The following is a 1,153,433-nucleotide window of genomic DNA, read 5'->3' on the forward strand; positions in this document are numbered from 1 at the left end:
AGATGAATTATGATTTTTTTTGGCTAAAGCAAATTGGTAGTGAAAGAGGTAGGGATATTTTATGTAAATTTCTTCAGGGGGAACAACATTTCATTTTTACGAGGAACACTTTTGCCCCCAGGGGTTTAAACAGTGACATAAAATGGGCAGCTTTTTTTATGAAGGTCCATTTTTTTTTATTCGTTTAGTAGATGATGTTGATTGCATTTGTTTAGGTACTTCTTAATGTGGCCCCTGCCCTGGACTAGGGATGTGAATCGTGTCCTCGATCGTCTTAACGATCGATTTCGGCTGGGAGGGGGAGGGAATCGTATTGTTGCCGTTTGGGGGGGTAAAATATCGTGAAAAATCGTGAAAAATCAAAAAAACGTAAAATCGCAAAACCGGCACATTAAAACCCCCTAAAACCCACCCCCGACCCTTTAAATTAAATCCCCCACCCTCCCGAACCCCCCCCCAAATGACTTAAATAACCTGCGGGTCCAGCGGCGGTCCGGAACGGCAGCGGTCCGGAACGGGCTCCTGCTACTGAATCTTGTTGTCTTCAGCCGGCGCCATTTTCCAAAATGGCGCCGAAAAATGGCGGCGGCCATAGACGAACACGATTGGACGGCAGGAGGTCCTTCCGGACCCCCGCTGGACTGTTGGCAAGTCTTGTGGGGGTCAGGAGGCCCCCCCCAAGCTGGCCAAAAGTTCCTGGAGGTCCAGCGGGGGTCAGGGAGCGATTTCCCGCCGCGAATCGTTTTCGTACGGAAAATGGCGCCGGCAGGAGATCGACTGCAGGAGGTCGTTCAGCGAGGCGCCGGAACCCTCGCTGAACGACCTCCTGCAGTCGATCTCCTGCCGGCGCCATTTTCCGTACGAAAACGATTCGCGGCGGGAAATCGCTCCCTGACCCCCGCTGGACCTCCAGGAACTTTTGGCCAGCTTGGGGGGGCCTCCTGACCCCCACAAGACTTGCCAAAAGTCCAGCGGGGGTCCGGAAGGACCTCCTGCCGTCCAATCGTGTTCGTCTATGGCCGCCGCCATTTTTCGGCGCCATTTTGGAAAATGGCGCCGGCTGAAGACAACAAGATTCAGTAGCAGGAGCCCGTTCCGGACCGCTGCCGTTCCGGACCGCCGCTGGACCCGCAGGTTATTTAAGTCATTGGGGGGGGGGGGTTCGGGAGGGTGGGGGATTTAATTTAAAGGGTCGGGGGTGGGTTTTAGGGGGTTTTAGTGTGCCGGCTCACGATTCTAACGATTTATAACGATAAATCGTTAGAATCTCTATTGTATTGTGTTCCATAACGGTTTAAGACGATATTAAAATTATCGGACGATAATTTTAATCGTCCTAAAACGATTCACATCCCTACCCTGGACTGCCCACACCCTGCCCTTTTTTCAAGCCCCGGGACATACGCGCGTCCCGGGGCTTCCGCGCGTCGATGGGCCTATGCAAAATTGGCTTGGCGCGCATAGGGCTTTTAAAATCTGCCCCATAGTGAGGTGATACCTTCATGGGTTTCTGATGAAGGGTTGCAAAGTAGCACCCAGATTCATTTAGATTCACAGCATTGGGAATAGCTAGACATAAGAAACTTCTCTTAAACTTTAATCACTAATAATGTCTCAGAAGTTAATCATAAACCAGAGCAAAAAGGGAAGAGCCTAGAGAATTAACTTGTATAAAATTCAACCGAATTAGAAAAAAATTATTTTTTTCTACTGTTCCTGCTTTAAAACTAGATATTATTTCATTGTTACTACTTCGTATAGAGCACTGAAAAAGAATTAAAATCCTACTTGAATGCACGTGTCAAATATAGCAGAGGAAGGGCATGCTATTGCCGGTGTGTAAACTTTGAAGTATGGATGGCATGGCAATCCATTTGCAGCGTAGTGATGCTACCCAGCTACTACAGCCCACGAGAAGCCCTGTTGGATTAATGTTTAGGACAGCTGTCAGAAGCAATGTGCAATTTCATAGCTCTAAACCTTTTATCCTGCGGCAGCACCTCTTGAAATGGCCTGGACCGTCTATTAAAGTTGTTCCCTACAGGTCACCCTAACACCAGAAGCTCTGCTTGTGAGCCAGGTCCATAAGGTTTCAATTCCAAAGCAGAAGAACAGTATCTCTTGATGGTGAACAGTTTTATGAAAGTGCTGTGTACGGCGCACGTAGCGATGCTCCCTCCGTTCTGACTGCCACACGAATCTGCACCAACTCGTAAGCATTTCGTTTTTCTTCAGAAAACTTCTTTCCGCTTCCTCACTCCCGCAGGCCACTCAGGGCCGGATTTAGGATTTGGGCACCCGTAGGCAGGGTTAGCGTGTTGTGGGGGGATCAGTGAGTGGGTGAAGTCCCTCTCCCTCCACTCCCCTCCGGAGTGCCCTAGCACTATCCCTTTACAGTGGGATTACTAGAGCAGGCTCCTCCTTGGCACAGCTGCACCCCTCTTTACTCTGGGTGGATGGCGCCCTCAATATTTGGTGCTCTAGGCAATAGTCTATTCCTAAATCTGGGCCCTGGTGCCACTTCCTTTTCTTTTACAGTGCAGCATTTTAGGGCACAGTTTGCCTGGGAATTTGGGGGGCAGGTGGGGTTCCTGCCTGCGTTCTGTCACAGAACGCCTGTGTGGCTTGAGAGAATTCACTTTGCCTCCTTGTGCCTCGGCCTACTGAACCATAGTTTTGTCATAACAACATCGTTTCTTCTCCCTTCTGAAACCTGTTATACACTTTAGGCATCAAAATAGGAAATCCACTTGAGAGACGCTTGGCTTTCATGTTTTATGCATTAGAGTGCTGTTGAGATGGAACGCAAAACACTGAAACGAGTAAGAACTGAATTACCACACACTACAGGTTTTGATTCTGCCTACATGCCTGATCTGAGATAAGGCCTAGCTGCATGACACGATTTCGAGGAAAATCTTTTTCAGAAATAAAAGTATGTTAGGGAAAAAAACCAAAACAATTAAAAAGGAAACTGACAATAACATCCAGACTGTGGTGGTAAACCTCTTTGATTTCCTTAGTTTTTTTCAATTAAAAAAAAAATCAACATTGAAAAATAAAAGTTGAGATATTAATTACCCGTTTACTGCCAATGTAGTGGAAAATGTAATTTATAGTTCACTTGCAAAAATGCGTGCTTAATTTAAGAACTCTAATTATTCAAATAATGTTTTGAATTTGATTATTCATTTAATTGAAATTCTGCTGTACCGTCTGTAGTGCTTCTGTGAATCACATATTACAACCTCAGCAATAGTTAACTAAGAGGCCTCTGAGGAGATGGCGAGCATGACTGGGCACTGACGGTCATGGGGGAAAAATGTGATGCCCCATAGAGCTGCATTTATTATTTCCCTGTTACGGTGTGCGTACCATATCTGAATTTTAATTCCTATTACCTACTACCTACATGTAGAGATCTTTCTCGTGACCATTCCTCATCTGAGAATTTCCCCTCAGGGATACAGATAAACCAGTCAGCAGTATCAGGGACTACAGGCAAGGCTGTGACAATACACTAGGTTCCTCTTTGAGTTTTTTTTTTTAGTTTTTTTTGCTAGAAGGCTATTCTGATATAAAAGATTATATGCAGAGTCTTACCACCTGCAACCCAGACACTCTGGACCACCGGAACATTCAAATTGTGCAATTCCAGGAACAGTTTTATGGCATGAGTCGGATGTTCCTAAATGCAAATTAGCATATCGTTGTTACTCTGAGAATTTTTGCCATGCTATGCTGCCTCTTCTCCAGTATTAAAAATAATTAGACCTTTTGGTTGCATAGGTATCCTTGCTCTACGAGTTCCAGATGCTATTTCCTTGCTAATCAGTTCAAATCACTTTATAATGCATCTGGCATCATACAGCTAACATGGATTCTTAGAATTAAGACATATTTTCCACTGAGATGATATAATTAAAAAAATTCTTAATAGGTTTTCCTACTAATATTCCTTAAGGTTTAAACAAACTTTGAGTCTCATAAGTTGTTCTTACTCTAACTGAGAACAATTTTTACCAGTAAACATAGATATTTTACAAGATTATAGATGTCATGGGACAGTACAGTTATACATACAGATCAAGTCTCTTTTTCACAAAATGACTGAGAGCAATATAATATTATAAGTATGCACATATAAGAATAAACTTCATATTATGACTCAGAGCACTATAATATTATAAAGAACAGTAAACATATATAAGAATAAATCTCATATTTCTAATTAAGCAAAAGGATATTGTTTATTTGACCAAGTGAGATAAAATATATAGAGAAGTTATTACATATTAACTTTTGGGGTCTCATGTGTCCTCATATTCAGCTGTTACTCTTTATTGATCCAAAGAAAGATATCACAAGCTCTAACATGTCCCTTGTTCTCATTTTCCCTCTGGAACCAATACAAAAACATTTTAATTCAGTTGAGCTACAGGCATGTGCAGAGGCAAACGTTTATAGTCAATGGAGGAAGCAATGCAGCCTCTTTTGGGCTCTCAAATTGGGATTTTCTAATCATTTCTAATCAAGATGATGGTAGACATCATTGAAAGGATGAATGAATGCCAGTGCTTCAAGACTATGTCAAAGTGACACTAAAAGTGGCATGAAGAGCCTGAGGACCCACAATGGGGCAAAATAGTACCAGCAGTAGCAAGAGTTCTCCAAGGCTTCATCAGAGAAGCAAAACAGCAGCAAAAATGACAAGAACACCCCAAGGCTCCAAAATTTGGGCAAAGGGAATCAACAATAATGGCATTAATCCCTCCTGGCTGCATGAAAGAAGCAAAGTGACACCAAGTACGACATAAAGAGCTCAAGGTATCATGAATGTAGACCAGAAGAGGTAGAATAGAGGCAGTCATAGAGGGTCAAAGCAAATAAAGAGTGGTATGAAGATACCAAAGCATCATGAGAGGTACAAAGCAGCAACCCAGATTGACAAGAATTCCTTCTACCTAGGGCTTTGTACCAACCAAATTGGTACAAAGCCCTAGGCATGGAAAAGTAAGAGGAAGTCCATGGAGAAGTCCTGATATTATTTCCATATGGTATCATTAGATGAAGGAGCTGGCTGTTCAAGCTTGGAAATGGTCCCCTTTCCTGTGTGTAACCTGATTCTCATTCTTGCCTGTATCATCTGTCTCCTCCACCTTCTCACAGGAGGCTCCAAATGCTGTCCAGTCACTAGCTGTTTAATATCCTGTGATTCTAGGAACCCAGGACATAATTCTTCTTCTGAATCAGTTTTTGTCAATGCTGCCTCCATTACCTAAAAAGTGGTAATAATGAGGAGCATGGTTCTGGTTTTGCATACTGTACATTAAAGGAAACTGGATAAGGCCTGTGTAAAGCATTGGATTGCCAAGGCAAGACCAAGAGATGGCAAGTAGCAGCAATTAGCTCCAAGAATGGATTGAAAAGGTAGCAGTAGCAGTGACATTGGTGATTTAAATCAGAGATGATAGGAGCAGAGCAACTCAGCAAGAAAAGTGGCAGCAAGGCCCCAAGATATATTGTGAGGAAAGAGGCAAGAGGAAGAATGGCATCAAAAGCCCAAAGTGTGAAGAAGGACAATGCAGTACCAGGAGTGGCATGAAGAGACAGAGGTTCCATGAGTGGTGCAGCAAGTGTGCAAAGCATCAGATTGCTAGGACAAGACCAAGAGTCAGAAATTACTGTAAGGGAAGGAGCTTTGGAAAGAAACTCAAGACACTTAGAACAAAGGAGGAAGCACCCTAAGACACCAAGAATGACTGAGAGCAGTAGCAGCAGCAGCAGTGGTGCTGGCAATCAAATTCAGAAACAGTAGGTGCACAGCAATACAGCAAGAAGAAAGGCAGTAAGGCACCAAGATGTGCCGTGAGGGCTGAGGTAGGAGGACAAATGGCATCAAAAGCCCAAGGCTATGCCTATGAAGTGTACTACAGTTTTACATTACAGTGCTACATCCAATAACTCTTGCAGTATGTAAGCACTGTGTGGAGAATCAAAAACAGTACAAAGGCATCAAAACCCCCAAGGTGTACAGTTCATGGAATTGCAAACAGCACAAAGGCATCTGTGAGGGAGTATAGAGAAAACTCCCTCAGACTACCTTAAAGGACCGGGCACAGCACTCTCGCCTAGTCCTCCTTAAGATTGAGACTTGCAGGGAATCCTGGGTGAAGGAAGGAGACCTTCACCAAAGTATAAGACCTGAGGGCCTAAAAAAGTTAGACAGGCCCCTGGTAGCTAACAGAGTCCCTGCATATGCAAAGACTTGCTATGTCTGAGGTTGGTGTAGACTGTCTGCTTAAAGAATACTGTTTAAAGACTATACGTTGCCTGAGGTAAAGGTGAACTTCCTAAAGAATTTGTTTTCCATTTGCACTGTCTGTTTGCACGTACTGTCTGCGATATGTATTCTATACAGGAACATCGGTATATAAAAATAAAAAATAAATAAAAAATAAATAATAAATACCTGAAGTCAAAGTCTTCTACCATTTTGTTTTTCCTCTATAAATAAAAGTGCACTTAATCCATAGGCAGATTCTACTTGTTGTTGCCTCTATTACTAAGCCACACAGTGCTCAAGCTACCACACATGGTGGTAGTAGTGGGATCCTTTGCCTAAGTGGGAAGCACAGCCAACTACCCATGGCTGCAGAAAGAGAGAAAAAAAAATATAACCCTTGTAGTGATTTTTTCTTTCCCTTGGCCACGCAGTTCTACTTCCTCATTGTGTGTAACAAGCCAAGAGGGCTATCCCCACCTGTATAGTCAGGGGTCAAGGAGTAAGTAAGGGCCAGATAGGCCAGCAGGTTTTTAAAAACATTTTTCCCACTTTCCTATCCCAGAGAGGTACGTAATTTGGAAGAAGCTTAGTAAGCAAGGAACATGGAGCAGGTGATCCAAATACTTGCTACTGGCCAGCAGCATTACAGGGTGCCCTGCAAACACAAATTATACAGCAGTTGGTGTTGCAAGCGCAGGTGACACAGTAGCATACAGTCCTAATGCAAATAGCCTAAGCAATGCAAATGGCTGTGACCTGCCCGCCTCCAGTGACACCAACACTCTTAAAGATGCACCCTGGTGAAGACCTGGATGACTTCTTGAAGAACTTTGAGCTGAAAGACTAGCAGGGTAGCCAGAGGACAAGTTGGCAACATATCTGGGGAATGTACTTACTGGACCGAGTCAAGATGCCAAGCAGCTAATTCGGATGGGATGGCAATGTACCTGGAAATTAAGGCCACTAGCCTAGGGAGAGCAGGGCTCTCCCCAAAAGCATACTGACAGTGATTTTGACATGGAACTCTACAGGCTGGAAAGAACCCTAGGAACCTATTCCACAGGCTTAAAGATGCCATCTGGAAGTGGCTGCACCCAGAAGGGAAAACCAGAGTGGACATAGTCAATACAGTGCTGCTGGAATAATTCCAAAACAGCTTCAATCCACCCATGAAGCAGTGAATTTGCTGGCACCCAGACCTTATTATTGATAAAGCCCTAGAAGTAGCTGAGGCCTATTATCAGGCCCGAACCATGTCTAAACCACCATGCTTTTGAGAGAAACCCCCTAACCCGAATAGGGTTCAGCAGAGTCCTAAGAATTAGAGGTCTCGACTGTCAGCAGAGCAGATTTGTCTAAGGTTGGTTAACAAACTCTCTGTTTAAAGACTTTACTGCTTAAAGACTGTGCATTGCCCGAGGTAAAGGTGAACTGCCTGAAATATTTGTTTTCCTTTGAGCTGCCTGTTTGAAATACCTGACGTGAAGTTCTGCTGCCATTTTGTTTTTCTACTGTAAATAAAAGTGCACTTAAGCTACAGCCAAAGGCTGTTACCAAGCCAAGCACTGCTCGTGCTACCACAACATCAAAACCTTCAAGGCGTAGAGTTCAGGGAATTGCAAGCAGCAGAAATGCATAAAAATACTCCCAAGGCACAGGGTGTGGTGAATCATAAACAGCACAAAGACTCCAAAACTTCCAAGGCACAGAAATTGCAAATAGAACAAAGGCATAAAAAAAAAAACCCAAGGAAACATGAGATGGGCAAAGGGAACCAACAATAGTTGTATGATCATGCTAAAGCAGTAAAGGCAGCACCAAGAATGGCATAAATATTCTCAAAGGCACCATAAGGGAGCCAGGAGCAGGCAGGGCAGTAATAGTGGCAGGCTTATACAGCAAAGCATAAAACCAGAAAAGAACTAGAATGGGAGAAGAAACTTGTATTTTTTTTTTCACATTTTCATTTTTGGGGAAAAAAAACTCCCTAGTATAAAGAAGAAAGAAGCAGGATTGGATAACCAGGCTGGGATCCATAAACAATATGGAGGCACCAAAACCCCCAAGGCAGCTAGGCGATGTGTCAGCAAAATCTCCAAAGTGCTTTCAGTTGTCCTGCCACTGGCATGGAAATTCTGGAAGGGCCAGCAAAGACAGATTTTTAAAAAGATCAGCATTTTGGGATTATATATGTTTTTATACTGTATGTCTTGTAGGCCTCTTTGTGAATGTAAATGCTTTTTCATGAGCTCTGGTTCCAGCCTTGAGTAATGAGGGCCTATAATGTCCCCTATAATTGAGAAGACATATTTGCTGGGCATGCTGTTTGTTGGATAGGGAAGATAGTGCTGCATTACCTGGGATAAGTATGGCTAGACTGTGGACTTGCGTGCACATCTGTACCCATGGCCTTAAATGGACTTCACTGAAATTTCTGCTGTAGTCTTCTTTGCTGGGGAGGGCCTAGGGTCTCTCTTGCCAGCCGCTTTAGCTATGGCCTATGTCACGAGAGGTTCTGTGCAGGCAACGTGGCTTTGACATATTGAGTTGAGTAGGGAAGTGGTAGTTGCCTGTACTAGTCTATGGGATGGCCACTTTTTCCTGTGCTCCATCCTCACTGTACCTCTGCCTTTGGCACTCCTGTTCAGACACCCTAGCTGCCAGTTTCTCCTTCATGTATGTGAGTAGCTGGAACTAGAGGGTGAGTCTCCCTTTCATCCATGGATCACAAAGTATGGTGGTAAGCTTGTATGCATTGTTTTCTGTCAGAGGTTTCAGTCTCACTTGCATCTGCTGCTGCTGCAAGGAGTCCACAAACTGCAACACCTCTGCTTCCATTTCCCCCTTGCTCATGGAAACCCTCTAACATTGTTTCCAGAATTTACTATGGGGATGATTTTGCCTAGGGTGGCACTTATGTAACTCAGATCTTACGTGGCAACTGAAGTGCTTCAAGATAAATGTGCATAGCATTAGGGATGTGCATTCATTGTGAACGAATGCACAATCCGCAACGTATAGGTCCCTATTCGTTGCATTCGTGGGTTTGCGAAACGTATGGAGAACCCCCATGAATGCAACAAATTCTGAACGAATAACCCCCCACCCTCCTGACCCCCCAAGACTTGCCTAAAGTTCCTGGTGGTCCAGTGGGGGTCCTGGATCATCTCCTGCACTCACGCCGTTGGCTGCCGGTATTCAAAATGGCGCCGATAGACTTTGACTTTACTATGTCACAGGGGCTACCAGTGCCATTGGATGGCCCCTGTCACATGGTAGAAGCAATGGATGGCCGGTGCCATCTTGTGCTCCTACCATGTGACAGGGGCCCGATCCCGGTGAAGGGATCGGGCTTTCCCCCCCTTGACCGAATGCAATGTATCTGGGCCCCGACAAATACGTATACCGAATCCAACAAATACTTTCTGGCTGCACATCCCTACATAGCATAGCATTTATACTGGTCCAGATGTCACTTGTGAAATGCTCTTCTGCCTTAGCCAGCTGTGACTGCATGCAACTATGGCACTAGTTTTAGATATAAATGCAAGACAGCTTCACTGATTCACAGGGTTCTTAACAGTGACCCCAGTTGCTGGATGATTGCTGTATTGCATATTTATAGACCTTCGTGTTCCCTGCGCTCTGAAACTAAGCTCCTGATGGAAGCTCTGTCTATAAAACTTGCCCATTTGGACATCACTAGGACAAATCTCTATATCTGGGCCTATTTTCTGGAATTCACTTTCTGAGGAGATATATTTAATTTAGTCACACACATCGTTTAAGAAGGCACTAAAATATTTCTTATTAAACCAAGCCTTCAACAGCGGTGGAAAATGCTGACACGATCTGGTCATTCTTTGAGACTACTAGTTCAGATTGCTACATGTTCATTATGGACTATCATTGTATATCATATATATATATATATATATATATACAACTTTAATATACCAAAGTAGTAAGGTGAAGAGTCAGTTTGATACTGATGAGTGGAAGTCTCTGTCTAGAAAGTTGGGAATGGTTAAGTGCAAGTAATCTTTAATTTTCAGGTAGTGCGATGATGGTGTATAAGTGAGTCTTTAATGTTTTAATGTAGTGTTTTCATGTGTATTAATTGTGGATGTTTTAACTGTAAACTGCCGAGAAATGATATGCAGTTAACAATTTCCAAAAAATAAATAAATAAATAAGTGATTAGGTCTTGGAAGATGCCTCATATGTCTAGTTTTATCTGTATATGCTTATACTTCTTTTCAGTATGTCTTCAGTATATATGTTTTTTTACAGTTCTGTAACCCACTTTATACTCTCTGTTTGTGATGATTGTGGGCTATAAATTTTAAATGAACTAAAAACAAAACAAATCTAAAACTAGTTGTACAAGGTGTGGATAACCTGCCTATTATTTGTAGTCCTGGAGAGGACTGTAATGTGGGTCTAACAGATGCAGCAGATGCTTAAAGCCCAGGGTCTCCACTATCTGCAGGGGCTGGCCATTCAAGGCAATCATTTCCCCAATGCATCTCATTACTCCTTTCAATACTTCTTTTCTCTTGCCCCAGAACAGTGATACAGTATACCATGCCATTTCCTCTATGGTGGGTTACCACTGCAGATGCATGGCAAAGGCTGCTGGCCTGCTACCTGACTGGCACAAGGGGCTGTAGAATCAGCTTGGGGAAGAGTCTTCACCTTTAATCCCCCTTTTTATGGATTTTGCTCTGAGTGGCAGAGGGGGGTCTTTCTAGGCTAGTACTGCCAACCTCCTCCAATGCCAATGCTAGCAGGTGCTGCTTCTGCAAGTGATGTTGCATACCAGTGTTTGTCAGATACTACAATACCTTCTCTCGCCTGATGTCCTTACACTGGGTAAAATGTGGGTCCTACCTCATTTTAAAGTCATTCAAGATCAGGCATATCTTGCATGATCTCTTCTCTGCATCCTTGGGGCTGAATCTAGCAGTGGAATTGAGGTTCAATGTGGACTGTGAGGAAAAATTCCAGGGATATCACACACGCTCTACTAGCACTATCTGTATGTCCTGGGGGTTGCTGTTACCATCAGCATCATCTATCTCTCCCATCACCTCACTGGAGGCTAAGTTGCTACTGACTAGATATGCTAAAAATGTCTTTAGCTACTAATTCTTTAAGGAATCACAGATAAGATTCTTCCTCAGAATCAGTTGTTGAAAATATTGCCTCCATTACTTCAGTAGCAGTAATCATGGAGGTGTGTGCTGCTGACTTTGGACATTGCACTTCTGCTGCCCCTGTCCTGCTAATATCAGCCTTTAATTGCTCTCCCACCCTTTGCCCCTGCTTCATAACAAGAGGGAGAGCAACCATCGGCAGTGGCACCTTCTTTCCCAATTTCAATTTCTTCTGGCTTGAGGTGGCTTCCATTCCTGGCTTTCTGCGGCTATAAAAGTATTTTTTAAGTTTAAGGGCAGGACTGCCTTTTTTTTCTCACTGCTACTAGTACTGCTTATATTTTTGGCAAGTGGGCTGGCTCCGCAGCAACATATCTGCCTCTGCTATTCCCTCCTCTGCTCTTTCCTTGTGGTTTCTTGATGGAATTTGAAGTATCTACTGGTAGTTTTGATATTACAGTAGAATTTATTGATACTGTACCAGCACTCACAGTACAACTCTAATAATGAATAAGTGTGCTTGTCACCTACATTAAGTCTAGTTCACTGAGTTCATGTCAGTGCTTAGCATGCACAGAGCCAACTTGTCAAGCACAGTTAAAGCAATAGCTTCTTACTGGTGGCACAAACTCACTCTGTCTTTCTAGGGCTTAGGGCTATCCCTCACAGTATATGCAAAAATGTCTCTGTCACACACACAGACACATATACAGTGTATTTCTTCCACTCTAAGAGAACTTTTAAAAATATAATAATAATAATAATAATAATTATTATTATTGTAAAGCTTGTTGCTAAGTTATGTTACATTGTGAACCAAGGTGATGTTTTGCAAACATGCCTCGGTATATAAGAAACCCTTAAATAAATAAATAAATAAATAAATAAATAAATATAACTCAACTCCACAAAATAAATTAAGGAAATTGAGTTTATTGCACATGCTCATAACTTTCAGTGGGAGGATGTCAGAGTCATTTGATTCAAATGGCAGCTATAGGCTAGTTAAAAAGATGTCTCACTGTGATTTTTCCTCAGTATGGTCTCCTTGTCAACTTGTCTCACATTGTCTCCCATGAGGCTCCCATGTCACACAGGCAAGAGTTGGTTGATAAAATTAACAGTTAGACCCTGCCTGAACCTGTTGTTTGCTTAATAGTCATAGACTTGTATGGGAAGCATAAACAAATGAGACAAAAAAAGAACTCATTTGTTGTATTTTGCACATTTGTTTTAAATGAAAGCACATCCCTATAGGGCTATGTGACAGTATGCTTTTTTTCCACCTATGCTTCCCCTCTCCACCACTCCTGGTCAGAATATATATAATCTTTCTGAAGAGATTTCTCAGTAAAGAGAAATAATAGTATGTATAACAGGACTATTGTTAATGTTTGGAGTTGTATAAATTGAATATGCCATGACACAGCAGAAGGTTGGTTATTTGAAAAGGCCATTCTGCCTTGAGAGGCTGAGGATGAATTCCTTATGCTCTGTAGGGGCTTGACATAAAATGGATAAGTATTATCTTGAACAAGCTACCTTGTTCCTTTCATCTTATCTGTCCTTCACTCTTGGTATGCTCTTATACGTTTTTTGGGGGATCCCAGCTTGATATGGCTTGATTTCTAAGTATAGAAGGAAACATTATTTTACATCTTTGAGTAGAATTGTGACCACCAGGAACCAACAAAAAATCTATCTAAAAGAATGATATTATATCTTTGCTTCAGTCGTGAGCCAGACAGTGTGATCAACTATTGTAGAGCATGAGATCTCCCATGGCAGGCAATGCCTTGGCCCCCCACTGCCCTTGATTGCTTAGCCTATGGAAAGTCATATCATATACCACAGTTGATAATGCATATCCCAGTTATAAATAATGTTGCCCTCCAGTGCCTATCAGGTCACCCAACTGTGATAAAGATATAATAGGAATAGCAATAAAAATAATAATTTTGCTTCATGTCTCCTCTAGCCCATGTCAGGAGCTGCTTTTCATTGTCTATAGGCAGAAAGCACAACATAAATACATGCATGCATCTGACATGCTGCATAAATACATGCATGCATCTGACATGCTTTGAAAGTGTCCTTGAATGGATATAGGAAAAAAAATGGTTTCATGTTGTTATGTCATTTCATTTTGGATTTATGACCTTTTTGATCATTTTACTTTCCCGTGTATATCATTTCTGGTTGCTCCTTTCCTTTTAGTGCACGCTATATGTTTATAATGCATTAAAATGACATAACAAGAGAAAGCAAAATTTTGTTCCCTATTTTTTGTGTCGTTGCAGATGGAAAATGACACAAAACAATATGTAACTAATATCACTGATGTTTTCATATGCTGTTAAAATGATAACTCATACCTAGAATGGATGATTTCAATATGCTGTGTGGTGCTATAACAAAGCCAGATATTGCTATTAACCCATTCTTATCGGGTCCATACTTTTATCATATGAGATTTACTTCATTGTAGCATTCCTGCAAAATGCAGTAAAAATATTGTTAGCTTTCTTTTTTTTTTTTTAATTGAAACTATTATCCAGCTAATGCACAGCAGATAATGCACCTTTTTCTTGCACTGAAACTGAATCATAAAATATACTGCAAGATGACGACATTAAGTTAGTGGCCAATGGGAATTTACTTTTCTGTGATTTCTTGCTGTCTTCTGCTTGTTTGGCATCCAGGATGGGGTTAACAAGTACTGATTAAGCTGTAAATGACTGACATTTAGATACCAAGAATGAATCAGCTGCTCAAGTCTTAGAGCAAAGTGATTTCCAGTATCTGCTGCAGCTTTTTCTTTTTCTTTTTTTTTGTGCAAACACCCCTCTCTGTTAGCGCTGGTCCCTTTTTCTCCTCTCATCTCCCCAGCACTTCATTATACCAAGGGACAAATTGCACTTCTTTCCTGTTCTAACCCCAGTGGGAGTTCAGCTTTCAGGAATCTCTCATTTTGATGCTAAAAGCCCCTGCCTGATATTTTGTCTGACAAATTAAAGGCGGAATTAAACACAACTGAATGGCTTATCTCTGAAGTATTTCAACCTTACTGATATGCAGCCAACTGATGAAGGCCAAGAGAGAGAAAAAAAAATAGAGACCCCATTCAGAATTGGAAAGGCTGAGCTCTTGAGTGGCAGCTGGAAACAAGGCAATGACTGTTTGCCTCCTGCCCATTCTTGTGTTATTGGGTAAAATAAAAGTCCTTTTTCTCAGAGAATCTGTTACAATTAAACAACCCTCAGTCATTCGTAAGTCAGAGCCAAAGGGAAAAGGGACCTCTGTGTAAAGTGCATTAAACCAGCACATTGTCTTCTGTCATTTTCTCACTATTCACATTTAAAAGGAGAAGAGGAAAAAAAAAAACCCCAGGGCATCCTTTGAGGGAATTGTTGGCCAATGGTTGCCATTGATGGTGTCAGATCTTTCCTAGCCCTTTTCCCCTGTCATCTGCAACTCTGTCCCCATAGCCCTGATCAGGTTTGCTGACTGGAAATGTAGCCAAAGGGACAGGAGAAAAAAACCCAAACAAACCAAACACAGTGTTTTGCTGATCTTGAAAACAGGTCTTCCCCACACGAACTTTAACTGTTTCGTGATAAAGTCCCCCCGGGTCTTCTACACAGGCTTCCTCCATCACTCACACTAACTCCCTCCTTTCTCTTAGAAATACAGTTTACTGTCCTGTGCATTCTGTCTCCTCCTTTCCATGTTTTTCTACCCTACCCTCTCGCACTGATCTCTCACCATTGGGCTGTCCTGCCCATTCATAGGGGGGTGTGCTGTCATTTTAAAGTGAAGGGGAAACAAATTATGACATTTAGTGTTTTCATTTTGTGTCTTTTCCCATCCAAAATGACACAAAAACACCTAACAAAATATCATTTGGGCACTAAAACAACAGAAATGAAGCAAAACAAGAATATAAACAAAAAGAGAAATTACAATAAAAAACAAATTGAAACTACAGGGAGGGTTGTATACATACAGCACCTCTGGCCACTTGTGTGGTCTTTCCAAAAGCTTTTAAGTTGCCCCCCTTTTCTTTTTAAAATATGATGCCTACATTTTCACCAGGTTTTGTCTAAAATCTATTCTTATAAAGCTATTGGCATTATTTCAGTAGCAGGGTGCATGGCCAAACATTTTCTTTATATTTTTGTTTTTCATTTTTTAGGTTTTTATTTTTGTTTTTCATTTTAGGGCCTTTTTAATACATTTTTTTGTTTTGGGAGACATATTGCAAATAGTGAGTGTTATTTGCAAATGGTGCATGCCATTTACAATATTTTGCTGAAAGTGAATAAAAAATTAACATTTTTATTTGGTGGGGGGGGGGGGGGGGCAATTGTTATTGCCATAGATTATTTTCCAAGAGTTGGAGGCTGTTACATCGATGGGGGCAGGCCTGTATTGTTCTGTGAAAGCTGTGGTTATAACTATTCACAAAAGCCTGAAGCACATCTTCATGTCGAAAAGTGTTGTGCAATGTAAAGTATCACCACATTTTGGATTTTAAAGTCTTGTTAAATCTCTCCACAACCGCTGCATTAACATCGTTGTTGATCACAAAATGATGAATTCCTCTGTATTTTAACAAATTCTTCACAGAGCTATTTGAAAACTCTTTACCCCTGTCTGTATTTTATTGGGAACATGGCCACCTTTAAATATATTTTCAGACATGGCCACCTTCAAATATATTTTCAAACTTCATAGCCTGTTTTTGTTTTTTGGCTCACAACCCATGCATATTTTGACAAAACATCTATCACCATCAAGATGTATTTGTAGCCACTGTTATAACCGAACAAGGTGGTCAGGTAGACCAGATCAGCCTGTCATTGTGCATCCACGTCTGACACTATGGTTTTGCTCCTTTTAAAATGTATCCTAGCAGGTCTGTGTAACAAATAGGCATCTTGATCTACAAACCATTCAGTTACTTGTTTTCTGTCACTGTTTCATTACATGCTTTAGCAGCCTGAAAAAGAGGATTTATTCCACCAAAACTTCCTATGGCACCTGGTTCATAATAAATTTTATTTAATAGCTGTTTTGGCATGGTTGTTTTTGTATGGCCGTAAACACAGAGATCTGTTTTTAAAACAAAAACTCACTTTTGTAGTCCTCCAACCTCCACTAGAAATGCCTCTGCTCACATTTCACTCTGCCAGGCTGTGTCATTGCGCATGCGTATCTACAGTGAGGGGAGGAGGGAAGGGGGAGATTCTCGCTGTCACTGTGTACAGAATGAGAGAAAGCATCCTGCCATGTCACAGCTAGTAACTTTTAAAACAGAGGGGCTAGAAAAAAACCTGCTTCCGGCTCTGTCATCATTAAAAGAGACAGGGACATTTCTGATGATGGTCTAGGGGTCACATTTTTGGATATGGGTTAGGATCGTGTTGTACTTCTGGTGAGATCATAACAAATGGCCAGAGTCCGTTAAGTCTGTCATCATTAAAAAGTGACAGGGTCTTTTCTGATGACTTTCTAGGGGCATATGTTTGGGGGTGTGGTGAGGGTTGGACTTCTGGTGATGTCATACAAGTGACATCATAGGGGGTTTGGTTTCAGGCAGGGCATCAGAGGAGTCACTCCATTCACTTCTATGAGGTAGGAGGAGCAAGGGCGGAGTTAGGGATAGGTGGGGGCTGGGGGTGGGGAATGGGCAGGGCTACATCCATTCACTTCTATGGGAGGAGGAGGGCAGTGGGGAGAGAGTGGGCGAGGCTTAGATTGGAAGTGAACACTGATTGGCTGATGTCAGTTTTGAGTGACATCAGCCTCCAAAATGGCACCCATAGACTACTTTTGGTTCATTTGAAATGAAACAAAAACAGGCTTACTCATCCTGTTTTCCATAATCACAAACAAATGCACATACCTAATTTAGGGATTTTATCAAATTAAAAAAAAAACAGTTGTGTATCTAAGTATTTTGTACATCGAACTTTGGACAGTCATCTAAGTAGGTGATCCCTGGGGATCTGGTAGTCCTGTAGACATCCAGATATAGTTCTAAAAACACATAGGAGGGTCTATATTTAGCAGCAGTTAACCAGACAACTTGTGAGTTATCCAGCTAAATGCCGATTTTTTTAAAATATTTCAACCACTTTTCCAGCTAAAGTTTTTCTGGATAACTTGTTATCTGGCTAAAACTGAGCCAGATAATACAGGAGCTTTCCAGGAGCATTCTGAGGTAGTCTAAAGTTAGCTATGTTATCTGGTTACCTGATATTCGGATTTAGTCAGATAACTTATCTTGCTAACTCTGGTCAGGCTGTAGAGTAGTCCTACAGTTAGCCAGATAAAGCTGTCCAGTTAACTTTAAGATAGTGAGGTATATTCAATGGTGCAGCTGCACACACCAAAGTTACCTGCATAAGTTTATCTGGCTAACTTTACAAGCCAGCCAGTAGCTGATTACTACCCCCAGATATCAAAACCTTCAATTATTTAATTCTACACTATGTATTAATGTGTTTTGACTTTATTTCAATATTGCTTTTTTAGAAGGGAGGGGGATTTTCAAAAGGATTTCCACAGGTAAATGGGTATTTACCCATGGATAAAACATCTTTGAAAATTGCCTCCCTACATCTGAAAGGAAAAGGGATAACACTGGCACCTGTATAATGCATCCAGTGAACATAAGTTCTGTACGGCTCAAAAGCTGTAGCTAACCTTCTTGGGATGAGCGTCACATGCCAGCAGCGGTGATGTTGATGCATTGCCCACTGTGGAGATGTGTGATCCTACTTTCCACCCCACCATACTGATATCTAAAGGGGCTTGGGTTCAACCTAGGCTCTCCTATGCCCTGCATGTTTTGGTCAACCAGTGCCATTTTGGAGGCAGGAATCACTAGGGATCTGCCCCTTTACTTTTTTAAATTTTGTATAGGGGCAAGGTTTCTACCCTTGGGGTGGGACTTAGCAACATTTTAGAGGAGTCCATGTGGTCGGAGCTTTTCATAAAAGGAGATTTGGTGGTTTTAAGTTGGAGTTTGAGACCCCTTTATTTATTTAGGCATTTTACGTACCATCATTCCAAATGTAGCTCACAACGGTTTACAATATCAGCATTCATATTCTTGGTCAGCAATCACATGCTGTGTGTTCACATTCACATTCTTAGTCAACACCACCATAACTATATGTTCACTACTTATTGCTCTCTCCTGCATATTTTTCTAAAGAGCCACATTTTTAGTTCTTGCTTGAAATTCTTTCTTTCTGTTATCAGACGTAGTGACTCTGGATGGGAGTTCCACAACTTGTGGCCTGCAGGGGAAAACATTCGGCCTCTTACTTGCGTTAGATGTGTGTTCTGAGTGGAGGGTACCATTAGGAGACCTTTGTTTTGTGATCTTAGGGCTCTCTGTGGTGTGTAATGTTGAATTGTCACTCCTAAGAAACCTGGGTTAATATTGTTGATGATATTGAAAAATTAGAGTTAATACCTTATAATGAATTCTGGATTGCATAGGAAGCCAGTGCAGTTCTATCAGCAAGGCACGGAAGACGGGATTACACATTTCTGTGGATGGTGTGGATGGTAATATTTGCATGTTAAGAACATAAGAACATAAGAAATTGCCATGCTGGGTCAGACCAAGGGTCCATCAAGCCCAACATCCAGTTTCCAACAGAGGCCAAACCAGACCACAAGAACCTGGCAATTACCCAAACACTAAGAAGATCCCATGCTACTGATGCAATTAATAGCAGTGGCTATTCCCTAAGTAAACTTGATTAATAGCAGTTAATTGACTTCTCCTACAAGAACTTATCCAAATCTTCTTTGAACCCAGCTATACTAACTGCACTAACCACATCCTCTGGCAACAAATTCTAGAGCTTTATTGTGCGTTGAGTGAAAAAGAATTTTCTAGCCATGGGAAAAAAAAATAAAAACCCTAACATTATATTCACTAAAGTGTGGTTCTCATGTACTGCAATTTAGTGAATAGTGTGAGAACTAACCCATGTTAAATCCAGGTGTTAACACCTGGCTTTTAAAACAGTTGAGTAACTAGACCCCTATAGGAGTAATGTATAATTTGGGACGTGAAAAAAGGTCCAGTGCTGCTCTTAAGAACCAAGACTGATTCATATGAATTAGTCCAGGAACAACAGGGCATAGTTTCATCACCAAGGTTTTAGCAAAGAGCTGCATGTCTGAGTTAGGAAGAGAGATAGGTTTATAGCTTGAGCAGTTAATTGAATCTTTTTCAGGCAGAGGGATAACTTCTACCAAAATCTCTAATGGGTGCTTGGAGAAACATTTCTCTGTAAGGAAGCAATTAAAGAACTTCTAATGGGGCAAACCCAAATATGGAGCAAAGATAATGATAATAGGTCATGAAAAATTTCTGAAGCCCTGGAGTTTTATTCGATTTGAGTACTTTACTAGTTTCTAATTGAGGCCTCCAGCCTTTTTGTTCACCTCCAGAAAGGGGTGGATTCACCCGAATTTCATTCTGCTTAGCTTGACTCTGAAATTAGTAAATATCTTCATAGAATTCAACAAATCTATTGGCAGTTTGCTTATACTCATATAGTAGGGACACCAAACATTTCATAATTTTAGCTTTCCTCTGCTTCTTTACTATCCCTCTCAATATAAATACCATCAAACTATGGGGATTTATTATCATATTCATGGTAATTTTGTTTGTAACATTTTAATGAAAGTCAACCTTTCCCATCTTTGCAGCCTGTAATGCCCTCTGGTATGAGGAAGGTCTCTAAGCACTAATTAGGAACCTGTACTAATATTTTCATCTTGTAAAGCATTCACCTTATTTTCTAAATTGAGACATTGTAAGCATAAACCAGAGATTCTCCTAAGGTGCAATCCTATGCTGATCAACATCGCCCCTAATTACTGTTTGCTCATTTGAGAGGCTCTGCTTGGTTAACTGCAAAGCAACTTTGGAGTTCATTTTCTATATCTTTGCTTTAATGTAATCTAGGGCCTGATTTTCTAAGGCTTATGGAGGACAATTTCCAAAGGTTTATGCATGGGATAACAGCTGTTTGCCAATGCAATATCTAAACATGAATACTCTAGAAAAGGTGGGATAGGAACGATGTGAAGGTGATATTTAAATAACCCCCCCCCCCCCCCAGGAAGTGGGTCTCTACAAAGAGGGATCATAGGATGAGGGTGAAAGTTGTAGACTGAGGGGTAATCTAAGGAAGTATTTCTTTACAGAAAGCTTGGCGGATGCAAGGAACAGCCTTCCAGTGGAGATGGTTCCTACAAGGACAATATCTGAATTCAAGAAAGCATGGTCCTAGCCCAGGGGATCTCTGAGGGAGTGGTTGGGATTGCAGAGATGAGCAGTTGGTGCGGATGGGAAGATTAGATAGGCCGTATGGTCTTTTTCTGCCGTCATCTTTCTAGGTTTACCTATGTAAAAACTCCCATTGAAAACTTACCATCCCCTTCTGCAAGTAACTTTTTCCTTGGGCAAATTTCATAGGGAAAGTTGTGCGCTTATTCTCCCTTTCAGAAGTGAAGCAAAACCAGTGGATTAAAGTACTGTGGAATTTGCAGGTGTCTGCACACTTTGGAAAATTGCTCCCCACCCCTAAGCGTTGAGTGAAGATCCCTTGAAATAAAAATATAGAGTACAATGAATAAATCCTTGAAAAAAAGGGTACAGTCTTTCAGATTTGGGTCAAACACCATACAAAAATCCGATGTCATTGTCTTGATACAATATTTTTACTCACTTGTCTCCCTATTAGGTACATTGCCTTCGTCCAAGGGAGCCCATCTTTTCCAAATGTGTTCCACTTTTAGCTGCAGGATTGAATCATGCCATTTTATATCTCATTCAATAACCATAATGTCAAAAAAAAACCAACTTCACAGCCTTACTTCATAATCACCTTTTTCTGTGTTACTGCAAAGGAAATTCAGAGTTTCTTTCACAAGTGGCCGAGGCACGCTGTGCAGGTGGCACTGTTGGCTTTCCTTCTGCTGTGGGTAATGCCTTTTCCCCCCCCTCGGTTCAGAGGAAAATTTCAGCTGCACGAGAGAGCAAGCTGGCAAGACGGCTGTCCCCAGACTAATAAAGCATTCCTCACTCTTCTGATCTTCGCTGCTTTTACAGCCTGGGTGCGTTCCTGAATGCTCAGGCTCTTAGGTACAGTAAACCAATCCTGTCAATGAAAGATTAAAGAATATAGTGCTTTTACCCCAGAGCTGGGACCCAGTGTCAGAAAAGATGCCAAGTCGCAAGTAACTCATGGGGCAACCACAAATTTCTCATCCCTGTCTTATAAATCTATGTCTCAGTAAAATATCTTTGTGATTTTGGAACTTCACTGGTGACTGGCTGCTCAATAAAAAAAGAAAAATATATATATATATATTTTTTTTCATAGTAACATAATAGATGTTGTCAGATAAAGGCCATTTGGTTCACTCAGTCTATCCAGTTCCCTTGCCAATACTTCGGATATCTCCCAGTTGTAAAGCATACAAGCCAGACCACACACTCTGTACGTCTGGTCATTACTTTTTCCTGCTCTTACCACCACCCGCTGTGCTAAGAACATCTCCCAGTAGTCAGTAATATAAGCTTGACCGCCTACAAGCGATTGCTCCTTCAACTTTTTGTCCACAGCTGGGAAGTGTAGCCAAGTTGGCCAAATGCCTATGCAAGGAAACTTGCTATCTCCTGATTATACATGAAAATGAAATAGATTTTTGCTCTGATTTATCCCCAGAAAAAATTACCCACAGAGTTTGTGCCTGCATTCTTTTCATGTAATATTTCCATCAGAAAGTACCAAATAGGTAAGTTTGAATAATCAAAGCTATGCATGTCGTCCTTTCTCTGTCTCCTCTCCACCCCAGGAATACCTCAGAGTCCCTGGTAAAAGTATGCACATGGTTGAACAACGCACATGCTTTTATATGCAGTCAGGTTGGGTATGTTTCAAGCGAAAATGCATTTTTATCTATTGAAAGCCTTTGAATATTGCAGTCTCCATTGCTGTTCATCAGAACTAGATCCATTGTAGCCTCTGCTTGAGCTACATTGGCTCAAGCTAGCTGTTTGAGGCATGGTCCTTAAGCAGAATTAGACTTTTGCACCCCTTAAAGCTATTGTTGCAGAAAATAGGCTCCAGCCCCCATCAGATAAGAGTGAGGTCTCCTACAGGCAGAGCTTCCCATGTGGAAATCCACCTCTTTAGTTCTGTGCTGGAGGTCTGCATAATGCACGCAGTAATTCAGCTTCTCCCAGCATTTCCTGTATTTCGGTGGTCACTGCTGTGCCCCTAATGTAAAGCACTGCTCTTCCCCCCTTTTCCTGTTCTATCTCTTCTGAAGATATGATAACCTTGAGTTGGTCACATCCCGGACCTGACATCCATTTGACTAAGATTCAATAATTGCCTCTGCATCCGAGTCTGCCTCTGCCATGTGAGCTCTCTGAGGACAGGGAAATAGTACCCAGAGTACCTGAATGTAATCTGCTCTGAAGTGCCTGAAAGGCAGAATGTAAATCTAAATAAATAATAAATAAATGATTTTTACCAGAAGAATGTGAGCTTTTGCACATATGACGCCAAGATGATGCTGGGCCAAACCCTTTGATTTCCTTTTCTTCCCTCCCTTTTTCCATTAAACATTTCAATAACTAGCCATCCTCTGGGTTTGAATGTTGTCTCTCATTGCACAATTGATTTGGGACTTGTTTCCCATTAGGGCTTACCCTATTTGCGTCTAAGGCTTTTGCTGGTAGAGCAGACGTGCTCATGCCTCCCTCTACTTAAAATTATCGGTCCAGGTAGGATTTTAAGCAATGGCGAAAAGTAGCATTACCTTTCCTGGATGGATGCAACCCCCAACCCTTTTGTTATATCTTTATCGTACAGAATGCGCCCCCGAGTCCCCAGTAGATCCCAGATCCTCTTCCCTGAGCCATCACTTTTGAAGCAAAATATTACTTGAGTTTGGAAAAGGCTTTAACCCCCCCCTATTTTTCAAATTTAGATCTATCCAAGGGTTTGGATTAGTTTTGAATAAATCAGAAAACCATTTTTGAAGGAGATGGGGGGTCTATTGGGAGATGGGCAGTGCTGTAGTTTCCTCCTGCTTCATTGTGCTTCCAGCTCGACTGGAACCTGAACCGGGATCTAGAACCATGAGCCTTCATTCATATCTTTGCAGGGATTTTCCCCTCTATATTATGTCTCCTCACCATTTAGTTGAAAACAGACCATTTGGCTAAGTCTCATTTGTTTTTAGTGATGTTAACATGTCTATTGAAGCTACCAATTCATTTCACATTGTACATTTTTCAAGACATAATCAATCTGAACCTAGAGTTAAGAAACTTAAGTTTGACATATTTAGCCAAAACTGTTCCTTCTATGCTATTCTTGTACAGGGAAATACTCAGTAGACGGTTATGAAAAATTATAGTGAGAATGGGGTTGGTCTAGGTTAGGGGTGGCCAACTCTGATCCTCAAGAGCCAAAAGCAGGCTTGGTTTTCAGGAAATCTACAATGATTATGCATTAGAGAGAGATTTGCATGCACTGCTTCCATTGTATACAAATCTATATCATGCATATTCACTATGGATATCCTGAAAACCTGGCCTGTTTTTAGCTCTTGATGACTGGAATTGGTCACCCCTGCTCTAGACTGTTGATGTATTATTGTGCCCTGTGTCTGTATTATACTGATATATTTTAGATCATTGATGTGCTTTATTGATATATTTATTGGGATTATTCTGATGTATTTGATTATTATTTGTTATAAACTGCTTTGGGTTGAGGAAGGTGGTCTACAAGTATAACAAAACAAAATATTTTCCTCCTCAACAAAAAATTTGTAAACAAAATATTAACAGGCATTGTGTCCTTACTTGTCAAGATCCAACTCAGGAAATTGTTCATGTATATTATAGATTAAATGGCACAGACTTCAGAATACGGGATATTTAAAAGAGAACCCCCACCTTTACATATTAAACAATTAATACACATTTCCATATTTGCAATGAAATATCCTTGGATCGATAATTTGTCTTTAAGACTACAGGGTATTCGTCAGTAAATTTTTCAAAATACAGTATTTGCCTGAAATCAGAACAAGAGAATTCCAGGCTCATATCATGATGTTACCATGATGACTGAATAATTCTGCTGTCTGTCTGTATATTGCACTGCAAGTGTGTTCAACAGTGGGAAAGTGATTTTGCTTCATTTGAAAGGAGCCTGAAGCCACAGTTATATTTTACCTCTTGTCAATTTGCATTAGATCAGGGTTAAATAAAACCTTTCTTCATATGCTCATATCATTCTTCCTATATGATTCCAGTTCTAAAAGGTAGCACAGCTTTTCTAATTGTCACAGCCACTGATGGCAGGCAGCAGGAAAGTTAGTGACATGGTGGGTGAAATTCTACACTGTGTTAATAACGATTTTGAAAGAAATCAGAAAAGTTAATCATGTGTGGACACAGGGTTAAGAAGCAATGTAACAGACTATTAAGTTTAATATAAATATGTGATATAAGCATATGCAGACAGCCATTAGCATAAATTCTGGTTACAGAAGTGCAGTGCAGCATAGAGCACGGTGGATTTATAGCACGGGGTAAAGCAGGGTGGGCATCAAAATGAGGAATCAGCGGGTCAGAGAATTCATTTGATTCTATGCTCAGCTTGGAAGTCTCGGGTCAAATTTAGCCAGGGGAAATTTGGACTGAAGGAATCACTGAAGCCTCAATGCCCATTCTGTCATTGACGTGTTTTATATCCCTACAGCTCCCTCCAATTTACCGATAATACATCAAAGTAAACTGAAGGCAAAGTCATTCCTTTTTTTTTTTTTTTTAGTACATCTCCTAGGGTAGAGAGTCTGGACCATCCTCCCTTTTACTTGTGGTTGAATGGTACAATACTCAAGAGTTTTTGCAATGATGCAAAATAGCAGGATTAGAGTAGGCGGCTGTGCTGTTGTCTGGATGCCAGCTCAGTTACTCCAGTTCACAGTTTGGTTCCAACGGATCACAGAAGATTAAGCCCATTGCCCCTTACTGGAGTCTGGGGAAATCCAGGGGCTATTCAAACATGCCTGACCCGGTTCGATTGTTTGCTGAAGATGAAAGTTAGATTTGGGAGCGTTTACAAATTGATGGCTTCTCTGAAACAGAATGTTAACATTTGATCTTCCATCTGAGTAAACACCAAGGTCAGTGAAAACTGTTAGGAACATCAACAGAGAACAATACTAATGACGATAATAGTATTTGCTGTTGGAAAAGGGGGCCTTAAGATAACATAATCCTGTACAAGATAATTCATATGATTTCAATGCTTCTAGCTCAAAGCAAAAGGAAAAGCAATTTCCCGTAGTCCTAGGTGAGGCTATAGGCTGGTACCTGCGGGCGCATAAAAAGTCCACCAGATTTCAGACAGCAGGAGCACGAGCCACGTCTTTCTGGAAATCTGCCTGTATCTGCCTGCAAAAGTGCATGCGTTGTTTGAAAAAGTCAGCATGCGTGCTTTATGCGAGGCAAACCGTGCCCATGTATTTTTCTGTGCGTAACCTGTATGCGCGTACCGTTCAAAAATAAATGGGCGGATTTTAAAAGCCCAGCGTGCGTAAAAATCGTTACTTACGCACGTGGCTGGACCCTGAGTGGCCGGGCCCCAGCAGTTACAGCCTTGAAACAGCCTGTCAACTCATTTATAACTCAACATGGTTTAAAAACATCTCATTTTGGATCCGATACATCGATGATTTGCTATTCTTCTGGACCGCTGATGTCCCAACTTTGGAAGAATTTTCAAAATTGATAAATACCCTGGACTCTGATCTACAATTTACAGTCCAATCCAGTTTAGATCATATAGCATTTTTGGATATATTAATTTTCAAGCAAGAAGCCAAGTTACAGACTATGGTACATCGTAAGTCCATTGAGAGGAATAATCTGCTAATGTATAACAGCTTTCATCCACTGGCCTTTAAAAATGGCCTTCCTGTCAGTCAGTTTTTTAGAATCTGGCGGCTTTGCTCAACAGATAGAGAATTCAAAATACAAGCAGGTCTATTAGCCACCAGATTCCTCGATCGAAGTTACCCCTGCTCTGCAGTATATAAAGCTTACAAACGAGCTTACTATTCCCTATGAACTGCATTATTACAATATCAATTTAAACAACCTGTTACTGCAAATATTTGTGTGCTTCAACATACAGATAATCATATTTGATTGCCAAAAGCATTAAAAAAAACATTGGCATGTATTACAGCTCCATTCAGTATTTGCGGAATTTCCATTATTTTCATATCAAAGAAGCAAAAATATCCGTGACCATGTTGTGCACGCTTCCCTTTCTCTGGATGGTCAACCCCTGATGGAAGGTACCCATAGTCAGTGTGGCAATTGCAATATGTGTAGTAATACCATAGAGGGCAACTCTTGGTATCACCCGATCACTGGAAGAATGTACAAAAAGAAACACAACACAACGTGCGAATCTACACACGTAGTTTATTTGATTCAATGCCCCTGCCCACTACTGTATGTGGGCTGTACCAGCAGGCAGATCAAAATATGGTTACGGGAACATAGGAGCCAATTAAATACAGGCAACATCGAGGCTCTGATGGTCAACCATTGCATTCACGCTAATTATACTTTTGATCAGCTCAAGTGGACTGCCTTAGAAAAAGTGGTTAAGAGTGACCGTGGAGGAGATCTCGGCTACCTACTTAATTATTACAAGCAGTGGTGGATTTTCACACTCACGTCCCAATCACCTGATGGTTTAAATAACTGTGTCGAATGGTCCTCGTTGCTATAATTTCTGATTGGTCTCGTGACCTTTTCCTCAGTTTTCTGATTGGTTCTTTTCAAAACCGTTAGATGGTTTAAATAGTCTTATAAAAAAAATGGCGGATCCTGGTGTTCGCTAAAGCTGAGACCGAGTAGCAGAGCATGCAGCCAGGCAGACAATAGGAACGTATGTATTACTTGTGCATCGACATGAGTTAATTCTTAATACTAACAAGAATGTCAATGGCATTATTTGCTTTCTTATTGTAGACACTGAATCTAACTTCACTGCCCCTGACGAAGCCTAAGAAACACGAGCCGTGTCAGGTTATGTTGTTCCAGACGCTGTCCAAGTCCTGCAATGATAAGTATTTCATTACTGCCTATTGATGGTTCAAAAAAAACAAAAAACATTTTTTAAAAAAGTGTTTTCTAAAAATGGACTAAAACCCAAGTGGGGAAACCGATGATTAAAAGCTGATAATACATTCTTAAGTTATTCAATTGACTGTAAGTTATACCATACCAGCTCCACAGCTGGCAGAACATGGGCTATCTTTTGCATAAAGAAGCCCATCTTTTTTTTAATGCGGTTTCCACACTCTATCTAATATAGACTACATGGTGGTAGCTATATTCAGCTTATAGATATGATATTTTACATTTAAAACTTAAAAAATCCAACAAATATCAGCTTCTGGCTGGCACCCCAAAAGTTGCAGCAATGACATCAGCTGCAGCCAACCCTTGCAACTCCAACAACTGCAACCCCCCAAGCGTGGCAGATAACTTCAATCATACCGCTTCTGGGCACACTATAATAGCTGCCCCAGCACCGTCATCAGATGGGGTAGACACCCCACTTTTTAGGCATCACATCATCAGCCACTGCAAATACTCTTCCTGCCTCAGCTCCATCCACTGCTGAGGTAGTCAATCTGGCCGGCAAAACCCCTCCTTGTACCTTGGAGGTGGCTGCATCACCGGCCAGCGAGATAAGCAGTGTCCCTGCGGCTGTGCATAAGATCAGAACACCTCCAGCAGCATGGGAAAAAAAAATACAAAAATCTGAGCCCCAGTTCCTCTCCTGTCACTGCATCCACTTCCGCTGCGGTCAAACCACCGCAAATTAGATCTTATGCAGTGGTGGTATCACTGGATGCTCTACCAGGGGGAGGGGGGAGGGGAGCAATGGAGGATGAGCACAGCAGCCAGGATCAGGCAGTAGAGCCCCCTCCCTCAGTAAGAAACATTACCTACCCCTTCCATGGACTAAACCGGAGTTATGGGCTCAGATGTTCAGCGATGGGAGGGGAAAACATTGAGTGCCACAAAATGGCACTGGCTGAGGTGGTGGGTCCTGCAACCACTGTGGCAGCCAGGAGGATGTATGGAAAAATACGCAGACTGCCGCACACATGGCAATTGTGAGTTGCACAGTGGTGGAGGGGGGGGGGGTCTTTATATCAACTGGGCCTCTGGAGGTCTTTGGAACTAAGGACCAGGGTGGTACTATTAAATGAGCCACCCTATACACGTGAAGCAGTATTAATGGGGTGCATGCTTTCTCATCCCTGTGATACCCCTGCGGTGCAAGAACAGGACAACATGGCCTGTCCTGTCCTACAGACTGCAGATAACTATGAAGCTGCCTCAGGGAAGGGAGGAGGTGGAAAGCTCTTTTATTATTCCATAAAAGGGGGCCCTGCATGCCATCTACTACAGCACAGAGGACGTGAGGTGCTTCCTGCAGGCTGAGACACAGCCAGCATGGATTTACCCCCCAGGACTCACCTAAAATTCCTGGGGCCGGCAGCTGCCATTAGTCAAAATGGTGCTGGCCACCCTTTGCCCCTACCATGTGACAGGGGCACCAGAGGAGCTCCTGGAGAGAGTACCTGTCACATTTTTTAGAAGCCTTCTCCTCTGCTCCGGAGGCAACATGCTAAATGCTTTCAGTTTCCGCCATTGGGTAGACTGCAGGTTCCTTGCAATTAGAGATACCATCTCAGGGCAGAAAGGATAAAGCTGAGCAGGAAATCTCACCCTGATCAGGGGGAGAGCTTTGATCAGGTGCTTTATCTGAAGGCCGCCATGTCAGGAAGACTGCTGTATATCAAGGTTCAGCTTGAGTGTAAAGTCATTAATTTCCTTAACATATATGGTCCAAGTGCAGGGCCCAGTAGGCAGCAGTTCTTCAGCTAGATGTCAACCTGTCTTGACGGCTTGGAGGTCAATGAGGCTATGGTACTTGGGGGGTGATTTTAACTGACCCCTTGAAGCCCTGGACAGAAAAAGACAGGAGCCATAGCAGGGCTCATCGGCTGCCCTGAAGAAGTTGATCTGCTACTTCTCCCTGAGAACACAACCCTGTGACATCTGACACCTTCATTTTTGTCAGGGTGAGAGCAGGTGTGGTGTCCCAATCCTTAATCAACCAGCTCTGTATATCTAGCCACCTATCACAAATCCAGTCCAGTGCCATTAGACTGGCACCATTCACAGATCGCAATGCTGTGATCATTATGGTAGGGCTAGAATCACCAGAGCCCTGATCCTCCAGTTGGCACTTCAATAACTCCTTACCGAAGGACCTAGGCTTTGTGACATTGATTCAGGAATTTTGGGATGACTGGCATGGCTACGAGATGGACTTCTCCTCACATAGTCAGTGGTGAGATGTGGGGAAAGTCCACTTCAGGAGTATGCCAGAGGTGTGAACAGGAGGTGTGATGTGGGGATCGAGCAGCTTGAGGGGGAAGTGCTTAATCTTGAGAAGTGCCTGCCTGCACTCAGGGACTAAGGTCTACAGACCCTGTAAATTCAGAAGAAGCATACCCTCCGGGACTTAGTCGAGTGTTGGAACCAAAAGATCATGCATCCAAATCCTTCACGAGATGGATCATAACTGCTGCTTCTTCTACAGATTAGAAAAGAGAAGGGGAGGCCAAGAAGCAGATAGCATGCCTGCTATCTATGGATGAGTCTTTCCTCACTGATCTGGAGAGTATTTGATCCAGAGCTAGAGAATTCTATACAACACTCTTCTCTCTAGATTCCAGAAACCTAAATATCTGCAAGATTTTATGGGAGGGGAATCCCACGGTCAGTCAGAGTGTTAGGGAGTGGCTAGATAGACCTCTCAGTCTGGCTGAGCTCTCCGAAGCCCTAGGTCTGATGCCCTAAAATAATTCTCTGGACATTGACAGGCTGACCGTGGAGTGCTAGTGCCAATTCTGGAGTGAGCTAGGGCCCGACCTCCTGCGGGTCCTTAAAGAAACCCTTGAGGCTAGGCAGTTTATTTTATTTATTTAAAAAATGTATATATTGCACATTCCAAGGTTCTGAGTGGCTTCCAAGTAAATATACATAATTTCAACAGAAATGTTTCAAAATAATAAAACACAATAAAATCATGAAAAGTACAGTATATATCAAAAAACACAGGGGCTCATTTACGAAGGCTTTTCTCCCATTCTGTGTCCATGGGGAAAATGCTTAGTAAATGAGGCCCACAGTTGCTACCAGTGTCATGCCGTCATGTGCAGGCATTTGATTTCAGCCCACATTTTGTGGATCTACTTCAACTTCTGTACAGCTCTGCAGAGTGCCTCATAAAGGTCAACTGTCCCTGACGACACCTCTGGCATTTAAGCGAGGAGTGCTTCAAAGATGACCCTTGTTAGGTAACTGTATGCACTGACCATTGAGCCTTTCCTACACCTCCTACACAGGATACTCACTGGGCTGGTACTGCAAGAATCCAAGATGCAAGAGAGACCTCTTTGGCATATGCCGACAACAAACGCCTCGCAGCTTGAGTCCTGGCTGACCCAGAGAGAGTACGGGTGTCCCAGCATATGTAATTCGCTGGGTGAAATATTCCTGGATTTTAATAGGATAACAGGTGGACATGCTCTTCAATGCTTTCTGTCATCTAGCTTGGAGTGGGAAGACATTGCAATACCCAGGAGTCCACCTGTCGACTCCTGAGGCCACATTTCCTGTCAGCTGGTACGAGCTGAAGGACAAAGTGGGTGCACGCTTGAGCCTGTGGATGGGTCTGCTCAACTTTTTATCCTTCAAAGGAAGGGCTTTGGTGATCAACCAGCTAGTGGCAGGCTGCTAGATTTCTTCTGGGCCAGGAAGCACTTGATCGCTGTAGGTATTCTTCTAAGCCTTCCTCTGAGAGATGGCGGGCAGGGCCTGGTAGGTATCCAAATCCAGATCCAAACATTCTGCCTCATTTATGCAGACCCACCATGAGTCCTAAATCCAACCACTAGGTGTTACCATTTATCATAATTACAAATCCCCCCCCGCCCTCATTCCCCTAAAGCCTATAAATGGTGACTGCACAGCATCCCAAACCCCACCCAGGCCCAGGGAGCAGAAGGCCTAGGCCAGGAATTCAACCTAGGACCCACTGCAACCGAGCTACCAGACCTTTCCTCTGTGAGTCCATTTTCATAATAAATTTCATTTTCTCTGTTATTTTGCTGCAATTTATTTGGACCTTTTCACAAAATGAGCCAATTACCTTTGCTCAAAAGTTCTTAGAGGATTTGCACATGAGTAAAAAGAAAAAGAAAAATGCCATTACAACCAGTACCTTAGATGGCTAACTTAGCAGAGAAACCAGATTGTGAATGAAGGACGTTAATAATGAGATACCTTCTTATCCCTACGGGTGGTCCCTGCAGGACAGCTTTAAGCCACATTGGTGTAAAATCTTAATTCTAATAGCCCAGCAGATCTTCCTGCTTCCTTTCAGAGGTCCCTTTTGTAAATCTATAACAGCCAACCCAGGCAACATGACCATGGAATTAATGGGTTTTATTTTTTTTTATTTTTTATGGTAATTGTAAAACCATGTAAGGAACTGCCACTTTCACTTAAGCGACAACAGCATTGAGGTACATTTTCCCAGTTCCATGTAGCTCTGTGCGTCATTTCTCTGTTTCTTGTAGTAAAACTCTTCGCACATATTGATAATATCGTGCACTAAACGTAATGACACCAGCAAAGTCCCCCGCCTTGGTGCCGTGCTGGCAGTAGTGGTTTGGGAATATTATCCCAGAGGCGAGAGGAGGTCCATGCTAGGTTGGAAGTCGCAAGAATGATAGGAATGAGATTTATCCAGTTATAAAAGAAGCTGACGCGGAGACAGATGGTATTTTTGAATGTTAGAAATTCTCTGTTCCTGCAACCAAGCTGTGGCGCCTACAGTGCGCGAACCTGTTTTGTGGTGAAAGGCCCCATCCTGAAACTTTCCATAAGCCTTTGATGCTCTAATTCAGCCATGACTGCCGAAGAGAAGAGGGAAGAGAGAAGGGGGGGAGTCAATCAGAAAAATATAAGCCCCCCCCCCACCCCTACAACTGTTTGTCAGGGAGCTCTGCCATGGATTTATGCCTTTTCCTCGGTCCTGAGATTCAGCCGACTTCCAGGCTGATCTGAATGATCTAACATACCCCAAGTCTCTCCTCCCCCCTCCTCTATCCAATCCATCACAGTGATTGTTTAAAAAAAATCAGTTCTCTTCCGCATTCTAACATTATATTTCAATAAAATCTCCCCCCCCCCCCCCACCGCCTTACTCCTCTGTGTATAAGCAATCAATGGGTTAAGTTAGATCACTAACGTATGTTCCATGACCCCGGAATATGCTTCATCAAATGTCCTCATTACCGACTGAGCACGGGAACGACTGGTAGCGAGCCACAGCTTAAGCGCTGATGGGATTGTCTGTAAGACCTGACGCGGCCGAGGTATTTAAATTTTGATTTTGGTAATGGGTTTTGACATGTTTCATTTCCTCTGAGGGAGCACTCGAGACCTCTGAAAGTAAATGTTGCTAAAAAGTCATCAAGGCAGAATATTAAAATGCCATCAAATGAAAATTTCACTAATGCAATCCGGCTGAGGCTTCAGGTACCGGAGCGAAAAAGGGGAGTGCCAAAGGTCCTGATTCTTGCAGCGAAACATTATTTGTTCCTCCTGACTGACTGTTTCTCCAAATAAATTATTTAAAGTCTTATTTCTTTTTCTCCTGGGCCCTGTAAAGTTCAGCTATGCTTTGCTTTTTTTTTTTTTTTCCCCCCATGCTACACAGTTAACAAAATAGCTTTGGAGTGGATGATGCTCGTAAGTATATCCGGTACGTTGTGAGCCTGAGGAACACCCCTGCTTGGAGAAATCATTCCCTCTGTCTTCTATTGATTTTTGTCATTAATCCTGATAGAACATTTAACTGGAAATTCTAATTTAAAGCTGTTACAAATGGCAGTCCTTTAGCTGGAAATGATTGCAGCGGGGAAGCCAGCATCACGCTTTGCGGCCAATATAGAGAAAACTGGAATCACGGCAAAATAACAGTTTACAATAGCAATGAACTCTGGATACGTTTAATGATTGACTGGGTATGAGAGGGTCATTAACTGCAAGGAATTTCCTTGTCCCTTGGTCAGTATTGCTTGATTATACAATGAGCCTTGGGATGTAGACCATCAAGTTTCAGCATGCAGGGGTAATCTACCCAAAGCACAGAAACTTACGAGAAGTGAAAAGGTTAAATACTGGCAGGCTTACCAATTAATAATCATCAGGATGTGTGCAAAAAAATAAAAATAAAAAGCTTGCTTTTGTGATCCTATAGAATGTGGACATCATAGAGGCGCAGATAAATTCAGACTGAAGGGAGTTCAAATATCTCTATCAAGAAAGTCAGTCTCTTGGACACACTATTATTTAGGATAATCTAAATCTAATATAATTGGTGACTGGTAATTTGGAAAACTGCCTGATTTTTTTTTTTTCCCTGTGAATGACAATCCAATATATTTCTACATACAGACGATCTAGAACAGTTTAAACTGTTTGGGTTTGTTGATTTTATAAAAGTGGCACCAGATTTGGTAGTTAGGAAAAGGCTGAAGGCATCTGAGATCACAGAAAAGATGAGGAAAAGAAGACGCCTGTTTTTTTTTTTTTTTCTGGTCTGTGAATTGCTTCTTGCCTTGAGCTTCTTAGCATGGTCAGACTTGAGTAAATAAATAATATTTTCGGGAAGGTAGTGGAAATGTAACTGGAGGGGGGAAAGGCCCAGGAGTAGGCCTAAAAATGATACGGATCAATAACGGCTTCTCAGAATACTGATGCCCACACCTCAGGGAGGAGAGCCGCCTGCGTGGGAAGCAGCTGTACGAGGAGAAGGTAGCAGACTCTCTGGCAAGCACTACTTCCCATTGCTGCACAGGATCAAAGGTATACATGCAATCATAAAATCGGCCTATAGGATGGATTGACTTCCCAACAGGCGACCTTTCTGGTGTAAACCACTGGTTTACAGTGGTTATTGGAATCAGCTTTTCACACAGCATAGGACTGTTGTATTTGATCGCCATAATTTGTCCAATTACCAAAAGTATCTTTTGTATGAATTGTTTTGACTTATTTCATCTAAATTCGTGGTCATGTGATTCAGGCTGCTTGGTGATGTTTGAATGTTATTAAAGGTTTATTTTTTTTTTTATTGAGAATCTAATTTGTCCACAATCTCATGTTCATGGTTTCCTTCATACTGGGTTTGTGTTGTATTTTTCTGCATTTCTGTGGTTTTGTCATATTTATAGTAATTACTAGCAGGCCAAAGCTGGATAACTTGTCCCGTGTACTCAGCAGGATAAATGTGCCACTGAGTATATTATTTACCTAAAGTTATCTGGTTAACTTGTAGCTGGATAACTGCAAAAATCTTAACCGGCTATGTTTGATTATAACCGGTTAGGTTTTTTAGTTATCTGCCCTTGTATAGTTGGATAATTTCCTGTTTAACCAGATATTTCTGAAAGATATCTGCTTAAGTAGCACAACAAAAATAAAAGAGAAAAAACTAAAGGACCTGTGGCCTGATTTTCAGCCTTGTCCTTAAATCTTAAGATGGCCCTGTTGGGCTGTGCAACCCCTACCCCCAATCCCCTTTTAAATTTGTACAAAAATGTGCCAGGGTCCTGCTGCTCCACCCACACCCCCTCCAAGACTCTTCCTCAGTTCTCTCAGTAATCTCCTGCTCCCACCCGGCCCTCCCCCCTGCAGTCTAAATCTCTTTGGTGCCAAACCCCCCCTCAGCACCACCATCACCTCCCGGACCCTCCTCCCATCCCCTCAGCCCTAAAAGTCCCGGCTGAGAGCAGGATATGAACTGACCCGCTCCTGGCGAGCTCCAGCACAGCCCCTATTATGAACTGTGTTGAAAGCACAAACCACACACAGTTCACACTCTCCTCCTAGCACTGAAAGTAAATATTCCCGTCTAGCGCTGGAAGCGTAACTGCGTGTGGTTTATTCTTCCAGCTCGGTTTATGACAGAGACTGCACTGAAGCTCACCAGCAACAAGTAAGTTCATTTCTAGCTCCTGGCAGGGATTTTTAGAGTTCGGGGGTGGGGGAGGAGGTGCGGGCGCTAAGCAGATTTAGACTGTGGAGGGAGGGCAGGCTCAGCGGCAGCAGTACATTACATTCGTCAGAGGACCAGGGGAGGGGCTTGAGGGGGATTCAGTGGACCCCGGCATTTTTTAAATAAATTTAAAAGGGGATTGAGCGTAGGGGGCAATGTTCTGTCCAAGGAGTAACTAGGTGTGTGCACATTTTTTGTTTTTGTTTGTGTGAGCAACAATTTTTTGAAACCAAACATTCTTGAGCGCCAGTATTAGCACTGCATTTCTGTATATAGCACAAATAAAAATGTATGTGAGCGACCATGTAAAACCCGTGATAGGAGCAATCGCTCACGTGCTCAGCTTACAGGGAACTATGGTAGGGGGCGCAATGGCCTGACAGGGCAGGTCTTAAAATTTGTGGGCAGTTAGGTCTGTCTGGGCAGGTAGCAATTTCAATAATATAATTAGGAGGCCAATATTCAAAATAGCAAGATAAGTACCTACTTATCTGGCTAAGTGACTCCGCTGAGAATCTTGCTAGGATCAGCAAGTGTCACTTACTCAGCTAAGTATTTAGCCAGAGAGGTTAGGGGTGTGGAATGGGTATAATGAAATTGTCTGGCTAGCTCAGGTATTTAGTTTAGTTATCAGTTAATTTATCCTGCTAACTCTGGTCGGGCCACAGCCAGGTCCTAAAGTTAGCCAGATAAACTGCTGCACCACTGAATATACCAGCACTAGATAGATAAGTCGCCGTGAGATTTTTGCTTAACTCTGTCCCCCCGTCCCCCCTTGCATGCTCCGCCCACGATTTTATACTACAGTCTCTAATCTTTGCTAGCTTCGATTACCGCAACTCCCCACTATTAGGCCTTCCCAAATCAACTACACGTCCACTTCAAATATTACAAAACGCAGCAGCAAGAGTTCTAACTGGTAAAAAAAAACCCCAAAAACGGAACACATCACCCCCGTCCTAAAAGCACTGCACTGGCTACCAATCGATAAACGTTTCGAATTCCAAGAACTCACCATTATACACAAAACAATATATGGGAAGGAAGTAGAATGGCTAAACGATGTAATCCAGTTACATACGTCACAACGCAACACAAGATCGGCAAATAAGGCGCTATTATCAATCCCCACAGTCGCAACAGCCAAATTTAATATGGTATGGCAGAGAGCGATGTCACTAGCCGGCCCCACCCTATGGAATACTCTACCCGAAAACCTAAGGATGCAGACCCACATAAAACAATTTAAAAAAACTCCTCAAAACATGGCTGTTCCAAAAAACCTATAGAGATGGCATAGGATAAACCCTTCGAACAATGTGTATAACTGCCCCCTTCCCTTTCATCCCCCAGTCTTTAGTTCATTCAACCCGTCTCTATTTTGATACTCCAAGCTGAATAGTTCACATTTCCTTAATCACTATCAAGTATTGTTTCTTTTACTACTATCTCCACTTTCTATATTCATCCCTGATTATACACCATTATTTATAGACCAAAGCTCTCAAACTCAAAATTGCAAGCCGTTATCTGTATTATCACAATTTAACTGTAATCCTTAAGCTTATTGATGTTATACCCGTTACATGTATTGTTGTTACTCCTGTAAACACCCTGATTATATACCATTAATTATAGACCAAAGTTCTCAACCTGAAATTGCAAGCCGTCATTTGTATTATCATAATATACCTGTAATCCTTATGTTTATTGATGTTATACCGTTACATGTATCGTTGTTACACCTGTAAACCGTTGTGAAGGCCAGCGCCAAACGTCGGTATATAAAAATCTATAAATAAATAAATAAAACATGCGCGCGCCGGTGCGCCCATGTGTGCGCACCAGGTGGCACACGCACATGGACGCGCGCGCGTATATTTTAAAGATCTACCCCTAAAGCTGCGGCCAAACACCGATTCCACAGTTCCTGCCTCCAGGCCTGTTTATGTTTGCTGTGCTTTTAAGTGCTTCTCATGAGGGGAGAGGCTGTAAGAACTCAGACAGGACCAGGTGTGGGGGCAGGGCGGGGCCGGCCCCGGTGAAGTGCCAGCCAGCATGCAGAACTTACTTCTTGCCTGCTCCTTAGAGCAGGTAAGTTCAAAAACCAAAAAAAAATTAGTTGAGCTAGGCTGGGTTTAGGGGTTGGGGAGGAGAGGGGAAAAGGGAGGAAGGATAGATAGGGGGGTAGGAAAGTTCCCTCCCAGTCCGCTCCTTTATTAGAGCGGACTGGAAAGGAACTGGACAAAAGCCCGATCACGTCCATGTGTGCTTGCTGGGAACCACATGCACATGGATGCCCATGTGCCACATTGAAAATGTACCCCTAAGTGTATTATAAGGACAGGGATAGTGGCATCTAGTGGCCAGACCAGATATGGGTGCCACATAGGGATAGTATTTCTAAAAAAGCCATCAGTAGGTATGTTATACTAGCCTATTATCAGTAGAGACTAGTCTGAGTCGTTAGCATTCAGATAGATAGAGAAAGCAGTAATAAAATGTGTGTTACAAATGTCCAGGCTTACAGCAGAACAGACTGGAAATGAGAAAACCCTAGAATGACTACATGTCAGTAACCGGTTTCACTTCCTATGCTCTGCCGGCCCAATTATCCATGGAAAACTGTCTTACCTTCATAAGTTTATTTATGCCGTCACAAAAATCTCACAGACTTGCCTTTCCTAAATCCATGTTGGCCCTTCACTATGCAGCCATGCCTATGCACATGGCCAATAATTTAGTTTTTCCACAATATTTTCCAGTACCATTTGGTCTGGCACCAGCGGCAGGTTCATTGCGCTACAGTTTCTCAGATCGCCCCTGGATCCCTTTTCAAAAATCATCGGTACCCTGGCTTCCCTCCAGGTATTGTGGCTGTTTTAAATGATGGGTTACAGATTTCTAGTAACAGCTTTGCAGTTTCATGTTTGAGTTCATTTGGGACTCTAAGTTGATTTCAACCAGTCCTGGTGATTTGTTACTCTTAGTTTGTCAGTTTGATCCATTACATCTTCCATAATCAAATAGATTTGCTTTATTTGTTCAGAATTACCAGCATCAAAGAATGTTTGCAACATTTTTTACAGGAGCTCTTTTCATGAGATCCTGTGAGTGCAGATTTATGCAGTTTTTTGAAACAACTAGGGATGAGTTTTGATATTTTATTTACCCTCAAGGAATGACCATGAATCCCTTCCCTCTCTGGGGGCTAAAAACACCGCCACTGCAGCATCCCCGGCTCCAGCTGACCTGGAGTGTAGGCCTGACTCTAGGGACTGAACCGGGGATCTTCCATATGGCAATGCTCAACATTGACCGCTTGAGGAATTTCAGGAGGACCTTGTGAGATTGGGAATGACAGACGTAGAAATGGGGCTCAGCACACATTTCGTTAAAAATATTCCTTCCCCCTCCATCTAAAATTCTATTTGCACCTGAGATGGAAGCAGCAAATGGACAATTATGTGCACAGCCCCAATCTGCCTATATCTGAGGAAGCATGTGCAATATTTTCCCAGGCTTCTCCGCAAAACTGCATGCAGACTCATGCGGTTTTGCCCATCCACCCGAAAGGCCTGCCCTACTTCACTGGCGAAACTCACCCCCCAGGGAACGGAAGCTCTCTGGTTGAATTCCCTCTGTGGGCTCTGCCAGACCTGCCTCATTGGTGCAGTTCTTCCATCTTTGTCCCCGGATGGGGAGAGCAGGAGCTCGCTCTTCACCGTCATGGAGGGCAGCCTGGCCATATGCTTGGTGGTGAAATGTCGATTTTAAAAGCCGGGAGATATGTGCATGTCTTGGGCCGGCGCGCACCGTGTGGATTTTTAAAAATCATACAAATTCGCACATATCTCCTGGTACGCGCACATCTCAAAAAGGTTTTGAAAAGGGGCGGGGCATGGGTGTGGTCTGGGTGGAGCATGGGCGGGGCATGGGGGCCTTCTAGGAAGTCGCCTTGAAATGTACATGTATTTTCGAGGTCCCCTACCACGTAACTTTACTTCTGCTATGGACGTTGTATAAGTATTAAAATAAAACTAGGCAAGTTAGCGGGGTTTTTAAGGGTCGGGGTTAAAAGGGTAAAAGGGAGGCTACATAATGGGGGGGGGGTTAGGAAGTCTGATCCATTAACTGGGTAAACTGGGAAAAATGGCTTTTGCATCACCTCACGTTGTTTTTAAAATCCCCACCACTTTCAGCGTAGAACCAGCATTCGCACGCACATGTGCGTCCATATAAAATTGTGCACACACGTACACACATTCAGCCGATTTTATATTGTGTGCTTATATGTGCATATATTATAAAATAGCCGCGTCTATATGAGTGAGCCGGCATACTTGCGTACATGTGCGCTCGCGCGGCTATTTAAAAGTTACCATCTCTGTGTATAAGTTGGCTTTTGAAAATTGCTACAATAGATGCCATTGAATTGTCCATAGGATTTACTTGTGTAAGTGCATTTTAGTCGAGTAAATGGCTTCTGAAAATTGCTACGATAATGTTACCTTTGCGCATGTAACTCCTTTGAAAATTACCTCCTTATTTTTCTGTTGCCAGAGGGGTCGAAATCAGTAATACAGTGTGCTTTAAAAAATCTTTGAACACATTTCTGGAGAACAGATACATTAACAAGTATTAGTCTGGTAGACTAGGACAGTGTGAGTTCTTGCAGCTGTGACTGAACAAAAGGGATTCGACCTCCCTCTTAGGATCTATTGCGTAGGAATCTGTATGGATAGAAATGCATTATATTATTTCTAGTGATTAGCATTCAGCTGGTAAGAAAATGAAAATTGGTCCAAATGAGTTGATTTTCAGTTCAGTTCATTGCAACCAAATTGAAATGCAATTCATTTGAAAATTTAGAACATTTTTCAGGTCATTCATTTTGGCAAATCGAACACACAAATTTCAATCTGTACATGCAATTTGCGAACTGTCTGCAAATTTTGCAAACCGTGCATGCAATTTGCCGAAACATCTGAAGGGGGGGTTAATACCCAGGCAGAGGACTTAACCGCAAATTTGCAATTCCTGAAGAATTTCTTTCATTTGAATCGATGAAAGGCACCACAAGAAAGGTTGATGTGTACCTTGCAGTCTCTAGCTAGAGACCGCTGTGCTGCGTAAAATGACGTGCGCTGTGCTACCGTATCGCACTCAGCATAAATTGCTGACGTGGTAGGCAGGAAATTATCCTAACCACGCCCAATTATTTTTAGCGCAGGCACTATTTCTGCTATATTTATCGCATTTTGATGAATCTAGCTGTTTGGCAGAGAAATCTTTCTGAATATGGACCTCAGAGTGTCCTTAGTTACCAGGGAGTAAAGGGAAAAGTCAGAGATCAACTGTGATCTATGCTATTGCAAGAGAAAGTAAATTGGATAGAGTAGATGGACCGTGCAGGCCTCGTCTACCATCAAATCCTACAGTTCCGAGATGACTTCAATGTTCTCAGATACGTTGCTCCATACAGAAGGGTAGTTTCCTTGTGGGTTTTTTTTCATTATTATTAATCTCTTTATGTTTTGCTTTTGTACATTGCATGGGGCACGGGACAGGTGATTAAAACTGTTTGCTAATAAACAATCAATTTATAAATAAGAGTTGCATTATTATTAAGAGTTCCCACCATTTATGGTACTGCATTTGAGAGAATTTCTAAAAGAATAAATAGACGGTTAAATTTCCGCGTCAGGTAGCCCCGTCTTTCATGGGGGTGGAGGGGGGGGGGGTTCTGTTTCCCTTTCATTTTAAAAGCTTTCATCTCAAGATGGAAAGTGCTTAGCCGGGAGAAAAAGAGGACCATTCCCCCTTGGCCTATACTCGCAAAGTTTCAAATGAATGCGTTTTGAGCAAACACAGAGGGGAGTCCGTGGTGAAATAAAACAGAAACATCGCTCTGCAGCTTTTCTCCAGCATTTAATGGTATCCGTGGAAAAGCAATCAAAGGGACATAGCCCATTAGGCAAGAACAAATTTTCTCCCCATAATTTTATCTTTGTTTAATTGAATATTTAATTAGTATAAATATGAAACAAATTTTTTTATGTCTTCAGTACATTTAGCAAGAAGCGATGCTCCTAGCAAGTGTCTGGAGAGGTATTTATGCATACATGGACAGCAGCCGTGCCCTCCTCGCCCCCTTCTGTGTGCTAATAGAAGTAAGCGGGTCATTTGGCATTAGCAAAGGAGTAAGTTAGCATTTGCACTGAGCTGAATCTTTCCAGACTGTGTGCATATTGGAGCCAGTAGACAGCGGCTGCTTTCACATTGATGAATGGCTTTTTTTCAAGCGTTCTGCTCCCTAGTTATGAGAAGGGTGACCCGGTCAGGAGACGACTTTATGAAGCTATAAAAAATGTATGTCACTTCGGACTCTCTAATGTCATGAAAAAAAAAAAAAAAAATCCTGTGCAAAAAAAATGGCAGGATAATAAGCCAGGTTTCAATGCTCTAAATAGCTTTCTGTCCACGGGTTCTGTCGCATTCCTGGGCTTTAGCTCTCAATTGCTTCAGCCCAACCTGGCTCTTAAAAAAAAAAATAAATAAAATGTCCTTTTTTTTTACTTTGCTTTTCCATCGGAATCCTTATAGACTAAGAGGCATTTTGGAAAACCTACGCTGAGCGCACCAAAAAGGGAGAGTGCATTTAAAAATCAATGTGGCCTGTTCAAGGTGGCTACGACTTTTAAGTATGCAGAGCAGTTAGAGTGAGCTGCTGTAAAGCAGAGGAGTTTTGAAAGGGATCTTTCATCTAATATTTTATGAAGTCAGAAAGAATGAAAAAAGGGAAGGGTTTGCCTGGTACACTTACCCCCATTCCTTTGCTTGAATGCCCTGGAGTTCACAGGCACTGAGGCGGATTTTGACAAAGCATGTCCTCCATAGATCTTGGATTTTGCATTTGTTGAATTTCACTCTCTCTTTTTCAGCTTTGATATGCATATTTCAGAGCATTGGATGCTTTTCCCCCCCCCCCCTGCTTCCCAGGATGTAGCGCATTTTATAACTGATGTCTGAATGATAATTGTCAGAAGAATTAAGTGCTCAGAGAGGAGTGCAGACAGATAACGTTTCCATTATCAAGGTTCCTGACCGCCATGCATGGACTCCAAAAAAAAAAAAAAAAAGGCTTGGACTCATAAGCTCTCTGTTCTGCCAAATTTTGGTTAAAATAATCAGACTTGTGCACCTATGGGTTCTGTCCCTGTTTTAATGCTGAAAGTTTCCCAGTTCTCTGTAGTACCTTAAAGGAAAAAGCCATGTCTGCTGCTGACTGTGCAGTTCTGAGCCACCCTGCTAGAAAGTATGGGACTGTCAGTGTTTTTGCAAACCTAACCTTCGAGATATCCATGCTTGTACCACCCCCTATACCTAAGACACTGGGACATGACGGCCCCCTTTATGGAGGACATTTTGACAAGGCCACGTTGCTTGCGGTGTGCATGGGTGCTTTTAACCCACATACAGAGCAGTCAGTTTTCGAAGGGAAACTGCCCGTGTTGTCGGCCTTTGAAAATTAGCAGCTGCAAGGGATATGGGATAAAACCTCCTGCTTCCTTTGCACCTGGTACTACGCATTTTGATAGCACTAATAGATGTACACAGCATACACAGATACAAAAATGTAGACAATTCCTGCTCTATGAGGCTTACAATCTAGCTGAGACACACAGACAAGTCCAAATTTCTAGAAATTAAGTATTACAGCAAAAAGCTAATATTTAATGTGCTATACTTGTGGACAGCTAAGCAGGGACAGAATAGTGCAAGTACATGTGAAAATTAAATGAACATTTATTTTCCTTCCCGACCTTAACAATTCCATGGCAATGCTTCTTTTTAACCTGCACAAGGCATGTGCACAGTGGATGCCTGCTCATGCCTTTAGTCAAGTAGAAGAGGACAATAATGTGGAATTTATGGAATTTTCAATGTTTTTGAAAATTTCCCTGTGGCAGAGGGGAGAGGGGGATGCCAAAATCAGCAGATACTTTTTACCCATGGACTTGAAACTATAATCTATGGCGTGATGGTTCAAAACTTTGCATAAAAATTTGCATATGCGTGCGTAAGTGGCCTCTACTCACATATTCTGTAATTTATAAAAGTTAAAAATGTGCACGTATGTGCATGCAAAAAAAGGGGTGGCCTCTTACAACTTGCTTTTCTTGCTGAAATATCACCTTTATATTTCTTGATGCCGCACTCGAAAAGGAAGGCAAAGATCCGTGAGATTTTTACCTCAGCTCCCGATATTTCCCTGCGACAAACACGAATTGAGGAGGTATTCCGGTCCATGCAGCAGACACCGGAGAGCGAGGCTGCTGGCGTCGGAGACGGAGAGCGGCCGTCCGACGCCCTGGCCAAGGGGGTGTCACTCAGCCCCGGAGCGCCAACAGTTCCATCCTTGTCTTACAAGCCTCTGATTGAAGAAGGAACGGAACAGCAAAAAATAACGTCGTGGGTACTACCATTCGACAGCCTTGATGATTCCCAGAGAAGGGATGGGAAATTTCCATCGCCTTCGGAGAGCCTGTTTAAACCTGGGCTCCAGGGACAACAATGGCGAAACACGGCAAAAGGAAGCAGTTAGTATAGCTGTGTTTAAAAAAGGATTGGATAAGTTCTTGGAGGAGAAGTCCATTACCTGCTATTAAGTTCACTTAGAGAATATCCACTGCCATTAGCAATGGTTACATGGAATAGACTTAGTTTTTGGGTACTTGCCAGGTTCTTATGGCCTGGATTGGCCTCTGTTGGAAACAGGATGCTGGGCTTGATGGACCCTTGGTCTGACCCAGTATGGCAGGTTCTTATGTTCTTAAGCAGGCAAGGACGGCCTAATGCAGCAAGGAGGTAAGGAGCCTGAGATACAGGTGGTGTTAACTCCGATGGAAACGCCGGATAAAATAACTCTTGCTGAAATCTGGAAGGCATTTGCAAAGAAGAGCACGGCGATAGATGATTTAACAAGGGCTATAAAACGCAATATGGAGGTAACACAAATTCTGGAAAATAAAGTCCATGTGGTAGAGAAATCTTTGAATAAAGTGGAAATAGAAATTAAGGATATAAAAGCAGTGCAAACTAATTTAATAAAATCAGAGAATATGGCAATGAAGAGGATGGATTTCTTAGAAAATGAGATAAGAAGAAACAACCTCAGATTTTTGAATTTTCCGAAGACAAAATGGGCGAATCCAAAAGATCTTTTGAAAAGCTATTTAATTAATATTCTGGACTTCTCAGAAACAAATATCCCAGAGATTTCCAAGATATATTATCGTCCTGGAAAGGAAATAAATCTGCAGCAAGAGGAACAGGATAATATTGCCTTTGATAATCTTTCTGATTTTTTGGAGAAAACCTATGAAGCTAAAATTGAGTTAAGAGCTACTTTGCTTGTGACTTTTATGCAAGCTATGGACAGAGATAACATATTGAGAAAGTCTTTCAGGAAACATCTACAGCTTTTTTATGGAGCTCAAATAAGAGTTTTCCGGGACATTACAAAAAAAAATACAGGAGAAAAGAAAATTATTTCTGTCAATGAAAAATGAGGTGCTTTCTAGAGGTGCCAAATTTTACTTAAGGTTTCCTTGTTGGTGTATTTTATTACATGAAAATGATAGATATATTTTTTCAGATTCAGAGCAACTACGTGTATACTTAGACTCACACTCCTAAAAGCTGCAAAAGGTGTTGGTTAATGTAATATCTGCTGCGTGACATGGTGTTACAGCCTTATTATTATGATGAATATTATTTGCCTATGATTCTGCTTTAGTATTTGGTTCTCCCAATATTCCTATAATATTGCATTTAATATAATTCCTACAAATTATGTTGATGTAAGCTATAATTCTATTATTTTTCTGTTAACATTGTTTTCAATGTATTTGAAATTGAAACTTCAATAAAAATAAAATGTTAAAAAAAGGGCGTGGCCTAGATGCATTCCAAGGTGGGGCCAACACTTACCCGCGTAAGTTCCTACTTTAAAAGATACTTGAGCATGTACATTTTCCAATATTCTTGCTTGTTTTTACCTCTTCTAATTATCTGGCGTAAGTGATATTAAATGAGTTTATTGTGTAGTACTGGCTGGATGGGAGGTCTGGGTGTGTTGGGGGGAGTTCAGGCTGAAGAACCAGGAAGGCCTCGATGACCCGGAGAAGGACTGGATGAAGTGGTGGACCAATTGGTAAACTGGTGAATTTCATTTATGTTCACTTGTTTTAAAATTGTCCGACTTCCGCACAAAAATTGGGACTTATGTAAGTCCTATTTTAGTTTTGAATGTAAAATACGGGCCTGATTTTCAAAAGCATTTACACATGTAAAACTGTGTTTTACATGTGTAAATGCACTTTATCCATGTAAGTGGGTTTTTGAAGATTGCTGTACAGTATGCTATAGAATTGTCAATAGATTTTAAACTTGTAAGCTCACTTTACACACATAAAGGACTTTTGAAAATTGCTATAATAGTGTTACATTTACATTCCTAACTACTTTGAAAATTACCTCTTAAATGCATGCAAATTTTTAAAATAAGTAGGAAAAGTAGTCGCATTAAATGCATTGATATATGTGGTTTTGGTGCAGTGCATGTATTCATGCATAAGCATATGTACGTTGCAGGGTATAGATGTGCATATTTTATAAAACATGTGTATATCAGGTTATAAAGTAAGATAGTAACGTTCAAACCGGCATGCAGATATACATTGGCCCACACCCAGGGATGTGAATTTTTTATAACTTGCGCACGTGTTATACTATAGCCTGCCCGTGGGTGGGTGCCTGCATGGGCACACAAAAACCACTTATACTGCATAAATCGGGGAATTTTAAAAGGGGCTCACGCCGAAGCTAGTCCCGGTTTTACCAGTTCATCCCCAGTTGCCCAGTTAAGACAGAGATCCTCCAAGCCTTCACGCCTTCCGGTTAGCCTCGACCCTTAAAACGTCACAGATCTACCTATTCCCTTTATTTTTTAATTTACATGTCATCCATAGCAGAAGTAAACTCACACGGCAGGGACCTTGGTGCGCGCCAGATCACATTAAGTATTTAAACTCGCATCTCAGGTTCACGCTCTAAAACGTCATGCCCTGCCCAGACTATATCCATGCGCTGCCTTTTATGAATCTTTCGAGATGTGCACGCTCCGAGACATACGTGCATGCCTTGGTGGCTTTTCACATCTGCTCGACACACGCGAGCCAGACATGTTCACACTTCCTCTAATTAATGCACGCTTCCTCTAATTAATGCATGCCACCGCTGATTGGCCCCTGGCCTTGCCTGACTGGATTAAGAAACTTACTAATACATGAAGGCTATTGAAATGGAACTTACGTATCACAAACTACTGTCTTAGCCCCTAATTAACATCTTTTAAATGTTGCGTTGACCTAGACTATGAATGTTGATTTTGTAAACCATTGTGATCTTCTATTGGAATGACGGTATATAAAATGCCTAAATAAATAAATGCCACTGACACATTTGTTTGAAAGTTATCCTCTATGAATGTTATTTTCCAATCCTTCCCAAAATGCCCCCAGGAATGTCATATCTAGAACATAATATTCCAGGCGAGGCGTCACCAATGACTTGCATAGGGGCATTGATCACTTTCTTTTTCCTGCTAGCATCACTCTGTCCTGAACCATCATCTTGTTACATTGCTTTGCTACCTGCAAATCGTCGGAAACTATCACCCCAAGGTCTCTCTTCCAGTCTGTGCACATAAGTGTCTCGCCCTCATCACCTACAGCTGCTTCCCAAATGCCTGATTCTGCACTTCTTGTCATTGAATCCCACTGACCATTCCTAGGCCTATTCCTCAAGCTTTCTTGGATCACTTCTCGTTCTCTCTACGCCTTCAGGGGTGCGTGCCTTCTGCAAAAAGACAATCTTTTCCTTCTAACCCATTTTCAATGTCACTCGCAAAGATCTTGAACAGTAGCAGCCTCAGAACTGATCCCCGAGGCGCTCCACTTAGCCACCCTTCTCTTCTCAGAGTGTTCCATTTCCCACTACTACCTGTTGTCTTCTGTAAGTCAACCAATTTCTAAACTTAGGAATGTGCAGGCAAAATATATTTTGATTCAGTTTGTTTAATTTGTTTCCATACCATTTTTGGCCAAATTTTATATTGTTTTGTTTTTTCATAACTATTAGAAATAAATGTGATCCAGACAGTCTTGGCACTCATTTTTACTGGATTTCTCCATTTCTGTGTCTATGGCAAAACATTTTTTTAAAATAGGACTATTATAGATGTGCTAGTCTTTTTGACTTAATTTGATAATAGGGAACCTCATTTTGAAATCTATTCGTGGTAGTGGATTTATGTATATAACGGAGATTTATCCTAGTATTTTATAAACAGTGAAGCGAGAGATGCACAGTTTATAAAATACCACGAATTTCTGCTCTGAAAGTACGTATGTAAGTTTCAGAACACACTAATATTTTCAATACAATGAAAGCGCTTATGAGTATATGCTCGTACATTTTAGGTGTGAAAAAATATTAAATGTATGCATAATAACCTTGATTTATATGCGGAGCCAAATGTTTTATAAGCTATGTACTTATAGTGTTTTGAAAATCCTTATTTGCTCACGTATTTCGAATCATCAATTCGTCTGCCAGATCACCCCATCCGTCTCCGGTTCACCTAGACCCTCTAGCGTTTCATCCTGAACCTGCACCAGTTCACCCAGGCCTCCCATCCAATAGACAATAAACAAGATCGGTTTCACTTGCGCTAGTCAATTAGCAGGTGCAAAATTGTACAAATAAGTTTGATCATTTATAAGTGTATCTCGCTTCTAAAATTGCAACTTCTGCACACATTTCTTGAGCCCAGCCTGGAATGCCCCAGATCACCCCCTTTTTGCTCCATTAAAATGTACACATGGAACCAAAAATGCATGTGTACTTTCGATGTTTATAAAATAGCATATATGAGAATACAGGATACTTATGCATGTATATGCTATTTTTATGCATCAAACACCTTTGAAAATGTACTTTTCTTGTGTTATAGCATTGCTTCAATCTGTCTATCAAAACTATCAATTCATTGATTATGGAATTAAGAAAGTTTCCATAATGACTAATCAACTTGCAAATTTGGAAAATCACTCTCCAAAAACATGGAACATTAAATTATTATTCCTATTAATTTTACTACTAATAATAAGTCATCATCAACATTTCAAGCTAATCCTTTAGGTTTCTGAAAGTATATTTTTTGGGCTCTGACTGTCCAAAAGAAAGCCAGAGATCTGGCAACTGGGGTGCCAGGGCATTGCACCAGGAATTAAACTGGGCAGACAGGATGGACCTTGCGGTTCTTGTCTGCCACCACGTTCTATCTTTCAGTGTTTTAAACATTGAAGAGTTACTTTTGATGACTGTTATATATCTAAAGTATTTTTTTTATAAAAACACCCAATAAACAAGGCACAGGTTTGAGATATGACAAACAAAATGGTTCTTGAGGTTTTCAGACTGTAAGTCATGTTGAATAAATTCAGCTAAGAAAATGTTGTGTGCAGTATGAATTGCTTATTTGATGAAAAAAGCAGAGGTGTTCATCACGTCCCAGGTGGCCATGGATGCTATTTTTTTTTTGTGCCGCATACTTGACTTAGGTATAGTTCTAAGTACCATAAAAGATATAAAATGTATTTTCTTTGCAAGAAAATGTATCCAGTACTTAAGAATTTATTAGCTATGTACATAGTTTTTTTTGTTTTTTTTTAAAGAAGTCTATATAATTAACAGAAAGTTTAATTTGGCATTAATCCATCTGCAATACTTACAGCTTTAAGCTGAAAAGTGTATAATTCATTTCTGAGCGTAATTAAGCTGTGGTATCTAACAAGTATAATATATTCTGCAAAAGGCTTCTAAGGCTAGAATATGCTATTAGAATGTTTTATTTAACTATGTCCAACTTGCAGTTGCTGGCTTTTAAACTATCAAACATCTCACTTGACCTTGAAATCGTTCCTTGAAAAATAGCCTTATTTCTTATTAAATCAAACATTTCTTTAATGTCCATAAAAGAAAATTGGTTTAAACTCTGCATATTTTAAATGAAATGTGTTCAGGTTGTGTCTGCCATGCTCTCAATAGCTACTAGACTTTTGCATCTTCAATCTGATGGTCTTCTGTGACTTTTAACTACGCATAATTACTTCGTTTTCTGTAAGGGCCAGGCAAAAGGGACATCAAATGACAGCAGAGCGGAGGGGAAAGGATCGGAAAGGAGAAAGGAATACAGAATTCTTGCAAGATAAGAAGGCCTTCACTAAAGTGTTGAGGACCTGCTGTACAGAGAGGTTTTTCCCATTTTGTATCAGTATAAAAACATGGTTAGGACGCTGGGATCTTGGTTGCTGCAGAGCTGCCGGGTCTCCCACGTCCGTCAGGAGACTCCTGCTTGTGCGAGCCATCGCCCGGGCTCTGCCCAGCCAGCCCAAACTCCCGACAAAGCCCCGCCGAGCCTGGTTAGAAATCCGGTTCTTGGGGCAGGGAGGGGAGGGAGGCAGGGCAGGGCTGGCGCCCCACCGCAGACCACTGTGCTGTGGTCCCACCCGCGGCCCTGCCATGGCCTCCTTTCCCGTGCTCTGTTTGGAGGCCATGTGGAAGAGGGCAGAGAGGCACAGAAAAAAAAGAAAAGAAATGGGAATGTAGGAGAGACATATACCCATGTGGAAGAGAGGGGAGTGAGTAGCTGCACAGGGAGGCACGGAGGGAACGGGGAGACGAAAGGCACAAGGGAGGGAGAGCAGAGAGAAAGGGACACAGGGAGGGGGGAGGCAGGGGGGTGTGGTTAAAGAGATAGAGGAGGGCAGAGGAGAATGACAGGGAAAGAGGCTGTAGCTGCTGTCTGTGTGTGATTACATTTTATTTTAAAAAGTGTGAAAGGGGTGATGGGGTCAGGAGGGGGGTGACAGTAGGGTTGGGAGGGGTTGGGGATCCGTGCTGGAAACCTCCCCCGATGGCAGCTCTGCTGCTGTAACTTAGGGCCTGATGTACAAAGCTTTATTCCCATAGACACCGGATGAGAGAAAAGTCTTTGTAAACCAGGCTAAGGACGTGCAATCATTTGAAAGGAATGCATTTTTTGGAATGCAGAAAGCTGATGTTTTTTTGTTCGTGATAGAATGAGTGAAATCAGCAGGGCCTCCAAAAAAGAACAGAAATATTTTTTTTTCATTCATTTTTGGAAGTTTGCGCGCACAAAGTTGAATTTTAAAAGCCCGATGCGTGCATCAATTAGGGGATGCATGAATACTTTGGGCTGGTGCATGCCGAGAGGATTTTAAAAGCTGCCGGGATAAGCGCATACTTGCCCCTGCACTCACAAATGAAAAGTTCAGAAAAAGGGGTGAACATTAATTTAAATCATATTTTTCCATAACTTAACTATCTGCATATCTTTTGTATGCAATATAATTATATATTTTATTGAATTTATTTATTTGGTGCTTTTCTATACCGGCATTCATGATACAATCATATCATGTCGGTTTACATGGAACGGGGGGGGGGGGGGGGGGGTTACAATAACCTTAGATATTAACAAAGCGAAGAGAAGGAGAAGTTCAAGTTACAATAAAACAGGGGTGCTGGAACTGGGGGAAGAGGAAGAACAAAGCATTAGTAACTCAACGGCAAGAAGAGGAATTATTTACATTGTGCTGAATGTACAGTAATGATTGCTATGTTGAATCAGTGAGTTTCTGGAAAGGCTTGTTTAAATAACCAAGTCTTAAGCCTTTTTCTAAAAGTCACCAGGCAGGGTTCTTGTCTGAGTTGGGGGGGATAGCATTCCATATGGTAGGTCCCGCAGTGGAGAAAGCCCGTTCTCTGGATGCTAGATGGTGTGTGGATTTGGTTGAGGGGGCGTGCAGGGATCCTCTATAGGCTTCTCTGATAGGTCTGGATGAGGTGTGTAGTCTGAGTGGGAATTGAAGGTTGAGAGGGGCTTGGTTGTGGATGGTTTTGTGGATGATGGTGAGGGACTTGTGTAGAATTCTGAAACGTATTGGTAGCCAGTGTAGATTTTTGAGAATGGGAGAGATGTGGTCTCTTCTTCAGGAGTTTGTCAGGATTCTGGCCACTGCGTTTTGAAGCATTGGAAGAAGTTTGATGGAGGAGGTGGGGAGACCTAGCAAAATGGAGTTGCAGTAGTCTACCTTGGAGAATATTACGGCTTGGAGGACAGTTCTGAAGTGTTGAAAGTGAAGAAGTGGTTTAATTCTTTTTAGTACCTGCAGTTTATAGAAGCAGTCCTTGGTTGTGTGGTTGACGAATGTTTTTAAATTCAGATGGTTGTTGATTAATACTCCCAGGTCTCTTGCTTGGGTGACAAAGGTATTGGTGAGTGTCCTTTGAGGAGTATCACTGTCGTCCGGGGAAATGGGGAAAGTGGGTTAATATTAGTTATATCTTCAGCTGACTAGTCTTCTACCTGTTTCACTACATCTTATATTTTATCAATTTTCAAGGTAACAGCTACTTCCAATGTAGTTATTGTGTTCCACATTTCTTCTAGAGGAATTTCAGTAGGTAGAGGCCTCACCACTTTGTTTGTGCTGCTCCAGTTCCAGTGACCAAAGCAGGAACCAGTCCAGCTGCTTCATCAGCACCTCGATTCCATGAGCTGGGGGAGGGGATCAAAATCAAACAGCAGGTGCTCCAAACTACGATTGCCTTTGCCCGTGCGACCGACTCAGGGTTGATGAACGCAGCAGCTTCTTCCGAAATCCAGATGCCTGATCTTAGGAGCGACACAGTGGTGCATGGGGCCAGGTTGCGCAAGCTCCTCAGGAAGGGGATGGAGCACCTGTCAGATAGATGAGGGACTCCTTCATTCTCTTCACCATACCGAGGTCCCAATGTGTTACCCTGGGCAAACTCTGTGCTGAAGGTTTAGAACTGACTCATCTGCTAAGGTCTCCTTGAGATTCCATCGGCTCCATGAGACTAGAAAGCAAGCTTTCTTTGTAGTAAGGCCCAGTTGTCTGGAACTCCCTACCAGAGTCGATTCATCTGATGAAGTGCAATAAATCCTTCAAAAAAAAAACAACTGCCTAAAACACATCTGTTTTCAAGATGTCCTTTGACCTTTTGCTGGTTAGTTGAGCTGTTATAAGAGTCTTATCTTAGATATCATATTAATGTTTTTTTTTTGAACAGATAATTTAAGCCTTTCTACATTTGATTTGTTTTTGTTTAATAACATTAATTTATGTATGTTCTCAGCTGCACGCCATCTAGAACTGTTGTTCAATAGGCAGCATAGACATGCTTTTAATTAAATAAATACAATTATTGTTCAATAGCTGAAGTACAGCTTGGCAACTATGTGTGATATTTGGTTTAAAATATTAATTATTTGCCCAACCAATGTTTTATAGTGAAAGAATTACAGGACAGGATTTATGTCTGTAAAAACAATCTATTTTTGTTAATATTCAAACTTTTCTTTTTTTTTTTTTTTCTTCTTAGGTAATTATCTGAATTATTTTGCTATGCTGGTATGGCAGATTGCTTACCAGTGAGCCAAAAATATTGTTTTATAGCACCGAAGAGAGTTCTAAAGGTCTAATTCTCTAAGGCTTCTTGCCTCTGTCTTTGGGAAAAAGGTTTAGTGACTTAGGCCCTACGCCTTTGTGTCATCAGGAATCATGCCTGTCTAAGCATGAACGGGTTAAAGTGTCAGAGCTAGTATCATGAATGAAAGAGAAGATATTTTGGTTTTAAGAAAAGGTCACAATTAAATATCAGACAGAGGTCATGTTCTTAGCTCTGTGTTCTTTATGCTTAAGTGGGATTATTAACTCTTTTTGTTAAGAAATAAAAAGGCTTCTGTGAACATCCGGTTACACCTGGGTGGAATCTTACACTCCAATTGTTTGTGGCTATGGAAGGCTTTGTTTGACATTTATATTAGTCTGGGCACATGAGAACAATATTATGCCACCTAATCTCCAGTTACATTAGATTCTATATCATAACCTTGTGGCTAATGCCTAACGTAATCTCAGAAGTTTTAAAGAAGAAATGTTGCATATGGTTTTTAACCCAGTAGTAGGGCCAGATAGTTGTCAAACCATACTCTGGTTCATGAGCGTAAATCTACTTTGGAAACTTACATGTGCACATGGACGCGTGGATTTTATAACATATGCACGTATATGCGCATATATGCGAGTGTATTATAAAATTGGCTATTCGCAGGTATGTACACGAACAATTTTATTCATGCTCAAGACAGCATGAATGCTGTCTTGAGCGTGTAAGTAGGGGAAATTTTAGTAGTTGCGCGCAACGCCGCAATTGGCCTTTTCCCCAATTTGCTCCCAGTTCGCCCCAGTAAAGGAGAGGACTCCCTAAACCCCCTAACTAGCGTGACTCCCTTTCATCCTGTTTCCCCCGACCCTTTAAACCCCGGTAGCTAGCGTATTTTTTTTGTTACATGACTTACACGCTGTCCATAGCAGAAGTAAAGTGCATGTAAATGTTTATGCTACAGATCTGGCCCGCCCATGCTCCGCCCAGACCATGCCCACACCCCGCCCCCTTTTTTCCAAAACTTTTTTATCTGAGTACTGGGATATATCCGTGAGGCCGCGGGCCTATTAAAATCCGCGCGGCTCGCGTGTCCCCGGGTCACGCGCGTATCTCCTGGCTTTGGCGTGCGTAGGGCTTTTAAAATTCACCTGTTAGCCAGTGGTGGTGCTGGAGGGTGGGTGGCAGATGGGCAATCAAAAAGTGCACATAGAACACGATTTTGTGCATATTTCCCCTCTACTATCAAAATGGAATTCAGGGGCGGCAGGGCGGCAGAGTGAGGAAACATTTATACACCGATGCGTTTATACGCTAAGTTACACCTATTCACGTAAGCCCACTTTGAATATTCGGGCTAAGCACTTTAGCACTACATGAGGATAATAAAAAGTACCCACCCTAGGATAGTTTAAAGCATATACAAGGGGAGTTCTCAGGCTCAACCATCTTGACTGGACCCCTAGGTTAGTCTTTATGCACAATGAAGAAACTGCAGAGGCCTCTTTTGCCTACTCACACTCAGCAGAACATCGCCAAGTGAGATCCCTTAATCAATCACTGATTCTCTGGAGATGAGTTAGGGCCCTATGTACTAAATATTTTTCCCATAAATACAAAATGGGGTAAAAAAAAAAAAAAAAGCCTTAATATTCAAACTCTAAAGCATGAGTGGAAACTGTACACTCAGACATAAGCTTGCAAGGTTAAGAGGTTACTAGGCTTTTTGTACTGTTAATATGTGCTGTGAAATATTCAGCCAGAAATAGCAACTGCTCCTTAACATCTGACCCTCTGGATGCCTGCAGATACTTAGGGTCCACCCATGGTACTCCAGGTCAGAAGTGCTGAGCTTACGGGTTAAAATAGTATTTTCACACTGTTGGTTAGTACTCAGTGAAAAAGGAGTAGAGAGTAGGGATGTGAATCGTTTTTCAACGATTAAAATTATCGTCCGATAATGTTTATATCGTCTTAAATCGTTATAGAACACGATACAATAGAAATTCTAACGATTTATCGTTAAAAATCGTTAAATCGTGTTAGTGCGCACTAAATCGAGTTAGTGCGCACTAACTCCCCGTTAGTGCGCACTAACTCGATTTAGTGCGCACTAACTGAAAATGATACAAATAAACACTTTCCAGGTCACTGAAGGTCAGTTAGGAATGAATATGTGTTCCTATTGGCTGGCTGCCCTCTTATCTATTGATGTTACCAAGGTTACCACTGAGGTGATGGTTGGGGGGATGGGAAATGGAACTGGAAACTAACGAACACCAACAGAAAATGAAACAAAGTGTTCACACTTCCCAGGTCAGTAAAGGTCACTTAGGAATGAATATGTATGTATGTATTCCTATTGGCTGGCTGTGCTCTTATCTATTGATGTTACCAATATGGTTGGGGGGATGTGAAATGGAAACAGTTGGAATCTTGACAAAAAAAGTAATGTAATGATCAGCACTCACCTGACTAGAACTTGTTTGTTTATTATTTTTGTTAGCAGGCACCTGAAATGCTAGTGCATGTTGAATTTGCCAATCACTGTGCATTTTAGAAAGGTGGTCCTGGCTGGAACTGTACACAGTTCAAATATATGTAATTGATTGTTGGTAAGTGTATTTTTTAAGTAGCCACACTGGCACCAGTATGTTTACTTTTCCTCCTACTTAACTCACTAGCTCAGCTTTGTAAGAAGGGCTTCTCTGCTTGTGTGTTGTTTTTGTTTGGTGTGAGGAGAGCAGAAACATCAGATCTTTATTCAATCTACTACAGTCATCTCTTACAGTGCCCTATCCCTATTAATGCCAGGAGTGTTGTGATCTTCCTGCACACAGTGCCCTAACCCTGATACCAGTCTGAGACAGCTCCCTCCCTGCATTACTAGTGAGAGGCTGGCTTCACAGACAGGGGGGAGCTGCCTGACCCTCACTCCTGACTTCCCCCATGTCCCAGCTAGTGAATGGTGTGTGGGTGGGGGGGGGGGGGGGAGGATGGTGAAGTCTGAGACAGCTCCCTCCCTGCATTACTAGTGAGAGGCTGGCTTCACAGACAGGGGGGAGCTGCCTGACCCTCACTCCTGACTTCCCCCATGTCCCAGCTAGTGAATGGTGTGTGGGTGAGGGGGGGGGGAGGATGGTGAAGTCTGAGACAGCTCCCTCCCTGCATTACTAGTGAGAGGCTGGCTTCACAGACAGGGGGGAGCTGCCTGACCCTCACTCCTGACTTCCCCCATGTCCCAGCTAGTGAATGGTGTGTGGGTGAGGGGGGGGGGAGGATGGTGAAGTCTGAGACAGCTCCCTCCCTGCATTACTAGTGAGAGGCTGGCTTCACAGACAGGGGGGAGCTGCCTGACCCTCACTCCTGACTTCCCCCATGTCCCAGCTAGTGAATGGTGTGTGGGTGAGGGGGGGGGGGAGGATGGTGAAGTCTGAGACAGCTCCCTCCCTGCATTACTAGTGAGAGGCTGGCTTCACAGACAGGGGGGAGCTGCCTGACCCTCACTCCTGACTTCCCCCATGTCCCAGCTAGTGAATGGTGTGTGGGTGAGGGGGGGGGGGGGGTGGATGGTGAAGTCTGAGACAGCTCCCTCCCTGCATTACTAGTGAGAGGCTGGCTTCACAGACAGGGGGGAGCTGCCTGACCCTCACTCCTGACTTCCCCCATGTCCCAGCTAGTGAATGGTGTGTGGGTGAGGGGGGGGGGGGAGGATGGTGAAGTCTGAGACAGCTCCCTCCCTGCATTACTAGTGAGAGGCTGGCTTCACAGACAGGGGGGAGCTGCCTGACCCTCACTCCTGACTTCCCCCATGTCCCAGCTAGTGAATGGTGTGTGGGTGAGGGGGGGGGGGGGGAGGATGGTGAAGTCTGAGACAGCTCCCTCCCTGCATTACTAGTGAGAGGCTGGCTTCACAGACAGGGGGGAGCTGCCTGACCCTCACTCCTCCGGGGTATTGTGATCTTCCTGCACACAGTGCCCTATCCCTGATACCAGGGGTGTTGTGATCTTCCTGCATGCAGTGCCCTATCCCTATTAATACCAGGAGTGTTGTGATCTTCCTGCATGCAGTGCCCTATCCCTATTAATACCAGGAGTGTTGTGATCTTCCTGCATGCAGTGCCCTATCCCTGATACCGGGATGTGTGCAAGAAGATCACAACACCCCCGGTATCAGGAATAGGGCACTGTGTGCAGGAAGATCACAACACCCCCAGTATCAGGAATAGGGCACTGTGTGCAGGAAGATCACAACACCCCTGGTATTAGGGATAGGGCACTGTGTGCAGGAAGATCACAACACTCCTGGTATTAATAGGGATAGGGCACTGTGTGCAGGAAGATCACAATACCCCTGGTATCAGGGTTAGGGCACAAGTTCTAGTCACATTGACTGATCACATTACTTGTTTTGTCAAGCTACCAACTGTTTCCATTTCCCATCCCCCATATACTGTCAGTAGGAAACTTGGTAACATGAATAAATAAGAGGGCAGCCAATAGGAATACATATTCATTCCTAAACTGACCTTAACTGACCTGAAAAGTGTCAAATTGTATCATTTTCAGTTAGTGCGCACTAACTCCCAGTTAGTGCGCACTAACTCCCGTTAGTGCGCACTAATCGGAAAAAACGATTTTTAACGATTTTTTAACTAAAAAATCGTGCCTAAGACGATTTTCTTGCCCTGCCACACGATTTCTATCGTTAAGACGATATGGAAAACGATTCACATCCCTAGTAGAGAGGTCAGGACATGATGTCTCGAGCTGCTGTCATTAGAATATTATATTACCAAACTGTTGTCTGATGATGTAATCCAGATCCAAAAAAACCCCAAAAACCCACCACACACATTCATAACGTCACCTCCAGTTCATTCTGTCAGCAATTAGAAGTTTTGAACCAGCGCATAAGAACAGAAAACGGAGACAATGCTTTTTTATGCAACGTAATGAATATGAGGCCTACATCTACCATATGATTTTCGACATTCGTTACCTGTTTTAAATGTATGCTGAAAAATCATTATATCTAAAGAATTATTAACTAAAGGGATATTTTGAATTTTTGAGCAATCTTTGCAGGCATAACATATTTGTGTTCAGAGCAAAATGCGCAATGAGAAGCATAACACAATGTAATATTTGTAATAAAAGCAATAATAATTTTTTTAAAACTCAAAAAAGTGATTACAGATAGTTGGGGCAAAAATAATGCAAATGTGCTAAATATTTCAAATATGCGATAGTTTACAGTGAATGGCCATGTATATTTATAAAGAAAAACTAGAGTCCACATCCTCTCTATCAATATCACATGCAGCCCTATTTGCCAGAACTCAGCTGGGATTGCTTATCATTACGTTCTGCTCCCAGAAATTTCTGTTTAAAGAGTCACCGTCAAGGGTGAGACATGTGCTCTGGAAAAGAAAAGCTTTTGTAAAATCAATGATCTTTGTATAGCAGTTTGGGAAGCATTTTGACTTGACTTACAGCCTTCGAGGATTTTGAATGCTACTACTGCCACCCCACAGTAGCCGACGCCTGATTCAAGTTTTAGGGACAGGTTTAAACTTTGTGCGAGAGTCCTGCACTGTGGTTTCTGCAAGATTTTGCTTGCACTGTCTTTTTTCTTTTTGGCTAAATCCTTCCCAGGCTGCCTGGGCGGGGAGGCGCTGGAGCAGGAAGCAGAGGGCTGCTCCCTGCGGTCTGAGATTTGGGAGACCGACCGAGATAGAGGACCATGCCTAGCAGTCCCTCTGGCTGTCACCCCATCGTGGCACACTGGACTGAGGGACCCGGGGGATCTGACCAGGCTGGAGGAGGAAGAGAAGCTGGAACTGATGAGAGAGAGAGAGAGGGTCAAGATCAGACATGAGATCATGAAAGTAAATCTGAAAACCCAGTGGCCAGAAGTCTGAATACTGTTATTTTCTCATTGCTAAATAAGAAACAAGCTTATTTGTTTCCATAATTTCTGCTCCTGAATTTAAGTGATCTATTATGGTAGATAATTTCTCAGGGGGGGAGCATGTTTAAAGTTTACCTTATTTAGATTTTGCTTTGCTGAGGCTTCTTTTTTTTGTATCTATTGCATTGTTTACAAGACGAAGATGGCACTGATTGCGTGAGCTTCTCCTGCTCCTCTCCGTCCAGCCTGAGATTTTTTTCACTTGAGGATTTTTTTCCAATTTTGGTGAAAAGGAAGAGTCGATTATAGGGCGGGGGGGGGGGGGGTGTTCCTCCTGTTTCCTGTTCCCCCCTCACAGAGACCCGTGGCATAGCTTGTCAGAGGAAATATGGAGCCTCTCATGGCGGTTCCACGCTGGAGGGCCGGTGTCTGACTTGCCAGACGGGGGAATAAATCACTGAGTCCCGAGTGCCGCTTTCCTCCTTTGGCTCCGGGTCCAAGAGGAGGGGGGAGGATGGGTTGACCTGGGCCTTGGGTGTGACGGAAGGACGGCTCTTTCTCAGGCACCAGAAATGGTGGAGGTCTATGGGGCTGAGGGTAAACCTGTGATGGCTTCGGCTTCCCCAGCGGGGAGGGGGAAGCTGGGGGGGGTGGCAGATTGAATGTGCACAGCCCACGGGAGGCAGATGCCGTGGCAGTTGAGAATAGGGAGATGGGGCTTGTGGAAAGAAACGTTCCTCTGGTTTCTGCAGGCTTTCCTGATAACATCCTGGAGCTCAGCCTTGGCGAGGCCAGCAGACATTAGCCTGAAGGACACACGGCAGGCAGTAACTTTGCTTGGGAAGACTGTGAGGAAAAGGCTAGATGGATTGCACTAGTGCTCTTTGGGAAATGAGAAAGGACAGGTTTCTGACGTTCAAAGCACTGCTTTGGGCCAAGATGGAAAGGTTCAGGAGTTAGAGGCTCAGTCAGACTATGATGTCTCTAGAATTCAAGGCCACTCCTGCTACAGGCAGTTTAGCAAAGGTTCAGGAGTCAGAGGCTCAGTCAGACTATGATGTCTCTAGAATTCAAGGCCACTCCTGCTACAGGCAGTTTAGCAAAGGTTCAGGAGTTAGAGGCTCAGTCAGACTATGATGTCTCTAGAATTCAAGGCCACTCCTGCTACAGGCAGTTTAGCAAAGGTTCAGGAGTTAGAGGAGCAGTCAGACTATGATGTCTCTAGAATTCAAGGCCACTCCTGCTACAGGCAGTTTAGCAAAGGTTCAGGAGTTAGAGGCTCAGTCAGACTATGATGTCTCTAGAATTCAAGGCCACTCCTGCTACAGGCAGTTTAGCAAAGGTTCAGGAGTTAGAGGAGCAGTCAGACTAAGATGTCTCTAGAATTCAAGGCCACTCCTGCTACAGGCAGTTTAGCTACTCATAGATTTTTGAAAAAAAGAGGAGAGGTTTGACTCTTCGATTTCTTAACTTTCTGAGATCTCCCCTGATTGGCCCTAAAAACCTTGCTAAGAAATACAGTAGGGGCCGGATTTTTAAAAGGTTACGCCCGTAAATCCAACACGTGTAAAGCCCCGGGACGCGTGTAAGTCCCCGGGCTTTACTAAAGGGGCAGGGTAGGGGCGGGGGCAGGGGGGGTTAGACTAGGGCTAGGGGGGAAAGGTTAGGGGAAGGGGTGGGAAGGTCAGGCTAGGGGGGAGGGAATAGGGGAAGGCAGCGCGGCTCAGCGCGCGCAAGGCGCACAATTGTGCACCCCCTTGCGCGCGCCGACCTCCGATTTTATAACATGCGTGCGCGTGTTATAAAATCGGGTGTACATGTGTGCGCGCCGGGTAGAGCGCGCACATATACACCCACGCGGACCTTTTAAAATCTACCCCTATATGAGAAAAGTTCTACCTGTTTCAGAAGATCCTTTACTCATTATAAAGCATTTATGAAAAAGTAATGGAGAGTGTGTTGGACTCTTCTCCTGGGTTTTTGGAAAGTTTGAAATTGACAAACAAATGAGGATGTGACAGACTGTGCTACTCTTTTGTGTTACTGAGTCAGAATAAAATCTTATTATGAGGTTATTCTTTAGTAACTGGAATACTGCATTCATGGGTCCGAAGGTCTGGATTTTCCCGGTACTCAGAAAGCAGAGTAGACGGAGGTCTTTCCTTCCGTTGCGTGATACTGTTTTGGGTTTGGGGGAGGGAATTCTTGTTGAGATATCCCGCTAAATGTTTGATTAAAGTATCTGGCTGCAGATATGTCTCTTAGAACCTCGTCATCCCAAGCCTTTTCTAGTCATAGGATAGTGATGCTCGCTGCCTCTGCTCCAGAACATGTCCAGTGATTGTTTTTTGGCTATATATTATTATATTTCTTGCTCAGTCAGGGTCTTCCTTTTTCCCCCTTTCTTTTATGATGTGCTTCCTGTTTGCATTTATGATGGGTTTCCCCTTTTTTTGTGAGCTTGTTTGAAGGTTTATATACTGGGTATAGTTTTTATTTTCACTAATCATTTCTTGTAATTTGATTCTGGGTATATCACACTGTTTTCTGTCAAGAAATATTATGCTTGTAATTGTTGATCTAAATTTGTATAAATAAATAGTTATAAAACAGTAAAAAAAAAAAAAAAACCTTATATACAGAAAACCCGTATATACTCTCACAAAAAATGGTTTCAGAATTGCTAGTGAAAAACTCATAAAAGCTTAAGCAAAGCCATACACATTATCATCATACAAAAGTATCAAAAAGTCTTTAGTCAAATATCAAAACATAACAATAAATAGAAAATCAAAATAACCTAATATAAAAATCAAGATAAATTATATGTATTAGACCACCAAAAATATTTATAAACATACCAACAACACACACAAAAAAACCAAATGAAAACAAATCTATAATAGCTAGATGAGGGCCCAAAAACAACCATACATAAAAGCATAAAAGGAATATACACAGGACAACACCTAGCTATTATAGATTTGTTTTTATGTGTTTTTAAATACTCTTGGTAGTTTAATAGGTATGATTTAGCTTATATACCGCAGATCAGCTGCCCCATTTTGACCCATGGAAGGGGTATTGGGTGAGGGGGAGCATCCAGAGAGTCCACTATGAGCTTAGGAGAACTTTAGTAAAACTTATGTTGGACACTGACCCAGCATTTTTTGATTTCTTGGAGTTATTTTTTGGTGCCTTTGCTTCTTTCATTTTAAATAAATGAAACAGAAAAAAAAAAAAAGTTAAGAAAACCAAAACATTTCTGTGCACACCCCTAATGTTGATATCTTAGTGCACATTCGCAATATGCAAATAAGCCAAGGCCAAACTTGAACCGTGACAATTCAGCCTGGTTTCTTGAGTCGTAACATTCCCCAGTGAATCTGTTTAAAAATCCAGTCAAATTCAGAGATACTCAATGAGGATTTGCCAATATGATGAAATCATCAGATGTTTACAGAATAAAGCACCATGAGCTAGCTCAATGATCCTGTCAACATTATAAGGGTTCATCCAATTCGTTAGCTAACTTTTTTTTTTTTAAGTTCAAACACTTTTAGTGCCCATATCACATGTTGAACAAACAGGATTTGCAAGAAAAAAATTGAGTATTTATACAAAACAGTGTCTTGCAGAATTTACATGGAATATCTTTTTTATTAGGGCTAGAATTGACCATGCCCTGATTCTTTCCAGCTAACGGTCTGGTGCTTACCGATTGTCTATTTTTTGATGGCAAGAATGTCTGTCCCAGGCACCAATCAAATACAGACACTATGAAACCACCAAAGCAAGAACACTTAAATGAAATAGGAAGTAATAACAGTTGTAAACAAAATTAATTGCAAGAGAATAAAAAGAAGTCATAACATCGGAGAGGAATTAGCAATTTAATTACACTTTCCGAGAGCTTGTGCGCATAACCCAGATTGTGGACATTTGTCAAAATTAGAGAGGCCATAGCTACAAGGACTATTTCTTCAGGATTTACCATGGGGAAGCACCACAACCTTTCTTCCGGCTCGTTAAAAAATGTGGGATTATTATGAATTAAAAATAAACAGTCAATAGCAGTGAGTAATAAAAAAAAAAATAGAAAGAAAACCGTGTGTTGAATACTTAAAAAAGGAAAGGAGATTAAACTATTTTGAGGCCAGAAAGCAGGCTAAGGTGAATAGTTATTCAAGCAGGCTGTGAATTTAAATAATTTCTATTCAAAGCTGGAGAAGAGGCTGCAAAGAATTGCGGTAAATAAGGGCAAAAAGTGTTGAAATGCTTATACAGTGAAGCACCGCAGGCCCAACTTCATCCAAGTTGAGAAATGCTTTAAAAGGTGAACTTTAAAAGTCCTGCACGCATGAAAATCGGGAGGTATGCGCGCACAAGTTGGACCGGCGCTCACCCAGTGGACTTTCAAAGTCGCCCGAGGACATGCGTATTCCACCGTGTGCACAAGTAAAAAGTTTCTAAAAGGGGGCGGAGCTTGATCTTTGAGGTTTATTTTGGGTTGCCTGGTTGGGGGTCAGGGGTCAGGGGTCAGGGGTCGAGGGACGGCAGCTGAGCAAGACTTGTATCTGTATATTCTACGTTTGTACATTGTTTTTGAGTCTGATGGCTATTATGTGTGTAGACTTTGTTCCTCACTGGGAATGGCAGATGAAAGGGTTATAAATTGTATAAATAAATAAAATAAAAACATTTATAGATAACCAGGTACATTTTAAATAGAGCTATTTAACTGGATAAGTCTCAAATAGAACTACTTATCCAGCTAACTTCCTAATTCACTAAGGTCTGGATTCACCATTCTCATGCAGAATGGTGAATCCAGCGGTAACGGGGGGGGGGGGCGGGCCTGCGAAAGCCGGCAGCCAACGCACCACCGCGGTGTTATCGCTGCCGGCTTTCGCACCCAGTAGCGCCATCGTGAAAGGTGGTGCTATTGGGCGCGCTACTGGTGACGATAATGTAACTTACCTTATCGCCTCCAGCGAGGACATCGCAGCGTCCGCCTCCTCGCCGCCCCGACTCTGCCCTGACTCCGCCCTTGGCAAGCTATCGCGTGCGATAGAGGAAAATGACCCCCTAAGATGGTATCTTTCAAACTGACAAGTGTGTGTGTGCACATGTGCACGCGTTTGCCGGCACGCACACATGATGCGCCAATTTTATAACATACATGTGTTTATGCGCATGTTAAAAAATCAGCAACCCCCGCGCGCGATTTTATATCGACGTGCGCATGCGCGCATGAATGCTGCCTCGCGCACATAAGGGAGGGAATTTTAGTAAGTTCGCGTGGCGATGCATTAGGCCTATTACCCAGTTCCCTACCAGTTTGCCCCACTAAAGAAGCAGACTTCCTAAACCCCCCTAACTTGCCTCCCTTTTCCCCTACTAGCCCCGACCCCTAATATCCCACTGACTACCCTATATTTGTTTATTGCACTACTGACACGCAGTCCATAGCAGAAGCAAGTTACGTGGTTGTGGGATCCTAGCGTGTGCTTGTGCGCACTACTGACTTCCTGGCGCTGTCTGGCCTTTTCCCCAAAACATTTTAAATGCGCATTTTGGGAAATACGTGCATGGCCTCAAGCCTTTTAAAATCCGTGCAGCCCACATACTTCTGAGTCACGTGCATATCTCCCAGCTTGGCCATGCGTAGGGTTTTTAAAATTTACCTGTAAGGTTTTTCTCCCATTCTGTGTCCTTGGGAAAATACGTAGAAGTAGTCTCTATCTGAGACCTATCCAGCTCCATTACTGACTTTGGTTGTTTATCTTACACGTGCTGGATAAGTCCCAAAAAATGTGCTATTTATCTCGCTAAGTGCTGCTAAACTGATGTTTGCAGAGATATATATATATATATATATATATATATATATATATATATAAAATACAATCAATGCATGTATTTTTTCTTTATATTTTCAAATTATATGTGCAGAGATTTTACCTGCGAAATTTAAGTAGGACATATCCATGAAAGTCCCTATTTATGTGTGTAAGTTGGCAAATTTTCTAATATATGACCGAGGAGGAAATTAATCCGTTCTCTGATTCCTTCACCTGTTCGGCCAGGTCAATCTCCAGGTTATCATGACCCTCCTAGTTCTTCAGCCTGCACTCATCCAGACCTCCCACCCAGTCAATAGTTCAGAATAAAGATGTTTAATATCACTTATGCCAGATAACGAGCAGATGTAAATATATATAAGTTGCCAAATCTACACGAGCCTCTTATAAACTTGCAACTTGGCCCCACCGCAGAATCTCTCTAGACCATGCCTTTATTATACGCATTTATTTGCACATGAAACCCCCTTATATACTCACGTATAGTTGAGGTTTATAAAAAGCATATGGGTAAATATGTGCTATTTAATTGGGTAACATTTTGAAAATGCACATCTTGCGTAAGGACCTTGATGTTATTCTGCAGGAGCCCAGGCAGATGCTCCACACTGTGTGCACCTTCCTCTATTATACTATAAGGGACATTTTCAAAGACTTTTACCTGGGCAAACGTCCTGACTAAAAAAAAAAATCGTTCTTCTGAAATGCAGCTTAAAATGTATGCAATTTCCATAGCTTGTGCGCTTTTTTATGCTTTAAAAAGAGGCATTCCCACCTAAATAGCAGGAGAAAAAGATGCAGGTGCTTGTAACGTGCACGCTTTCCATTTGCCAGTTTTTGAAGACAAACGACGCAATGTTGTTTCTATTAGAAAATGTCCCTATACCGCTTGCATTAAAAGCAGTGGCGTAGTTTGCAATTACGTGAGCTCTTGCGCAGTCACCAAGCACCCTCCCTACTCTCCCCATATGCAATCGGCAAACCAGCTGATTTTATTAACAAATTTCAGGTACACAAGAGACTACACCTGCTGGGCAAAGCCAGCTGGGCACTAGTCCCTGCCACTCTTAACCACAGCACTGCAGCCAACAGATAAGAAGCCCGTAATGAGATGAACTCCAGGACCCAAAGTCATGGTGTCACATAGCAGTACTGCTGGACCCAGCATTCGCGGTCAGCCTGCCGCAGTAAAGTACAACATAACAGCAGCTGTCATATACCTTAGCCTAATCCCCCAGTAGCTGTTTCAGTACAATTTTGATGATGTGATACATTGTATCAACCGACCCTAACAATGCAGCTGCATTGTTAACACTCTGCCCCTGAGGGGTTCATGAGAGGGTTTGACTGGTTAGGAAGCTCCCCTTAGGCAATCTACGGATAAAAACCTGCCGAGGCTCCAGCCTATGACTCTAAATATGTTTTCACTGGGGCAGTGCTGAAATATGTGGTGGTGGTGGTGTTTTTTTCCCCCTTTCAAAATCATTAATGGCTTGCATTTCAGAGCTAAGCTCCTGCAGAAACCACCACACTATTTCTGCTCTGATGTTTTTCCAGTTCAGTTTCTGTGCCTCCATCAGCACATGATCCCGTTGCATTTTTTAAGCCATTAATTTTTTTCCCCACTTCGTGGTGAGCAGGGCAAATTTTCTTGTTTCATTATTTTCATTTGGCGTGTTTTTTTTTATTATTATTATTTATTTGTGTTTTAGTTTGTTTATTTCTTTTTTTTGTTGTTGTTTATTTCATTTACTGATCCAGAACAAACATAGGGATGGTAACTTTCAAACGGGCGTGCGGGTTCACATCTATGCGTATGCACTGGCTTGAGCCTAGCGGTGCGGCAGTTTTATAACACGCGGGCGCCCATATGTGCGTTTGTCATAAAATAGCCTGGGGGTGTGTGTGTACACGTGTGCCCGGTTTTACAACTGGTCGCGCGCAGCTGTACCAACTCGAGGGTGTGCGGGGCAAGCGGGGGTATTTTGTAACAAGTGCGTGTCCACGCCAAGACCAGTTTCACCAGTTTGTCTACCAGTTTGCCCAGTGTAGGGCTACGTCCTCCAAACTCCTCTGGTTCTTTAGCCTGACTTGAACCCAATTACCCAATTACCCAACACCCCTTAAACCCCCCTCAGGGATGCTTCTTTTTTATTTTTTTGTAATTTACACCTTGTCCTTAGCAGAAGTAAACTTATAGGGCACTGCACCTGGGCATGTGCCCCGGCAGGTAAACACAAGTGCACACATCTCTTGCCCCATCGCCCTGCCCATACCATGCCCCTGTTTTATCTGAAGTGAGATATTCGCATATTGGGACACGTGCCTGTCCTACACGCGTGCATATCTCCCGATTTTGGCACTCACATCCCTTTTAAAATTCATCTTAAAATTAAAAAAAAAAAAAAAAAAAGAAAACATAAGAAAAACTGGCCCAACATCTCCCTTCCCAGCACCAAAACAACAAAATCACCTCTAAAAACATCCCCCCAAAGCGCCCATCCCTCCAGCAGCCTCTTACCTACTTCCTGGGATCTTCGGAGTAGAAAGGGGCAAAAGTGATGCCCAATCGCACCTGCCATACTGCGACCTGCTTCAAAAATGCTGCCCAGCTGGCCCTGAGACCAATGACATTTTGTGATGCGACTGTGTATTGTACACAGCATACATCCATGCAAATAAATACATACATCCATACATCCATCCATCCATCCATACATACATCCATGCAAATAAATACATACATACATACATACATACATTCATACATACATCCATGCAAATAAATACATACATACATACATACATACATCCATACATCCATCCATCCATCCATACATACATCCATGCAAATAAATACATACATACATCCATACATACATTCATACATACATCCATGCCAATAAATACATACATACATACATACATCCATACATACATCCATACATCCATCCATACATACATCCATGCAAATAAATACATACATACATTCATACATACATCCATACATACATCCATACATCCATCCATCCATCCATACATACATCCATGCAAATAAATACATACATACATACATACATACATTCATACATACATTTATTTATTTATTTAGCATTTTTCTATACCGACTTTCCAATAACAGAATTACTGATCAATTCGGTTTACATTTTAAACAATAACAACAATGACAAGTAAATGTCTTACAATGAACAGGTCGAATTAACTTGGATTAAGATATATGGGGGTAATAACATAATTAACATGTACGGAGCCTAATATAGGCTAGAGGTTGGGTTTTGATAATAGACTGCCAAAGATCATGTGATTTCTAGAGAAGATCTATATAGTTCTCTAGCGTGTTACCACTGAGGGGATATTGGCAGGGATATTTCGCAGGTTGATGTTATGGGAAGGCTTGGTTGAATAACCAAGTCTTGAGTCTTTTTTTAAATGTAGTGGAGCATTGCACTGATCTGAGCTCTGATGGGAGAGTGTTCCAGAGTTTAGGCCCAGCTGTGGAGAAAGCTCTTTTACTTAATGCTGACTTCATCGGTGGAATTTGAAGGTTGTTTTTGTAGGCTTGTCTCACTGGTCTGGAAGATGTGTGGAGTTGGAGAGGGAATGTGAGCTCGAGTGGTGCCAGGTTGTGTATTGCCTTGTGGGTTACTGAGAGCACTTTGAATAGTATTCTGAATTTGACGGGAAGCCAGTGTAGGCTTTTTAAGATGGGTGAGATGTGGTCTCTTTTGTTGGACTTGGTTAAGATCCTCGCTGCAGCGTTCTGCAGCATCTGTAGCGGTTTTATGGCGTTGGCAGGGAGACCCAGTAGAAGTGAGTTGCAGTAATCTATTTTCGTGAGAATGATTGCTTGTAGAACTAATCGGAAGTCTTTGAAATGTAGGAGTGGTCTCAGTCTTTTTAAGACTTGTAATTTGAAGAATCCATCCTTTACGATGTTATTTATGAGTGATCTGTAATTCATTTGATTATCAAGTATAACTCCTAGATTTCTGACTTGTGGGGTTATTGTTAATTGAGTTGACAAGATGGTACTTGGAAGTGTGTAGGTTCCGTTTTGGGAAATGAGGAGATATTCTGTTTTGTTTTGATTAAGGATCAAGTTGAGGCTAGTGAGTAAATTGTTGATGGCTTGTTGGCAAGAGTTCCAGAAGTCCAGAGTTTTTTGGAGAGATTCAGTAATTGGAATCAGTATCTGAACATCGTCTGCATATAAGTAGTGGACGAGATTCAGGTTGATGAGGAGCTGGCAGAGTGGCAGAAGGTAAATATTGAATAAGGTTGGAGAGAGTGAAGATCCTTGTGGGACTCCTAAGTTGCAGGTGACTGGTTGAGATTCTTCCTTGTTGACCTTGACCTTATACTGTCTGTTCTGTAGGAACGATTTGAACCAGTTGAAGGCCTCATCTCTGATGCCAATTTCTGCCAGGCGATCTATTAGTGTGTTGTGATTGACCGTGTCAAAAGCTGCTGTTAGATCTAGGAGGATGAGAAGACACGGTTGTCTGTTTTCAAGATTAAGTAATATAGAGTCCGTTAATGAGATTAGAAGGGTTTCGGTGCTTCGAGATTGGCGGAAACCGAACTGCGATGGGGAAAGAATGTTGTGGTCGTTTAGGTATTCTGTTAGTTGTTTATTTGCAACTCGTTCCAGGATTTTTGCGATGAATGGTAGATTAGCTATTGGGCGAAAATTGGCTGGGTTTTCAGGAGAAAGATTAGGTTTTTTTATAAGTGGTTTTATGATTGTCATTTTTAGTGTGTCAGGTACAATCCCGTGAGAGAAGGAGCAATTTATGATTTGTGCGATGGGTTTGGATATGGTTTTAGCACAAGAGATGAGGAGATTGGTGGGAATGGTATCCTGAGGGTGAGAAGAAGGTTTGAGCTTTTTTAGGATATTTTCGATCTCTAAGGATGAGGTTGGTTCGAATTCCTTAAGGCTAGCCTTTTGTGATGAGACTGCAGCTCGAGGTATTACTGGCGTAGTGTAATTATTATTGTTATTATTAATGGACTGAGTTAGTAGATTTGGTATCTTGTTTTTGAAGTAGGTTGCCAGTTCTTCTGCTTTGCTTGCTGCTTTATCATCTGGTATAGATGTTGATAGGGGTTTAGTGAGGGATGAGACCAAAGAAAAAAGCGCTCTAGGGTCGAAAATGAAGTGGTGGATTTTTTGTGAGTAAAAGTCTCTTTTTGCTTGGAGGATGGATATTCTGTAATGGTGCATCATGGTTTTGAATGCCGTGATGTTGGCGTATGTTGGGTTTTTACGCCAGTGTTGTTCTTTTTTTCTGAGATCCTGTTTTAATGATTTTAGTTTTGGTGTGTACCAAGGTTTTCTGTTGTCCTTGTTTGCTTGAAGAGCTTTGGTAATAGTTGGGCATGTAGTATCGGCCACTTTTTTGGTAATGTTGTTCCAGGACAATATAGCTGAGTCCGCGTTAGTGAGGTCCAGTTGGTTAAGTTCATCCGATAGGCTGTTGCTGAGAATCCATGCAAATAAATACATACATACATACATACATTCATACATACATCCATCCATACATCCATCCATGCAAATAAATACATACATACATACATACATACATACATCCATGCAAATAAATGTCGCTGAAATCAGGGGCAGCTGATGCTATTGTTGAACAGGGACCCGGCAGGGCGGGAGCGACTAAATCTCGTTTCTATACTTTTCTACTTCACAGACCCCAGGAAGGGTGTACACGACCTCGGGAAGAGAGAAGGGGGTTAATTTTGCTGTTTTGGCAGCTTTCTACTTTTTTTTTTTTTATTTGTTTTGTTGTACTTGACTTTTGGAAACGAAAGTCAACGAAAACTAAAACAAATTTTAGAGGGTATTTTTTCTGTTATTTTTAAATGAAGTGAAATGTGGTCAGGGATCTTTTTTGTTGTTTTTCATTTTTTTTTTTAATGCATTTTTCCTATTCAGCACAAAAGTGTGCTGTCATACTGATGGATAGGAACCAAAATTCCCTGCATACTTGACTTTTAGAAGTCAGGTTTTACATTTTTTTTTTTTAAACAACAGTTTTAAATTGCCATTGACTATGAAAAGTAGGGGTGTGCAGGGAAGTGTATTTTTCAGTTTGCTTCCTTTTTGCTTTTACTTTTTCTGTTCGCGTGGACTGAATGGTGTTAATGTGCACTAAAGCCATTTAGCTCTTGCTATAATATGCACTAAAAGGTTGTAGCGCATGTTAAAATATTGAACACGCACTAAGGCAAAACAAGATAAATGTAACAAAATGTAGGTTTTCTTTTGATTGAGTTTGAAATCCAGCAGCCTGCCCTGGTCCTCCACTTTTTTTTTGCACTGCACATAATGAATGTGCTGGAGGTGCACTTGTGTACATCGGAGATGTGAGGTACTACAGCGTACACTTGAATGGATATAACAGACTCCACTCCTTTGAAAGTAATGGAATTACCCGGCTATCACAGTTCACTGGTCTGCTTCATTTTGGAAATTCATCTCCTTTAGGTTCTCTCCAGCACAGGCGGCGCTAGGAATAGAAGACGCAGAACAAAGGCATTAGGAGAAAAAAAAACAGAGGGAACCGAAAACAAATGCATATTCACCGGGGATGTCCTGAAAGCCAGGCCTGGCTGTGGCCCTCCCTAAATGGAGCTGTGCAGGGCGTTAGTCAATTAGTTCTTGATTTACATCACAGGGTGTTTTACCCTGCTTACTCCCAGGAACCAGACAGTTTCACTCTAAAGGTAACTGGAGGTGTGGCAGGGGAGCTTTAGATGCCACCAAGTTAAATCTGTATCAGGCAGGGAGGCTGCCGTGTTGCTGGCACTCGTAGATGCCCAGAGAGGGACATTCAGCCAATCAGTGAAATCAGAAACCGCGATACAGGGAATCTTCTTTCACAGGTAAAGTCCAATCAGGGCTTGGAACATTTTCCAGGTGCTCGGATCCCCTCCTCCCTCGTTATTCTCCTCCACTGACTGCCCAGCCCATAGCTTCCTCCCTCTTTCACATTTTTCTCTTCCCAAACAGCTGTTTATATTTATTTACCATCTTCATCTTCTCTGCCCCGGGCCTGCCTCTCTCTTCCCCTTCCCCTTCCTCTCTGCACCTTTAGTCTGCCTTGTTTTCTCTTGCCAGGTTCCTCTCCTTCCCACATCTCCCCCTTTCAGGCTCCTCCACACTCCGCTACCTCCTTATGGTCCTTTCCTTTCCTTTTAGGTTCCCTGCCCTCCACCCATCCTCCTCCACTTCCTTCCCTCCTTCCTCCACTCTCCTTCCTGCCTCTCCTTCCCCCCCCTCCTTCAGATTCCTTTCCTGCTCTTCCTTCATATCTCTGCCCCCATCCAACCTCCCTCTTTTAGGTTCCTCCCCTTCCCCTCTCTCATCCTCCTTGGGGTTCATTTTGTTTGCTCTTCCTTACCCCTCCCTCCTCTCTTCAGCTTCCCACTTCCTCCTTCAGGCTCCTCCCTATTTGTTTCAGGTTTGTCTCCTCTCTCGTATCTCGTTGCTCCCCATGTCACGCGGGTTCTCCTTTTTATATCCCCAGACCCCCAGGTAGTGCAAGAAACGTTTGAGGCGAGGTGCGCAGGGACAGGGTGAGCAATGGATCCCAGCCCCCATGCATGCTCCATTTTCACAAAAATGGGACCAAGGAGCACATGTGGTCAGTGGCAGCCATTTTCCAAGATGGCTTCCGTGGGCTAGGAGCGAATGGGGTTCATCCCATCCCTAAAGAACCCCACAATTGTTAGGTAAACTTGGAGGGGGGGGGGGGAACCATTTGGGTGGGAGGGTGACCCACTCAGTGGCTTTATTTTTTTAAGGGGGTACAGTTTAGAAGCACGTACAATCTTGCCAAAGCGTTAACCTTTCCTTCATGTAGAGGCCACATGGGGGGGGGGGGGGGGAGGTCATAGTTTGCTCCATGGATCATCAGGGATTTCCCACACTAAAGTGGTGGTGATGTGAGGGAGGGGTCCGGTTTTGACTGGATCTTTTGGGTCTTGAGATTGGCAGTCACCATCCTGTTTTGCGATGACCAGGAATGTGCATAAAATTTCTCGTGAAAGATTTCTACAGGTACCAATGAGCTCCGAGTTCATATGCATCCACGCAAATGAACTTCAAACCTCTTTGCATCCTTATTAAATGTTTGTGGAAATAGGGGAGAGGGGAGAGTAGTAAGGATAGGATGAGGTGGGGCAGAGTAGTGTGGGAGAGGGTTTGATGTGGATACACCAAGGGTTGAAGAGAGAGAGGTGAGCGGGATGATCTGGAGAGAGGGGTACTAATTTGACCACAAATGTTTTTACAGGTCTCTTCCATTTAAGTGAAAAATAAGACAACAAGCTACGCTCTCAGAAAGCTGAAGGTGGATTTCTGCGATGTAATTAAACCTGCCAAAATATTCATAAAGGCAGCAATTTCTCATGGATTTCTAGCAGCACGCCTGTGTATCCACTATCATGCTACCCTTGCCTGATGTCTAATGAACGTGTCATGTGCAAAGAACATGAAAAATTATACTTTGTAGCTGGCTGATAGGCAGGGCCATGGCACCAGAGACGAGCAATCAGCATTCTTTGGTATCACAATGTCACACTGCAGTTCCTTGTTTGGAAAGTAAATCCTTTAAAGTTCAAAGACCACTCGTAATCAGACTAGCATTATGTTAATCGCAATTGTTGCTGTAAAATAAATAATTCACATTCCAGGTGGTTCTTGGAAAGGAACCAGAGCGCTGGAAAAAAATATATTGTGAGGTAGGTCTTGCGCGACCTGCATTCTGATTCATAAGCTTGTCTGGATTGCTGGTTTGGTTTTCTAGCATGGCCCTAGTACTGATTTCTCAAAGCTTGAGTAAGCAGGTATGCAGAGCAGAATAGTGTGTGGCAAAATAAGTCCAAGTCCTACTTCAACTACTGGGATGAAGAGAAGACAGGTCCAGACCGAACACACGCATACACTCAAAAGATGCAACAAGAACCTCATGAACCTTAAACTTTGCATAGGCTCCACTGGAGCTGATTTACTAAATCTGAGTCACTAGTCCCTGTGTTACACATGTTTTTTTTTCCTGGGAGTCATATACAGGCATTTTTACTCTGGATTTGGTAAAATTGCTTGCAACCTTGCATGAATGTGGAAGAAAAGCTGCAGAACTTGATTCAAACACTCCTAAAAACTCCGTTATAGTGCCAACCTAATCTGCACACACAGCCTTGTATACAGATAAACAAGCACACTTACTTATGACCTTTGGTCTGATTAATATAGCAAGTTCTTAAGCTCTTATGTTCTTATCCACCCCTGCTGGAAACACATAAAAGGTTGATTCCATGTGCCTTGTCTTATGCATTGTTTTTGACTTTGTGACAATGTTATTTTGGAAAGGTGATTTAAAAATGCAATTAAACAAACAAAATGCATAAGTAGATAGAAGCTTTTGAGGTATAGATTACAGTTCAGCCTCCAGCCACTGAACCCCTACAGTGGTCTTTGGCATGTTAACATAGTTAAAACCAACAAAGATCTTTGTCCTGTGGTGATATATTGCTTGGACCGACTTAATGGTTTCTATGTGACTTCTACTGAAGATTGTTGACCTTTGAAGAAGTTGAAATGAAAACACTTTTGTTGCAAACAGTGAGAGAGCAAAAGCCTTGTTTGCATTTTTTGAATCTTTAAGACACAGATCTTAACTCTGCACAACGCACTTCTGACTGCCTATTTGGAAATTCATTTGCCCCATGGAAAGAAAGGTGGATTTCTCAAGCATCTCCTTGGTTACTTTCATCTTTCTGTTATCATCTTCTTCTCCAGAATTCCCCTCCTGACTTGCTGGTGCCCTGTGAAAATATTATTTTCATGCTGTAGAGGGGGAGGGGGGGGGGGGGAGAAGGACTAGAGGTCCCACCGACTACTTACTTTTCCCTGGGTAGAGCCATTTGGAAGGAAGCTCCTGCTTTCTTATCATTTTGTATATACTAATATTTTTAGGATGTGCTAAAAATTATTTAAGGTAATTAAAAAACACGACGTGCTGAAATTAGGGGATGTGCTAATATGTCGGGATCATGCACGCCGAGCGGATTATAAAAGCTGTTCGGAAATGCGCATTGTTGTGGTACATTGAAATAAGAATGCTTAAAGTCACTAGCTGTAGAGAAAAGCTTTTTTGTTTAAAGGCTACAAAATAATATAAAATAATAAGGCCTTATGGAGAGGCAGAGTGCCATGCCAGGCACTAGCATAAAGTCCCTCTCAAATGATTTTACTAATAATAATGCATTATATAGAATTTCTGTTGTATATTTTCAACCCCTAAACTAAGTTACATAAGTCAGAAAATTTCTATGATTGGCCTTTTATTATAAACAAATAATCTGAATGGCCATATGGTAATTTAATTCTTGCCTCACATGTAAATGTTTTCTTAGAATTTGTTTGTTCTAAGAATATTTTCTATAATTTTAGATGGAATGTAAATTGACCTCGTCTTTGTTTTTAGATGGAATGTCAACTAACCTCATATTAGTTCAAAATGTTCTACAACCTTGAAGCTCAGCATCTTTATCTAGCTTATAGTGTCTGACTATCTAGATAAACAACTACAAGGTTTTAACACATATGTCATGTTTAATGTTATAGTTATTAGCAATTACGAAGGCTGCTTATGAAAAATCAAAAACTTAGGAGAACAGAGCATGTCAAAAAGTGTTTCACTGAGACTAAGGGCCTATGAGCACCCACATCAATCCTCCCTTTTTTTCAATTTTATGACAACATATCATACTAATCTAAATCTAAAATTTCACTAGGACTAAGTTCTATGCTTCAGATGAGAGGGAATGTTGTAATTAAAAATTATCTGCAGCCTTATAATTAAGAATTTGATTATTTCCCTTAGGAAAAAAAGAGGCAGGAGTTGGCCAATTGCTTTGTTCATTATATTAAGGTTTGTGGGAAGTGGATGGACTTCTGGAACTTAGCCTTTTCTGAGGTCTACTATTGGTCTGAGCAAATACAAGTTAGTAATGATATTTTCTCCGATGAAATCCAAACTAAAATTTTTCTTACACATAACCATGCTGCTATTCACTGTCATTACACATACACATACCCTAAAACATCTTACAATAAGTCCATATGAAATCAGACAAGCAAACTCTTCATTAAAGGAGAGCTCTTTCAGTCCTTATTTTGTTATCCATAACTATAACCACCCCAGCAAGTAAGGAAACTTCTTGTCAAAGCTTTATCAGTCTTTTGCTAGCTAGTGCAGTTAGTGTAGCTGGGTTCAAAAAAGGTTTGGATAAGTTCTTGGAGGAGAAGTCCATTAAAGGCTATTAATCAAGTTTACTTAGTGAATAGCCACTGCTATTAATTGCATCAGTAGCATGGGATCTTCTTAGTGTTTGGGTAATTGCCAGGTTATTGTGGCCTGGTTTTGGCCTCTGTTGGAAACAGGATGCTGGGCTTGATGGACCCTTGGTCTGACCCAGCATGGCAATTTCTTATGTTCTTATGTTCTTATATTCATTGGCTTTCTGCTCTGCTATGGAGGAGACATTTTTCATTAATTATATGTTTGTACCAACTGGATAGATCTGAAGGGGTTAATGATCATCTTTTCACTTGATGATGAGGATGGACTTCTGGAAACATAAATAATCATGAAAACATTAACATAATGGTAGACAAGCAAGTTAAAAATGATGCACTTTGGAGGTGGTGGAAAATCACAGTCTTTTTTAAAGTTCTTTGAAAGACACAAGACACCCATAGCTTCTATAGTTTTGTCCATTTACTGAATAGAGGTGCATTTGCCAATTTACATGAAAAGAATTTCTGTGATTTGGGCCTTCCATAGGAATTATATGACTGGGTTAGGAAGTAGAAGATTGGCATCAAACTGGCAAAAACAGCATGGACTTGGATTCATGGTTGGATGAAGTGGTGCTCAGCGGAATCAGGAAGTTTGAAGGTGGATGATGATTCTTGAAGCCACATATCGGAACTTCTCAAAAAGGGGTGGCGCATGGTCTGGGTGAGGTATGGGCAGGACATAGGTGTTCCAGGATTTTAACCTGAAATTTGCACGTAAATACTGATATGATCCAGCACGCATCTGGGTGCTGCATAATTTTACTTCTCCTACGGATGACATGTAAGTCATAAAATGAAAACATCTAGACAGATCAGTGGGGTTTCAAGGGGGGGGAAGGAAGGCTATTAAACTAGGATGGTTTGGAAGACCTATTCCTTAACTGGGTGAACTGGGAACAAACTGGGTAAATTGGCAATGGCGTCAGCTTGCGTCCCTATTAAAATCCCCCCCACTTATGCAGTAGAAGCGGGATTTGCATGTACAGGTGCGCGCCTACTTAAAATTCAACACATGTGCGCACGGCCAGGATATTTTATAACATGCACACATATATGCATGTATGTTATACAATAGCCATGTCCCTGGGCATGGGCCGACGAATGCACACACATGTGCGGCCACTTGCTGGTTTAAATTTACCATCCCTACATGCACTAAATTAAATTGGCCTGAAAAAATTGATTTAGTGCAAACTAAGGGGGTCATTTTCCAAGGAGTTACCGCAGGAGATAATTCCGCAAATCGCGCTAACAGCCATTAACGCGATTTGCGAATGCAAATTTTTAATCTTGTATTCAGGGGGCGGAGCATATGTAAAGTAGGAAAGAGTTATCGTGTGCGGCAAAACAGCCACAGTCTTAACGCGGCCAATAGCTACAACCCTTTCATTCGCGGTACAGAGAGGGAGAGAGAGAGAGAGAGAGAGAGAGACACTCTACCTGGGCAACAACAAGCTAGTTTGAGAGAACATTGCCCAAATCTCATCTTGGAGTGAGTTTCCTTACTCCGAAGGCCATCAAATCTTCACAAGAGACCACTGTTCTGTTCGTACGTCTCCTGTTGAATGTGAAAGTGGCCCCAACCCCCTACACTCATACCTAATCCCCACCTCGAGTTCTAGGTGGGCCTCCCACAGGGATACAAATACCTGTCTAGGGAGTAGACATTATAGCAAGTCTCTCTCTCTCTCTCTCTCTCTCTCTCTCTCTCTCTCTCTCTCTCTCTCATGAAACAGCTGTTCGTGCAGTGCGATGATTCTTTGGTTTTTTTATCGTGCACCGCGAAGCTGGATTCGCGAACACATTTGCGCAAATCGCAAAAACATCGCAGCACGCGAAGTTTCCCCGCTGTACGAAAAAAGCCTCATTTGCATGGGAAACGCCCCTTAATGTGTTACCAATGCGATATTGGAAAATGAGGCCCTAAATCATGTTAATATGTACTAAATGGCTTTGAGCGTGCTAATAATATGTAGTGTGTGCTAAAATGAAATGACACAAAACAAACCACATGAAACCGGGTTGATGTGATGCCTATCATGAAACTCGGTATAACAAAAACAATAAAAAACAATGAAACAACCAAACAAAAATGCTTCAGCTGCACATCTCTACTCTCAGCAATGATCCTAGCAAACTTGCCAGTGACTTGGGGTCTGTCTGTCTGCACACCCTGGTGGAAAAGCTGTGGGGTCAGTTTTCAAAGGCATTTTCCATAAAAACTGTGCAGTAAATTTTCGATGGAGTTGCACCCTTTCGATGGAGTTGCACCCTTAAAAAAAAGCAATGTTTGAAACCCATTTACGCGTGTACAATCCTTTTGAAAATGTAACCCTATGGAGTGAATTTTCAAAGGAGTTATGTGCGTAAAAGTAGCAATTTTCAAAAGCCCATTTATGTGTGTAAAACCTTTTGAAAATTACTCCTGACTGTCTAGCATGATACTTTTAGCCCATGCAAATTGACTTTAATGTGCATGCAAATGTTTACTGCATAGGCTCCACGGTGTTATTCTTGCAGTACTCTGAAAGAAAAATTATTAATAATGAAAATCTGAATGCTTCCCATATTAAACATGTAAAAACTCAAAGTTCATTTTTTTTTTAAATAAAAATGTTAAATACTCAAATCGTTTTCATTAAAACATTTACAGATTATCTTTAAAAATACATACACATTTTTCTTTTCCCACTCATAAAAATCCAGGTTGCAATAAAGTCCCACAGTGGGAATTCTGCCTCAACATTCGCCCTCTCCCTCTCCTAAGAAAAAAAGTTTCTACATATACTGTAGGTTTATGATGACATCGCTTTCTGTCTCACTTCCTCCGTGCAATCAATCTTCCAAGTTTCCGTGATCCACTGCAATTTAGAAAAAAAAAAAAAAAAACAGCTGTAATCTGCAGTCATTGTCGGTAGAGTAGATTGTTTGCCAAACTATTACCATAACTGTCAGCCGAAATCAGAAAAATAATCTCACTGTGCCGGACAGATGCGTTTCCTGCATTATTGATATAGTCGCTCCAGAGGTAATAGAGAAATATAAAGCATTGTTCTGTTTACAGAAGGAGATTGCACCAAGTCCTTGAGAGTGAGGCAGGAGGGACAGCCACTTACAGGAAGTGAGATATAGTCAACCAAGTGAAAGTTATGTGTCAGGGTCATGTGACCTCCACAGGCAGCTGTAGAATTTCAGCGTTTTCACCTTCTCCCTACCTTTCTCTTTAGGCTTAAGCAGCAGGGATTCATCTCTTCCTTAGAGGACTGCTTTTTTTTTTTTAAAGTTGAATGAGGTCCCAGAATATTCAAACTATTGCACGTCAAAGCAGGTTCCATTCAGGTACTGTAGGCACTTTCCTGTCCCCAGAGGGCTTACAATCTAAGGGGTGAATTTTCAAACCTTTATGCGTGTAAAGATTAGCATGCAAGCCTGTAAGTAGCCTCTACACTTGAATTATGTATTTTATAATTGTTGATAATCTGTGTGTATTTTCACTTTTGTGCACACATGAAAAAAGGGGAGGTCTAGGGGTATCCCGGGGTAAGGTCGAAATTTATGTGCGTAAGTTGCTATTTTAAAAGACACTTATATACATAAATTTGTCAAATTATTCCTGCTTATTATCTGGTGCAAGTTTTATTAAATGTATTTATTGCATAGTGCTGAGTGGGTGGGAGGTCTGGGAGTTTAGGCAAAGAACTTCTGGAGAAGGAGGGGCGAGCTGGTAGAGTAATTGGTAAACTGGTTATTTTCAATTATGCATGCATGGTTTTTACTTTACATTTGCACTTACAATATATGAGTTTATATTTAAAATAGGTTAGAAAAGTACATGCTTTCAATGCATTAATATATGTGTGTGTAAGTGTAGATATGCACATGTGTTGAGGAGTAAAGATATGCACACTTAAAAAATGTACATATCAGTAACAATGGTGCAATACAAAAGGATCTGACTTGAAATAACTAGAAAAAGGTCCTCTTTATTGATTTTTAACCATCCATGAGGCCATCATTATAGGCACTTCTGGCAGAAACCAACTTCATTTGCCTTACATTTAATCAAAATAGTCCACTTTTTAAAACATTTTCAGTATTATGCAAATAAAAGGTACTTATGTTTTTTCCTTTTTGAAAAGAAACTGACACCAGTTAGAAAATACTTATGTGCATCTGTTCACTGCATATATGCACGTAAATACCACTACGTGCATTTGCTTGAAAATTATTTTCTAAGGGCCTGATTTTCAAAAGCATTTACACACTTAAATTGGGTTTTACACTTGTAAATGCACTTTATTTGATGTTTTTGAATTTGATGTTGATTTGTTCAGTTTCAGTCCAAAATATATATATAAAAAAACTAAGAACATTCCATGGTAGAAACAAACAAACAGTTTTCAAAGAAGAGTAAAGGCAAATTTTAGAGACAAATCTGGCCCGGCATATGCCTCTATATATTACCGTACTTTAAAATGTTCTTACATGCTTTCGCTAACCACAAATACAGCTGCTTTTGAAGCACAATATAGGTAACATTACAAGTTTCTAAACACAGGAGCATTTTTACTCTCAGCCAAATGCATGAAAGTCGCATGCTAAAACTATTAACAGTTTGTTTTAATTAGGAATTTCCAGCTGCTTCCTGAGATTTTGTAGGCTATATTTGCGAACCTTAATCAACTCACTTGAGACTCATTTTCAGAATGGAAGGCATTCTACTCAGCTTGTGTCAGGCTTGGAAGGGAAATGCCTCAACAACACCTAAAACCCTATGGATTCATTCAGTTTGTTCTTGGACAAGTAGGTGTTCTACTTCCATGGCTACAGGTAAATGCAAATAAAAATCCCCATGATGTCCTTTCATACAGCAAAATCTAACAATGGCCTCGGTCTGCTGGTGACCTTTCCAATAGCTGCAGTGGTGGAGCAGAGGCAACCGGAGAGTACTCCTGCCCCATGAAAACATTTTCACTTACAATGTAAGAGGGTCTAGGTTTGGAGTGGAGGAACAGGGAAGAGCCTATTTGGGGGGGGGGGGGGGGGGGGGGTGTTTGTTGGCTGCAGGTGTGACATCTTTCTCCATTTGTTTTTGCTTTCTGTTTTGATTTTAAATCCCATTTATTTATTCTTTCATTTTAAAGAGACAAAAAGAAATGAAATAAACTAAATAATAAAAGAAAAGAAAATGAAACAAAAAAGAAAACTAAACAAAAAAAAATGACTGTGCGCTTAGGCAATTGGCTATGCTCCCTGGGAGGGGGGGGGGGGAATTTTCAAAGGAGTTACAAGTGTAATGCAACATATGATCATGCAATTTTCAAAAGTTATTTACACGTGTAACATGCACTTATGCAGGTAAATCCTATGGACAATTCACCAGTATATATTGTAGCAATTTTCAAAAGCCTACTTATATGGGTAAAGTGCATTTATATGTGTAAAGCCTAGCCTTCAACTTGTAAATGCTTTTGAAAATTACTCCTATGCCTTGGTTGTGGGTTCCAGAAGGAGACCTGGTACATGACTGTTGCTTTAATAAATGGCCTGAGTGACTTGGAAGGGGATATAAATGGGGGAAATATCTCTGGCTAGTTGTGAACGGAGGCTCATGAAACTGTAGCCCAACAGAGGTCAGTTCTGATTGAGCTGGGAGCTGAAAGCTCAAAGGAGCTAGAGGAATAAATATAAAAAAAAAAAAAACCCCCAAACCAAGGAAGACAAAGACAAGCATCCTGACAGATGCTGCCCAGAGAACACAGAAACATCCCCATCACACACAGAAGCGGGCGCAACAGGGAAGGACAAAAGGAGGGATCATGCACTCTGGAAAAAAAATTGGATCGAATGACACACACAATCAAGACAAGAGAATACAACAGGTGCCATACTTGGCATAGCAGACAGAGACAGACCTCATTAAAGGGGAGGGGGGAGAGGGAAACAGAAAGATACATATACAGAAGAGTCCATGGTGGACAATGTCAGGCAGACATAGACAGGAAAATGCTCGGAGAATGGATCTCCTCTCCTCCACCAGACGCTACTGGTTCTCTGAGGCTTCGCGACCCTGAGGATCCTCCATCAACCAATGAGACAGCTTTGCTGACTGTTTTGGGGGGTTTGGGGAGGTAGGGACCCCAAAAATGGATGGCTTGGCTTATTAACATCAAGCCATGACGTCCCCCAGCACACACAGGGAGGGCAATTTCCAGAAGTTATCAAATAAATCAGCTGTCTGAAATGTGTCCATCTGGGGATCCAGCACTCACGTTATTTATACGCAAGGGGAAAGTAGGTGAGTTCACAGGCAGGATTAGGGAGGGGCAGGCAACGATGCATATTTTTTTTAAAGCATTGTTGTTTTTCAGGAAAAAATAATTATCTGCAGAAAAAAGCGTGTGGGTGCTTTTATCCTGGGGCAATTTTCAAAGGGAAAGGATGCACGCACTTTTCTTTTCAGAACTGGTGCAGTTGAAGTCCCCCATGGACTTTGCAATTGCCCACATAGTTCTGAAAATTGCCCCCCCTCTGAAGGTAATTTTCAGAGCTATGTGGGTGGATAAAACAGTATTCTACGCACAGAAATGAGCTCTTTGAAAGTTGTCCAGCCTCAGTGTGGGTAAAATTATGCAGCGTTTTCTAAAACAGGCATAGTTTAGCCCACGCTGTTTGTACAATGGGCTTGGTTTTGGATTTTCTAAAATACACATGTTGTTTTAGGCCAGAAAAGGTACTTGCTGAAAAAAACCAGGAGCAGATCCCTGCAGGTACTATTCCTAGGGAAATAGTCAAAGCTAAAATAGCCGAGTATTTGGTGCAAACCATGCAGGTAAAAGGTACCCACAGAGATTACACCAAAATGGGCAATTTTCTGCAATCTGTGTGCCCAGTAGGCACTAAATATCTTGACTATCCATATTCAGCCCACGTTTAAAACTTAGTAAAATAGTTGTCTGCAGTATAGCATTTGCATGTGTAAGTGTATGCATGAACAATTATACTAATGTTTTATAAACTGTGTGCTGGTTGCTGCATGGTATCTAAAACACCCAAATAAATAAATAAATACATAAATAACGGTAACCTTGATACTGGCGAGCACGAGCAGGCGTACATGTCTCGAATATGCCAAACATACACGCATGTCTCCCGGTTTTGGCGCGCATCGGGCTTTTAATATTCACCCCTAAATTACTAATGCAGGAACACGCCTACTTTGCCCATTTAAAAAAAACCCAAAACACATGGATGCACTTTATGGGGAAAATAGTTGTAATGATTTGTGCACAATAACCCGGAATTAAACGTAGAGGCAGGTATCTTATAAAGTATGCGAGTGCTCCACTCTGAAAATACTCGCGCATGTACTTAGAATCACGCGTTCAACTAGACCCTGTAGCACTTTGCCCTGAACCCCCATCACATCACCCAGACCTCCCACCCAAAAACTGCAGGCAAAGGACCAGTGCAATTTCAACCATGCAAATCAGTCACCTAGTGTGAAAGTGTGCGGATAAATTCAGCAATGTACGTGCATATATGTCTTACAAAATGGCGACTTGTGAACATGCTTCAGAGCCCTGCTCCTAGACTTCGCCTCCTTTCCCGCCATACTGCAAGAACGCACATACTCCTGAGGTTTATAAAATAGCATATACGCATGTACATGCTGCGTGCTTACATGTGCATAACTATCTGATAATTTACCCAAGAATGTTTATTTGTCTTCCATCCATATGAGAATCAGGTGTGTGGCTTAAGACTGCTTTGCAATGCTTTTACCACTTGCCAGCTGTAATTATTATTTGTATATATTTTAGAAATGTTATTTCCCACTTGCTATTGTTTACTTTGCTTTCGTTGTTCTCCTACTCTTTTCCAACTGCCAATCTTGTTATACACTAAGATCCATGTAAAGCCTGTTGCTGAATTATTGCTGTTCTACTGAAAACTGATCAGATGTTCCAAACGATGAGCGGTCTATAAAAAACCCCACTAATAAATAAATAAATAAGAAAGAGACAACAAAACCTCCTTCAGTCTCCAAGTCTTATGATGTAGCTCTAATCACAAACCATGCAACTACATAACATCTGGGGGAAAAATGTAGAAAGTTATAAATGGCACAGTAATCATCAAACAGCTTACTCATCCTGGCCAAGATCTGGGGACCTCCACTGCACTCTTTTGAACATTGCGATGCTGTAAATGAGTGTTGGACACAGGAACAAGGAGAGGACTGTCAAATGCAGCACAGCAAATGTGCCATGGTGCTTACACACAGCTGCTCTGGTTCCTTTCCCCTCTGAAACAACAAACACAAGAAAATGGTGAGAGTCAATTCATTGGATGATATAATTCTATGTAGGTCAGAGGTTCTCTAATCTGTTTCCTGCTATTCTAAGCCAGGAGTAGTTAACTCCGGTCCTCAGGACCCACAAACATCCTAATTTTCAGGCAACCCCTAATGGCTATTTGTGTGAGATATATTTGCATACAATGGAGGCAGTGCATGCAAATCTATGTTATGCATATTCATTATGGATATCCTGAAAACCAGATCTGCATGTGGCTCTTGAGGACCAGGGTTGGGCACACCTGCCCCAATCTCTAATTTCAGAATATCCAAAATGAACAGTCATGAAACGACATCATTCACATTGTCTAATACCCAAATAAATTTGCATATTTTAGGTGAACTGGAAATTCAAATCTATTGGGGAAGTTCGAGGACCAGGGTTGACCAATGGTGTTAGCATGAGTTGCTAAGCGGTATTGTAGCCTGTTACCAGGGTAATTGCCTGCTGGACCAATGGGTTATTCTACCAATAAGTTGATCTGACTTGCTATTGGATCTTGTCATTTTTTTCTGCTAAAAAATACAGATAGTTCCCCCAAGATGTGATCATATATCGCTCTAGTGAAATCAAGTACAGAGCCCAACTCTTCCTGAGATACATGATTTTATTGCACACAAGATTTTATTGCACACAAGATACATGATTTTATTGCACACAAGAGGCACAACAAATTAATTTATTGGCAACAAAGAAAGGTAATTGATGATTTCTTTAATAGATATCAGTCCTTGAATTTTTCCGATTCCTGTACTTAACCTTCTTGGATCAACTCCATATTGCTCACTATTGTGTGTGCTTCCTACTCTGTCCCTTCCTCTCATGTGCTCTGCAGTGCTGCTTAGTTGCCATGTGGCCAGGAGGGCAGAAGCCACATTTTGCACATTAAAGAGCCATATGTGGCTCCTGAGTCACAGGATGGCCACTTCTGGTCTAGAGTACTCCTCCAGAGCCAGACGTTCAATGGAATGATGATGGCTTAATCTCACTCAGCAGGGAGCTGAAACCTCTAAGCTAGCAAGCTGCATCACTCAGAGCTCTTGCAGTGTGCATCCAAAGTTGCATAAGCCCAAGACTGCCACCTACTGGAGCAGGCTCAATAAACACCTGGCTAGATCATTATTGCCTTCTGAATAAGGTGGCTAGAACAAACCAATCAGGTCGATTTTAAAAGCAGCGCACACGCACATGGACACGCCAATTTAATAACATGCGTGTGCCGGCGCATGCATTTTATATAACCTAATGGCCTCGCGCACATGTGCACCGGATTTTAAAATCCGTGGGCGCATGTTCGGGCGGAGCATGCAGGGGGAGAATTTTTTGCAAAATACTCGTGGTGACGCAATCGTGCCTTCCCTAGTTCCTTCCCAGTCCGCTCCAATTAAGGAGCGGACTGGGAGGGAACTTCCCTACACCATTACCTAACCTCCCTCCCTCTTCCCCTCTCCTCCCTGACCCCTAAACCTAACCTAACTATCCCCCAATTTTTTTATTTTAGTACTTACTGCTCCTCTGGAGCAGAAGTAATCTCCGCGCGCCAGCAGGCTACCAGTGCGTGCTTTCCTGGGACAGTGTCGAATGGTGCTGTCCTGGCCCGCCCCCCCCTGCCCCGCCCCAGCCCGCCCCTTTGGAGAGGCCCAACACTTTGGCACGTACCGGGATTTACGCGCATGGGCAGGTCCGTTGTAAAATACCTGCATGCATGGCACCCTAGGCCCGGCCAGGCACGTAAACCCCGAAATTTACGCTCGTAGCCCATTAAAAATTTTCTTGAATACGAGCAATCACAGGAGGTTACACCGTGACTAAAATCTTCTTAGCTTAAGAAGCGTCAAGCCATTAGTAGGCGGCTTTTATTAAAGCTGATTGACCTTGCTACTTTGAAGGTAATTTTCAGAGGAAATTATGCAGTAAAATGAGTTTTACCCAAGTTGGCTGGCAATCTGAAAATAGCCCTCCTTCAATGTGCTAAAAATGTGCGCATTGTTGCGCAATATGTAAAGTTTTAGCATCACTGATAGGTCTTTCCAGGATGAGAGAGGAAAATAGCACGCATAGTTTGCATTTTCGCATCTATGTGTGCTATTTTCCATGAAAAAGGAACACACACAAAAATCAGGTATAAGTATCCATGGGCACTTTTGTAGCTTTCAAAGTGAAAGAATGCACCTACTTTCTCTTTGAAAATTGTTACAAAGTCCATGGGTAAATGGCACCCACAAACTTTGTCTCAATGTGGATAGTTTGAAAATTGCCCCCATATGGCACTAGGGATGTGGATTTGTGCGTCTTTTCGTTTCATTCGTTTGGATTGGATGTTTAGTGCATACCTAACGAATGGATGAACGTATGCACAAGGAATGGTGTGCACCTATATAGGCGCCCTTTAGATGTATGTGCACACGATTCATTTTGTGCACACATTTGTCCATTTCTTAGATACGTGCTAGGTGCCCAAATGAATTAAACGAATGGAAGCACATTTTTTAATGAATGCACATCCTTTATATGGCACAAGCCAGTTTCAAATTATTCTACCTTTTCCCTTCACTCTACCCTCCTTGTATCCCTTGTTCATTAATCACAATGAGGGCAGTGATGAAAGCCCCTTTGCAGATAAACTAGCATTTTGCTCCTGGAAATCGGTGATTTTATTTGCCCAACATGTCCATGAGTAAAAGTATGCACAATTGGTCCTGGAGGAGGAGAAGGCTGGAACAATGCATGTAGTTTTGCATAATCAAAATCATGCAAATTATTTCCAACGGAAAAGTTGCATGAATAGACAGTGGATGTAATCTGGCTACAGACTGCCTGGACAGTCTTTTGCTTTGAATTTTCATTCAAACTTGTGGGTAAAAGTGTTTAAGGAGTTTGCACCAATGAGGGTTGTTCTGATTATTGTCCCCTGTATTAGCAAATGGCAAAATGCAGATGGGTTTTTCTGCAGATAAGAGTTCAGTGGTGGTTCTCATTCACTGTCAGAACAAACTCCTTTGCTGACTGATTGGATAGGAGCATTCACATCCCTTTTTCCAGCTAATTCTAGGGTTAATCCACCAGACTGCCTAGCTAGAGTGCCCATAAACATTGACACTTAAGGAACACAGGGCTGTTTATATTTCGGTGAAGAACTCATACCATCAATTTTCACATTAGTGAGCTTGGCTATTGCTCTCCTCTATCAGTATCTATTGAGTGGTGGAAGTAGAGATATCCGCTGTGCTGAGAGAGAAAAAAAATATACTTAGCTGTCTGATGAAATGTTTTAAATGCATAGGGTTCACCTTAGGGGTTGGCTGCTGCTTAAGATTTTATCCATTAATAACACACCGGGCTGCCACAGTCCTCTTGAGGGCTGATAGGAAAACTAGTACCACTTACAGGTTTTTTGGCTTGCCTAAGAGAGCAGGTACCGAATATTGTATATATTTTGGAATTAATCGTAGCCCCTCCAAAAAAACAAAACAAAACAAAACTATATTTGCTTATTTATAGCGATTTCAAACATAAACACAAAAGGCAAAACAGTGCAGTAGCAGAAGACCACAAATAATTATACAAACCTTTAGATTGAGTAAGCAAAAATTATATTAATTGCACTAATATTTAGTTCCAAAAAACAGGGAGGAGTGCCCCTTGAAGCAATGAGGGAAAGGGAGAAAATACAGTGAATATCAAAGAAAAGATCAACATGCTACTGGAAGGAGGAATCATTGTGGGTTGATAATCCCCATTGTGTTAAATACAGTACCAGGTGCTCCACACTGACACCATCACCTTGAGCAAGAGTCTTTTAATGCATAATACTTTTCAAATGTCCAGGGTCATATAAAATATACAGTATCTATCATTATTAAATTTAATTAGGCATTTGCAAAGGGCACCTAAGAAACATCTCAGCAACTATGGAGCTTAGTTCATGGCACAAGAAATAAACTTCTTTATTTGATCTTGACAGCTGTTGCATAAAACTGGAAAGGCTCAAATCTTCTGACCAAGAAACATCTTCTGTTTCTGACAAAATTGCAAAGAAAATAATGCATGGCAATCTTATTGAAACACCAAAGTCACAAGGATCATTACTGGACAATCTCTCCAGTAAGTCTATCCATCGATAAAAGGCCCCAGATGGAAAATAGTAAATATTGAGAGGACGGGTCCCTTAAAAAATGAATTACAGTACTTCCAACAGGTACTGTATCGCTTAAGCATATCTTGTGCTGAGGCAGCAGACAAGTATGGAAAATTCCGAAGCCATAAATTGAGGTGTTCAGTTAACGTTTAAAAGTTCTTCATCTATCTGTGTATAATCCTATCATCCTGAATTAGGGACAAATTAGACATCTTCAACACCTTAATTTTAATTTTTTCAAAGTTAATCTCCCAGGGTGACCTTCCTTAGTTTTTGAACACTATGTTTTCCCCTTAGATGGCAACAAAGACCACTCTAATATGGCAAGGGCCAACCATATAGAATCCAGAACAAGTGTTACTGGTCTTTCATGTGCATTCCAGTCAAGGTATGGCCTGGACGCAGCTTGTGCCTGAGGCAACCACCCTTCATCACTGAGCTCCTTCTCATTAACTCTTCCTACAGCTCCAGAGGGCTGAGGAACAAGCATGCCTGCTTGAGCGATCCATTCCCTCTTCTGCACTGATGGCTAATACCTGGAAAGGACATACCACTGAAATTTGACATCATCCCTTGCAGAGCTAGTCAATATTTATTCATCTCAGAGTGAAAGCTGACTGCTTCTCTCACTCAGGGTAGGGGTTCCTTCCTTTACAGTGGCACTCAGTGAGGCATCATTGTCAAACTGGGTGGCTGATCTTATTAGGGAAGTGCATTTCAGGGCTTCTCTCTAGTACAAGTAGTCAAGCTTTAAGGAAAACTTTTAAAAGCAACACAGTAATAATATCATCTCACTGAGTTTGTTATGCAGACTTAGTATCTTCCCACAGTTCCAGCAGCTCTTAAAGCCTTGCCTTGTATAATAATAATAATTATTATTATTGCAGGGTCAATGGACCCAGTGTTCTGTTTTTTTGGCAGGTCAGTTCTGGCACATCACATAATTGATCATGACCATCTCTTGTGCAACCTTGCACTACAGAATAGTAATTATATTGATTACTGCAGGGTCTCTGCACCCAACAATCTCCTTGTTCAGCAAGTCTACTCTGATACATCACATAATTTATGACCTTGATAAGGGTTTGTTTTCTACTTAGTCATACTACTCTTTAGTATGTGCCATATAGCTGGTTGGCTGTGATTCCTTTCTTTTGTGCTGTATTGGACATCCAATACTATTGATCTCTCACTTTTTCTCCCTAAGACTATGGTCTTATGTTTGGATCTGTGATGCTGATGGGATACTTTTTCCCGCTACTGTATCTCTCCTGTAAGCATTATTCTAGATGTCCTACAGTACGGACCTGCTATTATCGCTGGAGGCCATCACAGAATACTTCATATGTGTGCTATTTCTGAACAGGTAGCATGTTGTCTGTGACACACCTGACAATCCACATCTTTGCTTTCTTCATCCGCAAGAATATCTGCACGACTCAAGATAGGGCTGGCACAGAGGCACCAATCGATGCAGCACTCTCTTCTAAAGACGAGAGAGCTACAGAAGCTGACCAATTCACTCCGGAACTGCAACAAACCAGACCAAATGCTCAGATGCAATAAATACTAAACAAAGAATAAAAGTGAATGTCACAACATTACAATGTATAAGGACCCTAGTATGTGTGTGTGTGTGTGCTGTCTGAAAGCCAAGTGACACACACCCTTCTGCTAGGGGCAAGTTGAAACATGTAACAGCTGCCTGGATGCTATAAATGACATGCTGAAAAAGAAATAAAGATGACATGCAGAAAATTGCTGACATACATTTGCTGGAGGCAGGGCACTGACTGCCACCCAATGTGGAAATCTGATAGTGATTAGGCATTAGCTGAGAAAACAGAGGCACACATCCAGAGAACTGTTTTGGCAACTGCGGGGTTGACATGCCTGAGCAGTCAGTCACAAAGGCAAAGTGACGCAAGAACCCCTGGCCATAAGCAGGCCACATCAGAGGACAGTTACCTGGATCACAATAAGTGACCTGTTAAAGAGAGAGAGGGCAAAATTAGCTGGCAGCAGATTTAAAGAACATGGCCAAGCATGTGAATGTTAATACATGTGCACTGTCAGAAAAAGGCTAAGCAGCACACGTGCCACTGCCAGAGGCATCCATGAGAGAGCAAGCCAGTAAGTGGCAAGTGCGGCTGATAATCCCCAGCGATTTGTAGGGACCAATGAAAATAGAGCAGCTCCACTCATGAAACAGATGCTTCTGCCAAGTTCATCCATGTGACCGGGAATGGGAAGCACCTCTAGATGGTGAAAAGATACAGCAACTGAATCCCACCTCCCTGGGACAGACCAGGCAGCAGTAATAAGCCTAGCATGTGAATCATCAAGGCCCCCATCACAATGGTGAGCATCCCATCAACATGAAGACAAATGCAGAACCAACCAAAGTTGCTGCAGATGGGAACCACCACAAAACTCCAGCAAACAACAGATACAAATGAGACTTCAGATATAATGAGAAATGCTCTGGCTTGCTCTGAATCAATGTCTGCTTTGATCAAGGCTGATGCTCTGTGTGCCAAGTCATACCTTTTTTTTTTTTGTTGTTGTTGTGCCCAGGTTTTTACTTTATCGGGTAGCTTCATGCTGAGAAGGATAGCAGCACTAGCACTGCAAAGCAAATGGCTTACCCTATTCAAACACTATGCGTAGCTGAAAAGTCCATTATATTACCATATCAGCACCGACTATTACGTTATTGGCAACATGGTCATTGATACTCCATACTTGTGCGTCCAGGCTAGAATCTGATGACTGAATGTAGCACGGGTGCTGGAGATTGTAACAAATCACTCAGTGCTCATAGTAAAGATGACCACTTGCACACCTGTCTGAATATTTTTGGCCTTTTTATGAATAGCCGCCACCATTTGTATGTTTACGCCATGCTCAAACATGACTACCCCGTTCCTATTCCATCTGCTAAGTCGATCAATGCTAAAACGCCAAGCCCTGTGGTAAAGGAGAAAACACAAGATCATCATGGCGGATAGAAGTGCCAGTACCAAACACAATTCTGTGAATCAAATGGAGAAAGCAAAGATCTTTAAAATGCCCACTATATAATCAGAGACCAAGCAATTGAGGCAGAAGGATACTGAAATAGCACCAATTTTATTGAGTCTCACTGGCCTGCTCAAGAAGAATTTTCAAGCACCTCTTCTTAACATCAGAAAGAGACTCTCTTCTTTTGCCTAATACCAGTATTAAGGAAGGGCGTTAGCCATTGATTTGACAAATCGTGATCATTTCAACAGACTCTGGAAACCATATGAAGTTCATGCCTGATAATGGCATCTGCCAATTATACTTTGCAGTTGGCAGGATGGCAGGCTTTTGTCTCATCCCCATAAAGCTGCCCTTTTCCTGGACAGCTGTAAATACCCATTCAGCTTTATCCTGTAAAATTGGCTGCCACAAATAAACATTGCCGGCTGAACTGGACACAAAGAGGTAGATTTTGAGAGCCGCACACAGACACACGTGTGCTCGTTCGCCAGCAACACGCACATGGATGGGGCGATTTTAAAACATCCACGCACGTGTTTTAAAATTGGCTATTCCAGCGTACATGTGTGCACGATTTCGTATTGACACGCATGTGCAGGCAAATGCCGCCTTGCTCGTGTAAAGGGGGGGATTTCACTGGACACATGTGCCAATGCTAGAGCCCATTTTTCCAGTTCATTCCTAGTTCGCCCAATTAACCAATCGGCCTTCTTAACCCCTCCCCCCCCCCCCGTTACTTTGTCTACCTTTCATCCTGTTAGGCCAGACCCCCCCTAAACCCTGTTAAGTAGCCTATATATTTTTTATTTTATTGCGTACCCACCGTCCAAAGCAGAAGTAAAGTTAGGCGGCAGAGGACCCGGGTGCATGTCGGGGCGTGTAAATAGGAAACACTACCTGGGAGCTATAACCTAACCATGCCCTACAGTGAGACCAGCCAATACCCTTAAGAATATGAGAAAAATTAACTGCCACCCAGTCCTGGATCGGCATGCTGCTTTGCCTTCTGTGGGTGGCTGACAACAAATTGGACACATGGCTATGACAAAATGTGCTGCTGGTTAACCGTAGGTGAACAAACAGTTAAGCCTTTTAGATGATAGACATCAACTGCATACACGATATTTGACCAATACTGTATTAGCATTCAGGGCAGCAGGTAACCCCCTTATTTGCACACATGACCCCCATCCTTTTTTTAAATTATTTTTTATTGTGGTCACTGGTCCACCGCCCAGACTCCACTCTCTCTCTCTGGGCCACCCTTGGAATCCGGAGGCAGAGCACAGCCCCGGTTGTGGCTTCCCCACCCTCATATAGAGATGTCAGCCCCTTTTTTTGAACATCAGTGTAAAGAACCATAACAATTCCTCTGAATAGAAAAAAAAAATCCTGTGTCTAAAACAAAAAACAAACAAACATTCAGCATTAGCAAATGGATAGGATAGGACGTAAAACCGTTTCGGCTGTCAGTCAACCATCAGAGGAGAGATACACGTGTTCAGGATTTGACATCCCTTGGCATCTTGTAAATAGCCTTCGTGAATCTGCACCTTAAAAGTGCCAACACAAGCAAAATTATACGCAAGTATTCTACTAAGTTAAGCAAGCAAAGCACAGAGATGAAAAATACTTAGATTGAACATGGAAGTCTACAGACCCCGAAAATTGACCTTCAGCTCATTTTTGTTGTCAAACAGAGCGCTTTTCTTCATGCAATACATTTTTAGGAGGGAAGCCACTCAAAATGTTTTCAGTTTCTGGAGGATAAATAGTATAAGAGGAGGGATTTGGGGTGGGAAAGAGCAAATGGCAACAGTCATAAAGGTAGATACTTTGCAAAAAAACAAATGAAAATATTCATTTTTACATAAAGAAAGCTATTTGGAGCATGAGAGGAAAAATGACCATTGATGCTCCATTAATGCACTTCTCTCTGCACACACATTCTTATAAATATGCAGATACTTCTGTATACCTTGAAACCCTCAGGCCAGAAACTGTACTCCTTTACAAGGCTGGCTTGTTTGGGCCAGAACACTGCAGTATAACTACTTGCAAATTATCATTAGCAAACAATCTAATGCACACATAAAGTTTTCTTGCATAGTTCTTTCACCGAGCAAACATAGAAACACATAAACATAGAAATGACAGCAGAAGAAGACCAAACGGCCCATCCAGTCTGCCCAGCAAGCTTTCACACTTGTTTTTTTTTCCTCATACTTATCTGTTATTCTTCGCCCTTAGTACCCTTTTGGTTCCAATTCCCTTCCACCCCCGCCATTAATGTAGAGAGCAGTGCTATAACTGCATCTAAGTGAAGTATCAGGCTTAATTGGTTTGGGGTAGTAACCGCCGTAACAAGCATGCTACACCCATGCTTATTTGTTTACCCAGATTATGTAAATCAGTCCTTGTTGGTTGTTGTCTGAATATAAATAATCTTTTCTTCATATCCCCCCCTGCCGTTGAAGCAGAGATCTACACTGGATATGCATTGAAAGTGAAGTATCAGGCTTATTTGGTTTGGGGTAGTCAAACTCAAGATCATTGAATCCAAAAACCTGCACAAAGGAGAATGTTAATTTCAGATATTCAGGGCCCCTGACCAATGATTTTTTCATATGGTATAGGATTACTTTTATTCACCAAAGTTAGAGAATGATGTTCTAATGACAATGTGAGTACACAATGTCAGCTAAATGTTAGGGCATATTTTCTTTACAAACTTGGCAAAAATGGAGTTCACTCCTGGTAAGCTAATGGTATGCTAATGTATCAGGAGTTTAAAAAGGCATACTAACCTGAAAATGTGCAACAGAAGACATGCTTAGTGCAATATAATTTATGCACAGAAAACATACTTTTCAGCACTGAAAATATATTTTGTGCCAGTAGTGTCCTTTGTGCATAAAACAAGGTTTATGAGCACAAAAACAATTTCAGGGCTATTTTCAAAGGAACATGTTAATATAACCTTCTATCTGGGAGATGCATCAAGCCACAGTAGTGCTCGAACACGCGTTAAACAGCGTATACCATGTGATATTTTGCATCTGCCTGCCATTCTATTATCATGACCTCCTTTGCATGCAATTGAAAAGCATGAATAATACAAATGCATGCAAAGAAGGTCAGTACTAGGCAATCTGATGCAAATATTTTATCGCAGCTGAATGAGGAGCCTCGGCTGGCCCATCACACATTTAAAGGGCCAGCCCAGCCCCCCCCCCCCCCCAAAAAAAAAACCCCATGGTTTGAGAAAAGGTTGAGCAGGGGTCAGGGCTCACCCCCCGTCTCAACCTCAGGCCGCCACGCAAGGTGGCCCAGCTCCCCTAAAGTAAAAAAATAGGCACATGTAGCCACAAGGTTCCGAGTCCCGGAGCCCCACACCGTGAACCAGGTTCAGCCTCATAGACTAACATTAGCATGAATAAACTGTACTCCAGCTCTATCCAGGTCTAACATTTCCAGCATTAAAAAAAACCATAGGTTAAGCCTATGCATCTCTCTGCTAATGCCTTCATTAACCTAGAATTTAAATGGGGGTATGCTCATTCTTGCACACTTTTTTTTTTGCATGCAAAATTCCTTGCTGCATCAAGAGCAAAGTCTGCAAACAGAAACATTTGCACTTCTAACTGTGCACGCAGTCCAACGTACCGTATTGGATCAGGGCCAGGATTTGCAAACCTCAAATTCGGGTGAATCCAGCCCTTTATGAAAACTAGAAACAGAAGATTTTTTTTTGAATATAGAAAAAAAAAATATATCTTCTTTCTGAAAGTAGGGAGGGGGTAGAAGTCCCGGCAAAGTGAGAGCATTGCCCTCGGTGTAGTAAGAGTGAAGAGTTGCACACAAGTCCTAAAGCTCCCTGCAGTGCTTGGTGGCCTGCAGGTAACTCTATAGCCATGGGCCTTCAAGTTGATTTTCAAGGGAAAAGATTCCTTTGAAATTCCCTTCCCCAAAGGAGGGTGCTGGGTGCAGAAGTACCTACGGAGTTTGCAGGTGCAGACTCCCTGCTGGGAAGTACCCCTGGGATACCCCTGGCCTGCCCAGGCAACACATCGTTTTTTTTCCTCAAACTGGGCGTGGAGGCATTTTGCAAAGGGGATTTCTGTATGGATTTATCCGCAAGAAATCCCTTGGATAATTGTCCCCAGAGAGTTTGCTTTTCGAGTGACCACCCCCTTGCTTCAGGGAAAACATAGGCCGGAGAAAAAATGATTTGTTAATCAAAGAAGTGATGCTTTGGTTTCTGATTCCGTTCCATCTTCCGCCACAAGCTAAGTTCCTCTGAATCAACGGGGGCAGTCAGAGACAGAGGATAAGTGGAGAAGACAGTGGGAGACTGAAGGCACTCACTCAGGTGCAGGTTAATTCTGTAACTACCCCACATTTTTTTTTTCTGCAAAATGAGGACAGTTTGACAACATATCTCTGAGTAATTTTTCACCTTTCCTGCACAAAGGTCTGACTTCCTGCTCTCACTAACATTTAATTTTGTTTCAAGTAGGATATATGGCCGCTTCAAAGCACCTGACAAGAAAAATATAAACGCAATAAAGCAATGGCCTTGGTTTTTCAACACTTCAATCCTTCCTTCTCTGTACTTCATCTGAAGAAAGGTATTTTCTTTGTAATTTGGATTTTAAAAGGGGTTTTTTTTGCCACTGTAGCAAATCTTTTTCCCCCCGTTGCTGCACAATAGCAGAAAACGAAGGAAAGTGCATTGATGATGTAAAAAAAGTGAGGGTTTCAGGGCGGCTTCCAGAGTCACGCACGCCTATAGAAAGCCCAGTAAACCCGGGGCTCGTAGGAGCCACATGCTATGTTTTCTCTGGAAAACAGGGCGGCAAATTGCCTTTCAGTCCTCACTGTATCTTTCCATGACACAGGGCAGTGTAAAACTTTCCAAATGTAATTGGTAAGGGAAATATACTCAGACCCCCATGAACGTGGGCCCCTTTCTAATCTATTTAAATCCTTATGTAATTTCAGTACAGCTGGTGCAACTGCAGGTTAAAACACACAGCCAACAAAGGTGCACTTAAAGAATGCACAACATTTCCAAAGGCGTTCTTCACTTCCAGCCTCGCCCTCCTCTTTCCACTACATCAGCCTCTCTTTGCTTCCTCTCGGGCTGTTTGGACCTGGGAGTCCCCGCCACAAAACAAAGCGAATGCAATGTATGCAACATCCTTCTAAACTTATGTGATTCCCCCCCATACATTTGAAACAGGGACCCATGTTGGAGGGGGGGGGGGGCATGAAGAGGCATAGTGAAAAGGTAAGTACTCACTCGCGGACATGATGGCTTCCTTGCAAACTCAAACAAACAAATAAAGTTTTTATTGCAAATGAAAAAAAAAAAAAAAAAGGGAAACTGTTCAGGCCTGTGATTAATCAGTAAGGCCCATTCAGAGGGGCGCTATCTGGTTCTTGATCGATGGTCAATCTGTTGTTGCTTTTTCGTCCATGGTCTTGCCGTACGGTACATGTCAGTAATGAAGAGGATAAGACAGTGGGATTGATTCATTATATATTGCTTATTCATTATGGCCTTTCCCTGTGGGACTATGTTTGAGAGGTACTCAGTTCTATTATGTCTGTTGCACGGCAACTGTAGATTGCTCGGATAAGGTTCTTCTCTGAGACACGACATCATCACCACACAGGAATCTATGATGTCATAGTTTGAACTGTAAAACAAAAACCCCTCAAATCAACGAATGTTCGTGAGAGATTGAAGAGTCGCATGATTTGCTGCAAATTGGTGAATAAATGGAAAATCCACATCGAAGCTGGTCAGCTTTTCCCCAGATTCAGTAAGGAAATGAGGTATCCTTTTTCTAGATTCGCCAAATGAAGAAGCCGTGATGGTGAGATATGGAGAAGCCCCATACTTCCTTCCGCAGTGCCATGCCATCAGTTGTAATATTGTTCTCTAGGAAATTTGAAATGCACAAAAAAAAGCTACCAGTGCATTGCAACTGGCAGGGTATAAAAATGGTCTGCTTCGTTGGCATGAAATATAACGAGCCTTGGCAGGGATAAGCAACTAACAATTCCCAGCATATGGTAAGAGAGGGAACATCCGCCCACACCCTGTCAGGAAAGTGCCATATTCTTGACTGTTGTAATGATAGATGGAGAGTTTGGATGGCACTGACTTCTGGGATGCCTGCCAAATCTCCAACTGGCCAATACAAGAGAATAGGTCAGTGTGGACAAGGCCTCTGGGTGAGGTAAGCCTACTTAACTCCAATTTGTCTTCCAGAGATGAATTGTAGAGTCTTACATTTATTTAAACCAATACTTTAGTACTGCATTTAAGCAATTTTCAGATATCATATTACATTCCTAGACCTTTTTATGCTTCTTTGTACAGACATACCCAATGAGTCAGGGGAGCCATTTGCCTCAGTGATATTCTTGGATCACAATAAAATCTGACTGTAAAACTTAAAAAAAACCCAAAACCTCAAGACAACTAGAGTGAGAAACAATTTCCTGATTTCATTTTTTTTTTTAACCTGGCAGTTTCTTCCTGCTTCTTTGTTCAGTCAGAACCAGTGATGGGATCTGGAGCTACAAGCCTTCATTTGCAACTACCTGGAGAGTTTTCCCCTTCCATTTTGATAACATACTTTTTAGTCCAGTTATTGCAGTGATTATGCATCAGGGTTCATTCAGGTACCCTGCAATTAGGGGCCTCAAACCCAGCCATTAGGTGTCACCATTGTACAGTGGAACAAAATTTACAAGTAGCGTATATCCCACGTATATTAAAAAAAAACCCTCCAAATCAAAAATGTGAATATGAGATAGTACAAAAACTAAAAAAAAAAAATATATATATATATATATATATATAATTTTAATCTTAAAGTGTAACACTGTCAAAGGAAGCAGACCCTTGTGGCTACAATATGCTTGGCACCACCTAGTGAGCGAGTTCGCTAGGCCCACTCCAGCAGCTGGCAGAAAAGCCCATAGGCGGGACCAACTGGAGCTTCACCTATACTAGCTGCCGCCCCTGCAGGTTGATCCCTTGGGTTCTGGCAGCCAGCAGGACTTAAGTGGGTCCTTAGGGCTGGGCTGAGCGAGAGTCCGATCTGAGCAAGGATTGTGGCAGGCAGCAGATAGTAGACAGTAGAATGGATAACAGGCCAGAGGTTGAAGCAGGCTTCAGACAACAGAATGGGTAACAGGCCAGAGGTAGAGACAGATAGCAGACAATAGAAGGTCAGGGACCAGGCCAGGGTCAGGATCCAGGTAGTCAGTCCAAAACAAACAGGTCAGACAAGGCCAACAAGACAAGCAAGGAATAAAACAGGTAGGGCCTGGAACAAGAGCAAACAGGCAGGGAACCAGAGAAGGAGCAGAGCACAGAGCAGGTAGGACAACACAGGGAATCAAGACAAGGATCACAGAACAAGGCACAGGCAAGAAGAAGACAAGGAAAGCAACTTGCACTGGAACACAAGGGCACCAGGAGACCTGTTACTGAGGCACTGGCTAATTATAAAGGACTTCCTTATATACTGATGGGGGATGTGATGTCATCAGCTAGCGCCACAGGAAGTCCTGGCTAGGAGACCTATAAGAGGAAGTCCAGAGTCACAGGAAGTTCTATCCCGAGTCCTTGGAACACCATGGTGTGGGAGGCTATGCTGGAGTCACTTTGGATCGGACGTGAGGGGCGTAACATAAAGTGGCATCAAACGTGGAGCTTCACCATAAATGTTTTAAGTGAAGACCTCCACACGTCATCATATGCCAACAAAAAAAGTCTTTTTAGTTTTTTAAAAAATATTTCATTTGCATAATTTGTGTTTTTAAAAGATGCCACATTTGTCACTCATGGAACATAGCCATAGGTTTTCAACGCAAACTTAACTTTCCAAATGAAACTATGAAAATGTAATTCCAGCAGATCTCAATACTAAGTGGCAATAGTATTAGAAAAGCAGATCCCAACATCGATGTTTCATACAATCTTCCTCAGGAAATTTGCAACAAGACTAACAATGAAAAATAATCAGGAAAGTGTAATAAGATGGCGGCGAGATGCTGAAGCAAGTCATGTGATTAAACAACTGCCACTCAGACCAATTCTTCTGTTTAAAATAATGACAAAACAGGATATTCAATTCCCATTAAAATACTTTAAATACATTTAAAAATAAACTTAAAATAAATACATTAAAAAATTAATTTAAAAAGTGACATGTGACCGCACTAAATAATCGCTCAAATTCTTGGCTTGCTTGTATGCAAACATTGGTGGTGATGTGAGAATGGAATGAACAATAAGTAAGGCCAACATTCCGAAATTCTGCGACCAACAGCATTGGCTTGTGGTGAAAATGGAATAACACACAAGAGTCTCTTAAGGGGTTCTTTCTTCTGCAGTGAAAGTAAAAGTTCTCAGTTTGCAAAACAGGCACATTTATACGCTTTTTTCAAGCAAGACAAGGGATAGTCTCCATGCAGAAATCCTGTTACCATCTTGTTTGCTTGCATTTTATATTCTGACAATGATGAGCATAATCTGCGCAATCGAAGAAACTGTCCCATCGATACATTTTTTTTTCCAAGTGATGCGGATGACAACTGTCAAACCAAAGAAGCGTATTACAATCTGTTGGTTTCCTGAAGATGGAAAATTCAAAATGGCCCCCATTAAAAATATTAATATCCAAGAAATAAATCATGCGTCTTAGCTTACGTTTTTCTTCACAAATTGATTTACATAAAGATGATTCTCAGCAAACTACATAAATTTGTGTCATGCAAGATATACCTTTTTCCACATGGCTACCTCTGGGAACTGTTGATGCCATCACTTGCAGCTTTCTCTAGGGTGGTGGATTGTAAATTGTCATCTTTGTCCTACATATAAAAAAAAAAATGTCCAATTTATCCTCGGCTGAATGGTGAGCGATCTCATCTCTTCAAGCAAATTCTGAGATTGTGATAAGATTAGCTGATAAAGGTGGTGCACTTGTCATACAAGATAAAGAAAGATATTTTAGGGAGATTCAACCCCAATTAAATGATACTTCTGTTTACTTGCGTCTATTGAATGATCCGACTTAACAATTACAAACAATAATTGGGAAATTGATACAAACGGCACATGACTGTCATTACCTTATCACCAAAGAGAGGGATTTCTTAATGGTATCTCATCCAATAGTTCCTATGATTTATTTTTTGCCAAAGATTCATAATATTTTGGTAAGTATGAGTGGGGAGATCATCAGGAAATTTCCTGGGCCTGGGCTTTTGCTCGGGACTCGTCTTAGGCCTCAGCAACGGGCAAGGGTCTAGGCTGAGATTCTGGCGTCGCACTCAGGCGTAGGTCAGGACCTCTGATTTGGGTCTCGACCTATTCCCTACACAAGGAACCGGCTTCTAGCCTGGGCTTAGGCCCAACTGTTGACTTTTATTTCTTAATAGGTTTTGAAAACGAAACAAGATCCTGACAAAATTTTGTCAAAATTGAACTTGTTCCATTTTGAAAACAATCTGAAATGAAACAGGAAATTTCATCTCATTTCCTATTTTGCTACTTCTGAATGCCCATCCCTAACAGTTTTTTTTGTGTGTGGAATCAGTCAGCACTAATGCACACAGGTGAATTTTCAAAGGAGTTTCGCACATAACGTAACACGCTGATATCAATTTTCAAAAGTCATTTATTTATTTATTTAGGGTTTTTATATACCGACATTCTCGATATACATATCAAATCAAGTCGGTTTCCATATAACAAAACTGTCGCCGGTAAGGCGTTACATTAAACAATAGACAAAGTATTGAACAGAGAACGTGCAGCGTAACATTAAACAATCGACAAATTATTTAACAAAAGAACGTAGGTCAAAAATTATTAAATGTTAAACGTAAAAAAGATATATAAAATAAAATAGACGACAAAAAAGTTCGTCAAAATAACAAGAATAGATGATACGATAACTTTGGTAGGTAAGGTTGAATTGTACCGGTCGGGGTTTACAGGTGATAGTGATCAATGTTGAAAGAAATAACTATGGGAAGAGCATGAGCTAGAAGCTGATGCTTCAAGAGATGGTTTTTCATAGCAAGTGGGTGGACTGTCCAGATAAGGTCCTGAATGTCCTAAGAGTATAAGGTTGGTAGTGGACTTTATATTGTGCTATTTTGCTCTTTGACCTGTGTCGAAGTGTTCCTGCGATTCCGGATAGGCTTGTCGGAAGAGCCACGTTTTGAGGTTTTTCTTGAAGGTAAGATGGCAGGTTTCAAGTCGAAGATCTGGTGGTAATGAGTTCCATAGGGAGGGCCCGGCAGTGGAGAGTGCTCGTTTTGCTAGCGAAGTTTTAATCGGGGGAGCATATAAAGAACCTTTATAATTATATCTGATAGGTCTTTTTGATGTGTGAAGGCTGAGTTGCGAGGTAAGATTTAGGTGAGCGCTTCCCATGATATCATTTACACATGTAAAGTCCACTTACGTTTGTAAAACCTATGGACAATTCAATGGCATATATTGTCGCAATTTTTAAAAGCCCACTTATACGAGTAAAGTGTATTTACATGTGTAAAACTCGATTTTAAGCATGTAAATGCTTTTTAAATTCAGGCCCTCTGTATGTGTGTGTGTATGGACAGTTCTCCTTATTGTGAATGGTTCTGTGAGTGGGGATACAGTTACAGTATCACTAAATAAATTTATTTGAAACATCCAGACACTAAAAGCACTCTCCTAGTTTGCCACTATGTGGGCTAATTAAGTATCATGGTCTAAGCCAGTGGTTCTCAATCTTTTTTCGACCAGGACACACCTGACAGATGGTTCTCACATGCGTGACACACTGAACATGTGACAGTCACAGGGCTAAATGTAAACGTGCACTCTGCATCCCGGGAACCCCCTCGACCCCCAGCAATGGGTCAGAGCAGAACTAGGGCATTACCCATACAACTCACCATACAAAAAAGATATTCTGGTTCTGCTGACATCTCAGTAAAAGCAAAACAAACTCCCTTTTATGCCATGCACAATAGCCTTCCTTATGAAAAGACAGTTATTTACCACTAATGCATACCCTATTGAGAAAACACAACAAATAAGATTAATACAAATGCCGCATGCTAATAAAATACCTCACCTTTGTCACACACCTAGAACTGACCTTCACCAAGTACACAAAGATCACAAATTATAAAGACGGAGACAAACTGGAATGGAAAACCAAAACAGCCACTCTGCATGCAGTGCGAACCTAGAGAAATATAGCACCTAACCTAGTCCTAGGATCTGCAATAATGCACAAAGTTACACCTGTAATATGGAACACACTCAAACAGTAACAACCCTACCTATGAAAAGTCAACACTACAAATATTTAACCAGGCCCTAAACACTAATATGCCTCCTATTAGGAAAACAGAATAAGCCAAGCTGCTATAGAGGCCCACACAGAAATAATTGTAAAACTATACTAATAAATGTTTCAAAACAGCTACTGAACTGAAAAACATCCAACAATTAAAAACTCATAAAAATTATAAAAAATTGTCCAAATATCAATAAAATATTTCAAACAGCAGACACATCGCATAATACCAAATAATTAAAATGGCAGTCAATCAAGAAAAATACATTTAAAAAGCCTCCTTTACTTACCCTCTCCAGCAACTCTCCTACTCCTTTCCCTTCCAGGCCAATAGCACTCACCAGAAGTGCCTGCTGAAGCTCTGTCCTCACAGTTCTCTTCTTAGGGCCCACAATCAGTCATACCACACACCCAGGCTCCCATTCACCCCCACCCCCACACCCAGGCTCCCATTCACACCCACCCCCAAAACCCAGGCTCCCATTCTCACATGTATGCATTGGGCCTCACTGTCAAACCTTTTCTTCCTTCGCTGCAGGGATGGGCTCCAGTTCCGCCGTGGCTTTACTCTGTTGGGCCTTCTTTTTCACCGCCATGGGGATGGACTCCCATGGCGACCTTCCTTGGTTAGGGTCGAGCTTCCTCTTCACAGCCACTCCTTCCAGCCCCCCTCAAACCTTCCCACCCCGGGCTATGCAATTCCCCTTCTTCCTAACCTCACCAGCCAATCAGAGGCTTCCTCCCTTCTTCCTACTCCCACTGGCAGTTAGGAGGGAGAAGGCTTCTGATTGGCCTGCGCGGGGGCAGGAAGAATGGAGGAGGCTTCCCATTGTGCAGTGGGGGGGGGGGGGGGCAGGAAGAAAGGAGGCTTCCCAGTGGCCTGTGGGGGCAAGAAGAAGGGAGGAGGCTTCCCATTGGGCAGTGGGGGCAGGAAGGGAGCAGGCTTCCCATTGGCTCGCAGGGGCAGGAAAAAGGGAGAAGGGAAGTACAACCAGGGCAGTGGGAACCGGGAGCCGCGATATACCGGTTGAGAATTGCTGGTCTAAGCAATAAATTACGTACAAGCTGTGTTTAAATCACAATTTTTTGGTAGCTGTGAGGATAAAATTGTAATCTTGCACATGAGAATTAGATGTCTGGGCGCAAATTCTAATAAGCCGCAAAGCACCAGAGTCCACGGATTCTCTCGTATACCACGGCACCTTTAGCCAGTATTCAACGAAAAACTTCACAGGTCCAAAAATACCCATGGAGTTAGTCCCTACTTGTGCAGCTTCTGGGTTTTCTCTGGGAGAAACTGCACACTTATATCTCTTTCCTGACCCCTTGAACATGCCCCCAGGAATTCCTGGCTGCTTTCTGAATGTGCATTGCTGTCTTTAGCTGCTCTATCCAAGGATAAACCTCAGACCCAGTGATCTAGGCGCCTGCCTCCATGGTTGAAAATTGTTCTCTGGATATCTCGCTCATGTTTTCAGTTCAGCGTAACTCATTCACCGAACTGAAACTGAAAAATATATCTTGGGTACCCAGAGCCAAACTGAAAACATGCATGCTAGGCCTTATCAAAAGGACAGGTGCACTAGGTAGACCATGTCATTTCCTGTTACCAAAATGGGCCTTTTTTAAGGGCAAAATCCCCTGCTACCAACTCCTCTAGGAGAACAGCTAATGGTTACGGGCTATGTCCAAATTAAAGTAATTTAAAAGAAACATTTCACATCAGACCACAACTTCTCTTTTTTTCTTATTTTATTTAAAAGATATCAAGAGAGAACCAGTGGCGATCCCTAAAGCTGTTCTCAATCTCCAAGCACTTGCAAACAGTGATATAAATCATACATTTCATTGAATACATATCAAACCCAGTCAATATGTTGCACTGTCCTTATGTATTTACTTGCATCATATTCTAATGTTCAATTGCTATGCCCCTAACCAAACATGGGTCCGGTCTACCATTCCCAACCCAATCATCTATTTATTTCCCAATTTACATTATAAGGCCATGTATCCCTTTTCGGGCCATCCTAGGCCTCAAAAGTCACGTATCTCTTAATGCCTCCATTTTGAAGAAAGCATCATGTGATGTTTTTCTTCTTCTCAACTTAAAAACGTGTTTTTCATCCCTCAAAAACAGGAAGTTTTGCAGTTTCATTCCAGCTGGGCTCCTAGTGCAAATCTAAAATTGTTTAGATACCAAACAGCATGATAACAACATTATATCATAAGACAGTAGGCTGTAGAAACAGCTTTCTTAGCCTAACTTAAAAACTTTTTCCATTGGGACGCTAATCTAGCTGGCTTAATTAGAGATCCAAGAATCTCAGAAGTCCCAGATTGAGGACCTCTTAAAACTCCAATTCCACAACTCCTGGTCAAATACTTTGTATAGCATTTCTGTCCGTGCTGGCTTCTTAGGTTCGTATTTAGTCAGCTCAGCTCCAGGCACTTTTTCTTTAAAGGCTCCAGTAGCAACCACTAGCCTGGCACTTAGAAGCTAACAAATTTACTGTGTCAGTATTGATAATCAACTCTAGTAAAAAAATGTCCAAATCAATTGAGCTTTAGCTAGGGCAAGTTGACTGGACACTGCTGGGCCTCTCAGCAAAAAAACACTAGGGCCAAGCTTGATAAATTTGCTCTGATTATAGTTATTGATGTTTAAATTTCTTCAGGGATGTTGTTACATGGGTGCCTAGTGGTGACAGAGGTAAGATGACCTCCTTCGATCCTTAATCTACACCTGTTAGTTGGGTTCCCTGGTTGCTTGTGAGTAATCTCAAGCTTAAAGGTTAACGAAAAAAAAAAAAAAACCACACACACACACAGGCCAAGTTTACGCTACTGCAGTAACGGATCAATGCAGAGTAAATAACCTTCTCTGTCTTATTTCTTCCAAGCATTATTGATCCAAGTTCTTTGTTCTTTGTCACGTTTCTCTCTTCTAGTCCCGCGGGACACTAAACAATCGTTTCATATTGGACATGCTAACTGGCACATTATGACAGCTACCATTTTGTCACTCAGTGTGGTGCTATATAAAGAGAGCCCCCTTCCCGAGTTTCTTCAGCATTGTCTTCAGAAATGAAGCTTTCTTGGCTTTTGCTTCTTCTCTCAGCTCTGTTCCCTTGTTTTCCCACAGGTAGTAAAATAGATTTTGAGCAATTTAGCAGCCACGTGTTCTGCCTGCTCCAAAGATGCTCCATCCTACGAGGAGAAAGCTGTGTAAGAAATTAACGGGGACATGCCTGGTTCCTTTAAAGCTTGGTTGACAGCTCACAGAGTAATGTGGATATCAGTTCTGACCTGTGAAAGGCTGTTATTATTTAGAAACGGGGCCATTTTGCTTTCACACGGCCTGGGTTTCGTGAACAGGATATTGTACTTTTATAATTGTTCTCCATGGATTTCTGCAGGATATTACAGATATAACTCTAACCTTCCTATACCTAATAGTCGGGCTTCATGGATGATTATGCCTTCCCCGCTTTGAATTGTGGCGTATGTGACTGCTCACCTGGAGACTATTGGATTCCTAAGACAATGTATTACTCAGCCTTTGCTGGTTCACTGTCAAAACAGCACCACGTACAAGTTGCTAATGCTTCTTAATAGGAGGTGAAACAGGCACTTTGGGAAAGGAAACTTTCCTTTGGAGCCAAAAAAACTCAGTGATTAAATCCATTAAAGTAAGTGTTGCATGCAGTTCTGTTGTAATGATAAAGGTTTCCATTCCATGGTTTGGGGTCACATTCTGTGATAATCCTGTACCAAAGGACCTCAAATGATAATGTGGGAGCAGGTGAATTATCACAGATAAGGGGTGGCCTCATAAACAGCATGTCATGTGAAAACGCACTTGTTGCATCTCACCTGTTTTCTTTCCTGTAGCATTCTTTCTCTGCATCTATATGGAACATTGAGAAACAATGTTATTGTTCCGATATCGTAATCGGAAAATGCATTCTCTTTAATGCTTTGCTATTGATGGGCACGTGATGTGCATCAGGCTCAATAAAACTGTAAAAAAAAAATCTGCAAACGTGTCCGATCAGTTTAACAAACTTGATAAAGTCCGCTTTGGGTCTTCGCTTTCTCCTCTTTCATGGATCCATACATACACCAACCTTTGAAAAGTTAAAGGCTTGAGGCACTTCAACGGGTGTCTTTATTTTTTTTTAAAGTGTTACCTTGCTCTAAAGCAAAAAGGGTCAAATAACTGTAGGGAGAGATAGGAAAATCTGAAATGTAATTGTGAAAAGAAATAAAAAGCCACAACTGTGAAGATAAATGGTAGCATTCAATATATTCCCAGGTCTAATACTGAATACAATGTCGTTAGCTGTGTATACTTAAGAGCACAGGTTGATAGATGCAAAAAGTATTTTGATTAGCATTCATTATTTTAATAAAAGGACATTATAAATGGAATGCACTCAACAAATGTACTATTTCCTTGTGCTAAGCAATAAGCATGTCCCTGCAAAACCCAGGGTTGTGTTTATACATTGTTTCGGCTTTTGCATTCTATCTTATATCGTTAGAAACTGAACTGTGTAATTGATTTCTGCACTTACAGCCAATAGCCATTAAATTAATTCAATCATCAAGCAATTACAAAGGCTGTGAAATCAATATGATTCTATGAATGTAATAAAATGTTTTAAAATATTAATAACAAATATCAGGAAGGCATTGCATTAATTCATGCCTATAAACTGGAAGCCCTATTTATTTACAACTTGCATAGCAAATCTGTATGTTACAATGGGTTTTGGAGATCCATGTACCTTTTTCTAAGTGATTTCCTTGTTTTATTTGAATTTAGTAAGATGGGCAATTTTTAAAATGTTTAAAGAATTACTGAAATGCTTGTAGTATTTTTCATAGTAAGTCTACTGTTCTGAAATTGCTGTTCACTAAAGCACAATATAGAGAGTTTTTCTCCATGTTTGCTAAGGGGCTGAAGACGGCCCAAAAAGGTCAACCTGGCCCCAAGAGAGGCATTAACATCATAAGGCACCAGGAAGTGGGTAACAAAGCAGGAAAAGGTACAGAAAAAAACCCCATGCATTGCCAGAGGAGCGATGCAGCACAAGTAGTGGCATGAATACCCCACAGCACCACTCACAGTGGCAAGATCACTCCAAAGTGTAGAGTCTGGGTATGGTGGCAAGGCAGAGTGGCAGCAAAGTCCCCAAGGTGTAGCATAAGAGGGTAAAGCAACAGGGAAGAATGGCGGCAAGACCCCAATGACTAGCAGAAGGGATATAGCAGCAAGGCAGTGTATCAGCAAGACCCCTAAGAGTAGCATCAGGGGCAGGGCCGCCACTAGGCAGAGTGGCATGAAGATACCCAAGTGTAGCATAAGGAGGTATTAGCAGCAAAGCAAAGTGGCATCAAAAACCCTAATGTGTAGAGTCTGGGCTATGGCAGGAGTAGGACAACTTCACCTTGCTTGGTTCTCAGTCCTGTCTACTTATCCTTTTCGCCCACCTCAATTCTGTCCTGGCTACCACCTCACGCAGGAACTTCTTGCTTGCTATACTCACTAGTCCACTGCAGCACCTTCCAATAGGCCACAGACTTGAATGTGAAACATAAACAAATGAAATTAAAATTGTTGTTTCAATTGTGTTCCTCCTCCATTTGTTTTGGGGGCCCACGAATGAAAGAAAAATGGTCTCACTCATCGCATTTTACCCATTTGTTTCAAATGAATGCACCTGCCTAATCCATAATAATCCACACGAGATTCAGAATATTTGTATGCACTGCTTCTATTGTATGCAAATTATATCTCATGCAGATTCACTGTGGATATCCTGAGAGCCAGACTTGTGTGTGGTATGCGAGGAACAGAGTTGCCTACCCCTGACAGGCATTACAAAGTGAATTTTAAAAGCCCTGCATGCACCTAAACCCCTTTAAACCCCTGAACGGAGGGAAGTTTCACCCACAGGGATTTTTCCCAGAAACCGGCTAATTACCCAGGAAAATGTATTTGAAAACCGCCCTCTTCGGAGTCAATATTCAAAGATTTACCTTGAGTTTTAGCTGGGTAAATCTATCCATTTAAAAATTCAACCCCTGTGAGAGGCTCAGATTTGGGCAGTTAAGATTGCAAACTGCAGACATGTGTCCAGGTTACAAAGGGGATGAGTCAGAGGCCTGTCTGCCGGGGCAGGTTTAAAAACATTTAGCTGACATATAATCCTAACCTGCTTAGTTTAGCCAGGTAACCCTGGCCATGAAAATAGCAGGCCAAAGTCTACTGCTCAGATTTTGAGGGGCCAGATTTTGCCAGATATTCGCTACACATCTAGCTGGGTCCATGTAATTGAATAAGCAGGCACTTGTATCCTGGATTGGCCACTGAAAAAGGATGCTGGGCTTGATAGAACCTCGGTCTGACCCATGTTCTTAACCATGTAAAGATAATTGAGAGAATTGACCTGGTTATCTTACCAGTTGACTCACGTTTTGAATATCAATCCCATTATGTCTGTGGGAAAAATGTTTCGCACTAGGGATGTGTTAGGAGAACATTTCTGTTTAGTTTTTTTTTTCCATTTCAGTTTGGTTTTTGTTTTTTTTTTAGGGGGGGTAGATTCCTCTTGATTAATATTTAGTTCAGTTGCATTTGTTTGCCCTCCTGAAATAAACATTGAATTTTTTTAAAAAAGCCAGAATACAAAGATACCCCCCCCCCCCCCCCCATCCCCTACTTATGCCGTTTGGGGTTTCTAAAGTAGAAAGTGGCAGGAGCAAGTCCCAGTCGCTCCTTCCCCACCTGCTGTGATTTAAAAATGACCTCCAGTCTCAGGGCCGCCTGGCGCCAAGTTGTTTTCATCAGAAAGCAATATGGCCGTCAAGCATTACAGCCATGAAACAGGTTTTACGGCCTTATTGCTTTATGGCCATAAATCAATTTGGCCTCTCTGGTCCTGAGACTGGCACCATTTTTAAGTTGCAGCTGGAGGGGGCAGGAGCGACTGTGGCTTGGCCTGCCCCTTTCTCTCTTAGAATCTTCAAATGGGGTAAGTAGGGATGCACACTATTTACAGAAATTAAAAATCTCAGTCATTTTTTCGATTTCTCAGAATGAGTCCATTCAGAACGAACTAAAATGGACTCATTTGGGTACAGCAAATGCACATCCCTACTTAGGTACATAGCCCCCCCCCCTGGAGAAAAAGCCCTCTGTAGTACATCAGGCCCCAGTGTTGTGTTCCAAACACCTGGTCAATTTTGTGTTGCTTACACCATAGGTGAGAAAAATGTCAGCTTCCTTTAATATCCTGGTTCCTAAACATTTTAGAAGGGACTTCTATCATCAGTGGGGTTTCATTACTTCCCCATTCCGAATCTTCTAGCGAGACAGCAAATTCACCACGGGGGCTTCAAGAGTGCATCAGGACTTTAATTTCTGCTGAGCCATTCATCACCACCCCTACAGTCCTTCCAAATAATTCTACCACAGAGCTATTAGCCGAGCACCTGAATAAATCAGCAACTGAGCTATCTTGCCCAAGCCTTATCAGTACTAAACCCAGTGAAGTGTGCTATCTCTTTACTGCTTCCTCCCCTCCTCTTAAGTAATCCTAAAATTTAAAAAAAAACAAAACACATCATCTCTTCTATTCCATTTTGCTTAACACGTGCAGAGGGTCCTGAAAATGAAATGCAGTAAGAAGAAGGAAAAACAAGACTTTGAAGGACAAAAATCATAAACTCTGCTATCTTTGTGTTACTAAGCGCTGACCTTCTATTGATTTTCCATGACTTGTTTGTGAGGCTTTCTCAGGGTGACTAATGACGTCCCTCACGGTTATGATGACGCTGCATTTCATAACCCCCGATGGTCAGCCTGATGATATATCTTCCAGCAGAAATTAGTTCATCACATTCTCTCGCCAAAATCGCCGCTGTATGGAATTGTCAGAGCTTGACCGAACCACCTGTTCCCCTAAAAAAGAAACGACTGCACCGATGCCGTCATTAAAAAGGTCCCTGCTTTGTACGAACTCACAGGATAAGGCTCTGAGCTTTCCTTCTGTGGTTTCTGGAAGCACAGGCTGTTTGGGAAAAGAACTGTGTTCCATGCAATGCCTTACTCAAATGCGAAAGATATCCTGCAATGCTTTCCAGTCATTGGGATCAGAGAGAGAAAATTTCAGGGCTATTCATCTGGCTAAATACTAATTTACCCAGGAAAACTGTCCACTGTCCAGTCTAAACTATTGGCTAAAAGCCCACATGAGCTACCACATTTCCCCTCCCCCACCACCACCCACCATGTACTTTTGGCTGGGTTCCCGTGGGCGTGTTTAGGTTGCGGAGAGTAAAACAGTCCCCGCGCACTGGTGATTTTTGCTTGCAGGCATGCAATTTCTACCCCTTCTGAACGGGGAAGCGCGTAGGTGGGTTTGCCCTTGAAAATGCCTTGCAATGCACTTGAGCCAAAAGTGACCGCGTACATTGCCAATAAGGCGCACTCTTCCAAACTGCCCTTGGTAAGATTGGCAAACTTGGCCAAAAGATGGTGCAAGCTTGTCGTTACTGATCAGGGCCATTTGTATTTATTCCAGGGGGGGAGGGAAGACTCAAAGATATATAAGAGGACTACCATAGTTCATTGTCTGTCTTTCTTTTTCACGCTGTCCCTTTGATAGGATCCACTCTGGAGCCTTTACGTGCGACACACGCTGCTCCAAGCTTCACTCATCACCTATCAATGAAGCCTGCAGGGTCAGAGCAGTGTGTATCAATAATTAATTTTATTAATTGTTTCCACTGCAAAAGATGCACGTGGCTGCGACAAAACTAGTGACACCAAAGAGCAACCTCCGGCAGCTGAGAAAGCATTCAGGCCACATGATCTGCTATATTCTGGTATTCTCCATCCATTTTCCCATGAGTTAATTTCGTGGCTCTCTTTGATGTCCAGGTAGTCACAGAACAGGCATTCCCATTCTGCTCCCTGGGCTGCAGACACAGATATCTTCAGAGAATGTGCCATTTCAGCTGGATGAATTAAAAGACGCTAGGGGTGAGCTGATTGTCGTTTTCTCTACCAGGGGAGACTGCCTCGCACAGATGTGTGTGTGTGTGTGTGACATTTAGGAAAGTGCATTCCTTTGAAATGAAACAGGAAATTTTAATGAAATTTACTGTTTTGTTTCATTTTGCTTTTAACCCATTATGTCCCAGTGTCCTATTTAGGTTCTTAAAAAAATTTAAGACACAATGGGTTAAAAGAAAACACACACAAAAAAACAAACACAAAAAAAAAGAAAAATGAACGAAACTTTGTTTTCAACCATTTAGATTTAAAAATTTAGAAGACAGTTTTCAAAGCACTTATGCTCGTAAAGTAGCATATATTATAACAATTTTCAAAAGCCCATTTAAGCACATAAAACCTTTAGAAAATTACCTCCAAAGTACGATCCCCACTGCAACTGAAAAAAAAAATCTTTCGCCCTCCTCATATCTCTCCCAACTTTCCTGAAACCTCTTAGCCCATTTATTACTCATTTCCTCATGGGGCAGAGCATTGTCCGGTCACTCTTGGCCCACCAGTGTGGCTATTGTAAATGGTGTTGGCAGGCCGTGGCCAGCACCGTTCCTAATTCCTGATGTGGTCCACCATGAACTTTGGATTGCGTGGAATACAAATCTTTTAAAAAAGCAGATCAATAAATAAATAAATAGCACCAGCCTTGGTGTGCCAGTGCATTTTTCAGTCGCAGCATTGGCAGGGCAGGAGCGATCGAGGATTGCTCCTACCCCATGATAACTTAATAAATGGGGTAAGAGAATTCAAGGGAAGCTCTGGGGGATCAGGGGAGGATCACAAAGGATTTGTTTTTTGTTTTTTTTTTGTGTGGCAGGAGCAGGGATCCAACATTTTTTTTTTTGTTTTGCTTTTCATGTCTTTTATAAATTTTACTTTATGTTTTTTGTTTGTTTGTTTTTCATTTTGAATAAAACAAAGCAAAATAGATGACAAAACAAAAAGAAAAAAATGTGAATGCACACCCCTAAGAATAGTAATCCTTCTGGGAATGATATAAGTGCATAAGAAAAGAGTGGCTATTAAACGGGAAGATAAAAGAATTAAACACATGTAAAAATAAGAGGTATTCACTGGCAGACCAATTACCAGATAGTGACCATCTACCCTTTCCAAAGTGTCCAGTTGCAGATGGACTCTGGGTGTCACTAAGGCCTGGATTTATCAAAATGCACTAAATATCACATGCGATAGACAAAGGGGCATGTTTTACGGTAATAGGCAGTTTATCGCAATTTACGCTAATACCTATGCGAAGCTCTGGGAGCTCCAAAACTACGCAACGTATCGCACGGCTTAACGCTACTGAGAAAGGTGTGGCTAAAATTGGCGTTAAAGCCGTGCGATAGGGCTTTGCAAAACGGTGAACCCAGCCCACTCCCGCCCCTAACTCCTCCTCTTTTTCTGATTTGCATCGCACCATACGTCATGGTGCTATCGCATGCGTTAAAGGCGTTTTCGCATGCATTAAGGGGTTTTCGCATGCGTTAAAGGTGCTTAACACATGCGAAAACGCCTTAACTCATGCGAAAACGCCATAACGGTCCCTGCGTACAGTTCAGGCTTCCCTCACTCACGTCACAAGTTTCTTCATTCTGCAGCTCCTCACTATCTCTCCCTACAACCCCTCCTCATGAGCTTTGCTCATCTGGTAAGTTGCTCTTATATAGGACCTCCTGCTCTGTCACCACCAGTGCCAGACTCCTTGCCGTTCGCTATGCCTGGAATAGACTTCCTGCTCCCTCACTGGTTTTATTCAAATCCAGCCTTAAAACTGGGGTTGTGCACCCTTTAATTTTCTTTTAATTTTTAAAAATTTTTACTGTTTTGTTTTTAGTTTTTCATCTAGATTCATTTATTTGGAATGAATAAACAAACAAAAAGCAACATTAAAAAAAAAGTGCAGCACTTCCAAACTCTTCCTGGCCCTCCCCCAACCTCTCCAGATCTTCTTATCCCAAGTCTTCTACTCTCACAGGGCAGGAGTGATCCCCCATCGCTAGTGTCCGCTGCGATTATAACCGCAAGTGGTTCAGGCAGACTGAAAATGTTGCCAGCTGGCCCTGTTTTAAAAATATCAAGCAGGTGAAGCAGGAGCACCTGGGAAGCAGTCCTTCTCTATTTGGACGTTAAAGACCCATAATGGGATAAAGAGGCATTCGTACAAGGCTTGAATATTCAATTTTTTACATTTTTGCATTATGGACCAGGCATGGCAGGGGGCGGGGGCTTGAGCCAGAGCTGGTGGCTGCTTAGTGAGGAAAATGAAAAAAAAAACAAAATCTCATCTGTTTTTCTTTCATTTCATTTTCCAAATGAAATGATAATGAAACAGGAAATTTCGTTAACATTTTCTGTTTCATTTCAAATGAAAGCGCATCCCTAGTCTCTTTATCCCATGGAGATAGGGTTCAAAACTGATGTCCCTGCACACTGCTCATCCTTAGGTGGAGCAGATGAAAATGTAGTGCCCGAGGGTGCTAAATATTAGTTTTGATTCCAACCTAAAAAGATGTCTCTCGTGTGTCTGAGTATTAGGCAGTCAGTTACACTTATTTCTCGCTCTCTCTTAAATAGATTTGTTTTATGAATATCTTGGCAAGAATGAATTCTATTCTTAACACAAGTTGAGCCTGAACTCATTCTCTACATCTTAGTTATAGACCCCTCTGTACTAGACATTTTTACCATAAACACAAGATGGGAGAAAACATTTAGGAGACTAAAGTTAACATAGACACACGTAAGCAGCTTTTACTCACGTAAATGCTATTTTATAAACATCAAAAGTACACACCTATTTTTGGTTTCGCATGCACATTTACCCGCGCAAATAAAGGGCGTTTCTATGCGGGGCCAAGAGGTACATACGTAAATTGCTTTTTTTATAAGAGGTTTACAACATGAATCGTTTGGGTGGGAGGTCTGGGTGGACTTGGAGGGGTTCAGGGTGAAGAGCTGGAAAGGCCTCGATGAACTGGAGAAGAAATAGGTGAACTGGAGGAGATACCGGCAAACCGGCGATTTAATTACACGCGCAGGTTTTACAATATACTGGCTTCTGAGTATAAATCAGGATTTACATGAGCGCTTCTGAGTATAAATCAGGATTTACATGAGCAAGTTCTCTGGGGTTTGGTTTTTTTTTTCATGCATCCTTTTTTTCTTCTGGCAGCAAGGGTGAAGATGTCTAGAGCTCTAGGAAAGGATGCACCAGGAGATAGGGTAAGAGTGAAAAATGCTTTAGTGGAAAAATGGAAAACGGATGTGGGGCCATAAACTGGAACTAAATTCTAATAAAATGGAGTTATGGTAGGTCAGAAATATTAAAGAATATGATCCCAATTTTAAAATCTACCTGCAAGGAGAGATTTTTACCGATTACTTATAAAATGTGTAACCTGGGTGTGTGCGCCTGGACTCAAATATTAGCATGCAGCCACAATTTATGGCAATCACAAAAATGGCCTGCCACTAACTTTGCTTGATCAGATAACTGAACCCTTTCTTGGGCAGACATGAATTAGCCAATTGTGATTTGGGTGTTTGTGAAGTCAAGGCTAGATTATCGTAATAGTTTACTATAGCGTCTCCTGTAGAAGCATTTTAGGCAGCTGCAGCTGATAGAGAAGGCTTCGGCCAGCAGGGACCGTAACTTTCAAACCAGTGCCCGGGGACGCAGCCATTTTATAACTTGCGTGCATATGTGCGCACGTGTTATAAAACAGTCTGGCTGTGCGCACATGTGCGCCTAATTTTAAGTGGGCGCTCGCATGGGCACGCGAACCCCACTTTTACCACATCATTCCCAGTTTACCAGGTTGTCCACCAATTCACCTAGATAACAGCTAGGACCTCAACCCCCCCCTCCCTCCCCCACCCCCAGCTTGATAGCCTACACTCTCCTCAGTTGCCCCAGACCCTTTATACCTTTCAGAAATGGCTCAATCCCTTCATTTTATAACTTATACATATTCAATAGCAGAAGTAAAGTTACGTGGCAGGGGACCTTGGCTCGCACCAGGACGCACAAATATTTATGCACGCGTCTCTTGGCCAGGCCCCCGAAATGCACCCGCCTCTCCCAAACCATGACCACCACAGCCCGCCCCTGTTTGGAACTGTTTGAGATGTGCACGGCGCGACATTTACATGCGTCGCTGGGTAACCTTTTAAAATACAGTCAGCACGAGCCTGACTTATTCCTGCGTCGCGTCCCCCGATTGATGCGCACCCCAGACTTTTAAAATTCACCTTTCACTGTCTGATTGCAATTACCGGATCATTATTAAACCTGTTCTGAAAGATTTGCACTGGCTTCCTGTCTCACACTGAGTGCAATTCAAGATGCTAGTTTTGGCCTTTAAGGTAAAGAATGGCTTAGGGCCAAAATATCTTAGATACCGATTTGACTAGTTGTGTCCCATGTCCCTAGACAGTATTTACAGTCCTCACAGGATGCCCTTTTGGTTATAGTGACCGTGCAGGAAGCTAGATTAGTTAGAACCCCCGAGAAAGCTTTCTTAACGGCAGCCCTCTATCTTTTGAGTATTATACTGAGAAAAGTTAGGTTAATTAAGAATCTCTTAAAGTCCTGTAGCAGCAGGAAAACCTATTTTTTTTATGCATGTGTTTCTTTACCAGGAAAGACGGGCCAGATGTGTTTTACTTGAATAAAGGCATCAATCCATCCCCATCTAGGAATGGGGAGGCCATAACCAGGGTGGTGCTCCGCCTCCAGATACCAGGGGGGTGTGGCTTAGGGGAAGGAGGGGCTGGACCGGCAACCCAAGGTATAAGCGCCTTTCAGCGGTCTTCTCTTTTCAATATTGGCATGATATATTGTTCTTTCTTAGATCAAGGAAAAGAGAGGAGGGGTGAAAGAGATAGGATGGGAAGGAGGAGGCGAGTTGTACCTGTCACAGTTGAGATTCTTAGAAAATGTGTGCAGATATGGAAGCAAAGTTTATTTCTGCTTTAATTGTAATTATATTTTTGTTTATTTATTTATTTAAGTTTATATATTCCTCTAATTCCAGAAATATTTCTTGCTCACCGTGGATTATAGCTATTTTATTTAAGTTGTTTTTTTTTTTTTTTTATATACCAACATTCAAGACAATAGTCCCATCATGCTGGTTCACATGAAACAGGTGTGCAAAATAAACTTAAACTTGAACAATAGTGCGGAAAAAGCAGCAGTTACATGTAACAAGGAAAAATAGAACTTGGAGTAATAAAGAAAAAAGGAAAAGAAGAACCAGCTAATTACATATAATTACATTTTAAGAGGTGGCTTATGTGCTTATAGTTATGTGCTTTTAGTTATGTGCTTATACTGGATAATGATTTTCAGGCACTACATATTTGAAATTGAAAGTTTTAGGTTTATTTTATGTATTTAGATAGAAAATCAGGTTATATAATGTAGATGATTCTTTTTAAGCTTGTAATTTATTATGTATAATGTTTTTAAGGATTTTTGGTGAGGACTGGTATGTGTTTAGGTGTTTTAGTTATTGATTTATGTTTTTACCAGGTGTTCTGTTTTTATATCTGATTCTCAGTCTGTTTTAGTATGTTGGAGTTATTATTGATATGTACTGCTATCACTGATTGCTGTTGTGACATGACCTTGTTACTAGTCTCTCTGAGCATGAAAGGACGGGCATGTTCTTACAGGGAAATTTTCAAAGGAAAGTGTAAGTGTAACATATTGTACATTATTACCCTGTAAGTGCGATAAAGAAGAGGAGAAGACTGGAAGCAGGTCTAGCGAAATCTCTGCGTGGATCTCGATTAAGAGATCCACAGATCCATGATCTTGATAATATTTGGTTGACCCCAACCGCAGAAACAAATCACAAGTCTCTAGACAAGAGGTTAATGGGCCATGATCCATGGATCAGCCCATCTCTACTGGCGAGCGCTCTGCTGTTGACATCATCATTCAGTGTTAATGTAGTGCAGCACAATTAGTCGGTTTTTTTGTCTTGCATTAGCAGTAGAACCACACGGCTAATGAAGAAAAAAAATCAAAGAAACAGCAACACAGTAAAGTAATATGGATTGTGGGCTAACAGGAGAGAAATAAAACAAAATATACAGGTTGTGTATTGTTACATTCCTCGGGTAGATTAGTTACTATTGTAAGGTAGCTATGTTGAGATGGGCCATAATTTAATTTCATTTGCGTATTTCTAAAACTCCTTTTACCTAAAAACCCTAAGACGGTGTATTCCCGGCTTGTCATAATATGTTAAAAAGTACTTTTGGTCTGTCTGTGTCATTATTGATCAGATGCACTAAGGCATGTCTTCCATTCTGCCTCCTGTGCTTAGCGCATTCAGGCCTGTGTGGTAATACAATGATAATGATAGTAAGACACGCAACTGGCTGAATTGGCACAAGCTTGAAACTGGAGAGCAGTTCTGTCAATCACCATGTCTTCAATTTTTAGGTACTGTGCCAGTCCCACGTCTTTCATAAACAAATTGGAGGGAATTTTCAAAAGAACTTATGCGCCTAAACAGGCTTTTAAAAATTGCTACTTTTACCTGTGGATCTCCTTTGAAAATATGCTCCATAGGGCTGAATTTTCAAAAAGGTTTTACATGCATAAATGGGACTTTTGAAGATTTCTATGATATATGTTTCTTTTGCGCACGTAAATCCTTTTGAAAATTAACTCCTTAGAACTCAATCAATCTTTAAAAAGAAAAACCAAACCCCTTTCTATTATATTCACTTACTTCATGTTTACAGCAGTGATTTAGGGTTGCTCAGAGAGGACAGGGAGTACTAACTTTGTATTCCTAAGGACTATACTAGGGAATTTATATATCAGCAGGTAAGGTGAATTTCCAGGGGAAGTGATAGTCTAGCCTCTAGTGAGGTTGGAGGTTGGTGGAAAAGCCAGATTTCTAGCACTTAGGAAACTGGCTTGAGTAGAGGAGAAAAATCGTAAATATTGAACCATTTTCCTGTACAAATTGCGTGAGTACTTTTTTGCGTAATTCCCATTAGTTTAACTCATTGCAGTTTTGCAGTTTTTCCACTAGGGGCACACTAACGTCAGGGAATGAAAGGACTTTATTTAGCATTACTGCTGCTCCCTTTTAACACAGACCAGGTGGGTCTGAGTTTCTCTTCTCTTGCTTCCTGCAGCCCCCATTAGAGATTCCGACAGTTACTAGATAAAGTTAAAGACTTGTATAGTGATCTTCACACTAATTGGACAATAATGTATAGCCCCGGTCAAGCAAAACTCTCCCAGCACTCCTCTCCACAGACGGCAATCAAGCCACTTACAGAAGATGCATCGGCTGCTGAGACCCTGGAGTAACCTTAAGCTGCACTGGCCTTTTAGTAGAAAACACAATTAATTTTGATACTGAAGGGCAATTAGGACTAGGGTTAAAATAAAAGTCTTCTGAACGGAGAATGTCAAAGATTGGAAGAAACGTGTTCTTTCAGACAGTATATGAAGCAAAGGGTAGTGACTATAGACAGTTAAAGCTGCTTAATCATGCTCGGTTAGTATACTCTGTTATGATTCAAACAGGGCTAATTTATCAGTGCAACAGAATACTTTGTCTGCCATAAGATTAATTGCTGCTTACTATACATCAATTTCATGTACACGTGTATGGATAAAAGTAAATATGAACCGTGTATGCATAGATGTCCTTTTATTTATAGGTGGCAGGTATAGACATAGGTAAGCCCGATGAGGCTCTCTGGAAAACATGAATATATTTTCCTAAGGCCCTCTCCGTTGGTTGAGTTGACCATATGACTCAGTGCCAATATTGCATGGTGCCAAGAAAGAGGCCATGATTCAATTCTTGAGCCCAGATTCTGTGTATTCTCTCCAACAGAGTCCGCGAACACTGTATAGACAGTTCTACCTCCCCACCTTCCCCCTGGAAAGGAAAGCCCACGCCTGGCCAGTTTCGGGGAATACCTCTGTCTCGAAGGTAGCTACACATTGTATGTTCTAGTTAAGGACTGGTGCTATGGTAGATGGGCTACGAGGGAGCAAGATTACAAGTGAAGGAAAAAAGTCCTCAGGGTCTTGCAGATGAAGGCTCCTGAAAACCATAGAAACATGATGGCAGAAAAAGACTGTATGTCTCATCCAGCCTGCCCATCGCCAAGTGGTGCCATAACACTGCAGAATGCTGTCTCCAATTAAATAGAAAGCTCAGAAGTAGCAGCTGGATAAAGATAGTATCCATTTAAAAAATATGGCAGTGATAGTAATCTACTAAGGTAAACAATAAAATAATTAAGTAATAAAGACCGTGACTGTATTTAGGTGTCCCTGGCTGAAGACAAAGGCATTTAGAGATAGGCAGTGGAAAGTGTAACATGACAATATATGTAATAACAATAAGCATACAATCATTATTAGAACACAGAATTCAAATATTTGACAAAATGATTAACAATGAAAATATAAAGTAAAACAAGGTGATAAAGGTCGATAGACATTTCACAAGAGCAAAACAGGGCAGAGATGCGTTATGAAGGTAACTTTGATACCGGTGCGCGGGCGCACATGTGCGCTACTTTGCCGGCTTGCGTCCAGGGATGCGGCCATTTTATAACATTCACGCATATATGTGTGCATGTTATAAAGCAGGCTGAACGCATGCACATGTGAGTACAATGTTATATGGATGCCTGCGTGTGCATGAAAATGCCGCCTCTATTGCATTAGTGAGGGAATTTTATAAAGGTCGTACACCAACGCCATAGGTAGTTTTCACAGCTCGTTCCCAATTTGCCCAGTTGAGGGATAGGACTTCCAAATCCCCCCCCCCCCAGTATATTAGCCTGCCTTTTCCCCTGTTAGCCCCATCCCCACTGACTGTCCTAGATTGTTTTATTACTTACACGCCATCTACAGCAGTAGTAGTTCCGTGGCAGGGGACCCTGGCATGCGCCTGTGAGTGTAAATACTTACGTGCAGATTTTTGGTTAAAGTCCCTGAACACCCATGTCCCACCCACACCCCGCTCCCATTTTTGGGGCTTTTTCATTTGGGCGCATCCCGGGAGACTTTTAAAATCCACTCGGTGCACGCAGAAACCGACATACTCGCATATCTCCCAGTTTTGGCGCACGCCGAACTTTTACAATTCACCTTTATATTAGTCATTTGCTCTATCATATAAAATCCATGAGACAAATGCCTTTTTGTAGAAACAATTCCTAGGAACAAAACACACAAATAGAGCTTACAGCATTTACAAAAAAAGAAGCAGCCAATCAGAATTCACAATTTCAAAACCAAATGGAAAAAGATAGAAATTCTGTCTTGGCAGTGAAAGAAGCCAATCAGAACAAATAGTTGACCTAGCTTTAACCTGATCCAAACCATCAACACAGTTGACCAAAGTAAAAGATTCAAGCATTAGATAGTTTAAAGAAAAATAGACCAGTTTGGTTCATTATTCACTTCATGCAGATACACAGTCTACCGTCTATCTATAGTCCCACCACTCTTTCCTCCTGCATTTTCAGTCAGACCACTTCTATTACTAAAAAAATTCAGATCTCAAAGATATAATTTTTTGCAAGGCAATAGGCAACAATATGGGCTTCAATCTTCAGTGTCCTAGACAACTGTCGTGTTTGATCATGCAAGCTCCTACAGCTCGCAAGGTTTTTCCAATGTGCAATAAATCACACAGGCATTTGATCGCAGAGGTAACTCCAACCGAACCACATGCTTGAAAAATTCAGTCCTCCAGTGTATGATTATTCGTGTAAAAATCAGCATCTACGGTGTTTGACCCTCAAACATTATGTGTGAAATGTGGGAACGGGGGTATGTAGTACGAAGATACGGGAGAATGGTATGATAGAACATGTGGCCAACTGTGTTGATGGTTTGGATTAGGTTAGGGCTGGGTCAGTTATGTGTTCTAATTGAATGTCTATTTTATATTTTAGTTTTGAAATTATGAATTCTGATTGGCTCCTCCTTATTGTTCTATCTCCTATCTAGTGGGTAGCTTTCTAAACTCACGTTTTTGTACATGATATAAACTCTCTTTCGGGCAGATACAGTACAGTGTGCTCCACTGCGCACTGTTAACCTGCGTTTGGATGCATGTTTTCGACGCGCTAGCTTTATCCCTTATTCAGTAAGGGGTAATAGCGTGTCGAAAACACGTGGCCAACCCCCCCTGAAACTAATAGCACCTGCAACATGCAAATGCACGATTCAGTAAGTAAAATGTGCAGCCAAGCCGCACATTTTACTTTCAGAAATTAGCGCCTACCCAAAGGTAGGCGTTAATTTCTGCGGGCACCGGGAAAGTGCACAGAAAAGCAGTAAAAACTGCTTTTCTGTACACCCTCCGACTTAATATCATGGCGATATTAAGTCAGAGGTCCCAAAAGTAAAAAATAATTTAAAAAAAATTTAAAATCAGCCCGCGGCTCGCGGGTCGAAAATCGGATGCTCAATTTTTCCGGCATCCGGTTTCCAAACCCGTAGCTGTCAGCGGGCTCGAGAACTGACACCAGAAAAATTGAGCGTCGGCTGTCAAACCTGCTGACAGCCGCCGCTCCTGTCAAAAAGGAGGCGCTAGGGACGCGCTAGTGTCCCTAGCGCCTCCTTTTACCGCGGGCTCTAATTAGCATATTTTTCTTTACTGGATCGCGCGCCCGGACACTGGCCTCTGCGCGCGCTGGGAGAGTGGGCGCTTGCCCGCTCTCCCGCGTTTCTTTCTGTATCGGCCTGTTTGTGTTTTTTGTTCTTAGAAAGTTAATTTAATTTAATTTAAATATGTATTTCTCATGCCATCTGAAATCCTCAGTGAGTTACAATAAGCCATTCATAAAAGCAGACAAATAATAAACAGACATTATAAAGCAAACATCATTTGACATAAAACCTAATTACCCTGCTCTGACAGAACTAGACAATACTAGCACAATTGTTAGTATATAAAGAACAAGAGCAGATTGTATGAAAATATTGGCCTGGAGGATTTTTTTCAAAACAAGTCCACGGATTATATTCTGACACCCTTGTGAGTTTTCTGTGCAGCATGTTTCAATAGCTTCCTAAAGCATGACAAGCCAGCTCTTGAGAGGTCCAACATGTGACCTGGAATCACAATATCTCTATTGTAAATTTTGCATTTTTTCCTAAATAATTAAGTAGTAGAGCACACCCTAGACCAGGGATGAGCAAACTGTACTGGAGTTCCCCTTCCATCCATTCATCTTTTTGGCCCCACACCCATTTGGTTAAATGTTTCATGTCTATAGTTATATATACACATATCCTGGATTTGTGGCCTGGTATTGCCAACCAAGCTGCTCTTGAACCAATTGACAAGCAATGAGGCAATTACACTGCCAACCAGTGGCTCACACCCACACACACACCCACACCCACACACCAACACACACACACACATTCTCTCTCTCCCACAGACATATACACACATTCTGCTGTTGTTCTTCTGCTTATGTGCTCACTTAGTGAATTGCAGGAGACATTCATTTTGCTTGCTACTACCCCTTCCCTTTCCATTTCCCACCCCTTCTCTACATCTTGTCTCTTCAGGAGACTCACTGGTTCCACAGCCAACTCAGAGCTCAGCCCAGCTATCTCAAACAGAATTCTCACTAATAATAACTATATGCTGAACATATAGATATGCATAGTTTATGGGACAAAGCCAACATGGATTTAGCCAAAGGAAGTCTTGACTCACAAATTTGCTATGTTTTTTTGAGAGCATAAATAAACATGTGGATAAAGATGAGCCAGTTGACACAGTGATTCTGATTCCTTCATGAGAAACTTCTTAGAAAATTAAAAAGTCATGGGATAGGAGGCAGTGTCCTATTGTGGATTGCCAACTGGTTAAAAGATAGAAAACAGAGAGTAGGACTAAATGGTAAATACTCCTAATGGAAAAAGGTGAACAGTGGAGTGCCCCAGGGATCTGTTCTAGGACCGCTGCTTTTTAATATATCTATAAACATCCTGAAAATAGGAACAAATGAGGTGGTTACTGGAAAAGCAGCTCATTTCCCCTGTCTTCCTTAAAACCAATTGCCAGATGCGGTTATCTTTACTAGGCCACAGACGGGTGGACGTTGCTGTTTTCGTCTCTGAGCGGTTCCAGTCCCACACATTGCGCTTGGAAACCCACTAACCGATGTTTAGTTTTACGTACTTGGCGGTTTGTTCCAAATGTCTCTCCTAGAATCATCCATTCTAGGGGACTCCCTGGGAGGCATGGCTGCTGCTGCTGCTGGAAATATATATTGTGCAAGGGCTTTCTGTAGTAAATTTTGCAGGTAGTCAGGTTTTATCACATCAGGTCAGCGGAGACTAGCAGGGAAAATAGGTTTGGCTTCTCTGATTTGTTTTTTTGTTTGTTTGCACGTGTGAAAATTTTTGTTTCATTACCAAAAACAAACATTATTTCAGACTGCTGCTTACTGCGTGGCATGGTGATGTTGTGGTTAGTGGCAGAAACAGAGATGAGCGGCGTTTGTACAATTTGGTCACAGAACCCTATGATTGATCCAACGGTCAGAATCATGAAGAAAATCCCTGCCGATGGGGATCCGGCTAGAGTTTGATGTTCTGGGGCCAACATCACCTGCTGATCTTTAACCTCTAGAAATGTCATCAAAGTTCAGAAAATTTCTCCTGAGGCTCTCAAACTTTGATGATGGTTTTGGAGTAAAAGGTCGCTCTTTGACCTTTCACCCCCAGTAAAGTTCCTCAGGTTTGCAGAACAATTTAAATCTGAGTGTCAGCTGAGTTGGTCGAAGGAGGGTACAAATAAATTCTGATCACAAGCAGTAAGGGTCAACATTAATAGAAATACAAATTTATCATTACAATAAATTCCATAGGAGAGAAACAGTTACTTATATAAAATGCATGGGTAGAATAACAGTTGTTAAACTACCCTTGGTCCCTTCAGGGAAATTAACATAATGTTATTATATATATTTTCTTCTGAGTTTTAGGAATCACTACTGATGATCAGCTTCTGCATTCAGATACGCACTGCAAGCAAGAGGAATGTCAAGCAATGTATTTATCCTGTTGGACATTGTTATGATGTATTGCCTGCACTGGCAAAGATATGGATCCTGAATAAGCATAGATGCATGACAAATCCAAAAAAATACTACAGGAGGAACCAAGAAACAATTATTACATTTGATTACATCTGAATTTGTATATTAAGGAGTGAATTTTTAAAGCAGTTAACATGGTTAAAAATAGCATCTATCTTAGCAATTTTCAAAAGCCCATTTACACGTGTAAAGCTTTTGCCAATTCAGTGAGATTTCAGAGGAGTTACATGTGTAAAAGTAGCAATTTTCAAAAGCCCATTTATGCAGATAAAGTCCATTTACATGTGCAAAAGCTTTTGAAAATTACCTTTCAGAAGGTTATTTTTAATTTAAATTAGGTTTTTTATATTCTGTTTATCAGCACTTCAATGTGGATTCTATTCAGGTACTGTAGGTATTTCCCTATACCCTGAGAGCTTACAATATAAGGCCTAGGTTTACTAAGCTGCAAAGGGACAGTAACTTTTAAACAGGTGTGTGGGTGCACATGTGCACACATTCGTCGGCCCTTGCCAATGTGGCCATTTTATAACATATGCGCGTACATGCGTGCATGTTATACAATAGCATGACCATGAATACATGTGCATGCAATTTTAAGTGGACATGAACCTATGCTTACCCCAACCTCCTCCTGGACCTGCTCTCTTAATTCCCTGCTCAGGGCAATGCCCTGGATTCCCAGGATTCCCTTCTGGGCTGGTCTTTCAACGGGGGTCTTGATATACAACTCCTTTACAGTTGCATACTTTACTATATATAGTTACAGTATCTTTAAATATTTTTTAAAACCTTATGAAAATTTCACTGTGCTGGTTACCTGGAAAATAATGCTCAAGACTTTACTTGAAAGAAAAGTGGTCTCTTCCAGGAGAGCTAATACGAATGTTTGATTCCAGTTCTCTGTGTTACTGTAGTTCAAGCTTTGCTTTGCATAGTTTCTGCGTTTGCTGTTATACTGCCATCCAGTGGTCAGCCTGCGCGTTCACAGCTTCTGCTATGTTAAGTGCATCTAAAGGGTTAACTATAACTGAAGTCGAAGTGCTTGGGAGGTTTCTTGCCTTGTGGTTTCCTCTCAGCTCTAATCCGTACCTATTCAGGCCTATGTGAATCAGCAGCTAACCTGGCCAGACCTGCACAATTATTTTCATTTTACCTGTCTTGATTTCAGTGAACCAGACAACTCTCTGGTCACTGCTATCTTCAGGTCACGTGGCCCCTGCTGTCTGCGAGTAAGGACCGAGTTAGGCTGTCTGTTGAAGCTGTGCATACGAAATGCATAGCGGAGACAGAATAGGAAATGAAGGCTTAAAAAGAATCGACTTCCCTAATGGCTCCCACAGCATGTTCACTCCTATGGCTACTTCTCTATAGCCAGGCCTCTCCTCGCGACTGTGCTTCAGAAAAAACAGTCAAATCCAAGAGTGGAGCGCAGGCTCCAGACACACTGTTCCACTGACCACTGTGTCTTCTTAGACAGGATCCGGCTGATCCACAACCAGAATCTAACCAGTACCATTTGTCAGGTAATCACTTTTAAATTATCTGTGCTACAGGCTCATAAGCAGAGCATCATGGCACAACCTAAGCCTACAGGCAGTACTACATTTTCTCTAGAAACTGCAGAGGCTGAAATTCCAAATTCAGGAATGTGTAAGGCCTAAGTGGACTGAGGCCTGGGCCTAAGTCCTGGCCCAGGACCAGGGGCCTAGGACTGGGCCTCCTGGCACCTTCTTCTGCCCAGCGTCCTCCGGACCAGGTTCTGGTGTTGGGCCTGGATGTGGGCCTAGGCTGAAGCCTTAGCAATGGGAACCAGTGATGTGCCTGGGCCAGAGTCTAGGCTGAAGACTCAGCGATGAGACTGTCCCTGGGCATAGGCCTCGGCTTCGATGATGAGAGCTGGTCTCCAGGCTGGGTCCTGGTGTTGGGCTTGGGCCATAGCTGGGCCAGTGCTGGGTCTGGGCTTAATCCTGGGCCTCGGCTATGGGAACTAGGCCTTGGGTTGTATTCTGGAATCGCGCCTATGTCTTTACAATGGGACGACTATGCCAACGGGAATTCCAAGGATAGAGTAAGTGGGGGCCATGGAGGTTTCCATCCCCAGTCGTTTTTGTGGGATGGGTGAGATGGGACTCAGAGGGCCATGGGAAGACCCCCTTTCTTCTTTAATTTTTTTAATGGTTTTCATTTCTGTAAAGGGCAAACATGAAATAAACATTAAACAAAATGATACCCAGGGGAACCCCCACCCACAAAAAGTAACAAAATTTTGTTTCCTATACATCCTTATCGAGAAAATGTCTGCAGTCAACTCTATTAGCTAGCGTGAGACCTGCCCACCTCCTGTCCACACCCACCTTCGGTTTGGCCCACAGCTGCAACTTTTTAATGACTTTCACTGTTATGCAAATGATATTTGTTACATAACAACTGAAAAGACTCATGAGGTTCCTGGATATGTTTACATAGCCGACCATGGCCTTTAATGGAGCAGATGGGATAAAATGTCTCAGTTAGTTTACCCCAGCATCCCTAAACAATTACAGCCTGATATAAGAGTCTAATGCTTGCTTACAGGTAATGATTTTGGGCAGGCTCGACGGCTCTGCCGTCTTTATCCTCTCTGTTTCTGTTTTCCAAAGCGATTCTCTTATTTCATACCATGGCAAAGCTATTTTCAAATTGCCACATAGAGGGTGTTGGGAGTCTGAGGGGAGACAGTGTGTGATCACATGGGAGAAAAGGTGTTTTTTTGTTCAAGCAAAAGCTGGTGGATTGCAGTGTGAGCTTGCATTTTGTGGCTAGAGTCTACATGGTTCACCTTGCACTGATGTGTTCCAATTATTTTGCTTACAAGGCGAAGATTAAATATGAACCACACACATCACATTTACTCTCACATGGGAGAAAGTGAAAATAAATGAGCTATGAAATCTACTCTGTAAGAATCATAAGGGATGAACATGCACTATACATAGTAGCTAGAAAGCCACATATTGATGTGTGCTAAATTATGGATTTGTATGTATATCTGTATCCATCTCTCTCTCTCTCTCTCTCTAGCTTTATCTCTGTCTCTTATGTCAGAGCATGCATTGCTTCCCTAGAAAGTGGGTAGTTAGCCTGCCAGGGAACTACATGGTCTTTTGGCCCCCTGAACCGTCTGGCAGATCTTTGACCTTCTACTTCGGTTCAGGGGGCCAAAAGACCTTGAGGAAGGCTGCAGAATGGCATCAGTGGGGACGGGTTGGAGGGAGAGCTAGGAAGGCTTAACGCTAGCCCTCAGGCTCAAGAGGTAAAAGCTGGAGATCCTTTTTCTAGATGCCTAATATGCGTATCAGCTCAGAAAGGGGTTACACGGACTTCGGGCCTCCCTATATGTAAGCACCTGGTGTCTCAGGAAATGGACTGGCTTGTAACTGTGCAAGTAGGAGGCTTGAGCAAGGAAGAAAGACAATGAGAGTGATACTCAGCACAACTTAGCTGGATAGGTTAGGACTTATCTGGTTAAGTAGCAGTGACTGTATATCCGGTCCCACTAAACAGCCGCCACTTAGCTGGTTAACTAGTTATCAGACTAAATAGTTAGCCAGCTAAGTGGTGGGTGAGGTGAGTGTATTCTGGGAAGGAACTGACTTAGCCAGATAAATGATCTGGCTAACTTGGATATTCAGAGTTAACCAGAAAACTTATCTGGCTCAGTCTGTTCTAAAGTTAGCCCACTAAACTTATGCGGCTAACTTTAAGATAGGCGAATATATTCAGCGGCGTGGCTATGTCATTGAATATATATGCTAAGTTAGCCGGATACGTTTATCTGTTTAACTTTCCAAGCCACACAGTGGCTCAATATCTATCTCAATATTTAACTGCAAGTGCCTTGCTGTGCATATTGTTTCTGGTGATCTGGCAGCAGTCCAGGAGAGAGCACAGGCACTGTTATCTCACAATCAAGGCAATTTTTAGACCTTGTGGACTTGCAAGCACATTTTGAAAAGGGAGCTCCCCATAGACGTTCTCTTTGAAAGTTTGGGGCTGGTCGGCACCACGGGTAGATTGTACCTATGGACTTTGCACCTGATTTGCAAAGTCAGCATTGTGAGTGATGCATGGAGCTTTCAAAATAAAATCTCCAGGCACTGTTGGCCACTGGTAGGCTCTGTCCTCACCCGTACCCTTTTTGGTGAAGGTAAAAATACCTGCACTGAGAAACAGTAATGGTGCTTTTACCTACAAATGCCAAGGCAATTTTCAGCCCTTGATTTTCTATGGGTAGCTGTTCTGTTACCCAGATAAAATGTCTTGAAAACTGCTCTTCCGATACACAAACTATATGTCAGCTTTAATAATGCTTTCTTTCTAAATCTGACTTGGGTGGCGCTTTCATTGGAAAAGAAGAGAAAAGTCTTTCAGAGAGAGAGAGGGAGAGAGAGAGATAGTTTGCGTCTGCGATAGTTTTTGTCCCGAATAAGTAGTGCAAATGTATCTCCTTCATGTTTGGAAGAGACTTCTTAGGCATTTAGATCATTGCAATAACTGTAGAGAAATTCCCTTCTGAACGTGTTGACCCATCTCAACTGAATCCAAAACCCCTCTACTCGCCCAGACTTCTGCTTACTGCTTCTTTCAGATCCCTTCAGGACAACTTAAAAGCCGTGACTTTCTGATTCTAAAACTTTGCTTAAAAGTAAAAGGCCCAGGCACTGCACCAGCGTCTTGCACCTTGTAAGAGAACAATTGAAGGCAAAAAAGCATTTCTGCCTGGCCGTTTCAAGACTTATATCTAACTTGTGTCCCTGACAACTTCATTTCCCTTCTAGCAGTGATAGATTATAAAAAGCCCAGCGCCGCTTGCCTATTGTTGTTTAGCTAATTTTGTCAGCTGCTATGAAAAGTTGCTTCCGGCCACGAAGATGTGAAAAAAATTTGTGAAATCCTTTTTACTCCTTTCTTACAGAAGCTGCTGCTTTAGTTCCTGAGAAATCCGCATTTTCCCTCTCGAGACCCTCCCCCTCCCCCCCCCCCCACCGCAAAAATCAAATCAAGTAAAGCTCAGTGATGTTCATTTCCCCTTCCTGTGTCCAAAGTCAGAGGAAGTAGGTTGTGACCTTTAGCAGATAATCTGACACACGCGTGTAGAAGCGGAAGGCAGGCAATCAGTTAAACAAAAGCTGGGATCTTTTCGGTTTAGGAAAGCTCAGGAAAGAGGAGGAGAGCCTTCCCTGAAGGAAATGGCAGTCACAAATAACTAATAGAAAAAGAGAAGGTCTTGGCATGCAACATGCACACTGTCAGGTCCAGTACAATAATGCAAGAAACTTGATTAAAAAAACAAAAACCTTGTGAATTCAGATAAAAGATGTTTCAGGATGGCACCCAACATCCACAGGGGCATCAGAGGCTTCAGGTCAATAAGGGCATCCTTGGTTTATCCTGATTTTGCCCTATTGAATTCCTTTAAAAAAAATATTGAAAAATCATCCATTGTCATTTTTAAAATTTTAAATACTAGAAATGTTTTCTTAAGAAGAAAATATACAGCCCCTTCATTGGGTCACAGCCTATGCCTATGTGAGACCCAGGCTGAGGTGCCAAAATTTCACTTGGATGTAGGTCGATACTCCAGCTTTGAGTCTTGGCCTTCTCCCTAGGCAAGGCCCCGGCTTCAAGCCTAGGTTTAGGCCCGACTGGCGACTTTTATTTTTTTTATAGGTTTTCAAAAAAATGAGATTCCAATGGAATTTTGGCAGAATTTAACCAGTTGCATTTTGAAAAAGATCCGAAATTTTGTTTCATTTCCTATTTCATTTCTCCCGAATGCCCATCCCTATCAAGTTGTACCTGTTTACTTACAATGAGCATTACACATTTTGGTAAATTGGACCCTTAGTACTGGAAGGTATGATAAAGGGCACAAGAGACCAAGAAAAGCAGAGATCATTCTAGGGCAAAAATATAAAAAATAATGGTCAAAATTTGGAAATGTGGGCAGAGTAAAGAGGAAAGTTGGGTTTACAGAGAGCTGATGCATCTTTTTGGCCAGTCTTTGTACTGAAGATGTCCCTGGATGAATTCTGAAGTGGAAAGTTTTGCCGCTATGCAAGGCTGTCCGATTCAGTGGCAGTACAGTGTAAGCCGTAAAGTAATGGCAATCCTGAGGTGCTCTCCGGCAGATACAGTTTACTTATAGAAAAGCAGGTCAATGCGAAATAGTTGAAAGAGAAGGATATAATGGCTCACGTAAGATTCCTCAAAGGTTTGGTGCTTCTAACTGCTCTGCATTCCATTGGGTTCAGTCAAAGAACAACTTACAGCACACAGCTTTTCTTCACTTATCTTAAACTGTACAGATTATAGGGCCACAATAACTGCAACCTAATATGCACCAAAGAATAATTTAAAAGCACTCATTCAATCCAATTATGATTTTCTTAGAAGTGTGCATAATATTTATTAGTGATTTCTTTCAAAGACAAATTAGGTCAACATTTATCTATATGTGTATATAATTATCTATTATATATATTCTAGGTAGAATCGCTGCTTTAAAGTCATAAATCTAGCAGGTAATTTTGTTTCAGTTCTGTGAAGGACTGATTTACATTTTCCTTTAACCGAATCAAATTGACCTCAATTCTGGAAAATTTCCGAGCCGCATAAGTGGCCGAAAAGCTGGCCTGTAGCATTCTTTTCACACCACAAGATGGATATTGGGGCTGACTTTGAGGCTATTCGACCTGCATCGACTCTGTTCCCAGGAGCTTTACTACTATGCACGATCTTTGGCACTCTTCCGAAATTTGCCTTTTTTTTTTTCTTTTTTTTTTCTCCCTGCTGTGACTGCATTTTGAGTACCCTCAGATCTCATTCTAGTGTGAAGCTAAGTGTCTGTTTTATGGCTTTTCTTCCACACAAAAAAATACTTGAATTTTGCCACTCTCACAGTTCCTAGGGACATTTTATATCAAAATGAGATTGCTCATTTCACCGGCCCTGAGACAGAGCTGCCGAAGATGAAAGGAAGGGTTAAGTCTCCCTCTTTGTATTAGAGGAGGCTTCGGAAATAAATGCTGAGGTTAAAAAGTCCAGATGGTAATTCAACTGTATCCTCGCTATAAACAGGATTTGATTTATGAGAACCACTAATGGTATCTCAGTTTAGATCTGGCTGGCTTTGCTGTCTCTCATCTGTGGCTTTAAATTCATCAGATTCCTTCACTCCCACCATCAATCCTTCACTACAAAGAGATGCTTTTATCACGAATTTGGGAGTTCTTTGAAAACCCTGCAATTGATAAATGTTAACAACTCTAATCCATGCAAATTACTGCTTACTTCCTTTATTTATAATACAGACCGGATGCGCTTATTCAAAGTATCCACTGAGAGCCTTGACAAGTTCATGCTCATAGGGCTGAATCACTTCAGTCTTTCTCAACTTTCACTTTCCACCCTCTGGGGATCAAACCTGATCTGTTTTCACTTTTTTTTTTACATGGGTGGTTATTAGGTTTTTTAGCTTTGTCAGAAGAAAATCCACCAGAAACCTTTATTGCACAGGAAAAATAGCAGCTGAAACAAAGTTTAGCAATTCAATGGTGGCTTAAACGTAAAGCTGGGGGCCTGAGTGTAGTCCACAAGCTTTCAAAGGCTGTTTTCCTGCACACCTCTAATCCAGCACTAAATACGCGTGCACAATAGGCTCACCGCAGTTTGCGTTGGCAGGAGGAGGAATCTCACCCAGGGAGATGGCCTCTCTCCTGGACCTGTTATTCTAGGAGTCACAGATGCCAGCTCTGTGGTTGAGCAGTGTGTTCAACAAGCCCCTTCACTGTGTCCGGGAAGGAATAATTCATATTGAATTTAGCACTCCCAATAGTTTTTAAAAGTTGGCTCCTATGCTGGGAGTGAAGAATGCTTGATTTAGATGCAAGTGGATGGAGTTGTAAAGTCAATGCTGGGATTAAGTTTGAGCACAAATGGAAGCTAATCCACATTTAATTCTGGAGTAGTTCCATGGGGCTAAAAAGGAACAGGGAATTAAGCCAGACTAACAAGCCCCAATTTGAATCCAGAAGAAGCAGGTCTGTGTGTGTGAAAACAGGCCAAAATACAAACTGGTAACAATACATGAAAGTGTTTTATTCATAGACTGTGATGGAGAACACATGGGCATGAATAAGCGAAACTTTTCCCCACTCTACTGAATTTTAACCTTTGGAGATGGGGTTGTAAAGAAGCAGAAAAATGTAAATGAAGAAAGAGCCGTCTGGCGGGTGCACACTTATCTCCCCATTGCCGGTGTTTGTACCGTGGCAGGAGGCACAACTTTATAATTACCTAGTTTTGCATAAAAAGTCCCCCCCCCCCCTAAAATAAGGAGTGACAAATGTTTCTTAGGAAACAAAATATAACCATTAAGCAGCCCAATCAGCTACTCTTTTGTTTTTAGGGATGTCACAGCTCTTAATTGCTTCAACCACACCCACCAACACAGTTTAGCTATCATCAAATAAAAGCAGAGGTCCCAATACACTCTTAAAAACTTTACTGCTTCCTGCCAACCAGGAAAAAAAACAACATATTTTTCTAGTGCCATGTTGCATCTGCTTTTAATGCTTTGCTGTCTCTTCTTTCCTAAAGCTGGGATGATTTCTTCTCTCTCTCTCTCTGATGTTCATATCAGCTTGCAGTACTGCTTTAATTTGAACACTGTCAAATATGCCTTCAGGTAGGAGTTATAAAACATAGGCTTATTTAAAATCATACTGTCAGTCTGTGGTCATTTGGCAGGAATGAATGGATCCGATTAATCTCACTTAGAGTACAAGGGCTCATGATGTGAGGAACAAAAAGGGTGGGGTGAGGAGTAGCATTATTGCGTGTTGGGGAGGGGTTTACTGATTATTTAGTAGTGACAGACATTTTGGGTAGAGGAGCCCAAGGGTTGTCATTGTTGGGAGGAGTTTGGGAAAGACTTGTTATTGGTTGGTGTGATACTGAGCAACTGATGATTTGTGCTTTATTCAGTTGTGTTTACTTGTCTGTGTGTTAAGGAGTATGGTGGGATGTCCCTTTAAAAGAGGTGAGAGGAGATAGTTGGTTGGGAAGTAGCCTGGGAAGGTGTAAATTTTGAGTCAATTTGGCAGGAATTGCCCTTTCTGAGTATAAAGAGGAGGAAGAGAGGGACCTCCAGGATGTAGGGGCCTAGAGTAGCCAGCCTACAGGTTGGTGGGCTTGGGGACCTTCCCAATTTGGAGTGGAATACTACAGGGGCTTTTACCCTCAAACGAAGAGGCCCAAGGATGATGAGCCGAAGAAGAGGCAATTCTTCCTCCTGAGGAAATGGCTAGGAGAATGGGGGTTCCAAAATGAGGGGTATCCCAAAGGATGGCCAGAGCTTGGATGAGACCGGAGAGATCTGCCCACTGCTGGAACGGTGAAGTCTGAAGGACTGAGGGGAAGGGCGAAGTCCATGGAGGATTAAGAGACACTGGGAGTTATGGAAGTGAGCCCCATATCCCACATAAGAGGCTGGTGTTTAAGAGGAAGAGGAGTCTGAAGACTATGATTTACCACTCTCTTTGTGATGGGGGGGGGGGATTATTTGTGGAAAGAGGAGTGTCTAAATGGTGGGGAGCTTCTGGTACTAGAGTTTCTATGAATGTAAGCCATATTTTCTGTTAAGTAGTGTTTGGAGAAAGTTATGAGAGTAATGGAGCGGTGAGAGGTGGTATTCCAAGCTCTGGGATACAATGTATCATTATTGTGGTCAAACATTGGCCTTGACTATATTATCCCATAAACTCTGATTTATTCAGTATTTGTCTTCTATATGTTCATGTTTATAGCTGCTGGCTGGGATCTTCCAGATGAATAAAAGTTGAGAGGTCCATATTCAGCCTCTGTGCAGCTCTACAAGTTAGTCGGAAAAACAACCAGCTAACTTATCTGGCCAATTCAACTCCTCCCCGTTACACCCATTCCCCTCCCACCAATTAGCTGGATAAATAATTAGCTGCAAAAGAATTTATCTGGGTAAGTGGCAGCTGCTGACCGCGACTGAATATTTAAACCATGCCACATAGCCGGGTGAGTCAGAACATATCTGGCTAAGTGGATGTGCAATCTCACATTTCCCCAATCATTTTACCTACAAAAAAAAACACACCCACTCCCATACTTTCAGAAAGCTTCTCTCTTGTTGATAGCTAAAGGTCAATCCATATAGATGTACTTGTATCTCTTTGAATACATTAGTCTGACCACTGTGTTGAGCTACTTGAATGCACAAAAATAAAAGTTAAAAAATAAAAACAGCGGCAAAAAATAAGATGATACCTTTTTATTGGACTAAATTTTAATGCATTCCTTGTATCTCTTTGGAAAGGAAAATCATTAGTTTTATCTAATGACTTGCATGCAATAGCACCTCAGTACTCAGACAAAGTCAGAAAGTACATTCTCCAGAGGGGCAGAAACATGGTATCAACACGTCGTGCCTTTTAAATATGCCATACATAAAATGTTTTTCAGTAACTCATAAATAAAGGTTTGTTCACAGAGAACAAAGACAGCCTAAGGAAAGATAAAGAAGGATTAAGTCTTGGGAGGTCAAATTATTTATCTATTATGTAATTTAGAGTAAGTGTAGTATTGGCAATCAAATGTGGGCTGGCTGCCCAGTTTTAACTGTAAGCAACTGTGAAGCTCGGAAGAATAATCCCCTTCTCATCTGAAAACCCCAAAAGATGCCCTTGACTCTGGGTTTTGTATCGGCTGCAAGTGGAGAGCCAAGACCATTCACAGAGAATTGACTGAGCAGCAGATTCTCGTCTTGGCTGAGTCGCATGCTGCTTTGAACGTAGCTCCCCTTATTCACGAGCCGCTCAGGAGTGGAAAGTAGTCCTCAAGAAAAAAAAAAGTTATCCTGTTGAAATAATGAGGCTACCTGTTCTCCATCTATTAACATGCCTACATTTATCTGCTTGTCAGGGGCAGCAAGGAGCAAACCTACACCCCTGGGTGGTCAAGGCCCGATGATTCTGCTGTGGAGCCATAGGGGTGGGGCTAATTAAGAACTCTGTAGGAACTACCAAGCTGAGCAGTTAGGGAGACCCCCAGCAAATAGAGAGCCAGCTAGAAGGACCCCTAGCTGGACACAACTGTGCTGGTCCAACAGTCTTCAAAGAGTTTGCTCTGTGATACTACCGTTTGCCTAGCTTGTTTCCTGCTTCCTGTCATTACTGGCCCTCAGCTTTGTTCCTGTGTTCTGCTCCTCTCCGGGTTCCTACTTTCTGCCTGCCCCCTGCTTCCACCTGGTAAAACGTGACAGCCACCTGCACCCAAGGGTCCAGTCTGTGGGGACTGCTTCAGGCAGAAGAGTGCCTGCTCCAGAGTGCCAGGCTTCTCTGAGGTATACCCCAGCTCAGGCATGCTACCCCCCTCCCTGCCCTCAATGGAGCAGGCCATGAAACTGCCATTGATACTGTAGCTGGCCATAAGGCTTTGTAAAGTATGTATTTAGGTATTAAGCATGCTCACAATGGTATCCACTGAAAAACTGACAGAGCTGTGAGATACAAGTTACCCACAAGACCTCTCACTATGGAGCCCACATGAAGATACAGAATAGATATATAGTCTGCTGATGTCTCTTCAGTGGATTTTTTTTTAACTGGCATGGTTAATGGAAGGATAATGGAATGCTCTACTCAAGTTTTTCTTATGAAAGGTAGGATATCACATCACTGTGAGAGACTAGATACATATTCATAAGAGGCTTCTAAGAAAAGTAAAAAGTCATGGTATAGGTGGCGATGTCCTTTCATGGATTACAAACTGGTTAAAAGACAGGAAACAGAGAGTAGGATTAAATAAACAATTTTCTCAGTGGAAGGGAATGGGCAGTGGAGTGCCTCAGGGATCTGTATTGGGACCCTTACTTTTCAATATATTTGTAAATAATCTGAAAAGAAATATGACGAGTGAGGTAATCAAATTTGCAGATGATACAAAATTGTTCAGAGTAGTTAAATCACAAGCAGATTGTGATAAATTGCAGGAAGACCTTGTGAGACTGGAAAATTGGGCATCCAAATGGCAGATGAAATTTAATGTGGATAAGTGCAAGGTGATGCATATAGGGAAAAATAACCCATGCTATAATTACACAATGTTGGGTTCCATATTAGGTGCTACAACCCAAGAAAGAGATCTAGGCGTCATAGTGAATAACACATTGAAATCGTCGGTTCAGTGTGCTGCGGCAGTTAGAAAAGCAAACAGAATGTTGGGAATTATTAGGAAGGAAATGGTGAATAAAACGGAAAATGACATAATGCCTCTGTATCGCTCCATGGTGAGACCCCACTTTGAATACTGTGTCCAATTCTGGTCGTCGCATCTCAAAAAAGATATAATTGCGATGGAGAAGGTACAGAGAAGGGTGACCAAAATGATAAGGGGAATGGAACAACTCCCCTATGAGGAAAGACTAAAGAGGTTAAGACTTTTCAGGTTGCAGAAGAGACGGCTGAGGGGGGATATGATAGAGGTGTTTAAAATCATGAGAGGTCTAGAATGGGTAGATGTGATTCGGTTATTTAGTCTTTCACATAATAGAAAGACTAGGGAGCACTCCATGAAGTTAGCATGTGGCACATTTAAAACTAATCAGAGAAAGTTCTTCTTCACTCAACGCACAATTAAACTCTGGAATTTGTTGCCAGAGGACGTGGTTAGTTCAGTTAGTATAGCTGTATTTAAAAAAGGATTGGATAGGTTGGAGAAGAAGTCCATTACCTGCTATTAATTAAGTTGACTTAGAAAATAGCCACTGCTATTACTAGCAACGGTAACATGAAATAGACTTAGTTTTTGGGTACTTGCCAGGTTCTTATGGCCTGGATTGGCCACTGTTGTAAACAGGATGCTGGGCTTGATGGACCTTGGTCTGACCCAGTATGGCATGTTCTTATGGTATGTCATTGGGTAAATAATTTGATGGATTTTAACAATATTTAACATTCTAACTTAATTTAAAAAGGGAGCTATGCAGTGGCACTAGTGGTATATATATTATCAGCTTTCACAGACCTTGATGATCATCATGGCCTACCATATAACTGATTTTCTTGGCAAGATACTGTACTGGATTGCTGTTGCTTTCTGTAAGCCTTCAGCATCTGATCTTCCCAGGAGGTCTCCCAACTAGGTGCTAGCCAGGCCTGATCCTGGTTAATTTTGAAGACCTGATAGATTCAGGGTGGTGTTGCTGGGGGCAACCATGTACTTGATTGTGTTACTTGGTCATTAACCCATGTTGCCATTATAGGTTGAAGATCTAGATAGGATCCCTATAGTCTAGAGGTCATGTTTGCCAGCAAGGCCACTGTAGCTTACTATAGTGTTCCCCAAAACAAGCACGCTTAAATAAATAAATAAATAAATAAATAAAGGTTGTGAATCTAAAGAAAGAAGTATCCTCATCAGAGTATAAGCAAGCATGCAGAAATTATGGCATCATATGAGTTTTGAACAGTCCAGGGGTTATTTTTGCCGGATTTATACACTATTTGTGACTATCTCCTTTATTATTCAATGATAAAAAGAAAAAGAGTTGCTATAGCAACTCCTTCAAGTCTTCTAACGCAAAGAACCATATATAGATAAGGAACACAATGAAGTATACTATCAAACGCTACAAATTTAGGAAATGTTTTAAGGGAACCAGTTCTATGGGAGGAAGGTAATCAGCTTCATATTTTATGTTCGTTTTGATCAAAAGTTATTATTAAGTGAAAACAAAATATATATATAATAGATAATAGCATGGTAATGCATCGAATATAATTCACATCGCTGTTGCTCTTTCATACAAAACTTTATATATGTATGTTACTGTAAAATATTTTATGTATGGCATATACAATCTGTTTGTGTCTGAAGATGTGCAAACATTTTTAATAGAGACCCACAAACCAATTGAATAAACTTTTGCAAAACCCACAGTCCTGTCAAATTAGATCACGAACCATGTACAGGGAGTGGGGGCAGTTGCAGAATTTCCGCAGGAAATTCGTTCACAATCTGTAGCTGATTCCTGCGGATCAGTGGATTTCTGCAGATCTTGGCAGATTTCATTTATCCCTGCAGGGAAATACGACAGACTGTTCCTGCTGATTTCAAGATGATGATGACAATTTTCTTTTCAAAATAGAGCCAAGTTGCAATCAGTCTGGTCTGAGTTCAAATCGCAATGTACTTGTCCCTTGCTGCAGCCATGTCATTCAGATTTCTAAAAGGAAAATGTATTGCTGGCAGCCTATCGAAGATGTCAATGCAAACTGAATCATACATCAACTTTGAAAACCTTATCACCTGAATAAAACAAATTGGAGAAGGTATTTTTTTTCACTCAATGCACAACCAAGCTTTAGGATTTGCTGCCAGAGAATGTGGTCAAGGCAATTGGCATAGATGGTTTTTAAAAAGGGGTTGGATGACTTGCTGGAGGAAAAGTCGAAAAACAGTGATTAACCACGTGACTTCAGGAAACCCATTGCTGGGAGTGGGCGGCAAGAAATTGGATCTACTTTTTGGGATGGGCCACTGTTGGAGACTGCATACTAGGCTGAGTAAACCTTTGGTCTGACCCAGCATGGCACCTCTTAGATAAGCTAAATATGGAAGGTTCATTCATGGGTTTAAAGCAAACAAAATCCAACACTTAAATTCTGGTAATGACCATCAGGCCACTGACTGCACACAAGTTCTGTGTCTTGTGACTAATCACAGCTCTGATAGTTATAATCAAAGATCAGACCCAATCATTGTAAGCCTCTTATTTTTTTAGAAAAAGTTTTAAATATGCAAGTAAAAAACATGTATCTAACTGGGTAGGAACTGTAAATCAGGAATAGTTTATTTTACTTGATAAAAAACCTCTTTTCCTTCTTTTAGGATCCAAAGCAATATATCATAACTAAGTTGAATACAATCTAAAATGAATCAATGATACAATCATATGCAAATCTAGGTTCACAATTTAAACCCAACAAAACATGAAAAAAACACATTATAAACAGCTATAATAAATAAAACAAATAAGGGCATAAAGAAAATAGACATAAATAAACAAAATAATAATTAAGATATCTGCGACTTCATGATTATTCTAACAGTAAATCTATACATGAAAAGCCTTAATACAGTGAAAAGTTTTTATGTGGCTTCTTGTGGATGGCAAAATCCTGTAGATGGTAAGATCCTATGGTAAGATCCTGATACTGTTTCATTCATTCTTTTGTTTCATTTCAGATGAAAAAAAATGGTTTATTCATTTTATTTGCTCTATTAATTCTCTATTCAGGTCAACAGGGGAAGCAATGCACCTATTTTGGGCTCCCAAATTGGGATATTCTCATCATTTCTAATCAAACTTGTGGGTAAACATCGTCAGAAGGGTGAAGAGTTTTCCAGTGCACCAAGACTGTTAACAAGGCACCAAAAATGGCATGAATAGCTGAAGAAATGATAAAGGGGCAAAATGGTACCAGCAGCGGCAAGAGTTCTGCAAGGTACCATGAGAGCAGCAGCAAGAGTAAGCAGAACACGTTGAGGCTCCAAAAGAGGAGCAAAGAGCACCAACAAGAGTGGCATGAATCTCCAAGGTAGCATGAGAGGGGCAGAGCAGCACCAAGTGTGGCAAGAACAGCTCAAGGCATTGTGAAAGTGGAAGTAAGCACCAAAAGTGGCAAGAAAAATCCAAAGGTTCTGATAGAGGGTCAAAGCAGCAGAAGGAGTGGCATGAAAACTCAAAAGCACAATGAGAGGTGCAAAGCAGCCATTTACAGTGGCAAGAACACCTCAAGATTCCAAATGAGGGCAAATTATACAACCAAATTGATACAAAGCCCTAGGTAGGGAGAAGCCAGAAGAAATTCCTGGAGGAGGCATACAGCATTATTGGAGGGGGGGGGGGGGGGTACAGCCCTGTCAATACCATCTGCCTCCTCCACCTTCTCACTGGAAGCTAAGATGTTACTGACTAGAGGCCCTAAATTACCTTCAGCCACTAGCTTTCAATTTCCTGTGATTCTGGGAATCCATGACACAATTATTCTGCTGAATAAGTATTTGAAAATATTGCCTCCATTGCCTGAGAAGCACTAATCATGGAGGAGCATGGTCCTGAATTTGGATTCTGCACTTCTGCTGCCCCTTTCTTTTGCTGTGGTATATCCATCAAAGGCTAAATACTGGATGAGACCAAAGGTACTGGATAAGATCAATAGTTAGTAAGAACTGTAAAGGAATGAAGAAAAAGTCCAAGAGTACATGAAACTATTTAAAAGTAACTGGATAAAGTCTGTGTAAAGGATCAAACTCCCATGACAAGATTAAGAGTTGGAAAAAAAACAGTAGTGGAAGGGAGTTTGAAAAGAACCTCAAATACAACCAGAACAGAGGTGGAACCAGCCAAAGGAATCAGAGGGGCTTGGAACAGGAGCAGCAGCGGCAGTGACACTGGTGATTAAAATCCCAAACGATAGGTGCAGACCAATACGGCAAGATATCCAGTGAGAAATGTAGGAAGAAGAATGTCATCAAAAGTCCAAGGCACCAAAAGTGGCATGAACTCAGCCCAAGAATCCAGGAATGGTGCAGGAAGTATGCAAAGCCTTGGATTGCCACGGCAAGACCAAGAGCCTGCAAGAACCACAAGGGAAGGGAATTTGGAAAGAACCTCAAAGACTGCCAGAGCAGAGGAAGAACTACCCAAAGATACCAAGAGTGTGCTGGATCAGCAGTGGCAGCGGTGCTGGTGATAAAATTCACAAACGGTAGGTACAGAGCAATACAGCAAAAAGACTGGCACTGCTTTGAAAAGCAGAATTCGACTGCTTGATAGTGGCTTACACTATCTATTGGCTGGCTATGCCTATGTAGTTTACTACAGTTGTGCAGGACAATACTGTACCCAGTAACGCTCACAGAATAATATGCAACAATGTTTTTCACACACTGTATATATGTACTGACTCCTTTTGCACACACACGCAAACTGTGAAATAGAGAAGAAACAGACAAAGCTCAGGCTAGTGTTCACTGCATCTGTCTTTGAAGCTAATAGTAGGTGCAGATTGGAAGACTACAGTTAGAGACAGCGTCCATTGGTTCTGTCACCTTTTGCCCCTGCTCCAAAGCAAGAGGGAAAGGAGCAGGCGGTGGTGGCAGATGCTCTCCTAACTTTAATTACTTATGGCTTGAGCCAGCTTCTGGCGTTCTGTAGCTAAAAAAGTCTCTTTTAAGTTTAGGTACAGGAATCCCTTTTTTTTTATCTGCTACTACTGCTTGTACTGACAGCCTGGGCAACTCTGCAGGAACACAGAATTAAATACAAAACCCTATGTATCATTCACAAACTAATTTATGATGAGAAATCAGACTGGTTGAACACAGCATTACGGGTGCACACGCCACACAGGAATCTCCGATCAGCAAATAAAGCACTCCTAACCATTCCATCAGTTAAAACAGCAAGACTGACCCAAGTGAGAGAGAGAGCCCTATCACTAGCAGGACCCATAATCTGGAACACCATGCCTCCAGAGATCAGACTACAAGGTGATCTAAAGACATTCAAGAAAAGTTTAAAAACATGGCTTTTTAAACAAGCATTTTACAAAGAGACAAAAGAATAGAGAGAAATTATTCAGGAAAAGACAGAAAGGCACCGACACACAGTAAGTAGAACTTTACAATAGATTAGTCTATGAACTCCACACCACAACAAACCATAACTATAATACTATGTATAATAAAACTACCGGTGTAAGTACCTTGGTACAATTGGTCATGAACTACTTCGCGAAATGTCTATGTCTAATGATATATTGTAACCGAACCTTTAATGGCACCTGTTAGAATGTACTATAGTACGCTTTTACCCTCATTAAATATGTGCCTACATGTAAACCGTTGCGATGGTACTTAACTTAGCAACGGTATAGAAAAGTTTTTAAATAAAATTAAATAAAACACCCAACCCTCTGACCCTGCCACTTATCTGCACACTGCATTTCCTTCATCTCTCATTACCTTACAGGAAATTAGGGAATTGGAAGTAGCCACTTGGATTTTTGATGTTATAATATAGTTAATTAATATACTATACCACTCACTAGTACCACTGTCTGTCTGTCTGTCTGTCAGTCACACACACTCAAGTTGACAGGATGTGTTCACATCAGTGCTTAGCAAGCATGCAAAGCAGAGTTAGAAATTTGCCAGTGTCACAAACTCTATGCTTTCTGGCTATCACTCATAGTGTGTGCAGAAATGACTCTCTCTCTCTCATACACACATTTAGGGGTGAATTTTAAAACAGTTGCTCGCATTAAAGGGCCCATATACCCAAGTATCTAGGTTAAAACATAAGACCATAAGAAATTGCCATACTGGGTCAGACCAAGGGCCATCAAGCCCAGCATCCTGTTTCTAACAGTGGCCAATCCAGGCTACAAGTACCTGGCAAGTACCCAAACACTAAGAAGATCCCATGCTACTGATGCCAGTAATAGCAGTGACTGTTTTCTAAGTCAACTTGATTAATAGTAGTTAATGGACTTCTCCTCCAAGAACTTATCCAAACCTTTTTTAAACCCAGATACACTAACTGCACTAACCACATCCTCTGGCAACAAATTCCAGAGCTTTATTGTGTGTTGAGTGAAAAAGAATTTTCTCCTTTTACCAACCTACTCTCTCTCATAGGGATATATACTGCTTCCTCTGCAGGCATTTTTCAGCAAAATACACACATGTTCTATCCTCCGCCTTCTCCCTGCCTCAGAAGAGTCTCTGCAGGTAAAAGAACGCACAGCGTGGAATAACGCATACACTTTTACCACATACAGATTGTGAAATTCTTAAAGCCCTGATTTCTGTGAGTAAAACTCTGCTTTCACCCATAAGGACTTTGAATATTGGCCTTCCCATAAATACAATTAATAAAAGAAAAGAATCAAAAGGAGCACTGGCAGGGTGTGTCAAGAGCTCTCACCACACAAAATACTGTGCATTATTTAAATAGCCCTACACCGTGAGTGTATAAATTTGGGAGGTTAAGTGATCTGTTGAATGTCACAAATGTCCCTCAGCAATCATTTGGCTAGTGAATTTCTAGCTGGTCCTCCTGCATGAGGGTAAGCAGGCCCACACTAAGAGGTGTCAGCATTGCACTCTTACAAATTATTACCGTCGCTTGCTTGGTTGACTGAATTTTGTTTAATCTTTACTGCTCTGGTGATAAATGTTCTAGATGCTAATTTATTTTGCTTGGTCCGTTAAAACAGGATGCTTTTGACAAGAGAATAGATGTGCCTTCCAGTTTTTTTTTTAACCGCTCAAGTAAATCAGTGCCCTGTGATGGAAGTTCAAAAATACAGGACCGGGTCTCACCTTTTCCGTCTGATTCACAGCCAGACTGGGAACCACTGTGTGGCATTGCACTGCACGACAGTGATGGCCAGCAGATGCACATCCCCCCCCCCCTTCCCCCCAAAAAAGGGCCTCCCTCTAGGAATAATACTCCTGGGGATAGTGTCCGTGCGTGGTATGCCAGAGGCTCAGCCGTACCCTAAGATCAGATATCTGTGGCTGGCATTCAAGCACCCACTTCATCTGATCTGAATAGTTAAATGTATCTTGCAGAGGCTGGGGTACCTTGTCTCCTTTTTACAACTGTGCAAATCTTATCTTGATTATATAGGGATCAATCCCCCTTTCAACGTCCTCCCTTAATCTGGGCCTCCCTTGGGTAAATATCGGCAGATATTGGAATTTTACCACTTACTAGCTCTCATAAAAGATTCTCCGTGGGAAGGGTTTGGTTCTGGCAAATAAATGTTTGGCGCGGCTAGAAAAAAATGATTCAGGGAAAGTAGGAGGTGGAGCCACTGAAAATGCTTCGTTAATGCTCTCTACCATGCCCCTGAACCGGAACCGGCCTGCAAAGGGCCTTTTTATTCACCTCCCAGGGGCCTTGACCCCAAATATATTGACTCCAGCTCAGACCTAACTTTTGGTCTGCAGCCCCCGCGTTATTTTCTTTTCCTGCCACAGGAAACCATCAGTGCTCTGCCGTGTCACCTTCTGCCCTTTTACTCTTTCATATCCCCCATTCACACAGAATGTGAGAGAAGCGTCAGGACAGAGATCCCAAAGGGCCTGCATTTTGGAAGCTTTTCTCGCCACTTTTAAAGAGACAGTGCCGCTTTCTCTGAGGCATATAATGGGCCAGGAGGACCAGCTGGGGGGGATAGGGGGTGGCCCGGCGGCACTTACACACCTCCTGCTTTTCATTTCGGCCCTTTCTCAATTACCCAGTGAGCAGCAGCAGCAGCAAGTGATCCCCAGTGGTTTTAAAAAAATGGGCAGAGCCTCTTGAAGGGCAGTGCATCAGAGCTAATTCAATCAATGTATTTATTTGTTTAAAAAAAAAAAAGAAAAAAGTTTATTCTGCCAAATTCAGGACATTCAAGCACATCATGGAGACAAAACATATAGCACTGAGATTAAGACAGACAAAACCAACTAACATCAATTAATAAAAACATGAATCATAACACAAGCATGAATCATAATATCATCAAAAAATAAGAATCAACATAAAATTGGATCACATCTATAGTTTTTTACTTTTGCAGCTGAAACCCATCCTGCAGCCTTTGTAAAAGGAACAGGAGGTATTTTCCTTTCCATTTCACGTAGTTAAGATGTATTTGTGAGCTATATATTTCACTTTCGGTGACACTAAGTGCGTTTTCTCTTTTATGTACATGGCAGGAGGCACCAGGCCTCCCTTCACAGATTTGGAAGGGCCAATAGGTTCAGGCTGTCCTGAATTCTTCCAGCTCTGCTGAAAGGAATATGGATGCTTGGCTTCCCAGAGGCACCAAAGTTACAGCTTGTTTATCAGGGCAAAAAATGATGATTGCTCCTTCCCGAGGGCGGTAGGAAATACGACTGACATCAGTCAGTCCTCTGTCTCCAGATGTATCTGCTCCACTCTGGAGACCTCACTTGCTTTCATCCGGTACCCCGGCACTGTTCTAGCTGGAAAGAGACAACTCACCTCCCTAATATGATAGGGGTTATTGGTTTCACTTATGTGGGGGCTTGGTTCCTCTGTGTCTAGGACTAGAATAATCAAAGCTGAACATTTGACCATCACTTACTGATGGCAGATGTGGTAGTCAAGTTTCCTGGTTCTTGCCATGATGCCCATATTTTTAAGGCAGAGCCCCAAAGAAATACAATTATGGTGCATCTATAAACTTTAGTAAGTTCATCACGTTCCTACAGTAACAGCACTGTAAGGGTATGACTTTCAAAAAGATCTAGCCACGTCAGGATTTAGCTGATGTAAATACGACATTTTAAAAATGTATCCATTCAAAGTGGCTACATATAGCTCCTTATGTTCATTAGCAGGTGAGATCCCGCTGGGTGATTCACTAGCTGGGTAATTTGGCCAGCAAAATAACTGGAGCCCCGTAGGCATTCCCCGGGCAGGCTTCTGAGTTAGCCAGCCAGCACCAATTTTCAGCAATAAATGGCCAAGTTTCATCAGCTAAGCTGGGGCTTCCAATTAACTTAAATCTTGCTGACCAAATTTGGACAGCTGGATTTAGACTGGTTTCTAGCTGAAAACCTAGCTGGTTAGCTTCAGCTGAAAATCAGCTGAACTTACTTACCATCCAGGAAAGAGATCTAGGCATCATAGTGGATAGTACATTGAAATCATCGGCTCAGTGTGCTGTGTCGGTCAAAAAAGCAAACAGAATGTTAGGAATTATTATGAAGGGAATGGTGAAAAAAAGAAAAATGGTCTGTAGCAATGGTTAGACCGCAACTTGAACACTGTGTACATTTCTGGTTGCCAAATCTCAGAAAAGATATAGTTGCACCGGAGAAAGTACAGAGAAGGGCGACCAAAATGATAAAGGGGATGGAACAACTCCCCTATGAGGAAAGACTAAAGAGGTTAGGACTTTTCAGCTTGCAGAAGAGACGGCTAAGGGGGGGATATGATAGAGGTCTACAAAATCATGAAAGATCTTGACTGGATAAATGTGAATCAGTTATTTACTCTCTCAAAAGGACTAAGGGGCACTCCATGAAGTTAGAAAGTAGCAAATTTAAAACAAATTGGAGAACATTATTTTTCACTCAAGTATATTAAACTCTAGAATTCATTGCCAGAGGAGGTGGTTATGGCAGTTAGTGGAACTGGTTTAAAAAAGGTTTGGATAAGTTTCTAGAGGAGAAGTGTGTTAACTTCTATTAATCAATAAGGACTAGCTACTGCTTGTTACCAGCATTAATAGCTTGGGATATATTTAATGTTTGGATACTTGCCAGTAGAGATGTGCATCGTTTTTTTGTGTTCGTGTCGTTCTTCGTTTTTTGGCCGCCATGGAAAATGTCGTTTTTTTTCGGTTCGGGTCTTTTTTTTTCGCGAAAAATCGATTTTTAGTTAGTGCGCGCTAACTCTCCGTTAGTGCGCGCTAACTCTCCGTTAGTGCGCGCTAACTCATGTTAGTGTGCACTAACAAAAACCGTTAGATTTTGTTACTTTTTGTTAGTTTTTGTTAGTGCGCACTAACGGGGAGTTAGCGCGCACTGACTCCCATTAGTGCGTGCTAACTCCCGTTAGCGAGCACTAATCGGAAAAATGAATTTTTGCGAAAAAACGGGAAAATCCTGATTTTTTTCGGGCTCCCTGAAACATGCAGAATTGGACAATTTCGTTGCATTTTTCCAATTCGGCAAAAACGAATGCACATCTCTACTTGCCTGGTACTTGTGACTTGGATTGGCCACTGTTGGATGCAGAGCTTGATAGACCCTTGGTCTGACCCAGTATGTCTTTGAAATTATGTACTTATGTTCTTATCTAAATTTCAGCCAGTTGGTGACCTTTTAAAAATTGACCTATAGTTGGCCACATTTAGTAGCTTTTAAAGTAGATTCCCACAGGAATGGCTGGGATGGAGAAAATACTTAGTTGACCATAAGTAAACTGTCAGCACTAGCTGGCTGCATTTAGTTAGCGATGTCAATATGCAGGTATAGCAAGCCTAGCTAGAGCGGGTGCATGCGTGTGCAATGTGCCACGAGAGCTCAGTCAGTGTCAATTATTGGGGAGATCCCGGTCGTTCCTCCTTTTTTTTCATTTTTTCTTGCAGCTCCATCAAAATCACTGCTGGGATCCCGGCACCATGAGCCTCCATCACAACCAGCTGGGGATTTTTCTGCTGTTTCAGTAGCTCCTCCCGCTCACTGTTCCTAGTATGGTCACTGCAGTAAATACAGGTCTGAGACCAGGGCACCTGCACCAGGAAACCTTCTGGAACCTTGTAATGTGGGTTCTAATTCTGGCCACAAAGTATCACCAATGTCTCCGACTCCCTCCCGCCCTGGAGAGCACAAGTCCCAGTCTGGACCTGTCGCACGGCAGGGTGTGGCGGCACCACTGAGTTACTGGACCGACCCGGCTAGTACCATTTTGAAGATGCTGGAAGCAGGTTCTTTAGAAAGGGTAAAGGGAGGGGGGACCCTGTCTGGGGGAGAGAAAGGGTCCGAGTGAATAGTCGGCCCTTCGGTGATTAGGGGGGGGGGGGGGGTGCTGGGAGGGAGGAAAACAGAGTCTCCGGCCGGTTTTGGGGACTCTCTCCTTGCCCTGAATGAAATCTCCCTCACTGACCAGCCTTTTTAGCGAGCCGGAGAATTTCGTGACTTGGCTGGCATGCACGTGACACTTTCTTTTATGTTAACATCCATGTTAGTATTGCAGCGACACTGTTGTTGTGCGCCCTTGGCAAAATTATTTGGAGAGCACATTATGTCTCGTTTTAACGTGGACGTAAAACGTCAATACTTTCTGGCAGAGGAAACCTATTTTTAGCAAGAGTTTTATTAGATAGGTCCCACGCTTGCTAGCATGGAAAAATTTGTGATAGCTAAATTACCCACTCCCCCACGCCCATCCAAATCACGCCCCTGGGAACAACTGCATTTTAAATGGCAAAATATAGCTGTCTACTGCAAAAGAGCGTCTGTACTTAACTGCTCATTGGGAGATAACGTTTTCTGGACTCAGGGTCTATCTGCTTAACTCCTGAAGTCAGACAGCTGGCACCTTTGCAAAATTTGCTCCATAGAGCAAAAATAGCATTTCAAGCGTATAACCGAAACTCCGACTATATGAAACATATTCGCGTGCATAACTTAGAGGGAACCACGTAAGTGTTATACAGAAAATAAATGTATTGTTACAAACAGTGACGCAAGTCTGTGAAAGTAAGAGATTGTGAGGTCAATATTCAAAGCCATTTAGATGGACAACTCACAAGTTATCTGAATGGCAAGGTTTTGAATATTGAACCCCTTATCCGGATAACTCATTATCCGTCTAAAATCTAGCCGAATTTTAAAAAAAAAGGCATTTTGACAATAACTGGATAAGTTATCCATGTGCAGTCGCATACACAGGTGCTTAACTGGATTTCTTCAAAGATATCTGGTTAAGCAGCAATGTCAAAAAACAAAAAAAACCTTACGCTTGCAGCACTGCTTCTGACAGATACAGCGCCAGAAGCAGGGTCATTTATACCTTGATCCTGGATGGGATGAGGGGTGGCCATGATTTTATATTTTATTTCTATTTGCAGAACCAGAAAAGAGGTTGCGGGGGCTCGATCTGAGGACCCCAGGATATGATAGGCAACTTTCGAGGTGTTTCGGGGGGGGGGGGGAGGGATGTGCACGACTCGACAGGGCCTAATCTGAAATTGGCGGAGAAGGGGAGGGGGAGAGAATACAGGCCCGTTCAGATTTTATTTTTTTTTAATTTTTGAGAGTTCTACTTCATCAGATGTCTTTGAAACTATCTGCTTATCCAGCCACAGAAGTCCCGATAACTAAAACATCTAGCTCGTTATATTCAAGCATAGGAGGTTAGTTTTTTTTTTTTTTAGTTATCCAGCTATATGTAGCCAGATAAATTTAGGTGAATTTATTTGGTGGGATCTTTATCCCACTGAATATCCAGGACTAGTTATCTAGCTAACTTTGCCAATCGCTGGCTTACTGAGTAAGCACCTCGAAATATTTGAGGTCAGTGGACAGACTAACTTAGACTGACCCTTTTATGGATACTACTGCTCCCAGGTCCAAAACATATGCTGAAGTCACCAATAAAACAATGTTTTTTTCTTTTTAAATGATTTTATGTCTTTTTGCAGAGCTGTGAATGAGTATCATACAATCTATTTTAATTTTCATAATAACATGGTGGATGACGGCAGGAAAAAGTCAAAACTGTGCCCAACAGGTTGTGATTCTTTTGTTGTATTCTTTTGTTGTTTATTGTTTTTTTCTGTTTAGTAGCAACTGCCGCTCTGTGTCTGCCATCCCCAAGCCTTCTGATAAGGGCAGTACCGACTGCTGCTCCATCCAGGCCGCTGAAAGCCTTCTGTTAAGGGCAGCAGCAACTGCCGCTCCATGCAGGCCACCCCCAAGCCATATTTTCCCATATTCTAAATTATTTGCTTTTCTTCTTGAAAGAAAGTTGGGAGCTGAGTGCAGTACAGCTTGTAGTTTGTCATATGCTGTCCAGAAAATGTTGCATGGGAAAAGGAAGGAGAGTTCAACTCTCAATTGGAAAGAGATGGATAGAATGAAATAGCAGGAAATATCCCACTCACACCAAGGAACTCAGAATATTGCATTAAGGGCAATGAACGTGGTTGATTAAAGTACATTTTATTAAAAAGAAAAAAAAACCCTCTCAGCTGGACATACTCTTTGCCCTTTCTATGCCTGGTTACATGTACAAGATAAGCCAACGCAGTCCTCTTCTACTTAACAAGGCATGGCATGATGATTTCTACTTTTCAGCTCATGTCCTTGCTTTACCCATCTGCAACTTCCTTCTAGATCAATTATATTATTAGGATGTGTCACGTTGAGTCACTTCCCCCCTTATTGGCATATGGCTCTTTTCAGATTCATTGCTAATCTTCTTCCAGTGGACTTGCTCAAAGCCTACCTCTGTCTTCTTCGCACATGGCATGTTTGTAATGCCTGACTTGGGTCCTCAGGAGGAAGATCATTTGCATTCCGTATTACCTAGTTCTGCATTATATTTTTTGGAGCATGAGCTAAGTGGCAGGAATTGGATGGCATAATCTCCCATCTGTTGAGTTTGTGCAATGGATATATGGAAAGCAAGGAGGATGGTATGAGGCCAGATTCTTATTTATTTACTTACATGTTTGACATGTGGTCCGAGAGCAAATCTTGTTCTTTGCTTATGCAGTTAAGAAAAGATGATAAAAAAAAAAGTGTGCCCATTCATAGAGGGTCATTTTATAATGCATTTCTGAGGGTAAAACAGGGTTTTATTTGCAGGAAACTGTGCTCCCTATGAGCAAATAAACTTATGCACAGGGATGCTATAGGCTTCATTTCCAAAGCAACTTCTGCATATAAAAAACCCTGTTTTGTGTGTAGGCAACATTTAAAAATCAAGCAAGGTGAGGGCATATAAAAGTATGCACAGAGACCAAGTTTTGCACTTATATGTGCACAAAGGAGTCACATTCAGTGGAGAGGGAAGTTCCGACTTGCACGCAAACTTTTTTTTATTTTAGAAATACCTGCACAAGTTATGCCCTGTTTGGTGAAAGTGTAACTTTTGTTTGAGATAATTTGTGCATGCCTGGCTGTCCCTGTGTTGCAATCACTCAGAGAGGGCTTGAATTTTCAGTTAAAGCTGCCTCCGATTTACATATCTTACCAGCTAGATTTTTAAATTGTAGTCCTGCTTAACATGACGTTTTTGGACAAATTCTTACATCAATCACCTTCCAACTGAGTATCCAGTTTCAAGTGATCCTTATCCTAACTCGACAAACAGCACACAATCGTGATTAATTAAGCATCTTGGTGCACATCACACAGGTTCAAATTCAGTTTTGGTCACATAAGTGCAGAGGTAAGAACTGAATAACTTGAAACAAATGAAATCTAATCGCCATCAACTCACTCTCCTTAGAGCATTAAATGCTTAAAAATTAATTTGCAAAACGTAGGGACAGTAACCTTCAAATGAGTGTGCCTGCATGCTCCCAGAGACGTGGTAGTTTTATAACATGCACGCACACACACACACACGTATACTATAAAATAACCTAGGCATGCATATGTGCGTGCCTCATTTTAAGCTTGTGTGCACCCAGCAGCGTAAAATCGGCTCTGAGCCCTGTAAGTGAGGGGATTACAAAATAACAGAACCACGTCCAGCCCATGACCAGTTTGACTGGTTTGTCCACCAGTTTTGCTCCTTGTTCTTCCAGGTCCTCCCAAGCCCTCTGGTTGTTTAGCCTGCACTGTGCGAGTTACCCCAGACCCTTCAGACCCCTCAGGGATGCCTGTATTTTGTTTTGTTTTAACTTGCACTTCCTCCATGGCAGAAGTAAAGTTACACGGCACTGGGCCTGTGTGAGCGCCCGGACACATGGGTACTTGCGTGCATATCTCTCGGCCCTGCCCTGAAATGCCCAGGCCCTGCCCAGACCACACCCACACTCTCACCCCTTTGTCCTCCGACGCGAGATGTGTGCGCATCGGCACTTATGAACGCATCCGCCCACTTTATAAAATCGGGGGGATGTGCGAATGTGCCCATCCCCCAGTTTCAGCGTGGGCCCAGCTTTTAAAATTCACCTTTATGCGTGGAGAAATGAGCATATATGCACGTAAGTAGCCTCTGCTCTTGTATTGCAAATTTTATAAGAGTAAAAAGTAGGTGAGTATTTTCACTTTCATGCACACAAATAAAAAAGGGGCGGTCTAGGGCGTGGCTAACACATGCTTAAGTTCCTACTTTAAAAGATACCTTTGCATCTACATTTTCCAATATACTTGCTTATTTTTACACCTGCTAATTATCAGGCATAAGTGAAATTAAACGTGTATATTGTGTGGTACTGACTGGATGGGAGGTCTGGGTGCAGTGGGGAGTGTTCAGGCTGAGGAATCAAAAAGGGTCCCGATAACCCGGAGAAGGCCTGTGTGAACTGGTGGACTAATTGATAAAACTAGTAATTTCCTTGACATGTGCATGTTTTAAAATTGGCTGACTTATGCATGTAATTCGGGACTAAGTAAGTCCTACTTTACTTTCACGCATAAAATATACGGTGAATATTAAAAATAGTTAGAAAACGTATGAGTGTTTAATGCACCAATATACCGGTACATGGTTTCAGCGCATTGCATATGTTGCGGGATAGAGATATGCAGATTTTGTTAATGGCATATATATCATACACTCGTGTTATGACATATTATGGTAAAACAACATGCAGCCATATACGTGTATATGCAGCTGCATACACACGTATATTTTATCCTTTTAGGAGTTACACTGCATCATCAGAACATCAAATGTCATTGCTTGCATGGTACTCGTAGGACTGTTATTTAAAATGCATACTCCCAAGGACAGAGAAACACCTTTTCTCATTGGGATGATAGGGCACAGAAATCAACATCCACTGCCTCCAACCAGCTCACAGATTGATTGATTGATTTTATTTACACATTTGTTTTCCGCTTATAGTGACTCCATCATGCTAAGCGGATTAAAAATAAACAAAACAAAAAACAGAAAACAATAACATTAAAACAGGCAGAGACCAACAAATAAAACAAATCATCATAAAAATGTTTGCAACTACTACATTAATTACTGAAATACTGCCACAAGCACCTTCCTGAATTTACAAATTGGTTATCTCACATTAGATGCTAAAATGCTTCCATGAACAAAGTAGTTTTTAACACCTTACGGAAAGCATTGAAATCAGAAAGATTCCGAGTTTCCTCAGCGAGAGTATTCCATAGCCTAGGCCCTGTGATTAAAATTGAACACCTCATAGTGTCCAACAAATAAACATTTTTTACATTTATACTTAATGTAATTCTTTCTTACATGCATTTTCAAAAATCATTTACCTGTTTAAAAGGTTATGTGGGTAAAAGGGTTTTTTGAAAATTGCCCACACTGTATGCAGTTAAAAGTAGGCATATTGAAGTTGATATTCATTACTACCCAGTTCTATTCCTGAGAAGAAAAAACAATGCTTGCCATTGATGTGAACCTGCTAATTCTTGCTGCCATTGTCCTAGCCCCTGCCCAAAGTTGGCCCCATGTGGCTCACCCCAATTTAACAATTTGGTGAATTTTAAAAGCCTGGCTCGTGCCAAAATCGGGAGATGTGCGGACATGTAGGGCTTGCACGCGCCCACTTTAATTTAAAAGCAACCTACATGCACATGTATCTCCCACTGCATGCACATCTCACGCAGAATCAAAAGGGGGCTGGATGTAGGTGGGGCATGAGTATTATAGGGCGGGGCCAAGACAGATGCATGCAAGTACCCATGTGCCTGTGCACACACCCCGGTCCAGTGCCGCATAACATTACTTCTGCTATGGAGGAGGTGTAAGTTTTAATAACCAAAACCCCCAAAAACCAGCCATTCCTAAGAGGTTTAAGGTCTGGAGTAACTGGAGGGAATACAGACTATTAAAGCAAGGGGGGTTTGGAAGTCCTAGCTCTATACTAGGTGAACTGGTGAAACTGATCTTGGTGCGAATGTACGCCGGATACTAAAATTCTCTGACTTTCATGGTTAAATGTGTGCAATTGGATGCTCCTACATTCAAAATTAGGGGCACCCATACACGAGCCTAGGCAATTTTATAACATACTCACGTATGTCACATATGCTATAAAATTGTAGCATCCCGAATCAATGTGTGCTGGGCAGCCCCTTTGAAACTCACCATCTTATTGTGCACTCCCCTGCCTATGTGACAATGTGCCAATAAGAACAGATCTCCAACCTCGCACATATCCTACAATGAGTACTCTTAATAGTCAAATCAAATGTCAAGCTATTACACTGTCATGAAAATAAGCCGTTTTATTACAATGTTATAATCCTATCCTCTACAATGTTTACTACAATATTATAATCCTATCCTTCACAAAACTATACTTCACTGTATATTTCACTGTAGTTTTACAATGCCTCAATGTAAAGATGACCTGTAATCACACTATCTCACTAAATATCATGCAAACCGATGTGATACTCTCGGGTGAATATCGGAATATAAAAACAAATAAATAAAATAAATAATGAAAATAAGTGATCCTTTGTATGGACATGCAACACTAGGGATTTGCAGGCAAAATATTTTTGGTCAGTTTGGATCATTTTTGACTCATATGTTTGCTGAAATGTGTTTCCTGGTATTTTTTCGTTTCATTTAGATTTTTAGTCTTGCAAGCATAAAGGTGAATTTTAAAAGCCCACGCGCGCATCAGTCGGGTCAGGGATTCATAAATAACTCGGGCTGGCACATGCTGAGTGGATTTTAAAAGAGGCCTGGATACACGCGAATCTCCCGCTGCGCGCACAAATGAAAAGCGTCCAAAAGGGACAGACCTGGGCGTGGTTTGGGCAGGGCATTCCAGGATTTTAACCTGAAATTTGCATGTAATTACCTCTGCAATCCAGCGCATGCCAAGGTCCCCTCCCACATAACTTTAATTGTGCTATGGATGACGTGTGGGGATCAGTGGGATTTTAAGTGTTGTGGCTAACAGGAGGGAAGGAAGGCTATTAAACTAAGTGGCTTTGTAAGACCTAGCCCTTAATGGGGAACAAACTGGGAAAACCGGTAATGGAGTTGTCCCGCGTCCCTTTTAAAATCTCCCTACTTATGTGGTCAAAGCGGGATTTGCGTGCACAGGCGCACACCCACTTAAAATTGGGCGCACATTTGCGCGCACCTGGCCTATTACATAACATGCGCGTATATACATGCGCATGTTATAAAATGGCGGCGTCCCTCGGTGCGGGCAACGAACGCACGCACATATGCACCCGTGCGCCAGTTTGAAAGTTACTGTCATGGTGTGCTATTTGCCAAAATGAAAAATCCCCAAATTTGGAGTTTTGGGGAGGCATTTTTTTTTTTTTTTGTTTTGGATTTACTGAAACAAAATAAATGGGTTGGAATGCATGTTTGTTTGAAACAATTGCACAGCTCTATACAGTACTTTTATTTTCGATACCCTCATATTTGTGAGACCTCCATTAGTATTATTGGGGCTTTCTATGAAGAAATGAAATACATCTTTTATCTTTGATTTCTATGGGTGGAAAAGAATTATAGGTGGTTCAATGAAGCGGGACACTTCTGTGTTGCAATGGTCATGGTAGTGGATAGATTCTCTGTGGACTATTTAGGAGTTAAATTTAAATATTTGAACTTTAACATGGATTTCTTGAAATATGGGAGGGAGAAGGGGGCGGGGTCTGTAGAAGGTATGTGAAAGTAAGCGTCATCTTCAGGCATGTCAATCTCTCTTTACACTACTCCCAACTGGCCTGCTCCTGGGCTCCCCAGAGCATCTGTTGAGAGCAAATGGTCATGCCTCGAAATTGTTTAGAAACAAAAGGGAATTTTCAGCAGAAAAGAGTTTTTTGTTGTATTAAGAAATCAACATCACAAAGAACAACATTATTGGAAGGATCTGAATTCTCATGCTCATCTCGAAAGATTTTGAGCTCCAGTGTAAGTTGCTTTGAGTGGGGCATTGTCTCTTTAAACTTCCTGCACTGAAATAGGTACGTTTGACACTTGAAAATTACAGGAGCTGCTTTTCTTCAGGTAGTGCATGTTCAAGAGAGCTTTGAATCTGAATGAGGTTACACTTCTTTAAAGATGCAAATTGGTAACCAAATCGAAAATCTAAACACTAGAGCTCTGTTGATACTTTTACCAAGGTGCAAATTACTAATCAAGTCCATGCGCCAGACTGGCTGGCTGCCTTATTTAACAATATATTTATTTCAAAGACTGTTTAAGACAGGTGGATGAGGGCTTAAGTTTCATTAACCACATTATTATGGGGGGGGGGGGAGGTCCTCTGAGCCATTGGGCATCTATGAATCTCTTCAAGGGTAGAAAATAAAATATAACAATACAATCTGGTCCAAGATAAGGGGATGGGGGATGGAATTATAATTTAAAATGAAAACAAAAAAAACAAAAAAACCTGGAAAAATTCTTGAGCCACTCCCTATCAAAACAAAATGTCCCCCTGAGGCCCCCTCCACTCCACCACTTATCCATCTGCAGGGCTTCTTGAGACAAGAGTGATGACCAGTCACTCCTGTCCTGATGATGCTGTATATAGTGCTGTTTTGTTTTAAATGAAAGACCATGCCTAGAACCTACTCTGTTTCCAGCCTTCTCCTTCCCCTTCCATTGCTCTCCTAATTTGGCCGATACATTCTCAAAGTCTGTCAAGGTTTAGGTTCTTAAATAAAAAAACAAACGAAAAAGGTTTAATCAAATACATCCATCAATCATCATATATAAAAACAAGGATGTAACAATTCATTTAAAATCAATTTTTAAAAAAACAATCTTAAAGTGACAATTTATGCAAAATCAATTTTATTCCATCTTTCATACTTCAATATATAATTAAAACAAACCTTAATCCAACAAATCACTTTGAGGCCCTAAAACAACATAGACATATAACATCCCCAAAGTCAAAAAGTCCCATATGACCCCGAATAAAGTCCATACTAAATGATCAATCTTTGTAATGAGATCTCACTATAATCACTGTCCAGCTGAAAATCCAATGGTGTCCTAGGTAAAGATAACTTTAACTTGCTTCAATAGATGATTAAATATCACACAGGTCCATGAAAGTTCAAATAACGAAGGACTCGACTTTGCAAAGCTTGAATCAAACGGATAAACAGTGAAATCCTTAATCCAACAAAACATTTTGTCAAAAAGGCTTTTTCAGGGGTATATTTTATCACTATCGTTCTCTAGTATATTGCCATTAAAATAAACATATATTTTAACTAACAAAATATACACTTACATTGGCTATAAGCACTGCACTCCATTAAATCAAGTCATCATTACAAGAGACACCAATACCCAAAGTGCATTCCATAGATTACCGCCATCTTTGCAATAGATCAGATAGTCAACATCTAATCATACCTAATTTATACAGCATGTCAGTTTAAAAATCAACCTTTTCATGTTCACATTCAATAAACATTTACTGCCTCACTCTATCTTACCAATTATCACACAAAGGTACCAATATCATATAACCTCGGATATTGAACCAGAACTAAAAAACATACCCCATTCTATTGCACTATTTAAATCATTTGGATAAAGGGTTTCCAAACCAAACATCCATCTTTGCCCTTTACAAAGAAGTATACGGTTGATACTCTCCTGCTCTCATTTACCACTTGTAAAACAATAAAATATAACTCCTCAATCGCATGGCCCCAAATGAAGCCAATATTGTATTAAAATGCCAGATACTATTATAGTGTTCAATAATCTGTGTCAACCTCTCGCAAAGTTTTGTCCAACTAAAACAAATTGTAAGGATATTTTATAAAATAAATCACTTGTTGAGATTCGCAAGTGGTTAGCAATTGTATGGCAAAATGTTTGCTGTTACTGGATGGATAACGAGGTTAATCAAAGAAAGAGAATATATCTCACAATGGCCACAACTCTGAATGCTATGATCAAAAGTACTGTTGATAAGAGAGGGTAAATGTGACAAAACCAAATAATCAGGTATATTTTGTGATCTCTTAAAGGCACACCTTGAAGAATAGGCCAATGATTCTTAATTATTCCCACGATCCTAGGAGTATGTATCAAATAGGGAAGAACACAAGCAACACAATCATGAGACAATTAAAGGGGGCAGGATGACTTCTGAAACATAGGTTTGCCATCTAACGATGTCCAGATAACCCCTCTGTAAGATCTGTTCGTGCATAACAATCACATTCTTATTAAATTCACTAATAGTAGTCTTCATCAGGACTTGTTTGTGCTTTCTGCAACTTCAGTTTGTTCAGGCTCCATCTTAGGTTTCAAAGACAGCACCATCTAAATGCCAGGTCGTTGGAGGTCCTTCGGTTTCACCCAAAGCACTTTTAGAAAGCCGAAATGCAGATATCATGACCATAAGATCTGTTGCAGGTTTCAGTAAATCTGTTTGACTTGGCCCTGAGTTTCGGTCTTTGTTTCCAAAGTGCATTGGGACACAATGGTTTCTAGACTCGCTCAGTGACAGACTTCGTACAGGAATGTGAAGCACCTGATCACTCCTGATATTGACATCAACAGATTACCTTTTCCCACCTCCATAGTTTATAGCAAAATGTAATTGTTTTGCAAGGCTTTTGCAATGGAAATTACTTGCCATCATCCCGATTCTCGTCAGTGTTGAATCTTCCAAACAAAACCTTCTATAATGTTCCTAAAATTAAATTAGCAGCCTGTGCTGGCAAAGGAAAACATTTAAATTGACTCTGAGTTTCTTACACTGCCTACTACAATGTGGATTTACGATCGCTGAGAGATTGCAAAGTGCAAAGCGTATAACAAGCGTAGTATAAAGTGCCATATTGGACTTCCATATGGCTACTAACCTCAGAGGTTGGTAACAACTATCAATGTAGAAATTACAGAGCAGAATGTGCCCGAGGAAAGAACCAGTTATCATTCAAGCATGCGATATAATTGGCTGCGAGATCTAAAAAAAAAAAAAACCCTTCAGAACCAGATGGATATGAAATGTTCCATTATTCATAAACACTTTTTTTTTTTTTTTAATGTTGGTTCTTCCTTTTTCTGGAATACCAACTCTGTCCCCAAATAGTCTGTGTTCTGAAACTACAACACAGAAGAGACAAAAATCCTTCCTCGTGGCCTGGAGGCTTCCCCCTTGCACAGTGCTCTGGTTCAAGGAAGTGAGCCTGTTTACAGGGTCTCCAAACTGCTGCTCTCTTGTCTTTTCATTTCTGCCTTTAAACGCCACTTCACAGCTGTGGAGCCAGCAACTTCCCTGCTTTCTGATCCCTGGGATGACAGCCATTGTAATCTCCCTGACAGGAACTGCCCCCCCCCCCCCTCTCCTCCTCCCCTGGGGATTCGCAACCCTCTTCCTCTCTCTCTCCCTCCCTTCCCTATCTCTCCCTCTCCAGCTGGATTTGCAGCAAAGGCAAAAAAAAGAAAGCCTCTTCAGTTCTAGATGGGGATCTTTTTAAGTAAATATCAAGTGGAGACACAAAGGAGGAATTGCTGACATGTTGTTTAAATGATAAGCATGCAATAAAACTTACAGAGGGAAGCTGAGCTGTTAGGGGGGGGTTCTGCTGGAGTAACACAAGTCAGATCCTTCTACTTCCTTTAGGGGCTGAATTTTCAAAGCCCTTTACCTGCATTAAAAAAAAAATAATAAATTTTCATGTAGTTAAATGACCATTAGAAAACAGACTGGGGCTCAGTTCACATTAAAGTATTCACCTATCCAGGTTGCACATTCTCTTTTATGCAATTTGGGGAGAGGCACTCTGGGGGACGGAGGTAAACTTAACATACTAGCTTAGCAATTTTCAAAAAGCCCCTTTATCCGTGTTAACATGGGTAAAATCTACTGACAATTTAATAGCCTATATTGTAGCCATTTTCAAAGGTTTTTGAAAATTGCGGAGCACTGCAAGCCCAATGCCCAGCTGCCAAGCTTCTCACCCTATTTGAGAGGATATAATCTCCGGAAGTGAGCAGAGAGGTCATTCATCCTCTCCTCAGCCTTCGGAGTTAGCTCTAGTCCCAGACAGCTCTTGGCCACATGGGGAGGGTCACTAACCAGGCAAGGCCCTATAACTACCTGGGGAGCCCGCAGAAGCGTAGGGGATGAAAACAGTTTTTCAAGACCCTTGGAGATTATTTTCACTCGGGGGGGCTTTTCTGCTCGCCAATCTATTGACGCATAACAATCTCATGTCTGTTGTTCGAAAATAAAAGTCTTTACTGGTATTTGATGAGCAGGTGTAAACATAGAGGCTGATATTTAAAAAAAAAAGCTCCAAAATTAGTCTCCTCAGTTAGGTGCCTATTTTCAGTTGAATTTAGGGGCCTAAATATTCAACTGAAAATTAACAGGAATGCAGGAGCCTAAATGTTAGGGTCTAAATTTAGGCTCCTGCAATTCATGTGCCTAGACTTAGGCTCCTAACACGTTATTCATCAAAATTCATTATGGCGATATAGCGGCCTTAATGCCAGCGATAACACCATAACGCATGTGTTATTATTTTGCATCACACAATGTGTATGCAAATTCCAAAATTTTAGTCAAAGGGGAGGAGTTTGGGTGGGGTTTCTGAAAATGAGGGATATTTAACTTTGTGTGCGATAGTGTAATGCACGATCTTGCATGTTTTAATGCTGGAAATAACTACACCTTTTTCCCCGGCATTAAGCTGTGCGATATGTCTGAAATAGGATGAGCAATATTTATCGTGAATCCTGTTTCGAGCAGGGAGGGAGAGGGACAGGGAGAAGGGAGTGGAGTAGAGAAGAGAGAGAGAGAGAGCCTCTAGGGTGGCACACATAGTCATCTGTTTATACCACTATAGGAGGGTCATCTAGTGGTCATCTAGTCACTTGAGGTGAGGTTTTGGTAGTGGTCTAAGTTTGGGGGCCAGTTTTACATGCACAGTCAGACTTATGAACAGCACAGTACACATCTGTGAAGATTTGATGTGATTTGAAATGAGCCAAAGTACACAAAGATGAGATTTCTACAATGTACTCATCCTAGTTGATAGAACCCAGGTAAAGAGTGCATCAAGCTTGGTTGAGAGTACATTTTGATGGATCTAGGGGTAAATTTGGTGCCTACTTATGAAAATCTGTGCTAAGCTCCTAACTTTGATACTCCACCCACATAACCACCTCCTTTTTTAGGTACTAAATTTAGGTCCCTAATAAAACTAGAATCCTCACCCTAGTCAATTTTCTAATGAGCCAATTTAGGATCCTATCTCCAAAGGTTAGGAGCCTAAGCTCTTTGAAAATTGTTTCCAAAGCCCAGAAACAGCACAGAAAAGTCCAAAAGTCATGGGCTCCTTTAATTTCCTGGCTTTCCAGTCTTGAAATACCACATTTGTACACATTTATAAAAATATTTTAGCTGACATGAAGCACTACAAACTCTTTACACAAACACTGAAAGCGGAAGTACATTCAATGATAAACCTCATGGCTCTTTACATTTAGCCATGAAGAGGTCTCTTTGGTTATTAAAAGCCATGGGACACTACACTGTCCCCCATCACACTCTGTAAAATGAGACAAACGGGGACTCAGTAACTCATAATATTCAGGTTTGTTGATACAGAAGAGTGAAAGGGATCATACTGTACAATTTTAGGCCTGATGGTAGAAGAGGAAGGAGTTAGAACAGATATTACGTTAAGAACACTAAACCAATTAATGCTTATTCAAAACTAATTGTAGTGATAGAGAAAACAGAAATGAATGAAGACAGAGAAGTGGAGTCAAAAAGATGCAAAATATAAAGGAGAAAAGGAAAGTCAATTATACAAAAGGCAGAAGAGGCATCAAGGTCATTGATGAATGAGGATGATGAAGCCATTTGGTGCTTTGGTGAGGGTTGTATCATCAGGCAATATATGCAAAGCATCCTAAGAGGGGTGACGTTAACAAAATATATAAGAGCAAATGAAATATTCAAGGAGAACAAAGGGAAGTGAGAACCATGAAGGTCATGGAAGGCATGAAGAGGAAATGGGGGGGCATTTCAAATTGCCAGAGTTATGGATGAAAATGAAGGGAACTTGTGTGACCTCAGCCATTAGGCTTAAAACCACCAGGCAAGGCATATCGTGAATTCAAAGAGATAAAATGATAGAGATTAACCCAATTAAATAATGGTCTTGATGTTTTTGTTGAACTTATTTTGTGAACCTGGAATATTGCTCATTTTATCAAATACATTACTAGATGTGATTGATTCTATCGGTCTGTGACCAACAAGATAGCTTAAAAGCCTCCCTGATCGGCACGTACTCTAGTCTTGAATGATGTATGGTCTTATTAGCACAAGCTATATTTAAGCACATAACATAATGTTCTCTGTAAAGCCTGTTGCAGTTTTAGTTATTTGTGAACCGAGATGATGTTCCCAACGTATCCCGGTATATAAAAACACCTAAATAAATAAAAATAAATAAATAACATCTGGGGGGGAAAAGTGCAATCTTTTTATCAACTGCTTTCATAATTTGTAACTATTTCACACAATCCCTGAAGACCAAACAAAGCAAGAGACCTTTACCCAGGACCTTCAGAGTACCCAAAGTTGAAAGATTTTACCTTCTCCAAACCCTCTAGCTTCTGAAAGACTGAGGTGCTGCTGTGAGTTCATTCATATTCTTATGAAGCTGTTTCTAAGTTGTGAGCAAAGATGAGGTAAACGATTGATTACTCGGCATTCATCATCTGCTCGATTGAAAGGCTGACATGATAATTAGCTGTTAAATAAGGAAAGTTAATTACCCCATTGTTTCTGAATTATGTAAAGTTTAATCTTTACAAATATGCTGTTTCCTTTTTGTCTTTTGAAAGATGATGAAAAATAATATTGTACATTAATTTTATAACTGCTCAGTGGCCCATGATTCCCAGGGTAATATGTATAGGTCCAGAAATTACCATGCCTCAATCCCATTATATAGATGCAACAAAAAATTCCATGTTTCATCATGTTTCAAGTTTATAAATAAGTGCAAGGTGATGCATATAGGGAAAAATAACCCATGCTATAGTTACACAATATTAGGTTCCATATTAGGAGCTACCACAAAGAAAGAGATCTAGGCGTCATAATGGATAACACATTGCAATCGTCAGTTCAGTGTGCTGCGGCAGTCAAAAAAGCAAACAGAATGTTGGGAATTATTAGAAAGGGAATGGTGAATAAAACGGAAAATGTCATAATGCCTCTGTATCGCTCCATGGTGAGACTGCACCTTGAATACTGTGTACAATTCTGGTTGCCGCATCTCAAAAAAGATATAATTGCGATGGAGAAGGTACAGAGAAGGGCGACCAAAATGATAAGGGGAATGGAATAGCTCCCCTATGAGGAAAGACTAAAGAGGTTAGGACTTTTCAGCTTGGAGAAGAGACGACTGAGGGGGGATATGATAGAGGTGTTTAAGATCATGAGAGGTCTTGAATGAGTAGATGTGAATCGGTTATTTTACTCTTTCGGATAGTAGAAAGACTAGGGGGCACTCCATGAAGTTAGCATGGGGCACATTTAAAACTAATCGGAGAAAGTTCTTTTTCACTCAACGGACAATTAAACTCTGGAATCTATTGCCAGAGGATGTGGTTAGTGCAGTTAGTATAGCTGTGTTTAAAAAAGGATTGGATACTTTCTTGGCATGTTCTTATGTTATGTTCTTATGTACTGGAAGAGGTCAAATTTTGCTTCATCATTCAGAGTGAGAGGAGAGGCCACAGCAAAATTATTCACATTGCGACTCTTGTTGGATTCGGCTGCAAATCTTACTACTAACAATGTTCTCTTTAATTAACAGTTTTCTCCTGCTCCTTTGGACTTCCAGCTCAATCCAAATTGGCCTCTTTCGGGCAACAGCACCATGGACCAGCATTTGCAACTACCAAGGAATTTTTCCCCTATTTTGTATCCCCCCTCCCAACTCACTGAGCCCGGTCATTACAATGGAAGTCCTCAGGCAGGTATGGAGCCCGTAATTCAACAGCTAGGTGCCATCGTTGTATGATGACAAGGATTCCCTCATCCTGGGAACCATGAATGCAGCCTGTGGGGCCTCTGCGGCCCCACCTGATCCAGGGAGCAGAAGCAATAAAAAGAACCATCAGGGGCGCACAATTCTGGAAGAACACCTAGCTCGCGACAAGGGCAGCGGAAAATGAGGATCCAGAATTAGCATGTCTCCAGTTTTTCATGGGACAGGAGTAAGTTTGCTCAGCTCAGGTGCAGCTGTAAAACACGTAAGTACCTCCCTGGGACAGATCTGTGGATTTCCATGGACTGATCTGTGGATTTCCATGGACTGTCTCCAGTGGATACTCTTAGGGGCAGATTTTAAAATATACGCGAGTGCGTACTTTTGTTCACGCACCCAGCGCAAACAAGAGTACGTCGGATTTGAATAGATATGCGCGTAGCCACGCATATCTTTTAAAATCCGGGGTTGGCGCACGCAAGGCTGCGCAAAATCGGCAGCCTGCGCGCGCCGAGCCGCGCAGCCTGCCTCCGTTCCTTCCGAGGCCGCTCTGAAATCGGAGCAGCCTAGGAGGGAACTGTCTTTCTGGTGTCCCCCACCTTCCCTTTCCTTCCCCTAACTAACCTGCCCCCCCCCCGGCCTTAACTAATTCTCCCCCCCCCCACCTTTATTTCAAAAGTTACGCCTGCCCGGGCCGGCTGCCGGCGCGCCATGTTCCGGTCCGGGGGCTGGTCCAGAAGCTGCGGCCATGCCCCCTCCCCGGAACACCCCCGATACGTGCCGGCCGCGCCATGCCCCCAGACATGCTCCCGGCCCGCCCCCCCCCCCCCAGGAAAGCCCCAGGACTTGCGCGCGCCACCAAGCCTCTGCAACATAGGCTCGGTACGTGCAGGGGGTAGAAGGGGCAGCTTTTCGGGAGTTACACGCGTATCTTTCTCACGTACCCCTTTGAAAATCTGCCCCTTAGTAATTATCTGATCATGTGAGTTTTTAGTTTTATGCTCTGCAGCACGCGAGGGCACCTGTTTTACAAAGGAATTAAACATAAGTCTAGCTTTACCTTGAAGACAGAAAGGTCAAGGAGGCACAAAGAACATAGTTTAAGTATATCAGCAACTGTTATAAGATGGAATTGCACAGAAAAGACTGAAGATATTGGGGCAGATTTTCAAAGGGTTACGCGCGTAACCCCCGCGCTGAAGCGAAACGCTGCCCCAAGCTGCCCCTGCGCGCCACCGAGCCTATCTTGCATAGTCTCGGTGGCGCGAGTAAGCCCCGGGGCGCGCATATGTCCCGGGGCTTCGAAAAAGGGGCGTTCCGGGGGCGGGGCTGAGGCCTCCGGAACAGCCGGAGGCAGGCGTAACTTTCCCAATAAAGGTAAGGAGGTAAAATACTGTCCAGTTTGGAGAACATTTGTTACATTCACAATATAATTAAAACATAAAAACAAACAAACGACATAGGAAACAAATTAGATTTTTAAGCATAAAAACGTGTTAGTTGCTGATTGTTTTTAAAAATGGCCAAGCCCAAATGCTTCTTCAAAGAAGATAAGCCTTCATTTACTTCTTGAACACGTTCACCTCCACATCTGCCCTAAGCAGCCCAAATAATGAATTCCATAAAACTGAGCCCCACTTAGGTCTAAGCCTGGCCCTTGGTCCTCTGTAACAAATACTTGTGGTTTTACAGGCGCAGGATGCCACAACGTTAGGCTGGCACCTGAAACTAACAATATACTGGAAACTTTAAGGTCAGTGCAGGAAGATTTAAATCGTGGCTGTTCATCCCAACACGTATGGTTTTCAGGTGCCAAACATAAAATCAAGAGAGGCACATAGAACCAATTGACAAAGCTGTTTCCAATAATGCCAGCATCTTAATTCCAGGATTATGAGAACCCTCAAGCATCAGGAGCTAATCTGACGTTTATGATCTCCTGTTGCAAGATTAAAACTTTAGTAGCTCTGTAAGATAAGGACAGCACTATCAGACGATATAAGGACTCTTCAGCCAATGCAGCAGGTTCTAAACTCTTTTTCTCAACTCTTTCTGTCTCCCGTTGGCTTTCATGTCGCTTTTCTATTCAGAAAAAAATTGGCTTTTAGTTCCGATCCATATCCATTTATTCATTTTGTGCCCCACGGATATTTTCTTTCAGTAATTGTTTAAAAGAGTGCTCATGTAGACCTGAATGTTGGATGGGAACCACTCGTGCTACTTTGGTTTGGCATTGTGTTTGCCTTCCTGAAGCTTAGCTGGACACTGTGGCTTGCTATTTTCTTGCCTAGGAATACGTCCAAGATCTTCCGAGGGGCCACCAGCTCTGAATAGGGTCTCCAGTGTAATCTTCTCTTTTAGGTTGGTCTATGTAACAACTAAATGGCTTTTTCTTTTTTTTTTTTTTTTTAATTGTCCCCTTTTTAAACAACTCTTTCTTGCCTACAAATGCTTGCTGTTTTGAACTGTTTCCTTGATTTATATCTGTTTCAGAATGTTTACCTGTGGCCACAAAATGGAGAACCCAGTTCTATAAGCACACTGAAATGTCTCCATTGCAGCTTCTACAACTCAAAAACCTGTCCTGGCTCATTGCCACGGGAATCATTCGATAACCAGTTAATAAAGAATAGGCAGAATTAGAGGGGCAGGAAAATGGAATCTCTTTTTAATAAAAGTGGGGTAGTCTTTAATGAACAACCAGAGGGACGTTATAGGAAATAGTACTCAACCTGTAACACTGTGGCCACAAGCAGCCCTTCACGCCATAGAGTTTGTAACACGTCATAGTTCAGAATGGAGTTGATACTTTCAGTTAAAAAAACTGAAAGAATATATTAGTTAACGAGGACTCTTCAAGGCTTGCCTTGCAATCAGAGTAAATCAGAAAGAGACAGAGGATGAGCACCACGGGGGTTAGTGCAGAACATGCAATAATATGACACATGTCCAGGGTTTTGTGAAAATCCCTCGCCCAGCTTTCTGGAACTGCATTCGGTGTAATCTCTTAGGATGGGATATTAGCTTTATCTTCAGAGTGAGAGAGGTGAATTGTAGGGATGTGAATCGTTTTTCAACGATTAAAATTATCGTCCGATAATGTTTATATCGTCTTAAATCGTTATAGAACACGATACAATAGAAATTCTAACGATTTATCGTTAAAAATCGTTAAATCGTGTTAGTGCGCACTAACTCGAGTTAGTGCGCACTAACTCCCCGTTAGTGCGCACTAACTCGATTTAGTGCGCACTAACTGAAAATGATACAAATAAACACTTTCCAGGTCACTGAAGGTCAGTTAGGAATGAATATGTGTTCCTATTGGCTGGCTGCCCTCTTATCTATTGATGTTACCAAGGTTACCACTGAGGTGATGGTTGGGGGGATGGGAAATGGAACTGGAAACTAACGAACACCAACAGAAAATGAAACAAAGTGTTCACACTTCCCAGGTCAGTAAAGGTCACTTAGGAATTAATATGTATGTATGTATTCCTATTGGCTGGCTGTGCTCTTATCTATTGATGTTACCAAGGCTAATACTGAGGTAATGGTTGGGGGGATGTGAAATGGAAACAGTTGGAAGCTTGACAAAAAAAGTAATGTAATGATCAGCACTCACGTGACTAGAACTTGTTTGTTTATTATTTTTGTTAGCAGGCACCTGAAATGCTAGTGCATGTTGAATTTGCCAATCACTGTGCATTTTAGAAAGGTGGTCCTGGCTGGAACTGTACACAGTTCAAATATATGTAATTGATTGTTGGTAAGTGTATTTTTTAAGTAGCCACACTGGCACAAGTATGTTTACTTTTCCTCCTACTTAACTCACTAGCTCAGCTTTGTAAGAAGGGCTTCTCTGCTTGTGTGTTGTTTTTGTTTGGTGTGAGGAGAGCAGAATCATCAGATCTTTATTCAATCTACTACAGTCATCTCTTACAGTGCCCTATCCCTATTAATACCAGGAGTGTTGTGATCTTCCTGCACACAGTGCCCTAACCCTGATACCAGTCTGAGACAGCTCCCTCCCTGCATTACTAGTGAGAGGCTGGCTTCACAGACAGGGGGGAGCTGCCTGACCCTCACTCCTGACTTCCCCCATGTCCCAGCTAGTGAATGGTGTGTGGGTGAGGGGGGGGGGGGAGGATGGTGAAGTCTGAGACAGCTCCCTCCCTGCATTACTAGTGAGGAGTCAGGCAGGAGTGAGGGTCAGGCAGCTCCCCCCTGTCTGTGAAGCCACAGACAGGGGGGAGCTGCCTGACCCTCACTCCTGATTTCCCCCATGTCCCAGCTAGTGAATGGTGTGTGGGTGAGGGGGGGGGGAGGATGGTGAAGTCTGAGACAGCTCCCTCCCTGCATTACTAGTGAGAGGCTGGCTTCACAGACAGGGGGGAGCTGCCTGACCCTCACTCCTGATTTCCCCCATGTCCCAGCTAGTGAATGGTGTGTGGGTGAGGGGGGGGGGAGGATGGTGAAGTCTGAGACAGCTCCCTCCCTGCATTACTAGTGAGAGGCTGGCTTCACAGACAGGGGGGAGCTGCCTGACCCTCACTCCTGACTTCCCCCATGTCCCAGCTAGTGAATGGTGTGTGGGTGAGGGGGGGGGGGGGGGGGATGGTGAAGTCTGAGACAGCTCCCTCCCTGCATTACTAGTGAGAGGCTGGCTTCACAGACAGGGGGGAGCTGCCTGACCCTCACTCCTGACTTCCCCCATGTCCCAGCTAGTGAATGGTGTGTGGGTGAGGGGGGGGGGGAGGATGGTGAAGTCTGAGACAGCTCCCTCCCTGCATTACTAGTGAGGAGTCAGGCTTCACAGACAGGGGGGAGCTGCCTGACCCTCACTCCTCCGGGGTATTGTGATCTTCCTGCACACAGTGCCCTATCCCTGATACCAGGGGTGTTGTGATCTTCCTGCATGCAGTGCCCTATCCCTATTAATACCAGGAGTGTTGTGATCTTCCTGCATGCAGTGCCCTATCCCTATTAATACCAGGAGTTTTGTGATCTTCCTGCATGCAGTGCCCTATCCCTGATACCGGGATGTGTGCAAGAAGATCACAACACCCCCGGTATCAGGAATAGGGCACTGTGTGCAGGAAGATCACAACACCCCCAGTATCAGGAATAGGGCACTGTGTGCAGGAAGATCACAACACCCCTGGTATTAGGGATAGGGCACTGTGTGCAGGAAGATCACAACACTCCTGGTATTAATAGGGATAGGGCACTGTGTGCAGGAAGATCACAATACCCCTGGTATCAGGGTTAGGGCACAAGTTCTAGTCACATTGACTGATCACATTACTTGTTTTGTCAAGCTACCAACTGTTTCCATTTCCCATCCCCCATATACTGTCAGTAGGAAACTTGGTAACATGAATAAATAAGATGGCAGCCAATAGGAATACATATTCATTCCTAAACTGACCTTAACTGACCTGAAAAGTGTCAAATTGTATCATTTTCAGTTAGTGCGCACTAACTCCCAGTTAGTGCGCACTAACTCGAGTTAGTGCGCACTAATCGGAAAAAAACGATTTTTAACGATTTTTTAACTAAAAAATCGTGCCTAAGACGATTTTCTTGCCCTGCCACACGATTTCTATCGTTAAGACGATATGGAAAACGATTCACATCCCTAGTGAATTGCGCTTTTCCCCCTTGACCTATTGATCTACTGCCTCAAGAGCTGCTGTTGGTGAAGGTTTACCACACCCAGGCTTCCTCCCTGCGGTCTCTCCCCTTTATCTCCTGTTTTACACACACAGACACACACACAGAAAATTAAGAAGTTGCATGGATGTACAACAGCAGAATTGTTTTGCGTGAGCAGCAAAACACTTGGAGAAGTTTAAAGGTTACAGCTCCCTGAATTAGGAAAATAACAGACTCTTCACGTTTGCCGACAAAAGGTCAGATCATGTTACGGTTATGATTCTCTATTAAGGCCACAGATTATAGTTTTGCACCGGAAAAAAGCTCTCTGCAGGGCCCACAAAAGAGCGTGGACTTGTGCTAAAGCCCTAAAGATTTTTTTGCATCTCCCAAACATCCACACAAAAACAAGAAACCCTTCAAGGAACTGAGAGGATCCCCCATATTTTTGGAAAGCAGGCGGTAATGGCCACAATCTAATTATCTGCCCTTTGGGAAAAAAAAACCAAAGTGACTACCTGGTTGTCCCCTAACGAGTGAATGAGTGGTAGGAGGATCTGGATGATGGGGGAAATGCAATGAGGAACGGCTGCTGGTATTGGAGGTGGGCAGGTCTGAGTTTTGGGTTATGGATGAGAGCTGGGTGGGGGGTATGGGTTGCTAGTTTTGATGCAGATTTTATTTCCGGCTTTGATGCAGATTTTATTTCCGGCTTGGCGATATGCAAGAAATAAGAAAGAAATAAAACCACCGTGATGGCAGAATAACATAAAAAAGTTTACTGTTTCTGTCTGAGCTATCAAAATTCTCTCTTCCATAGCTCATGCATTAGGGGGCCTTTCTCCAGCTCTAAACTTGAGGCTTCTAGAGAGAGAGAGAGAGAGAGAGAGCCTATTTTGGGCTTTTCCTTTCCGACCTGAACCGTGATACTGACAAGAATGGGGACACGTGTATGTTTGACTCTTGGGATCAGTCCCTGTGAAAGGCTGCAGAAGTGAAAGCATCCCCGCCTCCAATCACTCTTACTGCCTCCCACCATCACCACTACCATTACCTTACCCTTTGCTAGACAAAAACAAGTGAAGTAAAATGCTTGAAACTTTAGAAAAGCAAAGCATTAATTCCTGTGATTGAACCACTATGGAGATAAGACTGGAAGTCAAAATCATTAAGAAAGAAATTAGACAGAAGAATTAATGAACTTATGGAATCTTTCACGAGCCAATATTGGGGCTTATGTACTAAACAGGCACCATTTTTTTAGCATTTGTGGGAAGCGCATTCAGGCCGAGCACACTGTTTTACCCGCAGTTGGACGCGCGCCCGCTAACCCTTATACAGTAAGGGGTTTAGCACATCGAAAACACCCCCCGAAACTAATAGCGCTCATCAAATGCAAATGCATACTGATGAGGCTATTAGTTATTCACCCGGGATACTGAAAACAAATGTGCGGCCAATCCGCCTATTTTGCGCTCAGAAATTAACACAGCCCAAAAACGTGTACAGAAAACTAGAAAATATCCTAGCTATGTTAAGTTGGAGGAACCAAAAATGTTTAAAAAAATTTTTTTTTAAATGTGCTGGCTGGTCAGGTTAGGAAAACAGACGCCCAATTTTACCGGCGTCCATTTTCCTAACCCATTGCTCTCAGAGGGTTTGGAAAACTGACACTATATATGCTGGAGTTTGAATAGATAGCTGTAATATCTTGATAACCCCCGAAGCAGAAAATTTCGACCATGTCGGGGTGATTGTATCAGCTGACTGCTAAGTCAAGATAAGTGTTTTTAATTGCAAAAAAAAAAAATTCTCAAAAACATTCTTTCATGAACATAAGCTCTATAAAGCCATATGACTATGAATAAGGCAAGGAAGCTTGAATAAACCAGTAGTGCCTATTGTAAAGGCTGACATTCTGATTTAATGTATGAGGAAGGACTAGTATTGACATCTCACTCTGTTCCTTCACTTACTCAGCACACCATTAAACAGTACTTGGGGATTACCCTTTTAATCTATGTCATACATTTCTTTGGCCATGCACAAGAACTGTGTCATCCACACGGCAGGAAAGTACCACAGTGATGTCACTTTGGTGTCATCCTCCAGGCAGTTTGTCAAGCGCTGCAACCAGGAGGAACAACCGAAGGCCTTGGTGCTAAGGCTGAGCCTCGGTGCTGGTACGTTTTAGCCAGAGCTGCTGTGCTGTGTTGTTTTTAAATTATATCACATTTTTTGGGGGGTATTTCCGTAGGCTGTTTTCAGTTCTTGCCAACTGGAACAAACCAAAAATGGCCCCATTCTCTGGGTCAGCTTCCAGAGTCATTCTGGCAGCGCTCAGCGTGCATCAAACTTTTATTTCATTGTATTTAAGAATAGCCAGTCCAAACGATTCACATCCCTAATATGCAATAATCAACACTGCCGGCGGCATGCACGTTCATTTCATTTTGTTCCTCGCACGTTTCCATCTCTTTTTCTTTCCCCCACAAACAACCGAAATGTAAAACTGAACAAAATCGAAAACAGGCCGGCCCCATCCCAAATAAAAGATAATCCGGGATCCCCCCCTTCTTGACCTCCCCTCACCCCCAGAACCCCCATTACCATGCTGATGTTCTTCAAGTGCGTTACATTTACATTCCTTTCCTTTATATAAGACAACAATTAACAAATGGTGCCAACTTGGGCCACGGCCTGGCAGATAGGATTTTGTAAGGAGAAATTAACAAGGCTGCCAGCTTCGGTTTGCCGGCGCCGTTTTTGCTTGTAAATTTAAGAAACGGCTTAACTTTGCCCTCAGGAAGAAGCGGGAGCCGCTGTCATCGGCAGAAAGAGAATTATAACCAAGAAGGACATATTTATCTTCTTATTTGCTTTTCTCTTTCGTGTTTTCATTCCATTTTCCCCGAAATTCTTAGAGGAAGTGAAATTTGTACTGACAACTCCCTAAAATGCTGACATTCCATGTTTACAAAGAACTGTTTGCACAGAAAATTAATTAGATACGGTTTTAAATTTTAATTAAAGAATGCTTTCCAATGTTATTGGAAAACACAGAAAAGCCCATAAAATATATATTTTTGACTGCTGTGCTGTGTTGTTTTTGGATTGTGGAACTGTCTTGAGCTCAACAAAGCATGATATATATATATATATATATATATATATATATATATAAAATTTTATTTATTTTTTAACTTTTCTTTTTCATACAGCAGTCTTCACGTGCATTTGCTTTAAAATACCCATCAAAATAAAAGTCAACATCTGTTTTATAATGAAACGTTTTTTCTTTCTCTTTAAGATTGGAAGTAAAGATCCTCCCTGCCGGCTAGGAATCGGGTTTGTGATACACAACAAAATGCAATGTAACTTAGACGAGAGGGATTTTCTTTTAGGGGTGTGTGACACTTTTAGGGGCCTGACACTTCCCTAGTGAAAGTAGGGGTGCATCTTATTATTTGCTGCGCTTCAGGACTTCTTTGCCCTTCTCCTGCGTTCAAACAAAGATAAGTGCACACACACTAGTGTTTTTAAAGTTACACAGTGGTTGTGTCACTTTTTCAGCACCTACTGGTGCCATAAAAGTGTGTATGCAACCCATGATTCTACTAGCCCAGAATGTTACAGGCTTCAACCAATAAGCCACAAATATACTGAGGCCATTTATGAAGGTTGCTCAACGCTATTCAACTAGAGTTCCCCTTCGGCTGAATTTTTGTGTTGTGAATTGATATAAAATAGTGTGCAGCGGGAAGCGGATTTGATAACATGCACGCGTCGACGCATGAATGCTATAATATCAGAGCGTCCATGTGCGCGGGCCAGGAAGCAGTGCACATGGACGCCCATGCATGGGTTTAAAAATCTACCTTTTAAGTGGGATGTTTTAAGTCCCAAGGACACACAATCTAATTCATATCTTTAGGGGCTGTTCCGGCTAACCATGCACTCCCACGCTGACTCTTAATCCCTGGGGGGACTCTTTTTTTATTGATGGGAAGCTCGTGCTTATGGCCCAGGCGATGACAGAAGGTCGCCAGTGTGAGTGCTGTGCTTTAGGTGCTTCTCATGAGGGGAGAGGCTGTAAGAGCTCAGACAGAATCAGGTCTGAGTGGTAAAGTTTACTGATTATCACAGTTAAATTAAAGCCCATTTGTCCACATTGATGAGAGTACGTCTGACTGTAGTTACAGGGTTTCTTTCTGTGTAGGTAGGTGTCCTTATTACAGAACTCTGGGTACAGCCCGTGGTGATTTTAAATGCGCATATTCTCCCAGGGGCTGTCCCGTGGAAATCCTACTGAGAGGGCTCCCTTTTAGCTGCAAAGATCCTACCTTTAGAGATCTGCTTTCCCGTGGTCACCCAGCCTGACCTGATTGCTTGGGGGGACATCCGGATGGGATCTCCTTCTCTGGTGCTTCCTTCCTTTGGTTGCGCTGTTCTTTATTCCTCAGCTGTTACTTCAGGTGATTTCTCTTATGGAAAAATCTGGGGACCCCGGGCAATTAATCCTGCGCTGAATCCCAGGGGGGAAAGGGGATCCAAAAACCTCTGCACTACTAAAATTTCTTGAATTTTCCTAAAGTATTAGGGGAATCACCCCATGGCATCTTTAAAACTTAGTTGTCTGAGGTACTTTATATGCTTCCAGAAGCAGTTCCACCTTTAGAATAAAGTTTATTATCTACTGAAAGCTGTGCATATGATGGCCCAGGGTGATGACAGTAGGGATGTGAATCGTTTTTCAACGATTAAAATTATCGTCCGATAATGTTAATATCGTCTTAAATCGTTATAGAACACGATACAATAGAAATTCTAACGATTTATCGTTAAAAATCGTTAAATCGTGTTAGTGCGCACTAACGGGAGTTAGTGCGCACTAACTCCCAGTTAGTGCGCACTAACTCGATTTAGTACGCACTAACTGAAAATGATACAAATAAACACTTTCCAGGTCACTGAAGGTCAGTTAGGAATGAATATGTGTTCCTATTGGCTGGCTGCCCTCTTATCTATTGATGTTACCAAGGTTACCACTGAGGTGATGGTTGGGGGGATGGGAAATGGAACTGGAAACTAACGAACACCAACAGAAAATGAAACAAAGTGTTCACACTTCCCAGGTCAGTAAAGGTCACTTAGGAATGAATATGTATTCCTATTGGCTGGCTGTGCTCTTATCTATTGATGTTACCAAGGCTAACACTGAGGTAATGGTTGAGGGGATGTGAAATGGAAACAGTTGGAAGCTTGACAAAAAAAGTAATGTAATGATCAGCACTCACGTGACTAGAACTTGTTTGTTTATTATTTTTGTTAGCAGGCACCTGAAATGCTAGTGCATGTTGAATTTGCCAATCACTGTGCATTTTAGAAAGGTGGTCCTGGCTGGAACTGTACACAGTTCAAATATATGTAATTGATTGTTGGTAAGTGTAGATTTTAAGTGATTTTCCTGCACACAGTGCCCTAACCCTGGCACCAGGGGTGTTGTGATCTTCCTGCACACAGTGCCCTAACCCTGAAACCAGTCTGAGACAGCTCCCTCCCTGCATTACTAGTGAGAGGCTGGCTTCACAGACAGGGGGGAGCTGCCTGACCCTCACTCCTGACTTCCCCCATGTCCCAGCTAGTGAATGGTGTGTGGGTGAGGGGGGGGGGGAGGATGGTGAAGTCTGAGACAGCTCCCTCCCTGCATTACTAGTGAGAGGCTGGCTTCACAGACAGGGGGGAGCTGCCTGACCCTCACTCCTGACTTCCCCCATGTCCCAGCTAGTGAATGGTGTGTGGGTGAGGGGGGGGGGGAGGATGGTGAAGTCTGAGACAGCTCCTCCCTGCATTACTAGTGAGAGGCTGGCTTCACAGACAGGGGGGAGCTGCCTGACCCTCACTCCTGACTTCCCCCATGTCCCAGCTAGTGAATGGTGTGTGGGTGAGGGGGGGGGGGGGAGGATGGTGAAGTCTGAGACAGCTCCATCCCTGCATTACTAGTGAGAGGCTGGCTTCACAGACAGGGGGGAGCTGCCTGACCCTCACTCCTGACTTCCCCCATGTCCCAGCTAGTGAATGGTGTGTGGGTGAGGGGGGGGGGGGGGAGGATGGTGAAGTCTGAGACAGCTCCCTCCCTGCATTACTAGTGAGAGGCTGGCTTCACAGACAGGGGGGAGCTGCCTGACCCTCACTCCTGACTTCCCCCATGTCCCAGCTAGTGAATGGTGTGTGGGTGAGGGGGGGGGGAGGAGGATGGTGAAGTCTGAGACAGCTCCCTCCCTGCATTACTAGTGAGAGGCTGGCTTCACAGACAGGGGGGAGCTGCCTGACCCTCACTCCTCCGGGGTGATCTTCCTGCACACAGTGCCCTATCCCTGATACCAGGGGTGTTGTGATCTTCCTGCATGCAGTGCCCTATCCCTATTAATACCAGGAGTGTTGTGATCTTCCTGCACGCAGTGCCCTATCCCTGATACCAGGGGTGTTGTGATCTTCCTGCATGCAGTGCCCTATCCCTATTAATACCAGGAGTGTTGTGATCTTCCTGCACGCAGTGCCCTATCCCTAATACCAGGGGTGTTGTGATCTTCCTGCATGCAGTGCCCTATCCCTGATACCGGGATGTGTGCAAGAAGATCCCAACACCCCCGGTATCAGGAATAGGGCACTGTGTGCAGGAAGATCACAATACCCCTGGTATCAGGGTTAGGGCACAAGTTCTAGTCACATTGACTGATCACATTACTTGTTTTGTCAAGCTACCAACTGTTTCCATTTCCCATCCCCCATATACTGTCAGTGGGAAGCTTGGTAACATGAATAAATAAGAGGGCAGCCAATAGGAATACATATTCATTCCTAAACTGACCTTAACTGACCTGAAAAGTGTCAAATTGTATCATTTTCAGTTAGTGCGCACTAACTCTCCGTTAGTGCGCACTAACTCCTGTTAGTGCGCACTAATCGGAAAAAACGATTTTTAACGATTTTTTAACTAAAAAATCGTGCCTAACACGATTTTCTTGCCCTGCCACACGATTTCTATCGTTAAGACGATATGGAAAACGATTCACATCCCTAGATGACAGTCCCCCATGGATGTCCTGTATTTGACATCTTGAAGTCTGTGAAATAGCTTCCCTTCTAGTTTCTTTTTTATTTGAGCAGGATTTAAGAGCTGTTATGTGCTTATATTTAAAATGTATGGGGTTATATCCTGATTTAGCAAATGTATACAGGAGTGGAGAAAGATGTTTTGGGGCATGTGCCAAAATACAAATGCTTTAAGGGCATCTTTTGTATGACGTTTTTCATGCAAGTATGTGGTGAAATATAATGCTGATAATTATGTATTTTGTGCTCCAGAACAATTAAGATTATTTTTGGATGCTAAAACGTTATCTATTGCTATGCCAGCCCTAGCTAGAGTCAAGAATTAATGATCCAATTTGTATTTTCAGGCATAATCTACACAGTTGCTAATTTCTGATAATTTTCTTCAGATTCTCCTATAATACTATTCTTTTCCCCATTTATTGTGGACTAAAGTTAATGAGAAACTAATTTTGTAATTATTTCTTTATATTTTCTTGTATTGCTTTCTTTTCTTGCCTGTAGTTCTTCATTTATGTTTCTATAGCAAAGTTTGTTTCATTTGTGATAGCTGTAAATGAATAAATATAAAATAATAATAAAAAAAAGATAAATGCTGCTTGCACTGGTCTCTGAGGTGGCCCCTCTTTCCTGTCCTGTATCCCTACTATGCCTCTGCCTCTACCTCTGGTGCTCCTGTTGATATGGCTTAGCTAGCAGCATTTTCTTCATGAATGTGAGATACTCGGACTGGAGGGCGAGACTCCCTTTCACCCATGGATCTCAAAGTCTGGCAAGCATGTATAGAGGTTTCTGTCTCTCTTGTATCTGCAGCTACAAGGAGTCCAGAAAATGCAACACCACTGCTTTCATTCCCCTTTTCTCGCAGAGATCCCCTAATTTTTCTCCAAACTATTGGGATGATACCACCTGGGATGGTGCTTCTGCAGTGGTCTCACTCACCGTGCCAGAAGGACAAAGGTAATGGCACTGTTGCTGGTTTTTAAATTTTTTCCTCAGTGTAGAGATTGTAGCAGTGCTAGTGATTTTTTTTGTCTCTATCTGTACATCGTTGAGGGGGGAGCACACTGACAGACTGAAGAGAAGAGTTTTACCAGGCTGTCAGTCTTTTTGGTTCTGTTAATGCTTAACTGTTTTTTGTGTGTAGAGTGGAAAATGAGTCAGGCAGCACTGAGTGCACACAGCACATAAATAAACTGTATGTATTTGTGTCTATGTGTATGTAATACACAGTTCTACATATTATGAGTGGGGGTACAGTTACAATATCAATAAATTCCTTTGTAAGATCCAAATCCCCATTAGGCAGTGTACTTCAACAAATTCCATTATGTCAGGAAAGTGGAAAGGAAGAAATGTCAGGCTTGGTAGCTTTGACAAGGAAAGAGAGATAGGTAGACAGGAATAAAAAGGGTTGCCCTACCTCTAAATTGATGAAGGACATTTTTAGATGCAGAATGACAGGAGAGGAAGGCAGCTTAAGGCAGAAGCAATTGAAATTTGGAGTGCATATACTGCCACCTCCTGATCCTTCCTCTCTCTTGTTTTAGAGAAGGGGCAAAAGGCATAAGATCCAGCTAGTGCAAGGGTATGGACAGGGGCAATAGAAATGCAACAGCCAAAACCAGCAGCTTGATTCTCTACTTTGGCTACTACTTCTGAGGCAATGAAGGCAGTATTTTCAACAACTGATTCTGAGGGAAAATTTTGTCTAGGATACCCTGAATTAGAAATTGAACACCTAGAAGTTAAGAAAATTTGGATGATTAGTCAATAGCATCTTAGCCTCCAGTGCAATGATAGGGGAGATAGATAATGATATGATAATGAGAGCAACCTCCAGGAAGTGCAAGAAGTGCAGACAGAGAGCATAAGTAATTCCTCTGGCATTTTTATTTAAGTTCCTCTTAAATAAAATGTCAATGCCTCCTAAATAAAATGTCATAATGCCTCTATATTGCTCCATAGTGAGACCACACCTGGAATACTGTGTACAATTCTGATTGCCGCATCTCAAAAAAGATATAGTTGCGATGGAGAAGGTACACAGAAGGGCAACCAAAATGATAAAGGGGATGGAACAGCTCTCCTATGAGGAAAGGCTGAAGAGGCTAGGGCTGTTCAGCTTGGAGAAGAGAAGGCTGAGGGGGGATATGATAGAGGTCTTTAAGATCATGAGAGGTCTTGAACGAGTAGATGTGAATCAGTTATTTACACTTTCGAATAATAGAAGGACTAGGGGGCATTCCATGAAGTTAGCTAGTAGCAAATTTAAGGCTAATCGGAGAACATTCTTTTTCACTCAACTCACAATAAAGCTCTGGAATTTGTTGCCAGAGAATGTGGTTAGTGCAGTTAGTATAGCTGGGTTCAAAAAAGGTTTGGATAAGTTCTTGGAGGAGAAGTCCATTAACGGCTATTAATCAAGTTTACTTAGGGAATAGCCACTGCTATTAATTGCATCAGTGGCATGGGATCTTCTTAGTGTTTGGGTAATTGCCAGTTCTTGTGACCTGGTTTGGCCTCTGTTGGAAACAGGATGCTAGACTTGATGGACCCTTGGTCTGACCCAACATGGCAATTTCTTATGTTCTTAACCTCAACTCCATTGCCAACATTATCCCCCAAGGATGTAAACAAGAGATTATAGAAGACATATCTTATTTGGAGGCACTTTAAAGTAAGAGAGGACCCACATTTTCCTCAGTGTAAACACTGCAGTAAGGATATCAATCAAAGGAAGCCCTCTTCACTTTTATATGGTTATCCTTAATCCTTTTTTAAGGTTGAAAAATAGATACATTAAGCTTCCAGTTGTACTTCATAGAATATACCTGTATCCTAGAAGACATGAAATTTCAACACTTATCTTGTGACAAGAATTTAATGCATTAGAGAAACTGGGGATACTGCAGAATCAGTATTTATAGCACTTGGGGAGAAAGGAGATATGGTCATTGCAAAATGGTGACACCTAGTGGCCAGATTTATGGCCTATGATGGAAGGATTCCAGATGGAGCCCTGGTGCATGGTCACTTGCTGAAGACTGAACTAATATAAACTAAAAGGGGATTATAAAATAGGCAAAAAAATCCCCAGATATTTGTGGATGAAGACACAGACACCGGGAAATTGCTGGGTGAAAAGAGGAGGCACTTACCTCAAGCAAAAAGGGCACACTATTTCCTAAAACAAACAAAAAAAAAAAACAATTTAAAATTACCCCAAAAAATAAAAATCCCAAAAATGAAAAATGAACCAAAAATCTCTGAAAAACAAAAAAAAAAAGAAGATAAAAGTATTAGCATGCACATCCCTATTCCTCAGCTAAAACTCAACCAGACAATAATGAAGCAAGGTAAGGGCATTCTAGACAGTTGGCCAAAGTTTATCCAGCTATTCAACACTAACCAGAATGTCTTACCCGGCTAACTGAGGTTAGAAAAATTGAAGGTGTAAAATTAGCCTGGTAAGTGAAATAAAACCAAAACAACAACAACCTCGCAGGCCAGCATCAGTCTTACCTCTGCCCTGATCCTCAAAATCCCCCCCCCCCCCCCCCCCCAAAAAAAATAAATAAAAAACATGTTACAGGCAATGGTCTGATCCTCTTAAAAGTAGTACAGCATCCCTCCCAAATTTCTAAGTCTCTTTGTGCCCCAGCAAAGAAGGAAAGGCTCTTATCTCCTCTGGCGAGGTGAATATCTATTTGGTAGTAGTTGTCATCTTTACCAGCAATTGGATATTCAATTTTTCACTTCACTCCTGGCAGGATTGATTCCTTCACTGACAGCTGCCCAATATGAATGGGAGTTGGTTAACTCTGGCCACACCCCTGCCATGGACCACCTACGCCCCATCCCTTTTTTCAAGCCCCGGGACAAACGCGCGTCCCGGGGCTTGCGCGCGTAAACCTCCTGCGCGCATAAATCCAGCTGGATTTTCGCATGTAGGGCTTTTAAAATGTGCCCCATGCTGTCTTTCCCCCACTCTCACACATACACATGCTGTCTCCCACTCTCTCACTCACCCAAATGCTTTCTCTCTCACATACATACATACTCTCTCTCCTCTTTGATACACTAGTTTTCAACTTTCACATACATATACAAACTCTCACATACACATTCTCTCTCACACAGGCATGCTCTCTTTCTCTCACATACACACATACTCTCTTCCTCCAACTGTTTCACATACACATGCTCTTTTATACATACATATACTCTCTCTCCCCCATTCTCTCTCACACACACATACACATGCACGCTCTCTTTCAAAAACACACATGCTCTCTCTTCCTCACACATACACACATGCTCTCTGTTTCTCACATATATGCACACATACTCCATTTTTCACATGTGCACACATGTGATTTCTCTCCCATTCTCTCACACACACACACACACACATATTCTCCTTCTCTTACACACACACTTATACTCACTCACTCATTCCAAGTTCTTCCTCTATTTCTTTGTTCTTTATGCCGACAGAAGGATGGGGTCCACTAACAGCCCTTCTTTTTCAGACCATTTTTGTGTTGGGATCCATTGATGGCATTTTGCTTCATCTTCTTTGGTCTGCTGGTGGGTTGGGATCTGCCTGTGGCCCCTCCAGGTTACCACATCTTTGGGCCACTGGTGGTTTGGAATTCACTGATGGCTTTGAGTCACTGTCAGCTGGGGTCCAACTGGTACTCAGTTCTTTCTTTGGTCCAATAGTGGATAGCCCTGGGTTTTTTGTCAGGTTCACTCTATGGTAGCTATGCCACTGCTCTTCCTCTTCATGGGTACAGGGAATCTTTTGGGGGTACTGGAGCATGGTGCTCCATTGTTTTTAAAAAAGAGAAAGGAGGATCTGACCGCTCAGCCTATGACATTTTTATTTAAACCTGGGGGAAAGTAAGAGGGAGGGTCGGACCATTCAGCCCTTGACATGTTTTTCTCCCCAAATATTCAGGCGGCCATGAGCAGCAAATTTATCTGGATAACTATGGGCCGGATTTTAAGATGCGCGCATGTTATAAAATCTGGGGTCGGCGCGCGCAAGGGGGTGCACACTTGTGCACGCCGAGCCCTAGGGGAGCCCTGATGGCTTTCCCCATTCCCTCTGAGTCCGCTTTGAAATTGGAGCAGCCTCGGAGGGAACTTTCCTTCGCCCCCCCCCCCCCCCACACCTTCCCCTCCCTTCCCCTACCTAACCTTTATTTTGTAAGTTGCGCCTGCCGCGTAGGTTGCGCGCACCTGGCGAGTGCCGGCGCGTGATCCCCAGGCCTAGCAGCAGTGGAGTGGCCTCTGTCCACGCCCACTCCCCGCCCCCGGACCGCCCCACCCACGCCCCGCCCATTTTTTCAAGCCCCGGGACTTACACGCATCCTGGGCCTTGCGCGCGTTGCTGGCCTATGCAAAATAGGCTCGGCGCATGTAGGCTTTGAAAATCTGCCCCTACATCTGAGTACAGAGGAAGATAAATTCCATTGAATGTTCCACTAAAGTTATCCAGATAACTTTGCCACTCTCCAGCTTACTAAATATGGATTCCACAGTCCAGGAAAAATGCATTCCCTACGTTATGCCAATCCTAACATATAGGGCCACTCCACCACAGGCACAGGTTCAATCTCCTGTCACTTTAATGTACCATTGATTATTATCATTTCACCAATATTATTTTTATATCTTTATTTAGGGGCTTATACAGTATATTAATATGGCCATTATTGTGTGCAAAAGTTCATCATGCAAATTAACAGCCAATCGTGATGAGTTTGAAATGAGGCATGCATTACTGCAGATGCTAAATTAGGCATGTAGAATTACGCACCTGCATGCGGACAATATCGCACAAACAAAACCGCATTTCCCGAACATGCAGTCTTTTGCACTAACGTGAGTGCAGTCTATTTTGCACATTTTAACATGTATACATTTTTCCTACGCTAATAGGCAATGAGCTATTTTACATCTCATTACCTCATTAGAATAGAGTTCCTGCTAGCACTCTCACAAGCTAGTTCACCTCTCTTAGCGGTGATGTTGACGCGTGTTAACTGCATGCAGTGGATAACAGGAGTTTAAGAGAAATTAACGCTGGCGATACCATTCACGTGTTTTCGTACATTGGTCCCTCGGTGCCAGGCCACTGAGCTCTCCAATCTTATTTCAGATCTTTCGCTCTCTCTCTCTGTCTTTCCTCCCCCGTCTTCCTTTCTCAGACTACAACACAATTGCTTTGCTTTGGTTGCTGGAATACTGTACACGATGTCAAATTTCACATGGATTTTTAACAACGTGAAAGAAAGCCACAATCTGGAATGCTGAAAGCAGTCAGTGCTTTTTTTTTTTTTTTTTTTCCTTGTTTGCAAGAATTTGATTCGCATATTTTACTGTCAGTATCTTGACATTTTTTGTCAGCTTGGAACCGGAGGGCAGAGGTGCTGCCAGCAGGTCTTGCCGCATTTGTGTTCTCCGCCCCCCCCCCCCCCCATCTCATTTTCAAGAGGGAATGAGAGAGCGAGAGGCATAGAAGGAGCCAGAGAGAGCGGAAACAAGGATGAGGTGAGAAAAGTCAGAGAATATGACCTTTCTGCCCATGGTCAGAGGTCACCAAAAACCTGTTTCAATTTTTTTTAATGAGAATTTTACATGCACATATATACACCACTCACACACATACACACACACAAACACATCTATATACCCATTAACCCCAGATTAATATCTTAAACGAATAGCTTCTCTTCTCCTCACTGGATACTGCAGACTCCAGATAAATATAAACTCCGGGTACGCACACAGCGGCGGATTCCCAATGAAAACCGGCCCGGGGATTCGCCGCCCAGGAGATACCACGTGGCCTGTCACGGCCGCGCTCGGCAGACCATGTGACTAGCGCGGCCGGCCCACCGGGGGATGCCCCGTCCCCCGATAGGCCAGTCCGCCCCTGTACGCACAGAAGAAAGACTTCGCAGGAAAGGGGCTGGCCAGAGGTGGCGCATGGCTCGGGCATGGGCATGGGCATGGGCAGGGCAGAGCCGTTAGGCACTGTCCCGCTGAAGCACACACCAGAGCACACCAGAGCTCAAGTTACTGCTGCTCTGGAGAGAAGGTAAGTTCTGCAATAAAAATAAAAAGAAGGGTAGTTAGCGGGGTTTTAGGGGTCGGGGCGGATAGGGGAAAAGGGAGGCAGGTTAACTAGGGGGTTTAGGAAGTTCCTTTGGGGAAAGGGCCTAGTGCGTCGCCGCGTGCATCTACTGAAATCCCTCCCACTTACGCGCACGATTGAGCACTCGCGTACACAAGCCCGCACCGATATAAAATCGTACACGCGTGTGCGTGCGGGTAGCGGATCTTATAACATGCGCGCGTTGACGCATGCATATTATAAAACTGGCATGGCCATGTGTGCGTGCCGGGAACCGCGGGCGGGTTTAAAAATCTACCTTTTTATGATTATGTATATGATTGATTAGAATGTTTGAGTGTGGTATGTTGTGAGTGTCTTGGATGAATGATTATGGGGGTTTTACTGTAAAGAAGGGGTGATTTTTGTATTTTGTATTTTATGATTCTATTTTTGATATGTCTTCTTATCTAAATTGTTATATAAAGACATTGGAGTGTAATAGATTTATATCATTATTTGATTGTATTGTGTTGCTTGTCATGTTAAACGCCATCCAGTGGTCACTTTGTGGTACTACATGATAACTATTTAACTCATATTCTAACATGATGAGGGCCGGGTCTCCCTCACCCAAACATTTTTGTACATTTTCAACACAGGAGAAAAGCAGGGTCAACCCTAAAAGGGTTGCCACACTAGCAAAAGCAACTTGTCGGCCGGACTGGCTGGACCTTTTGTTCTGTATCTGCTGTCTTTTACTATGTTACTTTGTTATTATGTTTCACACAGACTTCTTTCCGCACTCACAAAAAGCATTCCCAAGAGCAGAGCTGGGGCAGAGAAAAGATTCGTGCACGTATATCTACATAGAGAAAGTTACACCTGCTCCAAGCAGGGTGTAACTTTCGGCGTGCAAGTCTAACACACACCATCCCCTGGTGGATTTTCCAAAGACTATTTACACGCATAAAACAGTATTTTGTGATTTTGAAAACCAAGCTCTAGCAGGGAACATACTTAGGTGAATTTTAAAAGCCCAGAGGGAGATATGAGAGCATGTCCGGCTGGCGCACACGCCGGGTGGATTTTGAAAGGCGCCCATGCTCGTGCACATCTTCCGGGACGCGCACGAATGAGAAAGCCCAGAAGAGTGGCAGGACGCGGGATGTGGGCCTGGTCTGGGCAGGGCGAGGGTGGCACATGGGCATTCTGGGACTTTAACATGAAACGTGCGAGTAAGTATGTATGTGCACAAGTGCCTGCCAGGGGTCCCCTGTCGTGTAACTTTACTACCCCTACGGATGGCATGAAAAGTAATAAAATTAAAAAAAATCTAGGCTAGTCAGCGGGGTTTGAAGGGTGGGAGCTAACAGGGGGAAAAGGAGGCTATTTCATTAGGGGGTTGGGGAGTCCTATCCCTTACCTAGGCGACCTGGGAATGAACTGGGATGTGCACACGGCTCGTGTACTAAAATTCCCCCCACTTATGCAGCAGAAGTGAGATTTGCGTGCCCATGTGTATGTCCATTTAAAATTGTGTGCACGTGCTCGCATCTCCAGCCTATTTTATATCACGTGTGCATATACGCACGTGTGTTAGAAAATGGCTGCGCTCTTTGGCCATTCTATAACGTGCGTACATGTGCGCCTGCACGCCAGTATCAAAGTTACCATCAATATTTGTTATCCAATTCCTAGCAATACTCTCAGTGAGGCAAATATTCAAAGGGTTTTTCCAGATAACTTTTTGAGTTAGCTGAGGAAAAGCCAAAATTTAAATAATTACACCCCTGACGCCATCTCACTGAAAAGATGCATGTTGTGCATACAACACATTCAAAAACAAAAGTCACAGAAGAATTTGGGGGTTAGGAGTGTGTGAAGATAAAATGTTTCATTTTGTTTTTAAAAACACTGAAACAAAATGTTTTATTCATAAAACAAATGCACACCACTAATATTTGTCAGTCTCTTACTTATGAATGCAACTCTCAATAAAAACATTTCCTGTATTCCCTGAAATTCAAAGACATAGGAAAAAAAAAAAAAAGATTTGAGCTGGTCCAAATCCCTTTCTGCAGAATGAGACATAAATGTTGTGGGATGGAGCACACATGGAATATATGACTTTTTACAGAATAATGGCTTCTGAACAGCTCAAGTAGGAGCGTTGCACTTGACTGGATAGAATGGCGGGCTTTACACGGGTGGGAAGAACACACCCAAGGAGTTATACAATGTCTTCAATGCATATAAAGCAAAACAGCCTTTGTTATCCTATGTACAAAATGTAGAGGACAATTCTCAAAATGGATCTTAACTGCCCAACCATGGGATTACGCAGCTACATCTCTTACGTGAAAATTGTCCTGCCTAGAGCAACCCCATCTAGCTGGATTTATCCACTCTAAACGTAGGTCTTGCCAGGGGAGAAAACTCTGTGCATCTATTGAATACTTCAGTAGACGCGTGTAGCTTTCCCTGTCTGTCTAAGCAGGTATAGCAGGGACAAAGCGTGGTGGTGTTTTCATAGCAGAGTGCTTGCTTCGAAAGTACCATCGCCCTTTGGCGCAAGCTGGCTTAAAGGGACATTTTAAAAGCCCGGAAAGGGGCAAAATTGGGAGACGCTCGCACAAGTCAGGATCACGTGCAGCCACCAAATTTCAAAAGCCGCCCAGATGCACCCAAGTCTCCTGCTGTGTGCACATCTTACTTGTGTAAATACACAGGCACCCAGGCCCACTGTCGCCTAACTTTACTTCTGCTTTTTAGGAGGTGTAACTTAAAAAAATAAAGAAATTAGAGAGTCTGGAAAATGGGGGCAGTGCAGGGTATCAAACCAGAGGGGTTTGGAGGAAGTAGCTCTTAACTGGGTAAACTGGAAGATGAACTGGTGAAACTGACATTGGCGTGGACATGCGCCCATTATAAAATACCCTTACGTGTTAGAATTGGGATTTGCACACCTAGGCCCGTGCCCACTTAAAATTGGGTGCATATGTGCGCGGCCAGACTATTTTGTAACGTGCGTGTCTGTATGTGTGTGTGAGAATGGGTGCCTGCCTGGAGGTCTGTCTCTCAGTGTGTGTGTGTGAGAATGGGTGCCTGCCTGGGGGTCTGTTTCTGTGTGTGTGAGAATGGATGCCTGCCAGGGGTCTGTCTGTATGTGTGTGTGAGAATGGGTGCCTGCCTGGGGGTCTGTCTCTGTGTGTGTGTGTGTGTGTGTGTGTGTGTGTGTGTGTGTGTGTGTGTGAGAATGGGTGCCTGCCTGGGGGTCTGTCTCTGTGTGTGTGAGAATGGGTGCCTGCCTGGGGGTCTGTCTCTGTGTGGGTGAGAATGGGTGCATGTGGGGGGTCTGTCTATATGTGTGTGTGAGAATGGGTGCCTGTGGGGAGTCTGTCTATATGTGTGTGTGAGAATGGGTGCCTGCCTGGGGGTCTGTCTCTGTGAGAATGGGTGCCTGCGGGAGTGGGGGGGTGTCTGTATGTGTGTGTGAGAATGGGTGCCTTCCTGGGGGTCTGTCTGTATGTGTGCGTGTGAGAATGGGTGCCTGCCTGGGGGTCTGTCTGTATGTGTGCGTGTGAGAATGGGTGCCTGCCGGGGGTCTGTCTGTATGTGTGTGTGAGAATGGGTGCCTGCCTGGGGGTCTATCTATATGTGTGTGTGAGAATGGGTGTCTGCCTGGGGTCTGTGTGTGTGTGTGTGAGAATGGGTGCCTGCCTGGGGGTCTGTGTGTGTGTGTGTGAGAATGGGTGCCTGCCTGGGGGTCTTTGTGTGTGTGTGAGAATGGGTGCCTGCGGGGGTCTGTCTGTATGTGTGTGTGAGAATGGGTGCCTGCCTGGGGGTCTGTCTGTATGTGTGTGTGTGTGTGTGAATGGATGCCTGCCTAGGGGTCTGTCTGTATGTGTGTGTGAGAATGGGTGCCTGCCTGGGGGTCTGTATGTGTGTGTGTGAGAATGGGTGCCTGCGGGGGGTCTGTCTCTGTGTGTGTGTGTGAGAATGGGTGCCTGCGGGGGGTCTGTCTCTGTGTGTGTGTGTGTGTGAGAATGGGTGCCTGCCTGGGGGTCTGTATGTGTGTGTGTGTGAGAATGGGTGCCTGCCTAGGGGTCTGTCTGTATGTGTGTGTGAGAATGGGTGCCTGCGGGGGGTCTGTCTCTGTGTGTGTGTGTGAGAATGGGTGCCTGCCTGGGGTCTGTGTGGGTGAGATACTGTGTGTGTATGAGGGAATCTGGGGGAGTAAGCTTTTGGGTGCATGGGGGCGGGGGACGACTTAGAGCCTGTGTATGAGAGTGTGTGTGGGTATGTATGCCGCAATGTTTGTCCGTGAGGCGCGAAATACACTTCCACCTGCATTGTGACACTTCTTCTCCTTACCACGACTCTCACTAGTACCTCTAATTGCTTTAATGTTACGGTCTCCGGTTTATCTTTACTCATCCTTTTTTTGGGTTATCACTGAACTTCACAGTCGGCAAAGGGGTAGAAGAGATTTCTGCCTCATTTAAAGCCATCATTTTCGCCCTGTTCCTTTCCTCACTGTGGGGCGTACAAGGGGTGCGTCCTTCTCTGCGCTGAGATTCCTCTAGGAGGAGTGGCACCGCTCACAAAATTCACAAATGGGCTTAATTCAGGGCCAGATTCATTTCCTGCCCATGGGAAAACGCTTAGTGGATCAGGCACTCAGTCTGAAACAGCACTTTTGTTTGCTCAGTGATTTAAATTCCTGCAATTTCTAGCAGGGAATAAAACTCCACACGAAAAAACAAACAAACAAAAAAAAAAAAAAAAACCAACCTGTAGACACAAACGCTTTCGCTCTAAACACCGTGGGACTGCTGTCCCATTCTTCAATGTAATTTTTTTTTTTTGCCTTCAAGTTACAGGAAATTAAATCATTTAGCAAGGGATGTCTGGCCAAACTGTGCTACTATCCTGACTTGCAGGTTTTGTATTCCCCTCTGCTCTAAACCTCGACCCACCCCACCCAAATAAATTAGGCCATATAGGCCGTGCCGTGAAAATAGGGAACTGGACACCAGCAACATTTCACATTCACTTCAGATCTTTTCAACCAACAGATTAAAACCTTAAATGAAACGATTGGCCAAGCTCAACTTTATTTTCCTGCAGGTGGCGAGCGGGCAGGTGCCCTCTGAAGTCTGCCGAAAACAATCGAAAATGTATTGTACGCTTAATGGCCGATCTCACGGCAGAAACAAAGGAATCTCTGTGCCGATTCCCCCGGTCCTGTCCCCCCCCCCCGAGGAGCTCCCCCGTATTAAAGGGGGTGGGGGTGGAAACAAAGGGATGTCTGTATTCCTACTCCAGCTTCGAGCACCTATCAAAACATTGTGTGGGCGAGCATTTGAGTGGCTCAGGCCCTTCCCGAGTTCCCTCAAGCGGCTCTTCCCGGTGGCTTTAACACACAGGACAGTTTCACCGTAGGACTCTCAAGCACCGTTCCCAGTCGTGCATTGTCACTGAGCACAGCAGCGCGAAGGGTGCAACGGGGAGGAGGGGGTGCGTGTCGTCCATCAGCTTTAATACGCAGTGCTGGTATTTAGCACCGTTATTAATGAGGCATGCTACGACTGCGGCACCAAAAAAAAACCCCAAAAAACCAAATAGGATTACGTAATCAGCACAATGTACTCGTGCCCTCTTCCACTTTACTACTGTAGGTTAGTAGTTACCCTGCCTGCTTTTAGTAAGGAGTCCCCCCCTAGTGCTAGTTTAAAAAGTTATCACGTTGTCTCTTTTGTTCCGCGAGGCCAGGAACCTAAGCTTGTCTATCTAGCACTTTTCCAGATGTATCTGAGCAAGTCCAGCCAAACATGGCTCTCAGAAGTCGCTCCCTGTTCTACTAAGCAGCTGCTGCTAGTGCAATGCAGCTGTGCAATAAAGCCTGCTTATGACTCTGTCAGAATGTGTCATCCCTACAGGAGCACAAGGGATTGTAGTAATAGCAACGAACCTGGCCACACAAATATCTTTACAAAATTGGCTATTCAACTAGGGTTGCCTAAAAGGCTCCAGATTTCCAGGTCTCGAGGATCCAGTCCTGGCTTTCCCTCCTGGAGAGAGGCTGTGTGCACATCCTGCTCCTGCAGCAGAGATTTAAAAAAAACAAAACACCTTTGTTTTCAGATATTTTCATTTCCTTAGCCTTCTAGTTTTGATATATTTTAGTTCAGTTTGTGTTGAGGCATCAGTCCTCACTTTTATTTAGAGTTTATTTCAATCATTTAGCCTTTTGATTTGTTTGTATACAGGGAGCTGCCTTCCCCTGTATATTAACTGCAGCCTCTCTTCCATTCCCCTAATCACTATACACATACACACACACACTTTTCTTTATTTTAGGGTGAAGTTTTAGTTAGGCAGGGACAGTTTTTAAGGGATTTAGTTTTAGGGTGAGTTTTGTTTTAAGCAGGGTTAATTTCAAGGCACATTTCCTTTCTTATTTGCTTTACAGTTTTAAGTTCTCTTGTGCTCTTTCCTTCAGACTCCCATTGGAGCTGAAGGGAGAGCTTTATTTCATTTGTTTTGTTTGATTTAGTTATTTAATTTCAACCCTTCCCCCAATAATTGCCTTTTTTGATTTTATTTTAGTTTTATAACTTAAAAGAACAGCAAGCTCTTACCTTTTTTTTTATTTTCTTTCTTTAATCACTGAGGCTCTGGGACGGGAGGGCTCAGCCCGGCCACAAACTCTGAAGCCCTGCTGAGCTCTAATCAGACACCTGCTGCAGGCCTTCCCGGAGCAGCCAAGGAGCCTGCTTTTCTAAGGACCTTTCATTTCCAGTTTTTTTGTACTTCTTACTCCCCTGTGCATTCTCTCTTTAATTTTGCCCAGTTAAAACTTCACTGTCATTTCACTTATTTTTGCACATTTAATTTAAATAAACAAAATATTAGAAAAAAAAAAAGTCACCTCCTTTTTAATTTCAGTAGAGGCTGCTTCAATCCCAGTCCCCATTGCCTATACCTCAATAGAAAGATCAGCCTGTACAATGGGGAGGAAGCAGCCTCAAGCAGGCCCTAAGAAAGCTAGGGGGGGAAAAAGGTGTCATCTGGAAGTCAATACCAAAGAAGAACATCTGTGACTTCTCTGGCTGGCTGGCTGGCACCCCAAAAGCTGCAGCCCTTCAAAATGCAGCATTTAACCCATCTCTGCTGCTGCTGGGCGCAATACTCCTGTCCCGTCACTGTTATCTGCTGGGGCAGAGACCCCTTGTTTGGGGGACCCTTTAACGCCAGCCACGGAAAACGCCATTCCTACTCCCAGCTCCATCCACCACTGAGGCAGCCTCTCTGGCCGACAGTACCCTTCCTTCCACCTCAGAGGTGGCTGCGTCGCCGGCCAGAGAGACAAGTGGTGTCCCTGCTGCTGCGGATATTATTATAACACCTCGGGCAGCAAGAGGGCACAATAAAGACAAAGCTCAGAACCCAAGTTCCTCCCCCCCCAGTCATTGCTTCCACTTCTGCTGCAGTCTAACTGCCACATACAAGATCCTATGCGGCTGTGGTATCAGGGGCAGCAGCTGGTGGCTCTGCTGGGAGGGATGTAGGATGAGCACAACAGCCAGGGTCAGGCAGTAGAGCCCCATACCCAATACGTCACCTACCCCTTCCACAGGCTAACCCGGAGGCATGGGGTAAGGTATCCAGCAATGGGAGGGGAGCTATCAAGGACCATGTCATGGTGGGTCCTACAGCCATTGTGGGGGCTGGCAGGATGTACAGAAAAATAGTATTTTTCCTCAGTACGGTGGCCTCCACATAATATGGCAATTGTAAAGGGCATAGTGGATTACAATGTGGTGACTGTGACAGTAGGGTCAGAGTCAGCCGAGCACCAAGTGGGCTATTGGCATTTTAACAACTCCTTACTGGGAGAATTTTGGGATGACTGGCATGGCTATGATGCAGACTTCCCCTCACTGAGTCACTGGTGAGATGTGGGGAAGGTCCATCTCAAGATCCTCTGTCAGGAGTTATGCCGGTGCTAGAAGGAGGTGTGATGCTGGAATTGAACATCTAGAGGGGGAAGTGCTCGATCTTCAGAAGTGCCTGCCTGTGCTTGGGGATCAAGGTCTGTAGAGCCTGTACATTGAGAAGCAGCGCACCCTCAGGACCTAGTTGAGCATTGGAACCAGGGGGATTATATCAGGTCATGCATCCAAATCCTTTGGGAAATGGATAGTAGTTCACGCTTCTTCCTTGGGTTGGAGAAGAGAAGGGGAACCAAGAAGCAGATAGCATGCCTGCTGTCTGCAGACGGGTGTCTCCTTAAAGATCCGGAGAGTATTCGATCCAGAGCTAGAGAATTCTATTCAATGCTCTTCTCTCCAGATCCCACTGACCCAGATGCCTGCAGAGTTTTATGGGAGGGGCTTCCTACGGTCAGTCAGGATGACAGGGAGCGGCTGGATGCATGTTTTGGTCTTGCCAAGCTCTCTGAAGCCCTAGGTCTGATGCCCTACCATAAGTCTCCGGATATTGATGAGCTGACCTTGGAGTTCTGTATATAAAATAAAAAGAGTACATTAGTGAAATTGGTAAATGAAGTTACTATTCTAGTTCCATTGCCATCATGAAAGAGGTTGTAGCCCTGTATAGGGCAAGAGCCTAAGCGATTGAGCACGCAGTCTGATACCAATTTCTGAGGGTGAAAAACAAACGGATGAAATGTTAAGACATAATTAATCCTCACATATTGTGTATGTTTGATTGTATTGAGTGAGGACAGTAGCCCTTCAATTCTGTTACTATCTTCGCCAGATGTGCAACATACAATATGACTGGCAGCTTTTTTGTACTCATCTGAGAATGAAAAGAGAGAGGGGCTATTTACTCCCCAGAGAGAGTAACTTTTCACCTCAAAATATCTCTTAAGGGAAGGGTTCATTTTTTTGGGATGGGGAAGGGATGAGAAGATGTGCTCCTGAAAAACGAGTTTAACCAAACCGATTTTCATTCTTTGCAGGTTGCAATCCCTTCTATAAACCCAACATAAGAATTTTCCAGAGATGTTGGTGTGCATGAACGTTTGAGACACATAGGTCAAGCTACACATTCAAATTCTCCTTTTAGTTTTGCTGTTGTAGAATCCCCAGCAATTACAGTGGGGTGGAGAGGTCCGGAGACTTTTCCAGCTACGGTGATCTGAAGGAGCAATTCTGCATGGTCAGGGTGTGCATGGGAAAACCTTCAAATATTATTTTTGCATTTTTTTTCTTCCATTTCATTTTGTTGATGGATTTTAAGAACATGCTAAATCATTTTGGTGTGTTATAAATGCCAAAACAGAACAAAATCAGCATGTGCTAATCGGATTGGAAATGACATGAAACAACAAACTTTGTTGGTGTGTGTTTTCAGTGTCTCTGTAAACGACTGTACATCGGTAGTGGTTAGATAGATGTGCTATACGCTGCCAAGTCCAGGTTAGGGTAATGACCTGATGAGACTTGACCCGGTAATCCTGATCAGGATTTGTTGGTGCTTTCTGATCGTTCGCTTCCGAGAGATTCAAGTTCCATAAACCCATGCACACACACACACACACACACAGGCCTGCTATGGAAAAGAAATATGCAGGAACGCAAAGCAACTGCACGGATGGTTAGCCGCATATGTTAATAAATGTGCTTAATTCGGTCTCATGCACTGTTCCCTCTAAGCTGTGCGCGTGTGCATGCACACGGGTCGTGAATCCTGCGCACATGCAAAACATGGCATGCATATAAAATGGCATGATCGCATAGACAGATCTTTACTATAAAATTAAGCTTAACTACAAAAAATGACATTGAAATTTGATATTTTCTATTTATTTAATACAAATATGCTGAAATAATGCAGAATTATTTTCAGTAAAATAATTACTTAAATAACACTTTAAAAAATCCCAATATTATTTGCATTAAACTTAGGCACTCTTGGCTCATAGTGCACAAATTCTAACAAAGTTTATAAAATGTTGCACATAAGAACATTTGGCTCACATGGCCTGTCAAAAATTATAGGGAGCATTGGTCTCAAGACTCAGTCCTGATCTCTGAAGCAGACTGGGACACAATAACTACCAAAGGGCCACCTGATGAGAGCCAAATGGAAGCGATTAAGAAAAGTAGAGAAAAGAATAATATATTTCCTATCTGACTCATAATGAGAAAGCTAACTAGCAAGCTGTAGGTGGAGGCAGGTTGTTTTTTTTTTCCTTTAAATTTCCAGTAGGCTAATTTCACTTGTTGCTATTATCACGAAGGGACAGAAAACGAAGAACATGGTTCTTTTAGAAAGCAGTCTGCAGTGACCCATGATAGTGGCATGATGCACAACAAACCTCAGCAACTCGCCCACAGCAGCAGATGGCCGCCAATGGTGGTTTAGCAAACCAGCTGGACAGAAACGCACCCTTGGCTTGATCGCTGGAAGTCTAATGAATACCAGGGAAGAATGGAAACAAAGAACTTAATGATGGAAGAAGAGCAGTGCTCTTCAAATTTAAACCAGTCCCTAAACGTGCTTAAGTGAATTTAAAAGTGGACAATGAACTAATAATATATAAATGTTTCTTATTGAAAAGCAGTGTGAAGTAGTTTGTTGGAATATAAAAAACAAAAACATTGGCATTGCACTGTTTATTTCACATATAAGCTTTAACTAACATGGGAGCTATTATTGTACATGTATAAATATTTACTTGATATCAATTGATTTAATATTGTGATAAAATACAGTAAACATAAGTGGTAATATGCACATAAGCCTGATTTGAAAATTCAAAGGTGTCAGCGGTGCGCATGTTTATACATAAAAGCAGAAAGTGGGCGAAAAAACAATCGTTATAATCTTTCAGTGGATACCAAGATATATACAGTATATATATGGGGAAAATGTCCAGTGAAAGTCATCAAACATATCTCAAAAATGTAGGTACTAATATGACACTCATATTGAATTTCAATCTTATATTTTGAACAAGTGTAAAAATGTGCTCTCACATAGGCCAATATCTCTGTTCTCAGAACCAGATGCTGGGCTAAATTATTTAATCAGCACATGAAAAAGAGACACTTGAAAATTGTTTAGAAATGTGCATGAAGAAACAGCAAAGCCCAGAGCGCTTTTCCTTACGAGCATTCCAAATAATTGTGAAGAAGAAACCCCCGGAAAAAAAAAAAATCCTTGGGGGTACTTAAATCACATGATCCTCCATCTGAGCAATTTTTCATCAAGTGCATCCACTGCATGCTCCAGACGTTTCATTCACAAAGACAGCTTGTCTGTGCCACTTGCACTGCCTCTCCTGTATGGTTCGTGTTTTGCCTCAACAGCTTCTAAAAGGAGGCTTAATATAACCACGGGGAACCACTAATACCATCACACCAAGAGAAGACATTTATTTTATAACACATCTTTATTAAATTTTCAGCCATAAACACTGTCAAATCACAACTGTAATTATTCCCCACTCCCACCCCCCTTAACCATTTCACTAATTGGAGCGCACACCTTACTTATCAATAACTAGAAGGTATCCGCTTGTGTCCCGGTTATCAATGTACAGCATATATTTTACTGGAAGGGAAGAAGGAAGAGCCTAGAAAAAAAATGTAATATTGTCAAGCAAACCCCTTCAAGTTCCATTCCCCAAGCAGGTGCAAGTAGACTTAGTCGCATATTTTAAACAATGTACATATGTATGCAAATCTTTTCCCCACTCCGACTCTGTCCCTGTAATGTCTACCATGAGTCTGCACAAAATTGAGTTTCATGTCTCCTTTTATCCACATAACACCTCGACCGTGGATTTTCAAAAGGTCATTTCAAGAGCATAAATGTTTCTGAAGACCTACACTCTGAGAATAATGTGGTGGGGGGGGGGGGGGGGTCGAGGGGGGCGAACGGCAGTCCTCTGGGTTCTTGGTCTCCCCTGCAGCCTTCACCTTGATCCTACTGTCACCGTCACTGCTCATCTGGCAGCTCACACTGACTAATCGGTGCCTTGAGGTTAGCTAGCCATGTCGACATCGTGGAGCTGCAGGGTCCTCACAGCCCTGGCAGAGGGCGGCAGCAGGTGAGAGGAGCACTCTGAAGCTCTCCACAGACAGTCGCCACCACTATGTTTCCAGTAAACCCTTTCCATAGCTCTCTCTCTCTATTCAATTACAAATAAAATACATTTGGGTCTATCAAAACTATTATGCAAATCTTTGGTCAAGGGTGGTACAGACTAGAGATGTGAATAGGAACCGGAATCGGTTCGGGTTCCGATTCACATGTGGGTTTTTTTTTCATCGGGCCCGATCGCGGTTTTGTTTATCGGCTGTTCTGTTGGCCCCTGAAAATCTAGACTGAGAGAACCATTTTCCACTAACAGTTTCTCATAGGCGAGAAGAATTTTCTTGATTTCAGTGCTAATTGATTTCTCTTGACAATCCATGCCTTGGATATTATAGCAGTAGCTCAGCTTTTTTTTTTTTTTAATGAAAGGATCCGGGCAGGAAGGACCAGACAGCATCGTGATCTGAGCCAGAAAAACAAACCTAGCTTAATAAAAAGCGAGGCTGACATTTTTGTGGGTAACACTGAATACACAGCATTATTTCTGCAGACTGTTGACTCCAGATGTAGTTTTCCCCTTATGCTTCCTTGAAGTGTATAAGTGAATCCAATGCATTCATCTTATTATTGTAATTAAAAAAAAACCACTGTGTATCTAACAACCATATAGACAGGCCTGACCATATCATTGTTGTCTTGGAACTGAATTCTGTGTACAAAATATTATAGCTCCAGTTGCAGTGTCCCCAGTGGGTCCATTCAATGGCTCTGTGTCTGTTAGGTCCCTGAACACATCAGAATAGCACTGGCAGCACCTGATAATATCACGCTACAGATGTGATGGACTTAGAACTGCAGAAAGCGAATATAAAGCACAATGGCTTTTCTGAAGCCTTGACATGAAAGATTTCCCAGACTAATGTGGTATAGCGATGGTAAACAGTGGCTTACCTGGTTTTGCTTTGTTTGTTCTTTGTTTGGTTGGCATTTGGGCAGGTCTGAGAGCTATTAGCCGCCTAACAGTACTATTCGCCAGCAGTTTCACTGAAAATCTTTACTATCTTAAAGTCAACGTGGGCTGAGCCAGAGGCAAACTCAGACGATAACGGAGGAGTATGAAATCAAAAGGATGAATTTTGTAGATGTCTTCAACTCAAAGATGAGCAAAAAATTCATTGTGAAGCTAAGCTGAGTGGATTTCTTCCTGGTTCACCTGCCGCAAACATTCTGTAGGATTGCAGCAAATCATGGAAGACAACATTGGCCGGAACTTGTTTCTCTGACGTGCGTAATTTGTACAAAAATTTGGTGCGGGCTGTAGGAATTTTTCGTGGATCCGCAGTGGAATTTTTTTTCACAGTGCCAAATGTTTTGACAATTGCCACACATTTGTGCCTCTGGATTTGGTCAATAAAGTTGCAGTTCATGCATTTCATAGAGCCTGCATGCAAGCATGCATTTATTCATGAACCAAAATTTTAAGTTTGCAAATCCTTAGCTTCATCATGCCCTGGGTTTAGCATCATCACTGAGCGACACCACATAAGATCAGGCCTCTCTTCTAAAAGATTTCTGTCCCTTTCTGCAACTAAAGGGAGTAATCTTTTAAAATGGGCTCCCAAGGATGAGAAAACTGACAGCCTGAGCAAAATAGCATAACTCGCTGTTATAATATAACGGCTGGATGAGAATGCTCTTGCTTATAAAAATACCCAACTTGCAATTTCTAGACACTGGGACGAAGCTTTAAAAGATTGAGTGAATGAGATCCTTTTTTTTTTTTTTTTTTTAGCCCATTTCTTCACTCTGCGGCCAAATTTCTCCCATTTAAATCTCATTTCCTATTATTCTTACTTAACAGAAGCAATAAACTGCCACACAAGAGAGAAAGAGGATGGGTCAGACGCATGGAACAAAAGACAAGACTAGCAAGTGAGGAAAAAAAAAACCGAGGAAAAGTGCACCTCTAGCCGGGCCACTCTTTATAGAATGATAATAATCTTTAAGCATTATGAACCAATGCAACTGTTGATTACCTCATTCAATCAGTAATGCTTCGGAATCTCGTCGTGACACAAAGAGCAGCCTAATCTGAAAGGATACCCATTTCACGATGCATTAGCCTGGCACTAGGAGGTTAACGTTCAGGCTGCCCAGACATTGGAAAGGCGGAGGAAATAATAGTGCAGGTTCTCAGAGTTCTCAAGGGTCGATTCACTCTTTTTGGACTCTGTAGGATGAATATATGAAGACATGGAGGAGTTGCTGAATAACAACGGCTGTGGAAGGGCCCACTCAGGAGGCAAAAAGAAAATATTTGGCATGGCACCAAAGTTGGTGCCACCATAGATGCTTCACCCACAGACTGGGTTAATTACCTACATACTAACACTGTGTTTTCTTTTTTTTGGCTCTCTCCCCTGTGCCCTCCCGCCCAGAGCTTTCAACTCTGAATATGTTTGCTCCTGTCCAGGACAAGAGTATTTGCAAAAGCTCTCTTGTTGCAGCCATGGAGGATAACTTTCAAACAATTACACCTGGCAGCATATACAGGAACATATGGCTGCACATAGATCTATGCTAGTATTTTATGGCCCACTAGAATCAGATTCGCTCATGTTATAAATATAATTAGGTTTATGCCGGCACTCACGCACGTATGTAGGCTTACGTGCAAATACATGAAATGCATCCAAACCGCGTATATCAATGCACTGAATGCGCGCATGTTACCCACCCTTTTAAAAAAATGAGGTGAATTTTAGGATGGGTGGTATGGGTGGAGTATGGGTGGTATGGGTGGAGTATGGGTATGGGTGGAATATGCGCGGGGCCTGGGCATTCCGGGGCGGGGCTGAGAGATATGTGTGCAAATACTTATGCGCCTTGGCACACACTTAAGTTTAGTGCCGCCTAAGTTTACTTCTGCTATGCATATAAGCACACAAGTTACACAATGGCCACGTCTCTGGGCGTGCACCAATGCACGTTGCACCAGTGGGCACCCGCGCACTGGTTTGAAAGTTACTGTCCCTATGGCATTTATTTTACGCATGAAAATAAAGTAGCACTGACATGCATTTTAAAACATACGCAGATGAGTGAAATGATCAGTTTAACCATTTCGTCTCCAGGTCATTGATACCCTTCTAGGTCTTCATTCTGAATATCCCTTAGTTCATCCAGACCACCCATCCAGTCAGTGCACACAATAAACACATTTAGTATCACTTATGCCAGATCATTAGCAGCTGTAAAAATACACGAGTAAGTTGAAAAAATGTACATGCATGTCTTTTAAAATAGCAATGCACATGTAACTGGGAGCCCCACCCAGCGATACCCCTAGATCACCCCTTTTGTACGTGCATGTATGTGCATGCAAAAGTGAAAATTCATGGGTATGTTGGACTTTTATAAAATATGGACTACAGGAGCAGAGGCTGCTTACGCATGTACAGTATCTGCTATTTTTTACATGCTTACAATTGAATTTTAAGGCCTGCCTGTGGGGGGCGCACCATGGACGTGACCGTTTTGTAAGACACGCGCACGTTATAAAATCAGCTGTACGGGTGTACATGTGCGCTCGATTTTATACAGATCCGCGCATGTGCACAAATGCCACGTCTGCCACCTAAGGGGGAGGAATTTTTATAAAGGGTGCGCGACCAAAGCTACTTACCCTTTCCCCAGTTCGTTCCCAGTTAACCCAGTGTAGGGAAAGGATTTCCTACTCCCCCCCCCCTGGTTTTAAAGGCTCTCTCCTCCCCTGTTAGACCCGATCCTTAAAACCCTGTTGTTTAGCCATGAGTTTTCTATTTTTTGACTTACATGCCAGCAATAGAAGGAGTAAAGTTATGTAGCGGGGATCCCCGGCGTGTGCTTCTGGTCTTCCCCTGATATGCCCACACCCTGCCCAGACCACGCCCACCCTACGCCCCTTTTCTGAACTTTTTTATTTGTGTGCCTATCCGGGCACCTCTTAAAATCCATGCAGCAAGCACCGGCCTGGGGCAGACGTGTGTCTCCCGGCCTTGGCGCTCATAGGGCTTTTAAAATCCACCAGTTAATGTTTTGAAAATTCTCCTGTTACAGTTCAGATTACACTCGGGGACAGTAACTTTCAAAGGGGGCACGCGGGCTCACGTCGACGCATGTGCGTTGGCGCGCGCACAAGGACGCCGGTATTTTATATCATACACGCAAACACAAGCGTAGGTTATAGCCTGGCGCGTATTTGTGCCACAACCCATGCACATCTGGGTATGAGCCGCGCAAGAGGAGGAATTTTATAACTGGAGTGCGTCCATGCCATGACCAGTTTCACCAGTTTATTCACCAGTTCACCCAGTGTAGAGCTAGTCCTCCTAATCCCCCTAGTTTTATAGCATCTGCTCCCTCCACTTACCCCCACACCCTTTAAACCCCTCAGGGACAGATGTGTTTTAAAAATAAAAACGTACAAGTTATTGCAGCACTGGACCTGGGCACCCGCACACATATCACTTGGCCCCGCCCTGGAATGCTCATGCTCCTCCCAAACCACACCCACAGCACCTCTCTTTTTGAATTGGAGTGAGATAATCGTGCTCCACGAGATGTACGTGCATGTAGCGGCTTTTTAAAATCCCCTGGGGCATGTACACATCTCCCCCCAATTTTGCCACATGCCAGACTTTTAAACTTCGCCTCTATGGGAGCCAATTTTGTCACTTTTATTTTCTTTCATTGTGGTGGTCGAAGCAACGAACCGAGCTGAAACAAGTTGTGAGACTTTACTGTTATCACTTATCATGAGAGAGAAAGGGGAGAAAAACCTTCTTTTGCTTACAGAAAATCCAATGGCTGCAGGATTTATGGCACTTTTTAAGAGTAAGCACCACTTTATCTGTAGTACATCACTGCACTTGTGTCTTTAGCTGTGATTTGCCAGATGCTGATTAGTACTTAACCAGCTTATCAGTCACTTACATTGAGACCTTCTCTTTCAATGTAACCTCCTCTCCACATCTCCTTTCACTTACATGCCAATACCTCTACCCACACCATACTCATGCAAATTTACTCTTGCACTTACTCCGTCCAACTCTTTCAAGCCACTGGTTCTTATCAACAGTCAGTTTTATGGAGAATCCATTTAGTTCATCCACCTTCTTTCAAGTTGCTTTTCAAAAGTCTGTGTTTTTTCCGATACCTGGCTCAACAGGCTGTGCTCACTTATTAGCTTGCTCTAAGTCGTCTTCCTCTCTTGGAATAGCACAAAGTTCAAATGGCAGTCTTTTTAGCAGCCCTCAGATTCTTGCCACAGCAACACTGTGACCCAGTTCTGTTCTGGCTGAAAGGGGTGAATAAGAACAGGAAACGTAAGATCCTGTTCTCAGATCAACTTCTGTACATTTTATTCCGAAGCATTATGAGGCTGATAGTCAAAAAATAAAGCTGAGAGGTCCACATTCAGCTCAGCAAGTTAGCTGGATAAACTTTATCCATCTAATTTAGCCGGGATATTCAGTAGCTGGGCCAATGAATAGACCCCGGCTTTCAGAGTTAGCTGGATAAGTTATCCAGCTAACTCAACTCTTCCACAATCCACCCGTTCCCTCACCCCTGACCTATCTAGTTATTGGTGCCCAGTGACTGCAGCCAGTTATTCAGTGCCACCACTTAGCCAGATGTCTGATTTATCCCTCTAAGTCCATTCTGAATATCGGGCTCAAGGTCCTAATTTAGGGACCTAATTTAGATGCTTAATTTCAACTATAATTTAGGAGTCTAAAGACCTGAGTTTCATAAGAATTTACACACCTACAACTGGGTTTTACATGTGTAAATGTACTTTACCTATGCAAGTTGGCTTTTGAAAATTGCTACAATATATATTCCATTGAATTGGCCATAGGATTTACATGCGTAAAGGCACTTAATGAGGGTAGATGGCTTTTGGAATGCCCTCTCACAAGAAGGCAAGAAGAGTAATGGAATTCAAAAGGGCGTAGGATAAGCACAGAGGATCCCTATTGGCTAAAGATGGAAGTTAAGAAAAGGGGTAACCTGTGTTAACTGAGGAGCATCACTTACTACCCTAAAAAAACCCCTTGCTGAGCAGACTTGATGAACCACTTACGTCTTTTTCTGATGCTATGTACTCTGTTATTATTTTACTTCGGATTATCTAAGGGACCTATTTACTAACGTTTTCTGCCGTTTTGTACCTATGGGAAAAATGCTTAAGGCCTAATTTTAAAGGTCTATGCGCACCTATACCGGGAGATTCACACGTATTTTCAAACATCCACGACCGCCTGCTCATCTCCCAGTATGTGCCGAAGAATGGGTTTAGGAAAAAGGGGCGGGGTGTGGGCGGGGCCGGGACAGCGCGCGCTGGGAGCCGAGGGCCCGCACAAGTTACTGCTGCTCCAGAGGGCAGGTGAGTAATACAACAAGAAAGAGAAGGGCAGTTAGCGGGGGTTTTAGGAGGCAGGGCGGGTAAGGGAAAAGGGAGGCAGGTTTAGCTAGGGGGTTCAGGAAGCTCCCTCCCAGCCCGCGCCAATAAATGTGCTTTAAAAGATGGCTGACGCGCACGAAAGTTGCCGGCGCTTAAGAAACCTTGCGTCGGCGCAAATGTGAGCCTTTGGCATTTATCCAATGTGAAAATACCGTTCCTGTTAATTAAAGCACGAATTGGAAGCCCCTGAAGCAGACATCCGAAATGTGATATCATGTCGGGCGTGATGATTCCTTACCTGGGGAAATATTTTCTTTTTATAAGCATTAAAAAAAATATATTAAAAATTGGTTTTGCTTCAAAGAACCTGTTCTCTCTGGACGGATGATTATTTATGACCCTTAGCAGTGAAAATACTGAATAAAGATTATGTTCAGCATAATCCGATGGCCCAAATTCATTAAATTTAAAGGTTTCTCTATTTAAGATTTCACTGCATGATTATATGATATTTAATAGATTTTGCTTGCAACGTTTTCTTTTGAATAATTGGCTTCGTTTGCACTTTTTGGACTTTTTTCCTTTTTTGATTGGCATTTTGTTAATCCCTCTAATCGGCCAATCTGTATCACAGTTTAAGCAGAGCCACCCAGGGGCAGATTCAAGGCGGATTTCTGCAGGCCGGTGCATCCCCAAGGAAGGCGCTCAAAATTTCCTCAGATTTCCTGGGGAAATTCTGACAAAATCTGAGGAAATTCCCCCAAATCCCATCTAGCTTGCACCAGGCTAAAATGCACTCTTGAATGCTTTCCGAATTTCCTCCATGCGTCCCAGAGGCATACGTACACAGCTAGAGTTTTTCGAAGTGCTCTAATTACAAAGTGGATCGGGACCTGTTTTTTGAATTCCATTTCAGTGGCACACATCATGTAAGTCTGAGCATTATCAGTCTCACCTGTGTAAAGGTGATTTAAAGAGGACTTGAAACAGTTAAAGTTAATAACACGGTTAGCAGTGTCTTGTTTGTATTGCATGCGTTCTCTGTGCTGTGACCTGCAGGCACACACCTGGTATCGGCCGGGTCGGGTTACTACCAAGCTCCTTGGCCTGAGGGTCAGGACCTGGCTGATGATAAGCTTCTAGCCCTCTATTTAGCACAGCAATCACACAAAGAAACAAAAGAATATTAGCTGTCAGTCAGTCATTTCTCCTGCTTTAATTATCTTCCTAGGAAAACCTGTTTGGTTCAGACATGGATGCATTGAAACTATGTTAAGGAATTTATTAATTATGATTGAGGCTCGAGCTGGTTTTGAAAGCTATTTTTTGCTCAACTTAAAATGCATTTTTTGCTATTTTTAATTATGATATTAGATCAAGATCAGACAGCTCCGGATCTTATCTCGTTCCTAGACTTCGCTCATTTGAATGTAAAAGAGAAACTCAGTGGTTATTTTTCATTATCTTTTCTGGTAGAACCTTTGTTGTTGCTACTTGCCTTCCCTGGATTTTAATGGGCCCTACCTCAATCCAACATCTGATACCTAACCGTGTGGTGTACAAGCTGACAGAAATGTAACTACAACACAGTATACAGGAAATTAACTCAGTAACCCAAGAGAAGGGGAAGGAGACATGTAAGGCGTGGAAGACAACTTATCTTCAAAATAACTTTGCCTATTTTTTTGAACTGAGGCTGTCTCTTTTTTTTTTTTTTGGCGGGGCGGCACAATTTTGTAGGCAGTTTTAATGCACATATTTCATGAGACTACCTGTGTTTGTTTCTCGGTGAAAATTAGTATAGGCGCGCACATCAAAAACCACCGTGTACTTTGCACCTGGCACCTGCAGATAATGCGGGTGGCAAAGAGATTTGAAAAATGGTGGCCATGGTTTTGGAATTTAAATGTATGGGCACAGTTGCCGTCATCAACCTAAGCATGCATGCTAAGGAAGCCACACATACAGGAAATTCTCAGGCTTAAGACAAAATTGGTTCCTGAAAATGATTTCTTAAGTCGAAGCATTGTAAGTCAAAAACGTAAGAACGATGCTATAAATGGCTCCACCACCAGGGCCCAATGCGCTCTTTTCACCAGAATAACCCAGAATTTTGTAATATATAGTGCTGCAAAAAGAAAAGACACATTTTTAAGTGTTATTTATTTATTTTTTTGTCTGGAGAGGGGTGCCTACAGGACAATGCACGTATGTCACTTTGCCAGGCCTCATTGCCATCAGCACACCCATGTGTGCCTATTGGGAGCTGCTCAGGCATCTTAAACTCAAAACAATCTGCATAATAGGTGTCGATTTAGAAAAGTTGTAGCTCTGAATCATTAAAATTTGAAATGCCTTCAGTCGAGGACTTCCTGTTCTCAAGCTCATTTTTGAAGAGGGTAATTTTCAATCAGACCAGTTTCCAAGGTAAATATTTGAAAAAATTGCTCTCCTAGAGGGTAAATTTTAAATTGTGCATGGTGGGCTAAAGTCTTTTATGCACAGATTTTACCCTGAATTTTCAAAGTGAATTTATGCAGTTAAGTTTACTATGAAAATTCATAAGTAAGTGGTCAGCTACATGTACAGATTCGCCCAGACAAAGTTACACCTACCCTTTGGAGGATGTGATTTGTGCAGGTTAAATTATGTGCATATTTTTAAAATAAAAAAGTATGGGGTAGATTTTAAAAGGGTTACATGCATAAGTTATGCGCGTAACCCTTTCAAAATCCCCCTGCGCGCGCCGAGCCTATTTTGCGTAGGCTCGGTGGCGCGCGCAAGTCCCGGGATGCGCCAAAGTTCCGGGGCTTTGCTAGGGGGCGTGTCGGGGGGGGGCGGCGTGACGTTCGGGGCATTCCGGGGGGCGTGTCGCCGGCCTGGGGGCGTTTCGGGGGCATGGCCGAGGCCTCCGAAATCGCTCCCGGGCTGGGGAATCGCGCAGCGGCGGCTGATCGGTGCGCACGAGTTACGCCTGACTGGAGCAGGCGTAACTTTCATGATAAAGGAAGGGGGGTGTAGATAGGGCTGGGGGGGTACGTAGGGGAAGGGAGGGGAAGGTGGGGGGAGGCCGGAGGGAACGGGCAACACGCACAGGTCTCGACGTGCGCAAGGTGCACAAATGTGCACCCCTTTGCACGCGCCGACTCTGGATTTTATAAGATAAGCAAGGCTACGCGCGTATCTTATAAAATCTGGCGTACTTTTGTTTGCGCGGGCGTACATTTATAAAATCTACCCCTATGAGTCTAACTTTCAAAACTTTCCACAGAACTATATTTGTGCATTTAATTGGATGTGCAGAGATGAATGTTAGTATTTTTTATGAGCTGTGTGTCCGGAGCTCAATAGGTTATAAAATACCACGTATTTCTGCTCTAAAATTGAGTCTTTATGTTTCAGTCCATGCATATATATCCATCCAATGCAAGAATAGGCATGCTTTCTCCACTCACTTAAAAATCGTGTACGCGTATATTATATGTATACACATAATTGTGGCACTGCATGAATTAACAGAAAGAATTACATATGGAGGCAGGTATTTTATAAAGTGTAGTCCCAATATTCAGTACTACTTAACCAGATAAGTAGCGACTTAAATTTGGCTATGTTCAGTGGCCACCATTTAGTCAGATAAGTGACTTATCTGGCTAAGTAGTTAGCTGGATATGTAGCAAGCAGACAGTGGGTGGATCAGGGTGGAGCTACTTATCTGTTTAACTAAGCTGGATAAGTAGTGATATTTGTACTTATCCGGGTAAGTTAACCAGATAAGTTAGACCTGCCATAAAGCAGGTCTAACAGCCAGATATAACTTTATTTGCGTCCCTGCTTGGGATCACCATTCACCGATACCTCTTCCAGTTCACTCAATCCTTCTTCTCCAGGTCACCTACACCCTCTAACGCTTCACCCTTGAACCCCCACCAGTTCACGCAGGCCTCCCACCTAAAAGCTATAGATTGACCGACAAATCTGATTTCACTTGCATGAATCAATGAGCAGCTGCAAAAGCGTACGAATAAGTTTAGTAATATACATGCATGTACCGCTTACAAAACTGTAACTACTGCACTTACTTCTGAACCCCACCCTGGAAGGCTCTTAGACCATCCCTTTTATCCCTGGTGAAATGTGTGCATGGAACTGAACATACACGCATGCTTTTGATGTACGGAAGAATAGCATATGAATGCATATATAGTCTATCTACACGTGAATATGCTGTTTTTACGAATAGAACCCATTTGAAAAGTCACCTTTGTGCGTGCAAGTTCCAACTCCACTATCCCTGAATGCTTCTTTGTGGTTTGCATAAAAATACATGCAAACCTACATATGCCAGATAATTTTATATGAATAGTCCAGGTCTACTTTAGAGAAGCCAGGGTTTTCTGCACAGAGATGGTTTGAAAATTCAGCCCTTTGTTTGTTTGTTTTTTTACCTCTCCCTTTGTTTTTGAGCTGTAAATTTGTTTTTGTAACATTATTATGGCCCTGATTCCTGTTCTGAAAACTCTCTTTCCCTATGTTGACTCTCCAGTTGCGCTGTAAACAGATCTTATGTATGGCACCATTTGTTTCATCCATTGGGTTCTAATGCAATTAACTGCAGTCGCTCTTTGATTTGTGGAAATGTATGTGGATGGAAGGGACTTAGCAGGATGAGGTACAAAATATCATGGGTACAAAACCTTTCTTCAAGGCTAAAATATGCAGCAGAATAACAAATCAGGTCTTGCATTATTTTAGCTGCCACTTGAATTATCTAAAATTGTTTCACAGGGACGGTAATATTCAAAGCAGCTCATGGGCGCACATATGCATGCGTTCAGCAGCTTGCGCCCGGGGACGCAGTTATTTTATAAAATATGCGTGTATATGCATGGATGCTATAAAGTAGCTGGACTGCGCGCACATGTGCGTGCAATTTAAATGGATGCTCATCTATGCACGCAAATGCGCCTCTACTGCGTAAGTGTGGGGATTTTATTAGACACAGGCGCCGACACCATTGCCAGTTTTCCCAGTTTGTTCCCAGTTTACCCAGGTGAGAGATAGGACTTCTAAACCACCCCCCCCCCCTAGTTTAATAGCCTTCTCCTCCCCTGTTAGCCCTGACTGTTAAAACCCTGCCGATCTGTCTATCTTTACTTTATTACTTACACATCCTCCATTGTGTAAATATCTGCAATGCAGAGAAAACACATAGGGGTCGATTTTCAAAACCATGCACTTGCGTACATGTGTGCTGACACGCGCATGTTATAAAATCCAATGTCTGCGCACACATTTAAGTCCACTCCAAATAAGGAGTGGACTGGAATGGAACTTCCCTAGCCCCCTGTCTATCTTTCCTTCCCTTTCCCCTCTGCACCCTGACCTCTAACCCCTACCTAGCTACACCAAATTTTTTTATTTCACTACTTACTGCTTCTCTGGAGCAGAAGTATTTTCCGCGCACTGCACCGTTCCACCCCGCCCCTCCCCGCCCAGACCACACCCCCAGTCCCGCCCCTTTTTAAAGGCCCGGTACTTTTGTGTTTAACGGGCCTGTTCTAAAATGCGCGTGGTGCACGCAAGGCCCAGCCACATGCGTAATCCCTGCTTTTTACGCGTGCAGCCCTTTGAAAATGTACTTGATACTTTTCCGATCTATTTCATAAGCATACGCGTGAATCTTTTATGCACAAAAATAAATATAACTTGCTCACAATTAACTCTGATTTACACACAGAAGTCAGGATATTTTAAAACATGTGCGTAATTGAAATCATCAGTTTGCCGGTACCAACACCAGCTCACCCAGTCCATCTCCAGTTCATTGGGACCCTCCTAGTCGTTCACCCTGAAACCCCCCCGGTTCACCCACCCAAGAATAACACAAGCTACTTATGAGCATATATGCTAAGTTTATTTACAAGTGTAACTCCTTTGAAAATTCACGCCATAGATTCTATACGATATCAATACATAGTAGTCTAGCAAGTGTTGAGAAGGGCTGCAGATCTCCAAGACACCGCAAGCCAACAGTGTCCTTGCTGCACAAGCTGTGACGGACATGAAGATATGGGGCGACTGCACAGAGAAGGAGAAGAAGCACTGCAGTGAAATATTAAGATTCAATCCGTCTGAAACTCTATAAACCCAACAGGATCAAAACGGAAGACAGGCTGCCTCCTCCCTTTAGATGAAGATGGAAGTTGCAAAGCTGTCCCCCCACCACCATGCTGCAGGCTTTTGCTGCTGCTTCCTACTCCGTGACTGGCCACGCCCTCTCCTGCTGATATCATTGCAGGCTGACTACATGAGCTGGGCAAAGGGGTGGTAACCAAAGGAGGTTTGCCCTAATAGGAGTGACGGGGTGGGATGAGAGCGAGATCTTTACTAGTATATAGGATTTTCTCCTTTTTCCCTTGTGAAAGGAGGGGAAAGGAAGGGATATTATTATTATAGTCATTGCCTTTCTCTATTAATTATTGCATATGCTATTGTATTTGATCTTTTGGATATATATATAGTACTGTATTTGATGTATAAGTCGTCCTGGGGGCTTTCTTGGAGTAGGGTGATATAATCTGAAAGGGTAAAGTAATGTAATGTAGACGTGCGATTCTCCAGTGGGTTACGATTGACGTGGCGTGATTGACCCTATCTCTGTTTTTTTATCTGAATACAGCTCTTTTACAGTTCTCACTGAGGTGCAGTTAAAGTGAAAGGAATTTGGCTCGGTAAAATAAAAAAATCTCATTTGAAAATGAAATTCGGCACATCCTAGGAGGTAGGACTGAATTGAATGGTTGAGCTGAGTTGCACTGAGTTGAGCCCAGCTTGAATGATGTTTATAAAGAGAAAATGAGGTGTCCAATCACCTACAATGTTCTTGATAGACTAACTCCGAAGGCATTATCAAACTCATTTTGGCTGGCAGCTTTCATAGAACCTGAAATTAAGTTGTTTGCAAATAAACGGTCTTCAACTATGATAGATCTTCTGTTCAACAGGAAGCCTCTACTTTGTTAGGCCTAATTAGCATCTCATTTAGTTTCAGTAATGAGAGTCAAGTGTTCTAAAAAGCAAACACAGAAAGACTATTCTCGACATAAAATCCTTATCCTAACAATATATATTACAGTTTTGAATTTATAATTGCTATCCCTACCAATGAAAAATTTAGTGTCACTATTTTAATGTTAATGTTATTAATTTGACTTTAATTTCCCTCAATCCTGGTCATAAAAGTTATAGTTTTAAGCAAGCAGAAACTGTCCATTAAAATTACATACTTCCTGGGTATGAATACAAATAATTTAATATAAAATGAACTTTTACGTGTGGTGGGAGATCCTGTTAACAGTTCCAGCAGTACACGGTATCTGTCAAACATGTATTGGGATGGAAGTTGCGTTCACAAAATGTGAAATCTGAGGGCATGCGACACCAGCAATATCTTCTACAACTGACTTTCATACAAATAAAGGAAAAAAAAAGAGAGATAAAAATATGAGAATGGCTACTCATATTTTTATCTCTCTTTACTGCTTCCTCATTTCCTCTGATAATCTGCTCCACTAAACTTTATGTTTTTTTCTCAGTTTATTCTTAATTCTTACTGTCTCTTATATTTACAAAACTATTGTTTTATCCCCCACTCCCAATGCAAAATTAATTTGAAGCTCCTAGGGATGTGAATCGTTTTAGGATGATTAAAATTATCGTCCGATAATTTTAATATCGTCTTAAACCGTTATGGAACACAATACAATAGAGATTCTAACGATTTATCGTTATAAATCGTTAGAATCGTGAGCCGGCACACTAAAACCCCCTAAAACCCACCCCCGACCCTTTAAATTAAATCCCCCACCCTCCCGAACCCCCCCCAAATGACTTAAATAACCTGCGGGTCCAGCGGCGGTCCGGAACGGCAGCGGTCCGGAACGGGCTCCTGCTCCTGAATCTTGTTGTCTTCAGCCGGCGCCATTTTCCAAAATGGCGCCGAAAAATGGCGGCGGCCATAGACGAACACGATTGGATGGCAGGAGGTCCTTCCGGACCCCCGCTGGACTTTTGGCAAGTCTCGTGGGGGTCAGGAGGCCCCCCACAAGCTGGCCAAAAGTTCCTGGAGGTCCAGCGGGGGTCAGGGAGCGATTTCCCGCTGCGAATCGTTTTCGTACGGAAAATGGCGCCGGCAGGAGATCGACTGCAGGAGGTCGTTCAGCGAGGCGCCGGAACCCTCGCTGAACGACCTCCTGCAGTCGATCTCCTGCCGGCGCCATTTTCCGTACGAAAACGATTCGTGGCGGGAAATCGCTCCCTGACCCCCGCTGGACCTCCAGGAACTTTTGGCCAGCTTGTGGGGGGCCTCCTGACCCCCACGAGACTTGCCAAAAGTCCAGCGGGGGTCCGGAAGGACCTCCTGCCATCCAATCGTGTTCGTCTATGGCCGCCGCCATTTTTCGGCGCCATTTTGGAAAATGGCGCCGGCTGAAGACAACAAGATTCAGGAGCAGGAGCCCGTTCCGGACCGCTGCCGTTCCAGACCGCCGCTGGACCCGCAGGTTATTTAAGTCATTTGGGGGGGGTTCGGGAGGGTGGGGGATTTAATTTAAAGGGTCGGGGGTGGGTTTTAGGGGGTTTTAATGTGCCGGTTTTGCGATTTTTCGATTTTTCGATTTTTCATGATTTTTCACGATATTTTACCCCCCCAAACGGCAACAATACGATTCCCTCCCCCTCCCAGCCGAAATCGATCGTTAAGACGATCGAGGACACGATTCACATCCCTAGAAGCTCCTACTGTGCCTGCTCCTGGTCTGCCGAGCTATAGTGATGCACTATTGATTAATTTGATTGGAGAAACATACCATGCCAACATTTGTTACAGGTGGCAGCAGAGTAGAAACAGGGCTTTTAGTTTGACAATTTTCAGAGCAGACGGGTATAGTTTGAAGATAAAATAATGGAATCATGGAAAATGGTGCTGGAAGTGGTCTTAAGGGGATGTCCAGGTAGCATCCATTGTACCTAAACCATATCACAGATGTTTATCTAATTCTTCATTACCTTCAGTGATAGAAATTCTGTTACTTCTTTAGGAGGCCGATGTACTAATTTTAGTGGAAATAGCTGATGAAATAATATTCGTGGGAATGGCTGATACCACAAGATTTTTCCTGTGGTGCGGACTATTTGCATGAATTGCAAGCGATCCCGGCAGCAGTCACTAACTTTTTTGCAAAAATCTTAATTAGCCCTCACTGAAGTTGGGTAATCATGTTATTGCATGCAACAATTAGCTTTAATGATTTTAAATAATTTTCATAAACAGCTTTGCAAGCAAAAACTAGCATGCACTAAAATGACAAACGGCACTCAGTAAAATTTGCAAACAAGGTAGCGCATGCTTTTGCCATTTTGCGCACACTCGGGTACATTTTTAAACTCCAGCGCGTGTAAATCCCGGGCCTTATGTGCGCCGGGCGAATTTTCAAACTGGCCTGACCACACCCATAAACCCCGGTATGCGATTAAGTGCTGGGACCTGAAAAGGGGGCGGGGAAGGGGGCGGGGCTGGAGGCAGCCGGTACAGCAGCCATTTGCTGCCGTGCCGGGGAAGCGTGCACCGGCAGTCGGCCGGCACACGCAAGTTGCTTCTGCTCAAATGGAGCAGTAAGCAAAAAAGATTAAAAAAATGGAAGGTAGGCAACAGGTTTTAGAGGGTCGGGAGGAGAGGGGGAAGAGGGAGGGAGTACGGGTAGGGGGGTAGGGAAGTTCCCTCCCAGTCCGCTCCTTAATTGGATTTTTAAAATCTGGCACGGATGTGCGTGTGGCTTTTAAAATCTACCCCAATATTGCTTTTGCAAAGCCATTCACGTCTTCGTGTTTTGACCTCTAGGTGACATATACAAGTGCTTAGTTATCTTTCCACTGAAATCCCTTCCTGCTATCTATCCTAAATCTCCCTACTACAGTCCAGTCTCATTTCTTCTTCTCCAATTCCCAATGGTGATAAAGAATTATAATCACCAGCCCTTTACATAAGCCCCGTTAGATATCTGAATGCTGCTATCCGACTAAAAAAGTGGAATTCTCAGTTTGAGGGTACTTTGGAAAATATTTGTCAAATTTCCTATGTTTATAAAGCATTCACCAGAGACTTTTGTGAAATAATTTCCGTGTGAATTGCAGAAAACAGGAAATCTGTACCAATCTGCCTTTTTTTTTTTTGTTAAGTGGGATTACATCTAATTCATCAAAAAGTGTTCTAACTAGATTTTATGGTGGTGAATTAGATTACCAGCAGGGTTCTGTGTATCCGTGGGAGACCCTCTTTGCCACTGTGTCACATGAGGTGTAATGGAAGTGGATCCTTGTTGCTGAGGTGCAGTTGGCACGACTTAGGCCCACAACGACAGATTGCGGATGCATATCCTGGAACTAGACTGCTCGGGACCATCACCTTTACCAGCCCTTTTCCCCGCAGGTCGAGCCTTTGGATTTATTTATTTGGAACATTTATATTCCACTTATAAAGGCTGCTGCTAGGCTAAGTGAATCACAATAAAGCATTGATATAAAATGCATAAAACAAACAACAAAATGCAGAATAACATTTAAAAGCACAAACATAAACATGGCCTGTCCCTCACTCACAGAGGGCTCCAGGGGCTGGCAGGACTTAGGCAAGAGTCTCACAGGCACTGAGTGGTAGCTAGTCCAGGGCCAGACAAAGGTCAGAGACAGGCAGCAGGCAAGGATACTCAGTGTCCAGACAAGGGTCAGGGGCAGGGGGGCAAGCAAGAATCAGTGGCAGTCAGCAAGCAAGAATGATCAATGTCCAGCAAGGGTCAGATCCAGAAGTCAGGCCGAAAGAAAGACAAAGGCGATGAAGGAGGGACTGATGAGGCAGGGCAGGCTGGATGGGAAAGGTGAAGCTGGACGAGACAAGGCAGGGCAGGCAAGGCAAGAATGAGACGCAGCAAGGCAAGGACAAGACAAACACTGGGGCAACACGCAGTGCTATACAGGAGACCCATTGCTGAGACAAAGAGCAGGAGCTGGAGGCAGCTTTATATAGGCAGGGCCGGATGATGTCATCTAAAAGCACTGCAAAGCTTTTCCTGCCATTGCCCCTTTAAGAATAGGCACAAGCTGCACATGCCTAAGGAGGGTTGGCGAGCGTGTATCGGTGGCGTCCCTTGCCGCTCGGTGGCGGTCAGCAGTTGGCAGGATCCAGGCTGAAAAGAGGTGCCGGTGGCGTTTGGGGTGAGTGAACCGGCTCGTGAGCCACCAAACGTAACAGCTCCTCCCCCTCTTAAGCCCTCTCTCCAAGATTCTAGACTTTGTCTTTGCGCAGGTAGAATTCTTTTATTAGTTGGGACGCCTGGAGATTGGATGCCAGCTCCCACGAATTTTCTTCGGGTCCATAATCCTTCCAAAAAATTAGGTACTCCACTTTGCTCCACGTATTTATTCTTTGGGTACTAGATAGGTACTTGTGTCTTGGATTGGAAACAGGATTCTGGGCTTGTTGGACCCTTTGTCTGACCCAGTACAGTATATCTTATGTTATGTTATGTTCTTATGTTCTTATCATATTCTAGAGTCCAAGATTTCCTGTACTTCATAGCCAGCGCCTGACTCAGAGATTGATTCCATGGGTTTTGGTGGTTGTTGTAATGACCAAGAGAGGATCAATGGCTTTAGCAGTGAGACCTGGAATACATTGGATATTTTTAGCATTGACAACAACTTCAGCCTATATGTTATGGGTCCAAGCTGTTGCAGAATTGTGAAATAGCCTGATGAATCATGTCACAAATCTTGTCGAGGGTACTCTGAGTTGAAGGTTCTGCATGTTGTGCCATACTAGTTCACTAGGCTTAAATTGAGGAATTGGGTGTCTTTTCTTATCTGCTTGTCTTTTGAAATGGCTAGTGGCCGTGGTGTGTAACTGGTGGTTGGTTCTCTGCCACAGGTTTGCTGGATCTATAATATGTCTAAGAGGCTCTGGGCTATCTTCTGTCTGGAAGGAATGTGAGGGAGCATGAAAGAGCATCTGCTCACTTGTTCTTCGCTGTTGGTTGATAGCGAAGTTCAAATTTGAAGCAGTTGACGAACAGTGACTATCTGGCCTGTTGTGGGTTAAGGCACTGCACCTGTTGCCTGTATTCCAAATTTTTGTGATCAGTGAAGATAGTAATCTGATATCTGGCTCTTTCTAGGAGATGGCACCATTCCTCTGGTACCAGATTCATCGCAAGAAGTTCCCGATCCCCGATTGTGTAATTCTTCTCTGCTGGTAAGTACTTCTTGGAGAAGAAGGAACATGGTAATAGAGTCCCTTAGTCACTGTGCTGGGCGAGGATAGCCCCTACTCCATAGGCAGAGGCATCTACTTCCATGACAAAGGGTCGATTGAGATCAAGATGTCTCAGACAAGGTCCTTGAGAGAAGGCTTACTTGAGGGGCTGGAAGGCACTGGTGGCTTCTTCTGGCTAGTGTCCAGTGTCCATTTCCTTTTTGGTCAGGGTAGTAAGGGGTGCGTCAAGAGAGGAATACCCAGGTATGAATGGCCTGTTGATGTGAGACCTATGAACATTATAGCTGCATAAACAAGTCACAGATCCAAGCTCCTTTGGTGTCTCAGTGCTTACAGTTTCAGCACAGCGCTTCTGATTTCCATTTTTGTGTATTAGATCAGGTTATTCCGTACTGACGTGAGGGCGATATATCTAAGAAAGTTCTAAAATAAAGCACCAGTGAATCTATCTGGACCTTTACAAACACTTCTTTCTGTTAGTTTGAACTACGAAGAAGATGAAGAGGTGTTTTTGTGAAATTTTTCCGTATATTCTTTTTTTTTCTCTTTTAACTTTCCATTTATCAGTTTTCTCTCTTTTCCTTTTCCTCGTATACCATGAATCTTCCCCTTGGCTTTCAGTAGTGCAGTTAGCCTACATCAGGAGCAGTCAGCCAGTGTATGTGTTTGTGCATTGGTTTTCAGTGACTTACCTTTTTTTTTTTTTTTTTTAAATCGGTCTGGGTTTGAAGCTGCCGGTTGGGCTCCTTGCATTCACTTTTAAAATTCAGCTTACATTGCAACCTGTCTTTGGCCTGCGATGGGCATGGAATATAGATAAGTAATTTAATATTTGCATTTACTGCCTGGAACAGGACTTGCCAAAACATCGGCCAATATTGGAGTTGCAAGAGTTGGATGAAGACATTTACATTTGGAAGAAGCTATTTTACCACCATTTGAAATATGCCTGTCAAAACACTCAAAACCTTTTCCTATATAGAGTCCATCCTCTTGCAGTAAATGATTGATTTGATTTTACTAGAGATTCCTAGTAGTCTGATACCCTCCCATTCCTTTCCTAATAACTGTTGTGTGTTGTTTTTTGAAGTTTACACTCACATGTTGGTTTATCTCCCTCTTTTGTGTTGGAGTTTTGCTGTGAGGAAAGACTGTTTCTTTATTTTCATTTTCTCGGAAAAAAAAATTATGACAGTAGATGTTTCTTTACATCTTTTTTCCACAAGGGCAAAAATAACCCAGTTTTTGTCATCTTGACTACTGTTTTGGCGCATTACTACTCGAGTCACTTCTCCTCTAGGCTAAACAAGTCCAACTCCCACCACTCTCTTAAGTAATAATCAGTTCTATTGCTCTTTCCTTGCTTTCATGAATTTCGTATTCTTGAAGTATAGGACCCAAAACTGGACACAGTGCTCTAACACAGGCCTTAGCTATGTTGAGTAGGATGGGAGATTTACTTCACTCTTCTAAACCCCCCTCCATTCCAATCATTATACAATCATCCTATAAAGCATTAAGACTATACCATGTATCACAGAATGAACTAACGGTAAAAGGTAAAAATATCATACGGTTTACTCTCTCATGATCACAGTTTGGAGACAAAGATCCAGTTCCTATGGGGATCACATATCAAACAACATTGATCAACCCAACTCTACTTTTTAGTATAAGCAGTGAATACATTATTCATGCAGGAAAGAAGATAAGTACCCCTTCACCCCTAAAGTCTGTTCCGTCCTATTTCTGTCATGTTGCAGAATGTTCTGTTTTAAAGAAAGCTCTCTCTTTTGGGGGGTTGACAGAAAGTATGATTTTCTGCCATAGTTCAGAGCTTTGCAGAAAGAGATTGAGAGTAGGCCTGTCAGCAGATGCCCTGCTTCCAACCACTACCAAAATTTAAAATAAGAGTCGAGCATCAGTTGTTCCATCTGGTCCGGCGGCAGGTATGTAGGAGTGGAACTGTTTGCCCATGCATTTATTTAACTGTGTGGCAGGTTCCCTAAGCAAATGCCTCTTTTTTTTTTTTCCTGCAGTGACACAAGTATCCTAGCTGTTATTTTTGAGGAAGAAAAGGGGAGCAGTCTCTAATTTAAAATGAAATAGAGAATCTGGGGTATTTTGCTTTCAAAACTGGTACTTTTTCTTCGTCATGCTAAAGAGGAATCTGATGCTGGTGGGAAATCCAGGAATCTGATGCAGAGATTTCCCAGTGTTTCAAATACTAATCACAAAATCACTGTTCAGTGCTGTAAAGGGAGCTAAACATGAAAACGCTATTAGCAAAAAAGGTAGGAAAATATGTGAAGCTATATTTCACAACTCTTTCACAATGCTGGTTTCACGATGGTAATCTGACACCTGGGGTAGCTGTTTTATGCATATGCTCATTTCTCAAGATGGATGGAGGCCTTCGCTCTCCGTGCCTACCCACAACTCACCAGAGATAAGATGATATTTACATAATAAACATTGCCGCCCTGGATTGTTTGTGCTAATATTCAGGTGACTGGCAAAATATCATAGACCACAAACAGGATTTGAATTTCTCAGTTTCCCCTACAGGTGCAACCAGGGAGAACGCTTCATTCTTCATCGCAAAACAGCAACATCTGGTGCACAAAGTAAAAGCAAAATCCAATCAGAAGAAGGAACATGCACGTTTTTGGTGTAAAAGCGCCCCAGTATCAAACGAGCCAGATGTTACAGCTGCAAATAGAATGCTTTGCTTACAGCAGCTGGAGCATTTTCCATCTTGTAAACCCAGTCACTGCTGAAAGAGATTTATCCCTACCAGCCTTACAGACAAAGATGCTATCATTTCCAAAGCTGTTTCACACAATTATGTGTTAAGGAAAGGAATATATTGCACTGAAGCAGATATAATATTAGATGAAGCAATTACTACTGTTGTTTTTTGTTTTTTTTAACTTTTAAAAGAGGCAATTTCATCATTAGACAAAGATATATTTTCTTTGTTAGCTTTACAGCAGGGGCTATGCACAGTTTGAAAAAGAAAATACTAATGAAATTTATCGCCAAGGGTTGGGGAGAAGAATCACACCTTGGTTTTACCTTCTGCTCCTTGCTGATTATAGGACAATAGAGTATAAAATGGAAATTAAAACAGACGTTAGAAAGAATCTTTTTTTTTTTTTTCACACAGAGGACAATAAAAGCATGGAATGGCCTATCAGGCAAAGTTGTAAAGCCAAAGACATATGAGGACCAACTTCAGAAACAGAGCACTAAATACCGAATGAGCCTTGATGAGAAGAAATAGGTTTTATTGTTTTCTTAAAAATGTCTTGGTGTCATATGTTTTTAAGACATGCTATGCTCCCTTTCATATAAAAATTACTTGCGCTTCAAGTATGAGTTGAGACAAATGGAAAAGTCCTAACTTTCATCTTCTTCACAACTGAATTGAAATTCATTAGTCGATTTTCTTCAACAGAGACAGATCACTGTATATACCGTGAGTGTTCCATTTATTTGTAACTTAGCCTGAGCTTATTATTTTTCTGACTTAAAAACAAGTACGACAGATGACACACAAGCTCTGCAATTCATTGCCAGAGGATGTGGTAAAGGCAGTTAGTGCAGCTGGGTTTAAAAATGGTTTGGACGAGATCCTGGAGGAAAAGTCCATAAACGGTTTTAACCATTCCTCTAGAATTTGTTGCCAGAGGATGTGGTTAGCGCAGTTAGTGTATCTGTATTTAAAAAAAGATTGGATAAGTTCTTGGAGGAGAAGTCCATTACCTGCTATTAATTAAGATGATTTAGAAAATAGCCACTGCTATTACTAGCAACAGTAACATGGAATAGTCATAGTTTTTGGGTACTTGCCAGGTTCTTATGGCCTGGATTGGCCTCTGTTGGAAAAGGATGCTGGGCTTGATGGACCCTTGGTCTGACCCAGTATGGCATGTTCTTATGTTCTTCTGTTCATGTAGACTTGGGGGAAAGCCAGTGCTTATCCATGGATGTAGTCAGTATGGGATCTGTCTATTGTTTGGATCCTGCCAGGTACTTGTGAGCTGGATTGGTCACTGTTGGGACCGGGGTTGATGGACTCTTGGTCTGACCCAGTATGGCAGTTCTTATGTTCTTATGGTTCCAGGAAAATTTGGCCATGGGAATTATAGGTCCAATTCACCTAAATACTTGACACCTATATTGATTGATGTGATTAGAAAATCTAAATCAGTTAATGAGACTGATGAAGTCAGAAGCTTGGTCCAATACGTAAGTGAAATTGGAGCCATAGCTCCCAGTGAACATTTAGGTAAAATAGGCTAGAAAGGCTTGGTTTTATTGCATATGGCATGAAAAGGAGAGTTAGACACCTAATAAAGTTGAGATAGCTTATATGATTGAATGGTTTCTTTCCAGTATATAAAGGCCATCAGAGAAGTAGTGTATACAATCATTTGAACTGGGCCTTGTGAGTCTTGAAATGGTCAGCTCTAAGCAAGGAAAGACAATTCCCCCACTCTCCTACCCTCTATTAAAAAAAAAAAATAGTAAATGAAAAAAAAATAAATTTACTAGAAGCAGGAAAGGGCATTTGCTAGATATTCCAAAACTTGCTGATTTCCAAGGTGAACTTTCAGGTGCAACATCCCTTCCCAGCTGCAGTTTATTAGCAAACACGTTCAAAAGCATTTGTGAGCATAGAAGACTATTTTACATACGTATGCAGGCCTTTTAAAAATTCCCATGGTGGGAGGGGAGAGTGGGAGTTGTACATATAAAAGGACACATGGAAACAATTTTTCTGCATATGTTACACATAATTGAAAGAGGAATTCCCAGGGGCAGCGTTATAGGGTGGGGAAATCGGAACCCTTTCCCCTGCTGCCACGAAGGTATAAAAGTGTGTAGGTATAAAAAAAGTATATAAAAAGTATAAAAAAAAAAGTATATAAATAAAAAAATATAAATAAATATATATAAATAAAAATAAAAAAAAGTATATAAATAAAAAAAGTATATAAAAAGTATAAAAAAAAAAGTATAAAAAAAAAGTATATAAAAAGTATAAAAAAAAAGTATAAAAAAAAAGTATATAAAAAGTATATAAAAAGTATATAAAAAAAGGTATATAAAAAGTGTGAAGGTATAAAAGTGCAAGGGTTGGTGCACACCTGCTGATTTCCAAGGTGAACTTTCAGGTGCAAGTCCACTTTATCAGTGATGGCGGCGTGTTATAAAATTGGGTTCAATGAAAGTTAATATGTCGCCAAGCTCTTTCTTATGGTCAGGACTTAAAGTTGGGAGGACATTTGTTCTTACAAATTCACTTCTTAAACGCTATCAGTACAGCCCTACCGTAGAATGAAGATATATGGGTGCTCTTGGTGTAAGAGTACAACAATTAATATGTGGTTTCTTAATTAGATTAGTTCATGTATGCAAAATATCCAACCATTGGATCAGGAGAGCAGCTAGGCCAAGGGGGCGGCATTGATTCATGCAATTAGAATGGTCAACCATAGAAAAGGGAGCAGGAAGTATATATTACATCTGATTGTTTTGCTGTATGAGGCACATTTATCTTGGGTTGTTTATAGGTGTAAGCCCTGGGCAGGAAAACACCGATTTTAAATCCAAAGGCTGACATCTCAGAGTTTTGGACCTTGCGTGCCCAGTTTTCACCTTTCTGAGAGTCCAGGATCCCCTGTGGGGGGAAAGCTTTCTATTCAAGGCCCTTTTGTGTTACTTGCTCACAAACTCCTCTGTAATTCTCTTGCACACAGCACTGATGACCTCCCACAGTTAGACAGCAGCAATAATCACACTGGAGACTGGGCAGGTTCCAACTCATTTCTACTGATAGATTATAAAAGTGAATTGATAGTTTTTAAATCAGATTTGAAATTGTCCAATTTATCTTCACAAATGAAACTTTATTTGTAACCCTGCCATTTCCAGCAAGTAGTTCCCTGATTACTTTAGCCAATTCCTGGAGTGATTTGACTCTTTACAGTTTAATCTTCAGGTCCTCCCACAGGAATGGGAAGGAAATGAATCCCAAGTTACTTCCAGAACTCACAATAAATTCCCGGTTCTCTTACACCTTTTCCATACTCCTCACTAATCTTCACTCTCTGCAAGGTGGCAGCTGAAGGGCACCTTTTCATGTACGCTTCTCTGATGATTATCCCTGAGTTCGTACACCAGACCTCACCATCTGCTCCATGGAAATGGCTGTGAGTCCATTCTTCCTTGATGACATCGAAATAGCAGATGAAATTTAATGTGGATAAGTGCAAGGTGATGCTTATAGGGAAAAATAACCCTTGCTGTAGTTGCACAATGTTAGGTCCCATATTAGGTGCTACCACCCAAGAAAGAGATCTAGGCGTCATAGTGGATAACACATTGAAATCATGGGTTCAGTGTGCTGCGGAAATCAAAAAAGCAAACAGAATGTTGGGAATTATTAGAAAAGGAATGATGAATAAAACGGAAAATGTCATAATGCCTCTGTATCGCTCCATGGTGAGACCGCACCTTGAATACTGTGTACAATTCTAGTTGCCGCATCTCAAAAAAGATATAATTGTGATGGAGAAGGTACAGAGAAGGGCGACCAAAATGATAAAGGGGATGGAACAGCTCCCCTATGAGGAAAGACTAAAGAGGTTAGGACTTTTCAGCTTGGAGAAGAGACGGCTGAGGGGGGATATGATAGAGGTCTTTAAAATCATGAGAGGTCCAGAACGGGTAGATGTGAATCGGTTATTTACTCTTTCAGATAATAGAAGGACTAGGGGGCACTCCATGAAGTTAGCATGTGGCACATTTAAAACTAATCGGAGAAAGTTCTTTTTCACTCAATGCACAATTAAACTCTGGAATTTGTTGCCAGAGGATGTGGTTAGTGCAGTTAGTATAGCTGTGTTTAAAAAAGGATTGGATAAGTTCTTGGAGGAGAAGTCCATTACCTGCTATTAATTGAGTTGACTTAGAAAATAGCCACTGCTATTACTAGCAACAGTAACATGGAACAGACTTAGTTTTTGGATATTTGCCAGGTTCTTACGGCCTGGATTGGCCACTGCTGGAAACAGGATGCTGGGCTTGATGGACCCTTGGTCTGATCCAGCATGGTGTGTTCTTATGTTCTTATCTTTTCTTCTGCTCCAGTCCTTTGTAAGTGAAAGGCACCACTTCTCCAACCAGTAACAGCTGAGCCCCCGGGCCCTAGGGCGTTCAGTAACATGAAAAAGCACAATCTTACTCAACAGGATGACTCAAAAAGGAGCCAGGGATGGTGGCTAGAACTCCTTCCTCTGGCAACTGAAACAGTTTCCAAAAACATGGACAGAACACCGCAGGGACACGGCACTCCCAAGTCCCCAATGCAGAGAGACCCCAGCCAGGTGCTTAACACGAAGAATAACCAGAGTGGCCCAGCACAGGATATGCTGCCCTTTAACTCAAGCTCTCAGCTCAAAGGTCCAACTGAAAATCCACGCTCTGAGGTGGTGGCAGGGGGCTTTATAAGGGCTCTGAGCATACCATCTTCTTCTCCTACACGGGGGAGCAAAACCCAAACTTCTCTTTCACTCCTCTCTCTCTCTGTACCGCCCCTGAATTTTGCTTCAGTCCTTCTGGTAAGGAAAACAGAGGTTCCTTACACTGATTTCTTTTATTTTTATGCCTTCGTATGAAATAACAGTTGTAGATTATAGAAAGCACGGTCAGGCTGCTGCGCCGCCCCTCATAGCTTTTTGAACCTTTTCTAACTCTGCTTTATTTTTTTCTTAAATATGATTGTATTTCTGCCAGACTAAAAAGGCAACTCCGTGGGTGTGTATAATAGGTTAAAATATAAAACTCCTTAAAAAAGAAACATGTTGCTTAAAAATACATTTATTTCCTCCTTAATCTTGATAGTTTCTTCAAAGATTTGCTCTCTGCCTGCCCCGTGGGAACCAGACTGCATTTTTTTTCAAAGATTATGGAGATTCCTTGGAAAGCAGGAGCTGTGTACGATGTGATCCACTTTCGGGAGGGGAAACTTGTGGGACCGCGCCCTGCTCGTCAACATCCAGTTCTGATGCAGGGAAATCTGGGAATGGATAAAGTAGGACTACAGATACCACAATGCATTGGGATGGAAGTCTGAAAATCACGACTTGGACCTAAGACTCCCTTCAGAAACCGGGCCATATCACATCCTTCATGAAGGATCCTGCCAGGGCGGAGGTGCACAGCTCTGGCTCTTAAGTGCTGTCAACAGATCTGATTTTTCAGGTGACCCGGCTCTCAGGCCAAATTTGGGGGAAATGTGCCTGACGAATATTCATCCTGGACGCCTTGAAAATGAAGGATCTTTGCAACCCACAACCATCAGGCAGAAAATGCCCAGGGGGGCAATCCACGGAGGGGGGAAGGATTGTGGGCAAGAAAAATATCCATTTCTCCAACAGCATGGCCCGAGCGGTCAGTCGTCAGTGTGCTCCTTCCCGTTATGTTGGTGAGAAATGCCGGCTCTTAGAGTTTGAATGGGCCCCAGATCTTCAGGCTGTCTGGAGAACCCAAAATCATAAAAGCTGAGAAATATTAAACAAGCAGACCAGTGCATTCACCTGCCCTCTTGCATCCGACTAAAAACCATTATAAATATTTGTGTCTTTTTAAACAAATGTCATGGGGGGAGGGGGATAACAATTTTTTTTTTTTACAGCCGAAGAGAAATGACCTGCACTGCTTCCCTCTGAAAAAGCAGTGCATGCACCAAAAATAGGCTGAGCAGAGGCAAAATTCAGTGCATGCATTTGAAAATCACCTCTGTGGGGCTGATAATAATTAAAAAAAAGCTCAGTCCCTATATTTAGGCACCAATTTTAAGTGGAATTTACAATGCTGGGTTTCCGGCTGAAAATGTATAGAAATCTAGGGCCCTAAAACTCATTTGCCTGGATTTAGGTGTCTAATGCTGAATATCAGTGCTAAGCATCTCATTTTTTCCCCACCCTAACTCTGCCCCCGTAGCCTAGTGAAACCAGGAGTCTACAATTTAGGTACTCTGCCTCAGTAAATTTCCAAAAGGGCCAATTTAGGAGCTTAAACTCTTTTTGAAAATTGACCTCATGACTCGTAACTTGTTCTATCTGAAGAAGCAGTTTACTGAACTTGGGCTGCCGAGTGTCCAGAGGACTGGATAATAATAGTAAGACTGCGAGTGCAGTGCATGCACCAACATCAGTGTGAACACATAAGGGCAGATTTTAAAAACGTACGCGAGTGGACAGGGAAGGAACTTTCCTAACCCCCCTACCTGCCCTCCCTCCCTCTTCCCCTCTCCTCCCCGACCCCTTAGAAGGACCTACCTTTTTTTTTTCTTCCCTTTGTTTTAGAACGTACGCCAGCTCCTGAGCTGGGGGTAAGTTGTGCGCGCCGGCAGGCAATGCCCCGGCACAGCGGTAAATGGCCTCCGTATCGGCCTCCTCCAGCTCCGCGCGGGTTACGCGCGCGGCCGGGGCCCCTTTTTAAAAAAAAAAATACGCACGCATCCCCCATTTTTTTTATGCACGCCGGCCATTTAAAATCGGGCCGAATGTGTCAGTGATCCTGCACCAAAGAGCTTACAACCTAAGTTTCAGTACGGGGGGAGGGGGAGGGGATATGGCTTATGTGACTGGCCCCAGGTGAGAGGCGGCTAGGGAAACGAAATTCTGAGGCTCTGGCTATTCCGTTGCCAGCTCCGATAATCTTTGTACACATATACAATAGTATTCTGCTACAATTGCTGTTCTATTTCTTAAGCTGCCAACTTCGTGTTCTGCCAGCCTGTGAGAGGCACATAGTGCTTCTTTCCTTTGTAATAAAAAGCCTTTGATAACAGTAGTAAAAAAGAAAAAGAGAGAGAGAGAGAAATATGGCTCCGGGGAGTGTAATTATCACAGGAAAAAAAAAATTATCACACCCCTGGGAATTAGAACTACTTGACTGCACCTTATAGCGCCAGGGACTGATATCTGAAACTACCCACACACGGTGTAGGAATCTTTAAAATTAGAGAGCAGGGGCGCGGGTGGGGTGAAGGAATTTTGTAACATTAATTTCTCCAGTGCGTGGACAAAGGCCAAACAAGTGAGTCAACAATTACAGGGATTTACAGGCATGAGCTTTCTGCTTTGAAAACATCACATGACCGGTCCAGAGGTTTCCAATCACTGGAAAAGCAAATAGCGTCCAATGCAAAACGTTGGGAAGGCAGGCTGAGCAGGCAATCTCGATTTCTCAGCAAACCTTGGATCAGAATGCCAAAGCACATTCTGTACCGACGGGGACAAGGGATGTATGTGCAATGCATGCTGCTGGGGTGGCTGCATTTTATTTTTTCCATACCTATTATTTAAGCCACTATCCCAAAGCATTCTGGGATTTGTAGTATTTGTTTCCCAATTCGGGAGCCAGCAGTGCACCCCATTCCCCAGGATGGTGTGGGCTGGAAGATCCAGAAACAAGAGCAGAGAAAAATCTCCTCACAAGCATGAAATTGTTATTTGATCGCCTTGTAACACCTACACCTAACACACACACACACACACACACACACACACACAAAAAAGGAGTAGACAGGGAACCCCACAGACCACCAGGGGGAGCATCTCACCAGCAGAAAACTCTTCTCTTGGGTTCAGTGACAGAATTCTGGCTCTCGGTTTGTACTGTGTAGCTTACACCCGGCATGCCTGATTTTATCATTCCTGCCAGCAAGACGCGTGAATCATATTCCTATTACCGATTCTGCCTGATAGGCAGATCTCACTACGGTATCTGTTTACAAGGACGCTCAAGCTACAGCATGAATCAGTGACCATATGGGTGCACGCATCGCTCCTGGTTTTTGCTAGGTAATACTCCTTATCTTCTGAGCAGCTTTAGACAAATTATGGGTACATAAAAGTGACAGTCGGTTTTGTGAGGCCTTCTGTTGAACCAAAATTCAATTTTGTTAGGTAAGCTTTTCCGACCACTGGAAACGATAAGCATCTGGTCGTAATTCTCAGTTATGCCTCATCTCAAAGGTGACACCCTCTTATGAAGCGGCCGGCCTCCCAACCTTTTCATTAACTCCCGTAGACTTCAGTGCCGTGGCTCTGTTACAGATAAGTTTTTCTGCATGATGACTGTTGAAAGTCACAGATATCCCCGCTCAGCTGGGGGCAGGATGAGTGCCGCGACCGCCCCGGGGTTCAGTCCAGGAAAGGGGGAATGCAGGAATGGACCCAAAGCTTCACTTATCCGACTGGTTCGGTTTATCTTTCGGAGCATTTTTCACAGGCGGTAGCACTGTGGACAGTGGTATACGGTTAGTTGGAGGTTTTGTATTCAGTGACTGCTATTGATACGAAGCAGGCAGAGCGCCTGCGTGAACCTCAATAATCCATGGCAGGGTACAGGATTGTCAGCCAGGAAGATGGAGGCAGAGGAGGTGCCGTGCGCACAAAATTATCTAGTGATGCCGCTGCATAGGGGACTCAGTCAGTAGAGAAGTATCGCATGGTACTTTGATCCTTGAGTGCCCGCAAGCCAGATGGATTTCTAGGATATTCACAGTGAAGATGGACGAGATGCATTGGCATGCAATCGAGTCAGTACATGCAAATGCATCCCATGAATATTCAGCGTGGATATCCTGAAAACCCCAACTGTCTTGTGGTACTCAAGGACCAGAATTCCCTCCCCCTGCTGCATGGCACGCTCTTCCCAGACCTGAAACATTACTTGCTTATAGGACTGTCCAATAAAAGGTATTGATCAGCCTAGTGACACAGGATACCACACCAGACACAAATAATTTTGTATGTGACAACTGTGAATTAATGGAAACAGGCTGTGTCTTCTTCTCTTACTGGATTTCTTTCCCATTAAACTGATAATGTTAAGGAAGAGACCAGAGAGCAAAATATTATTCTGAGCGAGGGAGGAAGAGGGAGCAAGCCTCCATAATGGCCTTACCAGAATACAGACTACATGTCTTTGGTTCTACCATTCTACCCTCTTATCCAAAAGCAAATCTGGTGTGTAATACAGATATGTACACAGCTGAATATTGCCTACACATGGGGGTCTATATTCAGATTGACTTTCCTGATGAGCAGCTTGGCATATAATTCTTATGTGGAGTAGAAACCCATGAAGGGACATCCATGGTTAGATAAAACAGGAATCAAGAAGTGACCAAGTGAAATCTATATTGCAATCAGTTTAATTAAAATAAATTAACAATATGGGGAATATGAACCATACCTGTTAGTACTACAAAATGCTGAGTTGAAAATGGAAGATTAAAATCCTGGGTTTAGAAGCATGTGCTATGGAGACGCCATGTCCACTTCTATATTCTGCTTCATGTGCCTTGCATCTATTGGGGTTGTGCTCATGGACCATCATCCCCTCTTCCTATAAGAGAAATTCACCAGCATTTTCTCACTCAAACTCATCTTGCACATATATCCACCAATGGCAACACTTGTTGTTTGATGCAAGCATTCACCTAGCATCACCGATGAGACCAAAGAAGTCCCAGATTTCTGTGAGAAAAGCTGGACAGAGTAAGCTCATGCTCTTCCTAACAACCCAGGTCCATCTGGTAACTTAACATAAACAGCAGTACTAGCTCTAAGATCTCGCTATAATAATTCTGCTAACAGTAATGCGGCCCCTGCCCCCAACCTCTTCTGGCCTGCAGAGGCTCACGTAGGAGGTCACGTGCTAAAGCCGCACTCATACCTCCAGAGCTTCCCACAAAGGACGAAAGGAGATGTCTTTCTAGGCCCAAAGCGTATTTATGGAGATCCTGTGCAGGCACCACTGATGGTGTTTTGAGAGGAATGATACGCTGGGTTTTTGGCTGATGGTATTGAAAAGACAAATAGTCCCACTTTTTTGGATTTGGATTTTATATGAGTGGAGCCAGCTTGGGATTGAGCTAAAATGATGCAATGTCCCTGAAGAAGCCTATGGTGGGTGAAAGGAAAGAACCTTGTTGGGGAGTTTTGAACTGTTTGGAAGTCTAGGATTTTCTCAAGACCATGGGGAGCTTTTAATGTTTTGGATATTAGGGTTCTCTTGAATTATATTTATTTTTGTGGAAATGCTGTTTTTTGATATATTTATGTTTTGAGGGTTTATATGTTACTAAGAAATTCTATTAAAAACTGTTTTCTTTTTATGAGCGATTTTAAGGGTGTGTTATGATTGCACCATTAGTGAAATGTGATTGCATTATGAGCCTGTCACTGCTTCACGTATGAGTGCACCCATTTTTCCACTCATTTTTTATTGGAGTCAAGAAAATAGGATTAAACATATTTTGTGGTTTCCTTTTTTTTGAACTAACTTAAATTTTAGTATAAAAGCATCATTTTTAATAGTGTGTGGGGAGGGAGCAAGGCAGTAAGACTCGCCTAGGGCACCCAATACGCTTGCACCGGCCTGGCGAGAGTGCATCTCACAGAGGCCCACCCCATTCACCGTCTTCCACCTCTCCAGGAGGAACGTGCAGGGGAAGGACAGGAGGACGTTGGTAGGGTTCCTGGGAGTGTAATAGAGTTACCGCCTGTTGTGGTGAATAGGTCGGGAGGGGTAGGCTTTTAACTTGTTTCACTTTATTTTATTTTTTTTTGGGGGGGGGGGGGGGGGGAGAGAAGGAAGAACCCAACAGGTTGTTCATCTCCATGGCCTTTGGTAAGGGGAGTTCAACAGGGCTCAATCCTCTCCTCTCTCCTTTTCAACATTTATAGGAAACCTTTTAGTGATGTGGTTTGGAAATGTGGTTTCCAGCGTCACCTTTATGTTGATCATATTCAGCTTGTGAGTCACTAGGCTCAGCCCTGAATGTCACTGTAAAGTTATTGAATCAGTATCTAGATAAAATATTCAAGTGGATGTCTGTAAACTGAAACTAAATCCTGGCACACTCCAGTTCTGCAGCATGGCAACTCAGTTTATTGCTAGCTCCAGTAATCAATTGATGGAGTAGCTCTTCCCTTAAAAATATGACTCCTAACTTTGGTGTTATATTGGATTCCAGCTTAAACATGGTGGCTATGCATGCATTTTGCCAGTGCTTTCTCTAAATTCCAGCTAGCTTTCTAACTGCAGGTGTATTGTATCTCAGTAGACCAGATTTGGCCATTGTGATTCAAATCTTGATTACATCTTGGCTGGACTATTGCACTGAAGGTTTTCCATTGAATGTAGTTCAGCAACGTCAACTACTCCAGAATGCTGCCATCCATGCACTTGTAGCTTGTAGGTATTGAAATAATATTAGATCTGTGCTAAAGGATCTACATTGGTTGCTGATTTATTTTAAGGCTAACTTTAAAGCACTTAAGGCTCTATTTTCTAAGCATTTTTCCATAAACCTTTAGTAAATGACCCCCTTAGTTTGGCCTTTAAGGAGCTGAATGGCCAGGGACCTTCTTTTTTTTTTCTGAGATCGCGTATGTCTATATTTATCTTCATGGCCATTAAGGTCAGCACAAGAGTTTATTCTCATGACTCCTTCTGTCAAGGAAGCCAGATTAATCATGATATTCTTTCTCATGCTTTGTTCTGTCACTGTGGAATTCCCTTCCACAGGAGGCCCACCTTACAAAGGACTATCTGATTGTTCAGCACCTAGTAAAAACATTGTTGTTACGTTTTAAGATGCCTTTTTTCTTCATATTTTATTATTGCAAATTCTTTATTTTTTTATTGCTGGCAGAGTTGTTTTGACTTTTGTTATATGTTTGCGTCCCAAAGCTTTTAATTTTTTTTTTTACTTATTCTGATGTACATGTTTAGATCTTTAAGTCTATATACAATTCTGGAGAGCACACCTTCAAAAGGATATGAAAAGGATAGAGTCGTTCCAGAGAGTGGCTATTAAAATGGTCAGTGGACTTTGTTCTAAAGCATATGGGAACAGATTTAAAGCTCTAAATATGTACATCCTAGAGGAAAAACAAGATCGGGGAGATATGATTGAGACACTTAAATATCTCAAAGGTCCCTATGCACAGGAGTGAGCCTCTTTCAATGGAAAGGAGGCTCTAGAACGAGGGGTCATGGGATGAGGATTAAAGGAAATATTTATTTACAGAGAGGGTGGTGGATGTGTGGAACAGCCTCCCGGTGGAAGTGGTGGAGACAAAACCAGTATCTGAATTCAAGAAAGCATGGGATAAATACAGAGGATCTCTAAGTAAGTGATGGGAATTATAAAGCTAGATTAATTGGACAAATGGGCAGACTGGATGGAACATATGGTCTTTTTCTTCTGTAACGTTTCTATGTTTCTATTTTATTGTATAGTATTGTATTGTATGCCGTATCCAGTCTTGCGCACTTTGATGATAACATGAGTTTTGAATTATGAATTGCAAACAAACAAATACATAAATCAACACTATCTTCCTCCAGCAAATGAAATTCATGAAAATGTTATTCAGCAGCACATTGGCCACACTGCCCTAAAAATACAAACTCAAGATTTGGTTACATTTTCTCTGGTAGGATAAAATAGACCCTGTATTTAACAGGGTTATCTCCTTTTCATCATGCCCTAGCTGCTTTCAAAATGGCATTTGGTTGGTAGCCTAGGGTACAGTGCAAAGAAAAGAAGGGGAAAGAGGGGAGACCACAGGCCCGCTGATTCTTGTTTCTGTTCCAAGACACTTTCATAAGGGCAATATTAAAAAAAAAAATCATGTAAGAGAAGAAACAGCCTGGCAGTTCTTTACTATAGCCTGAACTTTCCTCCTATTCATAACAGCTAGATTTTTTCTTGAAAATGAGGTACTTGTGCTTTAAATAAATTCCTGAAGGTCATAAAGCGAGTGGGAGTGCTGTGAAAATGGAAGTGGAACCTAGGTCTTCAGGCATTATCGCTCTGTATTCCTTCTATTCTATTTCTATTTCTATTTCTATGGTTACAAAATCGCTCTGTATTCCAATCTTGAGGTTAAATGTCAGCTGAGACATGCCACGAAAAGTACATTAGCATGAAATAGTGTGGTTGGGTTGAAAACCAAGAGGCTCAGTCTAGTGGCAGAGAATTCGACTTTTATAAAGTTTTGAATGGATTAATAAAGATGAAAGGTTTTGCTCGCTCATTAAAGGAAGAATACTTTGAACATAAGAACATAAGAAGATGCCATACTGGGTCAGACCCAAGGGTCTATCAAGCTCAGCATCCTGTTTCCAACAGTGGCTAGTCCAAGTCACAAGTACCTGTTACTCCCAGGGATAGCAATAGCTTTCTTTAGTCTACTTGGCTAATAATGTGTTATGGAGTTTTCCTCCAGGAACTTGTCCAAATCTCTTTTAAACTCTGCTATGCTGGTCGCCTTGATCACATCCTCTGGCAACCGATTCTATAACTTGAGAATTTCTCTCCAGTCATTAATCATTTCTAAACTGGCCTATCACAATGCCTTATATATTGGTGCCCCAGCCTATGCTGTTTACAGGTAGTGCAGAATGCAGCAGTATGGTTATTGACAGGCACTCAATTATGCGACCATATTGCTCACTCGTCAACAGTTCACCATCCCGGAGCACATGAGCAAGCAACTCCTCTGTTCAAAGTCCCATACGTTAAGCAAAGGAGTTTAAAAATAATCCCACTCAGGCCGATGCAATACTGTGCGCTGGCTGCACTGCACAGCTCAATGCATGATTGGACACGCAATTTGGCATGTCCAATCGCATGTGTAGGTAATAGTGCTCATCACATGTAAAGAAACATTCTAAAATTAAGCGTCCATTTTTCTAACTGGCTGACAGCCACCTCTCCCGGGTGCCTGCTGCCGAGTAGGTGTTAGGGGCTCGCAATTTCCCCTTGTGCCTCTTTTTTACCGGGAGAGGTAGATCGACATGCATTAAGGGATCGGGTGCTCAATCATGAGCGCACGTTTAACTCACACCAATATTGCATTGGCCTGACTGGAAGCCAGTGGAGTTCTTTGAGCAGTGAAGTAATACGCGCACACATAGACACTTCAAAAATAATGCGAGCTGCTATGTTTTGTAACAATTGCAATCTCCTCAAAGCAGTTTCTGCTATTCACAGATATATGGAATTATATGGTCAAACTAAGATAAAACTAGGGCAGAAGAAATAGAGGTAAGATTTGACTTCCCTTGAAAAGATTTCCAATCTACAAATCATATGTAATAACGTTAAAAATTAACTTGGTGAGGTTAGAAATCTGTTTTGACTTAGATGTGGAACTGTCCAGAGATGCTCCTATTACTTTAATAACACCTACTAATTGTATCGCTGTGTCTTTCATTTTTGGTGCTAATTTCATAGCCAAAGAAGACCTGGTGAATCAAATGGCTTCTGATTTTTGCAGATTCACCTTCAACCTATTTATGGAGTTGGAACAGGGTACAAGCTAGTTAGTCTTCAGTAGGGTAGATTGTCTTGTTCGACTGTCTTTAATAAATTCTTTTATGCTTTAGTATTATTGTTTTTGTTGTTTACTTTTATTTTACTACTGTATTTTATTGTATATGTGTTCTCTTTTATATTATTATTTATATGTTCCATTTGTACATCGCTTTGGGCGATTTCCTCTGGAAAACAATTCATAAATGGAATAAAATGACAATGAAATGAAATTTGCTCTTCCATCCAAGCAGAGCTCACTTTCTAGATTCAGGAATGAGGCGATGACTTGGATGACATTAGCATAACCATACTCCTGAATCACCGTAGCCATTGGGGCCAGAAATAAATTGAATATCATAATGGAAAGAGGAAGACCAGAAGTCATATTCTTTAAATCTGACACTTGTTCATTCCATTTAAATTTAAAATACATCTGTTTTTGAGAAATCAACTGAAAACCATCCCTGAAATGCCTTTCTTCTAATTGATATGCCATTAATTCATGGTCAATTAAGTCAAATGCTGCACTTATACACCTTTATCTATATGTTTATTTGCACCTTCAAAACATTCTAAAAGATTGGTAGGACAAAATTTTCCCTTACTAAAACTCTATCTATGTCTATCTATATGGCCAGTGATTTTGTTTTTAAGAATGACTTCTACCATTTTGCCCAGCACCAATGCCAGATTTTCCCCTGGAGTCCTTTTTAGAAATTGGATTAACATTGGACACCTTCCAGTCTTGAGGAATTATGGCTGTTTTAAATGAAAGGTTACATAATACTAGAAACAGGTTAGCAATTTCATGGTTTAGATCTTTTAGATCTCTGGATACCATCTGGTCCCGGGCTTTTAGTTTGTTAATCTGATCTATTACATCCTCTATTGTCACAAATATTTGTTTGTTGCCCGGAATCTCCACCATTAAAGAATGTTTCAGGTGCGGGTATATTCCTGCTCTGTAAGGCAAATAATTCATTCAGTTTTTCTGCTATTTCCTTGTCCTCCATGAATACCCCTTCCCCCAGCCCCCCTCAGTTATTTAGTGGCCCAACTGGCTCTCTCATAGGCTTTTTTTATTCAAATGTATTTGAAAAACTTTTTATTTTTAGTTTTTGTCTAACTGGAAAGCTTTTTCTCAAAGTCTCTATTGGACTGTCTAACTACTGTTTCACATCTAAAGTGCCAGTGCTTATGCTCTTACTATTTTCATCATTTGGATCTGCTTTCCATTTTTCAAATGATGCTCTTTTAGTTTTAACTACCCCCTTTATCTCACCTTTAAACTTTGCTGGCAATCATTTGATCTTCCTTTGGCCTTTTTAAATACAAGGAAGACATTTTATCTGGGCTTCCAAATTGTATTTTGAAACAATGCCCTTGCCTCTTGTCAACTTTTAACCCTTGCAACCACTCATTTTAGTTTTTTTTCTATTTTCCTCATTTCCATCATTTTTTAAAGTTAAGTGCTTATTTAATGTCTTCCCTCCAATGATTGTCAAATTTGATAGCATTATAATTGCTATTGCTTAGCAATAGCAACAACTCCTCTTACCAGGTTGTGTGTTACACTGAGGACAAGATCTAAAGCAGCTGCCACTCTTATCGGTTCTAGGATCAGCTGCTCCATGAAGCAGTCATTTATGGCATCAAGAATCTGAACATGTCCCAATGAGAAGAAAACTTTTGCCTTTTTGCACAAGATAATAAGATCTGCAACAGAGTGGACACCCCTGAGGAAGTAGTCAAAAAAGAAGTAATCTAAAAAAGCTCAAGGAATGGTCATAAGAACATAAGAAGTGACATGCTAGGTCAGACCAAGGGCCATCATACTCAACATTCTGTATCCAGCAGTGGCCAATCCAAGTAAAAAAAAACCTAGCAGATTCCATAAAGCAGATCTATCTCCTGTTACTCACTGCTTAGCAGTTAAGATTCAGTGCATAAATGTGCAGTCATGCATTTAGGCTGCAAAACTCCAAGGGAACAGTATACAATGAAAGGTGATGTCCATCAAGCAAAAAAGAAATCTTGTGGATGATCACATGAAGAGTGCATAGATACAGTGCTTCTTTTCTCTTGTACCTTGTATAGCATCATGAGCCACTATGGTTATATATAAATGAGAAATACATCAAGGGGCAGATTTTAAAAGCCCTACGCGCGCCAAGCCTATTTTGCATAGGCCGGCGACACGCACAAGCCCCGGGATGCGCGTATGTCCCGGGGCTTTGTGAAAGGGGCAGGGGTGGGACCGAGGCACTTGACACTGGCACTTGACTGGCATGCTCAACATATGCCTGCCCGGAGGCAGGCGCAACTTATGGAACAAAGGTTAGAGGGTGTTTTAGGTAGGGCTGGGGGGCGGGTTAGGTAAGGGAGGGGAGGGGAAGGAAACAGGAAAAGCCATCGGGGCTCCGCGCGCGCAAGGTGCACAAGTGTGCACCCCCTTGTGCGCGCCGACCCCGGATTTTATAACATGCGCGCGGCTGCAGGCGCATGTTATAAAATTGGATGTAGATTTCTGTGCGTGGGGTTGCGCGCACAAATGTTCGCCCGCGCAGAAGTATTAAAATCCGGCCCCTAATGATTATGCCCATTTTCAAAAACTATATAAAATGATTTACTAGCCTTGCTTGGAAAGTGCCTCGGTGACTTGGTCCAATAATTTTGTAGCAGTGTCGCAAACTTCTACTTCTTGGACCAGCAGGGATATTTTTATGTCTCATACTAACCAGGTGCAAGATTCATGCCCACCGGGTTCTAGAGAGATCTGTATTTTGTGGCTGAGGATTGTTATTGTGCTGACTGGACTAGACGGAAAGGGGAGAGAGAGAGAGGCTTAAAATGAGAAGAAAAAACTCTTCCCCTCCCCCACCGATAGCTGCACATTCTGACTGACCTTAAAGCCCAAAGGAATAGGAGGACGTTACTGGCCCCCTATGTCCTCTGCAAAGTAAGTGCAATAGTGTTTGAGCTTCCCCTTCTCGTTGTGGCACACTACGTATTTCTTGTGCAGGGGGAAATATATGGTTATTATAGCAGTGCGTTCTGGCACAGTGATCCTCGAGGCTCCATCGCTCTTTCCATAAGCCCCAGTTTATATGGGTTTTACAGCTCTGCCGCACAAAATTCTCTGCAGACCAAAACTTGGCCTACAACAGCCCTTGCTGAAGTGGGAATTTTTAAACAAATTTTAAAATAGATGTGTTTTCCTAGTTTAAAATAACCTTAGTGAGAAAAAAGAAATAAAAACCTCAGCGGTTTATTATGTTAGTTCTGTCGCTGCAGTACAAAAACAGATTGGATTAATAGGACTTTTTATGTGGTATGCAAGAACTCCAGAAGTCTATGAAAGGGAACATTCATTGCAAACAGTGCCAGAGGAAGAGGAAGCTATGTACAAAAGCATTGCAAAGGGTTTTAGTATGTGGGCACAGTTCACAGGTTCTACAGTTCTCTGCATACTCTGATCACTGCCCTGAACTCTGCAGCTGGAGCTACAGAACAGGTCAGGATAAGACATACACGTCTCGAAGCGAGGCACAGCGAGGTCCGTATTCAACTATTATGCAGAAGGAGAAAAGTTAGCCAAGTAAAGTTACACGGTTAACTTTAACCGGGATATTCAGTTGGACCTACCCAGGTAAGTCTGCTGCTGAATGCACCCAGCTGAAGGTAACTGTTCCTGGTTAGCTTTGGGACAGTATTTTCTCTGTCCAGACTCAACCGTGCAAGCTTAGCTGGGGTGGCAGTCAATATCTGCTCTCCACTGCTCTAGATAAGCCCTGCCCCCGCAGGACACCTCCTTTCCTTCCTGGCGAAATTTTCCCCGGATAATGACTCGCCAGGGTACAATTACCCCAGTCGGTGGCGCAGGACCTTTAAAACGCATGGTTTGGGTACTTTCAGAGGTTATCCTCATCGGGCGCAGAATTACAGGATAGAAATGAAATGCTCTTCTTTAAGAGAATGTAAACATGTTCCGTTCGGTGATAAAAAGTAATTATAAAACTGAATCAAGCGGTCACCGGTACATAGCTGCCAATGGTTGCCTACAAGCTGTGTGCTTCTGCGCCTGCACACAGAGAAACACGGCATGCTCGAGAAAAGAAAAGTAGAATGGTGCTTCAAAGAACGCACTGCGTACAAATTTGTACACTACGCTGCACGCATGAACTTTTGCACTTGATTTTCAAAAGCATTTACATGCTTAAAATTGGGTTTTACACATGTAAATGCACTTTACCCATATAAGTGGACTTTTGAAAATTGCTATAATATGAGCCATTCAATTGTCCATAGGTATTACCCATGTAAGTGCAATTTGGGGTAGATTTTAAAAAAGTACGCTGGATTTTAGTAGATACACGAGTAGCCGCGCGTATCCGCTAAAATCCTGGATCGGCGTGCGCAAGGCTGCCGATTTCGTGTAGCCGGCGCGCGCCGAGCCGCGCAGCCTACCTCCGTTCCCTCCGAGGCCGCTCCGAAATCGGAGCGGCCTCGGAGGGAATTCTCTTTCGCCCTCCCCTCACCTTCCCCTCCCTTCCTCTACCTAACCCACCCCCCCGGCCCTGTCTAAACCCCCCCTACCTTTGTCGGGGGATTTATGCCTCCCGGAGGGAGAAGTAAATCCCCGCGCGCCAGCGGGCCGCTAGCGCGCCGAGACGCAACCCGGGGGCGGTTCTGGAGGGCGCGGCCACGCCCCCGGGCCCGCCCCCGAAATGCCGCGCCCCCCCCAAAACGCCGCACCGATCGTCCCCGCCCCCGACACGCCCCCTCGAAAAACCCCGGGACTTACGCGAGTCCCGGTGCTCTGCGCACGCCGGCAGGCCTATGGAAAATAGTCGCGCCGGCGCGCAAGGCCCTGCTCACATAAATCCGGGCGGATTTACGCGAGCAGGGCTTTTAAAATCCGCCCCTTTGTGCGCATAAATGGCTTTTGAAAATTGCTACAATAGTAATTACATGTACACGCGCAACTCCTTTGAAAATTCCTCTGTTTGTGTGCCTGCTACTAGGAATCTCCTTTCTTTCTTTCTTGTTTTCAGCTACAACAATTTAAGGAGTAAATTGTGCCTCCTAGTAGAGCATTTCCAAGGTCTATGCAGGAAGTAATTGGTTCATCTCAGTTGCAGAAAATGTTTCCATTGTAATCAGGCTGTAACAGGCACCAATTGGACACCTCCGAACAGACATTTTAACATCAAGTTTCGTCATCGTACCGACCATTCATCACAATGGATTGTGTATACCTTAGTATGTACATGTGACTTAATGTACATTGGATGCACGAAGAGGCCAGTGAAGTTACAACTTAACAAACTAAGGGGTTGTTTAGTGACACAGAAAAATCAAAGTGCAGCTTTGTGTCCAGCCTGCCCATCATTTTACACAGTTGCGTTGGCTAATCATTGATTAGGTATCCTCTTCAGTTTGCGAACAGAGAAATGTTGCTGAACCTTTGCAAACAACATTGGATACTCACCCTCAAGACTGTACATTCTTGTGGTCTTAATCATGAAATAGACTGGCATGCTTTGGTCTATTGTGGCAGATTTATGAGCCTATACATATCAATGATTGTTCGTATATGTTGTTCATAATATTGCTGATTCTTTTTATAGATGTTCTTTTTTTAGATTTTATTATTGAATCAATATATTTGCAATGTTTTTCATATATATTGGTGTTAGTTCAATGATGCTGCTTTTAGACAATAACGTGTGTATTTTTGATTGATTGCAGGTCTTTTTTAACACGCTGGATCTGTGATGGTTGACACAATAGTGATGCGAGAAGCTGTACGCCCTGCATGAGGTATAAGAAGCAAGCCGTACTCGGCCACTCGTGAGCCTCATTGAAACGCTGACATTAATTATGTATCATTACTCTAGCTGGAATTTAGAGTCATGAAATATTGCTTGTTAGTTTACTTGAAGCAGGAAATGTCAAATTCCGTGTTGGAAGGCTGTGGCAGTATGGGTTGCTTTGAGATTCTATGGGACAGGACATTTTCACTACGATTGGCTGAAGATGTTTTTCACATAGCTTGTTTCTTCAGTTTGGCGGTTTTCAACTAGTGGGTGCTTGAGATAAGTTTTTTTATTTGCATATTTTAGAAGAATTTATTTAAAAAAGTTCTTTTGCACATGTGGCAGGCTGATAATTATATTAACATGGGAAGCAACAACAGTTGCAGTTGGACTAATTGTTGCAACATTCACTGCAAAAACTGTAAAAATTTAATATTGTGTTAATCAATTGATCTGGTTGAGCATTTAGTTATTTAGTTTATTTTTTTTCGGGGGGGGGGGGGGGCATTTTCTTTTTTTTGTTTTCTTTTGTCTTTTATTTGAAACATATTACCCAGTTTATGAACTCCCTTTCCTCCCCTCCCTCATATACAAAATAGCCCTTTCTTGTTTCCACTCTTCAGTCGTCTTGTCTACATGAAAGTGCCAGATAAGAGCTGTGATTGTGAACAGCACAGCAACACTCTGCTACAACGTGATCAGTCATGAAAGAGAGAGGGCCTTCCCCACATGCAAATGCTTATTTTCTTTTATAGAGAAATAAAGAGTAAAGTAACGTAGGAGAACCTTTGTGTTTTGTTTGCTCTAAGTAGTGCTCAAAGACAAAAACATACTTGATAGCGTGGTTGATTCATCGCAAAGCTGTCTGAATGGGTGCTACTTTTCTAACATTGCTCAGTTTTTACTCTTCATTTGTGCATGACCTTGAGAGTTTGAAGCAATGGCTGTAGCGCTGTGGCCAGAAAGGTCTCTTAATAGCCATAGATCCAAAGAGAAATGATGAGAAATCACCCGGCATGGGTCGCACAGATAGGTCATGCAGGTCATCTGTGAAGGAAGGCCAGATCCCGGGTGACTTATCTTACCTGGGCTGAGAGCAGCAAGACCTCCCACTGTCAAAGCTGACGGAAGGGCTTGTTTTCTATGTCGGGATTTTTTTTTTTTTTTTTAATTTTCTTTCTTAATTGTTATTCCTCCGTTTTGCCTGAAAGCTGCAGTATCTCACTGTTCATTATTCCTATCTCAAACTCTGCCCAAAATTAAGCTGTTCATTTGGAACTGGAAGCCTGCAGCCTTCCCGGACCATCTCTTCTCTACTCCCTGCAATGGCAACTCAAAGGTCCCAGTACTACTAGCACAGTGCCAGCCTTGTACTGAAAGCCAAATCGCTGAGCATGTTTCGTTTATTCATCAGTCTGTATTCTTTAAAGAGAAGCTTTGATTCTGGCTCACTTTTTTGTCAAGCTAAGCATGGTGTCACATCCAGGCAAGTGTCTTCCTTTAAATACAAGAAGGCAACAAGGTCCTTAAGACCTTGCAATCTGAAATTGCAAAGGCAGAAACAGAGATGTTCTATAGCTTGACCTATAACTTGGTACTAAGGTGGCTCTTCGCAATGTCTGTATTTAAAAAATAGTGTTTTGTGTTTTTTTTAATGAAGCATTTTGCTGTAGCCGGAGAACTTTGTGACAGGGACTCTGTACAGAAAGCCGAAAAACAAGCATACAAAAATTGTAAAAGGTCAAGGAACAAGTTACTCCGCTCACTTTCAAGTTACATTATTTTCACTGTGAGAATTAATTGCAGCTGTCAATAAAACTACTTAAACGGTGACACAACTGTTACAGATTAATGACTGTGCTGGAAACATTGAATGGATGCGTGTGTGTGTGTGGGGGTGTGTGTGTACGCGTTTGTGTATATAAGTGCGCGTGTGTCTGCACCACAGTTTACTACAGTGGTTTATTTCCACTGTAATTAGCCCTAAAACATGGTTGCACTGCTGTCTATAAAGAGCTTATTCTACTTACAGTCAAAAGGTAAGGCTGAGCTAGTGAATCTCTTGTTTGAGGCAAATGTTTGCATAAATTGCTCCATGAAACAAGAAGAATTCCCTTCCAACCACAAAGTTTAACTTGCCATTTCACCTCTAATTTTCTTATAACCCTCTCAAGTTTTACATGAAAATATAAACAGCATGTGAATACATCAGATAACCGACCATGGCCTCAGGAACTCCTGTGCTGCACGGATGACTGGCACATTTTCCAGAGATATTCAGCCTGCCACACTTTTTTCTCACACGGAAAACCAGATATTTGGTCCCGTTCAGGAGATATTCGGCTTGCCCCATTTCTTCATGCTCTTAAAGCAGACTTCCTCGGCCCCCGCTCTGCCCTGAATTTTCCAACATACAGGACCTTGTAAACTGACACGGATTTTTTTTTTTCCTGCGCCTGGAATATTAGGAACACATAAGATAAACGCTGAATGAAGCAGAAACGAGAACAAGAACTTTACAGGTCTTATTTATTACCCTGTTGCGATGCAGCGCTACAAGATGTTCGTTCTGCACCGGTGAGATATTAGGTCTCGAGTCGAACTCGAACATGGTGGATTTCAACTTGGTTTGCAGTTTTTATTCCCCCCACCCTCCACAAATCTCAGCAAGATCTGGACATCTGCAGATATTTTCCTGGATAGATCGGTGGAAGATTTTTCCCTCAGCTGGCATCTCTCTTTAAAAAAAACCAACTGCAAACCAGTTGTACATCTCTAAATGGGCTGGTGGTGAGCAGACTGTAAGAGAGCCAGTGTCGTGATTTAATAAAGTTGTATACTACGTGGACTCATTGTCCAAATCAGGACTCACTTTCTCTATTGCTGAATTACTTTCCCCACTGGCATATTCAGGGCCTGCATAGCAATTCACTGCCTCATGGAGCAAATTTGATGGTTAGACTTCTGCTGCAGAGCTCTGTTACCTCGATAGAGAAATTCAAATTTGGGCCTATATAGACATTCCCCACCTTTTTAAACAATATAGCACATTCTTAAACTAAAAGAGCACTACATTTGCGTGCACTACAGTAAGACTGACTCTATAAAGCTTAGCTGTGTGCAGGGGGATTGCAATGTTTTTTTCTTTTCTTTTTCTGTTGGTTAGAACTGTAGGTCATTACCGCGGCATACAAGATATCCAAAGGCTAACTTATTCTGCCAGCTGCCTGGAATCCTGTAACCAGGCTGCTGTACAACAAGCCTGCTACTTATTTATAAATGTTGGAAAGTCTGCCTTTTGCTAAGCTGCTAAGTAGTATTGCAAGTCCCTACCTTAAAGAGCTTACCAGCTAGCGTGTATACCCGTGACAACCTGACTTACCCGAAGAAAAGTCTGCAGGAGAAGCCAGATCTAAGCACTGCTTTTCTGCAGCCCAGTTTCTAACCCTAACCAATAGGTCGTCCCTACTTTCACAATAAACCACTTTGCTAAAACTGACTGGAAGGTGTTTACCATCAGCTTTTCAGACTGCGGCATTGTTCCCTGAAACGCTGTGTAAAATGTGCATGCGTGTATATATAAGAAAGGGACGTTTTACGACTTCCAACGGTTTTGGACGGTCAACAGACTCGCTGGAATTTTCTCTTTCTTTGCCAGATGAGAGGAAAGGGCCCTGGTTATCCATGAAAGACTCCTCATTCCCCCTTCCCCACAGCATCCACCCGAGCCAAAAGAATCCATTCCCCCATAGGGAAGCGTCTGTAAAAAAAAAAAAAAAAAAAAAGCAACAAAGCCAAGGGCCGCAAGCACTTCTGGGTCTCGCTCCAAAACCACCCCGGAGTTTCGGGAAAACAAAAGGTCCCGATGGAGCCGTCACGGTGCCCGGTGGTATTCCCCGCTGCACCTCACGGCGACTGAAATCGCTTTGCCAGGATTGCTAGGGGGAGGGGGGGGGGGAAGCCCCCACCTTTAGGAACATTGGAAGTTTGCTCTGTTCTTTTAAAACGAGCCTTTCGTGCGGGTGTTTTGCCGAGAAAGGACGGCAGGAGGCGGTGGGCGCGCCGTCGGGCCCAAGGAGTAATTCTGGATTCAGCTGCCAGACCCTGCCACGGTCCCCCTTGATGAAAACGAGTTAAGGAAACCCAGTGCCCGTTAGGCCTCGGCTAATTAGAAAAAATGGGCTTTTCTTTTCCTCCTTTTTTTCCTCTCTTTCTTTAGCAACTTTCCCTCCTCCCCCCCCCCCCCCCCGAAGCTTTTTACTCTCAGGAGGGTTATCCAGGCTCTTGGCCGGCCTGTTTTGAAAACATGCCTTTGAATGCTTTTCTCTAATTCACGCCTTTTGTTTTTCAGCTTTTGTGCTTGCCAATTTGACCATATAACATTATACATCTGGTGTATAACTTGTTGGGGCCTTTTTTTTTTTTTCTCTCCCAGGGATCCTATGAGTTCCCTATTGGACCCTCCTGAGCTTCGATTTGAGCGATCCTGTAACATAAAGGAGTCTAAAGTGGGACCATGGAGCCTGGAGAGGAGGAGGAGGGGTGTGTGTGTGTGTGTGGAGAGAGCGAAAGGATGCTGGGGTGGGGGTTAAGAAATGAGCGAAACATAAAAAAAAAAAAAAAAAAAATCAGTTGAAAAGAATTCTTTCGCTCGCCCCCTTTTCTTCTCCGCCTTTCGGCTGGACCCCGCGTCAGCCAGCGACAAGCCCTCTGTGGGAAATTGAAGCGGGCAGAGAATAGATAACTCATTTGAATTCTGGCAACATAATTCGTAAATAAAACAAAGAGGGGGATGGGAAGAGAGGACGGAGGGGAGGCTAATTGAGAAATTCTCTGCAGCCTGCTGCAACTCGAAATTTTTACTTTTTCCTCCCCCCCCCCCCCCCGCTTATGCCAACGATAAACTGCTACTAAGACATTTCTAATTCAGATTGCTTTAAATTACACCTTTAATAATGCTTAGGAGGCAGTGGTTTCCGGGATGATGGTTGGTGATGTGGTTTGTGGGACTGTAGTATCTAATCCATGGATTGCATGCTAAGACGAAATGTGGTTTCCAATGTTGTCCAAACTCTTGTTTAACTCCTGCAGGCGCAAAGTGTCACCAGAGCCTTGCAATAAGCAAACTCATGGTTTCTCCTCAAATACTAACTTTTGAAAGTTTCAAATAAAAAATTTAGAGAGACGTCAAATTGTCTAAAGCAAACTTTATGGTTTATCAACTTTCTTCCATCTGGAGGTGAGAGATGCATGCAGATTATACAAAACTGGATGGTGTAAGAGGTTTCTAGCATCCTGAGCAATGCTACCTTTAAGTCTAGGTTGAACTAAATTCACTTTAATTTGCACCAGAGGAAACCGATTTTGTCATTATTGTTTTCTTTCCCAAGACAAAACAGGTGGAACCTGAAAACTAAAATTAAGAATTGTATGATCACAACAACTACTTTAGCCAAACTGAGAACACATGGCTTTATCTTTATTGCAAGATGTTTGTAACATCACTACTAATGGTCATTATTATCTTCTCTGCTCTCCTCATTAAATCAGCGTGGTTGTATGACATGCCATAAAGCATGGTTTGTTTGTACTTGTTTCTCCATTTTAGGTGTCCTACAGAGTGTTAAACTTGATTTTGTATTGTAGAGTACGTCCAGACTAAAGACGCAACGTGGAAGCCTCATATCCTCATGGGAGATTACATTACCTGACTTGATGCCAGAAGTAAGAAGGATATTTCTATTGTAAACTAGATATGCAAACAATGGGTTGGCCTAATGGATCAGTGAGGAGGCCCTCCATTCAGTTCCTAAGTCTAGTCTTTATTAACTCTCTATCAGGCCCATACAGTAAAGTGCGCTCCAGCAGAGCACACTGTTAGCCCCCGCTTGGACGCGTGTTTTCGATGCGCTATTTTTACCCCTTATACAGTAAGGGGTAATAGCGCGTGGAAAACGCGTGTCCAACCCCCCTCCCCCCCGAAACTAACAGCGCCCACAACATGCAAATGCATGTTGATGGGCCTATTAGTTATTCCCGCAAGATACAGAAAGTAAAATGTGCAGCCAAGCCGCACATTTTACTTTCAGAATTAACGCCTGCCAAAGGCAGGCGTTAATTTCAGCCGGCACCGGGAAAGTGTACAGAAAAGCAAAAAAAACTGCTTTTCTGTACACCCTCCGACTTAATATCATAGCGATATTAAGTCAAAGGCCCCAAAAGTAAAAAAAAAATTAAAATCTGCCCGCAGGTTGGAAGACGGAAGCTCAATTTTGCCGGCGTCCGTTTTCCGAACCCGTGGCTGTCAGCGGGTTCGAGAACTGACGCTGGTAAAATTGATCGTCGGCTGTCAAACCCGATGACAGCCGCTGCTTCTGTTAAAAAGGAAGTGCTAGGGACGCGCTAGTAATCCTAGAGCCTCCTTTTACCATGGGCCCTCATTTGAATATATATTTTTTCTGAATTGCGTGCCCAGGAGAGTGGCCTGGGAGAGCGGGCGCTCACCGGCTCTCCCGCGGGGTTTTCTGAATCGGCCTGTGTGGTTGTCTGGGGATGTCACGGAGGCAGTGTTCATAGCCCCTGGAGGGACGATGCCATAGTCATTGTGCAATGGCGACTTCTAGTGTCCAGATGTAGTGCCTGTGATTACAGGATTCTGGAAGGAGTCTTGGCGCATGGCCTGTGGCTGAGCACTGTCGTTGCAATGACTGAACTAATGTAATTTGGCAGTGGATATAAAATTCGGGGAAAAAAATATTCAGGTGATTGCGAATGAAGACTCATGGCTGTCAGATTCCAGCCCCTGTTCTGAATGAGCCAAAAGGATTAGAAGGAAACTGTTTCCTCCCTTCTCAAACTCATTAAAAAAGGAAAAGAAAGAATCATTGAAACATTATGCTATGACCACACAAATTCTGAAATTCTACTTTGTATGATGGTGCCAGAGCAGATTATTACAAAATTTATGGCAGTGATTGCATACCACAGAACAGAGGTAGGCATTGCAATGTCAGTCCTGGAGGGCCACCACAAGCTCTGGATTTCAGAATATCCAGAAAAAACATGCATGAGGTATTTTTGCATGCACTGCCTCCATTGTATGCAAATCTATCTCATTGAGGATGTCCTGAAACCAGACCTGGATGTGGCAGTCCAGGACTGGAGCTGCCTATCCCTGCCTTAGAAATAAATATGTTACATATTATATATCTATATGTATATCTATCCCATTAGATATGTAGAGAAATAGAGAGAGGAGTGTGTGTATGTGGTTTGTATGAAAATGTGGGCAATAATAGAAGGAAACATCAAAATCATGGGAATTAAATAGACTTTTATTAAACATTTATTTATTTATTTATTTAGCATTTTTATATACCGACTTTCCAATAACAGAATTACTGATCAATTCGGTTTACATTTTAACAGAACAATAACATTGACAAGTAAATGTCTTACAAAGAACAGGTCGATATAACTTGGATAAGTAAATATGGGGTTAACCAGTAAAGATACATTGCCTAATATAGGTATAAGTAAAAGATACAGTGCCTAATATAGGTTAAATAAGCAGTTGCTAATTATAAGGGGAGGCCTAAGTTAAATAAACAGTTGCTAATTATAAGTTGCTAAGTTAAATAAACATAAATATAAGTTGCTAAGTTAAATAAACAGTTGCTAATTATAAGACTACAAAAAGTAGAATTATAAAACTCATCTTTAAATATCAACCATTTTCCCCCAATAGTACTGACCCCACAATCCATGGAATGTTGTCTGCCATTCTCCTTCTGCCCTGCTGTATGGCACTTTAGATCCAAATATTCCATTCACATAAGGAAATAATCATCCAGCATCACAATAACAACGCTTTGCAGGACATATGCAGCCTCATGCCACTCTCGCTCCTATGTGATTTCAAGTCTGCAAAAGCTGTGAGCAATGCAGCAGGATCGAGAATTAATCTAAACAGGCCCAAGGTTGTCATAACCCTTAAAAAATGCTTCCCATCTGATAGGGTGATTAAGAATTTCCCATCCGAAAAAAAAGAGAAACCAAACAGCTTCCTTTAAAAATAGATAAATAAATAAATTCAATAAAGGGCCACCAGCCTGACGCCTCGGTGGCACTGCTGCACATCACCATGCGGCAGGTCCTCAGCTGGATCTCTGCGTCGGACCTGCTGGGGATGCTGCGGCTGGATTCAGAGGCCACGATTCGGGGGTTCTGGAAGGAGCCCCTGGAACACGGCTCCTGGCCTCAGGACCCTTGCTGCAATGACCAAATTAGGACGAGTGGGTGAATAATTGCCTGGGTAGTTGTGAATGAAGGCTCATAGCTCTGTCTGAGCTGGAAGGAACTGTCAAGGAAAAAAAATATAATCACTGAATATGCATGGATATACAGGATGAGAAAAAAACCCCCAAGCTTTCAAATCATGCAGTCAAAGAGCAAGTCATACCCACTGGGATAGATTTTAAAAGAAGCGGGTGTGGCCTACATGTGCGCACGCTACCCGGCGCACGCACATGTGCGCCCAATGTTATAACATGCGCGCGCATGTTAGAAAATCCGGGGTCGGCGCGGGCAAGGGGGCGCACAATTTTGCACCTTGCATGCCGAGCCGCGCTGCCTTCCTCCGTTCCCTTCCCCCTAACTTAACCTTCCCCCCCTTCCCCTAACCTTTCCCCCCCTAGCCCTACTCTAACCCCCACCCTGACTCTTGTCTTACCTTTTGCGCCTGCCGGCACAAGATCCTCCAACACAGCGGTAATGGCTGCAATGTTAGAGACCTCTGGCCCCACCCCCGCTCCGCCCCCCCGGATCGCCCCTTTTGTAAAGCCCCGGGACTTACACGTGTCCCGGGGCTTTACACGTGTTTCCGGGCCTTTTTAAAATAGGCCCGGCGCGCATATCCCTTTTAAAATCCGGCCCGCTGCGAATTTCTTTTTCACATCTAGTTAATTTCAGAGGTACCATCTTAATTTAGGATATTGAAAGTGTTTAGGAAGATTCAGAACTTTTCTCCATGACCACATTTACTCTAGACAAGCTCTGTGCAGCTCCTGTAGGACAACAGACTCAATCCACAAGCTCTGTTAGATGACAAATATAGATTTGCATCAACAGCAATGGAAATGAACCATTTGCAGATTTTAGCAGGCAAAAAAAAAAAAAAAATTTTCATGTTTCCTTATAATTTGTTTCACGGTTAAATGCTGCCAATTAGAAAGCAACCAGCAAATAGTATTTCTCTTTCAGGATCTCTTAGGGAGCAGAATGTGAAGATCACATCTAAGCTAGTGCAGAACACCTGCTACTGGATGGGAATCCTTGACTCCTTGATGTAGAGAAAGACCAGACGGAAACTGAAAGAGAAAGTTTCTTGTACAAACGAAGCCATTGGTTGCCCTATGACAACTGGTCACATGGCTCGAGCCCTTCAGGAACCAATACTGGCTAAAAGGATAAAGTTCACAGGTTGTTGCTTCCTGTTATGTCTTCACAAGCACTTGGAGACTCAGGCCTAGCAAACAGAAGACAACTTCACCTTCACACTGACCACGGATGTCCTGGGCTTTTTAATGCGAGAGAGCCGGCAGGACTGCAAAGGAAACCACTCTATACATGAATTTATGTCTAACGTTTTCAGCGTGGAGCCTCCAGCTTCGAGCCAAATGCTTCGCAGACGTTACGAGGCCTTTCCCCCAATCAGCTGTCAGGAGGCATAAAAGATCTGGAACTAGCTTGGCTTAAGCGAACAGTATTGAACAATGTCTAATAGGTAGGCTGAGGTGCTCAGATTGTGCATGCTGACCAAGCACGCGCCTATTCCAAATAATGATTTACTTTCAAGGAAAGAGATAGGATTTTCATATATACTTCCGAAAAGGAACATAAGATAGTATGCTGGTGAGTCATCTGTGGACTACACATTCACAACTTTGCCAGCGACAGTAAATAAGGTGGAATACATGATGTCACTTAGTTCATTGAGGCCCCTTTTGTCTAATTTGGTTTATATCTTAAATCTTTTCCAGAAGAATATATACTCTAACTATTTCCTCTGATAAATACATTGGACTACAAAGCCCAGAAAAGTGCCATGTATAGATTTCAAAGCAAAACAGAATATTTTTTTTAGAAAGTGGGGGAAACCCCCCCCCAGCCTAGAACCATAATTTCAAAAGTAGTTTCACCAATGGCCAGAAATTAAAAAAAAAAAATCCTCTTTTGAAATAAGAGCTCCAGGTGACCTCGATGCCAGCCGATCACATTGGTATAATAAAAGTAGTTTTTCTGAATCAGCAACTTGGAAAGCATTAACCAAAATCAGAACTTGTTAAAGAGAGCCTACTCTTCTTCCAATCTGAAAAATTTCCTGGGTGCAATAAATTTGCACTGCCGTAAATCTCGGGGGGGGTGCAAGAGTCAAATATCTTCTGACCTGGCTCAAAATATCTTGTACTTGCAGTATGTATAAAAAGTACCATGGGACAGAGAGCTCCAAATACTTGGCTACTGCTGCAGCTCAGGAATTTTGCAGAAGATAAGGAACCATGGGCTTACATCCTTGTTTTTCTTTGCACAGGCATCACCCTCGTGAAAATCTTTTGTGCATGCAAAATGACCGGTTTGGATTTTCCTGGCATGTTTAATATGCATGGAACGGTTTTCGAGTGCAGACGATGGAAGCAGGAGCAGCACTGGAATTCAAGACGACATTAGACAGGAGCATGAGATAAGATCCTTAGCTGTGAGGAAGGGTCAAGGCGAACATTAAGCAGAGTCTTCCCTATGGCAACGGGAAGGGAACTGAGCGGGTTGGATAGGCCCGGTAGTCTTTACAGGGCTCCCATTGCAATAAAGCAGGATCGACTATTGTGTAGTGAGGCAAAATGTGTTCATATACCTCCCCTTGCTCCCCTCCCCTCCAAATATGCATGCGTCCTCTCTCTACTCCTTCCTCTTTCTCCCTCTCCACCCCCATACTGCCCTCTTCCCCTTCCACTCTCCCACACATGTGTGTGCTGGCAGAGTTGCACAGGACACCCTGGGCCCGGCTGTTATCAGCTGACTGCCAAAGCAGCTGCAGCCTGTCACTAAGTTCAGAGACTGCAAGGGGGCTGACAGTCCTCGCACTTGGTGACAGGCTGCAGCTGCCGCCGCGGTGAACCGATAGCTGCTCAGACCCAAGATGCCCTGCTGCAGCTCTGCTGGGAAACAGATAAGGTGAGCAGGTAGGGAGCAGGCAGGATAAGAGGAAGGGGCATGGGTGGGGGAAGGGAGAGCAGATGGATAAGAAGGGAATAGAGACAACACTGGGGAGGGGAGTCCGGGGGTGGGGGAGAAAGGAGTGGAGGCAGGCGGCACCAATAGATATGTGCCAAGGGTGGCAAAAATCATGTGAAGGCCCCCAGCCTTTATCTGCTACCCTATTCCATGTTTCTATGCAGGTAATAAAGGCCTGTATTGTTCTTTTAATACTCTGTCTATGGACTCGATTCAAGAAAGACTGATAGAAATCTCTTTTGCTGCACCATGCTCTAAATGTTCATGTTTGTTTATATATATAAGCGCACACTTTTTTTAAAGCAAATTTTAAAAAAGGCAAAACTCCACTGTAACATATAAATGCACTCTGAAAATAGGTATTTGCATGATCCGTGGTCACAATATTTGCCAACTGGGCTGATCAAAAATTCTAGCTTTCCATGTCACTAAAGATAATCCTGCTGTCCTGCTGGAGAGCTTGCACTGTACTTCTGTCAGATGCTGGCAGCCACTATCCTCAGCCTGGGTGTTAAAAAAAAAAAAGTGACATTTTTTCAGTACACAGCTTGAAAATCAATGGAAGAATTCTGGTTAGTGATCCCCTTGGGATGTGGTCGACTGGTTGTGTCAGTGCTAAAAACTGACCTTTGACATATGAAAGCAGTAGTCATGTCCCAAATGTAACTTTGATTTACTTCATTTTAACTCTGAATTTTGTCCTATTTGACAAGTTGACCACAACCCAATTGACATCAAACTTGTAAATATTCTGGTCAGTCTTGATTTATCTGGTTCTACTTGGTCCCAGAAATTTGCCGCAAGTTGTCTCCAATTAGCCAGCTTTTGGTCATATTTGGCCCATCGGTTTCCTCCTGCTCTTCTGGAACCGACCTTGGACAATGGCACAATGAGCCCTCGTTGACATCGATCCAAGGTATGTCCCCCTATTTTTATAACCTTCCCTGGACCAGCCATGAGGAATTGCAGGGATAATCTTCGGCTTTGCTTGCTCCGTGTTCTGTAACAAAGACATCCTAGTTCCAGCCAGTAGGTGTCATCATTGAGCAAGAGATGGGACACCCTCCTTTCTCCCTGGGCAATGTACATTCTCCCCTCTTCATCCCCAGCCCCAACCAGGCTGGAAAGGGGAATCAAACCCAGGTCTTCTGCACACCCACTGGGCTAGCCCAAGTTTACGACATCACAGGCAATCCCTTTATTTGAGATGTACTTGGCTTCTGATTTTCTGAAGCAGTTTGACAGCAGTTAGAGATAAAGAGAGGATCCATCTCCCCCTTCCTCAAACCTGAATCAGGCTGGGGGATCACTTGGAGTCTGATGAGGCAAGATTACAGTGGCACAGATTTTCCGAGTCCTAACTACGTGTAGACAAACATTTTGCAGAAAGAAGGCCGCTTGCGGCAGAACAAAGGAATTTAGAATACTTTTCCCTTTTCATGAAATTCATCTACATTTGGCCTTTGAAATTTGTCAATGTTTAGCTGTAAGGCAGAAATTTCCACTTTATAGATTTTTCAGCTGCATGTATCCTGCTTTTTAAAACAAAACAAAACAATTTTTGGTCTTTTTGGCCTGCAGCCCAGTATAAATGTATGATCACTATAGCACGATAGTTAAAAATCTGAATCTTTTTGAAGTGCCTTTAGTGGCGCGGTGTTGTGATGGTTTGATTGCCTGGTACGTGGGAAAAAAAAAAACCAAATCATAAAGCCTTCCATGCAGCCCCCTAGTGGTGGAGATCAAAGATTGACAGCTCAAGAACTGAGTCGTAAAATGTGTTCACACTTTGTAATTAGATTGTTTTTCTCATGCACGTTCCCCCGGAAAAATGCTGGGAAGAGAGCTCTTTTCAGCCAAGGCTTGCCTTCTGAAAGCTGAAAATGTCCAATTTAGATCCATTTGAATCGGGCTAGCGTTATATCAAATGCACTTTTGAGGCCCGAGACAATAAGACAGGGCTGAAAACTGGGCAGTAAAGTTTAGGGAGCAATTATTAGTTCTCGCCAGATCCAGTGAGCGAACGGTGTGCAAGTGCATCGAGTTTAAAAAAAAAAAAAGCGAGCTACAACAAAATGTGTGCTTAAATCTGAATTAGATGGCACGCTCAGCGGTGTGCGTGTCCATGCCCTCAGGTCGTGGCCTTGCGCACCCGGCAAGACATAGCACGCGCAAGGAATTCCGATATCATCCTACTGGCTCGCAGTGCACAAATATTACCATCCTTATGCTGCCTCCCTCTTGGACCATTAATAAATTGCTACATTTTTATGAAAGCAATCAGCGGTCACTGGTGACCGACCCACTCAAATTGTTTTATTTAAACTGGATGAATATTTTTTATTGATGATTGTTTTTTTGAAACTGGATGATTTTTTAAGATTGCTTATAAAGATAAGGGGGCCTACATCAGCCATCTGCTCCCATTTTTCTTATCTAGGAACTCTTAGCAGATCCCCCTTCACTTGATAATATATTCTTCTTATTTCATAAAATAAGAACATAAGAAGAACATAAGAACATGCCATACTGGGTCAGACCAAGGGTCCATCAAGCCCAGCATCCTGTTTCCAACAGTGGCCAATCCAGGCCATAAGAACCTGGCAAGTACCCAAAAACTAAGTCTATTCCATGTTACCATTGCTAATGGCAGTGGCTATTCTCTAAGTGAACTTAATAGCAGGTAATGGACTTCTCCTCCAAGAACTTATCCAATCCTTTTTTAAACCCAGCTATACTAACAAGGGGCTACTGAAAGTTCCCAGGACATCAATGACTACCATTAAATCTGGGACGTTATGTTCTCATTTACCCTGAATGGTAGAGATTGAACCAAAGATGGATGATGAGAGCTCTGATTTTGATAAGAAATGAGATCCTGCAGGTAGCTGAGCTCGCGTGGTTGATGCTGGGCTAGGTCCTTAAGCTAGGTCAGCGCAGAAGGGAATAACTGCGCCAACTGGATGGGCCAATTGGTCCTTACTGCCCTAATAGTCTACTATGTTATGTTGTTATTTTTGGCAAACTCTTCTATGTTGTAGGCTGGTACTTGAGAACTCTGTGCACCTTGTTGCTGGTTTCCCTACCTCTGATCTTCCTTCATGCATCCCAAGGGAAAACTGTCCGCTGAACCCACTCTGCGATGCAAATGTCTCAGGGGAGATTAGACTAGGATCATCGAACTCACTTTATCTAGGACATGAATCCTGATTAGAGCTCCAGCCTCCTCAGATGAAAGGTCCCTCCCAATCCGCTCCTTAACTTCCTTAACCCCCTTCCTACCCCTGCCTTCCTTTTTCACCTCTCTGCCCCGATCCCTAAAACCCTTCTAACTACCCCTTTTTTTTTTTTTTTTAATTCTTACTTCCTCCCCGCCTCTTTTTGCACGGCCAGCCCTTCCGCGAGTACCTTGAGGTACGTGCGTGGCCGCGGACGTTCTAAAATGTCCACGGTGCACGCGTGTGGCCCAGCCACACGCGTATCTCGCAGTTTTTTACATGCACTGGCGATTTAAAATGTACTTGTTTGTGAATTTACCATAATTTCTAGATAAGAAAAACCGCACCAAATTTTCTGTTTGAACTGGAATAGGTTGTGGCAAAAATCCCCTGCAGATTAACCTATTTTTTGCCATTGGATCTGCGTGAATTTTGCCGGAGCGGAGCTGGTTTTTATAGATTTATCCTTGGACCGAAATTGTTGACGTTTGCACATGCTTAATACTAAGAGGAGAATTTTAAAAGCCCGAGTGCGCATTAATTAGGGGATCCGCAAATAAGTTGGGCTTGCCTGTGCCGAGCGCATTTTAAAAGCCTCCCGGTTACGCGCATGTCTCCTGCAGCGTGCACATCTCCATAGATTAAAGAGAGGGATGTGGATGGGGCAAGGGCGTAAAACAGAGATGTGCATGTAAATGCTGACACAACCCGGTGCGCCTGAGGCCCCCTGCCGTGTAACGTTACTTCTGTAATGGATGCAGTGTGATTTAAAAAAAATAAAATAAAGAAAACTTGGCAGATCTGGGGGGTTTTAAGGGTCTGGGCTAACTGGGGGGGACTGGAGGCTATTAAAACAGGGGCTTTTAGAGGACCTGTCTCTTAACTGGGTGAACTGGTGACGAGCCGGAAAAACTGTAAATGCCGTCGGCGCGCACCCCCTTTTAAAATCCCCCCATTTTATGCGGTAGAAGCGGGATTTGCGCACACAGGTGCGCGCCCACTTAAAATTCGGTGCACACACGCGCCCGCGGACAGGCTGTTGCATAACACGCAGACATGGGTGCGCATATATTATAAAATGGCCGCGTCCTTGGGCGCGTGCCGACGTGTGCGTGCAAATATGCACCTGCACGCTGGCTTGAAAGTTACCGTCTAAGGCCCTGGCAATAACTCTCTCTGTTTTTTTTATTTTGTAATTAAAAATATGAAAAGTAAAATGAAAGAAATCAATATATGGCACAAACGTGCAGTGTATTTACTTGGTTCCTTTAGAGCCAGATGTGGGACGTTCCCCTCCCCACCACGGACATCACAAAACTGGCCATTAGTCCCCTGTTTTCTCAGAGATAGAGCGCCGTGTTTGCTCAGTAATACTCCTCCTGTTTCACTGTGGCAGACGAAGGTGCAGAAGGTGCACACTATGCCCCAGCAATGCATTTTCCCAACATGCATGTTAAGCAAAGTGGTAAAAGCAGTGGTAATTTCCCTTCTGTCCGGTTGCCTGGTTTCTTTTCCCTCTGCTGTTTCATGGTGTGAGGGAGGTGACGTGATGGAGAAGAAATGCTCCTAGGAGTGCAGACGTCTTTGGGAAGCATTGTAAAGAATCTCATCCATTTAAAATGACTTTACTATTTGCATAGCTGCTTTCTGTTTAAATTTTACTATGTGCAATTAATACTTGGCTGTCTGAATGGCAGGGATTCACCTTTGTAAATTCAGCTTGATTGCCTAGATCAGTGGTCCCCAACCCTGTCCTGGGGGCCCACTAGCCAGTCGGGTTTTCAGGATATCCACAATGAATATGCATGAGGGAAAATTTGCATGCACTGCCCCCATAACATGCAAATTTTCTCTCATGCATATTCATTGTGGATATCCTGAAAACCCAACTGGCTGGTTACCCCAGGACAGGGTTGGGGACCACTGGCCTAGATCACTGGATTCTCCAGTTGGACAACTGGCTATCCATTGTGGTCTTCCGTCCTAGTACTTACAAGGTCCAACCCTTTAACTAGATACTTACAGGAAACACAATGTGAATGCTGATCTACTGCTCTGCAGAGTTGCTCTGAAAAGTTAGACATTGCATTGTTACAGGAATGTTTCTCGGTCTCAACAAATGCATCCAATTCATTTAGCCACATTTGAAAAATTGCTTTCACTTCATGTAGAGCCATTTTATTTTGTTTGATTTTTCTTTTTTTGCAAAAGTCGAGAGTTTGCTCATAGCATAGCGGGAGCAAAAAAAAAAAAAAAATGCTGCTGAGCAGGAACATGCAACCTGGAAGGAGACGATTTAAACCTGCCATCAGAATTCTCCTGATGAATCAGCAGTGGGTGGGGGCAAGAGGGTAGGCAAATGGAAGTGGGAGGAGTCTGATGCCGATTTGCAAAAATCGAAAAGCTAATCTGTAAAATTCCTATAGTGAATCTGCAGGAAAAGAAAATGAAACATTTCAAGAGATTTTCTATCAGAGGTTGCTGGAACCGTTGAGCTCAATTGTTGTTATAAAATCGGCACATCCATGAGCACGCACCTCTTAAAATCTACTTTTTAGAGCCTCCAGAACCTGTCTCCTGTACCTTCCTATGTCACAGGTAGCACGACAGCCTGCTCTTCTCCCAATACTCTCTAAAATCTTATCTAGGTGGTGTGTGAAGTCCACTACCTTTGCACCAGGCAGGCAAGTTACCATGTGATCCTCACACCCACCTGCTACCAGCGGCGGACTCCCAATGTTGGACCGGCCCGGGTATTCGCCGCCCAGGCCGGCCCAGGACATGTCACGTGGTCTGCCGAGTGTGGCTGTTTCACAGCCGCGCGCAGCAGACCACGTGACTGGAGCGATCGGCCCACCAGGGGATGCCCGAACCCCCTAATAGGCCAATCTGCCCCTGCCTGCTACCCAGCTATTTACTTTCCTAATGATCAAATTGTCCACTACAATGTCCGTCCTAACCCTTTCCTTCTAGTCATGGAGCCCTGGAGACGCATCCTCAGTGCGAGAGGATAAAGAATCACGTGGAGCCACAGGGTCACTTCCTGCCACACAAAAGGGCCGGTCTCCTTCCAGGTGACCTCAAAAGCAGTGCAAGGGCTGTTAGACTGGAGCTGGGGCCCTGCTCTATAGAGCTCTCTGTTTGCCTAAGCTCCTCCAGGTCTGCCACTCATTCTCTGAGTGCCAGAAGCTCTTTGCACCGAGTATACACATACAACCTCTCACCAACGGGTAGATAATCATACATGTGGTGCTCAGTGCAAAAAACTGAATAGCTGGACTTCTCTCTGCATCTTAGTTTGTCAAGTGCTGAATCTCTTAAGCACATGCGATGAGTACTGACTGCAAGGAACAAATAACAACGTATAACGTACAGATTCATTTCTGCGCCGCCGTTGTGTAACTGATGTGCCAACGCAGTGAAAGACACACTCCGTATAGGGAGCCTATGAAAATTCCACCCGTTAATATGGAGTCTAATCAATAGGGTCTCTCTTCCCTGCTCACAGCTACAAAAGCTTGCATTTTCTGCCCTGAATCACTTCCTGCTAGGCAAATACCCGTGCATGCCCTTTTCAAAAAATGACTTCAATATGAATAGTCGGTAACAAGCACTTGATTTAAAATTGTATCCAGTCCCTGCTTTATTTCTTTACAGATTGCACTGCAAGTAAATTATAGAAAATCTAATGAGCTTTAATTTTTATATTACACTTCCTAAGCATTTTACCAGCTTGTAAAATTCTAGGCATTTAGCTTGTGCGTAACTACAGACTGTCAACTCAAAGATAGTCCATAATCCACTGATGTGTTGGAAAGAGCTCTTGGGAGTCCCTTGTTAAATTAATTTAATGAAAATAAACCATATCTCACCTTAGTCGAGTAAAGCTGGTGGAAGTCCCCTGATAAGAAATTGGTAGCAGATCAATGCCATATAATCTTATCATAACTTCTTGTTCCTGTGGACAGTATCTCAAATCTCTTCTATGTTCAGCCGCTAACCTATTCTATTTCTTGCATTGCTTTCTCTTTCATGTTCAGACATCACTGTCCATTCTTCCACACTCAGGGAGCATGCCATGCAAGCTCGTAGCAATCTGAAAAGCTAAGGCAAATAACAGTCATAGTTAATAGTTATATAGAACAGTGTTTCCTGACAATTTGACTGACATTTCTGGCCATACATAAAGGGCCTTTTTTCCAGTTGGGATGAACTACAAATGCAGCCTCAATCTCATGGACATTTAATTAAATTAAGATCTCCTTCATGGTTAGTTATATAGGTAAAAGCTATTCTGGAAAGGTGTTTGGCAGTATGCTGAACTGTAATAACATTCATGCAGGGTTTAAAAGCAGGGCACTAAGAGATATTTTTTGCACTAATTTAACAGTAAAATTCTGCATTATGAAAAATATTTTGTGCAATACTCTAGGGATGTGAATCGTTTTAGGACGATTAAAATTATCGTCCGATAATTTTAATATCGTCTTAAACCGTTATGGAACACAATACAATACAGATTCTAACGATTTATCGTTATAAATCATTAGAATCGTGAGCCGGCACACTAAAACCCCCTAAAACCCACCCCCGACCCTTTAAATTAAATCCCCCACCCTCCCGAACCCCCCCCCCCAATAACTTAAATAACCTGCGGGTCCAGCAGCGGTCCGGAACGGCAGCGGTCCGGAACGGGCTCCTGCTCCTCAATCTTGTCGTCTTCAGCCGGCGCCATTTTCCAAAATGGCGCCGAAAAATGGCGGCGGCCATAGACGAAAAAGATTGGACGGCAGGAGGTCCTTCCGGACCCCCGCTGGACTTTTGGCAAGTCTCGTGGGGGTCAGGAGGCCCCCCACAAGCTGGCCAAAAGTTCCTGGAGGTCCAGCGGGGGTCAGGGAGCGATTTCCCGCCGCGAATCGTTTTCGTACGGAAAATGGCGCCGGCAGGAGATCGACTGCAGGAGGTCGTTCAGCGAGGGTTCCGGCGCCTCGCTGAACGACCTCCTGCAGTCGATCTCCTGCCGGCGCCATTTTCCGTACGAAAACGATTCGCGGCGGGAAATCGCTCCCTGACCCCCGCTGGACCTCCAGGAACTTTTGGCCAGCTTGTGGGGGGCCTCCTGACCCCCACGAGACTTGCCAAAAGTCCAGCGGGGGTCCGGAAGGACCTCCTGCCGTCCAATCTTTTTCGTCTATGGCCGCCGCCATTTTTCGGCGCCATTTTGGAAAATGGCGCCGGCTGAAGACGACAAGATTGAGGAGCAGGAGCCCGTTCCGGACCGCTGCCGTTCCGGACCGCCGCTGGACCCGCAGGTTATTTAAGTTATTTGGGTGGGGGATTTAATTTAAAGGGTCGGGGGTGGGTTTTAGGGGGTTTTAATGTGCCGGTTTTTCGATTTTTCGATTTTTAACGATTTTTAACGATTTTTCACGATATTTTACCCCCCCAAACGGCAACAATACGATTCCCTCCCCCTCCCAGCCGAAATCGATCGTTAAGACGATCGAGGACACGATTCACATCCTGTTTCTCCTTCTTTCCCTGTGAAATGCCCATGAAATCCCAAGTCACTACTGATCTTGCTATAATTCACTGGACTCAAACATGTCTTGCTTGAATTTTGTATCTGGATCTCTGCTGGAAACTGATGTAACTCACTTTGAACTCTTTGTTGGAAAAGTTTGTCAGAAATAAACAATGACGACTTGATATATCTATGTGTGTAGGGGATGGGATGTGGGGTATGAGAGATGGATGTGGTTAAATGAGAGAGTCAAGAGAAGTATGTGTGTGTGTGTGGTGGGTCAGTAAGGTATAGGAGTGGTGGGGTGTGTGTGTGTGTTTGTGGATGTATTTGGGTAAGTGGTGCATGTGTTTGAGGGTGTGAAGGAATGTGGGGTATATGTGTGCACACTTGTGTGTGTAGGAGTGGAGGGTGCGAGAGTGGTGGGGGAAGGGATGTATAAGAACATAAAAAATTGCCACGCTATGTCAGACCAAGGGTCCATCAAGCCCAGCATCCTGTTTCCAACAGAGGCCAAAGCAGGCCACAAGAACCTGGCAATTACCCAAACACTAAGAAGATCCCATGCTACTGATGCAATTAATATCAGTGGCTATTCCCTAAGTAAACTTGATTAATAGCCGTTAATGGACTTCTCCTCCAAGAACTTATCCAAACCTTTTTTGAACCCAGCTACACTAACTGCATTAACCACATCCTCTGGCAACAAATTCCAGAGCTTTATTGTGCATTGAGTGAAAAAGAATTTTCTCCGATTAGTCTTAAATGTGCTACTTTCTAACTTCATGGAATGCCCCCTAGTCCTTCTATTATTCAAAAGTGTAAATAACCGAGTCACATCTACTCGTTCAAGACCTCTCATGATCATATCTCCCTCTCATGATCGTATCCCCCCTCAGCCGTCTCTTCTCCAAGCTGAACAACCCTAACCTCTTCAGCCTTTCCTCATAGGAGAGCTGTTCCATCCCCTTTATCATTTTGGTTGCCCTTCTCTGTGCCGTCTCCATTGCAACTATATCTTTTTTGAGATGCGGCGACCAGAATTGTACACAGTATTCAAGGTGCGGTCTCACCATGGAGCGATATAGAGGCATTATGACATTTTCCGTTTTATTAACCATTCCCTTCCTAATAATTCCTAACATTCTGTTTGCTTTTTTGACTGCTGCAGCACACTGAGCCGATGATTTTAAAGTATTATCCACTATGATGCCTAGATCTTTTTCCTGGGTGGTAGCTCCTAATATGGAACCTAACATCGTGTAACTACAGCAAGGGTTATTTTTCCCTATATGCAACACCTTGCACTTGTCCACATTAAATTTCATCTGCCATTTCGATGCCCAATTTTCCAGTCTTACAAGGTCCTTCTGTAATGTATCACAGTCTGCTTGTGATTTAACTACTCTGAATAATTTTGTATCATCTGCAAATTTGATAACCTTACTCGTCGTATTCCTTTCCAGATCATTTATATATATATTGAAAAGCACCGGTCCAAGTACAGATCCCTGAGGCACTCCACTGTTTACCCTTTTCCACTGAGAAAATTGACCATTTAATCCTACTCTCTGTTTCCTGTCTTTTAACCAGTTTGTAATCCACGAAAGGACATTGCCACCTATACCATGAGTTTTTAGTTTTCTTAGAAGCCTCTCATGAGGGACTTTGTCAAATGCCTTCTGAAAATCCAAATACACTACATCTACTGGTTCACCTTTATCCAAATGTTTATTAACCCTTCAAAAAAATGAAGCAGATTTGTTAGGCAAGACTTCCCTTGGATAAATCCATGTTGACTGTGTTCCATTAAATCATGTCTTTCTATATGCTCTACGATTTTGATCTTGAGAATAGTTTCCACTATTTTTCCCGGCACTGAAGTCAGGCTCACTGTCTATAGTTACCTGGATCACTCCTGGAGCCTTTTTAAAATATTGGGGTTACATTGGCCACCCTCCAGTCTTCAGGTACAATAGATGATTTTAATGATAGGTTACAAATTTTAACTAATAGATCAGAAATTTCATTTTTGATTTCCTTCAGAACCCTAGGATGCATACCATCCGGTCCAGGTGATTTGCTACTCTTTAGTTTGTCAATCTGGCCTACTACATCTTCCAGGTTCACAGTGATTTCGTTCAGTTCGTCTGACTCATCACCCCTGAAAACCATCTTCGGAACTGGTATCTCCCCAACATCCTCATTAGTAAACATGGAAGCAAATAATTCATTTAGTCTTTCTGCAATGGCCTTATCTTCCCTAAGAGCCCATTTAACCCCTCGGTCATCTAATGGTCCAACCAACTCCCTCACAGATTTCTTGCTTTGGATATATTTTAAAAGTTCTTATTATGAGTTTTTGCCTCTATGGCCAACTTCATTTCAAATTCTCTCTTCTCCTGTCTTATCAATGTTTTACACAACTTGACAATGCTTATGTTTTATCCTATTTTCTTCAGATGGATACTTCTTCCAATTTTTGAAGGATTTATTTTGGCTAAAATAGCCTCTTTCACCTCACCTTTTAAGCATGATGGTAATCATTTTTTAATATATTTATATATTTATTGAGTTTTATATACCGTCATTCGGTAGAGCCATCACAACGGTTTACAAAAGTTTACATTTTTCTTAGCAGCTGTGCAACAGTAAAAACAATTTGAACAATATCAGAAATAAGCATATCAAGTCCAAAGAGCATTATTAGGTTGGATGAGGAGGGTATGCAGGTTCACGGTGAAGAGAATGTATTAAGGGGTTTGCAACTGAGAGTTCAGTTGAGAGTTGGGATGATCAGATTTTGCCTTCTTTCCACCTTTCTTAATGTGAGGAATACATCTGGACTGCGCTTCTAAGATTGTATTTTTAAACAATGTCCAAGCCTGTTGAATACTTTTAACCTTTGCAGCTGCACTTTTCAGTTTTTTTCTATTTTCCTCATTTTATCAAAGTTTCCCTTTTGAAAGTTTAGTGTTAGGGCTGCAGATTTACTTATTGTCCCCATTCCAGTTATTAGTTTAAATTTGATCATGTCATGATCACTGTTGCCAAGTGGCCCCCACCACCATTACCTCTCTCACCAAATCCTGTGTTCCACTAAGAATTAAATCTAAAATAGCTCCCTCTCTTGTTGGTTCCTGAACCAATTGCTCCATGAAGCAGTCATTTATTATATCCAGGAACTTTATGTCTCTAGCAAGTCCTGATGTTACATTTACCCAGTCAATATTGGGGTAATTGAAATCTCCCATTAGAACTGTACTGACAAATTGGTTAGCTTCCCTGATTTCTCTTAGCATTTCATCATCTGTCTGACCATTTTGTCCAGGTGAACGGTAGTGTACTCCTATCACTATACTCTTACCCAACACACATGGGATTTCTACCCTATAGATGGGAGAGAGCTCCTCCTGCTGGTTCCTCCTCTTCTTTGGCTGACAGGGCCTGGAAAACCCCACCAACCCTGCTTCTAGGGCTGCATTTTGCTTCTGCTAGCTCTCTTTGGGACCGATGTAATAAGATGCCCTGAAGCTGCCGCAAATTTGTGTGCGCCTATACGCGCGTTTGTATGTTCGTTTTCCTGCGCAAAGGCCTATATGGGTGTGCAATAAGGGTTTTGTGCTCGGGGAAAAAGTGCATACAAACATGCTTACTGATCTGCATTTTTTTCTGCGTGAGTGCATGCTAATAGTAAGCAAAGGAGGCGATTATCTATTCATGGGCAATGCAGGGAGCTTTACAAGAAGATAGAAATGCTAGTACAGGTTTTTTAATGTGGGTTTATTAACACCACGGTCAGGGTACAAGTTAAGTGACAGCGCTGATTCAGGGTCATCTTATTGCATTGCTTGCATTGGTGTGGTGTGGTTGTGTGTCCGAGCAGCTCTGGTGTATATTACTATGGAGATTTCTGATTGTGTCCTGATGCTGTGGTATATCCTGCGGCCTGACCGTAGGATGACATCAGCAGAAGGTTTGGCAGGTGACAGAGGTCATGGCATGCGCTGTGAATTATTGCCCATTAACACGTACATTTGCCATGTTTTCTGCAGCCTTACAGTTATTAGAAATATGTGCATTCCTATTCCAGGGCCACAATTTCACTGAAAAGGGAGACCCAGTCGCTCGCCACATTTGCTTTCGTGCGCAGGTCTGTGCGTAGATTACCGGCGCGGATGTGGCCTCTTATCACATTGCGCCTTATGGAGTGTCCTACTCGCATTTCTTCACGAGCGTGCGGCTTTGCGTGCGCAAATAATTAGCATAATTTTTTTGTTTTGTTTTGTTTTACATCCCACGGAAGCGCCAGCTTCTGCCGCGCGCGGTGACTGAAACCTGCGCTCACAACTGGTGCCTGCTTTGCCGCCGGTCTTATTGCGTCGGCCCCTTTGGCTGGCAGGGCCTGGGGAGCGCACCACCCCCTCTCTCACCCTCAGCCCGCCCGTGCTTATATTTCCACGTTGCCTGCCTGCCCGCCATTACGTCATACCTCTGACGGTGGGGTCCTCATCTTCATATCTGCTGAATGGCTTCACTCATTATATGAACATCATTATTAGTCTTTCCACATTGTAACAAAGTAGATGTTGGCAGATAAAGGCCAGTTTGTCCCCATCCAGTCTGCTCAACTTACCTTTAAGATTTATAAAACACTATCAGTGCATATATATAATGTTATCAAAAAGCACCCGTGTCTAAACCTCTGAAAATATAATCCTGCAGAAAATGTCATTGTTGCCCAGTATGTAAATGTTTTTCTTGACACTTCTTTTATTGTAAAACCGAAAGAAAGAAAAAAAAAATGCTTGCACAGAATCCAGCACAGAAAAGAGCTCTCACCCTTGAGGACATTGATTCCTTGCAGTGAGAATTCCCCTGTTAGATTTCATTAAATCAGAAGTTTAACATTTCATTCCTCTTTCCTGTCTCAGTCAAGAGAAAGGCGTATCAGCCGCTTGTCCTGGAGGATGAGGTTTAACATTCATGCCAGGTCAGGGGAATTTTGCTCTCGCCCTACCACCACCACCACCACAGCAGTCCCAGTCCCCCATCTCCCTCTCTTGATTTTAAGCAGAAGAATCACAAGCCTCTTCCAGTTCAGCTCTGAATGCTCGTGGTTCCTCACCCCCCTTTTTTTTTGGGGGGGGGGGGGAATTTGTAAATTAAGTTGTTAACTTTCGTGGTGGTTTGAGGGGAAAAGGTCAAAAAGTAATTCCCAACCTCTCCCCCCCCATCGAACATTGATCAGGGTCCGGTCAAATCCCATTTCAAAGTAGGTTTTTTGTTTTTTTTTATTTTCACCTAACTTAAAGGTTAAGTGAACTGAGGAGGCTGTGAGGGAATCTGCGCTGAAACAGATGACACCTAATTTATACAAAGCAGACAGCTGTGGGAATCGGTGGGCCTGAAGCAGCCACATCTGGTCACAGGAAACCCATGGTGGCACCTTTATGATCAATGGCCCCATTAGGCAGCTTTTCACTGGACAGCTCGGTGTCATACTTTTTATGGATATAATTATGGATTATATTCTTGTAGAACTGATAAATAAGGACAACACAGTTGATATTTCAATCCTAACAAGCTATTTTTTTTTCTCTCTGTGTCAAGGTGACCAGCTTGCATTAATTGCCTTGTATTGATTTTAACGTTGCAATAGCCAATCTTTTGTTTTAAATAAAATGCAAGAGGTGCTTTATTATGAGTCATAAATAATTTGATTGCAATTGAATTTTATGTAGATATATTTATTGTTATTATTTTTTTTTTTTAGCAAGGATATTTTTAACCCCTGAAAATGTGGGGAAAAAAATGGGGATGTGAAGGTGTAACGGAAGACCAGGGAATTCTTTCTAAGCAGATGAAATTTGGCTAATTCTGTTACCCCACCTTTAGGGAACAGCTGAAAGCATTGGATTTTTCACAAGCATAACAGCTGGTGCATTTTTCTTTCCTGGTTAGGATGATATTCTCTTTTATATTATGTACATCTCTTTTATATTATGTACATCTAATTTTAATTAAGCTGTAAATTCATTTTTAATTTATTTATTATTTGTTTGTTGTTTTTTTTTAATTTTAAATGTGTTTTAATTCTGTACGTCCTTTGTAATTTGCAGAGTACTTTGGATCACGCGGAGTACAAGTCCTCTAAATAAATAAAAATTATGTATTGGCTCCAGAACAGCTTTGTGAAATTTAAGATCACGAACACCATCACTGTTACACCGCTGCTTGCTGTGTACAAACTCCACCAGGTATGACTGCTTGCTCCATCCCTTACCTGGTCGCACCCCTCCCCCTCCCATCTGTGGCACATCCTTGTCATGTATTTGCTTTTGTCTTACTTTGCCTCTCGGGGCAGTGGATTTGTGATGTTTCCATGTAAAGGGCGCCGGCTGCCCCTTGTCAGGCAGGCTCATGACCAAGATTGCTAGATGTGCCCTTCGGTGCTCACTTAGCCTGGGGAGACACCACACTCGGCCAGAACACAAGACTCTTAATCTGTGTTTACATGGCCATTACAAAAAGCTACCCTGTGCTGCTATAAACTCCAGCACATTTGACCTGGATAAAAGGGGACATGGTACAAGCTAGTTTCCACCCCCCCCCCCCCCCCCAGCAGCTTCGATCTTTCCTTCGATGGCCATTAAAATCAAGAAGACAAAGGAAGAGCAGCAGGAAAATAAAAATTCTGTGATTATAAATGGTACGTTTGTATAGTTCAACTGCACGGCTAAAATAATGCAGAAAACACCTCAAGTCGGGAGAATACTCCAGCCAGCCAGCCAGCGTGTTATAAATTAGAGCCTGTCAGTATTACAATGTATATTAATAGTCACACCTCTTTTTAATGAGTTTGGCATTGGCGGCTGAGAGGAAATACAAGTCATCATGGCTCTGCTCATGCACACCCCGACAAAGGGATCCGTAATAAATCTTCCTAGAACAGCACTCACCATAAATATGTATCGCATAAGGCATCTGTTTTACATTCTGCATATAAATCAGTATTGCGCTGAATAGCAATGAATCAGCCTCTCAATGCCTGATTTGATAACAAATCGACTTGGATCTTAGCAGAGAGAATTTACAGCCCTCACCCACAAGACAGATAGTCAATACTTAAGGCAACTGCCAAGTTAACTTTTGTTCAGCAGGCAAGTTTATGCAATAAGCATCTTAGCTGGGGTGTGAGTGTGTGTGTGTATGTGTGGGGGGGGGGGGAGGGGATAGTAGGGGGCAAGAAGGGGGGTTCATTAGATACTAACGTTGGGCAGGGGGAGGGAAGATCATTCTAGAGATTTCTTATTAACTTGAAGGACATCTTGCATTCTTTCTCTGCAGACATAGTGGGCGAAAGTGCTGCAGTTCTGTGTCAGACACAGTTTTATTGTGGAGGGAATGATGAAATGTGGCAAGGATATAATGCAAAGCACTCATCTGAGACAAATAAATGAATGTGAAAGATGATTAATGCTGCGTGAAAGACTTTGGCTCGAACTGGAACCAGATTTCAGGTTCCAGTCGGATTTTTAAAATTTTTATGATTTTTTTTTCCCCCCCAAGAGAGGAGAGGGGGGCTGAGGGCCTGTGGATATCCATCCCTTATCTGTGCATATTTGTGACCGAGTTAGATTGGATTCACTGACAGATTTCTATGAATTTGCCAAAACCGCCCAATTTCTACTGAAAACAAAAAGGTTTGCAAAACAATTTGAGTTCAATGAGTTGATCTGCAAACCTCTTTTTAAAAAGTTTGCTCAAGGATGATATGCAGTCTAATAAAAACTTTCCTATCTAAAAATCATTTCTTTCTAAAACCTTTAGACTTCTGAAAATTCTGTCAATATATTCTTATTTTGATAGAGAGTGACAATCAAAATAGTTTGTTGGAAAAAGGGACAAACCCAACAGCCTCTCATCTTATTCTCATCCCAGCCGCTTCTCACCTGCAGAGCCAACTCAGATGGCTCCCCAGACCTACAAAGGAAGTTGAGGATCTGACCTACTTCTTTAAAGTCCGTTGATAATAACTTCCTATAAAGTCTTTTTATTCCTCGCTGCAAGTGAATTCACAATATTTATGGCCTGTTTCCAGCAACGCATTGTTGAAGAGATCAGGTCAGAAGGAAAACTTGAATGTTTCTTTATTGTCAGAGCAGTCATTGACATCCAGACAGCAACAGAGAAGCAAAAGAAGAAAGCCCGTGCTTGTTAAGTATTCTCTTTTGTTGGAAATTCATTCCATGAGGAAGCTCCTCATCATTAAGACTCTTCTTCATGAATGCATGGAAGGAGGAGTAATCCAGTGGTTAAAGCATGTTACTGTAATTGGACAATAATATTTGTTTCTATTCTCTGCGTATACTTGTAGAGATTGGTTGGCCCATCACCTCCAGAGGTGTCTGCATGCATTTTCCACAAGTTTTAAACTGTAAAGTACATGTGGATGCTGTTTGGATCCAAAGTACCATATGAATTAAAATCATTAATGCCATTCAACTAATATTCATAGGCTCGCAGTGCTTTACCACATCCTTGTCCCTAGAGATGTGCATCGTTTTTTGTGTTCATGTCGTTCTTCGTTTTTCGGCCGCCATGGAAAATGTCGTTTTTTTTTCGGTTCGGGTCTTTTTTTTCGCGAAAAATCTATTTTTAGTTAGTGCGCGCTAACTCCCCATTAGTGCGCGCTAACTCCCCGTTAGTGCGCACTAACTCCTGTTAGTGCGCACTAACAAAAACCGTTAGATTTTGTTACTTTTTGTTACTTTTTGTTAGTTTTTGTTAGTGCGCGCTAACGGGAGTTAGCGCGCACTAACGGGGAGTTAGCGTGCACTGACTCCCGTTAGTGCGCACTAATCGGAAAAACGAATTTTTGCGAAAAAATGGGAAAATCCTGATTTTTTTCGGGCTCCCTGAAACATGTCGAATTGGACAATTTCGTTGCAATTTTCCAATTTGGCAAAAACGAATGCACATCTCTACTGTATGTTCCCGTTTATTCACTAACACATGGGACCTACCATATCTCAGTGCCATTTCATCAGCAATAGGCTACTACCCAGTAAGGCTGCACCATTAGAAGACCTTGGGGATGAAAGAAGAAACCAACAAATTGACAGGAATTGTAAAAGGAAAGGTGGGTGACTTGTAATGTTCACGTATTGCTCCAAAGGCAAATAACAGTTGAAAAAGAATCATATGTCAGTAGGAGTCTTTTACTTTTAGATCACCAGAAAATTTGGCTCTGGACATACTGTCCACCTGATGGACATTTAGAGACACCCATGTGAAATGCATTAGACACAAAGGACACCATGGAATGGGTGAGCTTTAAAAATATCATTTAGCTCACAAGCACATTTTGTTCAGCTTCCAATCCTGAAAATTTCTGGAAATGCATTCGTTGTTATGGCAGTAAATAACTTGATTCTGTCATTCAAGTAAATTCCTTTAAAGAAAATTCATTTCTGTTTTAGTTCAAATTAAGCACTAAAGCAGACAACATGAACCTGTAGCCTCTTCTAACCTACACTTGCCCAAACTTTTCTCCAGTGGAGCACACACAGAAACACTCTGCCTTATTTCTGTTCTTCTAGCTGACTAAATGAGTATGAAAAGCTCCACATTCAACCATGACTACAAATGTGACTATGCACAGACACCACATAATTCCACACACACAGACATTTCCAACTGTCTACATATAATTTATGGGCACCGCCAAATTTGTGATATTTTATTTTTAAAAAAAAATGGTTCACCCCTTTAAAAAGGTGTTTATAGCACTAACATCCACCCTTATGCTTCAAATTACCTACCTAACACACTATCAACATGAAACAGCAATGGAGAATGCCCTCTGGTCTCTAGAGTTAATGCCCTCAAGGACAGGGCATTAACTCTACTGGCAGAGCATTACACAAAAGATTGCACTACCACTTCCCAGCACATATACATTTTATGATATGGAAATACTAGATATTAAAAAAGATAAACCCAGAGTTGAGCTTTGGTACCATACTTCAGTGAAGCTTCTTGCTCCTATTTGTGCAATGGTTGAGAACTTTCATCTGAAAAGTGCTTTTACCCCTTTTTTTTTAAACCTGGTGAGCAATGCTGAGGGCGAATGGATGATGAACAATGATGACACTGTCTTGAACCGAAACAGTGTGGTATTTTGTTCTATAGAATAATGCATGCTCTATATTTTGCTACCCTTAATATTTAGGAATGTGCATCGAAAACAATTTTGTCTCATGCCATTATATCATTTTATTTTGGATTTATGCCATTGTTATTGTTTCGTTTTCCTATGTATGTTGTTTATTTTATTTTACTGCATGCTACATTTTTACAATGCACAACCTTTATTTTCATTTATTTTTTGCTGTGCACATACTTTGGCTGTTACATTTTTGGTTCTTGTTTACGAGGGAGCAACATTATTTTAGCCATTGGTTTTAATGCACACATTTACCAAATTTTGCAAACAGCACCCTCTGAAATGGCATGAAAGTCATAAGTGACATTTCATTAGTTTTTTTGCTGTCGTTTTGGATGGGAAACGACAGAAAACGATATATCAAATGCTTCCATGCCATTTTGTAATTATAGAGCATTCCTAATACCATTTTGGCAGTTTTCATAGTGGGATATTAAGTGTGACAGAAAAGCGCTGCCTAAAGCAGAACATGGCCAGCCCGCAATTGAATGTAGCCCATATCTAATAAAAAAATGAACTTACCTTAGATAAAATGACTACCTTAGATAAAATAACCCAGCCCTGAAATCTAGGAGTAAGCTCTCCTGTGCGAGGGTTACATTAGATCCTCGTTTAAGGTCTGATTTACGAAGGCTTTTCCAAGTTTACTGCGGGGTGGTAGGTGATGGGGGGGGGGGGGGGGGGGGGAGCTTAGCAAATCAGGCCCTGATGTCTGGTTATACTAAAACAGGATGGCAAAACTTGTAAGAAGACAAGTTTTCCAGCATTGGCACTTCTTTCTGTCCTGTGTGGCTTACTCAGTTGACTACAATGGTCAAGGTTTTATTTCTTCAAAAAAAAGCACAGGAATTACAGCAGACAAGGGCAACTCTAAAGCTTAAAACATGAGGAAAATTAATAGTAATTCATAAACAGATAGTGCCAGCTTCCCTCCCTTTTCGCCTGCTCACAGGATATCCTGTCTAGCAGCCTGAACAAAAACTGGAAATGAATCAGTCAACAGAGGATTTGCTTGCATTTGAATGTTGATGATTTTGACCCGTTCACGGGAAGTTGAACATTAAGAGTTGCAGGAACAACTATCTTCACAGAGGGCTGGACTTTTTCTCTGCTTTTAACCAAATAATTTCCTATGTGAATGCATTGCTCTTTTAAAAGGTAAATACTCTCAAATTCTTGGACTTTTTATCCCCATCTGTAACTCATGCTGCTCTGCTTCCAGTGCAGATACCTATACCACCCACTCCCCATCGAGACAGAAATACAGAACCACACGGTGTGGAATATGCAGGTGAAAAAAATGAACAGCAGGATTCAGATTATTTTATTTTCAGCTCACACTTTTTCATTGGTTGCCCAAAATGAGTTACATTCAGATGCAGTAAGGTATTTCCCTGTCTCCAGAGGGCTTAGTCTAAAAGGTGAATTTTAAAAGCCAGGCATGTGCCAAAATCGGGAGATGTGCACGCATCTAGCACATGCGTGTGTCCATCCGATTTTATAAGCCGCCTACATGCGCGCACAAGTACTGATGCACGAATATCTCACGTTGCAAAAAAAAAGGGGTGGGATATGGGTGAAGCATGGGCATTTCAGGGTGGGGCCAGGAATTATGCACGCAAGTAGCTACGCACCTGGGCTCATGTCTAGGTTTAGTTCAGCTCCGAGTTACTTCTGCTAAAGGTGAGATGTAAATCTTAATACAAATTTCCAGGCATCTATGAAGTGTTTGAGAGGTCTGGGTTAACTAACTGGAGGCAGTGCAGGCTAAAAAAAACAGGGGGGTTTGGAGGACCTAGCTCAAGATTGGGCAAACTGGTAGACAAACTGGTGAAACTGGTCATGACCTGGCTGCACATCTGTGACACAACTCCCTCACTTGCACATCCCAAAGCTGACTCTCACTGCTGTGTGCACACAAGCTGAAAACTGGGAGCACACATACATGTGCCAGGGAGATTTTATAACATGCGCAAGCATGTACGTGTCGCTGATCTGGCTGCACACCCATATACGTGTGTATATGTGCTAGGGGTGTGCATTCGTTTGCAACGTATTGGCAATCCACAATGTATATGCCAGATTCGTCACGAAACATATGGTGAACTCCCACGAATACAACATATCACTAACGAATAAACCCCCACCCTCCTGACCCCCCCCCCTCCCCCAAGACTTGCCAACATTCCCTGGTGGTCCAGCGGGGATCCTGGAGCGATCTCCTGCACTCGGGCTGTCGGCTGCCGGTATTCAAAATGGTGCCGAGCCCTTGGGGAGTCCTGCTGGCTTTCCCCGTTCCATCCAGCCCCCCCCCCCCCCCACCTTCCCCTCCCTTCCCCTACCTAACCCGCCCCAGCCCTACCTAACCCCCCCTAACCTTGATTTTATAAGTTGCGCGCGCCGGCCGACAGCCAGCCTGCGATCCAGGGGGTCAGCGGCAAATGGCTGCTGTGCCTGGAGGCTCTGGCCCCACCCATGCCATGCCCCTTTTTCAAGCCCCCGGGACTTACATACGTCCCGGGGTTTTACGTGAGCTGCCGGGCCTTGAAAATCTGCCCCATAATGCGCATATGTAGGTTTATGTGTGAATACATGCAATGCATTGAAAGACATATATGAATGCATTAAGGGGCAGATTTTCAAAGGGTTACACACGTAAGATACACGCGTAACCCCCAAAAAGCTGCCCCTTCCACCCCCTGTGCACGCCGAGCCTATCTTGCATAGGCTCGGCGGTGCGCGCAAGCCCCGGGATGCACGTAAGTCCCGGGGCTTTCCTGGGGGGGGGGGGGGGGGGGGCCATGTCAGGGGCATGTTGGGGACATGTCGCAGCTGGCACGTCATCGGGGGCGTTCCGGGGGCGGGGCCACGGGCATGATTCCAGCCCGGGGGTGTGGCCGCGGCCTCCCGACCATCCCCTGGACCAGAACATGGCGCGCTGGCAGCTGCCTTGGGCAGGCATAACTTGTAAAATAAAGGTAGGGGGGAATTAGTTAGGACTGGGGGGTGGGTTAGATAGGGGAAGGGAGGGGAAGGTGGGAGGGCCAGAAGGAAAGTTTCCTCCGAGGCCGCTCTGATTTCGGAATGGCCTCAGAGGGAATGGAGGATGGCTGCGTGGCTCGGCACGCGCAGGCTGCCGATTTTGCGCAGCCTTGCGCGCGCCGACCCTGTATTTTATAACATGCGTGTGACAGCGTGCACATGTTATAAAATTGGGAGTAGATTTGTTCGCGCCAGGTTGCGCGAACAAATCTACTCCCTCGCGCACCTTTTAAAATCTACCCCTAAATGCGTGTACGTTTCCTACCTATTTAAAAATATATACATGGATACATTTTACATGTGAAAATAAAGTAAGACTCACTCTCATAGCTTGGGATTTACGCACATAAAGTTGGTGTATTTCAAAACATGCACACATCGAGGAAATTAGCAGTTTTACCAATTACTCTACCAGTCTGCCCAATCCTTCTCCAGGTCATCAAAACCCTTCTGTTTCTTCAGGCTAAACTCCCCCCAGTTCACCCAGACCTCCCACCCTGCCAGTACCACACAATAAACACGTTTAATATCATTTATACCAGATAATTAGCAGGTGTAAAATTACACGACTAAAAATTTATACCCACGCGCAGGCGTCCATGTGCACAAGGTTCCCGGCACGCGCGCATGGGCGTGCCGATTTTATAACATGCGCGTGTCACTGCGTGCATGTTATAAAATCCGCTACCCGCGCGCACATTCACGCCCGGTTTTATATCAGCGTGCTGAATCACTCGTAATGGGGGGATTTTATTTGTGCTCAGCAACGCAGAAGGCCTTATTCCCAGTTCCATCTCCATCCGCTCCAATAAAGGAGCGGACTGGGAGGGAACTTCCTAACCCCCTAGGTAGCCTGGCTCCCTTCTCCCCTCTCCTTCCCGACCCCTAAAACCCTTCCAACTACCTTTCTTTCTTTTGTAGCTCTACTTACCTGCTTCACAAAGCAGCAGTAAGTTGCGTGGGCTGGCCGGCTTCCGGTGCGCACATCAGCGGGACGGGGCCTAATGGTGCTCCTCCCAGCCTGCCCACATCACGTGGGCAGGCTGGGAGACGCCCGAGTTGAGGAGCATAGTTCTGGGGAATCCCCTCGCTGTGCAGGGGCAGCGAGGCTGCCTGTTGAGTTTTCCTCTCCTATGCCTACCATGGAGGGAGCTTCTAAAACAGAGGAACTTTATTTCGGCCTTGCACGCGCTGTGCGCGTTTTCAAAAAGGCCCAGCCACGCGCCCGCGTGTAAGTGACAATACGCGCATAATTGCCAGGCCCTGAAAGGGGGGTGGGGAGGAGGTGGGGAGGGATGGGGTGGGACGGAGGCCAGCCAGGACAGCGGCCATTAGCTGCTGTCCCGGGGAAGTGCACGCCGGCAGCCGGCCGACGCGCATACATTATTTCTGTTCCCGGGAAGCCTTTTAAAATCTACCCCTTTATCTTTAATTAAAGCTCAGAACATAACTTTAGACTTAATTTGGGAAGCCATTATGAAGCTTTCTCTTTGAGTAGCAGAATTTGCATCGCACCAACCGGAGTTATCCACTACAGCCCAAGATTCACAATCTCGCGTAGCTGGAAATTCTACCAAGAACGGAATAACTGGGAACTAAAGAGTCTGTCCTACAAAATTCGCTGGGAGTTTATTTCTTCTGGACCTCTGTGCTTGCAAAGTAAAGTGGAGAACCTGGAAAATGTTCTCTGTCGTCAAAACATCAGGATAATACATTTTCCCAAGGAAAAAGTTGGTATCTCCTCTTTGGAGATGCTGCACAGATGTTTTATGGAAAATTTGAAAGTCTCAGAAAATTTGCTCGCCCCAGTTTCAAAGGCCTCATTACTTGCCTATAAACCATAGATTTCAGAAGAGAAAGAGGATTTTACACATCCGTTAGAATTGTCACATTTTATCTTTACTTCTTGAAAAATCTTCAGAAGGAGGAACTGAGCCTTCTGCTGTAATAGTAACATTTGCTACTGAGTCAGATCGTGATTTCATTTTCAAACTATTCTTTCTTAATAGGGATGTCTTATTTCTAGGACTGAAAGTCCGAATGTTTCCTGATGTAGCTAAAGGGACTCAACCAAAGAGAAAACGATTTCTGCTGATGTGTTTGGTTGTCACTGGTATGGGGGCTTTGTTTTGGCTTTACTTTCCCTGTGAGTGTGTAGTTAAGTTTAAGGAAGCTAAATATGTATTTTTTGATCCCTCCCAGCTGACTTTATTTCCCAGAGATAGAGGGCCCTGCTCCTTCTGTCACGGGTTAGAGGTTTCCTATGATACCGGTGTTCAGAGCGTTTCTTCCCTACCGTTCGGTGTTATTCTTGGTCTGTATTAATATTTTTTCCTCTCTGTATTTTCTAGCTTGCAATTCCCCCTTAAATTGTGGGCTGACAGAGTATGACAGATCTTATTCTGATTGCCTATAACATTGTTTCCTATTATAAATGGATCTGTATGTGTTATTTCTGTACCAGTTTGGTTTTTTTTTGCTTGGATTTTTGTTGAAAATTCTAAAAAGAAAAACTTAAAAAACAAACAAACAAACAAAATAAGAAAACGGCCACCTTTATGGTGACCCATGGACATTAACCCAGTTTTTAATTTATTTTGGTGGCTGTTTACTAAACAGGATGTAAAACTAAGAAGCAAGATACTTTGAAACTGTAAAAAAAACCAAAAACCAAAAAGACGGATTCTGTAAGCTACGGCAGAGAAACGTGATCCTGTGCAGGGGATGGTTTAGCACTCCAGAGGTAACCTAGCCGAAAGGATTCAGGAAGATTGATACTGCTGGGGAGCTCGCTGCCCTGTGTCAGTGTGACTCCCGGGCTTGTGGTCAGACCCCGCCAGGGCTCGGTTTCATACATCCCTCTGGCAGGTAAAGCTAAACAAACTCCCTCAGGGCTTTCAGGCAGCCGCAGGCTTGCCAAGCAAGCAGGTTTCCAAAGGGGAGGCTCTTCCCACCGTCCCCAGCCTCTCAGATTTACATTCCTGGGCAGGCTGGTAGAAGCAGTCTCGCTCTTACTGTCTGAAATTAGTGCTATGGTTACCAAAACACATCAAAAGCAGCTTTGGAAAAAGTCAGCCCATAAACTGGGTCGCTTGGCAGGTCTGGCTAGGGGAGGCATTTTTCATCACTTTTGAGAGGGTTTTTGCTGATTTTGTTGACGGCTCAGTCACATGGGGACAGATTTTCAGGCTCTGAAACACCTACAGAAGAGGGGGTGCAGGAACCAGGAGCACAGGATCCCTTGCGTCCTGGCACTGACGGCTGGCTGACTCCCTCTGCATTGCACTGTGACTTCTGCTGCCCGGACCACCCAGGGGACGGTCCTGTAATGAGGCAGGGTGAGGCGGCCGCCTCAGGCGGCAGAATTTTGGGGGCGGCAAAAAAAAAACCGCCCCTCTCAGAACGCTGCTGTGGCGTCTGCCTCCCCCTGCCGCGGCTGCCGACCCAGGCCAGCGGCGGCAGAAAAGAGGAAGGGTCGCTGCCATGGGTCATCACCGCCAGAGGCCAGGCCGGTGGCGTGGAGGAGGGATGGGTGGGGGGGAGCGAGTAGGGGGCAGAGCGAGAGGGCACCATCTCATCCCTCACCTCAGGCGTCAGATTGCCTGGAGCTGCCCCTGAGACCACTCCACTGGGAATTTCCCCTGATGTCCTAGTCTAACCCAGGGTCATGATGAGTGTCTCTGTAGTGACTTTTCATTTGCGAGAGGCACTTGTGCCACACTGTCCCAGACAGCCGGCACTCTGATAGCCAGTGGCTACTGCACTTACTTTGAGTTTTCTTCAGTGTTGGCTTTTGGGTGACATTTTTGGCAAAACTGCAGTATTCTTTTTCCTATAACAATGGCAAGTGCCCTGCACTGGCTTCGGCAGATAAACCTGAGGGTTTGTTTTAAATTTTTTTTATCAGGGCATCCATTTAATAGAAGTCAAATTCTCTGAGGGCGTCCTGTAGCATCCTAACATGAAACTGTTTTTACTTACATTCTTCTCCGACACCGGGCTTGATAGACAGCGCACAAGTGCTACAATTCTAGCCTTGCATTCAGTTTTCCCCTTTGTGTAAGGGAGTGCGATAAACTGAGGCAAGGCTACTCTGGCTAAAAATGAGGTTAAAAACCTGCAGCTTATTTGCAAGCTTTGTATAACTTCTACACCTCCTTTAAGTGCAGGTCTCCATATTTAAATCATTTTGGAGTATAGTTAATTATTATTTTGACATTTAAATAACACTGTAAATGAGGGCACATTTTAACAAATTGCATTCAGGTAACAACAAGTTCCTGCCCCAGAGAGCTTAGAATCTAGGTGAATACCCGAGGCAATGGGAGGTAAAATTATTTAGCTAAGGAATGCCAGGGCAGAAGCAGTAGCTGAACTTTCCTGGTCACTAGCCCCTTATTCTGAGCCCTAGGCTGCCCTCTATTTCCCATGAGGGAAGGAATATTTCAACATAGCTGAAAATGTCAGGGACGACAGGAGTCAGTACAGCGAACCTTTGAAGATACACCTAACTTGTATCTTTAAGTTCCTGGTTCCTTCCCTTCTATCGCCCTAGTGCCATACCTTTTATATTTTTTTTATTTTTTGCTTTCATGTGTTGCTCTTGGGTTGGGCGTTGTGAGCTCAGGGAGCAGCTGAGAGCAGAGAAACACAGAAATCCCAGTAGCAATAAGTAGGTATTTCCTTCTGAAGCTTCCGACAAACATTTTTCTAATTTCAGTGGAGTGCAACCCCACTTTATCCCTTTCCCTGTGACCACAGAACGTAGCTGAAAAAAAATTGACAGTGGGCTTTAGCTACTGTACTCTGCTTTACAGGGATTCTTCTCCTCTCTGGGCCTGATACCCTGAAGGCTTTGCTTCCATCTTGTTTCTACAGGACAAATGCTTGGGGATGCAGGGCATCTCTGTCCTGAGGCAGCTACTAAGTGTTTTCAGTCCAGGCATTAAAAGAACACACAGCATTCTGCACAGGCTCCTTTGACCCTGGAGATTGAGAACTAAGACCTGGTGTGGTTGTTTTCACATTTGGGCTGAAGCTGCAGAAAACTGATCCAAGGCAGGGGTGGCGATGCTGGGAGTTTCAGATTTTGCTCGCCAGGAACTTGGCTGCAGCTGCGGCATTTTGTTCCACGGGTGGTCCTCTCAGCATCTTTGTAGCATAACATTTGATGCGTTCTCCGAGGAAATGAACTTGGATCTCTCCGAAGAAGAGGATGATTGCTCCGTTTGACTAAGACCACACAGTTCTTGTGCAGAAAAATGAACACCGGAAGTCAAGGAACCTTGCCACTCCTCTAACCTTAAAACTAATTGGTGGGGAGAGCGAGGAATAATAAAATTAAAAAAAAAAAAGAAAAGAAATAAAAAAAGAGAAAAGAAAGTATTTCCCAGTGAAAGAGAATGCAAAGTCACCAAAACATCAGGAAGAGAAAACCCGAATGGGATCCATCGCTTCAAACATACAAATGATCTTATGTTAACAGTTGGGATTAAACATCTGTCTGACGGTTATGTGATCATAGCAGATGCCGTGTGCTAACGTTTCCTGCTAGCTTCGTTTGTTATTACTGTTTGCGCAGCACATTGTGTTGGATTCAGCTTTAGGAATACGGTTTTATTATCCCTTGTGTGCTGGCAAACCCGTCCCAGGATGTGCTGAATGCGGAAGCTAGGTGAACCTGCCTGTTTCCAAAGACGCAGGGGTGTCAGGTTCGAAGTGAAAGCGAATCGAGGGATTCCTTTCACTGCTACAGGTGGGATGAGCGTTATTGACCGGGGGGGGGGGGGGGGGGGGGCGATGTGATTTATTGCGAGTGCAACGTCCAGCAATTTACTTTCCTATTTCCAGGTCCTATCGTGCAAAATGTTATCAGCGGTGATATGTTAACGGGGACCGCTGGCGTGTGTCGACTGTCGGATGTGCTCTCTTTTCTTGTCAGATTTCTGCTTGGAAAGTTGAGCTTTTATCTAGCTTAAAATGGGATGTTCTTCATTTTTCATCCCTGGTCTTTTCTTTGCCAATATAGCCAAAGGGTTATCCAGCTGATTCCTGGATCACACTGTGCTCAGTGGAGCTGCAATTCTATAGAAAAAGCGCATCTTGTATTTTTTTTTTTCTTTTTAATTTCTAGTTGTTTCGTGCAGAATTTGTGCAGCACTAGAGATAGAAACAGGCTTTCAATAAAGATTGCAAACAGTTATCATGAACGGTTCCAGATCAGTGTGTGACCCTGTGCACCCCAACACTCTTTATTGCTCGGTTAAGGAACTGGAATGTAATCCTGTATGCTGGCCTCAATATTCTTTGCTTTCTCACTTGTAAATAGCTTTTTCTTCAAAACATGGGAGAAGTTGTCAGATAGAGGTGTTCTTTAGAGTGTCGCAGTTGAATTAACTCATCTGATCACAAAATTGTGTCTTTTGCAAACTTCATTACTATAGATCATTAGGTATCAACAATAGGGTACAATCTCAGATAGGATGTTGTTAAGCAACAATTTCTAACCACTCCTTTAACTTATATATAGTGGACAGCATGGATATAAAAAGTCACTTGTTGTAATATGTTAAAATGCATTTTAGGAATGCACTAGCTTTACTATAGTTAATTAAAAGTATATATAATAAAATGATCAATAATTAAGATTATTAATTACCATACAAATTATTAATGCCAGACTAAGGCTGACAGAGGCCATGTTTCTCTCATTGTATGTATAGATTTATAGTTTCTTTAAGAAAAGTGGGATTACACGTCCATGCATGCAGCGAAACAAAACCTGCTCTGGCTTAGTGTGTTTCCTATGACTTTGAATTATCTGGTAAACCTATGTGGAATGCATTTTCAAAGTTCTCCTCGGGAATATCCACACCACTCTGGTTTTCAGGACAAGTCTGATGAATATGCAGGAACTGCATTTGCCTATATTAGCTCTAAGAAGCAGGATGCTGTATGCAAATCTATCTAATGCATATTCATCAGGGATATCCTGAAAACCAAACTGGCTAAAAGGGTTCCAAGGATTAGTCTGAATAGCTCTCCACTACATCCAACAGTAACACCAGAGCTGCCCAAACCTACCATGTTATAAAATCCGGGGTCGGCGCACGCAAGGGGTGCTCACTTGTGCACCTTGCGCACGCCGAGCCCAAGGCTTTCCCCATTCCCTCCAAGGCCGCTCCGAAATTGGAGCTGCCTCGGAGTGAACTTTTTTTTGCAATCCCCCCCACTTCCCCTCCCTTCCCCTATCTAGCCCATCCCCCAGCCCTACCTAAATCCCCCCCCCACCTTGTTTCGGCGAGTTACGCCTGCTTGAGGCAGGCGTAACTTGCGCGCGCCGGCAGGCTGCCAGCGCGCCATCCCCCGGCACAGTGGCTGTTCCGGAGGCCTCGGCCCCGCCCCTGGACATGCCCCCGGAACACCCCTTTTTCAAAGCGCTGGGACATACGCAAGTCCCAAGGCTTGTGCGCACCACCTAGCCTATGCACGATAAGCTCAGTGCGTGCAGGGGCAGCCTTTTGGGGGTTACGCACATATGTTACGGGTGTAACCCTTTGAAAATCTGCCCCAAAGGATTTGAAAGCATCTTTAGTCCACCGTTTCCTACCTTCATCAGTTAGGGTTCTGCTGAGTGAAATTTCATCTGATCGTATGCAGTCATCGCATTGGTTGATGTACCCAATGAATACAACATGAACAGCTGAAGAGTGAACTTGGAGAAAGAATAAAGATAGTATGACTATAATAAATGATGTGTTCCTTTTTACCCAAAAGTCAAGAAATGAATGTCACCCCTCTCAGTTTCAGGTCCCTAATACAGGAGGTCACTCAGTTCCAGGGCCACACTCACTGTCCCGAATTTCTCACCATTCTTTGCAGTAGTCAGCTACTGGGATGCCAAGGTCCAACCAGTGGGGAGGTTGGACCTTGACAAGCCTCAGGGTCCTATACAGTCTTTTACTGCTCTCAATCACTTTTCCATTAGCACTCGCAGGTGTGGTTAGCAGAAGGCTGGTTCTCAGTTGGAAAAATAGGCAGAGACTTGGAGTGGTGATCAACTAAAAATGTACCGCAACTTGAAAAATATCAAAAATCATAAGAATGCATAGCAAAATGAAATCTCCTCCATCTTCTGCCTCCGATTCAATGTCCAGTCCCTTCCCAGTGATAGGAAAGATAAACTTTCTTCTCCAAAATTAGGTAGGGAAATAGTAGAACAATATCTCTCTCTTTCTCTCAAGCAAAAACACATCCTCTCCAAAGATTCAGTCTTCCTCCTGGGACACCACACACCCCACTTTTCTAGGTGGAGGGTGATGAGGCACCCTGACCAATGACGTATCTACTTTAACTGGGCGCAGAACACAGGGGACAAATCCCATTCTCCATTGGCAATGGGGGAAAAGCCTTCCCAGAAGAGGAGCAGGTCAAAACAGAACTTGGTCTCTTTAAAGACCAAAATCGTCCCACTTCTTCCACAAGACTGCACCCCCACCCCAGGACTGTGAAGACTCTAGGAAGGCCTTCTGAGAGTGAATTCCCAATTGTGTAGGCTGTGGGGCCTACTGGGATCCACCAGCAAAACTCCCCAAAAGAGCTCTACATCCAACCATGACTGCTCATGCTTAGGGATGGTCTTTCAAGATGGTAAAGATCCCTTAGTGTCTACCAGAGGAATTATAATTGGGCAAAACAAAGCCCCCACTACATGATAGAAATAAATCACTTTGGAAAATCAAAGAAAGCTAGGAGTAAAACCCAAGGAGGAAGCCCTAGACGTTGATGTCAATGGTGTCCATTCATGCATGGATCCTTTTATTCGTGTAGCATCATGTACAATACATAGCATGGGATATTGATAGCGCTGTGCACCAGGCAGAGGCGAGAGGCTTCCTGGGCTCTTAAGACCCATGCAATGGAAACCTCTTGTTTGTGTTAAAGTTGTATGTGTCGCAGCTAACAGCAGATGCACAGAAAATTTTTTAACACCAAAAAAATGATGCTTTTTTTTTTTTTAAATCACACTGAGTAGATTTACTCTCTCCAACTGATCTTACTGGCAGTGCACATTCGTTTTGGAGGGGGATGGAGGGCGGGCAGATTTTTTTCATGCATAGCTGGTACAAGTCATGAAGAATTGTTTTGAAAGATTTCCAACTCACCCCTCTTCTAATTCAGTAATTTGATAAGCTGAGATCAGGCAAAATCCACCTTCCATGCTTCAGCCTTACGGAAAGTGAATGTTTTCAGAAGGCTTGACTCTGATGAAATAATAAAACTGATCCTAGGAAAAAAAAAAAAAGAATCATTATATACGGATGGTAATTTACTTTATATGACCTTCAATTGATTATTTTGTGCCTGCTACACAAATATCACAGAAGCTATTGATCGTAAAACCTACCAAATAGATCTCTAATAGCTTTTACTGAGGAAAAATAATTATGCTGGCAAAGTAGCCACACACACATAAACCAATATGAGGGTATTAATGTATAGCATTATTACCCATCTATCTGAGATGTATGTGGAAGACCCTTCACAAGTACACAGTGTGCTTAAGTACCATGAAGTCTTAATATATTCCCGGCAATTGCAGCCAGTTATATGGGAAAATTAATTACTACAAGTAAAAGCTAAAGAGAGAGAGCCGCGAAGGTACTTATACTCATTTAGGAAAGTTAAAGAAAATAAATAAAAACAGCCCTAAAAATAAATGGTGTTGGACTTGGGGGTTTGAAAATTGAATTTCCCAATGGTGCCAACAAGAGAATAACTTGTCAGATGCGAGAGCTCTGTGTTCAGCCCAGATCAAGACCAGGGATCAGCGCCTGCAAGAAAACAAAGGGCCAGGGGGGTGTTTAATCGAAGCACAGACCATCTGTCTCCGAAGGCAGAGAGACATAACTCAAAAAATCCAGGGAAGTCACCAAAGTGAAATGCAAAAGGGAGGGAACAAAAAACCCAAAACTCGTTCCAGTTCCATGGGCTGCTGGGACAGAATTTCTGTATACATAATGGAGTCGGGGAGATCTTTCCCCGCTGCCCTCCTCTTCTCCTCATTCTCTTTTTCCGCTTGACTCTTCTCCCCTCCTCCTGCTTCCTATCTTCTAGCTCTTCTCTCCTCTCTTTCCCCTCCCCCCCCCCCCCCCCATCACCTGCACACATGTAGAGGGCAATCTTCGAAGTCACGTGTGTAGGTAAATGGCAACGTTCCCAGATAATTGACCTGTCTGAAAGGTGCTGTCCTCTGCCCAACTAAAAATATGTCCAGGGCTTCCGCGGCACGCATCCTTTTAGAAGCGTGTAAGGAGATTGCCCCCGAGAGCGTGGTAAACAAACCCGGCACGTGAAGATTGGCCACCTTTGATAGGGTCCATGGGCAAACAGTTCCTGCGACGTTTGCAGCTGTGCTGGCTATTTGAAGATCACCCCCTCCATATATCAAGTTCAATGTAGAAGTCTGAATTATCTTCTTGCCAATTTTTGTTTGTTTTATTAAATTCTCCATTTGACTGGACAAAATCCCAATTAGTTAAGCCTGGCTTTAGAAAAAATGATTTGTGGTATAGTCCAACGGCAGACTTGAAAGTGGGTTAAAAATCCAAAATCCAAAAAATTAAAGTTATGTCTGAAATGGGGAAGGAGAACTGGGGCTTCTGATAGAATTAAAGCAGGAGATGCCATCAAATCAGAAAAATTGAGAAAAATTCATGATTGGAATGCTATTTCCACATTTTAACGACCTGGATCTTTGACCAGCTTCAAATGAAAATATTCAAAGATATGAAATCATATTGAAAGTATTACAATCCTTTGTATATTCAGTTTTTTATTATTGAAATAGACTAATCAATCTGATATACCTGGATTTATTACAACTAGCAAACAAATTAGACCCAGATGTAAGCCAGGTTGAAGCTGACTGTGATTCTCTACCTAAATTTGGGCCAAATGTTTAAAGATCTGAATCTGGATTCAAACAGGATTAGAAAAAGCTTTTCTATCACTATTTCACTCTCCCTTAGCATAGTAGAGAGGACTGAAGCAGGCTCCAATTCATTTGACTGGGCCAAAGACAAGATGTGATGTATGAGAGTTTTATTGAAGCTACACTCAGAAATGCAAAAGACAAGCTGACCGTTTCTCTCCAAATCTGTAATGTAAATTCATTCTGTAGATAATCTTATCAAATAAAGAAAAACAAATGTGGAATAATGCCTTTAGAGCAGAACCAAAAGCGGATGCATTTTGAATGAAGGATTGATATGTTGAAAAACTAGAGAATCCCCAGAATCATATTAAAACTGAGAAACCTGGAAATGCTTATCTCATAGGAACCAGGCAAGGATGACCAAACTTTAAAAAAAAAAAAAAAGTTTTTGAATTGAAGGCAGATTAGTGGTGTTCAGTTTGCAAAAATGCTCCATCGACACTATATTACTTACATATGTTTGTTAAAGTTGTGTATGAGAAAAAAAAAAAAAACGGGCAAAACTGGAAAGTAAGTTAAAGGAAATTCTCTAGAATTTGGCTAACAGCTGAATTCCTGTCCCATCCCAGATATGTAGGCGTGCACAAAAGGAATGAACCAGGTGCAGATTGCTCATAGTTTGCATGAACAAAAATCCACTGCATTTGTTCTTTGAAGGGTCCCACTTTCTGTCACAGCCTCATTTGCCATAGGTTTTCTTTTATCAGCTGAACTTCTGCCAATCCAGGACAGAGTTTGCCGCAAGCCGCGGAATTATGGGCTTTTGCAATCAAATCTTGTCAGCCTTTGATTTTGTGGAATTGCCACAGACTTACAGACTGGCAAGAGTTTTAACAGGTTTGCACATCCTTTACCAGTCTGTACTATCGGCGAGATAAATGTTACTATCCTACAACCGAACGTAACTTAAAAAGGGCAATTTTCAAAAGTGATTTGGCCGGGTAAACTTCTTGGCTGTCTGAAATTGCCCAAGGGTAAAAGCAGGTGTGGGATTCAACAGTGTGCGTAACTTTATCCTGCGGGAAACGTAGGTGGATTTGGAGGCAGATTGGAGAGGCAACAACACATGTTGTTTTGCAGAGAAGAAGTATCCATGGATAAAGAAAATGCAAATCTCTGGGTGCCCTTTCCCAAGACAATTTTCAAAGGGAAAGTACCTGTGTCCTTTCCTTTTGAAAACTGGTGCAGAGCACCCATAGTGCACCCCCTAAATGAAAATATAAAGCAAACGAGCATCCTGCTCAACATGGGAAGGACTGTTGCAGTCAGTACCCCGGAAGAAGACTGTGAAGGAGTAGCCTTACTGCCCCTCCTTAACCTGCGTGGGACCAGGCTATATTATGCCTCATCCACCTTAAATCCCTATAGAGGGAGAGAGCTCTGTTGGTGGGACCCTGCTGGTCAGCAAGAGTCCTGTGGGTGGGACCAAGCTGGGGAGGTTAAGAGGCAAAGCCCAGCTGGGATCAGCAGACCAGGCCCAGGTCTCCAGGAGAAGGCAGCTCCTGCCACATTGCTGTCCTGAAGGTCAATCCTGTATGGGACTGGTGATTGTTACTATGATTGCTGCTGAAGGCAAGAAGACCTGCTGTGATTTCATCTGCACTGTAAATAAAAGTGCTCAAAGAAGCCTTGACCGCTCATTTACTGTGCCACATATGGTATTAGGATTTCTCTCTAAGCTGTGCACAGTGGGGAACTCAAGTATCCAGGGGAAAAAAAAAGAAAAGAAAGTTTGTTGTGTGTGTGGCCTGCCAAGAAGTTTGAAGGCAAAGCAGTGCTCTTAGATATGTGCACAAGAACATGGAAGACTTCAGAAAGGTGTGGATCAGGGACCCAGAATTAAAATAGCTGCCAATACTTTTCTGTTTTTATACCTCTTCTCATCACTCTGTGTTCATTGTGCTTCTAAACAGGGTACAGCGCACAGGAGTGCACACAGCACTGAGGGTTGTAAAAGACTGTGGCTCAGGGAAGACCACAAAGTCAAACAATTTAAAGTTTTTTTTCAGGTCAGAGAGAAAATTGGTTTAATGGGTCAGGAAACAAGCAGGCCAGGAGGATTAGATTTGCCTGAGAAAGAGGAAAAAAAGTGAGCAAGTTAAAGCTGGATAAGCAGGATTTTTTTTCCTTTTTTACCTTTGCACAGAAAAAAAAAAGAGTGAGAGAAACAATTGATGCAGAGAGACTGGGCTTGAATAGGGTGTGGCCTGCAGGAATGAAGCTGCCAGAGTCATCTGTATGTGTACGTGGGAGCAGCATGTGGCCCTCCAGCAGAAGGCAGACTGCTCAAACCTAGGGTTCAAGGAAGCCAAAATGCAAGTTGAATTTTTAAACCTCTTGGAAGGGCAGAGGCAACTTCAAGAGAGGGCAAAATGGTGCCAGAATTCTTGGAGCTGTGCTGTGAAAGAATGGTAAGCAACAGCACTGCTCCCAAGTCCCAACCTGACAAGAGTAAAGTCAGAACAGGATGCAATGCAAGTGGACACAATTTCAGAGGAAACTGAATGCAGCAAGTGTGCTGGAGACAGACAGAGCCTGTGGACAGTGAGATGGGAAAACATGCGTGGAACCAGCGAGCACACCACAGGAACAGGTGGCAGAAGAGAGGCCTGGCTTACAAAAAGAGAATGAGAGTCAGCTGATTGAACATGCAGTGATTGTGGCTGAGATACAAGAGAGTTCCTGGCCCAAGGAAAGAGGCAACACAGGCAGCTCAGAAGGAGGCAGTATTGAATGACCTGAGGGAAGGAGCACAGATTTGCCAGAGGAAGGCAGCATACAATAACTCATTATTGTTAATGCTGTATATATTTTATACCTTTGTAAAGCCCACCTTTTCTGAGATTCCCCGAGGCCCCTGCCCTGTTCTATGTAACTTTATTCGTTTACTGTTATCGTTGTTTGATGTGAGCCGGCATGATGTTTCCCACGAATGTCGGCATATAAAAACCCTGAATAAAAAAACCCTGAATAAATACAGAGACCAGATGGAGGCACAGTAAAGAAGCCAGAGAGAGAGAGGCATTATAGAGAGCAGCCAGCGGAAGGCACTATAGAGAGACCAGAGGAAGGCACAGTAAAGAAGCCAGAGAGAGAGAGGCATTATAGAGAGCAGCCAGCGGAAGGCACTACAGAGAGACCAGAGGAAGGCACAGTAAAGAAGCCAGAGAGAGAGGCACTATAGAGAGGAGCCAGCAGATGGCACTACAGAGAGACCAGAGGAAGGCACAGTAAAGAAGCCAGAGAGAGAGGCACTATAGAGAGGAGCCAGCAGATGGCACTACAGAGAGACCAGAGGAAGGCACTGTAAAGAAGCCAGAGAGAGAGGCACTATAGAGAGGAGCCAGCAGATGGCACTACAGAGAGACCAGAGGAAGGCACAGTAAAGAAGCCAGAGAGAGAGGCACTATAGAGAGGAGCCAGCAGATGGCACTACAGAGAGACCAGAGGAAGGCACTGTAAAGAAGCCAGAGAGAGAGGCACTATAGAGAGGAGCCAGCAGATGGCACTACAGAGAGACCAGAGGAAGGCACTGGAAAGAAGCCAGAGAGAGAGGCACTATAGAGAGGAGCCAGCAGATGGCACTACAGAGAGACCAGAGGAAGACACTGTAAAGAAGCCAAAGAGAGAGAGAGGCATTATAGAGAGGAGCCAGCGGGAGGCATTACAGAGAGAGACCAGAGGAAGGTGCTGTAGCATACCCAAACACAACCATTGCATAATAGCCAGAGTGAGGCATTACAGGTGGAGATGGCCCGGATGAGTCATAAAATATCATGGCAACAGCTGAAAGAGAGTTGAAGCCTGAAGGAGGGAGACCTGTGCAACAAGTGGAGAAAAAGCCATCATAGGAGCACCCAAAGAAAGTCCAGAGAGTCCGGCCAGAGGAGAATTCAAACACGAAGCTGTTTAAGGTCTCAGTTGAAGAACTGGGGGTGGTCACTGGGCTAAGGGCACAATGGGTGATGGTGACAGTGGTGGTATTTGGGGTAACCCTAGAGAGAAGGGGGGAGCATGACCCTATAGCTCCAACCAAATGTATAACTGGCGGGAGGCCAGAAAAAGTCTACTGGGGAGTGAAGCCACTTCTCTGGTTGGGATCCAGGGTGAGTGAAGACACTTACCCCAATGGGTCAAGCTGGCCTCACTACCTCTCCTTAAACTTAAATCCTTAAACCTTAAATCCCCACAGAGGGAGCTCTATAGGTGGGACCCTGCTAGGCACGTTAAGAGGCAGAGCCCAGCTGGGATCAGCAGGCCAGGCCTAGGTCTCCAGGAGAAGGCAGCTCCTGCCACATTGCTGTCCTAAAGGTGAATCCTGTATGTGAACGGAGATTGTTACTGTGATTACTGCTGACGGTAAGACGACCTGCTGTGATTTCATGTGCACTGTAAATAAAAGTACTCAAAGAAGCCTTGACCGCTCATTTTCCATGCTACAAAGACCTATATGATGCAAGATGCCCATCCTAGTACAATGCACACAGCATCTAAAACATGGATATGCACTCTCGTGCCCTTTCACTAACAATATGGTTCAAATGTTAATTTCTCTTCCTCTTTTGTTTAACTACTTTCAGTTGTTAACAGCCAACACACAAAGACTGAAGTCAGTGCTATCTTTTGGAATGATTTATGATCTCTAGTTTAAAGATAAGCTATTCCCATGGAAAAAAAAAACACATTTTAAAGAAGCTGCAAAAAAAAAAAAAATATATATATATATGTATATGCCCTACGGATATGTAGAAATGTAGTTTGGTGGGGGGTGGGGGGATGGTGATGGAGGACTGGGTATGTGTGGAATAGCTGATCTGATCTTCTGTAGAGAAATGTATCTAGTACAAAATAATAGCATTCATTCAATTTGTGATTTCCCCCTGCATTTTTCAAACTCCCAGCTTCACCTGACATTTGCCCTGGGTGAACAAAAAATTCCCGGCTGAGTAAGGGCATAGAGGGGCAACTTCCTCTGCGCTTCAGTGGCCCCGCCCTTGTGATTCATCCACGTTTTCCCCAAACCTTGCGGCCACTGTGTGCTCACACTGCACCCATGTCATGGCATTCACCCTACCTGTTTTATCTTTCAGGAACTAGAAATTGTTTCTTCGTCAAACAATTTTTGGCTTATGCCGACCTAATACTAGTCAATCACATGATATTTTATTGCTTTGACAAGGCAGAATAAAACATATACACATGCAGATATATTCTTCTTAAGATGGTGAGCTCCTTTTATTTCAAGAGCCAAGTGCAATCTGTGAGGCAGGCAGTGCTTGAATTTGAAAGAACAGATAAGTAATAAACCTACATCTACGATAGAAATGTGGGTTGAGGAATACAATAGGTTTCAAAGCAGTTTTTAATTGTGACAACATTAAAAAAAAACCGAAGAAATTCCAGCCAAAATGAAAAGAACCTATTTTTACAAAAGCGTAGGCGAGTGTGTCCACAGTCTGTGTATATGCATGGATTTGGGGGGGAAAAAAAAAATCCGTCCCTGTCAGAATCCTCATGTGCCCCCCCCCCCCCCCCAAACCCGACATGTCCTGAAAATTTGGGAAGATAGGACACCAAACCAAAAATGTATTAGGACCACACATACACACACACAGTGATCTCATTAGCCTTTCTTATGGAAAACGGGCTAAAAATTCCCAATCTAATCATAATAAAACACGCCATGGCTCTATTCTATCTGCCTGCTGTCTTAAGATGCAGGACCCATGCGAATCGCCAACAAGCCCGTGAAGTAGCGAGCGCTGCATCCTCTGGTCCCCCAAATTCTGTCTGCTGCAAGGGCACCCTTAGTGGTGTTATTCTTGTTAGGGCTAAGAGACCGAAAAAGGGAAGGGAGCGTGCTGCTGGCACCGGGTCAGCGTGCCGGACTTTTCCCGCAGGTTGGAGGTACACCTGCACTCGCTGATTGGCTGAGCCCCACTGTCGGAGGCGTCGAGTGCTCGGCAGGAGGATTTGGGAATGATTAATTGCCCTGTCTGTGGAGCCGGGAGTCCTAACCAGCGGGGTTCTGAGCGTATGTAAATAGAAAGTGGTCTCAGGGCTGCAACAGCGCCGAACAAAATGAGCAAAATAACCTAACAAAAGGGGCTTAGCTCAGAGCATTTAGAGTCTGAAGATTAGTTTCTATTATATCCCAGTATGAGGAAAAAAATGAACGCCACATGTGGAAAAACCAGAGCGCTGTGTTATTCCACAGCCTCTAATTCCTCCACTTCGAGAGTAATGTTTCGGTGTCTGTCATCGGTGGAGCAGTCCAGGCACATAATTCCCATAGAACCAGGTTGCTTATATTTATTAAAATATCACTCAGACCATCTTGATTTTGGGCTGCGCTCTGTTCTCTGTCAAAGTGGGGAATACAATGCGGAGTATTTATGATCCTCAGTAGAGGCTCTAATTTAAAACTATGGTTTTCGTTTCCCATTCTGGTCTATGGAAACGAAAGCTTAGTAAATCAGGCCCTGTATTTGGGACTTTCACTTTGACATAAAAAAAAAGGAGTGGCAAGATCTGAAAGTGCCAGGGATTCAGTAACTATTTTGGTCCCAGAGAGAACTAAGAACATTTGCTTTAATCTATGTTGTCCCGCACTTGGCATTTACTTTTTGTATTTTTGGTGCACAATAACTGTGAGGAATAAAATGCAGTGGGTTCTGATGACTTTTCTGGGACCAGCATAAGAATAATCTTTTCATTAGGAGCATGCATGGGCAAAACTTAGTTTTCTTTTCCTTTTGTTTGGTTATTTTTTTTTCTTTTGCATTCTTCCCGTGCTTTCGCCTGCGCTAAATCCAATTCAGCTCGCTAAAATGTTTGAGCACATCTTAAAAAGTAGAAATAAAAGATAGCAAAAATGAGGGGAGGGTTTTGCATCATTTCAGATTGGAAAGGAAATACAATGTCCTTAGAGTCTTCAGAGTCATTCAAAAGACTGCACATCATTACTTATCCTTATTCTTTGGTTTATACCAACAAAAGGTATCAGTGACTTACTAAGATTCCCAGAATTTGGAACAAAGACAGATAAGTTTGTCAGAAAAAAAAGTTTAACTTCTGAAAATACCAGAAGTACTGCATAAGGTAACCAGAAAAATGTATCCTAATTTTATAGAGTGTACACTTGTGGTACTCTGCCTGCTTCCACTGCAACTGGCTGCTCTTTGCATCCATAAAACAATCAAAAAGAAAAGAAAATCTCTGGCATCTTCCATTTTCCATTCATCGCTCCTGCAAAGGATGACTGATGCCTTCACAACCTTTGCTTTTCAGCTAGCAACTGGAGCTTTGTGGGTTGCCACAAATTTCTGGTAAACCAAGACATCCCAGAGAACAGCTAGCCAAAAAAAAAAAAAAAAGGAAATCTAAGAGACGGTATATTAAAAAAGAAACCGGGTGAAAGCTGGCTTGCTGTGCTCTTTAGTCCTGGAACGGGGGATGGAAGACAGAGAGGCCACGCCCCCTTATCATTTCAGATTCTGCCCCTCCCAAGACCAAAAGGGGAAATGCAGGTCAGCCGGGGAGGTGCAAGGGTACAGCTCCGTGTGGGATGTGCCTGCATTATGCCAGGCTCAGGTCGGCACAGATAGGCCTTCCCACTCAGTATTAGAGATGGGCACCTGGTCTATGCCCTAAACTTAATCTCATCTCGGATCAAGCCCAGCCTCTGACATTTTATCTGAATGGGGGCTATAGGAGGCTATCCATTTGGTTGATTATATCTTTCGTTTCATTATTTATATTCATTGTTTACAGCCCATGGTGTTCATATTTATATTTACTTTTATTCTATATTTTTAATTATTGTTATTCTGTTAAGTATTATATATTTACATTTATGCTACTTCTGTGTCTTATCGTATTTTTCTAGTGAATGTTTTGTCACCGACCCAGAGCTGTTGCTGGAAGGGCAAATTACAAACTGAAGAAATAAATCTGCAAATCTCAGGTTTGTCTTGAGATCTGGAGGTATTAGGCAAATGCACAGAAATTTGAACAATAACCCCTGAGACCATCAGATTGTATAAATTCTCAGGAGAAAGAACTTCTTACTTCCAAGCTCACTGGGTGGGTTGGGTGATACTTGGTTAAGATTTCATCATTTCACCAATGTATGCAATGAATAAAAAATTAGACTTTTTTTTTTTTTTTTTTTTTACAAAAGAAGGGAAGTAGGATACATGTTTTTCTCAGTGAGGGTTGTAGGATAACCTATGCTTTGATCCGGCACATTATTTTTCAACAGCCTCAAAAAGGCTTTCCCAAAACTTTGACAAACAGCTGCTAAATTGCTGACCAAACTTAGGGGCCTGAATGAAGAAACATTTTCCCCCTTCGATCCAGAACAGGAGAAAAGCTCCTGTAAATCAGGCTCTTAGAGTGTGCAAAATTTCTGAAAAGTAATGAACCTTTCTGATTTAGCATGTGCACATTTTGCAAATTTTTTATTTTTCAAATCTGTCCAAAGCAGAGACACCTTCACCCTCTTGTTCAATATTTTCTTCAAACAATTCACACATCTCTATCATAGGCTATTGTTATTTATCCCTTGCAAGGCTGAGAATTTGCATGGCTTTCTTTTTGCTGTGCAGTCTTCTTCAAATGCCTTTGTGTTCCCTGTACATTTGTTTGTATATTTCTTCTTTTTTTTTTTTTTTGCAAGTACACTGGCGCTCAGTAAATAAAGTAGTAATCCATGTCCCTTTTAGCAAAAGCTATATATCTGCTCAGACTTGCAATTTGCTCCGTTTACTTTCTTTGCCCTTGAACTCTGGTTATTAACGCAATGTTTCTCCAAATGATGCCATATAACTCCGCTCCAAGCACATTCATAATGACATTGCACAAACAACCAAAAGTCTCGGCTTGCTGAGGGAGGGAGAACCCCCCTCTTCCCCACCAGCTAAATTACATCAGTTCTGGGGCATTTTTTTTTGAATGGCACTATAGCTGCTAAACAATAAATGCTAACGCCTGGAATTGCTAACAGCCCACCCTTACTGAACTGCTGCTGAAATTCTGAATATGTTTGCTGACTGTAGCATTGTCGTAGTCTACAACTGTAAAACAAAGACTTATTGAGTTCTGTTAAGGCTCTTATTTGGGTTTAAGACCCCCAGAAGCTGATACATTTTCTACAGTTTGAGAATAATTTAACTCAGCATTGGGATAAACTCATACAGGACCACACTTCTGAACCCCAAAATGTACTAAGGAACTCAAGTTATTATTCTTGTGGTATTGTTACCTTTGATTTATTAAATACTACTGGACTTCCAGCCAATTAGATTTTGTGTGCTCTCAAAAGAAAACCAATCTATTTATGGATCTATCTGTGGATGCAACAGGATGGTCAAATTCCACTTTCTTCACCCCTGTTCTACAATTGCTACTATTGCATATTATTTTTATGTATTTGTTTATCAATTTATATCTCATCTTTTCAACTGTTCAAATTGAGGTCTAACACACATAAAACAGCATAGTGACAATCGATTATTAATTGTCACAAGACCCCACAGCATGAACTATAATAAAAAGTTAAGATAAGAAGCAAATAGATTAAAAGCTAAACCTAAAATCATAACAGCTCAAGAAAATAAAAATATTTACTAACAAAAAAGCCAACCTATATCCACATCATGACCAAATAAAAATCTTAAAATAAAAGATAAGAGTGTTTTATAGTACATTCACTGGAAAACTTGGCTAAGAGTCCACCTCTTGGTCATCTAAAAAAGAATTTAGTAGACAAAAGTTCTCAGTTTCCCTGCATTACTAGAGAATACGCTGATGCACATAAGAGAAGTCCCTACCTGTGAAGCTTACAGTCAGCAGGGCAATCTTCAAAGAGTTTTATGTGAAGAAAAAGCTAGGGATGTACACAAAAAATGTTGGTTTGGTCCATGTTTTCATTAACTTGGGAATGCTGGTCTCGGGAAAGGAAGCGTGGGGCAGACAAACTCCATGTTAATTACGGCAGGCTGGACTTCTCCATGCATGCTTTTACATTCTTTTTTTTTTTTCTTTTTTTATTTCTTTTTATGGTCATTTCATTTTGTTTTGTTTATTTGAAATCAACTAAACATTAAACTGAGGGATAAAAAAAAGAAAAAAAAAGAAAAGAAACCATTCCCTCCTAATCCATGCCCCCCAAGTGCCATCACAATAAAAACCAAAAATTAACCATGGACATTCCCCATTCACCCACCCTCCCTCTGGGGGTGAATTTTCAAAACGTTACACGTGTAAAAATGAGCATAAACGTGCAGAGGTAGCAGCTACCCGCGTATTTCGTATTTTATAAAGATCCAAAATACACGTGTATTTTCACTTTCGCATGCACAAATTCGCACGTAACAAAGGGCCGGTCTAGGGGCATTCTGGGATGGGAGCCAGCACGCCACTTACATGCATAAGTTGCTATTTTCAAAGGCACTTACGTGCGTCCATTTGCAGACTTGCATATTTTTACACCTGCTAATTATCTGGCATAAGTGATATTAAACGTGCTTATTGGTTATTACTGCCTGGGTGGGGAGGTCTGCACCAGCTGGGAGGAGTTCAGGCCGAAGAACCAGGAAGATCTCGGTAGCCTGGAGAAGGACTGGGTGAACTGGTGGACACTGGTAAACTGGTTAATTTCATTTATGCTGGCATGTTTTACATAGTTCAATTGGGATTTACGTAAGTCCTACTTTACTTTTGTGCATGAAATACACGCGTACATATTTTTTTTAAATAGCTAGGAAAAGTATGCATGCTCAGTGCATTGATATACATGATTTCAATACATTGCGTATATTTGTGCAAAAGTCTTACCTGCGCGTTTATTTTGCGGGCTAGAGATAGACGTATTTTATAAAACGCACGCATATCATATGCGCAGGCTAAAAAAGGCTTGCGCAGATTTGCATGCGGCCATGTATGTGCTTATACGCCGCTGCGTCCATTTATTTGGACGTTAGCCTCCTTGGTGTAGCAGTCCATGGTGTCCTAGCAGTCCAAATAGGGCAAGAAGAATCTGCAATCATTCCTGCCTTGCTGGGTCCCAGTTTCAAAATGGTGCTAAACAGCCATAGCCTGCCTAGAAACCAGAGCTATTCTTTTCCAAGTCCCTCTGCTGACCCATCTGTACTGCAGTGACCCCATCATGGATGCGGTACGTTACTACCTGCGGGGAGGAGGGAAGGCCAGGAGTGGGGATACATTTAAAACGTTTTGGTGGCTCTTTCGGGTGGCGGTGGGTTTTTCCCATCTTTCCAAAAGGAAGGTCAATGAAACAAAATACATTTCAGCGTTTTTTGTTGTTTTTAAACGAAATTTTCAAAAGCTGACTTCCATGGCTAAAGGGCATTTACAAACATAACACCCAGTTTTAAGTGTTTAAAATGCTTTTGAAATTCAGGCCCTGAGTGTTTTTGCTGCTTTATTCAATGTGCCTTAAACAAAAATAAAGTATTGGTATATAACAAGAAGAAATGTCAGACCGTACAGAAGAATACAGTGTTCCAGTAATGTGACAACCTGGAATAGCTAGTAATCTCGTACACTAATACGCACACACACATAGAGATGGCAAAATATATTATTCACTCGTTCAAATTCAGAACTTGCTATTGCTCTAAATATCTGCACTATTTCAAATAACTTAGCAGGAAAATGTGATTGCTAGGTGTAAGATGTGGCTGCTCTATGTTTACTTACTTGTGCTTTTCAAAAATATTATGTTCTATTCCTGTAATATGAAAACTGCTTGTGCGAGCAAAGCTGAGCCGCCCTCGATCGCATCATCAGGCACATCAAGAACTATTGTTTGCATAAGGTGCTCAGAAAATGAATGGGACCGGCCTGAATAATTTTCGACAGAAGCTGCATGGATCTCGAAGGATCTAATTCTGCACCGAGCAGATAAATTAATTCAGGATTTCCAGCAGTGCGCTCCTGCGGCTTGGAGACAAGTCAGATCCTGAGGCAATCTGGGCAACTTTTGCAAGTTTAAAGGTGCTTTGTTTTCCACCCTTTTCAGGCTCTGGTTTTGCCTCCTGCCGTGTTAGCCCTCAGCTGTAGTTTTCTGCACAGTGTGGACATGTGCCGTCGAGAGTGGAGGCGCGATTCATCACAATGTCACCGATGCAGCTCTGGCCACTGCGACACCTAAGGTTACTTAATTAAGCAGTAAGGCATGACAGGTGGGTGGCTATCAGCATCGCTTGAGGGCTGCTGAAGGCCTAGCGCCTTTATCCAACCCGCAAGTGCCAGGATGCACAAGTGCACACAGCAGGGCCTCATTGTGATTTCAAAATTAGTTATTTTTATTTTACAGCGTTTAGATCCCATACTATGATGAGTTTATCAGGAAATTGTGAACTATTGGTTAACCCTTACTGCACCTCCTTTATATGTCATTCAGAAATTCTCTGGTCTTTTATAATTGTTGAAGAGGTGCCACTGAAAGATGCCTTTACTTAAACTAGAAACTCTGTACAGTGGCTAATCTATGGGATATACATGAAAAGTCATTTTATTTTAATGCTTGGGTTTCAAAATATAATCAAGGTAATCATGTTGCATAAGATATTTGAGCAAGAAAAGGACATATAAACTGCTCAAAATCTAATAAACATTGTTATTTTTGACCTTTTAAATATTGTACACCAGAGAGACGTTTCCTTAATAGCAATTATAGTGAAATGGAAGACTGGATGGTTTCAAACAAGACAAATATGGGAAGGTTAACAGTAATTTAGAAGCTGCACACAACCCAAATGTTTGTTATGTATGCAGCAGGGGGTGCTCTAGTTGTATGGAATGTGCTAGACACTCTCTTGTTTCTGTGCTACTCTCTTGGTTCTTGTTCCCGTCTTTTATCTTTTTCTGGCTACATAACTCCCACCTAGCTGTTAACATCTCCTGGCTCCATGTGTGCATTCTCTGTGGCTGGAGCCAGTCCTCTGGAACTCTCTTCCTGATTCTTTGAGAACTCTCTCTTGCACCTAAGGGGTTGATTTTAAAAGGAGCACACGCGCGTCCCTGTGCGCGCGATTCCTGGTGCGTGCACACGGACGCACCGATTTTAGAACATGCACACGCCAGCGCGCACGTTATAAAATACATTTCCCACGCATACATGCGTGCCGGATTTTAATGTCTGCACGAGCATGTATGGCCAAGTGGGGAGGGGGGGGGGCATTTTAATGGCTTTGAATATTTTATTTGTAAACCGCTTTGAATCTAGTGACTAAGCAGTATAGAAATGTTTTAAAATAAATAAATATTATAGACCCATTTTCTGCTGCTCTTTGGGTGTAAGCCAGCACTGAAAGGGAAAGGGCATCACATTCATCTATGGCCAATGTTGGTCCCATTCAGGAATTTGACACGGAACAGCCCAAATACTAATGGGGTTATCTTTTTTGATATGTAAAGCAAGCATGCAAAGGACTTCATATAACAATCAAGATCTATTGCTAACAGTAGTGTAACCCCAATTCAAGGTGTTGGCTACATTCTGCTGGAGCCATAAAAAAACCCTGGGGCTAAGTCCCAGTGATATAATCACCCGTCCTTTTTGCACTGGAGTGTAGCGTAGGAGGAATCCTTTCTCTGTGTGTTACTATCAGCTCTTTGGGGAAGGTACACTGAAAAAAACCAGGCTGGACTCACTGGTGGGGTACTCCAAATTAAAAGTTTACTGTGATTTGGTGCAAAGTAATCAATTTGCATAAACAAACTGGTTTCCGGTTACATCCAGGTTTAAACTGTTCTCTTGGAGTACAGGTTTGATGTCTCTCTCTCTCTGTGGAAGTGTCCCTCAGTGCTGGGTCCTCAGAATGGCTTCCCTTTCAGGAAGTGTCCCAGTGGGGCTGGGGATAGAAGTGTGTGGAAGGATTCCCTTCCCCACAATACCCAAGGTCCAGATGCACTCCAGATCTTTAAAAAAAACCTGCCAGTGTCCTGTGTCCTAGGGTGAAGACTGCTTTGGGTGGTCTCCAGATTTCACAACTTCGTTCTCTGGCTTTCATCTCCAAAACTGATATAGTAGACCTTACTGGAGGAAAGGACTCACACCGAAAAGATAATTCTTAAAAATTCTCCGCCATAGGGTATGGAGGGTTGTTTAGAGCTTCCTTCTCAAAATCAAGTAAGAAAAAAGGTAAAACTTTAGAAAAATACTCCTCGTCTCTCTCTGCACACTTCAGGTCACTGTCTTCCCTTCTTGAATTGGGTAAAAGGAATGATAGAACCATTCTGGCCTTCCAATGCAGGGCAAAGAGCCTCCCAGGACAGGCACAGATCTTGAAAGACAAAAAGCTCACAAAACCATCTCCTTTAACAAGCAACTCCCTTCCAGACCTGTGAAGAACATGTGAAGGGCAGTATCACCCCAGGTTCTAGGATGAAGGCCTAAAAATGAGGAGAACACAAAACCACTTCCTATCCTCTCAACTGTAACTCAAGTCTGCCACACTACTCCTTCTACTGCCCCTCCCTTATTCACACAAGAGCTCAGGGGAGATGCTGTTATGAATTGTGCACCCTTCTCCTAAACTCTCTAACCCCAGGGTTGGACTAAGGCCATCTATTGGAGAACTAGATGGTATCTACAACATCATCCATGGTCAGCAAGGAGAATTTGGTCAGTGTTTTACTTTTGTTGATACAAGCATATTTAATAATATGCCGTGCTAGTCTTCAGCCCTAGCCAGTTCTTCAAGTACATTCTGTTTTTCAATCCATTCCCCATTTTTCTTTTAAACGAGGTTGTAATTTTCAAGACTTTTTAGTATACTCATATCTTCCCTTAGGTAGATCACTATTAGAGCAACCTCAGTTTGGTATGATGTTCACAAACTATAAAGAGATCTATTTTATGTTTTAATAATCGTGATCCCATTCAGATTAACGTGAACTGTTTTTATTAGAACACACATGTGATTTATGATGTGGCATGCCGTTGTGATTTACTATATGTTGGACACTAATTTTAAAAAAGGTATATTTAAATATGGGGTTTTCACACAAGTGTATGATTGGTTAAAAACAGTTACCATTTTTTAAAGAAAAGCTTACTTAGTTCACCATCTTGTTGGTCATTCTTTCATAGGTCCCCTGAGGACCTATGAAAATAGATCTAAAAATAGATCCTGTTTTCAAGAAGTTAAAGTGTTTATAGTAGATTGACATTTTCTAAAGGTTTCCAAGTAGCACAAGAAGTTTATCAATTGGACATTGGTCATTGAATAAGGTCTTAAAATCACAAGGTTGAAGTTTCATATGACATAGGATGACATGTAGGGTTGAAAATTGGGTTGAATATGATAACCACATGATCTGGTTTGGATGCCATGTTTTATATAAGCTTATACGTTTATAAATACTGTATATTAATGGTAGTCTAAAGATTTTTCTGTCTGTAGAAAGAAATTTGTAATTCTTTTGTTTCCATTCATTTTAATGTATATGAAAAAAACCATATTTCTTTGTTTATTTGAGTGTTTTATACACCGTCGTTCCAAGTGATAATCACTAGGCCACAACGCTGTACAGGGTTGACACTCGCACAACATAGGATGAATTGCAAAGGTAGACAGGAACACAGATGTACAAGGACAAACATTCTAAGACTAAGGGTGTACTTCAAAGACAAGCACATAAAAGCTCATATATTTATATTTATATATATATATATATATATATATATATATATATATATATATATATATATATATATATACATATGCCATCAGATGTTCATTAGTTTTGCCAGCCTTGAAAATACTGAGATGTAGGAGGAGATCATACCATTTCTCACCTACTCTGTCCTTTATAGTGCAAAGTTTCAGTTCTACTAGCAGAATCAAGGTTGTAATAAGAGTACTGCCACGAGTATGCCTGAGCTGCACAGGATCACAGAGCCTTGCAAATCTGGTGCAACCTTAAATGACATGCTTCATGACTGACTAGTCTGTAGGGTCCAGAATGAAGGAATTCAGTGCTGACTCCTTGCTGAGCCAAATCTGACCCCTGCAAAAGCACAGGAAAAGTCTTTGGCAGTTGAAATGGTGCTTCAGCACATGAAAGACATCTGGGTACCAGCAACCGATGTGGACATTATCGGCCACAATAAGGAAGTCACTGAGCAGCCAACCCAAGAGGCCATGCTTCCAAACTAATGGTTTAGTTGCCAGGACAGCATCAACATTCTGTTTGCAGATTTAAAGGGACAGTGTCATTTTTTGAAAAAAAAAAAAAGAGTTTGTGGATCAAAACTCAGTGATGAGAAAACGGGAGAACCACAAGGAACCTGATTCACAAATAAATATGCCCAACACAGCAATGAGGAATAAGACTGGGAAGCTATACCACATCTAGACTATACAAACATGGTGTCAACATAATTTGGGGGATATTGTCGCTTATATTCACAAAGAGTACACACAAAAACCTTCTTGGGAAGGAACTGTTCACGCCTTTACAAATCAGCATCCAAGTGGTCTCTGTCATCACTGATGGGCATCTCAAGCAAGCACATCACAGATAAAATCCCTCAGGTGTTCTCTGAGGAGCTAGGAATTTCAAAAGAATCAGTAATGTCATTCCACCTGGACCCAGCCATTGCTCCCATTCACCTGAAGGCCAGGGATGTGCCTTCTGCATTCTGCTCTAAGACAGAGGTGGAGCTTGAGCATCTCATAGCACAATGTATCCTAGAACAAGCTAAACACAAAAAGTTTTGTTTTTCAGTTTGCCTTTTTTTTGGGGGGGGGGGAACCCCACAAAATTTGATTTGTTTAATGTTATTCTCATTTTTTTAACTTAAGAAACAAAATAGATTCCTAGGTTTCGCAAATTATTATTGCAGCTTCATTCAGAATTTTTCTAAATTAGCTGCACCACTTACTGCATTAACACGTAAAGGAGCTAACGTTAAACAATGACCCATAGAAGCTGAAGTAGCCTTTAGAACTCTTAAGCAGGCTTTTTTCCCCAGAAACCTTGTCTTTGACACCCAGATCCAAGACTCCCTTTTGTGGTGGAGGTAGATGCTTCATCCGATGGAGCTGGAGCAGTGCTCAGTCAGCATGGGACTTCAGGTACCTTACATCCATGTTCTTTTTTTCTCCAAGAAGTTTTTTTCAGCTGAGAGAAATTGTGCCATTGGTGACAAAGAACTTTTAGCAATTAAGTTGGCGTTTGAAGAATGGCATCAGTGGTTTGAAGGAGCTCAACACCGGATTATAGTTTCTACAGACCACAAAAATCTTGAACATCTTCAACACATTTGGGTGGTAATTGATCGCTTTTCTAAGATGGCCCATTTTAATGCACTATCTAGTTTTCCTTCAGCATCTCAATTGGCTCAAATTTTTGTGCAACATATTTTTCGTTTACATGGGCTTCCTAGACTTATTACTTCTGATTGTGGTACCCAATTTTGGTGGAATCTCTGTAAACAATTTGATGTAATTTTAGATTTCAGAACTGCATATCATCCGCAAGCTAATGGTCAAGTTGAACATAAATGCAAAATTCTTAACTGTGTTTAGAGAAGGCTGGAGGTATAAGGTTTGCCTAGAGTACCTAATACCCTTGCAAGTACTATGGGTTCCAGAGGAGGGGTGAAGATCTGGGGTTAGGGTGGGGGTGGGTGGGTCAGTTTTTAAAGTTTAGATCCCTGGAGGGAGCTGGGCTTTCTTTTTTTTGTTGGGCCCGGGACAGAGACTGAATAAACAAGGCATGGGAAGGAGGGTAGCGGACGGTAACTGTTTGCACACAGCAGCAAGAAAGCCAGCAGCGGCCCTGATCCTTGCTGAGCTGTATCCATGTAAACCGTGGCACACTTTCCTGCAGAAGCAGAAATAAAGAGACATTTCTGGGAGGAGAACACTGCACAACAATGAATACCTGGTAACGTGCAGCCCCAAATAAAATGAAAAGGTAGACAAAAGTGAATAAAAGTGGGTTATGCCAAAACTGAATTAACATGCGCCAGAGAGCAGTCACAGAGGAACAAGAATTATAGTCCATCTCTTGACTCTGTGCATGACATCAGAGAAACGGAACATGACAGACCCTGCTTTTTATATTCTCTAGATGTTGAATAGTGTATAATATATATATATATATATATATATACAGTATATATAGCTCAACACATTTTCCCTTTCTCCGAAGAAGTTTAAAAAAAAGCTGTCTTTGCTTCTATAGCCTCCAGTCACACATAGCCCTTTCTGCCTTATCTCATATGCTCCCTCCCCAGGAGTCTGAACTAAATGCATAATTTAAGGAGCCCTTAATCTGCGATGTCATTCCCATTTGGTCAGAGGCAGGCTTCACTTTATGATGTTAACTTTCTCAGCAAAGGTCAATGGCAGTTTTCCGAGGATGCACTTAGAGGCAGCGACTTGCGTAAACCGTTTATTCAAGAAGTCCTGACATCCCAGTATAACACTGGGTGACAATGGATAACCTTCATCAAATGCTCCCATGGGAGCTCTGCATCCACAGAGGTACGGCTTGTATTCTGCAAGCAAAGAGGGGATGCATTGTACACTGGACTCTGTGCATGTGCTAGGGAAGGGAGCTGGGGAAGGGGGGACTGGATGGGTGACAGGCTTTCAGCAACTTCTTCTTTTTTTTTTTTTTTCCAAGGAAAAGCTCAGATTGCATGCAGAATCTGTGCAGTGCAGAACATGAAGGGGTAATTAGCTAGCGTAAGTCTTCCCCCCCCCCCCACACCATCAACACCGCTGCAGGGTGGCAGATGAGTGCATTCAGTGTAGGCAGTGGGAGAACAGCTCTTAAAGTGGGTCTTGCATGCTCCCAAGTATTCTTATTAATGTACAGGATGAGAATTATAGGCTTCGTCCTCTAATGAATTTATAGGCTTATTTCTTGTGCATTACCCATAAACTTTGGAACCTTAATATTTTCTTTTACCTTGATAAAAAAATGGAGGAAATGATATTGTATGCTTTGCAATAATTTCTGTACTGCTACATGAAATTCATTAAATGTATTTTTTCTGGCACTAGGGGACCATGCTAAACACCGTGAGGTCAATATTCAAAACTAAACATTTACATGCATAACTTGTGACTTATCCATCTAAATGCCTTTGAATATTGACCTCCAAAGCTTCTATCTTAGGAAATATTATTTTGTTTACTTTGGCACCCCATCCCATCCCCTCCATTTCAATTTTGGTTTTTGCTGAATGTACTAAGTCTTCGGTTTATAGGTTCCATTACTTTGATCTGGCCTGTTAACAGAAGGTGGCCATTTTTCCTCTCATTTCAAAACAAGGGGCCCAATATTCCAAGTCACAGATTAGGAGAAAAGATTTTCATAAATCAAGCTCAGTGCAAGTCAAATAGCCTAGTCAGTCCTATGGGAACTCCAGAGGAGTAAGAACTGTTTGTAGGCAACTAGGTTCATGACCAATAGGCAAAATTATTCATAATTTTTAATTAATGTACATATACAATACTATGCACCATTATGGAGACCACAACTGAAAGAGGACATTGAAATAATAAACAATATTTAAAGAAACACCTGTAAAGGGGTATGACCTGCACTATAATTCACACTGAGAGAGGCTTAGCCAGCTAAATATGTATTCTCTAAAAGAAAGCAGGGAAAAGCTTTAATTTAATGCAAGCATTCAAATATTCAGGGACTTTCAATAGGCTATCAGAAGGAAACATTTTCCACAGAGTAAAAAATCTCATAAGCAACTGATTATTATATGAAGATTGGGACGGGTGAGAAGGGGTGGTGGATACCTGCAAGAAACGACCAACAGAGATGGTAGAAGTCAAAACAATGACAGGACTCAAGCAAGCTTGGGATAGACACAAAGGTGAAAGGGGTGAGGGAGGGACAGGTCAAGATCATTGATCCAATAGGTCCTGTGGCAGCGCAGTAGTTAGATGAAATGGGATAACAGGCTGGACCACGCGCTTCTTACTTGCCAGTATCTCTTCTGTGTTTCTATCAATTGCAGACATGGCTGTTCTCATAAGGAGCATGCTATTAGAAATTCTTATTGTTTTACAGCTATCTCTTCAATAATTATTTTCAAAGACTTTATATATTGTCTTTTCCTCTCATCAATTCTGGCAATTATTATTTTCCCTGCAGGTATTTTGGTTTGATCACTGTCGGTCCTGCATATGTTGAATCGATAATTTCTCATAATATAGCTAGTCGGGTTTGTGGAAAATGCAAAAGTGAGAGTAGAGTGTCCTCTTAATAAAAAAAAAAAAAAAACAACAAAAAACTGTTTATAATGATAAAAGCGACTGTCAAATATGTAATAGATAGAGTACTTGATTCAATCCTTTGTTAGCTGTTCTGCCATTGACAGAGTTTCGAGGAGGGTCAATGTTTCAAGTGGAGTTCATGCTATTTGGCTCTAAGGAAGACAGGAAGAAAGCCAAGAGACTTAAGAACAATATTTAGATCATTCTGAGAAATTTTAACCTGAAGACTGAACTGCGTGAACCTCTTCCTAGTCTTGCCTTAACCTTGTATCTAAGTCCTTCATCCTTATGTATTCAGTGTTCAGACTGACTTTTAGCCTAACTTGGGCAATAATGACAGTCAACAGAGGATCGCATACACAGAGGAAAGAAAAAAAGTATTTAAAAATAGAAATAAATATCTTCCTTATTCTACATGCACCCCGGCAGTAATCCAGGGCACTCAAAACGAGCCTGTGCTGCGAAGCTGGAATCAAGGCACCTTCACCCAACAATATGAATCTCACATTTAATCAGTTGTTGCCATAAACATACAAAACCAAATATTTTTCATGAAGGCATGAAAGGGAAGAGCAGTGGCTACATAAAAGGACATCAAATGACACATCTTCCATCTCCCAGCAAATAAAAAAGCCATCAGCTCATAACAAGGCGGTGATAAAAGGTGCTGAGGCCAGTAAGATTAAGACTTTGTAATAAGGTTCGGGCGCCGAAAGTGACAGCCATTTTGCTTTCTATTTATCATGTCTTCACGTTGGGGTGAGAAGCCATGGCTCTGTCCCATTGCTGGCTAGAATTTATAGCAGCTCCATTATTAGGAGATTGCAGTGGAATGGGGTAGAGGTAGTGTTTTCTGAGGACGTGGAGGATAAGCCTCCTACATTACACACACACTTGACAGGTTTGTCAGCTCTTAGAAGCAAGCCTTGTAAAGTACTTTAATATCATTAGCTCTATTTTCTTAATGTGTCTGCTCTCCCGGCAGCCTGGAAATATCATATATCATATGCTTCAGGATAGTGCAGGCTGCTGTATCCCTTTTCAGGAGAAATTTGATTTCACTGAAACACAGAGGGTGTGTATTTTAATCAAAATAATGCAGCCGTTTCCCTTTATCGATTAACAAGTAAATATGTATAAATGTATCGTTAAGGGCGAACAGTCCTTTTAGAGGATAAATATAACTCAGGAAATAAGTTTCTTATTTTATATGGCACACACGCATTCCTATGTTCATGCCATTTCAAGAGACCTTTGCTTTCAGGCATTTACGGACTCCCCGTATACAGAGGGTCAATATCAGACAGAGAATAATGTGAATAGAAACTGAAAAATCATATCTGGGAGATATTTAGCAAAAATAAAAATAAAAAAGATATTTATCCTGGCTTGATAAAAAAACATGTTCTTCTGCATGCCTAGGAAGTGGAATGAAAACTCTCCACTCCCCTCCTCCAAAATGCCCATAAATATCTCGCCACAGAATTACCTAAACACTGTGTCTTCACCCCCAGCAGCCCTCTGACTCTAATTTATATATTCCTGCAGAAGGCTGGGCTGGAGCACTGCTGCAGATGCACAGCTGCCATCGCTTCCTAGGGAAACAACGCTGACATTTTAAGGAAAATGTAAAAGCTTACAGAAAAATAGGTAAGTTAGCCTCAACAAATCCTCCTCTTTCACTCCATCAGACTACATCCTTCAAAGTTTTACCCATCTTATTTTTGAACTGCAGCTAAAGTTCCCCATGCAAAATTCACTCATAAACAGTCATAAGAACATAAGAAGTTGTCTTACTGGGTCAGACTAAAGGTCCATCAAGCCCAGCATCCTGTTTCCAACAGTGGCCAATCCAGGCCATAAGAACCTGGCAATTACCCAAACACTAAGTAGTCAATTTTTCTTGCTGGGAACAATAGTTCACATCTATTAAAAAAAAAAAATGGTTTTGGCTTGCCTAACGCAATTTGGCAAGCAGAGCCAACCTCCTACAGCCACCAGTACCTACAGGAACACAGTGGTGTTTAGCAGAGATGGGCAGCATAAGGGCTTTTTTGCACAGTTAAATAAGGGATTGCACTGCCCCAAGTGTGAGTATGTGTGTGGTTTGTTTTTTAAGATTCATTTCAATTAGTGCATACAAAATAATTTTAGTGCACACTAAACCGAAATAGTGCGCACTGAAAACATTGAGGGGTAGATTTTCAAAAAATGCACGTTCGCGTACTTTTATTGGCGCACCAGTCGCAAACAAAAGTATGCTGGATTTTAGTAGATACGCGCGTAGCTGCTAAAATCCAGGATCGGCGCGCGCAAGGCTGCCGATTTTGGGCAGCCGGCGAGCGCCGAGCCGCGCAGCCTGCCTCCGTGCCCTCCGAGGCCGCTCCAAAATCGGAGCGGCCTCGGAGGGAACTCGCTTTCGCCCTCCCCTCACCTTCCCCTCCCTTCCTCTATCTAACCCACCCCCTCGGCCCTATCTAAACCCCCCCTACCTTTGTCCGGGGATTTACGCCTCCCGGAGGGAGAAGTAAATCCCAGCGCGCCAGTGGGCCGCTAGCACGCCGAGACGCGACCCGGGGGCGGTTCCGGAGGGCGCGGCCACACCCCCGGACCGCCCGGGCCGAAACCACGCCCCTGGGCCCACCCTCGAAACGCCCCCAAAATGCCACGTCGATCGGCCCCGCCCCCGATATGCCCCCGACAAAAAACCCCGGGACTTACTCGAGTCCCGGGGCTCTGCGCGCGCCGGCAGGCCTATGGAAAATAGGCGCGCCGGCGCACAAGGGCCTGCTCGCGTAAATCCGGGCGGATTTACGCGAGCAGGGCTTTTAAAATCCGCCCCTTAGTGTGCACTGAAAAGAAATGAAACGAAAAGGTGAATGAAAATGGAAATAAGTAAAAACGAAATGAAACAATAACAGTTTTTTTTGACTAGACATCACTCGTTTCTTGTGCTGGTACCAGAGCATTTCCTCTGCCCTGTTTCCAGATGTTGGTGAACTCAGGAGAACCGCTCTACCCATCTGACAGGGGTCAGTAGTTCTCCCACATATTGTATTGAAGCTGATAAAATATTCCATGTTTCCCAGTTTGTGGGGGGGAGAGGTATGAGGGAAGAGGGGGCGAGGGAGGGGAGTAGGACAGGCTATAAAACTGTGCAACAATGGTGAGTTTATGCAGTGCTCCTGAATTGCACAGAACCCTGGTGTGCCAGCTTTTTTGAACACTAGATGTTAAAATTTTGAATTCACTAAAATGGGTATTTCTCTGCGGCAAATGTTTGCGAGTCCTGAATTTGGCTGACATGAGCCCTTGGCGAGCGTAGTTTTTGATCAGAATTAGAATTTCCTTAAAACTGATGACTTGAGAAGAGGATAACTAGCAACAAATGTAGTCCTTTTGCTGTCTCTAGTCATTGAGGAAGCTGGCCACATCTCTCCGGCTGCAGAAGGGTCCCCCTCCACAATCCAGTGACAGGGGGGGGGGGAGCTTTGGGGACGTGGCTGTTTCTAGGCATTTGCCTATTCTGTCTATTGGGAAGTCTGCCTCAGAAGATTACATGAAAACATCTATCAGAAATTAAAAATACAGATAAAGCTGATGTGCTACTTATTAGGGGGTAATTTTCAAAGCCACTTATGTGCAGAGAACCTGGTTTTATGTGTGCAAGTGGATCTCTGAAAATAGCCTTGGCAGGAATGTGTGTAAATGTATGCACGAAACCCAATTCCATGTGCTCTTCTACGTGCACTTGTGGTAGGCATTCCGGGAAGTGAGTTTGGGGCTAGGGATAGGAATTTCACACAGAGACTTTTAGTGAAGCCAAAAATCTCGTTTTGTCATTTTGTTTCATTTTAATTTTTCCCAGGTTTTTTTTTTTTTTCATTTTGCTAATGTTTACTGTGCACTAATTGAAACAAAAACGGGGGAAAAAAAAGATGCTGCATATCCCTAATGCTTACATGCAGAGGTTATGCATTCCTTCTAGGGGCAGGAGTTTCCCCAGCATTTTCAAGGTGACTTTGTGCACATGAAATGGCTTTGAAAATCAGATGTAAAGTCTTTGCATCACAGCACTATACTTGGTGCTCTAAAATTACTTAAAATATATGTCTCAAAATATCAAATCACCTATTATCATTGCCCCAGTTTCCTACAATAGATTTATCAAGATGCAGCAGCAAATATTATCAATTCTGTGACAGATTTTTCATTTTGCATATGTTAATGGTTATTAGGGAAGGGGGATGAGGGAGGGAAGAAAGGAAAGGGGGTTCATAGATAGGGGAGGAGAAAGAGGGGGATCCTAGGGAAGGGGGATGAGGGAGGGAAGAAAGGAAAGGGGGTTCATAGATAGGGGAGGAGAAAGAGGGGGATCCTAGATCAGGAGAAGGAAGGGAGATGTGCTGGTGGTTCTGCCGCAAGACCTGCTCAATGGATCCCTGGAAACGGGAGTGGTGCTGCCAGATTGGAGAAGAGCAGTGATGGTCCTGCTTCACAAGAGTGGGAGCAGAGAGGAGGCTGGAAACTGCAGGCCGGTTATTCTCACCTCGGTGGTGGGAAAATTAATGGAGACTCTGCTGAAGGAAAGGATAGTGGGCTATCTACAATCTGGTGGGTTGCTCAACCTGAGGCAGCATGGATTCACCAGGGGAAGGTCCTGCCAGACAAATCTGATTGATTTTTTTGATTGAATGACTAAAGAATTGGATTGAGGAAGAGCGTGCGATGTGATCTACTTGGATTTCAGGAAAGCTTTTGACACGGACCCGCACAGGAGGCTTATGAATATAACGAGAAGCTTGGGAGTGAGCAAAGAGGTATTGGAGTGGATTACAAACTGGTTGACGGATAGAAGACAGCGTGTGATGGGAAATGGAATCTCCTCTGAAGAGAGAGAATGGTGTTAAGTGGAGTGCCACAGGGATCAGTGTTGGGACCGGTTCTGTTCAATATCTTTGTGGGTGACATTGCGGAAGGGATAGAAGGTAAAGTTTGTCTATTTGCGGATGATACTAAGATCTGCAACAGAGTGGACATGCCAGAAAGAGTAGAGAGAATAAGACGTGATTTAAGGAAGCTTGAACGGTGGTCGAAGACATGGCAGCTGGGATTCAATGCCAAGAATTGCAGAGTCATGCATCTGGGGTGTGGTAATCCAAAAGAGATTATTGTGATGGGGGCGAAGGGCTGCTGAGCATGGAACAAGAGTGGGACCTTGGGGTGATAGTGTCTGGTGATCTGAAGATGGCAAAGCAATGTGACAAGGCGATAGCTAAAGCCAGAAGAATGCTGGGCTGCATAAAGAGAGGAATAACCAGTAAGAAAAAGGAGGTGATAATCCCCTTATACAGATCCTTGGTGAGGCCTCACCTGGAGTACAGTGTTCAGTTCTAGAGACCATATCTCAAAAGGGACAAAGACAGGATGAAGGCAGTCCAGAGAAGGATGACAAAAATGGTGGGGTGTCTCTATCAAATGATTTATGAGGAGAGATTGAAGGACATAAATATGTATACCCTGGAGGAGAAGAGGTGCAGGGGAGATATACAGACCTTCAGATACCTGAAAGGTTTTAATGATGCACAATCAATGACAAACTTTCTCTGTAGGAAAGAAATTAGTGGAACTATGGGTCAAATATTGAAACTCTAGGGAGGAAGACACAGAACCAACGTCAGGAAATATTTCTTCATGAAGAGGGTGGTGGATGCCTGGAATGCCCTTCCAGAGGAGGTGGTGAAGACAAAAACAGTGAAAGATTTCAATGGGGTATGGGATAAACGTTAAGGTTAATGTTATAACCCCCTGTTCCTTGTAAACCGATATGATACGATCTGTATCACGAATGTCGGTATAAAAAAAGTACTAAATAAATAAATAAATAAACATTGCGGATCCCTGAAGGCTAAAGGATGGAAATGAAGAGGAAAGTGCATGGGGGTAACTTGCTGGTGCGCCAGTGCGGCGGTTACTACCCTTAACCAATAAGTCTTCATACTGTTGATACAACTCCAATATTGCTCTCTGCTCCACTATTACTCTTGCTTTAATGGTGGGGCAGGGGCGGGAAGGAAATAAGACTAAGACAGCAACCAACAAGGATACTAAATTTTAAGGTCTGGGAAAACAAATAAGCATGGGGGGGTAACTTGCTGATGCGGCTGTTATTACCCTTAACCAATAAGCCTGATACTTCTGATGCTACCACGAGCTTGCTGGGCAGACTGGATAGACCGTCTGCTCCTTTTCTGCCGTCATCTCTATGTTTCTTACAGCAGATCATAGCGGCAGCAACATGGCACCTCAGGCTCCGGTCACCCCCACCCTTTATCACAGGTCCTGATCTCTCCAGTCTCTCACTCTGCAAACGTACACTGGTTGAGCTGCACGTCTCTCTGCACTGCAGCATCTCCTCACTTTCTCAGCTCCTGCTTCAGGGGCTTGGCTGGTCCCATTCACTGCCCACATGGTCCAAGCAGACAGAATATTTTCATGTCTGCTTTTAAAATGACTACTCCGTGCCCTCTTCTGCCAAGCCGATTGCCTGCCACAGAGTCTGTCCTTCAGTTGCTGATTGGCTGATCTAAGATGGCCGAAATATGTTGTCAGGACTTAGCCCTGCATGGTGACTTTTGCTCACGCTTCTTCCAGAACTCACAGCAGCAGAATGATTCCTCATAGAATTTGGCCCATCGGGGTTGTGCTTTAAAGCACGATGCACTACAGAAGCCTGTGTGGTTCAAAGGAACGACGCTGACTCTGGGCTGCACAAGACGAGGAAGCAGCCCGAGGCACCACCCTGTTGCTGCTACCCTCTGCTTTAAGAATTAGTGCACATGGGTGGGGTAGGGAGGGGCAGGAGAGGGTAGGAGTGATGCAGCAGCTTCCGCCACTACTGCTTAGTTGTCCTAGTAGCCCCTGGTCTCCTGCAGAGAATTTGCGAGGAAGGAAGCCTGCATTTTGCAGCCCTTCCCGCTGTTGCAGAATCATGGGAAGTCCAGGGGTCCTGCCTATTATATGGCTCCTGTGTTCTATTGTTTTTAATTCTTAAGTTTCCATAGTTTTATCCTAAATGCGTTTCTAATATTTTTACCTTTGTCTAAATAAACTGTCTTGTACTTTTATTAAGGCCATGTTCCTTTCCTTTTCAGTTTCTCCCCCACTAATGTTAATCTTCAGCTACTTATCTTTTCCATTATCTGGACGTCTCCCGCTGCTGCTGGCATGGATTTCTGATTCTGTCTGAACAAAACTGTCTGGTTGCTGTGTTTAGTCCATTTGGATATGTAGAAATAATGGTCAACAAACGAGTTATAGGAGGCACCTTTCCATTGGACTAACTTAATGCGTTTGAGGCTCGCTTCCCACAGCTGGGCTCCCTTCAGTCTATTCAGGCAACATCACCCTTAACTCATTTTGTATTGACCCAATGAAAGAAGCATAGCCCTCAAAAGCTAATCACAGATGTAATAGCTTAGTCCAATAAAACGGTTTGATCTACAATGTTTGTTAACCTTTATTTCTACATCGGGGATTCCCAAACCTGTCCTGGAGACCCCACAGTAGGGATATGCACAGACATTTTTTTTTCTCATTTCGTTTTCCTTTTTTTGTTGCTGTGGTTGTTTCTTTTCGTTCCATTTTAAATGAACAGAAACGAAACCAAAACGAACAGCAAACAAAATCGAAAAAATGAAGGAAAAAAAGGGCAAAAGGTGAAAGAAAACAAAACATCAGAACTTGCTGGAGAAAAAAATAAATAAATCTTACCATAATTGTCTTTTTCTTGGCAGGGCAGGAGTGATCTCAGGTCATTCCTGCCCCACCAGAGGATGCTTAGAGATGGCACCGGCAAACCGAGATAGGCACTGTAGTTAATTTCTTTGGTAGGAAATGGAGCCATCTTGGTCTGCCGGCTCCATTTAGAAGCCTCCTGTACTGGGGCAGGAATGGTCAGGGTTCACGCCTTCCCGTGAAGAAAAAGAAAAACTATGCTATAAGGCTTCAGGGGGATGGAGGAGGGGGATTGGAGGGAAGGCATAGGAGAGTTTTTTGGGGTTGTTTTTTTTTTTTTTTAATCAGAAGCGGCATTTTAAAATGAACTAAAACAAATGAAATTGTGCTCACTTATCATTTGTTTTATTTTAAAAGCGTTTTGGGGTCTCCTGAGGTAATCTATTTTTGAAATCAGGCTAATGCATATTCCCAAGAGCATAAATAATCTCATGGGTGACCGGCTATAAAAATGTCCCTCTTATAAAATAAACTTTCCCTGGAAATAGACTGTATTAATAAAGTCTCAGCTTCAGAAGATCAGTTTTCATGTCTTGAGCCTGACTTCAGGAGCAAGAATTTGTTTCTGTGCAGTTCGCTAGAAGCGCAGACTGTGGGCAGGATTTAGGGAATGCGCACACGTGTAGATTCCATTTTGGTAACACTAGGAGTGTGCGCATTCTTGAGGTTTCATACGTAAATGTTATCAAGGCATTGCAGAGCAGCGTTTGGAAGTACGTGCAAAGTTGCTATTTTGAAAGCGGTATCCACGCATACATTACCAACTTGTGTGTACACTTTTACCCCATGCTAATTAAGTCACAGATGTGAAATCGCACTTGTCTTTTGTCTACTGCTGTTAGGTGGAAGGTCTGGGTTAAGGGGTGGGGGACATGTTGAAGAGCTGGAGGGTCTGAGTGAACTGGAGGAGGTCTGGGTGAAAAGGTGAAGGTGTTGGGTAACTGGTGATTGCAAATCCAAGCGCAAGTTAGTGTTTTCAGAAATGGAGTGTGCACATCCAAACAAACAGAGGAAAGTTGCCCCATGCAAGCATCGCCGGTTTGCAAATTGAGTTCTGTCCCTCTCCCTCCCTGTACATTCCAGCGCCATCCCTCTCTCTCTGTATGGAAAGTGAGCTCCACCCACTCTCTCCCTGCACTCTCCAGTCCCACCCCACTCTCCAGCTCTGCTCCTCTCTCTCTCTCTGTATTATCCAATCCAATCTCTACTACCAAATTTGGAAACTGAGCTCGGCCTTTCTCTCTTCCTGTACTCTCCAGCTTTGCCGCTCTCTTTCTGTGAATTGTCAAATCCACTCTCTACTACCATGCGGTACACCCAGGGTTAGCCTGCACTCTCCTACCACACATCTCAATTTACACCCTTCCTACATTATATTTCCCCATCCTTGGATATGCCGCCATACAAAACTCTAGATTATTGTTCAAGTAATATTTATTATTGGGCCAATTTTAAGAAACCCATATGCACGTAAAATTTGGGGGTTACGTGCGTGGCTGGGCCCTGTGCACACCGCATGCATTTTCTAAAGGGCCCGGCCACGCGTGTAGCCCCTGATACACACAGAGGTGCCATGCCTTCGGAAAGGGGCAGGCCAGGGGTGCATGGTCTGAGAAGGGCAGGGGACGGGCCGGGACAGGGTGCGCTAGCAGCCGGCTGGCATGTGGAAGATACTTCTGCTCCAGAGGAGCAGTAAGTAGAAAAATAAAAAAACTGGGGATAGGAAGGGGTAGTTTAGGGGTTGAGGAAGAGTGAGGAAGGATAGGGTTAGGATTAGGTTTAGGGTTAGGGAGCTGGGAAAAATGGGAATCGCGTCGCCACATGTAAATTAAGAAATCCCCCCCCCCCCACGCGCAGAAGAGGCCACCTGCATGCACATCTGTGTGCAGATATTAAACTCTGGCACACGTGCGTGGGAATCCTATTTTATTGCATGCGTGTACGCCAATGTGCCCATGTTATAAAATAGCAACATTCATGTGCGCGTGCCGGGAACTGAGTGCACATGGACGTGCATGTTACCCCATATGTGTAAAATATATGTGCACAATTTTATAAAATGATTTGAGAAAGTATGTGTTTTCTTGTGTTACAAATGTATGCACAAACTGAAATATGCGCATTTGTATTTTTCTTAGACAATCTGGGTTATCTTATAGGGAGACCATACAGCTCTGTATCCAAAAAGACAGGCTGAACCAAGACGTCTTCTATTCCCATTGCAGCTATAAACTTGGCATTCCAAGATTTCCCACAGTAAGTCTGAGGGTTGTTTAGTTTCTATGAAAGGCAAAAGGACTCGGGGCATGGCCGATGACTTCCTGCAGTGGTCTGCATGCAGCCCTACAGCGAAGAGGTAGTACCCCCAGCCCTGAAAGCAGAGGGCAGCAGCTCACATCCCAAGTATCCTCCCTTATGAAATCATTTCTCAACAGAGAAGGAAATAAAAACCACGAGAAGCTCTTAGAAAGTACAACTGCAAGTCTTTGCCTGTATAGTGGGTAGAACCAAGACTGGCTCAACCTATCCCTACAGACATGAAGCTATATGGTCAACCTGTGTTGGGATTGGCCTTTGGATACTATCAGTCATTTAAGAGGAGCAATGCATATAATTATTTATTAATAAATCCATGTGTACTAAGCATTTTCCCCATAGACAAAAAGTGCCAGAGGTTCTAAAGGGTTTCTCTCGTGTTGTGTCTATGAGAAAAGTACTTATTACATAACAGGAATCCAAAACTGGCTAGTGACTACACAGCCAGTTGGATTTTCTGAATATCCACAATTCATAAGCATTAGAAAGATTTGCATACACCGAAGACCCAATATTTGCAAATTTAACTCAAGCGTATCCACTGCGGATAGGTTTGAAAAATCCTGCTTTTCTACATCTGGCCCTCAGCTGGCTTTTCTCAGAAATACAATTTTGGTGTCAGCATATATTACTTTTTTATTACAAATGTCCTCTCCAGCCTTGTGAACATCTTATCCATGTAATTAGTAAATGTACATAGTAGCATGCATATTACAACATTGTGACTGTCATGCTACCAGCATAAAGAGGTTTAGTTTGTAATATTAGAGCTTTGTGCCACAACTGGTATTGACTTTTGTGTCATATTTGCTTTATTTTACCAGTCAAAACAAATTTTTAAGCCATTTCTTGTCTGGTCTGCCTTAAGAAAATGAAGTTATCTTTTTTTTTTTCTGGTTCATAAATCATTGTCAAGCCAATCTACAAAGCAGAAAGAAATTCAGTTTTGCAGCCTCATTTTATTTTTTTTAAGAGACTGCATGCATTATGCTTGAAGAAAGAGTGCAACTAGATTTTCAGAAGCACGGGGTTGACTTTGCAGAAACCAGAAAGGAAAAAAGAAACATGTCTCAAGATTATCAGGGGAAAAATGCAAAGGTGGTGTCCACTCTGATGCTGATTGTTAAAACGATATTCAAACTAACAAGACTGGCAGTTTGACTTATACAAATGTATCTTCCAAGCCCACTTCATATCCTGTTGATATCTACTCATTCAGGAAGTAGACTTGTTAAATGGATTGCAAATGCGGCATCAAGACTAGAGGCTACATTTTATTTTATAGCATAGTACATGACAGCCGATAAGGACCAATTGGCCCACCCGGTCTGCCCAGTTGACTTCCTCTCGCTTTGGACAGATGAACAGATAAATATCCAGAATAAATGACTCTGCTTGGTGGTATCAAGTACTGTGAAAAAAAGCTCAGCTCTGATGCTAACCCACAATTTTTCATGGCATTTATTAGGGTGGAAGTTCAGATGAGCAGATAAATACCCAAAATAAATGATTCTGCTTGGTGGTATCAAGTACTGCGAAAAAAGCTCAGCTCTGATGCTAACCCACAATTTTTCATGGTATTTATTAGGGTGGAAGTTCAGATCTTGACCTTCTGCTCCTGCAGCATCATCAGCCAGAAATAACCCAAGACAGATCCCATGCATGTCACATGCTGCAGTTACAAAAAAAGTACATACTTAGGTCAGGAGAAAGCTTTCCAACCTGCTACCTACCTAGCAAGTCTTAGCTTAATAAAAGACAAAAAGAGATGAGTCAGGTTAAAGTTTTAAGATTTGAATATGTATAGGATTAAAGCTAACTTGGAAAAGCAAGGAGAGAGAGAGAGCATTATCATTCTGAACACAATTTGACAGAATTTTGGATTTTCCATAGAACCACTGGAGAAATACAGCCGATTTATCCCTGCAGAAACTGGGAAAATTCCAAAGTAGGTCTCATCAATCAATCGACGTGAATTTTGATGCACGTGATGATGGTTTAGGAACATTGCTGTCAATATTTTCTCTTTCATTTTGTGTTGTTTCCCATCCAAAATGATATAAAACACATTTTGTTTGGTATTGTTTTGTTATTTTAGCATACACTATTCAGAAAATTCACAAATAGGCAGTTATAAAAAATAGCAGGTGCAAAAACTGAAACAAATGAAAAAAAAATCTAGAATGGAAAATAAAACAGTATACATGACATAAATATGAATCAAAATGGCATAACACAAAACATTTTTTCATGCATAATGTGGATTTCCTTTACCAAAAAAAGTTTGAGTACTAATTTGACAAATTAGAGGATTTATTTTTGCATTCAGGATGAACTTTATAACTGATTTGCACATTTTTATACATATACATGTACACAAACACACACACTTCTGTTTATAGAAACATGGAAACATGACGGCAGAAAAAGACTGTATTCCCATCCACCCAATTAATTTAGCTTTATGATTCCCATCACTCCTTTAGAGATCCCTTATATTTATCCCATGCTATTTAAAATTCAGATATTGGTTTTGTCTTCACCACTTCCACTGGGAGGCTGTTCCATGCATCCACCACCCTCTCTGTAAAGAAATGTTTCCTAGGATTACTCTTAAGTATACCCCCTTTTACTCTCATCTCATGACCTTTCTGTTGAAAGAGGCTCATTTCTTGTGCTTGGAAACCTTTGAGGATTTAAAATGTCATCTCCCCTATCTCGTCTTTCCTGTAGGGTATACATGTTTAGATCTTTAAGTCTGTCCCCATATTTACCTATATTTATATCTACCTATAATTATATATATCACTTCTTAGTGTTTGGGTAATTGCCAGGTTCTTGTGGCCTGGTTTGGCCTCTATTGGAAACAGGATGCTGGGCTTGATGGACCCTTGGTCTGACCCAGCATGGCAAGTTCTTATGTATGTGTGTGTGTGTGTGTGTGTGTGCGTACGTGTGTATATATATATAGGTCAATATTGAAAACCATTTAGATGGCAAGTTATCCATCCAACTCACAAGTTATCTAACTCCAAGTTAGTATATATAATTTGCTTGTGATGGCCTGGCTGGATGTTGTCTGTCTGTGGCTGAGAGAGGGGATAAGGGGGTGCATATGTTTGCAGCAGTGTACACGTAACTATCTCCACTCCCAGCTAAGGTGAGACTTGGTTGGGAACGGCACAAGAAGGATATGGATGGCTGCTGTGATGCACCAGACTGATCCCAAAAGAACCAACTATGGGGAACGCTGTCTTTCTCTTCTTCTCTTGTCTGAGGACGAAGTTCTTCAATCTTACATTCACTCTGTGCTCCACAAGATGGAATTCCCCATCCCATACCTCACTGCCCTTTTTTTTCTCCTGGATCCCTCAGCCAACGCTCAGTCACTTCCTATCTGTGGAACTGAGCAGTGGAACTACTGCTGCCACTGCGTATCGTTTCTGAAGAGCTACTGCTCAAATGCAGTGCTGATGGGATACACAGATTGTAATCTCCATGCAAAAGGCAGCACCTTCTGACTCAGACAAGACAAATGAGAGGTTTCAGGAATTTATTTTTTTTTACTTTATCGTTATTTGCATATAAATTAAATTCAAATATGACAATATTTGACAGAAAAAAGAGTACCTATATGATAACGTTAATAAGAGAATATACATATATATAGGAAAAATGATAACATACTTCAGTGACAATGCAATACTTGGAGATCCAAGAGAAAAAATAAGTAGTTAGGGGGCCCATAGGCATTATTGTTTTAACATCTGGCTTTAGACTACTGTACCCAAAAAAATGTATTGTCCCGCACCTCTTGCTGGCACGGAATTATCCTGTGGCTGACTGTCTTCTTAGAGTCCAGAAAAGATCTTAATTGAGATGGCTCAAATAAAACATATTTGGCTGCAGCTAACACAATACATTAACAGGGAAAATATACAAAACAAATGGCACCAAGTGCCAACACCCCAGGGTTCATAAAGCACATTTGTTTTCCTGCGTTCCTGTGTCAATCTAGCCAAGAAATGGCTTGACTGACACAGGAGCGCAGGAATAAATGTTCTCTCTATGCGCCCTGAGGCGTTATCATGTTTGGTTCATTTTCCAAATTTCAAATTGTTCAATATCCAAATTTTATGACCTTTAAATGACACTTGCTGGTTCTGGAAATAAATTATAGAATTCCAATCTTGAGGGAAAGCAAAGGTTACTAGCAAAGTAGCTCTTCTGGATACTTCATGTACAGATCCCTGCAAGAAGCCGGTCAACTCCAAGCTACAGGCACCAGCATCCATTAACCCCTCAGCTGCATCTACACCCCCTTCTGGTTTCCTGTCAGAAGGCAATTAAAAAGTCTTACTAATGGGTAGTATATTCCCTTCAGGATCATGCAGAATGTCCTTAAGGCAAGACTTAAAAAGCTTCAACAGAGAAAGAAGGGGGAATATAGGAAAATTCAAAACATGTAGACTTAACAGTCTAGCTGAATTTTCCCAGATTCTCAAGTCCCTGGTGCATCGCATGTTGGTCCCATATCACAGTTATTGAACTGAGTAACAGAAGTTTCCAACTCCCCACTTCTATTCTCCTGTGACACCATCCTAGCTTCCTGGGCTTGGAAGCAGGAATGTATATCAACAGTAACAGAGGCCAAAGAAGAAACAGTATGCTCCAAGGAAGTCATCACGCCCCAAATGCTCTCCAAAGTGACAGCAGAGAGTTTAACCAAAGGAGCTCTCACCTTTAAACCGGCGATGACTGTACTGACCTCCGGAATCCTGGAGTCACTCCCCACTGGCAATTTCCATGTTCATACTGGAAAAGCCACTGTCCCCTCCATTCTTGCACTCACTTCTGGCTCCTGGTGCAATCGCCATGCTTTCTGCTCATCACCTCTCATGAGAGCAAGCATTTGGATGCTTTCAGATAATGAAGCCAGATCTCTAGTCACAAAGATAAATCGTTTGCCGCTAACTGAACATCTGCCTCAAGCGCCAGAGGTACCGTTGGAGCTGAGTGACACCTCGGCTTCCAGCAAGCTGGCCGCCCCTCTGCCAGCAGTGCCCATATCTCAACGGACTAAGAGGTTTAGTGCTAGCATGCTCTGGAATTGTTGACGCTGGAACTTAAGGAGGGGGGGGGGTGGGGGTGGGGATCTGAGGGTCTCCCATAATGCAGTAAGAAAAAAAAGATGGAAAAAAAACATCAGAGTTCTTGTAGGCGTGTCCAGACCTTAGCTGCCATCTTGGATCTCCACTGAGTAGGCTTCAGGAGCTTTAATACTGTAAATCTGATTAAAATCTAGAAGGCTGTGGTCAGAAAGAACCAAGTTTTAGAATTTAAGAACCTCACAAAAATATGTTTTCGATAGGATTTGAATCCAGCCAGCAAGGAGGCATGAGAGACTACGTCAGGAAGACTGCTCCAATCATACAGGAGCAGCTAGGTGGAAGGCAGCTGGAGGGGGAGGAGAAGGGCACAGATTTAAATGGCTTACCTGATAAACAGGAGTCAAGAGGAGGGGTGTAGTCACTCCCAGCACTGATCATGTGACAGAAGAACCTGCCTGCACCACATGTCATCCATTTTCTCAGAGGCCATGCAAACCTGTATTGCGTTAGTGTTTTTTAAGAAAAAAAAAGTGACACCCAGTCAAAACAAAAAAACATTTTTCAGCAGACTGTTACGTTTACTTTTTACAATTACACCTTTAGCAGGTGTGGTGGACAACAGGAAATGCCGTAAGAAAGCATTCCCGCCATCAGCCTGTGTTGCATATATACAGTACATTTATAAATATGTAGCGTGGTGAGAGAGTGAAAGAAATTCTTTAATTTGTATTCCATTGCAACAATGCAACTGAACAGCTCTTTATAAGGTGCAATTCTTCTGAAGCTGTCCCATTAAAAGCCACATGGACAATTATTTGCCTTCTCGTTCCCAAAGTTTTCCACCTTCTGCCATCCCCGCACCTGTTCCGGTCTCTGTAGCAGCCTCCGTCATCCTTGGCCTGCCAACGCGGGGAGCTGGGGGGGCCCAGAGGATATTCGTCACTTGCACTAACTTCGCCCAGTTCAGCTTTAGCACCAGGACCAACAGTTTTTAACCTTTGCAGCTTTCATTTTCCTTGCTTTATTATCAGTTTGTGCCTCCACTATAAACTCAGCACACAGGGCTTTGAGCTAATTACATTCCCGACATCTGAGCCAATTCACAGTGCTTCATACTGACACTAGGACACATCTGGACCCGATAACAATTACAAACACTCTGGGCATACTTTGGAGAAAGCTTATGTTTCAATGTGAAACAGCATGTCAGTGTGTTTTACAGCACTTATTATGATAGTACAATACAATGCATATATCTCTCCTCTGTAAAGTATTTAGCTAAATTAGTTCTGTTTGGCTTACTCATAAGGAACCCACCATGGAAAAAAGATTTCAGTGTTGGCATTGGCAAGAGGAGCCTGTGTCCATGGGAAAAACACAGAGCTCTCTGAGAGAAGAGGCCAGGCCAGCACAACGCGAGTCCTTTTACTGTACAGCACTTTCTTTTCATCTTGTCGGACATTCACATCTCATATTTTTCAGCCTCAGCCAAGACAGACGAGACCACTAGAAACAAGATGACAATTAAAATATGTATTTATTTATATATTTGTCCATCTGCTTCTTCCTGCTTCTCTGAGATTCCAGCCCGCTCAGAATCTGCCTAGGTGGACCTTGCCATGGACTTTCATTTGCAGCCACCCAGCATTCCCACCCGCCCCCCCTCCCCTCCGCCAAGCCACTCTTCGTTTTGAACCTGATTCCATGTAGCCCAATATTTGAAGGAACAATTTGTGGCCACACGCACCAGAGTGCACTCCCTCTAAGGCCCGGGCGCACGTACACCCTAAATCTGAGCAGTATGGGGGTGTAACTATCAAAGAGACTTCTGTGTATATGCAGCGCTGTTTTACGCGCAGACGTGGCCATTTATAAAATTGCCCACCTGACACGTGGGTAAACATGCTAGTGCCTATCATGATCACGCATAAGTTGACCCAGTCTGCCCTAAGGCATTCCTGTGGGCAGAGCAGGGGAGAGCGTTGCACTTATGCACATACTTTATAAAAGCCAGCAGTATGCATGGGGGCTCTCAAGAAAAACCTGTGCGCACCAAGCAGATAAGAACATAAGAACAGTCCTGGATTGGCCATTAGGAAAAACCCAGGGCTGTACCTAGGACAGCAAACCTTTAGGGGAAACAATCTGGCTAAGATATGCCGCCTTCCAGCTCTGCTGAATCTCATTCAGCAGAAAACAGTAGGGCGGCAAGCACAACAAAAATCTGAAATTGGTGACCTTAGGCATAAATGATCCTTTTAATCTTCTACAGATACAATTCTAGCATTTTTATTATGCCATCAACAGCATGCAAGGGAAAGTTTTGTAAGCATCTTCTCTAACCAATGTCATACTTGGTATTGCAGTCCTATTAAGAACATAAGAACATGCCATACTGGGTCAGACCAAGGGTCCATCAAGCCCAGCATCCTGTCTCCAACAGTGGCCAATCCAGGCCATAACAACCTGGCAAGTACCCAAAAACTAAGCCTATCCCATGTTACTGTTGCTAGTAATAGCAGTGGCTATTTTCTAAGTCAACATATTGTTCTTTGTAGACTGCTTACGTTATTTAACCAAACGTAATCTCAGTTTCCAACTGTTGTCATGATTACAGCAAAAACATATTTGGGTAAGAGTAATGCCTGCAAAGGAACGGTCAAATTTCCTGGCCCTGCAATCATGCTCTTCCTTCATACATAGGTCAATGCAAATAATTAGATGTTTTTGTATATGGGTTTGATACACTATGGAGAGAGGAGCATCAGCAATTAAGCTGGTACTGGACAACAGGCAGATTGTAAGACTTAAGCAATCAGTGAAATAAAAAGATAAAACTATCTCACAAAGTGGAACGTTACATGCTGGAAAAGGCCGAAAAAGCCAACATATTGGTCTGGTCTGCATTTTCTCCATAAGGCAAAATGACACTTAGCAATGCTTGATTTTGTCCCCCAGTTTTCAGCTTGAGGGACTTCAAAACTTTAGACAATGGAGACTCTTTGGTCGCATTGCATTAGAGAATACCAGTATTGAGTGATATCTGTCTTGGATTTAGTTTGATTCTCTAAGATAAAGACTTTACATTCTCATTCTAACCACTATTATTGCTGCTTCCATGAACAGATACAAAGATCAAGTCCTTAATGAAAGGTTGCATAGTTTAACAACAATGATCATTTGCCATGTCTTCAGGGACAGTTGTAATAATTTGTATTAACACAGATGCATCTAAAATGTGAGAGAGAAAGAGATAAAATGATAAACTGGAACATAGCATGTCATCCTTGGTTTTGCGGGGAATTGGCGTAGTAATCAGGTATGGCTCCATTGGCTTCAATAGAAACAAACGTTGGGTTTTACACATTTAAATACACTTTACTATAAGTGGGTTTTTGAAAATTACTACAATCTATGCCCTGGAATTGTCCATAGGATTTAACCGTGTAACTAAACTTTACATATGTAAATGACTTTTGAAAACTGCTATAATAGTAGTTACATTTGCATGTGTAAATCCTTTTGAAAATTATTCCTTTAGTTTTGAAAGTCTAGGAAACATTCACTGGGCATGAATTAAAATCATACCGCAACACTGCAGATCTGCAATAATAATGACATTGCAACGTACTACAGGACAAATAAGCTGTTGTCTCCTAGTGGAAAATGTCACAAACCATCCATCCATCTATCTACACATATCCTTTGGAATGGAATGAAAAAATACATTTCCTGTTTAATACCATGTTTCTCTGATGCAGACTGGACTTTTTCCCCACTAAATGTTTGGAAATCGGTTGCTTTTAAATATTTTTAGGATCATGTATTATGAAAGCCAAACACATCTTCCGGAAAGTTGTTTTTGTATATGCACATGTACATGTGTAAAACGGAGTCTTTTCTATGGAAAATCTATTCACTCCTTTCTCAGGGGTTGTAAAAATGGGAATCATTTTCATTGGCAATCCTCAGGAATACTGCTGAGACAAATGGAAACTTGAAGATAAGGATCCTCTGAGGTGAGAACATACAGCTGTTGGGAATTGCAAGAGAATCTGACCAATAAAGGAAATCACTATTTTTCCAGGCCTGAAGTGAGTTATAGGCCGAGACGGGTGTTGTATATTTATGTAAGGCTACAGCGGGGAGTTTAAGGGACCATATATTGCTGAAAGAGCATCATTCACATTCAGACCAAGACAAAAGGTGGAAATGAAGTAACATCCTGGCTGAAGAAGGGCTCACGACAGAATAATAACATTTCAGAGAGGGGGGCCTTATGCTAAGCGGTGGGTAGGCCTCAAACTGAGGAAATGATCAGACTGCCTTGTCAGCCCTTCAAAAACAAACACACACACACACACAAACAGCCTGGCCAAGTGTCCTTGGGAAGGCGGGTCATTTATCTTTCACAAAATGCTTACACAATAACTTGCAACCTTCATCAGTATTCAGTAAGCCATGTTTGCCAAAACTCCTGGAGCACACATACATCAATTTGTGTGTTCCAGTTTAGACTGGGTACTATATTTATTAGGAGATACATGCTACCCCCAGATCATTCACATAGGTGCTAATATTTCAAAAGAATATTTTAACTGCAAAAATGATAAGGTAATCTATCAGTTCATGTAAGACAACAATGAGGGCGACTCATATTCACATCTTTGGCTCATTTATCTGGAGGAAGTGGCAGGCTTAACTGAGATGACGGTGCAGTATTTCCATAAATAAACAGCACAGAAATCAGTCTGAGAAAAACAAGAAGTAAAAAGAATAAAAAAAAAAAAAAATGACATGAGTCTCTTGGAAAGCAAATCCAAATTCAAAAGGCAGTAATGTTGGGCCATATTCACAATGGGCTTATTCTTTACCACCAGTACATATCTTCCACCTACATAGGATATCCATGTTAGGAATACCAAACTGGCCAGTCTCTGATATACAGAAGATATATGCTGGAGAAAGGGTTTAATGGTTTAAATTTGAGCCTTTTTAAAAATTTGATATTGTTATATAATACTAGCGGTACCCGGCCACGCATTGCAGTGGCAGAGTCAGGTTCTTTACCCTCCCCCCCCCCCCCCCTTCCCCTTGCTCATTTACCTCAGTCACTCATCCTCCTCCCCCCTTGGTCACTCATCCCCCCCTTCCCTCCCCTGTTCCCACTCCAACTCTTTCCCCTCACACTCACCTCTCCCCTCATTCTCCCTCCCCTCACTGTCACCTGCTATATTTTTTGAAGGGGTTAATAAACATGTGGATAAAGGTGAACCGGTAGATGTAGTGTATTTGGATTTTCAGAAGGCGTTTGACAAAGTCCCTCATGAGAGGCTTCTACGAAAACTAAAAAGTCATGGAATAGGAGGCGATGTCCTTTCGTGGATTACAAACTGGTTAAAAGACAGGAAACAGAGAATATGATTAAATGGTCAGTTTTCTCAGTGGAAAAAGATAAACAGTGGAGTGCCTTAGGGATCTGTGCTTCAATATATTTATAAATGATCTGGAAAGGGATTTGACGAGTGAGGTGATTAAATTTGCAGATGACACAAAATTATTCAGAATAGTTAAATCACATGTGTTTGATTCTTATGATCTTATGTTCATTGTGATAAATTGCAGGAGGACCTTGTGAGGCTGTAAGATTGGGCATCCAAATGGCAGATGAAATTTAATATGGACAAGTGCAAAGTGATGCGTTTAGGGAAAAATAACCCTTGCTGTAGTTACACGATGTTGGGTGCCATATTAGGAGTTACCACCCAGGAAAGAGACCTAGACATCATAGTGGATAATACATTGAAATCTTTGGTTCAGTGTGCCGCGGCAGTCAAAAAAGCAAACAATGTTATGAATTAATTATTAGGAAGGGACTGGTAAATAAAATGGAGAATGTCATAATGCCTCTGAATCGCTTCATGGTGAGACCACACCTTGAGTACTGAGTGCAGTTCTGGTCGCCACATCTCAAAAAAGATATAGTTGCACTGGAGAACAAACAGAGAAGGGCAACCAAAATGATAAAGGGGATGGAATGACTCCGCTATAAGGAAAGGCTAAAGAGGTTAGGGCTGTTCAACTTGGAGAAGAGACGGCTGAGGAGGGATATGATAGAGGTCTATAAAATCATGAAAGGTCTTGAACAAGTAGATGTGAATCGGTTATTTACTGTTTCAGATAATAGAACGACTAGGGGGCACTTCATGAAGTTAGCAAGTAGAACATTTAAAACAAATCTGAGAAAGTTCTTTTTCGCTCAACACACAATTAAGCTCTGGAATTCATTGCCAGAGGACATGGTTAGGAATGTTAGGCCAGTTACTATAGCTGGTTTTAAAACAGTTTGAATAAATTCCCGAGGAGAAGTCCATTACCTGCTATTAATCAAGTTGACTTAGGGAATAGCCACTGCTATTACTAGCATTAGTTGTATGGAATGTATTTAATATTTGGGTACTTGCCAGGTACTTGTAACCTGGATTGGCCACTGTTGGAAACAAGATGCTGGGCTTGATGAACCCTTGGTCTGACCCAGTATGGCAATTTCTTATGTTCTTATGGTGTGAGCTGAACTGGTTTCATTCCAACTTGAATCAAGCAGCTTTGAAACCTGATGAAATATGAAAAGTGAAGCCATGGAAAATGTATTGCAGATCACCAAGAAAGGGCCCTGTACATCAATCCAATCCCCCATTTCACTTTGCCTAGCTTAGTTGCTATACCATTAAAGAAACATAGGAGAGTCAAATTTGTTCTTTTTTTCCCAGGGTATGTTCAAAAATTGCATTTAACTTTCCTGGGCATGTTATTACATCTGAGTTTTAAAAACTTTCAGATGAATCTCTTCTGCAAAGAATGTTCTTTATCTTATGACCCTAACAGTGATTTTCAACACTTTAGATTATAATTCTTTGAGAATGAAAAGAAACGTAACCTTCATATCTGACCAACTGTTCTATTAAATGTAGAGTTACCGAGGCCCCCTTAAAAATAAAAAAAGAAAAATCAAAATGATTTGGACAGTACCAGTCTGGAGCACCTGTGAAGTCCAAGCAATAACCAAATATCCACTTGATTTGAGTTTTTGACCTTCTGGTAAAGGACATTTTAATGGTTTGAGGCACCTTTTTATGACTGTTTCTGGCTTATTCCATCCTCTGTGACATTTAGGCTCTGACATAAAATCCCATTAATGAATAACATACTGCAAAGCCTGTGAAAGTGAAGAGAAACATCTTTGTGTTTTGATTATGATGCCCAAAGGCAGCTGAACTTTGGACTTGGGGCTGTGACTTAAACGAGGTCTGAACCCAAGCATTTCCTTGTCTGATCATCCCCAAAGTGATGTTATTAAACCAGCACCCCCCGAAGGCATCAGAATGCCTGCATTCAGTCGGGCAAGTGGTTGAAGAAGGTTCGTTCTGAACAGATACACTTGAAGTCACGTTCAAGTAATTGCTTTACACACAGACTCATTACCCAGCAGGAAAAAGGCCCATCTAAAGCACGACTTGTACACTGCAGATCACAAAGCACCAGAGGTTTTATCTTTTACACGGAAAGAAACACAGGGCCTGGAGTCAAAGGCCCACCCTACACCAGAACGGCACATTATGCCAGCTTCTGGAAATCAAGGAAATTGCAGAAAGTGTAAGAGAAATTTTACAACCTGAAAGATGGAGACCTTTTTCCCGCTGCAGGGTGCATTGTGAGCTGTCACTGCAGGTTTCACGCCTACTGTATTCCTTCTATAGAAAGATCCCTATTTAGAGTTCCATAGGCAAACTTCAGCTGAAGCCTTATAACGATGGCTGAGAAGGGGACATGATAGAAGTTTATACAATCATGAATGGGGCGGAACGGGTTAATCAAGGATGATTATTGACCCTTTCAAATAAATACTAAAACAAGGGGACCAACACAGCAGCCAGCAGAAATAAAACAGATCGCAGAAAGTACTTTTTCTCTCTCAGTGCACTGACAAGCTGTGGAATCTGTTGCCAGAGGACGTGATCAAGGCGATGAGCATAGTGGGGTTTAAACGAGGTTTGGCGCGTTCCTAGAAGAAAAGTCCATGATGCATTATTAGCCAAATAGACTAAAGAAAGCTATTGCAGTCCCTGGGAAGTGAGTACCAGGAATTAGATCTACTTTATGGTGTCTGCCAGGTACTTGTGACCTGGACTGGTCACCGTCAGAGACAGGATGCTGGGTTTGATGGACCTTGGTCTGACCCAGCATGGCAATTCTTGGGTTCTTATAATCCCTAATAATTTTAGGAGAGCAGGAACACCCTGAAGGATGAAACTGGACACGTGTAACCAATATAGCCAAGCTGAGTGCAAAAACAGAACTCCCCTTTCCCTGTCTCCACCCTACCGCATCCCTATCATAGCTGCTCACTCACTCTCTGACTTTTACCCACTTTCAAAGATTCAAAGTGTCCACATTTTGAGGCTGAACGTTTTAGACAAAATTCCTTGGGACATGCTGAAAGACCAAAAGAACATTGCAGCGCAGCAGCATTTTAAAAAATAAATAAAATGGATCTTCACTGGGAGTGGACCAGGCCTCGGCATCAAGCCTAATGCAAGGCCTAGACCCTATGCAAGGGCTGGGCCCAAGGCCTGGTTCTAGCACCAGGGCCCAGCTTGAGGCTGGTTCCCAGCTCTGGGGCTAGGCCTGAGGCTGGGTCTAAGCACCAAGGCCCAACCCAAGGCCTGGTTGTGGTGCCAAGACCTAGTACCATCACTGGTGCCCACCCGAGGGCTGGCCCCAGTGTCAAGGCCCAAACTGAGGCCTGACCCAAGGCCTGGACCCAACACTGAGGCCTGGCATGAGGCAGGTCTCAGTGCCAAGGGCCAGCTGAAAACCTGTTCATAAGAACATAAGAGTTACCATGCTGGTTCAGACCAAGGTTCATCAAGCCCAGCATCCTGTCTCTGACAGTGGCCAATTCAGGTTACAAGTACCTGGCAGACACCATAAAGTAGATCTAATTCCTATTAATCAGATATGAGGCCTGGACCCAGTATTGAGGCCTGACACAAGGCTTTGTCCCATTGCATAGCCCGGTGCCAGTCTCCCAGACCAAGTCCTGTTCCTATCACTAAGGCCTAGATCTGGCTTTCTTTGTTAACCTTCTTAAAATGATGCTGTCTGCTTGAAGTATGCACCGTAGTAACATCACTGAAGCCCCTTCCTTCAGAGCGGATGGCACCATTTTGAGGTTTTTCTTGTGGAGGTTAAGGATAGGTGTCTTCGTAGGGGTATGCTTTTTTTTTGCATCGGCCCTACTATATGTTAACTTTTCTATCATCGTAATTTCGAAAATGTGCTTATGCTAGACCTCCAGCAAAAGAGTAGACTTCCATATAAGAGCAATTGTATATCTGTTGGCATGCAAAAACGGATCAGCTAAAATTCTTTTGTTCGTAGGCAGAAAAGGCACCTCCCATTTTTCAAGTAAACAGAGCTTGGGCTTTAGCGCTTGATCAATTCTCGGGATATTCTTTATCAATGTCTGCATGCATTTCCAAAAGGAAGCCACTAATGGGAAATCCCACCACATATGGAAGTAAGATTCCTCCAGTCCTCCAGTTCTTACAAAAAAGACCTCAACTCTTGGGGAGTCAGAAGGGGGATCGGTGGTGGAGGGGGTGGAGGGGGTGGAGGGGTGCACGGAGCCACCTTCTTTAAGATTGGATGGGTGGTGAAAGATCACGATACCCAACAGATTTTTTTTTTGTTGAAGGGGAGAGGGTGTGAGGGTGGGGCCCAGAAACCCACATCATGGTTTTTAGAAAGATGAGGGGAGGGGGAGTTAAGTGCAGGGTGGGGTGGGCTCTAGAATTTCAATTCCTTTTATTTATTTCAACAAAAATGAACCAAACGATGACACAGAATGAAAACGTTTTTGACTGTACATCTCTATGATTTACATCTTTGAATGTCTTTCACATTTTCCCATAATTTTCTCCTGAACCTTAGGGCTCCTTAAGTATCATCTGAGAGGGCAGACTCGGGTTCTTGTTTGTCCTCTATTCTGCCTGTATCCTTTCACAGGTGCAGCCTCTAGAATCGGAAGTGGCTTCACTAATGATTTGGCCCTGTGTTATCTCATTCTTCTTTTACTGCTATGCCTTATTTTAGCATTCCTCTGACTCTGGTCTCTTCCCTGCTTGGTGCACATCTGCATCTCATTTCCCCATGCATTTTTTAAGCAGTCACACACTCCTGAAAGCTGTTGTGAAAAGGCAAACAAAAACACATTTCTAAAAAAGTCTATGAAAAATTAAGAAACAGAATAAAGGCAAACAAACCACAATATCAGTTGGTTATTATGGGGGCAATAGTGAACGCTTTTTACATGGCTAAATGTATGTTTAACACTAACAACAAAGAGCACTCTTGTGATCCTGTATTTCAACAATAAGCAACAAAAGAGGAACCGCTGCTAATGAATTTCAAAGACAAATGATATCCCATCAACAAAAATATGAAATATATTTAAATGTTGATATATGCCACATCAGAAAGCCAGGCGACTTTTTATTTGCACTGAAGAACCATCCGGTCTACTAATCATTTGTGGCATGTACAGCTGGAACACTTGATAGTAATTTTTTGACAAAATACATTTTTTAAACAATGTCCCAACTTGGTAGAACCCAAAGAAAAACAACGTTCAAAACCCGACAGCGGCTGGTGTTTCGCTACGGGACTTAGCTTCCTCAGGGGTAGGTAAAGATTTTTCACTAGTTTCTAAATTATCTGTAACAGTAAACAAAACATAAAATCAGATGTCAAATGTATTTATAAAGAAATTGCAACTTAGCTTTTTCGATGGGAAGACAACCTCTTGTATATGGATGCTGAGTCTCACAGAAGATATCCAAAGGTGGGACAGAGACCGCATCGAACCATTTACATTCTTGAACTGTAAATGTGGGTAAAAGTATATGCTCAATATTTAAAAAAAAAAAAAAGAGATGGGGACAGTTCAGGTGAACGAGATAAATTAAGCGCAGAGATTCCATTTTCAAATCTCCTCGTGGACTTTCTGCTGCGACCTTGGCATCTGCTCTCATGCAGGCTCAAAGCAGGCAGGTACCTACTACCCACCCGTGTTGGGAGCACCGGCTACATTTCCAAAGGGAAACTCCTCCAGGCGTTTCCCCTTTGGAAATGAGCTTGCAAAGATGCAGTGGAATATGAAAATTGCATTCTCTCAGGGCAGTTTCCAAACTGATTGGCCGTAAAACAAGTTTTTTATCGAACACAAGTGAGTTGGTTCCCTTAGCGTGGCATAGAATGTGTGTGTTGTTCCCAATGTGCAAGCCTTTGCCTGCATTGAAAGGATGCCTTCTCCCTGGGCACATTTACGTCGGAGGGAGGTGGAGCTCATGTGCAGATGGCATTTTGAATTTTGCTGGCAAAGAATGCATGAGGGTTTCAAACAGCACTAAAAGTCATACTTTGTTCCCACAGCAGTGTTTTCAGTGTGTGGAAAAGGACTTTGTTCTTCCCTTCAGGTAAAAAAAAAAAAAAGTTCCCATGGACCACACACCAACTCGGTCATTTGAAAAATTGTCCCATATGGATGCTTCTGTGAATTAAGGGTAGAAAGTGGGATCGAAAAGCAAGATTTAAAAAAAAAAATTTTCTAAGAGGCAAACATCCCCGCTTTTGTACATTTTTGTTTTTGGTGCACACATTTGCAAGCATCTTGACCACTTGGTCATACTTCTTGAAAACGTTCTCTTGCATTGACCCAGCAATTTCCTTCTGCCCCTGTGGGCTTCCAGCTCAGTCATAACCAGGAATGGCAACTGGTACCATGAGCCTTCATTAGTAACTACCTGGGGATTTTATTCCCCTATTTTCTTTCACTGCTTAGTTTCTTTTAATCCGGTTATTGCAACAACAGTCCTTGGCTGGGGGCCATGCCCCCGAGCTCTTTGTGGAACCGTACAACCGTGGGCAATGACCATGAGTGTTCCTTCTGCCCCATGACTGTGAGCACTGCCTCTACAGCATGACCAGCCCTAGTTGACTCAAGTTGAAGAGGACCTGATTAAACTCAGGTTCCTCCACATGGCAGGAGGATACGTAAACCGATACGATGTGCAAACGGTTGTCGGTATATAAAAACCTATAAATAAATAAATGGCAGGATACAGCTTTGAAGTTGTATTGAGCTAGGACTCCTTGGTTTCTTTCCATATCCATATGGTTTAGGGATATGCACTTACATTTTTTCTTAATGGGTTTTTTTTTGTGGGGGTTGTTTTTTGCTTGTTTTACTTGTAGTTTATTTTATTTTGTTTTGTTTATCTGAAACACAAAAACTGACAATGGGCCCGATATTGAAAGTGCATTCAGCACTGGATAGCCAGATAAGTAGGACTTAGCCCGCTATCTATCGGTCCACTGAAAATCAGCAGTCACTAGATAGCTGAATAAATCAGTTATCTGGCTATCTTTTAGCCAGCCAATTTGAGGGCGGGCAGTGGGTGGATCTGAGCAGTGCTATTTATCCGGTTAACTTAACCGGATAAGTAGCAATATTCGTTCTTATCCAGTTAAGTTATTTGGATAACTTAGATCAGCCATAGAGCTGATGTAACTTAGCTGGATTTAACTTATCCGGCTAAGCAGCGCCTTGACCGTGGATGTTCAGCACCATAGCCTTGCCGCTGAATATCTCTTGTAACTTAGCCAGATAAATCATAACCAGCTAAGATCCCTACCCGGCCAGTGCTGAATATTGATCTCAATAAAAATAAAAATCAAAACAAAACAAAATGACACCCCCTCCCATATAGCCTACTCAAAAAAAAAAAAAAAACCGAACCTAAAAAAAGAACCTACCTGCCCAGCTCCCCCCTCGCCAATGTCTCTTTCCCCCTTGTTGTTCTTCAAAGTCCAAATAAGGCAGAAGCAATCCCCGGTCACTCCTGTCCTACCAGATTGGGATTTCAAAATGCCACTGGACCCTTTGTCTCTAGAAACGTTTGCTGACCGATGGAAACGCCGCTTAGTGTGCTGTATACAAGTCAAATGTGACTGAAAAAGAGCAACAATGATCCTTTGCAGGTACTCAAGCTTTTTTTTATTTTTTTGTTATTGTTGTTTTTTAAAGTGATTAAATAATTCATGATAAAGGCCCCTCCACAGAAAATAAAGTGCCTGAGCTAAACTTTGATCTTTAATTTGTTCGTTAAACTTTTTCTGGGCATTTGCCCATGTCACAAAGACTTTTTCTCCTCGCCAAAACATGGAAGGGGGATGCAGGCCCTGGAGGCTTTGTTTCCTCATTACTAACCTGGGATTTTTTTTATTTTTTTTTACATTCCTAAATTGAATCTTAATTAGGTCAATTATTTCTAGGGTAAAGAACCAATAGAAAGAAGTGGCTAAGAAAAACAACCCTGTAAATTCTTTAAATAAAATGAAAGCGCAGATCTCGTGCTGCGGTGCTGTGGTATTTGGGAGGGAAGGAAGAGGGACCGGCATCTCGTTGGCAGCAGCCTCCCCAGCTAACCAACAGGTGACACTGAGGCACCTCAGGGTCTCTGCCCCTTCTAGCCCTTGAGCTAATGAGGCACGGCCTTGTGGGAGGGGAGAGACGGTGTTGGCCATGGCGAGCAAACCACAGAAAAGGTCATAAATCATTTAATTGAAAAACTATAGGTTCCTTTTTTTTTTTTTTTTAATCAGTTCGGAGGGGATCATAAGAACGATATAAGATAATTGGACAGTATAACAAATTCAATACAGCGCTGATTACAATAAAATTCAGGCATGAATACAATTGTCCTAAGTGCTTATGCACAATGTATGCACAGTACCATATGGTTAGGCAGGAAGTAAAAGGCTTCACACGCTATTAATGAGACCTTGGAAAGCTAGAAAATTAGCTCACATATTTTGTCCTTTATCTGCAGTCTTACACTGAAAGTAAATTTCTTATAAAAACATAAGACTCTCCATACTGGGTCAGACCAAAGGTCCATCAAGCCCAGTATCCAACAGTGGCTAATCCAGGTCACAAGTTCCTGGCAGGATCCCAAGGGATAGATAGATTGCAAGCTGCTTATCCCAAGAATAAGCAGTGAATAAAGTATATGTAACTCCACCTTAATAATGATTAATGGACTTTTCCTCCTGGAACTTGTCCAAACCTTTCTTATATGCAGCTACACTAATAGCTTTCACCACATCCTCTGGCAATGAATTCCAGAGCTTAATTATACATTGAGTAAAAAAAAAATTCTTTTATTAGTTGTAAATATATTACCTAGTAACTTCATTGTGTGTCCCTTGGTCTTTGTATTCATAGAAAGAATAAATAACTGATTAACCTTTACTTGTTCTACTCTGCTCATTATTTTATGGACTCTATCACATCTCCCCTCAGTCGTCTCTTCTTCAAGCTGGAGTCCTAACCTTTTTAGCCTTAGATTCCCTTATATCTTTCCATCCCCTTTATCATTTTGGTCGTCCTTCTCTGTACCTTTTCTAATTGTGCTATGATCTTTCTTGAGATGTGGTGACCAGAACTGCAGACAGTACTCAAGATGAGGTCGCACCATGGAGCGATGCAGAGGCATTATGATATTCTCTGTTTTATTCTCCAGTCCTTTCCTAATAATCCCCAGCTTTCTATTTGCTTTCTTGGCTACTGCTGCTGCTGCACACTGAGCAGAAGATTTCAAGGTATTTTCAACGATGATGCCTATAGATCCTTTTCCTGAGTGGTGACTCCTAATGTGGTTTTTGCTCTAAGGCCACAGAATCTGTAAATTCAATCTAACTTACAACAGTAGCATTCCATGAGAGAAAAGTACTACAAATGAGCGACCTAAATAGATATAAAATAGGTGCAGATAGACAAATGCATTTATTTATTTATTTATTTATTTATTCATTCATTCATTCATTCATTCTTTAGTTTCCATTTGAACTTCCACTTTATCCTAGGAAAAGCACAAGGCATATTACAAAGAAAGATGTAACTTGTAGTACATATGTCGGGGTAGGGGGTAAGGGGAGGAAGGGGGTATGAGAACTACAGAACCAGCAACTGAAAAATGCAGCAACACACAGAGGTCAATATTCAAGCCATTTAGACGGATAACTCAAAAGTTATCCATCTAAATGGCAGAAGTGGCATATTCAGCCACTTATCTGGCTATAATTTAGCCGGGTGAAAAGGGCACGTTCTGTGTTCAGTTATTCGGCTGATACAGCCTGATATCGCATATATCCGGCTAAAGGCCAGATTCACTAAGGCTTTCCTCTCATTTTGTGTCTATGGGGAAAACCCTTAGGGAATCATCAGGTGCTAGGTTAACGGGATAAATCTAGACCTGCTTCCTTATGAGGCCGGATAACTAGCTACATACCTGGATACTTACGTCTAGCGCTGGAAGCGTAAGCTATGTGCAGTCTATACTTCCGGTGCAGCTATGACACAGGGTGCGCTGGGCATTGCCGGGAGCAGAGTCAGTTCAGACCCCGGAGGGTCCGGAGGGGGTGGGCGGGGGGTGCAGCAGGCACTTTAGTTAGATAGTAGGGGTGAGGGTGGGAGGGCCCGGCGGTATCAATTTCTAATGAAGCGAGATGGGGGGATGAGGAAGGCTCGGAAGCGGACATGTTTTCTTTTTAGGGATGTAAGAGGTGATGTGGGTTGGCGGTGTGCCAGGCTGCTATGGCATCTCTGGAATTTGATGGGGGGGGGGGGGAGGGGGGTGGAAAGAAATCAGGTCACAGGGCCCTGAATTTCCTTTTTTTTTAACTTTCCCACCGCTACTTGCCTGAATATCTTTTAAAGATATTCAGATAGTTATCTGGCCACAAAAGGCTGAATAACCTAACCAGCTATATTGAAACATAACCGGTTAGGTTTTTAAGGTGTCCGCTACATGCAGTCATATAAATTGAAGCAGGTATATTCAGCCGGACATTTAGCAGCTGAATATACAGAGCAGGTTATCCGGATAACTTTAGCGCAGGGGTCAGGAACCTTTTTGGCTGAGAGAGCCATGAAAGCCACATATTTTAAAATGTAATTCCATGAGAGCCATACTAACTACAACCCCCCACCCTCCTGACTCCCCCAAGACCTACCAAATTAATTTACTACAACCCCCTACTTTCCTGACACCCCCAAGACCTGCCAAATTAATTTACTACAACCTCCCATCCTCCTAACCCCCCCCCCCCAAGACCTGCCAAAAGTCCCTGGTGATCCAGCGGGGGTCCAGGGCTCGCAGACAAATCTTTAATAAAAAAGTAAAAATCTAACAAAACCCCTCACCCTCCTGACGCCCCCCAAGACCTCCAAAATTAATTTACTACAACCCCCCACCCTCCTGACCCCCCCCAAGACCTGCCAAAAGTCCCTGGTGGTCCAGCGGGGGTCCGGGAGCGATCTCCTGGACTTGGGCTGTCGGCTGCCAGTAGTCAAAATGGCGCCGACGGCCCTTTGCCCTCACTATGTCACTGGGGTCGACCAATGGCGGTGGTAGCCCCTGTGACATAGTAAGGGCAAAGGGCCGTCAACGCCATTTTGATTACTGGCAGCCGACGGCCCTTTGCCCTTACTATGTCACAGGGGCTACCACCGCCATTGGTCGACCCCAGTGACATAGTGAGGGCAAAGGGCCGTGGGCGCCATTTTGACTACTGGCAGCCGACAGCCCAAGTCCAGGAGATCGCTCCCGGACCGTTCCTGGACCACCAGGGACTTTTGGCAGGTCTTGGGGGGGTCAGGAGGGTGGGGGTTGTAGTAAATTAATTTTGGAGGTCTTGGGGGGCATCAGGAGGGTGGGGGAGTTTGTTAGATTTTTACTTTTTTATTAAAGATTTGTCTGCGAGCCAGATGCAGCCATCAAAAGAGCCATATCTGGCTCCCGAGCCATAGGTTCCTGACCCCTGCTTTAGCAGGATAATGTCTCGACTGAACGCCTCACTGTGGGCAGTGATTTCATAGTACAGAATGGAATAGAAGACCAAGCAGTAAGGTGGGCAGAGATGCAGGGAAAAGATCAAATACAAAATAGTAATATTATAGACATGCAAATGTCTTCAAAGCAGCTTCGTTGAACAACTTGGCCCAGCCTGTCAACATTTTGAAGTTTCTGCAAATCGCTGAATCCTTCTTGAAAGGAAACATCCATACCACATCCCCCGACACCGTCCCTGAAAGTCCGAAGCGTGTTTTGTCGCATCTGCTTTCCGCCTTTAAAAAAAAACAAAAAAAAACACGGCGCTGATTTTTCAGATCTGCTTTAGAGGCTTTTGGGTTTTTTTTTTTGGTTTGCCTTGGAGTTTAGCTCCGCAGTGGGGGAAGGGAGGGAAGCCAGCGGGTTTCTGCAGCAGGGCCTGGCAAAACCTGAAAACTACGGCAAACTTGAAGCAGGCGACTTGCACTGCGAATCCTTTGCCCGTCTCTGGTGGATAGGGCACTGCCGACAGCAGGCAGAGCGGCACTGGGAATGCAATCACCCACTGCAACGGAAGTTAGCACTGGCCTTGCTACTGCACTAGGCTCTGTTCTCTTTTTTTCCTATCGTGAGGACTGGGTGGTGGGAGAAGCGAGCTTGTGAAACGAGTGACCTTTTTCTTGTTGATTAATAGGGGGTTCTCTTTTGCTTTTTTCCCCAGTGTTCTAAAATTACCATGTTTTATATATGTTGCGGAAAAAAAAAAAAAAAACAGTGGAGGATGGCATTAGCCCTTTTAGTCGTTAGGAAATTATAAAATGCACACTTGCGGACTAAGCAATTTTCACAATCTGCCGGCACATCCATCTTTTTAATGAGCCTTGTTTATAACCTGATGCCATGTTTCCAGTCACCTACCCTATTTACATCTTTGGCCCCCTTTAATTAAGAGAAGAACCAGTTAAAAGAAAGTAAGAAGAAATATTAATATGATCTGATTAATTCAGCTAGCAGGAGGTTATGGGGTGCCAAGGTTATTATAACCTATAAAAACAAAAATATGAAAAGCTGCATTCATTTGTAATTTTATTAGGAGGTGCAAATTAGCGAGCCTGCATTGCAATGACAAAAGACCCCATCCTATCCTATCTTACCCCCTACTGTAAGGGCCAGACACCAAAAGTTAGGCCCCATATTAGGCAAATGAGTTCTGATAAATCTTAGCCATGCTTCTAATGAGAATTTGCAGAGTTTGGCTGTACTAATTTGAAAAGATTATCTTGGATTCATTTTAATGTACAGAGAGAGAGAGTCCAATAAGCCAAAGGAGCTTTTGTGTAAAAGCATTAAGGGTTAAAGACGGTACTCCAAACACAGAAACAGAGAGGGAAGACTGGATAATATGCATATCATTACAACATAAAAGCACTTAGTATTCAGAGGAAGAGAATGCAATACTGCACAGCCAAAGAAACTAATATTTTTATTTCGTACATGGAACATGAAAGAAGGTGGGGGTTTGGGAAATATTATTTTTCCAATACAATATCAATTTAAAGCACGGGATTCTAATACGTACCAGTTGGGTACCCTATGGTATAACAGGTTCTTAGAATTTGCCAAGTAATTTTCACTTTGTAGACAACCTGTGTCCAACGACGCAACCCCGAATCTTCATCCTTGGTCCCTCAAGGCTCAGACTAGAAGCAATGCTGGGAAGGAAAGGACTCTGGCAGACCAAAGATCCCCTTCCTGACATTTAAAAACTGAAGTGGGTCTCCCCTTCCCTTCCAGATTTGCAAAAATTGTAGCAGGCAAAGGGCACCCTCCCCCCCCCCCCCTTTTCACGATGGCAATCTGTAAAAATATGGAAGCGTGCGGAAGGATCTCCACCTTCCCGGTCTTAAGATGTAAAATAAAGGTAGCATGTCCAGTTGGGTCTCTTCCCCACTCCCGTCCCAACCATCACCCCCCATATTTCCCCATCTCCACACACTAACCCAGAAGAAGTCTGCCAGTGAGAGGAGTAGAGGTTTTGTCCTCCCCCCGCTACCGTGAAATGTGTGCGTTAAGTATTTATGTGCACAAGCGCGCGCCGGGGGTCTCCTACCACATAATTTTATTTCTACCATGGACGGCGTGTAGGCATTAAAATTTAAAAAAAAAAAAAAAAGCTAGTTGAATCAGCAGGGTTTTAAGGGCTGGGGTTGAAATGGTAAAAGGGAAGGGAAAAAAGGAAAAAAACAAAAGAAGGGAAAAAAGGAGAAAAAAAAGGAAAAAAAAGGGAAGGTAAAAAAAAGGGTTGAAATGGTAAAAGGGAAGTGTATGTAACGGTTGTGCCTTTGTTTCTGGCCTTCCCACCATTCTTTGTAAACCGGTACGATGTGCTTACGGCTAGCGGTATATAAAAATGTTAAAATAAATAAATAAAACAACAGGAGGGGGGGTTAGGAAATCCAATACATTAACTGGGCTAACTGGCAGCGAACTGGGTAAAAGTGCTATTACATGGGTGCATGTGTCTAATAAAATCCCCCCGCTTATGCAGTAGAGCCGACATTTGCACACCCATGTACACAGCCATATAAAATTGCGTGCACACGTACATGCATACAGCTGATTTTATATCGTATGTGCATATACACGCGTATGTTATAAAATGGCCGCATTTTTGGGCATGAGCCAGCACATGCACTTATATGTGTGCCCGCGCGGTTGTTTAAAAGTTACCATCTAAGGGAATCAGGCCCTCAGTTTGAATGTATTTGCAGCTTTAAGCTTTTATTCAATATTTTGTCCTCTTCAAATGCTTTGAACCTACAAATATTTTCTTATATTAGAACCAATCTCAGCAAATTTAGTTTACAAAGCTTTATATTTGTATAAATATATTTATACATAATTTATGTCTACTTAGTTATATATATATAGAGAGAGAGAGAGAGAGAGATAAAATCAAACTCAAACTGGATAAAAGATGACTGATTATTCAAATAAATTTCAATCATATATTTGTGGATTGACTTGAAACTTGAATAATGCCTGAACATGTTCATCCATCTATAGGATAAATCCTCAAAAGGCAATCAGTCAGTAGGGATGTGCAATCATTTGAAACAAGTTGGTAAAATATAATGAAGGAGACCATTTTCATTTCATTCATGGCTCCCTGAAATAAACAGAGGGTGCCTGCTAGTATGAACAGAATTTTCATTTCATTCATTTCCCATTCAAGTATACCTACAGCCCATTGAAAAGTGCTGCCGTGACTCTAGTAATTATAGCAACCAAGCAGTACCTGTGAGGTAGCAGCTTGATCAGAGCTGAGGCGGGAGACGTAGGCAAATAGACAGGATGGATGACCAATCAAGGTGGAGCATTTTTTTTAACTAGCCTAACCATCTGGGTCAAGTGACACCGATGTCTTCCCACAGAAAGGTCTGAGCATGTTCAAACAAACTTCATTTTCTCTGTTGAATTTCACAGGGGAAGCCAATCTTTTCATAAGCTCTCTTAGAGTCAAAAGAAAGGTTTAAAAAAAGGAGAGAGAAGAATTTTGGCATCAGCAAAAGTCTGTTATCTTCACTGCTGCAATCATAATGCTCACTGTGAGAGAGATACAGAGCTGCTGCTTCATTCTGTCTGTTCACTGGAGCAGGGCAGTGTAGAGAAGCAGTGCCAGTGAACAAGCAGCAGTGATTTTTTTTTTACTGTGACTGCACATTGCATTGCTTGACTGCAGAGAGAAAACAAATGAGCAACCTTGCTAGTTTCTTTGTCAGACAGGTTTTTTTATATGTTCAATAGAAGTTAATTAGCAGTACATGTGTGAGACAGAGAGAGACATGTTTGACCAAAATGAGAGGGATACCTTTAACCAGAAATTGAGTTTGTGCCACTAGAAAGCTACTAACTCTGCTTGGCAAATTGGCACTGTGCTTGCTAAGCACAGAAATGAACTCAGTCTGTCAACTTGATTGTCAACTTGATTGAGTGTATGTGACAAACAGGCACTCAACCAGTATTACAGTGATACTGATGAGTGGTACTGTATAAAAGTGACATTAAAAGAAACAAGTAGCCGCTTCCAATTCCATTATGCCATTGCAAGCAAAGGAGATAGGGGAAGAAATAGCAGCAGGCAGAAAAATGGAGAGGCAGAGTTAGCCCAGCCTGTCAGAAAAACAAGCAGTATTAGTAGCAGTGAGAAAAAAAAGGAAGTGCTACCCCTAAACTTAAAAGCAACTTTGTTAGCTACAGAAAGGCAGGAGTGGAAATCAACTTAAGCCTTAAAAAAATAAAATTGGGAAAGCATGTGCCAAGACTGCCTGTTCCTTTCCCTATTGTTTTGGAGCAGAGGCAAAAGAACAGAAATTCAAGCCAGGCATTAGCAGGGCAGAGACAAGAACAGGGACAGCAGAAGTGAAAAACCCCAAACCAGCAGCACGCTTCTCTATGATTACTGCTTCTGGTGTAATGGAAGCAGTATTTCCCCAAACTGATTCAGAAGAAGATTTGCGTCCTGGATTCCCTGAATCTCATATTGAACAACTAGTGGCTGAAGAGTTTGTAGAGCCTCTAGTCAGTAGCCTCTAATGAAGAGGTAGAGGAGGCAGATGATACTGACAGGGCTGATATTATACTATAGCAAAGGCAAAGACCAGCTCCTTTCCCTAATGTTGCTGTATAGAAATATCAGGACTAGTTGAAGTCTTGAAAAGGACTAACTTAAGAAGCAGTGGCCCAATATAAGATATTGATGCCTGAATAGGTACAATGAAGATACTCAAAACAGAGGGAAGATGGCTATCCAAATACAAAACAACCCCCAAGTCTCAGAGCATAATGCATCAATGTGTATCACAGAAATTCCCCCAACCACTCAAAATGAAACCTCTAAACTGGTGCATGTTGTAGTTCTTTACAAGACTTGTTCAGATTTATGCTGCACAGGAGTTTCATGCTGGGCTAAAAGGGGAACATGGAAAAAAAATCATTTTTTAAAAATCTGTTTTGTTTGATGTTTATTTCAGCTTGGTTTATTTATTAGAAACAAAATAAACACCAGAGTGAAAAGAAAACAAAAAAGGAAAAAAGGAAAGGAAGGGCTCCCTTTATGAAAAGAAACCCTAGAACCCACCAACCTTTAAAAGTTTAACCACCCTTCCCATGGCTTCCCCCTATCCCCCCAATCTCCACGGATACTGCTTACGCCTTCCTTAGGGACTCAACATTTGAAATGCAGCAGGAGCGATCCCCAATCATTCATGCTCTGCCAGGTCCCTTTTTCAAAATGGCACTGACTGGCCAGGCCTGAGGTCGTACATCCATGTCTGAACCACAAAACGGTGCCAGCCTCAGGGGCAGGAGTGACTGCAGATTGCTCCTGTTCCATTTTAAATCGAGAATACCCCTTACACCCCCCTCCCTTTCCCCCGCAAATGTTGGCTTTTGTTCTATTTCATTTTCTTTCGAGCTGAAACAAAGCAAGGATTTTTGTTGCAATTTTCATTTTGTTAGAAAAAAAAAATGCACCTGCTTATTGGGCCAGACCTTCAGCCCAAACCTCGTGAAATGACAATTTTACAAGTTCTCCCCACATCCCACTTTTCGGCCATTTGATGGTTATTATTTCTGTCCAACTAAATTCTTCAATAAAAATTCATGGGTCAGTGGCAGAAAAGAAAGATCACGTTAATATCCCATATATGAAGCAAACCTCATGCAAACGGGGCATGCATGCTTCATATAGTTCTTGCGTACATTCAAAACATGTCAGGTTAATTTCATTTTTTACAAATCCTGTTACAGTAAGGGCCGGATTTTCAAAAGGTTATGCGTGCCGGGCCCATTTTCAAAAGGCCCGGCGGAACGCATAAGTCCCAGGACTTGCAAAAAGGGGCGGGGAGGGGGCGGGGCATGGGCGGTCCGGGGCGGGATGGGGGCAGCGTTAGCGGCTCCTGGCACAGGCGGCCATTTGCCGCTGTGTCAGAGGTCGCGCGCCGGCAATCAGCCGGCGCGCGCGACTTGCGCGTGCCTGGAGGCAGGCGCAAAAGGTAAAACAAAGATTTTGGGGGGGAGGTTAGAGTAGGGCTAGGGGAGGGAAGGTCAGGTTAGGGGGAAGGGAAGGTCCCTCATAGGCCGCTTGGAGGGAATGGGGAAGGCTGTGCGGCTCGGCGCGCCCCTTGCGCGCGCGCTGACCCCGGATTTTATAACTTGTGCATGCCTGTGCGCGCAAGTTATAAAATTGGGTGTAACATGCGCCACGCCGGGTAGCACACGCACATGTACGCCCGCACGCAACCTTTTAAAATCTACCCCTAAATGAAATGGAAATACTGTACTTCTCTAGCAATAACCCACAGGAGCAAATTGTAGACAAACCTGATACCAAGGGAATCCCATACTGTACTACTAAATTATGCTTGAACTTTGGCAGTACAAGGAATCAAAGTCAAGAAAACTAGGTCCCGTGTCCTTGAATGTCAGAACACAGCTTATCATGTAAGGTGGCATAGAGAATTTGTCTTAAGTTAAATAATTTGGATTTCATTTGTATAATGTGATATGCATTCATGGATTAAAACAGGGATTACAGTATTATTCAGCGGGACATTTAGCTACGTGACTTAATTATAGTCATTCATAATCATGTATAGCAAAAATAAAATATATATATATCTCTATATACAGGTATCTATTGCAGAGCCATCCATTAGGGTTGCCACCTTAGAGAATATATTAAGGGATAATTGAGCTTATATGGAGAATAACATTAAAGCCTAATCAGTCTTCAAAATTAGAGATAAATAGCATCTCAGTGCATCCATTTGCCTGCAGACAAAGAACAGCAGATATATACATATATATATGTATATATAAAGGCCAGTCCCATAAGGGGTGCATATCAATCCTTCTAATAAAGAGAATGCAGACTTCATTTCAGAAGCATTTACCTTTAATTTGAAAACGAAAGTTCCTAATAATTAATAGCCCAGAAAGGAACAATTACTTGCTTTTTTAGTGTTCCCTCAAATGGTATTAAGTCTAGAATCAAAAGTTGTTTTTTTTTTTGCAGCCCATAATTGTCTAATATCTGTCGTGGGTTCATGGCTGAGGCAGGGGAATTGCATGGAATGGCTTTTCTTATCCGAGGAAAATGCGTGCTGCTCGGTGACAAGCAGAGGGAGCTTTCTGTTAGGGCTGATTTTCTGAAGGCAGTTATTAAACTGCTCGTAAAAGCACAGAACCTAATGCGAGAGGATGTTTAGACATTTAATTGGAATTATTTCTTGTAACACTTACAAGCTGTAAAAACCATTTCTGGACATTTTTTTTTTCCAACAGCTACTTTGGTTCTTTTATTCAGTTTATACGCAGGGATATGGCAACATGAGAAAGTTAAGGGGGAAAAAAAGCAGTCTATTCTACAATTTGGGGCTAGCTATAATTCTGTAACGGGACTTGATTGGTGGCTAGGGGTGCAAACTTGCTTTACCGTGCACTCAGAATTATTCATTTGATGTTACACATTCTGCCCAATATTTGCCAGATTTTTTTAAGACTGGCAGCATTTTGTCCTAGCAAGGACCCTAGTATGGATCAGAGAACTTTTTTTCACCAAATCTGGGAGAGGATTTCCCTTGAATTAACATTTGCTTAGGATCTAGATAAGAGTCTGATGGCCAAAGGTTTTCCGCTGGTCAAGGAGGGATCAAAAAAGATGAGCATCTATGCAGGGTAGCATATTCCAAATTGTAGAGATCACTATCCCATCTATAGGATTTAGGATTGTGTCCCCTGAATTTTCTGACTTCAGATCTCCAGATAGCACACACTGTAGCAGATGGACTGGATCTCACAATATACCATTTTCATTACTATTTATTTATTTATTTCTTTATTTATAGGGTTTTATATACCGTTATTCGGTAGAACCATCATAACGGTTTACAAATCTGCAATTATCATCCAACATATGCAATTATCTTACAATCAAATGGAGGTAACATAGTAGTTGGGAACAGTAGGGTTTTGTGAACAATCAACATATTACATGAAGTAAGTCTAGTAAGTACTAGACTTACTTCATGCATTCAAGGGTTCTCTAGGAGTAGAGGCCTATAACTGAGTGTTTTCCTGTTTGGAATTGACCACTCACAGAGAGATTGCCCGTAGCGCTATTGAATATCTTGATGATTTCTTTTGGAAGTATTCTGACCTTGAAGGCAAAATGCTTATTGGATGTCAGAATATTGATTGACAGCAAAGTCTTTTGAAGATATTTTGTGATGAAAATTTCAAAGTTTCATAATTGAATAGGATATTAGATGTCATCAGAGAATATAGAATATGTAGGGAACAAAATTTCCAAAAGGAGGTCTCTACAGGAAACTGAAAGACAGAAGAGTTAGGGGTATGAATATAGCCCTATTTCTTTTAAGTTGTGCAGATGGATTTCTTGCCTTCCCCAAATGTTCAGGGTCTCTCAAAGGAACCCCATGGGTTTCTGATTTTCTCAATATCGGCTTCAGAATATACTAGGATATTAGTTCAACAATAAGCTAAAACATCCAGCTCTAAGGAATAAACCGTGCTATGATACAATGAGTAGATGCAAGGACCCCGTAAATGCTCTACTAAATAAATGTGTCCCCTTCACAAGGACATCTTGTTTTCGAACAGTTTCTGCAAATGGAGTTCTTTTTGTGCGCACATTTTCAGGAATGAACCTCAGTCCCATCACACTTTATTTTCAACATGACAGGAAGGAGGATGTGCCACGGGGGTTTTCAGTCAAAGCAGTTTTGCCTTGACTCAGGCGGGAGGAAGAGGAGGTCATAGGGAAGGGACTGGTTGTCCTCCTTCACTACTAATGAGTTAGCCGGATATCCGCTCAAAGGGGCCAGATATTCAAACTTCGGGATTTATCCAGATATCTCAAATGTTATCCGGATAAACAGCTTTGAATATCGACCCCCTTCTGTCTCTAAGGAAAATAAAAAGCTTAGTAAATCAGGCCTATGAATCAGTTCCTGAATGATGAAATGGTCCTTTGAGAAACAGAATGATTTACAAGCAGATTCTTCCCAAGTGCAAACTTCTGTATATAGACAAGTTTCTGGCTCCTCATTACCTGTTTATATTTTCAGGGCTAAAAAGTTTAATTGATTGTTCAATAAATTATCACTTTACAGATCTGGCTAGCCTTCCAAATAAAACACCCATCACCTTGTTAACATGCAGATATAAATTAGTAGTTTTCAATAGGATAAATACTTTCTCCTAATGTAGGTGTGGCAATTAGTTTATTGATTTTAGGTAAATGGCTTGTTAATTATGCAGTAGGCTTTCCTTCTTGTCTTAATTAACTTACTGTTCTTTTAAATCAATAAGCTATGGCCCCAGGGGAAACCACATGATCCCGGACACAAGCATGCAGGGGACTCAAAGGAACATTAGATTCAAAGGCTTAAATCGCTGCCAATTTTCCTATTGAAAGATCTTATTTTTTGATAGTTCATAGCAAAAATATTTATTTCTTGAAACATTATTTTCTCCTCCTATATATAATCATTTTTAGTCTTTTTTTCTTAAGATCAGCACTTTATAATAAACACGTTTTAAGTTTGTCTAATGAATTATTTAATAATTTAGTCTTTTATACATAGAATCTCTATTGTTAAAGGAATAGTTAACCCTTTTATGCAGAGACCTTGGGTTGGATTCCCAAATCCTGTTTTAGCACCTTGGTCCAGCTAGGGTTAGAAACACTATGGAGCCGATGCAATACAGTGTGCTCAGCCGAGCGCACTGTTTGACCCACAGTTCGACGCGGGTTGTGTAGGCTCTACTTAATTCCCTTATGTAATAAGGGGATTAGCGCCTCCACAACCCACATCCAGCGAGCGGTGAAACTAATAGTGCTCATCACATGCAAATGCTTGTGAATGAGGCTATTGGCTATTCACTCCCAATGCAAAAAGAAAATGTGTGTCCAATGCACACATTTTTTGCTCTTAGAAATTAACGCCTGCCGGGAGCAGGCGTTAATTGCTGAGCCCTTCCAAAAGTTGTACAGAAAAGCCGAAAAAACTGCTTTTCTGTCCATCCTCCTACTTAATGTCGTTGCAATATTAAGTAGGAGGAGTAAAATCTTTTAAAAAGTTAAAAAAAAAATGCTGGCAGTCGTGTTCAGGAAATGGACGCACAATTAACAAGTGTCCATTTCCTGAACTCCTGGCTGTGCGCCGATTAGGAAAACAGACACCGCTAAATTCGGCATCCATTTTCCTAACCAGAGGACGGCCAACTGCTCGCGGGCTCCCGCACAAGCGACCCGCACAAGCTCGCGGGCTCCCGCACAAGCAACCTGCACAAGCTCCCACACAAGTGACCCCCTAATTTGAATATTGCATGGCGCCACAGGAGGGGTCCCTGGGGGCATGCTAGGAAAGCAGGTGCTGAACGCTCAGCGCCCACTTTCAACGTGATCATATTGCATCAGCCCCTATGTATGCAGCATTCACAGCTCCTTATGGTGGGGAGTCTTGGTCATTGTGCAATATTGAAACCTACTAGTGATCAGAATCAAAGTGCATTTGTGGCAGGTTCCAGAAGGTGATGCATTTTTTTGGCTCTGGGCCAAGAATGGTTGCTGCAATGACTGAGCTAAGAAGGTAACTTTTAAATAGGCATGTGGGCACCCATGTGTGTGTGTGCTCATCGGCCCACGCCAAGGGATGTGAACATTTTATAACGTGCACAATTTTAAGTGGACACACGGAAGTCCGCGCCAGTGCCGCTTCTATCTCGCAAGTGGAGGGGATTTTAAAAGAGGTGCACTGACACCATTACCAGTTTTCCCTGTTCGTTCCCAGTTCGCCTAGGAATAGGACTTCCAAATCCCCCCCCCCCCCCCAGTTTAATTGCCTCCCTTCTCCCCTGATAGCCCTGATGTTTAAAACCCCACCGATCCACCTCGATTTTTTTATTTTACAACTTACACCCCATCCTTAGCAGAAGTAAAGTTATGCGGCGGGGAACCCCAGCACGCACCTGTGCGCATAAATGTTTATGCGCAAATTCCAATGTAAAATTCAGGAACGCACATGCCACGCCCAGACCCCGCCCCCACCCTGCCCCTTTTTCAGAGCTTTTCATTTGTGCACATGGTGGCACGTATGCGTGTAGGCGCGCGCCCTTTAAAATCCGCTTGGAGCGTGCCAGCCTGGATGTTCGCGCATCTCCCAGTTCTGGCACGTGCCGGGCTTTTAAAATTCTCCTTTCAGTGTTATGAAATGGTGAGTCCCCGGGGCATTGCAAATGTAGGCTTATTATGCCAATTAGCACCAATGGAGGCTAATTCCAATTGATCTGGAAGCCCAAAGTGGCAGGAAATTGTCAAAGATAAAAGAAAGTGAAGACATACAAAGTCCCCACTGTTTCATGGGAGAGACATTAGAATAACCGTACCTCCTACTTGTTGCAAACTATAAATTTACAGTAAAGGAGGTTGGGGGCAGACACAGGAGGAGACAGGGGATAGGGCAGTGAAAGAAAATTAGCACTCCAGTTAATGAACTAAGTTTCTAAGCATTAATGTCAGGCAGCCTGTGTACCACCCTGAATATAAGAACACAAGATTTGCTGCCATACTGGGTCAGACAAAAGTCCATCAAGCCCTGTGTCCTGTCCCCAACAGTGGCCAATCCAGGTCACAAGTACCTGGCAGGATCCGAAAAGATTGATAGATCCCATGCTGCTTACCCCAGGGATAAGCAGTAGATTTCCCCAAGTCCACCTTAATAATGGTGGTTTATGGACTTTTCTTCCAGAAACTTTTACAAACCTTTTTTAATCCCAGCTACACTAACAGCTTTTACAACATCCTCAGGCAATGAATTCCGGAGCTTAATTATGTGTTGAGTACAAACAATATTTTCTCCTATTTGTTTTAAATGTACTTCCTAGTAATTTCATTGCATGTCCCCTAGTCTTTGTACATTTTGAAAGAGCAAACAATCAATCTACTCCAGTCCACTCATTATTTTATAGACCTCTATCATATCTCCCCTCAGCCATCTCTTCTCCAAGCTGAAGAGCCTTATCCTCTTTAGCTTTTCTTCATAGGGGATTTATTCCATAGGGATGTGAATCGTTTTAGGACGATTAAAATTATCGTCCGATAATTTTAATATCGTCTTAAACCGTTATGGAACACAATACAATAGAGATTCTAACGATTTATCGTTATAAATCGTTAGAATCGTGAGCCGGCACACTAAAACCCCCTAAAACCCACCCCCGACCCTTTAAATTAAATCCCCCACCCTCCCGAACCCCCCCCAAATGAGTTAAATAACCTGCGGGTCCAGCGGCGGTCCGGAATGGCAGCGGTCCGGAACGGGCTCCTGCTCCTGAATCTTGTTGTCTTCAGCTGGCGCCATTTTCCAAAAAACCCTCGCTGAACGACCTCCTGCAGTCGATCTCCTGCCGGCGCCATTTTCCGTACGAAAATGATTCGCGGCGGGAAATCGCTCCCTGACCCCCGCTGGACCTCCAGGAACTTTTGGCCAGCTTGTGGGGGGCCTCCTGACCCCCACGAGACTTGCCAAAAGTCCAGCGGGGGTCCGGAAGGACCTCCTGCCGTCCAATCGTGTTCGTCTATGGCCGCCGCCATTTTTCGGCGCCATTTTGGAAAATGGCGCCGGCTGAAGACAACAAGATTCAGGAGCAGGAGCCCGTTCCGGACCGCTGCCGTTCCGGACCGCCGCTGGACCCGCAGGTTATTTAACTCATTTGGGGGGGGTTCGGGAGGGTGGGGGATTTAATTTAAAGGGTCGGGGGTGGGTTTTAGGGGGTTTTAATGTGCCGGTTTTGCGATTTTTAGATTTTTAGATTTTTCACGATTTTTCACGATTTTTCACGATATTTTACCCCCCCAAATGGCAACAATACGATTCCCTCCCCCTCCCAGCCGAAATCGATCGTTAAGATGATCGAGGACACGATTCACATCCCTATTATTCCATCCCCTTTATCATTTTTGTGACTCTTCTCTATACCTGTTCTAATTCTTATGCATCTTTCCTGAGATGCGGTGACCAGAACTGCACACAATACTCAATATGTGGTTGCACTATGGAGCAATGCAGGGGCTTTATGATATTCTCTGTTCTATTCTCCATTCCTTTCCTAATAATCCCTGGCATTCTATTTGCTTTCTTGGCCTCTACCACACACTGAGCAGAAGATTTCAACAGACTATCCACTATGGGAAGTGACTCCTAATGTGGAACCTTGCATTTTATATCTGTAATTTGGGTTGTGTTTCCCTATAGGCATCACTTTGCGCTTGTCCACGTTAAAATTCATCTGCCATTTGAATGCCAATCTTCCAGTCTCGCAAGTTCCTCCTGCAATTTTAGTCCTAATCCTCTTGTGATTTAACAACTTTGAATAACTTTATGTCATTGCAGGTTTCTTTAAAACTTTTTATTTATAAATTTCAAGATATTCAACAAGCATACACTTGTAATTATAAATAAAAGATGTCAGCCAGTATTAACAAACTAAAGAGAAAGAGAAACAAATACATATAAGGAAGAATTATAATATCCATCTCTAAGCAGCCTACAATTAAGGGAACCAAGTAAGGAAATAACCATTGAAAGTTATGGTATCAAAACACCAGTGCAAAAAGAACATCAACAATGTAGCCATCAACATGACTTGTACTAACATATCCACTCCCACAACTCAACAGGTCTCTGCGGTGCCTTCACTAAATATCTTCTTAGAATCAAGAAAAGAATTGTAGCTGGACATGTTCATAAATAATAGTGTATGCTACATCTCTGTGCTACATAGTAGCATAGAGATGTATAATAGTGTATGCTACAATGAACATTCCTTGTTCATTGTAAGACATATATTTGTCATTATTTGCTACTTGTTGTAATGTAAACCGGAATGATAAGTAACCCTGTTACTTGAACTTCGGTATAAAAAAAAAGTTATAAATAAATAAATAAATAAATCTCAAAATTTAACCAAACATCTGCAAGGAAAATTAACCGCAAAAAAAAAAAGTGCCAAAGGACACCATCCCCTGACGCATTTCCAGAAATGTTTTACAACAATCTTGAGTTTTTGCGCAAACACCCAAATCTTTCCTGCCGAAAATAAAGTAAGCTTGTTTCAGAAATTTAGGTGCATAACATAATCTTTATTGTGAATAAACACAAAGGAGACCAGTAATGAACTCCTTTTACTCTACTCCTCGTTCATCTTTCCAGTACTGCAGTTAAATCCAAACTATCGAGGGACAATTCCCCAAAAGGTTCACCCTCTCTCTGCTCCACTTTCTTCCCACTCGGCAGGTAATAGATATTACTTAAAGGAGGGGGTACCACTTTGAGGTGTTTTAAGAACTTCCATTAGGTATCTTTTGAACAATTCCATAGGGGACGCAGTGAGCATTTTGGGAAAATTAGTCTCAAAATCAGATTCCTGATATAATTCACAAAATTTCCCAATTTTCTGTTAGAAATCATTTTTCTTGAATTAAGGCATTTTGTGAGTTGGGAGACTCCTCGGAAACCTGACTCAATTCCTAAGCTTGAGTCATCAAGTTACATTCTTGCTCCTGTATCCAATTCTGAACATGAGAAGTAAAAACCCTTAATAAAGAAACAAGCTGGCCATATAGCCTCCAAAGAGACTATTAATGGCTTAGCCATTCGGGGTAGAGGAACAATCGCAATCAAGTGGGAAAGAGGAGATGCACCCACTCCACCTGCTCTTCCAATGGAGCTCCCTTCTTGATGCTCGTTCTTGGTGTTCTCCCAGAAAAAGCTTTTTCTGGTCAAGTCAGGGCTATCCTGCAGGGCCAGTGAAACTTGCAGTTAAGACCTCAGACAACTTTCTCCCAACATCTGCATTAAACGATTAAGGCCAAATTTTCAAAGGCCCACGTGCACAAATACCAGCGGTTACACATGTGGCTGGGCTCTGTGCGCATTTTCTAAAGGGCCCGGCCATGTGCATAACCACCAATATGTGCAAAAGTGCCGGGCCCTGAAAAAGGGGAGGGCCAGGGGGCATGGTCTGGTCGGGGGAGGGGGGGCAGGATGAACACCGGCCAGGACAATGGCCACTAGCCATTAGCCGCTGTCCTGGGGAAGCACATGCCGGCAACGAGCTGGTGCGCAGAATCTACTTCTGCTCCAGAGGAGCAGTAAGTAGGGAAATAAAAAAATTTGGGGTAGGTGGGGTTAGGGGTCAGGGTAGAGAGAGGAAAGGGAAGGAAAGTTAGGCAGGGGGTAGGGAGGTTCCCTCCCAGTCGGCTCCATGCACGCACAGATGTTAAAATCCAGCGTGCATGTGTGCGCAGACATCGTATTTTATAACGTGTGCACCGATGCTTGCAAGTTATAAAATGATCGCGTTCATGTGCACGCCCCCTTTTAAAATCTACCCTTATATGTGCATATTTTGCAAAATACCAGCATACAAATCAAGCTTCTTTTGCAGTCACATTTTTTTCGTCCCTAAAAAATACACGGATATGTTTAGAAAACATGTAAAGGAAGTAGGCACTTTCTTGCATTGGAAATATTCACGCATACTGAAATGCACGCGCATATATTCAGAGCTGAACTATGCGGTATTTTATAAACTCTGCAGCTGCCGCCACGCAGTTTATAAAATGCCAGGACAAATCTCTGTTGCATTCAATTATGCGTGCAAATGCTGCACCATGGATAGGTTTGAAATTTAGGTTCCCTGTGTTTATTAGGAGTTACCATGCACTTCTCAAGTGGTTTCCACAAAACATATATTGGGTAAGAACACACAACTTGTCATGTATATTGCTTCAGCAACAATCTCTAGAAAGCGTCAGGAAAACAAGTTTCATTCCACTATTGTCAATATCCAAAATGGATACAATATCTTTTATCTCAGTGTCGTCAGAATGAAAAAAAGCTCGCTTTATTGTTTTGTGTTGATATTTGCGTGAAGCCTGTTGTACATAATTTTCAGAAGCTGTTTTCAATCATGCAAATGATTTTTTTCCTTTGCAATATGCTAATGCAATCTGATTTATTTCAGTTGTAAAAGTTAATTACAATGTGTTTGTGAGTCCCTAAAGATGATGTATTTAATGTTTATAACCAGGATTATTAAAATGTCCTGTCTCGATTACAGTGCTTCTCTTTCAAACACTAGAACTAATTGTAGCCTTAAATCACAACAACCTCACCGTTAAAATTAACACAAGGGCAACATTGCATAATTTTAATTAATTTTAATTTGTCCAAAGCAAATTAATTTTTGTTTTCTAGAAGAGCAGCTAAACTCTTTCATAGCCTTCAGCTCAACATAGAGTTCAGAAACTCTTAATTTTTTTTTCTGTGATATTTGTCCTTTAAAAAATAATGTGAGCCATAGTTATGATTTCAGAAGTCCTTTTTACTTTATATAGAGCTCTACTTATCCCTAAGATTTTAAAAGCATGTAACCCTATTTCTGAGGCTACACTACCAAACATTCTGTACTCAAAAAAGAACAAGTTTACAGCTGATGGCACCTTTGATTGTTTAAATAAAGAAAAACAAGAAATGGATCGATCCAATTTACCAAGTGAGCGGCGTCTCTACGAATTTGGGATTCATGTTCATTGTTTTCAATCCAGCCCTCTGTCCTCAATTCACAATGAGGCTCACAGATCGCAAATCAGAATGGGGAACTACACTACTTTGATCATACTCAATAAATAACCCTTCTCCAAGAGGCAAAGATCACAAAGCTAAGAAACCAGATGTACAAGGAAGCAAAAATAAAGACATTTGGGAGCCACCCACTCTTCAAAACAGTCAAACGTGGAGGAGAAAAATCAGAAGCCAGCATGAGGATGTAACAGTACTGTGGCCTTCTCCATGGGGCTGACTTACTTGTCTTCCACTCATGAGGACCTCCTTGCAGACCACTGGAGAAAGAAAGCATGGACAGCAAATTATGTTCAAAGATTACAAATGTTTGTTTCTCAAGACTGCAAACAGATCCACAAATAGAAAATCAGCCGCAAATGTGGATAAACTACTTAAAAACGAATGACTTAAAAATATTAGGCAGTGCTCCTAATCCATTGATTTTAAGGGAAAGGGAAAATTTGGGGAGGCATCTACAATGGACCCATAAAACTGACCCTTCCCAGCAACTTTATCTCCAGTAATGGAACTGGTAGGCTTAGGCTGTATATTGCTGTACAGGAGATGCAGTAGTTTCCAGTAATGGAACTGGTAGGGTTTGGCTGGATGTTGCTATACAGGAGATGCAGTAGTTTCCAGTAATGGAACTGGTAGGGTTAGGCTGGATATTGCTGTGCAGGAGATGCAGTAGTTTCCAGTAATGGAACTGGTAGGGTTAGGCTGTATATTGCTGTGCAGGAGATGCAGTAGTTTCCAGTAATGGAACTGGTAGGGTTAGGCTGTATATTGCTGTGCAGGAGATGCAGTAGTTTCCAGTAATGGAACTGGTAGGGTTAGGCTGTATATTGCTGTACAGGAGATGCAGTAGTTTCCAGTAATGGAACTGGTAGGGTTAGGCTGTATATTGCTGTACAGGAGATGCAGTAGTTTCCAGTAATGGAACTGGTAGGGTTTGGCTGGATATTGCTGTACAGCAGATGCAATAGTTTCCAGTAATGGAACTGGTAGGGTTAGGCTGGATATTGCTGTACAGGAGATACAGTAGTTTCCAGTAATGGAACTGGTAGGGTTAGGCTGTATATTGCTGTACAGGAGATGCAGTAGTTTCCAGTAATGGAACTGGTAGGGTTTGGCTGGATATTGCTGTACAGGAGATGCAATAGTTTCCAGTAATGGAACTGGTAGGGTTAGGCTGTACAGGAGATGCAGTAGTTTCCAGTAATGGAATGGGTAAGGTTTGGCTGGATGTTGCTATACACGAGATGTAGTAGTTTCCAGTAATGGAACTGGTAGGGTTTGGCTGGATATTGCTGTACAGGAGATGCAGTAGTTTCCAGTAATGGAACTGGTAGGGTTAGGCTGTATATTGCTGTACAGGAGATGCAGTAGTTTCCAGTAATGGAACTGGTAGGATTAGGCTGTACAGGAGATGCAGTAGTTTCCAGTAATGGAATGGGTAAGGTTTGGCTAGATGTTGCTATACACGAGATGTAGTAGTTTCCAGTAATGGAACTGGTAGGGTTTGGCTGGATATTGCTGTACAGGAGATGCAGTAGTTTCCAGTAATGGAACTGGTAGGGTTAGGCTGTATATTGCTGTACAGGAGATGCAGTAGTTTCCAGTAATGGAACTGGTAGGATTAGGCTGTACATTGCTGTACAGGAGATGCAGTAGTTTATGTATTTATTTATTTAACATTTTTTATATACCGGCATTCGTAGGACACATCATGTCGGTTCACAAGTAACTGAGAAAGGAAATTACAATGAACGGGGATGGAGGGCTAACTGGGAAAAAATTGGATAATATACGAAACTGGATAACATATGAAAGTATAGGAGAGAGAGTCAATGAGCAGGGATACAACATTGTTGAACGACATGGAGATTACTTATCCATGTTAAGATCAATATGCATAAGCAAAGATTAAATATGTATAAGTAATGTTAAAGGAGGCATGTGTGTGCACTTATAGACTTAGTATATGAACTTATTTACAGTATAAAAGGAGGCATGTGCACTTATGTACAGTTATATACAGGGGGAAGAGGGAGGGAGCGAGGGGGGGAAAGGAGGGGGGAGGGGGAAAGGAAACAAAATGACAAGGTACTTTCAGGCAAAGGTAGCTAAAGGGGTGAGGAGCGGGGTGGAGGGGAGGCTACGGGGCGCAGGGGAAGGGTATGGGGGAGGGAACAGGGGGGGGTACTGGGATGGTAGAGGGAGGTCAAGGAGAAGGTATAAGGGCTGAACGGGAGTTGAGGTGGTTCAGAGGTGATCTATGACTGGGGTTGAAAAGAGTTGGGGTAAGCCTGTTTAAAAAGCCATGTCTTGATTCCTTTTTTGAAGTGGCTCAGGGATGGTTCTAAACGGAGTTTGGCAGGGAGGGAGTTCCAGAGGGTGGGACCCGCAATGGAGAAGGCTCTTTCCCTGGTGGTGGTGAGGTGCCCAAATTTGAGTGAGGGGGTTTGAAGGGTGCCGGCGAGGGAGTTTCTAGTTGGGCGATTAGTTTGACGGAGATGCAGTAGTTTCCAGTAATGGAACTGGTAGGGTTTGGCTGGATATTGCTGTACAGGAAATGCAGTAGTTTCCAGTAATGGAATGGGTAAGGTTTGGCTGGATGTTGCTATACAGGAGATGCAGTAGTTTCCAGTAATGGAACTGGTAGGGTTTGGCTGGATATTGCTGTACAGGAGATGCAGTAGTTTCCAGTAATGGAACTGGTAGGGTTAGGCTGGATGTTGCTATACAGGAGATGCAGTAGTTTCCAGTAATGGAACTGGTAGGGTTTGGCTGGATATTGCTGTACAGGAGATGCAGTAGTTTCCAGTAATGGAACTGGTAGGGTTTGGCTGGATATTGCTGTACAGGAGATGCAGTAGTTTCCAGTAATGGAACTGGTAGGGTTTGGCTGGACGTTGCTATACAGGAGATGCAGTAGTTTCCAGTAATGGAACTGGTAGGGTTTGGCTGGATATTGCTGTACAGGAGATGCAATAGTTTCCAGTAATGGAACTGGTAGGGTTAGGCTGTACATTGCTGTACAGGAGATGCAGTAGTTTCCAGTAATGGAATGGGTAAGGTTTGGCTGGATGTTGCTATACACGAGATGTAGTAGTTTCCAGTAATGGAACTGGTAGGGTTTGGCTGTATATTGCTGTACAGGAGATGCAGTAGTTTCCAGTAATGGCACTGGTAGGGATAGGCTGTATATTGCTGTACAGGAGATGCAGTAGTTTCCAGTAATGGCACTGGTAGGGATAGGCTGTATATTGCTGTACAGGAGATGCAGTAGTTTCCAGTAATGGAACTGGTAGGGTTAGGCTGTATATTGCTGTACAGGAGATGCAGTAGTTTCCAGTAATGGAACTGGTAGGGTTAGGCTGTATATTGCTGTACAGGAGATGCACTAGTTTCCAGTAATGGAACTGGTAGGGTTAGGCTGTATATTGCTGTACAGGAGATGCAGTAGTTTCCAGTAATGGAACTGGTAGGGTTTGGCTGTATATTGCTGTACAGGAGATGCAGTAGTTTCTTTGTACAAAGTGGACTCTGTATTGTTAAAGAGTTTTCCTTCCTATGTTAAGGTACGTGTGACCAGAAAGACCTTTCTAAATGAGGGTGTAAAAGCAATGAGAAATTAGATAAAAACTATTCTTAAAACCTGGAATATATGCAACTAGTAAAGATATAAATCTTAGCACAGTCTAATATTGCAAGCTCAGCACTTCTCGTTTTGGGTAATTTTTAGATCACATATCAATCTTCCTGTGTTTCTTTTTCTCTCTGCTTTGTTACCAATTCTAAAATTGGAATTTCTTGAGTGTTTACGGCAACAGAGAAATCCCTTTCTATTGGCGCCTGACCCTAAAGGGTTATCAATGCTGAAATACCCAGTTTTCCTATTTCCCGCAGTTTAATTGTGTGGTAATCTCACAGCTTGCTTTCAATGGTGAGAAATAAAGTTGAAGCTTGCGTTGATTACATGAGAATTCCATGCTTTTGACCCAATGCTTTTACTTTCTCATAGGAAAATGTGTTGCACTGGTATGAAGAAGAAAAAAAAAAAAAAAAAACTTCGGGAAAATAAATGAAAACACTTCTAAAACCCAGGTCCCACTTCATGTTCTGCAGAGGAAGTGCTTGGCACAGAAGAGGGAAACGAGTCCCATGTCACAGCAAGTCATTTCATCGGAATTCAGAATTTGCTGGAATCGGAGCTCCATATGACATGCAGAGCGTCTGCAAAACGCTAAATCTGTGCATTTGAGTCACCGTGCCTTAAAAATAACAGGGAGCTCAGCTCCATCCCACTCTCTGATTCATATTTCTGGTTTCTGTCTTGTCATTTTACTATAAACATATAAGTAGAGCTTACTGAAAAAAAATGCTTTAAAAAAAAAAATCTCTCATAGGATCCCAGCCTAATTTCCTCAGACTCTTACTTAAGAATGAGAAAGTCACGGTCACAGAACTGATAGGGAAAGGATTCCACATTTCGTTAGTGGGAAGTCATTGCCAAGTATGTGTAAGGTGCTCTGGATATAAAACAGCAGCAGCTTCTTGGTTGCCGCGTGGTACTGTGCCGTTCTCTTATGCTCCCACACATAACAGTTAAAGGGGGAAGATTTTCTGAGGCTTAAGCTGGGATTTACGGGAGAAAAACTTGGGCTTCTGTGGGCCAAGCAGCTGAATCCTCCTAAGTGGATTTGTAGCCAGCTATAAGCAGTGATGTACTTTCACAAGCGTAATTTCATCCACAGTGAAAAGGTCCTCCTGGAGGGGGATGGGAGGGGGGGGCGGGCGCGCATAGCTTGGTTGGGGGAGAAAACTATATGAATATGACCCAACGGGCCATAATTAGCAGCACCAAACATGTAAGTTGCATGTTTATCTCAACCGTTTGCACACTCATTTTTTTTTCTCACCTGAAATATCTAACTTCGGGCAAGCACCTCCACTAATAAAACCGAATACATGCCAGAAAGCTTAACGCATGCGCAGACCTTCAAGATAACTGGATAACCCGCCCAGGGGCTCGGTCTTTTGCTTTGCTCGTGTTTTGAAACCAGAGTGCCAGCGCGTTTTGTATATGGACCACTCTAGCAAGAAATCTTTGCAGTGGGACGGACCTCAGGTAGGTTGATAGTGAGGTCCAGGGGGGTCAGAAAACGAGACCTTTTGTAGGGATCTCAATCTGATGTTCTCATGCTTGATGCACAGGCACATTCTGCCCGTGCTACACACTGCAAACGCTTTTATTAGGAACATTCAGTCTGGGAGCCCACCAGTGCATTATAAGGCAGAATAAATTGCTGTAGGGAGCAAGTCAGCTGGTGCAAAAGCGCCAAAAAGCACTCGGTGCTATCAATGGAAATGGCAGTTTAAACTAAAACTTTCGCCATCTGTTCCTCCCTCCCGTTCTAAAGAGATGAAGGAGCATTATTCACAAGAATCAGTTCTGTATTCTTTAATTCAGATCCTGTTTCCGGAATATTCAATTTGCATTTTGAAAACGGGAAGGAACTTGCCGTGTCTTAATGCACACCCCATGACAGTTCCCCTTAATACTTGGTCACTGTAATATCAGTTAAGTTTGTTAGGTGAACTATTCCATTTTGGCAGCATGGTAGCATTTATTTATTTATTTGTATATACTTGTCGGCGTCACACATGGAAAATTCAAATTATTTCTACCCCAACAACCTGTTATCATTTCCAGCTCTACTAGACTTGCACAGCATTGTACAGACGTTGGTAAGTTATAGTCCCTTCTTCAGCATATATAATACAGTCAGCAAATACAGATGAGGAGAATATTGTCTCTTAATACAAGCTTACTGTTAGCAGCTTGTCAAAACCATTGGTAAGAATGCTGTATGTGCAATTTGGATAACCAGGAACAGGTACGGCTGCACTCACTAGCAATCTGTACCTTACAGGCTGCAAGAGTGATGAACTTTGGACCTGACTCACTAAGGCATGTCTCCCTTTCTGGGTTGTGGGATCCTGCCTTGATGAATCAGGCCCTTTGTTTGTACAAAAAATGTAAAAAGTTATTCCTTGAAAGATTTGCCATTGGACCAGCAAAAAACGAAAAAATAGTAATGGAAGTATTTTACAGTCAAAAAAAAGTGATGAAAATCATAAACTAGTCCTTCAATATACCCAAACCATGATTAAGAAAGCAGCCTTGGTCTGCTTCAGAAACGTATTGTAGATCTAATTGGCTGTAACCAAATTATAAATTCAGTATGCGTCACAAGAAAGTAAAATGTATCCGTAATAAAAAGTGCCTTTTATTCCAAAAGGACACTGGGGTGTAACTATTGCTGTTGCTTTATGTATAGGATTTGAATCCTGCTCCTTGAATGCATATCGCTCTGTACTGATGCACAGAAACATGTGTTTCCTAACGTAACTGCTTATTCAGCAGTGCTCGTGGCACTGAAACAAAAAAAAAATAGTTTAGGGATTGTCTTTATCCAAGCAATTTCTCATGGTAGCTTTCTTGAATCATTTAATCAGGGGGTGCCTGCTTATTCTTTCCTCCAAAGGAATTGAAGGGAAAAGGAAGAGAAAATAAAACTTGCTCGTTTTCGGTGGGAAAAAATGTAGCTATCTAGCAAGAGGGCAGTTAACAAGAATGTTTCATAGGAATAGGTAAAGCTGATGTGTGCAGAAGTTTAAACAAAAAAAAAAGTATTTTTCCTTTTGCTTTGACTTCATTGCCTTAACTGCAGGAGCACCGCACATCAAGGAGGAAAAGTCCTTTAAACACACCGCTCACTTGCCCATCGCTGGCCTGAAGTTTCCATGACCACTTCACCCATCCTAGGGTAGGAGATCAGATTGAGGGTCATCATCAAAACTTTGGCACAGGACAAACCTGTGCGCCGGTGGGCTCTGAGCGTCAGCCTCTGCTTGTTTGGGGAAAGAGTAATTCAATTGTCACGTTGGACTTCATTTCTCTGTCTCCAGCAAAAAAAATCTGGCTCAGCTGATCTTGTTAATTATGCTATTTACTGCCTAACTAGACTGAAAGTGCACTCTTCCATCCCAAGGCTAAACAAGGAATGTAAACAAAAAATTAGCAAAGCAATCAACATGCAAGAGAATACTCATTTAATAAGTGCCAGCTTTTATTTTTCTAATCGTCATGGAAAACAATAACGCCATGGCCATGATACAATTTGATGAAATTAGCTTTGATGGCTCTGGGAGCAGTGATATGATTATATGTCTAACAGAATGCTTAGAGCTGGTAGGTGATAGGCACATCGGTTCCAGAGAGCCTGAGACGACTGGGTATTAAGGAATTCAACCAATTTGATGTCACAGGCTACACAAATTCCTTTCGTTTCAGTGATGGAAGCTTAGATCTCTTTTCTATCTGAAAAAGGGCAATACAAAAAAACAAAATCTGAAGCATGGATTTTATAGACTGGGAACGTGAGACTGGAAAACTAATGCAGCCTCAGGTTCTTATACCCAGAACCAGAGGTACTTAAAAGATCGGCGGGGGGTGGGGGGGTGTGGGTGGGTGTGTGGATGAGGCCCATATGGTCTCCCGCTGAGATTTTGATAATTACATTCAACAATCACAATTAATTCACCCCCGCCCTGCCTTACAGGATGCTGGTGTTACTGAGATCCTGCTAGCCTTATGAGGACAATTTAAAAAAATCAGCATCAACCATAGTGAGAAAGCCAGGACCCAAGGGGATACAGTGCTCTGGCTGATTCTTGTGCAGTCGGTGATCTGCTGCTGGTTTCTTACGGCGGGGCCCTCGCCAGCTCTGTTCCACTTGGTGAGGCACTCCTCCTTGCTTTCACAAAGACGAGTTAACCCTCCACCACCTCCCTTCATTTAACACAAAATCAATCGTAGACAGAACATGAAATAACTAAACATTGCCACTCATGGGGTGCTTGGCAGATTTTGAAACCTTTTATTTGATCAATGTGCAAACTATCTAAAACTATTGTACATGATCTTTTGAAACCACAGAGGTCCCGTCCTCAGATGCTACATCGGAAACATTTTTTTCACATCTGAAGACAGGACCTCTGGGGTCTTGATAGCTCGTGTATAATATTTTTGGATAAATACTTGCATTGCTTCTAGAGGAAAGGCAAGACAGGGGAGATATGATAGACAACTAAATACCTCAGAGGTATCGTTGCACAGAAGGTAGGTCTCTTCCAACAGAAAGGAGACTCTGGAATGAGGGGTTCATGGGATGAGGGTGAAAGGGAAGTATTTCTTTTTTACAGAAAGGGTGGAAGATGCATGGAACAGCCTCCCAGTGGAGGTTGTGGAGGGTAGGACCGTAGGAAGGTGGATGGATTGTAAAGCTGAGCAGTTGGATGGATGTGTTGGCTAGATTGGGCATAGAGTCTTTTTCTGCCATCAAGTTTCTGTTTCTTCACGCCTGGCACCACCTCTGGCTTTCTTTCACATGAACCTTCCCCACCTGGTTCTCTCTTCCACCCTGTTTTCACCAGCTCTATTGCACCCCCTCTCCCTGCACTCCCCCTCCTTATACATGGTTCTCATGGACCTCCACACCCTGCCTCTCGCTCATCACCTCAGACAGACCAAGTTGGTATCGCTGATTTCAGGAAGATGGGGGAGAATCCCGCATTCACTTCCCCTTCTTGTGTTCTCCCCACATTCAACCTTCAGCACCCCAGCATTCAACCCCTTTAGTGCTACCCCCTCCTAACTTCCCCCATTTATCACACTACCCATTCTCTCTCCACCAGCATTCCCTTTATCTTCACCTCCCTCCCTCCTTATCAATCACATTCAGCTCCATGATTGTGTTCTAGGATGCCTCCTCCCCCCCCCCCCCTTCTCTGCCATCAACTGAATCCCTGAGTCCAAGGGTCACTGGGCTGTGGCTGTGTCTGTATCTGATCCAGCTGCTCCCCTTCCTGTTGGATGGGAGGGAGGGAATGAGGGTAAAGCGCAGGGGACAGCAGAACTGAAAACAAATGGCTCTGCTCCCTTGTTCAAGCCCTCCCTTTCGTTCCCTGCAGGCTGCCTGGAGGTCGGAGCTGGAGAAGAACTGTGTGAGATTCGCAGCACTGGCCAATAGACTGGGGGCATGAGCCCCGTATGCCCATGGCATTGGCCAGCAACCTCCCTGCTCCAGCCCCTGCTCAGTCAGAATCCTGTTGACTGCTCCATGCTCCCAGCTCTGGCTTCGGTATTTTGACAAAGTGGGAAAGGGCGTATTATGGGAGCAGAATAATCTACTTGGACCTAATCGTGGCAAATTAAACTGAAAGCTCTTTGGGTCTGTGAAAGCGCAATGCAAATGGACAGTGTTCTGTTAATATTTTCGTTCCCTTATTTTTTTGTATTTTTGTGGATTGTTCACGTTTACCCTCATACATGACTGAAAAGATCTTAATGGGAAAGCACTGATTATTGAGGTTCCTAGAAAAAATAGCTTGTAATATATTCATGTATAATCTTCACAGCACACTTTGCTCGAAAACAAATGTATGCTAATGCATGCGTAATTCTTTGATATGTCCAAAGCTAATTTCACATAGGCAGTTACTTGAAAAAATGCATTCCTCCTTTGTCTAATTTTTAGCCAGAAAAATATTTCAGACGGGGGTTTGCAAGGTACTTAAAAGTCTTGGGGTATGGGCCAATGGGACTCAGGCCCTTATGGTCTCCCCACTGAGATTTTGATAATTTAACTCAACAATTACAATCAACCTCCCTCTACCCTCACCCCATTCCAAGGACTCTACTGTTACTGGGGTACTGCTGGCCTTAAGGGGACAATTTCAGATGATATTACATTGAATTCATCGGCTTAGTGTGTTATGGCTGTCAAAAAAGCAAATAGAATGTAAGGAACGGTTAGGAAGGGAATAGCAAATAAAATGCCTCTGTTTTGCTCAATGGGTAGACAGCACCTTGAACACTGTGTGCAATTCTGGTCGCTGCATCTCAAAAAATATATAGTTGCACTGGAGAAAGTACGGAGAAGGGCGACCAAAATGATAAAGGGCATGGAATGGCTCCCCTATGAGGAAAGACTAAAGAGGTTAGGGCTGTTCAGCTTGGAGAAGAGACAGCTGAGGGGGGATATGATAGAGGTCTTTAAGATCATGAGAGGTCTTGAACGGGTAAATGTGAAATGGTTATTTACTCTTTTGGATAATGCAAGGTTTAGGGGGCACTCCATTAGTTAGCAAGTAGCTCATTTAAAACAAATCAAAGAAAATTATTTTTCACACAACACACAATTAAGCTCTGGAATTCGCTGCCAGAGGATGTGGTTAAGGAAGCTAGTGTAGCTGGGTTTAAAAAATGTTTGGATAAGTTCCTGGAGAAGTCCATAAACTGCTATTAATAAGGAATAGACACTGCTTGTAACATAGTAACATAGTAATGATGGCAGAAAAGGACCAAAATGTTCCAGCTACATTAGAGGTGTGGGATTTATTTAATGTTTGGGTACTTGTGACCTGGATTGGCCACTGTTGGAGACAGGATACTGGGCTTGATGGACCCTTGGTCTGACTCAGTATGGCATATCTTATATTCTTATATTCACATAGTTTAAAATATACTGATTTCTGAGTGTTAACAGGGTTTTATGTGAGCAAGTCACAATTTTATTTCACTTAAAATATATGTGTATGTTTTTAAAATAGGTGGGCAAAGTGTAGTGCAGTGCAGATATTCACACGTAAGTATACACTTTTTTTTAATAATCTGCGCATACCTGATATGCACAGGTTATAAAATACTGTAGTAAATCTCCGTACAGCCATATATGCCACATATACGGGCCTGAGCGGAGTTTCTCGAATATTCTGTATCAGGAACCCATTTCTGAAAGACACAAGCGTCTAAGAGAGCGCTAGCAGCACAATGTGGCAACAAATGTTGGTGACTTAATCTATGAAAATCAATACAGTAGCCTGATTCTTGGCACTTGTTCCGAACAAAAGGCACATAGGCCTCAGGCTGGTGAGCAGAGAAGAAATAAAATTTTAGTGCCTATTCTGGATCTCTTCCTGTAGTGATGCTTAAAATCTTTTTCTAAAAGCTTCTAAAAAATCTTTCCTTTCCTTAACTACTTTTTAGCATCCTTCAGTTGTGATTTATCAAAACAAATTAACGAGACACCTCCCCTTTAACTGACCTTTCTAAATTTCATTTATACCCAGGCTTAGTGAGAGTCATTTTCAAAAGCCATTTCCCTTGGTAAATAATAGGGATGTGCAGCTGGAAAATATTTGTTTTTATTTTTATTTTCATTTTCATTTTTTATTTATTTGGTGGGGGGTTTTTTGTCCTTGAGCTAATGCGGACCAAATCATGTTTGCGCTTATAAAAGTGCATTAGGGTGCACTAATTTGATTTAGTGCACATTAAAAATAGCAAGAAAAGTGAATGCACATCCCTAGTACATAGTGTATCTGAAAACTGCCCACCTTCCATCTGGACAAAAATACACGCGTTGTTCCACAACATGCATAATTGCCCCCACATTCTCCTGGAGGCTTGCCTAGGGTGGGGTTAGGTCAGAAGAGTCAACAAAATCAGTAGTTTTGCATTTTCAAAACTGTGTGCATTGTTCTGGCTGGAAAAAAACTACCTGCAAAAAAAAAAAAAAGGTGCAAATCTCAGGAACGTTTTCCTTTGGCAATTTTCAAGTGCATGCTGACTTTTCCTTTGAGAGCAGGTGCAAAGCCTATGGGTAAGAGTATACATGAACTTTGGATCAGAATGCATAGTTTTGAAAATTTCCCCCAGTGTGTATTATCTGCCTTTTGCCTTGAGTTATTTGCAATCTTACGGGTAGATTTTAAAAGCCCTACGCGCACCAAAGCCGGGAGATGCGGGTGTGTCTCGGGCTGGTCTCTCTCCAGAGGGTTTTAAAAGGCACGCGAGTACGTGCATATCTCCTGGTATGCGCACAAATCAGTAAGTCAAAAAAAAGGGGCAGAGCGTGGGCGGAGTCTGGCAGGGCATGAGCGGGACATGGGCGTACCAAGTCTGTAACTTGAAGTGCACAAGCACGCCGGGATCCCCTACCACATAATTTTACTTCTGCTGTGGATGGCGTGGAAGTTTCAAAATAAAAAATTCAGGCTGGTCAGCAAGGTTTGAAGGTTCCAGCTAATAGGGAAAAAGGGATGCTATCTAGTTAGGGGGGTTAGGGACAAACTGGGAACGGACCTGGGGAAATTGGTAATTGCATCGGTGCGCGTATCTAATAAAATCCCCCCACTTACGCGGTAGAGCTGCATTGGACCACACAAGTTCTCATCCAATCAAAATTGTGCACGCACATGTATGTGCATACAGCCGATTTTATATCATGCGCACATATTCACGCGTATGCTATAAAATGGAAGCGTCCATTTGCACGAGCCATTGTTTAAACGTCACTGTCCTCGTTTATACTAAAAAAAAAAAAAAGAAAGAACTACCACAACTTGATCTGAGGAAGACAACAGCAACTAACCCAACGTAATCAAACAGCAAAACGCTTCCAGATCTCATGACATGGAGAATCCTTTTGTTTATTATTAGTGCTGATGAGGTAGATATTTTCCTCCAGCGGCTTGTTTATTTTTCAAAAAACTTAGAAGAAGACGATATTGCAAAGTCATTTCTGTATAATTGTATATATTCATATCTTAACCCCTATATCCTTGGCTTTCCACTGCAAAATTGCATTTGCATTAAGGGATCAATTTTCTAGGGATTTCTGTGGGTCAAAGGTGTTTATGTGCAAAGAAAAGCTCTTTAAAGCTTGTCCCGGGTGCTTAGTAGGGAAAAGAGCTGGTGCTGGGAGTGGGGAAATGGCAGCCCAGAAAAGCAAGCATGAGGATTTTGTTTTCAAAATCCCTACACCTGCTTTTCACTAATTCAATCCACATACAATGCACCTGCAACGTATGCGGCTTAAATACTCCCTGCAGCAGCAGCAGCAGCAGCAGCCGTCCAGTGGTTTTTCAAAGGGAAACTCTGGAGAAGGAGTTTGTCTTTGAAAATTGGCTTGCAGGCTACAGAAAATTCCTACTCAACCAACGAGAAAAACCTAGAAAACCATCCTAGTTTGGAAAGACAATCCCAGTGCAAAATAGTCAGACTGTCATCTCCACTGTGAATTCAAGAAATTTGCAAGGGATAAACTATGAAGACCCTCATTTGTAAAGAAGTGACAAGAACATCAGAGGTCCATGGTAATGTATTAGGAAAGACGTTTAACAGTTTGCATGGTCCTTATCTGCCATTGTATTCTGTTCCTTATAATATCTCAGTCTAACCATCCTGGGTATGGATTTTAAAGAATAAGGATCGTCCCTTTCCTTTAAGCCTTAGGTCTAGGGCAGTGATGGGAAACCTTTTAGGCTTGGCGTGTTCAGAAAATGCCAAACTTGACTCTGTTGGTGTGTCACACCCCACACCCCCTCACCAAACAAAACAGCCTCAATTCTTTGCATATTCATTTAAAAACAGTTTCATACAGCACATTCATCAAACAGGATGAAAACAGCAATTATCCTGAAAAATCGGTGACTCACAATAGGGAGGTCCTACAATTTTGTTGGGTGTTGGTGGGCGCTGGCGTGTCGCCGGTTCGCCGTCACTGGTCTAGGGGCATCTGGAGAATTGCTAACCAAAATAATAACCTAGAAGCAGTTACAAGTGTGGATCTAACCATTTCCGGTTTGCACTGAAATACTGTGGAAGCAAGCACTGCATCTCAGCAGTGCTGAGCGGGTCCAGGCCAGTCCCACTGCAGAACTGCTGTCAGTGGGGGAAAAGGTCACACTGGGCGGCTCTCTGTACACTGGCAGGGAATGGGGGCAAAAACAGGCGAGGAGGTGAGGAAAGAAAGAAGAGTCTGCTCTCCCTTCTCACATGCATGTGCATGGTCACTGCCTTGAGCGCCCGGCCGGACGTCCAAGGTCGGGGCCTCCGAGCATGGACGTGCAAGGACGTCCGGGCATCTGTGAGGGTCGGGGCCTCCGAGCATGGACGTGCAAGGACGTCTGGGCATCTGTGAAGGTCGGGGCCTCCAAGCATGGACGCCCGGAAACAGACGGGAACGCTGCCTTCCAACGTCCATGGACGTTCCCGCCTCTTTCCAGGCGTCCATGATCGGAGGCCCCGCTGCCTTCCAATGTCCATGGCCGCTGCCTTGAGTGCCCGCCCGGATGTCCAAGGTCGGGGCTTCCGTTCATGGACGCCAGAGCCAATATATACATATTGTCCATGACGCTGTCTGGTCCAAAGCTGACTGAAACCACACTAATGCCAGGGTCAGGGTAGGCGGTAAATATAGAGGTTAAAGACGCAGTAAATAAACTGGTTAAAAACGCAATAATTTTGGTACGCGTTACTGTATCGGGGGGGAATAGCTAATCTGATCATTAACATATATACATGCGGCGGGCGGAAATGGATACGCGTCTTTTTTCGGAAAGCGCTAAGGACGCGTAAAAGCTGATACTGAATCGTGTGTCCATCTTAAGCGCTCAAAACGTGCGTCCAAAACGGGTTACTAACGGGCCGCTTTACTGTATCGGCCCGTGGGGACATATCCCAGGATTGTTTTCTAACTTTGAGGAGATGTGGAAATAGACTTTTGAGGGGTCCAACCCTCCAGTGGCATGTGATCTGCAGCCAAACGTTTCTGCCCCTAAAAGAGGCAGCAAGAGCTTCACCAATGTGAATTTTCACAGTACCTGAAGATTAGAAGGGGACCAATTTAGTGCCAAGTTTTTAAAAGTACTCCAGGACTGTTCCAGGAAACTGTACACCAGTGAACATGATATTGGAAGTTGGGCAAAATGGTAGAAATTATTCTTAAAAGGAAAATTACAAGCCATATGAATAGGCATGGCCTAATGGAAAAGAACCAACATGGATTTAGCAAAGGGAAGTTTTGCTTTATCTACTGGATTTTTTTTTTTTTGAGGTGTAAACATTGTAAATAAAGGTGAGCCAGGTGATTATACTGTATCTGGATTTCCAGAAGGCATATATTTGGCAAAGTCCCTGGAGAAATTAACAAGTATTGGGATAAGATGATGTCCTGATGTGGATTAGTTACTGGTAAAAAGATAGGGCACAAAGAGAGTAGGAAGAAATAGTCATTTTTTCCAGTGGAGAAAGATAAATAGTGGAGTGTCCCAGGGATATTATGTATTGGGATTGGCACTGTTGAACATAATAAAAAATGATCTGTAAAAGGGAGCAATAAGTGAGATATTTATTTATGTAAAAAGATGCATATCCCACTTGCTCCATTGTTCACAGTGGGTTACAATAAAAACATACATATAAAATAAACATTACAATAATGTATGAGATAGCATAAAGCTATTGCTTACCTAGACAAGTAAAGCACAGTTGAAGATACAAAAAGTGCAGAGCAAAAGTAAAAATTAGCACTCTGGATATGCAAGCTGCAAAAAATAGGTTTTTTTAAGCTGCACTTTGAATGATTTAGGGCAGGAGATCAGTCATAGGAATTGCGGCAAAGTGTTATACAGACGGGGACCTGCAATAGAGAAGGATCACATGCTTCCCCCCAGTGAAGGTATCTCAAGCAGGCCAGAGTCTGCAGAAGGTAAAGATCTTTGTGGATGATATATTCGTAGACTAGAATTTAATACCAAGACTGTATCAGAATATATAGCTTTGTGAATCAACTTTGCAGATGACAGAAAATTACTCAAAGTTGTTAAATCACGAACAAATTGAGAGGAACTGCAGAAGAACCTTGTAAATCTGGACGACTGGCCATCTAAATGGCAAGTGAAAATTAATATTAACAAATGCAAAGTGATGCTTTACAATGCTGGGTTCGATATTAGGAGTCACCACCCAGGAAAAGGAATTTGGAATCACTGTGGACAATGCATTGAAGTCCTAAGCTCAGTGTGCAGCAGCGGTCAGAGAAAAGCAAATAGAATGTCAGGAATGATTCATAAAGGAATGAAAAATAGAATATCATAAGATCTCTGCAGCAACCTCAGCATGAGTATTGTGTGTAGTTCTGTTTGCACCACCTTAAAAAGATAAAACAGAACTAGAAAGCATAGAGATAAGAGCCACCAAAATGATAGAGAGCTGCCCTCATGAAGAAAGGTTAAATAGGTTAGGACTCTTCACTTGGGAAAAGAGGGGACTGAGAGGAGATATGATAGAGGTTTATAACATCATGAGTGGGGAGGAACAGGGAAATAGGCGACAGTTATTTACTCTTTTAAATGATACTAGGAGTAGAGGATACTACCTCAAACGAAGAGGTAGCAGATATAAAACAAATTGGGTCAAGTGTTTTCTCAGTCAATGCGCAATCAAGTTGTGGAATTTGCTGCTGGAGGATGTTGCTGTCAAGGCATAGAGCATAGTTGGGTTTAAGACAGATTTGGACAAGTTCCTGGAGGGAAAGTCCTTAAAACGTTATTTCCCGGTAGAATTGGGAAAACCATCACTTATCCCTGGTAGTGAGCAACCAGAAATGGATCTTGTCTTTGGAATTTGCCGGGTAACTTGTGACCCAGATTGGCTACTGTTGGAGGCAGGATGGTGGGCTTGATGGGATGTTTGATCTGACACAACACGGTGCATTTTATGTCCTTACGTTAATGTGAGATTGTGACTGTATTTGATTTTGTTTTCCCTACTGATGGATGTAACCAGAAAATGCGTGTTTTGCTCGATTATTTCTAATTTACAAATACCTCAGTGAAACCCTTTATTTTTGGAACAATCCCTAAACCTGAGTAGCTGTGTGGTTTGTTTTACTGGAGCTGACAGCAAAGTCCAAAGCCCTAAGGTCCCTGAAGCAAATCTTCTCCCTTGCTGGAGGCTCAGGGAGTCCCATGGGTTGCATGATAACCCCACAGATGCCAGATACAACTCTACCTATGAATTGCAGTAGCCGGTGGAACTGACAGTATCACTAGAATATTTAGTACCTTCAAAAAGTGAACCAGGTATGGTGGCAATATCTTGCCAACCAATCAAATATCCAATATTTAACCCTGTACTAATATTCATCTGGTAAAAGGGAGTTAGTATTGATGGCTGGATCTTCAGGGTGAGTTTTCTGTGTTGATACTTGATTGGTTCATTCATCCACAGTGAATTGAGAGTATGCAATGGCTGCTCCTTTGTGCACAAGTTAATTGGACTGAGGCAGAAGTTATTTGAAATACGCAGCCACGTCACCCATTCTTTGTGGACATTGCTCATGGAATAAGTATTGTATTTTTATGAAAAATACTCTGAACGTGGATTTTCATGCATAAAGAATGTTCTGAACAAAAAGCGAGTTCACATCTGTTAGAGAGCAATGATTAGAATGGGGAGCCTGTGTATTAGCTATTTATAGCATTGCAACCAGATTCCATGCATGAGGGTCTCATTTAGTTTGAGATTATTTTGAACACATCCAGAGTTGGTTAGTAGTAATATGGTAGATATTTAATAGACTAGAATATAATTATCTTATTGAGGCAAAAAGAATAAGAGAGAAGAAGGATCAGGGTGCAAGAGAGGAAAACCAAAGCATCTTGTTTTCCATGGAAAGCGGCGAGAAGGGCCTTCCCATTGTGGCTTGGCTTTCTCAGGTCGCAGCTGAACTAGTTCACCACACCCTACACAGAATGAAAAGAAAATCCAGCTCCCCGTGGATCTGACTTTGACTTAGTTCCAATGTTTACTGGAATGCAAGGTCAGATGTTCCATCAGAGAAACAGAAACACTACCATCATCAAAGTTTGGAAAATCTCAGGCGGTCCATCGAGCTTTTATGTTTCTGGGGTGAAAGGAGAAAGCACGACCTTCCAGCCCAGAAATATCATTGAAGCTTCCAAAATAATTCAGCAAAGTTCAAAACAATTCAAGCAATAGGAGGCTTTTCTTTAAAAATTTGCACTCGAGTTAGAAGGTGATTAGTAGAGTCAAGCTAAATATCAGTGATTCTAGGGGAGAGGGAAAAGGTAGCACTAGGGTGTGGAGGATCGAGGAGTGGCAAACATCCTGGAATGAGAAAGTTTTGTAAACACACAGAGCTACCACAGGAACTGTACAAGCAGAATAACGACAACAGGCTGGGTGGTCTCTCTCTCTTTGTCCGACATTAACTAAACTGTCCCAAACTGTATAAGAAGAAGCTGAAAGGAAACTGGACATTAGCACCTTTGGAACTGCTAGGAAACCAATTTAGAATTGAAAGCGAAAGACCAATTAGAAAAAAGAAAATTGCCAATGGAAATGTACATTCTCAGTCGTTATCAATATAAGTTTGCAAAGCAGAAAATCCGTCACATGCTTTATCAAACTGAAATGTCTGGTTTTCAAAATTCAAGGCATAGCCCCTCATTTTCTGTGGTTGAAAATTCTGCAGCAAAGTTTCTGAAGTTCTGCAGCAATTCTGTGGCACATTTGCATATCTTGTAATCATCTAAATTTTATTTTACTTTATAAAACTGAAGTCATTTCCTGACCTTTATGTGTCTTGGTAATTTGCTCTTTTTTAAAGTTGTTTTATGTTTGTTTTTTTGTGCGAATGAAAGTGGATCTTAGTGATTGGAACAAGGGAGGAAAGAAGACAGGCCTAGGGGGGGGGGAGGGGGAGGAAAGGCAAAAGGAGGAGACCTTTATATGTAGGGAATGACAGAAAGCAGAAGAGGAAAGCTAAGGAGAGGGAGGGAGGATCATAATCAGGGAAGGGAGGGAGAAGAATTAGATTGGAGTTGGGGAGGGAAAGAGAGAGGATCCAAGATGGGGGGAAGGAGAGGAAGAATGATCAGAGGTGAGGAGAGGGAGATGTGGGGAGGTGAAGAGGGGGGAGTGAGATGGGAGGGAGAATTACCTCTGTCAGTCCTCCTTCCCACCTGGTTCAAATCCCCTCTCTCACACCTACACCCTTCCTGCCAATCATCACCTGCCCACCACCATTTTCCTTTCTCACCATCACCAGTCCCATATCCTCCTCCCCCCCCCCGCCCCCTGCTGATTTTCCTCCCTCTCACCCTCCCCTGTTGCTGCCACCTTCTGATTCTCAACTTGCTGCCCTCTACTGATGCTCCTTCCCCTCCCTCCACTCTCTCCCCTCCCTGCAAGACGCTCTCTGTCCCTGCACTGATTGACCAGCAGGAGGAGCAGGAGGACCGGTCAAGGGAAGGGCTGAGCCTGGTCAGAGAGATGGCTATTTATTTATTTATTTATTTACTGCTTCTTTTGGGCCACCTCTTCCCTTCCTGCTGCTGGCCGGTCTCACGCATGCAGGAGGGGGCGGGAGTGAGGGACGTTCCCACTCATGGCTCAGCCAGTCAGCTGCTACCCCCAGACCCGTACCCGACCTCCAGCAATTCCTCAGGAAACCCTGCAGTTCTGTGACAGGAGGCCAGGGGCTCCTGATCACAGAGCGACCCTCACTCCAGATCTTAAATGTGAAAGTCTTCAAACTTGGAAACTGTTTTCTCTTCCACTCCTTTCCTTGGGAAACGAGAATGGCAAGCCTAAAAAGAGCTTAATATGCAGATTTGGGGGAAAACCATATCCCCAGTGGATGACAGAGGGATAGGCTTTACTCTGGTTTCAATAGAAAACAACTTATTTCCAAAGGATTTTCTTCCTACTTAAATAGTTTTCCAATCCCAAAGGATCTCTGCAGTTCTGGACAGCCTCTTATCTTAAAATAATAATAATTAAAAAAAAAAAAAATCCCAGCTGTTAAACATTATTAAAGAGGGTTGTTTATCCTTCAATTCAAAGGAAAATATTTAGTCGGATGAATCAGAAAAATGTTGAAATTCTGGGCTGATTTTTTTCACCTGCCTAGAAAGGATTGGTGGTTATTTATTTATTTATTTAGTTAACAGTTTTATATATCTTGTAAGAAGTTACAACTCTTCAAAGCCCTATATTTATTTTCCCTGGAACTCCAAAGCTGTAGGAATATATTGGATGCGTTCCTGGGAACAGAAAGTAATGTCAGAGAGCTGAAGGTGTGTGTGTGCGGGGGGGGGGGGGGGGGGGGGGCGGCTATTGTTGTCACGCAGACAGTTGCCCTGATTTGTTCCCTCTGAAGGACAGCCCTGACTGTGGGAGCCATTGGAAAGTGAGACATCCCCCTCTGTACAGTGCTGGGAGTATTTTCTTTTCCGCGTGCTCTTCCAAATTTGTTTATTACTGTAACCCGTTCTGAGTTCTCTCTCCACTAATTAGTGAGTGCTTTTGGCTTGCGTCCACGCTCATCCGCAGGTTTCCCCAAAATATGGAGGATGGGAGCCAAGAAATGCCCTTATGCTTCCATAAAGTGAAGAGATTCATAATTACAAACTGCTTTCTTATTCATTGATGTAAAGAAAAAAAAAGGGAAAATGAATGACCTTTTCCCTAGAGCTGACTGACTATTCATCAATTAATCCACGGTAGCATCTCCTTCAGATCTGCGGGAGAGGAAGGTGGATAGACTTGTTAGAGAGCAGGAGCACAAATACAGAATCTTCCAACAATGGACCACAAAATTAATCTCGCCTGGTACGTTGTGAAACACTTCGCTGACATTTGCTGTTCCTGTCAGCCCTAATAAAGAGATTTTTACCTGTATTTGCTTATTCGACGCTTTGGCCCCACTCAGCCAATTTTGGAAATTATTTCTGATTTATGGCTTGCTTTCCGTCGGGTGTCGCCTCGCCTGTCAATTACACCTCAAAGCAAAATGCTAAGTGAATGCTGGCCGGTAAAATTAATAAGGGAAACCTTTGCTGAGAATGGTAAGGCAGGCTTGCAGAAAGGGAGAACTGGAGCAGGCAGGCATTAAGTCGATTGCCGCTGGTGATATATTCGCCGCGAGCAGCACGTGAAGGGATTCAAAGGGGGAGTTAAGCCAGCGGACACTGGAAGAGATGTCAGAAAGATTCACCTGAAGAAGGAATTGAGCGGCTGGCTAAATGGAGAGGTGCACAGATACAGGGCCTTTCATTAGCAAAAAAACCCCCAAAAAACTGTCCCGATTGCTATGAGGAAAGCAGAATATTAAGCCTATTAAACTAACCCAGGAAGAAGGGATCTGCGCAGTCACCAAAAGATCACGATTGGCAACATTTTCCCATTATCCTTATGTTGGCCTAATAAAAGGCTTCAAAGCCTACAAAGAAACAATTTTCTCTTGGACCAATACAATTATTAGAATTCTACCCAAAAAAGGTGAATTATCAAAACATTGTGGGGCAGATTTTAAAACGAGCGCGCGTGGGGGTACATTTGTGCACGCTACCCAGCGCGCACAAACGTACACCCAATTTTATAACATGCGCACTGCCACGTGCATGTTATAAAATCTGGGGTCAGCGCGGGCAAGGGGGTGCACACTTGTGCACCTTGCGCGTGCCAAGCCCAAGGGGAGCCCCAATGGCTTTCCCCGTTCCCTCCGAGGCCGCTCCAAAATCAGAGCGGCCTCGGAGGGAACTTTTCTACCGCTCCCCACCACCTTCCCCTCCCTTCCCCTATCTAACCCACCCCCAGCCCGAACTAAATCCGCCCCTACCTTCGTTGCAGAAGGTACATTTGAGGTAAAAAGCCTGCGAGGGAGTCAGTTGGACCATGAGATGATCAAAGAATAAAAGGGACACTTAGGGATGACAAAACTATAGCAGAAAGACAAAATAAATTCTTTGCTTCGATATTCACTGAGGAAGATGTAAGAGAGATACCCATCAAAAAACATGTAGGAGCCCATGTTTTGCCCAAGTAGCAGAATCAAAGAACCAAAGTGTAAACAGCAAAATATTATGACAAACCAATAATGTCAAGAAACATTGTTTTTATGGGTGTCAACAAGCCAAGAAAACAGTGTAAGACCTCTCTAATGGGAGGTATCTGGTCTTCTTGATCATCCAGCCACAAGTTAAAAAGAGTCTTTAGAGAAGAAACATTTTTTTAAAGTATTTTTGTTGCAAGCAAAAATGAATGCAAAGCAATGTCACCATCAATTAGCAACACACAGACCCATAAATTTACAAAAAATGATGTCAGCCGACATTTCGTAAAGTCTGCAGAGGGAAACTTATCTTAAAGAAGGATTCGCTCTGAGCTGGATCTATCGATCTCCACAGGAATGGGTCTTCCAGAATGGCTAGATCATGACATTTTATCATCCATGGGGGGCCACCAGCGTCAAACGTCATGACGTCAGACTGAAGGAAAAACAAAAACATTGCCTTTTGGGTTTGTTTGGTTGGTTTTTTTTGCATTATCAGCAATGCTTATGTATGTAACTCCTGTCACAATATTTCTGGCATGCAGGGACTCATGGAGGCATTCATGAGCCACAGCACCTTAGTAAACAGGCTCGTAACTCACAGATTCATACTGTTGCAACTGTCCCTTCCCGACGGCTTCACTCCGCCTACCTTTCTTTCTTTGCACCTCCTCTCGCTATGGATGGACGCCTGGCTGCCGCGGCGTCTGCCTGCCGTCCTCTCCGGCGTCCCCGGACCGGCTTGGATGCTGCCTCCCGCCATCCTCAGCTGGTATCTGAGGGCATCCTAAGATACCAGCTGAGTGGGTGGGGTTTTTTTTTTATCGGGCCATCGGCGCCATTTTTGTGTTGCAGCCAAAATGGCGCCGATGGCCCGAGAGCAGGAGATCGGTCCCTGCGCCCCCAATGGACCACCAGGTACTCGTAAAAAGTTTTGGGGGGGTTCGGGAGGATGAGGGAAGGTAAGGGATTAGTTTTATAGGGTCGGGGTGGGTTTAGGGGTTGTTTTGGTGTGCCGGTTTTCCCGCCCTCCCCCCAAATAACTCCCATTAGTGGACACTAACGGGAGTAACGACTTTTCACGATAAATCAGGAAAATTTCTATTGTATCGCGCACTCTAACGATTTTTGACGATTTAAAAAATATCGGACGATTTTTTAAATCGTCAAAAAATGATTCACATCCCTACTTTCTAACATTCTGTTGGCTTTTATGACCAACGCAACACATTGAGCCAAGGGTTTTAATGTATTTTCCACACTGATGCTTAGATCCTTTTTCAGGATGGTGGCTTCCAATATAGAACCTAGCATTGTATAACTGCAGTTTGGATTATTTACCCTATGTGCATTGGTTTTCACTTGTCTGTATTAAATTTTATCTGCTATTTGGATGCCCTGTCTCTCGGTCTGAGAAGGTCCTTGTGCAATTTCTCACAATCCGCTATTGCTGTAAGAATTTAGAATAATTATATGTCATCTGATCACCTCACTCATTCCTTTATCCAGATCATTTATAAATATATTAAAAAGCACCAGTCCCAGTTCCAATGCCTGGAAAATTCCAATCAACGGCATTGACGATTGGATCGCTATTGACGGCTGCAAACAGAATATTATTTATGGTTTCTACAGGCATCTGATGAGTTCACAATTTGTGACAATTTGTGACAATTGCCTTGCTGATATCAGCCCTGTTCTTATTGATTGCCCCTGAGGCAGCTCTATGATAAAGAGCGAAACTCGGCCAGAGTCGGGCATCACTAAATAAAGGGCGTTTCCAACTACCGATTCTCTTTGTTTTTACTACTGTACAGCCAACTGGATCGGCTTCCACTTTGCTTTTTAGGTCTGTCACCATTAATATCCACATGTTTATTAATTCCTTCAAAAACATGTAGCAGATTTGTGAGTCAGGACTTCCCTTGGATAAATCCATGTGGCTGTGTCCCATTAAACCATGTCTACCTATATGTTCAGTCATTTTGTTCTTTAGAATAGTTTCTGCAATTTTTCCCGGCCCTGATGTCAGGCTCGCCAGTCTTTTACACAGGTATATTTTATTATTTTTGCCTCTATGGCTTTATTAATGCTTTCTTGTCGAGTGCCTATGCTTCCTCCTCTTCTTCTCATTTGGACTTCCTCTATTTGTTTATTTTTATTTATTTATTTATTTATTATTTTTTATTGTTTATGGTTTGCTTTCCATTTTTTGTTAATAGATGCTTTTCTTTTGTCTTTAATAGCCTCTTTCACGGCACCATTTAACAATGCTGGCAGTCATTTTCTCTTCCGCTGACATTTTTAACAGTAGTTTCTTTTTGTATGTTTGCTAAGACCTATGATGGCCCAAAAGCACACGTGCGCATTGTTGTTTGGAGGCTTCCTGAAAAGTGATCCAATAATGCTTGGTGGTTCTCCTTACCAGTTAAAAAAAACTGCTGATAAAACACAGATTGACACAAATATATGCTACAAATTATAATGCAATGGTTGCTTGTTCTATTTTTCTTCTTTGCACCCGTACCAGGTGGATGGCAGACTGCAGTACGATCATTTGAATTCCCTAAACTGAAGAGGATTTGCCATTATTGTTTTTTTAATTGCTTAATGTCTGTCTCTAGCCATGTCACTTTGGAGCCTGGAGAAAATGCATGCCATCATCTCCATTACCAGCTGAACACAGAATCCAATTTGTACACAACCGGTTTAATAGGCAGTACAGGCAGTCATCTTTACTTTCAAAGTGCACTCTGCTTCTTTCTGGAAGATTGCAGATCTGTTGGTCTGAGACACCCCCATCTCCCACTTCCCGCTTCCCAGCAGCCTCATCAGTAGCCTGGGGTCCAATCCGGTTTTTCAGGGGTGGGATCCCTGCCTCTACACTCCACACCCATTGTCTGAATGACATATCGCCACATGCCAGTCCTCCGGGTTTAAGGCCCGTCATAATTTCTCCGTTTCCCTTCTAGGAAGGCAACTGTTGCTGGCGTAGTTGGACCAACATGTGATGGTGCTGTTTGTCCTCGGGGTGGAAAGTAAGTCAAGCACTCCCCCTCCCCCCCCCTCTCATTCATCCCCTAGGAATAGCGCTGCACGTTCAGCTCCTGAAAAAAACACGAGGCCTCTCAGCTTGGACTTCAAATTAATTTGGTTCTAAAGAGAAGACATCATTTCCCTTACTGTATTATCCATTTAAAAGAATAATTGAATAATAAAAATAAGGGTACATTATTTGAAAAATAGAATTTTAAATGATGTTTTAGTGAATTGGCCAAGTGCTCCTGCTTGGTATATTTGTGTCCAATTAATAGAGATGAGTAATTACCAGATTTCAACAAAACTTCCAAGAGGTGTGAAACTCATCTTCATTGAGTGCCAGAAAATTATTATAACCTCTATCCCTGAGAAACAAAATGCCATTATACTTGGGCTTAATTAAGCTTAACTTTCAAATTACTCAAACTTGCTAAGGAATTGGGTGAAAACTGTTTAAGAATGTCAACTTTGACTCTTCTTCTGTAAACTGCAGCTTTGAGCCACAGTCATTTTGCCAAAAAGCTTGACGGGTTCAGAAAACACTGACTGATACTTACCTACAATGAAAAGTACTAAAACATTTATAAGTTTTTAATTAGATAGGTCAAAGTACTGTTAGTACGATCCATGTCTCTGAATATCTTATGACGCATGACTTGAATGCTGAAATTAGAAAAATAACAGCTCTTAAAACAGTAGTGATTTCTCCTACATCTACAATATACACTCGGTTTTCTGTTTTCCCTCTTCTTTTTAACTTCCAATTCTTTGCTTCCTCTATTTGTAAATGTTATAATATATTTTTTATTACGACACAACCACCACACATCTTTTATTGTGATTCCCTATTTTTAAATTTTAGAGAGGCCATACTTTATATGATAAGGTCTGATACTCCCTTAGCTATCACAACGGCGCTAAGATGTTCAGAATGTCATGGTGCCAGTATCATTACAGGATCCATTGTGGCAGACGTGACTAACTGGAAAAAGTTTTCCACAATTTCAAATACATATTTTTCCATTTGAATAAAATAGCAAAATTAAAAAAAAAAAAAATTAAGGGAAGAAAAGGAATAAGTAGATGTAATCCATTGGCAGATGTAACTATGGGGATAAGAAGCACGTAGTAGGCATGCTGCTTTCGGTAACTCAACTATTCATGCAAGGTTTGTATCACTCCCACTTGAGACTTAAAAATATTTCCAGCAAAATCATATTTGCCACATCAGATCGCATAGCCCTGTGCATCTTATGAAAGCCAAATAAACCCCCACAATTAAAGGTTTTAGGCCAGTCTATCAGGTTCATTACAATATTCATGAGCCTCATTATCCTTTTGTAGAAACATCTGGATTAGGAAGGAAAAAGAACACAGATCGTGCCCACTGTGTAATAGCAGCATGAACTAAAAGCAAACAGCTTAAAACACTTGCCCATTCTTCAGTCAACACCCATGCTCATTTAAATATCTCCTCAAACGTGTGCAGCCCTTATTTCATAGACATTACTGAAGAATGAGAACAGATAGAAGAAAAATCTTGCTTCCTATCTGAAAACCAATTCACCTGCTGGAGGAATCCACTGAGCATGGTGAGTAAGAGTAATGGAAGGTTAACAAGTATCAGAACAGAAAAATAAAATTATTTTCTTGTATCCTGTCTACCTTCTTCCTGATGCTTTGAAAGCTTTTCTGCCCATGGAGGTGTAATCAATGGTAATCACTCCCAGCCTTCGAGGGCTGCAAGCAGGTCAGATAGTCCGGATATTCCTAATGAATATGCATGAGATGGATCTGCATGCACACTGCCACCTTTTTATGCAAATCTATTTCATGCATCTTCCTGATGCATTTTACGCTGATGAAATTTTCTGTTGTGATGATAATGTGGATGTGTTCCTGTATTTTATGGATGTTAAATTGTTTATCCACCTAGAATGGAAGGTAAAGCTGAATACAAATATGTAAAATAAAATAAAAACATAATAATTGAAGAGATAACACAGCTATTTATTAATATATCCAGCCCACAATATAATCAGTGAGAGCGAGAGAGAATCCAGAGGTCAGGAAGCCGAGCAATACAAAAGGAAAAAGAAAAGTATATAAACAAATGACATTAATTCTTGCAAAAGTTTTACAGTAAGCTTACCACACCCCCACCCAGTTTAAATTTAAAAAACACCCACCTTCATTCATTCAGCTTTCATTCAGGGTCATTCATTATTTTGTGATGTGCCAGTGTCCCGCGCGGTATTATTAAAATCAGGTAAAAGAGAGGAGTGAGGGGGGAGAGGGATTTGGACAGAGTTATCTCCTGGCAGCGCCACAGGTGATACTGTTTTTCACATTGTTGTCGGCAGTACTGCAGGAAATAAATACACCTTTTCCCGTGGCGGTATGGGGGCGATAGTGTGCGGTGCGGCCACTCCGCGGGAGGCAAAACCGCACCGCCGGCTGCCCACTAACACTCGCCACCCCCATTTTTTTTTTTTGCTATAAACATAGCAGAATGATGAATCTAGGGTAAGTATCTAGGAAATATCTTAATTGAGACCCATATCTGACATTATCTATTTTATGAAATTGCACATTCAATTGGAAAATATCTGTCAAAATAGTAATCTCCTTTGAATCTAAAGCCTAGTAGATGGAAGGAGTTTGGGTGTACTGGAAGCACGCAGAAAGCTGACTTGATGTCTACATTCGCTAAATGGGCGTGATGGTCAAGCATCCTGAGCTTCTCTATGGCACGGTCCAATGATAAGTTTATCCGGCTAAATTTGCTATCCAGACAGTGACTAAATAAGGACCACTAAGAGGATAATTTTCAAACAACTGCATGCAGCAGCAGCATATACACAGACAAATTTGCTATAATATTTTAGAATACGCACATACTGTATGATGCATGCACGTTTTATAAAATATGCATACTTCTACCTTGCAGCATATACATATATGCAGGTTTATGCACAAACATGTGCAATGCATGGAAACCAAATAATCAGGTGGATTTTTAAAGACGTTACACACATAAATGTAACATATTATTGTAGCAATTTCCAAAAGCCTACTTACACGAGTAAAGTGCACTTACGCAAGTAAATCCTATGCACAATTCAATAGCATATATTGTAGCAATTTTCAAAAGTCCACTTACTCAAGAAAAGCGCATTTACATGTGTAAAACACGATTTTAAGTGAGCAAATGCTTTTTAAAATCAGGCCCATACTGTATGTATGTTCTTTACCCACCTATTTTAAAGATATGCATTCATTTAATTGTACATGTGGAATTAAAGTGGGACTTGTGTATGTCCTGATTTACACAACTAAGGGGGTTATTTTCTAACCCTGTCGCACGCGAAAAGGGATTTTTCACGTGCAATAGCTAGATCGGGGCGGAGTCGGGGCGGCGTTGGTACCGGAAGAGGAGGAGCCGGGGTGGCGTCAGGGCAGACGCTGCGGAAACTTCACTGGCGGCGATAAGGTAAGACCCCTTATCGCTGCCAGTAGCGCGCCCAGTAGCGCCACCTTTCACGATGGCGCTATTGGGTGCGAAAGCTGGCAGCGATAACACCGCGGTGGTGCGATCACTGCCGGCTTTCGCAGGCTCACCCCCCCCCCCCCCCCATTACCGCGTGATTCAGGAAGGTGTGCGAAGATAGAAAATCCAGCCCTGAGTCAGCCAATTTTAAAACATTCAAGCGTCAATTAATTTAACCAATTTACCAATTAGTCCAACTGTTTGCCCTGTCTTTTCAGCTTGAATTCCCTTCAGTGAACCTAGACCTACCCCCCCTGTCAGTAATAATAAATAAATAATAAATAAATAATAAATAAATATAAATAAATAAAAATAAAAAATAAATAAATAAAAAATAAATAAAATATTGCTTATCTCTTAGTGTCTTCCTTTTGTACATATGTATATATTTACAAACCTCGTTGATTATTTAATGCAAATTTCCCCTTGTTATTCACACCATCATTTATTCATTTGTTAACTTGTTTTATTTGTTCAATGTAAAGCGCCATGCCTGGCGTTTGTTTGTGTTACACTGTAAACCGATGTGATATCCTGGATGAATGTCGGTATATAAAAATTTTAAATAAATAAATAAATAAATAAAACACAATAAACAAGCTTGATATCACTTGCACTAGGTAATTAGTAGCTGTAAAAATACACAAGTAACTTGGAAAATGTATGCAAGTGTCTTTTAGAATAACTTAAATACCTACGTAAGTGGCTTTTGAAAATTGCTATGATAGTATGTTACATTTACACATGTAACTCCTGTGATAATTCCCCAGTATTGCAGGAATTTTTAAAAGCCAGTTGCAGCGGGTAAATCCTATGGATGATTCAATTCGATGGCAATTTTCAGGGCCTTAGGGTCTTATCTGAAGTATTTGCTAACAATGCTGTAGCTGCCATGTCTAAAGCTTGTCTGAAATTTAGCATCATATTCTTCAGCCTCCACTTCCTCCTCTTAAGGCAAAAATCCCGTCACACAAAGGTTTTGTAGCATGCAGCCCACTGCATGGACCTCAACAACTTTGGACCTAGATTAAGGGGCAGGAAGAACTTGTCCAGGCAACAAAAGCATGTTTTCCAGAGGCCAGATATCTGCTCTCCAATGGCCCTGGAGGAGCCCAGAAACATAATTGCTGCACTGCTTTGAATCATGAGATGGACGGAGCAACAGATTTAACAGCCAGGGCAGCAAGCAATACCCATTGTTGCCTAAAAGCAGTCTGCATTCGACTGGTCTGCAGGTGATCTGGAGGTGATGCTCCCATGTGCCTGGCTTCCAAGAAGAAGCTTCAGGTCTTCAGAAGAAGCTTCAGTTGGTGGCTGGAAAGTTAATTCCAGGACAGGAGCTTTTATGACAGCAGCAGCAGATCTCTGGAACTTCACTACCTCAAGAGCCTGTGCTTTAGAAAATGAGATAAAAATGTGACATTTTCCAGCTTTTTTTTTTTTTTCCAGATGCTATGAGTTAATTAGTTCCCTAACTGCTTGCTAGGACTTGAGGCTATAGTTTAAAATACAGGAATCTTTGGTTTAGGCTTTCATTATGTTTTGGTCAAGGAGTGCAGCTCTCCCTTGCTACAGGAGCTTGATCAGAATGTTTTCCTTTCTGAATTGTTTTCTTTTTTTTTGTTTTTGTATGATTTGCTATTTATGTTTTTCTTAACTGTGTTGAAGGTTCAGTAAGGATAGCTTTGCAATGGATGCGGTAGTGGTACCGGGTTTTGCGTAATGTTTGTGTGCAGATTTGATATATTTGTTTGCATTTGTAACTCTGCTACTAATGTATCGGTTTTTACATTTTCAAACTGCTCGCAAAGTTTGGGTGCACTTTTTAACCATGGAAGTTGTGCCAATTTTCTAAGGGAAAGTAAACCTTGGATTTTTACTTTAAAAAAATTGCCCCCCTCCCTTCCCCCACCAGGGACAAAGTGTCCACAGACATTTGCATCTGCTTTTTCTGTGGACACTTTTCCCCATGGAAAATAGCAGGAGTAAACGTGAAAATGCATTCTATACTCAGCATTTCCCTCCTCCAAGACAAACGTGCCTCTTCCTACTGAGGCTGTGCGGGCTGTGGGACAACCTGCACCCTTTTAGCAGTGTAAAGGGCAGGCAACATTTCACCTCTCTTTTACCCGCATAAATGGCTTATGAAAATGGCCTTACCTTGGCCAACTTGCACTGAATTGCCTAATTCTCCCAGCGGAAAGAATCTCTCGCTGGCAACTAAACCAACGCCCTTTAAAATCATTTTCATCCTGCTCACCTGAAAGTTGTTCAAACTGCGTGATTCCGGATTGTGTTTACGTGGGACCTGCATAACTGCTTCGTTGCAGCTCATGAGGAACAGGTGAGTTAGGGATGGTATTTTTTAGCCGCTCTTGTCCAGTTTTACATCTTGAATAGGTAGGTACACACAAGTTATGCGCGTAACCCTTTTAAAAGCCCCCTGCGCGTGCCGAGCCTATTTTGCATCGGCTCGGCGGCGCGCACAAGTCCCGGGGCTTCGCAAGGGGGGGCGTGTCGGGGGCATGCCGGGTGGGCGGTGTGATTTTCGGGGCGTGTCGGGGGCATGCCGGGTGGGCGGCGTGATTTTCGGGGCGTCGGGGGCGTGTCGGGGGCATGGTGCCGGCCCGGGGGCGTGGTCAAGGCCTCCAGACCAGTCCCCGGGTCAGGTGATGGCGCGCCAGCAGCCCGCTGGCGCGTGCAAAGTTATGTCTACCTCCGGCTGGTGTAACTTTGCCAACAAAGGTAGGGGGAAGGGTTAGATAGGGTCGGGGGCGTGGGTTAGGTAGGGGAAGGTGCGGGAGGGTAGAAGGAAAGTTCCCTCTGAGGCCGCTCCGATTTCGGAGCGGCCTCGGAGGGAACGGGCAGCGTGCGCAGGGCTCGGCGTGCGCAAGTTGCACAAATGTGCACCCCCTTGCGTGCGCCGACCCCGGATTTTATAAGATATGGGTGGCTACATGCGTATCTTATAAAATCCGGCGTACTTTTGTTCGCGCGCTCATAGATTTAGAAAATCTACCCCAAGGCATTGAAACTTAGGAGTTGGAAAAGCAAAGAAAACCGGAATAACGTGCCAGTTTTTTTGTGGTCCAAAGTTAGGTGGTGGGCTCTAGAGGCTAGCCCAGAAAGTCCCTGGGATTCTTGGACTTCTCTTCTCGATAAAGAAATGTCAGGAAGATGAAATTCATCCTAACAAAAATATCTGCACACCACAGAGAATACAGATGGCAAATGCAAGCAAACCAGCCTTGGAAGGCAGTCCAGACCCAGAAACCATAACCAATATTCGTTCCAAAATAATATTGTATTGCTTTGAATCACGTTGAGATGTTATTGTCATCAGATGGAAAAGTCATGTCCACTTCCTGTTGAAATCTGTGTTTCTCGTTCCAGACCCAGCCCTGAACTTCTTTCAAACCACTACAATTTTAATCTAATAAGCAGTAGCAACATCAGTGTGAATCGGCATTCACTTAGGAAAGAATCTGGAATTCCCCTTTGAGGAAGGTTTAATTAATTCATTGAATGCATGTAAGATTATAAACTTTGCAGGCAAAATTTGCATTAGTTTTAAATCAGTTGTGTTACTGTCCACAATATGTTATGTAAAAACAGCAAATTTTAAATTATTTCTTAGAAGTACTCCTGCATTATCTTGCACATGGAGACTAATCCCCATTTTCCCATGCACCTTAGCACTACTTGTAATCACTGCATAGTGGTGACATGAGAAATAAAACAAATTAACTTATGCAGTGCAAAGTTTGGTGATAACATTCCTTTTTTTTTTTTGCCATTCCTTAGCTAAACATCTCTGAGTTTTCTCGCTGTGTTGCAAAAAAAAAAAAAAAAAAAGCCATATGAATTTTTTTTGTTGCAAAAGCAAAAAAGGACAATGTTACTTGGTTCCAATCTGTGGGTGTTTGCTTGGGTCACCATCAAAGTTCTGCAGTGAAGAAGCTGCAATCCGCTGGAAAGCCCATGGTGACGCACGTCAGCCGATGGCATTTTCACAGCTGCATTTGCCTCAGCTGGGGAACTCAGCCAGAAATTGCTGTTTCATTCCTGTCTCTGTAGTAAGGGGCTTAGATCCCTTTGGATATTGTCCTCTGAGAAATTAAAAGAAAAAATGATGCCCAATATTCAAGATTTAATAGAAGCTTCAAAACATCATTGTTCATTATCTGTATTACTGCATCCTGAAACCAAGTGTTTTGGATATGAATAGATACATTTTGATTTGCATCTTTTTGTACCTTATTTCTTGAATGGGTAAATGGGTTATTTACTCTTTCTCATAACAAAAGGATTAGGGGGCATTCCATGAAGTTAATAAGTAGCACATTTAAAACAAATTAGAGAACATTGGGCCGGATTTTAATAGATATGTGCGGGCGTAGATTTGTGCGCGCAACCTGGCACGTACAAATCTACGCCCGATTTTATAATATGCGCGTGCAGCCACACACATGTTATAAAATCCGGGGTCAGTGTGCACAAGGGGGTGCACACAAGGATAACATGCAAAATAATGGCTTGACCAGGATTCAACCCAAAGAGAACCCAAAGTTTCTATGACTCTCAAGCATTTATATATCTTTATCTTCTTCAGTGGCCTGTGCTTCCTTTCAGTTCTAATATCTCTTTGTAAATGTATTTGTTCCCATTTAGCACAGAGCTTTCATGCTGCTAATTATAATCCAAATAGCTAAAACTTAAACTGAATACCACACTTAATGAAATATTTCCAGGACAGAAGACAGAGACAACATGGAGCTTTTTTTCTGATATTCCATGATTACTCATACTCAATGGCATTATTTCTCTTAATGGGTTTACAGATAAGAAGAGTGTAATGTTAGTTTAGAAAAACTGGGCTCCATTGAGCATTAGAAGGTTAGAGTTCACCAAGTGTCCACTCTAGGTCAAGCTTCCTCAGGTCATGATGCGAAAAGTACTGTAGGGTGTTTTCTTTTTCTCCGTATTAACCCTCAGAACTACTGATGGTAAGGTCTCCCCCTATCACTAACACTCCAGGATAAGATGATGATAAGAAGGTTACAAGTAAAGCCTCTCTTTAGAAATTCCACATCCCCCTGTCAGACACAGCAAGTTAAATTACAGTGCAGCCTGTAAACGTATTGATCATCTACTCAGCTCCTACAACCCAGGGGTGAAAAGATCCATGCAGAGGATAAGTGAAATAATCTCAGGAAAGTTTATTTTAGCTGGAAGGGGGGGTTAACCAGTTCACCAAGCTAAGCTTTGGGAAGTCACGCAATCAGCCGAGCACCGCATTATGTATTGCTGCTTTGTTTATTGCATGCCACAGATATGGGTATGCTTCTTGGACACTCTTAGTTCACCATGAGAGCAACAGGTTATGCATGTCAAATATCAAGAAATATAAATCTCAGACTCTTCTCAACAAGAAGTTCAGGAACATTGCCCTTACTTAGAGACAGCATTCTGTATTTATATCCCTATAGCCTGTGTAACAGCAAGGCAGCCAGAAAGCCTACAGTCAAGCTTCATGTCCTAGGGAACTTTTATTTATTATAATAATATAGTATATGCAGTTTCACATGGAAGATGACACGTTTAACAATGCAATTAAAACTCGCAAAGGCCTCCAAAAAGTTGTTTATGCCACGTTCCCAGTGAAGTTCCTTTTAAAAAAATATATATATCAGCGTGTCAACATCTGTTTGGCATCCTCCTTTTTATCATATTACAGTCGTAAAACCTTTTACCATCCAATAAGCATAATTTGACATTCCTTTCCATCTTCTTCTCAAGATAATGAATGGCCCAGGAAGGGTTTATTTCAGTTAACAGACCATTTGTAAACCTTTAAAGAAAATACAGGAAAAAGAGGCCTTTCCTCTTAAAGAGAAGGGATGGCCCCATTCATGCTTAATTGGGACAAATAGAGCAATAGGGACAACCTTAAAGACCTGGAAACGTATACCCTGGAGGAATGGAGGGAAAGGAGAGCTATGACAGAGATATTTAAAAATTCCCATGGAAAAAAAATGTGAAGGAGGCGGAGTCCTCTTTCAGCAGAAAGGAGGCTATGGAACGAGGGGGTCGTCGGATAAGAGTGAGAGGTGATAGACTCGGGAGTAACCTAAGGACATATTTGGTCATAGAAAGGGTGGAGGATGCGTGGAGACAAGAACAGTATCAGAACCCAAGAAAACATGGGACACGTAGATCATCTCTGAGAGAGAGAGAGAGGAAGCCATTGTAAAGCTGAGCAAGAGGTGTGAACGGTCAGTCAGGAGGGGCCAGAATGTCTTTATCTATATTTAGATAGTGCCTGAATGTAATCCGCTTTGAAGTGGCTGAAGGGCGGAATAGAAATCAAGAAGAGCCCTTTTTACATTCTGATCTGCATTTAATATTGTAGGGGACAATAGTGTTTATTTATCTATTTATTGATTAATTCCACTTTTCGTCACTTCAAAGCGGATTCAGGTACCGTGGGTATTTCCCTGTCCCCAGAGGGCTTACAATCTAAGGCCCAGATACAAAAAGCCATGATTTTTTTCGCAAGATGGGTCCCACTATCACGGGGGGGGGGGGGGGGGGGGATCATGCTAGTGGTGCCCCCCCCCCAAAAAAAAGATCGTAATTCTATGGCCTTCATTTCTTCTGCCAGCCAAACGCCGTGAAGCAAAAGAGCACGGTGGGAGGTCCTTTAGATTTGATGGTGGCCCCCAACCTCAAGGGACCACCATTGTCTCAAAGGGCTGCAACCTACAAAAAGAAAAACCCCAGGACTACCACTCGAGGCAGCCCCTGACTCAAAACGCATGGCGATGCCCCCCCCTTCAAAGTTTCACTTAAAAATCATTGGGGGTTCAGGGCTCCACACCCCCATCCAAATAAAGGCCCAAGGTGTGAATCTAAAACACTGGGGATTCAGGGACCCCCCCCCCCCCCACCACCCCACCTTCAATCTGACCTTGCCCCTGTGCTAGGGGGCACCCCAGCCCCAACAAGGGACTGGATTCTTCCTTTTAAGTTTCGTGAAGTGTGAGATGGGGTGGGCTGCCTGGTGGTGCAAGGGGCATAATGGGGGAGGGTGTCCTGAATTAGCAATGTTTTACCTTCAAACCTTTAGAGGGAAGGGGATACTGGGGGGACCTTATACTTAGATGAGTTAAGGCCCTTATTGGGGTGGAGAGTGGGGACCTCTGAATACCCAGTGATATTTATGTGAAGCTTTGAATGTAAAGATTTTTAGTTTTTTTACAATCTTTTTTTTACTTGTAGGAGTTGGGGGCTGCCTCGAGTGGTGACCCCAGATTGAGACCGGGGTCAACCCTATCCCCCTGCTCAACCTTCTTTTTTTTTTTTTAGCCAGGCACTTTTTCTTTTCTCCTGGGCCCTTTAAATGTAACACAGGAGCCTCAGGACCCGCATCACATTTAGTGCATTTCCAAAAGTGGTTGCCATTTTATCTCAGATCACCACTTTCTCGGACGGCCACGATAAAATATTAACATCAAACTGACTATTAATGACCTTCGTTTCATGCATGCAAAGATGTTCATTGCAATAAGGGAGGGTGCCAGGGTGGGGACATGTGTAATACGCCATTTAGAGCACTACCCAGCTTGATGCATCACCCAGTAAGTTTGTATTTGATGCAACGGAGGGGAAAGTGACTTCCCCAAGGTCACAAGGAGCAGTAGTGTTGAAGGTTTTTGATGATGCTTAAGAACATAAGAGGATCCATGCTGGGTCAGACCAAGGTCCACCGAGCCCTGCATTCTGTCACCAACATTGGCCAGTTTGGGTCGCAAATATCAGATCCCCAATAACTGATCTATTTCTTGTATCTCAGTCCCAGGGATAAGCACCAGCTTTCCTAAGTCTGCCTGGCTAATAACTCTCTATGGACTTTTCCTTCAGGAACCTTCCCATTCCTCCTTTCAACCCCATTATGTTAGCTGCCTTGACCACGTCCTCCAGCAACAGATTCCATAGTATTGATTGCATTTTTTACTCTGAGCATTGAACCTGGGGCATCTATTGATTTGCAGGAGTCGATTACTTTCTACATTTTCATAAGAAAAGGAGTTTAGCAAATCCGATTTTGCAAAGCTAGCCCAATGTTTCCAGTTTCCAGTATGTTTATGCCGCAGTTCACCTGATAGATTACAATGTTTCACTAGTAGGGGGGGCATTTGTCCACTTTATAGAAACATAGAAACATAGAAATGACGGCAGAAGAAGACCAAATGGCCCATCCAGTCTGCCCATCAAGCTTCACACATTTTTTTCTCTCATACTTATCTGTTTTTCTTAGCTCTTGGTTCTATTTCCCTTCCACCCCCACCATTAATGTAGAGAGCGGTGATGGAGCTGCATCCAAGTGAAATATCTAGCTTGATTAGTTAGGGGTAGTAGGGGTAGTAACCGCCGCAATAAGCAAGCTACACCCATGCTTATTTGTTTTACCCAGACTATGTTATACAGCCCTTATTGGTTGTTTTTCTTCTCCCCTGCCGTTGAAGCAGGGAGCTATGCTGGATATGCTTGAAGTATCAGTTTATTCTTCTCCCCTGCCGTTGAAGCAGAGAGCCATGCTGGATATGCATCGAAAGTGAAGTATCAGGCACATTTGGTTTGGGGTAGTAACCGCCGTAACAAGCCAGCTACTCCCCTCTTTGTGAGTGCAGATCCTTTATTCCACATTTCCTCTTGCTGTTGAAGCTAGAACGATGTTGGAGTCACAGTAAGCATGTGTATGTTTATTGAATAAGGGTATTGTCTCCAGGCAGTAGCCGTCATTCTGGCGAGTCATCCACTTTACTTTACTTTACTTGCTAGAACAGAGTATGATCAGGTTAAGTTCCATATTCTTTGTCCATATGTGAGCAGGCATGGGCAATATTTGAGTTGGAACTTCCTCGGCTTACAGATATTTGTTACCTTCCTGCCTGATCAGTGCATTTATTTTTATTGCATGTTCAATGATATACTCTCAATGTAACTCTCATTCTGTAAAGATTCTGTAACAAATTGTTCTTTTGTACCGTTGCCAACCTTTCAGGCTAAAAAACTTACTAGAGAAAACCTAGATAAAATTGAAATGAAGGCAATATTAGAGACCTGCTAATAAAATCCTATTTTCCTGACACTTTTAGTCAATGCAAAAATAATTGTGAGAATATAAAAGGTTTTTTATGGTCAATTATTCTTGTCTTAGTAAGTACCTATAATCATAACCACCTCTGAATAGGTGATAATCCTCAGTGGGGAGATGGGAAGCTTCCCTGCAGTATTATAAGATAGTAAAATGTTATCGCACACATGCATAAAATATATTAATATAGAAAGGCTGCTGATGTTAAGGTCAAATGGTTAGACATCCATCTCCAAGGAAATACACTATTCAGCCTTATTGGGTAGATGATATCCAAACTAATTTACATTATTCTTAGCTGGTAAGTCTATGTGTGCCTAATAGTTTCAGATGATAGTTATTATAATGTCAGATAAAAGCGTGAGTGCAACCTATAGTGATACCATTAACGTTTACAATTGCAGAACTAACAAGATTCTCAATGCTACCAACTTGCCTACCTCTTGTCTTTACGGTTAGGTATTGGTCTGATTACTAGGTCATCTTCCTTTTTTTGTCTTAATATATTTCATGTCTTGTATTTACACACAATTTATTTTAGAAGGAAAGGTATGCACATTTTATTATAAACCACACACACACACACACACACATTTTTCTAGTCTTGTTCATTAAGTCCACTCTTCAGCTGCTTTGGCTACATTCATGTTTTATATGGTTCAGTATGATGCATGCCTGAGCTTCTGACAAGAATCAGCACAGCAGTCCCCCAATTTATTTTGATTCATTTATTTTATTTTATTTATTTAAGTTTTTTTATATACCAACATTCAGGACGAAAGTCCCATCATGCTGGTTCACAAGAAACAGGGGTGCAATAATAATAAAACTTTACAATATGAACAAAAGTGCAGATTCATAATGAAGGAGGCAACAAAGTAGGATTTGTACCAAACAATTGCCAGTGTGGTTTAATAGTGAAGTAAAAGTGGCAATTAAAGCCAAAAGAGCACGCGTCAAAAAATGAAAAGCAGGCCCAAATGAGGAAAACAGGGACGAGCAGAAGTACTGGCAATTTAAAAGTGAAAAAAAAGGTAACTAAGCAGGCCAAGAGAGAATTTAAAAAGAAGCTTGCCATAGAGGTAAAAACAAGCGATAAAACCTTTTCAAATACATTCAAAGCAAAAAGCCTGTGAGGGAATCAGATGACCAAGGGCTGCCACAATGAATATGCATGAGATCTGTTTGCATACAATAGAAGTGGAACATGCAAATAGATCTTATGAATATTTATTGTGGCAATCCTGAAAACCCGACTGGGTTGTGGCTCTCAAGAACCAAGTTTGGAGACCCCCTGCCTTTTACTGAGCAAGCTGGAGAGAAATCTCACCCAGATGAACCAGATTGGTCCTCAGGACTAGAAAAAGGATAACTGGGAAGAGGGAAATTGTGATACCCAAAGATGTAAATGACATTAGCTGGTTTGTACATGAATGTGAATTACCAGAATTTTGAACTGAAGATACCTGAAACTGCTATTAAACTGCTGTTCTCTGACTCTCTCTCTCTTAAAGTCATGTTACCTTCTTTCTCTTCTTCTTTCTCCTCTGCCTTCTGTTTCTCTAGCTAGCTAGCTACCTTCTCCCCATCTCGGAATTGTTTCTGACTGGGCAAGATACTCACCTCATCACATTAGGCCTGGCACCTTTCTTCCATCGGATTAAACCTGGCTGACGCCAGTGGTGACTAAAAGCGAGCTCTATGGAATGAGTTGATGGTGTCTCGCCAACAATGACCAGTGGACAGGGGTCTATGTCACCAAAACCAGCACCGTTTAGCACAAGTTACCATCACTCTTGGTGGTCTCAGCAGAGGAGCCAAAGATTGCACCAGCCTGGAGACAGAGTTACCGTCTCACCCCTGGAGGTGGGCCCTCCTGAATTGGGCTGAGGAAGGAGGCTTATTAGTAAGGCAGTGTTGAGGAAGCTTGCAATGCTGCTGCCCATCTGGACTTGTTCTATAGATAAGTGGAGGACATTGGATCATCCCAGTGCAATCGATCTAGTACCTTTGATAATTACTAGTAAAAAAAAACAAAAACTAAATAAATAAAAAAGAACAGCATTAGCTGTGGCTTGGTAAATCTAAAACGTACCAAGATCCCCCTTCCCCCGCCTTTTGGTTTGAAAGTAGGTTGCATTGAATCTAAACCAGTTCATCCATCCCTAGTGTATATAATGCTTCCGCTAAAATGTTTTAAAATCTGCTTGCAAGCAATTCCAGTGTAGATATCTTATACATCACTTACACATGTGCATCATTAAAAGCAAATACAATTAATAGATCTGTGTTATTATGCATTTCTCCCATAAGGCATACAACATACCTTGGCTCATGAGTGAGGTTCATTCCTGTCAAGGTATGCACAAAATTAATCCATTTGCAGAGAAGCAAAAGGCACCAACAATACTGGCATGAACATCACAAAACACTAGCTGGCTAATTTTAAAAAGAACACACGTCCCCATAAAGACACGAGCAATTTTTTATCGTGTTCAGACATATGCACGTATCATTTAAAATACCCCACCGTTGGGTGCACGTGATCTGAAGAGGTGACTCAAGAAAATGCCCCGCAAATATTACCAGGGCTTTTATATGCACACAAGGGGGAAACCAATTTTTTTCTTGAGAGAGAGAGAACACTGTAGGAGAGATAATATGACACTATATATATCTACCACTGTAAAAGGGGCACTCAACTCAGGGTGGGTTTACACTGCAGCGCTACAGACCCTTGCACCCTGGCCATGGGGCAGGAAATGAAGTACATATAAATTGGTTATTTCCTCTCTCAGACAATAGAAGGACTAGTGGGCACTCTACGAAGTTAGCAAGTAGCTCATTTAAAACAAATCGGAGAAAATTCTTTTCCACTCAATGCCAGAGGATGTGATTAGAGCAGTTAGTGTTACTGGGCTTAATAAAGGTTCTTATGATTCAAACCCAATCTGAGCTGAAAGCACACAGTCTTAATGTGCCTTTCTTCATCCTGGCGTGTGCAAGTCTGGGAGATTCTTGACTTAGCCTGCAAGGTTACACCGTGACCTCATACTTTGACTGCAAGATTGTCTGTGACATGTTCTGTGGTATTTTAGCAATCTTGAAAATCCAGACTTGCTCCTTATCAGAACTAGCAGTAAAGCTCTGCGGAGAATAGACCAATGCGTGCCATGGTCAGCTTTTCTAAAATTCGGAATTACGCACGTAACTCTTGGCCCTGCCCAGGAACGCCCATGCCCTGCCTCTTTCCCACCCCTTGTTCTTGACACACGCATGCGCGCACTTCGCGGCTTCTTAAAATGTGCATTGCTCATGTGCGGCCCACAAATGTATGCATGGGGCTGTTTTTGCATGAGCAACACTTTTAAAATCTACCTGGTAAAGAGCAACAAAGCAGCAGCTACAGTAGCACGAACACCCAAGGCACAGTAAGAGAGGCAAAGCAGCAGCAGTAGTGGCATGAACAGCCTGAGACTTAGTGCAGGGTGGCAAACAGCACAGTGGCATCAAAATTCCCCCAGATGAAGAGTGTGAGGTATGATAAATGGCAAGGTAGCATTCAAACCCCCCGAGATATAGAGGATAGGATATGATAAACAGCAGCATGGCATCAAATCACTAGGCATCATGAGAGGGGCAAAGGATACCAACAACATGGACATGATTAGCAAAGTCATTAAAAGAGCAGCAAAGCAGCACCCAGTGTGGCAGGAATACCACAAGGCGCCAGGTATGAATAATAGGAATTAGATCTACTTTATGGGATCTGTCAGATACTTGTGATCTGAACTGGCCACTGCTGGAGACAGGACGCTGGGCTCGATGAACCTTGGTCTGCTCTAACAGGCAATTCTTATAATTGTTAAAGTGGCAAAACGGTACCATCAGTGGCAGGAGTTTTCCAAGAGGGCTGGCAGACACACCTTGCAAGATGTAGAACTAGAAAAGAGGTGGAATAAGAAGAGAAACTTGTAATTTTTTTTTTATTTTGTTTACATTTTCTTTAAGGGTACATTAGCTCTGGTTAGCCATACACTCAGTCCTCCTGCCACTTACATAGAAATCACAAAATAGAGGAGAGTCCGAAATATTGAATGGAAATTGTATGGAAAACCAAACAGAATAGAGCACTCATCAAAAAGATTAAATCTTCAAAGTGTTCAAGTATTCAAGTCCAATTTCCTTATATTCTCAAGACACAGCGGAAATGTTGCTGCAATGGAGTTTTAAAACAGTGCTTGCAAAAAAATAAAATGAAATGACCCCTCACCCTCACGCACGTCACAAATTCGTATTACTGCGTTCAGAGTGGGTCATACTTAATCACAGGTCCAACAGTTTGTTCCCTTTCTTAGTAAGTTTTTTAATTTTTGCAAATAAAATTGAAGCGTTTACTCCCCTTTCTCAGGCGGCAAAGCAGGCAGCGCTGTGGCTTGCAAGTCACCCGAATCACTCGACAGAACGTCAGGGGTGAGTAATGCAGCAGTGTCAAACATTACTCTCAACAAGAGAGCTCAGTATTATAGAACATTTAAAATGGCAAGACATAAGAATTCAAACACAAATTTCAAAAGCTTTCCTACGCTCAAAATGAAGCATTTTTAAGGACCTGCATCACGCTGCAGAAATCGTCTTACAAGTACTAAGAGACGTCATTACGTCAGAACGTCGATGAATTTGACAGCTGTCAACGAGAAGTCATTGAGCGAAAAATACATGGTGCTCAGAAAAACTGATTCCATACGATCTTGGCATTCATGCCATTAGGGAACACAGATTTCATGAAGTAAATCCATCGTTGTTTATTTTTAATTAAATCTTTCACCCGATTCCCACCCCTCCAGTCATTTGAAAGTTGTTCCAAAATTGACCAAATTATGTCATGAAAAGAGTGCTTTATTTATTTATTTTTTTCAACAAAATGTTCCACCATGGGCACCTGCAGTTTAACAGTTTTAAGGCTGTCTTTGTGTTCCAGCAGGCATACACGAAAGAATCCAATAGTTTTCCACACATACTGTAAACCACAGGGTTATTGGTTTAAATATACCACATATGATAGTTTACAAGTAGATATGAGATCTTTGCTCTTTTTCTGTCACATAGGCACGAGCTGGTTGCTACACTTACCAGTTTTTCTTTCTCAGCAACGCACAGTCATAGATTTCAATGGGCTATTGAAATGAATGAGAGACACGAATGAGGCAAAGAACATTCATTTAATTTGTGGGACCTTCTCTGTTTGTTTTGGGGGCTGTGAATGAAACAAATATGGGCTCATTCATTATGTTTTACACATTTGGTTCAAATGAATGCACATCTTTACTTATTTAGCCTTTCAAGATATTAATTCAAGAAATGTATGCCATAGGATTTACCTAGTTAAAGGCTTATAGCTGTTTATATGTGTCTTTGCTTAACTTTGTGTCTGAAGTATTGCTATTGGTCATTTCATTTTATTCCAGCATTGAAGAGAAACGATTCAACATATTTTTTGAGCTACTGTTCTCCTTGGCAAGTATTCATGAACAGAAGGTCAAGGACCTTTGAAGAGTGGAGGAACAGTTCAGCGTGTATACTAAAGTCTTCTTGCTTTAAGACGAGTTTGAAACAAATTGTACTTGAGATTCAAACACACTGGGATTAAGGGATTTGTCAATTTGTGATGCTCAAAGGAAGAGAACTGGCAATGGTCTTATTTCTGTGAAGCTGAAGTGTGCAATAGATTATACACAGGCATAAATCTCAATAAAGCAAAATCAACTATTCCCTGGCCTGGAAGAAAATATCCTTTTTTTCTGCATATAAACAAATCTACATGATCTCAATCCTCCAGATATTTAAATGGCTCAGAAACTTTGCAGAATTGAGGCCTCTGTTGATGGCCATAGACCTAGAAATAGTTTCAGTGAGTGCTTGAATGCTTGTCATGGGCACAGAATAAGAAAAAGTTATTTTGCAAGCACTGTTTTAAAACTCCTTTATAAAACATTTCTAAGGCACATTCTTGTGTCTTGTGTTCAAAACACCTTAGGACTCAATTTTTAAAGGAGTTGAGAACCCAGATAATAATATTGAAAAGAGTGCTGAAAGGTAAGAACATAAGAACATAAGAAAATGCCATACTGGGTCAGACCAAGGGTCCATCAAGCCCAGCATCCCGTTTCCAACAGTGGCCAATCCAGGCCATAAGAACCTGGCAAGTACCCAAAAACTAAGTCTATTCCATGTTACCATTGCTAATGGCAGTGGCTATTCTCTAAGTGAACTTAATAGCAGGTAATGGACTTCTCCTCCAAGCACTTATCCAAACCTTTTTTAAACACAGCTATACTAACTGCACTAACCACATCCTCTGGCAACAAATTCCAGAGTTTAATTGTGCGTTGAGTAAAAAAGTGCTTTCTCTGATTAGTTTTAAATGTGCCACATGCTAACTTCATGGAGTGCCCCCTAGTCTTTTTACTATCCGAAAGAGTAAATAACCGATTCACATCTACCCGTTCTAGACTTCTCATGATTTTAAACATCTCTATCATATCCCCCCTCAGTCGTCTCTTCTCCAAGCTGAAAAGTCCTAACCTCTTTAGTCTTTCCTCATAGGGGAGTTGTTCCATTCCCCTTATCATTTTGGTAGCCCTTCTCTGTACCTTCTCCATCCAAGATAACTGGGTAAATGTATCCAATTATCTTTACCTGGAAATTCAGTAACATCTATCAGAATAAATATGATGCTGAATATCTCACTAAATCTACCGGTAAACATTTTGTGTGGGTGGAATTAGGACAGGGACTTGCGTCGGCAGAGTTATCTATAGAAATGTATATGAGTAGAACTGAATATCCCACTCTCTGGCTAAATGTAATGTCTGCCTTAGGAACATTCCAACCTAGCCCCTTTCTTATCTAACTATGTGCAGGTGAAGATTATACCTTCACAAATTTAGCCCTCCTTCTCGGCCTCCCCGCATCCACCCTCAAGCCCCTCCAGCTCTTACAAAATGCCGCCGCATGGTCACTAACGAATAGGAAAAAAAACAGAACACATCACGCCCGCACTCAAACAACTCCACTGGCTGCCCGTCCCGTTCAGATCTCAATACAAAACACTCATGCTCATACACAAAGCAATCCACGATGACAAAGCCAGCTGGCTACAAGGACCCCTAACCCCCTGCAACCCCACTAGAAATCTCCGCTCAACCAACACATGCCTACTCTCCATTCCCCCCGCCAAGGAAGTTTATAGAGTCTCCACCAGAGAAGGCTCTGCATCCATAGCGGGCCCTCACCTATGGAACAACCTTCCAACCGCTCTCAGAAGTCTGACCCATCCACCCCTACCTTCCGAAAGAACCTAGAGACCTGGCTCTTCCGGAAAGCTTTCGCACTAGACAATTAATTCCACCACAGTCCCCTCGTCCCCATTGTTTCCCTACCCTGCCACTGTACATAGTTAATTAAACTCTTAATAGATTCTGTAATAAGTTATGCTATCAAACATGTTATGGTAATACTATCTCCTTAAACAGTTATATGTACGTAGCCAGTTACTCAGTTAAGCTGTTACAATGTACCATGTCATTATAAGGTTCGCCTTAGACATCTTGTTATATGTAAACTGATGTGATATGTCAAATCGAATGTCGGCACAGAAAAATAAATAAATAAAAATAAGTAAAAAATAAAAGGGGGGTATTTTGAATGGGCAAATCTTTTGAATATTCACCTCCTAACTTTTGGGATTTAGGGATGTACATTGGCAGTTGTGGTAGTTAACTAGGAATGATTCCCTAAAATTAGGTGTCTGCATTCACTACTCGTTGTCTAAATTTGCATGCCTAAAAAAGTAGGAGGAAAATATTGAACCACACAGTGAGCAATTTATCCAGCTAAAGATAGCCGGATAAATTGTCACAGATATTTAGCTTAAGTGTTGCTGAGTAGGTTCTGCCCTGAATGTAGCCGGACGAAGTCCCAGTGAGACAGATAAACGTTTCTGGCTAAATCTTAATATTACAGTTAGCTGGATAAATTCTCCTGCTAACCTAATTCTGCACAAGAATGCTTCCGTCTTATCTGCCTAGCTTTTATCCAGCTAAACAGTTGGATAAATCAGAGCCATTCAGAGCAGTGCGAAATTTAAAAGCCATGTTTTGTCTGGCTAAGTCCCAAACTTAGGTGGACAAACTGTCTGAATATTGACCTCTAGGCGGCTATGGGGGATCGAGATAGAGCAAGGGAAAAAAGACTGGTGCCTAGCACAGATTTTCAGTGTTAGGCATCTAACTTTTCCTTATTGCAGGCTAAAATTTAGGCACCTAGGTTTGGTTGAATATCTGTCCACATTTAGGCCTGGATTTATCAAAATGCACAAAATATCGCATGAGATAGGAAAAGGGCGTGTTTTATGGTAATAGGCTGTTTATCGTAAAGTGCGCTATCTTAGCGCTTCGCATAGGTATTACCGCAGACTGCGATAACTTTTTCGCACTTTGCGGTAAGTACCACAATTGTTGCAATTCCTACTTACAACCATTGCACAAATATCATCTTTGGATGAGTTTCCTCACTCTGAAGGTCATCAAATCTTCACAAGAGAGCGCTGTTCTGTTCGAACGTCGCACTCTGCATGTCAAAGTGGCCCCTAACCCCTACACTAATACCTAAACCTCACCTCAAGTAGCTAGGTGGGCCTCCTATAGAGGTATAAATACCTACCTAGTATGAGGGCCTTATAGCTAGGCACTCTCTCTCTCTCTCTCTCCTTAAAATACTGAAAATGCTATTTGTGAAAACATTGCAAAGTGGGATAAAGCCATATCACACGGCTTAGCGCAAATGAAAAAAGTGTAGTTAAAGCTGTGCAATATTTGGCCAGAAATTCTGCCCCAAACTCCTCCCCTTTTCCTAATTTGCATTGCACCATGGGTTATGGTGTTTTCGCATGCGTTAAAGGTGCTTTTTGCATGCGAAAACACCATATAGCACTTTGATAAATGACCCCCTTAGACATCCAAGGCTCCTAAGTGAAGCAGCATTGTGACAAAATTGACCCCTGTTTCTCTTTACTGGGCATTTTACCAAAGTATCACATTGGAATTCCTGAGTTTCTGAGACTCTGTGGCTCTCACAAATGTTTGCAAGTCCTTTAATTGTGTTTCTGAACCTTTCCCTTCAGAGCCTGGCATTCCAGCACACAGCCTGAATGTGCCTTTCTTCATCCGGGCGTGTGCAAGTCTGGGCGATTCTTGACTTAGCCTGCAAGGTTACACTGTGACCTCATACTTTGACTGCAAGATTGTCTGTGACATGTTCTGTGGTGTTGCAAAGCTACTTCAGCTTCATCTCCCCTCTTCACCTTCTCTCCTGTGCAGATACATACACAATGTGTCATGTAGAAATATAAATTGTTGATCCAATCGTACAGGCACTTTCTTCCTCTTAAACCTTTCCAAAGGTCTTTTTGTTAAATACACCCGGACGCAGTTTGACAGATGAGGGGCTAATTGCTCTGTGAATTACCTCTATCGATTCCTGTTTCATGTTGAGCCAAACAAACAAAAGATATTAATGCTTTAAAAAAAAAAATGAATGATGACCTTTCTCTGCAAACACAGCTCGCGGCCCCTGATTATTGGTGATTCTAGAGAGCAGCGGTCAATCCCAATAGCTGTAACGCTATGATCACTTTAATAAGCTTGCCTGACCTTCTCTGCCATGTTAAGTGCTTTAAATTTATTTGCTCAACAACAGTGGAGCTTTCACTTAAAGACACAGAACATTCAAGTCTAGTTAAAGATGTAGTGTCCTTTTTTTTTCATTTTTCACTAGCAAGAAGCAAATCACCTGCCACTGGGAGATAGTATCAATAATGTACAATGGGTCACATGCTTTTCCGCCTGTGAAAGCAGAGCGGAAATCTCTGGCTCAGTATCTTATCAATGAATATTTTTTTTCCCCTTTGTGTGTATATGTGTGTGTGTGTGCGTGTGCGCGCGCGTTCCATCCACCTAACCTATTGTCTGGTTTCCAAGAACTTTTCCTCGTGTTGTCACTGAAAGAATCCTTCAACAAATGAAGATTATGCAGATTAATTTATTTTTCTCAGTAGGCACACAACAAACACGATTTGAGTATCTGCCCCCGCCCCTCCAGCTCTACAAGTTGTGTGCACACAGTGCATTGTGTGTACAAAGGACCTGATTTTCAGAAGCATTGATATGCATAAAACTGTTATTATTTTTATGTGTAAAAGTATTTTCCCATGTAAATGGTCTTTTGAAAATTGCTACGGGGTGTGTGTGTGTATACACACACTTCTTTACTGAGAGAGTGGTAGGTGTCTGGAATTGCCTATAAGCAAAACAGGACTGATTTTAAGCATGCATGGGGCAGATATGGATAGCAGTGCTAAGGGTAAATGGTAGGGACACAACAGGCAGGGAGAGCTAAGAAGATTGGGGGTCTCAAAGCTTCCTTAACTGCTTGATTTATGGATTATTAAATTGTGGTTATAGCATTGAGAAAATATGTGCAGTCACTACTTGTCCACATTTATTACTATTAATAATAATAATAATAATAATAATAATAATAATAATAGTAGTACTAGTCATAGATGTAGTAGTGGTGGTGATAATACACAGAGACATAGGGAGGCAAAGTCAATAGTCTGTGCCAGGGACAGGAAAGACCACTGAATCATAAACACTGGTATGGGCAATTCAACTTTCCAATTCAACTTTCAGGCAGACTCCTCTCCAGTTTCTAGCACACTAACATCCCATAGGTTTGTACTGTTCAAGAAATGTGGGAGGCAATGAAGACTAAAAGCCTTGTGTATCAATCTGTGAGATTTTTATGCAGGGTTTCTGCCATTTTGAAAGGAAAGTTAGTTACAAAGTTTCACATTAAATTTTGCTACCATTCTGGCCAAAAAAGATAATTATGTCTCATTGAGTTATCTTTTTTGTTTCTTTTTCATTCATCCATTTATTTATTAATTTTGGTGAAAACTGATCCACCAAGCCTTTTTCTCGTAAGGTTTTCACTAAATTCATAATTAAAAAGCAGACTTTGTATGGTGTGGTCTGTCAGTAGCTCATTAATTTAGAATTTAAATAAAATTTCATAAACGAGTCTTTGCGCAACAAAAAAAAACAAAACAAAAAGGCAAAACTCCTGGGGTTTTCATGCATTTTTTCCCCAATGCGAAGCCCCTGTTTGTGCAAGTTTCCACAGCTAAGTACATCGGGATCTGTGAGAATTTGCAGGAATATTTCACCGAACAAAGTCTAATTTCATTAACGCCATTAATCAAACATTTTGGATCAGAATGCAGCAACATTCAACAAATTCTCCTCTCGATAAATGTTCCAAAATTCTGAGCATGCAGTCCCCATCCCTATTCAGGAGCTTTCCTGCGTCCTGCTGCCAGCCTCACTAACTCATGCCTCCTTAAGGTTACTACTACTACTACTCCTTTTACTCAGTCCTGCCAAATCCTTCATTTCCCACTTCATCTCCAGCCAACGCAAATGTAAGAAATGGAAACAGATGTCATTAAATGTGGTTAACTAATCAATTTGTACTTGGGTCTTTTCATATAATCCAAGTTTTAGATCGTACAGTACATGCATTGTTGTACGTGGGGAAAAAAAACATTTCAGAATCCTGTTTATTATTACAATTGGGGCCCCTTATGTCTTCGGGGCAGTTTTCTGTGGTGTCCGAGAGACACACCTTATTAATTGCATTCCTCCTCCCCTTCCCCACATTCCCAGCATGATTATAGAATTGTATTTGTAGCTAGCACTGCCAAGAGAAACTACAATTGCTTACTCTTAAACCTGATCTCTTCAGCATCTGATAGTTGTTCTAGAAATGTTACACAGACAGCAGCATGGAGCTAGAAACAAAGATGATCCCTTTAACTTTTCCTGTTTATTTGTTCATTCTTGCGTTCCACATCTTCCAATGTAATTGTCCAGTGCCGACCACAAAGTAACATTCATAATCATAAGAAGGATAGCCGTGTTAGTCTGGTTTAGCAAAAAATGGCAGGGGTCGGATGGCACCTTATAGACTGACCAGTTTATCGAGGCAGGAGCTTTCGAGGTCAGAGTTCACTTTCTCAGATGCATGCATGTTGTAACTCTGTCCTCGAAAGCTCCTGCCTCGATAAACTGGTCAGCCTATAAGGTGCCACCCGACTTCTGTCATTTTTATTCATAATCTTATAAAACCAACAGAGACTAAACAGCTAAAACATAAGAGACAAATAGAAAGTAAAAACAGATCTAGTTAGTTAAAACTCCCTTTATGCTGAAATCATGAGCAATGCACTGATTTTGAAAGGAAAGTTTGTTACAAAGTTTCACATTAAATTTTGCTACCATTCTGGCCAAAAAAAAAGATAACTCTATCTCATTGAGTTTCCTTTTTTTTTTGTTTTTTAGGCCTCTGTGTATACAGGGTGAAGGCAGTGGTTTAATTAGTGGGCAATACCGTCCTTATGCATCATCTTCAGTGAAACCTGACTACTTCAGAATACTTGTCAAGGGTTTCTCCCAGCCTGTGTTTAATGGCAAAACCCCATTTTAAAAATAATATCCAAGCATGATGTTACCAAGATCTATGCATGCACTCTGTTAATCAGGTGATCCAAAACTGGGAGGACAGAGTCATATTTCTAGCACAAAACGAGAGGTCCTGGAAGGACAGTGGGTTGGAATCTGTCTGTACCCCATCGGAAAATAAAAAAAACTGTCGTAGAAGGACGCACTTTGATGCTATGCAAATTATGAAACAGCGTCCCCTGTAAAGCTTTATTTTAGAAGTTCTTAAGTTCTTAGCAGATGAAAGGTTTCATTTTTTTTTTCTGTTTAGTTGACACACTAGCATAAGACAAAAAACCCCTCTTTTTTCATGGCCCATTTATATTAGGAAGGAACTCAGTTGTGCTCCTATGCATTACAATGTTACTAAAGTTACACTAGTCGGCAGCCTGCCAAAATAAATCACTTGAAAAGAAACTTCTTCAGCAAATGAAGTTATTATCTAGACCCCCTTGAGGCTGGATTTTAATTTGTGTTAGAGCGTTGGTAATCGCAGGCATCTATGTCTGACAGCTGTGGAAAGTCTGCTAGGGATAGGTATGAAAAAAAAAAAAGGGATTTGTGTCGTTATGTCACTGGAGTTTTATGTCGTTATGCCTCTTCATTAGCATTTCTGTTGTTGCTATTAAAACAAATGAGGGCCACAATGTGTGTGTTATTTTTACCTATAATGTTGTTATTTTCCTTCTGTTTTAATTAAATTGGCAGGCATTGAAGATACATCCCTACAAATCACTGTAGGCTCTGAGTGAAGGGCAGTGCAGACAGCAGAGGCAGGGTACACAGGGCAGCAGCAGCAGTGACATCAACACCCCAAGGCACTCAAGGCAAAAAGTGGGAGTATTGGTGACTGGGGGTGAACCTGCAAAGGTTTGGGCATTGGTGTTCAGTGGGCAGAAAATGTCAAAACAATGTGGACTGGTGCTATGTGCTCAGGAAAGGGAGCTTTATCTTAATGAAGACCAACTGTTCCACCAGATCTGGTACCAACCATGAATTCTGCCATCCAGAAAGTCCATTAACTAGGAACACTGATTGGTAAGCAGGACAGGAAATACTAAGCAACCTTGGTAAGATCTGACAAGACCTTGGCCTTGTGTATCCAGTTTGCCAGAGTCTGTAGCCGTGGCTTTAAAGGGTATCTGCAAAGTACAGCTTGACCTAAATTTCTGCAGGGATATCCTTTGTGAATGTTGATGGAGGCCTCTGCTGCCACCTGCTGGAGCAACTGTCTATGTTAGGAGAGCCCATCCTGCAGTTATGAGGAAGGTGGTAGCCAACAAGGTCCTGCTGATGCAGACAGTGCTACAAGGGGAACACACTCTTTCCCCTGCATTGTACTGCACCTCTGCCTCTTCCATTGACCCTAGCCACATGCTTCTCCTTCCAGTAACACAAAGAGTTGGATTTAAGTTTCATACTCCCTTTGAGCTGTGAGTCACATATAGTGGCCAGTAGGGATTTGAATCGTTTTTTGACGATTTAAAATATCGTCTGATATATTTTAAATCGTCAAAAATCATTAGAGGTGATATTTAATAGGAATTCCCCCAATTTATCGTCAAAAATCGTAAATCGGGGGAAGGGGGAGGGGAGCGGGATGGCGGGAAAACCGGCACACTAAAACATCCCTAAAACCCACCCCGACCCTTTAAAATAAATCCCCCACCCTTTTTACTTCCTTCTTCCCCGAATTAGGATCTTCAGCCAGGTCCTGAAGGGCGGGGGGGGGGGGGGGGGGTGGCAGTTCATGGTCCATGGCCAAGGGCCATCACTGCAGTGGCTGAGTCCAGTTGGGAGGGTGATATAAAAAAAAAAAAGAAGGGGAAAAGGCCTGGGCACGTTGTAAGAGGAGGCTCGCGGAGCCAGTGCCCTATGGCGACTGTTTCTGAGTGAGCTGGAAATCTAGAGGCGCAGCAAAAAAAAGTGTTGGGCCAGAAAATATAAAAAGGATTATAAATACCTCTTCCAATTTGGAATGTTGGCCTGGTTCGAATGGAGCCACTCCAAAAAAAATTAAAACATTTCATACATTTAGACAGGCTTTGCTGTTTGAGAAGGCTGCAAACATAAGCAGCACTTTTCCATTCTATTTATCTACTCTGGGCTCAATAGCCAACATAATAGCTCCCCAGTCTGAAACATTCCAAGCTATGACTTCCATTTGATTTATTTTGTGGTATCAAAGACATTATTTTGTGACCAGTTCCAGAATTAAAGCACTTAAAAATAAAAAGAACTCATTTGTACGTGGAAAGTCTCACCATTACAAACAGCCATATCCCCAGGGGATTTTTCTGTGAATAGATTTTAAAAAAATACCTCCAGGTCCCAATCAGACAACCTTGCCAGGCAGATTTACATTTTGCTATAGGTTCTTGCCTCTTCCAGTTCAGAGCTGTGCTGTTCAGGTTAACTATAGCCCCGAGACTTCTCATGAAGCTAATGGCCGTGCAGCATCTAATCATTTCAGAAAGATAGGGCACCACACACAGCCATCAGAACTATGAAGCTTTAATAGAAAAAAAAGAGACATTTAATTGCTTTACTATCAATGGTACATCGGTGAGGGAATATTCATATCAAAGTGGGCAGAATGGATTAGATATTTTATACATATGTCCGGAAGGATCACTGAAAGTCACATTTATATATATCAGCTTTTTTTTGCCATCGTTACAGACAAATATCAGAATTAGAGATCCGCGATGCCTTCTGCATCCACATGACAGTATAATGAGCGGATGTGCGCCCTTATGGTTGTAAATGTTGATAAATGTGAACCGGGCTCACTCCACAGGAAAAGGGCCGCAACAGAAAAAGTTTGGTAAATTCATAAGCTGGTGAACATCTGGGATTCAGGAATTTTAAGAATATTCATCATTATGGCTCAAATGCAAACCCCAAAACTATTTCCCAGATAGCAAATTTATTTTTTCTCAGCATATCAGGGGAGGTGAACCAAATGCTTGAGCTTGAACCGAACCCTATAAACAGTTCAACAAAGCAAATATTTGAGATATTTGCCCCATCACTAATCTTTAGGGAAACCTTAAGATAGCGTTCAGAATTTTGAATGTATTCACAGCAAACAGTAATACTCATTCTTTATCACACACAAAAAAATTGACGCCCACATTGAGTAAACCAGGAAGCGGGAAAGTTTTCTTGGTAAAATCACCCAGGTAACTTTAGTTGGATATTCAGTGCAACAAAACCAGATCTGTGTCCCGCTAAGTTACCCAGAGTCATCCAGATAACGTTAAGACAGCCCTCTGGCATGACCAGACTTACCTGGATAACTTTATCCACATCAGCCCTAGCCAGCTAAACCCCCCCTTGCCCCCTCCTTCCTCTACCCTCCCCCAAATGCCCTAACACTACTTCTGTTTTATCTGGATAACTTTAGTTGGGCGATTACTCACTCGGCTAAAACTTAACCCATTTGGTGGTGCAGGAAATTGAAAACTCCCTCTTCCAATAGTTCATCCAATACTTTTTTTGAGTTTTGAAAGATAAACATCTGTGAGCCACCGCGTTAGCAAAAAAGAGTCCAACCACCTAAGACCCACGGGTCTCATTTGTCCACATTGGTTCTGATGTCATAAACAACTTAAAAGATTACACAAACCGAGCAGACACTGTTGTTCTAGGTGAGGTAATTATTGCTGTTCTGAGAGCCACTACAGAGAGTGGGGGAGTTGTTTATTCCTTCATAAAATATTTAACTGTCTCAAGGATGACATTGGTTCATGAGAGTGCAGTAACAGATAGTTTGGGCTTGCTTATCTTTTTCCTTATGTTTTCCCTTATGAGTACTGTTTTGTCTGGAATTGGGATTGTGTCAACATTTTGTTTTACCTTGTCTGATTGAATTTGTAATTTTGTTTTGGCTTGGTGTAGATTTGACATTTTATCTTTTGATGTTTTTGCTATTTGGATTGCATTTTATGCTTGTGATTTATTCTCTGGCATATAAAATTTTAAAAATAATAAATGATGCGTGTACTTTTCAAAGACCGGTAGTTCTCAGAGGATACCCCATTGCCTTTATTGACGACCTCAAGTCTGCAGTTCTGGTGCCTTTATTAGTCTTTGATAGAACTGGATTCTTTTGCAGATGAGGTATCTTTTATGGCAGGAGTGGCGAAACTCCTGACTTAAAACCAGTTGGGTTTTCAGGATCTCCCTAATGAATATGCATGAGATAGATTTGCATGTACATTGCCTCCATTGCATGCAAATCTATTTCATGCATAGTCTTTAGGGAGATCCTGAAAACCCAACCAGTATGTGGCCCTCAAGGACTGGAGGTTCCCACCCCTGTTTTATAGGATAGCAAAAGAAAAAAATCCAGAGAAGTGGTAGTACACATGCTTGCTTTGTAGACTTAGATGAAGAACAGATCCGTCTGGTCTTCAGAGCTTCCAGAATTCAGTAGCTTTGGATTAATCTTGGTCCAATGCAAGGTATCAGGAGCTATGATGAATTCAAGTATGACTTGAGAACCAATGTTGCTGTTCAGTAGACTGAAATATTTGTAAATGGATCATAGTAATACTATGTAAATCAGAGTAAACCAGCAACCTGTTTTACTAATGACTCCTGACTGCTCTGTTTATACTAATAATTTCTCCGCTAGCTCTAGCCTTTCCTTCCTTCCAGCAGTCTATGCCTCCAAGTTTAATTTCCCTGTTAAATGTAACTTTGCTTTTTCACGTTCAACCTTTTGTTTTGGTTACTGTTCTTGGTTCAGTTCCCCTATTCGATGTGAACCGACCTGATATGGTCTCTACCATGAAGGTCGGTATAGAAAAGTGTTAAATAAATAAATAAATAAATAAACCTAGGGCAGGACCGTGTAAATGAATTGCAGATCACTTTGGGAACTCCATGGATCACAATCTGAAAGTCAAATTTCAGTTTGCATTTCTTGCAGAGTCAATTTATCACTTGGAAAGCGAATGAGTGATATTTTGACTCCATTCCTTGCCTTGTATTGTCCACAGACCACTTTCAGTAAGGCCAATAGGTCTCCAATATGAATTAATCTCCAATATGAATGGCAAATCACAAATTGCAAAGACTAAATCTCAAACTGTGATGCGTCACTTACAAGGTGGAAGTCACAAAATTGCAAAGAAATTGCAGGTAACCAGTTGGTGGTTTTGTGGATTTCGATGACTTCTGAATTTTAGATAAGTCCATGTCCAGTACATATTTTAGGTAGCTTTTCTTTCTGCATACATGAATTGCTGAAAGTCAGAAATGCAGAGAAGTTCCTAATATTTGAGCCTTTGAAATAATTTGCATTAAAAATCTAACCTTTAAAGCAGGGATGACATGCATTTTATGCTTTTTAAATGTCAGCGTTATTATTATTATTAATTAATTTATTTATTTATTAAGCATAGCTACACGCTGCAGTCCTTGAGAGCTGCAGACCTGTCTAGTTTCTAGGATTTCCCTATTGAACGTGCAAGAAGCAGAGGCGTATGCACTGCCTCTGCCCATATGCAAATAGATCTCCTGCATATTCATCAGGGATATCCTGAAAAACCAGAGCAGTTTGAGGCCCTTGAGAAACACTGGGACGCCTCGCCTATAAAAGATAGCTATGGATGAGGGTCCTGTGCAGGTATTACTGATACCTGATTGTTTTCGGTATTGGCTTTCTGACAGGGTCTGGAATGAAGCCATTTTTATTAATTTAGTTATTTTTGCTGATATAAAAGGTCATCTATCATGTTAATGATGTATCGGTCTGTGGTAGCACCGAACAATAATTACAGAATGTTCTTAATAGTAAATCATTTGTCACAATCACAGCTCACTAGAACAACCTTTTGTTCAGCAATAGAATACATTAGTAGAATAGCAATACACCTTTATGCTGACCAATTAAAGGGCGCCACACGTATGGAATGCTTCTAAATACCAGTATAAATTATATTATGAATTATGGACTGACTGTTACAAAATCTTACTTGGAATTTACTCAAGCTAAATTTTACCTTATGATATGCATGTCAAACTTGTAGAAATCAGAGGCACTGGCTGGATTTTATAGTTAAGGATGTGTGTGTGTGTGTGATTCCCTAACAAACCAGGCTGATATACCCGGCATGTAAAATCATAGAGAAGGAAGAGCTATCAGCATGCCACCACACCGCTGCATAATTTGCAAGCATCCAAATCAGTTCTGAAATTGATTTTCTGGATATTTATGGATGTTTATGTTTCTTAAAATCAAAAGTTTTTACATTGGTAACTAGGTGATTCTTTTATTTATTTAAAATGATTTATATTCCACCAATCCACCAATCTTGATGGATAACAATACATGCATAATCATGAATAAACAGAGCATAACAAAATGTACTAATAACAGTAAAATTGCTTAAACACTAAACCCAATCTCATGCATGACATATATATATATATAATAGAAGCTCAAATACAAAAAAATAAAATTGAAAAAAAGATTTAAAAAAATGAAAATAGAAATAAAAGCCTGCCAGGCCTTTGGAAATAGCAAGAGCCATTGCCTCAGGTACAAACTTGCATTGTAAGCCCTCAGAGGACAGGGGAAATACAGTACCTGAATGTAAGGTTTGTGAGTGACTGGCAACAAGACTAAAAGTAGTCAATCATTAAAATCAGGGTTAATTCTATGTTTTATAAAATTGCTAACTGACTCATATTTTCAAGATTTTCCTCCTATCTGAAGGGGTAGAGGGCATCTATTTAACAGAAAAAGAGCCTGGGGTGGTGAGTGGGAATCAAGCTAGTGCCGAGTTACCCAGGAACCAGTACTCTCACCTTTTCAGATCAAGTAAGCAACCTTTGCAAATTCACAGTTTTAATACTTACAAGCATTAAATTGTGCCATTCCAGTGCCGCTGTGCTTGCTGTACTTCTCTGGTCCCAAGACTGCCTTGAGCCTGAGTACCTGGAAACCATGAAACTTATGTTGTTTGATGGTCAGGATGTGCAGAAATCTTGTTTTTCGCCAGCAGATGAAAGTTCTGTAGTCAGCACTCCCTCTGGACTGAGGTTTACTCAGTTTTTTGCTTTCCTATATATCTGTGCTTCTAAGGCAATTACTTAAAAAAAAAAAAAAAAGGGATTCAGACACCAGCAGATGATGGTTCTGCAGTCAGCACTCCCTCTGGAGTGTTACCCTTTCAAATAGTACTAGGGCCGGGGGAAACTCCGTGAAACTAGCAGGTAGCAGGTTTAAAACATTTTGAAGAAAGTAGTTTATCACTGAACACACAACTGTGTGCAGAGGTGTCACTAGCGGATGAGCACCTCAAGGATTGAGGATGTCAAAAAAACCAATGAGAAAAATTCAAAACTCAAATTGAAATATGCCACACAGGGACGGTGACTTTCAAACTGGCCCGCAGGTGCACATTTGCGTGCGTACGTCGGCCTGCGCCCAGGAACGCAGCCATTTTATGACATAGGCGGGCATATGCGTGCATCTTATATAATAATCTGGCTGCGCGCACATATGCACCTTTATTTTGAGTGGGTGCACCCATGTGTGCGTACGTATCCCACTTCTACCGTGTAAACTGGGTGATTTTAAAAGGGGGGAGCGCACCGAAGCTGTTCCCAGTTTTACCAATTCGTGCGCAGTTTGCCCAGTTAAGAGAGAGGTCCTCCAAAACCCCCTAATGTAATCGCCTTCACTTCCCACAGTTAGCCCCCACCCTTAAAACCCTGCAGATCTGCCTATTTCCTTTCTTTTTGTAACTTGCACGTCGTCCACAGCAGAAGTAAAGTGGACCTCGGTATTTATGCGCACATCTCTGGTTCACGCCACAAAATGCCCATGCCCCGCCCCTTTTTGACATCTTTGGAGACGTGCGCACTGCGGGAGATATGCGTGCCTCTGGGCGGCTTTTAAAATCCGCTCGGCGGGAGCAAGTCTGACTTCTTCTTGCATCCCCTAATTAATGTGCATGCTGGACGTAAGTCACATCTAACAGAAGAAGACTTTACATTCATATGACCCAATAACAAACTGAAGTCTATTTATTTATTTATTTATTTAACATTTTTATATACCGAAGTTCATGTAGCAAAGTTACATATCACTTCGGTTTACATTATAACAATAAAGCATGTAAGAATCAGTTACATTAAACAGGGGAAAAAGACTTGGATTAAACAGGGTAATAAGACCAAACGTATAAATAATAATATAATAATACAATTCTTTTGCTAGCTTGGCTATATAACTGGGTGTGTATTTGATTAATTTAATATACTGAGTATGGGGTATATAAATGTGATTAAGGAATGTAGAGTTGTAATGTTACTCTACTATATAATCTTATCGGTAATCTGATGGAGAGTCTGAAGCATGGTTAGGGAGTCTCTTTTTGAAGGTGATCGGGCATTGTACTTGCCGGAGTTCTGCAGGTAGGGAGTTCCATTCTGCAGAGCCCGCTGTGGAAAGAGCTTGTAGCAGAATCACAGAAGCTGCAGAGATATGAAAAATAATATATTTAGATATAACCCAAAGTAATTGTACTGGGAACTGGGAAAGAATATTACAACAGTTAAAAGACTAGCAACCAAAGCTGAAACAGAAGAGGTCTGGAGAAATTGATGTGACAATTCCACCGACTATAACAAGGAAGCCATTTGGCTACCCAGCATACAGAAGAAGGGCTGGTGCAAGGGGATTAGGTGGCCTTGGCACATTCTGCCCTGAGCCGTCCTCCCCCCAGTCGCAGGACCCCCCCCCCCCCCCCTCCCATCTCAGCTCCAATTCCTACCTCTCGCGAGCAGTGGCGGGCTCTCAGCCCGTAACGGTCAGCACCCTAGGCCCAGTTCTAGCTGGCCTCGAGCTTCCGCCTGCCCTGTACAGAAGAACATGGAAAAGTCAAACATCAAAACTATGGAATGGCCTGAAGAAACAAAAAGCGTTGCAAACCTGTATAAAAAGAGCCACAGATTGGAAGAGTCCCTGGCCCCTGCTGGTGTGCCCAGCCTTTGGCTCAAATATTTACCATCTCTTCACCGAGACCTGGCAGACTGTAAAAATCAATTGCTTAGACAGGCAGAGCTAACCACAAGGCCCAATAACAGGAAGAACACATCTCCTTCCAAAAGAAGGCCCAACATGGTATTCCCAGAAATTACAGACCACTAGTTTACCAACAGTCTGCAAGCTGTTCACTGCAATAGATAGAGATAGCATATATGATCACATAGACATTAATAACATCATGGCAACAGAGCAGAAGGGCAACAAAGGTGAAGAGTATGAAAAAAAGACCGGCTGATGCTGAATAAAGCCAATATGGTCAGCCATAAAAAAGGTCAAAAACCTAAGTAAGGAATGGATTGATTATAAAGAAACTTTTGAAAGCATTCCATTCTCTTGGATAATAAATTTCCTTAAAATGTACAGTGAATTTTGGATTGATCAAGTACATTGTTTGCCATGAAAATGAAGCATATTGAACGCAATCTCAGTTATGAAGGTAGAAAATATGTCATTTCTAGCATCGAAATCCAGCAAGGAATATTTCAGAGAGATTCTTGTTTTATCTAGGATTAAATCCACTGAGGGGCGGATTTTCAAAGGGTTATGTGTGTAACCCCGAGAATCCGCTCCTGCGCGCGCCGAGCCTATTTTGCATAGGCCTGGCGACGCGCACAAGCCCTGGGGCGTGTGTATGTCCCGGGGCTTGAAAAAGGGGGCGGGGAGTGGTTGGGGCAGGGCGGTCTGGTGGCAGGGCAGGAGCGGGGCCGGAGCCTCCAGGCACAGCAGCCATTTGCTGCTGTGCCCGGGATAGCGGACCGGCCATTGGCCGGCACACGTAACCTACGCCTGCCCAGAGGCAGGCGCAACTTATCAGATAAAGGCAAGGGTTGGGGTTTAGGTAGGGCTGGGGGGCAGGTTAGGTAGGGGGGGGGGGCGGGAAGGAACGGAGGAATGCTGCGCGCACCGACCCCGGATTTTATAACATGCGTGTGGCTGCACCAGGTTGCGTGCACAAATCTACACCCACGCATAAATCTTAAAATCTGGCAATGAGTATTCTCATTAGCTCTTTGGGCTATGGATATAGCATTAATTCCAAAAACACTAATGATCCATAGATGACATTGCATTTATGATTTATAGATGATTTGAAGCTTTTCAGCTCCTGTGATGGTCATTTAGCAGGACAACTCCGTGAAGCGCTTCTCAGATGACATCAGGATGACATCCAGTCTGGAAAAATATGTGAAAGTGATCTTCTTTAAAGGAAAATTAAGCATAACTGAAAACATCTCCCTGACTGAAGAATGCAACATAAAAGAAATTGAGCAGGAAGATGTTTATAAATATCTTGGAGTTAGCAGATTAAGTAATCCAGCATAAATTACTGCTACACAACATCAGCCAAGAATACTATAGGAGACTGAAATAGATATTGAAAAGTGCTGTAACAGCACTGAATAAAATACAAACTATCAATCAGCTTGCAATCCATGCACTTTCCTAAAGTTTTGGAATTGATGATTGATCAATAAAGATCTAAAACATTTGTATGTAAGAATAAGAAAACTCTTCCATGCCCATCAAGTAATTTATAAGATTTACATTTCAAAAACTGAAAGCAGGATGGGCTTTATTGAAGTAGATTACACATACATAGCTACTCTTATAGGCAGGCCTTGAAGCATACCTAAAAGAATCTCCATGCAAACCTTGATATGTTGCTCATATTTATCACATCTTATGGACTCCAAAAGGAAGCTTTCTTTGTCAAAATGCAAACATTGTTTATACAAAAAAATCTTTCACTTTGAAAAATGTATTGGTTAGGCAAAGTTCATCTCACATTTTGAGATTATCTGGCCAGAATGAATTGGTCATTCCAGCTCTGCGTTTATAGACTTCAGGAGACGAGGGCCTGTTTTGTGGCATGCTCTGCCCGTTGAACGTAGGGAGGAATTTGATTTGAAAAGCTTTAGGAAAAGCAATACTTTTCAGGAAAGGCATACGTGGAATATGAATTGTTTTAAAGCACCCATTTTAATTCTGCTGGGTTTGTTTCAATGCTGTTTTTAATGGTACATTTGTTTAGTTTTATTATTTTGTTATTGTTTCATGATGATGTTTAAACTGAATTTAATGAGGTAGATTTTAAAAGCCCGGCGCACCCCAAAATCGGGAGATGTGTGCACAAGTTGGACTCGCGCGTGCCCATTGAATTTTAAAAGCCACCCCGATTTCGTGTGTATCTCCCGCTGCATGCACATCTCAAATGTTTTCAGAAAAGGGTGTGGCACGAGTGTGGTTCTGGATGGGGCCTGGGCATTCCAGGGCGTGGCCAGGAGATGTGTGCGTAAATACTTACACACCTGGGTGCATAAGTTTACTTCTGCTATGGAGGAGGTGTAAGTTTAAAAAAAAAACAAAAGACTAGCCATAACTGAGGTAATTTAGGGGTCTGGACTAACTGGGGGGAGTGAAGGCTATTAAACTAGGGGGATTTGGAGGACCTAGCTGTTAAGTGGTGGATGAACTAGTGAAACTGGCAATGGCATGGGTGCGTGCTCCTTTTAAAATCCCCAACTTACACTGTAGAAAGAAACAGGATTTGTGTGCCCATGCGCACATTACACACATAAGATATAAAATTGCTGCATATCTGGATGCTCGCCGACATATCTGCTCTACAGAGCGCCCATACGCCAGTTTGAAAGTTACCGTCCCTATGAACTGTAAATGTTAATTTTGTGATCTGTTCTGAAAAATTCTTTGGAGATAGTAGAATGTAAAAATATATAAATAAAAATAAATAAATAGTCTGAAGGCATTAGCAGTAAGTTTGAAAGATTGGGGGTCACATCTATAAGATGGTGAAAGATTTGGGAAGAGGGTGTTGGGTTGCGTGTGAGAATACATTTGTGCAGCTCCCTAAAGCGCAGAAATCCCTACTGAGGAGATGAAATGGGCCATTGTAGTCTGCATCTTCCATCATTCACTGTCTTACGAGCGAGGTTCATTACTGTCATGGTATCCTCAAGCACTGGCCCGTAGACGCCTTTAACATAATGAAAGTCGTAAAAGGAACACCTGCAGCAGGTCCGAGAGATTAAAAAGTACCCAATGAAATGGTTTGAGAACCATTCCTCTCCCATGTTAGGCACAAAGCAAACCTCTTTGGGCGAAATTACCAGCCCAACCAAAAAAGAATGTTCTCATTTTAAAAAGGAAATTAAAAAATATGCCGTGCAGATAACAAAAGGAAGCCAGTTTTCTCAAGTACGCACATTTCTCAGGATGAGGAATCCGCAACTGCAAATAGTGATATTTTGGATGTTTCCTACACTCAGTCAGAGCTCCTACAATAAGACTAACTTTCAAACCAGCACGCAGGCGTACATTTGTGTGCATACGTCAGCCCGCACCCAGGGTTGCGGCCATTTTTTAACATATACACACATATGTATGCATGTTATAAAATAGTCTGGCCATGTGCACAATTGTGCCAAATTTTAGGTAGGCGCACACATGTGTATGCAAATCCCGCTTCTACCATATAAGTCGAGGGAATATTAAAAAGGGTGCGTGCCGATGCCATTCCCAGTTTTACCAGTTCATCCCCAGTTCTCCCAGTTAAGAGAGAGGTCCTTCACTCCCCCCAGTTAGTCCAGACCCTTAAAACCTCTCAGTCATGGTTAGTTTTCTTTGTTTTAAAAACTTATGACTCTTCCATAGCAGAAGTAAGCTTACATGGCAGAGGATCTGGGCATGCTCACAGGTGCGTAAGTATTTACATGCACATCTCTGGTTCATGCCCCAAAACATCCATGCACCCCCCCCAGACCACACCCACTCCCCACAACTTTTTTAAAAGTTTGGAGATGTGTGAATTGCGGGAGATGCGTGCGTATCTGGCCGGTGCTCGTGAGCCCAACTTATTTGCGCATCCGCTAATTAATGCACGCGCCGGGCTTTTAAAATTCACCTTAAAGGTAGCAGTTAGCATACTCCTATCCTCTCCATGACAGTTAACAAGAAATGACAGTAGAGCTGCCCCGAAAAGCCAAAGGAAACATTACTTGGCATGGGAGTACCCATACACTTCAATTATATCTTACAGGCTGCATAATCCACAGCATAGACCACATCAAGAGCAGCAGTGTGTATGAGTAATTAAGGCTCTTATTGCTTTGCATGGATGAACAGTTTTCATAACAATCGAGCTGCATAAATTTGAGAGTCTGCAATTTTATGGAAGCAGTTTGACATTTCGGAGCACTTATGTTGTTCTTTTTTCTTATCACTTCAACTGTTCGTCTGATAAACTCTCCAGTGAGCTAATGAGAATACGAAGGATTCTAACAGATAAATGATAAAGCAGCAGTACGTTAATCCAGAAACTCTGAATATATAGTAGTTCACTGCTGATTCAAAGGAAAAGATGATAAATTATCCCGTAGGAATTTTCACTCCAAAATTTTACAGAATTTACTGACAAATGGTGAATGCTTGTTGAGTGCAAGGAATTATGCAAAAAATGAAAAATTTGATGTACGGTTTATCCGTAGGGATGCCCTTTGTAGATCAATAATTATTCACAGGGAATTCTAGAATCTCTAAAAGTAGTCAGCGATGTTGCAAAACTTTGATTGTGCTATTACCTGCTTATCCCAGGAAGAATGGACCTGAAAAGCTAACAGATGAAAATGCCTTAGCAAAAGATTTCACAATCCTCACCTTACTCTTGCATCACTGTGGCAGTCAACTGCACTTTGTCCTAGCTAAATTGTAATTGAGGATGTAATTTTACTCGCAATGGCTGTTGTTCATGCAGGGCTAGGTTGTGCATTAATAGTATTTCCAGTTCAGTATAAACAAGCTTTTGCTGGCAAATGGATGAGCGTATTTAAATGATCCTAATGGTGGTGACCTTTGAAATGAGACAAGAAACACATGACTCACCACAGAAGTTCCAGACCAATGACAGAGCATGCAAGTAGAATAACTGCTCTGAGAAAACCATATGCTATTTTCATTTTAAATTGTATAAAGAGGGCGATTTTCAATAGGTCACCAAGATGCAATGTACGAGTACACATTTAAAGGATAACTTTCAAAGATATTTGCATATCCTCATTTATGCACATATATGAGCACACAGAGATCTACTAGGGTACTTTATAATTTGCGTGCATCTGATCTGCACAGATTATAAAATATGTGTATATCCACCCCACAATAGTCACATGTATGTTTCAGTTCATGCAAATATTTGCAATGCATTGAAAGCGCCTACCTTCCCTATTGATTTTATAAACAAATGCTTGTATATTTTATGCGTGTGAAAAAATGTAAGATGCATGCATAAAATCCTGATTTACACATGGAATTAGGCATATTTTAAAATATGCACATGTAATTGAAATGATCAGTTTGCTGATGCCTCTATCAGTTCAACCAGTCCATCTCCTGTTGTTCACTGGGACTGGGAGATGGACTACTACTACTAATTCACCCAGAACTCCCACCCCAAATTGGCAGACAACAGACAAGTCTGATATCAGTTATGCTAGTTAATTAACAGGTGTAAAACTGTACAAATAAGTTGTCTAATGTAATTGCATAAATATCTTATGAAATAGCAACTTATACGCGTTCCTCTTGGTCTCAGTCCAGAATGCTACAGGTGGCCCCTTTTTAGCACAAGTAAATGTGCGACTGAATCCAAAAAATGCACACGCAAATTTGGAGGTCCATATTCAGCCGCCATGTGGCCTACTAGGTAGTCTGATGAACCTATTTCTCTAACTTTGCCTATATATTCAGGAGCATGGCCATACCTTTGAATGTATTTGGCTATGGGATGACTAGATTTAGGCCTGGATTTTCTAAGGTCACAGACCTTAGAAAATCTGGCGGTAATGGGGGAGAGGGGTGGGCCTGCGAAAGGTGTAGTTCTTCGGCGCGAAACTGGCGGTGATAAGGTGCCGTCCTAATTCCTCCTCTTCCAGGGCCGACTCCGCCCCCATTTAGTGATCGCACGCAAAAAGGGACTTTTCGCGTGCAATTGCTTTTGAAAATGACCCCCTTAGTCAGCTAAATCCGAATATAGAAATTAGCCAGATAACTTCTCCGGCCAAGGAGTTTTTTTTCCCATTTTGTTTCTATTGGGAAAATGTTTAATACCCAGGCCACTAAGACCCATACATTATTCAACTATGAATCCTTGCCTGCTTGAGAAAAATGTGGCTGATTGACATCCATGTAAAGAAAGATGCCATTTCCTTGAAACAAACAGAATATTCTGAGGGCTGTAATACCATCCACAAATAAAAACTATTTTTATTTGTGAATGTTATTGTTCAGGAGTTTTCAGGACCCCTTCAAGAATGGGACCTATTGAGGTAATTTCCAGTATTGTTCCTAACTCAGCTCATATTTAGGTGCCCCTAAGTTATAACCTGTATTTTATTAATTGGACAGCAGGAGCTCCAAAAGTACACTCATAAGCCCATTTCCTTAATGCAGGGATACGCATAATTATAAACCTATTTTATAAAAATATGCGCATGTATTTTATGCATTAAATAGTTATAACCTGTGGGTAATAACCCTCAATTTATGCGTGGAAGTAGGCACTTTATAAAGTTAATTGTTGTATGCACGTATCTCGCCTATGTGAATACTTCCAGGCACCAGTTTGCTGAAACCTCCACCCAGGTTTCTACCTTAGAAAATCCAGGCCTAAATCTAGTCATCCCATAGCCAAATACATTCAAAGGTATGGCCATGCTCCTGAATATATAGGCAAAGTTAGAGAAATAGGTTCATCAGACCTTCAGGAGTTAGAGAAATAGGTTCATCAGACCTTCAGGAGTTCACCTACACCTCCTAACATTTGCTCCATATGTTCATATTGAAGGGCATATTTGTATTCCTTTTATAAAATGTGAACATGTGGAATACCCTAGAAACACCCTCTTCGCACGTGAATACTTTTCCAAGTGACAACAACGGTAAACGTGTCCTCCCCCCTTCTGAAAATTCACTTACCAAGAAGAGGCTACCTACACACGTCCAGTATATGCCAATTTTATGCACACAACCCCCACGTAAGTCTTTGTAACCGAGCTTCGTGGGGGAAATTTTCAAATAGCGTCACTGTATCACTTTTTTTTTTTTAATGTTGGTCTAATTAAGAAATTGCAACCCCCCCAAAATAACTCAAATTTGTGGGGGAACTCATAAGACATCAGAGCATTCTAATCCTCCTCAAAGCCCCTGCAGTCTGATTGAAAAGGAGAAAGCAATCCTGGAGTATTAGAGAAAAGGCGTGGCCTCAGACCTAACTCCCTGGCTGCTGTTCCTGCCAAAGCAGAACACACCACGCTGTTTACATTTGCATCGCTATTCAAACAGGCATTTTATGAATACACAATTAGCATTCATTGACAATCTATAAAACACCTTCCTCCTTTCTTGGCTTTAGGTAGTTTAACACTTCCTTTAGCTTTAAAACACAGCAGGTTAGTTACAATAACCCAATAAATGTGATGTGAGTAAGGAGGGGAGCAAGTCAAGAGTCAAACACACACACACACACAAAAAATGCTATAAAGCAGATTAAGGGAAGGAAAAAAAAAAACAAAAACTATTGCCACCATATGCTTTGACAGCCTTGGAGGCAGATAATTAAACCTGTCCAAACAATTAACAAAACTGAAATTAGGTTCAGGCTTTGTGGGTGGGGGGCCGGGCGAAGGCAACTCCTTCCCACAGCCCCCACTTCTCGTGCATCAGTCCGGGGGACGCCAAACGTCCCATCCTGGGTCGTCTTCTAAGTAAATTGTTAAGGGGTTTAGCACGAAGCCAAACAGGAGCTTGATTGATGGAGGCCCCGGTTACGTTTTTTTTTTTTTTTTCCGAGGGAAGAGCGGTCCCTTTTAAGAATCCAAAGGGGGCTTCCTTCCTTATTCTGCTCTGAAGGGGAAAAAAAAAAATCCCTCAGCCACAATGGCTGTTTTTTTTTTTTTTTTTTTTTTATTAAATTCTCCTCAATAAAAGCGCTCAGGCAGGATTTATTAGGTACTCAGAGCGGACGTTTAGTATTTCGCCAGTTATTAAGTGAAAATCAATAGAAAGCAAAGAAAATGGAAGTCACCGCGGCTGTTAGCATGCCGTTGTCGCCCAGATATTATGTCGGCTGTCTTGTAGATTCATGACAGACGAAAGCGGCCCGGGAGAGAACTTTCTGCTTACATCGCAGGACCAAAGTGGGGTTATTCATTAGAGCAGGCAGCCGGCCAGATGGATTCCCACTTCTGTTTTACCGTTTATCTTTAAAACGCCCGTATCAAATGAGAAGGAACACTGATATTATGTGATATCAATGGCAGCTTTATGTATCTAAATCAGGATTTATTGTCATTTTGTGCTGAAGACCTTTTTCCTCAAGAAATAGCATTTCACCAGAAGAAAATAATAGCTAGAAAACCTTGTCAAAGATAACCTTTCCTGCTGTTTGTGCTCATCTAGTGGTAAAAAAAAAAAAAAAAAAAAAAAGCAAACAGAACCCAGAGTTAAAGTAAGCTCTAAGCAGATACTTCCAAGTAATATCCAAAGAGCTTATTTCATTTCTGCTACGTACATGAATGTGGAATATCACTTTCTAACATCCTGTGCATCTAGAAATTAATGCTGCATTAATTTTTTGTTTTACTTTTATTTTAAAAAAGAAAACATATATATATATATATATATACATATATATATATATATATGTATATATATATATATATATATATATATATACATATATATATATGTATGTATTGCCATACATGGCTACATTATCTGTTCTCTTTGGTCTTAAGCTTCCATCGTGGAAATGGTTTTGCATTTACTGTGCTTAAAACAAGTACACAGTAATAAACACATTTACATATTGCAATAAACTGCTTCTGAGTATTTTACTTTCCAGAGCACTGGGAAGGAAACAAGATAGATATAGAAAATAATTATAAAATGCAATACACATTGAAGACATTTTCCTTCGCAAATAATGTAGACAGCGATGTGTAAAGAAGGCATGGAGGTTGCAGACCCGCGAGTATTTTGCATCCACCGGGAAATCTGAAAGGGAAACCCTGCACGAACATGTGCTGGTCGGCCAGTGTCGTGGGGGGATCTCGTTACCTGCATAACGTGTAGGTGCAAAGTGTGCATCCTACAGCGCGGGCCAGGATTTCATAATGAGAAATATACCATTGACTCACATGCTTGTAAAGTTATACATTTGCACATATGACCAATCGTACAGCACAGGGCAGACCCAGTTTAGTTTGTGTTTCTGGAGCCCCTTTCGGCGTGCTCGGGTTTCAGCTGCATGCCGGCGTAATAGAACAGCAGTCGGTCAGAGTTTAAGTTGCAGGGTATAGCATTCAGTCTGAAACTCGGGGGTTTTCCAATGGGGACGGAGTGAATCTTTGTACCCCCTGAGGAAGGAAGCTTTTTCCGAAACACTGCAACGTCGGGTGGAAGAAAGATCTCATAAAGAAAGCCATCTGGTGTTTTATACAAACAGGGTTCACTAGAGTTCCCTGTCTCTCCCAAATTCCTATCTGAGATAAGTTAGATCAGTGAGTGCAGCACTTGTTTGTGTATATTTTAAAAAGATTGGAGGTGGGGGTGGGGGGGAATTTGTAAATGCAAAAGAAAAATTGCTTAAGAAAATGTATGGGCTCACTCTACAGACTCGCTCTGTGCTGAGCACGCCGAAGGGACTCTGCAAACACGAACTAAACAGAGTCTGCCCTGCGCTGTACCATGGTCCTATATATACAAATGTATAACTTCACAAGCATGTGAGGCAATGGTATATTTCTTGTTTTCGTGTAGAGTGAGATTGTGAGTACTGGATTCATTGTTCCATTCTTACACTTTTTGGGGGGTTTTTTTGTATCAGGATTTCAAAATGAACATCCATGCTTCAGTGCCTCAGGGAACGCATGGCCAGGTCCTCCGGGACCCCCTTGCCTCCTAACCACCACTACCACCACCGTTTGTGAATGCTTAAAGGGACCTTAAGCTTCAATTTTGAACCCTGCCCCTTGGCACAACAGCAAACTTCCCTCCACAGAAAGCTGCAAGCCCCCCCAGTCAATAGTGTCCATGTGTAAGCCCTGCACCTGCTTTAAAACTCCACCCAATGGCGGCTTCCCCCAAATACCCTCTCCTCCAGATCCTCGCTCACCATGAGGATCCCTGTAGCCCTTAATGAGGCAGGAGTGATCCTCAGCCACTCCAGCAGCACCAGGGCCTTTATCCAAAACAGCACTGGCTGACCCGCGGCTTCCATTTGCCCTCACATGGGAGAGGCAGTCTTGAGTCAGTTACTGCCATTTTGGATTTTATTTAGGGGCAAGAATCACTGGGGTTCATGTCTGCCCCCATTAAAGGCACAGAGGCTTTCAGGGGAAGGGGAGAGCCAGGGTTTTACAGGAGGCAAGGCTTACACATTTATTCTTGTGAGGGCGCCAGCACTGAGGCCTTTTTGGGAGGAGAATTTGATGTAGGGTGGAGGATGATGTAGGGTGATGTAGGATGGAGGATGATGTAGGGTGATGCAGGGTGGGGGATGATGATGCTTTCTTTGCCAGGGGCTTCAACCTTAAGATTTCAGGCCCCTTTAACCAACCATGGAAGGCCGATCCAGGGCCAAACATCGGCATGTGCATCATTAGCATGCCAGTGCTCGGCCAGAGAAAGTTAACTATAGTTTTTGAGCTGTGGTTAAACTTTGCTCATCATCCACATTAACACAACTTATGAAAGCCACATTGTCATATCAATTTGCTCATTATTATGATTTTGCATGATAATGAGTTCATTTACATTTTAGCATGTGACCTGTCATATGCATTAATGCAAAAATTGTATTTAGTAAATCGCATTAATGTTTTTAATGCACTTTCACTAATGTAGTTTTGTAAATAAGCTCCTTACCGAGTTGCTCAGGCTTTTATGATTTAATTCCCCGTAAGAGTCAAACATAGAAAGAGACTTTAAAATGATGCGGCATTTTTCAATTTTTTTTTCCATATCTATTTCTAAATATGTTAGAGATGTGCCTGAAAAAACACATTGGTGCCCTTACATTGTTTCATTTCAGGAGCGTTTCACTTCATTAATATGTAGGTTTGTTTAATTTGCTGTACTGAAATAAATATTAAACTAAAAACAAACAAGAAATCTCTCCCCATCCCCCAGACCATACTTACCCCTTCTGCAGGGGTCTCTGATGGAGGCAGGGGCAGGAGAGATCACTAGATGCCTCCTGCTTCATTGGCTCCTGCTTCAACAATGGCACCGGCTGGTGCCATTTTGTTTGATGGCCATGGGTGCTGTGCAGCCGTCTACCAAAATGGCACCCCCCTCAGGGATGACCGATGCCATTCTCAAACGAGAAACCTGCCAGGCGGGAGAGGCCGCAGCTCACTCCTGCTCCTTTTCTGCGTCGGAGACCCCCCCCCCCACGGAAAGGGTAAGTGTGGTCCAGGGGAGCCTAGGGGAAGGTGGGAGGGGGGAGGGGGAGAGAGAGATTTTGCATCTGTTAGGGGGTTAGTTTTTTGTTTTTTTTTTTCATTGATTTTCTCAAACAAAAGTCAACAAATATAGAAATGATGTTTGGGAGACGGAGCTCGTTTCATTTTTAAACGAAACAAAATGAAACGCGAGTGTTTAGTCATGCCTTTCATTTCATTTAAACATGAACGCACACCTCTAATATATCGATAACCCTTAGGGACAACAGAGAAATCTTGCACACTCCACTGCTACAGGTGGGGGCTCCCCGTGCTTTAAACACTGGCCCCCAGCTCGAGGACTTCAGAAATAAAAATGCACCTGCAGAATTCTGCAGGCTATTGCCCTTTTCACATAAAATCAACCTTTAGGTCTACTTTAGTTTACAAGAAATTAGCTACAATATTCTATTGCTTCTTTTTTTTTTCTCTCCCTCACTTCTAGCACCGGGCAAGCTCCCCTCGCGGTGCCACACACCTGGAACAGGCTCCCTCTCAAATCCAGCTTTAAAAAAATCCATCTTTTCGAAGCACTTCTCTGCAGCGAGCGCACCTCCCACAGCCTCTCTAGTTTGTCATCATGTACGTTTACCTGGACTCATTTGAGAGCTGTGCATCAGCCCAGAGCTCATGTGTCTGGTAGCGCAGCGCAGATGATAAACAGAGGTGGTGTTAGTGGCTGTGAGCAAATCTCTACACGAGCCTGTAAAAAAGTGTTTGTTTTTTTTTTGTTTTTTTAAATTACCAATAACTTTTGCGAATGGATCCCCCCCGCCTGGCGTCACCAGGATTTTCCTAGTCTGAGACTTTGCTTTTTTTCCATCCAGCGGAGAATGATGGCACACTGACTGCTCTCGGTATCTCCGCTTCCACGCTGAAGCTGGCCGGGCCCATAATTTCACCCGGGGGTTTCACCACAGGCTGGGAGAGATAAAAGATTTGCTCCAGCCTGGCTGCTGAACGATCCAGTCCACTCAGTCCACTCTTCACCCCCACCCCCTCCCCATCACAGCACTGCCCTGATCAGTCCTCAGCAGATAAAAGGCCACGTGTTTCCAACTGAAACCAAGGGGGTTTTTTTGTGCCCAGCTGCATTAAATCATTTAAAGAAAAACAAATTCCTAATTTGATTAGATACAATTTTTTTTTCTGCAAGGATTGTTAACAAAATCACACTTCTTACAAAAAGGAATAGAATGTAAATGCTACCCTAATTTAATTACTCTTTGGCACTGGAAGACAATAATGTAAATATTCTGGTGAATAGGCCTAAGACACTTGAAGTAATTACTTAAAGGCTTGCATTCAGAGAGTCTTTCCTTTTTTATTAAATGCCTTTTAACATTAGCACTTTCTTCCTGACAAATTGAATGAAATTTCATTACTCTCCCTGCTGTAATGGCATGGGATTGTCTGCTGCTAGTGTACATTAACCCTTTCCAGATAATGGGCCCAGTGTGTTTGCATTACAGATGTCCACCATCATCTGGGAAGGCAAACATCTGGAAAGAAAGAACCTTCTGTCGTGCATTTGATAGTTCCACCCAACGTGAGCCCATTGGCCAAATGCCGGGGCTGTTGCACTGCTCACATCTGGTTGTAGTAAACTGTAAAAACATGAATTGCCTATCAAACTTAGAAGTTTCCCCTCCTTTGATATAGTTTGTTTGAATACTGGTTGTCCTATCATGCTGTGGTTATAACGAAATGCAGCTCACTTGGAATTAGCCCAGTGATTCACGCTCTTAGCATTTCAGAAAGTTAAGCAGTTCTAGCAATGTTGGTTACTGCATACGCTGTCCTGGTTTCCGCTCCCACCCCCAAAGGTTCAGCACCAGAATATTACATGCGACAAAAGCTTTACACTTGGAAACATTAACTGTATCACGTCCTGGCAGTGAGGTGCAGGGGCAATGCATTTGTCTGAGAGCACAGATGGGTCAATTACCTTACAAGTATGTACTGTGACCTTGGACAATTGGAGGAATCATCTTGAATATTTCTATTGTGCTACTCTAAATCAATCCTGTTATTTTCCATGGGAGGCTGAAGGTTTGAAAACAGGAAACATAATAAAAATCTAGTACTTGCATATCTAGGGGCTTGCATATCACTGTCATGAGCAGTATTATGTGAACATTATTACCATAACTGATACTGCTCCTACTACACCTTTATTCTTTACGTTTTGTCTTTTTCTTCTCACCTCTCTTTTGTTTTTCTTTTTCCTCAGATTGATTCTATCTATTATATAGTAACCAAATATTTAATCCTTTGTAGCTCTTTCTATGCATTTTTATGTTGTTGTCATTATAACGTGACCCCAAGATGATTCTTGAATTCAAAATAGCACAATGCGAAATATTTAAGTTTTCATTTAAAAAAAAAAACAAAACAGTTAACATCACCCTGAGAAAGAAAGTTGGATATCTCTGCCCTTTATCCCTTGGTGTGGAGTTTATAACTTTGAGCAGATAATTCAGCGCTCCTCTTGTGAGGTCTAAGAAAAGCTCATTCTCTCCTTGGCTACGATTATGAAAAAAAGACACGGAAACAAAATACATAAAAATTAAAGAAATCTTAACATAAATAAAAAAAAAAAGAAAAAGATAAACATTATGGTTGCCAAATCCTACAGTAAAAGAATTTAGGAAACCAGAGTCCTTGTCTCAACGGGAACAGAGGGGTAAAGTTTGGCCAGCTGCCCCTCTAGGCCTTCTGGGACCCTTCAATCCAATTGCAGTGTCTTAGTGGATGTGAATTCCAAGGTTACACCTGGGTGTTCAAGGGCAAGGCCAAGTGTAATCGGCACTTAGATCATAGATTAATCTTATTTGCCATCTATTAGCTTTGATTCCTTCTCCCCCTCGCTCCCCCATCCCTCAAGCCAGGATTATTGTGCTAGTTTAAGATAATGGATTTGAAAGGGGGGGGGGGGGAGGAGGTTGGTTGAGATTTGGAACCCTAAGATAATATGATTAATCTAAAAGCTTTTCTAAAAAGGAGAGGCCGGCACTTTCATACGGTTAATTGAGCACGGAGTTTAGAGACAGAGAAAGGAAGACTGTGTGAAATCCCTGTTGACAAGTACTTTTAATGGTTGCTAAAATTATTACGTTTCAGAATAATCAAGTCCTTTTTTTTTTTTTTATGCTCTGTTCTAAAAATCGTTTTATTTTGTGTGTGGGTGTGTTCAGGCTCGGAGTAGCACGAACAGAAGCTTCTCATTTTGGCCATGTCTGAACTTTTTCCATGAGCTACATTCAGGGATTTAGTGAGGATTTTCTCCGTTACTCTTTAGATATGATAAAATAGTGTGGCCGCAGAGTTAGTCCACTTGAATGCATGGATGTAGAAGTTAACCTACAAAAACATAATTTTAAGGTGAAGCCATTTTAAATACATTTCTTGAGTGGCTTTAGGGCGTTAACTCTCCCATCCTCAGGTCCAGATGAAATGAGCAGAAGATGAGATTTGCTAGTGAAAACCTCCTGAAGCCAGTGAATCATAGGATGCCTAAAATACTTTACAGTGGCAGGGAGAAGGGGGAGACGTTTGATATCTTAGGCTAATAGGATGGTGACAGAGGCACAGTAAAATTATTTCTGCTGATGAGTTTCAGTGTCCTAATCACAAGGTCATTGAGGCTGTGGATGGCGTCTGAAAAATGTCAAAAATGCCCCACCCTTGGAAGTCTTAACCGCTCTGCTTTGTGATCCCCACACTTAATTCCTGGGAACGCATCCCTTTTTGAACACATTTTTAATCTGAATCGGTTTGTTTTCCTTTTCCTTATTATCCAGTAAGGAGGTTCTGTGCCTATGAAAAGAAATCTTGATAGAAGAAGGCCCTGTGCATCCTGAGCATCAGTGAAAGAGAGGAGCAGGCAGGCTTGCTTTTCTCTTTGACCTTGGAGACAGGCTCGGAAGTTTAATTTTTACTATATAAGCCGAAGATCCCAGCAGGTAATAGTGCTGTGGGTGAGAGGTAATATAATTATAACTTAAGATATTATTAAAGGTTGCATTAAGCAGCCATAATATGCCCATCATTCTGAGCTACTCTAAGATATAGAAAGGAAATCAGGCCGTATAAAATAATTAGTTCAGATTTTGACTAATGTGGATGAAGCTTCTGTGTTCATCCACATGAATCAACCAGCATTGCCCTTTGAGAAAGCACTCCTCTATATTCTAACAATACCTGGTCATACGTGACCCTGCAACATCCAGCTGTAAAGCAAAATGGTGCTAGCTACAGGGCCGGCTGGTGCCATTTTGAAGATTTGATCCGGTGGGCCAGGAGTGACAGTGGTTCGCTCCTGCTCCATTTCACCTTGGGAGATGGGATAAGAGGCCTCCGGGGAGAGCGAGATGATACTGTATTGATATATTATGTGATTTTATTATACTGATGTTTTTAAATTTGCATCTCTGCTTTGAGCATTTCAAATGAAAATATAAATAAAGTATAGGGGTTCATCAAGAAGATAGCTAGTTGGTCTTATCTCTCTGGTAAAAGTGACTTTTAACCAAAAAGATCAGGCCTGAAGTAGAAGGGTGCAGGGCCTGGCGTGAACCAACCACAGCTCTGGAATGCTGGCAAGTATGACTCCACCCACAGACTGATGGGACATTACAGCACTGGGGATGAGGCTATCATGGCAACGCAGTCCCCCAAATTGTGAGGCCCAGGACAGTCACCTCTATTTGACCGTTCCCTCCTCCCCCCCCATGGACAGTTCTGGTTCTGAGTTATGTTTAATGATGCTTTTGTCAGCTTCTTGTTCCGTTAAAGATTTATATGTTATGATATATGTATGACTGTTCTATTTATTATGGATTGTGAATTTGTTGATTTTGTGCGATAGTGGAATATGAATTTGCAATGGATTTGTATGTTATATGATTTTAAAATTGTCTTTATTATGGAATATGCATATATTATGTTATGAGTATGTTAATCTACTGAGAATTTTCTATTACGGTTAAGAATGGTGGAATAAAAGTCCTTGAACTGAATTAAATTTAAATTAAATTATTTCTGCTTAAATTTAGTACAACATTCTTCTTCATGGGACTGACTAGGAGGGTATATTGGTGGGACCTTTGTCCCTGTCTCTCCGAGCTGAAATGATGCCAAACTACTGAACTTTATCCAGTTCAAACACAGTTCTCCGAATAATCTCCAGAAGTTGTTCCTGGATACAAGAAAAAGCACCCTCTGGGTTATTCTGCATTTTACTCCTGGGGCAAACTGGACAGCTTTCACTAGGAGCTGAGGCCCTCCATGTAATCTGGGAGCTCACCCACTAAGGTGCTATGCCTTCAGGTTTTGTCCTGCACTCTGTTGCAGAAAACTAAACTAGGAACCTCTACAGGGATTACACAAAACACAAGAGATCTGACAAACTGTTGGAGAAGGACTCAAATGAATACAGAACCTATTATCATGCATGACTGAAGAACGTCTAGGGTTAATGGTCACACTGTGCCATAGATCTACATTTTTATGGATAACTCCTATGTTTGTCAAAAAAGGTTTTCTCCAGAATCATCATGGCTACTAGAATACTATACTGGCTAATTCTTACAAGCACATTTTTCAACTTGGGCTATATAAAAAGAGAGAAGTTCTGAAATGAACAGTGATTATAGGATCTAAACCCAGGGTAAAAGCTTGCACGTGATTCCTATGTGGGGCAACTGGTGAGCAATTAAAAGCAACAGTCTTGACAAGGTGGCAGTATGACTCCAGTAACAAGTAAAATCCAAAATAATAGACATTTCTCTATCTTGCTCCAGCCTTTTTCTGCCTTCACAGCCATCTTAAGATCTTAATCCACCCTATCAACCATTGAGGACTTGGAGGAGGGGATTTGAAGACAGTAGTTTGTGTCAGCCTGTTCGCTATAGGTAGTCCTTGATGGCATAGCCCTGGGGATATAGAAGCTTGTCAACCATAACAGAGTCCCAGCCCGTGGATAGGTAGTTCTAGATCACTGATCTAGAGACAGGAATCAGAGTGTCTAATTTATTACTGGCTAAGTGTGACCATGTTGGCATATCACTTACCTTCCCATCTCCCAGTTTACTCATCTATAACTGGGTGGGTAAAGTTTACATAAGAATATAGCTGTGTTTAAAAAAGGATTGGATACGTTCTTGGAGGAGAAGTCCATTACCTGCTATTAATTAAGTTGAAAATAGCCACTGCTATTACTAGCAACAGTAACATGGAATAGATTTAGTTTTTGGGTACTTGCCAGGTTCTTATGGCCTGGATTGACCTCAAAGGTTTCCCTGCATAGGAGATGAGCCTTTTTCAATGGAAAGGAGGCTCTAGAACTAGGGGTCATGAAATGAGGTTGAATGGAGGTGGACTCAGGAATAATCTTAGGAAATATTTCTTTATAGAGAGGGTGGTAGATGTGTGGAACAGCCTCCCAGTGAAAGTGGTGGAGACAAAAACAATATCTGAATTCAGGAAAGCATGGGATAAATATAGGGGATCTCTACGGAAGTGATGAGAATTATAATGCTAAATTAATTGGATGGATGGGCAGACTGGATGGGCCATATGTCTATTTTCTTATGAGATGCTTTAGTAGATGCTTCCATGCCAGCTGTAAGCAGCATGGCATGCTTCCTCGCAATAACAGGACCACCACCACCACCATTGTTTATTCATCCACTAGTTGTAGTTCTGCCAGCCAGGTAGAAGGCTCCCCTTGTAGGTTGATCAACAGCTATAATTCCCCCTCATCTTCCTAGGGCTCCACTACCTCCAAGGATGCCTCTTTCAACAATGCCTCCACCTCCTCTGAGGAAGGCCCCCCCCCCCTTTTGATGACCTAACTGGAGACATCTCTCTCTGATGACACAGGGATGACTTCATCTTGTATGCCATCTGAAAAGAAAAGGCACAAGATCCTCAGAGCCCCCCCCCCCCCCCAAAAAAAAAAAAATCAGCTCTTAGGAGCCTCCAGATCCATCATGCAGCTATCACCCTTTGCCACTGCTTAGTGTATCCATGGCCTCTGAAGGCACCAATGGTAGTGATCACATATCTCTGTACAGAAGCATCAGGCTTGGGTAAGATAAGGAACCAGAGCCATTTCCAAAAGGAGAGGACATCCCAGGAAAACGTATCAAAAACATATTTTTGCTATCAAAAATATCTATCTGTTGAAAATAAATGCTCCTTCCCCTTTGTAACTTTCTTTATAATCAGAGTGTTCTGTTCCTCTACAGCCTGTTGGTGAGTTTGATGGTGCATCTTCCTGTATTTTCTCCTCACTCAGGTCACAAACCTCGTCATCATTGTCTCCTGTGTGATGAGCATCTTGTCCCTCTGGAGGAGGCAGGCCTCGGCTTTTGACCAGGTTATGAAGCATGCAGCAGGCTAGAAAGAATGTCACAGACCTTTGTTGGATTGTAGAAATGACATCTTCCTGATCTATCTAGGCAATGGGAACGTGTTTTGTTTCAGTCAAAGATTCTGTCAGTGACTACTCTGATTTGCCAGTAGGCCCTGTTGTAGTCTGTGAGTTTGCCTGTGGGATCATGAGCCATGTTTTGGGTGGATATCAACTATAGCTGAGAAGTCAGAGAAGAGCAGAGTTAGATATCCTAAGCTGGTAGGCAGCAGGACTGTCCCCTGGTAGAGGCTGTAACAGCTCTCCTAGGCCAAAGTGGTAAAAACACCTAGAGACAGAAAGAGAGAAAAGGGGACAGGTTAGTTGCTTTGTCATTGTAGTTACAGCAGCAAACCTACCTAGGGAGTCAACTCCTAGTGGTGAGACCTTCCTGGACGTGGTCATGAATTCCTAACTGTGAAAGGATATAGGCGTCATGATGGAATCATGGAAACTACATCCATGATCCCCTTGACAATACAGACCACCTGCATGTTGAGAGAGTGGAAACCCTTGTGGTTGCGGAAGGTGGCATCATTGGGTATCCTCCTTATAGGGATATGAGTGCAATTTGCTAGCCCCCAGAACAGAAGGGAAATGTGCAATTTGGTAGCAATCAGTCCTAATTTGTTGGTGTTGCTGTCTGCTCCAAGGGAAAGATACATTGTAATGCGTTTTCCTGAGAAATGCAACCAGAAAATGATCAATACATAAATGGTTGGCTGACTGATTTATTCCAGATGTGACCCCCTAGACATGTCTGGAAAATGCCGATAGCTAAAAAGGCCAAGGCAAGGCATGACCGCTCTGAGCGGAAAAGCAGAGGTCCTGTTCTAACTGCTATCATAGGTATAGCAAGGTTTCCTTGTTAAACCTGAACCTGTGCAAGACTTGCTCCTCAGACAGATCCAAAAACTGAATTTGGTACCATATACTCTCTCTATGGAGTACCTCCTCCTCCTCTTCCTGCTCTGTTCGAGTCTCGCCGTCCTCAAACATTGCACCATGAGTATCCATAAGTTTAGAACACTCATTTTGAACGTCACTTCACCTCCACTCACACACACATATCCCCAGTCAGTTCCAGTGACACACACACACACACCCCCACTCCCAGTCAGCCCCATTCACCACACACACACACATTCTCAGAAATGCAGTGGCATCCACGAAAGGTTCCCCAAAGAAAAGAAGCAAACCTTGTATTTGACAGAATGGCTATAATGGATTTCTTGTCAGGTTTGTCCAATGCATTTCTGGGCAAGGACAACAATTTCCCAGTTAACCCTCCCCTCCCCTCCCCCACCCACAACCTCTCCCCTTACTCCTAGCAAGCTGCTCTGTCCACTCACGGGGAGAAGCCAGTGCACCAAACACCAGGTCAAAAAAAGATAAGGAAAGCTTGAATTTGCTGCCTTAAGTAATAGATGTAAAAAGTATTTGCGCATTCTTCATGACGTAAACCGCTCCCCGACCTGCCCCGTGCGAGCACGTGATTACACGCGAAGTCGGCCCTGTTTTCAAAATCAAACATAACGTGCGAAACCTCTGTGAAATTTTACTCCGTACTTTTAAGAATGTAAAGTATGCGAGCAAATCCTTTCCACCCTGGGAATGTCTACCACGAGTGCGGCACGAGTACACGTGAAACTGTATTTCTCAAAATACTTCTACGCTTCTACGCTTCTATGCTTCTACGCTTGCGTGCATACTTCTACGCTTGCATGCATACTTCTACGCTTGCGTGCATAAAAACCGGGCTTTCTGGCCATAAGTGCCTTTGAAAACGAAGCCCTAAAAATCTCCGTCTTTCTCTAACATCATGTGACCCCCTATTTATTTAAATCCTGGCTGGCTGCTAAAGTCCTCTGCTCCCTGACTGTGGTGAGATCATGGCTCCGGCTAATATATGATGTGTTTATTCATCCCAGTCACAGGGCAAATCATTCCTGAGTGACTGACAAGTGCTCCAAAATGAAGAGAGCTCAAAGTGTGCTCTAATAGTTATGGGAGGCATTTCTAGTCAAACATAAAGCAAATTAATGTGAGCCCTACTGCACCTTTAATCGGGAGATGTCATAAAGTAATAAGCACAGTGACCCCGGCAATGTCTGGGGCTGGATTTCAATAGATTTACATCTTAAAGGGGCACTGCACATTTTTAAAAGCACCAGAGCTCAGCTTGATTACAGCTGCTGTGAGACTGCCTGAGTCATATTTTGTTTAGCTGAAATGAGCACCCCTGATTGTAAGTACAGGTATTCGTTGACTGCTGATCATCACATTTAGTCCCTGTCACCTTCTACTAATTTGGCCCATCAGTATTGCATGGGTTAAGACACAGATGTTTTGCAGGTATGTTTGCGTGCACGAGTTTGGGAGGAGTGGGGGCAGTTCAACATTTTTTTTTGCCGGATCTGAATTTCTGGGAACCCGTAAGAAATACACTGAGGATGGCAGCCAGAAAACTACGCCAAAATCAGTTTGTTGGAGCTGGGTGATTTTCGATAGGTTCATTGAATCGGCTGCAAACTTTATATGGACTATTTCACACACCTCCCTTAGCTAGAATTCTCAAAATATCTTATTTACTTGTTTGTTTGTTTTTCATTCTGCATCTTCTTTTCTGATCCTCTTTTCCTTTTTTGCCCTTTTTACAATAAAAGAGTATCTCCCTGTTTGTTTAACCTTCTTGCTGGACCTATGCACCAGAGTGATGTCCAAAAGGGTGTCCTCGTAAGGAGAACCATAACAGTGCTCTGATCTCCGAAGATTCATGAAGGTAGGAAAAGCTAAACTGGTCAAGCCTTCAAGAAGTCTTAAGGAGCAACGCATTGCAAAATTAGATTTAATGATTTGCAATGATTTGGTTTTGTTTTTAAACTGAGCTGTCTGAAAAAAAAAAAAAGAGGAATGTGATGCAGCTGCTGCTTTACTGGGGTCACATTCAGGACACAAATTCTAAAAAGTGGTTTCTTTTCACATAGAATGGTAGAAAACCTGGGCTAGATCAGATCCATGGGTCCCTAACAACCATTTTGTAGTCGGTTAGAAATAGGTGAAAAATTGTAGGTTCAACTTGAACCAGGCGCATTTCAACTTGGTTCGAGTTTGACTGAATTTTTCATTTTTTCCCTGGATTTGTGAGAGAAATTTATTAAAATTTCCCCAGGAAATCTGGGGAAAAATTGAGCAGAGTTGTTGAAGATGTGCTGTTTCATGAGAATGTGCATTAAATCCATTTGCTACAAACCCTTTTGACTTGGGTGAATCTGCCCAAACTCAGATGCAGAATATCAATTCCAAAGAATCATATGACGTTGTCTCTTTTTTTTTTTTTTTAAGTTGATGGGCTAATTTGATGAACCTCAGGCTTCTTGCTGGTTCATTAAACTAGTCTGCAAGTTTTCTTTCCCCACCAATTTGACAGGCTGCAGGTTTTGCAGAGGTTAGTCAAATTTATTCACAGACCTCTTTGTTAGTGATGAACGTATTCTTTCAAAGTGGTTTATTTGTGGCACATAATTAATTTGTCATGAAGCACTAACAACATGACCTTAAAATTTTCAATTGGTTAGATGCACAGCAAAGACTCAGCTGCTATCTGAATATCCTGGAGATTAATTTCCATTTTTCGTATAGAATTTAAGATAGCTTATTTAAATAGAATAGTGCCATAAAATAAATTCACTAAAGCATTCTTCAACTGACAGCAAGGGACACAAAATTATGTTTTTATAAACATCAAGAATAAATACAGCACAGTGCAGAAAAAAAAAATCGCATGGTCCTCTGAGGCGGGTATAAAAATATGCACAGGACAATTCTCTGTTACGCAGAGCGAAGTATCCCACGAAGTACCCAGAATGCATTTATTTTTCAGAATTAGAAAAATACCATGGGCTGATTATCAGAACACGGCCATTTGTATGGCATGGTTCACTGTGAAAAAAAAAAAGAGATCCTGAGCTGTCAGGGTTGGTAGAAATGGTAAAATTCCCCCTAGGATGTAAGGCTTTGGCATATTTTCGTATGCCACTTAGGGCTTTGTATAAGCAGCTTATCAGCGCTTTTAAATAAATAAATAAATGCATTTTCTCATTATTATCATAGATCTTATTGTGACTTGCATTATTCTAAATTCCCCCCTTTTTGGGAGTCACAATAGCCACCCTAGAACATAATATTTTCAGCCCATCTCAAAATCCAACTAGAGTCTGTGAGCTTAGAGCTAAACCATTCTTGTGCCTGGATTTCCCGATGGAAGCGAAATAAGAATAAATAATCCAGCATCTTCCCAGGCTGCTTATATCGCTCCCATCCGTGCCTTGTACTGACCACTTTTGGGACCAAGGTTAAGCTGTTTTCTATTTGTTCTCTGCTTTTCTTCCCCTGATCTCGGCCCTGGGAGGTGCCAGAACAGAGAACAGCCCTTGCCTAACTCATTTCTAAAGTGGGCCATGAGAAGAGTCGAAAGTGGGCTAAAGAAATGTCCCGAAAAGCCACGGAAGAGGATCAGCCACCCTGACGGGCTTTTCCTAACTAAACACTGAAATTTAACCACAGCGTCATTTTTTTTTTTTTTTTTTTTAAGTATTTAGTTCCTTCCATTGCTTCCTTGTGATTGCTTTGTTGATGCACATAGATGAGACTTTAACAATGGGCTAGGGTATATGTAACGAGCTAGCCACTTTAATCACCAGCCCCATGTAGGAAAGCTTTATTGCCCTCTGATTTCTTGGCAGCCAGCAGAGGAAAGGTCAGGTAATATACTGCACATAGCTCATTGAAGAAAAACACTATGTCATCACCACCTCCATTACTTATTAAATTGCCTTCATTTTTTTTTTTTCACCTGCTGGGTTTTCTGCAATAAAAGATAAATAATATCATGGAAACGCGCTTGATGTTTTCAAACAGACCCCCGTGTTTGACACGCATTTGGCCTCTCAGGGTTAAAAGGAGGCAGAGTCTCCCAGGAAATGGGCAGGCATGGATTTAAACGCCCCCGTCCCCAAACACAGCTATGAGCATGGCTTTAGAAGGGCCATTGTGCTCGCTTCACCAAGAGCTGTTCTATTATTTTGAGGTTGGATGCAACACACATGGAAACGAATGGCGCTGCATCAGGGAACCAACGACAACATTGCATTGTTATTGGAAGCAGTAGGGGGAAAAAAAAAAAAAAGCAACAGCCTTTTGTATTTCTGTCATTTTATTTTAGCAATGTGCAAAAATCATTTGGCGTACATTAAAATGACAGAAACAAAATGAAAAAGAAAATGAAATAAATAGAAACTGATATGGAAAACTAAAGGAACCCAATGATTTTTCCATGCTCTCCCATCTTTTGAGTGCCTGCCTACTTCCTCTTGTGTGATGTGTGTGCACACGCAGTGACCAAGGCCGTCCGCATGGAGTCTTGTAGAGATCGATCTGGTGGAAGCTTTTTGAGTGCCTGCCTTCTTCCTCTTGTGTGATGTGTGTGCACACGCAGTGACCAAGGTCCTCCGCATGGAGTCTTGTAGAGGTTGATGTGGTGGAAGCTAAGGGAGGGGAGGAGAGAAAGGCCATTTGAGAGGAAGAAGGTCCTCTTGTAGGAGAACAGTAGCAGGGAGAGATATTCGTGGCCTCGCATTTAGAGATGAAGCAAAGATTTGTAAATCAACTAGCGGGAGCCAGGGTGTATGATGTAAGATTATCCTTATGTGGTCAGATGCTTTCGCCCCTACAAACTCCCAGCAGCAGTGCTTTGAAAGAGTTGGAGGTGTTTCAGAGAATAGAGAGACGCTGACAATTGCAGTAGTCGCTTCTGTTGGCTTCATTTGAAATGACAGAGAAATTAATGTCGATATAGTTTCATACTGTTTTTTTAAAAAGAAAAACACAATTTTATTTTCGATTTTCTATCCTTTTTAATGTGCAGTATTTCTGACTAGCATGCACCATTTGCAGATAAAGACGTCTGTGGGTAAGGCAGTGATTTACCTGTCGAAATATCCCTTTAGAAAAGAGTGTGACTGATACATACGTAAAATTAATATGTGCATACAAAGTCTGTATGTGTGCACTTTTACATGCAGAGGGAAAAGGCGTTCCAGGGGTGAATTCTGGTGGGGTTTGGACTTACATACATACTTTAAAAAAAAATGCATGTATATAAATTCTCTCGGCAAAACTATGTAAACCAAAAAGCAGGGGTAACTGAAGTGTGGCGTAGTTTTGCTGTCAAAATTGTCAAAGTGGACTTCTCGCATCAGACAGTGCGTTTTGAAAATGAGTGTAACCTGTGTGCATACTTGAACCTGATGTTACAAAATTACTGCTAAATGCTTATTTGATTATTTATTTTGCGACGCAAGTTATTTGATGTATTTTGGTTTTTTTGTTGAGTTATTTTACATCATCCTGATTTCCACCACTTTTCCTGTGCTTTTTTTTTTGTAATCTATTCATGGAACGGCCTGCAAATTTATGTGGGCTGTTGCAAACATCACCCCTTAAGGTGATGGAGATCAGTGTATGTGTTTTTATAGATAAAGGACTGCATTACTGGTGCTGGGATTTGACTCTTTAAATCACTGATTTATGCAGGCTACAGACACATGCCTTAGTCCTGGTATATTTGCATGCACTGCCTCCATTGTATGCAAATATATATCTCTCATGCACATTTATTGTGGATATCCTGAAAACCAGACCTGGTTGTGACACTCCTGGAGCGATGTTGCCTACCCCTGATTTAGATTTTCCACGGGAAAGGATGTGCATAAGTTTCCTTTCCAGAATTTGCATAAAATCCACAGGTAAAAGCACCGGCACACTTTTCAAATACCCACATAGTTTTGAAAATGTACTGTCATACAGGATGACCTGCACTATTTAAGAAACAAAGAGGTTTATATTCAGAGGCATTTAGCCACATAAATCACAAGTTATCTAGCTAAAAGCTGACTTTGGAATATTTTGGGCACTTAACTTTAGCCGGATATCTCATTATCCTGCTAAAACAGATAACGTACCCCACTAACTCTGGTTGTACCATAGAGCATTTATCCAAGAATCTTTAAGCTAACCATTTATATTCAATATGGTGGCTGCACTACTGAATATCATAGATACGGTAAGTTTATCTGAGTAACTTTGCAGTCCAGCCAGTGACTGAATGTGAGCTCTAAAACACAGATTCACTTCCCCTGATCTTGTACATTGTTTTTCATGTCATCTAAAATATTAATAAGCTGCACGATGTAACAGAAAATTAACTAAGAATTCCGCTCTTCTAGTGAATGAAGAGTCTCAGTTTGGAGCTGCTCTTGAATTTGCTCCCTAGCACCTCAAATGGACCCGTGGCCTTGTACGTATTCCTTTTGTTCAGGAAACTGAAACAGAACTTACATACAAAAAAAATTATTATTTAATGCAGCTGAGATGTCCCTTTCATAGCTCATGGGGACTGCTTAGGAAATCAGATGCTGGGATATTTCACTTCAAGCCCCACTGAGAAATATATCTCAGACTCCATTAGTTTTCACCAACTCCCCTTACAATAAACTATTTTTTCCTATTCTTTAGAAAAGTATTTCTAAATATAGTGCCATGCCCTGGCAATCCTTGCATTAAGACTGATGTTAATTTTCTGCGTCAGCACTGTTTTCAGATATTTGCTTTTTCAATCAAAATTATGATTCTGAATTAAAGGTTTTCGGTTTCTTTCTTTTTTTAATTGCTTGTTTCAAAGAGAGAGCTCTTTCTGTTATTGAAGAATGGAAGGCACAGGAGGACAATATAGGAATGGTTGTTTGAGAAAATCGGTGACATTCAGTCTATTTTATGGGCATTATCTCATGCAGTAAGATAATTCACAGACTTGGGTAACCTATGAGCAGCCTAAGTGACCGGGTTTGCCAGCACTGCCTGGGTCGATCCTCTTTCAATGTCATTGCATGTTGAAAGTCTAAAATACTGCTCAAGCAGGCCCAAATGAATCGCATCTTTCCGAAACAGCACACACCTGTTGTTCCTTGCTAAGCTGATGCTCTTTTGTTCCTCCTCTTGCCCACTTATGAACAAAGTATTTTGACACCTCTGTTTTGGACAGACGTGTTCTTCTCCAGATTTGACTCCTTTTACTTCACAGGGGCAACTTTCAAACTGTGCACCGATGTGCACTTGTGGACTGTATTTCGGATTTTAACAAGAAAGTTTCCCTTTGAAAATTGGCTGGAAGTTTCCAAGGGATGAGTTTTTGTGTTGTTTATCTAATTCCTTTCTCACGTATTTTTCAGACTCTGTATGGTTTATCCAATTTAAATGAAAATGTTTAAACAAAAAAAGAAAGAAACTCACCCTCTCAATTGCCTAAAACTCTTTGCACACAAACCGGAAGTAAGACCTCAATATTTTAGCACGTAATGATCTGACGATAGCGAAGTAATGTGACAAGGCGGTGGCTAAGACCAGAGAGACGCAGAACCAGTAGGGGAAAAGGAGGGGATAATTTCCACGTGTTGGTCATTGGTGGGGCCTCACCTGGAGTACCGTGTCCTGTTCTGGAGGCCGTATCTCAACACAGGAGAGAAGTGGCTCGGAGAAAGGCAACCAAAATGATGCAGGTTCTGCACCAAAGACTTATCAGAGGAGACCTGAGAACCTAAATATCTATACCCTAGAGGAGAAGAGAGACAGGGGAGACATGATACAGACTTTAAAGTATCCGGAAGGTATTAAAAATGCAGAACAGACAAACCTTTTTCCAGTGGAAAGCAAGCTGTAGACTTAGGGGTCAGGATATGGAGGTCCAGGTGGGATACATTTAAGAAAACCTTTAGGAGATATCTTGTCATGGAATTGGTGCTTGGATGCCTGGAATGCTCTCCTGGAGGAGGAGAAGAAGACAAAAACAAACAAACAAACAATAGTGACAGAATTCAAAAGGGCTTGGGATAAACACAAAGGATCCCTAGTGGCATGAGGATAAAAATGAATCACCCTTGTTTGTCATGTGTGCTTATCTTGACTAGATTATTAGCTCCATGGAGCAGGGACTGTCTCCTGTTCAGCACTGCATTTGTCTAGTAGCATGTGGGGAAATAGTAATATGTTATAAAGGAAGGTGCTGGATCATGTGAACAGTCATTGAAACATCTAGGGGATGTAATTCATATTATCCAAATCATATCTCTCTCTACATATATGTGCCACAAAACAGACATGTGCCGATGGTAATTAACAAAAGAATATTTATCTTTCATTCTGTGCAAAACAAAGGTTTGAATTCTCCTATAACACCCTCAGTCTTGCCAAGGGAATAGTCAGATCATGTATTATTCTTTGAATTTTTCAAGGCACAGTTACTGGAAAGGATGTTATTCTCCCATACAGCAAGTGAGTCAGAATGGGGTCTGAATCATCAGAATCAGATGGCTCGTGTATCTCCATCAGCTGTTTCCTGATAAATGAGCATTTGAAATTGCATCTAAATCTTTATACCTACGGCAGCGGTCCCCAAACTATGGCCGGCGGGCCAGACGTGGCCCTTGGCTGAATTTCTTCCATCCCCAGCAATGATGGCAGAAGGGGCTTGATCGGCAACTTGGCCACGAGGAGTTTTTGGCCACTGTGAAAGACAGTGTTGTTCATGGAGAGGACGGCATTAGCAGGATTGAGCCATGGGTTCTACGAGGCTGCTAGGGACAGTCAGATAAAGATGTTGATTCCTGGTTAGGATTTGTAAGGGGAGGGATTAGATGGAGCATGAGAGGAGGCCAAATGGAGACGGCTGGGATGAATAATAAGGAACAGATCATGATAGTGAGGAAAGGAAGTGGAGTGGAGTTTGTGCTAGAGAGGGAGGAGAGTGTGGAAGGGGAGGTAGAGGGCAAGGATAGCCAGGTCATGGAGGCAGAGAAGAGTTAAGGCTCAGCAGATATAGGGAAAAGAAGTTCAGGAGGAGCAGGCGTGAATGGGAGAGGGACATAGAGGGAAGAAGGAGGCCCCACAGCCTATCCAGCAACACAAGAGCAGGAGGAGAAGCTAGCACTTACTTTACTCAACTGTTTATAAAATATATGTGCATATATTTTGTTCATGAAAGTAAAATAGGACTTATCTGCATAAGTCCTGATTTACATGCGTAAATTGGTGCATTTTATAACCTGCGCACGTTGATGAAATTGCCAGTTTTGCCAATTAGTCCTCCAGTTCCCCCAGTCCTTCTCCGGGTCATTAAGACCCTCCTGTTCTTCAGCCTGAACTCCCCCCCCCCCAGTTCACCCAGACCATCCAACCTATCAGTACCACACAGTAAAGCACGTTCAATTTCATTTATGCCAGAGCAAGTTAGCAAATCTACACGTGTCTTCCAAAATAGCAATCTACGCGCATAAATTGTGGGCCCTGCCCTGGAACGCCATCAGACCACCTCTTCTTTATGCATGTGCCCGCAAAAGTGAAAATGCGTGCATATTTTGGACTTTCGTAGCAGAGGCTACTTACACGCGTATATGCTCATTTTTATGCACTTAACATTTTGACAATTCACCCATTTAGGTTTTAGTGAAGAGAATGCTACTTTTCATGCATGCTAGATCAGTTTAGCACATGCTTGCTGTCTGCAACCCTTAGTGAATCGGTTTCATAACATTTGGGGTAGAGCGAGCAGTCTGGGTAATGTAAACATGGGAAGATTATCTATCTTTCTAACTCTGTAATTCTGCATTGCACATTATTGTGTTTCTTGATTATTTACCAGCTAATGCGTTCGTTGCGATCTACCCCAGGTTGCCTGCTGTGCTCCGAGGATCACGCTGGAGTTCACCCCCTTTCTCTGCTCTTCCACTGCACCATCCCTGTTTGTGCAGCGAGAAAGCCACTCGGTGTTCCCGCACCACGTTATAAAACTTTTAGCAAGAGGCTAATGAAATGCAAAGCTTTCTATAAGACGGGTGCTAGCCTTCCTATCAAATCATCTGAAATATTTATTTGCCCTCCTGCATAATTGATAGGGGCATGAGCTCTCCTGGTCAATTGATTTATTAAGGGACTGTTTGGAATTAAACAGCTTAAAGATATTAGATTTTGCAGCGACCTTGCTTGTTAGCATATTCATTTACCTACGGGAGCTCCCATTAGATATTGTTAATACATGACGTTCCCAGTCACGGCCTGGATCTCCTCAAATTGCATTAACGCGAAGGCTGTTTAGCCACAGAATAACAGGTTTGATTGAGTGCTTGGGTTTGGTGTAATTAGATTTTCCTAGAAAAAAGGAGACTGTTCTAATGCTGTGTGCATTAAACTAGATATGTCATCAGCATTACTATAATTGGTGAACAGGAGGTTTGGAGACCTGGCTGTGCATGATTGTTCATGTTTATGGTCTGCTCTCTCTGGTCTTCTGGAAGGCACGTAATAGTCCTGTTACTTTCATATGTATGATGATGCTGAGGAAAAGCAGTTATGCCTTTTAAAGATCACATCTTTTTATAATGGGGGGTGCGGGATATTCAACACTGAATAATGCGAGCTTTGTCCTGTTCTTTAAAACTGTCAGTAATTTTGCTTCTTGAAATAGGTGAAGGACCTAGTTAATCAAATGTGAATACAGAACGTATGCTTGGGTACCTGCCCCTCCCGCCCCCCCCCCCCCCCCCCCAGACAGACAGACACACCTCCACCCCAGGCCCTTGGATACAAGGCTCATGCCATTTCAAGTCTGACTGTTCAAATGCAAAAGAAACACATCTCTCGGGCGATTGGGTTATCAGAAACTCTCGATTATTAAACATTACACGCTGAGGGTGCTAAAATGGAAGCTTAATATAGACCATCTACCTGTGGGTTACTCGCTGTTTCCCCTGTTTCGCTTGCTTGCTGACCCATGTGGCAATGAAGCGTCTTTTGCCAGCAGTACCATCTCTAGGAGGCACAAGACGAGACATGCCATGGTGCTCGTGTGCACCAGCACTCCCCTAACTTAAGCAGGCTACTAGTCTGCCATGCAATATGATGTGTGTGTGTGGGAGGGGGGTCAGAAAGCCGCTCTGCTAGCAAGATGACGAGGTAATTTATCTGCTAATCTTGATTAGATTTGAAAAAGACACTTAGCTTATTAAAGAAATAAAAGAAGGATGTTGGACTTTTAAATTAAAATAAAAAAAAAAAGGAGAGTTTTGTTTTTTTTTAGACAGTGATTGTACCTACTGGGCTTGGAATCAGTTTTGAACGTTTCCTACCAGTACCGAGGTCTTTTCCGCTCACAAAAATAATTTTTGTCAAGCAAGCAAGAAGTATCAATAAAAGAATACACTAGCCATTTTTTTATTTTTGTGATTTTCCTGGTATAAATTGCCAGCCATGGAGCCATATACAAGGAAATGTGCCAAACATTTTAGCAATAGAATGCAAGTGTTTTATACTCACTGCCCCCCCCAAGGCCATCTCAAGGAATGGCGTTGTTTCATCTTCCTCCTTCAAATCCCCATATGCACTGGGTGCCTTGCACTGGGACGAGCCTCCGAAAGTGAAAGGAGGAGGGAAGGAGTCTTGAATTATCTTAGGAGCACAACTGGAAGGGGTTGGTGGTCATTCTAGATAAGAGTGAAAGCTTCCGGGACCCCAACTTGTCTTGAAATTAGATGGATCTGAAGGCAGCCCTTAGGACTCTAAGTTCTGACTTTTCCCGGGCCAGTGCTTTCAAGGAAGGGACATGGTTACTGGAGACAGAGCACATGCTGTAGTCAGGCCGAAAACCTCAGTTTCAGCTACAGTTCTCCTCATAATGCACTCAACATAGTCATGGTCACGACATGCAAGTAAAGGTAATTATCTTAAAATTTACCAGGTCATTTCTGTTCAATTACTTGTTGCTTTGTACAGCTTTCTCATTGAAGCTGCATCTCATTATTTCATTATACGGCATTTTCTCATTTCTCATTTGAGGTGTCAGGTTTTCAATCCTCTGCCTAAGAACTTAAGGGGGTGGGGGATTTTCCAACCACTGGCAGGCTTGCAAGTTAGCCAAATATACTTATCCAGCTAACTTTGGCGAGATATTCAGGGGCCCAGCCACACAGCTGAATATACCAGACGAATTAAAATCTGGCCCTAAGTGCATTTAACTTGGGTAACGACTACTGACAATTCAATGGCATATATTGATGCAATTTTCAAAAAGCAATTTACATGCGTAAAGTGCATTTTCACATGTGAAACCCATTTTTAAGCATGTAAACCCTTTTGAAAATTACCCCCTCGCTTCCACAGACCTCATGCTTTTACCTGCATTGTAGTGGAGGCATTCCCGGGGGGCGGGGAGTTGGGGTTAGGTTGGGAGAGAAACCGACGTGCCTAGCTAAGGATTTCTAAAACTAGGCTAAGTAGTTTTGGTCAGAGAAAGTATCTGCAGGCAAAAGCAGCTGCAAATCTCTCAGGCAATTTCAAAGTCAAACTTGAGGGAGATAATCAAACCCTGGCCGACTAAGTAATTTAGCCAGGTAACACTTAGGCCTGGATTTTCTAAGTTTGCAGACCTTAGAAAAATCCGGCGATAATGGAGGGTGGGGTGGCGAAGTGGGGAGCAGGCCTGTGAAAGCAGGCAGCGATTTCATCTCCGCGGTGCTATCGCTGCTGGCTTTCGCACCCAATAGCGCCATCGTAAAAGGCGGTGCTATTGGGCACGAAACTGGCGGCGAAAAGGACCCTTAGCTTTTCACCGTCAGCGACGTCTTCGCGGCATCCGCCCCAGTGCCGCCCCGACTCCTCCCCTTCTGTTGAGGACGCCACCCAGAACCCTCCCCGATCTAGGTATCACACGTGAAAAGGGACTTTTCTTGTGCGATCCCTTTTGAAAATGACCCCCTTAGCCGGCTAAGTTACAAGGTATTCAGCGGCATGGCTGTGCTGCTGAATATCCGCGGTCAAGGTGCTACTTAGCCAGATAAGTTAAATCCAGCTAAGTTAGATCAGCTCTATGGCTGATGTAAGCTTTCCAATTAACTGAACTGGATAAGAATGAATAATATCACTAAGAACATAAGAGCATAAGAACATGCCATACTGGGTCAGACCAAGGGTCCATCAAGCCCAGCATCCTGTTTCCAACAGAGGCCAATCCAGGCCATAAGAACCTGGCAAGTGCCCAAAAACTAAGTCTTTTCCATGTTATCGTTCCTAGTAATAGCAGTGGCTATTTTCTAAGTCAACTTAATTAATAGCAGGTAATGGACTTCTCCTCCAGGAACTTATCCAATCCTTTTTTAAGCACAGCTATACTAACTGAACTAACCACATTCTCTGGCAACAAATTCCAGAGTTTAATTGTGCGTTGAGTGAAAAAGAACTTTCTCCGATTAGTTTTAAATGTGCCACATGTTAACTTCATGGAGTGCCCCTTTAGATGGTTAAGTGAACCAGATAGGTAGCACTACCCAGATCTCTCCACTGCCCACCCATAAATTGTCTGGCTAAAAGATCGCTGGACAAGTCACTTATCCGGCTATCTTGTGGCTACTGATTTTCAGCAGACCGCTATATAGCCAGATAGGTCCTACTTATCCGGCTATCGAGCTCTGAACGAGCTTTGAATATTGACCTGAACATGTATTTCTCCTTTGAAAATTGGTCCAGACCGTGGATAAAAAGCACCCTTTGCAGCAATGGGAGTAGTTTGAAAACTGCCCCCATTAAAAGTGATAAAACGTCTGACAGTGGTACCATGCTAGGGGTGATGATTATGTAAATATGGTGGTAATTTAGGATCCCTGGCATTTAATATTTTAAATCTGGAAATTTTTGCACTTATTTCTCAATATTTGGGGGTCTGATCACCATATTCAGTTTTCTTAACCACATTCCTTCATCCCTTGTTTGTGTAATTTGCAATCAGCTGCTTATGTTGGTATGAGGATTTAATTGTGTTTTGAGGTTAACTTCTGCTCTCTCTCATAATAAATGCTGCATTGAAACGAAAGGCAACTAGAAATGACACCTGATTCTTAATCACCGATCATTGGCTGGTTTATTCCATTTTAATAGTGAGCAGTGTGGCTCCAGACTGCTGTTATCCAGGCAGGGTGCATTGCAGTATTACTCTGCACCGTGACTACTGTTTCCATGGATAAGCGTGCTTGACTCAGTGCTGTTTTTCCAGTCATCCACACATGGCTGTGCTAGGGAGAAAGGCTGTTTGAGGGTTATGGCCTTGCTAGCAGGTACAAATACTGGCAAGGAGTTCATGCATACTTGATAAAAGAGGGAGACTGTCAAATCGCAAAGGGCATAAAAACACAACCCATACATACAACAAGGTCTACGTTTGTCTCCTCTCACATTGTGAAAAATAATTGAAAATGACAATCATTTCATTCTACATTTCGTGTTGGAAAACTAAAAAAAAACAACAACTTTAAGGGTCAAAACCAAAATGGTAGATTGGAAAAAAGAATGGGAATACATTAAAAGGGTAATTATCAAAAGCATATACACACGTAAAATGGCTTTTTGAAAATTATCTCGGGACTTACACATGCAAATGTATTCATGGAAGTAATTTTGCATGTTGGGAGACAGCAGTAGGTAGAGTTGGGCTGAGAAATCATTTACATGTGTACTTTTGATTTTTAAAAGTATCCATGTGAATATTCATGTGGACATTTACGCCTGTTCTCTAGCAGGTGCAAATGTGCATCCCTTATTCCCTATGTTGTGCAAAGGTACATACAGTTCTGCTGATTTTCAAAGCAGGCTTGTATGTAATGTTGCCTCGAAAATTGGGGCTGACATCCACGTGTGCCCTTTGTAGACACAGCCATCAGTTAATGCAGGCTGTTATAAAACGGGGCTTCCTGGGAATAATCTGCATTCTTGGTACAATACGCTCTCTCTTTTCTCTCTTCCTTAATCTGTTTTTTTTTTTTTTTTGCAGGTACCATCTGAATAACCGTCATAACCAGTAAATGTGCGTAACAGCAAGGGTAGGTTGACTGATCTATGAAAAACGAATTGTACTGCAAGAGGTTTGGAAACAAATTACACAACACCCCTTGAATTCCTGCCATACAAGGGGGACAGAGCTCAAATCTCAGAGACCTCACTGCTTGCTGACCTCCTGGGTCTCAAGAGAGATTCCATCCTACTCTCCTGCACAGGAGCAGAAAACTTCTTTGCTGCACAAATGTTACGTCGGTAACTCTGAGACCAGTTTTCATATACAGCAAGTGCGTGGCCAGCCCCAGTAGAAATAGCATGGATAAGGGAAGAATGTTTTAATTTTTTTCACAGAAGGCATTTTTCTTCAGTTTAGAATGCGTGGGGTTATTCTCTGCACAATGCCATCAACCTGCAAGACATTAACATATGAGCATCAAACATTTATTCCGGGTTCCTTGGTACTTACCATAAACCCAGACACATGTTTTGATTATATTACAAGCAAATGTTTTAATTTATTCTTTTTCCTCGTATTTAAAGAAGTCAACAAAGGTTATCATATCCTTTATGTTAGTTGTTCCAATAAGCTATACATTCCATTAGATACCATTAGGTACTTTCATGGTTTCCAGTAACAGATACACAGAAAATCGGTGCATTTAGTTATCCTGCAACATTTTAAAGACAGTGCTTCAATTATATCATACAATTATCTAATCCAATGATGAATCTGTGACTTTTTTCCTTCTATTTTTAGATTATACTTACTTCTTTCCAGTGGCAATGTCACATCTCCTGTTCATGAATGGAATGTTATTCTTATACCAGGAGAAAAGTACTATTAGTCCTATAATTTGCAAGCATTCCCTGTGAGAAAATGTAGTCTTCTAGGCTGAGTAAAATATGCTGGATGTAGAGATGTGAAACTGTATAATCTGAATGTTCAATTTGTACTGAATGAGTCAATTTTCAGTTTGGTTTAGGTTATCCTAATTGAATGGATGCATTCCCTGCTTCCCCCCAAAAATCTGAATCTTTTCCAACTGATTTGGTTTGGTCTCATTAAAGTCTGTGAAGGAAGTAATGTCAGAGTGGAGTGGGTTGGAGAAGGAGCAAGGCCAATCATGTTTCAGCACTCTTTCAATCAGCGTATCCCAACTGGCAGCTGCAAGGATTGACATCATCACTTTTTTAGGTGAAAGTGAAACTAAAACACTGATCAGCTTGTGACCAGTTTATTCTCACATTTGTCTGTTGGATCTCAGAGAGAGAAGACTGAAATTTTCAAGCTCCTTGCTTCAAAGATCCAGAGTTAAATAAAAGATTATTTTAAAAAAGCAAGTTGTTCTTTTATAGTCATTGCCACTGTGCCTTAGCTGTGCTGCTAGTGGCTGGAGAAACTATAATTTCTGTGTCATATTGTTAGAAGTTAGTTATATCAGCAGGGTAAGATTGTACTTCTCTGCTACAGCAGGGTGTTAGAGCGTATGTCAGTGTCTCTAAGAAACATACAGAGAGAGAGAGAGAAAATGTTATGTTCTCTTGCAGAGTGTGAGGAGCAGTCAATGACTGACTATAATAGGGGGCTTCTTGTTTTCTCTATGTAGAAACACTGTGATTACTAATTCTTCTAGCCTGCAGCATTTCAGTAAGCATTCCTTGTGGTGATGATGCCACTTTGCTTGTTACCATATCTCTCACTCAATGTTTTAGGATATCGATGACACTGTATCTGCTGCCATACCCTTCACTCTGTGCCTTGGGATTTTCATGCCACTAAACCTGCTGCATACCCCTCACTTTATGCCTTGAGGTATTGATATCACTGTTGGTGTTGTAGGGTGTTTATGACACTCTTGGTGTCTTGGAGTGCTGTTGCATTTGACCATGATGCATGTCAGCAAGACTGATAAAAGTTAGATGGAAAACCTCAATGTCAGATACAAAAACAGAATGCATTGCTTCCCCTATTGACTTTAATGGAAATGGCTGAAGCAAAGGACCTGAATGAATCAAATGAGCTAGTGATCCAAACCAAATGACCAGAACGAAAATCAGAACCAAACCAAAATTAATTTCTGTGCACAATCTCTAACTGGTTCTTAGACAACAGCCTTACCCCCTATGTAGGAAAAAAAAATCACAAGTTCTTAATGTGAGTGAGGTCACTGCTGTCAATTGTGAAGTTTCTACATCTGCTACAACACTGCTCACAATGCTCAGGAATCCAGAGAAGCAAGAACTCTACCACTAAGTTAGTCCAGCTCCCCTCAGAAAGGAGATTCCTGTAGGCCTTTTGCTAATTTTCCTCCCACCACCTTCCGACAAAAGGTCATCACTACCCAAGGGACAAAGTGCTATAAATCCTTGCATGGATAGGGCCAGTTTCCCTCCTCAGACGGAAAAAGCCATTGATGCTACTACTTAATGCCAAGAAAATATACGGTTGGTGATTAGAGTGGAGAAAAGATAGGATTATAATAATTTTTATAAAGATACACTAGAATCTAGTTATTAGATACTATCCTTGTATAGCTGTGTCTGCTCCAGTAAAACTAGGGGGCAACCATACTTATTGGATATAAATTTGTTTTGGTACTGAGAGTTCTTATTGAATAATATAAGATCGTTTTGTAGGGATCATTCTAAAGTTTATACTTATTCCATACAGGGGCAGCAGAACATCATTTTCGTTGGGGAGGGAGGAGAGAGAGGGACAAACAAAACAACCTTTGCTCCCTAAGTTGCTGAAACTGTGTAGGGTAAAAGCTTGCTCGGGCCTCATGGCCCCGCTGCTGATGATTCCATAAAAAGTGCCCATTAACTGATTCATACTTCTATTCTTTCTTTTAATCTGACATATTTTAATGAATTGCTTTATGCAGCAAAAATAAGGCATATACAATATTCCGGGGTAGATTTTCCAAGTGGATTGAGCTAAAAATACGTACTGGTCACCTAAATCCCCTCCCTTAACCACACTGCCAAGGCTGCCCAATTTTAGGAAGGTACCTAAGTTTTGCCATAGAATGAGGGTAAATTTTAACAGCAAACTATTCACCCCAGCTAACTCCCAAAGTTATCTGGCTAAACCCACTGTAGAATCTATCCCTCGGTAATAATCTCATATAAAGATTACGTGATCCATCTGAAAAATAGAGATGGCTTAATGGATGAAAAGAGGACAATTTTCAAAAGCCACTTCCCTTTAAGCAGCCTAAATATTATTCTCAGTGCTCTACAGCGGGCATATTTGTAACTGTGTTACTGGGAGGCATTCCCAGTGATGTCTCGACGGGATGAGGTAACAGCTGGCACGAGAAGTGGGTGCAAAGTCTGCAGGGTCAGCTGTACCCATGGGCAGTTTTCAAAGGAAAGGGACCCATGAGCTTTGCTCATGGTGGGATATTTAGAAAAATTCCCTCTTATATGCACTGAATGTAAATCTACTCTATATAATCTACTCTGCATCTCTTTTCTTAAAAAAAAAAAAAAAAAAAAGTCATGGTGATTGAGTCCCATTTTCATCCCATTATGGAAACTGGGTCCTCCAAATTCAGACATAAATTTATTTTCAAACTATAACATTTTTTTTAGCTTGAAGCAAAAGAAAAAAAAAAAAAGAAAAGAAAGATAGAGTTTTCTATTACACATTTGAGATTGCTGTTTGGAGAAGGAGAAGAAAATTGATGAATCTGTATAATGTAAAAAATGGATAGGTGTCCTCCCAGAGCAAATCACATGAAGCTGTTTTCCCTGAAATTTAAATGGGAAATTAATAATAATTAAGAAAATTAGTGAAAATCATCATAATGTGGGGTTTTTTTTTTCCAGATCAAAGGTTGATGACCTCACAGGTGTGAATTGACAAATTTTATCTGAGATGGTAAGGTTTTAACTGAATTGGATTTGGCAGGAAATTTTCAGCAGACAAACAGCCTATTGGGCATGTTAATATGACTTATCATTGTTTGCAAATATGTAAACTTTTAGAAAAACGGGATATGGGACTCTATATGATACCTTTCCCCATGCATGCAGAATGAGAGAGACCCAAGGAATAAAACCTTTGAACATCTTCTTTCTCAAAAGAGTCCCACTTTCCAATGAATCGGAAATCGGTTTACCCTGCTAACCTATGCTTTAGAAGCAGATAGTGCAGCATGACGAAAACTTAGGAGTTCACCCAATAGAATCTAGATATCCTATGGCTAGATAGCCCTTATAGAATGGAAGCAGCCAATATGAACTTCAGTTTGCTATACAAAAAAAGGGGAAAATGGGTGAATCAACCGAGACAAATTCTTCTTTAGATCTCCTAAGGTAAAGGCATCCTGAATCATCAAACCTTGCTTATCAGGGCTTGGTCAAGATGATTCTGCCTATTGCTTTTTAAACTCTTTTTACAGAAGTGAAAGGTCAAATTGATGACCTTCTGCATCAAGGAATATCATCAAAATATCCACAATCTCTAGAATTTGTAAAGTAAAAAATTGAGCTAACGTCACCTCCCTTCCACCCCACAATGCCCCTATAACCCCACCACAAAAGAAATTAAACTAGTGGCTTCACACAATGGATTCCCGATCTTGAAAAAAGTTGAGTCAAAGGAATGCAAATTAGATGTGGACAAAATCTCATTGCGGCTTGGTTCATGCAGGCTAAACTAACCTCATCCATCTCCTAATCTGAGAGTGTTGTGGGCGAGATCTGATCTGAACCAGTCCCCCTTCTTCCTACTAACAACTTCAGCTAAACCAGAACATTTGTTGTCATTCGACTTTGTTTCTGAGACATGAAAGAAACAGATGCCTCACTGCAGGAGTTATTTGTTTTATCCCATGTATCCCAAGGTCTATGCAACAGTGCATATGCAATCAGACCTGTTTTTAAGAATAACAATAGCAACAGCAACAAAACGTACAGACATATCGTAACATTATTTATTGGTTTTATTTTCAGTAAGAGTTTTATCACATTAGTAAACAAATCCGAGTAGAAGGAGAAAGCTCAGTTTAAGATATTTCCATTCAAATCATCTTTCCCTCCTGTCAATCATTATTAACTATAACAGAGCTGTTGATCATGGTTGCAAGGCGTCTGTCCTCCATTGAAATGCGCAGAAAAGAACAAACAGTTAAAGAAATGTTCATTATATCAACGGATTCACTATAACAAAAACTCTCTCCTGAAAGATTTCATTGAATTATCATTCCATCAAAAGAAAGCAACAAAGCCCCTATCTTTTCTCAGTACAACAACCTTTTTTTTTTTCAGTTGGCTAACAGAGGTGTCTGCTGCCTGGAAAAAAGAAGAGAACACAATAGAAATATTACCTTTAAAGCTCTCTTTTTTTTTTTTTTTTTTTAAATGACACAATAGATGTTTTTCTAAAGTTGTATTAGGGATTCGCTTAAGCAGAAATGAACTGTAATATGCAAATAGTTCTAATTGGACCGCTAATAGAGCGTGTCTCTGTTGTTTTTTTGTAGGGAGTTTTATGCCTATGTAATCAGTGCAGACAGCCGTTAAGTAAATGAAGAGGCAACTAACAATGTCAGAAAAGAGACCGGGCGGTTCCGGCTGACACTACCCTAATCTTCCAGGACCCATTAAATGGCAGTTTCAACGCATTACCTACCATAACATCCTTGAATATCACTGATTTTATTTGCAGTATCAAACATTCCATTTCATGGCCCATTAACAGTGGGAGCCTGAGCTTTTTGACGCAGCTAAACATTTTACTAACTACCTGGACTAAGTAACCAATTAACTTTTGGAGACAATACGGCCAATTAAGCGCGAAAAGGTAAGGCCGTCACCCCCCCACTAAAATTGAATTTCTTTTTTTTTCTTTTCCTGACGGCACTTATTGTCTCAGTTCAATTGTTAATGGAGATTCGGTCCCTATTGAAGAACGAAGGCAAAGGATAATGGGAAAAGTTCAGCGGACTCCTGTTCGTGAGGACTATCACAAAAGTGTCCCAGTTGGGCCACTAATTCAGCTTAACTTTTTCTTTCCGCTGGCTTCTTCCTTTGATGTGATTGGCGGCACAGCTGTAATGTCCCATTTTGCTACAACCCATTGACCAATCTAGTATTCGACATAATCGTAGGTAACCCTGCAGTGCTTTCTACATCTTCAATAGATGAAAAATATCGTACACACTGTATTCTTAAAAAATGGTCTCAGTTCTCTCTTGACAGAAGCGATATCAGGCCTGGTGGCCATGGCCATTCTTGTACCACACCGTGCTGTAACATACACAAGAAAAGTAGGATAGAAATTGTGAAGAAGACCTCAAGTATAGAACATTGCTTGTCCTATGCTGGTGATAAGGCAAGCAATGTTCCAGGCCCCAGTTTTCTGTGGTAGCTCAGGACTAGGTTCTGTGGCAAGACTTAGAAAATGATGTTCTTTTAGGAATTCTGTGAGCAGGGGGATTGTTAGGTATCGGTGCAGAGGAGGAGGAGAAAAAGAGACCTCGGGGATAAGGGGGAGAAAGGATCAGAAATGGGGAGTAAAGAGGGAGGGAGAATTGAAGACGGGGAGGAAAGGGAAGGAGGATGAGGGGCAAGGAATGAAGTTGGTGGGAGTATCAAGGATGGGGAGAGGTAAGGAAGGCAGGATCAGGGTGAGGGGTAGAGAGGGAGGGAGGATCCAACATGGCATATGGGAAGCAGAGGAGGAAAGGGGATGATTGGGAATCATGGTGGGAAGAGGAGGTTGAGGCTGGGGAGAGGAGAGGGAGTGTGCGGTATGCCAGAATACGGCTTCAGTCTCCTGTGGTCATTCTCTGGTGTCTGGAAAATTCCATAAGGGGGTTGGGGGGTGGGGCAACATTTTGGCCTTCCTCATAGCCACAGTACTGCAGGAGTACAGGAGCCCTGAGTACTGTTATGATGGATAACTTTGGACTTTACTGGCTATTTTCGGTATTCAGCAGGATAAGTGGAGGCAACATTTAAAAAAATAAATAAAATTAGCACCTTCTGACCTGATCCCGCAGTCCTCCACCCCACAAAACACTTTGGAATACAGTAAGCGTCATCTAGAGCCCTCCCCACCCCCACCAATTTAAAAAAAAAAAAGAAGCAGCTGTAGTGCCCGAGAATGCCTCCCACCCCCCCCCCCATGATATTGTCAGTCAAGTCACCGAGTCCCATCCTGCCTCCCACCCATCAGCATCTTTTACTGTACCCACGGAGCCCCCCCACGCTGTGCCGAAAGCCCAGACAGGTGCGTGGTGGCGTCTTACTGCCTCCCGGCTGCTTCCAGCCTTGCTCTGACAGCGGCATTATTATTGCACGCTGCTGGCATCGCTGTCACAGCAGCAGGAGGTTATTACCGTCCACTCTCCGTGCTGCTGTCAGGGAAGACACTGGAAGACATCACTGCATCCCCCGGCTGTGGTTTCAGGAGGGTCCAGTGGGTGGGGGGGGGGGGGGGGGATGCAGGAGGGAGACTCGGGAGGGTCCGGGGCGAAAAGGCAATGGCAATTTCTCTGAAAATTTCATGGAAAGAGGGAGGGCTGGCCTCATGGCGCTATGGCTGCTTCTTAATTTCCTGGGTTAAAGTTGTTTGTGTGTGTGTGTGAGAATGTGTGAGTGTGAGTGTGTGTGTGAGTGTGTGTGTGTGTGTGAGAATGTGTGTGTGAGAATGTGTGTGAGTGAGTGTGTGTGTGAGTGTGAGTGTGTGTGTGTGTGTGTGGGAATCAGGCCCTACCTTGTACTTCTTTCAAGGTATTTGGGTGGGGCTATGGAATCAGTCCTGAGGCCCCACAAACCTTGTTTTGGCAGTTATTTGCCCGGCTATATGTTGAATATGCTGTAGCTGGTTAAGGCTTATACGTTATCCGAGTATAACACGCACCCAGATTATGTTGGACCAGCTCTAAAGATGACCAGATTTACATTTATCCAGATAGCACTGATATTTTGCATTTCCCAGCCAAGCTTAATCCCCACCTTTGGAACACCTCTTTCTCATATCTGGCTAAGCTTTAGCTGAGAAATCTGTAAAACAAGACCTGAACTTAGCCAGACAAATCCCTCGCGGTATATCTATCTGTGTGTATAGTTTGTTTTTTTTTTGATACCACAATAGAGGGGCAGCAGAAAATACCTTTCCATGGAAGGGTTGGTGGGTGCAGGGACAGTCTTGCGGGGCAGGTGGTAGAAGTGCAAATAATAAGAGAATTCAGGAAAGCCCGAGATAAGCATGGAGGATCCCTAATTGCAAGGACGTCAAGGGAAAGACAGAGATCAATAATTATCACCGGGGGAAAACCGCTGGCGGGCTGGACGGGTCTCAGAGTACTTTTCAGCTCTTGGATTCTGTGCTTCAATGGGACACTCACAGCAGCATTTGTAATGAGCAGCATAAGTCCTAGCAAACAAAAGAAAACAAATTACCGCAAATGCTGTCTGTCGCGGTTACCACGTTGCTACAAGGGATAATTTGCACGTTGAATGTCATCAGCAACATGGACTTGGAATCTACACAGCAAAGATGAGTTTTGTGAATCTTCTGCCAATCCAGTAGTAAGTGGCAAATACAAGTATGCTCGCTCGTACAAACTTAGGAGGTCATCTACTAAACTGCGGTATTTTACTTTCCCTACGTACCGCTAGGTTTCCCAGTAGTAAAATACCTGTGGGAAAAATACTGTGGGTTAGTAGCCTCCATAAGTTGCATGTGATGGTGGCCCCTCAGCCCAAAGTTACCCTCCTTCCCCCCCATTGCTCTTGTAGGACATCCCGTCCTAGCCTCCCGCAACCCCTAGAACTGACCCTAGTGCCAGAATTAAATTGCATTTTTTTTTAAAAGACACGCGGCGCAGACCCTCCCCTCCATCACCCTCCTGCGGTCACAACTGTGGGTCTGGCTAGAGCTGGGGAACCCCAGGACTTTCAAGGCAGGGCAGAGAGGGTCTTCTGCCTGTTCCAGCCACCTCCTCCTCCGCAGGTTGAGCCCTTGGGTTCTGGCTGCAGCTGGAATGAAGACGCAGGCTGGAAAATGGAGACACAGGCTGGAGACAAGGACTGGAGACTGAGGCAAGGCAGGACTGGAGGCAAGGGACTGAGCACACGTGAGCTAAGCTGGACAGCAAAGGACGGGACAAGGACAAGACACAGACAAGTACTAGACAGGACAGATAACCAAAATGCCCGAAAGACACAAAGAGGAGACCCGAAGGCCACTAGGCAGAAAGCCTGCAAAGGCCACAGGGCTAGGCAGAACTGGAAGGCCCGGAGGCCACAGGGAAAGCAAGGCAGAAAAGGGCCAGGCAAGGAGCCGAGTAGACTCGATGACAAGGCATCAGGTATTGCAAAAGGCAAGGCTAAATAGGCCAAGCTCTGATGAGTCATGAGCCCATGGCTAGAGCAAGAGCAGGTATAGCTACATGGGGACCTCTGCTGGCAGGGAGGCTGCACAGCAGGCTGGATCCTAACACCTGACTCTTTGCAAGAATCCCCTCCCCCCCCCGCCTCCAGATACCCCCCAGCCTTTTGACCTCCAGCTAGTCCTCCCCTCAACCTACTCCCCAGTTCATGACTTTGAAACTCTAGTGGCCTTGTGGGGCCCAGAGCACCCCCTAGATTCTTGGCCCTGTGCCAACTAAGACAAGATGGTGCCAACCAGCTGGCTTTCAAGTTAGGCCCCTGTCTCATTTCAGCACTAGGATGTCTGTTAAATTCTAAACTGGTGCAATCACATGATCACATTCAATGGCTGCTAACATACATGATACTCAGTATCAGCACAATTTGTATTGCAAACACAAAAATGGATTATTTTCTTAATGTTATGAGTTACGGTTTTTATTATAAGCTAAAGTTAGGAGGCCTGGTTCTTTTTCTGGGTCACTTTCTTATTGCATGGTGTTTGTTTTTATTATTTGTCTTAGTATTTTTTGTCATGGATTTATGTGATATATTTTAATTGTTATTTTTTTATCTTGTTTTTATTCCTTTGTTTTTGTTTTTTTATCAGTTGTGTATGTAAATTGTAACCCTCTTAGTATTGAAGATAAGGGGGCTTTACATTAAGAGATGTGTACCCTAATATATATATTTATAGTAGATAGCTGCCTCTAAATAGAGCTGATACCTCTAGCTCCTGCTGTTTATTTGTGGCATATTGTATGGAGAGTTGGGTTTGGGATACATTTTTTATTGTTTTTATTATTTGCAAACCACTGATGTTCATGGAAAAATGGGGGACGAATGAAATGCAAATTTGGCTTGTGGTTACAAGCAGCCACCCAAAATCTCTCTCTCTCTCTCTCTTCCTCTTAATCATCTCAGTTGCTATTTTAATGTGAGGCATGCAAGAAATGGCTTCTTGTACTGCACTTTCAGAAACCTAAACGTAGAGCAGCTAATTGTTCGTTCAGAAAACAAGATCGATGTCAGGTCCAAACCAGGTAATCCAGCAAGTGGCAGGTTGCCTGGTTAAAGAGAGCTGAAAATGAGGGATATTATGCATGGGAACATTTATCATTTCACTTAAACTTCCTTTCATTTTTTGTTTCTCTCTGGGGGGTTTTTGGTTTTTTTTTTCATTTTTCAATTTTGTTTTAAATGTAAGTATCTTTTAGTGCCTCCTAATTCACATATCACTCACTCACTCCAGATACCGCATACTAACTTGAAATGGCGTGCATTGGGTTAATGTACACCGTTTGAGTCAATGAGTGCAATTTGTTATGCACTAACCTGACTTAAACGTAAATTTAAAAAGGCTGACGCGCGCAATAACCAGGGGATGGGCGAATGTGTCAGGCTCGCTTGCGCTAAGCAGCTTTGAAAAGCTGCTGAGATGCCAGCGTAGCTCCCTGAGCACGCACAGCTCAGAAGTTTTTAAAATAAAGGGGGGGCGGTCGGAGCAGGGCATAGGAATTTCGGGGGCATGAATCTTGAGATTTGCGCGTAAATACGTACGTGATCCGGTGGGCGCTGAGGGCCCCCTGTAACTTTACTTTTGCTACGGATGGCGTGCAAGTTCAAAATGAAAGAAAACTAGGCAGATCAACGTGGGGATTAAAGGACCAGGGATAACCGAGGAGAGTGGCTATTAAACTAGGGGGGTGGTGGTTCGGAAGACCTCTCTCTTAACTGGGTGAACTAGGGACGAACTGGTAACACTGGAAATAGCATCAGTGCACGCCCCTTTTAAAATTCCCTGATTTATGTGGTAGAAGCGGCGCTTACATACACATGCTCGCTCCCACCTAATAATTTGGTGCACAAGTGCGCACGGACAGGCTGTTTTATAACATGCACGCGAGTTATAAAATAGCCACATCCCTGGGCGCGGGCTGGACGCACGCCAGTTTGAAAGTCACCATCCCTATCTGCACTAACTTGAGATACTGCGCACTATTTTGAATTAGCGCTTACTAAAAATTTTAAAAAAATTTAAAAAAAAAAAGTTTTTTTTTCCATTTTTAATAAAATCTGACATGAAACGATACAAACAGCGTCATGGACCTTGTCTACGTCCTTTCAAACAAAAGTGCTTCCCAACTGAATGTACCCGGCTACAGTTTCCCGGATAAAGCTTTCCGGGTAACTTTGCCTCTTACCTGCTTACAAATACATTTTAAAATCCCCGTGCACGGGAATCACTGAGGTTACGCGAGCGGCTGGGCCCCCGCGCACGCCGCGTGCATTTTTTGGAAGGGCCCAGCCGCGGGCGAAAGCCCCCGTTATGCGCCAAAGTGCGCCTGGCCTTTGAAAAGAGACCGGCTGGGGGCATGGTCTGGGGGGGGGTGGGGGGGTGGGCTGGGACAGCGCCATTTGACGATGTCCCGGGGAAGCGCGCGCCGGCTGCCTGCCGGCACGAGGAGATTACTTCTGCTCCCGAGGAGCAGTAAGTCATCGAACAGAAATAAAACCTAGCTAGGAAGGGGTTAGGGGTCGCGGAGGAGAGAGGGGGAAGGGTAGGAAGGTTAGGTAGAGGGGTATAGGGAAGTGGACTGGGAGGGAACTGGGGAAGCCCCTACTCCTGTCACCATGCGCGGCCCTTTAAAACTCCCCCCGCCCCCACATGCGTGCGTGGATGTTAAAATCCGCCGGGCTTGGGTGCGCGGATATCGCACTTTATAACTTGCGCGCACCGCAAAATAGCCGCGTCCGTGTGCACGCGCCGGGAACCGTTGCGTGGGTCTTAAAATCAACCCCGAAATGTAATAAAAAAAAGAAAAAACTGGCAGCAGATCAGCGGCTGAGACCCCTTCCCTCCCACCCACCGGGATAAGAGAAATGTTTTGATGGCCGAGCAACTCCCCCTCTCGCCACCCCCCCAACTCCGGGTCACAGTAAAATAAAAAAAAAGTCAAGTTACCGGTGACCTAATTCCCCCATCCTTTAAATTTCTCTGACCACAAATCCCTACCCTGCTCTCTCCTCCTCCTGCTGCCCCCTCTGACAGCTGTACCAGCCCTTAGCGTTAATTTATCCACTGCGTTCAGGTAATGATTGGGCCTTTCACTGGCGGCAACGCAAAATGACAGCAGCTTCAGGGCTGCCAGCAGCATTTCTGAACTGGGAGCCAGCACGGCAGGCGTGACTGAGGATCGCTCCTGTCTCTTTCTACACTGAAGACGCCTGCAGAAAACGTGAATGTGGTCTGTGGAGGGGGGGGGGGGGGTGAGGAGGCTGAGGGGGAATGCCGGGGGGGGGGGGGGGGGGGGGGGAGGGAGTAGAAATTTCACATCTGTTGGGGAAGGGGGGGATGTGTTATTGGCTTTCTCAAACAATGAAAAAGAAATCGAGAGAGGGGTTTGTTTTAATTAAAAGCAACAAAATTCAAACTTAAATGTGAGGGTTTGTCACATACTTCAGTCTGCTTGAAAACCCTTGTGCTGTCCTGTTATCATATTAATGGTTAATTAATTCGTGATACTACCAAGTTACAGGAGTGGGCATTGAAGTCCCAGAAAAGTAAGGAGCGTCCAGGCAGCCATGGGGGTTAAGAAATGAGAGACGCTCTACTTCATGCCGTGTATGGTCTACTGCTAGGCCGACCTACGAAAACGATGCCCTGGCCGTAGAACGAGCCAAACCTAAGTATGTTGGGAGTTTTAAAGCTGAACAATAGCTCCGTGTTTTCGCTGCTCCGAAAGGGGGTCAGCACAGTGAATTCCCAAAAGGAAGGGGTAACTGCATAACTCTATGTGCAGACTTTAGCCTGAATTCTCAAAGCAGAAACAGCGGCTTACCTCTGGAGCAGGAGTCAATGTCTGCACAGGCATCTACGCGCATAATTGAAAGTACACGTGTAAAAATGGCCCACCCGTGTCGCCGGACAGCCTCCTTTCTGCGTGCGTGAAAATGAGCCCGTGAGGTATACGCTCACTTTTTCTTGGACAACCTCCCTGGGCAAGTTTCAAAAGCCCATTTACACGCATAAAACCTTTTGAAAATAAGGTCCTAAACCTGAACTTGTTTAAGGACTGTGATGATAGAAATATGCACGTCCTGTCTCTGGGTCCATAGGAGAAAAGCACACAAGCTATTGCAGTGTACTCTAACTCATCAGTGTGCTCTAACCATTTTATTATGATATTAACCTGTTGACCGTTTAAGAGTGAAGGGCAAACACAGCAAGGTATGGCTGACCCTATTATAATATCATCACTGTGTATTTATAGCATACTTTTATTAAAATAGGATCCCAACATCCTTTATAATTTAGTAATTTAGAAACCTGTATGCAGCAATCTCTGTGATGGATAGCCTGACAGCTCCTTTCTAGTGTCCAGTAGCATTACAGCTCCTAACCAGGTACAAGGAAGAGAATCAGTGCTATTGCATAGATAAATCAGGGTACTGCAAAATCAAGGGACTTTCCCTGAGATATGCAGAGAATCAAGGTTAGAGAAAATATGAACTTCCATCCATGGACTTTGCTTGACTTTCAGTTCAATGTTATCAACATTCAACCATACCGCCTCCCCGTCTCTGAACATCTTCTCCACAAGTTTGTTTGAGGTCACACAAGCAAGACAATGAATCATGTTGAAAACAATTGTAGCCTATGGCCGCTTGTGGGTGGACTAGACTCTGTAAATCATGTTACAACTAAAGCAATCCAGTGGCTAACAGATTTGGCCTTGAGCACTGATGCGTGCATACTGATCGTAGCCCAGAAGAAGACCTTCTCTATTCTTCTTCCAGCAGTATGTTTCATGAGGATAGGTCACAGTTCCATGACATACTTTCCTTAATTTTTCTACCAAGACTTCAGAATAGGAATTGGTGGCCAATGTGATGCCAATTTTTAAAAAGGGCTACAGGGATGATCTGGGAAACTATAGACCAGTGAACCTGACATTGGTGCAGGGCTAATTGGCAGAAGCCTTTCTTAAAAACAAAATCACGAAGGTCTATAAAAGCTTAAAAATAAATAAATAAATAAAAATAGCCATGGCTTAATGAGGAAGGGTCAACATGGTTTTAGCAAAGGGATTGTCTTACCAAGCTTTTAGATTTTTTTTTGAAGGTGTAAATAGAAACAAAGTGAGTCAGTAGAACCTGTGTATTTGGATTTTTAGAAGACATTTGACAAAGTTCCCCATGAGAGACTCTTCAGGAAATTAAAAAGTAATGGGATAGGAAGCAGTGTCCTATTGTAGACTGGTAACTGGTTAAAAGACAGAAAACAGGGTAGGACTAAAAGATCATATTTCAAATAGAGAAATGTCGTTAATGGAGTACCACATGGATCGGTACTGAGACCTGTCCTGTTTATTATAGCAAAAAATATTCAAAGCTGTTAAAATAGCAAAGTACTGCAGAGACCTTTAGGAGAGTGGGCAACTGAATGGCAGATGTAATTTGATATGGAAAAGTGCACAGTGATACACACAAGGGAAATATAATCCCAACTACAAATATACAATACCGGGTTCTGTACTGGGAGCCACCAACCAGGAAAAGGACCCTGGAGTCCTTGTGGACAATAGTCGGAAATTCTCAGCTCAGCCAGCGCTTATCCCTGGAAGTGAGATACAAGAAATACTAGATCATCTATTCTTGATCTGTCAGGTACTGGGCTCAACAGGCCTTTGTCTGACCCGACATGGCATTTCTCATGAAACCAACTGCTGAAATCTGATGTTTTGATGATATGGGCACTTCTTCGTTACTCATTAACCGATAACAGTATTTTCGGGTTGTTCCTACACCAATAATCGAGTGGTTAAAAAGCTCCAGGCTCTTACTACGAATCCCCCAAGGCAGGCGTTCTTCGGCTCTTGTGAGGAACTATGCAGTCAGTATTTGGGAGGGGGAGGGTAAGTTTGTGCATGAGACCTCTATGTGCACACTTTTCCCGGTAGTGCGAGGAGGTGTTCTTGTTGGGGGGGGGGGGGGGGGGCGCTGAGACTGAGGTTTGCATTTATGTATGCATTTCTGCATTTTCTGTAGTATACATGCAATCTTTCTGGGAAAAACTCCTTGCAAACATGTGCGGGTAACTTGTTTCTAGGATAATTTTCAAAGGGAAGATGTATGCTTTTTTTTTTTCCTTAGAAAATTAGTGAAAAATCTGCAAGTATAAATCAAATAATGTGGGCAGTTATCAAATTGCCTCCTTTAGCTTCCTAGATTCACTAAAATATGTGAACCTGGGGGTGTGGTTAGTTCAAGGGAGGGAACTTAGCTGCCCAAATTTGGTTGGCCTCAAATTTAATCAAAGTTTTCAGCACCAGTGCTCAGTCCTGGCATTCAACCCCCTCCTCTCCTGGCAGTCAGTAAAAGAAACCCATAGCCCTGCCTGGCCCAAAATTCCCTTCCCACCCACACACCAGGTCATTCTTGATTTAAAAAAAAAAAAAAAAGGCTCTGACAGCCAATGATTTCCCCCTTCCACCTGCCCAGTCTTGTTTTAAGAATAGGGGGCACCTTGAGATCTCTAATCCCCCCCCCCCCCCTTACCACCCACCCGATGTCGATAGAAAAAGTTTCAACACCAACAGCCCCTTCACTCCAATTCCCCTCCCGCTTGCCAGGCCTTGATATTTGTTTTTACCCTGACAGCGCCTCCGCCCAGATCCCTCTCCTATCTGCCAGAACTTGATTAAACAGTCACCTTCCCCTTCTGCCCCCCCCCCCAGGAAACCCCCAAAAGCTCCCATTGTTGAGCCAGCGGAAGGATACAGGCCAACCTTCTACTAAGCAGTGCCCAGCAGACAGGTGGGAGGGGAGGGTAGGGGAGAGAGCTGGGGGAACACTGTCAGGGAAACTTCTGGGGGTTGTTTTGTTTTTTTAAATCAAGATTGGGCCTGTTGGAGGGAGGATAATCGGGCAACTTTGTTTTAACCAAGATCGGGCAGAGGAATCAGAGGGACTGTGGAGTATCTTAAAAAACAAGCAAGATTAGGCAGGTGGAAGGGGGATTCCCAGCTTGGGCTGGGGGAGGAGTTCTTTAAGGGGTGCAATTGAGCTGGATACTAGCACCGATATTCAGCGCTAGCTGGCTAAGTTTTAGGCACCCAAAGTCGGAGCACTGATACTTGCTGGATGATTTTCCGTTGAAACCCTTGCCAGCTAGGCATGGCTGCAAATCAGCTTAACTTAGCCTGAGGAAATTTACGATGGGCGTCTTTTGAGCATATTGTTAAATATGCTGGGGAAATAAAACAGACTGCACCCTTTATCTCAGCTCTGAAATGTAGGCCCAGCACTTCATCACCAAATCATATCCAAGCAGCTAATGGAGAGCTTTCTTATTTTGCAATGCACTGCATTTTTGTTTGAAGCCATTATAAATAAGATCTTTCTAATCTACTGAACAATTTATTTTTGCCCTGTATAATGCAGATGAAGGAGTTCATAAGTACACCAGAAATTTGTCACTTTGCAAAATAATTCTATTCGGAAAAGTAAAATCATTACTGACCTCTGCAATGCTTAATTATTTGAAACACCTCTAACAGTGGAAATCTGTGATGAAGAGATTTTTAATAGATACATGGAAGTCAAGCTGAAATTTGGTTACAGCTAAAAGATACTTGAATAACACTTTCAAGGAATGAACTAAGAACATTGTCAAATTAAATCAATTACTTGCTCTCCATTTTTCTGAATCTTTTTATACCGAGTTTCGGCAAAAGTAATTCCACTTGGTTAGACAATGATTATAACTAAAATATCTGCCCTAGTACAATTTGGGCTTTTTTTAAGGACAGGATAATAATATGGTACATAGAAAAACAATATTTGTTTAATGATACTGAGGTACATAAGGGGTCGGATGGGTTTCCCATTTAGGCACATAATGTAATAGTTATCTATGTAAGACCTAGATTCATCAAAGTGCTATAAATATAGCAGAAATAGCGCCCTCATAGTTGAGAGAGAGCACGCCTCTGTACAGGCCAGTATGTAAATTTATTATTTACACCTCTGTAAGAGGGGGCATTTTTAACTCACGGTGAGGTTTGGGGGAATGGGGTAGGTTGGGGGGGCAGTTTTACACGCACAGTCAGAGGTACGAACAACAAAGTTGACATCACTGAATATTTTCTGTCATTTAGGGTACATTGTACAAACCAACTCCTTTTTTACCTTTCATCACTGGTGCTGAAAATTTTGATTAAATCTGGCCAACCAAATTTGGAGCGATGAAAGGTAAAAGAGGAGTTGATGTCAACTTTGCTGTTCGTACCCCTGACTGTGTATGTAAAACTGCCCCCGAAACCTACCCCACCCCGAGTTAAATGTGCCCCCTCTTACAGTGGTATAAATAGTCTCTCTCTCTCTCACATTTGATGTTAGGAGCTGCTCATTACCATTAACTCCTCCCACTTGCATAACTAATGTGACATTTGCATGGCTATATTTAGCCCTTATTTAGCTAAATTCTAGAGAGTGGAATTAGCTACATAAATTAATCAGTAACTCTGATATTTGGACATAGCTGCTTAACATATGCAATTAACTCTGGTCGGGCTGTAGAGCTGTCTTAAAGTTAGCCAGTTAGACATAACCAGCTAAGTTTAAGATAGCCGGGTATGTTTATCCGGCTAACTAGCTGAGCTGCACAGCGGCTGAAAGTTTGTACTATATTATCTCACCCTAGCTTTATGATACCCTTTTATAGAGTCCATCAAGCTAGGGTGAGAGAGCATAGTAGAAATCTCATCTTTGTGAGACTTTCCTCACTCCAAATGACATCAAATCTTCACCAAGGTGTACTGTGCTGTTCGTACATCTCACTCTACATGTGAAATTGGCCCCTAAACCCTAAACCACCACCAACACCTCACCTCGACTTATTAGATGGCCCTCCTATAGAGATATAAATAGGTGCACACAGTGAGGCCCTCTCTCTCTCTCCCTCCACTCTTCAAGTCCAGAAATGGCCAAAATGAAATTCTAAAAATTTATCACGAATTGCGTTATGGGCATATCACACAACCTAACGCCAGGAAAAACGGTGTAGTTATTTCCAGCATTAAAACCATGCGATAGCATGCATGGTGCGATATTGTCCCTCATTTAACTAAATCCCACCCAAACTCCTCCCCGATCCCACCCCTGCCAAAAATGTGCATTTGTGCCATGCGTTACAATTTTTTTCGCGTGCATTAACGCCATTAATGCATTTTGATGAATGACCCAGTCAGCCAGATATTCTTTGAATATCTACCTCTCTACTTGCGTGTGCCAGCAGGTACATGTTATAAAATCGGCGTGTCCATGTGCACGCACCAAGAACTGCATGCACATGGACACGCACACGTATGTTTGAAAATCTACCTTAATACTACCACACTTTTTAAATATTATGCCATATTTAAATTCATTCTAAAGATTGAAATGTGCCACAAATATTTTATATTTATACTTTATACTTTTGATATTAAGTAGCTTTTTCTGACTACCCATTTTGACTTCTTAAGTTCACACGCTATATTGGATGACTCCATCTAAGAAATCTGCATTTTTCCTGCATGTTTTGCATTGTGTGCTCTTGCATTGTGAGCCCCAAGTTTGAAGGAGTTTGTAATGTTATCACTCATAGAAATATTATAATTTATTTAATGAGTTTTATATACCGTCATTCGAAATGTCAAAGTATGCCATTGCCATCATAATGATTTTATTGCCTGAATTCTGAATTTCAATATGTGCTCTGAAAGCAAACCTCCTTGGTTTTGTGGATATTCACAAACCTGGGACATCACCAGTTTTCACCCACCTGAACTATTTTCTGCTTGCTCAGCTATTATTATTTACTATTTATAAAACATTGCCAGTGTGAACTCTGTGCAGTTAATGAAGTAATAAAACAGGAATAGCAGCAATCACCAACTTTAACTACAGCAACTTTCAAGAGACAAAAAGAGAAGAGCGAAAGACTGGGGCGAAAGTTAGGGGAGGCAATTTTCAAAGGAGGTAATGCATGTAAATGTAACACACTGTCACAGCAATTTTCAAAAGCCCATTTACCCACGTTAAATGCACTTAGAGCGGATAAAACCTATGGACAATTCAATGGCATATATTGTAGCAATTTTCAAACACCCACTTACACAGTTAAAATGCATTTTCACATGTAAAACCTAGTTTTAAGCATATAAATCCTTGTAAAATTACCCCATGAGTCCAATTTGCAAAGCATTTTTTCCCATAATTATAAAATGGGAGAAAAGTTGTAGTGAATCAGACTCTAAAGATCCCTTTCCTACCAGAAAGTGTTAAAAGTGCAACCATTCTAATTACATTTATTTTATTAATTAACAGTTCACTTTCTCCATACAATGTTGCTCAAAGTCAAGTACATATAATATTATAGCATTATAAATAATATATATAAAACACAAGAGTGATAAAAATACACTGAAGGACTTACAGCATGGTGCATAACCCTCTGGCGACAGTGGAATAATTCTGGTAGTGAGAGGCAATTAGAGGAAGAACCAGAAAAGAAAAGAAAAAAAGAGATAAAAGATTATGGGAGACATGAAAAGTCACCTGGAAAAATGCTCGCTAGCAGATTTCTTTTCTGGGATGAGAATTAGCAGACTTTCCACACTACCTTCCACTGACACTCCAAGATCTTCTGGAGCTGTCACGCTGTGTGCATTGTACCATCCTGATCTCCGCATAACAGAAAAGTCCCAAACGTTTTGTTTTCACTGATGTTATTGTTTTATGACTGTTAATCGTCCATTACCCCTGAAAAAAAAAAAACCCACATAGAGACATCAGCAACAACTTTCCTCAAGTTACCCAACACTCAACTAGGGCGCTATTTATGGCCAAAATTGTCACATTCCGTAGCTGCCATGGGGGTCACAGCCGAACCCATAATCATACGATAAATGGTATTTAGCAGCGTTATTCGGACATAACGAAGCACAGTATAGGTTGGTGGGGAGATAACTGTGATCCAAGCAAGCCGCAGTGCTGGAGGCCTGAGGTGATAAATTATAATATAGACAAATAATAAAGAAAAGTGAAATGTTTTAAATGAAGGGTGAAGCACTGTGAACTGAACAAGCCGACCCTTTAACCTTCCTGTTAACAAGGCAGTCTGATTGTCATTGATTTTTTCCACCTCTGCCGCTCAGAAGGTGATGGAATGGTGTCCACACAGACGACTTGAATCAGATAATAAGCAAAGAGCATCGTAAAACCCAATTATCGGCGCCATTCTTCTTTGGCTTGTTGATTATGACATTACTGAAAATACAGTCTGCAAAAAAAAAAAAAAAAGTGAGAGAGAGAAGGAGAAGGCGAAGAAAAGCATTGCAGGGGCGCGCTTTGAAATGATGTCCCCCAGAAAAGAGATTCCTGCTTCTCCAAGTTTAATTAAACGCTGCGCAGTGCATAAGTCGCTCTCATGCAGCGGCGGTGTACCGAAAATCCTCCGAGTCCGATCAAATTACTTTATTATGCCACCAGGTCGGGCTACGGACACAGAAAAGGTGAATTTTAAAAGCCCGGCTCGCGCCAAACCCGGGAGATGTGCGAATGTGTCGGGCCGGCATGCACCGGAGGGGATTTTAAAAGCCTCCAGCATTCGCGCGTACCTCCTGCTATGTGAACAAAATTTTTTTTTCTAAAAAAAAAAGGTGCCAGGTCTGGGCAGGGCATGGACGTCGCAGGATTTCTGAACGTAGATACTTACGCGCACAAGCGCGTGCCGGGACTCCCCTGCCGCGTAACTTTACTTGCGCAATGGATGGCGCGCGAAAGTCATAAAACAAAAAACATTACACAGATCAGCGGGGTTTTAAGTGTCAGGATTAACAGGGGAAAAGGGAGGCTATTAAGCTAAGGGGTTGGGAAGTCCTATCCCTTGTCTGGGTGGACTGGGAATGAACTGGTGAAACTGACAATGGCATGGAGACGCGCTCCTTTTAAAATCCCACTTACGCGGCGGAAGCGGGATTTGCGTGCACGGGTGCATGCCCACTTAAAATTACGCACACATGTGCGCGCACTCAGCCTATTTTATAGCATGCAGGCATATATGCTCGTATGTTATAAAACAGACGTGAACCTGGGCGCGAGCCGGCAAATACGCGCACATCTGTGTTATTATTTAGGAGAGTTGTGGGTGGATCCTTGGACCAGTGGCAGATGACCACGCCTCCGAGGGAAGACCCCGAGAGGGACCCCTGGTCAGGCTAAGAGTTAGGAGATAGACACACACTAATTCTTTTATTTAAAAAAGGGGCGGGCTGTGGTCATGGTCTGGGCAGGGCCTGGGAGTCTCAGGGTATATACCAACGATGGTTTATACCCCGAGACTCCCATAAAATAAAGACAAATAGCCCTGACCCTCATAACATGCAGTCATACACATACACAAGACCACACCCTGCCCCTTTTTTAAATATTTGGAAACGCGGGCATAGCACTCGGCACACGCCAGCACGACTCATTCGCGCAATCCCTAATTAATGCGCGTGCCAGGCTTTTAAAGTTCACCTTAGAGTGAGCACAAGCAAAAACGTGCACACACAAAAAAAAAGTCACTTCCAAGATTTTTAATGGGTTTCAAGGTGTATTTAACAATAAGTGATTATTCAATTCCACAGGACTAAGAAAACATTTTAGCACACAGGGACTGTGTGCTAAAATGTTTTCTTAGTCCTGTGGAATTTAATAATACGAAGTATGGCGTCGCCGTCTACTATTGTTGAGTTTGCTCCAAATACACAGCAGGATAAGTTGTGGGCTCGGGCTCGCTTTAGGAACCAGGAAATGTTCCGCAAGGTTCGGTGAAGAAGGTTCTGCTTGCGTGATGCTTCTCTGTAGAATATTTTCTCCTTTTAGAAGTTGCAGGAAACCAAGAGATGTGCCACATTTGTTTGCCCTACTTTTGCTCCTGGCAAGCATATTTGAAAGCAGGGAGACCATAGTAAGACGAATGCTAAATGCACAGCGTGCACCAAAGCCTGGGGGATACGGGCACAAGTCAGGGCCGGTGGCACGCGCTGGAGTCCTCTGCCAGGTACCTTTACTTGTGCTACGGGTGATGTGTGAATTAAAAATGAAAGAACGTAGGCATATCTGCAGGAATTTAATGGTCAGGACTAACTTGGGGTGCTGCATTAAGGCTATTAAAGTAAGGGGGGGGTGTTTGGAGGACCTCTCTCTTATCTGGGAGAACTGGGGACCAACTGGCAATAGCATCGGGTGCGCCCCTTCTAAAATGCCCGCCATTTATGTGGTAGAAGTGGGGGTTGCATGCATATGCCCGCGCCCACTGAAAATTTGGTGTACATGTGCACGCGGCCAGGCTATTTAATAACATCTGTGCATTTACGCGTGCATGTTGTAAAACGGTCTCGACCCTGGACGCAGGCCGGCGTGGCTGCACCGGTTTGAATGTTTACCGTCTCCGTGGCCCTAGAAAAGGCTTCCCTTCTTCGCCGTCTTTCTCGCCAGCTGCAGCAGAGGAAGGGGATACGCAATCTGTATGCATGTAGGCCATTCTCACGGCAGCCGCTAAAACAGCCGTCGCTTTCGTCTGCTTTTCTTTTTTTTTTTGTTACTTTTTTCATAAGCAAACAAACAAAACAATTTTTGGCAAACTGTGCTACTTTTTGCTCCGTTGAAAGACACTTCAGTCATGTGTGTAGGCCAATAGGAAGTGCCCTATCTTGGCATCCATAGAAACACAGTATGTCGCCCTGATAATAAATTGCAAACATTCTATAAGGTTCTTTACATGTTATTCAACGATGAGATTCATCCCTCCTTGAAAATCTAACCTTGTAGACTCAAGTATAATCACTTTTCATATTACTCATATTTACACAGTAGGACAATTTACAAGATAAAACGTTTCCTCCATCTTTACTCAGATACTAGCTGGTTAAATTATTAATAGAACAATATGTCATAGCCCTAGAGAAAACAGCTCACCTTGACGCATAAAAATGTATTATTTTTAAAGCTGCATTATTTTAGCAGACATTCATATATGAATATTCTATTCTTATGGAAAACCTTTACCTAGAAGACAGATTATATATAGAACATGCATTTTCTTAACAGATCATTTTAACACATCTGTTTTCCGTTGTGATTTAACATTTTATTGCCTATGAAATTAATTCTATCAGTTATTTAAAAGAGCTCTACTTTTCTATACGAGCATGTGTTCTAATATGACTGAAATAAAAAATAGACTCGTATTGTAAATGATATAACCGCAAGTATTGTTTTGTACCTTCTGAGACCAATATTCAAAAAAAGTAGAACAGATAACTTATCTGCTTAAATTTAGCCAGATAAGTTATCCTGCGTATTCAGCAGGATAAATGACTCGCTGAATATCCCCGATTAAAGCTATCCGACTACCTGCAGCCGGATAACTTTAAACTTAATTGGCTGTCTTTGAAATATCCAAATTCCACTCCATTGTTTCAATTTTTTTTTTTTTATAATTCAAACATTAGTAGTAAGTGTACTCACACAAAAGACTGTTCATTCTATAAGGACCATCATATCCAGGGCCAAACCATCGCAATGTTCAATATTGCAACCGGTTCATTGCTGTGCCCACATATTATATAATCATCGTCCTATGTTACTTATTTAAAAACTATTCTTATTGTACTGATTTTTACTTAACTTAATCACGCAAACCTTTTTTTTTTAATAATTCCTTGTTGATGCCTTGTGGTTCACAAATACTCGACCATCTTACAGTTGCCGGATTCACGAAAAGCGGAATATAAATCTAAAATAAATAAATAAAATAAATTGCGTGGGTGGAGTGGGGGTGGTGGTGGTGGAAGCTATTTTTGGGAACTCGGTGAATGAAACCGGGAGCTTTCAGCCTCTGGCTGGAAGTTTGCTTGCCTAATTACTTGGCAACCAGCTCAAACGTTGATTGGTCAGTGGGACTTTATGACATCAGGCTTCTTTTATTCTATATGATTGAAAGGCAGAAACCAGCTTTTATTAGATAGGATTTTCTGAAGCTTCAGCCTCTCTTTTGTGATTAATATCTGGAGAGCATGGTAATTAATGAGCAGAAGAAAAGTCAAAATAAAAGCCATGTCCTAAATATTTCAAGGGGGAATACAAAATCACAAAGTAAATATAATTTAGGGCTAGTGATATAGGTAAATGTTTCACCTTCCCTTTTTAAAGGTAAAAATAACTTAAAGAATATGCATTATTTTTATTCCCTTGCTTCAAATATGGTATGACATTTTCCTATTTTCCCAATACAATAAGCAAACATGAAAACTCATGGCCATGACTGCAAAGCTTAGAGCTAATCAAGATAGATTCTTTTTCTGAACCACGAATGTCCACTTTCATACATGTCCTCTAAAATAAGTGAAAGTCTGGTAAAGCCATGCACGCACCAGCCACGTGGTGTGAAGCACTGGAGCCTGAGGAATCTCTTTGCTGGAGTCCGTTAGCTTCGTACAGCAGGAAAGACATGAAAAGGGCAATTTTCAGAAGGTTTAACCAACTAATTAGGCCGGGATTTTCTAATGACGCACAACTCTATGAATCACGCTGTACAGGGGGGCGGGGGGAGAAAGCGGGGGGAGGGAGGGGAGCGGGCCTGCGAAAGCCGGCAGCGATCGCAACTCTGCGGTGCGATCGCTGCCGGCTTTCGCACCCAATAGTGCCATCATAAAAGGTGGTGCTATTGGGCGTGAAATGGAAGCGAAAAGGCTCCTTACCTTTTCGCCGTCCACGCTGTCTTCGCGGCGTCCGCCCCGGTGCCGCCCCGACTCCTCCCCTTACGGTGGCTACTCCTCCCCGATCTAGCTATCGCTTGCGCTAGCTTTAGAAAATAACCCCCTTAGAGAATTAAGCCTCTGCTTTTCAAAATTTCTCCCCTCCTCGGACTGGCTACATTTGCCATCCTAAAGTCATAAGGTGGCCAAATTTAATCGGCCAAAAAAAAAAAAAAAAAGGAGATAGATGCAGATATGTTCCTGGGACAGGATTTTCTGAGAGCACCAATAGCCACAAAAGCAGCAGCCCTAAGTCTAGCTGGTAACATATTTCCCGTCTCGGCAGAGGAAAAATATCAGCCATTTAGGTCTGGCAGAAGAGACGTCTAAAAAAATAATGAGCCGCAACCGGCTGCTTATTTTCACTGCGCAGAACTTCTTTGAAAATGGGCCTCCTGCTGCCAGTCATGCTAAGACGGACGCGGCAGCGGTTAACATTTCTTGAAGAGCGATTTTAAGCTACTGGCTGGCACTTCCTCGAGAGAGAGAGAGAGAGAGTCGATAATCTGCCTTACCATGGCCAGTAAACTCTGCATTGTTCAAGGCACTTAAAATTAGAGCATAAAAACAAGACAGAGTGACAAAAGGTAAGTGAGAAAAGCAGAATCTGACCTCAGATCCATAGAGGTCAATTATTTTCTCTGAGATGTGTTTTGTTTCATCACGATGACCTTTCCAAGAGGAGAGAGAAAGCCAGCCTCAGGTAAAAAGAAATAGCCACATTTCATCTACAGTTAGCCTTCATGACCTTTGAACCCTATCTTTCTGTCTGAACCTGTTTTCATGCACCATTTCTCCCCAGCACAGATAAGGGACACTCAGCCAGCACAAGGCTACTTTAGAACTTTAATTAAGGACCGATAGACAAATACAGCATAACAGGATTGGTTATATTAGATCTGGGTTGGTTTTTTTTGGTTTTTTTTTGCTGAGATTACCAATCGCACTTGACACCGCTGTCTGATAAACCATATAGCAGAGATCAAAAATGCCACACAGCGCCTTCAACAGCAGGCCAAACAATATATATATTTTTTTTTTTGTATAAATATCATTATCATATCATCTTTTGCCTGCTATCTCTAACACAAGAGTCAAGGGGTTTGGGAACACGCACACACACACACACACACACACACAAAAAGATATTTCTATGAGAGCAGGAGATTGGGCTGGGGTCATCCAGAAGGGTAATTATTGTTAAATGTCAGGTTAACTCTGAAGGCCTTGACTCATCCGACTGAGAACAGATTAGCCCAGATGGGTCCATTTTCCACGCGCTTCTCTCTGGCCAATTGGAGGCAGCTGGGATTAGCCAAATACCTTCTCTCATCTGCCTGCTTTCCGAAAGGTCAGTTTCTGCTCATTGCCTCTCTTTTAAGATGTGCCTTTTTATTTGTATAGTTCTTGTGCAGGAAATAGAATCTCTTTTATCAGCAAATTAAATATTCAACATCTAAAACTCACTCTTTTAGAGTCACTTCATTCACTTTCAAGACCACTTTCATCTTCTCTCTCTCTTTTTTTTTTTCCTAAGAGCATGCGATCTTTAAAGTGTCAGCCAGATGGTAGAGGGCTTGCCATGTTTAGAAATGCTGGACATTTTTTTGGTTAATTTTGATTTTTCCATATTCATCTGCTAAAGAACTAGATTATATTATTGTCTCTTGTCTGCATCTTCATTAAAGATAAAAAGAAATCAGAGGAGCAACATACAATTCCTTAGAGTCCCTTATCCTAAGACTTTTACACGTGTATATTCCAAAAAGGTCCAGATTAGGAAAAAAGATTATATAACCCTCCCCCAAAAAACAAAACAAGCCAGATTTTCCACCCAGAGCTAAAGATGTCTGCATTCTGGGACAAAACATGTGCATGTGTCTGTGGTCCCCATCCCAACCATGTTCAGAGCCTTCCGTGTTCCTCCCTCACATGTCCTCAAAATGTAGTGGGGATAGGACACTTATTAGGGGCGTAGGCACACTCGGAGGATAACCTTCAAATCCAATCCCTTGACTGGATCTGAGCGCAGACGTGGACTCCTGAGGGAGTTTTATAAAATACCACATAGTTCAGCTTGGAAAGCATGTGCCTGTATTTCAGCATCCACTAATATTTGCAATGCATTCAAAGGGTGCACTTTCCCTATTTATTTTGTAAACATATGTGTATATTTTATGTGCAAAAAAAAAAAAAAAGTATGCACGAAACTCTGATCTATATTTGGAGGCAGGTATATTTTAAAATCTGCGTGCGCACTTGAAATCACCAGTTTGCTGATACCTCCACCAGTTCACCCAGTCAACCCCAGTTCAATGAGATCCTTCTAGCACTTCACCTTGAACTCCCCCCACTTCACTTAGGACCCCCCCACCCCCCACCCAATCATAGCAGACAACAGACAAGTCAGATATCATTTGAGCTAGATAATTAACAGGTGTAAATAATGCAGTCACATAAATGTCTTGTAAAATAGCAACTTCCATTTTAATATTTCTTGGCCCTGCTCCAAAACGTCCCTAGAAGTGCAGATAAATGTGCACACAAAACTGAAAATACATGCATACTTTTGATGTTTATAAAATAGTACACACATGACTGCAAGCTGCTCACCCTCTCTCACACTGCAGGAATGCCGCCGGATCCTGACGCCATGCTGCCGTGCCCAGCCTCCCTGTAGGCGAGCGCACATGCATGTGTGCACATAATATGAACGCAGTGGCGGGAAGAATCTGACCAGCACCTCCTGATGATGTCACCCCCTTGCCCTGCTTAAGCCCCGGCCCTGCAGTAGTTTCTCGCCTCAGCAACATGTCTCCTGCTGAGCCTGCCTTGTTCCCGTGTTCCTGTCCATGTTGTGTTCTGGTGTTCCTGCATTCCAGTCCCTTCTTTTTGTCTTGCCTTGTTCCTGAATCCTTGCCTTGCCTTGTCCTTGCCTTGCCCAGTCCTGCTGTCTGTGCCTTCTCCCAATCTTGTATCTGTCTTATCTTGTCTCACCCTCCCTTGGCTTGACTTCCTGGTTTCTGACCTCAGCTCTGGACTCTGACCATCCTTGTCTGCTACCTGCCCTGACCTCCAGCCTTTCTACTGATTCTCCTTATCTGCCTCGACCTCCGCTCTGCTTTTGAACTCTTGCTCTCACCATCACCCTAGGACCCACCTAAGACTTGCCGGCCGCCAGAGGCCAAGGGCTCAAACTGCGGGGAAGGTGGAGGGTATAGGCGAAGCCCCAGTCTGTCCTGCTACTGGACGCTTCTGCCAGCTGATGGGGTGAGCCTAATGGGTTCACCCGCTAGGCTACGCCAATCACCTCTTGGCACCAAGGGTTCACCAACACCTATTTCAGTGCTGGTGTTACATTACGCATGCATATGCTAATTTTCCACATATGTAACCCCTTTGAAAATTTACTCAGAAGTGATCACACATTCTCTTCCTCAGAAAGTAGGCTACTCAGGTTTATATCTACATAGATATCAGCAGAATAATAATTCTTTAAACGTTTATTCACTTTTTTGAATAGAAAATAATTAATATTATTCTTCCCTGTCACCTTTCTATTTTAGAAGGTTTCATATATCTGGAGGAGGCTGCGTGCATGATTTTTGAAGTGCCAAAAATGCTGATGAGTCCTTAGGAAGTTTCATAGAGCTCTCATCATTTTACGAAACTTGACTACATAACCTCCTTTTAAAACAAATGCCACAAATATTTATTTGATTTACACAAAGATAAACGATTTAAATTGAAATTTCTTGGTGTTTTTGATTCTGCTGCTATTAGATTTGTTTTATATTTGTAAAAACAGTCTTCAGGCTAAGTAGTGGCAAACAACCTGTGTGCCTAAATACATGGAAATTATATTTAGTAAATAATCTACAGAGAGTTCATCTTGCCAACCATTCAGAGACATCGCAAATCAATTCTGTAGGGAAAATCTAATCACTGTTTATTAGAGATTTACATTTGTTTGAAACAAATGGGTAAAATGGAACAAATGAGTCCCTTTCTTCATTCATGGACCCCCAAAATAAATGGAGAGTGCCCAAGAATTAAACAAAAATATTAGTTCCATTTGCTTATGTTTCCCATTCAAGTCTGAGGCCTATTGGAAAGTGCTGTAGTAAGACTAGTTAAGTATAGAACCAAGAAACTCCTGAGCGAGGTAGCCAGGAGAGAGCCAGGGTGGGAGAACAGGGTAAGTAGATAGGGTGGACCAATCAAGGTGAAGTTGCCCTGTTTCTGATGATATACGTTGGGGGTCTTAGTACCATTCACTTGATGCTACTCTGCTCTGCTGCTATACTCATTTTGCTATACTTGGGAGTGCGTTTGCCGATGATTGAGGGTCTTACTGCCGTACCCCTTATGCTACACTTTAGAGATCTTGCTGCCACTATGCCTTGCTGTCATACCCCACACACAACAACTTGGAGGATTTCTTGCCACTCTCTGCCCTGCTCTTGACACTACACCTTGCGGGTTTTGCTGCCTTTCTATCTTGCTGCTGATCATTCCCTTAATGCTACACCGTGGGAATCTTGCTACTATTCTTCTTTGCTGCTTTACCCCTTGTGCTACACCTTGGAGGTGTTGCCGCCAATCTGCCTTGTTGTCGTGTCTCAAAGTAGTTACTCTACACCTTGTGTATTATTGCCACTGTGTATAGCTACTTTGCACCTCTTTGGGGGTCTTCATGCCACTGTTTGTGCTGCTTTGTCCCTCTATCAGTGCTTAGGGCTGTTTTTTCCTCCCTTCATGGTGCCTTAGGCTGCTCCTGCCACTTTGGCCCTTTCATGCTGCCTTTGGTGGTTCATGCCACTGTTATTGGGACCCTCTTTTCAAGCTTTTGGGTGTTCTTGCCCCTCTTGCTGCTGCCTTGCTTGTTTGATGGTGCACTGGAAAACTCCTGCCACTGCTGGTAGTGTTTTCCTCATTGCGGGTCCTCGATATAATTCATGCCACTTTTAGTGCCACGTTGACATAGCCTTGATGTGTTGGAGTTCCCTTCCCGCTTTTGATGTTCTCTCCCCACATGTTTCATTAGAATCCACATTCACCGAAAAAAAATGTGGCACCCTTAATGCAAATATGTTAATATTTATGTCAATGTAGTGCTATTTAATGAATAAGCATCTAAATGTTCATTTTTGCCCTTTTTGTTCCACAACTCATACAGCCTCTGCTTCTGAAACATAGAAACATAGAAATGACGGGAGAAGAACACCAAATGGCCCATCCAGTCTGCCCAGCAAGCTTTTTTTTTCTCATACTTAGGCCTGATAAACTGGCGCGTGGGTGCAGATGTGCACACGTTCATTGGCCCGCACACGGGGGCACGGCTATTGTATAACATACATGCATATATGCACACATTATAAAATAGCCTGGCCACGTGCACAAGTTCACCCAATTTTAAGTGAATGTGTGCCAATGTGCGCAAAAGCCACTTCTTGCCGCAGAAATGGGGACATTTTAAAAGAGACACGCGTCAACACCATTGCCCTTTTTACTAGCACCTCCCCAGTTCACCCAGTATCCAGCTAGGTCCTCCAAACTCCCCCAGTTACACCAGACCTTTTATACCCCTCCAAAATGGCTTGGGTTTTTGTTTTGTTTTTTTACTTGACACGCCATTCACAGCAGAAATAAAATTACGCAGCACTAAATGACCCCCAGCCTCAAAATGGTTGAATTGGCTCTGTGATGTTTAACTACTGTGCAGTTGCTGCTAATTGTTTAGTTTGGTGAGCTGCATTTATCATGAAAAGTGTTCTTGCATGCTTAATCAGCCAGGAAGATATGAGCTGTTTATATTGCAATTCCTGCTAGGATCAAAAAAGAACATTTAAGGTTATGCAAAAGGTTGCTTTCTAGTTTTATAGATAATTTAATGAGAAATCACTGTTTTTGCCTTTTTCCCTGAAAGATTTAAAGGCGAATTTTGAAAGCCCTAGGTGCGCCAGAGTCAGGAGATACACGAATATCTTGGGCCGGTATGCTCCTCGCAGATTTTAAGAAACATCCGAGGACGCATGTATCTCCCAATACAAGCACAAATGGGAACGGCAAAAAAAAGGGGCAGGACATGGGCAATCCACGTATGTAACATGAAATATTACTCTCTTTTTAACATTCAAGACTAACTTATATTGACTCAACCAGTCTTGAATCACAGACATACAATTCACAAATTGCTGCTCCGGCAATGTATCATCAACTGCATAAGGTAATATAAACCAGATCATCTGCACAGAAATAATGTAATACATCTAGAGCACAAAACAATGCATTGGTTATAAGTACACATTAAAATGTATGGAAGATAGCAATGAGCCTTGCAGAACTCCCAACCCCACGGACAATCAAGAAGAAACATTATGTCCCAACATTATTTGCTGATTTCGACATGATAGAAATGAAGTAAACCATGCCAGTACAGTGGACTTAAGACAACAGAAGACAATCAATTAAACAATATGGAATGATCCACTGAGTCAAAAGCTGCAGCTCTATCAGGTTGGATTAATAGCATGGACTGACCTTGTCTAACTCATGAAATGTAGTCTGATAATAGTACCAGCAAACTTTCCGTTTTATCACCTTGCCTAAATCCTTGATGCTGAGTATTTTATAAAAGTAAAAAATACACTCACACAGATATTACATTTGTGCATAAAAATGGAGTGATCTATGGGCATTGCAGAGCAGGGCCAACATTCATGTGTATAAGTTAAAAGACATGCACGTGGATTTGCCAATTTACTTGCATGATTGTATACCTGTTAATTATCTGGCGCAGATGATTTTAAACGTGTTTATGGTGTGATACTGATTGGGTGGAAGGTCTAGATGAACAACCTGAAGAACCAGGAGGGTCTAAGAGAAGGACTAAGCAAACTGGTAGACTAATTGGTTGAACTGGTAATTTCCTTGATCACGTATTTTTTAAATTACACTGACTTGCATCCATAAGTCCTGATATATGCGAGTTAAGTCTTGTTATTTTCCCATATAAAATATGCATGCCTATATTTTTTAAATAGGTAGGAAAAGTTTGTGCTTTCAGTATATTGCTATACCTCCTTTCAATGTATTACAAGTATTTGCACGTAAACCTACATACATGCATACGTTGTGGGCAGATATGCATATTGTATAAGACATGCGTATATCATATGTTACGAGCGCGAGGAGTGTGGTCGCCTCTAAAGCAGGTGTTGTGAGCCCTTGAGCTATGGCGCAACTCAGGGAGGAGCCCCAAGATACACCATGGGAGGTAAGCTGGTGTGAGTATGGGTAGCCAGGAGCAGGACAAGGTAAAAGTCAAGAACTGAAGGTCCGACCCTCATCCAAACCTGCCCGCCTCAGGATGACCAGCAATATAGTGTTGGTCAATGAACAGTCCTCCGACCGTTCCAAGCCCTTTCGGCCTGCCGCTGGGTAACGGCAATAGGCGGCAGGCTGGACAGAAGATGAGGGCAGACAAAGACCTTAAAACATAGAAGGCTCTGAAACAAGGCACTGAAGACGAAGACTTGGAACAAGGTACTGTAGACATAGACTCTGGAACAAGGTACTGGTCTGGTCACGGACCACCCTGTCCTACACCCGCAGGAGCAGGACCAGCGCAGGAAGGAACCCAGCCTGACGAGAATCCAATGAAGGGAACCGACCTCGCGGATTTACCCTCAGGAAGTCTTCTGGCAGACTCCCAGAGCTGGAGAATCAGAGGACTCGGAAAACTCAGGAACAGGAACAACTGAAGCAGGAGCGGAATCTTGAAACACCAGGAACAAGCAGACACAGGACAAGGAGCCATCATAATAAAAGAAACCAGTGGAAACCTGGATCGGCACAGGAGAACCTGGACGAGCATGGCATCCGATCCAAAGGCCAATAGGAACTGAAGTGAAGATCCTTTTGTACTGCTGTATGCAGGCAACTCCCTGGGAGGAGTCCAGATGGGCCTCCCCTCGCTGGCTCTATAAGAAAGGAGAGAAGGGCGTGGCCCAAACTAGAACGTCCAGGTTGCAGTGGAGCAGGCCTCAAGTAGGCCCGAACAACACGAAGTCCTCCCAGGCCATGGAGCAGGATCCGGACAATAGCTCAGGCGAGGCCCTGGCTTCGGAGCGGCCTCTGGAGAAAGGTGAGAGGCCTCTCTATGGCACAGCTACAGGCGGAATCGTAACATCATATGTGCGGGTTATAAAATGCTAGCGAGGACCTGCTTGTGGCCATATATGCTCATTTATGCCACCACGTGCGTTTGTTTGAAAGCTATTCTCCCTGTCTAGCTGGATAAATTCAATGAGGGTTTCTAAAGTTGAGATTATGATGTGAGAAAGTTAAAAACCACTTCAGAAAGCCATAGAAAGATCCAGAACTATTCCATTCCCTGAAAGCTGTCAACCAAGTCATGCACAGCGCGCACACCCTCGATTTTGTCCACCTTGCTGCTCATGAGAATTTGAGTAAAGCCAAATAGGAAGACCTTGTTTCAAAGAGCACTCTGAAAAGCAACCACAAAGAAGCCGGTGACTTTTATGATCTGTCTAATGAAATATGTGTATATTTATGTCTGCTCTCCACACATACTTGTGTTAGAGAGAATAAGAGTATATTGTTGTGTCACCACAAGAATTATTGCAGCAAGCGATTTTGAATTTCCCTAATTAATTCTTATGCAGTAAGCCCCAGTGAATGGCACTGAGTGAAGTTTACTTGCTGAGGTGTGGAAAGGTGAAACATCAGCTAATTGATGCTTCACATGTAATAAGAAATGAAGATTACTCCCTCTTCTTCCAAGACATATTAATTACTATTGAAGTCCAAGCCTGTTTGACTGGCTGATGCAGTGAAAAAGAGACATGGTCAATAATTGGTGCTTTTGCTGTTTTGCATTTATTTATTTTTCTTTTGGGAGTTAATATGGCTGGTATTAGTTAGTTCTCTTTAAATGTCTATTGATTTCAAGAGTTTCTGTGGTAAAAAAAAAAAAAAAAAAAAGAGGTTAATTTTATAGCTGTGTGGGTACCTTCCGTAACTTTTACGCGCCTACTTTTCTGCACATTTTCAAAGGTGGACGTTTGCCCTTGTTTGTGCAGATTACTTTCTGGAAAGTGAAAGGTACTTACCCGAACATTTTCAAAGCAAAGATACACCTGCTTTTAGTAGGGCTTAACTCTTGTGGGTTAAATTAGGCACATACTTTTGAAAATAGAAAGGCGTGCTTCTGTGTCCCAACTCTCTTCCCCATAATGCCCATCATGGGAGCACGAAAATCACGTAACATGCCCATGTTTATGTGCACTAGAGACGTGCATTCATTTTAAATGAATGGCACATCTGAACTAAAAATGATCTTACCTGAAGATGCTCAAAAGTTTTTGGATATTTTTGGTTTGTCTAAAAAAAAAAAATGGCCTCCCCAGGACTCTCCGATCCTCCTTTCACCCCCAGAAATCCGCATGGCCCAAGCCTACCCAACTGGACTGAGCAGAGCCCAGACACGGCTTCTCTGACCCCTCTGTCCATCTTCCCCCCCCCCCCCCCCACCCCCAAGAAATGTGCAGGCCAGGGACCTCCCCAGCCTCACTTACCCCTCCACCTTTCCATAGGGGTCTATGCTGAAGAAATGGGCAGAAGTGATTCCCACCTGCTTCTGCCACGCCTTTCTGCCTTTCTAAAAATGGCACTGTCTGGCCCTGAGACCTGCCCCTTATGCCATGTGACACGATGTCAGACTCGTGGCCAGTCAATGCAATTTGTAAACGTATTCGTGGTGGGGGCAGGTGCTAGTGGACATTGCTCTTGCCCCTTTCCTTAGCAGGGGGCTCTATGGCAGGGGTAAGCGGGGACTGCGGAGGTTCCCGGCCCTGGCACATTTTTTTCAGGTCGAGAGGAGGGATTGGAGGGCCTCAAGGAGGCTCCAATTCATTTTCTTTTTTGTTTTGTTTTTTTAATGTTTATTTTGGCTCTGGGAATGAACCAAACAAACATTAAGCAAACCGAAAAACAAAAGAAATAAAGCCTGAAACGAAAAAAATGAACCCCGATGAATTTCTTTGGCCTGCACATCCCTGCTGTGCGCTGAGACCCAGGCTATTTATAACAGCAGCCACTTGTGTGCAGAAAGCTTTGTTTTATGCACAGGAATGGCTTAGAAAATTCACCCTTTATGTCAAAGGAAATGTTACAAGCTGATCGGTCATAAAAAAGGGAACTATAAAGAAAACGCTTTAGCCTGACTGTTTTCCAAACCTCCCAAGTTGTAAAGTTGTTAAACAAAATTCATATTAATTTATTGCTGAACTAATTTAATAAATGAAGGAATCTGAGCAGTGACCTTCATTGTGCAAATATAAATCAAAGTGTCTGTATCTGGATCCACATGACATGGGTTCAGAATTTTTCCAACAGTGTAAGAAAGGCTTGATGTGCATCAGGAAATTTAGGCTGCAAAATGATTGAATTAGAAAAATATTTAAAATGCATGCTCTGGTAAATTTTTAAAGGCCGGCTGTGTAAATCCTGGGAGTCACGTGAGTGGCCGGGCCGCGTGCGCGCCGAGTGCATTTTCAGACCTAACTACCCTACATTTTTTTGTTTTGTTACTTAACCCGCGGTCCGGACTAGCAGCAAGATGCACGGGTCCAGCGATCCCAGCACGTGCGTCAATGGGACAGACCCCGCCTCTGATCTGCCCCTTCTTTGAAAAGTCTATCTTCTGCACGTACTGGGAGATGCGTGCCTGCCTGCAGGTGTTTGAAAATGCATATCTCCCGGTATAGGCACACTTAGGCCTTTTGAAATTAGGACTTAAGAGCGAGAGTGTGCGAGTATGTCAGAGAGAGAGAGAGTGACACCCACACACACCTTCTCTCGGACAGAAAGAAAGTGTCTGAAATAGTGTGTGTGGGTGTTTGTGTCTTACTGTGTGTTTGTGTGTGTGTGTGTGTGCCTGACACCAGCTGGCAGTAAGGCTGTCACATTACTTGGCAACTGGTTCAAGAGCTGTTCGGTTGGCAAGAGTCGGTAACACCAGATCAGGAATCCAAGATATAATTATGACCTGAGGGCAGATGGCAACCAATTGCATGGATGGAAGAGGGCACGCAGCTCTGTTTGTTCACCCCTGGTCTAGGGTGTGTTTTACTACTTACTTATTTAGGAAAAATGTGAAATGTAGGTTGCAGATTTTTTTGGCTCAGTTTTGCCAGGCTCCAGGTCACATGATATACCTAGGAAGGGTCAGTTTGGCGTGCTTTTTGGGAACATAATGCCTCTGTATCGCTCCATGGTGAGACCGCACCTTGAATACTGTGTACAATTCTGGTCGCCACATCTCAAAAAAGATATAATTGTGATGGAGAAGGTAAAGAGAAGGGCGACCAAAATGATAAAGGGAATGGAACAGCTCCCCTATGAGGAAAGACTAAAGAGGTTAGGACTTTTCAGCTTGGAGAAGAGACAGCTGAGGGGGGATATGATAGAGGTGTTTAAAATCATGAGAGGTCTAGAACGGGTAGATGTGAATCGGTTATTTACTCTTTCAGATAATAGAAAGACTAGGGGGCACTCCATGAAGTTAGCATGTGGCACATTTAAAACTAATCGGAGAAAGTTCTTTTTCACTCAATGCACAATTAAACTCTGGAATTTGTTGCCAGAAGATGTGGTTAGTGCAGTTAGTATAGCTGTGTTTAAAAAAGGATTGGATAAGTTCTTGGAGGAGAAGTCCATTACCTGTTATTAATTAAGTTGATTTAGATAATAGCCACTGCTATTACTAGCAACAGTAACATGAAATAGACTTAGTTTTTGGGTACTTGCCAGGTTCTTATGGCCTGGATTGGCCACTGTTGGAAACAGGATGCTGGGCTTGATGGACCCTTGGTCTGACCCAGTATGGCATGTTCTTATGTTCTTATGAAAACACACAAGGGAGTCAGACAGATACCCTGTGGACCGGTTTTAAATAAAATCCCCCAAGCTGTTACTTTCCTGCAATCCACCCCTGAAGTCCAGAGTGATGTCTCCTCTGAGACTGTCCCATAGCACCACTCTATGACTGGCAGGGGTCACTCTAGTAACTGCAGCTGTCTTTCCTCCCTCCCCAGGCTCAAACATTTCATCTCTGTCACTCGGATGAGCCTCGTCAAGCCAGTTAGATAGCAGAATTGAGTGCGAGTCTGCTGCAATCTGAGAATAGATTTTAAATTGAAATTTATTTTCTCAGAGATTGAGAACATGGTTTAGGGGCTCAACACACAAGCAGCTCTTCTGGCATTTCTAAGGCAGAAACTGTGGGTGGCACACTCGGGAAAATAAATAGTGCTGGAGAGGAGCCAGCATGCTCTTCCTGTGCATCAAGCTCAGAGTCAAAGAGAAGCTAACTTTTAGTTTAAAAATGGCGTTCAGCTCTTGAGGCGCCTCCAATAGTGCCTTGCACGCTCAGGGAAGCATTTGAGCCCAGCCAATTTGGGTAGCCAAATTGAAATGGCTCCTTAAATGTATGGTAGATATGTAAAACTACATGGGAAGTGAAGGTAAATATTTGAACTACATATATTCAAGGCCTATGTAAGATGCCTTAGAAATGGGAGACATACAAAAGCAATCACTTCTTTAGGGAAAAAGTAAGAGGCCCATACGCAAAAGAAATATGCGGGCAAAAATTGGTTGCACCGCCATAAATCAAAAACGCACGTCCTTTCTCCATGTAACTTTTTCCACACACACGTTTTGTGCAGGCAACTTATTTGGAAGAAAATCGAAGTGGAGGCATGGTGCGGACACATTGAATACTATCCAGCTATATTTGTGCAGACAGGTTGCGTCATGCAAACAGCGGGCCTGAAGTTAATCAGGTAACTTTAACTGGATAACTATAGCTGGATATTCAGTGGAAAACAAATGCAGGTAAGTTCTGCTAAAAATCCAGATATCTTTATTCAGATAACTTACCTACTTGCCAGGTTTAAAGGTGAATTTTAAAAGCCTGGCGCGCATCAGTCGGGAGATGCAGGAAGAAGTCGACCTTATTTTAGAAAGCGTCCATCCACGCGGGTGAATGCGGGTAAATGCTTCACATCTCAGCGTCCATCTACGCGGGTGAATGCTTCAGCGTGCACATCTCAGAAGTTTCCCAAATGGGCGTGGCATGGGCGGGGTGTGGATGTTGCCGGGCTTGGCCGAGAGATGTCAGCATACATACTTACACACCCTGGCGTACGCTGAGGTTTCCTGCGGCGTAGCTTTACTTCTGCTAAGGATGATGTACAATTTATAAAATAAAAGGACTGAGCCACTTCTGAGGGGTTTATAGAGTCTGGGGTAACTGGGGGGGGAGTGTAGGCTATCAAACCGGGGGCTGGGGGGGTGTTGGAGGACGTAGTGGTTAACTGGGTGAACTGGTAGACAAAATGATAAACTGGGAATGGTGTGGGTGCCTGCCCATTTTAAAATCCCCTGACTTAGGTGGTAGAAGAGGGATTTGTGCGCCCATAGTAGCACCCACTTAAAATCAGGCGCACATATGCACGCAGTCAGGCTATTTTATAACATATGCGCATATAAGTATGCAAGTTATAAAATGGACTCATCTCTGGGCCACAGGCCAATAAACATGCGCAAATGTGCGTCCATGTGCCGGTTTAAAAGTTGCCGCCCCTTTGAATACGAACGTCTAAGTGTTTTCAACCACAAGCAAGGAACAATATACAGAAAATATGATTAATCCTGAGACTATAACTGATGCAAAATCCTGCAAAAAAGTTCAGTTGAAAACTCTTGGTTAAGTGAAAAACTCATAGGAATTTGTGGAAACTTCTAACACTCATGGGAAATGGGGGAAAAAAAATGACAGTCCTAATACTCGATTTAATATCAGGTAAAAAGAGGGCAACGCAGTGAATAAACAAAAAGCAAATTGTGAAAGAAGGACGTCGTTTGGCTTTTTTGCAGCGCAAGGAAAAACTGGCACAAATAGCACAGTGGAGCTTCTGACAACGGTGCTAAATTTAAGGATAAACGTTCCCCTCTGCACTCATGGCTTGAAGTATTTGCATGCAGGGTAATTTCTGTAAAAGTTTTACCCTTCATAGGAAACTCAGGAAACGAAATTGTTCGGCAAACGAGGCACTATTTCAAAATCTCGAAAACTGTAGCAGAGGGGTTGCGCACTTCTAGGCTCCACGTTTATTTCTTTCCTAGAACTTAAATCTGGCCGTGCATTTGTTTATAACGTACCTTTGCATCGGTCAGTACTGAAACTGTTGTATTTGAATTGATAGGCACTAGCAGTTGTGGACAGAGTCTCTCCCTCATTCAGTTTTCTGTATTGCACTTGATCTTGATTGGCGCAGTCAGAGCACATCGAAGGGACATCACTACATCTGTGTGTGTGTGTGTGTGTGTGTATGGGGGGAGCTGGGAGGTGTTTAGAAGTACATTGGGTGAAGGGAACAAAATTATCATGCAAATCATGTCTAAAGATAAATGAACCGACATACAGGATGCTGAGATCTAACAGAAATGAAATGGGAGCACATGACACCCAAAGGCAAAAGCCTACCGAACTATAGTACTGAGATCCTACAGAAGCCAGAAATTTCTCTTCCAACCACGAATAGTTAACATTTATCTAGATAGCTCGGCAATCATAGCTATCAACAGAGAAAAAGGTATAATAATCAGATTGCCATCACTTTAACCAAAGCCCGTGTCGTAAACCTTGTAATTTGCTGCTGTCATGCTCAGCCACTTTCAACACATTTAAATTAGAAAGGACTATGCTAATTTTGCTTCAGAGCTGGGGTAATTGTTGTAAGACATAATTATCTTTTTTTTTTTTAAAGAATCATTTTGTGCTCCTGAGTTGTTTAAATTCCGTCTCAGTTACTGTTTGTTCTTTCATCCCTGTACTGCATTCCTCTCGCCCCCATTAGAAATATTCCTTTCATCTTTCTCCTATGGAGACAACCTAACCATCCTTTCCAATGACCATTTACTTTCCAGCTGGCCTTCTATATTAGTCCCAGCTATTTCCCCTACAAGCCCTAAAATTTATATAAAGTTGCAGTGTCCAGTTGCTGAGCAAGACTAAATTAATGACAATTTACATGAAATAAACCTGATTGAAATGTTAATACTAGTATACTACTATAAAAAACAATAGTACTGCTACTACTACTATTTTACTATTACTTTACAATGACTAGTATGCAATACTGTAGCATACTACAGTACTGCTGCTATTATATTACTATTACTATGCAATAAAAGCTCTATTATCCATCATCCATGGGGAATAGGGATGCCAGTTAATCATCTATGCATGTTATATGTTTCTTGCTCAGCCCTTCCCATGTAGCAGAGAACAGCAAGGGAAAGAAAACACAGCAGATCAGAGAAGAGATACTCTGCTATCTAATTCAGTCCATCCCTTCCTTGTCATTTCCTCTTCTCGCCCCTCCTGTCCATTGCGGGAAAAAGGGAAGGCAGGGGGTGAGGCTGGAGTGGACCGAACAGAGCAGAGAAAAGCTACTCTGCTCCCCTCACACAACCCTTCCTCTCCTGTCGTTCCCTCCACCAAAAATGCTGCCTAGGTGAGACATTGGTCAACAGAGCATTTTTGGATGGTAAAAGTATGAAATAATGGATCTTTTACTGTGCTTGTATGCCGCTATAGCAAAAATGGTAGGACTGCTATTACTGTTACACAGGGATGTGCATTTCTTTAAAACAAATAAAGAATCCAAACCAAAAAAAAAAAAAAAAAAAAAAAGAATTGTTTTCCTGAGAAGTAACAGTGATTCCAGAGGAAAACGCCGCGGTAGGCGAGTAAAAGATGGCAGCTGCCTGAGAACAGGGGTCCTGCTAAGCCCTGAACACTCCCAGACTTCTCTGATGTTCATTTCTTTTCCCAGGATTCCCTTCGGGTGACTTCTCTCTTTGAGCAAGTTCGCAGCTGATCATTGTGTCTGCTTTTTGACTTAGAGATTCCAGTTTTCTTGGCTATGGGATATGGTTTTTTTCCTGCTCTGTCTAAAGTTACACAAAAACGAAGGAAAACCTTTTCCATTGGGTGCCACAAGACTTCTTTGTGCTGCAATTTCTTTACTAATTTACAAGTAAGAGTTTAATAAAATATAGCAATAGTAGATATGCATTCTGGTGTTAATTGTCAAAAGATTTCCACAAATGAAACAGGAATATATATATGTGTGTGTGTGTAAGCAGTGTGCACACGCTCTATACTATTTTGGAAACATCGCACGTAAGTGTTAACAGGAAAAAATAAGCCCTGTTTGGGGGGTGTTCGAGGGTGGGATACAGAAGTCGTTGTTTTGTAAGTGGTATATGTGCATACATTACCAAATGTATCCATATGTTTTTACGCCTGCTAATTAAGTTGAGAGAGTGGAATTGCTCTTGTTTCGGGGTGTGGCCTGGATTAAGTGGTGGTGGTAGGAGGTCAGGAGGATGAGGTGCTGGAGGAGGTATCAGGTATCAGGAAGTATATTTAGAAGAAGAATAAGCATATCCTTTATAAAAATACATGCCTCCACGTATAACTCAGGGTTATTACGCGCAAATGGTATAATTATTACGTGCATAAATTATTTATGCTAAACTTTATAACATGGATAAAGTATGCATTTTCCTGCTTTACCAATATAGGCATGTACTGAAAGATTTGTGTGTCCTTTCAAAGCAGAAATATATAGTATTTTATAAACCATGTGGGAAATGGGTGGGGCATTGGCACACGTGTCCACATTTTAAAAAAGCTGACCATGGCGCTCGCCGGGCTTGTTGTCCGCGTAACTTTTCTTTTGGTCCTGATGGAGGAGCGAGTCTGGAGATCTTAAGTTTTAGGGCGTTTAGCATAGCGTGAGGATTTGGGGGTCAAGCTGGGTGGGGGCTTGCAGGATGAAGAACCAGAGGGGTCTTGAAGACCTCGATATGAACTGGGCAAACTGGTGGACTTCTTGTAAAAACCGGTTGTTCCCTCGCGCGAGCATGTTTCAAAACCCGCCCGTATACGCGTGTAAAAGCCGCTAAAGCCCTAGTCAACATACACGCAGGAGCGTTACTTTAGATGATACCCGTGTTCTTGTGAGCACAATTTAGAATTGCAGCTTCTCTCCACTCGCGCGCCGAGATGCGCATTTACTCACACACATTACTTTTTTTAATTACCCTGTAAGGTTTGGGCTCAGTTAAAACCGCTGATCTTAGTTTTCCATGTGTTTCGGTGTCATGGTCCTGGGTACTTGCGGAGGAAACTGAACTGGTATATTGCAGGCTGAGGGTCCTGCTAGAACCAGGCTGGCCTTTCGTTGATTCCGACTCAATGGGGATTGGAAAAGACTTGAGTCAGAGCTAGGATTTTTTTCAACAGCTGTCCCTCAACTATAGAATAGTTTGCACATGTGTCCATGGCTTGAGCGATGCTATTTTTGTGTTTATAGATCCTACAATTGGCCCCCAAAACAGATGTCGGCTTTCCAAATATTGCCCCTGAAGCAGACGGAAATCCATCGAAACACTGACTATGGACCTCATTTTCTAAGCGGCTCGCATGTGATAAGGGACCTTTCGCACGCGAAAAGTCCCTTATCGCGTGCGATACCAGGATGGGGGCAGAGTCGGGGCGGAGGCGGCCCCGGAAGAGGAGGAGTTGGGGCGTCACCGGGGCCGACTCTGCGCCGACGTCGCAGCAGCGAAAAGGTAAGGCCCTTTTCACTCCCAATAGCTACACCTTCTATGGTGGCGCTATTGGGTGCAAAACCAGCAGTGATCGCTGCCGGCTAGCGCAGCTCCGCCCCCCGTTTCGGCCCCCCTGCCCCTCATTTCCTAAAGTATCGCAGGCCTGCGATACTTTAGGAAATGAGGCCCTATGTCATTAAATCCACTACATCAGGTGAAAATTGTCACTTCCAGAGAAATGTCTGTTTTGAATCATCAGCTCATATGGATCATCTGGAAGCTAAATACGTTTTGGTCTTTGGATTTGATTGCAATTCTTGATAGACCTTTTTTATGCCAACTGCTTTTTGTACTGCCTTTGAGGTAGCTGATCATCGTGGGTGGTGACAGGATTATCTAATGAATTTTATGATAGAAGGATGCTATCATTTGGCCTCCTAGGAGATACTTTTTATTGAAAGAAATCTAAAAGCTGGTATAGGATTATATTTAGAGGGCTTTAGTCATTTACATTATTCCTTATTTGCACACTATGGGCCGGATTTTAAGATTTACGCACGGGTGTAGATCTGTGCGCACAACCTATGCCCGATTTTATAACACGTGTGTGCAGCCAAGCGGATGTTATAAAATCCGGGGTCAGCGCATGCAAGGGGGTGCACACTTGTGCACCTTGCGCGCGCCGAGTCACGCAGCCTTCCTCCGTTCCCTCTGAGTCCGCTCCGAAATCAGAGCGGCCTCGGAGGGAACTTTCCTTCCACCCCCCAACCTTCCCCTCCCTTCCCCTTCCTAACCCGCCACCCAGCCCTACCTAAACCCCCCCCCCCTTACCTTTAACTTAGAAGTTGCACCTGCCTCCGGGCAGGCGTAGGTTGCACGCGCCAGCCAACGCCCGGCCCGTGATCCCAGGCACAGCGTCAAATGGTCACTGTGCCTGGAGGCTCCAGCCCCGCCCCTGCCCTGCCCCCGGACCGTCCACTCACGCCCCGCCCCATTTTTCAAGCCCTGGGACATCCGTGCGTCCCGGGGCTTGCGCGCATCACTGGGCCTATTCAAAATAGGCTCAGCGCGCATAACCCCCCCCTCGCGCATAAATCTACCTGGATTTACACGCGTAAGCTTTGAAAATCTGCCCCAATATGATGCCAGAAGAAACATTTAGCCCCTTTTCTCATTTGAATTGATTGAACTATGCCATTTTTTTTTTAAATTTTTTTTTTATCATTTCAAACTTTACAGCAAGATAAGTCTTACTTACAGAAAATAGGAAAACAATAATGCATCAAAAAAAAATCACAATAATCAAAACGCCAGAACTTAATCCTCCATTTTGTATTCCCCCTTAAAGAAATTAAAAGGGGGCAGAATATAAAGGGAGTTATACTAATTATTTTTGCTGAAATCAGCTTAACGCCATATTTAAGAAAAACAAAAGATTTGACTTTTCTCTATGAATGCCTGTTGTGGTTTTAAGGGGTGTGGGGTATGGTGGGTTTGGGATTGGCCTGTGGGTACAAGACAGGTGGATTTGAGGTTGGTTGGTAATGGGTCTGGTACCTGTGGCAGCTAATCAACTTGTGGAACAGGAATATTTTTTGTTTGTTACTGTGTTTCCTTGCTCTGATTTATTTCTCAGTTTTTTAGAGTTTGCTAAATGTATTGTAATTAGTAAAAGATGAATTTTCAAAATGTTTCAAATGTAAAGATTAGTATATATAGGCATAAGTAGGCACTACTAGGAAATCCCCTGTTTTATAGAAATCCAAAATACGCATGTATTTATTGTGTATTATTGACTAAGTGGGAGGTTTGGGTGGACTGGGGGAATTCAGGCTGAAAAACCAGGAGGGTCTCGATGACTTGGAGAAGGACTGGGCAAACTGGTGGACTAACTGGTAAAACTGGTAATTTCATCAATGCGAGAAAATTATAAAATATACCAACTTATGTGCATCAATCAGTACTGACGCGGGTAACTCTTATTTAACTTTCACACTTAAAATATACCCACGTATATTTTCAAAATAGGTAGGTACAAGCATTTAATGCGTTGATATACATTGAATGCATTGTATATATTTGTGTGTAAGCCTACATACGCGCATATGATGCAGGGTAGAGATACTTGTATTTTATAAAATGAGGGTATATCATATGCTTGTGTTATAAAATACTATAGTAAATATACGTGCAGACATATATATGTGTATATACCGCTACGCGCAGTTGTTTGAAAGTTACCCTCCCTGGTTTCTAGCAGTTGTACACCACTTCGAGAGGCATTCTATATGTTTTTTTTTAAATAAATAAATAACTGAACTGTAAAAATTGTAACTGGAATTACAAGATGAAATTTGGATCATGTGATAGCCTATTGATGTAAAAACAATATATATATATATATATATATATATATTCAGTAGGTGTCTGTTACGATGTAAGATACCAACACATATCCTAGTTAAAAAAAATGTACAATAATTATTTTATGAGATGTGAATAGATTTTACAATGTGTTTTCTCCCTGATGTGCACACCTATCATCAAACAAAGGGTTTTGCAAAAGATTTGCTAATAAGTAATCCTTTTTATATATTTACATACAAAAAATGAAATATATTTTACAAGCCTGTATAATGAATCATATGGTACAATTGTTTGGTAAACAGTCTGCTTGTCGGTAGTACATTAAAATTGGTTTGAATGTTTCATTTTGCAACCTCTTTATTTCCTTTCCTGCTTTTTCAATCATTTCCTCAGGATTTTCCCTTACGTGGTAGATTTTATGCCTCGGGACAGGGAGAAAGCACTCTAAACACTGCGGTCATTGTTCTTCTCAACATCAGCTCCATCCCTTGACTGTCACTTAATAAGTCTTTGTGCAGGCCACAAGGAGAGGTTGCCATCTCACCCAGGTCAGTCCCATTGACAGATCCAGTCCTGATTTGGCCGCATTGCATGATTTCCCCTAAGAAATGCAATGGGTCGAAACCAGCACTGAATCAGAGTCTCTGTTTTGACCCAGGTGAGGGTCCAATGCTTGCTAACTGCGAGAAGGATGCTATCCACAAGACAGGCCTAGACCATGTGACTCTCACAGACTCTCTCCTGTTTTTTATTCTGAATTCAACTCACCTTCAGTGAAAGAACCAAAATCATAGTCATTGTTCCTCATTTTTAATGGTAACTGTTAAACTTGCTTAATTCTGATTTTGGTTTTCAGAAAAGGAAGTGAAATTGTTAACTTCCTGATGACAATTGCTCTAAAATTCTTTTTTTTATTTTTCTGAGAATAAGGTTGGCTGTCTGTGTTGAATCATGTCATCCAGGGTACTAATTTGTTCATGCCAGGGTATTGGGGCTTTAAGAGCTTATTGCATAACTGTTGATAAAAGAATCACCTAAGCCTGAAGTTTCTTTGCTGGCTTTTGCTTGAGACAGCAGCCTCAGCTGGGATCCTGCTTGCACCTCAATCTCTTGGAGAAAAGGGTGAAGGGAAATGACTCTTTGGTTATGGTTACCTGCCTCTGTGACAGGACTGTGATGCAAGATGGGCACAATAACTTCTACAGAAAGCTCTCTACTCACTGGTAGTTTATCTTGTATTTCAGCTTAAAAGAGACTCATCCACCCCATTTCCTGGGTCAGACCAAGAGTCCATCAAGCCCAGCATCCTGTTTCCATCAGTGGCCAATCCAGGCCATAAGAACCTGGCAAGTACCCAAAAACTAAGTCTGTTCCATGTAACCATTGCTAGTAATAGCAGTGGCTATTTTCTAAGTCAACTTAATTAATAGCAGGTAATGGACTTCTCCTCCAAGAACTTATCCAATCCTTTTTTAAACACAGCTATACTAACTGCACTAACCACATCCTCTGGCAACAAATTCCAGAGTTTAATTGTGCGTTGAGTAAAAAAGAACTTTCTCCGATTAGTTTTAAATGTGCCACATGCTAACTTCATGGAGTGCCCCCTAGCTTTTCTATTATCCGAAAGAGTAAATAACCGATTCACATCTACCCGTTCTAGATCTCTCATGATTTTAAACACCTCTATCATATCCCCCCTCAACCGTCTCTTCTCCAAGCTGAAAAGTCCTAACCTCTTCAGCCTTTCCTCATAGGGGAGCTGTTCCATTCCCCTTATCATTTTGGTTGCCCTTCTCTGTACCTTCTTCATCGCAATTATATCTTTTTTGAGATGTGGTGACCAGAATTGTACAAAGAGCAATCTTGGCTGGTTTATCCTTCCACAAAAACTGCAAAAGGATACAGTCCAATTGTTTGTATATGCTCCTCGGGAATAAAACTGGAAGCATGTTTAAGATAAGGGGTAATGACCGTTTTAATCATGACAATCTGCCCCACCAAGTGAGATATAAAGGGGACCATTGTTTGCACATTTGTTGAACCATTTGGATAAATACTGTCTCATAATGGGTTACTATTGTAGATAAATCTGTTTGAAAATTAATACCCAAGTACTTCATCTCCTTCTTGGAATAAGTAAATATTGCAATCTGAAAAATCCACTTGAGAACCAACCTAGAACATTCAAAGGCATCACTTCTGTTTTTTGACAGTATACTTTGTAGCCGGAGAAGGAAGAGAAAGTGGCTTTTAAATCAAAAAGAACTGGAAGGGAAGCAGCAGGGTTGGTCAAACAGAGCAGGACATCTTCGGCATAGGCAGCAAGTTTACATTCTACGCCATTAGATGCAATGCCTAGGATAGCAGGGTGCTGGCAGATAAATGTCAAACTAGTCCTAGATATGCTCTAGCTTTCTGGGCCAGTCTCATACCATGTATCGTTGTTTTCATCTTTAGATTTATTTTTCAGTTTTTCATATCTTTGGTTTATTCTTGTATTTATCATGTCACATAGACTAGTCATATTATATCCAGCTTGACCTTGGACAATATCCTTGCAATGAAAGAATGTGTTCTCCAAAGTGATAAATTCCAGGGAAGGGAGAGAAAATGGATAAAATCTCTGCATGTCTAAGTTCATTGGTTATCCTGCAAATAATAATTTCTGGGGCCTTTGCTTCCTCTCCTTACAAAGAATATGATAGCAGATAATGATGACTCCCAAGGAAAGCCCATCTAGTCTGCCCGTGTTCCCATCCTACTGCAATACAGCTATAGATATTTGATATCTGGCTTCACCTTTGCTTTCCAAGCAATGCTTTCTTGTGTATTGTTGTAATATGCCGTACATATTGTTTCTAGCTGATGGTCAATATCAGTGAGGACTGGCTGCAAGTTATAAAGTCTGCTTGAAGGGCTAACCTGAATGATTTCAAAAGTGTGGGCCTGAAATGAAATAAGGAAATGTTCTTATTCAAGTCTTGAGTTTTAAGCTATCATTACCTCTCGCCTCTGTTTTTGAGGGAGGAAAGAGTGGGCTGTTTGCAGTACTGCAGCATCTGAACCTTGTTCCTACCACTGTCCTCTATATCTGCTCAAATTCTTTCATGCATTTGGCCACCATTGCCTCTGTCATACCTAATGCATCACCCGGTGATATGTTAGATGGATTCTTGTGGACCCCCGTATATTAAGTCATTTTTTGAAAGCAGAGTGTGACTGGAGACACTGAGCCGGTGGGAGTCTCCTAATAAGCATTTGTAGCTTTACCACTGTCATCACCTCAAGTGACTCTTCCTAAGGAACTGGCACTCATCAGAATATTTAAACAAATACAAAAAGCTACTGATCAAAGCCAATGGAACTCGAAATGTTTTCTTGTTTCTTTAGGACCCATTGTGGGAGCAGAATTCTGCTGAAGGAGTTGCTGGGTTCCTCTTGGGGTTCTTTCCATCTTCTTGGGGTAGGGGCGGGGGTGAGGGGGGGGACAGAATTCCTTCCTCTTTTCTGCTTCTAAGCCCTCCTATGGCTGATCCTCCCTATCCTCAGGGACAGAAAGGGGAAAATGGCAGTGAGGGACTCATTCTCAAGAGACCCAAAGTACAATAGAAACTGTTACACCAAAAATGTAAGGCAAGGCTGTGAGCACAGGCGGCACACGCGGCTCTATGTCCAAAAGGTCACCGATTCCACTCCAGATCATGGCTGCACCCACTATTGTAAAATCCAGACTGGATAAGCCAAGCCCTTGATAGATGGCGTGACATGAACAGCGTTTAGGGAACACAGCACAGTACATAACCAGGAGGAAGAAACGTTCTGAACAAAGACCTGGAATCAGCAACGCATAGAAAGGTGTAGGGCACCCTCTTACCTGGTGCTGTGTGCTGGCATGGAGAAGCAGCCAAGACACTAAAGGCAGGTATTGCTAAGGCAGCATCCATAACATGGCTTCCAGTGGTTACTGAGGTGGAGACTGAGACAACTGCAAAATGGCTGCTCCTCTGCTGTTGTCACTGCAACCATGTGGCTAACTTTGTGTGTGTACTTGACTTTAGGAACCAATAACCTGAGGAAATGGGATCTGAAGGAGTGAGGCTCTCTGGAAAAAAAAATTCAGTTAAGAAGAGAAAGAGAAGCAGGAGAGTCTGACTGAGGGTCCTATCCAGCAAGCCAGTACAGCCTGCAGAAGAGATCTCAGGAAGGAAGCCGGCTTTCGAGAGAGAGAGAAGAGCTGCATCTTGGAAGTCAGGAAACTGGCAGAATGAGAGAGAAGGGCTGTAAAAAAAGCTTGGAGATCTCCAGGAAATCCTAAACCTTAAAACTCAATCTTGTGCAGAGAAAGACAGAGATAAGTAAAATAAACTTTCCAAGAGATATGCTGAGAAGAAGATAAGTTTTTTTTTTTCAACTTTGTTGCTGTAGCTGCTGAAACACAAGTTGCTGTGTCAGGAAGCCTGGAATGGGTCTCTGAGACCAGCACTCTGCTGAGTGAAGTTTGAGTGATATTTGCCTGGTGGCTGTAGAGACGAAACAAAGGAATGAGGTTTCTCCCAGGAAAATAACCAAACGTTCAAGCAAGCCACAGCACTCACCCATTGTGTGTCTACAACCTACCTGCAAGCTAAGCCCCTACTATTATGTGCACAGGACTAGAAATGTTTGGTGGGGGGTGTTTGAATTCCTGAGCACTCAGATTTTAAGCCATGGCAATAACATAGGGGGCCGATTAACTTTTCTTTTTTTTTTTTATTACTTGCCTAAGTTTATGCATGAGCAGCCCAGGACTATTTGCTATATCACACTAGCTGTTGGCCATTGCTTAATGTTTATTCCTGAACAGTCAAATACTATTTTGTTACACTGTCTAATTTGGAATAGGCTGCAATATCATTGCCGCTTGTTAATACCTGCAGGTTCGCTGCCATCCCTGTTTCCCCTACCCCATCCATACTGCTTTTCGCTTGCTGGTTGACAGTAAAAGTTTTGAATTACTTTTCTTGTGTGGTGTTTCCTGGCGGACCCTTTTTATCGGATGGGGTGTGTCCAAACAAGAGGAGGACGTTCTACGAGCGCGAAGAAGGTGAGGAGTCCTGGACACAACAACTCATCTCTTCTAGTGCTGACTGCACCACCCACAACCTCCCCCCACCCCCAGGCACAGGCGGGGGTTGATTTTTTGTTTCCCACTCCCTGGGTCAAGCACTCTATGCACAGCTTTAATGCATTTGGTTTCCCGCAATAAAAATCAAGCAGAAATATATATATTTTTCAGTTCCTCTCAGAAATCTATTCATAGGGGGGGGGGGGACTCATTACTATACAGGCCACACCCCTGGGTGGGGCTACAGATACATTAAGGAGATTCGGGAAAAAGAGACAAAATGTTACAGAGGACTGCCAATGGTGATGGAAGAAAGAGCAGTCAGGCCTTGCACGCACAGCACGGGCATTTTGTTTGCCTGCCGTGTTCAAAACCAAAACAGAATAGAAAGCACGACTGGCACACAGAGGGCCAAGGTGGTTAGAAGCACAGTGGTTATTTATCACGTGGAGGTTGAGCCGAGACGGAAGCAAATGCAAAACAGTAGGACTGGAAATGACCTGAAAAATGAAGCAAAACATCTCATTTCATAATGACACCAGAAAAACATTGCGAAGGTCGCCAAAATCCTCTCTCCGTTTACACCTCCCCAGGCCATCCCCATCCTCGTGAGGATGTAGAAGCTGAAATGGGGAAGGGGTGCAGCCCCTGGGCTTGTTTACAGAACGACGCCGGCGGGCCACAAGGCCAATGCCATTGTGCCGCGCCTGCCGGGCAACGCGCGGCACCAACCCCGGGGCTCTGACCAGGAAGCTGGCACAGCAGAAGTGAAGGGGGATCGCTCTTGTCTAATTTGGACGTCTATGACCCCTATGGATGGGGGAAAATGGGGAGGGGGAGGGGGAGGAAGATTTGGGGCGGGTGTCACTGGGGGGGGAGCTTGGCAGAAAAGGGGAACTGTTGTCCCTTCCTTTACTTTCCTTTCTCTTTTTCTTTCTCTATTTTTTTTTCCACTTTGGTGTTTATTTCATTTCAATTAAATGAAAGAAACCAAACTGAACATGAAACTAAATGAAAAATGAAGAAATATAACCAAACTATAAAATGAGAGAAAACAACATTTTATCTGTGCACATCCCTGTGGCATCTGGCACCCTAGCAAGACCCAAAGATCCAGCCACACCCACACGAGAGCAATTCATACTTCAGGAAGACCACCAACCTCAGGTCTCCTCCTGAACCTCGGCAACCCCCGGAGCCCTCCTCCAACTAAGGAGGAAACCCCAAAGCCCACAAACTCCCCTTCCAAAGAATGTGGCCCGACCCCAGTCCTCCCTCTGAACCAGGAAAAGGACATCATCCGATGCCTGCTCCATCTGAAACCTGCAAAACTAGAAACACATCGAGGTCAGTGAAAAGCCCACTCCCATTATGCATAATACACAAACTAATCCATGATGAAAAAGCTGACTGGCTCAACACAGCACTGTGCGTACACGTCCCACAAAGAAACCTAAGATCTGCTAATAAGGCTCTACTAACTGTTCCCTCTGTCAAAACAGCCCGCCTCACGCAAGTTAGGGAGAGAGCACTCTCACTGGCAGGCCCCGTGCTATGGAACACCATGCCACTCGAAATAAGGCTGCAGAGAAACTTCAAAATATTCAAATCCAATCTGAAAACCTGGCTATTTAAACAAGCTTTTTATAAAGATAAAGAGAAGGAAAAAAACAGCTGATTGATTAGGATGCACCAAACTAGAAATTGTTATTTGTAACCTACAAATGCACATTAAAGTTAAATTCTTTCCATCTACTATGCTCCCTACAGACAAACTTAATGTACTCACATATTTTATTGAAGTGAATTGTTACCGCACTATGATGGCACATGATTAATTGTAATCTATACCACTAACTTTATGCATTATCGTGCCTTGCTGTAAACCGTTGTGATGGTTATCTAACTTAACGACGGTATAGAAGAGCTTTTAAATAAAAATAAATATATAACAGGTAACTTCCCACCCATCAACAATGTGTGGGGAACCCAAAATGTCACAGACGCAAGGACTTTTATCCTGCCAGAGTGGGGAGAAAACTCTCTAGAGCACATTTCCTGGCAAGTGCCAGGTGGAGAGAAAACCTTGAACTGGAAGGGGGATGCAATTTGATGTTGTGACTATTTCTATATTCACAGTCTGGCAATAAGAAATACCATTTGACTACTGCATTTTTATGGTTCTCAAATTTAGAGTCAACAAGAGGGCCATTCTCTTCATATGAACATCTCACAGCGCCCCATTAATACACACCATGTGATAAAACCATCCTCAATCTGGATACGCATGCCTCTCATTTAATGTCCCTCTAAATGCATTCAGAATGCCTTCAGTTTCTGTCCCCAATGCATTTCAGGAAATGGGACACATTTCAAACTCACTTGGGGTTGAAGCTAAATGAGGATTGTGCTGCAGCTTGATATTTTGACTGGCACTTGTTTGCTGAAACAGTAAAGCCAAAAGATATGTTAGCAATCATTAGCATGCTTTGCATTCTTTTGCTAATACTGTGTGATATTTCTGCAACTGTCTGTGAGCACGTACCGTTATCTCTTTGCATTCATTGCAAATTCTGAATTTTAGATTCTGCGATCATGACATTGTATCCACAGTCATTGCCATCATTCATGGCCCACATCATTATCTGAGCAGTTAAGGATGAGTGTCCTCAGTGCTTTATATTATCTTAGAACTTCTTTGATTGAATCAGCATTAGGTCTGCTAATAGATAGTATACAACTGGTGGAAAGATGGATGTCTACCAATGAACTGATTTTACACTAAGCCAAAACTGAAATGTTTTGAGTTGTCCTAAACCAATACCAGAGACATTCAAGAAGTATGAATTATGGGACACACTTATCCTTGTTTAGTAGAAGGCACATGACTTGGGCATTATTTTGGATTCTAATCTTACTTATGGACTGTAGATCATAGTTTTAAACTCCATCTTGTAAGGCATTTGAGATATCCTTTAAATCAAAATGAGTTCAAGTCTGTGGCTCAGGCACTGGTTTTATCTGCTTTTGGCTTGTCAAAGAAACACTTGAAGGTGTTGCAAATGGCAGGAAATTGTTAAGGCTTATTTTATTATGAGGCAGGACCACATCACTCCGAATCTTATGATTCTCTCTTGGCTTCCTATTGCAATAAGGCCGAAGTTTAAACTTTCGATGATAGGTTTCAAAGTCCTACAGGAAGAGGGCCCCCGAGTATTTAAGAAAGACCATCTCATTATATGTGCCTGACTGGAACCTGGGATTAGTAAATTAAAATCAGTTAGACATACGAGAAGAAGGCACCCAGCGTTCATTTGACTGCTCAGTGGAACGTGGACGAGGATAGCTCTGATGGATAAGGACTGGAGGAGAATTTGGAAAAGGGTGCACAGAATTTCCATTTGCAGTTGCAGAACTGAACTAATGTATAAGCTGGTGAGGAGGGCTTACAGATACCTTTGTCACTTTTCCTGATTTTCCCCATCCTTATCCCAGTTATGCTGGAGAGGGTGTGGGGAACTGAGATCCTGCCTCCACATATGATGAATGTGTGCTTCTGGAAACAGGTGGAACTTAAGATCGCAGATGTATTGAGCTGTCCTACGCCCGTATTATGCTTTCTTGGACCCCGGGCTGATGTGTCCCTTGCTGAATCGCAGCATGAGTTGCGTGGTCATCTTATACGTGTGGTGAGATTCACCATTGCAACCTTTCAGAAATCAGAGCCACCAATATCCCATTAGTAGCATGGACATGATATTGCTGTCATTGAAAGGGGGACCTTTTTCCTTCAAAAGTAGTCATTCTTGAATGACAAAATATAGGAGCTCTACTGGCAGTATCTCAGTGCCAGAAGGTTGGGAACGCTTGGATAGGACCAAATGGGGCTAATTTAAGAGGGAGTCAGCGACAACTAATTGTCAAAATACTCTATGTATAAGTGCTTGCACAATCTGTGAAAACTGTAGGCCATATACAGTATTCAATGGTCCCTGAGATATGGATGTCTGGAAATTATCAAATATTTTTGTAAGTGTCTGCCTTTTTATTTAACTAAAAAGTAAAAAAAAAAAAAAAAAGATTATCATCTACAAGTAATTCATTCTCATTTATGGGAGCAATATCATAGAACAATCTATCTCTTTCATTAAGACATATTTCGGATGTACTGACTTTTGGGAAACAACTGAAAGTCGTTCTTAGAAGCACATTCTCCCTCCCCTAGTAGCTGAGCACATTCTTTTAAGTTGACTTTTAAGTAAATCTTAATATTCAGGTGATCCTGTGGTCTTTGCATATACGTCCACAGCAGCTCATCAGGATTGTTTGAATGTTTGTGAGAAATTGTTTATTAATGTTGCATGTTTGATCTTGATTTTCAGCAAGGCGGACAAAAAATTTATAAATACATAAAAAAAAAAAAATAACTTTGCTTTCTTGATTCTTATTTTTCTGTAATCATTTTTAAAAAGAAATTCTATTCTTGACTTTACCCTCCTATCTGACCCTCCAGTCCAGCCATTTCTCTCGTTTATTGCCCTGAGAAGAATAAACATTGAACTATGCACTATTTAGCAGTAAAGTTAATTTCTCCTGCCATTGCCTGATTGTATGAAATCTATTGAGAAAATGAATGCAAAATGTTATGAAATGTATTGCTTTAACATAGGTCACAATAATTTTCATTTACATATCAATGCACTTCATATAAAACAATATATAACAGATCGTTTGCTGAGCATTATTTTATTGCTAAATCTAATTGCTCACTTCCTTGCCACTGAAAATTTGACTATACTGGTACAAAAATCAATTTTCTATAATATAAAACACCTTGGGGTGGCAGGGTGACATATTATTTTTGCAACTGAGCGTTGACAACATTTTCATGGGTGTTAGACTTTAAAAACATACTCTGCAAATGCAGATTTGCAAGAAACCCAATTTTATGATTGCAATCATTATTGTGATATTTGCATTGGAGAAAATAGGATGCTATTAACCTTAAACTCTGCTCAGGGACTTTAGATGCAGATTAAGAAAAACAATAGTTTGCATTACAAAGAAACATGGTTGCATTGTAATTCTATACTATGGAATGTTATTTATCCAATCAAATAGAACTGGGTGAGCATTTCAGGCTTTGTAAGTGTGCATATATTATAAGGGACATAATTCAGTGGAATGGCCCAACAGTATAAGTGGCCATTACATTACATCTGCCAACATCAAGATTATTTCTTTTGATCTTCAGAAAAAAATATGAAAAACCTAAAAAAGGTTTTGTGATTTGTGAATAAAGCTACCAAGATCCTTTGTAATCAAATTAGACTGGTTGGTTGTGCTATAATGCTATATATGGTCCCCTATCATTTTACAAGTATGATAGGGGACCAGAGTTCCATGCCCAGGAGAGCAAGGTGAGAGTCAGTTCAGGCTTGATCCCATTGCATGCCTGCAGATGTAGGTCTGATTTCCAAATTGATTTCTTTAAGAAAAGCATCTCTAGGCATGCAATAGGGTACAACTAGAAATGACTCAACATGTTACCTCCCCCAGGTATGGCACTATATTGTCGCACTACTTCTAAGTTCTAACTGATTAATAAGGAAGTGAGCTTTAGGAACAGAGGTATGGCAGGAATGTTTACTGCCTGCTTGCTCATATGGTAACCTGTAGTGAGACTGTTTGATGCTTAATCACGCATTCCTACCAGAGCAGCATACTGTGAAGCTGATGCCCTAACGGGAGAAATATTGCTTGCACTATTTAGGTGTTCGCACATGCTTTCCTTTGTAACCCACCTAGGTGTTCAGAGGGAGGATAACTGTCTGGTCCACACAGTTTGTACAATACACTTATATCCACCTCTCATATATGTGCATATGTTTTAGCACACGTGAATATTTGCAATGCATTGAAAATGCATTCTTTCACTACCTATTTTATAAACATATGAGCAAAACTTTTACATGCAAAAAAAAAGAAATAACTTGTTCACATAAAACCCTGATTAAATACAGAAGTCGGTATATTTTAAAATATGTACACATTCCTGAAATCACCAGTTTGCCAATACCTTCCTAATACTTCATCCCGGACTCTCCCCAGTTCACCCAGACCTCCCACCCAAAAGCAGCAGACAATAGATGAGTCTGATATTTGTGCAATTTTTCACCTGCTAATTAATTAGCGCCATTATAAGTTGCCTGGTGTATTTTCATAAATCTCTTATAAAATGGCACCTCTTTTCCACACTCCGCAATGCCCCAGACTGTCTCTTTTTTGCACGGTAAAATCTGGGCACAAAATAAAAAAATACAGGCATACTTTGATGTTTATGAAATAGCATGCACATGAATACAGGCTACTTATGCACATTTATGCTAATTTTGCATATGTGACTCCTTTGAAAATTAACTCGATAGTGTGGGCTACAAATATTCTTTAAATTAAAATGAAATTACCAGGACCTTTATGCAAAATAGGATGGGTAGAAAAATAGTACACAAGAGATTTTCTAGGAACTGTTTTTCCAAATCTTTAACTACATCTCATTTATATGTAGTTAAAGTTTTTGCAACATCACACTTGCTAAGCTATTTTCACACATAGTTTTACTATGTGCTTATAGTTAATGAACTGCTTTGCATAATTTTGCAGTGCAGTCACTCCTCAGCAATAAATGTAAATACATGTTGCACATGCAAAATTTAGCTACTTGCAAAGCAAATAGTCACAGTTTGTGCATACAAATAGCAAATAGTGCACACTACCGCAAATGGTGGGCTATATTAGCCCTTTTTTCCCTTGCAAAGGGGCGTTTGTGCTTTTTTTTCCCCCATTAATACTTTGACCTCGATGCCTTAGCACAGCAGACTATGCCCACAGGCAAACGGGCATAGGGACTGGACCTTTCCTGACTGCTTTCATGACACGGGTAGTGCAAGTGGGAAGTCAAACCTTAAAAAAAAAGAAACAAAGATTTTACAATTGCAAAGCCCCAGAAAATTGTTCTGAGGATGTTTTATAACCTTGTGCATTGCCCATAAATCCAACACTAACTGGTTTTCACTGCAGGACTTTATTTTATAGCTCAGTTAGATTTGGGCTTACTTATAAACTTAAAGAAAAAAAAAATCAAAAGTTTCTTAATAAATGTGTTTTATACCCTGCTCTCCAGAGTACCTTTTTAATGAGCAATAGACTGCAAATGTGTTATAAATGGAATGCTTGAGCTGCATATATGTTATTCCACTCGTCCAGCGTTTAGTCAAAAGTTATTTTGCTGTGCAAGCCTGCTTCAAGACCACCCATTGGCTCCGTTTCCTTCCTCAAGATGCTTATGATCCATCAAGCAGAGAGAGACAGCCCTGTAACACAGTAGGAGGCATTTCATTGCTTGTGAAGGAGGCTAAATCTTTTTTTTTTTTTTTTCCCCTACCCTACCCTACCCTACCTTTCTTGGGTTGGACGACTCGTCCCTGGAGCCCGAACGGGAAAAAGCTGATCACTTCCCTTCCCACCCACTGATAAAAACCAGTCGAGAGCTTGCTTCTGGCTTAAACCCCAATGGGTTAACTTTATAAAACTCGACTTCTCCAGCCTAGCTTGCTATTTGCCATCGTACTTCAGGACCAGCGAACCATTCCTTCATTGATGGCACCTTTTGCCTCCACAATAGAAGCCAATTTGTTAGGATTCTTCACAGGTCAGGGACTGCGTGAAGGCGCGCAGGGTGCACCAGCAGTAGTCACTGGCAAAATGAAGCTGTATTCACTCAGCAAATTATACGTCTGCCTCACTTTATGGCCTTCCATTCCCTTTCTATTTTTTTTTCTTTTCTTCGCTAAGCCCTTTTTTTTTTTTTTTTTTTAAATCTAGAAAGCGTGTATGTGAGATATCACCACATATCCAGTTAACGTAGGTTAATAGATTGATTCCAGTGACACGGATCATAATGAACAGTAAATTGTTTTATCTCTTAAGTCTTATTTGGTCAGCCAGGAAAACATATGAGGTAATATGGGCTTGGGCTAAATGGAGCATATAATAGATCTCTCTCTAAAGAATAGGGACAGAGGTGACAGCGCCTCTTATGATTAATGAAAATAATAATGGTCCTGAAATTGAAATTTTTCTAATTTTTTTTTCCCTTCTCCTCTCTTGGCTGCCACCAAAAACTTCAGCCAGAATGTGATTTGTGTGCAATAACTGACTGACTCCTCGCTAGGCTCCTAATGGAAGTTTAGGGAAGGTGTTGGTATTATATGAGCTTTTATATTCTTACACTCATAAGTCAGCTGCAGAAAATAATGCATGCATTGGTTTATGTATCATGACATCTACATATAGATAGAGATAGATACAGTATTTAGTATATGTGCTGCCAGAGCCAGCACAGATATACGTCTCGTGATTTTAGGTGTTTAAAAATAATAAATTTAGGTATTCATTTTCCAGCCAATGGAGGTACTAAAAATAAGTGTTTATCTGTGATTTTGTGGTGCAGGTACTATTGTTTGGTATCTCTTCCACTTGAATCAAATACATACATTTGTGCAGCTGAAGAGTCATTAGTGTGGAAAAAGCTAAGTGGAGACTCCATGAGCAGGCAGAGGACGAAGGGAAGTGGCGTTTTTCCAGTGTTTATCTAGTAAATGCGTTTTGGGGTTGTTTTTTTTTTTGCATCGAGGATTTTTGGTTAAAATCTAAAACCAGAAGCCTGATGTGTTTATTTATATATTTGCAAACAGATAAAAGCACGATACCAAAAAAAAAAATGCATTTAAAATAAACAACAGAAAAAAATTCTAGCATTCCAGCGCTGGCCTGACCAAATCACTGAGGCTTCGGTTCCTTGCTAAATTTGAAATAATCTTTTTCTGCCGCGCAAATCCTCCACCAATGAGTTATTTAATTACGGGGCACGCTAAACAAAGCTGAGCCCCAGCACAGGTTAAGAGGCAGGGCAAGGGATGGTGGTGTTGAGGCCCTGCTTCCCAGCAGCCAGGGTTAGACGTGAAGATGTGCCTGCTGGAATAGTCTCCCGTCACGCATCACCTATGGCCAGAGGTCTCAAGCTGGTTTGCGGCATAGACTATAATATGCTCCGTACAACTAAGAAATCTGCACACAAGCTCAGGGTTAGATTCATGTGCAGATGTGATGGGCCTTTTGAAAGCTTAGAGCCTGACCTTAAAAAGCATTTATACGCTTCAAAGTGGATTTTACACATGTACATATGCTTTACCTATGTAAGTGGGCTTTTGAAAATTACTACAGTGTACTAAGTATTCATGTGTAACTTTTTAAAATCATGTGTGAAAATGGCTTACAATCTTACAATCTCTACGAAAGTATGTTACATGTACACGTGCAACCACTTTTAAAATTACCCCTTTAGCTTGTCTACACGCTTATATTTGATGTTTCTAAAATAGTGATTGCACGAGTGCAAGACACTTCTGTGCATAAATGCTAACTTTTATGCACGCATCTCCTTGACAGTGCACCCCCAAGTCGGCATTAGCAGCATGGTCATGGGGATGGGAAATGACTTCCCGTGGGACTGCAGCCCTGCAGGTCATTTTTACCCATGGGAATGCAAGCTCTTTTTCAATGGGAAACTCCACATGGCACTTCTCTTTGAAAACCTCACCATCCAGGCATGATGTGGGTAAAAAAAAAAGGACCAAGTCCCTTTCATCTGAATTGAAGCAGGTGCAAAGCAGATTTGATTATGCATTCTCCGCACGTTCATTTCCTTCCCCCCCAAGCTAACTTCGCGCCTTTTACTTGGTGGTTAAAAATGTGCATATTTTGAACGCGCATGCACGAGAGGGGGCAGTAATCAGCTGGGCTGTCTGTAGCACGGGAGAGAGCCGTTCCCATTGCAGGAACTCCCTACCACTGTCTGTACGCAGTTTAACAGATATCGATGAATTTAAAAGAGCATTAAAACCCTACCTCTTTAAGATGGCATTTAATGGGGATAGCCCTTTCCCCCCGCCCCCCCACCTCTCATTCTGTGTCTGCCTCTCCTCCCTATCCACTTTTCCTGATACTCATGTGCGTCTGCTATGTCGACTTATTTGCAGGTATTGTTCTAGTTGTATGAGGGCCTTATATTGTTTGATTATACGTCCCCGAACTGAGGAGGGCACGGATTTGGATACTTTAAAATAATATAAAGGCCTTGAAAACTCCAGTAATCGTGGCTCACCCACATAAAACCATTGGCTCGTTGTCCTCTAAGGGGGTCAGTTTTCAAACGTCCACTGAACTGATATCCGGTTAATTAGAGGTTGCGGGTGGCAAGGCCTCACTCGAAGAAGCGGACAGGCAGGCAAGAGGCCAATGCTAATAATAATAATAATAATCAGTAAGATAATAGCAAACTCCCTGAGGTGGGGGAATATCTGAGTTCCTGGTGGGATTGGTACTGCCCGGGCTCTGGGGGGGGTAGCAGCTGCAGTGGCCGAGGAGAAACAGACCGTCATGCGCCCCCTTGGATCTCCCTGCATCTCCAGGCTGATGGCCATCTGCGTTGATTTATTGCTCTGTGCTCTGCTTCTTACCAATTACAACAACCCTGTCCACAAAGTTTTGCATGTTCTCGCTTCTGCTTTACATTAATAGATGGCGCTTGCTCTCACAGCATAGCTAACAAGGCTGTGTGTATATAATACAGTATATCTCGTTCTCAGAATTTCAGTGCCACAACAACCCTGTAAGGAGTCTTGATGTCTTTTAATCATGCAGTACTTAACCTTGAATTCCTGCAGCTCTTCTTTCTTTTTATTTTAAATAGAACGGATAAATCAGTTTTGAATCTCCATACGTTCTGGAATATACTTCTTCGTAGACTGCTAACCAGTGTACGGAGAAATTGGGGCAGGATAATTAGAAAGCGCTAGAACTGAATTCGACTGAACTTCATGAGTCTAAAAAAAAAAAAAAAAATCCAGACTGAGAATATTGGCATGAATATTCCTCCTCTCTGATTAAGGAGCCAGAATTGTTCATGATTCATGGCATTTGATGACATTTAACAGCACGTAACCTACCTCAGCCCTTAAAGTCATTACACAACATGGTAGAAAATGTCATGAAGTGCCGTACCAACAACACGGGTTATTGAAGGCACCGGCTCAGTCCAAGTGGGTTTAATTCAGTTTCAAACAAGAGTCCAAATGTCCTGGATCACCGTAAATGAAAAAAAAAACAATATAATGCTGCGCCCTGCAGGTACAAGCAATCCCAAACTACTTTTATGGAAGCGGCTGAGTCCCTGGCTTTCACTTCGGTGTCGCTACGAAGAGAGGACCTAGCAGAGGACTAAGTAGGATGAAAGCAAACATCTGGCAGAATATGGCTGATGAGATTATTTGAGTGCGCAGGCATCGAGGTTGGATGTGTGTACGGACGGCTAGACAGGCAGACGGTCGTCTAGATAAACAAAAACAGGCCGAGGCAGTATCGGCAGGCATTAAAAGGGGCTCGCGTGAGTGAGCGCCCACTCCCTTAACGCGCGCCGAGCCACCTCTCCTGGGCGACCGATTCAATATTTAAATTGGGTGCATAGTCAAAAGGAGGCGGCTATGGGAAATTGCGCACCTCTGGCGCCCTCCTTGGCAGCCACTTTGGAAAATGAACGCTGAATTTTAGAGTCTCTGTTTTCCTGACCTGACCGTGGGCACCCTTTTTTTTTTTTTTTTTTTGGGAGATTTCTAATTTTTTAGTTCCTCCGAGTTAATATTGTGGCGCACATTTTTACTCGCCAAAATTAACTCCTGCCCCAGGCAGGCTTTAATTATGGAAGAATCCAAAAAAGTGTTCAAAAAAAAAAAAGCAGAAAAGCAGTTATCTTCTGCTTTTCTGAAAACTTTCTGGGCTCCTCCAAAATTAAAGCATGGGGCAGGTGTTAATTTTGGCGAGTAAAAATGTGCGCATTGGGCGCACATATTTTTTTTTGCATTGGGGGCATAGACAGCAACCTCATCAACGTGCATTTACATTTGATGAGCGCTATTACCTACACATGCGATTGGACATGCATTTTGGACGCTCTAACCCCCGTTTTGCCATCGGGGGGTTATGGACGCGCATCGACCCGTGTGCTGCGGCCAGCGCACGGTATTGCATCAGCCTGAAAGAGAGGACACCATGCAGTTTATCTTTATTAACTAACTTTGACTTCTCTGGCATGCTGAAATGACAGAGGAAATTTGATAAACTAGGAGGCACCATATAACTAGTCAGAAATCTAGAAGGATATTTGTGCATTGAAAATACACTTTTATTTATTGGTTTTTAGAAAAAAAAAAAACAACCAGCGTAGCTGCTGTCTTATTTTACAGTCCATTACCTCTCCTACACTTCATGTTGTAATTTGGAAATAAAATGGTAGAACGCACTTGCAGTTCTTTCAATTTAAGGGGACAATTTTCCGATTGTATTGGGTCAAAGTCCATTTTTTACCAGCAGGCTTTGCAACAAATTTGAAAACAAAAGCATGCGCTTGCTAACAATTTTTCCAGAAAACATTTCTGCCTGCTTTATGTGCACATACTTTTTTCATGGACCACAATGAGCATAGATTAGAAAATACAATCTATACGCATTGGGCCGGATTTTCAAAAGGTTACGCACGCTGGTCCTATTTTAAAAAGGCCCAGCGGCGCGCATAAAGCCCCGGGACGGGTGTAAGTCCCGGGGGCTTTATAAAATGGGCGGGGCATGGGCGGGGTGGGCGGGGCCAGAGGCAGGCACAAAAGGTAGGATAAAACTTTTGGGGGGTTAGAGTAGGGCTGGGGGGGGAAGGGGTGGGAAGGTCAGGCTGCCTGGGAGGGAACGGATGACGGCAGTGCGGCTCGGCGCCCACAAGGTGCACAATTGTGCACCCCCTTGCACGCGCCGACCCCGGATTTTATAACATGCGTGCGCTACACATGCCCTTGGGAACACCTCCGATTAGCACAGCTGGTAGGATGCCCTGTGTTGCACAGCGCACATAACATTACCCGTAGTGAGGGAGGACAATTCACAGACAACCACTGCGCTCTCATAAATCGCTATTTACATGCAGAAACAGCTTTGAAAGTCGCCCTCGGGGGGGGTAATTTTCAAAGCCATTTCTGAGGATAAAACAGTGCTTTTAGGAATGTTCCTGCCCTGAACAGGACTAAAAGAGCGTGGTGGGGAGAGACGTTCCCGGGGACGGGTCGGAGCGGGGCTCGTGCACCTATTCTTTCACATTTTTCAAAAGTATGCACTGCCTAATTTTATTTGTTTCTCTGAAAAACGCAGCCTGCACCAATTAGCAGTTGTGAATGTGCATGGGTGGATTCCTGGGATAATTTTAAAAGGGAAAGCAAATGCCTTACTTTCCATTTGAAAGTGCCCCATAAACCAGGGAAATCAGGGTTCAGATCCATGTGACCTTGGGCAAATCACTTCACTCTCTATTGCCTTAGGTAGAAATTTACCTGGTGATTCATCAGGCCATGTTAGGGCTCTCACATACACATACGTGATATCCCTGCGACAGTGCACTGTCGTGCAATATACATGATGTCTTGCATCTCCCCACCCATCTCCCCTCCTCTATTACAATGGTCTGATTTGCATAATGCAAATGCATGCAAAGAAGGTCATTAATAGTTAATTTGATGCAAATATTTTATCGCCGCCGACCGATAAAATAACAGCACCTCTTGGAAACGCATTAGATGTGCAGCAGGAGACCCTAACGCAGGCCCCGAGGCTCACACCGCACATTTAAAAAATTTAAAAAAATAAAATAAAACCGCAGCTTCCCACCCCCTGCGTCAGGGCCAGGTGCTCCCTCACACCCAGCCCTGACATCGGATTCATTTTAAGGTGGGGGGGGGGGGGTTCTGGAGTGTGGCAAGGGTGGGGGGAGGATGCAGGGGTGGTGGGGGTGCTATGGTGTGACATCAGGGGAGGGCAGGGGGTGTGGTATGTGGTACTTCAAGAAGCCGGGGGAGTGGGGAGGATAACGTTAGGACTTTGAGGAGATGAGGGGATTGGGATTGGGGGCCGGGGGCCGGGGGCCTGGGGCAGGGATTGGGGGCCAGGGCCACATTTTAGTGTGTGCTTTGGGGAGTGGGGAAGGGGGGGGGGACAGGGTCGTTGATGCGTGGCTGTTATTTAAATTTTTTCACCATTTTGGGGGTGTTGGGGACCCCTCAACCAGCAGCCCCGGGTTGAATCAGGGGTCAGCCCTGATCCCTGCTCAACATTCCCGTTTGGCCACAAGTTTTTTATTTTGGGCCAGTGCTCCTTTAAGGCGATGGCGGTCCCCTGAGTTTGAGGCCACCATCCTGTTAAAGGGCCGCACACCGTGTTCTTTTGTGTTGGGATTTTTTGGGCACGACACAAATGAACGCGCCTTACAACCACGACACGTTTCCTGGAGATGGGGCCCCCCACTATCGCGGAGACAGCCCCCCCCCCCCCCCCCCGTAATAGTGGGACCCCCTCCTGTGAGAAAAACACCGAAGCTTGATGAATCTAGGCCTTAGATCATGAGCCTTCTGGGGACAGAGAGAGATATACTGTACCTGAATGTTCTTTGAAGTGCCAAAAAAATCAGAATAAAAAAAAAATAAGTAATACAATATTTGAAATTTTGTTTAAGTTTTTAAATGAAAATTCAATAAAGAAATAATTAAAAAAAAAAATCCTGCATGGTTGCAGGAAGTTATAACATTACTTTTGGAGTGCAGAACAGATCCATCTACTACTAAGTAACAGCAGTCAACAAAAAAACCCTCTTTAGTTTTCAAAGACTTGCTCCAAAATAACATGCAAATGTCCTTCGACATGATTTCCAGCCAGCATTATTGCAGAATAATTCATCTCTGACATAAACCGTTATTTAAAAGGTTGCTTTCACTGCACACAAAAATAATTCTATTATGTCTGCAAATGCATTTTCCTGCTTATGTGTGTGTGTGTGTGTGTGTGTGTGTGTGGTTTTTATGCCGCGGTTTCTTTCTGCTCGACTGGAACTGGCTCTGGGATCCTGGAACCGAATCTCTGGGAAACGTTTTCCTGTTTTATCATCCCCACTGACTTGTGTTGCCTCCTCATTGCATCCTTTTTGCCAAGGCCATACGTTGGGGAACCCTGCAATCATGGACCCTGCCAGTAGGTGTCTCCCTGCGTGAGCAATGACCATGACCCCCCCCTTTCCCCAGGGGCTATGAGCGCTACCTCTGCTGCATCCCCGGCCTTCGCTAACCTGGGGGGATTAAACCAAGGACCTTCCACACGGCAGTGCCCAGCACTGCCACTGAGTCACTGGACCTACCCCAGTCTAAGCATAAACACATGCATGCCTCATGATTACCCGAATTCACAGTATTATATTAGATATCTTTGTTATTATTATTTTTTTTTTTTGTGCAATGATTGATTTTGTTTCTTGAACCAGGTCAAATCCTATCTTGTTTCTAGGCCCTTAACTTCTCCCTGCTGGGGTCATGGCTTTAACTCTCTCCTTCGGATGCTTTGTAACTGGAATGTCCTTGAGATTTTAAGGCTCCTTTTGTTTTCCTTGGGAGGGGTTTTGCTTACACTGGCGAGTGGCTCAGACTCACCAAGGTTTTTTAGACTCTGTTTATTAGATTTTTATCTGCTTATCAGAGTCTTCCTCCTTAATCATGTCAGCGTTTTACCAGTCTTCAGGGATCTTTGATGTTTTATTGTCTGTGAATTGCTGAAGGAAGGGGGGAGCTGTACCAAAATAACATTAATATACAGTTAACGCTGGTCAAGATGTCGGCTTCTCAGTTCCTTTATTCCAGCTCAGTCAGTGTCAACCACGAACCTGTATTCTTTTCCACGCCGTGGAACGACAGCACAGCGCAGCCGAACCACTATTATTTGTTTTTTGGATCATGGAGTTTGCGCTCTCAGTATTTGGAAAGACGAGCGAAGATATGGGTGTTTATGAAAGGGGAATGAATGCTCAGTGACTTGGTTTGAAGCCTTCGCACTGACATTGCTGTCCTCAGGTTTCTAACTTGTGCTTCCTCTAACCATATTATTAATACAAATACAGTTTGAAATTAATTTCAAGCCAGTACTGCCTATATTCGCTGATGGTTAAAGGCAAAGTTACTTTGCATTTTAGAGGTGGTTTGAAATCAGTTTACAAACTCATTGAATTTGCAAGTGAAATAAGGATTTGTAATAAGGTCAGTACTATAGATCTCTCACACTTGATGGGCAAAAAAGGGTTAAAATAATACTTCCATGGACAGGACCGCAGTGCTATTTTTCTGTCCTTAGTAGAGGGGAGGTTGGGGATTTGTGAAGGTGGATGTGTGCTGGGAATGTTTGCTTATTCTTTTTTTTTTTTTTTTCCTAGTTAGAAAATCAGGTTAATTGCCTTGTGGAAGATTTTTGGTGCCAGGGAGCCAAGTCTCTCTTATTGATTTAGTAAGGTCAGGGAGCAGGAAATACTGAAAGAGAGATCAACCTGCAGTGCCATCCGATCCCTTGCCCAGAGGTGCCTGCTACCAGAGAGGCCACCATGCCTGAATGGGCCACCAGAGATAAGTGTGCCTACCAACACCCAGGACATATACGCTAGATCTGGCCAGTCTAGCACCAGTAGTAAAGCAGCACAGAAAAATAAAAACACCTCAAAAGCAGGTAACCTCCAGGGATGCTATATGTGGAAAGAGAGGACAAGAGACTCGTTTATTAAAAATACTGGCTTTGAGAGTATACACATGGTTAGAGCAAAGCAAGAGAAATTTAAAGACAATACTTATTTGATTCTTAGCTGGATATGGTATAAGGCTCTGTAAGAAAAGAATGTCAGTATTAATAGTGGTTCAAGGTATTTTGCATTAAAGAAAAAGTTTGCATTGTTTGACATTTTTAATTGTCTTTAAGCTTATGGAAAAGTACATTGAAAGGACCTTTACTTGAAGTATTGTTTGGAAAGAAATGCTGGTTGCAAGATTAGCAATAAACTATAGGATAGATACTTGCAATCTGTTCTGTTTAAAATTGAATTTAATTGTACTTATTCTAGTTTTCTTAGTATAATACATAAGTAAACATAATAAAACTGTTAAAAACTCTTACTACAGGAATTGCTTATTGCAGAGGGTCTGTTGATCAACGCCCCTTCCTCTTCACAGGACATTTTCCTCATTTTTATCCCTGCTTTCCCTCCCTCCCCCTGGGAGATGGACGCTCTTTGAAAATCACCCATGTAAGGTGCTTGAATGTCTTCCTCCTTTCCTCAAGGTTAAATGTATTTGTTTAAAAGAAGTTTGTCAAATGGATTTGAAAAATCTCGAAATCTTTTCTGCCTCCTAGAAATGTGTCTTGCGGTCCTCTTTAGCAGAAGTTTGCATATCCCAGGTTGTGGGATGGGAAGCTTTTTCCAGACTGAATTTTACTCACGTGCCAGGCCTGCAAAGCTGAGATTCCCAGGCAGCTGAGCTCGTGCCTGCGCAGCGGAACATTCCTCCTAAGGGCTGGGAATACTGCGGTGCCTTTCTGCAAGGCTTTATTGTACCCCTGTCCGCCTAAGAAGAATACCCGAATGCTATTTGTACCACGTAAAGTAAATCATTTTTCAAAGGCTCCATCCACATTAGGATCAAAGAACGAAAAAGTCACACACTACAGCAGGACCCACTTCTAACTGCTGTGTGATTTCTGTTGCAGAATGGATCTGTGGGTATTTCGTACATTTTAGCTTTACATAATTTTTTTTTTATAACATTTTAACGAAAAGAGAACATTTCTCCCTCACTAGTTAAAACTGAATTTCAATGAAATTTGCTCGGTATAACAGCGCCGTGACCAGTATTCGTCTGTCTCAGGATGACGAAGGTGGAAATTTGGGACAAGTGGGTGATAATAGGAACATAAAATGTAATAGCGAGGATGTGCGGATTAACATCACTGGTGGGCATTACATCTTCCAGGCACTTCTTCACTCAGTACATTAATGGCAAGAAATTATTACATGCAGTGAAACAGCTTAGGCGGGAGGAGTAGGAGGGTGCGAATATGTTATACAACATTATACTTATGAAAGGAAACAAACAAGAAACTGCCCTAACCAGACTTCTCTGTGCAAGGCCTCTTTGCCTCGTGATTATATAAAACCTTGCTTCAAAAAAAGGGGTCATCGTATGATCCAGTCAGTTGTGGGCTAAGATAGTGATTGCTCCATTCCTGTGAGAACCGTGCAGGGGCAGGGCCAGACTCTGGGTCAGGGCCGGACTGGGTCTTCTGCCTGTACCAGCCACCTCCCCCGCAGGATGAGCCCTTGGGTTCCGGTGACCAGCAGAGAATCGGTGAAATGGAAACACAGCGCAGGCTGGAATCAAGGATCAAGCTAAGGCTGGGGACAGGGACTATTCAGAGCAAGACAAGGCCTGGCCTGGCCTGGAAACAGGGACTGGACAGGGCAAGGCCGAGCAGTACAGGGCAATGACTGGACTGGACGAGGACAGGAGTAGAGCAAGCAAAATTGAGAAGGCCCAAACAGGGCACAAGGTTTGGCTAGGTAAATCTAGAAGGCCACAAGTCAGGCCTAGAAGGCGACAGAGCAAGGCAGAAAGGTCCAGAAGGCCATAGAGCAAGGCAGAAGGTCACAGAAGGCCACAAGGCAAAGAAAGCAAGGTTAGCCAAATCAAACAGCCGAGGTGACTTGATGAAGAAGTAAAGAGGGAATGGACAGGCTGGGCTAAGTAGTGCTAGAGACACCGCCTTAAGGGTGTTTTGAGGCAGTGCCAACATTTACACACGTAACTCCATATTTTAAAATCGGCGCCTCAGTGTGGGGAGTGGGGAGCAGGTCTGCAGAAATCGCATTAGGTCATATGACAGAGTGAGGGATCTGGGTCAACTGGGGGCATATAGGATGAAAAACCAGAGGGATCTGGATGACTTTGAGATTGACTGGGCAAAATGGTGGACTAACTGGCAAAAACTGGGAATGTCCCTCATGCGAGCATGTTTTAATATCCACTTACCTCTGCTTGTTAAAGCAGACAAAGACATAAGGAAGATACGCGAAGTACTTTCGCTTGAGTAACAGCTTAAAATTGGGGGCACGGATACGCGCGGTAGGTGTATTTAAAATCATACGCGTGCAAGTGAGCATATGATTTAAAATTCCAGCATATCTCCGCTCACGCACTCATTTTAAAATTAACCTGTATGTGACCTGTTGTCAAATTACTACCAAAAGTAAATGAATAATTTTAGCCATCACTGCAGCCACAGCTACTCCGGACTTTCAGTTTCAAACTCTGATTCCAAAAGCAGCAGCTTATAGGGCAAACTTGAAGCCCACATGACCTTTTAGGTCAGCTATCCTGAACCTCCTCGCTGCTCAAGGCATTGCAGTCGTGAGGTTCTACCAAGGTATGGGCTGGAACGGCCCAAATGGGAGGCAAACGCAGTCGTATTATTCAGGCGGATGGATCCGAGTGCCACAGCCTCACCGTGGCTTTTTTTTATCCTTCATCTATTGCTAAATTTTGAACACCAGATGGGGAAAAAAGATTCCCCAGTAACATCGTTTTCATGGAAGTAATGATCTGGAAAAAAAACCCCACCAACTCTTTCAAGTCAAAAAGTTGAATTCGTAACTGAAAAGTCATGCTTCTGATATGTAACACTGACCTACAATAAAAGTTAGTTTGGTGCTAAACTGCCACTGATTTTCTTCTTGTGAAAGATACTTGAATGCCGATATATATATAACTTGGAATCAGAAATAGTAATCACAATAGTTTCTCCTACAGAACATCAACTTTCTATTTTCTTTCTGCTTTGTCTTATGTTTAATTCTTCTTCCCCTATTTTATGAAATTATTTTATTCCTTATATTTATACATGGGGCAATGTTTTCAAAATATAGTAACATAGTAATGACGGCAGAAAAAGACCACATGGTCCATCCAGTCTGTCCAACAAGCTTCCCATAGTAGTATCTGCCACTCCGTGCAGGTTACCCACATGCATTTTGTTAAGGGTATTTATTTATTTGAAATCATTTATCACCCAACATATTAAATTTTCCCATGCGATTTACAACACAAATTAAAACAACTGAATATGCAATTTCTTCATGAATAACAGAGAAACCTCCATAAATCCATTAACCTTGATGAATAATAGCATTCATCGGGCAGGTTTTTGAAGCCTTCCAAAATTTTAATACATCCACCTCCTCTCTCAAACTGGATGGTAAACTGTTCCAAAATTGTGGGACCATCCCTGAAAAAGATCTTGCCTTTAGACAGGAATGTTGGTACATTTTAACCTCCTGAACTCTCAGAAGATGCCTTTTCATTGATCTCAAACTTCTGCTGGGCTTATACCAGCTTAAATGGTTTCTCAATTGCTGCGAATCTACTACTTTTAATGATTTAAAAGCCAAAGCCAAATTTTTAAATTTGCAACCGGCATTCACTGGGAGCCAATGCAGATCTAATAGTAATGGCCCCGCTGGGGTTCTCCTAGCACTTACGGTCACAATACATGCTGCCGTATTTTGTATTATCTGCAATTTCTGAGTGGTTTTTACGGACAGTCCCAGAAACAAAGCATTACAGTAGTCAATGTATGACTAAACATCCACCGATCTTAATACAGTTGGATCCAGAAACGGCTTAATTTGCCTAAACAATTTACTCCTCAGATAACTATTTCTCACCAAGAGCGTGACATACATCTCTAAACTCAAAGTGGAGTTATTTGGACCCCTAGAGATCTAACCTCTTCTTTAGATAAGGCCTCCAACCCTATCAGTTTCAAAGGAAGTTCTATTTTACTATATCCCAAATACAAAACCTCTGTTTTCTTGGCATAAAACCAACTTACTCCATTCAACCAACTCTTTGATGAATGCAAGCAAATTCCTAGCTGCATTTAACATTCCTTCCTATTTGCTCCCAAAGTATCCACATTTTGGACATTGTTTGCATATATATATGGCAAAAAACCCACCTTCCGAATAATATCACCAACACTGCTCATAAAATTATTGAAGCCAATCGGTAAAATGGACAACCCCTGTGGAACCCCACAATCCACCTCAACAACAGTACTCCAGGAGAGGCCTCACCAAGGACCTTTACAAGGGCATTATAACCTCCTTTTTCTTACTGGTTATTCCTCTCTCTCTGCAGCCCAGCATTCTTCTGGCTTTAGCTATCACTTTGTCACGTTGCTTCAATGCCTTCAGATTTCCAGATACCATTACTCCTAGATTCTTCTCTTGGTCCTGCACATCAGTCTTTTAATTTTGCGGATATCTTGACAGGAGTAAACGTCAATCTTTATAGCCAGGGGATGTTGAGCATGATTGCAATCTCTCAGATTGACTGTTAATGCCCCTCTTAAAACTTGCATTGTGCCAAAGAAAGCTTCATTCTGGAGTTCATAGCATATTGTTTGCACAGGCAATATGTCTCAATGCACCTCAAATGTTTTCAATCAGGCCATTGGCACTCAATACAGCTGGAACTATTTCTGTATCTTTCTGCCACATTTTCTTGGTCTCTGATTGCAATCGTTTGATACTTGAATATCTTGTCTCTTGCTATACAAACAGTTGCTTGCCACTGATACATCTATCGGCATTGCTGTTCTTGTGTTTGTGTCCTGCAATGTTTACTCTTATACATATTTTATCCTGTAAACCGGCACGTTCTTTGGAGTGTGTGGTCTAGAAATAACTTTAAATGTGTTTCCTTGCATCAAGCTTTTTATCTGTTGGGATGGAAATGCCCCAGGTAATCACAACTTTTTCATTCTCTACAATTTTCTCAGTGCGTCTCTGGTACGCTGATATTATAGAGTTTACACAATTTCCATCAGATGAAGCGTTCCACCTTATTATGCCTTTCTATATACAGTCCTTCTGACATCAGCACTTGACATCCAGCAACAAGGTATGTAACCATTTCTAGTTCTGTTTCATAGAATCTGCATTTATCCATTTTACCATTTTTTTCTACACTGGCTGTAAATCATCTTGTCAAAAAACAAATAAGGGAATGTAAGACTCGCATCTATAAACTCCAAATTCAAACAGTGAGCTCAAAGTATTTAGATAAACTAAATACCATCCAAATGGTTCTTCACCTCTTACATAAAAATGTGTAGATTTTGAATTGTGGCATAAAGAACATAAAAAAATAATTTTAAAAAAAGTTTGTTGCTGATACTCTGGCTTCTGCATGTGTGCTGCTCACTGGCAGCCTACTCTTAGCTCTACAAGAGTATACTGGCCCCAAAAACAAACAATCTAAAGAAAATGTAACACCCCACCCCCTGGCTTCCCTACCTGTCTCAGGATGCCTCATGACATTGTTGCCATGCTTGATGTTCCTTGCCTGATTCACTACCTTGTTACTCTCTTGATTCAGTTCCCTACAGCATTATTCGTTGCTACCTTACCCCTCATTCTATGCCTTGGGGGTCTTCATGCCTCTTTGCTTGCTGCTATACCCCTCATTCTGTGCTTTGTGGTATTGATGACACTGTTGATGCCCTTTGCCCCTCTTTTGATGCCATGGGGTGTTCATGCCATTTTTGTTGTCTTGGGGTGCTGTTGCCTTTGCTGCTGATACTTGTCATCAAGTTTCATAAAGCTTGGATGAAAACTCCCAAAGCTAGAGCCAAACATAGGATGCATTTCTTCCCCAATTAGCTTGGGGTATCATTTTCAGTGAGCTTGCAGGGATTGTGTCCAGTGAGTGTATAGCAGGCTTGATTTTTGTGATGATTTGCTTGATTTCGAGTTTCGATACCATGTCGAATGAGTTCCATTTTGCTTGTCCGTGTTTTTCTTCATGTTCATTTGTAGGTAGGCAGGTGGAGAATTGTGTTTTTAACGTATTGATTTTATTTAACAAAGAAGTGGCAAATTCATTGCATGAACTCTTTGAAAAGTTGTAGTTGTTTGAGATTGAGGATGTTGGGTCCTTGATTAAGTTTTTAACATTTTCAAAGAGTAATTTGTACTTAAATAATATGCCATGAATCTGTTTAATGAAGTAGTCTTTTTTGCTTTATTGATTTGTTCCTGATATTTTGCTAAATGGAATTTGCATATTTCTAGTGATTTCATGGATTGGCATTTCTGCCATTGCTTTTCAGATTCTCTCAGGGTTTGTTTAGAGAGTCTTAACTCTTCACAATAACAGGGTTTCTGTTTTTTTGTAGATGTGTTGTGTTCATTCTGGTATGGTTTTTCCTGGATTGGGCATAGGTTATGAACTATGTCATAGATGATTTTTTTTTCCCAGGAGTCACATGCTGATAAGGCATTATCAGAGTTAAAATCAGAAATTTTATTTTTCATGGTCTCTTCAAGTAATTGCGATTCTATCTTTTTCCTGTATATGAATGATTGATTAATATTTGATTTCGCTTTTTGTGTGTTGAGGAGGGTTATTTCTGCATTTATAAGTTGGTAATCAGTTCATGGTAGTATATAGTGAGATGATTTGATTCTGCAGTTAGTGTTATTGGCGAATACTAGGTCAAGTGTTTGTCCAGCTTTTTGGGTGCGGTTGGTTATGAATTGCGACCAGCCCATTGCTTCCATAGTATCTAGGAATATTTCACATGCAGTACTTTTTGGTATGCTATCTACGTGTAGGTTGAAGTCTCCATGATTAGGGTGGATTCAGTAGATGGAAATTCTTTTGTAAAAATTTCAGTTAGGGGGAAGCAGACTTTTTGGAGTGTTCCAGGTAGGCAATATACTGTGCCAATATTTAATTGTGTAGATTTTAGTATTGCCACCTCATGGGGGGGTTAGTTCTCAATTTTGTATGGTTTAAGTTTGAGCTCTTTTTTAATAATTATTAATAGACCCTCTCCTTTACATTTTTTTCTGGAGAAATGAAAGATATCATAGTTGGGGTGATCAATTTGATTTCAGAGAACATTTTCATTTTCTTTCAGCCATGCTTCAGTTATGCAAAATATAGTGTGTTGTAGATCTTCTAGCAAATCATTTATTAAAGGGATTTTCTTTGATAATGATTGCGCATTTAGTAATAGTAGAGTAAACATTATACTGGGAGAGATTATTGGAGAGTTATCGCTTATTTTGGGGTAGATTAGCTTTCTAGTCTTTTTTTTGTGTGTGCGTGTGTGTGTTTTGAGGTTCTGAACAGATTACCATGTATCCACTAGCTTCTTTCACACCTAACATCACATGATAAGACTTCTCCCACATCGATGTTTCAGCACATGGCCTGCTTCTGGGATATTATGTTCCTTCACAAGAGAGCATTGTTCACAAAATGGCAACACCTCGCACCAATGCTGCAATCCAAAAAACATCTTATATAAACCACCTTGGGCTATCTATGCCCCTTAGTCAGATGACCAAACCCACCAATCACTGTAAAGAGCACAAAATTAAAATATATATATAATATAATATATAAAATATACACAATAAAAAACGGTCTCCAAAAATCATGTAGGCAGGATAAAATCTGGCTTAAATTTCATTAGAAAGTTGCAGTCCTTACTAATTCTACAGTATAGCAGATTGGTTAACTCTGTTTAATCTGACTTCAGATTGGCAAAAGTATCTTTTGTATGTTAAAATAAAAAAAATTGCTGTCTCCCCATTTCCAATGTTGGTCATAGGCCTTATAGTGCATTCTATTTTATTTAAAATAGCTTCTCACTATAATAAGTGTTTCAGTAAGTCAAGTGGTTGCTCCACCATAAAATTAGCAACAATTAGACTTTTATTTCAGGTATAAATGGTTGTCTCTCACTGTAGCTATCTTTTCTATTGCCAGTCAAGCAATGTTGATGTCTTACCTACTAAAGCAGTAAGTGAGGCAGGCAGTAATTGTTTCTTTCTATTATTATTTCCATTAGAAAAAGATGTATTAATTTATATCAGGCAGAGTGACAAAATAGCTCTAATTATTTTCAGGACCTGCAAGGCAGCCATTGTACCTGCGCATTCTCTGAGACTCCTATAAAGAAAGCCTAGAGGTCAGAAGTTCTGATTGTCAAGGCCAGTTTGGAACTATTTGTATAGAACAAAGGTTTTGGATATACATATGTTCATGTTCAGCCATTGGCTGCCTAGCAAACGTAACTGGATTAACTTATTCAGCCAATTTAGCTGGGATATTCGGTGGCATACCTGTGCTACTGAATATATCCAGCTAATTTACAGATAGCCGGCTAAGTTTATCTGCACACTTCAGCTGCCCAAATGTTATCCAGCTGTGTTATTTGGATAACACTGAAAATTGACATTATCCGGCTAATTTACATGGATGCTCCCAGATCGCCCCTGACATAGAAAATAGGTCGATATTCAAAAGCCATTTAGATGGATAACTGAAACATTATCCGTCTAAATGTCTTACCTGGCTATATTCAGTCTTCATCCAGCTGAATTCTAGCCGGCTAATAAGTTAGGAAGCTAGAATTTAGCTGGATAACTTGAGGGCATTCCAGGGGCATAACTTGGAGGAGTTGAGTTAGCTAACTACTTAAGATAGCCAGCTATATTCAATTGTGTGGCTGCACTAGTTTATCTGGCTACCTTTGCTATCTGGACTGTGTCTGAATACAGACCTTACATGTTTTTAGCTAGATTAATGTTTATGCCAGGGATGGTCAGACCCTCAGACTTGTCAAATCCTGGCATTTGTCCAGATAAATGGCAGACTCACCCCAGGATTCATCATTCCGTTATAAATATAGCAGAATGATGAACCTCGTTAAAAAAAAGAGGTGGGAGGTGCCGGCTGCATCGCGGCAGTGCATTTTCGGGCCGCACAGTTTTGCCTCCATAGCGCCACGGGAAAAGGTGTTGTTATTTCCCGTGGTACTGCTGGTGATAATGTGGAAACATTATCGCCCGCAGCGCTGCCAGGCCATAACCCCACCCAGACTCCTCCCCTTCCCCTGATTTAAATTGTACCGCCACCATGAGGCCGGTATCGAGTTTGTTGGGGCCTTATTGTGTAAGATAAGGCCCTAATACATGAGATAACAGCACATCGCTCCTTCTGGTGGTTTTCCCTGAGCTAACCATTTCTCTTTTTATATGCAAAAAGATATATGCGGCTATAGTATTTGATCTGGAGAGACACAGGATTGGAAATATTAGACTGCAGATAAATGTATGACATCTCTTCTGTTTTTCAACCTTAGCAGCTGGATATCTGTCACTGTTTTAATTCTATAAAGCAGGGGTGGCCAACTCCAGTCCTCCAGTGCCACAAACAGGCCTGGTTTTCAGGGTATTCATAACGAAAATGCATGAGAGAGATTCTCATATAATGGAGACAGTGCATGGAAATCTATCTCATGCATAGTCATAGTGAAAATCCTGAAAAACTGAGTTGGTCATCCGTGCAATAAAGGCTCTGCATCATTCTTCCCCACCCCTCTCCTAGCCAGTTAGGTTTTCAGAATTGCCATAGTTTCATGAGCTAGATTTGCATACACTGGGTCTCCAATGCATATAAATCTATTTCATGCATATTCATTTTGGATAGCCTGGAAATCAGACCAGTTATGTGTGCTTCCAGGAGAGGGCTGGGAAACATGAGTCCCATCTAGTCATTCCATGTGATTAAAACAATTAATTATTCCATGTATATTTACCAAAAACTTTCAGTTGCTACATTTATTAATTCAGAATTATTACCTGCAAGAACATAAAAAAAGGAATATAAATAGTTTTTAAGAGATTGACACAGTTTTTTTTTATTCAGTAGAATATCAACAGGAGTGATTTGATGGCAAAATAGCAAGCACATCTCCATGGTCATACCCAGGAAGAATAATTTTTCCCCCTCAATGAATTAACATTACATTTTAATGCATGTTGTAATCCTAATCAGTTAAAAACAACCACTAGAAAGAAGACTGTTTAAGGAAGAGAGAAAATTCTCTCAGAGGCCTTTAGTGCACATTATATTTCTCTCTTACAACGAAGCCCACTTCACAATGCGATGCACCTTTAACCCAGTTTTCCCCTTTTTGACCTTTCTTCTTACACGCAAAAGTTGGAGTTCATCTACTGAAATGTTTTTTATAATCTCACACCAAAATAAGTTGTCTGTATAAATGACACATGCCCCGTGTTACACAACTAAGATGATAAGTGATTCTGACAGAACTGAAATGTAACCTGGCACAGAAGTAAAAGTTGCCGTATCGTGTTAAATAACTGACTTTGAACTCCTAATTTACGGCTACATTCAAAGTTAAGTGAATATGGGGCTGGTCTCATAGTTCAGTGGAGGTGCATCATGCTACAGTGTCGGAGGTCTGGGTTTCATTCTCATAGCCAGCTTCTGCAACTTGGGCAGGCCGTGGCTGAAGTTATACAGCCTTCCGGGAAGGGAGAAGGATTCCCAGACATCATACAACAGGGACATCTAATGGGCCAGCTCAGGATACAAAGGCTCTCTGGAGGGAGACACTGTCTCTGGGTCCTGGCCAAGGACTGTAGTTGGGCTAGAAAAGAATTAGGTTAAAAAAAGGGAGAAACGCCACAGATGGTCTGAACGTTGCTTCAGAATGAGCAGGAGGAAACTGCCAAGCCTTCCCTCAAAAATATTAACTGGATATTTTCATTTTGTTGACAAAACTTTATTAATATTCAGGCCACTAAATTAAATACAGATATTTGCAGGTTCATACTTGTTTTCAGAGTATTCAAAGAGTTGCGCTATGTACAAATACTTCATATAATCTGGAGCTATGTTGAGTGATAGATAACAAAGGATAATGGTAAATGGAATTGACTCTGAAGAGAGAAAAGTGATGTGGAGTACTTCAGGAATCAGTCCTGGGGCTGGCTCTATTCAACTCTTTTTTGAGAGATGTTTCAGAGGGGTTAGGTTTGTCGTTTTGCAAATGATGCTAAGATCTGCAGTGGAGGAAGTAGATAGAATAAGATGTGATCTAAGAAAGCTTGAAGAAACGTAGAAACATGGAAATGTGAAGGCAGACAAAGAGTGTATGGCTTATCCATTCTGCCCATCTGCTCAACTACTTCAGCTTTATAATTCCCATCACTCCCTCAGAGATCCCCTGTATTTATCCCATGCTTGTTTAAATTCAGATACCATTTTTGTCTCCATCACCCGCCATTGGGAGGCTGTTCCATGCATCCACTACCCTCTCTGTAAAGAAATATTTCCTAAAATCATACCTGACTCTTTCACCCTCATCCCATGACTCCTTGTTTTAGAAGAATGGTATAATACTTGGCATAAGAACATAAGAAATTGCCATGCTGGGTCCGACCAAGGGTCCATCAAGCCCAGCATCCTGTTTCCAACAGAGGCCAAACCAGGCCACAAGAACCTGGCAATTACCCAAACACTAAGAAGATCCCATGCTACTTATGCAATTAATAGCAGTGGCTATTCCCCAGGTAAAAGATATTGATTGGCGTGTTGGGTTGCATATGGGAGTTGTATGTTACCTACCCAAAGTGGAAGAATCTCAACTGGACAAACTGAATGGGCCAGTTTGGTCTTTTACTGACATTATTTATTTATATTTGAATGAATACACACCATTTCAATTAAAATCCAGCTGTGAGCCAGTATGATGTTGATTCTGGTAATCTGAATCAATTGAAGCCAATTGTTTGTAATTCTTAACTCAGTTTCAAACTGGGTGATAGGAGCTTTGCTCATTCCAAGAATGGAAAACTACAGTGAGAGAAAAGAAATCTATATAATGTACCCAAACCCAAGAGTTGAACATTGTTCTGATAACATTGAACCCACCCCCCATAAATTTACAGAAGATGTGTATACTTTACTGATTACACCGAAAAGGGACCCATTTACCAATGGCACATGGGCTGCACTAGACAATAATGAAAAGTCACTGCCAAAGAATCACACACCACATTGATAACAGTAAATTTCAGTCTGGGGTATGTCATTCCCACTTAGTTTTAAAAAAAGAAAATTATACATTTCTGTATCATGAGCAAAATTTGTTTTATTGCTGTAAGATAAGACTCAAAAGGTTATCCTCTCATATAGTTTCTTTCGTCATATAGAAAAGGCAGAACTGAAATTTTTCTCAGTTATGCTTCCTATGCAAAGCAATTGTGTGCAGTTCTATTCATTGGCCATTAGAATTTGTTGTTAAAGGGAAAAAACAATGACATTAAAAGAAATCCCTTTATTGCAAAAAGGAAAGTTCAATAGTTTAATTTTTGTAAACAGAAATTTCTTGTACTAAGGTAAATTACATTGCATTTTCTATTACTAGCTCTGTTAATTGTCAAGCCATAAGAGTTTATGCACTCATCCAGAGCAGTGGAGTATTTCCCATAATGTTAAAATACAAAGCCTGACAAAGCACAATAACCTTTAGTTTATTGATGTGCTACTCGGCTGCGGAAAGCACTAGATCAGTTAAGTACTGGGAAATTGGGTTCTTGGGAGAAGCACTGGGAAGTACAGGGAGAAAACCGACTCCTTGTTGACAAATAAAGAAAAGAAAGAATGCCGTCTATGGAGAAAATGCACCGTAGATCCTGAGAAAAGATTTAGAGAATTGCAGAGAAAGGATTGAAATCAAAGGTCTCTGGAAAATCTTTGATTTCAATAGCATAGCTTAGTAAACAATAAGTTTCAGCACAGGTGCAAATGTATGATGGCGGGTCAAGATCACATGGCCTCTCTGGGTGCTACACCACTGATCCTGCTTGATTTCCAGCTTTGCCTTTGAAGCTTTGTGTTATTCCTCTCTCTACTGTAATAGCATGAGCCCTAAACTTTTCTACTGCGAAATGCTTGCCTCCTCTGGCCTATGTCTGGGTATATTGAGGATGCTATTTTTATAAGACATAACCTGATGGTTTCAGATAAACGTGGCCTTCAGTTGAAGAAATTTCCAAAGAGGATACTATCCTATGCAAACATTGGCAAATATGTTTTTCGAGAAGATCATAGCCAAGAAAGATTGCAGTAGCCAAATGTTTTCTGGATCCAGACTCATCACACCAAAGTTCATTGAATTGGTCTGACGGGCCCATTGGGAAGAAATCAAAAGTCAATTTTCACAAACTGGCAGAGCTAGTGAAAATTCAAAATTGCTGTTGAACTCAAACCCGGTTAGATTTCGGCCTTGAGTAATGAGCACATCTCTAGTTGTATTGAAATTCATGAAAACCTGGGATGAGTACAGATGAAAGGAAGTAAGAGATCAACTAAGGGCTGCAGTATTGCATCAGAAGAGGAAAATGGACAGGCTGGATGGGCCTTGTGATCATTGGTGTTGAATTCTCTGTTTCTATATTACCTATGAATACACTCATGCAAAAATCATTCAAAATACCTGAAGAGATGCTTCCAGGCTTTCAAGTGCTAAAGGCCATCTCTTTGATTATTAGTCTTGGAAAACAGGGTCTCTGAGGGACTATATCCATCCTCAAAAAAAGCATTCTTCTGTTTATTAGATTATCTGCTATCATAAAATCGTGTTTACTCTGCATATCTGAATAATAAAATATCTCCCAGTAGTCAGAAAGTAGAAAATTCCCACTGAACTGCATTTCTCAGAAACTTGGGAGGTTTTTGAAACCATTGTGAAACCCTACCCTACAACTCTTGGGATACCAGCAGAAGGGAGAATGAGTCATAATCATAACCTACCAAGCCCTAATATGTAGAAGGCGCAAAGAGAAGGCTGCTATCAGGGGAGTTACAGACTCCTGAAAATGACCGAATCCAAGAAAGACACACCCTATAAACAAAACATCAAGACAGCCAAGCTATTCAATTCCAGTCTTTATGAGAAAAAATAAAAAAATAGCAGGCAATTGAAAGACAGAGGAAACATTGGTTTAATGTTTAGCTTTTTCACAAAGTTCAAATCTGAAGAAAACAATAACATCAGAAAAAATGGACGTTTTTATATTGCTTTTTCCTGAACGGGGAGTGAGAGATTTTTTTCACCTTGCAATAAAAAGGTGGCAAGCTGAGAAATTAGAGCTCTCTGCCGAAACTGATTGTATTCCTATCCAGGTCTTGTGGCAGCAGCCTAGATAATGTGAAACGCCTTAAGGACGCATTGGACAAAATCTAGCAGGTATAGCCTTGTGCAACACACACACACACACACAGACACGCACACCTCCTACTCATTAACTCAAAGAATCAGCCATGGCACCGCAACTAGATGCATTAGGGAATGACAACCATTGCCCTCCACCCGATCCCACATACACAATGTCTCAACAACTCTGGAAGAGAACCCAAGGAGCCTGAGATGCTTCAATGACAAATGTAAGTGATTTTGTCTTTCTATGGCAAGGATATTTCTCCAGTTCTCTCAAGAGGCAAAAGAAGTATCAAAAGGTTAAAGCAGCATCAAACCACCTAAAGGCAATTGTAACAGAGACTGTACAATAAGCAGTAAAAAAAAAAAAAAGTTATAAACTTTATTGCCATAATTTTAGATTAAACTTAAGTTGTTTTTGTAGGGTTTCTGGTTCACTCTTAGAGATGGAAAGAAAATCAGCTACTGCTGCAGTGACAACGCGATTCCTAGATCCTTCCAGTCTTAATTCTGTGGATGTTCCTTCAAGCAGGGGCATAGGGGTAACTGCTGAAGTTGGTGCTGCACCAGAAAATGTACTGCTGTCATGCAACTGAAAAACAAGAGTTTTAAGATCCTGCAATAGAATTATATCCGATCCTCTTGCAGGCTTAAAATCTCAGCATTGAACTATTTTATGGAGTCCGGGCCTTAAAATGTTAATATACACATCAATGGTTTTTTACGCAGTCCTTACTTTAAAGCTGAAGTTAAATTAAAATGATTTTAGTATTTGAAGAAGTCAAGCACTAGAAGTCAGATCTCTGTTTCCATGCTTACGCCACCATCCTCTGGGCTGTCAGAGGGGGTCCATATTCAGAGGCATATATCCGATAACTCGAAAGCTATCTGGATAAATAATTATTTGCACACTTATCTACCTCAATTATAGCTGGATAACTTATTACCTGGCTGGAATTTATCCGGATAACTGAAGGCTATTCCAGGGAGATTTCGGGGAGGAGTTACATTAGCAGGCTAAGTTAACCAGCTAACTCTGAGATTCAGTTGGCCTAATAACTTATCTGGCTAAATACCTGATTCACTAAGGGTTTTTCCCATAGACACAAAATGGGAGAAAAACTTTAATGAGTCTGGTCGTGTCAAAGAGCTGTCCTATAGTTAGCTAGATAAAGTTATCTTTCTAACTAAGGGCCAAATTAATAAAGGCTTTTCTCCCATTTTGTGTCTATAGGAAAAACCCTCAGTGTCTCAGCTGCCCTATCCATCCAGACAGTGACTGAATATTATGGACCTCCTGCTTCCTCTCTCCCTCTGTCTCTTCTGCTCCTTCTTCTGGGATCTCTTCTCTTCTTCTTTTTTTCTTCCTCCCTGATTCCCTCCCTTTTTCCCTCCTGGCTCCTGCTCTATTCTCTGGGCTCTCCTCCTTCTTCCCTCTCTCACCTCCTCCTCCATCTCCTTCTCCTTCTCTCCCTCCCTGCCCTCTCTGGTTTTTCCTCTCCTCTTCTTTCCTCCCTCCTGCAACTCCTGCCCCATTCTTTCTCTTTTTCTCCCTCCCCCTTGCAGACTGATAGCAGTCCAGCCTCAGTCTCGACAGTCCCTCTCTGCTCAAATCCTCCTTCAGGCCCTAGAGCGTGGCAGATCCAAGAGCAGCCGCTGCCTCCTGACAGGGAGCCCAGAATTCCTGCATCATGTCTGGAAAAGGTGAGCCTGCTGGAGTTCTTCCAATCCCAGCGATTACAGCTCAGCCCCTAGCCATGAAGTCCACTTCTCACCTGTCACTACTGAGCTCTATGGCTCCTGAAGGGTGTGGTGGTAGTGGTGGTGGTGGGAGTAAAGGGGGGGGGGGGTGTTGGGGAACAAGGGTTCATTGGTGCTCCAGATGATGCAGGATCAGGGGTGGGAGGGACTGTTGGTGCTTCCCTCTCCAGGTGATGCAGCCTCTGTGCCTGCTCCTACTCCTGTATGTGCCTGCCTCTCACTGGCTTCAGGAACATATCACATGTGTCAAAAGCACCAGAGGCAGGATGCAGGAGCAAAGAACATGGCCATTTCTGCTCCAGTGTGCTGACACTGAACTGCCTCCCCAGCCTGATGTCATTTACGAATGCTGGCCTGAAATGTCCCTTTAGATGATGCGTTAACACACGTGACATTGAGCAGGCCTTCAATGATGTCTGGTGGGGAAGGCAGTTCAGAGTTTCAGCAGCCCGGCGCAGGAGCAAAGCTTTATTTTATCGTTAAATTGACACCAGTAGTGGAGCAGGTGGGATGGTGAGTTTCAGGTGAGGGAAACAATTGTGTTTAGGGGAAGGGGGAGAGAGCTGGAAGCATTAGCATCTCAAGATAAGAAGATAAATTGCATATGGGGAGTGGAAATCCGAATGAACTGTACTCGATGGGGGGGGAAAGGCTGATGAGCACGGAGCAGGAGAGGGACCTTGGGGTGATAGTGTCTAATGATGTGAAGACAGCGAAACAATGCGACAAGGCGATAGCAAAAGCCAGAAGAATGCTGGGCTGCATAGAGAGAGGAATATCAAGTAAGAAAAGGGAAGTGATTATTCCCTTGTACAGGTCCTTGGTGAGGCCTCACCTGGAGTACTGTGTTCAGTTCTGGAGACCGTATCTACAAAAAGACAAAGACAAGATGGAAGCGGTACAGAGAAGGGCGACCAGGAAGGTGGAGGATCTTCATAGGATGACGTACGAGGAGAGATTGAAGAATCTAAATATGTACACCCTGGAGGAGAGGAGGAGCAGAGGTGATATGATACAGACTTTCAGATACTTGAAAGGTTTTAATGATCCAAAAACAACGACAAACCTCTTCCGTAGGAAAATAATCAGCAGAACCAGGGGTCACGATTTGAGGCTCCAGGGAGGAAGATTCAGAACCAATGTCAGGAAGTATTTCTTCACGGAGAGGGTGGTGGATGCCTGGAATGCCCTTCCGGAGGAAGTGGTGAAGACCAGAACTGTGAAAGACTTCAAAGGGGCATGGGATAAACACTGCGGATCCATAAAGTCAAGAGGCCGCCAATGAAGAGTGGGGTGACTCGCCAGAATGATGGCTATTGACACAATACCCTTACTAAATAAACATACACATGCTTACTGTGACTCCTACATCGCTCTAAGCTTCAACAGCAAGAGGTAATGGAAAAAAGGATTTGCACTCATAAAGAGGGGAGTAGCTGGCTTGTTACGGCGGTTACTACCCCAAACCAAATATGCCTGATACTTCACTTTCAATGCATATACAGCATAGCTCTCTGCTTCAATGACAGGGGAGAAGAATAACTGATACTTCACACATCCAGCAGAGCTCTCTGCTACAACGGCAAAGGAGAAGAAAAAGGGTTCGCACTCAAAACGCGGGGAGTAGCTGGCTTGTTACGGCAGTTACTACCCCAAACCAAATGTGCCTGATACTTCACTTTCCATGCATATCCAACATGGTTCTCTCCTGCATCGGCATGGGAGAAAGACTGATACATCACGCATTTCCAGCATAGCTCTCTGCTTCAAGGGCAGGGGGAAAAAAAAAACCAAAAAAAAAAAAACCTGATGCTTCACGCATATCCTGCATAGCTTCAACGACAGGGGTGAAGAAAAAAAGGATTAGCAATCACAAAGCGAGGAGTAGCTGGCTTGTTACGGTGGTTACTACCCCAACCAAATGTGCCTGATACTTCACTTTCAATGCATATCCAGCATGGCTCTCTGCTTCTACAGCAGGGGAGAAGAAAAAAAAAAACAAAAACCAACAAGAGCTGTACAACATAGTCTAGGTAAAACAAATAAGTATGGGTGTAGCTTGCTTATCGCGGCGGTTACTGCCCCTACTACCCCTAACTAATCAAGCTAGATATTTCACTTGCATGCAGCTCCATCACTGCTCTCTACATTAATGGTGGGGGTGGAAGGGGAATAGAACAAGGAGCTAAGAGTAACAGATAAGAATGAGAGAAAAAATGTGTGAGGCTTGCTGGGCAGACTGGATGGGCCATTCGGTCTTCTTCTGCCGTCATTTCTATGTTTCTATGTTTCTATGTTTCTATGTTTCATACTGGGTCAGACTGAGGGTCCATCAAGTCCAGCATCCTGTTTCCAACAGAGGCCAACCTAGCTTACAAGTACCTGGCAAGTACCCAAACACTAAGTTGATCGCATGCTACTGATGCCAGTAATAGCAGAGGTCATTCCTTAAGTCAACATGATTAATAGCATTTAATGGACTTCTCCTCCAAGAACTTATCCAAACTTTTTAAAATCCAGCTACACTAAATGCCTTAACCACATCCTCTGGCAACAAATTCCAGAGCTTAATTGTACATTGACTAAAAAAGAATTGTCTAAGATTTGTTTTAAATGTGCTACTTGCTAACTTCATGGAGTGCCCCCTAGTCTTTCTATTATTCGAAAGAGTAAATAACCAATTCACATTTACCTGTTCTAGACTTCTCATGGTTTTATAACCTCTATCATATCCCCCCTCAGCCATCTCTTCTCCAGCCCTAACCTCTTTAGCTTTTCCTCATAGGGGAGCCATTCCATCTCCTTTATCACTTTGGTTGCCCTTCTCTGTACCTTCTACAGTGTAACTGCATCTTTTTTGAGATGCGGTGACCAGAATTGTAAACAGTTAGGGCATCCCAACAAACAAAAGTAGTTCATGTACCTATAAGTAAAGAATCACCTGAGCTAAAGGATTCTAAATTATCCCTATCAACTGAAAAGCAGATTGTTAATACAAACAAAAAACATACTTTGAAATGTCTGTATACCAATGCCAGAAGTCTAAGAAGTAAAATGGGAGAGGTAGTATATAGCAGTGAAGAATGAGATAGGCATAATTGGCATCTCTGAGACCTGGTGGAAAGAGGATAACCAATGGGACAGTGCTATATGAGGGTACACAGTATATCACAATGATAGGGAAGATCAACTTCTTGGTGGTGGGGGGGGGGGGGGGTGCTTTATGTCCAGGATGGCATAGAGTCCAACAGGATAAAGATACAAGAGACTAAATGGACAGTAGAATCTAAATGGTTATAAATCTCATGTGTGTTGGGTAAGAGTATACTGATAGGAGTATACTACCATCCACCTGGCCAAAATGATGAGATGGACTATGAAATGCTAAGAGAATTCAGGAAAACTAACCAATTTGGCAGTGCAGTAATAATAGGAGATTTCAATTACCCCACTATTGATTGGATAAAGAAAAATGTTACAGCTACTGATCTACCAAAGAACGCTTAACAATGGATTACCCAACCCACCTCTTGTAATATATATCACCTCATCTAAAGACACTTTGTATTGTTAAACCCCTTGCATGTAATACCTTTACTGCATATAATTAGCCTTACAAGTAATAACTATTATATGTAATAAGCCTTGCAAGTAATATCTATTATATGTAATCAACTTACACTACATGATAAGACACTGTGATGATGCTTATACAACCTGTTGCATGACTCTGTAAACCGTTCTGATGGTGAAACCGAATGATGGTATACAAAACACATTAAATAAATAAAATAAATAAATAATGTCAGCACATGCTAGAGACATAATGTTCATGGATAGAATAAATGACTAATTCATGGAGCAATTGGTTCAGGAACTGAAGAGAAAGAGAGAGCTATTTTAGATATAATTCTTAGAGGAACGCAGGATTTCATGAGAGAGGTAATGGTGGTGAGGCCACTTGGCAATAATGATCATAACATAATCAAATTTAAATTAATGACTGGAAGGGGGACAATATGTAAATCTACAGCTCTAATACTAACTTTTCAAAAGAGAAAATTTAATAAAATGAGGAAAATAGAAAAAACTGAAAGGTGCAGCTGCAAAGGTTAAAAATTTACAACATGCGTGACGATTATTTAAAAATATCATATTAGAAGCACAGTCCAGATGTATTCCAATCCATGCATTAAGGAAGGTGGAAGAAAAACCAAATAATTACCGGCATGGTTAAAAGGTGAGGTGACAGAAATCCAGAAGCCCTTCAAGGATGTCCTTAGGATCTGAGTTCCAGAAGTACCACCCTAGGTGGGGGTCATCCCTTTAGTAAATATTCTGGAGGAGAGGTTAGAAGGTTTCCATGAGCAAGAAGGAATGGAAGCAGAGGTGTTGCAGTTTCTGGACTCTTTGCAGCAGTAAGTGCAAGTGAGATTGAAATATCTGACAGAAAACAATAAATATATGCTTGCCATACTTTGTGATCCATGAGTGAAAGGGAGTTTCCCCATCTTGTCCCAGCATCTCACATTTATGAAGGAGATGCTGATAGCTAGGGTGTGTGAACAGTAGTACCAGAGGCTGAGGCAAAGTGGAGATATAGCACGAGCTACACCTTGTCAGCTACCACTTCCTGATCTACCTCAAATGTCAAAGTTATATTGCCTTCAAAGAACCATCTATCCTGATATAGATGGCAAGAAAGACTGTTCTCTAAGCCTTGAGGGTTTAAACACTTTGCCCTGTTTGTGATGGACCACACTTTATGCCTTGGAGTTTAGACACCTTTGTGCTGTTTCTGAATCCCTGTACCATATGCCATGGGAGGTTTTGATGACTTTGTACTGTTGCAGTTCCCTGTACTATATCTTGAAGGTCAACATTCATCAGCTTGTATTAATTCTACTATCACCACAGTTATACAAGTAACAGATAGAACCATAACTGATTGCATAAGCATTAATAATTTAATAAAACCGGCTGTGTATAGTATTAACGTTGATGGCTGAGTCTTCACAGTCTGACAGAAACACATGCTACTAGTAGGATCAACCACATTCTTCCACTGATACAGATATTCCCTACTCTGGCTGTCTACGAGGATCTTTTCAAATCCCCTTTCCCTTCAGTACTTGCTGACTCTTGGTCTTGTCCTGATCACACATTGCTTTGCATGTTTGCTGCACTACTCTTCTTGTTTCTAATACCATTCTTCCTTCTCTCATCTCTGCCTTCAATATACACCTTGGATTTTTTTTGGCTTCTGTTCTTGCTGCATTGCTTTATTCTTACTGTTCTAGTTTTTAATAATCAGCAGTACCACTACTACTGCGACTACCCCAAGCCAGTCTTTGTACCTTAGGGTGCTTCCTCCGGTATTCCAGTTGGCTTCTTGATGCTTTCCCAATTCCATTCTGATATTTGTTGACTCTTGGTCTTGCTCTTGATATCCATTGCATTGCATGCTTGCTGAACCACTCCTCAGGCCCATTATGTCACTCCAGTATCATTTTGTCACTCTTGGTGCCTTGTATTTTGATGTCATTCTTATTTATTTATTTATTTAAAACATTTATATACCGTTTCACCAAATACATGAAATGACCGAAGCGGTTTACAATACATTTTCAAAAGTAAAAATTAGCTATAAACTAACTCCCCAACTAAAATTAAAATGAATTAAAAATTATAAATTATAATAGAATAAAAATTACATTAAACTCATGATCAATTTTCAAAATAAAAATTAAATGTAGTGACTTTAACCATTAATTTATAAACAAGATAAAGAAAAGATAATAATCCAACCCTTTCTAAGCATAAATGATTGAGCAAGAATAATGTTTAGAAATCAAGGTCTAACTTATGATGGGATCTAAATTTCCAAAAGCTTCTTCATCCTCCTTCCTCAGCCCTTGAGGTATACCTTAGGAGGTTTTCAGGTACTCTTTATGCTGAGTTTATCTGCTCCTACCATTTCTGTTTTTAATCGCCAGATCCACTGCGGCCACCACCTTTCCAAGCCAGTCTTGATAGGGGCTTCCTCTGCTGCTAAGGCTGTCTTCTGGCTACTTTCCAAATCCCCTTCCCTTATAATACTTACCAACTCATAGTCTTGTCCTGGTCATCTGATGCTTTACTGAGGCCTTACCACCAATTGTCTATAATTGTTTCATGCCCTCTTGGACCTTTTATTCAAACTTGGTTCTTGTCATTATTGACCTCACCTGATATTTAGCCATCTATGGATTATACTACAGCAAAAGGCAAGGGCTGCAGAAGTAAAGCATCCAGAACCAAGACTGCTTTCCTTCATGATTACTGTTTCTGAGCTAACGGAGGCAGTATTTGCAAAAACATATTTAGAAGACGAATCATGTCCTGGATTCCATGAATCATAGGATATTAAACATATAATGGCTAAAGAGGATCTGATATATCTAGTCATCCTCCAGTAAAGTCTAATGCTGAGTCCAGCCAGCTTCTTCACCTAATGGTGCCATTCAGGAATGGCAGGCTTCTTCCAGGGATTTCTTCTGGTTTCTCCATGTCTAGGGCTTTCTACCAATTTGGCTAGTGCCCTTTGCATCTCATTTGGAGCCTTGATATGTTTTTGTTTTTCTGGGTGTCTGTTTTGTGCCTCTCATGATGCTTTTGGGTCTTCTTGTCACCCTTTCATATCCTTTGACTTTCTATCATTGCCTTGGGGTAGGGGCTTCTGCTTGTTTTGATGCACTGCTCCCCCTTCATGGTGTCTTGAGCTATTAATGCCACACTTGTTGCCACTTTGCCCCTCTCATACAGCCTTGGAGGATTCATGCTATTGTTTTTAGTGCCCTTTGCCCCACTTTTGTAGCCTTAGGTTGAAATGGCCACTCTTGCTTCTGTTTTGCTCCTTTGACAGTACTTTGGACAACTTCTGCCACTGCTGGTATCGCTTTGCTCCACTGTAGATCTTTGAGCTCTTCATGCAACGTTTGGTGACAGGTTGACATAGTCTTGATGTGTTAGCATACCTTCACCCTTCTGATAATTTCTACTCCCAGGTTCATTAGAAATGATTAGAAAATCAAATTTTGGAAGCACAAAATAGCCTGCCTTGTTTCCCCTATTGACTATAATTGTAAAAAAATGAACAAATAAAATGTTCCAAAAAACAAATGAAGTAAATGATAAACAAATGAAAAAACAAACACTTTTTTTTCATTTGAAATTAACCTAACGAATGACTGTGACCTATAAAATGAATGAATGAACCAAAAAAAATATTTTGCCTCTGCACAGCCTACTAAACAAACCAACTAAAAAACGGCCTGATCCCAGTGAGCCATGGCATTCTACTAGTCTAATACCATTCAAGTTCTAAGCCTCAGTCTGAAGAACTTGGGCTCCTGAGTGACTTCTATATGTTTTGCTATATTTCTTCCACCCATCAGATGAGAGGGGATTTGGTGCTGGGCTGTCTTGTTGCACTGTAGTGTTTTTACCTCAGCAGAAGTTACTCTTTAAACCTGACAGTTCTCCTCCTTTGAGCCTCTTCTCCCACTGATGCCACAGAGAAAACACATCAGGACTGCTACAGACCTCCTCCAGAGATTTCTTCTGGATTTACTCTGTCCAAGTATGGTAGGTTTACCATCTTCCAACTTCTAGATGATTCAATTAATCATGCACTATACCCAGGTTTCTGGACTAATTTGCACATCAGGACCACTACGGAGTTTCTCCATTGATTTTCTCTGGCTTCACCCTGCCCAGGGATAGTAAGTTCACCATCTTCCAGCTTCTAGATGGTTCATAGAAACATTGAAACATAGTGACATTGAAATGATGGCAGAAAAGAATCAAATGGTCCATCCAGTCTGCCCAGCAAACTTATCATAGCACCAGCCGTGCCAAGGTCTCTCCCATAAAGGTATAATCAAGGAGGGGCACTGGCATGTGTACACAGGTCTCCCCCTTAAAGGTATCATCAGGGGGTGGCATCTGCCTTGCTTGAACAGCAGGGGAGAAAGACTGATACTTCACTTTCAATGCATATCCAGCATAGCTCTCTGCTTCAACGACAGAGGAGAAAGTCTGATACTTCCCTTTCAATGCATATCCAGCATAGCTCTCTGCTTCAACGGCAGGGTAGAAAGTCTGATACTTCACTTTCAATACATATCCAGCATAGATCTCTGCTTCAACAGCAGGGGAGAGAGACTGATACTTCACGCATATCCAGCATAGCTCTCTGCTTCAACGGCAGGGGGGAATGAAGAAAAGGGGATCTATACAGACAACAGACAACTGAATTACATAGTCTGGGTAAACAAATAAGCATGGGTGTAGCTTGCTTATTGCGGCGGTTACTACCCCTAATTAAGCTATTTCACTTAGATGCAGTTCCAACACTGCTTTCTACATTAATGGTGGGGGTGGAAGGGAAATAGAACCAAAAGGTTACTAAGGCCAAGAGTAACAGATAAGTATGTGAGAAAAAAAAGTGCGAAAGCTTGCTGGGCAGACTGGGTGGGCCGTTTGGTCATCTTCTGCCGTCAATTCTATGTTTCTATACATGTTTCTATAAGTTACACCCCAATACTTATTTTTCCAAACTGTTAAAAGTCAAGCCCCTTGCTGGTTTCCATCTGATTCCAATTCCCCTTTATCTCTTGTCATTGAAGCAGAGAGCAATGTTCTTACTGTTAGATCCTGCACAGCCCGCAGTGGGCCACAGAGCAGCAGGCATTCATCTGGGAGGAGAATGGGGAGGGCTACAGAAGAGTCAGCACCAGGTAGGTGGGCAATGACAGCAGCAGCAGCAGAAGGTCAGATAGGTCACGTTCCACAATTTTGTGGCAAGAGTCATATTCTGCAGACATTCTAATGACTGCTGACACATGGGAATCGAGGGGGGGGCCTCCGCAGAATTTATTTTATTTCACTCTTTGGTCTTCCTGCACCTAGTGAAGTTGTACATTTTACTTGTTAGATTTTTGTCCACTTTGGCAGTAGTAAAAATTTTAGCAAGCCCCTGTTTTGTGGACACGATCTACTAATATAGGATGTTTTCACCTGCAAGAAGCTGTGTACACGATAGTGAATGCATAATGTGCAGCAGTGAGGACACCTGCTTAATGCACAGTTAAGTCTCCATGGTGTCTACAATAATGTGCTATTTGAATAGTATCTTATCCAGCCTTAACTGAAATGTTCTGTTCCTGTCCTACTTCTTCAAAAAGCTTGTTAATATGCAATCTCATAGTACAATGGCTAAGTTTTGAAAGGTCATCTATGTTTTATTCATCACGGCTGGGTTTTCTAGAGGAAAAAAGGTTAGTGTCATGTAATACCATTTTCTGAGAGAGGCTCTGCTTAGAAATGCACCTTGTAATGGTAGGGGAAAAAAGATTTGTTTAGAAGGTTTCACTTTACCTGCACATACAAAAGGAAAAAGATTGCTAGGAACTGGGATATCCATGGCTTAACGCCTTCTCTAGGAAACGTTATGCGCAGGTCTTTCAGTTCTATCATTGTTAGTATCTGATTAGGACTCTTTTTGGCTCATATCAAATGTAAAGTGTGAGTCCGGGGCTAAAGACACACCTTCATGGTCTTCTGGCTGAGATTGAGATGATGTGTTAACCTGGGTAGTTAATGTCCTCCCACCTGACTCCATTAGAGACATTAAGCTGTTTGAATTATGACCTGACTGGGAGGAGTCAACCTCCTGTAAACACACACACGCACAAACAATAACAATAAATTAGGAAATTTGTATTATATGTGGCTCTTCGATAGTAAGATAATGCCAAATACAAGTTAATGTGAAACAGAGCAATTGTGTTCTAATTATGTAAACTAGAGAACAGGACAGTCCTGTGGAGGTGGCAGAAGCCAAAACAGTGGCAGAATTCAAGCATGCATGGGACAGACCCAAGGGTCCTTAGTGACAGGGGGAGGAAAGTTAATTGCTTAAGACCTATGACTGCACAGTAGAGACCTGGTCCTGTTGCCAAGGTTGAAGCCCCATGCTAGGGCCCGACCCTGATGCTTGGACTCAGCAACGGGGCATAGGCCCAGCACCAAGGCCTAGGCCCCAGTCCCCAGAGGTCTTCTTTGTGTTTCTGCACTTGAAAGATTATGTTGTCCACATGGAGGACAGCATCAGAAAGACGTCAGTGCAATGCCTTTATCCAGAGTGGATTGGGCCATTTTGATGTATGGCCACAGAACTATACAGCAGTACAGCAAAATGGCAGCTACACCGGTGGAAGGCGCCAAAATTATGTCAGTCCAGTGGCATCCTCCAAGAGGATGGTAGTATTTTTAAAGCAGCAGGACTGGAAGAAGACATCTGGAGGCCTGCGCCTAGGCCTCAGTGCCAGGACCAGGACTTAAGGCCAGGCCCTGGCACCAGGCCTAGTGCTTGGTGCCAGGACTAGGTATAGGCCTCGAATCTGGGACCAGACCTTGAGGCTGGACCTTGGCACCAGGGCTGTACCTCAGCCCTGGGACCTGGCTGAGCCTTGACCCTGAGACCAGGGCTTAGGGCTGAGCCTAAGAGCTAGGACCAGGCCTCAGGGACAGGGTTGGAGTTTGGACCAGGCTTTAGTGCTAGGCCTAGACTTTGGTTTGTGACCAGGCCTCAGGACCAGGCTGGGCTCTGGGCCCAACCCTGGCCTAGTCCTTGCTCTAGGTTTAGGCCTTGGTGCTGGGCCCTGGCTGGATTGGATCCAGGACAGCCCAGCCAGGGCTGCCAGAGGTCCATTTTATTTTAATGGTTTAGGTTTATTTTTGTTTGATTTATTTGTTTGTTTGTTTGTTTGTTTGTTTGTTTAGGTTGGCAAATGAACCAAACTAAAAAATAAAAAAAAATAAATGAACTGAATCAAGATAAAAAAAATTACTCTCCAAAGTGCTCTCAAAACACGACGAAATAGACAATTTTGTTGCCATCGCCTATTTCGTTGAAAATGAATGCACATCCCTAATACACGTGTATGTGCATGCATGTTATAAAATAGCCTGACCATGTGCACGTGCATGCAATTTTAAGTGGACGCGCAGCTATGTGCGCAAATGCAGCTTCTACCACTTAAGTGGGGAAATTTTACAAGGGATGCGTGCCAACGCCATTACAAGTATTCTCAGTTCATTCCCAGTTTGCCCAGGTAAGGAATAGGAATTCCAAACCCTCCTAATAGCTTCCCTTTTCCCCATTAGCCCTCACCTTTAAAACCTGCTGATCTGCCTAGAATTTTTTGTTTTACAACTTATGCATCATCCATAGCAGAAATAAAGATATTCGGCAGGAGACCCCAGCACGCGCCAGTACGCATAAGTATTAGGGATGTGAATCGTTTTAGGACGATTAAAATTATCGTCCGATAATTTTAATATCGTCTTAAACCGTTATGGAACACAATACAATACAGATTCTAACGATTTATCGTTATAAATCGTTAGAATCGTGAGCCGGCACACTAAAACCCCCTAAAACCCACCCCCGACCCTTTAAATTAAATCCCCCACCCTCCCGAACCCCCCCCAAATAACTTAAATAACCTGCGGGTCCAGCGGCGGTCCGGAACGGCAGCGGTCCGGAACGGGCTCCTGCTCTGAATCTTGTCGTCTTCAGCCGGCGCCATTTTCCAAAATGGCGCCGAAAAATGGCGGCGGCCATAGACGAAAAAGATTGGACGGCAGGAGGTCCTTCCGGACCCCCGCTGGACTTTTGGCAAGTCTCGTGGGGGTCAGGAGGCCCCCCACAAGCTGGCCAAAAGTTCCTGGAGGTCCAGCGGGGGTCAGGGAGCGATTTCCCGCCGCGAATCGTTTCCGTACGGAAAATGGCGCCGGCAGGAGATCGACTGCAGGAGGTCGTTCAGCGAGGGTTCCGGCGCCTCGCTGAACGACCTCCTGCAGTCGATCTCCTGCCGGCGCCATTTTCCGTACGAAAACGATTCGCGGCGGGAAATCGCTCCCTGACCCCCGCTGGACCTCCAGGAACTTTTGGCCAGCTTGTGGGGGGCCTCCTGACCCCCACGAGACTTGCCAAAAGTCCAGCGGGGGTCCGGAAGGACCTCCTGCCGTCCAATCTTTTTCGTCTATGGCCGCCGCCATTTTTCGGCGCCATTTTGGAAAATGGCGCCGGCTGAAGACGACAAGATTCAGAGCAGGAGCCCGTTCCGGACCGCTGCCGTTCCGGACCGCCGCTGGACCTGCAGGTTATTTAAGTTATTTGGGGGGGGGGGTTCGGGAGGGTGGGGGATTTAATTTAAAGGGTCGGGGGGGGGTTTTAGGGGGTTTTAATGTGCCGGTTTTTTCGATTTTTCGATTTTTAACGATTTTTAACGATTTTTCACGATATTTTACCCCCCCAAACGGCAACAATACGATTCCCTCCCCCCTCCCAGCCGAAATCGATCGTTAAGACGATCGAGGACACGATTCACATCCCTAATAAGTATTTATGTGCAAATTTGAATCCAGGAACACCCATGCCCCGCCAAGACCACTCCCCATCCCGCTCCCTTTTTTGAACTTTTCATTGATGCACACAGCAGCAAGTACGTGCTTGTCTGGGTGGCTTTTAAAACCCGTGTGGCATGCATGAACCTGACTTGTGGGTATATCTCCCAGATATACCCACAAGTCACACCGGGCTAGTAAAATTCCCTGTATTGTGTGTATAGTGAAATATGTGTGTACTCATTAGCACTACGCGGGGTAGCTTTACTAAAGATCAGGGGGTAGATATTCAAAGCTGGCCGTGTAAGTAACTTAGCTGGTTAGAACTTATCCAGCTAAGTTATGACGTATATTCAGTGGCACAGCGAAACAGCTGAATAAATGATGCGCGCGAGTTACGCCTGCCAGAGGCAGGTGTAACTTTTACAATAACAGTAAGGGGGGGGTTTAGATAGGGCCAGGGCGTGGGTTAGGTAGGGGAATGGAGGGGAAGGTGTAGGGGGTGGAAGGAAAGTTCCCTCCGAGGCCGCTCCAATTTTGGAGCGGCCTTGGACGGAACGGGCAGCACGCGCCGGCCTCGGCGCGCACAAGGTGCACAAATGTGCACCCCCTTGCACGCGCCAACCCTGGATTTTATAAGATACGCATGGCTACGCGTGTATCTTATAAAATCCAGCGTACTTTTGTTTGCTCCTGGTGCGCGAACAAAAGTACGTGCACGCGCGATTCACAGAGGCCTGCGCCGTTAGAAAATCCAGGCCCTAAGCGGCAGCTGCAGATCATGGGTGCATATCCAGCGGCCTCTCCAACTGGCTGAATAGCACTGAAGGTGCTTTGAATATCAGGCCCCTGGTGTAGTCAGCTGACTCCTGAAGCTTGCTGGCTAGAACTTTTTGAAACCCTTCTCTTCATGCCTTTTAATTTTCCATTCGCTTGTCTTTCTTTGAAAAAGCTAACTGCACCCCCCCCTCAGGATGATTCTTCCATATCGTCAGGTAATAGAAAGACATTGGCTAATGTCAGCTCCTGAACGATTCATCCTGGGATACAGTGCATTTGTATGGTGCAGTAGCTTCACATGGAAAAAGTGATTTTAACCATTAAGCAAATCAGATAAGACCTGTAAGAGTACAGAAATAGCAGCCTAGTGGTTAGACCAGCAGGCTGAGAGACAGAAAAGCCAGCATTCAAATCCTGCATGATGCTCCTTGTGACCTTGGGTTAAATCACTTCACCCTCTATTGTCTCAGCTACACACTATAGGCCTGATTTTCAAAAGCATTTACATGCTTAAAACTGGATTTTACATGTGTAAATGTACTTCACATGTGTAAGTGGGCATTTGAAAATTGCTACAATAAAAGCCATTGAATCGTCCATAGGATTTACCTGTATTAAATACACTTAATGCAGGTAAATGGCTTTTGAATATTGCTCCGATAGTATGTTATATTTACATTTATTTATTTAAAACAGCTTCTATTCCGCTACGTCCATTGTTCAGTCAGGGGTAGATTTTCAAAGGGTTGTGCGCGTAAGATACGCGCACAACCCCCAAAAACCTACCCCTGCCTCCTCCTGCACACGCCGAGCCTATCTTGCTGTGCCCGGGATCGCGGGCCGGCCGTTGGCCGGCGCGCATAAGTTACGCCTGCCAGGATGCAGGCGTAACTTCTTCAACAAAGGCAAGGGGGGTTCTAGGTAGGGCTGGGGGGCGAGTTAGGTAGGGGAAGGGGGGGGGAAGGTGCAGGGGGGCGGAAGGAAAGTTCCCTGCGAGGCCTCCTCGGAGGGAACGGAGGCAGGCTGCGCGGCTTGGCGCACGCAAGTTGCACCATTGTGCACCCCCTTGCGCGCGCCAACCCTGGATTTTATAACATGCGCGCGCGGCTGCGCGCGCATGTTATAAAATTGGGCGTAGATTTGTTTGCGCCGGGTTGCGTGAGCAAATCTGTGCCCGCGTGCAGGTTTTAAAATCTGCCCCTCAGTGTGGATACCAAAAAAGCATTCATTCATTATTCACGCCACAAAACAATCACAAAGTCATCATATATTGTAACGTATATGTGTAACCCCTTTGAAAATTCACCTCTAAGATTGTAGGCTGCCTGAGGAAATACCCCTTGTACCTGCAAACAAGGCTTCTTCTAGGGGTGGGAAGGGGGGAAATGTTTCTTTTTTAGTTTTGTTTTTGGGGAGAATTTTTCCCCATGAATTTCATTTCGTGTGATGTTTATTTTGTTCCTTTAATTTAAAAAAAAAAAAAAAGAAAGAAATAAACATTGAGAAAAATCCCCCAAAAACAGAAAAAAAGGGGGGGCCTCTCATGCCCCCAAACCAGTCCCTCACACCCGGAAAATTCTGGGGCCAGGATCCTTCCCGGCCCCCACTTACTTGCTCTGGGGGGGATCCGCAGACGAGGCCCTTTCTACAAAATAAATGTTCTCTTTAGAGTCCCTATTGCCAATGAATCTGAAATCCATTCAGAGTTTCTGGAGCACTATATTTATGCATTTGTGGTCTGGTGTTCACTGTTTCTTGTTCCCTTCGCTTCCAGCTGCAGGCACTTTCCATTGGATACCATATGCTCAGCAGGCCACCTCCAATTTCCTGCCTTTTGTCTTCTAGCAGCTTTTCTCTAGAGTATAATTTATTGTATTTATTTGTTTATTTAAAAGGGTTTATATACTGCTTTTACAACTAAAGAGTCAAGCAAAACGGTTTATAACTATATCTTCTGGTGTGCAAGATGCTCCATCATTTGTTTTCTTCCAGTTGAACTAGCTGCCCTACATCAAAATGGCCCCCTCTGCTGGGGAGGATGCGCCGGAGTCCATTAACTCCTGCGCCACCACACCAGCGGCGGGCATCAGTTGGTGAAGATGCATATCCAGCATGGTTCTCTCCTGCATCGGCATGGGAGAAAGACTGATACATCACGCATTTCCAGCATAGCTCTCTGCTTCAAGGGCAGGGGGAAAAAAAAAAAACAAAAAACTGATGCTTCACGCATATCCTGCATAGCTTCAACGACAGGGGTGAAGAAAAAAAAGGATTCGCAATCACAAAGCGAGGAGTAGCTGGCTTGTTACGGCGGTTACTACCCCAACCAAATGTGCCTGATACTTCACTTTCAAGGCATATCCAGCATGGCTCTCTGCTTCTACAGCAGGGGAGAAGAAAAAAAAAACCAACAAGAGCTGTACAACATAGTCTAGGTAAAACAAATAAGCATGGGTGTAGCTTGCTTATCGCAGCGGTTACTGCCCCTACTACCCCTAACTAATCAAGCTAGATATTTCACTTGCATGCAGCTCCATCACTGCTCTCTACATTAATGGTGGGGGTGGAAGGGGAATAGAACAAGGAGCTAAGAGTAACAGATAAGAATGAGAGAAAAAATGTGTGAGGCTTGCTGGGCAGACTGGATGGGCCATTCGGTCTTCTTCTGCCGTCATTTCTATGTTTCTATGTTAAGAGCCGAAGAAAGAAAACGCCAGAGAGGAGCTCCTGGTATCCAAGATGCTCCATCATTTGTTTTGTTCCATTTCAAGTCAACACAAATTCACCTTTCCGGACTTCCATATCCATCGTTGCCACTCCTCTGAACTGCTCCGCTATGCTCTTCCAGGAACCTTTCCTAACTCTGTGCAGTTAGTATTTTATATTCCTTGCTTTTGATATTGCGAGCTACGCTGGGTAGGGCACCGTGCAAAAACTGGACATAAATCAAAATAAAACATGCATACTTGCGTGTTTTCCACTCGAATGGAATGCATTCCACATTCTTTTGATGCATGAAGCCTTCCTTTTAATTCCATGTAGTACAGTATATGCTTAGGTGGAGCCATGCATCAATGTTTGCAAGGGAGGTACACGAGAGAGTGCGGCGTGAAGATGGGGGAATCACAGGAGAACACGCCACATGAACAGCGGAGAGGCTGGTGGCCCCTCACAGACGAACAGATTTATTGCTCCACTGACTCTGTTAGTCTGGAAGGTGCCACCAGCTGCTGTGCCATTTTTTTTTTTTTTGCTACTGCAGGACTAACAGGGCTACCCCCCGTGGAAGTTGTACCACATGAAATGATTAATCAGAATTATCCCTTGTACACTTACAGAGGAGGGCCAGGGAAGCACGCCTTGGGACTGAAAGCCTGTAAGTTTCACAGGGCCAGGCGCCACCACAGCCAAGCGCATAAGGCCTGATTTATGACAGGTTGTCTCATACACACAGACCATAAATCACATCCGTAGGATTTCTAGGTAGCATCTGAAAAATCCGTTTTTGTTTCAGTACGAAGAACATTATTCTTGTACAAATCTACACATGCACACAAAAGCAGCATTTTTTTTTTTTTTTTACAGAAAAGCAACATTGTACATAGATCATATTAAGAAAATTATTTAAAGTCACACAAATGGGCTAGGATTAAATATCCTACTTTTTTTTGATAGCACATAAACGGAAAAACTCAATTATGGACCCATTGAAAAGGAACAGACAGCCACAGGAGGTTCTTGGACCACACATGGCTTTCTCTTCACTGATCTCTATTGATCTCAAATCTGTGAACAATTATTCATGACCAGAATATGAAAGTTTGCCTATTAGGAAGAGAGGCACCATGGGAAGAAAACATGAACGTGTCCTCTCATTAGAGGTAGATATTCAGTTACAGATTAAACATTCTGTTTTATTCATCCAATGACCAGTTCAGTTTGGGCTAGTTGATAGTACCTAGGTCATTTCCAGTTTGCTGGCTAGAAAGTAACTAGGAGGTCGATATTTAATGCTACTTAAGCCAGATAAATTATGACTCATTCAGCGCAGTGTCAGTGTCTAAATATCCAGCTCTATTCAATGGCCACCACTTAGCCAGTTAACTATTTATCCAGCTAAATAGTTAACTGGCTAAGTTGTGGGTGGGATGTGGTTCTAAAGGGGAGTAACTGCTTAGCAAGATAAATGGCAATATTAACACTTATCCAATTAAGTTAGCTTGATAAGTTAGACCTGCTATTGAGCAGGTCTAAAGTTAGCCATAATAGATGTATCCAGCTAACTTTAAAGTTATCCGGGTATATTCAGTGGTGTGGCTGCGCCACTGAATATCCAGGCTTAAATTAGCTGGATAAGTCTATTCGGCTAACTTAGCTAACCGGTTAGGTTATCTTTTGAATATGGACCTCTGATTGTCTTAGTTTTTGCCATAATGCTTCCACAGTCTACTTATAAACTGGGTCTTGCAGCAGAGGTGGTATGTGTACCAAATTTGTTGAGAATGTGAGTGCCACAGACCACATGGAATTAAAATGAGTCACTCAATTAAACCATTTTGCTTCGGACAGATGACGATTTCTCTGACTGAGACTTACCTCTGAGCTAAGACCCATCCATCTAGTGATTGGTTCCTCTCTCTCTCTATCTTCTTTCATATTAACTATCTACTTAATTTACACCACACACAGAATTTTAATGTAACGTGCACAATGTGACACTTCCCTTTACCACGCAGGAGAATCTTAGTTCAATTATTGAAGATAAATTGGCTTACTAAACAGGTTTCCATGCAAATAGGGGTTTCCATATATGCATTCATTAGTTAATCCATTAGTAGTTCATTGCAATTCATTGCCAAGAATGTATCCATTTAAACCTCTATCCTGTCATCCAAACGAGGAAATTCTATAGGCAATGAATAATTATTTTTCTTGAAAGGTCGGCAATAAAACTTTGGTTTCTTGGCCAAAAGAAGTAAAGGCTCAAAGTAAAAAAGCCTGAGACAACATTGAGAGGAATGCTGAAAATAAACAACGTATTTCCGGGCTTTTTCTGCTATTTCCCACACTACCATGTCATTCTATCTGCATCGCAGCAGTGAGAGGAGCTGGGGCATTATTTTTTGCCAATGCCACAGTCATCAAACAGTTATCCATTGCATTCTGCAGTGTAATCCTTTGCACCACCTTCACTGCATGCTTTAAATCATTGCCTCCCTTTTTTTTTTTTACAAGCTGTGACCATTAGCATTTCTTTCCTTTTAAATGTTTTAAAATGTGTTTCAGTTAGAAAGATGGGGAGAGCCTACAAACAATGAGAAAGCCTTGTGTTACTGTCTTCTGTATATGCATTCAATAAACTGCCATATCTTTTATCCAAAATGGTTGGCGCCAAGTGCATTCCAAATAACGGATTTCTTTGATAATGGGAAATTCTGGATAATGGGATTTTTCTGATAAAATTATTTCAGATACAGTTTTTATGGATAACAGGACGTATGATGTCATCAATTTTCATAAATTGGACTTTTTTGGGATAATTTAACATGGGACAAAGGCCATGATTTTTGACAGATATGGGTCTTTAGATAAAATTGCTATATGCATATATTTATTTATTTATTTATTTATTTATTTATTTATTTAAAAATGTTTATATACCGCCTTTACATTTCAAAGGAATTAATCAAAACGGTTTACAACCAAACATACATAATGGATACATTTTTTAAAATAAAAATAAAAACGGTTTTCAACCAGACATACATAATGGATAAAAATAAAAACTAACATTAAAATAATATTACAATAAACATTCATGCCCTACAGCATTAAACAGTGAATTGGATTGAATCTAAAGTATTATTTCTTATGGATATATCTGTTTGAAAAAAGTAGGGTCAATATGGAAGATAAGTGAATATAAATTTTGTGAGTTAGAGAGTAAACTGTATGCTTTCTGAAATAAGTAGGTTTTTAATGATTGTTTAAACTGTTGTGTGGAAGAAATAAGGCCAGCTACTGAAAAAGCACTTTTTCTAGTTAATTCGTGTTTAGCCAGTTTAATTGTAGGTACATCTAAAAGACTTTTAGAGAGAGATCTAGGTTGTCTGGGAGGTTTATATATGCGAAGATTAGTGCATAGCCAGGTAGATGAAATATTATAGATAAGAGAATGAATAATTGATAACACTTTAAACTGAATTCGGTATTTAATTGGCAACCAATGGAAAGAGAATAAGACAGGTATACATACATATATATATATATATATATATATATATATATATATATATATATATATATTTATATATTTATTTATTTATATTTATAAATATGTAATTTTGCATCTATATTTATTCCACTTATTTTTATTTGAAAATATTTATATTCTGTTCACACCTACAATGCATGGTGGATCACATAAAAAATACTATAACATTTGACCAGCAGTGGGAAGTACCCTTGACCAGTCGCACTCACCCTACATCATCAAATGCTGCCACGGCTCAGACGCCACCTTTCGTTGCCCTCCTCTACTCTATCTGCACTGCCCCATGGTGCACGCTGATCTTTGAAGACCCCCACCGTGGGAAAGGCCTGCAGAGGCGCCTCCTGATGACATCACATGGCAGGGTGTTTAAAGCCCCGCTGTGCTCCTCTCCAAGTCTCAGCAACAGGTCCTCCTGCCTTGCAGTGCATGTTGCTAGTTCCTGTGCCTCGTCTTGTTGTTCCAGTTCCCGCCTGTGTTCCTTCTTCTTGTCTTGTGTAGGTTGTGCCCTTGCTCTACCATCCTTACCTTTCCTTCCTCCCACTGTGCCATGGTCCTCAGAACCTCTTCTCTGTCCATCTTGTCTATCTTGGCCTGATAACCCTGGTTCTGATCGCTGCGGGCCCTGACCCTTGCTTGGACCCGGATTTCATCTGCTGACTGCCTGCCTTGACCACTATTCATACCTGGACTGACTGCTCCTTAAGGGACACTCACCTAAGCCCTGCCATCCCCTGGAACTCAAAGGCTCAGTCCATGGGGAATGGGGCTGATACAGGTGAAGCTCCAGTTCCAATCTCAATAAAAGCGTGTCTGCCAGCTGTTGGCAAGGGCCTAATAGGTTCACCTACTAGGCTGCATCAACCACGCCACAGCTGAAGTGCTCACATTCATGAGCTCAGCAGATTCATTCCCAGCTCAGGCCATCTCCGGGTTGGCACTCCAGTTCCAACAGCAGCAAGACCCACTAAACAACCTGACTGGCATTCTGCAAGGCCTGACGGCTCGAATGGAGTCTGTGCGGCTTCTTGCTCCCTCACTGGTGCCTCCTGCGGTCACTCTGATTCAAAAAGAAGTTGTATTTACCATACCCCCCACCACTGCCCAGATATGAAGGTGATCCCAAAGACTGCAAGGGTTTCATCAACTAATGCAGAATGTATTTTGAACTTCAGGCAGCCAGCTTTCTCACTGAATGCACCATGGTAAACATCATGCAGTCTTTGCTGGGCAGCCCTGCCCTAGCCTGGTCATCGCCTCTCTGGGAGAAAAATGATCACATAATGGAGAATTTGGATAATGTCCTTTTGTCAATTTCATCTGATCTTGAATGACCTGGGTTGGGCCTCGATTGCCGCTTCTAAGTTGCTTCAGATAAGTCAAGAGCACCGTACGGTGGCCGATTATGACAACCAGTTTTGAACCCTGGCCATAGTGCTCCGGTGTGGATAGCCAGACGGCCACCTTCTGGGAAGGCTTGACAGATCTTATAAAGGACGAGTTGGCAGAAAAGGACATTCCACCAACATTAGATTCTGGTATGTGCCAAATGGACAAATATTGAAGCTCATTATTTTTTTAAATTCCTTTTTCTTTCCAAAAGATTCATAGTACTTTTGCAATAGCAGTGTAAACCCACAGCTGGGAAACTCAACAGAACCCATTGTTTTCTGGCTACCTTGAACTGCAGCTTTAAGAAGCAGTAATTACTGTTTATGATGTCAGCAGAACCCTTAATTTCATAATTTTATGGTTCAGTCAGATACCTGGTAATCTTTTTCTTGCATTGTGTTCCCAACTATTTCAATAAGCAATTGCATGCACAGGGCATTGTGTTTGATGAGCATTGCCTGTCTTATCTTCTTGTCTCTTGCTTCCTGTTTCGACTGCCAAGTTCAGTGTAGTATACTATGGTTGGCAAAAGATGAAGAAAAATGAAAATAAAATGGAATGCATGATTATATCAACTCTATTTTCTTTCCTAGAACTAATTATTTCTGGCTCGACAGAATGGTTTGGAGCTGTCTGGGTTTAAAGATTTGCTCAGATTGAAACATTAGCTGAATGAGGCTGTGAGGTAGCCAGATTCTCATAATTATATCACCTAAGCTTTAACGTTACTGTTTTCCAGTCAGGTTCCATTGGGATTTCTAGCGAGAATAATTCCATGTCTCCATCAAGCTTGTTTTCATTTAATTTTCATCACTATAAAAAGCATTCCAAACAGCAACAGATTAAAATATTTCATTCCTCCTAGGTATGCAGCTATGCGAGTGCATCGCGTTAGTCGGCGGGAATATTTACAGTTGGCTGGCCTGGGCTGGGAGGCCTGTGGGAGATCTCAGTTCAGTTCCTGAGTCCGGCATCTTCTCCTTAGGACAGCCGAGTCCAGAAATGCCGCGGAGGCTGCGTTCAGGGCCTGTGGTAGAGGGTGGGGAGTCTCAGCGACACCGTTCACGGCTGCGTTCTACAGGGAGCCACTGAGAACTGCTGCTGAGGCAGGGCTGAGAAGGAACGGGAAAAGAGCGTTTCCTGGTGTTTTACCCTCAAATAAAAAATTCATAACCCCAGGAGTGGCCGCTTCCCATAGAGCTGGAAACCCAACGGAGCAAGAGGAAGCTGCAGTGCTAAAATAAATTGTAATCATTAAAATGTATGCTTTTGCACATATCTCACTATTTGTAGGGCAGTTCTCCTGATCCTTGCAAGCGGCGATCATATCCCAGGCCATGGTTATAAGCTTCCTGTACTTGCAGCCTGAGGAAGTGATTTGGGGGGGGGGATAGAGAGAGAGAGAGAGAGAGTTGGGAAATCAGAGAGTCCAAGTGCAGCAGGAAGAATTTAGCATTAAGAACACCAGAGAAGAATGATGCGGTTATGTGTGCTCCTTTCAAAAGGATGGGTAGTCCGACTGGACAGCTTCAGCGTGTTGGCAGGGAGTCCCTATGATGCGTGAGGGCCGATGCGAGAGTCCATGGGCGATTACAGGAGGCTGGGATTAGCGACCTCGCGGAACCGAAATGAAAAAGTGCGGAGGCTTGGAGGACTGCAAGTCGGCAGAGAAGCAGTGCACCCCAGCATCAAGGAGTGGATCTCATCTCATGGTTGGCAGAATCCTTCTGCATCTCTGTGTGCCTGGCTGTACATACCCTAGAGAGTACATGTGCACAGTATACAGGAAAATACAGATCTCGGGGCTCTAGAGGTGACCTTGCGGCTCCAGGAATTATGATGCAACCCAGAAGCTCATATCCTTCTGCTATCCCCATGTGAACACGTTTATGTGCGTGTACATGCGTGCTATATATTTTCATTGTTTCTTTTGTATTCACGCGTCACATGTATCACTGACATACCTGCATGGTATTGCGATTTGAATCTGCCCAGCAGTGCTCCGGTTTACGCCAATATTTCTTCAGGAACGAAAAATATTAAGAAACAGAAAAGGACCTGGATTTTTTTCTTAACTAACGAGCCTGATCTCTGCTGCTTAAAAGTCTAAGCACATTATTCTTCAAAGCAAAACGCACAGATCTGCAGCACTAAACGTGAACTAACTAGATGCAGGATCAGAAGGCCAAGTTCATTCTTGACAGGGCCATCCATGCACTTATCTTTAGATAAGTGAGCAATCCCTACGTTCAGACATCTACATCCACTTCTAGGACTGCACACTTAGCAAAAAAAAAAAAAAAAAAAAGGGGGTGAGAGAGAAATGGCAAAATTGACTTGTTGCTTGCTGATTGGTTTTGAAGGTAGAATGCAAAGGTTGTGTTCTCACCGGTGCAATGATTTACTTGAATATCAATGAGATAGGTAAGAACAGTTTTCAAAATTTTAATGTCAAACTGATCTAAGTGTATTGCTTTCAGTGTGACACCATATTTCTGTGTTTTAAATGTTACTTTCTCTTCATATAATTTCTGGAACCATATGGCCTAAAAGGTAAATAGTAGAGGGGAGATGGATTGGGTTAATTAATGGGTATGAACTGACCTTTCACCTCTACAGTTGTAGACAAGTCCAGCCTCAGAGCTTAAATCAGTGTATGCTTGTCTGAGTTCTGATGGACATTAATTCACATCATATAATTTGACAGAGCTGGCCCAGAACTGAACTTGCCATGGCTTTGACCCCCCAAGTCATAGATAGTAAAGCAGAGAAAACAAAGTATTGCAGCTGTTGGATTGGCTTGTGGATGAATTAGAAGAGTCCGTTTCACTACTTCCTGCCAACACAAATAGTGCATAAGCCCATAAAGCATGCTAAGCGCCACAGATATTATAGAGCAGGGCGTGCTGACCCCGATACTCCTCTCTCTCCCTTACCCACAGACCTCCCGGTCCTCCACGTCCTAGACTTTCTCCCACTTCTTTTCTTTCTCCTGCACACCCCATGGAAACGGCGGTGGTTTCGGAAGCAGGAAACGGTTCGCAGGTTTGTGGAGTTGGAGGGGGGAGGGGGGCTGGACAGGGCTTAGGCCCGCGCTGGTTTCCTGATTCCGACACCGCTCGCACTGCCACGCGGCACCCGGGAGAGTAAAAGAGGACGTTCAGAGGTGGATAGACCATGGCAGGTTTCCATCGTGGGGGGGGGGGGGGGGGGGGGGAGACTCATGTCAGGCACCCCATCTCTAAATATTGAGGGGGGTTAGAAAGGTTTGACATCTGGCCTAGCCATATTTACAAACAATATAATATTCCACACTCATTATCAATACATTGATCTGTTGCCCCCTAAATTGAAATGCACCCTCGCAGGGAGAATGGAAATCTTCATGTCAAAATTGAAAAGGCAGACTGGTGTTTTAACCAGGTGCCAATTCTCACAAAACGCATTCGTTTTTTGCCTTCATTTTTGCCCCTCTCCCACACATAGAAGCATACGGTCAATAACCCTTTGATTTCACGTTATTTATCACTTAATTTTGTCATTGATGGTTATTACCCATCATTTACATTGGAATTTGTTATTTTTAGGTTAAAAAAAAAAAAGAACAGACTGCAGATTCTGTTCATGCATTATAGGGCGTAAGTTTTTGCAAAAAGGTAAAAATATAAGCATTGCACTTTATTGGAATCTTTACCCATGAATTTATGCTACCAAAATCATTCAAATGTCTGTAGGATCAGGAAGGTCTGGGAACATCATCAGGAAAAAAAATTGTCTTGGAGGATAATAGACTCCAAGTGAAAGAGAAAGCAATTATATATTTAAAAGCTTTGTCTCCTTTGGAATGTATAGTGTTTTATTTTAATTTTGTAGCTCCGAATTTGTTGAACATTTGGCACATACTTAGGCAAGTAACTGTCTCACTTCTTTGGAACTTACCATTAATTTGCATGGTCATCTGCTTCAATGTCCATCTGTTCAACTTGAGCATATAACATAGCTCAAGGTCACAGTGAATGTAGAGGAATTATATGTAGATATATAGAATATGATGGTAGGTAAGGAGCATAGGGCCCATGTAGTCTGCCCTGTTTACTTCCTGGTGCAGTGCCGTAGACCCCAGTTAATCTATGACTTCCCCTAGTTTCTTGACAAGGAGGGGTCTTCTGTGTTTATACTATGCTTGCTTGTCTGCTGTTGCCTTTATCTGCAGCCATTCTCACATAGATGCCTTGATCGCTTTCCATGAGACCATAGTCTTGTGGCGAAGACAATGGACTGCCAGTATACAGATATGGCAAAATCATCTTTTATCTCTCGTTATTAGTAATAAAATAGTAAACGCTCATTTGTAGAAAGGCTCACCTGCCCACGGTCTGGAAGCCCCCAAAGCACTTTCTGAGTCAAACCTAAAAACTCTGGCAGATACATAGGGTTTTACCACTCTTGACAGGTATACTGGCTGACCGCATCTAACACATTTAAAATCAATGATAAAATCTTGAAAAACAGAGGATACCCAGACAAAAGGTTGTTAATGAAACACCCTGCACAGAGTAGCAGTTCGGACCCTAACAGCAGTGACCTACTGCTTTCTTTTTACAAGAATGCATTAGGATATTCTGCAAGGAGCAGCAGTTACATCCCAAACACCAAGTATTGGAGTAACCTACACCCACAGCGGCATTTGCAACTCTAAACAGCAAGTACTGGAGTAGTAACCTCCATTCAGTGGCAGTTATACCCTAAATAGCAAGTATGGGGTAACCTGTACAGAACAGCAGCTACATTTCTAAACAGGCGTGGTAAAATAGCGTTGGGCATCAATGATTAAAACGCAAAGTTCAACGAGCACGTGGAGTCTGGATATTTTATACCACCTTAGAGGCTGTGGGGATTATTGCAAAACTTGGTAATGGGAAGGGGGTCTGGATGTTGGCATGAGTACTAGTTTTGTGTAAGCAAAGCTGAACAGGGCAGGACCTGAAATGACCTACCAGTAGAAAAGGTGGAGGGCATCATTTGGCATATTTGGGACATGTTTGGAACAGATGAGGAAGACATGTCAAGGCCTTGTTGGGAGAGGAAGTTGATGTTGGCTTGCACAGGGGATTTTATGTTTGTATCTGTCTAAAATGGATGACTGGGATGTACATTTGTTTTTCACAAATGTGAAAAAACACATGATGAATGAGGTTGCTTTTAGTTTATTCCAAATGGAATGAACTGAAAATGGCCTTTCACGAAAACACCTGAGAATATTTGAATATTTTTGTATTCATTTGAAAACGGTCTCTTGACCCCACTCTCGCCCCCAAGAATGTCAGCCAGGGCCTCCGTGGCCTTCTGACCTCCCCCTCCTACCATGCAATCAAAGGCTCGGGGGGCCCAGGCCCAGTCACCTGGGCTTAGCTGAGCCCATCCCCTGAGGAGGTTTCTGGTTGCCACTTAACCCCCGTCCTTTGGACCTGGGAACTGGGGTACCCCCATGGAAAGGGTATCTCCAGTCCTGTCCTGCCTGGTGATACATTTGAAAATGGTGCTGGTTGTGCTAAGGCTGACTCCAACACAACATCACTTCGATGCATGCACCATTATGTTGTATGGCCGTATGTTTGGGTTCTTTTTCGTTTTGAGAGGTTTGGGGGGGGGGGGGGGGGGGTTGGTTCGGTAAATAAACTGAATTGAAAAAAAAACAAAACATTAAATGAACCGAAGAATGAGTGCACTGACCCCCAAATGAAAATATGAACTGAAACAAATTTTTTTTTTCCATGTACAGCCATGGGCAGACTGAATGGACCATTTTGGTCTTTTTCTGCCATCATGTAATATGTTACTGTGCTACTATATTTTATGAATTGTCTTATTTGATGTTGGAATGAATCCTTGCTCCATAATTATTTCAAGTAGGGAATGCACAAGACCCATTTAATCATGAAAACAAAATTGTTACTGAGATCTACTAATATTGAAAATAAAACATTTTGATGCAACTGCCTAATCAGTTAGAAATTTATGAACTAAAAATGTTACCAACTGGATGGATATTTGGAGACGGGATCTTTATCCTTTTCATGCATTTTGAATAGTTACGATAGGATCCTATGTAAAAAAAAAACCAAAAAAACCGACAACGAATTTCCACATTTTACCCCCGGCACCTGCTAGGAAGTTCAAAATTCTGAAATATATAAACCGTTTTCATAAAATCAGCTCCCCTGACATTATTTAAGCCTTTTACCAGCTATGGAATGAATGCATTGAATTTCAAGACTAGAAAATTAGCAAAAGAAACAGGGATCTGTTTATTTAAGGTTGAATAATTTACTAGCTGTACTTGCCCAATAGAAAATAAAACTGGTTGCCAGAGCTAACACTTTAAATGAGAATTATTATTATTATTATTTTTATATACCGACATTCGATCTCAATTGAGATATCACACCGGTTTACATTCAGGTACTGTAAGTATTTCCCTATCCCCAGAGGGCTTACAATCTAAGTTTTTGTAACTGAGGCAATGGAGGGTAAAGTGACTTGCCCAAGGTCACAAGAATCAGGAAGGGCTTACGTTATTCCTTTTATTTATGATTTTTTTTTTCAGGTTTGTCCAGCTTTCTGATTCTCTCTTTGCCTCTGCATACTTCAACCTCAGTGGCCAAAAGCATCTGTCGGGTCCAGACTGTCCACCTAGTGGCAAAAGGTCAACTGTGCAAACCCTCCTGCCATTGTGTAGTACAAGGCAGGGCATTAGGAAATGGTCAGCTAGTTTGGATTGTGAGAGCCAAATTGGTATGAATAAAAGAAAAAAAAAAAAAAAAGAATGACCTGTGAACAGTAAAGCAATGGAATGGATTTCAGGGAAACCCTCTGTCAAAAAAGGGCCAGGCTAAGATGATTAAGCACTCCTCCGGGCCTGAATGCGTGAGACTGCTATTACAGAACATTTGTACATTTGGCAGTGAGATTGTTGTTTTACTGTTAATGCCGTTCTTCCAATTCTGTACGGCTGTAATATTTATCATGCCCTTTTCTGAAAGGTCACTGCCAAAAAGCTGGAAAAAAAAAATATGCAGTGTCCTAAAAATAGGGTTACTTCTTAAAGGAAGCGTTTCATGTGTGCCGGTGTCAGGAATGATGTGATCGCAACGGGGCCGATGTAATAAGCAGCGCTGAAGCTGCCGCTGGATTTTGCGCACACATGCGCAGGTTTCTGCGCACGTTTTTCCCCCGCACTAGTCTCATAATGGTACGTAATAACATATTCGGCGTGGGGAAAAACGTGCGCAGAAACTCGTTTAAACCCCACGGCAGGTTCTGCACGATTGCATGCTAACGGCATGCAAAGGAGGCGAATATATAATCATGAGCAATGCAGGGAGCCATGCTAGCAGGGAGATCGGGTTAGTGCGGGTTTTTTAATGCGGGTTTTTAGCGCCTGAGTCAGGGCAGGATGTAAGTGAAAGCGCTGGTGCGGAGACCAGGTTTTTTTTATGCTTTTGCGAGTCAACCAAGCAGAGGACAGAATGGGTAGAGAGAAGGCAGCGTCTCGATGAAGCAGAATTGCCGATCTGCATTTCACACTCTTGCTGGTGGTCGGGGTCCAATCATGAAGGGGTTAGATATTGCTCTACCCACCTTCACATCAACGCCTGGGCCATTAATTGTTTAATTTTTTTCGAAAAAGAAAGGCTTTCACCCTGAAAATCAATCGTGGGTTTTCACACACTGATTAGTGCCCGTGCGGGTTTCTGCAAGATTTACTATACAGGGCCATGAGCGTGCGTTACTGTGAACATTATGCAACGTGTGTTTGGTGTACTTGGATTTTAGGCACGTATTTAATTAGCATGTGGGACCATTAATACATCCTGCGCTGCCGCTGGTTTTTTGCTGCGTGCGCCCAAAACATCTTCACTGAAAAATCAGCATGGATCTCAGCGCATCGGCCCCAGTGAATGTTGCGTTCCCATTCAGGATGGCCCTATGATGTAATTTACTCAGATCTACACCTCTTGCAAATGCCAATTGTCTTTCTTAAAGCAGCAGTGCTAAAAATAGCTTTTAAGAAAGTGAATATGCAATTAACACCTGGCAAAATCATTAAACTCCCCCTCTTTTTATTCTGGATTTTACTTCGTTTCTGGAGAGAGCCTTCATTCATACCTAAAGTGCCCAGCCACTGCCATCATTGTGGAAGTATGAAAATCGGGACTGTGCACTGGTTTTGTCAGGACCCCATGTGATGCAGGACCCCAGTGATGCAGTGCGTGCAAAGCACAGCTGAGGCAACTCGAACAGGGGAAATGGGGGAAGGAGACATTTAAAAGCATAATGGATGCTGACCTAGTAGATGGCGAAACGCAAAGAGCAGTCGGATCAACCAATCTACAAAGTTTTTTCCTGGTCTACATTGCCAAGGCTAGCAGTAAAAACTCGATTGCTTGTGAGATGCCACTTCTAAGCTAAGTTCAATTGTGTTGTCTTCAACCCCGGTCCTTTACTTTCCTGGACAGACGCAAGTTCCCAGCCCCGCCTCCTCTTGTCTTTCATAATACAATATCTACCGGAGCTAGGAAGGAGGTTGCCCAAACATCAGGTCGCCTAGGTCCCAGGGCCTTTCTGGAGGGTGCCCCTCCTAATGTGATAGCTATCCTTAAAGGCACACATGAAACGCTTCCTTTAAGGAGACGCAGGAGCGTGGCCTGAAGAGGAGTCAACCGAGGGCCAAAAAAAAGAAGCTAGTTGATATTTCAAGGAATGCATTGAGTCAAGCTGCTTTCAAATGCTTTTCTTTAGTTACTCTTTCTGTCTTGATTCTTCCTTAACCCTATCCTTCCCCTCTCTGTCCCCACTCATGCTGGCAGTGGTTTGCTGTTTTATTTGTGTGTTTCGGAAAGGGAGAACTTGTTAGCTTTTATTTGATTTGAGATACTGATTTCATGTTTCTCATGGAAGATTTTCTACTTCCTTATGGAAATAGGGTAGAGTACTTTCAGCTAGACGTTAACTGAAGCTTTGGTGGAGGGGAATGGAGTAAAATAGACACTTGTGCTAAGATCAGGGATGGGAAAATCGGTGTGGATTACATTGGAACTCCATCTGAACTGGGGGGCATCCAAACTAAACTAGGACAGATGATAAATGGATTTGCATAAATCCATACCACTACTCATCTTGAATCTCGACATTTGTAAAAGATTGAATGCTTTAGTCCCAGTTCAGTTATATTTGAAATCTTTCCAGAATGACACTACTCTCCACTATTTCAGTAATTTGCATAAATCCAAACAGATTTGAGTACATTTGGATTTTTTGCAACAAAATCACAGTGAGATTGGAACCAGGTCGATGTCGGCTCTGATTATTTAAGTAAGTTTAAGTGAAACATTTGCATATCTGAGGCTGGATTTGAAGCATGTCAGGAATGAGTTTTCCATAGCTAGGTAGAAGACAAGAATTTGATGACAGCTGCAACTCTAGTTCCAAGCCTCCATTTCCTTGCCTTGCATTTAATATGTAACAATAGCTCCAGGAAAGAGGAGAAATCGGGCCTTCCTGATATTTCTATGGCTCATAAACGTATGCCCAGCGTTCCATTTCGAGTGTGCACTGAAATCAATTCTTATCATATTCCCTTATTCCAAGCAAACTGGAAGGCACAGAGCGGCGTATCCGCCTGGCATTGGCGCACAGTTTGCTAGCCGACACGTTTCACATGTGGGACAATTTAAGGTAAATTCCAAACAGAATCATCTACTGAACACTCAGCTCAAGATGCTTTCGAGGAATGTCTCTGCACTGCTGCTCTGGGCTTCAAGGTAGATTCATTTTAATCAGCCTTAGCTACAGACAGGCACACACACCTTGCAATTGTAGGCAAGATGAATGAATATTCTCTGGTAGGTAACGGAGCTATGCATAATAAGAACAATGGTTACAGATAGGGGAGCTGCGTGGCATAGTATATTGGTTCATTGACCTTCGACCCTTAAAGCCTTGGGGCTGGATCTGGATTAAATCACAAGTGAAATGATCATGGAGGTTTTGCTTCACAAAATTAACACTCAGCTTGATGCAATTTGACATAAGTAGCACAAAGATGCCAAGGATAAAATTAAACAGAACTCCATTTCTCATATGCCTAGATAGTTCATCTGCTAAAAAAAACAAACAAACCTCTCTTTTGTTGTTGTTCGCCTATTCCACAGCCAGTGAAGAGTGGCTTTTGGTGTTTAACAGTAAACAGATTTTAAAACAAACATTTTATTCCGGGAGGTTTTAAATTCTAGCGCACATTATAGGAAAGATTTGTAGAACATAAGGTGAATTTTAAAAGCCCGGCGTGCACTAAAATCAGGAGCTTCTCGCACAGGTTGGGCTTGCACACGCCCAACAAATTGTAAAAGCTGCCCAGATGTGCAACGTATAACCCACTGCATGCACATCTCAAAACGTTTTCAAAAAGGCATGGGATGTGGGCATGGTCCGGGCAGGGCATGGACATTTCATAGGCATGACCAAGAGATGCCTGGGGAAATACGTGTGCGCCGGGGAGCGCGCCCAGTTTACTTCTGCTAGGGAGGAAGTTTAAGATTAAAAAGAAAAAGAGAGAGCCATTTCTCAGGGGTTTAAAGAGCCTGGGGTAACTGGGGGGGGGGGGGGAGTACAAACTATCAACCCCAGGGGGGGCTGGAGGACATAGCTGTTACCTTGGCGAACTGGTGGATAGACTCATGAAACTGGCGTGGAGGCGCGTCCCTTTTAAAATTCCCTGACTTGCACGGTGAAAGCGGGATATATGAGCATAGGCATGCGCCCACTTAAAACTGGGCACACGCGTGTGTGCGGTCAGGCTATTTCATAACTTGCGTGCACATATACATGCAAGTTACGAAATGGCCATGTATCTGGGCGCATGCCAACACACCCGTGCTAAAGTGCGCCCACGTGCCGGTTTGAAAGTTATCGTCCCTATCTCCTGTCTTCCATAACGTATGGATGCCTTCCTGATGAATTTACTGATGAGAAACCTTATTTTCAAAAGCCTTTCTGGCATTTTGTGCCTTGAGAAAAATGATTTTGAAAATAAGACAGAAACCTGAGTTTCTTAATCCTGTCTTTTTAAAAGTGTGTTAGATCATGCAGATGTCAATTTTCAAAAGCCATTTACCCTGGTGAATGGGTTGCTAGAAAATTGCCACAGCCCTCTCCAAATTCTTTTACCTCTAGGGGAATGGGTCCACTTGCCCCCTTCAGGAGAATAGGTCTGTCCCCGCTTTCCAACAAGCAGAATGACCATGCAGCTCCAGACATTGGACCTTGTTGTAGGATTGTAAATACTGACCTGCTGTCTTGTCATGCACTTCAGCAGCAGAATTCAGCAACTCTGATAGGCCAGATATGGGTTCTAGTCCCATCGAGCCTTTCCTCTAATCTGCTGACCCAGTAAGGAAAAATACTGCCAACTTCTGCCTTGTTCTCATGGTGCTGTGTTCTAGCTTCCTACTGCCTGATGGTGCACCTGCAGTTCGGGTATTGATCTTGTTCTGAGGGTGCTGTGTTCTAGCTTCCTACTGCCTGATGGTGCTCCTGCAGTTCGGGTATTGATCTTGTTCTGAGGGTGCTGTGTTCTAGCTTCCTTCTGCCTGATGGTGCACCTGCAGTTCGGGTATTGATCTTGTTCTGAGGGTGCTGTGTTCTAGCTTCCTACTGCCTGTTGGTGCACCTGCAGTTCGGGTATTGATCTTGTTCTGAGGGTGCTGTGTTCTAGCTTCCTACTGCCTGATGGTGCACCTGCAGTTCGGGTATTGATCTTGTTCTGAGGGTGCTGTGTTCTAGCTTCCTTCTGCCTGATGGTGCACCTGCAGTTCGGGTATTGATCTTGTTCTGAGGGTGCTGTGTTCTAGCTTCCTTCTGCCTGATGGTGCACCTGCAGTTTGGGTATTGATCTTGTTCTGAGGGTGCTGTGTTCTAGCTTCCTTCTGCCTGATGGTGCACCTGCAGTTCGGGTATTGATCTTGTTCTGAGGGTGCTGTGTTCTAGCTTCCTTCTGCCTGATGGTGCACCTGCAGTTCGGGTATTGATCTTGTTCTGAGGGTGCTGTGTTCTAGCTTCCTACTGCCTGATGGTGCACCTGCAGTTCGGGTATTGATCTTGTTCTGAGGGTGCTGTGTTCTAGCTTCCTTCTGCCTGATGGTGCACCTGCAGTTCGGGTATTGATCTTGTTCTGAGGGTGCTGTGTTCTAGCTTCCTTCTGCCTGATGGTGCACCTGCAGTTCGGGTATTGATCTTGTTCTGAGGGTGCTGTGTTCTAGCTTCCTACTGCCTGATGGTGCACCTGCAGTTCGGGTATTGATCTTGTTCTGAGGGTGCTGTGTTCTAGCTTCCTTCTGCCTGATGGTGCACCTGCAGTTCGGGTATTGATCTTGTTCTGAGGGTGCTGTGTTCTAGCTTCCTTCTGCCTGATGGTGCACCTGCAGTTCGAGTATTGATCTTAAATTTTCTTGATGGGCCTGGTACTCCTATGGTTTTTCTGCTGCACTCCCTGTGAGCCAAGGACTTCAAAGTTGAAATTTTACCAAACAGGATGCTGTAATAGGTAGAATGCATTCCAGAATCTTATTATTCTCCTCGTGACTGCACTTGAGCATTTTCAACTACGCCATTGGCCCTTGGTCATGCACCTTCTTTTCCTCATGCTGCACTTGGATAGCTGACTGCTGCTGTTGAGACTCCCTGATGGCTTTCTCCCATCCTCTCCTCCACCTCTCTCCTCCCCCTGCATATATTGCATTTTAATACTTATCCATGCCCTCTCTCTCTACCTGTCCAGGTGATGGTACTCTTCTGCTCCTGCTTCCCATCTACTAACATCTTCCTCTCCATCATGTATTCTACTCCACTGCCCTTTCTGACAGTCATGATCTCTTCCCACATGCTAGTCCTCACCTTAACATCACTAGTCATACTTCTAGCACTCTCCTAGAGCTCTCACACACCCACACTCTCACTTGGCCCCTGCTATGCTTTACTTAAAAGAGAAACCTAGGTTAATATACAGTGTGTGCTTAATTTTTAAGAAAAAGTGAGATCACAAGAAAGGAGGCTTCTTGAAGTGCCTACAGTACGAATAGAGAGACTGTCAACTACTAGAGATCGTGCTTTTTCAGTGGCACCACCGGCCATATGGAATATCACACGTGCAACTTTGAGACTTGTGGATTACTCCAAAACATTTAATGCAGCACTAAGAGCTTTTCTGATGAACCAAGCATTTATTAATAATGCCCTAATTTGAAGATCTAGTTTCCTAGTCGGACCTTAGGTACTTAAATTGTCTAATATTTTGTCTGTGAAGTTATGTTGGATTTACTTATGGTAATTTTACATATGTTTTATTTTGTAAATCGCCTGGGATGTGTGTGGGAAGCGATTACGAAATTTTAATAAACAAACAAACAATATGTTAGCTGTTCTCCCCATGCTGGTCATTATCAAACTAACATAAAATACTCCAAATAAATTTAAAGGACTTTACCTTAGATTAAGTATACCTACTTCCTTAGCAACCTTAATGGTATATTTACTAAACCACAATAAGCATTTAACATGCAAAAAAAAAGCATTTATTGCATGAAAAATGCTGTTTATGACATGATATAGTATAAGATTATAGTGATATTGTTCGATATTTTATTTTCCTAAAAAGCTGCCCCATATTTAAATGAGCTTTTTTGCACGCATAAAATTTTCAAATGCATACAAAGCAGCTCATACATACCTAATCTAATGGAAATTGCTTCAAATAATACATGCAGCATTATTTTCTGAAAATTTAGCTACAACTTAGGAGTTGTAGCTAACATTTCTCCACGACATCAGGATGCTAACGCATATCCCAATGCTTCTGTGCTGAAATTTAATGGGCCACACCAGCCTACATAGTCCTCCCATGTGCAAAAGACCCCCCCTGGGGTCTGGGTAGACCTCTGCCCACTCCCCTGCCACCTCTAGAGATGGCTCAATAGTATCAAAGGTAAAAAAAAATACATATATATCTATACAATCGCCTGATGACACCCCGCTCTGCCCCCCTTCGCAAATCCCTCCCTTTTCAAAATTGGCCAACCCCCCCCCCCCCCCACTCCTAATCTCCCTGATTGAAACACCCCCATCTCACCAATAGCAGCCTACCACCACCTGACCTCCCCACACCCTAACCCTCTCTCCAGATTCCCTCTAACCTTACAATATGTCCCTGCTAGTCTAGTGGGCCCAGAGCGCCTACTAAGCTTTGGGCTGGTTGCCATCATTTTGCAAAATGGCATCACCTGATGTTTACCCCACCATAAGAAGCGGACCTCAGCCTTAAGTGCACTCTTATAAAACTGGGTTCCCTGAGGGTAATTGATTTTATAACATCACGCATAGCAACAAAGTTTGCGCATACCTATTACCTGCAGACTTTATCACCAGTTTTTGAAGTGATTTTATACACATAAAATCTCTTTGAAAATGATGGGGAAAAGTCTTCTGTTATATTCAGAAGCTGCATACAGAAAGTTACACCTGCTCCTAGCAGTGCACACAATTTCTGCGCATAAACTTCTACGCAGACTTTTGAAAATTCAAAAGTCTGCGTTAAGTCCTATCCCTGCCCCAACTCCATTCCGAATGCCTGCCACGAGAGCACATAGAAGTCTGCATGCAAGCTGGTTACACTCAAGCTTTTTCATGCATGTCTGCCAGGACTGTTTTGAAAGAACCACTGATGTGCATAATACCAGATTTCATGCACATAAGTGCTTTGAAAATTACCTCCTCTGCATGCAAGTTAAGAACATTGGCACTTTGTTAGAGACTGCATGCTTTGCATTTCATTGTCTTAGATAATTGGATGGCAAAAGCAATTTTTTTTTTTGTATGGACAATAAAAGCTTTAGCACCTCGGTGCCAACGATTTTTTAATGTGAAGTGTAGTGAACCCTCTTGTTTTTCAGACCAATGCAGCTACGTGGACTTCTCTCTATTCTGGGGAATGTATGAGAAATCAGAAAGGAAATGTGAGTTAATTTTTTTTTTTTTCATTTGCTACTAGACAAATGCATCAGATTTTTAAATGTTGTTGTTGCTTTGTATGGATCCTCTTCTGCCATGGAGCTTTCAAGGCAAATGAGATTTCGCCTGAATAAATATTTTTCTTTAATTTTTCTGGTGGATTAAACATGGTGTATTTATGTTAATCAAAATTCATTCAAAATTGAACACACGGAAGAATATATTAACAGCCACATGTATTAGTGCTCATGGTCTTCTTAATCCTGGCATCACAAAGATATGGGAAAATCTCTGATTTTAGTTTTAGCCATGCCACTATGCTAAATATTTAGGGGTGAATTTCTGAGTCACAATATGAAATCAGAGCAGGAGGACACATGCAGTCTTAAAGGCTCACGCACTATAACATCTGATTATTTCTTATGTTGGTCCAGTGAAAGGAAGAATCCATAGAAGGGAAGACTAAATACTGTAAGAAAGCCTTATCTGTCTGAACAATTCTTTTTCTGTGTTATTTTTCAACTGTGCATACGCAGGAAGTTACATGGGTAGCAGGAAGTTACATGGGTAACAGGAAGCTTATATGCATAACTTTGTGTCAACTTTCCATTTAGTATCCCACCTTATTGGATAAATGAGCGTACAGAGTCCCCTATTTAGCTCACTCCCTTCCCATGTCAAGCACAAACGTCTGGCCTCCTAGATCCTCTGTGTTGGCTGCCAGACAGATCTGACATTGGGAGCACATGCATTTCGTCTAGGACTTCTAGCTTTTGCTGAGCTAGTAGCCTGCCAGACCGATCCAGCTGCTGGCTTAATTCTAGGTCCCCTGCACAGCCTGGCAGACAGGTCCAGCAATGTGAAAGAGTTATTATTCCACTTGCAGCCTGACAGACAGACCCAGCTGACACAGCTAGTCTCAGCTTTTGAGATGTTTGAGAAAGTTTCTAGTGCGACTAAGCTGGTCAAATCTGCTTCTGCTCCCGAGAAGGGCTCCAAGAAAGCGTGAAGCAAGACCACGAAAAAGGATGGGAAGAAGTGGAAACGGAGAGCCAGCCATGTCTTCTGTGCATAACTGAGGCTGACTGGGAAAGGGGGGGGCGTGGGAAAGAACGCCTTTGCAGGTTTCAGGTACGCCAGAGGGTACGCTTTTCCAATCCTGTTAAATATCGAGACGCCGGTAACAATTATATAAACCGTCCATGGATCAAAACTGTGAAAACGAAGGGCTGAGCAGTGACCACGCGGCCATCTTTCCGAACCATTTCCAAGACTCTGGAGATTTTAAAAAAATAAAATAAAATAAAACCAAAAACAAAGCTATTGGTTGATTTAAAATATTCTGAGCTGTGTTTTCAGGTGGTCAATAGAAATCTAAATGTAGGCAAGAGAAGAGCCTGCATGCAAGCGAACCAGCTGCTTCAGATCACATCCATCACAAGATCATCGGCAAAGAGCTGGCAAGGGGAAAAAGGATAAGCAGCCTTTTAACCTATACTGGCAAACATGATGTATATTTATTCTAAGAAGCGAAGCACAAGCAACCCGGCTGGGATCTAAGTGCCTTCTGAATAAAGGCATGAAATTATTTCATTTTTAAAATAAATAAATACGTAAAAAGCCCTTTTTTTTCCCCCAGAAGATTTTAATGCGGATGTGAACTCTGTTTACTGTTAGTGTTGGGGAAACAGCGACTTTTTAACAAGTTAGTCATGCCTGGAAGAAATCCCAGCTTTGCGAGTTGTGTTCAGCTCCTTGCCAACTGTCCGTGGGAATCGTTGGAATGGGAAAAGTTCAGATGTCTTTTGGAGGACAGCTTAATGGAAAAGAAAAAAATTATATACTGTCAAAGTTCTGCTGACATCTTCTCTCCTAAAGTTCTTGATTTGCAGCCACTTTCCGTGGTTTTTGTATGTTAACTTCTGTTCGGCGAAAAGACCCTATTTAAGATAGCAGAGAAAAAAGAACAAGTTAAAAACGATGAACTCTACATCCAATTAAAAGCGTGCAGCAAATCCCTAATAAGTGAAGAACGGCTGAAAGCGAAAATTGTAAAAAGAATTAACCAGGCAGCCCCGACATCCTGGGTTCCATCCCGCCCAGCCGGGTCGTCCACCCCGCAATTGCACCCAGACACAATGAAAAGCCACAGTCAAAACTGAGATGCAAATCGGCCGCAGCTGCTTATTAGATGACCCTAACATGGGAATCTAAAAATGACACCAAGTCCTATTATTAACTGCAGGGGAGGTACCAATGACTCCACCCCTTCCACACTAGCAGAATCTGAAAGGGGGCGAGATGGGGGGGTCACTCTCCCTGCGAGCCCCCCATCTAGCGGCAGAGTGCCGCTGCCAGAGGGACCCCCGTCAGGTCGCCATGCAGCAGGACCGCCCCTCACAGATGTACCCAGGCCATCAGAATCGTCAAGGCCTGCTCCCCATGCCCGCCATCTGTCCTCGACAGCCAATCGCCAGGAGGCGGCTTCTAGGCCCCTCTCATCTTTATCGGCACCTCCCTGTCTCGTATGCAGCACTCATCATTACATTAATCTTCCAGAACTTGGTCACCACCACTGCAACAGGTTAACAACAAACCGTCATGGTTGATAGCTAAGACTTGGAGCTAACTAACATAGAGGGGTGGGTTGGGAGGGAAAAACATGCCGCACAGTACCGGGCCAAGGAAGAGGTGGCTGGGCGAGAGGGAGCTGGCAGGTTTTAAATCTCCTGCTGGTCCCTTCCCCCGGCCAACGTCACTGCGTGGCTACCCTGGCCAATAATGTGGCTCGGCGTCGGGGGCGTGTTCTCCTGATGTCACTGCTCCGATGCCGGGCCAACCCAGGGTTGTGAAGTCACAAGCACCGCCCCCAGGAGGCCGGCACCGCCCCCAGGAGGCCGACACGCCGATCGCAAGTTGCCAGCGCCATCACTGGCCGCCACCGGAGGGGGGGGGGGGGAGGAAAATGGATCCCCCTCTCCACGCTCGCGGGTAGGCCGACGCGGTGGAGGCAATGCCCCCAGGGATGCAGAAGGCGCCCGGTTATTCGCAGCACCCGCGCCTTCCATAATCTTCAAGAGATAAAACATTGCTTTACCTGCAGAAATGGTCTTTTACAAAATTGTCCGATCGCTATGTAAGGAAATGTCCGTGCCCGCCTGTATCCTGCATGCGTCCGAGTTAACCCACATTAAGCAGAGATGTTCTTGGAGGAGGGCCTGGGGAGGGTTTGCATTTGCGTGCATGCTTTTGCATTTTCTGCGGACATTTTTCCGTGTACATGTAAGCAGGTGGTAGTTTCGGTGGGATAATTTTCAAAGAGAAGGTAAGTGTGAATTTTCCCTTTGAAAACTGGTGTAACATATATAGTTAATTGCCTAAAAAACCATGAGGTTTGTTGCAAAATTAACCCCTAAGATGGTAACTTTAAAACGAGTGGGTATGAGTACACATATCCTGGAATTTAAATCATCCGTGCAAGTACGCGCAATTAATATAAAATCCACCTAGCACGCATATGTGTACTCCTGATTTTAAGCGGTTACACACCAGGAAACATTATTTGTGTATCTTTCTTTACGTCATATTTTACATGCGCAAGTGAGCACATTTAAAAGCATGCACATGTGAAGGAAATAACCAGTTTGCCCACTTAGACCACCAGTTTGCCCAGTCTATCTCTAAGACCCCTCTGGTTCTTCATTCAGCCTGCACTCCCCCCAGTGCACCTAGACCTCTCCCCTAGTCAGTTTTTGGCTATAACGAGTTTTATTCTGACTTCAACCTGAAAAAAAAAGCAGAAGTGAATATGTGCAGATAACAGGCCCTAGGCGCGCTGCGTTCGCCCATTTTAAGATTGTGATTTACATTTGTAAGTGTTGGTTCCTCCCTGGAATGCCCCTGACCTGCTCCCTTTTTTTTTTGTGCATTCGATTGTTCATTCAGGCGCATAAACGCGCATAATTATCTGGCTTTAAAATAAAAGTTGCTCACGTTCAGCCCGTATACTCGCACATATAGACCTTTAAATGCAAGCAGCTCTTTTAAGATTCACCCCTAATTGGATAAGAAGGCAAATGCAAAATTAAACTGCATGTCCATAAATCCCACTTTTTGGTGCGTTTGAAAGGAGAAAATTATCCTGTTTCAATTGGGCTCGATTCACCCAAACTTATTTTGACCCTATTAGATGGCTCAATATAAGAAGAAACTGAAAAAGTGTCTGTCATTAAAGAAGAAGTTCTAGAGATATTCTGACAGCGAAGGAAAATTATTTGGCAAGGCCTGTAAAGAGATATTTTGGGGCCCATGGGAGTAGCTGCCATCAGGAATGCTCCATCAATGCCCCTCGCGCCAAAATATGTGAATCCTTTTGCCAGCTCTTACAGTCCTCGGACACAAATATATCACAGTCATAATGAGGAGCGCCTGGAGTTCAGGATGGGAGGGTGGGTGCCATAGAACGTCAATTCTTTCCTATGGAAGCAACAACAGAAAAAAAACAAAAAAAACCCAGCAATGATAAGCTCTCATCTTTTACCTTATCAATTAGCGTTCCTGGAAGAATTTTAGCAAATTCTCCCTGTTGCTAAGCTTTGCCTAAGGTTTCCTCTTCCGCACACAAGACACTTTTAAAGTGCCACGGGTGCTGTCCTGCTGGGAATCGGGGTGCTTGCATTTTAATAATTGCTACGGCTCAGCCCAGTGATTAGCCTCTTTGACATGCAGGCCCTTTCTCTTATCCTAGTTGCAGCACAGCTAGCTGGCACCTATTTCTTGATGTGTGTACAATTAATGTACTCGCGTCCGTCCAGGACATTTAACATTCGCCTAGCTCCCACGAGGCCCGCTTACACACATACGTGGCCACTTTGGCGCGAGCAAGGCTTTTAAAATCTACCACTGTGTGCTTTGCATGTTCTCTAGGGCAGGAGCAATGCCTGGTCACTACTCCTGCCAGGCCAGCACCGAAATTAACCCTGGCCCCAGGTGACCAAGGCTCCTCATGTAGTCACTGAGCAGTTTTCAAAAATCGATCCCTACGTGCAGCAGATGTCAGGCTCAGCAATAATTATTTTAAATGTGCAGAAGGATATTGCACGGTGTACCTTATGTGTCAAATGGCTTTAAAAATACTGCCCGCACTGCTTATTTTCATGCATTGGTTATTCGTCTGAAAAAACACCTTCTGTCAGTGCATAAGAACATGCCATACTGGCTCAGACCAAGGGTCCATCAAGCCCAGCATCCTGTTTCTAACAGTGGCCACATTAAATTTCATCTGCCATTTTGATGCCCAATTTTCCAGCCTCACAAGGTCTTCCTGCAATTTATCACAATCTGCTTGTGATTTAACTACTCTGAACAATTTTGTATCATCTGCAAATCTGATTATCTCACTCGTCGTATTCCTTTCCAGATCATTTATAAATATATTGAAAAGTAAGGGTCCCAATACAGATCCCTGAGGCACTCCACTGCCCACTCCCTTCCACCCTTCCACTGCTCCCAGCATCAGAGCCATTGCAGCAAGGACCAGATTAATAACAGCGAGAGAATCAGGGAAAATCTTTGGGTAATTGCAAACGGTCCTGTGGCAGCAGGATCCAAGCATTGGTTCTGATTAAGCTGGAAGAAAAAGAAAAAGGGAGAAACTAACAAAATTCACTGCATGTATGTGGATACAAAAGTAACCATTTGCTTTGCCCCTGCAGTTTCTACAGATCAGATTAAATGGGGAAACCTTCGACAGATGTGTGTAATTTTTTCTTCCGACCAAATTACACTCCCTAGAGTGCCTATATGTTTGTTGACTTTTATGCGTACTATAAATCAGAAAATTGTTAATGAGAGACAGTGAGGTCATATTCAAAACCTAGTCGCTCAGCTAAGTTATCCGGATAGATATATCCGGTTAACTTAGATGGGTTATTATGCTGCTAAATATCCACGGATAAATTGCTACGGATAAGTTTCATCTTCCTAAGTTATCCATCTAAGGCTGAATATCGCTATTTAGTCTGATAACTTATCCGGCTAAGTAGTACCATGCTGATCCTCCCACTGCCTGTCCGCAACTTGTCCAGCTAACTAACATAACATAGTAATGACAGCAGAAAAGGACCAAATTGTCCATCCAGTCTGCCCAGCAAGCTTCTTATGGTAATATCTGCCATGCCATGCAGATAACCCCCATGTTTCCCAAGCCCATAAAATATTTACTGCTAGCAACATTTTTACTTCTTGAAAAACATGTTTTGCTTATGCACTTGGCCTTAGAAGCAATCCTACTTATCCAGCTAGCTAGCATTGAATATATCAACCTCATTATCATGTTAAAAGTAGATTTGGGCCTTTCAGCTTTTCCTATGTGATTCCATTGATGGCATTTTATGAGGATATCGGGGCCTATTCACTAAGTTGGGGGTAAAATGTCCCTTTATTATTCCATTTTGCTATAAGAAAATTACTACACGAGCCACTAAAGTGCAGTACCTGAGTACTACCTTATGGTGAATCCCATGGTAACTTTCCATAGATTGCCATGGATGGCAGGATCGCTTGTTCCCAGCTGTGGCAATGCACGATGGTGACCACCATTCAGGACCCACCATGCTCTAAAGGAGCCACAAGGCCCAGTTCCTGCCTTCCCCCAATCTCTTCTTTCCAAAAATATTCTCCGGGAAAAGTTTACTCTATCCCTCGATGTGTGGCCAACTTTGCCGGACTAACATACCATATACCTTAGGACACTAATGAACTGCTTCTCGCGCATTTGCATGTGATGCAGCTCATTAGCATCCCCTCACTGTACCAGGCTTAAGGACTGGGGAACCTGAAGATTCTGCACATTATTCTTCCATTTTTTATGCTGGATTAACGCACGTTGCCACACTCTAAATTCTGTTTACCACATGCAAACGCATAAATGAAACTTAGGGGTACATTTTAATAGGTGCGTGCGCGCGTCCATGTGCTCGCGCTACCTGGCGCGTACACACGGACGCGCCAATTTTCTAACATGTGCACGCAGGCGCGCATAACCACCGGATTTTACGCGTGGGGGGGATTAAAAATCGACCCGTCAGTGAATAGGCCTCATAGAGAGGAGAAAGAGGAAGAGCGGCACCTGGTATTCATGTCGTTATAAAGTCAGCAGATTTACACAGCTGAACTGATGGCTGTCACCTCTTTTTTGTGCTCTTCTTATAAGGTCATGGGATCATTCTGCCCAGGATTACTTTCTTCCTTGCTGGTCATAATTAAGACTTTGCAGTTTGGTCCAAGTAAGCATATTTACATCATTTTGACGCGGGACATGTTGGGAAACAAACTCACCAAATTTATGTCTGGTAGGCATTTTTTCCAAAACTTTCTACTAAACAGCTTTGACTTTAAAATCCAGTTCCACTGTACCATATGCAAAACCCATGCTATGTGTCAGAAGATATTATTTCAGTCCTGGGCTCACCGCTGATTCTTGTGTTACATGAGCATTTCCACGGCACGGCACCCAAAATTGCACTCTTGAGTCTTAATGTTCTATTCGAATTACATGGAAATAAATCATGACCGCATCTTTTTTCAGAGGTTAAAACTACAGTCCATGCAGTTATTTTAAAACCGAGTTTCAATGCTTTTTTTTATTTGACACTGTCAACCACGCACCTGAAAGGTGTGAGCGATTTAAAAAACAACAACAACAACAACAACAACAAAAAGAACATTCCCCCCTTATCCCCTCCCCCCCTCATTCTGGATTTCAGAGCATCTTATTCCCAAAAAAGCCAAAATGTTATGGAAGTGGAAGCCCGCCAGAAATGTGATCGACCAATCAAAAGCGTGACTGATCGCGTCAGGTTCTGATTGAAACAGAAATACTGAGGAAAAGATTTAGAGAGGCTGCAGTTTCCGGCGTGCCCGGAGTGGCTTCTCCCAGTCACAGGAATGGCGAGGAGAGGAGGGCAGAGAGAGCAGCTGAGCTGAGTGACTCTGGGATGTTCTTCTGGAGACAGGGAGGCAAGCGAGGATAGGGGGGAAAAATCTGAGAATGACAAAAGGATGGAAAGAGTTAAATAGCAAGCATTTAAGGAATAATAGAAATTGATGAGAAAGCGGGTAGATTATGTTTAATGGAAATCAGAATGTAACCTTCTGTCTGTGTAGGGGGATAGGGGGGATAATATGGGCTTTAGCAGCTTACAGTTCTCTTAACTGCTAGTAACACTGAAAGACACTGAACATGCCTTCACAGGCCACCAGGGTTAATAATGATATCATAACATTATCTATATATTTCTACTTGGCACCTGTTGAATTGTTTTACTTGCCCATTAATACTCCATTTATCATGAGGAGCCAATGAATAAATTCTTCCTTCCCGTATATGAAATTGGCTAAGAGATACAAAATTAGCTTTGACATTTTAAAGAATGAAGATCCTGAAAACTCACCTTTTTTTTTTCCCTCCCCACTGAGCAACTCTGAAAGTGGATATTGACAGGGAACAGCTTCTTAGGACAGACAATAAAGGCTTGGCTGGCAAGCTGCTGTAAAATTTCACCGGTTTCAGCAGTTCAGGAGAATAGCGATCTACCACGCATACACATCCTTCCTTTCAGGCTGTGCCCTGAAGCAGTTCTCAGGAAAGAGCCTGGCTCAGGCAATTGTCTAGGCCCAAGGACGGAAAGGTCAGAAAAGTTCAACCTTTTGTACAGCAATGTCGCTCGCAGTTCCTTACACCCTTTGTCTGGTAATAGATAGCAATGGCTTTTCTCTGCCAATAACAAAAGACATACCATTCCAAAAAGGAAACAGACAAAAGAAGGAGCCACTTTTGCCATCACGGAAACTTTATGTAACTGTTAGTTAGACAAATTGCACTGAAGCTATTGTATTCTGACACTCTTGGATCTAGTCTTGTTATGAAAAATTAGCATTGTTGTAGCTATAAACTTGCAGTGCTTCCTATCTTGCTCATAATGCCCCTTTGACATCCTTGTGAACCTAATACAATAGAAGCAAGAGGATCACTTGATGAGCCATCAGTCACACGCAGTGCAAGTTCAGTACTTCTGTGATGTCACCTCTGCACACTGCCTAAATGGAGAGCTGTATGTATGTATTGAACCCTAGACAAGTCACCTGGCATTGTTGCTATGACCTGATGATGGAGACTCCTACGCGCTAACTTTCACTTCAGTTATTTGTTTATATTTACAGAAATAGCCCTTTTCCTCCACCTTCCCTCTCTTGCATGACCTTCTCCCTCTCACACCACCTTTTTTACAGTCCCATTCCCTCGCACCTTCTTTATATGGTCTTCCAGCCTTCTTTCTCTCATTCTATTCCTAGTCAGGCTTAGATCTTCTTCCCTTTTCTTACTCAGTTCTACCAATTTCGGGCTTCTGCTCTCTAGGCTATAGTTACTAAAGTGAGCTCAAGGCACTCATTAGCACATATACGGAATCGCAGTGCAGCGAATCTGCTATTTACTCACCGCTTTATGCCCTTACATGTTAAAGCACTGAAATTCCATGCATTTAAAAATACATATTTACATGTAGGTTTTTGCACAAAGCTTAACTCACGCCATGCTATGTACCGAGCACTTGCCAATGACTTGCTTTTAATACCTGCCTGAGACCAGGCAATTTGTACTTTGCACTTTTACATCTCTATTTGCAATTTTGTCATGCCTTATCAATTCAAAAGAATTATCAAAAGTGGCTTACAGTACACTTCATATAATATAAAAATACAACCTATAAATAAAATGCAAATCAAAATATAAATCAAAACAGATAATTCAATAAAATAATTGCACAATAAATACATAATCACAAACAATTGCATAACAACAAAAATAAATCTTTACATTGACACTGAATCCAGTCCCTACGCTCATGCTTTCACAATAAATAGACTAAAACTAATAAAATTCTAAAATAACAAAAATCTAAACCAATCTACCCATACCTCTCAAACAAAACTCCCTGCTTGTCTAAATTCTTCTTTCCCCTGCCTCCCTCTCCCACTACCACTACCAAATAAATCCCAAGAAAATCCTTGCTCATATGCAAGCTATAAAATGGGCTCAGCTAACTGCAAACAAAGGCTTGAAAAATGAAGGCTAATTATAGGAAATGACTACCCATAATGCACTTGGGGGTAATATTGTAACTGCCCACATTGACGTCAAGTCTGCAGGTACTTTTTATCTGCAGACTTTATTTAGAGCACTTACTTTCCCTTTAGAAATTATCCCACCAAAACCACCGAAACACATTTAATGTATGTGCAGAGTTCTTCAGAGAAAAAATATTATGTACATACTTATGAGAATGCAAAAGTATGCAAATAAGTGCAAACCCTCTTCAACCTTTCCCCTGGGAACGCCTCTTCTCATTGTGGGTAAAAACATTTTGTAAAAGCCCATTTCCATGGGTAAAGTACTAGGCATAGCTTTAGCATGAATCCTTTCAAGCACCATTCTCTTTACCAAACCAAAAGACAGCCAGCTTACAATTTGTTTCTGGAAATTCTTGCACACCTCAGATAGGTATCCTCAACGCATTTGCACATCACAGAGGCTCTTCAAGCATTGCTCTGCCCCCAGTGGTTCCCAAACCTGTCTTGGAGTGCCCCCAGTCAGTCGGGTTTTCAGGATATCCACAATGAATATACAAGAGATAAATCTGCAGGCAGTACCTCCATAGCACGTACATTTTATCTCATTCATATTCACTGTGGATATCCTGAAAACCTGTCTGGATGGGTTTGGGAACCTCTGCACTAGCTACACCTCACAATGCAGACGGCTTGTTGGGAAAGGTTTGCTTTTTGCCGATTACGATTATACCAAATTCTGCAACAGGGTAGAGAGCCAGCAAAATGTGGAAAACATGAGAAGAGATCTGGCAAAGCTCAAGGAATGGTCTAGGGTCTGGGCAGCTAAGATTAAAAAAAGAAAAAGTTAAGTTATGCATTTAGGCTGCATAAACCCAAGGGAGATGTACAATATTAAGAGGGAGGGAATTCCTCTAAACACAAAGGAAGAGTAGGATCTGAGGTGATTGTGTCTGATGATCTTAAGGTGGCGAAACAGGTGGATAAAGTGACAGCAAAAGCCAGAAAGATGCTTGAATGGTCAGCAGAAAAAGGGAGGTGATATTGCCCCTGTGTAGGTCCCCAGTGAGACCTCGCGTGTAATACTGTGTACAGTCCTGGAGACCGCACCTTCAAAAGGAAATAAACAGGATAGAGTCGGTCCAGAGGGTGGATGCCGAAATGATCAGTGGTACTTTGTTCCAAAGTTTACCAGGATAGACAAAGATCTAAATATGTATGTATGCCCTAGAGGAAAGGCGAGATAGGGCAGATATGATAGAGACATTGAAATACCTCCAAGGTTTCCATGCACATCAGGCGAGCCCCTGTGAATAGAAAGGAAGTTCCAGAATGAGGGGATCATGGGGTAAGAATTAAAGGAGTAGAGTCAAGAGTGATCTTTGGAAATATTTCTTTATAGAGGGGGTGGTGGATGTGTGGAACAGCCTCCCAGTGGAAGTGGTGGAGACCAAAACAGTATCTGAATTGAAGGAAGCATGGGATAAACACAGGGGATCTCTGAGGGAGTGATGGAGATTGTAAAGCTAAATTAGTTGGATGGATGGACAGACAGACTAGAGAGGCCATATGGTCTTTATTGCTGTCATGTTTTTTTGCTTCTACCATGGACAGTCTCCAGGATTCTCAGGATAATTGCTGTCCTCGCAAGGGTTGGTGTTCTGCTAGCAACAGCCATTCCACATCTTCTCCATACTAGACATGCTAAGTCCTACAGACAGGAGAAAGTCTTCTAGATAATAATAGCACCAAAAAAAAAACAACAGAAAACTGGGATGTAACGCTGATGTGTCAGATCACAATGTTCTCACAGCGCAAATATAATAGCACAGGAGAACCTCGCCTTGAGTTTTAAATAGGCAAACAAACTCTGAACCCTCTTCTAGAATGAGGCTATGCTGACCTGCTTCGTTTAAATCTATTCCCGGAAATAAACAACAGATAAGTTGCTGGTGATATCTTATTTGTTGCGCTTTATGTCTACGCATCCAAGTGAACTAATATGGCGGGCACCCCGCTTTATTCCACCCTTTCACAGGAAATGAACGTTGCCTAGAAATGCTATTGGGTGGGCAGACAACTCTTTCAAGTTCTTTAGACAAACTTTCATCAGACTATAAATCCGATCTGCCAAATACTTATCATTGCTGCGGGGCATAAGAGAAGATTTCTAATTTTCTGAGAAATTAAAGATCCTTTAAATTTGCTTTCCTCTGGAGCAAATTTAGGGAAGATCTGTGGTGCGCTGACGGGTTGTTTTTTTTCTGATGTCAACAGTACAGAACAATTGGGAAACTGACTTCACACTCGCTGACTGCCAGGGAAGGAGCAACACTGTAAATAAACCATGACAGCCTAAATCTTATGCCTAACAAACTGATTATTTTCCAAATTGGTATTATTTATTTTGTTAAAGAAATTGCTTGTGACAGCCTCCATGACCTCTTTGCTGAACGGTTCAGGTTGGTGATGACTTACATCAATGAGAGCATACTTGGCTTCATTTTACAGCCCTCAAAGTATCCAGCTGGCAGCTAACTATCGAAAAGGCCCTCCCCGTGTCCCATAGGTCCGCACAACATTTACTCACGTAACTCTGAATCAATAAACGTATTACAAGACCACACCAGTTTATAATTTCAAATCCATTCCAGCTCCTCCTCCACTGACTCTTTTACCATGGACAAACTTACTAAGCCCTCTTTACATCCCATCTAAGCAACATCTTCGCCTCACTCCAGAGACGAATGCAGAGGCGATATGATTCCACCATGCATGTTCCTAGAGTGCTATTTGTTTATGCACAGGGCAATTTTCAAAGGCTTTTTACAAGAGGAAAAAGCATTATACCTGAGTAAATCAACTATCAGAAAATTGGCCTACCTCAGTGCAGCTAGAAGTACATGCACGAGGGATGTGCAGCCAAAATCGTTTTGTTTTGGTTCATTTTTCATTTTGGAGGACTTTTTTTTAAATTTCATTTTAATGTTTATTTTGGTTTAGTTCTTTTGCCAAACTTAAATAAACATTAAAAAGGATAAATAAACTTTTATTTTTTTGCAATAGGGATGTTCTCTTTTTTGGTTTAAAAGTGTGTATATTTCCTGATGTTAGTAAGGTAACCCAAGCTAAGAGAAAGAGATTTTTCTTCTGATGTTGGTGAATATTATTATGTTTAATTATTTTGTTTTGTTATAATTTTATATTCATGACTTATTTTTAGTTTTATTGCAATTTTATTTGTTTTGGTTTTATTGGTGGGTAAGTGGGGGGTGATAAGGCTATGTAAGGTGTTTGATATGGCAGGATAAGGTAGCTGATATGTTAAGGGTTACATAAGAACATAAGAACATAAGAAATTGCCATGCTAGGTCAGACCAAGGGTCCATCAAGCTCAGCATCCTTTTCAACAGAGGCCAAACCAGGCCACAAGAACCTGGCAATTACCCAAACAACAAGAAGATCCCATACTACTGATGCCAGTAATAGCAGAGGCCATTCCCTAAATCAACTTGATTAATAGCAGTTAATGGACTTCTCCTCCAAGAACTTATCCAAACCTTTTTTGAACCCAGTTATGCTAACTGCATTAACCACATCCTCTGGCAACAAATTCCAGAGCTTAATTGTGCGTTGAGTGAAAAAGAATTTTCTTTGATTAGTCTTAAACGTGCTACTTGCTAATCTCATGGAGTGCCCCCTAGTCCTCTAGGAAATGAAGTTTGATGTATGATGGATATCCACGTGAATGTTGAGGCAGTATAAAGTTAATACTGTATTTGTGATGCTTTACTATTTGTAAACTGCCATGGTAGCTTTGGCTGACATAAGTGGTATATAAAATATTAAATAAAGGTTGAGTCTGGTTTTCCCTTCTTCTTGTGGACTGACAGAGCATGAAAGACCAAGTTATTTCCTTCTGTGTTGATAACTATAATTATTCTATATGCTATTCATTTCTTTTCATGTTGTTCCTAACAAGTGTTTGTGCTTGGATGTAAAATGAAATATGAGTAAATTGAAATGAATAAATTGAAACAGGAATTCTCCGATTCCCCATCACCACTTCCTGGGACCTTCCTGAAGCTTCTATCTGATAGAGCCTCCTTTGCCCAGCTGATCTCCCTCTGACCCCCTCCTTGAAATCTGCTGGGACCCACTTATCCCTTCTCTGAGTATATAAGCAAAAGGAAGGGGACATGAATGGTTCCTACTCACTCCAGCCCTGCTGGGTGGCTTTGAAACTGATACCAAGTGTGATGTCAAAAATGGTGCTGATCTCAAGTCTGCCCAGCATCATTTTCTTGTGTGGTCATATGGGAATTGCCCTTTAGGTTACATTTTGTTAAGGATGTTAGCAAGTAGCTCATTTAAAACAAATTGAAGAAAATTCTTTTTCACTCAGCGCATAGTTAAAATCTGGAATTCATTGCCAGAGGATGTGGTTACAGCAGTTAGTGTAACTGGGTTTAAAAACGTTTGTGATAAGTTCCTAGAGGAAAAATCCATAAACTGCTATTGATCAATAAGGAATAGTAGCTTGGGATCTGTTTAATGTTTGGGTACTTGCCAGGTTGTTATGACTTGGATTGGCCACTGTTGGACACAGGATGCTGGGCTTGAGGGAGCCTTGATCTGACCCAGTATGGCATGTTCTTATGTTCTTATGAGGGCAATAATGAAAGGCATTTCTGTGGATGAAACACTGTTTTACTGGCAGAAATGATCTGTTCTCACTCTGTACATAGGTAAAGGTGCACACATATATCTACAATATGTGTACTTTTATGTGCATATTTTGCAGGGATTCGCATGGGTGGGGTTAGACTAGGGGAGGCAACTGCATGCGTACTTTTAAATATTCAAAACTGTTTTCTTTAAAAAAAAAAAGTACCTAACCTAAAAGCAGGCACAACATTGTGCAGATACACGTGAGGGGGCAATAATCCAAGTGGAGGAAGAACTAGAAGACGGGGAGAAAAAAGGGGGAGGCAGAACAGCAGTGAGACAAATCAAAAGGAGATCTTACAAAGGCCACAAATCCATATGTTAGAAAAGTAAACAAAAGTAAGAAGAAAAAGAAACCAAGCTGGTTCTCAAAGGAGGTGGCTGAAAAAATAAAGGCAAAAAGTACAGAATTCAAGAAATACAAAGGATCCCAAAAACAGGAAACTGAGGGAGATGAAGAAAGAAATCAGGAAAGCAAAGGGTCAAATGAAAGAAAGGATTGCCAAAGAGGTAAAGGGGTAGATTTTAAAAGGTGCGCGCGCATCCATGCGCGCACGTTTCCCAGTGCATACGCACACACGCCGGCGCATGCATGTTATAAAATCCGTGGGCCACGCGCACATGCGTGTCAGATTTTATAATCCGCACACGCACCGAGGGGGCCTAATTTTGTAAAAGTACGCATGGCGACGAGATCGGGCCTGTCCCAGTTCCCTCCCCATCCGCTCCAATTAAGGAGGGAACTGTTCAACCCACCTAACTGACCTTCCTCCCTCTTCCCATCTCCTCCCCGCCCCCTATCCCTATTCTGTCTAACCCCAAATTTTTTATTTTACCTTTTGCTCCTCTTCAGGAGCAGTAGCAACTTGCGCATGTCGGCAGGCACTTCCTTGGCACAGTGGCAAATGGCCGCTGTACCGGCCACTCCCAGCCCCGCCCCTCCCCGCCCCCCGGACTGCCCCTTTCTCTGGGCCCAGCACTTCTGCGCCATAAGGGGCCCCTTTGAAATTGCGAGCAGCTCACAAAAGGCCCGGTCACGCGCATAACCCTCGTTTTTTACGCTCATCGCTGTTTTAAAATTCGGCCAATTGTGAGGTGACAAAACATTTTTCAGATATATCAGAGAAAGAAGGAAGGTCCGAAGTGGTATAGTGATCTTGTAAGGTAAAGAGAAGCAATGTGTGGAGAGAGACGAAGAAATGACTGAAATATTAAACAAATACTTCAGTTTGGTGTTCACTAAAGAAGACCCTGGAGAAGGACCATCGCTAGTTGACAAGACTGTGGTTGGGGGTAGAGTAGACGAAATTTCTTTTATAGAAGAGAATGCATGGGAAGAGCTAGGAAACCTGAAAGAGGACCACCAAGCAGGACTTGCCTGGCTGACACCAACTGGGCCTGTAAAATAACAAAAATCTAGCCCCTCTCTACCTTCTGTACTCAGTACTAAACCCAAAAGGACTGCCTCTCAAGCAGTAGCAAAGGCACAGTTATATAGTATTACAAGTAGAACGGCCATGGCAAATCCCACAGAAGAAGGGGGCTGCATCTGCAGGGACCTCCCAAATCCATCTTCCTCTGACTCGCTGACACTGTCACTCAATATACCCAGGGCATACTGGGAGCCTGAGACGTGCCCGAGTTACACAGGTATGTACCTATGTTACTGACGTCTGGAGAAGCATGGCTCTTTCCACGCCCCTAATGCTGTCATCTGTGCCAAAAGTAGCCCATGAACCATCATGGTACCTCTTTTCATGAAGGAGCAAGCTGGGCAGCCTCTTCTGAACCCTCTTCTGAATATCCCTTTCCAGAATATCCCTTTCCAGAAAGCGCACAGCTTCAGGGAATAATTGGAATCATCTCTCCCTTCTGAAAGGAAGCCTCTGCTGTTGGGGCCGCCATTATATCTATTACATACATATCCCAGAGGAAGTTCTAGCTTATAATTGCATCTTTTCTCTGCTTGTGACTATTGGTTTAAGTCCTTCCTTGTCATTTTTGGCTATAATTTCACTCTTGCATTAAATTACATTGACAGCACATATACATTGATCATGCTATTAATAGAATATACATCTGTTACTGTATCCAGCCATGCTTATTTACCCTATTTATAAGTCATGTTGGGGACCATCTAGCGACCCCAAAATGCACATGCTAACCTGCCCCACCTCTATTACCTGCTATCTCATGATTAAAATCTCCATGCTTGCCTGATGATCCTGAGGTCCCTTCTTTGTCCAGGGATGGGGAAGAGTGCACTCTCATGCTCCACCGCTAGGGCTGCCAAGCAGGTGATGACCCTGGCAGTGAAGTTAGGCTGCCTGGCTAGTGGCGGCATGGCAGTATAAACCTGCTCTGGAAGAACCCTAAGTTGTATGAGGCAGAAGAATACACGTATATGATGTACATGTAAATCTGTGTGCAAACAGAAAAGAACACGCAAATGTATGCAAACATACTTGTGCAACATATACATTAACACTGTGCAGATTTTACGTAGTGTGCACATATGCTCCCGAGCACATAAGCCCATATGTGGATTCCCGCACAATTCTTTAAAAGTTATACTTTCCGAGTGGGCATTTGAATTTTCCCCAAGCTAATTATTCTCACGAGATTCTTCCTTATTTTTTTGTTTAAAATCTTCCCAGCAAACTTATCCCATAAAAATCTTTTGGGCTTCCAGTAAAAGTCATATCAACAACTAAGTAATGTAATATATGCATGTTTCTGAATAATTTGTTTAGAAAACTTGTCAAATGGGGATTGTAAAATGCCACTGTTATTTAATGAAAAATTGATTCCATGCCATTATTTTTGATGTTCTTCTCTACTTTAACCTTTGCTGGAACTGAAGCAGAAAGACCAAAATATGCATGCAACTTCATACATGTGTAACCCCTGTTCCAGTTTTGGAGAACTGATTTCCAGCTGATTATCAGTTCTCCAAATTCTTTCTATCTATGCAAATGTCTCTCAGTAGTTGAGCCAGGGAGAATACTCACCCTTCAGGGTTTGGACAAGCAAGGTTCCCAGGTGGACTGAGGTATCCTGGTTGGGCGAAAAAATCCCCTTCCAAAATTACTGAGGGTAAAAATGCAAGTTAACGGACTCTGGCACAAACTAACACTTTTACCCCACTCCCCATAGTGAAGACTCTGGATGGGCCTTCAAGAGTATTAAAAAGTTCTTACTCACAATTCTCGTTTTCAGATGATAAAGGAGGTAGAAAGGTCCACACAGCAGGGAACACAACAGCTCTCTTATATGTTACATCTTCAGGGCAGGAAGGGTGGCAGCTAACTCAAGGCAAAAACTCTTCACAGAAATGGCAAATCTGTGGAAATGTCCTGCAGCAAGGCCCCTCTGATCCAGCCCACTCTGTGAGGGATGAAGAGCAGCAGAATCTTTCCTACCTCCTGATCTAACCTAGCCAGTGGGCTCCCAAAATCCTTCAGCCAGGGGTACCAGGGTCCACAGGAAGAAATCCTCAAAATGATATGTCCAAAATCCTTGAATACCCCCTGGAACTAGTACTAAACAAGCACTTGCTCCCTTTATATTCAATCTAGAGTTCTAGGCCTTGAGGCCTAGTGTACTAAACAGTGGAAGAAACTCAACTCAGGAAACACTTCTATGCTTCCAACTGCTAACCAAAAATGCCACACCTAGCTGTGATGTGAGATATATTTATAGCAGGGGACTGACCATTCCAGCAACCTCAGTGGAGGAGCTGTTCTGAAATGGTGCACCCCTCCCTCAGGGGCGGATTCCCGATGACGACCGGCCCGGGGATTCGCCGCCCAGGCCGGCCCAGGAGATACCACGTGGTCTGCCAAGCACGGCTCTGTCACGGCTGCGCTCGGCAGACCGCGTGACTAGAGCGACCGGCCCACCGGGGGGATGCCCGATCCCCCCCGATAGGGCAATCCGCTCCTGCCCTCCCTCCACTACCTATACCTGATTCCTAGCTCAAAAAAGTGGCTAAAGAACTGGGTCCATATAGTAAGGATCCCAAAGGGTCATCACATATGTACAAAACAGCATATAGTCTGATAAAAAAAATAATCCATTCTCTTTGCCTTTTTTCCTTCCTCAACAGTCTCTGCCACTCCTCACTCATTCCCAGAGAGCATGGAAGGCAGCTCAGAGGATCCTTGCTGGCTCCAGTTCAGAAGCCCACCCTCAATGTGGCCACCAAAGTAGTGTCAGGCAACTTCCCCACCATGTCTCCCATATCTACCGTGACATGACCTGAGACACAGGGATAGTTCATAAAATCCATTTCATTTGCACATAATGGTAGGGAAAAAAATTAGATACTGACTTTTTCAGATGACATCATATAACCCTGTACTGACATCATACAACCCTGTATTGGCATTCCTGAACTCGTGTTCAAGTTAAAGACTGTCAATGCAGTCGTACCGGCAGCCTTAAGCAATATTTTCAATTTATTTTCATAATATAAAGTGAAGGGGAAAGAATAGCCCCCCCCCCCCCCCCCCCCCCCCCCATATGACATTTACCATCTTTCTAATTATGGATTTCCCAGCACCTGGGAATGAGAGATAGGTTAAAAAAAAAAAAAAAGTCTAATGACTTACAGACGTACAAGTTAAAACTGTGCTGAAGGATGATGCAGCCGAAATCAAAGCAGTAATATGTATGACCTTTCTCAAAATAAAAATTAGAAATTTTGTAGCAAAAAAAACCAAAAAACATCTGGAGCAAAAACATTGTTTAACATTCTCAAGGCTCATTATGTTGATGGTTCATTAAATGACATGAAGACCAGACGCATTTTGCCTGCTATAGCTTAGCATAATATATATTGATTGTGATCGTACACAATTAAAACCCTGTTCAGTCTTACCAAAGTTTTACCAAATGTTCCCATATCATGCTGAGTGAGTGGATAGCAGAGAAAACCCAGGAGTATCACATTGCAGGAAATAGCTGTTCTTTTTTCTTTTCTTTTTTTTTTTTTTTTTTACATTTTTTTTCTTTTCTGTAACTGAGCCCAAAACCAGCTCAACTTGGGAGTTTTTGAGCAGAGCAAACAAGACAAATTCTTTCTAAATTCTAATTGAAGAACAGTTGACTTAATTGGTGCCCATTTGTTGGACAATGGGAAAGGAGCATTGGCTGAATCTGATGACACCCTGGGGGGGATATAGCTTTGCAGCAGGCCAGAAAGCTTAGAGGGGCAGATTTGTTTCCTGAGAGAAACTGGGGGACTAAGGACTGGATTAACCCAGGAGCTGTCAAACTCTATTAGGAACAATCACCCTAGATAAACCAAGGATTAGAAGCAGGAAACTGATCTAACAAGAAGAGCACATATGGACTGGAGATGTAGAGTCTGCAGTAAGATGAAAACAGAGGATTTGCTTTATGGTTGCAATGTTGTTTTGGGAGCCCTATTAGACTGAGGTGCTAAATAATCACTGGCAGTCGAGATTTTCATATCACATCTCTCATTTTCCAGTTCAATGTGTTCAGTCGGTGACAAAGGTTACAAATGAGAACACTGTAATGCTCATGCATGGCAAAAGCCATGACTTTCAGTTTGCATCTGCCGAGATCATTGATCAAAAGAGAGTGTATGAGAGAGAGAGCATGTGTCTGTGAGTAAGAGGGAGTGTGTGTGTGTGTGTGTGTGAGAGCGAGAATGACAGCGAGAGCTTGTACATTTGTGAGTGATCATGCAGTTCATTATTTTTTAATAGCATGTATTTCATCTCTGTGTTCATAGCTATTGAACTGCTTTGCATAATTTTGCATCACAGTATTTCATTACCATGATTTTGTGCCTAAAGTCACCAAAAGATCATCAAGCTAATTTTAAAATCAGTGCACATGTGCCCATACACGCACATATCTGCGTGCAAGTGGAGATACGCTTGAATTTTAAATCATGCGCACACACTTGTGCGCGCATGATTTAAAATATGCCTACCTTGCGTAAGTATGCTCCTAATTTTGAAAGATTGGCTCAAGCAAACTACTCCGTGTATCTTCCATAGGACTTTGCTGTTTTGATGCATGTATGTAAGTGGATTTTGAAACATGCTTAGCGTGAGGGACATTCCCGGTTTTTCAAATTAGTCCACCAGCAGCTAATAAATGCTCAGCCCATGCTCCAATATCTTCAAAAGCTGAAGGGGCCAAGGGGCATTGACCTCTGCTTCACTCATCTCCTACCTTCAGAAAATTGTGGGGAAAAAAAATCCTGCAACCCCCAGAGGCATCCCCAAAACAAAGCTCGAGGAGGAGGAGGAGCGTCTTTTAACCCTGCAGGTGCAGCTGACAGGTACGGGCATTCAGTATTATGCATTCACTTCACCATAGGGTATAAAGGAGGTGAAGAGCCCAGCCCCCATTCAGCCGCCAATCCCCAGTCATTACTGAGGTCGACACGACGATCGGTCCTTACACGCCAGAGTGATATGAATAAATTAATGGTGAGTGGCGGCATCTGTCAGCTGTGCTGACGCCGGGTTTTCAGTGGAGTGGGAGGAGCTAAGATCCTTTCCTCCCCTTCCTGCTTCACTTTCGGGGACACTTTAGGGGGTTCGGGAGGGAGGGGGGGATTTTTGTCCACAATTTTTATAAGGTGGGGGATGTTGGGGGGTGGGACGGATATCAGCACCAGTCAGCCCCTCTCCAATTTTTTAAGATATTGTGGGCCGGGAGACGGGTATCCGTTGCTGCCTGGCATTAGATTTTTCATTTCAGTGTTCAGTGAGTCACAGAACTGCCCTGATAACCTTATCCAGATAACGTCTGCCAAATATTTAGCTAAAATAATCCCAGTTACTTCTCCGCTCACTGGATTACTGAATATTGACCTCCCTGTTGGAGGGGAAGAATTCCTCGGTAGCTGTGATTAAAAGCTCATGGCACTTTAGCTCCGGTTGGGACAGGTTCCAATGGAATAGGAAGTCCAAAAGCACAGGAGGAAGACAGCAGGTTAAGGGGAAAAAGAAAATCACATCTTCTGGCTTCCTTAACCCTGAACAACTTAATTGACGCCAGTAAGCCATGTATGCATATATTTATTGCCTTAAAACTGTAGTGATAGACTGGAGATTTGCCATCTAGGTGTACCGTGTACCTCCGGCTGCAGCTGGCACCTTTCGTACCATGAAAAAGCCCTTTTGTTCATCTTCCGTCCTCCCTGTCCCTGCAGCTTTATCTCTCCTGCCTCCATCTCTTACCCAGAGACCCCACTCAGCCCCGGGGGCTTGTCAGTTTTATGATTCACGTCTGCATTTTACCTAAGATCCCAGAAAGAAGGTCTTGGAGTAATTTAAAAGCAGGCATGACTGAAGGCACACAGCAAGGATGAAATCCCTTATTGACCAGTCCCTTTCTAACGTAATCTCATAATAAAAACCATGCTCCAGAGGTGAAGCTCAATAGATATCAAAGTGTTAAAGCGCGTTTTGCACTGTGTGCCAAAATGCATTAAGTGGAGCAGAACTGCACAATTGGTCTCACATATTCCGACTACTAAATGTAGCACTGCCTGCTGCAAGTGTGAAGTCACCAAGAGATGCGCTATTTTTCTTCCAGGCTTGGGATTCAGGTGTGTTTGCCGCTATCAATTAACTGGTGGATCGTCATCGGAAGACGAGGCTACTTCTCCTCCTGAAACACTCTGCTGCTGGTAGACGTTTTACACACAGCCAGGTTTCCATGGGTTTCTGTCTTCTATTTCTTTGCATTTTGCAAATACAATTCCCATTTCCACCACTGTCTGTGACCTTGAGAATGTCACTTAAACCCCCTCCCACCTACACAGGTGAAGCTAAAATCTTTTTACAGTCTGATTTATTTTACAAAGTACTCTATATATTATTATGTTTTAGAAGTTATATATTTTTCTTGTTAACTGGCAGGAAATCACAGTTTCATTAAGTACATAGAACATACACCAGATACAAGTATAGAAAAACAAATATAATAAGCTTCTCATTTATCCACCTTGCTTATGGCTAGCCTTTAGTTTTGTGGTTCAAATTCTGATATCTGATATTATGGGAACTGTTTGGAAACCAGTTATTATTATTATTTATTAATAGTTAATATCCTGCCTGTAAAGCAAGTTATCCATGCAACTTTACTGTAAACTTACATTATTATTTGATTTATATTCCACCTTTCAGACACTTCAAAGCAGATTACATTCAGGTACATGCATAATTAGACAACAGTAGACAAACAGATTGCAATTACACATAAAATAAACCAACAGTAACTATAAAACATAATTTGGTAGACAAGCTAGCTTACACTGACGGCATACAACTGCACCATAAGCTGACAGTCTTTAACAATTAGAAGCTTGATTAAAAAAACAGATGCCAATGAGTGGAGGAAGAGGGAAGGGATGAGAAGTGCAGAGGAGATAGGATACAGACCTTCAGATACCTGAAAAGTTTTAATGATGCACAAACTTCAAACCTTTTCAGTTAGAAAGAAATAAGCAGAACCAGGGGTCATGAAATGAAACTCCAGGGAGGACATCTTAGAACCAACGTCAGGAAATATTTCTTCACGGAGAAGGTGGTGGATGCCTGGAATGCCCTTCCAGAGGAGGTGGTGAAGATGAAAACAGTCAAGAATTCAAAAGGGCATGGGATAAACACTGAGGATCCCTAAAACTAGAGGATGGAAATGAAGAGCAGAGTGCATGGGGGTAACTTACTGGTGTGGTGGTTACTACCCTTAACCAATAAGTCTTCATACTGTTGATGCAACTCCATTATTGCTCTCTGCTTTAACAGCAGGGGGAAAAGACGAAAAGGGAAATTAGATTCAGACAACAATCAACAAGGACATTAAATTTTAAGGTCTAGGAGAGCAAGCATGGGGATAACTTGCTGGTGTGGCTATTACTACCCTTAACCAACATGCCTGATACTTTGGATGCAACTCCATCATTGTTCTCTGCTTCAGCAGCAGGGGGAAAAGCGAATTGGATTCAGGCAATAACCACTAGGGCCCCAACTTTAACAGTCTGTGATACTAATATGCAGACATAAGTGAAAAAGGAGAGGCCTGCTTCTAAGGCCAAGCCCATAAGCAAAGCACCATCTGGATTTTCTGGAAGGCTCATTACCCAGTAATAATGTTGCTAGCAATACAGAGTGGCAGGTATTACCCTTAAGAGAAACATGAGGTAATCTGCATGGCGCAACAGATATTACCATAAGAAGCTTGCTGGGCAGACTGGAATGGACCATTTGGTCCTTTTCTGCCATCATTATTATGTTGCTAGGTGATGGTGCCAGGGCTGGAGTGAGAGGAAAGAGAGGGTGCTGATGATGCCAGAGGGTGGGGGGGATGGGGGGAGAAGGAGATAAACAGCAATGAGGATGCTTGAGGGGAGAGAAGATGAGGATGATGCCAGGGGGTTAGAGGGAGGCAGAAGAGAATGTGATGGTGATGATGTTGGATGCGGATGGTGGTGGTGGTGGGGAGGTGTTCTTAGAAACCTGAGTATAAACGACTCCTAAACGCATTTTGATGATTTCATTCACATTTTCGTTTTCACAGGCTGAGCTGGGGCCTGATGCTGGGGCCTTGGTCGACACCTGAGTAAAGGCCCAGGCTCCCCAAAATGTTGCACTTACCTGAACTAACATCCCCACCCAGTCTGGAGTCAGGTCCCAAACCCTGCCATATATCAAAATGGCACCCTCCGCTGGGGAGGATGAGCCAGAGTTAATTAACTCCGGCCCATCCCAAGCAGACCCAGTCGTTTCAAATAAGAAGAATGAAGATGTCACAAAAGGACCTCCAAGACCTGGCATTGGTCCTGGACCTAGGCCTAGGCCCCAGTGTCAGGACTAGGCCTTGAAGCCTGGGCATAGATCGTGTTTGTGGTGAACCTACCATGGCCTCAATCTATTCAGGGCTAAGGTTTTGGCCTCAGCCTAGGCCTCCTCAGTGGATCCTCCCTGGACTGGGTAAGTGGGGCTGGGGAGGATCCTTGCCACAGCATTTTTGCATTTGGGAGGGATGGGTGGTAGGGATGGGTGGTAGGGATGGGTGGTAGGGATGGGTGGTAGGGATGGGTGGGCCTCGGGAGGCCCTGTTTCTTTTTTCATTGCAATTTTGTGGTTTAAAAAAAAAATGTTTATTTTGTTTTTTGAAAACTAAAGAATATGAAGTAAACATTAAATGAAATGAAATTCATGGGCAAAAGCAGCCTAATAACAAAATTTAAAAAAAATGAAATAAAATGTGTATTTTATTTATTTCAAGGGACTTCTTGCCCACATCCTCCAAAGTTTGGGGTGGGTTACAATTAAAATATTTATAATAAAATAATCACAATAAGACAAACAGAACTTGTAAAAACAAAACAAAGAAAAACAAGCTGTGATTCAGGGATGGGCCCGTAAAGAGCCTTCTAGTAGGTTGGCTGTCTGTTCATTTTGTGCCATCATCCTCTCCTCACAGGCATTTTCACCCCGTGCACCCCTAGTAATATCAAAAAGCCCATTTCCGCAAGGGAAACGCTATTTTACCCACAGAAATGGCTCTGAATATATTGCCTTCCCCTCAACCAGCCATCTCCTCCCTACCCTGTAGTCGGCCTTCTCTGAAACCTGGTTCGGATCACACTGGCTGCCCTGGCAATGACCTCAGTGGCCAGGGTCAAGGAGAGGACCTTATCTGAACACTTCACAGAGGATTCCTAATAGCAGAAATGGAAGAGTAAAACCGGATATCAAGAAGGGTTTGCAGTATTGCAATAGGGAAGGTGAATGGTCTTATCCAAACTCTTATTCTGTTTTTCTAGTTTTAAAAATACTCTAACTCACCTTCTGGCACCCAAAGCCCTTCTATGTGAAGGATACAGAGCACCCTGTTCGATGTGGATTCAGTTTCTATCAACTTATCTTCCGCTTAACTACTTTCAAAGGAATTATCTCCGCACAACCAGACCTAGAAAAAGAATACTTTTAAAAATTAAGATACAATTCAAAATCTCAGCTAGGGTTCTGCCAACAGTTTGCATATATATAGAGAGAGAGTCCCTTTTGTTAAGGAAAATTAATGACATTTGACCACTTTTTGGAGTTGGTTTTTTTTCCAAAGCTGTATAATATCCCATCAGGACAAAAACTGACAGGGCAGTGGGATGATCTGAAGGCAAAATGAATACTGTGATGATCCGTAAAGTGCTTTGTTTTGTTGAGTTTAAAACACATTGCAATTTCAGATAATTTAGAAGATTAATCTGCCAATGGAATAAGGTCTTGCAAACATTTTATGAAACAGCAAAATCTTCTTTGAAAAATATAATTTTGTTGAAAACAGAAAAGGCTCATATACAGTATGGGACAAAGATAACCTTCAGGCAAGATTCGTAGATACGCAAATCTTAGAACAAACGCTGCTGTTCTGTTCTTTTAAAATCTCAGTTTAGGGATTATATTTGCCTAAAATACAGTTGTAAAACTTGTTTAGAAATGCTTGCAACGTATCTTTTTACATTTTTTTGTGTTCAGGTTACCTCATTGTTAAACCATTCTAAAGCGTTGGCTCATTAGTCGAGGTTCTAATTAGAAAGGGCACCAGAATTCATAGATTATAAGGAAGAATTCATAGATAAGGAAGCTGAAGTCAGCCCCTGAAAATTCTTACTATTGAGTCCTAATCTTTGGGGCGGGGGAGGGGGGAAAAGCCCCTCTGCAATTCTCTGCGGCTTCAGATCACTTCAACTTTTCTGGACTGAGAGTAACACTGTGTGCCTCATGTTTTCCTAACAAATTACATTCGGACACTTTCAGACACTTTCATTATTTTAACTCAGGTAATAATTAGTCACTGTCAGAGCCGGGACATAAGGTTGTACAAATCAGAATAAATTTACCTTGCTGTAGCAGCAGTCACAAATGAAGCAATAAATTAGAAATAGCAAATTTGTTACAGACCCAAGAGATCACAAATCAGAATCTGTACCTGAAATCTAGTAAATGCCATGAGGCTGCCAAGATTTCTTTGAGTGCTTAATTTTTCCCTGATGAGTTTTAGTTTTAAGAATCAGTTGATGACAAGCTTCATAGATAATGCATGGTCCGTTCCCATAGATAATATAGTGGGATTAGAAAATCATTCGTTAACAAGAGAATGTTTCTTATGAAAGGCAATTTATTTTATTTAAGCTCTGTAGGACTCAACTGTTTTTCCTCATTCTATACCACAACTGCATGCAATTTACTGAGGACGGTTTTGCAGGACTTCTGTTTTAACGTTGTCTCCATTATAATGTATCATCTATTAAACAGAGAGTATTACATTATCTAGTCCGCCCGGTATTTTCTTCTCTTGCAATGCCATACACCACAGATAATTTTTTTTTCTTCATGTCTTTCCGACCACACGTACTATGTGCTTATTCCATGCCTTCTTGAATTCTGTTACTGTTTCGACCTTCACCACTTCCATTGGGAAGCCCAATTCCATGCTTCCATCACCCCTTATGTGAAGAAATGTTTAGGATATTACTCCTGAGCTTCATATCATGACCCCCATGTTTTTGAATTTCCTTTCCAATGAAAAATGATGATTTCATTATTTATACCTTTGACTTATTTTCCAATGTTTCTATATCCCTCCTCCTAAACTAGGGAAAAATGACTCTAGGGTTGCTAGTTGACTTCATTTTTGCCCGATCGGACAGATTAGTTCTTGATGTTATACTACTGCATGCCTATAGTCCATCTTTCATTAGGGAAATGGCCAGACTCAGCTTGACCAGCAGAAATGAGGTCAGTTGCCAACCCAGAGTTTCTTTTAAAATTACCCCTTGTATGGCTTTGATATACATTATATAACATCCTTGATAAGTTAGCTGGCAAATAAGAGTATAAATTGCATCAATCTTCAAAGCAAACTTACACACATAAATCTGCTCTGAAAATGATTTCATCAATTCTGTCCTTGCACAATTACACCTGCTAAAATCTATGCAAAATGTTTTCAGCAGACTTAGGGCCGGATTTTAAAAGGGTTACACGCATAAGGTACGCGCGTAACCCTTTTAAAAAACCCCTGCGCGCACCGAGCCTACTTTGCATAGGCTCGGCTGCGTATGCAAGCCCCGGGACACGCGTAAGTCCCGGGGCTTGCAAAAAGGGGCAGTCGGGGGCGTGGCCAGGGGGCGCGGTTTTGGATCAGAGGTATGTTCGGGGGCATGTGGGCGGTCCGGGGGTGTGGCCGAGTGCCCCGACACAGCGGCCTGTGTCGGGGCCTGCCGCGTAAGTTACTACTGCCCAGAGGCAGTAGTAACTTTTCAGATAAAGGTGTGGGGGGGGTCTAGATAGGGCCGGGGGGGGGGTGGGTTAGGTAGGGGAAGGGAGGGGAAGGTGCGGGGGGGTGGTGGAAGGAAAGTTCCCTCCGAGGCCGCTCTGATTTCGGAGCGGCCTCAGAGGGAACGGGCAGCGCATGCAGGGCTCGGCGCGTGCAAGTTGCAAAAATGTGCATCCCCTTCCGAGCGCCGACCCCGGATTTTATAAGATACGCGCGGCTACGCGCGTATCTTATAAAATCCAGCGTACTTTTGTTCGCGCCTGCGCTGTGTTTTAAAATGTACCCCTTAATGTGCATACTTTTTAAAATTCAAAAGTATGCATGTACGTGCAAATCCTCCCCCCCATCCCCAGCTATACCCCCAGGAATACCTTTGTGCCTTTGCTCAGTCCTGGTAATTTACACGTGACCAGGCAGGGCCAGTGCAAGAATATTTGGCACCATAGTCGAACCTTCAGTCATGCACCCTCCTCCTTCTAACTTACGTGTAGCACAGTGCTCCCTCCCACTGACTGCAGTGGCTCCAGAGCAGTTCTCCCTTTTTTGGTGATGCTAGTTCTGCCACTGCACCCCCAAACTTTGCCACTCTAAGCAACTGCCTAGTTTACTTAATGGAAACAATGGCCCTGTGAACAAGACACAAGTGTGCCTGTTTTCCATATATCAGGCAGGCAATTTTGGAAAAGCCCATTTCTATGAATGCACACTTGTTTTATCTGCAAAAATGCTTTTGAAAAAAAATTACCCTCATATTGTCCAGAAATATAGAAGCAGAGTTGCATGTTTTTCCAGTTGGGAAAACATTATTTGAAAAATGTTTGCTTGGAGACTAAAACCCTCATGGGCGAATTTTTAATCCCTCGCGCACTTAAAATCCAAGGGCTACACGCACATTTTAGAAGGGGCCCGGCTACGTGCATAACTCCTGTTACACGCAGAAGTGCCCGGCCATAGAAAATGGGTGGTCCAGTGTGGGGAGGGGCGGGGCTGGAGGCGCCAGTACAGCGGCCATTTTCCGCTGTGCCGGTGCGCGCAACTTGCTACCGTTCCTATTGAGGAGCAAAAGGTAAAACAAAGAAATCAGAGGTAGACAGGATAAGGATGGGGCAGGGAGGAGAGGGGAAGGGGAAGGGAGGTTGGGTTAGGGGGTAGGGAATTGCGGAAGGCCACGATGCGTCACCGCGCAAATATTGCATAATTGTACCCACCCTTGCGCGCGCAGATTACAAAATCCGGCATGCGTGTGTGTGAGGCCCACTAATTTTGTAACATGCGCGCACCGGCACGCACATGCCATCAGAGGCATCAAAGAGTTGGCAGCTTATTAGTAATTCATTTATTTGCTTTATATTCCGCCTTTCAGACACTTCAAAGCAGATTACATTCAGGTGCTGTAGGTACTGAGCTGATGTGTCATTGTTTCTTTAGGCAACCTCATTGCTTTGATTTTGGGTCCCTCCCGACGCAGCGCAAAACACGGTCCGTGTCGGGGGACCGTGTGGCTCTTTCACGAAGTTTGGAAACATCTGGAAAATTACAAATAAAAGAAATTCTAAGTCTGAAAACATATGGATGCCTGGGATTTTCCAAAATTTGTATGTGCACACTTTTAAAAGTCTTAAGGGTACTATGCAAACATTTTACTGAAAGAGTATTAAAACGTTCCCTCAGTAGCAAGCGTGGCTGTGGTAGTAACGTGGATATTAAACGCAAAAGCTTGTTTTTATGTTTTTGATTTAATTGTAAATTTTATGAGTGTACCCTGCTTCGTAGAAGTGAGATACAAATAATTTAAAAAGAAGTGAAAGAATGCCACAGCCATATTAGCCATGCCACAAAATCCCACATACTGATGGGGACAGGAGAGAGGAAGCCTCCTTCTTGCCCCATTCCCAGCATCTTAAAAAATGTTGCCACGTGGGCTCTCATGCAATTTTGACTCGTGTGTGTGCCCAGGGAAAAGGGGCACACGACCTCAGCCAGTACCATTTTTAAGATGCTGGGTCAAAAAGCAAACACTGAACCCTGTGCAGGCTCCAGCCTTTGGAAAGCTGCCCCCTGTGAGCAGAGGAACTCATGCATATCGTCTGGATATGTCATTTTCTGAGCGTATCAGTCACCCAATTTCCTTAAAGACCATTTTTTGTGAGTAAAGTACTACTTCACCCTCAGAAGTCGCTATGAAAATGACCCTCTATAATAGAAGTGGTTTTTTTAACATGTTATTTTCAAATAACTTGCACTAAAATGTTTTAATGCACCCTTATTTGAAAATAGCATATATTAAAAATGTGTTTATGTTCTTTTAGTTTTTAAGAGGGTCATTTTCAAACAGCCCAGATAGCAGAAAAGTCTTTGAGTATATTGTACATGCAGACTTTATGGTGTATTTTCAAAGGAAACTTATGTCTACAAGTCCACTTTGAAAATACTCAGGTATCTGGCCAAGTACACAGGCACATTCACTCACAATAACATTAGATGTGTAGAGATGCTATCATATTCCATTCTGATTTGCATGCAAAATGAAAACATGCAAGAAATGAAAAAATTATAGTAGATGTTAAAAAGCAAAAATAAAAAAAAAAAAATCCTGGCTATGACATGTCCCAAAGGATTAATTCAAAATAATTAAAATGTTGCATCTGTGACCCCTTGGGCGAAGCAGAGACTCAGCAGGAGCTTCACCTACACCAGCCCTCGTTCCCTTGGGTTGAGTCTTTGGGTGTCGGGGTTGACAGGTCTTAGATGGGGTCTCTACTGATAGCAGAAGTGGTGGTCCTTGGATAGCTTGGGTCATAGGCAGGCGGGGTTCAAGCGAAGATCGGAGGCAGGTGGCAGTCAGGCTTATCCAGGATCAAGTAGTGGTCAGAGATGGGCAGCAGTCAAGCATTTCAGAGATCAGGCTGAGGTCAAAATCATGTATTCATCCAAGTGGAGAGAAGGGATGGATAGTAAGGGCAAGCAGGCCAGGAGAAGAACACGCGGGTAACGTGAAAGAAGGCAAAGACTAGGGATGTGAATCGGTCTTCGGACGATTGAAAATATCGTACGATATTTTCAAAATCGTCAGAAATCGGGGGCTCCCCCAAAACGATAGGAAAACCCCACGAAATTGTTTGTGGGGATTCTCTTATCGTTTTGGGGGAGGGTGGGAAAAATGGCACACAAAAATAACCCCTAAACCCACCCCAACCCTTTAATCAAAATGGCGCTGATGGCCCTTTGCCCTTACCATGTGACAGGGTATCCATGCCATTGGCCGGCCCCTTTCAAATGGAGGGAGCACTGGATGGCCGGCGCCATCTTTAAAAATGACGCGGGCCATCCAGTGCTCCTACCATGTGACAGGGGCCGGCCAATGGCACGGATACCCTGTCACATGGTAAGGGCAAAGGCCATCGGTGCCATTTTTATTAGTGGCAGTCGACGGCCCGAAAGCAGGAGATTGCTCCCGGGACCCCCACTGGACCACCAGGTACCTGTAAAAAGTTTTTGGGGGGGGGGTTTGGAGGGTGGGGAAACTAAGGGATTAGTTTTAAAGGGTCGGGGTGGGTTTTTTGTTTATCGGCTCAGGTGCACCCGATAAACAAAACCGCTATCGGGCCGGACGAAAAAAAAAACACGATGTAAATCGGAACCGGAATCAGAACCGATTCCGGTTCCGATTCACATCTCTAACAAAGACAAAAGACATGAGTGGAACTGAAGAGCAGATGCTGGAACTGAAAACAAGACGTTGGGACTGAAGACACTGGAGCTGAAGAGAAGATGCTGGGACACTGGAGGTGAAGACAGGTACTGGAAGCAATCAGCTCTATTCCTAGAGTAGGTGGACCTGTTGGTGATGCGATGAGAGCAGGAGTGAGTGAGCCTTTTATAGAGCTTAGTGAGTGACATCATCATCCAGTGCTGAGGGGCTTTTCCCCAACACTGGCCCTTTAAATGAGTTGAGGTCTGGCGCGACAGGTGGGGGGGACAGCGTTCTGCCGCGTGATGATTTGGTGGTGTCTTGCCACTGCAGAGCATGGTGAGTCGGGGCCTGGAGCACAGGTGGTGAGTTGGGAGCAAAAAAACAGAGGCCAGATCAGGGAGGTGAGTGTGGCAGTCTGCGGGGAGAGCCCGCAGACCACCAAACGTAACATCAAATAAAAGTTTTGAAGATTTCAGCTGCATTTCCAAAATAGAAAATTTGTGATTTCTGGATGTACTGCAAGACACTTAGGGGGTAATTTTCAAAAGGAGTTACATGCGTAAATGTAGCTACTATTGTAGCAATTTTCAAAAGCCATTTACTCAAGCAAAGTTCACTTATGTGAGTAAATCCTATAGACAAGTCAATGGCATATATTGTAGCAATTTTCAAAAACCCACTTACTCAAGTAAAGTGAATTTACCCCAGTAAACCTGGTTTGTACTCGAGTAAATGCTTTTTAAAATCAGGCCCTTTGGCTTGGCGCTACAATGGCTCCAAGCCTTGCCAACTTGTATGTAACATCATTTGAAGAAGAAATCCTATATCAAGCCCCCCAATTCGCTAATGTTACCAACTGGATAGGATACATAGATGATATTTTTTTTCCTTTGGCATTCAGATGAAATGAGCCTTACACTTTTTCATCAGTGATTAAATAGATTAGATGCCAATTTGCAGTTCACTATTTCATATCATGAACAAACCAATAATTTTTTAGACATCCAGATTACTAAAATTGATGGAAAATTGACCATATCATTATATCAAAAAGCATGTGAGAGAAATACTCTTCTTCATTGTACAAGCTTCCATCCATATCATCTTCATAACCTTTGCCCTTACTATGTCACGGACTATCAGCACCATTTTGAATACTGGCAGCCGACAGCCCAAGTGCAGGAGATCGCTCCAGGAACCCCGCTGGACCACCAGGTACTTTTGGCAAGTCTTGGGGGGGGGGGGGGGGGGTCAGGAGGGTGGGGGGCCTATTCGTTGGTGATCCGTTGTATTCGTGGGGGTTCGCCATATGTTTTGGAACCCCCACGAATACAACAAATATGGCATATTTATTTATTTATTTATTTAGATTCTTTTTTTTTATGCCGAAGTATAGAGGGAAGCCTTCACTCCGGTTTACATTTGCATATATGTTGCGGATTCACAATACGTCAAAAACGAATGCAATTGCACACCCCTATTGTATGCCATCTTAATGTGTGTAAGGATATCCCCAAAATAATAAACGCCAGTGGAGTTGTTCAACTTGTGAAATGAATTCCTGTTTTGAATAACACACACATGGGCTAGATAAAACGGTTGGCTGCAGACTGCCTTTCAGAAAACTCATATTAGGAAGTGAGTTAATTCTGGGCATCTTCATTGCAGTTCATGTAAAATAGTCCTAAAAAATGGTCTTGTTACCCAATTGCAATTATAAAAGTATAGCTTTAGACTAGGAGAGCTACGTCTTATTGTGAACCTGGAGATAATATACAATATAAAGATTTCAATTAAATCAGCCAGTTGGGATTTTGCCCAGAAAAGTGAGAATCTGTAAATGCTGATACAGCTTTAGCTTCCAATGGAACCAGTCAGCACTCCTTAGATTAGATTGTAAATAATCTTATTCTAGGATGTGAAGCATTACCTGGATATACTAGCCTGTAAACTTGCTGGCAAAAGTAATTAAATAATTCCATCATGTACCAGGACATATGAAAAAGCAGTGACCCCAGAGTTACGTTGCATAAGCATTTTTTTCAGTTCCACAGAGAAAACACTGAATTTTTAGCAAAAATCTTACCGTTGGTCCTTTTGTTATAAATCACAAAAAAATCAATAGACATTTTAATATGATAGGGGTTGATTCACTCAGTTTCAGGATAGAAAATAGGCTGAGACAAACTGCATATTCTGTTAGGTGGGTGAATAAAAATAATCACTATTCAAATCTGAAACAGAGATTATGCAAGGTCGAATTGGGAAAATATGGGCATTTAATTAACCTTTTAGGCAAATCCTACTTTGAGACATGGATACATCAACCGCCTCAGTTCCCTATGTATAGGGACCTTAGTTTTCAGCTTTTATTTTATTTTTCCTGATAATTTCAATCTTATTACACCAAAAAAAATCCATGGAAAAATAAATGTGTTATAACTCACAGGGGAAAAAATCAGTGGAAAAGTCTTTTTTTTCCCACTGGTTTTGTTTCGTTATAACATTGAAAATCCCAGGAAAAATAAAATATAAACTGAAAATGAAGGTTCCTACCTATACTTGAGCCTGATTTATCCTTTTCCAGATGCACAAATCTATTTGACGGTAGAGGTCCCAGGGAGATGAATAAAAGCAATGTATCTAGGTAGGTAAATAATCCTTTGAGGGGTGAAAGTCATAGCAGAAAGGAGCTTCATAATGAAAACATAGACGTGATCGCCTGCTTTTTCCCATTACCTTCATTTGGGCCCTTGTGAACAACCTTTGGAAGGTTTCACAGCACACAGCATAGCGGGCTGAACGCCCCCAACTTACAAAAGGAGATATTCTGAAAAGGAGCACAACAAAACCATTTTGAGTCTCCATTTGCCTCCTGGAGGTCAGAACTGGCAGGGAAGAATCCACTCCCATTCCGTTCACGCTCTGAAACAATTTGTTTGAAATGCAGAGTTGCAGCTAGGCATCCTTGGCATTTTGGTCTTGATTCGCCCAAAATCTTTGTCGGTAACTTTGAAACAGCCGCGCAGACGCACCTGTAACGCGCGTACACCTGGCTCGCGGCAAAGGACGCGGCCATATTATTACATACACACCTACATGCTTGCATGGTATAAAATAGGCTGTACGCACGTACACGCGTGCACAATTTTATATGGATGAGAGCATGTGCACGCAACTGCGGCCTCTACCACGGAAGTGGGGGGGATTTTAGTAGTCACGCGAGCAGATGCAATTATCAATTTCCCCAGTTTGTTCCCAGTTTGCCCAGATATAGGATAGGACTTCCTGTTCCCCCTAGTTAATTAGGCTCCCTTTTATCCTATTAGCCCTTTCCCCTAAAACCCCACTGACTAACCTAGATTTTTTTTTTTGTTTTAGGCCTTACACGCCATCCATATCCGAAGTAAAGTTAAGTGGTAGGGGATCCTGGCGCCTCCTTGTGTGCATAATTATTTACACGTCGGTTTCATTTATAAATCTTGGAACATTCATGCCCCGTCCCGCACTCGCTGGCCCGGCTTCTATGCGTGGCTCTCAGCTTTGGCACATGCCGGGCTTTTACAATTCACCCCTTTTTGTTCATCTTTGTTTTCTGCTTGCTCTAAACAAGCTTCCCTGTGCTTTTGGGTTTTCTTGGTTTCTTTGGTTTCCATCTTTGCAACAAACTCCCTCTGGATATAGCCAATATGGTCTCTTTTTGCTCCATTATTTTCTATTCTGCCTGCTTTGAACTGCATTCTCCGCCCTCTCATCCACCCACTATAAGTTTATGTGTTACTATGTTTCCCCCATTTCATTATATTACGGTTGTTTGTAAAGTGACCTGATCAGAGAAACCACAAAAGAACAAAAAAAAATGTGTATCTGTAGCAAGTAAATTTCTTAAGGGCTTGCCAACAGGTACCATAAACATATTTAAAATCCACTAGCGTTTGTAGGAACAAAGCAATGCAGCTTTATTTTATATTTGTTTAAAAAATAAGCAATCTGAAGTGCAGCTGATAGTCTGCTTTGCATCTTGGAAAAATTCAAAGAACTTTTCATTAAACCGATCGAGCCAATGAAATATGCTTTTGATTTTTCGACAATATGAAGTGGATTTTCCAGGTCTGGATTCCTGGATTTCCTGTCGAACCTGAACCTGCTGATTTCAGCCTGGTTGGAGTTTTATTTGCAGTTGTCTGCACCTATTTTTCTTAAATGTACCATTAATCCACATGCTGTCCTGTGCTAAATCATCACAGGGCAAGAGGAAATGGTTTGCATATGATTTCTGCAGATATTAGCAAATACATTTGGCTTGCATGCCCACAAACCTTTTTAAAAAAACTCTAGTTCTCCAACAGCGATCTTTCAGTATCACTCAAGTATGCATTCATAGTAACACATAGGGAGGGTAATTATATGTCAGGGCGCTAAGAACTGTCGGTATTTTCCACTGTAAACTTTAAAACAAGAAGGGAGGCGATCTATGAAAGCCATAATGGTATCAACAAATGCGCGTCTCCACCACAATAAATGCTTTTAAAGGACATTCGACATCTATCTCGTTTGTTGATACCATTACTGTAAAGTTTAGTCAACATTTTCAAACCTGAACTGTGCACACATACGTCCTCTTCAAAAATGTGTGGATGTCCCCTGTACATGCACCAGCATAACGTGCATCAAGATTTGTGCATGGAGATCTAGGTGCATACTTAAAAATTTGCACAAAGATCCTTCTGCCTCCAAGAAGGCATCTTCCTACTGCTGGTAAAAGATTGAGCAAAGTCAGATGAGCCATATACTGTTACCCACAAAACTTTTGGGCTGCTGTTTAAATTGCAATTTGCAAGTCAAATATCAATCAGCCTACTTTGGTGCAAAGTCCATGCAAATGAATTGTTTACTAGCTTTGCATACAATCTATGAATGATATTTTCTGATCCTGCTGAATAAAACATCTCCCACAAACGTGGCTTAAGGTAAGCATGGGAGGGAAACTTTCAGACAGCCAATATAAGAGGGGCATGCTTTCATTCTGAATCAAAATGAAAATCTTATTTTTTTTTTTTATATCCCTAGGAATTGATCTAGCCAGAGGATTCTCCCTTGAGTTTAAACCAAACCTGTAAGAAGAACCCTCCCAAATTTGGAGATGATCAGGATCGCAGGTTATGCTCTCTCAATCTGCTGGAGTCAGAGAAATACTGGGGGATCACAGGTGGCACACCAGGTTATATGGGAGGTGCCTTTTAGCTTTTCTCTGACTCCATCTGCTGGAAGGGAGGCATAACCCAGCAGTCTGGACTGATCCTAGTACGTACAGGGAATGACTTTCATTTCAAAAAGTCAGTTTAAAAAACCCTCTAAGAGCTGCCATATTTTTAAAATGAAAGACAGTTTGCATTCATTAAAAACAAATGCAAAAACTGCAGTGAATGAGACCATTTTCAGTTTGTTCCAAATATTTCCAAATATTTGGGAGTATATTTTCTATATCTTTTATTTTAGAATGCAACAATATATATCATAAATAATACAAAACATTGTCTGCCTTGCCCATAAGAAACTAAACATAATATAGCATATCTGACCACTGTGAAAACACTTTAACAATGACATTTACGTGAAAACTAAAACTATGGAATTGCTTATATCGAGACCAGATAACATATAGGTAAGTCCTATATATTATCTCCACTCTCAATATATCTTCTAAATATTATCGTAGGCCTCCTTTTTGTTGACAAAAGAAAAGGAGATTTTCTCCATAATAGCGATATCAGCTACTACCAATTTCCAATAACTGATTGAGGGAGTCGACTTCCAGTAACGAGCGATGATGATTCTAGCAGAGTGAAGTAACTGTACAACCAAAAGCTTTACAGATTTATTCAGAGCCACATCATCCCATTTTCACAACAAACACAAAGATGCATTAAATTGAAGTGACTGACCCAATATTTCTCCAGTTAGCATCTCGACTTGCTGCCAAAAGTTGACAGTCCCACCTCATATGGAAGTGATGAGAAGATTTATTGTACCCTGCAAAACATAGTGGGCTTGAAGCACTAAATTTGGAAAAGAACAGGGGAAATAGATATGTTCTATGTAGCAATCAGAACATTAACTCCAGAACTTTATTACAGTGGAACAATATAATTGTCAAACTCTATGTATCTTCCCAATCGTCCTCATTAAGCATCAAAGACAAATCCTTGTTCCACTTCTTAATGATTGCAGGACAAATCTCTAGATCAAATATGCCATCTAACAAAAATATGTAAATTCTAGAAATCAATTGTTTTCTGAATTTGGGTTGGAGTAATAGAGATTCTAGACCAGTACGTGAATGTAACGTATCTCCATTGTCTGGGTACCACTCTATGGCCCATTGCAAATGTAAGAATACATATCAAGTATGTTCTTCTATAGGAAATTCATCATGAAGTTCCTGAAAAACTTGAAGCTGACCCCCAACCCAAATCTTACCTAGAAAACTCAAACCCCTCTTACCCTACTCCTTTGTGAGAGGAGATAATACCGGGTTTCCCTGAAGACATGATCTGGTAAACAATCCCTCATTGGGAAAGCCTAATAATTTGTTAGATGTGTGCCAAACTCTAAGCTTATGAGATACGATTGGATTTAACCTCCCTAACCTCGCTTGATGAGAAGTACTAGGTAACATGAGGAGCAAATTTAAATTGAACTCTACCAACAGTAAATTTTCCAATGAAACCCAACTTAGAGAACCAACCTATGATAACCAGTATTTGGGGGAGGGGTTGTATTTATTTAAAACAAATGGCTTTCCTGAAGCCTTCTGGCACTCTCCTGCCACCAAGAAAGATAACCTGGGCTTTTACAGACCTCTCTGAACTGCCCTCCCACCCATAAAAGAAGATTTGTCCTGGGCCTACCTGGCTCAGCTTAGCCCAGCCCAGCCGGAGCCTTCCCAAGCCCCTCTGACCCCCCCCCCCCCCACACACACACACCTCCAGAAAAATTTCTGGATCTGGGTAGGACCACAGCCTTCACTTACCCTTCATGGGGGTCCCCCTGAGGTCCAAAGGGGAGGAGAAATGCCAATTCACTCCTACCCTGGTCGAGGTGCATTTGAAAAATGGTGACACTTTGGCATTGGCCTCAGGTGCAGACAGTGCTATAATGTTGTATTTTTGTCTCGGGAATAAATACTGTATTGCAAAAAAACCCAAACAAATATTAGCTGTCACAACAGCATATATTCAAGAGATACTCGGCAAAAGAACATATATGTCACATCCTAAGAAAAGATACTCAGAATATACAGGCAGAGCTGCTATAAATGCATCCTTTGTGCTTTGCATGTAGACCTCTTATAAGCGCTGAAGTAGTGTAATAACTTAATGACTTTTACCTGCCTTTGGAAACCTGCAGACACAAATATATTTATTCCGGTCAGAGGAAGGAACCTTTCTGGGCCAGAGAAAGCTGCTACAGTGGTGAAGTTTCCTTTACATCCTATGGAAGTGATTTTGTTACATTAAGATCTTTGTTAACCTTTTGGAAAAACAGGAAAGCCAGATGAATGAACCCTTCCAGACTGACATACTTAAAATGTGCTGAATGTAACAATCTGCTTTGCACATAAAAGCAGCAACCTGTGCCCCTCAGTCACACATCGGAGGTCAGGTTCCCCTTTTTAAGAGCCAAGTGGACCTTGTGAAATTTTTTGGCTTCACATATCTAGCAAACGTTAGTGCTACACTTGTGAAATTGAATGCGAACTCAAAATTAACGAGAGGCTGAGACGCAAAATCAGGCGAAGCAGTTCATTAGCTGAATTTGCAGCAATAAAATACAGGTGAAAGTGTCTTCACAGGCTGGTTTCCTGGGAAAAGGGAAATGCACCTCGATGAGCTTTGGTAAAATTGTCTCCTGGGTTTATTTGCACACGAGCCCTGGTAGAAAACTTACCCGCACATTGACTTCTGTCTGACACGTAGCACATTTTAACACACCGGCACCTACATCTTTTATTTTACCAGAAAGCATCCCTAGAAGAACTGTAGCAAACTCCCCTTCCTGCCAAACACTGTCTAATGTTTTACAAGCAAACGTCACTTTTAAAGAGCGATACCCTTCTTCCTGCCCGGGATTGCGGTGCTCATCATTTAAAAACCTCTTTTGCCTACTTTAACACTTACAATATTTAGATCCGGCCTTTTCTTTGGAAGCTCAAGGCAAGTTACATTAGGGTAACAGAAAGCGTTTCCCTATCCCCTCGGGCATTACAGTTTGAGGTTTGTACCTGAGGTCACGGAAGGTGAAGCAGCTTGCCCAACGTCACAAGGAGCCCTGGCTTTCAGCCTCCCTCCCACTACGCTACTCTTCCACTGTAAAATAAGAAACAAAAGAAACCTCATACTCTCTTTCCCAGACTATTCTAGGCCCTTTTTCCTTTCATTGGCAACTTTACACCTGCTCGTTCACACTTACACTTTCTATATGTATGCAAATTCATTTTCAGATAGCAACTTCCTATCTACTTAAACAAACAGTATAGATTCAAGGGAATATACAGTATGTCCTCAGGACTGCATGAATATCAAAAGATACAGATTATATTAACAATTATGTCTCGTGCACACTTACAATTCATGGGGGCTGGCTAGAAAGCACCACATGCATTCATTTGCCTGGTTCGTAGGGTACAGCGCAATTAACTTACAGTCCCTTTCATATCATACTCACAATATCCCTACTGACGGGCTGCCATGCACCTCTCATGTCATATACAAAATAAAGCAACAAAAAAAAAAACATTTTAGCACAGAACTGACAGCACACATTGGAAATCAAGCAAGGACATGCATTTTATTTATATAAAAAAATATTGAAAAAAAATTATACCCGCAGCCTCTCTATTGTAGGTAAATGGGTTGGTGACGAGGGAGGCATGAAGCTGGGCTGTTCTCTGCACTTTTAAGCAGTGCTGGGTGGACACAGGGGTCCTTCTCCCCCACCTCCACCTCCTCCTCCTGCTGCTGTTGTGAGGTTGTTCTTGCGATGTCCTCACTCAAGCCAGGATCCATGGCGAGAAACAGTAACTTTCCCTGCTAGAAATGCTGGGTGCGAAGTGCCAGTAAATCCTTGCAGTCCAGGAATAAGAAGCGTCCTCCAAGTGTACAAAAATTGATTGAACCCCAGAATACTGTAAGTAGCATCCCATAAGCTAGACAACATGTCTCATAATTTGAATGAAAACTGTAGATGCAAGTGGAGATGCACGAAACCAGGTGTAAAAATCTTGGAGAAGACTTCATCGAACCTATTACAAATTCTACGTCAGGGCCGGTAACTTTCAGACCAGCGCACGGTGCATGCATACGTCAGCCCACACCCAGGGACACGGCTATTTTATAACTTGCGCACGTATCTGCGCACATGTTGTAGAATAGCCTGGCCGCGCACACATTTGCACAGAATTCTAAGCGGGCGCGGAAATCCCAGTTCTACCGCCTAAGTCGGGGTATTTATTTTGAACCCAAGTCACATTTTTGTCTGATTTGCCTGTAGAAATCTAACTAATTTCACCGGTGAACCTGGCAAGAAATTTGAAAAGCTGAACAGGAACCCAGTGAAAAATCCATCTGCTTTGAATTTGAAAGTGAGTGTTTTGAACATCTGTAGATGCCAGCACTGACCCCCCCAAAACTTCTGCTGCCTTTGCCGTCAGTCATTAAGAGGACGCAGGATGGTCAGTGGTAGAATGATCCAGAGACAGCGTTCTGGCAATTCAAGGAAAGGCACAGGAATACATTAATTATGGCTACTGCATTAGTCCACTTGAATTTTCTTAACCCAGGGGCTGTTCACTTCAATAGAAGTGGTTTTGCACCTTTGGAAACCGCAGCCACCCAATGTAACATATGGAAATGTGTTTATCAGTACATGTTTATTTTAAATTTAGTTAATAATGATACTACTTTGAGGCTCAAAATGCACAGCAGCAATTGAAATCAACCCTGCTGGCATACATTTGTGGTTTTAATTCAAGACATGAAATTTTTACCGTCATGTACTCACTGTTTGCAAGGCCTACAGTACATAGAATTAACTCTTGTTTAAACTGTGTGCTTCATCTCTTTTCGATGTGTTGGCCCCATTCCTTGAATATAGTGAGCCTAATTGATAGCCTCCATTATATGCGATGCACGTCAATAAATAGTGAACATGAATGTGAATCAATATTGTGTTAGTATGGGGATTAAGCAGGCAATTTTCCTTTTCTTTTCCTGGAGAGATGAAAATGAGTAAATAAGATGAGTGCTTGTCTGAAGCTGTGCTTGGGGATTAGGTTTCATGTTTTCCTTTTCAGGCGCAGCACGCCAACGGGCTCAGTTCTCCCAAACTACCCCGGCCTAAGGTCTGACAATACCAGCCTTTCGCCTACTGTCAGGACCACAGCTCGCACGGAAACAGGAAAGGCCTCTCCTTCCTCAAACAAACCAGGAGCCCGCTGTTGTACTAGTGAAAGGTTAGGCCCCAGATAGACACTTTCCACAAATTATGGGGCAATTCATGAATGTCTAGACATGAATTAATACGGATATTGCCTCTTGACCTGGCTAGCAGGTTATTGTTCCTTTTGTCTCTTCCTGGCTAACCCACGTTTACTTTTGATCCCTGACTTTTGCTTAGTGTTTGCTTAGAGATAGACAAGGCTAAACCACAGAATTCCTTCTTAATGCATTCTCTTATGTTAACATTTAACCCTGGTAGTATTCAGCAGATGCCAACAAACGTCACTCATTTTTGCCACTGGTTGAATTATTATTATCCTGGAACAATGAGTCCAAATGAAAGCTAAGTGTAAAAAAAAAAATAAAAAAAATCACATGAAATCTAGACCGAGTCATTTGGGGGTAGTGTAGAATTTATTTTATAACTGTTGATTTGATTCAGTCTATCATGATAAATCTAGATTTCATATATAATAAAATAAAAGTTTCTTTTACGGTAACAGCCATTAGAGATATAGGTACAAAATATTCAATTTAGAATGGGTTTAATGTATCTAAGAATGGAAACATACTTTAGTTCTTTTTCCATATGCCAATTTCCAACTAAACTATAGTCAATCTCATAGAACGTTACTACTAAAATGAATCGTAACAAACCAACAGCAAGGGAGCCTACCAAAGAGCAGAACAGTTGGAACCCCCTGGCCAAACTGCAAATGAAAGTGTTTCATAAATTCTTGAAATTTTCGAATCATATTTTACCATTGTCCCTTCAATCTACATGATCACAGTCCGAGTAGATAGCATGGGATAGGGAAGGGGGATCCGAATGCCCGGTTTTACTCTCTTTTCTCGGATGGTGGAATTGTTCCATAAGCTCACTGGCTTGAACTCAGAAGGTGGCAGGTCTGAAGTTCCAAACCCCTGGCTGTCGAAAGATGCAATAGCAAAAACAGATCCCCTCCCTTAGCGGTTCTTTAAATATTGCAAAATTCAGAACACTGTGTTGATGGAACTGTTACTATCCAAAAATAAATGTATATTTGTTCCCAACAAAATATTGCATGCATCCTAATAATATTCACTGTAGCTATAGCAATGTTTTATCTGTAAAATAAATTACTCCCTTATTTATTTGCATAAATAGGAAATAGCAGTTCATTGATATGTGAATTATATAATATTACTAAATCAGAACTTTTCACTGTAGCCGTAGTCATCCTTAAAGATGTGGACATTAATAAGCCAAAGCCTGTCTGTTTTCCTTCAAGTTTCCTGTGTTTGCTATAGTATGTATATATATATATATATATATATATATATATATATATATATATATAAAGTTTCTACATTTGTAAGGTCTTGCCAGAAAAGCAGTGGAGAGCAGGAGATAATCTTTCTGTTTTCGTTCCAGCAGCCTGATCTTGAATGAGTTTAATCAGCTGAGAAACAAGACTGAAAGGGTTTTGCAACCCTTTCTAACTCCAATGAGCCCTGGCTTTCTGCGGCCTAGCGAGCGACACCCTCTGCCGTATTTCATTGTGGACTATTTAACATGCTTCAGTTGTAGCTGGTCTGTGTGCCCAAGACAGATCAAGGCAAATTCTTACAGAAAAGAACAGCAAAGTGAATATAACGTGACTTCCAAACAATGGATTAATACCTCTTAATTTAGTCTTTTATTTGTAGTTTATCTCCCCTGGCCCTTGAATGTTCCAATCCTCTCTTTAGAGGAAGAATAAAAAAGTCTTTTCCCTTTTACCCTTCAACTCTTTTTTTTCTCCATAACTTGAAAGTATTATTGATTACATCATTTAATAGCTTTATTTCAAAGGCTCTTGAAAGGGATTTACTTTTAAGGGCTTTGTTGAAATACAACTCAGGTGGGCAGTGGGAAATATATACAGTGCAGCAGGGAGGGTGACGGGGGTCTCAAGGTCTTAGACTCCTCCGTGCTTGCGTTTCTTCCATCGGAGATTCAAGTGCAGTCTTGTAAACCTTCTACATGACTCATGATGGCACTTAATTCAACTTTTACACGTTTTCTCTTTGTAGCTGTTACTACCCTATAGTGGAATGGGTATATGGTCCATTGTATAAAACTCTTCTTTCTATAGCACTACAGTGTATGCAGAAAAAGGAGTCATTATCACATTCACAGATACATTCAGAATACAGTTAATGATCTCAAGGTAGCCGGTCAATGCAGTAAAGTTAGCATTATTCTCGGTCTCATCAGCAGCCAAAGGAGATGGTATCACTTCTGTATAGATCACTAGTGAGATCCCGTATGTACTGTGCTATGTTCCGTAGGTCATACCTTCATAAGGACACTGAGGCTATGGAAACAATTCAGATAAGGGCTTTTAAAATGAGTCAAGGCCTGCAATACAGACCCAACAAAGAGAGGCTCAAGACATTCAAAATGTACTTGATGGAAGAAAAGAAGGAAAAAGGTTGATATTATAGAAACATTCAAATATTGGGAAAGCAAAATTATCCCTAGAAATGAAGAACGAGAGGTCGTGTTCTTTGAAAGGAAGAAGGTTCAGAAGAAATATAGGAAAGTATTTCTTTACTGAGAGGGTGCGAGATGCCTGGAACAACCTGCCAACAGACATGGTAAAAACCAGTACTGTGACAGAATTCAAGCAGGGTGCAGTAGTAGGAGGTTGCAGTATTGCAACACTACTCTCTTGAAACAAGAGGAGATGAGATAAGGAGAATAAAGAGGCAGATAAAGGAGACACGAGCTACTGATTCTGCGGGTCATGTGGTAGCCGGGTGGAATCCAGCATGCCACAACTCAAACCAGTCTATGCCAGCAGGTTGCTGGTGACCAGGTTTCATTCAACAAGGCCAGAGGGACATAGGTGACCGATGTTTGGACAAAAGCCTCACTAGTTTCAGTAGCTTTTTAGACTATTACGAATCTTGATGATGACATGGGGTGACGTCTGAGTATTGGATTAAACATAGGAATTTGCAAGCTCTTCTTCTGAGGATGGGACGACAACACAGACGTATTGTTTGTAGGGATGCCAACTGGCCCCAGATTTTCAAGACAGGTTCCAGTCCTGATTTTACCCCACTGCATGCTGGGAGTTATTCTGATTTCCCTGTTGTATTCCCTAAGAAAAGCAAGACTATAAGTCCCTGCATGCAGGAGAGTAAAACCAGGACTGGATCAACCTGTCCTGAAAATCTGAAGCCAGTTGGCAACACTAATTGTTTGTTTTGCTTTTTGTTAATTATGTTTTCCATTTTGTTTGGTCTTTTTTTTTTTTTTATTTTGTTTTATTTAAAATGGAAAAAAAAGAAGCAAAAAACAAATGAGATTTAAAAAAAGGAAAAGCAAACCAAAATTAAAAAAAAAATGGTTGGATCTCTGAGAAAAAAAAACCCTCCCATGCCTCCTCTCTGATCCCCACCCTACCCTCCCTTCAAACCCTCGTACCATATTTGTCGTCTTCTTTATCAGGCAGGAGTGATTCCTGGTCATTCCAGCCCTGCCAGAGGAATGAGGCCATCAGACTGAGGCTGCACCATTGGTAATTTGTGCCCCACACAAAGTGGCACTGACCAGGCCTAGACCCAGGTCAGCCCTGTTTTGTGTGGAGGAAATTAACATTTCTAAGCATATGACCAGTGGAGCAGGAGCAACAGGGGGATCACTGGTGCTCTGTGAGCAGAAAGAAAAATATGGCGGCAGGGTTTGGAGAAATGGAGATGACCCGGAGTGCAAGGGAAGGGATTTTTGGCAGTGGTGGCAAAATTTTAAAGCAAAATGAATGAAAGAAATGATGTTTGGTTTTTCTTCCATTTCATTTTAAAAATGAGTTGAAATGGGAAACTTTGTTAAAATGTTCTGTTTCATTTCAAACGGCGTGCGCATGTTATAAAATTGGCGCATCCATGTGTGGGCGCGCCCACCTATTAAAATCTACCACTCAGTTTCTTGTGGTGTTCACTTAATAATACCTTCTTGCCTCACTCATTACTCAGTGCCTTGGGGTAGTTATACCAGTGTTCATGCTGCTTTGCCCCTCTCCCAGAGCACTGGGTTCTTGTTGTCTCTTCTGCTGAGGCCTGCCTTCAAGTTTCATAAAACCTGAATGGGAAAATCCCAAAGTTATAATCCAAAGGATGCATTGCTTCCCCCACAGACTTTAATGGAAATGGAATAAACACAGTAGTGACATAAACATCATAACTTGTGACACAATGCAAGCAAAATGTCATTACGTGGCAAACACAATGAAATAACTCAAAAAGAGAGGGGTTTTTTTTTCCTGTGCACTCCACTACCAAATAAGAATCATGGAGGGGGGGAGAGGGCGAGAGAGGTTCAGTTCCAGGACGGGCGTAAAGTTCTCCTTCTGAAACTGATTCAAGCAAGAACAAAGTTGTACAGAAAATTAAATCTCAAATTCAAACCGGGCCAATTTCTTTCTGGTTCGAGTTTGACTGAAGGCTTGCATTTTCCTCAGATTCACTAGGGAATTTTGCCAAATCTTTCACTTTGAATGTACGGGTTTAACTATACAAGGGAATCGACACTGAATCAGGGGGGCATGTGACAAAACACTCGGGGGCAGATTTTTTAAAGGAGCGCGCGTGGGGTACATTTGGGCACACTACCCGGTGCGCACAAATGTAGACACGATTTTATAACATGCGCCCCCGGATCGGCACCATGCCCATGACCCTGCCCCCTTCCCGCCCACCCATTTTTCAAAGCCCCGGAACATATGCACATCCCGGGGCTTGCGCACGCCGCCGAGCCTATGTAAAATAGGCTTGGCGCGCGCAGGGGCAGGTTTTCGGGGTTATGTGTGTAACCCTTTGAAAATGTACCCCTCGGGTTTTATTTGGTTTAAAAATGAAACCAACTCCTCTACCTCCAAATTCATTTTTTTGTGGACTTTCATTTGAGAAAGTCCACAAAAAAAAAAAAAAGATGCAAAATTTCCACCCCCACCCTCTCAGCTTAGGAAGGGATAAGAACAATCCCCAACTGCTCCTGCCAAACTGACTGCTGTTGTTATATGGTCCATATGCTTCCCAGTTCTACAACAAAATGGCACCAGCTTCAGGGCCATCCTGTGCCACTTTTGAAACTGGAACCAGCAGGGCAGGAGTAACTGCCAATAGTTCATGCCCCTTTCTACATAGGACACCCCAGCAGGTGCAATAAGCATAGTCTGGGATTTAAGGTGCAGTTTTATTTTGTTTTTAATGTTTATTTCCATTCAGCAACTTAAATGAAACAAATAACCCATTCCCAAAATGATAAAACAAAATGAAACAATTTGTTTTCTATGCACAACCCTTTTGAATCACATCACCGGGGGCCCTGAAGACTGAATCTACTCAAAATCTAGTGCCAATTTGAGAAAGCTGCACCAGATATTTTAAACATTTAAATTAATTTGACTTTCTAGTGGGTTCACCAAACTAGTTCATAAATTTTAATTTATAAAGTTAGCACACCATCTGTTTGGCCGTAGAAATTTGAAGAGAATTATTAGAAGGGAATGGTGAATAAAACGGAAAATGTCATAATGCCTCTGTATCGCTCCATGGTGAGACCGCACCTTGAATACTGTGTACAATTCTGGTCGCCGCATCTCAAAAAAGATATAATTGCAATGGAGAAGGTACAGAGAAGGGCGACCAAAATGATAAGGGGAATGGAACAGCTCCCCTATGAGGAAAGACTAAAGAGGTTAGGACTTTTCAGCTTGGAGAAAGACGGCTGAGGGAAGGTATGATAGAGGTGTTTAAAATCATGAGAGGTCTATAACGGGTAGATGTGAATCGGTTATTTACTCTTTCGGATAATAGAAAGACTAGGGGGCACTCCATGAAGTTAGCAAGTTGCACATTTAAAACTAATCGGAGAAAGTTCTTTTTTACTCAACGAACAATTAAACTCTGGAATTTGTTGCCAGAGGATGTGGTTAGTGCAGTTAGTGTAGCTGTGTTTAAAAAAGAATTGGATAAGTTCTTGGAGGAGAAGTCCATTACCTGCTGTTAATTAAGTTGACTTAGAAAATAGCCACTGCTATTACTAGCAACAGTAGCATGGAATAGACTTAGTGTTTGGGTACTTGCCAGGTTCTTATGGCCTGGATTGGCCACTGTTGGAAACAGAATGCTGGGCTTGAAGGACCTTTGGTCTGACCCAGTATGGCATGTTATTTCTTACGAAAAAAAATTAAAGGTGAATTTTAAAAGCCAGGCTCGCAACAAAACTGGGAGATACGCGAACAAGTCAGGCTTGCGTGCGCCGAACGGATTTTAAAAGCCACCCGGATACAAGTGTACTTGTCACTGCATGTATAAATGAAAAGTTCAAAACAAGGGGCAAATCATGGGTGTTCCTGGATTCAAACTTGAAATTTGTGCATAAATATTTACACAGACAGGAATACGCCTGGGACCTCTGCTGCGTAACTTTACTTCTGCTATCGATGATTTGTAAGTTGTAAATTAAAAAATTCTAGGCAGATGAGCGGGGTTTTAAAGGGCGGGTCTAACAGGGGAGAAGGGAGGGTTTTAAACTAGGGGGGGGGTTTGGAAGTCCTATCCCTTACCTGGGCGAACTGGGAACGAACTGGGAAAATTAGTAATAGTGTCGGCGCATGTGGCGTTTAAAATCCCCCCCACACACACACACACTTACAAGGTAGAAACGGCATTGGTGCGTAGAGGTGCATGTCCACTTAAAATTGTATGTATATGTGCGCACGGTCAGGCTATTTTATATCTTGTGCATATACACATGTATGTTATAAAATGGCCGCATCCCTGGATGCAGGCCGACGATCGCGCACACACATGTGCGCCCGCGCTCCGGTTTAAAAGTTACTGTCGTAATGTTTTTGGAAGGATTACTGGAACAGAAGGAGGAGATTTTTTTCCTAGCCTCCATCATAAAACAAATGTTTACTTCTGAAGATGTGATTACTAATTCCAGGTCAAAATGGTTTCAGAATAATTCTTATTGCCAGATTTTGCCAATCTGAGCTAGTGTGCGGCATTCTCAATATTTAACATTTTCCTTCCCTGGCAAGTTTTGTTTGGGATACTAAGAAATCAAATCATTAAAACAGGAAGCATCATGTGTTAGTTCTTGGTTAAGCCACATAATTACACCCCATGAAGTCTGAAACAAATTATATGTTATGGAAAAAAAAATCTATATTTTAGGCCTTAGTTTTCATGAGTACACAACAAAACTAGCCAGTGTTTTTGGTATCAAATGAATGTTGTTGGAGCTGAATTAAATGCATGTTCGTTTCTGGACAGGAAAGTCTTCAATCAGATGCTTCTAGAATGGGGTGGTCCATTCAGGAAACAGATCTCATTGTTAAAGGAATATCACTAATAAAGAAAACGTTCAGCTTGCCCAGTAAGAATTAAAGAGACATTTTTTCTCTTATTTGCTTCACCACATGAAATCTCAGGCATGAGATGTTTCCTTGAATGACTTTGTAGAGTTGCAATCTGCTAGTAGTTACATTCATAAAACCCACCGGGGTGGACGGACAGTGGTCTGGGTCCCAACCACCCATCCGCGGCTTGGGGAGAGTACTGTGGGCCTTCAGGCACTTCCCTATCAAATGAATGGTCAGTCCGCCCCCGTCCCCAGTAATCCTAACAATTTGCTGAAGTCCTTAGTATTTCTTTAGCATGTGCGTTGCATAATTTAGATAAAGGTAAGCCTCCTGCATTATTTTTTTTTTGTTATGCAAGAGTCCTTCTGATATCTCTGGCAAAGGTCAGGAGATGAACTCTAGGATCCCTTGGATGGTCTTTATGCTGTCAGAGGGGGATGTCACTGGCAGAGCACGGCTACCGAGAGCACTTCCTGCCAGCCCCATATTTCTTTCCATGGAAAATAGAGCCCCATGAGAAAAAACTTTCTCACTCACTTGCTGTGGGAAATAACATGGGAACAGGATAAAAAATACTGCGAAATAGGAACACTCACAATGTGTTTCTAAAATAAATAACACAAGAATCCTCTTGTTTATATAATTCTCTTCCAAAATCTTTGAAAAAAAAAATTGCTTTTTCACTAAACAAATCAGTTTGAGTGTTCCACGTTTGACACTTCTAGAAGACGACTTTATATAAAGCCGAGAGACAGAAAAGCATGATAGATAGTACTTACTGAACAATCTGTCCCAAGTTGTTCATAATTAATAGTTTTTGTTTATTCTGTTCCTCAACCTGTATTTAAATGCATCCCTGCATACAATTTATATACGCTTGCAGTTTTTATGAATGAGGTTTCATTGCTGCTATCTTAAAATCAATTGAAAGAAGAGCTATAATGGAGAAAGCTTCTCATGAGAAGTGTATGTGGCAGAAGGCAATTTGGCTTAATTTTAATTGGCAAAGATCTCAATTTAAGAGACTCTTTCAGAATGTTGCCCTCAGTAAACGTATTCACGGTCTCATTCATATTTTTTTTATAGCAATAATTCTACAGGGTGTGGGAAGGCCGGGATTCGCTATTTTTGATACCTACTAGTCATGAACGTGCTTATAACAGCAGAGTTGTGGTGACAGAGAAGAGAGTTGTCAGTGAGGCAATTCAAAGCCCCAGAAACCACTCAGCAATATAGCCTTAATCTTTCAAGTCATGGTTGTATCCACCAAACAGTGCTATGTATTATGAAAGCGTCATTTCAATACGGTCGAGAAGTTAAAATGATCCTTTGGAGTTATTGCGCACAGCAAAATTTGGGCTTGATTAGAGGCTGAAAGGAAGCCGCGGGATAAAGCTGCTCAGGAAGGCCAGCAAATTTTTCAAAAATTGCTATTCAGAGTTGAAGCAGAGGCTGCCCAGGAGGTCAAATAGCAGCAGAGTGGGCGATACCGAGAATACGATGTGCCAAGCCATGGAATGCACTGGCAGAATGCAGAAGCCTCCCCTTTCTGAAAATGCAGTCACTCAGGCAGCAGTGATCGCCTGTGCCAAAACCTCACGAAACGGGATTCGGCCATGATGTCAACGTGAACTTAGGGTAAGACGTCATGAGTGCCCGCCCATACTACCACCGCCTCACTGTGTCGTTTCACACTCTCTGAAACAATTACTCATCCCAGCTCCACGGGACACAATGGACAAAAGCCCCTCATGCTCAGCCAGGTAAATAAGCACTTCTTGGTAGGAGCACGATTCTTTCAGGAGTACGAAGGGCGTGGAAAATAAAGTTACCCCTTCGAGAACTCCCATCTCCCATTCCCTGAGCTGTTATCATCACGCTTCCTCTCGCCTGGCTGCCCCCATTCTTCTCCTCCTCTTCCCAAACTCAGTCGTCAGGAAACGTCAGCTTGATCTGCTTTTCAGGCTACGCACAATGAATATTCATAACCTGCACAGAAATGCATTTGGGCCAAGAAACAGGTTCATTTGCTTGCTTTGCTTACCTGGAAGACCAGATCTGGTAGAGGTGCCAAGGAGTCCGAGAAGCCTCGGTTTAGCCCCATCTTAATTGTCTGCCCCTTCCTATCAAATTAATGGCTGCATCAGGGACATTGATTGAACGCCATGACACACGGACGTGCGAGGGAAGACAGTCATCCAAAACTGAAATGGATAGGCTACGCACCGGGAGGCGGCAGAGCTTTTATTTATTTATTTTTTTGTTGTTGTTTCTCAGAAAGAAACGGGGAGAAGAGAAAGGAAAGGGCCTTCCTCTCTACTGTGACCCAGAAAAACATGAAATAGATTTTTTTTTTCAGCTTGAAGGGAAAAAAAAAATGCAGTTCAAAGAAAACCTTCTGATGGGGGGAGGGGAGGGGAGGGAGCCCGGCCTTGGACATTATTAGGACTTCCAAGGTAAATAAAAAGTAGGGACTGCTGAGAGCGAATTGCCGCAGTAATACCACTGAGAACTTGATTTTAGCACTGCTGTACCAAATTTGTCATTTAGCAAAGCCCCCTGTTCCCTTTATTGAGTTCCACTGTAGCGGACAATTTCTATCTGGATCCCTCGTGCACCCTTTCGCTTTATTATCTTTGACTGTGAGCTGAGCTCACACAATCCCCCGCACGGGAATTCTAATTTCACTGCCTGCTCGTACATATCCTGCAAGTACACAAATGCGCCCCCCTCCCCATCTTCTTATCAAACGAAGACTTGTGGATAAGGGTTTAGGTGCAGACAAACATGAGTGTAGCGCTTCTAGAAAGGTCACGACCTCCCCCATAAGGTGCCTCTTGTTATGCCTGACCTTCAGATTTTCATCATCAGCCCTCCTGACAACTTAATAATGCAGCGGTGCAGGGATTCATTTCTCCCCTCTGAGAAAGCCGGCATGGGACGGTCTTCTCCCTGATTATTTCCCGTGCACTCTCGGCTGCCCTTTATAAGCCAAGCAGAACTCCATCAATCACGCGCTCCTCTCCTTTCCTCGGTCCCCCACAGCTCTGCCCGCTCGCTCTCCACCCGCCGCAGCGAGCGCTCTGATAGAGGGATGTGTACACAAGAATACCAACACTGAAAAAGAAAAAAACAAAACAACAACAAAAAAAAAATGCCATTCCCTGGCAGCACTTCACCTTCTTATTATAAAAGCTAAAGCTTTTAAACTTTTTTTCCCTCTTCATTTGAATGTATTATTGTCACGCACCATCACTCTTAATGCACTCAGCAAGTGCTGAGGTTTAGAACCATTCCAATGTAATTCAGGTTGTTCTGGCTTTATTTTTTGTTGTTGTTTTGCTTTTATTGTTTCAGAAGTATTTAATGGCAAAAACACTATCTCCTACTCTCCGTTCTGGTAGAAAGAGGCCTATTAAAAGCAGATTAGGAAATATTTTCAGAGTAATTAAGTGCTTTCGACTTGGTGGTGGGGGGGAACTTTTGAGAGAAGTGCATAGCTGCTCATGAAAGGGAAGTATTCGCGAAAGAATATAATGACCTCAATCGTCACATAAATTGACGTTTTCATGTATTTATCTTATGCATAAGAATATAGCACTGGTGAGAGATTCTGAGTTGATGGCACTAGATACAGAAATTCTTCATTTATCACTAGAGCAGGTACAGTGGTACAAGATAACCCATACACCCTTACCGAAGCTAGATGGCAGATGTTGGCAGACAAAGACCATTGAAACCACCCAATCTCCCCAGTTGTCCCTGCCATACGTACTTTTACAAAATTAGGCGCGCATGTTCTAAAATCTGTGTTCCATGTGTGCGTGCCGGGAAACACCCATACATGGATGTGCGTACGCACCTTTTAAAATCTTCCCCTATATGTTTTGCAGACAGCACAAAATGTGAATCGGTTATTTACTCTTTCAGATAATACAGAGACTAGGGAGCACTCCATGAAGTTAGCAAGTAGCACACTTTAAACAAATCGTAGAAAATACTTTTTCACTCAACACAATTAAGCTCTGGAATTCATTGCCAGATGATGTGGCAAGGCAGTTAGCATAGCTGAGTTTTAAAAAGTTTTGATAAATTCCTGAGGAACTACTATTATCTATCCATACACTACTATTAATCATTATGGAATAGCCACTGCTTGTTGCTGGCATTAGTAGCATGGCATCTATTTGGGTTCTTGCTAGGTACTTGGAGACAGGATGCTGGGCTTGATGGACCCTTGTCTGACTTGGTCTGACATATCTTATGTATTGAAGTATTCAAAGCTGAGTACTATCCATACTATGGTGGATAGTATGAATAAACATTTCAAAAACAGGTTTGCAAAATTAATTCATCAACATCATCATTACTTATATTCCAACTTATCAGAACCCAGTGTCCATTCCAGCACTAAAAATGCATACAGAAATTAGCATATTGACCAAACACCAAAAATAATAAAAAAAAATAAAAACAGATTTCCATTGAACCAAAATACATCTGTGGATGCTTCAATTTTTCAAGTTAGAGGCAAAAACCCACCATGTATCTAAGCAAACTCCATAACAGATATTCCTAGCTTGGCAGATGTATGTTTGAATTCTTGTACAGTCAAATCAAGCTGAAATCTACCTGATCCTTTTTTTTTTTTTTTTTTAGCTTTGAACAAATTCATGCATCATTATTAGAGATGTTTATTTAAAAAAAAATGTTCCTTGTGAATTTTAGTGAAATTCACAAAACAGTTGAGTGAAGGCACTCAACCTTTGCAAATATTTGTGTTCAGGAGAGAATGGTAATATTTGCCCCATTCACCTTGAGTTGGAGTGGCCCATTACCAATGGTATTTAAAATTTGTGCTCCATGTTCCAAAATTCACCTTTGATAAACATTCACTATAATGTCTCAAGCCAGAGGTTAGGGAAGTTTCCCTAAATTGGTGTTTGACATGAAAATAATAAAGTTCAGAGGAAATGTGTCTAGAAACAAATTGAGAAGGAATGAAGGGACTCTGATGGCTCCAAAGTATCAATCTGAGCTCTGCTTTGGGTTTCATATAAGCCCTAGGGATTTTTAAGCTGCCATCTTATGAATGAGAAGAGGTCATTATAGCAGATCATGTTCATTCCATGGGACCCTTCATCAGATTCAACACATAACTTGGTTGTTTTACTTACAGAGCTGTGAAACTTCCAGAATAAATGCCGCAAGGTCCCCTCTGAGCAGGTTGGAAGTGCAGGCACGCTGCACAGCTGTAAAAAAAATAAAAAAAATAAAAATAAATAACAGAAAACCTCAGTGGGCCTTAACAGAGCCTATGAGATTAAAGAAATGGATTTTCAAGTCGTTCTCCAGTCTGACTAATTTATATGGATATCAAGGATTCAGCTGGAGAATTAGAAAAAAAAAAGAAACAGAAAAAAAACGTAGCTGTTGAAAATATGATGCTCTCAAAATCCCAGCGGTATGCCACATTCATTCTAGCAGAGAGTGTATTCTTTAGTGCTTTCAAGGATTGACATGAGGGAGGAACTCGCATGCCAGGACAGATAACATCTCCCTGCTGCCAAAGGACTCTATTCAGACATGCATGTTAGTGGGTTGATAACTTATTTTGTATTGCAGAGAACTGAAAGATAGACATTTCCCCCTTTTATCTTCATCCGTGCTCTCCCTGCATACTAAAGATACGGGGAAGCAGTAAGATACATCTTAACTAGGCACTCAGAAGGAATTTCCTCAGCCCATCTCTGAGAGCTGCAAAGCGAGTCAGAGCAGTGTGGCACATGAACCGTAGCAATTATATACTATTTTAGGACGAGTTTTTTTTTTGTTGTTGTTTATTTTATCCAATAAGATTGTCTCAAATGTGCCCTTCCTCATGATGTTGCAAACTGCCATGCAAGCTAAAGCCAGTGGATTTTCCAGTCCAAGCAAGGCTGCCTCAAGCGCAGAGCAATTATAAAGAAAGCATCCCAGCCCCGTGCTCTTTATCCGCTGGCGTGTACATAGACTACAGTTTCATGCTTCCTGGTTGTGCTGGGAAAGAGTCCAGTATGTACTTTGCTGTAATCAGAAGGGCACGTGAGCAGAATCTGGTTGACCAGTGACATAACCAATAGTCGCTCGTGAATCCCTGTTGTGGCTGTCCCCCAACTCATTCATGTTAACAGTCTCCACAAATTTCCCTTTTTTACCTGCCCAGGGTTCAGGCAGATTAGTTCCTCTTCCTCCTCAGCTATCCCACAGAAGACAGCCAGTGGCTGGCGCTGTGATCAGTGAAAGAGCTCACCAGATAGGCACTGTTGGAGCCCTGAGTCCATGGTCTACAAGCAGCACCATATGGTTGATTTCTAAGCCAGCTGATCAAGTGTTTATTAAATGCATCTAGGGGAGCCAAGAACTTCCCACAGAAATCATTGTTCACGTCTTTACCCCTCTGTGCAATGCATGGTATTTCAAATGTACACAAAGACCAAGAGTATCATCTAAGCATTTTGAATGAAAAGACATTAGTTTTTGAAAAATTCTTTAAATAGCAACTCTGGCTGCAGTTAAAGTAGTAAGATGATTACACATTTCTCATAAACGTTGGATCTGTTTGGTCCATGTGAGGTTAAGATGTCAGAATTTACATCACATGCACTGAATGAATGAATGAGGATCCACTTACACAGTTACATAGCAAATGATAGCAGATAAAGACGACAATGGTTCATCTGGTCTGCCTAGCAAGGTATTTAGGATTGTAACTTCCACCCCTTGCAGGCTACACCCATGCCTTCTGTTGCAATTGATGCTCCATGCAGGTTACACCCCATGCAAAAACAGTGCATCAAAAATCACCACAGCTTACCTCATTTCTTCATGTCCGTCCTCTAGATATCAGGGATCTTCTCTGCTTATCCTACACCCTTTTGAATTCTGTTACCATTCTTGTCTTGTTCTTATGTCTTCCTCCATCTTCTGGAAAAGCATTCCAGGTATGCACGCTCCTTTTCATGAGAAAATCTTTCCAGCATTGTTTCTGAGGCTACCATTTTGGAGCTTCATATCATGAACCCTAATCCTACAGCTTCATTTACATTGGAAAAGGTTTGATTCTTGTACATTAATACCATTCAGGTATTTAGAAATCTTTATCATATCCCCCTGTCTGGCACATAAATCTTTCTGTACCATTTCCAGTTAACTTTGGTCTTCAAAGATTCTACCGGTGAGTCCTTTCCTTCGATCGCTAAGCAGGCAGTGGTTACGTTGGACGTTATCTGGGACTTATTGATGGGCCTTGGCTGATCCCTCAAGGACTTTAATAATAAAATTGCCATTTTGACCATTAAATATGAATCCACAAACATAGAAAGTGTCTCTTAATTTGCACCTATACACGAAAAGTTGGTTAATACTGAACATACAATTAAAGATTTGCACGTCTTTAACACATCTGTAGCCAAGGACTCAAACAACTTGTCATGATGAATGGAGTTTTTGGAAAATCAAGGCAGACATCTCAATTTAAGATTTTTTAACTTTCATGAAGTTTTTGGAGAGACTCCCCTTATTACGTTTAAAAAATACTTTGTGGATATATTGTGGAAAATTTCCCTGAATTAATAAAGATTTTTTCCCTCCCTGCCAATCATGGAGTGTATGTTCAGAAACCTCAACCTGTTTCCTTTAACACTGCTGATAATTTGTCTGAATTATTAGAAAGCTCAGGGTTTGAAGTAGCTGAGTGTTAATTTCTTTTATTTTCGAGTAAGATGTTAGTGAAGCCATGAGGAGATTTTTCAGAAATCTTTCCTCTCTTTTCCTGAGACAGACGGTTCACAATTTTTCCAGATTTTGCTCGGTCCACAGAGGAGAGAAGGAAAACCTTTATTGACTTAAGATCAAAAACTACCTTAATGGATTATTCTTTTGTTTTACGTTATTCTTGTTAGGGACCGCCATAATTGATTTGTGTTTTTTACCTTCCCTGAACAATTAAGGTCCTTCCTGGAATCCAGAAGTGTGCTGGCAATACCTGTTGGCTGTTAGTAGGAGGAATGATTGGATCCAACTATTGAAAGTGCTGTGTTCACGTTAAGCCTATTGCTTTTATGTTCTTTATTTCCCTTGCAACTCCCATAGTTTAACTTTTTCCCAATCACTACTACTGTTATCGGACTATATCAAAGCAAAACATGGATGACATATTCATCATCTCCATTAAAAAGTTCAAAAGAGAGGGAAACAGTAAAGTCCACAAAACTCAAATAGCTGTTCAAGGAGAGGTTTTATTCATTTGCAGAAGATACATCTTAATGAATCATGTTCACGGTCCCCCGAAACAGACCATGCTTTCTTTAACTGCGTCGGGAAGGACCAGATTTCGACATAGTTGATACAGGGGACTTACTGACAAGATCAAGGCAAAGCTTATTATCAACAAAGTAACTTTGATGAGGAGAAACGCGCTGCACTGGCCCCAAAGAAACTAAGGGATGAGGTCTCTGCAGCAAGACTTGGCAGAGTGCGGGCAAGATGATTCATTAAGAAGTTATCTTCTGCAAATGAATAAAACCTCTCCTTGAACAGCTATTTGAGTTTTGTGGACTTTAACTTTTTCCCAATCACTACTACTGTTACTGAAGTATACAGTGATTTTGGGTTTCCACCTACTTTGGCTTGCTTAGATATAGTTCATCTTTTATTGTAATGCATATTCTACACTCTTTTTTCTGTATGCAAATGCATTTTGCTTTGTATATAATCGAAGTTTAATAGATGTAAAGTAAAACAAAAAAAATCAGCTGTCGGACTTGGAAGGCAGTCAGATGCTGCTCAGTGATATTTCTCAAATACGATGTAGACCTGGAGATCAATATGCGAAAAAAGGCCTGAAAATCTGCCCTTCACCCATAAAGAGCAAAGCGACTGTTGTGCCAGCTCATGGCTTCCTGCTTGGCAGAGCCAATTTCCTGTTTGCACCAGTGCTGATAGGATAGCTTGAGAAGGGAAGTGGATGCTGACACGTGCTAGCAGTTGGGCTGGTGACTTTGATCTACAGGTGTTTGTTCCCTTGGAATGCCTATAAGCTTCTGTTCTCAAGTCTATATTATTTATTTATTTATGTATGTATGTTTGGCCTGATAGTCCCTCGTGCCTCTTTGTTCTTCCGGCTCAGTCAGAACCAGTACTGGGGTTCTGGTGCCTTCAACCTTCCTTCATAACAATGCAGGGATGTTACCCTTCATAACGGTTTCTTTTTCCACCTATTCCTGGTTTGGTGTTTATTACCCAAGGACCTTATATCTAATTTTATAAGGGAAATTGCTTACAAACCAGCAGAAAATGACAGGAAAATATGCATGCATGCAAATTTGTTATTCCTCTGGCCTGTCCTCGCCCTGCTGCCCCTCAATCCAGCAAAAAAATATGCATGCTGTGGAAAATGCATTGAGGCAGGCAATTTTTCAAATGTGTAATATGCCCACATTAATCCTTTTTTACATGGCTGACTTGCTATTAAAATTATCCTCTGTATGTTCTATATGACAATAACAATGGAAGCATTTACCGTCTTAGTTAAGCTTAAGATGTACAGTAGCTACACGTATGTGCTTTCATTGAAAATGAAACAGAAAATTTCAATGTAATTTTGCTTGTTTTCATTTTGCTTCATTTTAAAGATGCAGGCCCTTAACACACAGAAAACAAAAAAACCTTTGGTTTCCTTCCCAAGAGTGGGCAGGGCAGGCGGGATCCCCAGTTGCTCCGGCTCCACTAAGTACATAGAGCAAAATGGCGCATGCTCACGCAAAGTCAATGCCATTTGGAAAAGGGCTCGAGCCCCAGGTCAGCTGGCACCATTCTGCCATGTGGGAGAGGAGGAAATGGAAAGGAAACCACACTGGGCCCCTTTGCACGCCATGGAAAGGATAAAATGACAGGAGTTGGATAAGTTCTTGGAGAAGTCCATTACCTGCTATTAATTAAGTTGACTTAGAGAATAGCCACTGCTATTACTAGCAACGGTAACATGGAATAGACTTAGTTTTTGGGTACTTGCCAGGTTCTTGGGGCCTGGATTGACCACTGTTGGAAACAGGATGCTGGGCTTGATGGACCCTTGGTCTGACCCAGTATGGCATGTTCTTGTGTTCTTATAACAGCAAACTGAAGAGGGGAGAGTAATTTTTTGTTTTTAATGAACACTTTTGTGTAGCAGCATGCACTTAAAACAAAATAAGGAAATGGTAAAAAACAGTTCCACAGGAAATAAAATGAAACAAATAAACACAACCAAATAAATAATATATAAACAAAATGTAAAAAAAAAAAAAAAAAAGTCCTGCACACCTCTACTGTGCTGTCAGGCTAGGGGTCTGAGGTGGTCAAGAACACATAATATCTCAACCACAGCAAAAACTGCAAGGAAAAGGCCTTCTTTATAGGATGTTATTGCTTAAGTAACATATAGATTGACTCTCTGTAAACAGGAGGTAGCACCATATCATAGAGCAGAAAGCAAGGAAACTGGAGACCCTGATTTATTACTACTACTATTACTTAACACTTCCTATTATCATAATGCCTTTGCATCGCTCCATGGTGCGCCTTCACCTTGAATACTGTTTACAAATCCGGTCACCGCATCTCAAAAAAGACATAGTAGAATTAGAAAAAGTACAGAGATGGGTGACCAAAATAAAGGGGATGGAATGATTCCCCTATGAAGAAAGACTAAAAAGGTTAAGATTCTTCAGCTAGGAGAAAAGACGGCTGAGGGGAGATATAATAGAAGCCTATAAAATAATGAGTGGAATGGAACGGGTAAACATGAATCATTTTTTTACTATTTCAAAAAGTAAAGACTAAGGGACCCCCTAATTTGCATATTGCATGGCACCCCCCCCCTCCCTCCTTGTGGGCGCCATGCGTGCATTAAGAAAACGAGCGCTGAAAAGTCAGCGCCCGCTTTCTGTGAATAATATTGCATCGGCCCCAGAGTCAGGAGTTGGCAGTAGAGGAGAAGGGCATAGATAGGAGTTGAGGAGAAGAGCATAGATAGGAGTAGAGGAGTAGAGGAGTTGAGGAGTAGAGGAGAAGGGCATAGATAGGAGTAGAGGAGTAGAGGAGAAGGGCATAGATAGGAGTTGAGGAGTAGAGGAGTTGAGGAGTTGAGGAGTAGAGGAGAAGGGCGTAGATAGGAGTTACTTTGCCTGACGAGCAAAGTGTCTAAGGAGTGTAGTAACGAGACAGTGAGATGTTGCAGAGTGAATTCTTCTTTAGGTGAGTGAGAGGAATTGTATACAGGAATGGATGATTTGAGAAGAGTGTTATATGGGTGTTTGGCGACTTTGGGGAAAAATAAGTCATGCAGCTGAGTTTTGGACAGATTGTAGTGGAGAGAGATGGCTGAATGGGAGACCTGTAAGGATCTGACTGCAATAGTCTAAGAGGGAGGAGATGAAAGGATAGATAAGGATTCTGGCAGTGTATTTAGAAAGGAAGGGGCGGATATTGGTGATGTTATAGAGAAAGAAATCACACATTTTAGCAGTGTTTTGGACGTGTGAAGAGAAGGAGAGGGAGGAGTTGATGAGGACGTCAAGGTTGCTGGGGGACTGGGAAGATTACAGTGTTATCCATAGAAACAGAGAAAGGTGGCAACTGCTTAGTTTATGTAAGGCATTTCATCAGCAATATTCATGCAATTATAATTACTCAATATAATGCTATTACTCAGACATTAGGAGTTATCATTCGGCATGCAGAGATCACAATGAAGCAGATTGTGGAGATAATGCAAATACTCATATATAATTATATATAACTGAAGCAGAACACATTGATGCAGAAAAACAGGAAAAGACTGAATCAAAATTTGAAGTACACATATTTGAAATTGTCTGTACCTCTTTCACATTTTCACTCAGATTTCTTATGTGTGTTGTTTAATCTAATCTAATGCCATATACAGGTAAAACATAAAACCAGCCTCTGCCTGAGCTGTAACAACAAACACTCATAAATGTCAGCCTGTTGTAGAATGAACGCCATGAGGTTATTTTCCAAGTAAATTGATTGATATGGCTACTCGTTTCAAAAATGTTAACTTTATCTGTAAACTACATGTGCAGTCAAGTACAGATAGCAGATAACGGAGATGTGAGATTGACAGAGTTTTATCTGTAGTCTGTGGAGGGAGAGGCAGCCCCGGCCTCTCTCTCTCTATCATCACCTGGGCTGGAATGCAATCTCGGTCTACCATAGGAAGATAAATACACAAACTGGCTGACCACAACCCAGTCTCACATTTCAATTATTTCAGGGGGTGAACGGACATTTTTTTGCACTTTGTTTAGTTTTTCGTTGTTGTCAGGCTTTTGTCTCATTTGCTGCTTATTATTTTGAGTAAATAAAAATAAATGGAAGAGTCATAGAAAACCCAAAAAATGGCCTCCCCTGTTTCCCCTTCACGGACCCTTCTAAGGCACTCCTCTCAAATTCCCTCCCCCAAACCCTCTGGTGAGGTTTATGCCCTTCATGAGGCAGGGCTGATCCCACCGGTACTGTGGTTAAAATTGGCGCCTGGAACTGAGGCAGGCCCCACGTTAAATCTTTTCCATACAAAATGGTATTGGCCTGGCCTGCTGGAACCACTGCGAATTGTTAATGCCAGGCAGGCTCAGGCCAGTGCCATTTTGTACAGAAGAAACTTAAAATTGCAAAGGCCTTTGTTTGCTGGCACCATTTTGTAATCACTGGGGATTGCTCCTGTCCCGTTTTTTAAATTGAATTTTATTTAAAATTTCTGTGCCATCTTATCCAAAGTCTTCAGCGGCTTGCATGAAACCATTCACAGATACACAAATATGCTTACAGGTAGAATAAAACGAGTGCCCATTCGACATAAATAAATTATCATGCAATAAACTTAATTAAAAAACTTAATCAGTAATAAGCTTAATTAAACATGGGCCTCCTTCTCATCCAGGCTTAATTTAAAATGAGATTAAATGCCTCCCTAAATGTTTTTAAATGCTTTATAAAAGTTTTAAAACATGCCTCCTTCCGAAGAACATCAGGGAGCCGGTTCCATAATATTGGTCCTGTAACTGAAAGCAGCCTGCCTCTTGATTCTGCTGGGCCGACGGCACGTCCTGCAGACACTGTCCAGATGACCTTACATTTCTTTCAGGCTGGTAGATTTTCAATATAGAGAGCCGATACACTGTGGAGCCTCCTTACTCAGTGCCTTATGAATCATCAGTAAAATCTTATGTTTTATTCTCCATTCCACTGACACCCAATAAAGGGGTAGATTTTATAAATTTGCGCGAGCGTGTACTTTTGGTCGCGCACCAGGCGTGAACAAAAGTACGCTGGATTTTATAAGATACGTGCGTAGCCGCGCGTATCTTATAAAATCCGGGGTCGGCGCGTGCTGCCTGTTCCCTCCGAGGCCGCTCCGAAATCGGAGCGGCCTCGGAGGGAACTTTCTTTCCACCCCCCTGCACCTTCCCCTCCCTTCCCCTACCTAACCCACCCCCCCGGCCCTATCTAAAAACCCCCCCCCCACCTTTGTTGGCAGATTTACGCCTGCTTTCAGCAGGCGTAAATCTGCGCGTGCCAGCGGGCTGCTGGCGTGCCATCACCCGACCCAGGGGCTGGTCCGGAGGCCTCGACCATGCCCCCGGGCCGGCACCACGCATCTTTTTGAAAACTCCGGAGACGCGCGCGTATGGGGGCAACTTTTAAACTCTGCTCAGCGCGCACCAGCCCGACTTACGTGCACATCCCCTGATTAATCTGCGTGTTTAGGAGCACCACTTACCAGTTTGATGAGGAAGATGCTGCTCCAGCCTAAACACAACTCCCAGTATGCTTAAGTGGCATGATAAGGTTGATTCTGTTTCAGATTTACGTGCAGCTTCAGATGCTAAGATTTCCTTCTCTGGTTTTCTCCTCTTCCTAATATTAATTATTAATATAACACCAATGGGGCATACAATGCTCAAAACATTCTCAGTAAGTAAATTAGGCACCTAAATTTAAGTGGATTTGCCTCTGGAGTCAGGGCCTTAAGGGCTGAATTTTCACAACCATTTATACACTCAACTTGATTTTTGAAAATTGCCATGGGATGGGGTGGGGTGGGTTGTGCACATAAAAGTACACGCATAACCCAATTACGTGTGTCACATGCACAAAAAAAGAGGCATTCCAGGGAGGCGGAGTGGGGGCAGGGAAATCATTTATGTGCGTATTTATAAAATTTCATGCAAAAAAAAAAAGCAGCTTATATCCTAGCAGTTTTAAAAAGCCCATTTATGTGTGTAAAGCCTTTCGAAAATGTCAGCCCTGGAGTGAATTTTCAAAGGAGTTTTTGCATGTAAAATTTTAAAAAGTAATTTTATGCATGCAAATCTTTTTGAAAATTACCAACTTTCACATGTGTACATGTGTGTACATAAATGTAAGCACATACTTCTGAAAAACAACCTTATGGAATTAATTTTCAGAGGAGTTACATGCATAAAAATAGCATACATCATAGCAATTTTCAAAAATCCATTTATGCAGGTAAAACCTTTTTGAAATGTCAGCTTTATGAAGTAAATTTTCAAGGGAGTTATGTTGCTAACAGTAGAAATATTCAAAAGCCAATTTATGCATATAAAACTCAATTTTACATGTCTAAATGCCAATTTTATGCTCATAAATCCTTTTGAAAATTACCTCCATACGTAAATCTGACCTAATTTTCACAGCAGATTTATAGGCATTAGTCTGCTTTGAAAATGTTGGTTAAATTAAAAGGTGAATTTTAAAAGCCCAACATGTGCAACAATTAGGGGATGCTCGCACAGGTTGGGCTGGCGTGCACCCACCAAATTATAAAAGCCACTGAGATGCATGCATATCTCTGGCAGTGCACATGGGCAGAGTCAGGGCAGGGCCAGAAGATGTGTGCACAAATACTTACAAGCTTGGGCAAGTTCCCAGGTCAAGTGCCATGTAAGTTTACTTCTGCAATGCAGGAGGTATAAGTTAAAAAAAAACAAAAAACACTAGCCATCCATGAGGGATTTTAAGGGTCTGGGGTATCGGGGGGGAGGGGGGTTGGAGGACCTTACTCTTAACTGGGCAAACTGTGGATGAAATGGTGAAACTGGCAATGGCATGGGCGCGTGCCACTTTTAAAATCCTATATCTTCCGTGTCACACTTACAGATGTAACTCCTTTGAAAATTACCTTGGTGAACTGGTGGTCAAACTGGTAAACTGGGAACGGTGTAGGAATGCAGCCCTTTTAAAATACCTTGACACGCTGTAGAAGTGAGATTTGCGTGCCCACTTAAAATTTGGTGCAGGTTATAAAATAGCCGTGTCCCTGGGTGCAGGCCGATCAACACGCGGAAATGTGTACCAGCTCGCCGGTTTGAAAGTTACCAATAATGGGGTAGATTTTAAAAAGCATTTACTCGAGCAAAACTGGTTTTTGCTCGAGTAAATACACTTTACTCAAGTAAGTGGGCTTTTCAAAATTGCTACAATATATGCCATTGAATTGTCCATAGGATTTACTCAAGTAAGTGCACTTTACTCGAGTAAATAGCTTTTGAAAATTGCTACGATAGTATGTCACATTTACATGCGTAACTCCTTTGAAAATGACCCCCAATGCGTATATATTTTTAAAATAGGTAGGAAAAATACGCAATGGATTGAAATATGCCGTTTCAATGCCTTGCAAGTATTCGTGCGTTGGCCCTCATAGAAGCGCATGTTCTGGGTTAAAGATACACGTATTTTGTGATAGGCGGCATGTTATAAAATATCATGGCACACGTGTATATACTGCTGCACGCGGTTGTTTGAAAGTTATCCTCCCTGCTTTCAGCTGACAATTCCCAAATTTAAGAGCCAAAAACCTTAAGGTAAATTTTAAGACCCGCGTGTGGGCGCTCACACAGACGTGCCGATTTTATAACAGTCGCGCACTGACACAGGCATGTTATAAAATCCACTACCAGTGCAGACGTGCATGCCAGATTTTATATCGGCATGCGCATGTGAGCGCGATTGCCAACTCACACGCATAAGGGGGGTAATTTTACTTCATGCGTACAGCAACGCAATAGGCCCTCCCAGGCCGCTCCAATAAAGGATGTGGTCTTCAATGGACATTTTATTTGCAAGAAGCTCAGGGAATCTTCTGAATACATTTGGGTTCATCAAATGGTTTTATGAAGTCTTTTAAAGAATTTTTGTACAGCCCTATAAGTAACCGTAGGTTTCCAAGTCTGTTCATTAACCGCTGTACTATTGTGCCAGAACCGTAGGGATGTGCACACTCATTTTTTTTCATCTTTATTTTGTTTTTAATTGTTCAGAGATTTGTTCATTTTTCGTCTTTGGGGGTTTTTTAAAATTTTTTTTGTATTTTTCCATTTTCGGAACATCTTGCACTATTAGCAAATACTGCACGCTATTTGGTAACAGTGCATGCTATTTATAAATAATGCATGCTATTTGCTAATAGCAGACCTTATTTGCAAGTAGTGTGCACTAATTCTCAAAAATGAAAAATTGACAATATTTTTTAATTATTTGGTTTGTTTGAAACAAAGCAAAAATGGGCCCATTCATCACGTTTTACACTTTTGTTTCAAATGAATGCAAATCCCCACAGCCTTAAATTACAAAAGTAAGAAGTGCAATCAATCAAGAAATAAAAAAAACTAAGCTAAACAATGTGTTCTGGCCATAGATTATATTTTACCTAGCATAAGGGAGACAGCTACAGTTAAAATAATGGAGATATAAAATATATAATATATCTGCAGTTTTCTATTTATGCTTTAGTCACCAATAACTAATCTGTGCATGAAAAAATATCTTGTCAACATATTTTCATTTTCAAGGCAGTCTTCAGATTTTGTTGTATGGCTGCAAGATTTTGCTGCGCAGAAATCTGAATGTTTAGGTCTAAGTTCACCCTGGCATTAGCGGTTTACAAAATGTGCTTATTAAATCCCACAAGCAAAAACAATTTTCCTGATATTTGCTTTTTATTTTATGTTTAGTACAGAATAAGTACAGTTGTTCTTTTGTATATCAGGCTCTCTCTTTTTTTTTTTTTCGGATCCAGAGCAGTGGTTTAATGTGTGAGTTGGGTAAGACATTAACTCCTGTTTCCAGCTGGGCACAGATTGACATCCTGCTGCCACTGGGTAGGCCTGGATCCAAGTTTGCCTGCTGAATGTGCTGGGGGTTTCCACACCCAGCTGAGATGACTTACAGGATGTTTCCCCTCTCTCGGATTGCAATGACAGCTGCCTCGGGGCATTAAGAAACCAAACTGTGAGGTTTCCTCTGTCACAGAGCAGGCTGCACTGGACCTCGCTGCTGCTACAGCATGGCCTGCATGCTTCCTATCTAGGTCACAGCGAATGTGTTCACTGTACATGTCTTCAGCTCTCTAATTGTAGCACTGCATCTTGCCAGGGTATGGATTAAGTGCTATAGCTTGTCTGAAACTATGTAAATTAGCAGGGGCAAACCAATGCAGGTTGAAGAAGACTGTAAGAGTATGCCCAGTGTGGTTTAGCTCCTAGTTCTGAGGATATAACTCGTATTTACAAATGGATTCACAAAACTTGTATTTTACTCCAAACTAACGTAAAGAGTTGCTTTAGCTCTTCGTCTCTCTCTTGCCGTGGTAGAGCCAGCTGTGAAGCATCAAACCAAGAAAAGGCCTAGAGGGAGCTGCACAAATACGAGGAGGAAAAATTGGCACCCAAAGCAAATACGTAGGAATGAAAAGAACACTCGTACATTTTTGGGGGGAGGCAATAGACAACAATGATAAAAAAAAATAAAATAAACTAGGCTTTTGGGGGTCCCCAAAAGTCTGCTTTTGGAATGTATTTAGCAAAGTAAACCACTTTCAAAGCATTCTCAGTTTAAGCCCTAGATGGTGGATACATTCCTTGGAAAGTATATTTACCCTTTCAAAGACGGACCTGCAGAGAAAGCCTGACATAAATGGTGTTTTGATGGAAATATACATTACAGCAGTAGCTTTCTCCAAATGCATCCAGAAATCCTTCAGGTTCTCATGTTGTAAGAGCAGCAAGATATACAGCACTACAAGGAGAACATGGTGAACACATCAACAATCACTGCAGGGCAATGAGTTTTTGGTGTTAATTGATCAATGAAAATTGAATGTTGGACAGCAGAGACTCCATCCTGCCCTCCATTTTGGGCATGATGTCGATCCAAAGCAATTGGATCAGCAAAATCATCAAACTCTGCCCTGCTTATTTCTGGAAGAACTGAAAGGCCGCACCTCTATGTCACCAAAAGGTGGCAATCCATTCCGGTGGTCATTTACTAAAGCAATCCTTCCTTTCAAACACATGGGGAGCATCTTATAGACAGATTGGAGGGCAATAGAATGTAACTCCCCTCCCTCCCCCCTCCCCCATCTCCCCTCCTCTTTTTCATCTCATATGGCTTTTGGTGGAGGCCCTGCACCATTTTGATAGCTTATCTCTAGAACACCTCCAGCTTTTCTATAAAGCTTTCTGAGGTATGGCCTCCAAAACTGGACAATATTCTGGATGAAATCTCAGCATGACCTTTAGAGAGCCGTAGGATCACTTCCTTTTTTTTATTGTCCCTATGCATGCATCTAACTAGTTCTGGCCACTCGCTTATCACACTCTTTCACGACACTGCAGTCGTCAGACACGCTCGCCTCACGGTCTTTTTCCCGCTTGGTCTTGGTGGTGCAGTTTCTAACCCCTCATCATGGGCCGTTCCCTTGGATATCTGCACCCCAAATGGATGATTTGGCGCTTTTTATACTGAATATGAACTGTAAAGTAGGGATGTGCACACTAATTCTTTTCAATTTTTTTTGTATGTTTTGGGGTTTATTTTGTTCAGTTTTCATTTTTTGAATTTTTCATTTTTTTTCCAGTTTTTGGGAAATAGTGTGCACTATTTGCTGAGAGTGGGTTCCATTTGATCTATTTCCCCAAAACAAAAACAATCACAAACATTTTCTTTTCTTAAACATTTCTTTGTTTGTCTGAAACGAAACTAAAACAGGTTTATTCGTCTCATTTTACACTTTATTTCAAATGAATGCATATCCCTACCATAAGGTGCCTGACCAATCTTTGAGCTTTTTTTAGATCATTTCCAAGTCTCTCAGCTGATAGTAACAAGTTGGAAGCACACAGCATGACACAATGCAGCATTTTCCTTTTCTCTGTTCCATCTGAAATGGACAACTCTTGAGCTCTGGCTTAACTTTCCCTGGGAGAATCGAGATACCCAAGTGCAACCCAAGATCACAAGGAGTGTCAGCAGGATTTGGACCCTGACTTCTTTGGTTCGCAGGCTGCTGCTCTGACCATTAGTGTAGATCTAGTTTGACAAACGTTATCGAAATCAGTTTATTAGTTCTGGCAGTCCTAGCTGTGTATGGATGGTGGTCAGACTAATGGACTGAGCGTCAGTAATAGGCACTTTTGCACTAATGCTGGGAAACACGCCTAAAAATGATAAACTGCACCTTCTTGCAGGTGGACAAACTTGTCCAGCCGATGATAGCTGAAAGACCCTCTTGGCACAAAAAAGTGGTGATAGGAGCAAGGAAGAGTTATAACAAGAACTGCAAAATCGGGCCTTCCCCCGTTCCCTCCCAGTCCGCTCCAATTGAGGGCTTAATATCATCTCCAGAGAGATTTCTTTATTTTTCTGCATTGTCCCTGCATTGTTTCGTTACATGTGTTAATAATCATCTTCCTTAGAAAAGATAACGGTATCGTGTGCACCGTCCACTGGCCATGTGCCACCAAAACTGCAAAGGAAACATTCAAAACTTCCTCTAGCTTGATCCCTCCCAAAAAAAAAAAAAAAAGGTTAATGTGCATTCTGTCTCCTGCTGAGAGGCTTCCAAGTTAGGGAAACCAATAGCAGATATATGACCACTAGGTTTCTTTTTTTTTTTTTATCAGATCCTTTCTTCTATTTTTAATTAAAAATCAAGTCGATTTTAAAAGTCCCACACATGCAAACACCGGGGGTTACGCGCAAGGTCGGGCCCCTGCGCACGCTGAGCGCGTTTCAGAACGGGTCCGGCCGCGCGGGTAACTCCCGATGCACACAGAAGTGCTCGGCCTGAAGAAAAGGGGGCGGGGTGCGGTCCAGGACAGCGCTTGCCGGCACGCAGAGTTTACTTCTGCTCTGGAGGAGCAGTAAGTATTAAAAAAAAAAAAAAATTGGGGATAGCTAGGGTTGGTTTAGGGGTCGGGGAGGACAGGGCAAGAGGGAGGAAAGATAGGGTTCAGGGTTAGGGAACCGGGCAAAGGCTCGATCGGGTCACCACGTGATCCTTTTTTAAATCTCCTCCCTCCACCTGCGCGGAGGAGGCTTCCCACCTGCGCATGTTCGCAGGAATCACATTTAATAACTGCATGCGCCAGCAGTACAAGATCCAATGGTAACATTTTCAAACTAACCCAACAGAACCTGAGTCCAACTCCCTTCCCTCCCCCATCCCTGATATACATTTTCCCTATTTTTAATACCCAATCCAAAGCATTTTTAGGGTTTTGGGGGTTTTTTTTAATAGAAAGGACAAGCCTACCACTACCAGCATGCCTTGTGGTGGCCGATAAAGGATCTGGACCACCAGAAACTTCTGTATTGTCCATGGATTCATCCAGTTCTCTTGATCTAAATTTTACAGCTGCTAGGTTAGGGACTGCCATTGTCACAGATTCTCCCCATGTCAGGGCCACCCTGACCTTTCAGACCTTGTATGGCAGAAAATGTTCTAAGTTAGCCTACAAGGTACCATTTGTGCTCCCACAGACCACCAGCACAGGTTTTTTATGCAGTTGAACTTAAGTCCCAAACTTTTGTCTTAAAAGATCTCAATTTTTTCAAACTTTCGGTCAAGGGTCTTTTTTTTTTTATTATGTACTTAAGGAAAAAAATAATGTTTTTAAAGCTTTTTATTTATTATTTTTTAACATATTTTAACATATTTATTATTATTATTTAACATATTTCTATATTATTTAACCTCCCACTTGAATATATGAAAATAACAGTACACATTTAAAAAGAGTTTGTATGAGAGGAATTGCTACAGAGATCTCTACACAAGAACCGGAATGGATTCAGATGTTATAGGTCAAAGGTGGGAATTAAAGATCTAATTTAGTGTTTTGCTCATCCCGATCATACAGAATTGTATGAAGTCCTGATCTAGACAGGAACTTAAAGAATTAACAAATCCCCGCCCCCAAACCACCTAGACTGGGGTTTTGGTGCTTCTCCCATTAATGAATACATTCAGTCAGTTTGATATTTCCAAATGCAGTGGGTAGTGTGGTTTTCAGTAAAATAAGAATAAGTCTCTGTTTCTAATACTAACATGAGAATATCCTTCATTATATGGATTAAAGGATTTCCCACAAGATTGGTGCTTTTATTTTACAATATTGAAATTACCCCATATGGGAAAAAAAAAAAAAAAAAGGATTTGGAAGTTAGCTCGTGAATGCTGGAAGACTGGGTGGGATTTTCCATAGCTCTACCGGCTGCCAAGTAAAAGCATGAAAACACAGATGTTTTACCAATAAAGCTTGTTTACCCCACATGCCAAATGTTAAACAAGAAAATGAAAATAAAAGGCATGTAATGTATTAAAAAAATAAAGGTTTCAAATCACTACTGAAAATAGAAGTTTTGTAAACTCCGTGATAAAAACAAATGGAGATACAATGTTGAGTATTCTGCTTCCGTAACATGTCCATAGAAAATGTTTTTAAAGTGCAAACCTGAGCAGAGATGGTACTTTTAAATGTCGCATTTTAAAAGCATGTTCGTGTCCAGGCTGAAGAAATACAGGTGAACTAGGGAGGAAGATGAAAAAGTAATCCCATATCCCAATCAACATAACCAGAAGCAAGCACAAGTTGAGTATCCAAGAATATTCCTTCAGCGAATTGCATTCTGCATAGGATGCTTAATGAGCATTGCATAGCTTGAGTCCATCGGCCTCAATGTTTCGAAATTCCTGAGCCACTTCAATGCCAAATATCAGGAGCTGTTTGGCCTCTGGCATTTTATCGCATGGTGCAAACAAAAAGGACATTTGGTCCACCTTGTGGGGAGGACGCTGGGGCTCCGTTCTGCAGAGATGTTCTCCTGTGCATAATTTCTTGCATAAGTCAAAATTTGCAGACTCAGATTCAAATGAAAATGAAATAATGATGGTACCGCCTCAGAGTCAAATTCTGTTCACCACCAATGCCCACGTTTCATTATTTGTGCCCTCCAACAAAGGAAACCGAAATGTGAGAAGTAAAGAGCTCTCGGCAGTTGCAGCAATAGGCAGGCATTGCCTTGGAATGGACATTTGGCAAGGCAGGGTGAACTGTATATTTCCATACTTAATAATATTTTTCCCCTAATGAAATTAAAAAATAATTTCAAGCATACTGGAGTTTTATGAAAGAAGAATACATAAGTTGTGTGCTGTAGTTGTTAGACCGCCATACAGCCCCGTACATATAATATGTAGTTTTGTGCACTAAAAGATGAGTTTTAAAAGCCCTGTGCGTGGCAAAACTGAGAGATACGCGCGTGGGCGCAGGCTGCACGGATTTTAAAAGGCGCGTGGCCACACACATGTATCTCCCAGTTCGCAGAATAAAAATGATTTGACAAAAAAGGGATGGGGCATGGGCGTGGGCGGATGGGGCATGGGAGGGACGCGACTGCACCCATACAGCGCGCGCTGGGATCCCTCAACCACGTAACTTGCTTCTGCTATGGAGAGCGTGTAAGTAGTGAAATTTTTTTTAAAAAGGTAGTCAGCGGGGTTTTAGGCATTGGGGCTAGTAGGGCAAAAGGAAGGCAAGTTAGGTAAGGGGTTTAGGAAGTCTGCTTCTTTACTGGGGTGAACTGGGAGGGAACTCAGAAATGGGCCTATTGCATCGCTGCGCGTACCTACAAAATTCCCCCTTTACGTGATTGAGACGGGATTCGCGCTCACATACGCTCATCGATATAAAATCATGCCCGCATGTACGTGCAGCTGGCAGATATTATAACATGCGCGCATAAACGCACGCATATTATAAAATCAGCGCATCCATGTGCGTGCACCGGTAAATGCGCAGATATTTGCGCCTGCATGCAGCTCTTAAAATCTACCTTTAAGGCAGTAACTTTCAAAGGGGCGCACAGGTGCACATTGATGCTAGTGCACTGGCACGTGCCCCAGGGACATGGCTATTTTATAATGTATGCGCACGCGTATGTGTACACTTAATTTTGCAAGCAGGCACAGCCAACTGCACAAATTGGGTTTTGGCTGCTAAGTCAAGGAAATTTATAACCGGCGCGCTTCCACGCCAAGACCAATTTCACCAATTCGTTTGCCGGTTCACCCAGTATAGAGCTAGGTCCTCCGACTCTCCCCCTGGTTTAGTAGCCTGCACCAGTGGCGGACTCACGACGTCGGACCTGCCCGGGTATTCGCCGCCCAGGACACGTCATGTGGTCTGCTGAGCGTGGCTCTGTCACGGCCGCGCACGGCAGACCACGTGACTGGAGCGATCGGCCCACCGGGGGATGCCCGATCCCCCCGATAGGCCAAACTGCCCCTGACCTGCAGTCCCCCCAGTAAACCTCTCAGAAATGGCTCTTTTTTTTTTTTTTTTTAAACTTACACCTCCTCCATAACAGAAGTAAAGTTACATAGCACTGGACCAGGGCCCGCACTCAGGCGTGTAAGTAGTTATGCACATATCTCTTAGCCCGCCCCAGAACACCCATTCCCCAACCACAGCATTTTTAATTCTGAGTGAGATGTGCATACAGCGGGCAGGCCGTGTAAACTCTACATGCATGCACATCTCTCTATTTTGGTGCGTTAGGCTTTTAAAATTTGCCTTTAATAATTCACATAGCTATTTAGTTAATAGAATCACAGAAGAGGATATGAGTGTTTCTTTGTATAATAATACTTTGGAAATATGACATAATGCAAAGTCTTTCACAATCCTGTTTTACAGTCTCTCTCATCTAATAACCACTGTCAGATAAACTTAAACAAAAGAGCAGTACTTCTACTCATTAATGCTGAAACCCACCAAATTAACTTAAAATATTTTAAATTGTTCATTATCAATGTTTCCTATGTAGGTTTATTTCATTATCTTGCTATTTTAAATTGTATTAGTAAATGCATTTTACATTCACTTTTATACACTTTTGAGACATAAATCAGATACACAAACTTAGGGACGCCATGCCAATCCCAATGTGTGGTAATGCATCCAAATTGTTATTCAAAACATGGAAAGAGGTTCGAAATGAAGAAAACAGGAAAAAGTATAGGCGCAGGCAAGTCAGACACAAAACATTGATAAAGACAGGCACAAAGAGATTTGAAAAGAAGCTTGCTGTAGAGGTAAAAACTTCTTCAAATACCCATAGTAGGAAGCCTGTGAGGGAGGAGGCCGGACCATTAGATGGTTGAGGGGTAAAAGTAGATTTAGAGAAAACAAGGCCATAGCAGAAAAACAAAATTAATTCTATGCTGCAGTGTTTACTGAGAAGAATTCTGGAGAGATACCAACATTTGAAATAGTATGTAATGGTGATGGTTTAGAAGGACAGAAACAGATCACGGTAAACCTGGAAGATGAAAAGAGCAAATTAACAAACTAAAGAGTAGCAAATCACCTGAGCCAGATGGTATATACTTCAGAGATCTGAAAGAAATATAAAATAAAACTGAAGACCTATTACTAGTAATTTGTAAGCTATCATTAAAATCATCTATTGTACCTCAAGACTGGCCAGTTGTGGCCAATGTAATGCTAATTTTTAAAAGGGCTCTAAGGGTGACCTGGGAAACCATAGACCGGTGAGCTTGATATCAGAGCTGGGAAAAATCATAGAAAGAATAAAATTACAGAACATGCATGGATTTATTTATTTGTGTGTTTTTATACCTAAATTTGGAGCAGTCCTTCACTCTGGTTTACAGTTATAACAAAGTAATACAGAAACTATAACAGGCATATTGAACATTGGAAACAAAGTAAAACAGTAACTATAACAAACAGTAGTTATAACGGGCATCATGGGCGTTGGGGATGGCGTGATGCGGTAAACTATAAGAGGTGGATTTGAACATTTGAACGTATAAATATAATAGGATGCGGGACATTGGTAACAAGTAAATATAAGTATAATAGAGCAGTAACATTTTTTATTAGGTAACATTGATAGCATTGATGACATTGATAATATTGATAGTATATTCTATTTTACATCTTGAGTGGCGGGGAGGATATATGGGATGTATGTGTAGGGTGTATAATGTTGTGATGAGTGATTTATGGTAATGGCAGCTTAACCAATGCCATCTTTGTAGGCTTGTTGAAATAGCCATGTTTTGAGTAGCTTTTTGAAGAGTTTTGTGTCATTTTGAAGCCTTAGGTTTTCTGGTAGCCAGTTCCATAGGTATGGTCCGGCTATTGAGGTCGCTCTTTCTCTGACTGTTGTGAGGTTTGCAGTAGAGATTGGTGGAATTGCTAGAAGGGCTTTGTTGTATGATCTTGTGTTTCATTGAGGAAGATGCTTATGGAATAATGTCTTTAGGCAGTTGGATTGGTTGTTATGTATGGTTTTGTGAATGATGGCGAGCATTTTGTATTCTATTTGTTTTTCGATGGGAAGCCAGTGCAGATCTTTTAGTAGAGATGTGCATTTGTTTTTGCCGAATTGGAAAATTGCAATGAAATTGTCCAATTCGGCATGTTTCAGGGAGCCCGAAAAAAATCAGGATTTTCCCATTTTTTCGCAAAAATTCGTTTTTCCGATTAGTGCGCACTAACGGGAGTTAGTGCGCACTAACAAAAACTAACAAAAAGTAACAAAATCTAATGTTTTTTGTTAGTGCGCGCTAACGGGAGTTAGCGCGCACTAATGGGGAGTTAGCGCGCACTAACTAAAAATTGATTTTTCGCGAAAAAAAAGACCCGAACTGAAAAAAAACAACATTTTCCATGGCGGCCGAAAAACGAAGAACGACACGAACACAAAAAACGATGCACATCTCTAGTACAGGGGGTGATGTGATCTGATCTTTTGTGGCCAGTGAGAATTCTAGCTGTGGCATTTTGTAATATTTGGAGAGGTCATGTGGTTGTTTTGGAGGAGTCCTAATAGTAGTGAGTTGCAGTAGTCAAAGCATATGAAAATTAGGGATTGAAGTATTGTTCTGAATTTGAGTTGGTTTAGAAGTGGTTTTAGATGTTTAAGTACTGCAAGTTTGTAGAAGCCATCTTTGCCTTTCAAGGCTATGTGTTTTTTGAAACTCAGTTCGGGGTCGAGCCATATACCCAGGTCCTTCACGTTTTTCCTTAGTTTGGTTATTGTGCTGTCAGTTGGACTTGTGTTATTGGGAGGGTTTGCTGAGCTTTTTCTTTTGAGTAGTATATATTCAGTCTTGTCCATGTTCAGGCATAGTTTCACTTGATTTAGGGTATGTTTTATGTTGATGAGGATTTACCCAAGGCTACAATTTTTAAGGAGGTTAATAAACATGTGCTTGTTCAGGTTTTATAAATGCAGGAGAGGACTTGTCTTTGCTGAGCATGCAAGTCCTGAATTACAGGAGTAGGAAGGACTTTTTCCCACTAGCAGTCTGTGGAGCCGTTAGTTGTAAGTGACAGTGGCTCTTGTTTGTCTTATTTTGTCATTTTTGTGCTTCCTATGAATTTTTTCTATTGTTCTCTACATAGAATTAGGATATTGCAGAATACAAATATATAAAGAAAGAAAGAAAGGTAAGCCGGTGGATAAGAGTGGACCTGGATTTGCAGAAGCTGTTTGGCAAAGTCTCTCGTCAGAGACTGCAAAGAAAATTAAAAAGTCATGGAATAGGAGGCAATGTCCTCCTGAGGATTGGAAACCGGTTAAAAGGTAAGAAACAGAGAGTAGGGATAAAGGGTCAGTATTCTCAATGGAGAAAGATAGTGGAGTGCCCTAACTATCTGTTCTGGGATCTGTGCTTTTTAATATATTCATAAATGATCTAGAAAAGCAAGCAACAGGTGAGGTGCTCAAACTTGCAGAAAACACAAAATGATTCCAAACTTGTTAAATCACAAGTGGATTGTGAGAAATTGCAGGAGGACCTGGAGAGACTGGGGGACTGGGTATCAAAATGGCAGATGACATGCGGATAAGTGCAAGGCGAAGCATACGGGGACAGAAAGCCACACCGTCGTTACGCGATGTTAGGTTCCACGTTCACAGCCACCTCCTAGGAAAGGGACCTACGCATGGCGTATTGACATCATTCCTACAATTCACCAGTGATGATGTAATTGATTAGTTAGAAAATACAGGGATACATAGATATATGGTTGCTTGCCATATTGAGCATTTCCCCCCCTTAACAACCTGAAAAAAACATCAATTTATAAAGCAAGCAATAACAAAATTAGACTATTCCTTGACAATTCATGAAAATTCTCATGAAACAAATATAAAAAGATGTTTTTTTTCCACATGAAAAATATTGACCCATTTAGGAAGAGATGCTGGTCACTAGAACCTTCATCAGGATATCATTTTTCATTGTCATCAGTTCATATTTGCCATATACACCCTGCTTGTTTAATGATTGTGCTATTCTGTGATGTATAATAGTTTTAATTTGATTCACATTTAAAACAACAGATGTATTTTGTCTGATCGCTCGTGTTTCTTAAAATGTTACATATCTTACAAATTCTGCTGGGGTATGTAGACTTAGGAGCACGACGGTATACACATGGACATGGACACACACGCGCACACACACACACAAGTTGAAAAATACTCGATTCTGGATCATGATCAGCAAACCTGACCAAGATTTGGTTGTCTCACAGCAGGTAGAGGGATGCAGGAAATGGGAATTTTAAATTAGATCTAAGTAATCCAGAAACATCATGCAACAACAGTAATCATCAATCAGATGTAAAGCTGTGATATTTTGGTCCCGAATAGATAGCCAGATATGTATCTGATTGTGCAAATACTATTGGTGTGTGGATGCACCTGCTCCCTTTCTGCTGGCCATCCTGAAATTCAGTATTATTTATATATATATATACCCACAACTTGTCTTTCTGTACCCTAGCGCATCTACACAACACTGAAGTGAAGCCAACGCAACACAACTTGGTCAGTTCTTATTCTAATTGAATTTCAGATATTACAGTTATGCTGCTTCTGTGGACATTAAGCTAAAATGCCCTTTCCAAGCCATCCCTGGGCCTCTGCTTGTGTCTGTGCATGAGTCCCGGGGTCCCGAGTGTCAAATGTCAGGTCGTGTACTGCGCTGTCAGACGGGAGAAAAGGCTGAGATGATTGATGACTGGAAAGGCTGAAATTTAAGCCCTCTGCTGCCAATGCTTCTTTTTACAAGAAAGCCGGGGCTACCCACAGTGGCTATATCCAAGGTCACTTCGCATACCATTACACCCACTGCTTTGGGCTTCTAACAAGTTGTGGCATTCAATTCATAATAGGTCCATTCCCCCCCCCCTCCCCCTCCCCCAGCTCCGGTCTCTCTCTTTTTTTTCTCTCTCACACCCTATTCCTCCCTCCCACAGTCTCCTGTCACCCCCTTGCCAAAATCGTTAAGCGCTTAATCCCAATTTAAAAAAAAAATAAAAAAATAGGCAAGAGTTTTATTTTCTCATCAGGCTGCATTTGCCATGAGGAGCCAGGGGCTGAAGCTCTAAGGCTGCACTTCAGATGTCAAGATTATTAATGAAGCCGGGCAGTGTCGTATCTGATTTCATGCATATTCATGAAGGGAGCCATGCAGATGGGACTGTGCACACTGGGTGGGGGGTGGGGGGGGGGGGATGAGTTTTCACCCCTCCCCCTCCCGCTTTCCCCATAAAGAATCCAACAACAGACTTTAAATGTGGCTGAATGACATGGAAAATATCTGCACGTTGGAAATTGACCCTGGGAATTAATAAAAGAAATGCCATCGGTTTCCCTGGTCGGAAAAACAAAATAATCGTTTTGTGCAATTTTGAAGCCTGAGTGCAAATGCACTAAAAATATACTATTCCCCCCTCCCCCCTCCCCCGACCTCCTGCCCCATGCTGTGGTAGGATGGCAGAGCTGGAGGGTCAGTCTGCTTCAGAAGAACAGGCTGCTTTTTAACGCTGGCGCAGTTCAGCTTCTGATGCTTCCTGGCATGGGAAGTCAAGTATTTACACAGGGACAGATTTTTAATCTTACGCGCGCGCATGATATAAAATCCGGGGTCGGCGCGAGCAAGGGGGGGTGCACATTTGTGCACCTTGCGCTCGCCGAGCCCTAGGGGAGGCCCGATGGCTTTCCCCGTTCCCTCCGAGGCCGCTCCGAAATCGGAGGGAACTTTCCTTTCGCTCCCCGCCACCTTCCCCTCCCTTCCCCTATCTAACTCACCCCCCCTGCCCTATCTAAATTCCACCCCCCCACACACCTTTGGCAGGCATAACCGGCTGCCGGCATGCCAACCCGCCACTGTGCCGGAGGACTCGGGACCCGCCCCCGGACCGCCCCTTTTTCAAAGCCCCGGGACAAACGCACGTCCCGGGGGCTTGCGCGCTCCGCTGAGACCTTTGGCCAGTCCTAGTTTTCAATGGATTGGAACGTATTTGTAGTCCTTGCTTCTAACATTTGAGATCAACACCGCATGCCTCACAAACATTAGGATGGGGATTGTCAGGAATCCAGGCCTGGTGTAAAACTTCCCACCTTGAGCTGGATGGCTTGGCAGTTCTGTCGTACTTCAGTTCACTAAACGTCAGGCTTCATCTCTTTCACTAAGGAGGCTTTGGTGTACAGAGGGCAAATAAAATGCTTTGCTTCAGACAAAAAAAAAAAGTAAATTTGTTTGACCTAAAGGCACTTGTGAGATGCAAGGGAATTTTTTTTTTAGAATGGCCTGGGAGAGGAACTGGTGGTATTAATGGAAGTCCCAGTAGACACCACCACCAAACCTGAACTGCTTGCGGTAAACATTCCCAAAATGGAGACTATTTCTTTATTACCCAAGTCCCACTCTTTAACCCACTTAAACAACTCCAACCTTGATCTCCAAATGGAAGAAAAAGACCAGGAAGTGTGAAATTGCAAAATAAGGCATTATTGTAGATCTGCAGCATTAAAAAAAGGCAATTAAAAACTATAGGGCCCTCTGACTTTGTTAGGCTTCATTTTACCGAAATATTTTTATTCAAGAGAGAGAATTCACTTTAATGAAACTTTGCCTGCTTCATAATTCTAGCATTTCTTTGTGAAAATTAAAATAAAAGCCTCTTTCAAAATGGTTTGAGAAGACGTTATTCACAGGAGCCTACCTATGTTGTATCAGGTTAAAAAAATAACATTTAAGAACTAAGATTAAAGGTATTATTAAGGGGAATTGAGGGGGGAAATAACCTATCACTGACAGGCAGTTTCACTAGACAAAGGTTTGCATAGACCAAAAAAAAAAATACCACTCAAAGTAATGGACAAATCCTTCTAAAGAGGACCTTTAGGAATTCGGGAAAGCATCTGACAGCGAGAACTGAAAATTGACTTGGGAATCACAGAAATGTGAGAACCTTTGGCAGTCTTCTTTCGAGACTTTGGTCCATGATGTTTGCTCTTCCTGCCTATTGATGGTTTTGAGACAGATGCCAATAGTTATGAGGAAACACTATAATCTTTTATGCTTCTACAACAAATATCTGAAAAAGCTCTCATCTCTCCCGGAGTCGCTCACAGGAAGGGACTATTAAATGCACAGGAAGCCCTACCGGTCAAGGGAAATAGCTGTACGTTAACCTTGCACTTTTATCTACCCGTATGGATGCGGCAACATTTTTCTAATGTTTCAGGAAAGCGCATGACCGTAACCTCATCCATGGTGAGCATCATGTTGGCGCTGCGATAATTTAAGAATGTGCAGCCTGTAAAAACGTGATAGGATGGATGAGAAGGGAAAGAGCGCAGAGGAAAAGGGAGTTGAGTTACCGAGGCGAAGTGATATATGCAGTACAGAAAGGCATTACCGAAGATAATATTTCATGTTAAATTTCCAGATGTTGTGTATGAATTGCACATTATCAGTGTAAATCACAGCCAATTATGCATGGGGTATTTTTACCATACTGTGACATTTTTCTTTGGAATTACCACAGGAAAGTGTGGCCTTTTGGGATTATTCTATAAATGGAGCTTAGTCACAGTAGAGGGATTCCAGTACGTATGTAGAAAAATAAATAACTCAAGGGGCATCCAAGAAAGACATTAATAGTATGTTATTGTCAGAGAGGAGCACAGGCGGAAGAATGCTTGCCTGTCTCTCTGTGAAGTAGCATCTCCATGAACAGGAGCGCATTCAGAGTGCCACCCCTAATCACTTCATCTGCTCAACTGTTAAGCGCGTTTCACTTTCTCAACAAGGGGAAAAAAAAACAACAAACCCCAGTATAATCCCTAGGGATGACTCAGATAGCAGCCTCAGAAAGCTCAGGCCCCCATCAGGTCAGGCCATTTCTATATGACGAAAATCATAATGAATCCGATAATCCAGCCACACTATATCAGTCCGGCCCTGTGGGATCCGGGATAAAATCAAACACTTTACAAATGTCCCTGAAAACAAGGCAGAGTAATAGAATGCAAGGTAATGCAATACAAGCCACTCTGCCAGGGAAGTCCTTTGTGACTTTAGAGCGGTCCCAAAAAAGCTGCTCCTTCAAAGGAAGAGCCAGGCTTTCAAGCAGATCAGTCTCTGGCAGAGAAAGTGAAAGGCAGAGCAGTTGGAGCAGAGCAGGGAGGGAAGCGCAGGTATATCCAATTTCGTTTTCCCAGTCAACTTACAACCGTGTTTTTCAATTTGTTTGCAAATATTCCCAGCGACCGAGGCCGTGCGGTGATCTCGCGTTTCACTTTGCTGCACACTTTGCAGCCACTGCTAGGATTCACGGAAGAGTTTGACAAACGCTGGCTACTAGTGACATGCTGATAAGTTTCGGTGAAATTTGCGAAAGGCATTGCAGCTTTCGTGTTAGAAATGCTCATTAAGGGCTTGATTTGCCCCAAAATCTCTCTGGCCTTTGGAAGGTGAATAATGGGGAGCAAAAAATCCCCAGACGGTAACTTCCATAAAAGCAGATATTCAGGAGCTATTTGAAAAAAAAAAAAAAAAGCAATAGTCACAGCCTCAGAAAAGATCTCCAGATCTCCATTAATGCCCTCTGTGCAGGGCCAGCTTTAGCGCCGGTGGCACCCAGGGGTGACCACTGCAAATGGCGACCCCCTCACCCCGGTATCCCCAGCTCTCTCAGCCTCATTTTCGGATCCCACCTCCTTCCTCCAGTGGCCCGATGACCACCTCCGCCTGCCGACGGCTTCTCTCTCTCTCTCTCTCTGCCGGGCACTTCCACTTTCAGATTAACTGCTTGAGCCCATGCGAGAGACACTGCAGCTGGCGGCAGGAGGAGGGAACTCAGAAGCACCGGGACACGGGCTCTGCTCTCCTGCTGGAAGGGCTGGAGGGGGCACGACATCTGTCCCCCCCCCCCCCCCCCCAGCTAAGACAGGAAACTGAGTGGTAGAAGCTCCTGGTCCCTGGACGCCATGCCAGGAGGGGAGAAGGGGTCAGCAGGGCCATCACCTCTTCAGCCCCCCCCCCCCCCCCCCAAGGTCTGCCTTGCGAGGAATCCAGGACTCTTTTTCGGTTGCACTGGGAGGGAGTGGTGATGTCCCCTAATTCTTGGCACCCTGTGCAACCACACGAGTCGCACATCCCAAAATCTGGCCCTGCCTCCATGTAACCTTACAGGCAAGACAGCAAATACGAGTACCTGCACGCCTGGAGCCCTTCCACCCGAGCACATAAACATTTCTGATCTTAGCTGGTATAGGGGAAGGCTGTCATTGCTAGACCTCCACAGACTTCCTGGGAAACCAGTTCTGACACTTTAAAAACGGGTTTTATTCTTGAGTAAATAATATAGGAAAAGAAAGTGAAACACCGCTTTTTTTTATGTGCAGAAAACTATCAGAAAAAAAACAATGTTAAAATGCTTCTGAAAAGGCTAAAATTTCCCCAGGAAAATTTGCTTGCAAAGTATCAGTGCTGCTTTTCCTGTTGGGGATTACGTCATTAGCCTTTTATAAACCACTTTGACCTAATGTAAGACCAAAGACATTAGCCTATACAACATTTATACCACTGCTCTTATCCTCCTCTAAGCTTCTTTTTCCTTTCAGCTGTAACTTTACACCCTCTTCCTCTCAGATTCATTCTGTCACACTTCGCTTGCTCACATACACCCATAAGGCCTGCTCCAATAGTTCCTATTTGTAAACAAGCCTTCTGCTTTCTCATACATCCCTTTCTGATACTCAGATACACACACACACACACACATCCAGGAGACGATCAATTTCAAGAACTGTATGCATACACTGTTGGCGCACTGCACAGCTACATTAACAAGCATGATTCAGTCATACAGAATTCCTACAGCACTAATGAACCCTAACATATGCAATCATTTCTCCAACATAAAATGTACTGCTGGTGAAGTTAGTCCAAGGAAATTATATTATTTAAAACCCATTTGATGTCTATTTTCTTGAAAACAAAATTCAGACTCAGTGGGGTAGATTTTATATATTTGCGCGAGCGCGTACTTTTGTTCGCACACCAGGCGCGAACAAAAGTACGCTGGATTTAATAACATATGCGCGTAGCCGCGCGTATCTTATAAAATCCGGGGTCGGCGGGGGAGAGAACATCCCTACCCCTCTACCCATACTCCCTCCCTCTTCCCCCCTTCCCCCTTGCATGCGCCGACCCCGGATTTTATAAGATACGCGCGGCTTTATCTGCACATGAAGTGGGCAATTTTCCAAGAGGTCATGCATGCAAGTATAGCACTCTTTTACCTGCATAACTGCCTTTTACAATGACCCTCCTTGGGGGCAATTTACAAACTATCTGCACTGGAACAAAGCCCGCACCTGTTCTTTATCAGCGTGCCTTGCACCAATTTTCAAAGAGAAAGTGCTGACGGCTGCTGCAGGAACAAAGTGCACACAGCCTCCTGCCCTTGGCTTTTCTGTGAGTAGATATTTGCTGGAAGAGTACGGGCAAAGCGCTGAGCATAACATATCTTCCTGCACACTGTTCCTACCTCAGACAAAACATACCCCCAGGAATGCCTTCTTTCTCATTGGGGCTAAAAGTCAAACGTCTGCAGATTTTTGGCTGCACTGAAGGAGGGGCTGTATTCAGACAGTCAAATAGCACACGCAAAACGTAGAAATCCCTTTGAAAACGTTTCTTCCCGCCCTCTCTCCCCAAAATAACTTAGAAAGCGCTGTAACAACTAACAATTAATGTAATGCAGCATTTTGCATGGGAATGCAGCGCGACCACCAGTGCCTGCCAAGCTGAATGGCACCCAGGAGCAGGAGAATGAATTCTTAAAAATTCTTTTAAAATGATGTCAGTTGAGGAAGTGAGTCAAATGCCAAGATGACTGTGTTACTTATGTTTTAGCATGGTGGAGAACTCGAAAGGAAAAAAAAGATTGGATTAAAAATCCCCCTAAAGTTTGCTATTTATTTCGTACATACTGACGACCTCAGGCTATTGCTTAAATTTCATTTCAGATCTCTAGTGCAGGTTGCAGCTAATTTTTTTTATCGACATACTTGTGTTTAAAGCAGAGAATTAATAAACCGTGGTTATAAAATGATATTACAGATCAGCGGCTGCACCAAATATCACGAAGAATGAAGAATTTTCCTCACTAAAATGCTTTGTTGACAGCCTGGCTTCCCTTTTGACATTCAAACTAGGTACCAAGTAAAACACACAAGTTTTAGATTTGAAGTTTCTGGTCCTTTTCTGTAAAGACTCAGTTGATATCCCTCCAGTAATCCTCAAAATACACTTTGCAGTTTGATATCTATTCCGGATCTTTAGTGAAAATATTTACTTTTTCTAATCTAGACATCTTCCCTGTTATGATAATGCATGCACCAACCTCACTCATCTGCTTTAAGGTGAGAGTAAGGGAAAGGTACTTCAAACGCTTTCTACGCTTCTATTCCCCTCTGTGACCTTGCAGGCTGTGGTAGTAAAGATTAGGGATGTGCAGAGCAAAATTTTATGTTCATATTTTTTATGTCCGAAAGGGGGTCCCACTTGCGGCCAATATGGACATAAAAAAAATCCAATGAGTTGGGTATATGTACATATGTGCAAAAAAAAATTTAAACCCCCTCACCCTCCTTAATCCCCCCCCCAGACTTACCACAACTCCCTGGTGATCGAGCGAGGAGTGAGGACGTCATTTCTGCAATCCTTGGCGAGAAGCATGTGACGTCGGTGGCACGTCGAGTGACGCGGCGTCACGTGATTCCCGGCGAGTTCGCGCCGGACGGCTCGTTCGGCCCAAAAAGAACTTTTGGCCAGCTTGGGGGGGCCTCCTGACCCCCCCAAGCTGGCCAAAAGTTCTTTTTGGGCCGAACGAGCCGTCCGGCGCGAACGAGCCGGGAATCACGTGACGCCGACGTCACGTGATTCCCGGCAAGTTCGCGCCGGACGGCTCGTTCGGCCCAAAAAGAACTTTTGGCCAGCTTGGGGGGGCCTCCTGACCCCCCCAAGCTGGCCAAAAGTTCTTTTTGGGCCGAACGAGCCGTCCGGCGCGAACGAGCCGGGAATCACGTGACGCCGACGTCACGTGATTCCCGGCAAGTTCGCGCCGGACGGCTCGTTCGGCCCAAAAAGAACTTTTGGCCAGCTTGGGGGGCCTCCTGACCCCCTCAAGCTGGCCAAAAGTTCTTTTTGGGCCGAACGAGCCGTCCGGCGGCGAACTTGCCGGGAATCACGTGACGCCGGCGTCACTCGACGTGCCGCCGACGTCACATGCTTCTCGCCAAGGATTGCAGAAATGGCGTCCTCACTCCTCGCTCCATCACCAGGGAGTTGTGGTAAGTCGGGGGGGGGGGGATTAAGGAGGGTGAGGGGGTTTATATTTTTATTTTGGCTCAACAATCGCGATTTCCCACATATCGAACATATCTATGTTCGATATGTGGGAAATCCGATCGTTTATGTCGAATCAATTTTTTAAGTAAAAAAAAAATATGAGTTGCGTTTTACTAATGCGGTCAATCCGAATGCACACCCCTAGTAAAGATCCTCCCGGTATTGTACAGACCCAGGATTCTGAACCGGTCCACCAAAGTCTTTCACAGAAGTCAGATCCCCTCTGTTCCCGCTTCACTTGCAATCAGTCCGAATCGTTCAGTAGACAGGAAAAGATTTTTCAATATGGTGGTACAGAGAAAACCTGTGCATTCAACTGGAGGGCCAAGCACAGAACATATCCAAAATAAAGTAGAACCAAGTAAAGGCAAACGTAGGAAACATTAGAACATAAGAACATGCCATACTGGGTCAGACCAAGGGTCCATCAAGCCCAGCATCCTGTCTCCAACAGTGGCCAATCCAGGCCATAAGAACCTGGCAAGTACCCAAACACTAAGTCTATTCCATGTTACCGTTGCTAGTAATAGCAGTGGCTATTCTCTAAGTCAACTTAATTAATAGCAGGTAATGGACTTCTCCAAGAACGTCTCCAACCTTTTTTAAATCCAGCTACACTAACTGCACTAACCAAATCCTCTGGCAACAAATTCCAGAGTTTAATTGTGCGTTGAGTGAAAAAGAACTTTCTCCTATTAGTTTTAAATGTGCCACATGCTAACTTCATGGAGTGCCCCCTAGTCTTTCTATTATCCGAAAGAGTAAATAACTGATTCACATTTCCCTGTTCTAGACCTCTCATGATTTTAAACACCTCTATCATATCCCCTCAGCCATCTCTTCTCCAAGCTGAAAAGTCCTAACCTCTTTAGTCTTTCCTCATAGGGGAGCTGTTCCATTCCCTTTATCATTTTGGTCGCCCTTCTCTGTACCTTCTTCATAGCAACTATATCTTTTTTGAGATGCGGCGACCAGAATTGTACACAGCATTCAAGGTGCGGTCTCACCATGGAGCGATACAGAGGCATTATGACATTTTCCGTTTTATTCACCATTCCCTTTCTAATAATTCCCAACATTCTGTTTGCTTTTTTGACTGCCGCAGCTCACTGAACCGACAATTTCAATGTGTTATCCACTATGACGCCTAGATCTCTTTCTTGGGTGGTAGCTCCTAATATGGAACCCAACATTGTGTAATTATAGCATGGGTTATTTTTCCCTATATGCATCACCTTGCACTTATCCACATTAAATTTCAACAGCCATTTGGATGCCCAATTTTCCAGTCTTCCTGCAATTTATCACAATCTGCTTGTGATCTAACTACTCTGAACAATTTTGTATCATCTGCAAATTTAATTACCTCACTCGTCATATTTCTTTCCAGATCATTTATAAATATATTGAAAAGTAAGGGTCCCAATACAGATCCCTGAGGCACTCCACTGCCCACTCCCTTCCACTGAGAAAATTGTCCATTTAATCCTACTCTCTGTTTCCTGTCTTTTAACCAGTTTGTAATCCACGAAAGGACATCGCCACCTATACCATGACTTTTTTTCCTAGAAGCCTCTCATGAGGAACTTTGTCAAACGCCTTCTGAAAATCCAAGTATACTATATCTACCGGTTCACCTTTATCCACATGTTTATTAACTCCTTCAAAAAAGTGGGTGCAGTCCTAACACTCATGGGGCTGCACCCAGAGATAGGGTATTTATTGTCTCCTTGGGGCTGGAATCACGCCTGACCTGCTCTCACACAGTCCCTCCTTCCTTCCCCCAGGGTCGAGATTCCTTGTTGGTTGCAGGAAAGACTTCTCTTACAGTGCCTGGAGTGACTTTCTTGTCCCTGGGAGAGGGGCCATTATCCTTCACTGTGTATGTGCTGTTAAGTGCCAAATAAAACACTGGAGACCTTGGATTTAGTGCCCAAAAATAGATTCTTTATTGATGGGCAATCAGATGAAATTATGGCACAAGTAACACAGTCCTCAGCACCGCAGTGGCTCCTTAATTACAGCCCTTGGTACCTCTATCCGTGCATGGGACTCCGTTACCAGGGCAAGGGAAGCCCTCACTCTCCAGGACTTGGCTACGTGAGGGCAGGGTATCCTTGGTTGGACAGGAAAACCCCTTCCAAAACTGGCAAAAAGAGTGCAGTCTAATGCACGGGGATTCCAAAATCCTCTCCCTCTCCCCAGGGGTGGTCTCAGGTGATTCTTGCTCATGGTTAGTTCTCTTTCTCTCTCAGTCGCATCCCTGATGTCCGGGATTCCTCCTGGAACATGCAGCTCTCGATGTTCCCTTGTAGGGCAGGAAGAGAGGCAGCAAAATCTTCCGCCCTCTTTGTCTTTTAACCAAAATCCTTGTCCCAAATGGAAGGTAACACCGGAGCGTCCTCTTTCCTCACCGAGGGTATAGAGACACAGGCCTTCCTCACCCTGGGCACCCCACGAACGGGGTTTCCCATGCTCTGAACCCAGGTGACACCTAGGGGCCTCACGAGGTCTCCTACAAAGAAGAACAGCAATCCCAAAAAGAACCTGGAAGTGTCCAAACAGCCAGCTGGTGGACTGGAGGTGCAGCTTCCCGACCCTGCTTAGGCTTCCCAGGCAGGGTTTGCCTGGCTCCTTCAGGCAGGCCTGAAAAACCATTGTAGGATAACTCTCTCCTACATTGCCACCTACGCTGCCTCCAGTCTGCCTCACAACAGGGGACGGCCATCCCAGCTCTCTCAAAGGGAGGAGCTGGACCAAATGGTGCCTGCCCACAATCTACGCCTCTCTGTCCCTAGCTGAAGAACTGAACTAAGGACACTATTAGTAATGAATCCCAGTGCATCATTGCAATTGTAAAGATTTATTTTTTTTAAGTTGAAAGTTAAGGATTGTAGCACGGACTAAGGTTGTTTTATGCCCATTTCAAGGATGGCAAGAGGATAAGCTTTTGGACGGACATAAAGAATGATCAATGCGCATCTAGCAAGCAACTTGAGAGTTTTCTTTCATGTAATGATTAAAACAAATTCTAAAGAGTATTAAAAATAGTTTAGCACTATGATGGAATGTCTTACCGCTGCCAATAACATACTCCGGTTTCCGAAGATTAACTGCAGTGAGTTACTGAACTATCACCTTACATTAAAGAATACATTTATTTCTGGAAGGGGCAGAAATCTGGTCCTGCTTGCTACATTATTGTTAAGAAAGTTTGTCAAGTTCCAGGATCCTTTTTGTAAACAAACGATGCGTTTTCCATGACAAGGAGAAATTCTAGAATCTTCTGAATAGGACTTAAGTGTCAAAAAATAATGATAATAAAATGAATACAACCATACTGACATTTGTGAGGCAGTGCAGCATGGGGGTAATTTTCAAAAGGATTTACACACGTAAATGTGTCTGCCATTGTAGCAATTTTCAAAAGCCCACTGGGTAAAGTGGTTTTTAAAATTAGGCCCTAAGTGTGAAAATGTTCTTACCGAAAATGAAAAAGGAAAAAAAACTGTCATTTTCACCAGTGCAAGTCATTCCCAAACAAACATTGCTTTCCCCCATTAATGTTTGCACAACAACCTCATAAAAGCACAATATCAGTGACCCAGGGATTCTGCCTTTCACTGAGAATTTTCCACATTTTGGTTTTATGTGTAAAAACTCCACTGTAGTGTATTCTGTTAGCAAAGGTTTCCATTAAAGGCGACACTGCTTTGGTGAAATTATTTCTCAAAACTACAGTTTCCTTTTTCACCTCCTTAGCTGGAGCCATTTGGTAAGGGCAATATTTATTTGACATTCCCTAGAACCTGAGGCTATCTGGGTGGAAGCCTTGTTCAAGGATATTTCTACCTTTCTAGCACTTTCTCTTTTGTTGGAAAGTTCCAAATGAGTGATTTTTGCTGTATATCAACTACTCCATTTATTGAATAAATATCTGAATGAGCACTAAGCTGTTTCCCAAATCCAAAAGTGACAGAGAGATGCTGGTAATGCTACCATTCTGGTTCCCATCTGGTAATATTTCAATGATATTAAGAGGTTGTGTTAAGCTAAAGAAACATTTCATGAAGAGTTAATATTCCTCAAGTGGTTACTTGACCCATTTTGAGGTGTATAGCTATTAGGAAGGTAATGGCAAATAAAACAGAGGATTTCATAAGCCTCTTTATCGCTTCATGGTGAGACCACACCTTGAATACTGTGTGCAATTGTGATCACTGCAGCTCATAAAAGATATAGTTATACTAGAGAAAGTACAGAGAAGGGTGACCAAAATGATAAAGGACATGGAACAGCTCCCCTTCGAGGAAATGCTAAAGAGATTAGGGTCGTTCAGCTTGGAGAAGAGACAGCTGAAGGGAGATATGGTAGAGGTCTACAAAATCATGAAAGGAGTTGAACAGGTAAATGTGAATCTGTTAGTTACTCTCTTGGATAATACAAGGATTAGGGACACTCCATGAAGTTAGAAAGTAGCACAAATAAAACAAATTGGAGAAAAATCTTTTTTCACTCATGCACCATTAAGCTTTAGAATTCATTGCCAGAGGATGTGGTTAGGACAGTGTAGCTGGTTTAAAAAAGGTTTGGATAAGTTCCTGGAGAAGAAGCTCATAAAGTGCTATTAATGAAGTTGACTTAGATACCATGCTACTAAAAAAATGGCTATTCCCTATTTCATGTTTGAGTATTTGCCAGGTACTTGTGACTAGAGATGTGAATCGTGTGCCAGATCATCTTAATGATCAGATTCGGCTGGGGGGGAGGGGGGGGGGAAATCTGATCGTTAAGATATGTGAATTGGAATCGTTTCCGATTCCAATTCACATCGCTAATTTTTTTTTTTAGGGAGGCCCGCGCCGCTAAAAAAAAACAAACCCAACCGACCCTTTAAATCGACCCCCCAAAACCTTTTAAAATTACCTGGTGGGCCAAAGGGGCCTCGGGGGGCCTCGGGGAGAGATCCAGGGGGGCCTCGGGGTGAGAGGAGAGATCCAGGGGGGCCTCGGGGAAAGATTTCCCGTTCCCAGGCATCAGCTGTTCTAAAAAAAAAATGGCGTCAATGCCCCTTTGCCCTTACCATGTGACAGGGTATCCGTGTCATTGGCCGGCCCCTGTCACATGGTAGGAGAACTGGATGGCCGGTGCCATCTTTAAAGATGGCGCCGGCCATCTTTACTCATCAGCCCTATAGGGCTGATGAAAATCCTGCTGCGCTGACCGACCCAGAGATAACCAGATAATGTGTTATCCAGCTAAAATGTTATCCAGCTAGCTTGGGGGGGCGGGCTGAACCGCTTATCCAGCTAAATTCCGATTTTCGGCATTATCCAGCTGAGATAGCTGGGTAAGTATAGGACAACTGAAGAGCAGCCCTAAAGTTAGCTGGATAACATTTCTCCGGCTAAGTTTAAGATAGCCTGGTATGTTCAGCAGTGTGGCATGGATACGTTTATCCGGCTCACTTCCCTTGCCATCCGGCTGATGAATATAGAGCTGGGAAACCTATTCAATCATGACTCTTTACACAGGCTGTTTGAAGAAAGAGAATCTGTGTTATCTTTTCTTTCTTGGGTTTAGCTGAAGTTCGCTGCGGGAGAGGGATCGGGGCAGGAATTTTCGTGGGTTTTGATTTTTATAGGGGGGAGGGAGGAGAGGGTGCATAGGGGGTGCAAGATGCTGTAATTATTATATTGTGTGTGTGGTCTGAAATAGATTTGAGGGGCGGGTTGGGATGGGGGTGGCTTTTTAATTGCATTTTCTAACACGCTTTGGTGTCAGCGATTAGAAGCACGCAATCAAATTTCATGAAATAAAGCAAACAAAGTAAAATATTATGTATCAGCATAAAGTCACAAAAGGCTTTGGTAAGCAGTAATTATCCCATCAAACAAATAAATTGTTGCCCTTCACGACAAAAATCTTGAGGATATTTTCTAAAAAGGAACAAAACATTTTTCATTACCATTTAAAATTCACCCCCAAATTTTTTATAATAAGAATTTCCGCCCAAGGCTAAAAGAAACCCTCCTTCTGAGGATGCGGCCAAGCACATATCCACTCCAGCCACTCCTCCCACCTGTCGGATTCCTCGTGCCCTCCTTATCGGGCTCTGAAATGTTGGTGTGAATGGGACACCAAAGCTATTAGGGACCCAAGCAGACACAGCCGTCCCATAAGCCTTCTTTTCCTTTAAAATATTAAAAGCATAAAATCGGCAGGAAACTTTCCACACGGTTTCCAGGGAATTTTAGAATATGCTGCAGGCCATCCCTGCAGAGCAAAGTTCCCAAATTCTTCCAGAGCTCTTCGATACTGCAGTCACGAACAGTACTCGCCTGCAGGTTGTCGTCAAAATCACGGCTGCTCCTCATTCTCAGGCTTCCTACTGCTTCCAACAACTTTTTTTTTTTAAAGCACTTGCAGATCCCATCTGAGGAGGCTGCAACGGACAATGCTGAAGATTAAATTCTAAACTGCACACAGTAGAGACATTACTATCATGTAACCGTCTAAGCAAGCCCAATAAAATCTGAATTGCATGGAAATTGAAGCGAAAAGTTGCCAAACTCTAATTGTGTTGATAAGGACGCAAGGATAGTGATAAGCATTGGGGAGGGGACAGCTGTCACCTCTCACAATGTCTCTGCCTGTCAATTTCCAATTACAATTGCAGCCGTTACTACAATTTGGTCTTTTATTGCCATTTCTCAAGGAATTGTCTTTGTCACACAAAATTTGCTAACCCAACAGGCAAAGCCCATATTAGCCTTTGCAATTTCTTGCTTTTAATTTCTGGAAGAAAAACACATTTGTCATTAATGCAGTAGATATTGAGGAACATTCAAAGGTGACGTTCCAATGTGGTGCTTTCATGTACTGCCTCCTTGCCTTCCAAATCCAAAATTACTGATGACCATTGACCTCATATTAACCCTGGTAGTAACCCAGAGACATCTGGAAAAGGAAAACCCCATTGCTGGGAGACTTAGATCTATATCAGTGCTTGGAAAATGTGATCCAGTTCAAAAGTACCAAAGGGAGTTTCAAGGCTACAAGGCAAGACAAAAAAAAATTAAAAAGGTAGACAATGGCTTACTTATGCATCAAGAATAAAATACGGTCTACATGTTTCTATGAGAAAGGTTTTAAGGGGCAGTGGGGAAAATGTGATTGTTTTCCTCTCTGAACACAATAAAGGAACTTTCAAAAGGGAGAAAGTGAAAGAAAGAATGTTTAGTTGAGAGACTGCATCTTTTTGCCTAAAGAAGAAGAGACGGATCATGATGCAAATTGGTCATTACATACTTTTGTCAAATGTTCATTTTTTGGATGTATGACATCATAAATGGTGAAGTGCTGTTACTGTCTTTCATTGTTTTTAGGAAGTATGACATCATGTGGTGAAGTGCTGTTACTTTCATACATTGTTTTTAGGATGCATGACATCATAAGTGCTGAAGTGCTGTTACTTTCATACATTGTTTTTAGGATGTATGACATCATAAGTGCTGAAGTGCTGTTACTTTCATATATTGTTTTTGGGATGCATGACATCATAAATGCTGAAGTGCTGTTACTTTCATGCATCGTTTTTAGGATGAATGACATCATACGTGCTGTTATTCATACATTGTTTTTGGGATGTATGACATCATAAGTGATGAAGTGCTGTTACTTTCATACATCGTTTTTAGGATGTATGACATCATAAGTAGTGAAGTGCTGTTACTTTCATACATTGTTTTTGGGATGCATGACATCATAAGTAGTGAAGTGTTACTTTCATGCATTGTTTTTGGGATGCATTACATAATAAGTAATGAAGTGCTGTTACTTTCTTACATAGATTTTGGGATGTATGACATCATAAGTAATGAAGTGCTGTTATTTTAATACATTGATTTTGGGATGAATGACATCATAAGTAATGAAGTGCTATTAAAAGCTGTTGGAGAGGCAGTGGCTCTTACTTTCATACATTCAGCTGACTGCCACATGTTGGGAGAAACATTTGACTTTATCCCAAGCCGTATGTACTGAAACTCCATATCCAACTTCTTTCTTTCATTTTTAGGGTTAGGGATTGAATTTTGTCCTTTGATTTTTTAAACTGGTACTGATGTTCAGAGCCTCTAAATGTGTGGGGAGGGGAGGGGGCTTGGATGAGTGATATTGCCTGTGCTTTTTAATGTGTCTGGCTTTACAGAAAGGGTTAAAGTGCCAAGTCAAAGGTCAGCATCAGCTATAGCCCAGGAAAAGTGTTAGACATATGCTGTAACCTAAAAAGAGGAGAAAGAAAAGGGGGTAAAAATATTTGTGTAACAGAAATTATCTTCACTCTTATAAAAACATTTCAGCATAGACATCTAACAAAATTGTCATAATGAGCTGCTTAATTATAGGTTTACAGCATCATCTTTGGAGAAGAACAATCTACATTATAAAGAACAATGCTGTATTTTTCAAACTGAGCTTTGATTTCCCCAAACCTGGCTGATCTCTGACCCCTAGTGAGCCCAGTACTAGATCAGAAAGCAATGCAGTGAACAAGGAGATTCTAATATGTGCTGGAGATAATGATATGCAGACAATCCTTTTATCACTGCTTTGTTTTTCCCCAAAAGGAAAAATGTAGCAATCTATAATGGTGGAATATGCCTACTGCTCAGGATTTAAACAGTTGATATTTTGCGTTGACTATGCTGAAATTCTCTCCTATGCATGACTTTTCCCTAAAAAATATATCTATGTAGATAATATATTTAGGTATAAATTTTCAATGACCTACAGTTTACACTTTTTACATGTATAAAACAATGGTTAACCCTCTTATATTAGCCTTATCTAGTGAATTTGATTTGTAGCTAGATAAAAGTACACATATACTTTCATAGCATGCATTCTTATAGGGGCAGATTTTAAAAAAGTACACCCATGCATACTTTTGTTTGCGCGAACGGCGCAAACAAGAGTATGCCGGATTTTAAAAGATACGCGCAAAGCTGCGCGTATCTTTTAAAATCCGGGGTCGGTGCACGCAAGGCTGCGCAAAATCGGCAGCCTGCACGCGCCAAGCCGCGCAGCCTGCCTCTGTTCCTTCCGAGGCCACGCCGAAATCGGAGCGGCCTCGGAGGGAACTTTTCTTCCACCCCCCTGCATCTTCCCCTCCCTTCCCCTACCTAACCCATCCCCCCCGCCCTATCTAAACCCCCCCTACCTTTGAAAAGTTACGCCTGCCGGTGGGCTGCTGGCGCGCCATCATCCGACCTGGGGGCTGGTCCGGAGGCCTCAGCCACACCGCCGGAACACCCCAGGCCAGCACGACGCCCCCCGGAATACCCCCGAACATCGTGCTGCCCCCGACACGCCCCCGACACACCCCCCAGCAAAGCCCTGGGACTTACACGGGTCCCGGGGCTTGCGCGCACCACCAAGCCTATTCAACATAGGCTCGGCGCACACAGGGGGAGCTTGGGGCAGGTTTTTGGGGGGTACGCACATATCTTACCCGCGTACCCCTTTGAAAATCTGCCTCATAGGGTTTTCTTTGAAGGATTGATGGGTTTTGATGAGGATGGATAGTTTACTTTTTTCATCTTTTTTCTTTTTTTATTATTTATTGTATTGACGTGATGCTTTTTATTGATGTGATGTTTTGATAGCCTTTTATGATAATTGTTATTTATTATAGGATTTTTTTAAACTTAAGAACATAAGAACATGCCATACTGGGTCAGACCAAGGGTCCATCAAGCCCAGCATCCTGTTTCCAACAGTGGCCAATCCAGGCCATAAGAACCTGGCAATTACCCAAACACTAAGTCTATTCCATGTTACTGTTGCTAGTAATAGCAGTGGCTATTTTCTAAGTCAACTTAATTAATAACATGTAATGGACTTCTTCTTCAAGAACTTATCCAATCCTTTTTTAAACACAGCTACACTAACTGCACTAACCACATCCTCTGGTCACAAATTCCAGAGTTTAATTGTGCATTGAGTGAAAAAGAACTTTCTCCGATTAGTTTTAAATGTACCACATGCTAACTTCATTGAGTGCCTCCTAGTCTTTCTATTATCCGAAAGAGTAAATAACCGATTCACATCTACCCGTTCTAGACCTCTCATGATTTTAAACACCTCTATCTTATCCCCCCTCAGCCGTCTCTTCTCCAAGCTGAAAAGTCCTTACCTCTTTAGTCTTTCCTCATAGAGGAGCTGTTCCATTCCCCTTATCATTTTGGTAGCCCTTCTCTGTACCTTCTCCATCACAATTATATCTTTTTTGAGATGTGGCGACCAGAACTGTACACAGTATTCAAGGTGCGGTCTCACCATGGAGCGATACAGAGGCATTATGACATTTTCTGTTTTATTCACCATTTCCTTTCTAATAATTCCTAACATTCTGTTTGCTTTTTTGACTGCCGCAGCACACTGAACCGACGATTTCAATCTGTTATCCACTATGACACCTAGATCTCTTTCTTGGGTGGTAGCTCCTAATATGGAACCCAACATTGTGTAATTATAGCATGGGTTATTTTTCCCTATATGCATCACCTTGCACTTATCCACATTAAATTTCATCTACCATTTTGATGCCCAATTTTCCAGTCTCACAAGGTCTTCCTGCAATTTATTGCATTTATTTATTTATTTTATTTATTTCGAGTTTTTCTATACCGGCATTCATGATACAATCACATCATGCTGGTTTACAAAAAACAGGGGGTGTAATAACTTTGAACATGGAACAAGTGAAAGAAACAATGAAGTTACAATAAAACAGGACTGATCGAACTGGGGGAAGAAGAAAAAGCTAGAGTAACTTAACAGTAAGTGGAGTAGGACTAGGCCTGGCACTCTGACTAGATGTTGGAGGAGTCCCTAGCAGTGCTGTGCTTGAGCTGTACAAGTGGACGGGACCTGGTATATAAGCAGAGCAGGAGGCCTGAAGCCCAGCAAAGCCCCACAGCGTGCTGAGCGGAGGGGCGTGATCGTGACAAAGGGATGGAATGGGCTTCCTTTTGAGGAAAGGATAAAGGGCTGTTCAGCATGGAGAAAAGACTATTGAGGGGGATATGATAGAGGTCTGTATAATCATGAGTGGAGAGAGTAGAGGTGCTAACCCAAAAAAAATTCATTCCATTTTTACTATTGTTTTGTGGGCCATTTCAGATCCACCCCCAGTTTGTTTCTCTTTTTGTTTCGTTTTTAAAAATTAAACATAACCCAGAACCCAACTCAACCCTTTCCTTTAATTAAAATATTCAGCCCGGGGTGGCAAACAAGATGGCGGCATAGTGAGACAGTGGAACGCCAGCTACCTCTATGTTTTCTAAAAATCTGACTTTCTTTCTGATTATGCCTACAAAGAGGAAGGGAAAAGAAAGGGTTTTCCCTCCAGAGCCCTTACCTGGACCCAGTCAGCTGGACATCATGCATTTTCTGTCTCAAGAAGCGGCATTGGAGGGAACCGAGGAACCCGTTGTGAGCACTGCTTCAGGAGAGCAGGTAAGGTCGCTGGAGGAGGTGTCCCTCAGCCCCGACCTTTGCGCCCCCAGCGCAGCGCGTTTACACCAGGGGAGCTGCTCAGTCGCAGCCGGATGATGTGTCTGGAGCGCTAGAGCTGGAGGGGGCATACCCTGGAGGAGCACTGGGAGAGGAGCCGAGACCGGCGGGTACGGATCCTGGAGTTGCTGGAGAGAAGCCCGGTACATTGGGGGAGCCCTTCGAGATGGAGGAGGAGGAGGTGCCCAGGGCTGGAGAGGATGTTGAATCGTTGGGTGCTCCGGGTGAGTCGGCGTTGGTGCCAACAAGACCGGGAGCCATGACTCTTGAGGCTATTTGGGACCTGGTTGCAGGTCAAGGACTCTCTTTAACTAGGTTGGAAAAGAAAGTTGACTCCTTAAATTACAATCTTCAAGAGAGAATATTGGGAATGCAGGAACAAAGAACGGTTTTGTCAAACAGGATAAGAGAAGTGGAAAAAAAGGTTCAAACCATTTCAACAGTTAATACCACGATTATAAAAGAACAATTGTCTTCTTCAAGATGTTTAGAAATATTAGAAGATGGTTTGAGACAGTTAAATGTGAGAATCTTAAACTTTCCTAAAATTATGGGAGAAATTCCATATATTACCTTAAAAAGGTTTCTAACAGGAGCTCTAGGTTTTTCTGAACAGACTATTCCCTCGATAAGTTCATGCAGGTTTTTGCCAAATAGAGCAACTGTTAGGAACAAAAATGCTAATCTGACCAGCTTTTTAGAGAGTTCCAATATAGAAATTATTGAGAGAAAGGTTTCATTAGTTTCCCTTATAGCAACCCAAGATGTTACTATCTTGATGCGTAACTACTTTAAAAAATGTCCTGTGACTTTTTATGATCAGGAAGTTAGGATTTATCCTGACATGGCTCCTGTTGCGCAACTTAGAAGAAAATAATTTTTGTCATATAGACAAAATGTTATCACCATGGGATTTTCCTTCTCTCTACGATACCCTTGTAAATGTATTTTAAAGAAGAGGGAGGAAAATTTTGGTTTTTTTTTTTCAAATTGAACAGCTACGGCAGTTTGTAGATGCCCGGAAACTTGTAACATCATCTCCCAATCCTTAAGAGGAAGAAGGCATATTTATGAAAATACCGCTGAAATCTATGCATAGCCCATTCCTAAATTTTTTGTTTGTTCTTTAAAAACTCCTGGTTATATAAAAATGTTTGCTTCTTCTATATTTGTTTAAGGGTTATTGGAATGTCCTTAGTATAAATCTTTGATTCCTAATTGATTACATTTGTAAAGAGGGTAATTAATATGTTATAATGTTTAAAAATTTAATTTAGAAGTTGATGTATAAAGTAATCCGATGTGAAAAAGGATATTTAAAAATTGTAAAATGGAAAATAAATAATTAAAAAATATATATATTCAGCCCCCCCAAACCAGCTGACCCCCCTCAGCTATCCTAGCCCACCTTCCTGACCCTCCCAGGACTCACTAAAATGTCCCTGGTGATCTAGCAGGGGCCCAGGAATGACCTCCCACTCCAAGACCTGGCATGGGAGAAGAACTGGGCAGATCTGATGGGAAGGTCAGGCCCAGCCAGAATAAGAGAGATGAGTGAGTGAGTGAGTGGGGGGGAAGGGAAAAGTATAAAAGAGAGAGAAGAGGAGTAGGGAAGTGAATGAGAATAAACTGAAAGGAAGATGACAACCTTCAAACCGGTGTACGGGCCCACATTTGTGCACAGGGATGTGGCCATTAGATAATATCATACATGCACATGTAATAAAATAGCCTGGCTGCGCGCACATGTGCACCAGATTTTAAGTGGCTGCGTTTGTCGCAAATCCTGCTTCTGCCGCATGAATCGGGGGATTTTAAAAGGAGCACGTGTCAATGCCATTCCCAATTTTACCTGTTCATCCCCAGTTCACCCAGTGAAGAGACAGGTCTTCCAATTTACCCTAGTTTAATAGCCTTCACTCCTCCCAGTAACCTCGACCCTTGAAACCCCGCAGATCTGCCTAGATCGTGCCCTGACCTATACTGTGCCCAAGCCCAGCCCCCTTTTAAATCTTTGGATATGTGCTTGCTGCAGGAGATGTCTGCTAATCTGGGCAGCTTTTAAAATCCACTCGCTGCATGCTATCCCAACTTATTTGTGCATCCTCTAATGAATGCATGTGCCGAGCTCTTAAAATTCACCTCTAAATGTCTATTTTACAAAAACCCAAATATTATATAATATGATTTAATTTTTATCAGTTGATACCTAAGTAATCTATTTCAAGAACCCTATTGAATAAAGATTTTTTTTTCACTAGGTACAGAATGTCAATTTTTATCTAAAGTATCTATAGAAAATCCATTTCAAGAATTAAGAATTCTGTTAAGACGCTCCTTTCATATTAATGCATATATCCATTTCTGTACAGATTAGTTTATGTCAAAGAATAAACCTAAGGCTTCTGTTTTTAGATGTTTATAATTTATACATTTTTTGGTGTTTATTTTTTAGTTATTTTATAGTTGTAGGTGGAGGTTATCTTGAACTTAATTGAGCACATGGTTCTTAATTGAAATTTGACAAGATGAAAAATCAATAAAAATAATCTCAAGCATTTCCTGCCCCTTCTCTGATTATGGAGATGATCACAGTTTTGATAAAAGCTTACTCTTTCTGTAATAGCATAGAAGATTGGATTGCTAACAATTCCAGTCTGTAAAAAGATGTCCAACTCTTTAGAGCATTCTGAGTGGTATTCAAACATGGAGCTCACGTTTAATAATTTATAGTTTCTTTATTATGGTTCAGAGAAAATTAAATTTGAAGGACAAATGCTCCACGTGTGTCAGTGGATCCAGTGAAAAGTAAATCTCAATTGGACCTTTATTTTCTCCCTGGTATTTTCCTCTGTTTGCTTTTTCTAGTCGGTTTCTTGCCATCTCTTAAAATAAATCTATCCTAGCGTCTCAACAGCTGGGTTTTCAGGCATGAATATGTGCGAGGTAACTGTGCCTATACCTGGTCTCCAATATTTGCACATTTTTATCATGCATAATTATTGTGGATATCCAGAAAACAGAACTGGCTGTGGGAGTCACCAGCACAAGGTTGAGAAGTCCTATTCCAAAGCAAATCTGGCATTATTTCAGGTTTGGCGTGTGCTGCTCCAAGGCATTAGTGCAAATTCTCTGCCTTTGACAATTGTGAAAATATATGTAGCCCTTACCCTCTTTACAAGGCAGGGGACTTTCCGAGAATGTTGAATCCTGATTTACTCACTGCAGTATCTGGAACATGGGTTCTGTGGTTGGGGCAGGCTTAACCTGTGGAGCTCTAAAGAGGATCACACTAAAAAATAAAACAGTCCACAAAGAGTGTGCTCCAAAGCAAGGGTGAGGTTTTACGGAATAAAAATAAGAGAGCTCGGCAATGCAAAAAGGCCAAAAATACTTCAGGAATGCCAAAATAGTCCTTCCAAATGTAGCAGATACAAAAATAGATCAGAGACAAAAACTAAGTCCTCAGACCACTTAAGTGCTAGATAGGACTCTGGGGATTCCTCCTAGTTCTACCAAAGGTGTCTTCTCCTCTTGAAATACTTGGACTTCAGGAAATACATTTCTTGAGCAAAGAAAAATGGTAGCACTCTACCTGGTGATTATCCCAGCTCCTTTTTACCTTCAACCTTGGAATGGGAAATCCTTCTTGGATCTGGACCCTACTGGATCCCCATGGAAAACCCTTCCACCTTGGAAAAGAGAGCAAAAGACCCCCCTCTCTCTTCCTAGAGCACAGTGAGAGCCATAACCCATGGCTACCTCTCATCTGCTCCCTTCAACATCGACTCCCCCCTACTGGCTCACTGAGTCATCCGAATAAACCTCATCCCTGACCCTGTAGGAGATGGTCCCTCTTTATCGGTCACAACAACTAACTAGTACATGCCCTTGGAGCTCCCATTACTAGAAAGTCCCTCTGTTCAATCTATAGTGGAGCCTAGTCAGCTGTACATGCATGAGGAGTCAGAGTGTTTCGGGGTAAACTAGAATTGGTGCAGCTAAAGGTTGGACAAAATAAGCCATTACTGTCACAAGCAGCAACATGCAGGGATCCGGCACAATATTGTAGTCCGTTGTTTTGCAGACCAGTTCCTTTGGCAGCAGATACTTGAGGTCTGGTAGAGAAAGGTACTGAAGCAGATTAATATCTAACCAGGATCTACTCTACAATCAAGGCAATAGCTTTTTTGAAAAACCACACGGTTTCCATTTCCAGGCATGGAAAGCAGGGTATTCCTGTTCCAGCACTGAGTTAGGCCTTTTTCTTCTACTGTAGAAAGAAAGTGCTGCTGATTAAGGAACCACTATACCAAAGTGTGATATTGCTTTTCCAAACATTAATGTGTGTTAAAAGTGCGATGAGTAGACGCAATCTAGCAATCAGTGCTTTTTAACATGTGGAAATTAGCTCCTGTGAGTTTAAATGCACAACTATGCAAATGGACAATAAGATGCAAAACTATGCAAAACAGCTCATTACCTATTAGCACAGCAAAAATGTACTTGTGCTCACTGCTTTGCAGAGCAACTAACACATAAAACTCAACTATACATCAGGCAGGCACACGTTTTTGCGATGGCACCCATATACAGTATGGGGCGGATTTTCAGAGCCCTGCTCGCGTAAATCCGCCCAAAACCGGGCGGATTTACGTGAGCAGGGCCCTGCGCGCCGGGAAGCCTATTTTACATAGGCCTCCCGGCGCGCGCAGAGCCCCGGGACTCGCGTACGTCCCGGGGTTCTCGGAGGGGGGCGTGTCGGGGGGCGGGGCCGGAGCGCGCGGCGTTGCGGGGGCGTGTCGGCAGCGTTTTGGGGGTGGGTACGGGGCGTGGCTACGGCCCGGGGGCGTGGCCGCGCCCTCCGTACCCGCCCCCAGGTCGCGGCCCGGCGCGCAGCAGGCCCGCTGGCGCGCGGGGGTTTACGTCTCCCTCCGGGAGGCGTAAATCCCCCGACAAAGGTAAGGGGGGGGTGTAGACAGGGCCGGGTGGGTGGGTTAGGTAGGGGAAGGGAGGGTAAGGTGAGGGGAGGGCAAAGGAAAGTTCCCTCCGAGGCCGCTCCGATTTCGGAGCGGCCTTGGAGGGAACGGGGGGAGGCAGCGCGGCTCCGCGCGCGCAGGCTATACAAAATCGATAGCCTTGCGCGCGCCGATCCAGGATTTTAGTGGATACGCGCGGCTCCGCGCGTATCTACTAAAATCCAGCGTACTTTTGCTTGAGTCTGATGCGCAAGCAAAAGTAGGCTGATCGCGCTTCTTTTAAAATCTACCCCCATGTGCACACTTTACCATCTGCCTCATTTGCTGTGATTAACATCGGCTGTTAGCGTGCACAAAAAAACCCCTCACTTTCTTGTGCTAACAGACTAATGTTAAGCACACTTTAGCACACTGGCTTCTTTCAAAGAGGGATGAGGCATTTTCAATCTCGGTCTTTCCCTTCCTAACACTGTTCTAAATTAAGGCCTCACATGTTTTGTACTGTTCTCTGAGATGGCCCTTCTGCTTGTTCCTATTTCACTGCTCTTTAAAAAAAAAAAAAAAAAAAGTCCATATTTTTGGTCCAACAAGGTATCATAACATTTTTAACAGGCTTGAAAGACCTACAGCAGAGAATGAGGATTTAATTTTTCTACTTTGCAGTTTGAGCTTTCTGTTACACTACCAGTTGCCAGATACTAAAGAGCTAGCAAATGTCAGAGGTCAGGAAACTCAGCAGCTCTGCTCATGTGCACTTGGATTCAATGCCTGACATGAAAATGTTTGCTATCCCCAGTGAATTTGGCTAGCAGGACGCTCCTGTTATCACTTGCATTTTCTAATGACTTGCCAGCTCAGTTCCTATGGGCAGAAAGTGTTGCTTGTACTGGCATCCATGTGAACTGGAAACAGCTCAGCCAGCACTGAACCTGACGAAAACGGGCAGCCAAGTTGAAGAACGTGTTAACATTAGCTGTTCAAAACTCAGTCCAAACACAGCATGATTTCTGTGAAAACTGTCAACTACAGTTACATCATACGTTTTCTGAGGGTGAAATACCACAGATAACTTATTTCAATTATTGTTAACATTTTATATATATATTTCATATATACACACATCCGGGGATGAATTTTAAAAGAGTTGCTCGTATTAAAAGGCCCGTATATGCGAGTATCTGGGCTGACCGCGAGCAACTCATATTTTAAGATGACCCAATTACACGCATATATGCACGGATGCATGAACAACCCGTGCGTGGAAAAAAGGGGTGGAGTTAGAACGTGCCACGGCATTCCAGGGCAGGGCCAACATTTCCGCACATAAATCCCGATTTTAAATTCCATGCCCAAGGCGTGCATCAGACTGTTACGCACACTTATTTCCTTCTGCTCTTAATGAGGAGTAACTCTGAAGAAAACTTGGTTTAAAACTTAAAACAACTGGGTGAGGGGTCTAACTAAACTTGGGGGCCATGAAAGCTGAAGAACCAGGGGGTCTGGATGACTTAGAGTTAGCCTGGACCAACTGGTGGACTAATTGGTGTGTGCTGTTTTAAAATCTGCTTAGCTGTGCGCATTAAAGCTGACAAATTCCTAAGGAAGATAAGTGAATAATGTTTGCTCGTATAACCACTTAAAATTAGGGGGCACACATACATGCTAGGTATATTTTAAATCATAGGCGCGTACTTGCACGGATGATTTAAAATGCTTGCATATGTTAGCGCATGTGCCTCGTTTACCATCAAATAGTTGTTTGCTATTAGTTTATTAAACTTGATTTATCGCCTTCTTGCATAAGTAATCAAAGTGATTTACAATAAAATTAATTTTAAAATCTTGTAAAAGTCCAGTCATAATAAAAACAACAAACCTAATTATACCTACAAAGAATAACTAAAAAAGGAATTGATTAAACAGAAATTGTAGGCAGGCCAGAGGTGGGAAGGTAAAATTAGTTGCTGGAATCTAGCAATAAAAGGTGCTTCTTAAGAGCCTTTCCAAACTTGGTGAAGTCCTTTTTGATGTGCGAGCCAAGGGAAGTCAAATTCAAGAGAATGAGGGCCAAATATGAGAAGCTCATTTCACGTATTTTCTCCAATCTGTCTTCCTTGGCAGAAGGAAGGGATAGTCATTCCTGTTGGGTAGAACAGAGGGTCCTACCAGGATGGTATGGCCATAGGAGGTTTAAAAGGTATGTTGGAGTGCCCCAGCAGAAAACCTGGAAAGTTAGGCCCCCTAACTTGAACTGAATGCGGCAGGAAATAGATAGCCAATGAAGGTCATGTAGGAATGGGGTGACATGATCAAATTACTTTCTTCCACATATTTCTTTAGCGGCAGTGTTCTACGTTATCTGAAGTCTACTGATTGAGTTTGAAGAAAGGACATAGTAGAGATCATTACAGTAATCAAGATGATTAAGTACTATGGACTAGGTGTGGGTTTTGAGGTCTCCAGCATCTAAAAATGGCCCAAGTCTCTGAATGAAGTATAAGAAATAATAACAATGCAGTACAACGTTTGAGATGTGGGGAGAAAAAGCAAGATAAGAATTCAGCCCCCAAGTGGTAACAGCTTTCTCGAGTTGTATCTAAGAGACTGCCATTCTGTGAGGGGAAGGTTGCCTGGCTCAAGATTCCTTATGAACCTCATAGCTTCTAGGGATGTGCAGAGCAAAAGTTTATGTCCATATGTCCATATGTCCAAAGGGGGTCCCATTTGCGGTCAATATGGACATAAACAGAATTCAATGTGTTGAGTATATGTCCATATGTGCAAATAAAAATTTAAACCCCTCACCCTCCTTAATCCCCCCCCCCCAAGACTTACCACAACTCCCTGGTGATCCAGCGAGGAGTGAGGACGCCATTCCTGCAATCCTTTGCGAGGAGCACGTGACGTCGGCGTCACGTCGGAGTGACACGGTGTCACGTGATTCCCCGCGGGGTCGCGCCGGAACGCTCGTTCGGCCCAAAAGGAACTTTTGGCCAGCTTGGGGGGGTCAGGAGGTCCCCCCAAGCTGGCCAAAAGTTCCTTTTGGGCCGAACGAGCGTTCCGGCGCGACCCCGTGGGGAATCACGTGACGCCGCGTCACGTGCTCCTCGCAAAGGATTGCAGGAATGGCGTCCTCACTCCTCGCTGGATCACCAGGGAGTTGTGGTAAGTCTTTGGGGGGGGATTAAGGAAGGTGAGGGTTTAAATTTTTATTTTGGATCAACAATCGCGATTTCCAACATATCCAACATAGCTATGTTGGATATGTGGGAAATCCGATCATTTATGTCTCATCACTTTTTTAAGTTAAAAAAAAAATATAAGTAGCGTTTTACATATGCGGTCAATACGAATGCACACCCCTAATAGCTTCTGATTTGTCTGGGCTGACTTTTAACTTGGAGAAACTGAGCCAGTTTGTAGCCTCTCTCAGACAATTATTAAAGGTCCCCAAAAGATCCACAGACTTGAGATCAAGGCCGGCAGCAATCTGAATATCGTCAGCCTAGAAATAACTTCTAAAGTCAAGGTGTTGGATTAGTGTGGCCAGAGGCAAAAGTTAGAGATTAAAGAGTGTAGGAGAGACAACGGGGGCCCTGGGGAGCCCTGCAGGTTTAAAGCTTGAGGCTGTGAAGTTGTAAAGTTTCAGTTTACCTGATAGCTTCTGTTTTCAAGAAAATATTTGAACCAATCGAGTGGGGAGTCATGCAATCTAACAATAACCGGTGATCAGTTGTACCAAAAGAAAACAGCTTTTCCTTTGTTCAGGTTTAAGATGATTTCAGTAACCATCATGATAAGAGCAGATTCAATAATATATCCAGGGATAATTTGTGGGGAATAGGGTAGAATGCAGTTCTGGCACTTCTTTTCTAGCTTGAGGCAGAGCAGCAGGGGTGTTCTGCTCCAGCCCTTCCTCTCCATCCAGCCGGCAGGGAAGAGAAGAGAGGAGGGGCTGAGCCTGAAGCACACAGAGAAGAGAACATCCACTCTGCTCCCTAATCCAGCCCCTCCCCTCCAGGCAGCCTGCAAGGAAGAGAAGGAGAGGGGCTGAGCCTGAAGCACACAGAGAAGAGAACAGCCACTCTGCTCCCTAATCCAGCCCCTCCCCTCCAGGCAGCCTGCAGGGAAGAGAAGAGGAGGGGCTGAGCCTGAAGCACACAGAGAAGAGAACAGCCACTCTGCTCCCTAATCCAGCCCCTCCCCTCCAGGCAGCCTGCAGGGAAGAGAAGAGGAGGGGCTGAGCCTGAAGCACACAGAGAAGAGAACAGCCACTCTGCTCCCTAATCCAGTCGTCCCCCCCTCCAGGCAGCCTGCAAGGAAGAGAAGGAGAGGGGCTGAGCCTGAAGCACACAGAGAAGAGAACATCCACTCTGCTCCCTAATCCAGCCCCTCCCCTCCAGGCAGCCTTCAGGGAAGAGACGAGGAGAGGCTGAGCCTGAAGCACACAGAGAAGAGAACATCCACTCTGCTCCCTAATCCAGCCCCTCCCCTCCAGGCAGCCTGCAAGGAAGAGAAGGAGAGGGGCTGAGCCTGAAGCACACAGAGAAGAGAACATCCACTCTGCTCCCTAATCCAGCCCCTCCCCTCCAGGCAGCCTGCAGGGAAGAGACGAGGAGAGGCTGAGCCTGAAGCACACAGAGAAGAGAACATCCACTCTGCTCCCTAATCCAGCCCCTCCCCTCCAGGCAGCCTGCAGGGAAGAGACGAGGAGAGGCTGAGCCTGAAGCACACAGAGAAGAGAACATCCACTCTGCTCCCTAATCCAGCCCCTCCCCCCAGGCAGCCAGCCAAGGGAAAATAATTATTCAGTTATTCAAAAAAAGAGTGCTTCATGAACAATTCCTTTATGTCCTACCTCCAGGTAAGATCTGTTACTGTTAACATGGACTATGCACAACTAAAATGGCTCCAATTGATGGAAGAAACCAATTATCCTATCACTTGCTTCTACCATATTGTTTCAGAGTCTGCCACAGTACAGGAAGAGCCCACCAAAATGCTGATCTTCTATTGCAGGATGGGGGTAACCAACAAGTAATAAAATAATAATAATTAGTAGTAGTGTTTATTAATGCTTTACTATCAGTGGTGCTCAGAGTGTGATATAACAAATGTGTTTATGTGCACGCGAAAAGGGGATCCATACGTGGTGTATATCCCCCCCCCCCCCCAAAGAGGCAGACAGCAATACAAGGAGTGCATGAGTTCAAACCCCAAAGGAAGCAATGGAAAGCAAACAAAATCAGAAGGTCTCTGTGGAGGAGAGTGGGAGGTGTGTGTTCATGTTGGGGAGGGCACTCCTCACTAACTGCAGGGAGGGGTCCTTCTTGAGGGCAAGCTAAAAATAATGCCTTTTATATATCACCCTGTCCTTCTCCAGCCCCATCCTCCCCCAAGCATCTGTAAACATTTCTACTTCAGTCAACACTTTTTAAAATTAAACCCGATGACTTTTTAGAAGTTGATCTAATTGTGCATTCAGATTTGTTTAAATTCTAATTGATGGGTGCTGATCTAAGAATTTGCTCTTTCACTTCAGATAATCAGCGAGCTTGTAATTCATTCCAGCTGGTAACCCCATTAGAAAGGATGGTAGGGATTGTGAGAACAGTTCCGTGTTATTAAGGGAGGGCTGAGGGAAGAGCTTTTCTTATAAAAGTTACATCTCCCCAGGAATTTGCACAGGTCAGGATGTAATTTTGTAACAGCGTGGAATTTTACGAAGCACACGAAGGTTAAATAAAGGTCAAACAAACACGTTTTGGGTGACACCTTTTCATGGGACTAACTTAATACACACAGGAGAGTGCTGTCTTCCTTATAGTGACGTTCATTTGTTTTAAACGAATGGCAACAATACAACGAATGAGGCCGCGTTCTGTTTGCTCTAAAAGGAACAAACTAAAAATGGCCTCCTATGAAAATTCCCCAAAATTTGGGGGTAATTTTGCATCTGTTTTATTTATATATATATATATATATATAAAATGGGCCTCCCACAACTCTATCTAACCTCCCATCTTGCCAAAATTTAAGCCAAGGCCAGAGCCTGCCCATTTGGGCCTCCCTTGGCTCTTCTGACCCCTGCTGCCACCACAAAATAAATCCAGGCTGAGGCCTAGCAAACCAAAGCAAATCTGGTAACCGATTCTTCTTCAGTCACATTTCTAAAGGTAATGGGTAGGTGGGAAAGGGTATAGATGAGGCAATGGGGTGAAGGGACGGAGAGGAGCAGCCTTACAGTTTTCTGTGGAACCAGAGAGGGGGCAGGGAAGGGGTTAGGTGTAATAAGGTCAGCAGCAGAAACCGTCAGGTTCCTGCCCTTTAGGCACCTTCGGGACTCAGGTGGGGCCAATCCCAGAGCTGGTGCACAAGTTGGACCAGGCACAGCTGGGAAAACATCAGGAGTCAAAAGATTCACTCGGGTAAGAAAAGCTGAAGAGGAAGTGGATGTGACGCTTGACTGCAGGCCGGGACCTGGAATCAGCAGGCTGGTGACAAGGCTAGAACAGGTACTAGGGTCAGGCTGAATCAGGGGACAGGTCACAAGCAGTAGCAGAACTAATAAATACTGGACCCGGCTGCAGGAAGGACCTGGAAAGCTAGATGTGCAAGACTGCAACCAGAGGTTTCACATAAAAGATCATGAAGAGTCAAGATTGGGTGTGCAGCAGCTCCCATAGCAAGAGGGCGAGTCAGCCTTCAGGTTACTGTGAGCCTTCCTATTCCGATGTCTGCAAGCCATAAACAACCCCTGATACCTAGAGATGGGGTCTTGGGTTGCTACTGGACTCTCTTTGCTGCTTCTCTTTGCTTTAGGTCCTTAGCTGGTCTGACCTCCCAGTTCAAGCCCCTTCCTGGGTTTAACCTTAAAAACATCCTTCGAGATGACTGCACACAGTCACAATGGTACCCTGGAGGGGAGATATGGCACAGACTCTCAGATACCTGAGAGGGATTAACGATGCACAAACTTCAAACCTTTTCCACTGGACAGGGAACAGTAGAACTAGGGGCATATGAAACTGCAGGGGAGGGAAAGAACCAGTATCAGGAAATACTTCTTCACGGAGAGGCTGGAGGAGGCCTGGAATGCTCTCCCAGAAGAGGTGGCGAAGACAACAACAGTTAATGAATTCAAAAGGGCATGGAGCAAACACTGCAGATCCCTAAAGTCTTAACGAAAGGGATGGTATAACATTTCTGCATGGGGGTAACCTGCACAGAGCAGCAGTTACTGCCCTTAACAGAAACATGGGGGTAACATGCACAGAGCGGCAGTTACTACCCTTAACAGAAACATGGGGGTAACCTGCACAGAGCGGCAGTTACTACCCTTAACAGAAGGCACGCCCTAATGCGAGCCCAGCCACCTCTCCTGGGCACGCGATCCAATATTTAAATGAGGGGTCACGCTAAAAAGGAGGCACTAGGGACAAATGGCATAGGGCGCACAGGGAGAGGTGGTTGTCAGTGCGGCTTGGGAAAAGCGATGCTCAATCTACGAGCGTCCATTTTCTCCCACTACCGGCATAGGCATGTACAAGATACAAGGCTTGGACCGTGAGTATTGTGTGCGTATTCGGCATCCAGAATGGTTTTTTTTCTCAAAAGCTTTTCTTTTTAAAACTAAATACTGCTTTGTTTCCTTCCTCCTACTTATTATCGCCACAATACTATTAGGAGGAATCACGGAAAGCAGGAGTTCTCTCTTATTTCACTGCGCCCTTTGAGCATGGCAAACCTTGATGCCAGCCCCGGGCAGGTGTAAAATTTGCCCCGGTGCAAGGGCACATTGGCCGTGCGGTGAAATTTATTGGCTCACAAGGGGATTAACTAATTGCCTCATCTACATGAATTTACATGGGATGAGTGCTATTAGCTAGGCGGTGATTTGGACACGGTAATCCCCGTATTGGATCGGGGGTTATGGGCGCACATCAAGCCATGTGCAGCGCCATGAGAACGGCTCCAACGTCAATCCATTGTACAGATCATTATAGTTGGGCACTTTTATACCTATGGACCTCGTTAGGCAATTCTCAAAGAAAACTGTGCATGTAGCTATTCTTTTCAAAATCTGTGGGGCTCACGGTGACAAAAGGACCCGTGCATGTTGCACCTCCTTTTTCTGTGAGCAGAGAAAGGGTGTGTGTGTGTTCGTGAGTGGGAGGAGGAGAGTTCCTGCTTAGATTTGGGAATTTCATTCTTCATGTCTTGTGCACCTTACTACCCCCCTTCACCACCTGACCTGAACATCTCCCTGGAAATGCCCTTCTTTAAATGTGGCTGAAAGTTTTTTGCAGGGTGCGAACCCTGTGCACAGCACTATTGAGCCCCTGTGTGAAAGGAATTTTTGCGCAGGCCAGTTTATCCCAGTAAAATCGCTGTTTGCACAGGGAAATGGCTTGGAAAGGTGTCCTCCTCATACTGAATAAATGTTTGCCTCTGAGCTTCTGGCACCTAAAGCAATCTGCTGAATGAGGATAAAGGGGAGTGACATTTTCACCCGGTATTGCTTCTTCTCACTCTCGCCTGTGCCCTGTACAGGATTTATTGGTTTTAGGAGATAGACCAGGAAAAGGCCTGGTCAGTGGGGCAGCAGAGGGCACTCCAGGCCAGATCAGGTTAAGCTCTGGTCACTTTATCTCTTGTTGATGAAGCAAGGCCATGAGGCTGTACTGCACGGTTTTCCTGCTGAAATGTGTTTACAAGCAGGTCAAGGACTTGTGGACAGATAACCATTAGCAAAACAACTTTTCTATTGACAAGCCAGCAAAGAAAGGTGTGTTTGCTAATAGCATTATCTCTTGTTTCTTTAAATGTTAAATCAGAGCAATGGCTCCCTGCATGCATTCAGAGTTGCGTCTAGATACAGTTAGCTCATTTTTCTTGTTGTCAAGTTGGAAAAATACAGTGAGGTTAGCTGCGAAAAATGAAATCTTACAAGGCTCAATTTTCAATAAGCTTCCTACTTACAAAATGCCGGCACGTTGTAATGCACATATTTTGTAGTTAATTGTCAAAGATAAACTACCATGGGAGTCTATCCTTGGAAAGTAACTAGTATAAAGCATGTGCATACTTAGCATCTGTTATTTGTGTGGACGACTAAAATAGTGTGCACGCACATTTAAAAGCTGTTTTCCTCCCTGATTAAAGACACCCTGGGAGCTCCTTTGTTTTCCTCTGCTAAAAGCAGGATGATTGTTAGAGAAGGTAGAAGTCGCACACTCTTAGCAGGTTTGAGAAGGCTCATTTTCCGACAGGCTGGTAAAAAGTCTGTGTGTTGTTCTGCTGTGCGCATACTTTTACCCGCGTTGTTTGAGGCAGTGCCGAGGGAGGAAACAAAACGCGTGAAGTTTTTTGTCGTCATCAACACGGCGCTTGTTTCAGATAAAAACGGCAAAGAAAGCAAAAGGCACGTCTCCTTGGGCAACGTTTCCAGGGACAATGACCGAAGCAACGCTGCCTGCGCAGATTTGCTTTGATTATTGGAGCAAACCCCGTTTGCTAAAAACTCCGCACAGGTTCAGCTTGCCTGTTTGCGCCTAACTGTAAGGCTCCGTTCCCTTTCAGCGCCGTGCCTCTGCTGATCAGTTATTCTTCTTTTAGTCAGTGAGAATAAACCACTTCTGGAAGCATTCTTAAACTTGGTTTTGTAGATGGTATTTCACATCCTAATCATTTACCGGAACCCAGACAAAAGTGTTGCATCGTAAACCCCGCCCCCGAAAAAAGTGGCACGTGTACGGAACCCAAGAGTTCTAAAATAACGTGAAAACCTGGGGCCTTGTATCAAGCTAAAACATTATCACCACGGATACTAAAACAGCACTTTTATTTGATGTCGCACTAAAACTTTTTCTGCGCCCACTAAATGGCAGCCAATAGGGCAAGATTTGATGACTGCCTTTGGCGGGGCGGAAAGGAGCAGAGCTCTCTTTTGCTCTGTTCTTTGTTGAAATGCCAGTAGAAGAGCTAAGCCTGGGGGAAGGAGGGTGCTATTCAGGGCTTTCCTGGCTCGAGTTCTGGTTCCTGGATTGGGGGGAGGGTGTCTTTCAGGGAGAAGGACTGTGTCACTGGAAGGGGGTATTTGTTGCTGGGCCTGACAGATGCATCAGCGGGGGCTGGGGTGTTGCCAGCAGGCTTCCTCTGCTTCCTCCTCCTCTTCCTCAGCCGGCAATGCATTTTCATCTGCAAAGAGAACAGCAATAGTTTGTCATGTGCTTCCATTCTATTGCGTTATCCAGCTACATGCCTCTGAATACGGACCTCTTATTTCACAAATGCATTTGACTTATTCTTGTTGAAATTTTGTAAATATTGGTAGAATAAAAAAATATATCAGTAGCTAGCTGCACATGAACTCAGCAGTGGAGAATCAGACTAGCTTTCCTGTAAGGGTTTGTTGCTCTGACCCTAGGAATCTTTGCTGCAAGTCTGTTTAGATCTTGTGGTCTGTGAGTCATGACCTTTGCTTAAGAAGTTTTAGCCGAGCACTAAATTACGAAAGGCTGTGAGCCAAGGTCACAAGTTAAAGTACACAAAGTGTTTATGCAGCAGAGAGAATCTACTTGTTACTCCAAAAAAATAAGGGTCAGCTTTATTAAGGGTTTTTGCCATAGGCACAAGCAGAGACGCATCCATGGGAAGGGTTGTGAAAGGGAAGGATGTAATTGAAGTCACAAAATAGATTCACAGAATGTCAATATCTTCAGAAAAGAAAAATAAGCTTTAGCTGCTGTGTTGTTGCATTTTCATTTTCTGCTTTTACTACTCCTGCTACCTTTACTAATCATTTTAAAACGCTACTAGACTCACGCAGTGTTGTACACATTCATGCAGGTGAATTTTAAAAGCCTGACGCACACATCAATTAGGAGATGCGTGAATATGTCGGGCTCACGTGCGCCAAGTGGATATTAGTATCTCCTAGGGCCGGATTTTAAAAGCCCTGCGCGCCGGCGCACCTATTTTGCAGAGGCCGCCGGCGCGTGCATAGCCCCGGGACGAGCGTAAGTCCTGGGGCTTCATAAAAGGGACGGGAGGGGCGTGTCTGGGGGCATGTCCGGGGTCAGGGGCGGTTCGGGGCGGGTCCTGGGGGCATGGTGCCGGCCCGGGGGCGTGGTCGAGGCCTCCGGACCAGCCCCTGGGTCGGGTGATGGCGCGCCAGAAGCCCGCTGGCGCGCGCAGATTTACGCCTGCTTTTGGCAGGCGTAAATCTGCCAACAAAGGTAGGGGGGGGTTAGGTAGGGGAAGGGAGGGGAAGGGAGGGGAAGGGAGGGGAAGGTGAGGGGAAGTTCCCTCTGAGGCCGCGCCGATTTCAATCCAGCGTACTTTTGTTCGCGCACACGTAAATTTATAAAATCTACCCCCCACTGCGCGCACAAATGAAAAGGGATTAAAAAGGGGGCGGGGCGTGGGTGTGGTCTGGGCAGGGCTTGGGTGTTCTGGGATTTTAACCTAAAAATGTGCCTGTAAATATTTATGCACACTGGCGCGCACCAGGGCCCATCGCCACGTCGCTTTACTTCTGCTATGTATAAACTGTAAGCGATAAAACAAAAAAAATCTAGGCAGATGAGCAGGGGTTTTAAAGGTCGGTCTAATAGGGGGAAAGAAAAGCTATTAAAGTAGGGGAATTTGGAAAACTTGTCCCTTAACTGGGCGAACTGGGAACGAACTGGTTTTAGTGGCAATGGCATCGGTGGGCGCCCCTTTTAAAATTCCCTCACTTACATGGTAGAAGCGTGATTTAGGTGCACGGGCGGACCACTTAAAATTGAGATCAGCCAGGCTATTTCATAGCATGCACTCCTATATGCGCGTATGTTATAAAACAGCCGCGTCCCTGGGAGCAGGCCGACGAACGTGCGCACACGTGCGACTGCACGCCGCTTCGAAAGTTATACAAGGCAGTCCCTGTTCCATGGAGCTTACAATCTAATCAAGACAAACATACGTAACAAGAAAGAGTTAGAGGGAAGTGGATTTATCGTGCATGCGTGTTTAGGATTTTAAAATGGCCTCAAAACAGGTAAGTTTGAAGACAGCCAGAGAAGTAGCAAGACACTTTTAAGGTATAGAAAAGGTAAATGAATTGAATCAGATAAAAGCAAACACATTATTACCTTGGCATGGATCCCTGATTAAAATGTCTTGTTTATTTGACATATTTCTCTATAGCTCACTTGTCCATAATACTAGGCAAGTTACAAGCAAGCATCCATAATAATAGAAGCAATAATGCAAAAATCATCAACAAAATTCAAAAATAAATACATACATAGAAGCAGAAAAAAAAAACCCTTCCACCTCATATATCTCATAATTCAATGTAAAACCTGACCAAAGATTAGGGAAAATGAAATATTAAAAACCCACCGTGACCATGCACAATCTCCAGCACACCTCTGCTTCCTTTATTTCCTGTTTATTCTTTCATTTTTTAACCCGATAGTCCCTCCTATGAGCTCAGATCTGAACCAGTGTAGAGTTCTGTTTCATTTTCTTCTTGATATACCGCAAATCCATAAACAGATCCGTGCTGGAATCCTAATGCATCAAGCCTTTTTTTTCATAGCTACAGTGGATTTCCCCCTTTTTTTTTTTTTTTTTTTAAATAGACCCTTCCACTGTCGCAAGTCTGGTCCTAGCGCTGGGAGCCGTGCGGCCGGGCTCCTTCCAGAACCCTAGGTATCGTCCTTACTGATCACGAGCCCATTCCCCTGGGGATTGCGAATGCTGCCTCTACATCACGCCAGCCCTCGTCAACTGCGGATGAGAAGACCTCAGCTGGGAACTGAACTGGGGACCTTTCACATGAAAATACACAGCACTTACCACTAAGCAACTAGGCTGGCTTTCCTTCTGCTATTTAGTTATTTCTTGACCTTTCTCTTATAAGCTGTATTTGATTTTACTTGTTTGTTTTCTGTTGCCATGACTTTGTGTGATTCTGGTGAGCAGATAAACTTATCTGGCTAACTTTGGAGATATATTCAATAGTGCAGCCACACTACTGACTATAGCAGGCTATCTTAAAATTAGCCAGCTAACTATAGCCATTTAACTTTAGGACAACTCTATGGCCTGACCAGATTTGGCCGGCTAAGGCATCCAACTAATTCTGAATATTGGAGTTAGCTGGTTAATTTAGCAGGCTAACTCAACCCCTCCTAGTTATGCCCCAGAATGTCCCTAATTTATCTAGCTAAATTCTAGCCTCATAATTTATTAGCTAGCTAGAATTTAGCCAGATATTACTACTACTACTACTATGTAACATTTCTAAAGCACTACATGACATACACACACAGCGTTGTAGAAATATACAAAAAGACAGTTCCTGCTCAATAGAGCTTACAATCTAATAAGACAAACATACAGGACAAGAGACTTGGGGTATTTCATAAAACAAGGCAATGGTTAAAAAGAAAAGAAAGTTAGTTAAGACTAAAAGCAGACAATCAGGCATAAGATTTAAAAATGATTTGAAAAAGGTGGGACTTTAGATGGGATTTAAACATGGCAGGAGAGGGAGCAGGACGTCCCAGCTCAGGAAGACTATTCCAAGCACACGGCACAGCCAGGTGGAAAGCACAGAGTCAGGAACTGGCGGTAGAGGAGAAGGACACAGATAGGAGTGAATTATCTGAAGAGCAGAGGCATGAGGAGGGGCATAGAGAGAGATAGGAGAAGTAGTAATGAGCTGCTGCAGAGTGAAGGCATTTGTAAGTGAGATAGAGGAGCGTGACTGTATGTGGGATAGGGAGCCAAAGCAGTGACTTCAGAAGAGGGGTTATATGGGTGTTTAGCGACTTATGGAGAACGATAACTCGGGCAGCTGAATTTAGGACAGATTGCAGTGGAGAGAGATGATTTGCCGGAAGGCCTGTGAGGAGCAGGTTGTAATAGTTTAAACAGGAGGAGATGAAAGAGTGGATAAGAGCTCTGGTAGTGTGTTCAGAAAGGAAGGGATGGATCTTGGCGATATTATAAAGAAAGAAGACACATTTTAGCAGTGTTTTGGATATACATAGCGAAGAAGGGAGAGGAGTCAAGGATTCCAAGATTACAGACTGATAGGACCAGTATGACGACCGTGTTATCCACAGAAATAGAGAAAGGAAGAAGAAGGGAGGTGGGCTTGGGGGGAAAGATAAGGAGTTCCGTCTTGGCCATGTTGAGTTTCAGGTGGCGGTGGGACATCCAGGCAGCAATGTCAGACAGGCAGGCAGAGATCCAGGACTGGATTTCTGATGAACTTTCTGGTATAAAAGGTAAATCTGGGAGAGGAAATCAGAGCACCAAGGGAATTAGTATATAGTGAGAAGAGGGCCCAGGACAGAGCCCTGAGGCACCAATTGATAGTGGAATGGCAGTAGAGGAGGAACCGCCAGAGGAAACACTAAAAGTGCGATGGGAAAGATAAGAAGAGAAACAAGTCAGAACAGAACCCGAAAGCCAAGCAAGGACAGAGCATCAAGGAGTAGGTGGTGATCATCAGTGACAGTCTAGGAGGATAAGGACTGAGTAAAGACCTTTGGCTTTAACCATAAACAGGTCATTGGAGACTTTGGCAAGGGCTGTTTCAGTTGAACGTGGAGGGTGACAACCAGACTGGAGTGGATCAAGAATTGCTTGAGATGTAAGAAAGTCAAGACAACGGCGGTGAACAGCACGTTCAAGTAGTTTGGAGGCAAAAAGAAGAAGGGAAATGGGATGTTAGTTGGCAGGACAGGTACGATCGTGAGGGTTTTTTAAGGTGTGGTATGAATTCAGCACGTTTGAAGGCAGCAGGAACAGAAGCAGTGGAGAGTGACAGATCAAGGATGTGACAGATAGACGGGATGACTGCAGTGGAGATGGAGCTGAGGAGGCAGGTGGGGACAGGGTCAGAGGAAGAAGTAGTGAGTTTGGAGGAAGAAAGAAGACAAGCAGTTTCCTCCATTGTGACTTCAGGTAAGGAGGAGAGAGTGGAAGAGGCCAGGGGACGGGTAGAGGAGAGAAGTGGGGGAGAGGCAGGTAAAGGTGAAATAGTTGAGAACGCGACTAATTTTGTGAATCTTGTCATGGAAGTAGTCAGCCATAGTCTGGGCAGAGAGAGAAGGGGTGGAGGGAGGTGAGGGAAATTTGAGAGTGGCAAAGAGACGGCGAGGGTTGGATGTAAAAGAGTTTGTCAGATGGACATAGTAGTCTTGTTTGGCAAGTGCAATAGCAGACTGGAAAGTGGTCAGCATGAATTTGATGTCTGCATGCACATGGGATTTTAGCCAGAGACATTGCAGAACAGGTGCAGGAAGATAGGTAGCAAATTCTGGGGGGTAAGCCAAGGTTTAGTGCGCCTTACAGGACAGGTAAGAGGAAGGGCAAGAATGTCTAAGGCTGAAAAGAGTATAGTGTAATTTAGCTGACTAATTTCTGAGTTAGCCGACTAAATGCTTTTGAATATGGTCCTCATCATGTTTTAGGTCACTGTTTATGTTCTCTCTTGTTCCCCACCTTGAACTATTATGAAAGGTGGTATATAAAATAAAGTTGGAGCACTGTCCAGTCTAACTGCTTCACCCAAGAGATGATTCGGAAGTTTTTCAGGCTTCCTTCTGCAGTAGCTGGGATAATACCTTACGGTAGGTTCATACTAAATTCAATTCAAAATCTCAGCCTTCAGATAACTCTGATTCAGTTTAAAGAGACAAGCATGTTTTCAAAGTTATGTACTTTACAAGGGGGGAGGGGAAATTATTTTTAAACAAATTTCTTATGAATTGATTATTTTTTTTGTTTGTAGCAACAGAAATATTTTTATCCAATATACTGTGTTTATATGCATATATTCAGCATTATCCACAAATATTTACATGGGTGAACGATGAGCACACATAAAAAATACTCAAGAATACAATATATACGGTATAGGTGGCATTATCACTGGAATACTAAATCCAGGAAAGGCCAAGAAGTGAAGAAAAGTGAAGAGAAGATATGAAAATCTCTGTCTTGAACACTTATAGTCTAAGAAAAAAGTAAGCAGACAACTAAGGTAGAAGGAAAGTCAAGGAAAGTGGAGGGCGGTGCTAATGGTAGAGACGACTGGAAGGGTAAGTCTTTTTTTCAGGAAGTAATTTTCAGAGTACCCAGAAATCTGCAACGTCTACAGGGACCTTTTGTCAACAGAGCTAAAATACCCATATACCTTCACTTTGAAAATTGTCTGAGAAAAATTACCTATACACGTTTTACACTTATTATTTGTGCGGGTTATTTTTCTGACTAGAAACAGTTGTGTGCATGTTCAAAAGCAAGCGTCTAGTTCTAAACCTGGGCTCCAAGAATGACTCTCCCTACTGCAAGTAAATGTTTGGGCTTAGTAGCCCTATGTGCATACTTTTACCCCAAATAGGGTAGGCAATAATCAAAAACACAATTTCTGAGTGCAAAGTACCCTTTAACCCATGGAGATGGCTTTGAAAATGACCCTCCCTATCAAATCCATAGAACAGTGCATAAATCAATGAATAATAAATCGGTTCTGTAGGCAATCAAGGATTTATTCATGAATTCAGGCACAAGGTACCTACCTATAACAATCCTATAAACAATCCTATAAATCCTACAGCAATCTTGTAAATCCAAACCAACATCAATTCTATAAATCCAAAACAATCATATAATCAAAAGAGCAGTATGTGATGGGTGGTAGAAAGATTGATGTGCACGGACTGGGAGAAGGACCTTGGGGTGATAGTGTCTGGCAATCTGAAGGAGGCAAAGCAATGTAACAAGCCGATAGCAAAAGTCAGAAGGATGCTGGGCTACAGAGAGAGAGGAAAAACCAGTAAGAAAAAGGAGGTGATAATGCTCTTGTACAGGTCCTTGGTGAGGCCTCACCTGGAGTACTGTGTTCAATACTGGAGCCCGTATCTCAAAAAGGATTAGAGACAGGACAGAGGCGGTTCAGGGAAGGGCAACCAAAATGGTGTGGGGTCTGTATCTGAAGATTTATGAGGTGAGGCTGAAGGACCTAAATATGAATATCCTGGAAGAGAGGAGACACAGGGGAGAGAGGATACAGACCTTCAGATATCTGAAAGGTTTTAATGATGCACAAACTTCAAACCTTTTCAGTTAGAAAGGAAACAGTAGAACTAGGGGTCATGAAATGAAACTCCAAGGGGGATGACTCAGAACCAACACAAGGAAATATTTTTTCATGGAGAGGGTGGTGCATGCCTGGAATGCTCTTACAGAAGAGGTAATGAGGATGAAAACAGCAAACAAATTCAAAAGAGCATGGGATAAACACTGTAGATCCCTAACGGCTTGTGGATGATAATGAAGAAAACGATGCATGGGGGTGGAGCATCAGTTAGTACTCTTAACAGAAGGCATGGAGGATTACAACCCTGATGCTTGATGCTTTCGAAACAACTGCAACATCACTCTCTGCTTTGACAGTGGGAGAAAAGGGGTATTGGATTCTGAAGATAGCCATTGCTGGGCCCTGACTTTTAAGGTCTGGGCCCAGCATTAGGGATAAAGCACAGGATTGCTTCTATGGTCAAGTCCAAAAGCAAAGCACATTCAAGTAGCATTGTCTGAATTATCAGGAAGGCTGCTCACCAGGTAAAAATGTTTCTAGCAGTAATTTTGTTATGGGTTTGACAGTTGCTTAGTTTTGATTGTATGTATTACTATTCTTAACATAAGGCATGGGGGTAACCTGCATGGAGAGGGCATTACTACCCTTAACAGAAACATGGGGATAACCTGCACAGAGCGGCAGTTACTGCCCTAAACAGAATGCATGGAGGTAACCTGCATGGAGCGGCAGCTACTACCCTGAACAAACACATGGGGGCAACCTGCACAGAGCGGCAGTTACTACTCTTAACAGAGACATGGGGGTAACCTGTACGTAGCAGCAGTTACTACCCTTATCAGAAACATGGGGTAACCTGCACAGAGCGGCAGTTACTATCCTTAACAGAATCATAGGGTAACCTGCACAGAGCGGCAGTTAGTACCCTTAACAGAAACATGGGGGTAACCTGCATGGAGCAGCAGTTACTGCCCTTAACAGAAACATGGGGGTAACCTGCACAGAGCGGCAGTTACAAGCATAAGAAACTTACTGGGCAGAAGAGATGGACCATTTGGTCTTTTTCTGCCGACAATACACGCTTATTATGTTACTATGTAGGAGGTAGGCATAGTGGAATAAGACAACATGAGAATCATGGGAAATCCAAGCGTAAGACTTAGGGGTAGATTTTAAAAGGCGCGCGTGGGAGCAGATTTGTTCGCGCAACCCAGCACGAACAAATCTACTCCCAATTTTATAACATTTGCACGCTACCGCGCGCATGCTATAAAATACAGGGTCGGCGCGCCCAAGGCTGTGCAAAATCGGCAGCCTGCGCGCGCCAAGCCGCGCAGCCATCCTCTGTTCCCTCCAAGGCCGCTCTGAAATCGGAGTGGCCTCAGAGGGAACTTTCCTTCCGCCCCCCCCCCCCTCCACCTTCCCCTCCCTTCCCCTATCTAACCCACCCCCCAGCCCTAACTAATTCCCCCCCTACCTTTATTTTACAAGTTACGCCTGCCCAAGGCAGGTGTAACTTGCGCGCGCCGGCAGCTGGCCGGCGCGCCATGTTCCGGTCCAGGGGCTGGTCCGGAGTCTGCGGCCACGCCCCTGGAACGCCCCTGAGCCAGAACCACGCCTGCAGCCCCGCCCCGGAATGCCCCCGATGACGCGCCGGCCGCGACACGCCCCCGACACGCCTCCCAGGAAAGCCCTGCGACTTACACACGTCCCGGGGCTTGCGCGCGCGGCTGAGCCTATGCAAGATAGGCTCGGCGCGCACAGGGGGTGGAAGGGGCAGCTTTTCAGGGGTTACGCGCGTAACCCTTCGAAAATGCCCCTTAGTTTTTCAATATGAGGTACATAGGATTTTCATGAAATAAGATTCAAATTGCTATGAAGCTGAAATTGAATTTTCTTTCCTTATTTCAGCTGGTGAGTAGCCTGGAGTCTTAAGCTCATCTTCTGAATTATAGTAGAGTATCTCCAACCCTGCCTAGACCAATTTTCTTCCCTGCACTCAGCAAAAATCTCATGATATATTTTACTGAGTTCACTTTGAACAATACAGAAGTTGCCTTCCCAGGGCTGTAACTTTTGTCGTGCCTTCTGGTGTGGGAATCATCCTTGTGTCCCTAGGATAATTCCCACACTGAGAACAAAGGACTTCTGAGACTTTCTCTCCGCACATTTCCCCCTCCACTGACTGCATGCAGTAGTTAAAAGCACAGGCGTTTTAGCTTGCCTTTAGGCTTCTCCGGACAGTCGTCTGAATGGCTCATTTTAGTTCTGCTAAGCAATAAAAGTCAAGTCATTCATAAATTGATAGGGAACCAGGCATGGATCCCATACCTACAAGATATTGAACTTTCTGAATCCTGTTACACATAGAACCAAGAAATGTTTTCACAAATGTCTCCTGGCAAAATTCCTCGCAGATCATGTTCGTCCTGGGTTTTGTAGCCTATGTACTAACAAATGTTTTCCATAGATACAGTATCTCAGGCCTTTCCCTTCATTTGGGTTTCCTACTCTTCACATGATAGCAGAAAATCCCAAAAATGTATTAATGCTATTTCTTTATTGTATTTATCAATTAAAGTTACTTCAAAGTTCAGGCATTTCTAAGCCAGCATATTTCTAAATAAAGCAGAACAGGAAATATTTTCCTCTGCGGGCCTGTATTAGTTTATCATCCTATGCGCACAAAACATGTCAGACTAGCTTTTTTGCATAATGCATATTTATATTTAATAACACACAGTGAAAGTCTGCGTTTCTTGGTATCAAAACAGCCTGTCCTTTCCATAGTGCTTTCTACAAATTAGAAATGTGCATTTATTTAAAATGAGTGCTGCACCGGAACTGAAAGAAAGGAGATTTTTAGTTTGTTGCAAATGAAACAAACCAAAAATAGCAGAGCCCAAAAAAATACCTAAAATTTTGGGAGTATTTTTGGTTCATTTACATTTTTGTAAAAGTGGCATCCCTGGGCCCCCCCAAACCACTGCTGCTTCCTTAGGTCTCCTGGAGTCTCCCCCAGCCCCCTTCAACCTCCCCACTCCCTCCAATAAACCTCTTTTTTTTTTTAGGGTTTTTTTTTTTCGGGGGGGGGGGTTATCAAATGAATCAAACCTTAAACAAACATTAAACAAAATGAAAAAAAAATAACGCAATGTGGCAAAACAGGAGTATTAACTGTTACTTGTATTTTCTACAGCAGAACTTAACCAAATAATCCCCCAAAAGGAAAAGAATAAACATTAGGAGGGTAGTGGACATGTTATCCCGTCTATCCAGCAGGATAAATGTCTTACTGAATGTACTACCCTGAAGTTATAGGCAGGGAAGTGGACAGACAGCCAGGATTAAGTGACCGAATGCATGTTGAACCAGAAAGCCCAAACAGAGCCAGAAATGCCATTTCAAACCCAAAGTGGGTATTCCCCCGCCCCCCTCCCCCTTCTTTTTGAGTTAATTAATAACTGCAAATGCAGTTAATCTAATGTGGACTTGGATAAAGCATTTGGCCTGGATGCCTTGTTTGATGTCTTCGGTGTTACGGAGATGACTGTAAATTATCAAAAAGACTATTAAATGGTGAATGCCTGCCTGCCCTCCCCATGAAAAGGTTTGTTATGTCTTCTGCTACCTGCCAACCCGAAAAGGGAGTGGGAGTCAGACCGACAAGGGATACTCTGATTCCAGATCTTCCCGGTGCCAGGCTCAGCCTGGAGGGCATTGCTTCCCATGCTGAAGGGGGATCTCTGTGCCCCTAATTAGAAGCCACGCTCAGCACACCCTGGCAGATTAATAATGAATTCTATATCACCAGATTCCCTCGGATATAGGTCACGTTGGGCTATATATATATTGGCTGTGTGTGTGTGTGTGAGAAATTGTCATAGACAAAGAGAAAATTAGGTTTATTTTTCTTTAAAAGTAAGTGTTAGCATTAAAACAAGAATTTGTAACATCGCCGTTCCCCCCTTAGTGTTAAAAGCTGTTGTGCGTTATGTCTTAAGGGTATGGTTCAGATTTTCCAATTGCCCTCTGCCTTAACATGCTGAGGTTAGCTTAACTGTAAACCATGGACTTAACTCATCAAATTCTTTCTCCCACTCTGCGCCTACAAGAAAAGCTTCTGATAAAGCAGGCCCCATATATCAGAGGCCATTGCGTGAGGGAACTAGGGGCATAGTTAATTGTAGTCGAGACTACAATTAACTACAATTAAAACAAAACCTTAATTATTGCAGTACTTCTCACAAGCTTCAAATTTGTGCCAATTCTTCCACCTTTCAATGCAGGTTTGTACACAATCAATGATTTTTGTCTACAGTAACAACTTTAACTAAAATATACTGTAGCCCTCATTAGTTTGCCTTTCTGTGGAAGCCCACTCAAGATGTATTGATTTGCATCCTCTTTAAATGGCAGTAAATGCAATAATAGGACACTCCGTTTGTTCAGAAATCGTTTGGACTCTGAAGGGCGAATAGTGGGAAACGGTAAATGTTATAAAATGAGACATTCACCATATATTTGATGAAGAAGCAATAATGTACACAAAGATAACTTGAGCCTAACCTGTTTGCATTCATATCTATGCTTTCTCACATAAATACTTATTCAATTACATCTCACACATGCACTTGTACTGCACAGATTGTCTCTATGCATTTAATCCCTTTTCCATGTATACATCTACTCAAATATCTCGCACATATCCATTGAAATAGGATAGGATACTAGAATTGTATAGTACTATCATATAGCTCTGCTACACCAATAAGCAGGATTCAATCACATTAGCTACTTATATCAGTACTACAAACTATCATAAGAACATGCCATACTGGGTCAGACCAAGGATCCATCAAGCCCAGCATCCTGATTCCAACAGTGGCCAATCCAGGCCATAAGAACCTGGCAAGTACCCAAAAACTAAGTCTATTCTCTGTTACCATTGCTAATGGCAGTGGCTATTCTCCAAGTGAACTCAATAGCAGGCAATGAACCTGGCAAGTACCCAAAAACTAAGTCTATTCCATGTTACTGTTGCTAGTAATAGCAGTGGCTATTTTCTAAGTCAATTTAATTAATAGCAGGTAATGGACTTCTCCTCCAAGAACTTATACAATCCTTTTTTAAACACAGCTATACTAACTGCACTAACCATATCCTCTGGCAACAAATTCCAAAGTTTAATTGTGCGTTGAGTAAAAAACAACTTTCTCTGATTAGTTTTAAATGTGCCACATGCTAACTTCATGGAGTGCCCCCTAGTCTTTCTATTATCCGAAAGAGTAAATAACCGATTTACATCTACCCGTTCTAGACCTCTCATGATTTTAAACACCTCTATCATATCCCCCCTCAGCCGTCTCTTCCCCAAGCTGAAAAGTCCTAACCTCTTTAGTCTTTCCTCATAGGGGAGCTATTCCATTCCCCTTATCATTTTGGTAGCCCTTCTCTGTACCTTCACCATCGCAATTATATCTTTTTTTAGATGTGGTGACCAGAACTGTACACAGTATTCAAGGTGCGGTTTCACCTTGGAGCGATACAGAGGCATTATGACATTTTCCGTTTTATTCACCATTCCCTTTCTAATAATTCCCAACATTCTGTTTGCTTTTTTGACTGCCGCAGCACACTGAACCAACGATTTCAATGTGTTATCCACTATGACGCCTAGATCTCTTTCTTGGGTTGTAGCACCTAATATGGAACCTAATGTGTAACTATAGCATGGGTTATTTTTCCCTATATGCATCACCTTGCACTTATCCACATTAAATTTCATCTGCCATTTTGATGCACAATTTTCCAGTCTCACAAGGTCTTCCTGCAATTTATCACAATCTGCTTGTGATTTAACTACTATGAACAATTTTGTATCATCTGCAAATTTGATTATTTCACTCATATTTTTTTTCCAGATCATTTATAAATATATTGAAAAGTAAAGGTCCCAATACAGATCCCTGAGGCACTCCACTGTCCACTCCCTTCCACTGAGAAAATTGCCCATTTAATCCTACTCTCTGTTTCCTGTTTTTAACCAGTTTGCAATCCACGAAAGGACATCGCCACCTATCCCATGACTTTTTACTTTTCCTAGAAGCCTCTCATGAGGAACTTTGTCAAACGCCTTCTGAAAATCCACCAGTTCACCTTTTTCCACATGTTTATTAACTCTTTCAAAAAAGTGAAGCAGATTTGTGAGGTAAGAATTGCCTTGGGTAAAGCCACGCTGACTTTGTTCCATTAAACCATGTCTTTCTATATATGCTGTGATTTTGATGTTTAGAACACTTTCCACTATTTTTCCTGGCACTGAAGTCAGGCTAACCAGTCTGTAGTTTCCCAGATCGCCCCTGGAGCCCTTTTTAAATATTGGGGTTACATTAGTTATCCTCCAGTCTTCAGATACAATAGATGATTTTAATGATAGGTTACAAATTTTTACTAATAGGTCGGAAATTTCATTTTTTAGTTCCTTCAGAACTCTGGGGTGTATACCATCCAGTCCAGGTGATTTACTACTCTTCAGTTTGTCAATCAGGTCTACCACATCTTCTAGGTTCACCGTGATTTGATTCAGTCCATCTGAATCATTACCCATGAAAACCTTCTCTAGTATGGGTACCTCCCCCAACATCCTCTTCAGTAAACTCTGAAGCAAAGAAATCATTTAATCTTTCCACGATAGCCTTATCTTCTCTAAGTGCCCCTTTAACCCCTCAATCATCTAATGGTCCAACTGACTCCCTCACAGGCTTTCTGCTTCAGATATATTTAAAAACGTTTTTACTGTGAGTTTTTGCTTCTATGGCCAACTTATTTTCAAATTCTCTCTTAGCCTGCCTTATCAATGTCTTACATTTAACTTGCCAACGCTTATGCATTATCCTATCTTCTTCTGTTGGATCCTTCTTCCAATTTTTGAATGAAGATCTTTTGGCTAAAATAGCTTCTTTCACCTCCCCTTGTTACCATGCCGGTAATCGTTTTGCCTTCTTTCCACCTCTCTTAATGTGTGGAATACATCTGGACTGTGCTTCTGGAATGGTATTTTTTAACAATGACCATGCCTCTTGCACACTTTTTACTTTTGTAGCTGCTCCTTTCAGTTTTTTTCTAACAATTTTTCTCATTTTATCAAAGTTTCCCTTTTAAAAGTTTAGCACGAGAGCCATGGATTTGCTTACTGTTCCTCTTCCAGTCATTAATTCAAATTTGTTCATATTATGATCACTATTGCCAAGCGGCCACACCACCATTACCTCTCTCACCAAATCCTGTGCTCCACTGAGAATTAGATCTAAAATTTCTCCTTCTCTCGTCGGTTCCTGAACCAATTGCTCCATAAAGCTATCATTTATTCCATCCAGGAACGTTATCTCTCTAGCATGTCCCGATGATACATTTACCCAGTCAGTATTGGGGTAATTGAAATCCAAACAGTCTAACTTCAGTTTGTCAGCCATAGTGACTCACTGCTCTCTTGATTATCAAATGTTGGTACCTAATCAAACCAAATCACACTACCTCAACACCTTTCCAAGGTGAGTAACTGAACTGAACTTTTCAACCTTTTTACTTAGGTATACACTGCTCCTAGCTTATTTCTAGCTTCTGGCTACTTTTTTTTTTCTTTTTAAATACATACACTCAGTTCTGCTTGCTAGTTGCCTTACAGACTTACTACTGCTTACTAGCTGCCTTACTGACTTACCATTTAAAAATACAGACTATCTTGTTTATTCGCTGCCTTACTGACTATTAAAATCAGAAACACACAAACACACACATTAAATAATATTCCCAAATAGTTAACTTTGCCCCAATATTTTTGAAAAAGACAATGTCCCAAGCAAAAACTTACTGATTCCTTTCAGCCACCAGCAAGGTGATCCTCTCCTCTCAGTGCTTTCTTTCTGAGAATACTCCACTTCCAGTCTCACTCAACAGCATAAATGTTAGTAGGGAACCCATTGGTGTCTCTACATGTATTAAATGACAGCATCTATTATTACATCTGATTTATCCACATTTTTATTGGTTAGAGAAGATGAGTCCCAGAACTCATCTTTAACTGGGACTTTTGATGCAGCTGGATATCGAAAGCTTTAAATTGGCCCAGATTGTCCTGACCCCAATCTTACTCCAGCTCCTGGTGCCATATCAGTTATCTGGGTTAACCGTAAATCTACATCCTGTTTGCTCCAAGACATAAATCAGTTCTCCTAAACAGATATTCCTTATCCATAAGAACATAAGAACATAAGAAATTGCCATGCTGGGTCAGACCAAGGGTCCATCAACCCAGCATCCTGTTTCCAACAGAGGCCAAACCAGGCCACAAGAACCTGGCAATTATCCAAACACTAAGAAGATCCCATGCTACTGATGCAATTAATAGCAGTGGCTATTCCCTAAGTAAACTTGATTAATAGCCGTTAATGGACTTCTCCACCACCTGATTGGACAGGATAATCTATAATTATGGACAATTAGCTTTTAATGAACATCAGAAGAAACTGAAATAAATGCAAGGGTCACAAATTTATTATAAGAGAATATTGGAACTTGTAAATCTAGTTCTGAGAACCACACAAGATGTAACGAGCCTTTCCATCAACTACATAATTCAACAGTAAGTTACAATCTATAATAGAGTCCAGCATGATTATTGCTGCTGTTTATCATTGCAGCATACAATGAACTTTAAAATCTGATTTGACTAAAGCAATGCACAGGGCTTAGAAAATTAATCCCCCCCCCCCCCCCCACACACACACACACACTCTGGGGATCTTGGACACTCAGAGCATAGCATTCAAAACAGCACTTAGCCGGCTAAATAGCACTGCCGAATATCTGGCTACAGTCAGCAGAAGCCATTTAGCTTCCTAAGTGGCTTAGCTGGCTAAGATTTTAGTCAGACAAGTCAGGGGTGGGGAATGGGTAGATCAGAGAAGAGTTGACCAGATAAATTAAATGGTTAACTCAATATTTAGAATTAGCTGGCTGATTAATCTGGCCAACTCTGGTCAGGCCAAAGGGCTATCCTAAAGTTAGCCGGTTATACATAACTGGCTAACTTTAAGATATTCAATGGTGTGTCTGCATTGCTGAATATCCAGGGCTAGTTAATGGGTTATGTATAACCAGCTAACTAGCAGAGTCATGTGGTGGCTGAATATGGACCTCACAGACAGTATTAACATCATGGAAGACTGGAACATTTAAGACTAAGTTTGAGGTATGGTTCTGGGACTCTTTCCAGGACTAGCATCTCAGGGGTTACATATTTTTGTAACACCATGTTTTTTATTTTGCTCCAGTAAGCCTTCAAAACCCCCTTCTCACAGTTCAGAGAGGGCTAGTAAGGCTGGGGGCCTCTCTCCAAACTAGAGTAGGAACCCCTGACTGGAGTGGGAACCAAACTAGACAAGGAACTGGAGGAGCTAAAAGAACTGGAATCAGAAGATCATGAAACCTCTCTGTGTTTCCACTTGCACTTGCACTTCCCTGACCTCTTGTCCCCTGCAGCTTTCACCCCATGCTCTTGAGTAACCTTCCGGCTCACCTGTCCTGTTCTATCCTACTACTCACTATGCCCAGCGCAGCCCCCATTAATTCACCCGATCTGCCTGTACCACTGCACTGCACCCCTGAGGGTCCCAGAGCTTCAGAAGCTCCTATCATGGGAACCCAATGGCTTCCGAATGGATGATTCCACCAAGTCTCTTGTCTGGATGACCCAGGAAGTCCCCTTTCTTCTTGAACGCCCATCAGTCCTCCAGTCTGAGGATTCTGCAGATAATGAAGTGACCGTGGGTGGCAAGGGATGGTGGTTGCTTCATTATCTGCAGAACTGCTTTCCAGATTCTACAATAAAATCTTTCAAAGTGATGTACACATTATTAAACAGAAATATAAAACAATAATAACATTAACATTTTAGTCTGTTGTCTGTGTGATCTCCTCCACCATCAACTGAGAAAAGACCAGACAGACCCAATGCCTGCCCCGGCACCCCCAGCACGCACAGGATGCGTGAGAAAGCCCATGATTCTGATAGCACCAGCAGGATGCACGGCCAATAGTCGTGAATGTGGGAAGGGCCAGCACAGACCATACTGGGGTCGGCGGGGAGGAGGTTGTCTAAATGCACCAGCAGTCCCAAAAGCTTCCCCCGCCTGACATCGGGATGACCCGGCCCCCTCACCAATTGCCATCGCTGTCCCCCCAGACTTGCTTACCAGCCTTGGAGCTGCATCCCACTAAGGCGGGGACTCCAATCACATCAAGCTCTCTCCTCTCTCGCTGATGTCATCAGAGGCAGACAGGAGTTCCAAAGGCACCTGCTGAGCTGCTATCCTGCTGCGTCAGAGCCGACTCCTCAAATGGGCTGGTTTCTTGCCTGGCCCTCCCAGCTTGCCACACCACCGATCCCTGTGCAGCACCGATTCAACGAGGGAACAGAGGCTGCATTGGAGGTGGCGGCCTCCCTCAGCAGCCTTTCGTCCTGGTCCCCGCTGCTTCGAAGAGAGTTTTTCCCCTTCGACCCGGCCAGATGTCGGTAAGGTCACAGCAGCTGCAAAGGAAGAAGCACTCGGGGACGCAAGGCACCGTAAATGGGTTTGGCTTCCTTTTTATACACCCCAGGTGGCCCTCCTTTTCCCTTGATCCTGTGGTGCCTCCCGCCACATCAGCCAACTGGCAACTGCTACATGGGCTTGAAAAATGCACGTGGCCCAAGCAACCACCACCTCTCCTACCCCCAAGGCTTGTAAAAAACCAGAAGGCACCTGTGAAAGTGGAGGGGAGGAAACATTGGGAGGCAGTCATGTCTGCCGGAGGACCTCTTCTAGCCAGGGGCTCAAATTATATTATACCTGACATCCCAGTACCTGCCTAGCTGCAATTCCATTTCTATTTTTTTTTCCAGTTGCCTTGTCTGATTTCTTGCCAGCTCAGGACTGTGCTCCTGTGACGCCCTCCTCACTGCCTTTTTTTTCTTTTTTCTCCCAGTGGTTCCAATTTTCTTACTGAAGCAGTAGAATGAGTTATATTTCTTTCAAAGTATTCACCGACCACAGATGGGGCAAGATAGGAAAATGGAAACTCTGGGTCCAGCTGGCCCATAGATAACGTGCAATCTGCAATGAGGCAGCTCTGGTTTCAAAAGCATTGCCTCCTAGGCGATGTTAAAGATCGGGAGGAAGACAGCGTTCTCAGAAAATGGATGTCATCCTTGAGTCTCTGGTATCAGGTAGGGCCTGTTTAGCATTGTGCTTTTGTTTCAGGGATCCCCGGGGGCATTTTTCAAAAGCAGCCAAAAGCAGATGGACAGAACAATAGCGTTTTTCCCCCTGCCGAAGCGGTTGAAAGCTCCCTCACCTGCTTCATTGTTCTTGGGTTAGTCCGGCACGAAGGCATCACCTGCAACCTGTTGGCCACCTTCATTTTGTTTTTAAACGCACCCACGCAGCAGACATCACTTCAGGGTTCACGGCATTGTGCGCAGTAGGCATTTCTTTTCAGCAAATGTTTTCACCCAGGGCCTAGGCACTTCTATGGAATTTGCTCTCTCTCTCTCTCCATTTGATAGCAACAAACTGTGGATGAAGGATAAACACTGCTGTCCTCTGCCCTGGGACTCTCATCAGCATTATTTATGTGTGACCAGGACCATCTCTGCTGACCTAATGGAAAGGTTTCTCCGAGGCTAGAATTATATGACACAGCTTGAGGCCGCTTGATTACGGAAGGTGTTGCATGCACACCTAACGCACACATGATGTGTTGAGAAACAGAAGGACTGCAGGGAACTTTGCATCCCAAGTGTAAATTACAAAAGGTAGAATAAGTTAGCATAAAGACTACGATAATATTAAGGCAGCAGCGCTCATTAACTGGTCAGATTTTCTCACTGCTGTATTTCTGGGGGAAATAAAAAAAAGGTGCTAGTACTCACAATTAGGATGCATGATATTTGTTTTATGAAGGACCACAGGGCAAATCATTCAAGTGGAGGAAAAAGGTGCCAGTATTCAGTATCAGCAAGTGCCCCCTGAAAAAAAAAAAAAGCCCTGGATTTTCTGCAGGTAGCTGAGACCATGCCAGCCTGTGTACCAAGTATCTGGATGGATGATTTTCTTCAAACACAAACTGCACCCGTCATAGGGAATAACAAAAGGGAAGGCATTTAAAAAACATTTTTTTTATCCCCTGTTCTCAGATCTTCTTTTAATAGAAATAACAAACGATCAGAGATTTAATGTATGCTGTTTTCTTTTTGGTCAGCTAGACCATAGCTGTTTCCTGAATGAATGACTGATTGATTGATTGATTTAAACTGCATTTGGAAGTGGAAGAAAATATTTCTCTTTCCTCTGGCAGAATTTTTCTGTTGGTTTTGTCGTCTTTTTTTTTTTCCCCCAAGAGAAAGAGCATAAAGCTACTGAATACTAGCTCCGCATGTGGCCAAGCCTAATGGTCCTGCAGCAGCAGCAGTGCTGGGTGCTACCAGGCAGGAGGCCAGGGTTGGGCTCCCAGAGCTGACTTCTGCTCAGTTAAATAACTGAAAACGCAAGAATCCCAACCATCACACTTATATATAGGTTTCAAGGTGGGCACCTGCTACATTATAACAGGAGCTGTATGCTGGGATCTGTGCACTAAACCTCAGCATGCACGCTAATACCATTTCCTCATAAAGCTCCTAAAAAGTGCCCCTATATCCCCCAGGTGAATGAATGAACAGACCAGGTGGCCCCTGCAATGTAGGGCACACTGACCGGCTTGCTGACACCTTGGGGGAATAGTTCTGATTCTGAAAGGGTTGTTTGATACCTTTGGTCATTTTTGCAGGGCTATTTGTTTGATGCTTTGATTTGTGTTTCCTGCTTTTGGATTTCTACTGACTGGGATTCACTGGGCTCTTTTGGATTATCAGTTGTTCTAAATTTAGCCCATAACTGCATAGAAATGAAGAACTATCAAATGCAAATGAGAATCTAGCGAGCACGTGTTAAATAGCATGGTCCTCTCCTCTACACACTCTTTAGAACATGTGCACTAAGGTCTAAAATGTAACATTTGCCTCAAATCAGGTGTCAGCGTTTTAGCATGCATGGTATTTCATGGGTTCAGCAAACAGGATGCATTAGAAGTTATTGATGGAGGAGATGGGGCTGCTAGGTCAGGAGACATTGTGGAAGATGTGTCGCACAGGCCAGGAGAGAGACAGGAAAAAGAGAGAGCTAGAGAAAAAGAGAGAGAGGATGCCATAAAGGAAACACACTTTAGCACCTCCAAAGAATGTCACATTCATTGAATCAAGAAAAAGTATTTTCCAAACAAAGGATCCCTGTTTTCCAAACACTGTTGTACATTGCATAGTGACTATGAGAGAGTGTCATAACTATTGCAAATGAAGACCCCCCATCTCACAAGTTCCACTTTAATGCCATGATTGTGCCGAAACGTTGCTCTGCATGTGTTCTGTGTCGTGCATGCTCTCGGATGATGCGTACAGTCTGCAAGACAGGTGTTGCAGTCGAGACAAGGCTAAGCGGTTGACCCTTAAGGACCTCCCAGAAAGCAATGACGACTAGCAAAGGGAGGCATGCTCATGAGGCAACCTTTTCTACCCAAGAATGGACACTTCAGTCCTTCTTCCTGTAGAGAAGCTAAAGGATTCTCTACTAGAAAGACTAATCCAATTCCTTGGGAGAGGAGCAGAGTGATGTAGTTAATAGTAGCCTAGGGTTTTGGCTCCTCCAGGTGGGAGATTCGGATGGCGTGCTCTATAAAAACCCCTGCCATTATCTCAGGGTGTCGATTCTTAGTTTGATTTTTCATGGTTTACTCACTTTGGGGCAGCGTGGTCTTTTCTGTTCCTAGTTTTAATTATTTTTATGGAAAAAGGAATCTGAGGTCTTTCCAGCTATAATGACTTATCCAGCTATAATTTAGCCAAATAAGTGGCTGAATATGGCACAACTTGTTATCCTCTAAATGGCTTTGGAATACTGCCCTTATTGTGACCTGTATTCTGGTCGTACTAACATGGGCATAAATGTCACTGTACAGTAGTAGGTGGGGTGATAGTTTACCTTTGAGACCATCTGAACCATACATCTTCTGCTAGAGGATGTGTTTATTAAAAGATTAATATTTATGGCATCAAAGTTATATGTAGAGTGACTGTTATGTTCTGCATAGTCATGTGCACTTGAACTCTGAGTGTACATCTAAGCAGGGAGCCCCACCAGTCTTTCTGTGTCAGCAGTGTGTGCTTTCCATATGAATATTACATTTTTTTTTTTGCAGTTTTGCCAAGTTCCAAGATGATAATATAACTCTGTCCTTTGATATCATTCAACCATTACTTTGAAATTCCAGGCTCATTTATTCAGGGCTGAAGTAGAGACAATGGGGAGGGTGTCCTTATAAGGTGACATTGCAAGTCTTTGCATTATAGTAATTACTGCACTGCTAAAGCACTTCCCTTCTAGTTTAGGTTTTAAACCCCCGAGAAAAAAAATAGAAAAAAATATAAGTATAGCGAGATCAGGTCCGTTTGTTAAGTTCCAACAGAGAGCTGGCTGAAGAAAGCAACGGCAAGACGGGACAAGTCTCTTCTTTGCTTAGCCTCTCTCCTCACAATTTCTATAATAAAGTCTTTGAAAGAGCCTCCTGTCCTCGAAGTGCTTCATACTGCCTTGATGGGTATCTAAAGACAAAAGTGATTTAAAAAAACAAAAAAAAAAAGATCTCCATGTTAGGCCCTGTAGGAGGCTTGTTTTCCCCTGAGCATTGCACAGCCTCCCTCCCTGCTTACCCTGTTCTATTCTCTTAGCATTTGAGGCATCTTTAAACCTGATTAATTCATATCACCTCCCTGCACAGAAGAGATCCCATGCCATTTAAACTAGTGAACCCTCCAAAATCAGTGAATGGGCATCAGGGAAAACTTGGGGCGCTACCCTGGGAAGACTGGGTGGGACTATTGGCCTTTATCTGTCTGACTTCATTTACTGTGTTACTATTGCAAACTATCGCTTCCCCCCTTCACATGGGGGTTACCTTCAGAGGCTGCAGCCTCTCAAAAAATGCACAATAACGTGCTATGGGGAGCAGGACTCACCGAGAACCAAGGGCTCACCAGGAAAATAAATGCAGTTGAGTTCTGTTCCAAAATAATAAGAAAAAATGTATTTAAAGTCCAAGAATAAAAGTCCATAAAAGGCAGAAAAATTAGCAAATAGTCCAAAATGCACAAAAACAGGAGAAACAGCTTCTTAGTTCACAATTATCAAGGTGGCTACTCAGTCTCCTCTCATGCAGCTTGAGTCACCAAATAGAAGATTTTTCCGATAATTACCACTAGGACCTCTCTCTTCCTAGGACCCAGTGACAGAAAAACTGGAGAACTCTTCTCCTTTATGTCAACACTTAATAGCTTCAGACTTCCCTGGATAGAAATTGTGTCCGTGTGGGTTAGGGTTCCTGATGCATTCCAGTTGGCCTGTAGCCCTTGCAAGAGAGAGACTGCAAATCAATACAAGCCAAGGCTGGGCATCACCTCCAGAACTTCCAACAAAACTTTTTACTCTCAAGCCAGACTCCTCAAAGCTCCACCACCCCAGTACCTTATGGAAGCACAATATATACCAGTCCATAGGGTGGCCTACTCAAAGGAGGACATTTGCCTCCAAAAACAACCCAAAAAGCAGGAAAAAATGTAGCACTGAATTTACATATATAATTAGCACAAATAATTTTGTATATGCAAATATGCTTGCATAGAAGCTATATTACAAATTATTACTATTAGTATGTATTATTTATTTATTTTATAGTCCCACTATCCCACTACTTCCTACATTAGAGGGGGAGGGGCTTGTTGTGGATAAATGTCATCCTTAATGTATGGTGTATTGGTGGCAATGATTAGGATTCCTCCTGACATGTGTTGGTCAGCAGGGCCGGTGCAAAGGTATTGGGCGCCCTAGGCAACCCTTGTGCTGCCTCCCCCCCCCCCCCCCCCCCCCGGTCATGCCCCCTCCCCCAGTTGCGCCCCCTACCTGTTTCGGTGCCGGCTGTGTGCTTCTCACTGCTCGCGGCCCTGAGAAGCACACGATCTCTATTTCTCTTTGCCGCGAGCAGGATAGGTCCCGCTTGCGGCACCACGTGGCTGCTCTTCGGCGCCCCCTACGGCTCGGCATCCTAGGTGACCGCTAAAGTTCACCTAATGGACGCGCCGGCCTGGTTGGTCAGGGTACAAGCCTGTCTTGTTTAGGGTAGCATTCTTGATTACCTTTTTAGGTGCCTTGTGGGAGGGTGAGTTTCTGAGCAGGTTAATCAGACTATTGTGGAAGAATTTCAGGTATTGGATTGCATTTTCATTGGTCCAAAATGATCTAAATGGTAAGTGACAGGTGTCAAAAGTTACAGATTGAAGGATAAGATGGCTAGTCATGTGGCCAGTGCACCAGACATCATGGGAATGAAGCCCTCGGAGGGTAAATAGTTTTTGGTGCACAATGGCGGGACTCTTTTGACCCATAACTAATTTGCGGGAATTCTCAACAGGTGATACAAGGCTTTGAATATCATGAGGTGAATTATGAGACACATTCTTTTCAAATAGATGCAACCACCAGTGTGGTTGAAGCAGGCCTGTCAGCATATTGGTAGATGGCAAACTAGGGCCTTTATGGTCTACGTATGATTGGGAGAGGGGGGCACACAAGACTGGAAGCATAATGGTAATAAACTGTTGTTGCTTCTCTTCTAGGGTTACAGGAGGGTCTGGTAGAGAAGGGATGTCTCTGGGTTATAGGACACTCATTTGTGCATAGGACTCATCAATGAATCTCAAGAAGATTATTTCAGACTAGTAGCTGACAATATGTAGATCTTGTTGTTCGGGATCAGAGGCATAAGATGAGACTAGATCCTACAGGTGAAGAGCAAACAAGTGAGACAGACGCATTTTCCAGAAATGTGGTTTTTGATTGAGGAGGTATTAATTTGAGGGTATGGTCATTTTGGGAGCTTATTGCAGTAGTTAGGAAAGATGTGTATTTTGGTGAATATGATGCAGGGTGCACAATTCATTTGGTCGGACATATTAGTGAGGCCTAAATTGGGCAAGCAGCTTCTCTGGAGAGAGGGGTATAAAAAAGGTCAACAAGCAGATTGGCTCCTGGTTGGAATTTTTAGATGGGTTCAGAATCTAAAATGATTGGGCTCAGGTGGTAGGGATGTGCAGAGACAAAATTGTTGTTTCAGTTTATCAGTTCATTTTTTAGCTCACCCTCATTCATTTGGTTTGTTTCAAATTAAAAACTATTTATTTATTTGTTCTTTTTTTTTTTTTTTACCATTAAAGCCAATTGGGGAAGCACTACAGCCTATTTTGGGCTCCAAAACTGGGTTTTCCTCATCAATTCTAATGAAACTTGTAGGAATACATCATCAGAAGGGTGAAAGAAGAACTCCAAGGTGCCTAGACAGTGGTAAGGTGGCACCAACTGGCATGAATAGCTTAAGGTACTGCCAAGGAGAAAATAGGTACCAGCAATGGCAGGATTTTTCCAAGCCACTGCTACAGAAGAAAAGAAGCAGCAATAGTGAGAATAACGCCAACAAAAGTGGCATGAAATCTTTAAGGCAACATGAGGTACAAAGTGGCACCAAGAATGGCACTGACATCCTAAGATATCAAGAAGAGGGCATAAAACAGAACAGATGGCAGGGAAAACCCCAAGGCACCAATAAAGAGATAAAGCAGCACAAAGAGAGGGATGGACTCTGCTCATGGGCCTCTCTGGGCCTTTTTCTTCTTCTTTGGCCACAAGTGGGCTGAGCTCCGCTTGAGGCCCTGCCAGGCCTTTTTTCTTCTTTTTCAGCCATGAGCAGGATAGTATCCGCTCATGGCCCTGCCAGGCTGTGGAGTGGGTAGCAGCAAGAGTCACCTTTATCCAAGCATCATCTCTTACTGTCACGGAGCTGGTCTCGTGGAAAGAGCTGTAAGACTGACCCCATGACAACAGGTGATGATGCTTTGTTAAAAGCAACTCCTGCTGCTGGTGGTCTGGGGGATTAGGTAGGGAGGCGTGTCACCACTGATCAGGGGCCCTGCCCAATCAGATGTTTAAAATTGGGATGGCACTTGCCACCCCGTAGTGACACATATGGGCTAGGGATACACCGAATCCTTTGAAGGTCTCGTCCGCATTGCACTACAGGGAGCCAAAGGAAATATTCAATCTCAGGTTTTGTTCTGATAACTCCAAAGGTTACACAGACAAACTCTTTGAATATTGACCTCAAAGATTCTGATTTGCTAAAAGTTTTTCTTCCTTACTGGGTTTATGGGGAAAATACCCACAAAATCAAGGCTGAAAATGGGAGAAAACTCATAGTACATCTGACCTCAAGTTTGCATCTCTGTGCAATAACACCACAGTACATAGAAGTCATAGATTAACATGCTGTGAAGCACTGGTAAGTTATCCTCTCCTTTTATTTATTTATTTATTTTTTAATTTTGAAAATATACTTAAAAAGCTGTGATTGATGCCACCTCATTTAATTAGTTTCATGTCGCACAGTTTAATACAGACGTTCAGACATGGCAATCACATGGAACTGCAGCTTCCAGAAGCAACTATCTTTATGTCCCTAAGCTTGAGAATTAAGACTCACTGGAGTATGAAGGTCAATGGGAAAGTCGGGAACAGGGTATGCATTCTGCTATAATTACTTTATCATACATCTATACTTGCCTCTCCCTGCCACCAAAATGTGTCAACCCATTCCAGTCCGTGTGTGTCACAACTAATAGATTTTTATCCTCTTTTGGTGCCTGCTCTATTACTAGATTTAATATGGCCCACGTGCAGTCCAAAGACTTCCGTGTTAATCTCCAGACCTTGAGACTTTTCAAAAATAAATACGAAAATCGCATTGCCCTGACTTTCTGAGTAGAGGAGAAGAACAAGTGCATTTTATTCAGTGAAAGAAAAATAATATCTCAGAAAATGAATATCAGACAGAGAGCCTCGGAATAATGCTGTACCGATAGATTTGTTGTAGGTCGTATAAAAGATTCATGACCCACACATGTAAAGGTCAAATTACCTTTAAATATTCGATTTCTTTACTGCAGTTTGAGCATTTCAGATTTATTCTATTTTCATAATCAGCGAAGGATCTCCTCTCCCTTTGCATTATTTTTTGCTGACACAGCCTTACCTTCTGTTGCAAATGGGTTAAAAAGGTCATTTTTATAAAACCTAGTTTGTTACTGTGCATGAATTTCATTATTCCCTACCCCTGCCTTGGACCAGCACCACCACCATTTAGGTGGTACCATTTAACAGTGAATTTTGCTATGTAAACAGACACACTGATTCCTCAATATAGAACATTTTTCTCATTAATCTGTTAGAAAAATAATCACGTAAATAAGTATCAAGCACTGGGTTTATTTAGGTTCTAACAAAAGATGAATTAAATCATTCTGTATTAATCAGAACCCCTTTGAACCATGAATGATGATAAGAACATAAGATATGCCATACCGGGTCATCAAGGGTCCATCAAGCCCAGTATCCTGTCTCCAACAGTGATCAATCTAAGTCACAAGTACCTGGCAAGTACCCAACATTAAATAGATCCTATGCTACTAATGCCGGCAACAAGCAGTGGCTATTCCCTATTGATTAACAGCAGTTTATGGACTTCTCCTCCAGGAACTTATACAAACATTTTTTTAAACCTGGCTACACTCACTGTCTTAACCACATCTTCTAGCAACGAATTTCAGAGCTTAATTGTGCATCGAGTAAAAAGAATATTCTCCAGTTTGTTTTAAATGTGCTACTTGCTAACTTCATGGCGTGCCCTCTAGTCCTTGTATTATCCGAAAGTGTAAATAACCATTTCACATTTACTCATTCAAGTCCTTTTGCACTGGAGAGAACTGCAGAACAAACTAATCATAGTAATCTTATCTCCTTGAGGCTTTACCTTGTTTCCCTTAGAACAGTACGGGAAAGACCCTACTGAGCAGTTTGGAACTATAATCTCAGGCAGAGTCTGAGAAAACTTGCTGGTGACAAGCTTCTGCACCAATCGGATTCCTGGAATTTTCACAGGGACCAGGTCTTGAGAAAAACAACTGAGGTTAAGCTGAAGGATCCAATCAGGGTAGTAGAAAAAGAAAGCGAGACAGGCAGACAGACAGAGACTAATTAATGGAAAAGTAGTCAATTGCCTAATCATCTCTCAGGATGTGATCTGAGTGGCAAACCATAGCTGGACTATGGGAACTTTTTCCAGTTTAAGTAGATTTGAAAATATAATCAATGTGCATTATTTCCCTCCCCAGCGTTAGCACACCCCTGGGACAGCCTTGCTTTTATCTGGCTTAAAGGTATGGGTGTTATTGATCCCCACGTGTACTTGACCCGGGTATGTACTGAGCTATTTTCAGACGGTGAATTTACCTGGCTAAAGGTGTTGTGAAACTTGCTCTCCATGGGGCTGATGCAAAAAAAGATGCATTGAAAGTGGGCGCTGAGTCTTCAGCGCCCACTTTCCTAACATGCCCCCAAGGTACCTCTCCTGAGGGTACCATGCAATATTTTAATTAGGGGGTCGCGCTGTCAAGGAGGCGCTAGGGCCGATTCAGTGCCCCTAGTATCTCCTTGATAACTGGCGCCCGTGAGCAGTCCATGGCTATCTACCAGTTTAGAAAATGAACGTCAAATTTATCGGTTTCTTAATCAACCCACAGCCAAGGGTTTGGAAAATGAATGCCGGTTAACTGAGCGTCTGTTTCTTGAACCTGACCGCCAGCACTTTAAAAACATTTTTTTAAAATCTTTCCTTCCTCATATTATCAATCCCTTTCTCTTTGAGAGGGAAGAGATTTAGAGATCCTGAACCCCTACTTACCAAATTCTATGTTGCCTGGAACAAATGATGACATTTTTGTTCATTATGAATGCAATGGCCTCTGATGACATTTTTGGATACTTTCACAGTCATTTGACAAAAATGACCTCCCCGAGGCCTTTTGGCACCTCACCCCCCAATAAAACTGACCAGTGACTCCACAGCCCTCTCTGACACCCCTCCAGCCCCCCAAAAACATAAACCCAGGGCCCCTGTCTGAAGCTATGCCACCCACACTCCAGGAGAGAGGGGGTGCCAGCATGGCCATTTGCCTAGGGCCTACAATGTTCAAGGGGCCTACTTTTTGTTGGGCAAAATTTAAAAAAAAAGCTAAATATATCTATTTCTAACAAGTATAAATAAAAATTTCAATTGTAATTGAAGAATTTGCTAACAAAAAAGCTCGTAAAGCCTTCTTAAATAAATAAAAATAATTTGGGAAATTTAGAAAACGATTTCTCTTATTATCACATCAGAACCTTACATAGGGGCCTACTTTTCTCAGCTGGCACGGGCCTAATTCCTGCTCTCTCTGGCCCTGGCCACCCAGCCAAGACCAGCTGGGTCCCTTAGTCCCTCCATTCCCCACCCTCTCAGGATCAACTGCTGGGGCTGGGTAGGCCCCAGCCCCCACTTACCCCTAGGCTCCCAGTGACTAAAGGGCAGGAACAATCCCCACTTGCTCCTGACCTAGTTGGTGGTAGATTTTAAAAATGGTGCCCCTGCACTGAGGCCAGTGCTGAAGTGACATCACTTCAGGGCCTACCTCAGGCGAGTCCAGCACCATTTTGTTCTTCAGCTGCGGCCACAACCTCAGGCAGGTGCTGATAAAGTGTGTGCAATTGTCTCTCTTCATTGCCTCCTCTTTTCTCTCTCCTCTACCCCATGTCTCCCATAATTCCTCCTGTTGCATCAGCCACATCTGTAATCCAAAAATGCATCCTGTGAACTAAAAAGCTAACACCTAGTCTGAAGAGAGTGTTAAATTTTAGCCCCTGTGCTAAATAGCATGTGGAGGAGAGCCTACCAAGCTATACTATTACCAAGTCTAATTTGCATCTGATGTGCTTCATTTGCATGCGCATATGTGCTAACGTCTTATTGGAGCGGTTTAGGGCTTTACGGCACAGCACACGTTTCTGTCCCATTACTAAATGGCCCTGCCATGCAGGCTCAGATTTAATGCATAGGCCCTCCCCCCCCCCCCCCACGTCTCTCAAAGTTTCCCTTATTCTGTCTGCGCTTGCACGTCAGCAACTCTTCCCGACTTGCCAGCAGCGCACAAGCACGGTGTGAACAAGGTCTGAGAGAATGGAACGGAGTTCCCTCTCAGGCTTCTTTGGGTGGGGGGAAAAAAGACCTAAGAAATGTTAAGTTACAAAAATGAGACCTTAGGTATTGTTCCAAATAACCTCATGCCTGTGCCCTTCACTGGATGAGTTATGTACCACCTCACGTTGCTGCTTTCAATACACACACACACACCCACACACTCACACACTCACACACCCACACACTCACACACCCACACACCCCACACACACACCCACACACACACCCACACACACACCCACACACACTCACACACACACTCACACACACACCCACTCACACACACACCCACTCACACACTCACACACACACACACACACTCACACACACACTCACACCACACTCACACACACACTCACACACACACTCACACACACACATCCACACACTCACACACACACCCACACACTCACACACACACACACACCCACACTCACTTCATACTAATCACTGGCACGCAACAGACATCCTGATCGGCAACGGGCCCGTGATAAAAGGTTTACTGAAACAACAGAAATCTTGCTATTGTTCTTTATTTCTTCCACACTGGACACTGCCGGCGCTCTGAAGAGAAACGGTAGTGGATTTTAGGAGTTTGAACTTTGCCCCTCTCCAAACAACAACAAGAAAAAAAATTTTGTTTACCCAAAAAAAAAAAAAAATTAATTGGAAGGAAGTGGAAAATAAAACCCATCCTCTGCCTCATTTCCACTTTCTGACAGACATAGCTGACATATTTCTCTGACAGCGCAGTGACCTCAATTCTTAAGCAAAACCTGTCCAAACACATACGGAATGCACATTGTCCCAGGGGTTACTCGCACAAAGGCAGCTGCTTCCCAGCGCAGGGCAGCTATTCCCGTCTCCCAGCTCCAACTGTCAGCACGCGGGAACCACCGCGAAGGGTCACCGTCGTGGCAAGGGACGGAGCAGCGGCTCGTCGGCCGTCTCGCTGCGCAGAAGAGGGGACGCGTAGCTCGGAGGGCACGCTGCTTTCCTGCGCAAACCGTTCTCACAAATTAATTCTTTATGGCCTTGGCTTTCAACAAAGTAAACAGATCGCCATAAGGGCAATTTTGAAAGCCGTTTTCCCCCCCCCCAAGTAGAACACTCTTTAAGGGCTTTTCAAAAAAAAAAAGTCACACCTTCAGTGCAGGTAAGTTGTTTTACCTGTATGGTCAGGAAGCATTCCTTATCCTGTATTCCAGCAGGGAAACAGCTTCATGCATGCTCAGAGGAGGTGCTCTTACAGGCAGAGTTTGCACGGTAAAACCATTTACGTGAGCACTTTCTAAAATCAGAACCAGAGGGCGAATTTCAAAAGCCCTCCCTGCGGCAAACCGACTGGGCCATGCGAATTTTAAGAGGCCCGCAGCCAGAGGCTTATTATCTGCCGGTACAAGCATCGGAAAGGATTTTGCAAAAAAAAGGGCGGGGACAGAGTGTGGGCAGGGCATGGGTCGGGCCGGGACAGCGCCATTATGTCAGAGTCGCACAGAAGCACCCCCCAGGATCTGACGACCACTTGAGTTTGCTGCTGCTATGGACCGTGGGTAAGTAGTAAAATAAAAAAAATCTAGGGTAGTCTGCGGGGTGATGGGATCAGCCCTAGTAAGGTAAAAGGGAGGCAGGTTAGGCAGGGGGGTTTAAGAAGTCCGCTCCTTTACTGGGATGAACTGGGAGGGAACAGGGAAATAGGTCCTAATGCGTCAATGCATAGATGCACTCATGTTATAAAATCGGCGCGTCTGTGTGCACGCGCCGGCAAACGCACGTACGTGCGCGCAACTCTAAAAATCTAATTTTATGCATGTAAACATACGTTTGAACATTTTACGCCCACCTCCCGTACAGGTAGAAGCGTCCGTGTGCGCCCGCAAAATTTCAGAACGGACACGTACGCACGCAAGCCCCACTTGGAAAATTAGGGCTGAAGTTTGTGGACTTCGGCCCTAAGCGCCACGTTAATAAAAGCGGGCCCCTTCTGCACGCAAAATAGCGTTTAAGCATGCCACATGAGTTTTAAGTTCAAGAGACCCTAATTCCAGAAGCGTTTCTGCGCATTTTTTTTATTTATGGCAAAATGACTTTGAAATGAGAACTCCGGTTTTTTTTTTTGTGTTCAAATTCCATGGTGTATCAAAAATCGGTCGAGCAGGGCAGAACATGTCCAATTACAGTTCTTGGTTTGCTGACATCTGGCAGCAAGGGGGTGAAGTGTCAGTCGGGTCCCTGACTGGCACACTTCTCACGTCTAAACTTTAGCCCACACAACTCCAGTCGATGTTCCGACACACTGTGCTTGCGTACATAGTAACATAATGTAGTCAGTGACGGCAGGGAAAGAGCCAAATGGTCCAAGCAGTCTGCCCGGCAGCCTGCCTAGAGCAGTAAGTGCTGCTTTGTGCAGGTTACCCCCTCCCATCACCACCACCACGCTATAGTAACCGTCTCTCCTTTGCAGGTTACCCACATTCAGAAACGATAAGGGTAACAATAGGTTACCCCTTTTTTTAACTTTACATCCTCTAGCCCTTAGGGGATCCTGTGTGTTCATCCCATGCTCTTTTCAATTCTATCACTGCCCTTATCGTCAACACCTCTTCCGAGAGGGCACGGCAAGCACCCACCAGCCTTTGCATGAAGAAATATTTCCTGACATTGTTCTAGAGCCTTCCCCCCTTGGAGTTTCAGATCATGACCTCGGCTTCCTTTCCATCAGAAAAGGCTTGATTCATGCACATCATTTATACTGTTAAGATATTTAAAAGTCTGTATCATACCTTCCAGAGTATACCAATTTAGGTCTCCTTTCACACATTTTTTTTGTACAGACCATACCATTTTTTGTTGCCTCTCTTTGGGCAGCTTCCATCCTGTCTCTATCCTTTTTCAGATACAACCTCTAGAACTGAACACGGTACTCCAGATGAGGCTTCACCAAAGATCTGACCAGGGGTATTATCACTTCTTTTTTCCTGCTGTTTATGCCTCTCTATATGCCTTTCAGTATCCTTCTGGCTTTATCCACTGCCTTGTCACACTGTCAGTCACTATTGGCCGAGGTCTCACTCCTGGTCCATGCTCCTTTGGATTATTGCACCCTAAATGAGCGACTCTGCACTTTTTAGCATTGCATCTCAGCTGCTAAACTTTCAAGCACTCTTTATACATTCTTACATCACTTCCCATTCTCTCTATTCCTTCAGGAGTGTCCACTCTGTTGCATATCTTAGCATCATCCACAAAAAAAGACAATCCTTTCCTTCTAACCCCTCCACAATCTCTCTCACAGAAATGATGAACAGAACAGGTCCCAAAACCGAGTCTTGAGTCACTGCACTTATCTCGTCTTTCTTCAAAGTAGAAATGTCATCCATTTTAGCACTTTGGGACCCACTGCCAAGCTTCTCGTTTTATTCATGAGCTGTAGCAAAAGCTTTGCTGAAATCCAGGTCAACCACATCAAGTGCTCTTCCTTGATCTAATTGTCCAGTCACTCAATCAATAAAAATAAATCAGGTTTGTTTAACATGACCTTCCTCTGGTGAAACCATGTTGCCTTGGATCTTGCAGTCCACTGGACTGTAAGTAGTTCACTATTCTTTTCTTCGTCAGCGTCTCCATTAATTTTCCCTTCACCGAGGTGAGGCTAACCGGCCTGTAGTTTCCAGCCTCCCTCCATCCTGCTACCACTCTTGTGAAGCCGTGCCACAACCGCCCTTCTCCAATCCTGTGGCCTCATTCCCATTTCCTAGGTTCTACTGAGCAGGTCCGCACGCACCTCTCTTAGCTCCCTTGTTATCCATGCTTGATCCACTTTAGGTTTCGCTAGTTTCAGCCACACACTGTAAATGGGGGTGGTATCAACCCCGTTGCGCATCTGAACTCCTGCCAAGCAGCAAAGCTCCTTTCCTCATCTTTCTCCACACATTGCTCCTTGTCTCTTGCAATGACACCACTTGCCTTCCTCCTTCCTCCGACATCTCTGAAAAATGTTTTGTCACTTGCGTTCTTTCCCTCTTTGGCAAACCTTTCTTCCACCTGAGCTTTTGCTCCCCTGATTTCTTTCCTCGTCTCTTTCAGCTTCACCAACCTTCTTCCCTATGTTCCCCTTTTTGACTTCCTTTCTTCTTTTTGAATGCTGCTCTTTTTTGCCTTTTTTTTTTTTTCCAGCCATCTCTTCTCCTCTTACTTTTATTTACTTTTGTTAAATAAAGATCTGTTGTCTTTATTATTGCTTCTTTTAATTTGGCCCACTGTTATTCCACTTCACCCCTCTCCTCCTAACCTTCTACATCCTCCTCAAGGTACACCCCCAAATTACCAAGATCTGCATTTTTGAAATCCAGGACTTTGGTCATCGTGTATCTTCTCTCTGTCTTGGCTGCTGTTTCAGATCATACTGTCTAATGATTTCTGGTACTCAGGTGGGTACCTTCTTGGACTTTAGAGATACTTTTTCCATTTGTGAATACCAGATCCAGTAGCACCTCTCCCCTAATAGATTCTATCACCATTTGCCTGAGAAGAGCCTCCTTGAAGAACATCCATAATGTCTGACTACATACAAATTCTGCATCAGAGATAATCCTATCCATGCCCAGTAAATTAAAATATAGTAACGTACAACCAGCAAGAGTTCCTCATCATATCATTCTCCAGGATCTACTTGACTCTATATCCATTCTCTTGCTGCAGGACTTACATGACATCTACTGTTTTGCTTTTATGTTTTTTGTTTTTGTTTTTATTTATACTGCTCTATGAGTTTTGTTAGCTAATTTGTTTACATTACAATGTTTATTTTGATCTAGTTTACCCTTTTCCAAGTTCCACAACCTTGTTCTATGTAATGCCTATTGGCAAAAATTTATGTTCAGTTTCAATGTAAACCGATGTGATTTGTATTTCATACAGGAACACCGGTATAAAAAAATATAAAAATAAATAAATAAATAAATAATATATTAGTGATGGCAGAAAAAGACCAAAGGGTCCATCCAGTCTGCCCAGCAAGCTTAAGGTAGTAACTGCCTCTCCGTGTAGGTTACTCTCACATTTCTATTAAGGGTAGTGACTGTCGTTCTGTGCGGTTATCCCCAAACACCCATGAAAGCCATGAAAATTTCAGCTAGTAACATTTTTTTTACTGGGCGATGAGCTTCCTTGAAAATTCATACAGTGTTCCTTGGCGTGCTTTGCTTATGGGCTTAGCCGTGGAAGCAGTCCTGTGCTTTTTCCCCTTCTGTCTGCGTATCAGTACCTCAGACCATAGAAGTCGGGGCCCTAGATTGTTGTCTATATCCAATTTCTCTTTTCCCCACTTGCCTTCATCGTGCACACCTCCTGTACCCCTGCCCCTTCTCTGCTTTCAAATATATCTTTTTTGCTGTGCCCTCTGACAAAGGCATCCAGAGAAGTCCAAGAGCGAGTAAGCACAATAAAAAGAATATTATTGGGTAGATGCAGCTCAGTCCTGCGTGGATGTTATGGCTACGTCAACCTGACTGAATAACATCTGTGGCTGTTGACTTACTGCTTCCCCTCCCATCATATTACACTTCCATCACAGGACTTCCAGAAATCGCATTTCCTGTTGGGAAGGGGAAACTAAAATGTGCTTTTGCCATAAAACATTTCAAACAAGAAGTCACAACATCTCTCTCGTCCCCTCCCCCATTCCCCAAATAAACCTAAAGCACATGCCTGCAATGTATAGACTTCACAGTGTGCTGCTAATTAAATTATCCATATTGGGATCAATAATCAAACTGCTTGCATTGGTTCAGACTCTGCGGGTTATTTTTACTGGAGGGCTTTGCACCCCCAATCACAGCAAAACTATGCAGGTAGTTTTGCTTTGATTATTGTCCAGGTAAAAGTACCTGCAGAGATATGTGCCTACTTTTTCTGTGGGTAGGCAATTTTCAAAAAGCCCATTTCTGCAGGTAAAATGCTGTTTTGCCAGCAGAAATGGCATGGAAAATTGCCCTTAACACATTTTTTAAAAATGTTAGTTGACACCACCGTGTGATATTTGGTGCATGTGGGTGGAGACAATTTAAAATGCTCATGTTGCCTTACACTTCCATCTCACCTTAATTCTTCAGGATAATATAACTATTGTCCCATCATAGCTTAATTCCGCAGGATAATATAGCTATTTGGGGTTACAATGTACTCTCATGGATCGGGGGGTACAGTGCAGCAAACCCAGAGACCCCAGTTTGATTTCATTATCTGTTACTTACTGTGTGATAGTTATCAAGTCACTTCATCTACTTTAAACTATTCTGAGGCAAGGACATTGTAATCAAGTGAACTATCTTGCATATGTCCACGCCCGCAAAACTATATTTGATTGAAGCAGTGTGCATACAAATCTACCTCATGCATATTCATTTTGCATATCCTGAAAACTTGAACAAGTTGGTGTCCATGAGAACTGAAGGATGCCTATCCCTGCAGAGATGTTAATAAGTAATAACCATAGAAAAAGAGGCCTGCTGAAACCAGGAAACTCATTTTATATCATTGTCCCTACTGACTAGTCTGCATTCACACCGATTATTTTGCATGTGACACATTTGAGGCTGATTTACTAACATTTTCCCCATAGGTACAGAAAGGGTGAAAGCCTTAGTAATACGACTCTTGCTTTGTTTCAAGAGGCCACATAGAAAGCAGGCGGTAAGGGATGAGGTAATGCGCCATTTCTAAATGCTGATGGCATTTCTCAGATTTGGTTCCTGGTATGTCCAACCCTGTAGACCCCGCTGATCTGTGTAGATTTTTTTTTTTTATTTTACAACTTGCACATTTTATGTAGAAGACGTAAAGTTACACGGCAGGGGACATGGGCGAGTGCTTGTACGCATAAGTATTTACGTGCTAATTTCAATGTCAGATCCAGAAACGCCCATGCCCCGCCGAGACCATGCCCACGCCTCGCCCCTTTTGTGCGCGTAGTAGCAAGTATGCGTGTAAGCGGGCTACTTTTAAAATCCACTCGTCACGCACCAATCCGACGTATTCACTTATCTTCCGGTTTCGGCACGCGCCAAGCTTTTAAAATTCACCTTAAAGGGTACTGATATTCCGCAGCAGTAGACTCTAAAGTCTTTTGTTTATCCACAGACCAGCAGTGCAAGCTTCTGCTATGTGGTGGGCCCTTTTTTGCACTTCTAGGGATGAAAGGATAATTAGGCGTCTGTGCTGTCACAACTCGGCTTCTCTGCTGTGACTGAAGTTATGCCAACTGTGATGTCATCCAGTGTAGCAATCTCAGAAGAAGGTCTCAGATTCTAGAACCAAAGGAAAATGACTCCCACATTCTAGAACCAAAGGAAAGTGACCCCCGCATTCCACCTTTAGAGCACAGTTGAAACACCTTTATTGAGTAATGTACTGCCTGTGCTGTAGCTATTTGTAGAGGGGCTTCTACATCCACTACAGTTGCTAGTCTGATAGATTTCACAATCACTAACGGCCATCAGATAAACAAAGAAGTGCGGGTCCCTTACAAATACAGGGGTATATTTTATAAAAAAGCGCGAGCGCGTACTTTTGTTCGCGCACCAGGCGCAAACAAAAGTACACGGGATTTTATAAGATACAAGCGTAGCCGCGCATATCTTATAAAATCCGGGGTCGGCGCGCACAAGGGGGTGCACATTTGTGCACCTTGCACACGCCGAGCCCTGCTCGCGCTGCCCTATCCCTCCGCCTCTCCCCACCTTCCCCTCCCTTCCCCTACCTAACCCACCCCCCCCCCAGCCCTATCTACACCCCCCTACCTTTATTCCCAAAGTTACGCCTGCTCGAGGCAGGCATAACTCGCGTGCGCGGGCCGGCTGCCGCCGCACCAGGTTCCGGTCCGGGGGCTGGTCCAGAGGCCACCGTCACACCCCCCTGGAACGCCCCCTGGCCGGAACCACGCCCGTGGCCACGCCCCAGGATGCCCCTGGATGACACGCCGCCTCAACACGCCCCCCAACACACTCCCCCCCAGGAAAGCCCCGGGACTTACACTCGTCCCAGGGCTTGCGTGTGCCGCCGAGCCTATGCAAAATAGGCTCGGCAATCGCAGGGGGTGGTTTGGTGTAGGTTTTCAGTGGTTATGCGTGTAACCCTTTGAAAATCTACCCCATAATGTTAGTTGGTCAGCAAACACTGTCCAGAGCATGAATCATTACCTTATGTAAATATATAAGCCCAGAAAAGCTATTGCAACCAAAGGGTGTGAACAATCCCAGAGTTTTTTGTAGTTAAAGTCAAGGAAATAATGCAGTTGATTAGCACAATACATTGGCAATGACTCCTGCACTTGATTTCAAAAAAGTCTTATCTCTTTATGCCTCATTTTGACGCTGAGGTGCTTCTGAAGTTGGGGAGTAGACCGAGGCATGCTGTATGCCATTAACATCTATCTGTGGGAGCAAAAAAAACAAAACATTTTTTTGTGTATTACAATATAATGAAACGAATCTGGTTTCCCATTTCTATGTTTCTAACCTTGATAAGCACTTGTATCTAAACAAAAGGATAACCAATTTGGATTCACATTTCTACTTGATAAACATAATGTTTCATTTTACAATAGCCAATAAGGCTTATTGTTGCTTCTACACAGTGCATTAGGAGGTAGATTTTTTTTTTTTTTTTTTCATCAATTGCTCTCATGAAGCTCCATCACAATCCTTCAGGCTGGTGACATTTTACACCGACATTGCCTTTATCCTCTCTATATACTATTATCGCTCGTGTGTTTATTCCAACAGGTCTGTTCAAAATCTAAAAACTGCCCTCCGTGAAAACATGTCACTCAGCAACCTCAAGAGCCATTTGAATTAACAATACATGAAAAAAAATATATATATATCCTTACCTGGATGGGCAGGTAAGGCAATGTTTCTTATGATCTTAATGGACTGAAACCTATAGACACTGGGAGAGCTTTGAACAAACAGCATAAATCCATTCCACCTTTCAGAACCCATGTAAAGCTTCAAACAATGCCACAGCCAACATCTGAATTAACATTTTGATCTGTAGCCTCTCCTTTTAAGTGCAGCAGGAAACAGACCACAGGCATTCATTAAGTAAACAGCTATAGACTGAAACAAGTGAAAGTGTACAGTCTGGAAAGCATTTATATTTTCTGTTACTATTATTTCGAAAATGGTCACTAGTACAATAGCAGAGCTCTTATAAAATGCAATCTTCGAAAAAATACAGAGACATTCACAGGGATATGTCTGGTTGATCACTATGAAACCTGATTTATATTTATTTATTTTATTTTTCATGTTTTTATATACCGACCTTCCTCAAAGATATCAAGTCAGTTAACAGTGCAACAATTACATCTCAATTAACAGTGCAATAAAATATGGCATAAAACAATGGAATTAATACATAAAACCATTAAACGTTTCATATTTCTCCAGTTTAAATACTAAAATGAACAATTATTCCATTCAACATAAGGCCCTCAACCTGACACTAAGGTTACTTCTTGAGCTTAAAATTCCTAAAACCTCGGTAATAATTAATTGCTTAAATGTATATATAAAATTTCCTGACCTAATATCCTTAATCTAGGCTACAAAAGCACTATTTCCTATACTAACTCATATTCTTGAAATTATTAATAATTCCCACAATTAATCTTAAGTCAAATTTTTCAAGGCAGTCCTCTTCTAAGGTTAATCCAACTGATTTTAAGTGGGGTCAGTTACTGGTACCATTTGTTTCATTAAACGCCTGTTCGAATAACCAGGTCTTTATCAATGTTTTGAATCTCTGTATGCTAGGTTCTGTTCTGATGTCAAGAGGCAAAGAATTCCAGATTTTCGGACCGGCCAGGGATAATGTCCTTTCTCTGACTGTACTCATATGTGCTATTTTCGGTGATGGTATCGTCAACAACGCTTTTCCCAGGATTTATAGTACATGGAACAGAGAAGTACTGTGGTGGTGGTTGAAAAAAATTGCATCTTTAGAGTTAATCAATTATTATCTTTCACTATAAAATATATAAAATAGCAGACACTTTGCACTCTAACAAACTGGCACTGCGGAAGGTATGCTGAGAGTCTTACCAGTTGCAGGGCCAAAGCCAGGTGTGAACTCTCCCTCTCTCTCTCTCTCACTCACACACACACACACACACACAAAAAGAGGTTGAATTAGCGTAGATCTGAAAGTTGCGAGCAGTAGTTCCATTCACCAAGACAGGGTTGAAGGTTTGACACAAAGATGAGATTTGTACAATGTTCTCTCACCCTAGCTTCATGGACTCTCTACCTGGGTAACATCAAACTAGGGTGAGAGAACAGTGTACAAACCTCATCTTTGTGTGAGTATCCTCACTCCGAATGACATAAAATCTTTACAAGAATGTACTTTTCTGTTTGTACATCTCACTATGCATGTAAAGGTAGCTCCTAACCCCTACCTAAACCTCACCTCGAGTTACTAGGTGGGCCTCCTATAGAGATATAAATAGCTAAATACTACAAGGCCTTATAGATAGTCAGTCTCTCTCTCTCTCTCTCTCTCTCTCTCTCTCTCTCTCTCTCTCTCTCTCTCTCTCTCTCTCTCTCTCTCTCTCGAAATTATATAATATTCAAAATGAGTGCCAATATCAATGCAAAAATTTGCTCTCACCTATTCAAAGTATTTGTAATAATATTATGGAATGTATTTCATAATCTGATGACAAAATGCAAGAAGGCTTTTAGTTGACAGTGATTATTCTTTTATGAGCATTTGAGGACCTTTCTTATCTTTTTCTCTAGCTTGATGGACTCTATCTCACCCTAGCTGGAGAACATTGTACAAATCTTATTTTTGTGTGAGTTTCCTGACTCCGAATGACATTAAATCTTCACAAGAGTGTACTGTTCTGTTCGTAAGTCTGCATGTAAAAGTGGCCCCTAACACCTACCTCACCTTGATTTGCTTGCTACACCTCCTATAGTAGGCTCTCTCTCCCCCCATGCAAAAACACCATTTGATAAATGACCCTATAAGTTTGTACCTGACACAATGAAGGGTAAAGGGATTTGTCCAAGGTCACAAGGAATGGCAGTGGGACTTGAACCATGGTCTCTTAGGCTACTCCTCCATTCCACACTTTATGCCAGGATAAAGAGTGGATTTCTTCAAGACCACCTGAATAATGGTTTATGGATTTTTCTTCCAGGAGCTTGTAAAAACCTTTTTTAAACCCAGCTTTTACCACATCCTCCAATAATTAATTCTAGAGCAGAATTATACATTGAGTAAAAAAATATTTTCTCCTGTTTGTTTTAAATGTGTTACCTAGTAACTTCATTGCATGTCCTCTAATCTTTGTTTACCCATTCCATTTCACTCATTATTTTATAGATCTCTATCATATCTCCCCTAATCTGTTTATTGTATTTCACTCTCTTGTTAATTTGTTACAATGTAAACTGGCCTGACGTTCCGACGAATGTCGGTATATAAAAATCAACAAATAAATAATAAATACAATAAATATATATTTTTTGAGATGCAGTGACCAGAACTGCATGCAGTACTCAAGGTGTAGGCGTACTATGGAGTGATACAGAGGCATTTTGATATTCTCTGTTATATTCTCCATTCCTTTCTTAAAAATTCCTAGCATTCTATTTGCTTTCATGGCCACTGCCACACACTCAGCAGAGGATTTCAACATATTATCCACTATGAAACCTAGATCCTTTTCCTGGGTGGTGACTAGAAATGTGGGACCTTGCATTGTGTAGCTATAATTTGGGTTGCTCTTCCTTATGTCACTCATTACCCAAGTTTTCTGAGACTTCATTGCGTGTTTATTGTAGGTATAAAAAGTTACTATATAAAAATATGTTTTTTTAACTTAATTAACGTAATAAGATAGTAGATGATGGCAAAAAAAAAAAAAAGAGACCATGTTATTCCTGTTCACACTGCCAAGGATAAATAGCGGAGGCAATCGAACCACATTAAGGTAAGTTAATTGGTTAATGCAAAATTAACGCGGGCCCACATCGCACATCGGGGAACAAATGCACAAATGACTATTTAAAAATTAAAAGAAGAAAATTTTTAAAAATCTTGATTTATTAATAAAATTTAAGAATAAAACATGGGAGCCAGCTATAGAACCAGCCAAAAAAAGGGCTGGACCACAGATGGTAACCGCACAAAAACCACGAAATGTTAGAAGTTTCCTAAATTGGAGGTTGTAGAATTGGTTGGTCTGGGAATGTCCCGTGTGAATACAGCTTTTTCATTCCCTGCAATTACTGCAGGTCAGGGTCATGACGCCAGCGCTTCTCTGGTATCACAAGGTAATAGCGTTTACACAGTTTCCGGTGGATAAGCCGTGCTACCTTTCTTTGCAAAGTTTGACCCACAGGGGCAATAAAATGTCTCTTCCATATTCGCCAGCAAGGTGCTTGAAAATATTTATTTATTTATTTATTTATTTATTTATTTAACATCTCTTTTATACCGATATCCGTTCGCACAACGCATCGGTTTACAGTGAACAAAAAACTTTTGGGCATTGCCCTTACATATAACAGAAAACTTGGAGAACTAGGAGGAATATAAATAACTTTGGGAGGAGCCCTTACATATAATAAACATCAATGAATAGATGCGATGAAATAGAACTATAACTATAACTATATACATGATCGTGCACAGTACTATTGGTATATTGGTAATTAGCTGGTATATTGGTAATTAGCTGTTATAATTTGATGTTTTTGTGTTCTTCTGCTTGTACTACTGCACACAGAGGGTAGATTTTACAAATTTGCGCACACGCGTACTTTTGTTCGTGCACCAGGCGCAAACAAGAGTACACAGGGTTTTAATAGATACGCGCGGAGCCGCGCGTATCTGTTAAAATCCGGGATCGGCGCACACAAGGCTGTGCAAAATTGGCAGCCTTCCGAAATCGGAGTGGCCTCGGAGGGAACTTTCCTTCCACCCCCCCTGCACCTTCCCCTACCTAAACCCCCCCCCCCCCAGCCCTACCTAACCCTCCCCTACCTTTGTTGCCCTGGGCCGGCCACCGGTGCGCGATTCCCAGGCCCGGGAGCCATTTCGGACGCCGAGGCCATACCCCCGAAACACCCCTGGGCCGGAACGATGCCCACAGCTCCACCCCCAAATGACGCACTGCCGTGACATGCCCCCCCAGGAAAGCCCCAGGACTTACTCGCGTCCCGGGGCTTGCGCGCACCACCGAGCCTACTCAACATAAGCTTGTCGCGCGCAGGGGGAACTTCGGGCAGGTTTTCGGGGGGTACGCACGTATCTTACGCGCGTACCCCTTTCAAAATCTGGCCCAGTGTGCTTTGTATGACTTCTACCCCACGGTGCGGTATATAAAAGCTTTTAAATAAATAAAAACATTTTTAAATAAAATAAATACCTGTTAATAAGAAATTATGCTCTACATGATATATGCAAAGAATGTACATAAGACATCAGCGATGGGTTGGGATGGGACGCTGGTTGGTTTATTGGGCACTCCTCTCCCCCACCCAACCAAAAAGGTCTTCCATTGCCCCTGGTGTAACTTAATTCATTTGTGACTAGCTTGCATTCAAGCCCAATGCTTCCTTCATCACGTTGCCTGACTCCTCCTTACACTGAACTGATGAAGGAAGCATTGGGCTTGAATGCAAGCTAGTGACAAATGAATGAATTTAGTCCAACAAAATGGTGTCAAGCACAGCTTGTTAGTTGACTTTTATTTCTCTGTATCCAAGTGAACGAACGCTGAAACCAAGGGCACTCGATGGTGAAACCTACAATACTTAACATTCCCAGAATTCCAGGAGCTTCAGTGCAGCACAGACGACCAGTTTTAGCAAGCAAGAAAAACACTGCTAGCATGAAGTCACTTGGCAGCACCGAAATATCCCTTTAAAGAAAGCCATTGCCATCTGTTCCACCCCTCTTTATTACAAGTGCAACAGGACCATAATTCCCAGACATGTAATGAAAGAGCAATGCTTTAAATGCACGTGTTCGCTCTTTGTTCAACACATCAGGCATCTGTTTTCGTTCCTTTCAGTTTAAAGCACATGAAATGGGAGAAAAGAGTGTTCTTTTTGTGTTATCGACTATGGCCTTACCCAAATTGCGGTATGAACTTCAAAAATGGTGCAGCTGAGTAGTGGACAAAAAAACCCAACAAAATGGCATTTATTTATTTTATTTATTGTGGAATACGCCCCAGCACGCCGGCAGGAAACAGCTGATCAGTAGAGTTCTCCTTAAATCACTATTTGTGTAAATGGTGGATCCCACAATATTAGACCTGCACAGCAACTTAAGTAGGGCCTTAATTATAGATCCTATCTGCAGCATGTGTATAGCTGCACACTGTGCCAAAGCAATGCAAATTTCACCTCCACGGGCAAATATTTGCTTTTGAATAGTAACATTTCGGTATTGTATTTTTTTTTTTTTTTTTTTAGCAGCATAATCTACCCTTTGCAGTTATCATAGCTACTGCTGGTGAGCTTTGGGAAACAAGTGATGTGTGCAAAAGAACGTATGATGCATTAGTTTACTGGTGGCTTATTAAACCTAAAGAAGAGGGAAAATTACAGGGCATAAACTAGAGCTGACAAAGCAGGAATAACTTGCATATGAACTTTTCCTGATCCATTCTCCACGCTTATACCAGCATTCCCGTCATAGAATCATATCAACACTGCATTAAACATCTTATTTACATGCTCACTGATATACATAGAAAAGAAAGAGAGAAGTAGAGTATATTTGTTGATTCTTGAAGCATAATTTAAAAAATAAGAACATGGATCATTTAAATTAAACCTAATAAATGACATGTTAACATCACATATATACTGTATGTTATAAGATGTTTTACTTGCAGTATATATCTATAAACATGTTTTAACATTATTTTATCCCAAAATGCTGGTACACCTGGTACTTTCTTCAAATATTTAGGAATAGCTATTGTCTCACAATAATTTTGTAGGACCACTGCTCATAGGGTCAAGGTATTTTTACCAGACTCTTTTAATGGTTTCTGGTCCATTTTACTTTATATATTTTTTTAAATTTTTTTATAATTTTTTATATAACTTTTACTTTCTGTCACACTGGTGAAAACTCCAAAAAAGTCACATTTGAAAGTCTATAAGCTGTCACTTTTCTCAATCCCGATGAAAATTAATATAGCAATAGTACTTATCTGCCACCCCCAAATGACACGCCGCCGCGACACGCCCCCCCCTCCCCCCAGGAAAGCCCCGGGACTTACGCGCGTCCCAGGGCTTGCGCGCGCTGCCGAGCCTACTCAACATAGGCTCGGCGCACACAGGGGGTACTTCGGCCAGGTTTTCGGGGGCTACACGTGTATCTTACGCACGTACCCCTTTGAAAATCTGGCCCCTGGGTTTTACATGTATAAATGCACTTTTGAAAATTGATATTTTTATGTGCATAACTCCTTTGAAAATTCACTCCATAGGGGTTACATATGTAAAAGGACTTTATGTGCGTAAATTTGACTTTTGAAAATTGCTACAACATATGCTACTTTTGTGTGCATAACTCCTTTCAAAACTCACCCCACTAATTGCAAATAGTTTGTGCTATTTACTGAAATGAAAAACCCAAATAAAAAACATAAATAAACTAAAATGAAATTCAGCCAAAAAACAGAATGGAAACAGATGAAACAAACTGAACCAAAAATATGTTGGCTGCACATTCCCAATGCACGCATTATTTCATTTTCCCAATGCCATAAAATGAACTCACTCTATTTAGAAATAGTTTTTTTAGGTTAACATGCATATTAATAGTGTGGACATGGGGATCATTTGCATGAAATACAGCTTATGGGTATTTTCTATGTGTTTTCAATATTTTGCATTGTAATCCTTAAGCAGGCATTAGCACGTTAATGCATATTTAAGTGTAAATTTTAAGAACCCATCACATGCAAAAACCGGGAGATACGCGCGTGGCAGGGCCAAGCGCATGCTGAGCGCATTTTGAAAAAGGCCCGGCCTTACTTCGGATGAAGTAAGTTCCAAAACAAAAGAAAAAAAAAGGTAGGAGCAGATGTTTTAGGGGTCGGGGAGGAGAGGGGAAGAGGGAGACAGAATAGGTACGGGGTTAGGAAACTGGGCAAAGGCCCGATCGCATCAGTGCACAATTCTTTTAAAATCTGCCCCCTCTGTGCTCGTGGGTTCAGATTTTATAACATGCGCGCGTTGGCACATCCATGTGTGCGCACTGGGAACCTCGCGCGTCTTTTAAAATCTACCCATTAATGCACATTAAGCACTGATAGGGTTATTCTTCAGCCCGTGTTAGGACAACTCTATAACTCGTGCGTTATTTATCGCTGTGTATTCAAGTTTCAAAATGTATTCAGGTGGGCGGAGTAAATGAAATGTGGTCTCTGTGGTTTATTCCCACTCATGGTTTCTCCCACATTTTTAAGATCCTCCCATCCTGCTGAGTCATCACAACAACAGTCCTCTGGAAACCCAACTGGCTGATGGGTGTCCCTGTTGCCCAACAGCTGGGAGTCCCTCCCCTGAAGACCATGCTACCCCATGAAGTAGAAGCTGGGTCCATAGGATGGCACCATAGCACTGTTACCAAGCCATAGATATTTTTGTTTGTTATACTATGCATTTTTTTGGTTTACTGCAGACAGGAAATTCTTGAATGTTACAGGACAGGAGATCTTGAGAAGTATGCAAACATGTCGGTAGCTTAAAGGAAACAACAGGACTCAATTGTTCTCTGTTTTCATATGAAGGCGCTTAAGGATGTTTAGAATTTGAAAATGTATATTTTAAATAAGCAAGAGAGAGAATGCATACTAGACTAGCCTATGGGGTTTATTTTTAAAGTTGCTCAGCAGTGTATATAACTTTTCCTCCAGACTTATAGACAGCTCCAATTAATTCCATGTGAAGAAAACATTGGCCCGTATTACTTTTAGAATATTTTCCCCAAAGAGAAATCTAAAACTTTATCAGATTTTGAGGTTTCAGACAAGCCCTTACATTATCGATCTTCCTGTCCATCTTTTAAGACTTTGCACAGCATAAGGTGCTGCAGATTCCTCTACGTTTGTTCTCGGGGCTTTACGACAGCGATTTATGAGAGGAAAAGCAGGGGGAGAGGATTTCTTTCACAGGATGTCCCGAAATTGAACCCCTCGTGTCGTTTTGCCCATTCATTCTCTAGGGAGATCCAAGGAGCAGATCCTTCTGCAGGATGTGTGCAAGGGGAAGGATTGTTCATGTTTAGAAGGGCATCCTTTCTCTAATATTCGGTTTAACGGGGCATATCTGGTTGAAAAGTTTCATAGTTAGAAAAAGCAAACATTAGATGATGATCCCGATTAAAACATAAATAAATTGCCTCACTCTGTAGTTTAATTTATTTTTGAAGAAAGAGTCAACTTTTGCCAGAATGAAGTCATCTAGAGCTAGACTGGGTTAACAATCAATTTAAATAGTTTTGTTATTATATTGAAAAACGACTTTATTATCACAGTTTCAATGCAGCTTTATGCATTTTATAAACTCTCCACCTTTCTCGGTACTTATATCATTCTGAAGTGTAATTAACTTGACCATAGATTGATTATATACAAAAATGGAGTTCAGAGAGAGATTGTGGAGCCTTTTTGATGTAAGCAGGAATCACTTGGGGCTGGATTTTCTAAGTTTGCAGAACTAGAAAATCCGGTGGTAACGGGGGGGCGAAACGGGGGGGGGGGGGGGGGGTCCTAGCCGGCAGCGATCGTACCATAAAAGGTGTAGTTATTTGGCACAAAATAGGCAGCGAAAAGGCTCCTTACCTTTTTGCTGTCCGCGCCGTCCTCGCAGAGTCGGCCCCGGTGACGCCACGACTCTTCCTTAGAAAATAAGGCCCTTGGTGCAGATGGGTCAACGTAATCTTTTGATACACATGATGGTTTTGTGGTGCCAGTAGCTTGTTAGAAGACTTATTCTGTCCATCCTTAAAATATACAAGATTTACATTTTTCACACATTTTCTTTTTTTTATCACATCTAGATCTTATCTTCCGCCTTTTGCAATCAATTGCATTTTTATTTCTATTTCATTCTATAATTCTCAATTAAAGTTAATTTTCAACCAGGTGATCATTGTCCTAGGGCAGTGTTTTTCAAGGTAAGGGCCGTGGACCTCTACTTTGGTTCCCAATGAGTTCACATCCATTGGGGGGGGGGGGGGGGACGGGACCCTGCACACTCTCCATTTGCGATTGAAGGCTCACCTGCTCCTGCACAGCCTCGAAGGACCAGGAGAAAAGTCTCACCCCTGCTCCAGTCCCAGCCCCACCTAGCCCTGCAATGAGCTGCAGAGGAGTTGGAGAGGAGCAGGACAGGCAGGCGTCAGTGATGTGAGTCCCACCCTCCTGGCCTGGCCCCGTTGTATACTGAGAGTCAGAAGAGCAGGGGCAGCCAGATCATGACAGCAGCGGAAATTGGAATGCCCCCCGCCCCCTCTCCAATGAAACAACAGGAGAGGAGCAGGAAACACCGACCGCTATGGCGAGATGAGCCCTGGAGCAGCTGCAACAGTGGAGGAGGAAGAGGTCCAACCAAATGTAGTCAGCAGCTGGAAGAACGCCACAGAGGGTGGAGTGCAGGCGCCGAACTGCAGACTGGGGAGCACTGGGGAGCACTTTTTCAGTGTGTTAGCTGTTTGCAGGGAGTGCTGGGGCAGTGAAATTTGGGAGGTGGCAATGAAAGCGGGATAGGAACCAAGGAGAGGTGGCTGGAGGTAGAGTGTTAATGGAATAGGCACCTACATGCACACACAAGCACACCCTGACCCAGCACAGAAAAGGCACAGGGACATCCCATTGGCACACGCCAGTCGGCAGCATCATTGACCCAGGAACCAGCACGGGAAGATATTCGTTGGCTCTCCTCCAACATTTTTGGATGCAAGGCAGCCCCTGCTTAAAAAATTAGTCATGACCACTACTATTTTAGTTTCCCCTAAAATCTCTGGAGGGTCTATCTTAGCGTTCCATTTGCTGAAGCTCTCGTAGTTACTTCCAGAGCAGCATTTCAGAGTCAGCATTAAATATTTTATAAAAAGTAAGGACATTGCAACATTTTATAAAGAAACAAATCCACTTGCAGCAATTTTCTATGTAAACAATAATACTGAGAAACCATACAGACAAATGAGTCAACATGTCCCTAGAATCTGTATTAAACATTTTGCCACTCTAAGTCCAAACAGTAGGCGTCACTGTTGAGCAATGTCTGCGCATCCCTTTTCTGTCCTCTTCAGGGCCTACGAACACTGGCTGCACAGCATCTTCACCCTTGGCTCCTCCAGGCAGCAGAAGCTGGGGCAAGAAATCAAGCCTGGCCCTTCCACATGGCAATGTACTGTGTTGCCATGCAAACTCCAGGTTGGCCCATAAATATATTTTTTTGACAAAAAATGTTAGCAATACTGCTGTAACAGATAAGCTCCTCTTTTACCCCAGATTGTAAAAGAATATGAGCTAAAAACTGAATAACTTAAAATAATATATTAAGCATTTTGTACTAAGCCTCTTGGACTCTCACTTCATTTAACCATTTACTTATCTCTTTTTCAGCATCTCTATGGTGCCTTGCAGCATGCCTTGGAAAGAGAACAATAAAAACAGTGCTAGATAATGATCAATAAACAGAATCATCATGAAATAATGAAACAGGAAGTATAACTGAAGAAGAATGAAGCATCACAAGATTTTAATACATTTTCTCTGCTATAAACCTGGAATGGTTGGTTGCGGGGGAGGGGGTGAAGTCACTTTACAAAAATACAGCCCTGTCTCATTTCAATTCTACTACTTGCATCCATAGGTAGGGTAGTTTTCAAAGGGACCTTCTGTGGATAAAAAAAAGTGTTTTCCCCGCAGTAATGGCCTTTTACAAAATTGCCCGCCTGATATGCGAGTAAACTAATGCGCCTATATCATGTTCATATGTAAGTTTACCCAAAATAACAGGAGGGGTTCCCAGGGGATGGAGTTGACGAGGGGTTTGGACTTTACTCACACCCATTTGGATTTTAAAAAGTCTGAACTTTAATTTGCCCAAAAAAAGTCTGCATACACTTTAACAGGTGCCAATGTGTGAAAGTAGATTCGCTGGGATAATTTCCAAAAGAAGCTTATGTGCATAAGTCCACTTTGAAAATTGGTGCAACTTAATGAGCATATTTTCCAGCTAATTCATGTGTGATGTTACAAAAAAATTGCCCTCCTAAATGACTAAAATCTTTTTTCATACTATCAAAGATTTCATGGTTTGTGATAATTCTCTGGCATTTTAAACTGCTCACCATCAGAAGAAAAAAACTGTATCTTTTTTTTTTTTTAATATTCCATTGTTGTCAATAATCATTAGAGAGAAAAAGAGAGCGAGCCCACAATGGTTAATTCTCAGTTAGAGCCAGGTTGATAAAGGAAATTAATTGCGCTGAATTTGAACAATGCATTAGAAAGTAAATAGTTTAAACGTGACCTGTGTCAAGTTCCATAAAAAGTTTAGAGCATATGGATCATTGTTAATCTTGCTGGTGCAAATATGCACAATTCAGTTGTAAAATGTACTCGGCACACTTCAGTTTTGCATTTTATTTGTCAAAAATAAATAATGCTGCACTTTTTTTTTTTTGCTTCATTAATACTCAAGGAGTTCAGTTTTCCTATGGCTGTAACTAAGAATTGTGCAGTCATCTTTGTGTATTCCGGTGCAGGGACAATGCTTTTTTACTTTTTTTTTTTTTTTTTAGTTATTTATTAAAGCAGATTCTTTTCTGTTGGCAGCATGGTTTGCACTGAATTTCTTGATATAAAGTACCCAGATTGGACTTTTCACCCACAAATCCCATGATGACATTCCAATTGCTAAAGGGGGAACAGTGACAGTATGCAGTATGCAGGGTCCCACCCTGCCTTTTCTTGTGGATGAATGGGAGAAGCCTGGGTGACAGAGTTGCCAGTGCTTTCGGCATTCCTGATGAGCTGTTTATGTGCTTTGTGGCCAGAGGATTTCTGCAGAGGAAGGAGGCTGAATAGAGACAGATGCTGATGGCTGGGGATGGGCCTCCATTGTCTTGAACTGAACCACTGTCACTAAAGGCAGGGAGAGAACGCAAAAGGCAAGGCATAACCGGTTAGAGGGGACGGAAACCAGATGACACCAAGTTCAGCTTGAGAAGGCTTCAAAATATTCAGTTGTTCTATGGTTTTATATATATATTTCTTTTTTTACCAATCTGCTTTACCTTAAGTATTTTAAACATGTTTTATGTAATGTATGTCTCTTTTTCTATTCTGCATGTTATTGTTGTAATCTGTATTGAATAATGCTATTAGAAGTATGGAATATAAGAATTGCTAAATAAATAAATAACAAGGGTTCAATATTCACAAACCCCTAAAACAGCTAAGTTATCCTGGATATACCGCAGAATAATCGTCCTACTGAATATCCCTGAATAAAGTTATCGGGCTATCTTTAGCCAGACATTTTACACCTCATCAGCAATCCTTTGAATATCACCGGTTAGCTTTAAAGTTATCCGGCCGTGTGTGGCAGAGAAGGGGGCATAACTTCCCAATTGTGTGAACTGGAGAGGGGGCAGTGGGGAGGCCACCTGGGGATGGTTACCACTTTTATTTTTTTAAATGCTCTTGGAGAGGTTTGGGAGTGGGAGTGGGATGCTCCACCCAGCAGGGTCCATGTTTACATTTTGGGTGGGGCACAGGAATCGAGTTGCGAGGCCTGCCTATGCCAATTTTTCTTGTCCCGTATCTGTCACCACTTAAGCAGCTAAATCACAGGTGGCTGGATAACTTTAAGACCACTCTGAGGAGGTGGGCGTAAGGTTATCTGGCTAACTTAACATGATACAGCTGAGAAATCGGCTAAAAGTTGGATTTTAAAAGCCTTGCACGTCAAAATCGGCCATTTACGTGCATAAGTAACCAGAGCAGGAGCTATGCAAATTTTAAATAGCCAGGAAGGGTGCGCGTACATGAATGTACACATGGCCAGAAAAGGAGCCAGGCAAGGGCAAGCTGTATTGTACAAATCAACTCTTTTTCATCACTTATAAAGTCAAAAATTCTTTCATGAAGTCAATTTTACAATGGATACCGCTGAACATGTCTGTAACACCACCCCCCCAAACCACAACTCAGCTCCCGAAAACTCACCCCAAATCAAAGTACCCCCTTACAATGGTCCATATATAGAGTATCAGACAGTATCAGACAGCACCCTATGAAGAGTATATGAAGAGTCGGCTGAGAGGGGATATGATAGAGGTGTTTAAAATCATGAGAATGAGAGGTCTAGAATGGGTAGATGTGAATCGGTTATTTACTCTTTCGGATAATAGAAAGACTAGGGGGCACTCCATGAAGTTAGCGTGTGGCACATTTAAAACTAAAAAAGGATTGGATAAGTTCTTGGAGGAGAAGTCCATTACCTGCTATTAATTAAGTTGACTTAGATAATAACCACCACTATTACTAGCAACGGTAGCGTGGAATAGACTTAGTTTTTGGGTACTTGCCAGGTTCTTATGGCCTGGATTGGCCACTGTTGGAAACAGGATGCTGGGCTTGATGGACCCTTGGTCTGACCCAGTATGGTATGTTCTTATGTTCTCCCCCCTTCCCAAACGTTTTCCTAACAAGAAGCAGTAGCAAAGTGGTCCAAGTATGTATGTGTGTACAGCTCCAGGCTTGCATGTGTGGTCAGTATTTTAAAAAAATAGTGCATATTTTTCTGCGTGCCGAGATACCTGTGTTTATGCATGCACGCACAGGGGTGGGTTTTAAAAGGGTTACGTGCGTAATATACGCGCGTAACCCTTTAAAACCCCTCCTGTGCACGCCAAGCTTATTTTGCATAGGTTCAGCGACGCGCGCAAGCCCCCGGGATGCGCGTATGTCCCGAGGCTTGAAAAAATGGACGCGGGCGTGGGTGGGGAGGGGCGGGTCAGGGGCGTTGCCAGGGTGGCCAGCGGCCACTGCCGCTGGCCCCGGGAATCGCGTGCCGGCACTCGGCAGGTGTAAATAATACAACAAATGTAGGGAGGGATTTAGATGGGGCTGGGGGGCGGGTTAGATAGGGGCAGGGAGGGGAAGGTGGGGGGGGGAGCGGAAGGAAAGTTCCCTCTGAGGCCGCTCTGATTTTGGAGCGGCCTCGGAGGGAACGGGGAAAGCCATCGGGGCTCCCCTAGGGCTCGGCACGCGCAAGGTGCACAAGTGTGCACCCCCTTGTGCGCGCCGACCCCGGATTTTATAACATGTGCACGGCTGCACGCGCATGTTATAAAATCGGGCATAGATTTGTGTACACCGGGTTACGCGCACAAATCTACGCCCGCACGTAGATTATAAAAATCTCGCCCACAGCACTTTTAAATCCTACCTTTAAGTTAAGTGATCATAACTCATAAGTTATCTGGCTAAATGCCATTGAGTTCTGACCTCCATGTTTCTGAAGCTGATGCTTCAAACGGAAAACAGTAAAGAAACAAAAGAATTCGGTGAATATTGTTCATGCCTGGAAAAATGAAGAATTTTAAACTGCATTTGAAATTCTTTGGAGCGAATTTTCAAAAGATTTCGCATGTCAAAGTAGCACATACGTCTGTAAATAGCATGCACATGTACACGTGTTATTTTATAAATGTCGAGAGAATGTGTGTATCTTCGGTTTCACATATACATTTTACCAGGGGACAAAAAGAGGAGGTGTCCCATGGTGGGGTTAAAAAGTCTGCATGGTAGTTGCTATTTTATGAAGGACGTGCACATCAGCCATGTCGACGTTACCAAACCTGGTTGCACACTTTTACACGTGAAATCGGACTTGTCTTTTGTCTGCAGTTTTTGGTTGAGAGGTGGGGGTGAACTGGTGGGAGTTTGGGGGTTAAGTGCTAGAGGGTCTAGGTGAACTGGCCAAAGACTGGGACACATGGCGGAGGTATCAGCAACTGTGATTCCAAGCACTCAAACTTACTTTAAAATATCCCTGCCTCCAGCTGAATTTCTGGATGTTTATTCGCGCAGTGCCATTATTATTATTTCACCTATGTTTATAAATGGGTAGAGAAGCTATGCGTTTTCTTGCATTGGAAATAGTCATGCATACTGAAACATGCTTGCATACTTTTGGAGTAGAAATATATAGCATTAATTTCTCCGCACATTCACTAATGCATGCAAATGCTGTACTGCCATTAGGTATGAAAGTTGGGCTCCTTGACTGCAAATCCAGATGCATTTACATTGTATGATAATGTACAGACAAAAAATATTCCAAAAGTGTGTAGTAAATTAGGTAGGGTACTGTCACTTTTAGACTACAGGTTTTATTTTAACAACTGGAGCAACAGACTCTGGAACATACTGGAGTGAACTGGGCACAGAGCAGTCTGCTGTTCCCCTCCTGTTATTACCTCCCCAAGGAAGGTGCTACCTCTCGCCTTAGGACAGGGGAGGAAGGGTTGAGGTATCTAGCAATGCTTCCGGTTAACTATGGGCCCCCTCCCCCTCCCCAAAAGAAAATAAGTTGAAATCAGTGTTGCTTGAAAAGCAGGGTTTTCTATTAAAGAAAAGTGCTAAACTATAGGTTGTAGTCTTTGTATCTTCTTCTGAGTGTTTGCATGGTATAACACATATAAAAAGACAAAACAAAATCCATCGCTTTGCTTAAGGAGTCGTTAAGTTGCACCAACTTTTCAAAAGGGCAAAAAGTCAGGCATAATCCAGCTTGATCAGCTTTTTTTGCCAAAGGTCTAAATCTCACTGAAATGTTTGCTTAAGAGCGACTGCGCCAGGAAGTTAAACACCCCTTCTTGTAAAGTGCCGTGCTTCATGGCATAGGTCCTGATTAAAATTCCTGTGCATTAGGAAATTCTCCAAAAGTGCTGCCGCTTTGCAATTTCAAAATAGTGCGAGTTTTGCCTAAGGGCTGGTTATAAACTGTGAAGGAGGGTAATGTACTCCTTCATTTGAGGCAGCCCGCAGTGGTGATATTAGCAATGCTTTCTGCGTTTTTTGTTTTTTTTTCTCAGTAAAGTTCCTACAAACTCATTTCTTCTCCAGGAAGGTGGATCTTTTGGGGGCGGGGGAGACTCTGATTTAAAGCACGTTGTTTACTAAACATAATCCCGCATTTCAGATCCATTTCTCTCCCTCTCCCCCCACACCACCCCCCCCCCCTTTTTTTTTGTCCCTAGGGCCATTTCGAAAGTTCCCACGAGAAAGAACAATGGTAACAAATCAGGAAAACAAAAAAAAAAAAAAAAAAAGAAACCATATCCATCTCACAGGGCAAAAAAAACCCCACTAATTAAATTCTCTCCCTCCCGCAGAACTCCCGCATTCATGGAAGGAAGGATGTGGCCTGGCTCCCGCGGGACCGGCATCAGGCCCGTGAGGGAACGCTGCCTTTTGGGGAAAAGCACAAAGTTCTGGGGGGCTGAATTCACGTCGATGCTATTTATCTTCACCTCTTGTCCTGAAGGGCAACAAAGGCGCACAACTGTTAGGCCCAGCCCCTGTGTGCAGCTGCGGAAGGAGAAAAGGGGGCAGAGACTGGCACTTTGAAATGTCAGACCTTTTGTACCCAAGTACTAGTTTATGAGTCTGATGTCAAGCACCTCAGTCAATGAAGCCTTTGTCCGAGGTGTATGGGGCAAGATAGTGGGAAAACTGCCCACTCTTATCCCGGGGCTCATCCATCTTCCACTGGCTTCGGTTGTGCAACTTCTGTCCTTCGTCCCCCAACCCCCCACCCACCCACCCCCTCCTCCTCTTTCTCTCTCCCTCTGTCCCTCTCGTTCTTGTGGATATTAAAGATCTCCTTGGGTTAATGTACTGGAAAATTGCTCGGCATGTTTATGAAGGAGTTCCCTCGGAAATGAAAGAAAAATACCAAAAAAAAAAGTCACTTGGAAATGAGAATTTTTCCCACTGAACTCAGAGGGCAGGGCCCCGGGCTTGTTGGTTCTGACCCTGATCAAAAAAACGTCAATGGCCCGCTAGGAGGTGCATTGTGCGGCCTGGCAGAATGCACTTCCGAATGGAATTTCTGTTATTACTTATTATTATTATCACAAAGGGGGCCTGGCAGAGGCCCCCATCCTCGACTGACCAGCCTCCAGCTTAACCCTCCTGGGTCAGAAGAATCCCGGTGCGCTCAGGTTCAGCCACGTTTTCCAAAACGAGAGGGATTTTTAAATCTCGTGCATGCCGCGCTTTTTCTGCATTAAAATTAAGAACAGGCTGATGTGAGGCCTAGAGAAGGCAGCGTTTTATGATATTAAATATAAACAGAACATTCCACTTTATTTGTGACGCAATAAAAAAAAAAAAAAAAGAAGCTAAAACTGTCTCTGTGGATAGGACAATAACTGTGAACAAAAGTGAAATGCCTCAAACATCTGGGATGTCAAGGCAATGCCTGCAAACAAAGCAAGGAACATTTCTCGGGGCAGTGCTCATATTAATAAGGAGACCAGCAGAAAAAGAGAAGACATGGAAAAAAGTTACATGATGAACTGCTGTGGATCGTTCTCAATAAAATACAAGATTTGTATTACAATATTAAACTAAAATCACTGATGAATCATAGGGAAAAATAATCATGAGCCATGAGCCATTTATAACATGTTTCTTGTTAGAGGCGAACAAACATAAAACTTAAAATAAAAAGAAATATGTTTTAGTAAATAACGTGGAAGGGTGAGTTCTCACTCTGCTTCTGGTTTGAAATTCTTCACACATTTTACAGAACATAAATATTTCAGAATTAGGGGCAGATTTCAGGCCAAAAGAAGAACATGAAGCCTGCAAGTCGACTTGCAGAGTTTTGAAGGAACACCATTTTCCCCACGAAGACTGAATTTCCTACAATTTCATGAAAAGGGAAAAGAAAAGCAAAAAAAAAACCCCAAAGAAAAAATAGTGAATGTGCACTATTTATGTGCGCGTGGGCTCATTTTTAGACATGCAACTCTTAAAATTCACCTTTAAGCTATGGAATAGATTCTTGTAGTAAAGATGCGAATCCCTCCTGGCATTCCAATCTCCTGCAGAATAACCCCCTTTCCTCCTGCAGAATAACCCCCTCCTGCAGAATAACCCCCTTTCCTCCTCATGGCCCTGATCTTACCCCCTCTCTCCAGCAAAGTCCCCTCTTTCCCCCAAATTCATGGTCTTAAAGAAAGGGGCTTTGGGGGAGAAGGGAAGAGGGAGAGTGCCAAGGCTAAATGGTGTGGGGAAGGGGGAGGGAGGATTTTGCTAGAGATTGAGATAAGATCAGGGCTTCAAGGGGGGAGGAGGACTTTACTAGATAATGGAGCAAGAGCAGGGCATTGGGGGTGGAAGGGATGCACAGGGGGGAGAGATTGGGATTTGGGGTGGGAGGGATCGGGTCCTTGTTTCAGGAATGCATCCACCAAACTCAAGTAGATCCTATTGATGGGGAGAGGAAGCTGCTCGGCCAGCCGAGTTAATTATAGGTTCATTTTTGGTCACAGTATAGCTGGCAAAGTCATGGCTAAAAATTATGCTGGAGGTAGTCGGCCAAAAACAGTGAAATATCTTGGCTGCTTAGTGACTTCTGGAAAAATGGTTATCAGTGTGACCTAAGGAAAGTAAAAACCACTAAACCACATGCAAAATTAGCTTGCAAGTGGCACCTTGAAACCACATGATTTGTCTATCAGATGGCATGCTCGCAGTGATACATACACATAACAAGAACAATAATAATGATGATGAGAATGGGGACGGTTGTCAAAAGAGCCTCTCCAGGTGCAACGTTCATGAGTGCTTTGCAATCCCTGCGGACTTTGCACAAATTTTCAAAGGGGAAGTATGTGTGCAATTTCCCTGTTACAAAAATGCCCACGGACCTCGCACCTGCTCTTTTCTGCATGCACTTCCCAGGAACGCTCCCCATAAGCCGGCTAAGAGCACGGCTGCCGCGGAAGCCGGTGGCTAAGCTAAACGAAGAGGGAGCAGCTTTCAGATAAATCACATCACGCAGGTAAATCGCCTCGCCCAGGTAAAAGACTTTCTGAAAATTGCCCTCATTAAATAAATGTCAGAACGATTACCATAACTGATAAAGTATAGGTAATTAAAAGGTGGCTGCTTTTCCCATGGGTCAGCTTTGGTACCATGTAGTTGTCCAAATCTGAGGGGACTGCAGTATTGACCCACTGACCTAGGCATTTGGTTGGCTTTAAAAAAAAAAAAAAAAGATAAAGCGATTCTGACAAACCAGACCCAGGAGAGGGTTAAAAGTAACTCAAGTCGAACACAAATGTTCAAATGAAGCACCTAATCTCCCACTTTGTCCCCTTTTGTACACAGAGGTCAGAAACTTTTGGTCCCTGCAGACCCTTAACAAGCAGATGTTACTGTAACATGCTCAGGGACTCGAGCATAAATATGACCCTTGAACTCAGCCCTCAGCTGATCTGCGGAGGCCCTGGGAGATGTACCCTTACTTTTGGAATGCCTGACTTTTTCCCACTGTCAGGTCCCTTTGCTCCGAGACACCTCCCTTCTGTTCCGGAGCCCTGTGACTTCGGCACTGGCGCTGGCACAGTTACTCACAGTCTGACCCTTCTCTTCACAGAGGTCAAAGGCCTCAGACCCCCAGGCCCCGGGGCCTCTTTTCTCGCTAAAGGCCAGCTGATGAATCATTCCCAACTTGAAGGGGAGGGAGAGCAAAAAAAAAAAAAGACCTTTTGAGAGATAAACAACGGTTCTCCTCCCCCGCCCCCCCCCCTCCCCCTATATATCAGCGGTTACACTCTCCTGACACATTCAGAACGCACCGTTCTTCTCTGGGAGCCGCAGAGAAAAGGGACCGACAGGCACAGTGCTCGGGCACTAATTTAGGTCCTGGAAAAGTCATAAATATGGGGTTTCTTCATCATCAAAAAAGCAAGATGCGTGAAATTGCAACTTACCCCATTAAACGAAGTTTCGGCACAACCTACCGGAATAACCAGAATCATTTACGACATTCCCAGTTGTAGGCTGAATATCTTTGATGAAGTGTGCTAAGAAGTAGGAAACTGATCGCAAAAAAAAACTTGGGTAGAGCATTTTTCGATGTAATTTGCTGTCCAGGGTGCCTGCCTGGTGCACTATGGCGTAGGATATCTTCCACTCAAAACATTTCAACAGCTGATACGTGATGAGGAACATAAAATGAAGGGTGCGCACATTGAGTTTTTGTAAAATTGGGCACAAAAAGGGTTTAGGTACATCACAGTAATCGTTCGGCGTGATCCCGGGGAAAAAGAGAGCCGTTTTAGTTCTTTGGCGAGGCTTCGTCTTAAACGTGCTTGAACGATAGGACAGCGCTCCGTCTGACTTCATCACGCGTCCCGCTGAGATGGAGGAACTTTGAGAGGGGATATCCACAAAAGCCATTGTGAGCTCAAGTGCGCAAAACACGGGTCGGCATTAATGATAACAAGTCGCGGGGGAGGGGAGGGGGGGTCCCTTGCACTGAACTCAGATAACACAGTTTGGCTTTTTTTTTTTTTTTCTTCATATCATAATCAGGGGAAAACCACGTTGTACGGTAACGGGACAGCCCGCAGTCTGCACCCTTCGGTGCTAGTAGCAGCCACGAGGAAAGAATGCGGCGATGTCCCTCCGCCGGAGGATATCGACCTCCCGTCAGGACGCGCCGAGCGCATCAGCTCCGTGTCAAAACAAAAACAAAAAAATAAATTAAAATGAAAGGGGTTGCGCGAATTGTGGGTTTTTACTCCGTGGCACGCAGGGATATGCGGTCAATAGGGAAATGAAATCCGCAGCTCGGTGGGGGGGCGAAATCAGGACTGACTCAGCTTTGTCCCTCTTTGACAGAGACCCTAATTTGAGGGAAATCAGAAGTATCGGGGTTCATTTTCTAAGCATTTTCCCCCATAGACACAGAATGGGAGGAAACCTTTAGTAAGTGACCCCCATACAGGCAGGGCGGTAAAACCAGGACCGGATCTGCCTTTTCTCCTTCTACAAGGAGCTGCACGTTTGCTTAACGTATGCATGGGTGCCAGAAACATGGCTTCGGCCCTCCCAGCAACAGCTCTCTCCTACGTTATCTCTTCTTCTCTCCTCATGGGTCAGGGGGGGATTGAAAAGGTGGGATGTGGAGGTCTGGCCAGAAAGCTGCCATACATGATGTCAGCTGCGACACCCACAGCACCCATGCAGCTGCCTATATCCAAAAAAAATCCAAGCAGGAGGGAATGGTGTTTTAAACAAAAATACCAGACGCAAACTAAATAAATCAACTGGCGGGTAAATCTCGGAAAACCTGGCAATCCTGTTGTTTAATTCTTGATTTTCACCTCCTTCGCGTAGAGAGAGAGAGAGAGACGGTGCTTATTCTGTTTCAGGTGGATCCAGTCCTGCTTTCCCTGGCAGAAACCCCAACCCCTGACTTCAGCAATGCCGCGCAGTAAAGCCAGGAGTGGGGGGGGGGGTCGGTCTATGGGTGGGAAAGAGGGGTGCCTGCTCCCCTCTTAAAGAGGTGGCACCCTGCTGCTTCAGATCAGATACGCACAAAACCAGGATCACAGCAGAAATAGCTTTAGGGTGACCTCAGAGGGCGACGCTGATGAAATGAGGGGTCGTCCTAATTTAAAAAAAAAAAAAAATGAACTGTATCAGGCCAAAAAAAAAACTAAAAGCAGACCTGAGAATAGTCTTGAAACCAAGGAATGGACAAGTTGGTATTTTTAAAGAATCCGGCCAGCCCCCTTGCTCTGGAAAGTGGAAGGGCAGGCTGCAGGGGCTGGAATGAAGGCGGGATTTTCGGCTGGGTGCATTCTCTGCCCTGGCAGCCTATCTGCGCGGTAACCCCCGCTGAATGGGACGGTGCTGACACCTGACCGCGTGTTTCAATGAAATCATGCTCCCACGAGTAGCTAATTAATCCTAGCAGGCAAAGAAACACCAAGTTGTCCTTAAATTATTATCAGTCGGTATCTGCAGAGACGTACGCTATTCTGCCTTTAAACTACAACTGCTGTGAATATGAAAGTGGGTGGTAATAGTATTACCCTCCCTGAGCATGCACTAACCATGCAGGTGGCAGCTTATCTATTCCACGGACAGTGAGCAGGAGAGAAAAAGGTTCCACCACAAAGCATCAAATTCTATAAAAATAAAAGCATCACAATGCCAGAAATCAATGTAGGCAAAGCGATTGTACACCCCCTGATAAAGCAATGCTGTTCTTCCTTGGTTTTGACAATGAAACCATTCCTGGGACGCACACACACACCCCCATTTCCCCCGCCTAGATTGGGAGCTGCTCAGCCTCTTCTCTTAGGCTTGGAAAATCTGACTCAGGCCTCGAGCTGCTTTATTGCTCTTCCCCGTCACTGGCGCTCTCTCTCCTACTCTCACTCTCACTCCCCTCCCTCTGACGCTTCTGGAACATTCTACGTGACATCATTTGCCTTTAGCGCTGGAGGGGGTGTGAAATGGGAAGAAAAGATGAAAACTGCGCTATTGGCTTCTTAAAAGGTGAGCAAAATGTTGTTTTCATAGCTTTGAATTGAACTTTAACTTTATATACGTAAATGTACTTATTATATATGAGGGGGAAACTAGTGAAATTCATCCTTTTCATTGCATTTCCAAGACCTCTCTTTTTTTTTTTATTTGCAGGGAGATGGCCTTTCTCATGGAAATTCTTCTATCACAGTATATGATTAATATTTTTGCAATATGCAAATTTTGCAGCTTCTTTGCCGCAATATTTGTAAAATAACTTTTTTTTAAATTTTGGGCCCTGTTTATTTGGCTCTGCTGCTGCTGCTTGATCCTCACCCTCCTGTCTCTCCATTGAACTAATCTGAGCTACGCCCAGATGCAAAATGAAGTGCTGAAGGGAGAGACCGAGGGAGAGATAAAGAAGTTAATAAGGAACAAGGAAGGTCAGAGCAGGTTCACCACCCGAGTAAAAAAAAACTAAAAACCCTGTGAAAAATATCCGGGTTTGTTGGATCAGCTTGACCTTATAAAGGCAAAATCTACAGTGGATCTACTGAAAATCTGAAGCAGATTCAAAGGAATTCTCTGTTGCCTTGGACTGACAGATCTCATTCAACGTTCCTCCTGTCTGTTGTGGATTTCCCCAAGATCCTTGCAAACATAAAATTTGACGCATTTTCCCAGTGCACCTCGGGGAAGTGTGCATTTTGCATCGGACTCTAACTAGGCCAAAATCTGCCTATGACGAGTTCAGCCTTGAACAGTTCAACAAGTGGAATGTGGAGCTTAAACCTAGAAAGGAAAAAAAAATTAGCAGCCCATTCGTTTGAAAGCAAAAATAGTTCGGTAAGACCTTTGGAAGTCATAGGGAAGGAGTATGATCCTGCAGTAAAAATTTCTGTTTCTAACCAGTGACATTTTAGGGGGGGGGGGGGGGAAAGGATTTTATTAAATCTCAGTTATAACTGCTATTGATGACCTAAATTAGCTTGCTACTTCTTGCCTTAATATAAGGATTTTATGCAAAATACAATTGCATATACCTATAAAAATGCATTTTACATGTATAAATAATGAAACAAAACAAAACAACATTTTAAAATTACAACAAAAAAACCCAAAATTCAATTTTGCCTCTGCATAGCCTTATAGAATAATAATTTTAAAGTGAAAAGTACCGTCCAAGAGAAGAAAGAACAGTGGACGGGCATGTTGCACACTTTTCATTCTGGAAACAGATTTGTTAAATTTTGCAAAATTTATATATATTAACAGATCTGTTCAGCACAGCTTTTAATAGAAGAATCTCCCTGCAAATGGAAGAAAAATGAATCTTATCTCTGACTGGATTTATTATTGGTAAAGAACCACTAATATGCACAAGGTTTTTCGATAGTGGTGCTGAAATCAGTCATCAGTCCTCCTAGCCCTCTAGCCAGTCTGGTTTTCAGGACATCCCTAATGAACATGCATGAGATAGATTTGCATTCTTGGCATCCAGTGTAAGCAAAGATATCTCATGCATATTCATTAGGGATGCCCTGAAAACGTGAGTGGCTGGGCTGTTGGGGGAGGGGCCAGAGCATTGCTTTGATGAACACCACTGCTTTGCAGTATAATTCAAATGCTTACAGGCTCCTGGGATTGACATTTTGAGCACGAGGAGTGCGTAAGGTTACACAGGCATGCAGGAGACTTCAGCCCTGTTTTTCTAGATTGCGTTCTCTCTGCCGTGCTTCACTGCCAAATGTAAGAGCCATCCTTCTTTCCTTTTCTGGCATTTAGCTTCATGCTTTTTTCAGATTTCAAAACTCTGATGTCACCATACAAAGCAAAAGGCAAAGGGGGTCAGAGGTGAACGGCAAAGAACCCAATAGGTGAAAGGTCGAATAACTTGAAAGAAAAGAGTTACAGTTCTGAGAAAGGAGTTTAGCAGGTTAGGATACTTCAGAAGCTACCATACAGCCTGGCTAAGACATATTCCAACAGAAGCGTAAAGCTTTTAGCCACAAGAATTCATTACTGTACAGAATTATAAGTATTATATCCAAACTATATATATATTTATATAGCTATATCTATCTCTCAGTATATATACATATATTTTATTGATATATCTATATAGAAGCAAAATAAGAGGTTTATTGTGATTGGATTTCTGTTCTAATGTCATGCTGGAGGGTTTGTGATGTTAACATCTCACCGACCAGTCAGCACAAGCACTAGATGGATGCACAAGCTGATACGTCGTTTAGACCACTGGTAAGGAAAGTAGGACTGATAACATTTAACACAGGCTAGGACCAGCACATGTTCCACAAAGACCTTTTTTCTCCATCTCCCAGCTCCAAAATGTCACCCTACACATACATTTTCAAGCACAAATGTATAACGCACACATATATATGCATATAAATACATACACATACAAGCACACAATGTACATACAAACAACACTCACAAATATACAACACTAAAAAACTTCAAACACAAACATACAGTATACAAATGCACAACATACACACACTTAAAACACATAAAGCACAGAAATTCACAGCATACACAAACACACACATACAAATGTACAGATACAGACAAAAGCATGTACAAATACACAGCCTAACATGCCTACTAACACTCACATGTGCACACAGAAAAACAACTCACACACACATATAAAAATATACACAAACATGCGGATAATAACACCTTCAGATGCAATGTGAAATTACTCTGAAGTGCATATTTTCTGCACACACTCTCATCAGGTGAAAAAACAGGAAGCTTTATTATAATTATGTTTAAAAAAAATGAGACAATTCCTTTTCTGAAGAAAGAAATTTTCTCCACCATGAAGAACAAATAAATTAATCTCTCTCTTTATATCTATAGCTATCTACATAGATATATTTTTTTTTTTCAGTAATGAATACCTGTGGCTGAAATCTTAACAGCTCTGTTGGAATATGCCAAAGCTAGGCTGTACTTCAGTTTCTGAAATGTCCAAACTTGTTAAACCATCAACGTGAACTTTTCCCTCAGGCAGCTGCAGGAGAAGTGAAGGGAGCAGGAAAAACTGCTGTACATCGTTTTTTATTGATCTCACTAAGGCCTTCGACCTTGTAAGCAGAAGGGGGTCTGTTGTTCCAGTTGCTGGAACGGATTGACCGTCCTCCCAAACTTCTCAGCCTGCTCAAGTCCTACCATGATAACATGAAAGGTAGCCTCTAAAATGATGGCTCAACCTGAAAGTCCTTCGGTATACACAGAGGGGTCAAACATGGATGCGTCCTTGTCCTTATTCTGTTCAGGATCTTCTTCATACTCTTGTTAAAGCATGCCTTTGGTTCAGCAACTGAGAGAAGATGACTACATATGCGATCAGTTGGGAAGCTCTTCAATCTCTCTTGAGTCAGAGAGTGCGTAATGTTCTTGTTAGAGAGCTGTTATTTGCTGATAATGCTGCAGTGAGAACATTCCTAATGTCTCATGAATCTTTTTTTTTTCTCAAGTAAGCCAGGACTTGGGCTCATTGTTTGAAAAAAAAAACAATGTGATAGGACAAGATGTTGATAAGTCTCCCTCTATTAGTATTAATAACTAGGCACAAGAGGTTGTTGATAAATTCACATATGTGAATTCCAGCATCACAGAAACATTTCATTTGATGCAGAGGTAAACCCGCACATTGGAAAAGCTGTTACCACTTTATCTAGGCTTACTAAACAAACAGTAGACTTAGAAAACTCAGCAAAATCAGTATCTACAAAGCATGTGACATTAGTACTGTGAGACATGGACACTATACTTTCTTACATCAAGAGAACAGACTGAATAACTTCCACCTGCACTGCCTATGATGCATCCTAAACATTTTAAGTCCAAAGACTAAAGCAGACTCAAATTCACACTATCTTCATGCAGCTCAAACTGAGATGCTTTCAATGGCTTGGACTTGTCCCTTTTATGAATGACAAGAGAATTCCAAAAGAAATTCAATATGGGGCGCTAGCCTCTGGCACTAGACCGATTGACCATGCACACCTGCTATTCAAGGGTATCTGCAAACATGACTTTTAAGGCTCTTGACCTTGACATTAACACCTGGGAAACAGCTGCTCAAGATCATAGTCACTGGAATCACAAACTCCACAAATACCTTAAAAACTATGAAAAAAGGCTGATTTGGGTCTAGGAAGACAAGAGAGCTCACAGCAAGAAAAAAACCCAAAGGTTAGATATAGATGCTTCATTCTTCTGCTGAACTAATTTCAACAGAGACACGGTCATTCATGAATGGGATTTTATAGCCATAGAAGGCACTTCCTGTCTAAAAACTATGACAGAGTGCATATCCGTGCTATCTTTAGACCAAAGAATATCCTGTTAAGCTGTGTGTGTGTGAGTGAGGTGAGCGGGCCGGATCTTGACCACCATCAGTAATCTGGCGCCGGGCCCAGCCTACCCTCCTCATACACGTGAATCCCTGGTAAGGAAAGTGGAGGAACAGAGGGGCCTGCACATGGCTTGGCCTCAGTTGCCCGACTGCCGCCAGATGCAGTTCAAATGTGGGCATCAGCAACGGTTGGCTGTTAGCTGGCATTAGGCCACAGATTGCAAGTGTTGTGGGTGTAGCCACCAAGGAGACAATAAAAGTGGGATGGGAAAAAGTGCTCCCTACTTTTTATTTCTTGCAGTGATCAGTTTAAGAGTACGGTGAGGAGAAGGAAGAGGTAAAGTTTGCAGCGGAAAGGGATGCAGAGTACTTGCTTGTTGAGGTAGGGGCGGGAGCTGGAGGGAGTGCAGGTGCTGATACTCCACAGCCCGTTGAGGCATGTGATCCTGGGATAGTTTGAGTCTGCTCAGGGAGTCAAGGAGAGATCCAAGCGGCCAGCAGCCATGGTAGATTTTCAGGGGCTGGATCATGCGGGGCAGTGATCCATGGGAGTAATAAATGCTCGTGCATGGTAGCAGTGCCTACAGGATGAGCAAGGTGAAAGATGACATTGAGGCCAGCGGCTGGGGGCCTCTGAAATGGCTACTGAGGCATCCGGGCAGGCTGGCTAGAGGGCGCAGAAGCAAGATAGGCATGGAGAAAACATCCTCAGTGCTGAGAGGTGTACACATTACTGATATTCAGGGCTGGGTCCCAGTTCATAATGGGAGTATGATGTTAGCTAAGGGATCTTAGCTTGGCTCCTGTCACTGGTGCAGGCAGATCTGGAGGCAGGAGTACATAACCTAGCCCAGTGATGCTCCCAGAGAGGAGGAATGTCAGGTGGTATCTCCAGGCTGGATCAGTTAAGCTTGCAGTTGGAGCTCATTAGAGTTGAGTAGGAGATGGAACACATGGGGACAAGGTGGGAGTCAAGGATGGTAGGTAGAAGGTGAGAGGGTGCTTAATGGTCCATTGAGGACATAGGGTATGTGGGGTGTATGAGCTGGGGGGATGTTCCATTTGTGAAGGTGATGGGAGGGTTGTGGAAGAGGGCAGCTGCCAGTATAGGTGGAACAGTCAGGATAGGGCATTTTAGGAGTTGTCAATTGCATTTTTGTCATTGCAGGCACGGGAAGCATTGCCCAGGGGGCAACTATGGGCCAGGAATAGGTCTGATCATTAACATTCATTATTTAGATTTACCTTTAACATATCTATGTATGCTGATGGCCTTAAAAATGTATATTTTTAAATTTTATGGATATGATTATGAGGGCACTTTTCAACAGATTTTACCTGGGAAAAAATGTTCTATGTTTTATCAGATTTTTACCTTGCCTAATCAATCCATAATCCATCCCTTGCCTGGCACGGCTTACAGCAATTTAAAAAAAAAGGTTTCAAAATAGTACATTTCATTAAATCTGTTTGAAAACAATTTGCTTCACTAAAGTTCTTTACTACATCATAAAAACATATAACCCTGGTCAAATCAGGGCTGAAAATTGCCCTCTCCCTCTGTAGAGCTGGCGGACAATACGCGGGTGATTTCATTTTGAAATCTCCACCCTCGCCGGATCTGCTGTGCAGCCTTTGCCCCTACTGGGAGTAATTTTCAAAACATGAAACCATATTTTACGCGTGCAAATGGCTACACTAAAATAGCCCGGGTCTGTCTGCAAGTAAAAGTGTGCACGTAACTCTGTCACGCCTGCCCTTTCTACACCGGTTACAGACACGCAATTCCGGGGCCGGGCTGCAGTTGGCGCCAACGCGCACACACCTTCTGATTTTTAAAAGTATGAGCGTACGTGCCCCCCCCCCCCCCCCCCGCATCATAAGTTACACCTTCCAAAGAGTGGGAAAGCACTTAAGCCAGTTCCCTGAGGTTTTTCAAAATGAACTAACACGCCGTAACGTCCGCGCCACACGTTTGCCTTCACCGCCGCCGGGAGCCGCTTGAAAATGAGTTTTTATGAAGCAGGAGCTGCTCGGCTTATCGACGCAGGAGGGATAAGTGAACCATCTTTAACTCCTTAGAGCTGTCATCGTTCATTCGGCGCTGGAGGGGAAAAACTCGACATAAAGGAAAAGCCTTTTCTGTAGAACTGCGTGCCCGGCCCACCAGGAGAGACGGAGTCCGAAGGCTCGAAAGCTCTCTCGCACCACCACGTCCCGTTTTTTGTTTTTTTTTTTGCTGCTCCCTCTGAAAGCGGTCGCGGCCTGCACAAGACTGCAAAATACCACGCAGGACTTTCTGACGCGACTTTCGTTGAAGGGACAGAATAATTTCAACCTTGTTTTGGTTTGGGCACCCCCAGGGATTGAGTGGAGCGCACCTCCACTTACCCATGAATCCTGCAGCTGGCGGAGGAGAGGCTGCTCTCTGGCAGTAATTACAAAGAGCAGATGAGTTTTTTTCTTTGACCTGCACTTATATCAAATTTGCTTGCTTTATTTTTGCTTTAAAAACGATGAGGCAGCATCAACCCCTGGGTTTCACCTCAGGAGCTCTCCCGCTTCCCTCCCCCTCCCCCGCTTTAATTTGCTTCAGACCATGAGTGCACGGATTCCCAGTTTACTGGGAAACAACCATTGCTGCCAGGACCTCCGGGGGGGCTTATGTAGTTTGTTTGCTTTAACGAGTTTAGATTTTTTTTTTCCAAGCGTTAGAACTGGAAATAAAATAACTACCATTTTGCCTTAATTCTTAATTTAAAACAAACTATATGAGCAAAATTCTGATTTTCTTGTTCATTTTATTTCCGTTATCTCTTAAGAACATAAGAACGTGCCATACTGGGTCAGACCAAGGGTCCATCAAGCCCAGCATCCTGTTTCCAACAGTGGCCAATCCAGGTCACAAGAACCTGGCAAGTGCCCAAAACCTTGCATTATAGCCAGATAGCTGCATGTTCTAAGAAATGGATTAAGCCAGTCCTGGTTTTACCCCATTGCATGCAGGGACTTGTAGTTCTCAAGAACAGCAGGGAGACAGCTTCCACAAATCAGTAGAGGGTAGAGCTCGGACTTTTGACATGCAGCTATCTAGTTACTTTTAGTATGGCTGCCTTTCAAATTCTCATTCATTTAAAGTTAGTCCTGTCTTTTTCAACATTTTAGTGAATGGAATGCAATGCTACTCATATTATCTAACAACAAAAACAACAACAAAAATCAGGTTGCCCATGTTTCAGGATTCTCTTTCTCTTCTGGGCCGATACCTGTTCTGTTTTCAGTGGTGAGCAAAATTGTTTCATGTCATATTACTTATTATAACCTGATCATTAGGCTTTGTTGTGGCATAATAAGTTCAGTTTCCCTTATTCCATTAGCATGAATGTGAATAATCATGAGCAGGGCCACTGTGACCCAGCTTGAATCTCCAAGGTTGTGTTTAATGCACTCCAACGAATAGGGTTCTGAACGTCATTCGAAATCCATACCAGGCTTCTGCAAAACGCTGGGTGAGATCCAGTCTTCCCAATCAGGAAGCAGACGTCCAGATCCCAGTTCAGTCCCATGCCCCAAGAGCATACCTTTTAGGTACAAAACGGGATCGTCAATCCGTAAGGCTAGCAGCAATGGGATGCATACCCATGGCTAAGCCCTCTAGGGGCGTACAGGCAGAAAAATGTAGTAGTTTTTTGTTTTCCTCAGTGCAGACTACAACAGTCAGAAGTGCTGGGGAGCACTAGCACAGACGAGAGCTGACAAGGCCCTCCGTTTTCTGATGCCCTAATTGTTCAATTGAAAAACAAAGAGAGAGCAGTAGAGATTTTAGGTAATTGAGATGAAGTGAATAATAAACTCATGTATGCTTTATGCTTATAGATTACTACAACTTAGGGAGAAATATGTATATTTCAGGATTATTTATTTATTTATTTATTTATTTAAATGCTTTTAAAATATACCGACATTCATAGGACATATCATGCCGGTTCACAATCAACATTGTAAAGGAGGAAGAGGAAATTACAAATAACAGGGAGGGGGGAGGTGGAGCAGTGAAGGAAAAAGGAGAGGATGGGGGTCAGGTGACAGTAAGCGCAGAAGTTGCGGGAAGGAGAAAGGTAGTGAAGTGCTAGGGGAGAGAGAAATTGATAGGAACTGTGTTAAAAAAACTGAGAATAAAAAATTAACAAATTTACAAAATCAGCAATTCCCTAGGATGCATCAACGGATTAGAAGGGGTAAGGGAATTGGAAGTGGCAGTGGAGGGGGTTTAGGTCTGATTGGAGTCAGGGTATGCTTGTAAGAAGAGCCAGGTTTTGATGCCTTTTTTGAAGTTGGGTAAGGAAGGTTACGTGGGAAGAGAGTTCCAGAGGGAGGGGCCGGCTATGGTAAAGGCTCTCTCTCTGGTAGTTGAGTGGTGTGCTATTTTGAGGGGTGGGATGTGTACAGTGCCCGCCGTGGAGGCTCTGGATGGACGATTGGATGTACGGAAACGTGGTGTTTCCTTGAGCCATTCGTGGTCATTTTTGTGAAGCACGTTATGGAGTATTGTAAGGGTTTTGTATTTTATACGGAAAGGGATGGGGAGCCAATGCAGTTCTTTTAAAATGGGTGTGATGTGTTCTCTCTTACGAGTGTCTGTGATGATTCGTGCCATGGAGTTCTGCAAGATTTGTAGTGGTTTAATTGTGGCGTAGGGCAGGCCTAGGAGAAGTGAATTGCAGTAGTCTAATTTTGATAGGATTGTGGACTGCAATACAAGGCGAAAGTCTTGAAGGTGGAGGAGGGGTTTGAGCTTTTTGAGGATGTGGAGTTTATAGAAGCCGGTTTTTAGAAGGGATTTGATGTGTGGATGAAAATTAAGGTGTTTGTCTAATACAACACCTAGGTCTCTTACAGATGGCAGGATGGGGAGGGTTGTGGGGGTAGTTTTAGTAGAGGCCTGTGAGGTAACCTCGAGTTTGTTGGAAATGAGGATGATTTCAGTTTTTGCTGTGTTAAGAGCGAGTTGGAGGCTGTCTAAGAGAGAGTTAATGGAGGCAAGACAGGATTCCCAGAAGTTTAGAGTTTCTTGTAGGGTTTTTTGCATGGGGATGAGGATCTGTACATCATCCGCATACATGAAGAAATTGAGACCGAGGTTAGAAAGTAGATAGCAGAGGGGAAGAAGATATATGTTAAAGAGGGTGGAGGATAAGGAGGATCCTTGGGGGACACCCTGGAGGAGGGGTATGCGTGGGGACTCAGAGTTGTCAATGTTGACCAGGTATTCTCTATGGGTGAGATATGAGGTAAACCATGATAGTACAGTGCCAGAGATGCCGATTTCTGATAGCCGGGATAGGAGTATTTGGTGGTTGACAGTGTCGAAAGCAGCAGAGATATCTAGTATAGCGAGTAAGAATGAGGTTCCTTGGTCCATGCCTATATGTATGGTGTTGGTGACTGCCAGAAGGAGGTTTTCCGTATTGCGACCTTTACGGAAGCCGAATTGTGCGGGGTGCAGAATGTTGTGGTTTTCGAGGTAGTCAGAGAGCTGGGTATTGACAACCTTTTCAAGTATTTTAGATACAAAAGGGAGGTTGGATATAGGCCGGTAGTTAGAGGGGTCTTTGGGGTCTAAGGTGGGCTTTTTTAGGAGGGGCTTGACTATTGCAAGTTTGAGTGGGTCTGGGACCTTGCCATATGTAAGAGAGCAGTTGATCAAGTCAGATAGAAGTCTGGATATGGATGTGGGAGAAGATAGGAGGGTCTTAGAGGGGATGGTGTCAGCAGAATGGGAAGCAGGTTTCATTCTTTTTAGAATGGTTTCAATTTCAAGGGTAGATGTTTGTTCGAACGTTTGCAGATTGGTTCTGGATGTTTTGGTAGGTAGGTGGAAAGTGGTGGGGGGCTTGGTGGTGAAGCGAAGGAGAATGTTGTCAATTTTATTCTTGAAGAAATTAGCAATTTCTGTGCATTTCTCTTTGGCGTTTTGTTCTGGGTAGAAGGGGCATGGGGGGGGCAGTGAGATTAGCAACAAACGTGAAAAGGGCATTTGCATCGAATTGATAATTGTGGATTTTGGCTGCGTAGAAGTCTTTTTTGGCTTGGTTAGTGGCTTGACGGTAGTGGTGTAATGAATGTTTATATGCTGACTTGTGTGTGGGAGTGGGGTTTTTACGCCAGGTGCGTTCTTTGGCTCTAAGGTCCTGTTTGATCGTTTTGAGTTCTTTGGTGTACCATGGTTTTTTGTCTGTGTTGGCTAAGGGTATTTTTTTGTGTATCATGGGGCAGGCTTCCTCCGCTATCTTGGCATTGATGTTATTCCAAGATTGCAAAGCTGTGTTCGGGTTGGAGAGGTCCAGGGATTTGTTTGCTTTCTCAAAGGCACGGGAGATGTCTTCCGATGAGCAGTGCTTGCGGAAGGCAATAGTCTTGCTGGTGGCCTGAGTTTTATCTCGAGAGAGAAAGAGGATGAGGAGGGGGCATTGTTGTGGAGGTGGGCGTTAATGATGAAATGATCAGACCAGGGGATGGGAGTGGAGGTAGGGGTGCTGTGTGAGGTGATGTGCTTGTTGACAAAGAGGAGGTCCAGTGTGTGACCAGCCTTATGTGTGGGAGAGGTGATGAGTTGCTTGAAGCCTAATGCTTGGAGGGTGATCATTAGTGTTTCACAGGCAGGTGTGATAGGGTTGTTGTCTGCATGGAGGTTGAAATCTCCGAGAATGATTGCTGCAGAGTCAAGTTTGATGTTGTTTGTTATATATTCTATGAGGGGGGATGTGTCGTGTTCAAGTAGGCCTGGGGGGGCGTAGATGAGGCAGATCTGCATAGTCTTAGATTTAAAGAGGCCAATTTCCAGTTTGTGGGGTGGTTTAGAAGGGTGGAGTTTGAGTTTGAGGTGCTTTTTAGGTCATGAAGAATTGGAGCTTTTTTGCAGATAGATTGGGCGTTGACGAGGGATATGACTAGTGAGGCTAGGCCTAAGAATTGTGTGAGGGGCGTAATCATGATGGGTATTAGTGATCTTTGGGTGATAATTGGGCAATGGCTGGTGGTATTTGTTTTGGGACGGCTGGTGTGTGGGAGGATAGGGATGGTGAGACGGCACATCTCTGAGGAGGGAGACTTGCCAGTAAGAGGGGGAGAGGTATAAAGTGAGAAGGGGATGGAGGCAGGGGGTTATATCGACTGGAATGAAGGGCAGGATTAGTTAGCTAACTGGCAACTGGATTCAGAACTTGAATCAGAAGGGTTTTCTGTATTTTTTACAAGAATCATAACAGATGGTGTCATATTTAAGCATAGAACAGCGTTTCATTATCTTCCCTTAAAAAAAAAAATACCACCGTATATTTTGTACAGATCATGTTCTGTATTCCAGCTCAAGCTGATCTTTCTTCTGATCAAACTTGCTGTTAGATGTAACTTCTTTAATGTTTGCAGCTATATAAAATACAAGTTCTTTTACAGATTGAAATAATCTTCTTCCTAACGCATTTCTAAAAAATAATTTTACCACATTTGATGGCTCTGTCTCTTTCCTCTTGCTCCTTTGGACTTCCAGCTCAGTCGGAGCGAGCCCTTACTGGGGCCGCAGTGCCTTCATTGGCCACTTCCCAGGGGGGGGCTAATCCCACATTCTGACACCCCCTATATTTAGTCCAACTACTGCGGTGGCAACACTTTGGCTCAGGGGCCTCTGGAGCCAGCTACATTTGCACCCTGCGATCATCCATGGTTGAGCGCCCGCTACCTCGCCATGCAATATGGAAATGAGCCGCCGCGGTAAAAAAAGGAGGCGCTGGGGGAAATTGTGCGCGCCTAGCGCCTCCTCGGCAGCGGGAACCCAGGAGAGGTGGCCATCAGCGGGTTAGGAGAAAGGACGCTCGGTTTTCCGAGTCTCCGTTTTCCGAACCTGCGCACAGCCGCGGCTGAGGAAGACGGACGCCCCATAATTGAGGGTGCCTCTTCCTAACCTGATTGCCGGCACTTTTTTTTTTGGGACAGTTCTTATTTTTTTAGTTCCTCTCGACTTGATATCGCCATTGATATTGAGTCGAGAGGAACTACAGGAAAGCAGTATTTTCTGCTTTACTGTACATGTTTTGGGCTTCTCAAAAAATTAACGCCTGCTGCGGGGCAGGCATCGGTTTTAGAAAGTAAAAAACTGCGTGCATCGGGCGCACAATTTGTTTTGCATGGGGGGGGGGAATAGATAATAAATTGAGCACACGCACGATTGGATGTGCTAACCCCCGTTTCACATCCGGGGGCTTTAGATGCACAACTTTAAGCCGTGTGCTGCATTGCATCCGCCCGCCATCCCCCTCCCTGACCAGTCAAAGCAACAGAAGTCCAATACGGAAAGCAAACCCTGATCTACCGCCTTTTATTTATTTAGATTTTTATATTCCACTTTTCAGCACTTCAAAGGGTCTAGGAAAGCAGATTACGTGCAGGTATTTCAACTATCCACGCATGGCTCACGATCTTTAAAAGATATGCGGGCATTTCAGAATTGAAGCAGGTACATTTTGGTGGGGGTTGTGATCTTTCCCCAGATCTGCTGAGGAAATCAGTTGGATTTTCCTCAGCAGACAGGAGGCCAATTTGAAGCAGATCTGAAAAATCAGAAGGGTATTCATGGTCCAAAATGGATTTGGTTAGAAATGCATATTGTATAAAAATAAAAGTTTGTGTTGACCCCAGGGCCAGATGCAGTCAGCATTGTTCTCATAGACACAAGTGGGGGAAAATAATTTGGCTTCCTATTAGATGTCTCTGGATCAATGTAACGGGGGCATCCAGGACCAGACCCCCACGCCCACTGCCACTGCCTTCACACCTGCTTCCCATCCCTCTTTGGACAAGTCCTCACAGCTTCCAGTCTAGCGTACTGACACCGATACTTCAGTCTCAACTGGATAATTGGTTGCCACCTTATTAGATGATTAACAAGTCTAATGCAGGTATGCAGGTATCATGCCTCTGTCCCTATCCTCCACCTCTCCGCACCTTCTCCGTAGGGAGGATGACCGTCTGGGCCAGCATACATTCTGTAAGTGCTGTCTGAAGGGTCATTGACTACAACGTGCCCTGTCCCAGCTGCCCAAGTGACATATCACCAAGGCCTCAGGTTTCAGGGCCTACTCCCGCCCAAAGGCTGCATCCTCTAAGGCCTGCCATGTATCGCAAGGCCTTGTCAGTAAGATGCCCAAGCCGCAGAGGCTGCTCTCACTCGTAACTCTGGGCCGCTATCCTAGCAGCAGCCCACCATATGCTGACCCATCTATATGCTCTCCAATCTATATGCTGACCCATCATATGCTCTCCAATCTATATCAGAGGCTTCACTTCCATTGCAACAGCGATAGTTATAGACAACCCCTCCTGTGCATTCCCGGCAACTGAAACACCCCCTAATACTACACTGCATAATTCATATCTATGCTAACTTATCGGGAGCTACCCATAGACATAGATAAAGTGGGTGGCAGGGCTTGTGTGCGCCAATCTGCTTTAAAAACGTATGGGTTGTCCCAGTGCATTAATACACCTATCTGTACCCGGTGAGGTGTAACTTTCAGCACACATATTTATGTTCATAATTTCAGTAATCTAAAGTATGTACATAAAATGTTTTTCCCACCCCAAATCCAGGCCTCCCTCCACCTCTGACTCCCCCCCCCCCAAACGTTAGTGCGTGAAATAGAGTTTCCTGCATAATTTTACATGTACCAACTCTCTAATCAATTTTCAAAGTGCTACTTACACACACAAATAAAGGATTTTTCAGCCTGTTAAGTCACTTTGAAAATGAAAAGCCCTTAAAGGAGAATTTTAAAAGCCCAGCACGCTCATCAATCAGGGGATGCGTGAAGAAGCTGGGCTCGTGCACGCTGGCTGTATTTTACAAAGCATCCAGATAAGCGCATAAAACCCGCTGCGAGCACAACTGAAATGTTTCCAAAAAGGGGCGTGGCATGGGCATTTCGGGCCTGGCCGAGAGATGTGCGCGTAAATAATTACGTGCCCTGGCGCGCACTGAGACCCCCCTGCTGCGAAACTTTACTTCTGCTATGCATGACGTATACTTTATAAAATGAAAGGATTGGTTTAAAGGGTCTGAGCCTATTAGTTATTCCCGCGCGATACAGAAAGTAAAATGTGCAGCGAAGCCGCACATTTTACTTTCAGAAATTAATGCCTGCCAAAGGCAGGCGTTAATTTTGGCCAGCACCGGGAAAGTGTACAGAAAAGCAGAAAACACTGCTTTTCTGTACAACCTCCGACTTAAAATCATAGCGATATTAAGTCGGAGGCCCCAAAAATTAAAAAAAAATCAAAAATTAAAAAAAAAAATTAAAAATCTGCCCGCGGGTTGGAAGACGGACGCTCAAGTTTGCTGGCGTCCATTTTCTGAACCCGTGGCTGTCAGGGGTTCAAGAACCGACGCCGGTAAAATTGAGCGTCGGCTGTCAAACCCGCTGACAGCCACCGCTTCTGTCAAAAAGGAGGCGCTAGGGATGTGCTAGTGTCCCTAGCGCCTCCTTTTACCGTGGGCCCTAATTTGCATATGGGCCGATACTGAATCGCGTGCCCAGGACACTGGCCTGTGCGCATGTCGGGAGAGCGGGCGCTCGCCGCTCTCCCGCGACTTTTACTGTATCGGCCCGATAGTTTCCAATTGCGTGAGTGCTTCTAACATGCATCTGCAGCCTTTTTGTGTGTGTGTGTGTGTGCGTGTGTGTGTGTGTGTGCATGCGTGTGTGTGTGTGCATGCGTGTATGTGTGTGTGTGTGCGTGTGTGTCATTTCGTTTCATTGGTGGGGAGGGTTAGTTTCTTTACAGGGGTTTTTTTTTTTTTTAGCATGAGCTCCTTTATGTTCCTGACTTACAGCCACAGAAATGCCTCTTTTACTACGGTTAAAAGTACATGTACTCTGGAACCTGTGGTCACTTTTAGCTGCTTTTGAGGAGGGCAATTTTTAGTCAGGTTATTTTTCCCAGGAAAATCGCAGTTTACTGGCTAAATATCTTTGAACATCGTCCTCTTTCTCATAGGCACCACGCGGGGAGCAAACCTTTAGTACAGTGGGTTGAAAAGATCATTGAAGATAGAAAAATATGAAACATACATCTATACGCCTCCTTATCTATCTTCTACTGGCAGCCTATCTAGTCAGATGCCTTTCATAATTCACAAATAGCCAATTTATATAAGACTTGACTCACATCTGGGAAAGTTTAATTAATAAAAGAGAAGCAGAAGAAAAAAAAAACCCTTACATTGTTGGACCCTAATGGGATCCCACCTGATAAGATCTCACAGCAGTTTACAATTTGCATTGAATTTTCCAACATTTGCAGTTAGTTTTGACTTAACAAGCAGAACATGCCTTCATGCCCTGTAGTGTAATATTTCTGCAAGACCTAACTGCCAGTCTTATGGCTGTTCCAAAAGCCAAAGTCATTTAGGAAGGTGTGAAATTTGACGAAGAGGTCAGGATTGCCCCTTAATGTAAACAGTTTTCAAAAGCTTGGTTTCATTATATTAAAATGGTGGCAGTCCAAACACTTCTGGGAAACAGCTGTGCAAAAGTGCCTAATGACTTCTCTAGTTTTACTTGGGGGAAAAATGTATTCTAGCTAAGTTTTCTTACATTGGGAAACCAAAGGCACGTCATATATGCTCTAGCTATAAAAGAAAGGGATGTTGCATTTAAGAACATAAAGATCTACAAATAATGAAATAAAATAAAGAGTAATTGCTTTAGGGCTGGAGTGAAAATGCAGGTGTTTTGAGGGGAGCATAAACATTTTTATCCTAAATGAGGCGTTGAGGGCTGGGAGAAGGGCAGTAAAATTAGAGGAATTAGTGCTTGATTTTAACCAGATGATTGCTCCAGTTGGACACCAGCGAGTTTTCATTAGGGACCCTAATTTACAAGCCATTCACCACATTCCAGTGAAACACAACAGCTCCCCCAGGTCCTAAAGAATGCCAGCTCCACAGCTTTATGGCACAGATGCCTCCATGTGGAAGTTTTAAAAAGGGGCCAATGGAACTGATTACAGAGACGTTTGAATAGGAAATCTGTGCCCAGACTCTTCAAATGAAGGCCAATCACTGCTCAAACCTAAATGCTCCTTCGAATCTATTCTTCTATGTGACTCCCCATTTGTGTTAGTAGAAGTGGAGCATTTCAGTAGCATTCACGCTCTTCTTGATTTATATGCTGATTTGATGAAGCATATTGAATCATCGTCTTTATACCCAGGCGTTTCCCAGACTGACCTTCTTTCCTTGTTTATGATGGAGTTCTATCTTTTCAATGGGAACGCCATGCTCAAAAATTCGAGATGACTGATTGTCCTGCCAGATGAAAGCACCTTCCTGGCTGAATGATGAGTTTTGAACTCAAAGCAGATTGCAAGGTACCTTACCTTGAAGAGGACTTTCTAGTGCAGTTAGCAGAATGTGTTTTGTGCTAGAAGCAGAAGAGCAGTAATGCCAGAAAGCCTGTCCTTTTGTGGGAAATACGGAACTTGGTAGCATCATCTACTGCTTTGCTTCTGTTGTTGCAAAGCAGATTCCCCCAGCAAGAATAACAGCTCCTCTTAAGGAGAAAGTGTCTCACAGTCTGTTTCAATCTGAAAGTCATCCTTTTAGGTTTTAAAGAACTCCACACCGCCCCATAAACGGGCATATAGGGGCGTGCAGAGACCTGTTGCACTGTTTTATAACCTGCACAATCAAGTGCACGTGGATTATAAAATATGCATACGTCTACCCCAATATATGCGCATGTGTTTGTTTACCCGCAAATACCTGCACTGCATTGAAAGCATTTACTTAACTAAAATATAAACAAATGTGCATACGTTGTAAGCAAAATAAAATAACTTTCTTGCACACAACCCTGATTTATACGCAGAACTTAGTATATTTTAAAATGTGTGCATTTCCTGATTGCCCCACCAGTTCCCCTAGGCCTTATCCAGGTCATCAACGCCCTCCTAGTTCTTCAACCTAAACTCCCTCCCCCCCCCCTCCCGTTTACCCAGACTTCCTACCTAACTAATAGCAGACAATAGATGAGTCTGATATCAAGTGTGCTAGTAAATTAGCTGATGTAAACTTGAGCCGAATGAACTCACATAAGTCTCATATAGTAGTAACTTATGTCAGTAACTCTTCGCCCCTTATTTGCACTTAAAAGTGTACACAAAACCAAAATTGCACGTGTACTTTTGATGTCTGTAAAATAGCATTTATACAAATACAAGCTACTTATGCACATAAATGCTAATTTTACACACCTAACTGGTTTGAAAATGAACTCATAAATTTGTAGCTGAGATTCACAACTTGCAGACATGTACCAAGTAGTATGCAAGCATTAACGCAGAGTTTTCGGGATAGAGCATGCTCAGTGTGAATCCTCTCCCTGAAATCACTCTCGCTCTCATTCTTTGTCAGTGCTGTGAAGGAGGAAGCGAGCTCTGGACTAGGAATGGAGGTTTGGTTAATGTGGCACTGAGAGTTTCAATCATTGATTGCAGTGTCATGAATTTTGCTTTTTCTCCTCTGTTTCCCATCCTACTGCTTGTGGTCTGTCAGTGACTTTCTGAGTGAAAGCTTGTGTGAAAGAGTTTCTTGGGATGTCTTGTCTACCTTATGTTCGTCTCTAGATTATGGTAGAATAGACTTTTTCGACATGCCAAGTGGCAATGAAGTGAGTGGGCTTGGTAGACAAGCACTGTGAGTGAAAGAGGGTAGAGTGGATATTGGTAAGCAGGAGCAAGTGAGGAGGACGGGGGAGAAGCTGAAGTAATAAGCTCCATGGAGCAAGGACTGTCTCTTACGTGGGTTTGTACAGCACTGTAGCACTGTGGAAATGTTTAATAATAGCTATAGTAGAAGCAATATTGAGGTCAGGAGCAGCACTGAGCAAGAAGAGAAGAACAAGGGAGTGCTAGCACGATAGAGAGGCAAGGGTCAGTAGGCAGATGAAGATGGGCAGGGGAATAGGGATGTACATTTATTTTTAATTGAAATGAATAGCATGACAAAATATCCTTTTTCATTTTGTTTTGTTTAAAAATTCAACAAAACTACCCCCAACCGAGGAGGCTCTTTTCATTTATTTTCATTTAAGAGAGTCATTAAAAATCATTCAATTAAAGCTGCTGAAACATTAAAATTAACCCCCTTGGGCCTTCTGCATGAGCTCCTCTCAGAGACATTGTCCCCTTCCGGAGTCTGTGAAGGCTTTCCAAGTAAAAAGGGGCAGGAGCAATCCCGAGCTGCTCTTCCCCACCCCGTCTCAGTTCCAAAATGGTGCCGGCCAGCCCTGAGGAAGAAGCCATTTTGTTGTGTGTCTGTAAAACGTGAGGGCATAAAACAAAATGGTGTCGGCCAGCCCTGAGGAAGAAGCCATTTTGTTGTGTGTCTGTAAAACGTGAAGGTGTAAAACAAAATGGTGCTGGCCTTACGGCAGGCCAGTGCCATTTTGGAAGCAGGATACAGCTGGACAGAAGCGACTGACGGTTCAATTCTTTTCTCTTGGCAAGTTCGCACAGACTTCTTGAAGGGGGTAGGATACCTCTGAGGTAGAAGTCTTATTGATAAGGCCTGAGGGGGTAATTTAATGTTTTGACACCAAGGGTCAATTTCTTTTTGTGTTATGTTTCATTTAAAAAAAAATATAATGCTTATTTTAGTTCAGTAAACCAAACAAATTTAAATAAAAATTAAACAAACTGAAATTCAGCTCCCCCTCAACCTGAAATGAAAAAAATGAATAGAAACATATACATTTTCCTACACACCTCTACATGGGGCAGGCAGAAGAAAACGCGGGGGGAGAAGGCCTAGAGGACAGAAGAAGAAGAGGAGGAGAAGAGAAGGGAAGCAAAGAGCAAGAGGAAGTGCTAGGCATGAAGGGATCCTCAGTACCTTAACCAGACAGGAGCAGCACTGCAGGCAGAAACCAGATCACAAGAAAGCAACCACTGCATATGGGCAGGGAGACTCTCACATGGTGAGAGTTGCTAATCCAAAAGGGGACGTGGTGGCTGCAACCTCTCCATCTCCTATCCTGAGTGATCAAGTCAGCAAGCACCATGGGAAACATTTCCCTTCGTGGGTGACTGGGATTGGATGCTGCTGGTCCCTGTGTAGCAGAGAAGGAGGATGTGACCCAAGGTGCTGACACTCACCAACTCCTCCTCCTGCTGACCTGATCTCCATGGGGGGGGGGGGAGGGGGGAGGATTGGCCAGATGAGATTCTTGGACCGAAGAGGGGCTGGGGAATAGAGAGGTTTTGAAAGAGGAGATAGGTGTCTGTGAAAGAGAAGATGGAGATGAGGAGAGAAATGGGGGATTGGGAGTGAAGGGTTACATGAAAATAGAGCTCAGGATATGAGGGTTGTGTGAAAGAGAGGCTAGAGCATGGGGATATGTGGAATGGATGAGAATGGGGGTTGTGTGAAAGAGGAGATGGAGCATCAGGGTGTGAAAGGAGGCTGGGGAGAACAAATGTGTATACATTGAATCTTGGGATGGGGATTAAAGAGTGCATTTGTGATGGGGAAAGGAAGGGAGAGAAAGAGGACTGGAGAAAAGAAAGGAGATAAAAGGGAAATGCATGGGGAGAGAGAGAGAGAGAAGGAAGGGTAGAGAGGAGGAGAGAGAGGAGTTGGGGATATGAAGGAGAGTAGGGCTGGAACCTTCTCTTTCCTTCATGGATCCCTCTAGGATTCTGGAACTTCCTTCCCTTCCTTTTGTCCTCTCCTTAAGCCCTATCTTCTCCTTCTCTTCCCCCCCCCCCCCCCCCCCATCGTCTCCGATCTTCCCTCCTTCTCCCCCATCCCAGAACCTCCCTCCCTCCTTCCCTCACATCTTCCCATCCCTGGACTTCTCTTAACTCTCAATCCATGAAATCTTTTCATCTCTTCTTTTCAGGACAAAAGGTGCCTCAACTGGCCTTGAACTGAAGCCAAGACTGGCCTTCTGAATATGGAGCAATAGAATGACTCATACAAACACAGGCTCAGACTTGCCCTGATTTGCCCAAATAAGGTCAAATCTGCCTGACAATAATATAAGGAGATGCAACAAACTGTTATTAATCAAGTAGACTTAAGAAATAGCCACTACTTATCACTGCACAATAGCAACATGGGATCTATTTACTGTTTGGGATCCTTCCAGGTACTTGTGATCTGGATTGTCCACTGTTGGAAACAGGATATTGGGCTTGATGCACCCTTGATCTGACTCAGTATAGCATGTTCTATTTATAGCCTGGTACATGGTTCCACCCCTGAGGATCCAGATTGGTCCCCGAGGTACTCCAAAGGCATGCTTGAATGCCAGGAAAGTAATCCTGACATTTTGGAGGCACTGATGCCAAGATCTTGGATGTAGACCATTGAGTTCTGCTATATATATACTTCATGTCGAATCTTGCTTTAATAGTCACACTTTTCTTGTGATAAGACTTGTGGATTAAGTGTGTGTTTGTCAAAGAGAAGGATTATTGTGTAGACTGACTGGGATTGGTAAACGGACTGGAGTTAAGCTTGCCCCAAACAGTAAGTGACACAGTTGAAGACTAAGATCTGTAATTATACACCTGAACTTAATAAGTCAGATCCCGCATGGGTTACAACGTGTTTGTGACATAATAAACAGTTATTGAAAACATTACTGAGTGGACTATAACTGCAGGAGCTTCCAAGTTAACACTTATATGATAATATCTAAGATACCCCACTTATAAAAAATCCCAAAAGAATAATCTAAATTACGCAGGCACAAAGTAAGTTTGGAAAGCTATTATTCTTTTGCAAAACAAATTTACGTGATTTAAGATGCAAAACGTATGCAAATGTACCTCAAAATTACCACAGAATTTCAGAAACTTTGCTGCAGAATTTTCAAACTCTTGCTGCAGACTCTGTCCTTCAGATGCCTCAGGAATTTAGCATATCCTATTCTATCTACACTTATGTGACATGGCTACATGCATTTTTATAGCTTATCTTCTGTGGAGACATGCATATCTGCTACCACGATGCATTTTTGCATTAACACGAAAGGTTACCCATACCTCTGCAGTAAAATTGCAATGTTTAATGCACTATTTTCCATGAGTTAGTAGATGAAGGGAAGATTTGCATGTTTTCAGTTGATCTTCATGCGAGCGTGTTAAATCTGATTTGATGCACGTTAAGTGGCTGCACTAGTTTGCAATAACTAATGAAGGCATTTAGTGCACATTAATGTTTGCCTCTGCACTAACGCACTTTAATAAATAGATCCCTTAGAGAGATGAGAATTACATGGCAGCCACCCTCGTCATGACAAGCAGTCTTATTTTTTAAATAACTCTAAACCCTCTGAACTTGCCCGATTCATCCCTATATTAATTTAAATAGTGCTAATCATCTCTTTGTGATCAACAGTTACTGAAAGCATATTTTTCTCCAATCCCACCCTTCTTTTATAAGAATAGAAATGTGCAATAAACTTATAGGGGACAGGGAAGAGCGGGAGGAGTTAAAATGTCTCTACTTCTTGCTTTGGATGTGCAAGCAATTCGAGATCTAAATCGAACCAGGTAAATTTGTCTGATTTAAATTTGATGAATTGTTTTTTCAATTTTCCCCAGATCCACTGAAGGAAATTCATCAGATTTTAATCAGTAGATTTGTAGAACGTTTGAAAGAATTTAAAAAAAAAAACCATCAATATCCAATAGATGTTCAAAAAATCTAATGCCAATTGTGTCCAAAAAGTTCATTGAATCAATTTGACCCACTTTCAGATGATTTTTCAGATTCTTTCATTTGTTGAATGAACTTATTATAAAGACGCTCACACTTCTCTATTCTTCATTCCCTCTGTTAGAATATAGTTTATTTCATAATTTCTTTTCTTTCATCCCATACGTTGAAGCCACACAGATCCCTTGATTTCTTTTTTTCATGTTCCTAAGACTTATGACGTTTTAGTGACCACCAGTAGCCTGGATATATACTTCTAATTTCCATGCTTGCTCTGAGCATCATGACTCTGGAATATATTTTGTGTTCCGAATGATGTTTTCTCCATGTTTGTCTTAAGCCATTGAGTCTGGATATTTTTTAAAAACCACAAACTCATCTGGTCCAAGGGAGGGTCATTTTATAACTGTGATCAGTTGGGTAAAATCCTCATGTACCTTTTAGATGTAGACTTTGCTTCAAATTTTCAAAGCGAACTTATGTGCATAGTCTTGCTCTGAAAATTCCCTAAAAGAAGACTGCTACATAAAAAGATTAACGCACAAAATTACCCTCTTTGGAGGGTGTAGCTTGTGTGGGTTAACTTATGAGCATGCTTGTTAAAATCAAGACGTTTGTGCATAGGTTCCAACCAACTCTGCCCCAACTCCAACCCCTGGAATGGCGCTCCCCTATTTATGTAAAAGTGTCTGCATAACAGGTTTCCACGTGTACTCTTGCACTCGCTGAGCCCAGACTTATTTTCTAACAGCCTCTTATGCACTAAGAGGCGAATCTTAAGAGACATGTGCACATTTGCCGGCGTGAGCACATGGACGCGGCAATTTTATAACATGCGCACTATGGGACGGATTTTCAAAAGGTTACGCGCGCCTGGCCTATTTTCAAAAGGACCGGTGATGCGCGTAAAGGCCCGGGACGCGTGTAAGTCCTGGGGCTTGCAAAAAGGGGCAGGGAGGGGTCGGGGTGGAGTCAGAGGCTCCCGGCACAGCAGCCATTTGCTGCTGTGCTGAGGATCGCGCGCCGGCCAACTGCCGGCACGCACAACTTACTTCAGCCCCAGAGCTGAAGTAATTGAAACAGAAGAAAAAATAAGAAAAAGGTAGGGGGAAAAGGGTGGGGGAGGTAGGGGAAGGGAAGGGAAGGTGGGGGGGGGAGGGAAGTTCTCTCCGAGGCTGCTCTGATTTCGGAGCGGCCTGGGAGGAAAGGGGGAAGGCAGCGCGGCTCGGCATGGGCTCGGCGAGCACAAGGTGCACAATTGTGCACCCCCTTGCGCGTGCCGACCCCTGATTTTATAACATGTGCATGCCAGGTAGCGTGTGCACATATATGCCCACGTACAGGTCTTAAAATCTATCCCTATGCACGTGTACATACACGTGTATGTGCACGTAAGTGGGGGGGGGGGGGATTTTAGTAGTTACGTACATCGACGCAATAGCTCTTTATCCCAGTTCACACCCAGTACGCCCCAGTAAAGGAGAGGACTTCCTAACCCACCTAGCTAACTTGTCTCCCTTGCACCCTATTACCCCTGACCCTTAAATCCCCGCTGACTAGCCAATTTTTGTTTTGTTACATCTCTTACACGCCGTCCATAGCAGAAGTAAAGTTACACGATAGGGGACCCTGGCGCACGCTAGTGGGCGTAAGTACTTACGCGATGACTTAATTTTACAGACTTGACCTGTTTATGCCCTACCCGTGCCCCCGCCCAGACCCGCCCTTATTTTGCTTTTTATGATTCGTGCGTGTAGTGGGAGATATGTGCATACCCCGCGCGGGTTTTAGAATCCGCACAGTGCATGCTGCGCCGAGCAACACACCTATCTCGCGGCTTTCAAAATCCACCAGAAGGTGGGTCATTTTCAAAAGGAGTTAGGCCTGTAAACGTAACCACGGTTGTAGCGATTTTCAAAAGCCCACATACTCGAGTAATTGTTTTTTAAAACCAGGCCCCTAAAACACAGTTGTCTGCATGCGAATGGCTTTGAAAAATTCAGCCCTAAAGATTGAACCTCCGCTGACTAGTTCTCGGCGCGCTCTGAATTCATGCCATGCAGGGGAATGAGAAAGCACAAATTGCAGAGTCTGGGTGCAAGTCTGTCTGTCCTGCATGAAAAATGATGGGGCTGAATGTATATGACTTCAGGCCTTATTCAAGAAAGCTTCTTTCCATGGATACAGGATGGAGAGGGGGGGGTAGTGAAAAACCTTTTTGAATGAGGCCCCTTGTCTCCAGCATTGTATGTGAATGAGCGCCAACCGTGAATGTTGGAACTGTAAGGGAAAAGTCATTATCTCTTTTCTAATGTGTTTCCTCATTTGGCTTCGGTGTCCCAGGCACAGCTAATTTCTTTGCACTTACCACTGTGTTTAATGAAGTGAGCCCTGTGCTGGCTCTTTTACTTAAGTGTTAGCAAACAAGCCAGTGAGCTGTGCCCAACATGTGTGTAGGCACTGAAATGCAACCACCGGTGCCAGAGACTCAGCAGACCAAATGTTGAAGGAAAAAAAGAAACCTCAAGTGAGCACAGCCAGTGCCATAGAAGAGAAAGGTTTTCTTAAGATATATATACCATATATACATATATATACCATATATACCATTGAAATGAGTCGCTACAGCTCAACACACTCCACTTGCGTTTTTTTCAAGGGAGCATACAAACATCTCAATTTCACATCCTTTATACAAAATCACTATTCAATCGTAGTTAAAGAAAAAAACCACATGGGCTTGAGAAAAATAAATCCAACTTCAGAAATTCTTTAAATACCCAACAAATGTTTCATCTGCTCCATGTTAAGAATTTTCTTCCATCGTGCCCCTCAAATGCAGACGAAAGATCAAAAGCACTGAAGGATGATGCTAGAAGTATATTTTAAACTGTAAATTAAACTCAACATATTGTCATGGTTGCCAATATGTTGGATGGGTGGGGGGCGAGGATGGATATGTGGGAAATATTGGGTCTGCAGATATGTGAAAAAGGCTGAAATGTTACCGGATATTGAGGGTAAAAGTTTTCTCGCCGCTGTTATTTGGGTTGTTAATGGTCCTCTTGGCATTTCCTGGATATGCAGAGAATGTGTGTAGGTCGTACAACAAGAGCCGTTAAAGTGTCTGTACAGGAATATCTCTGATGGCTATTAGGGGATAAGACAGGAAGTCAGCAATTGCAAAACCTTTCAGTAAATGTGAATGTGGTGGATGCAAACTGCTTTCTTTATATGGGGATGGATCAGGTTTACAATCCAAGGAGCTGGTGACTGGAAAACTACTTCCAAGGAGAGAAATGAGATGGAAGTTTAGATTGGATACAAATCTCCCCAGGCATTTGAATCAACAAATTGACTATGGGCCTTTTTTTTTTTTTTTTTTTTTAGGAAAACAATTAGTTCAGACTGAATGATTTTAAACATTAAGAGGTCTATGCACTAATGGGCATTAGTAATCGCAGCCATGTGAATGTGGATGCTAGCTGACACCCATGTACCAAGCGTGTTAACGTATGCCATTTGTTCACCTGCCATGGATGTGGAGCTGTACGATCACCCTCGGCATGGGTCTTAAAGAAGCCAGCGTCATCTTCAGCTGAGTCAGATTCAGGTTCAGGAAACTTTATTGGCGTGCTCTGAGAACACTCGTTTCAATTTTACATTTCCCACCACCGTATAAGCAATCTCTTCACCGTTAATGAGCTGAGTAACGTAGGTAATCTTTGGCAAGCAATTTTAAATGAACCCAAAAGTGACTTCCTTGTACCAAAAAGGAAATAAGGGGCTCTAGAAATTTAAAGGTGAATTTTAAAAGCCGGTTGCGTGCCAAAATCAGGAGATGTGCACGCAACTCGCACATGCACGTGTCCACCCAGGTTAGGTAGGGGGTTTAGGAAGTTCGCTCCTTTACAGGGACGAACTGGGAGGGAAGAGGGAATTGTGGGCCTATCGTGTCGCCGTGCATACCTACTAAAATCCCCCCCTTATGCAATCAAGACGGGATTCATGCACCCTTGCGGGCGTCAGTGTAAAATTGCGCGCACGTGCGTGCGGGTAGCCGATTTTATAACGTGCGCGTGTTTACGAACGCACGTTATAAAACCGGCGCGTCCATGTGCGTGCACAGGCAACCGCGTGCACATGGATGCCCGCGCGCAGGTCTTAAAATGTACCTTTAGTTAGGGTGTGCCTGAATAAGTTGGGCTCGTGTGCACAGAGAGGACTTTGAAAGCCGCCCAGATACCCGCATATCTCCTGAAGCTCACACATCTCCAAGGATTTAAAAAAAGAGGCAGGTGCGGGCAAGGGCTGGGCAGGATGTGGGCGTTTCGGGGCATGAAACAGAGATGTGCACATACGTACGCGCCTAGGTCCCCTGCTGCATAAGTTTCCTTCTGCTATGAATGATGTATAAGAAATAAAATAAACTAGGCAGATCTGTGGGGTTTTAAGGGTTGGAGCTAACTGGGGTATTAAACTAAGGGGGTTTGGAGAACCTCTCTCTTAAGTGGGCGAACTGGGCACGAACTGGTAAAACTGGGAATGGTTTCGGCGCACGCCCCTTTTAACATCCCCTGATTTACGGAATAGAAGCGGGATTTGCATGCACACACGTGCACGCGCCAGGCTATTTTATAACAAGTGCACATATGCGCATGTTATAAAACGGTCGCATCCCTGGGTGCGGGCCGACGAATGTGCGCCCATGCTGCGGTTTGAAAGTTACCATCCCTGTGCGTTAAGTCAGTGTATTTTATAACATGCGCACATCAAGGACATTACCACTTTTACCAATTAGTCCACCAATTTGCCCAGTCCGTCTCCATCAAGACCCTCCTGGTTCTTCAATCTGAACTGCCCCCCAAGTTCACTCAGATCTCCCGCTCCACAATAAACCTGTTTAATATCACTTATGCCAGATAATTAGCAGGCGCAAAATTACGTGAGTAAGTTATCAAATCTACATGCGTGTCTTTTATAATAGCAACTCACTTGCGTATGGCCCTGCCCTGGAATGCTCCTAGAGAACTATTTATTTATTTGCTTACTTACTTAGTTATATTCCATCTTTCACATAACCAAAGTGCATATATGTGCGTGCGAAAGTGAAAATACGCACTTATGTTCTACTATTATAAAACACGGAATTTGTGAGTAGAGGCTACTTGCACTCAACTAAGCAGGGTTTTTTTATGTGCATAACGTTTTGAAAATTCACCCCTATGCATGTTATTTACTAGAGATGTGCATTCGTTTTTCCCGAATTAGGCAATTTCAACGAAATTACCTAATTCAGTATGGTTCCACGCAAATACCTGCCATGCATAGAAAGCGCGTACTTTTCCTACCTACTTTATGAAAAATATGTGAGTATACTTTACATGCAAAAAATAGAACTTTTCTTGTGTAAAACCCTGAATTATACATGGAAGTCAGTATATTTTAAAATATGTGCATGTAGCTGAAATCACCAGTTTGCCAATACCTCCACCATTTTATCAAGTCCTTCTCAGATCATTGACACCCTCCAGTCAACTCCCCCCAGTTCACCCAGACCTTCCACCCAGCCAATAGCTGGCAACAGTCAAGTCTGTTATTAATTGTGCTAGACAATTAGCATGTGTAAAATTGCATGAATCAGTTGCCTAATGTACTCACAAAAATCTCTTATAAAATAGCAACTTATGCATGTTCTTCTTGGCCCATTCCAGAATGTCTTTTTTTGCACAGATAAATATGCACACAAAACCGAACATACACATGCTACCACAAGGGCTATGACTTAATTAAACCCAGTCTTCCCCATGAATCTTGTGATCTAGACTCTTTAATAATACATAGATGTGAAAAAAAATGTATCCGTATAAGCACAGTTCCATTGTGGAGCTATAAACATATCACACAGTTGACTACAGTTCCCTTATTTACAGCAGGGGTAGTGTGTTCATGTTTTTTTTCCATGGGAATCCATTGATTTCTCTCAAGGGAGACTGGAAAAGCCACATAATTACCCAGAGGAAACCATACTCCTTGCCAGGTATGGAATTATTTGTCATTGGGTTAATCTTTGTACAAACATGTTACCACAAAAGAAAAAGTGAGCATTTAGTTTTATATTGCTCTATAATGAAAAACATATTGGACTAGTCGGATGTTTTTTCTCCTTTCTTTCAACAGTCACCTAGCCTAGTCCCAGAAGGCAAATGTGCTAGCATGCAATGCTATTTCTTTTTCAGTCTGACTGGCAGGGTGTGCTGCTACTTTTCAAGGTCAATCATCAAAATGCATTATGGTGTTAACGCTATAACGCACGCAATAGTTATTACAGCATGAATATAAATTTGGCAAATTTATGCTAGAAATAGCTATACATTTTTTCCTGGTATTAAGCTGTGTGATATGCCCATCCAGTCTTTAAAAGGATTAGTTTATTGTGGGTATATCTGGATATAAATTTTCCCTATTCAACCCAAAACTAGTTCCCTGTTCCCCCATGTCTTTTAACCGAACTCTCAATCCTCTGTCTACCACTTCCTTCCATATCTGTCCAAAGCATGTCCAAAATCTGTTTCAGTGATGGCCTCCACCACTTCAGGTCCTATCATCTTCAACTCTGATTTTTACAAGACCAAGTTTTACCAGGCCCCTTTTTATATCATATCACATTTTGTATTAATTCTCACAGCCTCCAAGATTAGTGTGGTTGATGAAAAGAAACTTCCAGCCTCTCTATGCTCAATGACGTTTGCAGTTTACCCATGGCCCCTCCATACAGGTCCATCACCCCAACCTGATGCAATCATACCACTGCTGCCGTTTAGGGTTGTAACTACTGCTCATGTGCAGATTACTCCAATGCCTTCTTGGGTGTCCAGTGCATCCATTCCATGTCTGTTTTGGGTATAAATGCTGCTTCATGTAGGTATTAATGCCACTAGAATCAAGTAGGTATTTGGCTGCAAATATGAAATCCCAGTAACTACTGGAAAGTCAGTCATTTAGGGGTAAATTAGTTGTGCGCCAGCTGCAGAGTCGTGTGCCCTAATTGTAGACATGCACTTAATCAACCAAGTTGTCAAAAATAAGATAGATATGCACAAGTTGACTTTGAAAATGTGGTTGCTATGTGGCTAATAGAGATGTGCATTTGTTTCAAAAAAGTGAATAATCCAAAACCGAAACAGCCCCTTCTTCATTTTGATCTGGACGACTGAAATTGAATGCAATTTTCCTACAAGAACTCAAAAACAGATGGGTGCTTTCATTTGGGGAAATAATGCATGCTATCAGCAAATAGCCGCACTAGATCCTTAGAAAAAGAAATATGACTCCTGCCATTAACCACAGCCAGGACCTATCTGGCTGGTTTGAGCCAAATTCTTTCAGATCCTCTGCAGGCCCCTTCAATCCCTCTCCTGCCCCATCCTCAGAAATCTACTTGGGCCAGGGATCTTCCTAGCTCTCATTTACCTCCTCCATGCACGTCCAGAAACAAGAAGTGGGCAGGAATGATCCCTGCTCATTCGTGCCCAGCTGGAATCCTTTTAAAAATTGGCATTGGCTGGCCCTGAGAGAGGAGCCATTTTGACACCATACTTGGATCCAGTCTCAGGATCGCTGGCACTATTTGGATTCTGGTAGGGCAGGAGCAAGTGGGGGATCGTTCTTGCTCCTTTTTTGTGCCAGGACCTCCATGGAAGGGAATAGTAAGGAGTGGGGATGTCCCCAGCAGATTTCTTGGGTGACAGGAGGAGGTGAAAAGACTGGGGAAGCCCTGGGAAGTAGCAGTGGGAGCCCATAGAGGCCCTGTTTAGATATTCTTTTGTTATGGGGATTTGTTAGTTTTTAATATGTATTTCAGTTTGGAAAATAAACTATATCAAAATAAAAATTAAGATGAAATGAATAAATGCTCCTTCCCCCCCCAAAAAAAAAAATATGGACCAAAACAAAATTGTGTTGGCCACGCAACCCTAGTGGCTAAGTATGTGTGCGCATCTATACCTAATATAACATGGAACACATAGTTATATACATCAATGTCATTATACGGTTTTTTAAAGGCAAGTTCCTCAAGATGCTGATGTCTTCTGACCAGAGCGTTGCAGGAGTCATTCAGCCCCTTTACAGTAAAAAAAAAAAAATGTTGAACACTTTTAAAATTTAGGCCTTTAATTTAGTGACTTAAATTGCATGTTCATCTTCTTGCAAAAGATGCCGTAGAGGTCGGCAGAAAATTCATCAGGAGAATTAAACACTTTGCTGGCATATGTTAGCAAAAGCCTTTCCCAGCTGCCGAAGGAAAAGACAACAAAACTTGGAACACTTGGTTATAATTTGCAAGCTTGAACTTTGCTGCTCATATTTAGAGGATTTCAGATCTAGAAAGATCCTTGACCATAGTTCCTTGCATTAGCTGACATACACACTTTCTCCTGGTGTACTTAGTGCATAATAATATAAGGATTTCATTGTCAGATAAGCTAAAAATCTGGATGAACAAATGTTGTTCCAGATGCATTATCTTATAATCTCCAGGAAGAGAACATTTTTTCGAAGCAGGAACAGAGAATCTTCCCCTGAAAGAAATGTAAATGTTATGCTTAATCCTCATTCTGCTGGAAAAAAAAATGCTTATCTGAAAAGTCATGGAAACTGTGCCAACTACTTTAATAGCAAAAGAGCTCAAAATGCTCCCAGAATTCTTCCTGAATGATCTCCATTTGATTATTAAGATCTCCATTTGATTATTAAGAATAGAACACTGTTAAAGATGGAACTTTTAATAGGTTAAATCTTGTAAACAGCACAATCTTTGCTAGGCAGAAAGTGCATGCCGAGAGATTTGGAATGATTTTGTCAGCTTCTTTTAAAAATTAACATTTCGGATATATAAAAAGGCATATAAATAAGAAAAAATATCTTAGAATATGTCAAAACAGTATAGGTCTTACACTTACCAAAGGAAAGATGAGTTATTTGGTATAGATCTGGAGCCTTTCAATCTTGATTTACCATTTTGAATCGTTCCGCTGTTGCTAGATGCCAGAGATTAAAAGCATCTATTGGTCATTATGGAAAGGGTTGGTGGTATCAATCCAGACCTCCATGAGCTTCCATTTCCTTTTTCATTTATAGACCGCCTTTTTTGGAAGGAAACAAAAAAAAAATACCCAAAATGACTCAAAGTGTTTTTTAAAATAATTCTACAAATAAAATAAAAATAATTTATTGGCCTTGGCTGAATTGTCAAACCTGTGGCTGTAGACTCATTGAGACCTCTGGTGGCATCTGGACCATGTTGTGCTCGGCAGACCACGGTATGGAGTTCTTGACTTCATGGTCAGTTTTCCCTTCACCTGTCTTATTAGGCTACCTCAGAGGGGTCTACACAGATACCTCTGATGTAATTTGACTCTCCATGCCATATTTTCATGTCGCTACTATGTTTTGCTATTTAAATTTTAATAACCATTACATCACTAAAGCATATGTGACTTGTGTTTCAAATTCATTATTGTTCTGATGGGGGTCTATATACCCCGCAACCAGAAATAAAGACAGCTAGAAGATATGGAAAGCAATCCCAGGGAAAGAGACAGATAAATAAACATAGGAAGAGGAAAAAAGGGCATCCCTAGCAGAGGTATTCAATATCACAAATGAGTCTTTTATAAATTCTGACTCGAGATTTGAGGGTCCAACAAACTTTGTTGGCAGTAGGGTGTGTTATTAACAAATACCAGTACACTGCTGTTCATATTTTGAGAAGTATTCAATAGCCACATCCCAGAGGAGGGGGGGGGGGGGAATGAAAAGGCAAAAGAAAGAAGCAGATGGGACATAGAGTGGGGAAAATGAAAGAAGAGGGACCCTACCAGCCCAGGGGCATTGACCTGGAAGAGGAGAAAGTACAGGAGGAGCCCCCTTGAATGGTTAGAACCAGTTTGGATGGGCTGCAGACGAAAGTAAATGCTTCCAGGAGAGAGAGGACAAGTACAGTGAGCTAAAGTTGTAAGTCAACTATTTGATGGTTTGTTTCTGTTATTTCTGTTGTTTGTTGTAAAGGAGTTTGGTTTGTTTGTTGGTGTATTAGCAAGGCCTCTACCCTATCCAACCTAGATCCTGTCTAGCTGGTAATTGTTAGGCTTAATCCAAAATTTAAAACAATCAAACAAAAAAAAAAACCCCACTGAGCCAACTGAAAGTCTGTTAAGTGATTTATTTGCCCAAAGGAGACCCAGTGTGGACAATCCATCTAGACAACCAAAAGGTTAAGGCATGCAAAGTGCCCTTCCACATCTGAAGGTATTGTCATCATGGTTTTTACCACTATTTTCCATATTAAAACTAGAGTACTTCCGTGAGTCAGATTTGTGTGTTAGAGTTGTTTCTTTATTGATAACAAAGCAACAATCCCCAACAGTTTAAAAATGACATTTTTATGCTCCAATTTATTTTCAAATTCTTCATGAGTCTGTCTTGAGGATATACGAGCTGGCTCTAATAGGACTATTCCATTCCCAACCTCCAGTGATATAGTCCTGCCTCAGCTCATAAATTGAAAATGCTATGTCAGTAAATCAGTGTAGATCATTTCACAGGGACATCTCAGATTTCCACTCAAATCGTCTAGTTTATCCTAAATATTTTATTTTAATGTCACCTTTAGAAAAATCGTTCACTCAAGTGAGTGACAGTGTCAAGGGCTGAAATGATTATTCTTTCTCCATTGACCTCTACTTTAAAGTGGAAATGTCTCACTTGCTGCACTAACTCAACTTAACTTTACATTTCTTCAGATCATAGGGAAAATGAGCTTAGAAAGAAAACAAACTTGAGGAAGCCAGCCTGTTTTGATTTCAATTTTCTGCTGTCTTTACTACGAGCAGAAGTTGCCTGATTGACAGCGAAGGAAATGCATGCCCTTCACTTGCCCAGAGACCTGGCATAGGACAGGCAGCAACCGTTAACACTTTCCTCTCTGTAAGCTACAAAAATGCCTCTGAATTTTGCCAATGGGATCATAACACTGAGCATCTTCTATTAAACTGAAACAGACAATACCAACCAATCACTACAAGGTTTTACTTCTTGTTAAACTTTTTATCTCTCCTCTAACTCTAATCCCAGTTAGAATAACCCCTGTTTTATTGTAACTTTTTCTTCTATGCACTTGTTATACTTTTGTAATGTATACTCTTACGTTTTAGCTATGTACGTTATAATGTATTGCTCACCCCTTGTTTTATGTAAACCGACATGATACGAACTTCCGTGAATGCCGGTATAGAAAAACACAAAAAACACAATTAAATATTGCTAAGTCAAAGGGTGCGTCATTTCCAATGACCATTTAATTCTTGACTTTTCCCACAGAGAATGACAACCAAGATGCCAAATGAAACTAATTTTGTTGGTATGGTGCCCTGCAGGACCTTTCTAATTGCAAACTACATGCCAATTATGAACTCAGTGTACATGGCCTAGGGATGGCCCACTAGGCGGGAATTGTTTTTTGTGTCACTACTAGGTAAACATAAACACACCGATTTTATTATAGCAGTTTATTAACAATTTTTCTGACCACCATCCTGCAAAGTTCCTGAGCAGTGTAAGTCATCAAAACACCTAGAGAGATTCAACACTTGCCATTTTGTTTTCTTTATACTGGGGGGGGGGGGGAATTCAGCTTTGTCCCATGGAAATTTATCTTTTTTATGCAAATCTATGAATTTTTGCATGATGGAATTCATTTAGTACTATCTATCATGCAATCCTTTGTTGGGCATACTGTATGTTATTCAAGCAGGAATACATACTGGAACAGAACTGTATAACATTTTATAAGAGCTGTTTTTAACAACTATTAATGAGTGGAATTTTTAAGCTTTCAAAATAGCATTTACTTCAGCAAATGAAGAAACGGCACTCAGTGGACACAACCCATAAACCTAATAAAAAGTTCTCAGTTTGCAAATTAAAACAGTAAATTTCAAACAGCCGCGCAGGTGTCTAATATGCACATATGCCAACTCGCACGAATGGACGCTGCCATTTTATACTATGCATGCGTATATGCGCACTTGGGGGCAGATCTTAAAACCTGCACGTGGGCGTAGATTTGTTCGCGCAACCCGGCGCAAAAAAAATCTACGCCCGATTTTATAACATGCGTGCGCAGCTGCGCGCATGTTATAAAATCCAGGGTTGACGCACGCAAGGAAGTGCACAATTGTGCAACTTGTGCGCGCCGAGCCGCGCAGCCTTCCTCCGTTCCCTCCGAGGGCACTTTGAAATCAGAGCGGCCTCGGAGGGAACTTTCCTTTCACCTCCCCCCACCTTCCCCTCCCTTCCCCTACCTAACCTGCCCCCCAGCCCTACCTAAAACCCCCTCTTACCTTTGTTCCAAAAGTTACGCCTGCCCGAGGCAGGCGTAACTTGCACGTGCTGGCCAGCTGCCAGCACACCATGCCGCAGCACAGGCCGCTGTGTCGGAGCACTTGGCCCCACCCTCGGACTGCTGTCATGCCCCGGACCGCGGCCCCGCCCATGGCCCCGCCCCTGGACCGCCCCTTTTTCGAAGCCCCGGGACATACGCGCATCCCGGGGCTGGCGCGTGCTGCCAAGCCTATGCAAGATAGGCTCGGCACGTGCAAGGGCAGCTTGGGGCAGCTTTTCGGGGGTTACACGCATATGTTACGTGTGTAACCCTTTGTAAATCTGCCCCATGGTATAAAATTGGTGGTACGAGCTTACATGTATGCACAATTTTATATGTGCACACAATTGCCAGCTCTACCATTAAAGGAGGGGGATTTTATTATATATGTGTACCAACACAATTACCAGTTTCCCCAATCCATTCCCAGTTCACCCAGGTAAAGGCTAGGACTTCCTAACCCCCCCTAGTTAATATGCCTCCCTTTTACCCTCTTAGCCCCCAACCCTTCAATCCTCGCTAATTAGCCTCGTTATTTTTTTATTATAGTAGTTACACGCCATCCATAGCAGAAGTAAAGATACCGGATAGGGACCCCAGATTGCGCTTGTGTGTGTAAACAGTTACACGCTGTTTTAATGCTAAAATCTGGGAGCGCCCATGCCCTACCCAGAACCTGGCCCCTTTTCCCCAAAAAATTACTTGTGCGAGTACCGGGAGATACGTACGTACTCATGCGTTTTTAAAAATCTGCGTGGCCCACGCTGGCCTGAGAAAAGCATGTATCTCCTGGCTTTGGCGTGCACCAAGCTCTTAAAATTTACCCCGTGCATCATTCTGATGCTATAATATATCGGTACATTTACATTATAATAGTGGTCGTATTGAACGTCTTGTAAAACTCCATTTTTAGAATAAATTTGAGCATTCAGCTATGTATATATTACCCACTTATAGTGGAGTAGAACAATGTTTCTGAGTAATGCTCACTTTCTGAGGATGAGATACATCTTGAGCTAGGATGGGAGTAGACATTCATTGTGCTGTAAGCTGATAAGCTTCAAGAAGGAAAAGTAACATAAAATCCAATAGTGATTATATTTGATTTTCCATATGAATCAAGCCGTCAATTCAAAAACAAACTTATCAAATAATAATTTTTTTTTAAACAGATCTATGGTGGCTCCTCCTGCGATGCACTCTGAATGTCTTTCTTTGCACTGTGATCAATATTTTCTATTTTATGCCAAATATCGCCTCAATATCTGGTTTTATGACTGCTTCCCCACTATTGACCCTGTTGATGGTAAAACATGCCCCCTGGGGATTATAAATAGAAATGTAGTATCTCTTTGTATAAAGTCTAATACAATGTGCTTATTTTAGAATGTAATATAAATAAATAACATACATTACGCTACTCCTAAAAGGAAAGAACACATGCTGTTGCTATTCACCCTTAAGCGGCGCAATAAGCTTCTCTGGTTGAAGAATTAAGATAATTTATTCAAGTTTAACTTGCACTTGAGAATTTTTGCAAGGTAGGATTGGAAAGATTTACCAAGATCAGGACTGGTTATCAACTAAACTCATAAATGTCTGCTTTGTTCACAAAAGAATTGTCAAATCGAAATCAAAGATGAACATAGCCTGCAACAATTAGGACCTCATTTTCAAAAGCTTAAAACTGGGTTTTGCATGCATGGATGCACTTTACTCAAGTAAGTGTTAAGTGGGATTTTGAAAATTGCTACCGTACAAGCCTTTGGATTGTCAGTAGGTCCTACACGAATTACGTGCACTTACAGATGAATTTGCAAAGAGTTGCGCAATGCGCATGCATGCACAAATTAGAATTTATGCAAATATGTGCAATGTGCATGTTCATCTATTTTATAAACCTCTCACATATACGCACAAGTAAAGGTGCGCAAATAAATCTGTATGAAAAAGGGTGGGTCAGTGGCATTCCAGACCAGAGCCAACATTTATGTATATAAGGTGCTATTTCATGACTTATGAAACTGACGCATGTATGTGTATTACCTGTGCATATTTACACCTGCTAATTATCTATTGTAAGTGAGAACAACATTCTTTATAGCCAATTACTGACTGGATGAGGTGTCAGGGTAAACTGGCTGGAGTTCACGCTGAAGAACCAAGAGGGTCTTGATGACCTAGAGATAGACTGGGCAAACTTAGAAACATAGAAACATAGAAATGACGGCAGAAGAAGACCGAACGGCCCATCCAGTCTGCCCAGCAAGCTACACACTTTATCTTTTTTTTTTTTTTTTAATCTTTTTCTCTCACCTACCTGTTACTATTGGCTTCCAGTACCCTCCAGCCCTAATTCCCCTCCACCCCACCACCAATGTAGAGAGCAGTGCCGGATCTGCATCCAAGTGAACATCCAGCTCAATTAGGGGAAGCAACCAAGTGAACATCCAGCTCAATTAGGGGTAACAACCACTGCAACAAGCAGGCCACACCCCTGCCCCATACTCTTACCCACCTCTGGTTTTGGGGGTTTTTTGGAGATGGCAGCCCTCCATCCTTCCGCTCTGTGAAGGTGGAACACCAACCACTGGCATCCCGCTCCGTGAATGCCTCTGTGGCTACTGCCGCTCCGTGCTGGACTAATTGGTAAAATTGATCATTTCCTTCATGCTTGCATGTTACTAAATTTGAAGACCTACACTCATAAAGGCTGACAAGTTAAATCTCCACATGTTAAATGTTTAAAATAAGAAGCACACATACTTACATTATAGGAGATTTGTGCCATTACCCGGTTAAATTTTGACTTCTCTGGATAAGTGGCATCTCAAAAACTGCTACTTATCGGACTAAGGGGATCATTTTCTATTGATATCGCACGCGAAAAGTCCCGACACTGCCCCGACCCCTCCTCTTCCGGTGCCGACGCCACCCCGTGCGATAGCTAAATCTGGGTGGCGTCGGCACCAGAAGAGGAGGAGTCGGGGCAGACGCTGCGGAAACTTCGCTAACGGCGAAAAGGTAAGAGCCCTTATCGCACGGTGGCGCTATTGGGTGCGAAAGCTGGCAGCGATCGCACCGCGGAGGTGCGATCACTGCAGGCCCGGCCCCAGCCACCGCTGAATGCAGAGAGGCTTGTGACATTGGAAAATCCAGGCCTAAGTAATATAACCGGATGTGTAAAAAATGATCCTTATTTGGCTTTGTGTAAAATACATGCAGTGTATCTTTTAGATACATGAACAGGATGCTGTTGGCTAGATTTAAGCATATTTTATATAGTGTGTGCAAATTTGAATGCACGCCCATCTATGTGCATTCATCAGTGCATGTGTGCATGTTTTAAAGTTATCCTCTGAGCATGGGTATGTTATATTTGCATGTGTGACACCTTTGAAAATTCACCTCTATGTTTTTAACTGCTCTTGTCTGTCTCATATCCAAAGTGTAAGATACAAAAATTGCATCCTAGAGATAGGGCTTTTCTTGATTAGTTATTGAATGAAGCACTGAGAAGAAAGACAGGTGGGTTGAATGAGTGCAGTTTGGAGAGAATTCCTAAAATCATCATGAAGTCCTTCCTTTTGGTCATTTTATGCATACGGCATATAGTCCATGCAATTTTTCCATGCCTCTTCCACATATTTAATGGAAGCAAACCAAACTCTGATACTCATTGGCACCCTTGACCAACACTGTTGTCATTTAAATCCCATTTATCTAGGATGGCTCAGTCAGCGTTAGATAAGAAATGTTCCCCAGGAACATTGATGACTTTAGATGCAGGCACGTTGGTGATTATAGATGCGCACTTTTAATGATGGCAGAATTTTGATGTTTTCTAGTCTTTGTTTATATTTGTTACTCTTGTGCACATTATTACTGCAAGCTGCTTAGAATTTCGATAACCCCAAACTTTTCAAAAAGTTTTTTACTGAGGAAATCACATAATTTACCATATATTAAAAAATATATAAAGATGGATAGAGGTGGTTTCATATGCATTTTTCATCGGTACCTCCACAGATGGTTGAAATAGGTGGTTGGAGGTTGGTTAATGATTATATTTAGATCATATTGGGTAACCTGTGGAGGTAGCAATGAAAAGTGCATATGAAATCACCTCTATCCATCTTTATATATATTTTTAATATAAATTATTTGGTTTCCTCAGTAAAAAGATTTTTTGAAAAGTAGTAGGTGGTAGTATTGGTTTGTTTGAGTTTATCTATTTTTCTAACTACAGTAGGGTTTCTTTGAATATTTTTAGAATTTTGATAAGGCAGTATAGAAAGCTTTAATAAATAATAAATAAGCCAGTAGACCTAGTTCTAACATTTTCTGGGATGAAAAGGTCAAATATTCACCTTCTACTCTAGAGATATCATAATCCAACAGTCCTCAAACTATGGCCCATGAGCTGGATCCAGTTTATGGAGCATCTTTTTCTAGGCCAACAAACTTTCCTTATGCAAGGACAGATTGATCCAAAGCAAGGTTTACATTTTTTTTTCCCTCGTTCAATGGGGGGGCGGTGACTTGGTGAATTCTGCAGTGCCGGAAGGATTCCCAAACCCCATCTGTAGAAGAGGACAAACCACAAATGCATAAGTACTGATGGGATCCTGAAACCCCACCAACAGAAGGAAGAAGATGCTTGAAGTGAGAAAGGGCATAAGTAAGTGAGGAGGGGAGGAAAAGGGCAGGGAAAATAGAGAGGAAGAGAAAGGAAAGGAAGAAAGTGAGAGGGATGGGAAGGGGTGAGATATGTGATTAAGAGGAAAAGGAGGAAAAAGAGAGGAGATGGGAGAAAGAAGTGATAAAGAGAAGGGAAGTAGAGAGAAAGGCCAAGAATGTGAGAAGAATGAAGAGAGTGTACATATACACAGACATGCCTCCCTGACAGTCATCCAGCCCCCCAAACATCTGCCAGGGGGCAGATGTTTGGGGGGACTTAGAAATAATACTAAAACTCTGCCATATCTCTGCAAACCCAACATCCTGCCTCCCACTCCTCCCCATTCCCAAGCACTTCAAATCAGTGAAAAGATCAGACTTCAAGGGGGACCCCCACTCAGTAAAACTCTAGGTAGTCTCCTCCCCAACCCTCTTGGTGATTTCAAATATCATATGTTGCCCTTCACATGAAAGTTCTGTCATAATTGATTGCATTGTTTTTAGAACTTCAAAACAAGATATGTCATAATGTTAAGACTTGGGTTGAGTCTAACATAAACGCTACGCTTATAGATCAAGAGCTTTTCTTTAAGACATCTTCCCCATCTCAAGACAAAATCTTGATTAAAGTATTTGCTCTGAAATCATGAAAGAAGTATTGTTGAATATATAAGTAAGAGGCTTTAGTAAACTATCAATGTATTGTAAGAATGTGCAGCCCCAAAAGTTTTGGTTCAGTTTGGTTTTTTGATTTGGCGGTGAGGGGGGTTGTTTTTATTTGGTTTCTTTTTGTTTGGTTGATCGGGATGCAGTTTTTTATGAAACATGGTTCATATTGGGGGACCATTTATCCACATGAAAATTGGATTGTCCTTTTGACACATCATAGAGAAGTTAAATCAACGTTATGTGATTTAAATATCGGTGAACATTTTGAAATGTTTCACCCTGCCCTGATTATGATTATATTGTTGACTATTCATTGGTCAGGTTTTCACCTTCTTGTTTTTGCTTATACCATTTTTAAAGTACTAGGAACTGGGTGACAACAACTGAGCATCACTCCTGCCCATTTTAAATCAGGAACTGGGAAGGGAGAAAGTGGTGGCCAAGGTGGGTGTTCCCTGGCCCTGGCACTTGTAAGGAAAGTGGGGTGAAGGACCCAACCCTGGCCCCCTGACCTGGCATCGGGATGGTGCCTGGTAGGCTCTGGCACCATGCAGGCCCCAGCACCAGACCTAGCCTGGGGCTAAGTTTCAGCACTGAACCAGGCTCAGGGTTAGGCCTCAGCACTTTTGGCCCAGGGAGGCCCATTCTTTTAAACACACAAATTCAAAAATACCCACATCCTAAGGTATTGTTGACGACAAACAATACTAAAAAAGTTGAACACTTTGCAGTTTATCACCTATTTGTTCCAGTCTGAAAGATAAAAAATGATAACATTCATCGTGAGAAAGAGGTATGAGCAGTAACTAAATGGGACATGTGGTTTTCCAACAGAAAAATGTGCTATTACATCATTAAGACTCATCAGCACCTGGGTTTAATTTATTATTCATGTCACGTTTGCATATTTGTAGGGTTCAAGGGTTTATTGCCCTGGCCTGACCCCTCTAAGCCAGATCTCACATGTGGTTCTCTACTTTAATGAACTTTGCTTTAAAGAGCATGTGTGATAGATTTTGTTGGGTGATTAAAAAGAAGAATCCAATGCTCACTGTTAGGCAGTTGGGGTTTGAGGTTCTGGTGTGAGCGGGCTCTCAGCGTTGGAAAATACCTTATTTAATTGCAATTTGATTTTATTGCGAGCCCTGGTTATGAAGTGTATTGAAGAACACTATGTAACCAACTGTCAGGCTTTTAGGATTAATGGGCTTTGTGGAACTGGAAACACAATGATAGTTTTACTAGAACTTTAAAAACTTTAAAAAGTAGAGTTAATTGTGGTTACCTTGAAATATTAAGGAACAGGTGTGATCATAATTATAGTTAATGATTTCAATTAATAAGCAAGGAAATGATGCAGAATATGCAATGTAACATACTTCAACATCTTTTGTAATTGTGAAATTACAGTACCAGGAACATTTCAATATTTTATATTACCTTCCCAGCCAAGTTAGGCTGCCCAACATAGTCTCCAAAAGTTTAAAACATACAAAACAAAAAAAAACTAATCAAACTTACAAATAATGTATAAAACAACAAAACAAAAGTCAACAAAACACAAAAATGCCTGAGCCAAATACCAGCAAAGTAACGCCTTCTGAAGAAAAATTCCCTCCCATCTGCTCGCCAACATATCCCAGACCACCATTCCATTCCATAACCATTATATACTCTGCTTTTCCCCATTACAAATTGCTCAGAAATCCATCATAAATACTATATTCTGCAAATAGACCCTGAGAGTAGCCCATCAAAAGTCTTGCACTCTTCTGCCCCAAGAAGATTCTACAAACCATCAACATTCCTGTTTCTTAAATCTTTTGCTTCTCTTTTTAGTCTAACCCCTAGATTCATCAAAATGCTATAATATTGCATGGATATATCCCGCAATAAGAAAAAGGGGCATGTTTATAATAATTTTAAAATTACCACACAATGCGCTATGTTAGCGCTTCACATAGGTAATATCGCGGGATGGGCCGAGATACTAGGGATGTGAATCATGTCCTCGATCGTCTTAACGATCGATTTCGGCTGGGAGGGGGAGGGAATCGTATTGTTGCCGTTTGGGGGGGTAAAATATCGTGAAAAATCGTTAAAAATCGTTAAAAATCGAAAAATCGAAAAACCGGCACATTAAAACCCCCTAAAACCCACCCCCGACCCTTTAAATTAAATCCCCCACCCTCCCGAACCCCATCCCTCGCCGGAACATCGTTAAAAATCGAAAAATTGAAAAACCGGCACACTAAAACCCCCTAAAACCCACCCCCGACCCTTTAAATTAAATCCCCCACCCTCCCGAACCCCCCCCCCTAAATAACTTAAATAACCTGCGGGTCCAGCGGCGGTCCGGAACGGGCTCCTGCTCCTCAATCTTGTCGTCTTCAGCCGGCGCCATTTTCCAAAATGGCGCCGAAAAATGGCGGCGGCCATAGACGAAAAAGATTGGACGGCAGGAGGTCCTTCCGGACCCCCGCTGGACTTTTGGCAAGTCTCGTGGGGGTCAGGAGGCCCCCCACAAGCTGGCCAAAAGTTCCTGGAGGTCCAGCGGGGGTCAGGGAGCGATTTCCCGCCGCGAATCGTTTTCGTACGGAAAATGGCGCCGGCAGGAGATCGACTGCAGGAGGTCGTTCAGCGAGGCGCCGGAACCCTCGCTGAACGACCTCCTGCAGTCGATCTCCTGCCGGCACCATTTTCCGTACGAAAACGATTCGCGGCGGGAAATCGCTCCCTGACCCCCGCTGGACCTCCAGGAACTTTTGGCCAGCTTGTGGGGGGCCTCCTGACCCCCACGAGACTTGCCAAAAGTCCAGCGGGGGTCCGGAAGGACCTCCTGCCGTCCAATCTTTTTCGTCTATGGCCGCCGCCATTTTTCGGCGCCATTTTGGAAAATGGCGCCGGCTGAAGACGACAAGATTCAGGAGCAGGAGCCCGTTCCGGACCGCTGCCGTTCCGGACCGCCGCTGGACCCGCAGGTTATTTAAGTTATTTGGGGGGGGGTTCGGGAGGGTGGGGGATTTAATTTAAAGGGTCGGGGGTGGGTTTTAGGGGGTTTTAGTGTGCCGGCTCACGATTCTAACGATTTATAACGATAAATCGTTAGAATCTGTATTGTATTGTGTTCCATAACGGTTTAAGACGATATTAAAATTATCGGACGATAATTTTAATCGTCCTAAAACGATTCACATCCCTACGAGATACTTGTATTTCACTGTTCCTGAAGTGCCTAGATAGGCTATTATTGTGAGTGAGAGTGAGAGAAAGAGAGAGAGAAGGAGCCTCCTGGGAGGCCTTCACAGTATTCAATTATTTATATCACTATAGGAGGGCCAGCTAATAAGTCGAGGTTTAGGGTTTTGGAGCCAGTTTTACATGCAGAGTGAGACGTACGAACAGCACAGTACGCCTCAGTGAAGATTTTACGTCATTTGGAGTGAGGAAAGTCTCACAAAGTTGAGATTTCTACAATGTTCACTCGCCCTAGCTTGATGGACTCTATAACAGGGAACTATCAAGCTAGGGTGAGAGAACATTGTACACCTTTTAACCATCCTTTTCTTTCCCATCTTTAAGCACCTTTTAGTTCTTCTAAAACCCAGTTTAAAATTCTAGAATCAGCAAATATTCATGTGATTGGCAATGCTATGCATTAGGGGTGTGCATCAATAATATGTTTGGTTCAGTTTGGTTCATTTTGTTTTTCCCTCCTTTTTTGTTTTGTTAGGTTTTCTTTTGTTTTTTTATTTTTTGTTTAGTGCTCATTATTTTGATTTAATGAGATGAATGAGTTACTGGGCACTATTTGAGGTGTAGTAGAGTAAATCAAATAGTGATGCTATATCAAAATAGTGCACACTAGATCAAAATAGTGCATACCATACAAAAAATTAAAAAAAAAAAAAATTTTGTAAATATTTTTATCATTTCAGTTTAGAAACAAAATAAAACAAAGCAGGCAAGGTCATTGACTTTGCCTATGTCATTAAGAACTAAAGCACATCCCTACAGTGCTTTTATCTCAGTCATTTCTATATTTGATGATGATATGTACACAAGTTTCTAAATGCAAGCAGGCATACAAAGTAAGAAAATTATATTCAAAGTAAAAAAAGAACGCAAATGTTGATGCATCCATGCCAACAATTAAAAACTCTTAGAAGGGAGACGGAGAAAAGGGGTAAATGATGTATCAAATCCCGCCCAATTGAAATGCATTAGAGAACAGTTTAAGTAGGAACATTTTTTTTCAATTGAAATGAGAACAGTTCCCCACCTTAAACCTGGAAAGTGCTTAAATCTATGAGTGCCCAACCCGACTGCCAGAAAGCACACATGTGAAAACAGAGCACTTGAGTAGGAAGAACAGTGAACACTACTATCTCCCTTTTCACAGGGAGTTAACTCCTAGGAACTCAGAGGAATTTCTGAAAATTCAAAGAAATCAGAGGTGACCACAAAATGGTTGATTATAATCTGAGCCCATTTAGATCAGAACATTGGAGCCAGCATCTGAGCCAAACCCACCTGAACTGAACCAAGGATGCTGCAGTTTTTCCCACGACTAAATAAATATTGTTAAACACTTAACAAATCTCACCTGTCAAGCGTGCAACTGCACTATGTATCTGTTGGTCTGAGATATCTCCTTCTCTTTTCTTTCTTTGTTTAAAATATGCTGACCACACAGTGACCTCTCCTAACCTATCGGTCGAAAATTACAACCAGCCATACAAACAAGCAGCTAGAGGTCAGAGAGTGCAGGGTCTGCTAAAAGTTAGTAATCATACATTAATTCCCTGACATAATTAATCAAAATGAACCGCCGTTATCTAGCAAGAAACCTTTAGCCTATTACAAAGGGGTCAATTTGCAAACCACTTGAGTATGGGAATTTGGTACAAATAGCGTACACTCTTCATCTGGGATGTCCTAAGTTGGAAAAAATGCCTTTGAAGTCCCAAATCTACCAGATTTAGATATAATTTCATCAATCAAGTTAAAAGTCTGCCTCCCTCAAAAAGGATTTCATGTAAGATCTGTCATCCTGCTCTCTCAGTGGGTGACTGGAAATCCATTTGTTAGGCTCTTTGTCAGAATAGAGTGGGATGCAGTTGGATGTACATGTCAAAACAGTTGAAAGTTTATCAAATTAAGGACACAGAAGAGTGATTTGTAGAGAAACCTGTTTATGCCCAGAGTGAAAGACAGTAAATCAGAGTTTTGTTATACCAATATAAGATAATAATACATAAATATACAAGATAATATTTTAAGAACATATCGTTTTATATAGTATCATTCAAGAAATTGTACTTCCAAATGCCTTAGAATAACAGAAAAATGTGGTAGACTGCAGTGCATCGATGTGCAGTATTGAAGAGATCAATCTCACGGGTAACAGTCGTAATAAAGCCAGCAAGAGATGAGTCGCGACAGCAGAGAGTTGAAAAAGGCAAAGACTCACCAGTAGGTCATTCTGGACAAACGGGTGCTACAACAGAGAACAATCTGCCGCCAGCTGATGTTAGAAGACGACTGGGAAAAAAACCAGGAAGAATTCTGACGAGCAATAATGTCAGAAAGGTGGACTGGAGCAAGGCCACAGAGGAGTGTGAGCACAAGTGGAGTATGAACGAGCCAGGGATTGAGTGAGGTTCTCTCAAGACTGAAGGACGCGAGTCACGACATTCTGCCCATATCCATATCCACTTTATTTATTACCCACCTTCTCAGAATAACAAATGTTCTATGTGTGGTACATAGTGAACATTCAGAGATAAATATATATAGGGTCTTGTTCAATAAAGTCATTTTCCCACAGGTGCACAATGAGGAAAAGTATTTTTTTTTTTAATAAAGGCCATAATTGTTTAATATGAAATAAGACTGGACATCCATGAAGTTCAAGCTTCATCTGACTGCCAAAGCTCCTTATCAGTATGCTAATAAGGAGAAGGTATAAAAGGAAAAGCACAGTGTATCTGTAGCCAGTTTCGTAGCACTGAAATAAAGTCCTTCTCCATCCTTCCATGAAGAACTTGTGATCTTGCATGACTATAAAAAATAAGTTATCTTAAATAAAGATGTGAAGAGGCATAAGAATGAGATTCCATCTGATGTCTTTATCTAGGCATGTACCTCTAGAATTAAGCAATTCATTAATTCACGATGAGATTGTAATTAGATTCAGATTCTATGGTTGTGGGGTTGGTTTTTTTTTATTATTTATAATCCGCTTGGATGCTCTGACAATTGGTGAAATATTAAATTGAATAAATGGCATAGAATGGAACCTGAAAGCATGACCGACCTCTGCAGAACAAAGGAGTTATCCAGGTAAGTCACTAGGGCTGAAGATTGCTTTTCCCTCACGTTCTGTTTTGTAGTACATGTATTTTTAGCCGAAGCTGAAAGGGGCAACTCCAGCGGCAGGGAAAGTGCATGTGGGATTCCATACTTTGCACAAATGTAACCATGGTCTCTGCAGGCCCCAGATTTTCAAAGGGTATCACCATAAGCATTTCCCTTTGATAATTAGCTTGCAAGTCTGCAGATACATAACACCTGGGGGAAACTGCTAGTTAGTAAACTGCTCAGGCAGTTGGAAAATTGCCTCTGAAGTGTCCTAGGGCTAGGGAGGTGTCATCCTATGCTAGATGGATCCAACGGATTAGAGAATTTGAGCTGAATATGCAGATCTGAGATGATACTGAGGCCAATGTCATTATTTCTTGAGGAACAGACACATAACAATAGAAATCATACCTAAATTATATTGCGCAATTCAGTAAACATCTAGGAGCACCATAGCTGGTAAGTAACTTAATCTAACTACGGAATGAATTTTCAAATACATATCATGTATTTGCATATATGCTATTTCAAAGGTAGCCAGCTCCGGTTCTCAAGTGCCACAAACAGGCCGGGTTTTCAGGATATCCTCAAAGAATTGTCATGAGATAGATTTGCATGCAGTGCCATCATTGTATGTAGACTTCTCACATGTATATTCATTGTGGATATCCTGAAAATCCAGCCTCTTTGTGGCTCTCAGGGACTGGAGTTGGATATTTTATAAACTTCAATGATAAGCACGTACGTGCAGTATCAGGTGCTCAAGGGATGTTCCAGGGCGGGGTTGAAAAGAAGGCGCTTGGTATTTTTTAAGAGGTATATACAGTATACACACACCTTAGCAAACGTGGCCAGTCATTTTTACACCTGCTAATGGACTCACACAATTGAAATTGGATTTGTCTATTGTCTTCAGTTTTTAGGTATGAGGTCTGCTTGAACTGGTGGAGGATCAAAGTGAATTGGAGATGGACTGGGTGAACTGGTGGAGGTATCAGTGACATGGTGAGTCCAAGTAAGTATGCAAGTATTTTCAGAATGGCATACGCAAATACTTTATAAAATACCTACATTCATGTTTAAATCAGGGTAATTAGGTGGACATATAAATTTGCACACTCCTAAAATATGTCTGCCTAAGCTTATAAAATAGGTAGAGAAAATAAGCATTCTCAGGCATTGGCAATATACCCTTGAACTGCAGCATATATATATATATATACATACTATTGGGGCAAAAATATACAGTATTTTATAAACTGTGCAGTCTGCCATACAGTTTATAAAATATTTGTATAAATCTCTCATCCATTTATATGCACAAATTGGATTCTGTGGATAGTTTTCAAAGTTGGGCTTATAGGACTGAATTTTCAAAAGCATGTATGCACACATAAAATGCCATTTTAGACACATATATAGGCCTTTTGATAATTACCCAGGGATGGTTCATGAGTACTTTTACATGTACTTGTACAAGATATTCCTTGGGGTGAAGTTAGGGTGGGGAAATCTTTTTACACTCTGTGCTTTCTAAAATCAAAAGCATGTGCTTAAATGTACATGTGAGCATTTACATCTGCTACCAAGCAGGCTTAAATGTGTGCATGTCTACTGCGCAAAGGTTCGCGCGTACCTGCTAACTTTCAGCCCTAAGCACTGTGTTCTAAAATTGGACTCACGCTGTTTATAAAGTCTTTCTATTATGGAGTGTGAGAGGTTTCAGGACACTGTAGAGTATCCTACTGTGCCCGCAGCGCACAAAATTGTCCCCTTCTTTTGTAAAAGTTCAAGCTTTAGAGAAATGCTTCAATTAAGCAATTCTTCTAGTACTGAAAACCAAATCATAGCAGCTCTGCTATTTGTTTGCAGTGAGAAAATCTCTGCTGAGTAAATTTTCAAAAGGTGCTCCATGCTAACAATAGCTTCTATGCTCATTTGCGGCACTGGATTTGCGTGCGTAAGTGAAATTTATCCTGGTATTTTATAAACTGTACAGTGACAACAACGGGTCCTTAATGAAAAAAACATCGTCGGCGAATACTGCAATCTTATGTTCCTCACCCTCCACCCCTGTCATAAAAACATAGGAACATAAAAACATGCCATACTGGGTCAGACCAAGGGCATATCAAGCCCAGCATCCTGTCTCCAACAGTGGCCAATCCAGGCCATAAGAACCTGGCGAGTACCCAAAAACAAAGTCTATTCCATGTTACCGTTGCTAATAATAGCAGTGGTTATTCTCTAAGTCCACTTAATTAATATAAGAGTATGGGGCAGGGGTGAGGCCTGCTTGTTGCAGTGGTTGCTACCCCTAATTGAGTTGGATGTTCACTTGGATGCAGATACGGCACTGCTCTCTACATTGGTGGTGGGGTGGAGGGGAATTAGGGCTGGAGGGTACTGGAAGCCAATAGTAACAGGTGGGTGAACAAATCAGCACATTTTGTAATATGCATGCATTCAAGAAATGACCAGTTTAACCAATTAGTCAATCAATTTGCTTAGTCTACACTTAGGTCATTTTGACCCCCTGGTTATTCAGCCTGCCTGCTCCCCATTTATTCTGACCCTTCACCCATTTAATTTTTGGCTATGAATTATTCTGACTTACACCTGATAAATAGCAGAAGAAAATGGCACAGGTAACCTCCTATATGCAGATACTTATGTTTGAATTAGCTAAGTACCGAGGACGTGATATCCAAAACCCTAACACTGACCCACAAAGCTATACACACACACAATTCAAACTGGCTCGTTGAGCCATGCTGCCCCGTACGATCTAACAAATCCACCAGAGCCTCCAATAATGGAATCCTCCATGTACCCTCTCTAAAAAAAAGCACACCTTACTTCCACAAAGGAGCGAGCCCTATCTATTGCTGGACCCTCGCTCTGGAATTCTTTACCCCCCAATCTCAGACTCGAGACTTGCACCTCTAAATTCAGAGCCAACTTGAAAACCTGGCTTTTCAAACAAGCCTATCAGCAATAATACCCCTACTCACCCGCATGCAAACTCACCTGAACCCTTGTACAAAGTCCTTTATGTTTTACAAATATTATACTCAATGTTAACTTTTTGGCTCTCACTTGTTTCAGAGTAGCCTGATTCCTTTGTACTTTCAATCTACTTTCTCTCAGTTCCTATTTCTCCCTTCCCACCTCCCTGTTTTATGTAACTTCCATTTCCATTCCTTATGTTTTTTGTTTGATTTAAAATGATATGATGTCCCCACTAATATCGGTATAGAAATTTAATAAATAAATATTCAAAAGGATCTGCATGTGTAAAACAGGGTTTTTCATGCGCACATGGACTTTACATATGTAAATGGGCTTGAAAATTGCTACTTCCAGTAGTGGTATAAAAATGATAAGTGATAAGGCTCTGCTTTACTAAAGCTTTTTTCCCCCCATTCTGTTTCTATGTGGTAAAAAGCTTAGTAAATCAGGCCCATAGTAGCCAATTTTTTCCCCCAAGCCTGCCCAACACTGGCATAAATTTTTCAAGCTCCTGGTTTTGGTGACTCAAGCTCTATAAGAGGGTTGCATATTGTGCTGCTTGCAAGACGATAGGTTATTCTAGCCATGCTTCCCAGACACTCCGACCTCCTGATGCTCATAAAACTTACCTTTATTATCAACTCAGATTCACTTAAATGAAATAAACAGTGATGTTATTATGCAGTTTATGCTAAGAAACTTACTGTATCAAGAAAGCAGAAAAATAATTGCCCGTGCAATTCATTCATATTTTTTGGGAAGGTTGTAAGCTAATGGAGACTTCCCCAAGCTTTCTGTCTCTCTCTCTCTCTTTCTTTACACTTTCAAGACCTGCTAGTGGTGCCCTTCAGACATTTTATTGATCTTTCTCCCCCTCTGGCTCATACATGCTAATTGTACCTCTGTAGCAAAACAAATGTATTATCATGTTAATTAGTGGGAGGGCTATTGAGCTTTTCCACTTCATTACCTGCTAATTTCAAGATAAATGAATCCACAGGTTCTTAAGTAAATAAGGTCACCTATCAAGCACTTTAGATGTGTTTGTAAACAAGTAGAAATGGGGAGGGGGAGAAGGATTCATTTTACAAGTTGGATGGCGGTGGCTTTTCAGAGCCTCTGTATCCATGCCGGGTCCCTTCAATTTCTTTAAACTCATTTGTAAGGGAGAGGTTTAATGCCTCTCCACCTGGCTGCTCAGTAGGTTGCTTTCTTTTCCTTCCTGCAATGACTCTTGACAAACGTAGTAGTTTGGTTGACTGCAGCAGCTTTTATGCTAGGCTGGAAGCATTTGCAAGTCGGTCTCCTGCTGTATTGCTGCTTTGTATTATTAATATTCTTGTAGATTAAGACATAACGCACAACACATTTATTGGTGTTTGTTGAACAAACCAGTCCTAGAAGGAAGTCAAAGACTGTGTTGGCTTTACTCAACACAGAGACGGTAACTGTTAAACAGACGCGCGGGCGTGCATATGCGCGCCTTCGTCAGCCCGCACTCATGGATGCATCCATTCTTTAACATGCACGTGTATATGTACGCATGTTATAAAATAGCCTGAATGCATGCACATGTGTGCACAATTTTATGTGGATGTGCACCTATGCGCTTCCACCATATAAGAGGGCGGATTTTAATAGAAGTGAGCTGACGTCATTACCAGTTTTCCTAGTTTGTTCCCAGTTCGCCCAGCTAAGGGAAATGACTTCCAACCCCCCCCCCCCCTAGTTTAAATAGCCTCCCTTCTCCCCTGATAGCCTCCCTTCTCCCCTGATAGCCCCAACCATTAAAATCCCTGCCGATCTATTTATCTTTATTTTAATATTTACACGTCCTCCATAGCACAAGTAAAGTTACACAGCAGGGAGCCCCAGCACGAGCCTGTATGCGTAAGTATTTATTTGCCAATTTGAAGCTGATATCCAGGAACACCCATACCCTGCCCAGGCCACGCCCACATCCTACTCCACTCCTTTTTGGCAACTTTTCATTTGTGCTCACAGCGGGAGATACCCATGTACTCGGCTGGCTTTTAAAATCCACTTGGTGAGCGCAGCCTGACATACTCACATATCTCCTGTTTTTGGCATGCTTCAGGCTTTTAAAATTCATCTTATGGTAGGTAGTAATAATAATAATAATTAACTATAATGTTCTTTTGTTACTTCTACCCAGGGTGCCATACCATACCTGAGTGCTGCAAAGGCAGAGTTAAAGGAGTTCACAGGTGTTTCTGCGATCCTGTGTTTTAAAGACTCTTGGGGATTATGTTTGAATAAAAGGCCCGACACAGGGAGGGGCATTTTTCAAAAGCCATTAACCCATGTAAGTACCTAATTACTGGAGTAAAAAGGATGTTTGATAATTGCCGGTCCTTAACCCAGCTAAAAAAATATGAGTTTGGTTCCACATTAGGAGGAGGCATTTCCCAGAGGTGGGGGCATGCTTAAGTGAGGGGGGGGGGGGGGACTATCGTGCATAGATGGCAATTTTCCAATCTGCATGTGGACTTGGCACCATTGCGGGTGGCTTGAAAATTGTTCATACAATTTCTGCTGTGCTAGTATGACCCATTCTTTATAACAAAACTGAAGCCTTCTCACCGTAATTCCTCTGTAGTATGTAACAACTCTTTTACAACATCCCTTTTTTTTATTATCTTATATTAATAATTTTAATAAATAAATTCAAGAATCTGTTGAACTGAAAAAATTATTGGTTATAAAGAAAGAAAACGAAGAAACTGCCTGCCAAAATCAATACACACAAATCTCGTGGTGCAAACCTCAGGTTCAAGTCCACCATAATGGCGGACCCAATGACACAGCCCCAAGAAAATCTGAATTAAAGAAAACTAGAAAACAAGACATTGGACCGAATTTTAAAAGCATTGCTCACGCTAAAAAAACCCAAATGCACGAGTTTCTGTGACACGTATTTTAAAAGCCAGAAATTACGTGCGTATATAGGCGACGAGCGTGCACAAGTACAAAAAAAGGGCAGGAAAGGGGCAGAGTTGGAGATGAGTTATGGGCATTCGGGGGTGAGGCCAACAGCTATGCACATAACTCCATATTTTAAAAGCGGAGGCTACAGTGCACGGCGGCTTGTTAGCTGCTGCTCCCAATGAGGAGCAAGTTTGCAGAAATCATCTTTTAGGGCTTACACGACAGGATGGGGGGGGGGGGGCATGCAGGATGAAGAACCAGAGGGATCTGGATGACCTCGAGATTGACTGGGCAAACCGGTGGACTAATTGGAAAAACTGGGAATGTCCCTCGTGCGAGCCTGCTTTAAAATCCGCTTACATACATGTGAGTTAAAGCCCGCAAAGTCCTAAGGAAGATAGACAAAGTATGTTTGCTCAAGCAACAGCTTAAAATTAGGAGCATACTTATGCCTGGTAGGCATATTTTAAATTTTATGTGCACAACTGCGTGCATGATTTAAAATACCAGCTTATCTCCACTTGCACGCCCATACGTGCATGATTGGGTACCTGCATGCTCATTTTATAATTGGCCTGATTGCAACTATAATCTATTTGGTGAGAATGGAGACGAAAAAACAATAGAAATGAAGATATTCAAGTCCAACACTGATAATACATATGTGAAACAGATTTATCACTAAGGAAAACATTCATAAGCATTTAGCTGGATAATTCCAAAGTTATCCTACTAAATGAAGACTTGGGCAGTTATCCAGCTAGATTCTAGGGCTATCGTATTAGCTGGCTAGAATTTCGATGGATAAGCTAAGGATTTTCTGGGAGTGTAACTGGGAGGAGTTGATTTAGTCGGCTAAGTTTCCAGCTATCTCTGATATTCAGTCACTCGGATAACTTAGCTGGTTAAGTCTGGTTGGGTCAAAGAGCTGTCCTACAGTTGGCTGGATAACGTTAACCGGCTAACTTTAATATAGCCAGCTGTATACAATAGTGTGACTGCACTATTTAATATCCATTCAAAGTTAGCCAGATGTCATCTGGACAGTGACTGAATATGGACCTCATTATTAAGTTTCACCAGACATTTACAGGGAAGTTGTAAGTAAAACAAAACTCTGCCTCATCAGGAGGAATTACCTTTTCCATTTCTGAATAGCTTTTGTTATGTCTGGAAAAACACCGACTTTACGTTGAAGAAACAAGTCATCTCTGAAAAATAATTTCAAGAGCCAATCTCTATCTGATACAAATGGTAACACCAGTATCAACGGACCAGGTTTAGTTAATTCCTTATCAGATGCTATTAAAAAGTTAGTTAGGTCCAAACCATCCTTAACTATAGTAGAATAATTAGGTAGCTCCACATTATCTTTCATCTTGGTCACAGGAAGTTAGAAAGCCTTTACCACAGGAGGAATAGATAGAGCTGGAACTTTCAAAATTCTTTCAAATACCTTCCAAACATCTCAAGTAGGGATATAAAGAAGTCTGTGGAAAATTAATAAAATGAAGACTTAACATTGGGTAACATTCCCTAAGTTTTCCAACTTGTGGATAATAAAGTATTATCCTTAACAAGAGGGTCCTACAAATTTCCCACTCGCTGATAATAAGACTCAATGTTAGTCAAGCGCTCTTCCGTATTCTGTTTCGAGGATTTCAAGGAGACCACTTTATTTTCTAAAGCAACATATTTGCCCATAACTAAGGCAAACTGATCCCCACTCAGTATTTGGATAACAGCCTTCCATGCCTCTCATGGAATGATGAGTAGGGTATCCATCCTCCTGGTTCCTTCTTCTTCCACAGAATCTCTGGTGAGCAGATCAGGAAACCACCAAAAATAGAATACTCCTCCACATATTTCACTAGACCAGTGAAAATATGATACCTTATAGCATGTGACTGTAGTGCTGAATTTTTTAAAGGAAGGGTACAGTTGGAATGAGGTGCCACCTTCAGTGTACTAAAACTGATCAACTGAAATAGGAAGTGAAATCAAGGAGACACTGTTCTTGTCTCCACCATCTCTAGGAGAAGGCCATTCCATGCATCCACCACCCTCTCTGTAAAGAAATATTTCCTTAGATTACTTCTAAGTATACCCCCTTTCACCCTCATCTCATGACCTCATGTTCTAGACCCTCTTTTCCTTGAAAGATGGCCATCTCCTCTGCATGGAAACCTTGGAGGTCTCACCAGGGGCAATATTACTGCTTTTTTTGCTGACCATTCCTATCCCTATGGACCCAAGCATCTTTCTGGCTTTTACCAGCACCTTATCCCCCTCTTTGGCTGTCTTAAAATCATCAGGTATGTTCATTCCCAGATCACATTCTTCTTTCATGCTTAGAAGAAATTAATCCTCTATACCCTAACGTACCTTGGGTTTTTGCATCTCAGGATGGTAACTTTTAAACAGCGCATGCGGGAGTACATGTATGTGCATATGCGAGCTCGAGCAACTGGAAGCAGTCATTTTATAAAATATTTGTGTATATGTGCACATGCTATCAAATCAGCTGTGCGCACTTACATCTGCATGCAATTTATTTTATGGATGCGTGCATGGGCGTGCAAATGCTGCCTCTACAACATAAGTAGGGGGGATTTTGCCAGGCACACGGGCTGGTTTCCCCAGTTCATTCCCAGTTTGCCCTGTTAAAGGATAGGGCTTCCTAACACCCCTAGCTAGATAGCCTCCTTTTATCTTATTAGCCTCAACCCTTCAAACCCTGCTGATTAGCCTTGAATTTTCTATTTTAAAACTTACTTGCCTTCCATAGCAGAAGTAAAGTTACGCAGTAGGAGATCTCAGCATGTGTTTGTGCTCATAAATACTTACACACATACTTCAGGTTACAGCCCGGTGTGCCCATATCCTGCCCATTCCATGCCCCTTTTTTTTAACTTCCTGATTTGTGCACATATCGGAAGATACACATGTACTGGGGAGCTTCTTAAAATCCACACAGCAAGTGCTGGTCCGAGATACTTGCATATCTCCCGGCTTTGGTGCACAGGTCTTTTAAAATCTGCCTATAAATTAAGTGCCAAACACACTCAAGGTGCTTCTCCAAGGACACAAGGATACCACACCAAAGTTTTTATAGAAACAAAACTCAAATTTTTTATTGTGTATCAATAAGCAATACAGGTATCCCTGGAAGATACAGAGACGCAGTTCTCTGGCTCGACGCTCATGAGAAGCACTACTCTGTTTCTCTTTATACATCAGCTAATTCTTCTTTTATAGATAACATAGACAATCTTAAGAAAGTAAATCCCTAAATTACATGAACCTATGGGAGTAATGTAGAATTATATTTTTTAGCTGGCAGACCTTAGACAATTCCTCAAGATTTGCTAGATCCCTTCTCATGTTTCCACACCTTCCTGGCTGTCTACCCTGTGGAAAATTTTGATATCTTTGGCAAAAAGACAAACTTTTCCCAATAATCCTTCCACAATACCACTCACAGAAATGTTCAAAATAACTGAACAAAGGACTGATCCCTGTGGCACACCACTAGTAACATCCCTCTCCTCAGAGTAACTCCATTTATCACGACCCTTTGTCAACTCCTACTCAACCAGTTTCTAACCCAGTCACTTTAGGGACCACACTAAGGGCATTCAATGTATAAGTTGCCTATGCAGAACCATTCCTAAGGCCTTACTGAAATCCAATTATAATATATCTAGGACTCTCCTTGATCCAGTTCTTTGGTCACCCAATCAAAGAAATTGATCAGATTAGTCTGACAAGATATCTCTCTGGTAAAGCCATGCTGCAGTACTAAAAAGTAAATGAAGACAAACATTGGTTGAGCTGTTTTTTGTGGTGTTTTTTATTTGAATTATTCTATTCAAAATTTTACATTTTAGTGCATTTTTTTGGGATTTGTTTAAAATCCACAATGTCCTTTTACATGATGAAGTCTTTAGACCTTTTAACCCTCTTGACCCAACTTCATTGATTAAAGTCCATAATCCCATATAACAAAACTGGAAACAAAGTTCAGGGGCTGATTGACTAAGGCAGGGGTGGCCAACTCTGGTCCTCAAAAGCCACAAACAGTCTGTTTTTTTAGGATATCTACTTTCCCGCTTCCATGTTATTGGTCTTTCTGGCACTGTTTTCGCTTGGTTTAAATCCTACTTATCTAATAATACTCAACAAATTCACATTAATTTCATCACTTCTTCCTGGTTTCCCCTTACCACAGGGGTTCCCCAAGGATCAGCACTTTCTGCTGCTATTTTCAACATCTATCTCACCTCCATTTGCCGTCTATTCTCTACATGAGAAATTTCCTACCGTATTTATGCTGATTATATTCAGTTCTTCTTTCCTGCTTGGTAATCTTGGCAATCTAAGTTCCAGTTTATTTCTCTCTGTATGACTTCTATCAAGACCTGGTTACTTCACAATAAACTTTGTCTAAATCTTTCCAAAACTGAAATTACGATTCTTGGCAATCCTTCATTCAATTACATACCTTCATCTATTACTATAGATAACATAACTATCAATATTTCAAAACATGCATGTAATCTTGGAATTACCTTAGATCCCAAGCTCGATATGCAAGCCCAAATCAAAACAGTGGTAAAAAGCTCCTTCTATAAATTACATCTGCTCAAACATATTAAATCTTTATTTGACCCAATAGCTTTTTGAACTAACCTACAATCTTTACTACTTACCGGTCTTGACTACTGTAACTCTTTATTATGGTTTACCTCTATCTTCTATCAGGCCCCTCCAGTTAGTTCAAAATGCTGCAGCTTGCCTTCTAACTATTACCAGACTACAAGAGCACATTTCTCTGATTTTGTTTAAATTGCACTGGTTGCCCATACAATGAAGGATCGAATGCAAAATGTTATCTATTCTCCATAATCTCATTCATAATAACAACAGTCCTTGGATCACCACTATTTTACATTTCTACATCCCCTCTCGAAATCTCAGGTCTAAAAAACAATTCCTCTTGCGAATCCCCTCCCTCAATGCTACAGTAACTCGAGACCGAGCCTTTTCCATCTCTGGCCCCATTATTTGGAATTCTATATGATCCTTTCTGATAGTACTAGGTAATAAAAAAGAATTTAAGAAAGCCCTAAAGAATCATTTAAGGAGACATTTAAAGATTTCATATAACTTATAGTCTGTCATTTAAATATGTACTTTAATCTATTGTTAGTTTATTTATCTGGTATGCTTGTATATTTGTAAAGTGCCCTGAACTTTTGAGGGCGCAGTCAACAAATTCTTTTAAATAAAAAATAAATAAATGAATATGCATGAGATATATTTGCATAAATGGAGGTTGTGCATGCAAATTTGTCTCATGCGTATTCATTATGAATATCCTGAAAATCAGGCCTGTTTGTGGCTCTTGAGGACTAGAGTTGACCACCCCTGGACTAAGATATTTCTCCTATAATGTGGAAAACCTTAGTAAATCAGGACCTTAATTTGGTTTCTAATAGTGCTCTTAAAAGCCTGTTTTTCCTTATGGAAGCTATTTCTACAATATTCAGAACTGATTCCCATAGATGCACAAATTAACGCCTCGTTTGCAGACTGGGGATCACTGCTACTAATAATTATGGAATTTTATAAGAGCAAAGAGGTTTAATAGCTGCGTTTGGGTGAATATTTCAGAATGCCTTATAGTTTAAAAGTGCGCCATATGTGAGTTCTGGTACAAACACCATTTCTGCTAACTATCCGACTACCATCCAGAATTTAATTCTTTTTTTTTTTTTTTTTTTTTAATTACGATAATAAATTGGTCTTAAATTATCCCTGAAATCAGACCAGTGTTGATTACAATGGGTTTCATGCTGTGACAGCACAAGATGATGTTATTTTTATTCTTTTTCAACGAGATCCTAATCTCTCTCTGCATGTAAACAAATTGTCACAGTAACCTTGTTCTTCTGAAGACCTTTAGTGCATGGGGAGATAACAGATCTGACGGAGATTTCATCACCTTTCAGAGTTTCGTAGACATGGACACAACATTCCCCCCCACCCAGGCCTTTAAAGACTGAAAGAGTAAAGAGCACAGTAAACAGAACGGCTGGCTTAAATGTTTTTATTGCTATGGGCCTTAAAAGAAAGCTGCATCTCCGAGGTATTGGATAAGCCCTGTTTAAGGAAATGGTAAGTAGTGCACAGTCTGCGTGTGTGGGTACATGCCTGTGCGTGCATGTGTGTCGCAAGATTAGGGAAGCTAAGAGCAAAAACACAGAGCAGTCAGTCTGTTCTTCCTTACGTTATCTGAACTTTTAAGCACAGAAGCCGACTGCTAATTTCGGTGATATTAGTATTTTTGAAAAGCTGCCAGTTTTTGATGTATCAGAATGAAACCGCTAAATGTTATTTGCAGTGGTTTCAATAAACATTATCATTTTAACGAATTAATTAATTGATTCGGGAGCTTTATTTTTACATTTTTAGCACTGAGCTCCCATTTCAATACATTCACCTTATTCTTGGATGCTTTTCCTTTCATTACGATTCGTTTGCTACAGGCTTTAATTGAGTTCCATGATTTTCTCATAGATTTGAATTGCATCTAAAACAGAAAAAAAAAAAATATCCTAGAAATGATCAAATGTGAAAATCATCATAGCTGCCTTTTGTTGCCTTGTGCTGGGTACCTCTATCAGAGCCTGAGGGCTCACCCTACAGAGCCCCCTCCCTCTCCCCGTGCTTGACGCATAATGGTTTGTCCAAGCATTGATGCAGAAAAAGCCCAGCCACAGTCAAAGGAACAAGCTGATGGCAGTAGCACTGTCTTCCATCACTGGAGAGAGGAGCCTGGTGGTTATTTCTCAGTTATTCACAGGACCCACAATGTTGACATCAAATGCACATGTATTGTATCTGATTGGTTCAACCCAAATCAGGCTATATTTTGGGAGCAACTGGAGAAATAAAACCAGAGAAAATCTGCTGAGTCCTAGATATTTACAAGTGTGTCAAGTCACATTTTGGCATGTTTTCTGGTATTGGCTTATAATACTATAGGACTTAGAATATTATAGAAATATGGAGCTAAACCTGGGTCTCTACTTTTCACATCTATGTGTATCAACTTATGATATCTGGGCCTACTGCCAACTTTTGTTGAACTTCAAATGCATAAAGCCTATTTTGCACATTCCAAGGTGAATTCAGATGTAACTCTTCTGAGACAAAAGGTCAGCAATGTAATCTGCTATTTCAAATTATCTTCTTGTGGTAGACAAAAGGAGTGAAGACAATAACTAAAATCAACTTACACCACAGAGCAAATGACTCTTAATGAAAGTAAGAGAGCCTTGAAGATTTTTGATTGATTGAATTGATCAGGGAACCTATTTAATAATCTAGTTAGGGAAAGCAGCAGGGAATTTGGAAAATAATCAGCTATATTAAACTAGCCATAGATTTCCAATTTCCACCCTTCTGCACTGTATACGTATCCATAGAATACTGAGAACAAAACAATGCAAATAAGAATCAACAGAGAGATGTAAATGTTAAAAGAATATTTTCACTTTCAAGAAGGTCAACCTTTACCTCGTTGGGTTTCATTGAAAATGCAGCTGTAGGCATAACTAGACTTCTCAAGCTACGACCAATGTGACCCACCAAGACTTAAACTAATTGTCTGCATATTTGAACTTAAACTTGGCTTTCATGTCCAGTGATGTGGACAATGAATCTCAAATAAATATCATCAATGTCAATACATTTTTGGTATTATTTGCCAACTCTGATTTTATTTTGTGGAAAGTCAAATTTAGTCTACCCCTCCAGCAATTGTCATTAAGATTTGTAGACGTTGCACTAAACCTCAGTTCAGGTTAGGTCAGCACTTGAAAGTTTTCTGTCAGATATGAGTCACATTCAGGAAGAGTGCAAACTTTCCGAGGCAAGTGAATTTGGTCTGGGGAAAAAAAGAGGATCCTGGAATTAGTCCAGATCATTTCATCTGTCCCTGTAATTAGCATATTAGTCAGTCACATTTGCAAGTATCCCCTTGAAAGAAAAAAAAATGAATATTGAATATCAGATTTTATGGATTAAAACAACAGTTTTCTTCAGAAAAGTGCACTTTGCTTCTGTCGAAACAGCAAAACAACAGGTTATATGATAAGTAAGTGCTGAGTATTAGTGCCAGAGTTGCCTGGAAGCAGTGTCCCTTTTAGCAGCTCAGGAAGAGAGAAATTCCTTGTGTCACTCAGTAACAGATAATGCCACACTGACATCTCTGTTCTTCTTGGCATGGAATGCTTTGCCTTTTGCAATAATAGAGGACCAGTAGAAGGCATTCCAGTTTTGTATTCTTGGGCCAGGGGGGGGGGGGAATATAACATTCACCATTAGAACATTTATTATGTGTCATTTTTTATCTCAAATATTGCAATAAAATATACCAGAATTCTTAGCAGAGCAAAAGGCCAATTCATGAATCTTGTCACTTGTTTCATTTTATATTTCTCTGTGGTACGGTTGTGAATTGTATACTTCAGCAATTATAAATTAGACTGTGAAACAGGTGTGCAGGCTTCATTAGAACTGGTGCGCCCATTAAAAGAAGGTGTGATACCCAGTGATTATTCACTGTAACAGGAGACTTATTCACTATGATACTTATTGCAAGGATACTGGAATTTCTACCGCACTTTTGAAGCTCCTTGGCTTCTGTTTGAGCAGCTTCACACATAAGCATCTTTGCAAGACCATTTCTCACTTTGCAAACAATCCCATGAATGCTCGGTGTTGTCTGCCTTCCCCTGAGAGCTTGCATTGTAACCTATATGTGCCTGCTGGAATTAAGAAACCGCATCCTTGTGAAAATATATAGATACAATAAGATGTGCATTCATTGGAAATAATGAGCCCATTTTTCTGTTCTTTCAAACAAATGGAAAAATGAGGGGAAAAGCCCAGAAAGTTTTATGCTTTTTTTGTTTTTGGCAAATAGTACATGCTCTGTGCAAAGAGCATGCACTGTTTGCTGAAAGCAATACAAACATGAAAAGAAAGAAACAAAAACTGTTGCATGGCATGGCCATGCAGCCACACAACCAGCTCATTTGCTTACCAGCATGGGTGGATCTGCAGTCAGGCAACAAGGCATCCAGGACATTCCCTCCAGCACAATCTCTGACATCACTGAATGCAGGCATGAGCAACCCTCCAGACACTCGCCCCTGCCTCTTAAAGGGGTCAGGGACCAGGAAGTGACCCAGCCCCAGGAAGTGACATCAGTGTCAGCTTCCTTTAAAGCCTGGGACCTGCCTGCTGGTCTCTGCCTTGCAACAGGTCTTCCTGCCTAGATGTGTCTCTGCCTTGGTTGTGATTTGGACTGCCTGCCTCTGACACAAATTGCCTGACTTTGCCTGCTGCCTGCCCTGATTTGGATTGCCTTGTGGACTTTGCCTATTTGCCTACTTCCTGCCCTAAGCTGGACTACATGAGACTCTGTCTTCCTTCTGCCAATCGCTGACTCCAGTCCACACCCGGATTCCACCCAGTCAGGTGAGGGGGTTTCCTTTTCACTGATTCTGCCTTCTGTCGGTGAGGGTTTGTGGGGTCATTGTCTGATAGCCCCATCTCACCTCTGTATAGGGTCCACATTCCAGCTGGCTACAGCCAACAAAAACCCATCAAAAATGAATGAATGAAACAAAAATGAGAAAATTGATTGAGCACATCCCTAATACACAAATGGCCAAGATAAGCAGGAATGGTAAAAATTATTACTTGTGCATTTGTTTTGCTCACTTTGAATTTCTTGCTATATATTTTAAATTTTAGGATTATGCTTTCATTGCAGAAATCATGTATGCTGAACTGTTCAGTGTTGTGAGGTACAGTGTACTCGAACCACTAAACTGTCATGCTATAAATGCTTTGACACAAACATTTGCAAACACTCATGGCTTCACTAGTTGGTAGTCTGAATTGCAATTTCACTGCTCATGGCCAACCTCTGACCATCAGTCCTACCATGTTGCAGTTTGCAGACCGAGTACAGGTCATCCAGGAGTCTCAGAGAGTGACGCCTTGGATCTAAACAGCTTCTGGACAATTTCTTTGCTACCTTTACAGACTCTCTGTGTGTCTCATTCTGAATTGCCTTTCACCAATTTTGGAAAAACTGTTCGTCCCTGACAAGCCAGGTTTCATTGGACAAGACATGTACGGGGCAAGTGCCAAACCTCACATAGAAGATAGAAATGGCAAATCATTGACATTGCTTTTATCAACCTCACAGTGGCATAGTACACTGTCAGCCACTGGAATATCTATGGCATGATTGAGGACTACCAGCTGGTCTGTATGATTACCAAATACTTATTAAAAACCAATACTTCTATGTTGAACTTGGAGGAAAACACAGTTGCTGGTGCCTACAACAGGATCCACAAGAAAATAAATTGACACAACTCCTTTTGAATATTTAAACGAATGATCAACCAGTTCATTTGAACACACACAGCTATATTTACAAAGCTGAGCCAAAGATAGTGGGAAGGTTGCAAACTATTTGCATACTTCTCCCAGCTCCCTCAATGGTTGACTCAGGAAGTCACCACAACCCACCTGAACTGCTCCCATTCTGTACTCCTCTAGCAGCCAGCCTGGTCCTGGGGCGGTTGTAGCCCATCTGCATATTTCACCCAGCTGTGTCGGTGGTGAGTTCTGGATGTCAACACCACTCACCTCGTCTAAGCTGCTCCCAATATGCTTTGCTCAAGCAGCCAGCTAGGTACTGAGGAGGTTGCAGGCCTCTCTTTATTTCCTATGACTATTTCCCATTTTCAATTCCTGATGCCAATCTTCCCTAATCTTCTTCCCTGCTGCAAACCACAACTAACACCCAGTCCATCTTCCCGTTCTCTACATTCATTATCTCATCAGCCATTCTGTCATCTGCACTGTCCACTGCTCTTGAACAACATTTTCTTCCTCTTATCCAGCCATCTCCACTCTCCCTGACAGCATCTCATCCTTGTTGCTGTCATCACACCTCTACTTCTCTTCTATGTATTCTCCTGCTCCTCCTCCTACACTCAGCCAGGGTGATCAGTCCCAATCCAGCCCATCATTACCTCTCCAGTCTTATCACTATTCCCCTTCTCCCTCACTCTTCTCTTCCTTTCTTGTGTTCCCTGTGAAATTTCCATCTATTTCCAACAATGTTGCCTATATTTATGACCTCTTTCTCTCTCATACTCTTCATTTCCTAGTCTTGACAGAGACCTAGCTTTCCCCGAGGACTCTGATTCAGTTGCAGCTCTCTGTCATGGAGATTATCTTGTCTCCCTTACACCTTGTATAGTAGGCCACAGAGGCAGTGATGGACTGCTGCTATCCTACTCCTTTAGGTTTTCACATTAATCCCACTCTTTTATTTCCTTTGAGGCCCACTCCATCCACTGATTCACCCCACTACCTCTTCAGGTAGCTGCCATATATCTACCCCCCTGATAAATCCCCCTCCTCTTCCTTTCTCACTGACTTTGATTCCTGGTTTTCCTTTTTCCATCTTCCCCTTCCCATATTCTTATCAATTTTAATCTCCATTTTGAAGACCCCTCTGACCTTTATACCTCAAAACCTCCTCTTGATCTCCAACTCTTCTCTACCATCCCTACTCACAAACATGTGCACCCTCTTGACCTAGTACTTTCCTCCAACTTCTATCTCCCAGACTCTTCCACCTCAGTTCTTCCTATCTCAGACCATCATATGATAACTTTCACACTAAACCTCCCTCACAGCCTCGACCAGTCACCACCAATACCTTCAGAAATCTTCAACCTGTCAACTCTTTATCTTCTCTACTGTTTCATCTCCGCTTTCTTCCACTGTACTGTCTGAGTCAGTTGATGAAGCAGTTTCTTCTTACAACACTATACTCTCCTCTGCTTTAAACACTCTTGCATATCCCCTTGCCTGTCCTAGGTGCACCAAAACCAAGCCTTGGCTCACCCCTCAAACTTATTTCCTATGTTCCTGTGCCCACACTGCAGAACATCTCTGGCTAAAATTCCGTGAATATGCAAATGTTATACATTTTCGAATCATGCTGACCTCTTTCCAGTCTATTGCACTTGCCAAGCAAAACTACTACATTCATCTAACAAACTCTCTTGCATCCAGCACTCACTATCTCTTTGCCACACCTAGTTCCCCTTTCTCTAAATGTCTCTTTTTCCACCAGTGCTTAGGATCTTCCAAGATGGCAACAATACTTCTGTATAGTTATCAGGAACTTCTATACCAGTAGTTCTCAACCCAATCCTTGGAACATACCCTGTCAATTGGGTTTTTAGGATATCCACAATGAATATGCATGAGATGAGTTGTATGCATTGCCTCCATTGTATACATAATACATATCTGTTTTATGCATATTCACTGTGGATATCTGGAGAAATTGACTTGCTGGGTGTATCCCGAGGACTGGATAGAGAACGACTGACTGCTCTATTCATCTGCAATTGTTTTACACTGTTAGAATGAGAGATAAAAATTTCTATTATACACCAGTAATGCGCTATTTTAAAATGCTCCTTTCCTACTTTATATTTCTCAAAGTGCATGTGGACTTCCACGGTATGTTTATTTTTAGCTGAGTTTTAAAAGAGATATTCCCAGGACAATGTGTTTAGATCAGGGGAATAAAGAAGCATAGGTACATGGGATTTTCAAATATATGCATGCTATTTTACCACCCCAGGCTACCTAGCAGGTTCAGGTTTTGTGGGTGCTTATAAAGAGAACTACCTGGGTAATTCCTTTTTGAAAATTATCTACAAAGTAAGCATGGTAAAAGTGCCCACATACTTTTCACCTATGAGGGCACTTTCAGAATTGTCCTCTTGATATGAGAATTCCATATACAATTTAGTGTTCTGCATAAAAATCCAAACACAATATAATGACATTATCTTTTACCCCACCAGCGTGCAGCTTTATTTATAAATAAACTGTACTATATTAGTGGTAAAATCATGTACTGCTTTATTTTAAGATTGTTGAACTGGGTAACACAACAGAATATCAGTACTAACACAGTACAGCTTTTCCAATAAGCAGTTTTATTGTGCACAGTAAAGGCACTACTAATTTCATTAATACACTGTAGTTTTGGGGATTTTTTTTTTTTTGCTATGGAACAAATGACAAACCTGGTGCTAATCAAGTCATATTTTCCATTACCATTATGTAAACTGTTAGTTAATCTAGTCCTGAGAGATTTTCCTCAGAAAAGCAAAAATATTATTTGTTGGTAAAGCATGCTTCTGTTATTATTTAGAAGAGTGCAAGATGCACACAATTACACTTAATTTTTTAACCTTTCAGCAGTGGCTGTTGTCTGCATTAAAATGTTCATGCAGAGGTTTCAATGGAAAAATTAATAATCTCAGAGTTTTCACTGTAGACTGCATGAAAATCCCTTTGGCTTTCTTGGTGGCTGTCTTCTTCGTTATCTTGTGCTCATTCACCAAGGTCATAATCTTTTTCACTGATGAGCACATTTCAGCCTTGGTGAGTTGATCTCCACAAGCTTCAGTACTCATCCAAGAGACAGTCCAAAAGTTGTTGCATAGTCTGTAGTGTCTATCACTACAGTCACAGGTCTTGTAAAATAGCCCCATTTTGCTATGTTGGCTCTTGAGCAGCAGGCATGGCTACAGAGGTGAGTTAGAGCCTTCCAGGTAGGTCCATTTCTCCTCCATGCCTGAAGGAAGTTGCTCAGTTGCTCTGGTACCTATGCTAATCCTTGTAGCAAGATCACCAAGTCTTGCTTGTCACATTCCCACATGGGCAGTCACAAATCTGGGGCTTAATAATCTCCATCATGCGATGAGTATCTGCACCAGGATTTTTTTATTTTTTTTTTTGCCAAGGTGTGACTATGTAGAGGATGCCTTCTGCTCACCACTTTATCTTTGACTTGCCAGGACTCTTTAGATATCTGGTGGTGCTATTCCAGTTATATACCATTAATATCATCATGGGTGTTTTAAAGCAGGAGGATGTAATTGAGGCCTGTCTTTACCTCTGTTGTAGCCACTTCCATTCAAAGGTTCCTCCAGAATTGTTGCTGGTATATTTCTGCCATGTACCCTGCTTTTTCCAGGATGGCAGTTTTAACCTTGGAGTAGCTAGCTCTCCCATCTGGTCTGGCGGCTTGAAAAGCTATTTCTTTCTTGCCAGTAAGTAGTTTTTCCAGGTAGGTAGTCCAGCTAGCTTTTAGGCAGCCAGTCACGTGGGCAGTTCTTTCAAACTTTTAACAGAAAACACCTGGGTCTTTCCCTGACTTAATTTTAAACAACACAGGAGGTACTGGGGTTGTCTATGTTGTGGCAGCTTGTATTGCTTGGACTATCTGTGTCACCACCCTGTGCTACTGATTCAACACGCCCAGTCACTGGCCATATTGTTTGTGTAGGATTTTAACACATTTCATGAGCTACTGCTCCTGTATTAATCACTTCATGCTAATTAGCTGGCTACAGTCACAGAAAAACTTTCCTTTAGGACTCTGCCCAGTTCAGAAGTACATACAGAACAAAATGTTATCTCAAGGAGGAATCAAAACACAAAAATAAACCCTGTTTGGCTCTGACTCACTATATAAGTCCATATCTCCAGGCAGAGCTATCTTCCTTAGCTTGCTGTGAATCAACCTCTCAGTTGCTGCTGCAGCAAAGCTCCAGGAAAAGATGTCTCCTTTTTTCTTTTTTTGCATGGTTTTCTGCCTGTGACAAGCTTAGCACAGAAATTCCAAAACTGACACTACGTGTGGCATCATGATTGGTCATGGGTTAACCAGAGAACAGACTCAGGCTGGACACTAGCTGTTCTCTCACAAATTTCTTTATTAATAACAAGAAAACAAAACAAGAACAGCTTTCCATACCTTTGCAGTTTACAAAATAAAGACAACAATATAACTCACAGTTCAGCAATATTAGCCTCCCTAGACTTCCTTCTCTTCCCTGGAGCCCCATGTTCTCCCTGGGCCTAGCTTCTGATCCCGCTTCTAAGTAGAACACCTTCAGAGCAGAACTCCCTTCCTGTCTGTGGGTTGAAGTGGACCAGGCTAAATGCCTGGTCCTGGGATTTTAAGGATTTAACATACAGTCCTTTACAAGGTCTGCAGAAAGCAACTGAGACTCACACTTTTGACCTAGAGGCAATTATTTGCCAATGATTGCCCCTCTCCGTCTTGAGCAATACTACCAATGGCATTGATGTGCAGCCAGCATGACCAATACTACTGGTACATAGACTCTAGCAATAAGTCACACCATGGACTAGCCAGGTCAGTCTGGCAGGCTGAATTCATCATGCAGACTGGGTCCATGGGGTTCATCAAGCAAGTGATGAAGAAGTAAAAGTAGTCATATGGATTTCAACATAGGTACAGTGACTATTATAGATGTGTATGGCTGAGAGTCTCAAAATGACCTAAAAAATGTGTATGAATCATTTCAAACTGGAGTTTGCATTATAAGACTAAAACTGCAGCATTTGGGTTTTTTTCCCCCCCACAAGCTGCTGCTTTCGGTTTCATTTTTATAGATGTAACACCAAAGAGGAGAGGGAAAAGGGTAAGTATGAAACAAAAGGGGTGGCATGGATACAAGTGCCCTTGTTATATCAATGCAAATAAAATCAACACAAGCTAATTGTGCAACATCGTGGCCAGGGTAAAGATGACGGCAGTCAGAGCGCCATGTCTCAGAGTTCTGTCAGTGACGTCTGGTCTTCTATCTGCAAATACTCCAACATGTTCACAGCTCAGGGACCTGTGAGAAGCGGAGTCCTTGATGTGCACATGTTGCATGATTGCTAACAAAAATCACAGGTTAGGTAAGGGAACGGTCAAGTCTCCCTCTATGCAGTGAACTGAGCAAATCTGAGCTTTTACTAAGTCTGAGTCAGCTGAAATGGCATGCAACGTAGCTTAAAAGACTCAAATCACGTCTTAAAAATCCAGATATTGACTCAAACAGCTGATCTGGGTTGAACATTTTATCTAGGATATCCCCTATCTGAGCAGGAATGTAGCACACTGTAAGGATGTGGGGCGGTTGACTCAGCCTACGGGAAAGGCCCTGTAGGTCCTCCCTGACAGCTGGTGGGATTAGGCTGGTGCCAGATTGGTCTAGGGCTTCAACTTTACCACCCCTTTCCCCCTTAGGTTAAGCCCTTGGGTTCTGGGGGCCAGCAGACCGGGGGGGGGGGGGCCTTAGAGTCTTGTGGAGTATAATTTGGTGGGAAGTCCCGGTCATGGCTAGAGCCAGAGGTAGGCAGTGGATAAGAGTGGTCTAGGCCCAGGCTATAGTCGGGCAGGAGGCAGGCAAAAATGGCCAAGGTCCAGGCTGTGGTGAGAGGCAAGTGGCTGGAACTGGAAGGCTGGATCAGGCGAGCAGGAACAGGAATACGAGGTGCAGCAACTCACCGCTGCTCAGGATGCAGGTGACCCATTGCTGCGGCGTGAAGTGACATCACACAGCCAGGGTTTAAATACCCGGCCGTGTGATGTTATCAGGTAGCGTCAGGAGGAGTGGTTCCCACCATAGGGTGTAGATAGGTAGGCGAACATTCCTGGGGGGGGGGAGTCCAGGAGGAAGATGGCGGTCACGTCCCAGCCGTGAGGCAGGCTGTGGCGTCAGCGGTGTCAGGTGAGTGTGTCGGCTCGCAAGGGGAGCTTGCAAACCAGCAAACATAATACAGACTTGTCCATCCCTCAAAATAACAGTCATCTGAATTGCAAATACTTTTTTATCTGTGAACTAAAAGAATGACTAGTTCATGCATTAAACTAAACGTTGCATTTCCCCAGGCAGCAATAATGCATTCTTTCTGTTTAGAGTGATCAGAAATGCTGTCGCTGAGTTTTCTGCAGTTTTTCTCTCTTTGTTTTTCAAGGTGAGTCGCAGTGATGTAACACAAAAGGCAAAATAATGCTATTTACAATTATACACAAATGTGTGGAAGCTTAGGCTGTGAAGATCTGAGAGTCAATAACACCCACTTAGAATGCACAGCACGGCGAGCAGCAAGAAAGCTGCAGCTATGAAAATCACAAATGGCAAGGCTCTTATTTGGGGTACGAGTTGCCAACAACTTTAAATATAAAAGATTTTGCAGACGTGTCAGCCGATACACAGCTAACACACAAACAAGTCCCCAGTGCTGTAAAATATGCAATGAGGACTGGAGTGGGAGGAAAACGACTAAATATTAAGCATATAAATAATATATTTTGCAGTCCCCAGTGGAGAAAATGACTTGCTGCGTGCCGCGGTCGAAATGAACAATACATACCAAGGTTAATGCTATCAATGTCTTTAGGGCAGTTTGTTTCTTAAGTTTGCTGGTTGCACCAGCTTATTCTCTAGTGGATATTTTTTTTTAAAGGGGTTCGATTTTAGGCCTGGTAAATACTTCTATCTTAGGGTGAACTAGAATCCATTTTGGGGGTCAGGGAAAGGTTGGTGATGGAGGGTCTCTGGTGCACTGCCGCGTATAATGGGGCTTTGCTTCCTGTTGTTCAGTTGCTGTAAACTCATTTCATATGTTGTGATTTCTGGGAGACAAAAAAAAAACAACCCCTCTGGGTTGAATTTACAAGCCCTCGTATGTTTTCCTACATAATCCAACAAATACAATCTCTACATTTTTATTTGTATTTTATTTTTAGATTTGGGGGCGCGGTGCATTGCATTTCTGTCTCCAAACAGCAAAACTAGCAAGTATGTGTTTCATGCCTCCAAGGGATCTGAGCACTAGATTTTACAAAATATTTTCCCATGCAGTTTTATTTATTTATTTTACTTCAACATAAAGCAATGACTGTCCTCTTAAAGCACAGGTTTGTTTTTTTTTTTTAAAGGACGACGATAAATATCTTATTATTTGAAAATAATGTAGCAAGTTAGTTGATTGTATCAGTGGTTTTTACAGCTGCCTGTAGCTCAGGGCACAGACTGTGTGATGCTCTGTTGCAAAAGGCACATAACAATTTACCAATATCTGACTTCACTTCTGAACTTGGCATTATATCCGCTGTACCTTACAAAGACTGTTTGCATTCTGAATTAATGTAGCGTTTCAACACAGTTAACTAAAAGCTGCCTATGTTGAAATTCATAGCCGTAGGTATACGGCTCTATTACACTGAATGTTATGCTTTCACCTTCAGAGGTAAAATGTGTGTGTGTGTATATATATATTTTTTTTTTTCACTTATTTCCTCTGAATGTTTAACCATGTTCTGGATTCTGTTGTGTCATCTGCCGCTCCCCAAACACTATAACGCTAACTTTGAAACAGCCGCGAGGGCACACACGTGTGTGCATTTTGCTGGCTCAGCTCCAGAGATGCGCGCACGTTCGAAAATAGGCTGAACACGCGCACGTGTTTTTCACAATTTTAAAATGGACGTGCGCAAATGCCACTTCTACCGCCAAAGTGGGGGAATTTTACAAGGGACTCGCTTTGACGCCATAGGCAGTATTCCCGGTTCACCCAGTTAAGGGATAGGAAGTCCCAACCCCACTAGTTTAATACTCTTCCTTTCCCCCAACCCTTAAAAGTCTGCTGATTAGCCTAGATTTCTTTTAGTTTATCACTTACACGCCATCCATAGCAGTAGTGCAGTTAGGTGGCAGGGGACCCCCGGTGCACGCCTGTACATGTATTTACATGCACTTCCCTTGGCCTTCCCCTGACATGCCCACACCCCGCCCATTTTTAACAACTTTTGACTTGTGTGCGTAGCAGGAGATGCACGTGCACACGGGCAGCTTATAAAACTCGTTCAATGCCCATTGGCCCGACTTGTGTGCATATCTCCCAGCTTTGAGGCACGCGGAGCTTTTAAAATCCGCCTTATTGAGTTCTTATAGGGAGGAATAAAAAAGATGAAGGGAATGATGACAGGGCCCAGAGAGGATAAGCTATAGTTGCATATCTGCTTACAATTATAAGTATTTTTAAATTAATTCTTCTAGATTGACAGTGTCCGGATCGTGATTGTAAACCCCACCCTTGGGCATTGGTAATATATGATTATGATTTTTCAGTCCATCTCTTTGATGTAATTTAGACCTGCAATTGTACATTTCATCGTGGCCTACGCTTGTTAGATTACTTGTTTAATATTGCAGCATTAATTGCCCAACCTTTATGCTACCTCCTGACATAGGAGGATGCACTGAACATTTTTTCATTTCATTTTGATTTTCATTTCATTATTTTCTTGTTTATTTTCTATTTGTTTCATTTCACTTTATCTTTGTAGAATGAAGCACACAAAAAAAAAAGAGCAAAAAATTAAAAATATCTCCTCCCCAGGTTGCCCTGGTCCCTCCCAGCTGTAGGGATGAGCAGATATACCTCCATACAACAGGTACAGGACGAGCCTCAGAGCCCACCGCTGCCATTTTGAAATGGAGTCCGAATGGGGCAGGAGGAAATGGGGATTATGCCTGCCCCTTAGACCTGCAGATGGGATGAGCCATTGGTATGATCTGGGGGAGTCCAGGGTACCACAGCCATTTGAAACGAAAACAACAAATAAACATTTGCATTTTCAAAATGAAATGAAAGCCGACCCCCCCCCCCCCCCCCATCCTGTAGGTTTCTCCAACATGCAAGTCTTAGGTTGCTAAGTTCAGTGAGATTCTGCAGCCAGATTTAACTTGTTCAGAGCAAGACCTATGTGAAGTAAAATGTTATTGAGAAACTTGTAGAATTTAAGAGCTGGTTTCTTAATTCTTCTGTAAAAAAAACAACAAATGTGGAATTACTGCTTACTCGATACCTTAACTGAGCCAGTTTTATTGACGATGGGCATAACTATATCCCTTTATGAATTTGTGTACTATCATGCTGATATGTAAATGACACTGAGCTCCTGACCTAGGTTCCTGCATTTTTACCATCCAAGGTTAGCTGAAAAATTCCTGCAAGTTAGGAGCCTGAAACGGAGGTGGATAATTTTAAGCCTGCTACTCACTTTCCCACAGGCTCTTAAATAGTTGGGCAGTATCGCTGGATATCAAGGCTGAGGGGTAAATTTTCAAAACTTTACATATGTAAAAATTAAAATATACATATGTAAGTAGCCTCTCCTCGCAAATTAGGTACTTCATAAAAGTTGAAAATATGCACACACATATACAGTTGTAAACAAAAGAGGTGATCTAGGGATGTTCTGGAGTGGGGCCAATAATTGTGCATATTATGTTGCTCTTTTAAGAGGCACTTACATGCCTATATTTGCCAACTTACTTGCATATTTTTGCATCTGATAATTACCTGGCGTAAATGATATTAGCACTGACTGGGTGGGAGGGCTGGGTGAACTAAGGGGAATTCAGGCTGAATAATCAGGAGGGTCTCAAGGAACTGGAGAAGGACTGATGGAACTGGTGGGCTAATTGGTAAAACGTAATTTTCTTGATGTGCGCATGTTTTAAAACAGCGATTTGCACAAGCAAGTCCTACTTTATTTTTGCATGTAAAATAAGTTTGTATATTTTTAAATAAGTAGAACAGTACGCTCATTCAATGGATTGATATACATGGTTTCAGAGCATTGCATGCATATGTGCATAAGCCTATATACTCGTGCATGCAGTAGGGTACATGCAGTTTTTAAAATAGTGTACGATCTGCTTGTGGCTATGTATGTGCATATATGCTACCTTGTGCTTTTCTTTTAAAGTTATCTTCCCTGTATCTAACGTTTTTCCCTGCCTCAGCCCCATCCCCAGCCATGCTTGCTTTTAGGAACCTAAACGTAGGTGTCTAGTGAAAACAGGCATCCATCAAATAGGGTCATTCATCAAAGTGCGTTACAGTGTTAACGCACGCAATAACACATTAACACCTTAATGCATGCAATAATCATGTTACCGAACGGCTTGAATGCAAATCTTTTGAAGGGGCGGGATTAGGGAGGGTTTGGGTAGGATCAATTAAAATGAGGGCCAATATCACACTGTGCAATAGCATAATGCATGCTATTGCATGTTTTTAATGCCAGAAATAACTACACTTTTTTTTTCCTGGCATTAAGCTATGTGATATGCCCAAAATGGAGGTAAAGCAATTTGCATTAAAGATGCAAATTGCATTTTGATCATTGAGGGGAGAGGGGAGTGGAGGGAGAGAGAAAGAGAGAGCCTCTGGGGAGGCCCTCACAGAGTGCAGCTATTTATCTCACTATAGGAGGGCCAGCTAATAGCTCGAGGTGAGGTGCTGGTGGTGATTTAGGGCCAGTTTTACATGCAGAGTGAGACATGAACAGTAGGGGTGTGCATTTGTTTGCAATGTATTGGCAATCCGCAACGTATAGGGCCTTTGACCTTACTATGTCACAGGGGCTACCGGTGCCATTGGTCGGCCCCTGTCACATGGTAGGAGCACAAGATGGCGCCGGCCATCCATTGTTCCTACCATGTGACAGGGGCCGACCAATGGCACTGGTAGCCCCTGTGACATAGTAAGGCAAAGGCTATTGGCGCCATTTTGAATACCAGCAGCTGACAGCGTGAGTGCAGTAGATGGCTCCTGGACCCCCGCTGGACCACCAGGGAGTTTTAGCAAGTCTTGGGGTGGGTCAGGAGGGTGGGGGGTTGTAGGTAGTTAAATTTTAGCTGGGAAATGAATAAGAATGGAACGCATGAATGGATCAGGGCCCCCTCTTGCCGAATGCAACGTATCTGCCCCCCCCCACGAATACGAATACGAATACTGAATGTAACGTATGCGGTCCCTCTGCACATCCCTAACGAACAGCACAGTACACCTCGGTGAAGATTTGAAGTGTTTTGGAGTGAGGAAAGTCTCTCAAAGATGAGAATTATACTGTGTTCTCTCGCCCTAGCTTGATAGTACCCTGTTATATCCATCAAGCTAGGGTGAGAAAACATGGTAGGAATCTCATCTTTGTGAGACTTTCTGCACTCCAAATGACGTCAAATCTTCACCGAGGTGTATTGTGCTGTTCATACAGCTCACTCTGCATGTAAAACTGGCCCCTAAATCCTAAACTACCACAAACATCTCACCTTGAGCTATTAGTTGGCCCTCCTATAGAGATACACCCCTTTTTCAATCTGCAGGAGTAATCCATGCGTTATTATAGCATTTTGATGAATCAAGGGATAAGTTAGTCCCAGAAACCCTCTGAAAATTGATCTCTTTGCTGTCAACATAATGAGAGAAAACCAATTTGATTTAATCATAGCGCTTAACCCCAAACCTGTACTCTCATTCCCATTGAAGGAGCTTCAGCTTCTCTTATATTAGACACTTCCCGAGGAAGGGACTTTAACAAGGATGAAAACCTGAGCAGTATAACCTAAAACATTTGCTATCCTAATTAAGACAACCTGGCAATTGGGTGGAATAGAAATTAATATAAGTAAATAGATAAATAAATGCTTTGTTTTCTTTAAATGTTATCCTCGGCAATGCAGCACTCATTTTCTGATCTGGAAAACTTAAAAATTAACAAAAACCTGTGACACTGCTATCTTTCGAGATTTCTCAGTTTTTCATTGAAGGTAAGATCTGTAAGCCCCGCCTTCTCCTAGATGGGGGTCTAAGGCTCTCCAATTGTGTCTGTGCTTCAGTAAAGACAGTATGGTCTGAAGTTTAACATACACTTACACTTTGCAGACAAAGAAAAGGAAGAAGAATGACAATTGTAGTGAAAATGTAAAGTAATAAGGCATTTTCCGAGGGGTGAAAGATCAAGAAAAGCCAGGAATGTTAAAAAAAACAACTTTGGCAATTTACAGTTTTATTGTTCCATCTCATTCTCAATGGCTTTGGCTATGAGTTGGGGGCGGGGGGAAGTCTGCAAAATGTGCAATACACAGTCATAATAGATGAATAAAAAGGCCCATCCTCCCACCCCACCACCACCACTACCAAAACAAAATAAAATAAAAAAATGAGAAAAGATAAGTGGAAGTAAACACATCAAGGAGACCTTGGAATGCTAAGGAAATTTACGAAAATATATCAGCATCCAGCAAATAATGATGTGATTACATTTATTCTACATATAAACAAAACTTGTAATCAGGTCCTACTCCTGAAATTCATTACAAACTCTTGTCCAAGGAATTTCAGTCAAGGAAATGCCACATGGCTATGCATGAGATAAAGGAAAGCTCACTACAGTGGGAATTCCTCCTCCTACATGCTGTACCTATGTTAATGACCCACGTTAATCATTTACTGAACCTCTCTTTTGACTTAACCTTGTCCGGGGCATCCTGCACTCTAACTGCTATATGAAGGAAAGATCCCGATGAACCTTTCTTGCAAGGCATTGAGGATGCCAGTAGATAGAGGAGGGAGTTGGAGAGATCAGTCACTTAGACCTTGAAGTGCAACAGCTGTGCCTTGTCTTTGAGAAGAGGATCAAGAAGAGAATACGAGATAGGCAAACATTGGCTTAAACTTTCTTCTCTTTGATTGTCCTTGGACATCTGCCTCATCCCCTGTCAAGAATGTTTGGCAGCTGTGAGCTCAGAATAACAGTACTACCCAGCCTGCCTGATATCTAGGTCTGCTAAGACTTTAAGCTAACTGGTCTCTGCTATATGCCTAGGCTGATATACAGCCATGCTAATGCTTTCAGCTAACTAACCATTCAAAAAACTATGAAATACATAAAAGTTGAGCCTGTGGTTTATTTTCCTCACGTGCTAATTGGCTTTAATTGTTGGCCAATTGGATTTAAAAAAAAAAAAAAAAAAAGGTCTGGGATGAAGAAAAATTGTTTGCTGAAGACCGTGGGAGAGATTTGTTATTCCATCCACTTTCTCATGCCGTTATCGTTTATACAGATGTGGAAGACTTAGGACACTGGGCATTCTAAAAATAGAAGCCAAACATAGCCTAAATGTGCTGCTTCTAAATAACTGCGTTTCTACATAGCTTGAATGCTGATACAGTTAAGCTATTTGGTGCACTTCAAAGGTTTGTCCCTGGAGCCCACACGTCATTCCAGAAGCAATTCATACCAGAAGCAATCAACTGGCTTGAAAAACTTCTATTTGTCCTGGATAAGACCCTAACCCCCACAATGAATTTAAAGTGAAATGGAAAAGATGAGTGTTGCCTTGCTGGGAGAAGAAGCTTTTTGGCAGTCTCATCACTGCAGGACAGGCTTTCTCCCATTCTGTGTCTTTGAGAAAAACTTAGTAAAGCAGACCCTTCATAGATAATTGTAGTTATAAGCTTTGTCTCATTGGCTAGAGCAGATTAAAGTAGTTACCAATTGAGTATGTCTTATTAAATGAGGATTGTGTTTCCAAATTTCAACTTGGATTTAATAACTTGACCTTTTAAATAAGAACACAAAACTTGCCATGCTGGGTCAGACCAAAGGTCCATCAAACCCAATATCCTATTTTCAACAGTGGCCAATCCAGGTCACAAGAACTTGGCAGGATCCCAAAACATTGATAGATTCCATTCTGCTTATCCCAATTTGATCTTTGAACTGATTCTTATGTTTATAGTTATTTTCATTGATTGTTTTATTAATATTTTATATGTTTTTTGTCTTTATTACATGGCGTGGAGTATTATTATCATTATTTGGTTTTATTATTCCTCTCAGTGTGTTTGTTAGTTTTACCTTATTGACCAGGTTCCTTAAATGACCAGATTTTTTTCTCTATATCCTGCTATTATATGCTTTTAATTGTCTCAGAGTACCATATTATTGAGCGATCTTGAACAATTTGTTTAAACCCACCTAGGCTTATCCACTTAAAAATTCCTTTATGTATTCTTTAAAAGAATTTTTAAGTAGATAAGCCTCGGTGGGTTTAGTCAACTGGTAGTCTTTCTGGACTTCTGCAATACTTCTAACATAGCCCTTTCTCTCATTTTAGCTTACACACAGCTGATACAATAAGAAGCATGGGAGAAAGGATGCTCTGTGTTGAGCGCCCGCTCTCCAAACGCACGCCCAGCCACCTCTCCTGGAAGTGTGATCCTATATTTAAATGAGGGGTTGTGCTAAAAAGGAGGTGCTAGGGACAATCGTGCATCCCTAGCACCTCCTTATTAACAGAAACCCAGGAGAGGTGGGTTCAGGAACCCGACATTCAGTTTTATGAGTGGTTTTCCGAACCTGCTGACAGCCATAGGTTAGGAAAATGGATGCCAATAAAATTGAGCGTCCATTTACCTAACCTGAATGGCCTACACATTTTTTTTTTTACATTTTTGGTTCCTCATGTACAGAAAGGGGTAGATTTTCAAAGGGTTATGAGCAAAAGATACGTGCGTAACCCCTGAAAAGCTGCCCCAAGCTACTCCTGCGCACGCTGAGCCTATCTTGCATAGGTTCGGCAGCGCGCATAAGCCCCGGGACGCGCGTATGTCCTGGGGCTTGCAAAAAGGGGCAGGACTTGGCGGGCCTGAATGGGCCGGGGGCATGGCCGGAGCCTCCAGGCACTAGTTTCTGGGGGAGGGGTGACATGTGTTTTCAATGTGCTAAACCCCTTACAGTATAAGAGGTAGTGGACATGCATTGAAAACATGCATCCAACTGTGTGTTAAACAGTGTGCTTGGCCGAGCACACTTTACAGTATTGGCCTGATAGTGATATAAGTTGCCAATATACTGTAGAGGAGATTCTACCTCTAAAAGATCATAATATTCCCTCCATAATGCACTGAATTACTTTAAAATAGCAGTCAAAGCATCTACAGATGCTTTGACTGTGTCTAACTACAAATTTATGCATATACATGTAAGCAATGCACAAAACCACCTGATTTTCAAGTACAAGGTACCCCCATAAATTGTGTTCGAATATCAGGTCGTTATACAACTAAATGTGTGTGCATATATTTGCCCATTTTGAAATGATGGCATAAGTTATGTGCCTTATCAGTATTCTAGTTACCTATGTACATTTTGAAAATGTTACATGTGTAGATCCATAATGCACCTCTGAAACATTTCCCAGAATCCTTCATGCAGCCATTTAGCTGTGCTGCTGAATATATAGACCAAGGGGGTCATTTTCTATAGCTTTCCCATGCAGAAAGGGGCTTTTCGCGTGCGATAGCTAGATCAGGGAGGAGTTGGGGAGGAGTTGGGGTGCACTGGGGCGGACACGGCGAAGACATCACTGACGGTGAAAAGGTAAGGCCCCTTATTGCCGCCAGTAGCGCTCCCAATAGCACAACCTTTCACGGTGGTGCTATTGGTTTGCAAAAGCTGGCAGTGATAGTACTGCGGTGGTGCGATTGCTGCCGGCTTTCGAGGGCCTGCCCCCCCCCCCCCCCCCCCACTCTCCGGTATCTCACAATTCACTAAGGCCTGCGATTTTAGAAAATCCAGGCCTAAGTTAGCCAGATAAGTTTATCTAACTTGCCGAGTGTACAGTGTTTGAATATGAACCCCATGATGTTTAGATATACATTGAAAACCTGGCTGTTTTAATAGATCTGGTTTTGTTTATCCAGTTTTCATTTGATATTTATTTAGTTTAATTTAACCATTTATTAGAGTAAAATTTGTATAACTTTTTATGGTTTATGATTATTTTGTTTTATTATTGTGATTATTATTATTTTATTCTGTAAATCACTTTGGAAGACTTGTCTGGAAGGCAATCAATAAATGATTATAAATAAATTATTCTGGTTTCATAATCTATGTGAGGTATTTATTATTGTGCCTGTTCAAGATTTATTAATGGAGCTAAACTTTTTTTGTTTTGTTTGCATTGTTTTAGTTATGTTTGCTTTCTTATATCTGTCTAGGTTATGTCATTGAATTTTACTTTGATTATATTTATGTTGTCAGCTGTAGCCTATCTTGAGCATTACTGGAAAAACAGGTAAAAAAATATAGAGCAATTCAATTATTCTCTATTACTGAAGCATTTATCTTTTTATTTTTTTTATTTTATCATAAATTTTATATTTTATTTTGTATTTTCTTTTTCATGTACCATTTTTTATAAACTGTATCTTTGCCTGGAGCAGTGGACAGGTGATTAAAAAATTATAAAATAGTAAATTAATTAATTAATCTGTTTTATAAACCTAGGTAAAACTGCTGAACCAATTTTATGTAGAAGAGTTGAACAGTAACACCTTTCAGTTGGGCTAGGATGGCAAGACAAGTTACATGTAACTGCTTTTCTGCACTATTGTTCAAATTGTAAAGTTTATTTTAATTGCACCCCTGTTTCTTGTGAACCAGCATGATGGGACTATCGTCTTGAATGTTGGTATATAAAAAAACTTAAATAAATAAAATAAATAAATAAATAATATCAACAAGTTACAGATGTGGAAATCAAGGCAACCCAAAATGTTAAATTTCTACCTGTCACTGGACTAAAAACAGTCTTCTGGTGAGGCACACCAGTATTGTAACTTTCTGACTGAGAGATGAGTCCATTCCCAATAGAAAGAACACAGATCTTCCATTGTCTACATAAAGGTGGTTCCTTCAAACTATGTGTGACTGCATTACTCTTCAGATTATCTGACCACTGGGCATAAACAGAGCTCAGCTCACCAGTTCTGTCAATTTGACACTTTTCCCAAGCACTAAATATATCATTCCTGGGGCCTTCAAGCCTCAACTGCTATTTGATTGCCCTCAGGGTTGTTAAGGAGTGAAAATCTTCTAGAAAGGTCTAAAATCTCACCAGCAACACTTGACATGAGCTGCAGTTTAAATTCCACATGACAGCACTCCTTTTATGATGATGCTCATTATCAATACCATCATGTGTTTGAAACTGCCCTTTCAAGGTTTTTCCTATTACAAAAAAAAGAAAGGGAAATGAACAATTGCAAAATTCTCTTACTGATGCACACTGAGACTGATTTTGCAAATGAGGAAATCCCTCAGTTTGGTTTTTTTAAACTAGGAAGACAAGACCATTGAATTGGTAATGATTCCTCATCTCTTATCTGCAACAATGCCAGCTATACTTAAAAGAGCTCACAATCTTTCCAAAAGAGCTGAAGTTATAGTTAATTTGTAAGCATGCAAAAGTTAGTTTCAAATGAAAGAACTTTCTAGGAATGTTTTCTGTATGATAGGGAGAAGGTGGAGCAGGGACCAAAAATGAGACTTCAATACAATCAAAATGTATTTGATAATGATCAAATAAAACTTGGAAAAATCCTGGCTGCATTTTTAGACTGCAAAGAGATAATAAAAATATGCCTAAGCATAAAAATAAACTAACAGTTTATTCTTACCATCATGTCACTAATAGATCTTGCTGAAACAGATAAGATTCATGTTTTTGTTTAATAGTGACATCATTGCTAGCATACATTATGCCGGCAGGTCCCAAACATGTCCTCAGGGATCCCCAGCAAATCAGGTTATCAGGAATATCCACAATAATTGTACATGACTACATTTGCTTTCAACTGAGGCAGTGCATGCAAATATAATCTCTTGCTTATTCACTATGGATATCCTTAAAGCACAAGAGTCCGAGGGTCCCTGAGGACAGAACTGGGAGCCACTGCATTAGCCTCATTTTCAGAGGAATTGTATAGCAAGCCACAAAATAGGAGAAACACTTTCAAAAACTGCCTGCAAGGTAGGCAGTAGGAAAGAGTTTGAGTGGTGGAGCGGGGTAGGGTTGTGCATTCATTTGAAACAAATGGGTAAAATACAACGAATGAGTTTATTTTAATTTCAGTTGGGGATCCCCAAAAATAAATGGTGGGGGTCCCACAAATGAAACAAAAAAATATTCAACTCATTTGCTTGTTTCTCAGTCAAGGCTATAGCCTATTAAAGTCTGTAACTGTGTACCACTAAGAAAAAAAAACCCTGGTAACTATAGCAACCAACTCTTGCCTGTATGACCTCACAACCTTCTCGGAGCTAAGTCAGAAAACGTTGACAAGGAAACCACACAAAGAAAATCACAGTGAAGTATCTTTCTATCGGGACTATAACTGCTAACTGGATCAAGTGACACTTATGCCCAACTGTAAAGTCTGAGCATGTGCAAGAAGTAGCCTGTATTTCCTCTCCTGCTCTTGGAAGAAAAGGATGTGAAGTTGAAGATCTCACAGTTTTAAAAAAGATTAGAAACTTGAATTTAGCACTGGGAAAGGGCTACTTCTGATCTTCTCTGTGGTGCAATGGTCTCAATCACTGTGCCAGAAAGAGAAGCAGTGCACTGCTGCTGCTTTTGATTTTTCTCTTCACTGGGGGAGGGTCAGGGTGGGAGACAGTGTGGAGAAAAAGATTGCAACAGTGATGGTGGTTTTTATTTGTCTGGACACCAGTGAGGTAAGCAGTGCACACTCAGAGATTGAAGAGAAGAGTCTTTCCAGGCTGCAAGTGTTTTTTGTTAGTGTTTTTGCATATGTGTAATCAGCCAGCAATAGTGCACATCACACAGCAAACATACACCTTATGATGATGGTAGCTTTTAAACAGGCCCACGGGTACACATGTTCACGTGTTTGTTGGCCCGCACCCAGGGACATGGCCATATTATAACATACGCACATGTGTGCATATGTGCACACATAAAATAGCCTAAATGTGTGCACATATGCATGTAATTTTCAATAGGCACATACTTGTGTTCGCAAATGCTACTTCTATTTTAAAACACACATGCCCAATGCCATTACCAGTTTTACTAGTTCATTCCTAGTTCATCCAGGCAAGGATAGGACTTCCAAACCCCCCCCCCCCCAGTTTTCTAAACTCCCTTCTCCCCTGTTAGCCCTGACCCTTAAAACCCCGCTGATAAGTTTAGTTTTTTAGTTTTACAACTTACATGCCATCTATAGCAGAAGTAAAATTATGCAGCAGTGGACCCCAGCATATGCCTCTGTGTATAATTATTTATATGTAAATTTCAAGGTACCATGCCCAGATCATGCCCTCACTCCACCCAGTTTTTAGAACTTTTCATTTGTGTACAGAGTAGGAGATATGCGCATACATGGGCAACTTTTAAAATCTGCTCGGTTTGCGTTGGCCTGACTTGTGTATATATCTCCCAGTTTTGGTGCATGTCAAGCTTTTAAAATCACCTTTATATGTGTGTGTATGTCTAAGATAAACAGTTCTCCATAGTCCATACAATAAATGGTACTGTGAGTGGGGTATAGTTACAGTATCATTTGTAATATCCAAATCCCCAATAGGCAGTGCATTTCAACAAATTCCATCATGTCAGAAAGATAGGGAAGGGAATGTTGGCTGGTTCATGGGCATAGAGGAATTGGTGCAGAGGCAATCCAGCATAGCACTAATAAAAAGGCAGTCCTATCCCAAAATTAAAGAGACTTTTTAGATACAGAGTGGCAAGAGTGGAAAGTAGCTCAAGGCAGATGAAATTGAAATGTGGAGAGCATGTGCCACCACTGCCTGTTTCTCTCCCTCTTGTTTCATAGCAGAGGGGAAATATCCAAGGCTGGCAGTAGCAGGGCACAGACAGAGGCAGGAAAAGTACAACAGCCAAAACCATCAGCACACTCCTCTATGGTTCTTACTTCTGAGGCAATGAAGACACTATTTTATCAACTGATTCAGAGGAAGAATCTTGTTTGGGATTCTCTAAATCAGTAGATATTGAAGAGCTAGTAGCTGGAGAAAATTTGGGAAGTTGAGTCAGTAGTGTCTTAGACGCCAATAAGTGATCGGAAACAGAGATTATACTGACAGTGTTGAGATCAACACCCTAGAAGAGCAGGCAGTACAGGTTGAAGGCATGAGTGATGCACCTGGCATTTCTCCTCAGGGTCTACCTTTGACCTCAACTGCAGTGCCAGCAAGAAAGTAGAGAAGAGGTTGTGAAAGATATCCTTGAACTGGAGACACTTTAAAGTAACAGGACCCATTTTCTTTAGTGTATTTACTTCAGTAAAGATATCAGTTGAGGGAAGAAAGTGGAGCATCTGACAAATGTTGGTATGAGGATCACCTGGAGAAGCAGCACCTGCTATCATTGGCATCAGAGGATAATGGTAGTACTAGCCTGGGGACCCGCTTCTGCCAGTAAAAGCCAAAGTAAAGGAGTTAAAAAGGGGGATACATTTCACCCAATTTGATCCTGCATCTCTTTCCAGCAATCAGGTGACAGGCCAGCAGTCCCCAGCAATGTATCTGAAGTAATAAACCATTATAGAGGAAATGGGGTGCTCTTCTATAGCACTGTCCTGGAAAAGAAGCGGGCAGGATCTAAAGTATTAATGAGGAGCATTAGGGAAATGATTTCCCATGATGACTATCTCTTGCATGTAGTAGAAAACATGGGCTTTAAATGTTTGCTCCAGGACCACTTTTAGTAGGAGGGTCATCCCACCTTTTTAACCAGGTATGTAGTCACAAGAAGGCACAGTTGTGCATTTCACCACTGATATCTGGATCAGCACAAATACTACACATGCTTACCTCTCCTTGACATCACACTGGTTGCACCTGGCTGAGGCAGAGACTGGCAGCAGCTTTAGTGAGGATAGCACATCAGAGTTTTTCTGCACACCCAGTTGATGTATAGCCCCATACCTTCATGCAATATTGTATCAACTATAAGAAAGTTGCTAGAGAGTTGGCAGCTAGGCTGGAGAGGCAAGAGTCTTCAAGGAGGTTTCTTTGTGATGGACAATGGTACAAATATGGTAAAGGCAATAGACGATTAGGGCTTTCATGTTATCCATTGCTTTGCAAACTTGCTTGATCTGCCAGTGAGGGATGTTCTGGGCTGGGGCTAACAATAATAGGAATCCATTCCTGAAGAACATGATAGAGAGGTGTAAAAACATAAAGAGCATTTCCATCAAAGTATGAAGATGGGGCAGCTTCTGTGTAAGAAGAAGGAAGAATTTGGAATAACTCACAAGCATCTGATTCAAGATGTTGCATAGGTTAGTGGAATAGCAAATCATGATTTGACTCTGGAAACAGAGATAGGTGTGGATTGCTCCCTGAGGATTCATGATTTGGTAGTGATGAGGCAAGTGGTATAAATCCTGAACAAAGTGTCTGAGTTTCAGAAGCACTACTCTGGATAAAGTCATTCTTCTACTCGATATTCTGATGGAAAAGTTAGAGGGCTTCCATGACAAAGAGGGAATGGAAACAGAGGTGTTGCAGTTTGTGGAATGCTTGCAGCAGCAGGTGCAAGAGAAACCGAAACCTCTCGCATGCTTGCTACACTTTGGGATCCACCGGTGAACGGGAATCTTGCCCTACAGTCTTAGCATCTTAAATTCATGAAGGAGATGCTGGTAGCTAGAGTGTGAACAGGAGCACCAGTGGTATAGGCAGAGTAGGGATGCAGCACAGAAAAGAATAGCTACATCAGAGAGCTACCACTTCCTCCCACATCTTAGTATGCCAAAGCTATGTTGTCCACAAAGAACCATCTGTCCTGATACAGGGCATAGTAAAAGAGAGAACCTTGACCCACTCCAGCAAAAGAAACCACAGCAGAAATTTCTAAAACTCTATCTTGTAGAGCCTATCAAGGATAACTGAGGGGAGATATGATAGAAGTCTACTCAATCATGAAAGGACTTGAACAAGTTAATGTAAATCAGTTATTTACTCTCTCAGATAATAGAAGGGCCAGGGGGCACTCCATGAAGTTAGCAAGTAGCTTAGTTAAAACAAATTGAAGAAAATTATTTTTCACTCAACACATAGTTAAACTCTGGAATTCATTGCCAGGAGATGTGGTTTCAGCAGTTAGTGTTACTGGGTTTCAAAAAAGGTTTGGATAAGTTCCTAGAGGTTAAATCCATAAACTGCTATTACAGTAATTAATAAGCAATAGTAGCTTGTGATCTATTTAATCTTTGGGTACTTGCCAGATACTTGTGACTTGGATTGGCCACTGGGCCAATCCAAGTCACAAGTACTGGGCTTGATGGACCCTTGGTCTGATCTAGTAAGGCATTTCTTATGTTCTTATGACACAGATGTACTGACATAGTCATACAAGACTACAGTCTGGTTAGAACTAGCTATCAACCAGCATTCCCAGTGAACATGTCTTCTCAATGGAAAGTGACATGAGCTCTTATCACTGAAGGCTTGCACTAGTGTTGATAAAAAAAAAAAAGCTGGTGTTTTTGAAAATCAGTCTGTTCTTGCCCGGGTTTCCAGAATTTCCATTGTCTGGCAAGATAAAGCACTTTCAAATCTTTGCTGCTGATCTGTCTATCAGCTATGCCCAAGATGTACCACCTTACGGTCTTGCTGCTATTGCTTTCCCTATCTGACATGCCCTGACACCATCTTAGCAGTCTTCCTGCTGCTATGTCTACTGGCTATGCCCCTGATATACCACCGTAGGAATCTTGCTGTTGCCACTCGGCCTAATATGCCATCTTGTGGGTCACCGTCATACTATTAACATATCTATCTGCCATGCCTATTATGTACCAGCATGGGCGTTTTGGATCCATTGTGTTTGCTGTGTGGATCTCAGTCTAGTTTTCCTACCCGGTTTGTGGTATCCTGGTGTGTTTTGTCCTAGAAAAAAAGTGAAAAAAGAAGAAAAAATACAATTTTCTCCTCCAACTCCACCGCTTTTTATAGTTCTTCATTATTTTCTAACCCTATACATTCCAGTCTAGTTCTATCTTCCCTCCTCCCTCAAATATGTTTGTTGGTTATACAGGGGTGTTTTCCCCAGAAAAAAAGTAGTAAAACAAAAATAAATACAAGTTTATTTTCCCATCCCATCTCTTTCTTGGTTTTCTGTCTTGCTGTCAAGGCCTGTCTATGCCTACATACTGTTGGTGATTCCCCAATACTGTATACCTGAATGGTGTAGGCACCTGTGTACTGTTTGCTATTCACTGCACTCCATGCCTTGGTGGTTAAGACACCTTTGCGATGTTTGTGCTTCCTTACATTGTACACCTTGGGAGTATAGATACCTCTGTGCTTTTTGCAATTCCCTGCACTTTACACTATGCAAGCTATGACATCTTTATGCTGTTGGTGATTCCCTGTATTGTATGAATTAAGGGTATAGACGCTTCTGTATTGTTTGAGATTCCATGCACTGTACATCTTGGGGTAATAGATATTTCTGTGCTGTTTATGACTCTCTGCAACATATGGCTTGGGGATATAAACACCTCTGTGCTGTTTGCAATTCCCTGTACAGTATGCCTTGTAGGTTTTGATACCTTTGTGCTGTTTGTGATTTCTCACACTCTACACCTTGGGGGTTTTACTGCTATTCTACCTTTCTGCTGTGACCCTGATACTATAGTTAGAGTTTTGGGTTCTTCCTGCACATCCCTGATGGTATATCTTGGGGGGTCTTAATGCCATTCTGTATTTCTGCCATGCCCCTGATGTACCACTTTGGGGGTCTTGCTGCCAGTCTCCTAATCCTTAAATCTTGGGAGTCTTGCAGCCTCTCTGCCTAGCTGTCATGCTCCTAATGTGCCATTTGGGGGAGGGGGGAGTCTTGCTTCTATTCTCCTGATGAACCACTTGCTGCCACTCAGTCTTGCTGCTATCCTCCAGACTGTACATTTGGGGGTCTTGCTACCATATCCCATACTCTTCACTTTGGGGTGTTCTTGCTACTGTAGGTGGCTGCTGTGCACCTTTCACTATGTCTTGGAGTTTTCTTGCCACTCTTAACGCTGCTCTGTCCCTCGATCAGTGCCTGGGTTTTATTTCTTCCCCCTTTGCTGCTTTGCTCCCTTTCATGGTGCCTTGGGTTGTTCATGCCATTCTTGCGCCACTTTGCCCCTTTTGTGCTGCTTCTGGGGGCTTATCTCACTGTTAACGGTGCCCTCTTGTGAAGCCATGGGGTATTCTAGACACTCGTGCTGCTGCTTCGCTCCTCTGATGGTGCCTTGGAGAACTCCTGCCACTGCTGGTACTCTTTTGCCCCTTTATGGTGTCTTGGGCTATTTGTGCCACTTTTCGTACCACTTTGCCTGAATCTTAGTGCATTGGAGTTCTCTTCCTCCTTCTGATATTGACTAGAATTGATTAGAAAACCATAATTTTGAGTATTTTAGGGAGCAATACTGATTTATAGTAGTCACTGTCAATAAATTTGCGATTGTTCTCTCTCTTAGGTGGTGTTTGTATATTTTATAATATGTTTGCTTTTGTTTTAATATTTTATGTTTATCTGTTTATATTTTATTATGAAAGTTCTGATGTAAGCTGCTTTGTATTTTGGATTTAGTGGGCTATACACATTTTAAATAAATAATATAGGCTGTGTTCTTTCCCCATTGACTTTAATGGGAAACAAAAACATTTTCTTTTTAAATTTGAAACTAATAAAATGAATGGGGGTGATCTACAAAATGAATAAATATTTATTTATTTATTTAAAATTTTTATATACCGACATTCATCCAGGATATCATAACGGTTCACATTGTAACATAAACTGGCGCCAGGCATGGCGCTTTACATTGAACGATTAAAACATGCTAACAAGGTATTAAAAGGGGGTGGGAGATAACATGGGAAAGTTTGCATTAAATTATATTATAACAACGTTTGCAATTATATACATATGTACAATGGAAAATAAAGACTAAGAAGTGCAGGCAGGCTAGTGAGGGAGAAAGGGGAAGAGGAGAGAGGATAAATAAACCAACATGAAACTTTTGTCCATCCACATCCCTATAAAACAGTCTGTGTACATCTGAAAATCCAACTCCTATGTATGCTTTCTATTCTCCTACCATTGAGAGTGCTTCTTTTTGATCTGCCTAAAAATGCACACATTTATGTTATGCATGTAACCCTTTAAAGCCTGCTCCTGCACACGCCGAGCCTATTTTGCATAAGCCCGGCGACGCTCGCAAGCCCTGGGACGCGCCTATGTCTCGGGGCTTGAAAAAAGGGGCGGGGAGTGGGCGGGGTGGGGGCATGACCGAGGCCTCTGGCACAGCGACTGTGCCGGGGGATCGCGTGCCAGCACTCAGCCGGTGTGTGCAAAAAATAAAGGTGGGGGGATTTAGGTAGGGCTGGGGGGCGGGTTAGGTAGGGGAGGGGAAGGGGGGGGGGCAGAAGGAAAGTTCCCTCCGAGGCCTCGGAGGGAACAGGGAAAGCCATCGGGGCTCCCCAAGGGCTCAGCACGCGCAAGGTGCACAAGTGTGCACCCCCTTGAGTGTGCCGACCCCGGATTTTATAACATGCGTGTGGCTGCGCACGCATGTTATAAAATTGGGCGTAGATTTGTGTGCTCCGGGTTGCGCGCACAAATCTACGCCCACGCATAATTCTTAAAATCCGGCCCATTGTGCAAGCCGTCTTGCACTTTTAGGTCCTCTGGGGGCACTATTTTCACCCAGGTACCTACCTGACTAGAACACTCTGAAAACTGTCCTGTGTAAAAGATTTGGATTTTGGATTTAATTACCTTACTGAACCCTAGTTCAAGGCAAGCTACATTATTCATGTACAGTGGGTATTTCCCTGCCCTGACATGGCCTATAGGCCAATGGAAGGTACAAGAAATGTCAGTGGAGAAAGCAGGATTTGAACCCTGGCTTCCCTGATTCTCACGGTCACTGCTGTAATCACTAGGTAAAACCGAAAGGGACAGACATGCACATAGAATAGGTGACAGTGTTAGGCTGGATGTATAGAAAGCAGTCTGGTGAAACCTATTCCAAATCCCGAACTAATGCAGCAAACTGCAGAGAAAGTGGGTACTATCTTTTACCAAAGGAATTTAAAATGCGAGGATTTCCAATTTATGTTACATTTCCCTCTCATGGCATGTGACTGACTAAAATGGCATATCTAGTTTTAGTCACATGTGTCTGTTTTGTCATGAGAGGAAAATAGAATAAAGCGATCAAATTGCTCCTGAGGACTATAGTGGGAGTCCTGTGGCTGCTGCTTCAGCCTTGGGCAGGAGTAAATGTTCTGGCTGAATAACCCCTTGTAGGCTGGGCTACGGGCATTAATAGAGAGTCTGTTGTGGCTCTGTCCCCTGTGTGGCCCAAACTTTTTTTTTTTTTTTTCAGCCATGCTGAATAATTGTTTGAATATCCCACATGCACAACTCCTGAATAGACCCTTTTATGACAGCTTCCATTTGGCAAAACCTGAATATCCAGAGCTATTTGCCCTCCAGAGTCCAAAAGGACTAGGGCTGAATGGACCCTCTACATTATCAGAATAAATTACAGTTCCTCAGCAGAGAAAAGAACAGTGTACATACTCATCTTCACTTACTGCTCATTCAATGTTTTAACCCAAATAAGCATTACAGAAAATAGGGGGAAATGCACAAATATAATGTTTCTGCATGTGATGAAAAAAAAAAGTATTGCATCCAAAAGCCCAGGGAGAGGATGAAGAAATGCCCGAATACTAGGTTGACCCGAAGTACTCAAATGCATTTCCCTGGCATTCTTTCCCTATATAATCTGCCAGCCAGCTGTGATCTGGCTGAGCTCCCAGGGAAGGCAATGTACTTCCAGGTGGATCATTTACTTTTTCCAGCCTGACGCTGGAAGAGCAATCTTGAAAGATTCTGGCTATCTGCTTGTCACTCTTCACGAGACAAGACCACCCTGGTGCTTTGCCTGCAGAAATGTTACTCAGGGCGCAGGGGCTTGGACGAGAGAGGAATGCACTGACAATCCACCCAACAAAGAAAGTGCAAGCTCCCTTTCCAAAAGTGATTAAAAAAAAGACTTGTTTAAGCAGCCAGTCAAGAGGTGCACTTATCTTCACCATATGAGCACTTTATTTATTTAATTGAAAAGTCTGCAATTTTCTCAATGCACGACTCCTGTCTGAATTCAGTCCACTTCAGTGCAGGGAAATAAATGTCAATAAAGGGGAAAAAAATGTAGAAAGTGATCTCTTTTTATTGGACTAACTTTAGTTCAGATCTTGATCAGCTTTCTTTTTTTTCTGCACAGTCTGAGTTTAGTAAGAACTCACTACGCAAAATACCTAAGCATGCGGCTGATCGGGTACAGCTCAGCCGACACTCACATTTGCTCTGCTTAAGTGTCGCACCAGAGTTCAGTGGGATCAGTTCACTTGCTGGGTAGCATAAATCTAAAACTGAATTTGAATCTGATCCTCTTGGAAGGGAATCTGTCAGCTTGTTGCCTCGGTAAATCACTTTACCCAAATCTCCCTGTGAAAAAATATTCTGTCAGATATTTTGCCTACCATCTATGTGATCTACAGTCATACCTCTGCTATTTACAGAAATGCCTTCCTTCCTGCATCCGAATAGAAGCTGCCAATTAAAGAAATGTCATTATTTTTCTGCTTGGAGTGAGGAACTCCCACAAGAAAGTGTGAGGTCAATGCTGCATTGAGCGCTCTGCATGTGAGCCTGCTCCACGCTCAGTATTCGCTCAGTGCCACCCTCAGCTCTTCCCCGGGGCTCAGATTCAGATTACTCACGGCTTCCTGTAAGGAATGGTGGTATAACCTGAGGATGATCCTAATCCTTCATTTCAGAAATCTGATCATAAATAACGACCCATTAAGAATAAAAACTCTGAGGCGTAAAGGCTGCATTGCCTCTGGAAGCCAAGAGCAATAATTATGTGCCTCATGGTAGGGATGTGCACAGGAAACATTTTAAGTTTGATTTTTGATTGGTTTGTTTCATTTCGTTGTTTTTTTATTCATTTTTGTTTTCTTTGATGTTTGTTTTTGTTTCTTTTTCTGTAATTGAAACAAAATAAAATTTTAAAAACAGGGGGAAAAAACTCAGTAGAGAAAAATAAAGAAACAAAATGGCCAAGTTTCTTCCTCACTACATAACCTTGCCGAGTGCCAGCACAATAAAACATGTAGTTGCCCTCTACCCGCCCCCCCCCCCATTCTCCCCACCCTTCCCTTACCTATCGTATCTCATCTATGGGGTTGAATACGTTGAATCTGGGGCAGGAGTGATTTTGAGTTGCCCCTGCCCTACTGGGTTATTGTACAACAGAATGATGCCAGTCTCAGGGCCAGCTGGTGCCATTTTGAAAATGGGACCTGGCCAGGCAGGAGTAAATGGGAATTGTTCCTACCCTGTTTTGACTATTCAACCCCATGGATGGGATGAGTAGGAAGAGGGGTAGTAAGATGAGGAAGACCCAGAGGATATTTTTTTTGTATTGGGTGGTGGGCTTGGTGGTGGTGCCAGAGGCAGAGGGTATGTTCCAAAATGAAAAATACAAAACAATTTTCTTTTTGAAATGAATAAAAGTGTTTCATTGAATGTTTCCTGTTTCAAAATGAACGAACACCACTGCCACATATCCAGCCTGGACAAACACATAACATAGCTTGCATTTCAACTTTTAAACTTGAATACACTTTAATTTTTTTTTTATTATTTTAAGGGGTAGTGACAATTAGAAGGCCCTTAATCTAGGGCTCTTAATTTAAGATTAAAACTACCAAGGAGAATGTTTCTATGAAATGCATCTTTCTTGCAGAATACACACCAAGTATGTTTCAACTGAATGGTAAACCATCTTCAAACTTATCTGAACTATAGGGATCCCTTTGGCCCTAGTGAAAGGTAAAAACATTCACTGGTATGAATGGTTTTCCAGAAATGAAGGTGCAATTTTGGTGTTCTGCCAGTAGGTGGTGCTACAGAAGCCCCGTCATAGAAATTCCCGTTCTCAGTTTGCCCTGGAGGAGCGCTAGAGGGAAGGCAGTAGAAGAACGAATCTGCAGCTGCTCAAGTAAAGGAAGTGTACGGCCTGCAGTTCTCCCTTGGAGAAAGGGAAAGAGAGGGACTGTCCTGCAAAAAAACCCAACGTTCCTACATTTTGAGCCTTGGAGGGAGACTCATTCAGCAAAGCCCTAGAGAAATGGGGTTAAGAGCATAAGAACATCAGAGTTGCCACATTGAGTAAGAGCAAGGGTCCATCAAGCCCAGTAACCTGTTTCCAACAGTGGCCAAACCAGGCTACAAGTACCTGGCAGGATCCCAAGGGGTTATCCCAGAATAAGCAGTAGCTTTCTGCAACTCCACCTTAGTAATTGTTAATGGGCTTTTCCTCCAGGAACTTATCCATATACTGCTATTAATCAATAGGGAATAAACACTGCTTGTTGCCAGCATACGATCTATTTAATGTTTGGATACTTGCCAGGTACTTGTGACTTGGATTGGCCACTGTTAGAGACAGGATGCCGGGATTGATGGACCAGTATGTTATTTTATGTTTTTCAAATGCAGCTACATTAACAGCTTTCACCACATCCTCTGGCAACAAATTCCACAGTTTAATTATGTGTTGACTAAAAAATATTTTCTCTTCTTAATTTTAAATGTAAAACCTAGTAACTTCATTTTGTGTACCTTAGTCTTTGTGATTTTTGAAAGAGTAAACAACTGAGTTTTACTTGTTCCATTCCACTCATTATTTTATAGACCTCTATCATATTTCCCCTTAGCTGTCTCTTCCCCAAGCTGAAGAGTCCTAACCTCTTTATCATTTTGGTTGCCCTTCTCTTTACCTTTTCTCATTTTGTCTTTCTTGAGATGTGATGACCAGAACTGCACACAATACTCAAGATGAGGTTGCACCATGGAGCGATACAGAAGCATTGTGATATTCTCTGTTTTATTCTCCATTCCTTTCCTAATAATCCCTAGCATTCTATTTGATTTCTTGACTGCTGCTGCTGCACACTGAGCGCAAGATGTCAATGTATTATCTTAGATTCCTTTCCTGAATGGTGACTCCTAAAGTGGAACCTTGCATTGTGTAGCTATAATTTGGGTTACTCTTCCCTAAGTGCATCACTTTGCACTTGTCCACATTAAATGTCATTTTCCATTTGCATGCCCAGTCTCCCAGTTTTGCAAGGTTCTCTTGCGATTTAACAACTTTGAATATTTTTGCGTTATCTGCAAATTTGATCACCTCACTTGTTGTTCCTATTTACAGGTCATTTATAAATATAGTGAAAAGCAGTGATTCCAGAACAGATCCCTGGGCACTCCACTAGTCACCTTTCTCATTGGGAAGATTTGCCATTTAGCTCTATTCTCTGTTTTCTTTTAACAAATTGACAATCCACAATAGAACACAACCCCCTATCCTATGACTTAATTTCCTAAGAAGTCTGTCATGAGGGACTTTGTCAAATGCTTTCTGGAAATCCAGATACGCTATATCAACTGGCTCACCTTTATCCACATGTTTGTTTACACCCTCAAAAAAATGTAGTAAATTGGTAAGGTAAGTCTTCTCTTGACTAAATCCATGTTGGCTTTGTCCCATTAAATATGCCTATCTATATGTTTAGCAATTTTGTTCTTTATGATAATTTCTACCATTTTTCCTGGCATGGATGTCAAACTCACTGGTCTGTAGTTTCCTGGATCTTCCCTTGATCCCTTTTCAAAAATTGGCTTTACATTGACAACCCTCCAGTCTTTAGGTAACATAGATGATGTTAATGATCCACAATTTCATTTCTCAATTCTTTTAGCACTCTGGGACGTATACCTTCTGGCCAGATGATTTTCTACTCTTTAGTTTGTCAATTTGTTGTAGTACATCTTCTAGGTTCACTGAAATTTGTTTAATTTCCTCCGAATCATCAACTTTGAATATAATTTATAGCATGGGTATATCTCTTACTTCTTCCTCAGTGAATACTGAAGCAAAGAATTAATTTAGTCTCTCTGCTATGGCTTTTATCATCCCTTTTATCCCTTGATCATCTAATGGTCCAACGAGTCCCTCATAGGCCTTTTACCTAGAAAGTACCAGAATAAAGAGTGGAGAGAAGATGAGAGAGTGATAACTTCTCCTATTTCAGGAAAATTAAGCATCTCAGTTATAAGAGAAAAAAAGATGTTTTCCTAGTCTTGGAATAGATCTGATTATGTCTAACTTTCAGTTAAAGCCTGAAAAAAATAGGAAAAGATATGAGCAAGCAAAGTTATGTACTAGCTAAGTCAATGGAATCCCTTGCAGAAAGAACTGCCCTGGGGAGTAAACAGCATAAAAAAAAGGGTAGGCCACTCCAGTCCTCGAGTGCCAAAAACAGGTCTGGTTTTCAGGATATCCACAATGAATTTGCATAATATATATTTACATTGAGAGGAGACAGTGCACACAAACATATCTTATGCCTGTTCATTATGGATATCCTGAAACCAAACCTGTTTGTAGCTCTTGAGAGCTGCAGTTGCCTACCTCTGGCCTAAAGTGTTACGACCTGAGTTACCTGACGTTTCTTGGGAAATCCAATATCTAATGGTTGATATATGTGAAAGTGGTTAAACAAAATAAAACATGCTTTGTAAAATATATATTAAATTAGATTTTTATTGCAAAGCATTCTGATATGCAATGCTTTTCTGGTTTAGAGTTAGGAGCAAAAAGCTGTCCTTGAGAAAAACAAGACGTCTCTAGGTTACTACTTGGTACCTAAAGTAATTGTCTTTGAGCTTTACTGATTGATATCACAAAGGCAAGATGCACCGGAAACTGCAGATATTTGAATTCAAATGGCATGTTTGTAGGAATGATTGGCATCTGGTGGTATAAATATACCTTCACGCTTTGCAGAGCAATAGTGCATCCAAATTCCTGGCTAATCCAAATTCCTCAGGAGTTTAATGGGAAAAGCAATTCTGAGGATCAGGTTATGTGATGGCATTCCAGGAGACTCAAGAAAGTTGAGAAATTCACTGGGATATTGAACTGTTTGGTCAACATCCATAATTCTGTCAATCAGCTTGTATGATGCATGCTCTCCAGGCAGCTGTTTAGCAGTGAGGTTGATGGCATTAGCGCTGGTATTTGTAGCTCCAAGAATGGCATGTTCACAAAGCCATTTCTAATTGTTGAAATGGTGTTGTAGATTCAAGAAAACACTAGGTCAAATTATTCTACAAAATTGCAGAAATGCAATGGGGTGGAACTGGAACTCTTCTATCACCAATATTTAGCACTTGTTCAGCAAAATTCGCAGCACCTCCCCTCCAAGAGACAAGAACCCCAGAATAATAAATTATTTTTGCGTGTGTGACCAATGAACTGGGTGAATACAGGAGTATGAAAAAAATGATTTCGGTACTTCCTTCATTAGAAGAAGCAAACAGTCTGAATTTACCTCCAAAAAGGGAAGCAAAGGAATTAAGTTATCAATCGGAGTTAAATGGAAATCACATATTGGGATCATATAAAATCTTGCATCATGAAGGTGTAATGAAGGTATTAGCCTAATGAAGGTATTATGTCTTTTCGCCTACTTTGTCTGATTGCTTTCAAATTCAGCCGTTTGATTTTTGGTTGGCTAACAGTATTCCTTCCATACTTTCTGAAACCTCCTTTAGCTGCAGGGACTCGGAACTGCCTTTCCCACAGAAAGCAAAGAAAAATTTAAAAGTGGGAGAAAATCAAGGTTACAAAATTGTTTCCCTGGTGTCTCTTAATGAAAGTATGCAAAAACTGCAGGCTAAAGATTTGGCCAGTGTGTGACTCTTGGGCATGTGGATGCCCCACTCATGCCATTATAATGTGACTCATCTGATAATAAATGGAAACAACGCCATCAACCTACAGTGTGGCGGGAGGAAAAGAAAACATTTTTAACATTTCCTGGAGGCCTGCAAGGGAAACTGATATACTCTACTGATTATAATGCCACCGGCTTCTATCAACTAGGTGATGACAAAACAGGCAATTTTCCTACAGATGTGTTTTCATAATTGATGACTGAAGTCAATGGCAGTCTATATACAAACAACCACTATTCAATTGCAAGAAGATTAAAATTAAAAGTCACCATCCTTATGTATCATATCTAATATATAATCATTTCAAGTTCAAGTCCTTGGAAATAAATCAGCCTTGGACCTGCAGAAGAGGGGGTAAAGTACCCATGTCCATGGGATCCATATTACACCTTTTCTCATTTTATTCCTTTCTTTCCACACTGATCATCTTATTTTTTAGGGAAATAAATTCACAGCTGCTGCATAAAATGTGCTTTGGAATCTTCCAATATGTAGCTTTCAGGAATATGGGGAAGTTTGGTGGAATGAATTTTTAATAAAATGAAGTATTCTAAATTGCTTACATCAAAATGGCTTTTTTTACTCCTTTATAATCATCAGCCAAAAGGGATGTGTATTCGTCTAGGACGAATTAGGCAATTTCAATGAATTAGGCAATTTCCCTGGTTCAGGGAGCCCGAATCCCAAACGAGTTTTCCCGAAACATAGAAATGTTAGTGCGCACTAAACCAAAATTCGGGTCCCCCCAAATTTAAAAGGCCCAAACCACGAGAAATATGAAATTTCCCACGGCGGGCCGAAAATAAAGCCCGAACCAAAAGGTTTAGGCTTCGCACATCTCTATCAGCCAATAAGACTGCTATTTCTTTTTGTATGCTTTTTTATGCAAATAAAAACTTATCTGATTCTCAAGTGAAACAAGACTCCTCGACACGGGTCCGTGTTGGAAGATTGGTGCCAAGAGACACGCTATGGTGAAGCAAGCAACAAACTGAAATGAACTAAATGACTATCATTGGAAAGAATTCCCCCTGATGCAGCGCGCGAAACATGGACCCGCGTCGAGTCTTGTTTCACTTGGGAATCAGATACGTTTTTATTTGCATAAAAAAACATACAAAAATAAATAGTAGTCTTATTGGCTGATTATATATAAGGCAATTGAAGGTATTTGATACCAGGAGTGCCTAGTATTATGGCCACATAGATGGTATAAATTTCTTATAGGAGAAATTTTCGTATGATCATTTTTTTTCTCCTTATACATGCTTTCTCATGCTCAGAAGCAGTCAAACATGCCAAGCATGTGTCCCTGTTGTGTCACTGCCCAGAAAGAAGAGAGACAGAAGGTATCATAACACAGATTTATTTAGGAACTAGGCCTACACAGACAGATAGCTTAGTAGAAGAAAACGATAACTCTAGTTAGTATATGCTATTTCAGATAGCACATTATTAACTTATATAATCCAGGCATTATTGTGGATAATATGTTGAAATCCTCTACTCAACGTGCAGCAGCAGCCAAGAAAGCAAACAAAATGCTAGGAATTATTAGGAAAGGAATGAAGAATAAAACAGAGAATATCAAAGTCTCTGTATCGCTCCATTGTGCAACATCATATTGAGTATTGTGTGCAGTTCTGGTCACCGCATCTCAAAAAAGATATAGCAGAATTAGAAAAGGTACAAACAAAATGATAAAGTGGATTGAAAGATTCCCCTGTGAGGAAAGGCTAAAGAGCTTATGGCTCTTCAGTTTGGAGATGAGACAGCTGAAGGGAGATATGACAGAAGTTTATAAAATAATGAGTAAACATGAATCGGTTGTTTACTCTTTTAAAAAGTACAAAAATAGGGTAACATTTAATAAAGTATCAGGTGATAAAGTGGAGAAAATATTTTTTTACTCAACTTATAATTAAACTCTGGAATTCATTGCCAGAGGATGTGGTGAAAGCGGTTAGTATAGCTGGGTTTAAAAAACGTTTAGACAAGTACATAGAAGAAAAGTCAATAAAACATTAAGGTGGATTTGAGGAAATTCATGGTTTCTCCCTGAAATAAGCAGCATGGAATCTATCAACCTTTTGGGATCCTGCCAGGTACTAGTGACCTAGATTGGCCACTGTTGAAAAAACGATACTGAACTTGGTGGACCTTTGGTCTGACACAGTATGGCAAATCTTATATTCATATGTTCTTATGTACATGATATGCTGAATGCACAACATCTATTTAATCTAATCTAGTCTGATCTCTCCTCTCAACCCACAAGTGACATAAAATTCAGACAGGGTCAAACTAAAAAAATGCTGTTTCATTATACAATTAAAGGGGTGCACAATGGCTGGTGTCTGGGCAGATGACAGTAAGCTTCATGTACATGCAAATCAACAAGGGTATTGATAGGTATGCCATCTGATATGGGCTCAGATGTTTCAGGAACAGGTGCTGGTTCTTCTACTGGAAGGAATTTGTGGGAAGGACAAAGCCACAGATTTTTCGGCTGGTGTCCCTGGCTCATGATCATGCCATTGATTAACCCGATACTGCAATAATATGCTCTTGCAGTGTACAAAACAAGTCTGATCACCTTGATCATAATATCTGGTGCTCACTTCGAGGTCGATTTTAAAAGCATTGCTTGCACACAAATGCGCACATCCAGGCATATGTGGGCTGCAGGTGAGCAACAAAAATTTTGCAAAGCTGTGAAGTCCACGCGTACATATCCCTGCACATGTCAGAAGAAAGAGGCCAAAAAAAGGGGCGGTGCATGGGCGTTCCAGGGTACGGCCAACATTTATGCACAAAACTCCATATTTTAAAACTGATCACTGTAGCGCAAATCAGCTTGTTATTTGCGTAACTATACTGCTGATCCAGATAAGGAGCAAGTCTATAGATCTTAAGTATTGGAGCAGGGTGAGGGGTCTGGGTCAATTGGGGGAGTGCAGAATGAAGAAGCACAGGGATCTTGAAGACTTTGATATTAACTAGGCAAACTGGTGGAAAAATTGGGTTGTCCATCGCGTGAGCATGATTTGAAATCCGCCTACATACACGAGTAACAGCCAGCAAAATCCTAGGAAAGATATGTGAAGTACATTTGCTTGCGCAATCTCTTAAGATTAGGTGCATACTTACATGTGTGAGGTGTATTTTAAAATATATGTGCACAAATGTGGGCACAATTTAAAATTGCAGCATATCTCCGCTCACGTGCCGATACACGTATGCATGGGCAAATATTTGCTTATTTTAAAATCTGCCTGTTTGGTTAGAACTGTTTTGAACTAAAATTAGAAGCCTTCTCAAAACTTTGTGATGCCTAAGATGCTTTTGCCTATATAGTGAAATCGTATTCCTTTCTAAGACCTATAAAAATTGATTTTAAATCTGGATAAATCTGTGTTTATGATTTTAGATAGGAAAAATGTTAACCTAGAACAGAAAGTGGTTATTTTAAATAACACAAGTTTTAAATTAGAGGACACAGTACGGAATTTAGGTGTCATTATGGATTTTGAATTGAACATGAAAGCACATATTGCAAAAAAAGTCAATGAAGGTTTTGCTAAACTGCAGATGCTGAGACGACTGAAACCACTTATTTCTTGGAATAATTTTAGATATGTGTTCCAGGTTATGTTATTCAGAGGAATTGATTACTATAATTCCACCTTGCTAGGTTTGCCTAAATCCACTACTCACCCATTACATGTACTCCACAATGCCGCTGCCCGGCTTCTGACAAAAACCAAAAAAATAGACCATATAACCCCAGTTTTGCAAAGCCTTCACTGGCTGCCGATAGTTTTTAGAATAAAACATAAATTGTTATGTACCATACATAAGATTCTATATGGAGAAAAGACTGACTGGTTGAACGTATCAATCAGACTTCATGTCCCCCAACGGGAGTTAAGATCCGCAAACAAAGGTCTTCTTACAGTTCGCACAGTGAAATCTGCCCATTTAAGCGAGGTGAGAGACCGAGCTATTTCAATCACAAGACCAAAACTCTGGAACACTTTACCACAGAAACTGGGATTACAACCAGATATGAGAACATTTAGAAAAGAGTTAAAAACATGCTGCTTCCAATAGGCGTTTAATGTCACTCTTCTATTTTCTTTTGCTTTTACTGATTCTTTTATTAATAAATGTACTTATTTTTTTAGTCTTATTTATTTTTATTAAGCTGTTTTTGTAATTTTATTCTAATCATTTATATTTTTATGTTTTTTATTTTCCTAGTTGAAATGTACACTGTAGTGATAGAAACTTGTTTCTGTACAACAGTATAGAAAAACTGTACAAATAAAAAAAATAAATGACTTTAATTTTGACACATATTGTGCATGCAAAGAATCCACTTGAGATAGTACATGCATTACGCAAAAAAAACCATTCACATAAATACTTTCCAACTTTCTTTTAGAAGACCTTCATAGAAAGATGCACAGGGTATTATGTACTAAGGATGTGCATTCTTTTAAAACAAAACTGCAAAATGGGATGATTAAGACTCCACCTGAATAAAACAAATCTTATTAGTTTGTTTTGTTTTAAACTAATGATTCAGACTTAGGTCTAGGCCTGAAGCCAGGACTTTGCCTAGAGCATAGGCCAAGGCCTAGAGCAGGGGCTGTGGCCTATGCCCAAGCATGATGCCGGCACCTCGGCCTAGGCCCAAAGCCGGGGTCTAACCTAGACTGCCAAAAGTTAAGCAAAAAAACTAAAAACTTACCTTATCCATCGGGTAATTAATTAACTCTGAGACCCCAGTAGATGGCATCATTTGGCTTCCCAGTGCTGAAGGACAAAGAGAACCAAGAAGAAGCTGAGGCCTGGGCCTGACCCTGGATCGATGCCCAGGCGTCAGGAACTGGCCTCCTGGATGAGGCTCTGGCCTTGGGCCTGGGATTGAGCCTAGGTCTCAGAGTCAGGACCCAGCCTCCAGGTTGTGTCATGGTGATAGGCTTAGGTCTGGGCTGAGGCCACGGCAATGGGATCCGGCTTCTGGAGGGGTGGGATTTCCTGGGAGGCCTCATTTTCATTTTTTGGCTGGTTTTTTATTTTTTACTGTTTGATTCATTTTTTTCTCATTACTGAAAAGGAATCAAACAATGCACCGATATTTGTAGAAAATAACCTCACAAAAATGAACCAAAAATGAAAACAATTTTGTCCATATCCCTCTTATGTACCCCAAAGTATCTTATTAATCCATGGTGCACTGTTTTAATCATGGGTCCCTAATTTCATTTTTTATACACTTTTTCCAATATCTAAAATAAAAAAAAGTACTTCCCTTTCATTATCCCTTGATAACCCAACACGGCACAATATTTCAAGAATGAATCTCCACTTCAGGGAAATCCCTCTAGCTTTGCTGGCTTCTTCCAGATCGCTGCTCTCAGCATACTTTAAACAAAAGGAAACACATTCATCAGGAAGATGGTCATGAACTCTCAACTAATCAGAAATGCACGTTACTACTCCTCAGGATTTCATTGGACACAGCCACGCATAGCCTATCACAATTCAGACATCATTTCCCAAACGATTATTATTAATTAAAATTGAATTCAATTTCTGATCATCATATAACACATAAGAAGAGAATGTGAAAAAAATTAAAAAAATCAAACAATGTAAAAATACACTCCAATTAATGTCCATGTTATGTCCCATCAACTGAAAAATCCCCTCTTGTTCCCTGCAATGCAAAACCATCAGGCGATTATCTCCATACCAATGTAATTGCACCTAATCAATAACCACCCACCAAATATCCTCAAATGAATGGCCATAACACTGAAAATGTTCCACTAGAGGGGCTTAGGTTTGTGTGGCACATATGCAACACTTATGCATTGCTAACCTAATTTGTACCATATGCTTTATTGTGCAATATAATATATTCCATATGGATACTATGAGACAAACTGGTAAAGTGGGAAAAATTAACACACATTGTCCTTTTATAGAAGTGTGCATATATTACAATTTCCTTCAAATTTTGTTACAAGGAGTTTTATGCTGTATCTGCTTCTAACCAATAACAGAAGTGAACCTTGGTATGTGCCATAGCTGACACTCACAGAGCAGAATCTCATAACATTTATGGTGTTTTTCTGGTATAGAATATTAACATAGTAGATAACAAGAGATAAACACCAAAATAGCACATCCAGTCTGCTCAGCTGAGCTTCATCCACTACGCATACATGCACTTATAAATTCCCATATGCAACCTCATACTAGGTCTTCAACATTTTTTTATTTGATCTCTCAGACCTTTTTGTACCACTGACCTGCATATCTGTCCTAACTGTGGCCAAAATCTGTTCTCCACCACCTCTGCACCATTTCAGGTTTTGTCATCTTCAACTTTGACTCTTACAAGGGCAGTACTTAATTCAATCCTAGGTCCCCTTCCATTTCTTATTTTGTAGTACTTCTTCAGAGCCATCAAAATCTGTGCCTCAGTTACTAAGCATTTTTACCATTCTGGGAAAAAAAAGCCTTAATAAATCAGGTCCTTAGTAAGGTAGTTGTCAAAATATCCAGATTCCCCATATTCATTGAAGTTTGCATTTTACCCATGGACCTTCCAAGCAGGTTACTACAGTCATCTTGAAAGCTTGAAACAGAATGGTTGATGGTTATAACTTCAATCAAGACCATAGTATTCTGTATATCTCTTGTGAGAAGATGGTGAAAGAAATGCCTGGGCCCATTTCCATCTCAAAAGGTATTCTACTGAGAATCATTGTGGTTTGATTTTGTGGATCCTTCATCACGATTCATGTATTGTGTGCGGTATACATCTTGGGGTAGATTTTAAAAAAGTACGCCCGCGCATACTTTTGTTCGCGCACTAGGCGAAAACAAGAGTATGCCGGATTTTAATAGATACGCACGTAGCCGCACGTATCCTTTAAAATCCTGGGTCAGCGCGTGCAAGGCTGTGCAAAATCGGCAGCCTGCACGCACCGAGCCACGCAGCCTGCCTCCGTTCCCTCCGCCCCCCCCCCCCCGCACCTTCCCCTACCTAACCCCCCCCCCCCCCCCCTACCTTTATTGCAAAAGTTACGCCTCGCGCGCGCCGGCTGCGCGATTCCCCGGCCCGGGAGCAATTTTGGAGGCCTTGGCCATGCCCCCGGGCCGGAACCACACCCGGGGCCCTGCCCCCAGATGACACGCTGCTGTGACACGCCCCCCCCCCCACACACACACACACACATGCCCCCGACACGCCCCTCCAGAAAAGCCCCGGGACTTACGCGCGTCCCTGGGCTTGCGCGTGCCGCCGAGCCTATTCAACATAGGCTCAGCGGCGTGTATGATACAACTAACTTGATAATGTGTTGCTCACATAGCTCTTTTTCCTTGTGTGGCAGACCCACAACCATCATCATCCGAAGTAGCACCACAAACACAAGAGTTATGTCCCATATTCTGGTATTTGGAAGTTGAAATGACAATGGCTCTTGGAAATTTGATGGATTTCTAAGGACAAAGTTGAATGGATGTGGCTTCAGCTGTGGAAGCCTTGCCTGAAGTGACTGCAGACATTAGATTAGTCACAGAAAGACAGCAATGCGGCAGAGTTTCATCATGGACGTCAAAGACAAGACAATTTTGCAGCTCAGTGACTAAGGTTTGGGAAGCAGTCAGTGAAGTTCAGTAACGAAAGCTGTGACACATTTGTTGGACTTTTGCTTACTCTTGAGGAACTGGAATCTGTACAATTGAAGATGCCATGGGTGAGAAATGTGCTGCAGAGTAGCCACGTTCCATAAGATGCACCTATGAATGATGCTGCTGATACTAGTGATTGTCATGGTAGTAGCTGATCCTACACTACTTGGTAGAACAACTTTCTTTCAAGCACCTTTCATTATTCTCAGTACAGCAGCATTTTTCACTACTCACTTGGATTCAAAAAGAAAGATGCTCAGCATAAATATCCCAAGACGCTATATATCCAAATGTTATCAACTTGAGAAATCCAGGCTTATTTGTTCAAGAAACTCATTTGTAGGATTCTCAGCTGTGAGTCCTCAAGGACTACAGACAAGTCTGATGTTCAGAATAACCTAACTAGACAAACTAACCCAATTCTTTGATCAATTGTATGCAAATATACCTGACAAACAATCATGATTGATATCCTGAAAACTAGGCCTGTTTACTTTTCTAGAGGATTGGATTAGAGAATGCTTGCCTTTTCTCTGTTATCATGAAAGTCTTGCCAATCCAAAGATGACTTTGCAAAGCTCAAGGTCCTTCCCCGTATAGCTTTTCTCTTACCTTCATAAGATTTGCTGCCTGATTGATTTTCTTAACAGTTTCTTCCTTTTGTCTCTTACACATGAGATGAAGGGACGGATCCTGCCCTCATCCCCAGGTTGGTATGTCATCACCTTATAGGAGTGAGGACATGTAGAAGCTACAATAACACTAATTTATTCAGGAGCTGTGGCCTGTATGTTCACAAAGACTGAGATCAGCTTCAGCTCAGTGGACAAAAGTCAGATACTTCTAGAATACACTTGGCTGCCACCTAATGACTGGAGTTAATATTTACATTTGAGGCTGTAAAAATAAAGTAACTTTGAATAGCAACATTGCTGCACAAAATATTTGACATTAGGTAGCAGACTGCATATGTAACTATTTTAAATAGAAACATTTATATTTTAATCAACTCTCCCACCTTTTCCCTCTCTATGAGCCAAACTTTGTAAAATATCTCAGACTAAAAGGTTAAGATCTGAGAGCTGCTGATTTTATCTGGGCTTTTAGCTTACATGGCCAGGTGGATTAGAGAGATGTGTACAATCTTCACTCTAGTTACTTTGGCAAATATGCACAAGTGCTGAGTGAGCAAAGGGAAGATTCTAGTGTTATTGTCTAACTATTAATTTGAAAGTGGAGATTAGAGAGAGGCAAGAAATCAGCAGTGCAAATATCAAAACGGATTTCCATCTCAATGGAGAAAACTTTACTCTATCATCCTGGTTTTCTGAAGAACATGAGGTGTGAATTCATTTTTTCTTCAATGGATAAATATTCTTTTTCTCTGTGTGCAGAGAATAGGACATTGTTAACACTCCAACACCTACTTTGCTTGGTAATACAGGAAATTTACAATTTTACTAGGCTATCATGATCACCACCTACTGTAATTTCACTGCAGCCTAGCCAAATAGTAACACCAGCTGACAAAGATGGATGGTTAGGCCACCCAGTAAATAAAAGGAGAGGTGCAAAATCTTTCAATTTCATCAATATCAATTAAATTATTCTATCAACGAACATGGTATCGGAATGTAAGGGTGCTGAAGTTTATTGATCTGCTGCCTTTTGCCTCGTATAATGGACTGCAGGAATTTTCAAATCTAAGCACTCAAAATATTATCATTTACCAGTTCGCTAGAATAAATTGAGAGTTAAATGAACTTCAAAAAATCCCCCTATGGCAAAAAAAAAGTGTACTTATCTTAATTATTAACCACAAATTATCTTCCACTCAGTCCACCCATTCTTCAATAAATCTCTTGACCTGCCACACATAGGCTATCAGCATTTTAAGCCTGGGGGAGAATAATTTCCTATTTCTCTGGAGCAGGGGGAGCAGCTGGGTCAGCGGGGGACCGAGAAGTGTGGCCACATACCTGCATGTGCTTGGCAAAACACTGGCCTAACCAGTGGCCTAACCAGTGGATCCTGAGAAATTATGCCGCAAACACCTCCAATATTGGCACACAATAAGCAAAAAATAGAGGTGTGAAATCTTTCACTCAATCAACTGCTCATAGAGAGAAGTTTACTGGATTATATGTTAAAGACAATCAATCTCTACATAGGAAGAAGGAAAATCTGAAGAATTTCTCTAGGAGACTGAACCTCAGGTTTTTAAATTTCCCTAAAAGCCCCATGATGATTCCACCTTTGGAGACATTCAAGAGATTCTACACAGATTTTTTTTGAAAGTGTCTAAAGAATTCATTCCAGCAGTTTCTAAATTGTACTGTGTGTTTCTTCTGGTTTAAATTCATCAGGTAAAGATTCTTCTGATCTTTCAACCTTTCAAGTTTGATTTATTTATTTATTTTTAACTTTTATATACTGACATTCTTGTATAGAATACAAATCACACCGGTTTACAATGAACTTGACATCGCCTGAGAGCGTTACACGGAACACGCAGGGATACAAAAACTGTGATAAATAACCGGGAAACTAGGACTTCAGGTTGCCCTTTGCGCAACAATCTGTGAGTGAACAAACATTCAATAAATACTTAATAAATGCTTAATAAATAACAAATTAACACAATTTCTGAAATAGAGGAAGACATGTCAGTTCAAATGGAAAAGGGGGAGGAGGAGAACTTAGCAAAGGGACTTGGGTAGTCGTGCGAATCTGCAGAGGTCTGGCTCTAAAGGTCCAGGACTGAAGGAGTGTTGTCCTGGAGAGCTTGCTTAGATTCTGATGCTAGAGGAGTTTGCTTAAGTTTAAGTTTTCTTGCACAGTCTGATTGCATGACTGAAGAGAGAGCTACTGTGCTTGTCACACATCTCCAGGAATCAGACAAACCATAAGGTGGTTATTCCATGTTGGAGATTCTCTTTTTAAGGGGCAATGAATCTCACTATTTCCCAATGTTGTTAAGGAGACCCAACAACGTAGGAAATTGTTTCGCAAGGGAGAAACAGAGTGCTTGACCTGGGGGCAACATTTTTATTGAGATTTCCATGCAAATGTATTGTGAAGTTTCAGGAATTTAGATATGTTTTTCCTGTTCAACTGGAAACTTTTCTTCAAACTGATTCATCAAGGTGTTTTCCTATAGACACAGAATGGGAGAAAAGCCTTAGTCAACCAGGCAGTAAGAATGTTCCAGTGAATATTGGTTCTAGTTAATGATCCATGGATTAGGCCTATATATACAAATCTGTTGCTATCACCTGTATAGTTTGGAAGCTTTTCCCCTTTAATGTGGTCTAAGTATTGGGAATCTAATATCTTTTCTGTTTTTTCCTTATGTATGTTTTGATAACTGGTTTCCTTTATTGGATTCTTGTGATTTCCCTGAATCAAGTTTTTTCCTTGTGTATTTAATTTGGAAATTAATAAAGAGAAATTTTTTTTTTAAAGTTGCATTTAGCATTTCAAATATATTCCAGAAGGATTATCAGAAAAAAAAAAAGGCTAGAGCATTGGTTAGGAAATGTAACTTAACTTGATGTGTCACTGAACAATTCATCATGTTCGTGCTCATCCTGCTAAATTATTAATTTGCGCATATTACTTCTGTAAGTGAAAGCTATATAAGAAGGACAAAGATTTATATCGCTATGATGTTCCAAATTTACATTTCAGCTTCTTGGTCTTCTCACTAAACCCCAGTAGGAGATCATATACTAAAAGAGGCATCGCTAGTAACATTAATCAACTTATATCAAACCTCTATTGGCACATGATATTTTGTGCATCACTAATACCTACAAAAAAAAACAAAAAAACAAATGCAGGGAAAGATTATCTGAGCCAAACTAGAAATTAGAAATTGTGTCTTATGTTCAAATTGTTTTTATTGTGCATGTAAATTGTAAACCGCCTAGACGGACACGTAAGTGACCCCATGTGCGGTATATAAAAAACGTTTAAATAAATAAATAAATAAATAAATGTCAATATTTTTTTGTTGAAACAGTGCATAAATACAGGAATATAAACACCTCTTAAGCTTCCAGTTCTCTAAGCTGTCCCTGGAAGAGAGGTCTGTGGCTCTGATAACCCCAGTGGCACCAGACACCCCCATTCACCCAACCCCAGTTCAGTACGGGCTTAGAGTATCTTGGAACATTCACCCTTAGATGGATAAGTTTCAATGTAACCTAAGTCTACAAACGAGCAAAGGAATCCACTGTATATCATCCTTAAAATAAGTGTGCAATTTTGATAACCTTTGTGGAAGGTGATTGTGTGGAAGTAGCAATTATCAGGATTTCTTGTTTCATGATGCATTAAAAAAAAAAAAAAGATAAGGGATCTGTGGAGGAGTTCACTTTATCCTAAATCACCTTTACTGACAGCTCTGATTAAATCAAAGCAGGGGAACAACTGACTGAATAGTAAAACAAAAAAAAAATGTTGCAAAGGGGTTAGCAAAAAAATAAACTCCTTTCATATGCACCTGCTGGAGACGCTGTGTTTCCGGCTGCCTAAAGCTTAACCTGTATTCAGGCTGGTGTTGTTGCAGCTGTGGGTTGGGGTGGTTTATTTAAGTAACTCAATGCTTGTCAGTGTGGCAACCAGCTGAATACATAAAGCAGTCTCAAAACCCTTTATGGCCCAGGGTCAGAGTAAATGGAATAATAAAATCCAAATGCTTTTGTCTCATTTTCTATCGCCCAAGCCGCCCGCATAAATCTACAGTTTTGCAATGACCTTAACATTTAGCAGAGGGATGAGGCTGCAGGTTGGAGATACATTCGGTCTACGTCTTGGGTCTTTAAAAGCTTTTTCCAATTAATTATAGCTAAGCCCTCTATGAGCATCGTGGACACTTCTTTTTTTTTTTTTGACTAGTCTAGTGGCAGAGCGGTGTGGATTTCCCCACAGGTGAAGTCCAAGGGGGGTTTGCTTCATGAAAGGGGTTTTCCTCAGAGGCATAAAGCAGGCCAAACGGGGACAGTTTTCAAAGGGAGTTCCGCAAGTGAATGAACGTGTAGCCACGGAAAAACTGTAAAATTCCTCCCCCTCCCCCCTCTACGTGTAGATAAGTATTGCCCATCATCCACGGCTCGTGTATTTTTCCCCCACTGGGGAAAAAAGGGGAGGTGCTGGATTGCGGTTGGACCCATGAAATTCTCACGCCTCCTTTGCACCCCTTCGCATTTTTCAAAGAATGAGGGGTTAGGACCCCCCCCCCCCCCCCCGCCATAAATTTTCAAATGATTGTTCCACAAGGAGGGTCCCTTTGAAAAGTACCTGTGGACCTGAAAGCTAAAATTTAGCCTCCAGTTCCCAAGATGAATAGCATGCGTGGAATGTTCACATTGGATTATTGTGTTGTATCGCAGGCATACCCAGACTCTGTAACAACTGCACCACCAAAAATATATTAAGGGACCGCAGATTCAAAAAGGGATGATAAAGGAAAGGTAGAGAGGTCCAGGATGGGAAGGGGGCGATGGAGGAGGAGACGTAGACAGAAGGGGCATGCGTTCTCTAGAACGAATGCATATCCTTATGAATTAAAAAGAAATCATCAAATAGAGAGTAACAAAGCAAAAACGGCCCCTACAAAAAAAATACCCCAGAATTTTGGGATATTTTTGTGTTTGCATTTTGAAACAGGGCCTCCTGCAGCCCGGGAAACCCACTCCTGCCGTGTAAAACTGAACTTGGAGCCTGGCCCAGCCAGAAAGCTCCCCTGGCCCCTCAAACCCCCCCACTCCCGGCCCAGAAAACTAATCTAGTCCAGGACCTGGGCCTACCTGGCTTCGGGTCTCCCTAGGCTTTTCCTCTCCCATCCTCATTTAAACCTTTGCAAAGCAGGAGGAGATTTCTAAGGCTTCATCTGTGGTCAGACAGCCATACATTCGGGCAAGCTCACTCATAATACTACTTCATTCATATTCTACCAGGAATTTCAAACATACGTCCTGTAATTGAAAAGAAAATCATTCCAATTGGAACTAGACATATTTCCGAAGTTTTGTACCATCACACATACATTTTACACCCATAGGGGTAGATTTTCAAAGGGTTACGCGCGTAAGATACGTGTGTAACCCCCGAAAACCTACCCCTGCGTGCGCCAAGCCTATTTTGCATAGGCTCGGCGGTGCACGCAAGCCCCAGGATGCGCGTATGTCCCGGGGCTTCGAAAAATGGGCGGACCTGGGCGCCGACCCCGGGTTTTATAACATGCGCGCGGCAGCACGCACATGTTATAAAATTGGGTGTACATTTGTGCGCGCCAGGTAATGCGCACAAATGTACCCCACATGCGCAAAATTTAAAATCGGCCCCATAATTTTGACACATTGCTCATAATTTTCCAAGACTCACAAGTGTCAAACTGATATGCAAAAAATGCATATCAGAAATCTGATTACTCATTTGGATGTCAGGCCTGGTACTATAATTTCTGACACATGGGTTACTTTTGCCCTTTTTTGGCCTGCAGAAGGCATGAATCCTTGCGTGACTGGGTGTATTGGAGACACCAGTGGCCAAGTCTGGTACGTTCCCAGGAACAACGTAAAAAGCAAACCATTGGGAGAGAAAAAAAGCCCAGGAAGAAAAAAATGAGAATTCTTGGGAGGGGCTTGGAACTCTACCCCCTCAGCAAGGGCAGATGCCTGAGGGCCTAAAAAGCTGGAGAAAATGCAGACAAAGAAGCTCAGATGGATTTGGAGAGAGATTGGAGCAGAAGAGGACAGAACTGTGAAGGAATTTAGCACTATTGAAGAAGAAGAAGCTGATAGGGATGTGAATCGTTTTTCAACGATTAAAATTATCGTCCGATAATGTTTATATCGTCTTAAATCGTTATAGAACACGATACAATAGAAATTCTAACGATTTATCGTTAAAAATCGTTAAATCGTATTAGTGCGCACTAACTCGAGTTAGTGCGCACTAACTCCCCGTTAGTGCGCACTAACTCGATTTAGTGCGCACTAACTGAAAATGATACAAATAAACACTTTCCAGGTCACTGAAGGTCAGTTAGGAATGAATATGTGTTCCTATTGGCTGGCTGCCCTCTTATCTATTGATGTTACCAAGGTTACCACTGAGGTGATGGTTGGGGGGATGGGAAATGGAACTGGAAACTAACGAACACCAACAGAAAATGAAACAAAGTGTTCACACTTCCCAGGTCAGTAAAGGTCACTTAGGAATGAATATGTATGTATGTATTCCTATTGGCTGGCTGTGCTCTTATCTATTGATGTTACCAAGGCTAATACTGAGGTAATGGTTGGGGGGATGTGAAATAGAAACAGTTGGAAGCTTGACAAAAAAAGTAATGTTATGATCAGCACTCACGTGACTAGAACTTGTTTGTTTATTATTTTTGTTAGCAGGCACCTGAAATGCTAGTGCATGTTGAATTTGCCAATCACTGTGCATTTTAGAAAGGTGGTCCTGGCTGGAACTGTACACAGTTCAAATATATGTAATTGATTGTTGGTAAGTGTATTTTTTAAGTAGCCACACTGGCACAAGTATGTTTACTTTTCCTCCTACTTAACTCACTAGCTCAGCTTTGTAAGAAGGGCTTCTCTGCTTGTGTGTTGTTTTTGTTTGGTGTGAGGAGAGCAGAAACATCAGATCTTTATTCAATCTACTACAGTCATCTCTTACAGTGCCCTATCCCTATTAATACCAGGAGTGTTGTGATCTTCCTGCACACAGTGCCCTAACCCTGATACCAGTCTGAGACAGCTCCCTCCCTGCATTACTAGTGAGAGGCTGGCTTCACAGACAGGGGGGAGCTGCCTGACCCTCACTCCTGACTTCCCCCATGTCCCAGCTAGTGAATGGTGTGTGGGTGAGGGGGGGGGGGAGGATGGTGAAGTCTGAGACAGCTCCCTCCCTGCATTACTAGTGAGAGGCTGGCTTCACAGACAGGGGGGAGCTGCCTGACCCTCACTCCTGACTTCCCCCATGTCCCAGCTAGTGAATGGTGTGTGGGTGAGGGGGGGGGATGGTGAAGTCTGAGACAGCTCCCTCCCTGCATTACTAGTGAGAGGCTGGCTTCACAGACAGGGGGGAGCTGCCTGACCCTCACTCCTGACTTCCCACATGTCCCAGCTAGTGAATGGTGTGTGGGTGAGGGGGGGGGAGGATGGTGAAGTCTGAGACAGCTCCCTCCCTGCATTACTAGTGAGAGGCTGGCTTCACAGACAGGGGGGAGCTGCCTGACCCTCACTCCTGACTTCCCCCATGTCCCAGCTAGTGAATGGTGTGTGGGTGAGGGGGGGGGGAGGATGGTGAAGTCTGAGACAGCTCCCTCCCTGCATTACTAGTGAGAGGCTGGCTTCACAGACAGGGGGGAGCTGCCTGACCCTCACTCCTGACTTCCCCCATGTCCCAGCTAGTGAATGGTGTGTGGGTGAGGGGGGGGGAGGATGGTGAAGTCTGAGACAGCTCCCTCCCTGCATTACTAGTGAGAGGCTGGCTTCACAGACAGGGGGGAGCTGCCTGACCCTCACTCCTGACTTCCCCCATGTCCCAGCTAGTGAATGGTGTGTGGGTGAGGGGGGGGGGAGGATGGTGAAGTCTGAGACAGCTCCCTCCCTGCATTACTAGTGAGAGGCTGGCTTCACAGACAGGGGGGAGCTGCCTGACCCTCACTCCTGACTTCCCCCATGTCCCAGCTAGTGAATGGCGTGTGGGTGAGGGGGGGGGGGAGGATGGTGAAGTCTGAGACAGCTCCCTCCCTGCATTACTAGCGAGAGGCTGGCTTCACAGACAGGGGGGAGCTGCCTGACCCTCACTCCTGACTTCCCCCATGTCCCAGCTAGTGAATGGTGTGTGGGTGAGGGGGGGGGGAGGATGGTGAAGTCTGAGACAGCTCCCTCCCTGCATTACTAGTGAGAGGCTGGCTTCACAGACAGGGGGGAGCTGCCTGACCCTCACTCCTGACTTCCCCCATGTCCCAGCTAGTGAATGGTGTGTGGGTGAGGGGGGGGGGAGGATGGTGAAGTCTGAGACAGCTCCCTCCCTGCATTACTAGCGAGAGGCTGGCTTCACAGACAGGGGGGAGCTGCCTGACCCTCACTCCTGACTTCCCCCATGTCCCAGCTAGTGAATGGTGTGTGGGTGAGGGGGGGGGGAGGATGGTGAAGTCTGAGACAGCTCCCTCCCTGCATTACTAGTGAGAGGCTGGCTTCACAGACAGGGGGGAGCTGCCTGACCCTCACTCCTGACTTCCCCCATGTCCCCAGCTAGTGAATGGTGTGTGGGTGAGGGGGGGGGGAGGATGGTGAAGTCTGAGACAGCTCCCTCCCTGCATTACTAGTGAGAGGCTGGCTTCACAGACAGGGGGGAGCTGCCTGACCCTCACTCCTCCGGGGTATTGTGATCTTCCTGCACACAGTGCCCTATCCCTGATACCAGGGGTGTTGTGATCTTCCTGCATGCAGTGCCCTATCCCTATTAATACCAGGAGTGTTGTGATCTTCCTGCATGCAGTGCCCTATCCCTATTAATACCAGGAGTGTTGTGATCTTCCTGCATGCAGTGCCCTATCCCTGATACCGGGATGTGTGCAAGAAGATCACAACACCCCCGGTATCAGGAATAGGGCACTGTGTGCAGGAAGATCACAACACCCCCAGTATCAGGAATAGGGCACTGTGTGCAGGAAGATCACAACACCCCTGGTATTAGGGATAGGGCACTGTGTGCAGGAAGATCACAACACTCCTGGTATTAATAGGGATAGGGCACTGTGTGCAGGAAGATCACAATACCCCTGGTATCAGGGTTAGGGCACAAGTTCTAGTCACATTGACTGATCACATTACTTGTTTTGTCAAGCTACCAACTGTTTCCATTTCCCATCCCCCATATACTGTCAGTAGGAAACTTGGTAACATGAATAAATAAGAGGGCAGCCAATAGGAATACATATTCATTCCTAAACTGACCTTAACTGACCTGAAAAGTGTCAAATTGTATCATTTTCAGTTAGTGCGCACTAACTCCCAGTTAGTGCGCACTAACTCCCAGTTAGTGCGCACTAACTCCCAGTTAGTGCGCACTAACTCGAGTTAGTGCGCACTAATCGGAAAAAACGATTTTTAACGATTTTTTAACTAAAAAATCGTGCCTAAGACGATTTTCTTGCCCTGCCACACGATTTCTATCGTTAAGACGATATGGAAAACGATTCACATCCCTAGAAGCTGACATTCAGGATGCAAGGAGTAGGGATCCAATATTCATCAGGCTCTGTGGAAGCAGAGACGGGGAAAGCGACTGGCATTCAACACAGCAGCATCTGTATAGCATCCTGAAGTGGTCCAAAGGGCCAAAAGAATAACCTTGATTATCTTACAGTTAAAACAGCTAATTTTCATATGTCTGATGGTTAGCTTTGGTCTGCCCAGTTCTTTCCTTGGCAGACATGGAAATGTCTGCCAGTGTACTCAGTGAATACAGGGCACCATGCACTAGCCAATCAACTCACCAGACCCATGGCCACTGACCAATATTGCTCACTCAGTCAGAATACAAAAGGTTCACAGTAAGAAAGAGCAAAGGCAAACTCAAGGTCCCATCTTTCCATTGCACAGAGGATAACCTAGAATATTAATTAAAAGTGCAGTGCTAAAGCAAACAGCTAAAAAAAAAATCCATCACACTGGTAATCAGAATTCTTTTTCATCACATAAGAGAGTAAACTTTTCCCTGACCACACTATAAGGCACCTTTCCATGACCTTGCCCTAATGTTCTGATGACAGGGCACCCTCTTAATTTAAGCTTTCCTGTCAGATTTGGTGGGCAAGAGACCCCCGTGCCCTCTCCAGTAAAGCTGTGGTATCCTGGCACATTATCTTCTGCAGCTGTCTTTTCACTGCTGACCTTTATATTAATGCTAATAGGTCTGGAGAAATAAAATGTAAATTTGTCTCTAAATGGATTAGTCTAGGCTGGGGGCCTAAGTGTTGCTTGAAGCATTTGCACTAAAATTAAAACATTTATGTGCCAACACTTAATTTTATTAGTGGCACCTAGAAGTTGCCCGAGTGAATAACACATTTCTCAAGTGCAGCGTAGGCCGCCGCCACTCAGAATCTGTGTGTGTGTGTGTGTGTGTGTGTGTGTGTGTGTGTGTGTGTGTGTGAGTGCGTGACACAGCTATTTCCTCAATAAATATATTTAAGCCCCAACCAAGATCACATTGCATGAAGAAGATTGTTATTTTAACTTGAAAAATAGAATGAAAAATTGTAGAAGCTTTCAAGTTTTCTATCAGCCGTTACCCAATATTTATTAATACACATAGTTACAGCATAAAAAGGACTTAATGAAAGAAACTGTCCAGAAGTCACTTACGGTTGTTGTTGTTGGTTTTTTTTTAAATTTACATTTATATTCCAGCTTCAGAGTAGATTACATTCAGGTACTGTAGGTACTTCTCTATCCCCAGGGGGCTTGCAATATAAGGAGTACATTTTCAAGGGGTTTCGCAAGCAAAAATGGCGTAGACGTGCATGAGTAGCCTGCCCTCTCGTATATGATACTAGCTACAACTGTCGGGCGTTGCTCGGGCTCTATAAATTTTAAAATCCAACAAAAGTGAAAACGCTAAACATAATTTTATTTTGTTAAGTAATGAACAGCAAACTTATAGAAACTTCGGGAACTTCTTCATAAACTACAGTGACGGTATATTAGACGTCTACCGTTGCCCAACTCTAGAGAGCGGTAAATCGTGATTCTTACAGAGGAAGATTCTGGCACTGCACTATTTATCCTCCACTGGCCAGTTAGTCTTACTCTCTGTTTCCTGCCTTTTAACTTTTTCACAATCCACAGCAGTGGTGTAGCCAGGGCTGGGCCTGGCTGGGCCATGGCCCCCACCCACTTAGGGCTCAGGATCATGCAATCAAGACTGCCCAACACCTGAGGAACAGGCTTGCAGGGTGGCTGCCGCCATTCCCATCCCACAGTGGCCAAAGTGGGAGCGGAAATGCATGGCATTTTATAAACTGTGCAGTTCCTGCCACACTGTTTATAAAATACTAGCATTTATCTCTGTGCATCAACGCTGTACTGTGGATAGGTTTGCAAGTTAGTACTGGAGACGACACAGGGAGAAGTGACTTGTCCTAGGTCACAAGGAGTATTAGCACGATTTCAACCCCGGCTTTCCATTTCTGGTTATATCCTATTCCATTTAAATAAATACGGGGAGGGAATATGTAAAAAGAGGAACAATTTAAGTGGTTTAGAAAAACAAGAGCATGTTGGCAGTCAGTATTTTAGATTCACAAATATAAAGTCTCATTGATGGCAGTTGGTAGGATAACGTATTTGGCGCAACAAGCTAGTACCAGTACTGGTCTGTCGCCTTCATTTCCCCTCGCAAATCAAGAAATCATTGTATCTCGTCGACTTGAGAGAGGCTGATGCAAAATCCAAGAGCTACAAACCACGAGCTTGGTGATTTGTTTTCGATATTTTGATCTAAGGTTTCCATTTTAATCCTCGTTGACTGGTTGAACTGGAAAATATTGTTTAGTTGTATGAGAAGAGCTAGCAAACCACATTTTACAAGCAACAGTGATGAAAACAAATGCTTTGGAATCTATACACAGGGAAGGAAACTTTTAAACCGGTGCTTGGGCACATGTGCCCACATTCGTCGGCCCTCGCCCAGGGACGTGGCCATTTTATAACATGCGTGTGTATATGTGTGCATGTTATAAAATAGTCTGACCACGCGCACATGTGCATGCAATTTTATGTGGACACGCCTATGCACACAAATGCCGCTCCTACCTCGTAAGTGGGGGAATTTTTAAAAGACGCGCACCAATGCCATTACCAGTTTTCCAAGTTCGATCCCACTTCACCCAGGTAAGGGATAGGATTTCAAAACCACCCTACTTTAAGAGCCTCCCTTCTCCCCTGTTAGCCCCAACCTTTAAAACACCACTGATCTTCCTAGAATTGTTTGGTTTACAACTTACACGTCCTCCACAGCAGAAGTAAACTTACGCGGCAGAGGACTCAGGCAGGCACCTGTGAGTGTAAGTATTTATGTGCCAGTTTCAACGTGAAATCCAGGAATGCCCATGCCTCACCCAGAGCACACTCCACCCATACTTTGTTAACTTTTCATTTGTGCACACAGCAGCAAGTACGCGCTTACTCCAGCGGCTTTTAAAATGCGCTCGGCATGCACCAGCCCGACTTGTGCGCATAGCTCTCAGTTTTGGCGTGCACTGAGCTTTTAAATTTCACCTTTAAATATAAGTGATGTGAACTAAAATGTTTAAAACATTTGATTTCCAAGTCTTTTTGACTGACCAGGGATGAGGGATGCAGGGGTTCACAGGCTGTTGGCGGATGGTGTCCTGGCCATCATGCAACGGTGATGTTTTCTAGGCTGCAGCTGCTGCTGCTGCTGCTTCAATATTTGGGCCAACTGATAAGGGGTTCAAAATGAGGGAAATACTCAGGTGTCTGTGACACTTTCAATTCTATCTTGAACAGGGCCAGTGCAAGGGGATTAGGCGCCCTAGGCATCTTCTTTTTATTTATTTATTTTTTATTTAAAAACTTCTCTATACCGTCGTTAAGTTAAATAACCATCACAACGGTTTACAGAAGGGCATGATAAAGAGAAATATGGGTGGTATAGATTACAAATTACTCATGTGCCATCATAGTACGGTAACAATTTAAAATAATAAACTAAGTGTGTAAGTTAATCCTGATTTCAGTTTACCCCTCATGAACCCAAAAGTTAACATGCAACGCAAACAATGCAAGATTCGAATCCCCACTCCTCTCTGCCACCGCCGCTCGCGGCCCCTAATGGTCGGTGCCCTATGCCCTCGCCTAGCGCTTCCGCCGGCCCTGAGCTTGAATTATTGCCGATTTAGAAGGTGAAACGGAGCAGAGGAAACATTTGGGTCCTGAACTCCAGCCTATTCCCCCACAACAAAAATGAGATCATACAGCTCACCCTTGTAATGAAAAAAACCCAAATCTGAACACGAGCACCAAAGACCGACTCTCTTAAAGTCAGAAAAGGCCACGCTGGGGATGGTGCTTTCCCAGTCATTCAGATTTATCAGGGGGTTTCTATATCTGCGGTAAAAGTTGTCATAAACCAGTGTCAAAAAGAATCATCAAAGCAGAAATAGGAAGAACAGGCAAATCTATTACCAATACCATTTGGTTTGTGAGAAAATCTGAAATTTAGCAGAACCTGGGCAGCACAGATTAACTTGAGTTTGCCAAATCCATCCCAGATCCTCAGTCTGGCAATTTCATCCAGGGTGGATTTGGCTGCAACGTGCAGCATTTTTAAATTGTAAATCGTGGCAGAAGTTTTGTTAACAAGCTGAAATTTGAACTGCTTTGCTTCCCTGCATAACTAGCAGGAGGCAGCACCAAAACTCTGGGGGAATGGCATTTGCTCATGCGCAACCATCAGTGGCTTGATTAAATTAATGCTGACTGAGGAACCCAAGATATTTTTACTCCTGTGACGTTTTTTTTTATTAAAGGAAATATTGATTCTTTTCTTCTCTCTGACGCTCTCGGTTACCAGATTTTTTTCCTACCAGGGATGGTAACTTTGATACCAGCAGGCGGGCGCACATATACAAACATAGGCCGACTCGCACCAAAGGACGCTGCCACTTTATAACACATGCGCGTACATATGCATGTTATAAAATAGTTGAACGCGCGTACATGTGCGCACAATTATATATGAACGCGCGCATGTGTGCGCAAATGCCGCCTCTACCACGTAAAGGGGGGGGATTTTAAAAGGGACGTGCACCGCCATTACTAGTTTCCCAGTTTGTTCCCGGTTTGCCCAGTTAAGGGATAGGACGGCCAACCCCTCCCAGGTCATTGGCCTTCCTTTCCCTCTGTTAGCTCCAACCCTTAAAACCCCGCTGACTAGCCTAGTTTTATGTTTTATTACTTACACGCCATCCATAGCAGTAGTAAAGTTATGCGGCAGGGGAAACCCCCCCCCCCGCGTGTGCATATGTATGTGAGTACTTACATGCACATTTCATGTTAAAGTCCCAAAACGCCCATGTCCTGCCCCTTTCCCCACCCAGACCACACCCACGCCCCACCCCTGTTTTTGGGGCTTTCTCATTTGCGCGCGTCCTGAGAGATAAGCGCGTACATGGGCAGCTTTCAAAATCCGCTCGGTGCGCCAGAAGGACAAACCTGCGTATCTCCCGGTTTTGGTGCGTGCCGGGCTCTTAAAATTCACCTAAATGTGTATTCTCTGCTTTGGAGAGAAATATTACTGCTTCAAAGTGGTTATAGTAAAACTACATTGTATTTTGGTTTTAACTCTTAACATATCAGTCGAGTATCTCCAACAAAGTGGAGTCTTAGGCTTGTAAGCATCTCATAAACAATTAACTAATGCTGGACCAGCATCAACAAGTATAGCGGCTTCTTAAATATTGATGCTTGCTATGCGATTATTTGCCTGTGATTGTTGCAGCCAGCTGTTATCCCCAAATCTAGAAAAGGTTATTCTCAATGACAACTATGCCATCTCTTCTGGATACTCAAAGGTAATCCAGAAAGCTTAGTCATCTTCAAATGCCTATGAACTTGTCAATAAGACTGGGATAAATGGTAACTAGCAATGATGAAGGTAATGACTATGGTGATGACATTGGTGCTGCTGCTGAGTGCGTTCATAATGCTTCTGCTAAGTGAAATTAACTGATGCTAATCTATTATTTACTTGACATCTCCTGAAGACGTCTGCCATTGGAAATCCCACAGCAATATTCTCTAGAACAAAACGCTTCCTTCCTTCAGCCTTACAGTCAGGTTACAAGAAGGGAACTGTGGTCTGAAGTGTTTCGGTGCTACACAACGGGTCCCCAACTTTTTATGGGAAGGGTCACAGGAAATCTCAAATTATCAAGAAGGCTGGGAAGGAGGTTCCGCTTGGAGATTTTTTATCAGAGTTTGAGGAACAGGGGTGGGAGGGGGGCATACCTGGCCCTTTGGGTACTTTGAAATGTTGGAAAAGGAAGGAAAAAGCATTCCCAGGGGTGTGGCAGGTAGCAGGACAGTAATACAATTTCTAGATTTCTCGGCAGCCCTTCCACACCCCCGAGGATCCTGCTTCCTGGCTTACCCTTCTACATCTTCCCCTCCCCCCAAGGGGGTGGGGGGTTTGTGTGTGCGTTTGTGCACACCCCGTTTCACATTCCCATTCTCTCACCCCTTTCCTCTCACCCCACTCTGTCCCCTTGCCCTCCTTTGCCTTCTCTCACTTGCCCTTTCTATTCACTTCCTTCTCTCTCAATAACCCCATTCTCCTCTTATCTTACTCTCCCCTTCTCACCCCTTTTATTCACTTCCTTCTGTCTCACCCCACTCTCCTCTTACTCACCAACTCTCCTTTCCCTTCCATCTCTCACCACCTCCCCTGACCCCTCATTCACTCCCTTCCCTCTCTCTCATTCCACTCACACTACTCCCTTTTTTCCCTTCCCTTCCCTCTCACTCCATTCCCTCCCTCATCCCCTCATTCATGTCCTTCCTTCTCACTCACTCTAGTTCCTCTCATTCTACTTCCTTTTCTCCCCTACTTGCCCTTCCTATTCACTTCCTCCCCTCTCACTAATCCCACTCTCCTCTCTCCCTACTAGTCTCCTTTTGCTCCATTCCCTTCTCTCATTTACTCCCCTCTCACTCACCTGAATCTTCTTTCAGCCTCTGTTCTCATTCTCCTCTTTCAGATTCTCATTCTCACTCACTCTCCAGTCTCCCCACCAGCAGTATCTTCCACCATCATGTGTCTGAGCATCTCTTGTCCTGCTGGTGAGGCTTGGTCTCCCTGCTAGTGGCATTTTCCAATGCAACAGGTCTGGGTACCTCTTAACATAGTAACCTACTATTGATGCATTCCAGGCATCCGTACCCTTTCTGTGAAGAAATATTTCCTGACATTTGTTCTGGCATTTCATTTCATGACCCCTAGTTCTACAGTTTCCTTTCCAATAGAAAATGTTCGAAGTCCGTGCATCATTAGAATCTTTCAGGTATCTGAAGGTCTGCACCATGTATCCCTTGCATCTCCTCTCCTCCAGGCTGTACATATGCAGATACCTCAGCCTCTCCTCATAAGTCTTCCAATGCTAACCCCTCATCATTTCGGTCACTCTTCTTTGGATTGCATCCATCCTGTCTCTATCAGGCTCCAGTACTGAATACAGTACTTCAGGTGAGGTCTCACCAAGGACCTATCCAGGAGAATCACCACCTCTTTTCTTCTTTCTGGTTATTTCTCCCTCTATGCAGCCCAGCATTCTTCTAGCTTTAGCTATCGCCTTATCTCGCTTACAGGGCTTGGTCTCCCCACCAAAATTACTGGTGATCCTTCCATTGTGGGTCGAAAAAATAACTTCCCCTATGGGCTGAACCCAGTTACACCCAGGAAAAGCACAGGGAGGCAGGCAGATGAGCTCTCTAGGCCGGATGCAGCCCATGGGCCATAGTGTGCGATCTCTATGCTACATTATCCTCTTTGTTTAAAAAAAAAAACTATCACAAATTACAAATCCGTTTTTCTCCAGAACCAATGAAAGTGGTAGAAATCATTCTGCACTGTCGATAAAGGAATGACATATTTCCAATTTATCTGAGATCATCGCGTTCCCATGTTAGATTAATCTGTTTAATTTGCAAAGATGAAACTTACTGCCAATGGCTTTTGTGCCACTTCTGTTTTTTTGTAATTATTATTGGGACCTGATTTATCAAATCTTTCACCATAGACAAAATATACAAACACAATTTATGCTCACATTAATGCTAAAAAAAACCAAACTGAATCCCAAACCATTGGGATTGTTAATCCTGTATCACAAAATGAGGATCATCCCTTCTCCAGTGCACACATAACACAGGCCTTATTTAATGATCTCTCAAATGTGATTGAAATGCACTCAATTTGAGTTTCAAAAGTGCTAGAATAAATGCACTTGAAATTCCAATGGAGTGGATTGTAAAGCTATTTAAGGAAAAGTTAAATGAACGTTGCACTGAATTTCAAGGAACAGGACTGATGCCTGATTGGTTGACTTGCTATTCTTTTTTTTTTTTTTTTTTTTGCCAACCAATCAACACAATCAACCAACCCAAACATATTAACAGATAACAATGAAGCCGTTAAGTGTTGATCAAGACATTCAGTTTGCAAATTATTCTTAGAGCATTCTCTTGAAGCCACAGTAAAACAAATTATCAATATCATTAATAGGGATATGCAGTGAAAAAATATTGTTTAGTTTTACAATTCATTTTGTGGTGACCACAATTCATTTCTTTAGTTTCAAAACAAAAAAAAACCCAAGTTTTTTTAGTGTGAATCATTTTTCATTCACCATTAAAGTCAATGGTGAAGTATTACGGCCTATATTGGGCTCTTCTAATTATCCCCTAGATTCATCAAAATGTGAAATGGATAATGCCCGTGATAAGGAAAAGGGGTATGAATATGATAATTTCAGCATTACCATGCCATGCGCTATCTTACTGCTTTGTATAGGTAGTTTATTTGTACTTTTTGTACTTCTGAAGTGCCCTGACGGGCATTTCCTTAGAGAGAGAGAGACAGATTATAAGGCTTTCAAAGTAGTCAGCTATTTATACCACTATAGGAGGGCCAGCTAGTAACTCGATGTGAGGATTAGAGAGTCCATCAAGCTAGGGTGAGAGAACATTGTAGAAATCTCTTCTTTGTGTGGCTTTCCTCAATCCAAATCACATCAAATCTTCACTGAGGTCTACTATGCTGTTTGTACATCTCACTATGCATGTAAAACTGACCCCAAACGCTAGACCACCACCAAATCCTCACTAGCTGGACCTCCTATAGTGATATAAATAGTTGACTACTATGAAAGCCTTAATGCTCCCTCTCTCTCTCTCTCTCTCTCTCTCTCTCTCTCTCTGTAAGGCTTTCAAACTAGTCAACTATTTATACCACTATAGGAGGGCCAGCTAGTAACTCGATGTGAGGATTAGAGAGTCCATCAAGCTAGGGTGAGAGAACATTGTAGAAATCTCTTCTTTGTGTGACTTTCTCACTCTAAATCACATCAAATCTTCACTGAGGTCTAGTATGCACATCTCACTCTGCATGTACAACTGGCCCCCAAACCCTAGGCCACTACCAAATCCTCAACTCGAGTTACTAGCTGGAACTGCTATAGTGATTAGGGATGTGAATCGTGTCCTCGATCGTCTTAACGATCGATTTCGGCTGGGAGGGGGAGGGAATCGTATTGTTGCCGTTTGGGGGGGTAAAATATCGTGAAAAATCGTTAAAAATCGTTAAAAATCGAAAAATCGAAAAACCGGCACACTAAAACCCCCTAAAACCCACCCCCGACCCTTTAAATTAAATCCCCCACCCCCCCGAACCCCCCCCCAAATAACTTAAATAACCTGCGGGTCCAGCAGCGGTCCGGAACGGCAGCGGTCCGGAACGGGCTCCTGCTCCTGCATCTTGTCGTCTTCAGCCGGCGCCATTTTCCAAAATGGCGCCGAAAATGGCGGCGGCCATAGACGAAAAAGATTGGACGGCAGGAGGTCCTTCCGGACCCCCGCTGGACTTTTGGCAAGTCTCGTGGGGGTCAGGAGGCCCCCCACAAGCTGGCCAAAAGTTCCTGGAGGTCCAGCGGGGGTCAGGGAGCGATTTCCCGCCGCGAATCGTTTTCGTACGGAAAATGGCGCCGGCAGGAGATCGACTGCAGGAGGTCGTTCAGCGAGGGTTCCGGCGCCTCGCTGAACGACCTCCTGCAGTCGATCTCCTGCCGGCGCCATTTTCCGTACGAAAACGATTCGCGGCGGGAAATCGCTCCCTGACCCCCGCTGGACCTCCAGGAACTTTTGGCCAGCTTGTGGGGGGCCTCCTGACCCCCACGAGACTTGCCAAAAGTCCAGCGGGGGTCCGGAAGGACCTCCTGCCGTCCAATCTTTTTCGTCTATGGCCGCCGCCATTTTTCGGCGCCATTTTGGAAAATGGCGCCGGCTGAAGACGACAAGATGCAGGAGCAGGAGCCCGTTCCGGACCGCTGCCGTTCCGGACCGCCGCTGGACCCGCAGGTTATTTAAGTTATTTGGGGGGGGGGTTCGGGAGGGTGGGGGATTTAATTTAAAGGGTCGGGGGTGGGTTTTAGGGGGTTTTAATGTGCCGGCTCACGATTCTAATGATTTATAACGATAAATCGTTAGAATCTGTATTGTATTGTGTTCCATAACGGTTTAAGACGATATTAAAATTATCGGACGATAATTTTAATCGTCCTAAAACGATTCACATCCCTAATAGTGATATAAATAGTTGACTACTATGAAAGTCTTATAAAGAGTCTCTCTCTCTCTCTCCCCTACCATTTCCAAAACAGAATTTGTGATATAAATTGCTTAACACCAGGAAAAATGATGTAGTTATTTCTGGCAATAGTGTGCATTACACTATTGTACAGTGCAATAATGACCCTCATTTTAATTGATCCCATCCAAACTCCTTCCCAATTCCGCTCCCTTTGAATACATTTGTAAAATTTCCATTCGCTTTGTGATAGCTAAAGTGTGCATTATGGCATTATCATGTGTTAACCCAATAATACATTTTGATGAACAACCCTATATTTGTCTTAAAATTTGTAGGAAGAAATCAACAGAAGGGGGAAAGAACTCCAAGATATCTGTGGATTCTGGATAGTGGCACCAAAAGTGGCATGAATAGCCTAAGACTCCGTAAAGCGGCAAAGGAATACCAGCATTGGCAGGATTTCACCAAGTCATTGTGAGAGGAGCAATGAAGCAGAAAAAGTGGGAATAACACTCCAAGGCTCCAAAAGAGAGCACCAGCAACAGTGGCATGAACCTTTGGCATCTCTAGTGGCAAACTGGCAATCAAAATGGCATGAGCATCCGAAGGCAGCAGAAGGGGGAACAAGCAGAAAGGTGGCAGAAAAAACCCAAGGAAGATACTAATAATTGGGCCAAGCAGTACAAGGTTCAAGACTCTAAAGCAACATGAGAGGTACAAAGCAGTATCCCATAGGGATGTGAATCGTTTTTCTGACGATTGAAAATATCGGATGAACTGATAGGAAAACCCCACGAAATTTTTCGTGGGGGTTCTCTTATCGTTTTGGGGGGGCAGGAAGAAAAGGCACCTAAAACATCCCCCAAACTCACCCCGACCCTTTAAATTTGATTATTTAGTATCTCCCACCCTCCCGACCCCCCCCCCCAAAACTTTATTAACATACCTGGTGGTCCAGTGGGGGTCCTGGGAGCAATCTCCCACTCTCGGGCCATTGGCTGCCACTAATCAAAATGGCGCCAATGGCCCTTTGCCCTTACCATGTGACAGGGGCTATCGGTGCCATTGGCTGGCCCCTGTCACATGGTAGGATCAATGGATGGCGCCGGCAAATACTCCAAGGTATAAGGTCTGGACATGGAAGCAAGGCACAAAACCCTATATGGTGCAAGGAGGAATTTAGATTTTCTTGTAGAATGGGTTTTCCAAATGAAAACGATATCACAATTATACATGTAAATGGTTTTTCTAATGATACTGGTGTGGTTTTCCTGGAAAGTGGTGAGGGCTGTTTTATTGAGAATCTATTTCCCATATTATTTAGCTGATCTTGGTTTTCTGGTTTTGCATGAAATCTTACACTACTCTGATATCACAATCAGCACATCAAAATGGTTTATCTTGAGCATCTTTTGAATTATGCCTGCATTTTGTCTTTAAAATGAGGGCATTTAAAAAAAAAAAACAAAAAAACCAACCCAGTGTAATCATTCATTTTCAGTGGGGTAAGAGAACCAGGATGAGATTGTTGGAGGAAAGGAAAAACTATGGAACAGATGTTGCCATTCCCTGGTAGTAAAACCTGTGTTTTTACTGACTTTTTTCATGTCTTTGTTCCGGGGACAAAACACTTCAATATAACAATCCAAGACGAAAATGTGTGGGAAGAATACCCCAAGGCTCCAAAAGAGGGCATTAGCAACTGTGACATGTACCCTTGATGGCATCTCAAGTGGCAAACTGGCACAGTGGCAAAGAGAACTCCAAGGTGCAGGGTAGAATTTGGATTTTCTTGTGAAATAGGCTTTCCAAATGAGACTAATATCATATTTAGTACATGGAGATGGTTTTACAATGATAGGGGGTTTATAGTGATGGTTGTTTTTTATAGAGAAAATTTCTCATATTCTGTACCTGAACTCTGGCTGCTGCTTTTCCTGATTTTGTGGTTTTGCATGTTCTATCTTACTACTCTAGCCTCTTATGACATTCAGTACAGGAAATGGTTTCTCTTGAACATGTTTTGTCTTGTGTCAGTATTTCTTCCTCTTTATGAAGGCTTTTTAGGACAAATTACCCTAGTGTAATCAACCATCAAACGTGGTGGGAGAACAAAGCTATGACTGTGGAAGGGCTGTATGCTCACTGACTGCCATGCTACATGGTATTGGGGATGGGGGGAACACAGAGACAATGATGCACTGAGTGTCAGAATGAGTACACTAGTTCAGACACTGCTGAGCTTAGTGACAGTATCCACAACACAGCCTGGTATGCTTCAGGCTCTGTCCTGCCCTTGGTCCTCATCTTGTGCACACTGCCCACTTCCCAGGTAGAGCCAAAATCTATAAGCAACTCTCCAATCTGATTTAGCCTCCACAAAAAAGAAGAAAAAGAACAGCAAGCAACACAAGTCTACTCTAACACTCAGTTTCTGACGCATTGATGCTTTGCTGTTTTCCTCTATTGTATGACTGGCACAGTGACAATCTAAACTGAGCAACAGTGAAAAGGTTGTTTAGGAAAAGCTAACTAGGAACTTAGAGAAAACACAAACAACATCCTCCTTCACAGACAATGCCTTCAAAAGGAATGCACAGCAAATAGCTGATATGTTCAGTCTTCAAGATCAGGATCACTGTATCCAGTGGCAGATATAGTTAAGACTGGAAAAATGCTTTCCTGCGATATGTTATTTCTGTTGTCTCCTTGATAACTTGTTCATCCTACCTATGTCTGCTAGCAACTGCTTTCTACTTTGTATCAATTCTAGATGTACACCTATTGCTCTCCTATTGATTTCTATGACTCCATAGACTTTAATGGCTTATAGAAATCATTCTATTCAAAATGAATGAAATTAATTTGTTTAATTTGGAAGGCCCTCTCAATTTGTTTCAGGGACCCCCAAAAGAAACAAATTGGAGCCTATTTCTTTCTTTTTACCTATTCGTTTGAAACTAGTGCACATCTCTACTCATTAAGCACTAGGGATGGGCATTTGTTTGCAATAAAATAGGAAATATCAATGACATTTCCTATTTTATTGCATTTAGGGAATAAAAAAATGATAGGAAAAACATAATTTCATGTTTTTCCTATTGTTTTCTGGGGCAAGCCAAGAAAAAACAAGTTAAAAAAAACCCCAAAAGCCATCCTAACTCTTCCTATATATTACAATATTGAGCCCTTCCCACCCTAGCCCATCCTCCCGACCCCAGGACTCACTAAAAATGTCTGATTATCTAGCAGGGGGCCTGGGAGTGACCTCTTACTCCCTGGTTGGTGATTGCCATTATTCAATATTGCACTGACCACCCTTTGCCCCTATCTTGTGATATGGGCTACCGGTACAAAGGACTGACTTATGCAATTTTGAAAAATTGGCACAGGCCACCCATTGCCCCTACCATATTGCAGGGGTTGCCCAATGGCACCAGTAACCCCTATCACAAGATAGGGGCAAAGGGCGGCCGGCACCATTTTGAATAATGGCCCAGGAGTGGAAGATTGCTCCTGCGCTCCCCACTGGACCACCAAGCATTTTTGGTGAGTCCTGATGAGGGTTTGGAGGATAGGCCAAGATGGGCAGGGGGACCCACTGTGGGAGGGGGGTTCAATATTGTAATTGGGAAGGGTTGGAGCGGGTTCTGGTTTTTTGTTTTTTTTTAAACAAAATGGGACAATAAAAAAAAGAGAGATCCAGGGGTAGACCCAAAATGGCCCACGCCCCCAAACGAAAACAGCACAAAATGTTTTTAGGCTACCACCCCTATAAAGCACAGGGCATGTGTATGGATGTTCATGGTCATTCTATAGCTTGTATTATGTCTTTTCTGCTGTGAAAGCCTCTGCTATGTTCAGAGGAAGTAGAGGCGACAAAGTAGCCCATTTATACACTTAGAAGTGATTTTTATGGATATCATAGGTTTGTCTATATTACAGAAATCGAAAAATAAAATAAAGAGGAGTAGTAGTGTCTGCTATTTACAAAACCACATTATTCAAAATATTGCTTTTTAAAAACCTTGATGCTATTATACATCATCATTTAAGCCACTGCTATACAGGAAGCAAATATTCTTGAGAATTATGTTGACATTGAAATTGTCAGCAGAAGTGCTGGGAAATTTACATCTACTCATATATCTGTAGTCATATCTTCCACAAAAATTAGCATATCGTAACTCTTATATATCAAGGTAATGTTTTTATTTTCCCATAAGGGTGACATATTTTATCAGTTAACATCATCTGTGCAAAAACTATTCCGTCACATTATGAAGTCATACAGGATTATCATGGCACACTAACAAAAGTTGTATGCTGCTGACTTGTATAAAGGGATACATTTTATAGAATTATGCGCGCCCGTCAAAAAGAGAAATTAATTTTGCATATTTAGGTGGACAGCTGGGAAAAAAAATACAAAAATTTGTTACAAAAGGGTAGGAAGGGTTGGGGAGAGTGCAGGAATCGGAAGGCATATCTAATCAGAACCGTGCCACCTATAATAATTATCACAGAAAGCTTTATCCCTGAGAGCTGAAAAAGTCTGGAACTTAAAGGGAATAAAATCTATGAGAAACTATGACAAAAACAAGGAAGGAGCCAGAAATGGCACATAAGGAAAAAAAGAGAGAGACAGGATGCAAATGAGAGAAATGCATTGAAGCAAGCCGAGATGAAGGCACAAGATAGGTAGGTAGAGTTTCTATTTAATGACGATTGTTCCCTCTTTAAGGTCCATTCAAAGGTAGAAATCTGAGGATGGCCAAGATGCACTAACCCTGGTCTGGACAGATTGATATAACAGAGGTTTATAAAATCATGAGTGGGTTAATAGGGGGACAACTCCATCATGAAACTTAACTGGAAGTAGATTTTAAACAAACTTAAAGTCACTTTTTTTTTTTTCTTTTTTATCAAGTGCACAATTAAGCTGTGGAATTTGTTGCCATGGGATGCAATCAAAGCTAATAGCATTGCAAGATTTAAAAAGGATTTGGACAAGTTTCAGCAGGACAGATCCATTTACACTTATTAGCCAGGAGAGCGCAGGGGGTTCACCTCCGCCTGCGTCTGGGAGTGAGCGGCAGGGAAGACCTCTCCCACTGGCAAAGGGCAGGACGCCAGGCTCGAAAGACCATTGGTCTGATCCAGCAGGGTAATTTCTGTTTTTCTGAGATTCTGTTCCTCAGCATTCTGAGACCTTTTCCTATTGCAAAGGAGGAGTGGAAGTCCCAAAATACCATCCAATAGGACATATTCTGATGTAATTAGCTGGTGAAAGTTGGTTTGGACCAGATGGCTCACCAGACTGAACCCACAGCCCCCAAGTTATTCTGTGCAGCAGATTAAATTGACAATCAACTGTTACAGTCTGTGCCTTTTTTTTTTTTTTAAGTGAAAGATTTCTTTTCAGTCGTGAATTACCTTTCTAAAATAACTGAAATGTCACAGTTGACCTTCTTCTCACATAATATTATTAGCTGTTATGGAAGCAGAAAAATAAAAAAAATTCAGCCCAGAACATTTTTGAGTGAATGAAAAAACAAATACCCTAGACCCCTCCTGCAGTCCCTTGCAGACACTTGTATATTCCACGCTTGTTCGAATGAAGACTTCCAAGCTTGTAAACCAGCTTTTATTTCTCTTTCCGACAAACCGTCTGATTATCTCAACTGTTTACGGCACCCAGGCCCTCTGCTGTCAATTCCTCTGCTATTCTGAACACTCGTGAAACTTGGACCAAATAGGATACAGCAGAACTCAGGCCTGAGGCAGGAAGTTTGCGAGACCACAAATCGTCTTGGTATTAAAAGTCGCTGCATAATAACTGCCCTCAGCTTTGTCGTTAAATTACCAGTTTGAAGACTTTCCCGGCTCAATATTGTATATCTACTTTACTCATGTTTTTAATAGACTCTGTGGTACAGTGTAAGAATAGTTTTACACCCTGAGGTAGCAGGCAAATTTCTCTTTAGATATAAATGATAAAGATATAGTTTTGTACAGCACTGCGTACGTTGAGCAGTGCTATACAAGTGATAAGTGGTAGTACAGTGTGTGTGTATTTATATAAATATACAGTATATATGTGAGTGTTTATGTATATATGTATATATATATATATACACACACACTGTACTACTACTTACCACGTATAGCAGTGCTCAGTGTACTCAGTACTGTACAAAAACACATAAGAGACAGTCCTTCCTCAGAAGAGCTTACAATTTAATCAAGACAAGCATACAGGGCAAAACTGGGAACTAACTTTATTAAGAAAATGGTTAAAAAAAAAACCAATTACATTTTAGTAGCCGCCTTCTTCACCAACTCCATCCTGTTTATATCCTTTTGAAGGTGCGGTCTCCAGAATTGTACACAGTATTCCAAGAGTATTCATAGCTCTTTCCAATTTTGGGTAAAGCTAATATACTGGGGTTTTATAGGAGGCAATTATTCTGAGCAAGTGTGGGTATGTTGACATACTGTACTGTAGGACACCACAACACCCAAGCCATGCAACCAAATTTTAGCTAAGTGTGTCCAAATATCCAGGCAGGAGTCAGCAGCCATATTAAAGCAGCAGAAGCTAGCTGTTTATATTAGGAAGGCCCTCTTACTTTTCTCTTTGTGCAGAGTCTCCATGCCTTCATGCCTGTCACGAAATTGAAGCTGGAACCCTTGACTAACTGCTTCTGGGCTATCTGTAGCCCTTCTCGACATGGCTGCCTCAGCTTGCCATTTTCTCATGGGCCTGCACTATGCCCCCGATCACATGGCTGTTAGAGCCAATGCAGCCCAGCAGAGGATTTGACCAATGAGAAAGTTGTAAGGACACAGATTTCAAATCTGCCCAGGTTTTTGGAATGCAATTGGAGACAGAAGTGCTGTCTGTGTTCTTTAGTCCTCTGCAGGGATTTTACACAACAAGTATCCCAGTTAGACTGGGCAGTGGGAGGTTAGTAGATGGTTTGGGAAGATGTAATTTATTACAGATACAGTGCTAGTTCTCTGCATACTGGAAAGTGTTCCCAGCATTTAGATGGCCAGGAGGCCAAGCGATGGTGTTGGATCCAGACCGCAGGCCCGTGAGCTCTTCTCCTTGTTCATACCTGATGCCCTGTTGTATTCTGTCAAGTGATGAGAAAGCCTTCAATGTCTGCATTAAGCCTGTGAGTAGAAGTTATGTCTCAAGTCTTGCTTGTGTTTGTTCATGAAGAAGAATTACCATGGAAACGGGCCTTAAACTGGATGTGGGCTAAATTTAACCTTTGCCTTAACCGTATTTGCAACCTTGATTGAAATTACCTGTTTGTTAATGCCTGCGGTACATCATAAGTCAGGGAAAGTTTGTTATTACCTTATCTATTAATAAACTAGCATTAAGAGTCCATTCCCAGCATGCTCTGTACCGCAGGGGCTTCCAACCTGACAGACATTCATCACCACATTAAAAGAAGAGTTATTCATCTTCACCAGAAGTAGGTCTGTGGCTTACAGTTAAACCCAATTTCTTTGTTTCTAATTGTAACCCTTAAATCCCCGCTCTCACGAACATATCCCAGGGATGGAAGGAGGTATCCCAATGCACATCCCATTCTAATATATTTTAAACTGTTTGGAATGAATATCATATTCAAAAAGACAGATATAAAATCCAATTAAATATATAATCTATGATTGCATGCAAAGTATGTCCTTACCTGGTTGACTTTCAACTGCATCTACGATGGCGAGAAATATTAAAATACCACTGTGTTAAGTCATGCGTGACGCTGTAGGAAGCCACTTTGAAAAGGGCCTCATGATAGGTATGACTTTTTTAGAAGATGAATCGTGCTATATACAATCTTAGAAAAAATGGACTCTTCCAAAAATTAAACCAAGTTTATCATGTCTGTGTAACGTGCAGTGTTACAAGTTTTGTACTACAAAGATGTCTGCTATCGCCAAAGAGGAAACAGAACCAGTAATTATATATTATCATCAATAACTAGAAATGTAGGAACATTTTTTGAGGTCAAACTTGAACCAAGCACATTTTAGCCTGGTTCCAAGTTTGCTAAAAGTTTTGGATTTGCCCCAGGTCTGTTGGGGATCTATGTCAAATTTTCACCAGCAAACAGAGAAAAGTCAAAAGAAATCTGAAAAATCTGAAGCAGGTTCACCTATTTGATGAAATCCATTTTTGTTTGTTTTTTCCAAAATGTGAAGCAGAGTTGAAAAACATTTGCTTCAAAAAATTTGCCAAACCTTCAAACTTTTTCCAGGTTTGGCCAATTGTTCTCCGAACCTGTTTTGAAGAGGTTTGCTTGTCTCCGTCTATAGTGTACCTGTAAAATCATCTACAAACATAAAAACGGCAAGTTGAGCCAGTAAATTGTACTTATCTGCACAATTTCACCCCTTTCGGTCATGAAGCAAACTTTGCAAACTTTTTGGTCTTCACAAGTAGAAAAGTTATGCACGCACACAAAGCAGTTCGTTAATGAATTCTGCAAAATTCAGGACATGAAAACAACTTCACAAGTTGATCTTTTTGGAAAAACAGATAACCATGTATCTTTTTATGTGACATCACTAGTAAGAAAATTAAAGGCATAACTTTTCTTCTGGACTCATTTGCATACATGTGGGAAATTGTGACTTTTGTATGAAAAGATTTGCAGCTTAGTACATCAGCCTCATAAACGACTGATAGGGATAGGGAAGTTAAAAGGCTACAAATATTTAGTACAGCATAATTTCCCTTACAGCCAGCTCAGCATACCTATACAGTTTACTACAAATAACAGTGCAACATCACAGTAATAAGAAGTGAATAATAGCTGTGTCATCACTATTAAGAATAAGCAGAGAGGTTTGGATAAATCCAGCATGGATTAACCATATCTGACTGTATTAGGGCTTCGTTTCTTGGAATACTTTGATCGAGTTAAATATGCGTAGCCTCCCTGCTTTACCTTTTATTGATTTTTTGAATCAAAATGTTAATTTTGCTAAGTCTCTTATTCAGTTTGAAATAGCTCAGCTGTTCTTTACGGTTTACAGCATGGTTTAGATATGCACTCTACATATTCTCTTGAAAGGTCCCTGTTTTCAAAAGGGTTTCTTTAATTCTGTATCTGTAAATAATCGTTTTAGAAAATAGGGCTAAAAAGTGTCTCTGGTATACTAAGGTGAAAGTAATTGTGCACGTCCATATTACTTTTACTTTCCTCTGTTGTGTTGAATTTGTATTTTAGTTCTGCAGGTGTGTTGGGTTTACTTTTGCTTTTAGCTAAACTTTCTTTTGTTGCAAGCAAGTCTGCTGTATATATTTACCTATGGTATTATCATACAAGGGTCAAAAGAACAAACAAACAACCTCTTCCTCACAGTGATGCAAAACACAAGAGGACCTATTCAGCAAATTTGTTTATTCATATATATAACAATAACCTATCTAACATTAAAATCTATCTAACACACACATCCATCATACATACACACCCATATAAAATCAATGTTCATCAATAAACATGAAATATACTGTATACAATGTATATAATGTAATTAATTATACATTATGCTAGGTATATATTTACCTAGCATTTGTGTGTTGGTCAATCTGTCTGCCATGCTGACACTCACCATTTGTCGGAACAGTCGGGGTGCTCCAGGTGCCTTCTCTGTTTTGCCCCATAAATGGCAGCATGGGGGTGCATTACTCATGGAGCGATTTTGGTTTAATGCTTTCTCATGTTAGTACATTCTCTGTGCGCCATGGAGCTCGCATGCTGGGTTGCGTTGGCGCACTTCCACCCTCTGGTAGAGTACACTGACATGGAAGAGCACTCACTACCGCATCCTCTCGCACCTTTCAGTACGCACGTAGGGGAAAGACCAGCTTAAGGGTACAGCCGATCAGGGTCTCTGCGAGTGTGCGAGTGTCTGTAACAGTGTGGCTGTTTGTCTGACAAACAGGGAGTGTGTATGTGTGTGGTGCAGAAGGGCCGTTTCTGTAACAGACTAAATGTGTGTTCAAGCCTGAGTGTGTGGAGCAAACACTGCCTGACAGACAGTGAGTCACTGTGTAAGAGACAGTGTCTGGGAGGGAGAGGGGAAGGACGTTAGTACAGTGAGCATATGTGACAGGGAGCCTTTCCTGTCCCTCACTTTTGATGGGCCCTTTCCTCTAGTCTCAAATAAAAGAAAGACCTTCTGCAAACCGCACACACTTACTGTCCTGTTCATTCCATTTCCACGAGGAAACATAAAGAATTACGGCATTTTCAAATAAGCCATATTAGATATTTATAGCCAATATTTATTGATTAGGCATCCTTGCTTGCTTGCTTTTCTCTCACACTACTAATGAAATGCCATTAACTCTTAGAATCACATTCAGATTAAGAAACAGAAGCAAGAACTCTTTATGTCTGGTACAAATAAATGGACAGAAATTGGGCATTTTTTATTTAAAGTATGATTTTGTGTGAGCCACTATTATAAAAAAACATTCTACAGAGGCTTGATTGATTAATTGGTAAATAAAATTCCTATTGGTATCATAACCCTTGTATATTCCGGTTAGAAATCCTATTATATGTTCACTTTTTATTACTTTTTATGTGTTCAAATTATCCAATAAATTGGTCTATCATATATTCCACAGGCTAGCCGTATGTTTGGAATTAATCATGAATAGCATCATTTTTAATACTACTGAAGAAGTTGTTTGGGTTTTGAGTGTGCAGTGGCACACTCAAATTCCCCAGGGACCTGGCTCAATTTCCAGCTCAGATTTGCCACTCCCCCAGTCCAGCTCGGGCCGGGATTGCTATGGAGGCAGCGTTCAGAAGTCCCCCGGGGAGGGGAAGGAGTCACGGAGCCAACCAGTGATTACAGGGGCCCGGAAGGAGCCCTCATGAACGAGGAGTGCCGCTGCCATGACTAAGACTAAAATAAGTTTTGGAGGAGATACAACATAAGAGAAAAGAGAAATCCCCAGGTAGCTGTGAACGAAGGGCTCCAGTTCCAGATCTCATCCCTAGAAACCCAAAGCAGCAGGAGGGAAAGGCTGGGGGAATCGGGGGAGGGGAAACTCCTATGAAGAAATAATGGTCAACAAGCAAACAAGCTGAAGGTGAGACCTTTTTTATTGGACTAACTTAATACATTTGTGGCTAGCTTTCAAGAGTCATGCTCCCATCATCAGGTCCGTGCCAAATGGTCTAAAGGTCATGCTGTCTAAACAGGCAAGTCGGTTTATAGCTCTTTACAACTCTGAAAGTAAACACTACCGCTGCACCGTAGCCTTCAATCTACTTGTACGTTCAGACATCATCTTTAGCTCATTTTGCAGTGACCTGATTAAGGGAATATAATTCTCAAAAGTAATCACAAAATACAAAAAAAAAAAAAAAAAATAGTCACCTAAAAAATGATTGTTGACTTTAATTTGAGCACTAATAATTTTGGCCTTGGGGGGTTGATCCAGCCCTGGTTCCCCCCCCCCCCCCCCCCCATCCCAGTTCACACATGGTAATGCAATCCTGCTTTTTCTTAGAGACATCGGATTCATACGTCCATGAATGCAACCGATGAGCCAGACGGAAGAAAGTGCCGGCAGCTGGCAGCCTTGCATTATACTAATCTCTACGTTTTCCTTGTTTTACTAAAGCACACAATGAATTCTGTAACAATAATAAAAGGAGCTGGTAGAGGAGGGTGTAGACTTTAGAACAATTGGGGTAATTAGGTTCTTGTTTAACTCAAACTGATCTCCCTTCATCCTTCAGGGTGGCTCAGATTTGCAGGTAATGTAAATCTGCTATGCACCTCAATTTATGATCTGTTATAATTAAGTTATAATTACGGTGGTTACTTTGAAGTTGTGTAGCAAGGTAGTGCAGTCTTAAAACTCTAAAGTGCTTTGCAAAGAATTTAGAAATACATTTTTATATAAATGATTACAATAATGAAATGGTCTCCGTTTACATTCTACACGTATATCTCAAGTATCCAGAAAGTTTTTTAAGGAACTTAATAACACTATTTTAAGGGGGTAGGCTTAGGATCGGCATCAAAACTATATTTTTTTCCTTGAAAGGTGCTGGAGAAATCGAAAAGGCATGGGATAAATACAAAGGATCCCTAACATGGTAAAGGAGCACTGGAGTATCCCTGCGCTTCGTCATAACCCTAAATAGAAGGCATGGGGATAACCTGCGCAGAGCAGAATTTACAACCCCAAAAACACCTTGCAGGGCAGACTGGGTGGGCCATTGGTGTCTATTTTTCTGCTGGTGCTTATCATGTTACTATGTTACTTTTCACAAAGTTAAATTTGGTATAACAGATTGGAAGCGGTCGCATTTCACCGTCATCGTCATCGTCATTCGTCAGAGCTTCTAGTCACGTAGACTGAGAGGTCTTGAATGCTAGGAGCCTACCTGCATCCAGCGTATTCACACAGACTGACTATTAGTATTTATTGCACCCCATGCTGACTTTATATTCAATCACACCTATGCAATTTGGCAATGCAAGGACACAGTTTTACTATTTAACTTATGCAACGTTAAGGCACAAGGGAAAAGAAAAATATTGAGTAATATTAATCATGAAAAAGTGAAATTCACTTTTTCAATTCAATCAATTCCATTTTCCATAGATTAATAATTGCTTAGGCTCTGAGGTCTAATTGTCTAATTTCATATTCCATATCTCTTTCCATTGCTAATAACAAATGTAATCTCGCCTCCTCTCACCACCACCCTTCTCCCTTCCTCTCCCCTCCACAGCCTCTCTCCCTGCATATGTTGTGTAGACACGGTACTGAAAACAATTCATGGTTGGTATTAGACAGTTACTCACTTTTGCCATGCCTGACTATTTTCTGCTAGCACAAAGCTCAGAGGTTCATGAGCTAATGTGCTGGATGGCGAGAGGTTAGGCCTGATGCTATCTTTTGGGGCAGGGTTGTGGGGGGAGCTGCATCCTCACTTTGATTAACCTCACATTCTTGCCTCGGTACAGCTGACTTGGGAATAAAAGGTGCTTCCCAGAGAAACCTGAATGAGACAGGGCAGAAAAAGAAAGGTAAGCCAAGGAAGGCAATGTGATGAGGGCTAAGATTGCCTCTTAAGATCAAGGGCTGGGCTGCCGAGATGTTGCCAGACTTGGGAAAGTTAAATTTACTGTCGCTGGCTCACCCCCTTTGAGGTTTATGGTGGTATTTATACACACAGCATCAATCACATGAAACGAGGAAGGGATTTACAGTTAGTTTTAAAGACTGCAAATGCAGTGTAATGTAAATAGCGTGCCTCTTGGGCTTTTGCACTTAATGGAAAATTGCAGATACAAAAGATTGGTAGGCGACATTTTCAAATTGACTTTACTGTATCTAGTGCTTGTCAGTGAGCACTATTAAAACACTAAGATGTGGCAACCGAGTTCTGTTTGTTAGACAGTTTACACTCCCCTACTGTTCTACTGTTCTTGCTTAGATTTCTATTTCTAGTATCTTGGGCCAAGGAGAAGGCTCTCAGTGCATTAGTGTTTTTTTTATTCCATAGGTACCGACTTAATGATTGCATAACAGGAAACTCTTGACACCAAACACGACCAAGCAGCCATGATCTGGTCCTCTGTTGGGGGCCAATTATCAAAATGCAATAAGGCATTTTCGCATGCAAAAATGTGTTTAATGCAAATGAGAGAGAGAGAGAGACTGGCCATAATATCATGGCCCATAGGTAGGTATTTGTATCCCTATGGTAGGCCCACCTCACTCCAAAGGTCATCAAATCTTCATGAGACCACTGTTCTGTTCGTAGGTGTCACGTAGAATGTCAAAGTGGCCCCTAACCCCCTACACTCTTACCTAAACCCCACCTCGAGTTACTAGGTGGGCCTACCATAGGGATACAAATACCTACCTATGGGTTATGATATTATGGCCAGTCAATAAAAAGTGAAACAATTAGTTTTCAAAGGGGTGCATGAGCACACATCGACACGTGTGTCGAGCGCACCCAGGGACACGGCTATTTATAACATGTGCATATATGCATGCAGGGGCGGATTGGCCTATCGGTCGCTCTAGTCATGTGGTCTGCCGAGCGTGGCCGTGACAGAGCCGCGCTCGGCAGACCACGTGGCAACTCCTGGGCCGGCCTGGGCGGCGAAACCCCGGGCCGGTCGTCATCGGGAGCCCGCCCCTGTATGCATGCATGATATAAAATAGTCTAGTTGCATGTTTGCAACTGAGCATGCCCAGCCATGCGCATACAGGTATGAGCCGCGCATGTGGGGGAACTTTATAACATGCGTATATCCGTGCTATCACCAGTTTCACCAGTTTGTTCACCAGTTCGCCCAGTGAAGAGCTAGGTCCTCCAAACCACCCTGGTTCTTTAGCTTGCACTCACCCCAGGTCCCCAGACCCCTTAAATCCCTCAGCAACGTCTTTTTTTAATTTTTAAAACTTGCATCTTCTCCATAGCCGAAGTAAACTTACACAGCACTGGGCCTGCGCGTGTGCCCAGGCGTGTAGGTACTGTGTGCACAGCATTCGGGCCATCCCAGAATATCCATGCCCCGTCCACACCACACCCCTTTCTAATTCCAAGTGAGATATTCGCGTACGGGGAGATAAGCGCGCGTGTAGGAGGCTTTTAAAAGTGTGCACATTTCCCGATTTTGGCACACACCTCTTTTTTTTAAAATTCACCTCTTAATGTTTTCCCTGAACACCCCCCTACTGTTACAGATCTTTCTGCCTCTGAGATTAACACTGCTATTTACGAGGGTGAATCAGATCCGGCTTGGATTCCTGCCCATTCACACTGATCTTTCTGTAGACTTTCTTTTGACTAACTCATTCATTACGAAGACATAACTGGCATAAATGTGAGCCATAAAAAAAAACAAAATAAAAACAGTCCATACAACCAATAAACTAAAACAAACAAGCTATGTTTGACAGTCTCCCCTAAAACTGTTTAACCTGCTGTATGCGATTTCATAATCACAATCCATGTATATCATTTGGAAACATTGTTCTAGCAGTTTAGCACAATGAGGTCCATATTCAGCCACTCTGTGCTTGGCAAGTTAGCCGTATTTTATGTTTGTTTACTTTTTTTACTTGTGTAATGATGATTATGTATGTTGCATTTGTAACCCATGCTGGACATGATCTGGAAGTAGTGGGATATAAGATTCTTAATTAAATACATAGCTAAAAGTTTGTTAGATAAGTTTATCCGGCTAACTTTAGGACAGCTCTGTGGCCCGACCAGAGTTAGCCGGATAAATAAGAACACAACATAAGAACATAAAAACATAACATAAGATTGCCATACTGGGTCAGACCAAGAGTCCATCATGCCCAGCATCCTGTTTTCAACAGCGGCCAATCCAAGTCACAAGTACCTGGCAAATACCCAGACATTAGATGGATCTCAAGCTACTATTGCTTATTAATTAATTACCATAATACCAGTTTGTGGATTTTTCCTCTAGGAACTTATCCAAACCTTTTTTAAACCCAGTTAAACTAACTGCTGTAACCACATCCGCTGGCAATGAATTCCAGAACTTAACTATGCATTGAGTGAAAAAGAATGTTCTTCAATTTGTTTTAAATCATCTACTTGCTACCCATGGAGTGCCCCTAGTCCTTCTATTATCTGAGAGAGTAAATAACCAATTTACATTAACTTGTTCAAGTCCTTTCATGATTTTGTCTGTTCTCCAAACTGAACAGCCCTAACATATTTAGCCTTTCCTCATAGGGCAGCCGTTCCATGCCCCCTATCATTTTGGTCACCCTTCTCTGCACTTGTCCAGTGCAGCTATATCCTTTTTGAGATGCAGTGACCAGAATTGCATACAATATTCAAGGTGCAGTCTCACAATGGAGCGATACAGAGGCATATGACATCTTACGTTTTATTCACCATTCCCTTCCTAACAATTCTTAACATTCTGTTTGCTTTTTTGATCACCACAGCACACTGAGCCGACGATTTCAATGTATTATCCACTATGATGCCTTGATCTCTTTCCTGGGTGGTAACTCTTAAGATAGAATTTAACATTGTGTAACTACAGCAAGGGTTATTTTTCCCTATATGCATCACTTTGCACTTGTCCACATTAAATTTCATCTGTAATTTGGAAGCCCAATCTTCCAGTCTTGCAAAATCCTCCTGCAATTCATCATAATCCCCTTGAGATTTAACTACTCTGCATAATTTTGAGTCACCTGCAAATTTGATCAGCTCACTCATTTACCCCTTTCCAAATCATTTATAAATATATTAAAAAGCACCGGTCCAAGTACAGTCCCTGAGGCACTCCACTGTTTATCTTTTTCCACTGTGAAAACTGAACATTTAATCCTACTCTCTGTTTCCTGTCTTTTAACAAGCTTGCAATCCACAAAAGGACATCGCCTCCTATCCCATGACTTTTTAGCTTTCTTAGAAGCCTCTCATGCAGGACTTTGTGAACGCTTTCTGAAAATCCAAATACACCACATCTACCAGTTTACCTTTGTCCACATGTTTATTAACCCCTTCAAAAAAATGAAGCAGATTTGTTAGGCAAGACTTCCCTTGGGTAAATCCATGTTGACTGTGTCCCATCAAACCATGTATATTTATTGTGTACGTTATGCATCTAACGCAACACTTCCCTGTTACTCCCATTCCTCACCCCTGACTTAGCCACCTAAAAGCTTAGAGCTGGATTTTCTAAGGTCGCAGACCTTAGAAAATCCGGTGGTAATGGGGGGGCGGGGGGTGAAGTGGGGGGGCGGGCCTGCGAAAGCCAGCAGCCATCGCACCACTGCCTGCCTCTGGCTGGCGTAACTTGTGTGCGTCGCTGGCTCCCTGCCCCGGCACAGACCGCTGTGCCGGAGCACTTGGCCCTGCCCCCGGACCGCCATCACGCCTCCGGCCATGCCCCATGACACGCCCCCGAACTCCGTGCCATCCCCGACACGCCCCCCCCAAGCAAAGCCCCGGGGCTTACGCATGTCCCGGAGTTTTGCGCGCGCTGGCGGCCTATGCAAAATAGATGCGCCGGCGCGCAAGTGCCCCGACCACGTAAGTCCAGCAGGATTTAAGCGCGCAGGACTTTTTTAAAATCTGCCCCTTAATACGGATAAATGGGTTTTGAAAATTGCTGTGATAATCCGATACATTTACATGTGTAACTCCTTTGAAAATTCACTTGATAATATATGTTTTCAGCAAAAGACGTGAAATTTTATTTATGTATTATATATAGTGAGAGAGATTGGAAATATAGATATAGATATGTGTATATATATACATTTTATTTATTTGGATAAGTATACCATCACATTTAGATAGGTTCTACTCTTTAACATTAGCAAAGTATATTTTGAAATAATTTAGGTGGACATTTCTTTCAGGTGATAGAAATGCTGCCATCACAGTGATGGCGAACTCTAGTGGTGTTCATGAAAACAGAATGTTTTGTTTCATTTTTCATTTCTTTTGGGAAGGTTTTAATTTCATGTATTTAGCGTGCAGTAAGCACTTTCAGCATGCACTCGCGCCCCTATTTACAAAGGTTCATTATGCTTTGCCACGCAAAAATGCTCGTTGTTGGTGAATAGGCCCTGTGTGAAATATTGGGTGCTATAGAATGCATATATTCGTTCATGAACACGTGATGCATCTTTGTGATCAGGGGTGTAACTACATTAGCTTGCACTAAATGCTTTTGGCAAGTACAGGGAAGGTCATTTTTGCTCACTGGATAATGCAGGTACATTTATGCACAGATGTCTTGTACACTCATAAGCTTCAGATTTGGCGGAGCTTTAGATTTGGGGTGGAGCTGAGGAGAGGATTGGACTTACATGCATAGTTTTGGATTTCTAAAAGTGTGTGCATAAACCTTCCTGAAACATTTCTGCATACATTTTAGCAGGTGTTTCTGGGTGAATTCCAAACCACCCTGGCTCCTGGATCGGATGCATGCTAATATGTCTCGTGGTGATGATTGATAGCAAAAGTCCTGGAAACCACACCTGCCTGCGGCAGCTGAGCACTGGAGTTTGTCATCACTCCCCCTATGCACGGTGCTCTATGTTCCTAAACAAACACGGGGAAAAGCATCTCTCAGTCATGATGCTGCTAATTAGCAGCAAAGGTAATTTCTAAGGAGATTTCCACAGGTAAACAAGTGTTCATCTGTGGAAAATAAAGCCTTTGAAAATTGCCACCCCCTCCCCTCTCTGTGGGAAAAGAGATGGAACTGGGGGTGGGGTTAGGGTGGGCCCATTAGAGAACATGCAGGGGGGGGGGTTAATTTTACTGTCCCTGCACCTGCCTTACCCTGCACATTTTGCACCTGCAAAGTACATGGGGTAAAGAGTGAATGTAAACTTAGATTGTGAGGGGAGAGAGAAATATCTACAGAACCTGAATGTAATCCCTTTGAAATGTCAGTGTGTGGGGGGGGGGGGGAGGGGGAGGGTACTTAGCTCTGTGGCCAGTGGTCCACTGAACTCAGTGTCTGCTCTAATTTTATTATCTCAGTGCTGATGGTGGGGTCATTATTTCACCCACCTCAAGCTACTCCTCATTTCACAGATGGAAATGCTCCCTGTCTGTACATATAATGCCACTCTGCAGATTAAATTTCTTCACACGGTTATTGTCTGCTCTGCCTTACCTTTAGTGTGACACTCTGTGGCTGTTTTGAGAAATCAGTCACTTATTTTGTGTTCAGCCATTTGATGAAGGAGTACACTCTCAGCATATATAGTTAAAGTGCCACTGTGTGTGTGTGTAATATGAGTGTGTAAGTGTGTGTGGTATGAGTGTATGAGTATGTGATTTGAGTGTGTGAATATATGGGATGTGTGAGTATGTGAGTGTGAGTGTGTTATGAATATGTATGTGTGATTTGAGTGTGTGAGTGTATGTGATGTGAGTATGTGCATATGCTCTGCTGTGTGCTCAGTGGCCTCAGTGCCTGCCCTAGCAGTTATTCATCTCAGTGCTGGTGGTGGGGTCATTATTAATTTTCTCACTCCTGGCTACTTATCGTTTCTGAAGCAGAAATGCAAGGGAAAGTTGGCAAATCAAATTTTAATAAACTCAGTATGGACAAAAGTAGTGAACCTCATGAGATTTATTTATTTATTTTAAAGCTTTTTTTTTTTTTTTTTTTTTATACCGACATTCAACTGCATATCACATCGGTTTACATGGAACAGTATTAGCTACAACAAATGAGAAATTACATGAAACAGTTTTTAACATCAAGATACATGGATAGTATCCAAGGAATTGGAACAGGTGATGTACCACTGAGTTACCAGTGACATACAGACACCCCCCCCCCACACACACACATCCACATCCCACCACTCACCCTGCAACCACCACCCCCCATACACACACACATTGCATACAGGCAAAGACACACCTTGACACTTACCCACTGCATAAATACCCACACAACCTCTCTCTCACACACACACATATACCTCATATACACTCTCACAAACACCCTACCCCACCCAACCTACTACACATTCCTCCATGCACAGACACACACCTGTCCCAGCACACCCACCCACTCCCATACTCCCCTCAGAATAGAAAATGAATGCAGCTTCTCAAGTCACTCTTCTCTCACATGCACCCTTGTATGCACACACACACACAGCCTCAACCACACTGCTGAAACTACATCCCCTACACAAAGCCATACCCGCAAGAAATCCCTCAACCCACAACTCTTTATATACACACCACTCTGCCATACATTACTTCCCCATAGAACACCCCCCCAACACACACACATATCCAGGAGGAACAAAAAGTTTAGACAGACATCTTGTCTTTGGCTCATACCCCTTCCATTATTAATTTTCAATTAAGTAATCGAGATATACTATGAAAATGAATACAGTTTAAGAAACACTGACTCTTGCTCTTTTTATTTTGAAGGCTAAAATCAATAGTGAAAGCATTGCAATACTGCACAACCCTAGCAAGCACATGTCCTCTGCTAGTTTGGAAGATATCAATCAGGATCACATGTCACAGATCTTGTATGTACATTTGTTTTAAATTATCGAAAAAGTAAAATAAATGACATAAAAAATGAAAAACAAAATAAAATGAAAATATTTGTGCATGCCCCTACTGCTCACCAGTATCAAACATGCATCCAATATATATGCACATATTTCGCTGCATACACATTGAGGTTGATGTTTTTAAATAAGTGCGTGCTTATCGGTGCGCGAGCAAGGATACGCTGGAATTTTTAATTGTGCACTTACGTTTTTAAAATGCAGCAACCACACATAATTGTGCTCCTGATTTTAAGAGGTTACCTGAGCACAGTCAGCGTGCGTGTTCTTCCATAGGACCTTTTTGGCATTTACGCGCGTATGGCGGCGAATTTTAAAACATGCTCGCGTGAAGCACATTCCCAGTTTTTCAAGTAGCCCACTAGTTTGTTCAATTAATAACGGCGTCTTTCAGACCTCTCTAGTTCTTCTTCCTGCACATCCCGCACTTAACCCGGACCCCTCATCCTGTTCTGGAAGCCCTAAAACTTGAAATCCACAGACCTGCTCCTCATCAGGAGCAGCAGCAAAGTCACCCGGATATCTGGCGTCCGCGCCCTGCAGTTTTTGGTCTTAAAATTCGAAGTTATGCGCGTACGCCCTGGTCCTGCCCATTCCACGCCCCTTTTCCGCCCTCTCATTCCTTACGCAATGCCCAGGTACATTTGCGCGTATTTTGCAGCTTTTTAAAATCTGCATTGCTCGCGCGCGTAGGTGGGCACAGTTTGCGTGAGCAATGCGGTTTGAAACGAGAGCCACCCTTTCAAAAGCTGACACCTACTGTATGTCTATTGAGGCCAGGTTCATGCATTCATTTGCAGGTAATTCCTGAACAATTAATTTTTGATGAATAATATCCAACTACCTCTCTCTCTCTTGCTCACTGCTATTTGATATTACTGGAGGATTCTGGTTATGATTTGTTTTGATTAATAACTCATATCCTTTAATGGCCCTGTGGTTTCACAACATGCTATTACCACTGCTGCGTTTTACCTCAGCAAACCAGGAGCTGTCAACCTGAATCCCAAAAAGATGTTGAGACTAATTCAAGGATGCATTGCCCTGGGCCTTTTTACCGCTTGTGGTGAAGGCACGGGGTCCTGACACTGGAATGGAAATTGGAAAACTATGGGTTGAATATAGTTTGCGTTCATTGAAGCTCTAGTCTGTTTTTACACTTACAGTCACAAGTGGTCGACTAACTTGTTCATGCTTTTTCCTTCTCTTTCACTAACAAACTTATTCTGTATTTTAGAAGTTGATAACATGATACATTGATAGACAGATTAACCATGAGCAGTTTAGTTGAAAACTAGCTCAGACATAAGGCTTAAAAAATTAGAAGATATTCACAGTTAAATTAAGACAAGTACTGAAACTAATATACTGTACAAGCAAAAAGCTAACCTTGGAGTAACCAAACAGAAATGCAGTTATAGTAAGCCTGGTCACAAGATAGTACAGCATGCCAGTTTTGTGTAAATGCAAGGGTACCTTTGAGCAGCTAATCTTGCTTTTAGAAAGGTTACATTGTACCTATGATATCCACTATCAGAATTCATCTTGGCTGGGCTCTGTAAATATCTTAATCACTAGGGTCCATTTGGGGGGAAGGGAGGGAGAGATAGAGGATATTATAATGCCTCTGTATCTAGCCATGGTCCAACTTCACCTTGAGTACTGTATGCAGTTCTGGGTGCCCCATCTCAAGAAAGATATAGCGGAACGCTAGGGCATCCAAAATGATAAAAGAGATGGAATGGCTCACCTATGACAAAAGGCTAGGATTCTTCATCCTGGAGAAAAGATGGCTGAGGAAAAATATGATAGAGGACGAGGTCTATAAAATAATGAGTGGTGTGAAATGTGTAAACAGGGAATGATTATTTACCCTTTCAAATAGTACTAGGACTAAGGAAGACTCAACGAAGATAATATGTAGAACATTTGAAACAAATTAGATATTTTTTCACACAAACTGTGAAATTTCTTGCCAGAGGATGTGATGAGAGCAGTAAGATAGCTGGGTTTAAAAAGGTTTAGACAAGTTTCTAGAGGAAAAGTCCATCGATCATTATTAGCCATGTAAACTTGAGAAAACCACTGCTTATCTCTGGCTATGAGCAAGAAGGATTAAATCTATTTATTGAGATCCAAATCGATACTTGTGACCTGGATTGGCCACTGTTGGATGGAGATAGGATACTGGGCTTGATGGACTTTTACTCTGACCCAGTATGGAATTTGTCATGTTCAAAATATTTGTATATGTTTGGGCTACAACAATAAATATCATGTGATTGGTAATGTCTTGCTAGGTTTTTTTTTGTTTTAAGTGCTTGAGGTGAAATGCCTCCAGCCCATTTCTTGGTTGCCTGAAAATTCTTCCTCTATAGTTATTTGGAGTTATATTTTTTAGATTTAATCACTAGCCTTTCCCAACCCATGCTCAAAGCGAGTTTCAATTCAGGTACAGTAGGTATTTCCCTGCTGCTAAAGACTTATAATTGAAATTGGCACCTCAGGCAATGGAAGATGAAGTTACTTGCCCAGGGTCCCACAAAGAGTCAGTGGGAGAAGCAGGATTGGATCCCTGGCTTCTCTGGTTCTTAGCCTTCTGCTCTAACCACCAGGCCACGCATCATTCATAAAGAATCATAGAGAGTTAATCTTTGGCTAGAGAAGAGAATAAGCATACAGATTAGTTTGAAGACCCTCAAAATGCATGGTCTTTGCCTTTCCAGTTGCTCATCCTACAAGGTATTAAACAGACTCTAACTGCAGGACAGCAAACAAAAGGGATGGCCAAGAGTGGAAGAAGGAAAAGAAGTGAGTTTGACTTTTTTGCTTGCTTGGGTGACGGCACTGACTGTTCTCATGTTACTCATAAGTACACAAGCAAACACCTACTGGTAACACCCAGAAAAAGGAAGCAATCTGTCTGGACCTTGAGGCAATAAGAACATCAAACAATAAAAGGCAATTCTAAATGAACAATGTCAGCGAAGGTTATAAATTAAGAGTTTCCCTTGAACCACACCAGTGCTTGCTAGATGCCAAAAACACAAACTAGATTGCATAATATGCATTTTTTTTTTCATAATTTCCTCAGATTATTCTTTTATTAATAGCTGTCAGCAGCAAATGATAGGCGTGTGTTGTACTAACAGCTGCCGTGAGCCTTGCCAACTCTGACAGCAGGGTTAAGGTCTAGACTGAACCTGAAAGCTCGGTGATTCCAGAAGACTCAATTCTTTCTGGATTTAGAACTCAAACAGTTTTACAATTTCCTGTTATGTTTACATTTTCGCTAATGAAAGTGGTTGTTTCTTCATCGATTGAAGTCAGAATGAACTACAATTGATTTTTATCATCAGCCTTTCAGTTTTCCCGATTGTCAGTGCTGAAGGAAGAAGATGGAAAGAAATAAGTCCCATGAGAAGGAGAGGAAAAAACAACAACAACAAAACAAGTTGGAATGTGCACTTGTTTAAAAATAAATGGCTGTTGGGATGAGAAGGTCTAGTTTTGGTTTGTTACAAATGGATCAAACTGAAATAGACAGCCAAAAATATCAAAATATTTTTGGATATCATGATTTATTACCCCCGCATACACACAAAATTTTTTTTTTAAAGGGGCCTTCCCAGACCGCCACAAGGCCTGGTGCTCCTTCCCATCCCCAACCACATAAAATGGGACTTCCAGAGCCCCCCCCCCCCCCCCCCCCCACCAAATAGCCTGGGCTAGGGCCCACCCAGTTGGGCTGATCCAAGACCAGCTGGGGCCTCCCTGGGCCCATCCAACCCTTTTCTTCCCTCTACAGATAAGTCAGTGCCAGGGACCTCCCCAGCCCTCACTCCCCTTCAGTAAGGGACTTCAGAATAAAAAGGGGCCTGAGTAATCACTCAGCTGCTCATGCCCTGCCAATGTCTCTTTAAAAATGGCACTTGCAGGTCCCGAGACCGGTGCCTTTTATGTATGCCAAACGTTGGTGCTGCTCTCAGGGCTGGCCGGTGTATTTTTAAGGGACTGCTGGTGAGGCCAGAGCAACCAGGGATAGTCGTCGTCCCGTCCCCGTCCCCCCCCCCCAAGAAGGAAAAGTGGGAGATGTTCCCAGTCCTGGATTCATTTGGGGAGGGGGGCAGAGACAGAGGGGCCTGGGGAGGTCCCAGCCCCAGTTTATTGATGTGGGGTAGAAAGAAGCCTCATCTCCCGAGCATGGGGGGGGGGGGGGGAGTGAGGGAAAGATGTCCTATTTTTTGTTTTGTTATTCTTTTCTTTGTATTTTGGTTTGACAAATGAACCAAACTGAAACAAACATTAAACAAAGCAAACAACAAATAACATTCCCTCCCCTTGCATAATGAAAAAAAAAAAAAGAATTTAAAAAACCACCTTTTGGGGGTACACATCCCTACAAACTAGTGCCTCCTGTGCTTCTCAAGAAGGAGGAAAGTTCAGAGTTGCTGATGGAGCAAGAGGCTGGAGCAAACACTAAACAGGTAGGCACATGAAGACATTAATGGATGTTTAATTTCACGCAGGAAGAAAACTACAGTATGCTTTTTGAGAGCGACTTCAGGAGAAAATCCCTGGCTGCAAAGAAGCACATTTGAGAGAGAATAACATCTGACATCAACAGCTTTAGCATCGCCCCAGGACCATAAAACGTATTAAACATTGATATCAGGTCACTAAAATGGGCATTCAATATCATTGCACAAAGATTCCTCCGCAAGTAAGATTTTTATTTAGATTTTAGATAGGAGGTGGCCATGTCCATCCCATTCGCCTCACATCATGGGAGAAACACCTCACTAAAATCTTGACTGGAGGTCATTGTCTGACTTGCAAAGTCCATGATGAAGGATGAATAACACATCAAGAGTGAGCTGGTGAATTACCTGCATTACCCACATACTAACTAGAACCACAGAGGAATCAATTGGCATTCCTTGAAGGGTTGTTCTACAGGCAATGACATCAATTGAGCATGCAGTAGGTTACTAATTTGGTGGGTAGAGGAGCTTTTTTTCACTGGCTTAGCAGTCTAGAAAGAGCTGGACCATTTGGGCGGGTTGGGGGTCAAACCTTGGGGAGGATCATTCGCTAAGTTTAGGAATAGTGGGGCACTAACATATTTCAGAGCAGGGCAGGGGTCTTGCTGTAGATGTCAGACGGAAGCAATGTACTCCAACAATGCAACTTACTTGTGTCTGGATCTTTTTCCAAGTCTAATGGGTTTTCAAAGAACACCTCTAGTAATTGCCACTTACACAGGGTCAGAACCATGGATCTCACAATTGCCATAGACAGGCAGGAACTGGAGGAAGGGGGTGATGTCATCATCATGAATTTTGTGTCACAAAGAATGAGAATGAGCAACTTATAATTTCTGGATACCCTGCCAGGAGGATCTGTAAGGAGAAGGACTGGCATCTGATGGTACCTTGACCAACCCCAGGAAATCAATCCCATTAATGCCAGTGAGGAATCTGTCTTCCCTAACTGGAGCAGCAACAGCTGGTGACATAGTCCATAAGGGCTTTAAATCTCTAAAAAAAAAAAAAATAAAAAGAGTTCTATGTTCCAAGAAAAAGAAATGGTGACTTCAGAGAAGCCAAACAAGCCCAGTCTGTTGTTCAGGCTCAAGCCTTAGCCTTTCCTGCTCTTTGGAGAGACTACCACATCTATTAGAGTAATGGCAGACTTCAAAAACCTACAACAGTTTGGCATGTCCCCATCCACAAAATCTACTGCCATCTCTTCCATCCCATCCACTCATTCAGGAGCAGCTGTCTCAAAGGACCAGAGCTGGAAAGACTGGACAAGGACATCTGAGTTTTGATGGGGCAAGGCTGCCTCCTTATTTATTTATTTATTTATAAAATTTCTATCCTTCTGATCCACAAATCTCAGCGGGTCACAGAAAATACAAACAAAATACAAGCAATAAATACAAGCAATAAATAACTAAACATATCAGCACACAATATACGGTAAAACAAACCCAAAATGAAACAAAGTGGCTGCGTAACCAAGCTTAGAAGGTCCTAGACCGCAGTCAATGTTGTCTTTCGGCAAAAGCCATGACAAACAGATGTTTAAGTTGTTTCCTAAAGCGAAGCAATTGCTTTCAGTTCTAAGCTCCTCAGGCAGTTCATTTCATAGGATCGGACCAGTTACACTAAACATACATGGTATATCCCTCCTAGTCCCCACTCTGTGCCAGGGATTTATGGCTGAAGGTGGCCCACTCGCCTTTCCACTGCAACACCTGTTTTGAAGACATTCGATTGATATCATCTAAGGAAATCCTGCAGAATGCGTGTTGTGAAACGTTTCTGAACAATTGTGCCGTTTGACAGCGTAAGAATGTGTGGGATTGGATGTTTCTGTGAGATTGTTAAAACCTTGTGTTTTATTCTTTGTGAAGTTTACTATAAAGTCTGAAAAACAACTGTCTTCTAATAACCTTTATTAAAAATACATTTTTCATTGTCAAAATAAATCAGAAGTTTTGAGGGATGTTGTAAAATGTACATTGGTATGCTTTCCCTTTCAGAAGAAAAGAGTAGAAAAATATGTTAAAACTGTCAGGCAGGTCTGGAGATCAATAGACACATGGAGAGGGCTTCACTAGGAATGTGCATTCATTGGAAACAAATGGAAAATTTTAACAACATTTTCCATTTCCTTCCATCTCATTTTAAAAATAAAAACGATTGCAATTTTGTCCATTTTTGCTTTTTATTTTTTAAATAAAGCCACCATAGCCAGAAAGAAAATTTTAAAAATCACTCCTGGCCTTCCCCTAATCCCTCAAAATTCTCCCCCAGATGCCATAATTAAACACCTATAGTTGAATACTTAGTCTGTTTCAGGGTGTAGAAGAATGGGGGTTTTTTTTTCAGATTTTAACAATAGTGAAATTGGTACCAGGGGATTGGTGCTTAACCAGAACACTGTAGGCAAAGGGTCCTTCCCCCCCCAGATCCCCCAGATGATCGGCATATTTTTTAAAACAAAAATCGGGTTTTCCCGATTAGTGCGCACTAACAGCAAGTTAGTGCGCACTATCCATTGTTAGTGCGCACTAACAGAAAATGATACAATTTAACACTTTTCAGGTCAGTTAAGGTCAGTTTAGGAATGAATATGTATTCCTATTGGCTGCCCTCTTATTTATTGATGTTACCAAGGTTCCCACTGACTTGATGGTTTAATATATGGGGGATGGGAAATGGAAACGTTTGGTAGCTTGACAAAAAAAGTAATGTGATCAGTCAATGTGACTAGAACTTGTGCCCTATCCCTGATACCGGGAGTGTTGTGATTTTCCTGCACACAGTGCCCTATCCCTGATACTGGGAGTGTTGTGATCTTCCTGCACACAGTGCCCTATCCAGGTTACCGGGGGTGTTGTGATCTTCCTCCACGCAGTGCCCTATCCCAGTTACCAGGGGTGTTGTGATCTTCCTTCACGCAGTGCCCTATCCCTGATACTGGGAGTGTTGTGATCCTCCTGCACACAGTGCCCTATCCCTGATACCGGGAATGTTGTGATCTTCCTGCACGCAGTGCCCCATCCCTGATACCAGGAATGTTGTGATCTTCCTCTCTGCACTGCCCTGTGCAAGATCTCGAGAGCTGTGATCTTCTACCTTGCAGTGCCCTATCCCTGATACCGGGCATGTTGTGACCTTCCTTTACGCAGTGCCCTATCCCTGATACCGGGAGTGTTGTGATCTTCCTGCACGCAGTGCCCTATCCCTGATACCGGGAGTGTTGTGATCTTCCTGCACGCAGTGCCCTATCCCTGATACCGGGATCTGTGCAGGAAGATCACAACACCCCCGGTAACCGGGATAGGGCACTGTGTGCAGGAAGATCACAACACTCCCGGTATCAGGGATAGGGCACAAGTTCTAGTCACATTGACTGATCACATTACTTTTTTTGTCAAGCTACCAACCGTTTCCATTTCCCATCCCCCATATATTAAACCATCACATCAGTGGGAACCTTGGTAACATCAATAAATAAGAGGGCAGCCAATAGGAATACATATTCATTCCTAAACTGACCTTAACTGACCTGAAAAGTGTCAAATTGTATCATTTTCTGTTAGTGCGCACTAACAATGGACAGTGCGCACTAACTTGCTGTTAGTGTGCATTAACTCCCGTTAGTGCGCACTAATCGGGAAAACCTGATTTTTGTTTTAAAAAATATGCCGATCACGATTTGGATCAGCTGCCAGACGATCAGGCACCTGATTCACATCCCTAGTAATTACCCCTGCTCCCCGAGCCTGGCAAGGTGACCCCTGGCATACAGGGGGTTACAGAATGACCCCCAGTTTAGCACAAGTGCTTTCCAAACCTGTCATGTGGGAGCCCCACTCAGATGGGATTTCAGGATATATGCAATGAATATGCATGGCATAAATTTGCCTGCAGTGGAGGTAGAGTGCATGCAGATCTAGCCAATGCACATTCATTGCAGATATCCTGAAAGCCCAACAGGGTGGGGGTCCCCTCCCAGGACAGGTTTGGGAACCACTGCTCTAGCAAGATTATATAACGTCAGGTATGGGATGACCAAAGAGATCCAGCATGGAGGGCCATAGGCATGATGGGAAATTCATTATCCTTACTGACATTTTTTTTACAACATTTGATGAAAATCCTTTGCTACAGTTTATTACTTCTTTTTTTTTACCAAGATTGTTTTGAATATTAAATAAAAAACTGCCTGGAAACTCTGAAGACACCATTACCTACCTGCTTTTCTAACTTTTAGTTAATCAGAAGAAATATTTCCGTACCAACTGTTTAATAATGCCGTATGTAATATGGGTAATCAAATATTCATAATACTTTGGAAGCTGGATCACAATGTCAAGTTAATTTATTGTTATCTGAAAAAGAAAAAACTAAGAATAAGGGGGGAAAAAAAAAAAAAAAAGGATTTTCATTAAGGTTAAACATATTGCCTGTGGGAAACGAAACTGTTTAAAGTTATTAACTGCTTGAATACTTGTTGCTATACTCCTAGCTACCATGAAAGAAAATAAATTAAGTACTTGGGGTGGATTAGCGCAGTTTTGAAAGCTGTCCATCCTGCCCCCTCACTTCCTCTTAGCTACGCCTTACTGAGCTCAGCCAGTCTCCAGCTTTCTGGCTTTTTTTTTTTTTTAATAACCTGACTTTTCGAGCCTCTGCCCCGGAGAGCCTTTTTTTGGTTGTTGCTATTATCATTATTCTTATTCTTTAAGCTGCACTACCTACAAGCCAATATCTTTTCTAGCTGCTCAGCAGTCTAATGGCCGCCTTTCCTTCCGCTGTTGAAGCGTTTCATTTGAGCGGGAGGGTGTTGTGTTACCGTGCAATCAATAGCTCCGAGCTTCCAGGTCCTCCGATTAGCTTGTCAGTCAGAGCCTTGGGAGGAGGAGGTGCAAATTCCCCCCACCAGGCTGAAAAGCACAGGATGCACAAGGCCGGCCTGGCTCCTCTACCACCTGTTGCTCTGGAACGGGGGGGGGGGGGGGGGGGCTGGGGGCTGTGTTGGCTGCCACATGCCTTGGAGGTCAGCTGTCACGGAGGGCTAAAGCTTTTCACATATTTCAGCTCATTACAGGAATCAACCTCTCCTGATTATTACCGAGTGGCCTAGTGCAAGGGGCTTCTGAGAGCGCCTTTAACTAGAGTTTCATTATAAATAGCTCCTGTTGATTTCAAGGTGCATGGGGTACAAAAAAAAAAAGCAGCCGGCCTGTTCTGTCCTGGGCACTGTCTGTCCTGCTGGAGGAGGGGAGGGTGGGAAGAGGCCGCAGAGAGCTCTTTCTGTGTGGCACATTCATCTGACTGCTTGTTTCCAAAATAAAGAAAGTCATTGTAAAATAAGCTTGAGTACTGTTCCAAACTGTTGTAAGTGCCGGCAAAGTTTAATCCTTTAATTCTGGTGTGAAAACCTCTGTGAAGCCAGCCGGTGGAATGCACATTTTTTTTTATTATTCTTATTTCAGGAAAGAAGCCATGACTTTGAACACAGAACCCTAGAAAATCTTGTACAGCTATTTTTTTTTTTTGATCCGCTTGGTGTTAAAAGCCAGACATCCATGAACCACAAGAGGGAAATTCTGTGCCTCCGGCACGAAAGACTCCACTTTAAGAAAGGTTGTCAGCGTCCTCACAGTTTCTCATAAAAACCTCGCATCAAACCGCCAGACTACAAGGTGAGGCTCTTCAGCACAGACCTATTATGTTTTTAATCAACCCAATTTCCCAAAGCGGACACCTCTCCCCTCCCCTCCCCCCATGTCCTAGAATATTCCCAGAAAAGAAAGGACACCAATGCTGAAGGCTATTAAGCATCAGGAATCCCCCAGGTGTCTGGGCTGAAAAAAGCCATTTCAAATAAAGCGAAGGGAGCAGAATTTAACTTCTTACATAGTGAGTGATTGAGTGATTCTAACAATAGCATTCCGCTAGTCATATTTCTGCATTCCTTTTTCGAAAAAAAATAATTGAAAGGTTGCATTTCTTTCAAGAAGAGCGTTTACAAATGGGCCTATGTAAATACATTTTGCATTGCAATTAGTAAAGACCAATTTTAGTGTGAAAGCCAAAAGGTGCGGTAGGAAACAGAATATTAGCTCCGGCCTATGTTAATGAAAGATGACAATCATGCAAATGGAGTGATACGCGCAGCTCCAAAGCATGGGCTATAACACCGAATACGACAGCAGACAGGGACTGCTAGCAAGGACTAATTTGCTTCCTGGTGTAATGCCACAGCCTCCCAGTTGCTCTTCGCATTTTCACCAGTGAGGACCTTCTGTGCTTATGCCAGGTTCTCTCGAAATCCGTTCATCTTCTTTGCCTCCCATGGGAAGCCATACCATGCATCTTCTACTCTTTCTGTGAAGAAATCTTTCCGATGTTACACCTGCGACTTCCCCCTGTTCGAGGTTCAAATCCTGGCCTCCTTTTCTGAAACTTCCTTCTGCCTTATACAGAATATAACTTTGAGGCACTTGGTTATCTCTATCACATTCCCTCCATCTCTTACATAAGAATTGCCATACTGGGTCCATTAAGCCCAGTATCCTGTTTCCAACAGTGGCCAATGCAGTTATGCATACTGACGTCTCACTGGGCCACTTCCAGACTGTTTAAACTCTTTTGAAGTATGGCCTCCAGAACCGAACCCACAGTGCTCCAGGTGAGGTCATGCTATCAACTTATACAGCAACATTATCACCTCATTATGCACTGTTTCACTACTTTGAGATAATCAGATGTGATCTCCCAGGATCCTTCCTGGTAGACATCATCTTACCCTACTGATGAATTGCCAGTGCTGGATTACCCAGTAGGAACATTCCTGGGAGCCCCTCACCGCATAGGTTGGCATATAATCTATATAACAATCAATTTATGCAGATGGGAGGCCCCCAATGTCCTGGTGCCTAGGGGCCCAGATGATTTTAATTTGCCACTGTGTGTGTATTACTCCCCTAGATTCCTGCACCTCAACTACATAACCTTTCACTTTATTGCACTGAATCTTAATTACCCACCCCCTTGACCATGCCTTAAATTTCCTTAAATCATTTATTTTGCCTACCTCTTCAGGGGTTTCCAATATGTTGTAGGATTAAGCGTCATCTGCAAAAAGACAAACTATTGTTCCTAGTCATTCCCCAATACTGCTGATGAAGATAGCAAACAGAACCAGCCCCAGGACTGATCCCTGAGCCAACTATAGCCTTCGTTATTCATAAGAACAGAAAACTTGCCATACTGGGTCAGACCAAGGGTCCATCAAACCCAGCATCCTGATTCTAACAGTTGCCAAGACAGGTCAAAAGTACCTGGCAGGATCCCACGAGTAGATAGATTCCAAGCTGCTTATCACCCTTTATCTGCCTCTTCGCCAAGCTGAAGCATCCTAACCTCTTTAGCCTTTCCTTATAGGGTAATCATTCCATCCTCTTTATCATTTTAGTTGCCCTTCTCTGTACTTTTTTTTATTCTGTTGTATCTTTTTTGAGATGTGGCGACCAGAACTGCACATGGGGAGATACAGAGACATCATGATATTCTCTGTTTTATTCTCCATTCCTTTCCTAATAATCCCTAGCATTCTATTTGCTTTCTTGGCTGCTGCTGCACACTGAGCAGAAGATTTCAATGCATTATCAACAATGACACCTAGAACCCTTTCCTGAATGGTGACTCCTAATGTGGAACTTTAAATTTTGTAGCTATAATTTGGGTTTCTCTTCCCTAAATGCATTACTTTGCACTTGTCCACATTAAATTTCATTTGCCATTTGCAGGCATAGTATCCTACTGTACTGTGTATTCCAAGCATTCTGGAAGTTCAAACACCTCTGTTCTATAATGTTCTGAATCTGATCAATTGGAGCCAGTCAGCCCATAGCCATTTTTTTTTTATCTTGATGCAAAAAATATATTTGGGCTGACTAGAGAATATTCATCTCTGTGCAACTCGGATTTACTCCTGCATATAATTTTTTCCACACCATTGTATTTTGCAGAATGGAGGCCTCGGAGCATGCACACTATACCATACAAAAACACATAATCATTATCCAACAGAAGTATTTTTTTTATTTGAGGCAATCCATCAAAGAAGTGCATCTACGTGTCATAGGTGGTGAAGGAAAGGAAACCACAATTACTGGTTTAATTGTGTGTGGAATCAAGAAACTGCAGTTGGGTTGGCACCTATGATCTGAAAGATTGGGAGGGAAAAGGAATAAACTCTTCCTGCCAAGATGAATGTCAGTGAAAATCTAACTATAGTCCTGAAGATTGACCTTTCATATTGTCACATGCTGATTTCAGACATTTTAGTATCACTGTATGTCCTGTCCTCACCCTGGGAGAAAGGGGCAGCCTGACTCCTGGCAGGGATTACTCTAGTCAGAAGAAGGCATGAGTTCAAGAAAGGCTCATAAGCAAAGTATGATCAGTAGATAGTAGAGAAACGCACAGCAAAGCAGATAAAATATCTCACCACTCACCTGAACAGTCTTACAAACGAGCAAACAAACAGCAACAACAAAGATTATTAAAATAATATAAAAAAAATTTTAAAATGCCACAAGCTTAAGCTGTTCTTTCTTCAGTATGTTCAGTAGCTGGTGTTGATAGGATAGTATGTGATACATTATGAAGTTTAGATTTCAAAGGGATAGACGGCCCTGACTAAGCAGGTTCGCAGGCCTATTGATCCTGCATTGTTTAAAACCAAATGAGCGCTGGTTAAGGGTCCGTTTGTCCACAGTCCTTTAGCCAGCTTGTCTTCCTCCTTTAACCGTATGCTGTTGACTATTAAGGAGGACGCTGCTCCGTCAAAATGTGAGAAGCACAAGCAGGTGAAAGGTAGGGTGACGTGCTCCAATCCTGCTTTAATTACTAGTGAAAGAAAAATGCCACAAGCAGAAAGGAAATTCGGGGGGGAAATGCTTTAGTTGACTCCTTTCAAATTTTATTTAAATGTTAGGAGTGACTAGGTCTCTTTATGAGGACTCTGGGAAGAGCTGGTATGCTGATCGATTAAAGTTATCACTTAATCGCCCGCACAAAGTATTTGAAATTATTAAGACCAAGTAAAACGATGCCTGATTTAAAATGTAGCCCTCGGGATTATGCTAATTATGCCATTCCAAAGACTAACCTTTCGGCCACCCAAGTGCAAGGCTGGATTCAGCCTTTAGAGTATCCTCGGATTTCTCCTGCTGCTTTGACTGTTTCTTCTTCTTCTTCTTCTGGAGTAGATTCTCACTTTTGGGAAGAGTTTCAGGATGTGATGAGAGCTTGTGAGTCTTTAAAAGAACGTTTTTTTGCCCACTGGATTCTTGCTGTCTCTCAAGTTTTTATTTATTTATTTATTTATTTATTTTTGAGGGAAGAATTTTTAGATGTTTTAGTTTCTTTGTTAAATGGATCTCTGTTAAGAAGGAAAGGTACCAGCTATGTTAAAAAGGGCTGTTTTCCAGGGATCATAGGATGTTAAAGAGAGGCAACCTGGCAGGTATTATATTAAAGAGAGGTGTTAATACTGGTGTTAAAGAGAGGGGATGTTTAAAAAAGACTGTTTTCCAGGAGTGTTAAAGAGAGGCAACCTAGTAGTGGACTTCCCCTCTAGCTGTCATCCAATATCAAATGTATCTACTTTGCGGAAACCTTTAGAAAAGGTTGTCTATGCCCAATTTTCTAATTTTCACCAGTGCTATTTTAATTCCTCATAATGAGGGTTTTGACAAAAGCATAGCACTGAAACTTTGCTTCTTTCTGTAGTTAATTCTCTTTTAATGCAAAGTTGACAGGGGTGGGGCCGTTAGTGCCATCTTTCTTGATGTGTCTTCGGCTTTTGATGCTGATTCTCATACTATATTACGGAATTTTGTAAATAAAAGAATAGTTTACTCCTGGTTTGAATCTTACTTAGAAGCAAGAATGCAACAAGTTTATATTTTGGGTTCCTTCTCTGAATGGTATGTTATGTTGTGCCATTCGGAGTGCCACAGGATTCAATTTTACCTGTGGCATGCTTTAGTGTCTATTTAAGACCTTTCATGTCCATGGCTGCTGATATTCAGTTGTTCTTCCCTGTAATAGGCAACTTATCATCAATATTGAATCATGTTACCCAAACATTGTTGATTGATAATTGTGCCATAATCATCTGATGTTGAACTTTAACATGAAGGAAATTATTTTCCCCAAAATGCAAGCTTTCTAACTAAACTTAATGTAAGTTCTCTTTCAGATGAATTTTCAAAGGAGTTAAATGCATAAATGTAACATACCATCCTAGCAATTTTCAAAAGCCATTTACCCACATTAAATGCACTTAACAGGGTGAAACCTATAGACCATTCAGTAGCTTATATTGTAGCAATTTTCAAAAGCCACTTAACATGGGTAAAGTGCATTTACACATGTGGAACCCAGTTGTAAGCATGTAAATGTTTTTGAAAATCAGGGCTTTTCTGTTTTAGATACATCTATTTCATTTAAAGATTCTATATAGTTTGGTATTTTTATTTGAATCTCGGCATTATTTTAAACTCCGCATTCAGCAGATTTTTGGATCAGGATATTACAAGCTGTGGCTGCTTCGGCACTTAAAATACGTTTTAGATCATAATGATTTTCAGTCTGTGGTTCAAGCCTTTGTGCTTACAGTCGTTGAGTATTGCAATTCTCTACACATTGGGCTCCCCTCTTCTTGCCTTAGGGCCTTACTATGTCCTGCAAAACCTCAGTAACCTGCTGTATTTTGGGGAGACATTGCAATCTTTTTATCACATTTTGGGGGGGGGGGAAAGAGAGGGAGAGAGAGAGACTCTTTATAAGACTCTCATATAAGTAAACTATAAGAGTGGCAACTAGTAACTCGACATACTCTCGACCTACTCTCTACATACTCTCGACCTAGTTTGATGCACTCTGTACCTGTTATCAAGCTAGGTTGAGAGTACAATGTACAAATCTAATCTTTTTATACCTTTCATCAATCCAAATCACTTAAAATCTTCATTGATGTCTATTGTCTACTGTGCTGTTTGTACCTCTGACTGTGTATGTAAAACTGCCCCCAAAACCTAGCCCACCACCAAAACCTCACCCCAAGTTCAGAATGGCCCATCTTAAAGTGGTATAAAAAGTCGACTAATATGGGTGCTTCCCCAGAGGATCTCTCTCTCTCTCTCTCCCCCCTCTCCCCTCCCTGCCCAAAACTGGATTTGTGATAAATATCGCAAATCCCATTTTGGCTATAATGCACAGCATAACGCTAGGAAAAAAAGGTGTAGTTATTTCCAGCATTAAATCCCACAATAGCATGCATTACACTATCGCATGCAATGTTAAGCGCCCCTAGTTTTCATAAACTCCATCCAAACTCCTCCCACTTGATGAAATTTTTAAAATCTGCATATGCATCTCACGATACATTACTTAATGCATGCGCTATGGCATTATCATGGGCATTAGGGCCCAAACACCCACGATAAGGCCCTAAAGCAATTTGATGAATGACCCCCTTAAATAGCTAAGTGGCAATATTCTTGGTTATCCGACAAAGTTCCTCAAATAAGTTAGACCTACTACCGAGCAGGTTTAAAGCTATCCAGGTACAATTATTCAGCTAGTTTTAAAGTTATCCAAGTATATTCATTATTTTGATTGTCATGTTATGTTGTAACTGTGCATCACTTTGAGTGATTTTTTTAAATCTGGAAGGCGATTTATAAATTATATTAAATAAATATTCAGTGGCGTGATCACACTGATCAATACCCTGGCTAATTTAGCCAACTAAGTTTATCCCGTTAATGTAGCTAGCTTGTTAGCCTTTCAGTATTGACCCCCCAAAGTTTAGATCCTAAACCCTTTGAAAACTGACCTCAAGCCTAACCATTCATGCTAACACAGATCTCAAAGATATTAGTGGGTACATACTAAATATAGAGGATACACATATATATAAATGATGCAATGTTATTTATTTATTTATTTTAGTGTTTTTCTATACCAGCATTCGCGATAAAGTTCACATCATGCTGGTTTACATTTAACAAGGAGTGTAAAATGAAAATAACATAGAACTGTAACAAGTGAGGAGAAGCTCTGAAGTTACAATAAAACAGGGATGTTTAAAACTGGGAGAAGGAGAAAAAGGCGAGAGGAATTTAACAGAAGAGCAATTGTTTACAATGTTCTAAGAATGTCTGACTGTGGTTGTCGGTGAATTAGGGATCAGTTGTGGTCTGGAAAGGCTTGCTTAAACAATCACGTCTTAAGCCTTTTTCTAAAAGTTAGCAGGCACGGTTCCTGTCGAAGATCCGGTGGGATGGAGTTCCATAGTGATGGTCCTGCTGTAGAGAAGGAGCAGTTTTGGTGTGTGGTACTTGTAGAGATTCTCTGTAAGCCTCTCTGATGGGTCTGGTGGAGGTATGTTTTCTGAATGGGATTTGTGGGTTGAGTGGAGCATGGTGATGGATGGCTTTGTAGATAGTGGTAATGGACTTATATATGATTCTGTAGTGAATGTTAGATGAAAAATAGTTTTTACCAGCTTGTTTGAAAATACACAGTATTGTCTCCTCCACATTTTATTTCTCATGTGAATGCTAAAGCCTATAATACACACCTATACATATCAGAATGGATGTTAAATGTTAACATGTACATTGCATCTTAAAATCCCATGTGCTGACTGGCCTAAAGTGAAAGAATTGGTTAGCACAAGGGATTTCATCAGTTAATCCCCTATAAAAATTGTCCATCTCCTGTAGATTCCAACTCCCTGTTCCAATCTCTGAACCCCCTTATACAGATCCTGGACCTGACCCCGCCCCCCCCCCCCCATTCTGACCTCCATTCCCCTTCAAAGTTGTCCCCCACTCCTAATGCTGACCAAACCAATCCTGTCCCCCAATCAAGGCCTAGACCATTCTTATCAACATTCTGTTCCTAATGTAAACTCTTACCCTCTTCATCCAGGCTCCAACCATTCTTAAGAACATAAGAAATTGCCATACTGGGTCAGACCAAGCATCCATCAAGCCCAGCATCCTGTTTGCAACAGTGGCCAATCCAGGCTACAAGAACCTGGCAAGGACCCAAACATTAAGTAGATCCCATGCTAGTAATAGCAGTGACTATTCTCTGTCATCTTGATTAATAGCAGTTAATGGACTTCTCCTCCAAGAACTTATCCAAACCTTTTTTAAACCCAGCTACACTAACTGCACTAACCACATCCTCTGGCAACAAATTCCAGAGCTTAATTGCAGATTGAGTGAAAAATAATTTTCTTTGATTAGTTTTAAATTTGCTACATGATAACTTCATGCAGTGCCCCCTAGTCCTTGTATTATCTGAAAGAGTAAATAACTGATTCACATTTACCTGGTTCTAGACCTCTCATGAATTTAAAGACCTCTACATATCCCCCTCAACCTTCTCTTCTCTTCTCCTCAAATCCCCACTCCTCCCCTGTCAAAAGCAATATGAATCGGCTTTCCTTCCTCTCACTGCCCTGGAATGCATCGTTGCTCTTCTGGAAGGTCAAAATCTTCAACAGCAGAAGGGACCTGTCATTCCTTCTGACAGTGCTGCTGCATACCAACAAATGACTCTGCCTGGCAGTGCCTCACTACTATCATGTGATAATGCTATTGAAGACCGTAGTCCTTCGGAATAGTATGGATTCATTCTGGAAAGGTGGGAGAGAGGTTTGGGAAGATATCAGGCTAATTTTGGTACTGGGAGATCTTGGTATTGAATGGTCAGGGCCTTGGTTGGGAACTCAGGGTCTTCATGGATCTGGGGATTGCGGTCTGCATTGGGGAAGTTGAGGCCTGGATTGAGGGGGGGGGGGGGGGGTCAGGGTCTATATCAGGAGTTTTGGATCTGCTTTGGGGAATGTCAGGGCCTGAATCAGTCGAGTCAGGGTCTGCACTGGGTGAAGGGACATGGATTGATCTTGATTGAAGTTCAAGGGATGAAATTCCCCTGTCAACCAGTAGTTTTTCTTTGGATCAGTTAGCATCAGAGATTTTGCAATGCAATGTGCATATGCCACAGTTTTTGGCTTAGCATGCATGCTTTTTATGCATGCCTGCTATAGTGGATATAGTTTAGCAGGTGCAAAAATGTTTACTGCATCACCCAGTAAATGGCATTTCATCATGCACATGCATACTAAAAAAAAATAGTAATATTTTTATATAGGCCCCATATTATCCATGGGACTGAATCACTGAGTTTTAATATTTGAAACAATGAATAAGGTTTTTCATACATAAATAGCTGGAAAAAGTTATGGTATCACCAGTGAAATGTATGTATACTGTATATATGAGTATTACCTTTGGAAAAGCACTTATCATCTGCAAATACTTGAAAACAAGCTTGCAAACAGGTAATAATTAACATGATGTCATCATCAAAATTTTCCTATGTTTTCCCTATAGCTTGATAACAGAAATACAAAATGGTAGGAAGTCAGAGTGAACTTCGAAGGCAGCATTGCTTCTTTCCTTTTATCTCTGGGGCAGATAATCCTTTAGGGATCTCTGTGACTTCCCATGGGTACATATTTTTCAGATATGATCCATTGTTGGACTATAAGCGCCATATATATATGTCCTCCCATAGTTTCACTCTGTAGAATTTTGACAGCTAATTGCATGATCATATGACAGTTAAAGATATTTGCTTTACAGGCAATCTAACTACATATACAATTTCAATACATGTGATTTACAAAGGGTGTAATTCATTGTCAGAAGTTATATAACTGTTAAGCCGCTGTTTCCTGTAGAAACAATGACAGAATATGACCATGCTCAAAACCATTTGTTTTAATCCTATCATGCATAATGCTAATTTTTTTTTTTTACTGCAGGAATATGCTATTCACCTTTCTTCTAAACTGAATTGGTTTGAAAAGTCCTAGTTTGCTACGCTCAGTTATATTCTAGGAATACATACAGTTAAACGAGTGTGCTTTTAAACATTTACATGGCAGAAAGTCAATCAGCGTCTGGGGTGATATAAATCAAGTGCATTCTATTGAGTGATGGTGGTACGGTCATGCATTTGATTTTTTTTTCACATCATGATACCGCAATGTTGTAAACTGGAAATGTTGTTGCATCTCTAATTCCGCAGAGAGAAACTATTATCAAGTGCAGACTTCTTCTTGATCCTATTCTTCTATTTTGTAACATTTTAAATTGGCAGGCAGTGGTTGTTTAGAACAGAAGCAGGCTCCCTTAAATCCCGAAATACAGAGAGAGAGAGGAAAAGTTGTAGCCAGTATCAGAGCCTTTCGTTTTCCAGTTTCAGCTGATAGATGTAATTAATGACTGTTTTGTTTTATTCTCCCCTCGCACACCTTTTAGGTGGTTTTGCCCTAGGCATCTGAAAATGGGACAGCTTGGTGTAACCACTTGAAGCTTGTCATCAGAAAACGATTATTTTTATGTATACATTATACACATGAAAGAATGCAAGACCGCCCAGTCAAGAGCTATCAACGCCAGGACAGGCCCGAAGTGAGACAGACCTGCAGGCGTAGCGAGCTTCAGCCAGCACAGCGGGACCTTGAAATGTATACTGGCTTGTTACCACAACTGCAATATATATATATATATTTTTTTTTTTTTACTGCTATGCTTCACGGTCTAACTTTGATGAATCTTTTCAAGAACAAGAAAAGACTTTTTTTTATATAACGATAATAACTTTCCTTATTATAGCACAAAAACTATGTTCAGGTTTTGGAAAAAGTCTCTTAGTTTAAACTTTGCATTTTTTAATTAGTAAACATAACTATTTCAACTAAAATTATTTCATTAATATTTGATATTAGAGATAATCTCACTCAATCTTTTAGCAAAGTTTTTTATTGCAATATATGATAATGTATAGTACATGATTATTATTTTATTGTAGTAATCTCTGTTCTATGATCATTTTAATTTTTTTCACTCTTCATCGCCTTGATTATATTGTAGAAAGGCAATTCATCAAATAAAGTAAAGTAAAAGCAACTAAATCAATATAATAGAAGGGACTGACCAAGAGCATGAGTAGGAAGAAGGAGATACAATCACTGCAGTCATTACCTGTGCACACATCTGTGTGTTGGTTATAATATCATATTGCCCTTTAAGGTGTTTTTTGTAATAATGTCATTACCTGTGCAGCCAGAGAGAAGCAGGCCTGTGTGTGTGTGTATATGTGAGAGTGTGCATTTGTGTGTGAGTCAGTGAAATTGTTTGCTAGAGAATATGCATGTGTGTGAATGAGAGTGTATATGTGTGTGTGTGTGTGTGTGTGTATGTGTGTTTGTGTGTATGAGAGAGACTGTTAGTGACAGTGAAAGTGTGTGTGAGAGAGTATGTGGCTGTGTATGAATGAGATTTTTCGGGGCAGGGGGTGAGTGAGTGAGCCTATTTCATTTCATTTGTTCACATTTATCACTTCTACGGCAACACAAAGCAATTTACATTATCAATAACAAGACCACAATAAGGTCAGTACATACAAAATATAACAAGACCCACTTTTCCCATTCACCTTCCACTCTGATAAAAACATTCTTTGCACACATTATCACTACTCATCTCCCTACCATTAGTGCACATATAACATCTAAATTAAAAGACTTCAATAGCTTACTTTCTGGTCTCTTTATTCTGTATTTGTCCAGAGTCTGTCTGTGTTCTGCATGTGTGACTGAGGCGAGGAATTCTGCTAGCATGTAATTTCTGGGTACAGATCTATAGCAGCCTGGCTTGTTCTGTTTTCCTGATAGGAGGTGTATTGGTGCTTTAGGGCCTGGTGTATTATTGCAGTATTGCCTTTTCATAGGTAGGGTTACTGTTTGAGTGATACCAGTTAATGCTGTTTTGGTTCGAGAGTTTTATTATGATTGTAATTCAGTTTACTTATGGCTTTCTGAGGATCAAGTCCAGGCCCAACAAGTGTCTTTTTTTGCTTGTATGCAGGGTTTTCTGCATGTTGTTGTGATATTTTTACTACAAAAGTCTGCACTTTGAATGTCTTTTTTTTTCATTTAAAATCTGTTGTTATAATTTTTGTGTGTGGAGAGGGCTGGTCAGTTGGGGGTCTCAAGGCTGTAAGGTTTGCCTAGGGTACCTAATACTCTTATACCAGCCCTGCCTATATTCTGAATAAAGCCAGTTAAGTGCAAAAAAAAAAAACAACTTTCAGGCAAATAAGCCTGAACCACCCACTCCCTATAATAATTAAAAAAAATTGTTGGGACAGGGCACCTGATCCGACCCAACCCCCAAAATAAAAAGTGGTGGGTCCTAATGGCCCCCTCCAGATATTTAAATAAAATGCCTGGCTCCAGACCCCCACATTCAGAACTCCTATCCCTACCCTTCTGACCCATTCAGAACCCCCCAAAAATCCCCCAAGTTCAAACTGGGTTTGGGAGGGCTATCGAGGACTATACCTGGACAAACTTTATGTTACTTTAGGGGGAGGGGATCGGATCTGCTTGCCTGAAATGTTTTGTTTTGGGGGGGTTTTTTGCATAAAACCAGAAATATTCAGAACATAGCTATTGTGAATTTATCCGTATAAATTTAGTTATGTATATTTACGCACCACAGCCAGGGTTATCTGGGTAAAGTAACCAGGATAACCAGCTGAATATTAAGAGCTGCCCCACTGAACACTTGGCTAAAGTTATCCCAGTAATTTTACTGGGATAACTTTGTTGCTCACTGACCCACTGAATATGGTCCATATGTAACGCACTCAGAACAATTTTGTAACATCGTGGGTAACGTACGGGTTATGGGAGCTATGCACTTAAAGGCGAATTTTAAAAGACCTACACGCATCAAAGCCGGGAGATAAGAGCAGAAGTCGGGCCAGCGCACGCCGCCCAGATTTTAAAAATCACGCAAATACACACGTACCTCCCAGTGCGCACACAAAACTTTTCTTGCAAAAAAATGGGGCGGGGTGTAGGCATGGTCTGGGCAGGGCATGGGCATTCCAGGAAATATGCATGAAACCAGCGCTCACCGGGGGTCCCTATCCACGTAACTTTACTTCTGCTATGGACGGCATAAAACAAAATAATGAGGCTAGTCAGAGAGGTTTTAAGGGTTGGGAGCAAAAGGTTAATTGGGAGGGTTATTAACTAGGGGGGTTAGGAAGTCCTAATTGGGAATGGACTAGGGAAACTGATAATTGCGTCTGTGCACGTGCGTGCATCCATATAAAAGTTTGCGCACACGTGTGCATCTACATGCATATGTTAATAAAATGGCCATGTCCATTAGCACGAGCTGGTATATGCGCATACGTGTGCACCCATGCGCCAATGTGAAAGTTATCCTCTTAAGTTCACCAATTTTCAAAACAAACGTATACGCCTAAGTTCACGTTGAAAATTGTCGGTAATAGCACACACAAGCACTCCCACCCACATAAAGTTACAGCTGTTCTTTGCTGGGCAGAACTCGTGTGGGTTAATTCATGTGCAGGGTTTTTAAAATCTAAAGTGCGCATAGAAATCCTAATTACGCCACTCCAGAAAAGCTATATATTTTTTTTTTTTTGTGCGCATAACGAAACAGAGAGACACACACACATACTGTAATGCACAGAGACCCTGGGTGGTTTTATAACAATAATTCTACTGGTTTCAGTTTATATTGCAATTTTATAACAAGCCATCACACGCATAAACCTGCATTCATTTCATCTTCATGTCCATCCTCATAACTCACATACATTTGTTTAGTCCTGCAAACATTATTTGTACTTGCAATAATGCATCCTTATAAATCACAGTTACCTAAACCAAATCACACACATCATACCCAAATCAACACCTCTGGCCATCATAACTTCATGTGTTTGGATTCACTGGCAGTAAGTAGATTTTTTTTTTTCGAGCAGGAATCTGTTTGAAGGACCTTTTTGTAGCCTCTTTCAGCAAGGAATAGTATCTATTGTTACAGGTTATTCTATTGATGGCTACAAATGCCAACCTGAAAGATGCACTGACCAGCAATAAACTTGCAAATCCTATCTATATTGCTGCTGCCGGTGCTCTACTTTAATTTCTTAAAAACAAACTCTTGAATGCAGATTTGATCATATAAACTTTTCTTGGTATGAATCAATAGCTTCTGTAGCAATGTTACACATATTCAGTTCTGTAGCAATGTTACACATACTCAGTTCCACAAGACACCACCACCTACACAATCATTCATTCACCTGCAGAATGTGAGCTTCTCTGCCTCAGCTTTTGTCCTTGACTGGGAGAACTGAGAATAAAACCTGCTTCACCCTCTCTCCCAAAACCATGAAATCACTTTGAATGTGTTCCAGGGTATACCTAGCAGCATCATTTGTGTCCCTTCTGTACACATTTTAAATCTGTTTCCTTTTGCGTCATGTACCCCTATTGAAGTTAGAATTTTGATTGTGTTGTTTGTTTTTTCTCTGTCTGTTTGAATGAATAAATTAACTAATCATTTCCAAAAATAAAAGTTCCGTGATTCTATGCTTAATCTTGCACTGCTTATGTTGTGATTTGTATCCATGACTTTCTGGTATGAATCGGCACAGTAATGCCCCGGTTTACCTGATTTTATACTGTTGGGAGTAGTACAGTAAGAGAAGCTTTTAAAAGCCTTATACATTGATGGGAATGCTGAGAAAAGGAGGAAGGAATATCGGAAGCTTATGTACCATGGGATTTAGGGACCTTCGTTTCCGGTCATTATTTTGCATGAGAATTTCAATGTTAGAGCAAACAAGAAATCCATGGAAATGACTTTTCCCTCTGATTTTTCTCCCGGGTGCTATAGCAATGGCAGTTTTCCCACTGACATCTTTCGATATAACACGGAAAATCCCAGGCAAACTAAAATAAAAACTGAAAATGAAGGTCCCTACATGAATTCTAATCAGCCAGATGGATCCATTCCTTTACCTGTTCTTCGTTAGAACAACTGAAACAGCGGAGCACAGGGCCAAGAATCCCATGAGAGCAAACTATGCAAGGAGCTATGGAAAGGCTGGGATGTAAAATAAAAGCTGATTTTTGTCACTGCTAAACAGTATGCAGAAGTTGGAGCTAAGGACAGTTTTTCCCCGCAGTACAACAAACACTGCTTTATAAAGCTAGTGTCTGTCTTATATGTTGCATGTTTAGATTACTTAAACTGAAATTCATTATTATCCACAAAGAGTGTGTTTTGCATGTCTGTAACCTGACAGTACTATTTTTCTAATATATTTGCCTCAAATACATTCCTCATCTTTCATTCTTGCATAGAAAAAAAATGGATGGATTGTTTAAAAAAAAAAAATTAATTTGGAATCAAAGTAGTTGAAAATGATTCCCATGTTTTAATGGATTTTTTTTTTTTAAGCCAGACATGTAAAGTCCTTTGTTCCATCTGAGAAGCTCTCTTTTGTTTAAACGCTGCAGTGCTGTAATTGGTTGAGTAGGCCTATCCAGCCTGAGAGGGTGACCTTTCACACCCTGCCCTAAAAGAGCACTATAGAATGAGAGGGAGTAGTCGGGGGTTAAAGGCTTCTTCTCCTGAACATGGTGAAAGCTTGTTTCGTGCACACAAACAGTTGGAAGAAAGCCCCGGCAGGACGATAACTTTAGCGTGTTAGTCTTGAGGTGCCTCCTCTTCTTGGAAATAATGAATGCTCCTCAGTTGAAATGCAGGCCCATAGCCTCTTCATGACCAGTAAGTAACAGGCAAACTATTTATAAATGAAGACGACGAAAGAAACGTGAAAAGAGATTACAACACAAAGAGGTCATCAGCACTGCCGGGAACCTGTTCTGGAGCTCAGAGGCTCACATCGGATAAATCCATTGACACGGCAAGAGAAATGTGCCATCGCTGGTTTGGCAGTGGAATATCAGCTTTTATGAGCCTTGCAAGGCTCAGTGCATTTTTGCTCTGGCTTTTCAATCAAGGGTACTCGAGGTTTTTCAGTTCTCCTATAGGTACCACTTTTGAAACATTACGTAATCTTTTTTTCATTTTTCTTACATTCAAAACGTCCATTCTTAATCTTGTTGGTTTATTTCTTTCAATAGCATGTCTCCCCTAGGATATACTTTTGCAATATCACCTCACTTTCGAAAGGGGTAATTTTTTTTACAGGAATCTTTGCAAAGATGCATGGAAGATCCTGTAGCCCCATTGTTAAGCCTGGCCCATGAAAGGGGAAGCTGGCTAGGTGAGCTCAGACTAAATTTTCTGATGTTCACTCAAACTAGAAAGGCAAGAGAAAATAAAAGCTCAAGGAGACAGCGGATTGTAAATGGTCTTAAAAGAGGATTAATACTTTCTTCTCAAAGCATATTTCTGGCTTCTTACATCATCGTATAGTATTTAAAACTTGCTATTGGTATCTGTGGTATTGAGAATGTAAATAAAAATTCAGCGAACTGACAGCCGATCCCCAAATATAGGTAATATAACTAGTACTAATTTCTCAATCAGAGATAGTGAATGTAAAGGACCTTGGTGCTGCTTTAAGGTCAGAAATCACCTACTATTAAAAGTTAATCTGAGAAAACATGCTATCCTGAGAACTTGTGGAAATTCTGTCTGTGAAAAGGATTTTCAGCCTTCACTGAAACCCCTTCTCTTCAGATATTGTATTTAGGAAGAGCACCCCATCTGTATTACCTTTTCCCATTTTTCTCAATGCTACCTTTCATATCATTGATATTAAGTTATTCATTTGCCAACAGAGAGCTTTCCCTGGGTGGAGCCTGCCAATTCACAGTCCTGGGGCGTGTTGTTTGTATTTTCTTATTGTGAATGCAAACACTGCAGGAAAAGTGGCATACTCATCATTCCACGGATATTTCAACCCTCACCCCCCCCCCCCCCCCCCAAAAAAAAATCGGATGAAAGAAGTGTTTTGGAATCAAATTCAGTAGCAAGAAATACATTTGTTTTGCTCAGCAGGCAAAACGTGGCTCTACATTTATTGATCTATGACTTTTTGCAACATGTTCATTGTCCATGAGCAAGGATCATCCACAAGACAATAGGAGAATCATGTTTGCATAAGCAGATAATGATTCTTAAATTGCATCCCATATTGAGAACTGTACAAATATAGAAACATAGAAATGACGGCAGAAGAAGACCAAACGGCCCATCCAGTCTGCCCAGCAAGCTTTCGCACTTTTTTTTTCCTCATACTTATCTGTTTCCTCATACTTACTGTTACATCAGCAACCCCCTGGCTCTAGTTTCCCTCCACCCCTGCCATCGATGTAGAGAGCAGTGCTAGAGCTGCATCCAAGCGAAGCATCCAGCTCAATTGGTCAGAGGTAGCAACTGCTGCAATAAGCAAGTTACTCCCATGCTTATTTGTTTACCCAGCCTGTGCCATTCAGTCCTTGTTAGTTGTTGTCTGAATATAATTCCTCTTTTCTTTATTCCCCCTGCCGTTGAAGCAGTGTGTTACGCTGGATATGTATTCCCAGTGAAGTATCAGGCTTAATTTGTTCAGGGTAGTAACTGCCGTAACAAGCAAGCTACTTCCATAATTATTTGTTTGCCCAGACTATGTAATTCATTCCTTGATGGTTGTTGCCTGAATATAAATCCTCTTTTCCTCTTTCCCCCCTGCAGTTGACGCAGAGAGCTATGCTGGATATGCATTGAAGTGAAGTATCAGACTTATTTGGTTTGGGGTAGTAACCACCGCAACAAGCAAGCTACTCCCTGGTTTTTTTGTGAATGCAAATCCTTTTTTTCCACATTTCCTCTTGCCATTGAAGCATAGAACTAAGAAATGCATCCAAAGGACTGGGACTGGATCAAGGAAGGTGGAGCACTAATGATGAGCAGTATATTGAGACTAGATGTGCAAGCAGATAATTCAAGTTTACTTTAAATTTTATATCGTTTAAAAAAATGTGATTTGTGTCATGGTCCTTTGATTTTGTTTCATTTTTCTTTTGTTTTTAGTATGCACAAATTCAACTAGTGTGTACTATTTAGTACTAGTGTGTACTATTTGAATTACAGCGCATAGGCAGTGGGCTTGGGCAGAACTCGTAATAGCATTTGTAATTATTATTATACCACACAGCATGTAATTTCCAGTGCACTTACTGATGCTGCTCTGATTTTAAAGTTGGGCTCTGACTGAGCTTAGGGTTGCCAACTGGATCCAGATTTTCAGGACAGGTTGATCCTGGTTTTACTTCCCTGCATAGAGAAACTTGAAGTCTTGCTTTCTCTTAGGGAATGCACTAGGGAAATGAGATGCAATGGGATAAAACCAGGATTGGATCAACTGTCCTGAAAATCTGGAGCCAGTTGGCAACCCTAACCGAGCTGCATTTTATTCCCCATCCCCAGTACATACAAGATCTGTGACATGTGATCCTGATTGATATTTTCCAAACTAGCAGAGGACATGTGCTTGCTAGGGTTGGGTAGCATTGCAATTTATTTATTTATTTATTTATTTAAGGTTTTTATATACCGGCAATCATGAGCACATATCTTGCTGGTTTACATGAAACGGGAGTGCATTAAATACATCAACTAGAACTGTGGTGATCGAAGGAGCAGTTACAAATAACAAGGGTAGCAGAACTTGGATAAGAAGGAAGAGATAGGAAAGAATAAACGGTTGAACGGTATACAAATAAATTAAATGCTATGTAAAAATGGCATGATTAATGGCTGAATATTTGAAGTCCTTGGTTTGTATCTATGACGTGATATTAGATTGTGTCTGGGAAAGCTTGCTTGAATAACCAAGTCTTAAGTCCTTTCCTGAAAGTTAAGAGGCAAGGTTCCAGTCTGAGATCTGTGGGAATGGAATTCCACAGAGAAGGGCCAGCAGTGGAGGTGGCACGATCTCTTAGAGTGATGTGTTTGGTCATTTTCGCAGGAGGAACTTTGAGGGCGCCTCGGTAGACATTTCTGGTAGGTCTTGTCGAGTTGTATACTTGGAGGGGGATTTGTAGATCGAGGGAGATGCGTTGATGAATAGTTTTGAAGATGACACAAATGGCTTTGTACATGATACGGAAGTGGACGGGTAGCCAATGTAACTCTTTCAGAATGGGGGATATGTGGTCTCTCTTTCTTGCGCCTGTTAGTAATCGAGCTGCTGAATTTTGAACCATCTGTAGTGGTTTGGAGTAGGAAGAGGGCAGACCTAGCAATAGGGAATTGCAGTAGTCTAATTTTGCAAAAATGACTGCTTGGATGATCGTTCTGAAGTCTTTCACTATTGATTTTAGCCTTCAAAATAAAAAGAGCAAGAGTCAGTGTTTCTTAAACTCTGTTCTCTCGTTCTCCCAGCCTTCTAGTTCTTCCTCCATGTACTTCCCCATTTCATCAAAGTCTGTGTTTTTGAACTGCAAAACTCGAGTCTTCGTGCTACTTCTCCGTATCCTATTTGTGATATGACACCATACTGTATGATGATCACTGGTGCTGAGGTGGGCACCCACCTGGACATTAGAGACGTTATCTCCATTAGTGAGAACTAAGTCCCTTGTGGGTTCCATTACCATTTGTTTGAACAGAGCTCTTTGCAGGGCATCCACTATCTCTCTGCTACTATTAGATTCTGCAGAAGGGATTCTCCAGTCTACATCCGGCAGATTAAAATCTCCAACAATCACCACTTCTCCCTTCTTTCCCATCTTTTGTATGTCTTCAACTAGAGCTTTGTCGAGCTCCTCCATTTGATTTAGATATTTACATATAGAAAGCTCCTGTCTATGGTATTCAAAATATCTAGGTTCCTTCCAGAAGCAAGCAATGTGATTTGCAAATCACATTCTGCATTTCATGGGTCATGATTTGTGTTTGTTTGTGAATGAAATTTTGGATTGTGGTTTCTAGACCTATTTCATACATTCTGGCAAAGAACACCATCTTTTCTCCGGACCTTAAATTGCTGTCGGCTGTGTATTATGATACCAGTATTAGGAGTCAAGAGGAAAAGCAAACATTGTGTGGGTCTCCCAAAGCAAGTGGGAAATTTCAGGCATGTGGTTTGCTCCCTGATCTTTCAGGAAGACAGCTGGCAATCCAGTTCCAATAACTGGAGAGGACTGCCACCATTATCTTGCCTATCGTGTCCTTCAGAAGAATCACTGGAAGAAGTGGAATTCGATTGAGCTATGACCTCTTGATCAAACAGATGTTTTGCAGTATCATGTTGCTGACTTGCAACAATTAATTTAGGGGATTCATTAGTGGGTTTTACTGAGAATCTTAATGATCTCAATATGTTCATCCAATGAGTCGTATATTTTCAGGGAAATTCAAAAAGAACAAATATGAGAGATTCGTTCTGATTATGTGCTGCTTAGTAACTGTGTATGAGATGCAGGGCCGGAGGAACCAGTAGGCGAGCTAGGCCTGTGCCTAGGGCGCCGCAGCAGGCGGCAGAATTTTAAAAGGGCAAAAAGTATCCTTTCAAAATTCTGCCAGCCCCAGCCTCAATGTGCCACCCTCCCAACGCCCACCTTGTGGTCCAGCGGAGGGCACAGGAGCGATCTGCCGCTCCCGGGGCCTGGGCTTCCACTAAGCAAAATGGCGCCAGTGGCCTTTAGCCCCTACCATGTGACAGGGGCCAACCAATAGCACTGGTAGCCCCTGTCACATATAAGACCTTGGGGGAAGGGGCTTGCCCCTTTTTATGACGTGAGCTTGCTCAGGCAACACTAATGTCATTCATCTCGGGTTTGGTTAAGATGGACAGCTTGGACCAGAATTGCACAAGTATGCAAGGTGCGGTCTCACCATGGAGCGATACAGAGGCATTAGGACATCCTCCGTTTTATTCACCATTCCCTTCTGAATAATTTCTAACATTCTGTTTGCTGGTGCTGCTCACAAGTTTCAAACTTGTGCCAATTCAGCACCTTTTTGTGAAGGGCGACTAGGGGCAACCATGGCTCCAGACTTTGGGGGGGGGGGGGAGGGGGTATGCCCAGACCGCCATGGTAGCCCACATCACCAATACTATCTTTTCAGCCTTCCAAGGCCCTGCACCCTCCTAAGGTCAGTCCTGGCATCTGTTACCATGTGTCCAATTTCTATGCGCATGCACCTTCTCTCTGTAAATCCAAAGCCAAAAACGTTTCTAATACATTTGGCCCAAAAGTCAAACCAAAAACATTCCTGGAGCCTTTTTTTAAATAATAAACACTTCCTTCTTTCAAACAAGAGGAAACAGTGCATCCCTTTCAGGGCAGCGAGATCCCTTGCCAGCCCTCACAGCATCCTGGGGAAGATCAGCATTCTGCGCAGCAGCTGCAGTCTTCCGCACTCGGAGCCCAGGAGTTGCTGCTGCCATGTTGAATCAATCTTTAACAAAAGCCGTCGTTTTGGCAAATGCCAGCATCAGGGGAAAGGCATGACTCACATAAGCTAACAAAGCCAAAAAAAAAAAAAAAAGACATGTATATTCTTTCACAACAGTCATCAAGGTCACACGCCAGCACTGATTTGACTGCTGGATTTTTGGGGGATCTTTAGAGTGGGTATATGATTACAACAGTGGCTGAATACTGATTATACGCTTATTACCTCTGCATGATATCATATAATAAAATGTATTTTCTAAAACAGTGTTTCTATCCTGGTCAAGCTGGCTGGAATCTGGGATTAACCCCCACAGAAATGACACAGGAATGCAAGGCAGGACTAGAGGTGGTCTTCTGTTTAACCAGCCCTCTCCCTTGCAGGTTGAGTCCTTGGGTTCTGGGGCCAGTAGGACTTTCCTTCTGGAGAACATCATGATTATACAGGCACAGGCTGAGAGCTGGATACAGGCACAGGCTGGGGACACCGGCTGGAGACAGGGGCCAGGCTAGGACTGGAGACTTGGATACCCGTCTTGAAGCGAGGGCAAGGCAGGCTGGACTGAACAAGACAGGACAATCACTGGACAGGGCAAGGACTGGATTAGACAGGACAAACAAGTACTGGACTAGTCAAGGAAAGGACAGGGCAGGACAGGACTGGACAAGGACAGTACAGGACAACCAACAGTAAACAAGAAAGTACAAACAGGCGAACCTAGAAGGCCTGAAGGCTGCAAGGCAGGGACAGGAGAGCCAGGAGCCCACTGAGCAAGGCAGGAAGGCCCAAAAGGCCACAAAGTAAGACAAGGATCTTAGAATGTTTGCAGAAGACTGTGCTGAGTTGCTGATACATTTATGTACAATTTTAATTTATATTTTTTTGTTTTTCACAAAGATTTAGTTTTGTAAGACTACATCTATTTGGTTTGGTGCTCCCAGAAGTTCTTTCTCCTAGAGTCTTTCTACCAAGGAGGTCTTGTATTGGCCATAGTGCCCCTCTGATTGCAAGAGTTCCCAGAAGACTAAAACTCCTCCCAAGAAGATTAAGAGGTCATCTTCGACCATCCAGTAAGTACTGGTTTACTTTCTTGATGGAACAATAAAAGTGGGGAAACATAAACAAACTTCTCCATCTCTATTAATGTGTCATAAAGCTCCAACGCAAAAAACAAAAGACCTTTAGACAGTATTTTTCAACCTTCTTCTGGAGGCATACCACTCCAATCTTGTTTTCAGGATAAGGTAACCATAAGAAATTTGCATGAGACAGAATGGCAAACAATGGAGATCTGGCACATGCAAATTCATCTCATTATTATAGCCTTTCTCACCACAGCTTTCTACCATGCCAGTAGTCATTTAGCCTTTTTTCCACCCTTTTCTAATGCATGGAATACATCTCTTCTGGGCTTCCAAGATGATTGTATTTTTAAACAACATCCATGCTTGAACTCTTAACCTTTGCAGCTGCTAAACTCTTAACCTTTGCAGCTGCTCCTTTCAGTTTTTTCCTAACAATTTTCCTCATTTTATCATAATTACCTTTTTGAAAGTTAAATGTTGTCACAGTAGATTTCTTTAGTGTCCTCCCTCTAGTTATTGTCAAATTTGATAATGTTGTGATCACTATTGCCAAGTGGCTCCAAAACTGTTACCTCTCGCATCAAATCCCATGTTCCACTAAGAACAAAGTCTAAAATAGTTTCCCCTCCAGTTGGTTCTTGTACAGCTGCTCCATGATGCATTTATTAAGCCTGCAGCAGCGACCCTCCTCTCTTCAGCCTCTGCAGACTGCCGCGGCTCACAGCATCACTTCTCTCTTCTGCTGCCGCCGGCCTGGGTCAGCAGGTGCGGCGGGGGCAGGCATTGTGAGGCAGACACCACAGCGGCATTCTGAGAGGGGCATTTTTTTTGCCGCCTCAAAATTCTGCCTCCTGAAGTGGCTACCTCACCCTGCCTCATTGTAGAACCTCCCCTGACAGTAGCACCTTTGCATGCACCCATATACACGTGTAAATGGGCACATGCAAGCAGTTTTGAAAGTTATCTTGCCTGAGGGTAACTTTCCAACAACTGCATGTGGCCCCATATACAAATGTACATGGCCACACGGAGATCTACAACAGTATTTTATAACCAGTATATATAAGGTATGTGCAGATTATAAAATAAGCATATGTCTACCACTAAACATTTGCATGTATACTATATATGGCTCCATGCAAATACATGGAATGCATTGAAAGCACATACTTTCCCCACCTATTTTAAAAACATACATGCATATTTTTTATAGGTAAAAAAACTGCACCTTCCTCCTATAAAACCCTGTTTATGAGCAGAAGTCGGTATAGTTTAAAACACATTTGTTTAATTGAAATCACCAGTTTGGCGGAACCTCTACCAGTTCATCCAATCTGTCTCCAGGTCATTGAGACCCTTCTAGTTCTTCACTCTGAATTCTCCCCTATATTCCATCCAGACCTCCCACTCAGTGAATAGTAAACAATAGATGAGCCTGTTATTATTTGCACAAGATAATTAGCAGGGGTAAAATTACACGAATAAGTTGCCAGGCGTACCATGTAAGTCTCTTATAAAACAACAATTTCCGTGTGTACCTTTTTGGCCCTGTCCAGGAATGCCACTAGACCGCCCCCTTTTTCACATGGAAATGTGCATGCGAGACTGAAAATACGTGCATGCTTTTGATGTTCATAAGACAGAATGTACGCAAGTACCTGCTATGCGTATATGCTAATTTTGCACACATAAACGTTTTGAAAATTCCCTCCTAAGGGATGGTAATTCAGCTATGGCTTTCAGGAAAATGGCAATGAATATTCATGAGACACATTTATATTCATTTGTTTAAATGATTATTCTGAAAATCAGACCTTTCTGCAACTCTATAGGTGTGGAGTTATGCATCCCTGCTGTAGGCTCATGCTGTCTTGTTTCTCAAATCAGGAAATTGTATTGCAACATATCATTTTCTAAGCTGTATTCATGTACATTGAGTATTAGAGTGAAATGCTAGTCAGTGGGAAATAGCAAACACAGTTGCCAATGAATGAACCATTGAGTTGGCAGGTAACTCAGTTAATTATTTCTCTACCTGAGATTTGTCTTCTACCCTAGGGGAAATTCTCTCTTTTCATTAGCTGTCTTACATGTTGACTCACAATGTAATTTGGTTTGAGTGGCATAGATGTTATGCATCTATCAACTTATTTATTTATTTTTGTCTCAGAAGCTTCCTCCTGCTCCTACTGGATTCTGTAGGAAACCAGGAAACCTTAATTCTTAGACATCCAGGGATTTTTCTCCATGTTTAACCCTTTCCTGTCCAGCCCAGCCGTCACAGTGACAATCCCCTAACTGAGAGGCACAGGCTGCACCTCCCTTCAAAATCCAGCACAACTCTATCTTCTTTCTCCCATGCCACCTGAAATTCAAAAGGAATCAGATCCTTAGGACAAGCTGACATTTCTAATCTAGGCATTAGGAATTTGGAATGGTATATATTAATTTATTTTCTTTGACTTTTGACTCTGACGGCTATGCTCCAGTCATACAGAAGTAACACTATGGGGGAGACAAATGAGATGATAATTAATTTCATACTAGTTTACCCTACCACTTGACAAAAGACTTTTAAGATTACTGCTGGCAAAACTTCGTGTATACACAAATACACAAAAACACACACAAAACAAATTCAATCCATAGTGCAAGGCAGAAACACAAGACTAACACTGAAAATGCAGTCAACTTGTTATCTTTTATTGTCTTGCCATCTAGCACCTAGATGACAGAATTTTTGCTAGAGGAATGGGTGTGGCAACGCTTGGGGGAAGGAAGGAGACTGCGGAAAGAGGGAACAGGAAAGAAAGAAAAGAGAATAAAAGGAGAACAAATAATCCAGATGCAAAGGATGACACCTGTTATTCCATCGTCAAGAAAACCAAACCCAAAAAACCTCACAAAATAAATGTGTTTATATTAAATTGGAACATCTTCCAAACTGAGAGGTTTCAGATAATCAGAGCTGAACAAGGGGCAAAGAGTGAAGAGGTGCAGAATATTCCAACTGAATTTAGCCTCAGCCCTCATAGGTCTAAATTTAAACTGCTTTGCCTGGTATTTAAGGGCTTGAATGGGTTGGATGAGGTCTGTGGTCTGGAGAAATGGATATCTCACACCCTCTTTGTTCTTTCCTTTTTAAGGAAATTAAGTTAAGCTACGTCCTTGCAATAGAGTTCATTGGCTCCCCTACTCTGGAATAAGCTTCCGAGAGAGCGCCATTGTATTAAAGAACTCCGCAGTTTTAGGAGTCGGTTAAAGACGAGGCTCTACACCCATGCCTTTTAGGTTCAGTAACGTTCATTGGGTTGAGCAGTGTTAATTCTCTGTCCTCTGGCTCACTAGCTAACTTGTTAGAGAATGAATTAAGTTCTTTCCACAGTGCATAGCAGTCTTGTATTTTTATTTTTGTAATTTATTTTACTACTTTTTTCAGTTTTGTGGTTTGGAAATTGATAAATTATGCTATGTCTCATTAATTTTATAATGTTGGTATTTTTCAGCGTTTCCTATTTCTGGCTTGAATCTCACTTTGAGCTCTTGTTGCAAACAAGTTAGATGGTTTTTTAAAATAAATAAATAATAAAATCTCCAAATATGTCCCAAATTCAGATGCAGATTATTGTCAAACATTTTGACTCTACATATTTGCATAAATACCAACCAACCCAAGAACATCCACACTTTTTTTAGTCTATTTAAATCAAATATGTACATATCCAATCCTGAATTCAGTTATTGATCATTTTTATCTGTTTGCCATAATAGTTATTTAAGAAGTTTATTTGCCTTTTATTAATATGCATGATAGCATAATGAATGTCACTTTAACTTCAATCTTGCAAAACACAAGACACAAAATTGTAAACATTAATACAAAAATGAGAACAGATTTTTTACAACTCTAGTCATGTAGTGTGAGTGCAGCCCTGTTTGGAACAACTCTACCTTTTTATATATCTGATGTTGATTTCCACATTCCCAGTATTTTATCCATGGATGAGAAGTGAATGGATTGCAATCATAAAGAAAGTTTACACTTTCCTTTCTTGATCATTATTAAAGCAGAGAACATTAAGGGGTAGATTTTTAAAGGTGCGCGCAGGACCCGGCACAGCGGCGAATGGCTGCACTACCGACCACCTCCAGCTCCACCCCGCCTTGCCCCTGAACTGGCCCCTCCCCACCCCCCAGACCACACCTTTTGCGAGGCCTGGCTCTTGGGAGCGTAATGGGGTTACGTGTGTGGCTGGACCTTGTGCACACCACGCGCATTTTAGAAGGGACCCGGCTACAGGTGTAACCCCCAGATTTTACATGCGCGGGGGGGGGTGTTTAAAACTCAACCTTTACTGATTAAAAGAGGCAGTTTATTTAAATGGGGTGGGGGGAAAGTTGTCCTCAACCCATGATTAGGTTAACCAGCAACCTTATTCAGTATGGAGCAGATTCAGATTCGCTACGTCCTATGGATCACACCTGATGAGCAGGGGTATGCACTTTAATTTTCTTTGTTTGGTTTTATTTTGTTTACACTTTGTTTCTGGTTTATTTCGTTTTATTTCGCTTTGTTTGTTGTTTCATTTCTTTTACTTAACATGAAAAAAAAAACACGCAACAAATAAAAAAGAAACATAAAACAAAAACAAAAGAAAATCTTTGGGTCCGGACCCCAAAAGCGCACACCACAGTTTAAAAATAAAATCCTCCTGGGCCTGGTTCCAGCCCCCTATCACCTCCATGCCACTCCTTACCCCTTCCATGGATTCTTCAATGGGCAGAAACGATGCCCTGTCCCTGTCACTCCTGTCCCGCTCCTCCTTGCAGAATCTGCCATACAACATGATAGTTCATGTTGTAGCCATTGTGAAAAACCAGCAGTGGTGGGGCAAGCGAGATCGGGACTGCCCCTGACAGAGCACTATAAAACTATGTCAATACCACTAAAACCAAAAATAATCTTACCTAGCTTTTGATTCAAAAACGGGTCAAATTTTCAGAATATCCACAGTGAATATGTATAAGACTTATTCGCATTCAACAGAGCCAGTGTATGCAAATACATAGTCATACATATTCATTTTGGAGATCTTGTAAACCCAGACAGCTGGGATTCCCTGGATAAATGACAACACTTGACAGGTAGGAAACTTTGTAGGAGGCCAATTAAGCTCTACCCAGCTTTAGAATCAGTTTGATATGGATTTAATTTTAGTCAGTGACACCCTCCCTCCCCTCCCCCCCCCCCCCCCCCCCCCCCCCCAGCCCAGTTCATACGTAACAGACTAAATCTAACATTGTGGATATTTTTTCCTATCTGTATCATAAGAATGTAAGACTTGCCATACTGGGTCAGACCAAAGGTCCATCAAGCCCAATATTCTGTTTCTAATAGTGGCCAAACCAGGTCACATGTGTCTGACAGGATCCCACGAGTAGAGAGATTCCAAGTTGCTTATTCCAAGGATAAGAAGTGGCTTTCCCCAAGTCCACCTTAATAATGGTTTATGGAATTTTCCTCTAGGAACTTGTCCAAATCTTTTTTAAATGCAGCTACACTAATAGCTTTCATCACATCCTCTGGCAGCGAATTCCAGAGCTTAATTATGCATTGAGGAAATAAATATTTTCTCTTGATAATAACTTCATTGTGTGTCCCCCTGGTCTTTGTACTTTTCAAAAACGTAAACAACTGTTTGCTCATTCCACTCCACTCATTATTTTATAAACCTCTATCATATCTCTCTTCAGCCGTCTCTTCTCCAAGCTGAAGAGTCCTAGCATCTTTAGTCTTTCTTCACAGGGAAATTGCTCCATCCCCTTTATCATTTTGGTCGCCCTTCTCTGTACCTTTTCTATATCTGGTATATCTTTTTGAGATGTGGTGACCGGAACTGCACACAATACTCAAGATTAGATTGCACTATGGAGCGATACAGAGGCATTATGATATTCTCTGTTTTATTCTCCAGTCCTTTCCTAATAATCCCCAGCTTTCTATTTGCTTTCTTGGCTGCTGCTGCTGCACCCTGAACAGAAGATTTCAATGTATTTTCAACGATGACACCTAGATCATTTTTCTGAGTGGTGGCTCCTACTGTGAACCTTGCATTGTGTAGCTTTAATTTGGGTTACTCTTCCCTAAAGACAAAATTTTAAAAGATGTGCAGATTTTATAACATGCACGCATCAACACACGCATATTATAAAATTGGCTACCCACGTGCATATCCGAGCCCGATTTCATATCGGTGCGCGCATGTGCACCAAGGGTCGACTTACATGCATGTAGGGTAAGATTTTGTTAGAAGCACACAGCGACGCGATCAGGCCTTCCCCAGTTACCTCCCAGTCTACACCAATAAAGGAGTGGACTAGGGGGCAACTTCTCTAACCCCCTACCTACCCTGCCTCCCTTTTCCCCTCTCTACCCCAACCCCTAAACCTCCCCCCCCCCCCAACTAACCTAGTTTTTTTATTTTTTCAACTTACCTGCTCTTATGAGCAGCGGTGAGTTCCTTGCGCCGGCTGGCTGCCTGCATGCACTTCATGGGATGGCACCTGCCCCTTCCCTGACTCCGGCCTGCCCCTTTTCCAAAACCCACCTCTTCTGCACATACCACTTTGAAAATGCACTCGGCGTGCGTATCGCCCGGGATTTGCACATGCCAGGATTTTAAAATTGACCCTAAAGTTCATTATTTTGCACTTATCCATGATAAATTTAATTTGTCATTTTCATACCCAGTCTCCCAGTTTTTCAAGGTCCTCTTGTGATTTAAGAACTTTGAATAATTTTATGTCATTGGCAAATATGATCACCCCACTTGTTGTTCCCTTTTCCAGGTCATTTATAAATATATTAAAAAGCAGTGGTCCCAGAACTGATCACTGGGCCACTCCAATATTCAACTTTTTCCATTGGGAAATCTAAGCCATCCTGCAGTCCTTTCAACCCATGTTTCGGCCATCTTTGTCAGGCTTCTCGTGACTTTCTTTCTACCCACTTGGCCCATCTGGTTAACATTTCCCTGAATTCTGGGGTTTTACCAAATACCTTAACATGTACATCTATCCTGCATATCCCTAAGAGAAACAACCCTGATATATCAGATCTTAGTAACTTTCGTCCTATGGCTTCCTTTACCTCATTAGCCAAAATTACTGAATCTGTTATTTTACACCAGCTCTCTAACTATATCGGACAATTCTATACTTCATCCTAACCAGCATGGTTTCTGTAAACTCTTCTATTATCTTCTTTTATTTATTTATTTATTTTTAGTTTTTATATACTGATCTTCTTGCATTAGATACAAATCAAACCGGTTTACATGGAACAAAAAACTGCCTGTAAGGCGATACATGGAACCAAGAACATACAGTATAATAAACTGGTCAACTTATTTATAAATTTAACTGACCCATGAAAACAGTTTGCATTACATAGTAATGTAATATATGAAAACACATAAATATATATATATATATATATATATATATATATATATATATATACATACGTAAACGAACATACATATATATATATATATATACACACATATAAAATAAAAAATATATACACATATACTCATGCATGACACATATTAAACATATTTCTAGTTATGGAGGGATTAAAGGAGTAAAAGACTGAAAGGTGTCTGAAGGTCTTTTAAAAGGGACCAAGGGCTAGCGAAAATTGAGATATGAGATAGAATTTAAACATCTTGGAGAATAGAAAGCATGTGATAAGCTAAAAATCTGATTCAGGAAATGCAAGGTTAAATAACCAAGTTTTTAATTTTTTCTTGAAAGATATTGGGCAAGGGTCCTGTCTGAGGTCCGGAGGGAGATTGTTCCAATGAGTGGGACCCGCCCAATTGATTCCAATACTGATTATATCCTGGTTCTACTTGATATCTCTGCTGCTTTTGATACCGTAGACCTTATTGAAGGACAGTAATCAGTCGATATCTCTGACAAAGTGCTTAACATGTTCTCCTCTTTTCTATCCAATCACCCTCAACAAGTCAATATTGGTCTCCTCAGCTCTGACTGGTACACCATTGCTTCTAGTGTCCCCCAAGGTTCTTCTCTATGTGCTATCCTCTTTAATATCTATCTCTTACCCCTCTGTTGTCTGTTGGATGGTCTAGGCTTAAACTTTAAAATCCTTGCAGATGATGTACAGTTTTTTATTCCATACAACTATTCTTGGTCTAACAAACTTTCTTTTGTTACCCTTTGTATTAAATCCATTAACTCTTGGCTCTCACTCAATCGTCTCAAACTAGATACCTCAAAAACTGAAATTTTGCATCTCTCCATGATACCTTTCTCCTCATGTTGCCCCCCATCTCATCTTACCATTGATAACCATTCCATTGCAATTTCCACCAAGGCACGAAACCTAGGTGTTATATTTGACTCTGATCTCTCAGTGACTCACCATATCTCATTTGTGGTAAAAAAAAAAAAACAAAAAAAAAAAAAACAACCTCTTTTTATAAACTTCACCTCTTGAAACATCTAAAACCTCTACTATTTTACAACAGTTTTCACCTAGTTCTCCAAGCACTGATATTTACCGGTCTTGATTATTGTAATGCTTTACTTTTAGGCTTACCTGATTCTTCTCTTCACCCTCTACAATTAGTACAGCAATAAATAAGAACATAAGAAGTTACCATACTGGGTCAGACCAAGGGTCCATCAAGCCCAGCATCCTGTTTTCAACAGAGGCCAAACCAGGCCACAAGAACCTGGCAAGTACCCAAACACCAAGAAGATCCCATGCTACTGATGCCAGTAATAGCAGAGGCCATTCCCTAAGTCAGCTTGATTAATAGCAATTAATGGACTTCTCCTCCAAGAACTTATTCAAACCTTTTTTAAACCCAGCTACATTAACTGCACTAACCACATCCTCTGGCAACAAATTCCAGAGCTTAATTGTACATTGAGTGAAAAATAATTTTCTCTGATTAGTCTTAAATGTGTTACTTGCTAACTTCATGGAGTGCCCCCTAGTCCTTCTATTATCTGAAATTGTAAATAACTGAGTCACATCTACTCATTCAAGACCTCTCATGATCTTAAAGACCTCTATCATATCCCCCCCTCCCCCTCAGCTGTCTCTTCTCCAAGCTGAACAGCCCTAACCTCTTCAGCCTTTCCTCATAGGGGAGCTTACAATTTAGCCCTACTCTGTTCTCTATCTTTTAACCAGTTGGCAATTCACAATAGGACACTGCCTCCATCCCATGACTTTTCAATTTGCTAAGAAGTCTCTCATGAGGGATTTTGTCAAATGCTTTCTGGAAATCCAGAAACACTGTATCAACTGGCTCACCTTTATCCACATGTTTATTTACACCCTCAACAAACTGTAGCAAATTTGTGAGGCAAGACCTCTCTTGGCTAAATCCATGTTGGCTTTGTCCCATTATATTATGTCTATCTATACGTTCAGCAACTTTATTCTTTATGATAGCTTCTACCATTTTCTTGGCACAGACTCACTGGTCTATAGTTTCCTTTGATCCCTTTTTAAAAATTCGCCTTACATTGGCAAACCCTTCAGTATTCAGGTACCATTGACGATGTTAATGATAGTTTACTAAATTTCCAATAGCAGGTCCGCAATTTAATTTCTCAGTTCTTTCAGCACTTGTCCTTGTAGTTGTCCACATTAAATTTCATCTGCCATTTGAACCCCCAGTCTTGCAAGGTCCTCCTGCGACATATCACAATCTGCATGTGATTTAACTACTCTGAATAATTTTATGTCATCTGCAAATCTGACCACCTCACTCGTCGTATTTCTTTCCAGATTATTTATAAATATATTGAAAACCTCACATATGTAGCAGGATAAAAATGCATGTATGTGATATGCACAGGTTATAAAATATCTTGGTAAAATTACACGTGGCCATATACATGCGTACGTGCCGCTGAGCACCTTTGAAACTTATCCTCGATGTGTTCATTGTATTTCAATTCAACATCTGTACAGTCAACTAAATCTATTGGCATAGCAGTTTGCATTTAATCTCTGTATCATTACAATTTAACCAGAATGCTTTTATTGAGATTGGAGGGTCACATTTTAGCTTTCTATTCCTTAGATGCCTATTACAAAATTTGTAATTCAATCAGAGCTCAGCAAAGTCCATCCAAAGTAGATTTCCCACTGACGCTTAGTGAGAACCGAGTGGCAGCGCAGTGCTAGAGAATTAAGTTAGAATTTGAGACAGCGTCCAACTTGCTTTTTGATACATAATGTTACATTGTATCTATATTTCCAGTCTGTAACTCATAAGTCTCCCAGGCTGGCTCCCAAATATCTTTCATGGTGTGTGTGTGTGTGTGTGTGTGTGTGTGTGTGTGTGTGTGTGTGTGTGTGTTGGGGGAGGAGAGGGGCGGAGAAGGAGAATTATGTTAAAAAAAAAAAAAAAACCTTGAATGTAAAGATAATGATAATGAAACAAGATATGCCACCAAACAGTTTAAATTTTCTGGAAACCAGGTGAAAGATTGCTGCCAAGGTCATATTTAGTCACCAGGTGGTATATTTAATTTAAAAGGAGTGTTAACCTTGTTTACACAAAATAGCACCAATATGCAGAGAAGCCGTAAATCTCTTGTCGTTAAACAGCAGGGAGCCTGCTTTCCGCTGGCAGCCTGCCCACTGGAAACATGAACTGCACTGGCAGAGAGCGTGCGTAGGCAGGCAGGCCTAGACCCGGGCCTGCTAATCCTGGCAACGTCCTGAGAGAATGCCTGCGCTGTGCCCTTTTTACCCGACGGTTGACTCTCCACATAGTTGTCAAATATATTTAGAACAAGAGGTGTCCACTCGAAAGAGAAATATTTGCAAACCACTTAAATGCGTAATTTTGACGGCGTTCCAGATTCACGTGTGCAAAATGCATGCAATTGGGTTTTCGGGGGGGGGGGGGGGTCATTTCACTAAGAAATTATGAGCAGACACCAAATGGATGAGTCATCATTTTTCCAGGTATTTATTTTGTTTTCGGTCGGCATTGGAAAGTCATATCAATCATAACGCAGGAAGGAGATGATATATCCGTAAGTAATGAACAGATTAAAGTTGAATTCCTGCTGCCTGAGGCAGTTGGGTTGACATTCCCTTTGCTTACAGGCAGCCCTCTCTGCTAATGGCACTTTGATAACTTAAGTGAGATTGTTTTTAGGTAGGCGGGGAAAAGGAGAGAGATTGGTTTAAGAGTGCATCTGTTTTACAACTCAGTTTATCTAATTAAAGTAGTTTTACTTAGGCACACATGTCCTAAAATAAACCGATTTATGTAAGTCCCACTTAATTTTTGTGCACATATTTTTTTAAGTAAGTGGGTATAGTGCCACGTTCAAAGCACTGAAATACTATCTTTCAATGAGGATAACTTTCAAACAACTGCGCGAAGACGCATATATGCCTGTACAGTAGTTTTACCATAGTATTTTATAACACGCGTGTATCATATATGACAGTAATTTTCATAGCGGTGCATGGGCGCACATGTGCGCGCAATCTTAAGTGGACACAGGCCTACGCGTGCAAATTCCGCTTCTACCACATAAATGGGGCAATTTTAAAAACCACGCATGCCGACACCATTGGCCGTTTCCCCAGTTCGTTCCCAGTTCGCCCAGTTAAGGGATAGGACTTCCAAACACCCCTCTCCGCCACCCCCCCCCCCCCCCATTTTAATAGCCTATCTTCCCCCCAGAAGACCCACTCGTCTGCCTATATTTTTCTGTTTTACTACTTTCACGCCGTCCATAGCAGACGTAAAATTACACGGCAGGGAACCCCGGCGTGCACCGGTGTGCAGAAATATTTACGCGCAAATTTCAAGCTTAAATCCAGGGATGCCCCCTGCCCCACCTGGACCATGCCCATGCCCCGCCCCCTTTTTTTGAGCTTTTCATTGGTGTGCACAGCGGCAAGTAGGTGCATATCTGGCCTGTTTCTAAAATCCGCTCGGTCAGCGCCAGCCCAACATATTCCCACCTTCGCTCCCTGTTTGATGTAACTTCTTACCTTCTATATAGTTGTTAATTGGTTTCCCCTGTTCTATTGTAAACCGGTACGATAAGACCGCGTCTTGAGGATCGGTATAGTAAAAGAATTTAAATAAATAAATCCGCTAATTTCGGCTCGCGTCGGGCTTTTAAAATTCACCTTTATACGTGTTTTGTAAAACCCGTATATCTTTCCCCCGTAACATAAAAGCACATGTAATACTTGAAATGAACCTCACCTACCGATGAAAAGGCATTCACTAAATCTAAATAAATAAAATAAATGTTTGATTTAACTTGTCCCTAGCCTCTGCAGGATATGGTAAAGGATACTAATCTTTTTTTTTTACATAACAAGCAAGGAAAATATGCAGAGGAAAAGGCTTGGCTTCAGGAATGCTTTCCAACATAGATATGGAACAGAGTGAGCGGGTTTTGGTGGAGTTTGTGATGGGAGAAATGGAGGATGGGTGGATGGGTGGTGGGAAGGGGTGGAGTGGGGTGGAGGGTTGTATGTGTGGGAGTGTGTATGTGCGTGGGTTGGTGGGGGATTGTGCCTGGGTGGGAGAAGTATTGGGGGGGGGGAGGGGATTGCAGGGGATGTGGAAGATGTCTTTGAGGGTATGGACATGTGGAGGATAGGTGGGAGCTGCAGTTGTAGAACTATGTGAGAAGATGAATATGTGGGGGGTATGTATGTATGACTGGGTGGGGGTTTTAGGTGGGATTGAGTGCATGGAGATTATGGGGTGTGTGTGTGTATAGGCAGAAGGTGTGGTTATGAGGAATTGTGTTGGGGTTTGTGTGTGGGACAGTGCTGAAACATATATACAAGTGCACTGTGTGTGTGTGGGTGGGTGGGTGGGGGGAGTGTCGGATGTATGGTGTGTGTGGAGTGCACTGTGTGTTTGCATGTGGGTATGAGGTAGGTAGGAGAAGTATCTTTGGTGCCATCCTTCATTAGTTATTTTCTCTGCCTGTGTCAATGTGCAGGAAGCATGATGTTTTGGGAGTGGAGCAATGGTTAACATTCTGCAGCTTTCAGCAGTTTCCCATGGAAAGCAATGGGGAAGTTTTAGAAGCTCAGTTCTCTGAATATACTGACCCAATGCTTCTGGTTTTCAAGCTTTGCCTGAGTTATTCACATTTTCTTCCTGCATGCCAAATTTGGTGAGTTTCTGCTCCTGGTGTGTCTATAGACAGATGGACATTGATCCCTTTTAGATAATTCTTCCCAATATTCCATATATTGGAAAGCACAAAAAGCTGTCATGATTTCAATGAAACTTACCACCTTCCTGGTACTTATCCTATCAAGAATTCTCTTTATGGTTCATTTTTAATTAAAGTCTTGGTATCCAGGGTTCAGATGATAGCTAGTCAATTGGGACTTGTCAAAGTGTCCAAAAAATAGAAACCTCTCATGCATACTCTCACTCTCGCATCATAAGCTTTGTGTCCAGTGTTTAACAATTTCTGATCCAATATTATTGGGAAGAAAAAAGACATTTTGGTTCCTGGGTTATAGTCATAGGAAAAGTCAGGCACCCACAAAAATTGTAATTAAAAGACATAAATACATATTGTGAAGCTAACAGTTCAAACGTGAAAAAACCTTTGTCAGGTTAAAAATAATTACAATGCCTTCTTTGCTATGTGCTGTGATAGACTAGATAAAAGGAAACTTGCTTTTCCTCATTTATTTGGCTTTTCCTGTTATTGCTGTTAGCATTTTCTTGGTTGAAATGCCACAGTTTTGTACTACTTACCTGAGTCCTTTAAAAAACAAAAAAAAATTTTTTTTAAGGTGCCAGTGGATATAAACAACATTTCACACAAAAGCAGGTACTGGTGCTCTGCTACTAACACTGCACCTTTACAATGGTAATAACCCAATTCCAGCGCCTGCACTAATGTCTGACAGCTACAAGAGATCATGAGAAAATAAAGAATGATTCTCCTTTATTTGTTGTACTTTGTCATTGCAGGAACATTAGTTATCTTCTGCCTCGCTGGTTTAGGCATACTGGATACTAGTGTCTCGCAGAGTCAGCCACCGGCCATAGTAGCTGCAGCATGCACAGTACCATGCAGTGCCCTACGAGATTTCACGTCACTCACTGATTTGTCTGCTGGGGCTGGGACTGGGACATTCTGGTTTTTCCCTGACTGCTTCCTCTGCTGCTATGGTTGTACCCATCAGCAGCAGTATGCTAAGAATTTAAATTAAAACTCTCAAGATCAAAGTGCTGGGGTTTTTTTTTAATTTTGGGAGGAAGAGTGGTAAGAGCACTGGACTGAGAAACAGGGAAGGCAGGGTTTAAATCCTGCTTATCCCACTGACTCTGCCATGCAACATTGGGCAAATCACAGAATCTTCCATTGTCTCTGGTGTCCACTTACAGAATTGGACCGATACAGTAAAGTCCGCGGGAGAGCGGGCGAAAACCCGCTCTCCCGGCATGCGCACACCACTCTCCTGTGCTCGTGATTCACTATTCAAATTAGGCCCGGCGATAAAAACAGGCAAAAGGATGCACAAGGGACTAGCGTGTCCCTAGCGCCTCCTTTGGACCGAAGCGGCAGCTGTCAGCGGGTTTGACAGCCGATGCTCAATTTTGCTGGCGTCGGTTCTCGAGCCCGCTGACCCTTGGAAACCGGTTCTCTTGGAAACCGGTTCTCTTGGAAACCGGTCCTCGACCCGACAGCTGTGGGCTGACTTCAATTTTTTTTTTTTTTTTTTTTACTTTTGGAAACTTTCGGGACCTACGACTTAATATCGAAATGATATTAAGTCGGAGGGTGAACAGAAAAGCAGTTTTTACTGCGTTTCTGTGCACTTTCCCAGTGCCCAAAGAAATTAGCACCAACCTTTGGGTAGGTGCTAATTTCTGAAAGCAAAATGTGCGGCTCGCCAGCACATTTTGGGGTAGATTTTATAATTTTACGCGAGCTTGTACATTTGTTCGCGCACCACGCACGAACAAAAGTAAGCTGGATTTTATAAGATACGCGCGTAGCAGCGCGTATCTTATAAAATCCGGGGTCGGCGCGTGCAAGGGAGTGCACATTTGTGCAACCTGCGCCCTCCCCACACCTTCCCCTCCCTTCCCCTACCTAACCCACCCCCCCCCCTCGGCCCTATCTAAACCCCCCTTACCTTTGTTGGCAGATTTACGCCTGCTGAAAGCAGACGTAAATCTGCGCGCGCCAGCAGCAAGCACAGTGGCAGCAATAAACCAAGGCATAGAGTGAGCAGCATGGAGCAAGCACAGTGGCAGCAATAAAACAAGGCATAGAGTGAGCAGCATGGAGCAAGCACAGAGGCAGGAATAAACCAAGGCATAGAGTGAGCAGCATGGAGCAAGCACAGTGGCAGGAATAAACCAAGGCATGGAGTAAGCAGCATGGAGCAAGCACAGAGGCAGGAATAAACCAAGGCATAGAGTGAGCAGCATGGAGCAAGCACAGTGGCAGGAATAAACCAAGGCATAGAGTGAGCGGCATGGAGCAAGCACAGTGGCAGGAATAAACCAAGGCATAGAGTGAGCGGCATGGAGCAAGCACAGAGCCACGAATAAACCAAGGCATACAGTGAGCGGCATGGAGCAAGCACAGTGGCAGGAATAAACCAAGGCATAGAGTGAGCGGCATGGAGCAAGCACAGTGGCAGCAATAAACCAAGGCATAGAGTGAGCGGCATGGAGCAATCACAGTGGCAGCCATAAACCAAGGCATAGAGTGAGCGGCATGGAGCAAGCACAGAGGCAGGAATAAACCAAGGCACAGAGTGAGCGTCATGGAGCAAGCACAGTGGCAGGAATAAACCAAGGCACAGAGTGAGCGTCATGGAGCAAGCACAGTGGCAGGAATAAAACAAGGCATAGAGTGAGCAGCATGGAGCAAGCACAGTGGCAGGAATAAACCAAGGCATAGAGTGAGCAGCATGGAGCAAGCACAGAGGCAGGAATAAACCAAGGCATAGAGTGAGCAGCATGGAGCAAGCACAGTGGCAGGAATATACCAAGGCATAGAGTGAGCAGCATGGAGCAAGCACAGTGGCAGGAATAAACCAAGGCATAGAGTGAGCAGCATGGAGCAAGCACAGTGGCAGGAATATACCAAGGCATAGAGTGAGCAGCATGGAGCAAGCACAGTGGCAGGAATCAACAAAGGCATAGAGTGAGCAGCATGGAGCAAGCACAGATGCAGGAATAAACCAAGACATAGAGTGAGCGGCATGGAGCAAGCACAGAGGCAGGAATAAACCAAGACATAGAGTGAGCGGCATGGAGCAAGCACAGAGGCAGGAATAAACCAAGGCATAGAGTGGAGCGGTATGGAGCAAGCACAGAGGCAGGAATAAACCAAGACATAGAGTGAGCGGCATGGAGCAAGCACAGAGGCAGGAATAAACCAAGGCACAGAGTGAGCGTCATGGAGCAAGCACAGTGGCAGGAATAAACCAAGGCACAGAGTGAGCGTCATGGAGCAAGCACAGTGGCAGGAATAAAACAAGGCATAGAGTGAGCAGCATGGAGCAAGCACAGTGGCAGGAATAAACCAAGGCATAGAGTGAGCAGCATGGAGCAAGCACAGAGGCAGGAATAAACCAAGGCATAGAGTGAGCAGCATGGAGCAAGCACAGTGGCAGGAATACACCAAGGCATAGAGTGAGCAGCATGGAGCAAGCACAGTGGCAGGAAAAAACCAAGGCATAGAGTGAGCAGCATGGAGCAAGCACAGTGGCAGGAATATACCAAGGCATAGAGTGAGCAGCATGGAGCAAGCACAGTGGCAGGAATAAACCAAGGCATAGAGTGAGCAGCATGGAGCAAGCACAGATGCAGGAATAAACCAAGACATAGAGTGAGCGGCATGGAGCAAGCACAGAGGCAGGAATAAACCAAGGCATAGAGTGGAGCGGTATGGAGCAAGCACAGAGGCAGGAATAAAGCCAAGACATAGAGTGAGCGGCATGGAGCAAGCACAGAGGCAGGAATAAACCAAGGCATAGAGTGAGCGGCATGGAGCAAGAACAGAGGCACGAATAAACCAAGGCATACAGTGAGCGGCATGGAGCAAGCACAGTGGCAGGAATAAACCAAGGCATAGAGTGAGCGGCATGGAGCAAGCACAGAGGCACGAATAAACCAAGGCATAGAGTGAGCGGCATGGAGCAAGCACAGAGGCAGGAATAAACCAAGGCATAGAGTGAGCAGCATGGAGCAAGCACAGAGGCAGGAATAAAAGAAGGCATAGAGTGAGCGGCATGGAGCAAGCACAGTGGCAGGAATAAACCAAGGCATAGAGTGAGCGGCATGGAGCAAGCACAGTGGCAGGAATAAACCAAGGCATAGAGTGAGCAGCATGGAGCAAGCACAGTGGCAGGAATATACCAAGGCATAGAGTGAGCGGCATGGAGCAAGCACAGTGGCAGGAATAAACCAAGGCATAGAGTGAGCGGCATGGAGCAAGCACAGTGGCACAAATAAACCAAGGCATAGAGTGAGCGGCATGGAGCAAGCACAGAGGCAGGAATAAACCAAGGCATAGAGTGAGCGGCATGGAGCAAGCACAGAGGCAGGAATAAACTAAGGCATAGAGTGAGCGGCATGGAGCAAGCACAGTGGTAGGAATAAACCAAGGCATAGAGTGAGCGGCATGGAGTAAGCACAGTGGCACAAATAAACCAAGGCATAGAGTGAGCGGCATGGAGCAAGCACAGTGACAGGAATAAACCAAGGCATAGAGTGAGCAGCATGGAGCCAGCACAGTGGCAGGAATAAACCAAGGCATACAGTGAGCGGCATGGAGCAAGCACAGTGGCACGAATAAACCAAGGCATAGAGTGAGCAACATGGAGCAAGCACAGTGACAGGAATAAACCAAGGCATAGAGTGAGCAGCATGGAGCCAGCACAGTGGCAGGAATAAACCAAGGCATAGAGTGAGCGGCATGGAGCAAGCACAGTGGCAGGAATAAACCAAGGCATAGAGTGAGCGGAATGGAGCAAGCACAGAGGCAGGAATAAACCAAGGCATAGAGTAAGCGGCATTGAGCAAGCACAGTGGCACGAATAAACCAAGGCATAGAGTGAGCGGCATGGAACAAGCACAGAGGCAGGAATAAACCAAGGCATAGAGTGAGCAGCATGGAGCAAGCACAGAGGCAGGAATAAACCAAGGCATAGAGTGAGCAGCATGGAGCAAGCACAGTGGCAAGAATAAACCAAGGCATAGAGTGAGCGGCATGGAGCAAGCACAGTGGCAGGAATAAACCAAGGCATAAAGTGAGCGGCATGGAGCAAGCACAGTGGCACGAATAAACCAAGGCATAGATTGAGCGGCATGGAGCAAGCACAGTGGCAAGGAATAAACCAAGGAATAGAGTGAGCGGCATGGAGCAAGCACAGAGGCAGGAATAAACCAAGGCATAGAGTGAGGAGCATGGAGCAAGCACAGTGGCACGAATAAACCAAGGCATAGAGTGAGCAGCATGGAGCAAGCACAGTGGCAGGAATAAACCAAGGCACAGAGTAAGCGACATGGAGCAAGCACAGAGGCAGGAATAAACCAAGGCATAGAGTGAGCGGCATGGAGCAAGCACAGTGGCACGAATAAACCAAGGCATAGAGTGAGCGTCATAGAGCAAGCACAGTGGCAGGAATAAACCAAGGCATAGAGTGAGCGGCATGGAACAAGCACAGAGGCAGGAATAAACCAAGGCATAGAGTGAGCGGCATGGAGCAAGCACAGAGGCAGGAATAAACCAAGGCATAGAGTGAGCGGCATGGAGCAAGCACAGAGGCAGGAATAAACCAAGGCATAGAGTGAGCGGCATGGAGCAAGCACAGTGGCAAGAATAAACCAAGGCATAGAGTGAGCGGCATGGAGCAAGCACAGAGGCCGGAATAAACCAAGGCATAGAGTGAGCGGCATGGAGCAAGCACAGAGGCAGGAATAAACCAAGGCATAGAGTGAGCTGCATGGAGCAAGCACAGAGGCACGAATAAACCAAGGCATAGAGTGAGCGGCATGGAGCAAGCACAGTGGCAGGAATAAACCAAAGAATAGAGTGAGCGGCATGGAGCAAGCACAGAGGCAGGAATAAACCAAGGCATAGAGTGAGCGGCATGGAGCAAGCACAGTGGCACGAATAAACCAAGGCATAGAGTGAGCGGCATGGAGCAAGCACAGTGGCACGAATAAACCAAGGCATAGAGTGAGCGGCATGGAGCAAGCACAGTGGCAGGAATAAACCAAGGCATAGAGTGAGCGGCATGGAGCAAGCACAGAGGCAGGAATAAACCAAGGCATACAGTGAGCGACTTGGAGCAAGCACAGAGGCCGGAATAAACCAAGGCATAGAGTGAGCGGCATGGAGCAAGCACAGAGGCAAGAATAAACCAAGGCATAGAGTGATCTGCATGGAACAAGCACAGAGGCACGAATAAACCAAGGCATAGAGTGAGCGGCATGGAGCAAGCACAGAGGCAGGAATAAACCAAGGCATAGAGTGAGCGGCATAGAACAACCACAGAGGCACGAATAAACCAAGGCATAGAGTGAGCGGCATGGAGCAAGCACAGAGGCAGGAATAAACCAAGGCATAAAGTGAGCGGCATGGAGCAAGCACAGTGACAAGAATAAACCAAGGCATAGAGTGAGCGGCATGGAGCAAGCACATTGACAGGAATAACCCAAAGCATAGAGTGAGCGGCATGGAACAAGCACAGTGACAGGAATAAACCAAGGCATAGAGTGAGCGGCATGGAGCAAGCACAGTGACAGGAATAAACCAAGGCATAGAGTGAGCGGCATGGAGCAAGCACAGAGGCAGGAATAAACCAAGGCATAGAGTGAGCGGCATGGAGCAAGCACAGAGGCACGAATAAACCAAGGCATAGAGTGAGCGTCATGGAACAAGCACAGAGGCAGGAATAAACCAAGGCATAGAGTGAGCGGCATGGAGCAAGCACAGAGGCAGGAATAAACCAAGGCATAGAGTGAGCGGCATGGAGCAAGCACAGTGGCAAGAATAAACCAAGGCATAGAGTGAGCGGCATGGAGCAAGCACAGTGGCAGGAATAAACCAAGGCATAGAAGTGAGCGGCATGGAGCAAGCACAGTGGCAGGAATAAACCAAGGCATAGAGTGAGCAGCATGGAGCAAGCACAGAGGCAGGAATAAACCAAGGCATAGAGTGAGCGGCATGGAGCAAGCACAGTGGCAGGAATAAACCAAAGAATAGAGTGAGCGGCATGGAGCAAGCACAGAGGCAGGAATAAACCAAGGCATAGAGTGAGCGGCATGGAGCAAGCACAGTGGCACGAATAAACCAAGGCATAGAGTGAGCGGCATGGAGCAAGCACAGTGGCACGAATAAACCAAGGCATAGAGTGAGCGGCATGGAGCAAGCACAGTGGCACGAATAAACCAAGGCATAGAGTGAGCGGCATGGAGCAAGCACAGTGGCAGGAATAAACCAAGGCATAGAGTGAGCGGCATGGAGCAAGCACAGAGGCAGGAATAAACCAAGGCATAGAGTGAGCTGCATGGAACAAGCACAGAGGCACGAATAAACCAAGGCATAGAGTGAGCGGCATGGAGCAAGCACAGAGGCAGGAATAAACCAAGGCATAGAGTGAGCGGCATGGAGCAAGCACAGAGGCAGGAATAAACCAAGGCATACAGTGAGCGACATGGAGCAAGCACAGAGGCCGGAATAAACCAAGGCATAGAGTGAGCGGCATGGAGCAAGCACAGAGGCAGGAATAAACCAAGGCATAGAGTGATCTGCATGGAACAAGCACAGAGGCACGAATAAACCAAGGCATAGAGTGAGCGGCATGGAGCAAGCACAGAGGCAGGAATAAACCAAGGCATAGAGTGAGCGGCATAGAACAACCACAGAGGCACGAATAAACCAAGGCATAGAGTGAGCGGCATGGAGCAAGCACAGAGGCAGGAATAAACCAAGGCATAAAGTGAGCGGCATGGAGGAAGCACAGTGACAAGAATAAACCAAGGCATAGAGTGAGCGGCATGGAGCAAGCACATTGACAGGTATAACCCAAAGCATAGAGTGAGCGGCATGGAACAAGCACAGTGACAGGAATAAACCAAGGCATAGAGTGAGCGGCATGGAGCAAGCACAGTGACAGGAATAAACCAAGGCATAGAGTGAGCGGCATGGAGCCAGCACAGTGGCAGGAATAAACCAAGGCATAGAGTGAGCGGCATGGAGCAAGCACAGTGGCAGGAATAAACCAAGGCATAGAGTGAGCGGCATGGAGCAAGCACAGAGGCAGGAATAAACCAAGGCATAGAGTGAGCGGCATGGAGCAAGCACAGAGGCACGAATAAACCAAGGCATAGAGTGAGCGGCATGGAGCAAGCACAGAGGCACGAATAAACCAAGGCATAGAGTGAGCGGCATGGAGCAAGCACAGAGGCACGAATAAACCAAGGCATAGAGTGAGCGGCATGGAGCAAGCACAGTGGCAGGAATAAACCAAGGCATAGAGTGAGCGGCATGGAGCAAGCACAGTGGCAGGAATAAACCAAGGCATAGAGTGAGCGGCATGGAGCAAGCACAGATGGCACGAATAAACCAAGGCATAGAGTGAGCGGCATGGAGCAAGCACAGTGGCAGGAATAAACCAAGGCATAGAGTGAGCGGCATGGAGCAAGCACAGAGGCAGGAATAAACCAAGGCATAGAGTGAGCGGCATGGAGCAAGCACAGAGGCACGAATAAACCAAGGCATAGAGTGAGCGGCATGGAGCAAGCACAGAGGCACGAATAAACCAAGGCATAGAGTGAGCGGCATGGAGCAAGCACAGTGGCAGGAATAAACCAAGGAATAGAGTGAGCGGCATGGAGCAAGCACAGAGGCAGGAATAAACCAAGGCATAGAGTGAGCGGCATGGAGCAAGCACAGAGGCAGGAATAAACCAAGGCATAGAGTGAGCACCATGGAGCAAGCACAGTGGCAGGAATAAACAAGGCATAGAGTGAGCAGCATGGAGGAAGCACAGAGGCAGGAATAAACCAAGGCATAGAGTGAGCAGCATGGAGCAAGCACAGTGGCAGGAATAAACCAAAGAATAGAGTGAGCGGCATGGAGCAAGCACAGAGGCAGGAATAAACCAAGGCATAGAGTGAGCGGCATGGAGCAAGCACAGTGGCACGAATAAACCAAGGCATAGAGTGAGCGGCATGGAGCAAGCACAGTGGCACGAATAAACCAAGGCATAGAGTGAGCGGCATGGAGCAAGCACAGTGGCACGAATAAACCAAGGCATAGAGTGAGCGGCATGGAGCAAGCACAGTGGCAGGAATAAACCAAGGCATAGAGTGAGCGGCATGGAGCAAGCACAGAGGCAGGAATAAACCAAGGCATACAGTGAGCGACATGGAGCAAGCACAGAGGCCGGAATAACCAAGGCATAGAGTGAGCGGCATGGAGCAAGCACAGAGGCAGTAATAAACCAAGGCATAGAGTGATCTGCATGGAACAAGCACAGAGGCACGAATAAACCAAGGCATAGAGTGAGCGGCATGGAGCAAGCACAGAGGCAGGAATAAACCAAGGCATAGAGTGAGCGGCATGGAGCAAGCACAGAGGCAGGAATAAACCAAGGCATACAGTGAGCGACATGGAGCAAGCACAGAGGCCGGAATAAACCAAGGCATAGAGTGAGCGGCATGGAGCAAGCACAGAGGCAGGAATAAACCAAGGCATAGAGTGATCTGCATGGAACAAGCACAGAGGCACGAATAAACCAAGGCATAGAGTGAGCGGCATGGAGCAAGCACAGAGGCAGGAATAAACCAAGGCATAGAGTGAGCGGCATAGAACAACCACAGAGGCACGAATAAACCAAGGCATAGAGTGAGCGGCATGGAGCAAGCACAGAGGCAGGAATAAACCAAGGCATAAAGTGAGTGGCATGGAGCAAGCACAGTGACAAGAATAAACCAAGGCATAGAGTGAGCAGCATGGAGCAAGCACATTGACAGGAATAACCCAAAGCATAGAGTGAGCGGCATGGAACAAGCACAGTGACAGGAATAAACCAAGGCATAGAGTGAGCGGCATGGAGCAAGCACAGTGACAGGAATAAACCAAGGCATAGAGTGAGCGGCATGGAGCCAGCACAGTGGCAGGAATAAACCAAGGCATAGAGTGAGCGGCATGGAGCAAGCACAGTGGCAGGAATAAACCAAGGCATAGAGTGAGCGGCATGGAGCAAGCACAGAGGCAGGAATAAACCAAGGCATAGAGTGAGCGGCATGGAGCAAGCACAGAGGCACGAATAAACCAAGGCATAGAGTGAGCGGCATGGAGCAAGCACAGAGGCACGAATAAACCAAGGCATAGAGTGAGCGGCATGGAGCAAGCACAGAGGCACGAATAAACCAAGGCATAGAGTGAGCGGCATGGAGCAAGCACAGAGGCACGAATAAACCAAGGCATAGAGTGAGCGGCATGGAGCAAGCACAGTGGCAGCAATAAACCAAGGCATAGAGTGAGCGGCATGGAGCAAGCACAGTGGCAGCAATAAACCAAGGCATAGAGTGAGCGGCATGGAGCAAGCACAGAGGCACGAATAAACCAAGGCATAGAGTGAGCGGCATGGAGCAAGCACAGAGGCACGAATAAACCAAGGCATAGAGTGAGCGGCATGGAGCAAGCACAGTGGCAGGAATAAACCAAGGAATAGAGTGAGCGGCATGGAGCAAGCACAGAGGCAGGAATAAACCAAGGCATAGAGTGAGCGGCATGGAGCAAGCACAGAGGCACGAATAAATCAAGGCATAGAGTGAGCAGCATGGAGCAAGCACAGAGGCACGAATAAACCAAGGCATAGAGTGAGCGGCATGGAGCAAGCACAGTGGCAGGAATAAACCAAGGCATAGAGTGAGCGGCATGGAGCAAGCACAGAGGCAGGAATAAACCAAGGCATAGAGTGAGCGGCATGGAGCAAGCACAGTGGCAGGAATAAACCAAGGCATAGAGTGAGCGGCAGGGAGCAAGCACCGTGGCAGGAATAAACCAAGGCATAGAGTGAGCGGCAGGGAGCAAGCACCGTGGCAGGAATAAACCAAGGCATAGAGTGAGCGGCATTGAGCCAGCACAGTGGCAGGAATAAACCAAGGCATAGAGTGAGCGGCATGGAGCAAGCACAGTGGCAGGAATAAACCAAGGCATAGAGTGAGCGGCATGGAGCAAGCACAGTGGCAGGAATAAACCAAGGCATAGAGTGAGCGGCATGGAGCAAGCATAGAGGCAGGAATAAACCAAGGCATAGAGTGAGCGGCATGGAGCAAGCACAGTGGCAGGAATAAACCAAGGCATAAAGTGAGCGGCATGGAGCAAGCACAGTGGCACGAATAAACCAAGGCATAGATTGAGCAGCATGGAGCAAGCACAGAGGCAGGAATAAACCAAGGAATAGAGTGAGCGGCATGGAGCAAGCACAGAGGCAGGAATAAACCAAGGCATAGAGTGAGGAGCATGGAGCAAGCACAGTGGCACGAATAAACCAAGGCATAGAGTGAGCAGCATGGAGCAAGCACAGTGGCAGGAATAAACCAAGGCACAGAGTAAGCGGCATGGAGCAAGCACAGAGGCAGGAATAAACCAAGGCATAGAGTGAGCGGCATGGAGCAAGCACAGTGGCACGAATAAACCAAGGCATAGAGTGAGCGTCATAGAGCAAGCACAGTGGCAGGAATAAACCAAGGCATAGAGTGAGCGGCATGGAGCAAGCACAGAGGCAGGAATAAACCAAGGCATACAGTGAGCGACATGGAGCAAGCACAGAGGCCGGAATAAACCAAGGCATAGAGTGAGCGGCATGGAGCAAGCACAGAGGCAGGAATAAACCAAGGCATAGAGTGATCTGCATGGAACAAGCACAGAGGCACGAATAAACCAAGGCATAGAGTGATCTGCATGGAACAAGCACAGAGGCACGAATAAACCAAGGCATAGAGTGAGCGGCATGGAGCAAGCACAGAGGCAGGAATAAACCAAGGCATAGAGTGAGCGGCATGGAGCAAGCACAGAGGCAGGAATAAACCAAGGCATACAGTGAGCGACATGGAGCAAGCACAGAGGCCGGAATAAACCAAGGCATAGAGTGAGCGGCATGGAGCAAGCACAGAGGCAGGAATAAACCAAGGCATAGAGTGATCTGCATGGAACAAGCACAGAGGCATGAATAAACCAAGGCATAGAGTGAGCGGCATGGAGCAAGCACAGTGGCAGGAATAAACCAAGGAATAGAGTGAGCGGCATGGAGCAAGCACAGAGGCAGGAATAAACCAAGGCATAGAGTGAGCGGCATGGAGCAAGCACAGAGGCAGGAAAAACCAAGGCATAGAGTGAGCACCATGGAGCAAGCACAGTGGCAGGAATAAACAAAGGCATAGAGTGAGCGGCATGGAGCAAGCACAGAGGCAGGAATAAACCAAGGCATAGAGTGAGCGGCATGGAGCAAGCACAGAGGCAGGAATAAACCAAGGCATAGAGTGAGCGGCATGGAGCAAGCACCGTGGCAGGAATAAACCAAGGCATAGAGTGAGCGGCATGGAGCCAGCACAGTGGCAGGAATAAACCAAGGCATAGAGTGAGCGGCATGGAGCAAGCACAGTGGCAGGAATAAACCAAGGCATAGAGTGAGCGGCATGGAGCAAGCATAGAGGCAGGAATAAACCAAGGCATAGAGTGAGCGGCATGGAGCAAGCACAGAGGCAGGAATAAACCAAGGCATAGAGTGAGCGGCATGGAGCAAGCACAGAGGCACGAATAAACCAAGGCATAGAGTGAGCGGCATGGAGCAAGCACAGAGGCACGAATAAACCAAGGCATAGAGTGAGCGGCATGGAGCAAGCACAGTGGCAGCAATAAACCAAGGCATAGAGTGAGCGGCATGGAGCAAGCACAGTGGCAGGAATAAACCAAAGAATAGAGTGAGCGGCATGGAGCAAGCACAGAGGCAGGAATAAACCAAGGCATAGAGTGAGCGGCATGGAGCAAGCACAGTGGCACGAATAAACCAAGGCATAGAGTGAGCGGCATGCAGCAAGCACAGTGGCACGAATAAACCAAGGCATAGAGTGAGCGGCATGGAGCAAGCACAGTGGCAGGAATAAACCAAGGCATAGAGTGAGCGGCATGGAGCAAGCACAGAGGCAGGAATAAACCAAGGCATACAGTGAGCGACATGGAGCAAGCACAGAGGCCGGAATAAACCAAGGCATAGAGTGAGCGGCATGGAGCAAGCACAGAGGCAGGAATAAACCAAGGCATAGAGTGATCTGCATGGAACAAGCACAGAGGAACGAATAAACCAAGGCATAGAGTGAGCGGCATGGAGCAAGCACAGAGGCAGGAATAAACCAAGGCATACAGTGAGCGACATGGAGCAAGCACAGAGGCCGGAATAAACCAAGGCATAGAGTGAGCGGCATGGAGCAAGCACAGAGGCAGGAATAAACCAAGGCATAGAGTGAGCGGCATGGAGCAAGCACAGAGGCAGGAATAAACCAAGGCATACAGTGAGCGACATGGAGCAAGCACAGAGGCCGGAATAAACCAAAGCATAGAGTGAGCGGCATGGAGCAAGCACAGAGGCAGGAATAAACCAAGGCATAGAGTGATCTGCATGGAACAAGCACAGAGGCACGAATAAACCAAGGCATACAGTGAGCGACATGGAGCAAGCACAGAGGCCGGAATAAACCAAGGCATAGAGTGAGCGGCATGGAGCAAGCACAGAGGCAGGAATAAACCAAGGCATAGAGTGATCTGCATGGAACAAGCACAGAGGCACGAATAAACCAAGGCATAGAGTGAGCGGCATGGAGCAAGCACAGAGGCAGGAATAAACCAAGGCATACAGTGAGCGACATGGAGCAAGCACAGAGGCCGGAATAAACCAAGGCATAGAGTGAGCGGCATGGAGCAAGCACAGAGGCAGGAATAAACCAAGGCATAGAGTGATCTGAATGGAACAAGCACAGAGGCAGGAATAAACCAAGGCATAGAGTGAGCGGCATGGAGCAAGCACAGAGGCACGAATAAACCAAGGCATACAGTGAGCGGCATGGAGCAAGCACAGAGGCAGGAATAAACCAAGGCATAGAGTGAGCGGCATGGAACAAGCACAGAGGCACAAATAAACCAAGGCATAGAGTGAGCGGCATGGAGCCAGCACAGTGGCAGGAATAAACCAAGGCATGGAGTGAGCGGCATGGAACAAGCACAGAGGCATGAATAAACCAAGGCCTAGAGTGATCTGCATGGAGCAAGCACAGAGGCAGGAATAAACCAAGGCATAGAGTGAGCGGCATGGAACAAGCACAGAGGCAGGAATAAACCAAGGCATAGAGTGAGCGGCATGGAACAAGCACAGAGGCAGGAATAAACCAAGGCATAGAGTGAGCGGCATGGAACAAGCACAGAGGCAGGAATATACCAAGGATAGAGTGAGCGGCATGGAGCAAGCACAGAGGCAGGAATAAACCAAGGCATAGAGTGAGCGGCATGGAGCAAGCACAGTGGCACGAATAAACCAAGTCATAGAGTGAGCGGCATGGAGCAAGCACAGTGGCACGAATAAACCAAGTCATAGAGTGAGCGGCATGGAGCAAGCACAGAGGCACAAATAAACCAAGGCATAGAGTGAGCGGCATGGAACAAGCACAGAGGCAGGAATAAACCAAGGCATAGAGTGAGCGGCATGCAACAAGCACAGAGGCAGGAATAAACCAAGGCATAGAGTGAGCGGCATGGAACAAGCACAGAGGCAGGAATAAACCAAGGCATAGAGTGAGCGGCATGGAACAAGCACAGAGGCAGGAATATACCAAGGATAGAGTGAGCGGCATGGAGCAAGCACAGAGGCAGGAATAAACCAAGGCATAGAGTGAGCGGCATGGAGCAAGCACAGTGGCACGAATAAACCAAGTCATAGAGTGAGCGGCATGGAGCAAGCACAGTGGCACGAATAAACCAAGTCATAGAGTGAGCGGCATGGAGCAAGCACAGAGGCAGGAATAAACCAAGGCATAGAGTGAGCGGCATGGAACAAGCACAGAGGCAGGAATAAACCAAGGCATAGAGTGAGCGGTATGGAGCAAGCACAGAGACTGGAATAAACCAAGGCATAGATTGAGCGGCATGGAGCAAGCACAGAGGCACAAATAAAGGAAGGCATAGAGTGAGCAGCATGGAGCAAGCACAGAGGCAGGAATAAACCAAGGAATAGAGTGAGCGGCATGGAGCAAGCACAGAGGCAGGAATAACACAAGGCGTAGAGTGAGCGGCATGGAGCAAGCACAGAGGCAGGAATAAACCAAGGCGTAGAGTGAGCGGCATGGAGCAAGCACAGAGGCAGGAATAAACCAAGGCATAGAGTGAGCGGCATGGAGCAAGCACAGTGGCACGAATAAACCAAGGCATAGAGTGAGCGGCATGGAGCAAGCACAGTGGCACGAATAAACCAAGGCATAGAGTGAGCGGCATGGAGCAAGCACAGTGGCAGGAATAAACCAAGGCATAGAGTGAGCGGCATGGAGCAAGCACAGAGGCAGGAATAAACCAAGGCATACAGTGAGCGACATGGAGCAAGCACAGAGGCCGGAATAAACCAAGGCATAGAGTGAGCGGCATGGAGCAAGCACAGAGGCAGGAATAAACCAAGGCATAGAGTGATGTGCATGGAACAAGCACAGAGGCAAGAATAAACCAAGGCATAGAGTGAGCGGCATGGAGCAAGCACAGAGGCAGGAATAAACCAAGGCATAGAGTGAGCGGCATGGAGCAAGCACAGAGGCAGGAATAAACCAAGGCATACAGTGAGCGACATGGAGCAAGCACAGAGGCCGGAATAAACCAAGGCATAGAGTGAGCGGCATGGAGCAAGCACAGAGGCAGGAATAAACCAAGGCATAGAGTGATCTGCATGGAACAAGCACAGAGGCATGAATAAACCAAGGCATAGAGTGAGCGGCATGGAGCAAGCACAGAGGCAGGAATAAACCAAGGCATAGAGTGAGCGGCATAGAACAACCCCAGAGGCACGAATAAACCAAGGCATAGAGTGAGCGGCATAGAACAACCCCAGAGGCACGAATAAACCAAGGCATAGAGTGAGCGGCATGGAGCAAGCACAGAGGCAGGAATAAACCAAGGCATAAAGTGAGCGGCATGGAGCAAGCACAGTGACAAGAATAAACCAAGGCATAGAGTGAGCGGCATGGAGCAAGCACATTGAGAGGAATAACCCAAAGCATAGAGTGAGCGGCATGGAACAAGCACAGTGACAGGAATAAACCAAGGCATAGAGTGAGCGGCATGGAGCAAGCACAGTGACAGGAATAAACCAAGGCATAGAGTGAGCGGCATGGAGCCAGCACAGTGGCAGGAATAAACCAAGGCATAGAGTGAGCGGCATGGAGCAAGCACAGTGGCAGGAATAAACCAAGGCATAGAGTGAGCGGCATGGAGCAAGCACAGAGGCAGGAATAAACCAAGGCATAGAGTGAGCGGCATGGAGCAAGCACAGAGGCAGGAATAAACCAAGGCATAGAGTGAGCGGCATGGAGCAAGCACAGAGGCAGGAATAAACCAAGGCATAGAGTGAGCGGCATGGAACAAGCACAGAGGCAGGAATAAACCAAGGCATAGAGTGAGCGGTATGGAGCAAGCACAGAGGCAGGAATAAACCAAGGCATAGAGTGAGCGGCATGGAGCAAGCACAGAGGCACAAATAAAGCAAGGCATAGAGTGAGCGGCATGGAGCAAGCACAGAGGCAGGAATAAACCAAAGCGTAGAGTGAGCGGCATGGAGCAAGCAGAGAGGCAGGAATAACCCAAGGCGTTGAGTGAGCGGCATGGAGCAAGCACAGAGGCAGGAATAAACCAAGGCGTAGAGTGAGCGGCATGGAGCAAGCACAGAGGCAGGAATAAACCAAGGCGTAGAGTGAGCGGCATGGAGCAAGCACAGTGGCACGAATAAACCAAGGAATAGAGTGAGCGGCATGGAGCAAACACAGTGGCAGGAATAAACCAAGGCATAGAGTGAGCGGCATGGAGCAAGCACAGACGGAGGAATAAACCAAGGCATAGAGTGAGCGGCATGGAGCAAGGACAGTGGCACGAATAAACCAAGGAATAGAGTGAGCAGCATGGAGCAAGCACAGTGGCAGGAATAAACCAAGGCATAGAGTGAGCGGCATGGAGCAAGCACAGTGGCATGAATAAACCAAGGAATAGATTGAGCGGCATGGAGCAAGCACAGTGGAAGGAATAAACCAAGGCATAGAGTGAGCGGCATGGAGCAAGCACAGAGGCAGGAATAAACCATGGCATAGAGTGAGCGGCTTGGAGCAAGCACAGTGGCACGTATAAACCAAGCCATAGAGTGAGCAGCATGGAGCAAGCACAGAGGCAGGAATAAACCAAGGCATAGAGTGAGCGGCATGGAGCAAGCACAGAGGCAGGAATAAACCAAGGCATAGAGTGAGTGGCATGGAGAAAGCACAGTGGCACGAATAAACCAAGGCATAGAGTGAGCAGCATGGAACAAGCACAGTGGCAGGAATAAACCAAGGCATAGAGTGAGCAGCATGGAACAAGCACAGAGGCAGGAATAAACCAAGGCATAGAGTGAGCAGCATGGAGCAACCACAGTGACACGAATAAACCAAGGCATAGAGTGAGCGGCATGGAACAAGCACAGAGGCAGGAATAAACCAAGGCATAGAGTGAGCGGCATGGAGCAAGCACAGAGGCACGAATAAACCAAGTTATAGAGTGAGCGGCATGGAGCAAGCACAGAGGCACGAATAAACCAAGGCATAGAGTGAGCAGCATGGAGCAAGCACAGATGGCAGGAATAAACCAAAGGCATAGAGTGAGCAGCATGGAGCAAGCACAGTGGACACGAATAAACCAGGCATCGAGTGAGCGGCATGGACAAGCACAAGAGGCAGGAATAAACCAAGGCATAGATTGAGCGGCATGGAGCAGCACAGGAGGCAGGAATAAACCAAGGCATAGAGTGAGAGCATGGAGCAAGCACAGTGCAAGAATAAACCAAGGCATAGAGTGAGCGGCATGGAGCAAGCACCGTGGCACGAATAAACCAAGGCATAGAGTGAGCGGCATGGAGCAAGCACAGAGGCAGGAATAAACCAAGGCATAGAGTGAGCGGCATGGAGCAAGCACAGAGGCAGGAAAAACCAAGGCATAGAGTGAGCAGCATGGAGCAAGCACAGTGGCAGGAATAAACCAAGGCATAGAGTGAGCGGCATGGAGCAAGCACAGAGGCAGGAATAAACCAAGGCATAGAGTGAGCAGCATGGAGCAAGCACAGTGGCAGGAATAAACCAAGGCATAGAGTGAGCGGCAGGGAGCAAGCACAGAGGCAGGAATAAACCAAGGCATAGAGTGAGCGGCATGGAGCAAGCACAGTGGCGGGAATAAACCAAGGCATAGAGTGAGCGGCATAGAGCAAACACAGAGGCAGGAATAAACCAAGGCATAGAGTGTGCGGCATGGAACAAGCACAGAGGCACAAATAAACCAAGGCATAGAGTGAGCGGCATGGAGCCAGCACAGTGGCAGGAATAAACCAAGGCATGGAGTGAGCGGCATGGAACAAGCACAGAAGCATGAATAAACCAAGGCCTAGAGTGAACAGCATGGAACAAGCACAGAGGCACAAATAAACCAAGGCATAGAGTGAGCAGCATGGAGCCAGCACAGTGGCAAGAATAAACCAAGGCATAGAGGGAGCAGCATGGAGCCAGCACAGTGGCAGGAATAAACCAAGGCATAGAGTGAGCGGCATGGAGCAAGCACAGAGGCACAAATAAACCAAGGCATAGAGTGAGCAACATGGAGCAAGCACAGAGGCAGGAATAAACCAAGGCATAGAGTGAATGGCATGGAACAAGCACAGAGGCAAAAATAAACCAAGGCATAGAGTGAGCAGCATAGAACAAGCACAGAGGCAGGAATATACCAAGGCATAGAGTGAGCGGCATGGAGCAAGCACAGAGGCAGGAATAAACCAAGGCATAGAGTGAGCGGCATGGAGCAAGCACAGTGGCACGAATAAACCAAGTCATAGAGTGAGCGGCATGGAGCAAGCACAGAGGCAGGAATAAACCAAGGCATAGAGTGAGCGGCATGGAACAAGCACAGAGGCAGGAATAAACCAAGGCATAGAGTGAGCGGTATGGAGCAAGCACAGAGGCAGGAATAGACCAAGGCATAGAGTGAGCGGCATGGAGCAAGCACAGAGGCACAAATAAAGCAAGGCATAGAGTGAGCAGCATGGAGCAAGCACAGAGGCAGGAATAAACCAAAGCATAGAGTGAGCGGCATGGAGCAAGCAGAGAGGCAGGAATAACCCAAGGCGTAGAGTGAGCGGCATGGAGCAAGCACAGAGGCAGGAATAAACCAAGGCGTAGAGTGAGCGGCATGGAGCAAGCACAGAGGCAGGAATAAACCAAGGCATAGAGTGAGCGGCATGGAGCAAGCACAGTGGCACGAATAAACCAAGGAATAGAGTGAGCGGCATGGAGCAAACACAGTGGCAGGAATATACCAAGGCATAGAGTGAGCGGCATGGAGCAAGCACAGAGGGAGGAATAAACCAAGGCATAGAGTGAGCGGCATGGAGCAAGCACAGTGGCACGAATAAACCAAGGAATAGAGTGAGCAGCATGGAGCAAGCACAGTGGCAGGAATAAACCAAGGCATAGAGTGAGCGGCATGGAGCAAGCACAGTGGCATGAATAAACCAAGGATTAGATTGAGCGGCATGGAGCAAGCACAGTGGCAGGAATAAACCAAGGCATAGAGTGAGCGGCATGGAGCAAGCACAGAGGCAGGAATAAACCATGGCATAGAGTGAGCGGCTTGGAGCAAGCACAGTGGCACGTTTAAACCAAGCCATAGAGTGAGCAGCATGGAGCAAGCACAGAGGCAGGAATAAACCAAGGCATAGAGTGAGCGGCATGGAGCAAGCACAGAGGCAGGAATAAACCAAGGCATATAGTGAGTGGCATGGAGAAAGCACGGTGGCATGAATAAACCAAGGCATAGAGTGAGCAGCATGGAACAAGCACAGTGGCACGAATAAACCAAGGCATAGAGTGAGCAGCATGGAACAAGCACAGAGGCAGGAATAAAGCAAGGCATAGAGTGAGCAGCATGGAGCAAGCACAGTGACACGAATAAACCAAGGCATAGAGTGAGCGGCATGGAACAAGCGCAGAGGCAGGAATAAACCAAGGCATAGAGTGAGCGGCATGGAGCAAGCACAGAGGCACGAATAAAACAAGTTATAGAGTGAGCGGCATGGAGCAAGCACAGAGGCACGAATAAACCAAGGCATAGAGTGAGCGTCATAGAGCAAGCACAGAAGCAGGAATAAACCAAGGCATAGAGTGAGCAGCATGGAGCAAGCACAGTGACACGAATAAACCAAGGCATAGAGTGAGCAGCATGGAACAAGCACAGAGGCAGGAATAAACCAAGGCATAGATTGAGCGGCATGGAACAAGCACAGAGGCAGGAATAAACCAAGGCATAGAGTGAGCGGCATGGAGCAAGCACAGAGGCACGAATAAACCAAGGCATAGAGTGAGCGGCATGGAGCAAGCACAGAGGCACGAATAAACCAAGGCATAGAGTGAGCGTCATAGAGCAAGCACAGAGGCAGGAATAAACCAAGGCATAGAGTGAGCAGTGTGGAGCAAGCACAGTGACACGAATAAACCAAGGCATAGAGTGAGCAGCATGGAACAAGCACAAAGGCAGGAATAAACCAAGGCATAGAGTGAGCGGCATGGAACAAGCACAGGGGCAGGAATAAACCAAGGCATAGAGTGAGCGGCATGGAGCAAGCACAGAGGCACGAATAAACCAAGGCATAGAGTGAGCGGCATGGAGCAAGCACAGAGGCACGAATAAACCAAGGCATAGAGTGAGCGTCATAGAGCAAGCACAGAGGCAGGAATAAACCAAGGCATAGCGTGAGCAGCATGGAGCAAGCACAGAGGCAGGAATAAACCAAGGCATAGAGTGAGCAGCATGGAGCAAGCACAGTGGCACGAATAAACCAAGGCATAGAGTGAGCGGCATGGAGCAAGCACAGAGGCACGAGTAAACCAAGGCATAGAGTGAGAGTCATAGAGCAAGCACAGAGGCAGGAATAAACCAAGGCATAGAGTGAGCAGCATGGAGCAAGCACAGTGGCAGGAATAAACCAAGGCATAGAGTGAGCGGCAGGGAGCAAGCACAGTTGCAGGAATAAACCAAGGCACAGAGTGAGCGGCATGGAGCAAGCACAGAGGCAGGAATAAACCAAGGCATAGAGTGAGCGGCATGCAGCAAGCACAGTGACAGGAATATACCAAGGCATAGAGGGAGAAGCATGGAGCAAGCACAGTGGCAAGAATAAACCAAGGCATAGAGTGAGCAGCATGGAGCAAGCACCGTGGCACGAATAAACCAAGGCATAGAGTGAGCAGCAGGGAGCAAGCACAGAGGCAGGAATAAACCAAGGCATAGAGTGAGTGGCAGGGAGCAAGCACAGAGGCAGGAATAAACCAAGGCATAGAGTGAGTGGCAGGGAGGAAGCACAGAGGCAGGAATAAACCATGGCATAGAGTGAGCAGCATGGAGCAAGCACAGAGGCAGGAATAAACCAAGGCATAGAGTGAGTGGCAGGGAGCAAGCACAGAGGCAGGAATAAACCAAGGCATAGAGTGAGCGGCATGGAGCAAGCACAGTGGCAGGAATAAATCAAGGCATAGAGTGACTGGCAGGGAGCAAGCACAGAGGCACGAATAAACCAAGGCATAGAGTGAGCTCCATAGAGCAAGCACAGAGGCAGGAATAAACCAAGACATAGAGTGAGCAGCATGGAGCAAGCAGAGAGGCAGGAATAAACCAAGGCATAGAGTGAGCAGCATGGAGCAAGGACAGTGGCAAGAATAAACCAAGGCATAGAGTGAGCAGCATGGAGCAAGCACCGTGGAACGAATAAACCAAGGCATAGAGTGAGCGTCATAGACAAGACATAGAGTGAGCGGCATGGAGCAAGCACAGAGGCACGAATAAACCAAGGCATAGAGTGAGCGGCATGGAGCAAGCACAGTGGCACGAATAAACCAAGGCATAGCGTGAGCAGCATGGAGCAAGCACAGAGGCACGAATAAACCAAGGCACAGAGTGAGCGTCATAGAGCAAGCACAGAGGCAGGAATAAACCAAGGCATAGCGTGAGCAGCATGGAGCAAGCACAGAAGCACGAATAAACCAAGGCATAGAGTGAGCGGCATGGAGCAAGCACAGTGGCAGCAATAAACCAAGGCATAGAGTGAGCAGCATGGAGCAAGCACAGAGGCACAAATAAACCAAGGCATAGAGTGAGCAGCATGGAGCAAGCACAGAGGCAGGAATAAACCAAGGCATAGAGTGAGCGGCATGGAGCAAGCAAAGTGGCAGGAATAAACCAAGGCATAGAGTGAGCGGCATGGAGCAAGCACAGTGGCAGGAATAAACCAAGGCATAGAGTGAGCGGCATGGAGCAAGCACAGTGGCAGGAATAAACCAAGGCATAGAGTGAGCGGCATGGAGCAAGGACAGTGGCAGGAATAAACCAAGGCATAGAGTGAGCGGCATGGAGCAAGCACAGAGACAGGAATAAACCAAGGCATAGAGTGAGCGGCATGGAGCAAGCACAGTGGCAGGAATAAACCAAAACATAGAGTGAGCGGCATGGAGCAAGCACAGAGGCAGGAATAAACCAAGACATAGAGTGAGCAGCATGGAGCAAGCACAGTGGCACGAATAAACCAAGGCATAGAGTGAGCGGCATGGAGCAAGCACAGAGGCAGGAATAAACCAAGACATAGAGTGAGCGGCATGGAGCAAGCACAGTGGCAGGAATAAACCAAGGCATTGAGTGAGCAGCATGGAGCAAGCACAGTGGCAGGAATAAACCAAGGCATAGAGTGAGCGGCATGGAGCAAGCACAGAGGCAGGAATAAACCAAGGCATAGAGTGAACGGCATGGAGCAAGCACAGTGGCAGGAATAAACCAAGGCATAGAGTGAGCGGCATGGAGCAAGCACAGAGGCACAAATAAACCAAGGCATAGAGTGAGCGGCATGGAGCCAGCACAGTGGCAGGAATAAACCAAGGCATGGAGTGAGCGGCATGGAGCAAGCACCGTGGCAGGAATAAACCAAAGCATAGAGTGAGCGGCATGGAACAAGCACAGAGGCACGAATAAACCAAGGCCTAGAGTGAACAGCATGGAGCAAGCACAGAGGCAGGAATAAACCAAGGCATAGAGTGAGCGGCATGGAGCAAGCACAGAGGCAGGAATAAACCAAGGCATAGAGTGAGCGGCATGGAGAAAGCACAGAGGCAGGAATTAACCAAGGCATAGAGTGAGCGGCATGGAGCAAGCACAGAGGCAGGAATAAACCAAGGCATAGAGTGAGCAGCATAGAACAAGCACAGAGGCAGGAATATACCAAGGCATAGAGTGAGCGGCATGGAGCAAGCACAGAGGCAGGAATAAACCAAGGCATAGAGTGAGCGGCATGGAGCAAGCACAGTGGCAGGAATAAACCAAGCCATAGAGTGAGCGGCATGGAGCAAGCACAGAGGCACAAATAAACCAAGGCATAGAGTGAGCGGCATGGAGCAAGCACAGAGGCAGGAATAAACCAAGGCATAGAGTGAGCGGCATGGAGCAAGCACAGAGGCAGGAATAAACCAAGGCATATAGTGAGCGACATGGAGCAAGCACAGAGGCAGGAATAAACCAAGGCATAGAGTGAGCGGCATGGAGCAAGCACAGAGGCACAAATAAACCAAGGCATAGAGTGAGCGGCATGGAGCAAGCACAGAGGCAGGAATAAACCAAGGCATAGAGTGAGCGGCATGGAGCAAGCACAGTGGCAGGAATAAACCAAGGCATAGAGTGAGCGGCATGGAGCAAGCACAGAGGCAGGAATAAACCAAGGCATAGAGTGAGCGGCATGGAGCAAGCACAGAGGCAGGAATAAACCAAGGCATAGAGTGAGCGGCATGGAGCAAGCACAGTGGCACGAATAAACCAAGGAATAGAGTGAGCGGCATGGAGCAAGCACAGTGGCAGGAATAAACCAAGGCATAGAGTGAGCGGCATGGAGCAAGCACAGAGGCAGGAATAAACCAAGGCATAGAGTGAGCGACATGGAGCAAGCACAGTGGCACGAATAAACCAAGGCATAGAGTGAGCGGCATGGAGCAAGCACAGTGGCACGAATAAACTAAGGAATAGAGTGAGCAGCATGGAGCAAGCACAGTGGCAGGAATAAACCAAGGCATAGAGTGAGCAGCATGGAGCAAGCACAGTGGCATGAATAAACCAAGGAATAGAGTGAGCGGCATGGAGCAAGCACAGTGGCAGGAATAAACCAAGACATAGAGTGAGCGGCATGGAGCAAGCACAGTGGCAGGAATAAACCAAGGCATAGAGTGAGCAGCATGGAGCAAGCACAGAGGCAGGAATAAACCAAGGCATAGAGTGAGCGGCATGGAGCAAGCACAGTGGCAGGAATAAACCAAGGCATTGAGTGAGCGGCATGGAGCAAGCACAGTGGCAGGAATAAACCAAGGCATAGAGTGAGCGGCATGGAGCAAGCACAGTGGCAGGAATAAACCAAGGCATAGAGTGAGCGGCATGGAGCAAGCACAGAGGCACGAATAAACCAAGGCATAGAGTGAGCAGCATGGAGCAAGCACAGTGGCACGAATAAACCAAGGCATAGAGTAAGCGGCATGGAGCAAGCACAGAGGCACGAATAAACCAAGGCATAGAGTGAGCGGCATGGAGCAAGCACAGTGGCAGGAATAAACCAAGGCATAGAGTGAGCGGCATGGAGCAAGCACAGAGGCAGGAATAAACCAAGGCATTGAGTGAGCGGCATGGCAGGAAGCACAGTGGCAGGAATAAACCAAGGCATAGAGTGAGCGGCATGGAGCAAGCACAGTGGCAGGAATAAACCAAGGCATAGAGTGAGCGGCATGGAGCAAGCACAGAGGCAGGAATAAACCAAGGCATAGAGTGAGCGGCATGGAGCAAGCACAGTGGCAGGAATAAACCAAGGCATTGAGTGAGCGGCATGGAGCAAGCACAGAGGCAGGAATAAACCAAGGCATTGAGTGAGCGGCATGGCAGGAAGCAGAAAGGCATCAAAACTCCTAGGCATGCTTGCTCACTATGGGGCCGATGCAGGGGCAGATTCCCGATGACGACTGGCCCGAGGATTCACTGCCCAGTCTGACCCAGGAGATACCATGTGACTAGAGCGACTGGCCCAGCGGGGGAATGCCCTATCCCCCGATAGGCCAATCCGCTCCTGGGCCAAAGTAATAAAAAGCTCAGAAAGCGGGTGCTGAGAAGTCATCGCCCGCTTTCTTAATGCGCACAAGGCACCCACATGGGGGGGGGGGCTCTATACTATCCCCAATGTATGGGGTCGCAGCTGACAGTTACGAAAACTGACATCTTCATAACTCGGCGGTCTGCCGAGGTATTTTTTATTTAAGTAAAAAAAAAAAAGTACAGAAAAGCAGTACTGCACTCAGCTATTAACGCCTGCTCCAGGCAGGCGTTAATAGCTGACAGCAAAATGTGCGTCTGAGATGCAAGCCCTTTTTTTTTTTAATGCAGAGTGAATGAGTAATAGCCCTCATTCACGTGCATTTGCATGTGATGAAGGCTATTGCATTCACTCCACGTCGGACACGCATTAAATAGGCGCTAATCCCCCTAATGCATTAGGGGGTGGTTTAGCGCCTATTTAACCCGCGTCCGAGTGCGGGTTAGACAGTGCGCTCGATGCACTGTATTGCATCGGCCTCTATGTGAAGAACGGTGTGAGAGCCACACACAGAAGAATTATTACAGTGCCAGATCGTCTCAAGCTCCCCCACCGTCCCAGTCAGCCCTGACTATTCTGCACATGCAAGAGAAAATCACTCTCTCTGTGCTTGCTGACATATATATATGTGTAACCGTATATGTTTCTTAATGACAGTGACACGTACCCCAAATCCATGTTCATAGTTTGGTTACTTTTAACCGCAGTGTAATTTTCTGAATATAGGACTTGACCTATTGGAGTTGATGCACCTGAAGGGTCAGGGTTCATGGAAAGTTCATTCATACTTATTTAGATTTCCATGACAGTAAATTGATAGCTGCCTATACCTCCTGCAAGATATCTGCAAAATAACCTTTTGCTAACTACTTTGTTTCCAGTCTGCAAGGTCATCTTACCTCTGCCTCACCTTTGCCCTTTGGAAAAAGAAAATAAAAGTCCCTCATACATCACCTTTGACTTACCTCTGTCCTTTGCATAAATGCAGGCACGTTTGCCCCCTTTTTGTGAAAGAGAGGAATGAAAGCGAAGCAGATGACTGCACTTTGGGGTTTGCTTCAGAAGTAATGGCTCGATTCTCTCTTTTCCTCTCACCACCACCTGCGCATATTGCCGAGCTCTTTGATGGCTTCTCTGCCTAGGGTGATGGGAGATGTTTCTAACTTTAATGCCAAGGGTGGGCAGATTTTGCTGGCTTCTCTCCCAGTTGGATTACCGTAAATGCTGGCTTCACTGACGGCATAGGTAGGCAGGTTTGTCTTTTGTATGCATGCATCAGTACTAAAAGCTGCGTTTATCATTCTGTTAGAGGTGGCAGGTTAGTGCCCATTTACTTCTCAAAACATCCTTCCACTGCTCAAAAAAAGAATGATGATTTTAAAACATTGGTGGCTGGGTATGCAGAGAAGGCAGCAGTGTTGGGGAGAAGGAGCCGAAAGAGATGGGAGCCAGGCTGTGCCACCCAGTTAACTCCCCCACACTGCTGTCTCCTCCCCGGGACGGCCCTCCAGCTTCAAATGGCTCAATGGACCATCGAACAATGACCTGGCATGCCCTCCACTGGTCCCTCCCCAGGGTTCGGGTTTACGGCGCCTGGCCATGCGTGCCCACGCCACCGGATGACTTTGGCACGCCGGTGACATCATCACACAATGCCGGCACCACATGTGCGCATGAACAATGACAATCCTGCCTGCACGCGGCCTGCCGCCAGCAGTTGCCCAGAAGAGGCCACCTCCCCTCCACGCGTCTATTGTGGACAGCGGTTTGGAACCTCAGCCTCGGTGAAGGTTTTTCTAAGTCCGGGAATAGTTCAGCCTCTACCACAATCATCTGAGCCGTCCCTTGTCTCTGATTTGAATCCTAATTCGTTAGTCAATAATCAGACTCCTATTAAGATACAACAGGTTGCTTCTTAGCCAGCTGTACTGAATACAGGGGAAAGTCCATAAGCCATTATTAGCCAGGCGGACTCGGGGAAAGCCACCGCCTATCCTGGGAGTGAGGCAGGAAGGAACTGGATCTGCTCTTTGGCATCTGTTGGGTTCTTGGAGACAGGATGCTCAATGGACTTTTGATCTGAGCCAACATGGCACATCTTCTGCTCCTATGTACAGATATAAAAAGAATGCAAAATGTCCATCAGCTCCACAAGCCTATCAAATCTGCTACAATTTCCTGGAATTACTAAATCCCACAATCCGCTACAGTTGAAATCACTACAAACATAGATGAATATTGTGCTTTTTTTGCCCAAGGTCAGATGACCAGAAAACTTGCAAGCAGAGTGAATATTGCCAGTGATCTGCTTATGCACACATGGCGCGTCAGTGCTGTTCTGTGAGGACTGCATGACGTCAAAAGTTAGGAGACTTTTAATACGCTTCTTGTCTGTCATGTTTGTCTTGACTAGATTGCTAAAGGACTGTCTCTTTTCTGTGTGCGTCTGTACAGCACTGCGTACGTCTAGTAGCACTATAAAAAGTGATAAATAGTATAGCAATAGTAAAGCAAAAGGATGTGGGACAAATTGCTCCATTGAATAACAGTTTGAATTCAAGACTTAGGGCTTGATTTACTAAGCTTTTTATCCCATAAACACGCAATGGGGGAAAAAAAGCCTCAGTAAATCAGAACCTTAGCAAATTGTTCTTTCAAGTTTTGACACTTTTGAAAATAGTTCATTATTTTCCATAATTATTGTTGCGCAATACTTTGAGTTCAAGGCCATCATGAATGCCCTTTCAAGCAATAATCTGAATGTTTAACAAAGTTACTTTTTTTTCAGTCAGTATTGTCTAGAGATGTGCTTCGGGTAAAAAATTTCATGTCGGGCTTCATTTTGGGGGCTCCCTTGTGGAAATTTCATTTTTCCCATGGTTCGGGGTTTGTTTTTTTTCGGGGCCCCAATTTTCGGGTTTATGTGCACTATCGGGAGTTAGTGCACACTAATGGGAGTCAGCACGCACTAACTCCCAATAGTGCACCCTAACCTGGCAGAGTTAGCGCGCGCTAACTAAAAATGAATTTTTCTGAAATTTCAAAAAAAAATCAACCGCTTTTTTGTTCTCCCGAACCATTCCGAATTAGGCAATTTCATTTGCATTGCCTAATTCGGGAAAAACACTTGCACATCCCTAGTATTGTCACTCTTTTCTGACTGTGCATGTGAGCAGGATACAAATTTACCCCATGATTAACCACAGTGTGGTTTTATGGAATACAAAACTACCCTGCAGAATATCCAAACCACTTATGCTTTTCTAGACCTCTGATAAAGGCAATTTAAATCTAAAGCTGTCATTTCATTTTTTGGAGTTTAGCAAACTATAGCCCATAGAGAATTACTTAAAGGGAAGACTAAGTTCTGGGTAGGTAGCCCCAAAAAGATAAGCATGAAAATAACTCACGTTTTTAATTTTTACATCTCTATTTGCCTCCAGTGGGTATACACTGCATAGGAAGGATTTTAATACCTTTTTGATACAACACAATACAATTTTGATTTGTATGCTGCCTTTCCAGTGTAAAATATTACTCAAAGCTTCTAACAGCATATAAAATTCAACAATTGTGATCCAATACATAATGTAAATATGTGCAAGCATAGGCATGCACAAACAATCACTAACATGAATCAATCAATATATAAATGAATAAACTGAATTAGCCATATCTAATACTTAGAACATCAGCAGGATATACATTATAACAAGGCCAGCCTGGCTGAAACTCCCCCTTGAAATTAACTTCATGCTTTAAAAGCTTTTATCCTGCGGGTCAAAGCCATCGTGAAGGAGCATACAAAGGGGTAAGCCCCATTGGCTCACCCCCTCGGCAGGGGCCCACTGGCACGGACCCGCTCGCAGAACTGGGCCAGCTGCTCACCCCGCCCTGAGCAAGCCCCGGAGTCGCAACTGGCAGTAAAATGAAGCTGAACTGAATCTGCTCAGCTGAGCCGGCTCTTCAGCACACCTTGGAGTGAAAAGTAAGGCTTGGTACTCACGTAACTTTGAAGTATAAAACTATATTGAATAAGGGAGGAATGATGTAATGCAAATCATCATTTCTTTGACCTTATCGGTGACCTGAACAAAGAGATTGCTCTAATTTGAAAGGCCCTTGGTCTCCTTTAGTTCAAATTTTCTTTTAAATACCACTCTGCCACTTTGAGGTTGATATTTTCATGTAAAAAAAATTTTTCTAAGTATTTATTTATTTATTTATTTATTTAAACTTTTTTTTCTATACCGACGTTCATGAAGAAGACATATCGCATCGGTTTACAAAGAACCATGGTTAGAATTACATGGAACAATTGAACGGGGTTATATAAAAAAGAAAACAATGGGGTAGAACCTTAGAACAGGGTTATATCAAAAACAATGGAATAGACATGAAAGAGGTGAGAGAGGTAAAACTAGGACGTAATCAGCAAATTAGATAGTTGAGGGGGAAAACATTCATAACTGTAGACGGTAAAAAGTCTTGCGGTGTATAGTGTCTGAGCGTAGCATCAGCTCCCAATAGTTAAAAACGATCCCCAGTGGTAGGCCTGCTGGCTTCTACATTTGGTCCTAAAGTTCTGAAATGGAAACATATTCTCTTGCATAATTATTAGAGATCCAACTTAATCAAAGGAATTATATCTGTAACAGTATCCATGATGTGATGAGGAATACAGCTGTGACTTTCAGAGAATTCTGTCACTTGTCTTTTAAAGGAGATTTTGCTGTATACTTTGTGGAACAAGTCAGTTTTGGAGGTTTTCTCTTGGAAACATTAACTGTGGCCTTTTTTTTTTTTTTTTAAGAACAAGATAGTCTCATGGTTGGCAAAGTGGCTACTGTGGTTTTATTGCATTGCCTTTTTCCAATTCATGGTAACTTGGCCATGAGTATTTTAATTAGTCAGAGCACAAGACCACTGCATGGCAAAACACTCACCAGAAAAAAGATGAAAGCCTTATGTGCCATTGTTTAGGCTCCAAGGATGGCACTATTTATTGCACAACAGGATAAACTTTTGTGTGCAACTTTGTACCCTCAGTGGCCACTGAGCCCAGGAAAACGTGGGAGATTTGTTTTTAACTACATAGAAAAATTCATGAATCAAAATTATGTAAAATGTCAACGAGGACACAAAAAATGTTTTCAAATATAGCAATCTTGACACGAGATTTTACTTTACATAATTGAAATTACATGGTATAGAAATGTTAATAATCCTTACTGTGTTAGAACTGTGCAACTAGACATGACAATTCTGAACAATATAGAGCAATATATAGAGCATTATAGATTATCATACCCCTGCCACCAAGGTATCCAAGCCATAGACCTCTGTCAGCTTCACATTTCAGCTTGATGAATATTTTTAGCTGTTTTCCCAAACCACATTTAAGCTCTTCCAGTTCCAGAACCATTTTTACCCCAAATTCTGCTTCCAATTTTGCTTTGCGTTTCTTAATGTGGTGTGAGTCACAAAGATATATTCATCTGCTGTTATATTAGATTTTGCTGCATTCAGGAAATGGTGCTCCTGGAGGACAAATAGAAACGAAACTCAAAAGTCTTGTGGACCTTGTAGGAAAGTACAATTATAGTAATAGTAATCATAATACCATCATTTATTTTTTTACACAGTGCCATCGGTATAGTTATCATGGTTACAATGCTCATGCAATAGAAAGCTCATAATCTCAGTTTCAGCACAGGAAGGTTAAGTAGATAATGAAAAGTTGTGCAGAGTCTGGATATAGGAAAATTGAATTAGGTTAATGTGAATTAACCTAGAGTCAAATATCCTATTAGGCACCTGCCCAGGGACGTCTTCTGTTTAGGTGCGCTGAATGCCTTTAGGAGGTCAGTCCAAAGAGAGATAAGGTGTCCCAGACAATGGAGGAAGAGCTGCCCATTCAGATACTTGCATCTTTAGGGAGACCCCCCTCCTCGCCAATCCCACTTAAGAGGAGAATCCCCTCACCACTCCTGTAACTTCAGAAGGTACCCTCTCCCCTCTGCTCCTGCACATAGGGATATGCAGTAGATTATCCAGCCACTCTCTAACCACTGAATTATACTGCTAATCAAATATGTGTGTGATTATTGGCAGGTAGAGGAGAAATTACCATGGCGAACTCATATACCTATTCAGGAAAGAAGTTGATGGGCCTTTAGGAGATGAGATCCTGTACTAGCTGAGATGAAAACTTCATTCCTTACTACAACAGCCCAAACCAAGGATACTGAAAGCCAAGATTACGAAATAAAGCTTTGGGCATGGACTCTATTGTGAGTAAGGGTAGTGCCAAGTTAACAAAGAAGGATACAATTAATTGATGGAGAGAGAAAAGAAAGAAAGAAAAAGGCTTGGATAGCTAGGAGGGTAGAGGAAAAACTGAGGGAGTGAAGAGAACAAGATTGCATTATTTGCATCTATGCATATGGACACTTTGTGCCCAGCTTTCAAACCTATTTGTGTGGGCCCATACACATGTGCCGGGAGGTGGGGGGAGAGCCAATTTGGAATGAGCTCTTCCCAGCACAATCGGAAGTTTGAATGCAGGAGAGAGTACTCTTGTACAGAAGATCCAAAGTTTGTGCAAAATATTGTGCATACTGAAATGTAGATGCGTACTTTAGGAGATGGAGTTGTGCATTTTAAAACCTGCGCAGATGGCTCCATGCAGGTTCTAAAATACTCAATGCCTAGAGGAAAATAAACCCTGCTTAGAAGTCTAACTTCCAGCCACAGGAGGTGGACCTTCCTGTTCAAGAGGTCATGAAGGTTCAGAACATCTTGTGCAGAATGGAGTCCAGGAACGTGGGCTCTTATAGAAAGGAGAAGACCTGGGAGAAAATCCACAATAAAATATTTGTAACCTTCCACAACAAGAGAAATGAGCAAAACCTCAATCACAAGTGCTGAGACCTTAGAAACAAGGTCAAGGACAAACAGGCAAGCATGGGGGCAGAGAATCTAGCCAGCCAGATAACCTTCATCCCAAGTGAACATATGATCCTGAGCACCATATCAAAGGCTGCAGTGTGAGAGGTTGCCAGGGTGAGCAGGAAACCTCATGCTTTGAAGGGAGACAAAGTGAGCTGTCTTTGTAAGAAAGGAATTAAGGTATTTGCATATGGGACCTATTATGAAGTATCAAATCATTCATATCAATAATACATGTTTACAGATAGTCTATGGTCCAAATGGGCAGTACATTGTTGCAAGCCCTCTTTTTGTTCATGTTTGTATTTGCAAAGAAAACAGTATTATGATAGCATAGAGAAACTAAGACCTAAACCATAGACTAGTAGGTTGTTCAGTAGTTGGAGGCCGTTAAGTGGGACCCATTTAGCTATTCTCTATGCCTGTAAGGGAGGACCAGTGTGTGAGCAGAGAGTAGGTCTGATAGAAAAAGTCAGTCCTATCAGTTTGTGCACCTTACCTTTTTGCAGGTGATGAGACACACCTTTCTTGAAATGTAGAGAAGACATACCCCTCATCTGTCCAGACATCAGAAATTAATTTTCGGTTCGTTAAAGGTTCTTTCAATGAGTGTCTCGGTCTGTCTGTGGTCTCTGAGGGTGCCAGAGATATCATGAGCCAGATTTTGAATGGATATTCACTATTATCTGCCGGGGAGATGGCAGAGTAGAGTGAGATACTCCAGACTGGTTGACAGTGAGATTGTCACATGATAGAGGCTGGAGCTGGCCTCTTGGGGCAAAATGGAAGACCAACTAGAGACAAAGGGAGAAGAAAGGGCAGAGGTTAGTTGCTGTGTCGTTATAGTGAGAGCAGCATATATACCTAGTACCCAGCCCACAGTAATGAGATCATCCTGGAAGCAGTCGTGAATTCCAGACTATGAGAGGATGTAGGGATCGAGACAAAACCCCGGAAGCCGAGATGATCCTTTTGATATTGCAGATCACCTGCATATTGATGGAGTGGAAATAGTTGTGGTTGCTGAAAGTGGCCTCGTTGCCTGCAGGAAGCCCTATAGACATCACAGTGTAATTGCTGATTATAGGACTTGCCTGAACATGTTTGACCTATTGGAGTTGATGCACCTGAAGGGTCAGGTTCATTGAAAGTTCATTCATACTTATTTAGATATCCATGACAGTAAATTGATAGCTGCCAATACCTCCTGCAAGATATCTGCAAAATAATCTTTTACTATCTTCTTTGTTTTTATTGATGCACACATGTGCACGCAAATGCATCCTTACTCACGTAAGTAGGGGGGATTTTACTATCCCCAAATACTTACGTGAGTAAGGATGCATTTACCTCTTTTCCCAGTTCATTCCCAGTTTGCCCCAGTAAAAGAGATGACTTTATGATCTTAATTGCGATGTACCAGCGGATACTTTGAAATCCTTCTGACATCATTTTCTTAAAATTCCTGATAAAATAAAGCTGATGGATACCTCTGAATGGGCTTTTTCTTGCATGGTTGCATTATCTGGAATTTGACTCCTCTGGAGCTTAAAGTTATAACTAATCTAGCTATGGTTAGAAAGCAATGCAAAGTTTGTTTTTTTTTGAAGCCTCAGATGGATCACGTCATAGTTAGCTTTATTTTATGTTAGGTCTGATATCACCCATTTTATTGTTGGGTTTTTATTCTGACTGTTGTTTTGTTGTTTTAACTTTATGTGATTATATCTATGTTTATTTTTTATATTACTTTGTAGCCTTGCAGGAGATGCAGTCTATAATTTGGAAAATAAATAAATATACTGTATATATCTGTTGTGTATATCCTGTGTATGTACAATCTGAAATCTGGTTGTGCAGAGTTCTAATAGTCATGCTGGTGCTGAAGAAAATTGGCGGCTTTGTAGGCTGTGATATCTTTTAAAGGACCAACTAAATTACATGTTTTTATTATGTATGTTATGTATATCGCCTAGGCCTGTTTGTGTTAGGCAATTAATACATTTTAATAAATGAAATGAAATGAAAATGAAATGAAATATTGACATTACACAAGCACTCGAGTGACACAAAGGTCCATTTTTCAGATGTGGCTGCAATGCTGAAAGAAGGAAATTTTCTTTGTGTGAGTTTCTGTCTGAGAAGAGGGAAAGGGATGAGGTCAGGAAAAGAAGCTGTGCTATATTGCAACACTGGACATCCAACCTTAAATCCATAAAAAGGTAATGGAGATATGAGTCAATTTTTGTTTCATTCATGGACCTCTGAAATGAATGGAGGGTGCCCATGAATGAAACAAAAATGTGTATCTTATTCATTTATGTTTCCCATTCAAGTCTATGGCTTTGCTGAGCAAACAATAGGTGTAGGCAGGGTCTAACTGGTAACTATAGTTGCCACTCTACCTAGCTGCCATGCCCCAGTTGTACCACCTTGGGGTTCTTTCTGGAATTCTGCCTACTTGCCATGATCCAGATGTACCACTTTAAAGGGGGATGCTTCAACCTACAGCCCCCAGTCATCTAGTTGCCTAAACACTGAGCTTTACCCAGTAACCCATTTTAAGCCTCCAGAGGACCAATCCAGATCCTTGGGGGCATAATCTTGTTGCAAGCTAACAACAGGTTTGAGGCTGCCTCATTTTAAACCATTCTGTGGCCTCATCAGTAGGGCACCAGTCTTTGAGAGATCCAATACTGAAGACAAAAAATATACATATACAGACTACATAGCAAAATCCTGATTTAGCAAAATGAAATGCAGGCACAATAGAAAACATGTTTTGAATGTGGGGAAATGTTTTAGCAGGAAGAAAGAACTAATGCAACACCAGAAAATCAATAAAGGGAAATGACTGTGTCCAGCTACAGAATTTGGGAAAAGCTTTTCAATAAAGCAAACCTCACAAATTACTAGGAAAGCCACAATGATGAGAGACCATTTACATGTTCTGATTGTGACAAAAGTTTCAATTGTAAAGCAAATTTCACAAGTAACCCAAAATTCTACCCACAGCAAGATCAATTTCAAGTAGGGAATATAATAAAAACCTATGTCACAAAAGTGATCCTGATAACAGATGTTTCTCTTATACTAAATCTGATAAGTGGCAAGTGCTTGAACAGGAAGACAGACATCTCCCATGCCACTGCCTTTCTGCTATATCCCTTCTTATTCCTTAGGAATTATTGCACCTTGAGGGTCTTGCTGTCCCTCTGCTTGCTGTCATTCCCCAGAATCTACACGTTTTGGTGTTCTTGCCATTCTTGTGTGGGGGGGGGGGCTGCTTTGCATCTCTCATGATGCTTTGAGTGTTTATAGTGCTCTTTGAGCTGCTTTGGCCTTTTATCAGTGCCTTGGAGATTTTCCTGCCACCTTTTCTGCTTTGTGCCCCCTTCTTGGTGCCTTAGGATGTTGATGGCTTTCTTTGTGCCTCTTTGTTTCTCATGACGACTTTGAGAGTTCATGCCACTGTTGTTGGTGCCCTCATTTAAAGTCTCAGTGTGTTCTTCCCACTCTTAATGATTCTTTGTTCCTCTAACAGTGCCTTGGAGAACTCTTGCTACTGCTGGTACCCCTTTGCCCCTTTATGGTGTCTTAGGCTATTCATGCCACTTTTGCTGCCGTGGAGTTCTTTCTCCCATTTTGATGATGTCTTACCACAAGTTTCATTAGACTAGATGAGAAACCCCCAACATTGGAGCTCAAAATTGGTTGCAATGCTTCCCCATTGACTTTAATGATAAACAAATGAAAGAATAGAATGAATAAACAAGCATTTTTTTTTTGTTTGAAATGAACTAAACTAATGGAGATGACCTATGAAATGAATTAACGAACAAAAACAAAACTTTTGCCTCTGTACTTCCCTAATGAGCAATTGGGAGCCTGGGACAGGAAGATAGAATTGGTTGCTAGCTAGAAAAAGGGCTAGAATGCATACATTAAGAGAAGGCATTCCATCCTTGATTAGTTGTGGATGGGAATAGGTCCAAATGAACTGTATGGTGGGTACAAGGAAACAGGAAATTGGTGAGTGCATCTGGAATAAATTCATGTTGGATCAGACTGCCAATGTGTGGTGAAATGAGGAAGGAGCACTGAATCTAGGTAAAAACTTAGAAGGGTTCTCTTTGTATAATCAAAACGGGAATAACAGCAAAAATAAGCATCAAATTGTTTCACAAAGTGAAGTGTTGTGCGGTTTTGTTTTGTTTTTTTGTGGAGGGAAGGGTCTGTTTAAAAAAAAAAAAATATATATATATACAATTAAGATGAGCAACCTTGCCTCTGACCCAGTATGAAACCAGTCTCATCTAAGTGAACAGGTCCACCAATAGTCCCATGTGCTTAAACACTGCTGTTTTAATTTCCTCTGCATGTTTACTGCTCAGGAAAAATGGATCAGCTCCTTTAGCATAGCAAGACTTCTTACCCTTGTTTTGTTGGGTTTCAGTTTTCCTCCACATAAGGCCCACTTACTTTAAGGTAGACAGTCAAACTCTACTCTTTAAATATAACTGTCAGTCATTACTGCCTTTGTGTCAGTCTGACTTGAAAGAAAGGCGTAACAGAACCAACAATAGAGCAAAAAAAATTATTTCCTTTCCTCTGCCCTTTCACTTGAATTTTAAGGTAGAAATAGGTATTTCCTTACCGTAGTTTGAAAAAAGTAGCGTGGCTGCCATGTTAGTCCACTTGAATGCATGGATACAAAGGTTAACAAATATAACCCAAAAAGTATATAAGGTGATGCCTCTTATTGTTAATCGAATAAAAACGTAGCACTTTACATATATTTGGGTGAAAGACATTGCTTTAGGAGAACCCAGATGTGAACAGAAAGTTTTCGAAGGTCAGAACATTAAAAGCAGGTCTTGCAATGACCAGAAATGTGTATATTATAGACAACTAATTGAGCATAAATAGGAGGACAATCTATATATTTTTTTCCGTACAGGAGAACTGCCCGCTGCACCAATAGTATTAATAGAAAAGGCACGCACTGTGTCAGCGACCGTGAAAAGGAAAGAAGGTTAGATGCATAATTTTATTATTAGGCTCTTCTCGTGTACACCTGCCAGGCCTGATAGAAAGCAATCGATTGGCCTCCCAATGCAGATTCTCTCTCCCTCGCTCGCTTTCTGTCAGACCAGGTTTTCCTCCAAGAAAAACATGGATTGGGAATGAAGCCTTGTTAGAGCAGTTGTTTATGCTTTCTGAGGGGTTGGGTTGGTTTTTTTTGTTTTGGTTTTGTTTTTTGTATCTCCAAATCTGAATATTTAACACCTAAAGAAACTCCCATCTTGTGTTTCTGAGAGAATAAAGGCGGTTTCTGTTTCCAACCTGGGAAGAATGTGATATGGATTGAGAATCACCCCCACCCCCCCCCACCCCCCCCCGCCCCATTGTTAGATTCCCCCAGTACTGAGCCTTTGCTTTTAACATCATAATGAAGGATGCTCTTTAGTGGATTATCTTGAGAAGGGATTAACTCCTTCAAGACTTCTTAGGAGGCAAGGTGTTTTGAGCTCTAAATACACACCAATTGCCTGCTTAACTTTTCATCTTATTTTGAAAACTGCTCAGCTGGAATTCGAATTCTTTTCCATGGAGCTGCTTTCTCTTAGTAGCGGAGTTTAAGGTCTGGGAAGCAGATGTGAAAAATATTTACTGTTCTTTTAGTCGTGCCATCCAAATGTTTCAAATATTTCGTGCAGGCAGCGTGGAGGATAAGGCTCAATCAAACTTTTCTGCAGCGTCAGAAAGGCTTAAAACCCCTGTTTATGTCTTTGATACATTGACGCTATGTCTACTAGAAGGACACTCCAAAAAAAAAAAAAGTTCTTTTAAAAAAAAATACCATCCCTTAGCCTTTACTGGTGTCGTTCTCCAGGTTGTTTCAGGATACTTGCTGTAACGTCAGAAAAGGCTTGAAACCAAAAAAAAAAAGTAATTGTTCTCTAATTTCTCTCTTAAACCTCTGATTCTTATCTTAATGACCATTCTTTTTTTTTTGTCTGACTGATTTATCCTAACCGAAACAGAGTACATTCCCGGTGTTCATCTTTCCCCTCGCCTAAACCCTGTTACAATGATTAACCTATTCAAATACATTATCATTATTTTCAGGGAGAAACACAGTAGACTGGAAACCTTCTTAGCCTAATACGTTGCAGCTTGGTTTTTATAAGCTCTGCAAACTTGCACTCTCAGTTTTGTACTGGTCTGCTTATCGTTTAATAATTATGTTTGCTGGATGGCCTATAATAGGCTTTTGATAGCTATTAGAAACTCTCAAGGAAACATGGCAGTTAAAATAAAAATCCTAATTAGGTATGCATTTTTTATTTTTATTTTTTACCTCGGTCTATTAAGTTAACCCTCCAAAATGTGCAGCTCCTTTTCCCACTGGAAGCAGATTTCTTAAAATTAAAATTTCTAAATATTAGCAAACTGAGAGGATCCAGGTGCAGTCTAAATACCCTCTTACTCATTTTGGTAATAATAACCATTTCAGCGCCAGGGCTTTAATTGTAAATAATCCCCCACATTCTTTCAGTGTAAACTCTTTAAAGAGTCATGAATTTTATTCATCGTTACTCCCTCTTTGAGGGTCTTTTGTTTATGTGCTGTTTAGTTCTTTGTGAAATATCACTCCCAGAAGAAAATCCTTCTCTCTGGTTAAGGAATTAGCGGAGAGACAAAAGCGGAAAATTCTTTAAGCCTTGTTTTGTGCTAAGAGAAATGTTTGACATTTCTGTGGAGAGGTGTTTGGTTTAGATTCATTAGGTCTTAGGGACTCTTTTCTCTCCCTCTGCCCTTTCACTTTTTGTCACTGTGGGGTTTTCTTCCCCTCTGTTTGGTGGACTGAGGAGAATTGGCCAGTGTTTGTAATTAGGTTCCCCTACATTTGAATAGCAAAAAAAAAAAAAAAATCCAGTTGAGTTTTTTAAACGGTGGCCCAAGCATTTTCCTCTCCCAGCAGGCCCAAAACTGAAGCCGAAACTTTTCCTGTGATGTCACTTAGAGGAAAACAAAAGATCCCTGGGCTGAGGAAAAACATTTCTTTTCGCTTGGAGAATGTTTGAAATGAACACCTCAGAATAAGGTTATCCTTTTCATTCCCACTTCTTGGTTTATCCCCAGTTTGGTTACTTTGCACAGCTTCCTTACGTTTCTGATCCGAGCCCTTCAAGAAACGTCTCGACGGTTGACATCTGGGAAGGTGTTGACTCAACCAAGGGTCCTGCCAGTTTTCTCTGCCTCACTGGAAAGCACAAGGGCAATATTCAAAAGGACTTAGCCGGCTAGATCAGAGCCGTCGAAAACTGGCCAGCCTACCCGGTTACATTTTATTCCATGGATAGATTCAGCCAGGCAAGTTCTGGGGTGGCCTGCGAGTGGGGGTTCATGTGAGGCCAGAAAGTTAGGCGGCTAACGCTAATCGTCAATGTCAAACCTGGCCGGAAAAATTTAAGGATTGCAACAGTGGTCCCTAAATCTGTCCAGCCACTCTTCCTCTGGCTCGTCTAAGTAAAAGTAAAAATGCCAGGCAGAGCCCCAGCTGTTTTCTCTCTTTCTCCAGCTCTTTAAAATAAAAATAAAAATGACTTCTGTGGCTTTCCAACCCCCTCCTCGTCTCCCGCTACCCTTACAGATATTTTAAAAGTGTCCTCTCATTGCTTTCCTCCCATTCTTAAAATTATAGAAATATGTCCCCCCACCCCCTGCAGTGGCCCCTAAGCTTCCCTCCCTCTACTTTTGGAATTATAGAAATATGCAGCCCTCTCCCCACTCCCCTTGTGTGCCCGTATTACAGGGACCCTGTCGTTTCACTCTCTCCACCTGTATAAAAATGAAAACCTTGCATTAGAGGCAGCGGGGGCTCTCTTCTCTATCTCTCATCCTCCCTGACAGGGATTCCTTCTCCCTCCAAAGAAGAACTCACTTTAATTCTTTGGGGGAACCTTTCAGTCGATGGCACTGCATTTCTGAGAGAGAGAGAGAGCGTGCATATGTGTGTGTGTGTGTATTTGGGGAGTGGGGGTGGGTGGATGTGTCACTGGGGGTGACGGGAGTTGACTGGGGAGATGTATGTCATTGGGGCTGACTGGGGCCGTGTGTGTGTGTGTGTGTGTGTGTGTGTGTGTGTGTGTGCATCACTAGTGCTAACTGGGGGTGGGGTGGGGGAGGGGTTGTGATGGAAGTGAGGTGATGTTCAACATTAGTATTATAAACTGATGGATACTCATGGCACAATGTTGGGAGGAGAGAGGACAAAGGAGGAGGAGGAGGTACCCCTTAGAGAGAGAGTATGCAGGACCAAGGCATATTTTGGATCTCTCTGTGGATCAAGACCTGTGCATAATCAGGGTCAACATGGAAACCATAATCTACCTATACCAATGGTTAGAAAGGATCTGTGGCCTTCCACTCACAGACAGCACCTTTTTTTGGTCACTACTGGTACCTTTCAGACACTGCTAGGGATCAGACTACTGCAGCGCACTTCTACTAGGACTTCCCAAATCCTCTACTAAACCTCTGCAGATGATTCAAAATGCGGCAGCAAGATTGTTAACCAGTACCAGCCGCTACGATCACATATCACCAATTCTCAGGAAACTACACTGGTTACCAGTAAATTACAGAATTCTATACAAATCGATTACCTTAATCCATAAAAACCATCCATCATCAACTTCAACTTGACCTGGAAATACCTTTCAAACTCTACTCTTCTATCAGACCAACTAGAGACATTTACAAAGGCACTCTTAATGTTCCCCCTACTAAAGCCACACGCCTCGCTATAACCAAAGACAGAGCCTTTTCGATAGCAGGCCCATCGATCTGGAACAGTATCCCATCAAACCTCAGACTGGAGCCTTGCCTTTTATCTTTCAGAAAAAGTCTTAAAACCTGGCTCTTTCAACAAGCCTTCCCTGAACCACCAGACAATCACTAGTTGGCCTTCATTCCTACCCGGTCTGGCACTCCGTTTCTCAAAGAAAAAATAAATGGACTCTGAGACATTCAGGTTAAAGCACCGTCCTTAAGTTTTTAACTTGTACACTCTATGGTAAAATTTTTTACCGGCCTATCTTCTTTCCAGCTTGTTACAAGCTTCCAAGTTCTCTCCCCCTTGTTGATTGTAACTTTGACTTATTCCTACTTATTGTTATCTTTCGTTTACGTGAATCTGTTACTCTAGTTTTTTCCCTTTGTTAAATTGTAAACCGATCTGATATGGTAAATTTACTATGAAGGTCGGTATAAAAAACTGTTAAATAAAATAAATAAATCATGGCTGGCGCAAATCTGTCTGCCACCTCCATTTGGATTGATCGGTTTCTGGCTGTATTTCATATCACTGTATATCTTTATTTCGAAGCAGACAACAACAACAAATAATTATGACTGATTTCTACTAAATTGCTATTCCCCCTCCCCCCCCCCCCTTCTACAGGTTATCGATTGCACTCACATCCCTATCAGGACACCTGCAGACACCAAGGCCCACCTTCCTCAAACGCAAGGGCTCACACTCCGGCAACGTGAATGTGGTCTGTGATGCCAAGGACATAGTGCTAAGGTTTCCAGGATCCTGATAACCTCCAAGCAGGTCTCTTCACCGGGGGGGGGTTGGCTCTCCCTACAGTAACACAGAAACTAACCTTTGTCCCTCTGTATCTAGGTGGTCCTACCGCTTTGGCTCAGTAGGGCTGCTACAGCCTCTTCCAGGGGGACAGCCTCCCTGCTACCAGCTTGGAATATCTCTACAGGCGTATAATCCAACAAACAAACCAATAATGTGGGGAAACTAGGTTGAGAGCCAAAGAGAAAAACAACACTGAGGCACCAAAACTCCCATGCTGGTACATAATAGGCATGGCAGGTAAGCGTATTAACAGCACGACCCCCAAAATGATATATCAGGGGCAAAGCAAGCAGGCGGAGCAATAGCAGTAAGACCCCTAGGGTGGTACATCTGCGACCTAACAGGCATAGCTGGGAACTCTACGGATTTTACCCGGAGACTCGGGGTTTAGAGACCCAGCTCTGGGTCTCCGGGAGAGCACTCAGGACCTGTGGGTCTTCATCATCCTCCCGTTCCACGTGCCTGTCTTTTTCTCCAGCAGCGGAAGGCGCTAGGACACAGGGGAAGACATGCAGAAGCTTCTCAAATTGCAGCTGCTTCCCCGCATCTCCCTTTTGATTGGCTCTGGGTAGCAGAAGGAGCCAATCGGCAGTAGGAGGAGGGGGAAGAAAGGCTTCTGGTGCCCACCCCTCGTGCTGCTTCAGGCATCACAGTGACTACGATGATCGCCGCGGTGGAAAGAAAAGGAGAGAGAGAGAGACTGAGAGCAGTGAGGGGAGCAAGAGGCAAAAGTGTGTGTGTGTGCGTGTGAGGGAGGGAGAGAGGGGCAATGAAGAGTTGGTGGGGAGGGGGCAAAGAATAAAGATGAGAAGAGAGAGGGGTGAGCAAGGGCATGAAGAGAGCAAAAAGGGAGAGAGATGAGAGCAAGGGAGGGGCAGAGGAAGATTATGGGAAGACACAGGAACAAGGATGGTAGGAGAAGGAGAGGACACTGGATTGGAGGAGGGGAGGGGGTGTGGGGAACCCAGGAAGATAACATAGGAGGAAGAGTAAGAGGAATGGAAGAGTGAACGCAGAAGAAAGATGAGGTGAAAGAAGAGAAGGTAGGAAGAATAGGAAGATACAAAAAGAGAAGAGGATAGAAAAAGAAGAGAAAGTAATAAAATATTTGCAGCTGAAGGAAAGACATGCAGAAGAAAGAGCGAGAACTGAAACAGAAAAGAAAGGAGAACACCTGAGATTAAAAAAAAAAAAAAAAAAAAAGAATAGAAAGACAAGGTCAACAAATGAGAAGAGTGAGGCTGAGCCAGAAAATCAAGCCAGAAACACCAAAGAGTCGTGGGGTAAGAAGCCAAAAAGTCCTTATGGTAAACCCCATTATCCCCACTGCGCTAATCTCAGGGTCAGCATAACTGGAAACCTCCCGGCTGTGCTGGTAGGTAGGCGGAGCAATAGCAGTAAAACCCCCTAAAGTGGTAGATCAGGAGCGTGGCAGGTAGGCAGAGTGGGATAGCAAGACTTTCAAGGTGCTCTGTCGTCTTCCCGCTCACATGGAAATTCTGGAAACCTAAGCAAAGGCAGACTGATTTTCAAAGAGTCCAGCCTTCCCCCTCAACTGTGGTGCCAGCCTTGAGCGATCAGGGCTCATGATGTCCTCCCCCCCGCATGGAAAAGACATGTTCACTGGGCATGCCGTTTGGAAGACAAGAAAGATAGGGCTGAACCAACTTGGCTGGTTCCGGCCAGACCGCAGACTTGAGGGCGGAATATGCCAGCCCACCTGCGCCCATCTCCTTGGTGAGCTCTGTGAGATATAGCGCAGCACTGCAACTTGTGCTGGGGTCTCCTTTGCTAGGGGTGGGGCAAGGGTCTCTCTTGCCAGCTGCTTTAGCCATAGCCTGTGCCAGGGGAGATGGTTCTCTGTAGGCAACGCGCATTGACATGGGGGAGGAAGAGATGGCTGGCAGGGTGCTGCTCGCGCTTAGGGTGCTCTCCGAGGTGGCCACCCTTTCCTGTGCTACCTTCCCCACTGTGCCTCTGCCACCGGCGCTCCTGCTCACACGCCCTGGCTGCCCGCAGCTCCTTCATGTATGTGAAATGCTGGGACTGGAGGGCGAGGCTCTTTTCCATCCGTGTATCACAAAGCGTAGCAAGCATGCATATATTGGGGGGGTTTCTGTGAGATGTTTCAGTCTCCCTTGCACTTCCTGCTGCAAGCAGTCCAGAAACTGCAACCCCTCTGCTGTCATCTCCTCTTGCTCATGGAAGTCCTCTACCTTTCCCTCCGGAATATTTACCATAGGGATGGCCCTGCCTAGGGTGGTGCCTCTGGAAATCAGATCCTCCGCAACGTCCTTGGAGGGTTCAGGATTTGTGCCAGCCGCCTCATCACTACCCAGCCATGATGCCCCAGGGGGCAAGACATACCCATCCCTGTGGCCGGAGCAGACAGGTGGCATTCCGGTGGGTGTGAACGTCTTGAACCAGATGTTTGTGCGGCATGGAGACGCTGCCCTGCCTTCACGCTTTGATGGAAATGTCCTGTTCATTTCCTGCACCTCTCTATCAGGTACTTCAGGAATAGATTCATGCCATCATTGGATCCCCAGCCCCAGGGCGCTGCCAGTAGCAGCAGATGTGCAAAGCAACGGATAACTGAAAGCCCCCCCCCCCCCAATCTTCTGCTGACGTTATCTTATTTGTAGCACTGTCTGACACAAAGAAACCTGCCTGCCTCCCCCCTTCTAGCTGCCAACTGTCCAGCATCTTTCTTATGGCTGATGTAATATTCAACCTGGTAAGGGGGCTATCCATTAACTGGGTGTCCCCATTGGAGCTGCTGCCAGCCCCTGCCCCAGCCGTGTCCCACCTGCGTGCATAACATTCATTCATGCTGATCCAGATATCGCTGGTGAAATGCACAGTATTCACCTCTGCCTTAGCCATCTGTGCCTGCACGTGACTACGATACTTGTTGTATGGGGTGGGCCTGGCTACCTTACTAAATGTAGTCCTGAAGAGGACCTTGTAATCGGTGGCCAACACAAGCAGCTGATACTTAAACCCCACATTCCCCATCACATGCTTGGACTGGTCATTAGGACAATACATTTCCCAATGTTCCTTGTTACTACTTTAGAGGCTGCCTGCCTCTTGCCCCAGGACACTGCTACGGAACACCACCCCATTTCCACCTGGTGGGTTGCTACTTCGGACGCATGGTTGGGGTCTGCTGGCTTGCCGCCTGACTGCTGCAAGGGTCCATGGGATCAACTTGGAGAAAAGCCTTCCCCTTTTCAATTCCTTTCTTCTGACTTGTTCTTTGATTGGCAGAAGGGGGTCCCCAGGCTAGACCTGCCCCACTCCCCTGATGCCAGTGCTAGCAGGTGATGCTGAAAACCAGTGATGTCAAATGCCTCCATTTTCTTCTTTACTTCAGTAAATACACTGAGAAAACCCCTAGTCCTCCCTCACTTAAAAATGCCTCCAGTTCAGGGATGTTTTTGCAATCTCTTCTCTACATCCTTAGGGGCTGATGCTGGCACTGGATGTCAAAGGCTGGACCCTGAAGAAAAATGCCAGGAGCATTACTCTCGCTCTTTATCTGCACTGCTTGCTTTTGCTGGGGTTTGCTCTCATCACCATCAGTATCGCCACTTATTTCCCCTATCACTGAAGAGGAGACTAAAACGCTACTGACTAATTCTCCCAAATTTTCTTCTGATACTAGTTCCTCAAGTTCTGATTCAGAGAATCTCTTCTTCCTTAGAATCAGTTGTTGAAAATACTGCCCCCATTGCCTGAGAAACAATAACCAATGTAGAGCAGCATGAAACTGGTTTTGGCAGGGACAAAAACCACTGCTTCACAGTCTTCACTTTCCTGCTCCAGTGAACAAAGTGCAGCATCACTCTCTCTCTCACACACAGTAAAAGCGCTATTACTGCAGCAGTAAACATAACAAAAAGTCCTTTGCCAGTGCCAAAATACCTTTTTCACCTTCCCTTTTAAAACTTTCTTTTCACTGTGAAAAGAGCTTCCAAAAAGTCAACTTTTCCCTGTGAAATCCAACAGAAAAAATGGAGTTTCTTTGCACAAGCTCAGACCTTTCAGTGGAAGGATCTCAGCATCTCTTGATCCAGATGCCAGCTATAGGCTAATTAAAAAATGCTTCACCTTGATTGGTTCTTCAACCTGTTTATTTTTCTACTTCTCCCGCCTTGGTGTTGTTTGGTTCTATATTTACTTTCAAGAGAAAACTAGGATGTGTATTTGTTTGAATTTAATGGGTAAAACACAACAAATGAGTAAATATTCATTTCATGTATGCCCCCCCCCCCCCAAATGAATGCAGATGTCCCATGAATGAAACAAATAATGTTCATCTCATTTGTTTATGTTTCCCATTCATTTCTATGGCCCATTGATGTCTATGGCTGTGTACTGCTGAGAAAAAAAAAACCCTGGTATCTATAGCAACCAGCTCTTGCCTGTGTGACCTCATAACCTTTTCAGAGCCTTATTGGAGCTAAGGCGGAACAAGTTGGCAAGGAGACTAGCTAGAGGACAAATCACAGAGCAGCATCTTTTTAACCAGCCTATAAGCAGCAATTTGCATTAAATGACACTGATGTCCTCCCACTGTAAAGACTGAGCATGTGCAAGAATCTCTGTATTTCCTCTTTAGCAACTAGTAGAGAAAGGCATGTGCTTAGAAGCTTACTCAGTGTTTAAAAATAAACTTAGAAAAGTTTTGATTTGGCACTGGTTTTTGGCTGCTTCTGATCTTTTCTGTGTTGCAAGGGTTTCACTCTCACTGTACCAGCAAAAGAGGTAGTGCATTTCTGTTGATTTTTATTTTTCTCTACACTGAGGGAGGGTCAAGGTGGAAAACAGTGTAGAAGCAGTTGGAGCAGTATTAGTGACTTTTTTGTCTCTCGATGAATACCAGTGAGGTGAGCAGTGGACATTCAGAGACTGAAGAGAAGAATCATACTGGTCATTGCTGCATGATTTCAGACTGGGCCCTAGTGGAGATTAAAAGACAGGTCTAGTAGGAGTCAGAGAATTTCTAATGAGGAAAAAAAATATCTGTAGCACAATAATGTCATATCATATTTATTTTATTTATTTTTATTTATTTTATTTATAGGTTTTTCTATACCGAAGTATTGGTGAAGGCCTTCACTCCGGTTTACATTTTCAACATCATTAATTCTTTTTTTCAACTTTTTGAGGTGCTGGCTTAATTGTATTAGAAAGAAACTTGAACTAAAGATGCCCAAATAAGTCCACAGAAATGAGATCTACTTTACAGTGAATACACATTGTTCACATTTGCATTCCATTAAAGTCATGTATGAGGGCATTTTTTTGTTTCTCACTGGATTTTTTTTTTTTTCCTCCAGTGACCAATGCGTGCACCGTCCTCCTCCGCATGCCTGTGGATAAGGCAAGATGCGATATTGCCACATATTTTCAGCTGAGTCCTGGTCATTCCAGCCTCTGTGTGAGGTCCCATGGTCTCGGGCTGATAAAAAAAAATGAATGCTTTATTTCCCCAAATAATTGCTTACACTTGAAAAAAAAAAAAAGCTCTGTGCTTGTGCAGATGCATCTGGGGAATGGTCAGAATCTTTCTCTCGAAGTAAAATGCACCCAAGACTGCCGCTTTATTGGACATTATTTTGTAGCTCCGACTGTAGCATGCATGGGCCATGGTTCTGTAAAGGAAATAATCATATATTTTTAAACCTGGTCCTTTCTCATTCATTTTTGTTCAAGCCCTGATCACATAATTATTTTTGCATGGTGTTTTTTTTTTCTTCTTTTAAACTGGTATTTAAAAAATTCAGCATGCAAGGTTTTTTTTAACCAGAAAATATATTACTGTATATGTTTTTATTGTAAATGAAGAGTTCCCCCAGTCCATTCTCTTAGCAGCAGTTATGCTGTACTGTTCCTTATATGTATGTTAGGGGGAAGTAGGTGCTATTCTATTTTTAGAAAATAAAGACTTGTTTCTTCTACCTTCTGTCACTTTTGAGACTAAAAGCGTGATCAATTATATTGCATTTGCCTTGCCATGCTTTATCAAGCTCATTAGAAATGATGCATGATCTGAAGTTTTCAGAAGAGAGAAGCCCCAACTGTTCCTCTGCCTTATCTTTCATGTTTATTCCAGCAGTCTGCCTGGTTTACTTGTTGCACAGGCCAAGCATCTATTAGGACGGCTAGGGCTTTGCCGACTTTCTTCTAATTGGGACATGTGGCAGAGCTGCACACTGTCAAGGGTGATGTCATCTTTACGGCATTAATAGCTGCCGTGGTTCGTATTTTATCCTGGGTTACTGTTCTGATGATACAGCATACAGCAAAAATAGTGTACTCATTAGAAGCTTAATTGGGTCAATTGAAAAAAAAAATCTGCATTCTGAGTTGACTCAATTCTTTCTGAAGCCTTCAGACAGATCCTGATTGTGCAATGCATTTTCAGCCAGATAACTTTTAACACTTCACCAGTTCTATTCAGACACAGCTGGATAGGTTTAAAACTTATCTGGTTCTAACTTTAACTGAATATATTCAGTGGGATGTTTCTGCCAGAGATTTGGCAAAAGTTATGCAGCTGATTTAGCTGGATAATATATCCACTCAGTGGCCTACTGAACATTGACCTCTGAGATGCTAGTCCAAGATCAAGCTACAGATTCCCTTTACCCATAGGCACGGGGGGGAGGGGTTATGGAGGGCAGTGGCCCCCAAATGCTCCAGGTGCTGGTACTGAATTGTCACTGTTAACCCTCCTCAAAAAAAAACTAAGCAGGCAAACTATGCCTATGCTTCCCGCCCTCTCTGAGATAGTCTTTTCTCTCTGATTCTATCGTTCTCTCTTAACATTATTACAGTTCTACAAAAAAAAAGGATTTCCCTTTTAGAACCAGAAAGAAATCCCTCCCACTTTTAGGGTTATACATTCATTTTCAAAATGAGCAAGAAAGACTGAGCCTATTCTTGGGGATCCTGCTGGGTACGAGTGACCTGGATTGGCCACTCCAGGAGAAGGCATACTGGACTCGATGGACTTTTTATTGTCTGACCCACTATGACATTTCTCATGCTCTTATGAAATGGAAAGAAAAACCCAAATGCAATTCATTGGTGTTTGTCTTTTTCAGAATGCACCACCCCTCCACCACCACCACCACTGCAGCCGCTAAACCCACCAGCATTTCCACAATAAAAAAAATTACCTTTCCAATCCATCTACAATCCCCATGCTCATCTCACTCACTCTGAGGGATTGAATCAGTCGAAATGGGGAAGGTGTGAATCCCAGTTGCTCATGTCCCACCAGGTTCCATTGTTAATATGGCGCTCGTCGGCCATGAGGTTGGTGCCATTTTGTTGTGTAACCCCTGGGTCTAGTGTCCCATCACAGGACCCTCAAAGACTACACCTCAATACTGGGCTTAAATTCTTGCACTTCCTCTCATATTGTTAAGCCTCTTTGAAGCCCGGATTCCCTGTCAGGGGGAAGATTATTCCCTAGGCCCTGAACATTAATCCACATATAACTCAACACTACTGTCTCCCTTATACAGCACTAGGGATGTGAATCGGGCTTCGGATGATTGAAAATATCGTCGATATTTTCAAAATCGTCAGAAATCGGGGGCTCCCCCAAAACAATAGGAAAACCCCACGATATTGTTCATGGGGGTTCTCTTATCGTTTTGGAGGAAGGCGGGAAAAACAGCACACAAAAATAACCCCTAAACCCACCCCGACCCTTTAAAACTAATCCCTTAGCTTCCCCCACCCTCCCGACCCCCCCAAAAAACTTTTTACAGGTACCTGGTGGTCCAGTGGAGGTCCCGGGAGTGATCTCCCATTCCCGGGCCATTGGCTGCCACTAATCAAAATGGCGCCGATGGCCCTTTGCCCTTACCATGTGACAGGGTATCCGTGCCATTGGCCAGCCTCTGTCACATGGTAGGAGCACTGGATGGCCCATGCCATTTTTAAAGATGGCGCCGGCCATCCAGTGTGACAGGGGTCGGCCAATGGCACAGATAACCTGTCACATGGTAAGGGCAAAGGCCATCGGCGCAATTTTTATTAGTGGCAGCCGACGGCCCAAGAGCGGGAGATCACTCCCGGGACCCCCACTGGACCACCAGGTACCTGTAAAATGTTTTTGGGGGGTTCGGGAGGGTGGGGGAAGCTAAGGAATTAGTTTTAAAGGGTCGGGGTGGGTTTTTTGTTTATCGGTTCGGGCGCAGCCCATAAACAAAACCGCGATCGGGCCAGACGAAAAAAAAAACCACAATGTGAATCCGAACCAGAATCCGAACCAATTCCGGTTCCGATTCACATCTCTATACAGCACCAGTGATCACACCGGAAGCTGATCTTGCTTTCTAACTTATAGGTGAATTTTGTCACATTTGGTGGCTCGCAGGGCAGCCCTGCAAGCCACCACACTTACCCCTGTAGCATGTTCAGCTGGGCTAGGAGTCAGTCTTCAGAGTCAAGAACAATCAGATGTAATTAGCTAAGGAGTCATTGAAGCCTGTTAGAGAAGATGAAAAGCAAAACACAGCCTTGGCATGCAGGCATGACCCACCCCATTGCACATTCCCTATAGTTTCAAACTTTTTAATCCCAATTATAATAATTAAGGATTCTGAAGAATGCTGAATGTAATGCGCAGAAATAGTTTAGTGCAGGCAGCAAGGGGGCAAGTTTGATCTGGAGTATTTTCATTGTTTCCCTCCTGCAAATCACCCTTCCCTAGCCTTAGCGTAAATCAGGTCTTGTTCCTCCAAGCAATGCGATATGAAACAGTCTTATATTTTGTGATCTAATCTGAAATTATTTAAGGTGATTGATGGGAAAGAATCGTGTTTTTGGCCATTTGCTATCTTCTGGATCTAATCTGAAATTAGCCTGCTAGAGTCAATCGAGGCTAATTACCAGAGAAGCACTGTATATGGCTCTCTAATTTCTGGTATTTATTTCCTGGCATATTCGTTATCTTGTTTTTTTTTCAATATTATATTTTTTCTCTATTTAAAACAAATCCAGACACTTGGAATCTAATATCCAAATAAGACATTATAATCATATCATTTGAATTCTGCCTTAAAAATAAAGAGAAAAGGTTTTTCCTGTCAGGATAGCAATTTTAAAATGTATGCTGGTCATTATGTACCACCAGGAAAGGAATCTTTGACAATAAGCAATATTTACAATTTAAAAATGCATAAAGTTTATCCTGAGTGATTTCTGACCTCTTGTCAACAATTCTCTAACCTTGAGGATGGAGATGCACAGAAAATTTGAGGTAGGGTTCAACCATGTGAACTTCAATCTGCTTTGCAGTCAGCTGAATTGTTGGATTTTCCCCAAATTTATAGGGAAAATGTGAGAAAATTTCCCAAATGAAGCTTGTGAAAATTTGACCAGATTCAATGCAGATTTGCTACAGATTTTCAGGTATCCACTTTGAATCTGCTTACTGCACACCCCTCAAAACAGATCAATCTGCTTGAACTCGGAAGCAGATTTTCCGACTCGAGGAACTAGATCAGAGGTTTTTTTTAAATCGTCAAACATAATTCAGCAAACCTGAAAACTTCAAATAAATTTGTCAATATACTTCATAATTTTTTTTTTAAGTTTGTACATCTTTATTGGGCTTTACTTTTAAAAAAGACTGAGAAATTTGAAGAAATCTTGATGGTACCTAAATCAATCCATGCCACTTTATAATTTACTAATGGCATGCCTTTTAAAATACATATCCTGGTCTCTAGCTCGCTTTCTCTCTGTCTTCTCTTTTCTTCTTTTTGTCTTACAGTTCAGACCATGTGGTTGCTAAATATGGTTTCCTTATGCCTGTGGACTGAAAGAAACAGCTTTCAAATTGGTTCTCCAAATGCTGCTCTTGCAAGGATTTACCAATGAACAAATGTCTAAATAATTCCCAAATGTTGGAAAGTTTAAGACACCCTATTTACTAAAATGTGTTAACAAGTTAATGCACATTGAAACCCAAATCTAACTCTGAGTACATTTTTGAAAGGATTACCTGGAGAAAATTAGCATATATGCTCATATTCACGTATATGCTATTTTATAAACATCAAAAGTACACATGTATTTTCAGTTTCTTGTCCACATTTCCCTGTGCAAAAAAAGGAGTGATCAAGGGGCATTCAAGGGTGAGGTCAAGAGATGTAAGCATAACTTGCTATTTTATAAGAGTTTACAGAATATATTAGGTAACTTATTCATGCAATTTTGCATTTGCTAATTAACTAGCACAATTGATAGGCTCATCTGTTGTCTGTTATTTTTGGTAGGAGGTCTGAGTGAACTGAGGGAATTCAGGTTGAAGTACTAGGAAGCTCTCAGAGAAATGGAGATGGACTGGGTGAACTAGCAAAGGTATTGGCAAACTGGTGATTTCAAGTACATGCATATATTTTCAAATATACCTATTTCTGCATATAAATCAGGGTTTTATTGCATACATGTTATATTTTTCCATGTGCGTAAAATATACATAAGGATGTTGATTAAATAGGTAAAGAAAGAACATGCTTTCAATGCATTGAAAATATTCTTGTGTAGTAAAAAATACATATGTACTTTCAGAGCTGAACTATGTGTTATTTTACAAAACTGTGCAGTAATCCGCTGCACAGTTTATAAAATACTAGGATAAATCTCTGTGCGTTCATTTATGTGTGTAAATCCAGTAACATGAATAGGTTTGAAAGTTATCTTCTAGATATGAATTAAATCTGTGTTAATATTTTTTATCTGTAAAAATGTATAAATAAACATTGCTGAAAATGCAAAAATTAAAAAAAAGATTAACAGAAGCAAAATAATAAAGCCAGCGTGTTCTGTTAATATTAAGTTATTCCAGAGCACATCATTATACTGCTTTGGAATGGAAGTTTTGTACTACTTTGTATTACGATTAGGGAGAGCAGACTGGAAGACATCTATATGGTACGTGTAAGGATAGAATAGCCCCAACAAGAAAATGAAACACTGAGCTCTGATTTATGGTCTAGAATTTTTTGAAACAAAGAAATCTGCATGGTGCATGTCTGTGTACTGCACCCACATCCCCAAATATTCAGAACAGATAGAAGCTGCTGCTAGATGTAGAACTGTTCTCCTGTTCAGCTTGTCCTCACACCTTGCAGGAAAATACCTTGAACCTTATTCCAAGTCCTTGCAGGAACCTGATCATACTACTTATCTTTTTGGGGGCAAGAAGGGAAGTAAACCGATGATTTAGTGTGTTGTTGTATTATATTATCCTCTCTCTCTCTCTCTCTCTATCATTGTGATGTTTTGTACATAAGCATGTTGCTAGCAATAGATTTGTTTTTTATTATTTTCTTATATACACATGCTATATGAATTGCCTGTGTCACTTACTAGAGTCATTTACTCCATCCTGATATATTTTTTGCCAGATTCATTTTTTTAGATTCTTTTGTACTATAATACTGTTTTATAAAGTACACTTTTCTACTGATATCCTGTGTCCATGTTATCTCCTTCCCCATCTGATTTACTATCAGTTACATGGCTATTGCACACTTACAAGTATTACGTCCCTAAAGATTACTAGTAGATTTTAAAGTGCCAGATAAAAAAAACAAGGAAGGAAGTAAAAATTATGCATATGCATGAATATTCCTTTTCAATTGTACCCAATATAAAATTACTCAGCCTCATCAAGTTCAGTTCATTTTCAAGAGGATGAATTCTAAGCTCAAGAATGGCCTTCATCCCAAATATGAACCTGAGGAAAGTTATTATGCTTCCTCCAGAAAGAGTTAGTCACTGCATAAGAAGTTGACTTTTATGACTTATGTTGAAAAGCATGATAAGACCGCATCTTGAGTACTGTGTACAATTCAGGTCGCTGCATCTCAAAAAAGATATAATCACAATGGAGAAGATACAGCAAAGGGCAACCAAAATAATAAAGGGGATGGAACAGCTCCCCTATGAGGAAAGGCTTAAGAGATTAGGCCTGTTCTGCTTAGAGAAGAGACGGCTGAGGGGGGATATGATAGAGGTCTCTAAAATCATGAGAGGTCTGGACTAGATGGCACTCCATGAAATTAGCAAGTAGCACATTTAAGACTAATCGGAGAAAGTTCTTTTTCACTCAACGCACAATTAAGCTCTGGAATTTGTTGCCAGAGGATGTGGTTAGGGCAGTTAGTGTAGCTGGGTTCAAAAAAGGTTTGGATAAGTTCCTGGAGAAGTGCATTACCTGCTGTAAATCAAGTTGATTTAGGGAATAGCCACTGCTATTTCTAGCATTAGTGGCATGGGATGTACTTAATGTTTGGGTACTTGCCAGGTACTTGTAGCCTGGATTGGAAACAGGATGCTGAGCTTGATGGAGCCTTGGTCTGACCCAGAATGGCAGGTTCTTATGTTCTTACTTTCAAAATGAAAGCCCTGCACCTGCTTTCCCTCCCCTGACCTCAACATGTAACTTTATTTTTACTATGGGTGAAAGTGTCCACGCTATTAATTTTACCCCCAATGAAGGAGGAGGCAATTTTCAGCGTCCCCCTTGGGTAAGCGGCTGCTTGCCCACGTCGACGGTTTTTGAAAATGACATTGCCCAGGTGCACGTAAAATATTCCGAACTTTAACTTTTCTTTCCTGCGCGTTTAGGAATCTTGGTCCATCTTGTTTGAAACCCTTTGCTCATCATTTTACCTCAGCCCTCCTTAAGTCAGTCAGCTCTGCCTTTAATAGGGAGAGGGGCGAGACACACGGAGCTCCTGAAGAGATGATTGCTGGCCTGGAAATAGAAAAGCAAGGCTCAGTTTGAAAGACAAGAGCCTGTGCATTTGGAACAAAATATTCTCAGGCAGTACAGTAACAGGCACCATGTGACTGCCTCGTGAAATTGTCAGCAGATTGGCAGCCTGACACAGAGCTCCGACAAACCCGTCGTTAATTGCTAAAACATGATTCCAAAGCAACTACAAGTATGTTCTGCCGGGGTTAAGTTATTCCAGAGCACATGACTGCACCACTCTGGAACTGAAATTTTATAGCACTCACAAAGTATTTATTTGGTTCCTAGAGATTCTTGGGGGGAGGACGGGACTATAAAGTGCCAGATACAAACAAGGCAGGAAGAAATCAGTGCCTGTGCATGAATGTGCCAGAGGATCCCAGCCTTGCCCTACAGAGCCAAGTCCATCAGGGTACATTTTAAGCCTGCGGTCGACCTTCACCCCTAATTTGATCCTGAAGGAAACGTTCGTGCCTCCGCAGACGGATTCAGTCACCACGCATGCACTTTCACCTAGGGCTGTGCAGGGAAAACGTTTTCATTTCATTCTTTCCTTTCGGGCAGGTTTTTATTTAAATCATGTTCTAGGCTGTTTAATGTTCACTTTGATTTGTTTCAGTTGTTGAATTAAAATAAACATTAAAAAAAAAAATTAACAAAGGAAAACCAAAAAGAAACTGCCTCCCTTGTAGATGCCAAAGAGCAAACTTAAGCTCCCCCAAGGTCTGCCACCTTTCCTCCCTAAAGGCCTTTCACCCATTTCCTGACTGGGCATCCCCTCTGGGCTAATCTACCTCAGTGCCGGCCTGTCAGCTGCTTGGAAAGAAGAGAAACAACAGGAAGGGGTGAGCTGGATCGGGAAGCAGAGTAGCTCTTCTTTGTTCTGCTCTGTTCTGCGCACTCCAGATTCACCCTTCCCCTCTTGTTCCCTGCAAGGCAGGAAGGAAAGGACCTTAGACAGCAGGGCGGCTCATTTCTTCTCTACTGAATCTGCTCCAGACTCTGCTCCTGTTCTCTGCTGCCCGGCTGTGAGGGGAGGGGCTAGTGTGAGGGGAGGGGCTGGAGCCGGAAGGAAATGGCTGCCATCTGCGGGGTAAGAATTCTTGCACAAGCCCTGCCTGCATATGCCTAGGAAGGGGGAGTGTGCTCAGTTCAGTCTCAGGGCCGGAAAGGGGGGAGAGTGCTGGGGTAGGGCTTGGGGATAGCAGGGACAGTACTGGAGTCTTGCTTGGAAAGGGGGAGGGGAAGATAGAGAATATGTAATGTCTGTGAAAGTGTGGGTGGAAAGAATGGATGTGAAACAATTGATGTACGCACACCTAATTGATGTACGCACACCTAATCCATGCTGCCTACCTACAGATTAATAAATAATGGAATTAGGAATTCAGATGTCATAATATTTATGACATTTAACTATTTTACACAGTTATTTGCCAGTTTTGGTTATTATCTTGCACTTTGCATTGTGTTCTGCAGTAGTTTTTTTTTCTTATAGACAATGTGCTAATGTAACTCTATAACAAACGAATGAAAACCGAGTATGGGGAATGGTCTGAGAAACAAAGAAACACAGTTAATTGTTTGTGTAAACTGAAACTAAATTATTGGTTATTGACCTTTTGAAAGTGTAGCAGAGGCATGTGTGAGTTTCTGCAGTGGGCCTAATTTATGTGATGTTCTTACTCCCATCCCCCCTCCCATAAAAAAAAAAGACCTTTATAAATCGGGCGCCTAGTAAAGAGCAAGCATTTGGTTAATTTACTTATTAAACTGTGCATGACTTTTGGCTCTTTGATACCTAAAGTAAAAACAAACAATCTTCTGACTTTTGACCTAAGTTTATCAGATGGCTGCTGTAACACTGTCAAGCCCTCATCGCCACATGCAAGTAAGGTCACGTTTTATAGGTGTTTATGACAGCTGAAGGTTCATGCTGCCTATCGCTGTCAACATTAAAATGATACAGGTCAGCTGGCCAGGTTAATGAGGTCATGTGTGAGAAGAACAAATCATGTGACCAGGCTAAGATGAAAATTAAAGGTAAGGTTTCAAGACTATAAATAAAATAAGCAATTCTGAAAAAACCCAAAATGACTTTTGCTTCAGTAAAAGTGTCTCTGCTTTTGTAATTATCGTTTAACAACATTTTATTCTTAAATGTTTATCTTAAAAGATATAATAGTATTTTCAAAAGATTTTTGCTTTGGAAACACAGAATGAGAGATACTTTTTGAAAATAGGACCCAACAACTCATTGTTTAAATTCCCTGTTATCTTTCTCAATGACGCTGGGAATTTGTAACTTCTTTTCATCTTAAACTTGTTGTTGCAAGGGCATGTTGGAAGTATCTTTGCTTTGTTACAATAATCTGAGCAACCCTGCCTCTACTGGAGGAGGGAAGGGATCGGCTCAATCAAATTAAACCGTTAACTCAAGAAAGCAACCAACACAGAAAATTGATTGGAATAAATAAGGCCACAGATTTATTAATAATTCTAGCATTGCCAACTATCTACATACAAGATGTGTAATGAACGTAGAGGAGGGATGGGCAGACTCTTTGGGAAACAACCCTTCCCACCGATCTGGACTTTTCTACCTGCCAAGGCAAGCAAGACCATGGCCAGGTATCACCAACCAGCCCATCCTATTCAAGCAAGGCTACCAGCCCTCCAGGCCATTACATGACCATACTGGGGTTGCTGGTCTACTGTCAAACCGAGGCCGGGTGGCCCAGACAGCGGACAAACGTCCAGCCATACCCAAGAAATGTGATCTGTCTTATCTCCTTCTCCAACAATATTCCCGACCCCTGCCACCAGCTCAGGTGCACCACCCCATCGTGCAGTATGTCATATAGAATTTAATAATAATGGAAAAATTGCCACTACTTCGCTACAGTTACTGCAGGGAACATTATTTTAACTATACATTCAAGATTCTCACTATCTATACTGCACAAGGACATCCTAAATAACCTTCATTTGTGCTGTATATTGGAAGAGAGGGAGAGAGAAACCATGTTTTACCCATGCCAATGGATTTCAGTTTTGACCTCTCTGTTAGAAAGTAGGGACGTGCATTTGTTTTTAACAAAAGGAAAAACATGAAAAAAAATAATACAACTCTGTAAATTGTGGGTTTTTATTTTGTAAATGAGACCTCCCAGTTCCACTGACATCTTAAAATTGAAATCCCACCACACTTTACCAGGACCAGTGCTTCCATTAGGCAAACTAGGCAGTTGCCTAGAGTGGCAAAATATTAAGGGTGGCAAAATGCCACCAGCACGAGGCCCTGATGGGGAGAACCAATACTTCCAAAGAAGGGAGCGCTGTGCTGGAGCTGCTGCCAGTAGGTCAGTTGGGGGTGGGGGGTGCATGACCAGAGGTTGGCATAGGGCGCCAAATATTCTTGCACTGGCCCTGCCCTTTACCACCCCCAATCTCCTCCCTGGATGCTGTTTTTCTCCCCTCAGGGAGTTCCAGACCAGGGCAAGAGCATTCCCCAGTCTCTCCTGCCCCGCCAGCGGTGGCAGTAAGCCGGGGGCGGGGGGAGGGGGGGGGAGGATGATCTGCATTCCAGAGTGAAAAAGAAAACTAAGCAAATGTTGTTGGGGTCTTTCCTTATTCTTTATGTCACGTTGAAACAGTGTTGTGTAGCTTTTTTTCATGTTGTTTTAAACAGTTGCACATCCTAATGTTAAGCCCCGTGTTTACAATGAAGAAAAAGATATCCATTCATGGTTACCTACGTTCTATTCTAAATATTATTTTTTGGCCTTAGCCAAACCATGCTGCCTATAAATCTGTTTTTAAAGGAATGATGGATCCCTGTTTTACACATAGGCCCTGTAACAGGATTGAATACAAAACCAAAAAAATATTTTTAGGAGGCAATTTTCAGAGTTACCTGGGGGTTGCAGAAAGTTAGCGTATACGTGCATAGGTAGCATGTATGCAGGCATATCCTATTTTCTAAACATCGAGAGTAAGCGCGTACCTTGTAATATCATGCGGAAGTACAAACAGGGGGAACAAGGAGCAGTTTATGGCCGTTGCGGGATGAGCTTCAGACCTACGCCCTCAACTTGCTGTTCTATAAGTGCTGCCGGGGCATACATTGACCGACTTGTTCATACACTTCTATACCTGCCAATTCAGTCATGGCAAATGAAATTGCACTGGGGTTTTGTTTTGTTTTTTGTCTGCAGTTTTTGATTGGGAGGTGTGGGTGAACTGGTTAGGGGTTGACGGGGAAGTGCTGGAGGGTCTAAGTGAACCGGTGAAGCTCTGGGTGAACTGGTAGGGGCATTGGCAAACTGGTGGTTCCAAGAACACGTGGAAGTATTTTCAGAAGCAGAGTTGCACAAAGACTTTATAAAATACTTGACCTCTCATTTAATTCCGGGTTATTACAAGCAAATGGTTACAATTGTGACACACATCAAATCTATGCACATAACTTTATAAAAAGTTGGCATTTTCCTGCATGACAAACATACATGTGTGCTGAAACATACTCACATACTTTTATAACAGCATGTAGTACTTTATAAACTGTGCGGGACCCACTACACAGTTTATAAAATAACAACATAAATCTTCATGGGCCCACTTACGCGTCCAAATGGCGTACCACTAAGAGTCCTGAAAGGTGAGCTCCAAATGTCTGGTCACTTTCATTTCATCTGGTTAGTTGTTATTGAAGTCTATTTTTTCTTTAAGATTTTCTTTCAACACCTGTTTGCCAAAGAATTTCTTGAGATGAAGAAGAGATAAAAAAAAAAGGGTGAGTGAATTTCTGAGCATTAAAAGGAGCGAGAGCAATTATGATGTGAATTGCCGTGACGCGGTGAGAAAGGGATTTCGTACGGCACGGGTCAACAGATCCTGCGCATGCACCTTAAATTCATGAGGAAATATTTTTTAATAAGCGAGATATTGGGCATTTGTGCAATAAATCAAAACACACACACATACATCTGGAAGACACAAACTGTTTGATATTGCTTCTCCAATAAGAATTCATTGTTTTCTAGGCTGTAACATTCACATGTTTTGTTCTTAAATTAGTTGTGCTATTTAATACCGTTGTGACTAGTTAGAACATACATTTTAAGTTCTTAATGTGCTTTTAAATGTGATGTGTCCATTTGATTCTGGCTTTAATTTGAGGTTAGATATACCTAACATTTGTTAACATTATCACAAACTGAAAATAAAGAAGGATTTACATGATATGACAGATTGTATTTACTCCGCAAGAGAAGCAGTCTCATGGAACCAAGAGCGCTAGACAAGCAAGAAAGAAAGACAATGGCAGGAGACTCATGGACAAAGTTAAGCAATTTTACATGCCATAAAGTCAACAAATGCCAAATTAAAAACAGAATTCCACAAAAGTCCCAGGGAAAAAAAAGTGCGGTCGTTAGCAAAATCAGCACTTCCCGGAGAAAAGTGTGAAAAGTGTAGTCAGGAAGGTCTGGGAAAATGGGGCTTTTGGTGGACAAGTCCCAAGATTAGCTGACCTTTCAGCAAGCATTGCCTGCTTCCAGGAACAGTCATAAAATGAGGGGGGAGTGGGGGGTCATCCTGTAAAGAATGCCATGTTTCCAAGCCTTCTGCAGTGGTCATCATACTGCTGTGGCCAGTGTCCAGTATGTGTGCTTACAGCCGGTGGCTCTTGACCAGCTCAAGCTCCTGCAGTGCCCATGACATCATCATGGTCAGTGTCTAGTGCATGCAGCTGAAACTCTGAGAGATGCATTTGCAAACAATAGAGGCAGTGCATGTAGATCTATCTGATGCATATCCTGAAAATCTAGCCTGTTCTCAAGGACCGCAGTTGGCCACCTCTGCCCTATAGGCATCAAGTCAAGCATCATATTTGTGGATAAAGCACTGTTTTACCCATGGAAATGACTCTAAATGCTCTTAGAATAAGGACTTTCAAGTTGCAATAAATTATTGTGGCCTGTAGGTTTGCTATAAATCGCAATGCAAACAAACGGCTTCCACTTTCGTGATTAGAATGTTGTATGTTTAAAAATGGAGAGTCTTGCATTCAGCCACTGAAGAAAAGGCTCCAGTGTATGCCAGGCTTAAAATTTGTAGACAGAAAGGAAGTGGAACTGTGGAGCGGGGTGAGTGAGGGGGTGAGGGAGCAAGGGAGGCCAGGGCTGGTTGCGTGAGGGGGCGGGGCCAGGGGGGATGTGAACTCTCTCCCCCACAGCAATTTTAGAGCATATGCATGTATATGCGCACTTGCTATAAAATCGGCTATACGCATGTACATGGGCGCACAATTTTACATAGACACGTGCATGTGCGCACAAATGCTGCCTCAGTCGTGTAAGTGGGGGGATTTTAGTAGATAAGCATGCTGACGCAATTACCTGTTTCCCCAGTTCATTCCCAGTTCACCCCAGTAAAGGAGAGGACTTCCTAAACCCCTAGTTAACTTTCCTCCCTCTTACTCTATGAACTCCGACCCTTATAGCCCTGCTGACTAGCCTAGTTTTTTTCTTTCATAACTTACACACCGCCCATAGCAGAAATAAAGTTACGCGAATAGGGACCCTGATGCGCGTTGCTGTGCATAAAAACTTACGCACTGGTTTCATTCATATTTCCTGGAATAGCCAAGCCCTGCCCACGTCCCTCCTCTTTTATGAAAAAAACGTTTACTCGCATAGCGGGAGATATGCGCATACCCGGGTACCTCTTAAAATCCACGTGGCCTGCACTGGGCCAATACAAATGCGGCTCTCCCGGCTTTGGCGCACATAGGGCTTTTTAAATTCACCTGTTGTTGTATAGATATAGTGCTCTTTTTACGAGCAAACATTTCCCACACTTTAGGCTAAGACTAAATATGTGCATGCAGCTGCTTGTCAGGGACCTTTCTTGTGCATGATAATCTAAAGACAGACTCGGATAGAAACAGGATATTTTCTTTCTGTAGTAAGCATGCAAATGCATGACTGTGGCTGAGAGAGCTTTGTTATAAGAGTGTGATAGTCTTCTAGAAAAAGTCATGAATGGCAAAAAATGGCTGGGCAAAAAAAACCAAACCAAAAACGGTTCCAATTCTTTTGGGAAATACCATTGCATGTGAAAACGCCACATATTTTTACAGGAACATCCAGCTGGTATTACACATAGCAGCCTCCGTCTCGGGTTTTGCTTCCAAAGTTTCAGATGGAGCAACTGGGAGGAAATTTATTTCCCAGTTTTACTTTGAACTTTGTGCTTATGTTTGCAAATACATCTTTAGTCAATCGCTTCCAGGTGCATCCCTTTCCTAGCACTGCCGTTCCATCTCTTAATACTGTCTTCTGAATTGCTAGGGTACAAATGTGTATCATCTTAGATGTATTTCATCCATCAGAAAAATGGCTCCAGAGACAGATATATAAAAAAACAAAATAAAATACAACAGCACCATGGGCATGAATGCATAAGCTAATGAACTGTGATCTTTTAAAGAGACATTGAAATTAGTAGGTGGAGCAAATATCTGCCCTAAAACCTATCAGGCACCTGTACAGGGGCTCATTAAAGCATCGGAATTAGCAGCACTATTCTTCTTAGTATCAACTTGCCTGTTGCTTAATTCTGATTTCTCCATGTTCTTTCTAGATATCTTTTACTTTGTGTTGTAATATAATTTATTTCTTCCTTATTTGTATTTTAAATAGAATGCGTGCACCATTTATTTAAAAAAAAAATACCCTTCCATTATGTACTCTGTTCAGTTTGGTGCTTAATTCACACTTTACCTACGTCAGTGTTGGGCTTACGCAGGATTTTGATGACAGCCAGTACAACTGCCAATTCAAATGCTTGGATTCGTAATAGCGGATGGGGCATAATGAAATGAGCTAGCAAAATTAAACATCAGTACTTCTTTAGGAATAAAATACAGCATGCAGAAAAAAAAAAAAGGGGGGGAGGGTACTTAATGCTTGTATGTTTTATCCAACAACTGGATTATCTAAATATTTTTCCCAGTAAGACATGTTCAATTACAGAACAGATTGTTGATTTTCCCTAAACGTCTTTTAATAACATTTATGGGCATTTTATAACACAGCAAGCTAGTTTTCAGAAGGACAATTTCTGACAATACGAAGGTGCCATAAGGGGAGGAAAGCACCAAGCCCAGTATAGTTATTTATATGGCTAGGGATAAACAAGGGAAGCATGAACACGGTTGAGTGGAAAGGAAAATAGAAAGCACTCAGAAGGATACAGTTAAGTGCAAAGTCCGTAGCATGGAATTTTCTGTATGTTTTCACAAGAAATATTTAATTTCATTTTCTCGTGTTGACATAGTATCTTGACTTTACTTCCTAAAAAAAAAAAAAAAAAAAATTTAAGTGCTTTCTGACTGTTTTTATTTTAATTATATGCATTGCTTTAGATAGAGAGATAAACATATTTAAAATAATTTAGAAAGGGCAAGTCAGCAATATTGCAGTTTGGTCAAGCACCATCCAAATTCTAAAAAAATGTCTCAAACATGTTTGTGCTAATTTATTGTCTACATTTTCACGGTAAAACAAAATGATACGGTAAAAGGATTACTTTGTAATTGCATTTCTATTGCCCTTGATTCTTTATTACCTTTCATAATTTAAATATTGCACCCTTAATAGCTGGAATTGTTAATGAAATATATAATCATTCAGCCATTTTATTCTTTTCTCTGCTTCACGTTTGCCATTCATGTAGTGTGCATTAAGGGGCAAGATGCATAAGTACTTTTGTATCAATAGAACTTGTAAATTTTCAAAGGGAAGCAACCTTAGTAGTTTCTTTTTATATATTCAGTTGTACTAATGTGGGTACAAATGTACCCATTTACTAGGCCCATGATTGAACTGTGGGTGGAGTTAAATGGAGGAAACTACGGTATGTATGCATATTTGAAATTTCAATAATCGCATGTACTTTACTCCCCTGACCAAACACACACACCTACCAAAACAACAACGTTTTGGCATAGCGAAATATAGACAAGATGCATACACTTTGGAGTGTCCCTGAAAAAGAAACTGCTACCTCCAAGTCAAGCACAAAAGTTCAAATCCAACTATGGGAAATGAAAAACAAATGGGGAGAGGAGAAAGCTGGAGAGCTACAGGAAGCAGCAGATAAACATACAGCACCATAAAAAGTTTCTGCTGAGGTCCCCAAGCTGTTTATGGCGCTACATCAAATGGCAGAGCATCCATTCATTCAGATATTGGTGCTAAAGCTCTGACAGAGAAGACTGATAGGGATGTGCATTCATTTATAATGAAATAGGAAATGTCAACATTTCCTCTTTCTTTTTCTTTCACTGCAGAAACAAAACAAAATCTCATTTGTTTTTCATTTTGTTTCATTTCATTTTGTGGCCCTGTTTGTGTCCTCAGACAAAAAAAAAATGTGCAGCCATTAAAAAAAAAAAAAAAAAAAAGAATTTGCAACAGCCTAGATAGAGGCTACCAGAATTCCCCAAGGCCATGAAAAGTGGACACAGATCCCAGCTAAAGAATGTACCCCTCTAGCATGAACTTAAAAACTGCTGGGAGGATATGGTCTTGGATAGGGTCAGATGGTGGCAGGCCTATCACTTAGCCATCCAGGGAGGATGCATCTGCATGCATGACACCAAATACGCATAGCTTTAACTCGGATGTTGCATATTGGAAGTTGCATGTACATTTGCGCGTGGTCTCTTGTTTACTCTCAGCTTAGCAGGTGGATCGTACTCGTGAAGGCTTCCGTGATGCACAACTGACGGTTTTTCTGAGGAGGGTTTATTCAGTCGTGCTGCCACCAGCCAGGCAACCCAACTTCACTGTCAGGGACATTGGCTGCCTGGTGTTTCTGGTGGTGGAAAATAAGACGGTGCTAATCCCCATCTAGGGAGTGCAGAGGAACCTCCATGAGAACAAGCAGTCACCAATTTAACCCCCTGGCATGATACCCATGTGGGGTAAGTAGATAGCATGTAGTAGGGGATGGGGGCATGTTAGGGGGTGTACAGGGGATCTCTGGGGAAACTGTAGGGGTGTGGGGATAGGGTAGGGGCAGGTTAGGGTGTGGGGGAGCTGTGTGTGGGGGGGAGTTGTTAGGGAGAGCTATAGGGGTGTGGGAATAAGGTGGGAGCAGGTGTACATGGGTAGTCACTAGGAGAGGCCACAAAGTGGCCTACACATAAGACAAGAGTCAATAGATATGTCTGGAAACAGTAACAGATGTACATTCCACTAATAGCATTATCAATGTATATGTGTTGCCAAGGTAATATAATGTAAATCATATGCAAGGGTAACAAGGGATAACTTAAACCAATATTTACAAGTATTGTAAAGGTGCAATTATGAGTTAGAACTTCCTATGGACATATTTAGTAGATTTAATGGTGACTCCAATAGCAGAGTAAACCACTCTTTTACACTCACCACATAGGCCCACTGGCTTAAATAGTCCTCTTGCTCAAACATATGCTCATTGGCTCACTCGTTCTTTCTCGCTCACAAACATGCTCTGGTAACCCCAACAAGCCCGATTGTATTATGCAGTGCAACAATGGAAAAACAGAAACATAATCACTCCTCACAAAACATCAAGCAATAAAATCAAGAGATATATGACATCACTCATAATATTAAAACCATGAAAAGAATAAATATATCAAAGCAGCCGACAAACATAGGGGGCCCAATATTCAAAGCGTGTTCAGTGCTACTTAGCTGGATAAACTGTTACGAGCGCGAGCGGAGCGCGGTCGTCTCAAGCGGGTGGTGAGCTCTTTGGCCACGGCAAGACTTAGGGAACCCCAAGCCACACCGTGGGAGGTGAGCCGAGCAGGCATGGTGAGCCAGGCAGAAGCAGGGAGTAAGGAGTGGAGTCTGACCCTCAGCCGGACCTGCACGCCCATGGCAACCAACACGGGGATGTTGATTGATGAACGGTCCTCCGACTGTTCCCGGCCCTTTCGGACCTGCCGCTGGGTACGGCAATGGGCGGCAGGCCGGACAGAGGCGAGGGCAGACAGAGTCCTTACACAGAAGACGTCAGACGGGGGCTGAGGCAAGACATCCAAGACAGGCTGAAGCAAGACATTGAAGACATCAGGGCAAAGGCTGAAGCAAGACATGGGCACTGTCTCTCAAGGCGCCCTACACAGCCAGCACGGCTGGACTGGTCACGGACCACCCTGTCCCACAAACGCGGGAGCGTGACACGCGCAGGGAAGAGGAAGCGGTGGGTTGCTGCACTCCTGGCAGCCAAAGCAGGGAAGGTTGCTGCACTCCTGGCAGCCTCAAGCAGGGAAGGTTGCTGCACTCCTGGCAGCCTCAAGCAGGTAGGAACGGCAGGAACTGGATCAGGCATGGGATCAGGAACAGACATCATGGCACATCCGGAACAGACATCAAGGCAGAGACACTGGACAGGGAGCCATCAAGGCACAGACGACCACGGAGGACCTGGATCAAGGCAGAGGTACAGACGACTGTAATGCTCAATCCGAAGGCAAGCAGGAACTGACAAGAAAGTCCTTTTATACAGCTGAAGTGGGTAACTCCCTGGGAGGAGTTTACCTGGACCGCCCCTCACTGGTCCTATAACTAAGGTGGAGAGCTGCGGGCCAGCCCCTAGGGAAAAGGGCGTGGCCGGAAACCAGGAAGTCCAAACAGCCAAGCAAGCCACAGGCAGGCCTCAGGAACAGCTAGGCCTCTCAGGCCCTGGAGCAAGTCCCGGATGGTGCACCGGCGAGGCCCTGGCTTCGAAGCGGCCTCCGGAGGGAAGGTAAGATACCTCCTGTAGCGCAGCAACAGGGGGGATCGTAACATAAACAGTTCTTTTTTGGTTAAGTAGTGACCGTTGAATATATGCTTACATTTTGTGGCTGCTGCTTAACCACATAAATCCCTTATATGGCTAAAAAGTTAGCTGCATAAGTTGTGGACAAGCAGTGGGAGGAGCGACTTAGCCACATAACTTATGCAGCTAAGGAGCAATATTCGATCTTGGCCGCATAAGTTAACCAGCCACGTTAGATGGTTATAACTTATACAGCTAAGTACAAATATATATATACATATATTCAGCGACATAGCCGTGCCACTGAATGTACCGTGTAATTTAGCCAGATAAGTTATATCTGGCCAAGTTACTTAAATGGCCATCTTTCAATATTGGGCCCTTAATGATTTCAAAAATCACATTAATTTGTTCTAATATTTCCTAAATACCAATAAAATATTTTAAAACTGCAGACACATGAAATAACATCCTATATTTTAAAATAATAAAAAATTAAATAATTTGAAAATCTCCAGTTCTCCATACCATTAAATAAATAAATGCATTGTTTTGGATTTGGGTGAAGGAGGCCACACAATCTTTATCCTCTCTCTTTCTTTCATACACATAAGCACTCTCTCATACACATGCAGGCTCTTACACATACATTCAGGCTCTCTAGGTTTCTCATACTTATATGGAGGCTCACACATGCAGGCTCACTCTCATACACATCCGAAAGCTATCCTGCACACATGCAGGTGCACTCTCTCTCTCTCATACACATGCACCTCCCATACACACACAGTCATTCTCTCTCTCACATACATGCAGGCACTCTCATGCACATATGCAGGCTCTCACTCTCTCACACATATACAGGCACTCTTGCTCATGCACACATGCAAGTTACACAGACACACACCCATACCCCTCTCAGATGTTCTCTTTTCTTCTGGGCCTTGGCCGTGCCCACGATGTTCCTTATTTACTGCCAGTGGGGAGGTGGGAGGAGGCGGCCCTGCTACCGCCAGATGCATCCTTCTGCTGAGCCCAAGCTGTAGGCCTTTCTTCTGGCCATGGTGGGTTTGGCTCTGTCACAGCCCCGCCAAGACCTCCCTAGGGCCGCTTCGGGTTGGGTTCCGTCACAGCCCCACCAAAGGCCTTGATCCGCGGCACTCCCCTCAACAGGAGCTGAGATGAAGACCACATGACCGGTGCAACCAGCCCACCAGGGGGTGCCCGATAGTTCAATCTGCCCCTGGATAATGCACTTGGCATCACAGAATAGCTGCATATTGAAGGAATGGAAACCACTGCAGTTGTGGTTGGTGTCTTCATCTCCCCCTGGTGCCCTTATAGGGATGTGAATGCAATTGATAGTCTCCAAGACAGAGGGGAACTGTGCTGTTTGATAGAAATAAGCCATGACTTGTTCTTGTTGCTGTATGCTTCAAGGGTAGGATATATAGTGGCCTTTTCCTGGGAAATGCAGCCAGAAACCGAACAATTACTTATGGAGGTGGCAGCCATGACACCCCCCCCCCTCCCCCTAGAGATCTCTGGAAGGTGCCAGTGGGCAAAATTCCCAGGGCAATAGTGACATGACGTGTACTGACAAGGCATGGCCCCTTTGGGTGGTAGGTTTCAGGTCCCGCTCTCACTGCTGGCATAGGTACAGTATGGATAGGTACAGTATGGTTTCTTTGCTGAACCTGAACCTGTGCATGACTTGCTCCTCTGAGATATCCAAAAACCGTTCCCTAGTCCTGTAGACTCTCAGTAAGGGGCACTTCCTTCTCATACTTCTCCTCCTCTGCTCTCTCTCCCTCCTCGGCTGCTGTGTCATAAGTATCTATAAGGCAATTAATCTAAGTTTGAAAAGGTAATCACCAATGACTCCCACCCCAGTAGATCCAGTAAGTCCCAGTAACACATGCTCTCACCCTCCTGAATAGCCTGTATATACCAGTTACCGCCCAATCTGATCCAGTAACCCAATTACTACCAAGAATGGCCCAGTCTATCCCAGGTACACTCACTTCCACCCTCCTTTTGAACCCTGATTATCCAAGATGCCCTCATTCCCACACCTCCCCCCTTTGTATCCCTGCGATCCCCCTGTATGACCCAGTAGGTCCCAGTCTGTCCCTGGTACATTCCCTCACCCCACCCCAGCCTGTTTCTGTGTCCACTCACCTAGAGAAGCTGACCCGCCAAATGCCGAGTCAAAAATCAAAGTGAAAGTCTGCACTTGTATGCATGAATGAGCAGTAGAAAATGAACACGCGTAAGTTGGATGAACATTCGCACATACATCCCTTTTAAAATACTTCATTACATCGCCTTCATTCTAACCCCCTCCCAACACACACTAACATGCCTCATTTTTTTTTTTTGCACATGCACTTCTGTTCACATATGCAGACATACATACGTATGTGGCCCACTTTTTAAAATATGCATTACAACCTCGAGCTGGAGATAATTCAGCTTTCAGAAACCAAAAGTGAAGTTCTTGTTCACCTGAGTAAGCCTTTGAAAATTCATCTTAAAGACTGGAAACCAAGCAAAATACAAGCACTAAAGGAGAAGAAAAGATTAGCTTTGCAGTTCCATCGAGGGCAGCTTTGATGTGCATCACCTGCAGCCTCATTGACTGCAGGTCATGGATTAGCCTTATTATCACATCAACGAACGTAAAAATAAACTTTGACTCACACGTCGTTACCAATGGGACACTCCAGCATATTTGAAACCCTGATATGCACATGTAGCTTTCTCCCCCCAAGTCAAGCCCACCTACCAAAAATGCCCACCGCACAGTTTATAAAATACGAGCGTTAATCTCCGCGCATCCACTTATGCAGAAATGCTGTACCACAGACGGGCTCACAGGACTTTGATCTCCCCAGGTCACGCCAGGACAGTTCTGGTAGGGAACTCCATGGAAAGTTGGCCAAAAATATTCCCCAGCAGGCCATATCTTTCACGTAGCTCCACTGGCAGGTGTTCACTGAATACAGAATGGGGACATAACAGCATGAGGGAGGACAGAGTGCAATGATAGACTAAATAAAAGGAGTGCTTCTAGTTGTTACATGTTATATAGGAAAGGTTTTGATTGGACCCACTCCCTTCTCCTTCACGCTTCAGCCTCGTTGGCTCTTTGGTTGATGCTGGTCTCCAAGGGCCTGATTTTTCACCATTCTCAGCCTATAGGAAAGCCACATCTTCTAGTCTCTTACTCTTACCTCAGGACCCCACTTCAGCCTGCAATGCACTTGGTTGGCACCCCACTCTCTACCTTCAAATCTCACATTAAGAGACATTTGCTCATTTCTATCCAGAATGAAGCTACCTTCTCTTTGATGATCTGCTGTCACAGACCTTTATTTCAAATAGAGAGTACACATTTTTTTTTTTAAAATGTCTGTTTGATTGAGGCTGAGCGGCACACTTATCTCGACCATTGGCACTTCTCTCTGTCTTTTTTTTGCTAAATTTTAGTCCCTAAAACAAATAGGGCATATGCACTATTACAACTGTACACTGGACAAAAAAAATAATAATAATTCACCAAGAGCATGCAGTTTGGTGAATGTTTTTAAGAATGTAAGTGGTAAATTTTTAATGCCGCGCGCACTCGTGGTCGCACCAGTTTTATAATATGTGCACGTCGCCATGCACGGGTTATAAAATTCAATACCCGCGCACCCATATGCACCCAATTTTGTGTCGGTGTGCAAGTGGGTGCCCAATCGTGGGCGCGCGAGGGGGAAATTGTTAACACGCTCGCGGCGAAATGATCGGGCCCTTGCCCAGTTCCCTCCCAGTTCGCTCCTGTATTGAAGCGGACTGGGAGGGAACTTCCCTATCCTCCTACTTACCCTTCCTCCCTTTTCCCCTCTCCTCCCTGACTCCTAAACCCACCCTAACTATCCTATTTTTGTTTCAGAACTTACTCGCTCTCCTGGGAGTTCCGTGTGCCGGGTTTTAAAAATGCACTTGGGGTCGTAAACCATTATTGAGGTGGACTTGGGGGAAATCCACTGCTTATCCCTGGGATGAGCAGCTTGGAATCTCCTTGGGATCCTGCCAGGGACTTGTGAACTGGATTGACCACTGCTGGAAACCAGGAGACTGAGCCTGATGGACCCTCCGTCTGACCCCGTATGGCAAGTCTTATGTTTTTATGATTTACTAAAAAGGTCAAATTTTTAAAGGGTTTAGTCACTTAACTGAGAGTCAGGTGCCAATTTTTTCCCCTTTCAAAATAGTCTAGGGTGCAGCACCCAAATTAGGAAGCTAGGTCCCTAATTTAGGTAACTAAAAGTGGGCGACTAGAAGGGTGGGGGCCAGGGCAGGGGAATGATCTGCTTAATGCTGATTTCTACTAGTCACCAAGTTTAAGTGTCCCCCTTGGCAAGCCGAATCTTCAGAGCCTCTGTTTGAGGCCTCTTAGGGCAAGCTTTGCTCGGGCTGTTCTCCCATTCTGTGTCTATGGGGGGGAGAAGCTTAGTAAATCAGGCTCTTAATTTAGATAAAATTTCAGTTAATAACTTTGACGCCTGCCAAACTTGACACTCCTAAAACAGGCTCCTAAGCCAGGCTGTGAGCGCCTGGTAGGCTTGTTTTTTCACCCCCATAGACATCGACTGGGAGAAAAGCCTCTGTAAACAAGGCTCCTGCGTAAAACAGAGCCCACGGTGCTTCCTGGAACTGCCCCCATACTCAGACTGCAGCTTCCTTTCCTCTAATCCAGCTCTTAGGCAGGGAAATCCCTAACTGTCCTTAATACATTGTTATCTCCCTATCTTGGCAAACGTTTGCATGCCGTGCACCTTCTCGCCCATGAACTCAGCAGTGTTCTTTTACATTTATTTTAAATGGTATTGACAGTATTGATAGCATTAAGGAGTGATAATCAAATTTTATACTGCACACAGGCATCAGAAAAAATAAATTTAGGTCCTGACTCTTTCCTGGTGTCTCATTAATCCACTGCTGCAGACTAACGTCTCTAACCCTGATGTGCATTCAGATGAGGGCTTTAGGACGGGAAGGGCATATGCGTTATGATCTATTCGTTCACCCTTTTTATGTTATGACGCTATGCAATATGTATCTATGTTTTATGAATATTATTGTAACCTGTGCGGAGGTGGATATGAAATGTGACTATGTAAGGCACACAAATAATATTGCACCAGTAATACCAGACAGGGCAGGATCACGTCTGTCCCCATGCAGATTCTGCAGTAGAGGACGAGGTCAGAGAGATAAGATTGAGGGCCAAGGAGCGTTTTCTTTTCGTCTCCTATGTGGCTGACTGCATCTACTTTCAGCCCCTAAAGGGTGGGCTATTTTCAGCCTGGCCTTATCAACCCAGGGACATTGGCATTCACCTGGGCAAATGGTCACTGAAATGTGTCCTTTGTGCTAATTTCATCGAGGTAGTCTGGTAACACAAATCTTTCTGCATGATGCACATCAGTTCTTCTTCTCTTAAGACTGCAGATCTATGAATGCAGGGTGGCTTTCATTTCCTATTTGCTCCCTCACTTTCAGGGCAATGTTAAAAAGGATTTATGGTGGTAAAAACTTGCTCATCCATAGGAAAGAACCTTTTAAAAATTCACCTCTCCCACCCTCTCCTCGGGTATATATACAAAGAAGCATACGCCCTGTATGATAATGGGGGCAGGACTCAGGTGGAGAGAGCAAAGTATCCGAGGAGGTTTCATTTTGAAGGCAGCTTCCCTATGAAAATGCCCTTGCAGGCCCTATGGGTGCTTTGCTTAAAAATAACCTCTTTTCTTTTTTTTTTTTTATAATTTATACTTTATTAATTTCCGATTCACATTCAAGTGATATCTTGTTATCCATACAATCAAATAAGGCAATTAAAGTGTACTAACATAATAAATCAAAATCATAACCTCTTTTTTTTTTTTAACGCCGAGCGTACTGCGTAGTGAAACACTGAACAGGGATGATAGGAAGGCAGCTAAAGAATTCAAGACCCATCTAGTCTGACCCTGTTCCCTTCCTCCTGAAATACGTCAGACAAGCTTCCCTCCACTAAGAGGCTGTTCTATGCCCCCACCTCTTGTGGAAAAAAATCTTTTCTTCTACTACTCCTGTACACATGCATTTTCTAAACAGAGGCAAGTTCTTACTGATTTTATGATATTATTCAACATTTCACTTTGGACTGGTGAATATCCTCGTGAACAGGAAGAGCATACAGTGTGATACTCGTAAACTGAACTCCTCTGCATTGTTAACGGGAAGCACAGAGTGGAAAAAAAAATGTTGGTTTTTGGTTTTTTTTTTAGCAAATGTGACCTAGAAAGTAGAACGGGCAAAGATTTTGAATCCTGCCTTTTTTTTTTTTTTTCATTTTGCTGAGCTTTCCTCTCTCCCCATCCCCAGAGTCCCGGAAAGGACTGTGTGTTGCAACAGTAGGGCTACAGCTGGCCCTGAATTTCAGCGTTATCTGCATTTTCACTGATTTGGTTTCGCCTTCTCCGCCCATGCTCTGCTAGAGAGTCTCCTCATTTCCTCTTCCTTTTCAGCAAGCATCCTTCCTCCTGCTGCCGTAGCATGGGAGAGATCCTGTGTCTTACCCCCATGCCAAGGATACTGCGTCATTTCATCAGTCATGATGGATGCTGCAATCTGATGCTGCTGCAATGTTCTTGCTGATTGCACAAAATGTTGACTCTCTGTCGAACTGGAGAAACCAAATTTCTTACCAAACCTCATATTGCCTACCAGGTTGCACAACTATGATAGTGAACGATGGGGACTAACTGGTTACCACTGGAGATTGGAACGAAATCTGAAAGCCTTTAACGTGGGATGTGAAAAAGGACCACAGTTCAGAAGGGGATGGGTCACTGGAGGTTGGGCCTGCAAATCCATCCTACGCGTGGATTGGATCATAAGCCTGCAGTGATGAAATGCCACGGAAATTACCTCTTCTTGTTCTTCCTTCACTACATCAGCAAAGTCTGCACTGCTTAGCATGGTAGTAGGCCCAATCTCTATGGTCACTATAGAGCGGGTTACAGTGGGGAAAGTCTGAATGAACCAGCTGTTTGGAGAAAGTGGAGACAGAAAGTCTACTTTGATATCCTAATCTGTGATGAATTAATTCTTCTTTGAGTACCCCTGAGCTTGTTAGTGTTTTCTGAGCCATTTTACAGACCTTTTACATATGCTTGCTTCATGTTTTTCACCACTTCGTATGAACTGGCCTCTTGAAACAGAGTCACATGCCAAACGCAATCATGCCAGGGAGTCCTTTTTGTTTTCTTTCATTACTGATATATTTTCATTTGAAACATTTGCTCCATTTGTGACTCTTGTTTTGCAGTGCATTATGGATCAATGTTTTAATTGGTTACAAGTTTTTGCCTGAATTGGCAGTGTAAATGAATACTGGTGCAGGTATAGATTTAGACCCTGATTTTCGTGTAAATGCACTTTTCTGGAGTAAGTGGGTGAAAAACTTATAATTAATCTAACCCTCTTTTTGCATCTAATCACAGATGTCAGACATGCAAAGAACTCACTCCCTTCTGTTAACGGATTGACTGGAGCAATGTTTTAATGACATTGTAGCTAATTGCTTGTCATGTGTTGGGCACCTCAGATTCCAAGATGCATTTCTTTTCATGGAAACCCCATCGTCATGAAGTATTAGTCGTTACTTTCCGAGGCACTGCATGAAATGTACTCAGTGCCTATGCATGAGAGGCCACCCTACACTTTTATCCTGTAAGTGCTAATTACATATTCATGATATTGGCTGTTCTGGTTGGGGAGGGGGTTAATTCTCTTGGAAGAATTCCTCCAAGGAACAAGGCCGGCCTCCTAAGCAAGTTGCAGCCCAGTAGGCCTCTATATTTAGGATGTAGCCCATGTAGCCCACCATAAAGCACCAATATGTCTGTGTTTTGTTTTGTTTTTCTATAATTTAATTTTTATTAAAGGCTTTAACTGTGCCAAAAGAAGTTCTGAAAGTCTACTGGTACTGGACTAACATTTTTTTAAAGACAATTTAGTCAGCTATTTTTTTTAATAAAATTTTAATCTTTTTGTAGCATTGAAGTTAATATAATTTTTTTATATTATGGTGGCTTTCTTAGCTTCATTGCTTCCTGCTTCTTGTTACTGCTATGAAACATCTTCACTAACTTTAAGAGTAATTTTAGAAAGTGTTCAGGAAACACCAAAAAAAAAAAAAGCATTTCTTTACAGAATGGGGGCGGTGCAGGAACGGACTTAGCCTCCCCGTGGAGATAATGGAGGATAGAAACGGTATCGGAATTCAAAAAGACATAAAACAAGCAAGGAAGGTCCTCAACGGCGGGGGAAAGAAATGCAAGTGTAAACACGGAGGTCACGTGGAATTACAGCAGGGACAAATGGTAAGACCAAGCTTAAACTTGGAAGGCCTTATCTGTCTTCAGATTCTACTTTATCAATTTCTAACAAAAAAAAAAAAAAAAAAGGAGTCACCCACCTTTTTTTTTTTCTTTCCTGTTTTCCAGTAGGTGGGAATGGCCCATTAGGAATGCCTTAAGATAAATAAGAGTAGGTCGGTCTTGTGAGCCAGCAGAAAATTGGCCCCGAAGAACTGTAAAGAGATTAGGACATGAAGAGAACAGTATGGACTCTGGCTAGGCACGGAATTCAGAGCTGTAATAGAAAACATTTATTTGGCCACAGCTAAATATCCTAACACATGTTAACATTTGAGGCCAATATGTTTCCTCATTAAGGACAACTTAAAAATCATAGGAAATCCTGTATCCCTGCCTTCGTGCACTCTCCTTGTGTCTTTGGTGTCCTGGGTTTGTGTCCCAAATCCAGATAAATGCAGCAGAAAGGTTAATTTGAAAGGAATGTTTTGCCAGTGGTCCTGCTGCATGTCATTAAGAAGATTAATGTGCATTCCACTGTGCATCACCAAGCACAACACCTCCCCTCCTTAAACATCTCCGATTACGGCCTAATGAGAATGGTAAAGTTTCAACAATAATTGCTGTTTTTCTGCTGTTCAGGAGGGGCAAAAACTATGAATCCCTAGCATGATGGATCTAACCGAAAAGTTGGTTCCCCCCTCTGAGGCAGTAGCCTTGGCCTTGCTCGCAGACCTGAGGATGAAGGGCAGGCTGTGATCTGTTTTCCTAATCTTTCCCAAAATATGCAGACTAAGCAGAAAAACAAGTACAAACCCATAGCATAGGCATTTGTGGCCAGTAACTACCATTCAAGTCAACTCTTATGGCTCTGATTTGTAGAGAACTTGCTCATCCTCTGTCTATGGGACATAAAAGTTCATGTGCAGATGTGGAACCCATGGGAGCTTGTTCACTAAAGTTGTTAACACCCGTGCAGGCTGGCACCCATTTATACCCTAGAGGAGAGGAGAGACAAGGAGGGATATGATGCGGACATTTAAATATTTGAAAGATATTAACGCACAATCAAACCTTTCCCAGTGGAAAGGAAGCTGTAAAAGTACAGGGCACAGTTTGAAGTGAGAAAGAAGTAGTCTCAGGAAGAAGAGACTTCTTCACAGACAGAGTTGTGGATACATGGAATGGCCTTCCAGAGGCCGGAGCAAGGACAAAGATGGCAAGCAGATGGAAACCAAAAAATACCAATGTGCATGGAGCCCTGGTGCAAGCCAAAAGCACATTGAAATGATTGCATCGTGCTTCCAGGAAAGGCACAAGACGTAATCTGCATGGATCCACAGTTTCCACACTAAACAGATGGCATGGGGGTAGATGCAACCGAACATAAGAACATAAGAACAGGCCATACTGGGTCAGACGAAGGGTCCATCAAGCCCAGCATCCTGTTTCCAACAGTGGCCAATCCAGGCCATAAGAACTTGGCAAGTGCCCAAAAACTAAGTCTATTCCATGTTACCCTTGCTAGTAATAGCAGTGGCTATTCTCTAAGTGAACTTAATAGCAGGTAATGGACTTCTCCTCCAAGAACTTATCCAATCCTTTTTTAAACACAGCTACACTAACTGCACTAACCACATCCTCTGGCATGGACTCTGGCATGGACCAGGGGTCTGGACTCTTATATTAGCATCTAGCACTGAATATAAACACTAGCCTTAAACAGAAAGCACAGAGATAACCTGCACGGAGCGGCCGTTACAACCTTGAACAGAAGGCATGGGGTTAACCTGCACAGAGCGGCAGGTACAACCCTAAACACTTTGCTGGGCAGACTGGATGGGCCATTCCAGTCTTTCTTCTGTCGTCCTGTACTATGTTATTACGTTGCTATGTTAAATGCCCGTGTTACTATTTAATGTGTATTAATGTGTGCATCAACATGCAGATTTCACATGGATCTACATTACTGCTTTAAAGTTTCAGTAAGTTACCTATATGCAAAATTATCCATATGCAAACTGTTCATTTTACTATAACATGGGTCATGTTAACACAAATGCTTTCCTTTTAATGCTGCCGTTATTTCAAAACTTTTTCTGCACTAGAGTTATAGTTAACGTATTTGCTTTAAACACGCATGTTAATGCCTATTTTTAAGGCCTATTATTGCAGTGCACTAAATGTGCTATTCATTAAGGAGGCCAATTTTTAATGAATCTCTGAGTGGCCAATATAAGCAACTATTTTTAGCTGGCTAAGCTTCAATGAATTTTCAGCCAGAACCTAGTTGGCTAGGTTCTGACTGAAATATTATTGCTTTGCACTGACTTAGCCAGCTATAATTTAGCCTGCTCCACCGCTGCTCAGCGGCTTACTGAAAATTCAACCAGCACAAAAACCTCCAGAATGTATTCTTGTCTTCCTTCCCTCCCCTGAAGCCCCAGTGACCAAGATGTGTTTCCTTCCAACTGACCGCTACCAATATAGGGACTTCATCAGGGCTTCAGCCACCAGTCGGAAGGGAGAAGCGTTTAGACATTTGAGACTATGGGAGAGGGAGGGAGAGCAGTGGACAGTCAGAGGGGCGCAGATTTTGGAGATCAGATCTTTGGAGGATAGAGGGAAAGATGGCAGCGTCCAGTTGGAGGGGAGAAGGTTATGTACATCAGGGCTTCAGGAGGGGGCAGGCAGGACAGCGGAGGGCTCAAGGGGGGTGTCGTTTTTGAAAATCTGGACTGCTGTGGGTGGGAAAGTGTAATGGGAGGGAGAAGAGAGTTTTAGTGTTTGTTGAAGAGAGAGATTTTATTGAGCATCGAATTTGGGGGGTGAAAGGAAAGGGTTGACCTGCAGCTATTCCTGTACCTGGGGGTCCGGACTCTTAAATTAGCTTCTAGCACTGAATATAAACACTAGCCCCCTCCCTCCCCCCAGTGAAACCCAGTCGCTCAGAACTGGTAGATTTTCAAGGAGGACGATCTATTTCCGCTGTTAGGCAACTAGAGCCCTTTACAATCACACTACTAAAGGCTTTCTGCCTTTTGGTGAATAAGGGATTGAAATGCACCACAATAGCACGTGTTAAAAATGCGTGCTGCGGCACGCGTTGAATGCCTTTAATATAAATGAAGCCCATGATCATCCATACAGAAAAATGCTTTTCTACTTATCGCGACAGCCTTTTGAAAATACAGCCTGTCGCTGAATCTAAAATCTAGAGCAGGGCATTAGTCTTGACTAACTGGGGCCTGAAAAAATTCAAACTCCCTCCCCCCCCCCCCCCCCCAATCCAGGCAAACTAATCTCCTTCTGTAGCCACCAGGGAAAGCGCTTCTCCACACTTTATCCTCATCCACCTCTTCCATTTTCCACTGATAAAAGAAACGAAAATGGCAGAAAGACATAAACATTTCTGTCTAAAAGGTTATCTCTTTACATTTTCCGTGCAGTTTCTTTTCTAAGGGGTTTACAGAGTGATTGGATTTTTAAAGTCAGATTCAGATGCTCTCTTCCTGCCTTGCTGCCTTACATTTCCGTTGCTTTTTCACAAATCTATTTATTGCTTGTTTTTTTTGGCTCCTTCTCACTTTCCATTTTTCATTATTAGTTCTTTATGATCTTCTGTTTCCTTTTTTTCTTTCTGTCATGGCTGCTGTCCCAGTTGTGCTCCTCTGAGGCCCTGCATTTCCTTTCGCTAATGAAACCAGAGCTGACTGCCTCCCTCGCGTTTGCCATCCAGCTGTTTCCCTTTTAAAATATAAACTCATCTTTATTCACTAAGAGGTTCCTTGCGAACATGTTGTTGGGCCCCTGGAAGCGAAGCTTTTACAGTTTCTGATAAACGAAACGCTGTACTTTCGACGAGGTTCGGGTTGTTCGCCCAACAAGGGTCCTTCTTTAGAAAAAAAAAACACAAAAATTTACTCTCGTAAAATAAGGTCGTTAGGTCATTAGTTAGGTGGCTGGTTTCTTAGCGCCCCTCAGCACGGGCAGCCTGCCCTCCTCTTAGCCAGTCCTCTGAACCTCCCACATTGCAAAAGCCTTAAGTCCCCTGGCCTCTGTGAAAGTGTTGTCTAACCAACACCACCGACCTGCCTTTCAGATGATTAGTTAGTGAAAACTTGCCAACTTTCGGCGCAGCCTGCCAAGTCAAGTCAATTTACCGTGGATGCTTTTGACTGTGCAAGTAGGGGCCGTAATCCCTGTTTAATCTCCGGTATGCCCTTGACATCATGGAAATTACTTACAAAGCAAGCCCACCCCCATCCCCCGCCGTTAACTGTTTCGGCGCCTTGCGCGCACGTTCAAGCTTGTTTAACTTACCAGCAAAATACTTCACTGCAGCTGATGAGCACAAATTCATGGCAGATCATTCTAATGGGAATGGAGGAGAGCTGCGGTATTATCCCTCGTCCTTCCTACGACAGCTAGCTAAAGGAATCCAGCGCTTATATTTATTTATTGTTCTTCATTAGCCACTGCTTTATTAAAACTGCAGAGGCTTTTTCAGTCCAAGGCCAGATGTTTCGGTTTTCCTCTCCCCTGCACGCCTCTCGTACTTAATGCTCTGAGAAATGTGTCATTCTGCTGTTTCTTTCACAAATTGTGATTTGTGTGATTGGGAAGTGGTTCTCCCCAAAACTCCCTTCATGCAGGGGTTTTGGGGTCGTCCTCCATATCCAAAAATGTGAATCAAAAGCGTGGACTGAATCACTTTCACTTCCAATTCACGCTGAAATAATGCAGAAATGTTTATGAATTTTCTCAATAACTTAACTTCTGCTTATTTCCGTGGCAAAGAAATCAAAAAACTACTAAAAAGAGCTCAGTAGTGCCTAAACTTAAAAACTATAGTTTCACTGATACATGTCCAAGAAATTTATCTACTAGTTTTTCACCATCATCATAGAAAAAATATAACATAATCTTATTCTTAACAATTTTATTGCTACTGGTATTACTCATACATCTCCATCTCATTAGTATTATTTTACATTTTTTCTGTTGGGTGCTATTTGGATTTCATATAGCGGCCGGGGTACTGCTGGTTTTAATTGTGTAGCAAATTGCATTTGCTAGTGAACTAATATTTAGTTACTCAGATAGGCAATACCAGCAGTATAGACACAAGAAAAGGATATTAGTCCCAGATATAGCAGTAATATCTTTTCAACTCGATTAGTGGTGAATCAGTGCTCTGCGCAGCAGCAAGAGAAGAAAACAGCGATAGCCAATCAGTGTTATGCCAATATGCCTGCAGAAAGTGTCCTAAAGCACACAAAACAATCTCTCATGATTTTGTTTTTTTCTCTTTAATTTGTTGTGGGTAAAGGAAAGAGACATATAGGAGCCAATGTACTAATGTGCAATAAGTTTGGTTGGTAACCAAGAGCACCTTGGCAAAATTATTAAAAAAAAAAAAACCCAGCCAATATTGCACTATGAATGAAGCAAAAATATTATGCAGTGCTTTTACCATTTTACCAGGCGCTATCATCCTTCCAATGTAATCTCTTGTATGGTAAAAATATATCCAACAACATATTCTGGCCACATGTAACCTTACCTCCAAAAACCAGCCCTCTAGAAATGGTTAATGATTATTCCTATACTCGCTGTCAGAAGCATATGAAGAGCTACTTGAATGAGGCTTGGTTTATGTTCACAAAGAGGACAGACTGAGTTCTGAACATCCTATTAAATCTTTCTGTTCTCCTTTACTATTTCTCTTCCATTTGGTTTGCCTTTTCTGTGGAAGTGTGTAAGGGTGTGAAAGTCTCTGTTTTTTTCTATTCATCTGTCTGAATGATATTTTTTGTCTTGAAGGTTTTAGAGGACAGTGTCTATGTATAGCTGGTATGATGGTTCAGCACAAAAGTGGCCAAACAGCCGTATAGTATACATAGAAACATAGAAACATAGAAATGACGGCAGAAGAAGACCAAACGGCCCATCCAGTCTGCCCAGAAAGCTTTCACACTTATTTTTTTCATACTTAGCTGTTACTCTTGGCCCTTATAAGTAACTTTTTGGTTCTATTTCCCTTCCACCCCAGCCATCGATTTATTTCCCTTCCACCCCCACCATCGATATAGATAGCCATGCTGGTACTGCATCTAAGTGAAGTATCCTGCTAATTGTTTAGGGGTAGTAACCACCATAATAAGCAAGCTACTCCCACGCTTGTTTACCCAGCCTGTGCAATTCAGTCCTTGTTGGTTGTTGTCTGAATATAAATCCTCTTTTCTTCACTGCCATTGAAGCAGTGAACTGCACTGGATATGTATTCCAAGTGAAGTATCAGGCTTAATTGATTCTGGGTAGTAACTGCCATAACAAGCAAGCTACTCCCCTGCTTTTTTGTGGATTCAAATCCTTTTTTCCACATTTCCTCTTGCCGTTGAAGCATAGAGCAATGTTGGTGTCGCATTAACCGTGTGTATATTTATTGAATAAGGATATTAATCTCCAGGTAGTAGCTGTCATTCTTGCAAGCCACCCCCATGCCTCTTCTCTTCATTCACATCCTCTAGACTTTATGGATCCACAGTGCTTATCCCATGCCCCTTTGAAATCCTTCACATTTTTGGTCTTCACCACTTCCTCCGGAAGGGCATTCCAGGCATCCACCACCCTCTCCATGAAGAAATACTTCCTGACATTGGTTCTGAGTCTTCCTCCATGGAGCTTCAAATCGTGACCCCTGGTTCTGCTGATTTTTTTCTGACGGAAAAGGTTTGTCGTAATCTTTGGATCATTAAAACCTTTCAAGTATCTGAAAGTCTGTATCATATCACCTCTGCTCCTCCTTTCCTCCAGGGTGTACATATTTATTTATTTATTTATTTATTAACTTTTATTTACCGACATTCGTGCAGCACATCATGCCGGTTTACAAAGAACTCAGGTGGGCGATACAATAAAACAATAAAAACAATGTACAAAGAATAAAATAAAGTAACAAAAACATAACAATATAACCTATTTAGATAACAATAACATAACAATTTAGATAACCTATTTAGATAACAAAAACATAACAATATAACATATTTAGATTCTTCAATCTCTCCTCATAAGTTATTTGATGAAGATCATCCACCTTTTTGGTCACCCTTCTCTGGACCGCCTCCATCTTGTCTCTGTCTCTTTGGAGATACGGTCTCCAGAACTGAACACAGTACTCCAGGTGAGGCCTCACCAAGGACCTGTACAAGGGGATAATCACTTCCCTTTTCTTACTTGATATTCCTCTCTCTATGCAGCCCAGCATTCTTCTGGCTTTAGCTATTGCCTTGTCACATTGTTTCACCGACTTCAGATCATTAGACACTATCACCCCAAGGTCTCTCTCCTGCTCCGTGCACATCAGCCCTTCTCCCCCCATCGAATACAGTTCATTCGGATTTCCACTCCCCATATGCATGACTCTGCACTTCTTGGCATTGAATCTCAGCTGCCATATCTTCAACCACTCTTCCAGCTTCCTTAAATCCTGTCTCATTCTCTCCACTCCTTCCGGCGTGTCCACTCTGTTGCAGATCTTAGTGTCATCCGCAAAAAGACAAACCTTACCTTCTATCCCGTCCGCAATGTCGCTCACAAAGATATTGAACAGGATCGGTCCCAGCACTGATCCTTGCGGTACACCGCTTAAAACCGCTCTCTCTTCAGAGAGGGTTTCATTTACCTTCACACATTGTCTTCTGTCCGTCAACCAGTTTGCAATCCAGGCTACCACCTCGGCACTCACTCCTAAGCTTCTTATTTTATTCACCAGTCTCCTGTGCGGGACCATATCAAAAGCTTTGCTGAAATCCAAGTAGATGACATCGAGCGCTCTTCCTTGATCCAATTCCTTGGTTACTCAGTCAAAAAAGTCAATCGTATTTGTCTTACAGGATCTTCTCCTGGTGAATCCATGCTGCTTCTAGTCCACCCAATTCTCCCGGCTGTAGATAGTTCACTATTCTCTCTTTCAACAGTGACTCCATTACTTTTCCCACCACCGAGGTGAGGCTAACTCGTCTGTAGTTACCAGCCTCTTCTCTGTTCCCACTCTTGTGAAGCGGGACCACCACCGCTCTTCTCCAATCACCACTACTCTTCTCCAATCACTCAGCACATACAACCATGTGTGTGTGTGTGAAGGAAGTATAAATGGGAAGGCAGGCGAGAGAGACAGAGTACCAGGGTAACAATCCCTTGCTACCCATTCCTCCTGTTGCACTTGGCGGTCTGCGCAGCAAGGCCGTGGGCACGCCGCGCTCACCTGCTCTCCTGATGCCGGGCCAGGCTCCCTGCTCGCGATGTGGTCATCTGCCATGCTCCTGCGGCCACACTCCTGCAGTTTGCAGCAGGAAGCTGCTGACCACACCTCCCATATCCTCCTAGGTGCTTGCGCATCTCTCCGAGATTTAAAGGGCCCATGGCAGGAGATTCCCCACAGCGCCCTCTGATAACATCTGGACATCCTCCTATAAAGGGCCATCTACATCTCACCATGGACGCCTCGGAAATAGGTCACACTTCGCTGGAGGTCGTGCTTTGCATTTGTGTTCCTTATGCCTTGTTTCTGATCTTTGCTTCTTGGGTTCCTGCTTCCACTGCTCATTTTATCCCACTTACCTGGCTTTTCCCGTGACCCCAGAGCGGCCTGGACTATTCATGCACCAACATCTTCTGCCTGCACGGTCTTCCCAAACATATTGTCTCTGATCGTGGGGTTTAGTTTACAGCCAAGTACTGGTGATCCTTCTGTAAAAAAAATTTAACATTTCCTTGGACTATACAACAGCATTTTATCCTCAAGCTAATGCACAGTCCGAGTGGACCAACCGGACATTGAAAAGCTTTCTTGAGCCTATGCAAATGACTGTCAAGATAACTGGGTCTCTTTCCTTCCACTGGTGGAGTCTTCCCACAACTCCCACATCAGCACCTCTACGGGGTCCTCTCCCTTCCAAATTGTTTATTGAAGACAGCCATCACCTCCATTTCCTATCCCATTGACTGTTCCCTTGACTGTGGCTCAAGTGACAATTCAGAAGCTCCAAGAACTCTGGTGATATGTGTGCCTGAGCTTGAGACCAACATGGAGACGGCAACTGACCCAGAATCCTCTGCTATCTTAGCCTTTCTGGCTATGTGAACTTTAAATGTCCTACTGAGCCTGACCTCAACTGGACAGCAGTTGAAGCTGGCAACAATTTTTGATGCCTAATTATAGGGTCACAAAAGCAGAAGGCAATGGTTAGAACTGCAGGCTAGAATGTCGGTTACAGGGGCAACTGTAACAGGGGCATCTGTAAACACAGCACACAGCCTAAGAAATAACACTTGCCCTGAACAGCAAGATTTTAACAGAACACAGGATTATCTAGTGATGGTAAATGGGCCCCAACTTGGAGAACTGGTCAGGGTAGTTTAGGGATACTGTATCATGCTGTTGACATGACAACCTATGTAAGTGACACTCCAGGTGGTCACGCAACTTAAGAATTTCTGACCTAGTACTGTATTGTATTTTACCTATAAAAGAAGGATCAGTTCATGTATACAACTAGATGCTGGAGGTCAGTTTGTCAGAGAAATGGCACCCAGCATCTCCCAAGAATACTCATATAGCTCAATAAAAAATTATGCTTTCTAAAAACTTTAAGTGTTCTTGTATTCATGGAGAAGCATCATAAAGTGTGTTTGGTGCTTAACACTGGACCTGCACAAAGAAAATGTTTCAGAAAGTGGCTAAGAGGGCCAGAAAAACTACGGATGCACACCATAGGCCAGCCAAAAAAATCTCCGCTAAAGGTGAGATCAAAATCCAATGAATAATCCCCAAAATAGCCCACCCTCCAATAATACTTTCTTTCTTTTCTTTTTTTACTTTGTTTATTTTTAAACAAAATAATTTTTTATTTTTAAATAAATACATTTTTTATGTGGAATGAGAAGTTTCATACTTATTGTATTGCATGCCTCCACGGCCTTGCTACAATGGTTAAATTGTAATCATAAACTTACCTCCCTCCCAGTCTCAATTTGAAATTTTACTAAATATTTTTTGTCTATTATTTTATTTTTGTAAAACTCATAATGTTTTTTCATTGACTTAAAATTAAACTTTAGCGCTAAAGTGCTGATATAACTTGTTTATCTATTGTTCCCAGACAAATTGAAAATCTTTCTCAATGCTTCAAGTGTCCTGCTGTCTTAAGTGTACCAACTTCACTCCTCTATTCTTATCCAAATGGCTCTATCGTCGCTGCTTACTGACTTTTCAGTCTATTGATTGGACTGAGCACATCAACAGAATACTTTCACTTTGTTCAAAAACCGAAGTTGTCTCTCATGTTTTCCCCTCAGCGCTACCAATATTTTTTCAATGCTTCAGTCACTTATACTGATTCAAAACGCCGAGTAGTTTTTTTGACTATGAGACACTATGGACCTTATTTTCCAAGGCTATCGCAGGCTTGCGCTAACAGCACAAGCCTGCGATAGCTAGCGAAGGTAGCAAATGCTGGTGCTACCTACATCGGGGTGGAGTCGGCCTCGGAAGAGGAGGAGTCGGGGCATCACCGGGGCCAGCTCTGCGACGAAGGCACGGACAGCGAAAAGGTAAGGGCCTTTTCGCTGCCTATTTCACGCCCAATAACTACACTTTCTATGGTGGAGTTATTGGGCGCGATGCCGGCAGCGATCGCACCGCGGAGGTGAGATCGATGCCAGCTAGCGCAGGATCCCCCCCCCCCCCCCCCCCCACGTTTCGTCCCCCCGCCCCTCATTACCGCATTTTTCTAAAGTATCGCAGGCCTGTGATACTTTAGAAAATGATGCCCTATGTTCAGTTGGAGGCGCTGGTTAAACTTTTGCAAGCGCCAGATGGAAAGTCTCTTAAGTCAGCTAGACTGTATTTCAAACTTCATGAAGATTATGAATTGTAAATATTATACTTGAATCGTTAAACCAGCCGGAATGCTGTGTTAGATTTTTACCTTTGATCACAATGAACTTCAAACTTTTAAATCAGCTAAATGCGCTATTTGAATGTAATCAGACGCCAAAGAAGTTTTTAACTTTTTTTTTCTTTTTTTCGACTAAAATGTCCCTTGAAACCACTTTAGCGCTAAAGTTTTAATTTTAAGTCAATGTGAAAAAACATGATGAGTCTTACAAAAATAAAATAATATATAAAAAAATATTTAATAAAATTTCAAATTGAGAGTGGGAGGGAGGTAAGTTTATGATTACAACGTAACCATTGTAGCAAGGCCATGGAGGCATGCAATACAATAAGTATGAAACTTACCTCATTCCACATAAAAAATGCATTTGTTTAAAAATAAACAAAGTAAAAAAAGAAAAGAAAGAAAGAAAGAAAGTATTATTGGAGGGTGGGGTATTTTGGGCACCATAGGCCGGCACCACAATTAAGCCAGGGGACAAGGTCTGGCTTAGCATCCGTCAAATTCAACTCCGGAAGCCCTTCCCAATCATCCGCCAGTTGGGTCCAGTAACCTACCAGTTGTGGTTACCAGCGTTCCCAGGAATCCACAATGTATTCCGCGCTTCCCTCCTCAAACCTTTAATTCCCTCGTGGCCTTCCAGGAGACTACCAGAGCCTCAGGAGGTTTCCTCAGAGGATAACGTTACCTATCAAGATAAAGAAGTCATGAAATCAGGCAGCAGGGTGAGGAATGGGAGTACCTGATCTACTGGGAAGGGAGAGGCCCAGAAGAGAATACCCGGGAGCCTGCCCCCAATATAATAGATAAAAAGCTCCTAAAAGAATCCCATGCCACACACCCCACAGGACCTGCAGCTGCCTCCCAGCCATTCCAAAAGCTTAAAAGCCCTTCACCTACCAGAAGTAAATGAATGGCACAGTCAACTTCAGGCTAAGGAGAGTGGAATAAAAAAAAATTATGCATCTGCAAAAAGACATTCAGATGAATTTTCAAAGGTCACATACTGTCATAGCAATTTTCAAAAGCTACTTGCCTGCATTAAGTGCACTTGACTTGGGTAAAACCCATTGACAATTCAATAGGCATATGTTGTAGCACTTTTCAAAAGCCCACTTAAATGGCTAAAGTGCATTTAAGTTTTAAGCAGGTAAATGCTTTTGAAAATCAGGCCCTTTATGTACCTGAAACAAAAAATCAACAAGATGTGCAGTGCACTGCTCTCCTCACTGCAATGTCCCTGCTGTGCTCTGCTGCTTGCTGAGGCCCTCACCTTCGGTCTCTCCACCTTCATTCTGTCCCTTCCCTCCCTTCGTGTCTGCTGCTGCAGCCAGAGCACATGAAACCAGCCCAGTGCGGGCTTTTCTCTCTCATGTGATCGCACAGGATGCCATACTCCAATTTATTTTACGGTTTAATTATCCTATGATAAATATCATTCCACTTATCACACTTTAGTCCATCCGGGCGAAATGCTTGATCAGTTCATTATTTTTCACGAGCATGTCCTTTACCATATTTGCTTAGGCAAGTTCAATAGTGCCTATTATGTTTATTGTGTCTTCAGAGATGGAATAAATGGTTAGTACTTTGGGAGAGGCATTTATCACATTGCAAATAGCTTCACTGCATGATGTTCCTTCTTGGGCTTATATTCAAAGGCATTCAGCTGGATAACTAGTGAGTTATCTGCCTAAATGCCATCTTGTGAATATTTCGGGCCACTTATATGTCTAAACTCATTATGTAGAGGGCGGAGTTATTAAATAGCCGGACAGAAAGAGACTAAGCACAGTTGGATCTGGAGTATCAGAGGTTATTGGTATAACGGCAGTTGACTCCCTGCAGAACACCTGGTTCTCAGGACCCCTTATCCTTACTATCGCAGGAATAATAAGAATCTTTAATGCATTAAAACCTGCCTCTTCTGCCATGTCACAAAACCCAATGAACAAAATGAAAGCTCAAAGGTAGCAAACTCAGGGACAGAGTCAGGAGTCAGAGAGGTGGTGGAGGTAAGAAGTTAGAATGCTAGGAAAAGCACAGAAAATGTTTATTTGCAAAGCGTTGTTTGACTTTATGCTTTAAGTTGGAGTCCATTGAGAATAGTTATGTATTAGTGGAATTTAAATGATTTAAATAGATAAATAAATAATGATAGTGGAGGAGCAGCCAGAAAGGTGTATGTAGCACTGCAAAAGAAAGCAAACTTGGGCAAGTGAAATGGTTATTACGGGCTATGTGTAGGCCATCTAGTCTATGTTTCTGTGTTTCTTACCAATGAAAAAGGTGAAGCTGGAGCTCAAGCTGGGCCTGTTGTATTTAATAGCAAGGTCAATGGCCGGGCCCTAGTGCTGTTTACTGTTATCAGCATCTCGATGCTTCTTTTACTGGAGATAAACCTAGAGAAAGCTGTGGAAAGAGGAACTCCAATGTCAACTTCTTCACTCAGTTCAACCTTGTCAACAATATTGGGGTAAGAAGTCATGTTCTTGTCAACAATATGGGGGTAAGAAGGCACATTCCTTTTACCTCTTTTTTTCTCATATACACCCGATCTATAAGGGAAAAGAGTGAGGGTGTTCACTTGCTCTGCCCCTGGCCTGGCTTCCTAATCTTGCACGTGCTCCGATAACATCTTTGTCATCCTGGTAGAATGTTCTTTTCATCCGCTGGCAATCATGTCAATAGACAAAGCAAGCACTGCATTTAACTTGTTTGCACGATTTTTAAAGTGAAAGTCCATATCTCGGCTACCTTATACGTGAGAAAGACCTTAGAGAAAAAAACAAAACATTATACCCACCATTATAGACGTCTTTCATTGTATTTTTGCCGCCAAAGCATATTTATGTTGTTTTGTCTCTGTCATGGTTAAAAATCAACATGTGGGACACAGCCAATATGTATACTGGCAGGAGAGAAGTATCATCTGGCTGGCCTTATACATGATTTATAGATGCTACTTAGCCCAGGTGTTCTACTACCCCAAAATGAAGAAATGTTTGTATTCATCAGTGTCAACTATGCCATCTTTGCTGAATGCTCTGAGGTAGCTTGAAAAGCATAGGCAGATTCCAGTGGCAATGAGCTTTTACTCGATCACAAAAAAAAAAAATAACCAGGGGCAATGGTAGCTAGCAGTGATGATAATTATAAGAATAACAAGGCTGAGGAAGGCACTGATGAGGAAGCCACTAGTACCGGTCTTGGCTCCATTTTCAACCATATATACCCTGGGACTACATTGGAGAAGGTTGGCTGCATAAATCTGTGTAGCCTGCTTGTTCTCCAGCACTTATGTAAAGCTGTACAATTTGACACCTTCCTTGAGTTACAGTGTCAGAAGGGATGATCCGAGGTCCATGAAATGTATTTTCATTTACCTGCTAACTAGGATCATTCTGGGATTACCCACCTGCATTACTGTGAGAACAGACTTTTGTACTGCTCCTAGGCAGACAGCATTAAATTGCTAGCTAGGGTAAAGGCATACAGTGGTTTCATGCCAAGGTTTTATCATGAAATCCTATTAGCGAGAGCATTGCATTCATTAAACAAACCATTGAACGCATTGCATTTTGTATCAGACAAAAGGGAAGGAGAAAGCCATGTCCTTTTGGAACGGAGGATTCCATGTCTCTAAAATGCCTCTTGAGGTAAACTGGACACGTATTGTATTTTCAGACCAGCTTGAAAGATTGGGCATGCAAAGTCTGCCACATACCATGCCTTACAAGTCGGCAAGTCTATCCTTTTTTTTTTTGCCACGGTTTCCTTCACCTTTTCTAATGTGACCTTTATCCAGAGGTTTTCAGTGTGCTCTATGCTAATGCAAACACACGAGGTTTCCACATGCATCATTCAAGAATGTAAAAGTTCTATTAATCTAATGCTTTAATTGATGTAACGATTAGAAAATAGTACTGCCATTGTTCCTGTCATGGCCGCACAGTTTAGTAAGTGGCACAGAATGTTTGATTTTACTTGTTATGCTGCTGATAACATGGGAAGCAGTGTGACTTAATGTATCTTATTTACTTAGTCAATTAGCAAAAGATAACCTCCCATTGTGCAACCATCAATAAATCAATTGTGTTAATACTGTCTTGGAATGTTCTTTATTACTTTCTTTCATATTGTTGACTTAAGGAAAAGTACCCTCAAGTTTAACTTGTGTCAGGACTCTATCCTAGTCTCTAACTATTATAACATTTTTGGTAAAATATTAAAGTGTGACTTATTTAACCACATTTTGGGCAATACGAGCTTCTGTTAAAATGTTAGATGAATGCATCATTAAGGCACCACCTACTAGTTTGTAATTTGAATAATATATTTTCCCAGCACTCTAGGAATCAAATTAAGCTTCAATTATGAGAAAGAATTTCAGGAACGAAGCTCATTTAAGTCATCAAGCTGCAAGTCTGAAACAGTCCAGCTTTAAATGTTCAATATTTTATTTCCTTCTTATGGAAAGAAAAAAATCGGCAGTGCATATTTTTTAGTATCACTTGATCTTGGTGGTTTTAATCTTAATCCTGCCTGTAACAGTGCTAGCTATTGAGCAAAATGTAAACCTTTTGCATTGCATAGGTGGAATTATCTTTAAGGTTGTTGTGGGTCTATAAAAATGGTTAGTGAAAATTAACCAATTCTCCCACCCCCACACTATTTCAACTAGTGAACGCACCCCCCCCCCCCCTCCAAAAAAAACCTCTCAGGTTAAGTTTCACCACTGTTTTCAATGTAAAAAAGAGAAAATGTATTTATTTAAGTAATGAATTAAACAAATGTAACCTGGAAGTCATAGAGCAGATATCCACAAGCAACCCACAGGCCTCCCCTTTGCAAAGTGGCTTTTCACTATTCAACAACACTTTAAACACTGCTTGCTTTACTTTTGAAAAAAAAAATGCATAATCTCCACAGGCATTCTTCTGAAAATGTCCCGTTTACTAATTTAAACAAAAGAAATGGGCTTTTCTCAAAAACACCTTTATCCTGTCAATATACTTTTGATGTCATATTACCTAGTGGGTAAGAAATCAATTCTTTTCCGTATCCTCACTTTGCCTTAGAAGTCAGCAGCCTTGAGCGTAAATTAAATATTCCGCTATGGAGAGCATCCTCCCTGTCAGACGCGCGGCTCTCTTCTTCTCTTGATGATGATTGGTGACTTTGAGGCTCACATGACTGCTGGATAATAAATTGAATGCGGTCATTGTTCTATTTCTTTTTCCATTGACCTCAGTGTGATATACGCCTTCCTTGAGACTTTTTCAAACTAGTGAGGAAAAATGACAAGGACTTTTAAAGGGAAAAACCATGGCTTTAATTGGGTGCGCTGGATGGACCTCTAGATGACCCTGTACCAAGGAGCTTTTAATAAATGGGTTCAAACTTAATCTTACCGGCCAGAGTATTCAGAAGAGCTTCCGCTGCACCATGCTTGTCACCTTTAAGATGTCTTTCTTTTCCGTTCAGTAAAAAAAAAAAATAGAATGGATGAAATAGATACAATGATGAAATGATTATCGCCTCTCTGCTTCCAATCTTTTTTTTTTTTTTTCCACTTAAACAAATCTGCCTGGCTCGCCCAAATGCTATGCGGGCTCCTTCTACTTTAATGCACATCTGAGCCAACTATGGAGCTCTTCACATTTTCTTAAACATTTGTAAAGGTTTTCATAAAGTTAGATTTTTTCTGCAATTTGGAAAGTCTTCAGGATGCATTTGAACCCTCATCTATCCCAGTATGATATGCATACATTTATACACTGAAGTCTAATCAAGCAAATCTGAATCTTTCATTACCTGTTCATATCAGAATCCATAGGGTTAATTTACCCATTTTGAGGCCAGAAAGGAGGCTAAGGTTAATTGCTATTTGGGCAGTCAAAATATTCGTTTTTTGGTGATTGGGTCCTTAAGGTATGATTTTCAAGTGCACAATAAGATCAGATGCTTAGGTGTTATATCTAATGATCTTAAATTGTTGTGTATTCTTTGAATTATGAGTGATTATTAGGGGTTATCATATCTGATTAAATAGCTTGGAGGAACTGGGATGTTAAGGGATTTAGTTTCAAGATCCCATTTTATAATCTCAAAATCTCATCCCATAAATATTTGATGGGAAGGGAGGAAGATTCAGTTCCACAAGATCTGGAGTCTATTTGGTCCATGGTTTGGAAATATACATTAAGGGCTCCATCTCTTTGAGAATAGTGAATACCCAGATTAAAATATTAATGGGATCATACATCAACCCCACAGCGAGTTAATGCATGGGACTCCAGCATTATCCCTCCATGTTGGAGGAATTGATCTTAGGTTCATTTAAACATTTGCGGTAGAAAAGTCCCTTAATTAAACCATTTTGGAATAAACAAGAAGACACTATTTCAAGAAGTTTGGGCATCTATGAACTCAGTTTTTAGGTGTTCTTTCTGTAGGAAAATGCCTTCTGTCTTGCTTATGTCTGTCTGTCTGTGACCCCCCCCCCCCCCCCCCCCCCTTAGCTGTAGTACTCCAGACCATGACATGTGAGGGGATTGTGCCAGCAAAGACAGCAACGGAGTGGTTGGGCAGAGCCAGGCATCCATGTGACCTGGGAAAGTAGATACCAGATGCTGCAGAAGAATGTGAGCGAGTGCCAGCATCCAGAACCTTGGCGTTCTTGGGCAGACACAGCGATGGTGCAACCCGGAGGGCAGGCGCTGAGGCAGGACAAAGTCAGGGCCAGCATCCTGATCCCGGAGCTGTCAGGCAGACACAGGTAGCCACATGATTCAGCAGACCAGAGAGTGCTGCAATGGGACAAAGTCAATACCGGTATCTAGAGCCCATGGTCGGCCAGAGGCATCATCTGTACACCCACTGGGGATATAGCCTTTTCAGCTTCTGTTGGGTATGGCTGTAGAGGAGAATCTCTCAAATGTTTGGTTTAATGTCTACTGTTGGCTGCAAGATGTGTGTTGGACTGTCCAGATATTAGAAAAGAAATACTCCTTCTCTTTAACTGAAATGGATGCAAAAGATTTGGAATATAGTTAGCAAAGAACAATTAATATGAAGGTTAAGAGGAAAATTGCCTCTATTTTGGGACAGTTGGAATACTTTCTTTCAATTTATTAAAACAGAATTTAGAATATAATTTGTAGAGTGCATGGGGCTGCCCACTTCTGCTTCTTTTTTTGTGACATCTGCTTCTTCTCTACAATTATGGTAGGTGAAAATGTAGATAACCCAGCATTATTATTCTCATTGGGGTTTTTTCTATTTGGTTTTATTTTATTTGGTTTTGCTGTATTTTTTATTATTTTTCATGACTTCTCTTTTTCTATTATGGTGCATGTAGTGCATCTTTAATGATAAAATGACACAGCTGATATCTTTGTTATATTTATTATTTTTTTATTATTGTAGGTCTGGGTTATGGATATTTTGATGTTGATGTGGATGTTATGTGTCAGTTATAATATTGGAAAAAATAATAAAACATTTGAAACAAAATATTAGCTTTCCAAAAACTGGGGCAGAGGCTACACAGGAGACCAAATGTGGGTATATAGGGTGAAAAAGATCATTTAATAAGGCATTTTTTATCTGCCTTGATCCAAACCATAGAATGTATTAGCTGTCTCATATATAATATGGACCATATTATCCCCTTTTAACGATGTAAAATTGCTCTGACAATGTTGGTATCCCGTAAGAACAAAGTGAAGAAACCATGGTGGGGCCATTATGGCAGCATGGTCTAATGGCAAGACGCCATAAAACAAATTCCTGGCTGTGCAGTTATCTCCACCCAACCTCATTTGAGTGCACTATGAAACATTATTTAACCCAATGTCATAAAAATCAATAGGGAAAAACCTAGAATTTACGTACATTAAAAAAAACCTTTATTACTGTTAGAAAACAAACTGTTAATGCTATAGTACATGGCTAGGCAATTCTAGTTCTCGAGTGCCACAAGCCTGTCAGGTCTCTAGGATATCTGCAATGAATATGTATGAGATACATGCAGTGGAGGCAGTGCATGCAAATACATCTGATAAATATTCACTATTATTCAGTGTGGAAAATCTGAAATCCCGACCAACTTGTGCCACTCACGGACCAGAGTTGCCTACCCCTTCTTTAGCAAGTAGAAGGGCAAAAGGAGCCACTGGCATGCAAGGCTAGCATATACATTTCCCCATCTACACAATGTTTATTTGGCATCTTTGATTTATAAATGTCCTGTCCATGGAAGGGAAGCATTCACAGGACGCTAGCCATGTTCCATTATACACACCATGCAATTTTCAATCCCTGCATTAACATAAGAACATAAGAAGTGCCGTGCTGGGTCAGATCAAAGTTCCAGCAAGCTCAGTGTCCTGTCTCTCACAGAGGCTAATCTGGGTAATGAGAACTACCCAATAGATGGCAAAGAGTAGATCCATTTCCTTGTTTTTCACTCCCAGGGATAAGCTGAGGCTTTCCCCAAGATCACCTGGCTAATAATTATTCATGATCTTTTCTTTCAGGAACTTGCCCAAATCCCTTTTAAACCCAGCTATGCTAGGTGCCTTGACCATATCCTCTGGCAACAAATATCACAGCTTAATTGTATGTTGAGTGAAAAATTACTGTCTCCAGTTTGTTTTAAATCTGCTACCAGCTAGTTGCATGGAGTGTCCCATAATCCTAGAGTTATTTGAAATGGTAAATAACCATTCCCTATTCATCTGATTCACCCCAGTCATGATTTTATAAACATATCTCATATCCCTTCTCAGTCGTCTCTTCTCCAAGCTGAAGAGCCCTAGCCTGTTTATTCATAAGGGAGCCAATTCATCTCCTTTATCATTTCTGTTGCCCTTCTCTGTACCTTTTCTAATTTTGCTCTAACCTTCTTGAGAAGGGGCAATTAGAACTGCATACAGTAGTCAAGGTGTGGTCACACCCTAGATCTAGACAGAGGCATTGCTGTCATGTCCTCACAATCTTCCAACCACCTTTTCACACAGCCCAGCAAGTCAAGGGACACTGGCTATTAGTCTCATACACAATGGCTTCATACCTTCATCACCTACCCTATATAGCCCCAGAAGTCATGGCATAACAGAAGACACTCTGCCTTTATATATCCCACTCCACCTGCCACCTTCTACAATGCAGCCACCATACATATTAACTGGTTAGGCTAGAATGTCCTCCACAGCTCCTGCTATCAGACATTTGAATAGGGATGCATCTCACTATTCATGGAGTCAGTGGCATACTAAGGGGGGTGCGAGGGTGAAGTCCACCCCAGGTGATAGCCAGGAGGGGGAGTGCCAGCCGGGAGGTCGGTGGCCATGAGTGGAGTCCATCCTGCTTGCATTAGAAGAAGGGGGAGGCCACCGAGCTGTGAGAGGTGGGAGCACTGGGCAGCTGACTAGAGTGCCACGGGTCTGGAGCAGGCAACTGCATAGCCTTTTCTTCTTCTCCCCACCTCCCCCCCCCCCATGGCCGGGAAGAGGAAGTGGTGGGTCCGCAGGGGTAGGAAGAAGGAAAGGTCATGCAGTTGCAGCCTGAAACATACGGAAGAGCAATAGCGCTCTCGTCCCGTCCCCCCCCCGCAGATGCAGGAAGTAGAGCCCACATGCTGCCTCAAAAAAAAATGAAGCGTCCCCGTCTGTCACAGGGGCTGAAGGAAGAAACTGCTGCTGTGCTTCTGATGGGGAGTGGGGTAGGAAGTGAAAGAGTGTTTGTGTGTGTGTGTGTGTGTGTGTGTGTGTGTGTGTGTGTGTGAGAGAGCATGTCTGTGTGCGTCTCTGTGTTAGAGCATGTTTGTGAATATGTATAAGGGAGTGAGAGTCCATGTTTGTGTGTGAGAGAGGGAGCTGCGTGAAGGTGTGTTTATGTGAGAGAGAGAGAGAGACATGGAGGGAGCCTATGTGCCGGGGTGTGTGAATGTGATTGCAAGAGAGCGAGGAAGCCTGTGTGAGGGAGAAGGGAACCAGAGATCACTGGGTGGGGGGGAGGAGGGATGCAGAAGTGAGGGGGGGAGGGACAGAGTAGTGAATCTGGGGGGGTGGGGGTGCCAAAGGAATTATCTACCCCGGGTGCCAAATACTTTAGGTACGCCACTGCGTGGAGTAACCTTGACTTGAGCAAACACAGACAAATCTGGAGGCCAAAGAGTAACTATTGCCACTCATTTCCTTTTCTAAAGTCTGTTGATTGGGATCACCAAAGAGCTCGGCTTCACCGAGGAAGTACAAACAGATCTGAGCTCTTTAAATCCTAATAATGCGCTACTTTAGCAGCGGTGTACCCAGTATAACGATATAGACTTCATGTGCTTCTGGGTCTAGTAGCACTATAGAAACGATAAGGAGCAATAGTAAGAATCTGAAGGAGTCTACAGTTTTGTGCAGCTGGAGAATTGGTTGGCGTTCAGTAAAAAAAAAGAGGAAATACCAAAACTGGACAATTTTATTTATCTGTGTGTCTGCTTTTTTATATAATATTTATTTGTATGCCCATCTATGATTTAGATAACCATCCAATAAATGTTAGTACTGTTAAAATATTATTTATTTGGTTTATATTCTGCCTTTCAGGCTCTTCAAAATGGAATCAGTTCCAGCAATGTGGATATTTCCCTGTCCCCAGAGGGATTACAGTCTAAGAGCCTGATTCACTAAGGCTTTCTCCCATGCTGTGTCTCAGGAAAAATGCTTCGTTAATGAGGCCCTAAGTTTCTATTTAAGACAATGCAGGGTGAAGGGACTTGCCTAAGGTCACAAGGAGTGGCAGCGGGATTTGAACCCTGGTTTGCAACCTGCAGCTCTAAGCACTAGGCTACTCCTCCAGCCTCAGCTTGGAAAATTCCTGAGCTGCATAAATTACTGAACATTTAAATATAATCAAGTCACAGTAGTTTTCCTCAAACTACAAGGAAAGATATTCAGGTCTTCTAATTGATGTCTTACTCGTGTACGTAATGTTTTTTGAATGCCTCTAGAATTTTCAGAATAGATGTCTATGCTATGTTTGTGTTGCAAAATTCCTACTACGCTATCACTATCCCCACCTAGGATTAAATAAAAACTCAAAGAAGATAGATTTCATTCTGATTCGAGTTCAACAAAATCAATGGGTTTAATTAACATCTTCAGGAGACGAAGCTCTGGAAAGAGCTATGGCCTATAGCCTCTGGCTGAGGATGGTTGCTGCAATGTCACGACTAGATGGTAAGGAAGAAAGGGTTAAATGGGGAGGGGGGGACGAGAAATCGGAAGACTCATGCCATAAGAGACCAGTTTCAATTAAGACGGAGGCCCAACAGAGCAGGAGAAAAGTGCATACAAATAGAAAATCTGCCATACATTTTTTTCTGCAAAGGGCGAAGAATACCTTATTATTATTATCAGCTGTCTGGATTGTTTTGGATTTTGTGCAAATAGTACTAAAAGGGTGACTTTTGTTTAGAGGCACTTTGGGTAGGTAGCATACTTTTTTTTTCTATGTATCCATGGTGGATCTACACAGATATGAATTTTGCCAGCAATTGGCCTATCTCGTTGAAAAAGTTTCACAACTCTGTTTAAAACGTTTGCACATTCTTAATCCCGAACGTTTTCTCCATTACCTTCTAATTCATAAAATACCATTCTGTTCCATATTACAATGAACATCCATCTAACCTGTCTTTACAGCGTGCAAATGCTCCACTCGTTTCACATTTTCAAGAAATGCCTCTCACATTCTCTGTTCTTAGATGTTGTGTGATTGAACAACCGAGCCCAGACTGGAGAGGTGGCGATTTTCATTTAACTTTGTTACGCCTGAAGCAACGGTGGATTTATAATCTGTAACACTATTTGGGCTTAATTCTGAACAAGATTTTTCAGCTTTCCTATAATGTTTTCCTTGTTGAATTGCTACATTTAAATGAATAGTGCTTTTGACATGATGGTCAGCGTCGTAGAGATACGTCATTGATAAGTCAATTATATGTTTGCTACGTCTTCTTGATACTTATAAAAACAACTGTTTTTTCAGGACATTCAAGACCTTTGTTTCTGGCTTCCGATTATGAAGTTCCTTGAGATGCCACATAAGGTGCCATGGGTTTGCTTGAGATAAGTACTTTTATTTATTCATTCTAACACTAACATTGTTTCATGATTTATTTTAGAGTCAACAGTCCTTGGATTATGCTTTCCTGTTTAGCCCTTGAAGAAGCGTTTCTGCATGAAACCATGGCCATAGTTGGGCTATTCTAAGTTGATAATTATGATTAAGGAATCCTTTTGCATCTATCCTAGGCTGATGCTCACTTTGGGGGTCATTTTTCAAAATGTGATGGGCTGTTATCGCATGTGTTAGGGCTTTATTGCATGTAATAATGCCCTAACGCATACGATAACAACAGCATCGCAGCAATATAATTTAAATGAGGGAAAGGGGAGGGATTTGGGCGGGATTTAAAAATTTTGGGGCTTGATTGAGCTGTGGACAATAATGTTTTACACATTTTCACTGGCATTAGTATCAGAAATAGCTGCACCTTTTGCAGGGGCGCTATAGTGTGCGCAGCGGGCGAGAACGCACCACTGCGATGTGGCTGGGTGCACACTATCACACACACACACACACACACACACACACCCCGGTCCTTTTTCTAGCTATGGCTCTTCATTCTGCTATATTCATAGCAGAATGAAAAATCCTATGGTTTATTTGCTGACAAGAAACAATTTAATTACAAAAAAATATCATACGGAGAGGTGAATGATTGATAAGACCACGTGGTCCGTATGGTACTCGGACATACTGACTGGCTTGCTGACATTATTCTTATTTTTTGATATTTTATATCACAAATATCCTATATCACTAAGCCTGCATTGCTATAGAGTGTTTCGGTTCTCATCCTTTAGTTTGTTGTGTTATTTTTCTGAGAGCTTTTTGACTCTCTTTTCAATATTACATTGTTATGCATTAAACCATTTATACCAGTCTCATGCCTCTGATACTGTTATCCACGCAGTGTATTCTATATCTGAGTTCTTCATTTGCTCTGAATGACAAAATCAGACCAGGGCAGTTTGATTCATTTTTAGGTCATGCAGTACTATAAGTATTTCTACCTCTACCAAAAATTACAATAAACTAGGACTTCTCCTACTTCTCAGCCAACCAGGAAATCCACAACAAAAATGCATGAGATATATTTACCTGCATGGGAAAAGAGTGGATAAGGAATTTTTTTTTTCTTTTGCACATTCTTTGTGACTGACTGGCTGTAGGGTCATCAGGACAGGTAGGTGACACCCTGAAATAAACAATGGACAATTCCCCATTAATAAAATGTGCAATTTGCAGTAGAGAATCATCGCAGGAAATGCAATGCCTGTCATGCTTCTGAACTGCTAGGCAGCACTAAGCCCCCCCCCCCCCCCCCCCAGTAATGTTTTCCTTCTTTTCTAAACAGTGTCTGGCTCAAAGATGGAAGGAAGCCCTTGCAGAAGTCAGCCTTTATTTATCACACTAGCCTCTGCTATATTTGACACTCTCGTAGTCTCTGCCATGATAATTGAGTCTACTTGTCTTTTCTAGGACACTGGAAGATCTAACTAAGTCAGAATGTCTTCATTCTAACCCAGATTTCTATTTATTACCTACCTTACTGAGGAAGACAAGGTGAGTTATCATTCACGACTGAAAACCTGAGAGTCATTTATATGCTTGAGGTACCATAAAACCATCCTGTACAGAAACCAACTGTTTAAGAAAATATATTACGGGCTAAGCAAAATCCCCTGGTGAGAAATGCTATGGTACTGAACTGGTATGGGCAGTTTAGTTCATGGATTTCCAACGCCGCCCCCTTTCACTCCCCAATCCCACTCCTTGTCATGCAAACCCTCAAAAGATTGCATAGGCAATGATTTGTGACAGATTGCTCCCCAGCCCCTACTACTTAAATCGTACATGATGAATTCAACATGAGGTGACAGTCACAGCAAGTGTACACGGGGCTGCGGCTAGAAACTAATTTGACTGAAGTTAAAACTCAATGAGCGAGAAAATCTGAGCCCACACCTAAGGCATCTCAAACCTTTAATCTCTATAAATGCCATAACCAGCACAGATGTCTCTTTTTATTGTTCAAACTATTTCTCTGCAATAGAAATGGTATCGCTATGCAAAGGCAATATTTCAGCGCTACTTTTCCTGGTATGTTAATGGACCAAGAAAGCAGAAACCGCTTGCTTGCCAGGATCGTCATATATTTCGTTTAGATGAGAACGCACGCCTCATTTTTTTTTTTCTTCCACCGGGCTACTGACTGTCTGTTTAAATTAGGTAAATGTAATTAGTAAGAGTCAAAGACACACAGACTCCAATGATGGGTAAAATTAAGGTCACCAACTGCAGCAGCCATAATCCGGTGGTATTTCCTAATCCGGGTTTTAGCTATTTAGGACTCGGAGTGTGGAATAGAAATGTCTTGCTAGTGTGAGGGTTAATGTAGGCTGACTGGGTAACTGGAGATAAATCCTGCAGACTTACTTGAATGTGGAACTGGTTAAGCACTGACATTTTGAGTAAATGTGTTCCATTCCCCAGGACTAGGTCATGGTCCTATGGGCTTTTAAAAGAGAAAAGTCAGTGAACTTTTTTTCCCCTCTCCATCTCTTTCAGGCTTCCTAACCCAGCCATCTGGTTGGATTTCTTGCTTGCGTGATAATGTGAAGTGCTGTTCATTTGAATCCTTGAGAAGTAGCACATTTTGTTTTTTAGGTGGGGGGGTTGTTTCACGTTTAGTTTGGGGTTGTTTTGTTTTTTTTTAATTCATTAAAGGGTGGTTAGATAAGTCACAAGATATGAAGAGTACTTTGATTGAAAAAAAAAAATAATGTTGACATTTCGAGGCCAGGAGCCTGGTACACATTTGCAAAGGTCATCAATGCGTAAACAGATATTAATGGTTAGCTGGATACCTGGTACATAAACAGGTCATGTTAATAATTAACGCAATGAAAGCTGGCAGTTTAGATTTGTAAGCTCGTGAAAATAGTTGACAAAATACTTTGAAAAGGGCAGAGGTCAATAGTTAGAGGCACCTGACGCTAGACATGTCAAGAATCAAAGGAACTTCATTTCTAACATTATGCCTTCTTTTTTGTTTTTCCTTAAGTACAACAGTCCTTCTCAAATATTGGTGACAACTTACGTTGGTCACCAAGGCCTTGACACTGCATAATTCATCTCAGGTCAAACATGTATTCACTTAAAGCTGAATTTTAAATTAAAAGCCTGGCACGCACCAAAACCGGGAGAAGCGCGAATATGTTGGGCCGGCAGAATTTAAAAGGCTCCCATCTACATTCGTACTTCCACTTCGTGCACAATCGAAAAGTTCTGAAAAAAGGGGCGGGGCGTGGGCATTCCTGGATTTCACATTGAAATTAGCGCACAAATGCTTACGCGAACTGGTGATGCCGGGGTTCCCTGCCATGCAATTTTTCTTCTGCTATGGAGAATGTGCACGTTGTAAAAAAAAAAAAATCTACACAGATCAGCGGGGTTTTAAAAGTCAGGTCTAACAGGGGAGGTAGGAGGCTATTAAATTAGGGGGATTTGGAAGTCCTATGCCTTAACTGGGTGAAATGGGAATGAACTGGGAAAACGGCTAATGACATCGGCACACGTGGATTTTAAAATCTCCCCACTTACGTGGTAGAAGTGACATTTGCGCGCATGGACGCACGTCCACTCAAAATTATATGCATATATGGGTGCAACCAGGCTATTTTATAACATGCATGCATATACGCACATGTGTTATAAAATGGCCGCGTTCCCCGGTGCAGGCCATGAATGTGCGCACATATGCGCCTGAATGCTTGTTTAACATTTACTGTCTTACAGGCTGATACAGTAAAGTGCGCTCTGGCGGAGCGCACTGTTAGCCCGCGTTTGGCCGCGCATTTTCGACGCGTATTTTCGACGCATTTTCGACGTGTTTGGCCGCGCATTTTCGACGCACTATTTTTACCCCAATAGCGTGTCGAAAACGCACGGCCAACCCCCCCCCAAAACTAATAGCGCCCGCAACATGGAAATGCATGTTGATGGGCCTATTAGTCATTCCCGCGAGATACAGAAAGCAAAATGTGCAGCTTGAGAACCGACGCCAGTAAAATTGAGCATCAGCTGTCAAACCCGCTGACAGCCACTGCTCCTGTCAAAAAAGAGGCGCGAGGGACGCGCTAGTGTCCCTCGCGCCTCCTTTTTCCGTGGGCCCTAATTTACATACCTGGGCTTTCTGAATCGCGCGCCCAGGAGAGTGGCCTGTGCGCATCGGGAGAGCGGGCGTGCGCCGGCTCTCCCACGCGTTTTTCTGTTTCGGACTACTGGAGGGTAATATTCAGAAAGCCAGCAGGCAGACAAGTTGTCCATCTAAAGTTAGATGGATAACTTGGCCCAGATATTCAGCGGGATGAATGTCCCGCTGAATATACTCTTCTAAACGTATCCAGTTACATGTGGTCGCATGGCGTTCAAATCTAACCCTTCATGTTTCAGTATAACTGGTTAAGTCTGAAAGTTATCTGGCTGCACGTAGCTGGAAAGCTTGCTGCTTCACTGGCAATATTCTAAATATGGCCAGTTGAGAGGCTACAAAACAAACTTTAAACCAAAAAAAATCCTGCGCGGCCTTCAGGTCTGATCCCCCTAGAAAACATTTTAAAATAAGTGCAGGCCTAGGGCCCAATCCCCACCCACATCCCACATAATTAAAAAAAATAAATAAAAAGCAGCAGCTGCTAGCGTCGCAAAGCTGCCCCTCCCTCCTTTCGTCATATTTTCTTGAAAATCATAAGCCCCTCCCACCCCCACCCTTCCTATCTCCCCAGACATCCCTAGTTGGGAGTTGTGACCGCACCGTTCCCATTCTCAGCAGCATTGCTGAACCGGGCCCCCATTGAGAAGGCAAAGCTAGGACTTATCTTTACCTGTCCCTGGTGATATGAGGTCATTAGTTAATTCTGCACATACACAGTACCTCTTTCTACACTAGAGATATTTAAACTCTTTATTTTATTTTATTTTTTTAAAGAAGTTTGCAAACTAGTTTGACAAACCCTAGAGAAATCTGGGGAAAATCTAAAACTTCCGTCAAACTCAAAATAGGCTGAAGATGGAGTCTGACCTCTACTCCGCACAGACTTAATGAATTTGCATAGAAGCAAACATATATCCAAACATTAGAGATAAATATCTTCATTTGGAGAACTTAAGCTTCACAGAATGGGTTATGTTACTGGTGTTTTTGTATGATTGATTCTCATTCCTGAACCATAATGCTGTGGGTTGACCTTTCTTTTATCATTAAAGAATATGAAATATTTAAAGAATTGATTCTATCCACAACAGATTTATTATAAAGTATCCCCCACCCCCTAATGTTTTTATTGAAAAATGTATTAAAATGTATGAGTGCTCATATTTAAGATCCATTGACAACCATTAGAGTTTTTTATTGATCAAAACCAAAATATATGTAAACCACAGAGGGCAAAAAGGGATTTTTTTTTGTATCCACTTTGCAAAAAAAAAGAAGATTCAGCATTTAGCGCTCACCTGAGACCTTCTTGGTAGAATTACATTTAATCTAGTTATTGTTCACTAGAAATATCTTTGCAAAACGATAAAAGAAAGCATTCAGTAAAGTTAACCAAAACCCTACAGTCCAGGTTATAACTATGAGGCCAGAGGAAAATATAATATAAAAGAATTATTGTGTTACAAAATGTAAAGGAAGATATGCAAGGAACCGCAAACGAAATAGATAAACAGAAGTCGTGTACGAAAGCTTTAATGCAAATGTTATCCAAAGGAATATGTAGAGATTCAGCTCTGCTGGCTATGCTAATGTGTTAGTAAGTAAAGCTGGCATATGAATACATGTTTTCCTCAGAATATATTTTGACTACATACATGCTCTGGTAGTTTGAAAATATTTTCAGTTTCCCACATAACAATGTAATAGAGATCAACAAATAAATTGTAGGTGATACTTAACTGATTTGTTAGGTTTTTGTTTTTTTATTATTATTATTATTATTTCTACCAATCCCAATAGACTAACAAGGCACCCACACTACACAGCTGCGCATCACCGCACCCCCAGCTCTTCAAAGAGGGGCAGCCTGTCCCACAGTATTTGTTGGGACTTTGGCTCTCATTTATAAACTAGTTTGATATTAATAAAATATATACGCTTGCACGAAAAGTGATTTAGATAAGGTAAAAAAATATATATATGTTTTATGCAAAATTGTGGCTCCTGAAGAAATCACCAATTCTACTTTCCCCTATTTAAACCACAACCATCCCAAGCCACATTTTCCGTCAGGGATGAAGAACCATTGTGACCAGTAACTACTAATAATCAATATTAAGACCGAGTATGAGTTGGTAGAATAGTTGTGGCCACTGTACTTCAAGATGCAGAACCTTCAAAGTCACATTAGACACCCATATGATATGCTATCATATCGGATGTGCATATCCGTCAGGGATGAAGAACAATGGTTCTTCATCCCTGACGGATATGCTATATGCTATCAGGTAGACCACAGGGTGTCCCCTCTTCCCTGCCTAATCCCTGTTACTATCATTGAAATCTTTCATGGATACACAAAAGGAATGACTTTATGAAATAAACAAAATATCCATTTTGTTTACCTGTGTAGGGGCAGCTGCATTACCGGATTCCCTTCTGCACCATGTTTGAAACTCTTCTGGTGCTTGTCAATGGATGCTAACCCTTCATTTCGATCAATCTGTGCTAACTAAGCCTACCAAGAAGTCAATAACTAAACTAATACAAATGCATACAGTTGGAAGTAAAGATATTTGTCAGATTTCTGTATTCTCAAATAATTACAGAAATGATAGCAATTAAAACCTGCTACTGTGGATTGAGATGTGCAGAACTTTTCCTATAATATTTTTAATGGGGGGTAACTTTGTAACCATTTGCAGGAATTACACGGCGAACACGTGCATAGGCGCCACCAATTTTCAAAAGGAAAGCACGCAAGTATTTTCCCCTTTTCAAAATGACTCCATGCAAACCACCGGCACACAATTATACCTGCTCCATGGTACGCAGTAATTTGGAGGGGGGGAGACATTTTACAAGCCTGCTTTTGAAAACGCAAAACTATGTAGGTGAAGTGAAGTTAGAGAGAGGGCAATCTCGGTTGCAGGACCAAAACTGTGGAACAGTTTACCGGCAGACCTGAGAATGCAGGATGATCCAAAACAATTTAAGAAAGATTTGAAAACATGGTGTTTCCAACAAGCCTATGGTATTGAGATTTAAAGGACTACTGAAAGCTGAAATCCACATTTTGTTTCTAGTTTATCTATTTATTTCTTAACTATTTTAATTCTAACAAAGCTTTTAGATTTTTAGCTTATCATAAGTAATATTAATTATTTATTCTTATTTTATCTATTTTATTGTATTTTCTGTTTCCTACTAGTATTTTAATTATATTGTAAACCGTAAAGATAGAATCATGTGTTCTGACTCACGGTATATAAAAATTGCATAAATAAAATAAATAAATGTAGGTGAATGCAACCGCTACCCAATGCCGACCCCACCCATTCCGGGTAAATTTATTCATGAACGTGACGTGCACTCAGAAATGTACTCACGTAGGGGGGTCGATTTTAAAAGACGCGCCGATTTTATAACATGCATGCATCCCCGCGCGCATGTTATAAAAAAACGATATCCACGCTCACGTGCGCTGGCCGATTTTACGAGCGGTGCATGTGTGTGTGGGCGGGTGTCAGTCACACGCGCAAACGGGGAGATTTTCAAAAAAATACGAGCGGCGATGCAGGTAGGCCTTTCCCCTAACCCTAACCCTATCCTTCCTCCCTCTTCCCCCTCTCCTCCCCGACCCCTAAACTATCACTAACTATTCCCTATTTTTTTTCTTTGCTACTTACTGCTCCTCCGGATCCGTACGCTGGCCAGCAGCCGGCCTGTGCTTCCCCAGGACAGTGTTGAATGGCGCTGACCCGGCCCACACCCCCACCCTGCCACCCCCCCCCCCCCCCAGCCCAGACCACGCACCCCGGCCCACCCCTGTCCTAGGACCTGGCACTTCGGTGCGTTACAGAGTTTGCGTGCTTGGCCGGGCCCTTTGTAAAATGCGCGTGGCGTGTGCAAGGCCCGGCCACACGCGTAACCCTCCCCCCCCCCCCCCCCCCAATCTTACGCACGCCAAGCTTTTAAAATTTGAGCAGCATAGGGCAAGCAATTATAGGAAAGGCTATTTCTGCATGTAAAACACTGTTTTACCTACCGAAATCCCTTTTGAAAATTATCTTCTGGAAGCTTTGCTACAAGTAATTCCTTAATTCATAAGTTGGCAGTTTAGGATTAATCTCTGAGTAATTCAAAACATGAATTCTTCAGTAAATAGCTGAAATTAGGGGCGTGGGGGGGGGGGAGGGAAGAGAGAGAGAGTCAAGTCATCTGGTTTCCATTAGGATGATACAATAGTTCACTTGAAACCTTTTACTGGATGCTTTGTTACTGGGAGGTGTCTGTGCATCTCACTCCATCACCAGCCATTTGACACAACATGAAAGGCTTCAAAAGCCATGCTAGGCCTCTTAATCAAAAACTAATTGTAATAGATATTGGGGAGTGTTAACATGGTGACCGCTAGGTTGTTTCTATAGTGCATAAGCAGGAGTGAACATTAAACACAACCCTGAGCAGATAGGGCTTATCAGAATTGTAGAGTTAAGTGCTAAGTACTGCAGACTCGATTCTTTATGTTATTGCTTTGTGCTGCATTTTTTTTAATTAATTCGTCTGGGGAACATCATCCTTTTCCTAGGGAAATTTATGTCATGATAGAAGAGCTCAAACACTAACAGCTCATGTACGATTTTGCTAGAGTTTGGAAAGCTTGGCATGACATTCTTGTACAGGCTTGGGAATGTCCTCTCTGTGAAAACAAGCCCGAAATACTTTCAGCCCATGCAATTTCGTTCGGGCCGATGCAGTATGGTGTGCTCGGCCGAGCGCACCGTTAGCCCCCCGTTTGGCCGCCGGAAAGTAAAATGTGCAGCCAAGCCGCACGTTTTACTCTCAGAAATTAACTCCAAAGGCAGGAGTTAATTTCAGCCGGCACCGGGAACATGTATAGAAAAGCAGAAAAAACTGCTTTTCTGTATACCCTCCAACTTAATATCATAGCGATATTAAATTGGAGGCCCCAAAAATTTAAAAAAGTAAAAAATCGTAAAAAAAATAAATAAATAAAATCAGCCCGCGGCTCACGGGTTGGAAGACGGACGCTCAATTTAGCCAGCGTCCGTTTTCCGAACCCGTGGCTGTCAGCAGGTTCGACAGCCGCCGCCGGTAAAATTAAGCGTCGGCTGTCAAACCCGCTGACAGCCGCCGCTTCTGCCAATAAGGAGGCGCTAGGGACGCGCTAGTGTCCCTAGCGCCTCCTTATTACTGCGAGCCCTCATTTGAATATTAAATCGCGCACCCAGGAGAGTGGCCTGGGCGCGCATGGGGAAGAGCGGGTGCTAGCCTCGGAGCGCCGGCTCTCCCGCGCATTTTACTGTATTTGGCCCGTTTGTGAGCAGTTTTACCTACATGAGGACGTCATTCACTTAAATTCACTTAGAAACATTTCTGTTGGAAAAATAATCAGGAACAGAAAGACAATTCGTCAGATTAGTTGGTTTCTGTCTGCCATCATTCAGTGGGCATGAGTTCTAGGTCTGAAACCTCCCCAGAGGTTGTCCAGAGCACAGAAAACCTGAATTAAAAAACAAAAACCTCCTTTAAGTTGATTTTAAGCCAGCCCCCCATCACTTTCATCATGCTCCTGATATCACCAACATCTGGAATTAAGTGAAGGAAACACTCGGAATATGCTCTCACCATGATGTCAGTTAGAAGAAAAAAAACACTACCCCTTAATTCAGTCAGCAAGCTGCCACATTTTAATATCCTCTCTTTTGCAGCCCAACTCCATGGGAATCAAAGGAAGCAAGGAAAAGATAAACAAAGCCCTGGTAATTAGAAGGAAGTTACATTCAAATCATAACCATAAAATACCTCATCTCTCACTGTGGAAACACTTCTAAAACAATATGAAAAAAACATTTTGCTCCATTTTTAATTTTGCTTTTAAAACAAATTGAAATTTTGTTGAAAATGTCCCATTTTCTTTCAATCAAATGCGCATCCCTACTGAGTGTTCAGAAAAGGGTACGGGTCATAAACTGCAAGCTGCTACGTTGTATTAACCGGGCAGCTCCGACACCCACGGTTGCACCCCTCCTCCCCGCCCAGTCTAGCTGGACTTCTCCAATTAAACACACGCAAAGGAAACGTGGCACATAACTCGGATGAAATGGCCGCGGCCGTTTCTTAGAGTCCCCAACAGGGTAGTCTAATTCAGGCGCCTAGTCCTGCCAACAATGTCTACTATTGCCGCCTGGCAGGAGCCGATAACTCTTGAGTCTTTACGCCAACACCGGAGGGGGTCTCGGCCCAGCCGCCATGCATCAAGCCCTGCCAGAGCCCCTCCCCACGGATCCAGCCGTCGATACGTCAAGGCCCTGAACCCCAGGTCCGACATTGATCATCCGTGGCCAAGCCGAGTGATGGACCCTACGCTCCTCTCGTCCATGCCGGCACCTCCCAGCGTCCTTCTGATCCTCTCGCGTTACGATAGGCTTTCCTGGACTCGGTAGCTGCCGTCGCCACAGAATAAATAAGCAATGACCCTGCTACCGAACAATTAGTTCTGGCTAACATAAGGGGGAGGTCGGGCGGGGAATCGGCTCCACTTCAGGGCCGAGGGGGAAGAGGCTGAGCCGAGGAAAGCCGACGGGTTTTAAATCTCCCGATGGCCGCCCCTCCCCCAACGGCAGCGTCGCATTCTCCTCCTGACCAATCGGATGGCCCGGCATCAAGGCGTGTTTTGATGGCGTCACCGCTCCCGATGCCGGACCAACCCAGAGGAGCGACATCAGCAATGGCGCCACCCGCAGCACCAGCAGCACGATGCCGGCCCTGTTATCCACACGGAGGGGTGGGGAACGAATAACCCCCCCCCCCCCATCCTGGCACACCCGAGGTAAGGCCAGGCGTGGTGTGGGCGGCCGCCCACAAGGATGCATTGGGCGCCCGGTTATTCGCAACACCAGTGCGAAGGGTGTGCACTAAAAAATATTTTTGCTTCATTTTGGTTTTTGTTTTATTTTCACTTTTCATTTTTTTCATTGTGTTTGTTGCATGTTTTGTTTAATTTTGTCTATTCTAAAAGAAACAAAAAAAAAATACAAAACAAGAAGAAAAATTGTCAGCTCTGCCTGTCTGTGCTCACCACCTCCATCAAAGCCCCTTGCAGTCCCTTTCAGACTCCTTCAGCCCTTGCAATCCTCAGTCATTCCTGCCCTGCCAATTTTCAGTTTCAAAATGTCACTTGTGGCCAGAGCAGTTTTATTCTATGGTGGTACTACAGTAGAGAGGTACAGAGATACAGCAAAATGGTGCAAGCATGTAAAGCAGATGTGCCTACAAATAACAATTGCAATTATTTAAACTTCAGAAAAACTAGGCATATGCATTCATTTGAAATGAAATAGGAATGAAACGACATTAGCTATTAATTTTAAACATTTTCAAAATGAAACAATATAAAAAAACAACAAAATCTCATTGGGTTTTTTTTTGTTTCGTTTTGAAAGTGTCAGGACCCGACCCTTGGACTGGACCCCAGCCAAGACTCTGGTGATGGGACCCGGCCTTCCCCACTATTGCTCATTCTCTTCAAAGTTTTCAGAGTAACCAACAAACTGGATAACGACTAATCAACTTCAACTAAAGAAAAATAATACAGAGATCCTACTGGTGAGCGACACTCCACATCTAGGAAATTCCCTTCCTATTACTCTCAAAGCTATCGCTATGTACCCAGAGCAAGAAGGAATAGATTGGGAAGCATCCTAAACTTGGATCTCACCATGAAAAGCCAATAACAACCATAATACAGACAGCCTTCTGATGTCTCTGCCTAGCAATACAATTATGCCTCTTCTTACAATAACCAGATTTCAAAACAGTTATGCAATCAATAGTATTCACCTACCTAGGCTACTATAATGCCATCTATATAGGCCTACCTCAAAAGAACCTCTCCAAACTTCAGGCAATGTAAAACATCACCATCAGAACCATCACAGGAAGGAGAAAGTGAGACTGTGTTTCTCCTCTATTGATCTCACCTTCACTGGCTTCCAGTCTAACTGCACAGGAAATTCCTCACTTTGAAAGCAGAGGAAGTCATCAGCGTTCCTATCTGACAGAGAAGGTGAGAGGATACCATCTCACCCAAGACCTGCACCCATCCCAGAAAGAGCACCTGATACTGTCACCCTTCATTGATATCTGGTTGAAGAAAACAAGATCCAGAACCTTCAGAAGGGCAGCACCCAACTTGTGGAACCTCCTTCCTTGGGAGACACTAAGGAGTCTTTGGCACTCTACCACCATCCAGAACCCTGGCTTCTCAGGCAGCCGAGCCACAAACTAAATACCTCATCCCCTGATGGCTCACAAGAGGCCATAAGCTGACTGTGCCCTATACATTACCAAGGGCTTTGAGCAAAGAAGCCAAGCCCCTATCATGATACTGAGCCACTCATTAGTGAAACAGCTTTACTGCAACTACTTCTGCTGATCTACCTATTGCATTAATATGTATAGCAGGCCTGCTACATTATTGTCATCTGCTGGTAAAATGTTATTATAATCCACCTTGAAGTGATTGTCTAGGCATGAAAGGTGGAATATACTGTAAATCCACAATTAAATTAATTTAGCGATGGTAATATATTGTATAGGCTAATTTAAGCATGAGGGTTTTTAAAAGACAAGTGTTATTATCTCCAGTAGGAAAAACGATTTCGACCCTTTCAAATTATTTTTGCATGAAAAACTTTACACGGCCTTTAAAAATAGGGGAAAGTAGTTAAAATGCATTGTATGTGCTATATAATAGAGAAAAAAAGAAGAACTTTTTTTTTTTTCATTTTAGCTTTCCTGCATCTTCTCAAAATAGTGGAAGTATCAAAATTGTGCCCGGCTTGCTTTTATATACTTTTGCAGCATAGGGTTGGGGCCAGAGATTGACGAGAGAGAAAACTGCGCAGAAAGCACTGCTGTATGTGAAGGAATTGCTTTGAAAATCACCCTCTCGGGGATGGCTTCCAAATAAGCTATATAGCTGCAAATTTCAGAGGTGGTTTAAAAACACTTAGTTTACCCAAATTTCCAAAGGGAAACTATGTGGGTACTTTTGTTTTGAAAACATCAGGTGAAGGGTGCTTGTTAAAACTGCCTTTTCTCTTGTGCAGGTAGCCCAGGGAAGGGAAGAGGCATACACACATTTGAAAATGGCTTGAGTGCCTAATTTCTGCTGTGCTAAACATGCCCAAAGGATCGCCACTGTTCAGGGCAGCTGAAAGTAGGCACGTTGACAACCCTGGATAGACATTTTAACTGCACTGAAGAGGGAGATTTTTAGACAGGCTAATTTACCTGACTATGTAGCTATCTACGCAAGAAAAGGGCTTCGAAATGTGCTCTCCTCAATTCTTTCTTAGGTATTGTGCCTGCAATAAATGTGATCATGGAATTAGGCCTAATTTGATCTGGTTCAAATGAGGCTTAATTCGTTATGATTGCTTTTCAACAGATCTGGAAAGCATCGCTGCGGTGTTTCAATCCGTTTACTTGTCCATCTGGAGGCACAATGCATTTTGTTAGGGTAGACCGATCAAGTTCAAACTCCTTGTGAAGGCTAACCAAGGTTCTAGAATTTTCCCTATTGAAATTCACCAGATTCTGATCCACAGCCTTTGCAAAACATGCAGAGTTTTGCTAAAAGTACCTTATTGTTTCCCTTTTTTTGTGTGTGTTATATTGAAGACAAGAGTAAACAGCTGAAAAACTCTACAAGGTGCATGCATGTGCATGATTTTGAGTAAACATTGCAGGTAGGCTAGACCTCAGACCAACTGCAAAATCTCTGCAACGTGGACACCCCAGTTGAGATCTCTGCGGGTGCTGGTTGAGTCCAAGCATATCATGACAATGTTTTGGTCAGGATTCAGGAGGAGGGGTGCTCACAATATGGAACTTCAGCTCCCCTCCTGTTCTCTGGGCTCAGATCACTGTGAAGGCCAAGGGAGTACTTCCTTTGTTTTCTCTGTATCACCTGCAAAAAGAGAACAACAGAAATCAAAACCATCATTAATCTTCCATGAAGCATTTGATTGCTTTGCCAATAAAATAATCTTTCTAGTAGTAAACTTCAATGTAGTTGACATATGTCATAAAGCTCAGGTCATGGTTATATGTCATCCATTAAGGCAAGTCATCGGAGACAAGCCCCCTCCTTGCTGCTAGGATTCTTGCCAGAAATAATCATTGATATATTGTCAAAATATCAAACCTATCACATTCATAGCGGCTACACACAATTTTACTTTCTTTATAGTGTCATTCAGGACGTGTCAAAATGCTTGCCATAGGAAAAAAGTGATACTTGGAAGTGTCTTATCATCTGCCTTGAATTATTGTCGTGACTTAGGTGCCATTTTGTTTCCTACCTGGTGGTGTAAAAGACACTTTGACGGATCTCCAAACTGGTAATCCCATGTATGCTGTCTCCTCATTAGTGTCAGATAATAAAAGATGACAGCATTGGCATGCCCTGTTGTATGCAAATCTTTCTCATGTATATTCATTGTGGATATCCTGATAACCTGAGGGCTGGGTTCAGGAGCAGATTCATGCTTTCATGTGCTGTGTTACATACATAACTTGGACTCTACAACTTAAAGTTCAGACATTTCAAGCAGGCAGTGATTAGGATTATCCACTATGAACCCTACTTTCTAAAAGATTTTTGCCAGAGGCACAAAATGGAATACAACTTTTTTATTAACTAAAACCTCGGAATGCAGAGCAAAAGTCTTTTTGGCGCTGGCTGCGGAACGAGTCTAGAATTTGGTTTAAAGCTCTAATATTAACTTATAAAGTCTTGCACAATGTGGACCCAAACAATGTCTGAGTGCTAAGCTGAAGGACTATGTGTGTGCGGGGCGGACCTTATACTTACAAGAAGGAAATCAGCTGGACACGCCAGTGGCAGAACAGATGAAATCATTCAGAGTTATGGATAAAGCCTTGAGTTAGGCTGCTCCGTGTCACTGGAATAGATTGCCCTAGGAGATTTTATCTGCAGAAATTCAGATGGGCTTTACATGAGCTCTAAAAACTGGCTTTTCAAAACTGTAAAAGGAACCATAGGATTAGTGACCTGCTATAGGGAAGGCTGAGTAGTATAGCGAGCATTATTGGTTTGACTTGTTGAGGGGTTTAGATTCTAAGAAAATGAATGTTAAGGGAGTAAGACTTTAGGGTATGGAAGAGCTAAGAAGATTTTTACGATCTGGGAAGAGTTGGATGTTTAGGCTTTTTATGTGATTTTCTTGCTTGTCAAGAGGATATTGTTGTTCTTGATATCGCTGTATCTGTCGCAATTATGGAACTTTGTGAGCCATTCTGATTTGGTTAACAAAATGGCATATAAATATAGTGAAATAAGGGGATAATTTTCACACAGCTGGATTAAGATGTACCAAAAAACACACATAAATTTCACCAGTTTTCAAAGTGGACTTACGCGCAAAAGTCCGCTTTGAAAATTATCCCATCAAATCTACCCTACACTTATTATATCTGCTATTTGGTGCACACAAAATGTTCCTGAAAACGTACATACAAGCAGCTGAATTTTACAAAGTGTAAAGGTGAATTTTCAAAATGTTACACGCGTAAAAATTAGCATATACATGTTCAAGTAGCCGCTATACACCTATTAAGAGACACTTAGAATGGAACCCAGCATCTCAACATTCAAGAAAAGACTCAAGACGTGGCTGTTCACGCAGGCCTTTCCTAACTCCAACATTACTTAACCTCCTCCAATCAACATTCTTCGCTAGTAATAGCATTAATAGCCACCTCTTATAATGTTATTATATATATATATATAATTATTTGATCTTCATTTTCCTTCTTACTCCTAGTTATTGATTCCCTGTTACATGTAACTGCTTTTCTGCACCATTGTTCAAATTGTAAAGTTTATTGCACCCCTGTTTCTTGTGAACCAGCATGATGGGACTACCGTCTTGAATGTTGGTATATAAAAAAACTTAAATAAAATAAATAAATATTCCGTGCGTATTTTTACTTTTGTGCATACACATGTGTGTGGGTAAAAATGTGGTGGTCTAGGGGTGGTCGAAAGTTTCAATTTTAAGAGACACTTACAGAAGGACCTATGGGGTAATTTTAAAAGGTTGCGCGCGTGTCCATGTGCACGCACTACCAGGCAAACACACATGGACATTCAATTTTATAACACGGTGCATGTTATAAAATCAGGGGTCGGCGTATGCAAGGGGGTGCACAATTGTACAACTTGCACGTGCCAACGCCCACAGCCTTCTCCCGTTCCCAACCCACTAACCTAACCTCCCTTCCCCTTCCCCTAACCCTCCCGCCCCCTAGCCCTCACCTAGACCTCCCCCAACCTTTATCATACCTGTTGCGTGCACCAGCAGCCTGCTGGCACGCGATCCCCCGGTACAGCAGCAAATGGCTGCCATGCTGGGAGCCTCTGACCCCGCCCCGGACCACTCTGCCCCTTTTTCGAAGCCCCGGGACATACATACGTCCCAGGGCTTTACGCGCATCGCCGGGCTTTTTTAAAATAGGCCCGACATGCTTAACCCCACCTAAGCGCTTAAATCCACCCCTATATGCGTGTTTTATACCTGCTAATTAACTGGCATAAGTGATATTGAACGTGTTTATTGTTTACTATTCTCCAGGTGGTGGTGGGGGGGGGTGGAAAACTGGGAAAAATTCAAGCTGAAGAACCAGGAGACTCTCAATGAGCTAGAGAAGGACTGGGCAAACTGGTGGATTAATTAGCTAAACTGGTAATTTCACTCCTGGCATCTGTTTAAAAATACACCGTACATATGTAAATCGCACCTCACGAAAGTAAGTCATACTTTATTTTGACACATAAAATATATGTGCATATCTTTTTAAAACTGGTAAAGTATGCACATTCGATGCATTGAAATACATGTTTTCAGTGCATCGCATGTATTCACCCATTGACCTACATATGCGTGTATGTTGTGGGGTATTGTATAATAGGAGCATATGTAATATGCCTAGGGATGTGCATTCGTTTTGAATGAATGCGCAATCCGCAACGTATAGGTCCCTATTCGTTGCATTCGTGGGGTGCCGAAACATATGGTGAACCCCCACGAATGCAACGTATCACTAACAAATAAACCCCCCTCCCTCCTGACCCCCCCCCCCCCCCAAGACTTGCCAAAAGTCCCCGGTGGTCCGGTGGGGGTCCTGGAGCGATCTCCTGCACTCGGGCCATCGGTTGTCGGTATTCAAAATGGCGCCGATAGCCTCTGCCCTTACTATGTCACAGGGGCCGACCCATGGCACCAGTAGCCCCTGTGACATAGTAAGGGCAGAGACTATCGGCGCCATTTTGGATACTGGCAGCCGACGGCCCGAAGTGCAAGAGATTGCTCCAGGACCCCCGCTGGACCACCGGGGACTTTTGGCAAGTCTTGGGGGCTCAGGAGGGTGGGGGGTTGAAGTTAATTAAATTTAAAGGGTTGGGATGGTGGTTTTTTTTTTTACTTTAATGGGAAACGAATACCATACGCAACTAATGGACGAATCGGGGTCCCCCGAAAACGGATATAACGGATTTGGGTCCCGATGAATACGAATACCGAATCGAACGTATCCCTGCTGCACATCCCTAATGCACATGTTATAAAATACTATGGCAAAACTGCACACAGCCACATAGATGTGTAGATGAGGCCGTATGCAATTCTTTTAAAGTTATCCTCTGTGTGCGTAAATCCAAACCCTGCCCCAACTCCATGCCTACGAATGACTCAGCTCAGTCCAGTTAGACATATGTGCAAGCATAACATTCACACATAATTTTACTTGCTTATTGAGCAGGCAATATTGTAAAAGGCCATCTCTGGGCAAGATAAAACACTGTTTTACCCACAGAAAGCCCTTTGAAAATAAATCAGTAGATTAGTTTGCCATTGTGAAGAGAAAGCACTGCTAGATATTGGTTGCTCACTGGTAAGTTTATTGGCACTGCATAGAGTGCAACATTAAGAACGTTTTTTTTTTGTTTTTTTTTACATCAGGGCTACAGCATATCCTGTGCCAGAAAATCTGTTGCCTTGAATGTTGTTCACCCATAGCAGATGTGAAGTGTAATAGAAGAAATTGTCATCTTCTTCCCTAATTGTACATCCTGCCTGATATCATTCAGTTGGGACAAGTAAAGCTCTTTTAATAGTGAACGAATTAACGTGCAGTATCCATAGCTGAAGCTGCACATTTATGTATACATGATAGACAGAAGGAAGATGCTTCCCTTCCTGGCTCTGGAACTGTTCACAGAAATCTTTATATGGTGCTAACCTGGTCCCTGTTTCTATGCTAATATATGTGCAGATGTTTTAGCCTTTGGAGTTTAGCAGACCCCCTAAACTTCAGTACAAATGATCCACATAGAGACATATATGTATATATATATATATTTAGCACTATCATATCAAGTGAACTGGCCTACCCAACGAGGGGCCTACGATGACAAATCTTTTCTCTTACGGGGTGCCACTGAAATATGACTTCAGTTCAGTATGGATTGGGAGGCATCACCGATCTTTTTGTGGAATAAACTTATGGGTCTCAAATGAGTTGCAAGTGACAGGCTTCCAGGTTACTCAACTAAACTCATTTTTACGGCCAGCGCTCAGCAAAGGCAGCGAGGAGTGAATGAGCAAGCAGGGTGAAACTGTCCATTCTCAGCAGAGGTTAACTCTTCAATGACAAGGTCATGATAGTGCAGGGAAGCTTGCGGTGTACAGTCCTTGCCGGTGCCTGTTCTGTGGATAACAGAGGTCGCGTTTTGCTTTGAGAACGTTTCATGACACTACAGCAAAAAAAAAAAAAAAATTTATATTACAATGCAAAGTGCTACTCTAAATATCAAACCATTGGAAAATAATATTAAAGTAAGGAAGTGCCAAACACACATCTGGTTTCCAGCACATGTACCGTGAATATTTATGAACTTGATTCACATAGAGTGGTCCTAGTTTATGGATAATTTATATACAAATGGTAATTTTATAACAACCCATGTAATTTATTCATTGCCAAAGTGCATACGTTCTACCAATTTTCAAAGCGAACTTATGCAGATAAGTTCACTCTAAAAATTGTCCATAAAAAAAGTGCGCAAACTGACCCACACAAAGCTGCAGCTCGTAACTTGTGTGGGCTAATTTATGTGCATATGTTTTAAAGTCAAAAGTATATGCATAAATCCCAACTGTGCCTCAGTCCCGCTCACCCTCTGGATGTTTGTGCTTATAAATGTATGCACACAATCGGGTTATGCACACACTGTTATGTGCACAGCCCCTGAGCAATTTCATCACAAGCCTGACGTGTTTTATGCATGCAAATGGCTTTGCGAATTACCCCTATAATTGTTTATTCTGGAAAACAAAATGCCTGTTTGCGGCCCCAAAGTAGTTTGCTATCCCTGAACTGATGGCAGAATTTTTAAAAGCTTTACCGTTGATGCAAAATGGGAGAAACCAATCGGAAAACCTGTTTCTTTTCTTCTTCAGTGCCCATAGGATAAACTTTTCAGAAGTTCTGGTTCTCATCCCTCTAAGCCCTTTTCTTTCAGCTTGCATGGCACATGTGTCGGAATAATACGATGATGACCGGGAATATTTTTCACATTCTGGCTATGGCTTAAGCTTCTTAATCTGTTTCCACTTCACGAATGCTTTGACATATCTTTGTTTTTCTCCAGAAACTCAACCTGCGTAGGGCATGGCAAAGCTTAAGTTCTGTACTCATGTAAGATTATCTCAGGCTGGGGAAGTCAAGGAGTCCCCGCCTCATTCAATAGAAAGTTATCCCTCTAAATCCACTGTGCACATGTCAGAGGTGGAAAGACGGAGGTGAGTGGCCTTAGGCCACGCTGCAACGTGAGAACGAGGCAACAGTTTACCAGCTCGAATGTGAAGCTTCCCCCCGCTACTCCCAGAGAGTAAGTTAACCAAACTTTGGGGGATTGTTTCATTTAAAAAAAAATAAAATAAAATCTCAATAAGATGGAAGGTCTCATTAATTAGCAAAGAGAAATTCGAGTTTGTTCTAATCTCTTTGACCTTCTCCTCCTTCCCCCTCCCAAACCCCCACTAAAAAAAAAAGAGAAAAAAATGGCTTCTGCCCTTTTCAGAGTTGGCCAAATGACAAAATGGATGTAATATATTCAGGGATGATTGGAAAGAAGGATTCTTTTTTGGGAGTATGAAATTAAAAAGAAAAATAGCAAACGATGTATCACCTGCCTTCATGTTCGATGCGAGGAGTGTCAAGAAGCTGTGGGTCATTCTGTTCTTCCAGAAGACAGAGAATGAACATTGTTTTTGGGGGTATTTCAGAACAATGAGAATGCAGTCAAGATATTTATTACTGTAGATTAAACCAGAGCTGAAGGGGACAGATTGGTAGGAAAGCGAGCCACTGATATTTGATTCTCCAACCCCTCTGTCTTTCCTTGACATCTTACAAACACACCCAGAATAATAAATCTGCTAGCAAATATCCATTATATGCAGGAATTTAGTGTGAGCACCGGTTCTGAAATCAGATGTACTGAAGGTTCCTACCATTCTGTCCAGAAAGGCCGTAGGGACGTAGGTCGCAGGATGTTTGAGCAGGGGCCACACTATTATTGGTAGCTATTTAGATTGCTACAAAGCTTTATGGTTCGGTATTTTATCTATTTCTATAGATTTCGCTCATGCCTTTTCATTAGTAGCTCAAGGTAAGTTACATTCAGGAACCCCAGATGTTTCCCTGTCCCAGATGTCTTACAGTCCAAGTTTGCACCTAAAGCAATGGAGAATAAGCAATTTGCCCACGTTTCAATGAGCGTCGGTGGGATATGAACCCTGGCTTCACCTGGTTCTCAACCTTCTGGTCTAACCCCTAGGCTACTGGGTATGGACTAAATCAGGGATCTTAAGTACCTATCTAACTAAGGAAGCGTGGGAAGGAAAAAGATGACACAGCATATTTTCGATAAAAACGTGACATAGGGATGCATATTAAGCTTAAATGAATGCATTTTTCAGAACCAAGTAGTTATTTATTTATTTATGCATTTATTTATTTGAAAGGTTTCTTAGCCGCACTCAATCCACAGCTCAAGGCAGCTCACAATATAACAAGCATAGACATCAAGAAAAGATCTACACAAATACAAAACCGATAAAACTGGCCGTGCTACATATGTACAGCTGGTTGAACAATAATCGTATCCTGCAAGACTTTAGCTGCCTGTATAACTGGATTGAGCAAATACAAATATGTTTTAAGCTTCTTGTGGAAAGTGGATACAAGTTGTTAAAAAAAACAAAACAAAAAAGGGTGTTTTATTCCAGAACACCCCCACCCCCACTCCCCACAGCTGTCTTCCTGGACCACTAAGCTCACCCACCTCTCTCTCACAAAAAAGCCAGGGCCTTCCCGGATCCCTCCCCCTCCCCCCCCCCCCCCCACCCCACCCCGGCAAAAAAAATAACAAGGCCCCCCTGCCCCCACCGCAAATAAACCTGAGCTGGGGCCTTCCCGGCTCCTTCCATTTATTTATTTATTTATTTATTTATTTATTTTGTATACCGACATTCGATCGAGATATCACATCGGTTTCCAGATAACTAAAGGAATAGGGTGATAACAGCCCTATTTTACATTATAACATGGTATTAAATAGATATAAGAATATTTTACATTATCCATGGGAGTCTTCTGTGAAGAGAGGGGCAGGAGGGGGTGGTCAGGGGAGGAGGGGAGGGGAAGAGGTTTTGTGAGAGAGGTGGGGGGCCTAGGAAGACCCTGGCTTAGTTAAAACAGCAGCGGGGGTGGGGAAGGGGTGTTCTGGCATGGAAACACTCCTCCCCCTTGTTTTGTTCTTTTCAGAAAACTTGCAGGCAGACTTTCCACAAGAAGCTCCTGCCCACCAATTCACATTTTAAAAGATGCTGGGCCTCGGAGCCATCCGGCGCCGTAAAGAGTTAAAGCCATAAAGCAATGTGGCTGCAAAACAAGTTTTGCTGTCAGGCTTGTGATCTGTGACTGGAATGCTTTCCACTGCGGGCTACGCGTAGAGAATAAAGGCCTCATGGAGCAGAGTGAAGAACACTCCTCGGATGAACCATGGGGTTGTGAGTAACCCTTCATATGCACCCCCAGGGAAAAGGCCTGTACCTGATGGTTGCAAAAATCAGTGAGTCCTCAGCCTTTACCCCAGTGACATACATCACCACTTTAAGAGGCTAACTTTTAATAGCTCCTGTAAGGCTAACGTCTACAGGTATATTTTACCCGCAGAATTTAGCCTGATTTTTCAAAGAGGATTTTCTGCACAAATCTGCTTTGAAACTTTGCAGCTCTCTGCGGATCCTGGTGCAGGACACGCACTCAAAGTTAGACCTGCTCGAGAGTAGGGCGTGTGGATTTATTTATTTATTTATAACTTTTTTATATACCGAAGTTCAATTAACAAGATTAATTATCACTTCGGTTTACATTACAACCCGCAAAAAATAACAGAGACAAAGTCTTGTTTTACAATGAACAGGGTAGAAGTAACCTGGATTAAAACAATGAACAGGGTAGAAATAACCTGGATAAACATAAAATGGGTGAAGCAAGTATAGAGAATTGGGTCTGTATAACTTGGGCGAAAAGCAGGGACATTAAATAGGGGAGGACTATGAAGGCCTCATGATGCGGATAAGAACCAAGGCTGAAGTGAGTGGTTATGGGAAGGCTTGTTCGAATAACAAAGTCTTAAGTCTCTTCTTAAAGGTGATTGGACATCGTTCCAGCCTCAGTTCAGGAGGGAGCAGGTTCCATTGCTTGGGCAATGGAACCTGATTTACATACATACATTCAAACTATGCAAGTATATGTGTGAATATTTCCCTCCTATTAGTATCCTCGCAATACTAAGTAGGAGGAACCACAGAAAGCAGAATCGCGCCGCGCTCAAGGGCTCAACAAAAGAAAATATCCTGCTTTCTGTGCTTCCTCATAGGGGGAAGCACAGAAAGCAGCATGGCCAAGGCCTGGCCCAATCGGAACCCCTGCCAGCAATAAGTACAGGATTTAAAAAATCAGTATTAAGTTTGTGCACTTGACATTAATTTATTCATTCTTTCACTTACTGGTAATTGATCCATTCACTGTCACGTGTCAGTGAAAAGGACCAATCGGGAACAGCCCTGCCGGTGGTGGGGAGGGAGCTCTGGTCAGGCTGCTGTGGGTGCACAGCCATATTTATAAATGATCTGGAAAGAAATACGACGAGTGAGATAATCAAATTTGCAGATGACACAAAATTGTTCAGAGTAGTTAAATCACAAGCAGATTGTGATAAATTGCAGGAAGACCTTGTGAGACTGGAAAATTGGGCATCCAAATGGCAGATGAAATTTAATGTGGATAAGTGCAAGGTGATGCATATAGGGAAAAATAACCCATGCTATAATTACACGATGTTGGGTTCCATATTAGGTGCTACAACCCAAGAAAGAGATCTAGATGTCATAGTGGATAACACATTGAAATCATCGGCTCAGTGTGCTGCGGCACTCAAAAAAGCAAACAGAATGTTGGGAATTATTAGAAAAGGAATGGTGAATAAAACGGAAAATGACATAATGCCTCTGTATCGCTCCATGGTGAGACCGCACCTTGAATACTGTGTACAATTCTGGTCGCCGCATCTCAAAAAAGATATAATTGCGATGGAGAAGGTACAGAGAAGGGCTACCAAAATGATAAGGGGAATGGAACAACTCCCCTATGAGGAAAGACTAAAGAGGTTAGGACTTTTCAGCTTGGAGAAGAGACGACTGAGGGGGGATATGATAGAGGTGTTTAAAATCATGAGAGGTCTAGAACGGGTAGATGTGAATCGGTTATTTACTCTTTCGGATAGTAGAAGGACTAGGGGACACTCCATGAAGTTAGCATGGGGCACATTTAAAACTAATCGGAGAAAGTTCTTTTTTACTCAACGCACAATTAAACTCTGGAATTTGTTGCCAGAGGATATGGTTAGTGCAGTTAGTATAGCTGTGTTTAAAAAAGGATTGGATAAGTTCTTGGAGGAGAAGTCCATTACCTGCTATTAAGTTCACTTAGAGAATAGCCACTGCCATTAGCAATGGTTACATGGAATAGACTTAGTTTTTGGGTACTTGCCAGGTTCTTATGGCCTGGATTGGCCACTGTTGGAAACAGGATGCTGGGCTTGATGGACCCTTGGTCTGACCCAGTATGGCATTTTCTTATGTTCTTATGTTCTTATGTTCTCCTGGGTGCCCGATGCAAAGCGCTAGGGATGCACAAATTACCCATTCTGCGTCCCTTTTTAGCGCGGCAGCTCATTTGCCTATTGCATTAAGTGCCCAGGAGAGGCGGATGTGCGCGGTGTTCAAAAAACATGCGCCCAATTTGGAGGTACGTTTTTTACGCACTGGCGTTGCACTGATATTTGTTACGACTTGCTTTTCCCGTTTTCCCTATGTGATTGATTGAGGGCTTCCACCCGAATCGCCTTTTACTTCTTTCCCAACTTACTTTCGGCCTACAATAACTGCTATTGGCCTTCTAGAAGCCCCTCCGTTACAGTTTCAATAACTTGCTGTTGCTTGTTATCTTTCCCATGTCATAGTTTAACTACCCCCCCCCCCACCCCTCCCCCCCTGTTTTAAAATCGTTCATTGTAAAGCTTTGTTAGCTACATTACTAGTTCTTTGGAAACCGATGTGATATTCCGAACGAATGTCGGTACATAGAAACATAGAAACATAGAAATGACGGCAGAAGAAGACCAAATGGCCCATCCAGTCTGCCCAGCAAGCTTCACACATTTTTTCTCTCATACTTATCTGTTTCTCTTAGCTCTTGGTTCTATTTCCCTTCCACCCCCACCTTTAATGTAGAGAGCAGTGATGGAGCTGCATCCAAGTGAAATATCAAGCTTGATTAGTTAGGGGTAGTAGCCGCCGCAATAAGCAAGCTACACCCATGCTTATTTGTTTTACCCAGACTATGTTATACAGCCCTTATTGGTTGTTTTTCTTCTCCCCTGCCGTTGAAGCATATATAATATATATAAAAATATATATATAAGCATATATAAAAATGTTAAATAAATAAATAAATAAATAAACTACATCCGACTAAAATTATTGGAGTGCTTAACTGCAGCGCTCCACTTTATATCCGTGACAATTTATCAGGCAACTTAGCCAAATAAATTGTCCAGTTGCCATGCTGCTGAGTGTTTGCTATTTTTTGCTCATTACTTTTCCCCCATTGACTCTTAAGGTGTATTTTGGAGCACAGCAGTGTGCTGGCTGGGGTGTGGGCAAATGGTTTTAGCTTCTTGCCGTGAGTTCAAACTGAAACCTTAGATCACTTTTGCACTCATTTCCGGATGGTGGTAACGTCAGAATGGCTAAGAATGTTTCACAATGAGATAATGAGCTTCATGTATATGATAATGAAGTTAATAATGTATTATACAGTCCTGAGCTAGGGATAGCCTATAGGCCAGCCTTAAAGGGATTTATCTGGGTAAAACGTCACAGCCTGAGATTTCAGTCTGGCTCAAGTCTCAGAAGTGGATACTATACTAATATCCTTATTCTTAAAGAGCAGCTTTGTAAAAGGTACATTATAGAAATAAATACCTGATAATAATTAGCATGCATTTTTCCACCCTGAGATATGAGTAGCAGAGTCAGCTCTTCCAGGATTGAATCTATGACCTTACATCTAGAGGGCATAGAGATGCCACAAATGCCAGAGCTGATCCTTGGAAAGCCTCTGGATGGCCCACAGGAAACTAGCAGCTGGCACTTTAACAATGGTCTTTATTTTTTCTTTTTAAACAGTGTTGCACACTCACTTTTGATTATTTGGTGGTTTTTGAAAACTGGATTCTTTGCAGGTGGTGAAAGCTGTACTTAGACCAACATAAAACTTGCAGGAAAATGTTGTGCAGGGAGCTCTCAAGCCCACACAGGTCCCAGTCTTTGGACAGCTGTTATTTAAAATTATGTGTTGGCCACTGGTACTGAAATAAAAATATCTTTCTTCGACAGATGCCTTGTGGCTTGCTTTTTATGTAAACTTATCATTGATTAACATATTCAATAAGTTCTGTAAAATCCCAAACTCAATAGAAATAAATTTACAGTATCTGTAAATAGAATTACAGTCCATGACCCTTTCCACAAAACCAAGAGAAACCAATAGGAAGTTTAAAAAAACCAAAAAAAACCCCACCTAATATCAGTGCTCAGTTCTTCTAATAACTTGCACCTTTCTGATTTCCCAGAGACCTCTCAGGGTGAGACATTTTCAAACTATTCCTGATGCATCTTTTGCTTCAGCTATGGATAGAGAACCTTGTTATGCACCTTTTTTTTTCAAATGCAAGACTTCTAGGGTCAAAGAAGTAAAGGTTTTCCTGGATATTTCTTGCTTGGCTCAAGCTCTTAGGAAGAGATTTTTGGAATTAGGACCACAAGTTACTTCAGTGGGAGCTGAGTATTTCCTGAAACATCCCTGTAAATGTATAGCTAGAAAAGGGGTTGATTTTTTGATCCTGAGCATTTAAAGCTTTTTCTTAAGAATAAACTTCCCGGCCTTCCTTTGGTTGCTCCTGAGGTTCCTATTTCTTCAGCCCGAGTAATGCGCACGGTGTGAAGTTTTGAGTTCTGCTCGCTGTTGCTGTGATTCTGTTCTGTGAGAGGCCTTATTGAGCCTTGCAGTTTTAGGGACAAAAATGCCGAAAAGGAAAGAGACTTTGGTTTACGGGAGACCAGCTCACTCATGAACGAAGGAAAGGCATTATTTCTCTTAGGATACCAAGAATTATTTTTTTTTTTTATATTTGTTTCATAATATTAAATTAATGGTGTATTTTCTTTTCATTCCCGGAGCTGTAGAAATTACGAACAAATGGTTTCAGATATTTCTCACCCCGCACTTTTACGTTCCCTTTCCTCTGCAAAGGATGCCAGCCTGTTCCTTGAAATTAAAGGCAAGATGCTCCTTGATAGTCTAAATCTTCCTTTTTTGTAATCTGGCTCTTATCAAGCTGAAATGAAGCCATTTCCTACTGACTGTGGCTGATTAAACACAGAGCAAGCCAAGATCTCTGAGGAGGCTCTAACGATTTTCCACAGAGCTAATGTCATCCCAGCACCTGTAACATTCAACTTAGTCAACGCCATCATGGAACAAAGCATCTGTTACATGCAAGCATTATCTTTTTTTATCGCTTAGGCTATCCTTCTATTTAAATGCGCCTTTCCCATTTGGTTATGAATTACTGCTCTTGCCTGTTTCAAAGCTAATGAAGGGTTAGGAAGGAAATTTGCTGGTCATTGAAGGGGTTAAACGGGCCTAAGCACCATATTAAACCTTTGACTCAACAGAAATAGACATCTTTATCTATGTAGTAGCTTTCCAGTTACAGAAGCTTAGAAACACCGAAAAGTATCCTGATAAGATTAAAATAATCACTAACAATAAGAACATAGTCAAAGGTTTGGTTTAAAATAATTGAGTGTCCTATCAGGTAGATGTTAATTTCTTGGAAAATTGAGACTAGATAATAAGAGAGATAACAGTTCTCAATGAATTTTTGTCAGTCTCTCTTAATAACAGACACATATGCAATCTAAAATACCAGTCTCTGACAAATTGACTTGGAAGTATGAATTGGCAGGACCAGTGCTTCAATTAGGCAACTAGGCAGTTGTCTAGCATGCCAAAATTACGGGGGCAGCAAAATCCCACCAGAATGAGGCCAAGAGGAGTGCTGTACCACAGCCGTTACCACAAAAGAAGGAAGCCACTACTGCTGGAGGTACTTTGAGGGGCTACGTGACCAAACGTTCTCCGAGGGCACCAAATACTCTTGCACCAGCCCTGTGAACTGGGGCTAACTTGCTAGCTCAAGACTCAGCCAGGGCTACGGACTCTGCTGAAGCAATGTTCAAAGCCCTTGGTGGAGGGAGAGAGAGAGAGAGAGAGAGCTTCAAGCATTACACAGCAGAGACAACTACAACCAGAGACAGGGTCCAAAATCACGCACACACCCCCAAAGGAAGTCACGGTACATGACGCCTGACCAAGCACTATGACCACTAGACTGAATAACTTTGGGAGGGTGGGGGGGGGGTTTATATTAAAATAGGAGTGGAAACGCCTCGTAGTTGTGCATGAAGGCTCCTGGCACTGTATTCCAGTAAGTTCCGACTGAGCAAGAGGAAACTATTGCATAGAAAAGGGAGAATAAAAAATGCATAAATTATACCATTTCTGGATTCAAGTGCCCTGGTTTAATGGATAGACCTGTGCACAAGAATGTAAAGTCTACAGCTTCTTTCTACCCACAAACTTTATGCCAATTTTCTAAGGGAACACTTTCCCGTGAAAAATTGGATCATAAAAAGTACACGAAAAGTATACGCACAGCCCTTCAGCTGCCATTTGCGCAGGTCATTTTTCCAGTGAAATCACATTTGTACACGTATGCGTGTGACTGCACACATACACATGTACCTGCTAACCCCCTTTCCTGACTCTGCCCCAGGATCACTGTGTGCACTTTTAGGCACAAAGAAGTAAAATTTAAGACCCACCGGTGGCCGTACATGTGCACGCATTTGCCGGCGCGTGCACATCGATGCAGCAATGTTATAACATACATGCATGGGTTATAAAATCAGCTTTACCTGCGTACACGTGCGCGTGATTTTATAATGACGCGTGCATCTGCGCGCATATGGCAGCTGAAGCGCGTAAGTAGGGGGAATTTTAGTAGCTACGTGTGCCAATGTGATTACCCGTTTCCCCAGTTTGGTTCCCAGTTCGGCCCAGTAAAGGAGAGGACTTTCTAATCTCCCTAGCTAACTTGCCTCCCTTTTACCCTATTAGCCCTGAGCCTTAAAACCCCACTGACTGGCCTAGTTTGTTTTTTTTTTTACCTGACTTACGCGCCGTCCATAGCAGAAGTAAAGTTTCATAGTATGGAACTCCAGCGCGCGCTTGTGCAGACTTCATGGTTCGGTTCTGGCCTGCTCATGCCCTACCCCTATGGGTGAAAAAGTGTAATGCGTATACAAGGAGATACGCGCATACTTGTGTGGGTTTTAAAGTCTGCGTGCGCAGCGCGAACTGAGCCGAGTCGCGTGCGAGGCTCCCGCCTTCGGCGCGCATAGGGGTTTTAAAATCTACCAGAAAGCAAACAGGCACATTTCAAAGACCCCTTTTTCACACCTAAATGCCTTCGGTAATAATTGCCCTCCAAGGGGGACATTTTCTAAGGGCCTTCTTTGTGCAAAGCACTGTGGTACGTGCTGATGTGGCCTTTCAGAAAATTGCCCGTTCTGCGGGCAGGTAAACGTATGGTTGTACGCCGTGCTCGCACACTAGTTTACCCGGTCTGAGTGACGGCGTTTCCGAGGAGGAGTTTGGATTTACCCCCATAGTTTACAAAATTCAGCAGTGTGCACAGAACCTTTCAGGAAAACTTTGTGTGCACCAAATGGCAGGTGTAACTTGTGCGGGGTAGTTTTGCTGGGCCAATTTTCATGAGCATAAGTCCATTTTGAAAATTGGTATAATTTATGTGCATTTTTGCCGACTTCCTTAGGTGAGCTGTTTGAAAATTGCTCACCAAGTGATTCGGTCTCTAGCAATGAATATGAAGTATACATAGCAGAGCGAATGAAGAACTAGATCAGTCTTCATCCAGCCCAGGCAGTATTGTGATAACCATTCTGATCTCTTACTGTAGTTTAAAAATCTGGATAGTATAAAAATAGGTTGAGGGTAGGATATATTTAACATAGGAAAAGTTATGCTTCAGTAGCTAGATCACTCGACAGGAGTCAGGGAAAGTCTTCGGATTGGATTTCATTTTGTTTCTTCCACTTACTTTGTGCTTGACCTTGGGTAAGTCACCTTCGTTTCCCATGTCTCAGTTTACCCAACCGTAATTGAATCATAATAGTTATAATTGAGTGAAATAGTCATAGTCATTTTACCTTAACTTGCCTTTTCCAGTTGGCAGTTTTCTAAATATCCAGGCATAAAAGCATGCATTAGAATTCAGTGGGAATGAAAAGCATTATATAAATCCACACAGTAATATTAATAATAATTTTTTATTATTTTGCTATTAATATGGATCACTACTAGAATGAAAGCGGAGCCAGAGTAACCCAGCTCCGTCCCCAGGTAGTAACCTTGGCCCACTGAATCTTATCAATGTCAGGATACAAATCCTGTTCAGGCTTGATCTGACTTGATTCTTGCTCAGTCCTGGCATTCACTTCATTAGCCGCTCATCCCAGTGTGTGAAATATTTTACAGACGCGGATCATGTGACAGGAACGGGATGTCAGAATTTGACTTTCCAGTCCGTTTTCAAGATTGACGCACATGTCGGAACGCAGGTTCTAATCAAACCTGGGCTAGGTGGCTGGAGCCTGCCTCCCTTATTTAGGGTGGCGGTGTCAGGGAGATGTTCTACATCTAATCCACAGCAGTCCACCTATCCCAAGTCCAAGGTAAAATTAACTTCCTGACAACGCATTTAAAAAACGATAAATGATTGCTATGAGCACCTGACTTCATAGTCCACCAAGCCCCATGACTTTGAGTGCCCTATAGTCAGACTGTCTGATTTTACATTTACTGACTTCAGGGAAATATAAGGTGAGGGGAAAGGAAATTTAATGAATGCCCCCCTCCCCCCTCACCTCCTTCCACCAAACAAAAAAGATAAACCAAATATTGAGAAGATGGTGCATTTTAGCTTTGGAAGACAATGTTCAGGCCGTTTGCCACAGGTGCCTTGTGATTTACGCGCATGAACTGGCGGTCTGGAATACAAAACCGCTAAAAGTGCACGCATCTTCCACAATGGGGGTAATTTGCAAAAGGATCTGCAGGCTTAAAACTGGGTTGCACACATGTAAATACACTTTTAAGGCCGGATTTTAAAAACCCGGCGCCCATGAAAACCGTGAGAATCTCGCATGGGGGTTTGCAAACACCTGTGGCCACGTGCGTATCTCTCGGCATGCACAGGATGGGTTTCGGAAAAGGGGTGGGCCGCTGAAACGCGCGCCGGCAGGCGACCAGCCATTTTGCTGTATGGCAGTTAATTGAACTGTTTCACAACAAAAATGGCACGCTCTGCTAAGGAGGCTGCGCCAGAGTTAATTTACTCCGGTGTGTCCCCAGTGGATGGCATCATTTGCAGAAGAAAGAAGACGCCAATGAAGCCTGGGCTTCAGCCTTTGGGCTGGACCCTGACCCTGAACTGAGGCCCTGGTGTCGGGCCAGGTATCCTGATCCAGTCTCTGTACCAGGCCCTGACATCAGGGCTGGGCACAGGCTCTGGTCTAGGCCAAAGCCCAAATGTTGGACCAGGGTCCGCTCTCTGGTCTAGGCTGAGGCCCAGGTGTCAGGACTTGGTATCTGGACCAGGCCCCAGCGTCAGGGCTTGGATAGGCTGAGGCATCAGGATCAGGACTCCATCCTCGGCTTTAGGAAGAGCCTAGGCTAAGCTCGCAGCAACCTACCATGGCCTGGGCCTACACAAGGTTGAGGCTTCGGCCTGGTGGCCAGCGGATCCCCATCGGACTAGGTAAGCGGTGGCGGAGCGGCAGGGATCCTGGACCTAGCATTTTTCAGGGTGGGAGGGATGGATGGTAGGGAAGGGAGGCCTTTGGAGGCCCTGTTTTGTTTTGTTTTTAATGTTTGATTCATTTTTTTTTATAAAAGAAAGAAAGGAATTAAACATTAAATGAAATGAAATTTGGGGGGGGGGGGGGGGGGGGAACCCTCCAAAAATGAAATGGAAAATGAAACAATTTTTTTACTCTGCACACCCCTAGAAAGCATTTCATCAAAGAGGACCTATGGATAAGCACAAGTAGCAATACTGATGATAGCAGTGAGAAGACCGTGACTTCCCTGCCCAAACTTAGAGGGTTTTTTTTTTTTAGTAGGGGGAACCACGGGTAGGGTTAGGCAGGAAGAAGCTGAAGCTGGAAGAGCATCTCCTGCCTGCTTCCATTCTCTTTGCTGTTCCTCTGGTGCTAGGACAGGAAAAGGCAGAAACAATGGGGTTCGGCATCAGCAGTGGAAGGGCAGGTGCACTAGGAGTGGGGCACCCAAAAGCAGCCCGGCACCCTCCCCCGATTCCTCCTGAGCAGTGTCTGCAGCAGATACTTGGAGAAAGTATTGATTCAGATGAATGATGTGAGGTACAATCAGAGGATATTGAACTTCTGGTAGCTCAGAGTTTGGGGAGTCTCGTTATTAGCATGCTTTCCTCTCATGAGAGGCTACAGGAAGAAGAAGAAAAAGATACTGCTGTGGCAAACAACGCTCTCCAGGAAGACCAGGTCGCAGAAAGAGAGATGCTCTTGACCTTTTTCTCCCATTCTGCCCTCAACCTGAGCCCATGAAGCAGCCTCTAAGCATCTAGTGAAGGATATCCCACAAGACATCCAAGGTGTTGAGCTACTTTAGAGCCAGGGAACACCAGTATTTTGCAGAATGCACTCACTGTTATAAGGCCAGCAATAGAGGAAACGGGGCCATCTTATAAACTGAAGCATGCACCATTATTTAAAAAAAAAAAAAGAAGAACAACCGCGAGAGTTGCTTACAGGGGAGGCTGCTGGTACTATTAACCTGGGGATCCCCAATTGCCATTCAAATTAGCAGCAACAGCAAGAAAGCCAGAGAAAAGGGAATTATTTGTCTCCTATTCCAACCCCCTGGTCCCATCTTTAAGTGAGGTGACAGGCAAGCAGCCCCCAAACCCACATCAGCAGGAAGGCAGCATGGACTAGACGGGGATGCCTTACCACTTCACTGTCCTGCAGATCATGGAGAACATGGCATGTAAGTGGCTTCTGCTGCACATCTTAGCACCCACTTCCATTCACTGGATACTAGGTTATCCCCCACCTTCCATACCCACTGCCATGCAGCCATGCAGGTGCAGCTACTCACGCTTAACTTTCCTTGATGGCACACTGGTGGCAGCTGCCTGAGGCAGGGGCAGAGAGCAACTCTGAGGGGGTGGGGGAGGAGGCAAATTAACAGGGTATAGGTAGACAATGCTGCTCACCCAGGAAATGGATATCAGCCGCTCCTCAGTTAATATCTTAGGAGCATTAAGGAAGATGATGGAGGGCTGGCAACTGGAGCAAAGAGGCATCATTATTGTTCTTTGGGGGGTTTTGGGGGGTTTTTTTTTGCTTTTGATGCTTTGGAGTCACTGTTCCGAGTGCCAGAAAGGAAGAAACCACTATGCCACAGAGGCAGCTATTGACTAGGCTAAGTGTGTATATGTACTTGGGTCCGAAGGAAACTGCGGTCACTCCCCAGTGGAGAATGACCGGGCTAGATGGAAGGGGGAAAGGGTTAATATGGGTTAGAGGAGAGGGGAACCTAGGTAGCTTATGCATGAAAACCCATTCTAATTGAGTCGGAAACCCAAAGAAGCAGGAGGAAGCTGTCGGTCACATTTCCTCATCCCCCTCTCCCAAACTCTCCCTCTCTCTCTCTCCATTCCTGTTCTCCCTGGCATTCAGAGTTTCAGATAAGGCCTTCAGCTTGATGTAAGAAGGTTCAAACTCTCTTTGTAGGTGAAGAGACAATAGATACGAACAACTGAACATCGATAGCTCTGTTGTCATATCTGCCAAGTTAATCTGTCAGTCACTTCAGGAAAATGTATGTTAAGTGACTTGCTTTGTTATACCAGAAGTCTGGCAATTTACTTTAAATATCTGACTCTGAGGTGCATTCACATCCTCAAGAGGGTTTCAGTGATGCTAGCAGCAAAGTTTAAACAACCTTTAGAAGTTCCTGCCGTTTGATGTATAGTTTAAGGTTTTGCATATCATATTAATGATTAGAACCTGCCATGACTGGAGCTCTGCGGGAAAGATTGATAAAGCAAAGCAATCTGAGAATTCGTTATGCATGAAATTGATTAGATCCTTCACTAAATGGCTTATAAATTTGGCTCTCATATTTCTGTCACCCAGTGAAAAAAGATTACCGAAGCTATGCATGGTACCATGTTGTATACAATACCAAATTACAAAAGGTTGTAAAAACTAATGTTTTGTTTAAGGCTGTGAGCAGAACCATATGCCTGCAGTGACCTTGAGTAAGTTATTTTAATTCAAAACATTGCAGACCCTTTAAGAGTATTAAAGGAGGAAAATCAATGGACAGGGCAATGCATAATGAAACCATGCCCACGACATTCACAGCTTAGTACCAGGCCATATTATCCATTTTCCCATAGAGAATCTTTGTATCAGGAGTATATTGTGTGCTGAAAGTTGTAAAGTGCCAGAACCAGATGTTCTAAGGCTTTCTCCATATAAGTCTATGAGAAAAATTCCTAGCACATCTGGCCTTGCCTATATGGTGTCAGCAAGTTTTATTTATAAAAAGAGTTGAAAACAGATCATCAGTGTTTGCTTAAACCAAATTCATTTTGGCTGTTTTTCTTTCTAAGCAACCCTCAATTCAGTGAACTCTGGAAGAAACATAATGAAGCATGAAGCATGCCGAGGCTCACAGATATCAGAGGATTAGATTTCTTGGTAAAAGCGCTTACGTGGGAAGTTGGTCGGCCTTCCGTATGAACATGTAGGAGTGTCTTACAGAAAAAAAAAAAATGAGTTTACTTATAGGGGATTCCTCTTGTATGCACAATTTAGGGAGACTGAAAAATAGAAGCGGTTGCATTCTCCCAAATTCCTTTAAGCCTTTGAACAGCAAATAGTAGGGGGGGGGGGGGAAAAAACAAATCAACTGTGTAAAAGCAGATCATCAGGAGAAGATAGTAAAGCAAGGAAATATTCCTCCCATGTTGAATAAAGGTATTCAGCACATACAGATGAAGAAAATGCCTCAATATAAATGCTCCATTCAGGCCCTCTACACTCCCCATAGGCATTTATTCACCCAAATGCATCCATCAGTCTCCAGAACCCAAATATAATTACTCCAAGTCCAGGCCAGCATAAGTCCATCGAGCGTTTGATGGCACCTCTGCAGATCGCACTGAAATTGGTGGGAAAACCTTTCTTAAACACTTGGAAACTCCCACTCTATTAATGTGCGCAAGCAGCAGCCGCGTTGCTGTGAACGAAGGGGAAAAAACGTGATTTTGTAGAAACGTTTCGGGAGGACTGTTCTCAAAAGCCACGTAAAAAGTACCCATGGAAATCGAGAGCACGCTTAATTCATACAGGCATTCCCGGAGAGAGAGGAAGGACATAATACACACAGAATATATGCATTATTTCCAGTGAAATAAATGCTCATAGAAAACACAGGTGCAAATGTCACTGCATATTTTCAATGTTTACTTTTACTATTTTTATTTTTTACTATTAAGAAATTATTGTATTTATATCTTTCTTTTAATATTTGAAATGCAAATGTTTTTAACTGGATATTTGCCCCCTCGCTGTACACCGATATGATATCCCTACGTGAACGTCGGTATATAAAAATAAATACATAAAATACTTTCCCTTTGAAAATTGGTGCAAAGCCCTCAGCTAAACTTACCTGCAGACCTTGCAGCTCTGCTTGTCAGTTTCCTATAAATGGAAATTGTAAAAAAAAAAAAAGCCATTTACCTATGTAAATGGCTATTCTTCCTAGTAATGGACTATGGAAATTGACCAATGCACCTACTTATATCTGTGGGGTCAGAGGTGGGCTTAGATCAGGAGAGAAAGCAACACATGCATTTTGCATTTTCAAAACTATTATTATTTCCTTGCCAGGTTTTTATTTAATAAGAACATAAGAACATGCCAAACTGGGTCAGACCAAGGGTCCATCAAGCCCAGCATCCCGTTTCCAACAGTGGCCAATCCAGGCCATAAGAACCTGGCAAGTACCCAAAAACTAAGTCTATTCCATGTAACCGTTGCTAATAATAGCAGTGGCTAATTTCTAAGTCAACTTAATTAATAGCAGGTAATGGACTTCTCCAAGAACTTATCCAATCCTTTTTTAAACCCAGCTACACTAACTGCACGAACCACATCCTCTGGCAACAAATTCCAGAGTTTAATTGTGCGTTGAGTAAAAAAGAACTTTCTCCGATTAGTTTTAAATGTGCCCCATGCTATCTTCATGGAGTGCCCCCTAGTCTTTCTATTATCCGAAAGAGTAAATAACCGATTCACATCTACCCGTTCTAGACCTCTCATGATTTTAAACACCTCTATCATATTCCCCCTCAGCCGTCTCTTCTCCAAGCTGAAAAGTCCTAACCTCTTTAGTCTTTCCTTATAGGGGAGCTGTTCCAGTCCCCTATGCCTATGCCTATGGCCTTTGCTATCTAATAGATGGTCTATGGATGGCTTCTGTGTTGTATGTAATTATCTGATGTAAAACTGCGTGCGCAAGCTGCCAAATCTACATGCCCCAGAATGCCTGTAGAACTTCCCTTTCGTACATGCATATATTAGCGTGTGAATCTTTATTTACATGTGTATGTTGGATATTTATAAAATAGGGTGTACACGTGTACATGCTATTGATCTGCATATATGCTAATTTTTCTGCATGAAACCTTTTGAAAATTCACCCCTTAGCCTAACCTTCAGAAAGGGAAAAGGCCCAGCCTACCTGGAGAAGGAACTGCCTCTCTCCATATACAGACCAGACCTCTAGGGTCATCCCAAGGAGCCTCCCCAAAGGAAATGAAGCACTCAGACACTTACATAGGTCCTTCTCAGAAACGGCCCTCTCCTTATGGAATTCACTGCCTGAAATGTGATGCCAAAATGAAAAGCTGCAAACCTGGCTTTTTAGCCAAGCATTCAGTGATAAGAGCGATTAACTACACTTTGCATCCACCTGCCACATTCAGGCACTTCTTACTATATTTTACCACCATTTATCCTATAATGTGCCTATCCTATAAAATGAATCAATAAAGATGCCTACCCTATAACTGACTCATCAAGGTATTTTCTGATAGACACAGAATGGGAGAAAAGCCTTAATGAATCAGGCAGTCTATTTATATTTATATTTCCAATAACATATCAAAGATTGAATTTGCCCTATTCAACTCAAAACATCTGACGATCGGCCTAATCTATGCTCCCCCCGGAATACTGGAAGCTGACCCATCCCCCATCATAGAACTTACAGCAAAACACCTAAATTCCAGAAAACCTACCATCCTCATGGGAGATTTTAATCTGCACGTAGATATTCAACCTCATTCTACCAACTGTAAAACTCTTCTCTCCTCTCTCAACAATATGGGTTTCAGACAAATAGTGACTGAACCAACACACAAAGCAGGCCATACACTGGACCTTATCTTCATAAATGAAGGTATCACAACCCACACCACTCCAACTTGCACTCCAATACCTTGGTCAGACCATAGAATTATATCATCAGTTTTAAAAATTAAAGATCTTCCACCACAATCCATACTACCAATAACTATATCATTTAGGAAACAGTGCTCTGGAGACCAACTCAGTGAACACTTGGCCAAGGAACTTGAGCACCTTGACCTATCCGACATAAACTCAGCAACTTCATCATGGACCAACATCACTAAAAAGGTTGCAGATCAAATTTGCCCCATGACAATTAAATCTATAAATCCAAATAAAGACAACAGGAGACCCTGGTTCACACAGGAGCTAAAAAATCTTAAACACGAACTGAGATGCAAGGAACAAAATTGGCGAAAAAACCCATCTTCAACCACCCTCCTCACCTACAAATCATGCCTTAACTCTTACAGAAACAACATCAACACAACAAAGAGACTATTCTTCTCCAAAAAAATCCACCACCTCATTTTTGATTCAAGAGCTCTTTTCTCCTATGTATCAACCCTCACAAAACCCCCGGCACCCATCATTCCAGACGATCAAGCACTCAATAAAGCAAACGAACTGGCAGACTTCTTCGACAACAAAATCACCTCACTCCTAGCCCCCCTCAAGGGACCATCTACACATCCAAAACACGTAATCAACCTCACCCCTCAATCTTCGAGTTCACCCGCTCAACAAACACCACTCTCAACCACTCAACAACCTCCACTCCCAACAGATCAACAACCATCGCACCCAAATGTCAATCAACACAACACTTCACTAACAGTGCTCAACACTTTTGAGCTCACATCCACTCTAGAAATAGAGAACATTCTCAAGAAGATAAAACCATCCTCCCATCCATCAGACCATATTCCATCCAACAAACTTAGTCTTATCACCAACACCATAGCCAAACCTTTAGCAGACATTATTAACTGCTCTTTCAACCAAGGACATGTCCCGAACCAACTCAAGTTAGCCATGCTCAAGCCGCTCCTCAAAAAACCCAACTTACCCACCTCAGACCCAGCTAACTTTAGACCCATAGCAAACCTCCCTTTGATTGCCAAAGTTATGGAGAAAGTTGTTAACAAACAAATTACAGAATATCTTGACGAAAACAATATCCTCACCTCAAACCAATTTGGCTTTCGTAAGACTATGAATACCGAATCATTATTAACATCATTATCAGACACTATCATTTTCAACCTAGAAAAGGGCCAACCTTGCCTCCTCGCTCTCCTGGATCTCTCATCAGCGTTTGATACTGTTAACCACTCATGCCTCTTGCAACGCCTAATAGACATCGGTATTACAGGAATAGCTTTTAACTGGTTCAAATCATTTTTGGAGAACAGATCATACAAGGTCAAGATAAATAACAAAGAGTCCCACACCATCGAATCCAAAAGGGGGGTACCACAAGGATCATCCCTCTCCCCGACCCTTTTCAATATTTATCTGCTCCCACTCTGTCAACTTCTTACTAACCTTAAGCTAAGACATTACCTATACGCGGATGATATTCAAATCCTCATCCCTATAGAAGATTCCCTACAAAAAGCCATATCATTCTGGAATAAATGTCTGTTAGCTATCAACAATCTACTCACCAGCATCAACTTGGTTCTAAACAAAAACAAAACTGAAATCCTCATCATTTCACCGGAAAACTATACCCTCTCCTCACTTTATACCACTAACCAACATCCGGACACCGCAGGGCTCTCCACCTCGCAACAAGTTAGAGACCTGGGAGTCATCTTAGACAGCAAACTCTGCCTCAACAAATTCGTCAACAACACAACAAAAGAATGTTTCTTTAAACTTCAAACATTAAAGAAACTTAAACCTCTCCTCCTTTACAGAGACTTCCGCATGGTCTTACAAGCCATCATTCTCCCAAAGCTTGATTACTGTAACTCCCTCCTCCTAGGCCTTCCAGCATGTACCATCAAACCACTTCAGATGGTCCTGAATGCCTCTGCAAGAATTCTTTCAAATGCCAAAAAAAGAGATCATATCACCCCTATTCTCCACCATCTCCACTGGCTTCCGATTAAATACAGGATCCAGTTCAAATCTTTAATGATGATTCATAAGGCCTTACACAACATCGCACCTCTCAACCTAACATTTCAAATTCGATTACACACATCCGTGAAACCAACCAGAAGCGCCTATCAAAACAGACTAATCACACAACCGGCGAAATCCATTTTGAGGAAACGTGCATTATCCACAGCTGGCCCATCACTTTGGAACTCGCTCCCTCCAGACCTTCGTTTGGAAACATGCCACCCTACATTTAAAAAGAAACTTAAGACTTGGCTGTTCAAACAAGCTTTCCCCTAGAGCCAAGAACACGAAGAAAAGTATTTTCAAGCCCACAACGTTTTATTCAGATCTATTATTTTATTCAATCAGAAATTTACACATGCTGAATTCATACATACTACATACATATACTCATATTGACTTCACATTTTTCCATGTTATTCATTGATTTATTAACTGCTTGTTTATTAACGGTTAAATATCATACACTATTTGCTTCAATTAATTTATTCAATGTAAAAACTTTGCTTACTTAGATTTGTTCAATGTAAAAACTTCTTTTATTATGTTCTATGTTCTATGTAAACCGCTATATTTTTTAGCGATAGTTACTGTTCTTTGTAAACCGGGGTGATATGTATACTATACAGGAACCTCCGGTATATAAATCATTTAAATAAATAAATAAAATATATCCAAGCTATGTTGTATATAATCTGTAAATAATCTGTAAATTCAGCAGTACCAACTTTATCTACATCCAAGTTGTGTTTGTATATAATCTGTAAATTCAGCTGCACCAGTGTTAGCATTTGCTCTACGTATCATTTATGTTCTTCAATGCTCCTATACTATATATGCATGTAAGTCACTCTATTTAGCTGTGCCAATGTTAGTTCTAACACCAATTTTTAATGCTACTTAGCCCGATAAATGGGGAATTATCTGGCTAAGAGTTGGCCGCTGAATATCCAGCTATGTTCAGTGACCACTACTTAACCAAGTAAGTATTTATCCGGCTAATTAGATAGCCAAATATCTTGAGGTCAGGCAATAGGCAGATCAGGACAGGGCTACTTATCTGGTTACCTTAACTGGGTAAGTGCTGATATACAGACTTATCCAATTAAGTTAACTTAATCAGGTCTAAAGTGAATGGATATGCAGTAACTTATCTAGAACTTATCCAGGTATATTCAGCAGCATTACCGCTGGATATCTTTGAATATTGGGCCCCGAGTATGATATGATGGTACCTAACCAAATACCGGTATATAAATTTTAATAAATAAATAAATACGTACCAGTAGATTTTAACCCCGTGATGAATTCACCTCTCTGGGTGAAAGTTTAATAATTCGTAATAAATAAACTATAAATAGGGCTGTCTTATTGCTGTTCTAAGTATTTTATTGCACCCCCATTCTATGTAAACCAGCAAGATATGTTTTCATGATTGCCGGTATATAAAAACTCTAAATAAATAAAAATAAAATAAATTAGAAATGGGCAGACTATATGGACTTTGTGGTCCTTATCTGCTGTTCTTTACAAGTTTCTGTATTTCTATCTAAAATCCCACCCTTCTTGTACAGGTAGGCCTGATGTGGAGCATCTGTCTTTCATGTCCTTTTGTTATGAGATACATTATAGGTAGCTTTGGATTTCAGAGCAGAAAGATGAAGGCGAGCATTCCTTGAGCTGATGCTGCAGGGTTATAACCAAATCAATTATATTTATTTACCAGCTGTGGATTAGGTCAGCAAACAGTGTGTGTATACTAGCTATGAGCAAACCACCCTACCCTGGGTGCTGCATTCAGCCTCCCCGGTCCCTTTGAAACCACAAGGCCTGAAAGCCAATTTTCAAAGGGAAAGTCCCCTCAGAGTTTCCTTTGGAAAATCTGCATTAGCAGGCGGAGCAGGGATTTTCTGTCTCAAACTGTGTGCTTTGCAGGTTCAAACTGGAAATCCCTGTGCAGACAGCTGACACTACCCCCTGGCACCACCTTTCCCCCCCCCCCCCCCCCCCCACAGAGGGGAGAAGGCAATTTTCAAAGGGGATTTTTCCACGTTTCCCTGCGGAGATCCCTTTCAAAATTGGATCCCCTTCCCCCCCCCCCCCCCCATATATAAGTGCTCTTTAAAAAGAAAGATATGCTAACCGTAATACTTGCGGGTTTGTCTCCCTTCGATCCCGTGATAGACTATTTCTTGATTCTTCTTTACATTTTTGGCGCCAGGCTATTTATTTTGTGCCTATTTTAATCTGTTTAGGGATTAAAAGTGGATGTCACCCTTCATGCTGTATTCCAACTGAATAAGTCTCAGAGTACTATTAGCACAAATGTTTGGTGCTGGGCAGCACCTTGATACACTTAATGCTACATGTGATTGGGTAGGAGGAGCTTTAAGAACTGCGGATGCTTTATTTTTCCTGAGGAATGAAGTAGAATCCATACAAAGTAAGAGGTTTTCAATGGTGTTTTTCTTCTAGTAGAACCATTAATAACTTGGCTGCACTGCTGATGTGAAATGAAAAACACCAGCATGCGAAGTGCAAATAGGATTAAATGGAATCCTCAGAACAGGATGCAGTGCAATGATTTAGGTGCATAATTGCGGTGTTTTTACAGTTACGCAGCAATCTGATAATCATAAAATACATCTCTTTTAATTGTGCAAAAAAAAAAAACCCAAGAGAAAATACTGCATTGATCAATATATTCAGGGTAACCTAACCCCAACAGATAGGCATTTGTAATATTAAGAAAAGCTCTGGCAAGATAGCAGCAATGAAATTGGTTTTATAATGACATGGCACACAACATGGACTTGGCCTATGACCCCCAGCTCATTAGTCACTTGGTGCCAGCGCAGTCAGATTTTATTCCCATCCATGTGGGCAGCTGAAATATAGGAGAAACCATGTTGGAAGGATCAGCAGTATTATGTGCTTCCCATCGTGCCTTGCCAGTACCACATAGATACTGACATTATCCATTGCAAGGATGGAAATTTTAGCATGGAGTCACGACAGAAATGCATCTGGAAAAAACAGAGCTCTGTCTGTGATGTGCACATGTCTGCAATATGATGAGGAGGGAGGCCCATAGTAATTACTACTTCTTTTGAGCTCGACTAATCCAACCAGCATATTTCCGAATGCTAAAAGCTCAAAGATATGTACAGAGCAAAGCGTCCAAGGTTCTGCCTTGATTAATACAACTTCCTGTTAGACTGTTTTCTAAAAGTTCTGTTCTTAGTTATAGTACATGGCCTATTTTAATGGATACATCTGTGCATCATCTTTTGTGTATTATATCCAGTGCAGGGGGACTGCCTAAAGTGAACAATAATCTATTGTATAACTTAGACATTTGCCAACTGATGCTTAGGAAGTCTGTTCTTTGAATTTATCTGTTTATTTAAAGTACTGAGACATGACATTTTATAGGTGCTTAACTTCTGAAGATTGCCTATTTCTATTCTACACTTGCCAACTGTGTCTACTAACTTTGAACTCTGAACTCCCCCCATCAAAAAAAAAACTGAGAATGTTTCAGTTAACTTTTCCATTTTGCAATCAAAGATAAAAACCAAACCAATATTGTAAACAGTGTTAAGCAATCATGCATTTAGTACCGTATGCAGATTGTCTATAACTCTTCGTTAAATCATCACCAAGGTCAAACTATTGAAGTAATGATAATTACTCCAGTAGGCCTTAAGGCAAAAAATGTATCTTTCAAAAGCAGAAAACCTTTGTTCTTGTTTTTAGAAAGAGCTGCATTTGTCACAATGCAAAGTTGTATCATTTTATCAAGCTCAGCTTATTTGTTTATACACACTAAGTATCGATTATCAATTTGTCTTCTTAACTGGACAAGTCAAATGTTTATTTCCTGCTCCCGACAGCTAGTGTTAATCTCATGATGAAATAATATACTATAAAACAAATGTTAATCATAGTTCCTACAGAAAATAGCAACCTTCCTTAAGGCAAGTTTTGTTGGCCAGAACTACCATAGCTATGGGAATATTTGTACTTGAAAACAAAATACGCTAAACGCTGGCAATTTGATATTAGCCCACTTTCAGAAGGAAAAAGACATGAGACTGCTTTATCTGTCTGTCCCTTCAATAATGTTTTTGCTTGGTGTCTTATGCAATACCAAATTTGCAGAAACAAGTCAGGAAGGACATGAGGAGGTCAACATTCAAAAGCCAGTTAGACAGATATCTGAAAAGTTATTCATCTAAATGGCAAGATGGTGATATTCATCGCCATATGTGGCTAAATTCTAGCCAAATGACGAGTTAGCCACATAAACTGAAGCTGGGTCAGAGGTGCGTGGGAGGCATTTCCAGGAGGAGCAGAGATAGCAGCTAAGTCTGGTCGCGTCGTACGGCCGTCCTAAAGTTAGCCGGATATACTTATCGGGCTAACTTTAAGATAGCTGGGTATATTCAGCTTCACTGCCATGCCAATGAACCTCCCAGTTAAGTTAGCCAGTTAGGTGTATCCAGCTAACTTAACTAGCCGCTCCACAGCTGAATATCGGCCCTGAGGATTCTGATAGTGATGGACTTTTTTTTGGATCTACGCATATGTGTGGACCATGAAAGCTTGTGAATGTCCTGGAAAGTAAACTCCTTTAGTTCCAGATGAAACGCCTTGTGTGTATATTGTTTTTAATTATTTATTATTTTATGTATTTATCTAAACAGGCGCCATTAATAATTTATTTCTATATAATGCTGACAAGGTACACAGCACCTTACCAGGGGAAACAAAGATTAAGCTAATGTAGGAACATTAATAGTAACAGTAGATGCCTGCAGAAAAGACCACTTGGCCTATCCAGTCTGCTCAGCTATTCCTGCCCATCAAGTTGACAGCCATAGATCTTGATTACTTATAAGATATACCTCCTTATCCAAGACAGGGTTTGTCATTGTCCTCATTTGTACTTAATTTTAAGCAGATGAGCATAAAACATCTGCCACTTAATTCACACCCAGCACCCCATTTATCCCATGTCTATCCACAAAGTTTTGTAATAATTTAAATGGTCACCCATATGAGCATGGCCTTTGTTAAGCACCTGTCAGATCCACCTATGTGAGCATCTGCATTTCCACAAGGACTTCTAGTTATTACTGTACTTGCAGCCTGCTGGACAGACCCAGCTTCTAGTTTATTTCTATCATCACAGGCTGATCTAAATATCTTTCAGTACTAGCATGGCTATTGCCTGAACATCTGACCTCCTAGGACCCCTGCATAGTCTGCCAGACAGACCCAGTTAAGTGAGCACTTGCACTTCCCTAAGACTTTTAGGGGTTAATTTACTAAGTCATGCTAAAAATGGATAGCACGCATTATTAATGCATATTAATGGCTGATTTTAACATGGCATGTATTACAGTGAATGGGGCCTGTTTAATAAAGTGCATTAATAAAGCACTGCAGTGCACTTTTGTGAATCGACTCCTTAGTTATTATTTGCAGCTTGTTAGACAGACTCATCACAGCCTGCCAGACAGACCAGGTTGAATGATTGCCTGCATCTTTGCTAAGTCTTCAAATGTTTCATATTTCTCCCTTTGCCATTCAATCTGACAACCCCAAAACTAGCTGCTGAATCGTTTGAGTAGGAAAGTTTGAACACATAAATATGTGCTACTGGCGTTTGTCTCTGCTATCTCTTCACTTTTAGCAGCTAAGGATGCTTTGTGCTTGTCCCATGCTCTCTTAAAGGTGAATTTTAAAAGCCGGGAGCATGCCAAAATCGGGAGATGTGCACGCGCATCTAGCACACGAACATGGCCACCCAATTTTATAAGCCGCTCCCATGCGCGCACAACATCTCACACTGGGCGGAAAAAAGATGGACTGTGGGTGAGCGGGGCCAGGCAATGGACAGATGTGCATGCGCCTGGGCGAGCACCCAGGCATATTTGAGCACAAAATTACTTCTGCTATGGATGAGGCATAAGTCTGAAAAAAACTATTTCCAGGCATTTATGAAGTGTTTGAGGGGTCTGGGGTAGCTGGAGAGCGTGCAGGCTAAAGAACCCAGCTGTAGACTGGGCAAGCTGGTGAATGAACTGGTGAAACTGGTCATGGCACGGACAAGCGCCATTTATAAAATTCCCTCACTTGCGCGGCTCAGAGCCGACTTACGCCGCTGAGTGTGCACACTTGTAAAATTAGGAGCACACAAATGCGCACCAGGACTATTTTATAAAATATGCACGCTTATGTGCATGCAGGATATAAAATTGCCCTGTATCTGGCCGCGCGCATTACCTGTCCACCTGTTTGAAAGTTACCGTCTTACTAATTTTCAAAACCATTTCTAAGCATAAAGCCCAGTTTTATGTGTGTAAATAGCTATTAAAGAATTGCCTGGGGCTCGGTGCTTGCAAAAGTACACACATAACCCAGTTGTGTGCCTACTTTTATGAAAACTGCAGAGAGGCATTCAGGACTCGGGAGGGGCAGAGCTGAAGTGGAGTTGGACCTTTGCATACATTTTGATTTTTAAAAAGTAAGGTTAAATTTTCAAAATGCTTGCACACTTAAAAGTTATGCGTGCTAGTAGCATGTACGCACATAAGTAGTAATTTGCAAGATCCCAAAGAATGTATGGTGTCATGCAAAAAAGTGAAAGAGAAATAAAGGGTCAGTTTAGGACTTTACTGGAGTAGGGTTCAGAAGTTCACAAACAAATTAGTATTTTGTAAGTGGTATACTTCCATGCATTTACAAACTTTTCTGTATGCTTTTACCCCTGCTTTGATCTGGGTTAAGTGGTGGTGGGTAGGAAAGGGGAGCTGGTGGAAGACTGCGTGAACTGGTGATTAAGAGCACACGTACAAGCAAGAATTTTCATAAGCGCAATACACGCGTTCTTCAGAACATATAGTATATGCCTCCGTGCAAAACTTGGGGTTATTACGTGCTGCACATATTGCAGTTATTGCAAGCATAAAATATATGTGCCTACTTTTATAAAATAGGTAGCGAAAGTACGTGGTTTCCTGAATTACAAATGCGCATGTGTACTGAAACATGCGTGCATATTTTGGGGGATTTTGATAAACTGTGCGACTCCCATCATAGAGTTTATAAAATACCACTGCAGCCTGATATGCAGCAACTTATGTACATGTGTGCCGACTTACACAGACTTTTGAAAATGACCTTCCCTGTGTATAAGTAAACTCGCAAAAGTTACGCCCTCCACAGAAGAGTTACAACTTTGCACAAGTACTGGGTAAGGATGTGCATGGCAAAATATTTCATTTTGTTATACTTTTGTTTTGTTGTTCATTTATTTCTGGGAGTTTTTTGTTTTGTTTTGAATAATTTTTGTTTTAAAAAAATCTTTAGAGTGCATTAATTGAAATTATAGCACATTAACTTGAAATAGTGTGCACTAAATTGAAATGGTACACACTTATTTGAGTTGATGTTTGCTATTTGAGTTAGAGAGCACTATTTCAATTTATTTTGACTTAGTATGCACTAAAAGCAAATTTAAAAAAATGTGTGTGGTATTTGTTGTTTCATTTTAAAAACAATGTGAAACTATATAGAAAATGTCGTTGATATTGTTTATGTCATTTCAAATGAAAGCACAGCACTAGTACAGGGGCAATTGCCTGAGCATTTTCAAAGCAGACCTATGCACATAAGGCCAACTTTTAAAAAGCCTGCACGCACGAAAACCGGGGGATACGCGCGTGGCCGGGCCGTGCGCACACCATGCGCATTTTACAAACGGCCCGGCCGCGCGCGTATCCCCCGATACAGGCTAAAGTGCCAGGCTATGTGAAAGGGGCGGGCCGAGGGCTGACCGGGACAGCAGAGCAGCCACCAGAGCAGGTAGGTTTAAAAGCAAAAACAAAAAAGCTAGGTAGAGGTTAAGGGTCGAGGGTGGAGAGGGGAAAAGGGAGGAAGTTAGGTAGGGGGTAAGGAACTGGGAAAAAGTGGGATCGCGTCACCCACGTATTTTAAAAAATCCCCCCCCCCCCTCCGAGCAAGCAAGTGGGGCACCCGTGAGCACATGCGTGCGCCGATACAAAACCGGGCATGCACGTGCACGGGGGCATCGGATTTTATAGCATGTGTACGTCCATGTGTGCACACGCATCCAAATCTACCCTAAAAGTTCACCTTGAAAATGCTGGCTAAATTGTTCATGGGCGAGTTACACGTGGACTTTATTCTTGCACGGTTGTAAAATTACTCTCCCTAATAGTTTGTTACCATTTTAGACTTCATTGCCTGCTCCAAGGAGATATTTTATGCATCCACCATCCTTTCCATGAAAAACTATTTCCTGTTGTTGCTCCTCTCTTGGAGTCTCGTATTGTGACACCAATTATTCGCACAAGTAATGGAGTGCCCTATCAAGTAGATTACAATCTAAAGGACTGATATGGTAATTTTGGAGAATGCTCAAAAAACGGGTATAATATCTTGGGGAAAGCATGTACATCTCCAGTATTGGCAGGGAGGGACCAACAGCCCCTTCTTCATTGCCAATATGCATACACTTCAGTTCATTGCCAATGTGCATCCTTTCTCATGCTGAATTGCTTTCCTGTTGTCAGCAGCATCTGGATTTGGTCAGAGGAAGTATATTGGGCATGTTCGTGCTGTGATGTCAGCTTGAACGTTTGCCACACTTCAATCATCACTTCATCACATTAAAATATACTCAAAACCACTTCTGACACCTCACTCATATTTACAATCATGGGACAGAGACTGTTCTACAAGGATTAGGGAAAGTTCACAGATATGAAAAGGAATTAGACAACATATGTTATCCCCATTGAGCACATCACTATATCTTGATTATGCTGATAACTACTAATGCACATCAAAGAGAGCCAATCTCTTCACCAGCAAGTCTTCAGGCTTTGCAAAACTTGGAAGCTTCATTCTCCACTTTAAATTACTAACATATCATGGTCTGACATCTGTAAACTAAGCAATACAGAGCTAACTATGCAAAAGAGAATTTGGTAAGAATTTAGGGATACAGTGGCCACCTGCTTACAAAAAACCTGTCATCCTCAGGCTGACATAACATAAAAGATGGAAACTGATTGACGCCTCTTATTCCCCATGTACAGTGCAGTCACTATGGCAGTCAACAAGAAACGGACACATCTAGACAAAGACCACTGACTGATAACAGTTATGCCTCCTCTCAGCTTCTTCAAGAAATATCTAAACGTGAACTCTGTCAAAGTGTGAGCTCTTCACGTCCTGTTGTCTGACCAAAGACACATCAGCTTGAGGCCCCATGTTTCCTACAATGGTGATAATATAGGAGGATCATACTCACAGTTGCATGCCTCTCCATGAAACATATAATGATTGTACATAGTGCAAATCTCTGAAAGGTCACATCACATGCTGTCATCATCCTCTCCAGAAAGGGCCACTGTTATATCTTTATGTTTTCTGTTGTTTGAATAAATTATATAATTGTTACATTTCTGGTTATGTAGTTGCTTGTATGAATTATTTTGTGTTGTGTCGTGTATATTTTGGAAGATCTAAATGTGAATTACTAACTGCAAGTGTAGGTTATGTGGTACAATGCAGGCTTGTGTTAGAATTATCATTCACAGCTGATTGCATGTTAGACATATGACTGTAGAGTATAGACAGTAGTGCTACATAGAGTTATAAGTCATCGGTGTGTGTTAATCGTGCATGCTAATGTGACTGAGCAGCATGCCAGAACTATAATATATATTCTGACATCCCATACAGAGTTTCTGTTTTTGTTTCATTTCATTTCTATTTCAATTTATACCCCACTTATCTCTAGTGATTCGAAGCAGCTAACAACAAACAATAAATTACACAATAATAGCATTAAAACACATCAAAACACAATAAAATATAAAACATTATAATATATCTCCATGTGGTAGCTGGGAGCAGCCACGGCTTGGGAAACAGCCAGGAGAAATGAGGGACGCAGACGCTGGCTGTTTCCATACACGAACTTTATTTACAACTTCAGGAAAAAAGTACACAACAAAAGGCTGCTTATCTTTGAGGAACTTAGCAGTTCGGAGTTCTTAAACGTAAGTACAGCTCCCTGCCATCTCCCTTGGGCCTCCCCTCACCCTTCTGGGATCCTCACTTCACCCAGAGTCCCTTGTGGAGCTGATATTTAAGGAGGACTAGGTGGCGGCTTCTCCCCGGCGCTTACCGTTAAGTATCTGCTGCGTAGTGGTATTTGAAGCAAGGAGCTTGGGAGTTCTTTTAGATTCCCACTTTGACTTTTAAGCCACACTTGAAATCTATAATTCAGATAGTATTTTATGAGTTGAAAACACTTTTGCCATTAAAGGGTTTGTTACCGTTGGAGCTATTCCGAACTGTTTTACAGTCTGTTTTGACTGGACAGCTTGATTATTGCAATGCGCTCGCCGTGGGCCTTCCCAGTTGTTGTCACTTAAGAGCATTGCAATTAATTCAGAATACTGCCGCAGGGCTTATTTTTGGCCTGAAGAGCTATGGACATGTTACGCCCACATTAAGAAAGCTTCATTCGCTTCCTGTTTCTTGGCTCTCTAAATTTAAACGAGTTATTATTCATAAACTACTTCATGGTGAGCACCACTGCATCGTACTATTGTCCCCTTAAAAAATTGCGTTCATCAGGTTCACATCTACTTCCTGTGCTCCGGTTGCGTTGTTATAATCGGCCTGTGCTACAGCGCAGTCTTACACTGGGCCAGTTTTATGGAATGCTTTACCCCAGGATGTATGTGCAAAGTCAGACATTAAGGTGTTCGGATAAAAGGTTAAAGCGTGTTGTTTTAGTGAAGCTTTTAATTAACTGTGTTTTGCTGTTTTATTGTTATATTGTATTTTGAAATGTTATGAGTGTTTGTGATTCGCCGTGTGCTACTTTGGTGGGAATGTGCGGAATATAAGTCATGTGTAAATAAATAAATACATTTTGGTTCATGTCATTTCTTAGAAGTGTAATAAACACCACAACCAAAAGTAAAAATGTGAAAAACTCAAAAGATGAAGAAGGGGCCTCCCCCTGCCGAAAAAATATCAGCGCTGCCAAACATTTAAATTTGACCTCCCCCCCCCCCAACCCCTATCACTACCCTCCCAGGACACCTTTTGCCCTTCTGTGGGATCTCCAGAAACAAGAGGGGGCAGAGGTGATCCCCAGTCGCTCCTGCACCACTAGGAGCCTCAGAGCCAGCTGGCACCATCGCGGCGGGACCGCGTCTGACCTCAGAGACACCATGCATGGGGTGAGAGGCATCCAGGAGTGGAAGGACGTAGGGAAATGCAGGGTAGGGGGTTCCATTTTTAAATACTGGAGATGCTGGTTTTCCTTTAGATTCTAAAATTTAAGAAACAGATATTTTTGTGTACTTTTCTTTCACTTTGCTTTCTAATGAAATGACACAAAGGTTTTTGTTGAGTTTTTTCATTTTGTTAGAAAACCAATGCACATCCCCGTTAGGATATGCCAAAGCACTTTTTAAAGGCAAGTGGGATCCACCATCACAGACAACCCCTCATTTGATTCCGGATTAAATCTGTGAATTGGAAACGTTGCCACCACTCTGTCTAGGCCCGTGTTTCCCGACCTTTTCAAACCCAAGGCCGCATTCGGACCGAGGCTTGCCCCAGTCTGAAGGCAGAAGAAGTAACTGTGTCTGGGAGGAAAATAAAAATACCAGTGGATATGGGTGAACAGGTACTTGCAGGCCTGTCGATTGGCACAGTAGAAAGCATTAAGGGAGGTTTTTGCTGGCTTCCTCCTTTCGCACATCCTGAATATCTTTCCTTAGCTTAGATCTGGAATATCTTTCTTTTCTATCAAATATCTGCTGAATGTGTTTGAGGGGTTTTTTTGGTTTTTTTTTTACAACCGTTGCTATTCAGCAAAGTATGAATATTTCCTGCAGTTCACACCTCTAGAGGCCAAAAAGTAGAACTGGGAATTGATCCCCCAAGCAAAATGAAAGGGAAGCAGAGGAAACAGATAGATAGGGTGGTTTCAGGAAACAGATCTCAGAAGAATTTGTGAGCTTCAAGGAGACAAATGGATATCTCCCTATAGATATACATCTTCAAGTGGAAATAGAAGGGTGAGGGGTAGAGGGTTTAGATGCAAGTCCAGTTACCACAAATAGATAAACACAGTGGCCAGTGATTCAGTGAGAATGAAAATAGATTTACCTCTGCAAATAGTCCTAAAGAATAGCTTCAAAGCACATTGCAGGATAGAAGAGGGGATTCTGCCACCATTACCTGTACTATGGACAATGGCTGAATTCTGTCCATCTGCTACCTTTTCTGAGCTGCACACATTCACTGCACAATTTTCAAAAGGAAAGAAACAAATGAACAGCCTCATCATAAACATGCTTTAGAGGAGGAAACCTTTTAGGAGAGCGAAGGGTTAATCAACTTGATTATGATGAGATTCCACTGCAGGCCGTATGTTCAAAGCATACAAAGGCTCAAGACATGTGCATTCCTAGTCCAATAAATTGTCCAGTAATTGATATATTGATTGCTAATGTCATCATGTTTTAGTATATATAAATCCCCTCACTCTATCACACAGCCGCCAACAATCCAAGAAGTCATTGTTTATTCATTGTAGCTCACAAACTGGCCCGTGTCGGATTCTGCTCCAGGCCTTGCTGATAAAGATCAGCAGATGATTGGGTGCACACATTCTTAACATGGCTGACCCATGACATCTTAGGGGCAGCAGGGAGTCTGTCATTATGTGTACAATGCTCCTCTTTCTTTTCTCCTTATCTACTCCTAGATGACTTTGAGATTTTTATTAACTCATTAATGACTGAAGATGTCGTTAGAAGCACTAGGAAAGAAAATTTGGAAGTGGGAATAAGCACACACGGGATACAAAATAAGCCAAACTATCTTTACCAAAGCCGACCTAAATCAAGAATAAGGCAAAGCTAGGGATAGTGTGAAGGCATTGTTGTTTAAAAGCATTTGACCAAGGCAAAATACTTATACCAATTGAGTGGTTTAAAAGATGAAAATATTAATTTAACCTCCCCATAGCTTATGAATGTAACTAAAGTAAGCTGTTTTCTCTGGTGCTGATTCACTCAAATTTGGGACTTAGAAAAATTTAATAGCAGAAAGATATTCACTGACTCAGCAAAGAAAAATAATCACATCCTATGTTAAAGATGAGGCGCTACAATCTCAAGAAAGCAGAATTAATCTACTTTGTGTGGCTTTTCAGACCAACCCATGATACAGCATCAGCTTCATAATAACATGCATCCTCCTCATCATCCTTTTTCCATATAGAGATTTGTGTGCCTGGAACTTGGCAAAAGAAGTCATTTGATCATGTTCATGTCATAGCCTGAACTAAGAATGAGAACCAAAACACTTACCCTTACTACACTAAAGGGCTCAGTCACTAAAGGCATGCAAAAAAATAAATAAATACATTTCAGCATGCATTTGCAAATTGCTCTTTCAAAATATGTGCAGCTTGCACATAGTGAACGGCCCATATCAAAATGCCACAAGCTTACCGACCTAAACTACAAGGGCCTGTTTTCCCACTACTGACACAGGAGAAGCTTCTCCGTGGACCAGTCAACACATTTTCTACAGCTCTCTTAACAGCAACAAAGGCCCCCTCCATGGGCAAGAACCAAATGCCCTCCAGGACCCCAAACCCCCTTACCCCCACTGTGGTGGCATGATATACTATGCAGAAGAAATAAAAAGTGGCCTAGTGGATAGAGTGGTTAGAGAGAGAGACAGAGAAGCAGTAAAACCACTTCCCCAGTGACATTTCTCACGACCTTGGGCAAGTCACTTTATTTTCCATTGGCTCAGGGACTCACTTAAAGGTAAATTTTCAAAACATTATGCACATAAAAATTAGCATATGCAGGCAGAAGTAGCCTCTACTCGCATACTCAATATTTTATGATCCAAAATATGGGTGCGTGTTCAGCTTCGTGCACACATATGCGCGTGTAAAAAAAAAAGAGGCAGTCTAGGGTTCTTCCTAGGTGGGACATGTAAGTTACTATTTTGAAAAGAACATACGTGCCTAAAGGTTCCCTCTTACCCTCCTGCTAATTATCTGGCATAAGTGATGATATTAAACCTGTGTGTTGTGTAGTACTGACTGACTGGTTGCTGTCAATACTGGGGTAATTGAAATCATCACCCAATATTACTGTGCTGCTGATTTTGTTAACTTCCCTAATTTCTTTTAGCTTTCATTGTCTGTTTGATCATTCTGGCCAGGTGGAATGTAATATAATCCCACTGCTATTTTATTCCCCTTTTCACGTGGAATTTCTATCCATAAAGATTCAACATTGCATTTTGTTTCCTGCAGAACTTTAATCCTGTTTGACTCAATGCCCTCTTCAACATATAGTGCCACCCCTCCACCAATTTGATCCATCCTATCATTTTGATATAATGTGTACCTTGGTATCAGTGTCCCATGGGTTATCCTCCTTCCACCATGTGACTGAGATGCCAGTTATATCTACCTCTTCCTCCAGTGCTATCTACTCTAACTCTCCCATCTTATTTTTTAGACTTCTAGCATTGGTATCCAGACATTTCAAAGTATGTTTTTTGTTTGTTTTAACAATCTCCTCCTCAGTTGACGGGGTAATTTGGAATCTTTCTGCTCTTTACTTAAAGGCATCTGAACCACTTTGGCATTTATTGCAACCTCTCTAGTGGGATGCCCTATTTTCCATGTTCTCTTCAAAGATACAGCGTTCCGAACCTTGTGCTTCTGAGCGACTGTCGGCTTTCCCCCAACATCTAGTTTAAAAGCTGCACTATCTCCCTTTTAAAGGTTAGTGCCAGCAGCCTGGATCCACCCTGGTTAAGGTGGAGCCCATCCATTCAGAAAAGGCCCCTCCTTCCCCAAAATGAAGCCCGGTTCCTAACAAACCTATAGCCCTCTTCCCTGCACCAACGTTTCACCCACGCATTGAGACTCTGGAGCTCTGCCTGCCTCTGAGGACCTGCACGTGGAACAGGGAGCATTTATGAGAATGTTATCCTTGAGTTTCTGGATTTCAACTTTCTACCTAAAATGGTAAATTATAAGCTCTTTGAATCAGGGACTTATTTATACCTAAATACATCACCATTGTACAGCACTGCATATGTCCAGCGGTGTCATAACCATCATTATTTTACTTTTTGCACTCCAGAAGACATGCAAAGACTTTGCATGAATCAAATCCTCTTTGTCTACGCTTCATATATTTTGACTAACAATATTAAATCAAAGCTGGGTCTCAGAGTGCTATAGAAGCTGGAGGGGAATTCCTGTTGTGTAGGTGGGAGTAAGAGAGAAAAGCCCAGGAAGGCAAAGTGAAAGACGAAAAACAAGTCAAAATTAAGAACCCAAAATATAAGCTAAATCCATTTTCTCCTTATTTCGAGATTTTTGTCTTTCATCCTTCCTTACATTATCTTAATCCTGTTTCCTTTTCTACTTACTAAACTCTTTCTTTAATGGGAAAATCTGAATGAGCTATAAAACATGCACAGGAACTCAGACCCTAGCAGTTCCTGATCACTTTAAACACTGATTAAGCTACTATATACATAGGTTAAAACGCAACAGGATATTTTTCCTCTACGGCTTTAGAGTAATTTTTATCATCTGCTGGAATCATGTTTTCTGTCCATTTTTCTGTCTGCAATATAATAGAGTAACGTATGTATTAGACGGCACCGTGGATCAAGATCCGATCTCATCATATCCTAGAGAACGGGGGTGCCAGTTTCCGAGCCCCCTAGACTTCAAAACACAGGGTTCCAGATTCCAGGCACAGCTATCCATAATTTTACAACAAACCTTTCTAAAAATATTTGTTAGCCTACAGTAGAATTTTGGGATCTACAAGCAACTTTTCCAATGGTTATGCAGATATGTTTGCTGAGCTTCTGCCTGACATAGCGAAAGAGTATGTGACGTGCAGGCACATGTCCAGCGAGGAGTGAACTTGCGTAGAACAAAGAAAGTTTTCTTCCCTTCCTGCTGTGCAGAAGGACAGATCTTTGCAAAACAAAATGCTCTCAAGTTTCATGGGGCACAGCCTACTTTTGAGCGGCCCCGGTCATTGTAGCTTTATGGGCTGCCAGTTGCCGACTGAACGGGCTCTGCGGCTTGGGTCAAGGATATCCCAGAAGGGAGGATAAATCCTGGAACCCTAGGCAGCTTGCACCCTCCTGCAAAGAGCGCTGGTTGGAAAGCAAACTCTAAACAGACTCAGCAAAGTTTACTGAGCAGGATACAACGGTTTTGTGACAAACGCAAGCATGGCTAAGCTCAGAAACATCATTGTCTTTCCTCATCAGACAAGGGCTTGTCCTTTGGATTGCATTCCCAATAAACACAATGAATCGTATTTATCCAAAGATGGCGTTTGTACAGAAGGGAAGAGGGAATGTTGTAGGCATGAAGCCAGGAGCACCAGTGGGGCCCAGAAAATTCAAGAGATGTTGCACAGATGACTTGCACGATGAAGGAATAAGGCGTTCCAACCTACAATTCCCTTATGACAATGATTTTCAAATGATTTTGCCTGGGGGCCTACGCAGTTTGCTGGGTAAAATCGGCCATTAAAAATTGTCCTCCAGCTCTGCAGGTAAAAGTACCTGGGCATTTTCACAGGGGCAGGGGAGGGTGGGGCTGACAAGCAAAGCATGTGAGGATCTCATTTTGAAATCCCTGCATGTGCTTTATGGTGCCTCACACCTGCCACAAAGCACATGCAATGACCCAGGGATACTGCAGTACCTGCGGTGCCGGCTCTCTGCGGGGGAAACTCTGCTTCAGCCTGGCCTCAAAAACATGGAACTAGCTGTCCATCCTAAGAGAGGTCCATATTAATTTCATATCCTAATGTATAAGATGCTGCATTTGTTTCATAATGTTAAGGAAGTCTCATCACAGCCTAGAGAATGGGCTTGTGGTAGAGTTATAAACACAGACTGAGTCAGCATAAACTTAACTGGTCTTCTCTTTCTTTTGTTGAATGTCTAAATCCCTAGAATGGGTGGTGGACGAAGGGGAACAGTTGGGATTTTTTTTTTTTTTTTTTAGTGATTTGGAGCATCACTGGTTCGCATATTTTTCCTTTTCTCCCAACTTTTGTGAGGTTGGATAAGATTCATTTTCTCTGACAATGTTGACCAGATACTTGGCTGCTTGTTCTTTCTATTCATATCACAGTTGCTTACTCTGAAAGCTATGAGCAGAAAGAACACAGTTGAAGCTTCACAAACCAGCAGCTGAGCGTGTAAAAGCAATTTCATACAAAACAAAGCAATTATTGCCCAGAAGTCAAAGAATGGGCATCTGCAGTCTGAAGATCTCAGTGGTAGTTTCAGGAGGAAACTTCAAAAACTACAATAGCAGGAAAATAATTTTCCAAAAAATAAAAATCTCTACCTTATTTAGTATTGCCACCTCACCCCAAGTCATCCTAACTGGCTGATCCATTCTTGGTGTTGCCTCATTGATTTTCTTAGGGAAATTAGTGGAGAAAATTAGAATGACCAATCCATGTATTCAAATGGGGCAAAACCAATATAGGATCAACCTGGCAGCCTGAACCCCATCTCTTCACTGACCCACTTCTCCCCAACACACACATCCCCCTCCCCCTTACCGATTTCGATCTTTTACACATATTTTTAATAATTTTTGATGCCCTGGATAAGAACAGTACAAAAAACGAAAGCCAATGAAATGGGAGCTATGGGTAAAGTCTGCCATCTCAGTTTTAGGCGTGTCAAATTCGCACAATGCACTGCAGTTGATATCACTACATAGAGGTGAAGGAGGGATAGAGCAAGCAAAAGAAAAAAAGAAACTTGAAGATGGCAAGGTCCTGGTTTTTGTGTCAAAATGGATTTTACCCCACTTTCTACCCATTCCTAAATCAGTCATAGTCTTGAAAATGGATAATTATATTTGCTTGTTGATGCAGATATAAAAGCTCATGAGCACCTGGCAATTTTATATACATAGGAGGGGTAATTTTTCGAAGAGACCTCTCTGGGTAATATGCAGACAAAGTTTCCATGCATGTTATGTTTGCTTGTACATTTACTTGGATTGAGGGAAGGCTTCCTGGTGGGGAGGACTTATGTACATAATTTTGAATTTCCAAAGGTATGTGCACACATTTTCATGGAAAATATGTGCTGATGTTTTAGCAGGTGTAACTATGTATGGGTAGGTTTAATGACATATGTTTCAAAGTGGACTTGTCCGCTAACTTATGCATGATGTTACAGAATAACCTTCAAAATACTTCCATGTAGAATATTAAGAATTTCAAACAGAAGGACATTTTTTTATATATATATAAAAGACTTCTACAAAAAAAACAAGGCAATCATCAGCTATTGTCTCAGTGCATACAAATATACTGGAAATTTAATTTAAACAGCATCTTCAACAACAAACATTCAAAAATATGTTAATCAATAAAGAAAAATAGATGTAAAGCAGCTGGAATTCTATTTGAAATATCACAGTCGAAAAACATATCCCTGAAACAATACCCAAGCCACACGAGTTTCAACACATTAGGTGTCTGTGTCAAGGGTCCAAACACTTATCTGTGATTCATTGATTCATCAACTTCTTGTCCTTCCAGAATGACAGTTTTTTCAAATGCCAAGGCTTAATACCTCAAGCTCAAATGGAAAGCTGCATTGTTTTTTAGCTACTGTGAAAAACAAAATTAAAAGTTAGCATTATCTTATGTCCTATATATTTTTAAGAGCATTTTATAAAAAAAAAAAAAAAAAAGCTAATGTTAGCAGCAGTTCAGTAATGTTCCTTTTTGTCATATCTCCTTTGTCACAAGAGCACCAGCAAGCTAATATTAGAAAAAGTGTGTTCTTGCATAATTAGAATGAAAAAGCAGGAGGTGATCCAAACACTGCAACAGCTCATGCATATTAATTATGATGGTGTAGTTTTACTAGACGTGTGATTGCATGGGGAAAGTATGACAGTACTATTGCATCATGATGTGATCATTAAAAGATGACATTGAGACTTCTGCCATGGAACTCAGTTGCTGCCGTGAATCCTCTCCTGATGGGATTCTTGATGTCGGGAATATTTTCATACATAGGCAGCTCTTCTGTTCATCCTGGGCGCTCCAGTTTGCTGCACGCCTCCCACATGTGGTGCACATGCTATTCTACAAGCGCAAAGTTGTGGAGTACTTCATGGGAACAGAAGGCCATATACCTTCTATGTCTCAACATCTGCAGATGTTGGTTTGGTTTTTTTTTAATTTTATCTGTTATGCTTTCTTTCACTTTTCAAAGTCATAAAGACAGGAAAAATCATCCTCTCCTCTAGAATGTTCCAATTTTCTGTAGCAATTTTTTTAATGGAAATATATGAGTCACAATGGGGGTAATTTTGTAATTGCCCGCACTGGTGCAAAATCCGTGGGTATCTTTACACAAATTTTCTAGGTGAAAATATGCGCCTGCTTGAACTGAAAATAATATAGGAAAATGACTTGCACACATGTGTACCACCTACTTTGTGTGAGTAATTTTGCTGAATAAAAAAAAAAAAATTACACATGCTTTCGGATATTCAAAAGTATGCACATAATTGCACAGCGCTTTCCAACCCCTCCCTGAGAACGTCTCCTCTTTCTGCAGGTAAAGCTTCACATGCAATGGCAGCATGCACCTAGGTTGACCCGCACACAGGGCTGTCATGTTTCCAAAAAGCCTGTTTCCCTGGGTAAAGAACTGTTTTACCTGCAGAAATGACTTTTACAATGGCCCTTCCCCTAACACAATCAACTTTTAAAAGATAGATTAAGAGGCTGAGGTTTCGGGGTATTTCCGAAACTGTAATGTGAGGTTTACGTTGGTCTAATACTGAACAGAATCTTGTATTAAACCCCATGACTTGGTTAATGGCAACGCTTCAGCGGTTTAAGTTTAAGGTCTACGTTGCTGCCATCCATCATCTGCATGTTCCCTCTCGCGAGTGTTTGCTAGGGCTGAGTCTGTGATCGATAGAATTTGGATCAGACAATAGGAAAAGGTTGCAAAGTCACATCGGAGAAGGTGTGTGAGCAGGCAGAAAGTTCTGCAGGCTGTGTTCAAGACAAGAGTCTGTTGACAGGTCATGAAAAATGGGTCATTATAAAATTCATGTTTAGGCTGCACCAGTCTGGGGATAATGCCATTCGTCACAGCAACACCGGGCCGCTAATGAGCCCGCATTGCATATTCATGTCAGTGGTGTTCCCCACTCCCTCCCACCCTGAGCCAGTGCCTGGTAAATATCTCCACCTCACTGCCGCAGCTCAGCTTAGGCCTCTCTCTCTCTCTCTCTTTTTTTTTATATTTGTTATGTTGCAGCAATTACACTGTAAAAGTGCTGCAACAAGATTGATTGCTCTGATCTGTAGTTCAATTGTAAATTAGAATACACATCCCCCTGGGGACACACAGCCCCTATTTGTGATTAAGAAAAAAGCCCCATAATAGACTAATAGCTAAAGTTCTCTCTCTTTTACTTTCAGGCAATTAGCTTGATGAAATGGCCTCTTTTCTGTACCCTGGAAGTGTAAACCGATATCATAATGAAGTGTATGATGTTTATTCTATTATTTTCACCTTGCCATGTATGCAAGAATGCATAAATAATGACTGCCATACAGTACATTTACTGCTTCGGAGCTAAACTACTTCTTAAAGATGCAGTGTCGACTTCTATAGCCGGGTTATATGCAGAAATGTACGCAAGCTACTACTACGACGACTACCTATCATTTCTGTAGCGCTTCTAGATGTACTGTACAAGCACACATAAGAGATAGTCCCTGATCCACGGAGCTTATAATCAAGACAAGACACAAATAAGAGGCTAGAGCTGTGTCCGTACAGTGCTGCATATGTCTAGTAGTGCTTCAAAAATGACCGATAGTAGAAACGGTATATGAAATTTCTTCAGCCTAGAAATGAGGTTAAAATCAATAAAATTAACATCAGAGAGAGAGCCAGAGTTTTGGGATGGATTTCAAAATGGCCAACGAGAGAGGCACCAACTCAAGAAATCTATTCCAGACCTGTGGTGTGACAAGACAGAAAGTGCAGAGTCAGGAGGAGAAGGACACGGATAAGAACCTACTTACCCAATGAACTGTCCTTATTGCTATGTGCACTGCCTTGTTTAACAATTTAACACTGAACTCCACGTATTGTCTTTCTGAAACCGCTATGGGACTTCCATATTTTCAAAGCACATAAGCCACAAGATTTTACATGATGGGGCATCGAGAGATATAAAGTTACCGTTAAGTTCATGAGAAAGCATTAAATGTATGGCATCGTTGATCATGGAAGTTATAACATCACTGGAAACAGAAATCCTTGATTTATAGAAACATTACAGGACATTCACCTAACAAGTTATTCTCAGCCTTGCCCTAGAGAGATCATATTGGTGTTGAGGGGGACGGGGGGGGGAGGGGGACCTGAGGCTTTAATATCCGTGCTGATTCATTTCTTGGTCTGGTTCCTAAGAACTCCTGCCAGTAATCAGTCAGGTCTGGTTGTACGATGGCGGTTGTAGATACACAGAGAGAGCTCCACTGGGACCTGGATTTAGCTTTATCAATTCATTTCATGTAGGTCACCAAATATAGAATATTATTCATAATGCTTTGGTCTAATAGAAGAATCTGGGTTCCAGACTCAACCCATTGAGCCTTCTAGTAAAAATCACCATGAACCGATAAGAGACTAAATGTAGTTATTGGAAATATTTGTAGTGGCTCTGACTCCCTAAGAGCAGTAGTAGCACTAGCCATGGCAGAAGGACACAACATTTTTCTGCAGGAAGATAGGATACATTTTGTTCAATGATGCTATTTACATGTACCATTTCCTTTTGAAACAGGTGAAGGTTTTGTTATGTGTTGAAACCCATGTGTTGGATTTTATACTCTCCAGTAACACTGGAAAATGTTTAGAGCTATTCAAGTAGATGAACTAGGGAGCATCACATCAAAATGAGGAAACAAATATCAAGAGAATAACTGGACTATATGATATATATTTTCAAAAGTTTGCTCTTCATGAATTTTGAAACAGTTCAAATAAATACAAGTGAACTTATATGCCACTATTGTTGGTGCTCTTTACCACCCTCACAGTGCCTTGGTCTGTTCACGACACTCTTCATTCTGCTTTGCCCCTGTCCCTTGGGTTATTGATGCCAATCTTGATGTCACTTTGCACACTTAGGCCAGGATTCATCATTCTTCGCAGAATGATGAATCCTGCGAAAACGGGGGGCAGGGGGGGCAAAGAGGGGGGCCTGCAAATGCCTGCAGCCTTCACACCACAGTGGTGCGCCGGCTGCCGGCTTTCGCACCGAATAGCGCCACTGTGAAAGGTGGTGCTATTTGGCGCGCTACTGCCAACGATAATGTTAGTAACATTATTGCCGGCAGCAAAGACACCGCCGACTCCATCCCCCCCCCCCCCCGCCCCGACTCCTCCCCTCCCCCTAATTTGCATGATATCATGTGATAGAGGCTTATCGCATGCGATACGGCCATATCACGTGTGATAAGCCTTTGATAAATGACCCCCTTAGAGTGCTGTTCCTCCACTGCTACCTACCTGCAAATCTCATTAAAATTGGATAGAAACCCCCAATTTTAGAGCTCAAAATAGGATGCATTACTTCTCCTTGGACATTAATGGAAAACAAATGAATAAAGAGGTCCATATTCAAAAGCCATTTAGACAGATAATGTAATAGTCATCCATCTCAATTTACAGTTATTGTTTGTAAGATTTTGGGTGAACCCTTGGATACTGTGGCTGCTGACCATGCCTCAGGGGGAAATCCCATGAGGGGTCACAGGTCAGGCTCAGCTTAGGACACATAACACTTTTATTAACAGTATTGAGGAGCCACCAGAGGTGGCAGTAGTGAGCAGAGATGAAGCCCGGCTGGGCTTGTAGTCCCTCAGGCTCTGGAACAGTGATCCCACAATGGCTGTGCTGTAGTGAAGAGAAACTGAGATAGTGAGTACAATGAAGTATATGCAGGGTTCTGGAATAGAGCCTCACACAGCGGTCTCTCTCAGTAGGAATCACAGGAGCTGGAATAGAGGCAGGCCCTCGAGGAGCGAGTACCTGGTTCCAGGGAATAGCTCTGAGAGAAGTATGTATTTATTTATTTATTTAAAATCTTTTCTATACCGTTGCTAAGTTTAAATACCATCGCAATGGTTTACATGTAGGCACATATTTAATGTAGGGTAAAATTGTACTATAGTACATTCTAACAGGTGCCGTCAAAGGTTCGGTTACAATATATCATTAGACAAAATAAGTTTTAGAGGAGTGGGTCATGACCCACTGGTAACTCACTGGTGGTGTAGGCAGCGGTGTCTTCCAGGCAGAAGTGAAGTCCAGGCAGCGAGTCCGGGTACATGGGCCCTTGAGGAGCAAGTACCGGTTCCAGACAGCGACCTGAAAGAGAAAAGAGAGGCCCCTGAGGAGCGGGTACCCCAAATAGAGTAAGTCCAATAATGGAGAGGCAGAGTAGCTAGGTACGGAGAGCGAATCCCATCCGTAAGGAGTTCCTGACCTTGCTAACCCGATTAGCTAGCAGTAGTGTAGGCTTTTTGTATCCGGGATGTGTGACATCATCACAGGGGGACGCCCCTGAGGTTCGCGCCAAAGAAAGTATTTGAAGCAGGGCCATGCGGCGCGCACACCCTAAGGCAGCTGGACAGCACGGCGGGAGGCAGCGCCCAAGCCGGACCGGGGATGCCGGAGAGGATGGCAGGCAGACGCTGCGGCAGCCAAACGTCCATCAACCGCGGGAGGAATCGCCAGAGAGGTAAGGAGGGCGGAGTGGAGACATCGGGCAGTGACAGTCTTAACACTTACCCAGCTATGTTCAGCCTTTATCCAGCTATATTCTAGCTGGCTAATAAATTAGGTTAGAATTTAGCCATATAAGTTAGGGGTGTCCAGGGGTGTAACTGGGAGGAGTTGAGTTAGGCAGCTAACTCCAGTATTCAGTTAACCAGCTGACTTAGCTGGCTAAGACCTGGATTCACCACTCTTACGCAGAATGGTGAATCCAGCGAAAACGGGGGGCGGGCCTGCGAAAGCTGGCAGCCATCGCACCACCACGGTGTTATCGCTGCCGGCTTTCACACCCAATAGCGCCATCGTGAAAGGTGGCGCTATTGGGCGTGCTACTGGCGACGATAACGGTGCTTACCTTATCGCCGCCAGCGAAGACATCGCAGCGAATGCCTCCTCACCGTCCCAACTCCTCCCCTCTCCGACTCCACCCCCAGCAAGCTATCGCACTCGATAAGCGATAGAAAATGACCCCCTAAGTCTGGTTGAGTCAAAGGGCTGTCCTAAAGTTAGCTGACAATAGTTAAAGGTCTGATTCATCAAGATATTTTCCTGTAGGCATAGAACGGGAGAAATGCCTTAGTGAATCAGATAGCCAGCTCTATTGAATAGTGTGGCTGCACTGTTGAATATGCCTCCAAAGTTAGCTGGATAAGTTTATCTGGATAAGTTCCCCTCCCCCCCCCTCCATGTCTAGGGGGAAAAAGCTTAGTAAATAAGGCCCTAACTTTGCTCTCCGGAGTGTGTCTGAATATAGACCTCGACATGAATAAACAAAAAGAAAAAATGTTTTTTATTCAACTGAACAAAATGAATCATGGAGGCAAATGAACTGAAAGACCAAACCAAACTGTACATTTTTTCCGTGAACATCCTTAATAAACCGTAGGCACCTAAACTCCTCTGATGAGCAGATGCTCAGTGGCTGTCAGATGCCTCCCCTATTAGAGTCATGTGAAGGCCCACCCCAAACATTGAAGATCAAGTATGTCCCAGCCGCCACCATCATTCATAACTAAACCATTGCAAAAGGGAGAATTGTGGAAATCCCAGCCATAGAAACTGAATGATAGATCGATTCCTCCTACGTAAGACTTACAAATGACCTAACTATGGTCATTAAGTAATCAAAAACCTGATCAAGGACAATGAAAGTACTAGTTCCCTCTCCCCTTGCCTTAGCCCTCAGAAATGTGCCCAATCTGCTGCTCTGCTATGATAAAAGAAAAACAAGGAGGGAAACCCCCCTTCCTTGATGTCCTGTCATCCGCTGCAGAATCGCAGGTCCTGAGGTGTAGCAGGTGAGAAGTTTCACTTGCCATAAGAGGGGGTTGAGATGGTGGGGCAGACGGCAACCAGACTTAATAGGCTCCTAGGTTTCCAGCACACATCCCTCTATAGTGATTGAGGGAGCTGCCAACAGCAGAAAAATCACCCACTGCCAATTGCCCAAACACAGCATCCCCGTGCAGTCCCCCACTTAACCTAACACCCTTGACTTCCGCAGAGACGAGATGCAGATTGATGAGGTGGCAGTCCAGGTGATTCCCAACATTATGGCAGCATCAGGATCTGATAAGAGAGGCACTGGGGCCCAATTTGTGGCACAGGTGTACATGCCCTAAAACCTTACTGATGTCAATTTGGCACTTTTTTTTAATTTTTCAAGAAACAATAAAATCTCTAGATCATCTCCACTTGGATTTCAAACTTTTCTGGCATTTTTAAAATGCTTGTACAAGATTCCAATCACCCTGAACATTGAGGGATGGGGAGTCGCAGTCAGAGAGAAACTCCATCCAACAAAATAGACCTGTCCATTACAGGTTTTGAATCCTCAACATCAAGTTTAAAAGGATTTTATTTTTCAACAATGTAGTCATAAACTAAAGATCTGAATCATGTTCAAATAAAATGCCAGCACATTTCCACTTTGAGAATATGGCTTTGTTAGGTCCAGTTTGTCTTCAACCTGTATCCTTTGGTTTCCCAGTTCAGAGACTCTAGCAGTGCTAAATTTTTCCTGGGACTATTGTGTCTTTCACCTGAAACTACTTGAACCCACCTCCGCTGTCAGCCCATTGGACCAGTAAGAGTCAACATTGATTGGTTGGACTCTATAGCTTCTAATTCAGGCCTGATTTTCAACAACTTGGTCAGCCCTCCATGCTTGTGGCCAGCTAAGTTCTTGTTTGTCCCGCTACTTCCTGTGAGTTTGCTACTTCCTGTGAGTATGCCTGTTACACTATTTCCTGCTTAATATGGCCGCCTGCCTTTTCCTGTTCATGCTTTCTTGTCTTCATCTTCTTTTCTTGGACTGAATCTCCTAGTTTGAAGCCTGGCCTGACCTGGTTCTACATCTTTTCCAATCACAGACTTGTTACTGCTCTCATGGTACAGACTCTAGCTTGCTTTTGATTATTTTTTGGAACTGTCTCAAGAATAATAACTTGCTGGCTTATAAACGAACTCAATAACTGATCCATATTACTATGAATGCAGCAGTGGAAACCTTGCAAATGTTCCTCAAACCTGAATGCAGAACAAGAATGGAAGCATCCTCAAAATCACAGAGGTATTTCCGTTCATCTATTGTCAAAAACATGGAACTAATATTCTTTAGCTATTGAGCTATTTAGAAAAGTGGTTAGCATATGTAATAAAATAAATAAATAGGTGTTATAATTGTATACTCTTTGTAATATTACCACTTTGGGGGAAATTATCAAAGGCTTCAGTGCAAAAAACTGGAAGTTTGGTTTAGGTTTGTTTATTAACTTGTATTACCGCCTTTCAGAAACAATCAAAGTGGTTTACAATAAATATCAAGTTACTCGTATAAGTATCATGGTCATGTGCAAGTAATGTTTTCTAAAAGCCAGAAGTATGCACCCGCTATCGGTGCTGTACATGAATGTAAATGAAATGAAAAGGGACAATTTAGGAGCAGTCTGAGGCAAGGTGCACAAGATGCCTCTCTATCAGGCCGATTCCGAAAGGATCACGGGAGAACAGGTGCTCCGTGTCGAGCGCTCGCTCTCCCAACACACTCCCAGCCACCTCTCCTGGGTACGCGATCCTATATTTAAATGAGGGGTCATGCCAAAAAGAGATGCTAGGGATGATTATGTGCCCTTAGCGCCTCCTTGGTCCAGGAGAGGTGACTCTGTCAACGGGTTCAGGAAACTGACACCGGCACATTTTTATTTGTTATTTATTTATTTTTTTACATTTTTGGTTCCTCCGACTTAATATCACTAGGGTAAGTAGTATTTTCTGCAGTATTTTCTGCTTTTCTGCACACTTTTTTGGGCTGCTTTAAATTGTGGGGAATGGCCGCACGTTTTACTTTCAGAATTCAGGGTGACCAATAGCCTCATCAACAGTAAAAGTCAAGTAGAAGATTAGTTGCCTTTGTAATTGCTCCACTGTTGTTCCACCTCTCTCATTTTCTCCCAGTCTTCTAGTTCTCCCTCCAGGTACTTCCTCATCTCAACAAAGACTGTATTTTTGGAATTCAAAACCCGGGTCTTTGTGTGACGTTTCCATATCCTATTTGTGATATGAAACCATACCGTTTGATGATCACTGGTGCTGAGGTGGGCACCCACCCGGACTTTAGAGACATTATCCCTGTTAGTGAGCACTAAATCAAGTATAGCTCTCTTTCCCCTGTCCATGAACAGGTAACAGTTCTGAAAAGGCAATAGTCTTCGCCATATGCCTAATCTGGAAATCTCTCTGTACCACTTGGATGCTGTTTCTAGAAAGGTTGTTGGTTCCCAGATGGATGATAATATCAATTTTAGAGTCTCTTCTTTAATCGCCTTGACTATTTGAATAGCATTTCTAACGGCCGATGATCCTGGAAAGCTTTTAACTGTAGTATTTCCCTGGAAAAGAGTTTCCAAATTAGTGTCTCTAATAGTCAAATCCTATGTCACCTAGCACAATGAGCTTTTTCTTATGGTTATTGATTTTATTATGGAATTTCTTCATGCATTGGGTTTCTTCTTTATTTTCAGATACTACTTCAATCTCTATCACAAGAACGTCTTCATTATCTAATACAGAAAAGGCATTTTGTACTTGTGTCACTTGAGAGAGCACGTGTCTCCGCATCACAGGTCTTGCTCTACCAGAGCCCACTGTAATCCAGTCGTTCTCGGGTTCTTGTGCGCTCTGTGTAAGTGGGGGTGAACACGTGGGCTTGACAATTGTGAAGAATGGGTGTCTTTGGGTCACAGGTCTTATCCTACATGAGCTCATTGTAAACCCCTTTTTTCTGGGCTTTTGATTTTTCTGTGGTAATGGGGAAATGATTGCTGAATACTGTAAAGTGGGAAAGGATTTTTTGGTGGTTTCTGATACTTTTATTGCAGCTAATTCAGCTTTAAGGTGAGCCAACTCCCTTTTCGTGGAAGAGAGTTCTGAACAAATGGGGCAAGCTCTAACCTTCCAGATGATTTGCCTCAAAATAAAGGTTCCACAATTGTTACATTGGATAGTCCTCATTTTGCTCAATTGATTTAATGGAGAACACCGACAGTTCGGGGGCGGGCCAGGAGAGCGGTCCCGAGTCCCCCGGCACTGCGGCCTGTGCCGGGGGATGCCGAGGCAGCGCGCGCAAGTTGCACAACAAAGGTAGGGGGGGATTTAGGTAGGGCTGGAGGGTGGAGTAGATAGGGGAGAGGATCGTGGGGGGGACACGGGAGGGAACGGAGGCAGGCTGCGCGGCTCGGCGCATGCAGGCTGCGGATTTTGCGCAGCCTTGCACGCGCTGACCCCGGATTTTATAAGATACGCGTGGCTACGCACGTATCTTATAAAATCCGGTGTACTTTTGTTCGCGCCGGTTGCGCGAACAAAAGTACGCGCACGCGTACTTATTTAAGATCTACCTCATAGGCTGTCCATTGTCTGAGGTAGGGAACCCGAGCCATTTGTTATTGTTGAATGGTATGGATTTGTTGTACCCTGCCTAGTAATATGCCGTTGGTGTGACAGGGGGCTGTTGCACTATACAACTTTAGTAGAGGATGATGGTAAATTGCACCCGGGTTAGGGGCTTCCTTCACTTGGATGTGGTAGGAATGTCCAAATCAATGGCGGTAGTCATCCAGATAGAGGCTGAAATCTAGGTGGGCTGAAGGTGACCTGCGTTTAGGATGTGACAAAGGGATTATCCCGACTCTAGGAGGGGTGGGGAGAGATGGAGAAGAATGGTGTTAAGGGACCTGTCTTATTAGGCTTGTTGTGTGTTCTTGGCTCTTGTTTTCCGAATCTCTGTTGTGTTTACTGAGATATTGTGCGAGGGGGCTAAGAGGGAGGCAGGAGTCAGACGTCATGGCTGCACATGTTAGTAAATTGTTTTTGCGTCTCTTCTGCCTCTCATGAAGTGACTGCTAGGACATCCATGCATATCAGTTTTTAAAAGTCCTTCTTAGTGGAATACCTTCAAGGGTAAAGTTTTCAATATTGTGTAAAGTATTCTGCATAATACATTTTTTTTCTGTAGCTAGCTTAAAATCTTTCACGATGCACTGGATTGGTTCACATGATTTAGAAAATAGACAGAGTTACAGTGTATGTTCATGTGCACGAATTAAAATGCAATTGTGGAAAAATGTATGCCAAATGATGTCAAGCCGGCCACAGAGAACAAGAGGGGTTTCATTATTTACAATGAACAGTTAATTGGAGGATAGAGCATATAATGGTAACCAGCTGTCAACAAGAAATAGCCAAATAATGGACAGATGATGCACACAAGACTTCTCAAAATTACAAAGCTTAATTCTGGTTTGTTTGGGGTTTGTTTGGTTTTTTTTTCAGAAATCAGGTGCTTAGACAATTTTTTCATGTTTATCCTTAAAAAAAAAAAAAAAGAATGGTTATTAAGTTTACTATCCAGTTCACTGACTGAGCATGAGGCAGCAGCGTCTAACCGAATCAAAGAGGTGTTGAAGTCGCTTTACTTTTTTAAACCACTTCTTCCTAGCTGAACAGAACAATATCATCAATATCTTAATCTGTATCTTAAACAGCTAGTGGAAGATTTGTAAACAATCGGTCTTAGGAAAATCAGGAGGAAAGTACTAATTAGACCAGTGCATGCAAATTTTCTCTCATGCATATTCATTGTGGATATCCTGAAATCCTGCCTGGCTGGGGTATCCCCGGGCAGGGTTGGGAATCCACTGAATTAGACTGAGGTTTACTGCAATTTTGTAAATGCAAAGAAGGTTTCTTGTTCTGTTAATAGTAGCAAGCAGGCACATTTTTAGTTTTACAGTACTCAGAGCTGAAAGCTGCGTATAGGATGTGATGTTTTGTGTGAGGGGCCTGCTGATTTTCTCAGACCTGATCCTGAATAAAACAGAAAGGGCTGAGAACTTTTCTAGGATAACTAGTCTTTTCAATCTGCCTGAACATGAAGATGTCCTTATTCAGTCTCTGTCCGGCTAACTTGCAGGTATATGCATGCAATAGTGCAACCACACCATTGACTATAGCAGCCTATCTTAAAGTTAGAAACATAACTTTATCCGACCAACCTTAGGACAGCTCTTAGACTCAACCCAACTTAGTCAGATAAGTTATCCAGTTAACCAGATAACTTATCTGGCTAACTCAACTCGTCCCAATTATGCCCCCTGGAACCCCCCTATCTTATCTGGCTAAATTCCAGCCAGCTAACTTATTAACTGGCTAGAATCTAGCCAGATGAGTGCCCAACTCTTCAAGTGGCCAGATAACTTCTGAAATTAGCCGCTAAATGCTTTTGAATATGGACCTATGCGTTATGTTAAATATATTTCTCTAGGGATCTGCATTTGCTTCAAATGATGGGTATTCCACATCAAAAAGAGACCATTTTTCTTTAAATTTGAATTACCCAAAATAAATATGTCTCCCTATGAAAACCCTGAAATATTTCAGTTGTTTTTGTTTCAGGCAACAGTGTGTACTATTAGCAAATTGTAATGCACTATTTCACAGAAATTTATTTATTATTTATGTTAAATTGTGGACCTGTCACTAATCAGTGCTGTGGGATACTTGGCTGGGGTGAGTCAAGGCCAGCTGGAGTCTTCCTGGCCCTTTCAACTCCCCTTCCCTCCTCTCCTTCCATTCCTCCAGAAATCTGCTGGGAGGGGACTTCCCCAGCCTTCACTTACCTCTTCCGTAGGGGTCTAGGCAAACAAAAGGGGCAAGATAGATCTCCTCTTACTCCTGCCCTGATGGAATCATTTTAAAAATGGCTGCAGCTGGCTCTGAGACCATCATGGAATGTGACATCAAAACGTGCCAGTCTCAGACCTGGTCAGTGCCATATAAACATAAGATGGCGCCGGTCTCAGTCCTGGTCAGTGCCACATAAACATAAGATGGTGCTGCCTGTCCCTGATGTCACACCGGGTGCCAGTCTCAGACCTGCTCAGTGCCACATAACCATAAGATGGCGCTGGTCTCAGTCCTGGTCAGTGCCACATAAACATAAGATGGCGCTGCCTGTCCCTGAGACCGGCTCCATACTGATGTCACACCGGGTGCCAGTCTCAGACCTGGTCAGTGCCACATAAACATAAGATGGCGCTGCCTGTTCCTGAGACCGGCTCCATACTGATGTCACACCGGGTGCCAGTCTTAGACCTGGTCAGTGCCACATAAACATAAGATGGCGCTGCCTGTTCCTGAGACCGGCTCCATACTGATGTAACACCGGGTGCCAGTCTTAGACCTGGTCAGTGCCACATAAACATAAGATGGCGCTGCCTGTCCCTGAGACCGGCTCCATACTGATGTCACACCGGGTGCCAGTCTCAGGGTCAGCCAGTTCCATTTTTTAATGAATTTCAGCGGAATCCCCACGGGAGGGGGTACCGGCCCGAGCAGATTTCTGGTGGGAGGGCGGGAGGCAGATCGTAGGGGCCCAGAGTGGCCCTGGTAGAAGCCCTGTGGCCTGGTGTCTAGGCAGGGTAGAAGCTTGGGAGGAAGTGACAGTGGGGGCCCCAAGGCTCCCTGTTTTGATTTCATTTTTGTTTTTGGGTTTTGCTAGTTTTTTTAATGTTTTTTACGTTTTGGCAAGGTGAACCATGCGGAAAATAAACATTAAAATGAAACAGAAACAGAAATATTGATGGCAGATAAAGGCCACAAGGCCTATCTAGTCTGCAATTTTCCCCTTCCACAAAACCCAGTTGACCTCTGGCTTTATCCTCACTTCCTCACAGCTAAAGCTCCTCTGTGCTTATCCTATGCTTCTCTTTTTCTACTCGTCCTCCTGCTCCTTTCGGTCTTCTAGCTCTGTTGAAAGCAGGGCCCGGATCTGCAACTACCCTGGGATTTCCCCACATTTTCATAGCTCTTCCCAGCTTTGCTTTTATTCAAGACCCAGTCGCACCGACAATCCTCAGCTAGGGGCCCAGTTCTTTCAGGAACTCTGCGATCCCGGGCCCCACTCTTGCCATCAGATGTCTGCATCGTGTGATGATGACTGTGAAGGCTGCCTCCATGGCATCCCCAGCTCCAGAATCAAGCTGGTCTGCCAGCAGCCCAGTCCTATCCTGTGCTTTCCTGAATCCTGGCAGCTTTTGCCTTTCAGCTCTTCTGGGGGGGGGGGGGCTTTTCCATATATCTGCCACCCTCCAGTGATGAATTATTTCCCTCTGCTGCTCTTCAGTCAGACCCCCCTTGCTGCCTCGTACCATGATTAAGGATCTGACAGAAGTTGAAATCAGAAGTCGTATTTTTAAAAAAAAGAATGTGACATTCACAGAGATATCAGATAAATATTATTAGAATTTTTGCCCTTGAATTCTAGTGGCTAAAGAATTCAGGAATATTATGTGTCATGTTAAAATAGCATTTAAAAAAAAAAGTCATAGGACAAAGGATATCGACACTGTACATTTTATACTATAGATTGTGTGCAATCAAGGTAAATTGGCAGGTTAAGTTAGAATTATGTTTGATGTCCAGCTGTGATCAAGCTGATACAAAAATTGCGGAAATTGTTGTGTGCATTTTGCCTGCTTTTCCACGCGTCTTCCAGATTGCTATGAGGGCATTAATGAGCCTCCCTGTGGGCCTTGCAGCTACTGCAAGCTCATTTTCAAAGGTAAACTCCTCCTTAGGCACCCAACTGAACATTTTGTTTTTAACTGACCTCAAAGTTGATCAGACTTAGGAAACTACCTATCTTCCCCATCTCTGCTTTTGAGATGAAACTGTTTGCATAGACTTAACCTCTGTCAGGTCAGGCTGATACGACTTGCAATAATACTCTTGTAATAATAATAATAATAATAATAATAATAATAATACTCTTGTAATAATAATAATAATAATAATATTCTTGTAATAATAGAACATAAATTTGAAGATGGAATTTGAAGATTCCTAAAGTGCAAACTAACTTTACAATTCCATCAAGAATTGTTTTTCTTGTTGTTAGCTAGTTTCACAACAAATTTGCAAATGGAGATTACAAAGAACTGCCTGCATTTTTTTACAACATCCTCCTACAGGTCCCCCATCTACCGCTGACCAAATAAAATGCATAATTTTCCAAGTACATTTTCAAATGTTTTCTAATTGAAATTCAAATAATTGAAGATCCCTCAGGTTCTTAAAAGTCAAAAGCTACGGTATAATTGTTTAATTGTACAAATACCACTTTAGAAGGCATAATGTTAACATATTTAATTACATACCGATTAAGTGAACTAATTAAAAGCACTTAATTAGAACTTTTCTTTAAAAGTTGCATTAATATGGTAGGATTTTATCAGATTAAAGAGTGAGGGAATGGTGCTTGTATGTTAGGGGAAATATAGTCTGAAATGGCTTTATTCCAAACACATCCTAAACCTTATATGGAAATCCGGGCCTCTGTTCATATTTCAAGATCTCTAAATTGGCAAAAGTGATCTGCCTACTTCCCGTCTATTTCAGGGCCAATTATATGACAACCCTGTTAATATCTTTGTATGACTGGTGGCCTATAAATGTTGATAAATGAATAAATATTACTACCAGAAAGCCAAAACCCTTAAATAAACAAGAGAGGAAGTGGAATCCATTGTCTGTGCCTGGATTTTCTAGTGCTTTTCAAACTGCACACTATTGAAATTAATGACCTTGCCCTTATTAGATTGTGGTCCTTTTCAAAAGGGAATATGCCAGGAGCACGCTTTATTTATTTATTTATTTATTTATTTCTATACCGGCTTTCACGACCAAAGGTTGCATCAAGTCGGTTTACATCAAGTCGGTTTACATCGGTTTACATCAAGTCGGTTTACATCAAGTCGGTTTACATCGGTTTACATCAAGTCGGTTTACGCTTCATTTTTCCACCAAATTTAGGCCTGATCAGTGAAGTTTTTTAAAGTTTTCATGCTTTTAGAGGGACAGACAGACAAATTTAACCAGCCCCTAGTTGTAAACAGCAAAATATTGATACCATATTTTTCTTGCCTTCCTTTCTTAAACATGTGGCATATACTAACGTAGTCTCACACAAGAACATAAGATATGCCATACTGGATCAGACCAAGGGTCCATCAAGTCCAGTGTCCTGTTTCCAACAGTGGCCAATCCAAGTCACAAGTACCTGGGAAGTACCCAAACATTAGATAAATCACAAGCTACTATTGCTTATTAATTACTGTCATAGCAATTTATGGATTTGTCCTCTAGGAACTTATCCAATCCTTTTTTAAATCCAATTACACTAATTTCTGTAACCACATCCTCTGGCAGTGAATTCCAGAGCTTAACTATGTGCTGAGTGAAAAAGTCTTTTCTTTGATTTGTTTTAAATGAGCTACTTACTAACTTCATGGAGTGCCTGCCTGGTCCTTCTATTATCTGAGAGAGTAAATAACCAATTTACATTAACTTGTTCAAGTCTCTTCATGATTTTGTAGACTTTTATCATATCCCCCCTCAGTCTTCTCTTCTCCAGACTGAACACCCCATATACTTCAAAAGAGAAATGTAGAAGAAAAGATTTGCATAGAAAAGATCAGCCCAGGCCCATTTGTACCTGTTTACTGTGCTGTTGCTTGTCTTATTCAAATCTGTGGTCTGCTCCTTCCCTTCTGCCAAAAATGTCAACTAGTCAATTTATTGGCATGGAGTAAATTGCTCTAGAGATACAATTTAATATTAAAAGTAATTACAAAATAATTACCTTTAAAGGTGTCATATTCCTATAAGCTAGTGCAACCATCAAAATTCTTACACTTTTTGCATTTGCACTTCTGAAGCTCATGATAAAAAAAACTGCAACATTTCTAAAATCATTCTCCCCCCCCCCCATCACTTTCATTCTAATTCTGCACGTGTGAAATTCCAAGTCATCAAACTTCTAATGCCGATCACATTGATTAACATGGGAGTCGCCCACTCCAGTCCTCCAGAGACGCAAACAGGCCAGGTTTTCAGGATGTCCACAATGAACATGCATGAATTTGATTTCCATGCACTGTCTTCACGTATGCAGATCTATCTCATGCATATTTGTCGTGGACATCCTGAAAACCTAGACTGCTTGTAGCTCTCAAGGACCAGAGTTGGCCACCCTGGAATCATATTTTAAATCTGTCCCTTTTACATGTACTGGACATTACTTGTTATGGTTCTCTATCCTCTGGAATTTCTCTGGTTCTACTACCTAATAAGAGTGAAGTGCAGACCAGAAGGATCAAAGATCTGAGCATAGTTGATTTAGTAGGCAATTCCACTTTCCCAGAACATTTTTCAGACCTAAATTTGAAGGACCAAATTGGTTCTTGGAACTCAGGCTGTAAAAGGTCTCTTGATCAAGTTGTCCTACTTTCGTCCTGCGTCATGCGGCCCCCACGATGGCCTCACCTGGTTCCACTCAGGCCTCCGACTGATACAAACCGGGCACTATGCAAGATTATGGAGGAAATCAAAAAATAAGGAGCATGAGACAGCTTTGAAGAATAGCATTAAATGCTGAAAAGTCTAAGAAAGACTTCTTCCAGAAAGGAAAGCAGAAAAACTGTCCCCAGATACTTTTTTCAACTGGTAGAACAGATATCTTCCTTCCCCATAACCTCACACATAATCTCCGCAGAAGATTTTGCAGCTACTTTTGAGAATAAAATTAGAAAGATCCAAATCAATTTTTCTTTGATAGATAATGAGTCAGAAACTGTGGGGCCAGTTTTGGATAACTTTGTCAAACATGCTGGCACGGTGCCCTCTAGTAATGTTGTACAATTCAAACAAGTGCCCTCTAGTAATTTGGGGCATTTTTAATAAGGTTACAAATGCAGGTCTTCAATTACTACTGACCCAAATGAGGTCACCTTTATCCAACCTGGACCTTATCCCTTTTAAATTTGTGAAAAATCCAGAATTAGGTTTAATGCCCTACTTAGAGTGTATTATTACTAAAAGTCTGGATAACCTAAGAGCTAGTAAGGTATGCCCTGTCTTAAAAAACATAATTCGATCCAGACTTGACAAACAATTGTAAATCAGGGTCTAATTTGCACATCCTCTCCAAGATTCCTGAAAAGATAATGCTATCACAACTCCAAGACTTTGTTGAGAAAGCAATTGTCTTTCATGCAAGGCAAGCAGGTTTTAGAAAAGGACCACAATGCAGAATCTGCATTAATAGCTTTATTAAATGATATTATGCTAAATCATGATAAAGGTAACAATGCATTAGACGTTTTCTTAGGCATGTCATCAGCCTTTGATACAGCTAACCATCATCTATTCCTGGGGGAATTCTGTGGACAAAAATTGAAAATTCTGCAAAATTCTGGATACTTTATATTGGTCAAAATAACACAATATACAAGATAGTCTTTAAGTAATTAATTTAAAATGTAATACAGAAAAAGTTATTACTTAAAGATTCAGAATTTTAAATATTTTGTGCAGAATTTCCCTAAAGGTTCATTGTAAGATTGTCCCTTCCACTCTGCCTCTCTACTCCCCTGGCCAATCTCCTTTCACTTTGTCTTCTCAGGCCCCCCAACCCTTCCACCCTCCACTATCTCTCCCCTTCCCCGCTACACTCAACCCCTTCCACTCTATCTCCAGAGTTTGACTCCTCTCAGTACTGTCCCTCACACAGGCTCCCTCTGTCCCCCTCTCTCACACATATGCACAGCCTCCCTCTCTCTCTCTTGTGCACATACACACCCCCTCATACAGGCTCCCATTCTCTCTCTCACACACACAAATCCCTTCACACAGGCTCACAATCTCTCACACGTATACACACTCCTTCACAATCTTCTCAAATAGAGTCCCTCTCTCTGGCACACACACCAACCCTCACATATGCTAACACACACCCCTACATACAGGCTCGCAGTTTTACACACAGAGCCCTACAAACAGCCTCTCACACCAACAATCTCTGCACACAGACTCACTTTCACCAAGGCCTGCTCCCTCTTCGCCATGAGTGGGTTGGATTCTGCTCACAGCTGCCAGGACCTGCACACGCCTTGTCACAATGTGGCACGCAAGAGCCTGCTCCCTCTTCAGCGTGAGCGGGATAGACTAGGCTTGCAGCACGCTGGGACCTGCACACTCTTTGCCATGACGTAGCATATACCGGGGCCTGCTTCTTCTTTGCCAAGAGCAGGATAGGCTCCGCTCATGGCTGCTGGGACCTGCATACTCTTCACTGCGACGTGGCATGCTGGAGAATTCTCCCTCTTTGCCACAATGTGGTACACCGGGGCCTGCTGCCTCTTTGCAGTGTCACGGCATGCTGGGGCCTACTCCTTTTTCACCATGATGTGGCACGCCAGGTAGGGATGTGCAGAGCAAAATTTTATGTTCATATTTTTTATGTCCGAAAGGGGGTCCCACTTGCGGCCAATATGGACATAAAAAAAATCCAATGAGTTGGGTATATGTACATATGTGCAAAAAAAATTTTAAACCCCCTCACCCTCCTTAATCCCCCCCCCAGACTTACCACAACTCCCTGGTGATCGAGCGAGGAGTGAGGACGTCATTTCTGCAATCCTTGGCGAGAAGCATGTGACGTCGGTGGCACGTCGAGTGACGCGGCGTCACGTGATTCCCGGCTCGTTCGCGCCGGACGGCTCGTTCGGCCCAAAAAGAACTTTTGGCCAGCTTGGGGGGGGCCTCCTGACCCCCCCAAGCTGGCCAAAAGTTCTTCTTGGGCCGAACGAGCCGTCCGGCGCGAACGAGCCGGGAATCACGTGCCGCCGACGTCACATGCTTCTCGCCAAGGATTGCAGAAATGGCGTCCTCACTCCTCGCTCCATCACCAGGGAGTTGTGGTAAGTCGGGGGGGGGGGATTAAGGAGGGTGAGGGGGTTTATATTTTTATTTTGGCTCAACAATCGCGATTTCCCACATATCGAACATATCTATGTTCGATATGTGGGAAATCCGATCGTTTATGTCGAATCAATTTTTTAAGTAAAAAAAAAATATGAGTTGCGTTTTACTAATGCGGTCAATCCGAATGCACACCCCTAACGCCAGGGTCCGCTCCCTCTTCAGCATGAGCAGGATGGCCTCCACTTGAAGCACACTGGGACCTGCACCCTCTGCTGCGACGTGGCATGCCGGGACCTGCTCTTTCTTCGCCACAAGCAGGATGGGTTCCGCTCATGGCACACCGGGGGGGAGGGGGGGGCGCTCCAAAGTCTGCGCAAAAAAATGAAAATTCTGCGCAGGAGGGGAATTCTGAGCAAATTCTGCATTCTACAGTAGTGCAGAATTCCCCAGGAGTAATCAACTGTTACTTAGAAAGCTGACTGATATTGGGATAAAAGTTGGCTCCACTCCCTTTTATATAACAAAACATACTGATTAGAGATGTGCATTTGTTTTAACCAAATTTGCAAAACGCAATGAATTAGGTTCAATTTATTTCATTCGGGGGTCCCTGAAATGAATTGAGAGGCTTCCCCAAATTAAATACATTTTATTTGATTAATTTGATTAAAACTTCTGGTCGGACCTAGGCCTAGGGCTGAAACCAGGTCCTCGCCTAGGACATAAGCCCGAGCATGATGCCAGGGTCTCAGCCTAGGCCCAGGCCAATTCTGGGGCCTTAGCTAAGACCCAAGCAAGGACAGGGTTCCCCGAAAAATGTTTCCCCACTTACCTGATCCATCAGGTACCTGTAGCTATGGCCAGGCCAGGTCCCAATGCCTGGGCCTCGACCCAACCTAGGGGCTGGGTCCTTATGCCTAGGCCTCAGCCTAGGCCCAATGTCAGAACCATATCCAGAGGCTGAGTCCATTTGCCATCCAATGCCGAGAAAGTGCCAGAATTAACTCTGGCATGACCACAGTAGATAGCGTCAGTTGAAGAACATAGATGAAGAAAGAAGATGCATCCAACAGAGCTCTGAGACCTGGGCTTGGGGTCTGGGCTTGACCCTGGGCTAAGGTCCAGGCATCAAGACCAGCCTCAGGGCTGGGCCATGGTGTTGAGTGTGGGCCCAAGCCATGGCCTAGGTCAAGGCTCAAGCATCGAGACCCAACAATTTTCTAGGTGTGAGGGATGATAGTGGGGGCCAGGTTGCTATGTTTCCCTTTTTTATTTGTTTTTGGGTTGTTATTTGCTATGACTGTTACCTGATTGTTCCTTGTCATGCATCAGAGTTCCATGTATGTCAAGTGTTTGCTTTATTTTGCTTCAATAAATAGTTTTAAACATAAAAAGATTTGGACAAGTTCCTAGAGAAGAAGTCCATAAACTCTTATTAACCAGGTAGATTTGGGGAAAGCCAGTATTTATTCCTGGCCATTAGCAGCATGGGATCTATATACTGTATGGAATCTTGCCAAGTATGTGTGACCTAGATTGGCTACTGTTAGAAACAGGATACTGGGTGTAATGGACCTGTATACTGACACAATATGGTAATTCTTATTTTCTTATGTTATAAGTCGGATATCAATTGTGCTTGATAATTAGCAAGTATAAAATTGCACAAATAATTTCCCTAATACATTTGTATAAATCACTTATAATATAGCAACTTACTAACATACTCTTGGCCCTGCCCTGGAATGCTCCTAAATTGCCCCTTTTTTGTGCAGGTAAAAGTAATGAATACAAGCATAAAACACTGTCATCCTATTTTCTATGAAAGCATACATTTTCTAGATATGGGACTTAGTAAGATACTTGCTGCATTCTACACACACAGGAAGGTAATACATTTTTTCCAGTGATAAAGGATGAGGAAGGTGTTAGGCATAAAATACTTCAGCTATAAGGAGCACTTTCAGACAGTTTTTCTAGAAACTATATACTAGGTAGGAGAACAATGTTGCTTTCTTGAGGGACTTGTCCTTCTGCAAATATAACAAGAGGCTTTGGATAAAGTGAACTCTGAAATTAAGATGGAATTAGAAACACAATAAGGAGACTTAAGAACTCTAAAGCACCTGGTCCAGATGGTTTCACAGCAGTATTCTATAAATCTGCATCATGTTTTATGATTCAAGTATTGCACAAATTATATAATATGCCCCAATATATTACCAAATCCATTTTTACTTTTAACTCCAACACTAGGAAGGATTCAGAAAATCACAAATCATACAGGTTTATCTTATTTTTAAGTATAGACTATGAAATATATGCTAAAATTCTGGCTAATTGAGACTGCAGCAGATTATACCCTTGCATGTGTCTCCTAATCAGGTAGTTTTCAGTCAAAGCAAACACTCTGCAGTGAATATAAGGAAATTGATAGCTTCAATAGGAATAGTTTAGATGCAGAAAAAGGCATTTGATAGGATGACATGGTCCTATCTAATATTTACTTCACAAAAGTTTGGCATTTTAGGTCCCTTCCTTAATAGGCTACATATGTTACACAATCCTATGGCGTGAATTATTTTGGGGAGAAACATCAGAAGAATGAAGTACAAGACAGGGTTGCCTGTAATCTCCAATACATTTTGTTCTTAATTTAGGGTTATTAGGTCTCAAACTGTTCAGATTTGAGGAATGCACAGGCATTGCATAGGAGAAGAAGAAATCAAATTAAATGTTTATATGGATAATATGATTATGACGCTTTTGATGCTTACAGATCTGGTGGCAGCCCTACCCTTGACTGGAAGCCTTTTAGTCCTCAGTACAAATTTAGATAAATCAGAAACATTAGACTTGAAGCAGGATAATCAGGCAATAGTAGGGAAAGGCATTCTATTAAACTGCTTTCGCAGACATATTAAATACCTTGAAGTGTTAATGCCAAAACACTTATATCAAAGTGATGTAACTCTAGGGACTTTTTAATGGGCAGTTTTCGGGCTTGGACATGTCAGAGATTTAAGCATTATCCAGATGGTATGTTCTTTTCAGGATTTAAAAGATAGATAGTAAACTTTTTGAAGTATTCCTATAGGTAGGCACTATGGGGCCTATTTACTAACTTGTGATGTGCAATGGCTCCCATTACTGACATGTGGTGTATTCATTAATAAAGTATAATGTGCATTGCAAGTTAGTGAATAGTAGGGGCGTGAAGGCAAATATTTTTCTTCTTTTCTTCATGTCATTTGTTTTATTTTTTCTCTATGCAAGCTATTTGCCAATTATAGCATGGGCTAAAACACTTTACTGTGTACTCTTGGAAGATGCAGCCAATCCCACCCCCGCCTCTCCCGGATTAAACTTGGTCCTCAATCTTTTTATAAAGTCCCCCATGAGCTTGCCTCATCCCTCTACTCCTCATTCTTTTTCATGATCCAAATGGAACAAGAGCAATCTCCAGTCACTCCTCTCTCACCAGGGCCGTACTCCTATTCCACACTTGGCGTTGTAGTCTAACATTTCTTAGGGAAAAAAAAAAACTACATGTCTTTGCATCTATGGGACAAACCCAGGATGGAATCAACCCATTCAGGTTGATTTTGGTAAGGTGGCATTCCTATTTGGAGTGGCAGCAGTTGAGATTTCTGACCACAACTGACCTAGCATCACCCATCTTATTTAAAACTATAAAAAGGTGAACAACGAAGTATAGGGAGCTTTGAAAAGTTAATTTGGCTATCTCTCTTCAGAAATGCAGCAGGCCTGGGCTTTTATGCATAAAGTCAAACTCTACCATGGCTTCATGCCATCGTGACCTCATGCTCCCAGACCTGGTGGCTGCCATTATTCAAAATGGTGCGGGTTGCCCTTCGCCCCCTCATATCATAGGGATACCGGTGCCATTGGGTAGCCCCTATCACATGACAGGGGCAATGGGAAGCCCACGCCATAGTCTCTGTCACGTCATCATAGGAGCAAAGGGCTGGGCAACACCGTATTGAAGAATGGCAGCTGCCAGGGCCCAGGAATGGGAGGTCATTCCTGGGCCCTCACTAGACCACCAGGGACATTTTGTGAGTCCTGGAGGGGCTTGGGAGGGTGGGCTCGGGTGGGCCTGCAGGTTGGGGTTGAATATCTTAATTAAGAGGGAAGGTCAGAGATGGGTTCTGCAAGCATTTTTTTTTTAAATTACATATTGCTTCTTTAAAAAAAAAGGATAGGAAAAAACATTTTTTTCTATCATTTTTTTTAAACCACGAAATGCAACAATTTGATTTCAAATCAGTGACCACCCCTGCTGCAGCATTGTGTATGTAAATCAGTAATTACTTTTTAAACTGTTGTTTCTTGATAAATGGGATTGCTTGTTTTATTTAGAAGATGGCATAAGCAGCTTTCATTTTTTTTTTTTTATTTCATTCCACGGATAACTTTTCTTTTATGGCAGACCAACTAAATAGCAAAACTCTGACACCTCATGCACAGTTTATCAGCTAGGGTGGAAAATTACCTTCCTGATGCCATAAAATACATGATCTCTTTGTGTGGAAGGTATGCACTTAATTGCCTTCCTGCTACATGATAATAAACAGCTTCCTTCATCTGTTAGGGTTTTTATTGTGCAAGTTATTACAAAGCTACATAGATAGACCCAAGTGCCAGAACTGGGAGGAGATTGCTGTACAAGACTATAAACTGACGTTTCCAAACTTTGACTTGTTGTCAAGACTATTCTTGGCTCGTATCTATAGATGTCTGGATAATTGAGCTCAAATGCCATTTGGCACTCATTTTTTTTTCAGATCAGATATTTTACGTACTATTTGAGAATTACTGAATGATTTTGGCATTGTTTCATTTGCTGTACAACTCAGAACTCATTCAGCATCCTTTGTCCAGAATCATTTGTTCTTTCAGCAACCTGTCGATCTTATTTTAAATAGATTATTTATTTTCTTAGCTCTATGTGTCTTAAGCTTCTTTCAATTTCTCTGTGTCTCCATCTGCTTTACCTTTCTTCATATCTTTCTCTCTGTCATCTAGCTGCCTACTTTTCATTCATGTATTATATCTGATTTAAAAAGGTTTGTTCATTGAAAGCCCAATGGAAGCAATTTATGTGACTGAGATACAGTCATTTGTCAGGACTTTATGTAAAAGAACAAAACGGTCAATTTCATTGACAAATACAGTATTTTTTGGTGAAAAAAATCCTTACATGCACCATTCATCAATTTTATAAAATATTTGATTTGACCAATGATGAAAAAGGTTGAAAAAGTCTCACCAATATAGGTTGATTCACCCATTATAGGCAAGCAAGGAGGTTAAAGCAAATAACTATTTAGGAGGGTTGGGAATACATTCTGTTTACTAAGTTTGAGAATTGTCTCCTCAGGAGCTCAGACAGAGGTGAATAGGCCGCTAATAAGTGTATAATGTTACATTCCAGGGCTCGAAGAGCTGCACCACTCATGGACTCCACACCCACTCAACCTCTGCCTTCTGCAGCACGTTGCTGCCTCATCTCCAGCACTAAGCAGCTCATGGGGCCCTCCTAGGCATGCACGCACTGCATTTCCCACCTCTTAAAGACACCACAGCAGGAAAGTGCTGGTGGCACCTCCTGATGACAACATCCCCGCTGTCCTATATAGGGCTGGCTTGGACCATCTTCGCCTCAGCAACGGGTTGACTTCAGTCCCTGAAATGTGAGTTGCTGCATTCCTGAGCCTGCCTCATCTCTCCAGCCTGTTCCTGCCTCATCGCACCAGCCTGTTCCTGCCTTGTTGCTCCAGCCTGTTCCTGCCTCATCTCTCCAAACCTGCCCCTGCTTCATCTCTCCAGCCCAGCCTGCCTTGTCCTCTTCCATCAGCCTGCCCGTATTCTATCTTCTTGGACTGGCCATTGGTACTGACCTTAGCCTAGACTCTCGTTACCCTTGCCCGCCATCTGCCACTGACCCTAGCCTGGATTATCTTTGCTCTTGCGTGCCACCTGCCATTGACCTTAGCCTGGACTCCTGTCATTTGCCTGCCTCTGACCTCAGCCTATACCCCAGAGACTGCCACCTGCTAGCCCCTGGAACCCAAAGGCTCAACCCGAGGGAAAGGGGGTTGGTATAGGCAAAGCTTTTGTCCAGTCTCTGCACCTATCTGCTCCACCAGTTGGCAGTGAGGACCTACAGGGTCCTCCTGTAGCTTGAGCCAAACTCACCCAAACACAAGGGTCCACAATCCTATTTTACAATGAGTGATTTTATGCACAACTCTCTCCATGGAGTGGAATGAATTATCTGTCTCATTCTAATATGCCCAAGACTAGTTATTTATTTTTGGACATGCCACATCACTCTGATGGTATCAGCGATATCTGGAATTGAATGGAAGAAGCACACAGAGCATGGTCAATAAGTGGTGTCAGCAAGATCTAAAGACAAGAAACCAAAAACATTTGACCAAACTTCAATCACAGCTATGCATCCTTTAAATATTCTCTCAAACACTACTGGGGTCAGGCTTCATAGGATATAATGAGAGAAAGGCCATCATCAAATCACATATAGAAAATGGCTGAGTCCACAAATATCTACCCACAATATCTTTGCAAGATATAAAATATAAAGAACTACTGGTATGGAAGGTCAGCATGTGTTAAAAAGGATTTTTTTTTTACCTATGAGATTTTTCAACATCATCAATGAATGAATTGCTCTGTCTATTAAGATAATGCATTGACCTTTCAGCTTACAGTGCAGACCTTTTCCTTACCCAGATCATTCAATATTCATCCCCTGCACCGCTTTCATTATTTTATTTATTTTTTTATTCTAGAATTGTACATTATGCTCTAAATCAGGATGATATACCGCAAATTGCAAACTGGTAGAAGATTTAAAACAAATTTAAGAAATTATTTTTTTCAGGCACTGAACAATTAAGCTGTGGAATTCATTACCAGGGGATGTGGTCAACATTAATAGCATAGCTGGGTTTAAAAACATTTGGACAGGTCCTTTGACACTTATTAGCCAGGCAAGCATGGGAATCACCAGCTCCTGCATCTGGAAATGATCAACAGAGAAAGGATCTTCCAATTATTTCCGAGTGACCTGGATTGGCCACAGTACGAGGCAGGATTCTGAGCTTGATGGGCCATTGGTCTGACACAGTATGGCACTTCTTAAGTTCTTGAACAGATAGATTGAGTTCTTTTCCAGAAGAGCATACAATCTAATTGGACACTTAAGCTAATGGGAGAAAAAGTGACTTGTCAAGGATGCAGGGAGTATCCCAAAGTTCATAGCAACATAAAACACAAAAAACAAAGGTGAGTGTGAAAGGAATTGATTATAAGGAGATGGATATGAGCAACCAGTTTAAAGGAGATAGGGTTCTTCTGCTAGGTTAGCTTGAGGATCTGCTGCTTTAGTTCAATGGTAAAGTCCCTGGTCTGGAGCCAGAAGGTTATCAGATTCAAGTCCCAAGGGGCCCTAAATGTATGCTGCAGCAATGTGCAGTGCACATCCAGCATGAAAGTATCACATATGGCAGCAAAAATGGGGTCTTAAATAAAGGTTTAGATAGAGTCCATATCCTGTTCTAGAATGGTATATGAGCACCCAAGTTAGGAAGGGTTCTCCTACTAGTGTGATTAAGGTGACTGCTCATTTAAACTCAGTGCCAGGTATAGTCAGAAAGTTGTAGGCTCAAATCCCGAGATCCCCAGTTGGAAAACTATGCCATGCCACACTGGAGTGTACAGCTACTGTGGAACCAACATATAAGAGATAATGGGAAATGGGGCCCCATCTATCCCACATTGGGCTTCATCTCTGCTGCACCTACCTTACTGGATTGTATACATGGCAACCTCAGCAGAAATGACCTCACACAGGGGAGGTGATCAAATTTGCCAATGACACAAAATTATTCAAAGTTGTCAAATCACAAGAGGATTGTGAGAAACTGCAAGAGGATGTTGCAAAACTGGGAGACTGGGCAGCAAATAGCATATAAAATGTAATGTGGACAAGTGCAATGTGATGCACTTAGGGAAGAGCAACCTTCAACCAATCTTCAGGTACTATAGCTGATTTTAATGGTAGCTTTCAGAGTGCTAATAGTAAGTATGCAATTTTATTTTTCAGTACTTTCGGTCTCTGGGATGTATACCATCTGGTGCAAGTGATTTACTATTCTTTAGTTTGTCAATTTGCCCTATTATATATTATGGGTTCACTGAGATTTGTTTCAGTTCCTCTGAATCATTACTTTTAAATACCACTTCTGCATTACATCTTCCTCAGTAAAGACCTAAGCAAAGATTTCATTTAATCTCTTTGCTATAGCCTTGTCCTCCTTTAGTGTCCCTTTTATCCTTTGATCATCTAATGGTCAAATAGACTCCCTTAGAGGCTTTTTGCTTCAAATATACCTGAAAAAGATTTTATTAGAGTTTTTACTTCCACCGCAAGCTTCTTTTCAAATTCTGTCTTTGCCGTCCCTATCAGTATACTTTACATTTAACTTTCAAGTGCTTATGCTATTTTCATTCAGATCCCTTTTCCATTTTTGAAAGGTGTTTTTTTGGCTAGAATCATCTCTCTCACCTCACTTTTCAAACATGCTGGCAGTTATTTGACCTTCCTCCCATTTTTTTTTAAGGTGTGGAATATGTCTAGTTTGGGTTTCCATGATGATATTTTTAAACAATATCCATGTGTGATGTAAACTTAACCTTTGCAGTTGTTCCTTTCAGTTTATTCCTAACCATTTTCTTCCTTTAATTATAGTCTCCCTTTAAAAGTTAAATGCTATCACAGTAAATTTCCTTAATGTCCTCTCTCCAGTTATCAAGTCAATTTTGATCATTTTATGATCACTATTGTGAAATGGCTTCAACACTGTTATCTGTCACAGCAAATCATGTGTCCCATTAAGGATAATTTCTAAAATAGCTCCCCCTTTTGTTCATTCTTTTTCCAACAGTTTCATGAAGCAGTCATTCATTTTATCTAGAAAAATTCCTGAATGTGCTAACACGTCTTTCACATTTCATGGGAACTGAAAATGAAAGAGTAAAAGGGCAGAATGTGCCATGATATGGCTTCCATGATTTTCCATGGGAGGTAAGAATATAATATGAACAAATCTTTCCCATAAAAGGAGTTACATGACTAAATCCCACATATGTATATGTATATTAGCATTTTTGCTAATCCAGAAGCTGAGAAAAGGAATGTCTCTAGTGGTTCCACTTAACTGATCACTCCAAATATTTTTATTCAAGCCATGGTGAACACATTTTTGTAAGCCTTGAATATCTCCTGAATTGACCTTTTATGATAATCATTACTTATGAAAATCTGGATACTTGCTGCTATTCACTTAAGGGAGGCTTTAAACTGTAAAGGTAAAACATAATCCATTGTCTTCGACATCCAGCTGCAGGTATATAAGCGTTCATGTTTCTTTAGATACCTGGTACTAGAAATATAACCATATTTTGAGAGTAATTTTATAACAACCCATATAATTTGTGCATTCATAAACTGCAGAAGTTATGCTAATTTTCACAATGAACTGATGTGCATAGGTTCACTTTGAAAATTATCCATAAGAATGCTCACAAACTAACCTGAATTGTTTAGACATGCTATTTGCAGGACAAAACTTGTGTGGGTGAATTTATGCATATACCTTTTAAGATCACAAGTCTGTGCCTAAATTCCAACTCCACCTAAACCCTCCCCCCCCCCCCCCCCATGACTATTTTTGGTGCACATCAAAGTATGCTCAAAATCAAGTTACACACTTGCTTAAACGTGCACAATCCTTGTGCAATCTTATAACAAGGCATTTGCACACATAAACCCAGGTTTCATATGCCTAAATGACTTCAAAATCTGCCGCCTACCTGTGTGCTCTTGCTGCATTCATGTCTGGAATCCCAAGTTAGTTCAGATAGAAATGTTAAGCCCTTTATCTTGCATTTATATGTAAAAGTAAGATTTCATGAGAGCTTGAATATAAAGTAGGCAGATGTGCATATGCTGTACAAGAATAGCTGTGCTCATGACAGCAAATTTACAAGATGTACTTTATGAGGATGTACGCATTCGACTTATGTGAAAGTGCATTTGCAATTGTAAAACATTTAGACAAAATCTAAAGAAACCTACCTGTCTGGTGACTGTCTATTTTACTCTTCAGACTACTTTACAAAATGTTCTCTTGAGCATTTTCTTTCATTTTGAAAATGTCTTCTTTGAATTTTGCATTGCAGAAATATTCAAATTGATACCAATGTTTATTTGGAAGCGATCTATGACAGTGCATTATTTGGAATAGCACATAATGGAAGTCAAAACAAGCTTGTTCACCTAAAGATGCCCATTCGAAATGCCCATTATCTGTTTTTAACCACAGGGAGGCTGAATATCCAATTCCAACAAGTAATTGTACCCTCTAATTACCTGCTCAAAATACAGGCAACAAATACCTCACCCCAGTGTTTCATCGGTGCAGAGTCTTTTTTTAAAGTTTAAAAGAAATGAGTAATGTCAAGCAACATGATATTAATCCCACTTACAAGATTTAACCTCCACAACTCCCTTCCCCCTACAGGGCTTAGGGTTTGTTCAGCTAATCCTTACTGATAGGACAAATATAGTCTTCAAAGACTCCTAAAGTTTCTTCCATAACTGTAACAATATGAGCTATCAAACCAGTTGACTGAACCTATATTTCTCGTTTTAGGAATATCCAGATTATAAAGCAGAATGCTTCACCTTCCTTTGGAACTTTGCACGTTAGATCCAAATAAAATTGTGCTAACTTCCAATCAGTCCATGTGATAATTACAGTTCCTCTTTCTGATTGTTTCCTGCCCCATATATTTCAGAAAGGAATTTCATTTTTTTAAATGAATGTGGCTAAATAAAATCATTCCTAAGCAATGCTTTGAATATGCTGAGGATAAGCAATCACTTCCAAGCATTCTGCCACCGATCACTTTATTAGGTAATCTTGTTCTCACTCATACCACCAAGCACCCAGAATGGTATCTCCTGCCATGTTTTTTTTTGTTTGTTTTTTTTTAAATGCTTGGGACATTATAGCACTGGAAAACAATTAGCCTATATAGCTTTTACATAAGGACTGGTAAATAAACAAAAGACAGTACGGTTTGTGATGGTCTACTGTAAAAGGATGCTGCATTGTTCTTTCTCATTGGAAAGAAATGAAGCTAATTAATTTCAGGCCACACTTGAGGAAGTCAGTACCACAGGAGGCGCGGAGTCTATACATTGATAATCTCTTTCAGCTGAGAGTGATGAATTTGCAGGCCAAATTCAGAACGTATATGAAAAACTATGACAAATAATACCAGACCCTACAATAAAAGAAAACTTGTAGTGCAGTGTAGATTTTAAATTGAATTTTTTCATCTAACTTTGGAATTCCAGATGAGGATAGGTAAATCTTCTTCAACAAACTGAAGTCTTGTCTTACTGTATTCCTGTGTGGACAAGAAGGAAAGGGGGGGGGGGAGAATACATCATGGTTTATTGAATTATTGATCTATCCACATTTCAATTGAAACACAGAAACATAGAATATGATGGCAGACAAGGACCACAGATCCCATCTAGGTCTGCTCGGTTTACTTTCTGGTGCATTGCCATAGACCCCAACTGATCTATGGTTTTCCCTTCATGCTGCTTTGATGCAGTGAAATTCAGTGATTTACAAAAGATTATGCAAAGAGTTATTCCAGGTGAAGCTGTGAAGAAAAATATTTAAATTCAGAGTTAAAATATAATGTCCTTTCCTCAATAATTTTGCATAGCTAGAATTGTAATGTTTGTCAAATCTTGTCCTTGTTCCCAGCTGTGGAATATGTTATCACCCTCTTTGAAATATTGCTTCTCATTTGCCCCTTTTGGGGTATGTGACTCTCCTGATGGCATTTTGAATATAGTGACAGAAGGATACTTTGAGCGTGCCTCTAATACTGATGTCACTATGACATTAAGGCAAGAAGTAAAAAATGGTTGGTCATACATTTGGGAAATTTTTCTAAAATTAAACTTGAAAAATAGATATTTCAATCTGAGCACTAATAAATTCAAGGCACTACATAGTTCTATCGTCCACACACACTCATACTCATATACGTACAGAAAAAGCAGCTGCTTTAAAGACATATCCCTTGGAGACGACTCAATTATTGCTCAGAAATGTAGGAATTCTAGATTTTGATTTTTGAAAACACTTGGGTGCCTCTTGGGTGGCAAGTGTAAGATGATGATGTCAATCTTACCCAATATTTCATAACCCCTTATCCCCGGAAAAACTTCTCAACTAAACACATCTTGCAGGAATGCTCATACAGATGAGACCATCTTTCACTTCCCCCAGGATCACTTTATCATGGCTGCTCCATTTCAGGCACATTACCCAATCATTGCACAACTAGGGAAGGCACCCTGACTCTTTGATCCACTTCTGATCTGTCTTGGATATATCCCAAGCAGCAGCTTTGCCCACCACCAGGTCTGCGGCTGTAATGATGCCAGGACACACACATCATTACAGGACATTTGTTCACTTGTCAGGGCTTGCTCAAAATACAAATGAGAGAGGAAACAGAAGATGTCTAAACTCTCATTCACTGGAGATTGGTCCAACAAATGTCTGCAAGTTTCCTCCTAACTATGAAGATCAATTCAGAACCACTGACAGGTACCCAAACAGCACATGACAACACAAATACAAATTGTTGTCTGCATCATTGGAATGGTCTTTAGGGAGATGTAGGCACTCATCAGAGTATACTGCATTACTGACTCACCTTGCAAAAAGGAGTCCATGGTGCCCATCACTCCTCTGTCCCTGCCCCCAACCTCACAACTCATTCCCTCTCATCACTGTCATTAGCTCCAGGCAGGAGATCAGACAGCCAGGCACATTCTTGTCCTCTCTCCTCAATCTTCAAACCACTATCGATTTGTGTTGGTATTTGTTGACTTGAAATACTAATGTGTGTGTGTGTGTGCACTGTGCCTCTTTGAGTCTGCTGTGTGTGTGTGTGTATGCTGTAATTGATATATGGACAGGCAAGGGAGAGAGATTTGAATTCTGACAGGCTGAGGAAAGGGCAATAAAGAGGATGTGTAAGAAGACATTTGGAAGTGAGAAATGGTGAGGCAATGTGTACGCAAATGAGTGCAGTTAAAGTGCCAGGGACAAGGAAGAGGAGAGAGAGAGGGGATAAAACTGGAAGAAAAGTAGATGGCCAGTGCAGGAGAGGGCAATGGTGAAACTTTGTGTAGAGAGGGGAGGTTGTGAAGGAGGACATAAATATTCAAGATAACATGGGCCACTAAGTGCCTAGCAGAGAAACAGAAGTCAAGTCATGGATACTAATTTGAGAAAAGGATGAGAAGAAGATGTGTGGGAGAAAAGTAGATGTGTGTTACATGCTAGTGAAAAACATGAGCAAAAATGAAAAAAGTGTTGTGCAGTATGAAAGGGCAAAGGGAGGAAGCACCTTCTGGAAAACAGGGTGAGTAAAGAAGGATTGGCATAGACTGGGTAAGTGACTGAGAGGTTTGGGGATTTGCGAAGAGACAAGGAAAGAGAATTTGAGAGCATATTTCCCATTAGATCAATCTGGATTTTCTATTCCTGCATATTTCTTGGAACTGGAGTATCAAATCCAGATTAGCATGATTTAGTAGCAACAGCAAAACAGCAATTAGCTTAGCAAGGTAGGACAATCTTCTTATCTTCTTCCTTTAATTTTATACATATTTGTTCCTACAGCACAGTTGCAAACAAGTGTAAGGCATTTTCAGAGCCCTATTTCAGCAACCCAGCATTGCTCATGTAACTTCCAAGTGCACAAACCTGTGCCACAGAATTCATTTTCTGATTCCTGCATTAATTTTAAAGAGCTCAGCTTTATGTTGCCACTAAAATTCCTGACAGTAAAAACTATATATCATAAAATCAAGGGGACAAAGTCATTCCCAAACACCACACACTATAGGTGGACTGCATTTTAAGAAATAATCAGTTTGTCACATGAAATCTCTATAGCATGTCATTGCAGTTTACCATCTGAAAGCAAGCATGTAATACACTGAACACCTATGACTGTCTGTTGAAACAAGGAAACATTTTCCCAGATAGAAGTATTTATATATTTTAAGGAGTTCCAGAATAGATGATAAAAAATGCAGAGAACATCTCAAAATGTGATTTTTGAGGACTCCACATAGGCTATGTTCTAGGGCAGAGGTGGCCAACTCTGGTCTTCATAGGCTGGTTTTCAGGCTATGAATAATGAATATGCATGAGATATATTTTGCATACAATGGAAGTAGTACATGCAAATCTATATCATGCATACTCCTGGTTCATTTGCAACCTTAAGCATGAACTAGCCCCATAGTGTTCAAATATTTATTTATGTATTTATTTATTTATTTATAAACCCTTGTAACCCGCTTCTGCCAATAAAATTGGCATCCTATCCCAAGGTTTGCTTCCCAACATGCTTAAGGAAGCTGTAATCAAACCAATCCTGAAGAAACCAAACTCTGACCCCAAAATAATCGATAACTGCAGCCGAGTCTCTCCAGCCACCCATTCTTTTCCAAACTAGTTGTAAAGGTAGTCTACTTCCAACTACTTGCTTTCTTCTTCAGAGAAACATCTTGTAATCCCCTCTAATCTGGTTTTAGGAAAGGTCATGGCACTGAATTTGTCCTACTAGACTTGACCAATGGAATCCATTTAAATGCAGATCAAGGTGGTTACCCCTTCCTAATGTTACTGGATCTTTCTGCAGCCTTTGACATGGTTGATCACAGCCTCTTGATTCAGCAACTAGATAATATCAACATCAAAGGTACTGCCATTAGGTGGTTCCAATCTTTTCTGTCCAACGGAACTCAATCTGTCATGTGAACTAACAAACAGTCTACTCCTAAAAACCTCATTTGTGGAGAATCTCAGGGTTCTATTCTTTCCACTTTTCTCGTCAATATCTACAACCATCCTATCTGTGACCTGATTCTATCCTTCAACAGTATTTGAATGACATCCAACTTTGCATTAAATTCAGATCTGACTAATCCTTTCCCATCACCAATCTCAATAATTGTCTGACAGCAGTAGCCTAATAGCTCAACAAGCATAAACTTAATCCCTCCAAATCTGAACTTCACTGGTTAAGTTGGTGAGGCCACCTCCTGCGGTCCATTCCCTCCCTATCAGGCACCCCCTTCCAGCTCAAAGACTCTTTATGAAGCCTAAGGGTTCAAGTTGATCCTAACCTCACTATGAAAGCCCACATCTCTAAAGTATTAAGAGCCTCCTGTATGTACCTCTGCAGAATCAGGCAACTATGCTACTACTTCATTCAGCACAACCTTATGTCAGTTATTCATACACTAATCACTATTTAGATTACTGTCTCTTCTGAATGATATCTCCCAGACCTGTTTGAAATGACTAGATGCAATACATGGCAGCTAAAATCTTGGTAGGGGCCAAACCATCAGACAACAAAACACCCATCTACAGACTACACTGGCTACTGATTGAAACCATAATTAAATTCAAAACCTTCTGCTTCATCTTCAAATGTATGAACCAACAGGTCCTGGAGTATCTCACCCATCTCCTTGCCTTTCAGACCCTGACTAGAGTCTGATCCTCACAAAATGCCCGTCTTTCCTCCCTACTCATAATATCTGCCAGACTGAATTGGACAAGATTAAGAACTTTCAGTTGCTAATGCTCCCAAGATCTAGAATAAGCATCTGCCAGGCACCAAAATACTTTTCTTTCCTCAAACAAAAAAGCGCAAAACAAAAACCAAAGAATGGCTATTCAACCAGGCCTTTCACCTGTTTTGATTCAAGAGTTTTCACCCTTGCCCGTTATGGTGCAGTCTGTGCATATGCCAGTTCCTGTGCCTTAGATGTTTATGCTCTGAGAAAGAATATAAAAGTCAAGCTCGGAAAATGCACAGTTGGTTTTCCTCACATGGATACCCACCCCAGACCATTTCTACTGCATGGAAAAGGATATAGTATGCTAACAGGGATCTCCTACTCTCATATCAGTCTTCCAAGGCTGATGAATGCCTCAAATGTGTTCTAAAATTCTGACAAATCTCAAGCCATTGTCTCCATCATTAGGAAACACTGGCACATACTTGAGTGGCATAAAGTTCTACATGAGTTTCCCTGTTTTGCAGGGAAACTCATGTAGAACTTTATGCCACTCTGGGGCAGAAACATCAGGGGCTATAATACAAGGCCTACTCTTCCACAATTGACTAATATGACTTCCAGAGTTTTACGACCCAATGCTGCAGGAATTGTTCCCACAGTGAGCAAACCATCGCATATTCTAAATAGACTCCCCTCCCCCCCCCCCCAGAGATTGCAAAATCAGACTGCGTTCCACCATTAAGTCCTTGTAGTGTGCACATTCATATGACCATGCTCTTTAATGCACATAGGACCGATGAAGAAGTTAATCAAAACGCAGCTGAATGAACACCACACTTGTCTTGTCACCAAAAAGTTAGTTGCTCTGGTTGTCCAGCATTGTCTGGACAACTCCCATGTTTTTTCACAGTTACACTGCTTGGTTATTGAACAAGTTTCTGGATCAATCCAAAGAGGCAATAGAGAGCCTTTTTTGAATCGATGGGAAAAGTTTTGGATATATACTTTGTGCACTGTGCACCCTGACTGACTAAATCTCGAAACAGTTTGGTATTCACTCATCTAAAACTTAGATTGATGTTCAGACTGATTTGATTTGATTTTGTTCATTTTTTTGTTTAATTTAATAAAGTTACATTGATCTATAAGCATGACGTATGTCTTTCCAATTGGTAGCAGATTTGTCATTGCGAGTGGCGTAATGAATCACAGAATTTAAATGCTGGGTTTCAGCAACTGCCACGCTAAACGCCAGCTAATGGGCTTCTGTTCAAAATGTTAGAAACACTCAACATGCCATGCTAAAGAACCATCGCTCAAAATGGTGGCAATATTCATAGGCACTACTCCCCTGAAGCAGAAAGTTGTATCTTTTGAAACACGGACCTTGTCAGGTCTAGGGTCAAGAAATGTTTTTGGCTATGAAGCAATTAGCTGAACAAATAGGAGCACACATGGTAGTTCGGTACCCATGTAAATGTTCGCTAAGATTAAATAATGATAGATAGATATATTATGAACCAGAAGATTTAAAATTGTTTCTGGAATAAAAAAAATTAATGGGGAGTAATGTTGGTTAATTAGGTTTGCCGCCTAAATAGAGAATGAGCTATGCTTTCTCTTATAGAAATATTTCCTGTATAACTTAAGCTCATACAGTATGACGGATTACTGTTTATTTCATAGTAAAAGGGTATCTATGGATACATTTTACATATTTCTTTATATAATGATTACTATGGGAAACTTTGCAGATGTTGTTCTTTGATGTACTAGCTTAAATCATTTAATGCTGTATGAAAATAGATATCCGTATTGTATCTTGAAAGGTTATGTCAATATATATAAAAGCTTAATAAAATATAAACTAAAAAAAAAGAAAGAAATGTTATCTACATGGACTTGGACATTCATCTAGATAATTTTTCTAACAGTATAGTCAATTCAAAATTTCAAGATCGAGTTAAGATTTTATTTTCAAATTTACAAAAAGAAGTAAAACATTTTTTAGCTTGTTCACAGGACCTATGATTACACTATATTGGGCTTTGGCAACCTATGGGCCACTGCAGATGCTATTTGCAATGCTAGAAGTCCTTAATACGAAGGTCCTATATAGTGTATTATTGCATGCTTAACAGAGTGTTTCTGTGTGCAACTTATATATACATAAAGTGGTGGAATTGCTGTATTTGTTAGATTCTTGGATTTTTCTACCTTTGGACCATTTTCACTAGGCATGCATAAATAAATAAATAAACAAATAAATAAATAAATAAATGGATAAATAATTGTGGATATCCTGAAAACCAGACCTGTTTGTGGCCATCCCTGTTCCAGTGACTGTACTGTGCGCTGTGCTATGCAGGAGATGCGAGTTGGATTCTGCTTTTGCTCCATGGGGACTGGGGCTACTGCATAGGCAGCGTCTACAGCCCTTGGGGGAATGGAATGTCTTACTGACACTGATTCCAAAGAGTGTGGGGCCTGGGCTGAAGGCTGTCTGTCCCTTAAATGGGGGAAGGGGTGCAAGTGAAGGGTGAGAGAGAGCAAATAGCAACTTCCGGTAGCTCTGAATGCTATATCACTTTTAGTTTTACTGGTTTGTCATCTCCCCACAGGTTTCCATTAAAAGAGAAATAGTTGCTGACTCGCCCATGCTATTGTTATGTTAGTCCAGGTAAATTGCACTCCATCGTTGCCCAAGGAAGTGCATTTTTCATGATGCGCCTCAGAATACTTTGCATGGTATTTACATTTTGCTTTTGTAAGGAATATGAACAGAAAAGCCATAATTGACAGTGCATCGTTTACCTCAAGATGATGCCAGATTTTGCTTTTAAGAATCTTGTTAATCAGTTCAGGATGGAAGGTGCGTGCCTATTTTTTTTTTAAAAAAAGAAATGTTCTGATTGCAGATAACTGCTCAGTTTGATTTAGTATCGAATGATAGTGATGGGGTTGATAACTGAGCAGTCATCGGTCATTCATCTTGTGCTGCTAGGAATTTACAGCAAAAGGATGCTTTCCCACCTCCGACAAGTCCTATTAATCTTCTTTAGACACTTTTCAATAGGTGTCTCCATCTGTACCCAACATCTAAACACCCAGCCAGCATCCTCTCGGAGTCCAAGACACCTTCCATTTGGGTTATAATAATGAAAGTAGGATACTAGACAATATTCTACATTCTTAAGCTAATTCTCTCTCTCTTCCTTCAATTAGCCCGTCTACTCAAGTGTAAATCGTTTTCCCTGGGAGAATTTTAGGTGGGTTTAGCTTCTCAGAGATGCACAATCTGTTATGAGGATTTGAACCCATGAACCAATCCACTTGTTAGGGGATCCGTGTATGTATACCCACTAAACAAAATATACCTGTCAGGTTTTCAGACTTTCCTGAACGTGTAAAAGCCCAATGGGATGCAAAGGAAGTTTTCGTATGTTTTAAGGATTTGCTATTATTCTTCGTTAAATGTTGTGTTGTCTTTTTTAATTTAGAAGCAAGTGATATTCACGCGCCACTGGATATCAACATGGTCGGATCAGAAATGTAGATTCTATAACTGTGCTCTTTGCTAAAACACGAGCAGAAGGGTGTGAAGACCATTTGCAGGACTGAGAAATTACTGCAGTCCAGTTTTCTTCTTGCTTTTTAAGCTAGTTTGTAGACTTGATAATGTATGTGTGAAATCATTGATTCAAATGCATACAAAGACGCCGCAAAAAAAATGGGATGCATTTTTTTTTTGTGCTCTTCAAACCGGTGTGATATCTTATGATTATCACGTTGAGAGTTTTTAGGCATATGAAGCAACAGTTTGAATCAATTACGTCATAAGACGTGTTGATATGAGGAAAATGTAGGATTTAATTGTGACAGTTTTAGCAATGAGCCTAACCACGTAAAACATTCTGTTACAATATGAATCACTTTGCAAAAGCAAGGTTCACCATTTGAAAGTTTGTGTTTCTAGCTGTGATCATGTGCTCCAACACTATCATGTCAGTCGTGTTATAGATATATAAACGACCTTATTGTAGGTGGCAGGTTTAAATGTGTCATATTAATAACTTGTTATCCAAGACAAATTAAGTCCTTATGTGTCAAAAGTACTCGGCACTGGATTACCTACAAGACAAGTATTTATTGAATAAATGTTGGGTCCAATTTCTTTTTAATGTGACTGACTGTATGCTTCAGTCCTTTAGAATGAGGTAAAAAAAATCTCAAATCTATAAATGTATTGCAAGATTACACCTAACTTGTCTGTTACCATTATCTTCTGTATAAGGTGGGAATCAGAAAGATTTCTTTCTCTCTCTCTCTCTCTCTCTCTCGAGCAAGGAGAGATAGAAAAAGGCTGGCATTCAGCCTAAAGAGAAATCATTGAAACAAATTAATCCTACGCCGTTTAAATTGACATGGTAATCCATCATCAAGGAAGGGAGGCAAACTCAGAAAGCAATCTAGAATCTGCGATATCCCCCCCTCCACCCACCGCACCGCACGCCCCCCAAGCGGACCATGAGGCACCAAGACGAATAGTTAATAAACAGGAAAACTCAGTAAAGTTTACTAACACGTTTCACCTTTCCTTCTTTTTAAAAGAATGCCTGTTGAAGCTCTACAGCTGCTTGCATGCCAGCATTAAATTGTCCTTAGTTATAACGTCAAAGGTCTGCAAATATTTCTGAATATTCCAATGTCCATCAGCTTAAGATAGACGTGTTTACTGCAATTAAAAAAAAAAAAACCGTTTATTAACTTTTTTAAAATAAACTTTCAAGAGGCATGACTGCAGGAATGTATCCAGCCAGGTCTCCGTTTTCAGATAATGGAATTCCGAATGGTTCAAAACCTTTTTTTTTTTTTTTTTTTTTAAATAATGCAGAGATTTTGCCTGATTCTAAGCAAATGCAAAAACGTTTTGCCTATTGGCGAATAGCCCCGAACTTTGCAGGGTGCGGATTCTAAATAATAATAATAATAATAATTAATAAATAAATAAATAAATAAATAGGTGTGCTAAACCCCTTTACAGACATCCTCATTATAAAAGCTCGCCTTGATAATTCACATAAACCTAAACACCACTTGATAACACTTTTAAATTTGTCAACATTTTTTTCCATGAAAAACTTAACTTTTTTACTATGTCAGCTAATCTAAAATGCTATACATACATGTCGTTTCTTACAGTTTACTAAAGTTTACCAAGCCGTTCTTTCTTGTCGTGAAACCTTTTTGAAAGTGCAAAACTCCTTCTCAGAAAAAGGAAAAAAAAATGTAAACACCCCGCATGCCAACGCATAAGGTGACATGTTAGATAACTGGAACCATAAGGCACTGCCTCGTTTTAATTTACCTTGGAAAGAGTTTATTTTATTTCCATTAAGAAAACTTTTAAGAGCCACAACGACATTATTTTAAAAGCAAGTTAAAGCTTGGACATGTTAAGCATCTCAAGCAGAAATTAATACCTGTAAGGTATGATCTTGCTGTCAGGATTTGAAGCATGAGCAGGCTTAATAAAGTGTATGACACTTAAAGTGTATGGGATTTTCTCTGAAAGATTTTGGATTTGAAGTGGAATCATCCTGGGCTGCATCAATCACAGTGTAGTGAAGTCACATTGGAGTAGAAAAAATTATTTTCTTTATTGTAAAAAAAAAACAAAAAACCAGAACTTGCAAAAAAAAGAACAGTGAAAAATACTTGTGAGCTGATTAGTATGCCCAGACTGTGACGTCATTGCTACTACCGCTATTTACCTTTTTTTTTTTTTTTTTTTTAAGCAATCAATCAACGCTTTAAGAGAAATGTATGCAAGGTAATAGGATGCAGAGTATCCAAAATGGAAAATCTACTAAAAGCAAGAATCGAATCACAGCATTCTAAATTTGTAAACAGAAATGCTGTAAATAAATAAGAATTCATGACCCTGTGGGATGCCTGACTTCAGTGAGTAAGCTGTAAATGCAAGCACTATTTCTTTCGGTTCAAATGCAGGTTGGAAATCACCTGGAATCTGGTGATTATTTGGACATTTTGGAGAGATACAGTAGACAAGGTAGTTCTTCTTGGGGTGTTGAAGTTCTGTACCTGACCTACTTTATTACTGTCATGTCTAGAAGCACCATGTCTACAATTTTTCACAGCAGTAACCGTATCCTCCTGTCTTAATGTTTTCAGTCTAGCTTTCCCTATTTGAACTGATGTAATCTCATCCAATTTCCCAAAGACAGACATATATGTCTATTTTGGATAAGAGAGTTAAATTTATTGCACAGTCACTCTTTCTGAACTATCACAAACTACATTTCTGCCCATTTTAAATTAAGGAAAAAAACAGCCTGATAATATAAAATAATAACAGAAAATTGGTTTTAGGAATAGCTTACTTGTGATAATAAAAATGTAATCCTATTTAATTTATTCCCTTGTATGCTTTTAAACATTTTCCACCCTACTAGTGCATATGCAGTGTTACAAAATAGCAGATATGTGTTTGATTAAAGATTTATTTCTTGAACATCTTGAATTCAAATGCAACATTTTCAATAAAGTGTTTTTGTGTCAATCTACCAGGATAAAACATCTGTGAGGGAGATTGTGTGCACAAAGCTAAAAAATAGAAATGTTTTTCATTGTAAAGCTTGCTGCAGGCCTGGGCACATGGAAACTGGGTCTCTGACTAATTGGTATTTCTGCTGAATAGTCTGCTTGTACGTTTTGATATGTAAAAAGATTAGGATAGATCAGTGTTACTCTTTGCTCAGTGTTACTGTTTCTCAGTATTCATGCCCTATTTCAAAATCTTGCATCCAAATGGACCAAACGGACATGAAAACCTATGTTAATTGTTGTGTGACATAAAAATTAACAATGTGATATTTTCTGTTGAACTCAGTAGTATTAGTGATACCAATAATTTCATATCATAAAAGGCCAACTGTTTATACATTTCTATTGTTCTTTGATTTTATAAGAAACTGCAAAAAAAAAAAAGAAAGTAATGATTCCTCATTAAAATGGGAATTGAGCCAAATGAAGTATTTGGAAACACTGGAATTTGTGTCTTCTACCCAACAGACAGACAAAATAATCAATACAAAATGTATTTCACAATACCTTGGGAAAATAACTTTCAGTGAAGTGAACTAAATTTCAAGTAGCATCATTGGCTTTGTGTCAGTTCTTCAAAGAGCAGTACTTCTATAAAGGTCATTTTCAAAATGGTCATGCTGCATTGATATTTTCTGCATGCAGCAGGCTCACACATGTCATTCCTATGGTTAAAAATATAAATATGTGAACATTTAAGTTTGTTCTAAATGCTGTATGTTAAGAAAATATGTAGAACATGCTGCATGTTTATTAAAGACAGAAAAATTCTTGCTTTCATGCTTCAGTTTGACACAAGTGCTGTGAAAAAAAAAATCCCAGTCCATGTGCACATATGATAACATGTTAAAGCATTCCTTCTCAATATATAAGAACCTGATTGAGCATCAGCAATTTTTATGGAAATATAATTTCAAAGTAGCTTTCAGATTTCCTCTTTGATCATTTCATTTTACTGGAACAAAATAATTATTAAAAAAAAAAAAAATAGCAGGCTACTCCAGAGGTGTCTTCCTTTAAAAGATGTCTCAGAACTTGTCTGTATACATATTGCAATATTTATAAAACTAAAGTTAATGAACAGATATATTGAGCTTTCTAACTAATGTGGAAATCTATCTATCTATATGTCTGTCATTGTATTAATAACTTTTGGAGGCTTCACTTGTTTGTAAATATTACATTTCTAGTTAAAAAAAAAATAAGTGGAAAAGAAGACGAGAGGTTTAACAATCCAAAATATGGCTGTATTAGCTTTTCTCTATATCAACTCCTTCTCTGTAGATTAGCCTCGTTAACCTTTATTCTGTGCTGGATCGAGAAGGGTTAATCAGACCAAGATCCTCCCGACCTCTAGGTCAGACTCTTCCTATCTGCAATCTAAGGAATTGGGCGAGAAGGTTAGGAAACGTAAGTGAAAGGAGTCTTGGGCACTCATTCTCGCACCTGGACATATTTTTGTAATCCAATGGGATTATCTAAAAAAAAAAAAAAAAAAGAATCGGTGCAAGTCTTGAAAACTGTTCAATGGGCTTCTTTTACTACACTTGCTTCTTGTTTCACTAGTGATCATGCAAGGATACCCGGCTGGTCCCATACATTTTAAAAATGTGCACCTACAAATAATGTTTTCAATAATCAGAAAAATGACTGAGAAAACTGGGTCTGAAGATGTTATTCAAAGGCTTGAAAAAATCATTTCCCCCACTCAAATTAGTGACCATTGTGTTATTCACAGCTGACCCAAAACTCAGTTACTGTAAATACAGTAGCGAATACTAGAGAAATGAAAACCCATTTTTACATAAGTACTGTCCACTTGATCCAAATGTCACCTTTCTCGCTTCCTTTTTATCAGTTAGCAGTGGAATAAATGTCTTCAGAGAAGACAGGGGTCTCTCGCTCTCTTTTTTTTTTTTAAACAGCGATTTTAAACCCATTAAATCAACCTGATATGTAGCACATTTATCTTTTTTTTTTTTAAGAAAAGATTATGACCCAAAAATGTGTTTTATTTTTAAAACATTTTACCTATTAATCAAAATACCAATAACTTGCAGTCTTCACGACCTCTTTGGGGTCAGGCGTTCTGGCGACGTTTTAGACCTGGTGATATCTTCAAAAGCTTTGCTCCCATTCTCTTTCTATGGGCAAAATCTTTGCAAGATGAGGAGCCTCACAGCCTACAGGATACGGATTCTGTTACGATATAGCATGGGTACCATCAAGGTCCTGTACCGTTTGACAGTCGTACATGTGTGCATCCCTGAAGTGGGCTCCCTACCTTCAAAATATCTATGCTAAGTAAATTCTGTATGAGACAATAATGCAGCAGAGAGTTCAGTTTAGGATCGCACAAAAGGCTTTTCGATGTTAGCGAACAGATGAGATGTGTATGGGTATGGTCGCTCGGCAGTAGCATTATTACATGCTCAGTCTAGATTTTAGTTCAGATTTTCTGTCTGCAGGTTGAAATCACAGATATATCACGAATGTCTTCCCATTTTTTTTTTTACTGCCTTGTGTTTCTGAAACTGTCTACCTGAACCCATCATTTCAGCTTCAGACGAAAGAGATCTCAAAGCCATGTATCCCCTTAATTTGCCATGATCTTGACTTTTACCACAGTTGTTTTTTTTCCTACTGCCATACCCTTTACCTCGCATACACAAGTTTAGATTTGTTCTTTGACTTTTCTGCCATCCTATTTCATGGTTTGCTACACGTTCTGTTTTAGTTATCGCTTTAGAGTGTATCTTGTCCATGCACCTCCCCTGTTTCCTCTCTTTCTCCTTCTGTGTCTGGCTCGTATTATTTTTAATGGGTTCCGGTACAGTGGTTCCTCCCTTTTAATCTCTTGGTTCTCCTCCCGGTGTAACCAAATCCATGAATTTCACAGCCTGTATTCGTCACCAGTGAGTCCTCTAATCACTGGATATCGATTCCCCTAACTCTTCTCGGGCGGCTGAAAACACATCTTTAAAACACTCCAACCCAGAGTGCGCTCTTTGCTTTATCCACACTAATAAAATGATTTATCCTTCCCTCTCTGCTCTCCTCACAGGAGAAAATCATTCAGGTCCCGACTATTTGTGTGTGATCAGTAAATATTTAGTGTGGTGACATCTTCAGCTTCGGGCCTGATCAATACCCAGCCCAACAGGAGGTGTGCTATTGTCCGAGAGCAGACTTTGTTTAGACTAATGCTTTTCCCCTTATAGGCTCTGATTTGTCTTCAAAAATACCTAGTCAAAGAAATATCTATCTATCTCCATCTATCTATATGTATATCTTTCTATATCTATATCTATCTATCTATCTGTATTTTTTTTTCTGGTCAAAGGTTTTTCTTTGTAACCCTTTTACTCTTGACATTAAATCCGCAGCGGATTAAACCCAAAAGCTGTCAGTCTGATTGTCAGTCATTCTCTCTCTCTCTCTCTCTCTCTCTCTCTCACTCACTCACACACACACACACACACACACACACACACATTCTTATGCTCACTTTCTTCAAGTCTTTTTATTCTAGTATGTTTGATTAGTTGATCATATTCTGTTCTTCCCGTTATAAATAGGGAGTAAGTTGTTATAAAACCAGTGATATGTTTCATGCTTAAAAAATGACATTATCAAACCCTTCTGTGTGAAGAACACCTTTCTTTCACCAATGCTTCGGGTCTTGCTTTGTAGTACAGTAAGTTTGGAATGTTTTGCAAAGATACTCGAGATATGGGAAAGGCAAGATCACATATTAACATCAATAATCAATACGATTTACAGCTCCTTCCTTAGACTTTTGTTTCTCTAAGGAAAGAAATATGTGTTTCACTCAAAAAAAGTCCTGTTTATAAAATATTTAAGATGTTTCAAAAATGTAAATGCAAGTAGATATTTGTCTGACCTTAGACTAAAGGTAGAGAACCAACACCTTATGAATTATTGTGTGATGGACGTTGCCCATTCATATATTCCACGGTATCTCCATTCAAGTGTAGAGGAAGTTGAAAATAAAGATACAGTCAAAAAATAAACTCAAAAGTGATAGTGTGCACCTGTCAGTGTTATCTTGCAACCTATCTGAACGCCTTCCTCCATTATAACTGATTTTTATCATATAAAAGAGCAAAAACTGAAAATTAAAAAAACAAAATGTTTTTTTGGGCCAAATAGCGAACCTTTTGCAACCCTATAAAGTGATCTTTTTCCCAAAAAAAAAATGTTTATGATGTGTTAACATGGAATACCTACCTGTATACTAACTTGTACTTAATTGGCTTGTCTTAACTGTCCATATAAAACAATTTAATTAGGGTGCTTTCTGCTTTGGGGGGGGGGGGGGAACTATCTGTAGTGTTTATTGTATGTAGCTGCAATACAGGCAGAAAATGTTGCACAAGTTTTTTGGTTGAAAGAGCACCTATGTGTCCATTGAAAAGCGTTGATCCGAAAAGACAGAAAGGACAAGTAATGTCGATTTGAAGCGACCCTCTCTGTCCCTTTCACACCATTCACAAATCCCCCATTCCTTCTAAGACAAAGCCCAGTATCTTGAGAATTCTTGAAGAAAGAATCTCGCCTTGCCAGCAAAGAGCTGTTTTAAAGTTCCTTAATACTGATCTTAAAAAAAAAAAAAAAAAGGCGACGTTTTATTACTGAAGCAGCACGTTTTGCACGAATTCCTTGGCAATCCGTGGGTAATGACGATTATGAGGGGTTTTTTTCAAGCCTGGTTTCAATCTGGACATTCGCAGGCGTTTAAGGTTAGGATAGTCTTCACCTTTGACCCAGGAGATCAGAGTTGCAGCTATCACTACAACTTGGGCCAAAGTTTAAAAAACCTTAGCTGAAGAACTCTGAACTCATTACTGATTTTGCTTCAGACAACTGTGGGTAATCCAGTGAAGGGAGAATATTTCTCTTTTCATATACCAAGGGCATCCCAAATATCTTTCTACCATTCTAGAATTCCACCATGGAACCTTTTCTTATGTTTCAGGCTCTTGTGTTTTGCATTCAGAAATGAATTGCATTTTAACTTCACTATTGTGCATGCCTCGCCCTCCAAAATTTCAAAAATTGGAAAATATATTGGCAACCTCCCACAAAGTTTATAAGAAAGTATAAAGAAATCAGAATGATGATTTTCGGGAAACGTAAAAACCATAGTATATACCATATGCTTGTTCTTCATCCCTTAATAATTACTACACATACCCAACCGGTTCAGGATTTTGCAGAGGCGATGTCCCTCTGGCAATGAGAAAATTAGTTTATCTCATTCAACAGGGATGTCTCTACATACCATATGTACTGATTAGAGTAACGACAATGGAAACTTTGTTGTACACCATATTTATGGTATTAAAGATTAGTTAAAAGATTTACACTTCTTCTGATCAATACAGTGAGTTATTTTCCTTAAAGTATATAATTACAGTGACTTCATAGTTTTTCCATTATTGTTTGAGGTGGCAAAAACCATTTGTGATTTCCATTAGCTAGTAAATATGTAATTAACATTCAGTACTGTGTTTAACTTAATTCCTATTAAAGGCAAGGACAGCAGAGGAATGTTTGTTCCATTTGTCAAGTCTGACATACATCTTACCATAACAGTTTCTTAAAATAAAAGGTCCGTGTTTGGCCATTATTCTTTTCTTAAAACGAAAAAGAATCCATTAGTTAAAACTGTATTAAGCTGCCAAATGCAGCATAATTTATTCCAATTTTTCTCAAGCTATTAGTTTCTCATTCATTAGGGTTTTTGTAAGCATAAAATGATAATTAGATCAGGTATTCAAGAGCATCCTAAAAATAAACGTGCTTCACATTTCTAAAGTTAAAGGGTAGCACGTTTGCGAAGGCAAAAGCATCAGGGGATTCCTGGTAAGAAGAGAACTGATTAGTCAAATGGGTTTTGCTATGAAATATGATATGTAAGCATTAAAATCATTTTCTTTCGTGGAAAGAAAATAATCCATCACCTCATCTTGCGAAATCTAACTCAGACATTTTTCAAGATGCTCCAGCAAATGTGTTTTGTTTTCTAAAAAAAAAAAAAAAAAAGAGAGAGAGAAAGAAAGAAAGCCTCCCAAAACTATTGTTATTGTGTGCGATATACATTTGTGCAAGTTTCTTTGCCTGCAGTTGGTCGCTCCTTATCTGTGAACGGTATTATTTCATACATCCGTCTCCCAACTCATTAAGTTACGGATTTTTTTTTTTTTCCCCCCAATTGGACGGGTGTTCTAAGCCTCGTCTTTCCCAGCCCCAAAAGCAGAAGGTGAGGCAGCACACTCTTCCTTCTAAGGAATAAGATGAGAGACAAGGATCACTCCAGGCGTCTCTTACCTTGAGTTTCGGGATTTTCTTAAAGGCGAGGCTCACATTCCTGAGCAGCTGCACTCAAGCTCCCTGAAAACCCAGTACATTTAAAGTTATATAGTGTCAAGTTTTTCAGAGCCTGAAAGCCAAATAATACATGGAAAGCACTTCCCTTTAGACTGAAGATATTTTCTTTCACCTTTCCTCTTTTCCCTGAAGGCAATAGCCTAGCTTTTTTTTTTTTTTTTTTTTTTTTCCCCATCAGTTTGCACAATCGCTTAAATAAACACCGAAAGGAGATTCTCTTTTCTTTTCCAAAGATACATCTTTCCAGGTGCAAACAAAGCCTTATTTCACCTGCCATACTAAAAGGGGGTATTCCAGTTTAGAGAGAAGATGCAGGCGATTTGGGACGCTGAACAAGGAAAATATGTTTTTGGTATGTTTGCTTATAATTATATCTTTTCTTTTCTTTTCCACGTTGCCTAATTGTGATTTTTGTCTTTCCTTGCTTTAGTCTCGCCAGGTTCTTAACATATTTGCATATTGAAATGACTCTTTCTACCACTAATTGTCTTGATTGAAGACAAATGCATCCATTGCCATGCACTTCGTATAACACCATTACCTACCGTTAGTAAAATTGCAGTTCGAGCAAATTAAAAATCCGATTGCAGTTTTGTTTTGTTTTTTTTATTACGTTAATCGGCTCGAACCGGAAACATAAGATTCTGTCCAAAAGGACTACATGTCCTTGTATCACGTTATTAATCTTCAGTTACAAAAATAGCAAAGTTTAATGTTAGATTTTAAAGCTACACTTTCCTTGTAATTGACAGCAATGTTTTGGCTAAGTGGCTAGTGCCAATGCATGTCAGCAGAAACCTATGAGCCTAACGCATGCATTTAAACAAGTGGAAATGGCAAGAATAATAAAGGATACTCACCAGGGGCTCGTCTGAGAGAAAGGCTGCTTTCACTTTTAAGATAAATCTGCTATCTTTTTGTTCATTGTGGAGGACGCGTTGATCTTAACGCACGAAGCAATGCGCACCAAGACGAGGAACAGTCGGTCAGGAATCGTCACAATAAAACAGCGAAGCAGCCCAGCAATCATTCAGCGAGGGCTTGGGGAGGGTTGAGGGAAGCACAGTGGGTAAAGCTTACAGTCCGGTTCACCAATGCCCGAGCCAATTAAGCTAAATCCTTAGAAATTAATCACACTAAAATGTATAGAAGTTTCTTTCTTGCATGCATACGCGATCCAAAAGTCGTTTCCCTTTAAGAGCTCCTCTTCTTTTAAAGTTGAGTTTTAGGCAGAAGGGAGCCTTACACTAGGGGGCAGACGGATACTGTACTTGCTCCACTCTTCAGCATTTTTTTCTCCCTCACAGCATATGGTCTGATTTAGCACTGTAAATTTTTCAGAGGACCCAACTCTGACGGCCCCTGGTGATTTTCAAAGTACCACAAGCCAGTGGTTAAAAATTGCATTGACTTGGAAGTTCAGAGGCACACAATAGGAGCCACTTTCCCTATTCATGGTGCCTCAGTGTCATGGAAGAGAAAAACACACACATGTTATATATTCAGGGACAAGAGGAAGCCATTCAGTGAATGCAGTTAGACGTAACTGGTTTCCACTGAGTTCGGAGTTAAACTGGGGATTTGTCCCATGCTGCAGTGCATATACACTTTGCAATTTAATCTGTAAAGAATTTTACATGCCCGATATGAAACTTTCAACAGAGAGAACTTGCTCCCTTCCACGGATCTACGTTTGTGTTATCCCAGCATTGCTGAGCAAAGAAAAAAAAACCCAACAAACTCACTAATCTAAATTAGAATATATTTTCATCTCTTCACCAATTCTGTGATATAGTTTTGAAACCATAAAGGGTTTTAAATGTAATATGGCTTTGTAAAAATCAATATTCACTCTCATATCCAGGGTACTTCTCCAGTGTGTACTTAAAAAAAAAATCCTGTCTGCTCTCTGTACATCTCTTTTAATTATTACCCAGTAAAATTAGCTGCAACTCATAAATACATTGTTTCACCTAAGAACAGAATGTAGTAAGGCGGGTCTGGGAAAATACTTGATTGAAAAATATTAATATATGTATTTGTTTTATCTAAACACAAATACATAAATGAACTGCATTAGCTACTCTCGGCTCTTCATTTTATCTGGACAATCATATGACCCCTTAATAAACCAATAGTACAAAGGTGGACTTGGTTTACGATTGCTAAAGGGAATTATGTATACGTTATATTTCATGTAATTATGATTATCTGCAGGCTTTAGGGGGCTGCCTTCATTCTCTATGGGCGAGGTATATTTTCTTGTAAAGGTTGAATTGATGAGAAACGCTGCTTCTGGCATTTGCTTTTCATTTCCATGGCACATTTGACAAAAAATCTGGTCATGCATGCAGAGGACCAGGAAAGTTCTCACAATTCGGCGAGTCCGGCCCCTTTTATCTGTCTTCTTACTGTTCTGCTCTTTTGACATTATCTGTCCTTGGTGCTTCGTTTATACCTAGTGTGAGATTTTACAACTTATGTATTGCACTGACCAACACACGTTGAATCTGACCGTCCCCCAGTTTCAAAGCACTATTTGGGCGTATTGCTTCTCAGGTTTCCTACAATATAACGTCCAGTACTGGGTGAAATATAGCAATGTGGTGGCAAGAGAGAGTGTGTGAGGAAAAACAATGATTTTGCAATTTGAGATTGATATATATATATATACTGCCATGGCTATTCTGTCAAAGCGTCTATCGTCTGAATGATATTTAGATCTCTGATATGGTGAACCTGCCTTTATTTCTATCAATTCATCTTTGTCTTTGTCTCTACCTCTATTTTCAGCGCTCAGAACATTTAACAGACATGGTCTGAAACAACTTGCACATTTGCGCTGTTTGCAGAGGTTGTCCGTTTAATTTTTCTTCTTCTGCTATAGCTATAAAGCATGTGATTCCGATTTGCGAGAAGTGCAACCCAGACATGCATTGTTCATATAATTCCGCATTTTAATCAAACGTTGAAATGTGTTCTGGTTTGTGCATGATTTTTTTTAAAAAAGTCAGGAATGTACCAGTGAAAACAAGGAACAAATATTAATCTTGAAAACTGTACATCTGACTTAAGACATATTACCACTACGTAACTGTAGGTCCATTATTCTTCCAAGTTTCTCTTCAGTTCTGATTTTACAGAAGCTTTAAGAAATTCTTGATGTGCTCCGCTTATCAAAAGATCCAGTACTATATCTTGATATCTGTGGCTACACAGAGACGCCTATAAATGTATGCTACCAGGACATGGATGCCATGCATGTTTTCGTGTCATAGATTATATTAATCAACCTAAAGCACCCAGAATAAGCTAAAAAAACAAACAAACATGAATTACATCTCCAACCTTTCCCTACACTTCTACAAAACACATGCCACCCAAGGAAATGTGGATAGTATATTTGTACTGCAGTATCACTATGAGATACAGATACCTTAGGACAGTGCCGTGTTTGCTTATCTCAGCAATGAAAACAGGATCAACATACCTGAGAAACGTTAACCCCCAGCTGGACAAGGCCATGCCACAGTTAGCATGGCCAACTATTTTTGTGAGCCGTGCACATAACATTGCATCTGATCACTTTGTCCGGAACCGGAGTCCTCTACGCCTGTACTTCACCCTTCAGCCTCTATCCTGTTAGAAATGGTGTAATCTTACGCTAAAATGGATGGGGAACTTAGCTCTGACTCTCCCAGCACCATCTGAAAGGAAATCCCAAATTACTAGAACTCTTTCCCTCTTTCAAGCATGGCATAGCGGTTGGCACATTTCAGCCTTCAGTCAAACAGGGCAGAACTGTGGCTTCTAAAAAGCCGTCCAATTTCAGCCAGCTTTTTTTTTCTTTTTTTTTTTTTCTTTTTTTTTTTTTAGCAGACTTGGCCGGTGGGACCGCTTTAGCACATTCTGCCGCCTTCTTCTTTTAAACATTCGGAGAGCCGCGAGCCGCGAACAATAATCCCGAAAACTAAAAAAAAAAAATAAAAAAATAAAAAATAAAATAAATGACAAAAATTCCGCCGGTCGGAGCAGCGATGGTCGGCAGAGGAGGCTTGAACCCCTCTGCCTCTAGGACCCGGCAGTTCCCTTTGGCGGCCATGCCAGCGGCGCGGGGCTCGCTGGCCAATAAGGTTGCAGGGGAGGGCCGGCAGCTTTGACCAGTCAAACACGGCCTGATTCCTTATAAGGCGAAGCGTCGCCATGGCAACGTGTGCTAAGTTGCAGCAGTCGTGTCAAAGTTCACTATATAGAGAGCTCAGTGAGCTGATCGGAGAGAAACCACTCTGCCAGTCCGCTCCTACAAATCGCATTCACTTCCTAACCCCCCTTTTTAGCATATTTGATCACTTTGATTCTCTCTTCTTTTCTTTGCTTTTTTTTTTTTTTTGCCTTTTTTTTTTTTTTTTTTTTGTGTGTGTAAAAAATTTTTTTTTTTTTTTTTTAAACGTCGCATGAAGGATGTTCCCTAGGTTGTGATCTCTTTTATCATTATCACTGCTGCTGCTGCTGCTGCTGCTGCTGCCGGAGAGTTGACTCTTTAAAAAAAAAAAAAAAAAAAAAAACAAAACCTATGCGTGGCTGAGGCAGCGCTAGATCTTCGGGAGAAAAAGAAGACGATTAAAAAAAAAAAGAAGAAGAAGAAGAAGAGGAGAAAACATTTGTCAGCTGATGGTTGCCCCGGACTCCATAAAAACTACAGGAGATCGTCTTCTTTCTGCAGCTGAGGGGGGAAAAAGTCCATTCTTCCCCCCCTCTCCTCCTCTGTGTGTAATCTTTAACCTTTTATTCATTCTATTTTGATGGCTTTCCTGAATGGCTGCCTGTAAGCTGCCCTGGACCTGGCCCCCAGGCACTCGCCTCTCCTTCGACTCCTCTGCTGCAGATCAGGTCTAGAAATCTTTCCAGTTAAAAAAAAAAATAATTTTTTTTTTCCGACTTCTTGCCAGACAATCGGCTCAGCCTGTTCTCTTCTCTTTGCTGATTTTTGTTTTTTCTACCCCCACCCCCCCCCCTACAAAACTGCTTAAACTGATCTGAAACCAGACACACACCACACACACACACACACACACACACACACACACACACACAAAGGAACAGGAAGTTTGGAAACGGTGTCCTCTAGATATGGCAATGGTAGTTGGCGCGTGGCGAGACCCCCAGGACGATGTTCCCGGAACTCAGGGAACCCAGCCGTCTCAAGTCCCTCCAGGGCCAGGACCTCCAGCTGGGGCCCCTCACGCAGCACAGACCCCAGGGGCAGGGGCCCCCCCTACCACTCCAGCTCAAACCAACCCGTCCAACCCGTCCAGCCAGCAGAACCAAGGGGACAAGCAGCAACAGCAACAGCACATTGAGTGTGTGGTTTGCGGGGACAAGTCTAGTGGTAAACATTATGGCCAGTTCACCTGCGAGGGTTGCAAGAGCTTTTTCAAGAGAAGTGTAAGGAGGAACCTGAGTTACACTTGTCGTGCCAACAGGAACTGTCCTATAGACCAGCACCACCGCAATCAGTGTCAGTACTGCCGCCTCAAAAAATGCCTCAAAGTTGGCATGAGACGGGAAGGTATTGGGATTTCATTTGTTTTCCAGTTTTCAGTCGCTTGCCTGTTTGTGTTGATGGAGTATCCCAGAGCGAGAGAGAGAGAGAGAGAGAGAGAGAGAGAGCGAGAGAGAGAAAATGCTTGTGAGATTCAGCAAACTTTTATCTAGAGAGAGGGCAGGCTGCGTGCCACACTTCGTACTGTTCTCACTACTACTCTGTGTGTTCTTCTGATTTTTATTTTTGCTTTGCTCTTCTTGTGGTTTGTTTGTTTGTTTTTTCCTCCCCTGTTCTTCATTCTTCCACTTTCATTCCCAGCATACTGGTAACTGTAAGGGGGGGGGGGGGGGGGGTGTAGCTTGCTCACTTTCTGTCTTTGGCATCCTGCACATTTTTCCCACTTGCCTTTGAATGCCATTTTGCACGGAAGCCGCATTTCAGAGGCTCCAAACTTGGCTAATTCTGTTTAGGCTTTTTCAGATTGCACAGAAGCTAGAACTGGTTCAGATTACAAGCTTCGTCTTCTGCCCATGATTAATACTCCAGGCTATTCAAATGCAATCACTCGCTGCATCCCGCATGGAATTCAGTGTGGCCATTTTATTTAATAACAAAAAAGAAAATCTGCCCTTTTTTTTATTATTTCACTTTAGGGACGAGCATATGGCAGAGGGAGTTGCTTAGCTCACTGCAAGTTGGAGTCTTTGTGATATAAAATTAGAAGGGGGGGGGGGGGGAATGTGAGCTGTGGGTGCCCTGCCGGGCGTGCTCTCTGCCTCGGCTCAGCTATGTAGGTTAAGGGTTAGGGAACAACCTCGTTCTCTTTGTGCTCCTGCAAGACTTAACTAACCTTGTAATGCGCTGCTAAATAGCAAATAGAAACGGAATGCATTTTATCAACTCCCTTCCCCTCTGCCTGGCTCCTTCATTTTTCTCTCTCTCTCTCTCTCTGTTCGTCTCTCCTTTTCTCTCAGCCTCTTTTCCCCCATGCCTTCTTTCTTTTTCTCTCTCTCTCTATGTAAATCTGCTAACAAAACGAAAGGCCTCACTCGCCGAGCTGCAGCTAGAATTGGGATGTGTTGTTCTTGTTGCAGGGGCTTATTTTTTTGCACAGAATTATTCAGCAGTCGGTGCAAGCCGTCTGGGACTAGCACAGGGCTGTTTTTTTTTGTTTTGTTTTGTTTTGTTTTTGAAAGAGGGGTTTTGGAAATCAATAAGTAATATCAGGTGTTTAAATACAATGGAGAAATAGCCGAAAATGATAGGTAGAGCACATCTGATGGGGGAGGGCGGATAACTAAATTCCTGTAGGCTTAGAAAGTCAACAGATTTCATTGTACTTAAGTTAGGACGAGGCAGCACTAGGTAAGCATCTAACCAGGTTTCAGTTTAGGATTATTTGGGGGGTTTTTTTGTTTTTTAATCAGAAGGGAACACTAGTTCCAAGACCTGTTTTACATATTTTGGGGGGAAGTGTATGGAAATGAATGCTAAAGTTAAACCGACCTGGGGTGGTCTTTCTTTGATGTGCATTCTCAAAGCAATTCAGGTATTAATTGCTGTAGTTTCTTCCTTATTTACTGCAGCCGTCCAGCGGGGCAGAATGCCACCCACACAGCCCACTCACGGTCAGTTCGCCTTGACAAACGGGGACCCTCTCAACTGCCATTCCTACCTATCCGGATATATCTCGCTTCTCCTCCGCGCAGAGCCCTACCCGACCTCCCGGTTCGGCAGCCAGTGCATGCAACCCAACAACATCATGGGCATCGAGAACATTTGTGAACTGGCGGCCCGCATGCTCTTCAGTGCCGTGGAGTGGGCCCGGAATATCCCCTTCTTCCCCGACCTCCAGATCACAGACCAGGTGGCGCTCCTCAGGCTGACCTGGAGTGAGTTGTTTGTGCTCAACGCCGCCCAGTGTTCAATGCCCCTCCACGTCGCCCCTCTCCTGGCAGCCGCCGGCCTCCACGCCTCGCCCATGTCCGCGGACCGAGTGGTCGCTTTTATGGACCACATACGAATCTTTCAAGAGCAAGTAGAAAAACTGAAAGCATTGCACGTCGACTCGGCAGAATATAGCTGCTTGAAGGCTATAGTGCTCTTCACTTCAGGTAGGCTCTACCTCTATACTCTCTGCCGTTCTGAGTGTTCCTACAATAGATTAGTAAACAGCACAATATAACACATCTAAATGACTTCTGTAATCTGAGTAATTCCAGTTATATATACTAAAGTTGCTTAAAAAATCTATATATTATTGAAATAATGGAAGACTTTATGGATATTATATAAATTGTATTTGTAAATAACTTAGCTATGGATAAGATAGTTGAAGACAAGTTTTAAAGTAGAATGAGAACTCAGGAATAATATTTTGCTTTTCGCACTGTCTAAAGATTTAGTAAAATAGTATTACGCTTAATAACACTGTACAAGACCTACTTCCGGTTATATTTAAAATGGGCATTTTGAAAATAGATAGAGCTGGTGTAAAACCGAAGTTTTATGGCGTGTTGACACAAACAACATTTAAAACAAAAAGAGGCCAAAAGCTAAAACTGAATTAGAAATGTTTTGGTATAAATATCAGTTAAGCCTGTTTTTAAATTAAGGCACCTAGGGGGAGCTTTTTCCCCCCAAATAATCTTAAATTTTAAAAATAACCTTACACCTTATCGCAATGCATAAGTATTTTCCTAAACGCTTGCCTTGATATATATAAATATATATATACAATTCTCACAACACAAGTGCTAAAGAGACATGCTTAGGAAAATGGAAATAAGAATCTGTATGCTTTATCTCCCGAATCCAAATAGTGGATGAGTCTTAAAAACACGTGAATATTATAAAAATCAATTAGGGTATCGTGTTTAAGCCTGTATGAGTAATATATCTGACACAATTAACTCTTCCGGCTAAACTATTTCAAAACAAAATTATATATTCTATCAGTGCAGCGTGATTATTTTAATATTGCTTCTGTTAACAAAATGGGCGACTTAGCACAGGCTAAAAGTTCAGACTAAGTTCTGAAATTAGTGCTATGGTAGATATTTGATTGTATCTGTAAACTAATTATTTGTATGAGTTTTGAAAATTGATCTCAAGAAAGCAAAAAAAAAATAAAAAGTGATTTATATGGATGAAGACTCACAGTCCCTTCCTTGTTGTGTTTAAGGAGTCAGGAGGACCGAGTCATTCTCTGGATTCTTTCCAGGGGTTGGGGTCCTGAATCAAACTTCCTTTTATATATTATTGCTCTGCACCAAAAAAAAAAACAACCTTACTCTTTTTTTCTAGCTTTCTTAAAGCATTATTCAATTAGAAATAGGCAGACCAGGCTATCAGCAGTTAGACTGTAAACTTTTGTAAGTTTTCCTGTTATCATTTTTAAAAAAAAAATGCATTGTTCTTTCCGTGCCTTGAAATGCAACTGGGGATCCCTCCCTTCCCCGTCCATGCATGTGCACTGTCCTTAATTTTCTGGATTTAATTTTGAAATCATTACTTCCAGTCTTTTAGAAAAAAAAAAAAATCCGGTAATACTACCTATAGGAGTTAATTTATTAGTGAGGCCTGCTGGGCTGAGCATGCAAATTGCCTTCCAACCAAGAATACTTTCCAACATTATCTGATTTTGCAGGTACAAATACCAGAAAGCCTGGTGTCCTATCTTTATGGTACAATTCCCAAGCTTCCACCTTATAAAGTACACGTTTGTTGTTTCTGAGTCTTCTTAATGGCCTGATAATAACAATAAGCTATCTTAGTCCTTCTAGCTTTGCCTACTGCCTGGTAAGTCACATGGAGGTGAGGTCACAACCTAAACTCCCTTGGCAAAGGCGTCTCTGATTTAAACGCAACTTATTGTATTTTCCTTTTTTTTTTTTTTCCCCTATCAGGAAGATTTAAAAAAAAAAAACAACTTTCCAGACCCTATCAGGGGTTCTCTTCTTGTAGGGGCCTGGTTTAAAAAAAAAATCCAGTTCAAATGAACAGAGAGATCAGAGTTTGCATGGCTGACTCTGAATAAGCTAAACTGACAAGATCAGTTTTAAAGGGCCACTTAAGTCAGTTTCAAAGCCTAAAGGAAAACGTTCTCTTCTTAGGGGCAGAACTGTTGCTGAATCCTGGACGCCATTATTATTGCCTGGTCCTAATCTTTTACTAAGCAGAGGAGACGTTTTAACTTAATATTAACAGTTGAGGAATTTTATTTTCAAGATGCAAAAAATTCGAGGTGTAAGTGCCTTCAGGTCCCAGTATGTGCTTGAAGCTATGAAACCGTGCAGCAGATAGCACCGTTGCCTTTTAAGCAAAATAACAGTACATGCAATCGAAGTTTTTTGACAGCATGCGTCTTGTAGGCCCTGATCAGTGTGTGGTGGCCTCGTTTTATCAAATCAAACTTTTAATCTGATAATTGTATTCTTCTTTGTTTTTTTTGTTTGTTTTTTTTTCAAACTTTCTTCCAGATGCCTGTGGTCTTTCCGATGTAGCCCATGTGGAAAGTTTGCAGGAAAAGTCTCAGTGTGCTTTGGAAGAATATGTTAGGAGCCAGTACCCCAATCAACCAACACGATTTGGAAAGCTATTACTTCGCCTTCCCTCCCTCCGTACTGTCTCCTCTTCGGTCATAGAGCAATTGTTTTTCGTGCGCTTGGTAGGTAAAACCCCCATAGAAACCCTAATTAGGGATATGTTACTATCTGGCAGCAGTTTTAACTGGCCTTATATGTCGATTCAATAAAAGTAAAGATTAATAAGGAAGGCGCAGAAACAGAGAAAGGGAGGCAGAGGGACTTTGGTTGCTTAAAAAATTTCCTTCTGCTAAGGAAAGGTAGAAAAAGGTTGTTACAAGTTTACTCAAAGAAGAGAGAGGGAAGCATTTAATGGACTGTGAATTTATAAAAGACTGTCAATGAACTTTTACAGAATGCATTCAAAAAATCTCCTGTGTCGTTCAGAACATCTTGCTACTTATTGGTTTTGTTTTTAAAAAAAGAAAACAAAAGTAGTTAATCCTGTTTTTGTAAACTTTAAAAAAAAAAATCGCTAAAAGTGCATTTAAGGAAATTTGGAGAAAATTAGCAAGAATACAGAAAGTATTTTTTTTTCAAAATTATTAATTGTCCTGTGTCTATATATCTAGCTGATTTTTTTCTTTTTTTTTTTCTTTTTTTTTTTTTTGTTTGTTGGTTTTGCTTGTTTCTTTTTTTTTGTTTGTGTTTTAAGAAAGGTTTTTACAACATGTTTTGTGTTTCTTTTTATTTTTTCACATTTTGCTGGTTCCAAATCAGTTTACTCTGTGGTTCTGTAATAATTTTTTATATAATCTTGACTTCCTAAAAGCTGTGTATCGTTACAATATACGTTCTCCAAGAATTAAAACTGAATCCACTATATCATAGGAAAGAAATGGGACTTTAAATATACTAAAAGATGGAATCGCACTTATGAGCTGTGACCCCCGCCCCCACCCTCAATTTAGCTGAAGCTGTGAGAGCTATAATTCTTTACCCGAATGAGCCACATAAGTCACTTAACTGCCCCCAAAGTAGTTTTTTAATATTTAAGAAAGAAAAAATGTGGAATATAATGGAGATAGAGGGACGTGTCCAGGACACGGTATGGTTTTAATTAGCAAAATGAACTTTTGTAATATGACTTGGAGTCCACATTCTTCTTCAATTGTTATGAAACTCCTACACATGTTTGTATATTTGCGAACCCTTTGTATTATAATAATTGTTAATATTTTTCCCTTTTTTAAAAAGAAAATACCATTGAAATCAGCATGACAAATAACACTGTTGGCACTTATAGATAACGTGATTGAATCAGTATCTTAGAGTTTACAGTTTTGTGTTAAAACTGAAGGGTTTTTTTTTTAATGCAACATTTCTGTATACTGTAAAAGTTATAATAACTGAACTGTTTGGTCCAGTCTGTGTGTGTTATATTCCAAGGAAAATTGAAAGTATTCAGAAATTAAAATATTATTTGATATCTGAAACTTGTTTGGCTGTCACAAATGTCTTTCAACCCGAGATTAAATCACGTTTCTGTCTTTAGTTTGGAGCAAATGAATTCAAGAGAGGATTTTTGTTGATGTTGTTGTTTTTCTACTTGCCACAGTTTGTGTGTGTAATTCTGGGAGAGGCAAGCATAAATTCACCGATTATCTAAGGTTTAGGAAGTGCTGTACTGTATTATACAGTAATCTACACATTATCACCCTTTTTAATTAGAATGGATTTTGAAGAAAACAAGGCCCTTATATTTGTCACACTTAAGTGCCTGCATAGCAACGGTATTATTATGAAAGTATTAGCAAACTTGAGATCAGTATCTTATTTTGTGATCCGTAAAAAAAAAAAAAAAAAAATCCTTGTAAATTGCTGATATACACGCACAAGATCATTAGAGCAAGCAGTATTGTAATATAGGTCATTTGTTTTCAGTGAGTTTTCTCTAAGTATGTGTGATTTCCAAAATATTCAGTGGTTGCCATTTACCGTTGTAGAGAGGTCATCAAATTGAATGACTTAGCTACAGCACTGAAGAATCTTTTCTTAATGTGTGTGTGTATGTATGTATATATATATATATATATATATATATATATATAATTAAGCTGATAACCTGTGGTTATGCTTTCACAGTTTAATGTAAAAAGTATATATATATATATGTTTCCATTCACACACACAATCGGTGCATCTAGTAAAAGCTCTTGTCCTTAAAATAAAAATAAGGAGGAAGCTTAATAGGGTGAGCTGGTAGCTATTTTTCCAGTGTGTTTTGCTTCTTCTTCTTTTTTTTTTTTTTTTGGTCTGTAGCAGATGCCTTGTGTATGAAAGCTTGCAATTTTGTCCTTGTTTGAGGCTTTTTTCTGTACCACAAGCTACACTATGTTGTGGTTTCACAAAAAGAGAGATCATTTTGTAAAGTCAATTAAACTCTGATCTTCTATTTGCTCCAATAGACACATCTGGCCAGAAAATGATATATGATTGTTATTTTAAAAATAGTTTCACATCTGACTCCACAGCTTCTTTATATAAATATATAAATGAATACATATTATATATAATATGTTTTTATTTATATATATATTTCTAATATATATTATTGCAGGGTATTGCTGACCTCTAGATCTAGGTTTTTTTTTTTCTATTGCAAGTGATATGTGAGTATGTGAAGTTTATCCTATATCTAAAAACAGGATCTCTGCTTGTCTGTTTTGTGTTAGCTTATTGTAAACAGCCATTTGTTGTAAATTGTTATTGGTATTAAATTATAATTTATGATTTTCAAATCAAAAGACATTTCATGTTTTATGTTTCTAAATGCGTAAAAAATATGTACAGGAACTTTGGGAAGCATGTGATTCACACACAGACCAGTAAACGTGATATTTATATGATTAAACAAAACCCACCTATGCATAGAGTGCCCAGAGGAGGATTTGTTTAGAAACCTGAGTTAGATTTAAGTTTATTACATTTAAAGAAAGTTTTTCTTTTCATGCTGAGTTGGAACAAAAGATCCATGCAGCGATTGAGATGGACAAAAGAGAGGAGGCTGGAACTGAAGAGCCTGTTCTGTCTGAAATTGACGAGTTCTTTAAAAAGCCAGCTAAACATGGCGACTCTTTCCCTTTAAGTGCCTTTTTTTTTTTTCCTTGCGGGTTTTTTTTTTTTTTATCTGATCTTAGCTCGCCTTATTTCTTTCCCGTGCTTGGGATGTGAGGAAGCAGTTCAACCCGATGCGCAACAATAGTAAAGAAAGGGATAAAAAAAAAAAAAAAAGAAAAGAAAAGAAAACGCCTGACGATCGTAGGTTCGCACCAATTTCAACCTCCGAGGCTTGCATCAGACGTTTAGAAATTAGGATTCCTCTGCCTGATACTGAGAGTTTTATCTATGAAGTAAAAAAAAAAAAAAAAAAAAACCTAACCGCAGGACTCATTTATGTGACATTTATTTATGATCTTGTAAAGAAGAATCTGTGTACTTTATTTAAGATACTATTATTTATAAGGTTCCTGAACGTTAAAGGCATATAATTCAGTATTAGCAGAAATAAAGTGAGGGCTTCTTGTTGCTATTAGGTTACAAGAGTTGTGTTTGTGTTAAGTGGTGGTGTTTGCCGTGGCAGATCAAGCGTGTGAAAGTATGCCTTTAAGCTTGCTTTTGACTTGGTATCCTATTAGCTGAGCCAATATGGCGTCTTCCAATGCAATCCTAGGCTGCTCTGCACAGCAAAGGCAGGGCTTAATAATAGAAAACACATTGTGCACACACACACGCACGGAGACACACAGACACACAGACACACACACACACACAAAAGCTAAGCACCATTCCGTCTGTAACCAGAAAACCTTCTTAAAGCTCTCAGCTGCAAGTGAGGCGAGCCCTAAATCATTCTGCAAATAAAAGCAGCAGAATTCTTACAATGCGTCTTGCACGAGGATCCCCCTGTACTGAGCGTCTGATTCCCCTTACCCCTCCGCAAAACGAACATTGAAAGCTCTTGTTAGAAAACCAGCCCCTTTGGCATGAAGGTTTCCTTGAAAACAGAAACATACATTGAGACCCATCCATTCGTATTTGTTTTATTGTACGAGGTAGCAGTTTGCAGTTTGCATACACATTTCTTTAATAGGGAGAACAATAACTTCCTTATCTAAACTACATAGGTGTTTTATTTATGTAATTTGAATAGATAGATAGATAGACAGATAGATAGATAGATTGTATCTGTATATGTATTTGTATATATACTTATATCTTTGTGTCGATAGACTGATTGATTGGTAGATATGCAGTATACAGTATAGATTTTATGACTGTATAGTATTTTCGTGTAATCTCTTCAGTATGATAATATACCTGTGGTTTACCTCAATGACCATTTTAAAAAAAGGTCTTTTATCTAAGTAATTATGTGATTTGGGGTTGTTTTTTTTTTTTTCTTGCTCTGTTTTCTGATGGAACAATCAGAATATTTTATATTCATATTTAAAGACACTTCATAAAACATAAGGTGAAGACTAAGTAAAAAGAGGTGATACCAAGTGTCTTTTTAAAAATTAAGATTAATTTTGCAGAACTACCCACACTGAGCTAAGGGCTGCGCGATATTTTGCTTTTGCCAGGATGCTCAGGAAATTCAAGGCCTGGTCAGGATTTATTGAAGTTGGATTTAAAAATGGCTTCAGATGATTTTCCCCATTTTCTCAGATTCCAAAGGCTCCCCGCAGTGCTGCTGCCTAATTAATGGTGAAATTCAACTAAATCTAATTATGCAGTAATTTTAAAGCAGTTAGTACTGGGCGTTGGTTTGTAATAGGACCCCAGCATTTCAAAGTTTGGTTTACATGTTGACTTCGGGCAAAACAGTCTTTTGTGCAGCAAGAAAAGAAATTCAGTTTCCAAAATATAAAAATAAAACCCACATCGTTGAATGATTTCCTTTTGAGACTTCCAGTAAAAAGAAGAGAGTTAAAAAATAATAATTCAGGAAGATCCACGTCAGGAAATATTCAGAGATGATAATATGGAGAGATAGGATGTTGATCCTTGAAGTTCCCGTTCACCTTTGTCGGTATTATGGGTTTCAAACAATCTTTATTAAGCGACACTTTTCTGCTTCTTGCTTCAAGTTAAGGTTTAAACAGCTACTTGGAGGGAGAGGCAGAGACAGAGAGAGAGAGCGAGCGAGCGAGCTGTGCCTGAAGTTGTAAATCTTATCTTTCTTCTGATAATACAGTTGTAATAGCTCACATCATATTTAAATTGAACTGTAAAAGTGCCCAATTTAATATGGCTATTGTGTAATGAAAAATGTCTGCATTTCTTTTGCTTAAATGCGAATTATATTAGACATTTGGAAAAAAAAAAAAAAAAGCATCTACCAGGATGCAACTTGAAGTACTCTCAGAGATTCCGGTATCTCTGAATAGTATTAACATGAAAGACTGATGTTTTCGGAAAGTATGTGAAATTTCAAAGAAGTTCGCTGACAGGAACATGTCTGTGATTAGCTAAGCAAACACATCTGCTTTCCTAGTTTTTTGGCTTAGCTCATTATCAAAACAAAGTGTAGTTTTATGTTACCTGAGGAATATTATTTCAGGAGAGCCGCTTCCACCTTTTCATTTTGGAGAGATGTTAATTTTATTGGGATTACTGATGGGAAATAAGGTGGCAAAGCCTCTCTAATGTAAGCCTTTATCAGTACCCCCTTTGGAACAATATTTTTCCATTTAATGTCCTCGGAGAGGAGGGGAGAAATTGCGGAGCAAGTTAGCAGCAATGTGAATCAACCCTGAACATGGCTGATTTTAGTTGACAGAGCGTGTGTTGAGGCTGAACTCTATAATTTACACTTCTGTTCCTTTATTAGGGTTGGACAACGAACTAATGAGCTTTTTTCCCCAGCACAATGCCACTTGTATTTATTCTCTTCTTGAAACTTTTAGCCGGAGTGGTCTTTAAAAATCGTTTTAAAATGACGTTCACGGCATTTTGATGCCTTAGGCCTCTCATGTGCAAGGTGCTCTCGTTGTAGACTATGCAGGATGAAAGCCAGACGCAGAAGATGTAGGGCAAGGTTGTTTTCACCTACCTGAAGTTTTGAACTGGTGAGAAACCAGTTTTGCCCGGTGCTAATAGCGCACGTTATAAATGTTCTTGTGCAGGGACTGGAAAATTCAAGAAGTAGAATAGAAGATAGAAGAGTCATAATTAGATCATAGAAGGGAGGCGGCATAAAACCAGGATACCTTACTTGAGATGAGTAAAATGAAAGAGCACACGGTTTTAGATTATTGATTGGATTTGACCTGGTGAAAAATCGAGACACCAAATCTATCTATTAGAATTCTCCCCAACCAGAGGACATTGCTTATTTATTATGACGAACAAATATACAAGTGAAATGCATAACCCAGTATCCGCCTAATTGCACTTTCCTGCTACTAGGATATGCTCTGCAAATTTTTTTAGGTGAATTGTTTTTATTTAGCTGTTATATTTTCTTAGAAGCGGGTGGTTTGTGGTTTGTTTTTTTAACCGTAAGAGAAATTTTATCAACAACCTTGTTTTACTTAAGTTTATGTTGTCTTTGGAAACCTTTCGCTTGAATTAGATTGGAATTTCTTGGGAAATGAGGAATATTATTTTCTGAACCTGACTTCCGAAATAAAGTGCACCTATTACAGATATTTAAGACCACGGAAGAAAGCCAAAATGTGTAAAATATGGAAAAATCGAAACGGGCAGTGATTGATTCTAGAAATGCATATTTACTTTCAGATCAGAAATGTGTATTACGTTAAAATATCTACAAATTGTATAAACTTTCCAAAAATACTCGTCCTTTCTTCATTGCTATTGCTTTTTTCCCCCCTTTCTCCTCCTTTCCTTCCAGTAAATTGGTACTAACATGTGTCTTTATGTTCTGTCTATAACTAGGATGTAATCAGGCACCGCATGTCTCTCTCTAAAAGCATTTAATAAATGTCTATTAAAGCGCTACAAATGTAAGATAAATTTAGTGGCGCGGCTGCCTCCCTGTATCCTAACGGTAATGATGGATTTATCAACAGGGATTCGCCTTCAGCACAGTGAGGGAGATTTACTCAGCAAATACGAAGGAAAAGCACCCACCCAAAATACAATTATTTACACGGAAACTGAATTCTCTCTTCTGTCCTGTGGTCTCAATCAACACCCAGCGTTTTTTATATTTTGACTCTTTTTCTTTTTTGCATAGTTGATAATATGGAGAAAATGTGGGTTGTTTTTTTTTTTTGGGGGGGGGGGGTTCCAGTCTTTTCTGGAATGTTTCTCTCATACAGTTGTAGAAATTTCACAGATTTGATAAGCAGTCCCATCATACCATAATGTAATCTCATCCATTTTTTCCGCTAGATTTTGAAGGTAGAAAATGCACTATACTGTTTGGTTATTATTATTATTATTATTTTTGCTCAGCACTGCCAGAGTCGCCCGGGCTTCCACATTGGAAATGATTGATCGATCTTGCCTTATTTCTTATTTTGCCTTTCTAGTATCATTTACAATACTGTCTGAACATACCTGTTGTGTCTCTTAGAATTCATCTGAAAGCAAGTCTGTTGGTTTCACTTTTCTTAAGTGTTGTGATGAAGATATTTTATGTGCTGATGTTAATTTCTTTATTCCTAGTCTTTCCTGACACAAGCTGTCCCTAACATTTAAAAAAAAAAAAAGGATGAGATGATAAAGCAGGAAGGCAAATCACGAATGCAGTTTGGAAATTGTCAAGTAACAAAACATGCATGCATGTTGAACTAGAACATTTCTGCAATCCTCTCTGTTTTGTATGTTGTATTTATTATGTGGTGTATCAAGATTTTGAGTTTCCTTCGGTCATCTCCATGTTAAAAGACTTGTTCCCTATTATCCAGGGATATGCTAGAAATATGGACATCTTTAAACTATGGATTCTTGGACGATCTCGTTTATTTGAAACCCTACACTGCATTGGACTTATGTATTTTGCCTAAACATTGGATTGATATATATCCCATCGGAGTGTTTACTAATAATGAGAAATATTTGGTTATTCGAATATTTTTGCACTGTATTGTTCAATAAAACCGCATTTTTCTTTGCACTGTTGTATTCTTCTCTTTCCAGATTTCATTGAGATGTCTCTGCACTTTGCTTGTCAAGTTATCTTTGTTCCTTTTAAATAAAAGGCTTTTAAATGGACTTATTGCTCCCAGCGTGCGTTCCTCTCTCTAAATGTTAGAAAATTGTGCCATCTACCAGCTATTCTAAGTACTGTCACACTCGGAGACCTGCAAGGACCTCCAGCTCCAGCTTCAATACAACCGTGTCAAAGGGTGAGCTGCTGGGGAGAGGCAGAAGGTTTGCTAGGATTATTGCCAGGCTGAACCGTTTTCCTCTCTAGAACATGTAAAAATAATATAAAAGTTACGGTAGGGCCGTTTCACGTGAATCCAGTGATTGGCTTGCCTGCCCAAACCTGCTCCACGTTGCTCATGAAAGGGCTTCTTGTCGACCACAGTCACACAATGATCTGGATGTTTAATGCTACTTTTCACCCCCCCCAAGTGTACTTGCACTGTAGTGTTTATCAATTCCTAAGAATGTGCGCGCAGACAGACTATATATATATATATAGCTTAAGATATTTGTGGTGCAAAGGTTTCCAATTTGCGGCATCTCTTACATTAAATTCCTTGCAGTGTTCTACTATGGAGACTGGAGCTGGCGTTAAAAAATATTCTGGCTTAAGTTTTTCGAAACGCGAGAGTCCTAGGAAAACAAGTGACGAGCTGAAACCTATTCATTTTGATGTATTGCAAGTGATTTTCATCTGGGCAGGGCGAAATCTATTTCTTTCCCGTCTAGAGTTCAACGTGAACACTACCCAGCTGGAACTTCGATTTTCAAAGCTTAGATTTTTCTGTTCTTGACGCAAACTATTGGGAAAAGTAACGGGTTTCAAGTTTTTTGAAATTTGA

The 1,153,433-nt window shown here is 42.3% G+C and overlaps 1 protein-coding gene and 5 long non-coding RNA genes across 14 annotated transcripts; 2 read left to right on the top strand and 4 right to left on the bottom strand.

Moving 5' to 3' along the window:
• The first annotated feature begins 32,992 nt into the window (after positions 1 to 32,992).
• LOC115075403 lies at positions 32,993 to 596,070 on the top strand. 3 transcript variants are annotated; one of them, XR_003852487.1, is made up of 8 exons: positions 32,993 to 33,069; positions 239,453 to 239,524; positions 245,167 to 245,244; positions 265,677 to 265,814; positions 447,088 to 447,136; positions 566,313 to 566,375; positions 588,814 to 589,042; positions 595,996 to 596,070. It is a non-coding gene; the product is annotated as an uncharacterized LOC115075403 (long non-coding RNA). The 3 variants fall into 3 exon arrangements; XR_003852486.1 differs by lacking the exons at positions 447,088 to 447,136; positions 566,313 to 566,375; positions 588,814 to 589,042; positions 595,996 to 596,070 and adding an exon at positions 267,427 to 268,021; XR_003852488.1 differs by lacking the exons at positions 447,088 to 447,136; positions 566,313 to 566,375; positions 588,814 to 589,042; positions 595,996 to 596,070 and adding an exon at positions 267,499 to 268,021.
• LOC115075402 lies at positions 79,220 to 192,171 on the bottom strand. Of its 2 annotated transcripts, XR_003852485.1 has the most exons (6): positions 192,070 to 192,171; positions 161,053 to 161,148; positions 107,358 to 107,391; positions 100,904 to 100,992; positions 84,718 to 84,874; positions 79,220 to 79,427 (listed from the first exon to the last, which is right to left on the bottom strand). It is a non-coding gene; the product is annotated as an uncharacterized LOC115075402 (long non-coding RNA). The 2 variants fall into 2 exon arrangements; XR_003852484.1 differs by lacking the exon at positions 107,358 to 107,391.
• A 174,367-nt stretch (positions 596,071 to 770,437) lies between the features above and the next one.
• LOC115074909 lies at positions 770,438 to 801,421 on the bottom strand. Its single transcript, XR_003852368.1, has 3 exons — positions 801,351 to 801,421; positions 771,081 to 771,263; positions 770,438 to 770,699 (listed from the first exon to the last, which is right to left on the bottom strand). It is a non-coding gene; the product is annotated as an uncharacterized LOC115074909 (long non-coding RNA).
• A 218,848-nt stretch (positions 801,422 to 1,020,269) lies between these two features.
• On the bottom strand, positions 1,020,270 to 1,028,592 carry LOC115074864. Its single transcript, XR_003852353.1, has 3 exons — positions 1,028,517 to 1,028,592; positions 1,020,701 to 1,020,760; positions 1,020,270 to 1,020,485 (listed from the first exon to the last, which is right to left on the bottom strand). It is a non-coding gene; the product is annotated as an uncharacterized LOC115074864 (long non-coding RNA).
• An 87,238-nt stretch (positions 1,028,593 to 1,115,830) lies between these two features.
• LOC115075452 lies at positions 1,115,831 to 1,135,821 on the bottom strand. Its single transcript, XR_003852516.1, has 4 exons — positions 1,135,194 to 1,135,821; positions 1,134,274 to 1,134,336; positions 1,128,427 to 1,128,584; positions 1,115,831 to 1,117,061 (listed from the first exon to the last, which is right to left on the bottom strand). It is a non-coding gene; the product is annotated as an uncharacterized LOC115075452 (long non-coding RNA).
• On the top strand, positions 1,134,553 to 1,152,561 carry NR2F2 (nuclear receptor subfamily 2 group F member 2). 6 transcript variants are annotated; one of them, XM_029575830.1, is made up of 4 exons: positions 1,139,232 to 1,139,902; positions 1,141,444 to 1,141,992; positions 1,144,360 to 1,144,547; positions 1,152,106 to 1,152,561. In XM_029575830.1, exons 1-4 carry the CDS (start codon positions 1,139,464 to 1,139,466, stop codon positions 1,152,136 to 1,152,138), a joined length of 1,209 nt encoding a protein of 402 aa, XP_029431690.1. In that variant the 5' UTR covers positions 1,139,232 to 1,139,463; the 3' UTR covers positions 1,152,139 to 1,152,561. The 6 variants fall into 6 exon arrangements, with proteins under 6 accessions (XP_029431691.1, XP_029431690.1, XP_029431686.1 ...); XM_029575826.1 differs by lacking the exon at positions 1,152,106 to 1,152,561 and adding an exon at positions 1,151,505 to 1,152,099; XM_029575827.1 differs by lacking the exon at positions 1,152,106 to 1,152,561 and adding an exon at positions 1,151,505 to 1,152,099 and having other exon boundaries at positions 1,141,465 to 1,141,992.
• Positions 1,152,562 to 1,153,433: the final 872 nt, after the last annotated feature.

Source organism: Rhinatrema bivittatum, chromosome 13 (assembly GCF_901001135.1).
Source record: "Rhinatrema bivittatum chromosome 13, aRhiBiv1.1, whole genome shotgun sequence".
NCBI classification, from domain to species: domain Eukaryota; kingdom Metazoa; phylum Chordata; class Amphibia; order Gymnophiona; family Rhinatrematidae; genus Rhinatrema; species Rhinatrema bivittatum.

Bases quoted from the DNA above. Each gene is read 5' to 3' on its own strand.
- NR2F2 (XM_029575826.1), top strand. From the start codon at position 1,139,464: ATGGCAATGGTAGTTGGCGCGTGGCGAGACCCCCAGGACGATGTTCCC. The intron at 1,141,993-1,144,359 runs GTAGGCTCTACC...ACTTTCTTCCAG, and splicing joins TATAGTGCTCTTCACTTCAG to ATGCCTGTGGTCTTTCCGAT. The intron at 1,144,548-1,151,504 runs GTAGGTAAAACC...ATTTATCAACAG, and splicing joins AATTGTTTTTCGTGCGCTTG to GGATTCGCCTTCAGCACAGT.